The sequence below is a fragment of the Ursus americanus genome, chromosome 19 (assembly GCF_024610735.1).
Source record: "Ursus americanus isolate L20-20 chromosome 19, mUrsAme1.1.p, whole genome shotgun sequence".
NCBI lineage: Eukaryota > Metazoa > Chordata > Mammalia > Carnivora > Ursidae > Ursus > Ursus americanus.
Window position 1 is genome coordinate 54,527,691 of NC_142145.1, and position 1,107,376 is coordinate 55,635,066.

Consider the following 1,107,376-nt stretch of genomic DNA (forward strand, 5'->3'; position numbering starts at 1 on the left):
AAAGTGATATGCCAATTGTACGGATATTTCTCTATAGAAGGACAGCAGAGGAGAATGAGGGGCTTTTCCTGACAGTAGCTCTCCTCCTTAACCCACCAGCTGGAGTATTCTCTAGGCTCCCTAAACACCCTGAGCGCCCTTTTGATAAAAGCCAGCCCTTAGCACCTGGGTGCATTACTGTGCGTCCCTTTTCTCTCAACATACTTTGAACCAGCATTTCGTGGATAATAAGTGTACCCAATAAATGAGTGAATCAATGAATGGGTCCTGAGTCCTATCTCTCTAATGAAAAGCCTGGTCCTTGACAATTTGACAGTGACTTACTTGGAGGTTTCTGATAATTTCGTATAACCAAATGGGTGACGACATAGGACAGCAACAACCATTAGCATTTGGCTATTACACACATCCGTCATGAGAACAAGCCTGTGAGGACAGGGACAGTGTTTACCTTGCTCACTATCAACTTTTTAGGGCCTTGCAACCAGCTGTGTTGGATGAAATGAATGAATGAATGAATGAATGAATGAATGAATGAACAACCAATGTGAAATCACAAAATGGTGTAGTTGCTAAGAGTGCAGACTTGGGAGTTAGGTTGCCTGGGTTCAAATCCCACCTCTGTCCTTTCCTAGTTCTACGATTTTGAGCAAAGTATTTAAATTCTTGGTGTCTTGGTTTCATCTTCTATAAATGAAGTTAACAGTAGTATTTATCTCACAGGACTGTTGTGAGGATCAAATCATTTAATGCATGTAAAACATTTAGAACAGTGCCTAGAGAATAGTAAGCCCAATATAAAAGTTTGCCGTTATTATGGAAGGTTAGAGTCTCCTGAACATCAAGAATTAGTTTCCAAAAAAATGGAAATATGGCCAAGATAGCCATTGTCTTTAAATAAGTTCCAAGTCCTACTTTCATCATCTGCAGAACTTTGAGATTTCAGAGCATACTACTAGACAAATGAGTTTCTGCCACCTCCAAACATTTGAAAAAATACAATCCCTATCAAAACCCCAATGATTTTTTTCAGAAATTTAAAAAAATTCATCCTAAAATTTATATGAATTTTAAGGGACTCAGAATAGACAAAACAATTTTGAAAAAGAACAAAGTTGAAAAAGAACAAAACCTCACATTTTCTCTTTTTAAAACTTACTACAAAGCTACAATAATCAAAACAGTGTGGTACTGGCCTAAAGACAGACAGATAGTCCAGTGGAATAAAATAGTCCAGAAATAAACCCTTTCATATATGGTGAAATGATTTTTGAGGAAAGTATCATTCAATGCAGAAGGGACAGTCTCTTCAAGAACTACTGTTGGAAAACTGGATAGCCACATGTAAAAGAATGAAGTTGATCCCTTACCTTATACCATATACACAGATTAACTCAAAATGGATCAAAGACCTAAATATGAGAGTTAAAATATAAAACTCTTAGAAGAACATGTAAGAGAAAAACTTCACAGTATTGGATTTCACAATGATTTCTTGGATATGACACCAAAAGCCCAGTCAACAAAAGTAAAATGTAATACATTGGACTATATCTAAATTAAAAACATCTATGTGTCAAAGGAAATAGTCAGCAGAGTGAAAAGGCAACCCATGGAAAGGGAGGAAATATTTGCAAATCATACATCTGAGAAGAGACAAATATGCAGAATATATAAAGAACTCCTACAATCAACAGCAACAGCAAAAACCCAAACAAGTTGATTTAAAAATGGGCAAGGAACTTGAACAGACATTTCTCCAAAGAAGATAAACAAATGGTCAGTACATGAAAAGATGCTCGACATTACTCGTCATCAGGGAAATGCAAACCCGAACCACAACGTCATCTACCTCACACACAACAGGATGACTACTAGTTAAAAAAAGGCAGAAAATAACAAGCTTTGGGAAGAATGTGGAGAAACTGAAACCCTTATGCTACTGCTGGTGGGAATGTAAACTGGTAGAGCCACGATGGAAAATAGTCTGGCAGTTCTGCAAAAAATTAAACATAGACTTTTCACATGATCCATAAATTCCAGTTCTGAGTATATACCCAAACTCATTGAAAACACTTGGAGAGATATTTTTGCAAACCTATGTTCATAGTATTAGTCACAATACTGAAAAAGTGGAGGTGACCCAAGTGTCCATTGGTTGATGAATAGATAAACAAAATGTGGCCTATACACAGGATGGAATATTATTCAGCTTTAAAAAGGAAGGAAATTCTAACATGTGCCACGACATGAATGAACCTGGAGGACATTATACCAAGTGAATTAAGCCAGTCACGAAAAGACAAATACTTGATGATTCCACTTATATGAGGTATCTAGAGAAGTCAAATTCATAGAGACAGAAGGTAGAGTCGGGGGTACCAGGGGCTGCAGGCAAAGGGGAATTGGGAGTTGTTATTTAATGGGTACAGAGATTCAGTTTGGGAAAATAAAAAAAGTTCTAGAGATTAGTTTTACAAGGATGTGAATGGACTTAACACTACTGAATCACACAGTTAAAAATGGCTAAGATGATAAACTTTATGTGTATTTTATCATAATTTAAAAACTTTAAAACCCACACAAACATGAAAAATACAGGGTAAGCGGTGGAAAGCTAGACCAGATATCAGGAGATTGAGATTCCTGTCCTGACTTTGGTTTTAGTGCATAACTGAGCTCAAACAAATGTGAAAAGCAGTACTAGAAAATCATTTCGAACATTTTTTTTTTAAGATTTTATTTATTTATTCGACAGAGATAGAGACAGCCAGCGAGAGAGGGAACACAGCAGGGGCAGTGGGAGAGGAAGAAGCAGGCTCATAGCGGAGGAGCCTGATGTGGGGCTCGATTCCATAACACCAGGATCACGCCCTGAGCCGAAGGCAGACGCTTAACCGCTGTGCCACCCAGGCACCCCTCGAACATTTCTTAAAAGGATGGTATTGTTATTAATGATTATCAGCATAGTTACATTATTAAAACACTGTACTATCGAAACAAATATTTTTTCCCTGACAAATTTTAGGCAAAAACAGACGATAGAGAAGCTAACCCCTTGGTTCAGATTAACACCCTAATAGAAGAAAGAGGGCAAACCTGAAAAATGCAGTAATTTACTTAAAAGCAATTTTAAAAGAAAAAAAGAATAATAATAGCAGTAAACCTGTGACACAGACTTCATTTGCTCTTAGGAGTGAATTTGGATGGGTCTTAGAGCCTTATCCCATAAATCAAAACTAATTTGAGAATGGATAATTTTCTTTTTCATATGGTATATTTAACTCTTATCAGATGGATACATAGCCAAATAAGTAATGACATGTGCACCGTAAATTAAGCCAAAGTCATTTTCTTCCTTTAGGGATTTAATGTGGGTAAAGCATCATAGAGGGATGATTTCTTCAGACACTCAACCCCTGTCAGAAACTGCCGGAGACCTGAGTTATTAACATAGTATAAAAGAAGAAATTTGGTCCTCTTACCCACGTGCTCCCCCTTAGCCCTGTTAACTGGACTCCAGCGTGCCCCTGTGTAATGGGCTTGTTGCTAGGTAACAGACACAGGGACCCCAGAAAGCCTTTCCTCAGGGCTGCCTATAATTCCTACTAAAGCCCCAGCTTCTGCAGCCTGGAAACTATTTCCATTACTCATTGTCTCTGTTGCTCTTCTTCCCATTTGTTTTTGTTTACAGATCCCAATTTAACAAATGAGTTCATACATCTTATGCCATTAAACAGCTGTGTAAAATAGAGACCCCACTTTAATGGTATTGGTTTACTCCAACAGGTAATTTAATAAAGAGTGTTTGGCTACTGCTATTTGTCTCCACTTTGTATAAAGAAAAGCGTTAGGAAAAGCAACCATATTAAAATGTTTCATTACAATGGAATGCTGTTTTAAATACAGGTTTAACTGGCCAAATAAATAAATAAAATTGTGATTTCAAAGCACAAATGTTTGGGAGCCAGTGGAAATATTTGAAAATGAACGGGGCATTAAATGGTATTCAGGAATAGCCTTCATAGGTTAGATGGGGAAATTGCACTGTGGGTAGGTAGCAGAGGACCGTTTTTTGAAGATCTGCTAGACATGCCGAATGCCGTGATATCTGTAAATTATTTTAAAGTGGTTCAGCAAAAAACACAGATGAAGCGGGTATGACGAAATATTAACAATTATTAGAAGTGGATGGTGTGATGTATGGATGTCCGTTGCCCTAGTCTCTGTATTTTTATATGTTTGAATTTTTTTTAATAAAAAGTGATTCATAATAAAAACAGAGAAACCCACAACTACCATCTTAGGTGGAAGATCGTGTAACACAGAAGGTACATTTTTTTTTTTTCCGTTCCTGAAAAGACTGAGAAGGATTTCAGAGGGAGGTGGACTAGCGGTCTAGAAGGAAGGGGAGGGAGGAGGTGGGGAGAGAAAAGGTGCATGGCGCTGGGGACCGTGTGGAGGGAAGCGGCCATTAAAAATCCCCAATGTTGAGGAACAATGACTTGGGAGTTCCACTAGAAACCGTTTATGTTTCTGAAATATAATTCCCTCCTCTATGAAACACAATTATTCAGCAAGTTGTGCTATGCTCAAAATAATTTGTGAAAATGAAATATGAGTCCGGTGTCAACTTCCATGTCGTAGAAAGAGTCAAAGGGGGTACAGGACCACAAGGCCAGCCATGGACACGCCCGTCTCCATTGAAGCTGGAGTCAGAGGTGATCATGAGAATTAAGATCCTTGAGGAGTCATGGAAACCTTCAGAAGGGGTTCGAACTTCTACAGAGAATGGAATTGGACTTGAAGCAATCTCAGGGGCTCAGCTTACATTGGGACAATAAAGTTTAAACTCCCCTCAAGTCTAAGAAAATGGAAATAAAGCATTATATTATCCTATTTGTAATAATGTAGGATGTGCATTAATTTATCAATTAATCAGACCATAAAATAAGTAGAATACATTAACTGTGGCAGTCACTCAATACATATTTACTGAGCATGACTATGTTCTAGGTATGTTTTCATGAGCTAAAGATGGGTATAAGCAGCAGTGGGTTTTGTCTTAAAAGAAGGATAGGTTCTGGAGATCACTTGAAGGTAGAGCCAAGAGAATTTGCTGTGGGACTTGACCTAAGACACAAGAGAAAGAGAGGAGTACATGATGACATCACCGTTGTTGGCCTGAGCAACAGGAAGGATTGAATTATTAACTGACGTGGGGGAGACTATGGGAGGAGCAAGTTGTGGTGGGGCGGGGTGGATGGAAGGTCGAGATCCGGGTACGTTAAGCGTGAGGTACTATATGACATTTAGAGAAGATGTTCAAAAGGCAAATGGACATATGAGTCAGGTGTTTACAGAAGTCTGGGGTAAAGATGTAAATTACGAGTGTGTGTGGGTGTGATTATAACTATTTTAAAGGTGCCCAGGAGTTGTTTAAATCAGGTATGGTAAGGGACGCCTGGGTGGCTCAATCAGCCAAGTAGCTGCCTTCGGCTCAGGTCATGATGCCAGGGTCCTGGGATCGAGCCCCATGCCAGGCTTCCTGCTCAGCGGGGAGTCTGCTTCTCCCTCTGCCTCTGCCCGCCCCCAGCTCATGCTCTTCTTCGCTATCTCTCTTTCTCTCTATAAATAAATAAATAAAATCTTTAAAAAAAAATCAGGTATGGTAAGACAGGCAGAAAGGGAAAGGACTATCATGAAGGAAGAAGTTGGTTACCCTCACAATTCTCTGGAAGCAGGAGACACAGCACACAGTGTCACATGGGGAAGCGCCAAGCCGAGACGGAGGTGCAGAGAGACGGAAATTGCAGGCAAGAACCTGTATTATGATTTTTGTGGAAAGGAATGGATGGCTAAGACAGGGTAAGCAGGGTAAGGTAGGACCAGCTAGCTGGAGTAATTTCAGCGGGCTCTGAGCACAGGGCCTGGATCTACAGGTCTGACACCTGGCCCGGGGATGAGCCGGGTAGGTGGAGAGTGGCTCTGGATTGGTTGGTTTGTACTGAAAGGCAAGCTCACGGCAGGTGAGCTGTTTACTGTCTCCGGAACGGGCTGGCCCTGAGAGCAGCAGACCCTCCAGGGTCAGCGAGGCCCTAGATGTCAAAGCATCAGCGTGCAGAAAATAAAAGCCATGATTATTATAACAGTATTTAAAGTCCTGAGAGTGGAAAAGATCACAAAGGGTTGGAGCCCTGGGCACTTGAAGCAAGAGGTCAGCAAGATAAAAAGGGTCCAGCTAAGAACACCGATAAAAGGGGGGGAAAAAGCCGGCAGAGAGTTTGAAGAGAAAGCAGCAGAATGTGGTATCCGAAAGTCAAGTGAACAGTTTCTGGGCGGAGGGAGTGAGAAACTGCCAAAAGCTACTGAGAGTCCAAGTAAACAACAGGGGGTCATTGGTGACATTTGCAAGGGCACTTTTGGTGTAGCAGTTGAGGACAAAAGCTCAAATGAAGCAGATTTAAGAGCGAATAGGAGGGAGGGAGAGACAGAGTATCAGCCATTCTTTCGTGGTGTTTTTCTGTAAAAGGAGCACAGAAATGAAGTAGAACCTGGAGTGGGGTCAATAGAGACTCTTTTTTTTTTTTTTTTTTTTTTAATATGGGAGGGAAAACTGTGTACAATCAAAGGAACAGGAGAACGAAGAACCTGGGGCCCCCAAATAGACAAGAGGGGCCCAAAAGTAGGGTCCGGGAGCCTGAATGGGAGTGTGGACAGTGGAACCGTAACGAGGGGGGAAGGAGGAGCACCTGGGCCAGCCGGCAGCCACTGTGACGATGGGATTGCTTCTACTGGCTTCTGTCTTCTCAGGGCATCTGTGATTAGCGTGAAGCTTGCTCTTTGCTGTGGATTTGAGGGTCTTAGTTAGCTGGATGGGAGACAATCGGATTCACTCCAAGTGAGAGAGACTCTTCCGTCTTTTCTTATTTTTGGCACGGCATTGTCAAAGAAGGAAATTGAAAGAAAGAAATGCAAACCCAGAAATACAGTAACATAAACATAGACGAGCATGATCCTGATTAAACTGCTCATACATCTTGTGAACAAATGTACGTGGCAAGAGAAGGAACTGGAAGTGAGAACCATAAACATTTTAATGTTTCTTGCAATAAGCAAGAAGTTAGTTACTGACCAGAATATGCTAAAGGTAAAAGGGGAAAAACACAAAAACCTCAAAAAACTGTGGATTCAGCCCTTGACTGCACCAGGAAAAGCTTCACAGCCTCCCAGGGAGTTCGGAAGAAGTGGCTTAGGAGGACGCGCGGCACGCATGCCCTCTGTACTAACATGCTTAACCTCTCAAATCCCTGACACATCACAGTCTTGGGAATTGCGTTCCTGGGATGGGGATGCCTTTATTCAGGCAGCTTATTCTTCTGACCTTGCCGTTGCTATGTGCCAGTCACTACGACATGTCCCCTGCTTTCCTCTTATAAATAAAGGCAATTTACTCATCAGCTGTCAAACAGTGCCTGAAAACACCTATGTTTTTTCTTTTTCTTTTTCTTTTCATGTGTGTAACTGAATCCTCTGCGTGGGTGGGGTAGAATTCACGGAGGTGATGGGACGGTGACGTGCATAATGTGCTCACACTGCAGGTAAAGATCATGTCTGCAAGTGGCCTGTCCAGTGGTGCAGACGCAGCTGGCCGCCTGCCCTCGGCACCGTGGGCCGCAGCGCTGCCCGCTCATGCTCCCCGAGATCTGGGAGGCTGGGCCTCATCGGCGCGGTGCCCCATCCGACTCACCCAACCGACGGTCTGCCGGCACTGACAGGTGACGGCTTTCCCCATCCAGTGGATTCCCCCACCACTTCCAAGAACCTACGTGCTTTTCAGATGCCCTGTGAGCTTATTCATCTCCCTCGTGTGACTATTTGACATCCAGATCGACTCAGCCGGGCCCTAAAAGTCATTTAACCCTTAATGAAGCCATTGGCTGCCCAGGAGGCAGCCATTTTCAAGCCCGAGTCTCTCACCTGGATCGTGCCCGTCTCTTGCAGAGACAGATCACAGTTAGCCCTCTCCCCAGCAAAGATCTGGCAGACCCAGGTTTTATTCGTGAAGAAGGCTCCTCTGCTATCTTTCTACTGGTCGCAACTCCGATTTTCCAGGCGTCCTTCCTCATCATGCAACTGGATCAGAGTTAAGAAAAAGAAAGCTCCCACATCTGGAGTCCTCTGAGGTCCTAACTGAGTCAAACCATGGGCAGACTTGACTGTTTGCTCTTTCTTCCCATGGAAACAATGCACACAGTGCAGCGGGGGAAGGGAGTTGTTAGTGTTTACCGTGGGGACAGCCAACCCTGCTTCCCCGTTCTCCTGTTCCGGGTGCGGATTACAGATTAATCCTTATTCAGGCACAGAAACTCTTGATTTATGCCACTAATAAGTATGTGCTTCGTGTTGCAGCCAGTGTGAACTGCTCAGAGTACGTGATGTGCCGGTTGTAAATTGATGACCGTATAGTGTAGATCACGGGTTGCTCAGAAGGAAGAGACGGCGATGTGAATCACATTCGTATGATAGAGCCCGGCTCCAGGATGCGAAATCCAGCCGGCGTGGTCAGGCCCTCTTCCTGTCCTCCAGGTTCCCGGCTCATGATCCACACCCAGTTTTTGATTTCACTAAGAACCCATAGACCCTCTTTCACTTTGTCGTGAGTCTTGTTTATGAATGAAGCTATACACCAAGAACCCCGATCTCACAAATGAGGAATTGCTCCATTATCTGCCTGCCTTATGGGGAAACGGAGGTCCCGATGCATTAAGAGGGAAACTTCAAACGCCACATGAATAAACTTTGACTTTGTACAGAAGGGTACAATGCGTTTTCCCACGTGTCCACAGAAACACGTTTATCATTTCCACACGAGAAGCAACAAAGGCACCAGGAAGCCCAGCAAAGCCGGGCACACGGACGTCATTCTCTTTGTCCAACCTTCTTCTGTAGTTCACTTGCCTTCACTGATCGAGATCTCACAGGAATGTGTTGAGTTAATGGTTCAGTTTTGTTAATTGCTTCATTGGGCTGCTTTTCAGAGGCGCTTGCCTTCAACAGTCCTTGAAACGGAACACGATTAATGGAAAGTCACAAGAAACAATAATGAGGTTGAGGTGCCTTTGCATCCATTCTGAAACTCTGAGACCCCCTGGAACTGCATTTTAGTGCAGGCGGCAAGGTAATTGAGCTTTGCACAAAGAATGACATGAGATGGGCACTTGCAGGCTCCGATAAGCTGTAGGAGGGGTGCTCCTTGAAGTGATTACACCCTAACATTTGCATGATTGCTAGAGTTATCTTACAATGATTTTTAGAGTTTGTATCAATCATAGTTTTTCCCAGAAAACGGGGAGCATCACAAACCTGGTTTCCCTTTCACATTGTGCACCAACTAGGGATGATCCCACCTTTTCTCAAGTTCTGAATCATGACATTAAATAGCCCAAGAAAATCAAAACCTGGCACTCCACCAGGACTGTCAGCTGAGATAGAAAACCTGATTAGCAGCAAATTTGGCACCTGAGACTCCTGCAAATGGGATGAATTGCCAAAGGCGTGTCTCGCTGCGAGAACATTGCCTTTCCATTCGGTTATAGCAGAAGTATGCGTTGCTAGATATGGAGCATTAATTGTTTTCTTAGGAAGCTGCAGTCTAAATATAATTTTTAGTACGTGCCTTTGTAAGAGGCATTTTATGTAGCTGGATCTATATATCGCAGTTGACTATTTCATTAAATGCTCAAACTTTCAAAGAAATTGTGCCATATTTACAAATTATCTAGACTAGCAAAAACCATATAGGGCATGCTTAGGTTAATTACTACCGGAAAGATTTTGGAGGTCTTGACATATTTTCAATTTCAATACGAAAAACTCTGCATTGCTAGGAGTGTTATGCCAATAACTAATTTCTTTAGATGAAAATATATTGCTATGTCACACTCAGCTGTCAAGATGGGGGGCTTGAGTCTATAGCGACATGGCTTAGGAAAGTAGGAATTTCAAACGAAAAGTTCTGGAAGACACAAACAAGGTCAACCAACTCATTCCCCTGACTCTGTTTATCACCATAGCGACTACATCTCAAACATTTATGTTTCTCGTTTCCTTATCAAGTGAAATATGAGGTGAAGGTGATTACCGCATCTGGTAAAGGGTAAGGAGAGAGTTCACAATTAAAAATGTAGCACTAAGTGTATCCAATACGGCATTTTTGTCAGTTTTTTGGTTGGTTTTTGTTGTTTTTGTTTTAATCACACACTTTTTCACCTGCACTCCCAGAGCCTTAAAGGTCGCTAGAGATGTCTCAGGGGCCATTACAGGACACAACTGGGAAAACACACAAACTGTCACTGGGTCTCCTGCTCGGCATTCTGAAAAGAGCAGCTCCACATTTACCTCCCTGTAATCCCAGGGTTTAAGAAAGAAGTGTTCTGCTATTTAAAAGAGTTTGAAAAACAACTGGGTTGTTTTCATCTCTTTAATACCAATTAGACATTAAAGGATATTACAGGAAAAAAATTCTTTAAACAAGGAAACCTAGTCATGACATTTTGTTAAATTAAAAAAAGGTAAAAAAAAGAAGTGTGAACATGATAAGCCCTTTTTGCAAATATGCTCATATTTACACACAAAAAGAACAAGATGATAAAATAAAAAATCTAAATCATATTGAGAGCTGAGTGTTAAGGGAGGAAGGTAATTTTTCTTTTATGATGCTTGCTGTTCAGTGTTTCTGTAACTTTTTGTTTTGAAATAATTCTAGATTCACAGGAAGTTGCAAAAATAGCACACAGAGGTCCTTTACCCCAATGTTAACATCAACAGAAACATAGTCATAGCACAGTGTCAAAGCCAGGAAATTAACATTGGCACAACCTACACACCTGATTCAGATTTCTCCAATTTTCCAGGGGGATGTATGTGTGTACTCTTTGACCCTTCAAGTTCCCTCCACTCTTAAGTCGGCTTTATCAGATGTTAATTCCCTCCCCTTCATAGTGTAATTAACATGTCCTCTACATATATTGAGAACAACATCAGACAATTTATAATTTTTGCTTCAATCATCTACCATAATTTAGAAAATTCAGAGAAGGGTAGTCTATAATATTTACCCTCGTTTTTATGTTTTCTACTGTTCTTTCTTCATCCCTCACATTCCATGTTCCTGACTTTTATCATTTCCTTTCTGTTAAAAGAAACTTTTTTCTTTGTCTTTAGTTTTGCCAGAGGTCTGCTCTCCTTAGCCATGATTTCAGTGCTCTGAACAATTTTGTACTCTGCCCTCCTCAGCAAAGTATTGGCTGCCATCTTGGAAGAGCGGCCTAGGGTTAGCCAAGGTCTGCAGAGGGGATATGAAACAAACCTCAAATGCACTCCACTGCTTCCTGACCTACCAGATTAGGACAAAGAACAAAGGGCTTTCTCTTCAGGGTGGTGTCAGTATTATGTCAAATGTCATAAAAATGACAGCTCAAAAAGCCACCAGCTGGTCTGTCCAGGAAGCAGTCAATAGTGACATGAGGAAATTAGGTATTTATTAGGAATCAGAAGATCCAACTTCAAGTCCTGTTCTGACGCAGTGAGTGATCTTGTGTGAGGTGCTTAAGCTCTTTGAGTCTGCACCTTCCCATCTTTAAAATGGAAACAATGAGTACCTATTTACATGGTTGCTTTGAGCTTAAATTTGCTAACCTCTGGTCTAGAGGAATTCCCCATTACTGATCAGATCTCTAGAATAGCAAACTCTCCCAGGAGCTTCATTTAAAGATACGGACATGAAAATTGGGAATTCCACTGATTTCATGGGAAGAACAGTTTTAGAACTTATCCAAATGGGCCCTTTGGGGCAAGGGGGAGTTTTGAGCAATCATTGATTATACAGTTGAAGGTATTGACTAAATAGCATTCCTAGGTCCAAGCATAATGGATGAAGGAAGGATGTTCACGGAAATCCCATCTGTCTGAAAATGGGAGAAATAGGATCTCATCAATTGCTTGTAGGAGAAAAATATCTTTGGGCAGGAACCTCAAGGTTCCTAGGAACTAGGAACATGTTTTTATGCACTTTTTAAAATTGAATTTTTTATATTGAATTTTTTATATCAACCTGGATTATTCTGGTTGAAAACACTAGCCATTGACCAGAATCTTTTCTAAGCCTGCACACTTGAAAACTTCTTTTGTTTTTTATTCATTTTTATTTGTTTGGTTGATTGGCTGGTTGTTTTATAGTCCCCACTGAATGTATTCTGTTGCAGTTCTCAACAACACCCTTGGCTTTTTTAGGTTTAAGGGGAAAAAAAAAAAAGCATGTTAGCCTAAAACTAAAATACAAAGTAGGTATAAAAACATGAATCTGCAGTTGCATCTCCTCAGATTTCAATCATTTCAATGTATTAATTACTATTTTTCATTTATTTTGTTTTGTTTCAAGAAGTCATTGTAACATAAACCACATCTGTTAGTAAGTTGCTCTAAGTCTCTCCATCTCTACTCAGGCCCTGCTTTGCTCAGTGACCTGTGCACGCTTTTATGCTTTTAGGTAAGCTGAAGGTTACAAAGGAGGTCCTCAGTGATGTTCATAAATCCACTGGATGTTTTCAGCCCTCATTTTATATGGCCTGTCACCTGTATTTTCCAGAATGGGCCACTCCCTCCTTCCTCTGGCTTCCATGATGCCACTCCTTTTCCTTGATCTTCTTTGCACACTCACTGCCCATCACCCAGCGATTAATGTAGGACTTCCTCAAGCCTGGGCTCCTCTGCCTCACTCCATAGGTCGTCTCTCCTCTTGGGCAATCTCATCAATAGCTTTGGCTTCGGTTGCAACAATGCACCAATGACCTCTAGCTGTTGATCTCCAGGCCAGACCTCTCCTCTTTGCCCCAGACCTAGTGATCTGATCTTCTGTTCTGTATCTCTCTTTCGATTCTCAGAAGTATCTCAAATTCATTATGTCCCAAACTGCATGAGTGACGAGTTCTACTATCACCACCACAACCTCTATCTTCTTGAAGTTGCCTCTTGCAGTGAACAGCATGAGCAACCATCCACTGGTGTGGGCCAGAAATACAAGAGACCTCTTTGGGTGGTTTCTTTCCTTGTGTTCCTCCATATCTAACCTGTCATGGAGAACTTACATTCTGACCGTCATTCAGTCCAGCATCTCCTCTTCATTTCCACTGCTGTCAGCGTGCATCAAACCCCTGGGGGCCCTACTATGAACCCGGAGTTGGCCTCTCATGAGCATGCTTGCTCTTCCCTAATCCATTCCCAGAAGAGCAACAAAAATGATCTTTAAGAATGCAAACCTGAGGGGCACCTGGGTGGCTCAGTCTGTTAAGCATCTGATTTTGGCCCAGGACATGATCTCGGGGTCCTGGGATTGAGCCCCACATCGGGCTCCATGCTCAGCACAGTCTGTTTCTTCCTATGCCCCTGCCCCTGCTCATTCTCTCTTTCTCTCTCTCTCTCTCTTTCAAATAAATACATAAATTCTTTTTAAAAAATAATACAAACTTTACTCTTTTAACAACCCCCCCCAAACACACACATACATGCACCACCAACCAGAACTATTCAGTGGTTTCTTATTGCCCGTCAATAAGACTAAAATCCTTAATTTGATCTCATAGCACTGCACAATCTGGCCTCTTCTCAGCTAAGGTTGCACTCACTTCTGTCCTTCACACATGCTGGGCTTTCAGAGTAGAAGCATTTCCCTACTCCCTTCCTTCCTTCCTTCCTTACCTCCTCCTCATTTTCATGGTCTTTGTTCAAATAGCACCAGTGCAGGGGGCTCTCCCCTGATTTCCCAGTTTGGGTCTTATGCAGCTCTCTGTATCTTTTTTCTCAGTAGTTATTATGTTTGTAATTACATACTGAATTTTGTAATCATTTGGTTAATTTTTATTTAATTTTATTCCCTCGCCAGACCATGAGCTCCAAAAGAGTAAGTCCGAAGGGCTTAGCACGGTGCTTGGCGTGTGGGAGGCACTGGAGAAGTTTCCCATGAAGAGAAGGAGGGAGAAGGGGAAGTAGGGAGAGTAGGGGTAAAGGAAGTAAGGGAGGGGAGGAGAGAAAGAGGGAGCAGAATGAAGTAAAGGAGAACAAATCATCCCTAGAAATGGTGCCCAGGGAATCACTCCATCACCCAAACCCCATATCAAGTCCCTTTTTTATCTTAAAAGAGGAGGTTCACACACCCGCGTGCCCACTGTGGAAACATTCTCCACTTGAGCCCACAGGCTTAGAGGGGTTTGTCTCTTTCACCGTGAAAAGCTCTGAGATCCAACTACTAGAATTGTGCTCATGGCATTTCTGAGCCCTTTTCATTGTGTCACTTTGGTTGAGACAGAAAGTACAAGACCTGTACCCCTTTACAGCAAACCTGGTGTCCCTGAGACTCTGGAAAGACAGAAGATGAATAGACATGTCACGACTTCTCACCAGGAGAGTCATCTCGAGGCCTAAGGGAAGTTCTTATTAGAAAATGTCAGGCAGCATAGAGGTGGAATGATTTACTGTACAAGAAAAATGCTGAGGAAATCCTCCAACAAGAGTCTTCACAAGAATCATTTGGCATTGGAAGATAAAAAACACATATTCTGGAGGGGAAATAATTTTTTTAGTATCTGGTAAACAAAATTTGCTATTGTACTTTGATAACAGGATAGGTAGGCCCCTTTGCAGGAAGATTTGCTACAAACTGTGGGCCTGCATATATGCATGAGGTAGGAGGCCTCGGGACGGCAGGTGCATCTTCTCTTTGTCTTGATCAGGGCTTAGGACTCAGGGTTGAAAAATTGAACTCATTTTCTGGCCTTATAAATATTAAAATGCAGTTTTTAATAGAGCTGGAGATCTTCATCTTCAGGGCTCTCCAATTGGTCTGTATATTTCTACATCATGTATCGTCCCTGGTTCCTTCTCTGAAGCCCAGAGAGGCCGTCCCAAAGGCGGCGCACAAGTTCACACAAAATAAGTGCTTCCAGGAAAAGAGAGGTTTACAGTTAGAGCATCTGAGGAAAGCAGGACAGAGACCCAAGCATGTAGCTCTGAGACACCTGGGGAGAACTTGGGGCCAAAAGAAGTGGAAAGCGAGGCCCAGGACACCAGAACATGACAGGCACGAAGGGGGGATGCACCCCTCACCAGCCGTGCTTGTTTCAGTTTGCTTTATTAGAACGTTAAAGTAAAACCGTTTTAGGTTCAGAGCAACATTGAGAAGAAGGTATAGCAATTTTTTCAGCTACTCCCCTCCCCCCAACATGCACAGCCTCCCCCACTATTACCATCCCCCACCAGAGGGGTGCAGGTGTTACACGTGATGGACATACACGGACCCATCATAGACACCAGAAGTCCCTGCTTGGTGTTAGGGCTCGCTCCTGGTGTTGCACGTCCATTCTGTGGGTTTGGACTAAAAGGTCTGACATGTATCCACAAGACAGAGTGTGCACACTGCCCCCCAAATCTCTGTGCCCCACTATATCTCCCTTTTCCCAGACCTCACTTTTTTTTTCTCCAATCAAAACTAGAGCCTCAACATTGATCTAATTAACCACATGTGAGAGAAAGTATATTGGATTTGTCCCCTACAAATATATGTCCCCTAGAGATTTTTTTTCCTTCTTTTGAGGTTGAAAGATAAAGCAACATAATGCCACACAACTAACTATTTTACATGTTGACTCTTCCAATTAAAAATACCTATTTGGGACAGGAAGGCGTGTCAAGTGTCTCCTGGTCGCCGGCCTTTTTCAATGGGAAATAAGGATGGAACACGCCTTTGCGTTCATCATCCTGGCGGAAACTTCGTTATTATTCCTGCTGTATCTAGAGCCCCAGATGGATTTCATCTCATTTTGTAGTCTACGCTCTGAAGCTGAAATGTTGAAATTTTGCTGCCACTCATGTCTTATGTTTTCAGAATGATCCAAAACGTAAGAGTAAACTTTGTCTATGAAATTATGAACTTCCTTACACAGCGTTTTATCTGTTGCTAGTTTTCGTTATTAATTTAACAAATGGGAGCCATTAGAAGCAAGACTGAAATCATGTGTTGTTGCCCTGATTTGCTAAGTGACTATTCCTTGTAGCATTAACTGAAAGATATTAATTATATTTTGAAACTAATAATCAACCAAATGGGATTCATCCCTAAAGTGCCAAAGCGCAAAGATGTTCAACCACGTTAGTTAGACAAAAGAGAAAAATGACCATTTTAAGGGATGCCAAGAAGCCATTTCCTAAATTCTTTATCTTTTCTGAAACATTATTGTTAGATGTATGTAGATATAAATTGTTAGATGTGTGTATATATATAAATATAAATATATAAAGAGCAAGCATAATGATAAAAACAACAACAACAAAACCATCCTTTGAATTACAGTGAGAATCAGTTTAAGATTCACAAATTTCTTTTACCACTAATTTGAACATGCTGGCCAATGCAATTAGACAAAAAGAATGAAATAAGAGCTACTAACAATGAAAAGAAGGAAGCAAAACTATTGTTCTTTTTCGATGATGCACTTTTACATATTGAAAACCTAGGATTAACATACAAACAAAAATTAGGAACAATAAGGAAGCTTAAAAGGTAATCATTTACTAAATGAACATCGAAAAATAAGATATTAAAAGGAAAGATATCAAGTCTCCCTAATTTAATCTCTGAGTTCAATATGTATAATTCCCAGCAGGATATTGCCTGGTTGACATCTGTATCAATGGCAGAATATTTGATTATATGTCAAAGAGAAACAACAAGTACCCAATAAATACATGAAAAAAGTTCAAACTCAGTACAAATTAAACAAATACAAAATAAAACAGCTGATGGGAATGTAAATTGATACAATTTTCTAAAGGGTACTTTAATAAAATAACCTAAAGATGTTTCAGTAACTGTGTCATGCTTCCCACAAAGCTGCCTGTAAGAAAAGTACTGTCCTCTCAGTTGGAGTGGCCCCTGACTACTCCCTGTCCAACATGCGACATCCAATCTGAAAGGAAGTCATGTTAGTTCTACCTTCCAACTACATCCAAAATCTTACCACTTATCACCACTTCCTCCTCCACCGCACTGGTCCAGATACTATGAAATATCACCTGGACTGTTGTAATACCCTTCTGGCCGGTCACTGTGTTTCCAAAATTACACACACACACACACACACACACACACACTGCCATATTTATTTTCAGCACTGTGACCAGGAGGATTCTTTTAAAGGATAAAGCAGATCATACTGTTCCTTTTCTCCACACTCTGAAGTATCCCAACTCACTAAGAGAAAAAAAAGAAAAGTGAGTCCTTAAGATGCCCTATAAGGCCCTCAAGATCTGGTAACCACTCCCAGTTCATCCAGCTCAGCCTCTGTGGCATTACACCTCCTTGTACTCACCTGCCAACTCATTTCGTTCCAGCCAGGTTGGCCTTATCACTGCGCCTCAAGCAGGCTGCGCAGGTGCTCACCTCAGGCCCTTTGCACTGGCTGTGCCTCTGCCTGGAACCTGTATGGTTTCCCTTCAACTCTTCTAGCATTTGCTTAAACGTCACCAGCTCAATGAGGCTTATCCTGGTCACTCCCTGCTGTCCCAGACCTCCTCAACCCATTCTGGGATTTCTATTTTTTACACCTACGTATCATTTTCTAACTGGCTCAGCCACTTAGTTTCAGTCTGTGTTGGTTATAATCTGCCCCCTCTAGATTATAAAGTTCACAGTGGCAGAGATTTTTGTTTTGTTCACATAGATCTGGTCCTAGCACACAAGCAGCCACCCAGGAATGTTTGGTGAATGAATTGCTGAACAATATTTCAGAAGCCTTCCTGCCTGGTAAGGTTTAAAGAAAGCACTGTAGTAATCAAATGGGACTCACAGAAGCGTGGTGCTGTCTGACAGTCAGGCTCCAGGAACGCTGGGGAAGGCAGGAAGGAAATGGTTGGTATTTTCCTACGCAGGTCTAGATACTCATCTGTTATTTATTCAGAAGATTCTCTGGCTGATTACAAGCCCACACCAAATTCTTAGCCACAATAAAAATAAAAACAACAGTCAGAACTATACCATGAAATTAGCCCCTTGCGTTTATACCATTTCACAACTCACTAGTGGTTGTATTGGATCTTAATGAAGAATCCATAGGCAAAGTAGACACCAGCTATTTGATGGATTAAAAATACTACTTTTTACCTTGAGGCTTCTTCTCCTTTTTTGATTATTATTATAATCTTTGTTTTGGATTCACTATTAAGAGAGGTTCAATTATACTGAAAGGATATTATGGAAGGTAAAAATGGCTGACGATGCTTCAGAAATTGTCCAGAACAATTGGATAAGGGTGAAGGGTTTCGTATTTGTCATTTTTGTCACAGATAATTAGTTCAAAGCTGAGAATTTATATTTGATTTCAAAGCTACTTAAAAGCTCCAAAGAAGATTATTTTTCAGCCTCTTTTAAAAGTCCACTTTCTGAAACCAGCCCCGAACTGATGGAAGTTTTACAGGAACCTCAAGGACGATTAGAAGTCTGAGAACACTTGGTTTGTAAAAGGCCTATGAGTTGGAGAGGCTGAGTAGGGAGCCAGGCTGAGGGCAGAAGCAGAGAGGAGAGTGGGGACCTTTTGTTTCTGTTGCTTCAAGACCATCACCGCCAGATCTGTCAGTCACCTCCCCCGGCCCCCCAACTCCCGAGTTCTGAGGCTGGCCTATGGGCTTCAAAATAGGCACAGACGTCACCATTTCGTTTTATTCTATAGGTGTCCTGTAACAGGGGAGGAGACAATCTTTGCTAAAATTATGAGTCTACTTCTTAAAAAGGACTTTCATTTAGACTTTTGGAATTTTCCTTAGCCTGCAAGATTCAAGTTAAAAGACCAATTCACTCATTTTTTTCTTTCTGTGTTTAATGTATTAGCAAAATACGCTCAAGATTGTGCGTTTACGGTTGTGAGTTTATGGAACAGCAAAAACAACTGGCTTAAAGTTGATCCTGTTATTTTCATCGTTCAAAAATTTGAATCCAATTGGTACTTTTAAGCCCATGGTCACCACACAGCCTGCCTTCGGACGGGACAAGAGTGTGTGTGTCATAACCAAACATCTTTGCATCGAGGTCTGCTATAATGACATATATTGATACATATTACAACGTCCATGTTGTAAGTAAAAGCTACTTCTGACACAAAACTATACTTTCAGATCTATTTGTATTTGATATTTGAGAAGAGGAGAGATGGGGACTTTGGTAATGGAACATGGAGAAAGTAGAAATGAATTATGATTTCAAGAAACATTTGAAGTGGCAAACTTGGGAGGAAATTATCCTGGTCAGGGCCAAATACGTGAAATGCCAGCGTGTGCACATGAGTGTGTATGTGTATGTGTGTGTGTCGAGAGTATTATCAATGAAAAAGTGGCTATTTGGGTCACCTGGGCAGCTCAGTTAAGTGTCTTGCCTTCAGCTTAAGTCATGATCCCAGGGTCTTGGGACCAAGTCCCACGTTGGGCTCCCTGCTCAGTGAGGAGCCTGCTTTTCCCTTTCTCTCTGCCTGCTGCTCCCCCTGCTTGTGCTCTCTCTCTCTGCCAAAAAAAATAAGATCTTAAAAAAAAAAAAAAAAGAAAAGAAAAAAGTGGCTATTTTATTTGATTAACCTTCAGAGTCAACTGATTAATCACAAATGATCTGTCGAGAGTCTCTGAGCAAAATATTTGCCATTAATTACACATATTTAACATTTACTAAAACTCTCAACCTAACTGTATTTAATTTTAGGGAAATAAATGTAGCAAATTTCTTACTTAATGAATTGAATAATGGTCGAGTATCTTCCTGTGGTCTCCTGGACACTGGGAAAAATACTTGTTAGGCTCTGCAGTAAAACAGAAAGAGTCAAGGGGTTCATGGCTTCTGAGAAAGCTTATTTTCCTAGGCTTTGCAATATTACTTCCAAACATAGTAAATATCACCGTGACAAACAACAACTACATATGTCGCCTCCTCTGCTCCCCAGACAGCTGGACAGGTGGGCGACGATACGTTCCCCCTGCAGCAGATGCTGAGTGTGAGGCACCAGGGAGCGGTCACTCGCCTGAGGCCCGCAGCTGGAAAGGACACTGGGCCGAGACCGTGTGATGGCCTGTCAGGTGGCCTTCCTCCTGCACTATTCGCCCCCTTGACTTACAGTCTGATTTTCCAAACTCAGAAATGTCTCCTGAGTCTGGAAAACTTTAACATAGACAAGAAAACATTCATTAAAACAAATTTCATGTCAAAGCTAACTTCCACCCAAAGTGTATGTTCTCCTAAACGTATGTGTTTCAACAACCAAGAGCATAACTTTCCAGGATGCTTCAGACCATTTGGATAATAAATTATGGATCTTCAAGAGCATTTGAAATGTGTCTTCTACGTTCCACATGCTAGTCCTGAGGCTGGGCCTACGAGGGTAATCTAGCCCCTGGCTTTGTTTTAGTGTTTGTTTGTTTGTTTGTTTTAAAGATTTTATTTATTTATTTGACAGAGATAGAGACAGCCAGTGAGAGAGGGAACACAAGCAGGGGGAGTGGGAGAGGAAGAAGCAGGCTCATAGCGGAGGAGCCTGATGTGGGGCTCGATCCCACAACGCCGGGATCACGCCCTGAGCTGAAGGCAGAGGCTTAACCGCTGTGCCACCCAGGCGCCCCTAGTGTTTGGTTTGTTTTGTTAATATTTCATTTATTTATTTGACAGAGAGATAGACAGAGCCACAGAGCACAAGCGGGGTGGAGGGGATAACAGAGGCAGAGGGAGAAAGAGGCTTCCTGCTGAGCAAGGAGCCCGATGCGGGACTCAATCGCAGGACCCTGGGATCATGAGCTGAAGGCAGACGCTTAACCAACTGAGCCACCCAGGCACCCTGGCCCCTGGCTCTGAAGAAGGTAGTTGGAGAGATGGTGGCTGAACAGGCAATGTCAACATTGCGTAGCAGGTGCTGTGACAGGGGTTGGCACAAGGTGCTCTGTGCTCACAGAAGGAGGCACCAAACCGAAGCGGTGAAAGGAGGGTTCATGGAAGTCTTTCTGAGGAGGTGGCATCTAAGCTGAGCATGAGAGAGTACAGTAGGAACAGGTCAGGTCAGATGAAGAAGGAAATTCTTGGAGGCAGTGCTATGGGTGAAAAAGGAGGTTCTTGAAGGGAACACCATGAACACAAGGTCCCGGGCCAGAAAAGCCAAGGTATTTGTTAGTGAACATGTGATACTGTGGGAGCTTAAAGGGTTTTCACATGTCATCCTGAGTGCTACTTTTTCAGAGGCGCCTTCCCAACCCCCATGCCATTTACAGTCAGTTCCCCTCCTCTTCCATGTCAGAACATCGGTTTCAGAAATTTGTGATGTGCGGATTTCTGTGTGTTTGTGTGGCTGCTCTATTTCCCTCCCATTGGACTGTGAAACCTATGATGTCAGAGACCAGGGTGTTTTGGTGCTCTGCTGGAAGCCCATGCCCACCCACCTTAGCACCTGTAAACAGCAGGCATCTGCTAAGTACCAGGCAGGTCTGCAGCTGGAGATGCGTTTGAAGATGTTGGCAGGTAGAGATGCTTCCAGCCTGAGACATTAGCAAGAACAGGCAGAGAGGTTGGGGCAACACACAGCACACCTGAGCCTTGGTATGACCCCTGGGGAATATGGCTGGAAGCTCTGTCTCCAAGCATTTGTGAGATGCTCGGCAGCTGGTCCAGGGAGGGCGGTTTTCCCTGAGATGATGGGATATCTGAATGTTCCATCATTTGTAGAGTTGCACAAAGGTGAGGTCCAAGCAAGGCATGGCCCTGAGTTAAGACCCAGCCGCACAGAATGAAGAGCACACTTGCAATCTGTGCCTTTGGTGAGCTGATGACCACCTAGGATAAAGCCAAGTCCTGTACCGACGTGACACAGATACACTGAGTGTATCGTCCCCCGACCCAAGAATCTCTTCACCTTGAACACCTTGATGGGCAACAAACCATGAACACATGTAACTTTATTCAAAAATGACTGCAATACTTCATCCGAAGAGAGAATTTATAAAAACTGCCACGTGAGCCATAGAGTGGCATGGAAAGCCCCCTTGCCCCGGAGGAGAAGCATTGAGGTCCTGGGTCCACGCACTCTCTGTGACTCTGGGCACGTTATGTCACCTGCTGGCCTCATTTTCTCATCTATAAATCAAGGGATGGTTCAGCTGAACTTTCTGGCTTTTGTAGATATAATAAACATCTTACATGTACTCAGGCTTTTCTAGCATTGCACTTCTAAGCTCACAGCATTCGGTAATATCGAACGAAATGTATTGTTTGCAATTCTGCTGTAGTACAGCGTGATCATAGAAGCAGCACTCTTGTCTTGGAGTTTGTTTGTCCTTTATTAAACACTAAATTCTACATCCCTATGCTTTCCACCATCTCTTAAAATCACCGGTAAAACGCAGTTAACACTCAGAAACACAAGTCTGAGCTCATAAAAGAACTCATAAAAACACACTGAAATACTTTCAAAATGAAATACAAAATTGCTCCTAACTATTGAGAAAAAAGAGGCGCAAGGCCCAAGCTTTCTAAACCCCCCTACTCTGCGTATTCCCACATACATCTGCACACCCCACCGTCCCTTCCCTAAGGGCGGAGACTTTCCTCTGTGTCCTTGAGCCGGCTCCCTTCTGCTCCTGCGGGGACCTTGCTTTATCATTTATCCCACTCCCTCTCCTGATGTATCTTCATCTTCTGTCTGTCGAACAGTTCCCTCCACTCAATCTATAAACATCCCAGCTCTCACTTTCCGAATATGCTGTATTTCATCAATTCTAAGACATACATTTTTCACACTTAATAACTCTGAAATCAGGATGTTTCTTACAATGAAAAGACCCTTACAATTCTTAAGAAGGATTTTTTTTCTTTCTTGGAACATAAAATGGGGATGTGCCTTTCAACTGATGATATTTTAGGTTGGAGGCAACATAACACAACGCCCTTTTTTGTCCCCCCATAACACCTGCCTTGGGTTAGGCTTTTTGAGATGGTCAGAAAAGATAGGCGATCTTAGTTAATGAGGATTTCGTATAAGGCACCACAGACTGAGAGAGGAAACAGTCCCAGCAGTACCCCCACCAGGAGCACTGGAAAGTGGTGGCTCATTGGTGAACAGCAGGTGCTCTAATGATTCGAGACAGCTCAGATGGTCCAGAAGCAACTCTCGTGCCAGCTCATGACTCAGCTGCCCCATCTCTGCTCTGCAAAGTCAGCCTCACATTCAAGATCCCTCAAAGTAAAGATAAGATTAGTTTGGCCAGTCACCATCTGTGCCATCAGCAAGCCTCTTTTGCCAGGCTAATGGCAGCTTATATAGATTAGACACCCACCCGTTCCAGATTGAATTAGGTGTGGCCGGAGCAGGGACAAGACAGGACAGCTCAGAAGAAGCTGTGAGTTAGGACGTATTCAGAACTTAATAGGTTTATCTCCATGTGTCCCTCTAGATGACACTCTATTTTCAGATTCCCTTTGCAATCCAGGCTTTTTAAAGCGTGGTCTAAACTTGCTGTCCCCACCTCCAATCTTTAACCTCATTCAATCAGATTTCCCTCCCAATGCCTCTGCACAAACTGCTCGAGCTGGACTTGTCCTCAGCATGACCTTGGGTTTGATTCTCCAAGGAACACCTTGTAGTGTCTATCTTACCAGCCACTGGGGCTGCTATGGGTGGCCCCCCTAGAGCCCCTTCCTCAGGCCACACACCCATCGTCTGGGTGCTTCCCATACTGACTGCCGAGGGCTCACAGAAAAGCCCCTCTCCAGAGAACAGCCCTGAGCTGATGGGACTGCACACGTGACTCCTGACTCAAAAGGCTACCTCGATGCTGTGGGGCTGGCCATGCTCCAGAGGGTCACGTGGAGTTGGTTTGAGGCCAGATGCTAACCAACCCCACATCTTTCCTTACCTTCTTCCCTTATTGGTCCTTTGCCCCTCACTTCGAGATTTTCTCTAAAAGCACTTCTTCAAAAATCACCTGTCCAAGAGTCTCCACCTCGGGCAGTTTCCAGGAAACCAACTAAGACACCTCATGCCTTGCAAATCTCTGCTACATTGACTTCCTCGTTACCATGTTCCCCTCCTGAGCTGCGTCCCTTAATCCTGTGTCTCCTACAGTGACAAACTCAACTCTCCCCTTCTCCCACTCCACACAGTGGTTCCCAAAGCAGCAGACCCGACACCCTCATTTTCAATAGCAACCATTTCCCAACACCCCTTGTACTGCCCGGAGGCAGAGCTCAGAGATGACATCACTGCCTGGTACGAGGCTCATTTGCTGAAAGCTGCAGTTATACGTATGTGTGTATGTGTGTGCATGAAAGCATAAGAAAATGCCAGATAAAATTTGAATACAAACATACTTTAACATAAACAGTAATTTTATCAGTTCATTATTAAGATCCATGAAACACTTCCTTCAGAAAATGCTTTGAAATATGAGAAATCAAAATATAAATTAGGAATAAAGAATGGTATAAGAGTGAGGAACAAGGGCTCTGAAACCAGACTGCCAGGGCTTGAATTCCATTAAATTTTATTTCATAGCTGTGCAGTCTTGTGCAAGTTGCCTAACCTCTCTGTGCCTCAATTTCCTGATTACCTACTTGAAAAAGCTTTATAAGAAGTAAATTTTTTAAAAAATTATGTGTGCCTGGCATATCATGAGTCTTAATTTATGTTTTAAGACAGTAAGTCCTATTTTCTTTTAGTTTTAGCACGGTGTTGACAACCTCTTCTTTTCCCACAGAAGGCCAGATGGTAAATATTTTAGGCTTTGTAGGCCCTACACAGTCTCTGTCATACATTTTTCTTCTTCTTTATTACACTCCTTTTGAAATGGAAAAGTAAGGTTTGGGGGCCTTAGGTTGCTGGTCTGTATCAAAGACCACACACAGTTAACATGCAAAGAAAAGGTTCCATTTGCACCCTTCTCATTCTTCTCAAAACTGTAAAACATCTTAACATAAAGAGAAGTATGGAGAGTAATATGATACTCAGGTACCCTTCCCCCAGTCATAATAATGTTAAATTTTGGATATTTACTTTACTTTTCCTCTTTTCTGACTACACATAGCAACCATCCACAAGTTACTGTGTACCCTTCCCATCTGGGGCAAATCACCAGAATCAGTGGCATTGTCTCCGTGGGCCTGGTGTTACACTCTAGTCCCCAGACTCCCATGTGGCTAGGTGTGAGCATGTGACCAAGTTCTGGCCACAGGACCCTGGGCGTCAGTGATCATGTCACTTCCCTGCCCAGGTAGTGACTCGAGGATTTGCCTTGCATGCGGTCCTTCTCTCCTTCTCCGCCTGAAGACAGAGGGACCGAGGACCACAAGGCGGAAACAACCAGGATCCTTGAATGGCCACGAGGAATGAGGAACATCAACATTAGATCATGATATAAATGAAAATAAATAAGCATTTTTTGAGTTAAAGCCATTAAAATTCCAGGGCTTATCTGTTAGAGCAGCTGGCGTTATATGAATTTCAACATGATCCATGGTTTCATAATTTTACTAAATGTGTATTTATCCATATATAATATATGGTACCACTTTGTATTTCAAACATTTAAACAAATGGGAAAAAAAAACCTGCTACGTAACATTCCACAACTTGCTTTCTTTTTTCTTTTTCTTTTTTTTTTAAAAAGATTTTATTTATTTATTTGATAGAGAGAGACAGCCAGCGAGAGAGGGAACACAAGCAGGGGGAGTGGGAGAGGAAGAAGCAGGCTCCTAGCGGAGGAGCCTGATGCGGGGCTCAATCCCAGAACGTCGGGATCACGCCCTGAGCCCAAGGCAGACACTTAATGACTGCGCTACCCAGGCTTTGCTTGACATCATGTCTTTGAGATCCATCCGCACTGGTAAAGGCTCACACTTTGTCCATAGTAGTCATTTGTTTGATTTAAATAAGCTCTCTTAGGTCTATAAAAATGAACTAAAATATCTTAATTCGTATTAAAAATGATAACACGTTCAAATCTCTAAATGGTTTTAAATTGTTTTCCGCTGGCATGGGATCAGCACGCAGTCAGCTCGTGCCGCGCACCGGCAAGGTAGCTCGCTTTCATCGTCCTCCCGCACACGTCCTTTTCCACGCTTGCCCCCAGCCCCGTCAGACAGGGGAGACAAGCGCGGCCATGAGGAGCTAGGCAGATAGAAATGAAGAACCAGCCCTCGGAGGCAGAGGCGCAGGTTGAAATGCCAAACACCTGCTAGTCCCGTGACCTGGGGTACATCACCGGACCGTTCAGTCATTCGATGTCTACTCCTCTCCAAAGTGGGAAACAAACCTGTAGCTCTATCTTTGGGTTCTCATGAGGACTAAACGAGCTTTTACAAGGAAAGCACTTAGCCCAGTGTAGGGCACATAGTAAGCATTCAATAAATGTCACCACAAGGGGCGCCTGGGTGGCTCAGTCGGCTAAGCGCCGGCCTTCAGTTCAGGTCATGATCTTGGGTCATGATCACGTCCTGGGATGGAGCTCCGAGCATTGGGCTCCCTGCTCAGTGGGGAGTCTGCTTGTCCCCCTCCCTCTGCCCCTCCCCCCCTGCTCATACACACACTCTCTCTCTCTCTCTCAAATAAATAATTTTTTTTTTAAAGTTACCACCATAGTCCCCTTAGCAGAAAAATGTGATTCTATTATATGTAGTGAACATAAAACCGCCACCCTGAGCACACAAGCTTGCTGAAGGCAACCGAGCTGGACGGGTGTTTTCCGAGTCTTTCTACCATGTCTCTCCATTGTTCATTTATTTTGTGACCCCCGGGATCTATTAACACCTACAAAATATTGTTGGGTTTGGTTTCTCAATTGTGAAGCAAACATTTTAAATTTCAAACATTCAACCAATTTACTATTTTTTTTTCCTAATGAGTATTTTTAAAATGTCGGCCATTAGTGAATTTTTGTGGTGGTGCATTGGCCCCTGCTCTCCAGACCTTACCCCTGTCCTGCGTCAGGGACACACCTTCATCTTTCCTCTGAAGAATCCCTGTTCACTGAAACCCAAACTCTTTTTTTTTTTTAAAGATTTTATTTATTTATTCGACAGAGATAGAGACAGCCAGCGAGAGAGGGAACACAAGCAGGGGGAGTGGGAGAGGAAGAAGCAGGCTCCCAGCTGAGGAGCCTGATGTGGGGCTCAATCCCAGAACGCCGGGATCATGCCCTGAGCCAAAGGCAGACGCCCAACTGCTGTGCCACCCAGGCGCCCCTGAAACCCAAACTCTTACTGCAAATGCTTCACACGCAGTTTCTTTTCTTTCTTTTTCAGTGATGAGCGTGTTTTCTATTTCTTTCCTTCTCCTCCAGGTTAAATCTCTAAGTTCCTCCTATAGCATTTTCATCCTTCTTTACACTTCCAGATGTGAGCTTCTGATCCTAATTTGCTGTCAACTGAGATGTCGCTGAACTGTTAACAGCTGTTTAGTTCAGTATTAGTGGTTTCTTAAAACCAAATGTGTACATCGAAATTCTGGTTTTTTGTTGTTGTGTTTTGTTTTGTTTTGTTTTGTTTTGTTTTTTACAGAGAGGGTTAGGAACACCTGATTTTATTATTAAAAACAAAACAAAACAAGAAACATCTTCTCAAGGTCATACCACTGATACGGAGCTGATTTGGGCCATTACTAGGTCTTTTGACTGCAAAGCCATGCTATTTCCTCCAAGTTCCACTGCCTCCCTAAGCAATTCCCAAAGGGGCCTTTGCTCCTGTCCACACGGTGATATGTCTATTCCCATAATAAGAGAAAGCTTTTATTCAAGCTAGCAGGATCGTGGAATTTAAAAGTGGGCAGTGTCTCCAGAAGTCAAAGACTGAAATGTCAACCCAGCGAGTTTCCTATTAATGAGGTTTTATACCATTCTTTATTGACTATGAGCTTTATATATATTATATTGTCTTAACAACTTTGCGAGGTAGGAAATATTCTCCCCTACAGATGAGGAAACAGCTTGAGCAAAGGTAGCATGTGTGCCCAAGGTCAACCCAGCAGGTACGCAGCAGAATTGGATTCGTATCCACAGGAGCCTGACTCGAGAGTCCTCAGCCCCATTCTGCCTCTCTTAAGTACCAGCGTACACGCAACAATGCTGTGTTGTGACATTTGCCATAATTTGTACATTTCTCCCTTTTCCCATCTCTATTCCACACTCACGCACACCCTACTTATTTTTTATTCTTCATGTACATAGATGAAATATATATGGGGGAAATAACATAAAATATTAGAGTATTGGGCGCCTGGGTAGCTCAGTCCATAAAGCGTCTGCCTTCAGCTCAGGTTATGATCCCAGGGTCCTTGGATCAAGTCCCACATCAGGCTTCCTGCTCAGCGGGGAGTCTGCTTCTCCCTCTACCCCTTCCCCCTGCTCATGATCGATCTCTCTCTCTCTCTCTCTCAAATACATAAATAAGATCTTTAAAAAAATATTACAGTATTTTATGGAAATAGACAAGATGAAAGGGAAAAGTAAACTACCACACAAAGAATCAGTGATAACCTCAGAGGAAGGACTTCAGAGAGAGAAAAATCTAGCTTGTTTTCCTAATTTCTGGTCATTAAATTACTTATCATCCTGGATTCTCGTGAGTCATTCTTATAAATAGGACAGCTTCTACAGGAAAGGCGAAGCAGTGAGCAAGGACAGAAGGAAAGACATTCCGGGCTGGCAGAAGAGCAGAGGAAGCCAGGGCAGGAGGCTTGGGTGCCCCAGTGAGCACCGACCAGCTGAGTGAGACCCTCTTCCTTGTCTGTTTCAGTGGGGGGGGGGCATCTTCCCCAGAGGGAGCTCTGCTGTTATTTAAGGACCCAACAGAATCAGCAAAAGGCCTAATTGGTCCTACTTACTATTAGCTATGTGCAATTCCACCCATTCCATTCAATGTCTTAAACCTATAATTCTTTCATTTCCTGTCACAGAAGCAGAGATCGCACCATACACTTTCCATGGCATTTCAAAAGAAATACTTAGGCTTTTTCAGCTCCCTTGACTCTGTGCCTTCCACACCAAGCCCAATCCAAGATTCAAGAGATAGTATCAGGTTCAGGAGCATTAGGTTGCATGAAAATAGGGCACCACATTTAGACGTTCTCCCTGGAGACTCTGGAGAGGCGATGTGAAATGGCATGCCTAAAGATAGACACTAATTGACGAACTTAAGATAGTTGACCAGAACTGCAGATTAATTATCTGCTGTGATGGAGAAAGGGAGTCTACTGGATAGCTGTGTATTTTTAGATGTCAGGTCAAATGGAAAATAAGTAAAGAAAAGTAGTAAGCTTTTAAAAGGTGTATTTGTGTGTGTGTGTGTGTGTGTGTGTGTGTGTGTGTGTGTTTTTCTATGAACTGACTGAGGTGGACAGTCTGGTCAGCAAAGAGGTAAAAAGATAAGGTTTCTTCCTTCTTGCATCAATGAAGATCAGTTTCCAGTCCTTTCCAGGGTAGGAAAGGGAAGAATCTTGAATTAAATTCACCTTTCTTACACAGTCTTCTAGTTTTAAATGTACCAAGACTCAGAAATCTCTTGTTTCCCATGTCCTAGAGATAGCTGGTTTGGCTTTCTTAAAATTGCTTTATGACAATCTTATAAAACTAGATAAAACAATAACAGAGCCTATTTTATTCATCACATAACAAGAGAGCTAATAATTTAGAAGCTTTTATCACAGGATTCCCAGCACGGTTTTCTTAAACTGAACTTTATGGATAAAGTATGTATGTGTAAAAACGGAGTCTGTTTGAAGCGTGCATTTCCATGAGTTTGGACAGTTCTATACACTTGAGAACCCAGCATCACGACAAAGACACAGACCATTTCCATCACTCTCAAAAGATTCCTCCCATCCTTTTACAGTTTCTCCCTCCCTCCACCAACAGCCACAGGCAACAACTCACTTGTTTTCCCCGCAATTATTTTTAAGGCAGGCATTTGTTCGTCTCAACTTCTGGTGAGGAGTAGGAAATGGCCACGGGACTATAAAGAAATGGCGGGATGATTTTGAAAGGCTTCCAGTCCCTTTGTCACTCACAGACGCTGCTTCACTAAAGGTGAGGGGGGAGCTCCACGTACTTTGTCTTTTTCATTTTCCGAACGCCAGGTTGGACGGACAGCGCTAAAGTAAAGCGGGTAGCTCCGAGCATCCGAGAAAAGAGGTGCAAGTGGGGAGACCAGATGTGCCCTCTCTCCGCTCTGCTACATCAGACAACACAAACTGGATAGCTGCAAGTGTTAGCCTAAGTGTGAGTCCTGGGGGTTGGGGGAGAACTCCAGGCTACGCCAGGTCGTTTCTACCTGTGTGGTTTCAGATAAGGGAGTCCACTGCCCCAATCTCTTCACTTCACCAGTAAGGTGAGAAGCCGGGACTGAGTGAGCTCTGGATACTCTTGTGTCATTCTGTCCCTAGAAAGCCTGTCCCAGCAATGACACACTACAATGTACATACCTTGTATACCTTGTATACGCCACCTGTAAACATCCCAGAGGACAATACTGTGTCTTCTTTATTTTCCTAATGCTAAGTTGGACAGTTAGGTCCAATTTGTAGGCCCAGAGAACAATCGCTGTTCTTAAGCACTTTGAAAATATTTCTATGTAAATTGTGGTCAACCTTTTTGAGGGTTGGGACAACGGCAATAGGAGAAAGCAGGTTACTAAAGTGACGTTGCTAAAAAATGTGTAAACTATTTTGACCCACAAATCTACGTGCAATTTTGAACAAGGCCTTTAAATCGTCAGTGACTGTGGGTCGTTATAAGTCAACTTCAGCAATTTGGAATGAAAATCGAGAAGAGACATTTTGTAAAAGAAATATTTTACAGCTTTCCCTATCTCTTGCAGAAATTATCCTTTAACCGAGGTTGCCTGAGACAAACATTAGTTCAATTGTCTTTCTTGGCTCTTTTTAACCTTTATTTTAATGATTCTGTCACTCTGACCTTACTTTGAAAATTAAGAGGACAATGCATAAAAAGTAAACAACATTAATGTCTCTGTATCTTATTGAAAAATACGATTACTCCTGAAGGAACTATTATGTTTACTTTTTCTTTAAGCCTGCGATATTTTAACTCAGCCTGTGGGTCACTTTTATTTCAAGAGGCTTTGAAACCAATAAATACAAACAATTAGAATTTTCTAAGACTTATTTTAGCAACAAAAGAAAAACAGAAGAAGACTTGAACTCTTTCAGAATAGCCTGTTGCAAACAGATGACTCCATCGTACAGAGGCAACTGTAATACTGTTCCAAGACAGCATATAACTGAAGGGATAATTAAGGTTATAACATCTACTTTATTTTTTTTAAATATTTTATTTATTTATTTGTCAGAAACAGCACAAACAAGGGGAGCAGCAGGCAGAGGGAGAAGCAGGCTCTCCTCTGAGCAGGGAGCGCAATGTGGGACTCGATCCTGGGACCCTGGGATCATGACCTGAGCTGAAGGCAGATGCTTACCCAAAGGAGCCACCCAGGTGTCCCTCATCTACTTTCTTTAAATAAGAAAAAATATTCAGAGAAGGAGCAAGTCAAACTTGAAAAGCACTTTCCTGATTTTTCAGGGATAATTCCACATTTTCTTCTAATTCGTACAGTTTCCAACTTCGGAGACATAAATCTTGCAAATGTACAACTCAGCTGTTTGGGGCTTTCTGATCCAGTGTGTGGATTACATCACTTTTTTCCTCTCTTGATGATTACCTTCTGCTACGTCGCATGAAACCTCACGGAAGTCCACTTTGCAACTCATTATTATGAAACATTTGATGGCATAAGACTTGAATCTCTTAATTATAATGAAATTCATGGATTTTTGGCAGCAACTTTAATGGAACCTAAAGAAGTCACAGGAGTTTTTTTAGATCCTCAGTAAATCAAACCTAAATGATATATTTTTTAAAAAATTTACCCCATTCAGCAAATTAAAGACAACGAGAAAAATATACTTTAACAACAAAGTTGCATGTTTTCTAACATCATTTCGGCACATGAAAATAATTTCTGAATCTCAGCCGAACTGACAGTTATTTGATTTACGTGTCGGCTCTATAAATCTATAGGTTTTGTTATCTCATTTAAAAGTTATCATGGATATAGCATCCTCTAAAGCCAGCCATGTAGATTTTATTTTCAAAGGTCATATTAGTATAAATTGTGCTCATGTAGCAAAGTTATATATCAATTAAGAAACTTAAACAGATATGTGTAACATATATGTATAGAGAGACACACGTAATATCGCTATATATATATATATATATATATCTCACAGATAGCTTATAAATGTTCTAACAAAGACATTTTAACCATGCATGTATGTTTTTTGTGCTTTTTTAAACCAGTCTTTCCCTGGTGTTAGACAGAACTATTCCTCCAGGGCTGTGGAGTGTATTCTAAATTTTTTGGTTAAGTTCTTACTTGTCCATCAACTCATTTTAGATGAGCTTGATTTCTTTCAAATCCTGAGCTTATAAGCCTCTGCTAATTTGCATAGCTGTGCATGCAATCTTAAATGTGAAAAAGATTAACAGTAGTGAATTGGAACTTCCTGGAAGAGGGGTCAGCAACTTTGGTTGGTTCATTCCCCGTGGGACGTGTCTCAGGTGTCAGGTCTCTTGAATGGACACCTCTTACCTCTGTGATTTGCTGGAGACAGACAATGGGCTCCGCCCGCACCAGCCAGCGGGCTCCCAGTCAGACCGGCAGAAACACCAACAATGCCTTTATTCACAGCTCCCGCACACTAAGTAGGGGCAAAGGCGTGCCAAGGTCAAGAGGGGCTGTAGCTATCAAGACAGAGGAGCTCGAGTGTCACAGTGAAGCCAAAAACTTGTACCTGCCACCGCTGCAGCCATCAGGGTGGATCAAGGCGCTGGCGGGAACTCCCTGCCCTCCAGAGACGGCCTCTGGGTGGAGAGGCCACGGCGACAGGCCGTGAAGACGGTGAGGTTCCAGGCACCATCTCAGTCCTCCACCCAGTTCCTTGGCCGCAGGTGAAGCCAGCTTTTAAGCAATATGAAAAATGTCAAGAAAGAGCAGAGGTTTATTAGGAAATCAGGAAACTTATCCCGAGGGGGTCACATCCTCTGGGCGATGTGCCAGGATAAGCAGAATTTCGGCCTCCTGGAAGCCATGTTCCGTCCATGATGAAAGAATCTATTAGATTCTTCATAGCACTATTATTTATTGGCCATTTGCTATAAAACGTGCATATTTATTGAATACTTGCTATAAAATATGACCTCCGTGAGCTTCTGAGGGGGGTGTGTGTGTGTGTGTGTGTGTGTGTGTGTGTGTGTGATTTGGGTTGGTTTTTTTTTTTTGTCGGTTGTTATTTCGGGAACACCAAGCACAGCACCTGGCCCGTCATGGACAGTAATAAATATGTTCTGGAGGAGTGATTGTTTGAAGCACTGCCCACAGGCCCTAATACTCTACATAATTATTTCACTTAAATTTCAGCAACTCAACACAGGTACAATGCACCCCCAGCTTACAGATGTGAAAACTAGTCCCAGAGAAGTCAGTTTGCCCAAGATCCCACACCCAGAGATGAAAGTCTTAGAAATCAAACCCTAGCAGTCTGTGTGCAGAGTATGTGCTTTCCGCCATAAGGACTCCGACACTCAGTACTTAGTGAGTCATACGTAACACTTCTTTTACACCAAAACATAACCAACCTTACTCTGCTCCACATATTTCATGACTAGACTGGTTTCCCTGCTTCTGGAATGTTTACTATAAATGTTCTGACACTTTGGAAATATTGCTCTCAGATATGCCTTTCTTCTCTGTCGGTCTCTTGAACTGCCTGTGTCTGGGTCTCCAGTGAAGTCTGAATCGACCAATCTGAAGAAGTCAGCTTCTAAAGATAACTGATAGACTTCAGAGATGGCCACAGTTGCCACACTGTGGGGAGTCCTTACTCTTACCTGGATCACCGACTTGTACTCATAATGGAAGATGAGTTGCTTTTCTTTCGGAGTCTTTGAATGAGTTTGGCCCCAAGGTGGACACTGTATTGGAACCTCTGGAGAACAAGTTTCTTCAGCTTATGCTTACATGGGGACTGTGTGCCGAGGGCCATCATCTGTTACAACTAATGAGCCAAAACCCTACCCTCAAGTGCTCGCTCGAAGAAAGGACGAATAGCCGAGCTTCCGTGACTGCTCCTGCCTGAGCCAATGGCAGCGGACAATAGATTTGCAACACCGGGCACTTGAATTAGGAGCTGGGCTGAGACCATACAGGCAGCAGACTGGCTATAAAGCAATGTGATTACTTTTGGCTATGATAGGACTGGGCCATGTGAGCTGCAAGTGATAAACTCTATAACCCGTTAGTGTTTCTCAATTTTACCCATTTTCCATAGGAGGGTATGATTAGCTTTTTTTTCATTTTTTCTTGAAGGATTACTTTCACATTAAGATTGTCTTTTTAAAAAGTTTTATAATGGTCTTATTTGCAGTAAACTTCATTTATGTTCTGGGAATGAGGCTTGGGCTCACAGCAAAATACTCCAGAATACCATGGAAAGAAAGGAATAAAATCTACCTCCAGGACTTTTTAAAGTAATAGTCAAGATATACAGAAAGAGGAATAGGTTATTTTCACCCTCAGAATTCATGCCCCACTGGAAACAGTATGAACTGGGCAAACCCATCTGCAATAACTATTTGTATTTTGGACATGTTCAATGCATAGAGATTAGAGAAGAAAAATGTATTACAATTTACCAGTCCATAACCATTAAAATAAAGCACTCTGTCTGAAAGTCAGACTGAACTATTCTCCTCTATCTTATTTCATCCAACTGTCAAAAAATCCAGGAAGGTAATTTAGAAAGTTAAGCTAGAGAAGGGCTAAAGTTTATTCATGATCTCATGAAATAAATATTACAGGAGACGGGGACAAAGAAGCATGTGTGCTCTAATCCAGATGTAATTGTTGGTGTATCAGAGAGAATATGCATTCTTGCCATCTGGAAAAGGCAATATTAGGTGGGGGGGGGGCACCTGAGTGGTTTTCTGAGGAAAGGGTCCACAACTTCATCAGGCTGGCATGGATGGTTGTAATTTATTAGCTTATGAATCATGGTCTAGTAAGTGTCGAATCTTTCCCATTATGACAACATTTACCTACGAGTCATTTAGCCGGGCTGTCTGAAGGTGATGTTTAGATCCCAACAGCACCTCCAGTGAGAGAGTCAGACCTGGATCTGTGGGAGTAAAATCATCCCAAACGAGCCAACATAAGTCAACTTGCCAGGGAGTTGTTAAGCACACAGAAGAAAATGTTGTGGCCCTGAAAAAAAGTTGATTTTCCTCCCTTGATAAGCTGGTCACTCTCAGAGATATCTCCAGGTGTGATCTTGACCCTGCCCCCTGCACAAAGAGCAAAGAAACCGAGAGTGGGAATTTTTTCTCTCAGTATTGCCCACGGGCTTCCTGGTCCCAACTATGGTGGCCCCTCCATCTATGGATGAACGGATACACCAAATGTACGTCTATACAATGGACTCCAAAAGGAAAGAAATTCCGATACATGCTACTTTATAGACGAGCATGCAGGACGTTATGCCGAGTGTAGTAAGTCCGGTATCGTATGAGGTATCTAAAATATGAGGTATCCAAAACAGCCAAAATCATAGGGACAGAAAGTAGGATGGTGGTTGCCAGGGGCCGAAGGGAGGGCGGGATGGGGAATTACTGTTCAATAGGGAGAGGTTCAGGCGAACAAGATGAAAAGACTTCTGGAAACGGATGGTGGTGATGGTTGCACAGCCATGTGAATGGACTTCATTCCACTGAACTGTACACTTAAAACTGTTAAGATGGCAAATTTTATGGCTTGTGTATTTTAACACACACACACACACACACACACACACACACAATTAGGAAAAAAACAACAAAACCATGGGACCCACCTTAAAACCACTACATCAGAGCTCCAGAGGACAGGGCCTATACATTAAAGTCCCCCACATGGTTATGACATATAACTAAGGCTGCAAATTACTGCTTGAGAGCAGAATTTCTCATCTTGGCACTGTTGCGGTTTGGGGCCCAAAATTCCTTGTGGAGGAAGGAGGTGTCTGGTGCATAGTAGGACCTCGAGCCGCATCCCTGGCTTCTACCCGCTTGACATTAGAAGCACTCCCCCCACCAACCTGTGACAATCAAAACTTCCAGACAATGCCACATGCCCATCTGGAGAGGGCAGGGGCCGAGGAGCCAAATACCCCGACTGAGAGAGAGGAAATCTAGTATTGATAAGGGGGAAAAGTAATATTCTCACAGTGATCGCCCGGCCTCTGCACTTCAAGAGGGGAAACTTTGCCCCCTGGGACTGGGTCCCTAGTGGACCACTGCATCTTCTTTGGTTCTACACATGCCGAGGTCTGCTCTGCTTCTGTAGGTTAGTGTACAGGGAAAGTTCAGGTCAGGACTGAGACCAGATCTGACTGAACAAGTATCCTCAAATTTTTCTGTCTTTCTCCCTCAGTGAGAGTTGTTGGTTTTGTTTTGTTCCGTTTTGCTTTGCATTAAAAGGGCAAGAATGTGACCTTTTCTTCTCTCTGGTTCAACTTCCATTTGGGGCTCAGAGGCCTCAATATCAGCAGATCATTAAAACATGGACAAGGTATAAGGCAGTGTGTGTGTGTGAGAGAGAGAGAAAGAGAGAGAGAGAGAGAATTTGGGGGCACACATCAATTCTTCTCAAAATAATCTTGTCATAAATCATACCACTTAATCCTCACTAAAACTCCATAAGGAAAAAAAATATCACCCTAATTTGACAGAAGAGAAAACTGAGGCTCAGAGATGTAAATATATGGTATCTAAATGTATCACAAAGGTGTATCCAGAGCCCAGTTCAGATCTGTCAGATTCCAAAGCCTATGTTCTTCCCACCGTAGCGCATTGCAATGGTTCCCTTTAACCGGGAACTTTTCTTTCACAGTCTGGACAGTGTGTTGGCATCTCATCGGCTGCCCCCCCCCTTTACCATTTGCTTCACCAGCGTGTACATCTAACATCCATTAGAAGATTCACCACCGATCCTGTCAGAAGGGCCAACAGGCAGCTTCCAGGAGGAGACTTGACTGCGTGCACGCCTCGAAGCTGTGGCAATTAGCTCGCCAGGGATCAGATGGTATTTTCTGCTGAGAACCTGTAGCCAGTCTGATAGACACATCTTGCCAGGGCGCAGGCGGCAGTGCCCACGACCTTGCAGCCATTCCGTAGCCCCTGAAGTGTCCCAGCATTTGATGTACCCGAGCCCAGCCGTCATCCATCATTTAATCCATCCATTTGGCAGTACTTTCCCTTGCAAGAGCAAAAAGACCATCGTAGGTGTGTGTGCCAGTTGCTGACACTGAGAGTCAACCGTCCCCGTGAAAGCTCTGGGGCACCCTGAGACTCCACCCGTCTGGAGCAAAAGCACCACATTTGCAGACGCCTGTGGTTTGCCTAATTACATTTTCGCAAGCCCTTGGAAACCGGGGAGCGCCTCAGCGGCACCACGCGCGTGGTCTAATGAGGTTTCCGAACCCTATGTTATGAAATTGTCACAGGTTATTTGTCAGGAAGTGGCTGCCTTGTGAATCTAGCAGCCTTAAAATTTGGGGTACCCACATTTTAATAGTAATTCTTCGTAATTATAAAAAACACCGCATGACTTCAATCACGTGCAACAAGTATTTGCTGAGCATTCATTTCACAGGCACCTGAGCTTCCCAGGTCTTTTTGTTCCCCTGAGCACCCTGGCGGGATTGAAAAGTGAGAGCCATGTCCTTAAATTTGAGAATGAAAGGCTGGTTTCCTAATGAAAATAGAGACCTTACCTTGAAATGAATTGGTCAGTTTCGATTTCCTTTCCCTGTAGATGAATTAACTACCCTATGCTCTTACGTTGAGCCTTTTTACAAATTATTGTATTCTTATCATAGTTTTTGGATTCATTCCTTTTAATGTGTATTTAATGTAAGTATGATCATCCCTTGGTTATTAAGGGATGGATGATCTGGTGGGTGGATTATTCTCACCCTTGGCTGGCCCGTTGTTTCCCCCCTTCTTTCTTTTTTAGGGCTCGTTGCTTCGTAACCCCGCTGTTGCTAATTATGAGTTGTCTACGCTGACTGGAGCATTGCCACAGCATCCCTGCCTCTGCCCGGGCTCAGTAACACCTCGGTGGCCAGGGGAGCCTCCTGTTGCCTGTGCCACCGGGCCTCATCTCAGAGCCGGGGAGCCCAGTATCGGCACCTCTTACCCACTAGCAGGTGGGGTTTGGAAATAAACTTGTACCAGGCTTTGTCCTCAGATCCCACTGCCTGGGGTTTAATGATCTCTCACTATTTACAAAGGCCTCCTCGTAGAACTTCCCCAGTTTTTAGGGGAGGGGTATCTCATTGTCCGTATTCCTTCTACGGCAATCTCCTGGGTACTCGGGGTTTTCCTGTCCTGCTCTAGGGACAACCCAGCCTGTATGCCAGAGAATAATTGAGTTAAGTTATTAAGAATTTGGAAAGTGCGGGAAAATAAACACACACACAAAATAAGTGTAATGGCATGACCCAGCGCTAACCCCGGTTTTCAGGCCCTGTGTGTATGTCTATGTCTATTTTATGAAAAGGAATTGTATCATAATGCTGTTCTATTAACTGATTTTAATTAACATATCTTATTATTATTTTAACATGACTTGAAACCCTGCTAAGTAATGCATCATATGACTGTATCATTACATAACAAATCTATCGCAGCCCATTTAGGCTGATTTCTTCTTTTTATTACAAACAATGTGCAATACAAAAAGATTTTCAAGGATATTTGTGCATGTCTTGTTATTTCCTTATGATAAGTTTCCAGAATTGGAATTGCTGCATACAAAGGAGGTATGTTTTAAGCGAGGGCTCTCTTCGTGACCTGATCCTACCAGTTCTGCCTCCCATGGCTAGATTTTCCTAAGTCCTGCCCTTGTCAGCTCTGCTGCTCAGACCCTCCTCGGCAGAAATACATGAAGACTCCTGGATGCCCCACCCCCATTACTGAAAGCACAGCTCAGGGGTCTGCATACCTAACCCTCTGCACAGGCGTTACGCAGGAACAGGACAGACATGAGCCACCACCGAGCCTCACATGATCAGCCACCCTGTTGTGCTAAAAATGTACTGAGATTTGTTTCAATCAAGTATAATAGGACAGCAGACATAGAAATGATTTGTCAGGAAGGAAGAAGTTCACACTCACAGATCCCTAGAGCTAGGATGCACACTGAGTCATACAGGGACACACAAGAAGTGCCAGGTCCAGCCTGAGACAGAAATGAAGAGGGGAGAGCATGGCCTAGAGCCGTGTGGGGTTTTTCAGGGAAGGAACGGGCAAGGCAGGGTAGGTGCACTGAGTAAACTTAGGGTTGGATCGTTCGAATAATTTCAGTGGGCTCTGGGCTATACAGGGGTGGTTTCTAGTTATCTGACACCTGCTTCTGGGGTAACTCAGGGCAGCGGGAATATAATCATGACCTCCTTTGGAAATAGTGGCATCGATATTTACTAGAATTGAATTAGAATTTTGCAACCTCTCCAGACCTGATTACACCCCCCACGCCCCTGAATCTCCTAACCACTGGCACTAGGGCTCCTGACACCCAGATTGGGCTCTAACTGAGACTTCCTCTGGCTGAAACAAGAAGGACCGAGACTCTGCTGGATTCACCTCCGTGTCAGTTGACCCAACGCTAGGCACAAAACAGCTAAACTAACCAAGCCCAAAGCAGGTTTGCTTAGGCTCTTGCGCTCTATATAAAGCCGTCTGCTGGGGGAGAGGCTGAAATTCTTGGCAAGATCATATTTATGAATTAGCTATGAATTTCCAATATCCCAGCATCCATATCACTTCATTAGTATGGAATCAAAAATTCTAATTATGGAGTAAATGTTTTTGAAAAGGGGAGAGAAAAAGAGTTTTTACCACCATCCTTGTTATTTCTCTTGTATAGGAAAATCTAAAATTGGACCAAAAGGAAACGGGACTCTGAGCTTTCAGCATTCTCCCTATGACTGGAGTACTACATATTATTATTTCTATTCATAGTTTACATTGCTTTTGTGGAGCTGTTATTACTGGAAACAAAAACACAACAATAACCCTTTGAAATCTTTTCCAGCAAATTCTCTAAAGAGGTAGGCATCTTCCCATCTCATCTCAATTCTTTCCTAAGAGGTCAGCTAATTTTTCCTTTTAAAATCATTGATATTTAAATCCACTGTTTCTTTACTCTTTAGTTCCTTGCCAAGAATTGTCAAATCTCAAATCTCATCTTGAGCGCTGAGGTAAAAATGTCCTCATCTGTTGTGGAGGAGGCAACTGTTCCCTGTCACCCCACGGGGGATGGCAGCACCTTCCCCCTCCCAGGCCGCCCCTGTGTTCCTTCCCGCCTCACCTGCCCCCCTTCAGGCGCGCGCAGGCCCCCAGAGTGCCCTGTGTAACCGCCTGCAGCCTTTGTGCCCTTCGTCAGCGCGACAGCCCCAGGCCTGGGAGAGACATCAGTAGCACAGCGGCGGGAGGTTGGCTCCTCATTAGCCTTTTCAGAGCCGCGGGGCTCAATCACCAGGCCTTTTCTTCCACGGGCAACAGGTGAACGGACCTCGCAGCCTGCGGCATCCGCGAAGCTTTGAGAGAACTCCTTGCACCTTGCACTGTTGTCACCTGCGTGCCCGGCCGTGCTGGCGTTTCAACCGCATAGACCGCAGAGGCACCGTTTTCCTTTCTGAGGCCCCAGACATCTATTGCCTGCTCCGTTCCAACCGTGCGGGCCGGGTGCTGGGCTGGAGTCATTCCCATGGCTCCCCTCACCGCCCCCCCCCCCGCATATAAATCAGCAACCCCCCCCCCCCCCATGAGCAGCAGAGACCCATTTTAAGCCGTCTCTTGAAGCTGGTTCGATGTAGCAATGTCCTTGTCAGAGATCAGTTTCTCTCGTCCCTTTGTATGCCAGTGAAAAATTCTGGAACAGTAGCCCCGAGAAAGCTTTTCTTTGCCCTCGCCCCTGCCAATGCTCCTGCGGACCCCGGGTCTGCCTTCTGAGGCCTGCTGCAGCTCAGGGGGCTCTCGCGGCCGCCGGCTCGCTCTGTGCCTTTGTTGGCCGTGTGAATGTGCATTCCCGTCTGTTTCAGCCGCGCTCCCTCTAAAGACGTTTTCTAAAATGGTAAATGCTGAACTCTAGCCAGCGTGAAGCCGTTTCATTTTGCTTCAGCCGGACCCTAAATACTAAAGCTCCGACAAAGACATTCAAACTGTGTTTTAGAAGCGAGAGAAAGAAATACAAGTTTTAGAACACTTTGCAGGAGTGAAATTTCGATCTTTGCAACATCAGTTTTGACTTGTGTTTAGAATGGGTTGCAAGATAATACGAACTGGATTCAACTACAGAAAATGGGACAAAAGGCCCAGACATACCATTATTCAGTGTTTCTAAAACGGCATGGAGAGGGCTTTTAGCAGGATTTCCCCCTGCTTATAAAATGTGTACCCTCGTGCCAAGAGGAAAAATGTGAGAGCAGATTACATCTTCTATCTGATGTGACAGTCCCTTTCTTTACCGTCTTCGTGATGTTTGGCTCTGCAAACAGCAGCAGCAGCATGTCAGCTGCTTGAAGAATGCTCCGCACAGATTTCAGTTGTAAATAGGTAATCAGTCTCCCACGTGGGCAAAAATGGGGTGATCTCCCAAATCTGTACGGAGCTCGTTTCTCCGTCCCTTTGAAAGAAGCTATGTGCTCGGAGAAATCTCTGGTGCTCATCGGAAGCGTATGTGGAAAGACACGCACATGGAAACGGAACTCATTATCCAAACACGTTGTCATTAAACCAAGTGAGACTCCTCCGGGGACTGAGCCCCGAGGGAGGGCAGGAGGGAGAAAGCTTTTCCTGGAGAGTGGTTTGCTGAAACATTTTGTTTCGTGCCCTATGATTTGGGAGCAAAACCTGGATTGCAGCAGGAAGCCTCCTTTTCTGGAGCTCGTTGGTCTGTAGTCTTGTAGTGCAGAATAATTTCTGTTGCTTGTGTTTTGGGGAACTAAGCATCAAAGGGTGGGCTTTTGCAGAGGAGGTGGGGATGTCCCGGGCTCTTCGCCTCTTTGTCATCTTGACCATCCAACCAGGATTGCCCACAAATCCTGTCTGATCTGAAATCCTTATTATTTTGTATTTTATCTGGACTCTGGCTAGTTTCTGTACTCCCGAGGAAGCAGCTCTAAGGAAGTACGTATCCATGCCTCCAGGAAGTAAGGCAGGAACTCGCATGTTGGACAAAGGGTCTGACTATGAAAACAAAAACAAACACAAACAGAAACAAGCCCCAAACACATATTTTCTAAAACTGCATGGTTGTGATGATCTCCATGACTGTAGCAGATTCCACTTTTTTTTTTCTTTTTCTATCTATGTTACTAGGAACAAACATGTTAGAGAATGGTGTCATTTTTTAGGATTGGCTTAAAATTTTTCCAATTTAACAAATGATCAATATTTAAGTAATTAGATGAAACTGGTGATATGTATTTTGTCAGATGAAAGACGTGATTAAATAAATGTGGATTTCTCTAGGCAGTTTAGTAAAGGGCATCATTTCTAGTTCAGGAAATCACAGCCATTCACATCCCATGGTAGTAACATTGCACACAGTTCACTCTCTGGCTTGTGCATATGACCAGGTGCCCGGTTAGTGACTCGGGCTCCGCTCGGAGCTTGGAAATGAACACGGTGGAGAACGGCTGCTTTGCTTGGCTGAGCACCGACCCTCCGTCAGGGGCTGGAGGCAGAGGCTCAGACGGGATCAATGTACAGTTTGCAGCAAGAGCTAAAGAGCTTCAATTATGTATCAATTATACTTCAAGAAGAAAAATTGTAACAGAATATGTTGATAGAAACATGTAAAAAGTAAATGATGTTTGACTTACAAGAAGCAACACCTGGGAGCTGGGGATAATTTTAGATTCTGAAGCTCACAGAAATCAAACTGAAATCATCCAATTGTTTATTTGAAGGTGTAATCATATCAACGTAGCTTGTTCTAATTTTTAAAATTCAGGAAGTATTCTTTTGTGTGTTGTTGTAACAACCCAAATAACAAACATTACTACACAGTTAAGGGCCATATGCCTTCTCCGTGTTTGTATTATTTTGTTTTGTTCTTACGTATACCCAGAAAAAAAAGTGACTGATCCGTTTTAATGATTTAATTTGAAAAAAAAAAAAAGAGTTTCGAAATGTTCAGCAATGGCTAGGAGAGATTCCTTCATTTACAAACTTGTTCATTTCGCCCCTCATCCCCTTCTCATGTTTCCTGACGTGGTCTAAATTTGGAATGGTATAAAGACAAAGGAGGGAAACAAAAGGAGTATGTCTAATAATTGGATTGTATTTTGACAAGCTAATTCTCCACAGATATCTGGGCTGCCAGTCTAGCTGCTACCTGGCTTCACTTCACAATAAACTCTTAAGAGCTACTTACCAGAAAGATCCTTTTTGAAGACAAAACAGAGTGTCATCTTACATCAGAAGAAGGAACTACCTGTCTCTCAGAGTTGCTTTCTGTGTGGACAAAGTAGCTACATCCAGTGTCTGAAATACCAGACAGGATTAGGAAATTAATAACTTTTTATCCATACAAGAGAGAATGTGACTGTGAACGGCTTCACAATGCTTAATTTTCAACGCTGTAAATGGAATTTAAACTGCGGGCAATAAATCAGTGACACCTTTGATTCATTATAGATAATCAAGAGGAAGTTCTTCTGATTATCAGTGCTAACAGATTCATAGCTCCTCATTTTCTTCAAACACCACAATCCATCAAAAGGAGGGACTGGCCAGTGGTGGAGGTGGTGACAGTGCTAGATGGTGGGTCACAGCTACCCATGGTCGAGTGTCCACTGGGAGCCAGGCACTTTAGATCTATTTCACGGTAGCTCTACACAGGGATGCCATAGCCCCAGAGTGTGGACCGACTAGGTCTCAGGCAGGGTGACCTGGGAACTTACTCACCTCTGGGAAATGAGGGTGGCGATGCTACCTATCTCCTAGGCTTTTTTTATTATTATTATTTAAGATTTTATTTATTTGAGAGAGAGCGCGTGTGCGAGAACAAGCATGGGGGGAGGTGAGCGGCAGATTCCCCACTGAGCAGGTACACCCATCCCCCCGCCTCGACTCAGGTACTCGATCCCAGGACCTTGAGATCATGACCTGAGCCGAAGGCAGACGCTTCACCGACCGAGCCGTGCAGGAACCCTCCTCCCAGGCTTTGATGAAGCCTGTCTCACCCAGCATAGGGCCTGGCACAGTCCGCTCTCAGAATAACTGAGCCAGCAGTAACCCTACAGAAGGAGAAAGTGTAGCTCAGGGGGACTAAGGCACCTGCCAGGAACTGCTCGGTCAGTAGACAGTAGAGTTGAGACCCAAAGCCAAGCCCTTCTGACCCCAAAGCCAGCACTCTGACCCCTTGGGTCCCTGCTCCTTGAGGGCTCCATGCCCATTCCCATCTATTTCAGGCATTCACACTGCTTCTCTCCAGACTCCATGAACCTTCCCCTTGAGAAAGAACTGGATGGAAATTCATGCAGATAGAGGCCAGGGATTTTCATTTTGGGGGCAGGGGGCTTATTGTTTTGGGGTTTTGTTTTTGGTTTTTCCCAAAAGATGAACTATGATAATTAGAGCTAGACTCTCTTTTCCACATAGAAACCTAGGTTTTGTTTTTGTTTGGTACTGTTTGTTGCCCCAGTGCGGGGCACTAATGAAGCAGTGAGCCATCGCCTTGCCCGGGACTTGGCCCTAAACGAGAACACACAGCCTCTGTATTGGTAAGACCATGGGGAAGGTCATCTGCTAACAGGCTTTCTGAGTATGAGTCTTACTGCTGGAGAGAGCCAGCAGGGTTCACTGCTTGAGCATAGACATGGGCTCTGCAAGCTGGCAGTTTCCTGGCCATGAGATTAGAACCCTGGAATAGCCCCACCTGTCCCCTGAGTCCTTTTTCTCTTCCTGGCCTTGACTGGAAGCACCAGGGGCTCCATCCATGGAGAAGGAAGATCTCCAAGACCGTTGTTATACTACCCTTGATATTGACAGAGGTTTCTCGTTCTTTCCCTTTGCAGGTCAGTCTCATTGGTTTATTTACTCATCAGACTCATACAGGGCCAGCCTGATGGCAAGTCCTGCAGGGAAGGGTGTAAGAAGGATGCAAAGAAAACATTAGTTCAATACAATAGACTCCTGTTGAGCCCCTGCTCTGCACGGAGCAGGAGCTAAGGACAGAGGTGCAGGAGTGAGCAAGCTCATCGGGGACTTGCATTTACATATCCGAGGAGCGAAGGGGTCAAATGCTGTGAGAAGTAAGTAACAACACCTGTGAAAAATGATTTTTCAAAATGTTTTTCAAAAATGTATGAATTTAAAAGAAAGAGATGGTTTCTGATTGGAGCGATCGTGGGGAGGAGGAGCTGGGAACCGGTTCCTGGAGAAAGCAACAGGTGACGAGATGGGCCACGGGGGCCCACAGTAAGCCCAGCCTGGAGATTGCCTGCCTCCTCTTCTTGCCCCCAACCCTGGAAGCACCTGCAAGGGGGCAGCTGCCGCCCTGCCCACCCTCGTGCAGGCCCTTCCTCCACATCACAGAGAGACCCCAATAAGCACTGACCCTCAGGCCTTCTTTAGGGCATGTCCCCAGAAACCCCTTCATCTTACCTGCTGAGTTTTTCTCCAGGCTCCTATGGACTTGTACTGAAATGTAGCTTTTCCTGCAATATTTACTTCTGTCTTTAAAAGTTCAAGCTCTACTAAGGTTCCTGCTCCTTTACCTCCAGGAGGCTCCACAAAATAGCATAAATACTATTTTCGTCTGCTCTGATACATTTCCATTTCTTCCCATTTTCACATATTCACGTATCTGAAAGCAGGGTGTGAGCATTGATAGCATTGAGCGTTGACAGCATTTTACAATTAGAACTGGCAGCAACTTTTTAAATTAGTGGCACATAGAATAATGGCACATTCTACAATTAGTAGAACCTCAGATTTAATCAAATACAGCAAATTTGTTGATGCAAAGCAGTGCCTGGGCAAAGGGGTAGCAGCCCGTATTGCTGGTACGGAGCATCCAAACCCCAGCATAGCTGTGGGTCAGGGACATGGGCTGCCTCCCCGCCCCCGAAGATATGAGAACGTCTGCATGGCAACCAATATTTCCTTTTATTTCCAGGCGAATTGTGAGCATGTGAGTCAAAAGACTTTCACAGCTATCATCACACAAAGGGGGAAGCCTGCTGTCTAGACATAGACTATAATTACTATTATTATTTAAAGTCACTGAAATGCCTGAATTGCAGAAAAGAGCAAAAGGGCTCATATATGCCAAAAGCCCTATTATGGTCCCCAGTAAACACCTCCCTCTTTCATGTGACATCTATTCCACCCTTCGTGGGGGGTGCTGATAAAAGAAGCTACCAGAATCTCGGAGAAGTTTGTGGTTGATAAAACCTGTAGACAGTATTTCTTTAGTAAGCTATTTTTTTTAAGTGCTCTCAATTTAGTTTACTCTAAGGTCAATTAAAGTCTTGAAATGCCTATGCAGGGCAGCCCAGCATGCTGACACGAACAAAGAACTTGTCAGTATTGCATTACATGTGTGCAATTGTCAACAGATCCTACATAATGCCCCTGCTTTTGTATTTTAAGAAATACAACATATGATTCATACTTAGATCTATGTTGGTCAAGGCACAATATTTGGAAAACAACCATAAGGCTGCGACAGTGTATATAAACATTGGAAACTGCTTTTGAAAATACTTTGGCTTCCAACATTTTCTATTTAGCTGCTTTTAGTCATATTTATCAACATATTTGCTCTTCTTACTAACATCTTCCTCCTACTGCTTCTCTCTACCGCAAAAAATACCTTCCCTTCATGGGAGGACTGGGGACCTGAGTGTAGGTCTGTGAGACCCCAGAGTGGAGTTGGTCCCCTCAGTCATTTGACTCATTTCAGCCATGGGGTCTCTTTCCAGCCACAGCGGTGACCTACGGAGCCCCACCTGTGTGTAAGGACACCCTCACCTCCGCATGACCATCCAAATCGAAAATGACACAGAAGTCAGTCTCTGGGGGCTACACAGTAGTCGTACTCCTACCAGCGTGCTCTGGGTCCAATACTGAGGTCCAACTTGGCCCAGGCCCAGTGTTCTTCCTGTGCCTCCCATTCTTACACATGGAAGCTGGGTTCCTGGTGAGTTGCCTCATTTCCTCTGACTCCTGAAAGGACCTTTACTTTCCCACCTCTGCTGCCAAGGCCTGAGACTCTCTTTTCTGAGTCCAGCTGGGTGGTGGGGACTGCTCCCTCACACAGATCTGCCCAATGCCATTGACTTCGCTGCCTCACCTTCCTGAGGATGACCTGCCCTGTGTCCCGCTGGTACTGCTCTTCTCCGCCACTTGGGACCCTTTGCTATGTCATCTATGTCATCCAAACCGCAGTCCTCTCAACTGGGTCCCGTTTGCTTTCATTGCCACCAACATTCCAGCTACTCCATGGATGCAGGCTAGCCTACTAGGTCGATGCTTTCTTTGGTAGCACCTGACACTGGGTCTGTCCTTCAGTTGCTGTCCTCAACCTTCTCAGTTGGCTTTCTGTGACTTACCATGCCTCGTCCATTCCCTTTACTAATGGCATATCTTTCACCTAGAATGCCAGGCCATCTCTCCTACTACCCTCCATCCTTCATGTCTGAGTACACGATTCACTTCTTCTGTGAGTGTTTTTTGTTCATTCTTCATAACTTTCAGTAGGAACCCATCACACATTTGTTGAATGGGTGGGACAGCAGCATGGGTCAGACGAAGGGTACCCAGGATATACTGAAGGCAAAAGGAGGAGACGAGTGTGTATGCTGTATAAGGGGGCTGGCAGAGGACCACATGAGGTGGGCAGGACTCTAGCCGTGAAAGGAAGGGAGGATCAAAGCAAGCCCCATTCTAGAGGGCTGGAGTAACCTTTATAAAAGCAAAGGACCCAATTACCAAAAAGAATTCTACAAGGTACCATTCATTCAGAACCTTAGCAAGAAACCAGTCATGGGAACCAAGATATCAAATCAGGAAAGGATCAACACCTCCGTTCATTGAACTCTGAACCTCCTGAGTTCTTGACCAAGGCCTTTGTATGCTCTGCCATCAGCACGAGGTGGTGTATGTCCCAGGGACTGAGAGCCTGGGCTGGTGTCTGCCTTTGCAGTGCTCTGGTCTAGTGTCTCTCAGCCTGCACTGCACGGAGCAGTGTCTTCATGAGACGATCTAGGTGTGCCGGCTGAACTGATTTCCATGATGGGAAGATGTCTGGGCAATGCTACATAGTCAACAGTCGTGTGGTGTTTGAGTGTTCTCTCTGTCAGATTGTGATACTGCCTGCATATCACTTAATGTGCCTCCCAGAGATGTGGTTCCTTACAGCCTATGATTTAATGGTTTCTAGAATCTAAAATCCCATTCACATTCATGTCTTAGGAGTTTCCGACTTCTGATATCCATTTGTGCCCCAAAATGTTATATAAGTTTAAATTTTTAATTTCTTTCATTTCCCGTTTAAAATGGTAAGTGTTTACTCTGTTTTTGAGAGTGTAAATTGGCGCAACCATTCTGGAGAGCAATTTGGTAGTATCTAGTGAAGTTAAAAATGCCCGTAACGTAGTGCTATGGACTGAGTTGTGTCTCCAGCCACCCTAAAATTCCTGTGTTGAAGCTCCAGGCCCTAAGGTGACTGTACCTGGAGATAGGGTCTTTGGGAGGTGATGGAGGTTCAATGACGTGATAAGAGTAAGGTCCTAATCCTGTAGGACTGTGGCTTGTAAGAAAGAGAGAGAGAGAGAGAGAGAGAGAGAGAGAGAGAAACCTGGCATGTGAAAACCCAGCAGGAATGTGGCTGTCTGCAGGACCAGAAGAGAACTCTCACCAGAAAAGTGCCCATGCGAGCCTGATCTCCAACTTCCGACCTCTAGAACTGTGAGCAAATAAATTCCTGTTGCTTGAGCCCTGCCCCCCACCATGTGCAGTATTTTATTATGACTGCCCGAGCAGACTAAGACACCTATCCTATAGAAATTCAGAAATTCAAGTTCTGAGTATGTGAACAAGAGAAACATTGAATGTGAGTCCAAGGAGTCATGTACAGCAAAAATGGAAACCCAATTAGCTATTCATAAATAGAGGAATAAAGGAATACATTATCTTATATTGATAAAGTAGAATACTATAGAGTGGTTACAAATAGCTAACCCACTAATCTGCAGGTGTCATGGACTATAGCTCAGTATTTTAGCAACGAGTAAAAAAGTCAGGTTGCACATGGACGTGTCAAATATGGTAGCGTTTGTACAAACCTTAGAAACACAAAGCATCTTAATTGCATAAATATGCATATGCAGGGAAAATACAGAAACATGGTGGAAAGGATATTCACCAACTTCCAAACGGTAATTCACTCTAAGATGAAAGGGAAATGAGAAAGGTAGGGGTATCACGAAGGGCCTCAGTTGTAGATGTGTTCTGTTTAATTTTTATAGGTGGGTTGATCCATCCTTGTTTCCTCCCATTTACTCTTGAGCTCAATCCAGTCCCGATTTTGCCCTGATCACAACACTGAAACAGCTCTTGCAAAGGTATCCAACCACCTCTATACTGACACTTCTTGGTCCACGTTTTACTTGACTTCATCGGGATTAACCCCTCCCTTCTTGATATCATTCTGTTACTTGACTTCTGATGTCACTTGCCTCTTTTTTAAGTTTCTGTCTTAGCTCCTCCTCAGCCAATAGTAGGATGTCCATCCATCATCCCTGGGCTTCTTCCACTTTACCCGGCATCTGTCTCCAGGTATTCTCACGCCACTTACATGTGGATGACTCCCAAAAGCTTATGTCTGTCCTTGAGCTCTTCACTCATATCAACTGCCAACTTGACATTCTGACTTGGATGTCTACTAAGTATCTCAAACTTAGTGCATTCTAAACGGAGCTTCATGACCTGCACGCACCCCTAAACCTCCTTATCTCTTGGTCTTCTTCATCTCGTAAGGGTTCCTACATCGTTCCACTCCTCACGTTGATATTCTAGGGGTTGGTACTTGATTCCTCTCTTCAACTCACTCCACTAATGCTTCACCAAGTCTGGTTAGCACCACTTTACTTTTCCCCATCTCCACCATTTCTTGTGTGGATTATGAGTTAGTCAACCCTTCCCTGGTTATCTCTGCTTTCATTCTTACTTGCCACTTTCCACAAGCAGATTAAAGGTTTTTTTGTCTCTATTCCTGTTTTTGGGTCTTATATTTTTCATAATAACATTTTGTAATGTAAAACCAACATCAACCCCAAACCCCCACATGTATACCCATATACCCACAGAGTGGCTTAAGAAATAGAGTATTTCAAACTAGTGAAACTTTGGGTAGTTCCCCCTCATTATTCTCCCTTTCCTCACTATCAAAAGTAAGCATTAAGCTGAATTTTGTCATTCATGGGTATTTCTATACATTTTTATCCTTGTGTTTAATTTTGTAAACATCACATAATTTTTTTATATTTTAAACTTTATTTATGAGTATCATACTAAGTCTATTTTTCCACAGTTTTCTTGCACTCCATGGTATGTTTGTGAGATTAAGCCATTTTTATGCCTATGACACTTACTCATTCATTTTTCACTGCTGTATAGCATTCCAAATGTAAAAAATAATTTATCCATTTTCTGGGGTGCCTGGGTGGCGCAGTCATTAAGCGTCTGCCTTCGCCTCAGGGCGTGATCCCAGCAATCTGGGATCGAGCCCCACATCAGGCTCCTCCGCTAGGAGCCTGCTTCTTCCTCTCCCATTCCCACTGCTTGTGTTCCCTCTCTTGCTGGCTGTCTCTCTCTCTCTCAAATGAATAAAGAAAATCTTTAAAAAAAAATAATGTATCCATTTTCTGGTGGATATTTTGTTTCTCTCTCATTATTTCAAACAATTCTATCTGTTGCTATTGACTGAATGTTTATGTCCCCTTAAAATCCGTATGTTGAAACCTAATCCGCAAGGTGATGTTATTTGGAGGTGGGGCCTTTGGGAGAGGATTGGGTCCTAAGGGTGGAGCCATCATGAATGTGATTGATGTTCTTATAAAAAAGGTCCCAGAGAGCTCACCTGTCCCTTCTGCCTTGTGAAGGTATAGCAAGAAGTCAGCATCTGCCACCAGGAAAGGTCTCACCAGAACCTGACCACACTGGCCCCCTGATCTCTAACTTCCAGCCTCCAGAACTACGAGAAAGCCATGTCTGTTGTTTACAAGCCATGAATTCTATGGTGCTTTGTTCTCGCAGCCCAAACAGCTATGAACATATTTAAGATCTTTCCCTGCATCACATGCAAGAGTTTATCTAAGGGATATATTTCCATGGTGGAATTTCCAGACTGAAGAGAATGAGCATCTTTGGCTTTTCTTGATATTACCAAACAATTCTCCAAAATATGTTCTACCAATTTATTATCCCCCAGCAGTGTGTGGGCTTCTAGTGTTCCACACTCTTTCCAGCACTTTATATTGTAAGTTTAAGAATTTTTAACAATCAGATGGGTGTGAAATAGTATCTTGTACCTTTTTAAATCTAATTACCAATGGAGTGAGCAATTTTTACATGCTTATTAATTTCTAGTTTCCTATTCATATCTTCAATCCATTTCTCTATTGTCTTTTCTTCCTTCCTACTGATTTTTGGGAAAAAATAGATATACTCCATATACTAATCACTGGTTGGTTTTATGGTTGTTTCTTCACTTTTTAAGTCATGTTTTTGATAATAGAATTTTTTATTTTAATGCAGTGAGATTTATACATCTTCTTTATGATTTACTTTTTTATGCCTTGTTTAAGAAAGCCTGCCCTACTCTGCCTGCTGAAAACAATGTGAATCACACCACATCCAGGTCCTGCTCAAAATCCTCCAATGAGTACCTTCGTTGTGAATATGAAACCCAATTTCCCTCCTTGCCTAGTCTCTGACCCTGCTGTCCCACTGCTCCCTTGCTCACTCCTTGCTGCCTTCTCTTCGTTCCTCAAACATGGCGAGTCTGTTCCTGCGTCTCATCTCTTTTTACTTCCTGCTGCCTCGAAGCATCTTTACCTGCCTAGGAATATGATTGGTTTCTTCTTATCACTTGAGTCTCAGTTTGGAGGTCACCTCAGGGAGACCTCCTTTGACCCAAGTATCTAATGCTCTTCCCCCATCCCTTTCCAGAACGTTCCTCCCATTTTATATTCTTTAAAGCACTGTGGCACTGTGAAATCACTGTGTTTGTCTATTTGGTCTGTTGTCTGCACCCCCTTAGTAGGTAAGTGTCTCTGGAGCAAGGGCTTTGCCACCTGCTTCCCTCGGGACCTTCAATCATAGTGCAGTGATTAACACGCTCAAAGCCCCAAATAACTATCTGTCGAATAAGTAAATAAACATACAATGCGCTTAAAGGAATCTTACCAAAATGATGGGAAAGCAGCTATCTGTAAGAGTGATAGATGATAGTTGTGAGGTACCGACCAAGAGACCCAAGATAGGTATAACTCTTATTTTGGAAGAAAATACAGTAAAAATTGAACAAAAGCAATGAAAGGTACAATGAATTTTTTTTAAGTGTTTCTGAAGAAAAGGAGGAGCTGAATCGTCCTGCACCCTTGTCTATTCTTAACACAGCTGCCAGAATGTTCCTTTCACAGCATAAGACAGGTTTTTCTTCCACTCAAAATCCTGCAATGGCTCTCATGTCACTCAGAGAGAAAGTCAAACAGCCCTGCTGGCCACAAGGTCCTGTGGGATCAAGCCCCCAGGACTCTCCAAACTCCCTTTCTCTCCTCCCTTCTCCTCTCTGCCACTGCCACCACACAGGCCTTCTTGATGCTTCCCCTTCACTCTCCCTCTCCATGCTCGGCCCTCCATCCTCTAGGATAACCACCTGCCTCTCACCTGCCTCTCCTTCAACTCCTTGCTCAAATGTCACTTTTCAGTGACACCTGAACCAACCTTTTTAAAATGGCAATCCAGGGGCGCCTGGGTAGCGCAGTCGTTAAAGCGTCTGCCTTCGGCTCAGGGCGTGATCCCGGCGTTCCGGGATCGAGTCCCACATCGGGCTCCTCTGCTGGGAGCCTGCTTCTTCCTCTCTCACTCGCTTGCTGTGTTCCCTCTCTCGCTGGCTGTCTCTCTGTCACATAAATAAATAAAATCTTTAAAAAAAAAATAAATAAAATAAAATGGCAATCCACCTCTATCCAGTAGGCCCTTTACCCTCTTCCAGAGCACTGCTCACTCTTCAAAACATTGTATAATTCACTCTTTATATTATGCTTACTGATTGCCTTTCTCCGTGAGGATATCACCTCTGTAAAGACAAGGCTCTTGTCTGCTTTGTTCACTGACATATCCACAGCACGTGCTAGGTACTTAATATATACTTGCTTGAATGAATGAATTCATTCAACAAACTTGCGTCCTGGGAAAAAACGATACAGAGTGCTCAACACTGAGCCACCTTTTCGTAAATTTACAGAACCTCAATGGTAAGAAGAATCTTATGGGGACCTAGGCGGTAGAAGAAAACACATCTGGGGGACAAGGATGGGAGAGGAGCGTCGGCTTTTCCTCCACCATCAGCCCGGCATCCTGGTCAATGCCCGCCACATGCTGAGGCAGCAAGAGCTTGCACCAGCGTTGTGCAAGGAGCCCCGCTGTTCTTTGTGTATAAAGGCAGTTCGCTCTCAACCAGCCAAGAACCCAAAGGAACTAGAACTGCCCACTTTCTTTTCTTTCTTTAAAAAAAACAAAACACTAACTGGCTTTATTAGAGGATTCGTGAATCAGGCAGCATCCCGTCTAGACAGTAGAATGGTGCTCCAAGGAGTTGCACAAAATGGACGGTTTTCATGCAAGGAGGGTGGGGCCAGGAAGTTATTACCAAAGGAAAGGACTGTTTTAGACAAGGCTGCTTTCCCTGAAAGGAAAAGCAAGGGGGGTCTTATCATGCAGATGACCTCATCTTTCTTTGGGGAATGGAAGGGGCCCAAGTCGCAGACTCACTGGCATTGACTGAAAAATTCCTGACGGGTCAGTTAAGACCACATTTCTGGGGGAGGTCCAAACGGCAGTGAGGTTACGGATTAAGCCCTGGCTTGAGAACTCGGTCTAAGTGACACCATTTTGGGCCTGTCAGCCACCACTGTCTGAAGTAGTGTGTCGAGAATGGCACGTAGGAAGGAGAGACAACATTGTTGGCTGTGGGGTCTCTGTTCCCCTAGAATGGTGGTGTCACTCCAGCCTGGGACGACAGGCCTGTCATTTACTGAGTGAGTGAGTGCTGCGCGTCTGGGCTTTTCACTTCCTACCCAATGAAAACCTCACACTCTAGTTGTTGAGAAAGATAGCCCTGTTTTTTGGGGTTTTTTAATTATAATAATATTTTTTATTATATTATGTTAGTCACCATACAGTACATCCCTGGTTTTTGATGTAAAGTTCGATGATTCATTAGTTGCGTATAACACCCAGTGCACCATGCAATACGTGCCCTCCTTACTACCCATGACCAGCCTACCCCATTCCCCCATCCCCTTCCCCTCTGTTTTATACCCGAGAAGCCCGCAACAGAGCAGGGTGAAGCTACTCCCCAGGGTTTGCGGTAGCAGAACGAGGATTAAGTGCTACACAACATTGTAAAACGTAACCTTGCACCCATCAAACTCCAGGGAAACACTACCTCCTGACCTAGTAAAGTCGAGACCACCATCGTGCAAAAATAATTTCCAAATCTCTTTCTTCGATCTCTAACTACTCAAAAAAATGTCAGAAAGCAGAATCCCCTCCCAGAAATAATACTGAAGGGATTGGGACTTTCCATCTAGAAAAGAATGGATGCATGCGGGGCTTCATGACTATAATTTTTAATGTTGTGAATGCCGTGGATAAAGTTGACGCACTTGAAAACCCGAGAACAAATAACAAAGAGTGATTATGGTCAGTTAGAGGCAAGAATACCATGTTTTAAACTTTAAAGTACCTGAAAGGCTAGATCTTAAGTATTCCTACCACCAAAAAAACCCTCAAACCAAAACAAAACAAAATAACCACTAACAACTAGTTCTGTGACCCTATAGAAGTGTTACTAACGCTATGCTGGTATCCTAACGCAATATGCAAATGTATCAAATCAACGTGTCCTACAACGTAAACTTACACAATGCTCTATGTCAGTTCTATGTCAGTATAAAAAAGATAAGAGGGACAGCTTTTAACGGTCTATGATAGACTTGTGTAATCCTTACCCAAAAAAAAAATGGGAGTGGCAGGAACTACAAATAGATTCAAGCTGTTTGGACAAGTTGAAGAAGCTCGTGCCCCACCCGAGTATTTCCCAGGTGAGCATGAAATCCTTGCAAGGAGAACTTGGAATCACAAAGACCTGGATTTGAGTCTTATTCTTTTTTATATATATCTTTTTCTTCACCCCACATGCTTGCTGTTAGAAGAGAGCGATGATTTGTTTCACTCTACTCTTATGACTGACTTCATTTAATTTGTAAGGAATTATTTATTTACATCGTTTCTGTTGCTACCTGATAAAGAAATATTGCATCTTTTACGAAAAGGTTGGAAGCCCAGACAACAAAACAATAAAGAAAACAGAAATATAGCAGAAACGAAATAGAGGTAATTAGACTTGAATCTGACACCCCTTTCTTTAGCTAACACAATATATTAGTGCAAAACGGAGAGTAATGGTTTTTCATTTACCTTACTATTTACGATCATTATGGAAAATCACATAATCATAGTTAGGGAAATCTCTGGTTGAAGCCAGTGCATAAAAAAGGTTTTTACTTGAACTGCATCACCCTGGTCCATTTCCAAGCAAGTCGTTTCTCCGCACAACAAAAAATGTTTTTGAAAAAAACTAAAAATGTTACAAGCATTATTCTTTTTATTTTAAATGTGTATATTTTCAAATGATGTGTGCAATATCTGCCACTGTTCTAAAATCTTCTCTCATTCCTTCTGCATCACTGAAGAATATCCTTCCAGGAGTTAAAATTTCAGAAATTACTGGAACATGCTGGAGCTACTTGTCGTGTTGTCGCCCTTTAAACACATTTCGTTGTTGAGTAAGACACTATGGAATTTGGTTTATTTTTACTTTCCTTAACTGGACCTGTATTATGAAATGAGGATTGCTTCTTATTATTTCCTACCATTATTATTTTTTAATTTGAAATTTTGGAAATTATTATTCGAAGTATTATTTTTAAATTTTTGAAAAATTTTAAGCTTATGAATTGTAGTATAAGCAGCATAATTAAAATGAATTAAGACATTATCACTCATCAGCACCGTGGTTCCTCAGCTGAGGAACTGCACATCTCATGCCTGAGAAGGAAATAAAGACAAAGGTGAGCCAGGAGCTCAGAGCCGCCATTACGGACTCCAGCCTGGCTCTTCTCAGGCCCCTCAATCCCAGATTGATCTCCTCAGCTCCTCTCTCCAGGCATAGCTATCAGGATGGGTGCAGAAGAAGCAGCCCTTCTTGAGGGCTTGAAGGGCTCTGAGAGCTCCATGACCCATGACTCCTGCAGGCATTTGGGCCAATTAAGGCATCTCACCCATGTGTCCCAACATTTCTCGCTCCTCATCATCCCTGACTGAAACCATTGTCAACTCATGCTCAGAACCACTGTTCAGACAAATGCAGTTTTGATCTTCCTCTGTCAGACTTGCAACACAAGAAGCCCAGAGTCAGAGCAGGGATAAGCCGAGTTTGGTGGCCACCTCATGAGTTGCACTGTCTGATAAAGCAGGCACTAGCCACTGTGGTTTTTCAAATTTAAAGTATTTAAATACAAATAAAACTTAAAACTCAGTTCCTCAGTCTTACTATTTCACATACTCCATGGTCATCTGTGGCCAGTGGCTGCCATATTGTCCCACACCAAGTATCTCCACGCAGATCACAGAAGATCTCAGTCATCGCAGAAAGCCCTCTTGGACGGAACTGCTCTAGAAAGTATTATATGTCCTGAAGCTGATGATTTGGGTGAGGACTGCTGTTAGGTCGATCTTACGGAAGAAATGCTGATCTTGTTCTGGCTCTGTCACCAACCTGCTGTGGATTGGGCTATGTCATGGTCTCACTTACGAGGGCTTTCTGGAACTAGATTGGGTCCACGATGGAAGAAGGGAAGCGTCACATGGCACGTGGGTCCTAGAGCCCTCATTTCTGCATGGCTTTGTATCGAGTTGCTTTTACTGAACTGTGGTTTTGTATCATGTCTTCCACTTCTGTGAGGACAATCATATAAAATTCAGTACTGCATTCGTTTCAGGGATATTTTTGAATATTCTAAAAATTATATTACATAATTTTCTCTTTATGAGACCCAATGGGGAAATTTCTTTCAGGTCTTAGGACTAAGACAAAATGTGCTCCTCATAAGCAGCCAGTGGCATTTAGGTTTCAAAACAATGTGAATATTGTAACTAATCTCATTTTCCTTTTTGTTTCACTGCAAGGAGGCTCAGAGCAATAACATTAGAAGCAGTTAGGCTGCATTTCTGGTGTTCATTCCTCTTTCCTAACTGTACCTCCAATAAAAGCTTTTTGCAAGCCATCAAAATATTTTGGAGAATGAATAGGAATTGGAAGAAATTATTTTATTAATTGAGGGAAATAAATGTTTAGAACCTCCAAGCCCTCAAATACATCATGAAATGCATAACCTAGGGGCGCCTGGGTGGCACAGCGGTTAGGGGTCTGCCTTCGGCTCAGGGCGTGATCCTGGCGTTATGGGATCGAGCCCCACATCAGGCTCTTCTGCTATGAGCCTGCTCTTCCTCTCCCACTCCCCCTGCTTGTGTTCCCTCTCTCGCTGGCTGTCTCTATCTCTGTCGAATAAATAAATAAAATCTTTAAAAAAAAAAAAAGAAATGCATAACCTAAAGTCCATGCTAAGAGAATCCATCTGTTGGGAAAAAATCCTTACAGCTATGTGTTGTAAGCAGACTTGACCTTAGATTTGGAAGTTTGGTAGAGACATATTTCTGGAGTCCAGTAAAAAACTAAAAGAGATTGGTGTGCCTGAATTTATAAACTCGAATGTTCCAGAGACTGAACAATGAAAATATATCACTGTGTTTTTAAACAGAGGGTTTTGTTGTTCTGGTTAAAAAAAATTTTTTTTGAATGTTTCTAAAACTGTTGCATTCAGAGTTCTCACCATTCCCACACTAAGCATGATCTAAGAATATGCTACTTATTCTTAATTTAAGGCCTAAAAAACAATACTGAGTATTCTTTTTTTACACATCTGAGATCTCTTCCTTTCATATTTGCAACAGAAATGAATGATCGATTGTTAATATATCTATGTTTTCTCAACCATTGTGCCAAGTAAAGGGCACAACAAGGAGGATTATTTAAATAATAATAAATGATGTTTACTGAGAATTTAGTATGTGCCATGCCTTCTAGATGGATTGTCTTGTTAACGAACTATGGGATAGGTACCACTTCTATTCTCATGATAGAATAGATGAAATGTGGGCCCACAGACACTCGGTGAAAGATGGGACTCCAGCCTGCGACTGGCTGCTTAGCCATGACTCCATGTAAGTCCTCAGCAGAGTATGAATGACCTGACTGCAAGTTAATGGTGAAGTTAAGAAAATCCCAGAGAGGGCCCCGTTCTCACCAACCCTATACCCCAAAAAGCCTTCCTGAGCTCCTTCTCCACTGCCCAGAATGAGTAAGAGTGAACCAAAGGCACGCACGCAAAGACCCAGGACAGATGGCTGCCCAAATAACAAGGAGAAGCATTGCTGGCCTGGCTTCTTATCATCTAATGTTGACATTTTTCATGTTGCTTCTCCTTAAAGAGAGAACAAATGCAGTTTCACTTCATGCAATTAATTTGCTTATCACGTATTTAATAATAATCATTGTGATTATCCAAGTATTCTGATAGTTGCAACCCTGACTAGGCTCAGTTCTCCTAGCTCTGCTTTTAATTCTATGAAGCAAGGATGGATAAAGGCTTTCTTATCAAAGTGCCTTAGAATTTGAGGACGAGCGCAACAAACAAACGCTGAACCGCCTTTGTATCCAGCTTAAAAGGCCAGGAATTTACCAACGAAGACTCTATCCATATGCAAAGGCTTAATCCAAACACAGCTTCTATAACATAATTAAGAAATCATACTTGGGGCCAACATTTTACCGTTCAAAAATAATTAAATGCTAACAACTGGCTAAGCATCTCTCTACACAGTGCGGTCCATTTCATCTTAGAAGATGCCTTACTTCCCCATAGTATGAACATGAGGTGACCTGTCCTGCTTTTCAGGTTGAGTAGAAGTGGTTGGGGAAGAGAGAGGTTGGGTCAGATCCCCCTTCCTTCAGTGTTTGGGAACTCGAGCATCTCCGCTGGAAGGAGGCTCCGTGGGCTGCCCCAAACTGCACTGCAGCCCCAGGGGATGGGACCACCTGTTTGGGAAGGAAGGATGCCAGGCTGGGCTTGCCCAAGCCCTGAGTTCTGGCAGCTGCCTCTTACCATATAAAGGTTCTTGCTGGCCTGCAGGGAAGCTGGGTAAGCAGCCCCTGAGGAGCTATAATTCAGGCATGTTTATGAAACCATCCAGCTCTCTTGGAATCTTCCTCCACCATATTTAGACTTTGGCTTCTATAACTCATTCCGTGTGAAAGCAAAGCAATTGCCTGCATTTCGGTCCGAGATTACACTTGCTGTTATAAATCGTGGTGATCCATTATTGTCTGTAAGTATACAGATAACTAGTTTAGATACATTGATTTGATTAACATCTGCCGGGCTCCCGTTACGTCTGTTACTTTAGCACTCCCTCCTGACCATGAAGGAAAATCGTGTTCCCTGGGCTCCCCCTCTTTCTCTTGCTCTCCAAAGAGAAAAAGAAATTGTCTCTAGTTGACCAGTGACCAGGCACCCGGGATTGCTGATAGAATTTCCCAACCCCTCATCAGCCTCCTGACTCCCACCTCAGCACACACCTGACTGCTCAAAGACAAGTGTGTGGACAAGCACGCCCTTGACTTCCCATGCGCTCTGGCTTTGTCAAGGCTGGCCGTTCAGCCACAGAGCGAGGCATGATTGAGTGATAAGCCAACGTAAACAAGAAATACTTCCAGGGGGAACTGGTATGGGTCCTAAGAGGACCCTCTCAGAGAGTTTGCCGTAGGAGGGCCCTCAGCAGACTTGGATGGTTCTTTCCAAGCAAACAGGCAGATCAAAAGCAAAATGATCAAACAGAGTCTTAACAAAGACATTGGGCCCGAGTGTGGTGAAGTGTGAATCTTAGAGCTCTGCTTATGCTCCAGCTCCTTGGGGAGTCAGGTACAAAGGCAAATTTTATTGCAGTAATGAAAAAAGCCATTGATTTACATGGTACTGGAAATGCATCTAGGCAGATGAAAGAACTCAAACAAAACAAGAACTAACATGCTCTCCTCCTGTCTCCTCCCCCCTCCTCCTTTCGGGAATGTGAGTTTGGAAGGGGAAAAAAACAAAACAAAACAAAAAAACAACCTAAAAAACGATTTGCGCATGAGGCAGATAGCAGGGGTAAGTATCAGATGCTGCCTGGCCCCACCCCTCAGATCCATCCCGCTGGTCAGTATGGGCGGGGTGGCAGGAGGAAGGCCTCTTGCCAACGCTAGCTGTCCTCACTCACCCTGGTCCTCTGCTCCATGGTTGCCAATTACTTGGATAAAGATAAAATAGGCATGGAGAGTGTCAATTCCTTGTTTCGCCTGCCTGGCATCCGAACCTCCTTCCTATAGTAGGGGAATTGCTTGCATAACAAGCCCCGATGGAGGCAGAGCTCACCTCCAATAGTAGCTCCTGAAAGATACTTGCATTCCCAACTTGCTTCCAGCCAGAGTGCATGTAGGTGACCCAGGCCGAGTCACTCTGGCTAATGCACCCCCAGTTTTGAGCCAGAGGGTGGGAACTCAGAGAATGACAGAGGCAGATCCTTTCTGGTGGCAGGAGACGGCCCGCGGCAGCAGCTCCGGGTTTCCGGGCAGCTCTGGCACACCACAGGGTCCATGTCCATGATGCAGGGCCACTGGCCGGCCAGGCTGGGCCATCGAGGCACAAGGGCAGTGACATCCTCCACACTTGGGTTTCAGCCCCTGGTTTGTGATGGCATCTTTCCTGCTGCTCAGACTACTGCTTCTCTGCCACGGCCCAGGGCTCTATGGCTTTCCCAGGGAACCTGGGAGTCACCCCACATCTTTGCGATCAATTGTTTCTCTATTTACATCAGCCAGAGTTGATTTTGTTGCTTGCAACGGAGAACATTGACTGGTAGCATGCTTTTTAACTCTTCCAAAGGCATGAAGCTGGAAGGAAAGCAGTCTATCGGATGACAGAATTAGGACTAAAAAGATCACCAGGGCTGAAAGCTAACAAGACGACATCAAACAGGAAATAAGTGTGCCCCAAAGTCGGAGCCAAGAGCAAACTCTGTGAGATCAGACTCGAGCAATAAGTCTCTGGACTGAGTTGGAAAATACACACTTTCAAGAAACAAAGGGACCCCTTAAGGGTTGATGTTAATTTTTTTTTATCGCATTGCTACTCAAATATAAAGAAACATAAAATTAGGTATAAAGTCCTTATGATTGTGGCTCGTTTACAGTTATAAAACCAAAACAAATTTACAAATTAATTACAAGCAGAACTACAAAAGCAATAACATTCAAATTAACATCATTAATTTAATGCGAGAGATGATGATGTTTTGCTGAAACTGGATCATTGCTCACCACATGGTTCTGGCACCAACTGCTGAGGCACAGGGGGATCCCGATGTGGGGGAGGCCTGTCTGTAGGCTTGGAAGCTAGGAATCCACTGAGCCCAGCACCCCCCCCCCCCCCACATTTCAGCTTCCCCCTAATCTCCCACAAGAGTGTTCTGTCCATATAGCTGGGCTCTCATCTTACTGCCCTGACTTGCACCGAAATTCCTTCTTCCCTCAAAGTAATCTCTCCTTATCTGAGCTTTTATGCCCCGGGATGGAACTCATCGGCTCAGCATGTTGACCCTTGATTAAACCAGCTGAGGCCAGGAGACAAGATCAGATGGTGCTAACATGATAGCGGCCTCAGCATTCATGAGGATGGGGACGGGGTTCGCAGTACGGTGCTGCACACCGGCTTCAGAGAGCGCTATGCCACACCCAAGTCCTGCAGCTCTACTCCAGCACACACGCCGTGGGGATTCTGATGCAAGACCATTGGGACACGTGCCTGCGGATGTTCACTGAAGCATCGTTTGTGGTGGCCGGGTGTTGGAGGTGACCTGGTTCCCGTTACTGGGAAAGCAATCCACAGCTGACACACACCATGGTCTACCAGGTAACAATTAGAACCAATGGCAGTTCATACATCAAAGTATGTGGACTTTTTTTTTCTTAAGATTTTATTTATTTTTTCATCAGAGAGAGCGAGCAAACACAACAGGGGGAGCAGCAGGCAGAGGGAGAAGCAGGCTCCCCGCTGAGCAAGGACCCCGAAGTGGGGGTCGATCCCTGGACCCTCGGGTCATGACCTGAGCCGAAGGCAGACACTTGACCCACTGAGCCACTCAAAGTATGTGTCCCCAAAGTATGTGGACTTAAGAAACACGGTAATCACTAGAATGAGATTGAAAACACTGCTTACATAAACTAGAGTTAACCTACAAAAAGCAATATGCACTTTGCAAGAAGGCATGCAAATACAAAGATGCAGATTAAATTTAAATATTTGCCTGTAATAGTGAGATGGGAAGGGTAGTGAAGTCTGCTAATAAAAGACATCAAACATAAAAATAAACAAACTCACTTGCTCACCAACAAATGAGACGAAAGCCTTACAAACCTAGTGATAATAACATCCGTGAACATTAATGCTTAATGAATGCTTGCGTCAACCCTTTGTACCCAAGGCAAAAAAAAAAAAAAAAAAGAGAAAGGAAGGAAGGGAAAGAAGAGAAGAGGAAGAAAAAGGAGGCAAGAAGGAAGAAACGGAGTGCTGGATACTCCAGGTACCTGCCCACACATGCAGATTACAGACATTCTTTCTAATGCCTTATTTCACATGATGAGAAGAAGCATTTGGAAAGTTGCAATTAGAAATTTCTGCTTTGAAAGGCAACAGCAGCATTGTTTGATACGTAGTAGGACCAACTATCTGGACTTTAAGCAGCGCCTACCAAAAGCCCACCTAATGTCCCACAGATCTACATCTTCAAGAGGAACCCAGCCATTACTCTGGCTTTGACGTATCCAAATGCTAGTCTACCAAGCGTGATTTGAAGGTAATGAACATGAAGCTATTCTTTATTGCATAATAAGTTCGCACACAGCTTTATCTTTTCAAGCCAGAATAGGCTGTGCTATTTCAGTTCCATCTGAGTGAGATACCCTAGTCATGATTCATGAAAACATTTCATTAACTGATTACAGATCTTGTCGCTTCGGTGGGGGAACCGAGAAGTGCACTTCTGACCTGAAAATCCTTCGGTACAGATTGAGTGACACACCAAGTGTCACAGTTCCCTGTTTGGTTGCTAGTAAGAGAGGCTTAAAAAGTGACATTTCTTTCTAACCAGGCATCCACCACATATTAAATAAGGAGATGATTTCCATAGTCATCTTGGGATCTATGAAAATCTTCTAAGACTTTGCAAATGAGTTTTAAAAATAATGGCTTTGTGTACAAAAGAGTCACCACTGGTTGGTACTTAACGCCAAGGTATAAAAATAAGCTTGTTACGGTTTGCCACTGAATTGGGCTTTCACCTTAAATTAAATCACAATAATAAGGTCCTTATTCTCAATATGCAAATACACTGTAGGACCTCTTTCAGCTGCATGACGCAGCTACTGTCTTAAAACTTACCTTCTGTGTGGTCCATACTAGATAAAGTTACCATTTATGTAACTATCAGTTGCATTATTCATGATATAAATAGTTTGCTTCAAGATCTATGTGCTGGGGGCACCTGGGGGGCTCAGTCCATAAAGCATCTGCTTTTGGCTCAGGTCATGATCTCAGGGGTCCTGGGTTCAAGCCCCAATCAGGCTCCCTGCTCCTTGTGCTTCTCCCTCTGCCTTTCCCCTGCTTGTGCACTTTCTCTGTCAAATAAATACATAAAATCTTTAAAAAAAAAATCTGTGTGCTGTCCCAGTGTCCCAGTTCCCTTGCAGTCAGGTGGTGCCAGGTGAGTTTCTCTGGTCGAAAGGCTGTGAGTGACAGTGAGGAGTGTCGCATGTGATCAAAGGCCCTTAAGACCTGGAGTATGGACCTCACCTGTGAGGTGTTGGAGTGTCTGTCAGCCCGGGTCTCTGAGAGGCCACGAAGGGCAAACTCCCCACCGGGTAAGGAGGGGCAGATGAGAAAGAAACCTCTGCTCAGTTAAGCCACTGAGATCTGAGGGTTACCTGGTTACTACAGCATAACCTAGTCTATATTGACTAATATTCAAATTGAATGACTTAATTAATGAAGAACCTAATTTATCACATCCTGGGAGGAACAAAACAAAATTGAAAAGATAACTGGGGGTGCCTGGGTGGCTCAGTCATTAAGCGTCTGCCTTCGGCTCAGGGCATGATCCCAGGGTCCTGGGATCGAGCCCCACATCAGGCTCCTCTGCTGTGAGCCTGCTTCTTCCTCTCCCAATCCCCCTGCTTGTGTTCCCTCTCTCGCTGTCTGTCTCTCTGTTAAATAAATAAATAAAATCTTAAAAAAAAAAGGAAAAAAAAAAGAAAAGATAACTGACATTGGAAAGTTATCAGTGTTTTAAAAAATGGTAGATTAGTTTCTTGAACCCATATCACGTGACTAGGTGAACCATGAGTGAATAGGGCTCCAAATTCAGAAGAGGTGTCACTGGGCTGCGGGGCTGGAGGAAGGATTAATAAAAGAAAGTAATATTGAAGCTAAGCCTTGTAATGTCGGCCAGATTTGGAGAGGCTGGAGCAAAAATGTGAGTAGGATCTGTAATTAAGAATGGACTTGGGGTGGTCCAAAAAGAGTGGAAGGAGAGGTTCTGTTAGGAGAATAACTGAAAATAAAGTTTGGAAAATATCTTAGTATCATAACATGATATTACATGAATCAAGTTTGGGAAATATTTCAATATTATAATATGAAGTCCTTTAATAATTGAGCTTTGGATTTTATATGTATACTAAAGGCAACAGAGAAGAACTTGGCTTTTCAAAAATTAGGCTGAAAAGAGAGAGAGAGAGAGAGAGGCTAAATACTTTCCTACTTTATCTGTAGGTGAAAGTGGCTTCAGGAACTTAAACCCACATCAGTGCTCTGGGCAGCTCTGAACACTGGACTGAGTGGAAGCTAGAGGTTGGGAGAAGGTTCCCTGGGGTTGTGGTAATGAAAATAGAAGGAAAGGCAAGGCATGAAAGGTGTCATGAAGAATCAGATATTAGTGACTCAGCAGATGCAGAAAGCAAAGGAGAAAGATGATGATCAAGTCACTCATTCATTCATTCATTCATTCATTCATTCATTATCAAATACATAGTAAATACCCACCACAAGCCAGGCACTTTTCCTTGGAGGTAATGTGGGGCTTACTGGACATGTTAATGAGAGAAATGATAGCTTCTTTTATACTGATGGGAACGGTCTAGTAGAGGAGGAACTTTGACAACACAAGAGCAAGAAGAAATAATTACCAGAGAACACTTCTTGAACAGACGGAAGGCAACAGGATCCAGAGAACCACTGGAGGCTGTGTTAAAGAAGAAAATTTTATCTTATAATTTGAGGGATTATTTAGGTTTTACTTGTTTCCTGTTTCAAGCTAATAACGGAGTCTCAGAATGTTATCTATACTTTCTATTTTTAACTAAGTTGGATTTGTATCTAATGCTTCTTGTCGGCTACATTAACTCAATATTTTAAATACTTTAGAGTGCCTGTTCTAGAGTAGTGCTGGGAGATGATGTGGAAGAGGGAAGAACACTTCTCAGGGGTATAAACGTGTTTGATTGGTGATATAAGGAAATTGGATGGTCGATCTAGCAGTCTAACGGAGTGCTTCCAAGGAGGCTAAAACATTGCTTTACACATATCGCACCACCTTAAAAATCCTTCAGTCACTCTCCATGTGTAACGAGTTTGCTTTAATTGTGAACTCTATATCTGGACTCCTCGGCTGATCTCCCAATGCCTCCTCCATTCTTAGTGGAGTTATACGAATCGGACATATTCCCATTTCCTTGTTTGTAAAATGGGAGTAGTAATACTTCCCTGACCAAAGGTAGGTGCTCACTAAGTATGATTTTAAGCCAGCTATTATTGACTTATAGGATATTGTTACAACTTCTCCAGCATTCATTCCAACTCTTCCCCATTGGGTAGAAACCATGTGGTTTTGGTAGTACTAATTTTACTTCTAAATCTCTCTCTCTCTTTCAGCAAGGAGGCAACTGGGAGCATCTGGAAGTTATCTTGAGTTCATGAAGGGAGTCCATCTTAATATAAAGCTGACACAATGAGAGACAGAGGAGAGATGGAAAGGAACCAGACCCATGATAACATATTTGAGTTACTAGGATCAAGCCAACATTTAGGTCAGTTATATGAAGTAATTTTCATTGTTTTAGCCAATGTGAGTTGTATTTTCTGTTACCTTTGTCTTGAAGGAAAAAAAACAAAAAACAAAAAAACACAGACTCAAAATGTAGAGTAAAATTTTGCCATTTCCTAAAAGCTGAATGCTGGCGGGCAGGGGGAAGCCTTCTCCAGGCAGAGCCAAGGAGACGATCGCACTCCATCTCCTTGACTGGCTGCTAGGTTGGAAGTCTGTATTCACAAGTATGGAGGGGTGAGTAGTGGGGAAAGGCAATGGGTTTTTTTAGCCATAGTAATTCCTAAGAGCAGCTTACCGTGGCAAAGAGTTATAACATTGCCAAGTGTGTGACGTTGACTAGAAGACAGTGCGCCTGGAGAGCTCGTCATGCGGTGCTGCTGCACACCACGGGCAAGCGATCGTAGGTTTGTCCAAGAAGAGTAAAACCCAAGGGTCTTAACGTGTCGGGCTTTAACCTCTTCTCAGCGGATGATAACGACAACAAAAGGCTTGAACTGACACACGGAATAAAGTCCAAACCTTTTCTTCCCTGTGACAGCCACTGCGAGGGATGCCAGGCGAAAAGGATGAGCAAGATAGAATGTCTCTGCCCTCATGGAGCTTGGACGGCAGCACGAGACACAGATATTTAGATTCTAAGATGTACAAATCCAGGAATCATTCACAAACAAAATGTTAGTGGGACAGCTGTAAAGGAGAGGCATGCACGTAAGTGGTGAACGACAGTCCCAGTGCTCCCCGACATGCTCTCCTATGAATGGTGTTAGCGGCCTGTTGCCCACTCTTTGTCTCTTATCTTTCTCCATCTATTTGAGTAACTTGCCACTGATGATTTCATTAACTATTAACATCATTATTGAATTGTCAGTAGGAACCTGCAGGAAAATCATGAGCAAGTCAATTTAACTACCCGTGAACAACTCTTTCTTTTTTTTTCCTGGTTGAGAAGGCTAATAATGTCTAACAGCACTTGGTTAATTTTTATTTATTCAGTGGTTAAAATATGAAAGCGTTGGCAAGAGACAAGGAAATGGGCATACTTACGCAAAATCAGAGAAGAAGAAAACCGATACAACCAGTTTCAAGGACTATTGGGCAATAGCCAAATCATGTGTGTGTATTAACTTCCAATGTGTCTATTTTGTGACACAGAATTTCCATTTCTAGGACACTCCGCTACATAAATATTGATAGGTATACACAAAGATTTTTGTATAGAATTGAATGTGGCATTGTTGCCTTTGGTAGCTAAGTATTAAACACGACTGAAATGCCCACGTATATAGAAATAATTTATAGAACATCTATATTGTAAAATACTGTGTAATTGTTAAAAAGAATGATGATTTTTGTAGAGTGATACAGATCTCCATGAAATATTTAAAAAAGCAAATCATGGAACTATATATTGTGAGTTTTAATTTTTATAAAAAATGACTAGAATCATGTTTATCTGTGTGCCTATCTGTAATAATGTAAATAAGAAGATCTGGGAGGATACTGGCTATCTAGGATGGGGCGTGAAGAGAACCTTAGTTTTTTACTGTACCCTTCAAATTTTTTACATTACTACTAAAAGATTTTTTTATAGACAGGAAAACAATAATTGTTGTTTAACCATATTCTGGGGGTTCTGGAGGCTCTAGCCAGCATCATAAAAAATGCAAAGCAATTAAATATATAAATATTGAAAAGGAAGGCAAAGACCTATAAATTTGTGGTAAAATGATCATCAAATTGACAACTTTAAATTGAATCAATGGGGAAAGAGTTCAATGTTAGCCACTTATCAGAGAAACTCACACATGCACACACACATGTGCGTGTGTGTGTGCATGTGTGTGCATATATGCATGCATAATCACACATTAATGCAAAACTTTCTAAATCTATTGGCCAGAGGAGGAAGGTGGAGAGGTGGAACCAGGCTTCTAACCCTACCCAATATACCAGAACCTATACTGAAAAGTCAGTATGTTTCTGGAAAGTCTCACAAATGTCTCCAGATCTGGAGAGAAGCAAAGTATCATAAATCCTTTTCTTTTTCTGACTGAAGAATGGCAGAAATACCTGCTGGGAAGAAATTGGAACTTGGGGAGCAGACACGGGAGGTGTTGGGACAGGGCTAATCCTCATCTTGCTAAGTGGTAGGGGACTGTCCGCTGATCCTTTCTGTGTCTGAAACACGTTGGTTTTTAATAGTACAATATTGCTGAATGGTTGTCATAATTACATTCCTTAAATCCAGAGAAAAATGTTATAAAATAATACATGTTGAGATAAGGACTTATTTATAGAAAAGCCAACAATTCTTTTTGGCTACCCTTCAGTTCCTTTTTTTTTTATTATTAAATTCAGGTAAAGTTAAGAGTACTATTTTTATTAAAAACAAAAATATTCTACCTACTCTCCGCTTTTCTGTCTGCCCAGCACATACATGGACAGATGTCTACAACGAGGTTACTTGAATGGCACGTAGCAGTATTTTGGGACTTAAGATAGTGTTTTGCATTTCCCCTTCATACTTCTCCACATTATTTGAGTTGTTTATAATGATCGTGTGTCACTTGTACACAATCAGTATGATCAGAAACATTTCCTTCTGTCTTCGAGCTGAGAAGTACACTGTGGGTTTTCTCTCCCATTTCAAAAAAAAAAATTGTCTGGTCTATTTTATAAAGACCCCTATAATCGTGTTGTAAAGTCATATTATGTTCCCTTTTTTTGCTTCTTATGTAATTTGTAATTATCAGTTGCTGCGGCATGTTGCTGAGAGGCAGTGGAATAGAATGGATAAGAGCATAGACTCTGGGCGCCTGGATGGCTCAGTCGGTTAAGCGTCTGCCTTCAGCTCAGTTCATGATTCCAGGGTTCTGGGACTGAGCCCTGCATCGGGCTGTTTAGTAGGGAGAAGTTGTTTGTTTCGTTGTTGGTTTCCTTTGTTGTGCCTCATGAAAATTTTTTTAATTAAACTCATGTCTTCATGGAGGAGGATGGGGAGGAGGCTTCAGTTACCTGTGGTCAACGGCGGTCCAGAAGCAAATGATCCTCATTCTGACATATACTCAGGTCAGTAGCAGCCTAATGCTCTGTCACATGCCCATGTCACTGCCCTCCCTTCATCCCATCACATAGGCAACTTCTCATCTCACAGCATCACTAGAAGAAGGGTGAGTACAGTACAGTAAGTTATTCTGAGAGAGAACCACATTCACATAACTTTTACTGCAGTACATTGTTATAACTGTTCTATTTTATTATTGTTGTTAACCTCTCACTGTGCTAATTTATAAATTAAACTTTATCATAGATATGTGCAGTTAAACCTCGAGCTATGCCAGCTTGAACTGTATGGGTCTGCTTACACATAGTTTTTTTTTTTTTCCAGTAAATGCAGTACAGTACTATAAATGTGTTTTCTCTTCCCGATGATTTTCTTAATAACATTTTCTTTTCTCTAGCTGACTTTGTTGTAAAAATACAGTAGATAATACATATAACATACACATTAGGTGTTAACAGATGGCTTATGTCATCGGTAAGGCTTCCAGGCAAGAGTAGGCTATTCCTAGTTAAGTTTCTGGGAAGTCAAAAGTTGTACACAGATTTTCAACTGTGCAGGTGTCGACACCCCTGACCCCATGGTGTTCAAGGGTCAACTATATGTGGTTTGGTACTCTCTGCAGTTTCAGGCATCTACTGGGGGTCTTGGAATTGACCCCCTGCGGCTAAGGGAGAAGACTGTGTCTCATCAGGTCTTTCCTTTTCCTTCTCATGAATCCTTGAGAAATGAAGGAGAGATCTCTGGCTTCCCCAGACAGAGTCTAAAAAGGACTCACTCTAGTCTGGGGCCTCCCCAGATCATCTGGCTACCTTATGATCTGGGGAAGATTGCTGGACTCGAATCTCCTCTACATCTCTCCACAGATAGCATATCAGGGTGGCACAGCCAGTAAACTCCCCTCCCATGAAAGACACAAAGTTCTGAATCAATTTTTCTTTTATTAACCCTTCATGTGGAGTTTCCTTGTTTTTTAGTTTCTTTTTTTTTTAATTTTTTTTTATCTTGGAGTTTCTTTCTTATTGTAAAGTAATAGATACTCATTAGTTTAAAACTTGGCAGAAAACATTTCAAAGTATGAAAGATAAAAATAAATGTTTGAATAGTTGGGAATTCCACCATTTATAGAATCGTTTAATCCTTAAATATTAATATGGCTCTTGAGCTAATAATTGAAAATACACGAAAGCAAACAAAACAGGAACGTTAATACCACATCTAAAAATCACAATACAAAGAAAGGGGGGGTGAAAATGTCTCAGATAAAAATAGCCATTATTTTAAGTGATTTTAACATTTCTTAATAAGCAGGATTCCAATATGACATTTGGACTAACGGAAGATTCCCTTACCCCATGTCCTTTGTTAACCAGGATATAAGCATTTGGGAGTGATAAATATACTCCTTGAGGGATGAATTTTAAAGCAAATCAGCTATGCCAAATAATTATCATGTGTGAAAACTAGTCTCATTTAATTGTTGGCATTTGGTTTGCCGAGCTCCTTTGTGGAAGTTATGCGTGATGTTTGCCCCTCCTTCCTTTCCTTTGACCAGTCTCGTTCCCTTAGACAATCAGGAGCTAAGATTGTCACTTCACACAGAGAAAGAAGACAAGGAAGTAAAACCACCAGGGTAATACAGGTGCTATTTGAAAACTGTGATGACGTGCGGATAGGGGCTGATTTTCCAAACAAGTCAGTCATCTTTTACTGCTAGAATAAATTAATAGCTTAATCAAGATAAAATGTTTAAAACATTGATAATAACAAGCTTGCCTTATATATATCTTGGAGTCAGATAACTCTTATTTGTTCATCATAAACAACTATTTTTTATCCTAGCTTATGTTATGCATAATAATTATGTTAATGCATTAAAATCACTTAAAATGAAATATTCTGGGTTTTTTTTCCCCCAACCCATCCAAAATAGTGAGATTTTACTGTATCAAATTTTCCAGGAATTTGCCTTTTTTCCTATAGTTGTTATATATTTTTTAATTACTCACAATATGTTTCCATTACAGAGAAAATAGGAAATAGAGCTAAGTTTTAAGACATTTTAAAAATTTGGAGGTCTGAACTCAAACCATATGTGAGAAATAAAGTGAAGATATCTACCAGAGATGTTAAAATGAAATTTGATTTTATTTCCCAGGACTTAGTTAGGTACTTAGAACACACAGATTTATCACACAACCTTATTTTATTTTAAAATGATTTCATGTCTGTGCACGTGGGTGGCGCAGTTGGTTAAGTGTTCCAATTCTTAGTTTCGGCTCAGTTTGTGGTCTCAGGGTTGTGAGATCAAACCCTACATCAGGCTCCATGCTGAGTCATGCAGTCTGCCTTAAGACTCTCTCTTCCTCTCCCTCTGCCCCTTTTTCCCCCCACCCCACTCTCTCTCTAAAATAAATAAATAAATCTTAAAAAACAAAACAACAAACTTTAAAACAATTTCAAGCTGGGGCACCTGGGTGGCTCAGTTGGTTAAGCATCTGCCTTCAGCTCAGGTCAAGATCCCAGGGTCCTGGGATGGAGGGCTCTCTGTTCAACAGGGAGTCTGCTTCTGCCTCTGTACACATTCTCTCTCCCTCTCTCTCTCTCTCTCTCCCTCTCTCGCCTTCACTGTCTTTCTCAAATAAATAAAATCTTTAAAAATTTTTTTAATAAATTTAATTTAATTTATAAATAAATAAATAAAATGATTTCATGTTGACTGTGACCATCCACGTTGCTACTAGTTTTTTCCTTATTATTAACCAAATAGAGAAGATGTTGACTAATTCAACCCACAGGCTGAACTATACTCAATTAGTCAGAAACAAGTGATTTTTAATTCCATTTATAAAATATCCAAGGGAAAACATGCCTACGTTGCCCAAATACTCTGTTACTAAATTTCCTTCCTGCCCTGAATAGCTCTACTATTAAGAAGTTTTTCATTACAATCCATTTAAATCTCTTAAAGCCTTAACTTCACCCCATGTCTTCTCATGGGATCAGTTGCATTTGAATCTATAGCCTGTGACTTGCACTTCTATCAGGGCATTTGTCTCAGTTTCTAGACGGTTTTTGGCTTTTCCTTGCCTATGATCCACTCGTGTTTATTTGTTTGACAGAAACAATTGTTGAGTCGTGTGCATGTAACACATAACTACACATTCTACTTTCAAGCCCAGTTTCTAAAGTTTTTGGTAAAAATTTGTAAAACTTTATAAAAATCACACAAGAAATGCATAAATACATTCTTACCATAAAAGATTTAAAAATATCGACGTAGATCAAGTGAAACACTAACACGTCCTCTCACATCTCTCCACGTCAACTTCATAAGCCGTTTACTCTCTACAGTATCCACCCAGTTCCCACACATTGTCAACCTGTTTTGATTTTTTTTTCCCCCAAGACTCATTTAGGGCTTATTTTCTCTGTAACAGTAGAAGAAATACAGTTCCTCAGAAACCAAATGCGAGTCATAATCAGTAGATAAAAGATTTTTATGTCTTCCCATCGGGGCTCAATACTCACATCATTGACCCAGCCATCTTGAGTCATACCAATGGTCCATTGTCTTCGGTGTCCAGTCTCTGCTAATGAGCCAGGACGCTCTCAGGCCGAAGAGCTCAATAGATATCCTCAGCAAAACCCCACCTTAGCCTCCCATCCCTCACAAAGCACTCTTTAGCTTCAATTATGTACCACATACCTATAGCATTTAAATAGTATTTCTCATTATCAATGGATCCAGTAACTAGCTGAGTGACATTGGGAACATCACCTAACCTCGGGGGCCTCATTTTATCATGTATAAATAAATCAGGTAGTCAGATTATGCCATTTCTAAATTTCTTCTCTGCCCCTAAAATTCTTTTATGAGAGGCTTAAAATAAGACAATGATATTAGTAAGAATAATTTATAAAAACATAGCAAGTATTTTTCCCTAAGGAATTCTTCACCTTGTTTTCCTGTTGAAAATATTGGTCAGTGATCTAGAAATGATTCCCACGCTTCAGTCCAAGTGAACCAAGGAGTCTGCACTGAACTGTAAAGTCACTGAGAGGACAGCAGCTAAGGGGACAGACTGGATTCCAGTTTGAGGAGAGGAGCACCAGTTCAAAGTCAGGAGAAATTTGTCAAAAGTCAAGTTCCACAGATGAGGCAAGGCCATGAAGGTGAAAGGAAATCACATTTCCAAAATGGCCAGAAACTGGGTATGAGAGTGGGAAAAAGGATGGCGTCATGGTGGACCGCACGCGTCTTTTCACATTCTGTATTAGTTATCTACCGCTATGTGAGAGATTACCCTAAAAGTAACTTCTTGAAAAAACATTTATTTTCTCATATGCTTTCTGAGGGTCAGGGAGCTGGAAGTGACTTAGCCGGATGGCATGGCTCAGGGTCTCTCGTGAGGCTGCAATCAAGCTGTTGGCTAGGGCTATAGTCTTCTAATTCTTGACTAGGGCCAGAAGATCCACTTCCAAACTCACTCACATAGCATTGGCAGGAGGCTTCCTCTCCACGTGGGCTTCTCTATAGGGTTTGTTGCAACATGATCTCCCCAAGCCATGTGAACTGAGAGTGAGGGGGCAAGAAAGAGAACAAAATGAATCAACAGTGTCTTTTTAATGTAATCTCAGAAATGGCATACGATCACTTCCACGATATTCTTCTGGTCACAAACACCAACACCATCACTTACTGCGATGAACACCGAGTAATGTATAGAATTGTTGAATCACTCTATTGTGCATCTTGAAACTAATATAACACTGTACATTCATTATAATTTAATAGAAAAGAAAGAAAAAAATCTCACATCATCTTTTAAAAATGAAAATCCAGAGATTATTTAAGTAACTGCTATGTAAATATTTCATCTGATCACATTTACTTGTTGAAAATCTTTTCTCCGTCTTTTAATAAAATTAAAAATAATGTAATATATAATTAGGAGGATGTATGCAATTTTAGCCCAATTTATTTCACTAGGATAAGCAAAGGGAGCCATAGGAATTTGAGATCAAGAACTAATCTTTAAAGAATTGAACTTTTGAAACCAGTGTGACTCCCAAACAATAGACACTTCAAATTCATGAACCAACCTTAGTAAAACTATGTAACAGGATGGCAGGACCATGCACTGAACATCTCCAAGTGTGTTATGATGCCTTGGGAGAACGTTAGTGCTGATGCCTAATCTCTTGCTCTTTTGAATTTTATTTTATCTTTTACAAATATGAGGAATACAGCAGGAAGAATTATGCATATTATTTGAGTTTTCCAAATTGGAAAAAGAAATTGAATTGGTCTGTTTCTTTTGATGATTACTTAGATTTCATTTCAAGAGTATGCTGAATGCAGGTCCCTTTAATACAATAATAGACAATAAGCCATCTGCTGGGTAGTATCTTCCCAACTGCTGATGGCCTCCAAGCACAGAACCCTCTCAGCCATTCCCAGGGTAACTCAACTGAGAAGAAAAGTCCTCGAAGTGGCTAAATCACCATAGAACTATGCCACCCCATTTCTCACTCTCATGCGTTCATTCTCCCCTCATGGATCCATCCATTCAAACCGCTACTGTTGACTTTCTGTTATTTTCCCAGTCCTGGGCTCCACATGAGAGACCTTCTCACCAGTATAAATCTGACCTAATCTCAGCAAGGTTACAGAGCCCTCATTTCTAACAGGCTTTCCTCAGTTGTGCAGTCAGAGAAACTCAATTCATCAGCTTGCCTTGAAACTACCTACAATAAAAAAAAAAACAAAAAAAAAAACCAAAAACAGTGCCTTGGGGTGCCTGGTGGCTCAGTCAGTTAAGTGTCTGTCTTTGGCTCAGGTCATGATCTCAGGGTCTTGGGATCGAGCCCTATATCGGGCTCCATGCTCAGCGGGGAATCTGTTTCTCCCCCTCCCTCTCCCTCTGCCCATTCCCCTGTTTGTGCTCTCCCTCTCTCTCTCTCTCAAATAAATAAATAAAATATTAAACAACAACAACAAACAAACAAAAAACAGTGCCTTTTTTCATTGACTTAATCTTTGCTATTTTTAAAGGAAAGTAGCAGCCAAAGCTAGGAAAAGCCCAATAGCACATTCTTATACTGATTAATAAATGAGCCTAATATTTATTTTACATATATGCCTGCTAAATAATAAATCTGTATAATTAAATCAGAAAAAAAAAACAGAAACAGTACTTTTTTTTAAGATTTTATTTTTAAGTAATCTCTACACCCAGCAAGGGGCTTGAACTTACAACCCCAAGATCAAGAGTCACATGCTCTACTGACTGAGCCAGCTGGGTGCCCCCAGAAACAGTATTTTATTTTATTTTTTATTTTTCTAAGAGATTTTGTTTATTCATTTATTCTAGAGAGAGTGGGAGAAAGAGACAAAGCATGTGAGCAGGGGGAGGAGCAGAGGGAGAGAGACAGGCAGACTCATTGCTGAGCATGGAGCCCAAGGCAGGGTTCAATCTCACCACCCGGAGATCAGGACCTGAGCCAAAATCAAGAGTTGGATGCCCAACTGACTGAGTCACCCAGGCAACCCCAAAATAGTACTTTTAACAGTTGCCTTTTACCCTCATCAGGGTGTTGCATAATAAAAATCATCTCTGTTAGTTGGGTAGTGTTCTTAGTTCAGAGAGTCAGTGCTTACAAGTGGACAAAAGGACTCTCTGGATATGATGCCTGGTGCTGTTCTCACTTCCCACACCCTGCAACCCAGCATGACGTGTCAAAGACATGAGAAAAAGTGCAGAACTAGAATAGAGGATTCTGCTCATAAATGGTACAACCATTGTCAGTTAGCAGAAGAAGTTGTTTTAGTTGGAAGGGCTATTGGAATGCCCCAGGGAAATCTTCTGATTCTTTATTGACTTAATTCAGTCAGGAGATACACTGCTCTATGAACCACTGACTTCATTCTCATGAGGTAGGGCAATTAGTTAGAAAGAAAAGAAATGTACTGTTTGAAAGAAAGACCATGAGAAGGGACACTCCTTTGCTTGAACTACGAACAATCCATTAGAGGTCTAATAAAAGTTGGCATTTTTTATAATATCTGAGGTGGGATGAAGTGTGGGAAGACGGGCACCTCTGTGTCATTGCTGCATCCAAGGCCCTGCATTTTCCCACTCAAGCCTGTGAGGCCATTAACCCAATGTCCTCCAGCTCATTCCTCTTTCCGCCACATTTTGACCTCTGGAAAATTAGGTCAGTTAATACTTTAGGACATTTATCAAAATGATAGTTCTGAACTGATTTAGATAAGAAAGAATGAATATAATTTTAAAAGGTTTCTTTATCATGTGTGATATATTTATCCATAGTCATAACTGAATGAGAAGAAGAAAGAGCATTCATCGTGAAGTGAGGAAAGAAATAGTTTCACCATTAGCAAGAAAGATAGACATTTGGTAAGCACCTAACTGCATATCAAAGAGACTCACACATCTTATTTCCTGTCTTCCAGGAGCTGCCCACTGTGAGTGGGAATCAGGTAAATGAAACAGGAACTATGGCATAAAAGCAATAAAACAATCCATGAATATGCAGTGCCTTATTTCCATCAAATCCAAGTCAAAAGTGATTTAAGGCTAGGGGTTAGGAATAGCAGTCTATCTGCGGTAAGACTAGGGAGGCTGGGGGCACAATTTCAATTCTAGTCAAGAGGGAGAAGTTTTCGACTCTTTCTAATCAATACAGAATTTTCCTTAACTGTGTACCTAAAACAGCAAACTGTGATTGGAAACAATGACCAGAGGAAAGGGTCGTCATTGTTTCTTCTTAGTCAAGCAGAGAAAGACAATTATCATATGGTTTCACTCATTTATGGAACATAAGAAATAGGAAGATCAGTAGGAGAAGGAAGGGAAGAATGAAGGGGGTGGTAAAGAGAAGGGGGAATGAACCATGAGAGACTGTGGACTCTGGGAAACATACTGAGGGCTTCAGAGGGGAGGGGAGTGGGGGATTGGGATAGGCCTGTGATGGGTATTAAGGAGGGCACATATTGCATGGTGCACTGGGAGTTATAAGCAAATAATGAATCATGGAACATTACATCAAAAACTAAGGATATACTGTATGGTGACTAACATAACATAATAAAAAATTATTATAAAAAAAAAAAGAAACAAGGAAGAGACAGATCCCTGTGCTCTGTTGCCCACAGAGGGCCTGCACTTGCCCCTGGGGGACCCACCTGCCCTGTGCTCACAGACCAGAGGCTGAAGGCTAGAGGGCCTAATGTCAGGCTGCCTTGGGGCACACTCTGGAGGTGAGCCCCAGAAGCAAAAGTCAGGGAAGTGGGAAAGACAGGATGAGTACAAACCACTATGGTGTGTGCTATTGACTTGATTGCTTCTCTGTACACTTGAGGCCCAGGCTCATTGTAGGAAAGTCCCTGAGACCCCATGCAGAAAGGAGCTCTAAATTGTCCCACCAAAAGATGGGAGGCTGGTCTATTCATTTATGATGAAGATGCCAAGAACACACAATGGGGAAAGGACAGTCTCTTCAATAAATGGTGTTGGAAAAATTGAGTAGCCAAATGCAAAAACATAAGACTTGACCATCTTACAGCATACACAAAAATAAATTCAGAATGAATTACATGCTCGAACATAAGACATGAAACCATAAAAATTCCAGAAGAAAACATAAGGGGTAAGCTCCTTGACATCGACCTTGGGGATGATTTTATGAATTTGACACCAAGAGCCAAAACAACAAAAGCAAAAAAAAAAAAAAAAAAAAAAAGGTTTGACTATGTCAAACTAAAAAGCTTCTGCATAGCAAAGGAAATTATCAGCAAAATGAAAAGCAACCCACTGAATGTGAGAAAATATTTGCAAACCGTGTATCTGATAAGAGGTTAATATTCAAAATACATAAAGAACTCATACAACTCAATAGCCAAAAAAACAACAACAACAACATTTGATTGAGGAAGTGAACAGACATTTTCCAAAGAAGACATACAGATGGCCAACAAACACAAGAAAAGATGCTTAATACCATTAATCATCAGGGAAATGCAAATCAAAGCCACAATATCACCTCATACCTGTTAGAATGGCTATCACCAAAAACACAAGAAATAACAAGAGTTGGTGAGGATGTGGAGAAAAGGGAGCCCTGGTGCTGTTGTTGGGAGCATAAATTGATGCAGGCACTATGGAAAATAGTATGAAGATTCCTCAAAAAAAAATTAAAAATAGAACTTCAGTATGAGCCAGGAGTTCACTTCTGGGTATATACCTGAAGGAAATGAAGAAAGAACCTCAAAGAGGTATCTGCACTCCCATCTTCACTGCAGCTTTATTTATGACAGCCAAGACATGGAAATAACCTAAGTGTATATCAGAGGATGAATAGATAATGAAGGTCTCTCTCTCTCTCTCTCTCTCTCTCTCTCTCTCTCTCACACACACACACACACACACACACACAGAGGAATATTATGCAGCCATAAAAAGGAGGAAATTCTGCCATTTGCAACAACCTGGATGGACCTTGAGAGCATTATGCTAAACGAAATGTTAGGCAGAGAAAGACAAATACGGCATGATCTCACAAATATATGGCATCTCAAAAAACAAACTCATAGAAACAGATTGGTGCTTGCCAGAGATGGGTAGGGTTGCGGGGGGGGGGGGAGTGAGGGAAATTGATGAAAATGGTCAAAAGGTACTCACTTTCAGCTATAAGATAAATAAGTCCTGGAGATGTAATGTATAGTTAACAATACTGCATTGTGTATTTGAAAATTGCTGAGAAGAGATTCTTACTACAAGAAGAAAATGTGTATGCTTGGTGATGGATGTTAAACTTATTGTGGTAAGCATTTCACCATATGTATATATCTCAAATCAGTATGTTGTACATCTAAAATGAATACAATGGTAAATGTCAATTATAACCCAATAAAACTTGGAGAAAAGAAAAGATAGGAGGCTGGGCATTATCAATTCAGTCCCAGCTCCTGTTGCTCCAGAGTTGTTCCTGAAGGCATTAAAACCTTGAGCTTTCCAACTACAATGTCCCCACCTGAACGAGTGAGCCCAGCTTCAGAGGAATTTCTAAGGTAAGAAACAGAGGTGTAAAAGGTGCTTGAGACAGGACCCTGCAGCATTCATGGGAACTGTCCACTGCACCTGCAGCTAAAATCCAAGGCGGGAGGTGGGGTGTGCTATGGACACCATGCGTGTCTGCTGGCTAATCTTTTGCAGCTGTCAGATCTACTCATGTCCACATTGGATCCACTCGGTTGGACTCACCTGTCCTAGAGCACTTATACAAAGCCCCAATGAATTCCCTGAATTCCAGATATGCATCTCCCTGTCACATTATAGCAGCAACAGTAGCTCTTCATGATAATCAGAATTGATTCCTCCAGCTAGTATAGGAACTCTTTCCTTGCCTGGTAGTCTCCAGTCTTGAGACCAAATGGCCCAGGCTGCAGATTCACTATAGTCTAGCTTCCATGAAAGCCTTACTGTGCCCAGATGAAAGCAATCTTCTGGAACCAGAATTTTCAATCCATTAGAACTTAGAGTCACAGGATGGATGGGTGCTGAGAGTGATGGTGAGAAGGTCAATCCTACTTTCGTCCCTTAGTTCCTAGACTCATGAAGTCTAACATCAGAGATGCAGCACTCCTCCATCCTGAAGGACAGAATCCACAGGCGCATGCCTTCTTGAAACCTTGAATAAGCTATTCCGGTGTTCTTACTGGTAATGAGATATGTGGGAGAACCCACTGTATCCATGGCTATGTGCCCGTTGTCATACTTCTTTTGCCATAAAATGGGCCCTTTGGTGCAAGACAATGTTATCTGGGACTCCATGCCTATAAACAAAGCACCCTGTAAGCACTCAGACCACTGTGCTTACAGATGTGCTGCAGGTGTGGAATGCAAATCCAAATCGAGGGTAGTCGTCAGTTTCAATAAAGACAGATCTCTTCTCCTTCCAGGCTTGACTGTGTCCAGTGTAATTTACCTGCCCTCAAGAGGCTGGCAGTTTAAAAATCTTAAAAAGAGAGCTCCTGATATTCTCCCTCAAACCTGCTTTACCTCCATCTTCCCCATCATAATTTATGGCAACTATATTCTTCTAAAGCTAAAAACTAAGCCTAAAAACTTTGGGATAAGCCTGGACTTCTCTCTTTTTCTCATGTTCTGTAGGTGATGAACTAGCAAATCATGTTGGGTCTGCCTTCAAAATATATCCAGAGTATGGTCTCCCCAACTTACCTCTGTCAACTTTTATCTGGATTATTGGAAAAGCCTTTAACTGGTCTCCCTACTTCTGTCTCTGGCCCCATGAAGCCTATTCTCAATCAGTCATCTGGACCAATCCTGTTAAAACACAAATCCTATCTTGTCATCCCTCAGTTCAAAACTTTCCAACTGGGGGTTCCTGGGTGGCTCAGTCATTAAGCCTCTGCCTTCAGCTCAGGGTGTGATCCCAGGGTCCTGGGATCGAGCCCCACATTGGGCTCCCTGCACCACCGGGAACCTGCTTCTTCCTCTCCCACTCCCCCTGCTTGTGTTCCCTCTCTCACTGGCTGTGTCTCTCTCTGTCAAATAAATAAATAAAATCTTAAAAAAAAAAAACAGAAAAACTTTCCAATGACTCTCAGTGTCAATGAGAGAAAAAGTCAAAATCCTTACAAGGGCCCATATATCCCTATGTGATCTGAGTCCTTGTGGCAGGAAGACTCCCATGAGGCCCTGTGATCCTTCTTCCTAAAGTCTAGCCTTTGTGTGATCCCCTCTCTTTGAGTGTTGGTGGGAGCTGTGACTGGCTTCCAACCAATAGAATACAGCAAAGGTGCCAGACGTCACTCCTGTAATTACATTTATGGAACTTTATGTAACACTCCCTCTGCTTGCAGACTCTCTCTCGCTCTCCTGCTGGCCTTGAATAAGCAAGCTGCCACGTTGTGAACTGCCTGTGGAGTAGGCCATCTGGTAGGCCTAAAGCTGAGGGTGGGCACCACTGAGACCCAAGAAGAAACTCTTACAGCTCTCAGTCTTACAGCTGCAAGGGAATGAATTCCAACAACCGGAGCGAGCTTGAATGTGGATCCCTCCCTAGCTGAGCCTACAGATGAGAACACAGCCCAGGTGACACCTTGCCTGCAGCCTTGTGAGACCTGAGCAGAGGACCCAGTCAGGCCGAGCATGGATTCCCGACCCAAGGAAACTGTGAGCTAAAAAATGGGTGTTGTTTCGAAACTCAAAGTTTGTAGCAATTTGTTAGCAGCAATACATGACAAATGTAGTCCCGCTTCTATTCTGAACACAGCTCCTCCTACTGTCCTCATCTTCCACTCTGCTTGAGCTGCATAAGCCTCCTCGTTGTGTCTCAGATGAGCCAGGCACTTGCCCATCACAAGGCCTTTGCATTTGCTGCACTCCTCAGCTTGAGATGGTCTTTCCTAGGATATACACATGGCTTTTTGTCCTCACTCACTTCTTGTTTTCACATAAAAGGTATCTTCTCAGTAGGCCTTCTCTAGCCAGCTTATCTAAAATTTCACCACCTTCCCTTGTTTTATAACTTCCTTCCCTGCTTTATTTTTTCTCCTTGGAATTTATCATCCTATAACTTACTACATACTTTAATTATCTATCTTACTGTCTTTTCTCTCTCACTAGAATGATAGTTTCATGAGGACTGGGATTTTTGTGATTTTGCTCTGTTTATTCCACAGTGAATCCAGCCTGCCACACTGAACACTCTGTAGCAGGTGCACATTGAGAACATATCCTGGGTTTAGCCAGGATGAGGAGATAGAGGGACAGGTGGTCTGTGTGTTTTCTGGGGAATGATTACGCCATGAGATCAAGCCTAGGAGAGAAGTGGGGACATTCAGGGGGTGGTGTGTGATTTGAGGTCTCACTAAAATCCGGGAGCTCCTGGGCTGGGCTTACTAGATATTCAGGAGACTAGATAGTGATGTTTGGAGAGGTGATGTTTGAAATTGACATGTTGGGAATGTGCAAGGTCTGGGGTGTGGCTTTATGAGTGGGTGGCCGAGATGAGGTGGAATAAGAGATTAGTGGCTGCAAAAGATTGAGGAACTGCGAGACCAGTGTGTTGGATGGACAATTTATTCATTCTGAAGTCTCCGAGAATCGTGGTAGGGTTGCGAGGGACTCAAGTGTTCAAGTCACTGAAGAACAGAGGAACATAGCAGAGACGCTGGCAACTCACAGCTGTGATCTAGGATGGCTGTAAGAGGGGAAAATCGCCTTCACCTGAAAGCTGAGGAAAACAAGAGTCCTGTGGTGGTGGCCAGGTTTTTGTTAGGTCGGGGACTGCAAAGCTACCACCCTTGGGCCAAGTCTGGCCTGCTCCTGATTTTGTAAGTAAAGTTTTATTGGAACACTTTGTTTCCATAATTTCTACGGCTGCTTTTGCTCCCAAATGGCAAAGTTAAGTAGTTGTAACAAAGGAAACTGTGTGGCCCGCAGAGCCTAAAATAGCTACTTCGTGGTCCTACACAGGAAATGTTTGAGGACCTGAGTTAGAGCAAGAAGGGGAATAGAATGTTCAGGCAAGAGGTTGAAGATACACCGGGAATCTGCTGGTAACAGACTATGAATTTCAAAGGGACCTTTTGGAATGATTTGGGAGGAGGGAGAAGGGTGGAAGATGAGGGCGCCTTAGGACAATCTGGCCAGTGATGGTGATCTTGAGGCTTGGACTTCTGATGGTGACCAAGGCAGCCAGGGAGGTGAGAGGCATGATGAGCTGGACCCTTAGGATGCCCCAGGCTGGGGCAGCTCCATATGCAGGGAGGAGCTGCAGCACGTACAGGGGCCTACAGCAACTGAAGACCTCGGAAGGTCGACTTGCCCTTGGCCGATGCATAGGAACATGCAGCAGAGAACATCTGTGGTGTCTGGGCTTGCTCGCATCTGGTCTGGGGTCAGCTCCCAGAACACAGGCACTGCCTAATTCCTGAATGTGTTCCTGGAATTCAGAGGAAGGGGTGGAAGGAAGGAGAGAGAGAGGGAGCAAGGCAGGCAGGTGAACCAAGAAGCCATGTAAATAAAAGTTAAAATGACAACTCTGGGTTACATATATTAGTTCTAGAAATTCATAAGCCAGATAAAATATTAGCAAGCTTTTCATATTAAAAAGTGTCTTTATGACCTTAGACAATCAAAGTAAGAAATCTTATGATCATCAGTGCTCAGTCCTGTTCCAGGACCTAAAAATCCATGGCTCAGGGACAGAGATACACCGTGTATCTTATTCTCCTTTAATGCATTATCCTTCTAATCAACTACCTGTAGCCCTAAATAGTGATTAGGGCACTCCTTTAAAATTTACCCAGACTCTTATCTGCGTCAGAACTCTTGCAGGATAAATGAGTAACACATGGCCTCTGGCTAGCCCTGGCAGAACTGCTTTCCCGCTGTTAACTACAACTTCTACCTGTCTCAGCCACAGGCAACCTTTCCCACCTTCTATCAGAATAATGAAGGGGAAGGCATTGCTTTTCCTGTCTCAGCCCCACTGTGCTAAGAAGATCCACGCTCTGCTGCTTCCAGTCCTCTTCTCCAGCTTCCCGTGAGGATACACAGTTTTGTTACACCCCCAGAGAAACTTAACCCAAATTCCCAGTAGGTAACCGCCAATTCTAGAACACTCTACCCGTTAATGACTGCATTTTAATACATTTCCTTTTCATAAGAGTAGAACAGCCCCCTCCCTTCCCTTGTAGTCAGGAAGCTGCCTGCTGGATTCGCATACTGTTAAATATTTCTCAGCTCTGCTGCCTTTAGCAAAGGCCTCTCTCCTATAAACTTGCTCAGAGCCAATGGGCACTCCAACGGGAAAAATAAAAACAAGATTCTGAAGAGATTTGATGTCAATTTTCAGCACAGATGATCTGGTTTCATCATAGATATTCTGCAGGGAAGAAACCTAATTCCAGGGTGGAGAGTGAAGTCACTCTGAGAGCCGAAAGTTCTGAGAGCCAAAAATGACATCTGAAAATCATATTTGTAAATGTACCCAGAGGCTATTGCATGATGGGCACCCACAGGAGCAGGACCCCAGGCGTCTGCCTGTGCCTCAGGCTGCTTGTGTTCATTGGCCCAAAATAGCAACAGCAAGTTTTCACTTAGGCTTCCACCCTCATTCCCCCCAGCTACGAATGTAACTCCCAGCCTAAGGATCAAAGCGATTCCCTTACAGAGAATGTCTTCCATCCCCTTTACGGGCAAGTCTGAATTTTGTAGCAGGACACAGTCTGTTCTTTCTGGAGCCAATGAATTTCTGTTATCATTCTTAGAGCTGCTGTCTCTTGTGTTACCGTATTTACTTTTCTTTACTTCCTTTTGTCTGTGTGCTTTCTCTATATTTCTTGCCCATTTCTACCTTTTCCTCTGGGCTTTGGAAAGCCAGGGGAGGAGCAATTCATTCTAACATGGAAGCTCTTGGGAAGACTTAACAGAATGGGTAATATTCTAGGGAAAGGAAACAGTATGACCTAAGTCACTTGGTATGTTCCAACACCGACGAGCAGTTTACTATGGCTAAAGTGAAGGATATGTCCAACCTTGGGTCAGACTGTGAACCTTTATCCTAGAGGGAATGGTCAGCCATGAAAGATTCCCTACCAGTGACATTACTAGGTTGAGGCTGTAGAATCATTTGTATTACAGAGGTCTGTAATAGTCATCTATGGTTGCATAACAAATCATTCCAAAATTTAGACTTCACATAGCAAAGACTTACTATCTTCTAGTTTCTGTGGGTGGGGAATCTACCACGGCTTAGCTGAATGCCTCTCTTCAAAGTCTCTCCCAAGGCTGAAATCAAGGTGTCAGCTAGGATGGCAGTCTTCTGATGACTCGACTAGGGAAGGTTCCAATTCCAAAGTAACTCAAGTGGTTTTGGGCAGGACTCATTTCTTCACTGACTATTGCTTGGAGGCCTACTTTGCTTCCTTGACATTTCTTTCTGGGTTTTTTTCTGTGGGATGCCCACTTTCTGTAGGCTTCTCTGCACAACAGCTCACAATCTGGCAACTGGCTCCATCAGCATGAGCAACTGAGAGAGCAAGTAAGACTGAAGTTAGAGTCTTTTTGTAACCTAATCTCAGAAGGGATGTTGTATTATTTGTGGTGTGTTCTGTTCATTAGTAGGGAGTCATTAGGGCCAGCCCCTCCTCAAAGGGAAGAGATTACACAGGACATGAACACCAAGAGGTAGGAATCACTGGAACTCATCAGAAAATTGGAGGGGGTTCAGGAGACACTATTATCTAGAATGGAAGGAAGAATGGGATTTCAAGAAGTGGGAAGTCATATATGGCATGGAGATGTCAATGCCCTCCAGCCAAAGCTTGCCAGGAACCCACTTGTAGTTGAACAAGCTGGGGGTTTACTTGTTGCAGGAGGGAAGGCACACACCATGGGAACCATGGGGTCTCTCAGTAAAATGGTGTTAGAAGCTATTATGGGATCTGGGCTTTGGATGAGTAACTGGGGGTGGAGGGTGTCTAAGGAAGCAGGGGCTTACTGTGAACTGGATGTTGTCAGAGAGCAGGGACAGTTCTGTGATTGACTATCTCAGTAAATCTTATCTACAGGGGAGGAGAACTAGAAGGAGGACAAAGTTGTAATTGGTCAAGAAGAATCAATCACTTGTTTTGGCTGAGAGAGAGGGTGTTTCGTATTTTATGTGGCACAGTGACCTTGCTATTGCCCGTTTTTAAACAAAACTATGAAGTGGACTGTTTTGGCTCATTTTACCATGGTCTAAGGGTAGTCTTATCTGAGGTTACCATTCTGTGAGGCTGTTTATGTCTTATAGGAGAATAACATGACCTAGTCATGAGTGACCAGCCAGCTTCAGAAAGTCAGGGGAAGATAAGTAGAGGATAAGAACATGGCTCTGGAACCAGACTACCTGGATTCGAGTCTGGACTTCACTGCTCACTAGCTCTGTGACCTGAGCCCATTGGTAAACCTCCCTGTACCTTAGTTTTCCCACGTTAAAGTCGAAACTATGATAGTATTATCTCGTTGGCTTGTTATGAGGATTCATGAGTTAATGTACGTGTAAAGTATTTAGAACAAACCTAGCATGTGAGAACTACATGCCTGCGGATTATCGTTATCATCTGTGACTCCTGAAGGGGCGATTCTGTTAGAGTGGTAGAGGGCAGAAGCCAGACTGCGGTGACCAAAGATAAACAGCAGTGGGTGAAGTAAGGTCAGCATGTGCTGAACAGCCCTTCGAGAGGGACAGTGACAGGAAGATCTGGAAATCATGCAGAAAGAGGAAGGGAGCTGGTTTATCTGAGGTCAGTATAGAGGAGGGCCTCTCGAAGACTGTGACAAATGAAAGATCTCATGCCCTTCAGGTGATCCTTTTTTTCCAATACTTTTGTTGAAGTATAATTGACATCCAGTAAATAGCACCTATTTAAAATACACAATTTGGTGAGTTTTGACATACGCACACACCATAAAACCATCATCACAGTCAATAATGAACATCTTCATCACCTCTTGGTAATCCCTCCCTTCTTCCCCCCCCCCCACTACCCCCAGGTGGTTCTGATGCTGACGTGTGAGAACCATAGGGGATATGAAACAAAGTCTGTCATTAAAAAGACCTAGAGTCATGGCTCAAAAAATAGTAATAAAGATGAAATCCTAACAGCTAGGAAAGGAAGGGAATCGGAGATAAGTGACAAGACCAGCACCTGGGAGAGCCTGAGGAGACCTGCCAGCCCCAACGCTGAGAACAGGGTGTTCGCTAAGCTCTCTCACCAGGCCACCGGGGCAGGGAGCAGTGAGGACATTCAATGAGCTTTCCAAAGACCACCACTCACGTACTTTTGCTAGGAAAGTGCTCCAACTCCAGGTCTCTGATCATGGCACACCCCTGCTCAAAACCAACGGGGGCGCCTGCTGACACTCGGTTCTGGCTGGGGTCATGATCAGGGTTGTGAGATTGAGCCCCTTGCTGGGCTCCATGATGGACATGGAGACTGCTCTCTTGCATGCTCTCTCTTTCTCTCTCTATTTCTCTCTCTCTCTCTAAAAGCAAACAGACAAACAAAAAAACCATTCAATAGACTCCCTTTTCTACAAGGTGCAGTCAAAACAACTCGACAAATGAACAAACAGCAACAAAACCTTAGCCTGACTTCCAAGACTTGGTACAATCTGGCTGCCCACCGTCCAACACTCTTTCCCTCTTTCCACTCCAGTCTGCTCGGATCTTGTCCCATGGGTTCGCCTCCTGTTCTGCAATATGCTTCCTCCTTTCCTTCCTTCAGAGAGCGGGTCCCCCTCCTGGAGCGTCGCCCCCGCCCCGGCCGTCTAACCACAGCTTCGCCCGACGCTCTCTCTGTCGGCACAGCCGGCATGACTCTCTTTGCTCTGCATGTGTATATGATATTCTTGTCGAGAGGGGCAAATCCCTGACGGCAAGGGTTGTGTGCACCTCGCCGTTGCAGCCCAGCCCCGCGCTGCCTTCAACATACTCACTGAATGTTTGCCGACGAGTCAATGGACGAACCGATGAATTTGCCCAGACCTATTCATCTTTCGTTTCTGTGACTGTGGCCGTCCACCAGGGTTTTTCAACCTTGGCCCTTTGACATTTTAGGTCAGATAATTCCGTGGTGGGGACCGTCCTACGAGTTGCTGGGTATTTAGCAGCATCCCTGGCCTCTACCCACCGGATGCCAGGAGCTCCGCCTTCCCAGACAGACAAGCAAAGTATTTCCAGACATTGCCTCCTGCGGCTGGAGGGGGAAGGAGAGCATAACCCTGATCGAGACCCTTGAACATTAACTTCCCAGGTTTTCCTGTAAAATATTTATTGTAAAAGGGAGAGTGGCAATGATCTAATTCAGGTCAAGGAAAGAAGGAAAATGTTTAACATTTGGAAACTTTCCTAAGTCCTTTTCTAAGTGGCTTTCTCCCCATTCCCCACCCCCCTTCCTTTCTACCTGGTGCTTTATTCCCATAGACAGTCCATCTATTCCTGCTAACAGCAAAGGAAAATAGAAGCAGAGCAGTGAAGCTTTAAGAATGGAAAGGCTTCCAGTAAGTTGGTATGTTGAAATAGGGCGCCTGTTAGGTTCCTCAGCCTGAGCTCTGCAGGTACCTCTCACGTTATCGCCTCATCATGCCTGCTGTGTATGATCTATAACCGTCTGTTGTCAGGAACCCAAGACGGTAAATCACTTCCCCCCATTTGTTATGAGATAAAACATTTCCCATCTTGACTTCGTGTGGACAAGTTCCGAAAGTGACAAAGTCAGAAAACACAGATTCATGCTCCGTCTCTCTGAGCTCACCTAGACCTGTGCAATCTTGAGTATTTCCCCTCCATCTCATAGATCCAGTCTTCGTTTTAATACAGTCATTTTCTTCCTTATAATAATATGATGTATGGTGTTCATTTTGCAAGTCTAATCCAATGAACTATTTGCTCAATGGGCTATTAAAATGGGGGAACAGCCTGCTACCCTAAGCCTCTGTCTAATTGCTCCGAGCCCGGGCACCCCTCCTAACAGCACCACCCGCTGCCCCTACTGTTATGCCCTACAGCTGCAGGCAGGTTGCTGCCTTTCTCCTCTGCAGCCTCTTCTTCTTCCCACTTCTCCCTCTTCTTCTTTATTCTCAATCTACTTCACGCTGACATTCTCCTTTGATCCTTTTATGCTTTATAGACCCTTTGTCTCTGTTCTCATACTCAGCTTCTGTCTGTGTTATGTGCTTCAATTTCAAATCACCAGGAACATAAGCTGCATATCGCTGTTTTCCTCCTTTAGTCACAAAAGCAAAGAAAAAATAAAAAGGAACTCATCTTTCTGCCTGAGTGAAGCCTTATTCATGCGGTTAGTCGGTGGGTCTGTTGCTCAACACCAGCTGGAGTGAACACTGGACACGATCATCTTAATGAGGGAACTTCTGATGCAAATGAAAAGCATATGCTTGAGGGAAAATAGCCTGGAAAAATATGGTAAGATACCCATCAGGAGGAAAATCAAACATAATAATGATATTCTCATTGTGTTGCTATCATAACAATACTCAGCCTTCCACAGAATACTAGAATTTGTCCTTGATACAATGACTCTGAAGTTCCGTATTAATTTTGAGTGTGTCTCACACAAATGGGAAATATCTTTGATTTTGGTCATTAATAAGCAGTGAGAGATTCAGCTAGCTGACGTCAGAACAGCCTTTCAGCAAGATTGCCCCTAGAAGTCGGCCCCATGGTGAAGGATTCTGCCATTCTGTGCAGGTCACTGTGTCCACATCCATCTGTTTCTTTCTCTCATTGCTATGGGAGCATCCAGAGCTGTAGACGGCATAAACTATCCAAAATGGAGGAACGAACACATAACCAGAAATGGGAGTATACGTATGATAGCAGCTTAACAAATGTCACGGTCCAGTTTGGAGAACAATGATCCACTCTTCATTCCTAGAGAAGCCTTATGCTCTCTCCCACTGGCCCTGTTCTCCTTTGAACTCTTTTATCATCTTGTCACCGTCCCTGATAACATATGCAGCCTGCAGAACCTAGAAGGAAAGATATTCTGGGTTCTTACTCCCAACTACCAGAAAAGTCTTTTTGAAACAAAAAAACACTTATTTATCTCTTCTAACCCCAGGGAAAGCTGAGAGTTTGACAGACAAGCAAGCTTAGAAAGGCAAATGTGCTTTGCCTAAGAGGGAAAGGTGATGGCAACTTTTGCAAATACGAAAACGTGGACTGCAGCCTATCAGAGAACCGGAAGTAAAACATGGAGACTTTATCAGTTCCTCCTGAGTAGATCTTCACAACATAGCCTCAGTATTTCATTTGATATGAGTTTGCTGAATAACAAATATATCCACATTCATATTTCAGTCCAAAATTTATTTTCCAAAACCAAATAGAAATAATCTTTAATATCCATGCTATTACCTTTCAGTAAAAATGAAGATATTTTTCCTTATGCATTTATTAATCAGAACATTTTAAAACTTGGCTGATTTTTTTAATTGTAATTTTATTCTATAATATAAAAGGAGTATCAGTAAAAAATATCTCATTTTTATTATAATATTGACATTTCTCTTCATGAAGAGAAGCAAGATAATGCCAATACTATTTTAGCCTTTCTCCTTTATGAACTCGATGAATTCATAAAGATAAATGTCATAAACAGAGATTAGCACTCATGCAGTATATATTACAAGGAATTGCATTTTGATCTGACAGGAGGTTTGGCTTTGCAATATTTTAAAAAGTACTGTAAAATTTCAGAGATTTTTAGTTTTTAATTTTAGCTTTTCAGCTGATGTAATATTTTCTTTCTCTCTTCTCTCATGAGTTTTCTTCCTCTCTTCTTTTTTATCCTCTGAATCACACTTTTTTTCTGAGACTGTATCTCTACCAACCATACATAAATCTATTGTATGTATTTTTCCCCATTCTCAATTATAATGGACCCTTGAATTGTAAAAACATGGCTAATTGTCAAATCTGGAAGTGAGAAAGGGAATACTCACAACAGTCCTGTTTGAGCTCTAGTAGACTTCGACGTGTGTGGTAGGAGTCCAAAGGCACCCTCAACACAGAACACTGCTAATGTGACTTTATATGTGCTGTGCTGTTGCTCAGAGCTCTGGCTTGATAAATGTAATAATGGGACCCCACGTTTATGCAGGAAGTAGATATGAGGACTAGAGCATGACCTGCCTGACCTGGACTTGAAACCACTAAGCCAGAGTGCGGGAAGATTGTATCGGCAGCTTGAATACGCCAAAGTATAAACTTTAGATGTTGGTATAATGTCAGCAGAAACCTGAATGGTGGGAAAGAAGTGATACTAATTGCACTGTGGGAAAAAATCTGATAGTGGTGTAGTAAGAAAAAGGTGCTTATGGAATGTTACTATGGTTCACTAAGATTCTTGAGAATTTGCCATTATGAATAAATAACCAACCAGTTTGCTTTTGAGAGGGCCCAGGAGCAACACTGAGTCATTATTTATTTAGAAATACCCCCAGGATCTGGGTAAAATATAAAGGCTGAGAAGATAGTGAAGATTCTGGACCACAGGAAAAAAGATGATATTAAATTATTTCTCCCCATCATCTGTTACAGTGTTCTTGATTCTACCTAGTGTAAAGAAGAAAGTTGATCCCTAATTGCATCACAAGAAAATAGAGTATGATCAAAGAAGTCTTTTTAAGGCAGTTAATAATTATGAAACACTAAAATAAAAGTTGACTAGAAGAGGCTTCCAAGATCCTTTCCTTTTTTTTGTGAGGGAACAGGGGTAAAGGGAAGGCTAACTATCATTTATTAAATACTTACCATGAAAAGACAACCACTTAAAGCCTCTGCAAATGGTCCTAAGGGCAAAAAGCAAATAAGGAAAACATTGATTCAAGAAAATCTATGAAAATTTGCTAAGAAAGATGAGAGTCTGTGGTGTTAGAGCCAAGATTCTTCTTTCTTCCCTCTCCCTGCTGCAACCAAGAACGCAGGCCTGTCCGCCCCCCCCCGACACTCCCCCCACCCAGAGCTCCCAGAAGGAGGGTTTTCTTTCCAAGAGGACAGAAACTCAATATTTCTCTCACACACACACCAACTACTTCCTGTTGAGGCTAAGTCCTAGGCGAGTATGATTGTGAGGTGGGGATTCCCTTCCTCTGAACAATTCTGACTCATGGGGTGAAGGCTCTACCTTGGGCACAGCTCACTGAGCAGTCTGGAGCCCTGAGAGCTCTTGCTTCACCTTGTGGTTCTGTGACAGGAGAAACAAGCAGAGAGAAGCTCAGGCTGCTGTTCCTCTGCACACCTCTCAGTCCACCTAGCACTCAGCTCCTGGCACAGCAGAACTGGAGGGAAGGTTGTCATTATCCCCACTTCAAGCTCCAGACTCCTGTTTTAGAGATTTTGCCTAGGGGAAAAAGAGGCTGTAAAACCCATAGCTCTCCATCTCTTCCTAAATATACTGACTTCATTTGCAACAAAGATGGATACGTTTAAACATCACATGCTCTCAACAACAGTGGAGGTTGTGGTGAGAGGCAATTGAAAAGAGATTCAAAATACTAGCCAAATTGTTATGCACCAAGACATTGTGGAAGCACTACAGCAGAAAACCTGCAATTATTAGTTTTACAACTAAGTGTAGTCAGAGAAATAGGGAAATAGAGCCTGATCAAAGCAACTGCCATTCCAGCATCATTTTATAAATTAAGATGTATATGGTGAACCCTAGCGCTACTGAAACAACTCAAGAAACATAGTGACAAATTAAAGTGCTACACTACAAAATATTGATTCACTATAAAAGGAAGCAGTAGAAGAGGGCTAGAGGAAGAAAAAAGACATAAGACATAAATATTTTTTAAAAAGGCAGACAACAATCCAGTTACAGCAATAATAATGTTAAATGTGAATGGATTAAAGAATTCAATCAAAATCAGAGATTGTCAGACTCAATTTTAAAAAGTAAGATCAAACTATATACTATCTGTATGACAGACACATTAGACTCAAAGATATGAATAGATTGAAGTAAAAGAATAGAAAAAGATATATCATGCAAACAGAAATCATAAGAAAGATGGAGTCACTATACTGAGAGCAAACAAAATTAACTTTAAAATAAAAATATGTTGCTGGAGATAAACATGGACATTTTATAATATGTATGAATTGGGAAGATACATAAATTGCATACATATATGCACCTAAAACAGAGACTCAAAATACATGAACCAACAACTGACATAACTGAAAGAAGAAACAGACAATTCAACCATAGTTGGAAACTTTAATATCTCGCTTTCAATAATGGATAGGAAATTGGGCACAAGATCAACAAGGAAATAGAAGACCTGGACAACTATAAACTAACTAGACCTAACAGACATCTATAGGAAATCCCACCCAACAACCATAGAATATACATTCTTCTCAAGCACAGCATGAGACATTCTCCGGGATAAACTATATGCTAGTTCACAAAACAGGCATTGTAACCCTTTGGGAAATAAGATTCAACAGTTCACAGTCTCAGGTAGTCTTCATAATATTCTGAAGCAAAAATAAGGTAAATTAAAGGACAGAAATAATACATAGTATGTAAACATAATAAAATACAAAGTATGTTCCCCAACAATAAAGAAATGACATTAGAAAGTAATAGCAGGAAACTATTTATTAAACTTACAAATATGTGGGAATTAAACACCACACTTCTAAATAACAAAAGGGTCAAAGAAGAAATCACAAGGAAAATCAGAAAACACTTTGAGATTAAGGCAAATGGAGATACAACATATCAAAACGGGTGGAATGCAGCTAGAGCACATCTTAGAGGGAAATTTATAGTTGCAAATGCATATAGTAAGAAAGAAAAAAAATTTCAAATCAATGACTTTAACCTTTTGTCTTAAGACACTGGAAAAAAAAGAGCAAACAAAGTCTAAAGCAAACAGGAAATAATAAAGATTAAAACACAAATTAACAAAAGGGAAGATAGAAAAACAACAGAGAAAATCAATGAAAGCAAAAAGCTCATTCTTTAAAAAGATTTTTTAAAAATTGGCAAATCTTTAGGTAGATTAACCTAGGGGGAAAAAAGGAGGGAAAGAAGACAAATTATTAGAATCAGAAATAAAAGAGAGGACATTATTATTGACCTTATGAAATTGTTTTAATGGATCATAAAGTAATAACATGAACAATTGTACAACAACAAATTAGATAAATTAAGTAAATGGCAAATTCTTTGAAAGATAAAAACTACTAAAACTTACTATCTGAATAAACCTATAACAATTGAAGGGATTGAACTGATAATCAAAAACTAACCACAAAGAAAAGCTCACACCCAGCAGCAGCCTCACTGCTGAATTCTACCAAACATTCAAAGAATTAATAACAATTCCTCACAAACTCCTCCAAAAAGTAGAAGAGAAGGGAATATATTCCAACTCATTTTATGAGGCCAGTATTACCCTGATACCAAAACCAAACTAAACAATCACAGGAAAAGAGAAGACCAATATGTCTTATGAATATGGACACAAATCATCAACAAAATATCAGCAAACTGAATACAGCAGCATATAAACGAATTACACACCATGACCAAGTGGGATTTAACTCAAGGATGTGAGATTGGTTCAACATCTGAAAATCAATTGAGATTATACATCATATCAATAGAATTTTCTAAAATCACATGATTATCTCAATAATTGCAGAAAGAGCGTTTGACAAAAATCCATCACCATTTCACAACAAAAACACTTGATAAAGTAAGAATAGAAGGGAACTTTCTTAACATGATAAAGAGCATATATGAAAAACCCACAGATAACATCTTACTTAATGGTAAATTAAGTATGGTAAATGGTAAATGGTAAATAGACTGGATATTTTTCTCCTGTGTCAGGAATAGGTGTCTGCTCTCATCACTTCTATTCAGCATTGTACTTGAAGTTCTCACCAGGGCAATTGGGCAAGAGAAGGAAATAAAAGGCCTCTAGTTCAGAAAGGAAGACCTACACTGTCTTTATTTGCAGTTGACATAATCTTGTATACAAAAATATCCTAAGGAATACATTAAAACAAAACAAAACAAAACAAAAAAACCCAGTGAAATACTTCTACAAGGTTTCAGGATTCAAGATCAATGTACAAACATCAATTGTATTTCTATACACTTAAACAATCTTAAATGAAATGTGGAAAACAATTCCATTTATAATAGCCTTATAAAGAATAAAATATTTATAAATAAATTTAACAGAAGAAGAGCAAGAGTTATACTCTGAAAACTACAAAATGTTGTTTAAAGAAATTAAAGATCTAAGTAATTAGAAAACATTCTGTGCTCATGGATTGGAAGACCATATTGTTCAGATGGCAATACTCCTTCAACTGATTTATAGATTCAACGCAATCCCAATCAGAATTCCAGCTGCCTTCTTAATAGAAATTGACAACCTGATTCTAAAATTCATATGGAATTACAAGGGACCCAGAGTAGCAAAAACAATCTTGAAAAAAGAAAAAGTAGACTCCCACTTTTCAATTTAAAACTTACTACAAGGTAACATTGATCAAGTTGGTGTGGTACTAACACAACAGTAGACATAGAGATTAATGGAATAATAATGAGAACCTAGAAATAAACCCATACATCTGTTGTCAACTGATTTTCAAGAAGGGTGCAAAGATCATCCAATGGGGTAAAAATTGTCTTTTTTACAAATGGCACTGGGGAAACTGGATACTCATATGGAAAACAATGAAATTGGACCTCTACATTACACCATATACAGGAATTAATTCAAAATGGATCAAAGGTCTAAATATAAGGCCTAGAAAACTCTTACAAGAAAACATAGAGACAAATCTTAATGGGTTTCATCAAATATAAAAAAGTTTGTGCTTCAAAGGATATTATTAAGAAAGTGAAAAGAAAACCAACAGAATGGAAGAAAATATTACAAACTATATATCTGATAAAGGATTTATATCAAGAATATATAAAGAATCCTTATAATTCAATAACAAAAAGAGAAATAACCCAATTTAAAAATGGGCAAAGTATCTGAGGAGACATTTCTTCAAGGAAGAATGACCAAATAGCACATAGACAGATATTTGATAACATAATCTTCAGGGAAATGCAAATCAAGTGTATGTACAATGAGATACTACCTTGAATCCACTGAGATGACTGGAATCAAAATTAGATAACAAGTGATTATAAGGATATGAAGAAATTGGAGCTGTAGGGGAGGAAACATTTTTCTCTACCATTCTAGATTCTTTTGGCTTGCTTATTAATTAAATTGACATAAGACAGATTAATGGCAGAAAAACAAATTTAATTAAGTACAGAAGGCTCACAGAGACATGAGAGGTTCACAGAGAGTCAGGCAATTAAGGTTTATAGGTCATCCTGAGCTAAGGAGAAGGAGAAAGGAGCCTGGGGTTTCAAAAGGAAGGAAGACAATTCACAGGAAGATGGGAAGAGCAAATGTTTTGGTAAGCAAATGTTTGTCATGCAGTGCAGAGACAATGGAACACAGGAAAGAATTTGAACAAACAGGTCCTGTGGAGCTCCCCCCAGCTTTCATACCTAGCCTGTACTCTTTGCAGCTATCTCCGGTGATAGCTCTCTTCCTGAACCAAGCCCTCTATCTGAATTCTCTTAGGTAGTTAAGGGGGGGGGGGGGCTGGTTAAAAGCTCCTGCTGAGCCTTTTGGGCCTTGATTATCTTCCCATCAAAATAATATGCATGCCAAAGTGGCACATTCTGGTAGACTTGTTCTAAACTCCTTAAGAAATTGCCAGTGAGAACATGAAATGGTGCGGCCCTTTTGGAAAAGAGTCAGGCTGTTTTTTCAACTATTACATGTAGAGTTAGCATATGACCCAGCAATTGACTCCTTAGGTAAATAGCCAAGAGAAATGAAAACATAAATCTGTATAAAAATCTTTTACACAAGTGTTTATAGTAGTGTCACTTGTCGAAGCCAAAAGGTGGAAAAAAACCCAACATTTGAATGGATACAGGAGAACAGTTAATTGAAAGTGGTATATCCATACAATGAAATACTCTTTGGCCTGAAAAGGATTAAAGTACTGACAAATGCTGTAACTTGGATAAATCTTGATTAAATGATGTTGGGGGGGGAGATGGCGGAGGAGTAGGGGACCCTTTTTTCAGCTGGTCCCCTGAATCGAGCTGGATATCTACCAGACCACCCAGAAAAACCCCAGAATCAGCCTGAGATGCAGGAAGATACATCTGGATCTCTACAAATGAACATCTCCAGCGCTGAGTATTGAGGTACGAAGCAGGGAGCTGTGAGTCTGCGCATAGATACAGGAAGATAAATGGAAGGGGGAGGGAGCCGCCAAACTCAGGTGCCGGGAAACAGTAGCCACCTGCACTGGGGAGTGGGCCAGACTCACGCACCAGCACCCGCTAGAGAGCAGACTGAGACCGTGAGCCTGGGAATGCACATGCGAACAGACTGAAAATCGGAGCTCCGGAGCGTGTGCAAACCTCACTGAAACAGAGAGGTTGGGAGCGGGCGCGGGAACTGGGGGTGGCGGGCAGTGTTAGAGACACAAAGGACAGAGACGTGCCAGCCCTGGAAGCGAGGGTTGGGAGAGCGCCTGTGGGGCGCACAACTCGGGACGCTGCAGGGGGTTTTGGCAACACCTACAGAAACAGAGTTAAAGTGGCCAAGAGAGCTCAGTGGAGAGAGGACTGTGATCTCTCTGTTCTGAGACAGAGGCTAGGATATGGCCACTGCTGCTCTGACTCTCAGAAGAGTCACAGAAAAACACCAGGGAAAGCCACCAGAGAACAAAAGCCCAGAAATACTGGTTCACATTGTGCCCATTCCCTCCCCCCCCCCAAGGGAACAGGGCAACTCTACCCAAACGTGCCTGAGTATCAGCACGCCAGACCCGTCCCCCAGAAGCCAGGCTGAAAAATCAAGAAGCCCACATCCATAAGGTCCCTATAAAACAAGTGCACTCTGCCTGGGTCCTGGTCAATAATTTGGGCTCTGAGCATCCCCGCAACCTCTCCTCATCAGAATGACAAGGAGGAGGAACCCTCAGCAAAGAAAGGAGACAGAGACTGTGGCCTCTGCCACCGAACTGATGGATATGGATATAATCAAATTGTCAGAAAAGGAGTTCAGAGTAACAATGGTCAAGATGATGTGTAGGCTTGAAAAAAATATTAATGAAAGTATTATCGAGAATATAGAATCTCTAAGGGTGGAAATGAGAGTGAATCTGGCAGAAATTAAAAATGCTATGAATCAAATGCAGTCTAAACTAGATGCTCTGACAGCCGGGGTAAATGAGGCAGAAGAACAAATTAGTGAATTGGAAGATGGGATGGTAGAAGAGAAAGTTAAAATGGAAATGTGGCGCAGAAAAATCCAATCTCAAGAATGTAGATTACAGGAGATTACTGACTCAATGAAATGTTCCAATGTCAGAATCATCGGCATCCCTGACGGGGTAGAGAAATAGAGAGGTCTAGAAGAGATATTTGGACAAATTGTAGCTGAGAACTTCCCCAATCTGGCAAAGGAAACAAGCATTTGTGTCCAAGAGGCAGAGAGGACCCCTCCCAAGGTCAATGAGAACAGACCTACACCATGTCACGTCATAGTGCAATTCACAAATATTAGATCCAAGGATACAGTATTGAAAGCGGCCACGGGGAAGAAAATCCTTACATACAGAGGGAAGAATATCGGAATAATGTCAGACCTGTCTACAGAGACATGGCAGGACAGGAAGGGTTGGCAGGGTATTTTCAAAGCTCTAACTGAGAAGAACATGCAGCCAAGGATCCCTTATCCAGCAAGGCTGTCATTCAGAATTGATGGGGAGATAAGGATCTTCCAAGACCAGCAGAAACTGAAGGAATTTGTGACCATGAAGCCAGCCCTACATGAGATATTAAGGGGGGTTCTATAAAAGTAAAAAGGCCCCAAGAGTGATACAGAACAGAAATTTACAATCTATAGAAACAAAGACTTCACAGGCAACATGACGTCATTAAAATCATATCTCTCAATAATCAGTCTCAATGTAAATGGCATAAATGCTCCCATAAAATGCCACAGGGTTGCAGTTTGGATAAAAAGACATGACCCATCCATTTGCTGTCTACAAGAGACTCATTTTGAACCTAAAGATACATCCAGACTGAAAGTGAAGGGATGGAAAACCACTTTTCCAATGGACCTCAACAGAAAGCTGGAGCAATTCTCATATCAGACAGATTGGATTTTAAACTAAAGACTGTAGTTAGAGATAGAGAAGGACACTATATTATTCTTAAAGGATGTATCCAACAAGTGGATATGGCAATTATAAATATCTGTGCCCCCAACAGGGGAGCAGCTAGATACATAAGCTAACTCTTAAGCAGAATAAAGAGACATATAGATAATAATACATTAATATTAAGGGACCTCAACACTCCGCTTTCATCAATAGACAGATCACCTAAGCAGAAAATCAACAAAAAACCAAGAGCTTTGAATGACATACTGGACCAGATGGACCTCATAGATATATACAGAACACTACACCCCAGAACAACAGAATACTCATTCTTTTCGAATGCACATGGAACTTTCTCCAGAATAGACCATATACTGGGTCACAAAACAGGTCTCAACCAATACCAAAAGACTGAGATTATGCCCTGGATATTCACAGACCACAATGCTTTGAAACTAGAACTCAATCACAAGGAAATTTTGGAAGAAACTCAAACACTTGGAAACTAAGAACCATCCAGGTCAAGAATGATTGGGTAAACCAGGTAATTAAGAAGGAGATTAAACAATTTTTGGAGACCAACGAAAATGAAAACACATCGGTGACTAACATAATATAATAAAATAATATTATTATAAATTAAAAAAAAATAGAAACAGAAGGAAAACTACCAAACTCATTCTATGAGGCCAATATTACCTTGATCCCCAAATCAGGAAAAGACCCCATCGAAAAGGAGAATTACAGACCTATTTCCCTAATGAATATGGATGCTGAAACTCTCAACAAGATCCTAGCTAATAGGTTCCAACAGTACATTAAAAGGATTATCCATCATGACCAAGTGGGATTTGTCCCTGGGATGCAAGGGTGGTTTAACATTCGCAAATCAATCAGTGTGATAGATCATATCAACAAGAAAAGAATCAAGAACCATATGATCCTATAAATTGATACAGAAAAAGCATTTGACAAAATACAGCATCCTTTCCTGATTAAAACCCTTCAGAGTGTAGAGATAGAGGGTACATTCCTCAATCTCATAAAAACCATCTATGAAAAGCCTACAGTGAATATCATTCTCAAAGGGGAAAAGCTGGAAGCCTTTCCCTTAAGATCAGGAACACGACAAGGATGCCCGCTCTCACCACTATTGTTCAACATAGTACTAGAAGCCCTTGCAACAGCAATCAGACAACAAAAAGGGATAAAATGTATCCAAATCGGCAAAGAAGAAGTCAAACTGTCTCTTTTCGCAGATGACATGATACTCTATATGGAAAACCCAAAAGACTCCACCCCCAAATTACTAGAATTTATAGAGCAGTTCAGTAATGTGGCGGGATACAAAATCAATGCTCAGAAATCAGTTGCATTTCTGTACACGAGCAATGAGACTAAAGAAAGAGAAATTAGGGAATTGATTCCATTTACAATAGCACCAAAAGACATCCGTTATCTCAGAATTAACTTAACCAGAAAGTAAATGATCTATATTCTAGAAACTACAAACCACTCTTGAAAGCATTGAAGACAACACAAAAAGATGGAAAGATATTCCGTGCTCATAGAACATAAGAATAAACATAGTTAAAATGTCTATGCTACCCAGAGCAATCTACACTTTCAATGCTATCCCGATAAAAATACCAAGGATATTTTTCAAAGAACTGGAAGAAAAAACAGCCCTTCAATTTGTGTGGAAACAGAAAAGGCCCCAAATCGCCAAGGAACTGTTGAAAAGGAAAAACAAAGCTGGAGGCATCACAATGCCGGATTTCGAGCTGTACTACAAAGCTGTGATCACAAAGACAGCATGGTACTGGCACAAAAACAGACACATAGACCAATGGAATAGAATAAAGAACCCAGAAATGGATCCTCAGCTCTTTGGGCAACTAATCTTTGATAAAGCAGGAAAAAAACATCAGGTGGAAAAACGACAGTTTCTTCAATAAATGGTGCTGGGAAAATTGGACAGCTACATGCAAAAGAATGAAACTTGACCACTCTCTCACACCATACACAAATATCAACTCCAAATGGATGAAAGACCTCGATGTGAGATAGGAAGGCATCAAAATCCTAGAGGAGAACATAGGCAACAACCTCTACGACATCGGCCAAAGCAACTTTTCTCATGACACATCTCCAAAGGCAAGAGAAACAAAAGATAAAATGAACTTGTGGGACTTCATCAAGATACAAAGCTTCTGCACAGCCAAGGAAACAGTCAAAAAAACTAAGAGGCAGCCCACGGAATGGGAGAAGATATTTGCAAATGACGCTACAGATAAAAGACTAGTATTCAAGATTTACAAAGAACTTCTTAAACTCAATACACGAGAAACAATTAAATCAAAAAATGGGCAGAAGATATGAACAGACACTTTTCCAATGAAGACATACAAATGGCTAACAGACACAGGAAAAAATGTCCAAAGTCATTAGCCATCAGGGAAATTCAAATCAAAACCACACTGAGATACCACCCAATGCCAGTTAGAATGGCAAAAATTGACAAGGCAAGAAACAACAATTGCTGGAGAGGATGTGGAGAAAGGGGATCCCTCCTACACTGTTGGTAGGAATGCAAGTTGGTACAGCCACTTTGGAAAACAGTGTGAAGGTCCCTTAAAAAGTTAAAAATTGAGCTACCCTATGACCCAGCCATTGCGCTACTGGGTATTTACCCCAAAGATACAGACGTAGTGAAGAGAAGGGCCATATGCACCCCAATGTTCATAGCAGCATTGTCCACAATAGCTAAATTGTGGAAGGAGCCAAGATGCCCTTCAACAGATGACTGGATTAAGAAGATGTGGTCCATATATACAATGGACTATTAACTCAGCCATCAGAAAGAATGATTACCCAACACTTGCAGCAACATGGACAGGATTGGAGGAGATTATGCTAAGTGAAATAAGTCAAGCAGAGAAAGACAATTATCATATGGTTTCACTCATTTATAGAACATAAGAAATAGCAGGACGATTAGTAGGATAAGGAAGGGAAGAGTGAAGGGGGGCGGTAAACAGAAGGGGGAATGAACCACGAGAGACTATGGACTCTGAGAAACAAACTGAGGGCTTCAGAGGGGAGGTGGGTGTGGGATTGGGATAGGCTGGTGATGGGTACTAAGGAGGGCACGTATTGCATGGAGCAGTGGGTGTTATACACAACTAATCAATCATGGAACATTACATCAAAAACTAAGGATGTACTGTATGGTGGCTAACATAACATAATAAAAATTATTACAAATTAAAAAAAATTATGCTAAGTGAAAGAATACACAGACATAAAAAAGACCACATATTATATAATTCCATTCATAAGAAATGTCCAGAACAAGAAAATCTGTAGTTACGGAGAGTAGATTAAGGATTGCTTAGGCCGGGGGGTTAAGGGTAAGAGAATAGAGAGGTGATAAGGAGAGGGTTGGGAGTTTCCTTTTGAGGTTCTGAAAATGTTCTAAAATTGAGCATGTTGATGGTTGCATGTATCTGTGAACACCTGAAAACCACAGACTTACACGCTTTAATGGGAGAATTGTAGGCAATGTGAATTATATCTCAATGAAGCTGTTAAAAGAAGAAAACTACCACTAGCTTAACACAGCACTAGCCATTTCTACATCCCAGTATCTCATTTTTAGGTTCCTCTTTTTTCAGGTGAGAAAACTGAGGCTTAAAATGTTTAAGTAGGTATGTCAAGGTCACCCTGTGAGGAAGTAGAAGAGAGAGCATTAGAACAGGAAAACTGACTCCCAATTCACTGTTGGAATTGAGAGTGACTGGATTCGATTATGCAGTGAACTAACTGCTTTTCCATATATTATACTATTTAACTTTTGAAACCTCTTCTGTGATAGGTAAGTATTACTTTCCTTACTTTAGAAATAAGGAACCTGATATTCACAGAAACTGTAAACTGGAGAAATTTCAAAGCCATTTTTTTTTTTTTTTGCTGAAAGTGCGATGCTTAGTCCACCTCATCAGAGCAAAAGGTCACCTGCCTCCACAAAGGTCAGCAGAAAGTAGCTAAGACCCAAGTATACAGACAGTCCAAGCATAATATTCATATTAAGTGGAAAACTTTTAACTACCTGCAGAAGAAAGAATAGACCCAAGCCTAGAAAAAATACATCTGCAGGTGAGAAACAATGTCATCAGCAGTTATTTTTTTTTAATGTTTTTTTATTATATTATGTTAGTCACCATACAGGACACCCCCGGTTTCTGATGTAAAGTTCGATGATTCATTAGTTGCGTATAATACCCAGTGCACCATGCAATACGTGCCCTCCTTACTACCCATCACCATTCTATCCCATTCCCGCACCCCCCTTCCCTCTGAAGCCCTCAGTTTCTTTCTCAGAGTACATAGTCTCTCATGCTTCATTCCCCCTTCTGATTACCCCCCCTTTCTTTATCCCTTTCTTCCCCTACTGATCTTCCTAGTTCTTATGTTCCATAGATGAGAGAAATCATATAATTGTCTTTCTCTGCTTGACTTATTTCACTTAGCATTATTTCCTCCAGTACCGTCCATGTTGCAGCAAATGTTGAGAACTCGTTCTTTCTGATAGCTGAGTAATATTCCATTGTATATATGGACCACATCTTCTTAATCCAGTCATCTGTTGAAGGGCATCTCGGTTCCTTCCAATATTTAGCTATTGTGGACAATGCTGCTATGAACATTGGGGTGCATATGGCCCTTCTCTTCACTATGTCTGTATCTTTGGGGTAAATACCCAGTAGTGCAATGGCTGGGTCATAGGGTAGCTCAATTTTTAACTTTAAGGGACTCCACACTGTTTTCCAGAGTGGCTGTACCAACTTGCATTCCCACCAACAATGTATGAGGGATCCCCTTTCTCCACATCCTCTTGTTGTTTCCACATCCAATTGTTGTTTCTTGCCTTGTCAATTTTTGCCATTCCAACTGGCATAAGATGGTATCTCAGTGTGGTTTTGATTTGAATTTCCCTGATGGCTAATGATTTTGAACATTTTTTCATGTGTCTGTTAGCCATTTGTATGTCTTCATTAGAAAAGTGTCTGTTCATATCTTCTGCCCATTTTATGATTTGTTTATTTGTTTCTCGCGTATTGAGTTTGAGAAGTTCTTTGTAGATCTTGAATACTAGTCTTTTATCTGTAGCGTCATTTGCAAATATATTCTCCCATTCCGTGGGCTGCCTCTTAGTTTTTTTTGACTGTTTCCTTGGCTGTGCAGAAGCTTTGTATCTTGATGAAGTCCCACAAGTTCATTTTATCTTTTGTTTCTCTTGCCTTTGGAGATGTGTCATGAGAAAAGTTGCTTTGGCCGATGTCGTAGAGGTTGTTGCCTATGTTCTCCTCTAGGATTTTGATGCCTTCCTATCTCACATCGAGGTCTTTCATCCATTTGGAGTTGATATTTGTGTGTGGTGTGAGAGAGTGGTCAAGTTTCATTCTTTTGCAAGTAGCTGTCCAATTTTCCCAGCACCATTTATTGAAGAGACTGTCTTTTTCCCACCGGATGTTTTTTCCTGCTTTATCAAAGATTAGTTGCCCAAAGAGCCGAGGGTCCATTTCTGGGCTCTCTATTCTGTTCCATTGGTCTATGTGTCTGTTTTTGTGCCAGTACCATGCTGTCTTTGTGATCACAGCTTTGTAGTATAGCTCGAAATCCGGCATTGTGATGCCCCTAGCTTTGTTTTTCCTTTTCAACAGTTCCTTGGCGATTTGGGGCCTTTTCTGGTTCCATACAAATTTAAGGACTATTTGTTCCAGTTCTTTGAAAAATGTCCTCGGTATTTTGATCGGGATAGCATTGAAAGTGTAGATTGCTCTGGGTAGCATGGACATTTTAACTATGTTAATTCTTCTGATCCATGAGCATGGAATATTTTTCCATCTTTTTGTGTCTTTCTCAATGTCTTTCAAGAGTGATTTATAATTTCTAGAATATAGATCCTTTACATCTCTTGGTAAGTTAATTCCAAGGTAACGGATGGCTTTTGTGCTATTGCAAATGGGATGGATTCCCTAATTTCTCTTTCTTCAGTCTCATTGGTCATGTATAGAAATGCAACTGATTTCTGAGCATTGATTTTGTATCCTGCCACATTACTGAATTGCTCTATAACTTCTAATAGTTTGGGAGTGGAGTCTTTTGGGTTTTCCATATAGAGTATCATGTCATCTGTGAAGAGAGACATTTTGACTTCTTCTTTGCTGATTTGGATACATTTTATCCCTTTTTGTTGTCTGATTGCTGTTACAAGGGCTTCTAGTACTATGTTGAACAATAGTGGTGAGAGCGAGCATCCTTGTTGTGTTCCTGATCTTAAGGGAAAGGCTTCCAGCTTTTCCCCATTGAGAATGATATTCACTGTAGGCTTTTCATAGATGGTTTTTATGAGATTGAGGAATGTACCCTCTATCTCTACACTCTGAAGGGTTTTAATCAGGAAAGGACGCTGTATTTTGTCAAATGCTTTTTCTGCATCTATTGAGAGAATCATATGATTTTTGAATTTTTCTTTCTGGATAAAATCTAAGATCCCGATCAATTTGCGAATGTTGAACCACCCTTGCATCCCAGGGATGAATCCCACTTGGTCATGATGGATAATCCTTTTAATGTACTGTTGGATTCTATTAGCCAGGATCTTGTTGAGGATTTTGGCATCCATATTCATTAGGGAAATAGGTCTGTAATTCTCCTTTTTGGTGGGGTCTTTGCCTGGTTTGGGGATCAAGGTAATATTGTCCTCATAGAATGAGTTTGGTAGCTTTCCTTCTGTTTCTATTTTTTGAAATAGCTTTAGGAGAATAGGTATTATTTCTTCTTTGAATGTTTGGTAGAATTCCCCAGGAAAACTGTCCGGGCCTGGAGTTTTGTTTTTTGGAAGGTTGTTTATTACTGACTCGATCTCTTCATAATTAATTGGCTTGTTTAAAAAATCAATTTCTTCCTGTTTCTGTCTTGGTAGTTTATAGGTTTCCAGGAAGGCCTCCATCTCTTCCAGATTGCTTAATTTATTGGCATAAAGCTGTTGATAAAAGCTTCTAATAATCCTTCCAATTTCATTGGTGTTGGTTGTGACCTCTCCTTTTTCATTCATAATTTTATTAATTTGGGTCTTTTTTCTATTCTTTTGGATAAGTCTTGCCAGTGGTCTGTCAATTTTATTGATTCTCTCAAAGAACCAGCTTCTAGTTCTGTTGATCTGCTCTACTGTACTCCTGGTTTCTAATTCATTGATTTCTGCTCTAATCTTGGTCAATTGCTTCTTCCTGCGTGGATTAGGTCTGTCCCTCTGTTGCTGTTCCAGCTTCTTGAGGTGAGAATATAAAAACTGCATTTTAGATGTTTCTATTCTTTTGAGTGAGGCTTGGATGGCTATGTATTTCCCCCTTAGGACTGCCTTTGCAGTATCCCATAGGTTTTGGACTGCTGTGTTTTCATTCTCGTTGGTGTCCATAAATTTTTTAAATTGATTTTTGATTTCCTGGTTTATAGAATCATTCCTGAGCAGGAAGGTTCTGACTCTCCAAGTGTTTGAGTTTCTTCCAAATTTTTCCTTATGGTTGAGTTCAATTTCAAAGCGTTGTGGTCTGAGAATATGCAGGGAATAATTTCAGTCTTTTGGTATCTGTTGAGACCTGTTTTGTGTCCCAGAACATGGTCTATTTTTGAGAATGTTCCATGGGCATTAGAATAGAATGAGTATTCTTTGGTTCTGGGGTGTAGTGTTCTATATATATCTATGAGGTCCAACTCGTCGAGTATGGCATTCAAAGCCTTTGTTTCTTTGTCGATTTTTTGCAATGGTGTTCTGTCTATTTCTGATAGTGGATTGTTGAGGTCCCCTACTATTAATGTATTTTTATCTATATGTCTCTTTATTCTGGTTAAGAGGTGGCTTGTGTATCTTGCTGCTCCCCTGTTGGGGATTATAATTGTCATATCCACTTGTTGGATACATCCTTTAAGAATAATATAGTGCCCTTCTGTGTCTCTAACTATAGTCTTTAGTTTAAAATCCAATCTTTCTGATATGAGAATTGCTACCCCAGCTTTCTGTTGAGGTCCATTTGTGTGAAAGATGGTATTCCATCCCTTTACTTTCAGTCTGGATGTATCTTTAGGTTCAAAATGAGTCTCTTGTAGACAGCAAATGGATGGGTCATGTCTTTTTATCCAATATGCAACCCTGTGGCACTTTATGGGAGTATTTAGGTCATTTACATTGAGACTGAATATTGAGAGATATGATTTTAATGATGCCATGTTGCCAGTAAAGTCTTTGTTTCTATAGATTGTGACTTTCTGTTCTGTATCACTCTTGGGGCCTTTTTACCTTTATAGAATCCCCCTTAATATCTCCTGTAGGGCTGGTTTTTTGGTTACGAAATTGGTCAATGACAGGCGATTCTGGAAGGTCTTTATTTCTTCATCAGTTCTGAATGACAGCCTTGCTGAATAAAGGATCCTTGGCTGCATGTTTTTCTCTGAAAGAGCTTTAAAAATGCCTCCCCCCCAACCCTTTCTCTCATTCCAGGTCTGTGTAGACAGGTCTGATGTAATTCTTATACCTTTGCCTTGGTACGTGAGAAATTTCTTTGCCCTGGCCGCTTTCAATACTGTATCCTTGGATCTAATATTTGCGTAGTGCACTATGACATGACGTGGCGTAGGTTTGTCGTGGTTGAGCTTGGGAGGGGTCCTCTCTGCCTCTTGGACACAGATGTTTGTTTCCCTTGCTAGATTAGGGAAGTTTTCAGCTACAATTTGTTCAAATATCTCTTCTAGACCTCTGTTTTTCTCCACCCCCTCGGGATGCCGATGATTCTGACATTGGAATGTTTCATTGAGTCAGTAATCTCCCATAACCTACATTACTGAGCGTGGATTTTTTTGAGTCCAGATTCTATTTTAGCTTTCTCTTCTACTAACCAATCCTCCAATTCGCTAATATGTACTTCTGCCTCATTCACCCTGGCCATCAAAGCCTCTAGTTTTGACTGCATTTGGCTCATAGAATTTTTAATTTCTGCCAGATTCGCTCTCATTTCCGCCCCTACAGATTCTATATTCTCATTAACATTTTTGTTAATATTTTTTTCAAGTCTACACATCATCTTGACCATTGTTACTCTGAACTCCATTTCTGATAATTTGGTTATATCCATATCCATTAGTTCTGTGGCAGAGGCCACAGACTCATTGTCTTTTCTTTGCTGGGGGGATTTCTCCTTCTCGTCATTCTGATGAGGAGAAGTTGCGGGGTTGTCCAGAGCCCAAATTATTGACCGGGACCCAGGCCGTGCGCCCTTGTTTTATAGGGATCTTAGGGATGTGGGCTTCTTGATTTTTCAGCCTGCCTTCTGTGAGAGGGGCCTGCCTCGCCGATACTCAGGCAACCTGTTTGGGTAGCGTCTCCATGTCCCCTGCGAGGGGGGATGGGGATGGGCACCCTGTGAGCCAGTATTTCCAGGCTTTTGTTCTCTGGCAGCTTTCCCTGGCGGTCTGCTGTGCCTCTTCTGAGATTCAGAGCAGCAGTGGCCAAATCTCAGCCTCTGTCACAGAACAGAGGGATTGCAGCCTGTTCTCCACTGATGTTCTGGCCACTTTAACTCTGTTACTGTTGGTGCTGCTCAACCCTGCAGCGTCCCGGGATGTGCCCCCCACACCCGGCGTCCCAGCCCCCACTTCCAGGGCCGGCGCGTCTCTGTCCTTTGTGTTTCTAACACCGCCAGCCGCCAGCCACCCCGCACGCTCTCGGATCTCCCGGTCTCAGTCTGGTTCCAGTGAGCGCACCGGAGCTCCGTTTCAGTCTGGTGGCGCGCGCTCCCGGCTCACCGATCTCAGTCCGCTCTCTCGCGGGTGCCCTCTGCGAGCCCGCCCGCTCCCCCGTGCAGGTGGCTGCCGCTTCCTGGCGCCCTAACGCGGCGGCTCCCTCCCCCTTCCGTTTATCTTCCAATATCTGTGCGCGGATTCATGTCTCCCCACTTCGTACCTCAATACTCAGCGCTGGAGATGTTCATTTGTAGAGATCCAGATGCATCTTCCTGCGTCTCAGGCTGATTCCGTGGATGTTCAGGCTGGTCTGGTACCTATCCAGCTTGACTCAGGGGACCAGCTGGAAAAGGGGTCCCCTACTTTTGCACCATCTTAACTCCCGGACCCAACATTTGGCTTTCAAAAGCAGAGGAGCTTAACTGTTTTCTGGATGAGGCAGAAGCTGGGAAGTGAAGGTCTGTCTGCAAAGGGGTAGTCAGAGGGTCGGAGGAACAGTCACTGCCTCAAATATATCTGGAGGTGCAGAGGCCACATGAGACTCATCAGAACCTGAAGATCCTGCAGTTGAAAAGGCTTTGGGATTGACAACCCTTTTAACTAAAGAGCAAAATCCTGGGAGATAGGAAACCAGTCTGGCTCTATTACAGAGCACAGTGGCCATTTCCAGTGGAGAGGGCAGATGCAAAATATCTTTCCCTTCGTAGAGTTATTCCGAGTGCTGTAGAACCAAGAAGACGGGTGAATTTGGAGGGGCTAACATGGGTGGAAACCATCCGTACCAGTCCCGCCACCACCGCCTCCAGCTGTCCCAGACCCTCACTCTTTGCGCTGTCAAAATGGCAACCTCATCAGCAGTTATTAATGAGTTGTGGTCTCAGCTTGCTAGGCCACAGAAAGGCAAAGACCAACCCCCTAAAAACCAGTTTTCAAATTACTAATTTGATTGTACAGTCGTGTGTGTTTTAAGCCTGCTTTCTATCACCACTTATTTATTTAGCTGAATGACATATCAGCTTCAAAAGTCCACTAATGGTGAAATAATCTTTTTCAGAAGGGGAATTGTACAAAATGTATCAGTGCTTTTAAAGAGAATAAAATGCTTACTAAGAAGATTTGCCTTCCGAAATTTTTGAAATTCAGGCCTACAGAGGCCATGCGCATCTGGCAGGACCTACCAGGTCAGTTCTCTTGCAGCTTTCTAGAGTTTTCCCAAGAAGGCCTGGAAGAACATGAAGCAGAGCCTAAGGCTGGGGACATAAAGGGGTGATGGGCAGCAGGAAGTGATTTCTGGGGTAGAAGGAAGGATATCCAGAGCGGGCTTGCTGATCTCATTATGCTCCCTCCTCCCTCCCCAGCCTGAGAAATGAACAAAGAAGCAGACAGAGCCTCATCCTCCAAGAAGAGAACAGAATCTGCATTGAAGGGCAGAGAAGCTGCAAATTCCACTTGGTTTTTCTTAAAGTAGGTCTTAGGCAAGAATTCTTATTGTCCCAGGGTAATGTTCCAGGTATAAAAGCATTGGTTTCTGTTTAAAGATAAAGTAACTTCTGTCTCTATGTAAGAGTGTAAGAACTATATTTAAGGGCCACCAGTCAGAAAAATCTTTTTGTGACACCATAGGTGGCCTGCAAGAGTGGATTTCACGGGAGCAGCTTTCCTTGTATGCAAAATATTTTTTTTTACATCATTGCCTCAGCAAGGCACCTTTTCTTTTTAAGAATCTTGGAATGCCAAATGCAATACGATCTTCTGAGAAGAGGGGAGAAAAACCTCAGGAGAGCTGATTAAATACCTGTGCAAGAATTGTCTGAGAGATTTAGGGTCCTTGGGCATCTTTCCAGGGAAGTCAGTCCTCCAACTGCCGGCTTGTCAGATTTCCAACCTTAGACTATTAGTGCATTCCAACTTAGGCAGGTGTAAAAAATCTTTAAGGTCCTAAAAGCTTGCAGAAAAAAAAATTAACAACCAGTTAAAGTTAACCAAAACCCTAACAAATACCTAGGTTATCTGTTCTCAGCGTTTTGGTTAACAGAAGCAAGCAGAGTTTTTCTAAAACAAAGTGAGACTGCCTCTTGCAGTGCAGAGGCCTGCTTCACTGGAGACCATATAAAGTGCCCTCCACCCTAGTGCGTCTCCTTGGCTTCAGCTTCAGCCACCGTTTTGGATAACTTTGGGAGAGAAGATGTGCAAAGCGGTGTTTCAGGTATCTGTTACTCTTGGTGGGAAAGGAAGCCCTGCAAACAGAGAAGGAACGTCTGCTTGGCTCATTCCCTCCCTCTCCCACCTCTGTCTCCGTTTTCTGCAAATGCTTTACCATAGCTTATCTAGACAGCGGCTGAAACAGGCCACTGATTCACTTTGGGTTGAAAAAGTGATCTCTGGAGGATAACAATCTCTTTAGTCTGTGATTGTAGAATTGTTACTCATTCTTTCTGTAATCCAAAGGAAAAAAGTCAACTTAGAAACAAACATATATATGAAAGTAGTCAGTAATAAAATTCTAAGGCAGTCAGGTGGTTTTTTGTTTATTTATAATATTAAATGGGTGGACATGACTTGATGATAGCGTGATATAACTTGCAGCTAATTGTCATTGTCCTCTGAACATGTCCTAGCTTTGGCTTTGGCCTCCTTTTTTTGGTTGGACAGTAATTAACATGAAAGAGAGATCAAATTTCTAGGTCTCCTCTTCACATTTCCCGACATTCTTTGGCCTTATGGACCCGTGGAGGGATTCTGTCAGAGTAAGGCTCTTGGCCTCTCCCACCAGCACCTCCACGGGAACACTTGTCATACCTCCCTGGACACCTTGAGGGAAGGATTAGCATGCTCGGTTCAGGCTCTCTGGACAGCTTTCAGGGACTGCCTGTCCATGGACTGAGCTCACCTGCACCCTCATTTCCCAGGCTGCCTCTGGGGGGGCAGCCAAGGGCATGGGAGGAACCTGGGCTGGGCAGGTCGTTGAGTGAGTTCAATGCCGGAGTTATTTAGAGTTAAGAAACCTATTGTACGCCCACATCTAAGTTTCATCCTCCAAGCCAGGATTTATTTGTGATAATACTGATTGTTTAAAGTCTCCTTCTGCCATAGTCAAATCCATAGAGACAGAAAGTAGAATGGTGGTTGCTAAGGTCTGTGCCTGTGAGAGAATATGAAGTTATTGTTTAATGGATATGTGGTCTCAGGTTTGCAGGATGAAAATGGATTCTAGGGATGGATGGTTGTGATGGCTGCACAAGAAAATGAATGCACTTCGGTGCTTACTACCACTGAACTGGACGCTTAACAACGGTTAATACGGCAAATGTATGTCATGTTATTTTATGTTATGTATTTTGTGTGATGTTACATATTTGCACACAGTAAAAAAAAAAAGAAAAAGCAATTTCCTCCTAGTTCCTTTGCCTATGTTCCCTGGGGCTGGACAGTTTCTGTTGATCATACATTTAACTTTAAGTTTCAGTGACTTAAAGGAGCCAGAAGCTAGAAATGCTACAAAGCAGACTTCATCCCATGGTCTTTTATTCTATGAGGGGACTTCTCTCCATTTCTTACCCACTCCTTTCCTTGAGAGGAAAGGTGACTCTCCCTGCAGGGCAAGCTCTCAATCGCCTTTGAAGCAGCCTGCCTGAGGAGGCTGCTGGGGAAAGAAGGCGTTATATCTCTGCAGGAGAGGTTTGGGGGTGTCCAGATTTTCCTTGAACTGGATGGGTTGGTGAAATTCTGAAATGAAGTATCAGGAAGCCAACGTGATTGTCCATTATGCTACATTCTTCAGTCTAGCTTTTACTAATTTGTTCATCCACCAAATATTCCTGACGACTTATGTGTGCCGGGCACTCTTCTGAGCACGTGGGGCAGGGTAATGAGCTGCTGTTTTTATCTCTATCTGCCCAGTTCCTGGTATTAATGCTTCATCGGGGAAGGAAACTCAAACCAGGAAAGGAAAGAAAAAGGTGTTATGTATTGAACCCCTTAAGCCTCTACAATTAACTTTTTTTAATGTATGATTTACTAATATTTGTTTATTCAATATATATTGAGTCCCTATTATAAGCCAGTCACTGAGATGAACAACAGCCTTTGTGAAGCTCCAAGTCTAACAGGAAAAAAAAAGAAACACCAGCGAGTACATTCAATACATTATAATTGATGGATATTGTGGTATGAGCAGAAGCAGGATTGCAATTAGCATATTCTTATTTTAATTAGCTCAATATGGAATACATATCAAATTCTCAATATACCCTTAACTGAAAGCAGTAATCCCCACCACTTTCTTTTTAAAATTTTGGCAAACACAAGAAATACGGAAATTTAGAAAGGAAGGCTGAAGGGTAACAATGACGACAAAAAACCCAAAAAGCTTAATCTAAAATTAGGACAGAGTCAGATATTATCATGCTTGGAGGTTAGTGCTAACAGGAATCAACATAAAATGGATCAGATTAGCCATCTGCAGGAATCATGGCAGGAAATAAGCCACCTGAGAGATGATTCACAAACATATTGCCTGCAATTTGAGGTTGCTTTCTACATCTCACCTATAAGGGAAGTCATCAATTTAAAATGTAACTAGTAGAAGATCAGTAGGAATTTAAGAAATTGCAAACTGTCATAAGGAAATGACAGAGGTTTTGGATGACAGATAAAAAGTATAGAAAAGGAATGGTATAGCAGAATTTGTCACAATCTCCAGGGAAGGAAAGTTGCTGATTCTAAAGACTGTTAGGGGATATCTCAGAAATATTCCTAGGACCAAGAAGAGCAATTCATCCTGTTTGATAGTTGGATACCCCCTAATTACAGCTGAGTCTGTTCTTTATCCTATGTTCACTAGTCAGCCTGCTGATCCAATGGATGGCCAAACACCAACTCCCATCTGAGTGGCTCAGTAGTCATGCACGAAGGACTGCTAACGATCATCCTGTTAGATATAATCCCCAAGGTAAATTAATGAATGGATATGCCCATTGCCAAACCATTTAGTGAGTTGGATTAAAGGGCCTGATCCTCTAGAATCTGTTCATCTTAGATCGCTAATAAAATTGATGTGCATTCTACGTGTGTTGCTCTCATTCAGATCCAGGTATTTCAAGCCATGGGGCATAAACAACTTGTCTGTCTGTCTGTCATTTTTTTCCTAATCCCCGCAACTTCATTCATTTTCCATCCACTCAGGCCCCAAATCTTAAAAACTTTCTTTGAAATCTCTTATCTATATCATAGTTTAACACTAATCACAACCCATTAATTTCTCCTTCTTATTCTTCCTTCCAAAGTCTAGGCCTTGAGGATATCATAATTCTGTGGTGGCAAAGTATTTCCAAGTACAAATTGATGTGATGACCCATGCCCACTCTTACTCCACCTAAGTCACCCATCTGCTCCCTAGGAGACCCCTTCCAGATGAGAGTTAGACAGGAGACACCCATTGTCACTGTGGACTCACTGCAGAACCAGAGAAGATAGGAAGTCTTGATTCATGATTTCAAAACCCTGGAGGTGATACTGAAAGATTCAGACCCACATATGTGACTTTCCTACCTAGACTAAAAAAAGAATCTTCAAGCTGAAAAAGAGGGCAGTGAAGGGAGAGGGTGGCAGAGAAAAAGAAATATGAGTGTGAGAGTTGTGCCCTGTCTTCTGCCCCCTCATGATGAAGCCTGAGAGAAGACATTGCTGATCCTCTTATTTAAGTTTAGGGACCCATAAACAGAAAGTTGTTCCGATGGAATAGGGCTGGGAGATAATAGTAACACTGGGAGACAAATCCCGCCCCCCCCCCATGCTGCCATCATCAAGCAGAACCTGCAAGGTGGCTAGCATTCGGATTCTAGCTGGAGACAATCCACCTAGTGTCACAGGCTGGAGTGGTGTGGATGGCATCTGAATCTCCCACAGCCCTCCAGTTCTGGAGACTGGGGTCATCAAAGAGAGGGACCTGCAAAGGTCCTTGCGATCAGAATAAAGGAACTTCTCATAAGGAGGATTCTCTTCTCTCAATGACTGTCCCATACTACATAGAGGACAACAAGAGGAGTGACCTCATGAACAGGCTCCACCATAGTGTGAAGAAAGTAAAATGAGTATCTCCCATGTCTACCTTCCTGCTCCTTTCACCATGTCCTGCAATGATGGAGTTAAAAACCCTGAAAAAAACAGAATAGACCTTATTTTTGCCTAGAAGTGACGAGAGTAAATTTTCTCCAGCAAGTAAAATGGAGGCTTAGCTCCAGAATTTAAAATGAATTATAGAAAATGAAGACAGTGATGGTCTTGTTTGTGTTGCTGCACACTTGACTAGGACCTTTAGAATTTGTACCTGCAACTCTCATATTACTAAAATGTCTTCTTAATCAGCTCCCTGCATCTATCTTACACACCACTGTCAGATTAATCTTCCTAAATGCCTACTTTAACAGTGCATGTGATGGCTTCCTGTTGCTTTCAGGATGAAGTCCAAGCTCTTCACCCCTGAGGCAATGTGAAAGGCCCCACACCATCTGCTCCCCAACTACTTTTGAACATTTTACCTCCTGCTGTTTTCGATAGGAATCCTCTGCTTCCAGAAAGCCATCCCTCTGACTTTCAGCCTCGATGCTTTGTTCATCATCTTCTCCTACCACCTTCACCACATCTAAAGTGTTCTCCCTGCTTCTTTCTTTTATAGAAATCTCAACATACCTCATCATTTGCTTTAAAAAAATGGTTTTTAAAGTCCATTCTTGCAGCTTTCTGAACACAACTATCCATTTGCATTCCACTGTGTCATAAGAAAACTAGTGATGAGTTGCCAAGGGAAATGAGAGGAAGGGCAGATTATCTCAAGATGGGTTTGTCAGGGAAGTCTTCCTAGAAAGTGTGCACATGTTTTGGGCCATAAAGGCAGGTTAGATTTAGATATATGGAGATGGCAAAGATAGGGGAAAGGAGTCTATAAGGAGGAGATAAAATTATAAGCAAGGAAATTGCCCACACATTTTGGGGATTGCTGAATGGTTGAGTCAAGCACAAGCTGAGTTTTATTTTCTTAACTCCTAAAATATTTGTTGTCTGTTCCACTTACTTTTGTATGTAAAGATTATCTCTGTCTATACCATATCATCTCTCTCTATATATAACACATTATATAAGTTATCTATCAGCCTACATATTGGAATGGTTCATGTACACGACTTGTCTCCAAGTAGAAAAGCATTGCCTGGCATGGGTGGGATGTCTTAAAAATCACAGGTAACTTCTGACTATCAGTCCCTCTGACTTTAATATTAGTAAAGTCATCTTTACTAACGACAATATGTGAAAAGTTAAGGAAACTTAGATTCTGGGTCTGAGCACTGAGCTCTCTGTAGCACTAATCGCCATTTATTTCCATTTAGAATTTCTAGGAAATGAAATATCTAATGTGGCAGATATACAGGGGCTTGGTTAACAATGATGATTACAGAATCTGGGTGTAATAAAAGCAACTAGAGAGAAGATAGTAGACATGAAAGAGAGAACAAGATCATCCAACATAAGGATAACTGGTTTTCTAGAAACAGAACTTGAAACAAGCAAAACAAAATAAGATGGTGCAAGCATATAGAGAAGATTTTCTTCTAAGTGGATTATCCAATGGAGGCTCTGATGCACAATATCACTGCTGAAGGAGTCAGTTCTTTGAGGGGGAATGTTGAGCTCCTAACATTACAAATTGAAGAACTGAAACTTTCTTTCCTACAGAAAAAATAAATACTGGTTAAACTCTTTTAGGATTAATTCAAGTAACTTTTGAGTTGAATGGGCTTTTGTGGGCTGGTTTCGGTGTGGAGTCAATGTTTTCAGAATTGTTTCTATGTGGAAATGTGCTCTGAGTGTCAAAGCCCTAATTTAGAAATAAACTTCTAGAATGTAAATCACTTTTTCATTTGGAAGCTATCTATATTTCTTTCGTAATGGCTTCAGAGTCGAGCAGAAAATTATACTCAGAACAGGAGTCTAGTAAATACCTGTTGAAAAAAGAATGAATGTATACAGGTGCTTAATTCTGAATTCACTGGGTAAGAAGAGTAATAGGTTTTGTGCTGGATGGGAAATGCTCACATTCTTCAAGTGATAATTATGAGAAATCACAAAAACCTACCACACACTAAAAATTATAATAAATCTTACCATAAGAGGGCAGAGATGGTGGTTCCAGCATGTCATTGTCTCCTCTTAGAAGCCATAGATGGGACAAAACTGTGACATGGATGCACAGAGTGAAAGGAAGGATTCAGAGGACTTTGGAAGTAAAATGGATATGGGAATCCACAACTCTTTTAGAAAAGTGTGTAACAATTTCCACTCTTAAGCCACAGTTGATTCATTTATTCATTCATTTCATTCATTTATGTATATTTTTCATGTATTTATTCAGCCAATGTTATCAGTTTTCTACCACTGCAGTAACTGATACCTTAAATTTAGCAGTTTAATACAACACAAATGTATTATCTTACAGTTACATAGGTTAGAATTACAGATGAAAATCAAAGTATCCACTGGCTGGGATCTCATGTGGAGACTCAGAAAAGAATCCACTTGTAAACCCATTCAGGTTGTTGGCAGAATCCAGTTCCTTACAGATACAGAATGAGGTTCTCATTTTCTTCCTGGCTGCCAGCTGGAGACTTCCCCTAGCTCCTAGATGTTCCTCTCTTGTCCCTGCATGTGGGCCTCTACATATAAGGGCCAACAGCGGGGTGTTAAGCCTTCTCATAGTTGGAATCTCTCTGAGACTTCCTGTTACCAGGATAATTCAGGACAGGGCCTATCCCCCATCTTAAGGTTCATAATCTTCATTATATCTGTAAAATCCCTTTGCCGTGAAATGTAACACATTCACATCCAGGAATCCGTGTGTGAACTTCTTTAGGAAGCCATTCTGCTTACTACAGCCAACAATAATTATTGTTGTTATGGGCCTTTTTTATTTTGAATGAATTTTAACTCAATCAATGGGGGAGGAGGGCTGATGAGTAACTGTTGAAGTCTGACCAAGAAGTGATCTCTTAGTCCCATGTTTCATGAACAACCTCACATTTTAGCCTTTAAAAAAATCATTTCCAATGCTTAACTATGTTAGTGGTTTTCCACTGGTTATTTTAAAAGTTACCAAAGTGAATTTTTTAACTTCTAGAATCATGAACAGCACACAGAAATTGCACCCAAATGTATAACACAGATACAACCTGTGTAATTTATTGCTAAATCTTCCACCATGTGGGGAAGTAAGGATTCTCATACACTGCTGCTGAAGTAAAATTCTAGAGTTTGATCTGGCAACATATAGAAAATCCCAAAAATATGCATATTCTTTAATATGTAAATTGCCATTCTAGGAATTTCTCTTAAAGAAATAGCAATGAAAATGGATAAAGCTTTCACTATAAAGATGTTCAAGAGAGCGTAACATGGTAGTAAATAATCAATACAATCTAATATACAACAACAAGAAAATGGTTATAACTTATATTTCCTCTATACAATGAAAGGATGTTTTATGATAAAAGTAGACAGGTTTGGAGATCTGACCTCATAGGAGACCTATGTCACCAAGTCAGAGCCAAATCTCAGGAGAGCTAGATAGGGCTCAGATTTTTCCTTGCCCAATAAATAAAGGACAGAAAAAACATCTGCATGGTGAATCTGGGCTAAGTTCTAGTATAAAGTAGGGAGCAGAATTTTCCCTATCCTTGGTGTGACATAGTTGTGGTGAAGGACTTTGGACAAGAGGTTCCCCAAACTCCAGAACAACCCAGCCAACCTGCACAAAGTTCTTGAGGAAGATCCAGACCTGGAGAGACAATGTGGTCATGATTCCTACATGGACCAGCAGAAGAACCTGACAGGTAGGAGAGTAAATCCATGTAAGCTCCCTGGAACTTTTAGATGCGACCCCATGTCAGGGAAAAATCATGAATTGACTGTGACTATTTTCTGCTACCAGTAGACTGGTAGAAAAAAAGAGTTGCAAAAATACATTAATATTATCTTTTATATTTACCTTTGCAATTACATTTACTGATGTTCTTTATTTCTTCATGTGGATTCAAGTAACTGTCGAGTGCTTTTACTTCAGCCTGAATGACTTCCTGTATTATTTCTTGCAGGGCAGGAATTCATCTGCTAGGAACAAATTTTCAGTTTTTGTTTGTCTGAGGATGTTTTAATTTCTCCTTCATTTTTGATGCATAGTGTTGCTGGATATAAGACCACATTGACAGTCTTTTTCTATTAGCACATGAATACATTTTCCAACTGCCTTCTGGTTTCTACAGTTTCTGATGAGAAGGCAGCTGTTAATCTCATTGAATATCCATTGTACATCATGAGTAATTTTTCTCTTGCTCTTTTCAAGATTCTTTTGTCTTTGTCTTTCAACAATTTGACCATGTGACTATGTTTAGATCTCCATGAATTGATCAAGTCTGAATTTGCTGAGCTTTATTGATGTGAAGGTTGGCTTTTTTTAAATCAGATTTTGCAAATTTTCAGCCATTATTTCTTCAAATATTCTTTCTGCCCCTTTGCTCTCTCTCTCTTTTCTTTCTGAGAGTATTATTTTGCATTTCTAGTACATTTCTTGTTATATCACAGGTCTCTGAAGCTGTTCATTTTTCTTCATCCTTTTTTCTTTCTGTTCCCCAGACTGTAGAATCTCAATAGACGTATCATCAGGTTTAATGATTCCTTCTTCTTCCAGCTTAAATTTTTTGTAGAAACCCTCTAATGACTTTCAATTTTATTTGTTGTATTTTTAAACTCCAAAGTTTCTATTTGGCTTTTTTGATAATTTCTTTTTATTGATATTCTCTGTGTATTGACATATAGTTGGGTTTTTTTGTTTTTTTATTTTGTTTCCTTTAGTTCTTTGAACATACTTACTGTAACTGATTTAAAGTCTTTGTCTAGTAAGGCAAGCATCTAGGCCCTTTCAGGGGCAGACCTGCTAATGGCTTGGTTTCCTGTGTATGGCCACACCTTCCTATTTCTTCACCTGTTTTACAATATTTTTTTAAAACCTGAACAATTTATATAATGTAATGTGATAACTCTGGAAATAAGCTACTTCCCTATTCCCACCAGAATTTATTGTTGTTACAGAGTGTTTGTTGTTGTTCTCGTCATTGTTTTTGCTGTTTGTTTAATGACTTTCCTGGACTAATTCTTTCTTCCCTGTGGAATGCAGCCACTGAAACCTGCTCAATTAGGTTAATGCTCAGGCGATGCTGGTCAGAGACTTTCTCAACCAATTGGCGTGAACCAATTTATTGGTTTGACTGACACATTTTCCACCTTCTCATGAGGGGCTCTGTGTGTGTATAGTGATCACCTTCACCACTCAGGCAGTTTAAGTCTGCCTTAGCCTTCTTCTTCTGTTTGTGCAGGCCTCAAGGCCACGGGTTAGAGACGGCAGTTCTCTGAGATCTTTCCTAGACATGCACACATCCCTACCTGTGAGTGTGGCCTTCAACATCCCAGGGTATGACAAAGCTTTTCAAAGCTCCTTTGGACATCTCATTCCCCAGATCTTCCTTTTAGCTTTTTTTATTTTATTTATTTATTTATTTATTTGCCACTTCTTGTATGCCCCAACTGTGAACTATCACAGCCTCAAGTAGAGGTGATATTAAGCAATTACTGGTGCTTATTTTTGAAAATTGCTCTTGGGGTTCTATGTCAGGTCAAAGAATGACAACATCCTATGAATGGAGCTTTTCCAGGAAGCTAAGGGACAAGTCAAATGGTGACAAAGCTGTGGGAATGGGATTTCATGAGGGGCTTCAAACTCAGTCAGCCTCCCCTGGAGTCTACAAGGCAAATAATTTTCAAGGTCCTGTGGCGTTGGGGAGATGGAAAACAACACAGTTAAGTTTTTATATTTAAAGTCTGACCATTTATACACTGCCCCCCCCCCCCCCCCACACACACACACACCATTTATATACCCAATATTGACATCAGAAAAACACCAAGATATATAGTGATTTAAATATCCCTATCCATTTTTGTTAAGGCTTACCTCAATTGCCCTGTTTTGGTTTCCTCATCAATTCTATTTTCCCTCCACTAATTTAATCCCCTTTCCTTTTGTTCAGTAGTGCTTGTTCATGCCCATGTTGTATTACTTATCAACCTGGATTATTCTTATTTTTATGCGTCTTCCCAGTATTTGCACATATCATAGGAACAAAAAAGAAAGGATCAAATGGACATGATCACCTCCAAAAAGCAATAACATTTAATAATAAGGTAAGAGGAAACCCTTCTGATTTTATCTTTTTTTTTTATGATAATGCTTTTAAAGTTTCAAAAAGATACAGTTCTGTCTCTATGAAGAAACCACATGGTAAAAAAGACCACTCAGTAGTAGAGAGTTGGTTATAAGTACTCCTGGAAATAAGGGCTAATTCAAGTTATGCCCACTATGTAAACAATTATTCAGAGCCACTCGGACAAGGAGAGAAAAGGAGAGAAGACAAAAAAGCATGGACAGAGAAAAACTTGAAGTATGAGTAAGTAGATCCAGGAGGTGGTAGATTTATGGTCCTCCCTGTTACCCATGCCTGGAACGGACCTTGACCATGTACCTCTCCTAAAGGAGACATTATTCTATAGCCAAGGGCACCCACATGGGTTCTAGGCTCAGCTCCTGGGCAGAAACAAAGACCAGTCTAGGACCAGTCTTACATAACTCTGAGCCTATTTCGGTAACAAAGAATAGAAACTAAAATCGCAAAAGATGACTTAATATGGAAGTGTGTCTTTTATAGACGTGGTAGAGGTGGAAGCCAAGTTTAGTCTCTTTTGATATTTAAACTGAATAGAAGTTTCTCTTTGGAACCATGCCACACTTGGAGGTTTTTCTCCATGTTGCAATGAACTCTTATTTCGCATTAGAGGTCTAATGGTTTGCAGCCCTGACCAAGTAGAAAAGAATAGATTCTGAATTAGGGAATAAATGTTATAAGAACAATGTAAAAACATAGCTATAGTGGGTTAAAAATTCTGTGCCATTCTCCTCAAGCCTACATCTCTTAGTTTTGATTAAAAAGATCACAGAGAATGAATTACTTAGATCCCTTCCAAAGGGGCTTGCTAGCTTAGAGACCACACTGATAAAACCAGGAGAATTAACTACACTGCATTTCTGATATGTGGCCCAAACTCCCTTTGGGTGAATGATGGAGTCTGGCTTTGGTTACAGAAATCACTGATTAGATTTTTCAGGTGGGGACAAGTAAGAATAAGCAAGAATATTGTACATGATGTATCTAATTGTGATCTTTCTTAAGCATATAACTCTATGAAAATAATGGCATAAATATGTATATTCATTTATACTAATTTCTTGGTATAAAAATAGGATAAAAATGGGAAAACATTAAAAAAATGTTTACACCAAGGCAAAGTAAATTTTATAATCATCAAACTTTGCTCAAGACATTAAATATAAATTAATTTTTCTCATCATGGCTAACTGGGAAATAAACACTCCAATCAGTTTGAGTTTCTATGTCCAGAACATTTTCAGTTCTGTTCGCTCATTGCACATGCTTGAAGACTTAAGAGCATTGGATATAAAAATTTGTCACTGTGGTCTATCCTGCCTTCAAGTGACAAAGCCTGTTTTATCTGCTAACTTTAATGACTGTGGATAGTTCCTTATCTGCGCTTGCAACTGGCTGATCCCATCCTTCTAGTCATGGTCTTGGACGACACTGGATGACATTCAGAACACCCTGGCTGTTTTCTTTTCTAGGGCCTAGAATTCCTCTACCTAGCAAAGAAGGCAACAACCTCGAGACCCCTCCATGGAAATGGTACTGTCCTTTAAATTGGTTTGCTTACTTGGCAACCACATGAGTGTATCACTCATTCACTGGAAATGGACTTAGCCACGGGAACTGCTTTGTTAAAACCTGAGTTCCCATGTCTTACAATCATTCACAAAGCTTTACACAACCACTTTTTATCCTGAGGGAGTTTTGCCCTTTCTTTTTTTCTTTGAATCATATTTTTATTATCCAACCTTAGAGATAAAATATTTACGAATATTCTACCCTCTCATACTCATGTTTACTTGTGAACTCCAGACACTTTGGGCTATAGTCAGAATGTCCCTATGTCCATGATATTAATTCTTCACCATTCAAAGAGCTCTTTCATCTCAGTCTCAAATGGGCTCTTAGCAATAAAGTCAGACTCTTAGGAGAACCAAGTGAAAATGAAAATTGGTGTTCTTTTAATTAATATCGTTCTAGCTTCTCATTGATGCGAGCCTCCCATCTGGATACTGGAAGACAATAGTGTTTGGTGAGAACTGGAACTGAGTCAAAAGGACGGCTTGTTGGCCAAACAATGAAAAAATCAAATGACTGGGAAAATGGGTATAAATTTCTAAAGCAGTGTCTCTCCCCACCAAAACATTAAAAAACAAAAAACAAACAAACAAACAAAAAAAACAAAAAAACCCAGCAAGTGCTTGTTAAGTAAGGGACAATTGAGTTCATTATATGAGTATAAACTTTAATTCAATGTTTTCTGTTATTGGATATATTTCTACCTTTAACTTATAAAACTAACACTGTGAGACATATTCATGATTGTTTCTTTTAAAAGTTCTTTCTTTTTAGAAAATATTAATAACATTATAGGCAAACCTCAGAATACTGAGGGATCAGTTCCAGACCACAGCAATAAAGTGAATAGTGCAATGAAGTGAGTCACATGCATTGTTTGGTTTCCCAGTGGATATGAAAGTTATGCTCACACTATACTGCAGTCTTTTAAGTACAATAGCATTATGCCTAAAAACAATGTATAAACCTTAATTTAAAAATACTTTATTGCTGGGGGCGCCTGGGTGGCTCAGTCAGTTAAGTGTCTGCCTTCAGCTCAGGTCATGATCCCAGGGTCCTGGAATGGAGTCCCACATCGGGCTCCTTGCTCAGTGGAGAGCCTGCTTCTCCCTCTCCCCCTGCAGATCCCCCTGCTTGTGCTTGCTCTCTCTCTCTCTCTCTCTATCAAATAAATAAAATCTTTTTAAAAAAACTTTATTGTTAAAATGCAGACCATCATCTGAGCTTTCAAGGAGTCATAATCATTAATCACAGATCACCATAAGAGATATGGTAATGATGAAAAAGTTTGAAATATTGTGAGAATTTCCAAAATGTGACACAGAAACATAAAGCAAACAAATGCTGTGGAAAAAAATGATGCAAACAGACTTGCTTGACGCAGGGTTGCCACAAGCCTTCAATTTGTAAAAAACACAATATCTGCCAAGCACAATAAGGCAAAGGACAATAAAATGAGGTCTGCCATTTTTGTCATATTGCAAATATGTTTGTTAAATATGAAAATTTTAAGCAATATGCTTGAGAAAAAAGAAGAAATTAAAAATTGCTCATAAAAAAATAAAAATTGCTCATCATCCCAGCACTTATAAAATTTGGTGTTCTGGCATACTTATTTTCAGAACGCATGGTATTCACAGTTGAAACCTTGTAGTACTCAACAGAGTGTAAATTATAAATATAAGGTAGATAAAATATCTCATTAAATAGTAAGTTTCCATTATTTGAATTTTAGCAAACATTTAAATTTCATCTATAAAAGTCATCTCTCTGTATTTCACCTCTATGTCTCCCTAAGTCCCTCAAGCCCAGTAAAATTTGGTCATTTTAGATGTGGTTTATATTTGGAATGACAACGACTCTGAAAATAAACAGATATTCATTAGATAACAACAGTTGGCAATCAAAGGCTTAGGCAGGCCTTGCAACTGATTTATAAAATTTCCTGAGCAAAGATAGAGTAATATGAACCCCTAAACCTTGTCCAACCTGGCCACAGTTTCCCCAAATGGCCCAAGGTTACTCAGAGCTGCCATGGTGTTGGTCACTAGGGAACACAGAGGTTCACATAGGAACCCTGGGGCTAATCTGCACCCTAGTGAGGACATCTCTTCCCTACGGATCAAACAATGCCAGCTTTCCTCTGCCCTCCAGCAAAATTACATAAAAGGAAATTATGCCTGACTTATCCACAAGAGTTTTTGAGAGTAAATAATGAAAAGGCTAAGGGAAAATTAATAGATTCAATTAATTTAAACCTTCAAAATAAAATCTGACTGTTTCAAAAGAAAGGCAAATGAGCCATTTCAGGTTGGGGAGGCTGTGATATTCCATTCTACCAAAGACATTTTGTTAGTATTGGAAACAGTTGGGGAATAAATAAGAAGGCATAGCTCTGCATGGTTCAGCACTGAAACTGATTCTTACTTTAAATTTTACAAAGTTTCCAAAAGGTGGAAATATGGTAAAATGTCTAAACCCGCACCTGACATCAGGTTCTCCTGTGAATCAATGCGCTAAGCCTAATGGAAACTAGAGAGAGATCGTTTGAAGTTGAAGTGAGTCATTGCGAGAGCTTTAGTCTGGGTAAGGAAGGACAAATTATAGGAATAATGACCTACACTGTGCCTGTTGGGTTACAGATTTATCATGGAACCCTATTAGCATCTTTGTGCTGTGCCCCTTGTTAGCTGCTTTCACACATATTTTTTACATAATCCTCAAAATAAATCCTGTAAAATTATGTATTCTCATTTTATATGTAAAGAAACTGGTGTTAAGAAAGTTTAAGTCATTTAGCCAAGGTCATAAAGCTAGTAAGAGGCCAAGCCATCCTTGAATGGTCTTCATAGACCTGTCGGTTTTAATGTAAGAAGAGGCGTGGAAAGTATTCTAGTCTTCACGTTGCAGACTTTGGCACAAGCTCTTACTCGGGCAACCATTGTTAAAACAATTTTTTAGACACCATCAGAAGGAATATTGGAAAGCAAATAAATCTTATTATCAAAGCACATTTTTATTTGGAGTAATATGTGCGATCTTAATGTATATCTCTTCCAAAACAAGATACGTCGGGGCTGGAGAAGATCCAGGAATTGGCAGTAAAAACAAATCTGCTCTTAGCGAGGTCTGTTCAACTCAGTCTATCTGTGATCACACGCTGCCTAACAACATCATCACAACAACAAAGTAAGTTCAAGTGCACTAATGTTATAGTAGTCTTGCATCTAAATAACAATTTGCATCTCCCTCTGTCTTCGCCCTTCAAACATGAAATGGATATCTGCTGGTTTTTTGTCTCCTCTCCCCAACCAATGTCTATTTGCAGATATCCTTGCTTTTCAGCAACACTTCCTCCTGCGCTTGGACTCCCTTTGCCTCATGAAAGGCTTTGCCCATGCTCCGGAAATTAAAGGGATGATCCTGCTGACTCGTCCGCATTCGGTGATTGGCTCAGATTTTGTCATGTGACTGAGGATGGTCAAATCAGAGTGAACCTGTTGTATTAGATTCTTCAGCTGTTATAACCAGTTCCTACAAACCTGGTAAAAGTAACAGGAAACTCCCTCCCTCCCAGTTCTTCTGAAATCTGCTTCATGAGACCAAAATCAAGGCGTCAGCAGGGCCATGCTCCTTCTGGAGGCTCCAAGGGAGAATCTGCTCCTTGCCTCTTCCGGCTTCTGGTATCTGCCAGTGTTCCTGGACTCCTGGTTGCATCACCACCCCCAGTGCTGCCTCCGTGGTCACCTTACTTTTCCTTTCCTGTGTGTGTGTGTGTGTGTGTGTGTGTGTGTGTGTGTAGTCTCCCTCCACCTTCTTCTTATAAGGACACTTGGGATTGCTTTTAAGGTCCACTTGAAAATTCCAGGATAATGTCCCCAGTGTCAAGATTTGTAACACAATCATATCCACAAAGACCTTTTATTCGTTATAAAATAATATTTCCTGGTTTAGGGAATTAAGCCCTTATATCTTTGGATGGCCGTTATTCAGGCTACTATACCTGGGCAGAATTAATGAGAGGAAACATTATCGTTTGTATTCTGGACTCGGGCTTTGAGTCTGTGGCCTGCAGACATCTTGCCATCAAGGGAATACCTGCCTGAGACTGACCAGCAAGAGAAAGTAGAGCCGAACACAGAGAGAGTGGGGGCCTAGTGACATCCTTTCAGGATTCTGTCAGGCTCTAAGCTAGGCCAGCTTCTGCACTACAAGTTATTTAAGTCCATAAATTCCCTTTTTCCTTAAGCCAGATTTTTTTTCTTTTTACGCAGAGAAGGACTAGCATAAATTACATTTCCGCTATTAGAGTATATCTTCTGGAAAACTATCTCACGTTAGGGCCATTTCGTAATCATAGGGGTTTGGAAATTTTCTATTTAAACCCAATACTTCGGAATACACGCGTGTGACTTTTATGAACACTGACTCAGAGTCAAAGGTAGAATCCAGGTGTTCCTGAGTTCTGTTGGGCTTTTGCTTTTTTTCGTTGTCCAGAAATGCTTCTTATTCTCTCCTTTCATGCTGTTTTTCTTTCCGCATCACCTGACTCCCACTCTATTTCTTTTCCTTTCTCACTTCAAAGGTTTCCTAATTGAAATGTGCCGAAGCAATTGAAATGTGGTACCTCGGTGAATTACTGTCAGACACTGTAACCTTTGGACCAGCTAGAATCTTGTCGTGAGAGGAGACAGTGTATGTTGGTGAAAGTTTAGAAGAAAGAGTAGCAAGCAATTTCACATTGGTCAAATTCTATTTGAAGAGAAAATAATTTTTACAAAGTTAGATTGTCAAACGGGCCATCGCTATTGACGATTAAACTTACCTCTTTGGTACTTATTCTTTCTACAGACAATTAACATTTTTGATATTAAATATTCCGAGTGCATAAAGTATGTGTTGCAGCTACAGAGATTTGGGGTAATGTGAAACAGCATAGCTTTCAAGATTTCATTTTTAGAAGGTGGCTTTTAAAAAGTGTGTTACGGTGTTTCTATTAACAAGATGGAGGAGCCTGGGCTGAGCAGTTCAACATTTGCAGGTGTGTGACCAGGTGAAAACTAGATTAAGGGACTAATAATCAATGTTGATCCAGAGGGAGGTCCTTAGGAGATTTGCCAAAGGCTCTCTTTTGTTTGATGTGTTTATTAATAACTTCAATCAAGCCAGAATGGTATGTTTATCAAATTCAAGTATGATATGAGCTGGGAGAGACCAAGAGTATACATCGACTGACAGAATCCAGAATGAAACTGACAAACTAGATCTTCAACTAAATCTAATGAAACCAATTTGAAGTGACCTCTATTTTAGATTAACATTCAGCTTCACAAATCCAGGATGAGGGTACAACAGATTAACAGCACTTTCTTAAAAACAAACAACATACTTTTGGTTAATTTCTTGATAAACATGACCCAAAACCTTTTTACCAAAAGAGTTAACGGAATCATGGTTCTTTGGCATATCAACAGAGTCCAGACCTGAGGGAATGACAGTGGCCTCCATCTGCATAGCTGTCACTGTACTTATAGTGAGAACCAAGTAAACTGAGTTTGGTCCAAAAAACAGTGGTGATGAATGGCAGGAAACCATGCCATCTGAAAGAACAAGGATGCTTAATGAGAAAACTTATAATTCCTAAAGCTTAAAATGTGTTTTCAAAATTTTGAACCACACAGAATTCCAGGCCCCATTCTCAGAAATTTGGATTCAGGAATTAGGTAGGAGACTACAGATCTTTTCACAAACCTCCCCAGGTGATGATCAGACCGATTAATTCTTAAAACTCAGATTGTATGACTTCCAGAGCATCTTCCAGCTTATTTTATGCTCCTAAGAATTTTTGCTTCCCGAACCATACATATATTTGAAAACGTTGTTTGAAATGGATCCCGCCTCAGATAGACCTAATGTGTTTACTTGTTGCCAAATACTGAGTTAGATTCCAGGGGATTGCTACTGCTTCTCACACCCTGCCCAGCCCCCAATCCCCAGGGAGGAGCTTTAGCAAATACCACACCCAGCTTGTAGCCTCCCAGAGGGAACATACAGGATGGGGCCTGAGAATCTATCATCTCTGAAAAGCTTTAATGATACATAGAATGACACATTCAATGAGACTTTTCATTTGCTAAAGAATTTTGTCTTTTACAAATGGACAAGTTTTGTTTCAGGGACTGCTTGGTTAGAAACAAAGGCTAAAAGGTTAACCAACACTACTTGGTCAGTTAATTAGTTACAATCCTACCCCTCCAGATATAGTGGGCATCCACTGACCCTCCACGCGTCTGCGTGTGTCACAGAGGGGTCTCGGGGATCAGACCATCATCTGTGCCCCCTTAATCGGTCCTCAGGAGTTCATGTGTGTCAAGCCCATTACTGCTAATGTGAGTTATGAACACTCAGCTAGGGAAGAGATCCTTGATAATTGTGGGACTCTGGGTTTGAAAAGCAAAGTCACATTTAATGTTTCAGACTTTTGTGAAGCCTTCCTGGCAGCCTTATTAATTTGCTCGTATTTTCGTAATCACTGTTCTTTCGTCTGAGTGGTTATTTTAAAATGGGAAAGGAACCTAAATTAGTATTTTACATTTTAAGACATACATTTGCATCCGTCATAAACTTTAATTTATACTTTGGCCAAATAATTTTAACAGTTGCTATAAAATCAGTTATTTAATAATAGTTTTTACTGCCATATTGAATGCAGCAGGAGACAAGCTTAATAGCCTCGTGTCCACAACAGATTTCCAGCTATTATTCGTACATCCCACATGCCTTTGACAACTCCACGGGCTAGTCAAGTTCCCACTGATTGCATTATTTGAATCTTGCTAAAAACTAGTTTGCCACGTGCACACAGTAGTTTTTTAGTGAATACATCTGTTTTTCCAACCTCAATTTCTTTTGCTTTCTCAGATTTACATCATTATAAAAACTACTGTTATTTTCAATAGAATAATTTTCCATAATCATATATGTGCCCCTTAATAGAACATCTGCAATTCAATTCTAAAGCACAAAGAGGAAGATGTGTGTAAATGACATTTAACATTTATATTTGTATTAGTAAACATAAGAGAAGATTTCAAGGGGGTTAAAAAAACGCATTTTAGACACATGCCAAGATAGTTAAGTAAGAAAATTTAAATTGGGCAATTTGAGAAAAAAAAAGTAAAAAAAAAAAGTATAAAAGTAGAACACTAACTTGATCTCTGTTTTTGGCATCTTGCTTTTTAAAATTATGTTCTTTTGCTGAAAGCATGAATACAGCTTTAATTGACTTATCCAAATTTGAGATAACTTTGTCTGAATTTAAGAAACTCTAAAATTATTAAATCCAATTAAGTGAAATACTTAACTTATCTAATTTATCTTTGTATCTTCTAGAATGCATAAATCCCAGTGCAGTACTTGACATGTGGAAACGGGGTACAATATGTGAGTGAATAAATGTAAGGACTTGTCAAAAAATTATTAAGACTTTTTGAACTTGATTGTTGGTTAGCTGACATGAATTTTTTTTTCAGTGATACAATGACCCTTCATCATTTATTAATTCAAGAAGAAGTCATTGAACACTCTTTATAGGTGTTTGAGATACATCGGTGATTTACTCTTTTTCCTAGAATATTTAATTAATTAAGTAATTAATATTGAAGTACAGTTGACACACAATGCCACACTAGCTTCAAGTACACAACACAGTGACCCAACAACTCCACATGTCATGCCATGCCTGCCACAAGTGTCACCACCATTCGCCACCAGTTTACTATATTCCCTGTGCTGTACTTTTCATCTCCATGACTTATTTATTTGATTACTAGAAGTTTGTACCTCTTAATATCCTTCATCTATTTTACCTACCCTCCCATCCCCTATCCCTCTGGCAATCACAAGTTTGTTCTGTTTCATGAGACTCTCTTTCTTAGATTCCACATGTAAGTGAAATCATATGGTATTTGTCCTTCTCTGTCTGACTTATTTCACAAAGTAGAATACCCTCTAGGTTCATCATGTTGTTGCAAATGGCAAAAATTCCATTCTTTTTTATGGCTGAGTAACGTTCCGTTATGTATCTATGTATACGCCACATCTTCTTTACCCATTCATCTATCAATAGACACTTGTGTTGCTTCCATATCTTTGCTGTTATAAATAATGCTGCAATAAACAAAGGAGTGCATATCTTTTTGAATTAGTGTTTTCATTTTCTTTGGGAAAATACTAGTAGTGGAATTACTGGATTATATGGTACTTCTGTTTTTAATTTTTTGAGGAACTTCCATACTGTTTTCCACAGTGGCTGCACCAATCTGTATCTCCACCAACAGTGCATGAGGGTTCCTTTTTCTCCACATCCTCTCCAGCACTTGTTATTTCTTGTCTTTTTGATTCTAGCCATTCTAACAGGTGTAAGGTGATATATCTCATTGTGGTTTTGATTTGCATTTCCCTGATGACTAGTGATGTTGAGCATCTTTTCATGTGCCTGTTGGCCATCTGTATATACTCTGTGGAAAAATGTCATTCAGGTCCTCTACCCATTTTTAACCAGATTAGCTGTGGTTTTTTGGTGTTGAGTTGTAAAAGTTCTTTATATATTCTGGATATTAACCCCTTATCAGATACATCATTTGCAAATATCTTCTACCATTCAGTAGGTTGCCTTTTTATTTTGTTGATCGTTTCTTCTGCTCTGCTTTTTTATTTTGGTGTAGTCCTACTAGTTTATTTTTGCCTTTGTTTCCCTTGCCTAAAGAGACATATCAGAAACATGTTGGTAAGGGCAACTCCAAGTTGGCGCTAATTCTTGACAAATAAAATAATTTTCAATCTTTGAAAATTTGTGATGCCTCAAAATAGTGTGTGGAAACAAATGAAGACCAGCCAAACGAGGACAAAAGGTATTTATTAAGATCTTGCTGTAACAAGCATGTCAGGCACCATCACACGTGTTTGCCTAAGACTCAAAGGCAGGTAGAGGGGTGGGAAAGCTTTATGGTGGGAAACAGAGATGGCCTCGGGTTTTTCCTGTTTGGACCATCATGGCATGGGCCAGCTGTAAGCAGACTAACTAGAAGAGAGGCATCCTTTGTAATTGGTTAGGGGTGTGAATTTGGCTTTCATCGGTTGGTCCTAGTTGGAAGCAGGGACAAAAATTAGAGGAGCTGTCAGTTATTAGTCAAGTTCTGGCCATTTGGGGCTGATTGTTACAAGGGGTAATGGTCTGATTTTCTATAAGTCTGACTTATAGCAGGTTGGCTTCCTGGGCTGGGTACTGTAGGTAATGGGTTGGTTTCCTGGACTGGTTGCTCACAATATGGGTCAGAGTTCTGCTTTTATTATTTGGTGGGGCTGTTGCCTATTTGTTAATTCAGGGGAAAGTTGTATAATCCAAGGAACAAAGAACAAATCGGGGTTGAGATACTATAACGTTGTCCCCTGTAACAAAAATGTAGTTTGGCAATTTAGTTGACTTTTTGAGAAATTTAGTTTATAGTTGTATTACAGGTACATAAGCACAAAATCTGTCATGATGAACACATTATGACAACACACACACATATATTCACACACACACTTCCTATTTTTAGGGACAATCACTTTCGACTCTTGGCCATTTCTTTAGATATTTATCTTCACATATCTAAATATCATGTTTACATACTGATAATTTAAGATTTTTCTATTGGTTGCCCACCTTGGAGGATAAAGATTCAGCTCTCTTTCACTGTGACCCCTCACCACCATCACCCCTTTGCCCTTATACAGTGGAACTACCACACTTCAGTGCTCCCATCTTCTCAATACAGTTATATCCTCATTTTGGTCAGATAAATATTTACTGTTAACATTATTATAACAACCAAATGCTGTTCACAGCTGAGACATGTTGTATCCTAAGATCATATTTCCTCTTCTTCCCAAGTTTTGTAATTAATAATAAACTTGCTTCATGCTGGCTTAATTTTCTGATTATCTAATTTCTGTCGGCAATGTATTCCAAACTCTACCTACAAATATTGAAATCTCCTCTCAGTATGTTTAAACATATTAAAGTATTCTATTAAGTCCATCTTCTTGGAGATATCTCTTGTGGACCTGCTGACTCAATCCAGTCTTCCTTGGGTCTTCTGCACAGCTGTCATCTTGAGATCTCCCTAAACTATAATCCTGAGAATTCTGTCTTTCCTGTGTTGAAACCCTTGTATCTCAAATTCTACGCCCTTTTATTTATTGATTTGTTTAGAGTAGGGGGGAGGGGGAGAGGGAGAGGGACATAGAATCTTAAGCAGGCTCCACCCCCAGCATGGAGCCCTACATGGGCCTTGTTGTAGGGCTTGATCTCACAAGCCTGAGATCATGACTTGAGCAGAAGTCAAGAGTCTGATGCTTAATGGACCGAGCCATCCAGGTGCCCTGTTTATGCTCTTTTAATTCTTCGTTTGATGTTGGTAGTTTCCTTAGAAGGAGTTCATTGTTCTGGAACTGCATATTTGAACATGTTTTAATTTCACCTTCACACTTTATTGTAGTATTGCTGAGAATACAATTCCAGACGGGAAATAATTCCCCTCCAGAATTTTGAGGGCTATGTTCCATTGTTTTCCAGCCTTCCGCATGCTGTTGAGAAGTTGACGTCATTCTGTTTCACAATCAATTTCCTGAAGCCATTTTTTTCCTCTCTGAAAGCTTGTGGAATCTTTTCTTTGTCTCACTGTTCTGAAATTGTGCAATCATGTGCCTTGGCCTGGCTCTATTTTCCTTAATTATGCTGGGCACTCAAAGGACTCTTTCAATCTAGAGAGCCATGTCCTTCATTTCCAGAAAATTTTCTTGGTTTATTTCCTGATTATTTCTTTCCCACAGTTTACTCTTTTCTTTCCCTTTGGAACTTCATTTTCTTGATGGTAAATGTTCCTGGCCTAACCTTCTGATTTTCTCAGTTTTTCTTTCCTGTATTTCATCTTCCTGTCTTTTTGTTGTTCTTCAATAGGAATTAAATTTGTTCCACTTTAATAAGTAAATTCATTAACTTTATTTTCCATACTTCCTACTGAATCTTTAATTTCTGCTATTCTATTTTTAATTTCCAGGGATTCCTTTTTGTCCTCTGGATAGTCCTTTCCTATAACATCCTGTTCTTATCTTAAAGAGGCTCTATCTCATTGCTCTAAAGGATGTTAGCAATAGCTTTTTTTTTTTTTTTTAAGTTTTCATGTTTCTATCCAATAACTGGTGTTGGTTTTTTCTGTTTATTATTTATATGATATTTTGTATTAGATGTTTTCCTCAGCTTTCTGGTGGTCTCTGGTTGTCTGCTCATATTGAAAAGTGGGGCATTCAAGCCCCACCCTGGTGCCTCTGGGAAGGGGTTCTTAACATTGGTATATGTGCTGTGGTTCCTGGGGTGCCCTCCACCACCCCCTGCTCAGTAACAGGGCCTTGCTAATCAGGTTGTCACTGGACAAAAGTGCTTGAGACTAAATTTACTATCCTGGCTTTGCCCAACCTCGGTGTCTTGTAAGACTGACAGTGAAATAAACCATGTAAATCCGGGGGAAAAAGAAATAAATAAAAGTGGGACATTATTTTATGGTTGGAAATTATACCTCAGTGGAGCACTAAACAGACAAAAGAAAAAAAGGGGAGTATTATGAAGCTGACAGGAAGTTCCAAGAATGTGGTGAGGCTTGTCACCATTTTTTAGCAACTTGTATGGTTTCAGGGCAGGAACCTCAATGTCTGAATTTACATCCTTTCTCTTGGTGTGGTCAGAGTCCTCAGAGAAGAATCTTCCCATCTTTTATCTGGAGAGTAAAATCCTGGTTGTCAATGTTCTGGAAGCTGAGTGGGAAAGCAGGGATTCAAAATTCATTCCTTATAGTGTCACTTAAACTCCATCTTCAACATGGTAATTCCCACTCTCAGGTATACCTGATGTCCCCAAGCAGTGTGGACACTGCCTGTCATGACTTTGCCAGGGCATTAACCTCTAGTCTTTAGCAAGAGCAGATCAGAGGTAGTTGGCTAGCTACATGAAGAAAGGATGACGTGGCCGGGGTGTGTTAATTACATTTAAACAAACTTAACCAATCCTTCTGTTTGCAGCCACGTAGACCCCACTTCCTGAAGCCTTTGGGTCTTTAGTGGTACAGTTCAGGGTGCTGTTTAGGATTAGTTTTCCCTTGTCTTGCTCGGTAAGTTGCCAGTCTTCTTTCTGCTTTTCCACTTTAAAAATTTAGTAGCTTTTGCTTGCTTGTCCATTTATTGTCTTTGTGGCCTAATTCCTTTGTTGTTGTTGTTGTTGTTGTTGTTGTTGCCTATTTCTTTATTATCATTATCATTATTTTGGGCTTTCAGAAGGAAGCAAAAATAAAAGTGTGGGTTCAATATAACATCTTTAACCCAAAGCACTGATAAATTCGTTGGACTTTCTGTTCTCAGTATCTTTTCCTGTAAAAAGGGAATGAGATATAGGCTCATGATACTATTTATAAGATATAATAATTTTCATCTGTAGATCGCTTTACACTATATAAAGTGTTTCATGTAAATCTCATTTCATCCTTTCGATACTTTCATAAATCAGGTAGGGTAGATATTCTTGGTCCTTTCACCTAAGTGGAAACCTAGGATGGTGGGGGCGCATGTGCCCAGAGGTCACCCTGCCAGCGAGGGGTGGAAATAGATGTACAGTCTCTGTGTGCCATGTGGCCTCATGGCTATTTGAGTGAACAGAGGACAAGGAGACAAGACAGCACTAGAGTTGATTCTGGAAACAGAAAATGTCTACACAATTTGACAAAAATGAGGGTATTTGACAGGAATAAAAGATCCCGGCTTTTGTCAAGCCAACAGTTAAAATAATTCCAGGTAAATCTATGGTTAGGGAAACAGAATGAAACCTAGAAATTTAATCGAGATTTTAAGACATCAAATCAGATTCCCTGGTAAGGATGCATATGACATAAGCCATTATCTAAGCACAAAGCCTTATTTCTTAAGGTTAAATACTGATTTTCTTATCTTAGTTGTCCTCTGGGAATCTTATTGCCTCATGACCATCCCTCTATATTAAAGCAGCAGCGAAACCTGAAGTGAACAGACAGTATCTACTAGGATCTCTCTTTTCTGCTGAAGAAAAAATACAGGTAACTTTGGGACATATCATCCTTTGTTTCTTTCTAATTCTGTCATTTTTTTATCTTCAGCCCCATATCCAATCAATTAACAAAGACCTATGGAGTACGCAAAAGAAGATGAAAAAAAAGAAAAACACAATGTCTGCCCTGAAGGAGCCATCATCTTTTGGGGAAACAAAACATCACATCGTAGCTATATTGTAGTGAGCTCGAGCTCTCAAACCCCATTAAATACAGGATATTCACATCCTGTCAAAATTTGTCATTAAAAACCATTCATTCAATTTATTCATTCATTCCACAAAATTGCAGTGTTTTCCTGTGCAGCTACTGAGCGATTGAGACTGACTTAGATTAGTGCCACGTTAAACTTGAGATTTTTGTGAGAGGTATGCCATCTTCTCAGACTATTCTCTGAAACTAGGCCATTGACCCCAGTGTCCTTGGGCACCTCTACCTTGATGTCTGGCCCCTTCTCTCTACTTTCAGGTCCTTTTTAATTCCAGCGTTTCACTGTGGCAGGAAGGGGATGGCTCTCCACCTCCTCTTCTTTTTGACATGAATTTCTACAGTATATCCTCCTCCTTCCTGAGGTGACACCATTCTGTCCTCTTAGTAGGGGTCATAGTGGTGTAGCAAGGAGAAAACCCTGCTTGGTGGAAATATAAAAAAAATATTATCCCTTTAACTTGCCAACTGAATGAAGCATTTTGAAGGAAATAAACAAGTGCTACATAAAAGGATAAGAGGAGAGACCTGTATTTATTGGGGTGGTTAGAGAATTGCTTTCCATAGAGAAGGCATTAACTGGAACCCGAAGGCTAAGATAAAACCAACCGTGTAAAAGTATGGTTCCTAGCAGAAAGAACCATAAAATAATTCCAAAGGAATAATATAAGTCACATCCTTGAAGTTGGTAATTAGGATAGGTGTGTAGGTGGGATGTGAGCAGGGTCTTTTGGGTGGTATTAGAGGTCAGTCCACTCAACAACCATTCCCAAATCCCCTGCCTTCCTCCACCTGAGAGGCTGGAAAAGATACGACTAAAAGTCCCAGTCACCACAGAAGTGAGGCGTGGCCATATAACACCATTTTTACTGACAAGATGTAGGAGAAAATCGTCTAGAGGGCCTCCCTTCACAAATAAAGTGCAAAAGCCCACAAGAAGTCATTTGGTCCCTTGCCTTTCCTCCTTCTTTCTGCCTGGAATGCAGAGGGAGGCACTTAGTTTTGCAAGGCTGAGCATGAGCGGTAAGACGGGAGGAACCTGGGTCCTCAATGGCACGGTGATATGGCTGTGTCCCCTGAGTTGCCTACCCCCACGTGAGAAAATAGATAATGGTGACTTCTTTTATTAGCATTTTCTAAGCAGTTGACTTAAATTCATAGTTAATCCTCTTAAGAACTTAAAAGAGTGAGTACCATTGTTCTTCCATTTTTAGATGAGCAAACTGAACCAGAGAAAGGTTGAATAATTTACCCAAGTTACTCAGCGAGTGCAGAAGTTGAACTTTGAACTCAGGTAGTGTGCTACTCATTCCTTTAGCCTCAGACCTTTAGCAGTTATTCTATATGCCAGTGTTGGCTGGGTTTTCTGTTACCCACCGATGATTGCAATCCTAACTCTATATTCTTGAAGAGTAGGTGACAGTTGGATGGAAGGTTTTAGATCATCATATAAACAAAGATCAGTGCAGGGTGTGGCCAAAGGATGGCAAGTTAGATAATTTGATGAAGAATTTATGGTTGGAAAAGAGACAAAGGTGAAGATGGAAATGCAGAGAGTGGTCAGGAAAAGGAGCTCAGGAAATTAGTATATTTGCCCACAAATTGCAGCCCTTGGTGCCCATTGCTTAATTGCATTGTCTTATCTTTAGAAGATCTAAGTCATTCTATTTTAGTCCTCAGTTTCACTTATCTCTAAAATGGGCATGATGAACATACCTGTCTTTTAGAGTTTTAATGCCCTTGCCAAAGGCTTTGTTCATAGTAAGCCTTCCGTAAATGTTTAGCCCCAAAATCATACTGAAATAAGTCTGAATGTTTTCCTGTAAAGCTTGTCTCAACTTGACAGTAATGACTGTCTAGAAATCTTCAATTTAAAATGCAACATTTGGAAACTTTAAAATATCTAAGATGAAGAGAAAGTAAAGATGATATTGTCTTTGATGTTAGCAGTGAAATGTTTTTTTCATATTCTACAGGAAACTCAGCCTTATTACAGATCACAGGACCTAGGACTCCATTGTTGCAATAATTTAATCTGAGGTAGGACTGACACTGTTGGTGTAACGTTTCTTAATAGAATTAGTCAAGCAGAGCTTTAAGGAACATACCTATTGACTTCAAAGGATTTGTTTTAAAGAAAGTGAAATAAAAAGGAAATACGAATCCACGGGGACAGGATACAGTGCCATGATTTCCACCCCAAGTTTTGGAAAATTTCACTAACCTCCAAACTGTGTTCTGAGAAAAACAGTTATCTTATACAAAGGCACAAGAACTAATATAAAACATTGGTTCAAAGCCTCTGGGGAAAAAAGAGGGACACAAAGACAGTCACTCTCTCCTTTAATGAAGCCCCACGTGGAAAGTAGCTGCTGCGTGGTGAGCGGGAGCCTGTGCCTTTGAACTGACCGTGGTTCAGGTGGCAAAGTGTCATTTCACACTCTCTGAGGGAGCTAGCAGACCTCTGACGCAGCCCAGCTCCAGAAAGAGATCACAGAAAATGTTTTCTTCTAGGACTTCTTGGTGACTTAAACACAAGAAGTAGAGACAGTGTACAGCGATCGCTGGAGGCCTCTGATGTAATCTTCCTAAACCGGTTTCTTTCTAGGTCTTTCTCCACATCCTCGGAACCAATCTGAAAAACACCCCCGCTGTGTGGGGGGGAGGGTGCTTACTGAGACTAATGTTGCCGGTGCTGCTGGTCCTGTAGAGAGAGCCAGCTTCCAGACAGGAAAGATCCTGTCTCGGGCTCTCCTGCGGGAGCTGAGGGGGGGGTGGGCTGCGGAGGGCAGGGCCGGCCAACAGGCTATTCTGGTCAGAGGGGTGCTTCTGTGTGGGCAATTGTTTCCCCTCCTGCAGGATGCAGCCACGGAAGGAAAGAGCACTGCATGACCTGTTTCCCCAGAGGGCCCCTCGGTATAAAGTAGCCCTAGTGCCCTGTCGGCACAGAGCAGGGAAGTTACCCTGAGAGGTGTCCCTCCCTGCACAGTATACAAAACGGCCCGCAGAGGCAGCAGAAGTCAGACTGTTCCAGAGATTCTCCAGCAGGTCACTTCTTGTACCTACTGTTCTGGGAACTCCAGTTTGGACATGGCTGGAGAAATGACATCTTCTAGGATATTGAGATCGCCCTGTAGGATCCATATCGCTATGGACCCCATGACTAAGGGAATTTTTTGAGAATATCAGCCTACAGACCTACTTTACCTAAAATAATGAAAAGGTCAAAGTTCCAATCAGAAACAGATTTTTTAAAAAAAAATATGACCTATTTGCAAATTGTGAACTTTCAGCCCGTGTAGTAAAATGGCCTAGAAGGGCTACATAATAAACTTTAAGTTCATTAACTGAGGGGCCTGTTTAAAAGAACATTCATGCACACTGACAACTCTCTTACAATGCATGGGGTAGACAGAACTGAAACTATTCTTCTCATTTTGCAGATGAGCAGCCCGGAAGGGGCTACCATGATAAACCACGAAGTTTTACTGCATATAATCTGCTGTTGGATCAGGCAGCTGATATAACTGCAGTTATGCCCCAAAGAAGAGTGGAATATCTACCTCATCTCTACCTGTACAGAACCCCAGCATAGAACTCTGTGCAACTAGACTCTCTTTAGTATTTGATTTTAAAATCAGTGGTTAATAACAAGAACTTACATGCCACTAATAGTGCAGCAGGAACTGTATTAAACACTTTACATTATTCTCTCATTTAATTCTCATAACTCTGTGCAATGGGCACATTTATTTATTTATTTATTTTAAAGATTTTATTTATTTGAGAGAGGGAGAATGAGAGAGAGAGAGAGAGAGAAGCAGACTCCCTGCTGAGCCAGAAGCCCAATGTGGGGCTTGATCCCAGGACCAGAGATCATGACCTGAGCAGAGGGCAGATGCTTAACCAACTGAGCCACCCAGACACCCCAAAATGGGCACAATTTTTACCTTCATTTTACTGATAAGGAAGCTGAAACACAGAGAGGTTAAATGACTTGCTCAATATCACACAGATTAATGGTGTGGGGGTTAAGGTTTTTAAAAAGAATATGCAAATGCATTGCCCTAGTATCAACATTTCAGGAGATTAATTTATATTCCCAGAGTATTGTGGGCAAAGCAAAGAACTAAAACCTATTACTTCTCCCCTTTTAATTAGGCCATGAGAAGGAATTCCTGGGGCATCTAAAAATCCATCCTAGTGATTTAAGCCTTTATACAAAAGTGGCTTTGAACTGTGCTTGGATGAGCTTTGCCTTTTGGCAGTGACAGGTTCCGACCTTAGGTAGGATATAAACAGCTACAGAAAAGGGCACCTGCCCCCATTCTTCCTTCTTCTGTTCAGGTGAGAACAGGGCTTCACTGGTGAAAGTTTAAATGACCTGGTTCCTTCTGACCCCTGTGAAAAACTAATGATGTGTTTTTCATTTTCATCTCATTCTCTCTGGTTTCATGTAGTCTCCCCCCACCTTATTTTCCAGGAATGGGAATACCTTCCAAGGCTCCCAGTGCATGCCTGAAACCACAGATGGTACTGAATCCGATGCATACTATGTTTTTTTCTATATATACATACCTGTGTTAGAAATGTAGTTTATAAATTAGGCCCAGTAAGAGATTAACAATTACCAATAATAGCATAGAACAATTACAACAATATACTGTAACAGAAGTTATGTGATGTGGTGTCTCTCTCTCTCTCTAAATATCTTACTGTATTGTACCCTTCTTGTGATGCTGTGAGAAAGTATGAGAAAGTACCTCCGTGGTGACACACATTCAGAAGTGAGCGAATCTGTGAAGTGCTGGGTGACAAGTTATCTCTGCTCCTCTCGTGAGCAGGTGCAATAGACTCCCATGGTGAGTGTGTGTCTAGTGCAGGGCTCTGCGTATCACCGTGACCAGTTTCCCCACCGCTGGCCCCTGGCTCATGCTTCCTTGAGGTAAAGACAAATGGGGGTGGGGAGCAGAGATTGTGATGCGATGTTCACTTCCAGCTTTGCTTAACCAGAGGTCAACGCAGTGAATAATCAGGTTTGTTCATTGCCTCCCAGTTCACACAGAGCTTTCACGTGTGATACCATTTCCACAAGCCAGGAAAAAATTAACTAATTTAAATCACACAGTTGGGACTCAATCAAGTTGCTCTCCAAATTCTGAGCTAGTTTTCTCTGTCTCTGACTTCCTCTTTTTCTCCTTCTTTCCCTCCATTCATCCTTCCTCCCTCCCTTCTTTCATCCATCCATTCCACTCTCCTTCCTTCTTATCATTCTTCCCTTTTTTTCAAGGACACGCTATAGTTCATCGATGAAAGAGAATACAGTACACCATTGCGGAAATCTGTACAAACATGCTTATTTACATTTCTTATCCCAAAATACACTTTCAGAACCTAAATACACTTCTAAAAAATGGGAATTAATCATCGCAGCAAGGCCTAGAAATGAGAATATGAGTGGCAGAAACAATGACAATCTTTTCTTTTTCTGCTGGGTCGTGATAGCTCCAATCAAGTGACTTTGGTGGGTATTTAAATGATTCTATCTATGCTTTTTGGTGGGCGTGATACTTTGGATGGATTAGGAACTTTCTGCATGTGGTTAACCTCCAAATTCAACATAACATTTCAGATAGGTAGGGATGGGCTATATGGTCAGGTCAGTTTTCTCCTCCTCCTCCTCTTCTTCTTTTTATTAATTTATGTTTTGACTTTAGTAGGGTGGACAAGTTTCACGAACAGAGTAATTGCTGCCAAAGACATCATCAATCATAAGGATAGTTGGCAATTCTGCCTGCAGACCCAGCAAAGTGGGTTCCCACCCTGGGTGTGTGCCTCACAGGGCCCTGGGTATCACAGCCTATACAAATGAGTTTATTAAGGGACACATGGTCACCTCTATCTCTAGGGATCGGCTGTTCAGTGATGAGAGAGCATAAAACATGACCCTAAACATCCGATCTCAAAACCAACTCTGTTTAGGCCCCAGAGAAACTTCACAACTTTCGTCCCATGGCCTTGAAACAGCACTGTGAGGGTTTTCCCTCAGATGGACATTCCTAGGCATGTGGATAATGTAGTGGCAGAGACATTTATTTAAAAGAAAAGTCAAATTAATTAAAAATCAAGTCCTTCCTTTCAGATAGCAAGAATATTAAACAGTCTTAAATAATGAGAAGTTTTTCCTTGTAGTGCCAACCATCAATTTTCTTGCATCTCTTCATGTTCTAATTCATGGTTCTGGAAAGAGTCACATATTAGTATAGTATTTGCATGTAGTTGAATATGGTGATTGAGGAATATGTCGCAAAATTAATAATATTACTGTTAAAATATATCATGTGAAACATGATACTGATTCTTTACGTTGACACAGGGGTCGATGTTGAGTGCTGGAATTGCTAATAGGTTTCCACTTTAGTAAAAAATTAATAAGGTATAATAGAATTTTCAAATGTTAAGTAAAAATTTTAAGCTTTTTCTGAATTAATTTTTATTTATTTCAACATTGGTATTCATAATCATAATCTGTAGTTTGCATTTTAATTCTGATAACTTTGAACCATTTGGAAGAAAATAACTTTCAACAATTATAGGATGGTAATTTTACTTTTCTGATTTAAAATTTTTAATTTACATTTTTGATGAAAATATATATTTAAATTTTATGTAATTTGAATATAGTGATCTTTTAGCATTGTTGTCCAATAGAATTTTCTGTGATAATGGAAAATGTTCCATATCTGTGCTGTTGAATACAGTGACCACTAGCCATATGTGGCTACTGAGCACTTGCTTGTGTCATTGAGGAACAAAACTGAAATGTGACTGGGTTCTCCATACAGAACAGTATAGCGTCAGATCACTGCTGACACTAGAATACAAACTATGTGACGATCTTGATTATATCAACATATTAGAGATTTTATTAAAGGGGAAAATCAATTTTATAAAATAAATATAATGTATGAATCATCTATGCTTTGATTACTTCTTCATATACGCCAGACTATCAACAGAAAATTTAGATGTGCATAGTGATATATTCAGATGTCTGATATTTTGCTGATTTTTGTCATATAAAAACTATAGATTTTCTTTTCTTTCAATATCGTTGTTAAATTTGTCAGGGTAGGAAAATACAACACATATATAATAACATGCTAACTTAATTAATAACTTCGAGATATTGACATATGATGCATCTCCATTTATATCCTCTTGCCCCAAGCCCACCAATATTAGAGACTGGCTTGAAAGCCCTAACTCTGACCAGCCACTCTGTAAATGTCATTATTGTCCCCTGAGAGCCATGAGTATCCTGTGGTTTGACTAAAATAAAAAATCTTTCCTGCTGAAAAAAGAAGTGAAAGCAAATGTCCCACTGGGAGGATTCCTACAGCGTCCCTTCCTTAGGGAAAGTCTAATCCATTCATTTTCAATAGAGGCCTTCTATTTGGGCTCAGAGTTGCTTTGGCCAGTTACCTATGCGTAAGAGGGAGTAAATAAAAGGTTGTCAAGAAATGGAAAGGGAAGGAGGCTTTGGTAAAACCTGTCATTGCTTGCAATGTGGATTGCAGGCTAATATGGGTAAAGGCTTAACACTGTAATGTTTAGGAAACAGAGATAATGCAAACTCATTGACCCTCCCACCAAGCTTTAAGTAATAGGAAGCAGGGACATAGTATCTTCAGGTTACCAGGGTAGCTGTAGTTGGAATCTCTGCAGGGCTTTCTCTCCTCTGGTGCAAAGAAAAGCTACGAGTGCAGCTGCCTCCCAACCCACCACCAAGCCACCTTACACATTCCTTGCCCGTGGGTGCTCCACACTAAGGCTGTTCCACACTTTCTTCCTGAGGACCCCTGGGGAGGGGGGAGTGAGCCCTAGTAATCCACAGTGGTAACCTGCTCATTGATATACCTACATTGGCTTATTTTCTTTTTCCCCTTTGTCTCACTTCCCAATTCCTCTTGTACTGCTTCCTAGGATTAGTAGATATCACTTGCACATATATCCTCACCTCCAGGTCTGTTTCTGGGGGAGCCTAGCCTAAGAAAACCTCAGCATGCACCATAGTGCCTGGCATATAGTATGACCTTAACAGGTATTTGCTGAAAGAATTAACGTAGTTTGCAAAGGAAATCCTACCCTAATATTAACTTCACCCAATTTAAAGAAGTTATTCAGAAGGAAAGCAACTAGATTGACTTTTACCTCCTTATCTGGATGTTCCATGCATCTCCTAGCATTAAAGTTCCATTGGCCAGCACATTACCATTCAACAAGGCAAATTTAGGCTCCATCACAGTGCATACATGCCCTTAACAAAGGGAAAGCCCAGGTTGCAGATTGGCCCATCCTCACTTGCTGATCCTTTGAGGTAGCTGGCTCCCTTCCTTCTTTGATACTTCAACTGTTCATTTTGTGTTTAAAGATAAGGCTCAACAAGTACATATTTGTGAGAAGTAGCAGGATGATGTAAAATCATTAAGTAAAAGATTAATACAGAGCCTTTTAAAGAGCACTTCTCATAAGGATCCAGTAAGTGGAATTCCTGAAGAAAGGGGAGTTTTTGGTTGGGACACCAAAAGCAAAAGTACTCTAGTCCCTAAATTTGACCCGGAGAGGCTCTTGTCCGTAGATTCAGGGGCCCGCTGGAGGCCGGGTGGAGGTCAGCGTGGGAGCAATGTCCTTTTCGGGCCATTATAAGCACCAGGTGGAAGCAGAGCAGGAGAGCTCTGGGGCACACCTGCATCATGGGTTTGCCTTTGGCCCTTGTCATTGCCCGTGCTAGAACACTGTGTTACTTTCCTTAGTTACTTCGGTTTCTAATTTAACCTCTTTCCGAACCCCTCTAGTGCGTGTGTTAGCTAGGAGTGGCGTCTCCAGCTATGTGGTGTTGGCTCAGTGTGCTTATTCTCAGGGAAATAGAAGAATCACTTTTTTTTTTTTTTTTTGGTAATTTGATAAAGCGAACCTCTTCACTGAAGCATCAGAAGCTTTTAAATTAATAAAATAATCATCCCAAGCACAAAATGGTAAATTAAATATTTCAAGACATGGTTTGATTCATTACCCACGCCTCCTCCGCCTCCTCCTCACTCGTTCCCCAACAGTTTGCACCTCATACAGAAATCACGGGTTAGGTCCAAAGCCTCCTTTCAGCGTGACCACTGCCTTCGGGGCATTGCCCGCGGCTCGCTCCGGCCCACGCGGGGCAGCCTCGCAACTGCGGGGGCCCCGGGGACAGGCGCGTCCGTCCCGCGGGGCCGGCCGGGAAAGCTGGTGCGCGGCGGGGTCGCGGAGCCTGCGAGCGCCCGCTCCGTCCCCGGCGCCCGCCAACTTCGCTCGGTCCGCTGCCCCTCCGAGCCTCCTCGATCTGGCGGCTCGCCTTCCCCGCGGCGATCCGGGAGCGCGGGCCCTGCGACGCCGGGGCGCAGCCGGCCCTGCTCGGCGACACTGCCGTCCGGCGCCGAGCGGCGGGGACCGAGGTGCTTCGCGGCGCCGGCGGGGCCGCAGGCCGCTGGTCCCGCCCGCCGCTCGCACAAACTACTAGCGGCTCGTGACCCGGGACAAACTTCTGGCTGAGGCGCAGCCCTCACACGGTCACCCTCCCGGAAGCCAGGCACGAAGCAGAAGCGGCGGCTGGGGAAAGGAGGGAGAGGGAGAGGGTGGAAACGGTGTCGCCGCTCCACTCCGCGCGGGTGACGCCGCACGGGCGGCGGCGGCGGCGCTGGCGGTGGCGGCGGCCGCCCCCAGTCGAGCTCCCTCCCGGAGGCGCCGCGGTCGCAGAGCGCCGGGGCGCGGGCCGGCGGGGCTGGGCGCTCACGCCCTCTAGCGGGCCGCGGAGGCGCCGGGCGGCCGTGACGTGGGCGCTCCCTTCAGCCGGCCTGCGGGGCACCGCCAGTCAGTCGGGGAGCAAGAGCCCCGCGCAGAGCCGGCGCGGGCTCGGCCATCGGCGCACCGCCGCCCCCGGGGCTGGGCTCGCGGCTGGCGGCGGAGAGGCGGCGGGCAGGACGCGCGCGCCCACTGCCACGGCCACGGCCGGCGCCGGCGGCTCGGGTCCCGAGCAGGGGAAGGAGAGCGGCGGCGGGTGCAGGCGCCGGAACGGAGGGCGGATTTTGGCTCCGCGGGCGCGCCCTCCGCTCCTTCTCGCAGCCGCGCCAGACGCCGAGTGGGGCAGGCGGCAGGGGAGGAGGACCCAGGATCCTCTCCCTTGGCCCCTGGAGCTGCCGGAGTTCGGACGTCTGCAACTGTTGGCACTTTGGGGCTCCGGTTCTGTTTTTGGCTGTTTACCTTTCTCTTCTGGCTGCCTGGAAACCCAAGCTCCCGTCCGCCCTCCGCCCTCGCGCGCCCACCCAGCGCCGCCTGGGAGCGGCCCGGCGCGCACTCGGCAACATGAGGAGACTTGGGACATGCCTGGCGACTTTGGCCGGACTTTTGCTAACTGTGGCAGGGGAGACGTTTTCAGGTAGGTGGGGACCATTTGTGCCGCCGACGGGGACGCGAGGGCCGGAGCGGGGGCCCGGGACGCCGGCAGCTCCCCGGCCTGGAGAGCTCGAGGCGGGCAGCGGGTCCGGGGCGGGGGCGCGGCGGGCCCGGCACCGCTGCTGTCCGTTAGCCCGCGCTGGGCGAGGGGCCGGCGGGGAGGGCGGGCACCGGCAACTCGGGCGGCCGGAGCGGGCGAGCCCCGAGCACCGGCCTGGAACCGGGACCCTCGTCTCGCCTCCGCCTCTCCGCGGCCTGGGCTCGTGCTTGGGGTGGACCGCCGCCACTCCGAGTCCCCGGCCGGCTCCTAGAGGAACAGCACAAAACTTTGCTTGAAGTTCGGCGCCGCAGCCCTGGGCCGCCGGGCGTGGGCGCTGCGCGATCCCTACGACCCGGAGCAGCTGCCCGGCCGGGTTGCTGGTGCCCGGCTGCGCCCGCGGCGATCGTCCAGACCCGGCAGCAGCTCCGGTGGTGCCGTTCGCCCGGCGCCCTGTCCTTCATCCCGCCGCCCCCAGCCCCTGGCGGGCGGTGACGCCGGCTTATTGAGATGGTCGCGCGGCAGCCCGGGAGAGCCTAGGCGGGCGTTCCTCGTCGGTCCCAGCGGGAGGACCCGGCAGCCCCGGAGGGAGCGTCCAGGCTCCCAGGCCCCGGGCCAACGCGGCCTTGCGCTCTCCCGGCCCCACCTACCCGCCTTCGGTCCCCTGCGGAGCGCCGCAGCCAGTGGCAAGTTGTTAACCCAGCCCCGCTGCCCGGGGTCCCAGGTGGGAAGGAGAGGGACTGTGCGTACAAGTGTGTGTGTGTGTGTGTGTGTGTGTGTGTGTGTGTGTGTGTGTGTCCCGGTGGGAAGGAGAGGGTCTGTGCGTACAAGTGTGTGTGTGTGTGTGTGTGTGTGTGTGTGTGTGTGTGTGTGTACGCGCGACTAGCGGCGCGCGCGGGGGCGTGCCGAGCCTGCAGGAGCCCCTGGCGGAGAGGACCTGTAGACCCCAGGGGTGGGGGTCAGGCGTGGGGCCCAATGGCGCTCGGTGTTACAGGGGTTACCTCTAGATTGCCATCAGTCCTTGGAGCACACGCATGGATTCACGGTAGACGCGTGCACATTTGCGCACTTTCTCTTCTATATGAGTTTCATTAAGGTCCACGTATAATGGTGGACCTGGGCTTCTTGTTTTTAATGTAATAAAACCCCCACTATTTGGCCATAAACTTGAGTTGCAAAATAGGTTTCTGTGTTTATTAGGGAGGAATGAGTAAGTTGGACCTTTAGAAAAATATTTTTTTTTTTTTTTTTTTTTGGTGAAGGGGTTTTTCACTGACGGTAAAATGAATATTCTAAACATTGGAGACGTTTGGCTGTCTGGTCTTCGGGAACTTAATTTCTTACTTTCTTGGAGTCCTTGGTACCCATAGGCATAGATGCCTGTGTCCTGCGTGTTGCTGAGCTGCAGGACCCTTGACCACAGTTGGCTGCAAGGATGAAAATGAGATTGTGCTTGGCAGTTTGCTCTGTACTGTGAAATGCGAACTGTCAACTTCAATAAAGAAATATCTTTTCCCTAAGTTTAATATTTCCTTAACTATCTGGTAGTTGCACGTGCTCCAGAGGACTTAAAACGACACACTGCTGTCTGATATAAAATTGATGCAGATTTTGGCCTTCATTCTTTCTTATTAGCAAATTATGGAGTCAACTCACCAGTTTTAGAGCCTTGTAACTCATTAGTGTTAGAAGCCAAATATGAGGACCTTAGTGATGGTTTTCTCTTTATTAAGATTCATAACTCCCTGCCTGGGATTTGTTTAAAGTTAAGCCTGACAAGTAGGGTTTGGATGGATTTTTAAGTTGTGTGCAGGGGGATGGAAACAAATATTTATGAAGTATATTTAAAGCATCTGTCCTTTATCATTAAAAAGGATTTCAGCATTAGGTAGGACGGACCTGTGTCCTTGTGAAGGCTGATTTAAACTGTCAAACCCAGAGACTTTTACTAAAATTTAACCATAGTTTTTGCTTTCAGAGGAAATATATCATCCTATTTGTTTGTTATTATACCATTAACTGGGGTGTGCTTTCTGAGTTATCCCAGTATGTTAGTGGGCAAAGGGGAAATGAAGCGCGGTATCCAAGAGATTGTGTTGAAATGTTGAAATTGTAACTATTTGAAGCTGGCCAGTTTTGTGTGTGCGATTAGATATGTTGCCATGCATTATGTTCTTTCTCTCCACTTTACATTTTAGATAGTATAGGTGTGGGGCTCCTAATGCTTTGGAAAAGTCAATTTCTTTGTGTATGTTGGGAAAGTGATGAATGACACTGATACTTATTTCTTTTTAGGATTCTTCTGGAAATTGTAATAATTGGCTGCTTTTCACCGGACACACCTGGTGTGATTGATAATCAATTTACGGATAGAGGAGATAGATTGTAAGCTCCTTGAAGGCAAAGTCAATATTTTTTTCCTTCTTGGTTCTCCATAAACCACTTAGCAGGAAGTCTTAGATCTAACAGGCAAGCACGGTTTGTTGAATAAAATGCTCATGTGAATGCTGATCGTTTGCAAACATTCACATTGTACCTGAATTAAACTGACACAGAAGGGAGGGAGAGGGATGATCGGAGGAAGTTCCGACTTGGCTGGCATTTCCCTGACTGTGAAATGAACATTTTTCACAAGGGGTTCTCCTTAGGCCACCCAATGGCCTAAATCATGAGATTTACATCCTGTGATCAGTGGCGGTTTTTTGGTGCGACTGAGATTTAGACACAAGGGACTTTGCTCTTCCCTTTCTGCAGTGCTCTAATCTCCTGTCCTCTTTGGGAAGGGTTTGTAATTTATATGGTTATTAATTAATCATTTCTGGAGATGGACTATAAGGAGTTTGGATTCCAGAGATCAGAAATAGAATGCTAAACTTATTGAAAGAAAAAAAAAGAATTCAGTTTGTGGTTCACGTGGACTTTATTTGCTATAAACATTTCATTTTAAAAATTGTTTTCCATCTTTACAATTTCTAATTTGTTAATATTCTGGGAATTTCTAGTGCCAATATTCTTATTGGAGGCTCAGTTTCTACCTTTTAGGCTTTTAATGGTCATTAAAAATAACTTTTGTAAAAAAAATTGAGTCAGACTCAAAGAAGTTAAATCATTTTACTTTTGTTTGAAATTCTCTTTTCCATGATGAGAAGCCAAATAGCTGGCAAGTTGTTTCTCTTTGACCCAATTTCTTAAAAGCCGAGTTGAAATATATATTATACAACAAAGTGTTTAGTTTTACATTATGGTAGATCTTATGTGTTAATTTCTCTTAAGCAAACTTTGGTTTGCAGAGATAGAAATACAAAGAGGTTTGGCCCTTTGTTTCTTCCACAGTATTTGGAATAAATTAAACCTTAACATAACCTTGTGAATCTGGGACTCTTGTGGAAAAAAATTATTTAAAAAATAATTCTAAGGATATTTGTGGGAAAACAGGCAACATTGGAATAAAGTCTATAGTTTAGTTAATAGTACTGTACCAGTGTTTAATTTCTTAATTTTGGAAATTCTATGAGGGTTATGTCAGATGTAAATGTTAGGGGAAGGTGCGTAAAGCTTGAAATCTATATATTTTTTGCAACTTATCTGTTAAGTCTAAATTGCTTTAAAATACAAAATATTAAAGTACCCTTTACGAAAAGTGGGAATAGATTTATTTAGCAGTGTGATTTATTTGTCTTTTTCAGATAACTATGATCATGACATTTTACATTTTTATGGTACTTTAACTAGATTGATAATTCATATGATGAAAATACTTCAAATTTGAATCAGTGAGCATGAAAGAAATATGCCAAGAAATTACTATAACATTTTTAGTGTTATGTGTATGTAGGGAAGTATTTATTGCTTGAGTGTAATAAATTGTTCTGATCTGGAAAAATTACAGGTTTTAGTTACTCAAGTTTCCAGAGGGTTATTATGCAGTTTTTTGGAAGTGAAGTTACTTACATATCGTGATATATGGGTAACTGTGTATATAACTTGAATAATTCTTAAAGAACTTTCCTTAATAAACAGGTGATCTGATTTATGCCTTCACAGTAAATAAACCGTGTATAAAGAAGCATAACCTTTGGTTTTGGCAAAAGTTGGTTTTAGAATTTAAGTATTTCTGTGTCAGTTACATAGAAGTGGATGGCTTTATTTGGATTTTTCCATGATAGTTCTGTAACAATTATAGTACATTCTAGGAACTGATAGGTTTTATGTGTCTATTTGGTAGAGGAACTGTGTTTTGCATTGAGTGTTGCTTCCTTTCAGTTTTTGTTTCAGGATTTATTAAGTTTTCTAGAATGAGCAGGTATCAGTTAAATGTCGTAAGAGGTAGTTTTCAGCTAGGGGTCAGGCATGTTAATAAGTAGTTACGTATTTATTTTGGCAGTGTAACATTTTTCTTAAGGGTGGTGTCTACCACACCATGCTCTTTAGTTTCATTCTGAGATTCTTCTCTTTGAAAACCCAACTGTTCCACAAACTTTCTTAAGTTTCTTATCTCTGTTATTATCTTTATGACTATAACACATTAACAAGTTTATTTTGTAAGTGAGAAAAGGCTTAATGACTAATGTGTTTCAAAGTCACTAGTGAAACATTTAAAAAGATGCAAAACCTATAAACCTCCCATCCTAAGAGGATGCAGCTTCTCTGGTTCCTAAAATACTGCGAAAATACTGCTGTGGTTGCCAGTTTAGTCATCAGGAAGCCTGAGCTTACTCTGTAGCTCTGAAAAACTCAACAGAGAAAAATAAGCAGGGCTGGTGTTGGGTGGGGAGCAGGAAAGCTTTAGTCACCAAGCTTGGGAGTCTGTAGTACCCCCACCATGGAATGGAAGTGTGTGAGAGGCGAATCAAAGGAAACAGGCATGAGAGGAAGAGTGTTACGCACTCAGGCATCAGTGGTGTGAATTCTGGAGGTCCTAGCAGAGGAGGGTTGCTGCCCTTTTACTCTCTCTGCTCTTAAGGATGGAACCTATGGAAAGGAAAGGGGAGATAATCAAAAGAGTGACATGTGTACACGTAGGTCATGCTGACATCTTGCACCTTAGTGGCGTTAGGTGGCCCTGGGGAGGGTGCTGGGGGTATGGAGCTCCTGTTGTTGGCAAGCTGTGTTCACACCTGTGCTTCCTAAAGTTTAGTGTGCCCACGGATCCCCTGGAGTGGCCCTTCCCGCTGTGATTTCTGGGGCGGAGCTGTGGTGATTTTGGAGTGGAAGGTTCATGGAGGGTCTCACAGCATCCCCAGGGAATCCTGATTTGTGGCCACAGTTTTAAGTAGTTCTGAAAGCGGTGTCCTTGGACCAGCGGCATGAGCATCACTTGGGCCCCCCTCCCAGACCTACTACTGAATCTGAAACTGGAGGAGGGGTGAGGGGGAATGGGTTCTTGTCTGTGCTGAATCAAGCCCTTGAGGGCATTCTGATGCTCGCAAGAACTGTTTTTCCGAAAGAACTGGGATCCTCATCCTGCGTGATCAGCCTCTCTTGATAAGAGTTGAAAGAGAACCGGGGTAAAAATAGACTTCACATTCATGCACTTATTAGCCTCCTGATGAACACAGCCAAAATTAAGAACAGGCTGATGTGACTGTGCTGCGACTCTCAGCCTGTTAGGTGAAACCGCCAGTGTGACATTTCAAATAATAGTCTTATCTGGGGAAGATATTGGATCCAGCCAGTTGTAAAACTTAAATAGAAAAAGTTTTCTATAATTTTACTTACCACAACATAAAGTTTTAATTAAATTTTGCAGTAATGATTAGCCTTTGGAAATTTCTCTGGGTGGATATTTTGTATAGAAGATTCTTGTTTTATTGTAATAAGTGCATGGCCCAATGTGCCTACAAAATAATGCTTTTAGTTCAAGTAAATATTTATTGAGTACTTACTATTTGTAAAGCCCCTTTATAGGGGAGCCTTGGGGTGATAGTGGGCAAAGATAAGAAAGATACAGTTACGATGCTTTGTCCATTTATTAAAAGTTCAAAATCCACTGACATAGAAACAACGACTTTGTTAGAAGAAAAGTGGAAATTAATGTACAAGAAATTTGGAATTTTAATGTGGAAATATGAAACTCTGCCTTTGGACGAGAACTCAACTTCCCGGTGGAAAATAAAAGGTTTTCATTATACATCTCTTTAGCGTCCTGCTAGTGCATATCCTAAAATGGAGCGTTGTATTTCTGTTACCCACAAAAGACAGTCATCGCCATCGCTGTCATTTAACACGCCAGGTAAATAAAAGCGATTGTGCGGTTATTGAACAGATTTATCTTGGAAACACTGTCACCAGCCTTTCAGAGAATCAAGTCACAGAGTGTGTTCCACAAGGCAGGCTGGCCTGCTTCGTGCCTCTCCTGCTGCCATCGTAGCTATCACTAGGTGTAGCTGCATCCTTAAACGCACCTGCCTGAGCCAGACCAGGCCCAGCCTTACCCACCGAAGGCTTCCGGCGCTCAGTTACTTACATTCGAAGGAAGGCATGCCATTCAGGGCACCTTCATCTGCTTGTCCACGCGTCTGATTCTTCTCTGTAAAATTAAACTCCTTGGTGGAAGTTGTAGATCCCATAGTCATCATTTTTAGTTGGTTGTAGTTCAGCACTGAGCCAAAGACTGCTTTAAACTTGCCTGTGATCATCTTTCTCGTTTTCCTTCTTTTTTGCTGTATCTTTGCTGCTATTCTATATGTAGCCGTGGAGCTAGAAGAAGTAGTATGTATTTGCCAACGAGGTACGAGTTCATGTTAACCTTCGGGCCCTTCTCAGTCAGGCTTTTTGGCAAGAGGCCAGAAAAGCCAGTGGGATGAAGAGCCATGGGCAGGTGTGTAACATTGGTAGGAAGCGGCTCGAGCACAGTGCTTACATCTGCAAGAGATTACTTCTGTGGCATTGTCAATTTAGGTATATTGTTCAGGAAGTCATTACAGTTAGCCTTGGAAATCCGATGCCGTGAATTTTCCTGCTTAAAACAGGGAGGACGAATGGGTCGTTAAAAACTTTTTATCTGAAACCCAACTGTTGGGAGCAAGGGGCGGGAGGAGGACCTGATGGAAGGCAGTGTCACTCACCTCATATCTGGGGTTGAGGGGGAGGACTGTGACCTGGAAGGCCAGAGAGCAGAGCCTGCAGCATGTGAGGGGGAGGATGCACAAGAGCAGACTTGTCAGGCACTTGTCAAAACAGATGTGTTTTTGGAATCTCCCTTGGAGGAAAAGGCCACCGTTTAACAGATTGATTTATTTCAGAATACAACAGCCTAAGCAGAAGCAAAGCATTTACTTTTTATGGGCTGCAAAGCATAAAAGCTTATAGAGCATCGGTTTGTTTTCAGATGGGTGAATATTCATTTTGATCTCGTTCCTGTTCCTATTCAATATGCAGAAAGCAGATTTATTGCATACAAGGAGAAGAATGTGTTTTAGTTTGCATTACTGTGGAAGTCAGAGGCCCCATTTCCTCTCCCAAGCTTCGGCAGGTTCACAGGTAGGCTTCTGACAGCAGGAGGTGGGGAATTGGACCACACCTTGTTGAAGGTCTGTGTTTGATGGATCCTGTTTGATCTCTCTTCTCAGTTGGAGTATTTTGAAATACTTTAAATCATGTCCCAACCACATGCTTGAAATGAACTCATTGTATACTCTGGATACAAAAGTATAACGTGGCCTAAAGCATTACTTTTATAATAAATACTCGATGGGGTGCCTGGGTGGCTCAGTTGGTTAAGCTCCCAACTCTTGATTTTGGCTCAGGTCATGATCTCAGAGTTGTGAGATCGAGCCCCACACTGGGCTCCATGCTGGGTGTGGAGCCTACTTAATGCAGAGAAAGGGGAACTGTCTTACACTGTTGGTGGGAAGGCAAGCTGGTGCAGCCACTCTGGAAAACAGTATGGAGTTTCCTCACAAAGTTAAAAATAGAGCTACCCTATGACCCAACAATTGCACTACTAGGTATTTATTCAGAGGATACAAACATAGTGATTCAAAGGGGCACATGCACCCCAATGTTTACAATAGCCAAAAAATGGAAAGAGCCCAGATGTCCATTGACGGATGAATGGCTAAATGTGTGTATGTGTATATATATATGTGTGTGTGTGTATGTATGTGTATATATATGTGTGTATGTGTATATATATGTGTGTGTGTGTGTATGTATTCCATCATATATATAACGGAATATTACTCAGCCATCAAAAAGAATGAAATCTTGCCATTTGTCATGATGTGGATGGGACTAGAGGGTATTGTGCTAAGTGAAATAAGTCAGAGAAAGACAAGTACCATATGATCTCACTCATATTTGGAATTTAAGAAACAAAACTTGACGAACATAGGGGAAGGGGAGCTAAAAATAAGACAAAAACGGAGAAAGAGGCAAACCATAAGAGACTTAACTATAGGGAATAAACTGAGGGTTGCTGGAGGAGAGGTGGGGGGAGTATGGGATGACTGGGTGATGAGCATTAAGGAGGGCACTTGATGAAATGAGCACTGGGTGTTATATGCAACTGATGAAATTCTACCCCTGAAACTAATATAGTAACTAACTTGAATTTAAATAATAATAACAAAATAATTGGAAGTGTTTTGACATTGAAATAAATGGTTCCATAAAGGAGGAAAAAAAAAGATTCTCTCCCTCTCCTCCCTCTCTTTCTAAAAAAAACAAAACAAAAACAAAAAACTCTATATATCTATATGTAGATATATATAGATGATATATGAAATGAAAATCAAATCACTGGGCAATCTATAGTGTGTATTAATTACTTAATAATATATTTGTTGAATGAATGCAGAAGTGAAGTTCCCTTAGGGAGGAAAAATATCAAAGTACTTATGCTTACTGCTTTTTTTTTCTATCAAGTTTGACTTCTTAAAGCATTTGGAATAATGTTAATAATAGACCCAGGCTGTAGGTTTTGTTCTTGGTACCCTTAGCAACTTAAAGGCATGTAGATATTTAGTTGCTAAATTTACAGGAAAAAGCATTACCTTTTGTTACTTAAACATATGAAAGTAAGCCTGTGATTTTATCGTGTATAATAAAAATGTATTAATCGGTTATGTTATAAAGCAGAATTTTGCTAAAAATGGAATTTATCATGTGGTAGGTTTATCACGACTCTAGGGGATTTGATTTTAGTCACTGGTAAATTAAAAGAACTATGGCATCATTGGTAAGATGGTTCCATAACAGGGAGTAATAGATATTCTCTTTGCTGGGTTTATTTCTGATTCAGAGTGAGATTACTGATGCCTGCACAGAGCTCACTCTCACACGAATGTCTGGCTCATCTTCATTAGAGCCAGCAGCTCTAGTTCCTTTGCAGTCAGTAGAGTATACGAAACTTCATAAAAAGAGGTCAGTTTGACAACAGTCTCATAAACTGTGTTCTCTACTTCCTTGATTCTTAAACTCTAGACCACTGAATAGGGTGTGGAATCTCCACGGTTATCCACGGGCATTATGTGCTTTGTGTATGTGATGGGGGTTCTTGTCCTGTTTCTCTTGTCAGTTAACATGTTCATCCCATTTGTGTGGCTTTTTTGGGAGCCCCTCCCTTTTTTCCCAGTGCTCCTGGTTGGGGGCCAGGAGCCACTATGCAAGCTTCTTGAGAGTCCTGTGTTGCTGACCCTTGGAAGGTTTGGGGGGTTTGTCCAGTCACAGAGGGACTTGGACAGCTGGAGGTTGTTAAGGTTCTGACGTCAACTCTGGCTTCCCCGGGGTTTGGAAAGAAGGGCAGAGGCCGCCGGGGCAGATCAGGTGTTCCTGATTTTGCAACAAGGCTTCTGAATAGCCTTGTCATCTTGGGTATGTTAATTTTTCTGAGCCTTGGTTTTCTTTTATGGAAAAGTACCTTGCAAGATTATTGAAAAGTCTAACCAGTGCCGTGATGTTAGGAGGCCTCTTGAGGTGACAGGGCTGTGTCTGTTCAGTCGTGAGGAAGAGAGGGGACTGGCCAGTTCTGCCCCATCCGTGTCCACTGTAGGTTTAACCATGTGAACCCACTGTTCTCGTAAGTCAGAAAGAGTCGAATATTGACAGTTTCATATGGTTCAAGCTAATAGATTCCCTTTCCGAGTCCAAGGCGTTGATAGTTGTGGTGCCTGGAGGCTGTAGAAGTGACAGTTATGTCGATGTGGTTGTACACCTACAGATGTTATAAGTACATGGCCAATACTATGTTTTAAGAGGGAAAAAAAAGCTGAAAATAGCAAAATGATCCCCTCAGAATTGGCACCATGCAAAGCCAGCGCTACTCAGTAGCCTGGAAGGTGGTGGTACGCACGTGCGTTAAAGTCACGTGAGGCTCCAGGCCTCATATTCCTGGCCCCACAGACCCACTGAGTCAGAATCTCTGGAAGGGGCCACAGAAACTGGTCGGGAAACATCCAGATTGTCTTGATGCCTGTACAAGTTGAAAGACTGTCCGTAAGAAAGTCACTGTGGCTCAGAGCCATGCCCTTTGGAGAACTTATCATATCTCTGATTAGTATTAAGAAAGCATCCAAAGATCGTCACGTGGATTTTTAGACCAAATTATTAACTGACCAAAGAGCATTTTCTTTTATGAAGCAGAGGCTTTCTGGTGTCAGAAGAGAAAGTGAATTACGAAACAAGGCATTTTATAGAAACTTGGCTGTTTTGTACCTACTTTTAACTTGGTGACCTCTAATAAATGTGCTATCAGTCTGGAATTTTTTTGGATATAATAAAAAAATATAATAAAGACATTTCAGGGTAATCAGAACACGATGACTTTAGATCTTCAAATTTGCAGCTTTGAGCTGCATTTTCAGATGACTCATTCATAGAAGAGGATGAGACAAGATGGCATTGGGAATAATATTTTCCAGTACTTATTCCTTTATCTCCTGTTCATTGAAACAGGGACACTGTAGAATAATTGGTCTTAGGGGCCCCATAAGGGGGCCAAAAGCTTGGCATTTTGATTGTAGTAGTTCCTAAAAGACTCACAAACCTCAAAATGGGCATACCAGTCTGTTAAGGCACTCGAAATTTCCACCAGCTCATCATTTTGACCAAGGAAGAGAGGTGCTTGTTGAAATGTCATGTCTGGGAGAGGTGGCTCATTAAGTCATCTTAATATGACATCCTCAGCTAGCTGTCACCTTGATAAGTTGACATATCCTTAGATGTCAGATTTCTTACTCGTAAAAATGAAGACATTCGATTCAAGGATCTATAAGGTCTCTCCAATTGCTTGAAGAGTATGAGGATTGTCATCTTAGTTCATATTAATTTGTCATATAGCATGGTGTTAAGAGAGTGAGACCTGGATCAATGGGTTATTTTTGATAGATGAGGATAGGAAAAATGTCTAGAACATTGGGTCCAATCTGAGAGATCGCCGGATATAGCATGAAGTTGCTTCTTAAAAAGAAGTTGAAGGGATGTCTGAGTGATTTTAGATGTTTCCCACATTTGCCATAGGCTGCCTCTGCACAAACGAAGCTCACTTTTTCCTCCATGCTTGAGAATGTATTTGCCATTCGTAGGTGCCACCAAAGGCTATGTGGCAAGTAGGCTGAAGGCTGTGATTTTCTACTTAAATTGTGGCAACAGAGATAGGCCTTATTTCAGGGGGTTGGAATTGATAGTAATAAGTGATAGCCATGCATTGAGCACTAATTATGTGTGAGGTACCATGCTGAGAGGATATGATACTTTCAAAACCATTGCTGCACAGTAGCTAATAAAAGCTTGGATGTGAGAATTGATGAAGGCTTTGGGAGGTGAAGCTGACTCCCATTTCTAGCAAAGCCAGGTCATCTTAGCGTGGGGACATGTACGTATAGCTTCCCTCCCCATACACACAGGTGCAGAATTGCCTTTTCCTGATTTATGCTCTGATTTGATGCCATCCATCTGTATTGAGGTGTGCTCTATGCAAAAGCATTTCAAACGGAGTGTTGTGTCTGTTAGAAGGATGTTGAGTGATGTTTCAGTACGTGATATAGAATCTTTATAATGGCTGGCTGGGGAGATTCCCTTCTGGGTCTTAGTTCCAGGAAAAGGTGTGATTTTCCTATGGACTTAGTTTCTTCTTGTGGACATAGCGAATTGTATAACCCATCAAGTTTTCCTCTTTATGTTGGCTGTTAGAAAGCCGGATTCAAATGTGTGTTCTATCATAGTGAGAACTTGTTTGAACAGAAAACCTCAGTCAAAGCTGGCCTTCATCAAACAGGGCATTTGTTGGCTCTTGTAACAGAGAAGGTAGTGGGTAGGCACAGCTCGTCCCAGGGACTCAACCCAGCCATCGGGGTTCAGAGTATTCTTCTCTAAACATCTTTCCTTTTTGTGTGAGATTTCTAAGGGGTTGTAGGCTGAAGCCTCCAGCTCCAAGCCCAGTGGGAAGAGAGATCCCCCAGAGGTACACAACACTTCTGCTAGTGGGCTTGCTGACTCAGCTCATATCTCCTGCTTCCTCCTTAACCTCCTGCTCTACTTGACCCAGCCGCCGGACCAGGCATGTGGCCAGCCTACAGGGAGCACATGGAACAAGAGTGAGGAAATGGGAGTTTTGTCCATGGAAGCACAGGTTCTGTGACCAGTTGAAGAGAGTGGTGGTGACAGAAAATAAATGAGTTCCACATCTTAACATCTGAGTCAGTGTTTCAAATGCAACTTGTGTGTGTGTGCGTTTCTTTTACTTCCTAGTGACACCACAGAGCATATTCAAAGCTCACTGAAAGTGAAGAATACAGGAGTAGGAAGATGATAAGGAGGTTATTATGGCCTACTATAGTACTTCTCCAACTTATTTTTTAAAGCATCAGAATATTGTCATTAAGTAAAATTTTACACAGGTGAAAAAGCATAAAAAAATATTTGGGTTAAACAAAATTTTATGTGGGAAGATTAAATTGAAGGACTCTCCAAATTCGAAAAAAAAAAAAAAAGGTATAATGGTTAGCTTTTGCTGTATAACAAAGCTCCCTGAGACTTGGTGGCTTAAAACAACTATTTTCTATTTTTCATATTTTATTGGGGGGGTGTCTGTTGATCTAGGCTGGGATTGGCATACTTTATGTGTATGTCTTTACTTAGCTGATCTTGGCTGGGCTGTCTCGATAGTTTGGGGTTAGTTGGTTGTAGACTGCTATAGGAGAGCCTTGGCTGGGAGCTGCTCTCTCTTCTGTGTACTCCTTTCTTCTCCAGTAGGCAGTTTCCAAAGACAGCAGAGGCTGCTAAGGCTTATGCTTGGGAAGGGCACCTCATCACTTTCGCCTTGTTCTTTAGGTCAAAGCCAGTCCACAAAGCCAGCCTAGAACAAGGGTAGGGAAGTAGACCTCACCCCTTGGTTCGTGGGGCAGTAAGACCACACTGTAAATAGTGTAGATACAAGGAGAGGTGGAGAATTAGGGCCCACATAGGGTCTGCCAGGCCCCAGTGCCAGTGCTCTGAGATACCTCTGCTTTGCAGGACGTAGTTGGGAAATCACTGGCAGCATGAGAAACGGGAATTTAAGATGGAAAGTTCTGTATTCAAGGGTCCACCCTGACCCTGTCATGTGAAAGGGAAGCTATTTAACCTCAGTGATCTCAGTTCCTTATCTGTAATTAGGGTCATTCAATGGCATTCTGATTCATAGGTTTGCCTCAGAGATCAAATACGATAATGGACTGTATAAAAGGTAACTTTTACAAACTGTTGTGCCTCTGGGTGTATTCTGAAGGTGACTATAGCCGGATTAAGCCTGAGCTCTCATCCCATCAGTTGTGAAAGTCACATTGCCTCTCGGAGCTGGTTTCTTTTTCTGTAAAGAGGGAATGATGTCTGCCTCCTCGGTCATCCCATGGAAAACATTGTGCCTGGTCTGTAAGAGCTGCTGTCATTGTTCTTAGAGCCCTATGACCACAGAATAACCTTGAGTCATTGCCTATGTGTTTCCTTTCTGTCTGCAAACCCCAGAGGGTGTGGTTCCTCCTCCCCCCCTGTCCCCTCGCCCCGCCCCAGGTTTTCTTCCATTTGTAATCCAACTCATAAACTTGCTGTCATTTCCTCTGGCTTCCCAAGGGCAAGGGCAAAGGAAATATGAACATCACACGCTAACTACGTGTGGGCCCTTTACATGGTATTTACTACCAAAGCAGTCCTATAAGGTGAAAATGGTAGCACTGTCATTTTATGGTTTATGGAACTGAGGCCCCAACACATTTTAAGTGTTGCACAGACAGTAGGTAGAGCACTTAATGGACCCCAAAGTGCTCCATTCCTCCAGTGCCTCTTAAGCCAAAGCCTGTGCTCCTGTCCCCACCTGTTGGGCCCAAAGCACATGTCATCATTTCCAAGTATACTTAATTGATTTGGTACAATTTCTCATTTTGATGGTAAAAACGATTGTAAAGTTGGCTTAGTTCGCAGTTGCTGTTTTACAGCTCTCTGAAATAGTAAATTAGAAGGAAAAGTACTTACCTTCTAAGTAACTTGAATGAAATTAATTGATTAGAGACATTATCTGTATCTTTTCACCAGCAGAGGAGGGCAGAATGTTGTCTTCTCTGGGGTTTCAGATCCTCTGAATTATATTTTTATAATTTCTTGTGTTTAACATCTGGATATCTGATTGTGGGGAGAAGTGTAAAATCCTTTGTAAATCTCTTACCTGTGTGTGTTAGTGGTCTCAGGGGCAAAGTGCCACTGAGGTCAGTGGCAATTTATTTTTAGACCTTTCCCTTCAGGTGGAGGTGGGCTGGCACTTGGAGATTGATGTTAATTACCTTCTGCAGAACAAATTGCATTTTGAGGTTGGACAAAGACAAAGGAAGCAAGTAGATCCAGATTTGAAGGATTTAAAACAATCTAGTGAGTTGGGTCTTATTGTAGTCACCATGGGAAAGAACTATTTGGTATATAATAGTTTACTTTGATTATGTGCTTTGCTTAAATCACCTTTTTTTTTTTTTTTTACAACATCATTAGGGACAATTACACCAAAATAAAGTAAAATAAGTAAATATTAAGAGAATATTAACATCTTTCACAGTGATTTAAAAAAATTAGGGATTTAGATTTTTTGCCAAAATCATATAAGAGATTTTGATCATTGTCAACAGATGCATATTTACTTTATTTTATTTTATTCTTATTTTGGAAAGATTTCTGAGCAGCTGGAGGTAAAATGAGGTGGTTCGTTCATTGTTAAGGATGAGGGAGATTCCGGGAATGGATGTTGGGGTTCTGATGTTTGCCTCTGCTCTCCTGTGGCCTGTGATTTGGGCCCAGTCTCCTCTTTGTGACTGAAGTCACAGAAGAATACAATGGATATTAAAATAACTACGGTGCAGTCCCCGCCACGGTAAGCTGCCTTTGCCAAGGCACAGCCTCGGTTGGCTTGGCTTCTCAGAGCTTCAGCTGGAGTTGGGAAGTTCTGCGGAGCTGACCTGTGTTCCTCCTCCTGCTCGGCCTGCTTTTAGTAAAAATGAAAACGCTACCCGCACCCGGTGATTGTTCTCTGTCTCTTTATACATAGGAAATTGCTATCAAGTTGGCTTTTTTTTTTTTTTTCTCTTGGGATGCTTTCTGAATGCATATTGTTTCTCCCGTGCTGGACCCAAGGTTATTCTTTCATGCGTCAGTTCTATAGATTAAAATTGAGCACAGAGGTGAGAAATCCTCAAAAACGGGAGGAATAGTCAAGAGGTGTTTGCAGGGCATATTCTTTTCCAAAGCATAAATAATATATAAATCGTTACCTAGGACTGAGGGTGAGGTGAGGCAGGAGAAGTCCTCCTGCCATAGTGAAGGGCTGTGGCTCCTGCGGCAGAGGACTCGTGGGTGAACTCGGTGCTGAGGCCCTGGGGGTGAGCATGTGCTGGGTACTGTGTTCAAGAAGACGGTTGGCTCACAGCAGCTTACAGAACAACTCGAGGGGCGCACACATAAGCTGAAGGCGGGCCTGGCGAGGGAGCCTGCAGCCCAGTGTGCAGGAAGGAAGAATTTCGAGGGAGGGCGCCCCAGTGGTTGGCTCAGAGGTGTGGGGTTGCAGCTTGCCTGTGGTTAAATAAGGCGCTGTCCATGAGGCCCGGGTACTGTCAGAGGGAAGGGAGAGGAGAGACCTTGAAAAAAAGTGTTTTGAGGTTTTTTTTCCCTCTTAACATGGGACATCTTCTAAGCAAGTGAGTTCTCTTTTTAAATTGAAGTATAATTGACATACACTATTTCATTAGTTTCAGGTGTACAGTGTGTAGTGATATGACATTTATATACATCATGAAATGATTATAAGGGGTCTAGTTATCATCTGCAAATGAGTTTTTGAGGTAATGGTCATCTACTTAGAGTAGATGTAGAAGGGAAGAAGCCTGGGAAATTGGAAAGGAGAACAAACTTGTGTGTGTGTGTGTGTTTTTTTTCCTCTCTCTTTTAATTAGAAGATCATGTTGTTGGTGACTTGGCATTTTTCCCTTCTGTCTCCATGCAGTAGGTCTTAATTGCTGCTGTATTTAAGGATGAGTTTGTATAGGATGGGCATTTGGCCAGAAGTTGGAAAAGTGTGAGGTATAAGGGAAGGTTCAGGAATCAAAAATTTGGCTTCTCTTTTATTCCCATGCCTGATAGCATGGTCCTAGGCTTTCTCTTTTTCTCCATTCCTTCGTTCCCAACCTCCATCTTCATCTCATGTAGTAGGTGGGTTTTAAAAGACAGTGGTGAAGTAAAGAGGTATCCGTCCCACTGGACCATCACCACTCTTACTGTAGTTGAATTATCAGAGACAGGTCCTTGGCATCCTGAAGGGTAGAAGATAGGTGGCTAGCATAGTGAATATTGATAGAAATAGAAATGGTAAGTGGACGTGTAACCACTACCATGTCTGTGTCAGGCACTGGTTGCTGCTTTATCTACTTTACTTCTAATCAGCACAGCAGCACTTACGGGTGGAAGTATTATAATAGAACAAAAGGGCAGGTAAGGCTTATTGAATACTTAAAATGTCTAGGCATTATTTTCTGTCATTTTTAAAATATATATTACCTGATTTAATACTGATAACCACCTAAGTTACCCTAACCATTTTCTAAGCCAGGAAATAAGCTCAGAGGCTAAGCAAAGTGACCAAGCTCAGACATGTCGCAAGGGGGAAGCTAAGGTTTTTCCTTGATCAGCAGGTGAGCCACCATGCCTGCCAGGTCTTTATATCAGACACAGTTAGAAGCACTCTACACCCACCCTGAGCTTGACATGCTTCTGTTTCAAGACCCAGGGTAGGCGGGTGGACGCCGTAGATGTACAGGGCATTGGGCCCTGAATAACAGGGTGCATGAACAGAGGAGAGCGCCAAGTCTTGGGACACTTAGGCTGGTCTTTTTTGTTTTGGAGAATGACCCACACCAGAGTCAACGGATGGGTTTACTCATTCTGGAGACTCTATTTTAACATAACCAACAAACTGTTAAGAGTCAGGAACAAAATAAGAGATAGGTACTGCTTCGTGAGATCTTGCTCTAGAGAAATGGTTTTTCTGAGCCAGGGGCCAGTGCTGGTAAGTTCCCAGATCTGTCGGCCATTGATAGATAGTCTTCTAGCCTCCTGACTTATGCTTGTGTATCCAGTCAAAGAATTTTAAAAAATTGGTCACTTCCTTGAACACTGGTAAGGTCACTTCTGAAATTTTGTGTCGTAAATTTATACAGTTGAGAAGGAGGGAATTTATGCTGTACAGTAAATACTGACATTTTAAGATAAAACTTGCAACAGTCTTTTAAAGGCATCCTTCAGAAACAACATCTAAATACCAAAAAAGATTCGAGTCTCTCCATTGTCCATTTAAAAATACATGAACAAGCTTGTATTTAATTGAGAGAAATTTTATATGCTTAATTTTTCTTCTTAAACCGCTATTTACATTTTATTTCCTCATAGAATCTTATCCCATTACAACATGTTTAAGCTTGACAGTCTTTTAGTGATTACTTATCAAACTTCTCTGCAGCAAAAATGTGTATAAATTGAGATTTTAAGTCTATCTTTAATTTTATGGGACCGTAAAGCACTAAGTGCTAAATTTTATCTAGTTGGATCATCACTCAAATTATTTGTATACAATTGAATCATGGTTAAAATTTATTGGAGTAGTATTTCAGATATCAGCTGGGCTTTAGAAAAATTAGTTCACGCATCTGTGGATAGACCTTATGACATTACTTACTGCTCAGTAGTGTTAAACCCAAATTCTGTTTCCACATTTTGTTTTTATAAATCAGTGTTGAGAAATTTGTTCATATAATTAGGTAGACAGGACCAGAGAATTTTTGTCATACCAGTGCCACTTTGAATTCTTTTCAAGTTACATGCCAAGATTTGTACTGAGTTCTAGCCTTAGAAATTATTCGTAATGACCAGTTTGATAAGTTTCATTCTTGAAAATGCTCAAAGCCAAAAATTGGAAACCAACTAGTTTGTAAAGACTTTGCTGTCCAGTCACGCACCTTCTTGTTTGCTGGGGAGTAGTCCAAGCAGACTGTGTAAACCAAGATTCATCAATGCCTGTTAATGACACCTGTTATTTTTAACTTAAAGGCACCTTGTTTAACCGAGAAATACAGAGATATCCAGAAATTATTGTGAAAACAAAAATATTAACTTTAATATACTTTAGCCAATGTATGTTTTAAATATACATCTGTATACATTTATATACCTTGCGTATACATATATACACATATACATATATACATACATATACATATCTATATACATTTTTCTTAAACCTCAGAGATGAAGATTCAGGCTAATCACTGAATGAAAAATATCTAAGGTATGGTTTGGTTAGCATAGCAGTCCTCCTCAAAGCTGTCAGTCACATCAGCTTTACTTTCTAGGAGAAAAGGTCTAACTTAGTTGTTAATTTCAAATAAGTGTTAATTTGCATTTTGACGACAAATTTTAAAAAGTGAAAAGAAATGATATGGCAGATTATTAAAAGCAGGTTAGTCAAGTTTAAAATGATGCAGATGTAATGGAATTAATTATATTTTATATTAAGTTCCTTAAATGATGGCAAATTTATTCTGTTTCTCATTAATTTATAGGAATGTAGTATAATGGGCACCTAAAATTCTGAGGTATTATAAAGTGAGGATTATAATGAAAAAGCATGCTGTTTTTCTGGTAAATATGTGAATGTATGTGTTGAACTCTGGTGTTTGACTTCTGGGAATAATTAAAAAAGAATCATGGGCATACTTTCAGAAATAAGTATATTAGTTTCTAAAGATAGCAGAACCCAACTTTTCCCATGTCTTTAACAAGAGCAGTATATGCTACTCAAAATAAACTGGCTCAGCAGAGAATTGACATAGCACATTTTTGTTAACATGAGATAGAAAATAGTAAATATTTTACAAGATGAGCATTGAATTGACTTTCATTGACCGATTACTTCATAAATGAATGTCTGATAAAGTGGATTTTAATTATATTACTGTAAAATGCACACTGAATCTAAACTAAATCTCATGTATTTTTCTTTGTGAATTTTTCCTGTATAATTTGAAAATTTTGGAAAGCATTGCAATTCTGTTTCAAAGAATCAGTGTCAGGAACATACATACTTTCGGTTGTTTGAAGGTTCTTTTATTTCCAGCTAATGTCCTGTTGTTGAGTGTGAGTATAAAAAGAATTATTACATTTAGGTACATTTAAAGGTAGTGTTTTTGCATTTAATATTTGCCGATGTTACTCTTTTTATAATTTCACCAGTTTCTCAGCTGTGAAATGAGTTCTTTACAGTCAAGGGAAGGAAGGTGTGTGGTGGTTAACTTGTGTAATATATCTGATTTTATAACATTCCACAAGGGCTAAAATATTCTATCTCTAGTACATTGTTTTACCCTTAAATGAAATATGGATATGACAGGGAAAGACACGAAACCCCACAGTGAGTGTCTGGCGTTTGATAAATCATTAAAGAACGCTTCCTTGAGAGCAATAGCTCACATTGTGTCTTTGATGCCGTGGATGCTTTTACACTCGAGAGGTGCACCCTCCTTTGTAAGGTGTGAGGTCTGTTGAGAAAGGGCGGACAGGAAAGGCAGAGCTATCTGAAGCTAGGATGGAAATCGGTGTCCTTTCCCCTGTAGGCGATGTGCATCCCTTAATTTTCTTGTGGCTGCAGAGATCTCCTGCTTTGTGACTCTGTTGGGACTTCTACTCCAGCCATGGAACTGATGGGGCAGGCCCCTATGGCTCAGGGTCTGTAGTCTTTTTCTTTCCAGATGGAGACCTAATTAAAAAAAAAAAAAAGTTAATTTTTTTAGAGCAGTTTTAAGTTCACAGCAGAATTATTAAGAAGAAGGTACCAGAGATTTCCCACATGCCCCTGCCCCTACACAGGCATAGTCTCCCTCATTATCAACATCCCCCACCATTTGGAACATTTGTTACAATCGATGAACCTGTCCTGACACATCGTTCTCACTTGAAGTCCAGAGTGTACATTAGAGTACTCTCTTAGTGTTGTACATTCTGTGGGTTTGGACAAATGTATGATGACGTCTATCCACCATTATAGTGTCATATGGAGTATTTTCAATGCCCAAGAAAATCCTCTGTGCTCAGCCTTTTTTTTTTAATGTTTTTTTATTATATTATGTTAGTCACCATACAATACATCCCTGGTTTCCGATGTAAAGCTCGATGATTCATTAGTTGCGTATAACACCCAGTGCACCATGCAATATGTGCCCTCCTTACTACCCATCACCAGTCTATCCCATTCCCCCATCCCCTCCCCTCTGAAGCCCTCAGTTTGTTTCTCAGAGTCCATAGTCTCTCATGCTTCATTCCCCCTTCTGATTACCCCCCTTTCTTTATCCCTTTCTTCCCCTACCGATCTTCCTAGTTCTTATGTTCATAGATGAGAGAAATCATATGATAATTGTCTTTCTCTGCTTGGCTTATTTCGCTTAGCGTTATCTCCTCCAGTGCCGTCCATGTTGCAGCAAACGTGCTCAGCCTTTTAACCCTCCCCTCTCCCCCAACACTAAAAGGCTAAAGCCGGTGACCTCTGGTTTATGATAACTCCATTCTGGTCTTAACTTAGTCTGTGACTTTGACATGTATTTTCTGCCTCTCTGTTTCAACTACCCCTTCTGAAGTCGAAACAGATCATCATGACTTAAAATAATTTAGATGTTAGGACTTCGGTTTTTGAGTCATTAATAATTGCATGAAAACCAAACAATGGAATGAACTCCTCGTTTGCCCTGAAAGAATCAATTTGACCTGAAAGAATCTTGCAAAAGAAAAAAAAATCATTTCCCATTCTGTAACTCAGTCTTCCAGACAATTGGCACTTCCCAGCTGAATTCTCACCTTGTTTCCAGGAAGCAGACAACAGGAAGCACAGAAAGCTGTAGAGATGATTCAAACAACCTGTGGGTTGCTCCAAGGCACTTTATGATTTGAGGTTTCCCCGTACACTCAGTGTGGTCTTTCTCATGGTTTCTTTAATGGGAAGTGGGTGGCAGTTATCTTATTACATGGATCTTGAAGCACAGGTGAAATGGTTGTTCAGGCCTCAGAGAGAGCCAGAGCTCAGGCTCCCCGTGAGCTCTAAAGTGAGGCAGCCAATCTTTTGTAATGTTCTTCTTAGGAAAATGATGAAGCACATTATCCCTTTACTAATATTCAGTCAAATTTCTCCCTTAAATTTCTTCAGACAATACAACACCAGCATCTTATCAGCATTTTAGCAATTTTCACACATAAGGATATTTATAATGTGATTTGAGTGGGACTGAAAAAGATGGCGAGATGGTGGGTTATCCAAGGGTCAGCCCGTTGGCCTGTGGTTGTTTGCAGAGTGATGGGGCCTGTGCGGGAGCGTGTGCACACCTGCAGTATGGAAAGGGATGCAAAAAGAATGGGGCTTTATAAAATATGATAAATCTATACTAATGAAATAAAAGTGGACATGTACAGAAAATCCCCTGCAAGAATATTCACTAAGGCATTTTTCTACAGTAGTGAAAAATGGGAAGAATTTGAATATCCCACAATAGGGAGTGGGTTAAATCACAGTATATGCGTGTAATAGAATGCCAAGCAGCCACCAAGAATCATGAGAATGAATATTTATTTAAGGATGTCAGATGATCACAACATAGGGATATGGGACAAAAACAGGTGACAAAATTGTGTATAGGAGAATGCCAGTCTTATTTAATGATTTTGAAATGTTTATTAAAGTCTATGGAAATATATAAAATAGAAGCCAAAATATTAATAGTTGTTATTTCTAGATAGTGGATTTATTAATATTTTTGCTTTCTTTTAACTTTTCTGCATTTGTCAGATTTCCTTCTATGTGTTCATATATCCATCTTATGATGAAAGTGACTTAAAGTAGTGATTATATAGGAGTCGAATCTATGAGTATTTAGCTCGGTAAAGATCTGTGATGATTTTGTGAGTATGAACTAGCAAAGTGATGATCCCTCCACTTCTAGCAACCGAATAGGAAAAGAGGAAAATTCTTAGATGGCACAATTTACCTCCATTTTTCTTTGCTCTGAAAGGTGTAAAGCACAAAACATAGAAATGTAGATGTGAAAACACATGCACCACAGTGTGATTTTTTTAAAACAGATCGTACCCTTAGCCAGTTGTCTTCTAATCCTCATTTGGCTGGCTTTTCCTCTGGAATTGTTTCTTTGCTAGAGTGTTAATGGATTGGTTAATTTGTGAGCAACACTCCTAATTGTATTAAATCTCTACAACCTTATTAAGCATTTGTGCGGAATTAGATCAGAGAGCTTAGGGAAGCAGCGTGCCAGTGGTCGGAGGGAGGGAGGGGGGAGGGCTGAGGGAGACAAGCAAGTATGTCTGTGCTCTAATTGAGCACCCCCCTAAAAATTAAAACAACACAGATTGAAAACCCCACTGCTGAACGTTCAGAAGTATTCTAAAGCACATGAAACAGATTTCTTGCTGTATGTTTAAACACCAGTTTAACACAGAGAGAGAGACAGACAGACACTGAGAGACGGAGAGCCAACTTGTTTTTATTTAGATCTGTTAGGATTTACTTTATTTGGGGGAAAAGAATGAGCAAGAATTAACAAAGATCTCAGGTGAGCTAGATTTTAATTCTGGGGGCCTGTGTTTATATTTAGACACCAGGCTACAGGTATTTGTGCTTAGAGAAACAATGTCAGAAAATATAATTGGACCTTGTCTATTTTGAAAACTAAAACAAACTGCCTGAAATAAACTGATTGTTAAAAGCCATGGCTGGCAGCTGCTTTCTTCTGCAAGCAGTGGGGACTGGGAGAGTGGATGAGGAGGCATTAACACTGACCTCTGGGAGCTCCGTGTGTCCCATTGCTTATACATACCTACTGGTGTTCCTTTCCCAAAAAAGTTGACTTTTTTCTTTACTCAACATTATTGCAACCACAATGGAGCTGGAAGTAAGGAATTTCAGCAGCCTGTGGTTTGATTTAAAGTTACTGATTCCTTGTGTTGTGTATTTTAGCACCCTCAAAGTAAGAAATACTGATATACCATTAAGGATAAAAAAACCATTCAAGCCTTGAAGCAGTCAGAATCTTTACTTTCTTAATAGTTCCACTATGCCTCACTAAGAGTGTTTTTCTTGTGTTCATTGTTGTTTTAGATCATACAGTTCCGTGGGTTTTTAGGGTCACCTGGGAAATAGAAAAACAAAGACTACGAGTAATTTTTGAAGTTTCACGTAATCATGTTTGTGCAAGCAACATGGGCTTGAAGGGTAAGTAAGATAGAACAATAAGGAAAGAGAGGAGTAGGTGATATTGCCTTCTCTACTCTCAGGGAGCGCCGCCACATCAGGAAATCTATGGAGATGTCCCAAGGGTGTCCCCCAACACTTTCCTGTCCTCTTCCAGGTAGGGTCTGCTGCTTCTGCTGCCTCAAAAGCTGTGGGAGGGGGGGCATGCCCCTTATTGCCACCAGTCTAGTGGTCTGGCTTCTCTCTGTTTCCAGCTACATTTTCCCACCTGTTCTAGACATTTCCTGCTTCCGAGCTGGCAGGCTGCTGCCCTCCTGAGGGGGGGAGCCCCACAGCCGGTTCCTGGCTCACAGCTCCCTGCACTGGTTCAGCGGCATTGGCGGCAGCTCTTTACTTAGTAGCCCCTGCTCTGGGGCTCTTGGCGAATTGGCCTGACCTTTATAGGCAACAGGGTCCTAGAATGGCGGAGCCTAAAGACTGGAGTACGTTAGAAAAAAGGGGTTTAATTAACAAATACAAAGATGGTATTGTGTGTGTGTGTGTGTGTGTGTGTGTGTGTGTGTGTGTATGGGTGCATGGGTGCGTGCTGGGCAAAGGGAATTGAAATGAGAAGATAAAATTGCCCTTTGCTTTGGAGCCTTCCATAGGGGGTCGAGAAAGCACTCTGAGGTGGCTTTGCATATTTGTGAGATGGGAAAAAAGAATATGGCTTTCATTATAACCTGGGCTTGAACATTTTCTAGACAGATGCGGCAAGTTACTTCTGTTCCTTTCAGATTTTGTAGGTCCTTGTAATGATGTAAACACATTTCACATCATTTTTCAGTCGGTTAAATATATAGGATGCTTCCTGGAATAAAATATGTGGCAAGGAAAGTGCAAACTGACTGCTTAGTTAATAATTGCTGGTGTGGAGTGTTCTGTTACTTTGCTTTTTTCCCCTAATTGGTTGAGTATTAATAAACTCATGGTTTGTTTCAAGGGCACAGCTAGTTTTTAATGGTCTTACAGAAATTTCAGGAAGAAAGCTAAAGAATTAACATAATAAATAATTATTGCTTCCAGAGTTTTTTGTTGTTAAGATAATAAAATGTTAAAAAGCAAGCCACTTGAGCGGAAAGTAATTGCCCTGACAAGCACCACATAGGCGGCATTCACAATGAAGCAGCCCTTCCCTCAATGTCAGCCAGATTTGCGTCCCACGTAAACATTTCCTCACATTATGGAAATGTACTTTTCCTATCAACAGCGGAGAATGAAACTCCAGGCTTCTAATTAATCTTGGCTGACGTTTGATTTCATACCCAAGTTGAAGGCAAGAGGCAGTGGGTCTTCCCCACCCCCACCACCATGTTCATGACCACAGGCAAATCTCTCCATTAATGTCAAATTGCATCTGTGTGTCTCATTGTCACTGCCACATGTCAGTCATTAATGCATTAGCAATCACTTACGTCCACTTTCTTTTTTTTTTTTTTTTTTTATTAATAATGATTTTTTATTATATTATGTTAGTCACCATACAGTACATCCCCGGTTTTCGATGTAAGGCTCGATGATTCATTAGTTGTGTATAACACCCAGTGCACCATGCAATATGTGCCCTCCTTACTACCCATCACCGGTCTATCCCATTCCCCCACCCCCCTCCCCTCTGTAGCCCTCAGTTTGTTTCTCATAGTCCATAGTCTCTCATGTTTCATTCCCCCTTCTGATTACCCCCCCTTTCTTTATCCCTTTCTTCCCCTACTGATCATTCTAGTTCTTATGTTCCATAGATGAGAGAAATCATATGATAGTTGTCTTTCTCTGCTTGACTTATTTCACTAAGCATTATCTCCTCCAGTGCCGTCCATGTTGTAGCAAATGTTGAGAACTCATTCTTTCTGATTGCTGAGTAATATTCCATTGTATATATGGACCACAACTTCTTAATCCAGTCATCTGTTGCAGGGCATCTCGGCTCCTTCCACGATTTAGCTATTGTGGACATTGCTGCTATGAACATTGGGGTGCATATGGCCCTTCTCTTCACTACGTCTGTATCTTTGGGGTAAACACCCAGTAGTGCAATGGCTGGATCATAGGGTAGCTCAATTTTTAACTTTTTAAGGGACCTCCACACGGTTTTCCAGAGTGGCTGTACCAACTTGCATTCCCACCAACAATGTAGGAGGGATCCCCTTTCTCCACATCCTCTCCAACAATTGTTGTTTCTTGCCTTGTCTATTTTTGCCATTCTAACTGGCGTAAGGTGGTATCTCAGTGTGGTTTTGATTTGAATTTCCTTGATGGCTAATGATTTTGAACATTTTTTCATGTGTCTGTTAGCCATTTGTATGTCTTCATTGGAAAAGTGTCTGTTCATATCTTCTGCCCATTTTTTGATTTGTTTATTTGTTTCTCGTGTATTGAGTTTGAGAAGTTCTTTGTAGATCTTGGATACCAGTCCTTTATCTGTAGTGTCATTTGCAAATATATTCTCCCATTCCGTGGGCTGCCTCTTAGTTTTTCTGACTGTTTCCTTGGATGTGCAGAAACTTTTAATCTTGATGAAGTCCCATAAATTCATTTTATCTTTTGTTTCTTTTGCCTTTGGGGATGTGTCATGAAAAAGGTTGCTTAGGCTGATGTCGTAGAGGTTGCTGCCTATGTTCTCCTCTAGAATTTTGATGGATTCCTGTCTCACATCGAGGTCTTTCATCCATTTGGAGTTTATTTTTGTGTATGGTGTGAGATAGTGGTCAAGTTTCATTCTTTTGCACGTAGCTGTCCAAAGAAGAAGTCAAAATGTCTCTCTTCGCAGACGACATGATACTCTATATGGAAAACCCAAAAGAAGCCACTCCCAAACTATTAGAAGTTATAGAGCAATTCAGTAACGTGGCGGGATACAAAATCAATGCTCAGAAATCAGTTGCATTTCTGTACACGAATAACGAGAACGAAGAAAGAGAAATCAGGGAATCCATCCCATTTACAATAGCACCAAAAACCATACGTTACCTTGGAATTAACTTAACCAGAGATGTAAAGGACCTTTATTCTAGAAACTATAAATCACTCTTAAAAGACATTGAGGAAGACATAAAAAGATGGAAAGATATTCCATGCTCATGGATCGGAAGAATTAACATAGTTAAAATGTCCATGCTACCCAGAGCAATCTACACTTTCAATGCTATCCCGATCAAAATACCGAGAACGTTTTTCAAAGAACTGGAACAAATAGTCCTTAAATTTGTATGGAACCAGAAAAGACCCCGAATCTCCAAGGAACTGTTGAAAAGGAAAAACAAAGCTGGGGGCATCACAATGCCGGATTTCGAGCTGTACTACAAAGCTGTGATCACAAAGACAGCATGGTACTGGCACAAAAACAGACACATAGACCAATGGAACAGAATAGAGAGCCCAGAAATGGACCCTCAGCTCTTTGGGCAACTAATATTTGATAAAGCAGGAAAAAACATCCGGTGGGAAAAAGACAGTCTCTTCAATAAATGGTGCTGGGAAAATTGGACAGCTACTTACGTCCACTTTCTACCCACTCGTTCCCTGCTGGAGGAAACAGCATTGCGGGAATTTTACTCTGCAAGCCTTTAACCTTGAACCTCTGTATTAATGACATAAAGAGCTTACTCAGATGTAGTGCTTCACACATTATAAGTTGCTTGTGTCTCTTCTGCCGGTTGTGAATCTTAATGGCTTGGTGAGGAAGGCCATAATACTCGAAAATCTTGGACACCAAAATTCAGAAAACCTGCATCGCTTACCTAGGGATTGGTGGTAGGAGAGTGGAGGAGCTGGGATTTGAACCCAGAACTTCTTCAGTCAGACATACTAATCATTTTCCTTTTTCGAGAGCTCCTTGAGGGTAGAATTAGGTCTTAACTTTGTCTCTCTATAACACCCCTCCCACCTCTTCCTCAGTTTACTCCTGTGGATGTTAGGGAAGTAACAGACACTTTTGATTGGCAAAAGCAAAAAAATAAAAATCAAATGTATAGAAGAGATAGTGAAATCAGTTTCATTTAATGTATCTGAAGTGAGGCGTAAAAGGATAAGAGAAGTAGTAACACAAGAATGAAACAGGAAGGTGGACACCATTAGATACCGATTTGAAGCTGCCTGCAGTCATGGGAAGAGGGAAATAGTATTCCCGCCTCCTTGGTTTCCATCGAAGGCTCTCTGTCAGCAGGTTGAGTGACGTAATGGGGGGTGTTCTGCTCATGAACAGCTTCGGTGTCATTGTAGCAGCAAAATGTCTGCAGCTCTTTTCTTTTTTCAACCTGACCTCCAAATTGAAGGAATAACTTGAAAACGAGTCCGGGAAGACAACTCTATGGGAGCAAAGATGTTGTAGAGCTGATTTGATTCAAGGACAGAGATCAGGATACATACCTTGGCAGAGTGAAAAAAAAAATGGCTTGTTTCTCAAATTATCTTCCAAAAATGGCTTGTTTCTCAAATTATCTTCCTTGAAGCCCATTTCTCTGCACTGCATTTTGACAGTCAAGGGCACAGCAGTACTGTCGCAGTGCTTGGAGTTCTAGGGTCTTTCCACTGTCTGAATGGCTTATCTGAGGACATCAGCCAGGCTGGACGTGGGCAGGAGCCAGGGTTCTCTTCAGGCGCAGGCAGGTCTTGGTTGTGATCCCAGAGCGCCCCACGATGATGATGGCAGAGGTGGTTTTTGCCTGGAGGAGTTTGGAGCAGGTGGTACCCAGGCAGTCACCATGGCTGTTAGGAAAACCTCAGGAAGATGCCCATCACGTCTCAAAATCGAAGCCACATCGGTGCCTTCCTGATGTGCTTCTGAGGAGGAATTGGCTGCCAAGGGCCCCTTTAGGAGTGAAACAGATTGACCTGAGTATGCAATGGCTTTTTTATTGGCTACTTAAGTGTTGGGGAATGTCTATCAAGCAGTGATTTCTGTTCTGGTCTAGTTAACGTTCATCTGCTTTTGGGGGGGGCAGTAATTAAGTGAAGGAACATCAGTTTACAATAGAGTCATCCTAGGAGAAGGTAGCAGGGCAAGGGAGGTCCTGGCATGTCAAAGACGTTTTATACAGTCTCAGGCGGTTACATTAATAGAAGAACATGGTGGCATAGATACTTCAATAACAATTGCTCCATCCGCAGTTTTAAACATGATTACTGTCAGGAACAGATGGAGATCTTCGCCTTGATTATGTAATGAATACTTCCGGTCCCATATTCAGGTGTTTGTCCTGCTCTGCTGTTCATCTGTGAATATTTGGTTATGGTGTCTGTACATCTTCTGTCCTGAGGCCCCATGAGGCTGAAGCAGTATAGTCTTCACTTATCAAGATAATAATAAAACATTTCCATAGTGTTTTGCAGTTTTTATTTTTTCCTCTCAAAAAATTAATTCTGTCCTAAAAAAAAAAAATACCATGAGATTGGGTAATAGCACTCGCATTTTAGAAATAGGGAAATATACTTAGGCCTGGCATGGCTAGTAACTAGCAGAGCCCAGGATGTGAACACTGACCTTTGGGGTCCACATCCAATATTCTTCCTATGGCCCCGCAGCAACTCCTATCTGGACTAGGAACATGTGATTCTTAATGCCTGTTCCCCATTTGGCCTGGAGCAAGAGAGGAGTGTGTTTCTTTGATGAAGCTTATCTTAACTCATGAGAAAACTTGGGACCTAATTATCCTTATGCAATCTCTCAGTCTTCTCATACCCAGAACTCTGTGACTTTTACTTACCTGTAATTTTAGTCCCTGAATGCTAATACTGTGCTAGGTAGTGGGGATCAAGGGGCAAGCAAATAGGCCTGGTCTTGTTGCCCTCATGGGCTTGCACTTTAGTGGAGGGGGCAAACAAGTACAGGTCAAATGACATAGAAAGATGGTTGGTACAAAGAAAGTTGCCCATAAACTGGGAGCTTATACAGTGGGGAAGGCTTGAGCTAATCATGGAAGGCTTCCTTAAAGAAGTGACTTTTGCAGTGATCATTCTTGTTGATAGTGACAGTGTATCAAAGAAAACATCACAGAAGAATTTCCCCCAGTTGTCTGTTTGATAGAGACTAGGAGAATAAATACTCATGTGTTAAAATGTCAAAATCAACTTTTTACTTTTAAAGGATTAAAGATACTGAAATGGAGACCCCAAAGTGAACAAAACAAATTAAAATGTAATAAATTAGTTTTAGAGTTACTTTTTTAAAATATTGTATTTTCGGGGCACCTGGGTGGCACAGCGGTTAAGCGTCTGCCTTCGGCTCAGGGCGTGATGCCGGCGTTATGGAATAGGGCCCAACATCAGGCTCCTCCCCTATGAGCCTGCTTCTTCCTCTCCCACTCCCCCTGCTTATGTTCCCTCTCTCACTGGCTGTTTCTATGTCTGTCAAATAAATAAATAAAATCTTTAAAAAATATATTGTATTTTCTTTCTAGATTTCCAGTTATTGAATACTTTTTCACTAAATATTTAACCCCAAGTTGGGACTAAATATATAAACTTGATACTTAAAATGGGTGGGTTTGTTAAAAAAAAAACCTGATAAATGTTGCACACTTAAAATCCCATTTTCCAGTTTTAGCAAATTACCTAATTTTTCTTATTTTGGAGATAACCACTAGATTTTGGGTTATTTATGTTTTTTCTATCCATATACTTTTTTCAAGGTATTATGTCCTCTCCCCAGTTAAATAGGAGGGTGCTCCTTAATCATTCCAGTGAAGATTTTTGCCGTGGAGGTGCTTAGTTTATAATTAATTGTTTTTAATTAAATGTGATCATTCTGTGTTCCTAATGCCTAGAATGGTGTGTGGCACCTGTCAGCCACTCATTTCTTCAATAAGTTTCATAAGTTTCATAAGTTACAGCATTGTGTACCTTACCTTTTACCTTAAAACCTCGTTAGTGGAAATTCCATATGTAGGTAGCCTTTTAAATGAATTTGGACATATATTTTGAATTCACATCTTCTAGGAATATTTTAGTAGAAACATTTCTTTATAGTTATTTCTTTACTTTTTATATATTGTGTAGTTTCTTTCCCCTTAACCTCTTTTTGTTAAAAATATATTTTTTTCATACAGCAAGTTTGGAAAACAGGAAAAATATAAAGAAAAGAATTTGTAATGCTGTCACTCATCATTACTATATTTCAATATATTTCTTCCCTGCTTGTTTGCAATTCATGTGTGTGTTTTAAAAAATTAAAGTCATATGTATATAATTCCATGTTTTTCTTTTTTGAACTTAGTCTTAAATTCTGGCCTTAAATTAACCTTAAACAATCTTAAACTGCATTTTTCTAGATCCTTAAAATATACAAAGACATCTGAGCGCGTATTTCCTTGGCTGCATAATACTCCCTGCTATAGAAGAACATGCTTGTTATGCAACATTTCGTGGGCTGGATATTGTTTCCAGGCTACAGCTATTATGCAAAATGCTAAACTGTGCTGTGATTAACATTTTTCTACACACATCAACCTTTTGCACATGCCTTATTATTTACATAGAATAATCACCATAAATGTGTTCGTGGATTTCTGACAAACTGCCCTCCAGAACGGTTGTATCTATTTCTGTTGACACCCCCAGAACACACCACAAATATTTCAGTCTTTGCCAAATTGTTTGACAAAAGATGGTGTTCCTTGGAAATGTATTGAAAAAATGAAAAAAAAAATATTGTTAAAGTTTATTGGCCATTTGTGTTTATTTATTTACTTGAGCTTTGCTTTTTTTCTATTGGAATCTTCATCTTATTTATTGTTTTCTTAAAATTCTTTGTAAGAATGTCATTTACCTTTCTCTACAAAGTACAGTCAACCCTTAAACAATACAGGTTTGAACTGTGTGGGGATACTTATACACAGAATTTTTCGGTGAGTACAGTTCAGCACTGTAAATGAATTTTCTATTCCTTATGATTTTCTTATTAACATTTTCTTTTCTCTAGCCTACTTTGTTGTAAGAATATAGGGTAGAATACATATAACATGCAATATCGGTTGATCGACTTTATGTTCTCAGGAAGGCTTCTGGTCAACAGTAGGCTATTAGTAGTTAAGTTTTTGGGAAGCCAAAAGTTATACATGATTTTTGAACTGCATGGGAGGTCAGTGCCCCAACCCCCATGTCATTAAATGGTCAACTGTATCTTCCCCTATTTTTTTTTTTTTTACTTATCTTTTAATTCCTGGCATCTTCTTAACATAGAGAAGCTCAGCTGTGTGCAGGTGTGGTTAAGCGGGATGAAGAACTGCTTTGTGAGCAGCAGTACAGGTCTTGGGTCACTGATGGACAGGTGCTAAGTGGGCTGCCAGAAAGCTGACTTTTCCTTTCTTGGCCATTTGCTCCATCTCAGATGTGGATGCTAATAATTTCTTCATCCATCCTCTGAATGTTGCAATTGGAGGTAATTTTTGTCACAAATGGGCAGACTGTTGACTTATTCTAGTCAGCTGTTACGCTTTTTTTTTTTTTTTTTTTGGAAAAGGCAGGTAGAATGAAATTAGACACAGAGAAGTAGTCACTGTCATAACCCAGAGGTCAGCTGAGGTTTCCTAGAAAGTTATATTTTGTGCTCAGGTTTCTGGCCTCCTCTCCCAATCTGTTGTTCACTACCCTGGCTCGTCAGGCAGGATGGGGAGGACAGTCAGAGTGGATTATGTTATGTCCAGCGTGGACCTAGGTGATGCATAATTCACGTTTCCAGTATTAGCCTGTATTACAGATTTTTTTGTAAAAATGCTAGTTTAGAAGTATGTAAGCAGTAGATTTTCTATAAAGATTTCAGAGACCACACTATTTGAAAAAGAACGAACATTTGCAAAGAATAAAAAATGTGACGGTAGGAGAAAAGATTCTTCCCTAACATTGTCCGGATATGGGCAGTTTAGAATTATGTGTCGAAACATTTGTAAGTAACACACGTTAGTATTAATGAACACTGAAATGTTCAAAACCTATAACAATGTATTGCATTTCCCAAAGTGGGATGTTTTGTATTTCCAAAAATGGCCTTTCTAAAAAGCGCCGTTTTGAAGTTAATGAGAAGTTTTAGATACAACATTAGAGCGGATTCTTCAATAAAACAAAGGCTTGTATTTTAAGAAATTTCTACTTACATAAAACTAAAACAAAATGAAAACCTTTTGAAGTTAATCAGAATACATATTCTTTGGCATTTTTTGTGTTTGAGCCCAGAACTACCCAGAAAATCTTTGGTTTCTCGAAATTCAAAATGTTTACTGACAGCTAAGTAGTATCTTCTAGTAAACAACGTGGTTCAAAATTATGGTCCTATGTTTAACTAACTGAAATCTGAGTTAAGTGCTTGTGATTGTATTTGAACTCATACATATTCTCATAGGAATAAACACAAAGCATAATTCTGAGGTTAAGATAAATTCGTGTGGTATTCATTAAGTTATCTCTACTGTTCATGTCTCTGTGTTTATGGACATCTACTCTTGCTCAAGTCAGTGCTTAGTTCTCTGGGGTGAGTCAGGAGAAATTAGGTACTCAGAATTTTCTAGAATTAAGTAACATTATCTTTTAAGCAGATGTAAAATAGTGCTAATCTTGTGTCCTTTTATAACAGGGTTACCAAGCATTGTTGAGCTTTATTGTGTTAATAGCATTGTTGATGTCAGCACTTTCTTGGGAGAAGTGTTTTTTGCTTATTCAACTTTTGCCTCTTGTTAGATTTTTTTCTGCTAAACATTTCTGTTATCTTAGATGTATTTGTTTTTTGTTGAATGACTCTTTGGTCCGAGCATCCAATTTTGAATCTTTTCTTTTTGTTTTGTTTTAAAGCAACATAGAGGAGTAAGCGAGCAACTGTGTGTCTGTTGGTAGAATAGCCTATTTACTATGATTTATGCCCACTTACTTAGCAATAAAGTCTCATTCCTGAAGGATATAAACTGTATTCCTTGTAGGGACCCTTGAATTGTTGGCACTCTATACATGTTAAAGTGTTATCAAGTTTTAGACCAAATAAAAATATTCTGTCTCATTCTAATTTTTGCCATTCCAAAACACAGCGGCCTTCTGTGGCTTGAGTAGTTCAATCGTGTTTAGAATTTCTTGGCCGCGATCTGTTTCAGAGGAGTTTAACTCAGTTATTGTTGAGGAAGGTCATTCTTCAGCCACTGCTGAGCTTTGTAAGTATGTTATTATTAAGAGCCGTTAAGGAAAAAGGAACCTTAATGTCTTGATTAGAAAATAAGATGTACTCATTATGCTTTGTTTTGAGATATGGCTAAAATACGTATTTTTAATTGCCACAGGGCAGTATTCAAACTTGAAATAAAAAATGGCTCTATACTTAGATTAAATTTGTAATTAAGAGCTGAACTGCTATAGTGAGAACATAGATTGTACTACGGAATTAATGCAAGCCTACTTAGTCTCAAATGATTCTGCAATTTGTACAATTGCAAGTTTAATAAGAAGTACTGTATGGAAATTCCACTGTCTAGTCAGGGCCCTCCCATCTTTTGCCTGGACCTTTGCTACAATGGCCCCATTTGCCACAGCAGAGTTTCTACACCCTTAGGGTTCACAGTGTCATCGGGTGGGGGTGGGGTTGCTAAAACACAGGGAGAGCTGGGCCATGCTGAGCAGTTTTGATTCAGGAGCTTGGAACAGGACCTGGGAAAATCTGGAATTTAAAAAAAGTGTTTCAGGTGCTTGTAAAGCCCTCCTGAGAGAAAGCAAAGGCCTTTTCACGGTCAAAGGCTGATTTGGTCTCCCTTCCCATCACACTTGGTGAATTTCGCGGGGCTTTCCTAAAGATGGCTGTGTTGCTCCTGATGTGCCCTTGGCGTTCACTTCCCAGCCTGTTCTCTCGCCCAGGTCCTGGTATGGAGTCCATGCCACATCCCTCCTGGCAATCTCCTCATCTTCCAAAGTTTAACTTCATGTCACTACTTCTCTGTACTATAATTTTCTACCACAGCACACCCTACTTTGGTGTGATGTCAGTTGCCCTCTTATGTGTGTTCACGTTATGCTTTAGCCAAGTCCCCTGTCCCCTTTCACACTTGTTGCAGTGGCTAGGAGCAGGACTCTGGAACTTAAGCACATGGGTTTAAACCTTGGTTCCTCCTTTCTAGCTGTTTAGTGAAGGGTAAGTTACTTAACCTGTCTGGCCCTCAGATTCCTCAAGTGCAAAACGGGAGAATAGTGGCCACCTCATTGTCTGTGGCCAGGGTGGAATGAAATAATAAATATGTAGGACTCAGGACATGGACTGTTAAGTGAGAAGCATGCAGGAAAGGTCAGACCTTGTCTTTGTCATTGTCTCTAATATTATCATTTCATCATCATCCTGCAGAGCTCTCCCAAGTCCAGAAACGTGGAGGGCAGGAATCTTGTCTTCTCTTCCATTCCTGGCACCTAACACACCACTCCCTCTGACCGTCCTGCAAATGTTGATTGCATTGAATTGAATTGCCTTTGCTTGCAAATACAGTTCCTGGCTTGGATGTCGCCAGACCTCAGCAGTCTGTGGCTCCTGAACACATGTCTTCATGACTCCTTGGAGCCTCTCTGAAGGACGTACTTCCCTTGCTCCTAAAGCAGTCTCCATGCCAGGTCCCGCCCTGCCTCTGGGGCCTCATAAGCTACAGGGAGGAACACCTGTGGCGGGGGCTGACCAAGGGCAGTGCAGGCTGTTCGCTTCTGAATCCGGGATGCGCCGCTCGATCCCCAGACAGGTGCCTGCGGCTTCCGCGAGCAGCGCTTGTCTCTCGCGGGGCCTCCCGGTGCTGCCGCAGAGGAAACTGCTCCTTCATGTGCAGTGAGTGCTGCTTGCCTGGAACAGGCTCAGTACAGAAACCAGAGTCTGCCTGCACGTCCGGCAGAGGCAGCAGTCGTCCACGGGAGGAGAGCCTGTCAAGCTCGCCTCCGCATTGACAGAGCCTCTGCTCCTGAGTTACGTGGCTCTGCCCTGCAAGGGAACAGATGTTACATCCCTATGTCTTGGAAGAGAGGAAACTGGCCAAAGTGTCCAAATGACCGTTTTCCAAAAATGTACAGTTTCTAAATACTTTTCCGGATCTTGGGTCCACATTTCAATCAGCTTTTCCTCCCCCTTAGCATTTTATGCAAGAAGTATAATCCTAGCTGTGGAAATTTCCCTTCCCCCTTTTATTTCTTGCTTGACAAGTCACGGCATTTTCTCGGGTGTGTTAGCTTCCTGAGGCTGCAGTAACAAATTCCCACAGATTTGGTGATGTGAAGCAACAAAAACTTATTCAGCAGGGTCATGCTCCTTCCAGAGGTCCTGGGGCATAGTCCCCTCCATGCCTGTCCCCTGGCTTCTGGTGCAGGGGCCATCCTTGGCTTGCATCCACATCGCTCCCCTCCCTGCCCACCCTTCACCTGGCCTTCTCTTCCTGTTTCTTCTTTGCAGGTCTCTCTTAAGGACCCTCATTATTGGATTTGTGGTCCACCCTGAATAATCCAGGGTTATGTTCTCATCTCAAGATCTTTAATTGTATCTGAAAAAGACCCCTTTTTTCAAGTAAGGTAATATTTACAAGTTCTGGGGATTATGATTTGATATCTTTGGGTGGCCGTTACTCAACCCAGTACATATGGGTAGTAAGAGTTTATATGATCACATGTTGCATTGTACCAATTTCATAAGCTATTTGTGCCCCTTAATTTTAAGGTAATCTGGTTGCTGCCCAGAATTTTTCATATTTAGGGAGAGAGAATAATGACAATTACAGAAACAGTCTAGTTTTTGAGCCCTTGCTGTGGGCTAAATACTGGGATATGCACAGCTCACACTGCCCTCCCATTAACCCTATTTTCCTGATGAGGTGACTGATGCATGGGGCATTTCAGTAACTTGCTACGGTCTGCTTATCTAGTTGGTGGCCGAGGCAGCAGTGCACTCCTGCTGGCCACCTTCAGGGTCTGTGCTTTGAAAGACTGTCAGAGCTGTGGAGAGGTGGCCGCCAGTCAGGGTTTGGCAGGGGTGTTGGGGTCCTTGGTGGTAAGATCATGGACATGTTACTTCACCTCTATGAACTTACTTTTCAGTCTTGCCTGGTAAAAGGACTTTATTTTTTATTTATTTAAGATTTTATTTTTTTGACAGAGAGCATGCACACATACAAGCAGGGGGAGCAGCAGAGGGAGAGGGAGAAGCAGGCTCTCTGCTGAGCAGGGAGCCCGATGTGGAACTTGATCCCAGGACCCTGGGATCTTGACCCGAGCTGAAGGCAGATGCTAACTGACCGAGCCACCCAGGCATCCCCTAGGAGAATTATTTTGCATCTTTCTGGACATGTCTGATTTGGATGTGAAGCTCGCTTTTGCCTCGGGGTCCTGCCTGTTAACACCTGCCAGGCCTCTGCCTGTCTGGCATTGGCGTTTGCTCCTAACCTCGCTGGGAGTCTGCGAGAGCAGCGGGAGGTCGGGTGCCCTCTGCAGGGAGAGCGTGATGGGCAGGCCCTGAGCCGGGCAGAACCTCCCGTGTCCCTCTCGCTCTGTGCTTGGCGGTAGGCTGGTCTGTTTGAGGCCTGCTCATTCTCTCTGTTCCTCCAGCTCCGTGTCTTTCTATGGCCCGTTGGTAGCTTTGGCTTTAAAATGGACAGGCCTCCTGCTCGCCGGGTTCAGAATTAGTGATTTTTATCCTCGAAGGGATCTTGCTGTGAAACACACAGTAGCCTGTTGAGTCTCTGCTAAGCCCGCGGGCTCACAATGGAGCATTGATCCCCGTGGCTGAGTGGCACCCGGACTTGTGCAGCTCAGCGGGAGCTCCGGGCAGAAAGCACTTTCAGTGGGTGTTTGGATCGGACACGTTGGCTTTAGTTTGTAGCTAAATCAGGGGCTTGCTTCCCCTTCATCTCCATTCTTTATAAGGTGGTGATTAGCTGCCTCATAGATTTTGGATGCCAGTGTAATCATTTATGAAATCATCACATTACATCAAATGTGCTGAGTTTTTTCCTCATACAAGAAGTGATTTCCAATTGATGTATTGATCCGTGTAGTTACATGAATTGAGCCTGATCCATTTCTTCTCTTTTTTGAGATTACTGAAATTGCTTCTCTCTTGGGGAGACCGAAAAATGATCCAGGTTGCGAATGAGTTGTTCCAATTCTTTTCGTGCCGAGCAAGTCTCCATGCTAAATTTGGGACCTCAGGAGACAGATTTAGGATCTGGAGAGTTAAAAGTGAGACATGGTGGCTGCTTGGCCACAGGCCAGATGCCAGGAGGTAAGGCTGGAGGTTTGTGAAGGGGTTTGGACTTAGCGGCTGCTCTGTTAGAACAGAACAGAACAGAACAGAACACAACCAAACAAAACAACCTCAACCTGATTCAAGTAGAATATGTGCTAAACTCTAGAAAAGCAAGATTCTCTGGTGTGGGAAATCCTATGGAGTGCCTGGCTTTAATGGTAGCACCTGGAAATACTCATTTCAATTCAGATTAGTCTGAAGTAGGCTCCTTAGGGGCTACAGGGGGGAAATTTGCAAGTGGTGTTTGTTTCAGGAATGTGAAGTATTGATGGTGATGGCAAATGTATGAATATTGAAGGAGTGTGTGCACTCAGGAGGAGGAAATAAAAGGACTTAAAAATTTTATTTTGATATCACCAGGCTGTGAAATGCATGGTCTAGCAGTAACATAAATGAATGATAGAGACAGGGGAGGGTTTGGTTCCCGAAAGACGCCCAGGTGTCCCGTTCACCTGGTGCCACGTGCATTTCCATGGGAAGATGGGAGCGGGCTCAGAGAGCGGGCACAGTTTCCTTCAGCTGGAGCTGGAAGAGTGGGATTTCTACCAATTTAGTTTTGGTTGGAATGATAAAAACAGTCCTAATGTTCTCCTACTCCTCAGCGGTATTACCCAGTAATACACATTACACAGGAACGTGTAAGTTTTCAATTTTCAATTTACGTTCCATTAAAACATTCCTAGGCTCTACGATAGAGTTTTGTCTTTTCTCTTTTGGCGCTGACACTGTGGTACAATTTGGAACACTGAGAAAAACTTCCAGTGCAACACAGATGAATTTTTAATGTGATCAGCTAAGTCATTTTTACTCACTAGACTATTAATAAATATTATATAGCCCCAAGGTTTGTGCTTCTATAAAATTTCAGTGATAATGTCTCAGAAATGAGCTGTATTCATCACCTTATTTTATTTTTTATTTTTTAGAAATCAGAAAAAATGCCCCATCCATACCACCCTCCACACGTACATTTTTTTGGTAGTATGCTTCATAGCAACAAGTTTTAGGAAAGAAAAGATGTTCTTGCTCATAGCACATCAACATTCTTTTCTCCAGTAGAATTATGAAGGAGGCAAAGTGAAAATGAGCTTGTCGTTTCAAGACTTTGCAGTGGATCAAGCGGAATCTTCTCGGTTATTCTAAGGATTAGTTCCGTGGTTACTTTGTAGAGCTGAACTGTGTGGACGGCGTTGAGGTTAACCACGCACAGCTCACTCTGATGTCACCCCTTCTGGCAGCTTCAGTTTTGCATAGGTCGTGATGAACGGGCCTTCGTGTATCAGTTCTGAGGCCTGTGGCGGCAGCGATTTGGGGAGGAGTCTGCTGTGTTGCCAGCCCAGCCTGCCCTGTCCACCTCCCCAAGGCCTACCTGGGCATAGACAGATGATGTGGGGTTAGTCGGTATGTTGGGGCGTCTGGTTCTCATCCTGGGATAAGCCTTTGCAAAACAGAATAGATTGGGAGAGGCTGTGGTTTGGAACCAGAGAAGTGTTTCTGGGGATGAGGAAGGCCTGGGAAATGAGGAAGGCAGGAAGTGCTTCTAGAACCCCTCCAGAACAGTCATTCCCTTCACCTGTCCTCTTGATAGAGCAAGGCAGGAAGGGGAGGGGCCCTTAGCTCCTTCCGTGACTGCAGGGTGGCCGCCTTGCTACCTACCTAGCCTTGTTGCTACACAGCTACCTGCCCTCTTTCTAGACTAAAGACTGAGACCATCCCTAAAACTCCCAAGGATGTAATGGTCTGTATTGGAGAAGACTCTTCTGGCTAATGGTGTTGAGGCTGGAGAATTCAGTGGTTGCCATTCTGAGTTCCCTGCATATAGGTGATTTAGGGAGCTTTTTGGGTCTGCACAACTGCAGGAAGAAGGGGCACTCTCACTGTGGTTGCTCCAGTATCCATCACCCTCCTTCCTTGAAGGACACAGATCAGCCTCAGGCTCTGACATTGCATGGGTGGCTACCAGATGGGGAGAAGCCATCAGGAACATTGCTTCTCGTTCTACACCTCCCACAGATCAGATGTGGAGCTGAAGAGCTTCTCATCCTAGGATCTGGTTCCGAAGTCAACACAGAGGGTAAACATCATTTTTGATTTTTTTCCCCCATGGCTGGCTTTGAACTGTTGAGTTCACCCAAGGGCTGTGATTCCTACGTATCCTGCATGCACGCAGTCACCCATACTACGTGCTAGCAGAGTGTGATGGTATTTTGCAGGACCTACTTTGTGGAGATGAGCAAGGTAGCTCTAGTTATTTGGCTGGTTTGTATTGGTTTAACGCATGAGTTGGCTATTTGGGCTCTCCGGCCCTTCCTTATCATTCTAGTTCCTAAGCTTTTTCTCCAGACACAGCCCCTGGCTTTAGTTAAAGGGATGGGAGTTTTGTTTTGTTTTTTAAATCTTGAACCTGCCGCAAAGATGCTGGAGGAAGCTCCCTTGTTAGTTTCAGATCCCTGGATTCCCTCAGAAGCAGATTTTTCTGACCTTGGCCTTGGTGTCTCTACATATTCCCTTTCCCACCTTTTGATTGAACCTGTTCTGCTGGAGGTCCCCTAACCTGCTAGCTCCCCTGGTGGCTCTCCGAATTCTACTTCTACTCTGTCACTGACCTACCTTTCTGCTGCTTGCGGACACTCAGCTGCCTTACCTTGGGGGTTCCTAACTCACACCTGGAGTCTTCCACTTGGACTCTACCAGTGGCCTCTTGCAGGTGGAGAAGGGTCTGGCTGTGTGCCAGCCCTCGGTGCAATGTTGTACAGGTGCTACCTCATTAAATGTTCACACCAGCTCCTGAGGGGAGCTGCTGCCATTCCCACCATTTTAATGATGCAGAAACTGAGATTCAGAGCTGTAAGAAGTGTGGATATCTTACGCATGTTTCCTGCAGAAATTCTCACTGCAGCAGTTGATGCTTCCTTTCTTTGCTCGCTGCATGTGGAAGAGCCTGGAGATAAATAGTGGTGAGAGTGATGTGTTCCAGTGTGCCAGGCTGTCTCCTCGGGTGCGTCTCCCGCCTGATGGAGGCAGCCTGTCTTGGGGTTTAGACCACAGTTTACACTCGAGCCAGATTTCTTCTTCAAATTGTTGTGTGATGACAGGCAAATTACATAACCTCTCTGTGCCTCACAATTAGAGATATTGGGGGGCGCTGGGCTGGCTCAGTCGGTTAAGCATCTGACTCTTGATTTTGGCTCAGGTCATGATCTCAGGGTTGTGAGATGAGCCCGTGTCATGCTTTGCGCTGGGCGTGGAGCCTGCTTAAGATTCTTTCAACAGCGCACCGCCCCCCTCCCAACCCTGAGAGTGCACGTACGCTCTCTCAAAAAAAAAAAAAAAAAAATTAGAGATTAGAGATACTAGCTAAGTAAATTAAGCATTTGAGTCCTATTCTAATAGTCTCTCACTAGAAAATGAGCTAACATCCCTTCTGCATGTAGCAGCTTGATCTGGTGGAGGCTAGGGTTGTGGGGCCTTCTCTAGGATAGCCTCTAGGCTGTGAAGTTTCAAGTTGCTGACTGCCTGCTGAATGCTAAGATGTCACTTTCCTAAAATAAGAATCCTGGATGCCATAGGTAAGCTGCCCATTCCTCTCCCTGCAGTCCTCAGAGAACTGGTCATCCTCTCTACATATAGCAAAGTCCTGTGGATGCCCCAGCAGTGCCCCCCTCCCCCCAACCACAAACATGATTTTCTACTGCCCACCACCGTCTGATATTTAATCCCAAATGGCCTCAGGGTGGAGGGGGGAGCAGCTCAGTAGTTGGCTTATCGCCCTTTCTAGCGTTACCAGCTGCCCGTGTGCTGGCCTTTTAGGGATATTGGACCCTCTTGCTCTGCAGGATCTCTCTCCCACCTGTTCCAGTAATGAATGAAACCGTCAGGCCTTCCATTCCCTTGTTAGAGAAGAGGCTCCAAAGGCCAGAGCTCCTGAGAGAGGCATCACATCAACTGATGTTCACATCAAAGGAATGAGCATCCCCTTTGCTTCTGAGTAGGGTTTTTTAGAGATGGCAGGAGAGAAGGACCATGAGAATATTGAGATGAAATGGCTGTGAGAGGCAGGGATAGTCTGGAGAGATGAAGAATCCTTTTTCCTGATTCAGGTGTTATTTCAGGCCGACAGGCTTCTGCATGCCCCTGACATCACATCCATTTACGTACAGCTTGTTTAGGGTAAGAAAGGTTTCTACTAATTTTTTACATCTCATTTTTATGAAAAATTTCAGGGTTCTTGGTAAAAGACACCCTTGTTGATCTGTGAGATTACATTAAGAGACTGCTCTGTTGGTTATCTGATTTTTTTTTTCCCCCATTGGAATTCCACACTGATCTCTGGAATTAATGCCAGTGAGCTTTTGAGGTCTCTAAAAGGAAAATGGGAAGGACCTGGCTCTTTGTCACCCCCGATTAGGTGACTGAAGTTGGTATGTGGTTATTTGGAGTCCAAATTTCCTTTGGATTTTCCATTTAACCCCCTAAGCCTTGGGAACAAAGCACTGCATTTTCCCATGTTGGGACTGTTTCCATTTTTGTGGCCCGTTCTTGAGCCATGTGGATTTGGGGATCAACTGAAGCGACTGCATTCAGCTGCCTTCAACTGTCTTGGAGGAGGTGAAAACTGTAGTCGTGTTGTCTGCTCTGAAACACCTTTGAGAACTTTCAGATGAACTCTCTTGGGAGACGAGGGTAGTGGTGTGGGAGTTGGGGGCAGTCTGATTAAAGAGTAGCCTCTCCCAGTAAGAACAGATGTAAGAAGTAGAGAGCAACTCCAGCAACATCTGGAAAACTCTGAAGTGCTTACTAGTCCCCATGCACCCTGGAAAGTCAGCCTCTCAGAAAAGATGGAGGCAGATGTCAAGGTTAGCTGTCTATGATGCCCTTTGTCATTCCTGTTGTCTCCCCCAGGATATGTTTGTGCTATTATTAAGTGATTACACATACTTGTTCATTCCTTCTTAGTGTATATTTTCTGGCCAATGTCATTTAAAGCTAAAAATAATTCTGTAGTCCTTAGCGTTCTTGAGATTTTTCTGTCCTGCTCTCTTTCTTCTTCTGCGATTTTGGTCTTCTAGAATTGTAGTGAATGTTGACCTCACATTTTATTTTCTCCTTGCTGTGAAATGATGGAAGATTCTTGATGACGAATTGAGTTCTCAGCTCACTAAGAAGCCACAACCTGTGTGGGGACCAGTGCACACGTGGGTCCTGGGCCAAGCGTTGGCTTGGAGATAGGCCTAGGCGTTCTGCTCCTCCTGCTGCCATTGGCTGCCTGTTACCTTGGGCCTCTATCTCCTCTTGCAGAGATTCAGAATTCTTTCCTGTGGAAGGACATCGTGGGATAGCGGCACGGTCCACAAAATTGCCCCTCCCCTTCCAATAGCAGGGAAAGTCTTACCTTCAGTTTTATATGGAACCTCAGTTTAGCAAATGTATATACATGAAGCTGCTAGCCATTCTACTTCACCTTCTCTCAGTTCCTATGGTTGTCCCCCAGCCCCACCTCCAATTGAGGAAAAAAACCCATAATTTTTGATCTTTTGGAATTAGAAGACTCACCAAGCCCCTGGAGGATTTCTGGGATTTCCGATTATTGCCCAGTTATGGCTATTAGCCTTAAGTTAGGGAAAATATTTCCTCAGAAGTAAAAAGGTAGTTTCAGGGCATTTCTAATGGTTTGGGGGAAACTGGCCTTGCCAGACGGTGAGAATTTTACTAATGATGATTGCTAAACAAAGATACTTCCCATGTTTTTGGTGGGGAATGATGACAACTTTGTTTCCCTGGGGAGGCCCTATGCAAATGGCTTACACTTCTTTGGGAGATTGGGGGACATTTTAATGAAAGTGATAATTACAGACATCAACAGGGAGACCCATTAGACAGACATACAAGGATGTGAAAGGTGCAAGGTAAATTCCGTTGGGCAGTTGGAATGCTTGATAAAGTAAATGGTCACTTTAGGAAATGTCTCATAAAGACTCTCGAACTGAAAAATTTCTTATACTAAATTTGAAATTAGGGCAAACTGACAAGAGTGGTTTGTTTGATAGAAATTACTGGGTTTTGCACAGTTTTCCTGAATGAAGCTCTCAAGCTTGTGTTCCTGTGATAATTCTGATTTGGTGAAAGGTCGACATGATTTGTAAACTTTATCTCAATGCCTTAAAAGTGTATTTTATCAGTTATGAAGTTTTTCTAGTTTTTCTAGTTTTAAATCAGTGTTTCTTAAACCAGAAGGGTCCCCCAGAACCCTTTAGTAGGACATTTCTCTGGGTCTCTGATATCTTCAGAAGATTTCTGAGCCTTATTCAAATTTGAGAAACATCGATGTTACGGGATATAGAAGTAACTAATGCCACAGATGATGTGGATTTCTCTCTTACCTGTTCTCTGAAGACAGAGAAAGTAAAGGGAACTAATGTGCAGTGTGTGTGTGTGTGTGTGTGTGTGTGTGTGTGTGTGTGCGTGTGACAGAATGGCCTTCTGTATGCTACAATTTGCTTCTGCTCTCTCTTCTGAAGAAATGTCCAAGATGTATGTGGGACCTGTAGTTGAAGTGCTGGTCACATTGCAGTTCCCTTTAAGGACACGCGATCTTTATTCTGCTTGGAAAATCTTCACTGACTCCCTTTTCACCGCACCGGATAATTTGTGTCTAGGTTCTGGGCTTTCCTTAGACTGATTTCATCTTTCTGGTCCATTGCACTTTTCACTATGTCCCAGCTTCTCTTAACCATGCTTGTCAGGTCTGTCCTGCAAAATCACCTTGATTTTATCTACCCTGGAACCTTGGTTCATATTAAACCCCTCATTTAAAATGTCTCCACTTCCATCCATCTAAATCCCAACCATACCTTGATGTTTGCACCAGCTCGTGGCTCTCTGGTGAGTGGCAGTGAGGCTAAGATGGAATCGATGCTCATGCCAGGTCCTACAGAATTGGACCCGTGAGGAGGAGACACTCCCACCACCCTTCTTGTGCCCTCACTCATTTCCATTGCCCCTTCCATTGTGACCTCAGGGGTGCTTTAATTATTTCTGTGTGGCATGGATGAGGCTGGACCTCCTCAACAAAGCTTAATGAAATAACATGCAACTAGTTAATTGGGTTAACAAAGTAGAATTTACTCAGCTTCAACTGAGAGGGTCCCGTGAAGTGTGTTTGCCTCTTCAGCTCCCTCCCCCCGCCCCACTGCCATGTTTCTCCTCAAGAGAACAGGACCTAGAGAGTGACAGCCATTCCCTTCCCACCTGGCTAAGGAAAACAGCGTACTCTCTGTGATGTTACCTTTCTGCTAGTGGTTGCCACTATAATATTTTTCCTCTTTAGGGGAACTGTCACCCCAAATCCATAAGAAAAGAGCTTTGCTTATGGCCTCAAAAGACAATTTGGGGTTCTCAGACTTTGGTCTAAAATATAATCTATATGTACCTCGCTAATCTATATAGTGGGTCTCTATATAAAATCTATAAATTAAATAATTAAATGTATACATATTGGGTCTATATGTAATCTATAAATTAAGCTCTTAAGGGTTAAACACAATTTAACCCCTTTTTTATAATAATTTTTTATTATATTATATTAGTCACCATACAGTACATCCCTAGTTTTTGATGTAAAGTCCCATGATTCATTAGTTGCGTATAACACCCAGTGCTCCATGCAATGTGTGCCCTCCTTACTACCCATCACCAGTCTATCCCATTCCCCCACCCCCCTCCCCTCTGAAGCCCTCAGTTTGTTTCCTAGAGTCCACAGTCTCTCATGGTTCATTCCCCCTTCTGATTACCCCCCCCCTTTCTTCTTCCGTTTCTTTTCCTACCCATCTTCCTAGTTCTTATGTTCCATAAATGAGTGAAACCATATGACAATTTACCCCTTAATTATATATTGTCCTACTTACTTTTGTTTCATTCAGTGGGCACTCAATCAGTAAGGCTTGCAGCTCTTGCTGACCTAACCACCTTGTCTCTTCCAAGAAGCTGAAACTCCCCTGAGAGCTGGGACCATGTTGCCCATGCAGTTATTGATCAGGAAATAAATGCCTGGTTGCTTTCAGTGCAACAAAGAGTTGATCCTATTTGATTAATCTCCTGGGATAGCAGTTTACCATTGTCAGCTCCAACAGGGCTAACCCGTAATTTTTTTCACTCAAACCAGGTAGATAAATTGTAGTGTTGCTTAGGTAGAAAAGGCCCTGTCGAGTGAAAATCTGAATTTTCCCTGGTAACATTGGTAGCTTTATTTGGACTGCAGGTTAGTTGTTGGAAAAAAAAGAAGGCAACAACGCATGCTTTCGTGGGACTTTGCTGGATCTGGCTTGCCAGCCGTGGGTATAGCACAGTGGAGTAAAACCTCCACCCTCCCCAGAAGAGTTGAGGGTGAGAAGCAGAACCAGAGAACGTGTGTTCAGTAGATCCAAATCAAACCTACTAATTGTGCAAATGATTTAAGGGTTATTGTGGAAATTTAGTTAAACCGCCAACTCAGCGTAAAACAGCACAACATGAGGCAGAACTGGCGTTGCCATAGTAATAAAGTACACACAGGATAATGAGCCTGTGGGATATGCAAGGCAATAGTTAGAACACATCTGGAATGCCGGGTTCAGAAACAGAAAAAGATGCTACAAGTTTGATTCTGTGTGATCAAAGATCATTTCAAAGCTAAGGAACTGAAGGAATATTAAAGAACCCGGAATGTTCGTGTTTGAGGTGATTAGGACTTCTTGTAAGCTTAGAAGTAGGGAGCGAGTGATAAGTGATCCTAAAAAGAACAAAATAGCTTCTTGTTACTCTGAAGGGTTGTCTTTTTCTTTGGAGAAAATTGGACCACTTATAGGCAATTGATCCAGTTAATAATCTGAATTTTATCAAACCCAACCAAATCATCCAGATGAATGTTTCCTGCCTTCCCTGCCTAATGTGAAAGCCTAGTTCAGTGTACCTCTCATTTTTCATTTAGAAATTGTCAGCTGCTGTTGACAAACAGATAATGAGCTTGACACAGGATCAATATTGCATCAGTCGTGTTGATCCCATAGTGTGCCTTCTGCATGCATTGGCTGAAAGAATTGTTCTTCACTCCAGGGAACACATAAATAAACTCATTCTAATGACTATTTTTAGAAGTTTATTCAAATTTTTAAGAGGGATGAGCAGTTTTTCACTGTTTTGTACCCTGAAATGGGACAAAAGGCTTTAACTCTGACACTACTTGTCTGCTCCCCTTGCCAACACACAGTATTATAATAAAATTCAGTGAATGGCTTGTTTCTCCATTTTAAAATTTCAGGTTGATGTTCCAAGAGGTTAACATTGGGGATTTTAAGGAAGGTTATCTTCAAAATCCCTTGTTGCTTAACTCTGATAATTTTTCAGTTTGGGGTACTGGTTTGATTTTGCTTAAAAAAAAAAAGCCTTCCTCATTTAAATACACTTAATTATAATTTCATTGTAATGATAGAGATAATTTGGGAACTCTGAGGGAGAAAAATCACTCATGCTCTTATCACTACTAGAAGCGCAGTAATTGTGAGTTACTTCCGTTCTGGTTTTTTTTTTTTTAATTTTTTTTAAGCATGGTTTGTTTCACATCTCTGTTCTTCCTTTTTATTTGTTCTTCATGTGCCTATTAAACACTCAGGGAGAGGATGTCCAGGGCATAGAGGAGACTCTGGCCCTGCAGATTATCTGTGACTATCCCTTCACGGATAGATAGGAGTGACTGGTTTGGTGTTGGTCAGGAGATGGTAGAGGGGGAGAAAGGCCAGCCCTTCCTCCGATGTCCCAACGGTGAGGGTGCCAACAATGCAGGACCACTAGGACCAGGTGGCCTTCCCCAAGGAACCGTCATTGCATGAAGGATGCTCTGAAGGATGGCATTTCCTATGGCAGTGCTCTTCAGAAATTTGTTTGCGTGAAATAATCTTGACTTGTAAACTTTGCACTGTAGGCTAACACGCTACCTATATATTGATATTTTCCATATGTATGTTTTCTGTGAAAACCCTGGAGCTGCAAAACCTAGTGGGCATAGCCAGGCCTTACCATCAAACCAAGTCAGCCAAATCCAACTCAACTCTCTTCAGAAAAGATCTGACTGTTTTTCACATCATAGATGCATCTATCAGCCCTCTCATGTCTGCATTCTGATTCTGAGACAGGAAAGGAGGATGTGGGCGCCTGGGTGGCTCAATTGGTTAAGCATCTGCGTTTGGCTCAGGTCATGATCTCAGGGTCCTGGATGGAGCCCTGTGTCGGGCTCCCTGTTCAGGGGGGAGCCTGCCTCTCCCTCTCCCCCTGCCCTTCCCCACTGCTTGTGCGCACTCGCTCGCTCTTTCTCTCATGCATTCTCTTAAATAACTAAAAATAAGTGAATAATAAATAAATAAAATCTTAAAAAAATAAAAAAAGGAAAAGAAAAGGAGAATATTTCTGCCCCCTCCATCTGTCTCTGAAGCTCTCTTTCCTTTGTACTCCAGTAACATCCCACAGAAGGCATGGGGGGATGATGAGATGACAGGTACCATTCACTGTGAGAGGAGGGTGCACACTAGTCTGCATTGGGTAAGGGTTGGGGTGCAGTGAGAGAAGGTCTGAACAGAGTGGTGGGAAGAGGGTTGGGGAGGTGCAGACCAGGGGCAGACCTACCCTTAGGCCAGCATTAGGAAGGATACCTGAAACAGATTCCCTTGTTCAGCTCAGAGTATTTTCCAGAAAGGCTTTGATTGTTCCCCGTCCCATGAAGTATAGGGACCTCCCTTTGAAGGATCTCTGATAAACGAACTCTCTACATGTTGCTTATTTGAGGAGCAGGCAGTAGTTTGAGACAACCTGATCTTTTTAGAGATAGCCTTTATTCTTAAAGCCTCATCTCTTTATTTCAACGAGCATTATAAAAATGCAGTTCATTGAAGACCTGCCATTAAACGTATCAGAAGAGTCTCTATCTTTGAAGAAGCAATTAGATTACTTACAGCACAAATGAAAATCTCCCACCACCGCCACCCCCCAGAATTGAGAGGGGGCATGCAAATCCCTCAGAGTTTTCGAAGTAGGCATTTTATTTAACTTATTTTTTTTAAAGATTCATCTATTTCTTGGCGAGAGAGTGTGCGCATGAGCCAGGGCGGGGGGCAGAGAGAAGCAGACTCCCCGCTGAGTGTGGAGCCCTAGGTGGCTTCATCCTGGAGGCCTGAGATCATGACCTGAGCAGAAACCAGGAGTCTGACTCAACTGACTGAGCCACCCAGGTGCCTCTCAAGGCAAGCATTTTAAAGAAGGGGTCTCTGATCTGTGTGGCTTCAGGAGGGAGCTGGGTTCCCTGGGGGAAGGTGGTAAAGGGGCAGGTCTGTGTCCAGTGCAGCAAGGCATTTTCTTGCAGTGCATCGCATGGGTGGAAGGGGCTTATTTCTCTAATATGTTATGTGGGATATTGTAATAGGTTTTACAGGAGGGAAAAGTTGATTGTTGTTGTGAAAGATGTGTTTGACACAGGGCGAAACAGGTTCTTTATTGAAGGCCTGGGTGCCAGATGTGTATCTGACCCTCTGGATTGTGATGGCTTGTGGAATAGCCTCATCACCGGAGCCCTTGATTGGCTGGTGTCCCTTAGGACACACTCTGGTATGTGCTGGAGTGACAGAAGAATAGGTGCCTGCCACCTGCTGCAGTCCACTGGCCGGGCTGCTGGCCCTAGTGTTGCTTGCACGGAGGCGGTGAGCCCTGGGGCCCTTTCTTAAAGTCAGACATGTGCTTTGATGAAACGGAGACAAAGGAAGAAAGACTTTATGTAATGGAATGAAGCAGAATTTTGGACCAGGGCCCAAACCGTGTCACTATTTGCGTCTTGCCATCTCAGTGAAATGAGCCTTGGCAGAAGTAGAGCCTCCTCTGTTTGACCTGAGGAGCCGTCTCTCCCATTGGAGGGGACGGGTAAGAGTGCAAAAGGCCTGTGCCCAGTGTTAGTATCTCCTCTCGCTTCCCCTCCTGCCTGCCTTCCCAGGACAGCAGAGCTGCTGGTGGCTCCTGGGGAGAGGATTTACGGGAGGCCTAAGGAGACCCGCCCGTTCTCACCACTCACATGGCCAAGTTGTTCCCGGTGTCTCTTGTTTGTCTGGCCTGCTTTCCTGGCCGGTGCCCAAGGCGCAGATTTCTTAGTGTTTCCACATGTGAGTGGCTGGGCTGTGCTGGGCTGTTTGACTTTGTTCTCACCATCAGCACCTCCTCGATCAAAAGAAGCGCAGAGAAGAAGGCTCTGTATTCATAAAAAGCAGAGGGGGAACTTAAAATAATGTATTTGAGTAGATGCTTTAAGAAACGGTTCACAGCTGAATGGGGCCTCTTTCCAGTACGAGTTAAGTAGAACTCTACACCGCATCATGTGTGGCTTGTTTGAAAAGCATCCAGCCATGTCAGTGGGTGTGTGGAGGTCATGACTCCAAGCACAGGTCTTCGAAAGGGGATCTTACAGTTTTAAGGTGAATTTGGGAAAGGAAATGTGGGAAACTTGAAATGGTGGGACAAATATTTTAATTTGTAGGTCGAAAAAATTAAAACTTTCCTCTACTTTCAAGTCCTTGCTTAAATGTCACCTCTTCCCTGAAGCCTCCCTGGATTCTTCCTGACTAGAACTAATATTGCCATGCTTGATGATTTTCTAGGGCCCAAAACATATGACCATTATACACGGCAAAACTTAACTGCTTTTGTTTAAATGACTTTCTCCTCTATTAATCTGTAAGCTCTTCGAAGGCATAACTTCCCCTTTTCCATTCTGTTTCCCTGGAGAAAAATTACACACTCAGCAAAGATTTATTGAATGGAATCAAAATATAACAGATAGTATTTCTCTTTCTGTTTTGGGGAAAAATATAGTTTTTCTGAGTAAAGTTAGAAGTTATTTGCTTAAATTTAAAAAGCTAAGCTTTAATTAAAAAAAATAAAGACACCCTAATTTTAAAGAGGGTTTGCAGCAAGCTTGAACACTGGGAATAGAAATAAATACATATATTTGTATTTCACTATAAGCCTTTCGTGAGAAGACAATACTCGTTAACCACATGAGTTAGTGTGGCGGAATGTCTGGGAAGTGGGAGGTTCAGGAATGCTGCATCGTTGGATAAATTGTGAACATTTCTGGTTTCAATTTGGTTTACCTACTCTTGGTCTGCAAGATCTGGAACGCTGCCCTGGACTTTTGGTTCTGTGTGAATTGGCTCTGAGGAGGAGGAATGCTAGAAGTAGCTGCTGGAATTATGAGCTTCAGGGACGGGGATCATTAAGTCAGGGGACTGGAATCCGTGTTCGGAGATGCTGCCTTGAGTCTGACTTGTTGCTGACAGCCCCACACTGGAAATATTCTTCCACTGCTAATGAAAATGTTTTATTTTCACTTGCAACTTGCTAATAACGTAGCCAAAAATCCTGAAACACAACACAACCCTTTCCCCCCAAGAAACCCACAAAAGCTTTCTGGAAGTGATTACTTAATACTGCACATTTCATAGACAGTTGAGTAAAACACTACGATAAAGAAAATGTTGTCTTTCCTTCCCTGAGGGAAGAGAGGCAGTCTAACAAGCTTAAATATAGAAGGGGATTGCCGTCAAGTACGTATTCATGCCTCTATTTTTCGCTTCCTTCTTCTCATTACTGCCACTTTTCTTGTCCTGATTTATTGACTATTGGGGATATATTTCCTTCTCTCACTTTCACTCTGATTTAACGCATTTTAGAACTTCTGTTTAATGCATTAATACAATCAGCTTTAGTAGGAGTCGTAAATCCAGGATGTAACACCTGGATTGAGAGAACAGGTTGGCTAGGTATGGTACCTGGAGCACTGGTGTTTTTGCTTTTGATTAGACTTCTCAGGGCCTCGTACCTGAAAAGGAGTCTTCTTCGCTGGCACTTGTCAAGAGTGCTGTGCCCACACTCAGACCTTCACCCTTTCCCTTCTGTGTAGTACCTTGGGCAGCAGAGAGTCAACAGGATAGGATCAGCGAGCTGGGAGAAAGCACGTTTCCTAGCAGAAAGGTCAGTTCTCAGCGACAAGGATAATACAATTTAAATAATGACAGTCATCGCTCTTTAACTTCAGAAGCTCCCTTACCTTCTCAGTTATTTCAGTTTGGACTAATGTCCAAATTAGTTTGCCAAATTAAAATAGATTACGGGGAGAAGAGTCCCCAAATGTGGTAAATTAGTAGGAAAAACCAGATGTGGATTAAAAAGTTATCTTGAATAATGAAGCGACCTTCTCAAATAGGAAATCTTTGTGCATAGGATATGATTGAGAAAATCTCTGATTTTTGCTAGGGTGCTTCTGAATCTTTCGGTCAGTAATAATAAGCACTCACTTCATATTTTCATGCCCATAATAACAAAAGTAGTAAAATATTATACTGTTAGAAGCAAACCCAATATAAGAGGCTATCAGAAAAAAAGGAAGTTATGATGTATATTTGCTTGTTGACCTACAGAATACCTGGAAGTAAAACCACAAAAATAGTTGTTCTTACCTGATTCGAAAATGCTCTTTTCTCACACTGATATATATATATATATATATATATATATATATATATATACACACACACACACACACTGATATATATATATACACACACACACTGATATATATATATACACACACACACACTGATATATATATATATATACACACACTGATATATATATATATATATATATATATATATATATATATATATATGTATTTCTAACGGATGTCCTCCAACTGTTGGTTGGCCAACAGGGTGTGTCCTAACGTAAGCCATCTTTACAACACCAGTCAAGAATAGAGGATGTATGTTTGGAGAAAATGGTGTCCCAGTGTCATAAGAGGTACAAAGGCTCTTTAGGGAGCTTTGCATAGGAGAAGGTATGATTGAAATAGACGATGGGTCATTACTGTTTCTGAAGTCCAGATCCCAGGAGGTACTGACTGTTTTTTACTCCACAACAGAAGTAACATAGAAGCCTTTCCTTTAGGTGACGGACAAAAGAAACCGATTTTGTAGAGAGCGATACCAAGGTAACCTCTCCGGTAGCAGAGAACAGCTCAGTTAGTGGGGGTGTAAACAGCTGTTATCCCAAAGTGTACGAATATAACTTGGAATATTCATCATTAGTGGTTCACTTGATAATCTTGCCACAAGGTTTTCCATGAAGGAACGATTATCTTGATGACTGTTTGCACGTGTGTGTTGGTGGGTCGTGGTCATGTTGGGGAAAGGATTGGACATCGTCAAGCAGTTGAAAAAAATTGCTCTAATGTACTGGTTTTCCAAATAATCCTCTACTGGTGTAGATGGCCTGCCTAATCCTGGTTGGTTCTGAGAAGCTTTACAAGCATATGAATTACTAAAGGCTAAAACCAAAACAAAGCAATTTAAAAGAAAAAAAAAACCAAATAGGTACTCCATATCGACTACCTCTCAAGACCAAAGGATGAGGATGTCAGATCTACAACATCTCTCTCCATTCTTCTTTTCGTAGTTTAGTGTAACCTTTGGTTTGCATTCAAATGAAATGTCTGGTGCCAGCTAAAACAAACCGGCCTAGAACTGTTATTTCGAATCCCCTCCAAAAGGAAAAAAACAAAACCCAAAACGCATGAAAAGCATCATTGTGATCGGACGTCACCCCTGTGACATTTAAGATGTATGCTACACAAAATACAGTAGCTGGCTAACCAGCTCGATAGCCCTTGTTAAGCTTTTTCCATTCTGCAAAGGCAGTAGCTCTGCAATACAGAAGTGATTGCATTAAATCCTTGGCTGGCAATTTTGTGTGGGATTGGGTATTGAAATGCAGCAAAGCAAATAATGAAGGCATATGTTTACCTATAATTCTTTTTACCTTGGGAGAAGGATTAAATAGGAACAGTTTGGTTGTTGTCAAATTCTTAACAGTTGCTTTCAAGCATGAAACAGTCCCTGGGCTCTCGGAGGATTTACTTAGCAGTTTGAATAGAGAGGTCTTTCCCGCTAATGGAACTGAGATGGCAGGCGTAAGCAATGGGGGGCTTTATAGCGTCTTTAGCCACTTGAGAAGATGTAGCACCAAATAGCTGAAACCGTCCTGGGCTCCATTGGTGTTTAGGAAGTTGTGCAAAATTGGGGAATAAATAATTCAGGGTTGTATGAATGTCTGGATGCCAAAAGTGTTGAGAGTATCTAAAAGCTTGATTCACGGAAGGTTTAGTTCTGGGAGCAGCTCTGGAGCACCTGCTTGAGCTTGGGCCCAGGGAACATTTACAGATGATGACATTTTCTAAGAAAGAAAAAATTTTCACTTGGGATTGACTGAAGCTTTGTAAAGAAACATTTCACTGGGAACTCCAATCCTGGAAAAGTGTTATTCATAAAAAAAGAGTATTTTATTTTCGGTACAGATGGTTGGCAGTGACTGCTTGTGTTTGTATGCATGTGTGTGTTTAAAATACGAGATAGTGATGATGACTTAGAGTCTTAAGTAACTGTTTAAGCTCTGTACTATTTAACAGTTAGCTTTCAGAAAGCACTTGTTCAAGACGTGGGGAGACGCAGGCACAATTTGCCTCATGGTAGCCAGTTGAAACTTCTGCTTCACACTCTCTAGTCATTTTGTTCTAGCCGGAGACCATGGCGAAGATATTTCTCGAGTGTGTTCTCTACTGAGCAGGTGGAAGGCAGCTCTTGGGGACCTACTGGAAGCGTGGATGTTCACAAACATGCTGACCCTCCCTCTTGACGTAAAGGCCTGTACTTTCCGTCCATTTGAACATATGTGGCTGTATGACCTTGGCTCATTCAATGTCAACTTCTGGGCAGAAGCACTAGGAGCCAGTATGCATTTCAGCAGTCCCTGGGCCCCCTGCCATGGCAGCTTACCATAGTTTGGCTCCAGGGTGAGTACGACTTGGAAAGAGCCCCCGCTGACCTGCAGTGGGCATGGAGTATGGGCGAGAAGTGATACATTCTGCGGTATTTTGTGATTGTTACTGCAGTAGAACTGGGCCTACCCTGACTAACATAGGCCACAAGGTGCTGGATTCTTCTTGAGGAAGAGAGGTGTGCTCAGGAGGCCCATTGGTATTTTGTGACTTTAGGCTGAGTAAAACAAGTCCTGTGCTGACGTGGGGAGTGGTAATTGGAGGACAGATGGACCTTGGCTCCTGAAGAAGAGCAGCTTCATGGGGGATTGGCCTTTCTCTTCAGTTTCTTCTTTTTCCCCTGTCATAGCTTGCCTCCAACATTTTCTCTTCTTCCTTCTACCAGTTGGAGGAAAATAGTCCCCCGTGAACTCTCATGGGACTGTGCGTGAGCTTTGTCAGTCTTTGTGAGGTGCTGTCAGGTGGAACCTTCTGAGCACAGATGCAGCCGAGACAGGCCCCCTGCGGGCTGCACTGTGTGTGCAAGGCTCCAGATCCATAGGGTAGTTATAGAGAGGTAAGACTCTGAGGGGCTCGCAGCCCTCCTGCCAGGGTGGGAGGTGGTCAGTGAGCCAGGGGCAGCAGAGAGAGCAGGCCCCCACCTCAGCATTGAGTAGGATGGGCATGCTCCGCCATAGTACAGATGGCGGTGGGTGAGGCCTTTAGGGAAAGCTGGACGCATTTAATCTGAGCAAATCAAGAGTTAAATACTTGAAGAGGCCTGGCTGTGTGTGTGTGTGTGTGTGTGTGTGTGTGTGTGTGTGTTGAGGGAGAGAGAAAGAGAACAAAAAAAGGGGTTGTTGAAACAAGCCAAAGTTCGGCCAAGTTCTCCTCTGAACCCATAATCCCTCCAAGATATTTTTTCCAGGCGTAAGAGGAAAAATCATTTTCTAAAACTTTCCATTTCTGATTTTTCTGTGATTCTGGGCAGTCACTTATACAAAATTTTTATTATACTTTTTTTAAATTTTTAGATGCTCAGTATGTTAATCTTGCTTATTTTAATGCTATTTGAATTTCTGGAAATTATTTTTTTATTTTTCTTTTTGATGTAAGGTGTTTTACTATTTAGTGGGTTTAAAATGGTTTTGCTTTTAGTGTAAATCTTAACTTTTAAAAAAAAATGTATATTTGTTTTGTCAAAAATCACTTTATTTTTATTTTTATTTTTTTTAATGTTTTTTTATTACTTTATGTTAGTCACCATACAGTACATCCCTGGTTTCTGATGTAGTGTTCCATGATTCATTGTTTGCGTCTAACACCCAGTGCACCACGCAATACGTGCCCTCCTTACTACCCATCACCAGCCTATCCCATTCCCCCACCCCCTCCCCTCTGAAGCCCTCAGTTTGTTTCTCAGAGTCCATAGCCTCTCTATTTTTAACCCTTTTTCTGATTATATGTCATTGTAGGAAAAATTAGAAAATACCAGAAAGTATCAAAAAGAAAATAAAACATAATCTAATTACTCAAAGAAGCACTGTTAACCATTTGTTGTATTTTTTCCAGATTTCCCTCTGTGTGTATGTGTGTATATCTGTCTGTCTGCACTGTACATGTGTACCCCGTGCAAATCGTGAATATGTTCTGAGTGCATTTTTTACAGCTTGCCTTTCTCAGAGATTAAGATCATCATTTTTTTTCCATGCTGAGAAATCATTCTGGAAAATATGATTTTTAATAGCTGCATATGACTTTAATACTGTTCCACAACTTATATATTCTGACCTTGGGAGGTAGCAGAGGTGCTAGGATCGTCAAGATGCACTTACTCTGTCCTCATCAGTCACTGACGAAGTTGCAGTGAGGCACTACTGTCAGTGTGTGACACTGGCACTCACAGGCCTGGGTTTGAGACCCACATTCCCCGTGTGCAGCTGAGGCATAACCCCTGCTGCCCAGCTTCAGTTTTTCTTGTTCTTTCTTCTTTCTTCCCTTTCCCTTTCCCTTTCCCTTTCCCTTTCCCTTTCCCTTTCCCTTTCCCTTTCCCTTTCCCTTTCCCTTTCCCTCCCTCCCTCCCTCTCCTTCCTTCCTTCCTTCCTTCCTTCCTTCCTTCCTTCCTTCCTTCCTTCCTTCCTTCCTTCCTTCCTTCCTTCCTTCCTTTAACATAGAGCAAATAGTTCCTACTGTGAGGATTGAGTGATTTAACACTTGTGAGGTTGCCTAATGCAAAGGCTGTCCTGATTTTGCCCCTCTTCCTCTGACGATGTTCACCAGGCAAAGGAAAGGCTGTGTACAGACTTAATTCTTTTTTTTTTTTAAAGATTTTATTTATTTATTTGACAGAGAGAAAGACAGCCAGCGAGAGAGGGAACACAAGCAGGGGGAGTGGGAGAGGAAGAAGCAGGCTCCTAGCGGAGGGGCCCCATGTGGGGCTCGATCCCAGGACTCCAGGATCACGCCCTGAGCTGAAGGCAGAGGCCTAACGACTGAGCCACCCAGGCGCCCCAGCCACCCAGGCGCCCCCAGACTTAATTCTTATCGGGACTGTATTCTAGGTTTGTTTTTTAGCATGGGTTATTTGTTGATACTGTCCAGTCAGGGGATATGACGTAGGAAATGGTATGCCCCCTGTGAGCCAAGCGCTCCTGTTCGGTAAAGCTGTCTGTCCCTGCCCCCATTTAAAAGGCTTAACAATCCCTGGACTCGGCAGGGTCCACATAGGCCTGCTATACAGACTTAAAGTGGAGAGAAAATTTTTCATTTCACAGTCTTGTACACAGGGACGTAAAAACTGCTCTCCGAGTTTTCTTCAATGAGTTCAGCTGTCAACCTGTAGGTGGATGGCCAGAAGAACATGTCACAACCAGGGGTGGGGTAGAATTTGCTCAAAGAATGGGAGGGAGCATAGAAATAACTGCTACTAGCATGACCCTCCGCCTGACCCCCGTCCCTGTAATGAAGCTGGTGGCTTCATGAATAGAAGAGGCCTGCTCATCATGAAGCTGTAATGTGTGCAACGCGAACACCTTGCTTGGGGTCTAAGCCTGACTTATGTTACTCCAGCTTTCATACTTGGGTTATAGGTGTGAGGTTTTTGACAAGCTTTTATAGTCAATCTGATTACATCTCCCACTGACAGACATTATACTTGAATGCTCCTTGCTTGGGCACCATAGACCTCATAACTCTATGCAGGTGGCTTAGTGTCCTCCCTGTCTAGAGAGGGAATTCCTGTTCTGTAGGAATTCTGGTCTCCTCCTGTTCTGGAGGCTCCAAGATGATACACAATAGAATGGTGGAATTAAGATTCCTTCCAGAGGCCGTTGTCTCCATCCCGTGTTATTTATACTCATCTCCAGAACCCAGTGATTTGCACAACCAGTCACTCTGTCCTCACTTTGGGCAGGATATTTTCTCTTTTCAATTTTTGAACATCAAACCTCACAGTCCTTTTGGGCCTCAGATGTTGGCCTTTCCCTCATTAGGGTCACGGCTCCCTCCCTGGAGGACCTGGTTAAGCCAAGATGCTGAGCAGGGAAGGAGTTTACATTTCACTGATGTGGGTTGTATGTCTTATCCTGGGCCATCCTGTCTTTGGTCTCCTAGCCGCTGGGAGGGAGAGTCTGTCTGCCAGAGCACTGGTCAGACAGACCGCACACCCATCTGTTGGGGGATGGTCTTTGTCCTACTGTGTTAGGGATGGACTCTGGGCTTTAAGGTATCATGGAACGGAGCCTTCAGAATATAGATTACCAAGGGACCTGTGGTGATGCTCTGTTCATTCCAGCAAGTATTTGGGAAGCACTTGCTCCCTTCCCAGCCCCATGCTAGATCCTAAGGTAATCTGAAGATGAGGCCTCTGGTGTGTATCAGGGGTACCAGAGGTCAGGTACTTGGGCCAGGCTTACCTTAAATGCCATCTTAAATATTGCAGGGAGGAAGTTTTTGTGGTAGGGAGTACAACTGAATTTAAACACTGTTATTTTCCCTCTGAAAGGACCAGCAAGGAAACCAACAGTAGAGGTTAGTTGGGAAGCAGGTTGCTTGCAGCCATGCTTGAGCAGAGTTCCATTTGTTCCTAATAAGAGGCCCTGTGGAAATGGACATCCTAGTGTGGGTAGCTCTCCTTTTGAAAACAAAAAAGCCAGCTTATTTTTTTTAAAAGATTTTGGAGAATTTCAAATGGCCATGTGATAAATACACTTAGTGTATATTTCCATAGTAATGTAAGAAATCTGTATGTCGGGATACATATTGGGTTTTTTAAGCGTCTGAGACATTTGCCATTTTTCACTTCGATATTAAAAAATTAAAATAATTCAGAAACAAGAAATGTTAAGTCGTTTAATGATTTGACTTAATATTAATGCAACTGATTTAATGCATTTCTGCTACTCCCTAGTGTACTATTGTTGCATCCTAGGTACTGTCTTTGAAATGAGATTGGAAAAAGATAATGTAGTTTTCTGAAAATTGCAAATAAGGTACAAAAGCTTGATTCTAAATCACATGTTTCTTATTCTATTTTATTTAAACGAATGAAACATTTAAATCACTGTATGATAGGTCAAGATCATTAGTTGACATTTTAAGGGTCACCTAAAGAATATACTTTAAAAGGAAAACTAAATTAGAATTCCTTTCCCTCTTCTGTTTTTTTTAAGCTATCTTCAAAATTAAGTATTTTTTTATTTTAAATTCTGCTTTTGCCCACCACTGTTAACGACTCAGTCATTCAACAAATAATTGAATACCCACTCTGGGTCAGGCACTGTTCTGAATTGTCATAAAGCCCTGTCTTCAGGGAGCTCACATTCTATTTATGTGCATTTCTGTGTGACAGGCACCAGGCTGTGTGCTTTCCATTCATGAGCTATTTTAATCTTTATATTGGCCCAAAGAGGAAGACACTTGTTGCTATTTCAGTTTAACAAATGAGGAAGTGGAGACTTGGTGTGGTTTGCAATCTCGAGCCTTCTGAGTGATGGGCTAGGCTTCCAGTGCATGTCCATTTTCCCCACTGTTGGTTTCATGATCAGTGTGCAGTTGAGAGGGAACCACTGAGTTAGCTTCAGTGAGGAACTGGTCTGGAACCACAGAAATTTGGCTTTAGGAACCACACTTAAAAATGGTGGTGGAGTATGGACTCTGGGCGATCGTGATGTGCCTGTGAGTTCATCAGTTGCTGCAAATGTCCCACTCTGGTGGGGGATGTTGATATGGGAGAGGTTATCCATGTATGGAGGCAGAGGGCGCACATGGGAAATCTCTGAAACTTCCCCTGAATTTTGCTATGAATCTAAAAGTGTTCTAAAAATGTAAAGATTTTTTTAAGAAAAATAGTAGATGCATGGAAGCAGCTTCAGAGGGAAACCATTAAAATGGTGGGGTGCCAACATGTCGTATGAAGAGATTTCAAGGAGTTATTGAACTAGACTAATGGGTAGAAGGTTCGTGCAGGCAGGTTCAGGTCAGTGTAAGGAAGAGCTATCTAACCTGTCCACAGGAGTGGATTGGCTCATTAATGGCAATCTTGGACCCATGGATATGGCCAGGAGGAGTCAAGTGTTTCCAGGGATAATCATTTATATCAGGTCCCCAGACCCGCTCAACAGAATCATGTGGCCATTGTTGAAAGGAGGTATTGGGATGCTCTGAGGTGTTTTGGTTCCTTAGGTTAAGGGTGGGGCCTAATCATCCAGATTTTTAATCAACATAATAGATGATCCATTTGCAGGGTGGGAGTGGTGGCAGTGGAGGTGTTATAGCAGAGGGCATCAGTGTACAAAAGCCCTTTTTTGAGGAGAGTTTATGCAATGTTTTAGAAACAGAAAGGCCGACATGTCTGTAACACAGAATAGGGTGAGCTTTATTAGAAAGAGTGGAGATGTCGGTGGGGGCCAGAAGTGGGAGAGTCTGCTGAACCATGTGAAGTGTCTCAAGTGCAGTTGGAAACCACTTGAGCCAAGAGCAGCCCAGGCTAAGAAGATTATATATGTGTGTGTGAATATGCACATTCCCACATAAGTACACATCATGTTTTAAAGATCACTCAGGCTGTAACGAGAATGGATTTAGAAGTGTAGTGGCGAGGGCAAGGGTGGATGGCGGTAGATGGGTTCATGGACTATGTCCGTCTTCCAGGTGAGTGACAATGGGGTGAGGCATTTGGGAACCAAAATCAGTGGGGCTTGATGATAGATTGGATAACATAGGTGAGGGAAAGGGGGGAATTGAGGGTGGAGGGAGATGCCATTTACTGTCCCAGGGCACACAGGAGGAGAACCAGGGCTGTGGGAATGTTCTGACTGCATGGAAGTCGAGGTGTGGAGACAGCCACCCTGGAATGGCCACTGGAAGTACAGAAGGAGAGGCCAGGCCTCTGAAGCCAGGGGGTGGATGAAATTTCTAGGGAGCAAGAAGAGTGTTAGAAGAGGACCCAGGGAGGAGTGCAGAGCCTCCTGACTTTGGACGCCTGGTGGAGGAGGAGGAAACACAGGAAGCCCAGTGAAGAGAGGGCATCTCAAGATGGTGAGGTGGTCCACAGGAGGGAAGACAGGGCTTGAGAAGAACAGCCTTTGGTGCCCGGCCTGGAGCCGCTGGGGACTTCCTCGAGCACCTGGTGTGTGCCAGAGGCTGTGGTCAGCTGCAGGGGTGAGGGACCCACAGTGATGGCAGATGACTTCTGAGAGATGGGGTTGCGAAGAGCAGCAGAGAAGTAGGACAGTTGCTCAAAGAAAATGCGGAAGGGAGTTTTGAAAGATTTAAAAAAGTGGAACAGACTTGTGGCTTGTTTGCTGATTTATTTTAGAATTGGGTGTGAGGGGATTAAAGAAAAAAAATCGGAGTGATGCTTTTAAAGTTTCATCTCTGTTATTTTAAAAATGTTTTCTATCATGAACTCTGGAGAAATCCTTGAGAGGATGATGGATTTCCATGGCCAGTCTCTTACACAAGTGAGCCCTTGTGAAGGGACTTTTTGAGACGAAGGCTTTGTTTTTCTCTCCTTGAGATAAGATAAAAACATCATTAATGCCACATTTTGTCTTAACTGGGAAGGAGAGGATGGTTCCAGATGTATGCTGCAGCACTAATACGGGCCAGTGGTTCTGTTCTGGGGCCTGAGGTCAGCCCACTTTACGTGCCGCTTCAGGGTGGGAGCCCACATCCAGGACCTGATTTTCCTCTTTAATTGAGTATCATATTAAATTTGGGAGCCCCAGAGACCACCATTCAGAAACTTTTCCCCTCGCACTGATTTGCTTTTCTGGTCTGCAAGTCCATGTCCCATTTCATTTAAAACAAATGTAAGTCTTTAATTAAGAAGGTTTTAAAGTCATGAGATTACAAAGTAATCTTGAATCCAATCCTCTGGAATTTTAACCAAATCACCCAATATCTTTAAGCTCAGAGTCCTTTCAGCTTTAAATTGAAACTGAATCCCACTGAGAAAATATAACCCAGCCTCATCAAAACCTGTGCTAATTTCCTCCTTTGTTTTTACCCTTCCTTTTAAAAATAATCAATAAACTTGATTTTCTACAGCAGTGATTCTCAACTTTAGTAACTGTGATAAGATATATTTCTTCCTATTAACTTGGCTGTAATAGCACATTTGTATTCAGATGGACAGGGAGTTAACTAACACAAGGCTGACTTGTAAATTTCATGGTATGCCAGGGGATTCATTGGGGTGCTTCTGAGGATTATCGAGTCCAGTTTGGAAGTTAGATAATGGTCCAGAGATACAGAACTGTTTCCTAGATGGAGGGGTGATTTCGCTGACACCTTTCCCTTCTCCCATGTCTAGACTTTTCCTGGCGATTTTTCTAGTGCCACATATCCATTGGGGGTGAGGTAGTAATTGTAGCTATGGGTCTTAATGAAATTGTTTTCCAGTTGTATTAAGGTATAATTGACAAACATTGTATGTATTTAAAGCATGCATATACACATGTATTTGATATACATGTGCATTGTGAAATGATTACCACAATCAAACTAATTATAGTACATATATCACCTCACATAGTTACCATTTATTTTTTTGTGTGATGAGAACATTTATGATCTATTCTCAACAAATTTCAAGTGTACAATATAGTACTATGAACTACTGTCATCATGCCGTGCATTAGATCTCTGTAACGTACTCATCTTGCACAACCGAAATTTTGTACCCTTTGACCAGTACCTCTCCTTTTCTCGCCCCTGCCCCCATCCCGGCTGCAGCTTCTGGCAACCACTGTTCTCCTCTCTGCCTCTGTGAGTTCGACTTTTTTTAGATTCCATGTATCGGTGAGATCATGTTGTCTTTGTCTTTCCGTGCCTGGCTTATTTCACTTAGCATAATGTCTCCAGGTTCTGGATGTTAATGCAATTTGATTGTCAATATATCCTGTGCTGATTGTGCTCACTCCAGTTAAACAAAATCACAAGGTGCATCTGTATAAAAATCCAAATGTCAAATGCTAATCTGTCACTTTACGATGAGAATGTGATAAAGTGTTCTGTGAAAGGCACATTGTACCCAGATCTGAGCAATCTAAAGGGAAGCCAAGTTAGAAGGTTGGTTGTGTATGGAATGGGGGGGGGGGGGCTGATGTCAATGGCCAGTTGTCATCAAGCTGTTTGACTAGTGTATCCATTTCCACTGTAGTGACACAGTGATGGCAGGACCCAGATCATGATATTTTCTGAATCAGTGGCTCTTCCGTTTTTCTAGCAGTGCTCTACTAGACATTTTATATGCAAAGGCATAAAGCAATAGCCTCATTTTAGAGGAGCAAAGTGAAGCTCAGAGAGGTTGTGTAATTGGCTTAAAAGTTGCACTGGCACTGGGTGTTATACGCAACTAATGAGTCATCGAACTTTACATCAAAAACCAGGGATGTACTGTATGGTGACTAACATAATATGATGAACATTAAAAAAAAAGTTGCACTGGTAATGATGGTCATAATTACAGCTAGAGCTCATGTGTATTCCAATGGCTGTGTTTCCACTCACTGTGCTATACTGTTAACATTTGGGTGGCCCGTAGGTCTTCAGTAGCACAAATCATCTCTAAGAAACTTCTGTGTGTCAGAACTTGATGGCCTTTCCGTGAGTAGAGCATCTGGTTCTGTTTGCTGAGGCGTTTCTAAGCTGCGGTGGCCACATCTGTTCTAATTAGGGACGTGTAAAATCTGGCCATCAACTGTGTCAAGCCTGGATAGGGTGAGTACAGCTGATAACTGATCTAAGGCAAATTATCTGGATTTCAGGATGGTGTTGGGGAAGGAGTTGTAGAGATGACATGATAAAAGAGAGTTTTCATGGTCTCTCACCAAAGCTTGCTGTTTACTGTTGGAATTAGCATGACTGATTAGTACAGTGCTCTGAAAAGCTGTGAAAACATCTAAAAAAATTCAGCAATTGCCTCGGTGCCCTAAATAGTCTTATGTCAGCAATTAGCATTAACAGTCTTTCATGAATCCATCAGATTTCTGATGCCGTGCATCCTCAAGCAGGAGACGATAGAGAATCCTCAGGATTAGCCACCGATGCATCACACTCCCGTGTGTCACGACAGCAGTGGTGTTGAGACAGCCCTTGGCAGCAGAACGGCGGCTGTGCCTTCCTCTGCTTCATTCAGTGCAGAGTGCTACATAACGTGGCACATTACTAAGCAGGGAGGCTCCGTCATGAAGTCTTCCACTCCGTGGGGGTAAGTGGACTTTTTAGTTGTTGTCTTAATGAGACATTGTTGTAGAAACAAGACATCCCAAGTGCCTCCTGGAAAGAGGAATATTGGTGCTGAATTCAAAGGGGTTCAGATGGTGCAACCATAACTTGGTGCGACAGGCTGTCCATCATTATTCCAGGAGCGTGCTATTTGAGCAGCGTTCTCCACATTCTTGTTCTTCCTTTCGTTCCTCCTTGGTGGATTCTATGTGGGAATCACTCAGCAGATAGTCCACATCTTTTCTGGTTTTTCCTGAGTCCCCAGATGCCTTCCCGTCCCTTGTTCCTGGTATGCGGCTTTCCCCTCCACCTGACTCTCCCTTCCTTGTCAACGCTCCCACCGTCCCTTCGCTCTGCTCAGAATTCCTCGTGTTGTCACTCACTTGTGCCTGCATCTCAGCCCCCATCAGAGCTGAGGAGAGGTGTGGGCGTCAGAGCGTGACAGATCTGACCTGCTCTGTGTTATACAGCGTCCTGGCAGACTGAGCAGGCACCACTCGCCTGGAACTCTCGATTCTCCCAACGTTCTTTCCAAATGGTTGTTCTGCTTCTTTCCCATCTCAGGAAATGACAGTACCTTTTGTCTGGTTCTCAGGCTAAGTAACTTGGAGTCATCCTCGCTTCCTTTGTTTTTCTCAGACCCAGCTTCAACCCAGCAAACCCAGTTGACTCTACCTTCAGAATATTCCCCACCACCTTCCCTGCCATCAGGTGGGTCTTCTTGGCGTGATTCTTCTCTTGGATTATTGCATTAGCAACTGACCTTCCTGCTTTCCATGTTGTCTCATGATGGTCTACTCAGATATTCTCAAAATATGAATGTGGTCCTGGAAACTTCAGTGACTTCCCATTTCACTTGGCAAAATACAGAATCCTTGTTGAGGCCCCACAGGTGCTATATGACCTGCTCCCAACACTCCTCTGATTTCATCTCTACCGTGTAGCCCTTCGTCCCTTCTCTGTCACATGTTCCTGCTATACCTTGCACACCCTCACACACTTCATCCTTGGAACCTGTTCTTGCTGTTCCCTACCTGGGATACACATTCTCCATATCCCTTGTGGCTTCCTCCAATTCCTTCTGGTCAAATGTCAACCCATATTAAAATACCTACCCTTATACATCAATATATTGTGTTATTTATTTATTTATTTATTTATTTATTTATTTATTTATTTATTTATTATTTTGTAGATGTCTGTCTTCCATGAGAATGTTTGCGCTATAAGGAACAGGATCTTATTCCCATTTTGTTTGCTGCTGCATCTGTCTCCCCTCTCCCCCTCTCCTTATCCCACCTCTCCAGTTTGAAAAATGCAGACCCATCAAACCAAGTTCCAGCTCCTTTCCGTGGCCTTCAGTCTACTCCATAGGGCCTGGTTCCCTACTGAATTCAGGCCATTACTGTTAGGACATTCACAGGTACCCTTGCTATAGCTGAGTGTTTACCTGCCCTCAGGTTTGCCTTGTTTGCCTTTGCCTTGACTGAGGGTAGTAGATACAGGAAAGCTCTCTCCTCATTTTCACTTGTGAAAGGCCTATCCCTTATCTTTAATGCCCAACTCAATCGTCACCCACAGAAAAATGTCTTATGTTCCTCCTGATAAAATTGTATCTCTCCCTCCTCTGAAGTTTGCTACCCTTTACATAGCATCCATCACATTGGGCCTTGCATAAGCTGTTTGTGAACCTTTCTCCTCATTATCCGTGAAAACTCCTTGATGATGGATTTATTTTCATTTCCTTTTGATTGTTGTATTCCTACTTATCACTTATACATTGTGTTTACCCAGCTTACTTATGGAAACAGCTCTAAGTTCATATTTCAAATGATCTCAATTAGTGTGGGAATTGTATGAATTATTTACTTGAACAGGAAATAACATGCATATAATAAATTAGAATGTGTTATTTTCATATTAAATGCCTCTAAGCTAATAAACAATGAATTATTAATGTACCACATAGGCGTATGTCTTATTCCATTTTTTTGTTTTTAAAATATATTAAAAAAAGCTAAATTGCTTTTAATAGGGTCCTAATAGAGTGTTTTTAGGATTTCAGGGAAAATGAGTATTTTTACTTAAAAACAAAATCACTAATTAAAAAGAAAAAAAAAGAACTTTTACATTTGCATTGAGTCCTCTAAAATTTTGCCATGTATTTGAAATGTATGCTCCAAGAATATTGGAGTGAAGATTCCATACATCTTAGGGTTTTTAAGTATTTTTACAAAATTACAGAAAAAAATAAAATGGACTTTCTGTTTATTTTAAAATCAACTTTTTAAAAAAAAATATTTCAATAGTTAAAGTTTTTCTGATTTTAATGGCTAAGGCAATTTTACAGTGCTGGGCTCAAATCTCATTTTCTTCCTGTCTGTCCTCTCACTAGATAAATAGTACTTCATGATTTAATGCACTAATATTTTGTGTAAAGTGCTTAGCACGGTACCCTATGCTTAATACAGAGTAAACACTTAATAAATGTGAGTTTTTATTATTCATAAAAAAGTGACCTGCCCTTTTTGGACTCCTTGACTTGTCATTTATCATACATTGCCTTATGTCATACTTATTTTTATATGTCTTTTCTGGCTAACTATATTTTAAGATTGTAGAGAATTTTGTACATTGTAAGGGATTGATCAGTTATTTATCCACTGAATAAATAATGAACTTGTGAACATTCTTTTAAAATTTAAGTAGCTTTGATTATTTGATGTTCCATAACACTGGGCCCAAACATGGGGGAGACGCTTGAGCACAGACGAGTTAATTCCTAAATGATCCCAGAAAAGCCACTGGAGACAGGAGGAGCCCCTGGGGACTAACCAGAAGTCACATTTGCCTGTCTATGGCTTCCTCGCTGAGGCAGTTCTAGTAAATTAACAGGGGATATATTACAGTGTTCAGAGACCTCTAAGGCACCGTAAAACCCACAGAATGCCCACTTCAACTAAATTTGATAGAGTTACCCATTTGGTTAAGATTAGTTACTCAGTTTATTTATGGTTAATGACTCATTCGGCTTCCATTTGTTAGAGAGAGGTAGGAAAGGCAAAGGAGAGAATGCTAGAAAGCGTGCACAGCAGACAACTGCTTCTATTTTCTGACTGCGTAGTCACATGAGAAAGAGAGCCTTTCGCTTTTGCCTGGGTGCCTCACATTTAGAATGAGAGCAATTGGTCTTTACGAGCTGCAACCTTGCTTATAACAGGTTCTTCTTTGTATACCCATGAACGTCTGTAGGACTCGGAATATAGTAGGCGTGCCAGGAATACTCAGATGGCTGGGCGACAGGCTGGAGAGACCGGTAGTCCGGGTGGAGGAGATAGCTCGCTTTTTGGAGATGGCTCAATTTTAAGCCTCATTGGGTTCTCCCGAGACTCTGTTTTACTGGAAGGTTAAAATCGTTTTCAGATCAATGGCTGGAATTGATCATTACATGATCATTCTATGATACCATTTACTTTCAAGTACAACCAGTCTTCCCTGCCATGATTATATTCATTTTATTTATCCCCTCAATGATGCAGAAACACCGTGTACCTCAGAGTCGAGCACTCTACTGGGCAGTAGTGGGGCTAACATACAAACGAGAGGCGTGCATTTTCTCGAGGTGCTTGCAGCCTCAGAGGAGACAAGAGCTGCTGATATCAGTGTCCGGGTGGGACCCAAAGCCTGCTACCTGCTGAGGGCCTAAGGAGGAGGGAGAATAGCTGTGTATAGCAGGAGAAATCCAAAGGACTTCATAGAAGTGGCATTTTGAACAAAGCTTTGAAGGAACCTTTGGATGTAAAGAGATGGACGCAGTGGGGATTGATGGTAAAGGCGTTGCACTGAGAGATAGCAGGCATAGTAATTAGTAACTGTGTGGTCATGTCAATGAAATGATCTCTCAAATTTAAGATAAATTTGGGCCCTGGCTGGCTCAGTTGGTAGAGCATGCGACTCTTGATCTCAGGGTTTTGAGTTCAAGCCCCACGTTGGGTGCAGAGATTACTTCAAAATAAAAATTAAAAAATCTTAAGATAAATTTGATTTTCCCTCTTTTAATCTCCTTTTGGTACAGGACCTATTTCTGAATCAAGTTTTGTTTGTTTTATACTTTTACTATTTTATGTCTTAGAAGTATCGGGATTCTCAGTAATCAAAATAAAAAAGGAAGCATCATCTCATGTTGTGCTGTCCTTTAAAGTTATGTGGGACAGTGTCCCTGGTAGAGGGAAGGAAGTTGAAGTTTACTCCCCTATGAGTACACACCATCTCTTTGCCACTGGCATTGGAGCCACAGCCTTCATTTGCTTACCCGTTCAACAAAGAGTTTTTAGGCACCTGCTGTGTGCCAGGCACTGTCTAGTCCTTGCATGCCTTATGGTATGTTTTATGTTCTTTTTCTTTCTTCTACTCCATTAAAATTTCTTTGGGGAATATAGTAGGTTCTTAATAATCATCAAATAAGTGCATATTAAAAAAATCTCAGAAGGGAATTAGGGCATTAGAGCAAGATGAACTTGTTGAAAATGCCATTACGGTTTTGGACTTGGAAGTGCAAATATCAAGCACTGTTCTTCATAGAGCTTCACTAGAAGGGAATGTGTTTATTACTTTTGAAACTTTTCTGTGCTTTGCATTAATGGGACGCATGATTCCATAAGTGAACCAGATCAGTGTTCAAAAATATAATTTTGTATTTTGACCAACCTTACCATTGAATGGGGTTTGGTAGTAATTTAAGCATGAAGGACTTTTTTCTTTTTTCTTTCCTTTCTTTTTCTTTTTTTCTTTTTCTTTTCTTTCTTTGCTTTTACCAGGACAACAGGTATTTAAACTTCTTTACACATTTACTAATGCTAATGCCTTTATCCATTTCAGCTCTGATTTGAAGATGAGCAAAAAACCAAGTCGTCAATCAAACAGAAAACTCAATATTATTAGTTAAAACCTCACAGGATATGTGTTCCCTCTGTCCCACCTCCCAACACCCAGTTAATCACATTTGTTGGAGAGACCCAGCAAAGCCGGATTAGCAGAACGAGGTCCAGAATAGAATGTCTCATGAAGAGCATTATATCTATAAGCGGAAACTCTTTTGGAAGACAGAAGTTGCAGATTAATAATTTTGACTTCATGTGATTCGTTGTTTCATTTTAAAATTTATGCTTAATATTTTGGTCTAGGGCCCAAGTTTTGGGGAATGGAGAAAGACAGCATATGAGTATAGTTCAGTTCCATTGGTTGAGAATGTTATGTAGACTGTCCTTGGAAATAAAATCACAAAGTGCTACATTACAGTATTAAGTTATTTAAATTGGAATTGTGGTTTTAATCCACTTGTTATTTGAGTATTATTAGGTTGATTCTTATGTTAATTTTAGATTTATTAACAGATATGCTTGTGTCTGCCAAGTATTAATTTTTTCTCTTGATTCAGCAATAATTTGTATAGTCCAAAATGCATATGCTTTTCTCACAGTCTTTTAGAAAATGATTTTCTTTAGATTTAATCACTTGGTACAAGACAGATTTCATTAGTAACACTTCTAAATTTAATTAAATATTAAATTCTTCCACAGGCAATGATCATTATAAACTCTTTTCTCACAGCGGAAAAGTTGATCATCTTAAATAAACTTAACCAGATTTGTTTCTCTAAAAACTGGAGTATTTTACCTTGTAATACATTTTCTTGGTTTCCAGGTAATCCATGTAAACTAGGTATCTCATTTTCACTTTTAAAGCATTTTTTTCTGATTTGATCGACTTTCACCATTCTAAATGCTTTTAGTTCTTATATATGTTGAGCAAGCGAATACTGTCCTTATGTTGTGGAGCATGCAATTTCTTGCTGTTTCCATCAACTCACTTCCCGTGAGCAAATAGAATGTCTTAACGTTAGTTTTCTTTTCCCATTAGAATGTATCAGTGCTTGCTAACTTACCCCAAGAATGCTGCCACACCTTAACGGGTGGATTAGGTAAACAGCCTTGTTGCTGTGCTTTATTTTACTTGTAACCACATACAAGTTACTAAGTCATTCAAAGGAAATGAATAGTCTTTTCCAGGTAATTTATTTGGTGTGAAAAGTGGCAGCAGAGGTGGTCTATAGTGAAAGATGAATGATAGAATGGAAGAATAATTGGCAGGGACAGATCTTGCCCTAAGAAAGGAGAATGATACTTAAAATGAGTTTCCTCTATCTTAGAAGGTCAAGAAAAATGTTATATACTTTATTATACTGACAACTAGCATTTGGGATCTCTCTCATGTGTCAGTACTGACAAGCAGTTTGAAAACCAGAACTTGCTGCTGAAAGCTACTTTTCCCCCAGTGTCCAGTTGAAGGAATTAATTAATTACAAGTGTCTATACCATTCCAAAGTTTGGGATAATTACATAATTTGAAACAAATAATTATATGAAAGGAGCTTTAGAGATGATCTTATTGGGAGGAATTTTGTGATAATGAGGAAAACTGAGGTTCAGGGAAGCTTAATTTCACAGATTGTTGGGTGATAGGATGCTTTCAGTTGCAAGGACAGAATCCCCAGCTGAAACTAGTTTAAGCAAACTTAAAAAAAAAGAGAGAGAGAGAGAGGTATTGATTTATGCGACTGAGAAGTCTAGGACTGGGTTTAGAACGTCAGCAATATGGCCAGGATGCATGCCTCCATCTTGTGGCGTGGAATTTCTGTCGGTGTTTGCTCCATTCTCTCCTGCAGTGACAAAAGAACATTACAAGCTAGTACACAATTGTGCATCTTCTTTGCATTTCCTACACCAGGTCTCTGAGGCAGTTATGAATTTTACTAAGAGTAGCGATGGAGTCTATTCCAGATTAGCCATTTCAGTAAGAAAGGAGCACAGTTTTCTCCTGTATATTGTGACGATATGTAAAATAGCAGGAAACAACCTGATTTTTCTGCCCTGGGTCATGTGCAGCTCTCCCAGCCCATTGCTGTGGCCAGGGGTTGGGTATCATAATTTTAGAACACGTCCCCATTCCTGAGGATGTGATGGGGGAGGGACATGTGGTGGCAGCTCCCCTAGAACCACCTGGAAGGGGAGAAGCATATCTCTGGAAAAGGAAGGAAATCGCCTAGAGTAATGGTACAATTGCTGGTGGAGTCTGGCTTTGGACTTCTAAGCTAGAGTCATTTCCACCAAAACCTTAATACATTGTAGGATGGCTGGATTGATTAGAAGGACACCTAGCTCTTAGTTGAGAAGATTGCATATTAAGTTCTTCCTTTAGGGCACCCAGAAATGTGGGTTCCAAAGCCTTGACTCAAAGCCAACAAATGCTTATAGATACAGTCTTTTGGGGGTTAGGGCATTTACAGAACAAATTCATTGTCAGCGATGTGATAAACATAAGCCAGGATAAAGCATGAATCTACTAAAACAGTTGGAAGGTGTGTGTGTTTTAATGAGGTAGAAATAACTTCTGAGAGCATGTAAACCGTGATCTGTTCAGCGTGAAGTTTTCTTCAGCCTCTCCGTCCTTGTCCCACAGCAAACCTGACTGTGTCCCACCTGGGGCTCCTGGTCCTGGCCCTTGCCTGGAGCGCATCCTCACCTGCTCCAGCCAACACACGGCAGGCCTTCCTTCTCCAGGGACCTGTTGTCATCGTCTCGACCAGTTTCTATTCATTTCAGTAGATGCTCCCATTCCCTTGCCAGATTTTAAGTGCCTTGAGAGGAGGGCTCATCTTGAGTTTTTCCGTATTCCCTGTTTTTCCAAGTACAGTGCTGAGTATGAAGTAGGAGGTTCATGAATATTTGTTGCATTTTTTATTTGATTTGCTATTGGAAGCATCTTTTACATTCAAGGGCCTATGCTAGGCTCAATTATATTTAACTAGTTCTTCAATTCCTTAGTCATATAGAAGTTCCTATGGTAATAACCTATGGAGAAGTATGAATTACAAGAGAGAAAGTTTGCCTGAAGTATAACAGATAGATAAGTTTCATCTCAGCCGGGAGATTTCATTTGTCTTTTATATATTAAATACTGAATAAGTATGTGCTTATTGTGTGTATGTACTTAAGTTTTACATTTGATTTTTCCTAATTACCCTTGGTGAATTGTCATAAATGTGATCATAAATATTCCCTAGTATCAGGACAGAAAGGAAGAGACGAGAAAAGGCTCAGTTAATTCAAAACTGCGTAATATATCAAGATATGATTGCCGTCACATTAACAACAGGCTCACTCAAGAAGATGTACATGTCTTCAAGATATTAATCACAGAAATGGATATACTTTAATCATACCCGTATGTAAAAGCAGAGGGATAGCATGAATTCTAAGAAGAGGATAATTACCCAAAGCTGTATTTCTGTATTCGATGGATAACTGTAATCACTACTCTTTCTTACAGGATTTGATATGATACTGAGAACATAATGATTAATCAAAGGTAATTTTAAAATGGAAGACTTTTATTTATAGGCTTCAATTACGATCTGAGAATAGGGCAGTAAAAAATAGGTGAACATTGTATTGGATACTTACTCTGGGTCCAGTACTGTGCTTTACATACGTTCTGACTTATCCCCCATGAAGTGAGGACTGTTACGGGTGATACTCCACTTTACAGATGAGGAAATGGAGCCTTTAATAGGCCAGGAAATGATCTAAGGCGAGTGCATGTCTGACCCCATGCCCTTGGGTACCAGGGGATGTAGAGGACACCTGCTGAAGCCCTGTCTACATAAGATGCACGTGGAAGGGCCGACATCTGACTTCTCATCCATGAGTTCTCTTGCCTATATCCATGGCAGACATTGCCCCAAATAACTTAGAGTCTAAAAGCAAGTAGCTCTCTCAGGCTTATTGACTTGTGGCTCTGTGAAGAAAAGAAAATTGGATATTTGTTTCTGAGAAAAATTGTACCAAAGTAGAGAGTGCCTTTAAATTGTATCGACTTTCAAGAAGTGTTTTAGGCAAGAAGGGTTACTAGTTTTTTTCCTGAGAAATGCTCCACAGTGTTGCACCCTGGGAGGAATGGAATATACATTAACCTCCTTCCAGAGGACTATCTGTTCTCTTTTAGAGACAAGATCAGGTCTTAAAAGTTGGGCAGACTTCACATCTAATTATTCTACTGTTGTTACAATTCCCTATCCTAATCCTAAACCCCTTGGAGCTTTTATTACACTGGTTGGTGGCATTAGCCTGTCAACAGCTGGATGAGACAGAAGTTGGAAAATGGACTTTTCGAGGTCAGGAAGCTAGGCAACCAGAAGAACCAATTTGTCAACTTAAATCATCTTGGGAATGGAAAAAATTCCGCAGTGTGGGAAATAAAACACAGCAATGAGCTCCTGTTTTGTTTCTTTTTCTCGTTTGTACTTCTTTCATAAGAGCATCGTGTCTGGATAACAGAATGCTTAATTGTTGACTTTATTTGTGAGAAGCTTTGGTGTGTGGTGATTTAGTGTACTTATGTGAACATTTATCATGAAAATTGTGGGTGATTTTTACCCTTCTGGCTTAATTACCTGCAGCCACGTCAACCTGACAATATTTCAAAGTGAAAGGGACTTGAGACCTCAGGAATAGCCTCTCATTCCATATTTTATCACTTAAAAAAAAAAAAACAAAACCTCCCATCTTTGTATTGTTTATCTTCTAATTATGAGGTATTAATATATTCTCCATATTTGGGATGCTAGCATATGGAGAATGAACTTCACTTGCTAGTTTGATAAAACCTATTCTTTCACAGTATTTAGGAATATATTTAGTATAGTATTCTACAAAAATGTAGATATAGTCTTCTCTTAAAATAGATATTCTTTATGCAAGAGCAAAGACAGATTCTTTTATGAAACCATGAGACGGGGGTGTTCGTGACAGGGGAAACACATGTCCCCTCTTGGGTTATTGGCTGGATGTTCCCTTTTGATTACTTGTGCTTTGTTTTTCCGTAGTATAATACCTTGTAAAATAAAACTTTTATTGACATGCACGAAATGAAGGCCATGATTGGAAAACCTGTTTCTTAACAAGATTCAAACTATGTTTCTTTATTTTTAGTGTGAATCCATGTTTTTCAGGTTATTTCAATGAACTGTGAAATCCAAATTACTGTTTCTTTAAATAGTAAAGCAAATATGCAATTTAAAATAATCGGGCTTTTTTTTTTTCACAGCCCAAAGAAAAGTTTTATGTTTTTACTCAGATTATCTCTTTTTTTCTTCCATTGCATTTGTATATATAAACACAGTTCATGAGTGGATAATCTATGGATTAATTTCAAAATATTCCATTATTAAAACAATTTAATATTGATGAAATCAAGTTTAAAAAAGTTAAAAGGCAAGAAAACTTGTAATGACCATAGGTACACAGCACATATTTAAACATAATTGTGTAGGAATTTGTTTTTAAACAGATTTCCTATACACTAGTATAACTTATAACAAAATATTTTTCTCCTAAATGTTGCATATTGATTGAGATGCCAAAAATAGAATATTTTATGACACTTTGGGGGTTTTTACTTACTAAAGATGCTCTGAGATTCTTTTGCAAAGTAAGAAATGGCTTTTAAAAAATAAATACAGTTACTTGTGTTTATAAATTTTGATACTTGTATTCCGGATTATCCTTTCTCAGAGTGAGGTACATGTGTATTTATTTTATTTCCAAATCAGAAAGTATTTACTGTGGAAACCTTTTAAAATAACACAGTTGACCAACTAATACTCTCTCTTACTTCAGTAAAACATCCTAACTAATGTGTACCCCAGGCTATGCACAATAGCATTGTCTGCCTACAAGAGTCAGCTGTCTATGTCCTCAACCCTGCTTATGCCAATTGTGTTTGCAATTTAGTTTGTTTGCAAAATTACCTTATCAAGAAAATTGGTGAAAGTGAGTTGGGGATGGAGAGAGAGTTGTCCTACAAAAGTTTAAATGAATTTTCTGGAAATACTAAAGGCAAGCTGCTTTAGAAAAAGAAAAAAAAATAGTGCTTGTGCACTAAGGTAAGCAAGTCATCTGAAAAAAATTAGAAAAGGATTAGAGGAAATCTAAATCGGACATTAGAGAAAGAGCATATATATGGTTGAGATTGATGCAAGACAGAGGAGTGGGAACTCTGATCAGCAGACTTACACTCTGAGAAAAGATTGGCCATATGTGAGATGAGACAATTACATACATTTATATCATTACAGTTCAAAATAAATTATTTAGTTTATTTATTATTTTTAAATTCTCATTTGAAACTGCTTTCCAATTAACAAAAAGAACTAATCATTCCTTCGGTTTGAACAAGAGGCCCTCCACTCTAATGATTGTTATTAAATATTCAGTATATGTTTGCTTCTTTTCAGTTAATATGTCTCCATAAAACTTTTGTCAGCTCTTTTAAACAGGTGTGTATCTTCTGTCCTATTAAAGTGGTTCAATAGAAAAAGAATTTGTTTCTCCCTAAAACTCTTCAAATACTTGTATGATTAAACTTTGGAGTAGTTTTACAGAAATCTTCTGTTTTTAAGTGAAACCCAGCATGTATTTAAGTAAAATGAAAGTCAGTCTTTAATTTAATTGTATGAAATCTATGTTAAGTCAGCAACCTCATTTGCCACCGTTTATTAGGGAATGATTCCGTATCACGTGCCCGTGCATGCCTGTGATTTAACCATGTTTCAGTTTTTGTTTAAAGATTTTATTTATTTATTTGACACAGAGAGAGACAGCCAGCAAGAGAGGGAACACAAGCAGGGGGAGTGGGAGAGGAAGAAGCAGGCTCCTAGTGGAGGAGCCTGATGTCGGGCTCGATCCCAGGACTCTGGGATCACGCCCTGAGCCGAAGGCAGACTCTTAATGACTGAGCCACCCAGGCGCCCCATAACCATGTTCCAATTTTAACGGTGTAACCATGTCCACAATTCAAGGAAAATCCTTAGTGTTTAGAAATGAAATTGACTCATGACCCACATAGTTTATCAAAGTGGTTAAGCTTTGCTTCGCTTTTGATTGAGTCACATCTAATCATTAAAAAATCAAAAATATTTTGAGAAGACCTGCGAAGTAAAACGTAAGCCACATTAGTGGTAGAATGCTAAAATGTGTCTTGGTTGTTGTAAAGCTTTAAAAGCAGAAATGCTAATACCAACCATATAGTCTCAAAGGCAATAAACGTGTGAGCTTTCTTCTTTGCCACTGTGGAAGCCTGTTCATTTCGGCTGTCAGACCAATAATAATTCAATATACCACATAGATAAAGACCAGCCCATGGTGCTGTTCTCTTCTGGACTTATAATGCCTGCGGAAATTAAAAGAAAAAGTCCATTTAGTGAGTGACATTGTAAGGGAATAGACTGCTTAGCTGCCCAGATAAGCCAGAGGGGGCGGTGTCTCTTTTATGAATTTGCTAAGATCCAGAGTCTGGCCTTTGCTTTTTAAAGAAGCAGAAGCCAGGTTTTGTCAGTTCACCAGGATTGAGTCTCTCCCAAACTAGAGTCATAGTGGTATTTTATTATTATAGTGTGAAGATCGGACCCATTTGAAAGAACTGGGCACCCACAGCCTTTAGCAGGGATAGCCTTTCCTTGTTTGCGAGCTCTGTGGGTAGCCCATTAAATCACAGTGGTCTTGGTGGGCCTGGAAGCAGGGAATGGAATGTACTGGAAGGCTTGGGTTTCTTTTGTAAACATACGCCCAGGTTTTAAGCTGGGGTACACGAACAGTGATGGATTCTTGTCCCCTCCTGCGTCCTGCACATACTGATAAGCTGTGCAGGCCTGAGTCCTGTCCTTACAGAGCTTGCAGTCTATGGGCGAGGCATCTTGAATACATCCGAGAGTGTGAGAGCACGGGAAGGGGTTCAAACCAAGTTTTTGGTCCTTGAGGACCTGACAGCCATTGGAGACCAGAAGGAAAAGCAGGCTGACTCACGTGCAATGCCGGGCAAAGAGCACAGTAGGGAGAGAAACCCTGTGTACAGAGGCCATGAGATGTGGAGGGAGGGAGCTCCAAGGAAAGGGGAGGACGCCAGTACTGAGAGTGAGCTGGGTTGGGAAAGGGGGAGTCAGGAGGCTACAGAGATGTGGCCAGCGTTCACTGTCTACCTGGGCATCCCTGGGCCCGGCCTCACTACCTGCTGGATACCCCCACTTCCTCCGTGGCTGCCCCATGTGCCCATATGAGGGCTGCCTTCTTCCTTCTGCTGTCACTTTTATTAGAGGGGATCCAAATTGGCAGTGTTGGGGGCCACGGTTGTTAGTGACATGGTCTTCGTTTGTTTGTTTTTTAAAGATTTTATTTATTTGAGAGAGAGAGAGACAGAGACAGAGCATGAGCAGGGGTGCAGGGGAAGAGGGAGAGGGAGAAACAGACTCTCCACTGAGCAGGGAGCCCAATGAGGGCTCAATTCCAGGATCCTGAGATCTTGACCTGAGCCAAAAGATGCTCAACGGACTGAGCCACCCAGGTGCCCCTACACGGTCTTTGTTTTTTTCGTGTGAGAATCTGCTCTGCATAGAGCATGGCTGTGAGTTAGTGGGAGTCTGAAGCAGGAGACAGGTCTTAGCAGGTCTGTCGTCGTACCAAGAAGTGTCTCCCTGTTCTGACGAGGGAGGTGGCACTGCTGTTTCTTCATTCTTCAGCCTCCCTATAGGATCCTTGTTTTTTTTTTCTTTTTTAAAATTTTATTATTTTTCATCGTGATAAATGTACTCTTTAATCCCCATCCCCTGTTTTCCCCAGCCCCCCACCCATCTCTCCTTTGGTAACCATCAATTTGTTCTCTATAGTTAAGTCTATTTTCTGGTTTGCCTCCTTCTCTCTCTCTCTCTTCTTTTTCTTCTATGTTCATCAGTTTTGTTTCTTAAATTCCACATCTGAGTGAAATCATATGGTATTTGTCTTTCTCTGACTTGTTTCACTTAGCATCCTACTCTCTAGCTCTATCCATGTGGTTGCAAATGGCAAGATTTTATCCTTTTTTATGGCTGAATAATATTCCATCACACACACACACACACACACACACACACACACACACACACACACATACATCTTCTTTATCCATTCATCAGTCAGCGGGTACTTGGGATGCTTCCACAGTTTGGCTATTGTAAACAATGCTGTGATAAAGATAGGGGTGCATGTATCCCTTTGAATTAATGTTTTTGTATTTTTTGGGTAAATACCCAGTAGTGCGATTGCCGGATTGTAGGGCAGTTCCATCTTTAGTTTCTTGAGGAAGCCTCTTAGAGCCTGTCTCTTAATAGATTGGAATCTGACAAGTGGTTATTAAGAACTCACACTTCTTTTCTTCAAAGGGTGGTAGAGCTGGTCATATAGAATAGATACGATGTTCTCAAACTTTAGAGTGCATCAGCATTACCAGGAAGACTTGTTAAAACAGAAATTCCTGGGTCTATCCCCAAAGTTAGGGTGGGACTTAATAATTTGCATTTCTAACAGGTTTGCAGGTGATGCTGGTAGTCTGTGGACCACATCTGGAGAACCATGGGTATAGATAGCTGTGTCAAAATGTTTCGCAAGCTAAGTTTCTATGATATTCTTAGAATAAAAGGTGGATTCCAATCTCCTTAAATTAGGCCTATACTTTTTTATAAATAAAAAGATAAAAAATGTTTAGAACATACCATTCACTGTATCTGAAGCCAGTGATTATTTTGCTTGATGAAATTCTTTTTTTAAAGATTTATTTATTTATTTTTTTGGGGGGAGGGAGTGAGTGCGGGCAGGGAGCGGCAGAGGGAGAGGGAGAGAAAATCCCAAGCAGACTCCATGTGGCGTGCAGAGCCCAACGTAGGACTCGGCGCAGGGCTTGATCTTGGGACTCTATGATCACAACCTGAGCCTAAACTTGATGCTTTAACTGACTGTACCACCTCGCTTGATGAAGTTTTTAATGAAAAAAACTTCTTGATTGTGTTTTCTGACCCTTACTGAAATAGCATAGACATTACAAATTTTCCCAAACTGTAATTTATTGTGGTTTTTGGCAAAGAGACTTAAAAATTAATAGGAAAGCTTAGATATCCTAGTTTAAAAATATTGAATTCTTAGATTAAAGATCCTTAACACTTTATCTGAAATGGGCAATAATATTTTTCTTTACCCTTGTCTATGACTGACCTGTACACTCTTATTACTAGAAAGAACCTCTTTGTGTGCAGTATCAGAATGATATGGAGATATATAGAGTGGACTGAAACACCTTACAACATCCTAGTTATTCATTCAATATTTGAAGCAGAAAAAGTTGAAGGAACTTTATAAAAAGCACATGAATCTTTTCAATAAATGGTGCTGGAACGATTGAACATCCACATGCCAGAAAATGAATCTGGACACTGACATCCTTTCCTAAGTAAGTCACAGTGGCTCATAGACCTAAATGTAAAATGCAACTATAGCACTCCTAGAAGATACCGTAGGAGAAAATTTAGGTGACCTGGGATTTGGTGATACCTTTTTAGATAACAGCAACAAAAGCATGATCCATGAAGTAAAAGATTGATAAGCTGGTCTTCATTAAAATTAAAAACTTCTGTTCTGCAAAACAACATTCTTAAGAGAACGAAAAGACAAGCCACAGGCTAGGGGAAAGTATTTGTAAAACATATATCTGATAAAGGACTAGTATCCACAGTGTATGAAGAACTCTAAAAACTCAACCATAGGAAAACAAACAATCCAATGAAAAAGTGGGGAAAGATCTGAATTGACACCTCACTATGGAAAATATGAAGATGGAAAATAAGTGTATGAAAAGCTGCTTGTGCAATATAATACATAATTAGGGAATTGCAAATTCAAACAGCAGTGATACATCACACACCTATCAGAATGACTCAGATACAAAATGCTGACAACGCCAAAGGCTGTCAGGGTTGTAGAACAGCAGGGACTCCCATCCACTGCTGGCAAGAACGTAAAACGGTACAACCACTGTGGAAGACAGTCTGGCAGTTTCCTACAACGCTCAACAGTTGCAGCAAATGACAGTTGTGCTGTTAGGTGTGAGTTGACAACTTATGTCCATACCAAACTTGCACGCAACTATTCATAGCAGCTTTATTTGTAATTGCCAACGATTGCAAGCAGTCAGGATAGCTTTCGGTAGATGAATGGATAAACAGACTGTTACAGTTGATATAATTTTACTCAGTAGTAAATGCACCTTACTTGAATGCATATTACTAAGTGAAAGAAGCTAGTCTGTAGAATCTACATTCTATATGATTCCAATTATTTGTCATTCTGGAAAAGGCAAACTTGTAGAGACAGTAAAAATTTTAATGTTACCTTACACCCATTAAGACAACTACTATGCAAAAAATTTTAAAAAAATAAAATAAAATAGCAAGTGTTTGTGAGGAGGTGAAGAAATTGGAGCCCATTGCACTATTGGTATGAATGTAGAATGGTGTGATCACTATGGTAAACAGTATGGTGGTTCCTTAAAAAGTTAAAAATAGAATTGCCATATGAGGCAGCAATTCCACTTCTGGAATAATTGATTTGGGTCTTGAAGAGATATTTGTACACTATTCACAGCAGCACTGTTCTAATACCTAAAATGATAGAAGCAACCCAAGTGACCATTGACAGATGAATGAATAAACAAAAATAGTATATACACAAAGTGGAATATTATTAAGCTTTAAAAGGGAAGGAAATTCTTTTTTTTTAAAGATTTATTCATTTGAGACAGAGAGATAGAGAGAGAGAGAGAGAGAGAGAGAGAGAGCATGAGTAGGGGAGAGGCAGAGGGAGAGGGAGAAGCAGACTCCCTGATGAGCCAAGACCCTGATGTGGAGGTCGATCCCAGGACCTGGAGATCATGACCTGAGCTGAAGACAGACACTTAACCATCTGAGCCACCCAGGTGCTCCATAAAAAGAAAGGAACTTCTAACACGTTGTACAACATAGATAAGCCTTGAAAACATACAAGTGAAATAAGGCAGACAGAAAAAGACAAATACTGTATAATTCCATTTATGAGAGACCTAGAGTAGTCAGATTCATAGAGACAAAAAGCAGACTAGCAGTTGCCAGGGGCTGGGGGAAGGAGGGAAAGGAGTGGAATGTTATTGTTTAATGGGTGTAGAGTTTTAGTTTTGTAAGGTGAAAAGAATTCAGGAGATTGTTTGCACAATGAGGTAAATGTACTTAACACTCCTGAACTATACACTTAAAATGGTTAAGATTATAAATTTCATATTATGTGTATTTGATCATAATTTAAGAAAAGAGGAAATAAGATCAGTGGTTGCTAGGGGTTGGGAATGGGGGCGGAATGAATAAGTGGAGCATGAGGGATTTTTAGGGCAGTAAAACTCCCCTCATGGTGGATAGATGACATTGCACATTTGACAAAACCCACAGAACTGTACAACACAAAGTGAACTTTGATGTCAGCTGGCACTTAGTTAATAATAATGTATCAGTATCAGTTCATCAGCTGTAACAAACATAGCACACCAGTGAGGTGGTCATCAGGGGGAAAGTCAGGGTGGAGGATGGGAGAGGAAACAGGTACTCTCTGCACTTTCTGCTCAATCTGTAACCAAACCTCTAAAAAATAAAGTCTATCAATTAAAACCAAAACCAAAACCAAAAACAACAACAAAAAATCACATGGGTCTAAAGAACAAAATGAGACAATTGCACTAGTTTTTGAAATAACTCACATACTGGAAATAATCTGAGTAAAACCAACTAGCTGAGATAATTGAATCATTAGTAGGGGATATTATTAAAGATACTCTCTTCATGTTTCCCTTTCCTGCCTGCCCTATCACCACATTAAAGAATTCAGCAGAAAGAGTACAAAGTCCATGCCTGTGAGCAGAAGTGCCACAGAGGAATAGAGATTGATGAAAATACACTAACACACATGAAGAACCATTTCAGAGGGGCACTCGTTCTTTTCTGGGGCCATCTGGTGATCTGCCTGTTTTTTCACAGATGGTTGGGTATTCTGTCTTCCTTGTTCTCGCAGAGAACAAGGAAGAGTTTTTGCTGTCTCCTTCCTCAGGGAGGGGGATTCACTTGGGCAGGTGGGTTTCTCTTCTCTCCAGCGGTAGCACTTATTCTCTTCTCGAGGGGAATCGCTGGCTTGTGGGAGCAACAACATTATCTTGGAGAGCATCTTGTGGGCTTGCCCCAGCGTTGACTCCTCTGCAGGGCGTGTGGCCTGGGATAGCTCCACTTTCCTTCCATTTGCATTTGGAATCTTTCTGCCTCTTACTGGCCCCACATTTTCAGTCGTGAGGTGACCCTTTCTGCCAAAAGTTGGATTTTAAACATTTTTTTAAACCACTTTCTTCTTTGTAGGTTTTATTTTGGAAACAAATAGGTTCTGTGGGTTATTTCTGTAGCTTTCAATGTCCACTCCCCATGTTTAATATAAAGCATGTAACAGAGGGATTTTGTTGTTGTTGCTTTAAAACCAAGAGTTGACTAGCTAATTCATGAATTAATTCATAAAATTGGGATTCTTAACGGAACAAAAGATTGTGAGGAGATAGCTGTGTCCCTGTCCCTGTACTGTTTGTTTAAAAGTTGCCCCAAATTATCATACTTCCTCTCTGATTTGAGCATTTCCCAGTTTGTCGGCAGGGTTTGAAGGCCAAGGTCCTTGTGCACTGCTATTTCTGGATCTCCCATTGACAGCAGCCGGATTACAGTGAAGCCCCTAACCTGACAGTTTAGGGCAGGCCTGCTATTGCCGTAGGCAGTTGGAGAAGGCAGTCCTCCCCATCCTCCTGACTTAGGACATTCATTCCTCCTGAGGTGGCTTGTCCTTTCTGATGATGGATTGAGGGAGACAGGCAGCACATGGGCAGACAAACACCCCGCCTGGGCATTTGGTGCCATTTAACAGTTTCTTCCTGCTCTTGACATTTTCATTTCCCTCCTTCACCCCGCTCATCACTAACTGTTTGCATCTTCTTTTCTTTACACGGCAGTAATACAGAGTGACAGAATACACATACAAGCTCCATTACTCATTTCATATGCTATATTCGAGTCAAATTACACAGTGGGTTTTCCATGAGCTGAGCCATGAAAGGGGCATTACGATTTTAATTGTATGCTGGCCTGGCGCAGGGCATCATTGAAGATGGACCGAAATTTTCATGAAGCAATCCTACTCAAAAAGCAGCCATGAAACAAAAAGGTGTTTCATTTATGTTTTGCTCATGCCAGCTTGGGCTTGCTGTGTTTATCAGCAAGCCTCTTTCCCAGGGAAGAACAATGAGGATTTTTAATCATATTCCTTTGGGAAGAGGACCCTGATAGCTGCTGTTGATTCTTGAATGCTGTTCTGGGCTATGGGGTGACTCAAATGTAGCTACACTGAATATGTCTCTTTATCTCCAGAACTATTCCTAGGAGACCTGAATGTCTGTTTAAAACTTTGAGACCTTCCAAAAAAAGGTAGCTTTCCTTCATAAACATATATACTTAAAAAGTATACGAGCTTAGTGCAGAATATAGCAGAAATGCTAAGTGATGTCTGCAGACATTTTTCAGGGGTTTCTGCTTCAGACTTGGATGGAATCAGTGGGCCTCTCTACTTCCTGTTTCCAACATACCCATCGCCAGTTGTATTAGATTTGCACACTTACTCTGTTTTGAGTGCTTGCTTTCTCTGCCTTGTAAAGACTTTATATTGGGAGGATGGGAGGTGGGACCTGAAGTATGACATGACTAACAGAGAAGGTGCAGCACACAGTGTCTTACTCATTATAGGTCCTCAGTTTCTTATTTGGTTGACTTAGTGAATAGCTAAAGGCATGAGAATGTGCTCTTTGTCTCATGTGAAGTTTTCCTGGTAAAGAGATGGAAGAGTGAATGTCTGTAGAAGCCATATTTTTTTTTTCTCTTTTGGCTACCTGGCTTTGGTTTCAAGGAGTGCTTTTGTGCTGGTCAAGTTTCTGGCTTCATCTGTTTTCCTTCTCATTCTCTGTGCTTCAGTCACCCTGATGACATTTCTCATCTTTAACCCTCTAACCTTGTTTCTGCCTCAGGGCCTTTGCACCTCCTGTCTTTCTGCTTGGAGCTTTGCCTCTAGTTCTTCAGATGGGCAGGGTTTCTATATACAAATCTCCATTCAAATGGCACTTGGTTGCTAATGAGGTCTTATTTGGGGACCTTATTTAAAATTGCAAGTATACACACACATACCCCATATCCCCGTCCTTTGCTTTATTTTTGCCCCACAGACTCTTTTCCATCTTATGTACTAAATATTTTCTTTATTTCGTTTGTCTCTTAGTAGAATGTGAGTCCATGAATTAAGGAATCTCTTTGTGCTTTCCCTTCTCTGAACTCTCTTCTGAATTCTCAGTGCCTAGAATAATGCTTGTCACTTAGGAAATTAATATTTATTGACTAAGTGAATATGTGGTGGCCATTCCTGACCACCCTGTCTGCAGCATCCTCTCCCTTACCTCAATTCATTTGTTAACTACAATATGAAGTTGTCTTGTTCCTTTATTTGTTTCCTTAACTATCACCTGCCTCTCCTCTCTCTAAGTGAAGAGAAAGTTCCAAGTGGGGAAGGGCCTTGCTTACCTTACTTAGCTGACATTCTAGAACCTACAGTAGTGCTTGGCAGATAGTAGATGCTCAGTAAATAGCAGGGGGGCATTGATCGGCTGTTCTTCCTGCTCTCCGTCTTCCTTGTACAGCACTGTCCTATTCATTCTTCACAGAGCAGCCTCACTGAATAATCTCTTTTTCATAATTGTGATGCATGTTTTTCTTTGACTTTGGGGTGCTCTGCAGACAACGGGAACTCAAGTGTGGCTAGTAGAGAAGACTGGCACCAAAGAAAATGACCGGGTCTTTGCAGACTGGCTTATTCTCACGGAGAAGCCTTAGATTATCCCAGAAAGTCAATGATTTTGATTCTCTTGTCTCATTTTTAAGTTGTCATTTTTCCTCATTTGGTAGGGGTCTTTGGGTAGCATGGCTCGAAGAGTTCTTCTCCACCTAGCCTTCTAGAGGGTGCCCTCCACCTAGAGGACCCTGGAAGGTGCTGCACTTGCACACAAGAAGGCAGGTGACAGAGCACCCACAGGAGGGGGGCTTGTAAGGAGAAGCTCAGGAGCTTATGCAGGGATGGCCAGGGACAGTCAGAATTCTTTAAGATTTATTTATTTATTTGAGAGAGAGAGAGAGAGAACATGAGCGGGAGAGGCAGAGGGAGAGGGAGAGAATCTCAAGCAGACTTGCAGACTCCCCACTGAGTGCGGAGCCCAACACAGGCTCAGTGTCAGGACCCTCAGATCACAACCTGAGCCCAAACCAAGAGTTGGATGCTTAACTGACTGTACCACACAGGCGACCCCCAAATTCTTAAGCACAACATTAGGTCTTCCCCAAATTCCTGGAGACCTAACCTCACCAGGTACACACTCAAGGGGAGCCTGGGCTCTGTCCTCCCCTCGTGGGGAGCCCGCTGGCTTTCCTGACACCACAGTAGAGTCACTTGCTAATGTACCCAAGTCAGCTTAGTGGCGGGATGAGTCACTGGGGCAACAGGAGAAATCTGTACAGGAGAACAGGGTGGTCTTTGCACGGGGCGGAGGGAAGACGAGGCAAAGGGAAAGATCTGTTCGTGAAGCCATGGAGGCATTTGCAACAGAATTTTATTTTTAAAAAGCTGTTTTTCTTTTCATGAGAAATGAAAAGATGTAGCACCGATGTGGCTTTTAGAAGCTCTCATTACAGATGTGGTTCAGTTTCTGAATTCCTCCAAGAGAAAAGAAGACCTGAGATTGGCAGTTGGTTCTGTCTCTTGCATCAGCTGCATCTGTGGGCCATTCATGACGCTCTTGTGGGATTCTTGCCAGTGAGTTTGCTGTTCTAAAGATCTTGGCCCGGACTGAGTTCTCAGTAGGGAAAGGTTGGGAAGAGTCCTTGGAAAGGCAGTGACAACGTATGTGCCAAGAAGAGAGAGAAATCTGTCTATTGCCAATTTCCAGGCCAGTAAATGGAAACATAATCTATACTTGGTCAGAAGAATGTCTTTCACCCAACCATTCATAAAAATGAAGTCATGGATAGAAATGATCTGGGTGGTCCAGAAAGATCCAGTAATCCTGTAGAAAGGTAAGGCTGTTCCTGCTATAGACCTATAGCACCTGCTACATGGAAAACCATTTATACTGCCATCATCTGGTACTCCTAGTAGACTCCTGCTGTCTACCTTCTTTGTTCTAGTTGGGTAAATACTGAGTGGTATCTGAGGATGAGGGGCAATGTGGTATGGAAAACACTTGAGTAATAATCATTACTGTCATTGATGGTTTTATTTTCAATTGGCAATATAGTTTGCCAAGTATGTTCACATATATAATCTTAATAAAAGATTAATGCTAAAGACCATGCTTGATTCATGTATTCACTCCCTTTAATGGCCAGGAATACTTCTTTGCATTTAATAGATGTTTTGTCCATGTTTGCAAGATAAATGCATTCTGCCCTCTGCTCCTCTCTGCAAAACTGTGTGGCCAGCACCATGGTAACAGGCCAGGGCATTGTATTCTGAGGGGTAAGCCAATGGTCAGCGTGGGGAAGGGCGGTCCTGTCTGCCCGGTGCTAACTTGATGCCCTCTGCCCAGAACCACGAGGTCACTAATGGCCATGTAGAAAGAACACAGCTTCCCCAGCACCCTGGGCATCAGCAGGCACGCACCGCATGTTTTCCAACTATGTCCCCCTCAGTATTTTAAGCTAGTAAAGTTTTTCTGTACTCGTCACTTGCTTATTTGCAGCCCCATCTAAAGATAAAGTTTCACCAGAATGGGACTTCAGTTCATTGGGCAAGTATTTATTGGGCAACTGGTATGTGTGGGGCGCTGTTCTAGGTACTGGGGTTATAGCAATGGTAAAAACACTGTCAATGCCATGCCTTCAGAGACCATGTGTGTGTGCTTATGTGTGTGTGCTTGTGTGTGTGTATGTGTGTGTGTGCGTGTGGCGGGGCAGGAGTCAGGAGGTAGACAGCCACGTAAGTGCTCTAGTTATCTTTTGCTGCACAACAGGTCGCCCTCAAACTCAGTGACTAAAAAGCATAGCAACCGTTTCTCTGGCTCAGGAACCAGCAGTTTGGGCAGGGATCCTTGGGGCAGGCCCATCTTGGCTTCAGGGGGCCTCTGCAGGGGCACTTCATGCGAAGGCTGCAGCAGGCCCATGCACAGTGAAAACCAGAGCCCCTTGTTGGAGGGGCAGCAAAAAGAGCTGTTAAAATATTAAAATACAGAAAATTTTTTCCTTATTTCTGTGGACGCTTTTTTGAACATGCCATGGTGTTTTTTATTTGCTTTGTAATGACGAGTTCCCTTGGACTTGGGGATACATACTGAGCAGTGCGAACCCTCATCAGCTCCCGGGGGCCCTGCCTTGCCACTCAACACATGCAGCCCACCAGCTTCTGGCTCCATGTCCCAGCCAGGGGTGGGGAAGTCAAGGCAGGCTTCTTATCTTCCCTTGGGCCCACCACCCTAATCTATAGTGCACTGGTAGTCCTCAAGGGAGTAGAGCCTCCCTGAAGGATGTGCTTGGTACCTGGATTGGGGGTAGAAGAGGGCTGGCCCATATCACGTCACTTGTCTTATGTACCGTGACCGCCAGCTCAGAGTGGGGATGGCTCTTGCCGTGCTGTACCTTGAAACATCACAGGATACCCTCCCTGTGTTTGCACCCAGGCCCTTGCCTGGAGCAGGGGAGGCAGCAGTCGCTGAGTGAGGGTGAGCAGGGGAGCCACTGGCTAGGGAAGAAGACAGCTGAGGACCTGTCCCACAGATGAAGGACCACAAGGAAGTGAAGGCTCTGAGTCCCCAACTTATGCTTCATTGTCCCATCAGGCTCCACATGCAGAATACAGATTCAAAAGTAAAATTGTTAAGAAGTTCAAGACTGGCCCCAGAACATCAAACCCCACGTGCAAGTCCTTGTGAGTCCAGGTCCCTGTGTGAAGGCGCTGGAACCACATCCACGGCCTGATGCTGGAGGAGGTGCTTTCAGGTGACTCACTCCGGTGGTGGACAAGTTGGTGCTGGCTCTCAGCTGCACTGGGTTGATTTTCCTCCAGATGAGCCTCTTCATGTGGCTTGGCCTTCTTTGCGGCATGGTGGCTGGATTCCAAAAACAAGTATCCCAAGAGAGCCAGGCGGAAGCTGCACTGCATTTTATGGTCTAGTTTTGGAAATCGCATAGAGCCGCTGCCACCACACTGTGTGAGTGGAGGCAATCACAAAGGCCCACCCAGGTTCAAGGGGAGAGCATATAGACTCCATGTCTTGATAGGGGAATGGCAGGGTTCTAGCAGAACATGTGGGTCTGGATGTACTGTAGGAGGTCTATTTTTAGAAAACAACCTGCCACGGTAAGATAGGATATGAGATGGGGAGAAGTGCTGTGGAAAAAAAAATGGTAAGGCAGAGAAAGGCAGAAAAGAGTGTTGGCAGGGGCAGGTGGTATGTACCATTAAACAGTGCGGTCAGGTATTGCCTCCCTCACCTTTGAAGAAAGTTCAAGATGGAGCCATGCAGATATCTGGGGAAAGAATGTTCTAGGCAGAAGAGAGAGCCTGTCTGGAGTGAATTATAAAAGCAGAGAGGCAGAATCAAAGTGAGGGTGGAGGAGAGTAGCAGGAGGGGGATTCAGAAAGGGAATAGGGACAAATCATTTCAAGTCTTATAGGACACTCTAAGGTTTTTCCTTGCACATGGGAAGCCATTGAAGATTTTTGAGCTGTGGTGTCATGTGATCTGACTTACTTTTTAAAAGAATCACTCTGGGTGCTTTTTATAGACTAGATTGTACAGGGACAAAGGTGGAAACAGAGTGACCCATTAGAAAGCTATTGAAATATTCAATGAAAGGGTTGGTAGTTGCTTGGACCAGTTGCAAATGATGGAGGTAATAGGAGTGATCAGTCTCTGGACTGTATTTTTAAAGGTAGAACCAGTAGAGTTTGGTGACAGATTGAATTTTAGTGAAGAGTAGACAAGGTCAAGAGTGACTCCTTTGTCCTTTGCCTGAGCTGGTGGATTGATGGGGTTGCCATTAACTGAGGTGTGGAAGACCATGGGAGGAACAGGTTTGGGAGATGGGGTGTGATGGGGAAAATCAAGAGTTTGGCTTGGGCATTTTAAACTTGAGATGTCAAGCAGATATTTGAGTGGAGTCACTGAGTATGCAATTAGACCTGTAGGCTGGTGGGAGAGGTCTGGGTTAGAGATAAAAACTTTGTGGTTTCACCAAGACAGCAATAAGAGAGTGAATGTATTTCCTGGGAGGAGTCCCCTCTTGCATGTAACTACTTTGACATTGAAGGTGCGTACTCTTTTTAACTTTAGACTGATAAATAAGTAGGTGCTCTTATCATATTTCCTCGTCCTGTATGTTTGGATAGAAAAGACTTTCTTTCATTCAGCCAACCAATTTTCCTTTTAAGGGTTGTTGTTGTTCCCATGTGTGTATGTATATGCATTACATTCTAGAAATCTCAACCAATGAACTTTCTTTTGACATATTGGACATTTATGGTTTTATTATTACTTATCTAGGTTTTTAAGATGTTCAGATTTTCATTTAAATGGTATTTGTTTGCATTTTATTTACTAACTTGTACATTTGATCAGACATATTATGTAGAACTCAGCTCCAGCCTTAATAGTGTTTCAAGATGGGAGACCAAGTTATCCCTCCTGCTGTCTTCCAGCAATCTGCTTCTTTTTGAAGGTATTATAATTTAAAAGAGCATTTAAATTAGGATCTTTGTAGTTTTTCCTTGGATGTGTATGCTTAGTCTACGTACACTTGAATCAGGGTTTTATAGAGCAGATTTATTTAACTTTTGTTAATAGTCTGTGAACATAGGTGCCAAATATTATATTAGATCCAAACAGTGAGATTGTTTGATGGAAACAGGGTATGTTTTGATCTTAGGAGAAAGACATTCCATAAGACATTTCAAATATATATCATTAAAATACATTTCATTAAATAAAGAGTGTTTAGATGAAAATACCTTAAGAGGCAAAGCTATTAATAAAAGTTTTGGTTAAAAAAATCTCATTTATTTCTGAATTCGATATTCCCTTTCTCTCTTTTACACCCTTTGGCCTTTAGTCCTCTGATTTCTCTCTTCCCTTCCCTTTCTTTCCCTTCTGTTCCCTTCCTTTCCTGGAACAGAGAGCTGGATTGTTGTTTAGGAGGGGGCAATTGTAAAGTAGGTGGAAAGGAAAGCCCAGGTTAGGCCAATACTCTTGTGCCTGTCTGTATCACACCTGCCTTCCCCGTCACTACCTGAGCAGAGGAGAGTTACTACCGGGGTGTTCTTGCTGGGATCAACACCAGGGCAGCCTTGTGCTTTAGTCGGTAATTCTGTTTTAGTTTAATTAAGGGAAAGGCTCTACTGCCCACATAGTCTTCACAACACTTTGTCCCAGCCCTCAGGGTTGTCATATGGATTTAATTCCATCCTCTGTAGTTCTAGGCTGAGCCTTCTGGACACCCAGAAGATGGTTTTTCCCTGGTCCTATACTCTTCCATCTTTAATTTCAGGGATACGGGCTTTAGACGTGGGCCCTGGTATTTTGGGCTAAGCCTTCTTGTTTTTATTTATCCTTCTCAACCAGCTTTTCCCCCCACTCTTTCCAATATAAGCAATTTGCATAGAGGCTTACTAAAGGCTGTTAAACCTTATTGTATTTGGAGATTCCAAGGCAATTGGTAGACTTTTTGAGGGACTGGGTGTTGGGCGAGGTAGGTGAGAAGGTATTTGGAGGAAGTCAAAAGCCAGGGACTAATTATTTTATTTGAGGCGTGGCCTGAGAAGGTCCCAGGGAAGGAGAGCCTGCAGTGCCAGGCCACAGTTCAGGTGCACACTAATTGTTTTGCATCAAAGCACATTTTTAGTAAATAATACCAGGGGCCAACTCTATTAATATGCACGGCTGAGAGGGAATTAAGCATTTACTTGACTGATAATGATGCTGAGCAGTTTCAGGTGTTAGAATTTCATTAAGACTCTGTGTTGTCTCTCACTGTACCATTTACATTGTGTGTCGGGCATTTCAAATTAATCATGAGCATAATTAATAGTTGTCGTAATTAGATTACCGTTTTGTGATGATCTGCAATGGAACAGAGAATGTGAAGAAGAAAAATGAGGAGGACCACTCAGTGCTCTTTGCGACGGGAGACTTACCTACACAGGTCACTTCTGAGGATGGATGCACTGGTGCTTTGTTCCACGTTGGCTTATGGTAATAGTGACAAATGGAGACAGTTTTAATGGGAAGTGGAGCTCTCTGAGGGCCTTTTGTCCCAAGCCACCAAGACTGCATAGTTTTAGGAGGACATTATCGTAACAATGGTTCTAGTGGAAGTATGGGTTACTTTTGATAACCGTAGAGAAACCAGAAAGCAAATACATGGTTTTACATTCCTAAAAAGCTTAATTGAGTTAAGGATTAGTATGCATAATCTAACAACAAACAAGTTTAGTATTTTAGAACTTTAATGAATTCTTGAACATATTTCAGACAGAAGATGTTTAAAAAGCTTTTTGAATAGCTCTTATTAACCTAAAGAGACACTTAGTTAACTATCCATAGGCTAAAAGGAGAAGGACATTTGCATGGAAGTCACTTTTCAGCCATGGTTTACCCTAGAATGATTTCAAATGATTGTATAATGAGGGCAAAAAGTTGCAGGGCTACATATAAACTGCATGCTACTTAATAAATTATTCATGTTAGCCCAAAGGTGTAATTATTCAGTGAAATGAGAACTAAGAAAATTAGTTCTGTATTAATGTTTATTTATACAGATAATTTTTTTTTTCTTTACATGGTCACATTTTCCTGCCAGAGGTACTCTAAAGGCAATCCACATAAAATGTGAAATCAGGTTGGAATTCCCAGGGTCAGTTCTGTTCATCTTTTTCTATTTCTGCTGTTGTAATTTGTTTGCTTCTAGAGAAAATTTTTCTTTCACAAAAAAGAAAATCAAACTCTCCTTAAAGCAGTTCTTTTTTTAAAAGGAAAGGAGCAGGGGCACCTGGGTGGTTCAGTTGGTTGAGCGTCTGACTCTTGGTTTCAGCTCAGGTCATGGTCTTGGCATTGTGAGATTGAGCCCCACGTGGGGCTCTGTGCTCATTTCAGAGTCTGCTTGAAATTTTCTCTCTGTCTGCCCTTCCCCGCTCCTGTTCGCATGGTCTCTCTCTCTGCCTCAAATAAATAAATAAATAAAATCTTAAAAAAAATAAATAAAAGGACAGGAACAGCAAGGAATTCACCATAAGCAGGCCTGCAGACAGTTGAATGTCTTCCACACCTGCTCTTGAGTGAAGAGTCAGAACAACACCGTTTCGTGTCCTGGCCAAGGTGGGCTTTGCCTCCTGTCTCCCACTTTCCCACCCAGAGCCTCTCTTCCCACAGACCAGATCAGAAACCATGATTGCTATTTTCTTTGTCTTAGTTGTTATTTAGTTTCCAGTTGCAACAGTATTTAACACATTTTTGTAGAATTGTCTCTGCTTCTACCCTTGACTCCTAGAGTATCCAGAACAACAGATAGGATGGTTAGTTCAGAGAACACTCAGAGTAGTTCATTCTTCTGCTTAAACCCTTCCAGCAGATTGTCATCTCAGAGTGAAAACTGCAGTCCTCCCCATGGTCTCTGACTCCTGCCTTGTCTGGCCCTGTTACCTCTGCCCCCTGTCACTCAGTCTTCCACCCAGCTGACTGCTGCCCTACTGGCCTCCTTTCTGCACAGGGACCATGTCAGTACTGCTCCCCACATAGCTGCCTCCAGCCCAGCAGATGCCTGCTCTGCTCACTTCCTTAGGCTTAGAGGGCTTTGTGTAAACCCCACTTTCTCAGCCACTCCATAGAACTATAATACCCTCAGCCCTGGGCTTTCCTTGCCTTTGCCCTGCACTGCATCTTTTCTGTTTACCAATTCAGTCCCTTCTAGAACTTATGTAATTCACCTATTATGTTCTTTGTTTATTGTCTGTCTGCTTGCTTGAACAGATGATCACTGTCTCTCTTGTTCAATGATGTGTGCCAAATGCCTTAGAACAATGCCTGGCACATAGTAGGAGCTCTGTAAGTATTTGTTAAATGAATGATTGTATGTATATTATGAAACCCTTCCATGAAAATGCTATGTCTGCTGCCCCCGAGGTGTATTAGAGAATGCCCAAGCTCCATGTTGTGAAGACTCCATGACCAACAGGATTTTCCAGTTGTAGAAATCTAGGGAAGCCAGGACAGGAAGGTACGAAGCAATGGAAACAGTGGAGAGCTTGAGTGGACTTAGAGCTAGAATTTAGCATAGCAATGTGACCCATTTCCCTACCCCTTTGTGGTGACCAGTCCCGTGGAGAGAGGGCCTCTGTTTGGTGGCAGTGATCTAGGACAAGAACCACATGTGTGGTTTGGGAGTTGCGTGGATGGCCTGATTTGTGCCGATGTCCTCCTTGCGTCCAACCTGAGAGAAGTTCCTGAACTCCTCCGGGGGTCTGCCGTGCCCATATGTGTTTGGATCCCAGCGTTTCTAGAGCAGTGCTGATTGGCATCTGTAAAGTCTGTGCTTGCTTCCGGGACACAGGGTCACTGCTTGGAAACTTTCCCAGCAGGAAGCAGTGAAGCGGAGGACATTCTTGGAAGAGTTAAATGTCAGGGATGAGGCTAAAGGCAAGGAGTTGAATCTTTTGTTTCAGTAACCTTTCTGATGGACAGCTGTGCTATTCCTCCCGCTGCAATACGCACAGGAAAGTTAGGGAGACAGCGCATGTTATCTTATAGCTTCATTTAATCTAGTGGATGGTTGAATTGCCTTATAGACTGTTTCAACAGTAGTGTGCAAAGCCACACTGTACAGTAGAAATATAATGTGAACCATAATTATAATGTAACATTTTCTAGGAACCACATTTTAAAAAATAAGAAGTTTACTATATTTTAATTATATATTTTGATGTATTTTATTTAACCTGAATAACCAAAATATTGTCATTTGAACCTGTCATCAGTAAAAAATTGATTAATGAGATATTTTACTTTTTTTAACTAAGCTTTCAAAATTTGGTGTGTATTTTATACTTACATCCCAACGTGGACCAGCCACCTTTCAATACTCAATAGCTGTATGTGGCTGGGGGCTATTATATTGGACGGTGCAGCTATAAAGAGTTTATAATAAGATAAAAAACTTACTATGCACAGATTCTCTCTTACTCTCCCACTTTCTCTCTTAAAAAAGTTTGCTTTGGTTCAAAGTATATTTTCAGTCCATAAATTATGTTGCAGCATGTTTGATGTTATGAAGTCAGACTGTGGAAGACAGAAGGAAAATATGTGTTTTTCTATAGCTGATCATGAACATAGTTATTAGCGATTGTATTTCACCTTAATTGGTGAATCAAGTAGCAAAGATATATCAAGGAGAAGCAGAGAAAATAAGAACTGGGGTCTATAAAAACATTCACGTTCTGATATGTGTTTCTGTTTTGGTACATGAGACTTTGTAGAGGTCTGGCTGAAGAATTTGTGTACTATTGCTCATTTGTATATTACAATATCATTATCATTTCAAGACTGAGATGAAGCTTATATAGAGTCATTGTATCTTGGACCTCTTCCAAGGAATTTTAGCTATTAAAGACCCCAAATGAATTCTGAAGATTGTGTTCTAAGGATGCTTTCTGGCATGGCAGGCAACTTGATTGACTATGAAAGATGTTTGGAAATTGTAACACATGCTGAGAATCCTACAGCATTGTCTTGATAAAAGTAATGAAGAAGGTAGGTCTTCCATCAGGAATAAGTACATTACATATTTGCTCTCAATCTTCTGAGCAAAACAAAGGTGATGACCTTAAGATTTAAAACAAAAAAAATTGTTGCTTAAAGATGTTAAAATGAAATAGAAAATTTTTAATGTTGGAATAAATCCCTGGGTCTTAGCTCTCGTTCATATCAGGTCTTCTAGTTCATTCTCTTCTGTAATCACTTTGCCCCTCCTTGTGCTGTTTGCCCTTCCCCACCGACGATTCGGAGAGACAGGTAATTATATACACACCAGCTAAATGTCTGGTAAAATCTCTGGGCAAAACTGAGTTGACTTGTGTGGAACTGAATTTAAAAACACTTGATGGAATATTGCTCCAGTCTCTGAACACTTGTCAGGTTGCATTTCCTGTTTTGCCTCCATTAGCGGGATGTGTGCTTTGGTCCTGAGAGATGCTTTGCCCAGACTTCCCCCACCGCTACCCTGCAGCTTCCTTCTGAGCACGTAACTGGCTTTTGAGGGCTCATAATCTATCAGCTCTTCATTTTGTCACTCTTAATTAGAAAAAAATATATAATAGCCCATCTGAATGTTTTATACCTAGACAACTGTCTTTTTATGAAGTAAATGTTTACATTATGAAATAGAGGAGTGTTTCATTATTGTGTAAATGGAATATATAATATATGGAGTACATAATAATTATTATTTCTAAGGTATTCTGCCAAAAGAAAGTAATGAATTTAGAGAAAATCAGTGATCATGTCTAAGTCAATGTTATATAGCTGGCCGTTGCACTTGATCATGATTTGACATTTGAGGTTGTGCTAGCTGAGTGGAAGGGAAAGCCAGACTTTTTAAAGCCCATAAAGTTGGTGTAGTTTAATTTTGTCTTGATTTAAAAAAGAAACAAATAAAAAACTTGCAACATCGGGGCGCCTGGGTGGCTCAGTTGTTAGACGTCTGCCTTTGGCTCAGGGCGTGATCCCAGGGTCCTGGGATCGAGCCCCGCATCAGGCTGCCTGCTCTGCTGGCAGCCTGCTTCTTCCTGTCCCACTCCCCCTGCTTGTGTTCTCTCTCTCGCTGGCTGTCTCTGTCTGTCAAATAAATAGTCTTTAAAAAAAAAAAAAAAACTTACAACATAAATGGCGACGAGCTTAGAATTTTCTATTGGCCAGTATCCCAAAGTACACAAGTGATGGAGATGGTTAGAGCTTCACTCGTACCTGGCAAGGTGAAGAGAGGAAGGTGGTCGTCTATAATCATCACTGTTAACTTTTTAGATGTGATTTCTCAGGGAAGAACCTAACCTTCTGAAAGCACTCAGCCTGAATTTATTCAGGATTAAGTTAAATGAAAGTTAATCCCTGCATTGGTAAGGATTATAATTTTCCAAGCATGTCTTTCAAGAACCCATTTTTAAAAATGACATTCAGGTTCAACAAGTGTTGGAATCCATGGTCACTGAAATGGGGGGAACCTTTCTTCATTGGGTTTGTTAATAAGTAGAAAGCAAAATATATATTTATGACTTGCACATAATGTAACACAGTAAAATACAACAAAAATAATTTGTCTTTTAGAAATAAGTCCAGTCTTTGGAAATATACTGAATAGCAAATTGAAGGCTAATTAATTTTTTCCATAATTTAATCAACTTAATAAGACTTTTGGGATAGTATTTGGTTGGCTTTACAAAAAAATAAAAGTGTATTGGCCTTAGTTTGAACTGTTTAAAAATTGAAGAAAGACTTAGTTAAAGATGGTGAAGCAAAGGCTTTTTTATTCCATTTTTCTGCCTGAAGCTCCCAAAAGGAACAAAGAGAATGAAAAACAAAGAAGAAAATGCTCTCTCCTGTTAAGTAGCTATAACCTCAGATCACAAACTGTAAGGAGTATTTGCTAAATATAGTAAAATTTGGACCAAAGAAGAGAAGATGCTGTGAGCTTACACAGTCCTTACATTTGGGGCAGGACGCAGATTTCTCAAGCAGTCAGGCCTATAGAAATTAAATGGCTTCACTAAAATGATAAGGTAGGAGAGGTGGGACACTTTCTGTAGCAGTTCTGTTGGAGCCGATAGAGAAGAGACACTGGTACCATTGGGCAGGTTGTGCACTAAACAACTCCAGGGACTCCATTAACATCAAAGTCTATATGAATGGAGCCCCTGGACTGAGTGCCCAACCTGTGTGCTTATGTTGGCCACCATGGTGACTATGTACCACCTTAACGTGTAGTATCCTAAAAGTGGGGGGCTGCTCAAAGTGAGGCTGGGAGAGGGGTCAGGTAGTGGTGGTCATGAGATCACCACACAGACAGCCTGTGACATGAGGAGCTTCTCTTTAAGGACTCTGTGCTTAAGCTGAGAGAGTCACACCGAAAACTCAGGTATGAAGTACTCCCAAGGGTACAAAGACTTAGCAGTGGTGGAGAGAATATTGGAATTCCTTTCTGGATTTGAAGCTTGCTACTCTTCTCTCTTACTGTTCGGCACGTGGCTGGTTGTCTCCATCCCAGCACGGATACCTTCTGGTTAGTACCATGCCTTGGTAGAGAGAGTGCGCACTCATAGAAGAAAGGACCACAGATAAAAGGTAGAGGAAGAATATATATCAGAAGGCAAAGTATCTCAAAAACAGAAGACAAACTCCGACTCATAGTTCTTCATGGACTCCAAGGAAGAATAATAACTGGGTTTTCTACAATGCAAACAAACAGTTTAAAGAAAAGATAACAGAAAGGAGAGAGAAACTGAGCTGATCAATTTTGGTAAAGAAATGAGAGAGAAGTATGGTGACTAACATAACATAATTAAAAAAAAAATGAGAGAGAAAAACCATTTTAAAGATGAAAGTCACATTAGAAGCCACCAAAAATAATAAGCACAAGTGAAAACAAGGGATATACTGGTCAGACTTGAGAGCCCCCTACCCCCCCAAAAAAGAAAAAAAAGCTGAGATAGAAATAACTTAGAAATAACTTCTCTGAAGTTGACACACTGAAAGACTGAAGATTACGTATCACATACTTGCTTGTTTTTTGAAAGTAACCGAGTGAGATACGGGAACAAAAAATATTCAGAGGCATAATAGGAGATGATGTTACTGATAAAGAAAGATTCTGAGTGGAAGTCGGAAGGGCACACTGTTTATGAGGAAAAACAACTAGGAAATAGGAGCAAGATGCAGCGTACTGCTGTGCGGTCAAGGACGCTAAGGGAAGCAGGACTGGCGAGTCCGCTGGTGTTGGCAGTAGGGTCTCACGGCCGTGGGAGACAGGAGGACAGGAGCTGGAATAAACTGGGTGGAGAAATGAGTCGAGGTGTGGAGGTGAAGAGCATAGATAAATCTTTTAAGAAATTTCATCCTGAAGGGAAGGGGGGGTTATGGATGTACCTACAGAGGGACGTGGGGTTGAGGGAGGGCCTGTTTTTAAGATGGGAGAGACCTGCAAATACTTAAACGTTCTTAGAAGATAGAGGAAAGCACTTCTCAGCTTTGTCTGCACACTGGAGGCACCTGGAATCTTTAAAAAAAAATACTTATTTTTTAAAAAAACATGATGTTGGGTCCTACCCACAGAGGTTCCCCTGAGATTGGTGTTGGGCGTGGTGGGTGCTGGGATTTTTAAAAGCTGCCTCCAGTGATTCTAAGGAGTAGCTGAATTTGAAAACCGTTCTCAAGAAAGTTGAAACAACGTCCCAAGAAGATGGGAGGTAAATCGATCCTAAGCTTGGTGGAGGGATGATCCCAAAAGAAGAGTAGGATTTCCTCTTCCATTGTGGCTGCAGGAAATGCTGGAAGCACATTTGGATAGATGGGAGCTAAAGGGATTTCTGCTCTGGCCTCTGTTTGCTCTGTGAAGGGGCAGAAGTGGGGAAATGTGCTGGGAGGAAGATGGGAAGGTAAGGAGCAGAGGAGCAAATGTGAATGGAGAATGAGAGAGAACGCCAGGCAGGAACCCAAAAGCCGCGCGGGGAGGGTTGAGAGGCTGAAGTTGAAGGTCATGGTTTCATAGAAGCAGTTCCTTCTCCTTCCTAGGTATCGATAAGGCAGAACACAGATGAGGGAGCAGTAAGTTTTCCAGTAAAGAGTAGAGAAGTTAGTTACTCATGAGGGTCTCCAGTTTTGTACATAAGATGGAGAATCAAACACTGGTGGAAGTAAAATAAATAAATAAAAATAACACATTAGATTAAATTCTGTCTAAATCTCCTTTGGTAGGCTCTTCATTCTGTTTCTGTGGATGGCACAGAAATGAAGCCACATGGTATCATTTTGCTCAGTTAAATGGAAAGAAATGACTTTTAGTCCTAGTGGTTCAGAAACACAGGTAGGAAGTGCTCAAGGCCCTAGAGCGCCGTTTATGTTCTAGAACGAGCATGGGGTTTGCAGTAGGGAGTGTGCTGGCACCATAGTGACGAAGCGTTGAAACAATGTGCACACTCAAGCTGCATCTAGAAATACGCTTTTAGTCAACTTGGCAGAAGACACAAACTAAATCAGTTTTAATAAAACAATCCTGCTTTGTAAATATCACAAATAGAAAGTTATTCTTCTTGTTAGGTCTTGCTGGCGGGGTCCTGGGAGTAGAGAGTTTTGTTTTCGCTTCAGGCCTCCATTCTTTTGGTGTTTTAAAACACTATTTCAGTTGTGCAGATAGTTTGCATTTTAAATCATCTCACATAACTTGCCAGAAGCTGTCCTCGATGCTGAGGACGTTGTGACATTTTAAAGGAAGACTGAAAAGCGCTGGATATGTGAGAGCCCTCATCCACAGGGCACACTGCAAGAACGCCAGGGCTGACGTGCCTGACGAGCCCATGCAGAGCCTATGCATTAGGAGGAAAACAAACATGTGCATAAAAATTAAATCCAGTGCAGTCTAAAACATGCCTAGAAGTTGACTGATGTCACAACTTCTTTTCATTCCAGTGGCGAGGACAGAATGAACATTGACTGCTTGGACATGTTTTCAGAACAGTTTCCTGATCCCCTTATCACTTGGTGAAGAATATGGATACTGTTTACCCCGCGTCTGACCCTTCTCCACACACTGACTTTTGCAGATAACCAGCCGAACACAAAACTCGGCGGTTGATGGAAAACATTTTGTTTACTCTTACATTCAGTACATTTTTTTAAATTGTGAAATTAAATGTGGCACTCTGCTAGGCATCAAGGGATGAAGACATCAGACTTGGCTCTTGTTCTCGGGAAGTGTCGTCGAAGCTTCTAGAAGCCCAGGGAAGCAAAGACATTTTCTTTGGCTTACTTTTTCATTCTCAACTATTAGAAAACAGAAATCATTTATTGTTGTGATTGTTGGAAAAATTCTTTTGTCTCCTGACTATCTTCTTTAGTGACAGGTCAGTAGACCTGTAACTTCTTGGTCACCTCGGAGCCCCGGCCTTAAGAAAAGTTTGGTGCTTGCTCGTCAGTTCTGTCTGTGGGGCGTAGTCTTTGCTGTGTCCAGAGTTTTGGTGAGCTTGAACTTCATATCTCATCCTGTGCTTTAGCCCGATTGATACTGTATCTAGTTTGCAAAGGTCAGCTGTAAATGATCAGTATGTAGCTGAAATCAGCATACTGACTTTTATATCTAAGGTATCATCCTCCCACCCCTCATACAAATTTTATGTCTCAAAATAGTTGGTTGATGTCCCATCTGGGCAAGTTTTCCATTAGCTGGAGGGTGATTCTAGCCCCCAGTGTGTGTGAAGGGTTAGAATGGTAAGAGACCGCCCCCCCCCAGTCTAATTTTAACTGCACAATTCTTACTGACAAGTGTTTCATTGATTTGAATGTAGCTGATTATTTAAAAACGAGAACAGTATGAGCAAGATGATTTTTGTTAAGTCCTCAGAATATGAAAATATTTTTTAAAAAGTACTTTCTTAGTTCTTTGACAGGCACTCATGAGTCTTTGAATTGATACTGTGTTTTTGTGCTTTGCAGTTTTGCCTATGAATTCACTGATAAGCCAAGTCTAGGGACAGCTGTAGAAATTATTTGGGAATTTAATTTGGGATTTAAGGAGTGGCATTTTCTGTTTACTTAAAAAGCTGACACTTTGTAGACAGACTCCATTTAATATCCTTCTCATCCCAAATACCCTCCTCTTTTCCAAAGGTCTTTCTCTTTCCAATTTGATAAACCAGTTGTGTAAAACCTGCATGTTGTTTATAGAATTGCCCCGAGGCAGCCAATGATTACATAGTTCTTACAGTTTGTAAAACCCCACCAGATTCTTCCCCGAAGACAGGCTTTTGGAATTGTTTGGAAGTTAATAAGTGCATTGTGTAAGGAACTACTTTACTTTTTCAGCAGTAATATCGGATGCTTGCAACCAAAAGTGACAAGTGGTTACTGGCCTAATAGCTGTATGTTTTAGCAGATGGAGTAAAACAGTAAGTTTTAATATCTACATGTAGGGATGGAATCCACCAGAACTTACTACCCTTATCTTGAGCAAGAGAAGCAGATGGATCACAGTTGAAAGGGGAGTTGATGAAGGGCACCTTCCTTAGAAGGCCTTTCTCTGGCTGATTAATATCTCACTGCCCCCCTTAAACACTTGTTCCATTCAGACAGAGGCTGCTCTGTTTCTGATCACCATGTGGCAGAGTTTCTGGCACATGCTCCTTGGCTTATTTCTTGGAGTAAAACCCAAAGTCCTCCCGTGGGTGAGCAGGCCCCTTGCCTCCCTCGTGCTCACTCCTTGAGTACCATGCTCTTCTTTTGGGGCCTTTTGCTGACATTTCTCCAGCCTGAAATGCTCTGTTCCCCTTCCCTTAGATTTCTGCTCAAATGCTACCTTTTTGGCCGACAGCCTTTCCTTTGCTGCCCTGCCTGCCACTCCCTTGCGGTGTAGTCAATAAATCTCTAACTCCTTAAAAAAACAAAAAAATGCTACCTTTTCAGAGAGGACAGCCCCACCTCCCATATAAAATAGAACAGTTCCCACTCCCTTCAGCCAGTATTCCCTATGCCCTAACCTGATTATATTTCTTTGTGGGGCTTATCTCTTATCTATTTCTTTATTGTTTGTCCAGCCCAAGCAGAGTGTAACCTCCACAAAGACAGGGTCTGCATGTACTTGGTTATTACCGGAAAGAATGAATGAAGGAGGCGAGGTGCTTAGTGTGTATTTGGGGGATGAATGAGTGAGTGGGGAGGGTGTGGTGCTTATTGCATCTAAGTGGGGAAGGACTTCAGACATCGTCCTTTAGGAAGTAGGTGGTGATTATACTGGATGAAGAAAGACACCCATACCTAAAAAGGGGACATCCTGAGGAAAAGAGGTGGTTAGCCAGTCAAGGGTCATGGGTAGGATGACTGTATGTCTCTTTTTTCTTAGGATAGACTTGACATACACCTGTTTCTCCAGCCTAATATTTAATAGCACCCCTTTTCATCCTTAGAAGTTTCCCCGCTTGGATTATAAGATACACAGATGTTCCCCGAGTTATGATGGTTCCACTTACAATTTTTTTTTTTTTTTTACTTTACAATGGTGTGAAAGTGATACATGTTCAGTAGAAACTATATGTCGAATTTGGAATTTTGATATTTTCCCAGGCTGGTGGTATGCAATAAAATATTTTTGTGATGTTGGGCAGTGGCAGGGAGCCTCAGCTCCCAGTCAGCCATGCTATGATGAGAATAAACAACCAATACACCGACAACTATTCAGTACACATACATCCATTGTGTTCGTCGCTTTCAGTATAGTGTTCAATCAATTACATGAGATATTCAACTCTATTATGAGATAGATTTTGTGTCAGATGATTTCACCCAACTGTAGGCTACTGTAGGTCTTCTGAGCACGTTTGAGGTAGGCTAGGCTGAGCTTTGATGTTCAGTAGGTTAGGCGTATTACATGCACTTTTTAAAAAATTTAAATTGAATTAGCCAACGTATAGCATGTTGGTAGTTTTTGATATAATGTTCAATGATTCATTAGTTGAGTATGTGATAAGCACTGGGTGTTTTACATGCACTTTTGCTGATGCTATTTTCAACTTAAAATGGGTTTTTTGGGATGTTAGCACATCATAGGTCAAGCAGGATCTGTATGGTCACCCTACTTAAGAGAGTTGATTGCATCCAGGAATGCAGTTCTATGTACTCAAAGCGGGAAGCAATAAGAGAAGCAAATCTGGGGACACAAGTACGTTTCATCCTTGACTGAACAGGGCCCCAGGGGAGTGAGAAGGTCTTCCTTCAAGGAACCACTGAGCACGTGCAATTCTGGACCAGCAAGTGCTCTCCCGTCATCTGTCAGGTCCTGTAGAACTAGACGCATCAGCGATTCAGGAACAATAGTGATCTGAGTTGATTCTGGATGTCCACATGGTCCATGGAAGCCAACCCCCCTATTCCCTCCCTTCCCCCCCATCCTGTAAGCCCCCACCCTGGCCAGCTTCAGCTCGGGAGGTCTGGGACAATTTGGTGGTGGTAGTAACCTGCTGAAAGGAAGCTTGTACCATTAAATTTAGAAACTAACAGGGTATGACTAGGAGTACATACTGAGTGTGGGGAATGGTCAGTATCAGGCAGCTATTTAAGAAGAAGATCACATGGGCTTTATTTTTTGGGTAGCAGGTAATGTTTAACTAAAACATTATATCTGTGTATGTTCACATATAGCAGATGTAATGTGTCAATCTAAACTTTATCCTATACTTTGCAATTCTCATTTTTATTACAAAATCATTTAGGCTTGCTATTGCAAGAGTTAAATCTTCTTTCTTTTTAAAATCCAGTTTTTTGATGTTTTCAGCGTGAACACTTGGCTTATGTCTTTCTACGTTTTCTATGCTTAGGGAAAGGTATATAAATATGTACATATATATATAAAGAACACCTGTCTGTTTTATTTTGCAGATATGGCATTATGTCATACCCAACACTTACCAAAGTCTTTTTCACTTAGCATTTCAAAACATCTTTGCCGGTCAATACATATCGATCTCCTCCATTCTTTTTAATTGCACCTTAATATTCTATACATGGATAGAGCATCATTGATTCAGTCATGTCCCTGTGATGTACTTTCAAGCTATTTCATTTTTTACTATTATGAATACTTTTTAAGCAAAAGTTACCTGTCTATATCTATCCTTAAATGATGATGGGTTTATTTCTGTAGAATAGACTTCTGAGAGCAGGATTGCTGAGTCAGAGGGTATGTGCATTTTAAATTTTAACTGCCATCACCAGATACTTTCCCCAAAGGATGTATAATTCATCCTCCTTGTAGCAATAGGGGGGCATTCCTGTTTTCTCACACCTTTGCCAGCAGTAGATGCTCAGATCTTTTTATTTCTTTCTAATCCTTAAGGTAAAAAATGAGATTATCTTTACTTTTGCCCTTTATTTTTGAGCATGTATTTTATCACATAGTCAGCTATTTTGTTGCATTTTGTAACTCCAAGATATGTAGTATTTACTAAAACTGCTAATATTCGTTAAAAAAATTTAGACAAGTAGGAAGATATATTGTTCAAATTTAAAAAATTGAATCCATCTTCCTAATTTTCCTGTGCCACATTGGGTGACTTATTTAACATATAATGACTTTTGTTTTGTTTTACGTATTTCCACATTTGAGTCTAAGCATGGCTAATAAGGAACTTTCAGATCAGGGTTTATAATTGGGAATATATTCTCCGAGATCTATGTATAAAATTTTAGCATTCAAAGTTTTATAGTAAATTATGACCATCTATAATAGACTTTGTGAGCCTAAAGTGAAATGAAAGGGTCACAGACCATAACAGACACTTCAACTAAGAAGATACACAGATGGCAAATAAACATATGAAAAGATGTTCAACATCATATGTCATCACGGAAATGCAAATGAAAACAACAATGAGATACCACTATATACCTATTAGAATGGTCAAAATCCAAAACACTAATAGCATCAAATACTGGTGAAGATATGGAGTAACAGGAACGCTCATTTATTGCTGACAGGAAAGCAAAATGGTATTTGGAAGATAATTTGGCAGTTTCTTACAAAACTAAGCATACTCTTACCAAACCATCTAGCAGTCAAACTCCTTGTGAAAATTTAGGTCCACATAAGGGGCGCCTGGGTGGTGCAGTCAGGATGTGATCCCGGGGTTCTGGGATCGAGCCCCACATCAGGCTCCCTGCTCTGCTGGGAGCCTACTTCTTCTTCTCCCACTCCCCCTGCTTGTGTTCCCTCTTTCTCTGGCTGTCTCTCTCTCTCTGTCAAATAAATAAATAAAATCTTTAAAAAAAAAAAAAGAAAAAAATTAGGTCCACATAAAAACCTGTAGTTGGATTTTTATAGCAGCTTTATTCATAATTGCCAAAACTTAAAAGTAACCAAGATGTCCTTCAGTAAGTGAATGGATAAATAAACGTGGTACATCCAGAGAATGGAATAGTATTCAGTGCTAAAAAGAAATGAGCTATCAAGCCATGAGGAGACATGGAGGAAACTTAAATGCATATTACTGAATAAAACAAGACAACCTGAAAGAATCCAGTAACGTATGTTGTCAACTGTATGATTTTCTGTTAAAGGCAAACTACGGAGACTGTAAAGGGATCAAAGTGGTTTCCAGGGATGATGGAGGGAGAGATGAGTAGGCAGAACACATAAGATTTTTAGGTCCATGAAAATATCTTTTATGATATTACAATAACGGATACATGTTATTGTACTTCACCCAAACCCATAGAATCTACAACACCAAGAGTGAATTGTAATGTAAATTATGGACTTTGGGTGATTGTGGTGCGTCATTATAGGTTCATCCTAGGGAAAATATGTACCACTCTGGCAGGGGATGTTGATAATGGGGGAAGCTATGCATGATAATGGAGGTCAGGAAATATATGGGAAATTTCTGTACCTTGCTCTCAGTTTTGCTATAAACCTAAAATTGCTCTAAAAAATAAAATCTTTTAGGGGTGTCTGGGTGGCTCAGTCAGTTAAGCGTCCAGCTCTTGTTTTTGGCTCCAGTCATGATCTCAGGGTCATGAGATTGAGCCCTGCATTGGACTCTGTGCTGACGTGGAGCCTGCTTAAGAGTCTCTCTCTGCCAACCCCACCCCCAACGCAAACACTCTCCCTTTCTCTTTCTCTAAGTAAATACAAAAAAGTTTAAAAATATAAAAAAAAACTTTTATAAGAAAGTAATATGGAAGACTGTGATCTATTAATTTGTCATATAATTTTTAAGGTAGTAGTTAACCTTGGCAATAGGCTTTTTTAACCCGTTATTGAAGTATAATTTAGTAGAAGCTATGAATTCTAAATATTTCAAATATGAAGGAATCAAATGTGATGGGGAGGGGCAGGTTATTGAGTGGTGGTGCACTTTGGCCATGTGTGATTCTGCGCCATGCTATAATGGCATTTCTATCCCTTAAACCAAAGGCAACTATGTGAACAGCAACTTGCTTACAGCAGCGTGCTATATTCAAGGTGGCAGGTTTCTGTCTCCAAGGGCCTTGGTGTATTGTGAGAACTTCATCGATTGACGCTTGAATTGTTGCAACACAACATAAAAATATATTGTTGTCTGGTAGTGATGAAGGGAATTGTGTTACTGCACATCATGCTTGCGAGGGATGACATTTTCAAAGAGATGTAGGGACATATTCCCACATGTTAGAGCTGTTGTATACTTCTTCTGTCCAAATGCACATAGACAAGGGACTAATACATTGGGAAATGCTTCTTTACTGTTTTACCTGGGAAACTGGGAATTCTTTGCTTGCACAGAGAAAACCGAAGAAGTGCCTATTATCTTACAACTTTATGGTATAAGGACTCCTTGGAAATAATGATATGTATCTTTCTTGTTGGTCCTTACAACTTGCACTAGCTGAGACCTCACCTAACTTGTGCCATGAGAGGTGTCACTCTTCCTTCCTTTACCCCCTCAGAATAGCCACTCTTGATTCCATGTCTGCCCTGGGTAGCTGGTTTAACATTTGGCTCAATCTGTAGTGACCCTGCCCAGCCCCTAGGAAGTAACCATTTTCCTTGTTCTCTAATGGTGGCAGACATACTTGAATCATGGAATCCAACATGGAATGGTTGATGGAGTCAAGGGGAAATGTGTGTGAAGTGAGTCCTCAGAAGAAAGAGGATACTGTACTTTAGAAACCTTTAACTTTCTTAAGGTTAACATGTATAGAAAAGCAGTAATTTGTCTTGAGGGTCCCCCCCCCTTTTGCAATATAGTTCTTTTTAAAAAGGGAATCTCATAATTGGCTGAATAATGATGGATAAATGTAATGAGTCCTTCTCATCAATGGTTATGCATTATTTCATTTAATCCTCAGATAACTATGAGAAGGTACTCCTGTTATCCTTTCTGTTGAAATTGAGATTCAATGGTGTTTAAAGTCTCTCACCAAGAGGGCAGTCCATGGTGGCATCATGGTGAGACTATGAACTCACCTTCTCCCCTGGACGTGGAATCTACACCTACATATAGAGCAGTCCTCCCGAAGAAGAACTGAGGGCTAATTGAACAGCTTCTGCACAACAAATGACAGGGGGACCACATAGAGAAGGGTAGGAGAGATGGAAAAATGGTAACGATGGGAACTCCAGCCCTGACATGGCAACCTTTGGTGGGGGGGGTCATCACTGAAGGTCTCACTGCAGATTTGCCTACCCTAGGTCATGGAGAAAAAAACAGTGGTATAAAGGGCAACTAGAATATAAGTGAAGCAGATCCATAAACTAACCCCTGTAGTATTTGCCAAGTTGGAGGGTAATTTCTGGAACTCTCTTTAGGGTCAAAGGCTCTGGTGAGTGCCACTTTTTATGCTCCCCCTCCACCTTGATAACACTGATGGGAGCAGGGTCCAGGTGTTTTAGCTGGGGCTACCTCAGTGCACCCAAGTACCCTGGCCTGCATCTGCTCCAGTTCCAGCCACCCCAAGGCAGCCTCGGGTAGCAGATTCTATGACCCTACCCACCAATGGTACTACCATGGATTGGGTCCAATATAGCTCCAGTTACACTGCTAAAACTACCAGTCACATTCAGTCTATACAGAGAATGCCCTTACACAAGTCTATACCTTCGAGACCGGGAGAGGTAGCTAACTGTTCCTCCTCATTTGTAGAAACAAACACAGAGAGTCAAACAAAACGAGGAGACAGAGGAGTACATTCCAAATGAAAGAACAAGATAAAACCCCAGGAAAAAAAAAAAACGAATGAAGTGGAGATAAGGAATTTACCTGATAAAAGAGTTCAAAACAATGGTCATAAAGACGCTAACCAAACTTGGGAGAAAAATGGAAGAACACAGTAAGAACTTAAACGAAGAGTTAGAAAATATAAGAAAGCCAATAAGAGAAGAAGAATACAATATCTGAAATGAAAAATACACTAGAGGGAATCAACAGTAGGTTAGTTGATACCAAAGAATGGATCAGCAACCTGGAAGATAGAATAGTAGAAGTCACCCAGTCCGAACAGCAAAAATAAAAGATCTTTAAAAAATGAGGATGGCTTAGGTGACCTGTAGAACAACATCAAGTGTACTAACATTCACATTAATGGGGCCCTAGAAAGAGAAGAGAGAAAGGGGACAGAAAACTTCCCTGACTGGGGGAAGGAATCACAGAGAGTTCCAAACAAGATCAACCCAAAGAAACCCATGCCAAGACATATTATAATTAAAATGACATAAGTCACAGAGAATGAGAAAACCTTAAATGAAGCAAGAGAAGAATAGTCACATATGTGGAAAAAGTTTCCCGGACAAGCAGAAACTAAAGGAGTTCATCACCACTAGATTAGCCTCACAAAAAATTGTTAAATTGTTTTCTTTAAGGAGAAAAACTAAGGCCATAACCAAGAATAAGAAGACATAACGAAAGAAAATAAATCTCACTGGTAAAGGCAAATATATAGTATGGCAGGCATCAAGCACTTAAAAAGCTAGTATGAAGGCTAAAAGACAAAAATAATGAAATCAACTATAACTTAACTAAAAGTAGGTAAGGGATACACAAAATAAAAAGATGTAATATATGACATCAAAAACAAAATGGGGGAGGGGTTAGAAATGTAATGCTTTTAGAATACATTTGAACTTAAGTGACTATCAGCTTAAAATAGACTGCTATATATATATATAGGTTGTTGTATAGGAACTTCATGGTAACTACAAGCCAAAATCCTACAATAGATACACAACCGCTTTACACCATAAAGAAAAATATATTAAAAATGGGTAAAGACTCGAATGTAAGACCTAAAACCATAAAACTAGCAGAGAACTTAGGTAATGAGCTCTTTATCATCAGTCATATGTGTGTGTGTGTATATATATATAGATATACATACATCTATATATATATAAAAATTTTTTTTAGAGCATGAGTGGGGTGGGGGAGGGGCAGAGGGAGAGGGAGGGAGAGAATCTTAAGCAGGCATCGTGCCTAGTGTGGAGCCCAGTGCTCGATCTTATGACCCTGAGATCATGACCTGAGCTGAAATCAAGAATTGGACACTTAACCTACTAAGCTACCCAGGTGGCCCTATTTTTTTTTTTTTTTTGGACTAGTCTCATGGGCAACAAAAGCTAAAATAAACAAGTGAGATTACCTCAAACTAAAAAGCTTTTGCGTAGTGAAGGAAACCATCAACAAAACAAAAAGGCAACCTACTGAATAGGAAAAGATATTTGTAGAGGTTAATATCTGAACTATATTAGGAACCTACACAACTTAATATTAAAAAAAAAAAAAACCTAAATAACCCAATTAAAACATGGGCACAGGACTCAAATTTTTCCAAAGAAGTCATACAGATGGTGTTGGAGGGGTGGGGGTTGGCATAATAGGTGGAAGGGATTAAGAGGTACAAACTTGCAGTTATAAAATAAATAAGTCATAAGGATGTAGTACAGGATAGGGAATATAGTCAATAATATTGTAATAATTTTGTACAGTGACAGATGGCAACCAGACTTATCATGGGGATCCATTTGTAATGTCTAAAAATATCGAATCACTACGATGTACACCTAAAACTAATAGGATATTGTGTATCAATTATACTTCAATTAAAATAATAAAGTAGCTTGCCAAGGTTAATCATAGCTAGAAAGTAGAGGCCCTGTCTGCCTACAAAGTCCACATTTTATAGGACTTTGCTCTTAATGAGCAAATTTGTAATTATTGGTTAATGGGCAAGTGGAGCCTGCTGGCACATACCATCAAGTTTCCTCCTTATAATTTTGTTTCCAGCATCAATTTGATGCATACCTCTCTGCTCAGTACTCTCTCACCTACTGTGTTTGGTAATTTATATAGTGTTACATTCCTAGAAAGAATTCTTATTCACATCCAAGAAGAGCTCCCAAACGCATTCCTGGTTTACCTACTAAATATTGCTCATTTGCCTTCCAGATGACCACAGCCACCACACTAGCCATGTTACCTGCTTGATTGTTGTTACTTTGCTTTTAATAACAACTCTGAAGTTTTTACATTCACTTTGTAGTAATTTTACATTTTTATTTGTGTACTAAAAATGTGGCCCTTTCATACCTAAAGGCTGTAGGTGAGTATATTTCTGGTTTAATTGGAAATATGTAGGGATGGGGAGCTCTGTAAAAGAAGACCCTGGAAGTCTCTTCTAGATGTTTGTCATGCACTGGCAATGGCTATAGGGGAGAGTGTGTAAATATAATAGAGGAAAACATTCATCAGAACTGATACTTACAACCATGCCTGACACCTAGTAAGCACTATGTAAGTGCTTTGTGAGTGTTAATTTATTTCACTTTTACCATCCTGTGGGTGGTAGTGTGATTTCCATTTTCCAGAAGAGGAAGCTGAAATTAGAGACCACTCAACTAGGAAGGGATGGGATTCCAATGTAATTCGTCAGATTCTTGAGTTCCAGTTCATAACGTGTGGGCTAGATTTTAGCCTTATCCTGGTTCACATGCATTTAAATATTTTGGCTGGAGAGTATCTCAGAGCTATCCCACGGGAGTATCTAAGAAGGTATATGAAACGTCTTGATGAGAGAAAGTACCATTAAATACATATTAAAAGGCGATTTTATTTAGAATTATTTGGCTATGGGGCCAATGTTATCAATATTAAAAGTTTTCTTGAAAAACAGAAATAAAGAAGAGAAGCCTATAGGATCTTAAATTTCACTTATTTCTGTTCCCTGATTTTTATTAGGCTATCCCTGATTTATTTCTGCATTCTCAGGATATGGGACAATTGTTACATGATTGGTGCAGTGTCTTCTCGGCTTGCATTTGATAGTAGAAAGTATTTAAAAAGCTCCATTTATTAGGTGCCAAAAAAAGAAAGTCAAAAAGACCCATTGTAGTGTAATTGTAGGGTTGATGAAAATATATGACCTCTTCAAGTTACTTTTAAAATACAGCTTAAAAATGAGACATTATTTATTTATAAGATCACAAGTGTTTTTTTTTTTTTTTCCCGGAAGTAATTTGCTGCAGGGTCTTGGGGGGAGTTGTTGAGGAGTTTTTAAGTGGCTCTGTGCAGACATCCTTTCCTTCTGTCTCAGGGATGGAGAGGTGTGAGTTTTGTTGGCCAGAGCACTCTGGGCCTGAAGCCTACTCTTTGGGTTTCTTTAGTGTCCTTATGGTTTAGTGTCCTGCAGTAATTTTGGGTAAGTGTAATTTGGGATAAATTTAACAGTGAAAACCCAGTTTGGAGAACACTTTGTTTCTTGTTTGCTCTCACGTGCTGGGGTGTAACTTTGAGCTTCTCTGTAACCTACTATCTGTGGGGGCTTAGTTTCTTTTTCTGTGAAATGAGGATGTGCTCTCTCCTGCTAGGATTGCTGTGTAACATCCTGGCCCTGAATTATCACTCAGTCATTGTGGCTGTCCTGTCCCTTCCTTCTGCCCCTTCCATGACAGCTAGAGGATCTTACTGGGCATGGGAGGTTGGCAGAGGAACTTGGAGAGTAATTGCCCACAGACATTTTCTTTTCTGTGGGAAGACACCTAGAAGCCCTGGTATGAGAAGTAATTTTAGCTGACCAAGAGTTTCTTTTAATATTTATTTGAGAGAGAGAGAGACAGCATGCACTTGAGTGGGGGGGGGAGGGGCAGAGGAAGAGGGAAAGAGAATCTCAGGCAGACGCCCCGCTGATCACAGAGCCCAGTGCAGGGCTGAATCCCATGACCCTGGGATCATGACCTGAGCCAAAATCAAGGTTGGATGCTCAACCAACAGAGCCACCTAGGTGCCCCTATAACCCCCCCCTTTTTTTTTTTGTGAGAGGGAGAGAGAGCGGCGGTGGGGGAGGAGGTGTAGAGGGAGACAGAGAGGGAGAATCTTAGCCCTACGGGGCTCAGCCTCATGACCCTGAGATCATGACCTGAGCCGAAATCAAGAGTTGGACACTTAAATGACTGAGCCACCCAGGTGCCCCAAGAATTTCCTGATCAAGGGATATATTCCCTTTCTGTTGTTGTGTGACATGTTGCCACTGATGTAGCAGATTAAGACATGTGTTGAGTAGCTCCCAGTTCTGTAAGCCAGAAGGCTGGGCTGGCTTTGTATGCTCAGGGCACCACAAGGCCAAGATCACAGTGTGCCCTGGCTGAGTGCTTATCTGGAGGCTCTGGGGAAGAATTCACTTCCATGTTCATTGCCAGTGGAACCCAGTTGCTTGTGGCTCTGCTCTGAGGACCACACTTCCTTGCTGGTGTTCAGCAGGAGGTTGTTCTCAGCTTGTCTAAGGCTATTTGCATCCTTCTCATGGCCCCTCCATCTTCAGGGCCAGCAAGGGTTTATGCAGTCCAATCTTTCTGACTTCCCCCTTTTGCTACCAGCTTGAGACAGCTCCCCACTTTTGAGAGCTTAAGAGATTAGATCAGCCCTGGAGGTTAGAATATCTTACTCTTCAGGTCCACTCTGCCATATAACAGCATGGCATAATCATGTTATAATCATAAGTGTGCATATGATGATAAGCATAATAATGAAGAAATCACGGGAGTGATATGTCATCCTATTCACCAGTTCCAAAAGGTGTGGTATCTAGGGGTGGGTGTGGGTGCATTTTTAGAAATCCACCCACCATAAGGAATAGCTCAGAATGCCTCCAGGCACTCTGAGCTCTGTCTGAACCCTGCTGGAATAAGCACAAACCCTGTGGCCCATCTTACTTCAATAGAGGTGGCTAATTTCATTTGATTTTTAAGAAATTTGTGGGCAAGGGTGCCTGGGTGGCTCAGTCGGTTAAGCATCTGCCTTTGGCTCAGGTCGTGACCCCAGGGTCCTGGGATTGAGTCCCGCAGCAAGCTCCTTGCTCAGGGGGGAGCCTGCTTATCCCTCTGCCTGCTGCTCTGCCCACCACTCCCTCTGCTTGTGCTCTATTTCTCTCTCTCTGCTAAAAAAAAAAAAAAAAAAAAAAAGAAGAAGTTTGTGGGCAGAACTTTCAGCTAACGTATGATCATTATGTCTTGATGCCTCAAAGGGTGTTAGAGATTCCTAAAGATGATAGTGAACATATTAAAAGAGGAGAGAGTATTGTCCAGGTCTTTCCAAACTGTTTATATCCAGACTTTTAATGTATCTTATAGGTGAGACAGAGATGTATTATGGGTCAGCTCACTGCTCATTTTATTGTGGGAATGAGTCTGTGGTACTGGGTCACCTGAGGTTTCTACAAATATAATTGAGATTATAGGTCATAAGTTAGAAGGTCCATTGTATAAATGGGCAAATGTAACATTACCATGTTGATCAGTTACCAAGCCCTAGGGCCACAGGGCAACAGCAAAACCCTTGGAAGCAGTTCTCCTAAGGCTATTGATTTTTTTGAGTTTACCTCCTAAGGCCTGCTCAGGGCCACCGGGCAAGGTCAGGCAATAATTCTTCTCTTGGAGGAGCATCTGATGGCTAAAATTGAGTCAGTGTCCATTACTTTGTCATAGAGATAATCTCACAAAAGGGCACCAGTATCGCTTAGAATTCTTTGGTTGCAAGCAATAAAATTGGACCACAGTTAATTTAAAGCAGAAAGGGAATTTATCGTGAGGGCATCAGGAAGCTCACAGAATCCTGTGGCAGGCCAGAAAACTGGACTCAGGATAGTGACTGTCAGGAGCGATCTAGCGGAGTTCTAGGGAGCAGGATTTATTACCTAACTACTGCCCTGTCTTTTCTGGGCATGCTGCAGGCATGGGATGGGATCCTTTTCTCTCTCTAGGCGTCACACTAATCAAGACTCAAAGCACTGGAGAGGATGTTTCATGGACCTTTCTCCAGAAAGGCAGGGACTCCAAGTCTGTACCCACTGATGGAGGGGTGCATACCTTGAAGGAACTCAGGGTGCGGTTACCAGGCATGGAAGGAGTAGATGCTGGGGAAAAACCCTAAGACAAAAAGCTGACCCTTATTCTGAAGTCTTTTTGCTTAAAATGCTTTCTCAAAAACTATTCTAAAAAAATGTATTGTGTGGTGATTAAAAAACACACTTCTGCCTTAAACAAAACAGTCTTTTATTGCTACACAATTGCAGTCTTAAATCGTAGAAACCCAAAGGCCCCCAAGAGCTAATGTCACATTAGAATATTTCAGGCATAGTCCCTTATTTGCATAATATCAATGAAATCCTTTGACTAGGTGGATAAGACGGGACCATTTAGCATATGACAATGAAAACCTGTGGCAAAAAAAAGAAAAAAATTCTGCAAGCAAGTAACACAGGAGCATAAAGCATTGTTTGTTGTCCTGGAGTCATGTTAACTGATTATTTATTTGTAAAATGAATACAAACTACAAAAATAATCCCCATTCTATTTGTTGCCTGATAATAGCTTTTAAAATGAACAACATTTGTGTCTAACATAAAAAACCCTCTGTATCTGACAATTTATGGGTAAGTGATCATGTTGTAATAGCATTGTATCAAAAGCTGCTTTTCTTTATAAACCCTTATATTTAATCCCTCCAACCAGCCAACAAGCTACATGCTTCCCAGGGAATTAATTTAAGATTGAAGATAAAAAAAAGAGGCCAAAGTTAATGACATCAAAGAGAAAGCTCCTGAAAGAAGTAATAGTTTCAAAAAGATTTTGACTGTTTTATAAAACAAATATAAGCTGCTATAAAAAGAATTCATGTAAAATAAGGCTGTTGCTTCTGACTTATTCAAAATGATTTTGTTCTAGTTTATAACCTCAACTAATCTTGTAATAATGTTTTGAAGTAAAATTTTAATATATGCATTGGGAATGCACAAAACTGACCAGTTTCACTCTTAGATTGCAAAAACTGTTTTAAATATTGATAATGTAATTTTGACAAGAGCAAATCGTTAATTTTGATAGCATGGGATTTTTTGTACTTGAAGTATGAGATTTCGAAATGTATAAATAGGCAAAAGGGGGTTTTGGTGAGTTAGAGAAAATCTGAGATTTAATTGTACTATGGCAAGGAGATACAATAAAGGCATAAAACCACCAGGGGGGAAAATCACTTTTGGTGAATGTTCTCTATTTTCAATGAAAACCTTTCCATGTAATGACTTATACCTATAGTGTAATTGAAGCGACACATTATTTACACATTTAATCTTATTTTGATTTACTCTAATTTATCTGATATCAGCAGCCTGTTAGATGATAATTTAAAAATCCGCTGCTACCGTAATTGCTTTAGGAAACCTTCCTAATGATAATTTTATTCCCTAGAATAATTTAACTCTCCACTTAAAATGCACATCTAAGCACGATAAAGTATGTCTTGGCAACAGAAGATGTTCATGTAAAATGATAATTTCCTTAATGGACAGCAAGCAATACTATGCTTCATATTTTGTGGTAATGGAGACAGACTAAAATTACATTTGACTACATGTACCTTCTATGTTTGTATGGAGCAGAAACAAGGTGGGGCGCCTGGGTGGCTCAGTTGGTTAAGTGTCTGCCTTCAGCTCAGGTCATGATCCCAGCTTCCTGGGATCAAGTCCCGCATCGGGCTCCCTGCTCGGCCGGGAGTCTCCTTCTCCCTCTACACTTCTCGCCCTGCTTGTGATCTCTCTCTCACTTTCAAATAAATAAAATCTTAAAAACAAAAAACAAAGATGTATGAGTTTAAAACATGAAAACAAAAATCTCCAGAAGTGTGTTCGTGGAAGCAAACTGGGGTTATGACGTCATGTTTTGTCAGCCCTCACCCACACTCCAGCTAAAGCTCCTTCCCCAGCATGGTAGCACTTTTGAAGACCTATGTCTGGCTCTTCCCTGAAAAGATGGGCAGGACCAGTCCTTTCTCAGAAGCCGTGATGCCATGTTTCCAGATCTGTGTCCTGCACCTGAAAGACACCACCTTCTCCTGCCTTGCTCCTGCAGGGAGCTTTATTCCACAGGGAGGAAACGTTAGAGAAATCTTTGAATGCACCCTCACTAGAAGAATGGAGATGGCATGATGGAGAATGTTCAAAGGAAAGATGGTAATGGAAATACAGAGATAGTCCTTCCAGAAAAGCTCTGGGGATGCTGTTCCCCCAGTCTTCTGGTGCTGCTGAGTATCTTCTGCCAATCATGAAGGGCTGAAGCTTCTACCTTGATTGCTGTAAATGTTGAATACAGGGTATAGGTGCTGGGGAGAAAGAAATCCCAGATGATGGCATTCAGGAGAATTCCAAGGTTCATGTGTGATGAGGCAATAACGGCTGTAGAGGAGGGTTGAGATGACTTTATGCCTAAGGTACCAACTGAAGCATGTGCTTCCAGAAGTCAGGAAGAGAGCCATCCAGGCACTTCCAAGCCATAAGAATTTGCGGTCGGGTGATAACAGTTGCCCTTTGTGCATCTTTCCCTGTGCTTTTTACTTTTGTGGGAGCACCAGAGCAGGCAACAGTCATTGGAGGAGTAGCTCACAGAAACTGTGACTTTCATAGATGAATTCAGTCGGTGCCAAACCGGAGCCTTCAGGGATAGAGGCCATGAATTAAAATGCCAAATCTCTCCTTCCTTAAGCCTTTGAGCCACCTACTAGAGCCCCCTGTTGATGGACCCCAACCCGAGGAAGAGCCCATGTAGTTTGGCCTCCTGGGCATGGTAGAAGGGTAGAGAAGGTGGGAGTGGATTTGGTAGCTAGTGGAGAATATTGAACCCAGATTTTATGTGAAAGTTGGAAGTGCACAAATTTACATACCATTCCATGTTATGATGAATAGTTTAAGACGTGATGAATTATACATGCAGTTTACAGATAATATTTAGTTTGTAAAACCTTAATCTTGTGTCTCGTTCTTCTGCACATGGCAGAATGGGAGGGATTCATCACCGAGTGTTCTTTCTGACACTCCAAAGCACTTCTGGAGGTGTAAGGATTTAAACCCGGAGCTCACGATGATGCTACCTCTCCTCTTTGGGTGTGGTGACCTGGCTTGTCTACTTCATATGCTGTTCATATATAGACTTTTTTTTTTTTTTTTGCCTCCGGTGTTCATAGCCCACTGCTAACTCAGAATTTTTGTATATTACTCAGCTGAATATTGTGGGTTACTTCCAATTTCAGAGATGCTGCAGAGAACTATTTTTAATTTGAGAAACAAGATATAAAGTGTGCCCCCACGCAGCACAAGGGAAAAATGTTCTTAAGAAAATTACTTAACTATTATAAGAAAACAACTCAGGACATGATGGAACGGTATTAAAGTTCTAAAAGAACATTTTTGTCATTCGTGATAACTCCTGAATAGTAAAATTTTATATGTGTCTTTTAAATATGCAGTAATAAAAATATCACCCTTAGAATATGTCACAAAGGTAAGGAAGCTAGTGAGGAATCGCATAGGAAGGTCTTGTACTTCTTGCGGAGTGAATCCAACAAATACTGATACCAAGCAGGTATGATAAATATAGTTATTGCTTTAGGAATAAAGAAGACTGTTACAGAATAACAAACCCCTGTATGTCACCTTTATCCTAAAAAGAAGATGTTATAAAATATGCTTTTAATTTAACTCACATTTAATTTGTGTGCTAAATCTGATATCAGAGCAAAGTAGAGAAATTTTATTTTATTTTATTTATTTTTTTTAAAGATTTTATTTATTTATTCGACAGTGATAGAGACAGCCAGCGAGAGAGGGAACACAAGCAGGGGGAGTGGGAGAGGAAGAAGCAGGCTCATAGCAGAGGAGCCTGATGCGGGGCTCGATCCCATAACGCTGGGATCACGCCCTGAGCCAAAGGCAGACGCCCAACCGCTGTGCCACCCAGGCGCCCCTAAAGTAGAGAAATTTTAAAGCAGAAAGTATGTACTGTTTAACCTCTTAAATCTTGGTAATCTGAAGATGAAGTTATTGTTGCATTGGATTAATTTAGTTAATTATAGGTAAAGGTTGGTGGAGTGTGTACAACATCTGAGATCTGTTAATCCTCTTCCTTCTCTGAAAAGGGATATAAAATATATTACAGTACACGAACTTGTGCCATACGTGTTCGATAAATTGGTAAATAATTATTTAAAAAAGACGTGTGTGTGTGTGTGTGTGTGTGTATTTTAACAAAGTTTCATCTTAAAAAACAGCAACAACAAAAACAAAGTTTCATTTTAAGTCAAAGCAAGTGCAGTAATAGAGTAATAGTATTTGCACTTTCACTACTTTCTTTACAAATCTGCTTCTCTCAGAATTTTTTTGGTAACTCTAAACATGCAGACATTGAAGGAGTCATATACTATCTTGATTTCATTTTACTCCCTTTGGGAGGTCCATGTGAATGGAGATTGCGTATTAAGTGCACTGAGGGTCATGACCATCCAATTCATATTCACCAGATGGTGAATGGGAGAGAAGTTTCTGGAGAAAAATACAAAACACCAAAACACTCTTCCAATTTTTCATGCTCTTGTCTTTTTTTTTTTTTTTTAAAGATTTTATTTATTTATTCGACAGAGATAGAGACAGCCAGCGAGAGAGGGAACACAAGCAGGGGGAGTGGGAGAGGAAGAAGCAGGCTCATAGCGGAGGAGCCTGATGTGGGGCTCGATCCCATAATGCTGGGATCATGCCCCGAGCCAAAGGCAGACGCTTAACCGCTGTGCCACCCAGGCGCCCCTTGTCTTTTTTTTTTTTTTAATATAATTGGCATATAGTATCCTGTTAAAATCATCAGAGTAATTTGATATTTTTATACATCATGAAGTGATCCCCACAATACCATCTCTCACCATACAAAGTTGTTACAATGTTGTTCACTATATTTCCCATGCTGTACATTACATCCCTGTGAGTTATTTATTTTGTACTTTTTAATCCCCTTCACCTATTTTGCCCAATCCCAAACCCCTACCCACTCTGGTAACCAACAGTTTGTGTCCTGTATCTATGAGTCTGTTTCTGTTTAGTTTATTTTTGTTTTGTTTTTTTTTAGATTGCACACATAAGTGAAATGATAGGATACCTGTCTTTTTCTGACTTATTTCACTTAACGTAATATCCTCTAGGTCAGTCCTAGAGGCAGTATGGCAATATTTCATTCTTCTAATGACTAATATTCTACTGTATGTGTATGTATATACATTTATACCACATCCTCTTTATCCTTTCTTCTATTGATGGACACTTAGGTTTTGTCCATATGTTGGCTATTGTAAATAATGCTGCAGTAGACATAGGACACATATATCCCTTTGAACCGATGTTTTTGTGTTCTTCAGATAAATACCCAGAATTGGAATTGCTGGATCACATGATATTCTATTTTAAAATTTTTTGAGGAACCTACATGATGTTTTTCATAGTGGTTATATCAATTTACATTCTCACCAGCAGTGTACAAGGATTCCCTTTTTTCCAATCCCTTTGTTATTTCTTGTCCTTTTGGTAATAGCCAATCGGCTAAGTGTAAGGTGTTATCTTTGTGGTTGTGATTTGCATTTCCCTGATGCACTGATGCTGAGCATCTTTTCGTGTGCCTGTTGGCCACCTGTATGTCTTTTTTGGAAAAATGTCTATGCAAGTCTTCTGCCCATTTTTAAATCAAGTTGTTTCTTTGGGTATTTAGTTGTGTAAGTTTTTTATATGCTTTGATATTAGCTCCTTATCGGACACGCTATTTGCAGATATCTTCTTCCATTCATTAGATTGCCTTTTTGTTTTGTTGATAGTTTCCATCACTGTACAAAAGCTGGTGAATTTGATGTAATCCCATTTGTTGCCCTTGCCTGAGGAAACTGGTCCAAAAAATATTGCTAAGGTTGATGTCAAAGGATTTATTGCTTGTGTTTTCTTCTGGTTTTAACTGGTTTCAGGTCTTATATTCAAGCCTTCAATCCGTTTTGAATTTATATTTGCATATGGTGTATGATAGTGTTCTGGTTCTTTGGCATGTAACTGTTGAGTTTTCCCAGCATCATTGATTAAAGATACCACCCCCCATCATATATTCTTGCCTCTTTTGTCATAGAGTAATTGGCCATATATAATATATATAAATAAACCCCATTGGCCGCGGGTTTATTTCTGGGTTCTCTGTTCTCTTCTATTTTCTATGTGTCTATTTTTGTGCCCTTGCCATACTGTTTTGATGACTCTAGCTTTATAGTATAGATTGAAATCAGGGAGCATGATACCTTCTGCTTTGTTCTTCTTTCTCAAGATTGCTTTGGTTATTTGGGGCCTTTTGTGATCCCATCCAAATAGATTTCTTTGGTTTAGTGCAGTGAAAAATGCCATTGGTATTTGGATGGGGATCGCATTGAATATACTTTGGGTACTATGGACATTTTAACAATATTAATTATTCCTGTCTATGAGTGTGGATCATCTTTCCATTTGTGTTGTCTTCAGTTTCTTTCAAGAATATTATATAGTTTTCAGAGTACAGGTCTTTCACCTCCTTGGTCAAATTTATTCCTACGTATTTTATTCCTTTTGATGCAGATAAATGGGATTTTAAAATTTTCCTCTGTCTGATAGCTCGTTATTAGTGTGTGGAAACACAACCAGTTGCTCTATGTTAATGTTGTATCCTGTGACTTTACTGAATTTGTTTATTAGTTTTAATAGTTTTTTGGTAGAGTCTTTAGGATTTTTTTTTTTAATTTTTTATTATGTTATGTCACCATACAGTACATCCTTAGTTTTTGATGTAGTGTTCCATGATTCATTGTTTGCGTATAACACCCAGTGAGTCTTTAGGATTTTCTATATGTAGTATCATGACATCTGCAAATAGTGATGGTTTTATTTCTTCCTTTACCACTTGAGTGCCTCTTATTTATTTTTCTTGGTTAATTGCTGTGGCTAGGACTTACAGTATGATATTGATTAAAAATGGTGAGAGTGGGCATCCTTGTCTTATTACTGGCCTTAGAGAAAAAGCTTTCAGCTTTTACCATGGAGCATGATGTTAAAATGTCATGCTGTCATCTCCTTTAAGAATAAAATACTACTTGGTAATTCTCAGATAGTGTGAACAAAATATAAAGATCATAGAAACTCTCCTAATTATAGGTAAGTAATTAATGTGGTGTAGGTTTATCACCTAACTAGGTTTACTTGAATCAGACGTAAATGAGCCAGTGTGTTATTAATTTAACCTCTGTGTGTGTGTGTGTGTGTGTGTGTGTGTGTGTGTGTGTGTGTATGGTAAGCTTCTGGGAGAACTCATCATTGAGAAATAATAGATTTTAAAAAGAGAGTGGCAAATTGAAAGAAAATTGGTATAATTTTTAGAGGGAGAAAAATTGTTTCTCCTATTCATTCCACTGATGGACCCAGCATGACTGAATTCGGTGGGATTCAGTGGGATTCAGAAAGTACTTACATTTGGTTCTCTCTGCTATTGTTGGTCAGATACTGACCAGTCTCCATTTTTTGCTCGTACTGTAGTTTTATTTGAATAATTCATAAGCACAAGTCATGAAATGATAAGTCCTCAAATGACACAATCAAAGCTCTAATTTAATAATATGCTGAGATATTTTACAACTGAAACCACAAGTTAGTAATATCCTGAGATTTTTTTAAACTTTATTTGCTAATAAGTGAATGTATCTTTAATGTTGAATTTTATTCAGTTCTGTTTTTAGATTTAAAATACAGGGTTTCAAGATTATAAATGCTATGTAATTTAAACTGATTTTAAATCCTTGAAAATAATTTGTTTTTCTGTTATACTTTGATATAATTTTAATAAGCATGTAATACTTAAAATATTAACAATACAAGAGGCTTGATCTGAAACGCCAGACTTTTAGTGTATGAAGCTGAAATTAGTTTCTCAGTCTAGTCCACATTTAACACTGACTAAACAGTTATTTCTTTAATGCTTATAATCGGCAGGCCATTTCATTAGGTACTATGAGGAATAATGAATTAGGCTGATATTCTGTTCTTGATGTAGCTTACACCCTGGCATGTGAGATAGATTAAGTATTAAGCTTTTGTAATTTAAAGTAATAGATCCCAGAAAAGAGTTAAAGTTGCGTTCACTTGGGATACCTGGGTGGCTCAGTCAGTTAAGCGTCTGCCTTCGGCTCACGTCATGATCTCAGGGTCCTGGGATCCAGCCCTGCACTGGGCTCCCTGCTCAGCGGGGAGCCTGCTTCTCCTTGTCCCTCTGCCTGCTGCTCCCCTTGCTGTGCTCTCTCTCTCTGTCAAATAAATAAAATCTTAAAAAAAAAGATGCATTCACTCGCTGAACACACCTAATGAGAATTTATTAGGTGTGAGCACTGTATTAGACATACAGCAATCATAAAAGGCTCTGGGTGTTGAGAAAATGGGAGATGATGAGGAAGGGTCCCTGGAGACAAAGATGGGTGACCTGAGGTGAACTCATCTCTTGGGGACTGTGTGAAGGGTGTGGGTGTGGGAAAGATGCTAAATTCCAGGGTGCATGAACTGTAGTAGCCAGCTGGGGGGCAGGAGAGCTGGGGTGGGAGGAACACACAGGACAAGGAAGTTGTTAAGTTTGTTGGGTATGGAATGCCTAACGAAGCCTGGAGAGGTATTCAGAAAGGTTGCTTCGGATCATGTTTTGGAAGAAAGCAGAAGGAAATGTTATGGTAAGGAATTTAGACTTAAAAGGCAATGAGGAGCCACTGGAAGCTTTTGAGCAGTGACTTGATCTGAGTAAGATCAGTCTGGATACAGATGGAACCAGAGAATTGATGTCGTTGAAGAGAAGTTAAACAAGAAGGAGCTGAATAACATCTGTACCTGACTCTGGGCAGTGTGACCCCTGACCAGGAAAGTTAGAAAGAGGGGCTGGAAAGAGGTCTTCTGTGCCCACCAGTGCTGCACCACCCACGGGCAAATGGCCCTGGGATCTGTGGGACCGGCCTCTTCCCACCCTGCCTATTCCTGTCTTTGAGGCAGCTTTCGGATTTTTTCCCCACCCGGGAAAACCGCTAGTCTTCCTTAGACATAGGAAATATTCCACAAACACTTATAAACTCCAGAACCTTCCTACTCTGGCTCTCCTTATGACTTCCCATGCCCTTCTTCATTGACTTGATCTTAGATCTGAAAATAACCAGGAAGATCACATCATTTTGTGGATTATTTCTCCGGCCAGGTCTTCCTGGGTTATCTGTCCACCCCTTGGAACCTTGTGGTTTACTGGGTCATAACCATGTCTCACCCAACTGGATGGTGTGGAGAACGTTTTTGTTAACTTACATTTCAGGCTGCCTGACGGCACAGGAGTGCCGCCATCAGCAGTATGACTATCCGTTATTAGATTGCAAGCCTTTTCTCCTAAATTATCCCCTTTGATTCTTCCCACACCCTACCTCTGGGGCAGGTGACATTACTGAGCTTAGTTACAAGTTGACACGGCTGCCATAAGAGACAGTGATATATGCCTGAGGTCTCATAGTAAGTGATGGGGTGGCAGTTTTTGTACAAAGTGCAAGAACCTGAGAGGTCATGGCAGAGAACTTCCGGAGCAGGAAGGATGAAAATACAAGCATCCTTTTATTGCGTTTATAAGCACCAGGCTTTGTACAAAGCACATGGTTTCTGTGCTCATCTCAGCTTCACAATAGTCCATATTATAGAGATAAGGAAACAATCTGCCCCAGGTAAAAAGGTATCAGACCCGAGTCCTTCCTACAGTCCGTTTCCACACAGCGTGTGTGCCTTGCCCCAAGCTCGACCAGAAGCCCCTGTGGGTTGTTTCTTTGTGGGGGTGGGGAGCAAAGGGGACTGGCACAGACCAGCAACCCTGTTGTGTACTATTCCTACATGGGGGAGTTGGAGGCACAGTACACATGTGAACTTGAAAATTAACCACGATCTCCTGAAAACTTTACAGACAAATGTCAGAAGAGAAGCCATCAGCGATGCCTGCTGCCTGAATTTACTTTCCTTATCAGTTGACATCCCTGGCTTTATTCTTATTTATTACACTCATTAAAGTTGTAATTAGTAGTAAGTACCTTTTAATTTTTAAAAAATAATTTTCTTAGTTCATATCAGTGCTTTATACTCAGTGTTTTTACTGAATAATGTGCCTTCCTAAAAAGGGCTTATTTACCTTGAAGGTGATAAATCATTATCCTTTATCATTGCACCACAAAGAGCCCCATTAAGTAATTGTCAAATGACTATATTTACAATATCTTTCACTTTCAGATACCCGAGGTGTGTATACTGTAGGCAGAGATGATTGTACTGACACTCAGTGTGTCGGTCACGTATCAGCAGAAATCAGAGAAGGAGCCATGTGCCACAATTGAGATCTTTTATTAATAGCTATAGAAATTAATGTCATTCAGTAGCAAACCCTGAACTGTGATAGGTGAACTCTATGTGACAGAAGCTACTGGAGGCCAGACATCTCTGCTACTATTCCTTTCTGGAAAAGCACATGTAAGTAGGCATAGATTCACAGTGGCCTTGAGGTCACAGGTGGCTCCCAGCGTGGAGCAGAAGGCTGCATTTCTATAATTAATTTGTTAGCTGTTTGGAAGGGTTTTTTTTAGAAAAATCGTGTTTGTAGAAAAAAACCTAACCATGGTTCAGTTCTGAGGCTAACTCCAAAGCTCATATTGAACCACTGTGTTTTCTTCCTTTGTTCTGCCTTATGTATTATTTATATTATTACATTTAGTGTCTTATATTACGCCTGCTTTTATTTGTCTGTATTGCTTATTGGGCTGAGAGTTCCCTATGAGCAGGGATGGTCTGTCTCAGAAAGTGCTCAGGCCTATTCCTGACACATCTAATTCATTAAGATATTTTTTTTTTTAAGTGAACGAATGTATGACGTTTTGTATTTTGTAAGTTCTAGTGAACTACATGTATAAATGTTTCCAAGAGACACATCGGTTCAGAATTCCAAGTCTGGAAGTCACAAAATACTCCTGGAATAGGTAAATTGAAGACCATCTGCAAGCAATATAGTTCAGTATTTTAAAATTATGGCTGTTACCTAAACTTCATTAATTCTGACTGCCTTGATAAACTCTTTAAGAGAAGCCTAACATTTCTTCAGCTCCCCAGTGATATGAAATGAAGGGTTAGTACTGGGGTTTGGGACAGGCCTTCTTCAACTGTAATTCTTTTCTAATCCAATGGGAAATTAAATTATGATTATATGTTGAGTTCTTTGTTTTCTGGAACTTTCATTGAATGTGAATCATGTTATTTATTAGAGATTTCAAAAGCCTCATCCCATGACCCAGAAAGATATTTACCTTTTTTCACTTTGGGATGCATATTTCTCAGATGCCATATCTGAATTAAGTAGTTTTAAAAAGATAATTGTTTAGTATAAATGTTTTGATTATACATTTTTGTATTTTTAAGACCTTTACTTCAGCCAACTTCCATATAGGGGAAAATATGAAAATCAGAGTACTTTTATATTTATTTATTTTTAAAATATTTTATGTATTCATTTAGAGAGAAAGAGAGCATGCGGAAGTTGGGGGAACGGGGAGGGAGGTGGAGAGAATCCCTCACCGACTCTGCACTGAGCTTGGAGCCCCACATGGGGCTCAATCCCACGACCCTGAGATCATGACCTGAGCCGAAATCAAGAGTCAGATGCTCAACCAGCTGAGCCACCCAGGCGCCCCTAGAGTGCTTTTTTAATTTGGAAATACTGGAAGCAAAATTTTCAAAATGTTTATATTGAACATGTGGAAACAATATGGAGATTTTTTAACAGTGCTTTAAATAAGAACTTGAATTGGGTTATGTGTTTATATTTTGAAATTTAAATCTCCGTTAGACTGGACCCCTTTCTGAGTGCAAGCCCCTTGAGAAGAGACTGGTCTTAGTTTTTTTTTTTATCCAAAGTGACTTTCACAGAGCCGGGCACATAATAAGAACTATTGATGTTTATAGAGTGAATGAATTATGAAAAATTGACTCAGGCATATTAAAGTCCACATTATCTATTATTTTGCCTTCTCTCTCTGGGAAACTATACCTCATGTAGTTCTAACCTTATATCAAAATTTATGATAATGCTTTTGATCAAGCCTAAGAAGTATTAAATAGCTTTAAAAAGTTAGAGTGTGGATAACAGAATGTTTTAATGGGAACAGAAAATGTATTTCTATAAGGGCATTACTAAGGACCACCAACATTTTCATTTTGAAACATTGTGTGGAAACAATTGGGTAATTAGAAACTTTTAAGAAATTGGGGAGCCAACCATGATTATCCCTGGGTTTCATGGATGAGTGTCACTAGTCATAAAGTCCCATCTTTCTCTATTTTTGCTGGTTAAAACCAGATTATCTTTGGTTTTCTAATCATGCCAGGAGCATGCTATCCCTGTGTCCACCAAAAGACGTGGATTACCTGCTGATTGAAGAGAAATGCCGTGATCCTCTAGGAATGACATTATTATATAGTATACCTTCACGAGAGATTGGGGTGGGAGGAGGTGTTTTTATCCTTCCTCAATTAACTTTTCAGCAAGAAATTATGGAAGTTACAGAGAAATATGAAGAAAAAAGATTTTCTGGAATTAGTTTGCTTATATTTTGGAAGTAGTTTTTCTGGGGCATTGAGTTCACACCAGTATCTTATCAAATATGCATTGCGGAGAACGAGTGTAAATTCCGTAGGCGCTCACCCTGAAGGTGACTGTGCTGGCAGGCTGACACGGACTACGGATTCGCTTGCCTTGACATTGCTTCTTTTATTCTTATGTGAGAGAAACTAGTGACTTGCAAGAATGTGTTTTCATAAATGTTTTAATAACACATTGGAGGGGTTACTACTCACTGAGCACCCCACCTGCACGATCTGTCCCACTTCCTACCCATCCTATGAAGCTTTCTCTTCCACTTTGGCATCTGCCTCTGTTATTGGGAGTAACTTGTCCACAGTCCCACAGCTAATATGTGACAGAACTAGGATTGGTAGCCAGGCAGTCCGATCCCAAAGACTCACCTTCCTACTATTTTGTAATGCCCTCCTGTTCTAGAAATATTAAAAGGCTGATGAACAGAAGTAAATAGAAACACATGGTACATTGGTCTATCACTGAACTTAATCCACTCTTTCTGCTAAAAAATGTATTGACTCTCTACCGTTTGTAATGCTGTGTGGAAAATACGAAGATAAATCCCTCCACAAGCTCATTGTTCAGGGAGAGAGTAGGGTATAATAGAGGCCATCTAGAATATCAGTAAAGAACTCTAATTCAAAGTGCAAGATAGGTGCCTTTTAAATGTATAAGGGGAGAGTAATTGCACCTAAGGAGAATCCTGGAAGGTGTTGTAGAGGAAGTGGCATTTGCACTGGGTTCTGGAAGGCTAGGTGGACTATCACAGATGCAGACTAGGGCTGTGGGGGGCGGCGGGAGGGGGGGGCTAAAGGAGGTGGGGCAAGTATGAATAAGTATAGGGAAGGGAGAGATGGGACTGGTATTTTCAAAAATGGGAAGTGTAATTTGAAGTGTAGTGGGTCATAGAGATTTGGTGGTTCCAGGTCTCAGAAAGCTGCAGGACCTCAAGTCACTGTTCAGAGGCAGTGGAGTATCACAGAAAACCTTGGGGTTGAGTTGTTTTAGGCATGACTGTTCTCTGCTGTGCCAGTCTAGTGGTCAAGAGTAGCACGAGTGATCACAGAAAACTTCTAGCTTGCTTCTGGGGGGTCTGGTCTTCCAAGGGCTTGTAATGACTCTTCTGTCCATTTCACTTTCCCTTTCTGTTGTCAGCTTCCCTTAAATTTGAGTACTCACCAGCCTTAGAACATAGGAAGGGTGTGCATTCTAGTCTTAATAAATTCCATGTGTCTCATGTTTTTGTAGTCATTTTCCATTCCGTGAAATGTGGTGAGACATTACTGATGGTGATTAATGACAGGTCTTCCTCATAAAAAAAGAATGCTTTGGGAAATACTTTGATTTTGATCAGGTGTGGATAGTTAATAGCAGCAGGCATAGGTAACTCCCTTCCACAATGGTATTAAGTATAAAGGGTGGGAACAGGATATAAGAATGTATTCATGAAGTGTTACACAAATGTGATAAGTTTCAAAGGTCAGAATGTATACATTTGAGATAGTATTTTAAAAATTGAGGTTAAAAAAACAGCTTAAAGAAAAAAAAAAGACACAAAGCTTTATTGAAGGCTTCCTGAGAGGGGCCCTGGGCTGTTTTTCCTGAGCATTGTCTCATTGAATTTTCTGACTCTAGCCCTGGAGCCAGAAGGGTTGTTGTTATTCCCATTTTGCAAATGAGAAAACAGAGGCTTCCAGAGTTTGGTCGACTTGACCAGTGTGCTGTAAGTGCTAACATGCGGCAGGGTGGGGGCTTGAACCCACATTGACCTTCCTCCAGAGGCTAGCTGTTCTCTAGCTAACGTGCCCTATAGATGGGGAGTCGGAGCCCATCATGGCAGTGAAATCCCCTAGCAAGACATGCAAACCAAAAATGAGTCCCAGGTCCTTCAAGGTATTCTTGACACAAAAAGGTAATTTTTCAATGTCAGATTGGTTTTGAGAATATTTTGCCCCTTTTGGTTGTTGGCCGTGTTTGTGGGAGTGCTGTGACGCACGTGGCATGGGTCCCTGCCGCGGGGGTGTCAGGCTGCCACACAGCGCTAGGGCACGATGCGCCAGTCAGTGGCACTGAAAGCACTCTAAAACTCTGGAGTGCATTCAGCGCTGCATGCTATGCAGTAGGTTTACAGCAATTTACTTGCTATTTCTGCGCATCATCACGTAATTTGAAGAGTTAAAAATGTCCCCGTCTGTCTTTGACATACAGTTTATTTTCTCCTCAGTCGGTATTCCTTGCTTGGATTTCATCTACCTTAGAGGGCTTTTCTGTAGACTTAGCTACTCTGGCTCGGACTGTCGGCTTCTGGAGAGTGGTGTCTGGTGCTGTGCTGCTTATTAAGGTGGTTCAAGTGGCGTGGCTCACAATTTGTGGCCAACCTCCCATCCCAGCGCAATATTCTCTTTATATCGTCAGTGAAACTAATGGGTTTTGACAGGAATATTGACACTGCTCTCATTATGGTTTGAGGATAAGTAGATAAAAATGTTGCTCAAATTCCTTAATGTAAAATTAGTTCTTTATAAAAGTTCCTTTCTCGGTGCCTCAGTGACACTGACAGCCTTATTAATACTTTTCAGTATTCTAATGTCAGCAGTCGTTTAATATCAGCTTAATCATTTTAATGGTTAACGTTGGCTTTTTGGCATGATCATTTAAATATCCCAAAAGATTGGGTTTATTATTCCTCACCAAGTAGATTCATTTTAAAAGTCAAGAAAATCGCATTGCTTGTAACGTCAGACATACCTTTTCAAGGATTTTTCTTTAAATCAAGTTATTATAACTTATTGTTCTGACACTGAGTTGTAGATCTATTTTGACTTGTTTTATTTCTTAATAGGATCACAAAAAAGGCTTTTTTTTTGCAAATTAAGCCTTTAGAAAATGAAAACAATCTCAGGTTTTTTTTTGATTCTAACAATACTCTTAAAAGTTTAGCACACACATCTCAATTTAAATTTTCCTAGAAACAGGTTTTCAGAGTAGATGTCTTTTCATGTACAATAGCCTGTTTTATCTGTACCACAGATAATCGTGTAGATGAGATTGATCACTTTACTGGCATATTTTGAAATACTCATACAAAGGAATGTATAAATGTTTCATTAGCTATAGATGTACAAATGTACTATGTAAGAATCATTGAAAATGTCTAGTAGCATGTGTGTTTTCATAGTTCCAGTTCACACTGGTCATCCTATCGCTGGGTCTTTGTTTTTGCACGTTTCTATGCAGAACCCATTCATGGGGCTGTCTTCACTGTGCGGGCTTTATACTTGCAGATGATCCATAGAAATACAAACCAGGAATTGTAACAGCAGTATTTCATTGCTAAAGCTGGATGATGGCAGGCGGAATTACTGAGACTAACATCTGGAGTGGTTTATTAAAGGGAAACCTGCCAGGATTGTTAGCATATACCAAACAGCATTATCCATATGTGCCGTTTCATCACTATTGAATGTCGGGGTGTGTTAGGATGAAGGGAAATGAATAAAATCCAGCAAAGGATCACAACTCACACATTATCTTTCCAAAGCTGATTTTAGTTTATCTCAGTGGAGCCGTTTGCTAGAGATTTTTAAGACCCCGAACATCACTCATCTGGAGGGTTTCTAAACATACAGGTACCTGGTTACTCGGTCTTGCCGAAATTAAAAGGTACCCCTTCATTAAACTCCTGCTGCTTGTTTTATAAATGTTCTCCAAATTCTAAAAAGAATGAAAGGTTATCATCTGCAGATAAACAAAACTAGCAGATATCGAGGCCCTACTACACGTTCAGTCTTACTGGAAGCTTGGGGCACACACTTAGGGTGGAGTTTAATAGGGATCTTGTCCAGCAGGTGGGTGAGAGAAGGACACTTTGCCATTGTCAAATTTCTTGGAGTCATGACGCTGATTTGCTGTTGATTCTTTTCATTATCAGACAGCTTTGTAGTTGAATAGAGGGTGTTAAGTCAGTGGGTTGGTCCTTCTCAAACTATAAAAGGTTCAATTCTTATGAATACTATAGTTCTAATAATCTGGCAAGTCAGTTTATTGAAATAGTAAAAGAGAGGCCACCCTGGCATGGCAATGTCCTTGCTAGGCACTAGTAGAGGATATTATGCCCATCCACATTCTGTACACGGGAATGGAGGGAAAAGACTCAGATCTTCAAAAATCATATTTGGATGGAAAAGAAATTGTTCCCCAGAAAATGCTCTCCATTTCTCCTCCACTCTAGTCACTGCTAGATGCCAAAGACTGAAAGAAAAGTGAGTAAGAGCGTCACCATCCTTTGGCTCTGTTGTAATCAGGAAAAATGATCGACTGTGTTAGTAAATAGTATCTGCAAAGAGTTCACAAGTTGTATGGTGGAGGTGCGTGCAAGTACAGAGGGAACGCTGTGGAAGAGATGAGTGGTTTAATGTGCTTGTTGGACAAACTTAGTTTACCACAACATCCCCTCACCTCCCCTTGAAAACAACCACAGCAGACTTCCTCCCACACCACGCGTGTGGTCTGTCGTCCCCTCATCCTGTGCAGATACTCCCTTTACAACGTGGGCACTGAATACAAGTTTCTCTTCCTACAGAAGTCCTGCTGCCGCTGCTTTCACCTCCCTCACCCCCACGTCTCTCTTCTCTAGCACCCTAGGGCTGTCGCCTCAGGGCAGCCCCCTTCCTAGCTGGGCCTTTGAAGTCGGCTCTAACCCGTCTTTTGCTGTCAGTCTCCCTTTGCTCTACGCCATCTGCCATCTTGCTCTCATTCATGCAGTGCACATGTCTCCCCTTCCATAAAAGCCAGACTTCTTGGGAAGACCCGCATGGCCCTCTGCCATTCTTCCCACATACTCACAGCAGGCTGTGACGTTCACTCTTCTGTGGCTTTCCCTCGGCCTTTTATTCCACCCAGAGGGCTCTTCCCCCTTTGTCTGATGAATTCCTTGTCAGCCTTCAAAATGAAGGTCAGGCCTTCCCCTTTTCCTTTCTAAGGGATGGAGCTGCTTCCTTTAGAGTCTAGGGCCCCTTCCATTCCCCTAGCATTTCAACTTGCTGTCTCCTCCGTATTCTGTGAGCTCCTCGAGGGTAAGGATTTGTCTTATTCAGCTGTGCGTTCCCAGGGCCTCACACGTTGTAGGTGTACAACCAGTGTTTGTGGGGTAAATGCCTGACTGAGGTGCTAATTGAACTTGCCCTCAAAGGAGTAAAATTTTTCAGTGATGAATACTGATTAATAGGCATTCCCCTTTGGACAAACTTAGGCAGATCCCTCTCTTTTTAAAATGTGTTTTATCAGAATAGACCTCTTGCAAGTATATTGAAAAGCAGGCTATGAATGAAGCCTGCAGAGGGAGATGGTATATTTGCCACTGTTTTGTTTCTGAGACATTATACATCTATGTCTTAAAAGCCTGTAGCTACACGACAGTGTTGGTTTGAAGCTTTTTACCCATTTCTTGGATATTTAGCTTATTTGATTTCCAGACATTATTATTTCCGAGTTGCTATTTTGTAGCTTTGAAATGCACCAAACACCAGTGCCTTAGTGGCTCCTGTGTGCACGTGTGCACACATATGTGCACACACATACACATCATACGTATGTATGAAAGAATTTATGGGGGCGCCTGGGTGGCCCAGTCATTAAGCGTCTGCCTTTGGCCCAGAGTGTGATCCCAGGGTCCTGGAATCAAGCCCCGCATCGGGCTCCCTGCTCTGCTGGGAGCCTGCTTCTTCCTCTCCCACTCCCCCTGCTTGTGTTCCCTCTCTCGCTGGCTGTGTCTCTATCTGTCAAATAAATAAATAACATCTTTAAAAAAAAAAGAATTTATAGTCAGCAAAAGCATCTATGAACATTTTTCTGTTTCTGTATTGTATATAACTCTGTGGCAGCAGAAGGTTGCTAAGATCCTCTGATCCCAGATGTCACCTTGAAAACAGAAGTACACCATTACACACAATTAAAAAGGGACTAAGTTAGGACTTACAGCCTGTGGCAATGGGGGCATTTGCGGTTGTTGTGGGCATTTTCCATACTCAATACTGGACTTCTTTTTCTGCCTTTTTTTCTTCCTGCTGCTTTCTTTCCCCTCTTTTCCTCTTCCCCTGCTCTCCTCTTTGCTCCTCTGTGCTAGTGGACCCCCTGCATGTTGTTTATTGCTTCCTGGTGAGCTGATGGTTGAGAAGACTCTGGGTAAGCGGACAAGTCAGACCAGAAGTGATGCTATGACACGATCTAGCATGCAGAAGGACTTTAGGAGGCTCACTTATTGACTAATTATGGACTTATAGATCAATAGTTGTGGAATGTAGGAATGTGTCTAGAGCACTGTGTCTACCGCTGAAGTTTTGCTCTTGAAGTAGGTTAGTAGAAGGGAGTTTATTTGTGTTTTTTGGATTAATAGTGCATTTGCGTATCAACTAGGATTTTTATTGCTTCTTTTTAATATCTTTTGCCCATTTTTCTGTGTGGCTGCTTTGGTTTTAGAAACAGAAAGAGCATTAGGATTCCCAACAAAGAACTTACTTGGTGTATCCCTTGCAGCTATAAGTAGCTAGTTCCCTTAGATGGCTGGAGCAAGATGTTGCAGGGATACTTGGGAATAAGACAGGGATTTTTGATTTTCTGAACATCCTGCTTATTGATGTTTAGAAGTCAACTGTGGAGACGAAGTGGAAAATAACTCTATATTTTGTTTTTCCTGTTTCTTCTGAATATTAATGGCGTGAGTCCACCCTTACTGTTAAATGGCCCTAGAGGTGATGTTTTGTTACATGGTATTTTGTTTTGTTTTGCTTTGCCTTTTTCTGTAATAGCTTTCCAGAGACATACCTTCTGGCTCAAATTAGTCATTATCCTAATCCCAGGGTTTTCCTGTTTTACTTAGTTCAGTGCAGTAAACATCTAATAATTCAGACAAATACATTGTCTATCCAGCATCATGATAAAAGGAAGGATGTGTATAACATGAGTAAAATTTTCTTGGATGATGGTAACTTATTAAATACAAAATTTTGCATTTTAACTATTTTATGGCAATATTGCCTAAAATATATTATCTGTATCAGACTACTAAAATCTTAGTTCCATTGTTATTTTCTGATTGGTGTGTATGTAGAAGTGGAATTAATGAGTCGTGGAGTATGTATAAGCTTAGCTTCAGTAGGCACGATGAAAGAGTTTTTCAAGGTGATTGTGTCAATTTACAGTCCTTCAACAATATAATAGTGTTTTGGTTTTTCCACATGCTCAACAACACTTGGTCTGTCATTTTTATTTTATACATCCTGGTGGCTGTGTGGTATTTTAACATTATGGTGGTGGTTTGCAATTTGTTGAAGACTAGGGAAGCTTATCACCTTTTCATGTATTTTTAGCCATTTGAATATCTTTGTGTGAAGGGTCTATTCAAGTTTTTTGCCTATATTTCCTTTGGATATCCTATCTTCTAAATACTCATTTGTAGTAGTTTTTCTAAATTCTGGACTTAAGTGCTTTCTTGGATATATTTAATGAAAATATATTTTTCTACTTGTTGGGTTTCATTCTTTCTGATGTCTTTTGATAAATAGAAACTCTTGATTTTAGTAGAGTGTAATTATAAGTTGTTTCTTTAATAGTTAACATTTTCTGTGGCCTGTTTAAGAATTTTTTGCTGATATCAAGGTCACTAAGATAGTCTCCTGTTTTGTTATAAATATGTTATTATGTTTCACACTTGTATTTATTCCTTTCTTCCACATCCAATTGACCCAGTACCATTTATTGAAAAGACCATCCTGTCCCCCATTGCACTGAAGTGTCATTGTTGTGATAAATCACTCTATTTTGCTGTCTTCATTGTGGAATACTGTAAGGACTTCCAGAATTTTGTACACATCAGAAGTTTATTTCTGAAAATGTGTAGGTTAGTATATGCCATCAGAGGGAGTTGATATGGAAGGGCCCTTATCTTTCTTTGCTAATATGAAAAAGAATAGGTAAAAATATTTTATAACAAGAGAGATTGAAATTAAGAAAAGAAAATCTGTAGGTGCCAAAAATGAAGTAAGGACTGTTGGTGATGAGAGGAATTGAATCCACATGGCTGATGAAGATAATTGGACCAGATAAACCCTTTATGTGTTGGAGTTTTAATGCCTTACAGAACCAAGTGAGTATATGAGCAAGAATTAGGATTCCTGCAAATCAACAGCCATGAAGGGTGTTTCAGTTGGCAAAATTGTGCCTGTTGGTTAAAGGATGAGGCATAGAAGTTGAAATCCTAGACATGAGATGTAAACAAGACCAGTTATGGGGTATTAGATATCTGAGACTGTACAGTGCATGCATTTGGAACTGAATTCTTTTTCTAATCACTCCGGGGAAGCCCTGGACTAAGAAACCAACATAAAATCTGAACAAGTACTCTTTTATTACATTAGGCTGAGGTAAAGGCAACCATAGAATCATTCCAAAGGAATGCTTCTCGGGACCCTAGAAGAAGATAATTTGTAATAAAGATGGGAAAAATTTAAAAGCCCTTCAGGTAGAAAGGGAGCATTTTAAGGGCTTTCAAAGAGAATAGGTAGATTATTGACCAAAGGAAAAGAAAAAGAGTTACTACAGAACTTTTAGTAATAGTAATAGATTATGGAAGACAATGGAATTTAAAGTACTAAGAGAAAATTTGTTAACCTAGAATTTTATACCCAACTAAATTATCACTCTGGCTTAAGGATGAAATTAATACTTTTTTACTTGAACAGAAATACAAGATAATTTTCAAAAGAAAACTACAAATAGGGAATGAATGCAAATAAATAATCAACCTTACTAATAAGTACAGAAATAAAAATTAAGGAAAACGGAGAAACAGAAGTCCTACTGAGCATGGAGCCTGATGTGGGGCTTGATCCCAGGACCCTGAGCTCATGACCTGAGCTGAAGGCAGATGCTTAACCAGTTGAGCCTTCCACGTGCCCCCTAAGGAAGTAATTTAAATTATATTTATTTCGCTATAAAATTTTCATCCCAGTGTTTTTAAGAGCTCAGGGTTGAAAATCAATGTCCAGCATGGGATGATTATTAAATCTGTAAAATAGAATACTATATAGTCACTAGAAACAACATTTCAGTAATATGTCAACTGATATTGAAACTTATATCCTACAACTGATAATGTATGAAAACATACATTAAATAAAATAAATATACTAAATGAAGAAAGTAATAAAATGTGAATAGTACAATCTCTTTTTTATGAATGCAAATAATTTATACCTAAAATATTTGAAAATGTGTCAATATCTGTATTTCTATATGTAGATCAAAGTTTTAATAGTGGTTGTACTTGAGTTGTTCACATTCTTTGGTTTTAAAATATTCTTCATTAGTCTTAGTTTTATTAGTGTTTCAAAGTTAGATTATGATTTTTTAGAAAGAAAAGAAAAAAGAAATTTCACATTGGAGGAAACACAAAAAAATATCGTGAGCATTATAATGCAGTAGTTAACATACACAGAAGCTTGATGTGCTGGTGATTGTCAGAGTCTAATCACCTATGTCTGGTTCATAGATTTTTCATTGATTATAAGGATTAAGATGAAGTTTTTTCTGCATTTTAAATTCTAGTAAATAATTTTAATTTTTTAAAGTTTCTTTAAAAACTCAAAGGATAAAGGAGCACTATATTGATTATTCAGTATATAGAATGTATAAATGTTATGTATCTTATTTTGTTTAATAGTTCTTTATGATTCCCTACTCCTGTAATTCTTTATATATATATTTATATATATATATACACATATATATAATTCTTTATATATAATAATTCTTTATATATAATATCTTAATCCCCTGTAATTCTATATATATATATATTTTATATATATATATATATATATATAGAATATATATATATCTTTTTTTTCTGTCTAGATAATCAAGGGACATTGCTTTGGGCCCAGATCATCTGAGAATGAAATATAGTGATCATCTGTTATAGGCAAGAGGATGGAGAGATGTCAAGAATGAGGCAATAATGAGGGTTTGTGTGTGCCAATTTTTTTTTCATTGAGATTTAAAAATAGCTTAAGAGAGGTGCCTGTTTCAAATAGAAGATAACTTTAAAAGGATTAGAAGCCAAGATTCTGATATGGAGGAACAGACTGTCCCAGTGGAACACAATGCAGACTACACCCTTATTCTTGCCAAAAGGATAGTTGCTTCCACCTATGTAAAAGAGATTAGCCTGAAAATAGACACTGCACATATTGAGAGTTTTGAGAATAGTGGGGATGAGTTATGATTTAAAACAAAAAAAATGATAGGAAGCAACTATGAATTATTAGTCAACCAGCCTTGAAACTTTTCCTAGATAACACTTTTTTTTTTGAGGCTAGCCATGTAAAAAATCTTCAAGATTTGGGAGTGGGGGAGGGAGTTGAACAGATACAAAAAATTGACCTTTACAGCGGTAATTTTTAGATCATTGATATTTGGTGGCTCTGAGGTGCCTGAATTCCTTTTGGAGATAATTGTGTAATCAGTTGTAAAAACCTACCTCATGTCTGAGAGAGCATTTATAAACTTATTATAGGCCAATAGAAAGCATTATTAATTACTTATGGCACTATTCTTTTAACTTTGTATTTTAAAATTTAAAATCATGAAGGAAAGAAAAATAATTTATTAGTCACCTGCAGGCTCTTTTTAAATGACTTTAGGGGATCTTTTCCTCTGGGTCTTTAAGCAAAATATAAATTGACATCCAGTGCCAACTACCTAAAAATACACTGTGGAATTCTTTACAAGACGTGTCCCACATTCACTTGTGTTAGCTGCGGGTTAGAGAGAGAAACAGAAAAAGTGGAGTGTATACTTGATTGGGAACCCCAAAACTAGTCTGGCTCTACCAATAACTGGATATGTGGCTTAGAAGAACACTCAACCTCCTTGAGTTCACTCTTTTTTCTCTGTTATGTGAAAGGGTTGAATGTATTCGTAGGTGATCTTCAGGGTCCTTGCTAATACAGTATTCTGTTTGTGTGTTCAGACACAATGATCCCCAAAGTTGATACCCTATGTATTGACTTTTTCCAGCATTCTAGCAAGAATTACTTTAGCACTAGAATATTGCAGAATATGCTATTTAAAAGTGTTTTTGATTATTTATACCCAAATGCTTTATTCAAGTTTTGAGTTGGCTTTCAGAAAGCATACAGAAAGGTTTTTAAGGAAAGTGAGTATCTGGACTATAGAAATATAAATTAAAAGGGGATTAAGAATATGTATTTTTGGTGGTATATCTGACTTTTACGATATCGTATTGAAAGCCTTAATTGTAACCAAATAATGTTTTCCAGTCTGTGTTTAACTATACATAAAACTCAGTGGACGATTCATAAAGAGTGTAATTGACAGCTAGTAAAACGCTTGCAAAAATGAATCAGCTTTTAACTCATATTAAATTATCCTTTTCTAAAAGACTGAAAACTATAATCAAGTTCTTTCTGTGTAATTTGCTATAGATTACTACTTTAAGAAAATAACATCCTTTGTTAAAAAGGCTTTTCTATTATTGGCTTATGGTGTCCTCTACTCCCACTGAATTAAAGCTTTCAACCTGCTGCTAGATGCCCTGAGCTTTTCACCTGAACGTTTTTACAATGAGAGCATAATGAATGTTGAAACTGGTATAGATTATTTAAAATAAGCTTAGATTAGCTCTCTATTGCTGCTCTTGACCTCCAGAGAGAGAAAAGAAACAAGTCTCTAGTACAGAGGTGGAATTGTTATTAAATGCTTTAAAGCTTAAATTGTAAGGATGGAGTTTGTAGCTTCCCACTGTTACTTTTTCTTTATTTCTTGAGTCCACTTATTAGATGAGTAAGTATGAATACTCTGACCGTTATAATGTGCTCATTGTGTATTATGAACATTGGAAAACAATATAATCATTGAAACGTTATATGGAAGAATTAGGAACTTAAAATTGCTCATTTATGCATTTATCAAAAATAGTACTAAATTTTATGGGTGAATATTCTGTAGATAGAGTGTTGAAAATGTAGCCAAGGTTTCTGCCTTCATAGAAATTTTGGGATTATTGTCACGATTTTTATTATGATTTTCTTTTTAGATGCTGAGGGCCTTTAACAAAATTCAGCACCCATTCCTGACTATTAAAAAAAAAAAAACAAACTCAAAAAAACCCTACCACTCAATAAAGTATGGATTAGTGGCAAACCATTCTGTAACATTAGCTAAAATATTTAGACTGCAGAAATAGGTTCAGCATCATACTTAGTGTTGAAATATGAGAATCATTCCAACTAGCCCCCAATAAGACAAGGATAACAGCATCTTCACCTCTGTTTAACTTGATATTGGAGGGGTTAGTCAATGAAAGCAGATAGGAAAGATAATTAGAGGTGTAAGAATTGGATGACAGGGAGTTTGGGGGACTATTTCTTTTCAGGTGATTCCTGGAAAATCCAAAAGAATCGATGAGGAAACTAAAACAATGAAGAATTCAGTAAGGTACCAGGATATAAGATTAGCTCACAACAGTCAAACATTAACTAACCAGAAGATAAAATGGTAGAAAAAATCCTATTTATGACAGCAATGACAATAACAACAAGCAAATGAAATACTTGGAAGTAAAATTAAATGTACATATACAAAATCTATATAAGAAAATTCCAGACCTTTCCTGGAAGGTCCAAAGTAAACATGGACAAATGGGTCGTCATAGCCTGTTCTTGGATTGGATGGCTCTACATGATAAAGATGTCATTTATCTTGAGGTTAATAAATTGAATGCAACCAGTGAAAGTGATGGATTTTTACTCCAAGCTTGACAGTTTGATTCTCATGTTCATATAGAAAATAAACATGCAAGAATATCTAGAAAAACCCGAAAGAAGGGTCACGGGGAGATTGCATTTTCTGATATTCACAGTAATGAAATAGTATGACGCTAACAATAAGTTGGCCACTGAGAGGAAAATTCAGAATTAGACCCAAGGACATATAGAAATTTAGTACAATAAAGGGGGATTCTTGAATCAGTGGGAAAAGATAGACTTTAAAAAAAATAGTTTTTATTTATTTTATTTTTAATAGTGGTAAAATGCCCATAAAATTGACCATCTTAACCATTTTTATGTATGCAATTCAGTAGTGTAAAGTACACTCACACTGTTGTGCAAACAGTCTTCATCTTGCAAAGCTGAAACTCTGTACCCATTAAGCAACCTCTCTTCATCCCCCAGCTCCAGCCCCTGGTAACCACCATTTTTCTTTCTGTCTCTATAAATTTGACTACTCCATGTCCCTTATATAAGTGGAATCATTCAGTATTTGTCTTTTTGTGACTGGCTTACTTCACTTAGCATAATGGCCTCAAGGTTCATCCATGCTGTAGTGTGTATCAGAATTTCCTTCCTTTTTTTACGGCTGAATAGTATTCTATTGTATGTATGGACCACATTTTGTTTATTCATCCATCTGTGGACATGTGGGTTGCTTCCACCCTTCGTCTCTTATGAATAATGCTGCAGTGAACATGGGTGAAAAAAATTTCTTTGAGACCCTGATTTCAATTTTTGGGGGGGGGGTGTATACATTTTACATTCCCACCAGTAGTAGATCAAGGTTGTGGTTTCTCTACCTTGTCACCAGTACTTATTACTGTTTTTTTTTTTTTCAATAGTAGCCATCCTAATTGGCATGAGATGGTAGCTTACTGTGGTTTTGATTTAGGTTTTCTAATGATGAGAGATGTTGAGCATCTTTCCATGTGCTTATTGACCATTTGTTTATTTTCTTTGGAGAAATGTCTATCCAAGTCATTTATTCAGGTTTTTGTTGTTGTTATTGAGTTGTATATGTTCTTCATATATTCTGTATATTAGCCCTGTATGGATCCCTGATTTGTAAATATTTTTTCTCATTTGATAGGTTGCTTTTTCATTCTGTTGCTTGTGCCTTGATGCACTTAAGTTTTCAATTTTGAAGTAGTCTAGTTTATTTTTTCTTTTGTTGCCTGTGCTTTCGGTGTTATATCCAAGAAATCATTGCCAAATACGATGTCATGAAACTTTTCTACAAGGTTTTCTTTTAGGAGTTTTATAGTTTAATTCTTATGTTTAAGTCTTTGATCCATTTCGAGTGAATTTTTGTATATAGTGTGAGGTAAGGGCCCAACTTCATTCTGTTTTGCATGTGGAAATAGTTTTCCCAGTATTATTTGTTGAAAAGACTGTCCTTTCCCCATTGGATGGTCTTGTCCCCTTTGTCAAAAATCATTTGATCACATATGTGAAAGTTTATTTCAAGGCTGTCTATTCTATTCCACTGTTCTATGGAAACATTTTTTGAGTAATTTAGCTTTATAGAAAAAAATGAGAAAAAATACATAAGGGGCCCATATACCTTCTCTCCCTCTAGGTTCCCCTATTTTTAACATTCTTGCATTAGTGCAATTGCAACATTTGTTGTAGTTGATGAGCCAGTGTTTGATAGATTACTATTAACTTAAGGCCATAGATTGCATTAAGAGTCATGCTTTGTGTTGTATATTTTATAGGTTTTATAGATTTTGACAAATACATAATAACATAAGTCCTTCATAACAGTATCATGTAGAATAATAGTTTCTGGGCCCTAAAAATCTCACGTGTTCTACCTATTTATCCCTCTCTTCCCTACTTACCCCCCTGGCAACCCCTCATTTTTATCATCTCCATACTTTTTCCTTTTGTAGAATGCCATATAGTTGGAATCATATAGTATGTAGTCTTTTCGGATTGGCTTGTTTGTTTTAGCAGTATGCAGTTGAAGTTCCTCCATGTCTTTTGGTGGTTTGATAGTTCATTTCTTTTTATTGGAAAATATAGATTTTTAATAAGTGGTGTTGTGACAAATGGATAATAGTCTAGAAAATATAAAATAGGATTCATATTGCACAACATATAGCAGAATAAACTTCAAATGGGTCAGGGATCTAATTGTAGGAAAAACTTAAAAAAGGAAAAAAAAAAGAGGAAAATCAAGGGAAAAAATGAAGCCAGACAAATACTAAAATAAAACATGGGTGAATGCATTTATAAACTGCATATAAGGAAAGCCTTTCTATGACTCAGAAGCCAGATGGGGTAAAAGAAAAGATTGATGAATTTGTAACAACATAAAAAAATTAAAGAAAAAATTTGCATGACAAAAACCACTATAAGCAAAATCAAAAGAGAAATGACACACTGGGAAAAAAAAATACTTGCAATGTCAGAAATAAAGGAATAGGCTCATAATATTAAAGAAGTCTTAAAAATCAAAGAAAAGACCAAAATGCAGGAGGAAAAATGGATAAAAGACATGAACAGACAGTTCATGTAAATGGTTATGGGAATGGTTTAGGCCTATGTGAAGATGTTCATGTTCACTCAGAATAAGAGAAATGCAAGTTAAAGCAGCACTTACACTGAGATATCATTTCTCATCCAGTAAATTGGCAGAAATTCAAAACCTGGAAACATTCTATCAGCCGAGCTGAGGCAAAACAGGCCCTCACTTACATTGCTGGTGTGAGTACACGATGGCACCCACCCTGTGGAGAGAGATTTGACAAAGTCAAAGAGAATCACCTTCCTGGCTCTGTCCTTGCCCTTACCCTCCTTTCCATGGATGTTTCAATGTGCTATGGGATTTCCACCCCCAGAACCTTGGAAGTTTCTTCTGCCTACTGACATGGCAGGCTGGAAATGCCTGGGAATTCATAGTCTCTGGGGATAGCTGACCAGTGAGTCCTGAGCGTGGATTGATGTAATTCCTCAGGTGAGATAATTTTGAAACCTGTTCTTTGCACCATTTCTCAGAGTTTCCCTTCAGGATTAAGCACCTGTTTCAGCTAGTACAGCAGGCTCAACAGAACACCCTTTCTTGCCTGCATTTGTTTCCTGGTCATGAGGTCTGCTTCTGAAGAACCCAAAGTAAGACCATGTGACGTGCAGCTATCCTGGCACCCAGCAATCCCAGGCCTTAGAGTTCACCCAGAAAAGGCATCCCCCTAAAATGAAGCAACATACACTCAAGATTACTCATTGTAGCATTATTTGTATTAGCAAATTAAATGCCTAACCCTGGAAGTCTGTGTGAATAAACCATGGTACATATATGAAACGGAATATTCTGGAACCATTAGAAGTAAAGCTGAAGGTCTCTCTGGACTGTTATGGAGTGGTTTCCAGGACATACAGAAGAGGGAAAAGAAGAAGTTAGTAAAGAGAAGATGTGGACTATGCTACCTTCTATGCAAGAAAGACAGAGTAAAAAATCTACATGTTATTTGCTTACTTTTATAGAAAGAAACACAAGGTTAGGATAAACCATAAACTATTAACCATGACTCCTTGGAGAGGTAGGTGGAAAGATCAGGATGGGGGTAGGATTTCTCTTAGTACATCTTCTGTTGCTGGCCAAGATGGAAAACAGGGATTGGATTTACCCTTCTACTTGAACCAACCATTCCCGGGGCACCTGGGTGGCACAGCGGTTAAGCGTCTGCCTTCGGCTCAGAGCGTGGTCCCGGCGTTATGGGATCGAGCCCCACATCAGGCTCCTCTGCTATGAGCCTGCTTCTTCCTCTCCCACTCCTCCTGCTTGTGTTCCCTCTCTTCGCTGGCTGTCTCTATCTCTGTCGAATAAATAAATAAAATCTTTAAAAAAAAAAATGAACCAACCATTCCCCCCCAAAAAAACACCCAACAAAAATAAGACAAAAAACAAAAAAAGATAAAATGGAACAGTGTTTCTCAAGACATGGACATGAAAGGCAAGGAAGGACAGTGATCTGTGGAAGGGAGCAAACAGAGGAGGCAGGCCCTCCAATGGCCTCTGCTGACTTACAGGGAGAATTTCCAGACTACAGTACAGGGAAAGGCAGTGTAAGTGGAGCCCGGCGGAGTCCCTGGCTGAAGGAGTCCCTGAATGGAGACAGAGATAGGAGTCTGCAGACCAAGGTGGCTCTTGTTCATAGCACAGAGCACTGGAGGGGAGAGAGCCACCCAGAGGGGGTACCCCGAAGATGCACAGTGTGCCCCTCCACTGTCCATGCAGCTGAGGAAACTTGTCCAGTCTGGGAAAGGAACCATCAGGAAGGATTGGCAGGAACAGTGCCTGGTGCACACACAGGGCCAGGAACTGTGTTCGTTCCCACCAACCAGACAGAGAAATCTTCTGGACTCAGAAGTGGGGAATCATTAACCCCAGACTAAGCTCCATTGTAGACCTGCCTAACAAGTCATTAATGCAAGACCCAAAAGGTTCAAACTGGGTTCAAGGAACTTAAATGTGTTCCAGAACAAAATACAGAAGGGTTATAAGAAGGTTTATGTAGTTTTGATTTTTGAATGATATAACGTTTTGAATATTCAAATCTAAAGTTAAATTAAAAGGAATGATAAAAGTGAGCCAGAAAATTAGGATCAGAAAAACGAACCTGATGACGACATCAATACACACGCACACACAAAGGCAAATTTGAGAGTCAAAATTATTAAATGTTGGGCTCCGTACACTATAAATTCTCTGCAGGAAACAAAATCCAACTGAAAAGAGATCTTGAACTCTCCTTAGTGGTATTCATGTAGGCATTCTGAATTATAGTTGTGTATTGTTGGGTAAAGTAAATGAGTAAACATATTGCTGTTGAGAACCAGGGTTCTCACTGTAGAATGGGGAGATACAGATATGAACTGGGTAGATGCTGATATTTTAGAAAACTATTCTGAGGCTATATTGAATCAGTGCATTTTATAAAATGTACAGAAATTTTGGGTTGTCTAGTGCAATGTGAGTGAAAGCTCCCTTACACGTACTTCTAGTGACTGTAATACGTTCTGTGTGTCCAGGCTCTACTCCCACCACCCTCTAAAAGTGACCTATTTCTGAATTCGTATTGATTTGCCCACCTATTTCCTATTTATTTTTGATAGTTGATAAATATTTTTATTGATTTTCTATTTATTTTCATGAAACTTACTGCAATTTTTCTTCTATGTACTCTAGTGATGTCCTCTTTTAAAAAAATATGTAGTATAAGCTCTTGGAGTTTACAGAAAATGTGACCCTCCGGGGTTGGGTACTGGGCCTTGTACATAGCTGTTACTCAGTACATATCTGTTGAATGGACTGCTTTTTCATCCCATCATTATTGTATACACTAGTGTGATGTTTATTAAGTCTCTTTTTGTTCTTGTTGTTAATCAACTATTATGTTAGGAGTTACAAATAAAAGGACAATCATGATGGTTTCTGTTGTTGGAAAAGTGTGGCTCTAACTACTTTTTACACTTGAAGTTTTAAATTAAAAAGAAGCAATACGTGCCCTCCTTATTGCATGGTGCACTGGGTGTTATATGCAAGTAAGGAATCATGTAACATTACATCAAAAACTAGGCATGTACTGTATGGTGAGTAACATAACATAATAAAGATTATTATTGAAAAGAATTTTAAAAAACGGAAACATTGACCCAGTAAAACCTAACTTAAATTAGACGAAGCCTACAGGAAGCCTGGCCCTTTGCATGTAGTGACTATGGTAAGAGGAAGATGGATTCGGTTGGTCATCATCACACCTGTACGTTCTGGTGCATTACATCATCCCTGCCGTATGGTTTTCTACAAGCATCAGTTATTTGATCTTGACTGTAAAGATTTTTCAGAATCTAGCTGTGAACTTTTATTTTTTTTAACTCCATTATGGGTACACAAGATTTATACAATTCCCCATGGTCAGAGCACGTACATTGAGGTCAAATTTTAAGGTCAAATTAACAGTAAGACTGAAGGCAGCTTATTGTTTAATGCGAAAACAGAGAGATTAGCAAAGATTAAGAAAGGAGTATGAAATGTTTGTTGGCTGTTCCTAGTATATATATATATATATATATATATATATATATATATATATATATATATATATATATATATATATATATTTGAAATAAGCTTTCAGATTTCTAGGGTGATGGGACTATGGCTCTTATTTTTACTTTAACTGTTGGTATTAGTAGTGTTATTGAAGAGTAAGCGTTGAATTAGAATGTTCAGGTTCTTATTCATTACATACATTGGTAGTATTTTAGAGTTGCATTTCACTCTAGATTTTAACAGATCCAGAGGATTCTTCTCAGTTGTAGGGATTCCATCCATGGGAGCTAGTTTGGAAGCTGATTCAGCCTCTCCCTGAACTTGCTGTCTTTAGCAGTATGAGAGCCCGTTCAGATTATTGGCTACATCTAAATGATGGACTGTCACACTTCATCTGTCTCCAAATTTAACTTTCTCTTCCTCTGAACATTGATGTTTAGGTCTGCTTTCTGAAATGATACAGAGTGTCATTTTTCCTTTTTTTTTTTTTTTTACAAAAAACCCCAGCTTTATTGACATATCATTCACACACTATACAATTTACTGATTTAAAGTATACAATTCAGTGGTTTTTGTATGAGCAAAGAGTTGTAAGACCATCATTACAATCTAATTTTAGAGCATTTTCATCACCCCTTGAAGAAATCCTGTACATTTTAGCAGTGAACTGCATTACCACCCCTCAACCCCAGTCCTAGGCAACTACTAATGTACTTTGTGTCCCTACCCATTTGCTTATTCTGGGCCTTTCATATAAATGGAATCATATAATACAGGGTCTTTTGTGACTGGATTCTTTCACTTAGTATGATGGTTTCTAGTTTCATCCATACTATAGCATGTATCAGTATTTTATTCCTTTTGATAGCTTATTAATCCGTTGTGTGGATGTACCTCATTTTATATATTGGATCATCTGTCAGTAGACTTCTGGATTCTCACTTTTTGGCTCTTCATGAATAACATTGCTATGAATATTGGAAAAAAGATTTTATATGCATGTATGTTTTCATTTCTCTCAGTTCATTTACCTAGGAATAGAATTTCTGGGTCATATGGTAATTCTATGTTTATGTTTTAAAACAATTTCTTTTCCAAAGAAATTGCACCACTTTTATTCCCACCTGCAGTGTTTGAGGGCACCATTTTCTCCACATCTTTGCCAGTGTTTGTTCTTGTCCATCTTTTTGATTTTTGCCATCCCAGTGGGTGAGAAGTGGTACTCACTATCTATTTGAGTTGCATTTCCCAAATGACTACAGACCTTGAGTATCTTTTCATGTACTTGTTGGCCATTTGTATATCTTCTTTTGAGAATTGTCTCTTCAGATCCTTTGCCCATTTTTACTTGGGTTATTTATTTCTTATTGAGTCTTTTTTTTAATAATAATTTTTTATTATGTTATGTTAGTCACCATACAGTATATCCTTAGTTTTTGATGTGAAGTTCCATGATTCATTATTTGCATATAACACTCAGTGCACCATGCAATATATGTCCTCCTTAATACCCATCACTGGCCTATCCCGGTGATGGGTATTTCTTATTGAGTCTTAAGAGTTCTTTATATATTCCGGATATCAGTCTCTTATTAGATAGACAATTTGAAAATATTTTCTCTCATTCTGTGAGCTGTTGAGAGAATCATTTTGTTTGTAAACTTTTTAGCCCTCGTAGCTCTTCAAATATTTAAAGATTACTAATCTGCCACTTGCATAGTGCTGATATCTAGAAGGTCTTCAGTAGAGGTTTATGAGTAAGTTAATTACATAGCTTCACTTCCCTTCCCGGCCTACTAACCACAGTAAATATACTTCATTCCTCAGCTGAGTGTCACATCCTGCCATCTCTCACTAAGCGTGGGGGTAGCTATTCTCTGGAAGTCTGCTCATTTGCCCTTGTCCCTTACTGAAGAGTGATGCTCCCAGCCAGATTTCTGTTGCATCATCACTAGTGTGGGTGCACTGGAACCATCACCTGCTTTAAACTTGACACTGCTCTTCTATTTCTGTTTCCTGTTTTCTACTTTTTAATGCAACTCTTATTTTTTGCAAATAAATGAGCTGTAATAGTTACCTTGAAATAACAGATCTGTGCAATACAAAGCTGTGCCTCTAGTTCAAGAATAATCAGTGTATGAGTAAAGAGAGAGCATCAGCCTTGATTGCAGTGCATATGACAAAACCTGGGTTTTTCAGTTAGCCCATTATTTATAATCTGTTTGTAGGACAAAGGTTTGCTTTGGTTTCATTTTGTTTTGTTGTTGTTGGGGGTGTCTTGATGGTTTTGTTGTAATTAATTAATTAATTAATTTAAAATTCAGGTTAACATATAGTGTATTATTAGTTTCAGGGGTAGAATTTACTGATTCATCAGTTGCATATAACACCCAGTGCTCATCACATCAAGGCCCTCCTTTTAATGCCCATCACCAGTTACCCTATCCCCCCACCCACCTTCCCTCAAGCAGCCCTCAGTTTGTTTCCTATAGTCAAGAGTCTTTTATGGTTTGCCTCTCTCTATGTTTTATTTTATTTTTCCTTCCCTTCCCTGACATCCATCAGTGTTGTTTCTTAAATTCCACATATGGGTGAAATCATATGATATTTTGATGGTTTTATTTTTAATGGAGAGCTTCGTAACGGCTAGAGCTGTCAAAAAATGAAATGAGTGATTTGAAAAGTGCTGAGTTCCCTGTCATTGAGAGTATTTAAGCAGAGACTGGGTGAACATTACTCAGGGAGATGATAGAAGGGACTCTTGAATGGAAGGGACTTTGGACTGAGTAACTTTTAAGACTAGCCTCTTTCTCCTCTAATTCTTTTATATGCCAAAGATACTTACGAGAAAGTCCAGTAATTTTTGTGTTTGTGTGAATTCTGAGATTCTATTTTCAATATTTTTTCACTGGATACTTTTAACCTCAAAAGATTGCTTTTATTTTTTTTCCTAAATTTTTTAGGCTTGTAAGGAAAATCTGCTGTCTTTCGTATTAATCCTTAATGAATTTACATGTATACTCAGATATATTTTGCTTAGTTGGGTATTCTTATTTTTTTTTGGTCAAGTTTCACAGCTGTATTTAGTATAGTCTTTTGAGAGACAGCCAAGTAGCTGATTTTTTGTAGCAAGCCAATAGCATGTCAAATTTGAATTTATGTTGGAAAGCTGTTTTGCAGACATAGAAGTCCAAATAAACAGCCAAATTACCATTTCTCCCCAATTTGGATGTGGGAAAGTGAGTATGTGTTTGGCTTTTATTTCTGGAATAACTTGAGAATGGATAAATAGGTTTTCCTGTGTGCTGTTAAACATTTGCAATTTTGCAGCAAACCTAAATGTGAGAAATTTAACCCCAAAGAATTATGCTAAGTGGTTGAAAAATATCTATTACTTAAGATCATCTACTGTGTGCCAAGTGTTTTACAAATGCTATCTTTTACAAATGTAATCCACTGTAGCTGTTATAATCATTTCTACGTTCTAGGCACTATAATCAAGGGCATCAGAGTTTAGGGTAATTTGGTTCAGGTCACAGAATCAGGAAGTGTGAGTAACAAATTGGGGATTAGAACCCAACTCTTGTCTCCAGGTCTTTTGCTTTAAGATTTCTCCAGGTCCTTCCAGTTTCAGTTTCAGTTCTTTTGTACCATAATACGAGATGGTCCTTAACATTCATTTACTTTGATATTTAAAAATATTACTTGTAAATCACATTACAATATTTCAGTGGGTTTAATTATTATTATTTTTTTCATGATTACTTAACATCCAAAATAGCGGCATTTCTTTCTTTTAGGTGATGGAAACCAGAACAATTTATCGCTGCCCTGGACTGTTTCTGAATCCCACCTCAATTTAAATGTAGATTCATAGGTAAAAAACCAAAGGATCATCAAGAAGCTAGCTATTAGTTGTTTTTGAAAATCAGTTTCCCTTCAGCTTTCTATGTGGGGTATTCTTGAATGAAATGCCTTTATTGTACATCAGAGAAATGGGGAAACTTACATATGGCTTAACTTTGTTCCCAGAGGACTTTGCAAGAATGCTTGCATCGTCCCTGATTCTAAGAAGTAGACGATCATCACAAGGTAAATTACAGAGTGATGCTTGAGGCTGGGCCCTGGGGGCAGTAGTATCTGTTACCCCATTTTCCTCTTATTCTTTAATTTTCTGCTATAAGCATAATTTCTATTGTACTTAAAAACAGTATCTATTTTGTAGTAAGACTAAAAGAAAAGCAAACAGTAAAAAACATTCAAAAGAATATGGTCAAGGTGGAGTTCCTGCCAGAAGGAAGGAGTACCATTCGTTGAAGTAAAGCAATTAAAAATGATCTTGGGGGGCGCCTGGGTGGCTCAGTCATTAAGCGTCTGCCTTCGGCTCAGGGCGTGAGCCCGGAGTTCTGGGATCAAGCCCCACGTCGGGCTCTTCCGCTGGGAGCCTGCTTCTTCCTCTCCCACTCCCCCGCTTGTGTTCCCTCTCTCTCTGGCTGTCTCTCTCTGTCAAATGAATAAATAAAATCTTAAAAAAATGATCTTGGGACTCTCAGTTTTACTTTCCCTACTGTTTGTTCTAAAACTGTTTGTTCTAAGTGTTTTTTTTCCCCTCCTTATTGTCCCAAAGCACACATTTGAGTTTATTATTTAAATTTTTATCCCAATTAGCTGCTTTGTTTTTTTTTAGATACCCCTAAACTTGCAGGTTTTTAAAACCTTTAATCATATAGAATCATATAAAGCTATAATCTAATTTTAAATCCCAGTCTCTTTTTTATCTTAATGAAAAAATAATGAATTAAAATTATGCTTTGGACCTTGAAGTTATCTCGTAAGTCTTAATGAAAAATAGATACTTACGGTGCCTGGGGCTTAGTTGGTTAAGTGCCTGGCTCCTGATTTCAGCTCAGGTTATGATCTCAAGGTCGGAGATTGAGCCCCGCGTCAGGCTCCGCCCTCACCATGGAGTCTGCTTGAGATTCTCTCTTTCCTCTTACCTCTGCCCGTCCTCCTGCTCATGCATGCACTCTTTCTCTCTCTCTCTCTCAAAATAAATAAAATCTTTAAAAAAAATAGATATTCTAAATGTAATGCTTATATGAAATGCCTTTCAGACGTCAAGTGTTTATGGAAAAACATTTTCTGCTTTGACCCTAAATCTTTATTATGCCTGGAACCTCACTCTAACATTAGCTTATAGTTGTGTGGATGTGGAGAGTCCCATTATTATAAATACTTGGCACTTATGGAGTAAGATCTGTTTTGTAAGGACTGAGAAAGTGGACTCTGTATTATGCTGAAACACATAACTTTAAAGAATCTTTATTTCCAGGTTTTTGAGAGTATGTCACCATGGGATGATTGATGATAGAAATTAACCATGTCATGTTCACTTTTCCTCTGTTGAGCATTAAAACCTATTTATTTAGAAATTTGATGCATAAATTATTTTCTTTAGCTGTTTGAGTATTTAAAACTGCCAGTCATTTCTGTGTTAGTTCCTACGTTACCTCCCCATGGTATAAATTCAGGCTTTTATGGCAGGGAAGTGTGAGTATTCCCTTAGAGGGAATTAGAAACAAATTAGAGACGTTAATGTGCTTTATACCTACAAACTAAATAAACACCTGTGTTGTTACCAAAAGTCCAAACGATTATTTTTTGGATGATATACAGTTTAGCTGTTCTGTATCACTCTTCATTCAAATTTAGGCAGGTAATTAAGAGTCATTTATTTATCTGTTATTGTTGTATTACTCAGAGAACATAAAGTGCAAAATTTCTCTACCGGCATCTCGTAGTAAATTCATTCCCTTACGGCAAAGACTTACAGAGCCAGAAACATTTTTTTTCCCCTTGGGGGCAGGACTTGGGTTGCTTGGAAAGCCTATTTAGAAGTCCCAAATCCTGCAGATGTGTTGAGACAGTTTCACTTCACTGACATCTTGATTGCACTCCACATCACACAAAATACCGTGGGACTTTTTCTGTAAGGTTTCTGGCCTTCCCCTTTATCATCATTGTGGAGTGTCACATTGGTCTGATGGAGACAGATTCAGAACAGTTGCGGATTGGAAGCTCTTGATGAAGAGAGGGAGTTCAAACACAGGCTCTGCCTGGAGATTCAGCTGTGAACATCACTCATCTATCATAATTTAACAAATGGAAAAGATCAAGACAACCTGCCATCCATCATATCTATTTAACTGTACTCCAGAGTGGATTAAGTTGTATTTAACAGCCTTTATCTTACAGGATTTACACACTCTAAAAGAGACTCGCAGTTCTTCATCAAGCTTTTGCTGTTTATCAATGTGAGATTTTGAAATTTCTCCCCAAACATTCAATATCTAGTAGATTCTTTTTTAAGTCTTTATGGCCCTCAATTTCCCCCAACATTCTGTTTTTTAACAGAGTATCAATTTAGTAGAAATAGCAATGGAAATTCATTCTTAGGATACAATGGTATAAAAATAGTCGCTTATTCTTAAATAGCAATGTTCTGGATTGAAATAAGCTTGGTTGGTATAGCAAGTATTAATTTGGAGCCCTTAAAGAAACTATGAGAGGTATCATTTTAGGACCACTGAGCCCTAGAGTTTAAAGAGCATCTAAAGATCCCTTCCAGTGCCTTTAGTTTACAGTTAGGAGGACTGGGAGGTAAATGAGTGTTACAGGCTTGTCAAAATTATCTGCAGTAATGCTGGGATAGAAATGCAGGTTTCCTGACTTCCAGGGATAGCCTTTCTTTTCATCTGCCCCATACGTCTTCATTTATCCATTCTACATGGATTCTGTGAACCTCAAGTCTTATCGGTATCTTTGGGGATTTGAGGGCAAGGAGAAGGATGGTCATAGTGAAAAGTAATGTCACTCTAAAAACTTGATACCATCAATGTTGAGTTAAAGGGGAAATATGTGGGGGCAAGAAAGGGAATGGACAAAACTCCTTATTCTTGCTTCTCTCCAGCTTATTTAATTAACACTTGTGAGCTGATGAAAATTTTATGAAGTTTGCTGATAAAGTTGCTATGTGTTGCCATCTTGGATAATAGCAGAGGCAAAGACCAAATACATAAGTTTTCCTTTTAAAGAGCAAGAAAATCCAATAAGAAAACATTTTCTTACATCTTGATGGAAATTATTGGGGTTAAGTGTTATGTTTTAGTTAGGATTGGATCCATCTCAAGGTCATAGGAAATACAAAATAAGCACGATGTAAGCAGGTAAAATTTCATTATAATTTTCAAATGAAAGGAATGCAGAAATAAGTAGTCTGTAACTGGTATGGCAGCCTTCTTCTTTCTTGTTCCCTCTAGGAGCCTAATGTGGCAAGTCAGGGCTCAAGATGACTGCTCAAGCTCCAGCCATCATGTACTAATTTTAGTTAGCATGAAGTATAGGTGATGAAGAAGCGATGCAGGGAGAGGGGGAAGGGCCGGTATGAGGTGGTTTATACGTTGATTTCTGGGAGCAGCCACATCATACTTCCACTTACATTCTTTGTCATTGGTTAGAACTCTTAGAAGAATACATCTTGCTGCAAAGAAGACTGGAAAATTTGGACTGATTTTGGAAAATTCCACGTGGCAAGAAGGCTAGCTACATCAGGATTGCATTACTGTATTTGATTTTGATACATTACAATATCTGAATTTGAAAACTTAGTCTGCCTTTTTTTTACTGGCTTAAGTTTGCCATTGGTGTCCAGTGGGACCATTAAAGGTTCTCCAATTCACGTTCTGTCTATAAAGTCCCATGTTTGGAGACAATACATTCTCCCATGGCCAGTCCTTTTTTTTTTTCTTTTCCTTTCACGAGCCTAAAGAATGAAATGCCCCAGAACCTTCTATCAAGGCCATTTTGGGGGAGCACCTGTATTTATTTTTCAGTCGTTTTTGATTGTCCCTTACGTCAAATGAATAGTACAATTCAATGAGAAGTCAGACCCCGGGAAGGATTGCTAGGTCCATGCCCTCCCGCTGGTAACAGCCTATCACTAATAGACTTATATGCACACAAGATACAGGGCTGTTGATACAGACGAAGGGTCTCTTTGAAGCTTTGATTTGTTACAAAGTGTATTTGTAGGCTTCTTTTCTCCCTTGGTTCTTCTTCCTCTGGATTCATACCCATCTTCCCAGTGCCTTTTCTGGCCTCCCCCATAGGTTTAACCTTGCTGCATCCTTGAGAGAGGAGGTTCGATGCAGCTCAAACCAGTATGGGACAGTGCGTCTTTAATCTGCCTAATCTTCAAGAAACTCCTGGGGAACATATTCACAGGGTGCACTCTTGGGTCCTCTGTCTGAACCAGTGAATCAGAATCTCTGGGTATAAAGCTTGTGGGTTAGTTTCCAAAGCTTTTCCAGGGCTCCTTAGGCAGCCAGCTTCCTGCTGTGTTTGGGGACCTATACACTACAATAAAGGCACTAGACATAAGCCCCCCTCTCCCCGAAAGAAAAAATGGTATCCACACTAAACACTGATACCTATGAAAGGCTCGAAACTCCCAACCTTATGTTCCACACCTGTATGCAAAGCCAAATGAAGCTCAGTCCAGCTAATGGGCTCAGAGGATAACTGATTCGTGTTAATATCAGGCACCATGAACAAGGACAGAGTGGGTGCCCCAAATCTGTATGTGTCAGGGGTGGTATGGTTTGAGGAGGAGTTTGGAGAGAGGTTAATAGGAAAAGAAGAAACAAGGCAGTACATTGTTTCTGTACAAAATAAATGAGGTTGCAGTATAAATGTAGTGCATTCACCCATTCCCTGTGATATTTCAGCTTCAAATTAGGTTTTAGCTTATCTATTAAATCTGGAATGTTTACATAATTGTGATTTTATGTATACTTAAGAGTTTAATTTTATAGTTAAGTTGCTAAAAGTGTTCTACTAAATCAAGAATATCATGTAATTCTATGAACAGATAAAAATGGGGGGGCAAGGGCATGCAAATCTGGATTCTGATAGAATCGGTATTTGAAATTTATCAGAATTGTAGTTTCTTTCTTAAGTGAAACAGACTACAGATTCATTGTATATGTTAATTAGAAAAGGGGAGAAAGTGGGATGGAATTCTGCTTGAAAAAGCCTTCCTGGTATCAGTGTTCTAAGGAGGTATTGTGACATTGCTCAAGTTCAATTAAAAATAGTCTGTGGTTGCCCCATTGGCATACTGGGGAAAAAAACTTAATTCTCTGAAGACTGATGGTTCCAAACTCATTAGGACAAAGATTACCTGTCTTCCTCTGGGTATTTCTTTTTGCTTCAGCTTGAGCTCCTGTCTTAGATGCAGTGCCACTTTATACCACGGACACCTAATGTTCCATGGCAGGGGCCAAAACCCAGATGACTTCTCAGGCAAGGGACAAGTGACATTAGCAAGTGAAGCAGGCCAGATGTAGGAGGGGACACCACTGCTCAGCTCCAGGTGGGCATATGGGCCCAGTTTTGCCAGATCTTCTGAGTTTTCATAAAAGTCTGGCATTTGTTAACTGAAATTTCCTGATCTCTCTGTGCTGCCAAGTAATTCAGATGAAATAAAATAAAGAGCATTGGGTGTTCAACACTTCATTAGCAAAATGAAACCTGAATGTGATCTTCAGGTCACCTGTTTGCCTTTTCTCTGTCTTGTGGTAGAAGGTTTAATTTGACCCCACAGATTAGGTAAGACTCCAGACCTCGTATTCACCCAGGATGCAGCTGGTTTCTAAGGTGTTATCACATGGGTGCGTTTTTAAGCTGAGTAGCTGCAGCCTGGCGCTGGTGCTCCTGGGAGCTTTGTGTGTGATTGACACTGGGTCCTGTACCAAACCCTTGTCTCCCAACCTGTCCCAGATAGTTTCTGTGCCCCAGCCCCCATACAATGTGCCCTGTAGGCCAGTGTAGACTCTGACTTTGATGGGGATGTGGCATCCCAGTGGGGTAGTGATGAGACACACTGAAAGGCGGATATATGGTGTCCAGTAGGCCCTTTGCTTCCCCAGCCGCAGGTGATGGCTGTTGGCCGCCCATTGGCGTGGCCCAGTGTTTCCCTGTGTGGCCAGTTGTGGGCGCTGTGGCTTCCCCAGTGCCCACGCTCACCAAGTATTTGCGGTTCTCAAACATGCTTGCTCAATGTATTTTGCCTCTTCTTTAGAATCACCTTTTTCCTTGGACACGTAAGTCTCTTTGTCATTCCTTTGTATTGGTGATGCATTTCTCTTGATTGGTAGACCATTTTCCTCTTACTTCCTTACTCTTTAACCTTATGATGCAGTGGGGCAGGCACACTTTTGCTTATAATTCTCCCTTTGCTTAGAATGTTCTTGCTTCTACCACCTAAGCTGCTGTGGTCAGTTCTACTTTGATTTTCTGCAACTGTAAGTAGTGCCTTCTTCCTTGAAGTTTTAAAGGAAAAGGGTCCATCTGAATGCCTCAGAAAATTTACTGCTTTATAATTCCTGACCTGTATTGACACTTAGGAAAAAAGTCTTTGGTCTCTCCTAGATTCTAAGGCTGCACTGTCCAATATGTTAGCTATTACTTTCGGCTATTCAAATTTAAACAAAAATTAAGTAAAATTAAAAATTCATTTCCTCAGCAACACTAGGCACATTTCAAGTGCTCCCTGGCCACATGTGGTGGTGGATCCAGAATTGAACAGTTTTGAACATTTCCATCACCAGAGAAGGTTCTTAAAAACAGGACTGCTCTTCAGTCTTTGAGGGCTTTGGCTGGTTTTCTCTACCTCACCCTCAGCTCCCAGCATGAAGTATCACGTCTGTGGGAAGCAGACATGATACTAAAAATAGGAAGGACCCTATTTTTATTGGGATTGCCAAGGAAGCAGTGTGGGGTAGTGGTAAGTGTGTAGACTGCTGTTTAAGTAGCTGGCTTCGTGAACCGGAGCGAGGTGCAAACATCTCTTAGCCTCCCTTTCAGCATCAGTAAATGGGAATAATCATAATATATAGAATGCATTGTGTTGTTTTGAATCCAAAATGAGAGACTTCATGAAAAGTTCTTTGCAGAGCAGTGGCCATGGAGCAGGTGTTCAGTGAATGTTTTTTTCGCATACAGTAGGTGTTCAGTGGGCATTACTCCTGAGAGTGCATACCTTTCCATTTTGGCTGTACTCACACTGCAGCGAGGAGGTGGGCAGCCACCTGGTCTGCAGCCCCCCCCCCCCCCCAGGGTAGCATCAGTTTTGCCGAAGGTGGGGAGAGCCTGTTCTACCTGCTGGCATGCCTGCCTTACTCCAAAGCAAATGTTCGTCATGGCCACGGAGCTAGGTTTCCCAGTCCAGAGCATTTTAAAACGTGGACAGTAAGAGATTAATTTGGTTGTGCACAATTGCCTTTGTGCTTTTTAATAAAACATGATATTTGCCAGTCACTAATATTTTCAGTGGATGAAAACACACAGGAGTGGCCCTGCGTTTCCCCTGTGGCTTCTGTGAAGTGCCGAAGGTGGTCATTTTTGACAAAACTGTTATAACTCTTAATAAGTGGCTTGACCTTTAAGGCTGGGAAACTAAATCTTCAGGGGTTTTCATCTCAATAAGGTGCCTGTGCCTCTGATGAGATTGGTTTCATCTTTCAGGGCTCTATTTTGAAAGAAACCATGAATTCCTTTAGTGTAAATGAAGCCCTCTCCCTGGCTTCCCCTGAACAGATGCAGGGGAAATCAGCCTTTCTGTCCTGTAATTGCTTTCATCAGTTCTCAAAGGCAACAGCCAAATTACAGATCCCAGGGCGGGGGAAGTTTTCCTGCAGGGAAGTTCCTGTTTACTGAAATGGCTGTGCACCCATTTGTCAAGAGCCATTGTTATTCTGATGTGCCACCTTCTATGCCTCCTGGTTCTATGAAAAACATGACATCTCTCAGAGCCTGATTACTTATGTCATTAACACATTATTCCCCACTGTACTTTACTAGAGTTTGAAGAAAGACAAGATATGGGTGTGTGAGAAGCCACGGATAGATATCTTCAAATAGCTAAAAGTGAAGGTGATCAACTTGGAAGTTTCTGGAAAAAGGTGATATGTGATAGCACAGCGTGAATCCTACATACAGTTTTCATCCTCACATTTTTAAGGCATTGCAGAATTTAAGTTGCAGTCAGTGAAAAATATATGGCCATTTCCAGCAACTTTAAAAAATAATCTAATACAGAATTGTGGATAAATGGATGCAAAAATGGACTTTTAATTCCTTTTCTCATGTGGTACATAGGATCCTGGGATCAAGCCCTGCATTAGGCTCCCTGCTCAGCGGGGAGTCTCCTTCTCCCTCTTCTGCTCCCCCTGCTTGTGCTCTCTCTCTGTCAAATAAATAACTAAAATCTTTAAAAAAAAAGATATTATATTAGGAACTTAGATGGATAAAATATATATATTTGAGAAACTAAGTTCGATCTTTTTAAAGAACTATATTGGAAAACAGACTCAAATACAGAGAATAACAAACAGACGGCTGACAAGGGGGAGGGTGTGGGGGGAGGGGTGAACTAGGGGATGGGGATGAAGAGTCCGTTTACCATGATGAGAACTGAGTAATGTATAGAATTATTGAATCATTTTATTGCACACCTGAAACTAATTTAACATTATATGTTAATTGTACTTGAATTAAAAAACGATTAAAACAAAGAACTGCTTTGGTTTGAAGGAGACTCTGGGATTCTCTGTAGCAGATTAGAGTTCAGGCACTGACAAGACTCTGAGGCATACTTGAATTCTATAAGATGAAAGTGTGAGACAGCCAGAGATGGATGACATATGGTAAGCCTACATTTATAAAATTGTTCATAATTTCTGCTGAAAGGAGAAATTTAACCTGAAAATTAGAAATTAAGTTGCATAGATTTATATAGGACAGTATTTGCTTCTTACCCAGGTACCAGTCACAATGCTGTAGGTACTTTTTCTGACATAATTCTGATAACAATGTGGTGAAACCAGTGATCATATTCCCATTTGACTGATGAGAAGATAGAGAGGCAAAAATGTCACTTAACTGAAGCATTCAAATCTAGGTTGGAATGATTAGACTCCAGAACTTAATTCTTAAGTTGTTCAGAGTAGAAAGGAAAAGGGCCCAAGTATCCAATTCAGTTTTACCACCTGTGTGACCTCTAATTGTCAGCTAACTTTCCCTTGCCTAATTTTTATTGCCTACAACAATGGGATTGTAATACCTGTCTTATCAGACATAATACACTATTGTGAGGATGTCATGGAATAATACACGTAAGAAATTATTTGGTGCAGTGCTTTGTGCTATGTAAATGAAAGTTAATATTCTTATACTTACCTCCATTGCATTTTTAGAAAGATTTATTTATTTTGGAGAGAGAGAGATTGAGAGAAGGAGCATGAGTGGTGAGAGGGGCAGAGGGGGAGACAGAGAAAATCTCAAGCTGACTCCCCACTGATCCCAGAGCCCATCCAGGGCTTGATTCCACAACACCGAGATCATGACCTGAGCTGAAACCAAGAGTCCGACACTTAACTGACTGAGCCACCTAGTCGCCTCTTCACTACATCTCTAAATAGAATCTTTGACAACAGCCTAAGAAGTTCTTCTGTCCTAACTAATGTCAGTGAGTTATCAGTGTGTTCCTAAATGTTCAGTGAGTGATTACTGTGAGTACTAGAGAGGTAGAAATAGAGACAAATACTTGAAGAATTGTGAATAATATTATATTCATAAAATAAAAAGGGAAAGGCTGACTAAAACCCAGTATTTTAACCAACTAGACCAACAGAACTCCTGCCTTATTTAAAAGGTAGACATAGGGCTTTACCACTATAGGATTAAGTGTCCAGCTGGCTAATGTCAGTGAATTTTCCCTTAAATATTTCGGACATAAAAAAGGGGAATTTATGTGTAGGATAAATTATTACATGCATTTTGGTTTGTAAACTGGTTTATATAGAAACCTATATTCTTCTTTTAAATGTAGATTAAGAATATCCATAGAAGCTGTCAAAATTAATAATACTTTTATTTACGTAAAAGCAGGAATACATTATTCAGTAGCTCTTATTCTGGGCTTAGTGTGTTCTTATCTGAGAGGCTTCGTGAGTATTCTGAAATAACTGTAAAATTCATCAAACAAATGGCAATGATTACCATGAAATCAGGCTTCTGCCTTAGATTTTTCTGCAATTAGGGGGAAAGCATCACACTTGGATTTATGTTATTTAGATTGACTGGGGAAATCCTTTTTAAAGCCTAAACCAGACTATATATTTTCCAAGAATTACTCAGTAGAGCTTCTTTAAAAGGTTTTGTGAAAAATAAGTAAAATCAGGTTTGAAAAAATCGGACCACATTTCTTCTGCAGATTTTGGGCTCAAAAAGGCCACAGTGTGGAGGATACTAGATGCTGTTGCAAAAGAATAATTAGTGTATTTGTTTTTCTGTAGGTCGTAAAGACATAGTAACTACACAGAATGAATCTTGAGTGCTACGGTTTTTGTCCAAGGCATTTAAAAGTGGCAGGAAAGTGAATTTGCAGGTGAAAAAAAATGCCTCAATTAGTCTGTAAATAAGCATGTGTTTATGATGAATAGAGGGGGAGTGAGGTGAAGTAATTATCAACTGTAGTTTAGAAAGTCTTAGGTAAAAGTGCAATCCTGCAACCTGCTCTTTATTTCCTGTCCTTTCCCCCCAATCCTTTTACACTCTATTTCCCCCCATAGAACTTGGGATCTTCATAATTGGTTTATTTGTGATGTTTATGTTTCTCTTTTGTTTCACCAATTCAAATATATCCCAAGGACCTAGAACAGTGCCTGGCATGTGGTAGGTAATAGATAAGTATTTTTTGAATGAATAAATGAATCCATAACCAGGGCCTTTATCTTCGTAGTCTTCAGTTTATTTGTCTAAAAAATGAGAACTATATTGGACACCACCACCCCCATTTTCCCAGAGCAACGATGAAGATAATTGGGATCATAAATAATATTTTATTTTCAACTGAAATGTGATTCTATCTCAAAGTGTCATTTGTTTGAAGTTCAAATTTATTTTGTTGTAGGAAAAAAACAAACCCAATGTATTTAGATTCTGAACTCCAGTAGAGAGACCATTAGAAAGGTGGGATTTTGAAGTCAGATATTGAAGTCACAATACGCTCGGAACCCCAGCATGCCATTTTCTGAGTTTCTCTATCAGTTAGGTTGTATTAAGGATCAAATCAGAGAAAAAACAGTAAGTGGTGTTTAAGAGACTCAGCTCTAAAGTTTTACTGAACTGGGCTCAAATCCTGACTTAGTCTTTTGGTAGCAGATAAACCTGGGTAAATTATCAAAACTTTTTAAACATTCATCTTCTCTGCTATAAAATGTCAATAATGAGTAGTACTTCCTATAGTAGTTGTAACAATGGGAATAAAAGTTTATCAGCCCATAAGTCAGTGGAGATAGAACTAAGTTGTCTTAGGCCAGCTCTTTTGCTGAGAACAATTAGAGAACTGGAGTGTGTGTGTGTGTGTGTGTGTGTGTGTGTGTGTGTGTGTGTATACACATACAGCTCTCTTTTTGGAGTTATCAAAGGTCTCCTAGTTGTATGATCCAGGAGGCCCAGATTTGTGAGTCCTGTATTTGGGACCACTTTTCCCCTCAAGACTGCGTATCACAGGCTCTCAGGTAACTGACATAGATATTAAAGAGCATAGCTTTCAAGAGACTCATAGGACTAGGGATAGGGCAACTAGATTGAAACTTAGGGTCTTCCGAGAAGAAGATAAATACCCCAGGCTTTGGGACCCCAAAGGCCACATCCTAGGTGTTAGGGTGAATAGGAAGTAAATCAGTTCAAATCATCTTGATCTTTGATTAGATAGGGGTGGTCTAGAATTGTTAGCACCCCAAACCTAACTGCCTGTCAGAAGCCCATCAGAAATCACCAGGCTTATGAAGAGATGGCAAACCTATGACCAAAAACCAAGAGAAAACACAGACAGTAGAAACAGATCTACAGAGTATCTCAAAATAGGCATTGAGATATATGTGCTTTAAAATAACTATGATTTAATATGTTAGAAGAATTGAAAGACAAGCTTGAGAATTTTGACATCAGTTACATGAAATTCCAAAGTTGAAAAGTACAATAGCTAAAATTAAAAACTCAGTAGATGATTAAATATAAGGAGGGAAAAGTAGTGAAAAGCCAGAATAAATTATCCAAGTTGATGAAAAGAGAGAAAAAAGATAAAAAAGACAGAGAAGAACCTAAGAGACATGTGGGCATGGTAGATACATATAACTTAAATGGAAGCAGAGGCCCAGAAAAAGCAGAGAGAAGAATGGAACAGAAGCAATGTCTGAAGAGATGGTGCTTGAGAATTTCCAAAATTGGTAAAAGACATTTGGCAAAGATTTGGAAAAATTATGAACCTCAACAAGATAAATGCAAGGGACGCTATATCTAGGGACATCAAGGTCAAATTGCTGAAAATCAAAGACAAAGAGAAAATGCTGGAAGCAGCCAGAGGAAGAAAGACCTATGATCTTCAAAGAATCTACAGTGAGATTTTGAGTTGATTTCTCAGCAGAAACAATGGCATCCAGAAACAGTGGCATGATATCTTTGAAGTTCTGAAATAATTCTGCCGGTTTAGAATTCTGGATTCAGTGTTGATAGCCTTCAAAAGTGAGAGCATAATTTGGATATTTTCAGACATACACAATTTTATCAGCTCACTAAATTCTTTAGAACCTTAAATAGACCCACAGAACAGTATTTTAGATCAGTAGAACCTGACCACCATGTACAGTGATTTTTCTATAAAACAAAGTGCTCAGAGTTCCAACTTGGGATATGTACTAGGCCTCTTTCCTCTGCCTTTTCATCCCATCCAGTCTTTGACAGTAGGACGAGGCTCCCTCCCCATATTTCTCATGAATGTCTGGTGGCAGATTCCATGGAGAGCTTGCTCTGGCAAGTACCAGGGGCTGTATATGCATATTCAAGAGACAGAGAGAAGATAGTGGAGACCTCTGTGACTCCAGGGTGTCTTAAAGGCATGAGCCCTCAATTGCAATAGTCCCATGTGGCTAGTAGCCCTGAATTGAACTGCCCATGGCGGCAGAGTGAGGAAGTACCATGCACAAGCTCCCCCTGAGTGTCTTTATTTTTTTTTTTTTAATTTTTTAAATTCAAATTCCATTAGCTAACCTATAGTACATCATTAATTTCAGATGTAGAGTTCAGTAATTCATCAATTGCATATAACACCCAGTGCTCATCACATAGGGGATGGATGTGCCCTTATCTCCCCTCCTCCATCCTTCCTTATGGAATATGAATGTGCTGGATGGAGCCCCATCTTGACAGTGAGGATCAAGGCTACCCCTTCAGACTGTGAAACCAAGGCTGGGAGGATGCAGGGTCTCCAGGACATCATGGAGCACAGCTGCCCTAGCAACTGCAGGCTACTTACACAGACTTCATCTGTTTGGGAAAGAAATACTCTGGGGTCTTGGTTAACGTCCTACCATTTGGTTTTCCTACCCCTTTGGACTAATCTAATCCTAATTAATACAGGAGGCAAAAGATAAGGATGGCTTCCCAACATCATTAGTAATGGTGATAGATTAATATTTTATGGCACCTCCAATCCTTGCTGTCACCATTAAAATGAACCACCTTCCAAACAGGAGTTCTTGTATTAGGGACCCCTAGCCCTCTATTCCCGTGATTGGAGAGGGTGCCATTAAAGAAGCCCCTCTCCTCACTCCCCCATTGGAATTGACTTCCAACATTGACAAGATATCCTGGAAATTTCTGTTCGGTAACAAGTTTAAAGCAGTTTGCCCATGTTTCACTCCAGGATAATTTTAGAATTGCTCAGTTGATATTTCCTGATTATAACTTAAGTGGTCTAAGTTTGCTTAGGGTGAGACTGCTTGCACTTGAGGAGCAATTTCACTGAAGTGTGACATGCTTTGAAGGTCTACTAGCTGCTGTAACGTTTGCCTCTGGGGTTACCTGCTCTAATAGCCTTGTTAAGAACCAGGGAGCTCTGCAGAATAGGACTGGGATGTGGTCATGTGAGCTGCTGCTGGAAGGGGGTCCATGGGAGGGGGCAGAATGGTTCTTCTCTCCTTTACCCCCATGACAGCACCATTTTAGCTGGTGGAATTACCACCCACTGTTTTTGTTGGCAGCACTACTGCAAGCTGTGTGTGTGAAAAACCACCATTTTTTTTGTCAAGCTGTTTTGACAGGTATTTGGTCTTTAAATAGTAATTGCTCATTAATTGCATTTCTCTCTACAATCCACAACCTGCCTGGTCTCCTTGTATACTTTGGAAGATCCAGAGATGTAAGCCAATAATATTTTTATTTTAACTGAGATTATGGGTGCGCTAAAGGAAATTCCTTGGGACCATGTGGGAAATGCATGTCTTGCCTGCGGTAGGACTTGGAGCCCTATTTAAGTGTAATTACAGTCTGACCCCATTTGCTCCTAATAGCCTGAGACATCATAATGGACTGGCATATGGTTTGTGCTTACAGGGTCACAGGCAGGAAGATGGGGCTTGCTGGGAGAGTCACTCACTTTACTGATGATTTACATGAATCTCGTGCTTTGTGGTTTATAAAGCATAGCTGTATGTTCTCGATCTCCATGTTAGGGATATTAACAACAACAGCAACCAAAAAAACCCCCTATAGAAACCTTTGTAGAAATCCCTGAGGTTAAACAATTCTGTTTATGAGTGAAGTTGTTTGCCTGGCGAGGCCAGATCTGTCTGTGCTTTGTCAAGCATTTAAAAATTTCATTTAAAGCGAGTCGGATAAAAGCCTGTGTTTGCAGATGGCTTAAGAAGGCTGGTATCTAGTGTTATAATGTCAATTAATGTCGGTTAACCGCTGCTTTTTTGACTTCTTAAGCAAGGTCCATATTCACTTTAGCGTTTAAGACCTGGTATCCAACTTGATAAGGGTTTCCGTATAAATCCCCAAATACATAATCTCTTTCTAGGTTTTGCTAAGAAAATTGGAATTACAGGATAGTTTTGTGACTAAAGGATATTTTTCTCTGTTATTTTAATAACTGGTGAAGGAAATACTGAAGGAATAAGTTTAGTTCTGATAAGGTGAATTTAAATTTATAACTTTTGTTCGCTTTTCAATTCTTTTTTTTTTTTTTTTAAAGAACATTCAAATGATTTCTAAGCCTCTTAGTGAAACAAGCTTGTTACAGGCCGTTTTTTTAGCATACCATCTTTTATATTGCCCGATCTTCCTCCAAAATACTTGGTGGATTTAACCCTTTCTTCTGATTTTGAGGCCAGTGCATTGGCTATGTCTAGTCTCTCTTTTGTTCTGGTTCATTCTGTGCAGCTGCGGCTGGAGTAGTATTCCTCACATCAGTCTCTGCTCAGGTGTCCAGAATGGCTTGTTACTGGCCATCATAGCAAGTAAAACTTTTCTGTTTGACATGTAGGACCCTCCAGTACTCTAACACTGGACGTTCTTAACTTCAACAATGCCATATCCCTATTTTATCCTACCTACCTGTTGGTCACTTCTGGAACACTCCTTCTCCACAAATCGGGATAAAATGTGTGCCACTGAATGACCAGTTTATTTCAGTCTGAATTCTTCATTTTTGGATAACTGCATGTCCACCTAGAATTACCTCCTTCACGGTCTCTGCTCCCGATAAAACTGAACTCCCATCATAACTCCTTGAGCATCCAAGGCCAGAAGTGATCAAGGTGGAAACAAGTGCCCTTGGGATAGGAACAAAGATAGTTTCTTCTTGGTTCCTGTGGCAGAGCAGAATTTGCCAACCTGTGTGCCCCAGATCGGCTCTGGGTGTAACATTCCTCCCAGAAGGACAGACTGGGTTGTCCCACTCTACCCCAGTGAAAGGTACAGATACTTGTTTTCTGTATGTGCTGTGATGTGAGGAAGGTTGGGTGTCCAGCAGTCAAGGCCAATATCAGTTGGTCCCCAGCTAATATTCCCAACCTGACCTACTGACCCTATATATATATATATCCTATTGGTTCTGTTTCTCTGGAGAACTCTGGCTAATATGCTGGCTTTTTGAGGCCTATGTCACAATTGGGGTGTGTGTGTGTGTATATATATTTATTTATTTAAATTTATTTAACATGTTATATGGCTCACATGATTATGGAGGCTGACACCTCCCATGATCTGTCATCTACAAGCTAGAGACCCAGGAGAACTGGTGGTATAGTTCTGAGAATCAGGGCTAATGGTGTAAGTCCCAGTCCAAGGGCAGGAGAACGCTTTGTTTCAGCTCATGCAGTCAGCCAGAGAGAGCAAATTTTCCATTCCTCCACCTTTTTGTTCTTTCTAGGCCCTCAGTGGATTGGATGATGCCTGTCCACACTGGGGAAGGCCATCTGCTTTACTCAGTCCAGTGATTCAAATGCTAGTCTCTTCTGGAAACACCCTCACAGATGTACCTAGATGTAATGTTTAGTCAAATATCTGGGAGCCCCGTGATCCAGCCATGTTGACACAAAATAAACCATCACAGCCACTATGGCTGCCTACTGAGGGGAAGAATCAGAAGGAGGAAGGTGGTATTCTCATGTGTCTTTGAACTCATTTGTCCCGGATTATCCTTTGGCCAGAGCATCACCTCTTTGTTTTATTTTGTTTCTTCACAAGATCATGAATCTCTCAGACAGAGACTTTTAGAGAAGACAGTCTTGTTCACTAGGCGGTAGATTCTTGATGTTAACCATGGAGCTCCATGAGGACAGATGCTGCTTTCGTTATGTTTACCACCATATCACAGTGCTCAGCGCGTAGCCCAGCACATGCCTGGTGCTTGTGCATATTTGTTGAATAAATGACGTTTCCGTCTGCCATTTGCAAGCCTAATGGCCACCTTTTCTCTTTTATTATTATTATTATTATTATTATTATTATTATTATTATTATTATTATTATTTTCCTCCCTCCTGTTCCCCCTCCAACTCATATATATTTATAATCAAATGAATGCGGTGTTTTTGGTTTCGACTCTTTCTGAAAATCTCATCTTGTAAGGATTAGTCAAGTTCCCTGCCTAAGTTAATAAATGCAGTTGAATTCTGCTGAATGCATTTTTGTGTTTTCTGGATCTTGTAATATTTGTGGTGTGATTTTGAATGCCACTTGTGCTTGGATGATATGACATTCTAGGAAAGTACATGTGATAGTCCACGAGTACTTTTTAAAAAAATATTTCTGTGATTTCTACGAGAATGAAACATGAAAGTAATGTTTGATTGAGGATTTACTAATGTTGGACATAAACTTGTAAGCCATGGAAACAATACTCAGAGAAAACACCCTACTCAGCTCAGATGTCTTTTGGTTTTTCAGTTGTGGCCACTTGGCAAAGAATGTGTTTTCTAAGTTCATTAGTTACTTTGATGGATGCTCTTGGCTTAAAATCTATTTTGCTGCTGCTGCTTCTTCTTCTCTCTCTTTTTTTTTTTTTTGTAAATATTCTTAATTTCCTAACTGCTCTTTAGAGGGAAAAGTCATTTAGGGGCTTAATAATTGGGGAAGAGTGGGTTCTGGAAATATTATGATGAATAGTTTACAAATCTTTGGTTTTAGTAGACTATATAAGCTGGTTTGGAAGGAGATACTAATATTTTTCTAGCCATATAAATTTGATTGAAACTGTTTGGAAAAATTAGCAATTTTATAAAACATCTATTGAGAGGTAAGCAGTGATCTCTAAATTCAATATTTGTGAGGGTGGAAAAAATGAAATGGATAAGTTTTGAAAGCAGGCACATCCTGATTTATGCTAGTGCTGGTTATTAACTTGCTTATATAATCTCAAAACACTTATCTCTGCAAACTGTAGTTTGTTCATCAGTTAAATGAGCACAATACTTCCTGGTGGGGTTGTGGAGTTGTGAGTATTAAGTGTGATATGATAAGTTACTGCTACGTAGTAGGCGATCAGTAAGGATCAGATTCTTTTCCCAACCCCTAGATGTCATATAACCAGGGTTTAAATCAACAGAACAGGTTAGTTCATATATGACTGCAGGGTAGCTTTGCTGTACTACCTTCGAGAAGTTTCAAATGGTTAAATTTGCTTCTCTTTAAAATGTCATTCTTATCTTTGTTCCTGTCATTTGGTTTTGGCTCTATTTGCTAATGTTTTTGGTGGAATCATACCATTTTCTGTTGGCTTAATTTATAATTCTATTTTCTTTTTGGCTGTATGCATACTATTTCATTTCGGGACCCATTACACTGTTGGATTTGTGGCTTCACTCACCTTTCCCCCCCCTTGTCCTCTTTGGCCCATCTCCTCCTATTTCATTTTGGCATCACTAACATAACTGTTCACACGTGTGCTGTAATTCTGCCCAACACATCTTTAATGGTGCAGTGTTCATTTTTATCCTTTTTTTTATTTTTCAAAACGACAAGCTTACATTTCAAGTATGTGAAAATGCCTTAGAACTTTTTGTTGAATATAGATTAGTTAACATTTTAGACATTAACCACGGTTGTCTAGGTGTGTTTTAGTTTCTGTTTCTTACCCTTTTCATCATATGCCTCCTAGTTTCTGTCCCCAACGACTGGTTGTTAAGGATCCAATGTGCAGGGCTCTGTGCTGGGTCTTGCATGGAGCATGTAAAGTGACTGTACAGTCACCCTCCATTCCCTGGGTGCTTATTTTATAAAGAATTTCATGGAATACGAATTGCCATCTTCTAGGTGCTTGAATCTAACACAGATATGGACACATAGTCCAAGCAAATATTTGAATGAAGGTATGTGTAAAGAGTAAACAAATAGACATGAGCGCCATTTACTGTAGACTAGACTTCTGGCTCCCAAGATTGTTAGCTCCCTCCGCTGTCCTTTTTTTCTCTCACTATTGAGACATCAGGCTCCCTTCCACATCACCTAGAATAATTGCTAGGCAGTCGTGCCACTTGAAAATGAGTTCAGAACTCCTTTGATTGGACTGGCAGTTGTTCTAGTTGTGATAGCGTCTTGATAGCAGTGCTGCTTTATTTCTTCACGATCTGTTCTCTTGAGAGCTAAGCAGCAGGGCTAGATAGCAATGGTTGGGGGGCGGATCTCAGGACAAGTGGGATGCAGGACTCACCTCCCTGTGAAGGGGCCAAAGGGGAATGGAGAGGCCCTCTGTCTTTTCCCTAGTAGCTGGAATGTGGTTCAGTGCAGCCAGCCAGAAGCCTAAATTCAGGAACTGTGAACTTGGAAGGAATGACCAGTAGTTAGTGATGATTCGCTGTGTGGCTTTTGCAGAGCCCAGAGTGACATGAGAGTCCAGGGTTCCTGAGCAGACTGCTCCTGTCTCTCCTCCCTAGGTCCCTGCAAGAGCATGGTTCTCCAATTTACCATTTATTATTTACCCTTCTGATGAATTGCCCTTGTATTTAGATCAACCAGGCTACGCTTTGTGATATTTGGAGCCAAGAATCTGAAGGTAATCAAACAACTAGTAGTAGAGGGACGGGTCCCCCTACAGGAAGGGGTAGAGTATCAGCGAAAACACAGCCAGGCTGAGACTGGCCTGAAAATAAAAAGAGCAGCCAAAAGGGGCCGAAGCAGATCTATCAGTGGTGAGAATGGAAGGCCGTGGCTGAACATCAGAGGACTTAGCCAAGAAGAAAACAAGTGTGGTTTTCATGTCATAGGTCCTTGGAGGAGTTGGTTGCAATCTGTTTAGTGGGCATGGTTCTTTTTCATAGTGAAGTGGGGCACCAGAAATGAGGAGAGAAATAAGGAAATGACAACCCACCGTCCTAGGGCACAGACAAGGATAGGCTGCCTGCTAGAGCAGGGAGAAGAACGTGTCTGGTCCACATGGAGGAGTAATTGGAATGCTTAGTAGCTGATTGAATTTGGGTCCAAAGCAAAAATAGGATTTGAAGACAGTGCAAGAATTCTGTGCACTGTGTGTCACTTGGCTTTTAAACGGATTCGAGATAAAATGAGATGAGAACAATCTGTCCCGTTTCTTTCTCTTCTTAAACATCGTTGGCCCAGTGCATGACCAGACCTTTTAAATAGAAAGTCTTGCCTTCAGAAAATGATGGTGTATAATTAATTATGTTTGTGCTCTTCCACGTGTTTTTTATTTTGTAGTCCCTTTCCAATTGTCCGCTGCCCTCTGTGTGGAGGGCAAGAGTAAGAGGCAAGATAAGAGTGTCAAGAACATGGAATTTTATGCCGACAGGCTGCTCTGAGCACAGGCTTTTCAACACAAGCCTTGCCTTCCTTCTGGAGTCGCACTTGGACAACTTTGTTCCATTTTGGATTCTTTGTAAGGTCCATCTTCATTTCCTCTGTTCCTATCAGACCCCTACATTTCCTTGTACTTTTTGACCACACACCATTGTTTTCTTCCTGCTGGTTGGAACAGTAGATGCTGTTCCAGCTCCAATATTAATTTCCTCTCTGATACAGCCCTTCTGAGCTGGAGTGCATTAGCATTTCTTTTCAATTTTGAAGGGAGATTTGATCTCTCAGCACCCTGCCTGTGTCTGAGTTTTTGTGATAGTTCGTTGTGGCTGCTTTACGTGGAAGGTCAGATTTCCAGCATAAATGGAAAAGCAGACAAGCAGTTAATTCTGCGTGTCTCTGCATTTTGCAGTAAACATGCCGACCTCCGTGTACTGCTTCTCCAAGCGCTCCTGCTTAACATGCTACAGTTCGTAAAGGATCGATTCGTTCGGCAGAATTATCGGTAGTTGATTCTAGGAGTAAATTTTCTCTGCTATCTACTCGAAGAAATAAATCTCACTTCTCTCTGCCTTCCCTTAATTAACTTGATAGTATTGCCATCAGATCTTTATTTAATAAGTATGTAAAGGATCTTCAGTGGTGTTTGTCAGTGCTGTTTGGGACTAAAATTCAAGGATGACATCTGACGTGTCCATTTTAGTAAAGATGCAATTTACTTAAGTAGTGAACGTGGAAGGAGCATCCATGGAATAGTCATTTTCCTGTGACTGTGTAGAGCAATTATACTGTAAGGGAAGCCTGCATCGTAGGGGTTAGGAAACCAAGCGTCAGGCTCGACCTCTGCCATTACCCACTTATTTGCTCTAAGTGAATTAGATCTGTGTTCTGACCTCCTCCCTGTCTGTAAGATGAGGTATCTTTTTTGCCCTCCTTTATCACCAGGCTGCTGTGGGTAACCATATGGAATCATGAATGTGGCAGTGTGGTAACCCCATTCCTGCCCATGGCGGACCACTAGGCACTCTCCTGCTCTGGTCTGCCTTTGCGGCCTGATTCAACCCTCCTTTCTCTTATTCATGCTGAAGCAAGCCCTGATTCCACGCCTTCTCACAGTGCGTGTTTCTCCCCTTCTCCCCCCGGTGTTTATGCTCTCTGAAATCTCTCTGTCACTGCCCTCAACGCTTGACCCATCTTCCCAGCCACACCTGAAATGCCTTCTCCCCTGTGAATTCTCCCTTGTCCTTCCTAATCTGAAATAGCCTCTTAGTAATCTCTTTAGTAGCTCACGTCCTTCTCATCACAGGGCTGAACTAGGGTTGGTCACGAATGTGTCCCGTATTGCTAAGTCTACTGAAATTGAGGATTGGGACCCTGTGTTTTGGCATCTGTTGCCACACTGAACAGGGCCCTTGTGTGGCTGTGGACTTATTAGATGGTGACTGGAGTGCCTTTGATAAAGCAGGCACCCTCCCCCCCCTGCCTCCCGTCCCCAGCCTCATTTTCCTTATCACATATCACTTTGGAGGATCTCCAGTCTTTTCGGCGTTGCCCTTGGGGGAGTGACATGATTCATGTTCCTGCATAGTCACGTAAGACAGACATCCTTCAGGCTTACTACAGCAGTTAAGGAACGGTCACCCTGGAGGGCCAGACACTGCTTCTGCAGTCAGCGGGGTGTTCACCATGTAGTTGGGGGAGACCACTGTACCCCATACAGAGCGAGAAGAGGGACAGTCTCATTCATGGGAGGCTTATGAGCTGATAGCCCAGGAACAGAGAGGAAATTAGTACATTTTGCGGCAATGGGTCTTAATGGATGAGTGAACAACAGTTTCCTGGAAGTTGGGCAGGAAGGATGGTGAGGGTAGACAAGAGTCCAGGAGCCCATTGTGCATGGAAGTGGGGGTGGTTGTGAGTGAAGCATGCAGAGCTGGTGAGGATGCTGAGGGAGATGCCCTTAGGTCAGATGGACATGACCTAGGCCGGACTCCTCAGGAGTGGTGAGTGGGGGCCAGCGGAGCTTCTGTTTCCAGACCAGTTGCTACCCTGAGAGGAAAGGCAAATGGTTGGAGCAGAGGATCTTACCTGCTTTCAGCCAGCAACAGGATCACCGGAAGTGACCTAAAACTCAGAGCCCCAGCCTCGCCCCCAGCAATTGTGATTCCATAGGTCTGGGGCGGGGCTCAAGACCTGTGTTGAAAGAAATTATCCGGTGATTCGGATACAGGTGGTCAGTGAATGGCCCTTGAAAGAGCAAATGTTGAATTGTACTTAAGAACTTTGTAAACTCAAGGAATTGTAAAATTTGCGTGTATACACATTTGTCCTGGGAGAGAGATCATGCATAGCTCTGTTCAGATTCTCAAAAGGATCTATAAGCTCCCCAAAGTTTAAGGATCACTGAGCTGGGAGGAAAGCTGATGGGTTTTTCTTAAGCTTATACTGAAGGACAGCAATGCCGCGGCAGGGATACCGGAGATCAGTAACCTTTAAAAAATATTTTGTGGTACAGGGAAAGTCGGTGTTTTCAGGAGCCCTACTGTAAACACATGAGGGAAGTGAAGGCTCGCCATCCGTTTGTAAATTGGGATTTATATTTGGGTTAATATCTCAGTATCTAAAGAGACAATGTTTGGTTGATCCAGAGATTTCACAGTTTATCTGTAATAGGGTTTTTTCAAAAAAAAATTTTTTTTTCTGACCTAATTAAATCTTCTTGGCTTCCCCTGGGTTTTATTTTTAATTTTGAAGTTAGCAGTGTATAAAGTTCAGTATAATGAAGGTCTTTATTGAGAATTATTAGTAATGGTGCCACATTTTGCTCTCCTGTGGTTAAAGTCATATCTGCATTTCTATGATAAACATCTTTCTGAAATTTATGGAGCATATGGGAAAAATTAATATTGATGCAACTTGGTTTTTACTCCCAACCCAAGAACTTTTGTGTCAGTCAGGTGTGCTGCTGAAAAGTGGTGCCCATTCCCTCATTTTTTCCTAAACCAGTGGTAAAGTGGGTGTATTATTTATCCTGGCAAAATCAGTGCTGTAAAAGGGACACAGTAACTCTGGCAGGGAGCTCTGATCAGATGTGTTCCCTGGTGAGGGCTGAGGTTGGGCTTTGGTAGCTTATTCTCTGGTAACTGTAGCTTATTTTTAGTGGTGGGGCTTGGGTCCCTGAGTCCACATTTAATCACTGGCTTAAATATTAGAGAAATAAAGTTGGCCTGTGAAGTTTCCTCTAGGCAAATTTCTGCCCCCACGAAGGGTTACTATTTCTTAGGTCCAGTCAATATTATATTGATTCACAAGGGTTTATTCTCATTTCATGGGGTACCCAGTGCTAGATTAGATGTTGTTAAAGGTAAGTGTTCAGCATGGCCAAGGGCCGACGATAAGCTTACTGAAAGAGTATCTCATAAGATAGAGAGATCCCAACCATGTTTAATGAACTGTAAAATCACACACTCAGATGCTTAAAAACAACTATATAGTGACACTTTGATTAATCTCAATGACCATGGCTTCTTATAACAAGCCAACCATATTTTTAAAAAATTATAATAATAAATTTAAAAATCTTTCAGGGAAGCAGAATTCTCCATTCTCTTGGCTTTATATTATAATTATACCAATGAGTAGTTTCTGAAGCAAATGGATTTCATCCCAGATATATTATGAAGTCACTGAATTTGATATTATCTTTTTTTGAACCTGCTCCCCATCAGCTTTTCCTGTGTTTAAATGCCCTTAAGTGATCTCTATCAAAATGAAAAAACATCTAACATCCAGTTATTTGTACGTGTGATCGTTTGCATGGCCCTGAATGTAGTCTAGATAAATACTTCTACTGGAGTAGATGTAGTTATAGGACTGGTCATATGAATCCATTTTCATAGTGTTTGTTTGAGTTTTAGGTTTTGAGCCTCTGTCTTGTAGTGAAAAGCATAAACTGATTTATATACTTTTAGACATGAGTAAGCAGCTGCTGAGGAGCGGGGCAGGTTGAGAGGAGTTCTACCGAACTTTTATTAGATATTCTCAAATCCTTTTGACAAATGGGATGTGGATCATTTTGGGGGTTGAATAGAATATCAATGATCACCCCAAATCAGGTCCAGCCCACCCAGATTTGAGAATAGTAGGTGCCCAGTCTTGTGAATGTGTGTTCTCTGCTTTTCCTAGGCCTGGAGGCTGTCCAGCCGTCACATAGATGTTCGTATCTTTTTACCTCTTCACCACCTCTGCCTTGCCTTCCCTTCTCTCTGCTATCCTTTTTGCTTGTATTATTTAACATTATTTTTCTTAGTTTTTATGTTATAATCATACCCCTCCTAACCATACACCTGGATACACACCAACAGATTTTAACCTCGGTCATGTCCCTGATAAAGAAGTATTGCATTTATGAGGATAGGAAAATCGTAGAACATAACAATCTCAGAATGGGAATCTTACCTTAGAGATTAGCTAGATCTGAAGTTGTCAAATATTGTTAAATGTTAACTTTTTATGGTACACTTCTTTTATTGCCCATGGAACACCAATATTTAAAGTATACGAATGTTGAACATATGAGTTCGAAGCAGGGTTTTTAGGAAGGCCTGCAGTAGGCTCACCTGCATAGTCTAAGGGAGCCCAAGGGTTCTGAGCGTCACACTGAAAGAGCAGTGATCTAGTTTATCTGTGCTATTTTATACAGATCAGACACTGAGGAGCAGAAAGGAAAGGGAGCCAACATTTACCTATTTACTAGACAGAAGGTAAGTGGGATAGGGAAATGGATAGGGAGGCGGATAGGTTGGTAGGTAGGCGAATAGATAATATAAATGTGTGTATATAAACATACACATATATACACAGTTTAATTCTTACATTATTCTATAAGGTAGATGGTTTTACAGATGACTATGCGAGGAGAGCTTCTAAGTGGGGAGGGTTGAGACTACCTCAGGTTTTTAAGGTGATTCCTCTACATTCTGGCCATTGTATCTCCACAGGGCCGGCCGGTTGCCTTGCTCAAAGCCACATACAGGCAGGGGCAGGGCTAGGATCCAGACATTCTGCTTCCTCGTCCAGGGTTGTTCCCTCGGACTACTTATTCTCTTTAGCCAGCAGCTAGATAATACCTGCTAAAAAGGGAAACAGAATATTAAGTAAATGTTCACTTATAAAAAGAAAGACTCTTCAGTTGTGTTGACCTTGCGAAGGGTTAATAGTCTTAGTTCCCTGTATTTTAGCAACTTGTTCATGTACAATGACTGGAAGGAAAGCTGATTCACAGCCATTTTTACATTATGTAAGTATTGTGCTTAGCTTAGAGAATACAGCTTCCTAGTTTCAAAAAATCACACAATGAACTATTTTACTTCAAAGTTTGCTTTCTTTATGGCCTGCAAATTATTGATTACTTATTCACTACTTTTATATTTCATGAAGGTGAAAGATACATAACATGTAATCATTAGCATTCATTTTATGTTTGAAACATAAAATCAGAACAACTGACGGAGGCATTAACCAGAGTTCCAGTGTGATACACAGAAAATCCGTATGCTTTTTGTTGACTTATGCTGAGGTCTGCCAAATAACAGCCTTATTATGCAGATTCTTAGAATAACAGGCCATGGATATTTTAGATTCTCACATTGAGTTGCTGACTCTCCGGTTTTCTTTTTATCTGGACCATTTAGGGACAGGAGGCCTTCAGGATGAGTTTTGGGTCTTTCTCTTGGCTCCTACAGCATTTTTCATATTTCCCCTTTTTAACAACTTCCAGCACACCCCCCCCCCCCAGGTTGTTTTCTTTGAGGACAAGGGTTTCTTTTTTGTCTTCTGTGTATTTCTTCGAATCTCCTCTCCCTTCCTCCTTTCCTGTGCTTGGCACATGGGTCCACAGTTGAGAAGAATTGGGCAGATAGGGAAGGAGGGAAGAGGGAGAGAAGGAGATGCCCTGAATCAGATCAAAAAGGCAAAAAAACCTCTAGAATCAGGATTTCTTCTTCTCCTGGTATAGTCAGAGTATTGAGTGGATAGGATCTATGAGTATTTTTTTCCTTTCTAATAAAGATAGAACAGTAAATGGTTTTGGTGCTTACCTTTGTTATAGAAAACTTCACAAAATTCCATTTAATCCAGCAGGTATTTAATGAGTAGTGGGCACCTCTCTAGGACTGAGGATACAGAGGTGAAGAGAACATTGGCCAGACCCACGGAGCTTAGGATGCAGTGGAGAAAACAAACATGCCCACAGTCATTTTGCTGTATGGGGTGATAAGGGCATCTAGAAGACTTATATATTTTGCAGTGATGGTGCGTGGGATGGACAGATTGATTTTATCTGTGAAAAGGAATCAGAAATGGGTACCCAGGAGAAGTAACATCTGAGCTGGCATTTGAACAGTGAACAGAGGGTGGGTGCAGGGATGGTGTGCGGAGACACTTGGTGGGTGGGCAGCATGGTCCTTGAAGTGAATCTACAGATAGTCAGGAATTACTGGAGTGTTCTGTTACAGGGAAATGGTGGCAAGAAATAAAGATAAAGAAGTCGACAAGGTTCAAATCCAGAAAACCTCTTATGTCTCATGATGACATTTGAATAGTATCCCATGGGCAGTGAGAGGCACGTGAATAGTTGTAAGTAGGGAGAGACCATTTTTAGCTGTGTGTTTTATAAAAGGTCAGCTTGCTGGTCATGTGGGGATATACTAGACAGGGCAGAGTCTAGATGTGATGGGTCAAGGTCAGTGGGGACATGAGCTGAAACTCAAGTTGTGTTATGGTGGGAGTAGAGGGAATGAAAGGAAAAACATCTGAGAAGGTGTTTGGGGGGTAAGGTGTTGGGCAGAGAGGTGTTTGACTCACAGGTTTTTGGCTTGAGCCTCTGGTCTGTGGTGCCATCAACCACCATAGACAGTAACCACAAAGAGGTGTCTGTCATTCTAATTCCATGTTTTAGGTATCATACACCAAACATTGCTATGGCTTTCTTTGATGTTCATCATCTTGGAACAGTGAATATGCTTTCACATACCCTACCAAGTTCAACCTGCACCATTTCTGTAGGAGATAGGTAATAAATAGTACAAAAAAGTCATGTCTTCTGTAGGACATAAATCCTCAGAGATTTGCCTAAGGTCAGACTTGCCCCCTGAAAATCCTTTAGGGAACTTCTGAGTTGAAGACCAGGGTGTTGTTTCTCAGTAAGCCCAACAGAGCCACTCCCCTGACTGTTGGCACTGGAATAGATGCTGTTTCCTCATTTGAGCACCATATTGGTAGGAGACTTTGATTTTGGACCCGTGTTGTATATAAAAAAAATGCGCATCTTTGGATTCGAGAATGATTCTGAACTCATTGTGATGTGCACTCTGAGAAAGGCACAAGGGATGAAGGAATAGGGCTGATGGGTGGGATGGGGGCCGTCAATTCCTGTTTCTCACTTTCAGCTCATCGGGCCATATGAACGTTAGGCTCTTGAACTAAGTGGAAGACTTCTGTATTATAACCCCCCAATTTTCATCCTTGAAATCATGTACATCAATCGCTCCTGTGACATGAGGCTTGCATCTCCCCTTTTCATACAGAGAGCAAGACACACAGTCCGTGACTTGTCCTCAGATAGACTAGGTGGTTGACAGATCCAGGACTTAATGTATCCTGGGTCTTAGATTCCAATTAAATAGAGTCAGTCTTACAAGTTACCAATTTTTGTTTTAGAATAATTACTCCTAATGGTAGGAAATTGGAATGAATGTTTTACCAAGAGGATATAGGAAATTATATTTACTTTTTCCTTATAATTTGATTCTACCCAATGAGCGTGGTGTGTAGAAAAAAATGTTCATTGAGGGAAATAAATTTAGTGGAGTTTAGGTTAATCAGCACCCAGTGAAAATAAACAATTGGCTGCATGTTTTAAGCTGAATGGCTTGGCTGTACTGTATATTGGTGAATACAGGAGTTTATTTTATCGGCTTTCCCAGATAATGATTTTATGCTAATAAAATCATCAAGAGATGGATTTGTAAATCATACTAAACTGGCAGGAGCGCTACTGGGCATAAAATGAAATAGTTTTTTTTTTTTTTTAATTAATTTCCTGGGTTTCTCTGACCAGCAACCAGGATCATTTTCTACCTAGGATATCTGCTTGTTGAGCGGCTCCACTTAGGAGAAAAATGACAGATTGGGGGCTTCTTAGCATGAAATTAGAGCATGGAATTCAACACTTTGATCAAGCAATGTTATTCTGTTGCCCTTATTCACCTGAGAGATATTTATGACTAAAAGGAGTTATTTAGAGCAGTGATCTCCAAAAGACTATCTCCACACCCTTTGAGGTGTATAGTACAATCCCTTGGTGCATGGAAGAAAATATTTGAACTTCAATTTATATTTACTTTGTAGTTTGCACTTGAAAAGGTCAGCTGTATCTATAATAATCTGCATTATATAGTTTATAAATAAGTAAACATAGGATGGTTGTGCCTTTTTCAAAAACTGATAATGCCTTCTTAAAAATGTTTGAAGCCCCTGATCTGGAGCTCTTTTCTAAAATTGGGTCAATGATTAGATTATTCTGGGAATTTTTTTGACAGCACAGATTCCCAGGGCTGCTCCCAGAAGAGTCTGGTTAAATAGGTCGGTCTGGAACAGTGGTTATCATACATTAGTAGGCACCAGAATCACCTGGAGGTCTGGCTTGTTAAAACAGAAGATCTCACTCCGCAGAGTTTCTCGTTTAGGAGGTTGGGGGCGGGGCCTGAGAATTTGCATTTCTAACAAGATCCCAGGTATACTGCTGGTCCAGGGATCCACTTTGAGAACTTCTGATCCAGGGTGGGAGCTGGGACCCAGGCAACTCTGAAGACGAAGTGATAAACGCTCATCTAGGTTTGACTGTCTTCTCCCCTAGACAGTTTTGGAGATAGTGTATCTTTTCTTTTCCTTTTTTATTCCTGTTGCCACGATAGAAGCAGACAACTGTTTTTCACACTGTAGTTTTCAATATTGGTGTGGACAATAATAGGACCAGTGTTAGATTCAGGTAGACTCGAATTTATAGGGGGTTTGTATGAGTGGTTTAATTAAATCCTGTAGCAATTCTGAAGGTACTTATTTGTGAATGGAAAACTGGGGCAGGTCCCTAATGATTTGGATGCTTCCATACAATATCTGGGAATAGAAATGATGCTGTTACCCATTGGGGAAAAAAAAAAAGATTTTAAGATCAATAAGAAAAATGCATGATTGTTTGTCACTGTCAGGCCTTTTTTAAAATTAGGAATCAATAGATGGATATGAAATGAAGTATGCAATAAATATAATAAGCCATAGAAACTTTAAGAACACGACAACTCATTTCCTTTGACTTACATAAAATATATCCATTGGCAAATAGCACTTTTTACAACAGAGCATAAGCATTAGCCATTTAAATGCCTGGGCGATGTGTAAAAACTGCTTGCTAGATTAAATTATGTAGAAGAGCATTTCTATGATGCTTAGTGTCTGATTCACTAACCATCACCCGGGCACTCAAAGTTTAAGAGGCTTTATACACTTGCATTGTTTGGCAGGCAATTAAATGTAGATGTCACTGGGATTGATTTATAAGAAGAAAGCAGTGGTTTTGCTATGTTGGTGTAGGTTTTTTTTTTATAACTGCTTAAAACAACTGTGTATACTATAGTTCACTTTCTGTTTATAGTTTGAAATGTATTAATTTATAGCCATTTATCTGACAGTTTTAATTTGAAGTGGATAAGACCACCTGAGATTACATGTATTTTAGGAAAATAGAACATATAACATTAATTTTTTTGTGGGGTACTTTAGCATTAGTTTTTGGTTTGCCCTCTCTGTAGAGAGACCTATTTAATACTTTATGCATTTGGTAAAGGCTGCCTTAAATGGGGTCATTCTGTATTTAGAACAAATGAGAAAAATGTTCCAGAAATCTCCTCAAGGAGTATTGCAGTCTTTTCACAAAATAACTTTAAATGGACTGTAATTATAACAAGACGAACTTGATTGCTAGAGTGTATAAGTCACTTTAACCTGTTAAAGGCAGAACAATTCAATGTGTGTGTGTATCTTATAAGTAAGTTTATGAAATTTGATTGTCCTCCACAGGCTTCTTAGAAACAGTACTTTGAGGAGCTTATTTGCAATGGGATTCATGCAACAATCATTATATAAATATTACACATTGTTGTTTATTTTACAGAGATGCATTCAGGCTAAAAATGTGCAGACTGGAAAAAGTATGAACTTTGGACTCAGACCTTGGGTGAACTTCTAGCCCTGCATTTAACTCTCTGTGACTTTGGGCAAGATATTTGACCACTCCAAACTCCCATTTGTAAAAACAGAGATGTGTTGATGAATTTCTAGTCAGAAGACAGAAACCACACAATAACTGGAACAGGGAGAGTTTCATTTAAACAATAATTAACTGTAACAGTGGATTGGAATACAGGAGATTGGCTAGCATGAAGTAAAGAGAGCGCTAAGAATAAAGGAGTAGCAAATACGGGGAGCAGGCACTACTCCAGGGAAGAAATCAGGGTCCAAGGAGAAGATCCTTCTAGAGTGGAGATCCAGGGCTCAGTGGATGGCAGGAAGTCGCTGTGGGACCACACCTATGGAACTCAGAGGAAATGTGTCCTCTAGTCTAGCAGGGGAAGCTATTCATGGGTGGTATCTCTCTGTGGGGGGTGCTCTGCTACAAAACTGCTCGGGGTGCTGGGGTACGCTACTCTCTGTGGGGTACTGCCCATCACTATGCACCAGTCAATCCAGGCACTGGGAAGCCTCCTGCATTGTGGGTCTGGAGAAACCCTGTGGGCTGAGGAGCCTTCCAGGGAGCCCTGCGAGACCACCCCTTCCTCACACAGTGCCTCTCTAGAACCCTCTACTGTTAAAGCCTACTGGCTTGCCCCCTGGGACAGGAAATAGCTAGAGGACTTGGATACAGTTTTGCAGAGCAAGCTAGGAAAAGTGAATTTAGAGCTGAGAGGTAATGCATTGATAGCTGGCATAAAGGATATCAATGCTTGCCTTTAAGGTTTTTAAGATTAAATAAAACATGTAAACTTATGCATGGCTTTGTTATGTAACAGTTTCCTTGAATTGAGAGGAAAGTCTCATACTGGTTGTGAAGAGTAAGTGAAATAATGCCTGTATGTCACCTTTAGCAGAATCTGGCTGGCACATGGCAGATGTCCACAAAATGGTGGCTGTTAATGTCAGAGAAATTTCTAGATCACAGGTTGTCCTCTGACTGCCTTAGTAGGGCTCTCACATGGTAGTGTTGATTAGTAACTTCAAGACATATAAACAATCCCAGGTAATGGTTCTCATTCCCAAACCTTAAGGACTATAGTTAGCAACCTTTGAAGGATCCTGAAGTCAGTTTAGTGGATCTGGACTGGGCTTTTCCAAAACCACATAGAACAGAGATGAATGAACAGTATCAGTGTATCTCAGGAGAGAGAAATTTGGTTTGTACAATGTACATGTATGTGTGCTGGGTCAACACATCATGACCTACGTGGGTCACAATGTATAGAATTGTTGAATCGTTATATTGTACACCTGGAACTAATATAATACTGTATGTCAATTACACTTCAATAATAAAAAGGTAAAAATAAGTAAAATAATATACTACTCTAAATGGTGGGCTCTAACCCTTGTCAATTCGTTTTCCTTTGTCTGTTTGCCAGGCCTGGTGCTTCAGTATGATATAGAACAGTCGTGAAAGATCTTATAAGGTTTCCTTTTGGGGAAAAAGTGGACCATCCTCTTCTTTATAGCTTCTATCTTAATGATGTAGTACTATTCTTGGCTCTCCTGAATAATTCTCTGCTATGCCAAATAAAAAAGAAAGATAAATTCCCTTCAACATGCAAATGACGATATTTTATTTTCATAAATCAAGAATGACCTTTATAGACAACTAGCCTTGCTATCTAATTATTGCCTCCCCCCAAAAAAGTTGCTTTCAACTTTTCTAAAGCAAAAACCATAATTTGTGGAGACTTAATTAACATTTAACCAGCCCAGTTTTCAACCATAATAAAAAATGAACATGTTCACTGATTTCGTCACGTTTGTAGCTTACTCATCTTGGAATACCCAAGGACAAGGCTGGTGTTTTGTGGGACTATATTGAGATTGCTTTCATTGTTCAAGTGGCTATTATATTACACTTCTTTTTTTTTTTTAATTAAAGATTTTTGTTTATTTAAGAGAGAGAGTGAATGAGAGCACAAGTAGGGGGAGTGGCAGGCAGAAGGAGAAGCAGACTCCCCACTGAGCAGGGAGCCTGACGTGGGACTCAATCCCAGGACCCTGGGATCATGACCTGAGCTGAAGGCAGACACTCAACCGATTGAGCCACCCAGGTGCCCCTGTATTACACTTCTTTTAAACATTTCCAGCCAAATTCTGCACAGAATCTTGGGAATTCATTACCCATTTTTCTAAAAAGCATTTGTTGGGTGCCTACGATATACCAGTTCTAGAGAGTACCAAGATGACTAAGATAGAGTTATAACCAAAAATTAGTTTTCAGCAGAATTCCTACCCTATCTATAGGCTTTCATGTACCTGTTTTGTTTTTTTTTTTTAACTTTGCAGTTTTTGAGAAAAAAAATGTCAGGCCTGATGCCATTTCATCTGATTTCTTTTTTAAAGATTTATTTATTTATTTTAGAGAGAGAGAGAGAGCACGAGCAGGAGGGGCAGGGGGAGGGGGAGAGAGACTCTCCAACAGCCATCTCATCTGATTTCTTTTTTTTTTTTTTTAAAGATTTTTTATTTATTTATTTGACAGAGATAGCCAGCGAGAGAGGGAACACAAGCAGGGGGATTGGGAGAGGAAGAAGCAGGCTCCTAGCGGAGGAGCCTGACATGGGGCTCGATCCCATAACGCCGGGATCACGCCCTGAGCCGAAGGCAGATGCTTAACGACTGCGCCATCCAGGCGCCCCCTCATCTGATTTCTAAAAAGCATCTGGCTCTACACATTAGTCATAGCACAGAGTAGTTGAGATTTTTAGTTGGGGAGTTAAGTACACAAACTCATGGTAGCCCATTAAGATTTTGTCAAGAGAAAGAATATTCATAAAGACCGTTTTACAGGTATTATAGCTTTAATCCTAGAATGCACTGAGCTCCCACAAAATCAGGTTTACTGAATCGAAGTTTGGGGACATGCTCTCATAACATGTTACTAAATAGACCCTAAGACCCATTTTATTCTGGTGCATGCTTTTGAGAACTCTTCATTAACTTACGTTGTTTGCTTCTTACTAGGGAGGACAGTTCTCTGTGGATTTCAGTTTAGGAGTAGTCAGGTTTCTTTTGGGTTTTCACCTTGGGAGATACAATCACATAGTGTTAGGAATGTGGGCTCTCAAGACAAGATGCCTGGGTTCAAAGCTCTGCTTCACTCCCTTCCAGCTTTGAGACCTGTGAGAGCTGTATAACCGACCTTCTGTGCCTCAGTTTCTGTATCTGTGAAATGAGGATCACGGTATCTACCTTATAGGTTTGGTATTTGGTATTCAGGAGTCCTCAATAAGTGAGCCCTTATCACATTTAGCCCCATTATTAGTTTTGGTACTGACATCATCGTCCCACAGATACTGCAAACTAGGTAATCAGGGGTATCTTTCCCTTTGCGCCGGCTACCCCAGAGCTCAAAGTGAACTTTGTGGCTAACTTCCAGTAAAGGAGGCTAGTGACATTTTTTTATTACTTGGCAGTGATGGTGGAGGCCTAGGCCTATTCCTGGTATAATCTTCTAGTCCCTTTTTCCTTTGATTTACTTCCCTTGCTTTAGAACTTTTACTTTCCTTTGATTTTGTTAATTTCGTGTTCATGTCATGGTGTTGCACTGCATGTCCCAGAACAAGCCATGCAGTCATCAGTCTTGTACAGAAATCATCACTGTTGTCAGTTACCCCTGAGCATTTGACATCCATGGACACACTTCCTTTTGCACAATACCTCTCTCTTCATCTGGCACATGTCGTGTGGTATATTCAGATTTGCTAAGCAAAAGTCTTTCCCAACATATGATGAGGGCACATGCACACATGTGTTAGTGTGTACGTGTACGTGTGTGTGGGAGGGAGGGCGAAGGGAGGGGGCATTGAGGGGGGAGGAGGAGGAGGAGCTAGAAGGGGAGCAGGAGGGAGAGAAAGAATGTGGATGATGAAGACCGACCATCCCACCTGGCTTGCATCACCTTCCCTCCATCTTGTGCATGACTTTTGGTTTAGTACTGATTCCCCTCCACAGAAGAGAAATCATTTAATTTGATTTGATGGAGGAATATAGTCCAGCCATGAGCCGTTGGGCAGCAGTCCAAGTAAGACAACTTGGGAGAGACCTTGGCCAGTTTATTGCTGACCACATCCCCCCTGTATGTTGTTATACAAAAGCTGTATTATTCTGAAAATCAAGGAGGTTTATTTTTGGAAGTGCTTCATTTTACTGCATTTTAGGGGACTTGGCTTTCTTGTCACATTCTTCATTGGCCCCAAAGCATTTACTTAAGAAACCTCACAGCCCTCTGTTCTTTGCTCCTACATGGCTCCATGGAGGAGCCCACAGGAGTATGCCTGCATCAGTGCTCACGGCTCTCCACCTTTCTTGTGATTCACTCTTTTAAATTTTCCAATTACATATTCCAACTATTTGCAATGAAATGAACCCATGAGGGTAATTGTTGTAAGAAAGATTTAAGAACAAATAATAACTGATACTGGTTGAACATGGCTGACACCATCATACACTAACTTTACATTTGCTGTCTAACTAAATCATCAGAAATACTGTGTGTGGTATGTTTTGTCTCCATTTTATAGCTGGAGAAACCAGGACTCAGAGAGCCAGAGTGATTTGTCTATAGTCACAAAGCTAGCAGTGGAAGAATGGGGATGTGCCAAACGTTGGACCCTGTTCACTTCACCACTGCACGAAGCTGCCTTGAAAACCAAAGTTTAGGGGTGCCTGGGTGGCGCAGTCGTTAAGCGTCTGCCTCTGGCTCAGGGCGTGATCCCGGCATTCTGGGATCGAGTCCCACATCGGGCTCCTCGGCTGGGAGCCTGCTTCTTCCTATCCCACTCCCCTGCTATGTTCCCTCTCTCGCTGGCTGTCTCTCTGTCACATAAATAAATAAAAATCTTAAAAAAAAAAAAAAAGAAAACCAAAGTTTAATCATTCTTGCTTTAATTGGTTATTTTAATTCAGATGTAAACATGTTAATTTCATCTCATTTTAGCACCATAAACCACCTTTGCTCTTTTTAGGGTCTCACATCTATTGTATGAAGGCCAGTGGTGGCTCTGAAAATTGGTGTGCAGGGGGATATATCTTTGGGCAATAGGAAATTCATAGTCTATCCCATTTCCAGTGGTTTGATAATCATACATGGGTCCAGAAAGAACCATATCATATGCTTTATGTTTCCTTTCAACTGATAAAAACAGCTTTATGTAATGGGAAGTTATATCCTTGCACTAGCATTGTATTAGCTTTTGGGGTTTGCTGTCAGCCATGCATGCTTTTGCCTTTATGTTTGGTTATATCTTGAGTGCCAGTTGTTGTTTTGTAAACCAGATCTTTAACCAGCATTGAGTTGTTCTGTGGTCGCCTATAGCTATTTTTCACTGTTTAAGATTGCACTTAAGGACTTTCATCCAAGTGCTATCTATGTTTCCATCGGGGGGCTCCTTTTCTGTCAAAATTCATGGTGGTTTCTTTCTGTCTGAATATTATTAGTGCTACTGCTGTTTGAGCCTATTCCTCCAGTACCAAAGCTATTTTCTACATCAGAATTAGGGTTTGCAACCAAGGGAAATAGTTCTCATAGATGTTTGCATAGTCTTCTAACATTTCTCACCCCAGATTGGAAAGTTGTTAGTATTATGTGCTTTTAAACAAATCCACTTTGTTTCTGAACTTGTTAAAGCTGAGTAGGAGGGAAGTATAAATTACACATTGTTGTCAAGGTGAAATATTGAGTTAGTGCTATATCTTTGTAATGAGTTTCTGTTCTCAGTGGAATGCTTAATTGACCAGTTCTGTTCAAGTGTCGCAGAAGACAGTGTCCAGGGTCACTAATTTCACCATCATGCCTGGAGCTAACAACTAAGACAGAGCTAGAAAGCTGGGAGAGACCTTCTAAAATGATATGAGGTCCCTTGACTCTGCCTGTTTAACATTTTTTTATCAGCGATTTGGAGGCAGACATAGGGATGTATTGTATGGTGACTAACATAATATAATAAAAAATATTATTATTAAAAAAAAAAAGAATGTATGCTTATCAAATCGGCAGATAACCCAAGTCTAGGTAGGATGACTAACAGCCGAATGATAAAGTCAGGATTCCGAAAGCTCTCAGCAGGCTGGAGTAATGCATGGAAAACAGTGAGAGGGGGTTTAGTAAAGGATCCATGTGCAGCCCTGAGTTCAAATTCAGAAAGTCACTTACCTTATTACAAGAGAGGGGAAACGGTCCAATGGCAGCGGTCTGTAAAAGACGTATGGGGCGTGAGGCTCACGGAAGCTCAGAATGGACCACCAGTCTCCCAGGAAAGAATGTGAGGTCCGGAGAAGTAGTCTGTTGAATTCTGGCTCCAGCCATTGTTTTGGAAGAGTGCTGGTAACACAGACAACACCCACCAGGGCAGTGAAAATCTGAAAACCTTCTAGTAGGAGGAATTGGGGGAAGCAAGACATGTTTTTCCCAGAGAAGTGAAGACTTAGAACATGACAGCTCTTTTAAATGATCAGCTTTCCTGTGTGAGAGCTGAAATGTTCTGTGCTATTTCTTTGGGTAGAGCTAAGATAAATGAGTATACTTTTGAAAAAGCAGAGTTTGGGCCTTTTTAAAGGGGGAATTGTCTACCAGGTAGGGATGCATTTCTAAGTTTTCTGAATGCCTCACCTATTCAGAGCTGTCTAGCCGTCTAGAAGGTTGTAGAGTTTATGTAAGCATTTGGGTGGAAGTTGGCCTAGGTGACCTCTAACATCTGTCTTTACCTCTGAGTTTGTACAATTGCTATTTTATTTTTCTTCTTGCTGCCTGGGCATACACTGTAGACATGGTGCAATAATATTCTTATTTTTATATTTTCTTGACCAGAACCCTTCATTCTCATCATTGGAAAGTAATTATAATTAACAGTTTTAATTAATATAAGTAATAGCATTATATAATGGATGTCAGAATTTTCGTAATAATTAATGTGATCTACAGTATAATCACAATGTGAAACACTGGTGAAAAGATTTGGTACTGTAATAATTCAAAGTAACAGGAGACATTTAAGAGGATGTGGATGGGACTTAAAATCGTCAGTGTGCTCCAGGATGCCGAAACAGCTGAACTGCTTTGTAAAACTGCATCTTCTTTTATTCTTTGTTTCTTTAAGTTGCTTCATTTCTAGCATCAGAATTAAGCAGATGTTTACCACATGTTTAGTTTTGAATTTATTCTTGCCCTTAAAAATTGTGTGGACTATAAGCAAATTTATAATCTCTTGTACTATTAAGACCTCAAGTCTCCAAAGTATTAAAGTGAAACCTGTTTTTATCTTAGATTTAGAATAATTCTTAGAAAAATATTTTGCAGGCTATGCTCATGGTCTCTACTGCATTCTTCCCCCTGACATTGTGCCAATGTTATGGTGAAAGCATTTCTCTTTTAATTTTTTGGACACGTTATTATTTTTTTCTATTAAAAACATGTTGAATACCGAGGGCAATCCTAGTAAAGTTTTGAACACAAGGTCAATTATTCCAAATTCCTGCAAATCTGGAAAATAAGAATTATAAATTTGCTCAGGTCTACTTTTGTTTGGATTATACACACATGGGATTCTTTGGAGGAACGGTATAGTATAGCACTATGGCAAGGCATGGGTAAGACTCAGCTTGGTTAGCACTTAGCATTTAGGCTACAGTAGGGTCAAGATCCATAGTACTTGGACACAAAGGTCAAATCAAATTTAGTGTGGTATCACGTAGGTTTACAGTTACCTGCAATTATCATAGCTTATTCCAGAGGTCTATTCATTGCTTACATTACTTTTCATTCTTTACATTTTAGGTGGTTGCCTTTTTGATGAGCCATACAGCACCTGTGGATATAGTCAAGCTGAAGATGATGACTTCAACTGGGAGCAGGTGAACACCTTGACCAAACCAACTTCTGATCCATGGATGCCATCAGGTTTGCATGTAGTTCTAAATTTTCTTTTTAAAATCAAAGCTTCACAAGAGTCTGAATCACAGTAAATATTCATTGGGCATTGGCTGAATGAGTGAGGGTGTTGGCCTTTGAGCGTGGCAGCCCAAGGTGATTAACTAGTGAGAATAGTACAATTAAGAGGACCAGTTGCAAAGTACAAAGAGTTCACCTTTGTATCTCTTCCTTTAAAGTCTAATTAAAGTTTACTTCCTTTATCTTTGGGTACACCTGAGCTAGATTAATGGGCATTCCCCAGTTGATCCTTTCCAAAGCAGCAGATATGGGAAATAGATGGATGTCTCTTCTGGCAAATGTGTCTAGTGGATGGAACTCTAGCTGGGAAATCCAAATAACAAAGTCTCTGTCACAAATGGGAGACCTTGGAGAATACCTTGAACCTTGTCAGCCTCAGGGGCTCACTTGGCACCAAAGATGAAATGGTGAGGCACACATGTGGATCCTTCTTTTTCTGTAGAAGTGTTTTGTAAATTTCCTGATGAGTGAAAGACATTTGCTCCAGTGAACCACCAGCAAGAATTCTACTTATTTTGAAGGAAGAGGGGGAAGGTGGTGACAAGGGACCATTAATCACATTGGAACTTGGTCATTTTAATCGACACCCTTTGCAGGTGGTGGTGTTGGACAGCACTCTAGGAGTTTAGATATGTTGATTAATGTTACGAAGGGGTGACAGTGTGCCCTAGTCAGGGTTCAAACTGCAAAACATTATTCTGATTTGGATTTTAGATAAAACACATTTTTTGTACTTTCTTGTAACTGCAAAGTTCTTCGTTAATGCATGCAAATGTAGCAATAATTGCATTTAGTAAGTCATCTTGTAAAGGTAGCTTTTAAGTAGGAAGTAGAGTTTACCATCGTTCTTCACTAAGCTTTGACAGTTATGATGCCTGCCATGTTCTTTCCCTCTCCTTCCCACGTTTATCTCCTTATAACTTCGAAGAAGGGAAAACTGAGCTCCTTAGCACTGCAGCTTTGCTGGACTTCACATGTTTCCAGCTTTTAGTTATTTTCCCCCAGCTAACATTCTGTCTCTTTTTTTCCTGTATGTGTGTGTGCTTTTGAATATGACTTATGCTTGAGTAAGTGGTACTTTAGTTGTTTTTTACAAATTCCAGCTCTTGCTTTCATGCTTGCCAGGGAGTGGGGAAAGAGAAGAAGGGTATGGCAGAGTTCCTGACCCAGAGCTGTCCTTCTCCAGATAGGCTTCTCACCCCAAAATGCCTTATGGGTGTCGACTGTTCTCTCTTGAGGATCCAGCCTGTGTCCAGAAAGGCTGGGGATGGCTGCGGTCGAGGTAGTGGGGACCAGGGTGCTCAGATTTAGTCCTGGGAGAGTCTGCCACAAGAGTGCACTCAAGCTTTTCTTATTATTTTCTAATTTAGTTTAAAAAAAGATAAAAAGAAAAAAGAATGAAAGAAAGTTATAATTTTTCATATTGGCTAGTAGATTTAATTATTGTGGTCCTTTAGTTTGAAGACTGTCTTAGAAAAATTGACTTTTACAAAGGAGCCCCAATATTGCAATATCTTTTTCAGCCTTCATGGGTTCTGTTTTTGTCACATGATGACCAACCTTCCTCTGTTGAGGGGGAGGTATAATTTCTTGTCATCATCTTGTCCTTTCCTTCTTTCTTATTTCCCATAATAGCATCTCAGAGCAAATTGTCCAAGTTCTAAATAATAGAAAGGATGGGTTCCTAGCAGAGGCCATTACAAAAATGGTAATAAAGATCAAGACGAGTTGCATCCTGAAACAGTCGTTTGGGTAAATGAAAGAACAAAGGGGAAGCAACTTTGCAAGCATCTGGCTTTTAAAGGCTTTTCTGCCTTTGGAAGAATAAAGTGGAGGCATTTAAACACTTTGAATTTATTCTACTTCTGTTGACTAATGGAATACTTGGCAATTAATATCAGGCCTTTGTAACTTCAGGTCTCTGAATGTTGTATCTTCCAACACGTTTCTCAGTTCCATCTGATTTTTGATAGTTACAAAAGGTGTGCCCTCAACCCTGGCCCTCAAATAGGGTGCAGGTCACTGTGGGGATATGTGGGTGGTTGGGTGACAGCAGGTCTGGAGGGATTTGGGGCAAGACTAGCAGTCTGGTTCCTCTTTCCTCTGATGATGTCGGCGGGCATGGGTCCAGATGAGATTTCTGAAAATTGGTAGTTGTTCCATTAGACTAAATTTCTGCCATAACATAGAATTGCCAATAATAGTATTTTTTCCCTCCTATTCATTAAACAGACTTTAGCCATTACAAAAATTCCTTTGAGCACTACTATATGCTAATCATGATGCTAATTACTGTGGGGGTGAAAGTTTATAAGAAATGAACCTTTCTCTCTAGGAACTTATGTACTTGGGAAAGAGAGTTACAAAAACACAATTAGTGAACAATCTAAGTCCTGTATTATTAAGTGTCGCCTAGACCGGCAGTGTTTAAGAGCAATAGCTCCTATGTTATTAAGGATATGGACTAGTGCTCAGCTGACCTGTCCACGTGCAGTGAGAAGTTAAATTCTCAATGAAATTTCATTGTTAGAAATAAGGAAATATCATCCTAAAAACTTTGCATATAGTATCCTACGGTATGGATTTTAAAACAGAGTTTCCAATGTGTATAGATAATTTAACCATGAGTTGCTTTAAGTACTATTTAGTTACAAGGGTTTTCTCTTCCTCCTCCTCCTCCTTTTGCATTAATATGTATAACATGATTTATTTCAAAAAACGAATTCCAAAGCTGACCCTCTTGGACTAAAACAGAAATCAGTTTTATGAAATGGTCGGGGTAAATGGGTGGCAAAATCAGATACCAGCAATGCTTCCTGAGGGCTCATTTCTTTAAACCTGTATTTACAGTATGGTTGGATTTGTTCCCACACGTATATTTGCATGTCTTCTCTCGTGTGTAGGATGGTTCTGTGGCGCCTCAGACCAAGGGCTGGCGCACTGTGTCCTCAGGCCACATCCAGCCTGCTGCGAGTTTTTGGATGGCTCGAAAGCTAAGAATGGTTTTTATGTTTTTACATGGTTGAAAAAAATCTAAATAATAATAATATTTTGTGACACATGAAATTCAAATTTCAGCGTCCATAAACAAAGTTTTCCTGGCATGGAGCCTTGTGTATTTATTAAATATCGTCTGTGATTGGTTTCAAGCGACAGTGGCAGAGCGGAGGACAGACACCACAACAGACACTGTAGGGTTCACTAAGCCTAGATATTTACTGTCTGTCTGGTCCTTTATGGAAAAGTGTTGCTGACCCGTCTTAGACCATTTTGGCGTCAGCCTATGATTGTTGCTTTGGACTCAGTTTACATTGTTATTGCTTCTGTATTCATATTATAACTATTAATACCCAAGTACTATGTCATATTTTCTTTTACTTTCAGATGATACATTTTCCAAACATTAGGCCGTTAAAATCAGTAAGAAAAAACATGATGATTAGGGATTTTCTCTATCTTTCTCATAAATTTGCTTTCTATTCAAAAGCGTTGTGATTTTCTTTATTGCTTAATACCATCATCCCTGTGGGACTCTTGTGATTCTAATAAGCAGATAATCCAGTAATATGATTTTGAAAATTATGACGGTGAAAGACTGAAATTTTTACTCTAAATTTGCTCTAATTTAAATTTTACTTTTCCTGGGTCTTTTTTTGAGATCGATGCTTTCGTGTGTGTATGGTTTGTTTCTCTGTATCTTCATGTGCGAGGTCATTTTTAGCCACATCTAAAAAATTTAAATACAGTCTGGAGCTTTATATAAGCTGACTTGATAACTTTATATAAGCTGACTTGATAACTCGAAGGCTGTGACACTGGCTCTGGAAATACATATTTAAGGCAAATAAAGACCAAATGCCATTTAAATTTTTGTATTGGAAGCTGACGTTTATGTTGGAGATTTACTTTTGCCGCTGTCTCTGAACCAGTTTGTTTGATGGTAAAACTATGCCACACGTGGTTTCTCTTTATTGGTAAGTGGTTTATTTCCTATCAGTTGATCTCCATTAACAATAGGGAATTTTCGTAAACTTTATCATGAGGATTACGACCTTGAGCACAAGAATCCTTGATTAAGTAACCAAATAATAACCTAGTACGTTTTCTTAGCACTGTTGTATTCTATCACTTTCTGTAGCAGTACATTGTGTAATTTTCAGAGTAGATCAGGAAGTATTGAGAAGTGTTTTGTCATGTAAAAACACCTGCACAGTCCGACAACTGTTTTTATACTTTTATATGTTTTTATGTTTTTATATTTCATTAAAGGATATTGTTTGTACCTTCATGCTCGAGTTCTATAAAATGGATATTTAACAAGTTCCCTGTCTGATGTATAAGAAAATGCAACTTTATCTTATATAAAAATTAAAACAATAAATAATAAATAAACATATACATAAATACATAAATAAATAAAACAATAAACCTGTCCATAATATTAAAAATGTAAAGATAGCTTACAACCATAGCCATTTGATAACTCATAATATTGACATTTGTTTATACCTGACATGGTCTAAGAAATCATCTCCAGCAGAGCTATAATTAAGTGAATTTGGTTCCCGGTGCTAGGAAAACTTAACAGGAGTTGTAGCATGTAACTAGGGAAAGCTCATGCAGCCTTCCACCCTTAGTTTATATGTTGCAAACTGGGAGAGCTGGTGTTTCTGATCTTCGCGGAGATGCTATGACTAAGGATTGAGTCATTTCTGCGGGTGCCCCTATGAAAGGCAGAGAGAGAAGTGCTGGATGGAGAGGCAATATGCACTCTGAGTGTGATGACCCAGAAAATAGAAAAAGTGATTATGTAGGGTCAGTTTCACATTTGGGAAAGATGACGGATTGACAGACAAAGGGATTGGAGTTCCTCTTTGGGTCGGTTCATCAGGCATATTTTCCTCTTGCTAGGGAAGACTTCCCTGTTTATTCACACTTCAGGGCTTATGCAAGGTTTGGTGAGTGTTGAGAAGAAGACTATGGGGTTGAAAAGGCATTTTTCCTCCTTAAATTTCAGTGTGTATCTAGTGAGTAGTATTTTTGGCACGGAATATTCAGACAGTTGTCTAATTATCTCATTCATTCTTTGAATCTGTCAACATTCAACAAATATTTACCTAACACCTGCGATGTGCTAGGCATTGTTATTCATCACATCGGGATTCATCACTGAGTGAGCCAAGTAAGGACCCCTCCCCAGGGCACCTTTCATCCTTAGTCTGGTAAGATGGTTCTTGGATTGCCAAAGATTCTATCCTTTAAGACCACATATTCCCTGATTTATTAATGACTTTGTGGAATTGAATACTTAAAAGGTAATACAAAATTTGGTTCATTAGACTCACCACACTATAGCATGAAATTTAGCTTTCTTGGATGCTTTGTCCCTTCAAAAAAAAAAAATAAAATAAAAACAAGAGCAAAAAAAAAAAATCTATATTGCAGGCAAGTGGCAGCCCAGTACCCTCGAATCATTCTCCTTTCTCAACAAAGGAATCTCGTACATGTAAATGACTCTTAGCAGTTAACAAAGTTTGCTTCTTTGCTGTGTGTCTTTGATCCTCACGAGGACCCTGGAAGATTGGGAGGCATTATCTCTATTTTATATCTTAGGAGACTGAAGTTCAGAGAAGTTAAACCTGCTCCAGGCTTACAGGTCGGAGAGCCAGCTCCCAGTTTCGCTCCTCTGAGTACTGAGGAGTGGTCTTCCCACATGAGCACATGCACCTAGTGAGGGGTAGTCTTCATTCCATGGGGCAACTTTCTGGATCTTCTGAAAAGGAACATGAAGGCTTATTCATTGTGGGGGCTGCAGGTTCCCTCTAGGTCAGATACTGGCTCTGTCACTTTGTCGTTATTAACCTTGAAGCTTCTTAAGCTCTAAGTTTCCTAGCCTCCTCATCTGTGAAGTCTGAGTTAGTCATATATGTTTGTGGGGTGACGGCCATGGGCCTGGCTGTCCATGCTGGAGCTGCACCAGTAAGCTCTGTCCCCTTGCTGATTGCATCCTGCGGGGGAGGCAGGCAGGAGCTAATAGGTAGAGACATACACTGGGATGGTGGGATGGTGCTAAGGGCTGTGGCGAAAAGCTACATCAGGATAAGGGCCTAGCAAGTGATGGGAGCAGGAGACAGGATCAGCCTCTCTGCAGAAGTGCTCTGGGAGCAGAGACGGAGATCCTGTTGAGGTCAAGGAGAACATGGAGTTTGAGTCATCTGGGCAGAGGCAAGAGCAGGAGCCAAGCTTGGGGTCAGAGGTGAGTTCTGCTGGATGGAGTGGGGCGGTCAGTCTTACAGGATCCTGAAGGCTGTGGAGATGTGTTTAGAACCTGCTGCATAGGGTTGTTGACCAGGTGAAACAAGATAATCAGCTTTGGGAGTTTGACCTCATACCTGGCCCAGCACAATATGCAAGAAATGTCCTTCTTTTATTATTATTAAGTAATTTTTCAGGAGTAATTTGGTATGAATTCATCTCTTAGCTTAATTTGGACTCTGAGTAAAGTTCATGCCAAGTTCTTATTTTCTCTTCTAAATGATATTGAATAAGAAGCAGAAGATATAGACCTTCATATAATTTTTGAATTGATTAAAAAAGCAAGCTGAAAGAAGTCCATTAAAATACTAACAATGTTTATTTCAGGATTGGAGGATTGGGGGTAATTGCCTTATCATTTCTATGTCACACATTTCCTTTACGATCAAGTATAACTTCATAATCAAAATAACACTTAATTTTTTTAGGGATGGTCATTAAATTGCCATCTTTTGGCTTGATTCTGAATGTTTCCAGTCATCAGACTCAGGAAATAAAAACAGTTTTGTTGTCCTTGGAAATCTCATTTAAGTGTCCCATTGAGAAATGCCTGCCTGCCATCCAGATGTAAGATAGACACTGATGGGAACTCCTCCACATCTCACTCAGATCGCCTTCGTGAGGATTCAGGTGGGTTTCCAGTTCAACAGTGAATGATGAGACACAGTGAAAGAAATTGGACTGGAGATGTATTCTCTATTATAAATTATGAATTCTCTATTACAAATTATAAAATTTAGAAAAATAACTTTAGAATGTAATTTAAAAAACCCATTTCAGATCAGTGATCTGTGGGGAGTTCTTAATCAAACAGGATGGGGCTCTGGATAGCTTTAATGTGGGTATAAACAACATAAAATTGACCATATAAACCATTTTTAAGGGTTCAGTGGTACTAAGTACATTCACATTGCTGTGCAACTATCTCCACCATCTGTCTCCAGAACTTTTTTTTATCTTCCCCAAACTCTGCACCCATGAGACACTACGTCCCCATTCCTTCCTCCACCCAGGCTCTGGTAACCCCCATTCTACTTCCTGTCTCTGTGAAGTTGACTACTCTGGGTCCCTCATAGAAGTGGAGTCAGACAGTATTTGTCCTTTTGTGTCTGGCTTATGTCACTTGACATAATGTTTTCAATGATTCAGTTTTCATACGCAAGGACTTTCAAGATCAGGGCAGTCTTGGTTTTGTGTTGTTGTTTTTGTTTTTGTTTTTTGTTTTTTGAAAAATGTTTTGATTTTTAATAGTTAATTGTTTCCGGAGGGCCCGGGGCCATTGTAATATGTGTGATCGCTTATTTCAGTCGTTTATAGTCATTGCTCAACAAATGTTCTCCTTTAAATTTTTTCTAAAATCTTGTCTTGGCTGATTGAATACTGTCACAGAAAGTAAGAACAGGGGCTAGCTATTTTTTTAAATATTTCTAAAAAGGATACAGGTGAGCCTGTATATATAAATATGTGTTTTTAAAATATGTTCATTCTTTGCTTGATTTCCTGTAAAATTGTATGACATCATAAGAGTTATGTGAAGCCGAGTAATGAAATAAATAGGCCAATCATGAGAGAGGTGGTAAATCTCTCCGAATCTGAGCAGAGAAAGGGATGCAAGAAGGGTTCAGAGCGGGCGATGGGTCCATTATGTTAGCCAGCCTGAGGAAATCACACTGAGGAGCTGGTCAGCTCTCACATACCCTTTGTTCTGTGTGCTAGGCCCCCTGGAGTTGGGCATGGCCAAAGTGTTGGGAAAGAGGAGCTCGCTTTGGTACAAGAGTCAAAAGACAGGGCCAGTGGACTTTGATGTGAAACTCAGTGCGGGTCTTTGGAATGCAGATTTCCCATCTGCCAGCAGCCTGGTAGGGATGGGCGGATGGGAAAACAATTTCTGTAGAGACCTGAGAGCCTGAGGCCTGAGGGAGACAAGCCAGTTGGGTCTGGAGCTGCCAAGCAGCAATTGTACTTGATAAACACAACATGCCCTACCTTATGGAGGGCAGGATCTTTGGGTCAAATGGGTTTTGGGTGGACTACTGATACACCAGCTTACAGGGCTGCTGGTAAGTTAAAGTCACAGACGCAGACTCCCCGTTACGTGCCTCTGAGACTTTCCATGGCCCCAGGAATCCAAGAGATGAATAAATTTAAATAAGAAATGGTTACACCTGGATTATTCTTTTTACCTGAAGACCAGGAAGAAATGGAAGGCCTCTTTGAGAGTTCAGCTATGTGTGAGACACTGGTGATGTCTGTTCTGGGCATGAGGAGATCGGCCACGAACTGCGCCCCATCTTCTAGGACATGTAGAAGTGGGGTGGCCAGTGCTCTGGTGGGGCCAGGCTGCTGCCCAGAGAGAGACTGGCGGGTGAGGGGGAGCAGACGGCATCCGGAAGGAGGTGCTCCCCAGAGGGGCCATGCGAGCATGGGGTGTGAGGCCAGAGCAGGTGGGCATGTCTGGCTGAAGGAACATCTGTCCTGAGGTGGCGAGTGGAGGTTGGGGAGCAGATGCTCTCACAGTGCAACTGGGGAAGTTGCAGAGCCTCAGGGAACTGTGGACATCATACCTGGAGGAAGAAAGACTCTTAAGCTATACTGAGCTGGCGAACATGCAAAGCAAGGAGGTCATTTGTTGATTTCTGGCAAAGGAGGAAAAAATACATTATTTGACTGTGTGTGCATAGAGGAAAATTCAAAATTTCTCATTAGAGGGTGTCAGGAAAAGATGTCATGAGGAAATTTGGTTAGTAGATAGATATCACAAAGCATATGAATATGCAGGAGAATGACCTTGTTCTTGGGAGATCAGTGGTAACGTGTTTAGGGGTGTCTGGGTGTCTGTGTAGAAAAAAATGTATGCATGCACACACGTGTGTGTTGAGAGAGAATGCAAATGTGGTAAGATGTTAACAATTGTTAAGTCTGGGTCAAGCGTATATAAGTATTTACTGTACTGCTTTTTTAACTGGCGTGTAGTTTTGAAACTAAGCATAACGTGCTACCGTATGTGTGGGGAAACAAAGGCCACCAGAGTGAGGTGCACCAACTTGGGGCCATACCAAAGCAATGATTGTACATGGATGCGTTTTAGGCCAAATGCTATCCTGTCACATCGCATCGAAAATATTTATAGTTCTATTTTGAAAACCGAAGTTGATCCATGTCTTCCCTTTCCGAGCATATCAGGACGATTCCTTGGTCTTTACTGGAGAGGTTTAGTGGAGCCGATGCACTGATGGAGAGTGACTAACTTCAGGGATGTAATTTTAGGACTCTAAAATAGGACACATGCTTTACACTGTGGTCATATGCCTCAGTGAGTGTACAAGGATAAAGATCGTTATCCTATTGGTAGATATTTTGGTGGCTAACTGAAACTTTGTAAGAGGATGCATGAGGAATTATTAAATTTTATTTTTGGATACATGCCTGTATTCATTTGTATCCTGTCCCTAAAATGGGGCTGAATACAGAGGAAAAAATCATACGGCATTTCTTGGCAAACCCCATGAAATTATTGTGCAGATCATTATTTTAAATAAGTAGCCTTTAATGCATAGTTGGCTGATACTTTATTCTAGGAGATTGTGATAAATTATATCTTAAAGTGATATTTAAAAGCTTAATGGTTGGAAGAGAAATAAATATGGCTTTTTAATTCATTGTCGGCTGGGCAGTCATAATGCCTCTCTGGTGGGTGGACAAATTGAGACAGCAGTAAGTGTGGGAATCGGGTATGTCAGGTAGCACGTGACCGTAGCAGCATTCTTAGAGAGGACGTCCCTGGAAATGTGGTTTTCAAATGGCCTGTTCTTATTTGTATGCTTTAGGTTGTCTGATATGAGGTTGTGTCTTAATTTTATCTTCCCCGGTTCCTTTTAAGGAACTTGAAAGAGACATTTTGCATTTACTCTGTTTCCCATAGAACATGTACAAAATATTGAAATCCCTGGCATCAGACTTGGAGACCTAGACTGGGTTTGATTCAGTGCATGTTAAACCTCTCCTACATCAGGGAGGTTTCTGGTCGTCACCCTGGGAAATTATGAAATATCTTACAGTCATTCCTTTTCATGCTGTTTTCTCTTTCCATGTCTGTTGACTGTGATACTCATCCTATTAAACACACATCTCGTGAAAATGGCGTCACCTCCCCAATTGTACTCGATAAACACAACATGCCTTTGCTCCTCCTGATGGTCCTGGCTCACTGTGGAGTGACAGGCTGCAATTTGCCAGCAGGTCAATGACCCAGCTGATGACAAGTGACCTTTCTAACACTGCAATCAATGCTTGTTATTTGGGAAACAAAATGATACAGTTTGTATTTTTCAGCAGATGGGTCATTGGGTCAGCCCACCATTGACATGTGAATTTGTTACTTGGGCTGGATGAGTCAGTTCAGACAGGAATGGTAATTTATTTGAATTGATCTGGGTCTTGCTCTTATGTAAAGGTGTTGGACATCTGTTAGTGGCACAAATTATTATAAATAATTGGTTTTACACGTCAGTCAAACACAGGCTTTTAGAAAGCCTCTTTTACACAATAGCACTAGCTCAGGCAAGTATACCCTAGTATGTTTCGTTTAGAGTTGATGTTTCTCAATTATTGTGGAAGAGAATCTTAAATATGTGAACTCATGTCTGTCATATTTAAATACTTTTTCTCAGGCAAGTATACCCTAATATGTTTTGTTTAGAGTTGATGTTTCTCAATTATTGTGGAAGAGAATCTTAAATATGTGAACTCATGTCTGTCATATTTAAATACTTTTTCTCCATGTGTTTCCTGAAATGTGTTTCTTGAGGCCCCATGAGTACGTACATCATTGTGAGGGTGAATAATTTTAAGAAAAGATGCTGGGAAGACATGAGCTGCATGAAGAGATAGCCCTCGTAGTCAGTAGTGTTGTTGAATAACTGCTTTCAGCTTTCACCTTCTAGAAACATGGGAGGATTGTGTGTTTCTGTCCCCTTTGATTTAGATGTGGCTACACCTGATTTGGCTGGTGAAATGTGAGTAGAAGTGACATGTGTCCCTTTCAGGCAGAGCTCCTACAGCCAGTTTGAGATTCCCCATGTTCTCTTCCCTTTTTCCTGCCTTGCTAATTGTGGAAGCATTGGGATGCTTTTAGCCTGGCTGCCTGAGGGAGGAAATGGAGCAATGACTTCTGTCACCGCCCCCCACATGCGCACACACACACACACACACACACACACACACACACACACACTCAGTGCACTTCAGGGGGCATGCGCCTGAGGGAGACAGAAACTTCCTTGTGTTATGCCATGAGATTTTGCAGTTGTGTGTTGAGTGGTTCTCAAACTTTGGTCTTAGGGCCCCTTTACACTCTTAAAAATATTTTTTGAAACATTTAAAGAGCTGTTCATTTGGGTAGTGTGTTTATAGTTTCTGAATTAGAAATTCAAACTGAGAAATTTTGAAAACAGTGTGTAAGCACATGTTCCATTAGCCAGCAGAGCAGTGATGTGCATCTGTGAGTAAATGAGGATGAAATGGGAATAATATAGTCAAATAATGTCATATTATTATCATGAAAACTGTTTTGACCTTGTGGATTCCCTGAAAGGGTCTTGGGGATTCCAGGGTCCCTGGAAGACACTCTGAGAACTGCTGACCTAGACTATCTTAAGTGAAATGCCTTCCTTGTCAATATACGATTAAAGGCTCAGACAATTCTGGGGGGCAAAGCAAGGAGGGAAGAAGATTCTGGAAATATTCCCAAAAGGGTATCTCTGAGTGTCATAACTCACTTTTTCTTTTTGACTAAAGACAATATAAATACTTCATTCCTATTATTAAAAGGTATTTATTAGTATAAATATAAATATTATGTATTTAAATCAATATATGAGTATATAAAATATTTATTTTTAATTTATTAAATAAAAATACAAAATATATAAATATAAAAATAAGTATTTTATTTAAAATAAAACAAAACCCCAAATTACATTGTACAAAATCATATAGCTGAATTTTACAAATTCTGTGAAGGTTGGGTTTATGAAATATCATGCTCTAGAAAAATTTGAAAGTAGGATTAACATCCATATATTTGAAATTGTTTGGGCAGAGGCTTTCTGGACAGCAGAGGGTTGGGTAAAGTGAATTATTTAAACTCACATGTAGGGAAGTTGTATAAATTCATTGGTAACGCAACTTCTGAGGTTTTTAACTGTGGAACTGTCATATATATTGTCATGATAAAATAATTTCAACTCCTTTTATTATGAAATGTGCAGTGACAAAGTGATATAAAGGTGACCGGCCGTTACTCAGGGAGACTTGGGAATCCTGCTCGATAAAAGATACATATGAACTGATAACAAATCCTGTGGGTGAACCTGCCAGTCATATCTCCGTGATTCCAGTAGCCACATTATGTAAGATGACACATTCATTTCCAAAGATAGGAGTTCTAACTGCATTTGCTCATATTTAGAAGGCGTGTTAAATAAGCATTTTCTGAGTTGAATGTTAACACAGCCATGGAAAAAGTTGTCAGGGGAATCTGGTGATCTTTATAGATTCGTCCAGCTATTATAGACAGTTAATACTTAAGCTTGAGGAAGAAGACAGAAGCAGATGACCTTTCTAGCTCTTTCTAGCGCTAGGACCTTTTCTGTTTCAGTAAGGAAATACTTGCAAAGCACCCGCTGTGGGCAGGCAGTGTTCTTATGTCCTGGAAGATAAAGACGGTCACAGATGACCAAAGTGCCAGCAGGCGATGCTTTACTTGACAGACCGAGTATTAAAATAGAATAAAGCACTGACTGGAAGAAAAGAAAATTAAATTTATGAAGTGGCAAAGACTCATTAAGGATTAATTTCATCTACTAATTGCCTAGACTTTACGGTGGCTTTTGAAGCCTGGGACTCACTGGAGAAAGTCCCTGTTATTCGGAGGCCTCTGCAGGCTGGGAAGACTTCCACAAGGCTTCCGAAGATTTGGTAGATGTAATCAAGAGCCGAAAGAGGCCATCTGCCCACTTGGAGCTGGCACGCACAGCTGCCCCCCGCAGGCTGGAGATACAGCCTTCTTCCTCGAGTAGAATTATATGAAGGGAGGGGCTGCCCGCACTGAGAGGATGTCTTTATAAAATGCCTACATTTGGGTCATACATTGTTTTCCCTGAAAAAGAGAAATGGCATGTTGTTTCATTTCAGCTTTTAAGTAAAGGAAGTTTTAGTTGTGACGAGTCTGCCCAGTGACGCTTTCTTATCCCTGCAACCGGGTAGTATTTTTGTTTCTTACTTAACTTGCGTTTGATAAGATTTTCAATAAGCGCTCAAGCCAAGTCACACTTTCTAATCTGGGTAATTCCTGAAGTCCCCCAGCAGATGGAGACGTGTAATTCTTTGCTCTTCTATTGGGTGGGCTGCATCTTGCCCCAGGTAGACATTGCTACACTTCTCTAGTTAAGATGTGGGGTCAGGTTTTGCACATGAGCTAATGAATACGCCCTCTGCACTTCTCTTCCTCCTCTCGTTTGGTCGGGTTAAGAGTTCTTATTTATTCTTGCGTTTCATAAGGTCTTTATCATTAGCGACCTTCCCCAGTGGATAAGAACAGTATTTTCTTTAATGACATGTTCACAGCAAAGCAAAGAACAGAGAGCCCCCGGAACTCCAGGGGAGCAGATGTAAACCCTCTGCGCCTTTTTCATGCCACAGTCTGCCCTTGTTTTGATCCACAGTAAAATCCCAGAGGTCAGATCTTTTTCCAGTCAGCAGGGTAAACTTTGGTCCCAGATTTTCTGAGGTCAGTGTAGGGAGTAGAGAGAGAGGCTCTCCTCATTTGCCTCTTTCCATACCCACTCACCCAAGGGGAGGGATTTTGAAACCGTCTTGGCTTCAAGGGATCTTCTGCTTAAAGTTAATAGTTCCTTTCTTTCTTGATTAACTTATACCCTTCAGTTTAGGTAGGTCAAAGAAGAGATCTCTAACACTCCATTTTTGACAAATACAGCAAAACCTTTCAAAAATATTAATTATTGTAAAGCCCTTTAGAGTTACCATTTGTTGCATTTCCCTACCTTTCTTGCTATTTCTACTGATCAATGGGTAAATTACTGGCTTTCAAATTCTAAGTCCAGGGGCGCCTGGGTGGCACAGTGGTTAAGCGTCTGCCTTCGGCTCAGGGCGTGATCCCGGCGTTATGGGATCGAGCCCCACATCAGGCTCCTCTGCTATGAGCCTGCTTCTTCCTTTCCCACTCCCCCTGCTTGTGTTCCCTCTCTCGCTGGCTGTCTCTATCTCTGTCGAATAAATATATAAAATCTTTAAAAAAAAATTAGGCCTTTAAAAAAAATTCTAAGTCCAGTGCTTTCTAAGTTGAAGAACTTGCCTCCAGTACATTAATAGAAAAGAAACTTAACGTCCTGAGGTAATTAATAGGAGTAGCTGCTCACCCTTAAGAATTAGACATGAAAATTGGTTCACAAAAAATAAACACAGAAAACAACTCACCAACCAACCAAGTAATAATAATAATAATAATAAAAAAACCCAATTGTGAATAAAAGCATTGTTCTTTAAGGAGCTAGTAATTTATCATATTTTTGTATTATTAGGCTTTCTCTGTAATTTGAAGATGCAGTTTATAAATAGGTTGTTTTCCAAGCTAAGTAATTAATTACATTCATGGGGGACATTTTCACTTACTTTGTAAGTCTTGTTAAGAGCAAATGAAATGATTATTCCACAAATGTCTATTGACTTATTGAATGAGTTCTGAGAAAAGGATACGTCCAAATTCAATAGGTCTTGTGATCTAGATCCTTATTGTAAGAATAAAGAGCTTTCTCAAGAAAATGAGGCTCTTTGTTTATTTGTTTGTTTTTGCTAAGAATTAATAGAATACAAAAAAATGTACTAGATATTGGGACAAATAAACCCCCAAATTTCAGTACCTTAACACTGTTGACATTTATTTTCCATTCGTATAGTAGTCTAGAGTGGGTCCAGGTTGGAGGTTTTTGGGTTGGGAATGCCCTTCCACACACACACGCATATTGCAAAAGACTCTGACATCTTTAGCATGTGTTCTCCAAGATTGCCCTCAAGTGGACGTCTAGGTAGCAAAGGAGAAAGTGGAGGATCCATGTGGGAGATTTCTATGAACCAGATTCAGAAGTAGAGAGAACAAAGTCAGGTGGTCCCTGAAACCTGCAGGGGCAGCTGGGGGTGTAGCTTAGTTGGATGCCCAGGAGGAAGAAGAAAAGACCATTTAGTGACTAGTTTGCAGCCGCTGCCATTCTTGGCCTTAGTGGATTTTCTTTAAGAAAAGGCCGTAGTCCTGGTAAATTATTATAAGAGAAAATTACTTGAAATGGAATATAATGATAATTTTTTCTTTAAAATGCATGCCATCTTTTAAAAATCCAGTTAATTGAACAAAATAAGTTTTGAGAATTATCTTCAATTTTGTGTTTTTTTCATATAAAAACCATTGAAGCCATAACTAGTAGGTCTTGCACACCTCAAGACTTTCCTAAGCTTTATGTTATTAAACCATACCCTAATATTTTTATAAAACAGATATTCTTTAACCTTACCTTAACTCTGAGAAGATAATTTTCCAGATATAGCAAAGATATATGAGCATATATTGCTACTTAATTCAGTAAAGTAAATATCATTGAATAAATGTCAGCTTTTCCAGGGAAATCACTGCATAGAACCTCTCTGGATAATATATTTGTCAAAAAAATCAATACTAAGAGTAAGCAGATTTTTAATACATCTTAAGGAGCTTCCTAATAAACCAGAATGCCAACCCATAATTTAAAGCTATTGATACCAATAGGTATTTACAGATGACATCATCATAATTTTTATAGATTATTCTCCATGGTGGTCTGATGCAATATATTAAATTCAGTTTTAACCTTGGACCTGGCAGAAGTGGTTTATTGTCTATGGATGTAAAGACCACTCTTTTTAGGTGAGAAAACTAGAGGGTGCTGAGTGCAAGACATTTCTGTTCTCTTGCCTTCTGTTTTGTTCTGTTCGGTGCAATGTAGTTTTGTTGTTCTCCTGTTTACCATCGCTCCAGTATCTGTGCTATCTTTCTGGGACTCATATCTCTTATTATAGGAGACTGGATTTCTCAAACTTTTGGTGCCCACTGATTGTATGACTGACATTTAACACATTTATTAAAAAAAAAAGGTCAATTACAAATTTTAAAATAAATTTGGGAAAGGTCGTACTTTAAATTGATAAAAATAAAAATGGTTTCTTTCCCAAAAAAGGTTTTTTTTAAACATTATTTTCAAGCTGTTTGCATAGCTGGACAGTGAGAGTTCACCCTGCAGACTTTGCAAGGGCCATGTTAAAGGAACATCCACGATTGAAGTATGGAAGTTTGGATATTTTACCTTGAGATAATAATAGATAGATTCCCATGCCACAGTTTGGCTGTATTCAGTTTTAGAAAAGATTTTGTTCTACTGAAATACTGGGCTTGGGTTTTAATTCTGTTCTGTAATATGTCCAGTAGGAAAACCACTGTTAGCTTACTTAGAGCTCTCTGACTTTAGCACCTTCCAAGTGTATGACCTTGTTCAAGTTACTTGACCTCAGTGGACCTCATTTTATTTTTCATCTGTCAAATGTGGAAATTACAATTCATGTCATAATGTAATAATGTTGTTGTAAGAATTAAATGAGAGAGACTGTTTATACAACTTAGGACAGTGTCTAGTGCAAAGTCCAGTTACTCATTTTCTTCTTTCATGGAGGATGCTTTTGGTTTGTATCTCAAGATCGGATAGATTTTCTCTTATATTTTCTTCTAAAAGTTTTAGATTTATTTTCCTCCTAAATTACACTCAGGTTCAGTATCTATAGAAGTTAATTGTATATGGTGTGAGGTAAGGGTCTGAGTTTATTATTATTATTATTTACACATATATATGCAAAAGTCTCAGTCCCATTTGTTGAAAAGACCATATGTTATGCATTAAATTGTGTCCCCCTTATTCCAAATCCATGTGTTGAAGGCCTAACCCCCAAATGTAACTGTATTTGGAGATTAGGTCTTTATTTATTTATTTTTTATAATAATATTTTTATTATATTATTTTAGTCATAATACAGTAGGTCTGTAAAGAGGTGATTAAGTTAAAATAAGCTGTTAGGGTGGGCTTTAATCCAATGTGACTGGTGTTCTTTTTTTTTTTTTTTTAAGATTGTATTTATTTGAGAAAGAGAGGGAGAGTATGATTAGGGGGAGGGGTAGATGGAGAGGGAGAAACAGACTTCCCACTGAGCAGGGAGCCTGACACAGAGCTAGATCCCAGGACCTGGAGATCATGACCCAAGCTGAAGGCAGATGCTTAACTTACTAAGCCACCCAGGTGCCCCATGACTGGTGTTCTTAAGAGGAAAAGACCAGCGGTATGAATACACAGGGGAAAGGCCATGTGAGGACACAGTGAGAAGAGACCATTTGCAAGCCAGAGAGAGAAGACTCAGAATAAAGCAGCACTACTGAATCTTCATCTTAGACTTCCAAACCCTGGAACTATGAGAAAATGCACCTCGGTTTTGGTATTTTTTACGGCAGCTCTAGTCAACTAATACACCATTTCTCTATTGAATTATCTTGGTGCCTATGTGGGTTTATTTTTATCTGTCAGTTATAGAGTGACAAGCTATTCAAAATACCGAATGTGTTGCTGAAAGACACAACTTGAATTGGCCACATGAAGTTATAGACTGTCTTTCTTGACATTGTCGCCATCCAAGACATTTCATTGCAGCAAGCAGTTCTCTTTCTCCAATGCATAGTGTGCTGGAAATTTGGCTAAAATGTGGTCATTTCCCTGTGGTCATTCTCTCTTTTTTCAATAGTGAATCAAGATCAGGAGGCTAGTGATGGTGAGTCCACCTGAGTGTGTGTCAGTGGGGTGAGGGTGGAGGGACAGGAGGGCCATATGGCCCAAGCCTCACACTTAGATTTTCAACATTATCTTCCAAAAAGGATAAACTTGAGGGCACAGAGACACGCAAACAAGATTGAAAGTAGAATGTGTTTGTCATATGGCCAAATCTATGTCTCACTGTTGGATTACACTGCTTATGATGTGCCAGAAATTAATATTTTTGATTTATTTTATTATATGATGAATAGCATGACTATATCACATGATAATATTTTTAGTGTTTAAAGTGTTCATATGTTAAATATTTAAAATAACACCGTTTAAAATTGTATATTGGAATCTCTGCATTTTTTAATGTGCCAAGGATTTTAAAATAGCATTGGCATGGGACTCTTTGACCCTTGGTTGCTCCGTGCCAACTGTTGCCCATGAATAAATCAGGGTGTAGGGTAGTAGCCAGGTGCAGCTTTAAGCTCTTCTGATGGAAGCCTGGCTAGAGTTCCAGTAGAATGATCTCAGAGCACTTTTCCAAGTATACATCATGTCTCACAAAACAAGCCTCAAATACATTAAGACGAATGCCCTCCTCCTGTCAAAACACCAAAAGGTGGAGGGCAGCTCTCCCTTCTAGCCCCACGGGTTCTAAAAGCTGATTCACAGACCGCATTCTGTGGTTTTTCTCCTGGGAGATATTGGGGAGAGCAATTGTCGTTTTCTATTGTATGACTTTGATCTTCTGTTGCCATTGTATTTTGTTACTAGATTGGTGGCCAGCAGTGTCATTTGATACAGGAATTCTGCCAGGACACTCTTCTGCTTTCTCTCTGCACATAATATGGCTCATCAACCTTGCAGCTGGCTTCAGGAGGGTCTCAAAGTATGATTTGTACATTTATTGTCTCCCCTTTGAGACCAGTTTTGAATGGTGCCTCTGGAATTGAGGGTCTTCCCTTCCTTTCATGACAGCATTCTTTGCATTTCTAGAGGGAATTATGTGCTTGTTTTGGAAAATCCCTCTTGGATTACCCAGAGTCGCCACTTTGGAAATGTTGCCAACTTTTTATGTTTATGTTGCCACTGTTTGGGAAAGTTTTATGACAGTCCGCTTCCTGAGAACTGGGGCAAATGCGTTTGCATGCAGGACCAGTCAAGTCTTTGAGATGTCCCTCATCTTCCTCCCTGTTTGCACTTGATCCGCTTTGGCAGACTGCGTGGTAGCATCACTCTTTCAGGTGCTTCTGTACCAGCACATACTAACTTGCATTGTATATTGTGGTTTTTTTTCACCAAGATACTATTATTTTGAACTGTAAAGTTTGTGACTATTTTTGTCATGACTTTTTATTTTAATACACCACTTTTGAAACCTGGATTCATTATTACAAGTTTGAGCTAAGGCAGTGCATAATAGTAACAAAGATGATAGGCTTAACAGATGTGATTAGCAGAAAGATGGTGTATAAATGCACATCAACCATTGTGAGCTGCAGACCTCACTGACCTTGGCAGAGATGAGCTGGCTTAGTGCTTGTGGGTGACAGGTGCATGTGATCGTCATTCAAGTCACAGAGAGGCCGTGGATCAGATTATAGGACCCTTTGAGTTGAGAGCGAAGAGAAATGTACACATGCATAACCTTTTAGATTTAGCAAAAAGGCTTCCATGCCCGTGTGTACTTTGACCACATGGCTCAGAAAGGGCAGGTGGGAGCTGACTAATTTGGGAGAAGGGAAGTCACAGCTCACTTCACTTACCCCAGGAGGTCTGAGCAGAGACAGTGGTGTCATGGACCAAATGGAGTGTCCCTGATACACTAGACCATTCCTAGGAGAGCAGGTGCTCCTGTCAAATCACAGTATCCAAATCTAGACCTATACCAGTATCACTAACCTACGGTCACAGTTTTCCCTCTGGTGACCATCTCGAGGGGTCTTTGTTACTGAGCCTGAGAATGCCACCCGCAAGGGGAATGTTCTTGTGATCGCTCCCCCACCCCCGTGCACCTGTATAGTGCATATATCACTTTTAGGAGCCAGACAGTTATTAGTGTCCTAACAGGATGGCTGTGAACAACATCATCATTCTTTATTATTATTTCAAATCTATGAAAGGTATGTAAATAAAATGGCTTCAGCCCCCATTCCTTTGCAATTGCCCCCTTCAGCGGGCCACCCACCGGAGATCACCAGCTAGAGTTAAATGCTTTTTGAGACCAAATGTCAAGGACAGAGTTGCCACCACTCATCGCTGTCCTTTTTCTGCTGAGTCACTAGGTTTCTGGGTCCTGGGTGGGCTTTAACATCAGTGCAGTTGGCCTCCTCCCTCCTTGCCCTCTTCGCTGTCTTGAACTATTTGCAGGTGCCTGGCCTTACTTGTTACCAACACCTTTGCTGCTCAAGACACCCTCCTGCAAAGACTCCCCCTCCTTTCCTGATGTCCCTCAGATGTTTGCTCTCTATGCTGTGTGTTCCTGCTGCTGCCTGCTGAGATTTCTGTGGTTCAGCCCTTCTTTCTTTGTTGCATGTCCTGGTCTCTCCCTAAGACCCGGGGTGTGCCCCCACTCAGAGCAGTCTCATCTTTGGCCTTTAGGTTTGTTTGTTTAACATGCAGTGGTCCTCTGTAATTGAAGATGACAGCCTTGAGAAGAATTAATTATGCAGATCGTGCGCTGTGGCTTAACAGCTACTTAGATGCATGTGAACTATTGTAGGTTTTTAGGCTATTGTCTGGTGCCTTGGAAAGTACTTAATTGAGCATAATCCTCACTTCCTCTGGTCTCCCCATCTGAGGAAACACCGCCAACGGAGAGTATGTGTGATCTCAGGAGCAGAAGAATCCCTGGGAGCTAAGCCCCCAGAAACCTGCCTTTTTCCTGTCAAGGGCCTGATGGCTTCTGCAGTATTCTGGGCAGTCCAGTAGGTTCTTTAGCCACAGTCTTGGAAGGGGCTAATCCCAAATTCTGGGTCTACTGTTGCTATTGCTATAGTTGCTGCTGCCACTGACCACTCCCTTCAGCTGAGGAATCCTAGGACTGCCTCTGGGGTTTGATTTTTGACATTGATATCTGCCTTGCCTTCAGATGTCCTATGGTCCTTTCGCTGAAGCAGAGGACGACTCGCCCATTCAATTTAAGGCTCGAATTAGACTCATCCTATTATCTGCTGGTTATAGTTACCCTCGGGTCAGAACTCTCCTGAGTGACAGAAATCCATGAGTTTGTGATGTGCTATCTTAGCATAAAGGGGGAAACAAAGTACCGTGAAGGTTGGTAGTTAAAAAAAAAAAAAAAGTACGACCAATCTGTACACTTAAAAATGGTAAGACGGTAAGTTTCATGTGTGTATAATTTATCACGATTAAAAATATTAAATATTTTTAAAAATCACCTCAAAGTCTTTTCCAGGCTTTCAATGGTTAGTGATGAATTAGAATCCAGAAACTATTTATTAATCATCTCAGTAGGCTAAAATATGCTTTGCCAAACCCAGGCAATCATTATGCGTAGAAGTTAATTTTTCTACCAATTGCTCATAATAATTTTGATATTTTGTGTTAATAAGAATTTATGAAATAATATAATATTTCATAAATATTCTTCATTGTTCTTTTATCATCAGTAGGCTTCTGGCTTCTAGTTGTAAAGGTTTAGACTGTATTTACCTTTATAATCAGACCTCTAATTTTAGTAGCCTAATAGATACTCCAGACTCAAGATGTTCAATATTACATTTATGTTCATGACTTGATTTTGCCAGTCTCTAGTATATTTACTGAAAACACCTCCTGCTCAAGAAAACAAAGTGTTAAAAATGAATATTTCAAGTGCCCATTTTGGGGTTTGATTTATAAAACTAGAGGAATGTGAGTGCACCATAGAGCATTTGGCAATATTTTGTCTTAGTGGGTATTTTGAAGGAAATTTCTTGCTTGTGTTTAAATTCTAGTATTAAGATTTTTTTTTTATTGTGATAAAATATATTCACACTGTTGTGCAACCATCACAACTCTATAGTTCCAGAACATTCTCATCACCCCAAATGGAAGCACTGTAAATTAAGATATCAATTTCCATCCTCCCCCAACATCCCCCACCAACCTCCAACCCTTGGAAACCGCTGATTTCCTTTCTGTCCCTAAGGATTTGCCTATTCTGGATATTTCACACAAATGGTTAATATTACTTTTGAAACAAAATTTAAATTAGTCATTGGACAGACCTGTTCTCTATTTTTTGTGTGTATGTGGTTGTGATACTTAAAAACAAAAAACAAAAAAACAAAAAAACACCTTACTATCTAGCAACCTTGGGTTGGCTGTACTATTTGAAGCATTCCTATATTAGAAGACGCTAGAGCCATTGAAGGATGCTTTAGATATACATTTATGGACATTTAAAACTGCATATAATATTAACTGAAGGAAAAGTCAAATTACAAAATTATGTGGTCTGATTGCGTTCTGTAAAATTACAGGCCAAAGACAGTATCTAGAAGGATATAACCAGGGTGTTGACAATGACAGCTAAGGTAGATAGCTCGGGTTTTCTTTATGGCCTTTCCATAGGTCCTTATTTTCTGATTTGTGTGAACATTTACTTAAATGAGAAATAGCGACTTATCTGTTGCTTTTTAAGCAGCACTAACATGATTAGTATAAGACTTTGTGGTATCTTAAAAATCTAACTAAAGTATATTAATATTCTTTTAATTAATTATATTAGACAAAAATTCATTGCCCGTACAATTTTGAAAATGAAAATATTGCAAGTGCATTAGTATTGAACCCTTCGGTCTGTCTTCATGGAATGCAGTTGTGGCAAAATCAGTGTTTGAATTTTTAAAAATGTTTTTAAAATAGCTCTATAGATTAGCTGAATGAATGTAATTCCCAGAAAACAGCAGACAACTCAACCAGGCAGTAAAATAAAGGAATTAGACTAGGTATTTCAAAGCTCTTTCATCCTGCAGTTATGTGGTATAGTGATTTTAATGCTCATGTTACCTGTTCCTGTGGTTGTAAAAAAGGAACATCTAAATATGTGTCTTATACCATAGTCATAAACCTGGAAAAATGAATTAAAAGAAAGACTAGCCTATAGAACTATTAAATGATCCCTTTATATTATTGTGATGGAGAATGCAACATCTTTTCAGAGACATATTTAAGATTAAAAAATCTGTTTTAGTGTAGAACTGCTTATGTCCATTATTTATCTTTAAGCTTTAAAAGTGTTCTCAGATCTTTGCCACGTCTTACTATAGAGGAAGTTCTAACCATACCTGTCTTAGGCTCACTTAAATTGCTGCGTTCTAATATGAATCATTTTCATTATATAGTGTATGGCAGTCATGATAATAAGATCAGACATATTTCATACTTTCCATACCTTCACATTCTGTGCCTCTGGTTTACCTTTCTAAAGACCCACACTTCAGACAGTTTTTGACCACGTGCTTCCCACGATACATGATGACTCATCAGGGTTGTTTCATGTGTATTGTAATTACTTCAAGTTTCTAAGGAAATTTGAAGAAAAATGTGTATTATTTAGGGTGGCTGAATGTAAGATCTTCCATATTTATGGGAATCATTGAAGCTTTGGTTTTTGTAAAGCATTTTTATTGTGAACTATAACATACATGCAAAAACGTGAGTAAAATATGAATGTCCAGTTAAATAGTTTTGAGGTTGACATCTGCTTAACTGTCAGCCAGGTCAAGAAGCAGAATATTGTCCATATCAAGGAAGCCCCTCCCCCTTCCCCACCACAGTGCTTTCCTCTCTCCAGATGTAACCAGGGTCTTATGTTTTACATTCATAACTTTATTGTTTTTGTAAAAATAATTCTAACACTTATTCATATACCACACCCAATTTTAGTTTCAGTGGCTTTTGAGGTTTGTCAAAATGGAATCATATGCTCTACATTAGCTTGTGTCTCAGTTCTTTTTCTCAATACTATTCAAGATTCAAGATTGTTACATGTAACTACATTAGTTCATTTACATCGCTTAATGTACGAATATACCTCATTTTGTTTATCTGTCTCACTCTTGCTGGACCTTGGGATTGTTTCTGTTTTCAGGCTGCCATGGAACAGTGCTACTGTGCATATTCTTGTGTTTGTATCCTAATTAACATGATCACATAGAGATTGGAATTAAGCATACGGGATGTGTGACTTCTACTTTATTTTCACTACCGACCAACTTTTTACAGCATGGTTGTATGAATGCACATTCCCAGAAACAACATATGATAGTTACTCTTGTGCCATCTTTCTAATGGTGGATATTTTCAATTTAAATTGTCAACTTTAAGACCAAGATGATAGATATGCAATAGAATTTTATTGCAATTGAAATTTGTATTTCCCTTATTACCAATTAAGTTCACAATTTTATACTTATGGCCTCTTGGTGTTCTTCTTTTGTGAACTTCTTTACTCACTCATTTGTATTAGTTTCTTAAATAATCTTGTTTTATTTATAAGAGTTATTTATTTTTAGAGGGAGAGAGTAGGGGCGGGGGCAGAGGGAGAGGGAGAGAGAATCTCAAGCCGACTCCACGCTGAGTACAGAGCCCCATGTGGGGCTCGATCCCAGGATGCTGGGATCGTGACTTGAGCTCAAATCAAGAGTTGGATGCCAAACCCAATGTGCCACCCAAGCACCCCAGTTTCTTAAATATTCTTTATAAGTCCTTTGTTAGTTGTGTGTTAGCCATCTTCTCTTATTCTGTGACTTTTTATTCTCTTCGTGGTGTCTTTTAACGAACAGAATTCTTACCTTAGTCAAACATTGTTTTCTAAGATCAAAGACATTTTTATTTAAGAAATCCTTCTCTATATATACCAAGGTCTACAAGATATTCTACTGTGTTACCTTTAAAAACTTTTAGGTGTTTTCCTATTTTCTTGTTTAATCTACATGGACTATTTTTCTGCATGATTTGAAGTAAGGATCAAATTCTGTTTTTTCCTCCCTTCCTCTCTCTTTCCATCCTGCTGACTTCCAGTATGGAAACCCAGTTTCTCCGGCACCATTACTTAAAAGACCATTCTTCCTTCTCTGTTCTGCTGTGCTACTACCTTTTCATAAATTAATATAAGGATATAACTATACCACCTACATGTAGTTATGTATCTGGGCTCTCTGTTCTGTTCCATTGGTCAGCTTGTCCATCTCTGCAACAATAACTACAGTCTTGACTATTGTAATTGTGCGCTATGTTTTCATGTCTGCTAGACCAAGTCCTGCTTTGTCTTTTTTCAAGTACTTTAAGAATACTTTAGATACTATTGGCATTTCCATTCATATTTTACAACCAGCTCGTCAAGTTCTAAAAAAATAGCTGTTGAGATTTTGATTGGAGTTGGGTTAAATCTATACATAAATTTGGGAGAGATTTATTATCTCAAATAAATCATTTCCTTTAATCAGTAAACATGATGTGTAGCTTCACTTATTTAGAGCTTCTCTGTTTTTACTCAGGTGAGTTTTATAATATACCTTAGAGAGAATAAAGCTTGAACAGCTTTGGTTAGATTTGTTCTTGGTGCTTGGTATTTTTTGATGCTGTTATAAATGTTATATTTAAAATTTTTTCTTTTTGAATGTTGTTGGCACATAGAAATATGTTCCTCTTCTGTATGTTTGTTGACCTTGTATCCACCTACTTTGTTAAATTCACTTACTAATTCTAGAAGTTTTTCTATAGATTATTTTGGACTTTCTATATACCTAGCATCCTTATCTTGTTCTTTATTTTAAAAAGGAAAGATTGCAATGCATCTTTATTAATCAATGGTTAAATCAGTTGTGTTTACTGAGGCTGTCCTCATCTGTGATTGGGGAACATTCCATGGAAGTATCTGCGAATGTGAGATGATACTACCTTGCCCCAGATCTGTTAAGGAGTATGGGATATTTGGATTTATGCATCTTACAAATATGAGTCTAACTTGATCCTGGTGGTAAGTTCATCCCAATTATCCCAAATCCTTAAAATCAGTTGTGCATCTTATTAGTATGTTGAGAAACTATTTAAATCCAAAGTTGAAAGCATTAAATTTCCCTCCTGCCGAATTGCTAGCAGTTACATTCTATAAGCAGGTGAACCCCAAATCATCGACTACATCTATCATGGCATTGCCTGATAGAACTTTCTGTAATGGTGGAAATGTTTTATATCTGTCACTGGCCACATGTGGCTACTGAGCACTTGAAATATGGCTAGTGCAACTGGAGAACTACACTTTTTTTCACTAACTAAAATTTAAATTTAGATAGCCAGATGTGGTTAATGGTTACTCTTATGGGACTGTGGAGTAGAGAATCAGTATTTAGAAATAGTCTGTTTCTTTCCTTCTCTTAAGTTTGGCAGCCTTTGGCCAGGAAAACTTTTTATTTCTCCCACTCTCATCTCTATGAGGCTTTCTTTTACCTTTTCTGGCTTTAGCAGCTTATAAGCCTCATTTGCTGACCTTGTTTGTTGAGGACCCTTGCTGTGGGCAACCTGTCTTAGCCACCCATTTCTGTTTCTCACTTTGCTTACTTGGGATCCTGCTGCTTCCTCCTAGTATCACTTGGAAAAAGGATTAAGTGTGCAGTCTCTTTCCATGGGGCCACTGGGTTAGGGAATTGCATTATTCACCCAGTAAAACATTTCAGAGGTTTCAAAGGGCATGGAAGCAGTGGAGATGAGCTCATGTTGCCTGGGTGAATTGTCGAAACTACAAAGGTTGGGCATAGCATTGGCCAATGAGGATTACAACTGAGATGATAGGGACAAAGGGGGAGACTTGGTGTAAGAGACCACCTATATACTCTTCAGCATCAGCATCAGAAATATAGTTTATTATTTCTGCCTAGTTTTCTGATGTTGGTATATAACAGTCCATTGCTATATCACAGATGTGCAGTATTAAATTTGTATTGCAATTTGAAAAGACTTATAGACTTATCTGAGCACTTGGTCACCACTGACATCACTTTTGAACCCGATCTCCTGATAAATTGAATTCTTTTTTTTTTTTTAAGATTTTATTTATTTATGTGACAGAGAGACAGCCAGTGAGAGAGGGAACACAAGCAGGGGGAGTGGGAGAGGAAGAAGCAGGCTCCCACCGGAGGAGCCCGATGTGGGACTCGATCCCGGAACGCCGGGATCATGCCCTGAGCCGAAGGCAGACGCTTAACGACTGTGCTACCCAGGCGCCCGATAAATTGAATTCTGCCTGTAGTAAGAGAGCTGGTCTATTCGACTTCTAGAGAAAATACTACATTTCTTCATTGGTTCATTCATTGATTACATCATTCGCTCAAATAATTATTGAAAAACTATTATATATCAGGCACTCTGCTAGGTAGTGCATATTCAAGGGTAAACAAACACTCAAGGAATCCTCCATTTATTGAGGGATATAGACAAGTATGTAAGTAATTCCAATTGTATAATGGCAGTTAGAATTATGGAAAATCAGTGCTGAGAATACCAGGTGTTATGGCAACACAGAAGAAGGGTACTGATATTGGGTATTCATACAGTGCTTCAGAAAGGAAGTGATGCCTAATTTGAGACTGGAAAGTTGGTAAGGATTTATAGTGAGAGGATGGGGGAAGGAAGAATTTTTTAGATAGATAAGTTAGTTTCCTATTGTTGCTATAACAAGTTACCCCACATTTTGTAGATTAAAATAAGAAAAATTATCTTATAGTTCTGGAGGAAAGAAGTCCCAAAATGAATCTCACTGGGATAAAATCAAGGTGTCGGTACGGCTGCATTTCTTCCAGAGGGTCTAGAAGAGAATCCATTTCTTTGCTTTTTCTAGCTTCTCAATGCTGCCTGCTTTTTTTTTGGCTTGTGGTTCCTTTCTCCATCTTCAAAGTTAGCAGCCTGGCATCTTTACATGTCTAACTCTGACCTCCCATCTGCCTCTGCCACTTGTAAGGACTCTTGTGATTACCTTGGGCCCATCTGGTAACCCAGGATAATCTCCCTATGTCAAGGTCAGTTTATTAGCAACCTTAATTCCTTTGGCAGCCTCAATTCCCTTTTTCCATGTTTAACATATTCCCACAGTCAGGGGATGAGGGGATTAGGAGTTCTGGGGATTAGGACATGGTCATTGGAGCTGAGGAGAAGGTGTTATTCTGTCTACTACAACAGAGAAAAGAACATAGCATACCTGAAGGGTTGAAAGAAATTCAGAATGACTAAAAGCTTACCTTCATGAGGGAGCAAATAACAAGAGAAAGGACTGGAGAAGGAAGTCATTAAAATATGATTAAGTTTCACCTTAAGGAAAATGAGGAACCATTAAAGAGTGAAATAATCAGATTGAGTGCCTGAAAACTTTCTCTATTCACACTTGGAACCTCTTAACTCATAACACATGCCTACTTCATTGACTATAAATTGGAGCTAATTAATTTAGAATTATCAGAGCTTAATCTGTAGTAGGAAACAGTAAGAAAAAACATTTATTGGCAGAACACTAGAAACACAATTCTTAAAGGAATATGATGACAGACTCTTCAAAACATTGATCAACATTTGGATTAGGACTCTTCCATCTAGTGAATATTTAACATAGATGGACCCCAACCACACAGGAGGATTATTAAGTTATTAAGTGAAATTTCCAAGGATATTCTTTCAGGCCTAGCTGGGTCCAGGAGCTCAAATTATGCCATGCCTGCTCTACATGTATTGGCTTCACCATCCACAAGGCTCTTCCCTTGTGGAGACAAGAAGTCTAATGAGTACTCCAGGCTATAACGCTACTGGATCAGTTACTGCCACGCTAAGGGTTGACCAGTAGTTCAAGTGGAAGTCCTAGAATTGAGTCTCATTGAACCACTTTGAGTTCTGGGCCCATTCCTGAACTAATCACTGTGACCAGGGAGATATGAAATATGAACTAGGCAGACCAGACTAATAGTTGTCTACTCTGATATTTTGGCAATGATATTTAGAAAGTTTGCTTCTGAAAGTAACAGTGTTTTGAGAGTTGTGCTGAGCTTTGCAACCAAATTTCGATTAAAATTGCTCAGATAGGTGCCTTGTCCAAATGTCTTTGTCACATGTTATCATCAGTATGGATCTGGAATCTATTATATTATTGCTGGTATCTGATTGCTTTCTACAGATGGACCTGGATTTGAAATCTTAAGATGTACATGTCTGTGTTCTGAAAAATTATCATTTAAAATCAGTGCAAAGGCTTTTGGTAATTGACATCAGTTGCCTGACTTTGAAAATGGGAATATTTAATTAAACTTCATACAAAAATGAAATAAAATCATGCTTTTATTTTAGATCACTTTCTTCCCTTAAGCAACTCTCTCTGTCAGTCTCTGTCAGCAGATTTAATCTCACTTCCAATAAATCCTTTTCAGTCACATTATCTTCATTTAAATACAGATGTGCTTTAGGATAATTCCCGTGTTCTTTATACATTGAGCATGTAATGACATCCTGCTCCCAGCATTTCTGTCGTTTGTGCTTTAACATTTGTAAATGGGCCATCTTTACTTTTTTAAGGGTGCAATTTTATATTGAGCAAATGGAAAATATATTAGAGCGTGGTTATTTCTCTGATTGGTTTTACTTATGTTAGAAGTGACAGAAACACTTGAAATCTCTCTCCATCTTTATTATCTTCTGTTCTCAGGCACTACCATTCCCAACTCAGCCTTCACCAACATTTCTCTGAAGATGACTTGCAGAAACACATCTCCAAATCTGACACCTTTCTCCACTTCCATGTTTCCAGCTTTGTTTTTAACATCTATCTGTGGATAACCCCTCTTTATAATCTTAACATCTCTAAAACTGAACTCCTTATCTCTGATTTCTCTGTTGAACTCGTTCTCTGTGTTCATAAAACCACCAAGGCTTGCCATTTTTTTCTTTCCGTTTCTGCTAATTTCTTTCCAGAATGTATGCACCTGACCCATGCAGTTTCTCTTAAGATTTCTGAACCTCCTCAGTAACCTGCAGCACTCTGTCTCTGTCTCTTTCACTTTAATCTTGGTATGACTAAGATAAAATTTTTCTTAAAAACTGTTTAAGTTCAGAGTTTTAAGAATTGAAACACTCGTTTTCACAGGAGGTTTAGAAGCAATTTTTCTTACCTTCCTAACCCTTGGGGATTGCATTATATACTTGATACTTATTTGTTCTATGTGCAACTGTCTTATCTTTCAGTGTGGACTGTAAGTTCTTGGAGGGAAGAGAGCTTGGTTTATGCTTTATGGTGTAAAATATATAAAGAACCAATTATTGATCTTTATAAAAGGTTGATGCTCAGTAAATTTCATATAAAGATTATATAAGAGAGTTTTGCCGTTAGGTGAGAAACTTGTCTTTCTTCAAGATGGCAGAATCAGTTGATGTGTGTAGCCCCCTCCACTCCTGAATCAATGGAAGGTCTAGAAAAACCTATCAAATTTTTAATATTTAAAAGATTTTAAAAATGCATACTCAAGGTTTGACTTGAAACAGGGGCATTTGAGGTGCCAGGAATGAAGAGGGGGTCACAGCATTGATCTGCAACAGGGACCAACTTCAGTACATGTGTGCTTTAGGTTCTAGAGTTTTCACTGGAGGCTGCAGGTCTCATGCCTAATGGCACACTGGGAATTGATTTAAACTTGGGTGGGGAAGACTCACAGGAAAAACCCTCAGCTCAGTCCACTTCGGAAATTGGACCCCTCCCCCCAGCTTGTTGTTTCATGTTTGGTGAGCAAAATTGTCACTGTATGGAAGCCCCTAGCTCAGGAACTAACATGAAATTTGGTCTGCAAATCAGTGAACCTATGGGACCTCATCAGGGATATCTGTACAACCCAAGAACCTTCATGCAACCTCCATGGGGAAAACAGATTCTGAATTATTATGAGCTCACAGATGAATATTATGAACACATCTGAAAATCCCCTGTCATGACGTATAGTCAGCAGACACAACAAATGAGATCAAACTAATCAGTTATAGGTAATAAAACTAAAGGAATGCAATCTGCAAGGCACAATGAAAGTATTAAAAAGCAATCACAGACTACTTTGGGGAAGGATAATCTAGAAATAAAAATAGAGCCATTCAGTTTTTTAAAATATTCAGTATATTGGTTCAAGAATGGACCAAACACAGCGAGGAGAGGATTAGCGTACTGGAGATGGGTCTGAGGCCACATCACTGTCAATTTGTGCAGAGCTGGGCTGTGACCAGAGACTGTGGCTGCTCAGTGCTGCTCAGGGTTGCTCATTCTTCACTCATTTGCCCCCTTTTCAGTGGACATGGAACATTTGATAGGCACAGGTAAGAACTCTGTGCTTAATTCCTTTTTCTGCTCCTTTTCCTTTAAATTTAGGCAACTTTATTTTTGTCACCTGTATATGTGGGGTGGTGGAAGAACCTTGTTCATGAAGAACAGGGCTGCCATGTTCGTAAGAAGATATGGTGCCTAAAATTGTTTCAGTGATTGAGGGGAGAAAACCTACGGAAAACAAGGTTGCTTTCTGGAGGATGGAATACTTCCTTCTTCCCTTCCCTTCCCTTCCCTTCCCTTCCCTTCCCTTCCCTTCCCCCCAACTTCAATGTTCTCTGCCAGGAGTTTATTGTCCTCTCAACTCTCCCCCCACCCCCGTGCTTGCGATGGCTACAAGTGGTATCTAACACATCTTGGGTACCTTGGCAGCACTCCTTTTGAGTCTTGCTTTGGGAGGCATGCCCATCACAAGATAAACAATTTTCTTTCTCTATCCCCAGCTTTTTCTCTTTTGATAAACCTGGGTCTGCTTCCAAGGATTCATGTTTTTTCACAGATCCCAATTTTCAGAGTTGAAATTGTTGGTGATGGCATTGTTTTTCTTGTGGTGCTGACATAGAGTAGATTTAAAAAAAAAAAATCTGGGGCGCCTGGGTGGCACAGCGATTAAGCGTCTGCCTTCGGCTCAGGGCGTGATCCCGGCGTTATGGGATTGAGCCCCACATCAGGCTCCTCAGCTGGGAGCCTGCTTCTTCCTCTCCCACTCCCCCTGCTTGTGTTCCCTCTCTCGCTGGCTGTCTCTATCTCTGTCAAATAAATAAATAAAAAATCTTAAAAAAATATCTGCTGAAATGTCTCCTTTAGGAAAGATTACTTCCTTTTATCCTGAGTACAGAATGTTGGCAGCACAAATGGGTAACAGAAAAATTAAACTTTTTATAAGTTAACTTGACTAAAGTTTATTAAAATACATATTAGGCAGTCCTGTGACACTTTTGTTGTCACGTTAAATTAAACACAACAACTATACCACCTGATAACTATAGGTTTTTATAAAGCTTGTTTGCTACCCACCCCCGTCCATCTATCCCTCTTCCTATTATATTTATTGAACTGTCAAGGAATTTTAGATGTCTAATTAAATTACTCGAACATCAAAAAGGCATTTGAAAAAAAAAAAGGTATCTGTGCCTGCAGTGTGGCTGTTTGCATATCTTCTTTTTAACTGTCATCTTATTTTTGTTGTTTCTAGCACCCAAGACACTTCCTATACAAACAAGTGCAATGCTATGTTGAGAAATGAAAAATAAACACAGTGTCATCTGCTAGGACTGCTCATTGATTTTTAGTGGTTTTATGTGTTTGAGGAAATAGGCATATATGAATATATGTAATTTTTGCTTTATTTTTGTGTTTGACTCAGTGTGGGTAGAGTCTGTGCAATGTTACCATTTGTTGCATGGATATAGGTTTTTTCTCACATAATCACTCTGGAGGTGCAGCCATAACCTTTCATTGATTGATTTTTTGTGTGTCAGCTTCTTAACATTCTTTTCTAAGTTTTAAGATAAAGTAGTAAATCTTTCTGGCTATCCCAGGAAAAGGCATGTTTCCCTGTGTCCCAGTGTCCTTAGGCCTGTTAATAGCATTCTGCAGTCCATGTGTCACGAGAGTAGGGAGGAGCTTTTGTGAATGGACTGAAGGCATTTCCCAAACCTCACATTTGCAGTATTTCTTTCTCCCTCTCTGTTCCATCAAATCTGTGAATGCGAAACAAAACTGACAGAGTGGAATTTAATTTTCCCTCTTTATAACTTCTCACAGTCTTTTGAAGAAATAGAGATGTGTGACAAAACGGTTTCAGTGCTGTCGGCTGAAGGCAGAGAGGGGCAGCAGAGGTGGGCGTGCTGGCCTTGGGGGCCCCATCCCCGACCACAGGGAGGCGATTCAGTGCCAATGGTGAACCAGATCTTATTCCTCTGAGACTCTGGGCGCTGTTCCTGGACAAAATCTGTGTTACTTCATTGAAATTGATGAAGTGCTAACCACATATAGAAAGCATAGCCTATATCTGTTTAGGAAACTCTACCTTTATGAGGTTGACAGTAAAGAGTTATGCTATTTTTAATTCTTCACTGGTTTCAGGTAGAAAGTGAGCCTGAATTTGGTGACATACATTAGATTTTGTTCCTGCTGTGCTCAATCTTACTGTTCGAGGAGGCATTGAGGTTGAATTGTTGAAATTACATGGGCAGTATTGAAAGATTTCATCTACTCTTAAAGTTTTTGAATGTGCAGTTAAGCTCTAAATATGAGAGATGAAGAATTTTTTGAATAAATAACATTTTATTAGCTTTTTCGGTATTACATCATAACTGTCTCCTGAATTTCCTCCAAAATGTAAATCGCTAATGTTCTATAAATTAAAAGTGAATAAACGGAGTAGTAAAGATATTCACCTTTAATTTGTAGTATTTTCCTGATTAGAAGAACTGGAAGCAATACCAAGACTCCCAGACTTAAAATAATTATAATGGCATATATATAATTATAGTGGCCAATTACAGAGTCCCTTCTCTAAGTCTGGTGTGGTGCTAAGTTTTCCTGTTCATTAATTCTTAGTAATCATTACCCGCATTGGACAGTTAGGGATCTTGGACTTAAGGAAGGCACGAGCACTAGTGTTAGCCCACAGAGCTGGTAGATGTTCTGTGGGCCCCTATGAAGGACTGAGCAAGTTCACCCTTCCTCTTCCCTTCCCACTCCTTGCTGTGGACAGCTGCTGGCCCCACTCTGCTCACATCTGCTCTTGGGTCAGGGCGGGGTACGCAGAGAGGGGTAACTCTGTGTCTGCTGCTCCTCTGTCCTTGCTGTGGTCACTGCTCTCCCACTGTTATCACGCCCCATCTTCTTGAGTCCACAGCTCTCTGGCTCAGGTCCCAAATGCACACCAGTATCCCTGTCACACATTCCACCCACTAACCAGCCCTGCAGTGACTGGGCGCTCTGGATAATCTGAGCTCATGTTGATTTTGCAGAGCCCTCCCGGTGATTTTTGTCCTTTCCTTAGAGTTCAGGATGAGACGGAAGGGTGGCAGACTAGGGAGGGAAGAATGAAGGTCAGAACAGAAGGGGGAAGCACCCCTAGAAGCCCAGCAATCCATTTCCTACAAAAGTCTCCAGGTCGCATGCTTGCTTCAGGGGTGGACCTGTGATGGTACCCTTGGCAGTGAGTTGACAGAGAAAGTCGGTGCTCCTGAGCTGCTGCAGGACATGATGACTTTGGAATAATAGGAGGCAGGTGGAGTCTAGGAGGTGGGGGGGATAAAAAAAAAAGGCCACTGGAAAACCACCTGGAATCAGAAATATCCTATTGGGAATCTACAGGAGCAAAATATCCCACCATCTACCTGCCTCCTTTCTTCCCCCTCCCACCTTTCCGCAGCTCTAGTTCCTGTTCCTCTGGGCCTTGAGAACTGTCCATTGAGGCAGAAGTATAGATAGGTCCTCACACCGCAAGACAAATTGTGCTTCCCTTGGTGCCACTGTAAATCTAGTAGTTAGGTTCAGTAGTACGCTTGTTACAGCACCAGCCATGGGAAAGAGTGTGCTCTGGTGGCTCATTATGAACAGCCTGGAGATGCAAATGACTTGAAGTACACAGTTTCCATAAGAATATGTATTATGATTTTTAGGTAGCCTGCTTACAAATGAATTTCTTGAGCAAAGCCTTTTTGTAAGCAGTGGACTGTATGCATTTGCACTCGACTCATAAAGCATTAGAGATGCAATGAAAATAGTGTGAGCTTAGTGTCTTATTAGCCTGAAAGACACCTACTGTGTGTGTGTGTGTGTATGTGTGTGCAAGAGAGAGAGAGACTATGGGAGGGAGGGAGAGATTGTGATTTGAACAGACATTTGGAAGGTACTGTCTCTGGAGTTTGATGCAGGGCATTAAATTTGTGAACTGATTTTAGCAAAATTGCTAACGTACCTTAATAAAATGCACTGTACTTGTCAAGCCTATCTTATATGAAATACCCTTCAACCAGAGTATGTATTTTCCTTAGCAGTTTTTTCCTATCTGAAATGTGTAGATTTTTACCAAAGGACACTCCAGTTTTTTAAATCTCTTTTGTATTTTCTGCTATTGCGAATGAAGATATTAATTCAAGTTCATTTTAAATTAATAAAATCAACACTTATCCATGGTTTACAGTTTTTCTGAACAATAGAATACTTGCTCTCTAGTCTACCTCTTGTGCAGTGATTTTCTTTCAGTCAATATTGGGCTAATTGCCACAAGTCATGTTGAAGCATAAGCAACTAGTGTGCCTCAGGAAACAATCTTATGGGGAAAAAACATATGCAAACAACGATGAGGTTCCCTGCAACAATTTCTGCAAGAAGCAGAGGAGAGGCCAGCGGGAGTTGATAAAGGGTCTGCAGCCGTGGTAGCAAGGCCTGAACTGGCCACCTTCACAGCCACCCTCAGAGCCACCCTCTTTCCGAGCATGGTGAAGGTTTCCTGGCATCCTGTCCTTCTGCGGAGACAGTTGCCCCAATTACACATCTCCTGAGGGGCTTTGCATCGGCTTTGCACAGGATGCTGGGAAAGCTCAACGTCATGGTGCCTGCACCATGGCTGCGGCCAGGTTGGAGCTGGTGTGTGAGCCTGGCGCCAACGGGAGGGACAGGCTGTGGCTTCTCTGTGGCCATGTTAGATCAGCCAGCCAGGCATCTCGGAACTTCACGTGGGAAGTACTGTGGGTCGGTTACGCTCTGTATCCTGAACACTTGAAAGAGTTTATAGAAGCAGGGTGATTTTGCACATCTACGGTAGCCTGTGTATGAGACACCCCAGATAGCTTAATATCAGGGATTACGTTTTGTAAAATTCATTTGTGGTGGAGCCCACGGCACCTGGATGGCTGAGTCAGGTAAGCCTCTGCCTTCAGCTCAGGTCATGATCTCAGGGTCCTGGGACCGAGCCCCAGGTCGGGAACCCTGCTCAGCGGGGAGCCTACTTCTCCCTCTTCCTCTGCCTGCCACTCCCCCTGCTTGTGCTCTCTCTCAAATAAATAAATTCTTTAAAAAAAAATTCGTAATGTATGCCTTTGGGCTGAATGTGAACCCTGGTTCTGAAACCTTTTGTATGATAGCTCACATCCATCAAGGCCCTTACCCACGGATTCCTAATCAAGAAAAAGTAAATTTAATCCAGTTTCAGATGAATGTATTTTCATTAGCAAACCTATCCCTGTGATGACATTATTAGATAAATGAGATATTACTGAGTGACTGTCAGTTATTCCTCCAGTGCCCCGCTCCTCTGTGGCCACCACTCACTTTCCTTTAAGGCTTGCGTTTTCCCTTATTTTAGCTTTTCAAGTGACTTTTAACTTTTTAATTTATTTTTTTTATGTCAATAAGGCTGTAGGTTCTACTGGGTCCACTGTGTGCTGTTACTGCTCTTCCTTTTATCTCTCCCCTTCCATAAGCAGGAGCGTTTCTTATAAACTGCTTTTCTCTTTCCGGTCCAGGGCCCCATTAGCATATGTGGGACTGAAGGAGAAGAATGCTCTTTCGCAGTGGGAAGTGAGCCTCTTAGATCTTAAGCTCTGAGGGTTTAATGCAGGAGGGGCAAGAGGTGCCCCAGGAATCTCCTGCAGCTATTTATAAGAAGGCGGGCTCTTTCTCTTTCCTTAGGGGACAGAATATGATGGACTGTCATGGCACTGTATGAAAGTAAAACTCTACAAAGTCGTATGAAAGAGCTGTGTAATCAGTCCAGAATTTAAAATGTCCAGCTGCCAACTTTACCACTGAACGTTGAAAACCAAGCCTTGGAAAGGATTTTTTTTTTTTTCTCCTTTAAAGTGATCCTGTTCAGGGGCGCCTGGGTAGCGCAGTCGTTAAGCGTCTGCCTTCGGCTCAGGGCGTGATCCCGGCATTCCGGGATCGAGTCCCACATCGGGCTCCTCGGCTGGGAGCCTGCTTCTTCCTCTCCCACTCCCCTGCTGTGTTCCCTCTCTCGCTGGCTGTCTCTCTGTCACATAAATAAAATAAAATCTTAAAAAAAAAAAAAAAAAAAAATAAAGTGATCCTGTTGAAAGTACATTTGCTTATGAAGGAAGAATTGGGTCTAGATGGTCTGGCTCTATGAAGAGTGAGCATTAAGTGCCACTACATGGTGTGTAAATGTGATATGAAATGATGAGGAGTGGCAGGAGCACAGGGGTGCGTGTAAAAACTTGTCAGTCTGAGGTGGGCTTAAAGCAGAGAGTAGGGCATTTGTAAAACCTGTTGGAGCTTATATGTGCTATTCATATAGAATGTAACCAACAGCACTTTGCACCCTCTCCTGTGAGACCCTGTGCTGATGAATTAACCCCTGTGACTTCTGTATGGTTGCAGATTATGTTCATTTTGGTGAGGTTTCCCTTCAAGAGGGCCTCTTATGCCATTTCCCATGGAGATAAACATTCGCCAAGACTACTTTCCCATGGGGAGGGGGCAGGAGAGAGAGAGAAGGAGAGAGGAAACAAGAAGGAATGTGAATTAAGGGTATAGTAGATACACATGATTAGTGTGTTATTATCTCAAAGAGGAATTCTGCAGCAGAAATGTTACTGAGATCGACAAAGGGGACAAGCTTGGATTCAGTAGTCAGTAAGTCTTTCTCAAAGACTGAACCAGTTGTTCATTTTTGGGCTCTCCTTCCATGCTATGGTTTAAATACAACATTTTTGGTGGCCATGTATGAAATATTCAAGTGTTTAAGACAGAGGACTTGGCTCCCAGGAGCTTCTTATCCAGATGTGGCTGTTGTTCCCTTCATCCTGCTTATAATTTCAGGAGCTGCCTTGACTGAGGACATGTGCCTTAAACTCTGTGTGTTTTTCTTCTATTATTTCTTTGGTCTTTTCTGTTACCTTCTCTGTTTTCTTCTTTAAAAATTCATACTAGACATATGTTAAAACTTCTCACTTGTCTTAACTTTTCTTATATATTTTAAATCTCTCTCTCTTTCTTTTGGTGGGAGGGAGATGCCTTGCATGAGAACTATTTGGCTCTGTCTTCCAGGTTACTAATTAATTCTTCAGCTGTATCCTTTTTCCTGTTTAGACCAAATATGGTGTTTTTTTTGATTTCAGAAATCATTTTTTAACATTTTCAAGATCATTTTTTTAATTAACATGGTGGTCTATTTCCATTCAGACCCCTTTTAAAATTTCCTGTTTGTTCTAACACTTGTTTTCTTGAGTATTACTTCTACTATTTGTTGTATTTACTGCCTCTCTTTCTTGGTGTTTATTTTCTCCAAATGTTTAACAATCTGTGGTTATTTGTGCATCTCCAGATTGAGGTTTGATATTACCCAATTTGTGAGGTTATATTTATTTACAATTAAGAGACTGTGGGTGATGGGTACTGAGAGGGGTGTTTGGTGGCTGTTGTGGGGATTCCTGTTCCTCCAGGGTGTCGGCAGCCTTCTAGGGCAGTCTCACTCAGACTGTGTGCTTGCAATGTGCCAGGTGGGTTTTACCTCTTTGAATACACCCAGTAAAATAAGTATCACAATAAAATTATAGTTCTATGGGAGTTCAAAAAAAGGAATGAGTTGCATCAAACTAGGGGAATAAATAATGCTCTTTGGGGGATTCTGAGATGGGCCTTGAACAACAGATGATGAAGGAATGCAGTTTAAGTTCAAGCAACTGAATGGACAAAGGATAAGTGTCATGAGAGATGGGTTTTGGGAAACCTGCATCATCCATTTCACTAAAGAGGGATAAAACTGATAAATAGCAAATGAAATCGGTTGATACATTTGTCAAGTACAGAGAAGCTTTTTCACTCCATACATTGCACTGCTATCTATCCAGTTGCTCAAGCCAGAAATCAAGAAGCAGTCTCACCTTCTTTCTTCCCCCTTATTCAGGCAGTTCAAAGTCACAATACTTTCTTTCTCCTAAATTTCCCTCAAATTTGTCTAGTTCTTCTGTTCTTGTTTCTACCGCCCTTGTCTCAATCATTGATGAAATATCACCTAATTTATACTTTTGTTCCATGAAGATGGAAAAATTGATTGTAGGGTAAATTGATAAATTTGGTTTGGGGCATGTTTCTTTCTTATTAATAGTAAGCTTTTCTCATAGTGATGTCCAGTGTGTAGTTAGAATTTGAGGAAAAGATCAGAGTGAAGCAGTAGATTTGGGAGAGATTATAGTTTAAAGTACAGGAATCGACTTAATGTTTGGAAGGAAAATCAATAAAGAGAGGCAAAATGAAGTTTTAGTACAAAACCAGTGAAAATCCCTAATGTAAGGGAGCATCTATATTGTGTATTGTGCTATACTGTTAGAGGGATGTCAACATGTTTTGTCCTCTCCCTTTGAAGAGATAATTGGAGATTTTCCAGATATTTTTATATTAGTAATTAAAAATTTAACTCCCCTATATCAGAAAACATATTTTGGCATTATTTTAGTCCTTTTTACATTTACTGAAGTTTATTTATAGCTGAGGGTATGTGCTATCTTGACAAATGTTCTGTATGCATTTGGAAAGAATGTATAGTTTACTGTCTGGATATAATGTCCTATAAATGTCAATTAGGTCAAGTTGATGAATAATGTTTTTCAAATATTACTAATCATTACTGATTTTTTTGTATACTTATTCTATTAGTTACGAACAAGAGATAATGAAATCCCTGATTATAATTGTGGATTTGTTTATTTCTCCTTCTAGTTTTTCCAATTTTTTCTTTATATATATATGGAAGCTCTGTTACGGTGTACACAAACGTTTAGGATTGTTATATTCTCTTGATGAGTTGATCATTTTATAATTGTGAAATGACTTCCTTTATCCCTGGTAATATTTCATATTTTGAAATCTGTCTTGTAGCCATTCCAGCTTTCTTTTGATTAGTATTAGGTATACATTTTTTCCACTTTTTTACTTTTAACCTACCTGTATCTTTGTATTTGAAGTGCATTTCTCGTAGGCACCCTATACTTGGGACTTGGCTTTTTTTTTTAATCTAATGTGGTACTCTGTCTTTTAATTGGCATATTTAGACCATTTATACTCATTGCAATTATTGATTTGACTAGGCTTAAATCTATCATCTTGTTGTTTGTTTTATCCCATCTCTTTTTTGTTCACTTTCCTCTCATTCTGCCTTCTTTTTTATTATTTTTTATAGTTCTATTTTATCTTCTTTGATGGCTTATCCACTATAACTCTAATAGTATTCATATAGTATAAGAATTTAACTTATCACAGGCTACCTTCAAGTGATAATAAATGTTAAGTACAGTATAAGAAACTTCGGTAGCGAACTTCTATTCCTGCACCCTCAGTCTATACTGTCATCATCGTACATTTCCCTTTTACATCTTTTATAAACCCCACAATACATTGTTCTACCTTTATACAATCTCTTAAAAGAGATTTAAATAACAGGAAAAAAATCTTATGTATTTATCCATGTAGTTATCACTTTTGGTGTTCTTCATTCCTTTGAATAGATCTGTATTCCCATCTGGTATCTTCTTTTTTTTTTTTTTTTTTTGTCCTGAAGTACCACATTCACTTATTACAGTGTGTATTTGTGGTAATGAGTTCTTTCGATTTTTGTATGTCTGAAAATGTCTTTATTTTGCCTTCATTATTTTTGAAAAATATTTTTTGGATATAGAATTCTAGTTTGACAGTTTTACTCTCAATATTTTAAAAATGCTGCTCTACTTTCTTTTGCACCATGTTTGATGGTAAATCAGCTTTCATCTTTATCTTTCGTCCTGTACTCTAAGTATTGTGTCTTTTTTCTCCTCTGGCTACTTTTAAGATTTTTCTGTTTATCACTATTTTGATGCAGTTTACCTTGGCATAATTTATTTATTTATTTTTTCCAGATTTCTTGTGCTTGAGGTTCACAAGCTTCTTGGATCTATGTGTTTATCATCAAATTTGTTTTTAAGTTTTCATCAAACTTGGAAACTTTCACTGTTATTCCTTAAAATGAATTTTCTTTCTGCTCCTCTTTCTCTTTTTTCCTTGGGAACAGCAATTATGTATTTATTATGCCTTTTGTGTCCTATTGCCATGTTTTCAAGTTTATTCATCTTTTATTCTGAAATGTCTAATTTGTAGTTATTCCAATCCAGTGTAGTTTTCATCTCATACATTGTCGGTTTCATCTCTAGAATTTCTACTTTATTTTTTTTATGTCTTCCATGTCTCTGCTTAACTTTTTAAACATATAGAATGTAGTTATAGTAAGTATTTTAATGTCCTTGTCTACTAGTTCCAATATCTCTCTAAGTTTTGGGTTTATATCATTATGGGTCCTCTTTTCCTGTTCTTTGGATGCTTGATAACTTTTGATTGAATGCCAGTACTGTGAAGTTTACATTGTTAGATTCCAGATATATTTGTATTCTGTAAATATTGCTCAGGTTTGTTCTGGGATGTGTTATGTTATTTGGAAGCAATTTGATTCTTTTTCATCTTGCTTTTAAGACTCCTTAGGTGGAACTGGACCAGTGTGCCATCTAGGGTTACTTATTCTCAATTACTAAGGCAAGACCCTGCTGGGTCTGCACAATACCCTCTGAATTAAGAGGTTTTTCAGAATGACTGGTGGGAATATGCACTAAAAGAATTGTCCAGAAGGATTAGAAGTGACAGTGTCCACACTGGGCATTCTTTTTCCAGGCTTAGGTTGTTTCCTTATGTGCTTGTGTTGACAAGTAAGTACTCAACTGAAATACTCAAAGAGAATGTTCTGTGGATCTCTAGAGCTCTCTCTCTTTCTTTCTGTGCAGCTCTCTTTTCTCTTCTGCTCTGTTTTGCAAACTCTAGCTACCTTGACCTCTCTGAACTCTCTCTGCTTAGTCCCTTCAGCCCAGGGAATCAGCTGGGCTCTGCCTGAGTTCCTCCTATTTGCCTGCAGCCTGGAGACTCTCTCGAGGGAGTAAGTTGGAGTAGTTACAGGCTTCACCTCATTTACTTCCCATCTTTCAAGCATCATTGTCCTTCATTCGCTGGAATCCTGTGTCTTGTAAACTTGTTTTGTATATTTTGTATGTATTTTATTAGTTTCACACAAGATGGTTAATTTGGGCCCCATTACTTCATCTTTTTGGAAAGCTGAGTTTCCCTTTGCAGTGGTTTTCAGATTTTGAACATGGAACCCTTTTTCCAGAGTCTCTAATTGGACTAGCATTGCCTTTGGAAAACGCCACTGTAGTTAATAGAGAAGATTGTGTTCTGTTAACTAAGCAGTATTTCTCTGAAGTGGTAATCCTTAGAAGCTGGAGTCTCAGTGTTGGCATGGCGTGTAGAGTTGACATAAAGACCCTCTGGTCTAGTTGTCTTCAAACTAGAATTATTTTTAAACAATAATGTACTCCCCTCATATACTCCCACACTTATAATTTGACATACAAAGCTTTTCATCCTAAGTTGCAATATGTGTAAAGGATGTAATTCCCAATAAATTATAAAATTTACATTCAGAAATGAAATGTTATAATTATTCCTTTAAATGTATCACCTGCAATCTAAACACCATAGTAATTCAAAGTCCATTATTTTCATTGTAATTCATGAACAAGTTTTCTTTTAACACTGAAACATTTTACATTCTGTCTTGTTGGCATTGTATTTTTATTCCACTTGCCCTGCTGACTTTATTTTAAATGTGTGTTCGCTTCTGTAGCACATTTATGGATCACCTTATTTTGTTAATCTATATCTAAAATAAACATAAAAATTAAATGAATACTTTTACAAATTTTCTCATAACATGAAAGTTATATGTTTTAAAATCAATGCTTCCGGATTCAGTTGTTATTATAATTATCTGTAGCATACAATTGAGTCAAACAACATAAATATATAAAGGACTGTTAAATAGCATTTCAACATAATAACTAAAATTTTATTTGAAATGTATCTCTTTGAGAAGAGAGGGTCCTTTACTTTTTTTTCTAGTTAGTCTTTTTACCTGGGTGATAATTATTTATTGATAGAATAAGACCGGATCAATAGATCATATTGATAACCAAGGTAAATGTAGCATTATATTGATAATCCAAGGTAAAAACATGTAGTGGTAACTCCTAAAATATTTATATATCATGTGAAATTAGTTGATATAAATATAATGACATATAACTAAGGTACATAATTTACTTGAAGTTTAGTGAATTTCAGGGACAACTGTAATTTTTGCATGGGGGTGGATATATAACAGCATTAGATACCATTTTGGGCCACTTTTGTACTATTCCTGCTCTTTTATAGTAATTGACTGTTTGACCACTATATGCGCCTAAACTTGCACAATGGATAACATGTAAGATATGGTTTTTATTATAACAAAAAAGATCCCTAGCTTTGCAAAGGATTTTAAATGATTCAGTTTACAAAATGATTTCTCTGCTGTTTTTCATATCTACTCTGTGAAATAATACATACTCATGTAGGGATGCACTTTGGCTGTCCTGTTGTCCTGTAACAGTATGATGGATAGAACCATCTCTGGTAGGATAATTGGGGTCACACTGTAAAATTGGACTTGTTTTTGCACCATGTGATTCTCAGAAGTCATGCAATTTGGGCACAGGTCCAGGGCAGTCTGTCATGCGCTTCTCTGAGCAGCGTTAATCTCCCTGCTGGTCTTCACTTGGAATGAGTTGCAGGGAAGTCAGTAGGGACTGAGGCTACTGACCTCTCTATCTGAGTGCTTAAGGATGAAAAAGCCTTGGCGCTGGAAAGGAATGCTCTGCCGCACAGATAGCACAGGTGGAAAATCGTGTCCGTCCTTAACCTCACACTCGCAGGTCAAATTGGCCTAGGAATGTTACAGGTTATTCCCACCTTCCCCCAGGATGAAATTAGTTTGCTTTTGTCTTGGCCAACACCCTCTTTGGAGGAAGTTTTTAACTAACATTGTCTGGGAAAGATGTAACTTAATTTCTGGGGACTATGATTCTGTACAACAGTACTGTTTCTCCTAAACTAACTTGGTTTGTATCTACTTATTTTTTTTAAGAGACTTAAATTTAAAAAAGGAGAGAAAGAGAGAGAGAGACTTATGGTGAAAAGCAGTTCAGAGACTGAAGAAAACTATCCATTTCCTTGGCTGGATTTGGGTATTACGGCTTCTCAATGAGAGCTTTAAACTTTATCTAACCACTTTCACTTGCTTTACTTCATTCCATCTTTTGAGAGCAATTTTGACTCCATCCTAAGGTAAAATTTGTCTGCCCCTTCTTTGTACCTCATCTTCCCAGGCACTGACTGACATCTTAGCGCCTATGGCACTTAGTTGAACTTCAGTGTATCTTGTCTTTGCCCTCTGGACTCTGGGTTTTGTTTATCTTTGCATCTACCATAGAACTTGGCACATGGTGCATTCTGGGAGATAATAAATAAAGAGGTCTAAGCACCTCTGAAATCTTGCTTGTACTTTGTAGCTGTGATATCTTGGGGGCAGCTACCTACCTCTTTGGAGTAAGTTTCTGCACCTCAAAGTGGAAAAAAAAATAATAAAAAACTCTGCACACAGAGCTGTGGTCAAAATTAAATGTCTAGGAAGTACTTATGCCCGTGTCTATGAATATTCAGTTGACATTAACTGCCATCCTTAGTGTTAGGGATGGCATGAATGCGGGAATGTGTGTGCGCGGCCCTGACTTCTGTGCTGAAATATGCAGAGTGAGCGAGCTCCTGCTGTGGGGAATTCATGTTCCAATCTAGCGACACACAGGAACTCATGGTGGAAGCACAGTAGGTGACAGGGTTTTATTAGGAACTCAGGAAAATTCAGGAGCAGAAGGTTTATTTCTTTTTAAGGTTAGGGTTGAGAAAGTTTCTCAGGAGAGATGAGGCCTGGGCAGTGATCTGAGGAAAGAATATCAAAAGTTTTCTAGACGGTCAGCGTGGCAGAGCAGAGATTATAAGCTTGAGGGATTTCAAGTGGTTTAGCACTTTTAGGGTATGACATTGAAAAGGAGAGAGGGAAGCAAGCCCTTCCACAAACGGCAGCCAGGAGCCACAAAAGAGTTTTCTGAAGTGTGGTGGATCATGGTCAGATATTAATTTGTGAAAAATTAATACCAGATGAGTCCCCAGCTCCGTTGGTGAAACACATTGCTGGTTTATCCTTGTCACTGCACCTTCTACTAGCATGAAGCAGTACAGGGTCCTCCTGGAGAAGAAATGGGTGGGTCTCTTTCAGTGTGTCCACCTGACCTGCCATTCCCCCTACGTTGGCCACATGCACCTGATTGAGCTCCCTGCTGTGTTGCCCGAGCCCCAGCTGGTGCAGGGCCTGCTCAAGGGGAAAATGAAATACTGTATCTGGGTTCTAGCTACTGCAGTTCACTCTCGTCAGCTAAACCAAAGTTCCTTATCTTAGAATGCAGTCTTAGAATTCAGACGGTAACCCCCGAAGCTACACACTCTATACTGTTAAACCTGCTGCTTTTATTTTTGTGTGATTCCTGGGGGAAGAATACTTAGGATCTGTCTGCAACAGATACTGATCTTGAATGTAGAGGAAATGATGATGACAGAGCTCCCAGGTCTCCCGCTAGAAACTGGCCCCTTTGAGGCATCCCCCGGGTCTGAGAATTCTTTCCCTGGGGGAGCTCTGCTGCCTCTGTTGCAGAAATGTGCACTCTGAAGCCTCCACTCTTCTCATGCTGCCTGGGTGCTGATCCACTGGGCACAGCTACTTCTCTCAGGGACTCTTGTGAGTCCAGTGTGGCCTGTGGGGAAGGGTAAGTGCTTTCCCTTTGGCTACTCTGTCTAAAGTGTTGGTCAGGCCCTTTTTGTTGATTCTTGGTGGCCGACCAGGCTGCCATTTACAGTGTGACTTTGCTAAGGTTCAGCTTCGGGAGAAGGACACGCAGCATGGGAGTCATGCAGCAGGTCAGGACCTACTCGTGGGGGCTCCTGCTGGCTTCAGCCTGCCTCTACTGACAGGGGCCAGCTTCCCTCCCACAGTTGTGAGCCTTCCATAAGTCAGCCTCTCCCAGTCCAGACTGAGGGCACTGTTGACTCTAGAAAAGAGAAGGTCTTCTGTAATTCTGGCCCAAATCCTACCTCCACATTCCCTGCTAGGACTGATCTCAGTATAAGTGATGGGCAGAAAACCCATCCAGTAGTGATCTCTGGGACGTTGGTCTGGCTCTGTGGCCCTAGTTGGGCAATTTCATAATAACCCAGCCATGAACACACTACCCGCAGTCTGGATTCTTTGGAGTTCACCCATACCTGTGAGCTATACAAACAGTCTAACTATAAGTTGGGCTATTCCTTTTTACACTGTGTCACCTAGAATTTAGAAAAACGCCATGTGACACATAAAGAAGGCCTTGTTATCCAGTGGGTTAATATGTTAAAGCAGCCTATGTTAAAGTAGCTCTTTGCTTATTTATGGGACAAGTGGATGGAGATAAGACAAGAGTATTAACATTGCATAGATATATCTGCTTGAGCTGTGATTCCACTTACATTTCCTTCCTTCATCAAGTAATTTGTTTCATTTGTATTTATTGGCAACACCTTGCCCATGTTCTGTACTTTTGAACTATATTTTCTCTATGAATTATTATTTTTTTCTCCCTAACTGGTTTCACTGCAGGCATGTATATCTAGAGCTGTTGAGGCAAACTCAGAAAATAAAAAAATAAAATGTTAAAAAATAAAAATAGTGTGCTTCAGAATGCCTGTCCTGGGCTACATATAATATGGAAATATTATCTCATTGAGATTGATTTGAGTCATTATTTTGATTTCTAGTGACCAAAAAAAAAAAAAAAACAAAAAACAAAAACAAAAGCACCATTAGTAATATAATTCATTAATATGTGTTTGACTTGACAGTTTCTGGTCTGAATGATACTTTATAGACTATGTACTTATAGAATTATATCTATAATTTTGCTAATAGGTTATCCAAAGAATGTTGCCTATGACATAAAGGTATGCACAAGTAAGTGTTTCTAGGTGGGGCTTACATAGCTGAAGCTGTTGATTTGATGTGGTCTGTGGGTGAGATAGAGATGTCACTTCCATCTTACTCTTTATTGTCTTTTTTTTTTTTTTAATGAGCAAAGCCTTCATAGACTACCCTTGCTTTTGTCACTACCCTTACATTGAAGTCCTCAAGGCCACCATGGACCTCAAACTGTCAATTCCAACTGCCTCAAATCCCTTTTGGACTGAAGAAGGATATAAATAAAATGGCCAAATGCAACTTAATCTTCTCTTAATTTTCAGGCCCCACCTGCTGAAATGCTCAGCGTCGCAGGGCTTCCCTGACATTGCATGCTTGTGCTTGTGTCTTGGGATCCCACTCAGTCTCCTCAGGTTCCTTTTCCCTCACCAGCCCTCAGCACATAGAATTTTCCAGAGCTCATATCCTAGGGTGTTTTCACATCACCGCTCATACCTTCGCTCCTGCAGTTCTGTGCTGGGGTTCAGACTGGACTTCGCACGGGCAGCTGTATGTGTGTGAGTCTCTGGGCAGTCCACGCAACGTAGCGTGTTCAGCTGTATCCCTGGCATCTCGATGTGTGACCCTCATGGTAATCAAAAATTTCTGTAGACATTGTAAAAAAGTGTCTGCCAGGTGATAAAACTGCCCCTGGTTGAGGACCACTGTCCTAATGTCCCTCACCTTTGTAGTATTCATTCTATTTTCGATGCCTTATTCAAGCCTTGGTATTTTGGTGGGAGCATCTGAAGCTCTCCTTGCACTGACCTGCTCTTGCCTCCTCTCGCCACAGAGACCCAGCGTGGAGGAAGTTTACATGGTAGTGTTTACCCACATGAAGGCAGTATAGAAACTTCATGAGTACAGACTAAGAAAACAGAAGAATCTCATGTGGAAGCAGGAGAAGGGTAATGATTTCACACATGTTCCGTTCCATGGACAGAAAGGTGCTGCTGTGGCCTGGATGTTTATTTTGACCTCCCCAACCCCCAAATTCATATGTTGACACCATAATACACAATGTGATGGTATTTGGAGATGGGGCTTGGGAGGTAATTAGGTTTAGATTGGGTCATGAAGGTGGAGCTCCCATGATGGGACTAATGTGCTTATAAGGTGATAAAGGAGCAGAAACCACCCCCCACCACTGCCATGTGAGGATATAGCACAAAGGTGTCCCTCTGCAAACCAGGAAGAAGGCCTCACCAGGAACCGAATTAGCCAGCTGCCTTGATCTTGGACTTCCCAGTTTTAAGAACTGTGAGAAAGAAATGCTTGTTGTTTAAGCTACCTAGTCTATGGCATTTTTGTTACAGCAGCCTGAGCTAAGACAGATGTCCATGGGAGTGGCCCTCAGCAGGTCCTCAGCTGTAAATTCAAGCTTGGACCAAAGGGGCCTCGAGCCCTGCCCCCCAGTCAGACCTGCTGGCTAATCAGTCTGTATTGGCTTCTCACAGTGGTCTGCACAAGAGTCTCAGCAGTAAATGCCTGACATCCTCTATCCCCATTCCTGGCACTTCCATGTCACCTATCGGACAAATCCCTTTCTTCATGCAGGTATCATAGTGGTTCCCCATTCTGCTTCCCCAAGGCCAGGCCGTAGCTGTTCTCCTATGAGCATTACCTAGACCCTGCTTTGGGTTGGTCTCACTTTCCTATGCAACACTTACTTGCGTAGCGTCCATTTTCAGAATAAGCTCTCTAGGGGAAGTATGATTTCTCAGTGTTCTGCAAGGCAGTGTGAGTCTGGACCGTTGCTCATCAGTCATGGTGGAACCATGAACACCCATGGTAATCTGATGGTTCTTACCAACTAGCCCAACAGCAGTTGGAAGCTGTTGCAGTTTTGTCGTGGTGATTATTTTGTTTTGATTTTTGCCCAATAGCATTCTCTTCCTTTCAGAGAAGAGATTCTTTTGTATTTTTTTAAATTCACTTTATTGCTCATTTTTGTCCTGCATAATTTTCAGGGTTTTCTTCTCTTATTTCTTTTTTTCCCCTTTGTTTTCCGTAACTGGTTAACACTAGTTCTGTCGGTAAGGTACATTTTTAAATTCAGTTGTGCCTTATATTTTCCTATCCAATTACTAAGGTTAACAGCTTTGCCTTGCCATTTATAATAAAAGAAAGCATAACTTCAGATGTGTCTCTCCCTCTTGGGATGTAGGAAAAGGAGAAAGACCTCATTGTCCCGGCTTGCTTTGCCCAAAATGACTTACAGCATGTTAGGTACATGGGTCAGGTGAATAGACGCGGGCCCAGGAGCTTTGGGGGAGGACTGTGCTACTCAAGATGGCGCTGGCTGCTTGCTGGGGCTCCCGGGTGAAATGGATCACTACTGTGCTTCCAGACTTGGGTTTTTCTTCATGGAACTACGCCAAATGCTTAAACGTGGCTGGCTCTCTGTTTTAAAGATACAGAGATATTGATCTTCTCTTTCTTTAGTTGATATAAGGCTTAGTGTCATTTCACATGCGGTGGTTAGCAGTACTGCTGGGACCAGGGTCTCTGCCCAGCAATTAAAGGAGGAAATTGACTAGGAGAGGGTGGCAAAGAGGCAGATACTGAACTAAATGGCATTGCTAATTTAGTTGCAGTCTGTGTTAAAGAGAATAGAGATTAATTGCTAAAGCCCTGGTTCCCAAACTGTGTGCCAAAGCACCGTAGAGCATTGCAACAAATTTACAGGGGTATTGTGGGGTGTTTACATTGTCAAGAGAAACACAGTGATATCAGCAGGATAGCATGCAGACAAGGTGGCTTATGGCCAAAGGGTACCAGGAAAAAAAATCACTGAAATACTAAGGGTGCCACGAACCGAGAAATCTTGGGAACTTCTGCTCTAAGGGAACAGTGGAGGTCCTTTAGTCCCAAGTGTTCTGTGAGGGATGGCAGAGCAGCAGGAAGGAGGGCGAGGAAAGAGGAGAAAATGCAGATTTGGAAGTTGAGTAATTGGGTCAACATAACTTTTATTGAAAAGGCTTCTGGTTGGCTGGTAACCACTGATAGATACAGTGCTCCAGACTGGAGACTCTCTGTGCTTTGTGAGACCTGACATATCTGTCCCTTCTGGTCACCAGTACCCTAAACCCCTCAGACCAAGCGCTTAACCTCTTTCTTTCTAGCCCAGTATTTGTTCACTCACTAAATATTTATTGGCTACCACCTACATAGGGAGATAACAGTAAGCAGAACAGATGGGAATCCCCGATGTCTTTGAAGCTTACATTTCTCTGGAATAACATCTAATAAGATGTTATTGGTGCTTACCATGAGCCAGGCATTGTTCTAAAAGATTTGCATTTATTAACTCATTTAATCCTCATAAAACTTGTTTCCTAAATGTACTCATCATTGCCATTTACGTGTGTCTGGCATAAGGGTGACCCTCAAGACCACTTTGCTGCTCCTCCTCATTGAACTGCATCCTTACTAACCTGATAGCGGGCAGACACAACAGCAGCATGGAGAACTAGAAGGAAACGTGCTCCATCCATCTGTTTACATGTATCACCATGGGATGCTCTGATGGGGGGAAGAGCCTCCTTGGTCTTACCCCGAAGCAAACAAGACACTTTCCATTGTCTAAAACGAGTTCTGAATGTATCCTCATCTTCACGTGTGACACTTCTATTTCAGACTTAATGGACGCTGCATTAGCAGAATGTTAAGCCTTTACAGTGGGCATGTCCCCTGTTAATGTGTCTTTGGACGGCTTGCTCTATACGCAGCATGCTGGGGTGGGTGTAAAATTGGCAGTGCCACCCAAGCTTTCCATTCCGATCCTAATGAAGAGTGGCTGGCTTGTGGATTTTCATCCAATAAAGTCAAGTGCTGTGACTTTGGAAACAAACTGGACGTACTAAGGTAGTTTCTTTCCACATGTTGCCGGCCTCAGTTGTTTCCTTGAAAAGCAGAAGTCAGCAAAAACTAAGAAAGTAAGGATGTTGGATGGTTGTTCGTTACATCAAATGAAACTTCCATGAAATAAAAAAGCTCATGGTGATATTGTCTTTCCCATAATGAAAATAATACTTGCTCATCAGAGAAAATGCAGAAAATCATATAATAAAATAAAAGGAACTCCAATCATATCACCCAAAGAAAACAGCTCTTTACTCTTTGGCATATTTTCTTTTACTTTTTTTTTCTTCCCCTCCTTTGCTAAAAATCTGCCGTGCATTGGCTGTATGCAGGGCATCATGGTTGCACTTTGGTGCAAAGTAGCATAGACGTATGTTTCCCATTAATATGGGTATAAAGAGAGGCAAATTATTATCTCCCTAATCTTAAAAACAAACAAACTCGGTACTTCCCCTCAACCATACACCCGCCTCTAGTCTGTCTCCCCATCTTTTTTTTTTTTCCCCTCACTGTCATGAACTTGATTTCATTAGAGATAGCTGTGGCTTATAGCCCTTCTCAATTTTTTATTAAAATTCACCTAATAGCAGAGGCAAAAGAATGTGTCCTGTCTTTACCCCTTTGCTAGTACTTCCTAGAGCTGTGCTCTGGTTTACAAATCTCTGTTCTCTGAGCAAATTATTTGAGCTTAGAGACTATGGTTTATCCCTCTTATTAACCTTAGAAAGCGGTAAGTGTTCAATAAATGTAGGTATCTCCTTTTCACCAGAGCCTTGTTGTAGGGCATCAGTGATCTTAGCAGGACACAATCACTGAGCACCAACGATCCCCTAGACTTTTACAACAGAACCCAAAGGGGAATCAACCCCTACACTGAGCCTTCAGGGAATCTGCCTGCCTCCTTATCGGGACCCATCTGCATGGTTGTACATGTGCTCATGACAGTGCAGGCATATCCATAATGGGCGCATGTGTCCTGAGATGATCAGGAAATATGGTTTCCTCCTGTTGTGGACGCTGATTGTGGATCAGTCGCCTGCCAACAAGCAGTAGACATGATCTTCTCATATTGTACAGGATGCTTTACCAGGTGTGTCAGGGTTATAGAGAGAAGCCAAATAGATTCCATGACCACAGGCCGTTTATGATCCGGAGCAGTGTGACAATGGCTGACACATCCTGGCAGATGATCTGAATCATTTGGGCATTCCTAAGACAATTGTGTGTGTGTAAATATGCACGTGTATCTGTAACATTTACACTTGATCCTGCTTCATGCTCACTAAAATCATGGGTGCAGGGATCTGGAATTTTAAAGCTTCTCTCGTGGTTCTGATGAGCAGCAAGGTTTAGGGACCACTGAGGTCGAATTCATACACTAAGAAAATTTGGTGAGAGGGGAAATTGAAACTTGAAAGCAACAAAATTGTAAAGCCCTTCAAGCAGGCCCTTTTCTGATACCTCCTCATATGTGCAGGGTCTGGCTTACATCCCTCCTCTGTCTGGAAAGGCACCTTGTTCCTGAGTTCTGTTGAGCTGGGTTGAGGGTGATTGATTGAGTGCATCATGTCATACGTAGGTTGGGAAGGATGCTCTGTTTTTCTAGACTGAAATAAGAAGTAAGCAAGACTGCAGTCATGAAAGGATTGTTCCAGTGCAATGGAGAAATAGAGTTTTGGAAGCCATGTAGGAAAACTGGAAGTGGGGCCAGCTGGTACTACAGTTGATTATAATACCTGTGCTCCTTCTATTTAGTGTTCTTGAAAAGATAAATGAAGTAATAGGCATGAAAAATACTTGTAAAATACAGAATAATTACATAAATAAATGATGGAATTCTCAAAATACTACAATAACGAACCACTTTTCTTTTCCTTTTTTTTTTTTTGTCTGGCCTCCAGTAAATTCCAGCACTTCACATTCAGTGCTTCCGTGTCCCATGATACCAAAGACGTACATGGACTGTCAAGACCAAATTGTATTTTGAATTTTATCTGCCATTTGGATTATCTGTACCATTTTTATTATAAATAATGAAAACCTGAATATAGGTGACGATAATAATAGTGATATCTTTGCGAGGATGTGCATGGTTCAAAGCACTTCTGTGTTGAGAGGAACAAACAAAATAATATATACATAAACGTTAGACAGCTTTGTGCATAATATTTTCAGGACACCTGAAAACCCGAGTACATAATAATTATATATTTGCCCGCCTTAGAATTCAAGATGACACTCTCTTCACATTCAAGATAACAATAGATGCATATTTTATTTCCAAGAAAATGCTAGTATGTTCTGCCTTAGCTAATCAAAGTGTTTGTATTCCAGAGATAGGTGGCCAAAAGTAGATTTCTAATGTAAAGTGGCATTTTTATATTGTTGGTTTGTAGATAAATGGAATATCAATTGAAAAATGGTATGTATAAGTAGCCAAAACACGTGTTTGTAGTATGTTATTGAAATTTTAAAATGTTGGTTGTGAGATCACTCTTAAAGATATGTCAGTGTGACATGGAAATATCAAAAAACTCCTAAAGCATCTGAAAGAGCATTTGCAAGGCCCTTGAATACATGCAATTGTGGGTCTCATGAAGTGGAATTCTTTCAACGGGTCATGGAGTGGAAGAGTAAAGACTTCCATGTGGTACTTCTCAATTTAATTTTTTTTTTCTTTAAGTGGAAACTAGACTGCTCCTTCTTGGGAGAGAAATACCTAGCCAGTGTCCTATGCCCCTTGGGAATTGTGTTTTTCTTTTTTCTGTTTATTTAATTATTTATTTCTTCACTTTTGTCTTCATTTTGGTATCAAACATTTTAGTAATTGAGTATTGATTATCTTTATTTTTTTATGTTCAGGGGTAATTAAATAATCATTTAACAAATACTGTCTTGTACTTTATAGAGTGAATGTTCTGGTTAACATGGACCTAATGGAATGCCTCCCTTCTTCATCTGAGTTTCATGAGTTAAATCTTATAACATAGTTTGATACGGTTTATGGATCTGGTAAATGTCACACCACAGAATGTAGCAAATGTTGTGTTTTGTGTCCCCGTATCCATTCCCCTTCTTTTCAGTAACAGAACCCACATTTCCTTTGGGCCCCACCTGTCTTATTGCCAACTGTGTGCTTCCCGTGGGGCTCTGCTCCAGCTGCAGGAGTGGGACATGTCACACAGGGCTGACCAGAACCTCAGTTTCCCCCAGCCATAAAGGTTGGTTGAGGAGTGGGATATTGTGAGTCAATTTAATCCCACCTCTCTGGCCTCCACTACTCATTTAGAGACTGAGTTCATTCGGTTAAAGTGAATCATGAGACTTATGTCATAGTTGTTGGAAAACAGGCTGTTTCCCACAAGCCTTGAGTAGGTAGGCTATAGGCCCGTTGTGGTTGCCAGTTATTCTGGCTGAGACAAGGACAGAGCTGAGTGACAGAGATTTCAGCCAGAGGCATCGTTTGAAGTATTTGAGTCCTTTTCACCTAGCATCTGGGAGCATTTTTATTCCTGGATCTGTTAGTTATGTGAATCTATGTATTTCCCTTTTGGATTACCCTAGTTTGATTTGGGTTTTCTGTCACCCCTGAATAGAATAGACACTGCATTTTGTTTATGGAGTGAGGTGTGGAGTGTGTCCCAAATCTCTCATCTCACTACTTGAACACGTCAACTGCAGTGACAGGATTTGTGGGGACGGACTTGCATGTTCCAGAACAGCATTTAGGCCAAACGGTGGGATAAGGTGGGGGATAATTAAGTTTCTTAAATGTTCTAGAAAATCACAGTCTTCATCTTACTGCACTTAGTTTTGAGGAAAATACATATCCCCTTTATTTTCAACAAGGGCTGGATTTCAGTTGTCAACTATTGATTATCTGTATGGGGAAGTGGAGCAGTGGTCTTAAATATTGCCAAAGGTTATTTATATTTTACTTTGTAATCAAACCCTTGGGGAGCAACTCTGCCTTCCTTTTCATGCTGGTCTTATGCCAACACAAAAGTGTATTTATTTTCCCATCATTCCAATTAACATTCCAGGCAGGATTACTGACTGACAGAGGAAGGCTTCCTAAGTTTTAAATTCTGTTCTGGGTAATTTACATGGAAAAAAATGTGCATGTGATTAGTTAAGAAATAAGTTAAATTATGTATTAGAGGACATGTGCACGTATAGTCACCTTCGAAGGTATCATGTCTTGAAGCTTTTGGGAAAGACATCTGGGGTCTGTGAGAATTACTTCGTAGGTCTATCTCCAAACGTTGACAAGGAAAGTAATCCAAATTTTTTCACTGTTCTGGCAGCGTCTAGGCTGGAAAAACCATTGGCAATGTGTCCATTCTTTTCAGGCATGATTCAGCTTCCCAACTTCGGAGCTTGCTGTAGCAAGAAATTGACAAATGGTCAGAAATGTGCCTTCCGTGACGTGCCTCTGTGATGTTGTGTTTTGTTCAGACAATGGATTGGCTTTATGTAGAATGAAAGCCATTAGAAACATATGGTACAACAGTTGGCTGCAGAATTTGTTTGTTTTAACTACAGAAGCTGCTACTGTTTGGCTTTGACATGCCCTTGAAAATCCAAGATGCTTTGGTCAATGTGTTTGTTGCATTAAACTTCATATAAATTTTATTGGAACTTTTGTTGTGTAAGACAGGCTTTACTTCTTCATCTTTTTTAATTTCAAGTTGATCTGAGATGAAAGGGCAAGATGCAATTTGTAAAGTACAGGAAAGTAATTGGAGAAGCTATATGCAGGAACCAGCCTTGTTATTTTACAGTCACGTGGCATTATTTTAAGTTTCTTGAGTGGAAAAGCAGATCGTAGAGAAGGGATTTCTGTCAATGCTGAAGCTCATGCTGAAGTAAGTGACCATAATAATAACCAAAATTGTGTAATTCAGAAAGATCTAGGGGTTATTCCAGAGCTTCACTGCTGCTTAATGCTTCTTTATAAAAACAGAATCTTTGTATTCTAACTTTAGGTCAGACAGATTAGGACACTTCGGGCTCACATCATTGTTTAATGAAAGGCATGGTCAGCACTTGCTTATTCAGAGAGCAATTTGCAGATTATCCGGCAGCAGAGTTGCTTAAAATACTCTGACATGAATATAATCATGAAAAGGAAGTGACTTAATGCTGTTGATGGTATGAATGTCCTTTGCTGGGCAATGTGAGAATCAGATGCCAAATTGAACCTTAGGTTCAAAAAGTTTATAATATGAGGCCCTTGGCTCGGGAGTGGAATTTGGGGAAAGGAGTGGAAAAAATAAAACCTTTTAACTTAGACTTTGAAATTCTTATCCTGTGGGCATAGAAAGATGACATTTGTACCATGTTGTTGTGTTCTCTCTTTCTCTCTCTCTCTGTCTTTAATACTCTAGGTCAATTTAAACTGTTTCTGATGTTACCAGAGTATATTATTTAATCTTTTTAGAACCTGAGAAAGGAGTCACTGTAGTAAGTGTTTAACACATTAAGTGCCGATATTTTGAATTTATCTTTATTTTAAGGCACTTTTTCCCCGAAAATGAATGATGTATTCTCCTGATGATCAAAATGGAGTTACAATAAACATAAATTGGCTTTTCTTGTTGACTCATAATTCAGAGAGTGAGTTGCTGTGATGAGCATGAATGTAGGTCTAGTTTCCCAAGCCGGTGAGGACACCCAGAGCTAAAGAGGATGATGTCCTAGACCTGCTTCCTTGGAAACATCCAGCAGGTCCCTTTCCTTTTACCTCTAGCGTCCCTTTCACATAAAGGTGGGGTGAAGCATGAGATTGACTTTGGTTTGCTTTGGTGTGCAAAATTAATTTATAAGTAATAACCAAGAGACAAAATGGTGCTCTCTATAATTATGTAAGAACAATGGGTATAAGCCAAGGCTGTCCAGGACATGATGATGGTTATCCCAGTAATAATTAGCATGCATGGAGCATTTGCTCTCTGTCCAGCATCATGCTAAGCACCTATGGGCATGATCTCACTTCAGCCCAATGAGAGCCCAATCAGGTAGGTACTGTTTTTTTTTATGCCAGTGACGGTTAATGTCATGTGTCAGTTTGGCTAGGCCATGGTACACAGTGGTTTGGTCATACCCTGGTCTAGATGTTGTCGTGACGGTAATTGTAGATGTGGTTAATATTTAAATTAGTGGACTTTGAATAAAACAGGTAACCTTTCATAATATGGGTGGGTGTCATTGAATCAATGGATGGCTTTAAAAGACTGAGTTCCTGAAGAAGGAATTTACTTTAAGACTGCAACCTAGAAACCCTGCCGGAGTTTCCAGCCTGCTACCCTGTGGGATTTGAACTTGCTAGTTTTCACAATTGCATGAGACAATTCCTTAAAATGTCTCTGTCTCTGATACATCCTATTATATAACCAATATGTACTATTGGTTTTGCTTCTCTGGAGAACCCTGATTCATGCAATCCCAATTTTATAGATGAAACGAAGGCACAAGGAGGTTAATTAACTTATTTAAAGGCAAGTCACATAACTCATAAATGGAAAAGAGGAGATTTGAATCTGGATTTTTGGACTCCAGGGCTCAAGCTCTTCACCATTAAGCTCTGTTGCCTCTTAAAAATATAAACGAAACAACAACAAAAACTCTGAAGTGATTTTTGTTTCAACTGGCCTTACCTCTTTCTGAGACTCTTCATTGTTACTGACAGTTTTCTGCTGTTGCAGAGTATCGCTCAAAGCCTTTGCGATAGTTGTGTGTTGGTATGATACTGGGCCACTGATACCTGTGGTCCAGACTATGCATTCTTCAATTGCCCTCCTACAAAGCTGGCTCGGCGCATATGAAGGAATATCCCTGTGCATTTTTGGCATTTATGGTAAGTGTTTCAGCAGAAGACCTACTCCAGACCTATCAATGGGATATCATTATCATCATTAATTAGTGTTAATTCAAACATGATGCAATAGGCTGGCATTTTTCACAACTACTAGAAGGGGTAACTCTCTGAAATTCATACTGTGCTAGGCATAAGAAACATCAAAACTTTTATTTTTATATTACATTGAGAGGTAAATTTTATATGGAATTTATAATTAAGATTCATATTTTGAGTCACAGGAATATATGTGACTCAAAACAACCATTGTTATTATGTCTCAGAGCTTCTGTGTGTCATGAATTCGACAGGGCACATGGGAATGGCTTATCTCTGCTCCATGATGTCTGGGGCCTCACTTGGAGGTCTCAGAGGCCAGGGCCTGGAATCCTCTGAAGGTTTGTTCCCTCATACATGTAGCAGTTGATGGCTGTCAGCTGAGGTCCTTGCTGAGGCTGCTGTTTATAGCCCCCATGTGTGGCTTCCTCGTGTGGCCTAGGATTCCTCACAATATGGTGACCAGGTTGAAAAGACAAGCATCTTGCAAGGAAAGGTGGGGACTGCAATGCACTTTAGGAACCGTCCTCAGACATCACACAGCATCACCCCCCACAGGTGCCAAGGCCCTCCAAGTTCAAGTAGAGGTAACATAGACCCCACCTTTCAGTGGAGGTGTGTCATCATCACCTTTTAGGAAGAGTGTGGGAAAGAGGACGTATACTGGTGTGGCCATGGTTGGAAAATACAATCTGCCTAGCATCCTCTGACCACAACAGTTCATATTATGTCCCTTTCATGTGCAAAATACACTTACCTTCTTCCCCAAGGACTAAAGTCCCGTTTTTCGTAAAAGCATAGGCTCAGAGTCCAAGATCTCACCACCTAAGTCAGGCTCAGGTACAGAAGAGCCGCCTCTGGTAAGATTTTGTATGACGTTTTGTATCTTCAGTCTGAAGACCTGTGAACTAAAAAGACAAGTTATCTACACCACCCTCCACATGCAACAGCGGGGCAGCCGTTGGAAAGTAGGGCCTGCTCTCCGGGAAGGGCTGGAATCAGAAGCAGGCAGGGAATTCTGAAACACTGCCTGACACGCGGCGTGGCTGCTTGATTAGGACTCTGTCCTGCTGTCTAGAAATCATTCTCCATGACTTTTGGCTTCTGTCTGAGTCATTCCTCCTCTTCCATAAGAAGTGGCCTTTTTTTCCCCCTAGCCTCCTATCTGCTTGTAGTAATTTGAGCATTCAATGGCTTCTTTTCATTAGAACTGGCTCTGTCCATTTTAGTCAGTGTTTCTATCAGTCCGATCTTTTAAAAAACCTGGTGGGTTTCCCCTGAATCTAATTGAAATTCACTCCTTTAGACAAAAACTACACTCATCTCTTTGAGATAAGCCCTAGAACTTCTGATGAGGAATGTCACCCTCAAGGTGTTTAGAGTGGGCACTGAGTGATGGACAGAATCTCTGAGGCATGCCCTTGAGAGCCTCAGTCTCTCGCCTAATGGCACAGTTCTCTGAGGCGCCGGCTCACGTCTTTCAGAGATTTACTAAAGCACAAGTGAACCCTTGGCTCATTACTGAAAGTTGTTTGCCGGCTGCAATTCATTATCATCCATCCTAGAAGAGCATCACACTAGAAAAGGTTGAAGTTCTGAAATTGCTTTTTCTTGGAGCAACAATTAGAATGTGACCAGTCGTGTTCAGAATTGTGTTATGGGAGCTTGCCCTGTGTACGTCTCAGAAGAAGGTGCAACACTCGAGACCTTCATGAAAACATGAAAAATGTCCAGGCCTGGATGCTTTACCTAAGTTAGGCTGTATGTTCTGTCACTTTTTTATGAAGCGATGGACTCGTACTTGTATTCTTACTCATATGTAAATCATCTCATCTTCTCATGACCACACAGGTCCTGCGGGATTTTCTTCTGATCAAAGTTTTTATTTTGTGAGAAAATTTCAGTACACTGTAACCTAAATATCTATGGGATAAATGAAATAGCCTGATTAGCAATGTTTTTTTCTATTGCTATTGATTTCTCTTTTTTACAGTTACAGGCAAAACTCCCTTTTACTATAAGTTTGATAGCACCGTTTTATGTTTGCCCTTCATCTTTCAATAGTGGCAGTCAGAAACAAAAAGTTCTTTTCTCTCTTTTGGAATCCCTGTGATGTTCCCAGGGTCTGTAGACATGGCCCACTATTGCAAACTGGGTGCCCTCAGATGCAGATCGACATGCAGGATATTTCTTAGAGGTGCTTTTGGTATCAGAGTCTAGGGATGGGAAAGGGAAGAAGCAGCTTTACTTCTACTTCTGCCCAGTCCTGCAATGCAGTCTCAACGAAGGCCTCAGCCAACCCCCTCTGTAGCACCTAAAGTCTCATGGCCTTTTGGAGTGGTCGTGAGTTGGGGGTGAGGAGGCTGAGTCTTCATACCCCCGTGTCGACCACTCATTAGATGTGGATTACCTTGGGCAAGGTAACTCTCTCCATCCCAGGCAGTATTAGAGGCCAACCGTTAATGGCCAGCAGTGTTCAGTATTCAGTCCGAGGTGAGGAGGGATCTGGGCAGCACATTGTTTTTTTTTTTTTTTTTAAGATTTTATTTATTTATTTGACAGAGAGAGACAGACAGCGAGAGAGGGAACACAAGCAGGGGGAGTGGGAGAGGAAGAAGCAGGCTCCCAGCGGAGGAGCCTGATGTGGGGCTCAATCCCATAACGCCAGGATCACGCCCTGAGCCGAAGGCAGACATTTAATGACTGAGCCACCCAGGCACCCCAGCACATTGGTTTCTATTACACACACTTGAAATGGAATGAGGTGGGGGAAGGCCGGACGAATTCTTTGTATTTGGTAGTGGTAGATCTCTCATGAGATAGAACATGTGGTCTTTCGTGTTGAGTTTTTTGGTTTCATTACTAAATTGTTACATTCCATGTGTGCCCTCATCCTCTACTCTGGGACTGCGGGACTCCCCCATGCGTCCAACATACTAGCAGTGACTTGTGCGTAACGTGATTAGTATGCATACAAGGTTGCTGTTATTGGCTTATGTGTCCTTGTCCCACAGTGGATTGGAAGGCTCGAGCCATGTTTTATTAATCTTGTCTCATCTGTCTAGCCAAGTGCCCAGCCCTCCAAGGCCCTCACAGATGCTTAGTGACTGGCTCCTGTCTGCTGTGGCTGTCAGAAGACATTGTTTTACTTCCCATCTTGTCTTTGAAACTCCACTCAGCCATTCTGAGTAGTTGCTGCCTGATCCGAATTCTGATCCCTGATCCTACTGGGGCTTCTGGGCCTGTAGTTCATGTTGGTTCCTCTTCTGAATACTTGTCTTTTTCCTTATTTCAACTCTAGTTTAGCAGATTTCTGATACTTCTTGAATTAACCTGCCCTCTCTACCCATTTCAGAGTATCACTTTATTTTCAAGGACAGAGCACCAAGCAGGTCTAAACTATGAGTCCCTTAGAATTTAATTTGTAGCTAATTATCTAATAGTTGCTTCTTGACTGACAGAGTACTATTTAATGTTGGATGTAGAAGGGGTTCTCGTCTCCTTGCTTGATGGTAGTTTCTAAAACTCAAATCTGTCTTAATCATAAAGGGGAATTTATTGGATTGTATAGTTGGGAGTGGGGGGGGGGGCTAGAGAATGACCTCAGGCACAGCTGAATCCAGGGGCTCAAACGACACCAGCCAGGCTCTCTCTCTTTTTCTGTAGCTCAGTTCAATTCCCCCTGTGCTGTGGCTTTATTCTTAGGCATAGTTTCTCCCTATGGTATGAGAGATGACTAATGATGACCTCGAGCTTATCTCTCAAAAATTCAAGATTGAAAAGGAAAAGGGGCCACTTTTCTTCCTCTCAGCATTCATATTACACATTTTACACATTTCATGGAGAGGATCACATACGCAAATCCAAACAGTGCCCTCTACATTACTAGGGGATGGAGGATTCTTACTTGCCAGCTTGAGGCATCTGGTCACCTTGATTGACAGACTGACACAGACTATGTGCATTTGGAGAGTCTCCTCCACGGAGGGCATGCTGGGCAAGCACAAGTGTCATCTGTCACCAAAAAGGGAGAGTGGCGACTCACATAGAGAGAGCAATTTCAAGAGAGAAATGGACAAAAAGAAAATAGACGAGCATTTCCTATCACAGGGTCCCTCAGGCGGATGACTTCATGAGTCAGAATTTCAGATACATTACTTTTCAAAATATGTACCCATAGGTTTGCCTCAGTTACATTGTCACATGTACCTCTTTTTACAGGACTGGTGTCCTCCTTCCATCCCCTCCCCACTCGGCACCGTACGCAGCCTGTAGGAGGCACCGCGTCCTCATCCGCTGGATAAACAGCAACCAGTGTCAAGTTTTTATTTGCATCCCTGCTTAAATACATAGACTCGTTCAGAGTCAGACTGGCCAGGCAGCTCTGAGAGATGTGGTCTTTCCGTAGTCTGTTGAAACAGTAAGAACGATGCTTGATTTAGTTTAATCGTATAGGTCGTCACGCTGCTGATAAACCTGATTCATGTGATAACAGGGAGACCACCATATTTCACATGGAAAAAAGATGTGGTTTACTGTTCTCTAACATGTTTGCTTTCATTCAGTTCTGAACTGCAAGGAGTTGCTGCAAAATAAAGTTTGCTGTGGAGTGCTCTTACTTTACACAGTAAGGGTAAACCCACCGCTTCGAAATGAGATATTTTTGTTTTCTTTTAAAACCGTGATAATTTGTTGTATGAAGTAGCACATTAACTTCTGGAAGTTAAATAGCTTTTATCATAAATGTGGCAATTTCCTTAAAAATAAACTCTCAAGTATGTTTCAGCCTCAATTCTGGTTTAGGAATTTGAAAGTTCTTTTCCTCCCCAGTGTCACAGGGAGCATATGGCTGATTTGGCTGGTTGTTAGGTGGCATCTGCCTCATTAATATATATACATACACTTTTTGTAGAATGTATTGCACCCAGAATGATTCTGACTTTCCCTCTTCCTGGGAAATAGATTTTCCTCCAGTGGCCGACTGTGATGTTTTGCTCATTTCACTTTGGGTGAAATCCATATGTCTATGATTGCAGGCAGAAAGTCTTATAGATTTCAGTGGGGATCCAAAGTGTTTCGGGTTATCAAGAAAGTGTTCCTTTCACGGAGAAGTCTGGTGTGTGTTTTAATGACATTCTCCCTGTGCCTCCCTCAGGCACCCAATGCTCACTCCCTGCCCTTGCCATCTTTATTAAGCAAAGGGAATGAATCCTAGATTTGTCTGTTTTAGAGTTTTAGTCATGAAAAGTACGTTGAAATATTCAAATCTGGTAAATCTCTAAAAATGTAAAACTCTAGCTTCAATCCTTAAGTAGGAAACGAGGAAGTGCTGACTGATGCGTTCCTCTGGTGGGGCTGTTACCAACTACAGGGTGGTTTTTGAGCATTTAGTCTGGGTCTCAGTTTAAATGAAATGAATGAACTTGGGCTGTCTGTTAATATATTCCTTTGTGGCTATGAAATGGAGACATTTTGGAAACACCTTAAAATAGAGAATTGCAGGTGAAAACTGGGGAGGAATAACTTAAAGGAACAGACTGGCCATCCTGCAGAAATCGCAATGAGATGGGTCTTTACTCAGCAAAGTATGGGAACAAAAGGAAGTCATCAGAAACAACAAACTCAAGAGAGAAACTTCCAGTATAAACCAAAGAACTGTCTTTATGAATGCATGATATGCAGGATGTACTGTATGGTGACTAACATAATATAATAAAAAAATATTATTATAAAAAAAGAAAAAAGAAAGATGCTATTTATATTAATATTTGTTTTAATAATAACCATGAGTTTTCTAATGTCTGTTGAGTTTTTACTACCTATGGTGGAATGTACTTTCCTAAATACTTTCAGGTGTTTTATATATATCCTCACAGCTATCTGCGTTATAGGTAGTAAAATTATCCCCATTTGATAAATAGTGAGTTTGGATGCACAGTTTCAGTAACTTCTCTAACAGTTGAAGCTGGACCCCAAGGCACTGTGCAGATGTGGGCAGTTCATGTACCTCGCATCATCTGGAATAAGAACTTGCATTATAGATGCATGTTTACAACAGTCTGTCCCAAGGTTTATCTTAAAATATATGCAATTTGGGAGAAAAAGAAATGAGAATTTAAGATTCTGGGCTTTTGTTCTTGAGCTTTTAAATGACAGTGCAGGAATTCCATTTCCAGCAGTGGCAGTCAGCTTCTTCATCTAAACAGCTAGACAGTCTGGAAGGGGTGAAGGATATTCATTTGAAAGTGTTGAGATTTGTAAGACAGCAAGAATTTCTGGGGCTCATATTCCAGAGAAGGTGCCCCCAAAAGGCGAGCCTAGTATTTGTTGCAACTTTCCTCATTCAGGCATTTGCGGAGTTAAAAGTGTCCTCTGGAGCCTAAGAAGTGGACTGGAGTCTGTGGGCAACTCAGAAGCTTTGGAAGTCCTGTCCTGCAAGGAGAAGGAAGCTGGTAAACAGCCCAGCTTTCAGTTGGGGCCCCAACAGGTTTCACAGAGAGAATAGGGGTGAACCTGGAGGAGGCCAGTTCTCACAGTGACCACAGCTCTGGAATGAAATAATCTATTCCCAACCCATCCATCTGCCAGAAGCAAAAGCAAAAGGTAGCATCAACTGGACCCTCACATTTTCTGTATCATCTGTCATTTAGAGTGTCAGTCAATTAAAAATAACCAGGTACCCTGAAACACAGGATTTAACTGAAAATCAATAGGCCAAGAATCATAAAGGTAGAAACCACTAGGTAATCCAGATATTAGAGTTTTTAAACTTTAATGTGTCGTTAATTAAAGGACTTTCAAATAACAGTGTTTAAAATATTGAGGGACTTGAATGACAATATGAAAAAATTTCAGAGAACTGATTCTACAAAAAGACATCAAATGGAGAATTTAGCATGAAAATTTATAATAATGTAAATTAAAAACCCAATGGGTTAGGGGTGCCTGAGGTGTGGTTCAGTCAGTTAAGTGTCCAACTCTTGATATCGGCTCAGGTCATGATTTCAGGGTCACGAGATCAGGCCTGCATCTGGATCCACACTGGGTGTAGAGCCTGCTTGGGATTCTCTCTCTCCCTCTGTCCCTCCCTCGCCCACTCATGCATGCATGTTCTCTTTCTCTCTCTCTCTCTGTCAAAAAAAAAAAACAAAACCAAAAAACAAAAACAAAAGCAGACTCAGTGGGTTGGTTTAACAGAAGATTGTTCATAGCTGAAAGAATCAGTTAACCAAAATTTGGACAGAAAAGACATTTAGCCTGGAGTTCAGTGAGATAAAAAGGATGAAAAGCACAATACATAATACCTAAAACATCTAGTATGCTTCACAGGCATCCCAGAAAGCAAGAAGACAGACAAAGGGGCAGAAATAGTATTTGAGTAGGTAACAACAATAGTTTTTCCAAGACGGACAAACAACATGAAGCCGCAAATCTAGAGTTACAAACCTAGCATGAGGAGTGCGAAGAAAAGTTAAGCACACCGTAATCAAACTGCTAAAAACCACAAACAAGAAAAAGCCTTAAAAGCAGCCAGAGAAGTAAGACATGTTGCCTTCAGAGGAGCAATAGTAAGACTGACAGCTGTCTCCCAACAGCAATGACATGAGCTAAAAGTCAGCGGAATGGCACCTGCAAGGTACTGAGAGAAATATTTACCGATGTGGAACTCTACTTCCCAGGAAGATGAGAAAAAGTTATTTTTATACAAAAAATAAAGTAAAATGCTGAGGAAATCAATTGCCAGCACAATTGTCCTAGAGTGCCAAAGGGGTTTCTTTAGACCAAAGAAAAATGGCCCTAGGTGAAGCATGAAGTTGTAAAAAGCAACGAAGAATAATGGCAAGGATAAATCTGAGCTTAAATCTGAATGAAAACCGGGGTACCAGGGTGCCTGGGTGGCTGAGTTGATTGAGCATCCGATTCTTGATTTTGACTCAGGTCATCCTCTCAGAGTCCTGGGATCGAGCCCCGCATCAGACTCCATGCTCAATGGAAAATCTGCTTGAGATTCTTTCTCTCCCTCTCCTTCTGCCCCTCCCCCCATGCTCGCTCACTTGCTCTCTTTCTCTCTCAAATAAATAAATAAAATCTTCAAAAAATGAATAAAATTTGACTGTGAAAAACAAAAATAATTGTACCTTTTTGGGTCTCACCTAGAGATTTAAAATGCATGGAAGCTGTAGCATATAAGTCAGGAAAAATAAAATGGAGTTGAAAGTGTTTTAAACTTCTTGAGTTTTCAGGAAGTGGTAGAAGTACAAATTGATAGTGAGCTTCAGTAATTCAGGGAACCATATTGTAATCTCTGGGGTAGTCATGAAAAGAAGAGAGAAGAAAATGTGTAAATAACAAGCTATGAGCCAGGACATTCAAACAATAAAACCACTAAATCCAGAAGGGACCAATAAAGGGGAGAAAACGGAACAAAGAACAGGTGGCTCAACAGAAAGTTCAAACCCAAATATAGTTAAAATTATACTAAATATGCACAAAGAAGATCTCTGCCAAGGCAAAGAATGCCAGCTTGGGTAAAAAGGATATGGGAGGATAAGGCCTATTTGCTGCTTACAAACGACATATCTTAAACATAAAGACATAGAAAGGGTGGAAATAAATGCTGCATCCCTCCACCAAAGAAAAGCTGATGTACAAAATGGAATTCAGAAAAAAGTTGACTTAAGGCAAGAAGCATTAGGAGCAATAGGAAACTTTACAGTGATAAAAGACTCAATGCAACTGGAAAATAGAACCCTTCTAAATATTATCTACCTGATAGCTTAACTCCAAACTTTATGAAAGCCTATTACCTAATATTCTGTCAGCTTGACTGCAAAGAATAGGATTGCCCAAAGCAGAGCAGATAGCTGGCCAGGCATTGGGAAAATATTGATACCGTCTCTGTCTTTATGAAGCTTCAAGTCCATGTAATTCGTTTCCTCATCCCTTTCAAAGAAGATGGATGTTTTCTGTCACCTTAGTTGTGTAGCTGGGGAAATGGAACAGGGCTTGGCGTAGGGTGAGAGAGAACAGACTTGGTCTGCTTCTCCCAGGGGTTGGACGTGGTGCTCTGTGCACCACACCTGGGGAGCTCCTGGTCAAGCGTAGAATTGGTAGTAAGGCTGTTTGCTTTTGTGCGTTAGTAGGAAATCTTACCAGAAGTGCATTGGCTCCAGAAGTAGCTGGGTCAAATGACAGGACCTGAGAAGAGTGAGAAGCCCCCCTTCCCTATTCTTTGCTATTGCCCCGGCGCATCAAAAATGTGAATGTAAAGAAAATCGCAGTAGGCTTTTGAAACTCTTCTTCATTTTGTACCCCATATGCTGGTTATTCATTGCTTAAAGAAAGCATCCTCATTGACTAGAAATGATGGAAATGTGGATGTGCCTTTGGAAGGGAAATATAGAATTTGGGGGGAAAAAAGTATTCTTGAAAGAGCTTAAAATAATACTCTTTACCAAGCTGATTCTCATTAGAACTGCCGTTGTCCACCAAGATAAACAGCTTCAATCAGGGAGCGGTTTTTCCTAATCAGGTTTACAGCTTTGAACTTCAATGAAAACTGATTTTCTAAATTGTTAGTCAGTGGGATTACGTTTTCAGTCTGGTTGTCTTTTCATTCAAAGAAGCCTAGCTAATGAGAGCAGGTGTTGGAGAGAAAATGAGCCATAAAATGATCTTTCTCTATCTGTTGGACCTAGACTGCTGAATTGGCTATTTGTTATGATGTATTTCAGGATTTCCCCCTGAAGTTCCAGAAAACAGAAAATTTAAGCAGTATTAGTTTGTATTTACCATAAGAAAAAGAAAGAAAATAATTCCTTTAGCTAAAGGAAATGATAGATGTAGTTGCTTTGAAAAAATGGTTGTCTACCATTTTCCAGTAAATGTCATTTTTTTTTACCATGTGACCCCTGGTTTTTATTGCTGAAATATAGGAGAAATAAGAGCATATTAGGGAAATAATTCTATGAACTTCAGTTCTGGTCTCATACTTCTTTTCATCCTCTCTTGGCTAAAGCAGAAATAATGAGGATCTAGTATATTACTCCTTTACACTTCTGCAAAGGTTCTTCTTAACTTTTATAGGGATCAAGTGAATTTGCTATGTAAAATCTTGACAGGTCTTGTCCCAAAAAATTTAGTATGGAAAATGTAATGGAACCTAATTTCATTTTTACTTGAAACTCCATTCTGGGAGATTTGTGGTATAAGATACTGGCAACTACTTGAAAATTCAGGTACCAGAGCAGAACTATTTTTTGGCTTGCTTCCTAAACTGAAAATACTACTTAAAGATGAGTCTATTATCTAGGAGTGCACATACAAGCTTGTTAGCATTTGGTCATGTCCGAGACATGGAGTTAAAGGTTGGAGAGCATGAGAGACTTTTAACTAATATGTCATTTTTAAGAAGTGATTTTAAATGACCTAGAAAGTTTTCATATAAGCATTATATAGGGAGTAGAAAAGAGGAGCTTCGTTTCCTGTTGCTTCATCTAGAAGACCAGATTTTCATCTTTATTTGACAGATTTGTTTCCCAGGAAATGATTTTCTATACTTACCCATTTTACATATGTATACCTGGAGGGTAGGTAGTAATAACCCCTGTCTTCAGGCATGAGCATACCCACCAACCCTCTAGACAGAGAAGCACTTTTTACCAAACAGTTAGCAGGGGAGAATTGACAGCTTTATTTGCTATAAGGATATTCTTGAGTATGTGTATTTTAAGAGACCCATGATACAATGTGCATTTACTTCCCTCTCTCTCCTCAGTGGAGAAGAACTAGTTCTTAGCCTCTATGTTCATAGCCTCTTAAATGATTAGAGGGTGCCTCAGGGTCTTTGCTTGAAGTTCAGCTGCAGTGCCTTTTCTCTCCTGAAATTTCTGTCTCATTGCAATTAAAAATGTAAGCATAAGGAGTGATGTCACCAAGATGGCAACACAGCTCATTCCTGACTTCACTCTCCCTCATAAGAAGAGCAGCTAAGAGCTATTCAAGGACAAGACACAGCTGAGAGAGTCCTAGAACACAGGGCTGAGGCTGAAGCGCCCTGCACTGCAGAGACCGAGACCGGCTGCAGCAGAAAGGCAAGAGAAGTAGCGGCATGCTGGTCACATTGCTCTTCCCCTGGGCACCGAGCACCAGGCAGAGAGGTCCCCCCCACTCGCAAGCCTGTGGGTTCTCCGGTGGGAAGAAAACCCAGGGGGGCCCGGCAGCCCCTGCCAGCATTGCAGGTCACTTTATAGAAGCACCCCTCTGACTTGGCTCCTCAGGAGTTGCAGGGGAATCTGTGGGGCTCAGCCGCTGGGAATGGGACTGGGACGGAAAGCGGGGAGGGCCTCGCCACCACTAGCACACCACTTCGGCAAACCAAGTTCAGACCTGTAGTGCCCAGGTTGTGGTTCTACCCAACATGTTCTCCCGCAGCTCCAAGTCCAAGGTGCAGAGCTGCTTCGTTTGGATCCCAAAGGATGAGTTTTGCTGGCCCTAGAGCTTGGTCGCCCCCACACATGCAAAGAGCTGCATCACAGCCCCACGCACTGTGAAAGGGCTCGTGACGACTTCTGGAAACTGCATGGCCTAATAGTGCAGTAGCAGAGAGGCCGGCAGAGCTGATCTTCAGAGCTAAGCCAGTCCTGGGTGTGGAGGCTTACCCTGCTCCCCACAGGCAAGGGGATTAAATCATAGCCAAGGCTTAGGGTAGCTCCAGCCCCTCCCAACAGGAGACCCTGTTTGGGAAATTGAGGGTAGTTTGGAGCAGACCCTCTCCTTCTGGCCCAGGCAAAAGGGCTGAGACATAGCACCACCTGCTTGGGGTCCCACCCCATCCGATCAGAAGGGCTGGTGAAAACCAAGCAGCCCAAAGGCATCTCTCTGGGCCGAGGGAAGCTCCAGGCAGAGCCAACGGCTTGCAGAGCAAAGCCATGGCCCTGCTTGGTCAGGGAACTTAGGGTGGTGGTCTTCTTGACTTCAGACAAATACAAAGAGCTTTACTAGCTTTAGACTTGCTTCTCCTGCTGCGCTTGGGCAGGAAGTCTAATTTGCTCATCACTGAATACAGCCTTTAGCCAGTCTGACCAGGAAACCTAAGCAGAGCACAGGGGAAGCTGTGTAGGCCATTCAAGGCCCTATAGTGTACAGTGACACTTGGACAGACCACATGGCCCATGGCTTCCTCCATCCACAGCCAGTGGCCTCACCTAGCCAGGAAATTCAGTGTACACTCGTCTGACTCAGGCCCCCAGGGAGCTATACAGGCCCCGGGTCCTGGCCTGCTGCTCTGCCAGCGCAGGGAAGCTCATTCCTAGCTCCATCTGCTACTGAATAGAATACCCCGTCCCAACCATCTAGTCAGCCTGACCAGAGAATCCAGGCAACTGTGGAGCCCATCCTCCAGCCTCATTTGGGAAGGGCACCAAGCCAGCAATCCTGTCCAACTGTTCTCCCAGTGTCAGCCATCGGCGTCCCCCACTTCCCAGCCTCAGAGCTCCGGAAGTTGCCTCAACCAAAACTAGGCCATCAGATAGCAAGTCTCCCCCTTCCCAGTGACTTTATCAGCAGACAAACCCAGAAAGCCCAGGCTGAGCTGACTGGTGAAGAACTGTCTCCACCAAAGCAAACCTGTAAAATCTGGAAGATGAGCCCAGTTACTCAAATGCACAGATACCAATGTAAGGAATCAAGGAACACAAAAAATGAGGTATATATGATACCACTAAGTGAAACTAATAAAGCTCCAATAACCGACCTTAAGGAAATGGAGATGTATGAACTGTCAGATAAAGAATCCAAAATAATCCCCTAAGGAAGTTTAATGGACTACAAGAAAACAGAGACAGACATGAGATGAAATTAGGAAAACAATGCATGAAGAAAATAAGAAGTTCGATCAGTGGATAGCAACTATCAAAAACAAACAGGAGCGCCTAGGTGGTTCAGTTGGTTAAGCGTCTGATTCTCAGTTTCCGCTCAGGTCGTAATCTCAGGGTCATGGGATCGAGCCCAGCATTGGGCTCTGAGTTCTGCACTCAGTGGGGAGTCTGCCTGAGATTCCCTGTCCCTCTCCCTCCGCCCCTCCCACTGGTGTTCTCTCTTTTTCAAATAAATAAATAAATGTTTAAAAAATAAAAGCAAACAAACAAAAATCCTACGGTTTCAAAAATCAATAACTGAACTGGGGAATTTACAATAGAGGGTTTCAAAAGTAGGCTTGACCATGCAGGAGAAAGAATCAGTCACTGGAGGACATTTGAAATAGGACATTTGAAATTATAGATAAGAGGAGCAAAAAGAACAAAAAAGAAAAATAAGACTGAAGAAAGCCTATAGGAATTATAGAACACAATGAAAAGAAATAAATTTGCATCATTGAAATTCCAGAGGGAAACAAAACCTCGAACTTGAATGGGTATATCCACTCCCACCTACACAGCAGCGTTATCTACGATGGCCAAGATATGGAAGTGACCTAAGTGTCTATCGGTGGGTGAATGGACAAAGAGGTTGTGGTATATATTATACACAATGGAATATTACTCAGCGATAAAGAAAACAGGGAAGTTCTACCATTTGCAACAACATGGATGGAACTTGAAGGCATTATGCTAAGTGAAATGTGTCAGATAAAGACAAATGTTGTATGATCTCATTTGTATGTGGAATCTGAAAAAAAAAACCCACAAAAAACAATCTCATAGAAAAAAAGATCAGATTTATGGCTACCTGGGGCAGAGGTAGGGAGAAGGGGAAATGGAAGAAGTAGTCAAAAGATACAATTTCTGATTTTAAGATTGATACTAGGGATGAAATACACAGCATGATGACTGTAACTAACACTGGTGTGTGATATATAGGAAAGTTGGTAAGGGAGTAGATGTTAAAAGTTCTCATCCCAAGGAAAAAAAACAGTTCAGCTGTACTGACCAGCGTCCCAGACGTTAAGTGATGTGCGTGGCAAACAGTGGTTAATGAGACATGGTGTCATATGGCGTTGTCGGCATGGGACTGGGGCTTTGTGGCTTAGAAAATGCTGCCCGATCCACATCTCTACTTAGTGTGCCACTGTCTTATGGGATTGCTCTCCACCCACACAGCTTCACTCTGCTCCTTTTGTCCCTCCCATGCCTGGGGAGTGGGATACACATAGAGATGGAAGGTGGCCACAGTACAGTCCTAGGCACAAAGACTCAGAAACTGACTTACCTTTGGATCCCATCTCCAACCCTTTGTGGCTGAATAATTTTGAGCAATGTACCTCTTCTCACTAAATCTTACTGTCATTTGTGAAATGGAAATACTACCAAACTTCCCTTGCAGCATCTTATGACTATGTGAGGTTTTTGTCTGTAAATGAGAATGGATCAGCTTCTTAGTAACCAAGTTCCCAAAAGACTTGTATAAAGTTAAATTCCAATTTATTATTTTGCAATGAAAAAAAAATAACCATCAATCAGAGAGGACGCTAGTTTCCTCTGGATAACACCTAGAGAGACATTTGGGTCATTTAGCGAACACAGAATCAGAGTAAGGAGAATTAATGGCATAATTCAGATGTTTAACGTTGCCTGGGAATGTGGCTGAAAGTGTCATCCTCACAGTGGGCAGTCGCAATCAAACAAGCACAGACTTGGGAATCCGATGTACCTTGATGTGGGTACCACTGGCCTCGGTGACCCAGAGTAAGTTACTCACCATTTCTCAATAGGATATAATACTGGCCATTGGCTCGGTTTAATTATTAAATCACTGAATGTGTATGAAGCCCCACTGGTGCTAGACATCCTCAGCCCCCTTTCAGATATTGAGTCATAGTGGATACGTGATTAGCGAAGTTAATATAATCCGGTATTCTGGATTCCCTTATACTTCCCATGGGAATGGAAAAGCTTCCTGGTACCCGCTCTGTTCTTATTTATGTATATTTGTATCATGCTGGTCTCGAACACAATGGTTATTTGTTCTGATAGCAAAGGTTTAAAACATCGTCATATTTTATACATACACACTCAGAGACATGATACAACTACAGGAACAATTCTAAAAGTGGCAGTTAAAAAATATTTTAAGTGATGCCCACTAAGTATTAGACCAATAAAAAAAGTCCTTAAAGTGTCATTTATATGTCTAAACTGTAACAAGTTGGTGCATTTTCAGGGGGCCGGGGGCAATATCTATATTCTGTGTGTCTATGCAGTGGCAACACTCATCTCAAACACATCTGATTCTAAATAACTCGCATTATTTCCAGGCTGACTGCCCTTGCTTTGCTCCTGAAGCCGCTTTTTGGAGAACCTGTGGGTCGAGATACCTTGCCTCTTTCCTTCCTTCTCATCTCACAGCCTCAGATGCTATCTCTTTGGGAAACCCTTCTTGACTCCTGCAGAGAGAATGAGTTGCTAGCTTCTCTCTGCTCTGGAAGACCCATGGAAAGAGTGTGTAGGGAGTAGAGGTGTGTGGCAGGCAGGATGACAGATGGTAGTACTTAACAAGTAGGCTGGGCCCCGTTTGAAGGGTCCTTTGTGCCCTGATAAAGACATTGGGCTTTATCTCATAAGCAGCTGGGAAACCAGGTTTTTAAACCTCAAAATAAAGTTAACCAGATTAAATGTTTAAACGTTGTGTTAAAATAAGCAGCCCAGGTGTCATTGGCACTGTGATCTAATAACTGTGCTAATAGGTAGCCTTGCTATACAGCTGGGACAGCGGCTTTGGGGAATCTGCATGTAGGAAAATCTTCATGCCAGGGTTGAAAATTACAGGAAAGAATTATTACAACAAATGCACAATTTGCTGAGAGAGGAATGAGACTCTGTGTGTGTTTACATTTTGCTTTGGGGTCTCTCTGGATGGAATGGAGGGCCTTTGGCAGGAGAGCTCAGTCTCCTCTATTTGGTCTCCAAGCAGGTGTCCTTACTGCCTTCCCTCCTCCAGGGTGTTCTTGCTCAGCCTGGGACTCCATCACATTACCTTTCCAATAGTAGGCCTGCTGCTTGGCTTGTGTGTAGCTGCTTGCACAGTCCACTTTTCTGTGTCAGTAAAGCGCTAGAGCAATGCCCTTGAGTGCCCTTGACATTGGAGGTGTGGGCAGGAGTCAAGGTGAGATTACATCATACCAGTCATTCTTTAGAGCTGCAGACAGAAACAGATAAGCAGATGATGGGACCCTCACAAAAATGGAGCAAAGAGAAGGGGCTTACTTATTTTCATGTATTTTTTTGTTTGTTTTAACTGCTACTAGTAGAGAAAAAGAGGGTGAATCTTCCATTCGAATCTTTCTGATTTCTCAGGTTATAAGACCTTTTCCATTTGGTTCTTAGTACACCAAATACTAAATCAAAGCACATTAGGCTTACGTTCGTCTGAGAGCTTATTAAGAATTTGATGTGGACTTTACTTTTCTTATCAAATATGGTAAATAAAGGCGAGGTACAGGGAAGGTCACAGTTTGAAAGAGTCCAGATTATGTCACCAATGCTGGTTTAAATGGGGCACTTGGAAACTGCAAAAATAAATCCTGGTCACAATCTATTTTTATTATCGTGACGGGAGTTACCAATATAACATGATTTAACTTATTTTAAGAAAAGTGTTAATATATGTAAAATACTTAGCACAATGCCTGGAAATATTTTGGTGAGAAATCTTGATGTAAGAATAAGAAGTACAGTTACTGTAATGGGGAATCACATGATCCTTGTAGGCTAGCTTCATGCATTCCACATACCACATAACGAATGTGACATTGTTAGCGAAGCACCTATGAGGTGCTAGATGGTGTGTTGAGATGCAGAGGATACCGGTGAACAGGTCCTCCTGGATTGAAATCAAGGATTGAAATCAAGAGGGGGACAGTTTACAATTTCACTTACTTGTTGCTCTAACCACGTGACTGCTTTAAAATACTGCATCCTTTGATTACAGAAGGGATTCCCCAAGGCACGTAATTAATTGCTGAAACCCTCTCTGAAGTGCAGGAAATGTGAAATCCAAGCATATAGATGAAATTTGAACAGTTTCACCTGACTCACAGCTGTAATGACACGAATCAAGGCAGAACACCTCCACTGAGGCTCCATGTCCTGGGTAATGCGTAAGCCTCTGCCACATGAATTCTGAGTGTTTCCTGTGTGCATCATTCATAAAAACTGAGGCAGAAGGCAAATGTTTAATGTCTACATTAGATCTACACGTATGTGTCGCTATGTGGTATATACATTACTGTACATGTTGTGTTGGACCCAGTTTCTGCACCTTCCAGGCCCCGCCTGGCCATAGTTTTCTGCTGAGCTTCACTGATAGCCCTCCAGAGAGATTGCCTGATGTGTGCTGCATTCTCTAGACATAGAGGACAGGTTCCTCCCGATGCTGTCATGATGCCTCTGCTGGGCCAGCCAGGCCCGCTATCATGCCTGTCCCCCCACCCTGATGTCACTTGTGATCAGGAACCAGCATGTTCACTTCACGCACCTGGGCTTGCCTGTGCCTCTAAGGGTCAGTGCTCCCTGTGACCCACTGATGTTCCCTGCACCCTCGATCCTGCTTATGCAGTGGGACTCAGCCACCAAGGGAGCCAGGGACCAATCAGAAACACAGGGGGTTGATGCCCCTGAGGCAGACTTTGACCACTGGAGGAGACCAGAGCTAAGGAATAAATTCTTCCCTCGTGACAGACTGTCTGCAGATTCAGGGGTTTTTACAGCTGCTTGACCTGCAGGGTGTATGCAACCTATTGGGGCCAGTGACCTACTGGCTCCCTTCTCTTGTTCTCCTCCCCTACTTTTCCCCCACACTCCTGCCTTCCTCACTGTCCTCCCATGCAAGCCAGCAAGCCTTCTGAGGCCCTGTGTTTGGGGCCCCTGGTCTGAAGTAGAGATGGAAGGCTAGTGGATTTGGGGTTCATATTTGAGAAAACTTACAGATAATTTTCTCATCTTTGTTGAACTGTATTTCTACCAAATTTCTTGATTTTTCTTCTCTTAATTTGGGAGGGATAAAAACAGATTCAGATAAACAGATGGGTTAATGCGGTCAGGGAGGCCAGAACAGGGGTCCGTCTCCTTCAGCCTCAGATCCCAGGCAAGGACCCAATGTACACACGACTTGGGAAACCCCACTGCTAAAATCATAGAATATTTAGCTTTTCCACAAGAGAATCGCCTGCTCAGGCTCTCTTCGCACTGTTTCAGCTTGTCCCTGTTGTCCTAGAGTACTCACATGTGGCAGAAACAAGGTTTACCCACCATGCAGGGAGATTATCTGAGATGTATATCATAGAGGAGTGATTTTATTTGACATGTAAGGATCTGTGATTTGCACCAAATTTGCCCTGAGATTGTGTTGCCCTTGAGCACAATAAAGCCTATTCCTAAATGTATCTCGACTTCTCACTCTCTGTTTTACAGGCCATCTCCTCCCCTCTGGTTCCTGCCCTCTGGTTCCTGCCCCTGCTGTTTCCAAGGAAGTATGCTGACCAGTGCTCTCAGTTACCTCCCATTTGAATCCTTATTCTTATAATTCTCTGGCTCAGATGGCAAACACATCCTTTAAAAAGTCCTCCTCTGAGAGAGAAGCCATTTCTGATCTAACCTACCCCATCCTACTTCCTTACTCCCTCCTTTGTGCTTCCTCTGAACAGCCTACAGCCATGCTGTATTCCTAGGATGCCTTAAATTCACCGAGGCCCAGGTCCCCGTCCCTGTCCACTTGGAATCTGGCTCCTAGCTCAGTGTCTAGACCATTAGTAAATGCATTCCAAGTGCCTGAATATATGATTTCTTGGCCTCTCAGCCCTTCCTGCAAGATTTTTTTTTTAAACTGAAAGTTGGAAGTTCAGTAAATCCCCTAAAGAAATTTATGCTTTGCGCTTTTAAGTTTCTAAGTAAACAGAATAATGATTAAAATGAAACACACTCAGTATTTATACTATTGTGAAAACTAAGTGAGGCTAACAATTTTTCACCGAGGATTTTCATGTCTTTAATATTTGAATGCAATCTGGCTTATTGCAGCAGGGCTTTGCAAGTGACAGCATAATATTTTAAAATATTTATACTTGCACCTAATAAGCATTTTCTACTGCTTATTTTGGAAAAATTGAAATGGACTTAAAACTACAAAATATACACAGAGTGAGTCTGAAAATCATCATACTTTGAAGGCTTCTGTTTAACTCATATGTGGAGGTGACGGTGGATTCTCCTTCTGAGGATGTGGTCTGTTTCAGGAGGTCAGGACACAACTGGGCATACAGACCTGGATCCTCTGATGGACAGAGAATCTACAGAGAAAAGTCTTTTACCTTTTGTTTACAACCCAGCACACCCTTAACATGGAGACCATTTGGTATTGGTGTGTGTGTGTGTGTGTGTGTGTGTGTGTGTGTGTGTGTTAGTGAGAGAGAGAGAATTCTCATGTATCCAGGAAGCTAAAGTCCTATGCAGACAGCAGGACTTTTTTCCTACCAGGAGAAAATAAACAAAAACACAAGGTATACAGGAAATACCGTTTGTTTGATTGAATATTGGGGATAAAACCTTTCTTCCAGATTGATATCATACTTAGGTGCCTGAAATTCTGTGTTTTTTGAAAACATGTTTAAAATGCAAATTGTCTTAAGAGAAGGGGAATCATAGAAAGATAGGAACATTTAGAACATTAGTTCATAATTGCTTCTATGCCATGGCCACCCTCAGCAACCTGGTGAACCCTGCAGTCTCCTTCTCAGAATGATGGTTCTGTATGCTTAAGATAAAATCCATACCATTACAGTGGAACCAATTAAGGTGAAAGGAAGGAATCTAAATCCTTAAAAAACTGTGATATAATAAGAAGGCCTTTGTATTATCATTGTGCTAATAATGATGACATCTGTTAACTCTGGTAATTTCAAAGTAGTTTAGATAACATGGTCATATGATAGGAGAACCTTCATACTTTTCTATCTGATGATAAAGTCACAGTACTGCAAATACGATTGTGGCATATCGCCTATAGTGTATTTGAAAGAAATGTCACATTCCCTCAGAAGGTATTAAATATTAAAATGTAATTTTATTCTCATGCAAGTTCATAGACCCTCTGAATTTTATCCATAGATTCCTCTCAGGGATTTCTCTGATTCAGCTGAAGAAAATTTTGTTTTTAAGATTTTATTCATTCATTCATTCATTCATAGCACTGGGAGCAGGGGGAAGAATAGAGGGAGAGGGAGAGAAAGAATCCCAAGCAGACTCTGTGCTGAGTGGGAAGCCTGCTGCTGGGCTCCACCCCATGACCCTGAGCTCATGACCTGAGCTGAAATAGAGAGATGGACACTTACCTGACCGAATCACCCAGTCACCCCGAGTTGAGGAAATTCTTAAGTAAATGAACGGAGGGACGTGGAAGTGGAGGGTAGGAGACATAAAATGGGGTGAGGAAGATAAGAGATGAACTTGATGCTTCTGCTGGGGCTAGTTCTGCTAAGACTACTATGTGTGCCTGTGCAGCTCCTCAGTAATGTGACTAAGTCTTGAATAATTTCACTTTCATTTGACTTTAAGAGGAAACCATCCCTCTTTCATTGATACAGAATATGCTGTTCCCAGCAACAGGTCTTGGGTTGCAGCTTGCCTGGGTACGTTTACCTGGGGATTAGGGAGGTGGATGCTATGACCTCGGAGTAAATTAGGTTATCAGAAGTCACTGTAGAGACTTTGGCCAGAAAAAAATGCAGCATATACATACCTGTTCATTTCTGTGGAAGGGGGAGGGAGATTTCTCTAGAAACTCTGTAAAGCTTCCCAAAATAATACTTACCTTTCTGCCATTAGGTTTGGATAGAAAAAATTTGGCAATAGCATAAGTCATCAGAATCTTACCACCCTTTCACTTAAATGCCTGTCTTATTTTTTTTAAGTATAAAAATGTAATATATAAATTACAGGTTTGATTTAATTGACTTGGATTTGGTAGTTTCACATGGGTAGATAAACGATGAGGATTTATGTGTTTTAGATTTTAAGCTTTCCCAGGAAAGAAATGATCTGTTCTTCTTAAAGTAGCCAGTAAATGGCAGTTACTAAACTAAAGGCTTTTTAGGAGCGCTAATTTCTCTGAGCATGTTCTAATGCAAATATTTATTGGGTGTTTTCTGTGTGGCTTAAATGCAGCCGACATTCTGGTGATCTTGCCACTTGGTAACATTTCATGTTTATGGATCTGGGATCTCTTTTAGTTCAAAACTCACAGAAGCCTGATAGAATCAGTGAGTGGCCTGGACGGCGTCTGTTTGGCTGTTCAGGCTTTCTGTTTTGTTATCCTTACTGTCTAGGACTTAATTTCTCCGGTTGCTGATAAATACCTTCGCTCTTTTCATTTCACTGCCTACCAACGAATATAAAGTCAGGTAGATAATTTTAAATATAAAACCAACTGAGTGATTTTTTATTTAAACATATTATAAAACCATTTACGTTTTTGTTTGTTTGTTTGTTTTGTTTGTTTTTTCCTGAATGATTTTTAAGTACTCTTTGTCTTTACTTCAGTTGTCTCCTCTGGGTGTGGAAGTCATTCTGCCTAATGAAAAGGTTTAAAGATGCTCTCTAAAATGCTCTCCAGAAGAACTGCCTCTCTGGCAGTTAACTCCCACGGGGGTAAAGTACCTTTCAAACCCCTCACAGTGATGTTTAGCTTTAAAGCGTCTGACCTGTTTGTGTGCCCAGGTGGGAGTTCAGCTCCCTGGAAGACCGCTTAAGGCAGCAGTGAAGCCCTTGAAAGAAGTTTTATAAAAGCAAAGCACCAAGCTGTAAAGAACGAAGCATTTTAATGTGAGCCACTCTTACTTCTGAAAGAGCTCTGCTGCTTTCCGGGAAGGACACACCGTGGTCCTAAAACAGCTGCGGAAATGCTGCTCCTCATGGGGTCAGATCGTGTCTTGATTTCAGCCGTTGAATGTTGGTCCAGCCTTTGCACAGTTTGCACAGTGAGTGAAGTGAATTGCAAGTATCTTTCCATCTTTCCAGATAAGGAGGATCATTATTTATATTTTTGCGGAGCTGTCAAATTTCCCAGTGATGGTCCAGTTTAGTTCTTAAGTGACCCTGACAGCAAAAGTTGCATTAACCAGTCTTCTGCATTGTGTCTCTGCCACTTAGTGCTTGGAGTGGATGTCTGGCCTACACTTAGAACTTTGTATTCTGATGATTTGCCTGTGTTGTGGCCTTCAGATCTGAAGCTTCAGAAGGGCCATGGACCGGTGTTCCTGAGGCTCAATATCAATGCCTGTTACCTGTAGGGGGCTCACAAATGTTTGCTGAAATGAACAAATGCAGAACCTCGAAGCCGTTTTCTTTCCACCAATGAGGTCTGGCTGACTACACATCCTGGGAGACTCAGCTCAGAGATCTCATCCTCTAAAGAGATGTCACTAGCACCCACCTCCCTGAGCTCACTTTAGCACCCCTTTTCTCTGCCCTGAATGATTGTTAGAATAGCTCCATCACTGCTTACATGATTGTAATTATTGGCCTACCTGCTAGAATTAAGAATGGGGCTTGGGGTGCCTGGGTGGCTCAGTCGATTGAGTGTCAGACTCTTATTTTGACTCAAGTCATGATCTCAGCCCTGAGCCAGGCTCTGCACTCAGTGGAGAGTCTGGTTGAGATTCTCTCCCTCTCTCTCCCCCTCTGCCCCCCCCTGTCTCTTTCTCTCTCAAAATCAATCAATCAATCTTAAAAAATAAAAAAAAGTGAGGCTTGACTCTTACTCAAGTTTGAATCAGTGAAGCCTACTACAGCGCCTGGCTATTGAGTTACTCAATGCATGTTTATTGATTTAGGAAATGAAAGAAGATAAGATTGTAATTATAGACTGGTTAGGCCTTGAATGCCTTGTTCAGAAATTCAGAATAGAATTGAGCTACTTGGAAAATGCCTAAAGTTTGATCTTCCTTCCCAGTGTGTTAATTATATAAATGATAAAAAGGAAAAATTAAAGAAAAAATATTCCTAACCAGTAAGATACATAGATTGATTTTAAAATACACCCATTGCATTTTTTTGTTTCTAATGTATTCTGGAAGTTAATTCAATAGCTAACAGAGTGCCTTCCAAATGCCAGGCAATATGCAAGGTTGGGGACACAGAAGTACAAAATGTACTGTTTTGCTTTTTGTCAGGTAGAATTCAGTTGTCAGCATAATACGGAATCATTGCTCTTCTCTGTATCGCATTGGACTCCCTCAGCTTTCTAGCCTCTTAATACCCATTCACACGTAAGATCCTTTGGTTACAACTTAAAGGGTCCCTTTTATCCTTCCCCACTTCTCCAATATCAATGCCCTGTGTTAGTCTACTGTCATCGGTCTGCTATTCCTAATATATTCACCTATGTGTTAACAGAAGAAATTATAGTATTGCGTGCTTATATTCATTTCGCTTTGTAATTCTATACAGTGTGTTTATGTCTACATGGTCTGTTTCTCCATCTGGATTAAGAGCAATACCTTGTGTGAGTTGTTCACAAAGTTGTTCGTTGGTTAAATAAAAGACACATTAGTCTTGAGTAAAAATACCTACAGTAATCAGTATCTTAAATTCTTCTACATTTCTTCCCATTTCATTAGCAACAGCCATGAACGCATTATTTGTACAGTGACAAATGCTGGGAATGGTTTTCATGGTGACTCTTGACAAAACATGGGAATGGGGGACTCTTTGTCGAGGAGGAAATGAAGTGTACTTAGCATCATCACTACCCATCATGCACCTGACCCCAGACTCTTTTAGCACTTAGCAGACAATGCTTGTCTTCTCTAGGGTTGTGTAAACTAAGGAAATTGGACATCTGTTTTGAATGATTTGACCTTAAATCACATTTTTAAGTAAAGCCACATGAGTGTTGTTATATCATTTTATTGCATTAGGAAGAAACAAGCATAAACAGTATCCTCTGGGCTTCTGAGGAGATCCAGGGATGGATCTAATTGTTTATACTATATTAAATGTCTTATTTAAAATTCATATTTTCCAGTGAACCTTAGTAGTTTTCAAAGAAACAGAATTTTTTTCTTATCTCCTTATCTTGCATTTGTCACTAACTCTTTTGTTTACTTGCGAAAAAATAACAGGACTAATTCTGGCTCCATACTGTCATCTTTAGCACGGTGGGTTTCAATTTCTGTTTTTAAGTAAGAGAATAGCTCATGTGATTTGAGAGTCAACTCATTTTATTTTTTTAAGAGTTGTAATTCAAAGCTGAAGAGAACCCTGATAAGTTCTAGTGTATTTAGTTGTTGTTATTCGTCTATTTTTAATTTTTCCCAAAGAGCATACACCACAGCTATTTGGTTAGCTGACTCTGCAGCGTGCTACAAAATCTTGATTATATCTTGCTTTAAAACATCAGCCCTAGAATCAGATTAACTGGATTAAAATCCCAGTTTTCTGTGTGACCTTGGGGATGATTTTTAAGCCCTTCTGAATAGAAAGTAGTAATAATAACACTCCCCTCAATGCATTATTGAGGGGATCAAAGAAACGAATGGGTATGAAGAACTCAGCACAGTGAGCAGCACATACCAAGCACGCAATAGAGATTCAGTGCAACAACAGGGATAATGTGAAGAGGAAGTCACGGTTACGGCCACACTTAGAACCGAGAAGGCCAGGAGACAGCATCCTCGGGCTCAAACCCACTATCCCATTAGCCTGTCTGCTGTTAGCTGACGTAACAGAGCCACTTTATGTAAACCACTGACCATTATCATTAATAAATAAAAAATTACTGTTTTCATGTCTGGAGCAATTGTTTAGTATTTGTATCCAATGAATCAAAACATTGGAAAATTAGAAATATATATCCCTTTTGGCCAGCAAATTGGGCCAGCAGGACCCTATTCTACAGAAATGAAAACCTCGGTGTGTTCGTACGGATGGCTGTTTAATTGGAGGATACTTTGTAGTAGTGGGTCTTACAAACACGGAGCTGGGTCCATATGTCCATTTTGGCCTAAAGAATTGTCCATGTTATATTATTGATTAAAGGACAAAACAAACTGCAGAGAAACATGTCAGGTTATTATTTTTTGAAAAATGTAGGAAAAGGCTAAAAAAAAAAAAAAAGCACTCACCTCAGGTATGTGAATATACATTTGTATGTGTAAAATAGAGTTTTGAAGGAAATACACTATTACCTGACTGGGATTAAGTGTGTGGCCATTTAAGATACTGTTAGCTTTTTATAAACTTCTTTTATTATTTAAAACTAATTATGAAAATGTTTATAATACACAGGGTAGAAAGCATATTTCTGTGTACTTCTCACCTGGATTGAACCAGATATTGTTAGCTTTGGCTACTTAACACACTGTCCCCAGATTTGGTATCTTTTTTTGTTTGTTTGTTTGTGTTTGGAGACGGGGAGGGAAAGGAAGAGAGAATCTTAAGTAGATTTCATGCCCAGTATGGAGCCCGAGGCAGGGTTCAATCTCACACCCCTGAGATGACGACCTGAGTTGAAATTAGGAGTCCGATGCTTTAACAACTGAGCCACCCAGGAGCAGCCCCCCCCCCCCCAAACTTGGTATCTTAAGATAATACCTATAGCTGACAATTCTATGTGTCAATAAATTGGTCTGGGTTCAGCCGGGTGGTTTGTCTGATCTGGGGGCTGTGCGTGGCCGTTCTTGTCTGGGCTCCTTCACACATCAGCAATAAGCTGTAGGGTTGCCTGGGGCTGGGTGGGAAAGCATATCTGTGCTTCACAGGGTCCCCTTCTTCCAGCAGGCTAGCCAGGACTTGTTCACCTGGTAATGAGCAAGTTTTCCTTTTCCCTTGTAGCCTTAAGTTTCTCAGAATTGGACTTGACTTCTTTATACGCACATGTATGTGTGTTTATACATATGTGTGTGTGTATTTTATATATATACAGATATATCTATGTGTCTGTATATATCCACGTATATATCTGTATATATATAAAATGCACACTACATATACTATGTATGGTATATACGTATTGCCTCAAGAGGATATAATGTTCTTCCTAAAATTATCCAACTAAAAATAAAATCTAAATCTAACTAATATGCTGCTTCAAAATGGAGAGACATCATGGTATCATCCTCACGAGCACAGACTGAGTTACTTTGCCTGGGGTCATATCTCACATCTGCCACTTAACTAGCTGCAAGACCTTGAACAAGTTACTTAACCTCTCTACACCCCAGCTTTCTTGTCTTCTGTAAGATTTAAAAGAGTTACTATATGTAGAGCACTAGAGGAATGCCTGGTACATGTTAAATATTATATATATGTTAGCTGTTGTTACTCCTCATAGTAATAGCTAATATATTCACCTATGGTCCTATTGGAAAGTTTTGAGGTTTTTTTTTTTAAGATTTTATTTATTTGACAGAGAGAGAGAGAGAGCAGAAGCAGGGGGAAACTGCAGGCAGAGGGAGAAGCAGACTCCCCGCTGAGCAGGGAGCCCAGTGTGGGACTCCCTCCCAGGACCCTGGGATCATGACCTGAGCCGAAGGCAGACGCTTAACCGACTGAACCACCCAGGCGCCCCTATTTGAAAGTTTTTAATAGTTTTATGAATGCAATTAATAGCTTTCACAATCACCAGTAATTATTGTGGAATTTTATTCTTTTTTTTTAAGATTTTGTTTATTTTGAGAGCGAGAGAGAGCGTGAGCAGGGGAGCGGCAGAGGCAAAGGGAGAGAGAGAATCTCTAGTGGACTGAGCCACCCAGGTGCACTGCATTTTACTCTTGTAATAAAAAAAATGTACATTTGTAATTCAGTGGACTTGGTAAAACGTTAACATTTAATCATGTTTGATTTTTGCCCCTGAGTTATAGCTAGAATGCTTATGTAGTTTTGAAAATTAATGTTTCGATATTGAAAATAAATCTGAATGGTAGACTAGGTGTATCACTGACCTCATTACGTTGAAGAGACTATGGATGGGGCCAGAGTGTGCAGTCACGTGGTCATTGATACATGTAACTACCTTCAAGTAGGCATCCAGCTCTTTCATCTTGCTTAGCTAAGGCCAAGTACATTTAGGCAAACTTTGGCACGTGTCTACCATGTATGTGCCAGCACTCTGCAAAGAAGGATTCTATGTGAATTATCTCATTTAATCACTGAACAGCCTCTCTGAAACGGGAACGGTTTTATCCTTACATCCTTGATTAGGAAACCGAGGCATAGTGGAGTTCCTAACTTGCTCACTGGCATCCGATACACAGCTGAGTCACTATCCAAACAGCCTGTGTGGCTGCAGAGCTCAGCTCTTCCCACCGAGCTCAGGGAGCCCTGTGTCCTGTCCTGCACCGGGATGAGGACTTGACCCGTACTAGTCCACCTGGCCCGCAGAAGATCATTCAAACAAGTTGCTCTGCGTTTTCGCACTATCCATGAGTCAGCTCAGGTTTAGAGAGCTTTTCATAAGGTCACATAAGGCTAAGTAAGATTCTTAGGTGAGATTTCGCTCCCAGCCTGCTCTAGAAGGGCGAAGAGCATCACCGTCCTTATGGTCTTTCCTATTGGAGTTCTATAATAAACGGCAGTGCTTCCTTTCTGAACACCTGCAGGAGCTTCACCAGAACCGCACGGACATGTGGTCTGGAAAATCTTATATATCTAAGAAGCTTACATTTAAAATTGTATCTGACATTTGCTTTCATTTAAATTTCCTGATTTAGTGGTGAAGATGAATATTTTCCCGGACATCTCTTCACTAATTGTATTTTTGCTGATGCAAATTGCCTCTTCATATCATTTGCTATTTATTTATTGGTATCTTGATGTTGTTGCTGATGAATTAATCCAACAGATTCCTTAAATTCCAGACTGTTTTGATCATTTATAAATTTGATATTGTATCATCAGTTCAGCGTGGAGGCCAGTATAACTTCCCCTCCTTACTCACCTTGTCGAGTTTTGATAATTCCTTCTTTCTGCCCTCTGATCAGGCAGTGGCTGGTCCCTTCGCGGTTCAGGCTTCTGACCCCAGCGAGGCTAATGAAATATCTTGAGCAAAATCTTTGGTTCCCTCTTCAGGATTATGGGGAACTCCTAATCATGGATGTGAACAGAACCGTTAGAGTATTTTGGAGAAGTATTTTATATGGCAAAGAATGATTTAGCTGAACTCCTTTTGAGTACTACCAGCAGGCTTCTGTTAAACTGAAAATGTCAAAGATGATGCATTTTTAAAACAGTTAGGTTTGGTTTACATTTTATATAGAAGCTAACTGTATAATTTCTTTTTAAAGCAAGACATAGTTTAGCCTGTTAGCAGGTATACATGTGAAAAAAATCATCTCTAAATCAGCAGTAATTTAGGCAGACACTTATATTGTGACGGTTTGTGTCGTTCTGAGATTTAGAACAAAAACGAACTCGTTTCTAAAGATGTCAATCAATAAAAAACCTGACATATGGGAAATTAAGCAGTCTCTTCAGAAAGTTCTGAACAGTATACCTGTCACTTCTCCATTGTACTTGTGGCTTATTTCCCAAGAGACAGTCATTAGCATCAGCAGATAGTTAAAAGGTTGTGTTTGCTTTACTGTTTGTTTTTTACTTAGAAATTATAAAGCACACACATAGTATTTTCCAGCTAAGTCGGGGAAGAAGTTTGGATGACATACTGTTATGTGAGTTAGTTCTCAGTAAAGCTTTACTTTTCTTATGAAAGGAGAACATATTATTTCTCTGGATGGAAGCCCCAGAGTATCCTCCATTTTCCCTGGGCCTCTTCATTCCTTCTTTTTTCTTAAATTTCTTATTTAAATTCAATTTAGTTAACATATAGTGTATTACTAGTTTCAAGGGTAGAATTTAGTGATTCATCAGTTGCATACAACACCCGCTGTTCTTTCTATCACGTGCCCTCCTTAATGCCCGTCACCCAGTTACCCCATCCTCCCACCCAGCTCCCCCCCCAGCAGCCCTCAGTTTGTTTCCTATGATGAAGAGTCCCTTATGGTTTGTTTCCCTCTCTGTTTTTATCTTATTTTTCCTTCCCTGTCTCGAAACTTTTTTTTAAGACAGTTACTGGTTGACAGTTCTAAATCCACAAATTTCACAGGCCCATGAGGTTGTAGTTTATGTAAATGTTGGTAAACTTAATGGATCGTATTTGTTAATTCTGTGCATTTTTTTTCTTTCTGTGCTGAATACAAAATATCTAAAATATGATTACGGCTAAGCTGTGAGGTTCTTTTTCTTTTTTTTTTTTTTAAAGATTTTATTTATTTATTTGACAGAGAGAGAGAGAGAGACAGCCAGCGAGAGAGGGAACACAAGCAGGGGGAGTGGGAGAGGAAGAAGCAGGCTCCCAGCAGAGCAGAGAGTCCGATGCGGGGCTCCATCCCAGGAGTCTGGGATCATGCCCTGAGCCGAAGGCAGACGCTTAATGACTGAGCCACCCAGGCGCCCCTGTGAGGTTCTTGCTGGAAGAATCAGTCCAGGTTTTATTTCTCATAGTTCTCAAAATGCCCAGTATATAATGGGTGCTCAGATAAATCCCGCTGTGGCTAAAAGTGACCAGATAAGGCGAATGGATTTGTTTTGGGCAGCTCAGTATTTTTATGAATAATAAATAATAAAAATACCCATTCAGTTATGCTGTGAATCACTCAACTGACAATTGCATATCTCTTGGGTCTTTAATATAAATATCTTGAAGCAAGTGTTCTACGCACATTTTCGGTATAAGCTGTGCTTATGATGCTTATTATTTAGGTGTATGCCATGCTTTAGCTACGCTTATTATTAATTTTATAGCACTTAGATTGCTGTGGCATTCCCTTGGGGAGAACAGAGTGCTGGGTACTAGCCAGTCTGACTTGTCAGAAGGCCCCCCTGATAGGGGAGCCTGTCCCCTCCTGTCCGAGTGAGAGTGCCACCCGGACTGGGGAAGTGAGGAAGTAACACAGTTGGACAGTTTTGCTGGGGCTTTCCTGTGATAAGGTGTTACTTCTTTACCATCTTACTGTAAGTTCACCAGCATATTAGGACCGTGGCCAAAATTAGTGCATCTAACAAATGGTCTCACCATTTGTAGTATTGGAGAATTCAAGAGAAAGACAAGAAAAGGGGGCAAAATAGAAAGGCGTATATGATATTTGGATGAAAAGATAATTTTTTCTTGTATTAAAGTTGTGCTCTCTCATGGTTGCAAAATCAGAATTTCGCATTTGTACCAGGGTGACATTTTTGAGAGGGGCATAGAAGAGGCCGTAGCTCAAGAAGGATGCATGACATCTGGTCTGCAGAATATGGATGTGGCTGCGGATGTGGTTTCATCAGGCTGAAGTGGGTGCTAATAAGTGTTTTTAAAGTGATGGTGGCACCTCCCCGCAGAGCCTTTGTTCCCTTGGAGCTTTGCTCCGTGAGTTCATTTATTTCTCCGCAGGCTTTCAGTTTCGTTATTTTGTGAGGTTTCTCATCGGAAAAGACATATTCTTTAGGACCATTGTTAGTATTGGCCGAGGGAGCAGGAGGAGGCATGTAATCTGGTATTTTGGTATTTGAAGGATGAGATCAATTTTAAAATTACAAATTAAAAATAAAAAGCTCTCTTACGAAGGTGGCAGAGCACAGTATAGGTCTTGTTCTTCTGGTTATTGGGAGAGGAGTTGCGTATGCCCGTAAAGCGTCGGTGGGCTGTGGTATCGCTTGCGGGTTGGGTCCAGCATTCATTTACTGCTGTATGCTGCCCAGTGAAACAGTAGATAGGAAACGTGAGTATAATCCACATACACATGAGAAGAAAATTGTGACGCACATTTCTTTGTGGAAGTTTTGTGTCTAAGCATGTATGTTTGTCTATGTGTACGTATGTAATGCACACGTATACGTATACTGTGGTACATATGATGGGTCCACATGTTTGAAAAATATTGGTTTTGGAGCATTGCATTTAGAGCCTGAATGTGAAAAATTCAGATTCCCTTTAGCTCCATCAGATACTGTTGGTGGACCCTTTGATGAGTTAACTGTTCTTTGTGTTTCTGTGGGTCTTTATTGTTGGGGGGGTTTAATGAGATGGAGTAGATGCAGCCCTTGACCCAGGCACTGGGTGGCACTTTTGACTTCCCTTCATTCTCCTCTTCTTCTTAAGAACAGCCAGGATATGTTCTTGGAGCTCTCCTCCTCTCCTCCTTGCCTCAAAGCAGGTTCTTTTTTGAATTTAACCTTGCTGCTATCTTTCCATTCCCCATGATTGTGTTTGCTTCTTCTCTCTCCACTCATTTCCCATTCTCCCTTTGTGTTTTCTTTGACCAGTTTCCTTCACAGCCAAAGGGCTTGGCTTGATAGCCTTCATCTTTGGGTTAAGAAACCAGAGAAATTTTTTTCCCTTCGTTTCTTTCAATTTGTCAGTCTCATTCTTTTTCTCCCATGTTAAGAAAAAATATACACTTGTACATGGGAACCCGGAATGCTATACCATTCGAACTTTAAGCCTGTGCCACTTGGTGTGGTCTGCACATCAAAGCCGGTCAACACATTGTTCCTGCCCAAGTAGTAGTAATATAAAACAGATTAACAGGAGAAAACAAACAGAAGTGTAATATCATGTATATTTCCTGTATATATGGGAGAGACTCTAGAAAAGGAACTTCCTGAAATGGCTGAAAGCACCAGCTTGAATATTGTCTTCAGCTAAAGACAGAAGATGTTGGAGGTGGTGAGTCTGGGAAGGAAAAGCACAGTCAACTAGGGTATGGTTGTTATGTAAATTTATGTCTTTTAATTCACTGACAAAAGTTTCTAGAAATGTGGTTATCCCCCTCCTCCTGGTACAGAAAGGGAGACACTGTTACAAATGGAGCTTCCCCTGATAAGCTTTCTCCTAGGCAAGGGTAACTTCTACTCTGTTTTGAGAGCTTCACCTGTGTGCACTGTTTCTTAAGAACAAGCAGTTTCTACTAGGTGTTTATCCAAAGGATACAAACGTCGTGATTCGAAGGGGCACCTGCACCCCAGTGTTTATAGCAGCAATGTCCACAATAGCCAAACTATAGAAAGAGCCCAGATGTCCATCGACAGATGAATAGATAAAGAAGATGTGGTATACACACACACACACACACACACACACACACACACAATGGAATATTACTCAGCCATCAAAAAATGAAATCTTGCTATTAGCAATGACATAGATGGAACTAATGGATATTAGGCTAAGTGAAATAAGTCAGTCAGAGAAAAACAATTATCATATGATCTCACTCATATGTGGAATTTAAGAAATAAAACAGAGGAACATAGAGGGAGAGGTAGGAAAAATAAAATAGGATGAAAACAGGGAGGCAAACCATAAGAGACCCTGAACCCTAGGAAACAAACTGAGGGTTGCTGGGAGGGGTGGGTGGAAGGATGCGGTAACTGGGGGATGGGCATTAAGGAGGGCACCCAATGGAATAAGCACTGGGTGTTATATACAACTGATGAATCACTAAATTCTACCCCTGAAACTAATGCACTCTATGTTAACTAAATTGAATTTAAATAAATAATTTGGGGGGAAAAAAAAGAAAAACCAGCTTAAAATAAACCCCATGCCAAAGAGACACATTTGGGGTGGAAAATCTGCCCCCTTTAAGGTTCATAAAATGCTGCTTCTCCACCAGCCAAAGTATTTAATAACACACATGATTCTCTCTTCCTGCTGGATGATGGAAAATGCTCCTTTTTTTGTTGGGCGCACAAAGTTTCTGAAATGTAAGAAGAGAATTCATGTAATTTCCTTAGCTTTTAAAAATCTGGAGCCTCTACCACACCGATGCAAATTTTAATGATAGGGCAGAAGGGAATAACTAATTCTATCTAGCTATTGCTGCTGCCACAAACAGTGACGGAAGATAGTCCAATCAAAAGCATTTGCCAGTGGATATGATTAAGCTAAATTTAATTCACCCGAAGATTCAAGAATGCGAATATTGCATGTTCTCATAACGGAGTTTTCCTTTTCAGAGAAACCAAAATAATTATTCTTAAAGACCTTCAAAGCGTGCTTTAAAAACTGCCCCTTTTGAAGCCAGCTCTGTTACGTGGAGTTCTTTTCATTTGCCTGCTATGTTATATTCTCTGCTTCTACACTTGTGACTTAAGGGTGTTTTGTTATTCGAACACAAACAGAATTTCTATGCTAATTTCAATTCTGGTTTCTTTTATTTATTTGCCCAGTTGGAGTGTTTTTTGTTGGGAAAAAAAAAAATTGAGGTAAGGAAGTACCTACTGAGGGAGACCCAGTTAGTCTTTGAAAATGCATTTCCCCACAGTCAAAACATTGAAGCAGAAGGTGAAAATTAAACATTCAGCGATATAGGGATATTTTAAAAAACAGACTTAATAGTCTAAAATTGAATATAAATGCCTTGGATCCTTTTGACATTGGCAAGTTGACTTTACTTTCATAGCCGATAGGTGATAAATTCAAACAATTGAAAGGCATCTCTTCCCTCCCACCTGCCATTTCTGTATGCACACCTGAGAATTTACCCCCAGGATTCTGGGTTTGCCAGACTGTGCTAAACATAAGCGTTCACACTTTCTCATGTAAAGTCACCTTAAAACAATAAGGTAGCACTGTCAGAAATACTTGTATTGGCTGAAATGTCGTCATCTTCTCTTCTTCGAAGTCATGACATACGTCTTCGTGACCACACACAGAAATAAAGATCCCCTTCCCACAGCTTAAATGTAGAGGCAAGATCACCTGCGTTGAAGGTTTTGTAACCCTACAATACCAATGCTCCTCTCATGAAGAGAGGAAACTGAAAAATTACCACTTTGATGAAATAGGATAGGGCCAGGAAGGTTGTAAAGTGGGCGGGTGGAAATATATTGAGCTAAATGCTCAAGAATTAAAGCTCATTTAGAGAAGCCACGCATTTGAATGAGGAATGAGCAAAACAGCGTAATAGTAATGCTGATCACCAGCAGTTTTTGAACTTGTGCTATTTGGCGAGCATTGTCCTAAGTGCCTTTGTACGTTAATCATTAATTATGGGGGCTACATAAAAATACCAATTGAAAGACTCTGGAGGGGGGAAAAAAGGAACTCTGAGGTGACCATAACCCAGGGAAGGGACTTGGTAAAGGGAGACTTTTCTTCCAAAAACTTGTGTGTGTTGACCATGGTGGTGCTCAGATGGCTTCTCTCCTGTTGAAAGGAAGAACTTTGCTTGTGACCAGTCCGGGCAGAATTGCTTCCTGAAAGCAGAACAGGTGAAGCAGATGGCGTGGATAGAGCCAGTGCGCCCGCCAATACCACACTCGTGTTCTTGGAAGATCTCGGACTCATTTCTCAGAGTCACACACTGACAGTGATAGATTTTGTGAGAAAAATGGGGTTGGGACTGGCCACTCAAAAGCTGTGCAGCTCTGAAGCTGGAGAACCAACCAAAACGGTTACTCCCCTGCTACAAATACTGGTCCCTTCAACTCCCATCTGGCCTTCGGAATCCCAGTGACTCCATCCTTCGCCCTGTACCCTAAGGCTCTGGCTTCCTCCTGCTACTGGAGTCAGTCCCTTCTAATAGAGATCGCTTTCTGCCAACTTAAAAATAGGATCCAGGGTTTGTCTTCTTCATCAGTCAACGTTCTTTCCTTTTCAACTCAGAAGGGGAGCAGAGGCTCTGCAGTTTCTTCCTCTGTTCTTGCAGTTTCCCAGAGGGCTTCGCAGAGTGGAGAGGACGGTTCTAGAAACCACTTAACTTCTTGCCACTTCCTCCCCTGAGTGAAGGCACTTGTGCGGGCCTGGAACTTTGTTTAAAGGTCATCATACAGCCCTTTATTGAGATCACTCGAAAACTTGTCCTGCCGAACGTCACACATGAACCCAAGGGACTTGTGCATTAGATGGATGTCATGCCCCTCTTTGCTAATCCCATTTGAGCTCATCTGCATGACAGAAGCGTGCCAGGTAACAAAACAGACTGTATTTTCTGGCTCAAAAAGTTGAAAAGGGAGTATAAAAATTACGATCATTTGAGTATTTATAACTTACAATACCTGAATTTCACCTTGACCTCAAGATAAAAGTTTCTGTATATGTTAGACAGCTCAAACTGCTGACAGAGTGTTTTGTGCCAGAATAGAGTACAATGGAGGATGGGTTGCATAGCCAGGAAAATAGTGTTTTAGGGATTCCTGGTGATTCCCTCAACAGTAATGGTAGGAAGCTATGCAGTTTATACCAACATGTGAAAAGAGACTTGTCTGTTTCAGCTTCATCCAGACATACAAATTAGATGTCACAGGATACAGGAAATGTGCCCTTTTGTCATCCTTTGCGTATTGCCGTGTTTACCACCCGTGGCTTCCTGAGTTTCACTGATGGAAACACTGCAAGAAATACTTTTGTTGTACTAAAGGCTTTGGTGATGCAATGTTGACCTCAAGGCCATGTCACGCTTGGCCCTGCAGGAGGACCATACGTAGTAACTGTGTTGCAGGTAAACAGAGCCCCACATGATCAAATACAGAATAGATCTGCTTACGTTTACTCAGAAGAGAAAAGTACGATTTTTAACTCATGTTGTAAACATCAACAGCCAGCTTTACATTTGTGATGAGGTTAGTCAACCCTGCATATTTTGAAGATTTTTTTTTTTTACGTTTTATAGAATCTAGCTAACCTGAATCATTTCAATGATACTCTCTTGCCACTTGTTCCCTTTCTGTGCCCCCAACTCATTCTTAAATCACATTTGTAGTTCTTCCTTATTACTGGAATGTATGTTCCTAGATAACCCTTCCCTTGTGGCTTGGCTTTCATATTTCCAGGTGCGTATCATTCATCTTTTGAAAAATTGCTCTATTATCAAAGAGCGACTATAATTTTCCTTCACTGTTGTGCAGGGGTTTGTTTTTTTCATATATGCTCAAATGGCACATGAAGAAACATGGGGTTATTGGAGTGTAACAGAGTGAGTAATGGGCTGGGAGCTCAGAGGCTCAGAGTTTTGGTTTGGCCACTAACTCATCCTAAAACCTGGATAAACAGCTTCTTGATCTTTCTGTGACTCAATTCCTGTTTATCCTTAATGCCATGACCCCCAGCCCCCCTACATAGGGGCACTGTAGGGGTAACAGGCATCAGTAAACATTGTCTGATACTGATCCCTTAACAGTTGCCTCTTAATTTATAAAATATATACATACATTTATGTTTTTTTTTTATTTTGTCCTCATAATAATTCTCTGGGAAAGGCAGTCTTCTCCTTTTGCTGTTTAGGAAATCACAGCTTGTAGACAAGAAAAAGAAATCTGCACTTCTTCTAGCAGTGTATATATGTTTTTGTTATCTGTCGAGTGTGTACTAAAATACATACACACACACACATCCTTGAAAATTATGGTTCACAATAAGGGAAATTTTAAAAAGAATACTCAGCTGGCGAATAGTCTCCACTCCCAGTAGAAAGCATGAGTCCAACCATATGTGTGTAGTATTTCTTTTTTCATCTTTATGCTCCAAATTTAGGTGTTCTCTCCCCTCAGAGTTTCAATACATTTTTCCTTTCTGCCAAAAAGGCTTTATGATGTTCTGTTTTCCCTTTTATCTTAGAACATTTTGCTTTTATCTTTCTTTATGTAAATATAAAGGAAGATAAAAGCAAACATATGGTATATAAAATTCATACAATTATTTTAATTGCCATTTCTGTTGATTTTAGACATGGGGAGGGCCTGAGTGACCCACCTGATGCCAAGATATCTGGAAAGCTTGAATCCACGTGGAAACTTCAGCAGCCATGGGTGGGCTGGGGCTATGGATGTAAAGATACACATTGCTCAGAGATTTCTGAGCATGACTGTCCTCTGATTGGCACAATGATTGCATCAGTACGCTCCGTCATCCCGGTCATGGAAAGACCTCCACTATCAAGAAGTCGTTGTGACGGCAATGGGGAAGGGGTGGTGGCAATGAACTGCAAGAAAATTACATTATATTGGCAACAAGGAGCATCGTAGGGCCAGTAAAGTCTTCTAAGATTCCACAAATCAGGCCAATCTGTTCTCTCTCTCTAGATTACACGAGAATATTAAAGTGGCTGCAATTGCCAAATGGTGGAACTGTTCTAGAATAGTGTTGTCCCACAGCACAGTCTGAGATGATGGACCGGTTTAATATCTGTGCTTCCCAGTATGGTAGCAATCAGCCACAGGAGCCCATTCAGCACTTGAAATGTGGCTGGTGTGGCTGAGGACCTAAGCTTTCAATATTACGGGTTTTTACTTAATTTTAATGTAAGTGGCCACATGTGGCTAGTGACTACCAGATGATCAGTGCAGGTCAGGAAATTATAGGAATTTTTGTTACTTAAGAGACTAAATGCAGTAACTTCAAGGGAATTTTCCATTCACTGATCTTGAGAATACTTTGAGGTGAAAAGGTGTGAAAGAGAAAGGGACTCTAAAAGCCTAAGTAAGATACGTGGCTTTGCAATGTCAACCCACCACGTAAATGATGGTGGCTTTGAGAGATGACCAGAAAGTAGTATTTCCAGTTGTAACTCTCCTTTTATTTTCTTTCCACAGGCTCTTTCATGCTGGTGAACACATCTGGGAGACCTGAGGGGCAGAGAGCCCACCTCCTCTTACCTCAGCTGAAAGAAAACGACACCCACTGCATTGATTTTCACTATTTTGTATCCAGCAAGAGTAACGCTGCTCCTGGGCTACTCAATGTCTATGTGAAGGTCAATAATGGGCCTTTGGGGAGTCCCATCTGGAACATATCTGGAGACCCTACCCGCACGTGGAACAGGGCAGAACTGGCCATTAGTACATTCTGGCCTAATTTTTATCAGGTATGCTCTTTGTTTTCATTTCCTGTTTTGATGCATCTTCTAACTTCTGAAAATACAGTTTTTATATTAGTATAATCAGAGAATGTGTAAGAAGTATAGGTATTTTTGTAATACCGTTGTTAGGGAAGCTTGTGCTATTTGCTAAGGAGTATATTAAGTCTTCATATGTTGCCTTGAGAAATAAGTAAAGAACACCTTTCAAACTTATTTATGCATATATTGTTTTAAGAAAATAAAAGAAAAAGAAAAACAAAAATGTTGCTTGAAGTAACCTGCAGCAGGGCAGGAAGTGCTGTCTGCAAGTGCTGTATTAAGTAAGTCTTATCTGACCCACGGAGACATGGCACTTGATTCTAAAAGAGGAGACCCCTTTGCTCATGAGTTGCCCTCAGGAGTAAATGAATCATTAAGAAGTGAGCCTCGTGTGGAAGAAAAGAACATATGCAGGCTAAGTCCTTGTCATGGAGGGGCTGCTGTCCTGTTATTTGGGATGTCCTGTTAAGACCCATGTCACCCACTTGTAGGTCTCACTGGAAGTAACTAAAGGGAACAGTTAAAAAGCGGTACCAAAACAACCCTGATGTCATGTCCCTTCTGGTGGAGAGTGACTTGTATCACAGGAGTGTCCTGACTCAAGATCAAAGGTGGAAAATTAGTGACAATGGCATTTGGTGCTTTTTTTCCTTTTGTCCACAGCACCTTTAAAAAATAACTTGATATTGAGAATACTTGATTAATTTCAAGCTAAGAGGATTCATTAAGAGGATTGAGATATTTTGCTTTTCTCTTTCTTAAGTCCTTTGGCTCGCTCAGGAGCCAGCCGGAGCATGGATCCAAGATCATCTCTCATATTTAATTGAGGTGCTTGGCTAGCCTCAGGGAAGGGAAAACTGAGTCTTCTCGAGGGCTGCTTGTCTTCCTAATGGCAGGAACAACACCCAGGAATCCATTCTGTGGGTTTGGTGTTTGTTAGGGAAGATGCATCAATCCCAGTTCCTCTACCCCTGGATTTGATAATGGGAATAAATGGGCTGTCACTGTTGTGCCCGATTTGTCTCTGTACCTTTTTACCTGCAACAATTTCTAGAATTTAATGACTGGGAAATACATGTGTCTTGAATAGTACACATGTAAATTGTTAAATAGTACACATATGCATTGTTAAAATCTTTTAAAAGTACACTTCTTTTAAAAGTGTTAAAAATTTAGATAGGTCTAAATTTAGCGATCTCCTGTTAGGAATTCATTTCAAGGAAATAGGAAGCATGGTTGCAGATAATTAACTACAAGGATTTTCATGGCAGTTTATTTATAATAATGAAAAATCAGAAACGGTATAATTTCCAACATTAGAGGGCTAGTTAATTTATGTTACCTTAGTACAAAAATGCATTTTACAACAATTAAGAATAATGTCATGGAAGACCATTTAATGATCTACTTAAGCTTATGTTGTTAAGGGGAAAAACTGGTATAAAACAATAAATTCCACAATTTAAATTTTATATATTATATTTTTAAATTTTAAAATTATATGATTATATGTGATATATATACACATATATAATCATATAATTTTATATTATACATATATATGTATTATACATATATATGTATAATAAAATGAAGACTAAAGTATATGCTGAAATAAATATATTAAAAAGTGGTATCTCCCTAACTAATAAACAGGTGATTTGAACTTTTTTCTTTCTATTATCTGTCATATTCTAAATTTTCTTCAGCGTATATGTACTGTTTTTATTTTTAATACCCCAAAGGGTAAAAAAAAAATTTCTTCTACAGGGAAAATATCCTATTTAACAAATAACCTTTTTTATAACTATATTAGCAATCAGTGGTATAATTTAAAAAAATATGGCCTCTGGGACAAAGTTTCTTCTTCCATAATACTAACATGGATACAGGGGAAGTGGGTTTGGTTAAGTTAGGCTTCAAAAGACTTTCATATGATGGACTAAGCTAAGAGGCTAAGTGTTTTTAGAAACTTCTTTTGGAGGAGACCTTCCCAAAGTAGAGAAGGCATAGGTCTGTGATGTCCCACTGCCCTTGGCACCTATGCTAGGTTCTGCCTTGGTCTCCAGAAATGTGCTGGATTGAGGCAGTGGGACAAACTTCTAGGCAAGACCAGAAGGTAGGTATGCTCATCTGTGCTCTGATTTTCCTCTCTTTCACCTTAGCACTGCCCACCCAGCATCTCTAGGAGTGAACCCTCTTGGGGCCCTCGCAGCCTCCATAGTCCAATGCATTGGTTTGGTTTTGACATTGACCGTAATCCAGAACTTAAAGTTGTATTTTGCCTTTGTCTAAGCTTGGGCTATGACAAAATACCAAAGACTGGGTACCTCAAATGATAGACATTTTTTTTTCATGGTTGCAGAGCCTGGAAGTCCTGCAGGATTCTTATAGATTCAGTCCTCAGTGAGGGCCCTCTCCCTGCCGTAGATGGCCGCCTCCTTGTCTTCTCAGAGGGTGCTCAGCAGCCTTTCCTCTGTGTGTACATCTGGAGAGAAAGAGCTTTTGTCTCCCTTCTTCTTCTTATTAGGATGCTAATTATGGGGGCTCCACCTTCATGACCTCATCATCTAAACTGAATCACCTCCCTAAAGCTCCATCTCCAAATATCATCACATTGTGGTCAAGGCCTCAACATGTGAAATTGGGGAGGGACACATCATTCATCCATAATAGCCTTGGCACACCTAGCTCAGTTGAAATTAAAGGAAGGATTTAGGTTAATGGTCTTAGGAGATCAGCCTTTAAAAAGGAATTCTGGAACTATATTGAAAGTGAGGTGGTTCTATATGTCATACCATTGTGATTTCCAGTGAATTCTTCCTTTCTTGGGCTCTTCTAAATAAAATATTTTGCCGCCACCATCGTGAACCTCTGACCCCCCCCCCCCCAAGCCCACCTACTTCCCACCGTCATGTCTCTTACATAATGAGCAGTGCATGACTTACCAAATAGAATCAGAACCCAAGTCTCACTATCACTTTTTGGTTCACTGGTTGATTCGTTAGGAATAGCTTTCTACTTTGGATTTGAAAGTGGATTTGTAGAGATTCTTTAATACAACACTGCTAAGTTTTTAAGAATCTGGTGATCAACATCTGGAAGGGGTTTAGATGCACTGAAAGTGCCCTCGTTAATTTAATGCCTGAGCTCTCCAACCAAACATTAGTTTTTAAAATTGTAAAGTCATAGTGAAGAGCATATTTCTCCTTTATCTGCTGGGCAGTAAACGTACTGAAATCATTACCCTGATAGTAACACAAGCTATCAGGTAAATGGCACTCTGTAGATGCTACAAGAGAGATGTCAGCAGGAAACCTCCCAGACACTGAGCAATCAGCCTTAAAATCACCATGTAAGACCGAATGATGTTTCCCAGTTGGGATGGGAAAGGCAAACTGTATTAACAAAGGTGAATAAGAAGGAAAACACCTACCAAATCCTATTTCCACCCCTGACCCAAGGTGTCAGTCTAACTAGAGATGACCAGAAAAAAGCTAGAAAAATCAGTTGTCTGTGCACGGGCAGCACTGCCCAAGGAAGGAGCTTCCTTGCACATTGTGGTCCTCAGCGCGTTCGGCTAGCGCACGTTTACTGAGGAGATGGCTGTCATATCCTGATGGTCTTAAAAATGTGAGTCACTCATGAGCCCATCTGCTTTTGCACTAATAGTCTGTTTGGGAAGTTCTGTGCCAGTCTAAGGGTGTGAGGCTGCTCTGTGTGACTCTAGTTAACCCTTGAACAACATAGTTGTTAGGAGCGCCAATCCCCCAGGCGCTGGAAAATCATGTAATAACTTTTGACTCCCCCAAAACTTGACTACTAACCTACTGTTGATCAGAAGCCTTACCAATAACATAAACAGTTGATTAATACACATTTGTATGCTATATGTCTTATATACTGTATTCTTATAATAAAATAAGTCAGAAAAAGCATTATTAAGAAAATGATAAGGATATCAGGTCTCACAGTTAGGTCTTGAATCCATTTTGAATTTGCGGGTATATGTATGGTATTAGAAAGTGGGCCAGTCTCTCTCTCTCTCTCTCTCTCTCTCTCTTTTTTTTTTTTTTTTTTTTTTTTTTGCACGTGGCTGTCCAGCTTTCCAGCACCATTTTTTGAAGAGACTTTCCCCATTATATATTCTTGCCTCCTTTGTTATAGATTAATTGACCATATGGGTGTGGTTTATTCCTGGGCTTTCCATCCTATTCCATTGATCTGTGTGTCTGATTTTGTTCCAGTACCATACTGTTTTGATTATTACAGCTTTGTAATATCACTTGAAATCTGGAATTATGATAACTCCAGCTTTGTTCTTTCTCAGATTGCTTTTTGGGGTCTTTTGTGGTTCCATACAAATTTTAGTATCATTTGTTGTAGTTTTGTGAAAATGCTGTTTGTATTTTGGTAGGGACTGTATTCAGTCTGTAGATTGCTTTGGGTAATATGAACATTTAGCAATATTAATTCTTCCAATCCATGAGCATTGGGTATCTTTCCATTTGTTTGTGTCATCTTTAATTTCTTTTATCAGTGTTTAATAGTTTTCAGAGTACAGTTCTTTCACTTCAAAAAGGAAATATGTTTGTAGTGCTGTTCTATAGTTATTGAAAAAAATGCAGGTATAAGCAGACTCACACAATTCATACCCATGTTGTTCAAGGGTCAACAGTATTGCATTTTGAATCACAGAATATAAAAAAATATTTTTCTGGTATCATGTGAACATGGTTCATAAGAGTCAATATCTAAATGATGTATTTTTAGGCCATTTCTGGGCTAAAAAGCTGAGGACAAGATAGTAGGATTTGAACATCTGAAGGTAGTGGGACCCTTGAGGTACCCTCCCTCAGTGCACAAGGAATCTTCTTTCCCCCAGGCATCACCTCTACATTAGATAATTTAGGCTGCAAGATACATGAGAGAGATCTGAAACATTAATATAGAGTGAACATATACTTGAACTATTAGTATATTAAAATATTTTATATTTGTATAGCACTTTATTTCTAAAAGATGCTTTTCACATTTTATTAAGTAGTTTTGATATAATGAGTTAAGATCAATGAATTACTGTTTTAAAGGAATTTCATATTATAGTATTATTTGGAAATGGGCAGCATCATAGTATAGTAGAATGTATGCTTTGGGTTAAACAGAAGTGATTTAAATATCAGCTGTGTTTATTTATAAGTTTGGGCAACTGACTTAAACTTATGAAACCTCAGTAATTATGGGACTAAATATAAAGGCAGTGCAGGGTGTAAAGATGAATGGAAAAGCACACTTAGGGTGTGCTAGCCTTTCCATAAATGTTAGTAATTTATCGAGATTGAATAGATTATGGTAGACAGAACAAGGGAAATAGCTAATATCTGAGTGCTTTTTTCCCTAAGTCACTCCTTAAATGTATTTAATGCTATGGCAGAAGGTACTCAATGAAAAAGGTTTACAGGAATGAATCCTTCCATGAAAGTAGGTGAAATAAAGTGAACCAGGTTTCTTTCCACCAGGACATCCCAGAACTTGCTGTCCTACAAAGAAAAAAAAACACAAAACGTGAGGTGAGGTTTCCTGAGTGTTTCTGGTATCAGCCAGCTCTGAGCTCTCTAGCATGGGAAGCAAGTGCTCCAGATAACTCCATGCTGGGGACTGCCGCACTGGGCTTGTTCCCTCTCTCCTACCCTTTACTCTGTTTTTGGGTTTTTTTGGTCAGGAATGTCCATTGGGTTCGGGCTACTACCCACTAGCTGTTTCTCAGCTTGGTCAGAATCTGAGTTTTGCAGTTGTTGGACTGGGAGAGGTTTTCGTTAAGAGTAAACACAACGGCCCCGTGTAGTTTTGCTAAATAGTAAGTTTCCTTGGGCCTCTCTTGTTTTCCTAGTCTTTCCTCTCACATTATCTTAACTTGGCATTTATAGCGTTTCAAGATATTTCTTAGCAAAGTGTTCTCACGTAGTAGTCCTTCTGCGTGCCTTGTCCTATTTTTAGGAGAATAGTATTCTGCAGGTACAAATCACAATGGTAGCCTGCATGGAATGCATCTAATTGTAGGTTAATTGCTGTTATTAAAACATAAATTGTCAAGTATTTGGCGATTAGCACATATTTAATTTCTTAATTACTGTTTGTCCTGATTGCTGCTACTTTGAACCTGCTTCTCCGATGGGCGGCAGCAGTGAGCACTGGCGGCTGCTTGCTTTCAGTAAGCAAGGCTTACTGGGCTGCAGGAACACTTCCTTTGATTTAGATCTTGACTTCCTGCCATGTTAACAATAGTGCTTTCCTCTCACAAGCACCTTCCTGCTTTATTCTGCTAATAGAAAGAGAGAGAGAGAGAGAGAAAGAAAGAGAGAGAGAGAAAAAGATCCCACTGTGATTCTGTATCTAGCTCTTCTCTCTTGCCCACCCCTCAAATTTCTGGAGGCTATCTATAGATTTCTCAGGGTTCCTAAACCTGCCTGCACCCAGAGATGCCTGGGGGATCACCTACTCATGCCTTCTCCCTGCTTTTGGAATATAGTGATAATGAATCCAGTCAGAGGCAAGGGAAGCAGTAAAAAATGCATAGATGGCTTCGAAGTCCCTTCCCCCTTGCCTCTCAATAAAGGCGTTGGGCTGGGGCCGGGGGTGGTGATGAGAGGGAATGTGAGGACCAAGTCAGAAGGATGACAGTCTTAAAATTTCTCTAGAGTCTCCCACTTAAAACAAATTCTTAGATGTACAGAAGGGTTCTGGGAGAAGCAGCGGCATGGATTCCAGCTAAGACTTGTTCTAAATTCTCTGTGCAGTGAGGTCACAAAGGATCTTGGCCACTGTCAGAGGCTAAGCCAAGATCCGCCCTTTACCAGTCTGCATCTTTCCTGATAGATGGGGAGCTGAGGGAATAGAAATGACTGCATCATTCCATCTTTTCACATTAAACTCCAACCTTGATTCCCTATCCAGCTGCCTTCTTTGCTGTATTTGACTTCAGCCCATTTACTTTGCTAGAAAGTCATGGAAAGCTACTCTGAGTGGCATCAGCTCTGTCTACATTTGCTGTGCATATCACAAATCGATCTGTCACAGCCACTAACTCAGGAAACACATGGGTGAGCCCTGAACACTGCTGTGGCCAGCTGCTCTATTCCAGGAAATCCTGAGGGGACTGGACAAATCCAGAGCATAGTCCCTGGCTGGGTTTGCCAACACTGTTGCCCAGCAAACTTGGATGAACTCCTCACAGGAGAAGCCAGTAACTCCAGAGAAGGTTTGGAAAAGAGAAAGGGAGAAATTTATGTTGGGTGCCAGCAGCCTGGGGAGGTAGGTAAGCTCAAGCCTTAAAATGAGGTGGACACCTAGAGTTTTACTGGAAGAGAATCGGGGGTATGTGCAAGAGAGTAGGCTGAGAGCACGTGATCGTGGATGGGGGTCGATATGTGTGCAGGGGGTGATCATGGGCAGGGAAGGGGGCATGTGGGATGCAGTCTTCTAGGCGTTTTGCTGCTATCAAGGCTCTTTTGGTCTAGTGGTTGGAATGTTCCAGTTATTAAAAAATGTTTTCATCAGTGCCTCAAGAAAGTTTGATAAGAAGAACAGTCGGGTAGGCCAAAAAAGTGGATTCTGGAGAAGATGGTGGAGTAGGGGGATCCTAAGCTCACCTTGTCCCATGGATACACCTTGATATAACCTAAATGAGTGTAAGTAACTCAGAAAACAGCATGAAGACTGACAGAGCAGACTCTCCATAGCTAATTGTGGAGAAGAGGCTACTTCAAAAACAGAGTTCTCCTGACTCCAGGTCTCCCACAAACACACCTGTGCAAACCTTGCTATCACCACGTGCCCTTTCCTTGCATTCTCCTATGGACCCTTCCCTTCTAACCCACCCTCAGCAGGAGACATCCGAAGCAGTGCCACGGGCACGGCAGCATGCACGCAGCCCTGGCAGGGACCAACACCACTCCAGAGTGATTCTTGACCTGGGGTGAGGGGAAGGTAACAACACACACCATTTCAACTACGGCAGTGGGCTGAGGGCAGATGTGCGATTAGCCTACAGGCCCCGCCCACCAACGAAAGTCTTTCAGGGAACAGTGCAGGGAGATCACCCTGCCATTCGGTGCGACTGCATCTTTGACAAACATAAGGTCTGACCCAACTCAAGCCCAAAGCAGCCCCAGATTAACCCCTTAACAGCATAGGGACCAAACCCTGCCCACAACAGGCAGAGAGAGCCATTGCGGATGACTGTACTGAAAGCAAATGCAGCTCAGCCACAACAGTGTGGCCCACGCAACACAAGCAGGAGACACCTCTGAAGTGCCAAGTTCTAGCGAGCAGGGGACTTGCACCACAGAGCAGTACAACACCTCTTGTGCATAAGGCCACTATTATCAAGAGCATGAGACATAGCTGACTTTCTTAAAACACAGAAACAGACACAGAGTTAGTTAGACAAAATGAGGAGTCAGAGGACTATCTCCCAGATGAAAGAGCAGGACAAAATCACAGCAAGACAGCTAACTGAAATAGAGATAAGCAATATGCCTGATAGAGAATTTAAAGGAATGGTCTTAAAGATACTCACTGTACTTGAGAAAAGAGTGGAGGACCTCAGTGAGACCCTCAACAAGGAGATAGAAAACATAAGAAAGAGCCAGTCAGAGATGAGGCACTCAATAACTGAAATTAAAAGTGCATTAGAGGAAATAATAGCAGATTGGAGGAAGCAGAAGAACAAATCAGTGAGCTAGAATACAAGAGGAATGGAGAGCAATCCAGCTGAATAGGAGAAGGAAAAATGAATAAAAATGAGAATAGAATTCCATGCTCACAGATTAAAAGAATTAATATTGTTAAAATATCGATATTACCCAAAGCAATCTACAGATTGAATGCAGTCTCTATCAAAATACCAACAGCATTTTTCAAAGAACTAGAACAAACAGCCCTAAAATTTGTATGGAACCACAAAATACCCCGGAGAGCCAAGGCAATCTTGAAAATGAAGACAAAGCTGGAGACATCACAATTCCAGACTTTAAGTTATGCTACAAAGTTGTAGTAGTCAAAGCAATATGGTATTGGCACAGAAATAGACACATAGATCAATGGAAATGAATAGAAAGCCCAGAAATAAACCCAGGATTATATGGTCAATTAATCTTTGAAAAGGTGAATATGCAACAGGAAAAAAGCAGTCTCTTCAACAAATAGTGTTGGGAAAACTGGACAGCTACATGCAAAAGAATGAAACTGGATCACTTTCTTACACCATACACAAAAATAAACTCAAAATGGTTTAAGGACCTGAATGTGAGATCCAAAACCATAAAAATCCTAGAAGAGAGCACAGGCAATAATTTCTCTGACATTGGCCTTAACAACATTTTTGTAGGTGTATCTCCTGAGGCAAGGGAAACAAAAGCAAAAATAAATTACTGGGACTACATAAAAATAAAAAGCTTTTGTACAGCAAATGAATCAATTTAAAAAAATGAAAAGACAACCTACTGAATGGGAGAAGATATTTGCAAATGATATATCCAATAAGAGGTTAATATCCAAAATATATAAAGAACTTATACAACTCAACACCAAAAAGCCAAATAATCCAATTTAAAAATGAGCAGAAGACATTAACAAACATTTCTCCAAAGAAGACATCCAGATGGCCAACAGACACATGAAAAGATGCTCAACATCACTAGTCATCAGGGAAATGAAAATCAAACTCACAGTGAGATATCACCTTACACCTGTCAGAATGGCTAAAATCAAAAACACAAGAAACAACAAGTGTTGGTGAGAATGTGGAGAAAAAGGAACCTTCATGCACTCTTGGTGGGAACGCAAATTGGTGCAGCCGCTGTGGAAAACAGTATGGAGGCTCCTCAAAAGATTAAAACTAGAATTACCATATGATCCAGTAATTCCACTACCAGGTATTTACCCAAAGAAAACAAACAAAAAAAGTAATTCATAAAAATATATACCCCTATGGTTTTTGCAGCATTATTTAAAATACAATAGCTAATATGGAATGAACCCAAGTGTCCATCAGTTGATGAATGGATAAAGATGTGGTGTATATACATTATGGAATATTACTCAGCCCTAAAAAAGAATGGAATCTTGCCATTTGCAAAAACATGGATGAATCAAGAGGATATATCTTTAAGTGAAATAAACCAGAGAAAAACAAATACCATATGATTTTACTCAGATGTGGAATTTGAATTTATTTAATTCAAATGGAGAGGCAAAGCAACAAACAGACTCTTAACTATAGAAAACAAACTGGTCGTTGTGAAAGGAGAGGTGGGTGGGGGATGGGTAAAATAGGTAAAGGGGATTAAGAGGCACACTTAACATGAGTAATAAATGGGATTTTTGAATCACCCTATTGCACACTTGAAACTAATACAACAATGTACGTTAATTATACTGAAATAAAAAATAATATAAATTTAAAAAATAAATAAGAACAATGGGTTTCAGAGCAGTTAACTGAGTTAAGAGGTCTGTTTCTGGGTTTGACTGTTGGAGTCTGTAGTTGAGCAAGAGGGCTTGCTGATCATGCTCCACTGTCAATATTTCCGTCCATTTTTATGGGACTGTGGTGGCCATTCTCAATCTGGCTACTTTCTGCTGGACAGGGGAGATGGAGGGGTTTTTCAAAGTGAAGGAATGTATCTGTTGGTGTATTAATTATTTCTGATTCATTAAAGTGTGCGAATTGAAAGAATATAGCTTAGGTACACATCACAAGGTGAGCCTGAATTCCAAATAGAACCCTGCTACTGTGAGTAGAATGGCCAAGCTCATTTTGATTATTTCTTTGAGGACAGACTTTATACCTGTCGGTATCCATGAAAATAAATGTGAAAACCAATCTCTGATTCCTTCCCCTATTCTATCCAAGAAAGGGGTGTGCTGGCCCGTGGTTATTATAACCATGTACCTTGCCCTCTAATTTTCTTGATGCTTGTTTCTGCCTCTGATGAAGCATTAATATGGACCCAGCAAGATGAATTAACGATGACACAAATTCCCCATTGCTCAGCTAGGATATATTCTGGAGCCATACGATGATCCAGGGTGACTTTAGCAGGGGAATCTAATGATGTATGATCATTAGCCATGATGGTTAGAATCCGGGACAAGTTGTGAAGCACGTGTTGATGCGCAGAAACCACCCCCTCTCCCCACCCCCACCGTGGCAACAACATCTAAGCACAGAAATATGCATCCGCATCAGGGATGTTGCCTGGGAGGTCATGATCTAGTCTGGTAAATACTTGCAGGGAGCTGGCCCAATGCTTAGTTTCTTGAGCAGGGTGAAGGGAGAAGGCAGTCCCCCAGGTGACAAGAGATACTGTTTTGGGATAGAATTTGTAACACAGTCCCTGGCCCAGGGGACTCCATCTAATTTTCAAATAAAGACAGACTCAGCCAAAGCTCAAGGACAAAAGGTAGGAGAATCAGTGCACCAAATGGGCACCTCGTTTTATCCAGTCTCTGCCCAGCTGAACCTGGCTGTGAATATCGTCCATAGCTCGAAAAGAAATAGAATATTGTTTACATATAGGGAGTTGGTCCTTTTTAGTTTCATGTGGTATCTAATTGGGGAATATGTGCCTGTTTTTTATGTTCTGAAAATCATCTCCTTTAGTATAATAATTAGAGGGACTGTAAGACACAGGGGTGCTTTATGATCATCTTGGGAAAATGTAGCTATTCTAATCCTACACATTTTTGTCTGGGCCTTAACGGATGGAAATCAGTTGCCTTCAGGAGTTCCTGAGGTATCGTGAACTGGGTGTACCAAAGGGTCTCCATGGTCCAACATCAACTGGGTTTTTGAATGACATTTCCAACACTCGACAACACATGTAGCTGAGGTCAAAGCCTGAGTTACCCGAACTAGTGTGTTATCTTTCCAACCTGGGGAGAAAGAAGACATGATTAATATAGAGCACAGAATAAACATAGTGTTTATGTGTTCTTTTTCTAAAGAGGTATTTTAAGACCTGATCAGAGTGATTTTCCCAGTAGGAGGGTTTGGTGGTCTCTTCTATCTCCTACCGATGGACACTTTTAACTCTTGTGTGATGTATCCACAGCTTCACTTTGCCTAATTTCAAGGAGGAATGGGTGGTTCATAGGACATCATAAGGTCCAATCCATTTTTCAAATAATTCTTGGTCAGGTCTTTCCAAGTTTTTGATAAGACCTTGTCCCCAGGTTGAAATGGGTGCAGTGGTTCTTCCAGCAAAGAGGCCATCGTAGAGGAAGCAAACTGATGAATGATGGTTAATATTTTGGTTCACGTGTTGCACATATTGTTTAATTTTTTTTCTCTCCCGATGTGGGTGGAGGCCGGGAATGATCTTCCATATAGAGTTCCACAGGGGCTCCATCTGAGCCCACTCTGAGGGGCCACCCTTATGTGGAGAAGGGCGAGCAGCAGTCCCCTGTCTCACGTTAAAGGAGTTTCTTTTTTTTATTATTATTATATTATGTTAGCCACCATACAGTACATCCCTGGTTTCTGATGCAAAGTTCGATGATTCCTTGGGTATAACACCCAGTGCACCATGCAATACTTGACACAGCGTTCTGATGGTGTTTTTCAATGTATGGTTCATTTTCTCCATTTTTCTTGTCAACTGTGGCTGTGAGGAACAGAGCAGCTTGGTTCATACGCTTTCCTCCCTCAAATCGAATACCTTAAAAGCAATGTCCTCCAGCTGAGAGGAGTTCACACCTGCTGCTCTCTCGACCTTCTGCAGCTTCTTTGCTAAATCAGGGGGCACTTTGTCCAATAAAGGTCATATTAACCATTCTGAGATGTTCAAGAGCTTCAGGGTCCTCACTGGTGTTATTTCAATAAGCTTGATAAATCCTCTCCAGAAACTCAGAGGGAGCATCATTTAATTTTTGTTGAATTTCCTCGACTTTCGTAAGCCCTTTTTGCTTTGGCACCCTCACTTTAATCCCATTAACCTACACCTTCAGCAGTGGTTTAGATGAAGCATTCCTTCAGCAACATTTGGGCCCCAGCCAGGTTTGGCCACCAGGATTGCCCCTGCAGGTAAGAGGGTATTACCTGGATTTTTATCATACACATGCCAAGCCTCCTCATGGGCTTTATCAGTCGGGGACTAGGAGTTGCTCATCGGCTGTAAGGAGCGTGCTTCACAGAGTCTGCATAGCTGCCTAAGGAGGCTTATCGGTGGCAAGAATAGGAGTGAACAATTCAGACATTTTCTGAGGATCCTCTCTACAAAGGATGGTTTGAATTTTTCTAATTCAAAAGGTCTGAGGTAGAAAAAGGATTTTATATCCAATAATATCTGGCAGGCTGTCTCTGAGGATTCATCCTGACAGGATAATGCTACAAAAGAAATGCCCCGTTCCAAATCAGGGTGCCTCCTGACCACATTTGGTGTCCTGGGAGATCTTAAAAGGGGAGATCATTCCTGCCTCCAGGGGCATAGCTAGGAGGAGGAGAAACTGGGGCAGATGGGGCTCTATGATTATCCACGTTTGGGGCCAGTAGAATTCCCAGGGCAGGGGGTTCGAAGATTGTAACAAGCTGAGTTTCTCATTTTTTCCTCATGTGACCTGCTGTCCTCTCACATATTCACCCCTGGCTTTCTCTCAGTAGGCCCACTATCCTCACATGCTTTAACCTCTGTCTGTCTTTGCATCATGAGCTTAGAGCCTTTATGTGCTCAGTCTCTCTTACTTAACAGCTTAAAAGCCTGAACATACGGAATTTCATTTCATTTGCCAGATCCTTAATGAAATAATTCTAGTTGGACGATAGTATGATAATTTAGAGACCCATATTTTTCTTCTGATTCTAGTATGTACATGGGCCATGCAGTGTTGCAGTAAAAAACCATCTTCCTGGTCATTGGCTCATAGCTCTATGTGGATCGTGCTGCCAAAATACACCCCAAGAGACCATCAGAGGGGATGGAAGTAGTGTTTCCCACCCCAGAAAGGGAAGAAAGGAATGAGTAGGAAATAAACCAAATCAAACAGAATACTCTTCCAGGTTCCCGCAAAGGGAAACCAAATTCCTTGGTGACACAAAGTTGGGGACGATTAGTTGTACAACCATGATTTCACACCACTGGGCACCAAGCGCTGGACAGTTTAGCCCTAACATAGAAATCAGAGGGTTCCCATCAGCACTGGTATTTCTTCTGCAGAAACCTGAAGCTTGGTGCTTCCCAAATCCGTTTCTCTTTTCAAATCACGCATGAAATGGAAGCTGGGTCAGCAAGGGCAGGATAGGGACCTTCCCTTACAGGTGGTCTCGGCGCAACTGCTGGGACTTTCCCTTGGCCGCCCGCCCCTTGGAGGCAGTCCGACTGTAAAGAGGGGCTGAGACGCCTGCGTGCTCAGGAGTCTGTGAAGATGATCACCCACCAAAGCATTATGCCCTTCCTGGCTGGCTCACCAAAAACTGTTTTCCATCCACCTGTCACAGCCACTAACTCAGGAAAGAATGAGTGGGCCCTAGTGGCTGTCCTGGCCAACTGCTCCCACCACACCTGGGGAATGCCCAGGAAACTGGACAGAGGGGAAGCACAGGTCCTAGCTGGGTCTGCCCATACTGTTCCTGAACAAACTCGGAGAAACTTGGGGCAGGAGGAGCAGATAACTCAGGAGAGGAGTAGTTTGGAAACCCCCTGGGTGCTGGCGGCTAGGGGTGTTAGCAGGCTCAAGCTTTAACAATCATCCTCTCTCAGCAAGATAGGCATGTGGAATTTGCAGGGGTGGATACATTGTACCTTGCACGGAGAGAGGGTGATGATGCTGTGTTTAGCAACTCTCCATCCTTCCTACCTCTTGGATGTGGCATCTTCTCTATAATTAGCTGTGGAAAGTCTGTTCTGCCAGTTTTCTGTTGTTTTCTGGGTTATTTATGCTGATTGGATGTTATCTAGTTGTATCCATGGGACAAGGTGACCTACTCTGCTGCCTTTATGGGAAGTTTCTGTCCTCCGCATTCTTTGCTTAAAGAAGAGGAACAGTATGTTTTAAGAAATCAGTGGGGACACGCTTGGCTGTCCCGTTAGTATGGACTTAGAGCTGCATTTGGGAAGTGGATTGATTCATGTGCTGGTTTTTCACCTTCAAATATACTATGTTTATTTATTTATTGTTAAAAATCTTACCATATTTCTAAGTTTCATTCTCAGCTTAGAGTTAGTATTTTATGATCAAGGATAGGTACTTATTCTGGGTTAATATTCCATACTTCTCTGTGGTCTGTTGCTTCTTGCTTATCTGCATTTTTCTTGATACTTTCCTATTTTGTCCTCAACCTTAATTTTCTTCCATATCCTGTTTTATAGAATGAATATTTGAGCTATTGTTAGAAAATACTTGAAAAGAATACTAGTTCTTTTTAAACATGAAAGGAAAAAACAGAAGTGAGGAAAGTCATGGTTTTTGTTGGAAAAGTAGATGAAATCATATAAGAATGACCAAAATGAATCGGCAAACCAAGCACCAATAATTCATTCCCAGGAGAATCGTGCTGTCCTTTGAATACCTTTAACTTCGGGAAAGTAGCCTTTTACTTGAGTTTGTTAATATGCCCATATAAACAAATATTTCAATATTTTGTTGCTGATTTCTTAAGGTCACGTGGGTTGTGGTTTTGCTTTGGCCCTTTATTATTAGAGAAAGTTTTCTTTTACTATATATGTTTTTGTGAATGAGTATGAGCCACCTTTGCTTTTTATTTAAGCCAGAAGGGATCACCCAGGTTTTGTGAGGGAGGACAGACTATACTATTTAATCCCCTTTGTCCTAGAGAATTGACAAATGACTTCCACCAACACATTTTCCGTGGTGAGTGTTTGTGTTGGTAAGCAAACCCCTTTTCTTTGCTCACACATAGCAAGGAAAAGTGGCAGCACAGAAATCTAATTTTGCCCTTCACTGAAGCAGGGAGGGTCAGGGATGCTGCAGTGTTAAACTGCTTTCATCTCCTGTTTGGCAGGCATCTGAAGGATAGCCTGATGTCAAGCCCCTCACAGGCCAACCTCCAAGACGGCTTTTCACGAGCAAACGGTAATGTGCTAGTTAGTGGTTTCACTGCTTGTTTCCTACCTGAGAGCAAATGGCTGTTCCTAAAAGCTCCAAAGACGATGGGATCCAACATCTTGTCTCCTGAGGTGTTATTTGTTGAAGTACTGAATAGATATTGATTCTCTTTATTCTACATTTCTTTACATCCCATGACTGCAAATAATATCTGGGAGCCATCAGTAAAAATGAGTATTGTGTCCTTCCTATGCCTGAGTCCTTTGATAGAAATGGGGACTCAGTGTGAACCCATGCACACTGACGCAGTTGATTTTCATTCACGGTGGATGTGTTCTGTGAAGTCACAGTGAGTGCTGAGTGAGTGAATACTGAACTGTTGCTTCCATGGAGGAAGTAAGGGATTAGTCCTGTGAGCCTCCGGTTTCAACATTTCCATCAACTGATCAACACGTATAACCTTGCTTTATGAGTCTTTCTGTTAAAGACTCCTTACTTAATGTACATTGTTGATTTTTTATAATAATTTTTTATTATGTTATGTTAGTCACCGTACAGTATATCCTTAGTTTCTGATGTAGTGTTCCATGATTCATTATTTGTATAAAACACCCAGTGCACCATGCAATATGTGCCCTCCTTGATACCCATCACCGGCCTATCCCAATCCCCCACCCCTCTCCCCTCTGAAGCCCTCAGTTTGTTTCCCAGAGTCCAAAATGTTCAAAATCGTTAACCATCAGGGAAATTCAAATCAAAACCACATTGAGATTCCACCTTACGCCAGTTAGAATGGCAAAAATTGACAAGGCAGGAAACATCGTTGATTTTTTAACATTAAATTCAGCCAACAGCATGATGCCTTATGCCTGAGTGAGACTTCCCTAACACAGGTGTTTTCTCCATAAGGCACATTGCAGCCTTCTTGTGCTTCAGAACGCTAGACAACACCTCAGCACTGCAGTTGGACGCCATTTTAAATAGCAGCATCACCAATAAAAGACACAAAAATAGGAAAAATGTGTTACTAAATAGACTGGGATAAGGACACTTGGTTATGGTATGAGAACTGGATCAAAAGGCAGAGCATTGCATTGACTGACCTCAGCTGGGATATGCAGGTTGGGCAATTCAGATTTTTGCCCCTCTGTGCTTGTCCACAAATGACCATGAAAGCTTTTTAAGTATTGATTTGAAGGGGTTCAAGCAAATTAGTGAGTAGGTAAATTCGCAAATACAGAATCTGCAAATAATGAGGATTCATTATATTTCCTGTCAAGCCAAATGAAAAAAAAAAAAAAAGAGAGAGGGGTGGAAATACAAGATTAAATACTGGTAGCAAAATTATTCCAGAATAAGCTAGGATGGCTTTGTGATTTTTGTCGTACTGATCAACCACTTTAGCTTCCAACCTTTTCAAATAATCACAATTTAGATTGATTTAGAGGGCAAAGACATTTTTCCTAAAATTGTGTGTGTCTCAGTAAATACAAAGATACTTCCCTGAAATCTAGCTTGTGCCAAAGAACATCATGTAGAATCATCACTGAGGGTCGGGTTTTAATATTAAAGTGTTATACACTCTCAGTAGTTCAGTTTCTTTGTAGAAGTTTTGACTGTTAAATGAGTTGGGTTTTATTTTGTTTTTAATTTGATTTAATTTTTTTAAAAGATTTTTTATTTATTTATGTGACAGAGAGACAGCCAGGGAGAGAGGGAACACAGCAGGGGGAGTGGGAGAGGAAGAAGCAGGCTCATAGCGGAGGAGCCTGATGTGGGGCTCGATCCCGGAACGCCAGGATCACGCCCTGAGCCGAAGGCAGACGCTTTAACGACTGCACCACCCAGGCGCCCCGATTTAATTTTTTATACAGTGTTTTGAGGTCTATCAAGTCATTAGTTTCTATGGTTTTGTTTTGGTATATTGCAATTACGCTTTAAAAAAATGGTAATGATACTACAAGCTTGAGTGTGTATTGGAAACGGTTCCCATGTGACGCACTGGAAGCAAGTCACGCCAGGGGAGGGCTTCTCCCTGCCATTGCTGGACTGCGAGGCTCCCACCCGGAGTGCAGGCCATGTTGTATTTGGCGGGGACAAACTACTGCTCTTGATACATGCTTTCATGTTATCCAGAGTACTGGCGGTTGTTGGGGCGCCAAGCAGAAAAGCTTTTTCTTAAATCTGGAAGCTGGGTGTCATAAATATTTCAGGCTTTGTGGGCCAGATGGTCTCTGTGACATCCACCTTGCTCTGCTGTTTTTGTGTGAAGCTGCCCTAGATGATACACAGTTGAATGAACACTACTGCCTTACGATAAAACTTTATTTGTAGATAGTGAAATTTCAATTTCCTGTAATCCTCATGTATTGCTAAATACTATTTTTTTTTACTTTTTCCCACTGTTGAAAACTATAAAAACCATCCTTACTTTGTGGGTAACACAAAAACAGAGGTTGGGGCGGATTTGGCCAGTTGACTCTAGTTTGCTGACCCTTGTCTTAAAATTTATGTTGTTAAAACTGTGTCATATAACTGTTCCTTGTGTCTACATTTGTAGGTCAAGTAGATGGTTACTACATTCCTTACTTATTTTTTTGTTTGTTTGTTTATTTTTTGTTTATTTTTATTTTTTAAATAATAACATTTTTTATTATATTATGTTAGTCACCATACAGTACATCCCTAGTTTTTGATGTAAAGTTCCATGACTCATTAGTTGTGTATAACACCCAGTGCACCATGCAATACATGCCCTCCTTACTACCCATCACCAGCCTATCCCATTCCCCCACCCCCCCTCCCCTCTGAACCCCTCAGTTTGTTTCCCAGAGTCCATACATTCCTTACTTAAATCTGGAAGTAAAAATTTTAGAACATATATATGTGTGTGTGTGTGTGTGTGTGTGTGTGAATTAGAGGATATATTTGTGTATGTGTATGAATGCATGGTTGTTATTATATATATGTATGTGTGTGTATAGGTATGTATGTATGTATGTATAGGTCAGGCATATGTGTGTGTGTGTGTGTGTATTTTACATATATGTAGTCTCTAATGCCTACTAGTTAAAGCAGTTCAGTAAAGAGTCCAGACTTAGAAGTAAAATAGACCTAGAGTTACACCCTGACCCCGCAATGTACTAATTGTGTGATCTCAGAAAAATTACGTAATTACTTTCTGAGTCAGCCTTCTCATCCCTAAAAGGGAATTTACTTACTTACCTCAGGTGGTTGACTGGGGAAAATTACATAATATATGCAAAAGATACCTGAGACATAGATGAGTGCAATATATAAGTGGTTTTTAAATTTTTGAATTTTCCTAAAAGAAAAGACTTGATATGTTTCTTAAAGAGACCCAAACTTCACTTCTAATATAGACTTCCAGCGTATTCTGTCCTGTTTGATAAAGGTGAGCACGGGCGCATCTGTAAATCAGTTTGTTTCACTTTCTTTTCCTTTTCCAGTGGTGCTATTGGTGCTCTCATGTTATTACTTCTTTCCTCTGACCTCAGTCTTTTTGGCCCTCGACGCTGGCGTTGTCAGACATCCGAGGGACTCCTGCCGGGTTCTGCATACTCGTTATATTTCACTAGAGCAATACCTGTACTTTCAATAGAGTAGTTCCTTATTTGACAAAAACAGACAAAAATATTTTTGCTTTTGAAGCTTCCTTGGTAAGGGCACTGGCTAGAAAAAAGTACAAAATGGAAAACTTGCCAGATAACAAGAATTCAAGACAAGGAAACCTTTTTATGGGAGTCTAAAACCTGTTTTTTTTTTTTTTTAAGATTTCATTTATTTATTTGACAGAGACAGAGACAGCCAGCGAGAGAGGGAACACAGCAGGGGGAGTGGGAGAGGAAGAAGCAGGCTCATAGCGGAGGAGCCTGACGCAGGGCTCGATCCCATAACGCTGGGATCACGCCCTGAGCCGAAGGCAGACGCTTAACCGCTGTGCCACCCAGGCACCCCAAAACCTGTTTTTAAGAAACCTATTTAAAATAGGCCTCCTGTTCTGAGCTGGATGCCTCAACCCTCGTGTTTGTCAGAAGCAGCAGAGTGAATCTCTTACTGGTCAGATGTTCACATCAAGTTAGCAGTCAGTCTAATATCGTTCTATAGCACCTAAATTCAGGTATTTTCATTTAATCATATTTATTTCAAATAGTAAACTTTTCAGTATACATCAGGCCTACTTTTTTGTGGTATGTGTTGAAACATTTATATACTAAACTATAAACTTGATGAAGCAGCTAATAAGACTTGTACTCATAAGCTCTTTAACTGAAATTACAAAAAAGCGGTAGAAAATGGTCTTTTGAAAAACTTGCTTCACTTTTTGGAAAGAAGCATTGAAGTTATTGCTTCCAAACTTGCAACACATAATCCACCTTCTTAGGTATGATACCTAAATGTGTCATGTAACATTTTTACTGGTATATTGTATGTCAATACATGTGTGTGTGTGCAGTGTGTAGACACATGCCCATAAACTTACCTATGAAGATTATTTTGTCCTTTTTGTCTCTACAGTTAGAGAAACTAAGTTAAGTCAGTGCTGTAATCTGCCAAGCTTTTGAAGTTTATTTTCCAAAATTTCTAATTAACTGAATGGAGCAGTCCGTTGTTCTCTTGCTGAATTTGCAGTCAGATGCTTCTTGGTATCCCAGTTGGAAGACTGAGGGGAGCAGATAAAGTTTCAGAAATAAACCTGTGTTTGGTTCTTTTGTTGTGGCTTCTTTGGCAAGTAATCTTGCTGGGAATCTGAGTGCATGGCCTTGCTGCTGAGTCTCCCTGCCTCTGGTCCAGCAGGGACACTTGTAAGTCCTTTTGGGGGCATCTGTGAGTTTAATGAGCAGGCGGAGAATTAGGTTGAAGGTTGTGTTGGCTGTGTCAGAGGTGTCCTGGTTGGTTGGGTAAGGAAGGTGGAGAAAGATCACAGTCCTATGAGTTTTGTATTGTTCCCACCAGTTATTTGGCCATTGTCTTGTTCTGTTCATTCATTGTGTTCCCTATTTTGTTGGAACTAAAGCTTAAATTTCATAAATTTGTCTAATATTTGTTCGGATCCCTCTCAGAGCTTACAGTAAATATCCTATAAATAGTTGAACAATAGGATGCAGAATCTTTAAGTGTGAAACTTTGAGGGTCATAAATTCTGTGAATGTGATGGATGAAAAAAACAGGTTCAAAGGTTTTAGGGTGACTTATCGAGGTCTCTCATTTCTTCCTCTCCATTCTTTCTCTCCCATTCTTTCATAAGGCCGTGGTCCTGTATTGGTTTAAATGAAGTACTGTGCTTTAAATTTGCACACGGCAACTTCAAAAATAGATCCACATGAACATTTTTATATGTATAGTATATTCTAAGAGTTAGCATATCTCTTCAAATATAAGGATTGTTCCATTTTTATAAGAAGCTTCAACCCTTGTAGTCGATAAAATAAAAATATAGTTTGTTGTGAGAAGGACAATTTTGCATCTGTTCTGTTCATGATGCTTGTCACAGAACTTACACAGAGCTGGGAAGAAAGAGAACACTCTGTGGAGACTTGAATGAATGTATAAGAGGGAAGGAAGAGGAAGGGAGGTCATTTGGGAGGAAGGAAAGATGAATGAACATGTCTGGTTTTGGCTTTCAAGTACCCCTTTCATGACCAGGGCCATGGAGTTCTTGGGCAGCTGTGGTCATGGACATTGGTCTGTGCCGTGGCCTTTGTGACCAGCAACTGGCTGGGTCCTGTGCTGTCCGCTGTTGCTGTCTCCTCCCAGGGCCCCAGCTTTGAGGGCATCTGGAGGGCTCTTTCCCCTGCTTGCTCTCAGGGCTCATCTGCTTTTTGTTCTCTCATTTGTCCTCTTCTAGACCTCAGTAGGGAGATAAATATGCAAGATCCCATTGTAATAATATGTATGTATTCTTCCTTTCTTTGCATCATCAGTGAAAAAAAATATATACTTATGAACAGGACAAAGTTTTTTTGTTTGTTTTTGGTTTTGTTTTTTCATTTCTGTTCTACGTTGGGCCTCTCCTCTGCCCTGTGTGTCTCGTATTTCAGTGCGGTGGCTTCATGGCGGGGGGTCATCTAGTCTGGCAGGTGTTTCTGGGATGACTTCTTTTCTAGGGAGCCCCCTGAGCTTTTTCATTTTGGGCTCTGCTGACTGCTTTCTCCATTTTTACATCCACTGCACACACACAAATAATGCCGTCCTAGGGTTGAAGTATTTGTTCAGGCAATGTGTAGTAGTGAAAAGATCCGGAAAGACTGGGTTTTTAACAATTATTTTGTATCTGAATCTCTTTGTTCTTGAAATATTAATCCCTGAAGAATTTTTGCATGAACTAATAAATAAGATAATGTAGTGATATCTGCCCAGTATATATTCCGTATTATGCACTTAGTAAATGGTAATTTATAGTAACCTTTTTAAGTTAAAATTTTTGTGGAGATAATTATGAAGTCAGGCAGCAGTAAGAAATAATACAGATTCCTGTGTGCATAGTACCCAGTTTCCTCCAATGGTAACAGTTTGCAAAGGGAAAGTATAATATCACAACCAGGTTATTGACGTGGTTGAAATCTACAGAGCTTTTTCAGTTTCCCGGTTTTATTTGTACTTGTGCACGCATGTGTGTGTATTTAGTTCTATAATTTTTGTGTTTTTTTTTTTACTGTAGTAAAATACAAATAACATAAAATTTATCATCTTAATCATGTTTAAGTATACAGTTCAGTGGTATGAAATACCTTCTTAATGTTGTGCAACTATCACCAGCATCCATCTCCAGAGCTCTTTCCATCTTGTGCAACTGAAACTCTCCATCTGTAGAATAGTCACTTCCCATTCCCCCTCTCCTCATCCCCCGGCAACTATCGTTCTACTTTCTGTCTCTCTGGATTTGATTGTTCCAGGTAGCTTATATACATGGGGTCATATGGCGTTTGCCCTTCTGTGGCTGACTTATTTCACCCATCATAATGTCCTCCAGGTTTCTCCATGTCATAGCATGTGTTGGAATTTCCTTCCTTTTTAAGACTGAATAATAATCCATTGTATGTATTTACCCCATTTTGCTTGCCCTTGGTGGCTTCCGTGTTTTAGCTATTGCAAATAAAGCTGCTATGAGCTGTACAGTTTTATTACCTGAGGAGGTTTATGCATCCACCACTACAGTGAAAACCTTAAAGGTTCCAACATCACAAGGATTACTCACTTGTGTTGTCCTGTAACCACCCTCTGAGCCCTCGCAACCACTAATCTGCCCTCCCTTCAAAAATGTTGACTTATACAATGCTACATAAATGGAATCATACAGTATGTAATCTTTGTGATTGGCTTTTTTGCCCAGCGTAATCCTCTAGAGATCATCCTATCATCAGTAGTGATTCCCTTGGTTTCATTGAGTAGCAGTCCATGCTATGGCTGTACCACAGTCTTTTTTATCATTTACCGTTGAGTGCCATCTGAGCTGTTTCCAGGTTTTGGCTACTCTGAGTAAAGCTTCTCATTTGTGTAGATGTTTTTATAGGAATGAAACTTTTCGTTTCTCTAAGAGTGCAGTTGCTGGGTTGTTTTAAGACTTAACAAATTTATCTTGCATGAGCCACCGTCTCCTTGGTGATGCAGGTATGTGTAAATGGAGATGAAAATAATGTCATGTGGACCTTTTTAATAATAGCCTGATAAGAGACAACTTTAGACAATCATGTTAAGAACATTGATAACTTCTTAATGCTTCTTTTTTCTCCTTTAACCTCAATTTCTCTGAAGTGGCTCTACAATCTCAAAAATGTCATTCATTCTGAGAACTTCAGAGCCTATTGCCCTTCTTTTCTTGCCTTACTTTTCCTGTGATCAAACATTTGCTAAAGACCTCTTGATTTTACCACTGTAGAGATTTTTATGTCATTCTGCTCTTAATTCATACCTCTGCCATCTGAATTTCAGCAGCCACAGCTTTTTTATATTACTAATATAGTGTCTTCCCTGGAATCTCTACCCTATGAGAGGAGCCTCTGTAACCTGGTCACAGCTGACTTTTATAGCTGTAGGTCCCAATACTCCACTTCATGACCATGGCCATGTCTATCTCAGGGCCTTTGCACATGCCCAGGAAGAAGCCTTACTCTCTTTTCTCATTCATATTCAGCTGTTAGGAGAAATGCAACCTCCTCTCGGGAGGTCCTTTTGGTATATATTATTCCGTACCCTGTACTTTTCTTTCACAGCACTTATGGTAGTTTTTTTCATTTTAGTTGTATAAAACCCAGGGCCCCACATGGTTCAGCATGGTCATAGAATCCCCTCAAAGGAGTTGACCGGAAAATATATTCTCTTAAAGCAATTTAAGTCTCAACATTGTCTCTGGTAAATGACTTTAAGCCTCTGTCTTCCAAATAGTAGCTCTTAACCATGCTATTACTCCCTTACCAGGTGAATGTTGAGGTGGGATGCTATCTGACTCACCCCTTCCCTGAAAACTGGATTGGGATCTTTTCTATCTTTGTCATCTTAGAACCTGGAACATTGACTGGCAGATATCAGGCGCTCTACTGATGGTTGTTGGGAACATGAATGAATGAATGAATGAATGAACTACATGTCTTGTATGTAGGAGACTTTTGGTAAAACTCCGACAAAATGAGTGAATACTGTAAATCTTTCTTAATTTTCCAGGTGATTTTTGAAGTGATAACTTCTGGACATCAAGGCTACCTCGCTATTGATGAAGTGAAGGTGTTGGGACATCCATGCAGTAAGTTGCCACAACTCTTACACATTTGGGTCCATCACTGGGGACATATTTATGCTACAGGTTAAGAGAAGACACTGAAAGCTGGGGAGAAGTTATCTTGCCAGAAGAGTTCCTGACAAGTCTTTAGGTATTGCTTTGTTAGCCAGAAGTCCAAAAACATCTATTTCATGTGTCATTCATTGTATGTAATGAAGATTAGGAATGGGGACTAATGGGCTACTTTGATATAATCAGACATCCTTGCAGTGATCTGTGGATTTCCCTTTTAAATAGAAGAACAGGTTAAACATTGAGAATCTGTGCATTTTTCTGCTAAATTCAGTGTATTACTGGCCTACTTTAAAAGAATATGACCCCAGGGGCGCCTGGGTAGCACAGTCGTTAAGCGTCTGCCTTCGGCTCAGGGCGTGATCCCGGTGTTCCGGGATCAAGTCCCACATCGGGCTCCTCCGCTGGGAGCCTGCTTCTTCCTCTCCCACTCCCCCTGCTGTGCTCCCTCTCTCACTGGCTGTCTCTGTCAAATAAATAAATAAAATCTTTAAAAAAAAAAAAAAAAAAAAAGAATATGACCCCAAACAGGTCTGGGATCTGTGAAATACAACAAATCTACCTAAATCACTTAGAGATTCCAGAAATGGCCTGCTCTTCATCTTTTAAAAATTAATACTTTAAAAATTCCAATGAGTGATAAACACACACTTTTCTTTTTTACTGTTCAGTATCAACACCTATTAACAGGCTGTCATATTTGTATCTGAACCATTGTCATTAAATCAAAATAAAAAATTACATGTAGCCAGTCCTGTTTCTCCCCTGCCTCCTCTGGGGCCACCACTGGGATGAGCTTGCTGCTGCCCCCTCCATCTGTAAGGTTCATATTCCACAAGCAGTAGAAACAGATGTAGCTGTTTTAAGCAGAAAAGCTTTGTATAGAAAGGGAATTAGTGACAAATAGAATCACGGGGCACATCGGTGATCTAGGCTCCAGTGATGGGTGGGAGCCAAAAGGGAGACTCTGCAGCCAGAACCACGGTGACTGCTATGCCCGAGGGGCCATCCATAGGGCAGGGGTGCTGCAACCTTGCCACCTGCCGGAATATTTGTCACCGTCTCTGTACCTTTGCCTCCCCGGCCTTAGACTCAAGACCTCGAGTGGGATTGTCAGGGTTGGCAAGCTAGAACTTGTGCTCATTCCCTTGCTAGCGATCGGGGTCATCTAGGCAAGCCCACTGTGGCTTTTTCGCCTTCTATCCTGGGAGTCAGGCCAAGACTTTTACCAAAAAACATACAATGGGGCATTTCCCAACCCCAGAATAGTACTTTGAGAGCTTAACAACCAAAATGCTGCAGATGTCTGTGTGTGGGCATGCGTGTACATGTGTGTGCATGTGTGTGGGGATGCATGTAGGTGTGCTTTTCCCCATAATCACTATGTGATTCACAAAAAAAGTAAGAAAGTAATGTTTCCCTTTTGTAAATTCTAATGAATAGTATCCAGCTCTCCAGATTACTCTGTATATTTTTTCTCCACTTAGCATTATGTTTTTAAGGTCAATCCATGATATTCTATCATAGGAATATATTATATTTTATTTCTCTATTCTTCCTTGAACATTTAGCTTTTTCCCCCAGTTGTTCTTCATGACAAACACGGCTGCAGTGAACATCCGTGGGCGTGCCTCGGTGCAATGTACAAGACCCTCAGTAGGGCATATTCTTAGAAGCAGGATTGCTGGGATGTAGGGTAGAAACACTTTTAGTTTTACTAGATGCTGCCAAATTTCTATGAAAAGTGTCTGAACCAGTTTATAGTCCCACCAGCAATGCATGGGAGTTTTATTTTCCTTATATCCTTGCCCAGAATTGATATTGTCAGACTTTAAATCTTTGGCCATGTGAGGGAAGGCAGCCTGCTTTATTTTTAGGGTCCCCAGCATGAAGGAGAGACTAGCTGGTTCATACATTCCTGGATTTCTGCCGATGGTCCCTACCCACATTCCTGAGAAAGTGGTTATACCTGCAATGATATTAAAGATACACACATTTGCAGAAGTGTCTCTGCTTTTATTGCCTGGATTGAAGAGATCATGAGCTCATTCCCTGTGGTAGTTACTGAGAGCCTTTGTGGTCGTCATCTGACGAGGGTATCATGGCACAGTCATCTGATTCCATCCAGAGTGATTTTGCTCTCCCTGAGATCTTTCTCTGGTGCTCAGAGCTTGCCACAACACCAAAGTTCAAACACCGCAATCATCTTGCTCCTTACTGAGGCAGACATTACTTCTGTAACACATCGCATTTGCCTTCCTTCTGTCAGCAGGACTGGTGAGTTCAAGAAGAATTTCTCCCCTTTTTTTCTGAAAAGGCAGGAAAACGAACAATGCTGTACCTAATTGGAACAGCAGGGCAAATTTAGGAAGCAGAATATAATTACCTGGTTGGAACTTGGCCAGATCCTCAGAGTAATAGCCTTGGGCTTGGAAAAATGCCATGGGGTCTTCTAATGTACATAAATGATCCCACCTCCGATTCACCTCTTATCAGGAGGTTAAAGAAAATAGAGGAATGATGCATGCCTACTATGTGCTGAGCGCTCCCATTACTCAAAGCAACCATCGCCCCAAGACAGATGTTTTTGCCGCCGTGCTGCAGATGCAGAGGATGAGGCCAAGTTTGCAGGGGTCCGTCCTGCTGTCTGTCCAGGGTTTGCTCTACATCTGGCCATCTGCCAACAAAGTAGCTCCTGATGCGTGGCTCCTCCCATTCCGCAGGATTTGAGTCATTGTCTTCAGTAAGATACAAAGGCGTACTTAATGCTTGTCCTTCTATCAGAGCCTCCCGAAATGTGTCTCCTGCAGTTCTGTTCATTCCTTCCAAGCTCAGCTGCCTGTAGCCACAGACATGGTGTTTATGGTCTCTCCTTTGGAGAATACTGGTGCCGATACCTAATTGGCTTTGCAAACTGCTCTTAAGAGACACAGAATTGCAAAATGGGCTCTCTACCAGGGTGATGTATGGTACAACAGCATTTTGAACTGTAAGCTTTAAATGGTTTTGATGATGGCCCTTCTGTAGTTATTTTTTCCTGAACCTCTAAGTTTATGGGGAAAACATGCAAATAAAGATTTTAAAGAAGGCAATAGCTTGGTCTTAAAATGTAAAGCTTTGCAGGTAATATTTTAAGGGATTTCCCAGCAATATTTCTGAATAATAATCAATTATTTTGAAATCATGATGGTCATTAGATTTAAATCATAAGGGAGCATAAATATTGCATATCTAAAACTACGCTTTCCAAAAAGATGCAAAACTGCTGAACTTATTTACTTCCCTCTAAAGGCTCCTGTTTCGATTCATATAGGTTTACAAGTAGGCATTTCAACATTTTTTTTAAAGTACTTGTTCTGTTAAGAGTATACAGTTGCTCATAAAATTGATTTTAATGTCGTGACAATAAAATGCAGGATCAGCATGAAATGTGGATATGGCTGTGCGGAACCAGCAGCTCGATGGCTTAAGCCCCCTTCTAATGAACACAGATAATTTTCGTATTTGGTATGCACACTCAAAATATATTTTGAATTTGGTTCAGTAATCCTAGTAGGAGAACCTGAAGAAGCATTTTGTCAGCTTCATAATGTCTCCTATTTTTAAGCAGGTTATAAGCTATGCATGTATGGGTGTTTCTGTTATCACCTTGTAATGCTGGCATGTATCTTTATGTCTTACAAGCCATGCAGCATTTTAACAGGTTTATTGAGAAATAATTCATGTTATCATACAATTCACCCACTTAAAGTGTACAATTCAGTGTTTTTAGTATATTTACAGAGTTAGTGAAACCATCACCATAATCAACTTTAGAATATTTTCATCACCCCTTAAAGAAACCCTGTACCCACTCTTGCGTCAAGTCTCCATTCCCTTGGCCTCTGCCCCGTAGGCAATTACTAATCTACTTTCTGTCTCTATAGCTTTGCTTGTTTTCTCAGAGTTCATTTAAATGGAATCATACAGTACATGGTCTTTTCTGTCTGGCTTCTTTCACTTCCCACAACATTCTGTGGTTCATCCATGTTCTAGACTGTCAATACTTCATTCCTGAAGCTGCGAAATAGTCCATTGTATGACATACTTCAGGTTCTTTACGCGTTCATCAACTGGTGGAGGTTTGAGTCGTTTCTAATTTGAGGCTATTGGGAATAACACTGTGACGAACATTTCTGTTACAGGGTTTTGCGTGGACATTCGTTTTCAATTCTTTTGGAATCATACTTAGAAGGGGGGTTACTGGGTCACAGAATATGTTTAGCATTTTGGGTGACACTGAAATTTTTTATCAAACTGGCTGCACCATTTTACATTCTGAGGAGCAGGGGTTCTTGCCAATATTTGTCATTTGTCTTTTTTTTTCTTTTTTTTTTTTTTTTTACCTCCATGGCTTTGAAGTGGTATTTCTTTGTGGTTTTGATTCCCTAATGGCTAATTACGTGAAGCTTCTTTTTGTCTGTTTATTGGCCACTTATGTACCTTTTTAAAGAAATGACTATTTAGATTTTTCCCCATTTCTAATTGAGTTATTTATCTTTTCTCCTTAGTTTTATTGAGAAATAATTGACATACATCACTGTAAAAGTTTAAGGCATCAGCATGGTGGTTTGATACACATTTATTATGAGATGATCACCACGATAGGTTCAGCTAGCATCCATCTTCTCATATAGATACAATAAAAAGATACAAAGAAAAAGAAAACAAATGTTCCCCTTGTGATGACAGCTCATAGGATTTACTTCCTTAACTTCTCTGTGTATCACACAGCAGGGAGAGCTAGTCATCGTGTTGTACCTCACATCCCTAGTATTTATTTATAACTGGAAGTTTGTTCCTTTTGACCACTTTCCTCCCTTTCACCTCCCTTTCAGCTCCTCCTCTGGTTACTACAAGTCTGATCTCTTTTTCTATGAGTTTTTTTTCTTGTTTGTTTGTTTCCTTTTAGATTCCATATGTAAATGAAATCGTACAGTATTGGTCTTTCTCTGACTTATTTCACTTAGCGTAATGCCCTTGAGGTCCATCCATGTTGTCACAAGTGATAGAATTTCCTTGTGTTTTATAACTGAATAATATTCCATTGTATATATGTTCCACAACTTCTTTATCCACTTATCAGTTGATAGAAACTTAAGCTGTTTCCATGTATTGGCTGTCGTAAATAACGCTGCTGTGAACACGAGGGTGCAGATATCTCTTCCAGTTAGTGTTTTCAGTACCTTTGGACAAATTGCTAGAAGCAGAATTGTTGGATCATAAGGTAGCTCTATTTTTATTTTTTTTTGAGGACCCTCCATACTGTTTTCCAGTGGCTGCACCAATTTACATTCCCATCAGTATTGCCTTTTCGCCACATCAATACTGGTATGTGTTACCTCTTGAATTTTTTTTTAATTTATACATTTGACAGAGAGAGACAGCCAGTGAGAGAGGGAACACAAGCAGGGGGAGTGGGAGAGGAAGAAACAGGCTCCCAGCGGAGGAGCCCGATGTGGGGCTCGATCCCGGAACGCCGGGATCACGCCCTGAGCCGAAGGCAGACGCCTAACAACTGCGCCACCCAGGCGCCCCACCTCTTGTATTTTTGATGCTGGTCCTTCTAACAGGCATGAGGTGATATCTCATTGTGGTTTTAATTTGCATTTCTCTAATGACTAGTGATGTTGAGCATCTTTTGTTTTCATGCACCTATTGATCTTTCATATATTTTGAAGAGATATCTATTCAGGTCCTTTGTCCATTTTTTAATTAGGTTATTGTCATTTTTTTGCTATTAAGTTGTATGAGTTTTTTTTATACAGTTTGGATATTAAACCTCGTCATATATATGGTTTACAAATATTTTTCCCATTCCATAAGGTTGTCATTTCACTTCATTGATAGCTTATTTTGTTGAGCAGAAGTTTTCAGTTCGATGTAGTCTCACATGTTTAATTTTTGTTCTTTTCTTGTGCTTTAGGTGTCATATCTAAAGAGTGATTATTAAGATCCATGCCAAGGAGCTGTATTCCTTTGTTTCTGTCTCGGAGTTTCAGGTTTCAGGTCTCACATTTAAGTCTTTAATCCATTTCAAATTAATTTCTGTGTATGGTATAAGATACGGGTCAGATTTCATTCTTATACATGTGAATATCCATTTATCCCAGTTCCATTATTGAAAATACTGTCTTTTTTCCATTGAGTATTGACTTCCTTTTTTAAAATCAGTTGACTGTGTATGCTGGGTATATTTCTGGGCTCTCAATTCTGTTCCATTCGTCTGTTTCTCTGTTTTTATGCCAGTACCATGCCATTTTGATGACTATAGATTTATAGTGTAGCTTGAAATCAAGAAATGTGGTGCCTCCTGCTTTGTTCTTTCTCAGGATTGCTCTGGATATTCAGGGTCTTTTGCGGTTCCATATAAGTTTTAGGAGTGTTTTTTTTTTTTTTTTCTACTCCTTAAAGAAAATGCTACTGGAATCTCAGTAACATTTGCACTGAATCTATAGATGGCTTTTGGTAGTATCGACATTTTAAAAATATTAATTCTTGGGATGCCTGGATGGCTCAGTCAGTTGAGTGTCTGCCTTTGGCTCGGGTCATCATCCCAGGGTCCTGGGATTAAGCCTGGCCTCAGGCTCCCTTCTCAGTGGGGAGTCTGCTTCTCCCTCTCCCTCTGACCCTTCCCTCTGTTTGTGCTCTCACTCTGTCACTTAAAAGAGTAAATTAAAAAATCTTTAAAACATAATAAAAGTAGAGCTACCTTACAACCCAGCAATTGCCTACTAGGTATTTACCCCAAAGATACAGATGTAGTGAAAAGAAACGGTGCATGCACCCCACATTCATAGCAGCAATGTCCACAATAGCCAAACCGTGGAAGGAGCCGAGATGCCCTTCGACAGATGAATGGATAAAGCAGATGTGGTCCATATATACAGTGCAGTATTACTCAGCCATCAGAAAGGATGAATACCAGCCATTCGCATCAACGTGGATAGAACTGGAGGAGCTCAGGCTGAGTGAAATTAAGTCAAGCAGAGAAGGACAATTATATGGTTTCACTAATATGTGGAACATAAGGAATAGCATGGAAGACCACAGGGGAAGGGAAGGAAAACTGGACAGGAAGAAATCAGAGAGGGAGATTAACCATGAGAGCCTCTGGACTCCAGAAAACAAACTGGGGATTACAGAGGGGAGAGGGGTGAAGGGATAGGATAACAGAGTGATGGGTATTAAGGAGGGCACGTGTTGTGATGAGCACTGGGTGATATACGCAGCTAATGAATTGTCGAACACTACATCAGAAACTAATGATATACTATATTCTGGCTAACTGAACATAATAAAAAATAATTAAAAATAATAAAAAATAAAAATATTAATTTACAGTCTATGAACACGGGCTACCTTGCCATTTATTTGTATTTTCTAAAATTTTTTTCATCAGTGTCTTATAGTTTTCAGTGTAGAGAGCTTTCACCTCCTTAGCTAAATTTATCCCTGTGTATTGTATTGATTTTGATGCTATTGTAAATGAGATTGATTGCTTTATTTCTTTTTCAGAAAATTTGTTGTCAGTGTATAGAAATACTACTCAATTTTATATGTTAATTTTGTACTCTGGGACTTTACTGGATTCATTGATGTAATAGTTTTTTTGTTGAGTCTTTAGCTTTTCTTCTATATAAAATATGTTATCTGCAAATAAGGATAGTTTTCTTTCTTTCTTTCTTTCTTTCTTTCTTTCTTTCTCTCTCTCTCTCTCTCTCTCTCTCTCTCTCTCTCCCTCCCTCTCCCTCTCCCTCTCCCTCTCTCTCTCTCTCTCTCTCTCATTCTGATAACTTTTATTTCTTTTTCTTGTCTGATTGCCCTACTTAAGACTTCTAGAACTGTGTTGACCAGAAGTGGTGAAAATGGCAATCTTGTCTTACTCTAATCTTAGAGGAAAAGCTTTCAACATTTCACCATTTGGTGTAGTATTATCTGTGGGCTTGTCATATGTGACCTTTATTGTGCTGACATATGTTCCTTCTATGTATAATTTGTTCAGAGTTGTTATCATGAATGGATATTGAATTTTGTCCATTGCTTTTTCTGCATCTATTGAGATGATCATATGATTCTTTTTCTTCATTCTATTAATGTGAAACAATCATATTGATTGATTTGCATATGTTAAACTACCCTTGCATCCTAGGAATAAATTTCCCGTGATCAAGGTGTATGATCCTTTTAATGTGCTGCTGAATTGGTTTGCCAATATTTTATTGAGAATGTTTTCATCTACAGTCATCAGGGATCCTGGCCTGTAGTTGTTTCCTTTTGTTTTGTTTTTAGTAGCATTCTTTTCTAGTTTTAGTATCAGGAAAATGCTGGATTCATAAAATGAGTTTGGGACTATTTCCTCCTCTTCTATTTTGTAGAAGAGTCTGAGAAGGATTGGTGTTAATTCTTCCTTAAATGTTTGGTAAAATTCAGTGGTGAAGCCCTTTAGTCCTGGGCTTTTCTTCGTTGAGAGATTTTTGGTTAACGGATTCATCTCCTTACTCATAATTGGTCTATTAAAATTTTCTATTTCTTCAGGAATTAGTCTTGGTAAGCTCTATGTTTCTATGAATTTTTTTCCATTTCTTCTAGGTTGTTTAGTTTGTTGGCATAAAAGTTTTTCTTGCATAAAAGTTGTTTTTGGTAGCCTCCTATAACCCTTCGAATTACTGTGGTATCAGTTGTAATGTCTCCTATTTCATTTACAATTTGTTGCTTTGGGTCCGCTCTTTTTTAACTTGGTTAGTCTACCTAAGTATTTGTCAATTTTGTTTATCTTTTGAAAGAACGAACTCTTAGTTTAGCTAATCTTTTCTAATGTTTTCTGTTCTTTGTTTTTTCTGCTCTAATCTTTGTTGTTTCCTTTTTTCTGCTAACTTTGGGCTCAGTTTGTTCTTTTTCTAGTTCTTTAAGATGTAGAGTTAGGTTGTATATTTAGGATCCTTTTTGCTTCTTAAGTAGACATATATGGCTACGAAGCTCCCTCTTAGAACTACTTTTGCTGCATCCCACACGTTCTGATATTTTGTTTTTCCATTTTTGTTTATCTAAAGAAATCTTTTCTCCCCTTTAATGTTTCTTTGATCCATTTGTTGTTCAGGAGGGAGTAGTTTAATTTCCATGTGTTCATGAATTTTCCAGTTTTCGTCTTGTTATTGATTTCCAGTTTCATTCCGTTGTGGTCAGAAAAGATTCTTAGTACCATTTCAATCTTTTTAAATTGGCTAAGACTTGTTTTGTGGCTTAACATATGGTCTATCCTAGAAAATAATCTGTGTATGCTTGAGAAGAATGTATATTCTGCTGTTGTTGGATAGAATGTTTTATGTATGCTTGTTAGGTCTGTTTGGTCTATAGTGTTGTGCAAGTCTGCTGTTTCCTTAATGATTCTGTGACCACATGCTCTGTCCATTGTTGAGAGTGGGGTGTTAAAATCCCCAACTATTATTATGTTACTGTTTATTTCTCCTTTTGTTTCTAGAAGTTTTTGCTTTTGTATGTCGCTGCTTCACCATGGTGTACATACATCTTCTTGTTACTTCTAATTTTTATAGCTCCTTGATGTAGTAGGCCCCTTTGTCATTACATAATGACTTTCTTTGCCTCGTTTTATCATTTTTAACTTAAAGTCTGTCTTGTCTAAGTATAGTTACTCCTGATTTTCTTTTCTTTTTCTTTCTTTTTCTTTTCCTTTTTCTTTTTTCTTTGGTTACCATTTGCTTGAAATGTCTTTTTCCATCTCTTCACTCTCATCGTATGCGTGTCTTTTTTTTTTTTTCCATGTTCAGCTAGCCAACATATAGTACGTCATTAGTTTTTGATGTAGTGTTAAATGATTCATTAGTTGTGTATAACATCCAGGGCTATGTGTGTCCTTAAGGCTAAAGTGCTTCTCTTGTAGGCAGCACGTTGTTGGATCTTGTTTTTGTTTTTTATCTTTTCAGACATTCTGTGTCTTTTAATCCATTTATATTTATTGTAACTATTGACAGGAAAGAACTATTTCCATTTTGTTAATTTCTTTCTGGTTGCTTTGTAGATCTATTTTTCCTTGTTTCTGATTCTGGTGTCATTTTTGTGTGTTTCGATGTTTTTGGTTTTAATATGCTTTGACTTCTTTGTTTTGCTCTTTCGTGAATTACTACAAAATTTTTCTATATAATTCCCATAAAGCTTACATAAAATATCTTAAACTTACAGCACCCTATTTTAAACTGACAACAACTTACCTTTAATAGAATTTGGAAGCTTTACAATTTTACATCTCCTCCTCCTCATACTTTAGGTTATCACAAATAGGTTCTGTTGTTAAAATTTATATGTTTTTTATATTGTGTAACTAACAACAGATCATTCTATTTATAGTTATTTTTACTATATTTTTTTAAATAACTTTTAGAGCTGTAAATGAGTTATGTACCACTATTACCATATTGCAAAATCTAACTATGACTATAAATTTACCATTACCAGTGAGATTTATCCCACCTTTTTATATTTTTATGATGTTAATTAGCATTCTTTTACTTCCACTCAAAGAACTCCCTTTGGCATTTTTTTTTATTAAAGTATAGTTGACATACAATGTTGTATTAGTTTCAAGTGTACGACATAGTGATTAGATAATTCTGTACATTATTCAATGCTCACAATAAGCATAGTTACCATCTGTAGCCATAAAAAATATTAAAGTATTATAGACTACATTTTTTATGCTGTACTTTCATCCCTGTGACTTGTTTATTTTAAAACTGGAAATTCATTCCTCTTAATCTATTTCATCCATTCTCCCACTCCCCTTCAGCAACCACCGTTTGTTTTCTGTACTTATGAGTCTGTTTCTATTTTGTTTGTTTTGTTTTTTGATTAAACATATATGTGAAATCACATGGTATTTATCTTTTTTTGCCTGACTCATTTGACTTAGCATAATACTCTGTATATCTATGCATGTTGTCACAGATTAGCCCCACCAGTTCCCAGCAGTCGTGCTCAGGGGTTCCCTTTCCTCCACATCCATGCCAACCCTTGTTATTTCTTGTCTTATTCATACTAGCCATTCTGATTGGTGTGAGATGGTATCTCACACTGTGGTTTTGATTTGTGTTTTCCTGATGATCAGTGATATTGAACATCTTTTCATGTGTTTGTTGGCCATCTGTATGTCTTCTATGGAGAAATGTCTATTCAGGTCCTCCACCTATTTTTAATCAGTTTATTAGGTATTTTTGGTGTTGAGTTGTAAGAGTTCCTTATATATTTTGAATATTAACCCCTTATTGGATATATCATTTTCAAATGTCTTCTTTCATTTAGTAGGTTACCTTTTGAAAAAGATTGAAAACAAAAACCCACATGCCATATATTACATAAAGTATATATAAAATCCAGTACTATGGTATTTTACTACTTTTGAATATGAAATAAGTTAGCAATTTTTTTTTTAACATTTAAGAAATGCTGACTTCATAATATAGCATCCCAGGTTCAAAATCATTCTTATTTTATAAAATAAAATTATTTTTTTCCCTCACTGATTTATTTGCATATCCACATATTGCTTGCCTATTTCTAAATTTAGATTGTTTATGAAGACATTATAAGCAGTATGAGTAAAATAAGAATAATAGTGACAAAAAAATAGAATTGTTTTCTGAATTACATTCTGCTGAGTAATGACAGATCACATGCTTTGGCTGAGAGGCGCATGGTATTCAGAACTGACATTTCATTTTAAACACACAGGAACCTAACTTGGATTTTTCTCCCCCCAAATATCAGTCGTTCTTCTTTAAGATATGAGTGACTTATAAAAGTTACTTGTATATAGTACCTAACTTATTTTTCTATGATAAGAATGTTAAGTCTGTTTTGCCACTTGAAAAATTATTTCACTAAGATCCATCTTTATCTTTCAAGCAAAAAAAAAAAAAAAAAAGTTTGGTCCTGTAACCAGTGCAGAGCAAAGCTTCCTGCTTCTATCATAAGAGTTACTTGGCCTCTTTGGCCCTATACACACATTCGTATAATGGGGATGATAATAACAATGATGGTTAACTCAGTGGGGTAAATGTGAGGATTAAATGAGTTGATGAACATCAAGAACTTAGAACAGTGCTTGGCACATTCTAAGAGCTCAATAAACGTGAGCTGTTATTACTATTTTTAGGCACTCCATCCTGATGGATCCACTAAAATAAGTTAGCAACAGATTAAGTAGCTTAAACTGATCGATTACTTACGTGGGGTGATTTAGCAACGTCCATCTAAAAATTTAAAAAGAAAAATGTTTGCAAAATGTACTGTGTCTCAATGTGGGCAGTCCCAGGCCATTCCTTAGGCAGAGGTTGGCTTCCTTGTTTGTGAAGACATGCTACAGGAATAAAAGAGTTGATTGATTGTTCTGGCAGTTTGGGAATGCCTCCAGTTCATTTCAACCTATGCCATTACATTAAAATACAAATGAAAATAAGAAAGGGTCAGGACCCAGTCCTCTTTTGCCGGCTTCAGTCTGCACTTTGATCTCGCAAATTACCGTTCTTTGATTTTGTTGTTAGCATTTTGTGCAGGCTTTGAAGGATCAATAATATGAAACATCTACAAAATGATTTGCATCGTGGCCAATAGTTCTTGGCTTTGAGATCAAAGTTTGATTTGAGATTAATACCTGAAAATCTCTATTCTTTTAACAACAGTTTTCTTAATAAGAAGCAACAGAATATGGCAAAGATGAGAAAATAGGAGAGTTGTAGTAAAAATCCTGTTTGATCTTCATGGAAGATATTTAGTTTTTAGAACTCCTGCAGATTTTAGAAGAGAGCTGGCATTGCATTTTGAAAGGGTATCCAGGAGACGAATGGGCCTATAAATTTGGAGAGAGAGAAAGAATTTTTCTCTTTGAATATGGGATAGATTGAAATTTTCTACTCTAACGGTGCTATACCTGGTGTTACAATTAAGATAGTTTGGCAGGGTTCTGAGCATACAGCTCAGCATGGGATCAAAACTTTTCTGGCTGTAGAGCTTTTTTTCTTGGGATCTTTTCCAGTTTCCAGTGATAGATTAGTTATTTTAAATAGTAATGAACATTTTTGAGGGTACCAGGCACACAGAATACCTTCCTGGCTTCATCTTGTTTAATCTTTTTCCCAACCCTATGTGATAAGTACTTTTTTTTTTAGTACTTTTTTTTTAAATCCCTGTTTTACAAATTATATATATCCACTAAGACTTGGGTTAAAGAACTTTTGCTTCTGTTCAGAGGTAGTAAGGGGCTGAAATATTGATGCTTGAATGTTTGAGCACATGTGGCAGAAATCCAAATCTTAAAATAGTGTCAGCCTTCCCATTTGAAAACACTTCTAGAATTCACATCACTGGACAGGGAGGATCCAGGCATCTTAAAACTTTGGAAAGATGATATAGGCCTTTAACATTTATTGAAAAAAACTTACAACAGTATTATTAGAAATTTTGACTTCTGTGTTCTTAGAAGAAACTGATCTGGATAATAGAATTCCACAGTCCTTTTGTCTTGTTCACCCTGGTGGATGAGTTACTATCTTGTCAATTAATTATCTTTCATCTGAAAAGGAGAAGTTGCTTATAAAAGTGTTTATGCTTAATAGGTTTGTATTATGTGTTCATCTGGTTTTCATTTGAGTTGTGGCTTTTATTATCTTAGCTAGATTATTTTTTTCTGGCAGTCTTTCTCTCAACTAAGCAATGCTATTTCCCAAACCAAAGACAGTCCATTCCAGGGAAGGGCCCTTCCAAAATACAATTTGAACAGAGGTATAAATTCCTTAGACCTTTAACCTTACTGTGTGAGTAATATGCACTGGCAGTCTTTCAGAAAGCTGTATTAAAGATCAAAATACTTCTACAGGAAAAGTAATAACTTTCATTCTGTCCAACAAATCTTTAAGAACAGGGGCAAAGACAGACTTTCACATAATCATATCTTTGGCCTCCAAATTAAAAATGTAAGTTGTATCCTAACAAACAACCCCCTGGAGGCAGTAAGTATTGCTTACTGTATTGATAAATGAGTTTTTCTGTGTCTTTCTTTTTGGTTCAGTTAGCCATTGCTTGAAACAGAACCTCTAGGAAAGCAGTCTTCCTGAGGTGGGCTTCCCAGTGGATGAACAGCCCAGTGGCAGAACTAGTGACAGTTCTGATATTCACATTATTTATTATTATTAAGTCAGCTGATAGAGCAGAGTACGTATATTTCATGAGCTTCTCAAGACAGATTACAGAAATTAATACTTGGTATTTTTGATGGTGTGGTGAAAAGAGCTCTTTTATATGCCCTGCTAGTAGAGAGTTAGTCACCATACAGTACATTCCTAGGTTTTGATGTAAAGTTCCATGATTCATTGTTTGCATATAACACCTAGGGCTCCATGCAATACATGCCCTCCTTACTACCCATCACCAGCCTATCCCATTCCCCCAACCCTCTCCCCTCTGAAGCCCTCAGTTTGTTTCCCAGAGTCCATAGTCTCTCATGGTTCATTCCCCCTCTGTTTACCCTCTCTTCCTTCTTCCCTTCCTTCTCCTACCGATCTCCCTGCTATTCCTTATGTTCCATAAATGAGTGAAACCATATGATAATTGTCTTTCTCTGCTTGACTTACTTCACTTAGCATAATCAAAAGTCTTTTTAAAATGCATTTCTTTTGTCTTGCTAAATTCAATTTCTGAAAATTTATCCTAAGGAAAAAGCAGAAAGTCTATATGACGATTTAATTATGAAAACTTTCATCTTGGCATTATGTATAAGAAACCCAAATGTTCAACAGTAGAGGATGGTCAAGTAAACTTTTGTATGTCTTTATCATGTATTCAGGACTTCTCAGCTTCGACCCTATTGACATTTTGGGTCAGGTGATTCTTTTTTGCGGGGGCTGTCTTGTGCACTTCAGGATGTTTCACACCATCCATGGTCTCTTTTCACTAGATACCAAGAGTACCTCCACCTTCTCCATCCCTGTTGTGACAACCGAAAATGTCTCCAGACATTGTGAGATGTTCCCTGGGGGGTGCCATTGCCCCAGTTGAGAACCGTCGATGTGTATCAGGCAGATTTTCAGAAAGTTTTAGATGTATATTTAAGATGGGAAAATGCTGACAATATTTTGTTAGTTTTTTTTAAGTGCATGGTTACCACAAAAAGGGAGAAAGATACCAATAAACCATGTTAGAGAGTATTTAGTTTTCTTAATGGCAGGGGGTTGTTCTGATAGTACAATGCAAAGCCAGAAGCTCCCACCAGAGACCCCAGAGCAACCCATGAATAGCGTAGCTGCCCATGATATGTCCCTGGAGAGAGGATTCTACCAAGTGCTAGAAACTTCCTTTTTTGGTTCCAACAAATTTTTTTTTTAACCTTCATTCCACCGCTCCCCATTCCTATCCCATTTTCAGCTATTCTCATGATTTAGCTTTTCATCTGTCTTCTCACCTAGTGCAATAAATAATCTCTATGAATGTTCCTGGATGAATCAAAGTTCAGTTTCCCAGCGTTCCTCAGGTTGTCCAGGCTTTAGGTCAACATGCTGTGTGTCTCCTCAATAGGTTACAGGATACGTTCCATTTTTTAAAAACAGTGTGCAGAAATACATGCATATTTCCAAAATTGCTTCTTAGAGATAAAATTTTATATGATTAAAAAATTAAATACTTCTCTATTTTTAATGTTTATTATTGATAATATTTTCTAAAAGAGAAAAATAAATTATTTAAAAACACATCCTAGGAAAAAGAATTCAATTGATTTCCAATATCTTGGACATTTTTAAATATATTAACCATATTAGTAGGAAGAATGTGTAAGTGAAGTTGACCCAGGTAAGTTGTTTTCAGATGCCATTCAGGTCTGGGGGAAATTGAATTATACTATTTCTCAGGCAGTTTGGAAACATGCTATAGTATTTCAAAAAAGAAAAAGAGAACTATATGGATATCCCACCCTTACTCCTCCAAAATTCTCCTGCCATGCTAGATAAGGGATGAAATTAAAAATTTCAAGATTTGAAATTCATTTTTTGTAAATGATTTTAGCCCATGGGAAGTGTACTCTTGATGTTCAAACTAAATGTATTTTAGCTTTCCCCTTGTGCCACTCAGAAGTATAAAAGCCTTTGAAGGGCTGAAAATCTCTAATGGTTATATCAGGAAAGGAAATGTTACTACAGGGAAGGGAATCTTTCTTGCATTTTTGCATCTGTAGGAGGAGAGGGGACGTTAAGCTGTGTTGCCTCCACGTACTTTGATTAGACCTTCTGGTTGAGAACTTGAAGAGAACTCACTTGTAGTGCATAAGAAGAGCAAGAGGGATTTTGAGAAAATCCTTAGGGGCCTTGAGGGGTGGGAGGGAGACAAAGGAGAGGAGGAGTCATAGGTGGGTCACAGGGCAAGAAGGCAAGGCCTAAGACGTACGTGGGCAACACATGGGGGTTTTGCAATGGATTTTTAGGGGAAACCCTTTTGATTTTTAATTTTTAGTAGCTTAACTATGTAAGGAAATACCAGGAGTGATACTCAAAATGCTTCCCAACCTTTTAGGACAGGCTCAGAACTGACCCTGGGCTTACCCAAGTAGGGTGAAACAGCACAATAGCACCTCAGGTACCACACCCCTTTACCAGAAGTTATAAAAGATGGCCGCACACTCAAAACCCTTGTCTTAGGGACCCAGCTTGTTACAGTGGCCTTCAGCAAGAGATGAGCAGAAGGAGGCATGAGATGGACAGGAGAGGGCAACATCAGTGAGGCGTCCTACCTGTCAAACGAGCAGGACAATCTGTCTTTAACAATCCACAGGAGCGTGAAAGTGGAGGTGATGCTCAATGTACGTGGGAGCCAGCCTGGGAGATTTTCTCAAAGGAACCATTGAAGGTCTAAATTATCCTTCGCAAAGTCATGCCAATAGGAAAGGAAGCCCTGTCCTGGGGGAGCACGTGGGCATCAGGGACTTGGAAAGGGACACGCCAGCTGCCTGAGTGGTTCCCATGAGAGGAGCAGGACGAAACAGGGAGGAGAGAGGGACCAAAACCGAAACCTGATGAAAGAGCTTCCAGCCCCAGGGACACCTTCTACGCAAGGAAGCCTGGGGTTCTAGCTTCAGAGAATATACTCGTTCTAAATGTGACTCACACCATAAGCCTGGTTATGGTTTACCCATGGATGCAAGAGGGGTCTCCAAAGAGGGCACTGAAGACACAGCCCCCATACCCAAAATACTCACGGAGAAAGCAAGCAAGGACTCCATCACTGCAGGTGGAGCACTACCGAGGCAATGGCGGAGGAGGTGACAAGGGCCCTTATCTGGCCTTGAACAAACCGCTGAGAGCGGGCAACAGTCCGTAGCAGGCCAGTCGCAACTGACACCCCACCTCCTGGTCTACCCACTTCTCTGCCCAGCCCACTGTAATCCCTGTGTCTACAAACGGCTGCCTCGCTAGCCAGCTGCTACCATGTTCTGGCAGTCTCTGTTTGAAAACTCTTCTTCACCCTTAGGGAAACATGCCTCTCCGTGCTTTCTGCATACTGGGTTCGTCCCACAAAATCTGAAGTCAGCTGTCTTTCTCATTTGCCCCTACCTTTCCCCTAGGACCCAGTTTTTCCTTTATTGGACAGAGGGTCTGATTTTTTTTTTTATTATATGTTAGTCACCATACAGTACATCTTTAGTTTTTGATGTAGTGTTCCATGATTCATTGTTTGTGTATAACACCCAGTGCTCCATGCAATACGTGCCCTCCTTACTACCTTCACTGAGCTAGCGCATTCCCCCAGCGCCCCCCCCCAACCCTCAGTTTATTATTTTTTTTAAACTGTGTTCTTAGGACAACAGTTCCCTGTAGCATCTATCAGCCTCTGGGCGCGCCTGGCTTGTGAGCTGTCATCCTGGTGTGACCCCAGCAGTGGATCTGGCTCCAGCCCTCAGCTCACCAACGGCGAATACAGCGGCTTGTTGTTGTCTGTGGTCTGGATGCCCTCTGTCTGGGGCGTGGCGTGATGTCAGGTCTGACTCTGGAGGGTTCGTCTGCCCTTGCGGAGGCACACAGTTAACTGGAGTGGCTCCAAGCTTCCTGATAATGGAGAACTTCCTCTGTGGCCAGCAGGAGTATTGTGTGGTGACAGGGTAACAGCTTCCTTGTTCCCAAGAGTCTCACATTGCACTGTGGGGGTAGAGGACACCTACCCGGTGCACACACACTCTGGAAAGGGAAGCGAGCTGAGTCCTGATTCTGAGACAAATCTGCATCTAGGGGAGGAGCACAAAGAAGAATGAACAAAGGAAAAAGCTGCAGGAAAATGACTCTGAAAGTAGAATTTTGAAAGCTTTTTGGGGGAAGGTTTGGAAGAAGATCAGTGTGGCTGAAAACATTTCTTCTTTGGAGACAGGAGGAGGAAGGAATAAAGGCTGTTGGGCCGGTTAGGGGCTTGCTGGTAATCTGAGGAGAGCAGTTTCTGTAGATGGACGGAGGCTGTGCGACTGGGAGACCCCTTGAAAGGGGACCCCAATGCTCAGGGTGGTTGACAGGAAATGTACCTTTGCAGCTCCCTAGGGAGCCAGCAGTGCAGGGCTGTGTGTGTGTGTGTGTGTGTGTGTGTGTGTGTGTGTACATGTGTGTGTGTCCGGAAAGCCTGCAGAGCACAGAGCGCTCTCATCAGCTACCGTGGAATTCCCGTGAAGCAGCTGTAATCTGCTGCTGGACAAACACACGAGTGAGCAGCGGAGTTTCCACTTCCACCAGCTTTCTTCCTTTCTTGGATGCAGTGTACATAGTCTAGTGTGATGTCCGGTGGCTGAGGGTAATGTGCTTAGAATTATTTACACCGGAAAAATAGTCGAAAAAGTTTCCAGTTGCCGACAGGTGTGCTATAATGGACGTCTTGTGTTGGATTTGAAGAAGAGGAATATTCCATTTGCTTATATTTCCTTGACAAGCAGACAGCTTTTTTGCTTCCGATGTAGTCCTATTAATTTGGTCAAATCTCAAATTCTTAATGATTTCTATTGATATTGGGAACCCCTAATGTAGGTCAACCTAAAATAGTAATTGTTAGGAATTTTCGTATAGCAAACGTTTGTTCATTTGTATCAGAGGTGAGGATAGGGGAGTAGAATTCTACAGAAGTTGAAATTGCAAGTAAACAGTTTTAAAGAATATAAAATCAATTTAGTTAAGTAATACAAATCAATTCAAATAATATGAATTCATTGATTAATTTTAAACATGTATTTTATTAATTTTTAATAATTTTATTATTAATTTACAAATAGATATTCAACTCAATGTGCCTGGGCTTTGGAACTGTTCACACTCTGGTTCTGACACTTACTAGGCAAGAACCCACAAGTTCCCCCATCTGCAAAACGGAAAACATACCTACCTCACAGAACATTTGTGAATGTTCATTGGAAAAGTTTCTGGCACATAAATGCTCAAAACATGTTACCTTTGCCATTTTCTAAAAGCAAAACATCTTTCAGCTTTTTTGGGAACAGAGACTAGAAGAGAAATTTGATTTAGGGACTTTTTACAGAGGTCTTTAAAAGCCACAACATCATGGTATTCTTGGCCAAGGACAATTTAGATTAATGAAAAATAGGTCCTAGGGCTTCAAATTAATATATTAGTATTAGAAACAATGACCCATAGTTATGCTGCTTTTTTAGGAGTTATATAGGACATTCTGCATGCTAAGCATCATGAATACATTTTTCGAATTAGTAGTGGCCTCCAAAGTAGTAATGGGCTTTTCCTGTGTGTTACTGATATTTAAATGCATTTCCCTTTGTTCTTGGTAGTAACCCACTTCCATTCCTAATTATGTTCTGCACAGGCTAATATTAGTGCTGGTTTATCATGTTTGGGTACTCAGTAGTGGGGTACCATTCTTTGAAGGTGTTTAGACATGGCCTAAAGACACATTGATGGTGAGGACAAGCTGGCAAGGCATAAGAAATTTATTCTAATTATTGTCCAGATTTATCCATCCCTCCCAGAAAATACCAGCATCCTGTTCTCTTCCTTTTCTACTCCCTAACCTTCTTCCCAGCCCCTTGCTTTTGCCTTATTACTGCTGTGATAAGAGACTTTTTCCTAAAAAATACAAGTTATCATAAAATTCATAAAGTTTAATTCCTGACCTGTCATGCCAGTTCCTTCACACATGTGTTCAGTCCGTTGCAGGTATTTGGTCTGTGCTTCTCCGAGCAAATAGAATTATCCTTTATTCAGAGGGTTGTCCCCCATGGACAATGTATCTTATGAGACTTACTGTTGTTCAGCATTTGGAACCATTCTTTCTTCTTGAACTGGGAGTAAGAATCAGCAGAAACTGCCATGCTATGGCAGTCCCAGCAGTATTCCACAGCGTCTGTCTATGGGGATAGTATTTTTGGTAGTTGGGAAATATTACATAAGTAATACTGCATACCAATTAGTTGTATTAAAATATATATTATGCACAGCTTTGTACTTGGCTCAAAAAGTTTCCTTGACAACATCATTTAACTTCTTACTGTTCTTTTCATGTTGCTAGTATAAATATCTAATATGTTTTTGTTCAAAACATCAATTAGGCTTCAGTGTAATCTTTATTAATACAGATCTGTTATTACAAGAAGACTGCTGAGCTATGATAATTTGCACAGCAGGAACAATAAAAGATCTTCTTTCTTCTTGGTTCTATCCCAGAATGCTTTTCACAGAGTACGCCAAAGCCTTCCGTGATACCTTTTACAATCCTAATGGGATCTTGAAAGCATTCTTATAAGCAAAAGCCGCATTTTCTTCAAAGGTAAACAAAATGGAAGGGCCCCGAATTGCAGATAGATTCAAAAAAGACACATATAAGTGACAGATTGCCACTTTTAATATCTTGAACTCTCTCTCTCCATGTAGCCAGAACCCCCCACTTCCTGCGGATTCAGAACGTGGAGGTCAACGCGGGCCAGTTTGCCACCTTCCAGTGCAGCGCCATCGGCCGGACCGTGGCGGGCGACAGGCTCTGGTTGCAGGTACAGTAACTCCCCGTCACAGGGGCGGGGAGAGTCCAGAGGCAGCAGTGCCTGCCCCACCCCCCCCAGGGAAGGGCTCAGGGATCCAGTTCAGTGTCGGGTTGCTGATGGACGATTGATGCTGTGACTTGTCTCTGTTCCTTTCCTTCTTTACTGATAAACTGTGAGATTCCTAAGAGTTCTAGATAATGCCTACTGTTCTTCACAGAACTTTTTTTTTTCCTTTAAATTTCTGTTTTTTCCCTTTGCTTCTGCTTAGCCATCTTGCTTTGACGATGTGGTTGTCAAATTACTTGTAGAGCACGATAGTAAAGTACCCAGTATAGAGCTCTCCCCTACTGTTTCTCTTGAGAACTGTCCAGAGCATCTCTCTCTCTCTCTCTCTCTCTCTCTCTCTCTCTCTCTCACACACACACACACACACACACACACACACACACACACACGTATAGGCCTTTTTGTCATTTTAATTCTCACAAGAAAAAAACGCTCAACTTAGAAATTAACAATACATCTTTTGAGTATTTCAGTAGACATTTTTAGTGTAATCATAATTTGTGTGTCTTGTTTTATGATCTTTCAAATTCCACCGTATGTATTTTGCCTGCACATAGTTTCATGGATGTATCCACAGTCGCCAGAATTCTGAGAGAATGAGTGGGATTAAGTGACCCGACCTTTCTAACCCGAATGCCACCTGCTCCTTTACGCTCTGAGTTTCATCTCCCCACCCCACGGCATTCTCTAGTTTCATTCTCGTTTCCTCCTTTTATGTATTGATCTGCAGGCTGCTCGTTCTTTGCCGTGACTCTGTGGATTCCCACCCACCCCTCTTTCCTTGTAGGTCTTGTAGTTGGTTTTTAGTTTGGTTCATTGTATATTTATTTTAGTTTGCTCCTGAGCTGCTTCGTGATTTAACGCCTTTGTGTATCTGTTCCGTCCCCCCATGACTGCCACTTCACACGTGCTGACCTTTCCTCTGCGTATTGCCTCCCCACCTCCTATCATCCCTCCTCTTCTGCAGTGTCATGGTGATCGTGACATGTCACATTTGCGCGACACTTTATAATTTTGAAATTCCTCTTGCCTTTTCATCATCACGACTGAAATAAAAGATCGTTTTTATTCCTGCACTTCTGAGGAAAATGGAAGCCGGCCAAATGTACCATCCCAGGATTGGTCAGTAATGTGTTGACAACTGGGGAATACATTCTGAAGGAGGATTCTTAAATTCTCTTGGACCTGCTGCACAATTCCTCACCCTTCTACCTTGATGTCACTGTTTTCTCATCTCCTGCTGTCCCCGTGAGAACATGTCCTGGCCAGCAAGGAGGAATGTATGCAGAGGACTGAGACTGCATGCACCAAATTCATCTTTACTATTTGTTTCTCTCTAAAAGTTTTGTACTCGCTATTGTAGGAAATTTGCAGCCATGACTACTGAGCTCAACCCTGATCTTCGGTATTCGACTTTGTTTTTTCCTTTATATCCCACCTCCTAGTTGTTTTAGGATCTTGATGTGAAGACTGAAAATTATTTTCTTAGTTAGTGGTTGTTTGGTCTTTAGCTTGATCGAGATGGGCTGTGCATGGTAATTGATGAGAAAGACATTTTTAATTGATATTTTCCACAAGGCATTAACTACCTTTTCAAAATGACACTATCCTGTCATCTTTGATTTATCTCTAGGAATCTTAATTTTTCATGGAGAATAGTTTTGGGCTCCTGATATTTGTGTTAATGTTACTTCAGAGAACATAATATAAAGTCTAAACTCTTGCCTCAGCGGAGTCTTAGATATTTCCAAGAATTTACAGGCAAGTTGAGGATACAATTTGCTCTTTTTGTTTTTGCGAATGTCCTGGGCGTGGGATGCTCCTGGTTGAACTTCAGCATTGCCTTGGACTTTGGGGATCTCAAACTACTTGCTGCTACAAAGTAGAAAACTTTGTTTTAAAGAGAATCTGTATCTGACTCTAATGATGTAGTACTATATGTTGGCTAATTGAATTTAAAAAAAAACATTAAAAAATAAAAAAAATAAAGAGGATCTGTCATGTCTAGGGAGAAAACTAGCTGCTGTTTTGAAAAACAGGTCTAAATGCAAAGTCTGAGCCCTCACTCCACTAGAATCACTTGGGGAGTTTTTAAAAAAATGCCTGGTCTACACCAGGATTCTGATTTAATTGGTCTATGGCAGAGCCCTGCATTCAGGGCTCCCTAGGTGACTCCAGGGTGCGCCCGGGGTTGACAATCACTAGTCTGAAGCAAAGCACAACACATATCCCAAGTCAGGAAAGGAAAAGGCAAAAGCCAAGGTATCAAGATACCTGTATTCAGTAGCCTTGATGTGACTGTCATGTTGAATTTCCCATGTCCCCAGACTCTCTTGCTTTTGTTCCATTAGATTTGATCATTAGTGTCAATAAATTGTTGTACAGTCCATCCGTTAATGCCTTTCTTGTCTGTTACCCAATCTTGTCTTGCCCTTCTTGGCATTGGTGACTACCTATTGCCCTACAGTTTTCCACGTGGTCATATCCTGAAAGGGATGATAAAAACAGAGGTGTCGTGACTTTGAAATTCTAAGTGAAACTTCATTTGTCCTGGACCTGACATGCCATTTCTGAATCTCCGTGATGTGGGAATAATTTTACTGTTAAATGATTTATTTCCTCTGGTTGGGTAGGCATCCTGTGGGGAAATGTTTATTTTATTAATAGCTAATGAAATAAGACTAGCATCCTTCACTTGCAAGAATGGTTTCTATTAAACTGTATTTGTGCAGAGTGGCTTCCAGTAGCAGGGAGGATTTGTGGCAGGTGATGGTTTCATAGATCCCTCCTGCCCTCTCACCTGTGCCCTGGCCTTTCCCTGAGATTATTCTTTAGAAGTTGTGGGGAAAAACAAACCTGGACTCATGGCTCAGGGCTTTGGGGTGTAGAGATATAAATATGGGCATTTCTTCATTACTCTAATGCTATCACAGTTTCAAAAATGCTTGTCTGCATACAAAGTCACTTGCATCCTCAAAGTAACTCTAAGATCCAGGTAGGAAAATGAATGAGAAAAAAATTTTTTAGGCTTTTCTGTCATTTGAATCGTCGCAATAGTCAAGATTTAGAAATTAATAATACCTGTTAATTTGAGGACCATCAATGCTTTGGAGTATCATCATTTATAATAATTTGTGTTACTTGTGTGACCATATTTTGAGTTCTACCGTGGGCATTTGCACAGTTCCATGGGTGTATCCCATGGTCTTACACTTCCTTTATAGACGAGTTTGAGGTGCAGGATTGCTCAGGGTCACAAAGGTAAATGGCATAGCTGGGCATAGTACACCTGTATTTCCTTTACTCAACTATTGCTTGATTCCACTTTCCTATGACATCTTCCCATATTCCAATTCTAGGTGAATAGGTAGTATGTACTTAGACTCTGTTGGAAGAACTTGGATGTGACTGACATTACGTGATTAACACCAAGGAGCCATCATAACAAACAAACAAACAAAAGTCCGATGTATTACATGTCCATATTGATCCACCTCTATGAAAATGGCCAGCGGTTTGTTTCAAATATAGATTAAATATGATTGCTGTCAGAGCCTTTCACAAAAACAGAGCACATATAAATCTGATGATGACACTAATGAAGAAATGTTTATGATTAACAGATGTGTCCCATCTGCTTACATTTTCCCCGTCTCATCTGTGGACTACAGGTTATTGTCAACATAGCTTTGGTTTTTCTGGAATACAAACCACAGAGTAAAGCACAGTTCATGAGCGTACATTAGTATAGCTGCAAAGGACTTAAAACAGCTTCCAGACAATGTACAGTAGGAAGACTGCGTCTACAAAACTGTTCTCTCTTTGCAGTGCAAAAGTGATGTGCAATGCATTTGTTGAGATACTTGCTGTATGCTATCAGATATGCTACACATATACATACAGCAGGGACTGTAACTGTGGGACACACTCAGGGGAAATGTGTGTGTAAAATCATTTGAGTACCCAAAACGTAACAGTATTGCCTGTTATTATCAACTTTCTGATCACTATGGAGCCTACATTTTGAAAATGTCTTAGAATATGTATAGATGTAAGATACAGAGAAGAGAAAATGGAATTTAGGTGTCCTTCTTTTCATACTTATATATTATATGCTGATGGGCAATCTCTGAGTTATATATATATATTTTTTTTTTACGCAGTCCTAAAAATCCCTTAAGCCATGTGTGATTATATTAAAATTACTCTTGTTCTTTCTTAAGTAGTTTAAATTTTATTTTCCCAAATATACTTGTTTCCTCTAAGAATTAATATTTATAAAACCTATTTTAACGTTCCAATACATTTGCAAAGCTAGTATTGATGATCATAAATCTGAAGATGGCTTGTGTACGTTGTTTTCTAGGAAACGTGGGCCACCTTGCCCTCTTCCCCTGTGTCGGTATAGTTTGGACATTTTTGCAACTTCTGCTATTTAGTTCGTTTTTGATCATCATGGAAGCTCCTCTCAATTCCTTCGTCTTCGTGCTTAGTGTCTCAGTTGGTTTGGGGCGCTAAAACAAACCACCACAGGCTGCGTGGCTTAAACAATTTTTTTCTCCCACTTCTCGAAACTGAATTCCAAGATCAGGGTACCATCATGGTACAGTTTTTGGTGAGGGCTCTAGCCCCCTGGTTTATAGACAGACTTCTTACTGCATCCTCACATGGGGAGAGAGAGCTCTGGGCTAGGCATCCCCTTATAAGGACACCAATTCCATCAAGAGGGAGTCAGTCTGATGACCTCATCTAAACCTAATCACCTCCCAAAGGCCCTACCTCAACACCATTACACTGGGGATTAGGTTTGATCATGTGAATTTGGGAGAGACACAAACATTCGGTCTGCAACATTTGGCTACTATCTCAAACTCAGAAGTGGGTGGGAAATGAAAGTGGTTCAGCCTCCACGACAAATGGCAGACATCAGGGAGGCAGTAGAGATGCCTTTGGACAGTAGGTGAATGGCAGCTTTGATCAAGCCAGGAATTGGCATGTGCAAGTTGGGTGAATAGTAGTTGGCCAAGGAAACCTGGAAAATAATAATTTTCTCTCCACAGATCTTAGAGACGCCTATCATTTTTCAATGGCTTACTTTTTAGAATCACAGAGTTATGTAATATCTGAATGTGGAATAGTCTTCAAATTGAATTCCTCATTTTGTTAGTGAGAAAATGAAAGCCCAGGGGCGCCTGGGTGGCACAGTCGTTAAGCGTCTGCCTTCGGCTCAGGGCATGATCCCGGCGTTCTGGGATCGAGCCCCACATCGGGTTCCTCTCCTAGGAGTCTGCTTCTTCCTCTCCCACTCCCCCTGCTTGTGTTCCCTCTCTCGCTGGCTGTCTCTCTCTGTCAAATAAATAAATAAAATCTTTAAAAAAATAAGAAAAAGAAAAGAAAATGAAAGCCCAGAAAAGGTAGGAAACTCCAACACAATTATATATTATGTATTTATTATGATATATATTAAATACAGTTTAATTTTCTAGTGAAAGTCAATTATAAATATATATTTACAAATAAGTAAATTTTGCCCCATGGACAGTTTTCTCCATCTTGTACTTGTCTTTCAAATAATAGTGGTCTTCTAACCAAATAAGCTGTGTTAACTTTGGAACTGTCATAGTACAGTATCATTGAATTTTACTTTTTTAGCAAACGGGGCTTAGTGTTCATTAGAAGTAAGGCACCAGAATAACATGTTTAAGTGCTTTCATAACATGCATCTGTTCATAGAAATAGAAAAGGAAATTGGATGGTGTTACTACGAAGTACTCTATTAGAACACTGGTTGCAGTGTAGCAGCTAGAATAGTACCTGTCACATAACAAATACGCAGGAGATACCTGCTCCTGGCACTTAGTTTACTGACTGCCTGAACAAATCATGAGTCTCCTCCAGGTGAGTCTCAAAGGCCCATAGTGGGACCAGGAAAGCAGGCACAAAACACAGACACAGAATCTGTCTTCCTGGGATGCTTGTTTGATGGATACGGTTCATCTCCAAGGGACGGTTTGGACAAGAGAAGGGGCGTATAGAACCTAGTGATGTCCCTTTTGCTATTTCAGAGTATGCAGCAAATATCATGCAGAGTTAGAGTAATTTTGGAAGCAAATGTGATTAATATGTCATCTTTTCTAAACCTTTATTTCTTGTACCTTTCCCCTGGGTGCTTTTTTCCCCCCTCTGTTGTAAAATTTTGTTCTCTAATTCACCCCTTAGAAAAAAATTCCTGCCACAGGACTTCAGTTAAAGGTAATAGAAATATACCTCTCAAGGACAATGTGTTTGAGTCCTCAGTATGACAACAGACCTGTGTCATAGTAATTGATAGATGAACCCACCTCACTCCTTTTTTTTTTTTTTTTGGAATGGCATGTAATTCAGTATGAGCTCTTAAATTAGGAAGACTGATTTTCTAAGAATAATGTTCACTTAGGATTAAAACTTTTGTAGTTGTTAGCCTAGAGACTTTTTTTTTCTTTTGAGAGTTTGATATATAATTCCACTTAACTGGGTATAAGTTACCCAATTGTGAAAACAGTATTTTTCACAGTGTAATACATTTCTCATATTTCTTTTCTGAGCTAGATTTTTAGACTTTCGTGGGGCTTTTTTGAGAGACGAAAAGGAAAATCTTTAGATTTTTGTAACTTAAAGTGGTTCTTGTAAGAATAGGTCCTCTGACCTACTGTAGAATTTGATTTATGAATGAATAAATTATAAATTATATTGCTAGTATTTATATCACTGACTTTAAGAGATACGTTTGAAATAAAAAAAAATTACAACTCCATTTACTGAGCACTGCTGTGTCCTGCTAGGCTATGTTCAGGCATTTTTTTCTCTGAACTGGTCCATAGGAGCACTCTCTTATATGCCCATAGAAAAAGAAACAGGCTTGGGAAGGTTTGGTAGTTTTTCCAGCAGCACATTGCTAGTAACAAGAGCTAGGATTTGAACCAGGCCATCTAACTCCAGAATGTACATTCTTAACTATAATGCCTCTTGCATAGTACAAAGGCCTAGACGTTTCCTTGTGGATTCATAAACATCATGTCGTAATTTACGTGATAGCTTTTATCAGAATTTAAAATTAAAATTCTATTCATGTGTGTGGATGTTGCCTTGGCTTTTTTGTTAGGGAATGTATGTTTGGTCAACCTTTCTCTGTGGCTTTTAGTTTCCTTTATAGATTATAAGGGGAAAAAAAGCAGAACTGTGTATCAGACCAATTTTGCTATTATATATAAAAGCCATAAAATGATTTGAAAAGAAGTAAAATTATGGTTCCCTTGGCAAGCTTAACTTGGGTATTTTACACCATATATATTAAAGCATAAATTTAACATCCCTTACCAGCGTAGAAAATACCAGGAACGCACGAAGGGGACTGTACTCAGTTGCTATGGGAACCATGTGCTCCTTAAAACTTTGAGTGGTTGAAATTACATCCATTATTGTTTTAGTTGAATATCCATATATATATGATACAATATGCACATTCAGACTGAAACCATCAAAAGCCTTCAAAGCATATACCGTATGTTTTAATTTAGTATGATTTTGGATTAGCTTCATTTAAAGGTAAAGATTTATTTTACATCAATGAAACAGTATGACTTACCAAGGAAGATTCCAGGAGGCATTAATTAATAGCTTTTATTTTGTGATGTTATCTAACTCAGTCAAAAAGAGATATAAATAGCTGGTGCTTCAAGAAGGATGCCCCAGGAAAAGCTGGAGCAGCAGTCAGAGAGCTTTGTCCTCTATAGCAATCTACAGGTCTCCGGGCCAGGATGGAAAATGGTACTTGAAGACTGTGGGTCAGGGTGGTTCAGTTCGGAGGGCAAGAGAAAGGCATCAACTAGTCCTCTTAAGGGCTGCTTACTTTGGGCCCGGAGCCATAAATCCTGTGCAAGCAATTATTTTTTTGCTGTTTTTCTCAAATTCATCAAATGGTGCATTTGTTTCTCTTGCTTCCAAGAATCCATAGCTATGTCACGAGAAGAGAAGACAGAGGTGGCTGTGCTCTGGAATTTCTGTGATTGAGGGCTGAGAATACTAACACTCTGCCTTTCTATCTCCTTTTACTGAGCCAGGCCTTGGACTGACGGTCCTGGAGAGTTTGGACACTGTTAGGATCTCTAGGGTTTTTTTTTTTGGTTTTTTTTTTTTTTCCTCTTTCTCTCTCTCTCTCTCTCTCTCTCTCTCTCTCTCTCTCTCTTTGTAAGGAGAGGGAAAATGGAACTGTCGTAAGTGGGAGGTGTACGTACCTACCGCAGGCGGCCGGCAGTCCTGGAAGGTCTTTAGTCCCGTCATCGGGCATCATTAAAGAAAGGAAGGAGAGAAGTTTACTTAAGTCTTTCCTTGAGATGAAAAGAAAATTTAGTAACTTCTGATGGGTTTTAATTTTAAAAATGCCTGTTGGACTGTAGAAGTGTGACTCAGTGTGAGGCAAGACCTGGATATTTTTGGTTGGTGCACAGCGGCCGCCGGGCAGTTCCTACAGAGGATGAACTTTGAGATCATAAAGCAGATTGTTATTCTCTTCTGCATCCCTCCTACTTATAAAACTGCCATCCTCCATTCCCTTCATGCGAAAGAAAGGGCACTGGCTCTTGTCCAAGTGTAATAAAATTGTTTGTCTCTGTTAGAAGAAGTGATGTCCTCTAAGCACAAAGGACAAGTGTCTAATGGATTTTCTGTTTATTCTTAAGATTTGGAAGCCCATTATTACTTTCCTTCAAGAAATGTATATTATACACTTTCCGCATGCTAGGTGTGTTAGTTAGGCAAATATTGCCAAAGATCCAGGCCGCTAACCCTGGGATATGACTTCCACTGGTCAAAGTGCACTTTCTCTTCTACTGGTGGTGGTACCGTCACCATATAAATGAAAAGCTTGATGCTTGCACAGGAAGTGCATGACACCTAGACAAAATAGTTCCACAGCATTGGAATATTTCTAAGCCAGCAGCAGAATCATTTGGGGAAATCATCATGGTTAAAATTGTTGTTCGGAAACAAAAAAATGAGCGATTCTTTTCTTAACTGCTTCCTTGAAGAAAAGTTTCTTTTCGCTTTTATCATAGAAATTGTGAATATACAGAGAGGCAGAGAGATAATGGAAGAGGCTTAATATACGCAGCGCCCCACTTCAACACCTAACAATACGTGGCCAATTGCTGCCGCTCTCTTTCCACCTGCCCCCCCTCTGATTGCTCTGCAGCAATCCCAGTCGTCATATCATTTAACTTGTAAATGTTTCTCTAAGACAAGGGCTGGCAAACATTTTCTGTAAAGGGCCAGATAGTAAATTTTGCAGGCCAGACGGGCTTTGTTACAACTGCACAGCTCTGCTGTTGTAGCGGGAAGCAGCCCCAGACAACACGCACATGAAGGAGAATGGCCATTTTCAGTGCCGCTCTGTGTATGGACACTGACATTTGAATTTCATATGATTTTCATTGTCACAAAATAGTATCCTTGCTTTGTTTTTTTAATCATTAAAAAAATGTACAAACCATTCCCAGCTTTCGAGCGTTAGAAAACAGGTGACTGGCTGGATTGAGCCTCAGACCCCTGCTCTAAAAGATAAGAGCCCTTAAAATAATAATAAACACCGTGCATGCCCTGGAAAAATAGTCAGTGTTCAGATTTCCCTGACTGTCTTATAACCTTATTTCTTTTAGCCGTTTGTTTGCATTGTGATAGCAGCGAAGTTAACATTTTGCAACCGGACAATGAGTGTCTTAAGTGCTTTTTGTCTTTAGGTTCTTCAACCACTTAACCTCCCTTTTGGGGTGGTCGTGGTTGTTGCTGGAACTGCGTTTGTCCTGTACAGTTTCCCATATTTTGAGTTCTGCTCAAAACTTTTGTTGCCCTCTGGGAGTGTCATTTAATATGTTCTTCTGACTATAGTGTTTCTTGAAAGTTATGTTCCTTTTTGTGATGTTATCAGCTACTGATGACCACTCCTACATTCATTAATTCATTAAGGCTGGCAGAATGGCTCCGTGATATCAGTCCTTCTTGGTTTAGTAGCTAGAATACTTCCAAAAAGAAAAGCTCTCCCATATCAAATACTGAGTTACCCTAATATGGAAACAATAAAGGGAAGATGGTATAAGTGCTTGTTACTTTGTCTTTTTCAGCACGTTTTCAAAAATAATGAGGTGGTTCACTAGCGTTGCTAAAAAGTAACCGAGGGGTTATTACTATTATTGTTATTGTCGCCAGTGTCTTGGTCATCATCATCGCCACATTGTCGTCACTGTCATTGTCATCAACTTGTGGATTTAAACACATTTGATGTATTTTGATCCGTCACACGTATGATCTTCATTGCCGCTCATATACATGGGGCTTGCTCAGGTGGGGGAGCCTTGTCCTGGGCCGTGTCAGATGGCTTTCTTACTTTCTGGTGTGACAGTATATTCCAGGCTTATATTTTACGTTTTCTACCTCAATGACCTGGAGTTGACCGTTTCTCCAGGGAGCCCTGATTTTGTTTAGTGGGAACTGGTCATTAGAAATTACAGTCCGAGCATAAGAGGTACTCATCACTACACTGTTTTGTCTCTGGATCTTCCCATTGGGCAGAGCTAGGGTATATACGTATGCACACATAAATACATTTAAAAACATGTCCTGAGATCATATTGACAATTTCAGTTGAAATTCAGAACTACTAGGCTTTTAGCCTCCTTTATCTTGTATCTTTAGCTTTGTCCAGCTGTGTTCTCAGGAAGAGTCGTGTACTTTAAGGCATATTGATTGGGAAAAAGTGATGTTCTTAGCCAGCCATGTTGAAGACTAGCCCCATCTTCTAGATCGTGAGCGATTATGCAGGCACTGCCATCTTCCCCATATTAGAGAGCCATTATTACAGTTTTGAAGGAAACAGGGTCGATTCCTTGCCTCGCAAACCCAAACCTTTAAACTAACCGAAAATGTCAGTCAGTGTCAGGCCTCTGAGTCTCCTCTGGCTGAGTTGATCTAGTCAATAGTGGGATATTTCAGTTTAAGACTATAGAACTTCTAATTGCATTGGTTTCTGACTACTGCATTTATTGTGTATATCCTCTATTGTTTGGATGAACTTCTCTGTAAAATTTAAACAAAAGTTCGTTAAATAACATTATTCAAATATTACAAATACATAATGAAATGGACGACGTCTAAATATCCGCATGAGATTCTAAATTGCTATAATCAAATTTTTACTTGAAAATACCTATAAGACTATTACATGTTCAAAGAATATGCAGCTTCAGATATCTGCATGTTTCTTTGGCTTTCTGTATGTTTTTTAGCCAATTTTAGTATACTCGTCAGTGTATATTCATTGTATATGACAATGTAAGTAAGAACTTCTAGTTCTACTCTTCCAAACTGGTAAATATTTGGGTTGGCTTGGTTATGGCCTAGAAATCAAAGGTCAACAGTATCTTAGTTATTAAAATAATATATATATATATATATATATATATATATATATATATATATATATATAGTCTCCAGAAGGTAGAATTGTTGAGGTATTCAATTATTATTGGATTTAGATTATAAAATGTTTTCAACATGTTTATTCCAGACCTTGCTGATATTATTGTGATCCCAGTGGTAAGACTTTCCGTCAGTGTCGTCCAAATGCGTGCCTTTGCCAGAGGGATAACCCAGACTATTTTCCCTACTGAATAAATGGAGGTGCAGCTCATCCCCAGCTGATTGGCTCAGGAAGGGTGACTGGCCAGTATCTCCTCCAGGCTTGTGCACTCAGAGCAGCTTCAAAATACCTAGGATTGACTAATTTGTTCCAAGTGCCGCTAACATCCCAGACCTCAATTTCTTTCAATCATTGCTCTGATTATGGCAAAACTATTTCCAAAAGACTTAATATGTATCTTTTTTATGGTAAATTACTGCCCATTTAGAAGTCCTACAGTCAGTCCCTTGCATAAAGAAGATTGTAAGTCTAATTTAAATGACTATCAGGACCTTTTTTCCTAGCATGCTCAAATTGAAATACATGCCTGTTTAAAGATACTCTAGCTTCTATACAAAGCCGTATTTAACCCACTAAGATCATTTCCTCTCAGACCTGGCCATTATGGTGGTTTCATTAAGTTAACAAAAGATAGGTCAGCAATTTCTTTAACAACCCTGGACATTCAGGTGCCAGGTTCTGCATCAGGTATGGGGTTTTGTTCCTGACAGGCATGTCCTAGGCTCTCTTCCACCATGAACTCTGATATGCTAAAGAACAATCTGGATGCCCATCCTTGGCAATGCCACATTGTCCTGCTGTAAGGCTTTTGAGAACATGGAGCACCAGTCCTTGGCAGGGCTGCCTCTCCCTAACTCTGTGAGAATGTAGAGAAGAACCAGCTGATTCACTGTCTCTACCCAGTGTACATTTTCACTGTTTCGTTTAGCAATAACAGAAAGTGTCCCATAGGCTCTGAGATGCTCAGGAGTACGGGAGGTTCTGAACACGTTGTCCTATGTGTCACCCCTGTCACGGGGAGAGACACACTGGGAAAGGAATTACATGCCTTTTCACGCCTCCCTGAATCAGAGAAAAGGGGCCGCTGTTCCCCGTACTTCCCTGTTTGATTCTGGCCCGAGGAAGCCTATCTGTGGGCCAAAAGGCATCTCTATGTCAGGAGGGAGGCTCACCTGCTTCTGGACCACGGTTGACCGCAGGTAACTGAAACCAGGAGTAAGGGAGGACCGCTGTAGCGCAAACACAGAAAGTCAAAAAGGAGTGGAGAGAAGTTGGGTGAGGCGACAGAAGAGAGGGAGCACAGCAGAGGAAGGGCTCAAAGACGGCGAGGACTGAGGCAGGCAGAGGCTCAGAGATGAGAGAAGACCAAAGGCCCGAAATTGAGAGAAAGTCATAACTCACAGGGAGGAAAGACCCACTTTTTGGACGGTGTTTATTTGTCTCTGCTGAAATTCTGACATTGATACTTTAGTAACAGTCTCCTTGTTTCCTGAAGCTGACATATACTCAGGTCACAGCCTGATGCTGCATCCCCTGCCCACGTTCCTGCCCTCATTTCATCCCATCACGTGGGCAGTTTCTCTTCTCACAGCCTCACTGGAAGGGTGAGTACAGAACAGTAAGTGATTCTGAGGGAGAGACCACATTCACATAACTTTTACTACACATATTGCTGTAATTGTGCTGTGTTATTAGTCATTGTTAGTAATCTCTTACTGTGCCTAATTTATAAATCAAACTTTATTATAGGTGTGTATGTATGTGTAGGAGGAAAGATAGTATATTTAGGGTTCAGAACTATCCGTGGTTTCAGGCATGCACTGGGGTGTTGGAACACACCCCCAGGAAATAAGGGGGGAACAACTGAATCCCCCCCCCCTGTTTTTCTTTGTCACTTTTCCCTCTTTCTTTTATTCTTCCAGTCTTCACACTTTCCTCTCCTGTTGCTCTCCTGCCTCATTGAGACTTTCATGGTTTGTTCTCCACTCATTTGGTTCACGTTGTGTGACGCCTCGATGTTCGCCAGTCTGTAGGCACCTGTTCCACTTGCATTTTCACAGTGGGATTTTTCTGCCTGTATGAAATTACTGGTGATGCCACAAATGTAAATGATATGTATCAACCTGAGTGATTTATCTTCCAGATATTTTAATATTGCCATGTGTCCCTAATTCTAAATATACATTTTAGCATAAATGCATGTTCTTCAGTTAAATTATCTTAAGCACACTTAATCTTATTTAGTTTGGTTTATCTATTCCATTCTTAGAAATAGCCACTTACAGATACTGAATATGTGATTTCAAGGAATATCCTTGTCTTGTGGGAGGGGGTTAGTGTAGACTGCGTCTCAGAATATTACAGGGAATTTATCATTCTGGAAAATATTAAAAATGGGATTCATTTTAATTTTAAAATTCTACCTGGTAGGAGAATAACTGAATTTGTACTGTGGAAGCCACACAGTACCACAAAAATAAATATAATTTTTTTCTCAATATTTGCTCTTTTACGCAAGATAAGCTGAGGGTTTTTTCCCCCTACTTTATACTGTTTTGGAAATATTGTAAGAAAAGATCAGTGATTCAGGCCAGTTCTCTATCCTATTTGATCTGTTTGTAATATCTGAAAGGAGTTGGAAAATAACTTGATTTTAGAAGCCATCTGAACTCTTGTTAAAAAATAATTCTTTTTTTTAAAAATTTTATTTATTTATTCATGAGAGACAGAGGCAGAGGGAGAAGCAGGCTCCCCACTGAGCAGGGAGCCCGATGTGGGGCTTGATCCCAGGACCCCAGGTTCATGACCTGAGCCGAAGGCAGACGCTGAACCATCTGAGCCACCCAGGCACCCTTTAAAAACAGTTCTTATAAATAGATAATTAACTCTCTTAAAGCTTTTTATGTTATTCATAAAAAAAAACCTTAAAATTTTTCATTCCCTTTAAACCAATAATTTTAGGAATACAAATTGTCCTAACATAATTTATGACAGTAAAGCATGTGAATAATTTCAATGTATAGTGATAAAGAAATATATACATAAATAATGGCTATAGCTATAAAGTGGGAGACATTAAAAAGCATGTTTTTTGAAACCATCTAAGATAAGTATGAAAATATCCATAGATTTCACAGAGATAACACACACACACACACACACACACACAACAACCACCATTTCAAATTTTATTTAAATGAAAATAATGCATCAGAAAAAAATAAATGAAAATACCTTAAAATATTTACAATATTTATCTTTGAGTGGATTATGTCTAGTTTTCTAAATGGCTATATTTTTTTGTATTTTTATATTTAAAACAAGTTTCTACAATAAACCTTAGATTTTAAAAATCCATGGCTCTTTTTATTGTCCATAAGAATCTATTTTGTGTGGGTCTGCCCTGTGCCGGATGTCTCTGGTGGCTTGTAGACATCTGCGATGCCCTGCCCTCGCATTGCATGTTGGCTCCCCCCCACCCGGTTGAATAGAGCCCTCCTCTCTTGCTTTCCTCTTCTGCCCCTGCTTGGACGTAGCAGGTCGGCTTTGCATCTCTCCTTCTATTCTCCGTTCAACTCACCAAGTCCATTTTACCTATTTTTTGCAATCATTGTTAACCTGCACTCCAGATTATTTTAGGACAGTCTTCAAATAAAGGTGCAAAAGCTGGAGTTTACGCTGTTGATCTGTAGTAGGTAGTGATGATGTAATATGCATAAAATGAAGTTTGCCGTTTTGACCATGTGCAAGAGCACAATTCAGTGGTTAAGTACATTCACAATGTGATGTAACCGTTCCCACTATTTATTTCCAAAACTTTTCTATCACCTGAAACAAAATCTATTAAGAAATAACTCCTATTCCCTCTCCCCCCACCCCTGGTAACCTTCATTCTACTTTCTGTCTCTATGAATTTGCTCATTCTAGATCGCTCATATAAGTGGAATCATACCATAGTTGTCCATAGTGACTGGTTTATTCACCTAACATGATGTGGTCAAGGTTTATCCATGTTGTGGCATGTGTCTGAATGTCCTTCCTGTTTAAGGCTAAAGGATAGTGCATGGCCTGCACAGGCCACCTTTTGTTAATACATCCAGCCATCAACGGACACTTAGGTTGTCGTCCACCTTTTGGTTATTGCGAATAATGCCGCTGTGAACATTGCCATATAAGTATGTCTTTGAGTACCTGTTTTCAATTCTTTTGGTTTATATTTAGAAGTAGAATTACTGAATAATACGATAATTCTGTTTAGCTTTTTGAGGTCTTGCCAGACTGTTTTCCACAGAGACTGCATCATTTTATAATCCCACCAGCAATGTGCAGGGTTCCCGTTTCTCTACATCCTTGACAACTTGTTATTTTAAATTTTTAATTTTTTTTGGATGATAGCCATCCTGCTGGATGTAAAGTGGTATTTCATTGTGGTTTTGATATGTATTTCCCTATTGGCCAAAGATGTTGAGCATCTTTTCGTATACTCATAAGCCATCTGTATATCTTCTTTGGGGGAAATGTCTTTTTAATTTCTTTGCCCATTAAAAAAAATTGAGTATCGTTGACACATGTTACATTAGTTCCAGGTGTACAACGTAGTGATTCAGCTTCTCTATACGTAATGCTGTGCTCACCACAAGTGTACCTACCATCTGTCACCACACAACACTATTCCAGGATCATTGACTGTATTCTCTATGTTGTGCCTTGACTTACTCATTCCGTAACTGTAAGGCTGTATCTCCCACTCCCCTTCACCCATTTTGTCCCTCTTTCTACCTCCTTCCCTCTGACAGCTGTCAGTTTGTTCTCTGTATTTATGGGTCTGATTCTGCCGTTTGTTTGTTTATTCATTGTTTTGTTGTTTAGATTCCATATATGAATGAAATCATATGGTATTTGTCTTTTCCTGTCTGACTTATTTCACTGAGCATAATGTCCTCTAAGTTCATCCATGTTGTCATAGATCCTTTGCCCATTTTTAAATTGGATTGTTTGTTTCTTGTTGTTGCTTTTGGTTGAAGGACTTCTTTATGTATTCAAGATCTTAATCCCTATCATGTATGTGATTTGTGAATATTTTCTTCCACTCTCCATTGTTTTAATCTCCTTTGATGTACAAAGTTTTTAATTTTGATAGTCCAGTCTGTTTTTTTCTTTTGTTGCCTGTGATTTTGCTATCTTATTTAAGAAATCCGTTCCGAATCTAACATCATGAAGGTTTTCCCTATGTTTTTCTTCTAAGATACTTAAAGTTTTAGATCTTAATTTTAGATATTTGATCTATTTGAAGTTAATTTTTGTATGCAGTGAAAGATAAGGGCCCAACTTTATTCTTTTGCCTGGATATCCAGTTTTCCCAATACCAATTGCTGAAGACTGTCATTTCCCCATTGAGTGGTCTGGGCACCCTTGTCGAAAATCCACTGACCACGTATGTAAGGGTTTGTTTCTGGGCTCCCTACTCTGTTCCATTGTGTATCTGTCCTTATGCTAGTGCCATGCTGTACTTTTGATTACTACAGCTTTGTAGTAAGTTTTGAAGTTGAAAAGTATGAAGTCTTTCAACTTTGTTCTTTTGTTTTGTCTACAGTGATGGCCTGTGAATAGAACTTTTGCTAGCCCTTGAGCCCTAAACCTATCTTAAGATGTGCTTGTAGCTCTGACAAATCAGGATGCAGGACTACTGTACATCTGTGAAAAACCACAGGCTTTTTCATTATCCTGATGGTCACTATATCAGTGTCCTATTGCTTCTTTAACAAATTACCAAAGATGTAGTTCTAAAGTCGGAAGTCCTCATATAAGGTGATGGCAAGGCTGTCTCCTCCCGGAACGTGTAGGGGAGAATCTGTCCCTTACCTTTCGTAGCTTGTTGGAGACCTCCTTCATTTCTTGGCTCATGATCCCTTCCTCCTTTTTCAAAATACATCATCCAGCCTTTGTTTCTGTGGTCACAATTCCTTCTTCTGCATTTGACTCTCTTACCTTGTGATTCCGTTGGGCCCATCTGGATAATTTAGTATTCAGGGTTACTAGGATAATTGTCCCTTCTCCAGATTCTTATTTTAATCACATCTGCAAACTTCCTTTTGCTATGCATAGAGAGCACATTCACAAGGGAACTAGGCAGTAGACATCTTTGGGGACTATTATTCTGCCTACCTCAATCATGATGAGTGGGCAGTGTTGCTGACAGAGGGACACGAAGAATCTCTAAAACATCTTTGTTTTCTGTATTGGTCTCCCTTATAAATAAGGACCAGTTACCCAGTTTTAGGACCTGGAGTATAAATGTATTAATTGAGCAACTTCTATTTCTGTTCTACCTATGGAGCATTGTTTCATTGGAACATTAGAACTGGGGCTATGATTTTTAGAGTCAGCAAATATTTATTGAGTTTTATTTCTTGTGCACTCATATGCACTCATTGAATAAGATCTGTTTCTTGACTGTGAAGACATTCTAGTCTCCTACAAAAGGAAGGCGTTACTGCTATATAACACACTTTTTATCCATTTTAGCTTCTAAATATTTTTAGAATCCTAAATATCTTTAGAATCCTTTCCTCCCTCTCTCTCATCCCTCTTTGTGTCATTTTTTGATTTCTTAAAAAAAATTACCAATTTCCCTTGACATCAGTTGGGATCCCACATTTTTTCCTTCAGTCTGTTACTGTACCCATAGACGTGCTCATGTCACCCTTTTACCTAAAATCTTTACATTCCTGGCATCAGGGTAAACTGTAATCCTCATATTCCTTGGTGTGGCCATATTGTGCTTATCCTTCTAGCCTCATCACCTGCCATTCCAGACGCTCTTTGTTCTAGCTGCATGGAGTCAGTTGTACTTCCTATATCGTTCCATGCTCTCTTGGCTCTTGACTTTTGCAAAGCTCTCCTCACTCACTGGGCTCTATTTCTCCTCCTTCCCTGCCTGAGAAACACCTGTGCATCCTGCAGCCTGGCCTCAAGTAGTGCTTTCTAGAAGGCTGCCCCAACCTCTCACCCTTCTCCAATGTGGACCCCTTTTCCTAGGTTTGCTGTGTTATGCAGTTTATTACTCTGTACTCTAAACATTGCCTTACTTGGCAGTTTTTCTCACCAGACTGTAAATTTGGTTAGGTAAGGGATCTTTTAATTCCATTCTACCTGTAATTAATACAGTGCCTGCCTCAGAGATTTTTATTAAGTGCTGGCTAAATGAATGCTTGGGTCCATGTACCTTTGAATGATTTAATACAAAATGACCTGCAGATTTGAGCAAGAGCTATGATTTGGTATGGATCCTAAGCTAAAAGTATGATTAGTTAGCACTTGGGTTCTCTTTCCTATGTACTATTTCTTTTGAAGAAACGGAGTCTGATTTTCGGTGTGACCCAGTACATGGGATTCAAAAAGAAAGCCCGAGTCCTGAGAGTTGATGTATTAGAGTCGTGTGGAGTTAGTTTGAAGCAGTTTACTTTAAAGAATAAATCTCTGGCATGGAGACAACAACTGTGAAATAATACTCCTCTCAACATATGTATAAATCCAAAACAGAGGTTTTCTTAAGCTTGAGAGCCCTCACCGCAGCCTTGAACGGCTGTGATGATCAATAAGTACATACTTCCAAATTCTTTTGAATGAACATTCTTTTGAAGTAGGCATATTCTAGTAGGAAAAATACTCCAGGATTACTATGGAAGCATATTCTTACAAGATCCATGCCACAAGTGAGTAAATAAATGAGTAGATAGCCTTTTTTTGTTGCTGTTATTAATAAAAGAGATACAGATATGAAATCTGCCTTTATTTTTTTTTCATATTACAAATTTGTATTATTTAATTTCAACTGAGCTTTCACTGCTGCTTGGCAAATGTTCTTTTTTTAAATCTTGTTATTCACATATAATGTATTATTTGTCTTTTTCCAAACTAAAAATAAAACAAAACAAATCTAATCTCCAAGTTTGAAAGAAAAAAAAAAGCCCTAAAGAAAGGTTGCTGGAGGGGGAGGGGAGGTGGGAGGGATGGGGCCGCTGGGAGATGCACATTGAGGAGGGTATGTGTTGTGGGGACCGCTGTGTATTGTGTAAGACTGATGAGTCACAGACTTGTACCCCTAACTGCATTTGATAGAGTTAGTAGATCTGAGGTTACTCCTAGTGGTAGAATTGGATTGTTTATTTATTTGCGAGAAAGGTTGGGAGACTACAGAGAGGAATGCCGTCTCCCGTTGTATTAATTAATGATGCCAGACTAATTCTATTTTGTTTCGTTTTCCTAACTCCTTGGTGTACTCTGTCCGACCAAATTTGGGGGATTTACTAAAAACCAGGACAGACATAAGACATGTAAGTTATCTGTGGAACTTCATACTCTGATCTATAACTTTTTAAGCTATTAACAAAGCCGCTGTGATGGCAAGCACTAAAGGTGATGGTGGAACTCTTCTTCCCCACTCCCGATGTTTCCTTCCCTGCGGCAGGAACTGTACCAGTGCAGCACTCTGATGCCTGTTCTCTGCTCAAGCGGGAGCTGCCTGGGAAGGAAGCTGTGAGCATGCACAGCCCAGCCCCTTCTTTGGGAGCTAACCCCCTATAGGAGCCCTGTTCTTCCATTCTGTGAGTTTTGCGGCAGCACCCAACATGTGGGAGGCCTCTGTGCTTTTCTAAGGTGGCCTGTGGCCGGGTGGGTGAGTCTGTTTAATTCTGTGCTTCAGTATTAGCAAGCCCATTGTTTGCATTTCAGCCATATTCTGTAATACCAGGTTCACAGGTAATAAAAGTGGTACTTTGACAGCCTGTCCGCCTTCCTCCTTGACCTCATCACTCAGTTGGTCCAGAAGTTGGGTGGGGATGTGTGGTGCCAGTCATTAAGCCTTTGTGTATATCTTTCAATTCTCACAAGTGCCCTGCAAGTGAGTTGTATCATCTTGTTGCGGATGAGGGAAGGGAGGCTCCAAGAAGGTGACTCACTTTGAAGTTAGCTTTGGCACCCTGGTCAATCTGACCCCAAATTCATGTCCGTTAGGGCATACTGCCAAAGGAAAAAATCACAGATAAAAGCTTTTAAAAGACATTGCATAGTATAAATCACCGAGTCATATAGATGAGTTTTATTATGTGTAGCTTAGCATTTTCATACTCGTACATAAAAACACTGTAATAGAGCCTGCAAGTCCCTGGTTTCGTAGGTGCTTCCTTACCTCCCTGGTTCCACCAGCTGCCTTCATTTCGTCCAAAGCTTTCAGTTCTCTCTGACCATCTCGGGCTTCCTGCTGGGTTTCCACCCACTAGATAGAATGCCCCCTCTCTCCAAGCCTCTCCCTTTGCCTGGTTAGCTCCTCCTCGCCCTTCAGATTTCAGCTCACTTCCTCAGACTGGCCTCCCACAGCCGCCATATCTAAAGATGGTGATTTCTGCCAGCCATCTGATCTGTCCCTTCCCCACCCTGGCCATCACTTGTCATTCTGTGTTTATTTCCAGCCTAGACTTCCCACTAATTAAAGTGGCATGGGCACCATAACTGCTCTTCTGTCATTCCCCACTGTGAGCCTCATGTCTTAACACAGTTGATGGCACCTGGTTGGCACCCAAAATGGATTCTGAGTGAGCAAAGTGCTTGGCATCCTGCATTAGCCGTAGGGTCTGTGCCCATTATCTTTTACTCAGTGCTTGCAAATGACATATTAAAGATAGCCTCTTTCCTGGGAATTGTAAACAACTACTAAGAACTAAAATCTGTAGCCTTCTTATGAGACTCTAAACTATAGGAAGCATAGAATGGATTTCGAAGGCTACATAGCTAAAGACGTACTTAATGTGTTGAGGGTGGTGTAAGACAAAGCTGCTGCAGGGAGGGAACATCCTTTATGTGGTTTTGAAACCCTGGGATGGGGAACAAACTTCTCTGTAGCATTTCAGTATCAGGTAATATTAAGCATCTACGTGGTTTTTGTATCCTGGAAGAACATCATAAAGCTTAGAATAGTCCATCTGACCTGTTCGGTAAGGAATATGTTAATACCTACTTATGTCTTTAATGTAATTCTTAATAAATTATTTATTTGTTCATAGATAAAATGAGGTCAGCCATAGGGTAGTGTGTGAATTAATTTTGTTTCCAGCCAAGCATAAAAACACAGGATAAAGTGGCATGAAAATACCAAATGGTGATCGTTTGGGCTCAAATAAAGAATTTTTCCATATGCATTTTTCTACTCCTGGTGAGCTCACTTAACATAATTAATATCTTGAAGGGGCAAAGGCAAGACATTTCTGCACACTTAATTTTGCATCCCTCAATCTTGAAAGTGTTGATCATGGCAGAATTTCGGTTTCCCGGCCAGCTGTTCCCCTACAACTAGTGCCCCTGGGTAATAAACCACGGAACCCAGATCCACGTGGAAAGAACACGGATAACATGCCATCACATGTCTCGCTGGTTCGATATGACAGCTGATATTGTCTCTTTTTGTCCCCCCCCCCCATTTATACAGGGCATTGATGTGCGCGATGCTCCTCTCAAGGACATAAAGGTGACTAGTTCCCGGCGATTCATAGCTTCCTTTAATGTCGTGAATACAACAAAACGAGACGCTGGGAAGTACCGCTGCATGATTCGCACCGAAGGAGGTGTTGGGATATCAAACTATGCGGAATTGGTAGTTAAAGGTATTTAACGTATTTTTATGCCCCTAAATAGTCTATTAAAATAGACATGTCAGATGGTTGTGAGTTCATTATTTGTTTAAAGCGAAAACTTATCCTTGTCTATTTCCAAACAGTAGCTTGGTGACAGGCTATATTGATGGATTGCATTTTAAGTACAAATTTTGCACGTGAGCAATATTTTTGAAAAATGTATTTTATTTATGTTGGTTTAGTTGCATACAAAAGCACTGAATGTGCTCTTGGCAAGTTCTTCTGCCAACTCTGTATACAGAGATTACAACCTATAAATTTTTGTAAGGAATGAATATTTTTTTACTGATAGAAAATCACTTAAAATGCAGATACTCACCAGCCGGGGTGTTTATGATGGCAGGGTGCTTAATAAACTGAAGCGGTGCTGGTGTGAAAATGCTCAGGCACGTCACACAAGCCGTGTTGATAACACTGAGTTAACGTTCATAATGTCGCACTTCGGTTCCATTACTACATTGTGCATGACTGAAAAATTGAGTCATTATATTCAGGGAGGTGGGATGTGAGGGGAAAAAAAAAGAGGGGAAATAAGTTTCCATTTCTGGTCTAATGCTTTTTCTTTTGTGGGCTGAGGAGTTTATGGTATTAAACTGCTAGGGCAATTCTTGGTCCCAGACAGAATAACTTGGACTTGAGATGTACTGTGAGGCAGTTTTAGATGATGTGTGGCAGGCCATTGCTGTTTTGTCCTAGGAGAACAGAATGATGCCTATTTTTGGAAAATTTTCCCCTGTATTTGTTAAATATGAAACATAAAGCTGATATCTTCTGGATGGGTTCTTCCTTGTATGAGCAAATTTCTCTGTGCAAGCAGTTTTAAAGACCACGGGGTTCAAACTCCAGAGCTAGCTATGTGGGCATGGGCCAAGGGCTTGCCCCCTCTGTGCTTCTGTTTCCTCATGTCTAAAATAGACATGAATAAAGTCACCTACACCGTAGGGTGATCAGGAAGGTCAAGTGCAAAAAGTATATGAGTGGCACTTAGAACAGCATACGCCGTAAGCAGCCAGCGCCTGTTACGGCCATGATGGGGAAGAGAGCGGGGAGAGTCTCACCCTCTGCTCCTGTACATCAGGGAGCTTCATTTAGGAATGTTTGTCACTGCCCTCTTTCCAAGTTTTAAAACCTAAATGCCTGCCCCGCTGTATTTCCCTGCCCCCACCGCACCTGTATTAAATGAAAATCTCTGAGGGCACAGCCTCTGTTTTAAAATCTATAGGCGATTTTGGCATATGCCTCTGTCGTGAAATCCCTGCTGCCATATTAGTTACTCCTGGCTTACGAGAGAAATATTTATCGGTGAGCCTGCCCCCCAGCAGCAATGACTGATGTTATACACGTTGAAATATCTACTCCGCTAATATATTTTGCCACAGCAGATTCTCAGGAATTTTTGTTTGTGGTGAAACTGCAGGGGGTCTGCTTGGACTTGAGTTGAGGTTTAGTAGCCGTGAGAAAACTAACTCTGTGTCTGCAGAGGGCTCTCTGGGAAGCGCGGAGTCGCAGAGTAGAAAATGGGCACCGTTTCCCAACAAATCCAGGAAAGCAGCGGCCTCAGTGTTCCGTGGCTGAGTTCTTTATTATCATTATTAGTACTTAATGTTCCTCCCGGCTCAGTTCTCTGTGATCGTGTTCCATTTTCTGATTGATAGTTGCTACAGCGTTTCGCTCTGACCAGCCCTGTTCTTGAGGCATCGGGCTTCATTATCAGGAGAATGTAAATCTAGGAACCTTGCTAAAAATGGCCTCTGTGGAAAAGTTCATTTGTTGGGTGGCGTCAGTAAATCATTAATTTCTAGTCTTCCAGCACAAACGTGTGCACAAAGAATGAGTGGGTTGTGATTCACATTTACGCAGCACATTTTCCTGTCTGAGGACAGCATACTGGTAGCTTGGCTCATTGTGATAAAAATGTCCAGGCACCTCTTTTCATCTCTGCACACGACCAGAGCCGGGGACAGCCGGCTTGCAGTTGTGGCTCAAATCTGAAATTTGACTTCTCCTCCATTTATAATTTGATGGCCATATTTTTCATATCATTTATATTTTAAAGTGAGATAACATGCTGAATTATACTAGCATGTTATACTTAATAAAGTATTACCTTGAGATAATTACTTTAAAATATGCAGTGACACTTTTGAGGCCACTTGTATATAATTTAACTCCTTTTTATATGCATGTAATATTTGGAGTGTTGATCTTCTAAAAATGGGAAAAACTAACGTCTGTAGAGTTTGTAATTTTCTTAAGGTCACATACTGATTTGGCCCCCCTAAAGAAACCCACATCACTTTTTAACTGTCACTCCTATCTTATTCATGCTTACCACTGCTTTTAATAATCTGGGACATAAAAAATATTTCATAGAATCTCCACAATTCGTGTATATATGCATGTATATCAGTATCATTTAATTATGTGAGACTGTGTTAGGCATTCACAAATGTTTATCATTAGATACATGTGCACATATCTGTACGTGTATAAATTCTTTCATTGCTGATTTGGTTTAGAATTACAGTTGACCCTTGAACAACGCAAGAGTTAGAGGTGTCAACCCCTGTGTAGTGAAAATCTACATATAGCTTTTGACTCCCCAGAAACTTAACTCCTAACCTATTGTTGACTGGAATGCTTACCGATAACATAAGCAGTCAATTAACACACATTTTGTTTTGTTTTTGTTTTTGTTTTTAAGATTTTGTTTATTTATTTGACAGAGAAAGACAGCAAGAGAAGGAACACAAACAAGGGGAGAGGGAGAGGGAGAAGCAGGCTTCCCGCCGAGCAGGGAGCCCGATGTGGGGCTCGATCCCAGGACGCTGGGATCATGACCTGAGCCGAGGGCAGACGCTTTATGGCTGAGCCACCCAGGTGCCCCATAACACACATTTTGTATGTGTATTATATACTGTATTCTTACAGTAACCTGGAGAAAAGAAAATGTTAATAAAATCATGAGGAAGAGAAAATACATTTACAGTACTGCAGAAACTCCGTGTATAAGGGGGCCCGTGCAGTTCAAACCATGTTGTTCAAGGGTCAACTATACTTTAATTGTGAACTTTCACTTGAATCATGTATTTTAATTTTCTTTCTGTCACTTAGTAGAGATGGAATTCCTTCCTTCCTTTCTTCCTTCCTTCACTTTGGGAAAAATTATTCAAAATTTAAATATTGACTTATTCTTGTATGGATTCTTCTAGCAACCCAAAAGTCCCTTGGAATGTCTATTGCAATTGTTCCAGGTTCTAGTGGAATCTTTCATTTGATTGCACATATTTGATACTTTCCCTCATGGGGAATTAATAGAGAAAATAGTCTCAGGTCAAGCAAGCATTAAAGACATGTCTATTTTAGGATACTAGTAACAACATCCTAAATGAATTGGTGTGCTCACTAACCGTCGTGGCCTTGCCCCTGAGTTATATTTTGAATGGCAGTTCAGCAACCCTTGCTAGCATTTGCAACTTCAAAGTTATTAACTGCCCTTTCAGCCTGGCTACATAACTGCCTTAGGATATACTATTAAAGGCCCATTTCATGTCTCGGTTCAAGGAATCGCCTAATGATATAAATTGATGTTAAATCATGATGAGTTGAGTAAGAACTGTTTAAAGAAATGAAGAGCTAGCACAAAGTTGTAGTTTATAAACAATAGGAACAATATTTTAGTAAGTTTACATGAATTTTGTAGTCTTTCAAATACAATTCATCCTTTAGTGTTTATTTTGACTCTGTCTACTGAGATTTCCCAGCTATTGTTGAAAGTCAGTAAGATTCATCGCACCTTGAATACAGAATAAGAACAAAGACACCCCCACCCAACAAAGAGAACTGTTGCTATTGGTATCTTAGTCTAGGGGTCCACCAGGTATCATCTCAAGGGCCAAGGTCAGATGGTCCTAGCTGCCATGAGATCCCTTTCAGCAGGAAACAGAACCGTGATCAGTTGATTGTCTGCTGCAGAGCTCACAGAATTTGCAGATAGAAGCCAGCATATGCCAGCAACAGAACATAGCAGGCTTTATTTTTTGTGCATTCAGATATGCTAACTGAGGAGTTGAAACACATACACACACACAGCCCAAAAAGACACAAACCACCTGTGGAAACATGCCTGAAAAAAAAATCAGAAAGGGAGCCAAACCATAAAAGACACTGAACTTTAGGAAACAAACTGAGGGTTGTAGGAGGGGAGGTGGGGGGGATAGGGTAGCTGAGTGATGGGCCTTAAGGAGGGCATCTGATGGAATGAGCACTGGGTGTTATATGCAACTGATGAATCACTAAGCTCTACCTCTGAAACGAAAAAAAAAGTCACTAGATCTTACATTTTTTTTCCTCAGATGGAAATTCATGAAGATAGAAATACGCTATTGTGCACAGTTACCTCCTTTCCCAGTATCATGTACAGTGACATTGGGCATATAGGGTCCTTCACCTGGTGCCTGGCAGGCCGTTCTACCAACACCTCACTGCTAGACGGGGCAACTATTTAAAACAAGATTGTCTCTTTCTCCCTTCTCAATGATGTAGAAAAAGAGTCCATCTCAGGTTTTAAACAATGAAAAAGACTTTCTTAGGTTGAAAGAGTATTTCATTGATTGCTTAGAATTTTACCAAACTGGGCATGGCTTGCACTTTGCTTTAGAGCTTCTCTTTCTACTCGCTGCTTTCATAAGACTCATACTGGAGGCTCCTTGCACAGCAGCAGGGATGGGCTTTATTACCCACACGTCTTACTTCTCCTGTGGCTGAATGAGTCCACTGGGATGGTGTTTTGGGCAAGAAGTCATCCTGGAAATGCATTTATGATGAGAGAAACTATAATTCTGGCCATGTTTTAAAACTGATGATATCTGTGGAATAATAAATATAAGGAAACTGAATTTAATGAGATAGGTAACCAGCACCTGTGATGATTTTGAAGTCAATCTCAATAAGGAAGTGGGCGATAAAGTGCCTCCTAGGGCTTAAGTACTACCATTGCGAGAACTTTAGCAAGTTACTTTTAGTGGGGAAGAAAAGTCCTTTGAGCCTGAGAAAAATGAGTTGTGTCCTAAAACAAACTGGGGGTATCCCTACTTGAGCAAGCTTAGGTTTGAAAGATGGTTTATTTCACAAATTTGAACATTGTGAAAGTCTTCACCAGTATGCTTTTTCTTAATAACCTCAACAAAACCATTCTCTTCACTTCATTCCTGACATGTTCACAGCTTCCGTATTTTAATAATTGGTGTACGTTGAGCTGCTTTAAAACAGAAGAGCAACGTGTCTGAAAGATGGCTCTCTGATTTCCCTTCCAGAGCCCCCCGTTCCCATTGCTCCACCTCAGCTGGCCTCCGTGGGGGCAACCTACCTCTGGATTCAACTCAACGCCAACTCCATCAATGGGGACGGGCCCATTGTGGCCCGAGAGGTGGAGTACTGCACGGCAAGCGGGAGCTGGAACGACCGACAGCCGGTGGATTCCACGAGTTACAAAATCGGGCACCTCGACCCGGACACGGAGTACGAGATCAGTGTGCTGCTCACCAGGCCGGGCGAGGGCGGCACTGGGTCTCCTGGGCCAGCTCTCAGAACCAGAACCAAGTGTGCCGGTGAGTAAGGGACACCTCGGGCGAGTCGGTACCGTCTTTCTGGGTGTTGACGTGCAGCATGGTGTTTATTAGGTGGTTAATACGCTTCCCCAGCTCTGTCAGCATCCTCCACGGGAACGAATAATTCCCTTCGCCTCTGGACGGTAGCCCGCCAGCCTGTGGGCTTTGGGACCTCAAGGCTTGGTATCTTCAGGTAACCTCTACCTCCTTTTTTACTATTTTTATTTACGCTTTCCTGTGAGTATCATCGAGTTGGTGCAGGAATTCTCCCTACAGTTGACAGAAACTGTCTCCTTTAATGATGTCTGCGCATAGGTCAGATCCTCTCACCCTGGTCCCCTTGTTTTATGTTCACCGTTAATGTGCTTTTAGCCTGGAGGGGCATTGGAATAATAGATTCTATCCTAGAGATAGCTTTAAAGCTGTGTTTTTATTGATGGATATTTAATGGAGGGGCTGCTTGCCAATGACACGGGGCCCATTTGTAAAATAAGCCAGGGTGATTTGTGGGCCGCCTGCCGTCTTCAAGTTGAGATTATAAAGTTCTAATTGACTGTGCTGAACCCGGTTCACAGCTTAAATAAAGTAGGGTTGATGGAGGGAGAAATGTAGCGTCTTATAAAAATCAAAACCTAAAGAAAAGCTCCCAGAGAGGCGATAGTGCTGTGTCTGTATGGCTACTTCTCTGCTAGGGAAGTAGAGAGAAATAATATATTGGGACACTCAAGCGTTCTTTCCTCAGTTACGTGAAGAATCTCTGTATTGGATGGTGGGCTGAGGGGAGGCGATTCAGTAAATTTTTATGGAATTAATTGATTCTGCAGATAGCGTTACTTAAGTAGACACAGCCATATGTGTCATTTCTTTTTTAAGTTTTGAAAGTTCTCAAAGCACAGTCTGGCCCTGGCTGGTAGGAGAAATGATGAAAGCTGAACAGCTGTAGATGTTCCATTTTTTCCTTTGTAATAGGTTGTATATTGCTTCCGCAAGTTCAACGCTCGTGGGCGAAGTCTGTTCTTGAGGTGGTGGTGGTGTTGAATTTCACAGAAAAGGGAACAGCCACCTTCTGGGGATGAGTGCTGGGCCGGTTCTAGCCACCCCTGCGTCTGTTTTGCTGCCCCACTGCCGGCTGTGGGGTCCCTGGAGCGAACTGCGGCTCTGGACTGGCCCTTCACACAGCCTGGGCTGCCGGGCCCAAAGACAAAGGAGTTTGAAAACGCTTTCTCTTCCTCACGTCTCCAAACGATGGCATCTCCTCTGTCTCTGTAGTTGAATCAAACTGCCTTTCTTTTTTGTGACATAATTTCTGATATGATCCCATCTGTTTCAGGGCAAACAGTAGCGATGTATAACACCAGATAGATCATTTCACAGTAGAGGCATTGCTTTCGAACCTGTTATTGATTTGATAACTGCCTTGTGAAGGCTCCCGGCAGACGCTGACACCCCCTTATTATGGGTGGGGACACGGGAGCCTGCAGGACCCTCTGTCCTCCAGGCATGCTCCGTGAGCGGCACGGTTAGTGCTAGTTCACTTCAGTGTGATTTTAAGGAATCCTATTTTGGGCACAACAATATATAGTCTCCCTCTCTGTCCAAAAAAGGGTTAGAATTCCATTGTCTAGACTGGAGAGAGGACGCCATCTGTTTCATTCTTGTCACTAACAACCCCGCCTACTTAATGTTTTCCGCCCTGTTCTCCCTTACAGATTTTGTCCTGTCTCTTGGGTTTTCTGCGTGTACATTTCAGCTACTGACACAACTGTAATATACATTTCCCCTGAATATAATGCTTGGATTTTTTTTATTGCTGCCTGAAGTGTGGATGTATAACTCTCAAAGAGACAGCATACCTTTTATCACAGATTGGCAGTATTTTTAAAATAAATTAAAACCAATTTTGAATTGATATTTGCATTCCAACACTATGCCTTCAGAAGTATTCAACCTCACGTAAGCATGGAAGCCTAATGACGAAGCATGCTCTTCAGTTTTTGCAGCCCGAGGTTGACATGACTCCTGGAGGGTCATGCGCGGACCTGGAACACGGTCAAAATAGCTGTGGTTGGACAAGTCAGTCTTAGGAAATAGGAGTGTGTTAGGTCGGAGAGTCAGAGCTAGAAACAAGAGGGGGGAGGCATTGGAGGTGGGTGAGGAAAGTGAAGTCAAATTTCTCTTTATGAAAAAAAAATAGTTTCACCCTTTCTTGACCTGAGGCTTTTGAGAAAAAGTGAAGATAAGACTGCTGTCTGTGGCTGACGAGCAATGGGGCACGGTGGAAGGCGTGAGGTACAAGGAGGGACACAGGGGCTGCAGACTAGAGACTAGACAGTCTGGGATGGTCCCCAACTGTCACTTGGATGGTTGTGAGCATTTGGGGCTCACAGAGAGCAAGTCATGGAGCTTACAAGCTGGGAGGGCCTCTAAGCATTCTGCGAAGTAGATGGAAATTGTCCTTGGCCAGCCTTGAACAGTGGATGATTCTAATAGGGTGATACGTAGCAGGAGTAATTGCACATTCATCCTGTGTGGTTTAAAACCCAACAGTACTACTGTGGAATTACAGTAATAAAATTACGCCGCAGCATATATAAAAGAGATTGAGAATTTGGCTTAAATGCATAGGAATCTACAATATGACCCATATCACTCTGGACTGTTATTTCCTTACCACCATTCCCCCCACCAGACACACACACACACACACACACACACTCTACTATAATCTTAGGTTGCATAAGAAAGTCAAACACCCATGTTGAAGGAGGTGATAGTCTTATGGTACCAGAGCTAATTAGCCTCCCAATAATTATCACACTGATTTCCGCTCCCTGCATTTTAAGAAAGAGAGCACGAAATGGACTATACTCTAGGGATAGCACCCAGGTTAGGAAAGGTTCTGGAACCTTGCTCTACCAATGAGGAATGATGAAAAGAATTTAGAAGGGTGATGGAGGAGAACAGAGGGTCTGTACAAATTTGACAAGCACTGAATCATGAGTAGTGAGTTTCCAGTGGCTGACCCGTTCACGCAGAACCCGACATTGCAGAAGGTGATTTCCGTATTCAGAAAAGGGTTGAACTGGCTGACCCTGCAGATGTCTTTGACATGAAGATTCTGTGATTCATGTGTTGTCCTCTTTCTAAGGAGATGATCCATCGTATGTTTCTGCCCTGAAAGTCTTTGACTTTCATTTTTATTTTATCCTTGTCCAGAAACTCCGTTCTTGTGCTTATCCAGTCCTGCTCTGCCGACCCATGGAGGGAGGTCTGTGATGATGCTTACAAAAGTTTGAGCAGAAAGGGGGGAAATAGTGAGTTTTTAATACTGCTACATAGATTAAATTTGAAGAAATGACTCCTATTTTGAGATACGCTGCCTGGTTTTTGTGTTAAAGTATCCCTTTTACTAAATGATGATGCTGGAGGGTATAGAGCCACAGTCAGCAGCTGAAAACACAGACTTGGGACCCTGCTGCCAGGGACTGAGTTCTGGCTCTGCCCGGAGCTGTACACGGGACCACAGGAAAACTGCTGATCTTCTCTTGACTTCCATTGCTTTATCTGTAAAACAGGGCTGATGACAAAAATATGTATCTTGGGACACCTGGGTGGCTCAGTCGGTTAAGTGTCTGCCTTCATCTCAGGTCATGATCTCAGGGTCCTGGGATCGAGTCCCACATGGGGCTCCTTGCTCACTGGGGAGTTTGATTCTCCTTCTGCCTGCCGCTCCCCTGCTTGTGCTCTCTCTCTCTCTCTCTCTCACTGTGACAAAAAAAAATAAATAAATAAAATCTTAAAATATATATAAATATATATATATATATATATATATATATATATATATATATATATATATGTATTTCTTATAGTGTGGCCATGAAGCCTTACTGAGCTACTGTGTGTAAGGTTCCTAGAACAGAACCTGACATATAGCAAATGGTCAATAAAAGTTAACTGCCATTTTAAAAAAATATTTTAACATTTTTTAACATTTTCAATCAAAATAATTGGATCTTAGCAACCTGATTTCATTGCCCTAGATGTGTTACAAATATTACCTACCTGGTAAATTGAAAATCTGAGGACCAGTTTTATAGTACGGGCTCATAGAATTCTCTGCAGTGGAGCACTGCGTTCATGACACGTGTCATTCTCTCGTTTCTTCTATTAAATCTGTTTCTTTTGGACAAGCTCTCCATTTCCATTTATGTGTTGCACCAGTGAGACCTGTCCTGTCGTGTTTTGGTGACACCCATGAAAATGTATTTCGCTTCTTGCATTAAAATGGCAGGATCAGTATTTATTGTCCTTCTCTGGGCAATGGAATTGATTTTCATGTGGGGATAGTAGACACAATCTCATTACCTGGTCTGATTTCTTTCAAGAATTGTATGGTAGCACACTTCCAGAGCTCTTGCTGCTTATGTTTCTGAAAATTATTTTCAAATATATGCACAGGCACTCCACATGTGACCTTGATCAAATCACTTAGCTTCTCTGGTTCTGTCTCCTTATCTTTAAATAAGGGCAGTGACATCTGCCCTGATTGTATCAGAGGTGTTTGTGAAGATCAGGTCAGATATTATCTGTAAAGGGATTTTACAAGTGATAAAATGTTCTGCCTATATGGGGTATTTTAAAAAAAATGATTATAGTAAGGAGCTAGTTTCAAGATTTACACATATACCCAGGTATTTTTTCTAATTTTGCAGTTCAGCTGTAGTTGGGTAACCTCAGAGAGCTGACATTACTTCAGTATCCACTTAAGCAAAATATAATTTAGTTTGTGTTTTCTATTATATCTTATATTCTTACAATTATGTACAGCTATGTATCAGAAGCCACTAAGTGGTAGCTACTTGAAAAAGAGAAATGGGAGATGCTATTAGATTAATTTTCACAGTAGACTCTTTATGTGTTTTATTTTGGGATATTGCTTTTTATGTATCCTAGTTATTGTTTAACTGGGTCTAAGTGACTTGCTAACAACTGGACCCAGGAGTTAAAAGGATGGTGATAAACAAATGACCTAACCATTAAGATCGGTGAGAGTGAAAAGAAAAAAAAAGCTGAACTGAAATGTGTTCTTTAGAATTAACATAACTAAAAATCTGGGGGAAAAAAGAATGATTGTACCTTTAAAAAAATTTACTCATGAGATATTTATCGAACACCCTTATTTCCAAGACACTGTTCCTGCCTCTGAGGGGAGAGGAACAGGACAAGATCCGCCATTAGAGTTGATCTATTGAGGGAGGAAGTGTGCAGGGGAAAAAAATATATATATATATATATGTGTGTGTGTGTGTGTGTGTGTGTGTGTGTATGTGTGTGTGTATAGCATCTATGCTATGAGAAATGCTGTACAGAAGAGAGAGAATGGAGAGAAGCAGGAGAGTTTTTATTAGGTTATCTTTTATTTTTTAATTGTAAAATCACATAACATAAAATTTACCATTTTAATCATTTCTGAGTGTGCAGTTCAATGGTGTTGAGTACATTCAATCTCTAGAACTAATTTATTTTGCAAAAGTGAAACTCTCTAGCCATACAAATCCCCTATCCCCCCTTTTGCAGGCCCTGCCAACTACCATTCTGCTTTCTGTCTCTATGAATTTAACTACTCAAGGTACCTCATGTAAGTGGCACCGTGAAAAACCTGTCCTTTCATTACTGGCTCATTCCGTTAGCATTATGTCCGTAAGGTTCATTCATATTATAGCATGTGTGATTGTACCTTTTTAATTACTCTGGTAATTGTATTGTGTACACTTGGTTTATGTGATTCTTTGTAAACTGTTTTGAGACTTTACGCACCAACTCGGGTTTTCAATGAAATTAATAATGCTCAATGTATTAAAAAATGCTTCATCGTTATGACTCATGGAAATCTTGCCTACCAAAGCAGGTGGTACTGCTGTGCTTTCAGAGTCAAAGTACAAATAAGTACCTGAGAAGTACCGTGTCAGAAGGGTATAGCCATCCCGTCAACCACTGGATAAAGAGTGATACAAGAAATTAGAGTGCTCTTTATAATGCACCGTTCTTTCAAACTAGTAAAGTGGGTACATTTTATACTTATTTGCACAGAGGCGTAGATTTGTTCTATAGATACCTCATCAGAACCTTCTACATAATTGTGATAGAAACTTCAAATGAAGCATGAGAGACTGTGGACTCTGGGAAACAAACTGAGGGCTTCAGAGGGGAGGGGGGTGGGGAATGGGATAGGCTGGTGATGGGTAGTAAGGAGAGCACACATTGCATGGAGCACTGGGTGTTATACGCAACTAATGAATCATCGAACTTTACAGCAAAAACCAGGGATGTACTGTATGGTGACTAACATATTAAAAAATATTATTATAAAAAAATAAAATAAAATGTTAACCAACCTTCAAAAAAAAAGAAACTTCAAATATATGTTACATTAAAATTTATTTTTGTTCTACTCAGTTGCTTTGATAACAGGCAATTATAGCTATCTTTTCTGTAGTACCTTCAGTGACACCAGATGTGGGACGTATTTCTCATCTGCTTTGAGTCCCTGCACCTTCCGATGCTCTGCGGTCTGGGAGGGATTGAGTTTGTGTCCAGTCCAGTATGCTGTGTTTTCATGTATCTGCTCTCCTTTGTGATGGCAGCCGAACTGGTGTTGCATGAGAACAAATGTATTTGTGTCTGTTTGCTGTCCTGTGCCCTTGCCGTTGACTTTGTGAACACCTTGCATACGTGAGCAAGGGGTCAGCAGCCCTGGCCCTGGGAATGCTCTGCTGGCTACAGGGCTAGGGTATCATGTTGTCTTTCATCACACACCCTGAGGATGTCTTTAGTGTGCTTTCTACAGTAGCACCCTCTGTCCTCCCTGCTCTAGTCTAAGTCTCATGAGATTTAGGTTAATATTGTTTTGAAAATGTTAATTCTCATATTTGCTAAACGTGACACTGAAGAGACTCATTTTAAAAACACGTATGGGCAAAGAGGCATGATAGCTTCTCAGCGAGGGGGCCTTCTGTGAAGCCCACCCTGTATGATCCCTGCATTCCACTGAAGGCCAGCCTCGCTGTGTCTGTTTATTTATTAGTCTTAGTTCTTCCTGGGGGAGAAAAAGAATCATTTTGGTTAGAATGGGGCTGATCTGAAATTAAACCCTGCCAAAACCTGATTCGTTATTTTTTTTTTTCCCAAATCAAGGATAGCCCGATTTGTCGATTTGTCGTTTCTGTACAAAACTACCACTGGTGTTACAATATGCATTTGGACTTGCAAGGTTGACCCATGGGCACTCGGGGGCAGGTGCGAGCCTCTCTAAGATCTAACAATGGCTGTTATTCACAGGGAATACAGACCAGAGACCTCACTGAATGGAACATAATTTATTTTTAATTTAAGTTTATTTACCAGGAAAAAATTAAAGTGTTCTAATTCTACTTCTGAAACAGCTCTGCCAAAGGGCATCGTGTTTTTAATGCATTTCCAACACATTAAACCATTAAGAACCTTTTTTAATTATAAACATTAAAAGGGCATAAAAAGTATCTTCGCTTTAGACTCTAGATGTAAATACATTGCACTGAGTAGCGTCCTTGCATTTGGGTAGAGGACAGGAACATTGTAGCAGTGCAGCACCTTTTTATTTGTAATACATTCAGCACCTTCCTTCCAGGTCCTTATGCCCCAGAGGCTTTGTGATACCTACACCTCAGACCCTCCTGCCTTTAAACACTGGGCCGGCACTCTCCCCGTGTGAGCCCAAGGGCGTGGCATCTGAGGGGGGCAGTGCAGGTGCAACTACTCAGGTGGTTTTCTAGGAGAGGTTTGGATAGGGCTCCAGAAAGACCAAACGGGGGTTTTTGCTCTTAGAGTTACCCAGTGACTCTTGAAGTCCCCTGAGAGTTCTCTGGAAGGTGTCAGGCTGTGAAGAATGAGCCTACCAACAGTACATCTAGGCACGATTTGGAAACCTTTGTAGGCAGCTTCCTGTGTAGCTTCGAATAAACTGAGGAGATGGAGAAATTAAGAGAAGGCTCTGGGTACGATCAGTCAATGGCCTTTGCCCTCTCCCAGCTGTGTCTAATGGGCCATTTAACACTGAAAAAGAAAAATCACAAAACCGGCACAGGTGCGTTTTGTACATCTGTCAGTCAGGGGCTTGACCAAGTTCCTTGTTCTAGTGCTCTGATCTGTCAGCCTCTGTCAGAGGGGTTCGCTATCATGGAGAAACGTCGGCATTAGCAGTATCAGCCCCTAACCGAGCACCAACTGCAGTGTGCTGAGTCACATCCTAAAGCAGCCGGAATGCTTGAGAACACCTCTGCTTCCATGTCAGTATCTTCTAGAAAAGGAAGACACCTACTAAATCTTATTTGGACAATTAAAAAGGTCTTGGGTCATCTAAATCTTTCCCCAAATCTTTTATATATTTGGCAAAAAAAAGGAAGTATTGATAATGAAATTATTAATTTTTATTAGTTCCTTGTCAAATTATGATGCAATTGAGTAGTGTTTTATGGTGTTTGTGGAAGCATTTATACTCTACTGACGTTCCCAGGCGTGTTCAATATGTACTGCATGCTTAGGTTTGTTGACAGGACTCAGAGCGTGATTGACCATTGTAAATTATAATGGTTTGTGATTTTGTTACTGCCTTTGTAAATATTCTGGATCAATTCAGGGAAGAGAATGCCCATTGGTTAACTTCTTTTGTTTTAAAGTCTGACTGACTTTGAGCGAGTGCTGGTTCTGATAATAATAACTAAAAATAGTTCGACAAATTACTTACCCATTCTGGGCCTAAGCTTCCAGATAATTCTGGTCCATTTTCCACTGGTATGAACACATTCTTCTTCACAGCACTGCCAGGAGAAGTAAATGTGCTAATGCATGAAAAATGGCTAGTGGAGTACTTTGGTCACCTGGTGCACCCGCAATTTGATGTAGGCTTGCTAGTAAATTCTGATCAGTTTATAAAATTAATAAACTCGTCACAACTGAGGATACATACTATTATGGTAAAACCTTCCAGTAGGACTGTTAAGCTGAGTAGGTTGGGTTTTGTTTGACACACACACATTAAGTTGCAGTTTGCTTTAAGTAAAACAAAAAACATATGTATGTCCTCAAGCTGATGTGAAAAAATGATTGTGTGTTGACTGGAACCTGAGGGAACATTGCATTTTTGACTCTTTCAAGTGTTGTCAGGTTAGAAAACCATGTATGACCCAGAGTCACTGAAGGGTGGCAAAGAAAAGAGGGTAAGTGTGAACGCTTTACTCACATAAGCGACACTGCTACTCTGTGATAGTGCATGTGTTGTGATTATTGTTGACTTGAGGAGTGCTTTTGACACTTTGACCCTTTGAAGAGTACTGCCCCAGTCCCTGACACCTCCAAGTTTGCCCAGAACACACAAAGCTTGACAACCACAGTTTGCTTAGCACACAAGGCAGCCTAAGACAGTGTTTTGGGGGGACGTCTTTCCTTTTGCTTGTTTACCCTCGGACCTCAAGGAAGTTGAGGACCCTTATTGAATGAGATTAGAGATGAGGGTTCTCTTTATAAAGATTTATTTATTTGAGAGAGAGAGAGCACGCGCACACACAGAAGGAGAGGGAGAAGCAGACTCCCCACTGAGCAGGGAGCCCAACATGGGGCTCGATCCCGGAACTCTGAGATCATGACCTGAGCCGAAGGCAAATGCTTAACTGACTGAGCCACTCAGGTGTCCCTAGAGATGAGGGTTCTGATGCTCTGGGTCTAAGGATCCAATCTAAGGTCAAGTCTTCTGTGAAGACTGCTTCTAGACAGCCTTACCTGTATTCTCTGCCCCTGACTCAAGTACAGAAAGACCTATGGGGCACCTGGTGGCTCACTCGTTAAGTGTCTGCCTTTGGCTCAGGGCGTGATCCTGGTGTTATGGGATCGAGCCCCGCATCAGGCTCCTCCACTGGAAGCCTGCTTCTTCCTCTCCCACTCCCCCTGCTTGTGTTCCCTCTCTCTGGCTGTCTCTCTCTCTCTCTGTCAAATAAATAAATAAAATCTTAAAAAAAAAAAAAAAAAGAACAGAAAGACCTGGTCTCAGGAGGGCCTTTGTCTCCAGAACATACTAGGAAAAGGTCACTTACTCTTAACTTACCAGGTACACCATATGTTTGTGCCTGGAACCTCAGATGCAGCAATGTCATGAGATGAGAAATAGATGTATTTTATCTTTGACCTCACACGTCTGTGTGCTTCTACTCATTCTTCCCTAAGCATGCCCACATTCCTCCTCCTATCAAACCAGCTCTCGCCATATGTGTCCCCATTCATGTGCACAGGTAACTCATCAGAGCACGTTCTGTGGCATTTGGCCTCTAATTAGAACTCTCCTCCTCCATTCTGTAAGGATAAAGCTGCTCGTGAGGTTAAAAACTAAGTTAATAAGAAGTAAAATAAATGAGAACTAAGACTTGCACAGTAATAACAACAAATTATGAAACCCTGATGATCTGTCAAGATTTTAGTTTATGAGGGTTAACCATGCTTCTTTGTTTGGGTAATATTTTTTATAAATTGATTTTAAGAATATAAAGAACTGGTAATTATATTACTTATTAGAATAAATTGCAAGTGAATAGAAAGCTTTAAAAATGAATAATGCATATAAACGAAATTAAAACTACAAATACAAGAAATTTTATTAGGAAGTGTGGTTACACCTATTATTAAAATAAGAATGATAATAGAACTGTTTGATATCAAAATTGCTGATCTTCCAACCACGTTATTACACTTGTAGAATGAGTAATATAAGTAATATAACTATTCAGGTAAAATATTTCTGTTGACCAAGTTGTAGCCCTTCCTCCCTGTAGCTCCAGACAAGTGACAGCAGACACATATTTACAATTGGCATTGAAAACCCTTTCTAGCTTAAATTATCAGTAGAAAAGATACAGATATTATATAGACATATAATATATTTATTAATATGTATTTCTGTTAAGCATTATATGTTGCTATTTCATGATTCTTGAGATAAACTATATTGCTTTTAAGTTGGATTATGAATTCAGCATAAATAACATTTTATTTGTTAATGTTTATATCTTGCTACTTACCCGTTTTAACTACTGAAGTAACAGGTGCCACATAAGAAGGCAAACAATACAGAAGTGAATAGATTTCCCCTATCTTTCTTCAGTTTCTCTCCTGGAGATAATGAAGTATTTTCCTTGCACATCTCTATATCCATTTAGACACATAAGTATCCATATATGTCCCAGGTCTGTTCCTTCCTGCTAATTCTAACAGAATGAGATACTGTACATGGTATTCTGCAACTTTATTTAACATCTGTCAGTATTCAGTGAACATCTCTCTAGTTGCTAGAGTCTAGTACACTATATAGAGATTTAACTCATTCTGAGTAGTAGCTGTTTATTATTCTGGAATATGGATAGCCTAATCACTCAGCTCTCCTCATTTTGATGGATAGGGAGGTGGTTGTTGTTTTCTGTTAAAATGAATATTTCAATAAATTTCTATAAATATATCTCCTTATATTGAAATAGTTTTATTTCTGGAGGTTACAGTTTTAAGGTAGAATTGGTGGGCCAAAGATAAAAGCATTTAAGCTTTTAGTAGATATTGTCGGATTACTTTACAGAAGGTTCTAGAATCAGCAAGATGTGACAGTGTTGGTTTCTGGATGTGCTTTTGAGCATTAATGATCTTTCAAATTTTGTTACTGTTTTATCAGTTTAGAAATGGTACGTCATTATCTTAATTTGCATTCACTTTTTCTCATGTTTTCATTGACTTCTTGTATTTTTTGATTATCAGATTATCTATTTCTGTCCTTAGGATATGTTTCCAGTCTTTTCCTTTTCATTTTCTAGGAGTGTTTTAGTTGTAGTATGGTTGTTAACCATCTGCCTATCATATGTTTTTTGAATATTTTCCCTCGTTCTATGTGCCTTTTCACTTTATTCATGGTATATTTTGTTAAAGAGAAATGCTTAAATTTATTAAGTTAAATCTATCAATCATATCCTTTAGGGCTACATTAATATATGATAAAAGTGTCATTAGAATTTCAATCAATCCAAATACAAATTAATTTATTATCAGGAGATGGCCAGATATGAGGTAACATTTGCTAGTTAAACTCTTATTTTCCCTTGTGGCTTTTCACTTTCCAGTCTTGTTTTAGAAGGTATTTTTCCACATTGTCTTTGAACAATATTTTAAAACGAGTTTATTTTTACACTTAGATCTTCAGTCTGAAATTCTGGTCAAAAAGTCTTGCAGAGAAGGGGCGCCTGGCTGGCTCAGTTGTTAGAGTCTGCGACTTTTGATCTCAGGGTTGTGAGTTTGAGCCCCACGTTAGGTGTAGAGATTGCTTTAAAAAAAATCTTAAAAAAAAAAGATCGTGCAGGGAAGATTACAGGGCTGGGGAGCCTTCTGGGAAGGGTTCCTCTGCTCTTTAATGATGTACAAGGAAAAATGATCTTTTATCACCTTTGCTATGGGATACCATATGACATGGTGTCCAGGAAAGCAGCAGGTAAGCAGTGACCACAGGGAAACCAGCTGAAAGGACAGCACTTATGAAAGCTGAGTAGCCATAACTGAATTACAATACCCTCTACCCCTTATTTTGGTTTGCTTCATTTATTCATTCATGTATTCATCTATCTGACAAATATTTATTAAGACTCTGTCATTTGATAGGTACTCTCTTGGGCTTCAGGGATACAATGGTGAATAAAACAAGTAAGTACCCTGCCCGTGCACCTGACTTTCTGATTTATAAAGTCTTCCATTGGTTTTCAATGCATGCATTTTTAAGTGAAGTGAAGCTTGCAGAGATTACCAGAAGAGTGTAGAGAGGAGGTTCTAAAAGCAAACATAAATGCTGGGGCAGACTTTACAGATAAATTGATTTCATCAGGATGTTTTGGCTGCAAATAACATAAAGCCAGCTCATACAGTTATAGTAACAGGAAGTCCATAGATAAGTCACTCTTTGCAGTTTGTTGTTTTAATTGTCTGGTAGTATTACCAGGGGCATGAGTTCTTTCCAGATCTCCCTTGCATTGGTTTCAACCCAACGTTGCTCTTCTCCAGGGTCATAAGGTGGCCTTTGGAAGCAACTAGGAAAACATGCTTTGTTCAAATCTGGCAGAAGGGAAAGAGAAACCTAGAATATAACTTCTTTCTTTCAATCTATTAGGCCAATTAAGTACCAATAATAATAGCCAGGAGATTGTTACAAGCTAATTGGCTTAGTGTTCTTACTCTCAAACTTTAATGTAGTTCAGTGATGTTAGTGTGTCAGAATCACCTGGAAGCCTTGTTACAAGACAGATTGCTGGGTCCCACTCCAGAGTTGATGATTCAGTATGTTTGGGGTCAAGCTCAGGAATTTATATTTCTAACAGATTCCCAAATGGTGCTGATGTTGCTGGTTGAGAATTGCTGATTTGGAGTAATGCAGGTGTACTCTTGCACCACACACTTATCCGAATGGCCAAAATCCAGAACACTAACAGGACCGTTTGCTGGTGAGGATGTGGAGCAAGGGGAACCCACAGTCATTGCCAGTAGGAGTGCAGAACACTATAGCCACTTTGCAAGGCAGCTTGGCCATTTCTTTTTGATGTAGTGTTCCATGATTCATTGTTTGTGTATAACACCCAGTGCTCCATGCAATACAGCAATTTCTTTCTTCTTTTTTTTTTAAGATTTTATTTATTTATTAGACAGAGAGAGACACAGAGAGAGAGGGGACACTAGCAGGGGGAGTGGGAGAGGGAGAAGCAGGCTTCCCTCGGAGCAGGGAGCCCGACCCTGGGATCGTGACCTGAGCTGAAGGCAGACGCTTAACGGCTGAGCCACCCAGGCGCCCCCAATATGGCAATTTCTTACAAAATGGAATATACCCCTATCATACAATCCAGCAATTGGTCTTCATGGTATCTACTCAGAAGAGTCCAAAACTTATAATAAACACACAAAAACTTGCACATAATGTTCATAGCAGCTTTATTCATAATTGCCCAAACTTGGAGGCCACCAAGATGTTCTTCAGTAGGACACTAACTAAACTGTGGTACATCCAGACAATGGAATATTATTCAGTGCTAAAAAGAAATGAGCCATTGAGCCATGAAAAGACATGGAGGAAATTTAAATGCATATTACTAAGTGAAGGATGTCAATTTAAAAAGACTATGCATGTATAATTCCAACTACATGACATTCTGGAGAAGGTAAAATGATGCAAACAGTGAAAAGATCAGTGGTTGCAAGAGGTTAGAGGGGAGGGAGGGATGAATTGGTGGAACGCAGAGGATTTTTAGGGCCATGAAAATACGCTGCATGGTACTGTGATGGTGGATACGTCATTATACATTTTTCCAAACCCATAGAATGTACCACACAGAGCGTGAACCCTAATGTATACTATGGACTCTGGCTGAGAATGATGATGTGTCAATGTAGGTTCATCAGTTGTGACAAATGTACCACTGTGGTGGGAGGAGATAATGGGGAAACTGCCGGTGGGTGGAGGCAGGTGTAGATGGGAAATCTGTACTTTCTGCCCAGTTTTGCCGTGAACCTAAAACTAGTTTAATAAAAAAAAAAAAAAAAAAAAAAAAGGAAAAATGTGTATCCTTGGGTCTAGAGATAGGATGAGCTGTCCCTGAGCCACAAGGCAGGGAGAACAAAAGCTGAATAAAATTAGGGATATGTCCCAGATCCCTAATTATTAGAAAGGACAGAGGAGAATGAATGCTGTTTAAGAACGAACAGGGTACATTATATGAGTTGATGAGTTGAATGCAGTATTTGTAGTCAAATTACTGTTGAGAAGTTAGGCAAGGCTTAGTTCTGATCTTGACTAAATGTTAAGTACTATCTATGAATCAGTATCACCTGATAGATAATTAGAAATATCTGCCAAGAATGTTGCTTTTAATTTAAAAAAAAAATCCTTGAGTTTAGTACTGGAAAAATTTACCATAGGGATTAACTGGAAATCCATTCTTTGTACTCGGCGTGGATCTAACATGGAGTTCAGTTGTAATGAGAGAAATGTATATTACCTGGGTTGTTGAGAGGGTGTTGGGATGCCGTTCTCTGTGGGCCTCTCATGCTTCTGCATGTCTTGATGGCAGAGGCACCAGCGGCCTTTGTTCTGGGCTATCTTTTCAAGGATGTTTGGACAGGGAACAGCCTTGGAAGACACAGTTAGTGCCTCTTTCTGGAGCAGACGACAAGCTATCTTACAGGTCAGTACAATAAAGGTAATCTCTCTCTCTGGAGCAAAAGGCAGGCCGGTTTCTTTACACCCATAAGAAGAGATTTGGATTCCCTGTACCTGTGGTTCTTGAGATGCACCACAGACCCACTGCATGTGAAGCACGATGAGACCCGTGGGACTCTGGGGGAAGGGGAGCCCACAGGAGCCGGAAGCTTGTGCTGCTTGCTGTGACATTCGTAATAAAGTCCTTTGTTTCTGACTTAGGAGTCTTACTTCCTCTGCCAACATCCGTGACATTGGGGCAGGTTACTTGTTAATCTGAAAGGTGGGTAAAATCTCAGGCCCTTCACATTATGACACACACCCTGACAGAACATACTTACAAGAAAAGAGATTGCATTCTTAGTGACTTCATTTGACTCCTGCATTTTGCTGACTGGGAAGTTGAGACATGGGAAAGTGAAAGCAACTTGCACACGTGCACAGCAAGTCTGTTTGCACAAGTGCCCAGTGTGTCTGCTTGCACAAGTGAAGTGAGTCTGTTTGCACAAGTGCACAGTGAATCTATTTATAAAAGTGCACAGGAAGCCTGTTTGCACAAGTACAGTGAGTCTACTTGCACACGTGCACAGCAAGTCTCTTTGCACATGAGCACAGTGATTCTGTTTACAAAAGTGCACAGTGAGCCTGTTTGCACAATGCAGTGAGTTTGTTTGCACAAGTGCACAGTAAGTCTGTTTAACACAAGTGCACAGCAAGCCTGTTTACACACATGCACAAGGCTATTTGCAGAAGTGCACAAGCCTGCTCACACAAGTGCACAGAACTGTTTGCACAAGTGTACAGCAAGTCTGCTCGCACAAGTGCACAGCGAGTCTGCTGGCACGAGTGCACAGTGAGTCTCTTGAACACAAGTGCACAGTGAGTCTGTTTGCACGAGTGCACAGTGAGTCTGTTGAACACAAGTGCACAGTGAGGCTGTTTGCACAAGTGCACAGCGAGTCTGCTTGCTAAGTGCACAGTGAGTCTGTTGAACACAAGTGCACAGTGAGGCTGTTTGCACAAGTGTACAGCGAGTCTGCTTGCGCGAGTGTACAGTGAGTCTGTTGAACACAAGTGCACAGTGAGGCTGTTTGCACAAGTGCACAGCGAGTCTGCTTGCACGAGTGCACAGTGAGTCTGTTGAACACAAGTGCACAGTGAGGCTGTTTGCACAAGTGCACAGCGAGTCTGCTTGCTAAGTGCACAGTGAGTCTGTTGAACACAAGTGCACAGTGAGGCTGTTAGCACAAGTGCACAGCGAGTCTGCTGGCACGAGTGCACAGTGAGTCTGTTGAACACAAGTGCACAGTGAGGCTGTTTGCACAAGTGTACAGCAAGTCTGCTCGCACGAGTGTACAGTGAGTCTGCTGGCACGAGTGCACAGTGAGTCTGTTGAACACAAGTGCACAGTGAGGCTGTTAGCACGAGTGCACAGTGAGTCTGTTGAACACAAGTGCACAGCGAGGCTGTTGTTGCGGAAGCTGCTCTCAGAGCCCGTGCTTGCTGCTCCGGGTGCGCTTCGCTCTGCTTCACCACAGGACCGGGCTCTGTGAGTCAAGCCTACAGCCCTGGTTCAGAGTTGATTTAAGCATGTGATGGGACAATAAAAATCTCTCATTTCAAGACAGAATCTGATAAAATTGACATAAACTGTGTGGGGTGGTTAGATGTGTGTAGCATATAGATATAAACTGACAGTTATTCAGCACTAAGAGATACGTGAAGGAATAAAAGATAATTATCTGCCAGGGTCATTTAGGCTGTAACTCTACTAAGAACTACAACGTAAGCTTAGGTGACCTTCTCTATTACTTCTCAATGTGTGTTTGCTTGTTGCTGCAGTTCTGAGGCCAGGTGTCAATTTATTTTAATTTATAAAGTGGAATTCTGACCATTGGTTATTAAACATAACTTCTAGCCAAAAGGATATATAGACTTAGTAAGGTGATCGCATTAAACATTTCATCCTCAGTTAAGCTCTCAGATTAGTCCTGCTCATTTATTAGGTATACATTGGTAATACTTTTTTTTGTTTGTTTTGAAATATCAGCACATATCCTTTTTGCTTTAAAAGGAATTTCTTTGTAGCACCAGGAAATCATACCTCTTGTTCTGTATTTCATCAATATTATACCTGACCCTTAGAGCATACCGATCAAATTGCAGCTTTAATTATTTAAAAGGTTTGTGTTATAATAGTAAGGTTAAGATATTAACTATCATGAAGGGTCTGTAAGCAGGGGACGGAGTAATCTTTCATATGAATTCCAGTACTGTTTCATAATTTTTTTAAAAACAAAGACACATCTTTCTACTTTAAAAATTGGCTATTGCACCTTTTAAAAAGCAATGCTTCACCATGGAAGCTGACAGAACATGGCTCTAGGCTCTACACCTGTGTTTTCACTGAGCCATAGGCCCGTGGCAAAGAAAATTGAATGTTACCAGGGTGACCTGTCTGTAAGCTGGGTCTTTAATTTCATTGTGACTATCGAAGCTCTCACTGTAGCCAGAGTGAAAACAGCAGTGAGGGCAGAGGGATGATTTCTGCAGCTGATCTGGCTCCAGCCATCAGAGGAAACCATTGACCCTCTGTCGTAGTTCGCTTTCCTGACCACCTCTGCCCACCCTGCCTACATATATAAAACATGCTCACGTTCTGTTCTAGGGTAGAATCCTACAGTTTCTAAGAATAACTTTTAGAGAAATCAGCAATATAGATTACTCTGTATATAAAATAATTGGAGATTTAGAAGCAGAAATACCAGCAGTTAGCAATGTATAATTCTTTCTGATGAGGTCATCAGCTGGGCACTTTGGAAGCATTTTAATAATCGGTTTGGGCAAGTATACCTAAGTTACTCTCTTGGAAAGATTATGAATCTAGGTGTTTCATTTGAGACAGATAGTTAACATGTTACATAATGTATTTATTAGTCCAAATGAGCAACATTTAAATTAAACCTTCTTCTCCCAAAGAGGGCGTAGAACCCTTACTACATTTGCATTATTTATCTTTTTCTAGCACTTTATGCTCAGAAAGTGATATCGTTTTAAATAATTAATAGCAGAAATAAAATATAAAGTAAAAACGAGAACAGGAGAGCAGGAGCTCCAGCATCATTGGTGTTGTAGTTCCTGTTCCCTTGTCACCATGAAGTCTGCTGGCAGAGCACAGAGGGTACACAGGAGAGGTCGGGCTGGGGTCTTGGGGGTGGGGGTGGGGCACTGGACTGGCATTTCAGTTGAAGCAGCTTTGGACCCATTGAGAAGGCTGCAGGGCAGGGGGCCAGCTCATCCACTCGTGGCTTCTGTCCCTCCCAGGGTGTGTGTGTGCATCTCCCGGCCCTGTCGTCACCCCAGCCCGGAGTCGCTCGGTGCCCGCTGGCCCTGCTGCTGCCTCCAGGTGTAGCAGACACCCCACTTGCATTACCTGAGCGTCTCCAACTCTCCGTCCCTAAAATGCAACCGAGCATCTCCCTCTTGCCTCAGCCTTCTCCCACCGTGTGCCCCCCCAAATATTTTACTGCCAGTGTCTCTCGGCTCAATAAATAATTCCACAAACTGCCCACTCATTCTGGCCGGAAAACAGGACTCACCCCTTTACTCTTTCCACTGCTTTACCTCCTACAGGGAATCATCGCCAAACCCCACCCATTCTTCCTTCCTAAGCCTGCGGGCCTTGAGGAGGTTTGTGTGCAAAGCCCCCGCGCTGGCTCACCGCGTGCCGTCCAGGCCATCACCCCAGGTGCCGTTTGTTCCCCTCCAGAGTTTCGTTGCCCTACAGTCAGAGCTTTTTTAAAACCACAAATGTCATTGTACCGGGTCTCCACACAAAGACAGTAAAAGGCAGACCCCTCCCCATGCAGCGGCCCTCGGGCCTCCTGTCCCCTTCGGGGCGTCGTCCTCCAGCCCCGTTGTTCTCACAGTCGGCCCGGCTGAGTGTGGGTGCTGTGCTCGGTCTCTGTCTGCCAGAATGCTAGCACGGGGCGGGCAGCGCTTTGCGCCACTTGCTTGCGGTGCTTGGGGCGTGCAAGGCACGTGAGCAGCAGGGCTGGACGGATGGACGGCCCGCGTCGGGCCCCCCACTGTCCGGCTCTGGCCTCCCTGGCCTGCAGCTCTTCCCCCTTGCCCTTCTGCTGCCTCAGCTTCAGCTGCATGGTACTTCTTCACTCCCCTCCCTTCCAGCTGCTCCTTCTTGCAGGGGAGGCAGTGTGAGGGTGGAGCTCTGTGTGCCTGCCCCTCGGATCCCTGCATCTGAGCGCTTCCTCAGGGGGCTTTCCCCGAGCTCTGGGGGCCAGGGACCCTTGCGTCCCCTGTGGCCGTCTGCAGAACAGCTGATGTCTCTGCCTCACGGGACGCCCTCAGATTTCACCAGTAATATCTGTCTTATTCATGGCTGTACACGCAGGGCCTGTCCAGGGTGTGCTCTCCACAAATATTTAGTGACTAAATCCATGTCATTTGGAGTCGGGATTAGCATCTAAGGATCGGTGAATGATGAGGTTTTTTTTCCCTCAGAGGAACCACTGACATCAGTCAGAGCGCAGTGCAGTCAGTCCCATCCCACATCCCTCCATCCTTAGCTCACCTGACCTGATCTCCCAGCTGAAGGCCTCTGAGGGCCAGGCTGCCTTCTGAGGAGCGGCTGTCATGTTCCAGTACCTACACCTAAATGAGTAGGAGGACTACAGCAAGTTCTCTGGAGCTTGTGGGAACCAGGGAGCTTTAGCAAGGCGAGGGCCTTCGTATTCAGGACTCAACGCACCTGACCGGACCCTCCCCAACAGCTTATATTTCAGTCCCGATGGACCTTTTCCACTTTCCTGAGCACATCATTCACTGTCACCTCTCCACACCTTTTCACATGCTGTTCCCTTTCTCAGAAATTCCTTTCTTCTTCTCTGCTTGTTAAATACTTAGCACATCCTTTGTGTAAACTGCGAGGCCTGATCGTATCCACCACACGGACCAGTGCCCTGCCCCTGTGCTGCATAAGACTTTGAACATACCTTTGTTCACTTGAGTCTCCTGTACTTCAAACATGTTTCCTGTCCCCGGCTCCACCTTAGTCTGGAGGATGAAGGAGACAAAAAACACAGGCTTACGTCTCCCCATCTCGCATGCGCCGGGGCCCGGCACACACGGGGCGCTCAGCTCCTAGTTCCGTCGAGGTTAGGCTACTTTCTCCTTCTAATGCATTTTCCTGTCTTCTTTGCCACCAGCCTTTTTGGAGAAAATAATCTGTGGAAGGTCATTATCAAGTTATCTCAGCACGTATTTAATGTGTGTTTAGCTGCTTTACTGTCACATAAAAATGTGTGGTAGTAAAATAAAGTAATAAAGCTGTCAATAAAAGCTCCACTTCCACTCAATAGTCAGTGCTAAAGAGCGAGCGACATTTGAGATATCCACCCATAATAGTAAATCGGCATTATCAAGGGTGGTAGGTGATCAGTTTGCCTTGAAATACTGTTAACTTGATGAATAAAAATGTAAATTCTTAGAATATAGTGTGGCCTAGAAAGCAGCGTGTTTCAGCATTCCTTATGGACTCCAAAGAAAGCCAAGTATGAAGTCGCCCTGTGCCATGAGGCCACCTCGTGGTTTTAAAGACCAGCAGTCACAGTCATGGAAGAATCGAGATGGTACCCCCACTGGCACCATCATTAGTGCTTTCTAATTCATAATTTCTACTCGTACACCCATTTTCTTACCTAATCCCCAAATGATTGTGGGGTAGCGAACAGTGTCTTATTTTCCAAATCAGGAAGCTGAGTTTCCAAGAGGTTTTGTGATTCTCAGAGGACACACACAGCTAGGAAACAGTTCCCTATGTGTCTCACTCCAGATCAGGCTCTTTCTGTTGGAGATCAGCTTCTTCACTGCTAGCCAACTAAAATCTTCAAATTGATATGAACTGAGAAAATAGTTAGAATATCTCCCATCGTGATTGCTATCTGAAGAGTAACTTCACAGAGTGTGTGGGCTAGGGGGACTCTGGAATAGTTGTAGTCCTAGCCACCATCCGAGAGAGAGGAATTGGAATGCAGATGGAAGTTCTTTCAGAGTCTGGGATACATTTCTAGAAACGTCAAACCTATTGTCCCTGACAGCATAAAACTTTCAGAATTCACGGGAAAGTAAACCTTTATTTCAAAATTATTCTTTGAAGTTGGAAGATAAAAGGAGAGCTGTCTGAGGCCCAATGCTCAAATAAAGGGGCTAAAAACATTTTAAAAAATTCTAGAGAGCTTATCAGAATTTGAAATGAATGTGATAACAGATCCCCTATATAGTTCAAGTCCTCAGTACTGTGTAACAGGGTTTAAAGCAGCTTAGCTCAGTCTAACACACACAGAATCAAAGCCTTTTGTAGGGTTTTTGAAATGTGTTTTCATTTTCTGTGGAAAGAGAAAAGCAGATTCCTTACTTTTTTGTACCTGGTTGCCTAGGAATATTTTCTATTTGGCGGTTCTGGTCGATTCTTAGAGTAACAGAAACACAGTGGCATTTATCAGATCTGTGATTGCCAGCCATCACCTGGGCAGTGTCGCCCATTGTCTCTGTGTGCTAGAAAGGGTTGGCATTGTTTCAGTGAAGATTGGAAGCTCAAACCCATGGGTGGGAACAGCGGACGCACATTCCCAGCCACAGCCCCTGAGTGAAGGAGCCATGATTTGTTAGAGATTCAAACAGCAGGGCAGGGGCTGGAGTTAACGCAGCATCAGTCTGCAAAGGAAGGTAAGTGTGGAGTGGGATGGGTCAAACTGAGCAAACATTTTTTAGACTTGGAAAATATTGTCATACACATTAATTGATAGTGGTGTTCTGAGTAGGTGTTTTGGTCTGAATTGCCTTCCCCCAAAATGCATACATTGAAGTCCTAAGCTCCAGTCTTCAGACTGTGACCGTATTTGGAGATGGGGATTTTAAAGAAGAATGAAGTTAAAATGAGGTCATTAGGCTGGGTCCTGATCCAATATAACTGGTGTCCTTGTAAGAAGAGGCCATTAGGACAGCAGGCAGAGTGCAGGAGATGGCCATCTACAAGCCAGGGAGAGAACCTTCAGAAGAATCCAACCCTGCTGACATCTTGATCTTAGCCTTTCCAGTCTTTTAATTTCTGTTGTTTAGGCCACCCAGTCTGTGGTCCTTCGCTCAGGTAGCCCTAGCAAACTACTATGGTTGGTTACCCCACCATGGAGACTGTCAGTTTAACAGAGCTTTCAAACTCTAACTGCACCCCCAAATCTATCTTTATGTCCCTACCCCCCACAGTGTGCCTCTGGAGAAACAGGTGTAAAAGTTTATGTAAGCCCTTGTGTTTCAATATGAGTTTATAAGGATTATTCTTACATTATAATTAGAAGAAGGCTGACTCAGTTGTGATTATGTGCGTCAGTTGAAGCTGTCTAAGCCACTAGTAAAGAAACATGGAGGGAAATATTTACTATGTCTAATTGTTCTTAAATTATTAATAGCATAAGCTGTCACTTCACAATACTTAATATATAATAAACATGAAAATCAGTGATGGGGAAGAACAGTCCTGAGTGTTTCTTGTCAGTGTTCTCGTCATTCTACCATGTAACCATTTGCAATGAGCAGAGGGCAGACCTGCAGCCAGCAGCTGTCAGTCACCCTCGGGGCACAGAGGACAGGGAGTAGGGACTCTGGTCTCCAGGACACAGTGAAGTGATGCCGACGTGGACCTGGGTGATGTTTTGATTCCTATTTTAACCGGTTTAGAAAAAGCCATGAAAAACAAATGCGCTTAACGCTCTCATGAGTATCATGCTAATTTTTAAACATATCATTTAAGATTAAAAACAGTGTTTTGTTATGATTTGTTTTTTTCACAATGCTTTATTGATTATTCTTGAAATTTTAAGTAAAAAAGTCCTTTTACTCTTCTTTGATGTCCTCAAAAGCAAATATGTATTTGAAAATAAAATTATTTAGAGATTCTTCCAATAATCTGAAATTTTTAGTGAAATAAATGTAATTCTTTCATAAGTTTGTAGTTTGAATAGAACGAATAGAACCTTTCTAGAGCTGATTACAGAAAACTCATAGGAATCCCTAGTGAGGGCTTTTAATTTTTTTTATTGTGGTGAAATATGCATAACAAAGCACTTATCATTTTAACCGTCCGCAAGTGTACAACTCAGTGGCGTTAAATACATTCACAGTGTTGCATAACTGTTGCCACCGTCTATACCCACAATGCTGCTATCATTCCCAACTAAAGGACTCATTAAACACTAGCTCTACTTCTCTCTTCACCCCCAGGCTCTGGTAACCTCCACTCTATTTTCTGTCTCTTCAAATGTGCCTGTTCAATCCTTCGTCTAAATGGTGTGTGTTCTTCTGTGTCTGACACATTTCAGCACAGTGTCTGAAAGGCCCATCCGTGTTGTACCGTATATCGGAATTCCATTCATTGTATGGCCAAATACTATTCCGTTGTGTGTATAGAGCACGTTTTGTTTATCCGTTCACCTACCGATACGCGTTTGGGTTCCTTCCAGTGCTGCAGTGAACATTCATGTACAAGAGTCTGTGCGGATTCTAAGGGGTTTTGATACAAGTTGGATTTAGGCCCCACGACATTTCAGGTTGAGCTCAGTGGAAGCCTGGTGGAGATCAACTTCAGAGTAAATAACTAACACCTAAATGTTAGAGAAAATGGTACCTTTTCTTAGATATTTATCTCTACCTTGCCTGTTGCATTAATATATATTTGATTAATATTTATTGGATTGAAATCAGGGGAAATGATGTATGTGGTTGGGTGTGTGCGAAGTATGGACCGTGTTTGCCTCTCGAAGTGTTTCTTTGCAGCGGGTTTGTCTGCGGTTATAGTCGAACACAGGAGGCTCACCTGCACACAGCCTGCACTGATCACCTAGACAGAGGAGTGCCTTCCCCTGCACAGTGCCTTTTAATAAGTTGTCTTTTTCATTTTGAGAATATGCTGTGTGTTCATGTCAGCCCGTTTCCATGTGTATAAATGATGGTGGGGCCTTGGGGGCAGGGGTACGGGTGGATTGCAGGAAACTTGTCTCAGTGTGGCAGGTTTTACAGGTGACAGGGTGTTTTTAATGGTTTCTTACATGAATGATTATTGTAGCTAATGGAGGCCTTGTGGAAATGATTCAGATTAAGCTCCTAGTTTGCTAGAAGCTTACTGACCCAGTATAATTGAATGTAATTCAGTGGAATCAGTGAATTTAGATTCTTCCAGTTAATATCAGTGTATTGAAATTGAGAATGAAAAAACCATGAATGACGTTCCTAATTTGCTTTTCTACTTATGCCCTGACATCAGAGGAAATATTATGAAAGAATTGGGAAGTGGAGAAAATGAAGTCTCTTTGAAAACCCTTCTCACCCCACCCACTTTTAAAGACCAAGTGTGTTGGTCACCATTCTTTAATTGAGGAATAATGCAAAATAGAGGGTTTAGAGTTTATTCCAGTGACACAGTGCTTTTAACCACTTGAGGATTGTGGGGACTTTGGCAGTAATGTTAATGGAATTACTGTTTTTTGGGACTGGACAATGGCTCACGATTGGGGGGGGGCAGAAAAAAAGAAAAGAAGGACAGAAGGAAGAATGGAAGGAAGGTAGGGAGGGAGGGGACAAAAAAATGAATTTAAGGCAGTCTTCAGAAGTAACTATTAAAATAAGACAAATGTTTGTTTGCAAGGCAGTAGCACCTAATAGAAGCCAGGGTCTTAATCTAATTAGCATCCTTGCAGCCAAGACTTTTTCTTAAAGAAGGGAACTTCTTTCCTTCTAGCAACTTCACATAGAATGTTTTTGGTTTGGTTCTGTTTTAAACTAATGAGATGTTAGATGCCCAACTCAGGAGAGCTTGTTTGCATTAGTGACTGTGTGACACTAAGGTTTTTGCTGATGGTCCATGTGTTCCTGAATCCCAGAAAAACATGAGTGGTGAGTGTTGGAAAGGCTTATGTGTAGAAAGCCCATAATTTATGGAAATGATGTAAGAAATAGCCCATCATAAGATATATTGGTGATGTTGCAGATTCGTAGGATGAACAAACTCTTGAGAAGTATAATGTTTGGCTAAACGTTTGGGCATCCCATGGTCCGGTCAACTTGACCATAAAATTAACCGTCACAATCATGAATGCCAGAAACATACATTTAATTTGGAAACAGCTAAAAATTGTGCTGTTTTTAGGCAAAAGGCCATATAAGATAAACTGTTAATCAATGTATTAGAGGGGCAGATGGATGTTATTAATCAAATCCATTTGTTTATGCCACTCTCTTTGATTTGTTATGGTCTTACTATGTATCCGTAAAAAGATAATGTGTTTGGATTTTTACAGATATATTTGAGTAACAGGGTTTTATTTCTTATGAGAGCCTCAAGTTAGTTCTCATTTTTATGCAAAAATAATTATCGATATGGGACAGAGCCTTAGTTAAGCGAAGAAATAATCACCCTCTATAATTCAGCTGGAAATAGGACCCTTACAAATAAATATCCATATTTACAGACATCAATCTAAGGATATTTGATCTACCTTTTAGACTCAGGGTTTTTTTTAAGATTTTATTTATTTATTCATTTATTTTATGTTCAGTTAGCCAACATATAGTACATTATTAGTTTTTGGTGTAGTGTTCAACAGTCCATTAGTGTGTATAACACCCAGTGCTGATCACAATACGTGCCCTCCACAGTATTTATTTTAGGGAGGTGGGGTGGGGGGCAGAAGAAGAGAGAAAATTCCAAGCAGAGTCTCCAGTGAGCATGGACCCTGACAAGGGGCTCGATCTCACGATCCCGAGATCATGACCTGAGCCAAAATCATGAGCCAGATGCTTAACCAGCTGAACCATGCAGGTTGGCCCTTAGACCAAGTTTGATAGAAATACAGCAGTGTACCTTACAAAGGCCACCTCACCCACTGGAAGTCATCCATCATGGAGCCACAAGAAGAGAGAGGAAAGCAATCCATTCTGGATGCAGTATCTGCTAAATGTTCTGTAGGGAAGTCAACAAAGTAGTCGGCTTTTACAACAGCTAAGAGCTTTTCCAAAGACGTATTCACCTTCTTCAGTGCTGGCAGGCACTTGAATAAACTCCTCGAGTCGGAACACGGTAAATGGCTTAAGACATATGAAGAATGGTGGATGGAATAAATTGGTGAAAACATGGTGGGCACCAAGGAAAGAGAATACAATTCCAAAATCTTGAGTGAGAAATGGCACTTTAAAGCAAGCCGCAAATGTCTGATCTGAGGCAGAAGGGTAAGCCGCGGAAGCTCCAGCCAGCAGAGTGGCGTGCTTGATTCAGCACATCCCTGAACTCATCAGCCCTGCAGCTGCATCCTTCCTCACTTCCTGCGACAGCGCCGGGGAGGGAGCGAGCCATCAGAACTGTCTGCTGAGTAGGGCTGGCACTTTCCATTCCTGTGTCCTCTATGAGGGCACAAAACTGTAGGCCCCTCAAACGCCAGGATGGAGCTCTGGTTCTGCCTGGGGGTGCAGGTGCCTTCACTGCCAAATACTGCCCCCTCCTTGGCTTTGAATGGGCAAAACCGTACTGATAGTGGGACGTGTGTGTGTGTGTGTGTGTGTGTGTGTGTGTATGTGTGTGTGTGCGTGTGCCTGGCCTGAAAGGTTTTCTGGAAGTTCTACTGGAAATTAACAATATCGCCTGAGAGACTAGACTCAGACAGTCGTTCCTGTGCTGATAGAAGTCGGGATGAAAGGTGTGGTTTGGCATTTGCCTCTCTACCAGGCTCCATGCACACTGACTTTTGTGACTTCGGAGGGCTCTCCCTCAGATATATATTCCAAAATTAGAAATAATGATGGAATGATTCCAAGAATTGCGTGGACAAGCCTACGTTGCTCATGGGCCACACACCCCTTTCTCTGTACCTATCTTTCCTCCGTGAAGAGCCAGGCCATGTCCCTGCTGACTGCCTCTCTTTGCTGGAGCCCAGCAGCAAGTTGGCCTGATGAGGCTGCTGATGGCAGGTGACTGTCAGGTATGTGGAAAACGTGTAGGCAGAAGGCTTTAACACTGGTCTTACTGAACAAAGCATATCTACTACCATTAACACATGCATTTCTGTCTCTAGCTCGGAGTTCACTGTCAGTGCCTGCTGTGCGTTACAATTGATGTTTTCCTTTCCTTGAGCAGGGCTGCCTCGGCTAATGTCATTAAGGTTCAGAATTTAAAAAGAGTTATTGTTAAGTGTTGAAAACGGCTCCTGATTATTTTGGTCATCAATGGACCACACGGGCTGGATAATAGGAAAATTGCAGGTCATCTACCCCCTCACATTCAAGCTGCATTTAGATTTACGAGACCCTACCCCAAGGCAGAAAAAACGCACACCTGGAATGGGCGGCTAATAGACACTTAGGGGCCTTAATGGCGGGTATACATATATACACATAGTCTCTATCGTCTTATGTGAGCGCGGTTTCTAAAAACTTCATTAATGCTGAAAAGCAAGCCCTGAGAAGGGAATGAATCTCCTGCCCTCGGAGTGATACGTTCAGGTAGCAGAGCAAGCACTTCCTTGCCAGCTATGACTTGACCTAAACACGCGCTAACTCCTTTGCACCCACCAGCACCTGCTCTTGAGTAGGTGGGAGTCAGAGCCAATGGCAGAAATGACACAACGTTAGGCCATCGGATGCCTGACATGGGATGGAAAATTCTGGTAAGAAAGAGAAGTGTGGCTAGGAGGAGCTGGGTGTGTTGTTTCTTGGTTCTTGTGAGGACCTATATATTCTACTGTGTTGGGGTTCTCAAAGTATGGTCCCCACACCAGGCTCATCAACCTATGTGAGAACTTACTAGAAATATAAATTTTCAGACCTCCAGCCCAGAGGCATTGACTCAGAGACTCTGGGTGATAGGGCCCACCAGTCTTGTACTAACAGGTTCTTATGGTGATTCTGAGGTGTTCTAAAGTTTGGGAACCAATAAATAATCACTTCTCAACATAGGTGAGATAAAGCGAATTTCACTTCATCTTTCCGTGATCTCAACCCTCTGGCTGCTATGAGGGGTCAAAAATGTTCCTGCATCTCTACTCATCAATATGACCAGCACGTCAAGGGACTAATGGGTTTGGGGAGTGAGTATATTTTTTAAGATTTTATTTATTTCAGAGAGAGAGAGCGAGTGCACATGAGCAGGGGGAAGGGCAGAGGGAGAAGCAGGGCCCCCGCTGAGCAAGGAGCCTGATGCAGGACTCAATCCCAGGACCCTGGGATCATGACCTGAGCTGAAGGCAGACGCTTAACCGACTGAGCCACCCAAGCATCCCTGGGGAGTATTTTTTAATTCCAAATTTTTCTCTTCTATTAAAAACTGAAGTGTGTAGTAATATCCTCTAAAAATTATCTACTGGGATCAAAAAGTGAAGTGGAATATAATGGTCTGATGCTTGCTTTGGGGCATTTATTATCCAGAGTGCTTCTCCCTTTGCCGTGGCTGAGAAAGAGAGCTGGCGAAGTGGGCATCTCATTTCTAGACTCCAGAATGGGTGTCCTCCAAATGGCAGAGAGAGGAACGCTCCTCCATCAGAGTACGTGGATCCTACACTTGCGGAAGGTCTCCTCTGAACTTTTTTTTTTATAATAATTTTTATTTTGTTATGTTAGTCACCATACAGTACATCCCTAGTTTTTGATGTAAAGTTCCATGATTCCTTATTTGCTTATAACACCCAGTGCACCATGCAATATGTGCTTCTTGCGTCTGCTCAGTGAAGGACAGACTGGACCCTTCCCTCATGCCATCTTGAAGATAACAGAGACAAAGCAAGATGTAAACCTTGGCAGAATAGTCCTAGCTGTGCCTGAAAGCTCTAAACTAAATCCCTGGGAGTTAATTAGTTATGAGCATTAAAGATTTTAAGAGAGTGTGTATTTCTTTGCAACCATGTAAGTGCACCATTAGTTCAACGGCTTCATGTCCCACACATCTGAGGGCCTGTGACCTACAAGGTGGCCTCCCTTAATTCTGTGCTCCTTGTGCTGCCTCTTGGCCTTCTGCCTGGGACCATTCTATTTAAGGAAGCTTATGGAAAAAAAGAAGAGGAATATTCACTTTCCTTTTCTTCCCCAGGGGAGCACCAAGTTCAGTCACTCATTTCCTGCCAGAAGCTCTGAGAGTATAATAATAGTTCTGGCAAATGGGAGCAGAGTGAATACTTTCCACACTTGAAAAGCATTTACTTCAACTTTTCTGATGGCCAGGTGTTGCCTGTGTAGAAGGTACATACCTCTGGGAAAAAAATGGTAATTCTTTCTTCCGGGACTGACCTGTGAACCTCCATGAGCCCCGTGCGGCTTGCAGGGCTAATGCCAGTGGGTGAGTCTCAGCTGTGCATTGAATTTCTCTAATCCAAATCAGCTTCTCTGATTTGAGGGTGAATCAAGGATTGTTTTGAAGGCTAAAAGTGATTTGGGCTTTAAATGGAAAGCAGCCAGTCATTTATAGCGAGGGTTGAGAGATTATATAAGCCCCTTGTTTTAAAATAATGAAGGAGAAGCATAGAATCACTGTAATTTTGTAGTTCGTGGATTTTCCCCGTTTTTATGTAAATTGTGTATGTGTGTCTGCCATGTGAGTCGTGTCTATCTTGTAGGGAATTGGATAGAAAAATTGCTCAGGCAATTCATATTGATAACATTTGGCACTAGTTAGCATATTTTGACTGGCTGTTTGCCTGCTTATCTAGTGGACTTAAAAAAAAGAAGAAGAAGGAGAAGAAGAAAGCATAAAAGCTGCTCTCACAGGCTTGGAACTGACTAATACGAAGATGGGGAGGGTGTAGGTCTGAGTCAGTATCCTTTGCAGCCATCAATAGTTCAATTTCAATGATGGCTGACGTCCGACATGACAGAAGAAGGTCAGAATGAGGGAAAACCTGCAGCACCGGGGCAAGAAGAGATACAAATTGCCACAGATTCCACAAAGCTGGAAGGAACTGTGAGGGCAGCTCAGGCCTCATGGCAGAAGTCGGAATAAACCCAGAATCATAGGAAGAAACTCAGCCCCCACCCTACTTTTACAGGACGCTTGAATTTGTTTTTATTTACGTAAGCCTTGTATTTGTTGATAAGTCTTTTCCCTTAAATGGTCCCCCCTCACCCTTGCTTTTCAGTGAAGATTTTTTGGGTGCATTGAAGTAATGACCGAATTTGCATTTCGGTGGACTCCAGCCATCCAGTTATGTAATGATAAGCACACGCTATATTGTATTTTCCAAAATCATGTTTGCCACTTGTATAACTGAATGTGAAATTTATTTCAGAGCTTTTTGAAAGAAAGGTCCATTGGGCACTGCTGGTGGGTCGCATGACAATACACCTCAAGGCGGGGTAACAAAGCTTTGGAACAGGTAGATCTCAGTTAAGGAATCCCCTTTGATGATCCTGTCAGCTGTGCTACAGACAGACAAAATCCTCCCCGGAAGAGCCACGAGTGTAACAGCTGCGTAACTAGAATAGCTTCAGGGACTGCGTCTTGTCCTTATCCTGTTAGCGCAAACAGGCTCACTTCCAACAAAATCCTGTCTCTTCGAAGTTTTTCTTCTCTGGCTCTAGCCTTCTGATGCCCAAATATTGCTTCACTTTGATACACGATTGTCTACCTTCAAAATGCTTTTGCACAAGTAGTTCCATCTAACGCTCAGAGCTGTGGCTGTGCTTGACATAGTTCCCTATGTATAGATGGATAAACCGCAGTTCAGCAAAAGGAGGACTGTCCCTGAGTATTAGCAGTGAGCGGGGTCACAGGTCTGCATCCCGGACTCCTGCCGCCACCTCCCGTGGCATTTCTCGTAGAAGACTGCTTTTTGTCACCTCGGGTGGCTGCTCCCATTTTAGAAGCCTCCTACTTCCTGGTTACCAATAGTTGTATTATCATTACTATATTATTATTGCACAGCTGAAACTCATTTATACTTAAACGCTGCCTCAATCTGCCTTTTACTTTCGAATTATGGAATAAGTGGCTTTTCTTTTTCCCTTATGAAGTGATTTCCGGAGCTCCAGCGGGCAAAGCCATATTGGAGATGGGGGATAGCCCTGAGCAGCCCCCCTACTGGAGCTGTGGAGCTCTACCTGTAAGCGGGAACTGAGTTTATCTGATTTTAGGGTGACTTAGGGGTGCAGGATACAAGGATTATGATCCCTTCGTCTTCCCAACCTCTGATGATTGCCTGTGGTCGCTAAAGGCCCGAGTGAGGGTTTGTTGGAAGGATGAACTCGAGACCTTGCAAACCAGCTCCTGCCAGGCCTGCTGCCAACTGGCACAGGTTTAAGTGCGTTTTGACTATCAGTTAGAACAATCTATTTTTACATGGCTAATAGCTACCACTCCGTGAATTACTACTAGCTCATGCCCTGTGTCTCAAGTAAACATTTATAAATATTTGGAAGAGATGTCAGAGAAATCTCAACATCCTTATAAAACTTTATTTTAAGAGTAATACTTGTGCCTGTTGTGAGGGGAAAACTCAGAGCCGTGATCAGCGTTTCTGTGAGTGAGGCCCACGTGAATTTCCATGATCCTGTCGGCCTCATGAATGTGTAGCAGAAAACATTTGCATGTTACATGATGAGGCTTCCTGTCTGGCCTTCCTGTTCTTGGTTAATCGTAAATATATTAGAAAGTTCTTGCATCGAAATTGTTGTTGGTATAGAGCAAAAATGCATGTGGTGAAGGCAAGTTCCCTTCCTACTTCTTCTATCTGTTGGATTTTCTGATAGTGGAAGCTGGTATGTTTTTGGACCTGTTTTCAAAAGATGAGGGCAAAATCTAGCATGACTTTGTACTCCTAAAACCATGGTATTTCCAGATAGAGTCTGGATTTTGTGACAGCCGTGGAGTGCTGGGTCCCCTTCACGAAGTACTAGGCCTCCTGAGTCACACCAAACACCTCCCTCTCGATCCTGCTGTGCCATCCACAGTGCTCACGCAGACCGTCAAGAGATGGACCAGTGGTGGGCCGGGGGTGTGAGGGTCTTTATATCTGTTCTCCTGTCTTAGCATGGATTTGAATATGGATATTCTCTGAGAAGTCATCTGACTCTAGTCAAGACTCTGGAATCTTATTTCGGGAAACTCATCCCAGTTAGATAACCTACATTATTTTGTTCTGAAAACGCTTTTTGAGTTTAACTGCTGTTTCACTTCTCTGTAGCGTACGTGTCAACTTGACCCAAATGGAAGCACTGCTTCTAACCCCTCCCTCCAAAAATGAAACAGTATCACCAGATGGCTGTGTCTTAAATTCCATGAGAACCATGAAACTGAACAAAAATGTGTTTGTCCCCCTCCCCTCTGCACGATTATCTGACCTGCCGATGCCAGATCTCAGAGGAAGAACCTAGGATTCTGCATTTTCACAACTGGGAGCGGTTCTTATGATCAGGCAAGCTTGGACCATGGGACTAATTCCGTGAGCAAATATTTGTTACATAAATACCACCTTTAATTTTTCCGACTAGCTTATGCTGAGAAGCCCTTGACGCTGAATCCTGTCTCTAATGTTGGAACATTCTTGAATGAGTCAGGTAAATAGCTGATCTCTTTTTCAGGTGAAATTAAAAACATAGCAAAGTCAAGTGACTTGCCTGTGGGTGCCCTGCAAAGCCGTCGGGTGGGACAGGATCCAAAAGGGGCCTTCTCGGCCAGTGCTCATGCTGATTTAGTGAATAAAGAAAAACTGGAATTAGTCAAGTATTTGAGGCACTATGGTCAAGGTCCATTACTGTGGAGAATAAAGAGAACCAGCAGTAGAGAATAGTGGTGTGGGACCCAGTGTTTGAAAGTCAACGTGAAATCTGCCATGGACCACCAGGAATCTTCATTCTGCACATTGAAAGTTAACGCTGAGTGGAAAACTACATATTAAATTATTTCGCATGTTGTGATTACTTCTGGAGGTAGATTCTTGTCTTAATGGTTAAAGATGTTAGGAAAGGAATCAATCCTGATTCTTTTTATCAATTTGAATTCCCCTCCGTCATTGCCTTCTGGTGCCTGGGCTGCCAAGTGCCTTTCCCCTCATGTGGCTGTGCTCCCTTCTAAAATGACAGCACATCTTTGCCTCTTCTTTGGGGTCCATGTAATATCTTAAGAAACGTTTCTGTGGAAATTATCCTGAACTACGTATGAGGGATTAGCAGGTGGCTTTGTTTGAAGAATGGAAAATCCACTGAAGTGGCATTGTGTTAGAGACAGTGCCTGCTTAATCACATGGCGATGTTGCTGCCCTGCTCCCAGGCAGGCTCGGTCCCCCTCCTCCTCCTCACCCTGAAATTGCAGAGTGCGTGTGCAGTGGGAGGTCGGCAGTTCAATGCTACGCTATACAGAATACATTTCTGAGAAATCAATAAACAGCAGCTGACAGGACTAACTATGGAAAAAATTACAGGCTGACGAAGAAGGTTGGTGAAAGGTTAGATCGCTCAGCTTTAAAATCTTAAGAGAAAAGCCCCCTTTTTGTTTTATAGTTTCAAATAAAATGTCTTTCCTTAACTGTTTTTAGGAATAGATAATTAAAGAATAAGAGAAGAAAGTGTTGCCTCTCCTAGCGCTTGAAGGCTTTGGTTCCAAACTTAAATAACTAGTAACGTTATTTCTTTGTATTCGGGGTGATTTAAGGTTTAATAATGTGGTTGGTTGACAAAGAAAAAAATAACGGATTGTTCTCTTTGACTTCACGTCGCTTTGGACGTGAATGTTGCCTTTTTCTTTCCTCTGAAGTTTTGGAGGCTTGCTAAAACACAAGCATTGTTGCTGGACACCCCGCCTTGTTCGTGCTCAACTCCATGGAAACCAGCAAGCGCTTAGAGATCTACACTGACGTCACCCCCTTTCTCTGCCTTAGTTTTTGTGCATAAGTTCTTCAGCAGACACTGGGGATACAAAAAGGTACAAGAGCTAAGTCCTGCCCACTCAGAGTTTAGACTCTAGAGGGAAAAGCGAAGGGTAAAAATTAAATGCTTAAGAAGAATGTCAGGAGGCTTAAACCCGGGGGATGAATGGCACGGGACTGCCCACAGGCGTGCACTCCAGCCCTGCGAGGACATGCTCGGGGTAGCGGTGGTCATGGGACAAGGCTTCCCAGAGGGTTTGGCACGTAGGCTGAACTTTGAAAGGCAGGCAACGCTTAGAGAGGTATCGGCAAGATAAATGGAGGGGGGGAAGCAAGGACTTTTCCAACAAGGGTCTACAATAGCCTTCCTCCATTTAGAAATGGATCTTATGTGCTGGGTGGGATTTCATGGTGAAGTATGGAAAACGTGGAGCATGATGTCTGGCACAGAAGGTGCTCAAAATGATATTAACTGTAATTTTGAAGGATTATGGTTGAAAGATGAGGCATCATGAAACAATAAACAAAGCAGTTGTATTTCCTTGGCGTCTATAACTTTTATTATTATTTCTTCTTGTTCTTCTTGTTCTTCCTGTTATTCTTCTTCTTGTTCTTCTTCTTCTCCTTCCTTCCTTCCTTCCTTCCTTCCTTCCTTCCTTCCTTCCTTCCTTCTTCCTCCTTCTTCCTTCTTCCTTCTTCCTTCTTCCTTCTTCCTTCTTCCTTCCTTCTTCCTCTCAGAGCCCAAGAGGGTCACTTACCTACTCCAACTAGCATCCTGGTTTTCCACCAACTAGCTGAGAAACCAAATAAGTCACCTTTGCTTTAAGCCCCCCTTTCCTTCCATGGGAAGTATGTCAGTTGAACTAAATGACATCACCAGACCTTCCACTTGGAAAGAGAGCACTGCACTCTGCCGTAACGAATGAGGAAAACTGGGACTGGGGACAGTAGAATTAAAGTATGTTGCCAATTCCTTTTCCTGAGTTATATTTTTTCACTTCAACTTCACTTCAACCAATACCTATTTGGATGTCAACTTACTTTACACCCCTATTAATAGTAAAACACTACATTATTTGAGAGTGAAAAATTTCAAGAACAGGTATACAGATTCATTGGAATCTGGGCAGTTCCTTGGGTGTTTCTTATACGTAAATATCTATTCCATCCTGAAATACATAAAGTAGGAAATCGGACACTGTCTATTTTGAGAAATGTTTGATGGCAGATGTGATGCCTATAGCAGCATATAATGCAGAGATGAGGACATTCTTGACTATATGACTTTATAGGGTCACTTTATTGTTCATGAGATGGTTTCTGTTGTCTTTCTTGATGCTATTACCAAATTCGTTTTCCTAAGATTTCTTTGGTCAAGTCAGTTCATGCTTAAAAGCCTTCAGTGACTTTTGTCTCACAGGTTAAGTACAAAGTATTGGGCTTTCTTATCTGGGTTCACCTTCTTTTCAGTGTTATCTCTTACTGTTTCCCTTTAGGAAATGTCTGTTCCTTCAGGTATGATTAACTCACAGACCTCAGATACATCCTGATTTTCCTACCATGCTGACTTTGTTGGCAGCAGGCTCTTAGCCTAGCCAGAATTTCTCCATCCCAAAAGACTCAGCTCAAGCAAGAGGATTCACCATGTTGAAAAGAGCAGAGGAGAGAAGGAAATAATCAAGATGTTGATATTGTGATTCTCCCTAGGATATGTGGCAGCATGTAGGTGGGGCATGAAAACACAGAGCATCAAAGAAGTTACAGACTCATTGTAGATGGAGGGAGGTTGGGATCGGGAAGGGTAAGATCTAATTGAAGATGTTGGGTGTAGCATATTATGAGGCTGGAGATGTTTCCAGAATCGAAAGTCAAAAAGAAGAGATGGGGAGGGTCTTGGGATTGTTTGAGCCAGATCAATCTTTAATGTGACTCAGATAGATACAGAGATTGGAGGTTGTAGAAGATGCAGAGCCGGAGAAAGCTGTGAGCTGGAGGTGAAACTCCATTGGAATAATGTTTGATGCCATGGAAGTAATTTGGTGACAGTATCTTGAATGTGAGAAAAGTGGTGTTAAAAAAAAAAAAATTAGAAAGTAAGAAAGTCCAGAAGAGGCCCTATAGAGCCTGACCCAGGATCCTTTCCCATAATCCATGATATTTAGGATGAGGAAAGTATTTCAATTTAGGAAAATCGAGATTGAAATAAAGGGAGTATTGCTACCAATGAAATATTTTTTTCCAGAAAGGACTGGAATGTTGGGGAAAATAGGAGAATATTGGGGCCTGCAGAGTAGTTCAGGGCTTCATGGGGTTGAAATTATAGGAGGAAAGATGGAAAAGAAGAGATCATATCCAGTTCAGGCTGGACAGGAGATAGGAGACAGATGTTGGCAGTGGAAGACCACAGCTGAAATACTGATAATCCAAACCTCTGGACCTGGGCCTGCTTGCTGGCAGGGTGATGGGAAGCAGACAAGTCTTTCCTTTTAAGGGAGAGACCAGCTGGGACATTTTCTGATGATCAGCTCTTCACGGCCAACCAACTGCTGCCTTTAGTCCCAGTAAAAAATTCTTGCATAGTCTCACTTCATACCAGTAAGTTTCTTTTAACCCACTTTTAGACTCATTTAAAGATTCAGTAATTTCTAGTGAGTTGTGCTTCTAATTCTTTGGTCTGAGTCACTCTTTGCCCAATGCAAACTATTGTAACCTGGAAGGATTTTGGAAGAAATATGAAACTTGTTTTGACAATTCCCTTCTATGGTCCTTCCACCTTAACTTTCAAATGCAAAGGCGTTCTTTAGCCATTAGTAAATAATTGCTCAAGAAAATTATTACAGGTGATGTGCAGGATTTGTGGTGGCTAATGAACTCAACAGGGATACCAAGAACAAAGCTTAAAGTACCACATTTGTAATACAGCTAACAACGATTTAATTCTAACTGTTGGTTTTTGCAGACATACTTCCTTCACCATTAAAAGATATATATTTGTTAGTACTCATCTTAAAATCATTTCTAGTAAAATGATCAAATTAGAGGTATAGAGATAAGTATAAAATGAAACATTTTCCTGTACATGTTTTTCTTTCTCATATTTCACCTTCCCTCTCTTAGAGAAGAAAATCAGGTTTGTTGTTGCTGTGGTTTCTTCTGTATTTCTGGCTACTCTCTCGTGGATCAGTCTATGGGATCACAGTTGCCCTGAGTGAAGAGATATGACCGTGAGGTAACGTTAATCTGGGAGACTTGCAACACTATAGCAAATTCTCTTCTCTTTCAAAACGGTAATTAGACCTCTGATAGTTTATTGTTTTAGACACAAAGTTTTCTTTATTGATTCCATACAACTCTGGGAAATAGTACATCTGTTTTTATATCAAACTGAAGGGTTATTATAGAAATCGTTTTGTTTATTTCCTGAAACTCTAAAGGATATCCATTTCTGTGATAAATTGACGACTTGTGGGGAATTTCTTGAGAATGGTTACTTTGTTTCTACCGAGATGTCCTCTGGCATTCCACAGCCTTCCAGTTGTATTATCCGTGTTCTTTGCATGAGCACCTCTGTTGTGTTTGGAAATGCTCTCTGTGAACAAAGGGAATCACAATTTATTGAATATCTTGTCTCTCAAATACAAAGCATGTTTTTGTCTTACCCAGAGTATGGATGAGAAGGAAATACACAAAAGAGCTAGGCCACTCAAGGGTGAATGGTGGAAGCCTCTAGCTACTTGACCGGGGGGGGGGGGGGGGGGGGGGAGGATGAAGGAGGAGGAGTGGAAGCAAAAGTCCATTCACCAGCCATAGCCCTTCCCTGCAGGGCATATGGCGGGATGGGAAGGAAGCCATGCTAACTAGCCTTACTGTGTGGGTAAATGCGTATCTTGGTGTAAACACTATTCTCAGTGCATTCATGTTTAGAAGGAGTGGTTCAGTTTTGAACAGCATGAAAACTTTCAAAAAACAGTATGAAAGTAGTATTAAATAAGAGGATTTTTTTTTTAGTTTGTAGCAACCAAAATTCTAGATGTTAGTCTTTATAGTTTAGAAAATGCTCTGCCCCTGAGCCACCTTCCTTTTAGCCTCCCCGATGGAGAAATGTCATTCATTCCAGGGTAACGGGGACTAGTTGAAGGGCCCACATGTTTCTTTGGGGAAGAAAATCCATTTGGGCTTCTGAAAGTTTTTCTACAGTTTCAAAATTATCAAACTGTAGGAGTTATCTCACTTCACATATGTCTTTCAAGAGAAAAGTACAAATGTGTTTTAGACACAGAGTTCTTTTACATCCATTAGTGAAAATTATGTTCAAACATGCCACCCTGAAATTCAAGATTTTGTCATAAACAACAAATTCAAGTTAAAAGTTAAAAAAAAGGGTCTAGTATCAGTTCCAGTTTTCCTGTTCTTTAACATAGGCAATGTAAGAAGGGTGAGATTTTATTTTGTGTAGAGTATTTAATTAGATTTTGAGGAAATTTACTAACTTTTTACCTGACGGTTAGAATATAAGAAATTAATAAGGGGCCAGTTTTTTGGAAAGAAAAATGACCTATCGCCAGAAATTTACATAATCAAACTTCAAAAAATATCATGTAATAGTGAATATATATTAGAATTTTTTATTGAGAAAGCCCATGTTAAGCTGAGGATTCACTTATTTTGATAATTAAGTTATCTTTTGACTGGAAATTTTATTTTTTACATTTTGTAACTCCAAAGATTTTTTATTTTGTTTTGAAAAGATGACATTCTCCTGAATGAGTGAGTTATTAAACATATTTTCTGTCTACATTTTTTCAGTTTGTTTCTCGAAGAAAGCAAACATTTGTATACACATACGCTTATGGAAAACAGAGCAAGTGTTCCAGCATAACTAGAACTGTTAGGATAATTGCCTGTTATGGACACGTTATGCTTCGGTTGTTTACTGCTAAATGAAATGTAAGAGTGTGTCTTTGACTCAAGAATAATGGACAGAATACATCTAACTACAAAGGAAATTGTGTTTTGTTTGAAAATTTCTGGGTAGGTCTAAATTAATAAGTTGAGAATATATATGCACACACGTATGTGTGTGAGACGTGTGTACTCGTGTGTATACATGTACACACACACATATATTCTTAGTTTACACAGGCACATGCAGTTACATACATACATCAAATACTGAAACAGTCCATACTTAGTGTCAAAACTTTGTGGTAGAAAACAAATGGAATTTATCCTGTTAAATAACAAAAACTCAACTGAGCATATTTTAAAGATCTGATGGCATCGTTGGATGGCTCATGTATCAGGCAGCATCCTGGGACTCTAGCAAATAGAAAGGGGCTCCACAGGGCTACAGAAAGGGAAGGGTTTTTAAAGGCAGAGAGGGAGGAGAAACAGGGAAATGACTAGCAAAGAACGCACTGTTTGGGGCAAGGTCCCCCTTCAGAGGGTCCGTCAGCAGATAAGCTCTTAGTGCTGACCAGGAAACTCCTCGTTGGTGTGTTAAAGGTCGCATTTCCAGAAGCCAAGCTGCAGCCAAGCCAGGTCTTAAGTCTTGGTGGGTTTTAACGTAAGTGACCCCATTCTGGGCCCTCTGTCTCCTTGTAACAGCTCTCCCATTTTGATCAGACTCTCAGCTGAGAAGCATGATCGAAATGTACAAGCGTTCGCCCCAGTCTCAGCCACTGCTCTGCAGTACCTGCAGCTTCTTGTGAAATTTTGTCGGTCCTTTCTTTGGGTGGCGCTCCCAGGTCATGACTTTTTTGCTTGAATCTCTGTGAGCCTCACAGGCCACGACTTCAGGGTCAGTCTCTCAGTCAGGCATTCTCTTTGTTCTTTTCCTGACGATCTGCTCTTTAGAGGGGATCATTTGCTTGGTGGTTTGCATGCTTGGTGGCTTGAGCGAATACAGTGCACCTGGAGACTACTACCATTATCATAAGCAGGATAATTCTGACTGTTTGGAGCACACTTCAGAGCCATGCTCCCTAGGACCCAAGCCAATCAAAATCAAAAACGTCAAAGAAAGACCCCACTGAAGGAGTCTCCTTTTTAAGCCAAGTGGTTTGCTCAGTGATCTTATGTCCCCAGAAGTGTGAATCCAGGTATAGCAGGTTTTGGCCATAGCATAGACACCCCTTTCTTAGCCAAAAGATAATCAAGGGCTGGCCTATTATCAAGGACAACTTTGATGAGAGCCTAAGGATCTTTGATAGGCAGCTTACTGCAATATCTTGGAAGTATGGCCCTGCCAAAGGTAGCAAATCCTGAGGCATGAGTGCTTCCTGCAAATCCGGGGGAGCCGACCAGTGAGATGTCTTCTTTTGCTTGGGCAATGTTAGGGGCACAGTCAGGTCACCTAGGCATTGTCCAGCTATGCAACAGGTCTCTAGGCATATGTAGGCACCAGGAGAGTGTAACATAATGACACAATGTCACAATGACAAGCCCTGTCAAGGCACAGACCACTTTCTGCTAAGGTGGCCCTGTGAGTGGATTCATTCACAGGAATTGTTGCATTTGCCCATTCAAGCCAGGGCCGGTTAGGTTTTCTCTGAGACTGAAATTAAACATTCTAAATTCCAGAAGTCACCCGCATTAGTAGTGACCTGTAATATATGGATAATGGTGTTATATTTGCAAGCCAGTACCAGAGTAAAGGAAAGAAAAGAAGAAAGGGTCTCAGGTTAGGATATGAAATGTCGATCCAATATCTTAGGAAGAAACATATCTTGATGTCAGCTGCTTCTCTCCCTGGTCCATTTGATTTGGAGCTTTTGAGTATTTGTGTAAGACCAGATATCAGGTGGAGACTTTTTTAGCTGTGAGGTATATAGCCAAGGTTCAAGTCCTTGAAGTTTGGCTGCCATCTGGGTAGTGAGGATGACTTGGGATAGTCCCTTTCAAGGAGATTTAAGAGTAGTCTTTGCTCTTAGTGATTCCAAATCAGAAGGGTAAGAGAAAATTGGAAATGTTAGTTTAGAGAGTTGGAGCCAGATATTTGAGGTAACAAGAATTCAGAACCAGTCCAGTTTACAGGTGTATAACAAAACTTCAAAGACGCTTAATAGGATCAGAATCTAATACAGACAAAGGAGCAAACACAGTTTTTCTCTCTACAATCATCCCCATCTTTTACTAAAGATAGTCGTGGCAAAACTAATTCATTTGAATTAAACTTGGGTGGTTATATATAAAAGTGCAGCCAGAATAGTGATTGACCATATAAACTCTTTTTAAGACTGCCTTGCTGGAACTTTGTAAGCAAGTTACCAGGCCAGTTTTTGTAAGCAGTTCTTTAAAGCTGCGTGATCATATCTGAGTCCATGTACATGTCTCAGACATGGCAATCTGGCAAAAACCTCAGTACTGTAACTGGGATTTCTAATTGTGTCTATTACAAGGAGAACAAAGTCTCACTAAACTTATGCAAATAGCTAACTGTGTTGCCATGAAAAGAATACTCAAGAGTTTCCAATTTTTGAAGGGATCAGGCAGAGAGAAAAAGTAAATGTTTCATCTTTGTTGACAAAGGTATATTTTACCAAATTGCTGTAGTTATAGATGGCTTAAGAGAAAAAGCTTCCTTAAATCTGGAAAAGCAAACATCAGAAAACCAGCAGGGTTTCAAACAAGAAGTCATAAGAATTACAGTTGTCCTCAGTTTATTCAGTCCCATGTTATCTTGTTCTGCCTGAGTCTCCTTTTTCCACTAGCTCCAGATTCTCACCCAGTTCAGTTTTATGATCTGAAGGTTGTCAGAAACCTGTATTTGTCAAACATCCTGTCCGTGAATCTGCTTGAAGATGAAGTACTTTTTGCAGAGACACTTTTGTAAATGCATTGAGTAAAACAATAACTGTCTGTAAAAGACAAAAGGCTTAAACATAAATGTTGATCATTAGAAATCTGATGAGAGTTCATTATGATAGAATTGACAAACAAATTTGGTTTTTTTCCATAACATACAACATTCTAAGATAACTGGAATCTTAACTGATTTAACATTATACTAGGACATGTCAGATTTCAGATTTCCAGCATTTCATATGATGTCTGGAGTACTTACAACACACACCTAGACAACATAAAGAAGGCTTAGTAGTACTTGCTCTCAGTGCTTCTCATGTAATTTAACATATCTAATAAGCCTAATTAGTTTCGCATCTCCCTTTTTATAAAGAGAGAGAACAAATCCTTTGAGATTTTGCTGGGACCCTTCGGGAAATTTCGAAGTTAGTTCAAGGTCAGAAAGACTTCATTTAGAAGTTGATTTTTACGAAGTTTGTCAAAAATATCAAAAGGTTTGGACTCTTGGTTAAATCGGATCACATTTCATTGTGAAACAATGCTGACTTCTTAATGCTTTAACCAAGTCACAATTAAAGATTTGCAGGCAAATATAGAAAATTTCATAGTTGTAAAAAACCATAGCTTTTTTAATATTGAAAAGACTCAGGGTTTTTTTTTTTTTTTTAAGTAAGCGAAGACCTAATAAAGACAAAAGATAGAATCTTTGATTTTCTAGGCAGATAACATGAAAGGTAAAAAAAGAAACCAAAAAAAAAAAAAAAAAAACCAACAACAAAAAAAACCCTTTCTTATAATTTCTTATTAAGAGCAGACCAATAATCTAATAAAACTTTGTATTTTTTTAAAAGATTTCAGAGAGAGAATGAAAGAGAGAGAGCATTAGCAGGGAAAGTGGCAGAGGCAGAGGGAGAAGCAGGATCTCCCCTGAGCAGGGAGCCCAATGCAGGACTCGATCCCAGGACCCTGGGATCATGACCTGAGCCGAAGGCAGACGCTTAACTGACCGAGCCACCCAGGAGCCCCAAAACTTTGTACTTTTAGCGAGAAAAATCAAATTCTAATTTTGTACTTTAAATAGTACAACTCATTTTTAAATAAATTCATTTTAATATTAGCCAGCTTGACCACATGTCAGAATACCTTTTCAAAGATTTCCTTTAAACAAACCTTCCACAACTTTCTTTTTTACATCCAGATTTTCTCCTATGTTTTCCTTCAAAATAATCAGCCTCACTTTAGAACAAGATTATTTTATTTTCCCTGAATGAAAATGCATTTCCATTCCTTGTACCTTCTATCAAAAGCACACATCTTACTTTTCTTGCATAGGGTGATGTTTTCCTTATTATTTCTAGTAGCTTTAATCACATATATTAATTAGACTTCTTAACCTTTAGAAACGAGACAGTTTTGAACTGCCTTTTATAGTAGCGTTGTGTGAATTGACAGACTCAGAATACTTTTTATGACTTCTAAAAATGTGTTTTTTACAGAAAATTTCTCAGTGGGGCATAAAACATGTTTACTAACAGATTCAAGTATCTTTAGTTATTCTGTAAAAGAAAACCAAAAATGGATAAATCCATGTTCAGTAATTAATGTTTGGGTATTTTATCTTATTTGGAAATTATCTGGATATTCAGTGACTTTAACTTATCACTTAGTAAAACTTTAAGGTTTCAGGTTACCAAAAAGATTTGGGAAAACTATAAAAAGTTTACCTAAAAAGTTTTTATCCTACTTATATCTATTCATTTTATTCTTTTTTTTTTCATTTTTTTTCCATTTATTTATTCTTAACAGTTATGTGTAGATTACCCACAAAAGCTTCATGAGACGAAATCAGCCTTTGTCTCAAGCTATTATTTGGTTGACATTTTCTAACAGAGATAACCTGAAGTTGTTTGATTACTAAACCCAGGTAGGGAAAAACTGTAAAGACATACCTATTTCAATTAAACCAACAGGCCTAACCTAGCTTTAATACTCAATATCTTCCCAGATCACATGAATCTGAATAGAATCTGGGTTAGTTTCTGTTATATTTCTGAGATTGGGAAATACTTAATTTATCGTGTTTATTTTGAAGCCCATTGAATAGAGCTTTTTACAAATTAATTTTAGCAATAGCATTCGGAGGTAGAAAATACCACACATTTACAACATACGTATACAGACACACGTAAACATATAAACACAGACCTTATAGTTATTGTTTTAAAATTTTTAGCCATAAGATGGGTATGATAATGCAAAACTCACTCATTTATAAAGGAACAGTTGGGTCCATACTGTTTTTCTGGCAAATGGAACAATTTAGGGTTACCTGCTCAATGGCTAAAGTATTTTCTACTAATGTTTGTGGAGAAGACACATGATTTTTCATTTGTGTAAATTTCAAATGAACTTTCACCCTATTGTTCTATTTCTCTTTTTATTATTATTATTATGTTCAGTTAGCGAACATACAGTACATCATTAGCTACTGTTCTATTTCTGGTAACAATTACTATACCTTGGCTAATTGAATTTAAAGAAAAAAAAAATTACTTCCCTGAGGTTTGTACTTTTAATGCTTTCATCGCAAAGGCACAGGAAAAGAATGCAAGTTTCCCGCAAGAGGGATTTTGGTTTCTAAGGCCAGTGATTAACAAGGCATTTGAGATAAATAGGGGAGGTTTGGGTATTGGTAAAATGAATAGGTAAACTTTGAATTACCTCTAGAACTGCATCTCTAGCTTTGCCAAGATCTGTAAGATCAGGACAATTGCTTTTTAATTTCTCAGGGAATTGGGTTTTAGCCTGGATGTCAAAGGTCTGACATACCCACCTGTACTGGAATGTTTTTGGTGTTTTGTTTTGTTTGTTTTTCCCCTCCCTCTGGGTACATTTAACTTAGAGAAGAAGGCCTTCAGTTGGCCTGTGGCTCCCACCAGTTTTTCAGGACTCCGTTAGCAGGTTCTGAGTGGGGTTTAAAGTGGAGGCCACACCTCTGATATTTACTAGAATTTGACAACATTTGTTTGTTTTTTAAATTTTAGTTTTCCCTGGGCTGTTTAAAGGCTAACATAGCAGTTTACCAGACAATTCCTTGGAGCCTCATCGAATCTGAGAGGGGCTCCTATGAGGGCCCCCCTTTGAAGGTGGACGTGGGGCTGTCTGTAAGGCCATGCCGTTGGCAGACCTCGGTGCACCACCACAGAAAGACAGTTAGGAGGGAGGCTAAGTGGGGTGAGTGCTCAGATAAAGAAGGCCAGAAGGAAGCAGTAGGAACAACTTCAGCCTTACAGTCTCTGATTTTAGGCTCCTTTTGTCTTTAATGTGTCACTAGCCTTTTATAATGAATCTTTCAATGGAACTGTTTTGGAATTTTGAAACCTTTTGGAAGTTTTCTGCATACCAATTAAAATTTGTTTGTTTCATTTGGGAACCCTCACCTTTAAGTGCACTTTTTAAATGATCTTCTGTCATTGGCGCATTCCTCATAAAGGCCCTTGTAATTTCCCTGGGGACTGGCAACGGCTTAGTAGGACCCGCAGCCAAGAATGGAGTTCAGCCCACATTTCTGCTCTGCCATATTTTGGGGCCCCCAACCTGATGGTTACCAAGCCAGGCTTTCAGGACACTCTAAGATTTGGCCATTTTCGTAGATATTTACAGCTTCCCAGACTATAGTTCTTAGATATAAAATAAGCAGGTATGCCAGAGGTGGTGTCTTGACTGTAGAAATTAAAGATTTCTGATTGATTGGTTGATCGATTGATTATTTATAAGTCTTTGGGTTTCTTTCTTTTTTTTTTTTTTTTGTTAAGACTTTATTTATTTATTTCAGAGAGAGAGAGAGAGCATGAATGGGGAGAGGGGCAGAGGGAGCGCAGACTCCTTGCTGAGCAGGGAGCCCAATGTGGGACTCAATCCTAGGACCCTGGGATTATGACCTGAACCAAAGCCAAATGCTTAACTGACTGAGCCACCTGGGCGCCCCAGGTCTTTGGGATTCTCACAGCCAGATTAATAATACCTAAGAGGGATGTGCTGCGGGCTTGGGTTTGTGTCCTGTTTCCCGATCTACTTCATTGTATAGACATTTTCTTAAGGTTGGCAGGTGAACTAATGTCAGTCTAACCCATTCCATGACCAATTTATTCTAACCCAGGAGTCTTTAAGTTAGGTGGTAAGTACTCCAACAGGTCTTAAATGCTCAACCCATGCCCATCAAATTTTGTGGCTTTTTGGCCTCAGAGATCCCCATTAGCAATTAACCTATACCCATATGCACAATGATAGCAACCAACAGTAATGGAGGAAACAAAACTGTGATTACCAATGGGAACCAAAGAACGAGGGATTGGGAAAGGATTAAGCCAGCAGACCTCACAGAATGGGGACCAAGGACTTAATTTCCAACAAATGAGGAACTGCCGCTGCCACTAGCACCTCCCATCATGGACTGTGAGGACAGAACCAAGGTCGGGGTTTAGAAGTTACTGCAGAATGGCCAGTAGTAGGCGCTGTACTCACCACCGGCCATTCCCATAGAACCTTGGACAGGGGAAAGGATTGAACCAGCAGACCTCAGCAAATAGGGGCTGTAGACTGGGGGGCTCCACATGGATGGGGAACTGCACACTGCCACTAACAAGCCCCTCATGGGTCTTGGGACAGAATTCAGGACTGAAGATTTCAAAAACCTGGGAACTGCAGACTGAAAAGCCAAGTAGATCAGGAGCTCTACACAGAAAAAGCAGAGCTTAGAACCTCGAGGTAACTTAATATAGCTCTAGGAAATGGGGAGAGAGAGAGTGTTCATAGGGTACCACACCTGTGTTTTACGTTATCCTCAAAGCTGTTGCAGATCTCCTTTGGTCCCAACACTGCCACCAAATCTGTTAAATAACAAAAATTCAGCTGAGTGTATTTTATAGATCTGATTTCTCTAGCAGATTAGCAAGGAGCTCCAAAGGGCTACAGAAAGAGATTGGTCTTTAAAAACAGAGAAGGAATGGAAACAAGGAAATCATTAGGAATGATGCATTGTTTTAGGCCAGCAGACTCCCAAGGGAAACAGAAGGGGTATATATAACAGTGGATAAGCTCTTACTGCTGACCAGTCAACTCTAGGTTGGCGTGTTAAAGGTCACATTTCAGCAGAAGCTAAAGCTGCAGTTAGGTTAGGTATTAAGTCTTGGTGGGCTTTTAGCATAAGTGACTCCATTTTGGGCCTGCTGTTTCCTTTTTAACAATCCTTTGTAATGGATCATCCTTTCGGTTGCTTTCCAATAGTGCATTGCTGTGAATCCAGAGGAGTTTGTCGATTACAGAATTTATTTTTCACGCTCCAGTGTTTCCTGGTGCCTCAGAGAAAAGGGCTTTGCTCATTTCAGCCCCTCACTTTAGATGTCTGGGAGTGTTGTTTACGTTCATCAGCAGAACTCATTCTTAATGAGCTCACTGAATTTCAGAAATTATCCTTTTCAGTGAATCCATACTTGTACATGTAGTTCGGTGAGACTACCACTGACTCGGCCAAAGTAAGAAAGGGCAGGACACTCCTACGTGATGACAAATACCGGGGGTATGGAATCATTCGGCACTAACCCTGATTTCTACCCTAACACAAAGGCCCTGTCCAAAGAACAGGTATAAAACAAAATGAAAAATTGCTGCTCATAGTATTTCTGTAATTTCTTTTATTTTATTTGAAACATGACAGAATAAATACGCTTATCAAACCCGTTTTTTTTTGTTTTTGTATTAAATGACATCTTCTCATTTAAAACTGTTCATACTCAATTCAAAATGTGAAACATTGCTTCAAATTCAACAAGAAAAATGTCCCTGATGCTTTGAATAAGTCATTAGGAATTGATTCTCTGGCAATCTAATCACTGTAATTGACAACCTAGCTTTCTTTGATAGAGTTTAAGCACCTCCCCCCATCCACAGGGAATATGTTCCAAGTCCCCCAGTGGATGCCTGAAAACACAGATAGTACTGAATCCAATGTATGCTGTTTTTTTTCCCTATACAAACATATCTATGAGTAAGTTTAATTTAAAAATTAAGCACAGTAAGAAATTAATAATAATGATAAATAGAATAATTATAACAATACACTGTAATAAAAGTTACATGAGTGGGTCCGTAAATAACTCACTGTATTGTACTCACCCTTCTTGGAATGATGATGTGAGATGATAAAATGCCTACGTGATGAGATCAAGTGAGGTGAATGGTATAAACATGTGATGATATGTCCAGAGGGGGGTCATCTGCTTCTGGACCATGGTTGACCAGAGGTAAATGAACCTGCAAAAAGCAAAACTATGGATAAGCTGGGGGATGACTGTACTTGACTTAATATGATAGTTCTAAAATTGAGTTAGAGCAAATCCTTCTGTGGGATCTGTGACGAGAATGTTTAAATACTTAAGTGGCAGAGAAGGAAATGATCTCTATATGGATGCTCCTAAGCTTTGAAAGATTATTACTAATTGTTTTCAAGATAAGTGTAGACTTGAGCATTTATAATTTTAAAGCCTTTTAAATTGGAATTATAGTTGAAAATGCCACTCCTCCCCTCCCCCCCCCAAAAAACAACTCACAATATTTTCAGTGCCTAGAGATAGGGAAAAATTTGAATTTTCCATAATTAACCTTGCAGTGAAGACTAAAGTTAGTTGTAAAAGCTCCCAACGTAGGTAAGTATAATCAATTAACAGAAGATAGTGCCTAAAACGTCTTCTAAGAAGTATAGCCTATTTACTAGGATCCCTTTTCTTGTGCATGAACACTGAAATGAGATATTGGAGCAAACGTGAGACAGCCCTGAAGTGCTGTTACTACAAGAGGAAACCATCAGTGGAGGTGCAAGTGAGTGGACAGGGAAAGAAGAGAGAACTAGAATTCTGCCAGCTTGATTGAAGAAAACACATGATTGCCGGTGCTTGGGTGGCTCAGTTCGTTAAGCATCTGCCTTTCGCTCAGGTCATGATCCCAGGGTCTGGAGATGGAGTCCCGCATCAGGCTCCCTGTGCAAGGGGGGGTCTGCTTCTCCCTCTCCCTCTCCCTCTGCCCCTCCCCTGCTCATGTTCTCTCTCTCTCTCATACTCTCTCTCAAATAAGTAAATAAAATCTTAAAAAAAAAAAAAAGAAAGAAAAGAAAACACATGATTGGGTTTTGCTTTTGAGTGTTTGTAACTCCATACTGAATTAAAAGAAATTAAGAAAAATATTAGAGCATTATCAGTTCCCTCTATAAGCAGATTCTTTCTGGTGCATCCAAAAGGTCATGATTTCTGCATTTGGTAGATACGGGACAAAACAGAAATGGAGTGTGTGGTCGCAGAAGCTAGAGGACAAGAGGAGAGTTGACAACAGCATGTAATGAATGTAGCTGTTGATACCATTTGATCACTGGCCATGCTCACTCATTTTTAAAGCAACATTTCGGTCCATATAAATAATCTGAAAACAATCACACATTTAAACAAAGAGTGCAAGTGAGGGTTTTAGGTAATGATTCTGCCTCTCTTTCCTCCATCTGTGCTGCTGACCAGTATTCATTCGTGGGTAGATACGGTTACTTCTCTGCTATTCATGGTGACATGATCGCGACAGTAGGCAGGGTTTGGATATGAATTATAGGAACAGATACATTCATGTATAATGAATTTTTTCTACTCTATTCCTCTATAAATTAGACACCAGTTGGGTGGTTCTATTCCCTGCTGGTTTCTGAGAGAATTCTCTTTAAGCATGTTTGTAATTGAAGTGGATCAAATATGTTATTATACAGCCCATGTATTTATCATTTCGAGTGTTTTACACGGTTTGCATTTTATCCTCTAAAAAATACACACACACAGACATGTCACTTTCTACTTATCTAGAAAAACATAATTTTCAAAGCGTATTTTCAATTTGGGGTCGGGAAAACAGCTTCCCAGAAACAGGTCTCACCAGCCCCTTTTACAGTGAGGTAGCTGAGGTGAATGCCGTCACCCGTACAAGGCCATCGGAGCTCGGACTAGACCCAAGAGTCTTATAACTCGAGGGGTCACTGTGCTATATTTGCCAGACATTCACAGCTAACATATTTGAGACGCAAAGAGGGACATGTGCTAGGGAGGTACGAAGAGAAACGCTGTGCCTGGCCCCACCTCTCAGGGGGTGCACAGCCTTAGGAAGGATCGCATATAAATGTTCCGTAGCGAATGGGAATTGCTTGTTTCATAGAGGCACTACTAAAGTGTGATATGACCCAGGAGAAGCCAGTGTTCAAGCCCACGGTGGGCCAGCAGAGGCTGGCCAGAGAAGGGAGGAAGGGTGTCTTACTGCCAAGCCTTTAAGGAGACCTAAGATTGTGTTCCTGATAAATGAGAAAAGTAGATGCGTGTTCCGGCCTGAAGAAGAAATGACATTCACGGACACACAGAGGGGTTAAGGTACTTGTTATATTCATTCTGAAGTATCAGAGTGAACCCACGATGTGAAATGAATGTGTCAGATATTGAGAGCTTCCAGCCTGACCTTGATGTGTGTGGCTTTCTTAAATAATTGTTATTTTATTTTTTTTTTAACCAAGGGACCATATGAAAGATAGCTTGTTTGATCAAAATCCAACTGGAATAGGAGCCCGATGATCAGTAATAATATTAGGAGTTACTGGGAAATCTGTAAGAGGTCTTTTAAACGGCAGTTTTGTATTTGCTGTGCATTTATAAAAGGAGGAGATGGTATGATGAACCCGGCTGGAGCAGAGACGCGAGCTGTTTCCGGGTGGTTGGCTACATGTCACAGAGCGTCACACTTATCCTCGAGGCAGACGCAGACATCTGCTCCTGATGAACAGGAAAGGAGACATTCATCAGAATAACTTCGTTCTTTGTCAGAATTCTTTAAGGAAAGGAAAAATAATTAGCTACAATATCAGGGGATCGACTCCTTAAAGAAAGAAAACATTTGAGTGTCAATTGATGGATAAATTTATTTTCCTTTCTCATGTAAAATTGCTGTGACATGTTAAAAATAATTTATGTAATTATAGAAGGAAATTGGATTTTCTTTCAAGTTTTATGTATGAATGTGTGGTCATAAGATTGAATACATACTGAATATTATGCTGGAAACTGAATGATGATTCAGAATGGTATAGTTGACATTTGGTTTCATTAAAGATTAATAGTAGCTTGGCCTTGTGTGCTTTACCGTATCACAAAAAGCAAGATTTAGTGGCGAGGGCTCTGGATTATGTATTAGGTGGCAAGACTTCCAGTCCAAACTGCCACTCGCGCACTGGCATTCCTGCTTACCAGTGCTCGTTTTAATTTTCTCGTTCGTAATAACAATGGTAATAACATCCAAAACTAGTGTACCCAGATAAATGGCGAGATTCATAAGGTAATGTCCATGACAGGCTTTAGACTTGGTCAAAAACCACCGAATAAAAACACAACAGAAAAGCCTTCCAGAGAGCATTTCATCAATTCTCTTCATCCTTTAGAGGAGAAGCATATTTAAACTTGACTGTACAGTGTAAATTCCCTTGTAGAAATGGGTTAGTGAGAAAGAAGTGCAGTGGAAGGCAAAGTGGATTGACTTCGGAGTGAATGTGTGACTCATTCTTTGTGTGACTTTGGACAAGTGACTTAATTTGATGGCACCTGTTTCATCCTGTAGAACTAGAGATAATGTGCATAACTCGACTTACAAGAATTAAATGAGGCAAGTTAATGCATTATAATATTTAGTAGCATTCACAATCAGAAAACTCTACCTCGATTTTTCTTTAGTTTTGGCCCATGTAGAAAAACACATAAACGGCATTATTATCCTAGAGAGGTAACAAAATGATGGGGTAGACCATAGCAAGGTTTGGTTGCCCTTGTAATTTGGTCCTTGTTTCTGTGATTTCACCATCTCTCTGGACCTTATTCAATATTTTTTAACTATGCAGCAGTGGAAAAGAAAACACATTTCATCCCCACTGCTCTTTCTTATCCTTTGTTGACTGCCGTGGAGTTAAACAAGGAGGATTAGAGATCATGTTTTACTTTTGGAAGACCGACTTGAAGTTTATTATATATCTAGACATTGAGCTGTTGAGATTGTTCTTGTGAGTTAAATCCCTGTGACTTAGAGTAACTGAAGATAAGATCCTCCTGAGAAACTTGATGATTATTTAATAAGGGGACGCTATTACTTTTTTTCAATAATCAAGGGTAACGAGAATTAATACTTTAAAAATCTTACCAAGGAGAAGCCTTAAAGATGAGTTTTAATATATATGAATCATTTATAATTAACTGTTGACACTAGTCCTCATTAGCTTTTTTTATTGAAGTATTTCTGGCAGAAAATGTCTGAAGTATCTATGTTCATTACTCTCCACTTAACAAAACCACATCCTACCCATCTTTTTTTTGTGCCGTTGCCAAAGTCATCCCAATCCTCTGTCCAAGTAACCATTCTTTTAATTTGAATCACACCAGTGGGATTCTCATTGTTTGTGGGTTCACATGTCTTTGTGGCTTGAGGCAGGAGAGAGAGCCAAGACTCAGTCTAATGCCTGTGATTAGAAAGAATTTTTCTGGTGCTGTGAATATTCAAAATTCAAGGGGGAAAAAACTCTAAGACTTAAGCATTGCTCCAGATTATGGGCATTTTTTGAATGACATTTTAGCAAGGTGAAAATACTTCTGAAAATATGTATAGATCCCATGAGAATTTTAAAAACCATTTTAGAACATGGGGCATTCTCTCTGCTATGTAGGATTGTGGGTATTTTTGCTCCATCGGCTGAATCACTGCTTGATCTCTTAGCACTTACTTAGTGCGTTTACGGCCCGATGATGGTATATTTATATTGTGCTACATGCTATTCTTTCAGGGTTCTTTCTTCCACTTCTGTTGGACGGTTTTGTTCATTGTGGTATTAAAAGAAAAAGATGACAATCATCCAACGCAATAAACACCCATTTTGCATATTGTTTCTATGCAGGAGATGAGCACAGAAGCCGAATGTGCTCAGCAAAGTATTATTTGGAATAATTCTGTATAGGACTATGATTTTTTTAAAGCTCTGGCACTTCTGATCACCGAAGCTTCCTGGGCACAGTTCCAGTGACATTCTCTGAGCCTTTTGTTTCCATTGCAGTAATGGGCCTTGGTTGTAACTAAATAAACTCTGATAATAAATGTGTGGATATCCTGGCCAGAAACACCTGTCAGGAAGGCTTAGAGAAAAGTTGGTATGAGGCTGGCAGTCTTCTAAGCGACACCTCGTGACCATCCTGCTCTGTGTTATGTTGGAAAATTGCACTGGGCAATAAGAAATACTTCCTTTCTGTTCATGGTGACAGGTGAGCATTGCTGACCTGGGCCTTGGTTGATGTGAGGTGGCTGCTTCAAGCGAACTTACAGGAGCTGTGGTATACTAGTTACGCCGCTTTGGTTCCAAGTAACAGAAACGAAGTGATAAGTGCTGAAGCAGAACGGAGACCTAGACAGTAAGAAGACAGACGTGCCCCACAGGGAGGACTGATTGAGGCCCTGCAACCTGCGTGGAAGGTAGACCCATAGTCTCTCTCTGTCCTGCCTCTCTGCTTCCTCTCTTCATTTTTCTTCTCTCTGAAGGCCATTGTCTCCTTCCCTGTAGATCTTGTAGAAGATTGAGAGGCTCTCCATAGCGCCCAAGTTGTACCCCCCAGGGACAGGAACACTTCAAATAAAATGAAATCTGGAACCTCCTTCTCTGGTAGAGAGGACCCATTAGAAAGACTAATCGTGAACTTGGCCAAACCCCCTAACACATCCTCATATGGTGATATGTTGCTCCTAATATTTCTCATTGTTCTGCCCCACTTTGTGCCTCGGCAAGAGCATAGTACCGCGAGCTCTTCGGGGCTTGTGATGCAAAGAAAGCAAGGAATCTTGGGAAGCATTTTCTAATAAAATTTCTGTTGGTCCTGATTTTTGCTCATTACTCTCCATACATAGTCCCTAGCATTGTACAGCTCATGGCACATCTCTCTGGAATCTGAATCTTGGAGGGACTTCTCAAGATCATCTTCTCACCTCAGCCACGGCCATCCGTAACGACACCAAAGCAGAGTTCCGCCCAGCATTACTAAAGCACACATTTGGCGGGAAGTTGACACCTTATGAGTTTGTAATGTGCAGGTGGCTTTGAGTTGCCCTTCTCTTGATCTGGAGTCTGTCTCTGAAGCTTCCTCAGAAGGCCAACACTTTCCATGCAGAGCAATGTAAAATCAGTTGTATTCCTCAGCCGTATGCATGACTTCCAAATTCCTTAATGTGTAAGAAGTCACTCTGCTGTTCACCTCAAGATAGCTAAGCACCTAAACCTTACTGGGCATTGTGTAAATGCTGTGGATATGAAATGTTTGGCAAACATTTAAAATAGAAACTGGTCAAGCTTCTGAGGGAATTGGAGAGGACAGAAGACAAGTGGAAGCTTCCTGATGAGGTCTCGGCCCCAGGAAGATAGGATATCATCAGTCTGAGGTAGCACCATCCTCTCAGTCAGAGCTGCCCAACAGTTTACAAAGCCTCCAGCACAGGAATGAGAAGACACAATCTGGAAGGCTAACGCAAGCACTTGGGTCTGCTGCATGAAGGGAATGAGAAGACAAGGGTCAAGGGCTTGCGAGTAATAGTGAGAGTCGTTGATGGGATGAGCAGACCGTCCCCGCTAGAAGGGAAAGAAGGAAAAGGAAGGAAGGAAAGGAGTGAATAGCGTGAGAGAAATGGATAAATTGAAGAAACTGAAGATTCTATCAGGTTTGAATTTGGAAGGTACATTAATTCCAGGTGATAAAAACCTACTTACATGTTCTTAGGAATGCAGATTACTGAAATCATATACTAACATAAAAGATCTGTAGTGTTTTCTGATTGATTTTAAAACAGACCATACTTATCATATTGCCTATATTTAACTTAAGATAATAATAGGTATAGTTTTTATTTTAAGTACAGTTGGCATATGTAAGTTTGCATTCACAATTTGACACGAAGGATTTTATTCTAAGAGCCACTAAATTTGTTTTTATATAGTTCATTGCAATAAATTGGTATATAAATGAACAGTTTTAGAGAATTCTGGTGTTTTTTCTCAGAATTAAATGATGTGAAGGGAGTCTTAGAAAATTAAATGAAAAACTTTAGTGATGTGACATCATCAAGATGGGGACATAGGTCATTTCTGATTTCAGTACCCCTCACAAGAAGACCCAACTATCAACTATCCATAGACAGGACACTGTTTTGAAAATCCTAGAACCTGGGTGTGAAGCTGAAGCACCCACCAGACCACAGAGACTGAGAAGGACCCATATTGAGGAAAGGCCATAGTTTGACCAAATGCCCCTCCCCCGGGCCAGCACAGACTCACACCAAGAGGGCCTCCCTGGGCATATGGTTTCTCCAGTGGGAAAAAGAGAACCAAGATGGACATCCAGATTTCCCAGCATTATAAGATGCTTCCCGGTAGGGCAATTTAGGTATCATGTCATGGGGATCACGGGGGTTTTCTGCGGAGCTTACACTTGGGATCAGAGACAAAGAAGGGAGCAGGGCTTACAGCAACCAGCACTCGGTTCTTGGCAGACTGCATTCCTGCTTGCAGCAGCACCCAAAGATCCCAGCCAGAGGCTACACCCATCTATAGAGCTGAGCTGGTGGCTCTCTCTGGCCAAGGGACTCAGTTGGAAGTGCTTCCTGGTTTAGATCCCCAGCCAGTGGGCCATACTGGCTGTGGAGGCCATCTAAGCAGAGGAGGAAACTCACAGTCCCACCCAACTGTTGAGCTTAGTATTCCCTCTGGGAAGCATGGCCACAAGAAATGTGGACCACAGCCTATCATGCACCCACACAGGGAGTCAAGACAATAGCTTTATCCAACTATTTAGCATTGCCTGTGGCACTGCATGAGCAGAGAGCCTACACAGTCACCCTGAGCAGCCTCAGAGCCTAGCCTAGAATACCACCCAGCCGTGGAGCATAGCCCACAACACCACCCAGTACCAGAGCCCATCCTGTGGCTGTGCCCGATTGCTGAACAGCTTGGAATCTTGCTCAGGCCAGATCCCAGTCAGTGACCCCACGCAATCATAGAATGCATAACCTGTGGCCCAACCCAAGCAGAGAACCTGGAGAGTAACCCCAAATGACTCCAGAGCACAGTCTCCAGCCCCTCCCAACTATGGGGGACAGCTAAAGGCCCATCTTAAAAAGAGCACAGCTAGTGACCTCACCCAACAACAGAGCATAATCAGTGGCCTACCAGATCACAAAGTCCTGCCTGCAGCCCCACCCAGCTTTCAGCACGGCATGTGGCCCTGCCTTATTACAGACCACAGGCTGAGTCCCCATCTGACTTCAAAACCTGGCCTGGAGTCCTGCCTGAACACAGATTCTAGCCAGTGGCACCATTTGGTTGGGAAACAGCCTGAGGCCCCATCTAACCACCAACAGTTGTGAAGTACAGCCCTCAGCCCTCCCCATCATGGAATCCAACCATAGGCACTGTCCCACCGGGAAACACAGTGTGCAAACCTGCTCAACCAGAAGTGATTGCAGAGTCCTGCTACCAGCAACCCTTGACCATGGAGCACAGCCACCAGCCCCACCCAAGGAAGGAGCCAACTCAGCAGCCCCATTTGAATGTGGAGCAGAGCCAACAGGCCCACCCAACCACTGACCCCTGCCAGTGACATCCTCATCCCATAACCTTAGAGCGCGGGCAGTGGCCTCATCCAACTAGACATCAGTCACCAGCCTTCCTGCCTATGGGCAATACCAGCTGGTCCCTCTGGTACCCAAGCTGAGCTGACCGGTGAAGGCCTTTCTTTGCTGAAGGGAACCTGTAAAGTCCAGAAGAGAATCCCAAGTCTGCATATTTTTAAAATAAAATTTTGAGTCCAGAGAAGCACCATGTTTGCAACGAGTTTCTTATTACGGTGTCCTCAAACCTCTCTATTCTTTCTTCCCTTGTGGACGGTACTTTCATCTGAATGTTTGAAAAGAACTGACTTAAGTGACCTCACATTTTGAAGATTAGAAAAACTGATTGACTCTGTTCTGAAAACAGAGGACACCTCTGGATGGGGACACCTCTGGATTTCCTCTAGCCTCTAATGGGGACATAAAAGTTGTGGCTGGAGGGATGGGAGGACCGCCTACCTCTTGAAACTCTCTCTTGAAAATCTGCCTGATTTGGAACAAAAGGTTTCTTCTTTTGAGTTAATCGTTGCCACTTTCTTCAAGTTTCTCCAAAGGGTACATACACTCAAAAGAAGGTATTCATTGATTCATGCAACAAATACTCTTGTGTATTTATCTGCTATGTCTGTGTATCATATGATAGGAAATATCTTACAGTTGCATAAATAGAAGAAATTATTCCAACAGCTGGCCCCAGATTAGAGAGGGAACTTTGTTTGGGAAAACACGTTGGTAAACTGCTTGGTAGGATATGAACCCTAGGCTGTGGGTTTTCAGGCACGAAGGAAATGATAGCTCATCCATTTCAAGTAAAAATGGGATTTGAATGTAAGAGGAGGAAAAGGACATAGGGATGAGCTTCAGGGTAAAAAAGAACCAAAAGATATCTTCTTAGTGTTTAGTTCTCTACTACATGGGTCTGTTATAAAATCCTTCCTGTTTACTCCCTGAGAACTTCAGCAAGCCTGTAACACACAAAAATGCCTGTGTAAGATTTGCAGCAGAGAGCACGGGAAGAAAGGTGTTTGTTAGTGAATGGCCCTCAGCACCAGTGCCCTTGGAAACAATCACAAGATGCATCAACGGAAGGAACTTACCAAGAGCCAAAAGGAAGAGAAAATATATTCCCACATACTCAAATATTTTCAGAGAAATTGCTAAAAACAGGCACAGGGCTGCCTTGGACTAGAGTACAGGGTTGAAAACAATTTCTTTGGTGTTGCAGAAGCAAGGTATCTCGACATACCTCTGGATCACAAGTTTATAAGACATTTTTGTCTCCTTGGATGGTAGGGACAGTCTGAGAATGGTATAGCCATGGGGCAGGGAGATTTAGAGTAGGGAAAGCAGATGGTATCAAATATCAGCTTCTTTTTTCCATTTGCTTAGACATATTCAAGTCTTTGAGTCTTTTCCTGTTACTTGATGTGTATTATAACTCAAAGTCATATGGTATATAGGAATTAAAATCATACTTGTGAGAATTGTATAGTGAAATGAGAATATACTAAGAATAAAAACTTAGGATCAAAAACCACACACAGTGTTAAGTGTCTCAAGAAAAGTAAAGTGAACAATAATAGTAGTTATGTTTACTTAATTTCATGCTAACTTCTTAATATATGGAATATTATTTAACTAGTATTTTAGTTATCATATTTGTAAATTTTGGCATACTTAAAATAGACCAAAGCATGTCATTTAAAATATGACTTATGTGGTCTTCGCCAAGCATCTTGTATTATAAGACATGAGCTTCTGGGGCAGGTGATATATTCATAGATAAACTATTTCCTCTGTCAAAGAATCTTTTTAAAATATAGATACCAAATACCCAAAATTATTGATATTTGATAGTACCCAGATGTTCATTGGTACTAATTTATAGTCTTCTGTATTACATGTATGAAATAGAAAGCCTTTCCTAAGTTTAATAATCTTCATTTCTTCATCAAAAAACAAAATTCTCTTCTAACAGAATGCTGTAAAATATTGTTGAAGTTGATCAAGTCTTGATCTATCTATTTAAGGGTTAGTCTTTTAGAATTCAAGGGACTATAATTCAATCTGATTATTATCTTAATATAAATAAGTTAGACACTATATTTTGTTCCTGGTTACATTCAGTTTTTACTTAGAGAGATGGCTTGATAATTATCTTATATTCTAGAATGAGAAATTTAGTCCTTAAAAAATGGGGGTTCCTACAACTTTGGCATATGAGAGTTGTTAGGATTTTACATTCCTCTAGAATATATTTTGTATGGAAATGTGTGCATTTGTAAGGTAATAATCGGTGTAAGTCATTCTGAAATTTCTATTCAGATTCTGCACATTTCTACTAACATATTTCATCCCCAAGTATATATGTGTATAAAAATATGTTTATTAGTCAGACATTAAAGAGACTTCCCACAAAGCAAAATATAAACAAACAAACAAACAAATAAAAGCAAAAACAAATATCAAAGCAACATAAAACTGGACGGAGCTTGGCCTGTCTGGCTCGTTTAGTCAGTGAAGCATGTGACTCTTGATCTCAGGGTTGTAAGTTCAAGCTCCACATTGAGTGTAGAAATTACTTAAAAATAAAATCTTCGAAAAGAAAAAGCTGGAAGGAGCTTAACCTGTTAAAGTTTGATTTTAAAAGAGGAATATTATCATATGGTTTCACTCGTATGTGGAACATAAGGAATAGAGCAGAGGAGCACAGGGGAAGGGAGGGAAAACTGAATGGGAAGATATCAGAGAGGGAGAAAAACCATGAGAGACTCTGGACTCTGGGAAACAAACCGAGGGTTACAGAAGAGAGGGGCTTGGGGGGATGTGGTGACCAGGTGATGGGTATTAAAGAGGGCACCTGTTGAGATTAGCCCTGGGTGTTATACACAACTAATGAATCGTTGAACGCTATAAATAAATAAATAAATAAATAAATAAATAAATAAATAAATAAAAATTAAAAAAATTAAGATGGAGACAACACACAAAAAAATTAAAATTGAAAGAAAATAAAAGAGGAATATAATTTCTGAATTAGTATGGAAGACTTGACAAGTGGGACCAAGGGTCAAGTGATAGGTTTACTATAGTTTTAGGAGGACCGTTGACTAGACACAAAGACATGTCTTATATTTGAAAAAATTATAAATAAAAATTAAAATTTCTTAGTGTTTCTTTCCCTTTGTCCACCATGTGCTCTACCTCCAGCCCCATCTACTCCCTCTCTTCCTTCCCCAACCCCCATGCCTTCCTCATCCTTGTCTGTTGTTTTGTACCACTTCCCACTAGTTGGTTGTCTTTATGATGCTTGACGAAGCCATTTACTCTTTCTTTCTAAACACCTTCCAATCTGATTGTCTATTTTTTTCAAGATTTTATTTATTTATTAAAGGAGAAAGAGAGAAAGAGAGAGCAAGTATGAGCAGGGGTGGGGGGCAGAAGGAGAGGGAGAAGCAGAGTCCCCTGAGCAGGAAGCCCGACTTGGGGCTCGATCCCAAGACCCTGGGATCATGAGCTGAGCCGAAGGCAGACGCTTAACCCACTGAGCCATAGGCAGCCCTGATTATCCATTCTGATTATCACTCTTAGATGTAGAGATCCCTAATCCAATAATGTCATATTTTTGTTTTGTATTTTGGAGAGGGCCAAGTAGGTCCTAGCATAATATTTGGCCCTTAGTATCACTATAGGAAAACGTATTAGTAAATAATAGATACAACATGTACATTTCTATATTTATAGGTAGTGCCTTCAACATGTTTTTTAATTTAGGGGCATGATCAACTTGCCCATAAAAACACAATATACTCTTGTCTGTGCTGCCTCCTAGAGCCCTACTTAGCTATAATAATAAATCATTCATTAATTAAACTAGCATTTGTAAAGTCCCTACTCTATCAGACACTAGAGTTAGTCATTGTAATAGGCTAGGTAAAAGATGGTAGCTTTGTGGTGTTGGAAGTGGACATGGTGAAAAACTGATGAATTCAAAGGATATTTCAAAAATAAAACACAACTTGATGAGGAATTGTGTACAAGGGGAAGAGAGAGGGAAGAAGTGAGGAATAAAAGTTGACTTCTGTATTTCTAGCATTTCAACTATTTCTATATTTCAGCTGGTTGAATGGCAATAGTTTTTAACCAAGAAGATACAATGGAGGGAGACAGTGTGCAAAGAAGATTGTGAATTCAGTCTTGAAAATGAGCCCCCTTCATTATTATGCCTTTTAATAATTTGGCAGTAACATCTCAAATGAGGAAACATTTCAATTCATGCCCTTTGATTTTTAGTCATAGGACACTGTAATCCACCTAAATCCTCCAGAAAATGAAAGTGCAGATTCTTTATTCTCTTTTTCTCCAAAGCCCTGGCCTGGGCTTCGTTATACAGTGGATTATGCATGTGTTTCCCAAATGAAATCTGAGGCAACTTCCTCTCTGGTTTCATTAGTATGGTTTCCCTCACCTCAAGTCCACCTTGACCTCCTTGACATTTTTGTCGGGCTTGGAGTGTCCTTCCCAGCTTTGCTTGCTTGGCCACCATCTGTCTATTCTATTTCCAGCTCCCATGTCACCTTCTTTGGGAAACCTTCCTTGCACTGACCCCCACCACTATTCCCTCATTTCCCAGTTCAGAATTGAGTCTTCCTTCTCTGTGCTCTTTTGTACCTTGAATATACTTCTACTATTGCCCTGATATATATTGGTCTATAACTCTTACAGGTTTATATTTCACGCTTCACCACGGAATGTGCGCTCCTTGAAAGTAGGGATTATGTCTTACTCAATTTTGTGTCTGTAGCATCAGTATAGTGCCTGACACACAGTAAACCCACAGTAAATATTTCTCGAATTCAGTGTTTCCCTCTCTGTGTGTTCCTGATGTCCGAGGGATGAAGTTCAAGCTCGAGTGCAGCCCCGGTTAATCTGATCTTCCCTGTGATTGAGGCAGCGGGTCCACCTGGTCTTAGCCCTGATCCAGACACACTAACCTCACATCAAGCTTTTGCTAGTGATGTCATCCTTGCCTGGAATGCCTTCTTTCTTTCAGATGAACAGTTCAGACCATCTCTTCCTTTAAGTAAGAGCCTAGATACCACCATCTTTGTAAGCTATATCCTATAATATGTAATACAGCTTTGGAAGCTCTATTATGTCTGTCTTCTTAGAATAGTAGTGTGGACATTATGTACCACCCTCATTCACGTGTTTTATGTATATTAGATTCATACCCACCAGAAAAATAACAAAATTTTTGAGCATTAGAAGTTGTACCGTATGTTTCTTTTGTATTCCTAGAAGCACTGAACACAGTGTTGGGTCTAATGGTTAGGTCATCAGCAATTGTTGCTGTAGGTAGAATAGAGCAGAAGGTAATTTGTGGGCCTAGAACCTGATTCATTGACCTCCTAAAGTCACTTCTAAGTAACTGTCCAATAATTCTTCTCTTGCCATGTTGCTTTAATGTGAGAAGTTATTCACAACCTCATGTATAGAATATGGTTTATGAGTGTGTTCGTGGTGTTTCTGTAACGCACATTTCTATAGTAATCGGTTAGCATGCTGACCCCTGGGGTTCTCTAAAGGTCATATGTCTATTTTAATATAAGAAATTTTGTTAAGGAGGGCACATATTGCATGGTGCACTGGGTGTTATACACAAGTAATGAATCATGGAACTTTACATCAAGAACTTGGGATGTATTGTATGGTGACTAACATAACATAATAAAAATATTATTAAAAAAAGAAATTTTGAAATATTAGGTTCTTTTAATTCCATTATTGAAAGGTTTTTCTGTGTCTCCTCTGGGTAGAATGCAGAGGGAATTCCTAAGTGAGGTATCCCTTCTCTGAAAGTATGAAAAATAGTTTCAACTTTATGAATAATGTGAAGATAAGAGAGGTGATTCAGATGAAATTCTCAATATAGTAACTAGCACATAGTAGCTCCTCACTATATGATTGTTAAACGATGAATGAGTTCATTTAATCTTGCTAAGTAGATGTTTTATAGATAAAGTGATAACTTCTGTGTCACATTTTGTCAAAAACAGACTTTCTTCTCCCAATGTTAATAAGAAGTTACCTGCAAACCTGCAAACTACCCAGTCTTTTGTTCCTAAGGTGCAACATCGATTCTCGCATTTTCTTTCGATTTTTGGATTCTTTTTTTTTTTTTTAAGAGTTTCTGCTTTGTATGTGTTTTTATTCTTTCCTTGGAAAACACTGGCCATTTTATGGGATCTTTAAGGAACTTAATCAAACAATCGCTTAATATTTATTTCTGTCTTTCCAATTTTGTCATAAGTTGTAAGTTGTGTAGGCTGTTCAGTAGTAAACATTTTAGTTAGCCCACGCTGATCACACTCTTAAATCTTCACCCACTTGGAGATAACTGATATAACCTACTGGAAATTAAGGCTGTAAATTTTCAAGTAGGGATTTCAGTGTTGCTGCAATCAATACTTTGCAGATAGTGCTAACAGTTTTTTTCTATGAAATATGTTGGCTAGTGGGTAGAAAATCAATGCCTGGGAATGAAAAACAGGTGTCAAGTTTGATAGGAACATCATGCATTTGATGTTTGGAGGCCAGAGGGTCCTGTCAACAAACACAGCAGTAATTCTGTCAGATACAGTATGCATGGAATTAATGAAAATGCCAGAAACAAAGCTGTCTGGACAGCAGGCCAATCTAGCAAAAAGTCAAGGCAAAAACCATGTCTTCCTCTTGCATCCGAAGTGAATGCATTCCAGAAAGACAATGGAGGAGAGTTACAAGGGAGGCACATTTGCAGACTCTGATACAAAGAGAAAAGGTGGGCAGAGGAAGAAGAAGTGGCCTTGCCATCAAAGGGACCATAACAAGTGTCTGGTAGATGTGTGGAGATGTGGAGAATGACATAACCAAGTGTGTGGTCGAATTCGGGAGTCGCCAGTCAGGAGTCTTTCCTAGGCTAGTCAAGCTTGGTCTCATTCCAGAGTTGGTGAAGGATGACGAAGGCCTGAGTTAGCCGAGAGGGTAGTGGGAGCAGAAAGAAATGACTGGAGATGCGTTTATTACATGCACAACACGCCAGATACAGTAATCGTTGATGTCCTAGAGTAAAAAAAAAAAAAATCACAGTTATTTAATATTAGGGAATTGTTTACCAATTTGATAAGGGGAAAATGACATATAATATTTAAAAAAGAATAAAATTGTTACTTTTTTTTCATAGTATTCTCTTACTGGAAAATGTAGAAGAAGCCCTTGAAAATTAATTAAAACTCTTTGAGAGACTGGTAATTGGTTACAAAGTAAAATATATAAAAATCCCTAACTCTGGAGCCACACGGCCTGAATTCAAATTCTAGCTCTGATGCTTATCTGCCGGTTATAGAACCTTGCACAAGTTGCTTAATGTTTGTGCCTCAGTTTCCCCATCTGTGAATAAATGATCATACGTAAAGCCTTGGAACAGTGCCCACCGCACAGTTAGTGCAATATAAATGTTTGCTGTTACTGTTGTTTTCACTGCTATTCCCAGCTTGCCCATAATCTTAGAATAAAATGTAATTAAGAAGATGCCATTTACAGCCTACCAAAAACATATACAACACCTAGGACAAAACCTAACAAGAAATAATATATTAAATGGAGGAAATCTTCATATTTTAAAGCAGTCAGTTCTCCCAAAAGTAGCTTTTAAATGTAATATAATTTCAGCTAAAATCCCGATAACTTTGAGGGACTTGCTAAATGTTTACAGGTAGAAGAAGCTAATCCAAAAATACACTCTTCCACATTTTTCCTTGTGGTTGAGTTCCAATTTCAGAGCGTTGTGGTCTGAGAATGTGCAGGGGAAAATTTCAGTCTTTTGATATCGGTTGAGACCTGTTTTGTGACCCAGAATATGGTCTATTCTTGAGAATGATCCATGGGCATTAGAATAGAATGAGGATTCTTTGGTTCTGGGGTGTAGTGTGCTATATATATCTATGAGGTCCAACTCGTCGAGTATGGCATTCAAAGCTCTTGTTTGTTTGCCTATTTTCTGCTTAGGTGCTCTGTCTATTTCTGATAGTGGAGTGTTGAGGTCCCCTACTACTAACGTATTTTTATCTATATGTCTCTTTATTCTGGTTAAGAGTTGGCTTGTGTATCTTGCTGCTCCCCTGTTGGGGGCATATATAATTGTCATATCCACTTGTTGGATACATCCTTTAAGAATAATATAGTGCCCTTCTGTATCTCTAACTATAGTCTTTAGTTTAAAATCCAATCTGTCTGATATGAGAATTGCTACCCCAGCTTTCTTTTGAGGTCCATTGGTCAAATCAAAACCATGCTAAGATACCACCTTACGCCAGTTAGAATGGCAAAAATTGACAAGGCAAGAAACAACAATTGTTGGAGAGGATGTGGAGAAAGGGGATCCCTCCTACATTGTTGGTGGGAATGCAAGTTGGTACAGCCACTCTGGAAAACAGTGTGGAGGTCCCTTAAAAAGTTAAAAATTGAGCTACCCTATGATCCAGCCATTGCACTACTGGGTGTTTACCCCAAAGATACAGACGTAGTGAAGAGAAGGGCCATATACACCCCAATGTTCATAGCAGCAATGTCCACAATAGCTAAATCGTGGAAGGAGCCGAGATGCCCTTCAACAGATGACTGGATTAAGAAGTTGTGGTCCATATATACAATGGAATATTACTCAGCTATCAGAAAGAACGAGTTCTCAACATTTGCTACAACATGGACGGCACTGGAGGAGATAATGCTAAGTGAAGTAAGTCAAGCAGAGAAAGACAACTATCATATGGTTTCTCTCATCTATGGAACATAAGAACTAGAATGATCAGTAGGGGAAGAAAGGGATAAAGAAAGCGGGGGTAATCAGAAGGGGAAATGAAACATGAGAGACTATGGACTATGAGAAACAAACTGAGGGCTACAGAGGGGAGGGGGGTGGGGGAATGGGATAGGCCGGTGATGGGTAGTAAGGAGGGCACATATTGCATGGTGCACTGGGTGTTATACACAACTAATGAATCATCGAGCCTTACATCGAAAACCGGGGATGTACTGTATGGTGACTAACATAATATAATAAAAAATCATTATAAAAAAAATAATAATATAGTGCCCTTCTGTATCTCTAACTATAGTCTTTAGTTTAAAATCCAATCTGTCTGATATGAGAATTGCTACCCCAGCTTTCTTTTGAGGTCCATTGGTCACATCAAAACCATGCTAAGATACCACCTTATGCCAGTTAGAATGGCAAAAATTGACAAGGCAAGAAACAACAATTGTTGGAGAGGATGTGGAGAAAGGGGATCCCTCCTACATTGTTGGTGGGAATGCAAGTTGGTACAGCCACTCTGGAAAACAGTGTGGAGGTCCCTTAAAAAGTTAAAAATTGAGCTACCCTATGATCCAGCCATTGCACTACTGGGTATTTACCCCAAAGATACAGACGTAGTGAAGGGAAGGGCCATATACACCCCAATGTTCATAGCAGCTGTGTCCACAATAGCTAAATCATGGAAGGAGCCGAGATGCCCTTCAACAGATGACTGGATTAAGAAGTTGTGGTCCATATATACAATGGAATGTTATTCAGCTGTCAAAAAGAATGATTTCTCAACATTTGCTGCAACATGGACGGCACTGGAGGAGATAATGCTAAGTGAAGTAAGTCAAGCAGAGAAAGAATTATCATATGGTTTCTCTCATCTATGGAACATAAGAACTAGGAAGATCGGTAGGAGAAGAAAGGGATAAAGAAAGGGGGGTAATCAGAAGGGGGAATGAAACATGAGAGACTATGGACTCTGAGAAACAAACTGCGGGCTTCAGAGGGGAGGGGGTGGGGTAATGGGATAGGCTGGTGATGGGTAGTAAGGAGCGCACCTATTGCATGGTGCAGTGGGTGTTATACGCAACTAATGAATCATGGAACTTTACATCAAAAACCAGGGATGTACTGTATGGTGACTAACATAATATAATAAAAAAATATTAAATAAATAAAAAGATGCTAAGTAAACAAATAAATTAGATACCATCTGTCTTCGCAAAAAAAATACACTCATCTATGGAACATAAGAAGTAGGAAGATTGGTAGAAGAAAGGGATAAAGAAGGGGGGGTAATCAGAAGGGGAATGAAGCATGAGAGACTATGGACTCTGAGAAACAAACTGAGGACTTCAGAGGGGAGGGGGGTGGGGGAATGGGATAGACTGGTGATGGGTAGTAAGGAGGGCACGTATTGCATGGTGCACTGGGTGTTATACGCAACTAATGAATCATGGAACTTTACATCAAAACCCAGTAATGTACTGTATGGTGACTAACATAATATAATAAAAAAATATTATTATATAAAAAAACAAAAACAAAAACAAAAATATTTTGAAACAGAGCATTCCACAAGAGGGTGATTTGACCCACACATATTATATTATATTATATTATATTATATTATATTATATTATATTATATTATATTATATTATATATTATTATATTATATATTATTATATTTTATTTTATATTATATTTCAGTAGGATAGAAACTAGAAAGTACAAGCATATTAAATTTATAAAAGTAGCATTTCAAATCTAAATAAATTTCTTACATCTTTACTCATTTTCCGGCTCTCAGATGTACTTATGAGGAAAACTCTTTTGTGCCTCAGATAATGACTTCTTTAGATGTTTGAGAGTTTCTTCTTTTCAGGTACGATTTTAATGTTTTATTACTGAGGCAGCATCCTGTCATTTTTCTATTGCTGATTCCACATCTCAAGTGTGAGAAGCCTGTATTTAGTCAACTGAAGTTATTAAAAAATACCCATTTCACTTGATTTACCAAATTCCTCATTTTAAGACATGAGTTAAATGTGTATGTGAATAGGGGTGCCTGGGTGGCACAGCGGTTAAGCGTCTGCCTTCGGCTCAGGGCGTGATCCCGGCATTATGGGATCGAGCCCCACATCAGGCTCCTCTGCAATGAGCCTGCTTCTTCCTCTCCCACTCCCCCTGCTTGTGTTCCCTCTCTAGCTGGCTGTCTCTATCTCTGTCGAATAAATAAATAAAATCTTTAAAAAAAAAAGTATTTGTGAATAAAGCAGTGTGAATTCTCCACTCCCATAAGCACAGATCTTCCTCGACTTACAATGAGGCTCATGTCCACATAAGCCTGTCGTAAGTCGAAAATACCGTAAATTAAAAATGCATCAAACATGCCTAACCTACCGAACGTTACAGTGTAGCCCTAGCCTAACCTTAAACTAGCCTACAGCCAGGCAAGGTCATCTGACACAATGTGTCAACAATCAAGTGTTGAATAGCTCCTGTAACTGAACACTGTGCTGCAAGTGACATCAGAATGGTTTTAGTCTATCAGTTGTTAACCCTGGTGGTCTTGTGGCTGACTGGCAGCCACTGCCCAGCATCACAGGATGGTATCTACATCTCGAGCTCAGGAAAACATAAAAATTGCAGATTGAAAGTATAGCCTCTCCCGAATGGGTATCGTTTAGCACACGGTCAAGTTGAAAAATCTTAAGTCAAACCATCGTAAGTCAGGGATAATTGGTATACGTCCTCTAATATAATAGTATCACAGATCTTTCTAGGTTCTAATTCTCTGATTACATTTTTTTCCAATCCAATTCAGATTTGTAAAACTTAAATGAATTCTACTCTCTTCCATTAATTCTGCGGTGCTTTTTAAAAGCTGACTGTGAATTGGGTAGCAGTGAACTTCCGATATGAACAAGAGTAGTGACTAGATGGAAAGGCCCACATACCCAAAAAATATCTGCAACAGACCTGAACAAGAGCTGGCATTGTTTTATGTTAGCTCCAGGTGACTGATGTTTACTGTTAATACGTTTGGGTTTTCCTTCCCCCTCTTATGTGTCGCCATTGAAAGAACATGAAAAGAATTTGTACTTTTAAGATTCTTACTCTGTATTGAAACTATTTGTGTATGACCAATGTCACATACTCTGAGCTCCTTGTGTTCTTCATAGTTATAAGCCCTTATAATTCATGAGACATGCTCAAACACCGTTCATTGAATGACTGAAGATTTTCCCCCGAATGCCGCTTGCGACTCTTCACATAGAAAGAGAGGTGTGGCCACCTCTGCCTTCCACCTGACTCTAATAACATCTCTGTAACTTAGAATGAGGTTTGTTGTCACGTTAATCAAATTTTCATTGGTTTTTAGGAGGAGGGAAACAGCTGCATGGGTTGATGAAAGAAGAAAGCCTACACAGTTTTAAAAATATATACTAGCTTTCCGGGTTTTTTTCCCCCTCTGCAGTTAGCTGCTTGAATTTTTAGCAGATAGCCATATTTCTAATCATAATATTGTCACAGTATTAATAGTATTTCCAGTACCCATTTAGTCAGCCTCTTGATTTTTATCAGGCAAGTCCTCCTCCTTCCCCCTTTTTAATTCTGTGAAACTGGAAAGTGATTAAAGTTATACACATAGCCAGAATTAGGATATTTGCTAGAGTTAGCTCTAAGAACATAATCCATGGTAAAACATGTCCTTGTAACACCTTGAAAAGGTCTTAATATTAATAAAGAACTGGAACTATTTTTTTAGTTTGTTTTCCACCGGAATTATGTTAGAGAAAACCTGATCCATTTTATGATTTTGTGCAACTCAGAAGTAATTACCAAATTCATAATTCTGTAAGTAGCAGATTTTTAATACCTACATTATTAGAACATACTGGATTTATTGTCTGGAAGCCAACCTTTGAAGTTAATAAAATGCAGTTGTCAGTGTTGCAAATACCCGTTAAATCTTGTATATTATTTTGTATGCATATAAACCATCCACGAGGAAATGAAGCCTCATAAGAAGTTCTGGGAACTTTTATAGATTACTATTATTTCTCTCCTCAGCAATTTGATACTTGTTCAATTCTGCTTACTTATTTAAATTAAAGGAGGTTTGATCTCAATCTTCTATTTCCACAGTCTTAAGTATAATAATTTTAGAATTATTCCCGCTTAATATATATATGTATATATTTATGTATACTTGCTTAGAATACTGTGTAGAACATAAATATTCACAAATGGTAGATATTATCCTTAATGTTATTTTCTAAAATATGGTACTTGATACATGGTTAGATCTATATTTATTATTTTTCGGGATAGATTTTCGAAGGTAGTATGCAGTTTAGAAAAGGCTAGAAAAGGTCTTGACACTTGGAGATTATTGAAAGGACCTTCCTATCATTGTGGATAACCGTACTCTGGTCAAAAACCCAAAACAAACAGACAAAAAAAACTGAAGGCCCCCACTGAAGAAGAAAAAATTCTTGGGTATTTTGCCAACTGAACATATTACTAGCTGATAGAACAAGTTAGGGTTAATAATTTAAATCTTTTCATCCAGAGCTTTACCGAAGAAGTAATGATTTTTATGAGATGGCAAAGAACGAAAGTTTTAATGGGTAATTTCCCCCTAAGCTGAGAGCTGGGTGCATATAGTGCGGGTACCTCTCCCTCACTTGACCCCTTCTTTCCCAAGTAGCGCTTCCCCAGGCTGTGATGTATCTCCTGTCTTGCCAACTCAGTGCAACTTCCTCTCGTCCTTCGAACCCTGCTGAGTGATGATGTGGTGTCTTTGCTACCCACTGCAATCACTTCTTTCAGAGGTAGCCTCATAGGTGACCATCCCAAGGTTCTGGATTGCAGCAATAACTCTGGGGGTGTGCACATTAGCTCGTGAAAACTGGGCAGGTGCTGGCTGGCATACTTTCTCTGAATTTGTACCATGTGTTTTGATGTGTGGCAGCCAGGCATGAGTCTTGCTATCCTCATTTTCACCTAGATAGTGCTTGCACTCATAATTATTTTGTGTTTGGGTGATTCCCCACATGGAGAGCCAGCTGCTCCTTTTACCTCCTGTACCGTGATTGGGTACAACTAAGAATAAGGTTGCACTGGGCTAGCAGTCTGTGTGCTACCATTAAAATTATGTAGCAAGTCGACCAAGAGCTGACTTGGAGTTGATAGGATAAGATATATACTTCAAGGTCATTGGTAGTGGGTAGGATTTAAAAGAAGAGAACCACAGGTTTTTTTTTTAAGTTTTTATTTAAATTCTAGTTAGTTAACATGCAATGTAATGTTAGTTTCAGGTGTACAATATAGTGATTCACTGCTTCCATACATCACCCAGTGCTCATCACAGGTGCACTCCTTAATCCCTTTCACCTATTTAGCCCAACCCCCCCACCCAAAAAGAACCACATGTTTTTTGAGAAGAGTGGTATGGGTTTTTATATGGGAAAATAGAAAAAGAATAAGATTCAGTCAACATGTAAAAATGAATTTCTTTTCACATGTTACCTTTTAATCTTAAGTTTTTCAATTTTCACATCTGTGCTCTGTTCTGCCTTGTTGCCAGATGTTTAAAACAGTTAACCATAATTGCATGGTGAGAGAGCTATTTTTGTTCATTCTGGGCCTGCATGCAATGAGCAGTTCAAAGTTTATTTCACCAGTTGATCTGGAGAGTATTGTTCATTTATCAATTCCTGCATCTGAGAGTTAATTTGCCATCGTTGATTTCATTCTAAGTTCCTTGGCTCAGGTTGATTATACACATCAAAATGTATCCATTTACAAAAAAAAATTAACTCTGCTATGTAGCCATGTAGCATTAATTGATAACATTTCTTCAGCATAGATTTATATGGCCATGCAGTCTTGTCACTCTGGTTCGGTAAAGTCTTGTCTTAAATTCTCGATTTAGCTAACATTGCTGGGGATAATGACTTTGAATTAATGCAGTTTGTTAGCAGCTGTAGACTGCAGTGATAGCAAGAATGTCCTGCTACATCTTCTTCAGGCTGATGTATGAAATAGCGTATCCCATTTATTTTTGTACAATATTGTAAACAACATCTGTGCCTCTGCTTTCCAGGCAAGGATGGAGCAGCTAAAATCTGAGAAGATTTATACCATGGTTTATCATCTTACCAGGTGATTTTCATGGCAACCTTAAAAGCTTAAACCAGGAGCTTAAAGTATTGCTCAGGTGTGGATCATGGATTAGCTTAAATAAGGCCTTGACAATCACTTTACTCTTCTAGCCATTTGGTGCAGTATAGACACACATGACCCTTGACGGGGCTTTGAATTTAATTAGAGGCATCAAAAGGTATGACCTTACGTGAGTTAGTCTGCATCGAAATGCCTTTGGTATGACCAAATTAAAAATGGCCAAGCATATTTTTCATTTCAATACAGTGTGGTGACATCTTCTGCCTTCTAAAATGTGGAAGTGGAGGGACGTCTGGGTGGCTCAGTCAGTTAGGTGTTTGGACACTTGGTTTCATCTCAGGTCATGATCTCTTGGGTCATGAGATCGTGCCCAGCATCTGGCTCTGTGCTCAGTGGGGAGTCTGCTTGAAGATTCTCTCCCTCTGCCCCTATCTGCCTCATGCTCTCTCTCTCTCTCTCTCTCAAATAAATAAATAAATCTTTACAAAGAAAATAAAATAAAATGTGGAAGCTGAAGTACTGCATTATGTTGACGCAGCACTTAAACCCAGGATCTCTTACGAAGACGCTATCATCATACCACAATTAAGTTCAGTTGTGGTTGAGATTCTGAGCCCCTGCAACTCTTTGGCTTGAGTCGAAGAGTAACTGTCAGCCGACTTACTTTTTGTTGACTTAGATATGTACCATATACCTGGGGTGTAATTGGGGCAAATTGTCTCTGACATAAGGGTGAAGTGAAAAGTATATGTCTGTCGTCTTTTATCTTTCATTTAGTAACTAGACACATGTTTCCTTCATGCAAAGGAAAGAAAATCACAAGGACCCATGCTTGTCTCTCTTTAGAACTCTCTAGAATTAGCTTGTCATGAAATGTAAAACTAATGTGCAGTTGTAAAAACCGCTGCCAGCTTTTTGCTCACTCCTGCCTGATGGCTAAGTAGATTTGGAAATGAAAGGGGTTATTATAAAGTGATTACTGAATAGCTAGGTATGTCATTTTAAACAAGCAGCGAAAATCTCTCTGTTAGACATTCAGGCTGTATGTAGTCTTGTTTTGTATCATTCATATTTAAGACATGATTTTGATTGTGGAGAAGTAATCAAGCACTAGGGGTAATTTAAGAAAAAAAAATATACTGGGTGATATTTCCTTTCATTCCTTATTAAAATACATTAGAATTTAAATGAGGCATTCTCTAAAATGTGTAACTATTAAGTATGTACCAAATATAAAAATCCGAATGCCAGTTGGCTCTAGTTTGGAGTTGAAAATTCTTCGCTTGACTAAAAACTTATCTTCTTTTAAAACTCAAGTAAAACCTATTGTAAACTAATATATTGAAAATGGCATGTATGGAAGAATGAACGGTTTAAAATTTTTGACTCTTAATATATCATTATTGTTAGTTTCATATGGGAGGGCAGATGCCTTGAGGAATCTTAAAAGGAAAACTTAAAATCAAAATAAAATGAAGTTTGGCTAATGAGGTCTTTTCCTTTATTTCTTTTGTCCTTGTGAATGCTTTTCCTTGGAACCACCATCTGTGTCAGTGGCTTGAAGAGTCACATAGCCTTCTGTCCTTCAGTCCTGACCTTGAGCTTCAGGTTTACCTTAAGTGCCATGCCCGGTGTCCTTCTGTGGATATGACACAGGGAGCAAACAGTCAGATATATTGGGACCCAAGCCCTTCTCCCTTTCTCATGGTCTTGGCAAGACTGCCTTCAGGTTGAGTCATTTCTTTTTTTGTCTGTTTTCTGTCTCTTGTTCCACCATTCTTTCCCACCCCTGACCATCTAGTGGACTACATTTCATGGCTTGTGTTTCTAAGATGTTTCTCAGGTTGCCATTCTCCTGGTACAGGCTGAGTTCACCATTGCCGATAGAGGCATCGGGGGAGCTCCAGCCTTTCACCCTTCCCTCTCCAGTGCATCCTCTGTTGCCCACAGGCTGTCACCCACATCTGCTTCACAGGCTCATCAGAGCTCCCTTCCCCATAGCGGAACTCCTAATCCTTCATTGTCTCCAGCACCTTTACTGACCTCATGAAGGGGAGATTAGAACAAGACGTGTGGTTTGTCACCTCGATACTTTGCTCTGGCTGCATTACCAATTTGTTCTACCCCAGTGATAACGAAAGGATCAGATCTCAACTCATAGTCAAGCAACTAGATGCCTGTCTTACTGCAGTACCTAACCCTCTCTTGTATTACTATGCCTCATATTTCCCCTGGATACCATTCTGTGCCTAGGACTTTGCTAGTCAATGGTAGAATTTTCTAATGTTAACTTAACACCTCCGTTTTAGTGTGCTGAACAAACATGGTATGTGATCACCTGATGTTATGCCTTCATTTATCAGTGGTCTGCTCTGCCTGGATTATCTCTTCAATCTATTACTTGGCCCCATGCTAATGTCTTTATAATATATGCTTGCTATTCTGGTTTACATTAGAAATAAGCTTTATAGGTAGTATGTTAATTTTCTTTTCTTCTTTTCTTTCTTTTTTTAGTTATATATTTAGTTTTTGGGTTGTTTTGGGGTTTTCTTTTTTAGTTCTTTTTTACATCATCCGTGTTTGTGGAATGCCTATTCTCTACTCCTGATGCTTCCGTAAAGGGAAAAGGACTTGGTCCTCAGCCCTTTCCTCTCCTTCCCTCCATCAAAGACAAAGCCAAGCACTAGTTAGAGTGGCAAAGACAGATTTTAATCAGAAATGTACTATTGCAATAGAGAAAAGAATCCAGCATGAACTAAACTCAACTTGGATTTGCTCCAAGATAACTGGGCCTTTAAAGGGAGAATGGAAGGGGTTGAGCAAGGGCTTAGTTGAGTCAGGGAAGCAAAAATTTACACAAATTTAGAAGGGTGTGTTGGTCAATGAGACACCCATCTGGTTGGCTAACTGGCAGTTATCTAAGTTGGGCTGCTCCCCTTCCCCAGGGTCTGGGACACAGGGGCCCTGTCTTCAGGTGTCACTGGAACAAACCTTCAGTTCTTTGGGCAGCCTAGAGTCTTCTTAGGTAGGCACTTTAAGGGAGATCGGGTCACCTAGGGATGCACCCTTGTGCAGTTAGAAACTGTTAGTGTTTGTTCAAATCTTTACAGGCCAAGGTTGAGGCCTAGGGGAAGAAGCGCTCAGAGGACCCTGGCTGGAGTTTGGTCACAGAGAGAATCTTTGTCACTCTCACTCCTTCCCGTGAATGATGACTCAGAGTGATGACTTTTGAAAAGGAATTGAGGAGGGACACCTGATTGGCTCAGTCGGTAAAGCATCCAACTCTTGATTTCAGCTCAGGTCATGATTTCAGGGTCATGAGATCGAGCCCTGTGTAAGGCTCCACGCTGGGCATGGAGCCTGTTTGAGATTCTCTCTCTTCCTCTGCCCACCTCTGCCTGGCTTGAATGCATATGCACACACTCTCTTTCTCTACCAAAAAAAAAAAAAAAAGAGGCATTGAGGATATTTGATCAACTCCTTCTGGGCATGGTCCTCAGGACACAATTGTTCTTTTCTACAACCAGAGATAAATTGACCTCCCCTAAGTTGGACAAAGAGTGTTTGGATCTCCCAGTGAATGAAGAGGGATGTGTGAATTTAATTTACAAAACAGGCTCTCAAATACAGAGAACAAACTGGTGGTTTCCGGAGGGCAAGTGGGTGGGGGGATGGGTGAAGTAGATAAAGGAGATCAAGAGTACATTTATCTTGATGAGCACTGAGAATTGAATAGAATTATTGCATCAATATAGTACACACCTGAAACTAATATAATACTCTATGTTTATTATACTTCAATTTAAAAATAGAATGGATTTACTACACAACTGCAGTAATCAAGTCAGTGTGGTATTGATGTAAGGATAGACATACAGATCAATGTGATAGAATTGGAAGCTTAGAAATAAACCCTTGTTACATCTATGGTCAGTTTATTTTCAGCAAGAGTGCAAAGACCATTTAATGAGGAAAGAACAGTCTTTTCAACATATGGTGCTGGGATGATTAGATATCCACCTGCAAGAGAATAAAGTTGGACACCTTTCTTACAACATTTGCAAAACATACCTCAAATGAACCATATGCCTAAATGTAAGAGCCCATATAAAACTTTTTGAAGAAAACATAGGCATAAATCTTTGTGACCTCCATGTGGCTTAGGCAATGGTTTCTTAAATATGACACTAAAAGCACAATTGTTGAAAGAAAAAATACACTGAAATGATTTTTCTTCAAAGGACACCATCAAGAAAATGAAAAGACAATGCACAGAAATGGGGAAAAATTTTGTAAATCATATGTCTGATAAAGGACTGGCACCTAAAATATGTGAAGCACTCCTACAACTCAATAAGAAAAAGATAACCCAGTAAAAAATGGGCCAAAGATTTGAGTAGACATTTCTCTAAAGAAGATAATACAGATGACCAGTAGGCACAAGAAAAAATGCTTAACATCTTCGCCATTAGAAAAATGAAAACCAAAACCATAATGAGATACGTCTTCCTACCCAAGCATTACTATAAGAAAAAGGTAAAATAAAAAACATGGAAATTAACAGATGTTGCCAGTGATGTGGAAAAGTTGGATCCCTCACACATTGCTGGTGGAAATGTAAATGGTGTAGCTACTTTTTTTTTTTTTTTTAACATTTGGTTAGACGTTGAGTTATCTTATGATCCTATAATGCCACGGTTAGCTTTAGACCCAAGAATATACCAGGACATATGAAAACATGTCCACACAAAACTTGCACATGAATGTTCACAGTAGCATTATTAAAAAAGTGGAAACAATCTGCAGTTCCTCCCATCAACTGATATATGGATACAAAACATGTGGTATATCTAGACAATAGAATATTATTTGGCAATAAAGAGGAGTGGAGTACTGATACACGGTACAACATAGATGAACTGTGGGGACATTATGCAAAGTAAAAGGAAGCCAGTTACCCAAGACCACATATCGTCTGATTCCAGATGTATAAAATGTCCAGAATAGACTTGTCTATAGACTAGATGAACGTTTTCGCAGGGCTGGGGGTGGTGGTATTGGTGGGAAATGAAGAGTGACTGTTATGTGAGATGGAGTCTATTTTGCACAACTCTGTGAATATACTAAAAAACCATTGAATCGTTTAGGTTAAATGGATGAATTTTATGACATGAATTAGAGCTCAAGAAAGATATTTTAGAAAGAGTTAAATGAGGGCATCTGTGTAGCTTAGTCGGTTAAGCATCTGCCTTTGGCTCAGGTCACGATCTCAGGGTCCTGGGATCAACTGCCACATTGGGCTCCCTGCTCAGCGGGGAGTCTGCATCTCCCTCTGCCTCTCCCCCTGCTCACTCTCTCTCTCTCTTAAATAAATTAAATAAATAAATAAATAAATAAATAAATAAATAAAATCTTTTAAAAAAAGAGTTAAATGAGAAAAATAAGAGTGGATATAGTAGCAAGCTTATATAGGCCACAGACGTAAGCCTTTTTCTTCAGTCACCTTTATCAGTAAGAACTTAACAGTATGATCTTTATGTGTCTAATATCAGTGGGTCTATATTTCTCAGGTGGGGAACCTGAAAGATAAGACAGACTATTGTATATTGACTTCGTAAAACCTGAACCTCAACATACATACCCATAGCTGAGAATACCACTTATCTTGTATCTTGTCTCTATCTTGCATCTTTATCTTGTATCCAGACTCTTGTGTTTATTTTTCTTCATTGGTTCCCAGCATGGAGGGATGTTTATCACCGTCTCCTCCCCAGCATCCCCAATCTATGCATCTGTTGGTCCATGATATGGTTTCCTTGCTTGAATCTCTTATCTTTTCCATAGGCACCATTTGTTGTATTCTCTTATCTTTCTCTACTCTACAAAGGTCTAGATTCAGAATCTGTCACCCCACAGTTTCGCCAGTGTGGTCAAATTGACTTTGTCGGGTCACATCATTCAAAGCATAAATGGTTGTCTTCGAAATCCAGATTCCTGGACTTCCTCATCACACTAAGCATTGTCGCCTCTGCATACCGGTCCAGGCCCATCCCTGCTGCATCTGACCCTTGTGCTCTTGTGCCAAGTTATTAGTACGTGAGAAATGTCTGGGAAGGCAGGAAAATGAGATTGTTTTAAGTTTTGGAAGACTTTTTTTCTTTGCTAAGAATTCAACTTCAGAAAGGCTGACGAAAGCTAAGGTTTTTTGGTTTTTTGTGTTTTTGTTTTTGTTTTGTTGTTGTTGTTGTTGTTGTTTTTACAATTTATTGTATCAGTAACCCATTAGAATTTTTATCTGTGGAACCTTATGAAAATTTCCAGTTGATTTTCAACATGGTAAGAACCACGAATATTTTATTTTTTTTATTTTTAAAATTTTAATTCCCGTATAGTTAACATACAGTGTTATATTAGTTTCAAGTGTACAATATAGTGATTCAACAATTTTATACATTACTCAGTGCTTATTACAACAAGTATGCTCCTTAATTCTCATCACCTATTTCACCTCTGCCCACCTCCCCTCTGGTAACCATCTATTTGTTCTCTGTAGTGTGCTTTTTGGTTTCTCTCTTTTCTTCTTTGTTCTTTACTTTGTTTCTTACGTTACACACATGACTGAAATCATATGGTGTTTGTCTTTCTCAGTGTGACTTACTTCACTTAGCATTGTCCTCTCTCGGTCCATCCATGTGATTACAAATGGCAGGATGGCATTCTTTCCTATGTCTGTTCACTATTCCCTTGTAGAATCATGAGTATTTTAAACTAACTGAACATTAGATATCAAATTAATGATCTGCCTTATTAAGATTAAGCCACTTCCAGGCAATATTCAAGAAAGCATACTTGTCAGTAATTTACTTTTAAATTTCCTTGGCAAATAAACAATTAAAAATGAAAAAAATGCATATCATTGAATTGCAATTTATTTTTAAATATTGAGTGATGAATTAGCTGTTATAATAATTCTTATTTGTGATAGTTCCCTCGTTATTTTATTAAAGAAATGATTCTTGGAAAATATAGCAAGTTAAAAAAAAGAAAGAAAAATTAGCACCTAAGAAGCTAAGAATAAAAGTGTGCTGTATTATACTGGTCACACAGCATCCTTCCTCCCACTGTTAAATTACTAGTATATGTGTGTATGTGTTCGTTAATTCAGGGACTCACCAGGTGGGATGAGGGTGGTTTCCGAATCATGCGGAGGAGCTTTATAAAATTCCACTTTACCCTGCTTCTTAACCTCTTCACCCTCCCCACAGGTGTCTGCATGTCCGAATGGAGGGATGTAGGAGGGGTGCCCTGAAAAGGCAAGGGGTTCCTGGAGGGGCTCTATGACCCCACCCCTCCTTATGTTTGTGGTCTGTGGAGATGAGCATGTCTAGAACTTTTTTTTTTTTTCCCCAACTGAGAGCTATGCATTTAGGAGACGAAGTTCATTTGAAGGAGAAGTTTGGGGTAGTTATTCATAAGTAAATGTAACAGACTACTCTTGCAGGGTTATGGAGCAGATGACAGACCTGCAAGAATGTTGGAATCAATCACTATGAATCTTCAATAATTGATTGACTTTCTGGTTTCCATGGTAATCGCTCCGCCTGCCCTGCTATTATAACCCCTAGTAAGATGCTGACAACCTGTTGTCCTCCCAGAACTTCGTGTTTTTACCTTCTCATTTTCCAGGCGTCCCTAGAAGATTAGAAGGATGGAAAACTTGGGTTTTTAAATACAACCTTATCAATCATATGTGACTTTAAATTGAGGAAAGCTTCTGCCCCCCACCCCAGACAAGTTGTTGATGAAAACTAAGCAGAATCATAGTACAGTGATGAATCTAGCATGGTTGAGCGTGGTCTTTTGTGGAACTGTTTGCCCAGACTCATAAACAACTTCCAACAGAAAACTATGCAATCACAAAAAAAAAAAAAAAAAAAAAAAAAAATTGTAAATACCAAAATAGGAGGCTGTGAACAAGTAAAAATGTTTTAAATAACATTTATCTGCTTAGTCTTAACTAGAGAGAATGGTTCCTATAGGTAGAACTAAAATTATATATGATTGGCTTTTTTCCCACATCAGTCACATTACTTCTAAACCAAGAGGGAACGGTCTTCATACTCTTCTGCTCTGGGTAGAATAACAGATCCAAAACTCCCAAGGCTTTTTGTGGGTATCACAGATTAATAAGGGTCAGATGAGGTCAAAATGCATTCTAAACCAATTTTTGACAGTTCTGTAAAACCCTGTGGAAATAATTTTGCCTCCTCCTATATTATATAGGCCTGAAATGAATATCAAGGAAGTCTTTTACTGCAGACTTGTTTTTATTTCATACAACAGTTTTCTTGTAAAGTTCAGAATTGCAGTTTGTTCATTGCAGTGCATCAAACAATTGAAGATTCTAATTTTGCTGTAGAGCAATAGTGTTCCTTCTGCGGGGATGAACTTTACACTTTTGGAAATGTCACCGAGGAGCTCAGGCCAAAACAGACAATGCCAGGGATTAGCAGAAGCCACGTTTATAGTGTGACTTCTTTAAAGTAATAAAGTAAAACAGAGATGCAGGTCAAAACACAGAATTTGAAAGGGCTTTTTGTAAAACACTGGTAAATCGTGGAGAAAAGGAGCCATTCCCTGAATTGACTTATGAAAATGAAGTAACTGAGCTGGATGCTTATCATTTATTATTCTGTGTTAGTGCCTTTTATCAAATGTGTAGATAGCAAATATAAGCATCCTCTACAATAAAGCATTCTTACTAGATATGAGAGCAGTATTCAACACACCTGATTGTTACAGAACACAAAAAACAGAAACATAATCAACATATGAACCCCAGGCTTCTGACCCTGTGGGTCTATGAAAGTCTGAGTTTTCGTTTTAACTAAGAAGAAATAGTCATAAAAGATTGATCTTCAACCAAGTTTGGAAGGAACCAAGTTTGGAAGGCTATGTTTTGGCAGATAAAAATCTGGCTATTACTGCATGTAAATGGATCAGTGAAAACAGAGAGATTAATTTTGGAGGGAGAACTGTATTTGGGGTACAACAGATAGATTCCCGTGAGTGGCACAGGAAGCAGGAATGATTATGTCATCTGTTTGATGGTTGTGACTAACAAATGGAAACGTTTTCTTTTTGGCTCCTATGATGAGGGGGCATCAGTTAGGGGTCCTCTGATTCAGATGACCCGTCACATATGAAAGGCGTTCTGGCAATGGCATGAGGGACAGATAAGATTAGGGAGGAGTAACCGGAATGGGCACCTTCAAGAAAATGCAGTTTTAGTACTTTACATGTATATATGAATGTTGAAGTCTGGTCAATGAATCAATGGTGTTGGATGAAAGAAAAAATCCACATACCTCTGTCAACATGCATACCCCACAGCATATTTATTTCTGCAGACCTGGTTTTTCATAAGTTTTGAAATTTTTCACACACAAAAAATGTCTTCTTAAGAACTTTTAGTGTGCGGCATACACACACACACACACACACACACACACAGATATCAGGTAGAAAACGTATCTTTTTGATCACGTAGCTTGCACATTTTGAACACCACACAAACATACACATACAAACACATACTGATTCAAACAGGGCTGCGGCATACAGTTATTCAAGTCGTGCATTGTGTAAACACACAGTGCCCATTCGTAGCGTAACCCTTATAGATGGGTGTATTTTTCGTGGCCACTTTCCAGCAGATGAAAAAAATGTCCTGAGGAAGAGGCGCTCTTTCTGAACTTACACAAAGGTACCACATGGGCTAGCCGTGGCCTTGGACAGTTACCCTCCCAGGTGCTCTCCCCTACAGTGGACGTCCTGAGTTTTGTTTTGAACCTCACTGTAAGTATCTAAGAATGAAAGAGAGTGAGGTCCAGAAGTTTGGACAAGGACAGTGAATGCAAAAACCAGTACCATAAGTGTCGGAGCGAGGGAAGGACAGGATTGAGACAAAGCTGGTAGGCCCGAAGTTCTGGTTTCAGGGATGAGGGCATCGCTGCTGTGAAGCCTACAATACTTTGTGGGAAGAGGGCTTTGTAATGCTTTTCAAGTCAGAGATCCCCATCCATGGATGTACATCCAGAACAGTTAAATCTTTAATGAGATATTATCTGGCTTCCCTCAAGTCTGGTTAGTAATAACCATAGTCTTTTTCTGTGAGAACTGCAGATGGACTGTTCTCCAGAAAGGAAATTTCAGAGAGCTGACAGTGTTTCTGGAGTATTCATGCCTTCCTTACAATAATCTTTTTTGAAGCTATTAAATAATATTTGACTTAAACAAGAGAATATATGCAACCTACATAAATTATATAGCATAAGAAGGGTGAGGTCCTCAGGTTAAAAGCAGACCATCCCTAGAAACTTTGTGTCTAATCAAACTCCATGCTGCTTCCCATTTGTTCCCTCCAAGTCAGAGGGAACTGATGTCCTGAGTTTTTGTGTAGGGTTTTCCTTTGCTCTTGTCTTACTTGGTTGTTTTATCACATATGTACGTATGCATTCTTAATTCCCTTTTGCTTGTTTTTCAGTTTTGGGTTTTGGGTTTTTTTTTTTTAATTACTTTATTTATTTGGGTGGAGGGGCAGACAGAGACAGAAAAGGAGAGAGAATCTCCAGCGGACTCCCTGCAGAGCACGGAGCCTGACTCCAGGCTCAATCTCATGATCGTGAGACCATGACCTGAGTTGAAATCAAGAGTCAGACACTTAACCAACTGAGTCACCCAGGTGCCCCTTTTTCAGTTTGATAAAATTGTATCCCAGTAGTCTTCTGTGACGTGAGTTTTTCACTCAATTCTGTTTCTAAGATTCATTTTTGCTTTATTCATTTTCATTACAGTATAATTTTCCATTGTGTAAGTATTTATCTGTTTTCTCGTCAGTAGATGTTTGAGTTGTTTCTACACTCTTCTTTCATATTCTTTTGTCCACAGAGCTGCTGAAAACATTTCTGTAGGTATTTCCTGGTGCCCACGGGGAACAGTGTCTCTAAGGATGTGTCTTTCAACCTCTTTCGCTGCAGGATGAACTGTGTTTTACATTGTATCACAGTTACACAGATTCCTATGAATTTGCAAAGGAGTGTGTTTGTATACCTAGAGCCAAAATTGCACCATACAGTCCTCACTTTTGGACCAAATGCATTCTATCATTTACTTTCCTATTCTCTTTCTTTAAAACAAATGCTGGTCTGAGTGTAAGATTTAGGGACCCAGGCTTCACTCTGAAAAATAATCCGGTAAGTAAGAGTTTCTCAAGCTTTAATGTGCAAAGGCAGATGCCACTTCAGGAGGTGAGAAGTGGGGCCTGAACATCTGCAGTTGTAATGAGCTTCCAGGTAGTGGCCCTGTTGCTGGTGTGAGAACCATACTTTGAGAAAGCAGACTCTAGGCTCCTTCTCCAAACTTCCCTAGGGATAAGACTCACCTGGATTGCTTCTTCAAGACTCAGATTTTGCAGTTTCATTACAAGATCACCAAATCAGCATCTCTGGGGAAAGGCCTAGGAAGCCTGATATTTTTTAAATGTTCCAGATTGCTCTTACCATCAGAGAAGTTTAGAAGTGCTGTTCTAGGATGTATACCTAGAAATAGACCTGCTAGGTTATGGAGTATTTAATGTCTACCTTACAAGATGATGCCAAGCGTTCATCCATGGTAGCTCTACCAGCTCACGCCCTCAGTAGTGGAGTGTGTGTATAATACCTGCCATTGACCTACATCCTGCCCACAGTTAGTAGGACCAGACTTCTCAATTTCTACTAATCTGATTGGTATAAAATGGAGCCTTGCTACAACCTTACTGGCGTTTCTCAGGTTAATACGAGGCTTGAGCACGTTTTGTGTTTATGGTCTGTTTTTTCCTCTTCTGTGAAACTCATGTTCTTAGTTTTCACCCATTTCTCTTTTGAATTGTCACCCTTTTCCTATGATCCATGGGCATTCTGTGCATATCCGGGATGTCTCTCCTTTGTTAAATGGTTGCCATGGTCTTCTTCCTGGTGGCATGCCTCGTTTACTTTTCTGTGAAATGCCTGTTTATATCTTTTGTTCTAAGTCTATTTGGTTGGTTTTGTTTTTTTTTCCAAGAATAAGCTTATGTCTTATCTTTTTTAATAGTACAGCTTAATAAACATATGTTCTTGATTTTAATGTAATATAAATAATCGAGGTTTTCAATGACACTTGGTGCTTTTTCTGTCCTTCATTTTTTTTTCCAATGTGGATGCACAGGTTTCCCAGTACTAATTGTCTTTACTTCAGCAGTCGGAATAAGACTTTCCAGCTCTGCCATATATTAGCATTCTAGACAGCTCCATGCCTATTCTTTCAGCAATATCAGTGTTTAGTCACTGTAGCTTGTAAATAACTCTTGATATCTGATTGGACAAGTTTCTCTATTCCATTTTGGTCAGAGGTATTGTGGCTATTTGGGGGCCTTGGCTCCGTATTTTAGAATCAAATCATCAAGTTTCTCAAAACTCTAATTAGATTCTAATTGAACTTGCACTGATTCCAGTGATTATTTTAGGAGGAACTGATAGCTTTACAATACTGAGTCTTCCTATTCATGAACATGATATAGCTCTCCAGTTATGTTGAAAAGCATCAATGCTTTTCAATACATTTTTGGATTTTATTATTGTTCTTTTGTGAGATTTGTTCCTGAGTCACCTATATATCTTGGTCCTGTTGCAAATCTTTTTTTTTTTAAATTGGTATTCCAGTTTGTTATTGATGTATTTCTATACAAATGATTTTATTTTTTTTAAAGATTTTATGTATTTATTTGAGAGAGAGAGCAAGAGAGAGAGAAAGAGGTTGAGAGAACAAGTGGGGGAAGGGGCAGAGGAAGAAGCAGCCTCCCTGCAAAGCAGGGCCCGACTTGGGCCTTGATCCCAGGACTCTGCGATCATGACCTGAGCCGAAGGCAGACGCTAAACGACTGAGCCACCCAGGCGCCCATATACAAAGGATTTTAAAAATAATTTATGTTTATCCACCTTGCTAAACACTTGCTGCTTCTTAGAATTTGTAGATCCTGTGTATGCTGACATGTATGTTGTGTATAATTAGAGTTTTGTTTTTTTCCTTTTCAAATTTTATACCATTTATTTCCTACCATACTATCTAGAACCTCCAGGAAATACTCAGTAGACGCAGTGATAACTTGCATCCTTGTGTTGCTCCTTAATGTGTTTCCATTCAGAACAGTGTTTGCTGATTAGGTGTGTGAAATTTCATTCTGTTCTAATTGGCCGAAAGTTTTCCCTATTATGAATGGACATTTTAACAAATACACTTTCTGCATTTATTAAAACTATCATATAGTTTTTCTTCTTTAATTTGTTACTGTGATGAATTACATTTATAAACATTTTATGTTAAACCATCCTAATTAATCTAACTTGGTTATGCAGTATTGTCGGATATATATATATATATATATATATGAATGGATTTGAATATTTTGTTCATTATTCGCCGATGCATGAATGAAATATGCTGCTCACACACGTTATCCTTGTTTGGTTTTGTATTAAGATATCAATTGCTTCGTGTATTCTAAGGCTATCTATCTTATTGGGTGCATAAGAATTTATAATTGTTATATCTTCTTGATGAATGTTTTATCTTTTTGATGAATTGAAACTTTTATCATTATGTCATGATTCTCTGCCGTCCCTTAATGCAGCTATTCTTTCTTTTCATTAATATTTCCCAGGTACCTTTTTTGTATTCTTTTACTTTCAAATTCCCATGTACATATATGTTAGATTTATTCCTTATAACAACATATAGCAGGGATATCGATTTTACATTGAGTGTAATTCTCTGGATCTTTTAATTGACAAGGCTCCATTTACATTTATTGTGATTGGTAATATATTTGGACATGTTTCTCCCAACAAGTAGAATTACTTATATTAGTATTTGACTTGCTTTTTTTTTCCTTTGAGTGTATCAGGTTTTTAAGAATTATTATTCTTTACAGTTGCAAAATACCACTCTACTTCTATTTTTGTACTGGTTACTGTAGGAAATTTGCTATGTGTACTTTAAAAAGTCTATACTTAATATTTTAAACCCCCTCTTCCCAATGATGTAAGGATCTTATACTATTCTGACTCTGAGCATTGCCTTCCGTATTTATATTACTTTTATTGTCAGTAGTTAAATTCCATTCTGTTTTCTAAAACCTCTCAAATTAGACATTATTACTATTTTATGTATATAGATTTAGATATCTTTTTGCTCATCTCATGTCTCTTAGCATCTCGCACCTTCCTTGAAACATCATTTTTATTTATTTCTGAAGTTTATCCCTTAATGTAGGTTATTGGTAGTAAACCCACTTGGTTTTGATTCTTTGAAATCCTCTTTATTTCGCCTTTACCTATTGAAAGACCATTTTGCTAGTATCCAATTATAAGTTGACATGTTTTCTCTCAGCACTTTTTTGATATATTGTTCCCATTTTCTGCCTTCCATGGATACTGTTGAGAAACCTTCTGTCAATCTAATTGTTATGATTTTATAAGTGATATGTATTTTCTTTCCAGATATTTTTAAGATTTTCTCTTTGATTTTGGTATCTGTAGTTTAACTACACTATCTAATTGTGTACTTAATTTCACTTATCCTCTTTTTGTACATGTTATATGTTCTTTATATTTTAATTGATGTCTTTTGCCGGTTCTGGAAATTTCTCAAACATTCTATCTATGGATAGTGTGCCCTCCCCTCTATTCTCTCTGTTCTCCTCCTGGAGAACCTCCATTAGAAACAAGTTCGACCCTCGAATTCTGTTCTGTGTCTCTCTTTCTTATTCTCTACCACTTTCCTGTTTCCAGTTCTCTGCACTACATTGTAGATAATTTCCTCTGATCTATCTTCTGGTTCATCCATTTTCTCTTAAGCTGTGTCCAAACTTCTTGTTTTATCTGTCCTTTGAGTTTTTGCTGTATTTTAATTTGTTATTTCTAAATGTTACATTTAGTTGCTTTTAAAATCCAACTGGTCATTCTTCGTGATGGCAAGCTCATTTTGGTGATTACATTTGAAATTTGAAAGTGTGACTCAAAATTTGTATTCTTCATCTGGCAATCTTGGGGATCTAAGTCTGTTGTTTCCTGTATCTGCTGATAGTCACTGGTGAATATCTATATTTGGGGGGGTGGTGATCTCTGCTAATGGCTGGTCTTAATCTCTGAAAACAGGAGACCAAATTTAAGGATGATTTTGTTCAGAGAAGATTTGTGTTTGTGTCTCTTGGGATCCAAGAGGCAGTATTGACTATGGATGCTTTAGCTACTTCCAAGCATCTGAGATTAACCTAGCGCTTAGATGTTTAGCTTCTCTATGCTGCCCTGGGCCCAAGGATTATTCTTTAGATTGCAGAGCTGAGGTCTGCAATCCTATCATTTACTTTATTTTAGACAAGAAACATGATGTAAGGTGCCACTGGAGATACATCATAGTCTGTGCAAAAAATATATATATATATGTGTGTGTGTGTATATATATATATATATATATAGACACATATATAATATTTATAAGTATATAATATAAATATAACAAAATACAATATATATTAAAATATACATAAATATATAAGATATATTTATATCTTATGCTGGATCTAGTTGTGTTGAAGTAGGAGAGTCCTTCATAGTAAATGATATTCCATTTTGTTTGAAACTTAATGATTATTTTAGAAATATATTATCCATCAATTTATTAATTTATCTAATTCTCTATTTGATGAATTTGGATCTTTTAGTTTTACACATACATATAATATAATATAATATAATATAATATAATATAATATAATATAATATAATATAATATAAAACAGTAATTGGGAGAGATTCTTAACATAAACACTTGTCAAACACTATAGCCAAAGAAAAAATAGTTATGTACATAGTAAATTTCCATTTCAAAGGTTATGTCAAATAAATGATACAGTTCATAAAATGGCCCTAAATTAGACTTTGCTTGTTTACATTTTATTGGAACCAGCACCAATAATTCAAGATCTCTCCTCAGGAGTAGGTTTTAGATTTATAGTCTTGAAATAGAATCTCACTGGGGGAAAGGACCATCTGAATGTTGTTTTCTTTTGGAGAGCAATTTGACATTAGCGAACACACTTGAAGACATGCAGACTGTACAAGCCAGCAGTCCCACATTTTATGTTCACTCAAGGGAAACTGGCTAAGGGATATACAAGCAGCGATGCTCCTTGTACACGGCTTGTAATAGAGAAAAAGTAGACTCAACCTCTCTGTCCCCCAGTGAAGGAATGTATAAGTGAATATGGTTTATTTGTTTAATGGAATTCTATGCACCAGTTGAAATGACACCTAGATTTATATTTTTCAACTTGACTAACATTGAATTAATTCTCAAGTTGCGAAGAATGGTAGCATTTATGTAAAATCATAAGCATCCCAGATATATGTAATAAAAGTATAAAAATATGTCTGGTAATGAAACATAATAACCTTGGGGTTGCTTGCAGGAAAGTGGAAAGAATTGATATCAGTAATGTTTTATTTCTTTAATAAAATCTGGTCTGAAGCAAAACACAAAATGTTAACATTTGATATTAGTAGGTACACAGGTGATTGCTTTATTTGGTACTTTTCAATGTGTTTCAAAGATTTTATTACCTAAAATTTCAAAGAGCTTAAAAAAATTTCAAAGACCTTAAATTAACACCAACAAAAAGAACATTTTATGTTTACCAGAATAACATCTTTCAACCATTGTGCAACTTCTAGCCTTATTTTATGCATTTAACCAATTCAGGCAGAATAAAATATGACAGATGGCATTGCCATCGAGTACCTTGTCAATGCCTACATTTCTTTACCTCAGAAGTTGTCAGCAGTAAGATGTTTACTGCTTCTCTTTTCCACTAACCTTTCATCAAACTTTACTTAAAAACATTAAACTAAAAGAATTTGTTTAAGAAATATTATCCTGGGGGTGCCTGGGTGGCGCAGTTGGTTAAGCACCCGACTCTGGCTCATGTCATGATCTCAGGGTCATGAGATTGGGCCCTGCACTGGGCTCCATGCTCAGTGTGGAGTCTGCTCAAGATTCTCTCCCTTTGTCCCTCCCACTCATGCTCTTTCTCTCTCTCAAATAAATAAATAAATCTTTAAAAAATTATATTATTCTGAAAGACTTGGTGAAATTATCCTAAAAGCACGCACATTGGGTGATTAACCAAAAACCTGAGATAGATATGTATATATTTTTTTACTTTATTTTTTTTAATGTACGAACCAAACCAAAAACTAAACAAAACATTTGTCCCCTCTACTCTTTCAGTTCACCTGGCACCGCTAGAGAATCCCGCCCCCTCCAGGCGATGAGTGGTTGCTCTATTTAGAGGCTGTACAGCCTTAGCCTCCTTCCTGAGAGGGTCTGTGTTCTCACCTTTGTACATATCCTAGTCATTTTGTTATGTAAAATTCCTTTACACTTTCCATAAAATGTGAATGGCAACTCCAGCTTTGTTCTGTGATGGAATTTAAAGCAATCAGTGTAAGTGGATAGTCCATTTTCCAGCAACAAGGGGTAGTAGGTTACATACCTTTATCAATTAGGCCAAATTCAAACCCACACTTGGAAAACACGAGGGACATTGTGAAGAGTATGTCCATCCTAAACCAAGGAAGAAAGCAGAATGTTTGATTTTGTGTAAGGCTTGACATTGCTACACTTCCATTCATCTATTCAATAGTCTGTTTATTCATCTCTTAAATTAGTACTATTTTTGAAATTTATTTTTTTAGAGAGAAACTGTCCTTTTATATAGGACTGTGTGAAATATTTAAGAAAACTAGACTGCTTTCAAGTACATTTCTTGATTTTAATTATGATACAATCCAGAAGCAATTCATACAATACTTGTGAAAAGTATTTTGGTGGATGAGACTATTCAAATTCATGTAATTCTTATAGCAACTTTTAATTTATTCAATTTACATCTTAGATATATAGATGCCTGTAGGGTAGCATAAATTAACTTTTCTAAATTAAATTTTCAGCCTCACTGACAAGGGGCACTTTTTAAACTCTGGAAAGCATTGGCTAATCCGAAAATTGCAGCTGTGTCACTTGAAAACAGTGCCACGTGCCTGGAATCCTTACTGCTTAGGAATAGTGAATGATTGGGTAAGCCAACATAATATTAACTAATCAGGTATTTGCTCTGATTTAACTGATGAGTAAAGAAAGCTGTTGCGATATTATTTTGTCCCCTTTTGTGTGACTGATGAAGCAGAAATAGAGTAGCTGAAGGTGCCAGAGGGGGCCCACCTGGTTGTTATTCCTTTTACTGTAATAGACCTCTGGATAGTTCATGAAGAGGGAGGAAAGAGAAACCTGTTAGCAGGAGCATTGGCTGTGATCTGTGTTTTTGACGATCAATGGCAGGATCCTAAAATTACACCCAAATATCTCTCACGGGTTCTGAAATTGAGTTTCTGAAAAAGCACTGTAGTAGTAATAGAAGTAAAGAGCAGAGTTCCAGAGAAATGAGCTGTGAATTGAACCTGCAATGGAAATTGATCCGACCAGTCAGTTTCTGCCCTTATTCATAGGAAAACAGGACTGAGTGTAGAAGAAGCCAGGATCACTGATTAAATAGGATGCTAAAGTGCCGGAGGCTAGAACCGGGCCTGCTGGTCCCTCAGGTCAGGCCTGCGACTGTCAGACTTCTCTGCGGGAAACCTGGCTGGAACTGGCAGAAAGAGAACAGAATGAAAAATGCTGCCACCAGCCCAGGAAGCGGTAAGAACTCCCGACTAAGCTTCAGGCGCGACAGCCATTGCACTCCTCGGGGAGGCCGTTCTAGTCTCTTATCATGAGTCAGTGGGCCCACACTGGGCCGGCCGGCCTCATGATTCATGCCAGTGGAGCCTGTCATGAGACCCATTCCAGTGAGGGCCGAGGGGATGAGTGTGAAGAAAACAGCCTTGAAGCAACTCACATCCTCAGTAGCATCTCTAGGATTCTGAGAAGGAGGCAAATATCCGACAACGAGTGGTCCTGTGAATATAATTAATTACCCTGTTATCTAACCCTAAGAGATTTATTTTGTGTGCATATAATGGTAGTAATATATTCCAAGTGTTTTTGGCAGTGCTTGTATTCTGCTCCTAGAAATGCAGTATGAGTTGTAATTAGCCCACTGAAATTACACATTTCTGGTTATGAAGTTGCCATTTATTGCCTAGAGTGTGATATATTTCTACAACAATGCCCTTCAAAGTCTGCAGTGATCATCAGTATAACTCACTAGGGCACATGTCCCTATGGAATGCCTCATTCACACTTAGCGGCACGCTAATAGAAATGGTTCCACCAGAAACAGTGAAGATAAAGAGACTATAAAACACTAACTTAAGATGTAACCATTATAAACCATTTCTGAATCAGAGCTCAATTTGCAGAATAGCAGAAGAAAAGAAAAAAAAAGCAATGAAATCAGGCCATTTGCTTGGGATGAGTTGAAAGGATTTTCAGATTCCCTGAGTCATTGGACTTAGCCTATCAACACTACCCTCAAAAGAGGATGTTATCACAGGTACGTGGCAGTGCATGGAATTCATTTATGTTTCAGACGTCATTTTCCCATCATGCTTAACTAACTCTTCCCTCCTGGCCCTGGCAAGAGAAATGACAGCTCTCCATCTCAGGCGGACTGTGTTGTCTGTGTCGCAGTATTGATTCAGCTTGTGTGTTAAGCTTTTGGGCAATGGAAGAAGTCATAGAATAACTGGGATAGAATGACACTCAAAGTGGCATTCATCCCTGCCCCCTGTTGATATGATTTGACCCTGCCGTTTTGGTATGGACATAGTAGGAGACACAACAGCACTATACCCCAGACAAAGGCCCGTGAAGAACATAAATGGAGGTACTCTGTTTATAACAGCTTCTGTAACATATTTCGTTTTGGTTAGCCAGAATCTCATTGAAGATGCAAGCCAGTGAGCACAAGCCTCTTTTCGTCTAAGATTTAGACCTCATACAGCCTCTGTCTCTCTAGTCTGCTAACTACCACTCTGACAGTAGGGACTCTGGAAACTTGGTCATAGATAATGGTTGTTTGTGCAATACTTAACTCTTTTACTTGGCAAATTTATGTAAAGTTTGAAACAATTTTACCATGATGGAATTTTTTTAGGTATTAACAGAGAGGAAGCTAGCATGCATTTCAAGAAAACTTGAGCAGTAAACAGAATTCTTGGGTTTTTAATCCTGGAACTTCATTCATGTGTGTATTTTCTTGACTAAGAAGTGCTGAATTGATGCAGGCTTATTTATGCAGCAGAAAGTAGTTTTCTATGGAAATTAAGGTAGAACAGCATTGTTTAAACTAATATCCGAAACATTTAGTCATTTTATTCGTAAATAAAATTGATGAAAACCTTGGGAAAATGCTTTGGAACACTTCCAACGGATACCGGTGATTAATAAGGAAAGTAGCAAAGAGATGCATGTTAATCTGTTTATGTATAAGAGATCTGGAGCTTATTAAAAGTTTCTGTAAACATTCAACTAATGAAGCATTATATAAAATTAGACATTTCCTTTACATTGTAAGAAGTCACTAGGCTTGAAAAAAACCTTCAAGTTATTTCTAAATAACTTATGATATTTCCCCTAACACTAGTAATTTAAATATTAAAAAAAAATGATTTAGTAGTATGGAACATTCCATGGGGAACGCCACTAAAGATTCCCTGGGGGAGTTTTTATCTTACTCGTCTTTGGTTCCTAGAGTTATTACAGGAAGGGGTAGCGTGAATGGTCATTATTAACCTCATTTTATGGTTCGAGCAGAGGTCTGGCAGATAAATTCCATCTTGCATATATAAAATCAAAGCATTATTTCAGTTGAAATGTTTTTATTTGTTGGAGGTCACAGGAAAGGGAGTAGTTCTAGGTTCTCCGTAGATCCTAAATGATGGAGCAAATAAGGAATGGGAAACACAAACAGAAATCAAGACATGAACTTCAGTAACAGTCCGGACAAATTTCCGGTAGCAGGTAGAGTTATCTGCTAACGCTGAACTGGGAACATGGCATAGATCCCTCTTCTGTAGTATTAGAGAAGAAGAAAGAGTCTTCACAGCACTTGTGTTCCACAATTAAATACATGCGATCTGTATTATATTTTACATTCTTTGGTCATGTTTTAGATGGAGTTTGGGGTATATAGAACATTACAATTCCTTCTTATCTGATTTTCTTTACTTTGGTAGAGACGCTGCAGTAAGGTTAAAGCAGCATGTCTCATTGTCAGACAGGTATGAATTCACAGCCACCATCAAACCTTGAACCAACTTCTTGAACCAACGTTGGCTGCAATTTTTTTCATCTATGTATTGAGAAGAATGGTACTTGGTTCACAGGATTGTTTTGAGGAATAGGGACTACATATAAAGCAAGTTACACATAATAAGTGCACATACAGCAAATGGTAGCTATTATTTCTCAAATGTTCATGCTGATTTCCCTTACCAATTGTAGATCTCCTTACATTCATTTCTGATGACCACAATTAAGGAAAACAAAAAATCAGAATATATGGAGAAAGTATATTTATGGATATTCCAAAACAGAACATTTAAGATTAGATTCTCCCCAAACCCCTGAAAGGTAAACTTCTTAGAAAACTGTACAGCACATAGTAAGTGCTCAGTAAATATTATGTATTTAGTATTATTGTATTTTCATCATTATTTCATAAAGACATTTAAGCTGTCTGTGTATACATTCTTTCTTTTAAACTATTTAAAATGCTTATATTCCCTGCATGTCATTTCGATTTCTAAGCTTGAAACTCTGTATCTGGAGCTTGGGCTCAAGAATAATACTAAGACATTGTCAGGGATAGGAAAGAGCAGTAATTGCATGAAATTCTATACAAATAATCAAAAGTCACAGAAGGCCTGCAGTCCTGCTCAAAAGTTTATGTTCTGTAATCGTTATATTATTTCATGCTGAATTCTCAAGCTTTTTCTCTTATGTTTGCCAATTACATAATCATAAATTAATTTAAAAAGATAAAATATATTTATCAATGAGCATTAAGATTGGTTTCATGTACCAGAGCCTCAGGGGAAAATAGCCTTAAATAAAAGCACTGTATTTCTCTCTATGAAAATTTTGTAAGTAGACAGTCGGGGATAGTACGGTAACTCAGGGATTATCAGGAACTCTGGCTCCTTTTTTTTTTAATAATAATTTTTTATTATGTTAGTCACCATACAGTATATCCTTAGTTTTTGATGTAGTGTTGAGTTCATTATTTGCATATAACACCCAGTGCACCATGCAATATGTGCCCTCCTTAATACCCATCACAGGCCTATTCCAGTCCCTCACCCCCCTCCCCTCTGAAGCCCTCAGTTTGTTTCCCAGAGTCCATAGTCTCTCGTGGTTCATTCTCCCTTCTGTTTACCCCCCTTCATTCTTCCCTTCCTTCTCCTACCAATCTTCCTGCTATTTCTTAGGTTCCATAAATGAGTGAAACCATATGATAATTGTCTTTCTCTGCTTGACTTATTTCACTTAGCATAATCTCCTCCAGTCCCGTCCATGTTGCTGCAAATGTTGTGTAATCGTTCTTTCTGATGGCTGAGTAATATTCCATTGTATATATGGACCACATCTTCTTAATCCAGTCATCTGTTGCAGGGCATCTCGGCTCCTTCCACAATTTAGTGATTGTGGACAATGCTGCTATGAACATTGGGGTGCATATGGCCCTTCTCTTCACTATGTCTGTATCTTTGGGATAAATACCCAGGAGTGCAATTGCTGGATCATAGGGTAGCTCTATTTTTAACTTTTTAAAGGACCTCCACACTGTTTTCCAAAGTGGCTGTACCAACTTGCATTCCCACCAACAGTGTAAGAGGCATCCCCTTTCTCCACATCCTCTCCAACATTTGTTGTTTCTTGCCTTATCAATTTTTGCCCTTCTAACTGGTGTAAGGTGGTTTCTCAATGTGGCTCCTTCTTCATCATTGCTTTGAATGTTCATGTTTAAGTGCTTCATGGTCCATCATGGCGACATGAGCAAAAAAACCTCATATCCTAAATCCACCTAATGGATAGGAAGAAGGAAAAAAAATGGTGAGCCCTTCTTTTTAAGGATACCTCCCAGAATCTGTTCTTGATCTCATCTTGTATCCATTCACCAGAACTTAGGCATATGGCCGTATCTCACTGCAGAAGACACCAAAAATTCTAGTCTTGATTCTGGGTGGTGTTATGCCCAGCTAAGATTTAGGGATTTCATTATCTTGGAAGAAGAGAAGACCAGATCCTGGGGACAAGGAGGACTATCTGTGATACCTGAACTTCACCAGAACTCTTATAATTCATTTCTCTTATGTTTTCTTGTTCCTCCTTTCCTTTTCGATATTAGATCCCATGCGTGGCCCAAGAAAACTGGAAGTGGTAGAAGTCAAATCTCGACAAATCACTATCCGCTGGGAGCCATTTGGGTATAACGTAACTCGCTGCCATAGTTATAATCTCACAGTCCACTACTGTTACCAAGTCGGAGGACAGGAGCAAGTGCGAGAAGAAGTAAGCTGGGACACAGATAATTCACACCCTCAACATACAATCACTAACCTTTCACCGTATACCAATGTCAGCGTGAAACTCATCCTCATGAATCCTGAGGGACGGAAGGAAAGTCAAGAACTCATAGTACAGACAGATGAAGATTGTAAGTACTTTTAAATGATGTGTTTGTGTGAAATACATATGCATCAGAAAAGCAGCTTTTATTTCTTTTAAATTGAGGTCTCTATAATGAAAATGAAGGAACTAGTTACTCTGTTGAGTAATATAAATGTGCTTCTGGGAACTTAAGCATGGATTTTAAAAGGTAAAGGAATAAAGATGTAGAAGTTTAATTCCTTATGAGTCATAGAGTTACCTTTCTTTATATAATTATTCTGTATTGCTCTGAATAGTTCTTCCATTCAAGTTTTATTCTCATGTTGGACTTAAGAGTTGCTACTTGGGTATTATTTATATGAAATGCTCATTTAAATATATTGAAATGGTATTCTGAAACATACTTCATAGTTCAGATAAAAATTCAGCACAAAATAGAGGCTGCCCTTACTTTTCAGCACAGTGCTGAGAAATTACCTCATTAGGTTGGTGGTCATGTAATAGATCATACTTTCCCATAGGAACAGTATTGTAATTGGATATTACCTCCATAAACAAGGACTTAACAAATAGACAATGTGTGTCACCAGCAACTCATCAAAAAAAGCTAATACGCAATTGCAATAAACCTCTGAAATAATTTAAAATAGTAAAATTATACATTGAATCCCATAGCATAGATATAAATGAGCTTTTTATGTTGATTATACAGGGGACGCCCACATACAATAACACGTACATATGGAACATAAAATGCAGTGGCAGTGTATTGTATATTTGACCTACAATTTATTTGCCAGGCATCAGAATAAGTGGCAAAGAACTTGAGAAGCCCCTCAAATGAATACACTTACTAAATTCTGGGGAAAAGGAGATGTTACACTTTTTTTTTTTCTTATGCAGCTGATTATGCCATGATCCTTGATTATTGATTATAACATGCATTAAATGTTTACAACAACACTTCATTGTACCATTTAAAGAGCTGACGAAGTATTTTTGAGTGTTTATCACCTATACAACACCATGCATATTGCTTTGGAAGGAAAACATGGGAACAGCCAGGGTAAAGGAGGAGCTCACCCCACAAATTTTTCTTCTGTTTTCTGTAGCCCTACAAGTCCTCCCTGTGCTGGTTGTTCTCAAATGGTTGTCTTTTTGCAGTTATTTTTATAAGGAATATTAGTTTGCTGCAGGTCACCCAATCTGGCTGAGACTAGAAGCCCTGTCTCTATTTATTTTTTTTTCTTTTTTTTATTTATTCCACAGAGATAGAGACAGCCAGCGAGAGAGGGAACACAAGCGGGGGGAGTGGGAGAGGAAGAAGCAGGCTCATAGCAGAGGAGCCTGATGTGGGGCTCGATCCCATAACGCTGGGATCATGCCCTGAGCTGTGCCACGCAGGCGCCCCCTGTCTCTATTTCTTCTGGTTCCTCCTCATCTCTCCGAAAAGTGAAAAGAAACTGCCAACATTGTCAGTGGGTCACCTCTAACTCTCCCCCCACCCCACCCCGCATATCTCTGCCTGTTTTGGTTCTTTTTTTTATTGGTAATATTTTTTATTATATTATGCTAGTCACCATACAGTACATCCCTAGTTTTTGATGTAAAGTTCCATTATTCATTAGTTGCGTATAACACCCAGTGCACCATGCAATACGTGCCCTCTTTAATACCCATCACCAGCCTATCCCAGTCCCTCACTACCCTCCCCTCTGAAGCCCTCAGTTTGTTTCCCAGAGTCCATAGTCTCTCATGCTTCATTCCCCCTTCCGATTACCCCCCCTTTCTTTGTGCCTTTCTATTTTGGTTCTAACTCCTGCTGTTTCTGCTCCCAAAATATTAGAGTGTGCTTTTCTCTCAATTTCCACTATCTATATCCAAATCTTCATTATTTCATACTGAAATTTCTAACCTTCATTGGTGACTCCAGCTTTACCCCATTCTAATGTTGCCTACTCACTCACAGAACTAATCTTTAAAATACAGTTGCATCTCTGTGGTGTCGCTTGTTATTTCTCCTCCTTCATTTCTTATTTTATTTATTCAAGTTATAGAAACATTTTTCTAGGTATGTCTCCTCTGGCAAGGGAAATAAAAGCAAAATTAAACTTTTAGACTACATAAAAATAAAAAGCTTCTGCACAATAAAGGAAACAATTTTAAAAAAAGGCAACCTACTGAATGGGAGAAGATATTTGCAAATGATATATCTGATAAGGGTTTAATATTCAAAATACATAAAGAAATTGTGCAACTCAGTACCAAGAAGACAAATAATCCAATTAAAAAATGGGCAAAAGACCTGAATAGACATTTTTCCCAAGAAGACCTACAGATGGCCAACAGACACATGAAAAGATGCTCAACATCACTCATCATCGGGGGAAATGCAAATTAAAACTACAATGAGATATCCCCTCACACCTGTCAGAATGGCTAAAATCAAAAACACACGTGTTGCATGGTGCACTGGGTGTTATACGCAACTAATGAAGCATCGAGCTTTACATCAGAAACCAGGGATGTACTGTATGGTGACTAACATAATATAATAAAAAACATTAAAAAAAACAAAACACAAGAAATACCAACTGTTGGCAAGGATGTAGAGAAAAAGGAACCCTCATGCACTGTTGGTGGGAGCGTAAATTGGTGCAGCCACTGTGGAAAACAGTATGGAGGTTCCTCAAGACATTAAAAATAGAATTACCATAAGATTTACCCCCCAAAAATGAAGCCACTAATTCAAAAAGATATATGCACCCCTATTTTTATTGCAGCATTATTTATAATAATCAAGATATGGAAGCAACCCAAGTGTCCACATATAGATGGACATAATTCCATAATACATGGAATATTACTCAGCTGTAAAATAGAATGAAATCTTGCCACAAGGCATGGATGGGCATAGAGGGTGTAATGCGAAGTGAAATAAGTTAGAGAAAAACAAACACCATATGATATCATTCATATGTGGAATTTAAGAAACAAAACAAATGAACAAAGGAAGAAAAAGAGACAAACCATAAAACAGACTCTTAAATACAGAGAACTGTGGTTGCCAGAGGGGAGCTGGGTGGGGCAATGCGTGAAATAGATAAGAGGGATTAAAAGTACACTTACGCTGATGAGCACTGAGAAATGTATATAGAATTATTGAATCATTGTATTGTTCACCTAAAACTATTAAACACTGTAATTTAGTTATACATGAATTTAAACAGCATTTAACAATTCAGTAAAATACATCTGCATCGTGTCACTCTGTCCACAGAGCTTTCAATGACTTAATTTAAATCTTGACTTTCAAAATTTTCTGTATTCCTGGCTCATTCTCTAGGACTAGCGACTTTTCCTCCTTTGCAGCTCATTCTGCAAAGATGTCACCCTGACATCAGGTTATTATGAAAATGCTATTAATATTAATATATTAATATTTGTGTATAATTTTATGTTAATATTTGTGTAGAATTTTTTGAGTAGTGTATGTTTTCAGTTCTCTTAGGTATGTATCTAGGACTGGAATTCACATGGTAAATTTATCAATGTGTATTTATTTGAAGAGCTGCTAGATGGTTTTCAAAGCAGCTGTAGGATTTTTATATTTCCTCCAACAGCATATGAGGGTTTCAATTTCTCCACATTCTCAGTGATACTTACTATCTGCCTTCTGACTATGGCCATTTTAGTGGTGTGAAGTGCTATCTCCTAGTGGTTTTGATTTGCATTTTCCTGCTAGGTGGTGATGCTTAGCATCCTTTCATGTGCTTATTGGACATTTGTTTATCTTTTTTGGAGAACTTTATACAGACCCTTTGCCCATTTAATTGGATTATTTGTTTTCTTATTGGGTTTTAGTAGTTCCTTATGTATTTAAGATATAAGTCTCTTGTGAGATATATGATTTGCAAAACTTTTCTCCTATTCGGTGTGTCATCTTTTCACTTTCTTGATAGTGCCCTTTGAAGCACAGAGCTTTTCATTTTGATGATGTACAGTTTATCTGTATTTTTTGTTGTTGTTGCTTTGACTTTTGGTGTCATGTCCAAGAACCTATTGTCTGATCCAAAGTCATGAAGATTCCCACCTATGTTTTATTCTAAGAGTTTTGTAGTTTTAGCTCTTACATTTAGCTCTTAAATCAATTTTGATATAAGCTTTATATATGGTGTGAGGTAAGAATCCAACTTCATTTTTTCACATGTGGATATCCATTTGTACCAGCCCCATTTGTTGAAAAGATTATCATCTCCCCATTAAATTTTCCTGGCACCCTTAATGAAAATCAGTTGACTGCAAATGTACATTGTATCCTCAATTCTGCTCCACTAATCTGTATGTTTATCTTTATGTCACTACCACACTGTCTTGATGCTATAGCTTTGTAGTAAGTTTTGAGAAGTGTGAGTCCTCTCTAACCACTTTTTGATTTCTGACACTGTCACCAAAAAATTTGATCCTGTACCTTCAAATATATGTATAAATACTACAGATATACTAGTTTTAAAAGGAATAGACACACTAATACACTAATTTGTGTATGATATAGTGTATATGCAAAAACTGAATTTAAGTGAACACGAGATAAACAGTATTTTAAAAATAACATTAAATGTTATTTTATAGAAATTGGCAGGTAAATTTCCACCTTCCCTTATGTCAATTAGATTTATTTGAAAACTAGTCAAAAGGTGTTACATATTTCAGGTTTTTAAAAAATGGCATAAAAATCCCCAAAGTCTTTTGTATTATTAATAAATAAGATAATTTTTAAAATATTTATTATTACATATCATTTTATCTACATCACATCTTTTTAGAACATCTATTTGTGTGTATTTTTAACAGATATATTAAATATCAGTACAATAGTTCATATCTATTTTTCTTTCACATAATTTTGTCACTTAATATTGTAAGTATAAAATATATAAAAACATAAAATTTTAAATATAAAATTCATCCATGATTATATATATAGCTGTCATTTTGTGTTATATTGTGTGACTATAACAATTTATTAAACCATTCAGTTTGTCCCCAAATTATTATTTTTATTAAAAAATGCTATGTTGATGTCTTACTACATGTCTCCTGTACATACATACAAGAATATTACTAGGAGGGGCGCCTGGGTGGCACAGCAGTTAAAGCGTCTGCCTTCGGCTCAGGGCGTGATCCTGGCATTATGGGATCGAGCCCCACATCAGGCTTCTCCGCTATGAGCCTGCTTCTTCCTCTCCCACTCCCCCTGCTTGTGTTCCCTCTCTCGCTGGCTGTCTCTATCTCTGTCAAATAAATAAAATCTTTAAAAAAAAAAAAAGAATATTACTAGGAAATATCTCTGGAGGTAGGATTATTGGATCATATGATACATGCCTCTTTAACTTTACTAAATACTATCAAATTATTTTCCTAAGTGGCTGTACTGATTTCTGCTCCCACAAGCAATGTGTGGGAATTCTTATTGCTCTATATCTTTATTTCTGAAGAATGTGGAAGTTCATTTAAAAAGTGATTACTGAGCTTCGTCTAATTGATTCAAACTTTAAAGAAAAAAGTGATGAGATTATTTTCTTTAAAAGGACAGTGTAGCCAAAATGGTCTTAAATTTCAGATTTTTAAAAGAATACTGAGTGTATCTATGGACTATTAAATCTTACATTTCAAATGAGAGTGAAAAGCCGAATGTGTAAAAAAATCTAATTTGGGGGCAGAGCTCTCAAACATTTATTGATTTTTCCCCCCTTCTAGTGCCAGGTGCTGTTCCTACTGAATCCATCCAAGGAAGTACTTTTGAAGAGAAGATATTTCTTCAATGGCGAGAACCAATTCAAACATATGGTGTCATCACTTTATATGAGGTAGTATATACATTCATTAGTAATTTAATTTTTCATTATAATTTCTGTGATACCTAAACTGCCTAGTATTTAAAAATACATTATGGCATTATGTCTTTTAAGAAGTTTAATGCCTTTGATAGTTACAATGGTTACTGCATAGAAGCAAAAAAAAAAAAAAACAAAACCAAAAAACCCTGAGTTTTTCAATTATGTATCATTTCAGGATGTATATATATAATGATTTAGATGTTTCTGGAATATATATTATATGTAAGGACACAACATAGTATTAAAAAATCACCCATATTAAAAACAGTAAGTATTTTGAAGTGTACATTGATTAGGAGGCAACCACATGATCCTATTCTTGCTAGCTATAAAATATTTTACTACTGAATTATAGAAGAACGCTGATTATCCAATTAGCCAAGTCAATAGACATTGTCTCAGGGGTAACAATAGAATAATGTCTTTTGGTTTCTTAGTATTAGCAAAACATTCTTTAGGCTTCCTTGACATAATTTTGTCTACTGAGGCATATCAAATGGTTGAATGATAGCAGAGAAGAATTTGATGAATTGTTCAAGGAAAAAAATAACAGCAGTACCGGGGGTGACAGTCATCATCACATCTGTATGAGCATCATTCGCTGTGCCTATTGTCATAGAAACAAGCAGGTGCATTTTTTTAAGCAAGCATTTATTTGAATGCAAATTTAACGAAATTACATGTTGTTAGGTTTCTAAAAATCATGGCAATTCCTCCTGTGGAACCTCTGCTTGAATACCTTTCAGAACTGCTGACAAAAGCCTGAGCAGATTAGCTGTCAGACAGTAATCACTGGTAAACCCCCTCTCTGACCCAACGAGCCTCACATTTATGTTTCCTTTTACCTTTTGAAATTGGTATTGAAATGCAAAAAATAATGTTTTTAATTGAAAGCTAAACAAAGTAAGAGAAAAGATAAAAGAAAAAGTTGATTTTCATGTTAAGTTATTGATGCTGTTCATTGGGCTGCTTCATTGTGAAAGAATTCGGTGTTATGAAAATCTGTGGCTCAGCTTTTAAAGAGCTAAGTGTTATAATCAAACAAGTTCAGATTTTTTCTCAGTGATCAGAATTTGTAGTTAATATTGTTGGGCCCAAGACCATTTTCTGGGCTCAGTTTTAAAGATGCCTACCTAAAAATATTTTACTAGAAAAGAACCAATGTTAAGTTCCAAGAAATAAGTCCATCTGTCCTAAAAGCCACATGTTGATATCTAGACAGACAGAAAATAATAGCCAGTTTCATTCTTCTTGATGCCATTGAATATGCGCCTTTGTGTAATAAGTAACTTTAGCATGAAAACAATAGGGATAATAATTCAAAAGAAGAATCCATTAATCTCTCTGAATTCAGTGGCCCGGGTCTCCCTGTTGAACCCTGATCTAAATGTTGTTATAATGGGGATACCTGAATATGTGGTAAATCAGGGTTTTAAAAATCAGATCTAGGTAAGTGGAATAAGTTGGTTTATTTTTCTAGGTACCAAAGGGAAAATGTCAAATGTGTGCATCAGGCTTCAGTGATTAAATACAAGTTTTCTGGCCACCAAATCTTTCTCTCTCTTTCCCCCGTATTTTCCAGAAGTAGGAGAGGGGATTTCTGTTCTCTAAATAGGTCTCAGGAGGGAGCTCTTCTTCAGCTATGATGTACGGTATGCCATGTCCAGCCTGTGCCAGAGTCAGTGATAGGCACAGCTTCCTCCTAGAGCCAAGGACCGATGTTGAACCAGACTCGGTCCCCTCCGGAGGACCACAGTCTCTGGGTACTGACGTCATGCTAAGGAAATAGAATAGTTGCCCCCTCAAAAAAAGCAGGAATCTTACGGACAGTATGTTCTAGCATAGAAACACATTTGACTATAGGTACAAACTGGAAGGCGAGGTAAATTGTCATAGTTTTTGCAGGAGAGAAGAGGAAACAGGTTGAATGCTGTAGATGCTGTCAATGGATATGCTGTGGCTTCGGGTTATTTTCAGGTTCTCTTTACGTCTTAGGAAATACACCACACCATCAGTGACTGGACAATGCTGACGTCCTCATTCTCTGCCGGGAGTCATGGCAGTTGGCAGCATTAAAGCATTCTCCTGGTGTCAGTCTTTGCCTCTGCTTTTCATTCCCCTAACCACCATCTTCAGCCTTCTTGAACTAGCCTTTCCTTTCTCCCCACCTTTGTTCAGGCTCTGGGCCTTCCTGTCCCTTACGTCTCCGTCAGCCCTTTATTTTCATCAGAGTCATCGGCCTAAAACCTAGACTGATAGATACAGCCTTCCTCAACAGCAATCAAAATTTTTATTTTATTGAATTAGAAATGTAATAGTGCTCTCCGAAAGAATGTTTTAAGTACAGAAGTAGTCAAAATAATATCCTTGCCTCCCAATTTCATTTTTCAGAGGTAACAACTGGATGTATGCCCTTCCAAAATTTTACAAGGTAGAAATTATAGTACAAGTTCATTTATGAATAGAGATCAATAAAATTTAATAAATATTAGCAAACCCAGCATTTTTACAAGAATAATGTGCCATATATGACACCTGCCTCACATCATACAAGAAAAAAAATAACAAATGGATTCACGTTCTAAACACAAAAGTTAAACTACCAGAACACTATATGAAAAATAAGGAAGATATGGGGTGCTTGGGTGGCACAGCGGTTAAGCATCTGCCTTCGGCTCAGGGCGTGATCCCGGCGTTATGGGATCGAGCCCCACGTCAGGCTCCTCTGCTATGAGCCTGCTTCTTCCTCTCCCACTCCCCCTGCTTGTGTTCCCTCTCTCGCTGGCTGTCTCTCTGCCAAATAAATAAATAAAATCTTTAAAAAAAAAAAAGAAAAATAAGGAAGATATTTCTTTAATGTATCTTACTAAAAGATTGACAGATTTACTTATTTAAGAGTTTAAACTTCTGAACAACAAAAGATAGCACTAGGAAAGCCTAAATACAGACAGAAGACTTGAGGAAATTATTTTCAAAATTAATAACAGTGGATGGGCTTTTGGCCACTGTAAACAGACTTGATACAGATTGCTAAGAAATGGACAAAACATTCCATTAGAAATCTAACTGGACAAAGAATAAGAGGAGGCAACTCACAGAAAAAAAAAAATCCAAGTAGCATTTGCACATGAAAAGATACCTATCCTACCTTACTAATGATTCAAAAATGAAATAAAGCAAGTGCTACGAAAAGTTAAGTTTGTATCATATCAAGTGTTAAACAGCGATGTGGGGAAATGCACGTGTGCATAGGCTATTGATGGGAACATACATTTTGCATCTCTTACATAGGCAATTTGGGGGAACCTATCAAAATTTAAGCATTGTGTATCAAGTCTGTTTCTAGAAGCTTATCAAATACAGAGGGATATACATGGTCCAAGTATTTTCATTGTACCTCACTGACTTTATATGGCTCTTGATCGCCTAGTAAGTAAACTCCAGGCTCCTGGTCATGAGAGTAACCCATCAACAAGCTTTGGGAACAAAAAGAGAAAAAAAAAAAGGAAAAAATATATATATATATAAACAGAGAAAGAGGCAAACCAAAAAAGAGACTCTTAACTATAGAGAACAAACTGATGGTTACCAGAGGGGAGGAAGGTAGGGGGATGGGTTAAATAGCTGGTGGGAATTAAAGAGTGCACTGTCATCGTGAACACTGGGCGACGCATGGAAGTGTTGAATCACTCAATTGTACACCTGGAACTCATATTACACTGTTATGTTCACTAACTGGAATTTAAGTAAAAACTATAGAGAGAGAGAAATATATACATATATATATGTGTGTGTATATATAGAGAGAGAAAGAGAGAATATGAGTGTGTGTGTGTGTGTGTGTGTGTGTGTGTGTGTAAAGGGACTGGGAGAAGACAGAGGTATAAAAGATACTGTGCCTTCTCTACTAGAAGTAACAGTCCTAAAAGCAAGTGCTTCATTCATTGGAGGCATGCAGTGAATGTGTTTCAAATGGGTGAATGGATGGATGGATGGATGGATGGATGGATGGATGGATGGATGGATGGATGGATGGGTGGATGGGTGGATGGATGGATGGATGGATGGATGGATGGATGGATGGGTGGATGGATGGATGAATAAACTTTGGGGAGCAAATACGCCATCACAGCTTGGATCTAGTGAACTACCCTTTTCTCTAGATGTGTCAGAATGAAGACTTAAGTAAGCAACTAAGCACATAGTGGCGACGATGCCCAAGTCCCTCCCAGAGCAGCTGGTGGGAGACACTGTCTTGTCTCTCGACAAAGAGTAACCTTGTGAGGGAAATCGGCTAGAGGGTTAACAACAGATACGCTGCCTAACTCTGAGAGTGGCATGCACCGTAGTGATTAATACATACAGCAAACATTTTCTTGCCAAAGCGTAGATGATTCAATCTAAATATTCTTTCAGAGAGGTCTCCCTAATTATAATGACATGGTATAAATATAAGAAGAAAGAATGTCAATTATCACTTCGTATAATAACAGTGTTAGTGTTCATGCACATAAATTATAAGTAAGTTTACCTATTTAAAAGCAAGAAAAGTGCTCAGTTTTGCAATTTAAAACTTTTGAATATGCCACATTTAAAAATTATGTCGTTACAACCAGTAGAAGTTAGTAATCACCACTAAAATGCGTGTTCGTGAATAGTTGATGAACTACTTACGGTGAAATTCTTTAAAAATCATTTGAAAGGGCACATTTCAAGACACCTATGGTATATTTATTTTCACACATTCCAGACGCGTCCAATGTGCTTTGAACACCTGTTATGTGGCAAACATCGAGAGCCTTCTAGAGTGGCACTCCCTGACATGGCAGCTCCTAGTCATGCACGGTGATTTACATTTAAATTTTTGTTAATGAAAATTAAATTAAATTAAATTAAATGCTCGGGTCCTCAGTCTCACTAGCCCCATTTCAAGTGCTCTGTCGCCACGCGTGGCTGGTGGCTACCATAGTGGAGAGCTCAGAGTAGAACATTTCCATCACGACAGGAAGTTCTATTCACAGCGTTGCTCTGAAGAAAAGAAGTGAATATGACCCTTCATGAGCACCACGGTCATACCATCAAGAGCTCCTGACACGTGTCTAGGATTTATTGTGAGAGCAGATATCTTTGCCCACATTGATGAAAACATTTAAAAGTGCCCTTGTTTCCAATAGACAATAATCCTATTCAGTGCAGAATCATACTGGCCCCTGGATGAGAGATGAGGCCTTACCTTGGACGGTCCTTATCTGTTTGAGCTAGTTGTACATCTTGTGATGTTGTTTTAAGCCAACTGTAATGTAGTTTTCCAAAGTGACATTTTGAAAGCAAACAACTTCAAGGTATTAGCTTAAACCTGAACTCATCCTTTATGTTCTAATCTACTGGCTTTCAGTTCCTCTGTCTCTAAAAGTAATAACTCATAGCAGTTTTGGCTCAATTCCTGCGCCCCTTCACCGGATCCAGGATTTGAAGAGTCTAAGTGAGTAGAGGAGCTTATCGTAAAGCATCTGACAGTGAATACATCACAGGGGTTTATTGGATAAAGATGTGATCCCAGTACATCTGCTCCAGATATTTTATCGCATTCTTATTCTCTTGCAGATCACCTACAAAGCAGTCAGTTCCTTTGACCCCGAAATTGACTTATCCAATCAAAGTGGAAGAGTTTCAAAACTGGGGAATGAAACCCATTTTCTGTTCTTTGGGCTGTATCCAGGGACCACGTACTCCTTCACCATTCGAGCTAGCACAGCTAAGGGGTTTGGACCCCCAGCAACGAATCAGTTCACCACCAAAATATCAGGTATTATACCTTTGTGAGTTATGTCTTTTATCAGAGGTAGTGTTTTTGTCTTTTTTTATCCCCATTGTCAAGGATACAAAGCTCACCCCGACTGACACATTGTATTCAGATTAACGCTTTGGCATGTATGAAAATCAGACTCATGGAATTGAATGAGATACTGCAAATACTTAATAATTCAGGATCCCCTGCGGTAGGAAGTAGCCATGTTGTGTCAGTTTGCATTGGAGGACCTGAGCATGAGTGAGGGTTCTGGTCTGTGTGCTCCTACCCCCTTCACAGTACAAGTTACCAGAGCAGCAAAAGATCTCTGCAATGAGCCATGAACAACTGAGTGCTCAGCAGAAAGACAGCATTATATGGAGTCTGCTTCCAGAAGGATCAGCCTTCCTTGGGACCTTCCCCATTAGTGGTTGCATGTCCTCTGCGATGACAGAAGGGTGGTACCAGGCACTTACAGCCTCCAGCTTTTTGCTGGTAGAGACTCAATTATGCTATCCAACCAAAGACATAATTTGAGAAGTATTTCTGGGCATGTGCGACTGTGCAGAAAATGTCTTTGTGCTTCAGACTAGAGGAAATGGAGTTGCCATCTGCTGTGGGGTTATATAACAGCAATAAACAAAATTCCATGGACATTTCCTCTTTCCATTTTTTTTTTCCCTTTGGGGAAGTATTTGAGTTTTGGCCTTGCCTGTTTTGGTTGGGGGAAGATAAGCAGGAGGCAGGTGAGGGAAATAACTCTTTTAATCAATCAGCGTTAGCTAAATCATATTTAGCCTTATTTTCATATCTATTGTCCCTCATTTCTAGTTTTTGGAAACTTTTTGCGTAGAATCAGAGGCAGGGAAGTGCTTACAACAAGAGTACTATAGGGGTGCGTGGGTGGCTCAGTGGGTTAAGCATCTGCCTTCAGCTCAGGTCATGATTCGAGGGTCCTGGGATCGAGCCCCATGTTGGGCTCCCTGCTCAGTGGGAAGTCTGCTACACCCTCTCCCTCTGCCCCTCCCCCTGCTTGTGTGCTCTATCTCTCAAATAAATAAATAAAATCTAAAAAAATTTTAAAAAAAAAGTACTATAAGCACTCAATTAGCTTTTGAGGGAGGGAGGTTTGGAATTTTGTTTTTAAGCAATTATAACTTAAGGGGAAATTTTTCATCATGTAAGATTTTATTTATGAGCACAAACTCAACTTAAAGTTCAGTATGCACTTGGTATTTCATAGGAAGCATTAGGTAATAACAATATGGAGAGTTGGAAGAAGAGAAAGACGTCCTTGGGAGGTTAGGAAAATAGTATAGGTTGTACATCTCTAGAGACCACTAGACTTGGAATCAGAAAATCTGGCATCTAGTTGTAATTTTCCATGCACACCCTCTCTGATCTTGATCAAGTGCATTAATACCTGGATGTAATTAAGATGATCTAATCTGGTGCTTGAACTTAGGATGGAGACTGAAGCGGAAATGTGTGCCAATATGTGTATCTCCAAGCCTCCTTTGTTTTGGTAATTTTCCCCTATGGAAACCATATTTCAAGGAGTATTACCTTAAAGAGAATGTTCTTTTAGAAAAAATAATTCATTTTTACCATTTCTGTTATCTAAAAATTCTGGTTGATGTGAGTCTGACCACTGTTAGCTCACCAAGTTCATACAGTTCTATCCAAAACAAAGGCAGTTGACATTTTAGTTAGCCTGCACAGACTCATCAAGAATAACTATTTGATTTTTATAGTTCAAAGAAAATTACAGTTTATGGGCCCCAATTTTCTACTTTCATGGACCTCAGATAAAGAACTATTCTCTATACAAAATGTAATTCTGTGTTATGAATCGGAGTTAATTTTTAATAGAATTGGAGTTAATTTTTAATGCTGAGAAAATCCAATAAATGGAAATGAGATATAACCCATGTCTTTTACATAAAAGCTTTTTATATGTAAGAGATTTAAAAAACTATACTTGTAAAAAAAAATGATCACTAGCGTTCTCATCAGGCACCTGCACCTGTGGGTCTTAAAAAGACCGTGTGCCCACCCACATCGCAGCTTCATGAAGTCATCTCTGTAGTCCATGGTGATGACAAAATAACAAATATCATTATCTTCTCATGATAAGACTGAACAATCCAGAAAACAAAGAATGCCAGGAAATGGACTTGGAAATAGGATTCGCTAGAGGTGGAGGAAAAGAACTAACATTTGTAGAATTATATTTGCCTGGCTGTCTTGATTATCTCTTTGAGTTCCCATAATAACTCTAGAGGGTAATTTCTCCTATTTTGAAAGAAGAGTAAACTGAAGGTCCAGAGATAATTCATGGGCCTAAGCTCTTTTGCTGATTAAAACAAAGCAACAGAAAGTCAAACCCAAGCCTTCCTTACTCCAGTTCCCATATCTTTTCCACCTTCCTGCTCTCCCAGGAGCCCACTTAGTGGTCACTAATCTCAACAAGCCTCTCTGGCTTCTACAGTTTTCTTCAGGTCCCTGGATGGATCTGTGGCACACACAGAGTCTTGCATCTTGACTTTGCTGGGAGAGCTAGAATGTTCAGTTTCATGATCCTAGTGATGATTTCTTCAATATGCATTTAAAGTTATTTTTCAACAAAAGCATACCTACCGATAAGTACACAAATTATAAGTACCCAGCTTGATGTATGTTCTCAAGCTAAGCTACAGCCACTTAGCAAGGATGCAGATCAAGAGACAGAATGTGACTAACATCTCACAAGCCCCCTCATACTCTCTCCCAATGTAAAGATCAAAGACGTCGACATATACTGGTTTTAGCAGCGGGTCCTGATATTCCGTGTAGGGTATGTAAATGGAGGCTGCCCATGGTGGCTTCATAGCTGCAGTGTAAGTGCACCGTGTTCTTAATGTTCTTTGCAACACAACTAGGAGGAAAACTGAAAAGATCGACCAGAAATAATGAGTTTCCCATCTCACACGTTTTTTCCCCCAGCACCTTCCATGCCGGCTTATGAGCTTGAGACCCCTTTGAATCAAACGGACAATACGGTGACGGTCATGCTGAAACCAGCACACAGCCGAGGCGCACCTGTCAGGTACTGAGCAGAGGAGGTCTGGGCTGGCTCCAGAGAGATAGACACTAACATCAAACGGATGAATTTCTTGACTGTGTTTTCTAGGGATCCGCTACAAACATCAGTCAGCATGTAAACCCGTATCTTTATTAGCTCTAATTAAAAGAACTGACTCAGGAAAGGGAAAGTGCTTTGATGTGAGGTGATCAAGTATTATGTACAGAGTTTGATTCTGATGCAAGTGGGTTGTTCTTTGAAGATAAGGAACAAAAGCCTTAGTCTGTTGAGAGGTGGCTTTAGTTCTAAAAAGTAATTGCTTGCTGAAGTTTAGTTACCCAAGGGCAGATGGCATTTTTATCCTGAGCTCTGTTCTTTAAAAGGACCTTTGGTTTTTTGCTTGTTTGTTTACCTGGGGTTTTAAGTCAGTTAACTTTTGGGAAATTGGCTAATTTCTCTGTTGAATATGTGGTATATATTTATTTTTTTTAAAAGAAACAGATGATTGGAAAGAGCATTGTGAAGTCTTTATTCTAACATATTTAAGTTTATCACCAACATGTAGGCCCCATTTCTCATTCCATAATGATTTATATAGCTAAGAAATTACAAAGTGTAACTTTTACAGTGAATGAATAAAATAAATTTATTCTTCCTAGGAAGGAGCAAAAGAATGCCTGAATAACTCTTGAGTATGAACTTGTCATAAGCTCATTAATCTATATAAATGAAATTTCTACTTGTTTCAGAGGGATTTAGACATTCTGTGCTATCAGAATAGATTCCCTTCAAAATAACCAATTATTTTGAATAGCGTACCCCAAAGAAACATTTAACATTCCCATTTAAGGCTATATAGGGTTTGTTTCCATACTCCTTGTGTAGAATTTTATTTTATTAACCTTTTCAAACCTGGCTTTATGTGATCATGTTTTCAATATGGGATCATAGAACAATCAGTTGGACTTCTTTCTACATGATAAGATATGTACAAGCTTCATTTCACAGAGTTAGCAGTAAAAACAGAACAGCATTCGTTGATAGTAAAGTCTGCTTAGGGTGGGATCACAGAAATTTTTATTTGAAAAATCTAGAAAAATTTATGAGACAATTTCTAGTTCACTCTGTTGACTTGACATAGTAGGAAGGGATTTTCATGCCAGGGATTTAAGACTGCCATTCATCAGCGCAGTCTGTGGGAACACTATGAAATATGCCAAAGCTCTATTCCAAATTTAAGATAGTATTACTGCTAGAAAAATGTAGCCACTGACACTACCTAGGCCCTTTGCATTGACATGTGTGCAGGGCCACAAGGTTGCCCTAATCCAGATGACCTAGGACACACACTCATTAAATGACTGGTCAGGATCCGAGTGTATCTGTGACCATGGGGCAGACTTTTATCACTCCAGAAAGTTGAAGTATCATTAAATGAAAACTGATGCTCTGACCATGGCCTTGGAAGCATCATTTTCGTGTGACCAATTTAAGAGTTGCCTGGACTCCGCAGTGTGGGCTGTTAGGACGGAAGTCCGTGTCCTCCCGCAGGAGCATCACGAAAAAATGAAAGCATACAGGCCAACTCACCGTCAAGGCCTCCAAACGGAAGGGATCTGAAATCCTAACCATTTCTCCAAAACAGCCAGTTACTCCCTATTCTACTCTGTTCTCACATGAACTCCTTTTCATTTTCTGCTCTCACCGCCTCTTTCCTTCAAACACTTCCAGTCGGATTTTCATGCACGTCTCTGTATAGATCTTTCCAAGTCTGAGTTTTCAAATAATATTCCTTTGCGCCATCTATACCAGCCCCCTCCCCAGTTCTCCTTTCCTTACTTTTTTAAAGTGCCTCTTGCATTCCAAACTACTATTCATATTTTCTTAAACATGCCTTTCTAAGGTATTATGCTGTTGCTTTCTTTTATACCTTTCTTGTTGTTTTTGGAAACTGAAGCCTTACCAGGTAGTTAATTGTAGATATCCTCAGGCTTTTTATTCTTAAAAAATACACATTCAGATGCTTGTCAGAGTGTTCAAAATACACAGCTTCACCACGTTTCACATCATTTCTTGAAGGCCGGTCTCCAACTCAAACATTTCAGTTTATGTTAGCGCGCCGTCCTTCACAACTATCATGATGCCTTATTTCCATGCTCACCATCGCTCCGCTTTGATTAAATATCGTCTTGTTATTGGCTGAACATTCCTTGAATTTTCCAAGATTGCTTTTCATTGTCTTTCTTATACCTTCTTCTGCAATATTAGCATCTTGAAATTCATAAATGTACTATCCATGCTCATCATCTAAATCTACTCGAAAATCAAGATCAGTTCTTATGGGACACTATTCAGAAGCATTACAGGCAAACCCACTACAGATATCACCTTAACTGGAAGGATACTTATCTTAAATGGGTAAATATTATCGGCACACATTTGCGAATGGAAATTGTCTTGACCCCACCTGTTAAAAAGTTGTGTTTTTTGTTGTTGTTGGGTTTGGGGGTTTTTTTTGGTTTTTAGTTTTAGTTTTGGTTTTTTGTGGTTTTTTTTTTTTTTTTACAGAAAAGTGAATGTTCTTTTCAAGGGTTTTGGTATTACAGCACAACATAATGGGACTGATTATCTATTGAGTAGATGCAAGACCAATATATCTAGAAAGACTAGTTTGGAAAAAATGTCCATAATACTCTCAAACTAAATGAGGTATATGAAAATTTTCAATTTCATTTAATGTTTAGAGAAATAAGAACTCTGATTAGGGAATCATGGGGACCTAAAATATAAAGCCATAATGTAGATTAAAACATTTGAACACATCTGGAAATTTGCAAAATGCACATGTAATCAAACTGCAATACAAGAAGGCTTTTCCCAAATGATAAGATAAATACTTGAAGAAGGAGGGAAATGGAAGCGAACATCTGTTTGCTTTCCTGGATGTTGCACGGTATTATATGCTCAAAAATACTGTCATTGTGTGATTTCCAAAGCCAATTCTTTCAATTGATTTGATTTTTCTTTAATCCATAATCATTGGTGTTAAAAATTCAGTCCCACTTCATTTATGCTCTTCACTAAGTAAGGTGGTTCTGCATTGAGTCCATTACGAACACTCAGCTTGCTTAATGCGGATTCTTAAAGTTGTACTAAACTCTCAGCGTAAACAATTGCTGTCTTTTTATTGATCAACACATCAGCTCTGTCACATAAAATTATTTAAATCCTGAGATGGCCAAGAAGAACACAAATTCCATCATTCTAGCTAGTAAACTAGCACCTAGGACAGAATTTTAATGTCTGTTCATGGATTCAATTTTTTTTCTTTAATAAGACAGGGGAAAGCTTAATTTTCTTTTACTCATTTAGAGTCCCCTCATTTCTCTCTCTTCTCTCTACTGTTCATTACACACAGACACAAGCCAACAGAGAAAATCCTTGTAATTTGCCAGTAAAATAGCAGCTCTAAATAAAGAATGAGTTTTACACAAACCACGTGCTTTTCTTGCACTAACAAAAATTCGCTCCGTGGTTTTACTCTTGTGATGCACACTCCGTGAGCAGTGTCTCTCATTAATGATGTCTTACACGTTCTCGTGGTCTACAGCATGAGGCTCCGTCAGGTTGTTGCACCCTAGGTGATGGTGTTTTCAAATGACTCTCATTTTTGTTCTTTAGGCATTGTTGTTTCAGTTTATTCATAAATGTTTTGGAGCTATATGTCTTCTTAATTAAAACTCAGTGCTTGAATATGTTAATTAAACATGCTGATATTCATTTCAGCGAAATGTTAGAAAATTACCATTTTAAGTACTCATTCTTTGATTCATTCATTCAGGAGAAACTACTGAGTGGGGAAAACATATAATAAGTTGCCTGTCCATGGGGATGGGAGGTGGGCAACAATCACAGCAGCAACCAAAACATTCAAGCTGATGCCTAAACGTGCGAGTACACTTTTAATGGATGGCAGCCACCTTGTTCTTCTAACAAGGGTAGTCCTAATTATTTTAATGCTCTGCTTTTACTGTCATTGGTAACTTCTTATACTATGGTTGTCTTCGCAATGAACACTTCCTCAGCAGTTATTTGCAAATTGTTACAGTTGCTGAGAATCAGGGCTGCAATTTTAAAGCAAATAGGAACTTCACTACATTATGAATGGGGAAGAGATGAGGCCATAAGGAAGGGGTGGAAGAAATACTTTGCCTTATTTTTTTTAAAGCGCGTGTCCTGCTAGGTAAGATTTCAAAGGAGACAGGGAATATTTTCTGTTAGTAAGAGGCAGGCATAAATGTTTTATTCATCCAAAACACTTTTGATTTAAAAAAAAAAGACTTGTACCATATAAAAACTTCAGTTTCATGTATAAAAGAAGAATTTATTTATTTTTATGTAATATTTTCAGGTTTTTATTAAATAGATTTCACCTTGAATTCATTACCATGGTAGACTTGACAAATGTGTGATGTTTTCATTTACTCCTCTTTGTCACTTTCCCCTGATGCTGCTTTGCCTTAAGCAGGTAGCCAGCAAAAAGTGTACGGGCCTTAAAGCCTCATTGTTCACTTCTAGTATGTCCTGATTTACCCAAACTACTTAACAAATCTTTTGTAACAAATCAGATAGAAAATTAAAAATGTATTAAAGGATGCTATTTTTTTCTCATAACTGAGCTTTTTGTCCTTTGAAAATTCTATGCTGTGTTCTTAGACCAAGGTGAAGGACAGGCTTTCATGCCATGGAGGATGAATAGTCAGTAAAGCAATTGTATTTATCTTAAGAATATTTGTTATACTTCCTAAACATGTTTGATTTGATCCTGGAGCTGTATGGAAAACGGGATTTGTTCTTTCGGGGGCATCAGCTCACAATCATGTTCCCAGCTGGTTATCACACAGAAGTTTTTTATTAAAGGGATTCAGCAGGAGAATGTCAGGGAGTCTGTGAAAACTGCCACCTCAGATGGGACAGTGAAACAGATCTTTTAACAGTAAAAGCAAGGAAAGAGATCATTATTATTAATGAATGATAGGAGGTAATCATGCATTTTGTTTTAAGAAGTTTCCTGGAGAAATTACACTTGTTGACATATAATTAATTATGGTTTAGGAAGTTTTATATTAGGAAGTATGGACCAGATATTAATTTTTTAAAAGTTCTTTTAAGGCAGTGGCAATGCATTTCATTGTCTACCATCAGTAAATCCAAGGAAAGGCATTTTCACTCCGTGAACACCACCGGCTTGGACATCCTGTTCTCTTCTGCTTCATGCAAGGAGCCTATATGCAAATCAACATTATGAGGTTCTTGTGAGGGTTAAAAGAGGTAGTTTGTTTGTTTTTTTTAAATCACTCCACACTGTACTTCATACCTACTAACTGCTGTATAAGTGTTTCTTCTTAGGGCAGCCTTTCAAACCATGTCAGTAGGTGGTTTGTGTTGTTTTTCATAGGGCTAACTCTGGTCCCTCTCACTGTTCCTTGTCTCATTTTTTTTTTTTAACCTAATGGGGTAAATAGAAGGGGGAATGAACCATGAGAGACTATGGACTCTGGGAAACAAACTGAGGGCGTCAGAGGGGAGGGGATGGGGGAATGGGATGGGCTGGTGATGGTTATTAAGGAGGGCACGTATTGCATGGTACACTGGGTGTTATACACAAATAATGAATCATGGAACTTTACATCAAAAACTAGGGATGTACTGTATGGTGACTAACATAATATAATAAAAAATTATTATATAAAAAAATAAAATAAAATGCTTTAAACTAAAGAAAAATTTTAAAAAATCAATTTTGGAAAAAAAATAATAAAATAAATCTGATATCACAAAAAAGTCCTAGTTTTGTGTGAAAAATAAATTAAGGATTTAATAAGTGTCTCTATCAATAAAATCATACGTAATAGCATTCTAATAAATTCTGGCATCTCTACTACATTTTGAAATTTTATTACATCTGGCTGCCTATTTATTTCTGCATTTGCAAGTTTTTCAGGAATTGATATTATAAATAGGTAATGAACCCTTCCCTGCCCCGAATTCTGTAGTACAGTTCTTTAAAAAGGTTAGATGTTTCCCTGTTGTCTCCTGAATCATTAGCTAATTTTGGTTATGGCCATCTCTACTGAATAAACTTAACCATAGAACAAAAGGAAACCCATCTTCTGCTTATAACCATTCTGAAAGTGAAATTCATAATCTGACACCAGTGGGGAGTCAGTGAGACACAGAACTCAGCTCAGTGAAGTCTAATGTTCTATTCACTGCTGAAGAATCTGATTCTTCCCATTTCTTAAAAAAATCTGTATGTACACTTGTGATTCAAGTACCATTTTATGGTCATTTAATCATTGTGATTATGTTAAAACTTATTCCCTAGATTCTAAAAATTATCTTTTTAATCAGAACAGTTTTGTCCAAGAATTTGATGTTGGGTCAGAGGAACCAGTAAAATAGTGATTTGCAAATACTTTTTTTACTTTTTCCCCAAAAGTTTATGACTTTATTTTATTTTCTTGTTAGAATGACAATATTGTCCTGAGAAAGGAAAAACTATCGTGCAAAACCTCACAATGCAGAGTTTACCTCAAGATCCAGAGATCCTGTAGTATAAATTTAAAGTAATATAATTTTAAATTAACCTGTTGTAAGGCAATGTAAAATTTCCATATCTAAACAGTGCTTTGCTCTAAATTAGAAACTGCTGAATCTGTCAATAATCGAAACCACTGTGACGTGAGACACAAGATAATGTCAGGTGTCATGCATCGCCTTTTAGGCGGGCAGGCAGAATCGCTCTTTCCTCCCTTGGCATATTCTGAGGAAGAAAGAGTAATATTCAAATAAATATTCTGTTTTATGGATCACATAAATTGTGGACCTAACTTTTCAAATGAGCCCCAGGATATAGGGAAAGGACATACTCCGACGTTAAATAAACCTAGTTTCAAATCCCAGCTCTCTCAATGACCAGCTATGTGACTATTGCCCGTATCTTTACAGCTCTAAGCCTCGGGTCCCTCATCTTTGCAGAGCAAGGTAATATCACCTTATCTCAGGGAGTTGTTAGGATTATAGTTATTAAGTACTCACTAGGTTTCAGGCACTGCGCTGAGTACTGGGAGCACAGAGGAGCCTGTTAGGGGCTCTCTTCATGGATTAGCAGTCGAGATGGGAGCGACCAGCATGTCATCTGGTCCCCTACTGCAGGGATGAGGACGGGCACAGAGAGCCCAAGGGGAGGGGGTTGTACACAGGAAGGTCAGGTAAGACTTCAGAGAAGCAGCTCTGAAGCCAAGCAACTGAATCTTGCAGATGGATATTGTCCAAGAGATGTATGTCAGGGGAGGTATTTGCAAAGGAGGTTAAGTGTGTGGCAGGGAATAAATAATGAGTGAGACAGATGAGTTCCAAAAGGGCAGGGAGGACTGAGGAAGTTGGCCTGATCTGGGAATGAGAAGTGTGTTACAATTAGAGTGGGCAGAATGGGAGTTGGGGGTGGGGCAGGAAGCCACAAGGCAGATCGGGGCTAGATTGGGCAGCCTTATGCTCCATGCCAAGGAGTGGAGATGTAGCCTTTGGGCTGTGAGTAGTCATTCAGGAGCTTTAGGCAAGGAAAAAAATGTGAGGGAGATCAGCCCTGCTGTGGGGTATGGCTTAGCCAGGGAGAGCTTAAGAGGAAGTGTGGCTGGTGGATGCACTGAGCCCTTCCACTGTTCCTTTTCACTGGGCCCAGTTAGGACCTTGTTAACCTTTAGGCATGAAAGGAAAGGATCTTGTAGGTGTCACATGCTAATTTTTATTAGAGACAGGATTTAAAGAAATCAGAACCATTTAGTCCTTTTTAGAGGGAAAAATGTATTGATTAACCAAAGCAACTGGTGATATGAACTGTTTATTGTTAAAGTAGACACTAGAACGCTAGGAACTGAAAGCCGATCTTAGCAATGACTCTCTAGTCATTTATTGGAAATTACTCATTGTATGAATATTTTTAAATCTCAGTTTTCCTAAGCACTAGAAACATGGCATTATTAGTCCCCCTCCTTGGCTGAGAAGCTCCTGGATCTTTCTCTTTTTGCTTCTTTCTACCCTCCTTTTACTACATCACCCTAACCCCTTTGCATTGAACCTGTGCTCGCTGCTTTTGTGATGATTATAATTTGTGCTGGGCTGTGTATGCAATGCCTGCTGCATGGACACAGTGGTGGCTTTCCCCACTGAAAGCCAGAGTGCAGAGGCTTCTCTGAGCACTAGTATGCCTTGTGGATGGTTGTGGCTAGACCTTGGCTAGGGCCAGGGAAGACCCAAGCGTTTGATCGTACTATATCTTATTTCTGCTGTGCCCAAAGGAATTCATACTTCTCTTGGAAAAACTAGGTGCTTGAGATTGGAACTTCAGGTTACGTGAAAGCCTTTGAGTATCATGTACAGCAGAGGCCAAAAGTTATGCATGACTGTCTCCCTAGAGGTGAGAGGAGGTAGTGCTGTGCATTCCCCGACCCAGACTGACCAGCCGCCTAGACGCCATCCAGCAGGGTGACGGAGGTAGGCATACAGGTTGATCTCATTTTCCACTGACGGTAGAGAAAGTTACATGCTGCTTTCCCCCTCTATCTGGACCATCTGTAAATGTTAACAGTGGAATAATTTACAAGTGGTCTTAGTTGGAAACCCAGAACACCAGAAGGCTGCAAATGCCTTGAACTGAACACTGCGTCGCCTCAGTTGTGAATCTCAAAGCCGCTATGCCCTTTGCTCTCAGGGGCTGCTAGTTCTTCCTAATCACGGTTATTGATTCCAGGGAATATAAGGGATGAATTTCTAGAGGTGTTCTGAGCTAAGACTGATAGCCTTTGGGAGCGAAGATCTTGGAAAGTTTGACAAAGACTAATTGATTTGACTATAGATGTCTCGCTTTTACTTTTTTAAAGTGCTAAAATCACATATATGTGAGAGAAAAGATCCCAAGTTCTAAGAGGCTGATCGAGTCACGTGTGGGGCAGAGAGGGCAAGCCAACCCAATGCGCTGCTTAGGGCCACAGGCTTTCAGAGCTGAGGAGCAGCCCAGAGAGGGTGTGACCACTTTCCGGTTGTGACAGCACTTTTGATCCTGTTGTGGGGGAGTAGCCATATCATGAGTGTGGTTTTCCATCATCCTCTTCAGCAGAACATTTCGTCCACCAGTACATGTAAATACATTCAATGTAATTGTTGATGGCGGGAACACCAAAGCACACAAAAATTCTGACCTGCCTTCTGTTTCATTAAAAATGATTTCATTATGCATATTATTGTCTGATGCTTGATGGTCACCTGTATTTGGTTTTCAGCTACCTAACGAATCCTCACTTTGTCAGCCTGTTTGGTAGCAGAACCATCGGGAGCGCTGGGAGTTTTTCCGTATCACCACATCGCTTTTGTGTGGTTCTCTGTGTCCCAGTATTCCACTTCTCTACTTTAACCCGTTAGTGTTTTCCTGACCAGTTTTTCTGGAAGTGTTTTCTGCTCAGTGAGAAGCCCTAAGAGCTCTCTGCAATTATTAGTATCTAGTTACAATTCTTGCCCTTTGTCACATTGCAAAATTATGGAAAATTTCACAGTTGACGTTTGGCTGTTATTCATATCCACTGAGCACTTTAATGTTCAAGTCACTGTGCTAAGATGGTGATCGAGCTGGAGAGAAAAGTCCAGAGTCCTCCAAGAGCGTCTAACAGAGAATGAAATCTCAACCAGGGATCAGAATACGCTGGTTAGGCAGAAATGCGAAAGAGAAGTAGGAGGTAGCCAGTGAGGGACTGGACGTAGGAATAGGGCCGCCCAAGAGAGTAACAACCTGGAGAAAAGCCTGGGAGAAGAGAAAGTAAAGAGATGTAAACAGGGGCCATCTTAGTAAATACAATTAAAAACACACATAGTAAATGAGGTTTGACCAGCACTCAGGAGTATTAATTAGATTTATGCATTTAATGCTGAAAGTGAGCATTTTCCTTGGCTAATCATTATGTGAAATGCATGTAAATGTAATAGGAACTGCAAAAGGATCACTAAATGATTTTCATAATTTAGTTCCTGAATATCATTCAGTACCTCAAACCTAATTAAGTGTGCAATATATGTTTATTGAATTGAACTTCATCTTTTTCTTGTGAGCAAAAGTAATTATCACTGAAACTTCTATAGATAAGAAGCCGAAGGACTGAAATCTCCTATTAACTAGCTGGACATATTGGGAACAAGAAGGATTTTAAATTTATAGTTTCATCCTTAAATAAAAGTTAAATACCATGTCCCATCCATATAGTACAGAAGCATGAAAGAATATCCTGCCTTTACCCTTGAATCAATTTATTTTTTTTAATTAGAAGAGAAATTCAGAAAAGCTACTTCAAATAAGCCATAACTCCAAATTCAGACTCCCTATAATCGTGCACGTCTGTACTAACTCCTTTGGAAGCCATCGTGCTTCTCACCTCTCGAGATCACTGACCGCCCCCCTTTTCTCCTTTACTTCCATTCTCCCATCACTGCCTTAGTTCATACTTTGCCTTTCTCAGCTCTCCAGTCCCCACTGCACAGCATGGCTGCAGGGATAGTTCACTCTCCTGCTTCGTAATCCATCAGGGTTTCGCCATTACCCTCAGGATGTATCCAGACTGTGTTTAATGTGGACAGTCTCTATCGTTCAGTCACTTCCTGGGTCAGCCTCCCCTTCAGGCCATCCTAAAAAGATGTAAATATGTGCTCAGCACTGGGAATATGCCAGATTGCAGTTGATGTGTTCTTAGCCTGGAATCTTCTTTCTTCTTCCCTCCTCTGCTTACCCACCACCCCCAACACACACAAATGATGGGACTGTAGAATTTTTAATGGGGCAGAGATATGATTGCATTTGCACATTAGATCAATCACCAGGGCAGGGCCATAGAGGAAGGAAAATTGACGCATGAGGCTTCCTGGCAGAAAGCTAACAGGTACCTGGGTGGGTGCTTCGATGCCATGACCCCCACCAAACACAGGGGCTATCGGGTGGGAGGAGGCTGGCAGGTGCTTCCATGGTACACTCTGAGTTTTCTCCAAATGACTAAAGTTTTACTTAGAGTGAGTGGAATCTGATGTCTCTAATGTAAATCATTCTAGGACTTCATCTAATTAAAGAACACTCGGCATGGACCAGAAGCTTTCCGTTTGTGACCTTGGGCTATTCTGTGAACTTTGGGCCTTTCTTCAGTTCTAAAACTGGAGGCCAGTACACATTCCACCTGTCTCATAGCCTTGTCATGAAGAATAATTCAGGCGAAAGTTCTTTGTAAACTGAAGTGCTCCAAAGGGGTAAAATTATACCAGGATCTGCTTAACAAAGCATGTTGGCCACATTGCTGTTTAGTCTGGATTCCTTTATTCCCTGCTTTTGATAATAAACTTCAGATTTCTAATCATCACTGTCCTTTAACATTTATGCCCCGTGTGCTGTGATTATCACTTAAATAGGATCTATGTTCTAGGGGTGCGTGGATGGCTCAGTCAGTTAAGCCTCCAGCTCGTGGTTTCGGCTCAGGTCATGGTCTCAGGGTTGAAGATCAAGCCGCCGCGCTCAGTGTGGAGTCTGCTTGAGATTCTCTCTCCCTTTCCCTCTGCCCCTCCCCCTCCTCACACACTCTCTCTTTCTCTCTCAAAATCTTAAAAAAAATAATAACTAAATAGGCTCTATGTTCTAAAGGTAACACATGTTTTGACATTAATTTTATGGAAGTTGTAAGAACTGTGTGTGTGGTATTAATATGGTACATTCATTCCATAAAACCATCAAAGTTTCAGAAGACCTTGTGTTCTGTCAACCACTATTGGTTGAAGTAGTTACAGGTAACAGCTCTTTCCTGGGAAGAAAGGCACAAAGGTATTCAGAATCACAAACAGTGCCCCCAACTACCACGCCCAGTCTGATGGCCCTGGGTTTAAATCCCGGTACGTGTTTGCACTGTAACCTTGGGCAAGGCATGTAACTTTTTTGAGTCCTGTTTCCCTCATCAGTCAGATATGAATAATCATCTACCTGAGAGGACAGCTGAGAGAATTAGTAACAGTCAGCAAAGCACTCGGGATAGTATCTAACACAGATGTTATCTGCTCAACGTAGGAAAGCTTTTCTTATTTATTAATGTTGCTATTCTGGCCTGTTATGATGGCAGTAACATTAACTAGATAATGTGGCAGCCCCTTTTCTTCTGCGCATGACTTGGGAAATTTTCTAGGTCTTACTATAATATTCCTGAGCTTCAGTTATGATCTGAGCAGTTTGTCATACAGGAATAATAATTACGATAATAAAAAGTGAATAATCATTGTGACCTGGACTGAGTAGCTATCATGCACTCAGCCAGTGCTCAGTCCTTTACGAAATGGTTCCTAACCATCAAGGGCAAACATCCTCGTCAGAAGCCAGCATCCTTGTGCACGGGAGGTACTAAGGTCTGGGGAGGTGAACTCTCCGTGCGCAGCCCCACGTGACCAGCGAAGCCAAGTGCACGTCAGGCACGTGCTCCCTCCCAAGAGTGTCCCTCTCCCCGCCTCAGCCCACAGACCTCTTCCCTGCAAACTCTCTCGGGAACCAGCCTGGTTCTGCCTTCCTTTGCAGTTATGGGTCACATCACAAATTAATATCTTCTCTTCATTGTCTCTTCTAGTGTTAAGAAAAGATGTTAACTACACCTTCAATTTTAGATTATGATCGTTAGAATCTTTGGGGTTTATCCCTGTTACTTCCTGGAGGTTAGGAGGGTTTTTTTCTTGTTTTCTTTGTTATTATTTTGAAACCAACTTTTTTTTAATATTTTGGTGAAGCCCACCTTCCATTACAATTTCCTCATTGTTTAGCAGTACAGCTTTGAGTTCTTGAAGGACTTGTATTAAACAAATTAGCTTTATGTATTGGATTGTTTAATCAAATTAATCAGTCTTTTTTTGTTTTTGATATGTGTGTTCTTTCTCGTTTCACCATTCTTAATAGTCTCCAGAGAATGAAGAAAAAAAGATACCAGTTCTTTTGAAATGCTTATTAGTGGCTTTTTAATTGCTCCCTCTTATTTCTTAAAGAAATGTGAACTACAGGACCATCATAAATTTGGGGGCTAAATTTTCTTTTGTCAGTGCTTGAACCTTTTGAAAGGTTCTATCTGGTGCTAAAATTCTTTAAGGAAAAAAGCTCTAAATATTTGACTTCCAACCTAATTTTTTTTTCCTTTTTTTCATTGGGATACACATAATCACAAAGACCAAAATGTCATCAAATGATAAAACTTCAATTTTATATTACTATATTGGGCTTGGTTTTTTTTTATTACTTATTATAGCTGAATTGCAACAGTGTGTGTTAACAAAAGGTGCTAAATCTCTTATTACCACCACCACCACCATCCTTCCCCCACCTGATTTTAGGTGAATTTTATTGTATTAAAAAATAATACTCTGGATTCCTTTACTGTCAGGAAACAAAGATCATTTTTATTAATGTTGCTACTAGGATGACAATGTCAGTCATCTCTTTGAAAATTCATTTTGGAAACTAAGTTTGTTCTTCAAGAACCCTTGAAAAGAAGCTTTAAAAATGGCAGGGGAAGATAATAATAATAGAGTAGATGTATTTGAGCATTTATACAATGAAACTTAATTTAACTTTCCCTCAAACTCCATTTCAAACTTGCTTTTGTGCATGAAAATATAGTGCATAGCTTTCCTTCCCCTATTTTTCAAATTTTCTTCTCTTCAACATAATCTCCTCTGAAGGATTCTATGTATTAGATCAGAGCTCCGGTCTTATTACCAGGGCCTCTGCAGCAGGTGCACCAGCAAGCAGAGCCGCCATGCTCAGGGGATGGCAGCTGGCCCTTCCATAGAGCAGAGAGGCTGCCGGTGGACAGGGACAGCTGGAAATGGCTCTCAGGGCCAAACTCTACAACCACCAAACACCCCCAGTCCCAAAATACAACAGAACACAGCTGTACGAGCACCTGAATGGCTCAGTCAGCTAAGCTTCTGCCTTCAGCTCAGGTCATGATCTCACGGTCCTGGGATCGAGGCCCGCATTGGGCTCCCTGCTCAGCGGAGAGCCTGCTTTTCCCTCTCCTTCTGCTGCTCCCCCTGCTTGTGCACTTGCTCTCTCTCTTTCTGTCAAACAAATAAATAAAATCTTAAACATACACGCACACACACACACACACACAGCTGTAGTATTTTGATTTGACCTTAATTATTAACATGGATATCAATTGAAATACTGACATTGAGAAACTATGGATCTCATAACCTGAGAATTGATCATACAAGGCAGAGAGAATAGTTGCAAATTTGCCTGACAGCAATTTGGAGAGAGATAGAGTGGAACGGAGACCAGGACTGCATGTTTGTTGGCTTCTTTTCCCACTGGCCCCCAGAGAGCAGAGGCAGCTCGGTTCTTGGTCCTCACCTCAGGCATCACAGGTGGCCATGGGGGTCCAGACAAGGAGCCTGCTTGTCATGCTCTCTAAGACAGTTTTGCTAAGAGCTGGGCAGTATGGAAATTGTGAGGAAAACCCTGACACTCTTGGGGTTGCTCTTGAGGTAACTCAGGGAACTTTTGGGGCAAGACTTGGGGAGGTGTCCGACCTAGGGCACAGCGCATTACCTTCAGTCTTCTGTACTATTGATAAAGGGTCCTCACAGGTTCTTGGAAGCTGTTGCAAGCAGTCATTAGTGAGTCTGAGGTTAAAGCTTGTTGGAACTTTGGTGGGGTTTTGTTAGCACAAGTGGTTGGAAAGAATGGGGACTTTATATGGAATCTGAAGACATTAGCTTTTTTTGTTGTCATGCCTTTATTTTTAATTTGGGGAGAAAGCTGGTGGGCCTAAGCAGTACAGCAGTCTTTGGGTGTTACTGGTGGTAATGTTTGGGGACTAGGTCCAGCCCAGATATCCTCAACGAAGAGATGCTGTAAGAGGTTGGTGTAAACATCGTCACTCCTCCCTGCATTCCATTACACTTGGTACAAACCCAAATCAGGTCCCCGTCACAGAAGTTCTTTGTTTGAGTAACCTATTTCTTATACCCTTAGGCTGGTCTTCTCAAGGACAGAGTCAGTTTGTGCCTAATTCTTCCTCTCATTCTTCCCCTGTGCCTGTCACAGTGCTTAAAACCTGAGAAATATTGTAAAAAGGAAGGATGGAGGCCACATGCATGAAATAATCATCTTCTCATGTATTGATGTAGAGACTTACCTGATCTTGTGCCGGGAGTGATAAGATATTAGATCTTGAAAGGGCTTTACTGGTCAGTCCATGATTTAGTGGCAAAGCTGGACCGAGTTATCTATGGTATGGTGACTCCCAGTTCAGTGTTCCCTCCACGGCAACCCCCCCTTTGGTTCACCTGCCTTTGGGGTAGTGGCATTTATTTTCCAGCTCCCCTAGCCTGCAGTATTATTCCTCTTAGGACTGGAAGATTCTGAATTGAATATAATACAAACATGCACTAATGAGAACATTTAGTGCAGCTTTGATGGTATTTGATTTCCATTTTTATTCAGATCACTAACGCTACTTAAAAAAAAAACATAGTAGCTGACCTTGAATTATAATTTTTACAATCATATGTTTGTTATGAAATTGTGATGATTAAATTATGAATAGCTTAAGTGAAATAAAATCTGCAAAGGAAAATATCTTCATTTTTTAAAATGGGGAGAAATCATTCTTAAAGAGGTTCCATCTAGGACTAATTTACTAGAAATTTGGTGCCTGTTGTGAAGATTAATAACAGGTGGCCTTTTACAGAGCTTCTCAGCCTGAGTCTAATGTTTTAGTTGTTCCTTTATTATACCAAACTTCCATAACTAAAAGATTTTTTTTTCTTCCTGCCCTTTGTTCACAATATGGAACTGTAATTGACTTCATATTTCTCACCCAACCGTTCAGCTGTAATTAATATTTTATTATATCAGATTTTATCACTAACTACCAGAGCAGCAGAGTATCGGACTGCACGCTCAGGCGTGCTTACACATGCACACATATATGCGTGCACACACGCATGCACACACACACACACACAGAACACCAGTAACTTACGGATGCTAGGCAACCTCCTTGTAATGAATTATGGCTGAGAGAACATAAAATGTATTTGTGGTGTCCCACAAATATTCCAAAGCAATTTATGGCCAATCTTATCTGGAACAGAGCAGGACAAAGAGAAATTAAAGTTGCTAACATTAAATATTCAACCCCCCAGATCTATTTATGCTGTGCGGTGTGTTACCCAGTGCCCACTATCTGTGCAAAACTAGTTACCAGTCGTCATTTAGTGACTTGATGAACGGGACTGTGTCAGGTCAGCAACTCTCAGCACTGGTGTTACAGGAAGAATCCTAGTCGTGATGATAAACATATGGAACATATTGAACTGACCTTTTATCCCCCTAATTGTTAACTGGTGATAATATTTTTAAAGCTTAGTTTAGTGTACAATGTTGTTTGAATTAGTAGGGTGTCATTCCAGTAAGTGCTGACAGGTTTAGGAAAAGGGAAGGACCAAACCAAGAATAGGAAGAAAATAAATTCTGTGTTGTTGCATGGCAATAAACTTTAATTACACATTTATTTTACATGCTTTGCATCCAATTTATACTTTCATTTTCTATTACCCCCCAAAAAAATAATCTTCAGGAAGATAGAAATACCAGTCTTTATTTCTTTCTTATACATATAGAATAGATGGTTTTACCAAAAATTGCAAATCAAGCTAAAAAGGCACTCTTAGGTACCATGAAATGAACAATATTCTAAGTCCTTGAAATGATCAGAAGTGCGGACTTTAAAGGATTAGCAAAAGCAACAATGAAATGGATCATTAACTTCTCTTGCTCTCCCCCCTCCTCCTCACCCCCTGTTCTGCTATCCGGTTGGATAACCCTCCAATATTTTATGCTGATAAGAAATAGAATAAGTGGATAAGAAAAATGGACTTACACCTAAGGGTTTAATCTTGAAATGAATTAAGACCAAATTTTTAAAGTCAATTTCAGCTCTGCAGCAGGCTTCCCCTCAATGTCTTCAAAGTTAGAAAAAAACAAAAATATCTCATCACATTTGAACTTTCAGGTTTAACAGAGTACATGAGAGATGTTCCGATGTTCTTTCTAGGTTATACTTCATGTGCTAGTCTATATAAATGCAGATTTCTTACTCTCCTTGTAAAAGTCTTAAGAGTTTTGTTGTAGGAAAGCCTCGCATAAATTAAACTTTAAATTTCATTCCGTAGGAAAGTTATGATATGGTGATGTCACGTTTTTGGCAGACTCATCTGCACGATGGACTGTGCCTTCATATTGCAAATGCCTTGGAAGATTTTATGTTACTTTAAATTCCGGGATAGTGGTGGAATCAGGATAGGGCCGTTGTAACTTTAATAAACAAAGGGAGCATGAGTAATACATGAAAAGGATAATAGAATTTTAATTCAGCTCACTAAGCTAGAAACTTCTGCTTGCTTTTCCATCCTCGAGATCTCGCTCTTTTTAATCATCTTTTTAGAAAAACCATTCAGAGAGAAAGATTTTCAAAGCTACTTTTTGAGATTGCCGTTGTGGTTGGACAGATTTTATGAAATTCACTAGTGAAATGATGTCATTTGCACCAATGAAAAACGTATCAGTCAGAGAGTTCTGTTGAGGTGCCATTGACCTGGATGCCAATAATGCATTAATTTCCATCAGGAAGACAGCAATGTGTGGCAATTGGGCAGCAGATAGGATTTAGCTATTTTTCATTAGCGCTTGGACGTTGATAAAGGGGAATGGAAAAGAGCTGCTTGACCTTTCAGTGCTTAAATTATTAAAGAGCAAATAGATCTGAGGTCTGGATGCTTGCAAATCTAATTTCTCTTGTGGAGCAAGGAAGAAAAGACATTTTGGGTCTGAAATTGCTCTAGTCAACTTAGTTCTTCCTTTAATATATCTGAAGATGAGTAGATGGTAGCCATTTAAAAAGTAATATATCTGGAGTGGAGTGGAGTGTATAACATACCAGCTGGCTAAAATGGGGGCCCATTAAATGATCATTTAATTCTCAAATTTTCATCTAATCCTCACAAAATTCCTGCTTGGAAAAATTAATTTCTTTCACCCATATCCACATAGATTGTATTTAAATCACAAAACGAAATTTTCTTTCATTAGAGAATGTCAAATATTGTATTGTTAAGTCAGAGTAGGGCAGTGCCTGGTGCACAGTAGGTGCTCAGAAGCATTTCTTGAGTTAGAAAACGAGTAAATATACACACAAGACAGCACACATTCTAACAAAGTTGGGGAAAAGATGGATGGGAAGTGAGAGATGAAGGTGTGAGAAGGGGTAGAAAAACAGGCAACTTTTGATTCTCTCAGGGCTCATTATTTAATCGTGGGTTATCTTGCATAAACTTACAGTCCAACCAGCATCTTCTCATCGTGAAACCTGTTTCTTGATCATTTCTTCTTCTCTTTGCTCTTGGGTAATTAAGAAACGATTTCAAAATTAACTTAGTATTAAGTTTTAATAAAGTGGAGCATATTTGCGATTACCAGTGTATTTCTTCCCTACCACTATGTATAATGTATATAAAATAGAAATTACTTGTGGATTATATTATGCTTTCAAAAATATGTACCTCATGGCCCACTTCATTCTAAGTGTGCTGAGACAGAGATGACTAAATCATAGGCATCTTCCTTCAGGAACTTGTGAGGTTTTTTAAAATACTGATAAATAGACACAAATGATTAGTAGTCTTTACAAGAAACATATTTTTGTGAGTGTGGAGCATAGCAGAGCAAGACTACATCAAAATGGGGAAGCAGATCATAAGCCCCTGAGAGAAAGTTCATGAGAGGGTCTCAGTCTTTTTATGAAGTAGGGTAATGTGTTGAGAGTAGCAGAAGTTTTCTCTGTGTTGGGGAGAACAGCATTTCAGTAACAAACTTCGGTCCAGGCCAGGGTGAAGGAATAGAGCACAAGGTGTTTGTGATGCGAGAATTCAAGATGGTGGCACTTGGACAGCCTGGAAGTGGTTGTGCTAGTCTTTCATCTAGAGGAGCTGGAAATGAAAAATGAATGATTACTGTCCTCAGTGCCATTGGCGACAGAGTTGCTGGTTGGGATCAAGAGCTGGAGAGGACACCAGCCAGGTGTTGGCCTCGCTGCAGATCCAGGGGCGTCCTCCCTGGAATTATTAATGACTCAAAGAGAGATGGGAGAATGAATTGAGGTCAAAGGTGAAATTACCATCTATAGTTCCGTTGATGTGATAAATGAGAAAGAATCTCTACACAATACTCAAAATAAATTGATTCTGGGATGTAAGTTGGGACCAGGTTGTGTGTCAGTTGTGTCTGCATAAGCAGAGGAAGATGCCCATGGAGCCCCTTAACCAGGACTTAACCAGGGCTTAACCAGCCCCTTAACCAGGCCCCTTAACAGGTGGTGCTAGTACTGCCTTGTCTGATGGTCATGAGACCACATCTGCTTCCTCATCACCTGTAAGCCCCAGATGGAATGGGCATTTTACCTCTGAACCCCAGTTTTCACATCAGTAAAATAGGAAAATAAAGCCAACCTATGCAAGACTCCCGGCCTAGCACTTCCTATATGGAATAATTTCTGCAAATTTTTTTCTTCACATGTATCTTCACATTTCCACTTTGTGTAGTGTATAGGTTTTCCAGAGTTGTTTTTAAAGTGAAATTTTGAGGGGCACCTGGGTGGCTCAGTTAAGTGCCTGACTCTCGGTTTCAGCTCAGGTCGTCTCTCAGGGTCATGAGATCAAGCCACATGTCTGGCTCCACGCTCACCTGGGAGCCTGCTTGAAGATTCTCTCCCTCTGCCCCTCCCCCACTCATGCTTGCTGTCTCTCTCAAATAAATAAATTTTTAGAAAAAGTGAAATTTTGAAAACCATGTCTTATAGCAAATAACTTGGAAAAAACTGACTGATAGAAGGAAACCAGTATTAAATATTATTTTAGTTAATGGAGAATCCCTTTGCAAAGCAATTAATTATTCCTTTGATTTATCCATTTTTTTAAGAATAGGTTTTATATGCTGAACAAAATTCTGAATAAAAATATAAAATGCACCATAGAGATCCATCTAATTCTCTTATATCATTGGGAAAAAAATAGGACCCAAAGGAATTAATTTAAAAACCCAGTTGTGGGACGCCTGGGTGGCTCAGTGGGTTAAGTATCCAGCTCTTGGTTTTGGCTCAAATCATGATCTCATGGTCATGAGACTAAGCCCTGCTTTGGGCTCTCTGCTCAGGGGGGAGTCTGCTTGAGATTTTTTCTCTCTCTCTTTCAAATAAATAAATAAAATCTAAATCCCCAGTTATTAGCAGAACTAGGATTAGAGCTTAGATCAATGCACATGCCACTCTGCCCCACCCCTACAAAAGTCATTTCAAGAGAACAGTCACATTTTCTCAGTGCTGTTTGTATTTAGTGGCGTAGGTTAAACTTCTTCATGAATCAGCTGTTGTTTCTGGTGTTCTGTCTTTTTTAAGATTTTATTTTTATTTATTTGAGAGACAGTGAGAGAGAGAGAGAGAGCATAAGCAGGGAGAGTGGCAGAGGGAGAAGTAGACCCCCTCCTGAGCAGGGAACCCCGATGTGGGGCCCGATCCCAGGACCCTGGGATCATGACCTGAGCCGAAGGCAGATGTATAACCGACTGAGACCTCCAGGTGCCCCATGTTGTGCTGTCTTTTACTTTGACCTTGACCTCTTACTCTTGCATTCTATGACCTGACCTTCTGTTTCATATTTGCTGCATATCCAGCTACTCCAAAACTCAGCCGTTGAAAAGAACATTTCTGTTTTGCCATGATTTTGTGGACCAGCAAAGCTTTGTGCAGTTCCTGCTTGGGGTCTCGGGGCTGCCATCATCTGACGCTCAGCTATGTGGCCTCCCATGGTGGTCCACACACATGGCTCTCAGTGATGGCTGGGGGCTCTTCGGGACTGCAGAGCAGAATGCCTGCATGTGGCCTCTCCAGTGTGGCAGGTTCAGGGGGATTGGACCATACACATGGTGGCTGGCTTTTTTTTTCCAGAAAATGAAGCCTGGCTGAAGCCTGCGGAACTAGGCTGAAGATGCATGGCTTCCTCTAACCAAAGCCTTGAGAGTTACCCATTGTCCCACTGTTACATTCTGTTGGTTGTATGTTGTCATTAAGGTTGGCTAACCCCATTCTTGACGGCATAAGTGTCAGAATTTGCAGATATATTTTAAAATAAACACATCTAACCATATATTTAGGAAGTCGGAGAGAAGGGGGCAAGAAATTAAAGTCCACTATACCTCCGTATGTGTTCCTTGTCCTCCATAGAGGATGATTCTTCCTAAATACAACCTTTCGTGTCAGATCCATTATGCAGTGAAAATTCTACCAGGTTTGGTGGAGTGTCTTACATAACCAATAGAAAGTCTCTGATGTTAGGAGGTTAGGGAGTATTTCTGGTTTTTATTTAAGTTTACATCACGCTCAGAATATTCTTTATCGTTGTACGGTAATCCTGCTGCACTACCTGTCTACTGAGCAGTCATCCTGATGTTCTGCAACAGCTGATTTTTATTTGGACAGAATTACAAACTGAACCGCAGCTGCTGTGTCGCATTCCTGTAACGGAATGTGCTAAGTAGTCGTACTCCCGGAAATAGGTGATTTCACTGAGGGCACGTTCAGAGTTCACAAGGGCAAGACCCAAAGAGGGTCCTCTCTAGGCCCTGCCCAGGCAGGTGGGGGTGTACGACACCTCCCTCCTGCTCCTCTTGGGCATTGACGAGGACCCTGTGAAGCACTCTAGGATTGCAGCATTGTTCCAGGGAGTCACGGTGCTTTTCTGAGACCGTGAGAACAAGATACATTTCCTTGCCAGAATCCGTCTATCCTGATTCCGTTCTTGAAAGCTGCTGTCAAGTGTTAGTTTTGCTCAGTATCAGAAACTATTTTTTTCCCACCAAAACTGCACAAATGTCCATCATTCTGGTAAAATATATATCTTAATAGAGCTATCCATCCCCTCAACATTTTTCCCATTCTTCTATAGCTACTTTGAAATTCAGACGTTGGAAGGGGGCAGGGGGCTGGGTGCTGGGACTCCTATCTCAGAGCATGCTCATCCCCATCTTTCTATGTAAGTCAAGTACCCCGGTTCACGTACTCTTTAGGAACTGCTTGTAACTCCAAGGCCTTGGCTTTTAAAATTCCAATCTCTTCTCTGCTCTCCTTGTGTCATCTCTTTCCATTGATCTGATATGGTGAAGGGCAAAAAAAATATAAGAAAATATGAGAAGTTAAACCTTACTTAAACATGAATTGTTACATATTGTGTTTGTGACTTGTTAAAACTTCCCGTGCATTCATACAGATGTCATTGAAGAATAATACATTGCCTACTTTTAAAAATAAACTTACAGTTAATATAACTTCGCTTATTAGGTAAATTGAGTTAATTTTCTATAAATTTGTCTTCAGTTACACGTGAGAAAAACATTAGTTTAGTGTTTGGCTCACGTTAACCGCAGAGATCGTTATATAATTCTTTTTTTAATTTTCGTGAACTTTGTTTCCCTCAATACATTGTATTATTGGGGGTGAGCGAGTTCTATGGGAGAATATTAAGCCCCTTCCCTCTCTTGCATTGAGCAAGAGTATCCATTATGTACTAAGCCCTTATTATTGACTACATCCAGTGCATTCTTTATTTTGGATATCCTGTGGGCCCCATGCAATTGAAGGCAAAGGGAATCAGCTCAATTATCATAAAATATCACTAAAAATACTCCTTTTTCCCCCTAGTGTCTATCAAGTAGTTGTTGAGGAAGAACGTCCTCGAAGAACTAAAAAGACGACAGAAATCTTAAAGTGCTACCCCGTGCCAATTCACTTCCAGAATGCGTCAATACTGAACTCACAGTACTACTTTGCTGCAGAATTCCCAGCAAACAGTCTCCAAGCTGCTCAGCCTTTCACTATTGGTGATAATAAGACATACAATGGATACTGGAACACTCCCCTTCTCCCCCATAAAAGCTACAGAATTTATTTCCAAGCCGCTAGTAGAGCCAATGGGGTAAGTTTTACAGATGGTTATTTACTTAGGCTATTTAGAGTTATTAATGTGAACATAGATTAAAGAAGATAGTAGTAAGAAAAAAGGCATGCTTTTGTGTGTTTTTATTTGGAACAAACGTGGGTTTTCTTTCACTTTCTAAACTTATTTTCACCTAGAGAAATTTATGGAAAGAAATGAATCTATTTGTATTTGTTTTGGTAGGAAGAATGTATTGTCAACATGGTGGTTTTTATTTTCAGTTTTTACTTGTTACCAAAAGTTGGCTAGCAATTCTGCTTAGCTTCCTATTTTACAGGAAAATAGTATAGCTACAACACATACATTCAGCTCATTTAAAATTTTGTGAGATACACAACATCTGTCTTTTCAGCATATTCTGTCCCATTTCTTTGGTTTCACAAGAGTTTATGCTTCCTATAGCTGTGACTAAATTAGGTGTCTTTTTTTTTTTCTAAGAGAAAACAGCTTTAGAAAGATAAGATGAAAACAAAATAAAAATTATAGAGTCATTTCTGAATTTTTTCCCCTTTTCTGTTCAGGCCAACCCAGAACTCTGGTAAGATATTAAAGTCTCCTTAGAAAGAAGCAAGAGTTTTCCAGATAGCCACCTTCCTTAACAGCATGGGTCTAAGGATCATCATTGACTTGACTTTTGCCAGTGAAAAGGGGGGAAATCTAGGACCCTGCACAGAGAGCTAGCTGGGATCTGGAGAAGCCAGGGCCGCTAGGCAGAGAGATTTTGGGGGTATCTCCTCAGTCATCATCCGCTCCAGAAATGCCCACGGCTGCCAGCTCTGGAGCTAGAAAATGTATCTGAGCGTGGTGCAAGGAGTAATCATCTTGTGAACATGTATTTGAGCGGAGTTCCAGAAGTTATCATTGTGTGATTAATACCGCCCTCGGAACAATGAGATCTTTCCTTATTGGCATTTAAATAGAACGACAGATACTTTTATTTGTTTTACATAAAACATGAATAGTGATTTTTTTCCCCTCTTTATTTGACACAGGAAACCAAAATAGACTGTGTCCGTGTGGCCACAAAAGGTAGGTTGAAATCGTGGGATGCTCTCCCAGTTCCTGTCCTTTAAAAATTTAGATGGTATTTCAGAACTTCTTGGAATGTTAACTTCATTGAAAAAAGTGTGTGTATGTGTGGGTGGGTGTATTAGAGTCTTAGCGGTTAACATTGACTCACTATTTTGTGTAGATGCTTCTTAAAAAATAAGGAATCATATTATTGTGTTCCAAGTAGTTTTCAATGGTTAGCCTTTTCAAAATTTTTTAAAAATAAAAGTAATGTGTATGTGATCTTAGTACAGGTTTTTTAAACCATAGGAGGACCATAACTAATGAATCTTCATATGCAAAGTAGTAAAATATTGCCTGCTGTTTTGAAGCAATACCTAGGGGTAAGAGCTCTCCCGAGTGGAGAGCATGACCTTTTTTTCACTGACGACGGGTCTATTGAACCCAGTAACTGCGTGATGTTAGTGGAACTTCTGTTTCCCAGACCTGGTTAAAATTCTGAGAAAATGTGATCAAGAACCAGTTGTAGATGTGACTGGGGCAAACTACCATAAGCTCACCACACATCACCTCCTAAAAAGGGTACAGTTGTGTGTGGCCACGAGCTGTAACGTCATCCTCCCAACCTTGCAGCGTGGTTTTAACCAGCATATGGGAAGTGTATGAGCAAAGTAAAGTCCTGCATTAAAATGAGGCATTATAAATTAACACTTGTGGTTGAACATGCCCTTTCAGACCATCCGAGTGACCCTGAGCACGATGAAGTTCTGTGTGGTGTAATTGAGAAATGACGGCTTGAAGGCACCATTGCGTCTGGGGCACTAGGTGTAATCGGGCCATAGGCAGTCAGTTGAGTTCTGTTGGATAAAAACATCTTGTTTTTGTTGTCTCCCTGTCAGGGAGCATAGTTTGGTATGTCATGGACATCCATCTGCATTTTCAAGCTTCTCATTGAATTCTTATTTCATGAAAATATATGACCTTTTTATTGGGTTAGCACGACAAATATTTCTTAGTTTCATGGTATGTGCCAAGCACTGTGACAGGTACTCACGTCATTTGTATTTTGTTGGTCCTCGTGGGCTCATAGTTCTGTTTCTAACAATCTATTTATATTGATTTTGAAACACTCAGTTTTTTATATCACATTGTACCTGATTAAGAGCCTTTATTTTTAGGAATAAATTAATAATAAATGAAATTACAGTTAGTGGCTGTACTTTATAAACTGCAATATGCTCTTCGCTATTAATTATTATAGTATTATGAAGCCCTTGAATGAGGTAGTGATGTCCTGAGACCTCCAGACCACCACCCATGCTCCAGTTGCTGGACTAACTTCTCCTTCCCCTTGGGGTCTGAAAGAGTAAATCCAGTTCCACAGTGCCTAATTTATAATGCCTTCCATTGAACATCACAGCTGAAAGATTTGAAAGCCCTTTCATACATGCGTTATCTAGTCCTTCAACATTACTGTGAGAAAGGAGGCAGGTATTGATATTTTTATTTTTTAAATGAAGAAAATGTGTATTTTTAGAGATGACTTGACTGACCAAGATCCCTCAGCTGATAATCTGTGGGTCAAGGCTTAATTCCAAGCTCTTGGACTCCGATCCAGTGTTTCACTATGTTTCACGGCTCTTCGCCCAGCAGAACCTCTAATATATCCAATTATAGTACTGCATTGTGTAAGTGTCTGCTCTTCCCCTTTATTAAAATTGAGGCCCTGCCCAGTTTACTCTGAAAGCAGTGAAATATCTGTCGTCATGCTCGGCTACATAGCTAAATAATCATATAAGTAACACGCTTGTAGATACGGAAACCTGACGTTGGCCGTTTTCACAATAGATTGAATTAGAGGGTGGTTTGGATCATTTTCTTCCATCAGCTAGATTTAATCAATATTGTGATTTGTTTTTCAATTCACCCAAGGATGATTAGGCAGTCAGATGACCTGATTGACTAAATATTCCCCACTCATATTTTCGGAGTTGTTTGCAAACATTTATATAGCAACAAACTCTATCCAAAACAACTCTTTTGGGGAAAGAAGGGAACGGATGTTAATAGTCATTACGTAAGATTGTCATGTCTATTCATGAAAGCGTAATGCAGGAGGACACCTCGGGAGAGCATCTCCTTGCAGGTGAAACTGCACTGTCCCGTACTGTTTTATTTGAGTATGTTCTACACTACAGATTCAGTGAGCTTCTTTACGGCACAGTCTAAAGTTTCACCCCCGCTACAGTCAGATCATTTTTCTTTATTCATGCTCAAAATTCTTTCAGCAGCGCAGGAAGCCATTCCATCTTGACTACTTAGTCAACACAGAGAAATAGGCAGTTCTAATAACTCTGTTGGTACCCTGCAGTAAAGATGCTTGAAATTTAAAAGACCTCAAACTTTCTGTGTTTTTGCCACACACGGCTGACAGTGTGGTGGATTCATTGAATTTCCAGGCACTAAACCACTTTCCTAAGCAGCATTTTGAACTTACAAAGATGTCGATGTTCTCATGAAACAACTGTTGACAAGTATCTTTATAGAGAAAGTATGGAGGTGGATTTGTTTTCACAGGAAGCTAGTTTGTAATTTCAAGTATGGGTATGTCTCTTAAAGATATATTTCATACTTTTTATACATTTAATGTTGTGATTATTTTAATCATATTCCACAGGTATATTTTGACACTAATCATCTCAAATATAAAGCCTCATAAAAATTAGATATGGGAAAAAGCCCTAAGGTGTGTTCTTACCTATCACCGTATGTGTGGGGGATTGCCTGTATATCCTCGTACCCTTTAATTTTTATATCCAGATTCCTCATAGGTGTATGTGACTGTGTTTTTGTTGTTGGCTATAGGCAGACTCATCACAGAATATTCTATCTCTTGAGTTAAAAGAGAAAGACACCATACAATAATAGAATATACATGATGTTTAGATGTCACCCTCGATCCGTATGGTGGAGTTAATAGAGTAGCTTTTAGCTATTCTTAGATTCTCTTCGTTTTATTTTGATTTTTAATCACATTCACATTTTTATAGTTGGATTCTTTTCAAGACCACTTTGGTCCAACTGTGTCTTAGCAGTTAGCGTATGTGTTTTCTTTGACTTTCGCATACCTTGTAGCTGCCTCGTGGTCAGTGGTAGGGTTGAAACTCTTTATGCCAGTTCTGGATGGCTTTGTTGATCATCAATTCTAAATGGACAGGATACACTTAAAAATCAAAATCTGTCTTGTAGGTAAATTAGACTTCTCATATTAAATGAGGTGTATCCATTCTAATTGATATAATAATTTAAACTATATACTAGCATCAATCTTCCATAAAATAATATTTTCCATAACATGTTGCCAGCTGTCTTTCTCCTTGACAGTATAGCCGTTTGGGGGCTTTCTTGCTTTACACTTATTTTAAGATGCATGTGAACACCTACTAAATGTTAGGCGTAGTATAATATATGAGACTTCCTAGTATGTAAATATATCACTTTTAAATGTTTAAGGATTTTGAGTTCATAAAAGTTTTGGGTGTTTTTTGTTTGTGTCTTTGTTTTTAGTGTATGGGGGCTAGAGGCAAATGTGTGCTTATTCCTTTCTTTGCTATGATTTGGCTAACAGCAGTGTAACTAGAACTTTAAACAAAAACTTCATGAGAGCACATGCTAAATTCTTTCCAAAAGCATTATAGGACTCAGACTATAAGTCTTAAACAAAAAGAAAACAAACCATTATTCTAGTGTCATATTTTAAGGTGAATTTTTTGTGCAAAAAAATGCTTCACTGTTTTTAAGCTAGGTATTTTATTTAACTTAACGTTTGTACTGCAACGTGCATATGCTTTGCTGGAAGACCTTCAGAAAACTTTGAAGGATTTCCATTGTCCTGATACAGTTTCTAACTAGATTCAGAAATTTGAATGTTTCTTTTTTTAATCACTAGGCTCTTTGAAAAGAAGTTTCTCTAGACCGTTTTCCTATTCACTGTTTTGTTCAAAGAAATACCATAGTTTCTAGGCCACAATGCTACAGAATGAAAACACACCTATAAAAGAGCTGAAAAGAATGTTGACATGCAAAGCTAATTAAGATTCCTTTTAATTATTCATATTCAATACAGGAGAAAACAAATTATATAGTAAGACCACTCATCTATGCTAATCTGCTATCATTTAGCTGTGGATTTGGAAATAGAAATATAGATATGATCTACATTTGTCATTCAGCATTTTGTAGAGAAAGTATTTTCTTCGAGTGATCTGAAATAGTCTTCCCAATGAATGTCATGAGTACATCCAGGCCCCTGAGAAGTTACTAAGGAAAAGAAAACCTGTTTAACTTTGTCCAACCCTACGTTTCCCAAATTATTTGATCCAAACTCATTTTCCAAGGAACACAAAAGTCATGTAAAAGAGGTTGGTAAATACGGGTTCCTCACATTCCAGAAGACCCCACCACATGCAACTGAAATGGGACTTTGGAAGCCTGATCCACTTTTTGCTTTTCCATTCATACCTTTGGACCTAAAAGAGATCCTAAATTTATCAGCTACTATCAGATACTGTCTTCAAAGCAGAGGATTGGGATTTTCGACTTTACCTTACCGAATTTAGCAGTATTCTGTTTTATAATGCATTTTTATTGGTATTTTAAGACAGGGGGCAGCAAATTTTTAGGCAAAGGGCAGATGGTAAATATGTTAGGCTCTGTGGGCCATATGGTCTCTGTCACAACTACTCAGCTCTCCCGTTGCTGTGCAAGAGCAACCATGGGTGGTGTGTAAGCAATTACGTCTGACTGTGTTCCAGTAAGACTTTATTTGCAGGCCGTGGGCCGGCTGACTCCTCTTTTAAGGTAATTTGTAACAGAATCAAGTTTTTTCCCTGGTAACTAAAAATAATAGTCACAAATGAACGCTTTAGAAGGCAGAACATGGAGATCATATAAAAATCCCTCATGGTATCATAATGTACCTTTTCCACTGGGGTTTTGAGCCTCCGATTGCAATTTGCCTTTCCTTTAGTTGTGAATACACGGCTGCCCAACATAGCCATTTTCAAGTAACTTTTTGTTCATATTGTTTATCTTTTTCAGTGTTGGGTAGATGCTCTGTTTTCGATAAGACAATATAATTGTTCTCGAAAGCAGAGTAGGTCACATTTTCTCGTAAGTAATAGAAAACCACACAAGAATTTTGGTTGAACAATAGTCTATGACCAAACAAATGTTATATGTTTACACTTGGTACCAATTTTGTAACAAGTCTTAGAAATCACATTTTACTGTTTACAGTTGATTATATCAGTATGCAAAATTGCATACTATATCCTATCAAGAAAATTATCTCTGTAGTACCTCGGGAGGCCTCCATCTTCTGACCCAACTGGTAGTTTATTCATCTCACTTAGCAAGACTAGAAAGTTTTCATTAACAATGTGCGAAAGACAATTATCCCACTTTTGAACCCAGTCGCTACAGTTGTCTAGTTATAAGGAGCAGCACCGTTTGAATGATGCAGAGGGATATTTCAAAATATTATGCAGCACCAGTTTTGGGTTTAATTGTCTGCAGATGGTAGATGATCTATTTTCCTTACTCGCTGCCACATTTCTAATAGCACCCAGGCTGTTCCGTGTAAATTAGTAATCTTTCATGTAAGCCTGTCCTTAATTTTCCAATATTTTTTCTTTGCATCATTTTCCAGCTGTATCATGTTAGAACTAACGTTTTAATTTTCTACCACCCTCCCCCAATATCTGTGTGTCATAAATGTTAACCATTTAAACACGACTGCTGAGCTGTGCAGGCAAACCAAGAAACCTGACTGGTCCGCTTCAAGAATCTTAATCTTGTCTTGGGTCACATGTGGACCATGACAACGAGAGCAAAGGCGATTACTCAGTTTCCTTTCTTTAACCTATGCTTTGAGATGCATTTTGTTCAGTCCTTTAATATGACAAAATAAGGTTCCTAAATGGAAATGTTCTACACGAAATTTAGTTATCAGAGAAATTTCACTACCTAAAAAATGTTTTTAGTGAAAGAAGATAATATGCTCCACAAAGGTGATTTTAGCAAGAAGAGAAAATATTGTGACTTCAGCAGCAGAATTTTAAGTAATCTAATAAATTTTAAAAGCCTACAGTTGGGATCATCAGCATTAGCAACGAATCATTTAGACACCATGCTCAACAGCAGTTAGAAACACTATTCAGTCTAGAGCCTTATTTAGGACTTATATTTTGTTTTTACTTTTTTCCCCCCTTTGGTTGATCTACCCAAAATCTCAGCCAAAGCTCGCAACTGTGTCATAGTTAGAAATCTAACTGCCTGACGAAAGCCTGTTTAAGGGAAAAGAATTCTGAAAATTCAACACTTTGCTATGTTTTTTTTTCCTTTTTTCTTTTCTTCTCTTTTTGTTGTTGTTGGAACAAAGTTGAGACGATGTGATATACTGATCGAGATTCTCCTTGCTAGCCTAGCTTCAGTCTGGCTTTTTCTTCCCTCATGCATGCTGACCTGGGAATCTTCCTTTGCCATAGCTGCGATAATCGTGACTCAGCTTACAACACCTTACATTCGCATCGCCCCTGCCGCAGGCGACGACCAACTGACAGGTCAGACGTTCAAGTATAGATGAGTCATCTTGCCCATTTCCTGCTCATTTTTCTCAGCTCTGTTTCCCCTCTACATTTCCTCCTTTGCTTAAGGCTTGTTTACAATGTCTCAGACTCTTGGTACAGACCTGTGCCCGCATTAAATTAAGTGATGTGCTTGGCCTCTTCTGTGTGCGCATTTATACCCATGCATTAAGCACAATGCCACTGCATGTTTTCATTGTGTGTTTGTCTGTTGGTGTGTTCCCTTCGAGCCTGATGTTAAACAGAATGAAATTTGCTGGATTTGCAGTAGCAATGCCATCAAACAGGATTTCAATCAAAATACAGAAAGGTGGATGCCCAGTTATGCAAATTAACCTAAAAAGGCTTTGCAACATGAGGGTGAGCGAGGTTTACTTTTCACCTTGTAGGGTCTAGTTTGCACGCACATTTAGCAATGCACAGTCTTAAAATGAAGCCACTCAAAGCTGTTTGGGGTGACACTGTTCAAACAGCTTCTCGTGTACATACAACTGGAGCGGAGCTGATTGCATTCCTTCTAGAGCCTTGTTTCAAAGCAAAGTGTTTATATAAAGCAGTGGCACATCTGCAAGTCAAATGCATTGAATAATTTAGGGAAGTTTTTAAAAAATTGAATGGCTTAGTCATGGAGTTGAACTGTGTGCTTCTTTGTAGAAGGAGAAGCACAGAGAAAGAGAACTTAGCTAAGAGAAATTAGCTTGTCCATTCGTACTGTCTCTAAAGGTGTATGGACATCTGCATAAACTCCTAAGGAAAGAGTCCAGTAAATTACTCCAGATCAAAGGTGAGTGGTCAGAGAACCCCAGAAGACAAAATTTTGCCCTGCAGTAAAAGCAAGCCATTGTCAAGATTTCTAACATAATTACATGGGCAGGTTTCAAATTCTGGTCTCAGAGACATCACCGACATTATAGTTTGTGGCAGGTAGGACAGGCGTGACTCAAGCTGAGTAAGAACATTCGGCTGCTTTCCATAGAATTTCCACTCCAGCAATTGTTTTAAGCGTATGAAACAAAGGAATGGTCTCTAACGGTTAAGGAAAAAAGGATAGCTTGGACTCATGGTAAGAATCCATAAATGTTTAAGTTGTTCTGTGAGCTTATTATTTTGGAAAATAAAAGCAGCTGAGACTCAGGAAATGTACAGGCTGAAGTTTTGTAAGGTGAAGAAATGTAGGCTAATTCTGCTTCTTCCTCTCCTGGAATTCCATACATATTTCCAGTCCTCTGTTTCAGGGCCTGAAAGCTATAAAATTATTATTAACAGTTCTGCTTCTGTTGCTTCCAAGTTTCTTTTTAAGCACATTTCTTTTAATGATTGAAGTCCTACTTGTTACAAACTCTTTCCTATCCTGAACTTCTGAAGTTCTCTTCCCAACAATAGAAGTACTTACGGGATAGTGTCTTTCTTAGCATAAGCCCTCCGCTCTGAAACCTTCATATGTAAGGACTGGCGCATGGCCCATGGTCAGGTTAGGGGACCGGCTCAAAGGTGACCTGAGATCCTTGAGCAAGTCTGACCCCCAGCTGCGTCTGAGCTGGCACCATTGTTGTCAGCAAGCCATTAAAAATGGGTTGGCCCCACTATCCTAAAAGAAGTGCCATGGGAAATATGGTTAAAGACCCCCCCCTTTGCAAGCTTTGTCTCATCTACTCCTTCTCTATTAAGCATGCTGTTTACTAGGCATGAAGTAAGTGAAACTTCTGAACATAGCTTCTCTCTAAATCTTGCATAATTAAGAAGATACCTCATAAATCAGCCCCCTTCACAATGCTTTCAGATCCAGCGTATCTTGTTATTTGGGAACTAGTCTGTGAAGGACACATACGTTGCTAGAGTGTATGGCTACCATTCTTTTAAGGGCTGCAGGAGATCGCCATCATTTACTTGGGTTTATTAGAGATTAAAATGATGGAGTATTAGAATAAGGCTCAAAAACCAGTAGAAAACGACTCCTGACCAGTATTTACTGCTAGTTTTAATGATGGTTAATCTAACCCAGATAAATTCAAAATCAAGTAATATTTCTTTTGCATTTTCCATTTGCATCAGCCATCAACTTTGATAGCAGTAACACTGTCTTTTTTAATAGATTTATTCATGAGTCATACTGCAAGCTTGAGACTTACTGCATTCAGTCACTGATCTGACATTTATTGAGCACCCTGTGTGTGCCAGGTAGAGATCTGCTACCTCTTCTAAAGAGCTTTGCTCTGTATGGTTGCCCAGGCTCTCGGCATGAGCCGTTTTGCATCGGTCACATCAAAACTGACGTACACACATGCTCTTAGGAATGAAAACTTACTGTCATGCTCGTCATTTAGCAGTGAGGAGGGGACAACAGTTTTGTAACTAATGGGCAAAAAGACATGGATTTCCAAACCTTTCTCGTCGTGCAGAGCAGCTTAGGAAATGGTCACTGGGACAGCTCTGAGCACTGCACATCTGTGACCCATTGAGCAGTTGTGGTCTTGTTTATTAGATCAATATGGTCCCTTCCAGAAGCCAACAGGAGACGCATGAGGGATACATTCTGAAGTGCCCTCCTCAGTGCTTTGTTCATTTTGTTGTATCTGTGCTGACATCATACTCCTACCAGTTACTCAAGGCTGTACTTAGACTAGGAAACTTGAGCGAGATGGTCCTCTGCAGCGCCGTTCCTTTGCCCCAGAACTCGGCACATGCGGCTTGGGTTTTCCTTGGCATGGGTGGGACCTCACTCACTCATCTAACACCAGAGAACGCAAGCGCCCTGGTGACCCAATGTCCGCACCAGGACTGTGCTGGACACAGGAAGATGCTCCTAAACATTAACTGACCTGAGTCACTGAGCAGAGGCCGGTCAGCCCGCAGAGTGCTGGTGTACTGGACGCGCGGGCCTGTCATCGCACTGGGGAGTGTTTCTTGAAATGTGTTGTGTTCAGTCAACAGTGAGAATACATCATTATCCAACACACACATATACCTACACATTAGTTTAACTGAAGCAAAGGCATTAGAGACCATACTGCCAAGGCTACTCATGCAGTCTGGTGTGTTCTATTCTGTTCCATCTTATTCTAGTTCTTTTTTTTTTAAATTCTAGTCACTACCTTCTAAACTGATTTCATTTCCCACTCTTGGGTTGTAACCCACAGATTTTAAAATGCTTTACTCAACCACTGGATTTAGGAGATTATAAGAGGAAACAGAATATATAACTGGAATAAAGGTCCTATCTACCTCAAAACCACTCTAAAGAGTGCATACAGAGAAAGTTCTAGAAACTAGAAGTGCTTCTGGTTTCTACTTTGTTCCCTTTATTATGTGATTAATTGTCTGCAATATAGTACTGCTTTGGGAAGAAAATTAAAAGCCGTACACACTAGGAATTTCTAAGATTTTTTAGTTAATTTTATAAATATCTCTAGGCTGTTTATTTTATATTAAGATATTTCTGTTTATGATTTAATAACCCAGCCAACTCTGAAATGCAGTGGAGAATGTTTTCCTTAAACAAATTTTTTATCATCCACTTCAGTTAACCCATACATCTAATATGATAAGATCTGTATCTTAGAATATTTATAAACAAAGTGACTTCTGGGATTCAAGTACAGATCAGATATATCAGAGCATGTAGAATTACTTGCTAGATATAATTAGTACTGAAAAAAAAAAAAGAGAGAGAGCGAGAACTAGCCAAAGATTATTCCTACACAGTTTCAAGTTTTGAAAAATATACATGTAGCATATGTCTGTATTGTCAAAGATAAACACAGCTGGACATTAAAGCTGTAAAAACAGATTTTATTCAGTAACTAGTGACTGTAGGCGATAGAGGTGGGCTCCATTTTGATTTGTGCAGAGGGGACTGGCGTCTTAAAGGGAAAATGAGAGGGTAGGGAGGATGTGAGCAGGGCTCAGTAGTCAGGGCAGTGAAAAATTACAACAATCAGGAAGGGTGTGTTGGTCCACGAGATACCTATCTGGTTCGCTAACTGGCATTTTTCCAAGTTGGGCTGCTCCCCCCCAGGGGCTGGGACACAGGGGCCCTGTCTTCACATGTCACTAGAACAAACCGTCAGTTCTTTGGGCAGCTTCGGGTTTTCTCAGGCAGGCATTTTAAGGGGGATTGGGTCACCTAGGGATGCAGCCTTGAACAGTTAGAAACCATCGGTGTTTAAGTCTTTACAGGCCAAGGTTGAGGCCTAGGGGAGGAAGGGCACAGGGGAGCTGGCTGGGAGTTTGGTCCCAGAGAGAATCTTTGCCAATATGTAGGCAAAATGATCAAGAAATAAATCCCAAAGACTTTCTTTTTCTCCTAATGTGGCTCTTAAAGCAAATAGTTTTTATTATTTTTATGTATGTATGTATGTATGTATTTTAGAGAGAGTGTGCACATGGGAGGAGGGGCAGAGGGAAAAGGAGAGACTCTCAAGCCACTCGTCTCGGAGGAGAGCCTGACTCGGGGCTCCATCCTGTGACCCTGAGATCATGACCTGAGCTGAAACTAAGAGTCGGCCTTTTTTTTTTTTTTTAAGAGTCAGGCATTTAACTGACTGAGCCACCCAGGCACCCCTATAGAGGTTGTTTTTTTGTTTTTGTTTTAAATGTAAAATCTAAAACATGGAAGTCACTGAACTAGATCCCACTGAGGAAGTCAAGGCACTGAGTGTACGAGAACCTTCTCTGTTCTGGATGCTATGCTAGAGACTTCCACAGGCATTATTTCACTAAGTCTCACAACAGCCTCCTGAGAGAACATCGTCACACTTTTCAGTTGAGAAAAGGAAGCTCAAAGGAATTAAACACCCCCACAGGTCCCAGAGGACTAAAATGCAGTCAAGTCAGGGAGACAAATAAGATTCCAGGCTTTCTGACTTGAGCCCTGGGCTCCTCTGACCTCAGCGTCTGTTTGAACTTGTCCCTTTGTGCCCTCCGTGCCCTCTGTGCTCTCCTCTGTCCTCTCCTGGACCCCTCAGGCCTCGCTTGCTTCCCACCCGGCCCTGACACCCCATGCAGCCCTTTCAGGTGGGCTTTTATTGACACCTGGACCTTCTGGGCCCCTTGCCCCCTTGCCCTCACCGCACATCATCCTGGTCCCCAGCCTGAGAAACTCCCATCGCCTGCTTGCCTGGCTCCTGTTTTCATACTTCCAGGTGTTGCTTGACAAATGGCAGAACAGGCAGATTAATTCTACTCGAGGTAGGTGCTTTGCCCCTCACCTTGGTGTTTCCCACTGATCAGTGAATGTCCCCTGTATACACAGTGACAGAACACTGCCCTCCACTCCCACCCAGCTGTTCCCTCAGCCCTGAGCCCTGAGATAGCAGGCTCAGGCCTCCCCTTCCATTGCTGTGCCCTCTGTCCTGGGCGGGCTGCCCTTCGCCAGCCGTGGCACGTTTGTCCTTCCTCACAGCCCTGCTGGTCCTAGCCATTGGGTCACAGAGAAGGATACCTTTTCCTTAGGAACAAAAACCATAATTGAGGTTCACCAGAAACAGCCCAGGGAGATTTCTCAGACTCTTTCTGATGAATGGGTCTATAGCAAACATCACATTTACGTATACCCTGAAGCCCTAACACCGTCTTTCCAGAACATGTGTTTCTCCTGTTATCTTTACAAAGAATGAAGAAGAGTGCTAGATCCTTTATGTCTCAGCTCATGAATTTTGAGCCCTAGGCCAGGGCTGCCACTAGGCAGGGAACCCAAATTAGGATCTAAATTTGGGGGTGACTGTAGGGGGAGATACATCAGGAAAGGTAGGGATCTCAAATCCTTCATTCCACAGATGTCATTAATCAGTTGCCAGAGACCGTCAGCAGTAGAAACCCTATAAATTGTCTGGTCCAGTGGTTCTCAAACAGTGCTCTGTGGTGTTCCACGGGAAAGCCTCAAGAGCTTCCTCTCACATGGGCCTCTGGGCTGGGCAACAACTTCATGTTAGAACAGTTATGGGTTAGCATGGCAGGTGGAAACATGGGCTCCAGAGCTAAATCAGTCAAATCTCAGTGGGGTCGCCTACCAGCAGAGTGACCTCGGTCAAGTTACTTTGAATCTCTGTGCCTCAGTTTGCTCATCTGTGAAATGGGAGTTACAGTTTTACTCACAGGAAAGTTGGCAGGATTAAATGAAAAAGTAAAGTACTTAGTAAACCTTCAGTAAATGTTAGCTATTACTATTTCTCTAACACATTCTTTTCAATTGTGGGAATAATGCAAACCCTTTTATTCCTTCATTGATTCATCGAGTGCATATTTCCTGAGTGCCTGCTATATGTGGTAGACAATGGTGCTAGGCTCTTGGGATATGTCAGCGAACAAACTATAAAATCTCGGATATACCGAACATTTTTACCCTATGTCTATACAGACCTCATCCCCAGCCCCTATAATAGCGGTCTTTCTCTCTACATAAAAATATACAAGTATATCCAGATGTTTTTTCACTACCACTTATGTACTTAACTCTGCCACTTGCATTTTATATTTAATAGGCAATGAATTCTCCTTCAAACCGATACATACCAGTCTAAGACATTCTTCACCAAGTTGAATATTGTTCCTCTGTAGGGACATGTGATGGTCTATTCACACAGTCCCTTGTTAAGGGACATTCAGATTTGCACCAGTTGTTTGTTTGTTTGTTTGTTCCTGCTAACAACAACAGTCACCACCACAAACTGGAATCAGTAACCTTCTGGATATGTTCTTTCCCTTATAACATTTATTTCTTGATGATTCCCAAATGTGGGTCAAAGGGCAAGTTCATTTTTTATGTACGACTGGCCATATTCCTTTCCTTCCAAATTGTAACAGTTCATCCTTCCACCAAGTACTTGCTAAGTGCCCCTTTCTCACAGCTCCACCTGCTCTGATGTTTACCACCTCCTGTTTCCAGTATGGTGCGTGAAGGTGGGGTTCTCCTGACTTTTCCTGAAGCTGGGTATCCTGGCCTGTGTTGATTGGCCAGTTGCATTTCTTCTTCTGCATTTGTTCGTACTGATTCCTGTCAGCCACTCTTCTTTTGACACATTGTGTCATTTGGCATAAGGAAGTTTGCATTTTCAGATAATCAATATGTTCCCATTTTCTTCTATTTCTCCAAGGTTTTTGTTTTGCTTGAGAAGGTCTCCACATCTCTGTGATTATTCAGCCATTCCCCTGAATTTTAGCTCTTGAATCCATCTAGAAATGACCACTGCTATGGTGTGGTGTATTGCCAAGGGAGAAGTCTAGCTTTTTCCAGATAGACAACAGTTAGACCAGCTCTCGTTATTAAATAAACAATTATTTTTTCACAGAACTGAAACACTGTCTTATCATATATTAAGATACATGTATAGAATTTGTTATGGTCCTCTTTGGGTCTTCCTGCGTTATTATCATATTCTTTTATTATGCTGGCTTTTATGATATTTTTTGATATGATAAAACTAGAATTCTCTCCATATTCTTTGTCAAAAATTCCTCCCTACTGATCCCTCCTTGTCTACTTCTCAGTCCTTAATGATGGCCACAGACTTAGATGACTGCCCCGCTCCCCTGAGTAACTCCCTCCCTTCCTCCCTCTGCCTCATTCCACACCCGTTGCCCTAACCTCCCAGTTGTTCTTTGGCCATATCAGCCCTGCTCCCTCCTTCGACCTTTTGCTCCCACTTGCCCCTTGCTTGAGAATATTCTTCCCCAGATATCCACTCGGCTAACCCTCCTACCTCTGGTAGTCCTTGCTCAAACCCACCTTCTCAACAAAGTCGGCCATGAACAATCACCCTTCTTCACACTGCAGCCTTCCATGAGACCTCTCTCTATCCTCTCCGCACAATCTGTCCCCTTACGCTGCTATTTTCTTCTTTTTTATAACACTTCTCACCTTATGTGCTTATTGATGTTTGCTCCTTTCTTTTTCCCCCTCCTAGAATATAAGCCCCTGAGGGCAGGAATCTTCATCTGCTGTTTTGTGATATATCATAGGCACTGTGAGGGTGGCCAAGCGCATACCGGTCAGGTTCCAAAAATGCCACTGAGGTTCCCATTGGAATCTTATCAGATCTACACATTATCATGACTGTGGAAATATGATAAATCTCTCCATCAATTCAAATCTTGTTACAAGACTTGTAATACAGATTTGGAGTTTTCTGCATTAGCTGGCCTTGTCAGGTCTCCCTCTAAAATATATATTCTAGGTTCAATGATGTCTCACCTTCTCGTGGCCACCACACCAGCCTGGACCACCGCACATGCATTTTAACTATTCTCATGGCTCCCTGTTGACTCATTCGACCCATGGCAGCTGGACTGACTTTTGGAAGTTGAAGTCTCGTTCCATCGCTCCTCTTCTTAACGCCCTTGAATAGCTTCTTCCTGCACTAGTATAAATTCCAAATGTCATGTCACAGCAAAGGGGCGCACAGGGTCTGGCCCCTCTCATACTGGCCCTCGCCTTCTATCGTGTCCCATGCTCAGTGCTGATCTCCTTTCTCTTCACAGCACCAAGCTGGATCCTGGACCGGCAGTTTACACTTCCTCTTCCCTCTGACCGACACTCTAACCCTAATCTTCGTATTTCCAGCTCCTTCTCAGAGTTCAGGATTCAGTGTGGAGGTACTTCCCTCCGAGAAGCCTCCCTAGACTACCATGCTAAGCTCAGGGCCTTGTTGGCCCCCGGCCATTGTCCTGCCCATCACTCTGCTTGTTTGTGAGGCTGCTGACGACTGCGTGTCTCCTTCCAGAACGTGGGGGAGGCAGGGCTTCGTCTTTCTGTCTTGTTCCAGTGTAGCGCGTGGGCACCTAGCAGGTGTTCCACATTATTTACCAAATGACTGAACAGTTGACCTTCCTTGTTAAATTTAGTCCTATGTATTTTATAGCTTTCATCATATCATTAGTAAATTTTGAATAAATTTTGATGAGAACAGGAAGCTTTTGAATCTTTTTATTTTGCCTACTTTGGACTGATTTTATGTTAGTCACAAAATTCTTCTTAAAAAATATATATATATATTTGATTCAGTAGACCTTTGCACTGCAAATAAAACAGACCCATGGTTTTCAACCTGTTTTTAAAAAGCACAATATTAATCAGCCATTTATTTTAGCAAGAACCATAAGAAAGGTTTAATTTTAATTTAATTGTTTTAGAGAGTGGCCTGCCCACTCACACCAACATTATCTGGTTCCTCCCACTCCCCAGACTCCATCTGACCACTTCTCTGCCTCCACCTGTCAGACCCAGCCAGTGGATCTTTGGTACTCTTTGGGAATAATAAGCTAGGACAGGCCTAAGTATAGATAGGCAACATTTGCCCTTCTGGGGACCCAAGGTTCTCTATTTGTAAGTGAAGAGGTAACTAAAATCAGATTTTAGCCATACTGAGTGGCTCAGAAGACTGGATACAGCTTGAAGATGGTGTGATTGTTTACTAAATTTGAGCTTAGTCAGTGGTGGGAACAGCAAGTGCAAAGGTCCAGTGGTGGGAAGTAACATGACCAAGAATGAAATATTGTAAAAAAGACCCTCGTGGCTGGAGAGCAGAGAGCAAGAAGGATGTGTGATGAGTGGTCAAGTTGTACAGACAGACAGAGGCCAACTGGGACCTCAGAGGTTATGTTAAGGTCTTTCTTGTTGATCCTACGAGCAATGGGCAGCCATGAGGTATTTTCAGAGGTGGACAGGTTCAAGTTTGCACTGTACACTCTAGCCACACTAGAAACATGGGAGGGCAGATGAAATAGGTCAAAGACTGGAATAAAACTCTAAGCAATGGAAGCTTGTCTGGCAGCTTGAGAAAAGAGAAAAAAGAACAGAGGGAGCGGGTATGAACAGAAGAGCTAAATGCCAGCAAACTGATACAGCCCAAGTTCCGGCCCTGAGGTCTTAATAGTTGGCAATCAGCATGGAAGAGCACATGGTAGGGAATTTAAGGGACAAGTTCAAACATATCAAAGCAACACTCTAAGTACCTTTGAGATGGAATGAAAATTCAACCTCTTGCCTGAGTTATCCACTTCATTTATTTTGAGAGCTATTTACTGGGGTATTCATATGAATCAAAACTGACAAAGAACATAAAGGATAATAAAACTCAGCAATATTGTTTGAATATATGGTCACTCAAATAAAATCTCACCACCATTAGCTGCAGACAGTTCTATGTTGCCCTTTTAAGAGTTCAGTCATTAGACTCATAAAGTGTTGTATTGGAGATTGTTAATTTTGTCGACTACGAAATACATGTAGAAATAGTTTTATCTACTACTACAGGGGCTGTATTTCCTTTATCTTGATACTCCCACAACCTGCCACTCAGTGTTTGGCGCTTGAAAGACACTCAGAGACCAGCTGTAAATTTCTGATGGACTGAATTCATGTGTAAAAGTTAAAAATCCATTAAAGGCATGAACTAATTTCCACACCCCTTTTTCTAAGAAAAATAATGTCTGTGCTACAGACGAGCTCCCAACAATGGCTGCCATTAGGAGGCATGGGACTCAGGGAGGGGAGGGCTGGACCAAGTGTCACATAGCCATCCCGTGGTCAGCCTTTGTTAGCAAATGGGACATGCAGCTCTATTCTGATAGAACTAAGTTAACAACTTTGCCAACCCTGAAATACTTTGCTTTAGGGGGATAGGCTCTGCCCTGCTCCAAACACGTTCACTGTCCATACTTTAGGAGAGAAGTGTTGCTCATTCATCACTTAATGTGAAGAGCTTTTCGTCCCCTTGGGAAGCTCGATGTGTAATTAGCTTTGTGTTAAGAGATACAGAGAATTCAAAAAAGTGCAATGTATACTCTTTGCTCTCAAGGAGCTTACACAAAGGATCTTTGTTAAAACTAACATAAACAAACAAAAACACCTGACATAAACAGTTGACTAAATATTCCACGTCAATAACATTTACTAATATCTGAACTGTTTGTAATAATGCTAAGTGTGTAATGAAATAAGTTAGCATATATTCAGTTGTGCTCCAGAACATGGTATCTGTATGATACCAGAGTCCTTCCCAGTGCCGGGAGCTTTGATTAAATCTTTTGAGAGAATTTTGGGTAAAAACGAAGGGAAGATAATGCCTCTGTTAGGCTTCCATATAAATAAAAATAGCCAAACTCTTCATTTAAGCTAATAATCCATTTATTGGAAACAGTGGCTGAATTTAGAACTACCATTTTCCAATTAATTAGGTATCAATTTTTCAGGTGCATTATCCTATCAGTGTGGGTGACTAGCAGTTCATATGCTGCCCTGTCCTAGGCATTTTTTATTTATTAAACAGTGAAGGGGGGATGTGTATACTATACATCAGTGCTATATATATTTTGGCCACGGAGGCCAATATAGAAAGTTACTGAGGAGAGAATTTGTTTGGAATTTCAGCATCTCTGAGATTATAAGGGTTGCTTGAGGATTCTAAAAATTTCCTTTTCAGCTGCAAAGAATGTAAAGTGAGGGGAAATTTTTATTCTTTCTGCAACACCAGCTGAATGCATTTTAATGGGCTGTAGTGTCACTGGTGATTTATTACCCCTTTTTGTTCTTTTATGTGTTATATTTGTCATTTTGCTATGGCAGTTTCATCTATAAAACAGTATAGTTACAAGAAAATGGTGAGGGGATACAGGACTGCCATGGGAGATTCTGTTGCTTTTTCCTTGTCATTTTGGGGAAGGAAATACTGAGTCAAATGTCAAGCATTTAGTTTCAGAAATAATATATTTTAAAAGATGTATATTGCACCGAAATAGTATTGTTTTCCATTTTTGCTACATAAACTTAAGAATTTCTATGTAACGATTTTCAATATAAGAGAACAACTTCATTTTTCAATATCCTTTTGTGTTTTCCCTTCTATCAGCAGGGTGATAAAGGAAAATAAAACAATGTATTTAACTGTCTTTTATTTGCTTTGGGCATAGACTGTTCAGTCTTGAAAAGCACAAATTGAAATTTTATATTTTAGGAAATCTACCTTTTAATTTCAATATGAATCTGGTGCATTGTACATGTCCAACACGGATGCTGCAAGTAAAGTTTTGAGCTCAAAATAAACCAAGCTTTTGGTAAGAGATTCAATACATTGTGAAGAAAAGAGTACCTACACTCTGAAAAATAGTTTAAGATTTTTGCATGAAAGATTTCATATTGATGAATTGACTATTCTTGCCTTTTTTTCAGGAAAGATAATTTAAATTTTATAGTAAAATTAAATTAATTCATCCTTGATATGAGTAAACATGGAAAAGGCCTGGATATTTTTAAAGTATTTATCAAAATTGAGTGACACTATCTGTTTCTGTAGGTCTTTCTCTTCACCCTTGTGTCCAGCATGGAACCAGACACATAGAAGCTGTTCAACAGCATCTACTTGTTGATAGATACCAATCATGATATTTTGATTTTCATCCCTTGCTTTAGACAGATGTCTCTACAACTTAGAATATAAGGCATCAAGATTAATTCTGACAGCTTTAGGTGTAAGAAATCCATGAATTTTATTCAGAATTTGTAGGCAAAGGGCCATGTTCTGCTGTTGTGCAATTAACTTTTTGGTTGGCCTTGAGCTAGTCTCTTATAATAAGTATCTTTAGAATACTGTAAAATACCAAGTATTTGTGAGAGGGTTTTTTAAAAAATATTTATGGGTGTGATCCAATATACGTAATCAGGATGGAAAGGAGTCAGAAATTCCTTTATCATCTTGACATAGCAGGATGTGGAAGAGGCAGCAGATCAAGAAAATATTGAGATAGATCTAGAATAAATAAATCTCACTTTAAAAGAAAGAATTTTTATTTTAAATGCTTTGCTGACCTTGTAAAAGAATCAGGGGACAGTCAGGATGGGCAAGTGAAAGGGAGAAAAAGCACAGCCTTTCAACAAGGACAGATTTCATTTGCCATCTTGACAATATCAGTCAATGCCAAGATGTGTTCATCAGTGACTCCAGTGGGCTGAGAGGAAGGCCTAAAGTCTTTTAAAAAATGGGCTTCTAAAATTCTAGCATGTTAAAATTCCTCACCCCCCACCCCCCCACACACACCTTTTAGAACTGTCATGGTTGCCAAGGTGAGAGGATCTCGGGTAATATCTGATTCCTTCTCAAACCATGCATTTCTAGCTTAGCCACCACACATTGTCTTTCTTTTCTTTTACTTTTTTTCTGAACAGAAAACACATTGACTTTTTATTTGGAAATAATGTCAAACTTTAAGTAGCAAAAATAAAAATATCAGAGAATACTGGTATATCCTTTATCACATTCACCTGTATAAACATTTTACCCTATTTGCTCTATCATTTGCTCTCTCCTCACCTGCTCGTGTGTGCACACACGCAAATTTTTTTTTTTCTGACGGATTCAAGGACAACTTACCTATGTCATGACCCTTCACCCCTAAACATTTGAGTGCATATTTGCTAAGGATAGGGATAGTCTATTATGTAATCATAGTAGAGTTATCAACTTGATGGGTTTACTTTAACTCAGTACTTTGCTTGTTGTAGTTTGTCAAACCTAAAATGCCCTTTGTGACACTGCCCTCCTCCACTACAGGGTCTAGTCTAGGATCAGTTATTTTATTTGTTTTTTATGTCTGGTCAGCCTTCTCTCTCTGGGAAAGCTGTCCTAGGGACCAGGGCAAGAGAGGTCGCTCTCCTTTGTGAAACTCTAGTGTCTATCTTGCCACTTTCCCATGTCAGACGCTTTTCAAATGAGAATCCATGATTTCATGAAGGTACAGGACCAAGGGGCTATCAGTTTACTTGATGATAAATCATTCAAAACAATATTCTTATTAAAAATCAATATGTCCTGGAGTGAAATGCAACATTTGCATGCTTTATTTGAAAAGACTAAACAACAGACTTCGAAGAAATTTTATGCCAGTGGTAGGTCACTTAGGATAAACCTCAGGTACTTGTCCTCTCTCATCTGCTATTATGAGTAAAAGCGATGGAAAAGTATTAAGAATCACAGTCCCTTTGACCAGCTCATGGGGAACAGTGAGTTGAGGGCCCTCAGGTTTAGACTCTAGGTCATTTTCAAAACCACGTGGTTTCCAAGGGCAGTTTTTAAACATATCAGACAGGAATCCGGGCCTAATGAATTTCTGTACCAGATTTTAATAGGGTGGTTCACCCAGGAACTCTGGATCCCAGTGCATATAATTCAGAAAACATTTACTTTAGTTTTTGTTGGTTTGTTTGTTTCATTTACTTTATATAGAAGGTAGTGAGTCCAAAGTCCAGGCTTTTCAGGCAACTTTCTTAAACTCTAAATATCAGCTTCCCTATCTCCAAAACAGATATTACTTTTCTTAGCCTCATGGTAGGCCTTGGGAGAATGAATACAATGACACATACAAAGGGCCTGCACCAAGCTGGCTCAGAGTAAAGAGGAGGAATTGGCAGTTGCTGGTAACTTCTTTTGTAGCTCTGTTGTTGTTATTCCAATAGAAGATTGTTTTATGGCCCTCCAGTCTTTCAAGAGAACTAGGTAATTAATCCGGGCCACTGCCACTCCCAAATTTGAGTGCTGCAGCCCTTCTGAGAGGCTCAAAATTGAACTTCTGGGGAAATGAATGGATTTCTTGATGCTATGGAGTGTGTTATTTACATGAACACCATGTACATGCGTGGTCTCCAGGAGCACCAGCACGTGAGAGGAACGTTATTATTCTATCACATGTCAAGACCTGTAATGAGTCCCCCACAGATGATATTTTCCATTTGCCTGTCTTTGGGATATAAACTGCATCAGCATGGCCCAGGCTATTATCTTGCTCCTGGCAATGATGGTGATGATGATAATGATGAAAAAGTTACTGTGTTTTCAAAGACAACTACTTTATTTGAAGCAGTAATAGCCCAAAGCAGTGTATAACCTATTCTGCTCTTCCCTGTAGCCCTGCACCACAGAATAAAATGCCTGACTCTCTTTGTTGTCCTGGCCATTTGGGGTTCCTTTGTTCCTCACTGTCCTTGGTTTAAATGTGGACACCTCTCTTTGAATTGCCCTCCAGTTACATCCATTCTCCAAGGGGCATGAGAGGACTCACTTTAACAGAACTCCATTAAGAAAGCTTATAGATTATCTCGTTGAATAACGTTTTTAGACATTGAATATGAAGTTGGAAAAACACAGAGTGCTTCTCAAGTTTTCTTTCACATGCTGTTTTCATTTAACTGTCTCTGAGAAACAGTCTTTGCAAGTGAGCTTGGCACCTGCCTTAGAGTTAGTAAATGGCATCTGTTCAGCACATCTATCAGCATCTCTGATGAGTTTTCCCATTTACTCTAGTAAATATCCAAGTAATACATCACTTTAGCAATGTAATTGATGTTCAGTTTAATTTACATATTGGTATTGCTAATGATGCAATTATTAATTATGGCTTATTATTAATTATAACCGTTTACTTGATTGGAGCTCTTGGTCAGAGCTCATACCGGCATATCAGCTTTTGCCTGGGATTTTGCTGGTCTTCGCGATGGTTTAATTTTACTTATTTACTCAAGATTATATATGACTTCAGAGTAAACATGATGAGAAACAAAGTTGTCTTTGATATTACCAATTTGATGGGTTCTCTTATATGTTTTTGAATAATTTCCGTAGATACTGGTGTATATTTATGTACATGTATGCAGGCACATGCATGCGCCTCATGGATGGAGACCTCATCAGAGTGGGCTACGTGTGTCTTTTAGCCAGTTTAGGGGCTTAATAGAATTTTCAGATTTCCACCTTGTTTCATCTATGAGTAATAAGAAAGTTAAAAAATACTTCTAAAGTAGGGTCATAGAAATCATATAACCATTTTATTAAATGAAATTATTTTCAATAGTTTGAATCATGTTACCATTATCTTACTACAAGTTTCCTTCTTTTTTTTTTTCGTTCTAAAAAACCCCCAGACCATTGTCATTGTTCTCCAGCAGAAATTTTTCTAGCTTAAAGACTCTTAAAACAAATTCCATATATGAAGGTGAAAAATGGTCTATAGCTACTTAATCATTGCGAGTACTGAGTTCATAACACTTTATTCTTGACAGATACTCATTTCCTGTCTCTCTGATATGTACCCAGTTAACTTTCTCGTCATTGATGGATATATATTTCACTGCTTTAGTGCTGAAAATATAACATTTTGCCACTAGTATTTATTTCCATGCTCTTTCTTTCTATTAATCTCATTTTATCATTGATGAAAATTTGGTCAGTGAAAGTAAGGACTTTGATCTGTCATCAACATACTGAGAAAACACTTCTATGTACTGTCTCTTATGTGCTCAGTGGAACCAGTGTTCAGACATGTTCCTTCTGTCTCAGGATATTGTCTGGATGCCCATGGAAGGTCATCTGAAAGTAGCTGCAGATGCCTTTTTCCATTGTAATCTCCTCACTACATCCTGGGGACCAGTGGAGGAAAGACCACAACACTGGGCCTGCTGTTGCCTTTACTTCCTTCCACTTCCACTTGTTTCTCTTGTTTCTTTCCTTTTATATCCATTGTGCTCTCCGAGAACTTCAACGTAAATGGAAAAAGAATAGGCAGGTTACGAAAAGAGTGCAATTCAGAATTGATTAATTGTGAGAGATCTTCAATGCAGTAAGGTGTTCTCACATGTACTTTGGATACATAATAAGATACTAGGTCAGGTCATAGGAGCGCCAAAAAGTCAAAACAGCTTTGTCCCAAGGGACTCATGTTAGTACGTGATAATAAAGAATTTACCAAAATGACTGAACTGAAAGTTGAAAATAAGTTCTATGCAAGGGGGGGTAAAGCAAGGTTCTATAACAGTTCAGCGGAACAGAAAATACTTCCTACAAAACAATCAAGAGCACTATTTGAGCTCGGTGGCCTTTGAAAGATGGGTATGATTTGAACCTATGAAAAGCGAGTAGGGGAATGTTTCCACGGAGAAGGAGCAGCAGGAGTCCTGAGAAGGGGGAAATGTTGGATGATGGGGAAAACTGAACATGTCCATCGGGTTGGAACATAGATGAAGGAAAGTATAAAAACAAAAGAAGGACATACAGTTAGAAAAAAGGGGTTGGAGCCAGCTCATGAAAGGCCTTGATTACCTTTTGAAAGAAGCATTAGGAAACTCTTGGTTTTTTTGTTGTGTTTTTAAATGAGTGACCTGATTAGAGCAATTCTTTAGGAAGACCAATATGGCTGTAGTGTGTGAAAGAGACTAGATGGGATGTCTACGTGGGAGTCAAGTACGAAAGTCCAGAAGAGAAATAAGCCAGATTCATAGGAATGATAATGGAGAAGAGATGAAGAAAGTATAGCATTTTTTTACTTTTCAGAGATTGGGTGGGGAGGTGAGAACTGACCTGTGTAATGTTAGGTAACTCTTCTTCAACCCAAGGATAGAATGCATAAACCTCCTTTGTTCATTTCATTTTTATGTGCTGAGGGTCAAAAGGCCCTTTATGTACAACTAAAGCTCATTTACTAGCTCTGACTTTTGTTGAGTACATGCTACATTCTAGGCACTAAGGACATAGAGAGGAAAAGATGCAGCTTTTCTCTGTAAAAACTTGAGCTCCCATTCTTGTTCAAAAATATTTCGCATACAGACAAACACAGATCACATATGGTCATGATTCTCTTTATAAATACCTCCAATGTGTTTTAAGAGATTCATGCAGTAAAGACTTACCAAGTGACCACTGTGTTGAAAGCATTGTGTTAATCACTAGAAGTCAAAGGTGGATAAGAAATACTCCTTACTTTTGAAAAGCTCCCGTGGAAGACTGTATCAGGGCACCTGCTGGTCTTCTCCTCCGTTAGATAAATGATCTGAATCCCTTGTCTCTTTTTACATAGTCCTTCTTTTCTCCCCTGTTGGTCATTTGTGTTTCTTTTCTTTGATTCCTTTCCAGCATCTCTGCCTTGATCAGTGTATTGTGCGCTGGAAGGGTTATGTGCATGTCATTCCTCTGGTTCATTTCCAAGTTACACGGGCTGTATTACCAGTCCTATCTTTTCTGCACTTAGGCCCAGGAATTCCCATGTCTTCATATATTTATCCTATTCTTCTTTCAGGATTTTAATTTTCCTTGTTGCATTGTTCTGCACTATTTTTTGTTTGTTTTTCTTCTTCTCTTAGGCTCTTTTCTTTACACCTGGTCAAGATGATTTTAAGCTCGAGTCTTGTCTTTCGGTGTGTTAGCAGTAGGCCTCCACATTTGCTGTGTTGGTAGGGAAAGTTCCAATGCAGTGAAGCAGGAGTGAGCTTCACAGACATGTCTGGACTCAGCATGTAGCTCCCTCACTTCCCCTCACGCTGTCTTAGGATAAGCTACTTATCCTGATTGTTTCTGCTGCCTTAGTGTCTTCATTTGTAAAATGGTATTGATTTTACCTCGTGGTGAAATATTAAATAAAGTTAGATAACTGGCAGGACTTCCAAGAGGTCAGCCTTCTTCCTTCCTATGGAATGTAGTAGTAGCACCTGGGCAATCAGTCAACATTCCTTAAATTCCTTTACAATTAAGGATCTCTTCCAATCTGTTCTTGCTGTGGCAACTCATAAAACTAGGGTTTGATTCCATGAGGTTTTGCCTCTTAATCGTGTAAAAAGATCATCTAAAACAGTGCACTGAAAGAAATTTGCTAACTGATAAAGTGAGATATTAATGTATCGGGAGGTGTTTTAAAAATAACAACCAAATTAAATATTTTTCCCATTCTGCCATAGTCTGTGAAAACCTTCCTCACGGATATTTAGGAACAATGAGATTCTCAAGTGAGATTTTTTCTTCATGTTGTGTAGGGAATCACTTAGGGTGTTTGAAAACCTAGTCATCTTCATGTTTCAAAAACTCTCCAAATGTTTTTAAACTCTCTATGAACGAAGAACCTGTATTCTAGAAAATATTGAACAGAATGACACAATGAATATAAGCCTTGTTTGTTAAAGAACTTCACTGTTTAAGGAAAAGTTATATGTTTACTAAATGAGTATGGGGGAATGACATGATCCCACTCTCTCCTAAGACCCCAGGAATCCTGCTTACATTTCTGAGGGTTACCTTTTGGCTGTGTGAACGACACTTTCTGCCTCCAGTTTGCTAGACTCTGTACATTTTTTGAATCTCAGAAATACTGATTCTTCTAGCAAGCATATAGAATCTGTTAGGTATACTCACTTCTTGATAAAATAGTGAAGGAACAATTTTAGGCAGCAGGAAAGGCTACAAGGGGTTTTGGCAAACAACTACTACTTTGGGCAGGAAACTGTGGTGATTCTTCCTTCCACAGGAATGATTTTTAAGAGCTAAACATAAGCTAGCTAGATCATGACCCAGACACAAAATCAGGAAGGAAATTAGAGGGACAGCAGATTTTTATTTTAATGCCTTTAAAGTTTAGTTTCAAACAAATCTCACTCTTAACAGGCTCATCCTCAAGAAACATCCACTCTCATTCCCTTTATGGATTATTCACTTTGTATGAGAAGTGAACACGGTTGATACCTTATTATTGACAAGTTGTTTCCTCATTTTATGACTTGACCATGATTTGAGAAATGCAAATGGAAAAAAATAAACCTATTTCATCAGAATAGTAACAGCACTAATAATTCCCTTGAAACTTTTAGTGCCCAGATAGCAAGTGATAAGGCTTTGATAGATCATCTCACCCACGGGGTGTTGGCCACATCAATAAATGAAAGCAGTAACTGTCATGAAATTAGAACAAAAATAAAAAAGTAGATTAATTTTTTAGAGACAGTATATATCAAACAATCCAGTATCACAGTTTTATATGAGAAATTATATTTCTGATTATTACTTGTAAGCTGTACGTGCTCTGCATGCCCTACGGTGGAAATTAGGGACAAAGGAAGAGTTATAAATTCAAAAGCATAATCAGGTTACAAATAATACATAAAGTGTGAATGTAGATTGTTCCAGAGTAGTTGATTGACTTTGCATTCCCAGGAAGAAAAACAATAATATGTAATTTAAATGAAAAATCTTGGAGATGCTTTGCGATTATGTATAACGTTAAGGTACAGCTGAAAAAACTAAAAACAGACTGCAAGGAATTCTCATTTTCTGCACAATAAGACATGAATGAACTGTCTCATGGTCCTGTTTAAAACCAGGGTGTTGCTATTTTTAAGAAACAGAAAAGAAATGTACTTCTGCAAAAGGTGAAACAAAACAAAAACCTATGAAAATTAATTAAAATAGACTTTGTAGACCAAAAAGTCATAAAAATGCTAGCACAGAGTGGCTGAGGCTTCTTCAGCTGACACTTGAGAACATCTTTTGGCACCGGAGTGCTGGGAAACACACTTGAGGAAACCGTCATCTTATGAATGTCCACAGCTGCCATTTTACTTTCTGCTTTTATTTTTCTTCATGTCTCATCTTGTAAGATGTCTCAGCCTCCTCAGTTTCTCTTGTCAGTGCTTCCCATAGTTGCTGTCCCCAAAGTTTTTCTCTCCTTTGCCTCCAAATGCCAAGAGTGGTATTTTGGTGTTTGGTTTGCCACCTAAACCATTTGCGTGTGGTGGGGATGAAGTATTTTGTTGCTTAGATTCAGTTCAAACGTCAAACCCAAACATGTTTTCCCCTGCAGGAGGCCAACCACGTACTTCCATAAATGGCACCAGCATCCTGCCGGTGCTGGGCATCTGAGACCTGAGTGTACCTGTGTGTAGCTGGTGGGGTGCCTTTTGTGAGCCCCTTGTGCGCACCTTTTAGTTCCACTTACTCCTTTAGATCAGACATTGAGGCTCCAGGCTCAGGTGAGGCAGTTGCCTTTCCAGTGGCCCCCAAATGCCTGGCTTCTCCTTCCCGCCACAAGCCTGTGTAGTACTGCCCACTTACTCCTCTCAAGGCACAGCTCCGTTATCTTCTGCAGCTCCCCGTTTCTTATATTCAGTACAGGCAGTTCTAGCTGGTAAGCAAAGCCAGGAAGCAAACCATAAAGCCACAGTTTCCCACGCCTCTCCTCCACTACTCCCCAACCTGCACCTGGGCTTCAGCCCCGCTACATAAGAATGGGATCACAGAGATGTCTTTGTGCTCTCTACCTCTCTGTCTTGGCTTATGAGGCATCCTTCTGTTGGAATCCTCTCCGTCTTTCAAGCCCATTCATATTACAGTCTCTGTCAAGGAGCCTTTCCAAGCCTTCCTGTCCACTGCCCCCACATTGGGTTCTAGAGCTCACCCATGGCACTTCACGTGGCTTCTGGTGTTGTTTCCCAGAGGATAAGTGCCAGTCTTACCTCGAATTCCCCTACAGATACAGTTACAACACTTGGAGCATAAAAGGTACTCAGTAAGGAGTTGTGACTTTGAAGAAGATGAAAACCAAGTTTAGCGTTACCACACGAGTAGGATTGCTCAAGCTAGTGTCCATTCCAGAAATGCTTCCACCATTAATTCCTGACCACTTTTCATGCCCCTCCCCACCTTTGAGATATAACTCTGAGTAGTGTCAGCTTCTGTCTTTTTCTTCTCCTCTTCCTCTTCTTCATCCTAGTTATAAGGAGTGAGGAGGGGGCCCTAGAGCTCTGTGCTCCTGGATAAACCCACAGCCCCTACCCCAACCCTCACATCTCACCATCACAATCTGCCTTGAGACCATCAGGATTCATTGCATTATGCCTTTCTCAGCAAGCCCAGGTATCTAGCTCTCCCTTTTCCCCCTAGACCTTCACCCCTGTACCACTCAGTGCATCCCTGTGTCCTTCCTCTTTCTGCTGCTCAGAAGCCTCTGTGTCCTCTGGGACTCAAGCTTAGTCACCACTCAATCCCACATATCCACAGCCTCTCCCGTTCTCCTTTCCACTGTTATTGGCAACTATTCCAAAACTCCTCTCTCCCCAAATTACTCTCACCTTCTTCCTCATGCACAGTCACACCTGTCCCTCTTGCTTTCTCTGTAACTGGGGAAATGAAGCAGTCAGGAGAGCCCAGTTGAATATTCTACCACGAGACCCCCACATCTGCTCACCCCAAAGCCTCTGTGCTTGGCATTTCTGCTGTTTCTCTGGGTGAAGCATCTGTCCTGTGGCTGAAGGCAGCCCCTCTCTTGGGCGCTGGGACCCATCCCTTCCTGCCCCTCCATGGAAGGACACTGCTCCAGCAGTCTTCCTTTTCTGCTGCCTTATCAGAATTTCTCTGTTGGGTCATAAGCATTAGCATTCAAAAATGCTGTACATTCTACCATCTTCAAAACAAACAAACTTCCCTTGATCCTTACCTTCTTCTCTGGCTCATCCACACTGATGCCTCTTCCTCTGTCTGTATTCTCACTGACCCCCTCTTCCTTGCTGGTTTTCCTCCTTCATTCATTGGCTGCTCCTTTTTGTCTCCACTACCGGTTCCTCCTTATGACTGCCCCCCCCCATTTGCCTCCTAAGCGCCCGCATGGAGTCTCATGGCTTTAAATACCATGTTTTTGCTGGTACAACTCCCACATTTACGCCATTGAATTACCTAGATCTTTCCCCTTTATTTCCAACTGCCTACGTGATGTCTCCTTTGGATGGCTTAATACCTCAAAACTAGCCCAAAACTAAACTCCTCATTTCCCCACCTACCTCTCCACGCTGCCCCTCTCACTTCTCCACATTTCAGTCAAGGGCAACACTACCTTACTCAGGCTGGAAGGCTGGGTGTTGTACCCAGCACCCTCTACTTCCCATATGCGGGCAAATGCTGGTGGCTCAACTGTCAAGATGTATCTCAAGGTTGACCTCATCTTACCACCTCCACTGCCATAGTCTTATTCCAAACCATCCTAATCTCTTGCATGAATTATTGTAATAGCCTCATAACTGATATTCCTATCTCCACCATTGACCCACTATAGTCTACTCTAAACACCGCTACCAGCATGACCAACACAAGCCAGATCATGTCACTCCAACACTCAGAATCCTCCCATAGCTCTCCCACGCAAAGAAAAAGCCAAGTCCTCCCAGTGAGCTATGGAGGTGCCCCCAACTCTGACAATGTGTCCCACCACTTCCCCGGCTTGGTCCATTGCAGGCCCACCTCAGTATTCCACAATCCTATCTTGTACCTTTTAACTTTTTCTTGCTTTGCCTAGAATGCTCCTCCCAGGGTGTCAGTAGAGCTCCCTCCCTTCCCTCTTCCAGGTCTCTGCTCTAATGTTGTTTCCTCAGTAATTCCTTCTCTGATCCCCCATCTCCGAGCTGTGTAGCACCTGCCCCACTCTTGAGGACCCCAGCCTGATGTGCAGTTTCCTCTACAGGACAGCACTGGGTAACACCCTGCTGACAGAACTTGTTTCCGTCTGGGGCCATCCTTCCACACAAGAAGAGAACTTCCATGAGGACAGAGTTGTTCACTGTGATTTTCCTAACACAGTGTGTGGCACTGCTGGGGAACTCCATAAATTCCTGTAGAGTAAATGAAGTATACTGCTGATTTTCTCCCACATTCAAGAAGAAAGCCTAGCACTAGTCACCATTACACAGATGTTCTGGGCAGCCAGGCTGTCCCTGAGCTATTTCTAATGTTCACTTTTCCTATTAGGAAGGCTTCCTATTTTCTCAAGGTGAGGCAGTCGTGGTGCTGGGGCCACTTCGGTCAGTAGCCTTGGGCAGCAGTGATGGCTTTTGTGGCCTTCTGGAAAAATTTCTGCAGCCAGTTCAGTAGTCAAAACTGGGCCCAAACCTCAAACCAGTAGCTGAGTACATCATGTTCTCAGCCTGGCGTGTGCTGTTATTTAATTTAACATCGAACACTGAGCCAAGACTCACTGTTTTCTTCTAAGTTGAAAACCAACTAAATACAGCATTGCATAAAATCATTCCCTTTCTTTTGAGATTTTTCACATGACATGTTATATCTGTAACCTTACCTAATGCAAGTTCACTGCAACACCACCCTTTCTAATTTTCTTGGTCGTTAAACAAAACACCCAAAGCCATCACGAGGAGTCAGTAGAGGGGGCATCTGTGAAGATTATGCTCTACATTTCAGCAGCCTGTCACCCTCCATCTATGAAATATTTAGCTTATTCATCATTTTTACGAATGTGTTCAAGCCTCGATAATGCCCCCTATTAAATGCATACATTTGAATATATTCCCTTTAAAAAGATCTAAACATGCAGTAAACTCTAAACGGAATGCACAGGAGAAGGGGGAAAAATGCCTTTCCACAAAGAATTAGAATTTGTACCCCAAAAAAAGGAATAAAAGTTCATACCATTAGAAACCTGGCAAGAAAATAACAAGACAGAGGGGAAAATATTATGAAAACAACTCTTTTGCCAAGCAGTTTGTAAATTATACTGTTAAATTCATAGATTTGGGTTGGGGGGGTGGACAAGCTATCAGTTGCAACCACATTCTGTCACAAATTATCATCTGTCCCAGGCTGACTGACAGCTCACAACCACATGTTTCCAAAAAAACAAAAGTGGAGAAAAGAGCATCCTGTGGAAGGGGGTCATAAAGATATCCATTTCAGGAAAGGCTGGAGGGGCAGGGCAGGCAGACAAAGGCAGGAATGGCTGGTACGCAGAGTGAACTTGGAATTAATGACGCACACCTCCGTGAGATCATCTCAGCAGGGTGACTTATTCCCTCCCAACTTGTGTTTGTGTTGATGCTAAACCAGGACATTCCAATCAATCCCTTCCTTCTGGCGTTCTGGCACTGTCACCGTGATTTGGTGGCCCTGCCGCAGGCAAAGGGAGGGTTGCTCACCAACAGCTCAGAACCTCCCTCCTCTCCCTCTTTGAGCTGCTCTCCCATTCTGCATGATTGCCACCATCATCACCTTGCAACTGTGTCCTGCAGAGATAGAACGTTTCATTTTCTTGACCTGCAATGTGAAATGAGTTAAAAGTGCTAAAGAATGATAATACTGCCCTTATGCTGGCTGCATAACAATGTACTTGTCTGCTTCCCAAAGGAATGAAAGGCTCGACTTGGAGGGGTCTCTTTTCCTGACTCAAAGATGTGTAGAGAATTCACCTGTTCTCATGGAGCGCAGGCAAAATTTTGGCTAAAGTGAAACATCACCAGTTGTTTAGTTAACAGAAGCATTCATGACCGTTAACAAGACAAACTCTCCCATACTGAGGGTTTACGATGTATAAGTTGTATCCGTGTTGTATTTTATATTTCAGTATTTTAGGCTAAGTAAAGTCTTTTCTATATTTCTTTCCCAAGTGTTGGCATAATTGAGTTACAAAGAAACTCAGTGAATCAGTTATTTAGAAAATTTATTTGGGCTACATGAAATCTACTAACTGGTGAGATCAATGGAATGGCTCCCAATATGCCAACATTTGGATGAATGAAACCAATCCATTTTATTTTTTTAAAGTTAAGTTTTTTTAATTGAACAAAAGAAATCAAAATTGGAAAACATTGCCCCCTTTTTCACTTTTGTGAATTTTATTTATTTTTTTAAAGATTTTATTTATTTATTCTGACAGAGAAAGAGAGAGATTGAGCACAAGCAGGGGGAGTGGCAGGCACAGGGAGAAGCAGGGTTCCCACTGAGCAGGGAGCCAGATGTGGGACTTGATCCCAGGACCCGGGATTATGACCTGAGCTGAAGGCAGACATTTAACCAACTGAGCCACCCAGGCTCCCGCTTTTGTGAATTTTAAATGTTTATTTTTATATGGATTTTTAAAAAATTTTCATCTTGTTATAACACACATTTTATCTTTAAATCTTTCTTAGCAATTTATTTAATGTATCAATATCCTGCAAATCCACCACTTGGTTGTACGTTCCAGTGGCATATTGGAGTGGTATACGTAAGATGTAAATATACTAAAAAATAGTAAACATTAACAGTTTCAAGTTATCTGGATAACTAGTGTGAGGGATATTCATTCAAAGTAGCAGGACATCCTCCTGAAGTTATCAGAAATAAAAATGACCTGAAACAGGTTGTGCGGAAGGGTTTGTGTTTAATAAGGTGTGATGTTTACATCACGAGGCTCTCATGACGATTATCCCTTTGATGCAAAGTCATCCTCTGCCTCGTGTGTCTCCCCAGTCTTAACCAGCTTCATCAGTCTGATGGCCACAGCTGGGTTCAACAGCCAGCATCATATGTAAAATCTTAACAGGAATAACTTTTGAAAGAAACGTAGTTTATATGTTTCCAATGGAAGCAGATGGAAAGTGAGAGCTTGACTCTCCCCGTTTCCCTGTGATGATTTATCTGAGGATAAGCCCAGTCTAAAATGCACCAGACACAAGGATGGCTAAGTTTTTCAAGAATCAGGAGAAGCGTGAATGGAAAACCCAAGGAAAGGGTAGAAAGGGCTGGTATCAATATTAAATTTTAATTACGTTTTTTACCAAGAAAACCAAGACAATTCTAAGGCGAGAAATTTGGACATAAAATGCCTACTTTCAGAATGATCTCTCCTGACCCCTCGTGAGGGCAGTGGTATGATGGCTCAGATGCTCAACACTGTCACGTTCTGATTCAAAAGGCTAGAAGCCCTTAAAAAAAAAAAAAACGGATTCTGCTTAGTGAATTGAACATTACATTCCTAATATTTTTTCGTCCTGAACTCATTTAGCAGAGGAAATGGATATTTCATCAGACATGGATTTGACATTCCATCACATTATACTGTAAACAGGACAAACGGTGTTTTGGAAATGGGGAAGCAGGCGAGCTAAGACAGTAGCCACTGGAAGTCTCTGGTTATCTCATTTAAACAGATATTAAATGTGGGTGCCAGTAGTGTGATCATCAGCTGCTTCCCACTTTGTGAATAAATTGCTTAGAAGGAGTCTTTTGCCTACCAGATGTGACCTAGATTTAGATTTCCAAAGGCAGGGGAAAAATCTCTATTGTGTTAAAAAAAACAATTGCTGGTAAAATGCATGGTAAATGAGCTTATCGCACTTTTCCAGGTGTTTGGGCTAATATGTTATGGAATTACTCCTTCACTTATGAAAAATAATTGAGGAAAATGTTCCAGCAAATCAAATTTGGTTAAAGGCTTAGGATAGCTATTGTGTTGTTAGCAAGTTTTTTAATGGCAGAAAGAGCAGGGAGCCAATAGAGATAATAAAATATAAAAAAACTGTTTGAGAAGAGTCTCTTAGAAAAGGGTCAGGCGTGGGTGTGTTATCCAACTTATGTTACGGTTTCGTAAAATATTGAAGAACAATATGAACAATTACCTCCTTTCAGTGCATACGAAAGCTGTTGAAAAAAATCAAAAGCTTGTCTGTCTGCTGGCTCCGATAAGTCTTCTTACTCTGTTAAATGCAGCATAATTGTTAAACATGTAACATCGTTATTCCCTTACCCACCGCCTGTCCTTTCCCATTTCCTTCCACCTTCAGGAGCTGCCACCCCGAAGCCAGTCCCAGAACCCGAGAAGGAGACAGACCACACAGTCAAAATTGCTGGAGTCATTGCTGGCATCTTGCTGTTCGTTATTATATTTCTCGGAGTTGTGTTGGTAATGAAGAAAAGGTGAGCCTCCTAGCTGTGGCCAGAGATGCGGTTCCGTCCCATTGTTTGCCAGGTTGCTTCATGCATGTGAAAATATTCAGTTATGGAATTGGTTTTGAAGACACACCTGTGACTCTGATTGTTGGTATTTTTCCTCATCTAGCATTCAGGGTTATGGGACAAAATTTAGCGTAATGACTGTGGTGTCGTATGAGTTTGCCAAGCATATCATGCCAAGGTAACGTAAGACGATGCGTCTTCCCACACGTCAGTGCATGAAGCTCTGCAGAGCCTTTATAGACATTTATTAACCAGGGAATTTTTAGTGCTGATTACTGGTGTATTAACGCATTTGATGTTCTCGACGACACGAGAAATGAAAGTTTTCCTTCTCATTATACTGAACATAACAGTGATGACCGAATTTACTGAGCCAATGTTATGTGCAGGCACCATGTTAGGGGCTTAATCTACACAACACCCCATGAGAAAGAGACTCTCAGAAACAGCCGTAGAGGAGTGCAGGCCACGGTATGACTCAGGACAAGCAGAAAGCACGGTGGATGTTGTCAGACTGCTCTGTCTAGCTGAGGGGCGGTCTGGGGGAGCAGAAAACCCGATGCGGCTATAACAAGCAATCCTCACCTCCCACACTTGAAAAATATACTGTGCCTTTTGTGTTGTAGAAATGAATAAAAACTTACTTAATGGTACAGTGTTCAATTTCTATAAAAATTATCAACATGGAAATATAGGTAGTAAGTGATAGCTTAAATTTTCCCAAAAAGAAATAATACTCAGATCTTAATCCTTTTCTTTGTGGTTTAAAAACAATAACAGAGTGGGAGTAAGGTCATGGATGGTAGGAGGTGAGGATGGAGACGTCAGCAAAGCGAGGTCTTGAAGGTCTTGTCTGCCATCTGAGGAGGCTGGACTTGGTCCAAAGATCCACCGATGGCCTTTAAGCAGGTAGTAATGGGATGTCATTCTAATCTTAGATCACGCTGATGTTAGGATCGAGCACAGTGAAGAGGGAAAGAACTCGAGTCAGGAGGAACAATTGGATGAAGAGGGGGCAGCTTTAGAAATATTAGGAGATAAGTTTTAGTGGCCATTTGGAGGCCCAGTTTAGTGGCCCAGGGAGAAGGAGCAACATAGAAAGAGCCTAATTCCTGGCTTGGATGACTTAGTGGAGACACACCATTCAGAAAATGCACAATGTGGAAAGTGGAACATATGTGGAGAGTGAAGATTGGGGAGGTAGGCGTTGCACTTTTTCGGTTCACTGTTCCGGTGAAGTTCAGTGGAAGCTTCCACTGGGCAGTTGGATGGGCTGGTGGGGACCCGGAGTAACACTTCCCACGGTCTGAGTCATCAGCCTAGGCTGAGCTGAAGCCCTGGTTTGGATGAGGTCTCTCAGCATCACTGCAGAGTGAGAAGGAAGTCAAGGAGGAAGACAAAACCTCGGGTAACACAGTATTTAGGGGGTGAGTTCATATCCACATACATATACCTACGCATGCATCTCTTCTTGCTTTGTCCTTCATCTTCTGTTTATTGTTCTGCTTGGGCCCCAGGACAAACCTTCGCTCTGTCCCAGCAGCACATGGTGCTAACGGGCCCCCACCGTTGGAGCTCTTCCTTCCCACATGTTCTGCATCCTCCTTTCCTTTCTTTTTCTACAATTTAATTTCTATCCTTATTTTTCTTTCCATTTTTTTCCTTCCAATGAGAGATTTTAAGATCTACTCTTTTAGTGGGGCACTGGGTGTCTCAGTCAGTCAAGCATCTGCCTTCGTCTCAGGTCATAAGCCTGGAGTCCTGGGATTGAGTCCCACGTCAGGCTCCCTGCTCAGCTCCTGGGGAGTCTGCTTCTCCCTCTCCCTCTGCCCCTTCCCACCCCCACCTGTGCTCGATCTCTCTGTCACATAAATAAATAAAATCTTAAAAAATAGAAAAAGATCTACTCTCTTAGCAACTTCTAAACGTGCAACCCAGTGTTGTTAACTATGGTCACCATGCCGTACAAGAGATCCCATGATCTATTAGTCATATAATGGAACGCTCTTCATTTTTAATTCTTTTAATTTTCTTTTTGTTTCACTTCTCTGTAACTTTTTCTTTATCCCTCTTTTCTTCTTCTCTGGCTATTTATCTCTTTAGTTCTTGCCTCCTCCATGTTTCTCTTTTTTTATTTCTTCTTCTCTTACTTCTCCATCACCTCCGAGGCATTTTTCTCCTGGATGCCCTGCATTGCTCCCTACCCTAATGTTTATGCAGATAGCTTCTCTCTGCTACTAGTTGGTCTGTGTTTTTCTAATATTGATCTGTATAAATTTGAAGCAACACTAGGCCTTTCCATGTCTGGATATTCAAACTAAACATTTTGAAGAGATTTATTTTTAGTTGAGGGAATGTGTTGGATTTTTGTGTCATCTGGCAAACTCTATGAGGAGTTTGAGACTACTAATCCAGTTGCCCTTGTGACCTTACCTAATGACATTTCATCCTCCAAGGGTCTATTTTTGCTGGGTTAATTCATTCTACCTAGGTCTCTCAGGTAGTCATGGAGGTTATGTTATAAATTATGCATTTGAAGAGCTTGCCTATGGTAACATATGGTCTTGATACAACATTAGACTAAATACCAATAACTCATATCAAATTTACATGATTATTTCCTAGGTACTAATCTAAAAAGGGTTGTTTCCACAGCACATACCACTTTTGTATTTGCTTTTTCTGAAATACAGACTATGCTCTCCGGAAGGTAAATTTGCCAATATATCATGCCTATAAATACAAAACTTGTAAAATTTAGACCTGAACAGTCATGTGGTACAAACTTTCATATTCAAGCAATTCTTAAAAATTCTGATTGTTTGGGTTTTTCTCCAAAATTTTAGTCTAAATTTTAAAAGCTGTATTTTTAAGTCATAATCATGGATAAGTTGCAGGAGTATCATTGATATGTAATAAGCCACATCGTTTGGTTAGAAGAACACTGAATTGATTTTTTTATTGAGGCCTAACTGCCGTATAACATTACATTAATTTCAGGTGTACGACACCATGATTCAGTATTTGTATATATTGTGAACTGATCACCACAATGAATTTAGTTACCCCCCACCACCTTTTGACCCACCTGCCCCCACTTTGCTCACCTCCCACCATCCCCAGGAGAATACCGACTTTAGATTTGGAATTTCTAGACCTGTATTTTAACTACGTTTGTGGCTCTAAACTTCTCTGAGCCTTAGTGTCCTCATTTATAAATTGAGAAAATTATACTGGATGATCTCTGAAGTCCCTCCCACTTCCCAGGTTTTCTCTATGCCGCAGCCTCTGATGACACTGTATGTGTGCGATTCTGGAAGTGCAGTGGGCGGCTCACTGCTGTATTTCATTGTTTGAACATAGCCTCTAGTCCTTCCAAAGACTGTCTGGGTTCGGTCGGCTCAAGTCTAGAACTGTGACTCGGTGAACGGCTTATCTTTTAGCCCTGTTTCCCACCATCAGACAGGAGGCCCTCAATTAAAAGGAGGGAGCAGGAAGGAAAATGGAAACAGGAAACGAGAGAGAGGGAAGGAAAAGAACTGCCCCAGGCATGGGCTTCAGTATGTCATTAGTCGTTTTTGCTGGTTAAAGCCTGGTGCTAATTGGATTCCAGTTCTCTTCCTGCACAGGCTAGTTAGTTCCCAGTGCTTCTGCCCACAGCACTTGGCATCAGCCAACGCGACTATGCGGCACTGGTCATAAAAACCGACTGGGCCCAGGAGAAAGTGTGGTGGAACGCGCTCATCAATATTTCTGGAAATACGATTGGAAGTCTGTCCTGCTGAGGGAAAGTCACTAGTTACCGTCTGTATTTGTCAGCATGCTGGGCCAGATGGGCCTGAGCTCCTGGGAGTCGGGGGGACAGCAAATTTAGTTGGGAGGCATTGCCAATTATTAGCTTAGCTAAGATCACGTTGCTTTCTGAAGGACTGGCCTTCTATAAAAAGTAGTTGCTGAAGGTAGGCCTCCAGTAGAATAGGTAAAATCTGCCCAACTCATGCTAACTCATGGAATTCTCTGACATCAAGGGAATAATGACTAAAAACAGAGATAACCCTCACTTTCATTTGGCTATAATGTTTTACGGACCTAGCACAAATGAATGACTAGTTGTTAATTTGTTGATGAATATTAATCCATTTGAGCCTTGCTTGGACTAATATGATATGAAACCACCTTTTCCTTAAAAACTGTTACAAAACCTTTACATTTAATTTTATCTGATAAGGAAAGCAACTTATTATTACTTTCTCTTTCCCCAAAATATATGTTCTTTTGAGGATGCAGTGTTTTGATGCAGCAAATGTTAAGAAAGGGCATAAGATGGATATGAAATTAAAGTTTCATAGAGTCATATGACAATTACAGCTGACTCTTGAACAATGTGGGGGTGAGGGGCACTGAGCCCCCCCCCATGCAGTCAAACATCCAAGTATAAGGGCTCTCCCAAAACTCAACTACTGATAGACTACTGTCAATTGATAACACAGTCCATTAACACATATTTTGTGTGTTGTATGTTTTATATACTGCATTCTTAAAGTAAAGTAAGCTAGAGAAAAGAATGTTATTAAGAAAATCATAAGAAAAATAAATTTACGCTACTGTATTATATTAAAAAAAAACAAACGTGTAAAATGGACCCACGTAATTCAAACCTATGCTGTTCAAGGGTCAGTTGTATTCTCAAAATTAATATAAAATAAGTTGAGCAGGAGATACTTAGTGTTTATCATTTTTCATCCATGTATAATTAAATATATTTGTGAAAATGAAAATACCTGCATTTTCAACATTTTTCATAGGGAATAATTTATCTCAATAACATGTTTGACAGAATTTAGCATACAAGCGCCATCAATTTTACTCTGATTAATTATATTTACCATTGTTTCTAAAATTGCTATAGATCTTTTAGAAATTTGAGGACATTTGTATTAATTACAATACTATTTCTGTTTCAGCGATTGTGGTAAAGAGAAGTTAGAGAGGTTGTGGCTATATGAAAATAATTAAAGAGATATGCATTCGTGTTCAAAACAGCAAATGTTAGCTGTTCAACAACATGAACACCTGTTGTAGGTACATGTGACTATTTTAATCCTGAAGCACGAGACCTCTACCTCCTTTCCAGAACATATTTTAACAAGTGTACATTTTGCAAATGCAGCACATGTCATTAAATATTTAGAACCTATTCTATTCTATTTAAACAATACTGATACCAAGGAAAAAAACTCAATAAAAATAGGAAGTATTTCTGAAGACATGATGAAACAAAAAAGATAAGAGAGAAAATTTGATGAAAGCCCAATTTTCAAAGAGATGCCTGCAGCATGTGGCTGGAGGCAAGTTGACATTATCTATAGTTCTCCTGCTATACCTGTTTACATATGCAATAGGAATTTTTTTCCACGATAGCTCAGTGTGAGCTGAATTCGGAGAATGTCTTAAGTCTGGGTGCTCTATTCAAAGTCTTGTTTCAAAATCGCATTTTCTGAAACCACATTGAGAGAGTCGTACGTAGACATTGCTTTGTGATTATTATTTAGAATACGTGCACTTGGTAGGTAGCCTTATAAATAAGCAGACGCTGGGTTTTTCTGCTCTGGCACATGCTCTGGCATGCAGGAAACAGGGTAGCTGGGTACACAGATAACTATGGACATGTCATCCTCATCTATCAGTCAGCTAATGTCCTTCGTTTTCTAGATGGTAGCTGGATAGGTTTGTGGTACAGAGGTTGAGTTAAACAAACTAAGGCCTCCTCTAACCCGGACTTTATGTGATTATCCTAATAGCTCCTTTATCCTCATAGCTCCTATATTAGCTGCTGTTTCTGGACTCAGCCTAATGGGTTGACTGTGTTCTCTTATGTTCTAGTAATAAACAGCTCTCTTTGGGAGCTGTTTATAAGGAAGATTTTATTTTAAATGTGAGGGTGGGGAACCCAGGCACCAAGATGTATTTGATTTCTGTTTTATAGGAGGAAGGTGTCGGAGAATGGTCAGGGGTAGCCACTTGAGCTTTAGGATCTTACAGACCTGGTTTGAATCCCAGCTCCGACTTGGTACAGAGTAAAATTGGATGAGTTACCAACCCTCTCCGAACTCAGTTTGCAATGGGAAATGTGCGGATGGGGCTGCTGTGTACTTCCTAGCGGACCACAAAGATTAGGATAACTCGTACACGTAGCTGGTGCTTGATAAATAATAGCACAGCGGCCCAGGAGTTTGGAAAGTTGCTCACGATGACAGGTAGTAGGGGGCAGAGCCTCGCGTAAGTCAGGTCTGTCTGATAGTTAACCACTCTGCTCCACCGCGCACAGCCAGGGCACTAAACTCAGAGACCCCTCTTGCTCTGTGAATACTCAGATACTGTCTGGATGGATTCATTGGAAACGGCATTGTCGTCAGCTTGTGGCAGCTAACCGTTGCTGTAAGTTTGCAAATACCTGAAATGTGGCCATCGGGTTTGAGTCTTCTTTTTGAGCCATCACAGGAAGAAAGCTAAATAAAAGCTTCTTCCACTCCCGCCTTCACAGAAGTGTTTTGTAAATCCTTCCAAGAACGCGTATTTCATGTCATTTTTTCAGCTGTTACGTTTACTTCGGATAACTCACAGCAGTGAGGGTGCTGTATCCTTGTCTGCTTTAGTGGCTGAGAGAACGTTGCTACGTTTGACAGTGAGCCGGGAAGCAAGGGAGTGTTGTACTCCCGCTTTTCCTCCTCGGAGACAGACTCTGGAGACAACTGCCTGCATGCACTCCTGGGCTCTGTGGCTTACAAGCTGCGTGACCACAGGCAGGCTGCGTGGCTTTGTGTCCCTCGGTCTCCGCAGCTATATAATACCAAGGGCATAATAACAGTACTTACCTCGTAAGAATGTTAGAAGAAGAAAACGAGTTCTTACCGTCGAAGTGCTAGCCTCCATAAATATTAACTGTATTAATGATATACATAGTCCGCTACTTTAGAATATGAGCTGAGTCTGCTCAGGCGCCTGCTGTGTGAAGAGGAGGGCTGAAGTATGGCTTACAGAGAGGTAAGCCACCGTCCTGGGGCATCAGTACGACCGCTCTTGGGGATTTCTCTCTAAGCCCCTGATTCTCCTGAGCGCTCTTGGTCTTGACATTCAACACAAATACTTTGTGTATCCAAACCTGTGAGACCCAGACCCAGTAAGGGGCTGAGTGGTCTGCCTCTGGGGTCAGACCAAAAGGCCAGCATCACTCTTCGGCGAGCTGAATAGTGTCATGCCTCTGTTTGGACTCCCTGCACCTGCCTTAGCTCCTGCTCGGCCAACCCCCTCAACTCCCGCAGGTCCGGGTCAGCCTGCAGAGCCATCTGGAGTGTGGACCCTCCTGCCTTGCCACCAGGCACCAGCCCTGAAACTGCATAGTTGAGTGGGGTGCTTACCAGCCATCTCGAGGTAATTGTTCTGCTGGTTGGTATTTCTGATGCCTGGACTTTGCCACACAGCTTCTTTTTTATCCTATACCCATTTGCATAGCTTCTTAAAACTTGTCCTGGTCTATCTTACCTCTGAAGCTCAAGTTTGACAGTACCTAGAAGGGGGTTAAGAAGGAGTTGCATATTTACCACTAAAATTGACAGTTCCCCACAGCTGATGTCCCCAGATGGTGTGCATGGATACTCCCAGGTCAGTCCCACCCAGGCTGTCCGTGTTCTGTAGGGGATGTATGTCTCCATTTATGTTGACATGACTTCACTTTCTGGTTTGTAGAGTGGGAAGTTCCCAGGAGGTGAAAACTGAGGATGACTTTAAACCTCACATCTTGGTTAGAAATTCAAACTTAATAGGATCACTCCTTCAATTCTTTCTGGTTTTGTTTTATATTGATGAGTGAGATAATAACAAAAAATACATAGAGTATAAGAGAAATATAAGTGCATATATATATATATATATATACATATGTATATATAAGCATATATATGTAGGTATATATATATATATATACCTACATATATATTTTTTTATTTTCAAGTATACCATTGTCTATACATATATATTTTTTTTCGAGTATACCATTGTCTAACCTGACTTCTTTCGTCAAGATTCCTGACCCAGTTCTTCTAACGTAAGTCTAAATTTCTTTTTTAACAAGGAAAGAAGTTATATCTGGAATCTTTGACTTAGATTCATTTATAGAAAATCACATAAAGTTAAACTTTAAAAAGAATAGAGAAGGACTACCGAGATAATGAGAAGAGGAATACTTCTCTCTCTCTCTCTCTCTCTCTCTCTCTCTCGGGCAGACCTCAGGTGCAACACTGCATGAACTGGTGTATGGAGGTGAATAGGAAAAGGCTGGTTTTGCCCAGTGCCCTCACAGTGTGTCTTTGAAAGTGCCCAGGGCTTCCCCAGATCCATCGGAGGTAGTTTTTGTTGCTGTTATTCTTATATACGCTGTTTCCCCATCGGCACTGCTGTGGGAGAATGGAAGTGGAGCTATTTTTATGGGTTGTACTGCAACAAGCAAAACTTGACTGACTTATTAAATTCAACATATTTCTATTTGTTTGTGAAAACAACACAAGGCAGAAAATGAGCAAAAAATGTAGCCCTGGGTGTCGTATCTAAGAATAGCCCGTTTGATTGCTCAGGTGCACGCACAGGCGTGAACTCGGCTTCTGGAAGTTAACTCTGGTCCCTCGGCGGCGTGAAGCAGCCCCTGCCTGAATGCCAGAATCCCTTCCAGTTTGCATGCTGGGATTGGTGCTTTCCTTACTCACCTCTCATTGCAAAGCTCACATACACTCTCCTTCCAGGCAGACTCTTGAGTTACCTGGGTCCCATCTGTCTTTTCTATTAGATTAGAACATATTAAGTGCTGTGGTGTGTTTTTTTCTAACTGGTTCTGACACCCTGCTGTCATGCCCTGCAAGGTGCTTTGTGGTAGTGGGTGTGTAGTGTGTTTCTCAATTAGAGACAAAAACTCTTATTTAATGCAAGCCCTTCCGTGCAACACTGGACTTTGAATTGCTTTGGCTTCTTATTTATTTGAGAGATGTAAGTTTTATAATAGCATAAGATATTTTTTACATTTTCTATAGTGTGGGCATTCTGGTGGACAGATTCCCTACTTTGAGTAGTGCGAATAACAATTATTTACATTGTTAATTTGATATATTAAAATAGTTTAAATGAGTACAGATATTTTTAAATTCAGATACAGCTTAATTAAAAGAAAATGCGTTTATAACTATCATTTACTTAAATTATTATTTATTTTTAAACCACCTCTAAAACATTTTTTTTATAAAGCATGTACTCCTTTAGATTGTTTTCACAACCAACAACAATTGGGATAAAAATTATATTAAAAATATGAATAAACAGCTTCAGGATGAATTTCTTTGATACCATGAGCATGGGTCCTAAATAAATTAAAATATTCAGTTTGTTAGTCTTCCTTTCAGTGGGTTTACAATGGAAATGTTCAGACTCCTGTCTTTGGTAGGTCTGCCAGGGCTCTTTGAAATTCATTTGTTTTCTAATCTCCAGCCCTTTGGCTGCTGATAGCTCTCCCACTGCATCCTTGTAAGGATATTGTGCTTTTGACTGTGTGTTTGATAGGAGCATATGATAAACATTGGTTCACTGTCCTTATGTCAGTAAGAAAACATTAACAGAAACAAAATCATTTACCGAACAGCTTAGTGGAAGTATATAGATCCCGGAAACTATCAAAATGGCCTTTATTTTTTTCTGACTTGCCTAAAAGCTGGGTGGTAGGTTTGGAGTCAGCACTCAGTCACTGAAGAAATTGGCCACTCCTCAAAGAGAATAGGTCAGTTATCAGTGCCTAATTCGTAGGTGTGGCCTTAACCTTTACTAAAAGGGAAGGGAGGGGAAATCTCAGAAATGTAGTAAGATTTTGAAAATGAAGTGCTGACATAGCATTCACCAAAATTCTTAACTCAGTGGCTGTCATCTGGGAGTAGTATTGCCCCCTTAGGGGACACTTGGAAATGCACGAGGGTGTCTTTGCTGAGAATCGCTTAGTTGAAATTGCATCTGTTGGTTTGTATAGTTTTGTAGATACAATACTCGAGATGTTTCTTTTATAGTTTGTCAAGTTAGGGTTGACTCAGAGCTCTGGTCTTAAAGGTCACAGTACGTACAGTCTAAAGGTCACAATCAGCACTGCCTGTAGGGCCTGTAAAGGTGACCCGGGTGAGTAAAGGTAAGGCCCTTGGTGCAGAGTATGTCTTGGGAAGGCACCTGCCTTTTAGGTTCAGTCAAGTATACCTCAGTGACACAGATCTTTCTGCCCTTTCCACCCCCAGGGAAGCAAGAAGTCATCATTTCTTTCATTAAATCTTCTCTTTATTTTTTTATTATTGGGAAATAATCCATCTTTAAATTTAAATTTTGGCCAAATAAAATGAATATCTAGTCACCAATTTGTGATTTCTAATTCTCTTTTAAGATAAACCAACCAAAAGACATTTAAAGGACCGCATTTTAAAATCCTTTATCTCCTGTTTCTGGCTATAGGTATTGTCTTATACCAGACAGGACAATAGACTCCTTGCCCATGCTTCCTCTCTGCCCACATTCTCATTAATACCTATGATGCCCTCAAATAGTGAAGCCGGCCCACAAGGTATTTTGTGAGTAGGTGGTTCCTATTTGGAAACACCCAGTAACTTAAGCTTCACTGAGCTTGTTGGTGATGTTGCCAGGTGGTGTGGATTAAGCGTGTCTCCAGGTTATAACTAGAGCCTGTCCCTGCTTTCTGCACTTAGAATACTGTTGACTCCTGTCGGTCTCTCTAATCCAGGTTTGAGATCTCTGGACTCTAGACTAGCCTCAGCAGTAACATCTTTCAGAGTGTTTTCACTGATAAGATTTCACATTAATCATCTTCCTGCTCTTTTAGAACAATTCCCCCAGTGTAAGAGAGCGCACGAGGCTGCCCCCCCACCCCCCACCCCCCCCCCCCCCCGCAATGCTCATCTTTGTGGGTGGGGTCTGGGGAAGGAAGCCAGCCCACACCAGCAAGGCCTTCCTTCCTAAGGTGACTTCCTGATGGAATGTGCCCTGAGTGCTTGGGTTCCCCTGCTGCTGAGTCCAGCCCAGGTAACAAAGCCAGGAAACGTGGAGATCATGTGAGAACAGGCTCTATGGCTCTATAGCACCATTGGGCTATCGATTTCCTTATGCTGAGTTTGAGAGGGAGTAATACTTATCACTCTGCTATAATCAGAGAATAAGAAGATAGTCTATCTCCCCTCTATATCCTTTCCCCCTGCCTCAACACACACACACACCCTTATAACCTGTATTTAAGAAAAAGAATCCAAATGTAAACGGTTTCCGATGCCCTGTAGCTTTTGAGCTGCCCCATGTCCAATCCACAGAATGGTGACCCCACTTGGTCTTGACGTCAGGCTACAGTTATGATAACGTTCTGCTGCGTTTGTCCGCAGTAAATACCAGAGCCCTCCTGACACATCTAACAGACCTGCCCCACAGCCCTGCCGCCCCCACCCCAGCCTGCGTCTAACACCTTCGGAGGAGCGCACAGGAGCCTACGAGCCCCGTCACGGTCAGGCCACAGCTCGCTCCCGAGGGCCGGACCAACCCACTTTCACTCCTCGGCAGGAAATTGCTCAGGTGCCTGAGCTCCACTGGCTTCACTTCAAGAACAATTTAATTTTCTGTGTCCTAATTGCTCTGCTGGTGCCTGGACTTCAATGACCCATCCATTTGGATCTCCAGACAGCTTCTAACTCTTGTCCCCACACTTCTCCCTAAATTCCAACACTGATTTTTTTTAAACCTGGAATTTCACCATGTCTACCTTATTGAGCGTCCCCTCAAGTAGGGCCATACTTGTCAGTATCGCAATGGGGAGGTCCAGGCTCTGTCACTCCATAGTCAGCCTGAAGTGTCCCTCTCTTGCCCACAGCTGACCCCAGGTTGTTAGCGATTACTCCCAAAGAGAAGCCTGCCAGGCACGGAGGCCCAGCAATGTTTTAGCAAAGGAATACAACATACATTAACGGTTCCTATTCTATGTGCCTTTTAATTTTTTTTGATCGACAACTGATATAAAGAACAACAGGGACGGCAAAATTTAACAAGTTATAAGTTGCCAACTGAAATGATAAATCATTATGTGAAGGGAGAAACCAACTATAGGAAGAATGTGGTTGATTAATGAACATCATTAACAAGTTCAGTTTCAAAGGTCAAAATTATAGATCCGATTATGTGCAGTGACACTCTTTATTGATGTTCAGGTCCTTTTGCTAAGGCAGAGAGCTAAAGGACGTTACCAACAATTATTTTAATACCATGTGTTCTATGACTTATAAAATTTTGAATTCTCAAAATATCTTTTAATTACTATCCTGACCAGAGCATGAGCTTTAGCGTTTTTAGTTTAAATTGAGGGCACTCAGCAATCATTTCTCTTTCAGAAGTTACACTGCTAATTTTAGTGATACTATGTGAAGAACTACAATTAAACTGGAGTTCTGAGCAAGTAACAAATCAAGTTAAGCTAAGGTAAATGAAATAGCCATAATGAAGATCCACAAATTAAGAGAGAAACTATGTAGAACATAGAAAAACAAACTAGATTTTTGAAATCTAACATGTTGCTTATTATGATGACTTGAGCCCACGGGGAAGGAAGTGTCTTCCTGAGTTAATTTTGTAACTTGGCAAACATAGTCTGCTAAAAGTCCCTTTTTGAGGCGTGCATGAAATGGCAAATGTACTAAACTGGGACACAGAAATGCAGCCCTACTGTTTTCATTTATAAAAACATCTTTCTAGGTATATACCCAGAAACATTGAAAGCAGACTCAAACAGATATGTGTACACCTGTATTCAAGTAGCATTATTCACAAGAACCAAATGGGCGGAAACAACCCAAATGTCCACCAATGATTAACGGATAAACAAAATGTGATATATACACGCAGTGGAATATTATCCAGCCTTAAAAAGTAAAGAGATTCTGACACAGGCTACGACATGGATGACCCTTGAGGCCATTTTGCTAAGTGAAATAAGCCAGTCACAGAAGGACAAATACTGGATGATTCCACTTGTATGAGGTATCTAGAGGGATCAGATGCCTAGAGACAGAAAGGAGAGGTGGTTGCCAGGGGCTGAGGGGAGGAAGAATGAGGAGTCATTGTTTCATGGGTGCAGAGTTTCAGCTTGGGAAGATGAAAAAGTTCTGGAGACGGATGGGCTGATGGTTCCCCAATGATGTGAGTGCACATAAAGCCGCTGAACAATTACACTTTAAAATAGTTAAGTCAGAAAATGTTGTGTTACATAGGTTCTCCCATGTTTGCCACGGACAGTGCTCTTGAACTCAGCACTGCCCTCCGTTCTAATCGACGCTCAGCCTCAGAGCGCCAGCCCAGCCGGCAATCTTGCAGAGCGGGCTGGTAATGCAGTGTCAGCCTTGTGGGCTGCAGGCCTGGGCTGTCCAGGCTGGTTTCTTTGTGCAGCTCACAGCAAGAGAATACGGATGCCATGAGTGTGCGTTTCCCTGACGCTAGGAGGGCCACAGAAATACATCAAGCCACGTTCAAAGCGTGCAGCCAGAAGTACCCCAGCATTTTCACTAACAGTGGTGACAGTGAGAAAACCACACTGTGCCTCTGAAAAGCAGCTCCTGAATTGTCCCAGAATACCCCTGAAGCAAGGCAGGATGGCCATGAACCTGGAACCAGCCAGGACACGTGAGCCCCGATCACTCGTGACGCACTGAGTATTTCTTTTGTAAGGGAAGAAAACAGTATGTCCTCCTGCATTGTCTCTAGACACCACAGAGTGAAAAGAGGTCGTGCCAGGCCAGTGGCTTACATGGCTGCCAGTTGTTTTATTTTCTTTACTAGTAATGGTGGCTGTGGCAAGAGAGCATCTATAAACAGAATGTGAATATGTCCAGCATTCTAGAGGCTAACAGTGCATCAAATCAGATCCACATTGCTCTGCAGATGCAGGCCTCGGAGTTTGTGTAATTTCACTCTCATGGCTTTTATTTTAAAAAATAAAATAAATTCAGTATATGCTGCATAAAACTTACAGCTATGGTTCCTCTGGGTTGAATGAAGCTTCAGTTAGTGGATCCTGAATTATTCTCTGGTTTGACTATTTCTTTTTTTATTTTTCTTTTTTGGATTGGGAATCTTACTTTTATATTTTTTAATGTTTTTTTATTATATTGTTAGTCACCACACAGTACATCCCTGGCTTTTGATGTAAAGTTCGATGATTCATTAGTTGCATATAACACCCAGTGCACCATGCAATACGTGCCCTCCCTACTACCCATCACCAGCCTATCCCATTCCCCCACTCCCCTCCCCTCTGAAGCCCTCAGTTTGTTTCTCAGAGTCCACAGTCTCTCATGCTTCATTCCCCCTTCTGATTACCCCCCTTTCTTTATCCCTTTCTTCTCCTACTGATCTTCCTAGTTCTTATGTTCCATAGATGAGAGAAACCATATAATTGTCTTTCTCTGCTTGACTTATTTCACTTAGCATTATCTCCTCCAGTGCCGTCCATGTTGCAGCAAATGTTGAGAACTCGTTCTTTCTGATAGCTGAGTAATATTCCATTGTATATATGGACCACAACTTCTTAATCCAGTCATCTGTTGAAGGGCATCTCGGCTCCTTCCATGATTTAGCTATTGTGGACCATGCTGCTATGCACATTGGGGTGCATATGGCCCTTCTCTTCACTATGTCTGTATCTTTGGGGTAAATACCCAGTAGTGCGATGCCTGGGTCATAGGGTAGCTCAATTTTTAACTTTTTAAGGGACCTCCACACTGTTTTCCAGAGTGGATGTACCAACCTGCATTCCCACCAACAATGTAGGAGGGATCCCCTTTCTCCACATCCTCTCCAGCAATTGTTGTTTCATGCCTTGTCAATTTTTGCCATTCTAACTGGCATAAGGTGGTATCTTAGTGTGGTTTTGATTTGAATTTCCCTGATGGCTAATGACTTTGAACATTTTTTCATGTGTCTGTTAGTCATTTGTATGTCATCATTGGAGAAGTGTCTGTTCATATCTTCTGCCCATTTTATGATTTGTTTATTTGTTTCTTGCGTATTGAGTTTGAGAAGTTCTTTGTAGATCTTGGATACCAGTCTTTTATCTGTAGTGTCATTTGCAAATATATTCTCCCATTCCGTGGGCTGCCTCTTAGTTTTTTTGACTGTTTCCTTGGCTGTGCAGAAGCTTTTTATCTTGATGAAGTCCCACAAGTTCATTTTATCTTTTGTTTCTCTTGCCTTTGGAGATGTGTCATGAGAAAGGTTGCTGTGGCCGATGTCGTAGAGGTTGCTGCCTATGTTCTCCTCTAGGATTTTGATGGATTCCTGTCTCACATCGAGGTCTTTCATCCATTTGGAGTTTATCTTTGTGTATGGTGAGAGAGAGTGGTCAAGTTTCATTCTTTTGCATGTAGCTGTCCAATTTTCCCAGCACCATTTATTGAAGAGACTGTCTTTTTTCCACTGGATGTTTTTTCCTGCTTTATCAAAGGTTAGTTGCCCAAAGAGCCAAGGGTCCATTTCTGGGTTCTCTATTCTGTTCCATTGGTCTATGTGTCTGTTTTTGTGCCAGTACCATGCTGTCTTTGTGATCACAGCTTTGTAGTACAGCTCGAAATCCGGCATTGTGATGCCCCCAGCTTTGTTTTTCCTTTTCAACAGTTCCTTGGCGACTCGGGGACTTTTCTGGTTCCATACAAATTTAAGGACTATTTGTTCCAGCTCTTTGAAAAATGTCATTGGTATTTTGATCGGGATAGCATTGAAAGTGTAGATTGCTCTGGGTAGCATGGACATTTTAACTATGTTAATTCTTCCGATCCATGAGCATGGAATATTTTTCCATCTTTTTGTGTCTTCCTCAATGTCTTTCAAGAGTGATTTATAGTTTCTAGAATATAGGTCCTTTACGTCTCTGGTTAATTCCAAGGTAACGTATGATTTTTGGTGCTATTGTAAATGGGATGGATTCCCTAATTTCTCTTTCTTCAGTCTCATTATTCGTGTATAGAAATGCAACTGATTTCTGAGCATTGATTTTGTATCCCGCCACATTACTGAATTTCTCTATAACTTCTAATAGTTTGGGAGTGGATTCCTTTGGGTTTTCCATATAGAGTATCATGTCATCTGCGAAGAGAGACATTTTGACTTCTTCTTGGCCGATTTGGATACCTTTTATCCTTTTTTGTTGTCTGATTGCTGTTGCAAGGACTTCTGGTACTATGTTGAATAATAGTGGCGAGAGTGGGCATCCTTGTTGTGTTCCTGATCTTAAGGGAAAGGCTTCCAGCTTTTCCCCATTGAGAATGATATTTGCTGTAGGCTTTTCATAGATGCCTTTTATGAGATTGAGGAATGTACCCTCTATCAGTTTTAATCAGGAAAGGATGCTCTATTTTGTCAAATCCTTTTTCTGCATCTATTGAGAATATCATATGATTTTTTAATTTTTCTTTCTGGATAAAATCTATGACACTGATAGATTTGCGAATGTTGAACCACCCTTGTATCCCAGGGATGAATCCCACTTGCTCATGATGGATAATCCTTTTAATGTACTGTTGGATTCTATTAGCCAGGATCTTGTTGAGAATTTTGGCGTCCATGTTCATTAGGGAAATTGGTCTGTAATTCTCCTTTTTGATGGGGTCTTTGCCTGGTTTGGGGATCAAGGTAATATTGGCCTCATAGAATGAGTTTGGTAGCTTTCCTTCTGTTTCGATTTTTTGAATAGGTTTGACTATTTCTAAGCAGCCTTTCTAAGTGGCTCTGAGTTGACTAGAGATTCTCTGAGGGCAGGAACTACGGTTTAATTGTCTGCCATTTCTAACCCAGACTATGTAAGTGTTTGCAGATCATTGAGTACGTGAGTAAACAGCAGGTGCTACTGTCCGTGAACCCCCTAGTGCTCTTCCTACCATATGGCCCATCCCCCCAGCTTGGCTCACTCCACACTCTTGCTTCCTGTTGTTACTGAGGGAAGGGGCGAGGCCTATTCTTGCTTCCCGCTCTCTTCTTCTGGCAAAACTCCATTTAGTAAGTGGAGTCGCCATGAAGAAGACAGAGCCCTCGCCACAGGATTTTGCTCAACTCTCTTATTCAGGGCACTCTATGTTTGTGTATATATGATGTGTGGCATCTGTAAGAAACTTCGTACAGAGTCCATCTGCCCTGGGAACAAGTTTATTAAACAAAAGAGATGATAGTGACCCCAGAAAGGATAAAAACAGTTTTCCTTCAAATGCGTAAATTGCTCTGAACACATCTGTGAGTGAGCATGAGTTGGCTCTTCTAAATAGCCCTTCCATCTGTATCACCTGTTACTTACGTAATAATGACAACAATAGCGACGATGACAGTGCAGAGCCAGGCGGGCAACCTGGAAGCTGCTCCCAGATATGGGCTCTGCTCACAGGAGGGTGGGAGGCAGAGGGGGACTCGCGCACCTCGGGCTCCTTTTGAAGCCTTAGACGCAGCAAGCGTCTCCGCGGGTGTGACATACACAACAAATGAGGGGCTGTCTTCATGTGTAACCGATGTCCAAGCCCCGCAGTACACACATGGTGAAATCTAAGGTGATCTGGCAGCGTCTGTCACCCACATGTGGTGACTGCTTGGTATGGAAATCCTGCTGGCTCCCCCCACTTCTAGCCCTTCCGTCATGAAGCCCGTGACTCCAACAAGCCAGGCCTGTCTCTGGTGCGTGTACATGCATTCCCGAGGAGAGCCAGGTTCGCCGCTTCTCAGCGTGACCCTGATCGCCGGGGCTCACCTGTAGCACCAGAAGTCCACAGTTAATCCCCTGCTTCCCACCCACAGAAAAGACTGGACCTCAAAACTCCAGCTGTGTCCTTGTCACTTCTTACGTGCTGACTTGTTAGATTCTGAGAGAAGAAGGCCAGGCTGTGGACAGACGTACTCCAGCCCTGTGCTTCGTGGGGAGGAGGAAGGAGGGCTCTCTTGCTTGAGTTGCTGCAGGCACCTGTGGCGAGAAGTTTAGTGTCCTGGCCGAACGGATGCCAGGCGGTCTGAGAGGTGAAAGGTAGCAGGCCAGATACAGGTGCTCCGCACAGGCTTGCGGACCCTTCCTTCACAAACAGGCAAGGCCGTGTGAGTGTGGTTCTTCTGTGTGGAAAGTTGCATAAGAAGAATAGGATGCAGCAGCTCTTCTTTTCTTCTTTTTGTCTTTGCTGACATAGTGTGGCATCTGACACTGAGATAAATATACCCTCCAATGATATAGGGAAATGGGATGTTAAGTGTTTGAAGTGCCATTTTGGCTGGCATTGGGGCTCTAAACTGATTTTCCTTCCGGCTCTGTGCCCTTCCTTGCTTATTCCCAGGTGTAAATACTCCCATCTGTATTCTCTTCTGCTGGGCAGGAAACGGTTTCGGGTTCCCAGCTCTGGACAGCACTGGGTATGTTTCTAGCACTCAGTTAAAAATATGTACTGGCATCTGTATGCTTTTTTTTCATCTATTTCAACATTATATTATAGTATTTATCTTAGTCTGAAATGTATTTCCTGAGCGCTATTAAATATTTTTAAATGAATTTGATGAAGACATAGTTTCATCTTTGATCACATCGAAAGCTCAATTTTATGCCAAACTGTTTGGTTTTCACATTAAATCTGGCCGCCCCAGACTACTTTATGGCCAAGACTAAGTAGTAGGAAACTATGGTAAGGTCTTCATGACATCTTTTGTAATTCTTAGGAAATGTACTTTGAAGTATCATCATAACTATTTTAAATTAAACTTAGCAGAAATAAATGCGTATACTACACTTAGTGTGTGCAGTACTCTTAATTTTAATTATTTTTCCCTCTCTCGCAAATATGCGAAATTTGATAATTTGCAGACTGTTTTTCTTCATTAGTGAGAAAAATAAGTTAGCTCCATATTCATTTTTCTTAAAATAACTATTTTCTAAAGTTCCCTTTATAAGTAGAATCAACACTCAATTATTTGTGTTAATGGAGGAGGGAAAAGATCCAGATAAAACAATGGATAATCACAAATTGTTTATATAAGGGGAAAGTGCTGAATTTCATAGAACAAAGCTGATTTATGGACCACTTACCCCTCTCTTAGTAACACAAATCTACATAATGACAAATACCTTGTGTTGGAATTCCCCGCAGTAGGGCCTTCCGGTGGGGCATCCAACGTCACCATAGTACAGATCCCCTGCCACCACAGATAGCTTACAGACAGGGACGTTTGCTTACCCATAATCCAGATTCACTGCAATATCGCACATGTAAGCTCTGCGCAGACTCCGGGGAACAAGTTAAATAAAATATATTGCATTCCTGTTTGACTTTGGAATTAAATTTCTCTATAAATATCATTATCAACCCCCTTAGAGGTAGTTTCCTTTAAGAAATATTCTAAGTCTATGGAAGGAAAATGAAGACTAAAAAGGATAAATGTCATTGACATATCACAGTGAGAAACACAAGAGACAAGAGTCCCATTTTCCCCTACCATTTTATGTTCATTATTTTCTCTCCCTTCCCCAGAAAAATTAATTTAGAAAGTCCGATTGCAGCCTGTGACACACACACGTTAGCAGTGCCTGCCCCAAAAGTCACATCTGCAAAAATACCATGTTGAAGAAGGCAACTATTGCTTATCAAATTAATAGGACAAAAACTTTTTGTTTGTTGAGGGAGTGAGGGAAGGGTAAATGTAGTGGATTTATTTAAAACTACTTCCCTCACTGCTGAGTGCTTTCTCTGAACACTTCATAAAGTGTATCTCCATGCAGCTTTCCCAGATAGCAGAAATTTAGACATAGAAACAACATTGGCAACAACAGAGAAAAAAAATCTTAACTGTATAATCGATAGCTATCATGAGATTCCATATAATTCGTAGGATTGGTAACAGTTTCACCCAGGGCAGGATCTGCTGTGGCACATTATATGCACCTTTGTTTATTCTTGAGAAATGGTATGGATTCGTTGCGAATGTGTCTTTTTTTTTTTTTTTTTTCCTGCAAAGCTTAGATATTCACATAGGCTGAATGGATACTAATTCCCTGAAATGCAGTTTTTTTTTTTTTAATGTTGAGTCCATTTTTTGTTTTCTGTAAGTGCTTATTCCTGAAACAACTGTGTAAGTAATTTGGAAACATGATTTAGTATGCAAGTATTCACTTTATATTACTATCGTTTGGAATGCATTTAATGCACAAGATTGTTCAAACTAAATGATGCATAGAATTTCAAGAGCTACAAGGAGCCTTGGAGTTCATCTCTTCCTAACCTCTCATTTTATAGATGAAAAAACAGAAGCTCAGATAAGTTAAATGCTTTGGTGGGGCAGGGGAAACCTTCCCACAGCTGTGAATCCCAATTTGCAATTTCTGCACAGACTGCTTTAATGTGACTTTTCTGGGGACTGCTTAACTGAATGATGTCATCTCTGCTAATTTCGTGACACGTCACTGACAATGCAGGGGCCATACGATTAATTTGAAAACGTCTGTATTTTTCTAGTGCGGCTAGGTGAGCTCCACTAAGCAAGAAGTCTTAATCTGCGACAGGCCCCAGATGCCTGGAGAAGGCGCTCAGCCCAGGAAAGGCCGAGCCGTGATTGATGGCTATGCCAGCCGCACAATTATAGTCAGTTACAGTGTCACCTCTCTCAAACTAGCATGCCGGAAATTGGTGCAGGAGCTCAACATTCTTGGCTCTTAAAGCTTCATTGTGCTGTTTTCTCTCTGCAACAAACACCTCATATTAAACTCCCAAAAAAGATAGCCACCCTCAAAATTAGAGAATTGGCAGACTTGGTAAAACTTGTTTGTTTGGGGACCTTGAAAGTCATAGACAAAGGTTTGCCTACCTTTTCATTCATTATCACAAATAGAACTTCAGACTCGTGGCCCAGGATAGGAGGGGAAACGCATTAAAGCAGAAATTTACAGAAAGATTCCTGACAAATCAATCTCTTGGCCAGTCCAGGCACTTTAATTGTGTCTGGTCCCGGCATTTTTATTGTAACTGGGGTAGAAGGCCTTCCTGTCCCTCCTGATAGCCATCAAAGGTGTCCACGCTTCTGGACTGTTCAGGTGGCAGCAACATTTGAAGGTGGTGTGGACTGACCACTGATTGTCAAAACTAGTCCAGAATGAAAACTGTTCATCCAGACTGACTTCTAAGTCACATAACTTGCAGATGCCCTACAGCAAAAATAAATTAGCTCTAAATTTTCTGTTGAGGGGAGTCTTCGATGTGGCCATCGTGTGAGCGCTCTTCAGTCATTTTGCTCAGGGCAAAGAAAGAAGTGGAAGATCCTGGGGCTACAGGTGCCAGAACACTCACATTCCCAAGAAAAGATTCTACATTAAATTCCTGGATAATTAAGGCAAAACAAAAACTGTTCATTGTAGACCTGAATAACCTTTCCTTGCTAAAAACCTTTTTTTTTTTTTTAAGTTTCAGTGTTTACTGTCTGAGAGATGCTTACAAAGGTTCTGCTTCCTGAATCTAGAATGTGCAGAGAGTCTGCGGCTATAAATGTCCCCACAGCAAATGTGCTGTGTGGTGTGCTACCCCACGGCCTGCTAGGTAATTTATGTCGCTTAGGGACTGTACTTTCCTAATAGATTGAACTGTTAGTTTTCAGGAGGATTTAATGAAATATTGAACCAGATGCCACTGGTCTGCCACGGATGTGGGACTATGAGAAATGAGGAAATGTTGCTTGGTAAACATCTCGGGCCTCTGTGAGGGGGGGACACGTTGGGGCCTCAGTGAAAGCGAGTCACAGGCAAGAGAAAACGTGGCAGGCTTCGTGTCTGCATCCATGTCCTGTGCTTGTTTAGAATAATAGGAGGCTGTATCTAGCCCAGGGCCCTTTTGATTTTCCAGAAAAATTGTCTGAGTCTGGAGGTAGGGAATAGGGGCTGAGGTTTTTCTGGGTCATTATTGTTGGCCGGTGTTAATCCTCTGACTACCCTATAATTCCACTGGATAGGCTTTTGCCGTATTCCTGTTTTCAAGGATATTATCAGATAATTGGCGTCAAGGTTGAACTAGTGGACTTTTGCAAAGAAAACAGTCTCCTCAGAATGAAATTCTTACGTGTTGTTTTGAGAGCCCTGACAATTAGACTCCTTCTTAACACTTTAAAACTCTTACCCTTTTTTTTATTACCAATGTCAGGACAAGAGGTTATTTCTCAAGGAAAAAGAAAATCTTCAACTTGTGAATTCAAATTTTGATTTTTCTCATTAGGAAAGACAAATATTGTTAGATTTTTTTTTCCTCTTGTCTATAAGCAATTACTTCAACTTCCAACACCTTCTGGAACATCATCCTGTTCATTTTTCTTGAGATTTAAAAAGTTTGTATTTTAAAAGATATCTCTAGTTGTCCTATTTGTTTTTAATTTTTTTTTCTAGAAAAAAAATATTAGTTTAGGTGTACAACACGGTGATTTGGCATTTGTGTACCTTACAAATACTCACCGTGGTAAGTGCCCTTACCATCTGTCATCATACAAAGTTGTTACAACATTCTTGACTATATTCCCTATGCTGTGTTTTTCATCCCCATGACTTATTTATTTTACAACTGCAAGTTGTACCTCTTCATCCCCTTTGCGAATAAGACAATCTTCTAGTTTTCTTGTTTTACAGAACCTTCTTATTTCTGCATGGCCCATCCTGACCAGTGCCTGAGAGCACTCGGCCGAGAGCCATGTGCAATGAGAAGGGTCCTGGCGTAGTTCTGTGTTAAATGTGCAGATTTACTTGCCAATTAATACAAAATTTGTGGGCTTAAAGATGAATAGTCAAGTCCATAAGGATTCCTGTCCATGGGGACATTACTGTCAAAATAACTAAATGTCCAGTGTAACCTGGATTAACTTTTAACAGTGTGAAATTGAAAGTCGTCGGCCTCCTCGAAGTGCTCTTGGATAGGAGTGGATGACACCGTTGGAAATCTTGTTTATGTCATTCTGCCGGGCCCCAGGCTAGTCCCTAGTAGCTGATCCTAGAAAAGAGGCGGAAAGCTAAAGGAAAGACGATGTCTCTTCTTGCCGAGTTAAAACCACAATGACTGTGCCTATTTATTTGTACCCATTTTGTAGGACAGGAGTTTTCTTGCAGATCGTTGAAGGGAATCCTAGTGGATGCAAAATGTTAAGCTGCTTCTGAGAACGAGTAAGCTCATCCTGTTTTGGAAGAGCAGGCATTGGGCTGTGTCCAGGGGCCTGGATTTTAGCGCCACTAGGACCACTAAGTCATCCATGACCTCTGACAAGGCATAGGACCTCTTTTGGCCTCTCTGTTTGTTCCAGTCAAAAACTGCAGATAATGCTTCTGGTTCCTTAACACTACTGATGTCTAATTCTGACATTACCGGCTCTGATTCACAACAAAGAAATAGATTCAATAAACTAAAACGCAGATAGCTCCTATGAGAACTCTAGTCCGATTATTTGATTCATTCATTTCTGTGACACTCACTTCAGTCTCTCAGATCTGTAGCCTCAAATGAATAGGACAACCTGTTTCCTGTTTTATAAAGTTCACATTTTGGCTACAAATGAAGTTTGGAACTTATTAATTGTACTCTCCTGTGCACCTGCTCTTGCCCTCAGCTACTCCTTTTAGAGAAGTAAGGATTTATTGTTTTTCCAGCATCATGCACATCACATCATTGGCTTAAGGCAAAACATGATTTAATAAAGACCCATAAATGTATTTTCAGGTATTTTCCCTCTTAGCACTCAGATGTATATGACGGATAAGGATAGCCTATGGGGGGGCGCCTGGGTGGCACAGCGGTTAAGCGTCTGCCTTCGGCTCAGGGCGTGATCCCGGCGTTCTGGGATCGAGCCCCGCATCGGGCTCCTCTGCTATGAGCCTGCTTCTTCCTCTCCCACTCCCCCTGCTTGTGTTCCCTCTCTCGCTGGCTGTCTCTATCTCTGTCGAATAAATAAATAAAATCTTTAAAAAAAAAAAAAGGATAGCCTATGGGAGCAAAAGGGAAATTTCAAGGGAACCTCATTCTGTGGCTCCAATTTTGCTGGTACTGTGTGACCGTCCTCTAGCAATCACCTTTGGTATGGCAACACCTAGTCTTGAGTGGGGCCCAGACAGACTCGCCTGACACTGTCATTAATTGTGCCACAGCGTGATGAGACATCAAACAAAGCCCTGTGTATATGTGTGTACATATGTGTATATACACACGCAAGCACACGTACTGTTTTTCTTGATTTATGATATACTTGTTTCATCATCCTTAATAAGGGATTGTGCTCAGTTCAGGGTTTAGGAACCGTAGAGAGGGACACGTTGATTGATGCAGCGAATACGTGAGTGTGTGCTTATTCAAGGGACTAAGCAGGGGTCATGCGAACAACACATTTCAGACTAACCCAAGAATCGCAAGAGCAGTATAGTCTAGTAGGAAACAGAAGCCATGTACATAAACTCAATATTAGGTTGAAGATGATGAAACACCACAGAATATGTGAAAAAAGTCTGCAAATTCAGAAGGAAAACTTCCTTTCAGGTAGAGATATTATGAAAACTTTAAGGAGAAAGAGGCAATTAGGTTGACATTTTCAAACATAAAAAGTGTTAAACAGTATGCATTGGAGTAAGTTTTATCATTATTAATAATTATCATTTTCATAGTGTTTCATAGCACTTGCTATAACAGAGCCCTAGCTTGCTTATTTCTTGTCAGTATTGTGTGCAGAGCGATTGAAACAGGTCAGGGGAGAAGAGTACTGCTTTCCATCAGGGGACATTGGTCCATTTACAAACAAGCAAAATGAGTGTGATTGGGGAAGTGAAGTTACAGATCAAAGCAGACAGGCGGGTTTGGGGCTTCATGACATAAGAGTGGGTAACACACTTAGTTTGATGAATGAAATTATCCATCTAACAGTAGTATAATTCCAACAGAGCGTCGAAAACTCTTCAGTGCAGGAATAGTAAGGCAGTGAGAAGAGGGGAAATATACCCAGGAAGAAAGTGCAATTTGCTCTTTTTAAAATAAAAAAATGAATTGCTCCATGAGTAAGAATGAGCGCACTCTCTTATTAAAAATAGGTTTGTCTTATGATTGCCTGTTACTGTTTGAATCATGACTTCCAACTGCTGCTTTCATTCAAAAGAAGCCATTAAACTCGCATACTTCTTGAATGTGCCCAGTGTGTGAAAGCTTTAATTAAATCTACAAGAAGAGCCTTAAAAGAACAAGAATCAAATTAATTGCAACATGGGCCACGCATTTGTTTCTCTGACAGTCCCCGTGCTTTGGAGAGAACGCAGTCTGGGTGCCTTTATCTGAATTAGTAAACTCAATATCACTTTCCATTAGCATTGGCCACTCGGCACCATGCATCTTCTCCCTGACACTGTTTACATGTTCATGCCCGCACAAATAGAGTTTGTTCCGACTGGTTTGCTCGAGGATTCCAAAGCAGTAAATCCAGGAGGTGGGGATAAGTGGTCTTCTGCTTTCTGCATCACTGGCTTCTGTGAGTTCCTCTCTAGATGGAGCTTCATAATTAGACTGCAGAGTAATTAAGGAAAATTCAGCACATGCAAATAGGGCAAAAGGATTTGCTGCTAATTATGGTTGTTATACCATCGTCAAGAAAATTAATTTGTAATATTATTCTCTGGCTTTTCAGTGACCTAAAATCTAAAGTAAGGAGGTGATGTTTTGTGCTTGAGAAGGATTTCTACAACTGGAGTTAATAAATATTTGTCCCATGAGGCAATTAGATATAAAAGCATATATTTGAAATTTTAGGCCTCCCCCCCAGAAAAAAAAAAAACCTCCAAAATTCCTATAAAAATGTCAATGTGTAATTACTTTATTTTTATTTTTGTGTTGGTTTTGGAAGGTGCTGTTTTGTAATGTGCCAATATTACAATATAATCACACTGGCAGTCTGTAACTACCCCCTTCCCATACCAACGTGCGACATTTGCAATTGGGAGTCTAATTAGACAGTGTATAATTTTCTTGTTTTAAGGTCTTCACCTATTAATACCTTAGGCCAAATATTTACAGCCAGCGAACTGTGACTGGTTATATTCAGCTTCTGTGAAGAAAATAGCCCTAAGCAAGGTGGCCTGGGTTAGCATGCTGAGTCAAACAGGTATCTCAAGGTAATTTTTTGGTTGCACAGAATTTAGAATTAGAATTGCAGGGATTTCCACTTGGAAATGTTGCATATTTTAGCGTGGATTGTTTCACAGGCAGAGAATTACATTTTCTCAGTGAAAATGTAAAGCAGATTTATTTGTGAGCTGTCTGCCCTTGCTGTTACGTGTTTTCTTCCTTGCTTCTCATTTCTGGAATGCCAGAGACTAAAAAGCAAGCCTGTGTTATTCCTGTGACTGAGAAGCGGGGGGGGGGGGGGGGGGACACGGCATTTTTTTAAGAGTTTGGAGCTTTGCATGTTAATTACGAGAGGCAATATTCACGAAGTATTAAAAATTAAAGATTTAGTCCATCCAGGGTCAAATTGGGAAATTTAAAAATTTATGAGCTTATATTGTTAATAGTTTCCTAAGGGCAAATTCATCCCGTATTTTGAGTGATTAATGAATTGCTCGTTGTATGGCAGTATAATAGATAGTAAGAGTACAGTTAGACATAATCTAGAAATTCTTTTTGGAAACAAGCTAACAAGGGAGGCTGTGTAATCTCTATCCATTGGAACCTCTAAAAATAGGTTGGATAACCATCTATCTTGAGAGATTTCAGAATGATGTGCCTGGAGGCAGGGAGTTAGATCTGGAGATTTCTTAAGTCTCTTCCATTGTGTAATTCCCATAATTATTCGTGCAAATATAAATACAGACAACATGATTTTCTTTATTCCAGTTGTCACTGTGTGAAAAAAAAAATCTCAAATTCAGCACTCCCATTATAGAATGTTGCTGTCAATTACTAAGCTTAACCCCAATAAGCATAAAGGGAACCAAAGTGCACATCATCACCAACAGGATGGTAATTTGTGATGTCTTTTGAACTTCCAAATGACCGTTGCATGAAGGGCTGAGGGAGAGGTCACGCGAAGATCAGCTTCGGACATACCCCGTTGGTGCTCAAGAAGGTTTTTGCTCTGATTAGCAAAACACCAACGGCCAGTCAGGGGAAAAAAGATCAAGGCCAGTAATCTTCTGAAAGGGAAGTCAACCTCAGTAATAAACAATGGCTGCCGTCGTCTCTCAGTACCACAGACCCACGCAGAATCGATTGATAATAAGCCACCTCATGATGGCTTTAGTTCAAATTACTTGTGAATCAGATTGATCTTTTCTTTCAGATTTTTCATCTTTCCTTTCTGCCCTTTCTCTGTATGCACACTAATTTCTTCATTATTTTTTACTTCTTTTTATATTTTTTCTATCGACTCCATATTCTCCCGCCTTTCTGAGGGGATGTATTTTCTTTTCACTCATTCAAATATGGATAAGCAAAATTATTTTAAGTTTTTTTTTTTACCTTTTTTAAAAGCATGAAAGGCTTTCTTAGACTTGCAGTGTATACTTTCTCAGCCCGTCATCCACTCAACAAAATAAGCAGTTTCTTTAGCATTTCATCACAAAGTTTTCCATGCCTCTTGACTTATTTATTCATTCAACACATTGAGGGCCCATTACATGCCAGACACTGTTCTAGACGTTGAGAATATAGCAGTGAGCAAAATAAACAGAAATCTTGACCTCTCTGTAGATTCAAAAATTACCCCAGAAATTTTACAATAGTAAGCAATAATCAGGGAGGAAAGAGTATGAGTCAGGAGTGCTTTTGCCTTTCTCCATGTGTACCCCAATCTTTTTCATTTTGGTGATATTGGTTAAGTGACCACAGTCTCCTAAGATCAGCCCATAGGAGACACGGCAGCGACCAGAAGGGAAGCCGCAGCAGTGTTTCTGTAGGGCTGGGAAGGAACACAGACGCAGGAATGGATGGGGAAGCGTGAGGAGCAGGCATCCTCTGGGAAAGCTGTCCCCACTCCACCCCACCCCCCGAGCCTGTTGCAAGAAGGCAGAGACCTCTATAGATGGGGACATAGGAGCAGTGTGACCCAGAGCTGAGCTGTGCCTCACTGTGGGGGCCTCGCAGAGGATCGGAGCAGGTGTCCTTCCCAAGTGCACCAAAGCCTGGACTAAAACGCTGAAAGGCAGTGAGGCTGAACCGGACTAAGTGGAGAAGGCAAACGACCTCGTGCAAGAAAGGTGACTGCCTTGGGCAGCTGCAGTTCTGCCTGGTTCGTTCTTTTCTGCTGCTCGTGCATCTCAGAAATGTAAAATTGCATTAGGAAATATCTCCATTGGCAACTTTCCATGACCTTCGGCTGAATCAGACAAACCCAGGGCCCCTGAGGAAAGGTGAACCTGCCTCAGGTTTTCCCCAGGTTACTAGTTCAGGACCCACTTTCCTTCTTCAGTGCTGGCAATGTTGCAAAGAGAGCTCTTGTTGCCGGCCATCCTGAAAGTAGTTCAGCTTGTTAAGATTTCTTAAAAAAAGAAAAAACTGTAAATCAAAGGGAGCTTGTTCTTTTAAAATGTTTTGATTCCATTTTAAAATGAAAATGAGCAGCATTAGTTTGGGGGCTTTAATTATACTGGGTCTCTGGCTCACCTTATGAGCTGCCTTTGATATTTTCAGTTCTTATTCTAATTTAATTATGTTTCCTGCACCATGATTACATCATGAAAGGAAGTCCCTCCGATTTGTTCACTGTAGAGCAGAATTGAACAGGGGTGCGCTTGTATTTACAGTTGCTGAATATATTAAAGAATCATGTTTATCTGATTTACTTTAAAGAAGTTTTACTCCAAGGCAGGGCTAAAGCTCTGAGATACTGTTTTAGCTAAACTCTAGTGTATTTTTAGATGTTTTAAAGTTACAATGACCTGTTATGAACAATGCACCAGTTACAGTACCCTTTTCTCTTGAACTGTCTTGTTGCTAAATTTATTTCCAAATGAGAATCATCTAAGGGAACTTCTAGATACACAGATATCTAGTCCCTACCTTATGTTGCCCAAATAGGGAATAAGCAGAGATCTCTATTTTTGAAAAAGCACCACGGAGGATCCTGTTTGGAAACTGCTATACTCTATTCAAAAGCACATGCTAGACGCATAAAATATCAGATTACAGGATAGCATTGATAGCTTTCTCGTCTTTGAAAAGCTAACCCATGTCTAGTATAAAATATTCAATCATAGAAGGAAAACACCATGAAAATGGGAAAATAATCTAATATCTTCTCCCCTACCCCTGATTCAATGATCATTTTGATGGTCTTTTCCTGCGTTGCCATGTGTGTGCATACGTGTGCATACATGTGTGTGTCTGTCTGTATGGTCAATATAGCTCATTTTTTCCACATAGCATGTCACAAACACCTTGCCTCACCAAGAGTTAGTTATATTTAACAATTGCATCATAATCAATGACCACGCTCGTGTGTGGCCCTCAGACCTGCGCTCCGTGGACAGCTGTCACCTCCATTTCCACATCAGTGACACTTGTCCAGCTCCATAGAACATTCTGTGGTCTTTTAGAATTCCCTGGAAAGTCATTCATTCGTTCAGTATTTTTGGTGGCTTTAATGATCACAACCGCAGTAGCAGAAGTGGTAGGGAGAATAATAGCAAACACTTCTATTAAGCTACGTGCTGGGCACCGTTCTAAACTCTTTATGTAATTAATCCTTACATCCTTACGGTTTAATCCTTACAACTCTATTTTTATTCCATTTTGCAACTGGAGAAACTTAGGTACAGGAGGTTAAATGACTTTCCAAAGTCACACAGTAGGCAAATGATGGCCCTAGCATTTGAACTGAAGCCAGCCAACTGCAGAATGTCTGGTTAGCACCGTATCACACTCAATGGGTCAGGCACAAGGTGAAATACAGTTAAAGCTAAGACGGCCTCACGCCTGCCTTCGTGGGCCTCACACTGTAGTTGAAAAGACAGGTAGTCATCAAATAATCACAAAATGAACGTGCAAATGCTCTGTGACTGGTGGACCAGAAGGTGAGGCACGGGTATTCTATCTGCAACCCCATAACAGGGGCAGTGACTTAGCATGGTCCGAGAAGGCTTCCCTCGGGAAGAGAATCCAGTAAGACCTACAAGTTGAAAGGAGTTAAATGAGATGAAGTGGAAGAGAGAGCATTCTAAGCAGTGGAAACATCTGCCATGGGCCCCGTGTCAAGGGGGAACATGGCAAGTCTGAGTAACTGGGAAGAGGCCAGGAAGAGAGAGGCTTCTCCGGGAAGGAGGCAGAGCCTGCCAGGCGAGGAGGCTGGGGAGGCAGGGTGGAACCACACCACAGGATGCCTTCTAGGTCGGAGGAGGGGGCGTGGAGGTGGGGGGGTTAGGAAGAGTTTTCATCTTGTCTGAAGAGGAAGAGAAACCGCTATTGTGTTTTAAGCCAGAGCATGATGCGAACAGATTTGTGTTTTCAAAGCTCTCTCTGGTGACGGTGTGGAGAGCAGATTGGAGTGGGGCCAGGCTGGCTTCGAGAGACCTGTAGGAAGGCAGTTGCAAGAGAAAACAGAAGCTTCCACCAGTTGGCAATGAGGGGATGGAGAAGAGTGGACAGATTTAAGAGGTGAAATTAACAGGCCTTGGATAGAACGCAGCCCGGGCAAGGCATCCGCGGAAGGAATGGCTGTGCTGTGCACCAGGCTGGCCAAGGTACGGCCGTGAATCGAACACCAGACGCGGCATCCGTGCCCACCTGCAGACCGTGTGGACTTCGGGTCGGTTGTCATGAGAATCACACACATTTCTTTGTGAGCTGCTTTACGCTTGAAGAACAGCTCTTCCGGGGCCATTGAACAATATATCGTGCTTTATTCCATTTGCCTTTTGGAGATTTGTATGCAGATGGCAATTTCAGATGCTTATATTTAATATCCTATTTTTTTCTGTTTCTTTCCAGCCATTCTTGAAAGCATACAAGCTTTCCATCCCATGAGCTAAAAATATATTTCATTTCATAAACAGAAGAAACTATGTCCAAAAGTGTAGGTTTCTGAATCCAAAAAATAAATTAAATGGGCTAACGTTAATTATTTCTCAGATGTTGATGGAGAGGTAGAAAGGGAATGTTCAGCACAGGGTCTCATTTTTAAAAGGTAAAACAAAACAAAACCAGTCCAGAAGGCACGCAGTTACAGCATGAAGCGAGCCATGGGTGCATAAAATTTGAATACTGTGTAGTCAGAGGATGGTTCCTCCTGCGCTTTATACAAAGGATACACACAGCTGGGATTTTTACAGTCCTTCATTATAACGGCAGCCAACATTTTTCTGCACACTCTAACACTGAACCAACTCATAATTTTGAAGCAAACTCTGCAGGAGATATTTAAGTGAATAATGCTGTTCTATAATGAAAAGAGTGCCTAATGCTTCCTGTGTATAACAATCAGTGCATTACCATAATGTGAAAGAAAATGTCCATCTTCAGGGTCTGTCCCAGGTCCCCATCTTTCACCTCTATACTGTTTACATTGAGCCCTTGTAAGACAATGAGTGAGGAATGCTCCATTTATTGAAATTTGGTCAATGCAAATGACTTAATAGTAAAGACCATTAAGCTGATGGTCTTTGCTGTGAAATTTCTCTTAGTTTCACTATCGCCAGTTGAGTGTACAAAATGTGACTTTCTTAAAATGAGCGGAAAAAAAGGAAGAAATTTTTCTTTCAAAACAGAGATTCAGACAGCACCCCAGACCTGCTAAGAATCTCCAGGGATGATGCACAAGCATGTTTAAAAATTTATAACATAAAAAAAGTTACACCGCTCCCAGTTAAAAAGCCATCAGATTGATTCAACAAGAGTAGTGGCCGCAATCAACGAATTTTTCAGAAACTTGCCTTTCTGAGATTTACTAGGTGTAAATTATTTTTGTTTTATTCATACAAAGATCTCAGAATTGAAAGGGAAATGAAGAAAGCATCCCCTATTTTTTAAAGAGATCAGCTCACATCAGGGGCAGTCGCTGGTCTTTGTAAGTGGTCAAGGCAAGGACATCGCGACCCTGTTCTGCAACACATCAGTGTGGACAGGATCGCGTCCACCCAGTCCTCCTTGGGACAGTTAAAGCATTTCTGCTTCTAAGCCAGCCAATGTTCTTACTGGTACTGCAGCCCCAAGTGAGATCCTGACAAACCAGTGTTAGAACTGTGTCTCTGTGTCTGAGATCGGCATCCTTCAGAGCCACTATGTGAAGCCTACGTTTGTTCCTGGCTTGAAGTGGAGCAGAGGGAATGTAACCCCATTGCATGAGCAGTGTGGAGACTGCCACTGCCCTCAGGTCTTCTCTTCAGCTGCCCTGTCCCCAGAGTGACCAGGGGCTTGCTCATCGCCCAGACACTTGAAAGAATCATCATTTAAGATGCAGTGAGATTTTTTAGTAAATTTCATTTATGGGCATATAAATTGGATGTATTATAAATTGTTAGGAATATCTCCATCTTTATTTACAGTTGCTTTTTTACTTTTAATTATTTACTTAAAGTTACAACTAATAATGCCATATTTTAAACACATACTCAATCCCAACCCTAAAAGGCTGGGTTTACCTTATTCGTTGTTCTGAAATGATAGCACAGCGACAGCCGCTACCATGCTTTTTCGAGCGTGTGTTCTAGATTTCTTTGTATTTCCAAAAGACAACAGTAATACAATGTGTCTAAAAAGCAGTAACTAAATGTTATCTGAATCTCTTATATTTTAGTCCACCCTGTTGGAAAGTAGTACATCCATGTTCTGCTTATATGTAGAAATTCCATATAAAAGGCAGTTAATTCACAGATAAATTAGACTTCCAGTACATAGATATCAAAGGTCACATACAGAATGATTGCTTTATTGAGGGCAGATAGTTGTACTTCCAGAGAACGTAGGTGGAAAAATGTGAAAAAACTTAGTCATGGCCGATTTTTTCCTACAACTAGACTGAATTTCCTCTTAGTGAAAAAAAATTGTGTGCAGGGGGAGAATGCCATGTGGACTAGGTCATACCTTAACTCTCACAGGCTGACATAGAAAAGACTAATTAATGTCTTATTAGGTGGAGACCTACTAAAAACATGATTAGGAAAGCAGGCGGGCCTCTGGAGAGGTCTGCACTTGCCATGGAAGAGCTTTCCAGGGAGGCTGAGGGCTTGGTGCGAGGGGCTGCTGTCACTCTAAGCTTATTCTTTCCTGCTTTGTGGAAGATTAGTTGACCATAGAGCTGAGGGTCCATTTCTGGGTTCTCCATTCTGTTCCAATTATCTATGTGTCTGTTTTAGTACCATAACGTCTTGATGATAACAGCTTTGTAATAGAGCTTGAAGTCTGGAATCGTGATGCCACTAGTTTTGATTTTCTTTCATTCTTAGAACCTGTACAGTTTGGGGGTTTTTTGCTGGTTGGTCCATCTCTTCATTCATCATTGCACTTCTTTTCTACTAAAATTTCTTCCTTCCTTAAAAGAGACACCAGTTTCCAAACACTAGGGTGCATATTTGTGACTGAGTGTGTGTTGCACTGCAAAAGCCTTCTACACTGTTGTTTGTTCTTGGCATATTGTCACATGTCCCTTGATAGACATTCCAAAGCTCTGTGGAAAACATGGGTCCAAAAGCGTGTGCCTCTGTATAGGCCATTACAACAGCTGTTTCTATAATAGAAAAATGGGTGTACTACAGCGAGAGCAAAATGAAACCAAACTGCCAGCCAGTTGATGAAACCAACAAACTGTCAAGCCAAACTGTCAACCAGTTATTTTTTTATCTTTATGGCACAATTGCCTTAAAGCCAATTAGTTACGCAGCAGCAGTGATGGTAGCAAAGATGCTCATGGTGCATCTGAATGGCCCACCTTATTGAAAAGCTATGGGAAACTATGGTACACATACTGCAGTACTACACAGCTATTAAAGCAATGGAAAACCACTTTTCTGAATGGAAGGACCATGGAATGATTGCCAGAGAAGGAGACAAACAGAAGAAAATCTCATCTTTATAGAAAGATGCTAGCCAATGAATGAGGAAAGGATGGTAGGGTTAGAAGGCCATCATTTTGAAAAAGTCAGTGAAATTTGAGGCTCAAGTGATTGTATGTGGAGTGATAACCTTCTGAGTAAGAAAGAAAGGGGAGTAAATAAATATATGTGTGTGCTTGTCTGTTAGCGCGCGCGCACACACACACACACACACACACACACACATTATTTTTACAGAGAGAACCGAAAAGGATAAGCTCAAAACACCTGATAATGGTTACCTGTGTGGATAGGTGAATGGCAATCGTGTGGAGGGTATAAAAGATAATGAGCAAGAGACTTTTCTGAGTATAATTTTTACACAGTTTTGATTTTCGAATCACGTAAATATTTTGTGTATTCCAAAAAAATAATTAAAAATATGAAGCAAGCTAGCCCAGAGACTGAATGCAGATGGAAACATATGATCTAAGTATATATCAAATTTTACCACCCAGAGAAAAAAATGAATTCAGGTAACTTTGAACACAACCCTGACTATATATTCTTAGTGACCTATAGTCTAAGGACGAAAAGATCTAAAATAAAATCGTACACTCCTTAGTAGATTTATTTTTCATAGTAATACTGGTATGGTTATTCTAACATTTTCTACATGCAGTAGGATAAAGCAAGGAAGCCAATATATGAATATAATTAGGGTCAAAGTTTTCACTTCAGGAGAAAAGATGCAAATACTTAAAAGAAAATCTCTGTAGTGTTACGTTTGAGTTGGAAATATTAGTATGGTGTTATATTAGTATGATGTCATAATTTAAATATATACAATATATAATACATATAACATGTCATAAGTTCTATTCACTCAAATGATCTAGACACAATGAAACTCCAGGTGCAATGGGCATCCCTTGATTTCTAAATGCTATTCCCCAATAAAAAACTAGGGTTTCTTGGAGAAGTGACTACTTCCAGGTCTCAAGGAAAAAATCAGGTGAGCCTATAGCATCTTATGCCAGAAGGCAAGGTTATATTCAACAAGTAATGGGATGATGTCAAAAGGACAGAAGCCAGCTTGAAAGGGCTGCCACAGGCCAAATTCGGGACAGTTTGATCATCCAGAAGAATGACGGCAATAATTGGTTATAACACTTTGAATGTCTTAGAATTCATGCATCTTTGGTAAACTTTTAAAAACCGGAATAATTACAAAGAAATAAAGAGAAGGGGACAAGGGAAGTCTTTGTTTACAGAGTAATACCGGTGAGTAAATGTAGAAGTGAGAGGAGAAGATCATCTTCTGCAAAACCCAATATGAGAATTGAATGAGATGAGAACCATCAGTGCTTGTTAAAAAGACTGGGGGAGGGGGGTCTGGGAGTCAGAAAAGTCACACAATCTTAAATTGTCACCCTGCAGATTATCTTACCATGAGGGGAAACTGAGGCTCTACAATGGAAAGGTCTGGGTCAGTGCCTCACGCATCAAATTTAGCAAAGCCAGTAATGGCACCTCACGTTTTGTGCCTCTAATGTGATGCAATCAGAAGGGTTCAGATTCACCTGTGTAGCAGTTACGACATAAATGTTTAACCTGGAAACAATCAGAAATATTTCCCTAGAAGGTGAGACATTCTGCAGTACGACTCGCCCGGACTCTTCAAAAACTCAGTGCTGTTTAAAAGGAAAAAAGCCAGGTAGACTGTTCTAGATTAAAGGAAGCTAAAGAGGCATAACCAAAAACAGTGTTTGAACCTGGATGCAGGGTTTCCCTAAAAGGCATTTGGGGGGACAGTTGGGATATTGAATGGATACAGACTGCATATTAAATGACATTATAGAATCATTATTTTTTCTCAGTTGCGACAATAGGATTATGGCTACATGGGAGACACATGCTGGGGTGGTACTTAGGGATAGAAATAATATCCAAAACTGTCACATGCTCCTGGGGAAAAACACATATAAGATGTAGATACACACAGATATTAAAAAGGAGAGTGAGAGAAAGCAAACGCTCACAAGTGCTGGATCTGGGTGAGGAATACTCAGTTGTATATTGTACTATTCTTTGCCTTTACTGTAGACTTGAGAATTTTCGAGATAAAAAGTTGTGGGGGAAGAAAGCCATCAAGTAATACAGTAATACAGCTGCATTTTCTGTTCTAGAGGCTTGTAAATTGATTTCATGTTCTTTTTATTCTTCTTTCCAGTTTTATGCTTTCCAGTATAAAACTGAAGTCAACAAAATGTGTGTACCTCCCAAATCCCTTTAAAAATATGCCCAGATGACAGGACAAGGGTTTCCTTCCCCCAGTGAGTTATGGGCAGATGTAATGAGCGTAAGCAGCCCCCCTCCCCGCCCCCGCCCTGCAGCCCGTGGCCAGCTGCCCTCCCCAGCGCGTTTTCTTGTGCAGACTCCGGGTGCTCTTGTCATGGGGGCCTAGCGTGTGAGGATCAGGGAACAGAGAGCAGCAGTGCACAGCTGGCAGCCTTCTGCTTTAATTAAGATGCAGAATGGCAGAGAGGGACGCAGGCTTCTGGGGTTAGAAACCAGGGCTGCACACCAAGGTGTAGAGGAAGGGTCCTGCGCTGACTCCGTTCCAAACTCAGTGGCTGTAGGGTCAGGGCCCTCAGCCTGTATCTTGGCCTGTTTTAAAAAAGTGTTGTGGGTGTTTTAAATTGTTGCAGACTCACCAGGTCTTAAATTTTGAATTCTCATGGGTGCCATACTAAGAAGTCACCAAATCATAGTGATCTGGTACAACTGGTTTGTACTGACGCTGAATATCTTCTCTTCGGGACACTCCGTAATGTCACACTCCTACAAAAGTCCTCCTCGTTACAAAAGGCCATTTGTGAAACCAGCAACAACTTCTATTTCCAGCCATTCGCCCTTCCATCCTTTCCCCCTTATTTTACATGTCTAAGCACCACAGTTGAAAATACGTTTAGAATATCCAGTTCAGCACTAAAATGTCCATGCCCTCTTCTTTTCCTGACCTTTCTGGCCTTGCCCCCATAACCTCCTCTGACACTTTCTCTGTTTTCAAGGCTGCATGCAGCCTTAACGGTCAGACAGCCAACATAATAACCTACTGTGACCAGTATGAGAAACCGGTGGCGTTAGGAAGCAGTGTTTTGACATCGGCAAGAGAAGAAATGTGAGAAAATTGTTCAGAACAGAGATAACATGCAGAAAGTAAGAAAAATTTAAATAGCAAGTTTCTGTCTCCAGAAAGTTCTGTCTGTGGAAGTCTATTCATAAAGGAAGCCTGCACCCAGGGCCCTGTATGAGCAATATACAAACCATCCCTGTACGGGTAGGAACTTGCTGATTGATCAGGGGTGGCACTGGGGGTTCCTTCATTAGGCTGCATTTATCGCCGTGATTGCAGTAGTGGCGTGATTTATGGCGGAGGCCTCTGGAAACGACGTGAGCAGGAAATAGTGCAGCCACAGCCATGGCTGCCTTCCGCCGACATACCCCGTCTGTTCAAAGTAAATGTAGAAATTTCCTTCTCAATGACATTTTTGTGCTGCTGTTTTATTTTTCTTGCTTTTGAAATACTGTGTTGTTCTGTGCAGTCCTGTTTAGGAATGCCACGTTCCCAGGATGAAATGGTGTTAGCCAAGCCAAGACTTGTGTTGTGTTTCTCTGTTTCGTCAGATCTGAGCCGCATGAGCCCTTGTTTTCAGGGGGAGGATGGGGCATAGATCTCCTGGAAAGCCACCTGTCGGGCACCTGAGATCTCAACCACCCCAGGACAGAACTCCGCCGATGAACACGTTCCATCCTGACTCTGCCATTTCAGTACAGAAAGCTGTCCGGGGCTGCGGGGCTGTTATCCACACTTGGCCGGGGGCCCTGGGAGGTAGCCAGGGTAGAAAGGAGTCAAAATTCTCAACTCTTAGAATTTCCTTTTTTTGGGTGTGTTCCGGGAAAACCAAAAAGCAGAGGCCTTTCAGATGGACTCCATTAGCAAATTCTGGTCTCTGGCAACAAGTGTCTTATTTTGCTTTGTGGCTCTCTTGCCCATGAAATCAGCGTCAAGTCAGTAAGGGGTGACTGCCTTTTAACAAAGCTCAGCGCTGTTACGACACGGAGAGCTCCACCAGCACCACTCCAGCTCTCCATTTTGTATAAGCAAAGGGACAGTAGAGAAAAAATATAAAATCAGTCCTGACATTGTATGAGAAAAAGTGAAAAGGGCATATTTGAATCTTTACTTAAGCTTGAGTAATTTCGTGTTACTAGCTCATGTTCCTTTCCAGTGAGGCGCTCTGACTGGCCGTGGCAGACTCTGGGGAAGGCCATCAGGATCTAGACTCACAGAGCCTCTGCCTGCGTTGAGCTCACTGTCATCCCGAGTCTGGGTTTTACTTTGGGTTGGACGGCACTGGTGGCCAGGGAGGCTTGTCCCCGGGGTTACCTTGCACCAGCATCTCTTCAGAACCCTGGAATGCGGCCTTCCACGTGAGGCCTTCCCACAGGGGGTAGGTAAGCCTGCCTTTGGATACTTGGGTCAGTCAAAGGTCTTTACGACAAACATGGCAAAAGATGTCAGGTCCTGTCTCTTTTTTTGGATCAAGCTCTATCACTCTGTTCTTGTGGCTCTGACTGTGCTGGGAAGGCAGTGAAATGAGCAGTGCTTCTCTCCTGGGAGAAAAATGCTCTGTCGATACAGGAAATGTCAGTGCCGCCGGTAGACGACACCCCAGCACACTGGTTCCGCCATAACTCAAAGTGTCCTGTTTGCACACGTTTGCCTAGAATGTTCAGCTGTCTAGGACAAATGTCCAGGATAGGGGTTGACAGGAGAATTCTCGCAGTAGTTGGCTTTCAAATTATTTTTCACATTTGACAGCAACTATGGTCTGAAAGACCCTTAGATGATGTCAAAAAGCAGTTTGGGGAAACTTCTGTCAGTTGGAGGGACTCTGGCTCTGATATTTCTAAATGGTGTGCAATGTTGCCGTGTTCCCATACTGTTCCTGGCCTCCCCTATCATGAGTTCATGTTAGAAGCCACTGTCCACTCAGGGACGGCTGTGGGCACTCAGAAATTTGGAATTGCATGAGGTGTGTGGTGGGATGGAAAGAGTTTATCTGTGTCACACCTTGGACAGAAATCTGACCTGAGTGTATGGAAACAGGAGGGCCATCAATAACTCTAAATTTGTATTGCCCTCAGGTAGTTGATTATGTTAGTTCTGTGTTAGCTAGAAAGCCAGATAAATGCCCAGTCAAGCACTCTGAGGTCAGGACAATATTGGATTCTGGCTTGTTTTGAGAGATTAGAATGGTTTGTGCCCACACTAAGCGCTCAAAACTATTTGTTGACTATTTGAGTGAATATCAAGGCTTTAGTAGCAGTGCAGTCATGGTCTTCTTTATCAGCTTAGGCCTGATGAAGATGTTAGATGTTACATGTTCCATCTAACAAGGCAAATCCTTCAAGGTTCTCATGTATTATTTTAGGTAATAATGTTCCTGTTTACCCAGAGTATGTTTTCACGGAAAACGGATGCTGTGTCCTAAGCGAGGCATCTAGGGAGAACCATCGATAATCACTCAACTGACTGTTTCATGTAACTTATAATGTGGTCAGCAACCCTTAAATTGTTGGGAGGACGTGTTTATAATTAAAGGATGGGAAAACTAAAAAAACAAAACAAAGAAACAAAAAAAACAACTGTTACTTTTTATCACTTTGTGGAATTTCATGAGTCCCTACTTGGCACTTTAGTTTCTGTTCATAGGACAAGGTTAAGAGAAACAGAATTAGGAAGTTGCTTAGGAGTAAGCTTTTCTGTTTATTGGGAGTTGGTACCGAACATTCATAAATTTATAATCTGCATTATGTTCCAGCAATATGTTAATGCTGAGTTCATAAGATTAATCAGGCCACATGCTGTCCTGTGGTTTCACTAATATAGTTCTGAGTTACATCAGCATTTTCTCTTCCACACCACACACAAAAAGCCTTACAGAGCAGTATGTAAGCAGTCCTAACAGGCAAATGTTCAGACATAATTAAAGATGAAGTTTAGCTTTTTTGTTATGGTTGGTGAACAAGATAATGTTCTTTAACTGTACGACAGGAAAATAGAGCCAAGCCATTTGGCTGCCAAACACATTCTCATTGAAACTTCATGCAGGACTTCACCAGTTGCTGGAAGCTCATTCCAGGAATTCCATCCTCTGCGAGATCACTAAGAAGTCTGGTAGAATGAGAACGTTCCAAGTCTGATGTGTGGAAACAGGTCATCCCTACTCTTTGCCTACATCCTATGTGTACACTCTGCTTCTGGGATTTTTAGTAACTGGATATCCACTGGAAGGATCTGTTTCTTTGGCTAGATTGCAAACTAGGGAGATACATGTGTTCATCCCACGAAAGTAAAATTTTGCCACTGATGATTAGAAATTGGATCATAATTTTAAACTAAAGTTGTGTCTTCTTCATTAAAGACATGCCCCCAATTTACAACAAAATAAACCATCTGCAATGATCATTCGTTCAACAGATGTTTCCTGAGTACCTACTTGGGCTTGGAAGTCTGTTTAGCGCTGGTTCAACACTGGTGAGAGGAACAGTCTACATAGAACGTAGCCTGAGGAGTTCTGTCCTCTGAACGGTGAAACAGGTGCTTTCTGCCTTGGCCTCGTGGCTGTCACCACTTCCACAGCCTGCTGCCCTCATCATCTCTATTGAATATAGCACTGCCTGCCCAGTTAGACGGGCTGAACCACTGACAGCCTCTAAAAATGCCAGATGCCAGAATCAATTACAAACAAAGCATTAAGCTGACGTATTGACCTAGGCTGGCTGGACTGACTTGTTCAAATTTACTAGTTATTAATGGGTTGTGTAGGGATGATAAGCAAAAGAGGATCTGAGACACCTGGGCCAGAATCTACGTGAAGGCACAGGATGCTGGCCCTCCCCTCACTCCCCGAGGTCAGACAGCATCAGAAAGAGAAGTCACGTCAGACCTGCTCCAGTTCCGACCATCTCACCTTTTTCCTCCCCCAGCTGCATACTCTCTTGATTATTTTCTATATAATAATAATAATAATAATCCTGCTTTTCCACATAGTAGTTACATTTTTAAATATTATACAAGCCTGTTTTACAATAAATATTTTGAAGTGATATGCTGTGTTGTTTTTATCATATCCTCTTTATTTGGGATCTAATTTGAGCCCAAAGAGGACCGAATAATGTACGTTCATTAAGACCTCTACTTCTTTGTTGCTCATATGCAGGAATCGGTCTATATACAAACACACACACGCACACACACACCCCAAAAAACACAGGCTTGTATATATCTAGAATAGCCCTGCCCTTTAAGGTGCTTATGCTTGGTTTCACTCAAATTTAGAATGCTTCCTTCATGTGTGCATTTCTTCTCCTCTTATTGTCTCAGAAATGATAAGCAGTTGGCGGATTTCTCAGTGAACTCCCGCAGTTCGGCGTGTTGCTGGTGATTATGTAACCTGTCCACCATATCAGCCTTTTATTTCTTCTGAGATCAAGACCATCATCCTATTGTTTTACGTATTTTTCTCCTCGACGCTGTCTCAGCTGTGCTGTTCTTCTCCTTCTCCTGGGCAATCTCCTTATCTTAATAAAATATAATTAAAGCTGCACCTAATTCCATTAGGCCTTCCTTCATACTTGAAAAACTTCCATGTCTCGCTTGCCACTCCTCTCCCTTCCTGTACACCAGTGCCCGCAGGATTCCTCTACCTGCACGAGGGACCTGCTCACCTCCAACAGCACACAGCTGTGATTACTTTCCCATGCATCACCCCTAAAAATTAGTTTGCACTTTAATTTGCAAATATAAAATATATGTATTTGTTGACAGTGAATTAAACTGAATGTGTATCAGTGCAATTACCGCTAGTTCAGATTATTTGGGGGAAGTGCAGGGAGGGACTCCCGTCTGATGCAGTTATTTGGTACAGCTCCTTGCATAGCACCGTTCTCAGATTTTGAGGGTAACATAATGCAACTGGTATTGTACAAATTGACATTCATGGGGTTCCTTTGCCCTTTAAGATAACTAGAACTCAGAGAAGTGGGGTACAAACTACTATGGAGGGAATTTCTGAAATACATGTCATATTCAAGAAAAAACACAGGTCCCTGGGGCACCCGGGTGGCATAGCGGTTAAGCGTCTGCCTTCGGCTCAGGGCATGATCCCGGCGTTATGGGTTCGAGCCCCACATCAGGCTCCTCTGCTATGAGCCTGCTTCTTCCTCTTCTACTCCCCCTGCTTGTGTTCCCTCTCTCGCTGGCTGTCTCTATCTCTGTCACATAAATAAATAAAAATCTTTAAAAAAAAAAAAGAAAAAGAAAAAGAAAAAGAAAAAACACAGGTCCCAGGGGACTGTTCTAGATTAAAGAGACTAAAGAAACATGACCAGTAAATGCAGTGCATGATTCTCGATTACTTCTTAAGCCAAACAACAACAACAGCTATAAAGGACATTATTGGGATGATCTGGAAGATTTGAATATGCATATAAGATAATATTTTTGTATCATTGTTAGATCTTTTAAGAGTAATAATACTGTAGTTATGTAAAATTCCTTGTTCTTAGGTGATACATGCTCAAGTATTAGGGTACATTGTCATAATGTCTTCAACCAACTGGTCGAATGTTCAGCAAGATAAGTGTAGATATGAATGTTCATGTGTAAACATATACCCATGCGTATGCTCTTACACGAAAAGTCTTATCATTCTTTATTTCTTTTAAATGAGGGAAAGACAGATTTCTAAGTTAACTTTCCTGCTGATAAACATAAGATTTTCCTTAAACTTCACAAGACAAGTTAAGGGTATGGACAGTGGGAGAGGCCAGAACACCTGAGCCCTTCCCTTGCAAACTGGGTGGAAAGTCCGTCCTACCGGCCTTCTCCCGCATCTTCCCCGGTGTTGATCCTTCCATGTGTGTAGAATTAAACCAAACCAACAGCTAACTGCAAGAGGTTCTTCTCTGTTATTTCTTGACAAAATGAACCCAAGAAATTTAAACCACTTGACTCTGGATGCCCTAAAAAGGATGGCCAATTTTGCGGTGTCACTCCCTTGCTTTAAGCAGAATGGAATGGGGGAAGGTGAACCGCGTGATTATACGCCCCTTACTTTCTCGGAGTTTCAGAAGGGCAGCCCCCCTAAACGGGATGCTTTGTATTTGTCATCCCTTCTCATACTTCAGGATGTAGTTTACCCTCTTCTTTACACGTGTGTTGAATTGTGTGTGGGAAGGTGAATTGGCTCTTAACATTTTGAAATAAAATAGGCTTGTTTTCTTTGCAAATTCCTCTAATTGTTTAGTGAAATAGTTCAGTGGGAATTTTTTAATTGATACATAAATAGAAAGAAGATGAGTTTTGAAAACATAATGCCATCTTAGAAAATAACCAAAAAAAAAAAAAAAAGGAGAGAAGAAAAATGAAGTCTGAGTCTTGAAGTCAGTTACAGCTTTGGGGAGGAAGTGGGGGGAAATGGCCCACAGCCTGGTGATGCGTCTGTGCAGGCAGCACTAATGCGCCAGGGGGAGGTTGGTGTGATAGGAGGGCCATTTTGCCTGTACTTGGCTTCACTTAAGACTTGTCCCAAGCTGCATTTGGACTTCATACGGAAAATAACTGGAGTGAGAGCTCTTCTTCATGAGTAATCCTTATGTGGTAACGTAAAAACAAAAAACAAAAAACTTCCCATGATAAAACCAGAAATTTTTTTTAGAATTTATGTCCTCTTGTGTTCTCCCTAGTGTATCCAGTTGTGTGATTCTTCTGGGTCAGAGGTGGAAAGAATTTGGGTTATCAGCACGTGCCACATTCTGTGTGTTTCTTAGGCATTTGCGAACATAAAGTGATGTTCTTTCTACTGTGTGAGTTGCGGTTAAATGTTTCGATTTTTTTATAGAGTTGCTCTTACATTGTTATCAGCCAAAATATTGTGTGGCTAAATGATTTCAGTTCATCTAATTTGCTCAACAATTAGACAACGATTCTAGCCTTGGGAACAAAATATGTTCATCACAAAAAAATTAAAAATGCGATCTGACGTTCAAAGCTGAAATATTAAACTGCTTCGTGGAAAGCTTTAAGAACTACGCACTTAATATGGAAAGAAACAGTCATTTCTCACTGCTATAAATTGCACTCTTATCCATAAAAGGAAAATATATCAAGTTTAACTATTTTATACTAAAAACAAATTTCATTAGGTCACCTTGTAGGTTCTCTAAACATCCCTATTTTTTCCTACATGCATGAATAGCCTTAGGTTATGTTTATATTTCAGTTTTAGAAATGTTTACCAAACATGCATATGGTTTCCATTACTAGGAATAAACTACACTAAGTTCTTTGGATTTGCTTTCTTTATTCTTTATTATATGTTTAATTAGTTATGTACTTTATAACTTTCAATATTTTGGCATTTTGGAATACAGCAATATGTTATATTGCTGTGATCCATATATAGTTATATTTGGAATGATATGTTATGCCTGAGTTATAAAAATAATTTGACATATCCACTATGTTCAGTGGATATCATGTCTGCCAAAAATATTATCGTTTACACACTGCTAGCTTTCATACATAATTACTTACTTGTTCATCTCAGGACATGATGTCAGCTTGTACTGTGTAATAGAAAATAATCTCATCTAGATGCATAACGAATTTCTATTATCTAAGAGTTGTTTATATTTGATGACGTTTTCCTTCTTCAGAAAAATATATTTCTGTGAGAGGAAAATTACAACATTTTTTAAATCAGTGTTTTGTTTTTGTTTTTTTCGTTTTTTGTTCTTTGGGGTTTTTTTTTTGCACTACAGTATGTTTGAGTGCCCAAATTAGGATCACTGTTGTTTAGTGACAATGGGCTAAGTCTGTGCGGTGTGAGAAATGGTTTCTTACCTCATGGATCTCAGAAGGCATCCTACACACTGTAAGGTAATTAATTAAATAAGACAGGATGAGGTGAGGATGACGATTGCTTTGGAGGTCAGAGACAAATGAGGTCAGTGTGGCCCAAAAGATGAGAGGCATCAGGGAATCGAACCTTGAAGAATGGGAAAGATTAGGTGTTATAGGGGTAGAGAGCAAATGCACAGAGAAATGAATGGAGAGAGGGCAGTGGAGGCAATGAAGACTCCTATCCAAGCTGAACACTTCGTGAGCAATGAATGGCTAACACTCTTACTGCAATCCATTCATGTCCATGAGTGATGTACTAATACTTTAATAGAAAAATGGGCAAAGTATAGAACAGTCAATTTATAGAAAGGAAATGCAAATTGCTGTGATCAATATATGTACTAAAAGCTGTTCAACTTCATTAATAAACAATGAAATGCAAATTTAGAAAGTTACATCCTCTTATTTTTCATATCAAATTGACAACTTTTAAAATCCAGTAGGGTAGGCCAGTGATGGGTATTAAGGAGGGCACATATTGCATGGAGCACTGGGTGTTATACGCAAACAATGAATCATGGAACACTACATCAAAAACTAATGATGTACTGTATGGTGACTAGCATATCATAACAAAAAATAAAAAATAGAAAAAATAAAATAAAATAAAATCCAGTAGGGTAGAGTGCAAAGGGCACCCTCATGCATTTTCTGGTGAGAGTAGAAATTGGTACAAAATTCTTTTAAAGTAGTTTATAGTTGGCATCACTACTGTTTTAAATGGACATGACAATTAACCCAATGCCATTTGGAATTTCCTCTAAGGGAACTTTTAGGTTTATAGATAAAGATGCTCATCATTGGATTACATATGACAACTAACAATTTGGGAGCTACCTAAATTTCTAATAGTTACATAAATAAATGCCATTTCGTTAAATAGTGTTTGAGTCATTAAAACCTATGCTTTCAGAAAAATTTTAGTGACACATGGAAGTCATAGAAATAAGTGGAACAGTAAAATACAAATTTTATTTAAAATTAATGTATGTTTAAAAAGACTGGATTAAAAGATTCCAAAGCATTAGCAATTCTTATTCTGAGTGGTAAAATTATGAATGGTTTGTATTTAACCTTTTTTTTCTAGACTCTGCTTAATGAAAATTAATTCCCTTAAAAAAAACATATTAAACTTTCATCTATTTGAGCTATTTATTGAAACAGGACAAATGAGATAGCTAGGGTAAAGTCCCAAAGAGGGGATTTTATAAATCAATAAATGCCATTGTTATCCCGGACCAGCTAATGCAGTGAAGTTGCTGAATAAAAAGTGTGTGTGTGTGTGTGTGTGTGTGTGTGTGTGTGTGTGTGTGTGTGTTGATATGTCATAAAGCTAAGAACAGTGTTCAGATGGAGCCTGTGCTGAGAAAGGTCTGTGTCTTGTCCACAGTCTGGGGGCCAAAAAGGCAGTTAGAGAGGAGTTTAGATGCCCAGGCCAAAAATGTTAGTAGGGGTTGGAAGAGCATAGGAATCAATGTACACAATTAGCAAGAACCAGCATTGTTTAAAATACCTAAAACATTTCAGAGAAAGAGCTACAATGGCATCTTGTGTAGTAAGGGTAGGAATGAGTCTAAGAAACTTCCTGTCCTGTATTTACATGCAAATTACTTTCAAATGACTTTGTTAGTCCTAAGAACTAAATGCCCTTTTCAGAGTCATTTCTGGCCTCCGCACGCACACTTGGCCTGAGCTGCCAATATGTCAACATGTCACCATCACATCTCAACAGTATGACAACATCAGTGACTGGTGAAGTGATTCAGGCCTATAGTTCAGATCCATTGGTTGCTTTTAAATAGCTACCATCAAATATCAGCAAACTCCAAGTGGAAATCTCTTTGGGGGCTCTTTCGGTTGAAATTCGCCAATTACTTGGAATATACCTGTATATTTATTGTAAAGGAGGAAAAAATGATGCCAATTAGTTATTACTGTGAGCATCACCAACTGTATAAACACAATGTTCAAACAGATAAAAACTAAAGGAAAACCATAACTTTAGGATGAAACTTTTCATTTTTGCTCTAGCAAGTGCTCATAAATAATAAAACGATAATAAATAGCAGAACAGAATTCTAATCTTTATTCCATTATTTGGTTTGCTAGCTTTCACAACAAGTAAGAAAATTCATAATAAAGAATATAACCTTTTAAAAAATGCTTAGCAATTTGAAAGATATATATTTGATCAACAAATATTCAGAAGTTAGACAGTATGTCTAAACCTTAAGCATTTTCCATGGGAGGAAAAACAGAAAATGCCAAGTTCAGAGGAAATAAGCAAGGAGTTAAGAACCCAAAGGAACAATAAATGCTAGACACTGTCAACAACCACAGTCACAGACCGAGGTCTGTTCAGACTCACGCCTGTCCTGTCCTCCTGTGTGCCCACGTGTACAGCCACTTCGTTCAATATATAACACATTTGCAGTGCAGGTGAGTCATCCTAATCCTACAATAAACACACTCACATTGGCAAGTGCATATGTAGAGGCTAAATATGTGTTCTTTATTCGTTTAACAAATATCAAATGAGCAGCTGTAACAAGCCAGGCAGTATTCTAAGCTCAGTATTCTAAGCTTCAAATTCCTTCTCTTGTAGAGCTTGCTTTCCGATGAGAGGAGATAGACCATAAAGAAATAAGTAACTTGTCTGTATTCTCAAGAACACAAAGCTGGGAAGGAATATAGGGAGCAGAGGAGAGGGGAGAGAAGTTGTAAGAAGTTAGACATGTAGAGTGGCCGGAGAAGGTCTCCATTTGAGCACATGACTAAAGGAAGAGAGGAAGTTGCCCTGAAGGTGTCAGGGGAAAGAGACTTCAGGCAGAGGGAGTAGCTGGGAGCCCAGTGAGGCTGCAACAGAAGGAACAAGAGGAAGCGTGTTGGGGGACAAGATCTGTGAGCTGATACACAAGCTAATGGAGTCATGCAAGGCATATTAGTGGTTGTAAAGACCTAACTTTTATTAATTTTGAAAAAAAAGGAGTGGTATTCCATTCTTGTTTTAAAACAGAAGCATTTTCTGTACTTGTCTTCAGTTTCTTTTTAAAAAATAAATGTGGCTGCCATATTAAGAATAGATCATGATAGTATGGACATTTTAATAACATTTATTCTTCCAGTCCATGAACATGGAATGTCTTTCCATTTATTTGTATCTTCTTAAGTTTCTTTCATCACTGTTTTATAGTTCTCAGTATACAAATCTTTCCCCTCCTTTGTTAGTTTACTCCTAAGTATTTTATTACTCTCCATAGGTCAGAATGTGACCTTATTTGGAAATAAGATCTTTATATAGGCAGTTAAATCAAAATGAGGTCATTAGGGTGGGCCCTAATCTGGTATGACTGGTGTTCTTATTAAAAGGGGAAATTTGGGCACAGACACATAGAATGGGAAGATGGTGTGGAGAGACACAAGACGGCCAGGGGAGGACAGAAGCACAGACTGGACTGGTACTGCAGTTGAGTGCAGAGTCTTGTAATATGATGGAGGAGCTGGGGAGTTCATGAGGAAGCCATTATCACGACTGGCTGTAGGATGTGACCTGGGTCAGAAGAGAAGTGAGGACATGAGAAAACATGAAGACCTTGATGAATGAAGGGGTCGAGAATTTTTTAAAGACAAAAGAAACTGTCATCTCAAACATAGTCTAGTGAAGAAAAGAGTCATAAAAACAAAGCAATTGGCACTCTGAAAGAGGACCACGGAAGACACAATGGGAACGTTCCCAGCAGAGGAAAGGTCACCTCTGCCAAGGGGAGGGGGACCAGGAACAACTTCAGAAAGGAAGTCATAAAGAATGAATGGAAATGTGACAGACAGGCAGGTACAAGGAGAGAACATCATATGCAAATGTGAACCCCAGGGATGCCAGTGAATGTGTGGACTGCAGGTAATGAATTTATTAACACACCTAGAAACTACGTTCTTCACTCTCCAGGATTATGAACAGTAACTACTGTATTTCCTAATTACAAATTTAATGCTTCCTGTCACTCCCCAATATGTATGTGTGTGCATGTGTGTGTATAATTTGTTGTACGTAACTTCTATATCAAAACTTATGTTCAAATTTTATACATATATATATATATATAAATTTTAACTTACATGTACATCTTATAAATACAGAAGAAAAGTACATTGTTTCTCTTTGTCCTCTGCCCACCAGCCATCATCGTTCCAACTTTCTTTCTCTGACCTCCTGAATGTTCTTCCTAGCCACTTTTAGGCTAATCTCCCGTCTTCTGGCTTTAGGCTACTCTGTCTGCCAATATTCCAGGATGTCAACTTGAAAATACAAAACTCAAACTCTACTACGTTAAGTTTGGGTTCCAAGTGGTGGGGGACAAGAATCTCCTGTCCCCTTCAAGGTCTTTCTAGCCAGACTAAGAACCAAATTGACATCGACATGTTAACAGGAGAAAATAAAATTTAATTCATATGTTTGAGGAGTCCATGCAGATATGGAAATTCCAAAGACGGGCAAAATGAGGTATACGTGTCATTCTGAGCTAAGGAGAAAGTGGGTAGGGGTCTGGTACTTCAAAGGGGAGGACTGCAATTCACAGGAAGATGAAGGAGTTAAATGCCTGGTAAGCAAATGTTTGCTGGGCCATTCAGAAACCATGGAACATAGACTTTGATCAAACAGGGGGTGATCGGTTCCTCCCTCTCTACCATACCCAGTTCATATCATAAGGTAGTTACCTATGGTGATAGCTCTCTTCCTGGAGCAAGTTCTCTATCTAAATTCTTTTTAGTCAGTTGAAAGGGAAGTAAAGAGCTTTTTTCTGAATCTGCTGGGTTTTGATTGCTTTCTAACTCAAAATAATATCCATGCCAAAACAGCCCATCTTTGGGCAGCCTGCATTTGGCCCCTCCACGAACAAATAACACACACCAGTATTAGGATCAATACAGTGGAGCTATGGGTGCTCCAACCTCTTGGTTGTGAATCATGAGCGTGTCGATGCAGGTTTAAAATGTTTTGTTTTGGATTGTTTAATCACAAAGATAACAGAAGTCACCCATGCCAAGCATATTCTTTAACGATGGTTCTTACACACTGATGTTTTCTTAAATGCTTAAGCAGTAGTGACATGACTTAATATGGTAAGGCCTCAGCAGAGTCAAACCAGCAGACCGCAGAAGGTAATCATAACATGAGTGAGTCCTCTGGGATCTATCGCCTCCTGACTACAGTGTTCTGAAAGCTCACAGCCAAAGGTAAAGGATGCTGTACCCAGTCAGCAGTACTCCTGACTAATTATCAACCTAAAAATCCCACCTATCAAAAACCCTATGGACAAAAGAAAGCTTATTGGAAAGGGGGGCTGAACACAGCCCCCGGGGCAGAAGCATATTTGAGTGTCGGGGAAACAAAGAGAGCAGGTGCTCTGTGGGAGCACATTCTCCAAAAGTGGCGTGCTTGCCCAGTTGTTTATAGGAACCTATTGATAAGGTGATAAATAGATCAGGGAAACTCAGAGGGAGAGAGTTGTCAGAGGGGCACCTTTCTCATCCATTCATATGTTCAACTAATGCTTGTTGGATGCCTACGTTGTCTTAGGGGCTGGGACTACAGTAGTGAACAAGCTAGAGAAACTTACATTCTAGTGATGGCAACATACCAGAAATGAGTGTATGAAAGAAATATGTAGTATGCAGAAAACTAAAAGGAGATTAACAGGATAAAAAATGATTGATGATTACTCTTGGCCTCATACAAGCCTTAATATCGATGAGGCTGTGTTCAACGTGAACTATTCAGGATGGTCAGGTTCACATTCACCTCACATTCATTGAGCATGCATTCTGTGGCAGGGCTTTGACGCGATTTCATAAAATGGATTCCTTGTCAGCGTTCTTCTGATACTTCACAAATGACAGGTTATCAACGAGAGTCCTGGGATTCAGATCTTTGTCACCCAAGTTTATACTACTTTTGACCGGGTTAAACTTTGAAGTAGAGATTAGTCATGCCACACTCTAAATCCAGGCCCAGAAAATGGTGGGGACAGAAAGAATTTCCGAAGTCCCTAGGATACCAATCCCCCTCCCCCATTGAGGGTTTGGGGTGATGGCCATTGGTCCATCAGGAGCCAGGCTCCTTTGAGCTTGGCCTTTCATGAGAGACATACAGAAGTTCTTAGTAGTGCAGAACACAGGTCTTTCTATTGTCACCGGATACAATTATAACCCCTGGAGTCCTATAAGAAAGGGTCTGCTTCTATGGGGCGCCTGGGTAGTGCAGTTGTTGGGCATCTGCCTTCAGCTCAGGGCGTGGTCCCGGTGTTCTGGGATCCAGTCCCACATCGGGCTCCTCCGCTGGGAGCCTGCTTCTTCCTCTCCCACTCCCCCTGCTTGTGTTCCCTCTCTCGCTGGCTGTCTCTCTGTCACATAAATAAATAAAATCTTTAAAAAAAAAGGGTCTGCTTCTGTTTGGTGGTGCATTTGTAAGGACACAGTGAAAATATTAATCAGCAATAACATTAGGTAACGGTTTCTGAACCACAGCTTGGAAAGTTTGAATGATAGTTGTTTCCAATTTCCTTTATTAAACTGTGGTTAAAAGATTTGGGTATTATCCATGATGGCAAAGAAAGTACAGACTACCTTAAATGATAATTTTGTATTTTTAAGCATTCTGTGATTTCTTTCTCAATTGATCCTTTATATATATAAATCTGCAGTGACTGTGTGTCCTTGAACTTTTAAATCCAGACTCCAATTGAGTTTTCAGTGGTTGGTTTTGTATTTTGCCTGTGAAACTCAGAACATCTTCGTTAATGATTTAAACAGATATTTCTGTAGGATCAAACTTGATGTTCTTTGACTAGCACGATTTTGGTCACTTCATTAACCCTAGCAAATAGAACGAAATTTGAGAGTTATGCTCTTTGTGGTTAAGGAACAAGATTGGGAGCCAGTGGGAAGAGGTGACCTATGACATCCTTAAAAGAGTTATATCTCCATTCTGTAACACAGTAAAGATTGAAGCACCACACAAACAGGCCATCAATTGCATAAACATTTTTAAATAGCAATAACCAATATTATGCAATAAGTGTCATTTACCATCTCTTGCTTGACAGGAACTTTTCAAGATCTGCCATTTCCCAGATTTCATGAAGATACGTGTAAGAGCATCTTCCCTAATTCCTGGGAATATGCATCTTAAGAGCCATGGTCCCAAGTGTCTGGCATTATAGGCAATTAATTGTTCAAACCTTTCTGATTTTAAGACTGAATTATTCTCTCCTTATTTCAATTCTTTCCTCTAGCCCTACCTCCTGCTTCTTTTTTAAAGATTTATTTATGTGAGAAAGAGAAAGCATGAGAGAGAGAGAGAGGACAAACAGGGGGGAGGGGCAGAGGGAGAGAGAGAGAAGCAGACCACCGCTGAGCAGAGAGCCTGATGCAGGGCCCCATGGATGTGGGGCTCGGTGGATGTGGGGCTCAATAGATGCAGGGCTTGATGGATGCAGGGCTCCATCCCAGGACCCTGGGATCATGACCTGAGCTGAAGGCAGAAGCTTAACCAACTGAGCCCCCCAGGCGCCCCTACCTCCTGCTGCTTATCTGGTTCCCTGAGATGCAGAGTAACTCGGCTGCTTTGAATGAAAACAGCTGGGAGTGCCTTATGTAGCCTGCGACATACCTCCCATGACCTCCCCCACTCTCCCAATAGCCACGGGGACTTAGCTTCTGCTAAAGCAGGTGCCAAGGGCGCCCCCTCACAGAGAGTGCGGTTGTATGCATTCTTCCTCCATTTCCTTCCATGTTGATTGGTTTTATCACAAAAACCTCTGTTTCTGCTCTACTTTAACTTGACCTTGGATTCTATTACTGTCCCCGAATCTCTCTTTCTTTTCTTTTCTTTCTTTTTTTTTTTTTTAACTTTTCCCTGATAGGATTGTCTGGCCACTGTATCTGAAATTCTCCCAATGACCTCAGATCTTTGGAGATAGACATTTAGGTGAACTAAAATTTTGCATAAAGAGAATTTGTGTGTGAAAGGAGATCATGGTATTCTATTTTAATTAATTTCAGTAAGTAAATAAAAAGTTATTTCTAGAACCAGCGTCACAGCTACACGTGAACAACTAACAATTCAGAAACGTCAGACCTCACCAACATCCTGTAAGGTAAAGAAAGCACATTCCTTTCTCTCTGATTCAGGGCGACTGTGTTACTAAACTGCCTGTTTTAGTTTGTTTTCACTCGTTTTTCATGGTTTTGGGGGCAGATGGTTTTGTGTTGTGTTGTGTTGCTTCCTGAAAGGCCAGATCTCCCATTTGGTGACTCTTTTCCAAAATTCTGTTTTTAAATACAAAGTACGGTTTGATTTAATTTTTCACCCAACTGGTTTACAAACCGTCTTTGAGTCATGTGGTGGCGCATTATTTCCACAGACACGCCTGAGCCCTTTGAAGGAAACTATAGGCACTTCACAGAAATGGCTGCTCTCTCTTTTTTTTTTTTAAACAAGAGCTGGCAGAGATTTTCATTTTGAATATGCTATCGATACTCATCACGAGTTATCAAGTAACTCTTTGAATACAGCTGAGATGGGATGCTTGGGAGAATAACCGACTTCTCTCTGGAAAATCGATGCCGAGGGCCCTCGCACACCCCCTGGGAGATTAGAAATGGATGTGCTTCGCTCTAGAGCCCTGTTGTTTGTGGAAACAGCCTTGTGTGGAGTGTGTGAGTCTCAGGCCATTTGGAAACCTTCCTCCTTGGCAATATACGTATCTCTTTCGTTTCATACTTTGGCAAGGTTAGTAATATTTACACATACTTGTCTCCGTGTTGTGAGATGTTAGTATAAGTTGGGACATGCTAGCTTGTCGTTTCCTAAAGTGAATAAGTTTATCTTTGGTTTAGCCTGAAATTGCACCAGAGAATACGCTTCCTCCCGGGATCTGAATGTAAAATAACTGAAGCAGATTGAAGTTGGCAGTGACTAATGAAGTCTCGCACAGAAGTCAGCAAGCCAGTGGGTTTCTGCGGATTGGGGGGGAAGAGCCGGAGTCGCCCGAGCTTCTTTGAGATCAAGGCATTTCTTCCTTTCCCTCTGAGCCCAGCTACAATGGGGGAGGGGGACTTAAATACTCCTCCTACATTCTTTCTAAAGACATCAAATTCATAGTATACAAATTTGTTCCATTACTGATAATCCCCAGCTAGCTTCCTGGCTTAATGAGCCATTGTAGCTGCCTGAAGGTATTCTACATACAATAATTTTAATCAGTCACATAAAATTTATGAAGCTGAGATTCCAGTAAAAATTAGCATGAATTAGAAGAGTGTTTCTCTGAGAACTCCTTCAGCAGGCTGGCCACTTCGTCCCACCTTCGGTGTTCTGGAAAGGTCTCTGTGTCAGTAACGGACATCATAGTGACCACCTTACTCATCCCAAGTCTCAATGGCACAAGCTTAGCTTTTTTGTTTGGTTTGGTACGTGGTCAGTATCCATAGCCTCTGTTTCCATAGATCTCTTACACATACACACCTTTGCTTTAGGAAATATCAGAGTAATTTCTCAGTTTCTCTCTTGAAATGTTTTATTTTTGCAACGATCTTCTTAAAGCTAAAATGGTTTCAGGAATCCCTAGTATCACGTCGCATTTACTAGATTACACATACACAATTTGCTGGGCGCATTTAGAAATATGTTTTGAAAGAAATTGGTGTGCTCTCTCCCTTCGGTTCATCTCTCACAGCCCTTGCCCACACGGAGAGCAGCAAGATTTGTGTTTTCCAGCTCATTAAACTGACAGCAGAAATTAGTTTGTGGTATTAAAAACTAAAAAGTTAAATTACAGCTACACGTGTCCTTTATGCAATGGGGCGTGCGGAAGATGTTTGATTTTAATGTTTGCTATAATGGAGAATTTAAATTACAATGTTTGTCAAATCTCTAATCTTTGTTACAGAGTGGAATATTAATTACGCTTTTAACTATGAGAGGTAAATAAAACGAGCATCCGCTGCAGGCCCAGGGGTAAATTGCAGATTACCGACAACGTGACATAATGCACTAAATGTCAGTTTTGTCAAACAAATTTAGAGGAACAGTTAAACTATTAGCTTCCTGTTGTTCCAGGGCTTTTCTTGCAGCAAGCGACTGCTTTGAGCAGCAGGGACACTGTGCCTTATGGAAGACTAAGGGAGTTAAATTGAATAAGCAAGATGAATGAGGAGACGGCAGCACAGACGCACTCAATTAGTTCATAACTGTCTATTAAACTTCTCTAGGTGGTTCCGAATAAACAGCAGATTCACTGCTGCACTTTTATGGGGGACTTGGGGAGCCATGGCAGAGGGGCAGTGTGGTGCTCAACAGAAAGAAACATTTTCTGATTCTCATTTTCCTGTCTTCCACGTTTCACCATTTTGTACTGGAAGCACCGGGAATGGCTGTCAGAGCCTTCTGTGGGTTTAAAAGAAAAGCACTGAGGAGCAGAATGGGAGCAGTGCACCCCCTTGGTCCTTCTCTTGGCTGTTCTCACGCAGAACGGTGGCATAATGCTCTTCAAAGAATATGTAGAATTCAGGCTGCTGTGAACCTGTCCTTGGAAAGAGAGGAGAGACTGTTGGTTCTTAGAATTCAGGAAGAGAAAATCGCTCCATAAATTATCAAAGTCAGGATTTCCTTCAGCCCGCTGAGAGTGTGGAAGGGGTGCCGAGTGCTGGGGCTCCTTGCCTCATGACAGTGTCTGGATCCTCACAGGATGTTTGAGCTCAGCCTTGCTTCCAGTGAGGGCATTTCTTCTCATTTCAGTTTTTAGACAGCCCCCGATCTTCTAATGCTCAGCTTGTGTGGCTTTGCAGAAGCATTCCATGGTAGGATCATGACATTGCTAGGAAGAAGAACTGCAAAACTTAATATGAAATTATTAAAGAAACAGTGTGGATTAAAGGGGAAGAGGGAGGGGAAAACAAGACCAAGAAAATGTGGGAACTCTGAGTAATGAATTGAGAAACCTTGAAGTGTTTCTACTGTTTCTGAACTTCTGTCCTTCAAATATGCCTACCAACTTGCTTTTGGGGGAATGCAGACATGACATAATGCAAGCCATTTATCAGAATCCTTTCATACAGCACAGGGCAGTCAGAAAATACTCCTGGTTTTCATTACATGCACCCGGACACACACACACCCTCACATACCCACACAAAGGGATCCATTTTTCACTTTCTCTTTTGAAATAACGAAGAAATTTACACTCGATGCTCCCATTGGCCAGGTTGGGGCATTCCCCATGGAGACCTGTCCCGTTAGAAGTAACTGTGAAGAGAGAATTAGGGAAAAAACAACATGTAGTAGGTGGGTTTGCTAAATCCATATCATTTTTTTGAATTAGGAAAGCTATAGTTTCTCCTGAATAAGACTCATTTGGGGAAAAGAGCCAAGACTTAATCTGGCTTCTTGGGTATCTGTTTTGACACCTATGACCATAATTACTGGTTCGCTTTATAATAGGAGTATTTTCTTTGATCATCCCTGAGTTACCTATCCAAAGATCATTAATGTTTTTAATACCTAATCTTACTTTGGACTAAATGTAAGCACTTATGTGCTGATGGATGTTATTAAGCACTACATCACCTTTCTAGTCATTAATGAGAACCATCAGTGAGGACAGTTTACTCATCAAATACCGCACCAAACCCTTAGGATAGTGGATCCCAATGAACGAAGTAAGAGCAATCAGATGAAGTCAAGTGATTACCCTTGGAGAATTGAGGCATTTTGCTTATCTTGACCTTGAACTCTTTTTCTTCTATTTTTTTCCTCCCCTTAGCTACTGCTGATTTGAGAGGATATTTATTCTGCAAACTGCTATCAAGAGAATTTGTCATAGCAGAGTAGGATAGGAATAGACAGGAAAGAAAGCATTACCCAAATGATAATCCAGAGTGTATTCTGTCATTTTCCCGTGTGCCTTCATACTTTTTGGAGGCTGTATTATAACACGTTTTGTTGGTTGCTGCCTTGGCTTTGTCCACATGCCCATCTATCCTAGCAGCTTCGAGATTCTCCAAAGCAAGGACTCATCTCTTCAACCTGTATCCCAAGCTGCTGGCACCTTTCTAGGCTCACAGAGGGTGCTTATAAAATGCTGAATGAATGAATGTTGGGAAGGAATGAAAGGCATCTTTTGTGGATACCCAGATGTCCACGGAGAAACAGCAGGATTACATAAACAGCATTCAGCTGTTAGGAAAAGGTTCAGTCTCATTTTTCCTTCCTATTTATTGAGTCCTTCACAAGTATGAGGAAGGGTGTTTTACAGGTATTCTCATTTAACCCTCTTGATCACCCTACAAAGTAGCTGGTATGCTCTCCCCATTATATCTGTGGGGAAACCAAGACAAAGTTTCTGTGTCTTTCACATGGAAAGCCAGAACTGGCTGAGTATGTGTGTGGGGGAGGAGGCAGGGGGGGTCTGGTTGCTGCTCTTTGCTCCGTGAAATAAGCATTCATCCAACAGGAAAGGGAGGGCTAATGGAGGTAGAAGGAGATAAGAGAAGATGGAAAATTCATTTTCCTAAAATGTAATCCCTATTATGTTATCTTTTGCCCAGCATAACTCTTCTTGTCTAAGTATTATGTCCCAGCTTCTCAGCTTCGCCTCCAAAGCCTTCCACAGTGACACCAGGGCTTCACTATAGGCAGCTCATACCTTATGTGTTTTCCTGAAAGTTGGTTGACTTATGATAAATAAGCTCTGAAATGTATAGCCATATAATAGCAATTGTAAGTATTAATTATTGTATCTTGTCAAAATGAAAAGTTAACAGGGCTTCAGATTGGTGGCCTAGAGTTGTGGGATAGGAAATCCAACCAATCTTTCCAATGGATAGTTTAGCAAGAGGTTTTCGACTCTATTAATTTTAATATATGGGCCTCTCAGAGATATTTTTCACATAATTTTTTTTAGTTCTAAGTGTCATTGGTGGAATGACTTCGGATTCTCCTTGACTCAGTGAGGAGACCCTTCACAGAAGAACATGGCCTTGCGCGGCCACCAAGCAATCCAAAGTGACATGATTGAAAATGAAAATTGCATGTGATGGGCCCATCTTTGCTGTTACCCCCACCCCCCAGGAGTCTTAACTATTCAAACTGCTCAAGACAACACCTCATACAATTGAAACTTATGTCAAATGTCAGTATATGTCTGCTTTCATGCCATTCAATACAGAGGGGGAAAAAAACAGTTGTTTTAGAAATTAAACAAAGTCACAGATCTCTGTATGTGCAGTATGTGCAAGAGAAGCTTTCAAATCCCTTCTACCCAATGTCTGCTCCCCTTTAACTCTTGGACGTGAATGGAGCACCATAGTGTGACACAGACAGGTCATTATGTTTGAATTAGTTGGGGGTGCAGAGGGGGATGGTAGAGTTTTTCTCTTTGCTTCAGAAATCAAAAGAAAATGCAATACCTGCTGGGTGTATATATCCCCTGAAAGTTGCCAGCACTATTCACCAGACAGCTCCCAGATAAGCAGATGGCTTCTTTAATGATTAAACCCAATTTTTCTAAAATGCTAATTAGTTAGAGAAAGATAGTTTGAAAGTCTGTTATACATTGCAGGAAATGGCTTTCATGTCTGTTTTGTTTGCTGCTAAGAATCACACAGCTATCACCTGAGTAGGCTCAGTTTCTCTCTTTTTATTTAAATCGTGTGACTGTTCAATCATAAGAAAAGGGGAAAGACAGTCAATGAGGAAGAGGAGAAGCCCCTTTCAGGATGAAATGCTCAATTAAGAGGAAAGCTATTTTTTTGTTTTCAAAAATCAGGCTTATTGTTACTTTTCGAACTCTGTATTCGGTACAGTCTGTTCACTGGCTTCATATGGCACGCGCATCCTAATTCCCAGTTCTGCGAATTTCCACCAAAACATGGAAAAACTAAGTTGCCTGTACGAAAATTAGTTCTGACTATGAACTTGTCAAGCTAAAGGTCTTAGAATGTATTAGAATGTGTTAGAAACAATGAATTAAAATAATGAAGACCTGGACTTTGTTCTGGTCACCTAACTTTTCATACATGATTCCTCATTCAGAACATAGGTTAATAGGTTATACCCTCCCTTATTTGTTTGTTATGTAAACCATTCATCCTATAGAATTTCCCACATTGTGAGCTTGGCTTATAATGTCATTTAGTGTGTCCTTTTATTATCTGTATTTCCTATGAACTGGGGCAAGAACTAGAGGCTTCATTAGATTCAGGTTTCTTGTTTTGGTAAGAATTGTTCATAGGCGATGCTTTGTACTCCCTAATACATCGCATCAAGAAATACATAATACTCAGATTGATTAGGGGGTGGCAGTTTTGCCAACCCGATCCATCCATTATAAAGTTCCACATCAGCTTGTCACTTAATGGTTTTTTAAGCTACTGATGATGATTGCCTAGATCTGTTATTTTATTAGGGGTTTCAAAATGGTGACATCCTAATTCTATCATTCTGTCTGTATTTATTAAGTGTCATTCTCTACTTAACTGTTTGGTTACCCTGAAATATAGTTCATATAGGAACTTGAGATAAATGTTCGATTTCTTCCCATTATTTTCCAGTTTCAGAATGAATTGATGCCGTAACAACTTTATACATTGGCCAACAGTATTGCTATGGACTCAGGGATTTTAACATGTTTGATATTTTTGAATATTTTATAGTAATTCATGTTTAGATGGTCAAAGTATCTGATCTTTGGCCAATAGGAGCCCCTTCCAGTTGTCTCTTGTGTTTTTCTGAGATCACTCCAGAAATCTTTGAGAGCTTCCCTGTTTCTTGGCATGCCTGGATGTTCTCAATGCATTTTGTGCACTGTCTTCGCCATGACATTCTTCAAGATTTCTTCGAGAAACCCTGGTTTCTTTTAGTGGGAAATGGCATTTAGAGACCACAATCTGGCTGCAAAGGGTGATCACTGAATCAAGACAGCCATTGCTTCTAGACCCATATCAACTACCTTCACCACCATCTTTAACCCTGCTGTCAGCTTATCTTTCTGCCATATCTGACAAGCCAACATCCCCTTTGTCTTTGTCAGTAGGAAGAAAAAGGTCTTTGGCATATAATAAAATATAGAATATCTTTATGACCTCAGGTAGGGAATGCCTCAAAACTAAAATAGACATAATTGATACATTTGAATATATCAAAATTATAAACTTCTGTAAACCAAAAAATACCATAAACAAAATTTAAAAACAAGCCATAGATTTGAAGAAAAAATTTTTAATATTTATATGTCAAAGTACTTACTAGTAGCCTAAATACAAAAAATATCTGGACACCGGGGCGCCAGGTGGCACAGTTGGTTAAGCGTCAGACTTTTCGTATTGGCTCAGGTCATGATCTCAAGGTCGTGGGATCTAGCCCCATGTCAGGCTCTGTGCTCAGCAGGGAGTCTGCTGGAGATTCTCTCTCTCCCTCTTGATCTCTTTCTCCCTCTGCCCCTCCCCCATGAGTGCACGCACACTCTCTCTCTCTCTCTCATATAAATAAATAAATCTTAAAAAAAAAATCTGTACATCAATAAGAAAAGCCAACCCAAATAGAAAAATGGATATAAAATATGCACAGGCAGTTTATAGACTAGCGATGTATGTATAGCTAAGTAACATTTGACAAGATAACCAGCCTCACACATAATCAAGTCTATGTAAATCTACACAATGTGAGATGCCATTTTCTACCCATCAGATTAGCAAACATTTTTGTAACTGATATCAAGGGTTGGTGAGTATGTGGGAAAACACAGTTTGTTAAAAATGCTAACTTAGAACAACTTTGGTAATACTTTTGAGATTTCATTTTAATTCTGAAAAAAAAAATCCCTTTGTTTCCCACTATCCCCCCTACACACACACACACACACACACACACACACACACACACACAGCACATGAAGGCCAAATTATTTGCTTTTCATATTTCTTTTAACAAGTTAGAACTCTGTACTATCAGCATACCAAAATACTAAAATAAATCTATTTTTTTTTGCCTTTTTCAATAAAAAGAAAAACTTACAAATTCAGAATCAGAGGTAAAAAATTTTTAAGTGTGATTTTTATATTTTTCCATAGAGGAAGTATTTTTGACAATAAAATGACCATGATATAGGAGAAGTTAATAAGAAACTGTAGGCCTGGGTTGGGAAAAACAATTAGTAACTATATGTTTTAGAAAAGCGTGTTATATGCAAACAATGAATCATGGAACATTATATCAAAAACTAATGATATACTGTATGGTGACTAACATAACATAATAAAAAATTTTAAAAAAAGAAAAAAGAAAAGGCAAATGGTCAAATGACCACAGAAATGCCTGTAACATTAAATATTTAATAATTTAATAATATTTATCATAAAATTCAGGACACTGATGAAAAGCAGTTGTATTATTCTCCTATTGCTGTTGTAACAAGTCATTACAAACTTGGTGGCCGAAACAACACAAGTTATTATCTCTCAGGTCTGTAAGTTACAAGCCCGATGCATCTCCTAGGCCTCAAATCAAGGTGTTAGCATGACTACATTCCCTTCTGGAAACTCTAGGGGAGGATCTCTTTCCTTGCCTTTTTCAATTTCTAGAGACCAATTATTTGGCTTGTGACCCCTTCCTTCAAAGCAGCAAGGGTGAGTTGAGTCCTTCTCACACCCTGTTCTGCTGCTTAAGATTACATCAGGCCACCTGGATCATTTAGGATAATTTCCTTCTCTTATAGTTGCTAATTAGCAACCTCAATTTCATCTGCAACCTTAATTCTCTTTTGCCATGTAGTATAACACACATGCATAGGTTCCTAGATAAGGAGGTGGACATCTTCAAGGAGTGGTTCTGCCTAGTGAATGAGCTGTGGATCCATGCACAGGGGGACATCCCTTTCTGGGATAAAGCTAGTGCTTCTGGAATAATCTCTTTTAGTTGCTCTGTTCCATGATGGTCGCTAGAGCTCCTGAAGAAACAGGCTGTATTTGCTCCTCAACAAATTAACCAGCAGCTATATTTTAAACTTGGAATAGAATGATTTTGTTCCAAAATCTGATCCTATGTGTTTATGAGCTTCTTGGATACTTAGTTCTGCATATTCAAGGGGTCACCTGGATTTTACGATATCACCGCTTAAATTAGAACATGCAGTTTTGTTTTTCATTGCTCTCTGCTTTCCCTTTGTGCAGATACCAATGGCTTGCTGTTTTTGTTAGCCATTCCAGTTTTTCAGTGAGCTTAACAAACTTCATCAAGAGGAGACTGGAGGTGCCATTCCAATATGACGTGCATTAAAAATTCCTGTCTTTCTCACTTGTATTTATAGTCTGATAGAGGGTCAGCAGTGCACCAATTTAGTCTGGCTGCAGAGTGACATTTTTGAAGCCATTAAATTTCAAGATAATGTGCACACATGGAATTCAGCAACATAAGCTGGCTATGAGTGGGGACCCGCCATCACTAATGTCACTTTATGCCCATTTTGCTCTATTGTGGCTTGTACCCGTTTCATATGTTCCATGCCATGGATGGTTCCAGTCCCTCTGGATCCATATTGCCCTGATATGAGGAATAAAACTAAACAAAATATTACTAAGGATGACAGATACTGCATCTATTATTTTTACTGCTGACTTTTTTTAGTGTTTAAAAATCTTGCGCTGGTTTGGGAAATTACCTTAGGTGCTCATAGGAGCTGTGAGTTACTCCCAAGAGGAGGATGTGTTTGTCGGGAGGGTGCTATCTGCGGCTGGATTTTGGAGAACAGAATGTGTGTGTGTCGGTCCTGGCTGCCGCTCGTGCTCAGAGCAATTCGGCTTAAAACACAAGTCAAACGATTACAAAACAAGAGCTCTCACCGTCCAGGCACACAAGCCAAATATAGAACAAAGGGGGGCAGATGGAGGCCTGAGGGCCTCACAGGAATTTCTCTTTGGTGGGAAAGAAAACCTAGGGAGGTGGGGAAGGTGCCTGAGCGGATAGGTAAAAGTGAGGCGGCGTGATGATCTAGTCCATTTCAGGCTTGACCCAAAGGCTTTTCCTCCGATGTTGTTAGAGGAATAATGCTAAATCCAAATTATTTTTTCAAAGTTGTTAGGGTTTTTTATTCCTTTTCACCACTTAGAAAAAGGTAAAACATCGATATCCATGAGCTGGCTGTGTGTTTAAAGCCATGAGGAATGTAATTTATGTAATTTAAATTTATTTTTAGAAGGAAGTCCATCTTTTCCAAATATATCATTTTCTAAATTTGGGAGAGAACAATTTTTTATCAAATTTGTGTGAGAGAACTCTGTTCTTTGAACCTCTTCAACATGAAATACACATGGTTATGCCTGTGTGTATGTGCTTGCACATGTGTGCATGTGTGTGTGTGTGAGACAGAGAGAGAGAGAGGAGAGAGAGAGAAAGAGATCCTGACAGCTACTTGTCTAAGAGATGGACATTGTTTTTCACTTCTCTTGCTGGCGTATGGTTCTTTGCGGATGCCCTGACCTAACAGTGAGACATTCCCGGGCATCTTCACCACTAGGTCACCCGAAATAAAGTTGTAGCCTAAAGTGATGTGTTAGTACGATTCATCCCCACTTCTCAGTCGCAGGGTAGAAAGACGAGTGTGTCAGACAAGTCTGCCTTTAGCCACGTCAGCCAGTCATCTTATCTCATCACAGTCAAGAGGTAAATTCTGAAAGAGACCCAACAAAGAGCGAAATCTTGACTCTTCTTAATATGAAACTGTGTTATTTGTGATAAACACATGCCATGTTTACTGGTCAATGAAAACCAGAAGGCAGCAGGATAGGCAATGAGTGTGCTTTATTGTACTGTGTGTATAAGAGGCAGATTGAGTGCATTTCTTAGATGATGATACAGTTAGCGGTGATATTAGAAGAACGCTCCTACCTCGGTGAACAACGATAAAGTCCCAGCTGGCAAAGAAAATAGCCTTATTTTCAGCATCCAGATTTAAGCAATGGATAAATTTTGGTCAGTGATGCCAATGACACTCTCGTGGAGATGATTTTATTTCAACACAGGAAAACAATGCCACATGTCTGGAGTTCTCTGCCTTGTGACCTTGGGCAACTTAATGCCACCATGCCTCAGTTTCCCTCCCCCTAAGATAGGAATGTTAATAGTAATTTCCCCACTGGGCTGTTGTAAGAACTAAGAGAGTTAATGAACATAAATTTCCTGGCTTATCTGAAGTTCTACATAAGTTTTTATAGTTATTGTTCTCATTGTTTTTGTTTGTAGTGCTAGTTCTTTCAAATTGAAATAATTAAATGGCAGGCCACTGTTGTTTTTTTCCCTTAAAATTTTACCTTTAAAAACAACATTATCTGTTAATTCTCACAGATCCATCTTTAAGGAGACAGCCCCTCATTCACGTAGGTTTATTCAGCTGGATCTTAGCAATTTGGTATAATGTATGCATTCTTTGACTCGGCCAATATCTATTTCATCCCTACTGTGAGAAAAATTAAATACTTCTTCTCGGTTCCAGCCTCCGCCCCAGTCCTTAATTAAGTCAGAGCACACGCTTAATTGTAGAAGTCAGGACCAGAAAGCCATTTGCCTCTTCATTCTTATGTCTATATGCAATTTGAAAATCCTCAAGTTTTGCCATCCCAGTAGACTTTTAAATGACAAATAGTTTAAAAAATGAAGACGCCTTTTCTATAGCTAACAACTGACCTTCAGGTGAATGCCACTAAGTCATTTCTCAGTCACGATCTTTGTTGATATAACCCAACATGGCAGAGTCTCTCATAGGAGGGGGACAGGCAGCAGCCATGCTCTTGAGTGAACCATGTCCTCCACCCTGAGTCACAATAAACAGAGTGACTACGGTCCATACTGAGGTTGGGCCTTGGATTCCTTCCCCTTGAATTTGCTGGGTATCTATGACAACATGCCTTTCCATCCTGATCCTCTCACAATTTCCAGTCAGTTTAGCTTCGGAGTGGAGACAAGAGGGAGAGTTACTTCTGCTTCCTTTGCAACCACGCTGCACTTGGGTCCTGACTGGCAGCCATTCTGAGGCGCAAGAGTCCATTCTTCACCATGCTTTCTTTGCCAGTCCCGATTCAAACCGTCACATACTGAATAACTTGCCAAAAAGCTTTCTCCCATTGCTTTAACCCCCATCCCATGTTTTTTTTTCTTTTTATTATTATTTTTATGGCAGGGAATATAAGAGAAATAATGGAATCTAATCAGCATGAAAGACCGTTCTTTTCATTGGAATCCCTCTCACATTTCTCTCCTTCCCCACCTTTATTCCAGTTTGGAAATTTAGGGCTGTAACATTTTTTTCTCCCTCTAATTTTATTCCAGGCATTATTGTATTTTCTTTTATTTTTAGAACAGTTTCAGGTTTACAGCAAATTGAGCGGTCAGTGCAGCGAGTTCCCATATACCCTCTGCCGCACACAGGCGCCACCTCCTCCACTCTCAACACCCGGCACTAGAGTGGTACCCTTGTGACAACTGGTAAAGCGACACTGATGTGTCATTATTACCCCAAGTTCATAGCTTACATTAGGGTTCACTCGTGGCAGTGTCATGCTGTAGTTTTAACAGCCATAGAACAACTTGTATCCACTCCAACAGTATCGTATGGAATAGTTTCACTGACCTAAAAACCCTCCGTGCTCTGCTCAGTCATGGCTCTTTCTCTACCAACCGCTGACAAACACTGATCTTTTTATTGTCTCCACAGCTTTGCCTTTTCCAGAATGGCAGATAGTTGGAATGAGGCAGTATGCGACCTTTCCAGATTGACTTCTTTCATTTAGTAATGTGCATTTGTTGCCTCCGTGTCTTTTCATAGCTTGATAGCTCATTTCTTTTTAGTGATGAATAACATTCCATTGTCTGGACGTGCCCCCTTATGTATTTATCCATTCACCTCCTGAAAGTCATTTTGGTTGCTGCCATGTTTGGGCATTTATGAATAAAGCGGCTATAAACATCTATGTGCAGGTTTTTGTGTGGATATAAGTTTTCACCTCTTTTGGGTAAATACCAAGAAGTGTGATTGCTGGATCATATGCTAAGAGCATGCTTAGTTTGTTTGAAACTGCCAAAGTACCTTCTGAAGTGGCTGGACCAATTTGTGTTCCCGCCAGCAATGTATGAGAGTTCCTGTTGCTCCACGTCCTCGCCAGCATCTGGTGTTGTCAGTGTTGTGGATTTTGGCCATTCGAATAGGTTCATAATGATATCTTGTTATTTTAATTTGCAGCTCTCTGATGATAGATGATGTGAAGCATCTTTTCATATACTTATTTGTCATCTGTAAGGCTTCTTTGGTGAGGTGTTAAGGTGTCTTTTAAGGTCTTTTGCTGACTTTTCAATTAGGTTGTTTTCTTGTTTGTTGACTTTTAAGAGTTCTTTGTATATTTGGATTTAGATCTTTATTCCTTTCTAGTATTTACATTCAATGCCAGAAATTTCCCTCTAATCACTGCTTCTGCTGCCTTCAACAAATTTTGATAAGTTGTGTTTTCATTTTCATGTAGTTTAAAATATTTTTTAAATTTCTCCTGAGGTTTCTTCTTTGACCAGTATGTTAAGAAGAGTGTTCATTAATTTCTATGCATTGTGGGATTGTCCAGCTGTCTTCTCATACTGATTCTTAATTTAGCTCCACTGTGGTCTGAGAGCATACATTGCATGATTTCTATTCTTTTGAATTTATTAAGGTGTGTTTTATGACCCAGAACATGTTCTGTCTTTGTGAATGTTCTCTGTGAACTTGAGAAGAACATGTATTCTAATATTGTCAACTGAAGTATTCAATAGCTGTCAGTTATATCAAGTTGATTGATGATGCTATTGAGTTCAACTATGTCCTTACTGATTTTCTGCCTTGTGGATCTGTCCATTTCTGATAGAGGGGTGGTGAAGTCTCCAACTATGATAGCAGATTCATCTATTTCTCTTTGTAGTCTGTCAGTTTTTGCCTCACATGGTTGATGCTCTGTTGTTAGGCACATTATGGATTAGGTCTTGCTGGATAAGTGACCCCTTTGTCATTATGTAATGCCCTTCTTTACTTCCCATAACCTTCCTTGCTCTGACATTCCTCCATCTGAAATTAATGTAATTCCTGCTTTCTTTTGATTAATATTAATATTATATATCTTTCTCCATCCCTTTACTTTTAATTTATATGTATCTTTATTTTTAAAGTGGATTTCTTACAGAGAACATATTATTTGGGTCTTGTTTTGTGATCCACTCTGACAATTTCTGTCTTTTAATTGATGTTAAGACCATTAACACATAAAGTGAGTATTGATATTGTTGAATTATTTTCTACCATATTTGTTACTGTTTTCTACTCATTGCCCTTCTTCTTTGTTCCTATTTATGTTTTTCAGTCTTTTTCTGCTTTAGTAGTTTTAATTGAGCATTTTATATTTTTCCATTTGCTTTGCTTTCTTAGTTTTTTTAACTCTTTTTAGTGTTACCCTAGAGTTAGCAATATACATTTAAAACTAATCCAACTCCACTTTCACATGACATTATACTGCATCACAGATAGTGAAGTACTTTATAATAATAAAGGATTCCTCATTCCTCCCTCCCATCCTTTGTGTCATTGATATCATTCATTTCACTTATACATAAACTATCATCAGCTGTATTGTTGCTATTATTAAGTTGAACAAACTGCTATTTACTAGATCAATTAGGAATAAGAAAAATGAAAGTTTTTATTTTACTTTCCTTTATTCCTTCTCTAGTCCTCTTCCTTTTTTTATGTTGATCTGAGTTTCTGATCTATATTATTTTCCTTCTTACTGAAGAACTCCGTTTAAAAATTCTTGAAAGGCAGACTATTGGCAATAAATGCCCTCAGTTTTTGTCTGAGAAAATCTTTGTTTTTCCTTCATTTTTAAAAGATAATTTCACAGGTTACAGAATTCTAGGTAATTTTTTTCTCTCTCTCTCTCAACATTTTAATTATGTCACTCCACTATCTTCTTCCATGCCTGGTTTCTGAGGAGAAATCAGATACAATTCTTATTTTTTCTCTTGTATAAGTTAAGTGTTCCCCCACCCCCACCCCCCATGGCTTCTTTCAAGCTTTTCTCTCTATCTTTGACTTTTTTCAGTTTGAATATGATATGCCTAGGTGTAGATTTGTTGGCATTTATCCTTCTTGGTATACTCTAAGCTTCTCAAATCTGTTTTGGTGTCTGACATAATTTGGGGGAAATTCTCCATCACTATTGCTTCAAATATTGTTTCTATCCCTTCTTCTTCTGGTTTCTCACTACATGTATATTACACCTTTGTAGTTGTTCCACAGTTTGGGAGTATTCTCTTTTTTCAGTCTTTTTTTTTTCCTTTGCTGTTCCGTTTTAGAAATTTCTATTATCCTGTCTTTCAGCTCAGAGATTCTTTCCTCAGCTATGTCTATTCTCCTAATGAGCCCATCAAAAGCATTCTTCATTTTCGTTAACACTTTTTTGATCTCTAGCATTTCTTTTGATTTTTTTTTTTTTTTTACTTAGTATCCCCATCTTTGCTTGTGTTATCCATCTGTTCTGGCATGTTGTCTACTTTTTCCATTAGAGCCCTTGGCATATTAATCATAGTTATTTTAAGTTCCCAGTCTGGTAATTCTAGCATCCCTGCCATCTGACTCTTATTCCAGTGCTTGCTCTGTCTCTTCCATGTTTTTTGCCTTTTACTATACCTTATAATTTTTTATTGACATCCAGACTTGGTGTACTGAATAAAAGGAACTGCTGTGAATAGGTCTTTTATAATGTGATAGTAGGTATTGGAGAAGGAAAGGCATTCTATAGATCTATGATTAGGTCTTAGGCTTTTAATGAATTTGTGCCCCTGCGCTATGATCTTCACCAGTGCTTCTCAGTAACCTGCCACTAAGTGGGACAGGATGGCTGGAGGGAGCTGAAGTTGAGTATTTCTCTTCACCTAGATCAGTTAGGCTTTGATAAAACCCCAGCAGGTTAGGCTGTAGTAATACATCCTCTTGAGGGCCAGCCCTTTCAAGAAGCACAGAAATGCTCTGCTCTGGGTATATTTCAAAATGGCTGTTTTCCACCCCCTTCTGCTGGAAGCTGGAGGGTTTTGCTTTGTTTTGTTTTGTTTTTTCTCCAATCTGTACTTTGAAGACCTGGTAGGGCTCTTGGGGATGAAACTCACAAAAGTGTGGGGGATCCTCTAAGACTGGATGCCCCCCTAGAGTTTTTAAGTCTCAGACTTGTCCACCTGAGCCTCCAGTAACTCATCAATTACAGCTTAGGTTTTCCTGGCCTGGTGCCAGTTCTACCAGAGCTTTCTGCTCATGGGCTTCTGCTTTGGCGGGTCATGATTCTTCGTATTCACCTGTTTCTCTCTGTGGTTTTGGGAGCAGCAGTTTGTCCTATGACCTCAATGACCTCAATTATCTGACAAAGCTAAGGAGAGTTGCCAAGTTTCAGTTTGTTCAGCTTTTTACTTGTTAGAACAGGGTGATGACTTCCAAGCTCTTTACATTTTGGATGGTAAACCAGAAGTCTTCTCTTTAATTTTTTATGATCCATTTTTAGATATTGTTAGGAATTTATTATTATCATTATCATCATCATTATTATTAAAGGTCTTTGAGATTCATGCAGTCCAAATTTGGAGATTGGAGATTGAAATACTTTAGACAATTTGTTAAAAATCAAAATGGAAAATTCCTTGCATCTTTAGATAAGATTGCAAAGAGAATTCCCTTCACTTTAGGGGTTTCCCTGCACAAAACACTTAATTTCATTATGTTGAGAAAGTTTTTCTGACAGTTTTAAAAGTTTTCATTTAAAAAAATACAGATCTGAAACACAAAGCTTGCAAGAGAAGTAGAAAAAAGAGAAAGTGAAAACTTCCATTTATCCACAGTCATTCCCAAGCCTCCGTTCTAAATCCAGCATTCTTCAGCCCTCTGTAATTATGGACTACAGCATTTGTATATATGAGAACAAATGAAAACCCCAAGCAATGACTCGAAAACCTCCATAACCAAGCCAGCCTCTTTTGATAAGTAGGTTGTAGAAAAACTCTCCATAATAACACTGTGATATGATAATGATTAATTCAATTAACAAGCATATTGAACACCATCTCTTTGTGTAATTGGTTAGGTGCTAGTAAATTACTCTTGCTTTTTCAAAGCATAATATTTAGTTACGGGAAGATAGAGTATTCATACAACTTGGTGGTAATTATAAGGTAACTTGTAAGGAAACATAATGTAATGAAACTTTACTAGAAATAACACACTGTTCTAAAATGAGTGTCTTTGGGGTCAAGAGATCTGGAGTGCCATCTCAGCTCTACCATTTGGATGAGTCACCTTACTTCTCTGAAGCCCATTTCCCTCATCTGTAAATTAGGAAGTAAGAAGGGCTCTTAACAAGATCACTAGGATTAAATGAGGTAACACTTGTGGAGTACTGTCGCTCATTATCTGTTGGGCACCTTATGTTAATTTCCACTCCCTTCCATTCCAATCCAAGTAAGTATCTAAGTGCGGTTATATTAATGGAGAGCAGAAGTACCACAGACATGCTGTTTTGGGGCCACATCGTGTTTTAATTTTTTTAATTTGAATTATTTGACAACACTTAAAAATTAAAGGAGTCCACATAAAATCCTGGATTTCTATTTTTTCCTCAAATTTACAGCATCTGGGACCTCCATGGGGGAATCCATCTGCTGGAGCTTGAGGACATTGTGAGCCAGGTTTTGAAGAAGGTTCATGAACAGAGTATGTGCTTAATATAAGCTTAAAGCTGTGGGTCTCTGACAGGACCTCTGATTTGAGCAGGCTCTCATGGGTCCTTAATGGGTTTCTTTTCTGCTTAAAGATGATCAGCAATGAAGTGTGTAGCTTGACATCACTGAAATTAGTTCACACAGATAGAGGATTAGAAAGGAGATAGAGCTTTTGCAGTACAAGCTTAGCTTTTGTGGGTCCACACATCCCCCATCCACCCCACCCCCAGGAGCACATTTGCTGTCATCTCTAACCTGTAAGGATTAGATTAGAACACAAGCAAGAAAAGACAAAGAGGGAAGTCTGGTGAACTCGACGATGGCCTTCTTCATGGGCAGAACAAAAGAGAGTATGGAGGCAGACATCTGCATAAATCAGTCCAAAGCAAATCAAAGAAATTCCAGCAGAAAGGGAATTTTTGCCTGAATTATGGAGCTAATTATCTCAGTCCTCCACTTCAGTGTTCCTGGGGAGACCTGGCTTAAGAATGCTTTTCCAACAAGCTGGCAGATTCAGAAGTGGAGAGAAAATGTGTTATTGTAACCGCAGCTGTGGAGCCTGAGCCTGGTTGCTGCCTCTGTCCAGAACACCTGTTGAGAACATCCAAGCTCAGACCAGCATGGCTTGCTGGGGGAAAAAAGGGGGAGTTTTCAAGAAGGCCATCATGGTCTGCACGCTGGCAAGAGAAGAATGCCAGCTCCCAAAGAAGCCACTCTGGGTTGCTTTTTAAACATCTTTACAACTTTAACACGGTCATAGAAATTATAGATGATTTTCATCTTTCTGTTTCAAAATTCTTTTTTTAACAACTTTTTAGTAATAAAAAGGGCAACTTATTAATGAAACCCTTCTGCCTTCATGGTATGAAATTAAAAGATTATTATAACTACAGGCAAGAAAGCATTTGGATTATGTGGCATTTGGAAATGACAATAAAGATTATCCATATGGTCTAATGTTGTCAATGTCTTACATTGCATTAGCAATCACCTAATATGGGCGTGATTTTGAATATGTGGCTCATTTTAAATTCTGCTGAGTCCTAGGTCAATCAGAGTCAAGATGATTTACTAGAAAGAGCTGCCATCTTCTTTTGTAAATGCTGCCGGGTGCTTAGGCAGAATTAGGGTATTTTAGGACATAATATCTTTGGTATTATGGTGCAATAGTTTTAAACCTTCTCACTTTATACCTTTTCTTTAAGCATCTCTCATTTTATTCTCGGCTGTCCCGGATACATAAAACAACCTCCGGTAGTAAAAGCTGAAAAATTTTTGCTTTATCTGTTTCTTTGTATGTCAGGTCTCTTACATTTTTATGGCTTTGCCCAGGTATTTGTAACTTCAGATTATGAGTTTTTGGTGGTCAGGGAGCAAGACTCAGAGGCCAGAGTTAAACTGTGTCTCCAGAACAATTGGAAATCTCTTTACTTCCCTTGGCCTTTTTGCACTCTCTTCCACGGAGGGAGGGGATATGGGGGCTTATGCCTCTGCTAAGCTCTCAAGGAAAGCCAGCAACTTGAAATTTCTTTACCTTCTGCTCCGCTGACCGGCCTCAGTAAAGAACTAATCTGGGGTCATGCGGAGTTAAGTCACGTCACAGCTCCCTGAGAAGTCGGGATATGCACCTGAGGCCTGCCTGAGCCCCTCTTGCTCTGGGGAGGCTGAATGTCATGGCCAGCAACCTTTCTGCACATACTCCAATGATACTACTGTCTTCACTCCTTGTCTGCTTTTGTGTTTTAGTTCAACAATATGCCTCGTAGAGTCATCCTTAGCTTCTTTCAGTTTTGTTTGGCAGATACTTACCAGGGCATCTACTCTTTGCTGCGGAGTGCAGAAAATAATTTAGTAAAAAGCGAGTAACTCTAGAAGCTTATCAGTAAGTAGATTATGATGGCATTGTACTAGGGCCATTGGTCATTTTAATTTCACATGTAGTAGGAGAAGCAGAAAGTAATATTTCAGGCTGTGTGTTTCTAATATCACTGTGGGTTTTGAGGCTGGCAGTAGATGTTTTTCATCTCTGTGTCTCTGCAGCTGGAAGAGAACCTGACTTTCAAAAGGCCCCATAAACAGATGTTAGGGATGAATACGAATAATTCAATAGAAATTACTCCTGATCATTCCTCAGGACGCATGTCAGAGCCCCGTTTTTCATTCTCATGCGTGTCTATATAATGACTCTTTGTCCTAAGGAAACTAGCCAAGAAGCGGAAGGAGACGATGAGCAGCACACGGCAGGAGATGACCGTGATGGTGAACTCAATGGACAAGAGCTATGCCGAGCAAGGCACCAACTGCGACGAGGCGTTCTCGTTCATGGACACACACAATCTGAACGGGAGATGTAAGTGCAAACGTGTCTTCGCTTCTAATACCTTTCTCTGGTTTTCTAGGATGCTGGATAGTACTGGGGCATTGGAAAACAAAACCTCCCTGGAGAATTCCTATGCCCGATTGGTTTCTCCATCCCTTTCAGCAATTCTGAAAACTGCTGTGGGTGTCATGGCTTGCTTAGGAGAAGAGGAAACAGCAGAGATGATAGGGCCAGACCAGGGAGCACAGGAAGCCACAGTTTCTGTGAAACCTTAGCATTGCATGAAGGCTTTTCTCTTCTTGGAGAGAAAGGCACCTGCTTCTCATCATCCTTTTTGTGGTTGAGATCCTGTTTGTAAGCTAACCAGGTGTGGAATTACACAGGGAAGCCTATTCTAAGACAACTCACTAAATGGCAGTAACAAGTTAATTGTTTATTTGTTTAGCTGACAGGTTTTGCCTTTATTATAGGGCTGTTAGTGGCAATTAATAAGTTAAACTGTATTTCCACTTCACAAGTCTTACATCTCACACCAGGTGGGTAAACCAAACTTCAGCTAATGCCTTCCCAGACTGCCACCTGTGATCCAGGTACAAGGCATTATTTTAGAAAGCTAACAATTCGATTGAGTATATGACGAACAAAAGGAGCAGTTGTGGGTGTCCCTGGTGATCTTCTCAGAGACCAGAAGTAAATCCCACGTGGAAGCCTGATTCTGTGGTTCATGGCCATGCTGAGTTCAAGGGCAGAGGTTTCTTTACTGTGTGAAATCCATGCCCACAGACTGCCACTGCCACTGGCCACATAATTAGCATGTTGGACAGCAAGATGACGAAACAAAAGTGCAGCTATCACCAACACTAATAAAAATGCAGAAAGTCCAGAACCATGATTGAGAAGCACAGAAATCGGGTCTTGGGGGTTGGGGGAGAGGGCTGATACCTGTGTGGACAGTGTGTGCCGTGTTCCGACCACCCACTCGGCCTGTTCTTTTGCTGCAGCTCCCAGGCCCCCCATCTGCCTGCCCTCTGTCCGGTCACTACGTGGTCAGTGTCCACCTCTCCCGCACTCTGCCCTTCTCCTGCATTCAGCAAGGCTCCTGAGAGCTTCTACTTATGGTGGCTGCAGTTGCCCACCTCTTCCCTAGAGGCTCTACATTCATTCATCTACATGCACACCTGGCCCAGGGGAGCAGTTTAGCAGACACAGCTGTCGGCTGTCACCCAGTGGGGAGGGTGGCTCTCTTCATTCTTGGTCATTGCTCTTTGCCCTTTGGTATCATTTTCAGTGTAAGGGAACATAATCTGTGGTGATCCAGTATTCCACAAACTACTTTTTTTCATAGAATTTTCTCTTTTTTTGTATCAAATGTTTTATATATATACATACACATATATAATGCATTTAATGGCCAAAATAAAGCAATTACACTACTTAACGATACACTGTTGTGGGCTGGGGTGGGAAGAGTCCTGCTTACCAACAGGGTTAGAATCTTGGTAGTAGTGGTTAGTTCTTCAATGCCATTATGAAAGGGGCCACACAGTTGTTCTCACTTTCTGGGATAACCCATTAATGTTCCAAATGTCCTATTTCGTGGTGAAATTCCTCACACGTAAATTTACTAGGAATTACCTGCCCAGATTAGAAACCTACATGACTAGTTTCCAGGCTTTTGAGGTTTGAATAACAGGGGCTATTTGCCTCTGGACAGGAAATTTAATTTGGCAGTTACTTCTTTAAAAGTGATTGTATCTGTGGAAATCCATAAATGCTCAGGCAAAGAGGTTGCTGCAGAAACCAGCATCAGCTTCCAAGCCATTATTTTATGCCTCCTGTCAATAACACTGATAGAGGAAACACAGCAGGAGGTGCTCCGTTTTCCTCCCACTCTGTGAGCAATGACTAAGTGCCATCCCATCCCCAACCATCAGAGTGATCCTGATGGTAACTTTATCATGGTTACTCTCTTAGTGCCTTCAGAATAAGAGACGAGCTACTGGGGGAGGAAACGTGCAGGAGAGGGGTTCATTAGACCCCTAGGCCTCCAGCCCCGAACCTATTACAAGTCTGGGTATGTCTGAGGTCTTTTAGGGTTGGGAGGTGAGTAGCTTTTAGAAATGAGACAGTGAGAAATACGAAGTTGGAGAATTTAAAAATAAGCACAAGCTCGTTTATGAGAATGGGGAATAATCTGTCTACCAAAGCAAATGGGAGTTGTACCATCTTTTTTTAATGTTATACAAAGGGGGAAAATAAATGTGTATAGTGGGAATGGGTTTCATTTTTATACTAAAGACAAAAGTATTTAAAATATATTTTTAAAGGGTGAAAATAAACATAGCTATTTTGTATCTGCTTTGCACACTTTCACCAATGACATAAAAATGTCTGCAGGTAATAGACGTTATTCTTACTGACCCTAGCACATTTTATAAGTACTCGGGTTTTTGTTCTTATTTTCATCAATTACCCTCTTTTTTCCTGGCAGTTTACCATAAACATGCATTATAAATATGATACCTCTCTATTTTAGAAAAATATCTCCTAAATGACAGGCAGCCTGGGTTCTGGTTATTGGTCTGTCATTTCTTAATTCTATATTTTAAAAATATAAACAGAGGTAAAAACTTCTCCACGAGAGCTGAAATATATTAACATGGCAGCAGAATAAAGATAGCATACAATATCCACAGGGATTTGGTATTTCTGCCCCTAATAAAATGATGTAATTGGGTATTAGTGTCCCAATCCAGAACTTTAGCATCAAATAAATCATGTAACTACATCAGAAAGTTAAGATTTAGACCTGCGTTTAACCAACTTGAACATTTGAGCACATGCAAATCATTAGCCTTATACTTTAATGAAATTAAAGTGATTTTAAAGCACTAATCAATTAAGATGTTGAAGACGGTTCACAAACTAATTTTTGAAAAGGAAGTACCCACTTTCAATGAAAGCAGATTAATTGGACGGGATTGACTTTCCCTCCCAATAACAGGGAGGGAGAAGATCTAATAGTTAAATCCCGAATCTTTCAGAGGACCGTTTCAAAGAAAAATAAGCATTTTTAAAAAGACTGAAAAGACTAAGAGAACAATGTGAAGGCATGCAGCTTTCACCTTAAATATAGTGCACACGAAACATCACCTTTGTTTTTGTAAACCAGGTCATAACATTATAGAAAGTCTCAGAATATCCAAAATAGGAGGAACAAGAGGAGTTAACGAACCGCGAAAACATCGACATTCAGAAAATTCTCCAACAGCCATGTGTAGACACCTCCTCATACCCTTAGTTATTAAAAAACAAAAACAAAACAAAACAAAACAAAAAAAACCAACTGGCATGATACTAGAATTCGACAAGCAAAGGCTAGAAGTCAAAACAGAAGTCTAATGACTTTCTCTATTCAAAATGGCGGCAGAAGTTATGGGGATTTTTCTTCATTTGTAGAGTACGAAAATCTTTTAAGTGATATTATCGCATGTTTGTCCCCTCAAGTACAAGTGATTCCCTGGAGACACTGGGGAATGGTAGTATTTACCACATAGACTTCCGTAGATGTCTGGCGTTTCATCAGTCAAGTCTCTTACTAGCGTGGTGTCCTTCTGAGTGACCTCGGAGGGCCGTATTCTCAGGTACTGCCTCTCTGCAACTGCTGACTAGTCCTTCTCTCATTTACAGCTGTGTCTTCACCCTCGTCCTTTACAATGAAAACGAATACACTGAGCACATCGGTGCCCAATTCTTACTACCCAGGTAACAGATTTTTCCGTTGTTGCATCCATTCATAACCCCTTAGCAATCAGAATCAATCCGCGCTCTCACTTTGCTGCCCATGATGCTTGAGGAGCTTAATACGTTTGATGTGTTGTAACCCGATGCTTTCTATGGCTTTCTGCGGGAAAAGTGGGGGGCTTTTCATCAATCATTTACTGTTCTTTCTCTTTTTACTTTCTCTGCATTGACCCGCTTATGATGTATGACAGACCCATTTGTGCCAACTGCAATTTTAGGTGAGAACATTTCCCTTTATCACAGTTTATTGCAGGAGTAATTTAGAAAGTCAGTGGCCACTCTCTAGGAGCCTGGAGTTCTGCTCTGTTTGATGCAGGGATTGTAAGCAGGACAAGGGGGTGGTGGGTGGCCGGGGGGAGGGCATAGATAATAAAAAGACTCTCCAAACAGTCTCCTTTGATAAGAAGGTTTTGCCTCATGTATGTTGGAAACGATACCAAAGGATTCAAATGAACAAGCCCAGCTCTCGTATTTTCCCTTTCTGTGTTCAGAATTTAAAGTCTGATTTGATCCCAAGGGAAAACACAGTATGTCATCACTCCACTGTGTACTTCCAAGAGCTAAATTTTGTAATGTGACAGTTGTAAAAGTAAAAATCACTTCTTATTATTTTCACTTACCACTAAGCACTAAAAACTTCAACTTCAAAAATAGCATTTTTCTAATTATGCCAAATGTTATGCAGAAAAATTATCACAGTAGAGTTTGGGCCCCCTACCCCTTCTCAGAGCCAATCAGGGCACCCCAGCATTCCAAAGTGTCTGTCACACAGTGGAATTTCAAAGGAGCTGTGTTCTCAGCAGAAAAGTGACAAGATGGCACTTTATAATCACATGGTTTATTATGTGTCAGATGTCACTAGAAATGAAATAAAATGTTAGCCCAGTGGGGCAGAATGCATTGAAGATATAAAACGTTCCCCGTGGGAAGCCGGAAAAAATCCCATTTGTCCAATGTAAGAAGGTTCTGGAGAAATGGCATTACCTGGCCCTGATAACCAAATAAGCATGAGAAGCTGTTGCATTTGAGATGCATCAATAAGCCAAGTGTATCACGGCTGTGTTCTCTTTCTACTACTAACCATACCGAGAAGGAGCACAGCACAAACGACTTCAAGCTATATACCAATTCATCGTAGCAAAAGTTCTACCCTCAGCTGTTCAACTCCTGCTTCCTAATTCTCTTTACAAGGGTTGATATCTTTGCAACATAATTTTCCCCCTGTGCTTCTCTTTTCTCTAAGTTGTTACGATTTTTGTAGGTAGGATGATTTGTTTTTCTTACCGTGTTTTCTGGGCTTGAGCAAGTTTGTCACCTGAGTTACAAGTGAACTCAGACAGAAGTGTAAGAATGGACACAAACCCAAATTTTTGAACTTGCCTCATTCTGAGCTAACAAACACAGCTCACTAAAGCCCTGCACCCCTTTTAATGCCAGCTATACGGTGAAAAGGCCGCATTTTTATTCTTTTCATAAGTAAGGGGCACAGGCTAATTTTGGGCACCCGAACAATGTAATCTACATGCAGATGACATTTGCAGAATCTTCTGATAGGCGAAGATGTGTGATTTCTTTGTGTGCCGTGGCATTCGTTCTGCAGCTCCTCTAGTAGACGTCCTGACCTTGAGGGAGCTGGAGTGGGGAGGGCCAAGACGTGCACTGTCAGAGGGAAGAAAATGTTCAGATTGCACAGCAGGATTAAGATAAGCTTATTAAACAAATACCATTTTTTAAAGTCGCTGCTTTGTTATTACAAACACTAAGGACATCTTTTAAACTTGGTTTGGCTTCTTTACCAAAAGGGAATCACTTGAACAGACAATTTAAGTGGCAAAAATGATGTACATCTGTGAAAAGTAAGTCAGCCAGATTGACAAATAACTGTTACCATGTCTGGCTTATATATGTACCAACGCAGCAAATGGCCGTGCTTGGGAACCGTTCCTCCCACGGAGTTTGGTGCAAATGTGAATCCATATATTGCATAGTAAGGATTAATGAGGTGATCCCTTGACATCACGGAAAGAAGATAAGCTGTACATACATCTACTCTGGCACTTTAGGGGAACGGCACTATTAACAGTTACATAGACAAGAGCGTTTTGCTGTGACTTGGAGCTTGGCATGCTTAAATCCTCCATTATCTCCACCTGTTATGCTTATGCGCTAAGGTGCCCCGCCTAACGCATAGAGCTTTACTGTGCCTTTATGTCATTTTCTCGCCAAAAAAATAAAAGAGAGAGAGAGGTTAATAGACAGATTTTGATAGATAGATGTTGATATTGATAGATAAGTAGATAGAACACCCCACACACACCTCAAAAACATGGCACTCATTTCAATTCTAGATTTTTCAGCTGGTGTGTTGAGAATTGAAGATGGTCTATGAAAGACTATAGGAAGAATTAATTCACAGTTCTCCAAAACCCATCAGAACTGTTAGTGAGAAACTTTGTTTCTGATTTCCTCCTAGGCATAACTTTTAATTGAAAAAAATTGTTGGTAATTTTTAAACAAATATAGGAAATCAATGTCAAATAATATATTTTATCAGTAATAATTCTTTTTAAGTCAGAGCAAAGTGATTAATCACTAATTTTGGTGGCATCAAGAATTTCTAATCGTGTGGGTGACCCAGTTTCATACCACGGGTGGCACGAGAAGCCTTCTATTCCCTCTTCGACATCTGTGTACTCAATAGTAGCACTCATGTCTTAGATGGCCTCGGTAGTGCTTACATGCCTTAAGACAGGTCCTGCACACTAGTCACGAGGCCGAGATAGTCATGCAGCGGGTGTGATCAGTACAGTGGTAACAGTGGTGGACATTCTGGGAATTAAACCTTCCAAGAATGCCTCGCCCTAGCACCAGAGCCCTACCAGGTTGTGGTGTCTCCGCAAGAAAGGCCTAGATGATTCATTTAAGGGAAGTTTAGAAGGTCAGTCCACAGTGGAGGGCATTTAATTACGTTCATCCCAAAAGGTACAAAACGGAGAGAATGAGAGAGGCACAGGGGGGAAACTAATTAATGTTCCATTTATTTTATATAAAGAACAGAACTTCCTGCTGGAGTAGCTAAAAGCTCTATGGAGTCAGTCCTTCAGCAGGGGTCCTGCATCCCACTTTATGAGCTTGGCACTTGCCAGCGAGCAAAGCTGATGCGCAAATGTCCCGGGTTATTCGTGACTGTTCTAATAAAATGGGAACGTCTGAATGGCTAATTTCAAAGCAAATCCAAATGAAAACCAGAGTCATAAAATCAGCGTACCACTCCTTTTTATTTTGTCTTTGTGTCTTTAGCCACCTCGTAGTGATCCAGGTGCCATTTCAGCAACAGCAACATAGCTACACACTTGTGTACCACCTTCCATACCATGCATCCCCAGGTGCTTTGCGATGCAGATAGAACTGAGGTTTAAAAACCAGTGCCCTTGAACGAGATTTCCTCTGGAGCTAAATCTCTCAGTTAAAAAAAAAAAATACCCATAGCTGAATTCCCTATTGATAAACCATCTGGTAATTTTTTTTTAAAAAAATGAATGTATCCTTTTGTATGTATGTTTTAATTCTTTATACCTGAAATCAATTTTGATTTAACATTCTCCTTTTAAGGGAAGTTAGCGTTATATTTTATGAGACACATCCTCAATCACAGGACGGCTAAAGGGATTCAGCATTATAATGAGCTCACCTGTAGCACGTGGAACTCTTAATCTACTAGCAACTTCCTGCATAGACATTTTTTAATAGCTACAATTTCTGCAGTTCATTAATCTAATGTACTAGGAGTCTTCCATTAAAATATAGCCTCTTTAGGCTTATTTGACCAAATTTTGACATTAGTTTTGTAGTCCAATTTGGTTGACGTGTTCAAGAATTTTAAATGAGAAAATATGTCAAATACAAATAAGACTTATTTAGTCATTACTTAGCTCACGGGGGATGAGAAGCAATTATGATACGATTTTAACCTCCTTTTTATTTTTGAGTGCTTAAATAAAACACCCCATCCTAAGGTGATGGGAGGATTGAGGCTTTGACCTCTGATCACCTACAGATAGAAAACTTAACTATAAAAGTAAAGCAGAGAATAAAAACTACCTGTAATTTTTCACACAGTACTATTGCTTATGCCCTGTTTCCTTTTTCTCCTCCTCTTTTCTCCTGATATGTACCTTCTTAAAAGTGCCAATAAATGGTAAGTTCCCCCATTCGCCCATGGAAAAGGTGCGGAGGGAATGGGAGTGTGTGTCTTATCTGTAGATTCTGACAAAGCCAGCTGATTCTGCTGTGCGTCGGCCTGCATGTTAGCTCTTGTAGAACATTCCATGTGTCATGTGCTGGTTCACAACCTTCTGTCAAGCTTTCTGACACCGGAGCATGCGAGTGACTCATCAGACCAAGTTCCGTTTTCTATTTCCGCTGTCCTTGGATTTCATGTGTCAAGTCCACATTTTCATTGCTAGCTTTATAAGCCAACCCATTTTGTGCACTTTTATTTTGCTCACAGAACATTTGTACGGAGTTTATTTACTTCATCATACAAACTAGTTAACAAATCTTCAGGAGAAGACAAGGCTGGTTTTGCGCCAGGCCTTGGCGAAGTTTCAGACCGAAACTTCTATAAACTTGAGCGCCCAATGGCTAAAGGGTTCCTACCAACCAGCTTTGTGAAAGCGATATATCGTTTGGACTGCTTTGTAAAAGCAAAGATTTCTGCCTCATTCCTATCGGTATTGCCAGTCCCATTTAAATTTCTAAACACCCAACTTTTCTTTCTTACTGAGCCACCGTGGGGATTATTGGAGCCGTCGGTGGAGGGGATGTCAGCGGCAGCTTCTTAGCGTTCTCGTGACCCCCACGTAGCCCCCCGGTCCCGCCTCACTCCCGTCGCGGCCTTCTTTTCCTAGACGAAAGCCACACGATGGCCAGCGACACCAGCAGCTTGGTGCAGCCGCACACGTACAAGAAGCGCGAGCCGGCCGACGTGCCCTACCAGACGGGGCAGCTCCACCCCGCCATCCGGGTGGCAGACCTGCTACAGCACATCACGCAGATGAAGTGTGCCGAGGGCTACGGCTTCAAGGAGGAATACGAGGTGAGCACGAGCGCCTTCCTGGGCGCCGTGGCCGGGACTGCGCCCCCAACTCCTGCAGCTGGTCGGCGGGACCCCGGGGGAGGGGGGTGCTGCCAGAAAGGGACCTGCGGCCATCTGGTGGTGAGGCTGCTTACCGGGAAGGGAACCTACATGAAATGGAAAAAGGAGGACCACTTCACCGTTTCCCTTCATCCTCATACATATGCAACGGAACAGAGGCTGAGCGGGCTCTGTCCCCATTCATGATTACACTTCTTGGCTTTTTCTATAATTAAGTCTGATGTTAAATCCTAATAATGTTGCGGTAGTTATCCAGGAAGAAACTGTCCACTTAAAACAATTACAGAGCAACCAGTGATGTCATGTGGTGGAGATTAGGCCCCAGGAAAAGGGCTGGCTAGTGTCACGGCTGTGACAGCCGCTGTCCTGCCGGCCCAGAGCACCCGGCTGTCCCGGGGCTCTAGTGCGGGCAGCTTCCGGGGACATTTCCAGGCACAGCGATGTTCTCTCACCTTCTCTAAAATGTAGGGCTCACTTTCCCACCTCAGCCATTAGCTGATTCTGTTGGAAAGTCATTCAAGAACTGGAGAGAATTAGTTGATTTGAAGAAGTCGGATTCAAAGAAGTGTCCCATCCCTTGAGTGTGTGTGCGTGGCTGAGGCTGAGGCTGGGGGGGGGGGAGGAAGGTAGCGGGCGTGGATTGCTTTTTTTACCTCATTAAATAAAACTAGTTCACACTCGTTGGTGGAGAAAGAAGTAGCAGTTGGCATACAGTGCAAACAAGATTATGTAGGTGTGGAGCTGTGGACATTTGAGAATGTGTCTGCGATACTGCATCTCCCTGACCAGGTCACAGCTGGGAAACATTTTGTCTGGAATTAAGAGTATTTTAAAAATCAGTTCCTACCACCTCCATACCCTACGAGGTTCAAACTCTGCTTTTTTGTCCCCTCGGGGACACTCGTGATACTTCATTTCATGCTCCAGACACTGGATAGTCTTGGGTTTAGCCCCACTTCTGAGCTGAATCGCCAGAGATTTTATTATAGCTGTCAGAGCCGCGCCACGGCCATGCTGCTTGTAAGACTGGGTCTTTCGGCCACAAGGACAAACAGACACACACTCTGCTCTGCTGACTTGACCAGCCTCCTGTGTTGCCAGTGACCTCAGCTCAGAAGGCTGCTGCACCAAGGAAACTGAGCCTCGAGGGCTGGATTTCAGTCCAGGCTATATTTTCAGATAAAGCTCTGCATTTTAGCAACCCCGAAGTTCTTAGATCTACCGTTAGCAATTTAGCTTGTAATTCGGTGAAACTGACTGCCTTTGCATATTTCCTCATGCACTTTTAAAGGCTAGCTTAGGAATTAATAGGATTAAGAGTAAGACTTCCAAAAGCATTAATATCTTATGAAAGACAAAATTAGGTTAGTGAGAAAATATAAGCCTAATGAATAGAGATGATGTCTTAGTTTTATCCAATATTCTGAATGCAGATATTGCTCAAATGTTTATTAAAGATGTTAATGTCAAAGAGATTAGTTATAGGCTCAAATAACAATTCATAAAGTCACCTGTGTCCCACTTTTCATGGACTATATAAAAATACCCCGAGACTTCCTATAACACACTATAGATGATGCATATTTGAAAGTGTACAAAAAAATCATTTCCCATTCATATCTCCTGAAGAAATATGATTTATAAGTGCATACTAGAACAGTTTATATTCATTTGAAGCAGTTTATAATTGATGATTTATTAAGGGTTGTTACACTGAAATAAAATGTTGTATTAATTAATTACATTTCAAAAAACTCTTTTTCTCATTCTAGCTTTTCAGTGGATCAGAGAGGACTGTAATATATATGTGTATCAAATCGCCACATCACACACCTGAAGCTGACACAATGTTACATGTCACTTATATTTCAATAAACTGGGGGGGGGGAGTAAATACTTTTAAACACCAAAACCGTTATCAGCTTGTTGGGGTTTTTTTAAGAGGGAAAGAAGAAGAAAGGGAAAAAAATTAAAAAGAACATATGCTAGAGAGTAGGAACCAACAGGGAGGTGTTACAGGGAGAATTTTGGAATAGAAGATTCTGTAGGAGATGATCCTAGCGCGCCACGGACACCTCGGTGAACCATGTGGCTGAGTGCACATCCTTGCATTTAATCCACACCTTAAGTTAGGAGTGCCCTGGCTGCCTGGTGCAGCGTGAATCACGCTGTGGTGTGGGACACAGGCCCTGGGGCCAGACTGCCTGTATGCCAGCTCAGCTCTGCATCTTTTTAGCTGTGTGACCTTGGGCAAGCTGTCTACCCTTTCTGGGCCTCGGTTCCCTCATCCGTAAAATGGAATACCTATAGTGTCAACCTCATAAGCTTGTTGTGGGGATTCCCTCATTTAGCCTCATAGGTGCTAGAACTGAATCTGGCATTAAGTGAAGTGTTAACCAGTAAAAGAGAAAAATACTAACTTATAATAAGATCCAATAGAAAAGTTCACACCATGTTCTTTATGGGGAAATTGTGTCATTTTGTGGTTTCAGTCCCTCTCTGTCATTTCTTGTGTTCAGCACTCTGAGGATAGAGTGAGCCAGTCACGTTATGGCTCAGTACATGTTTGCTTCATCTGAAACGCTCGATGGTTTCCTTACCATGTATCACGTATCATCCAAAGTTCCCATTAAAAAGTAACTTAAATGAGTAGGTAGGTTTGATTCTCTGGACAAAGGGTTTGAGAAAATAAGTGTTTCAAAATGAATGCTGTCACCTTTTATTGCTGAAAGAATATTTTCATATCTAAATTAGGAAAGTCCCCGGGAATGGTGTGACTATAGACCACCAAATACTGTTTATTTTTTTTAAAAGGTTCTCAGGTGTCTTTGGCAACAAAAGATGGAGGAGAGGCGGTTAATTGAACAAGTTGCTATGCTCATTAATTCGCCAGCGTGTACTAAGCAGGTGCTGTGAATCTGACAGTGCCGGGGACTCGGAGAACTTCCGGCCCTGCCCCCACCCTCCGGAAGCTCACGCCACTGGAGGAAGCAGCCTTACAGGGACTACAGCATGTCTGTCAGCTTAAACCCCAATGAGAGATTCATAGCAGTCCTTCCACGGCCACTGGGGGCACGTTGGCTGGTCTGGGGCACCAGACTGAGCGAGGATGACTCTTTCCTCAAAAAAGTGAGTGGGAGTTGGCCAGGAAGTGGAAGAGGGCAAATTCCAGGCAGACACAAAAGCTAGAGAACAGGGTATACTCCAAGATGGCAGTCGTGCTGTGTGCCTGAATCCTAGGAAGGGCTGGCCGTCACAGGTAGTCAGGCTCTGATCACAGAGCACCCCACCAGTAGCTTGAACATCACTCTGGAAGCCGTGGGAACTGAAGAAAGACTCAGGTAACACGAGTCTCTCCTGTATTTGGATGGAGACTCATTCCTGCTCTATTTAGCACAACCTGGTTTTTAAACATTATTTGTATGTGGCACACAGGAATTGCTTGAAAGATAATAATCAGCACCCAGAAAAGTAAAGGGGAGAGGGAAACTTTTCACTGAAAAGTGTAGTATGAACTATATTGCTCCGTTCCCATTCAAAAAAAAATTTTTTCTATGGAGTGCTTGGCTTCAGGACTCAGTGAAAAGTAAATGATGTTACATCTCTAGGGATAAAATGTCAAGAAAGTCTCCAGTTGCTGCTGTGACTCCCCAAAATCAATCTGTTGGTCTTTCTGGTTTTCTTCAATCCATGCGTATTGGGGAAAACCAGCCATCTACATTGTAAAATAGTTTTGAAATAGTGACTTTCTCTCTGTTGACAGTGTTTCAACCCATCTGTCTTTATCTTTTCCAAGACAGAAATGTTTGAAATTTGTCCTAAGTGCTGGAAGGATTCATTACCATTCAAGTAGCCGACAGAAGTGAGTCCAAACCAAAGGGAAAACATGTGGTGAGGACGAGACCCAGCAGCATTGAGTGCAAATTTTATATTTGATTTTGTTCTAACAAGATCGTCATATGGTATATCTCACCAGGGAAATGCAGTAATTTGATTCCAAAGAAACTCAGACATGAATCACAATAAAAAAGTAAACATGCTGAATGGAACAGAAAATGGCAGGTTGTCATCAGAGAGTAGATCAGGGATCTCGGGAGGAAGACAGAGCAGAAAGGGCAAGTTTGTTTACAATGCTGCAGAAGTCGCTGGTTCCTTCTCCCAGCAAGCAAAGAGCAGTCTGTGCCAACCCCTTGGGGAATATCTGTGGGTTTACCAAAAATGGGAGAAAAAGGATAGCTACACAGGATGAACGCAAGGTAGGACTGAGCTGTCTTCCCCGCCCCCCCCCCAGACTTGGGCCTTTGTCCCCTGGAGTCACGGTAATTCTGCTGCTTCTGCCTGAACCTACAGGTCCCATCCTAGACACAGGTGTCCTGTGCCCTGTCACTTGTCACTGTCCCAGGGAGCCTCAGCAGAGACCCTGTGGGGTTGGAGAGCGAATCTCTCCCCCTCTGGGGTCCCAGGAAGGCTGCCTTTCATTCTCTATTTTTTGAGTAACTTGAAGTCTCTTTGACGATCGAAGCAGAAAAGACATTAACCTTGTGTAGGACCACAGTTGCTTAATTCTGAAAGAACACATTTTGCTATCATTGTAAAATTAAGAGATAGGAAGGACAGCACTTTAAAACTATTCCCAAATAGGGCATCCTGAAAAACACAGATGGCACTGTTTCATTAGCTAATAATCAATATTGCTCTGGGCCACAAAATTTTATTTTCCGATTACTGGAGTTAAAACTCAAAACCTAAGTAATGCTTTGCAGCCCGCTCTTGAAAAAGAAGTGTACATCTATATCTAAATATATTTAGGAAAGTATTCTCATCCCACTTACTTTTCTCCTGTATATTTCTCAAGGGTACAAGCACTGGTGATTAATTTTATAATTGAACATGGAGACTGTTTTTCAGCCCAATTTAAACTGGGAAATTGAAGATGTTATGTCAAAATCTTCAGGCTTAAGTACAACCTATGCATTTTTCTGAAACCTGGATTATCTTTAAACATGTCTATCTCCTGGTAGCTCATTATAAGTCTTTTTAAAAATGTATGGATTAGATATTTTCCCCTCTCCTCCTTCCCCCTCTTTTCTAAGTAAAATAGCCAGTTTTGTTAAATGGAGCACAATTGTTGACATTTGGCGCTTTTGTCCTTGTTTGACCAAGTTGTAGCAAGTGAAGAAGGCATTATTATTAAAACATCTCAATTGCCCTTCAAAGTCTATTTTTTGCTTACTTGCCTCCCACCTCAGGGAAGCCAACGAAACAGAAAAGAAAAGCACCCCCACTCTGTGGACCTTGCAGGTGTAATTCCTCATCCAGGTTCAGATGCCCTTAGACAGGACAGGCCTGGAAGACAGATGTGGCTCCGAGGGGACAGCCGCAGAGCCTGGGAGGACAGCTCTCCCCGGGGCTGCCCGCCTGTCCCTTGCTGGAGGTGAGCTGGCAGATAGAGAACTGTCCGAACTTCTTGGAATGTTTTCCGAACACTGCACCACAGCCTCTTTGCTGGGTATTGACAGGAGAGGGCGGGGAAGGTGGAATGAAAGGTACTTTGCGTTACTTAGCAGATAGAACCATCGCCTGATACAGCTGCTGCCATGCTTCCGCGCAGCCCGGGGTGGAGGCACCCCCTTCCTGCTCACCTCCAGCCCACACACTTTTCAGATGTGCTTTTCAGTTCCCATTTCGTATTCTGAGGCACCAGCTGAGTCAATCAATTGCCACAATCAGTGCAGGTTATTTTCTGTTCCACAGGATACAAAACAAACAAAGCAAAACCATTGAAAGCTTGAGGATACGGAGTTAGAGGGAGCATTGGCAGGCACCATAAATGCATTAAGAATCACAACAGCTGTGCCTCCAATGGCTGTAGCAGCCAAGTGAGTTTTGACATGTTTTTTTCCCTTTAATTATTATGGGGAGGCTGAGCTGGTCCATGAGAAAATGATAAAAACTTCTATCTGAAATTTTGAAGTTGCTCGAGCTATTTGGGGCAAGTCAAGTGCATGTGTTTATAGATACTTTCTTCATAGATAAAAGTTTCTGCATACTTTTAAATAATGCAATAGAAAGGGTTGATTTTATGGTGAGTCCTTGGTTTATTTTTTTCTAAACTGCGAACGTAAAAGTGTCTGTTCTATTTCATTGCATGCTCTTTGTTGTCATGCTTGCTTTCAGGACCTCTTATGTGTTCATTGGTTTTTTAATTCAGTTGCCTTTTGCCCATGCCCCTGATGATATCACGTACATGCTCAAACTTCAGAAAATTTGGTTAAAAATTGTTATTTCCTGCAACAGTATTTCTTTCCTCTGATGAGAGTTGATGGCTGTAGACATTTACCAGCTTGTTTCAGGCCCCTCTGGTCAACTGTCTGGTTTCCATTTGGAAGCTGGTTGTTGGAATTTTCTATCCTGGGAGAAGTTGAGTACTTTTCCCACTTGTTAACATGCTTTTAGTGTCAGATGCCATTAGTCACAGGACCTGGCCCAGAAGGGACTACAAATGTGCCTGTGTCCTAGCTCTCGCTGACCTTGTGTGTTTGGGATCAGTCGGATGCTGTCACCACCCAGCTAGCCTCAGCAGGGCCGTCATTGCCTCCTCCCTTGCCCTCACTGCCACATCAGCCTCGTACAAGTCCTGAATGCTCACCCTGCCCACCATTCCCAATTCCATCCCTCCCACTGCCTGGTCCTCACGTCTTGCCTGAGCCATCACGAGAGTACCCTAACTCACCTCTCCACATTTCATGTCCTCTGTTCCTTCTCCACTCTGCAATCAGTTTTTTTCATAAAATGTAGATGTTATCACGTGTGATGCTAAAAATTCTGCTGCGGCTTCTTTCCAAAACTAAGAAACTCAGCGTGGTCTCCTCAGACCTCCATGACATGACCTCACACTGTACTTCAGGCTTGATTTTTAACTGCAGCCACTTTCCACCATGTGCCTTATGGTCATCTCTCCACCCCAAGCACCTTCATGACTCTGGGCAGTTCGTCACGTTGTGGCCTCTGCCTCGACTGACTTCCAGCTCCCTCTTTATGCGCCTGATTCCATTAGACCCAACTCAGATGTTACCTCCTCTGGGCGCTCTCCTGGTTCTCGCAATCAGAAACAACCTGGCCTTCTACTATCTCATAGCTCTGTGTTCGAGTAACACAGTAGGCAACACATCAACGGATAATACAGCGGGCAGTATCTTAACTGATAATATGCTAGGCTGTATATTAATTGGCTTATTCAATAGATATTTGACAAACACTGCTAACTAGAAGTTACTTTGTATTTGCTAAATTGATTTCTGTGTATTTAAACACATACACCCTTAGAAGGGGAGATGAAATTAAAGATGGATAGAACTATGACAGAACACACACTCACAATGATATAAATCATCCTACAGCCAACCAGGAGTTAGCAACAGCCAACCAGGAGAAACTGTGCTGACCAAGTTGAGCCTTACCAACAACCAATGGTTTCAAACTGGTACTAATGGACGTGGGTCCAGCACATCATTCTACTCACTGAAAGCCAACCATGTGTTTAACAATTTTAGGATAAATATTTGTAATCCACGTTTGCTTTAAATTTCTTATTTAATTGCAATAGAAATAATGTAGAATTATTTAGGTGAGACTTTAACCTGACTATTCCAAGGGAGAAACCCTATATCATCATACACAGTTTGAAAGCTCATCAAAGTAATTTGTGTTATCATGGACATATTTCAGCGGGGAGCAAGGTCTGGAGGAGCAGACTTTTCATAAAGTCTTAATCAGCTCTTAGAGTTTTGATCATGATGTTGATGGTACCTGCCTCTGGCTAGCACCTCCTGTGTTCTGCACTGTACAGAGATGTTCACGCACGCACACGCACACGCATACGCACGCATGCACAGGGATCGTTCTAACCGCAGAGCTAGTACATCATTATCATACCCATTTACAGACAAGGAAATGATGCCAAATGGAAGTAACCTCCCCAAGGCCATCCCGCCATCGAGTGGCGGGATTTATCCCATATCTGTTAACTCTAAAGCACATGTTTTTTTCCATTGTGCCAGTCACTTCCTCACGCAACACCACAGAGCTACAAACCTATGGAAATTAACCTTGTGGTTTATTGATTTGACTTGTGATTTCATGGCCAGGGGTGTTATTTTTCCTGTCTGTGGTTTTGTTTGCTGTGAAGTGTTCTGTCCTCTGGCAGAGGACCCGTCCAGCCCTGGGGGCCCGCTGACAGTGCCAACTCTGCCTTTCCGCATCTCGGCGGCAGCAGATGCTGCCCATTCATCTCGCTCGGTGCCCCAGCTGAGAGCGAGGTCACTCCAACATTGCCCCTCTCCTGCTCTAGATGTTCATTGTCGAGAAATACAGGAGACTCATTCTGCAGATCTCAGCCTGCCTGGCTCCTCGGAACTCCACCAGGACCCGTGATAAGCTAAAATCAAGCTATAGCTGGAGAGTGTGGATTCTATATGCTGTTTCCCTGGATTATTACTGCCAACCAACCCAGTAAAGGGAGGAAGTGAGGGAGAAAATGAACATGTACACTTGAGCTGCATATGAAAGCCCAAGGTTTTCTGAAAGATCCTTTCTGGAAGATGTTGAATCTCTTTTAAATGAGATGATACAACACAAGAATGACAATGTTGTTCATTGGCTCTTTGTCCTCAAGGCAGAACCAAGATAACACCTTTAAGCTTTGACTAAATGATACAAAAAATAACTAGTTGAAAAGTCAATCATCTTTTCCCAACAGTAGTGCTATACAGTAGAAAGGACAATAGATTGGCAATTACAGGACTTGGGTCCCAAGCCTTTGACCTGTCGTGCCATTGAAGAGTCCCTCCAGCAAACCACTCGACTTCCCTGAAGCAACTCAATCCGTTGTGCAGAGCAAGTGCTCACTGTATGTCTCTGACATCAGGAGTGCCGCCCCTCAGGGATGCCAGACTTCCAGTTTGGCTGACAAATGTCCATGGATGGGATGCTTTCCAGTGGGCAACACTGACTGGCTGCCTGACAGCCACAGCCTGGCGGTCACTTCAGTGTAGAGTGCCATCACCCAGCATCCATGGGCAGCTCTCTGGCTCTCCCTTGCCAGTTGTGAGTTCATTCAGCATTGCCAAAGGAGGTGGTTTCCATCCCAGTATAACCTTTCTAGCTTTTCCTCCCCTCTGTTCATCCAACTCAACCCCTCCCCACTGTAACTTCTAACCCTCACCCCATTTCCAAAACACTGACAACTCTGGGAGGATATGGTAAGAATATTAGTAAATTTTTGTATCAAGCCCTCATCATGTCTGAAATGTGTTTATGATCATAATTCCAATATGTCTTTAATCCCCACTGTCCCAGTTTTTAAGGATCATGAATAATAATAAAATATATGGATTAAATGTTTTGAATTACTTAATTTATTTCACATGTCATATTGTATCAGTTCACATTATCGTTTCAGGTATTATGCAGACCAAAATAATATTGAATCAGAGCCCATTATCTTTTTGACCTGCCCTATCACTGGAAAGAAAGAAAGTGTGCTAACTTTTCCAGATTTTTCTTTTGCATCTTCTGAAATAAAAGCAGTTTTACATCCATGTTGGAATTGGCCCGTATCACTCAGTATCTTGCGCATTTAAAAAATTTCTCACTCCCTTTATCTTTTATTGTTGCCCTTTAGGGATACCTTTTATCTGTTTACTTTTGGGAAATTATACAAGAGATACTGAACAGTTATAATGTCTTCCGTGTTAATTATAAATATACAGCATATGTTTTGATACGTATTGTATTTATGTGCTTTAGGTAATTATGCATTTGAGTTCTTTGCCAATTTTATGGCCAAAGTATTTCACTTGGCTGATTACTACATATATTTTAAGCCTATTTCTTGAAACATGAAGAGAATATACTATAAATCCAATTAACATAATTTATCTGCCTAAAGAGAATGCTTGCTTGTATTTTTTCTCTATTTTAATGATGAAAAACAGTTGTAGGATACAGAGTAACAAAATATGTTTTTAAAGGTTTCCAAGTCCTGATTTTATTGTTGTTTTCCTTTAAAAGCAACATGAGGGCACCTGTGTGGCTCAGTTGGTTGAGCAGCCAGCTCTTGATCTGGACTCAGGTCATGACCTTGGGGTCCTGGGATCAAGCCCCACGTGGGGCTCTGCGCTCAGCGGGAAGTCTGCTTGAGGATTCTCTCTCACTGTCCCTCTGTCTCTCCCCCCACACGTTCTCTCTCTCTCGCTCAAATAAATCTTAAATAAATAAATAAATAAATAAATAAATAAATAAATAAGAGCAGCACATAATTTTTAAAGAAATTTGGAAATTTTAAGAAAAGTCTAAAGAAAAAAAGGAAAAATCACCCATAAGCCCACTATCAATTTTCAGTACATTTCAGTACATCCAGTATTTTAATGCATTAAAATCATCATATAGTTTCATACCATGTTTTCCCACTTAATATCGTATCACAAATGTTTCATATGGCTTTGTCTTAAACACTGCTATGAATAATTCTTTGGATTTATCTCCATTATTTTCTATAGGAAACACCTGTCTAAGGTGCTTAAGTTTCTTCATGCATATTGACAACTTGCTTTCCAAAAAGGTTGTGCCAATTCACACTCATCATGACCAGTCTCCATGAGAATGCTTATTTCAACACACCCGCACTACAATAAGCAATTTTTATTTTTAATCCTTGCCAGTTGGACAGATGCAAGAAGAGTATCTCGTTATTGTTCCATTTGAAGCTAGGTATGTCTTCATATGTTTACTGGCCATGTGAAAATTGTCTTTAGTGAATTGTTCATATCCTCTGCCTCTTTTTTTCACTAGGGTGCTAAGGTCTCCTGCTGACTTGTATGCTCTCTTTGATGGCCTACCTTGTTCTTCTTTAGAAATGGGTTGGCAGTCCTTAGGCTTTGTGCTTCCATAATCCACAAATCATCTTGTTCATGGAAAATGTGGACATTTTATGCAGTCGACTTCATGGAAAACTGTAACTTTGTTTGGAATTGCACGGGATCCATTTATCAATATTAAGAGAATTGACCTCTTGGCAATATTATGTTTTCCTATTTGTAATATGGTTTATGTCTCCATTTATTTGGATCTTCCTTTATAATTTTTTGTAAAGTTTCAAAAAGTTCTCCATAAAATCTTGTACATCTTTTAGTTATGTGTACGTTTTTGTTATGGCAATAGCATCTTTTAAAGTTACATTTTCTTGGGGCACCTGGGTAGCACAGTCAGTCCACCGTCCAACTCTTGGTTTCGTCTCAGGGTGGTGATCTCAGGGTCATGAGATTGAGCCCCATGTCAGGCTCCATGCTTGGCTTGCAGTCTGCGTAATACTCTCCCTCTCCCTCTGCCCAGCCCTGCTTGCGCTCTCTTTCTCTCTCTCTCTAAAATAAGTAAAATAAATCCTAAAAAAAGTTAAGTGGGGCACCTGGGTGGCTCATTTGGTTAAGTGTCTGCTTTCAGCTCAGGTCATGATCTCAGGGTCCTGAGATCAAGCCCTGAGTCGGGCTCCCTGCTCAGTAGGGAGTCTACTTCTCCCTCTCCCTCTCCTTCGCTCCCCCCCCCCATTCTCTCTCTCACTCTCTCTCAAATAAATAGAATCTTAAAAAAATAGTTATATTTTCTTATTGCAAGGATATAGAATATATGCATAAGTACCTAGAGATGTGTGTGCGTGTGTGTGTGTGTGTGTGGGTGGGTGGGTGGGTGGGTGGGTGTATATATATGTTTATGTGAAAACACACACACGCTATTATTATTGCCTTTTGTATATTACTTCTATGTCCAGAAACATTTTTCAGCTATCTTTATTTCAATGATTTGTCTGTAGATTATTCTAGAGTTTTCTGTGGAGAAATCATTTCTACTGTCATTAATGACTATTTGTTTCTTTTTAATCCTTATACATTTTATCTATTTCTTCTTGTTTATAAAGCTGACTAGAACATTCAGTATAATACGGAATAAAGCTTAGGCTGGTAAGCATCATTGTCTTGGTCCTGATTTTAAGAGAAAATTCTTTTAATGATTAATAATTAGTCGGCATCAAGTTGAGGGCATTCCCTTCCATCCCTGGTTTATTGATATTATTTACCATCGGTAGATATTGAATTTGATAGAATGCTCTTTCAGTATTTATTGTTATATAAAATACTTGATTTCTTTAATATGTTAGCATGGTGAGTTCATTAATATAATTAATATTTCTAATATTAAACCAACTCTTCATTCCTGGAATAAACCTAACTTGGTCATGATACATATTAAACATTGCTGAATACTGTTCACTGATGATTTTTGCATCTGTGTTCACAATTGATTCTAGTCCCTTAATTATCCATTTCCCTTTATTATACTTTAGAATGGAAAGTATGTGTACTTTTTTAAATGAATAGGATAGCACTCTGTATTTGTGTGTGTGTAAGATTTCAAATTATCTTTGGAAGTAGCCTGTGAAACTGACTAGATCTGGCCGTTTCCTCATGGTAAAATTTTTAATTACTAAGTTTTCAATAGTTACAGATAATATTTTCATAGGAATTTGTGCATTTTATCTAACTTATGTAGAGGCATACATGTGTTAATATTTTATTATCTTTCTAATTTGTCTGCATTCATGTTCCTTTTTTTTTCTTTTTTCATTATTAATGTTGTTTATTTGCACCTTCTGTCTTTCTTGTTTCTTGAATATTCTTGCCAGAGGTTTGTTAGTTTTATTATTCGCCTTTTCAGAGAAATAACTTTTGGCTTTGTTGATCTTGAATATTGCATTTTTAAATATTCCTTCTGTTCCCACTCTTTATTAATTTCCTTCTACTTTCTTTGAGTTTCTTTTTTTTTTATTCTTAAATGGGGTGCTAAACACATTAACTTTCAAGCTTTCTTTTTTCTAATGTAAGCATTTATTTAAGGCTCTTCATTTTTTTCTCTAAGTAAGAGCTAAGTACTGTTATCGTTGACTTTTGAGTGTTTAATTTTGTAATTTTCATCACCATTTCTTCTTTGACCCATAAGTTATTTAAAGGATGGGAGTGCATGAGTGTGTTTTATTTATCAGTGGATAGGAAATTTTTTTGTTGCCTTCTAATTAGTGATTCCTAACTTAATTGCACTACGAGCAGAGGAAATTCATTGACATTTGTGCATACTATTTAGAGCCTTACGTATTGTCGACTTTCTTAACTATTTTATGTATTTTAACAATAGCATTGAGTGCAGTGTTCTCTATAGTCTTTGGGTCAAGCTTTTCTAAAAATTTTGCTGTTCAGAGTTTCTATATACTTAACTAGCTTTTTGTCTATTTCATCCAACAGTTACTGAAAGAGACATGTTAAAAGAAGTCATATATTTTGCATCTAGGTTATCAGGGAAAAACAAATGTAGGACTGTCATCTCTTCCAAGTGACTTGAACATTACATCATTAGGCTGTGAGGCTATTGTCTTCCATAATATTTTTGTCTTATAGTTAATTTTGCCCTAATTTCAATATAAGTATGCCAATTTCTTTCTAATTAGTATTTTCCTGTATATGTTTTCAGCCTTTCTATTTTAGTTGTCACTCTTGCAGATAACTATCATTTGTTGGAAATACTGATATATATGTGAATTCATTTCTATCACCTTATTCTGTGAGTTATGTTTGTTCCAGTTTTTCTTCTTCCCTCCATCCACTTTTTTTGCCTATTTATAATTAATCGTATTTGTATGTATCATTCTATTTTTTCCCTCTACTAATTTGGAAATTGTACACTCTCTTTTGTTTTACAAGTCACTATAGAAATCTTAGCATGCATATTTAAGTTTTAAAATCTAGGATTAATTTAAGTGCTTACCTTATCCTCATAGACCTCTTTCTTCCACTCTAAATATCTCATGACAAGGAAATTCCTGACAACCAAGATTGCCTGGGATTTGTAGCATCCACAAGGTAGTATTTCTTTAACTTGCTCATTCATGCATTGCCGGGTGTTTCCTGAGGACCCTCAAAGCTAGGCCCTAGGATTAAAAAGGTGAATAAATCTTGGTTTCTGTCCTTAAGACAATCCCTTTTTGTTTTCTCCTCTACAAGTACCTAGGAACCTACCCAAAGCTGTAGAACTTTCTTACATCCTAAAATCGCGTTTTCAACCTAGTCATCACATAATTCCAGTGGTTGTAGGGTTGCAGTGTTGCATGTAACAATGTTGGCCATGCCTCCCTTGCAACTTGGGCCTCTGCTGTCCTTTGCTTTTGTTACTCATGACAATTGTCACACTAGGCCATCATCATATATTTCTTCCTTCCGTTACTGGAGATGCTTTCTTTCAGAGCCAGTCACTGCATTTCTGTCATCTGAGATAAGACTCCTGACCTCTTTGCCCTGGTTTTGCTCCTTGCCTTTCCACATAGGACGTACATGTGAAAGGGAGTGAATACCCCCAATTTTCCTTTATCACATGAATCTCTCCAGTCTCAACCATTTGTGTGAGCACCTTGCCAGCTCAGTTTTCCTCTCTGGTTGCAAGGGTTTTGAAAAATGGGAGTATATGTTCTATTCCGTGTGCTCAGTCACCTCTTCTCATGCGTTCTGGGGCTCATCATCCATCTTCCTCTTTCCCAGCACTGCCCCACAGCCTTGACCGCAGCCAGGCCCACAGTCTCCCACTGCAGCTCCCATTCCTCCACCTCTTTCTTCTGATGCTCAGGTCCTTGTTGAAAAGTTCTCATTTTCTAACAAGATCATCCCAGTGGAAACATCTCCCTCATCATCAAAGGTTGGGGGGAATCAGGACTACAGTAGTCATAGCTGGTGTATGTGGGTCTGTCATTCATTGTTGGACTGTAAGTCTGATGAACGGAAAGGAGGAGAAAATGGAGCTGGATAAACAATTTAAAATGAATGGAAAAGTACTTTGCTGAAGAGCCCTGTATGGCTTGCCCATTTTCCTCCACCCTTCTGAAATTCCTCTGGATGCTCTGTTAGCCTGCGGTCCCATGATGTTTCATTTCAGCATCCAGAGCTTACATGGTGGGGCAGCTGACCCACTCTCAGTGTGCCTGCGACCATTGTCACTGGGCTCAGAGCGCCGGTGCCCCTGGTAGGTGGAGCTGGCTGCCATTGCTCACTGTCAGGCAGCTCCCTGCTTTGCTGGGGAGTAAATCTTTCATGGAGTCTTCGGTGGTTTATGCTTTGTGTACGGTCTCGATGTCCAATTTCCTTGTCCAAATTTTTGTTTATAGCTTGGCACAGGTCTCATTAATATTATTGACCTCTTAACCATTTTAAAGAGCATAGGGTGGGTTGCAGAGCGTGGAATTTGATCTATTTTGCACTAAATAAAAATTTTAAATTTATGTGTTTGAGTTCTAGTCATGATTACCACATTGGTCAGATAACTTTAGTGCATTTTTTTAAAAAATGCCAATATTTGACATCAGTGTTCCCATAAAATAAATAAATGATTCTTCATAATTGATTTTCCAATGCTTTTCCCATGTGATTCTTTCCAATAGTTTTCCCTCCAAAATTGTTTGAGTAGTGGCTGTCACGATTCTTGGCAATTATGTCAAAACAATTTAATCAGTGTTTGAGCTGTGCTGGCATTGCTCTTGGAAGACCATTTTTCAGTATGACATTCCTCTAAGCGTTTGTTAAACAATTAGACCTATAAACACTTTTCCCACAAGGACCCTCAGAAGTACCTCTAAACATTCAGAGCCTCGGGGACAGAGTCTGTGGACCACTGTAAGCGCCAGAACACCCTGTTAAGAAAAGTTAGAAAACTGAGAACAGGGGTAGATAATAGTCTAGTAGTTCCCTGTCCTCAGGAAACATTCCTGCAAGAGTTTGCATGCATAATTAATCAAGGAAGAACTCATTGGGGTTTTGATTGACATCAGATGCCATTCCAGCATCACATGTTGAAGGCTCACTAGCAGGGTCTTCCCATAATTTATGGGACACATATGATTATCCTTCAGCCCACCGTCATCGTGGAAAGCGTGTTTCTTCTGCAGTCTGCAGTGGGTAGATGCTGTAAGAAAGTGACTGCATGAGAAATGAGTAGTTGATTTTAAAACGGTGATTAAATGGATAATAAAAATCAAAGCATCCTCTTTCAGATATGTCCATTTGATTTATGGGGAGGTTAATAATAGGACCGTAATGGCTCCAAGAGTCTCTCATGTGTTCAGACCTCTGCAGGAAAGCAAATACAGAAGCAGGTAGGTAGAGAAAGGGCTCTGATGTTTAGGCAAGGCATGAGTGGGGGCAGCGTGTCTTCAGATCTCAAGCCATTTCCCAGCATCCTCCGGCACTGCCTTGCATGAGGGCGCACTCTGCCCTGGTTGTCCCTTCTGGCGCACCTCTCAAACCCTTCAGCTCCTCATTTAGCAAAGGGGATTAATGTCTCCCTCATAGGGTTGTTGTGAGATTGGTGTTTTGTGTACATACTTCTGTGTATGCATAAATAGATTTTTTTACCGTGTTGCAAACTGGGTCCTTCCATCCTTGGGTCCCTGCCACAGCCACCTGGTCACCACCTCTAACTCAATCACGTATTACACCAACACCAGGCATCGCTGTCTTGAATAATATTTCACCCACTGAAATATTATGCACTCCCTCGTGCTTAGAAACCTCCAGGTATGAAGTGCTGGGTGGTTATGAACTCCCATCAGTGAGCTTTGCCCCACCCCTCCTTATAGCCTTTAGTAAAAATCATTCGCTCAGGTCAGATCATCTCCTCCCTTTCCCTTGCTGTCACAGCTCCGTCTTCGTAGCTGGCATCAATCGCTTGCCTCTGCTTGGAGCCCATTTCTGTCCCTCTTCTCCCTTCCCATGTTCTTCTGGTTGGTTCTACAAGGACTACCTGGACCATCTCTGTGAAGCCTTCCCCATCCCACCCATCAAGTCCTCTTGGATCTCTCCTTTCTCCAAACCTTCACCACACATGAGAGTCCGGGCCGTGTAATTTGGCCTGTTTTCTGTTCTGTCCTGTTTGCTGTCTGTTTCATGAATGTTACAGCTGAGCTGTATCTTCCCCAAGGATGAGGCTTCCCTTCTTTGGTGTGTGTCTGCAGTGTCCAGCACTCTGCATAGCACCTATTAGGCACAGTGGTTGAACATTTAGGGCAAGGAACTCTTTACAGGATTGTCTTATGTCAGCGCAGGCCCGTGATGCTGAAGTTTAACAACCTAATCATTATAATTTCATGGTTTTAAAAATTATTAGAACCAGGTAGTGGTGGGCATCTTCATGGTGCTAAAACTAATCAACACTTTCATCGTAATAGCCACTAACATGACTTGGGCATCAGTCCTGGGCCAGGCACTGGGCCCAGCATTTCCTCACTTAGAGCTCCCCACACCCTCCTCACTATGGACATGGGGGAATCCAAGGCTTAGTGAGTTCCATCTCCTACCTGTGTTGCAAAACTCATGAGAGGTGTGGAATTTGAACTCAGGACAGCTGACCCTAGAGCCCATGCCACCTTCTGGCTACAACAAAGAAGTAAAATCTCCTCCTATAAAACTTGAAGGGATGGAGAAAATGAGACAGTTGGAAAAGGGGTTCTGTGTGTACCAGATTCCCAGAATGCTTGGCAACCTTCTTTCAATTGTGAATGGCAGGTCATGATTTCCTAAAATATAAACAAATAGTAGAGTGTTGGAAATTAAGTTTATTGACTGCATTACTATAGGGTATTGGTGCAAGAACTTTTATCCTGCAAACCAACCTTGCTTTATTTCTTCCGTATATGCACTTTTCACTTTATTTGAAAGTCAGACTTGAGTGTAGACTTGCTCCAGTCAACACGGAAAGGCTAAAGAGAGGGAGGTGGGCTCATCCTTTGGTGCTGGCCACCCATGGGTGCATGTCCCACCCAAAACACTGTAATGCTTTTTTCAGTAACAGAGCAGTACGTGTGGTCAAGTAAAGGAATAGTGGAAAGGAGACATTGCAATTATTTGTCAATGTTCGATGTGTAGAAATAAACATATTTCAAAAGTCAATCTCCCAATGATACAAACTTTCAGAGTTTAATTGAAATCCTCCAGGGTAAACACAAGCTTTAATTAATCAAGATTTGTGAAAGCTTGTTGCTCTTTGTTTCTGTGTACATATGTGTTTTCGCAAGTTCTCTTGGCGTGGTGAACTGGAAAGCATGCCACTGATGATCACAGGTGTGCTGCTAGAAGAGCTACAGCTTTTTGAATATTTTGTTTCTAGCACAACAATTGCCTTTAAAGTATTCAGGTAACAATGATTCAAATGGAAAAGCCAGTATATCTTGTGTGCCTATAACTTTGCATGAGTAGGAAGAAAAGTAGGATATGAAAAGGAAAAAAAAACTATAGAAAAACATGAAGATGTCTGCAGGTGGGATTTTGGTTTCTTGCTATAAGACATCTTGGCATCCGAATGGGTTGGACATACTATTTCCTTAGCACTTTGTTTGGCCAACCTCCTATATCTGCTCAAGATACACCCCAAATGCAATCTGAGAAACCACCGAAATCAGCGTCCCATGGATCTAATGAAAAAGAAGAGCCTGGAATCTTTGTAAAAATAATATTTATGTAGCAGCAGCCAAACCTTCCTAAAAATGTTTATTTGGGGAATAATGCAAAACCAAAACCACCTGCTGTCTCCTGGGCTGAACTTCTGCCAAATTTACAGCAGCTAATTTCACGTGACTGCACAGGCCTAACGAAGGACGTTGGAGGATAAAAAGGAAGAGCTGAAATGTACATCTTCAGTGTCCTTGCAGATCTGATAAACTGCTATACTTCCCCCAACTTATGCAAAACAGAAAGTGAAGAGGCATAGTGCAGGAAACTAAATTATACATAAAGTCATTAAACCTCAGCCTTCACTTCTGATTGAGGGATTGCTGCAGTCGTCAGTGAGAGCTGAGGCAAAATGAAAAAATAAATAAATGAAAGACCTGATCACATTATGCATTTCAGTGGAAATGTAATTGCTTATAAGTTCATTTGAAGTTCTTGGGTACGTGCAAAGAAGCTGCTGGAAATAAGGAAAGGGCTGTGCCACATGGCGTCCTGGTGAACCCTGTGTGCGTCCTGCAGACCTGATGGGCGCAGGACATAAGGAGGAGGCTCTCCGTGGGTGCTGCTGCTCAAACCTGCCTATCGTGATCAGCCCCAAACGCTCCCATCTGTTGAGATGCTCACTCTTTTCCTCTGGTCTTCTGCCCAGAGATGTATTTATGTGGATAACATACACTGTTGACTCCTCTGTCAAAGGGTTTTGCAACTGCCTCCTCTGTAAACATGTCTACATAGACAAACTCTTTAGGAAGGTTGTGAAATTGCCTTTTTCGAAGATCATATATCCTGGAAAATGTTCCCATCTGTCAAGGATGAACTAAATGTGAGCATTTTGTAAGGATGGCCATGCGGTAATGACCTCTCTTGGGTCATCTTCTACCACTAGGAATACGAAATGGGAAAGTTGGCACATGCAAGGCTTCATAGCTTTGAGGCCCGACATGGAGAGCTGGAGAAAGAAGGAAGGCCCTTTTCTGACCCTTAATTAACTGCAAGGACTCGCAGATCGCTGCTGGCTTTTCGGCATCCCCATATAGTTCTTAATTAATTCCAGCTGCCGGAGTAACCCACAGTATATCATGACAAAATAAGCCCTACCTGAGGTGCGGGTTAAGAGCCAGGGTAAGCCAGCAGACCACAATGCCTTTCATTTGACGCCGTGTCTAGATGCTGTGGCAGAGGGCTGTGTCTGCCTCTGGAGTAGGCCTGTTCCAATCCACATGTCGTAGGACTGTAGTATTGAGAAAGATGTCTCCCTACTTGCATGAACTATGGCTTGACTAAGAAATCAGTGATAACAATCCTCCCAAAAATTAAGACTATGAATGCTCGCTGCGGAAAAGATGTGCAGAGAAGCAGAAATTGCATGTGCCTATCCAGCACCAAATGAGCCTGCAGAGGGAGAACCTGTGTCTTCCAGAGCAGGTGTTCTCTGTTTCCTGCACACAGGTGACTTATCTTCCCAAAACATCCCGCTTGCTTTACTCCCGTCAAGTGGGCACCAAACTAGCCTCAGCGTAACAACTGGCTTTCCAGGTAGTGCCCCACTGCACATGGCACCTTGGGCACGACAGACACGCGGAAAGAGAATATCCCGTTTTAAACTTGTACGGTAGCAGTCTGGGTTACATGTCAGAGTCACTTCAGTTTAATATCTGTGCACCCTTACCTGGAAGCAGTTCATGGCTAAGTGTGCTAAGTGTGCTAGAATGCTAGGGCTGCCATCACAAAATGCCCCTGGCTTAAGCAACAGATACTTATTTTCTCACAGCTCTGGAGGCTGGAAGTCCAAGGTCAAGGTGCCAGAAGAGTCGGTTTCCTCTGAGGCTTGCAAATGGCCACCCTCGTGATGTCTCTTCATATGGCCATCCCTCTGTAAAAATGTCCTCTTCTTAGAAGGACACCAGTCATAGTGAATTAGGGCCCACCCATTTGACTTCATTTTAAAGTAATTACCTTTTGTATTATGCTAAGCGAAATAAGTCCATCAGAGAGAGAAAAATACCGTATGATTTCACTCATATGCAGAATTTAAGAAACAAAATGGATGAACTTTCTGGAAGGGGAAGAAAAGAGAGGGGAACAAATGACGTGAGACTCTTAACTATAGAGAACAAACTGAGGGTTGATGGAGGGAGGTGGGTGGGGGATGGGCATTAAGGAGGGCACTCGTTGTGATGAGCACTGGGTGTTGTGTGTAAGTGTAAGTGATGAATCACTGAACTCTACTCCTGAAACCAATATTGAACTGTATATCAATTAACTAGAATTTAAATAAATGAATACATACATTCATAGAAATAAAGTAACTACCTTTTTAATGGCCCTGTCTCCAAATATAGTCACACTCTGAAGTGCTGGAGATGAGGGCTTCAACATGTGAATTGGTTGGTAGGGAGAATGGGGGGGCCGGGGAATAATTCAGTCCATGGCACTGATAAAATCATATTTCTTATTCAGGAAATCTGAGAGATCTTGAAATTTGAGACCCAACCAAGGGGATTTCTCTGAGAGGTTAGACCAGGGAATTCTCTGGCAACTTATGCCCAACAGCCCCATTGGTATGTCCCATCACTTGAGCTGTCCAATATGGTAACTACTAGCCACATGTGGCTTTTTTTTTAAGATTTTATTTATTTATTTGACAGAGAGAGAGACAGCCAGCGAGAGAGGGAACACAAGCAAGGGGAGTGGGAGAGGAAGAAGCAGGCTCCTAACGGAGGAGCCTGATGTGGGGCTCGATTGCAGAACGCTGGGATCACGCCCTGAGCCGAAGGCAGACGCTTAACGACTGTGCCAGCCAGGCACCCCCACATGTGGCTATTTAAATGAATTTAAATTGAATTAAATTTAAAATTCAGTTCCTCAGTCACCCTGGCCTCATTGCAAGTGCCCAATAACCACAAGAGGCTAGTGGCCCTTGTATTGAATAGCACAGATTAAGTACATTTCCATCATCGTAGAACCACCATGACCTTCTGTTCTGTGTCTGGAAGTGCCATGCTCATCGGCTGTGGTAGTCGTTAAGGAAACCCTGCAACCAGTATCCTACAGCCACCTGCTTTGTACCCAGCTCTGTGCTATCTGGGTTAAAAGTGGGGACATAGACCCTCTCTTCAGGCAACACATACTCTAATTGTGGTGATAAAACAACATAAAATGTTATAGACCAGATCTGTAAAGAAAACTTAAGTAGCACATACTAATAGCTACAATAGAATTTTGGAGGAAAAAAATAAACATCATTGAACACTGGAGAAGAAAACTCATCAAAGAGGTAGGTTTGAGCTGAGTGACACCAGATCAACTTTTAAAGGCAAGGCAAGCAAAGCAAGGGCCCCCTGCTACAGCAGCATCAGAGCTCCCAGAATCAGAACATGGAAAGACATGGACAACAGCCCTTATCTTGGACCTTCGTTAATGGTGTTTTCACTTCTTCCTTTTTAGCGTAGCTTCTTAGCTTTTCTTGTTGCTTTCTCAGCCTTTGCTGTCATTCATTAGTACAACCTCTGGCTCTGGCACACCCTGGCAGATCCATAAAGATTTCCTCCATTCTAGTGTCTGCCCCTAGAACGGCTCTGTCCCCCTTGCCCACAGTCAGATGCATGCTGCAGGGTTACCTTCATGACCGCCAAGGCAGTTGAGCACGGCCCCTCCTAGACGGTCAGCAGTCTGCACTATCCAGTACCATGGCCACTAACCCCCTGTGCTGTTGAGCACTCTCAACGTGGCTGGGGTGACTGGGAACTGGGCAGCAGGGCTGGAACCCCTTTGGATAGTTTAGGGAGCTTTGCTGAGCCAAATAGAGAATCAGCAATGTTTCAAAGAACATCGACATTATTATAGATAATAATATGTATGAGATGTTATGGGTAAAGCACCTGCAAAAGTATTTAGAACACAGCAAGTGGGCTCACTTGTTATCTTGTGCTGTGATTAATGTCATCTAGTCTATTCTTACCATTATCTGTTGTTCTTATTAATACTACTGAATTGATAGTTTATTTTGATTTCACTAAGAGAATTCCTATGTGATCAAAATCTTTTGAGCCAAAGTTTCTTCCTTATGACACTTCTTGGCAAAAATTCCGATCCCCTTTCAGGAATTTTCTTTGCTGAAGCAACAGTGTCTGGATATTGTGTGAAGTTCACTCTGTTTTATGATGGAGCTGGTAACAGAGGTCCTCCAAGAGCATATTAGATCCTTGTTGTTTGCATTTCAAAACTGACCCTCAAATTTACTTTAATTTACTTTCAACTCTCTTGCCTTCTCTAAAATATTTTAAGGCAGTACTTCTAATGGCATGAAGCATCTTATTTTCAGCTCAGTCCCAAACCTTGTCGGCCTAAATAAAAAAAATTGAACCATGTGCCCCTCAGGTTTTAATCTAATATCTGGTTCCTTGAATTAGGGCCAACTCTCCATTTTTTAAAGCGTCAGCAGATTCTAAATACAACTTTTGGCTACATCCTTTTAGCATCTGACCTTGATTCACTTAAACTAATTGTCCTTTCAGCAGATTGTGATTCTTAAAAGCAACAACAACAAAAACTATACTAAAGAACGTTAGAGGGATTTTCAGAATTCACAGTACAGTGCCCTTCATGTGAACTGTGCCTTTTCAGGATTACTCTTTCAATCATGATGGTAATTTATTTAAAACGAGGCATGAGCATATAATTTTTTAAAAACTTTTTTAAGAACCAGGCCTCAAAAATAATAAATTCAAATTTAGGATGTAGGAATTTTCCAATTTGTCATTGTCACCTATTGATTCATTAATACCTGTGGAACCACTCCTACGTGGCAGGTAGACGCTCAGTGCTGAGGATGTGCAGAGGCTCGGTCCTCCTGTGGGGCTCATGGTCAGGTGGGAGACAGCCGTCCATGCTCCAGTGCCCTGTGCGTTTCTGTGAAAGTTCTACGAGTTATATACATTATACTGATAACATGACAGTTATATGGCATTTTATACGTACAAGCCCCTTACATGTTCTTTTAACTGAAATCCATTGGTTTTAATATTAAAAGCCATCCCATTAAGTAATTTAAATTGTTACAGTATTCCTATTTATAAATTAGAAATCAAATTCAGTAACTAACCTGTGGTCACATTAGGAGTCAGTCAGAGCTGGGATTTCAACCCAAGCCTTCTGGTCCTAGATCCCACGTTCTCTCCCCTTCTATGCCCGGTCTTGTGAGCCAAGCTTGATGGCGAGTTCCAAGTCCTCCCCAAGCGTGAGATGCAAACAACCAATGATGTACCAGGTGGCTTTCTAGGAGGTCCACTGAACTACAGGGTGGGAAGGTGATTACCTGTGCAGTTAGCTCTTCAGCCCTGATTCATCGGGGAGCTTTCATTTGGAACAAGAGTGTCTTCTGCATCTCTTTCAGCGAACGAAGACTCAGAACACATCCAAGCAGTAGGGCCAGGTGGAAATTAACACTTTCACTGTATTTCACTGAAATTAACATTTTCACTGTACTTACTTCTTTTATCATCTTTACCTGCAGGAGGTGCCTTGGCTTTCCATTTACTGTAATGATATGAAATTTCATTTCCAAATAAATGTATTTAAATGTGTAAGAGTTAAATTTAAATCCTGAAATGAATTAGAGGAAAGAGGTAAGGGGCGAGGGAAATAGTGAAGGTGGTGCACAGTGACGCAGATGGCGCTGGCTCCTCCCCCAGCATCGCTTGCCCTCCGGATTCCTGTTTTCTCTCTCCCTTCACCCACTTGCAACTTCCCAACCCCAGAGCATCTTAATGAGACAATAGCAGTTAGTAGGGAGTACATTCAGATGAACAGAGCGTTCCACCCAAGGTCTGTGGTAAGAGGATTGTAACCAATAATGTGAGATCTATTTTGAGAGATGAAGTAGTTCCTTCAGGATTCCCTGTGGAGGGTGTGAGAGGCTCTGTGTCTCCGGACAGGGGATGAGGGGTGTGGTCAGCACCTTGTGGAAATACCGTGCCAGGATTTCTGTTCTGTGCCTGGTACAGGCTCATTGTTTTGACTCTGTTTGGAATCTCCTCCTCACACCCACACACCAGGGCTGAAAGCAAGACTTGCCGCACAAGAAGTAGTCTGCGGACCTCTAAAGTGATGGCGTCCCCAGTCTTCAATGAGATGATGTTTGGTGAAACATCAGTCAATAAAGGAAAACAGCTAGGACTCTAATGTCATAATGGGTTATAATTTTCAATAAAAATGTTTGCTTTTAAGAGTAGAAATTGAACTTTTGACAGCATACATTGAAATGCAATTATTCTTCACTAAACTATTTGAAAAGGTATTTCTAATCTTTATTTCCAAATTTCTAAAGTAATTCTTCCTTCTAAATTTTTTATCTTTAATTGCCATGGCTTAGGTACTGCAGGAAGAGCCTGGGAATTGTGCTGATAGATTTTATAAATTAATAGATGTCAAAAAGAGAGCCACAAACCTCTCATTAAAATTTCCTTTTCTATTACGCTTATTCATTTCCAAGCCTGTCATGTCTAAAAATGTATCCTTAGATTTTTAGTCGCATTTGATGAGTCGATGTGCTGTGATTTCTGAGGTGAGGACATTTTAAAACTCCCCACTTTCCAAGAAACACCATGGAAAGGATGTTTGATTTTTCCAGAGAGGGGCAAGAACAAAACAATAATCACCCTGCTTCTACATACTTTATAGACTCAGCAGAGGAAAAATGTAGACCCACTAGAGGAAAAAAATGAAAAGGATTATTGTCAGGGTGACAGTAACAAAAATGGCAGCAACGTCAGTAAGAATTTATTGCCATCAAAGCCTGAAGCTTTACTATTAGAACCTGAGCAGTAGTTGCTAGCTCGCTGATTGAGCACTTACTGTGTACTAGGTGTGTTGTGCACGTCGGGTCTCTCAGTCTTCATGACCGCCATGTTGTCAGTAGAGAGGCCTGGCTGGGTATTCAGATAGGAGAGTGCCAGGTGCCCAAGTGTGTTTTTAAAAACTCACTCTGGAAGAAGTGTATAAACTGGCGGATGGCGAAGCTCCCAGATAGGAAGCTACTGCTGCAATAATGCAAGCAAGAATAAGGGGAACTCAGTGTTTCTGTCTCGGAAAGAAAAGAGCAGCTAGATTTCTACAGAAGCATCTATTTGTTCTCTAGATGTTTTAAAGATTCCTTTTTCCAAGAAGGGACTCTTGCTCGTCTCCAAAGATCTGGGCGCCTTTAGCCCAGGGTCCCTGACAAATCACTCTTTCAAGGCAGGTGCAGAGGTAGAGGAAATTACAGTTCTGGAGAAGTATTAACATCTCAAACCCTGGCAAGATCTGCATCAGAGAGGAAATGGAAATTGCTCTTTCTGAACTGTGGGTGGCAGTCCTGGAGAAAGGACTCAAAGCCAGAGTGATTTAGAGAAACTTCGAAGCTGTCAAATTAGTTGCTTTCGCCTGCTTTTAAACTAAAGCAGTCCTCTCATTGATACTATCTGTGAAGAGGCACTCACTGGCATCGCTGTTTTGATACCCCATCCAATTACTGTGGCATCCTTGAACTCACCAGGGTAACAGAGTGAGGACAGGGCCAGGTCTCAGTTCCAGAATCTTTGTATATTGATTGATCTCATGATGTCCCCCATGACCAAGAGGTAGGCAATGCCCATCTCAAAGAAGCAAACTTTAACCCAATTTTATCTGTGGAATATAAACAGTGCTATAAATCCCTTCTGCCATGTAGTCTTCACTGTGTGTAAGGAGCAGAGGCCCTCTCAGGACCATCTAGAAAAGTGCACCTGCAAAAATAGCCCTGGAGTTTCAGACTGAGAAATGTCCTCATCATGGTGGGCCCTTGACAACCACTTTGAGGGGCAAGTGCCAGGGAACCAGGGACTCCCCAAAACTCGAAGCTGCCTCTGCGGCATCAGTCGGTGTGCGCTTCCTCGTGTGTGTAGAATAGGCATCCATCCCTGAGAAAGTATCTCACATGGGCGGGGGGTCCTCGGGGCACGACTGAGAACACAGACCTTTGTCGCTAAGCGTTCTTCCAGGGAACAAAGAAAAGAAGGATGCAGGCCACAAAAGGGTTGAATATCCCCAAACAACTATGCTGTGCCTCTTAGAATTAGTGCTCAACCAAAACTCACCCTAAATACATCAAGATAGGCCCCCTTTTACCTTACTTTATTTTTCCTTCCCTTCCCCTATGCTCATCTGTTCTGTTTCTTAAATTCCACAGGTGAGTGAAATCATAAGATAATTAATTGTCTTCCTCTGACTTAGTTTGCTTAGCATGATACACTGCAGTTCCAGCCACATGGCAAGAGTTCATTCTTTTTGATGGCTGAGTAATATTCCATTGTTCATACATACCATATCTTCTTTATCCATTCATCTGTTGAGAGACATTTGAGCTCTTTCCATAGTTTGGCTATTGTGGACATTGCTGCTATAAACATTGGGGTGCACGTGCCCCCTTTGAATCACTATGTTGTATCCTTTGGATAAACACCTTGTAGTGCGATTGCTGGGCCATAGGGTAGCTCTATTTTTAACTTTGTGAGGGACCTCCACACTGTTTTCCAGAGTGGCTACACCAGCTTGCATTCCCACCACCAGTGTAAGAGGGCTTCCCTTTCTCTGTATCCTCACCAACTTCTGTTCTCTAGGTTGTTAATTTTAGCCATCCCGACTGATGGGAGGTGGTATCTCATTGTGGTTTTGATTTGTATTTCCCTGATGATGAGTCATGCTGGGCATATTTTCATGTGTCTCTTAGCCAAAATATCCCCCCTTTAAAACCACGTCACCATGCGTCAGTCTGTATAATTCCATGGGATATTGGCCCCAGCACGGAATGTTCAGCAAGAGCCAGTCCTGCCCAGTTACCATTTTCACCACTTTTCCTCCATCACTCAACTGAAGAGTATTTGTCTTTCTGGCCACTTGATCAGTGGTTTTTCAGATTTTTTTCTGCTCCAGTACACTTGAGGGGTATGTCACATGATCAGCGGGAGCTTAACTATTGAAGTGATTCTGAAGGTGGCAAGAAAAGGGACTTTGAAATTGGGCACATTTAAAGAAGAGCCGTAGATTGAGGGTCCCTCCGGAGTGCACATAGCTTCACATCCCTGGGAACTCTCTGTGCCGATGGTATAGAGCTGTGTGTAATCAAATAGGCTTACTCCATAAAAAGTGGAGACTAGAAATGCTTGGTGGCTTATGACCCACGGCCAGAGTGATTTCAGAATGCTCTGTGCGCAGTGCAGTGCAGTGGGCACAAAGCCACGTGTTCTCGGCCAGCTTTGTGGCCAAGGAGCAGCACAGAGTCCAAAGCCAGATGGTCTGGGGTTCAGGTCCTAGTTTCTGCTCACTGATTACCTGATCTCAGGCAAGCCACATCATGCCTTTGATCCTAAATTCCTTTATCTATGCAATAGGAATAAAGAGAGACTTACCTGAGAGATCTTTAAAAACCCCATAAGCATATATTTTTCAACAGGAAATATATAACATTGCTGTGAAAAGTCACTCATTCAGAGTAATATTCACTAGAATAAAAAACATGCTCTAAAACTCAACCAAATGTTGGGGAGGGGGCTGTTTCTGGGCATGAAAACATCATATAATATTTCCAGGCTGCAAACCTCAATTCCATTATCAAAAGAAAACGTGATGTTATACAATATGACTATTGCCGAGATCATCACATGCCTGCCTGGATTGTCTTGCAAAATAGAAGAATTCTGCAAAATTGGGAATTGGACTAAGTTTCAGTAAAACGTGGCCATTTGAAGTACCGAGGCCGATTAGCAGTGTTCTTTAAAAATACCAAGCAGAGTTCCTATTCAGATTTCAGTTGATTTAGACATCACGCTGTGTGTGCGTCTAGATGCTGGCCTATGCCCTGCCCCCACATCTTTTGCCCTTAAAGCATCACAGGCTCCCTCTGGCTGCTCTCTCCAGGACACTGGCTAATGACAGTGACCAAAGATCACCCTGGGGCAGATCTTGGGGCCACCTTCCCATCAGCACTCCACTCGGTGGCCCATCCGGCAATTTTAGGTGTCTTCAGCTGCCTTAGTATGATAGCAGTAAATAGTTCATGTGGCCCCAATAAAATGCAGCACCCGGAAGAACCGGAAGAAGTATGTGCAGAAAACACAGAAAGTTCAGAGACTTTGCATGCCCCAGCGAGTTCATCTCCCATCTTCCAGGGTGATGGCTTTAGTCATTTTATGTGCCCAGTTTTATTCATATGAGAAAGGGAGGAAAAATTCCATTTCAGAAGCTTCTAAAAAAGCTTGACCCTGCACTGCCTGGAAACATACTGTACATTATGTTCAGCCTTGACCTGCATCCCTTTCTTCCTGGCAGCTTTTCTGGTGAATAGGAATTTTTTTTTTTTGCTCCTTTTTTAATATCTAGGCGCTGTGGCATTTGTAACAGACTGCATCATTTTGGAGCAACGCTCTCTCGAGGTGGGCAACTGAGATGTATAATTATATCCCGTGGAAAATGATAGTGGTGTGTGGGCTGGGGGAGGAGGTTATTGGATCACAAAAACATGTTTCCCATTCAGAAAAAAATGACTGTATGTGGGATGTTCAATTTCCTTCTGCTTCGTGCCCATGGAGAGCCCAGCATCTTAAAGTGGAGAAGTCATTGGTATTCACTGGAGCTTGCCTGGTTTCATTTTTATTGTTTCTGAGACTTATTACTCTTTCCGAGTGGTTCCCAGGTTTGCTGCTTTTTCTCAGTATATATGAGCTAAGGTAGTCAGAGGAAACACTTTAATTACATTTTAAGTAGAGTCAAAGCATAAGTATATTTATGAAAATTCTAACAGAAGGTGCAGTGAGACCATTAACTTAAATCCCCAAAATACATAAAATGTTTTTTCATAATAAAAAGTCCATCGTTGGTGTGTTAAATTGTATCTGCATATTAAAAATCTGCACTAAACACTAAATATTGCCTAAATGTCCATATCGTATTTTAAAACCCTCTTATGAAAAGTGTCCTGGGAGCGTGGGCTGTCATCGTCTGTCTCCCAAGCTTGTCCTTATGTGGCTGTCCCGAGGATATGAAGTCACTGGTTGCTATAGGATGATTTTAGCCGTTCTTCCCTTACCCATCACATTGGCTCTCTCTCATTGGACCTCTTTTGCAAAAGCGCGCCTGTGCTTTGGCTGGATGTGGTTTTAGTGAACCTGCTCATAACCATCAAGCAAAAACTACGAGATGAGAGATGAAGGAGTGAAGGTTGTACTTCCACTTAATATAAGGTTTGTCTCAGACACAGGGAAATGTAAGGGGCAGTAAGCAGAGAACCCCCCAGCCAGATGCCAGATGTTGACATGTGCTTAGGAATCCTCTGGCTCCTTCGAGGAAGGGAGTTCTTTTTTTTTTTTTTTAACATATGGTGTATTATTAGTTTCAGAGGTAGGATTCAGGGATTCATCAGTTGCATAGAACACCCAGTGCTCATTCCATCACGTGTCCTCCTTAATGCCCATCACCCAGTTACCTCATCCCCCTAACCCATTCCCTCCAGCAACCCTCAGTTTGTTTCCTGTGGTTAAGAATCTCTTATGGTTTGTCTCCCTTTCTGATTTCATCTCATTTTACTTTTTCCTCTCTTTCCCTATGATCCTCTGCCTTGTTAATTAAATTCCACATATGAGTGAAATCATATGATAATTGTCTTTCTCGGATTGACTTATTCCGCTTAGCGTAATACCCTCTAGTTCCATTCACGTTGTTGCAAATGGTAAGATTTCAGGGTTTTTTATGACTGAGTAATATTCCAGTGTGTGTGTGTGTGTGTGTGTGTGTGTGTGCACGTATGTGCATGTGTGTGTGTGTGTGTGTGTGTTTCTCATGTCTTCTTTATCCATTCTTCTGTTGTTGGACATCTGGGCTCTTTCCATAGTTTGGCTAATGTGGACCTTGCTGCTATAAACACTGGGGTGCAGGTGCCCCTTCAGATCACTCTGTTTGTAAGGGAATGGAGTTCTATTTTCTCAGCACTAGGAGAATTCAAAACCTCGTTGGCTTTACTTTCAACAAATCTGATAGGAGCAGCCCTTCTCTAGATACCATGCACAGTATGTGGTGATAGCTCATGTCCCAAAAATATTGGTTCAGAGTAGAATTCTTCTCAAGACATTCAGGCAATTTATGTAATTTTAAATGGACACATAAAACTTTTGACTATCTTGAAGATTAAAAAAAAAGATAGCTAAAGAACCTTGCCCAAAGAAAAAAAATCCACAGAAGAAAACCACATCAAATGTATGTTGATTTGCTTAATTTATTAAACAATATTTAAGTGCCTACATGAGTTGATGGATGCTAACTACATTGCAGCAGTAATCATTTCACAAAATATGTCACTCAGGCCCTTATGCTGTACTCCTTAAACTTATACAGTGCTGTCTATCAAATATATCTCAGTAAAACTGGAAAAAGAAAAAATATTTAAAAGCCAAAAGTTATGTGAAATAGAACATAATAGAATGAGTGCATAGCCAAATTACTTAATTTTAGTCAGATGTGTTTCACTGGTGGGTTTATCAGGGACTATCTGTCCATCTCATGGTTTGCCAAAAAAGAGAGAGAGAGGGAGGTGGGTCACAGATAGTCAAAAAGGCTTGGTCTAGGAGCACCTGGGTGGCTCAGTCAGTTAAGCATCTGCCTTTCAGCTCAGGTCATGATCTCAGGGTCCTGGGATGGAGCCCCACTGTCGGGCTCCCTGCTCAGTGGGGAGACTGATTCTCCCTCTCCCTCTGACCCTGCTCGTTCTCTCTCTCTTGCTCCTCACTCTCTCAAATACATAAATAAAATCTTAAAAAAAAAAAAAAGGCTTAGTCTCTTGGGAGAATGAGGAGTAGAGGAAGTAAGTATGTCTGCTGCCTCTGGAGTCACACGTCTATGCCAGCTCTCCCTGTGGACCAGACAGGAAGCAATATTCCATAGCCTCAGTGACTGCATTCCTGCCTTGGATTTTTCTTGCATAGAAGTCCTAAACCTGGAAAGCGAGGGCTCACAGTGTGGAAGGCCTATGTATCATATCATAGTCTCTTGGACTGCCCAATGGCTCTAGAGTTGTAGATAAAGTTTTATTTTCTAACTAGAAATTTAAACAGGCAATGTATGCCAACAAAAACCTATAACATTTAAAACTGGGTCTATATTAGAAAATAAAAAAATAATACTAATCACCGTAACAAAAGGAAACAAAAGCCAAGTTAGTCAATCCAGAAAGCCCTTTTCCTCTCTCTGTGCTGCCTATAGGCATATTACTTATTTTCCAAGCCAAAGATAAGGACATGTGGTTCTAATAATTGCAAATGTATTCAGAAGGAGATTGGCTATATAACTGGAAGCAGAACTGTTCCAGGAAATGCAAGACCCAGTCACAGTGTCCACAGGGAGTCAGGTAACCATGGATGGCACTAGTCATTTCTTCTTTTTCTTGGAGCAGCTCTTTTTGTTGTGTTTTGTTTTGCTTTTAAGAAAAAAATAACATTTTGCCACTTAAAAGTAATTCGCATAATTCCTGGATAGGGAACTGGGGAGGCTCATGGCAAGAATGCCGTCCGATTTCTGCTCTCCTGCTGCTGCTTCCCTGCCATGATCCCATTATCCTATGAGATAAGAAAATTTCCTGTTTTGTAAAAGTAATCAACAGTTAAATGAAGTTTACATGACTTCTTTCAAAGTCTCTTGTTGTAAACCTTCATTTAGAGATAAGGAGATGTGATCAGGTGTGGAAAGCAACTGTTGGTCACGTGTATTTAAGTAGGTGTAACACCGTTTCCCCCTTGGAAGTCTTTGTCAGGGGAGGGGTAGTACCAAAAGAGAAGTGGATTAAGAGTCAAAAAACATTGAGGTCTGACCCGGGCCAATGTGTTATGAGTTGGTGGTGTTCCTTCTGCATCTCACGTCCCTCAGCTTTTAGAGCAGGGAGGCATCTCCGTGCCTGACCACTCTCATGAGCTTTGGTTGGGACAATGGACTTGTTCATTCTGCAAACACTTAGTACGTGCACCTTAGCAAGTGCTTGGCGTTGGAGAGCACGTGAGCCCCACCTTATGAAAACGCCCTGAGCTACGTGCCCTGCTCAAACGTGAGGGTTATCATTTCATTGTTGGTTTCTGTCTGTTTCCTGGTCACCAGTTACATGAGAACAATGAGATTAAGAGAACAACGAGATTAAAATAACTATTCATAAAAACAAGGGCTATCACGGGGCACCTGGGGAGCCCAGTAGGTTGAGTGATTTGCTCTTGGTTTCTAATCAGGTCGTGATCTCAGGGTTGTGAGATGGAGCCCTGGGTCAGGCTCCGTGCTCAGTGGGGAGTCTGCCGGACCCCCCCACTCTTTCTCTCTCTTCCTCTCTCTAAAAATAAATCAATAAATCTTAAAAAGTAAACATTTTATTTTTTTTAAAGATTTTTTATTTATTTATTTGACAGAGATAGACAGCCAGCAAGAGAGGGAACACAGCAGGGGGAGTGGGAGAGGAAGAAGCAGGCTCCCAGCGGAGGAGCCTGATGTGGGACTCGATCCCGGAATGCGGGGATCACGCTCTGAGCTGAAGGCAGACACCTAACGACTGCGCTACCCAAGCGCCCCCAAAAATAAACATTTTAAGTAAATAAATAAATACAAATAAGTTGAAACAAGGGCTGTCGTATCAGAAGGCCTGAGGTTGTCACAGATGCTAAAGAAACAGCTGTGATGTGCATACCATTCCCCACAGGAGAGCATCTTCTTGTGGGAGAGGGAGGGGGTTCGTATGGCTTTGCCTCAGGTGACCTGGGAACGTTATCTTTACTAGTTGTACAAGTGCCTCTCCCCCAGTCCACTGTTCATACTCTCCTTCCTCTCTTTCTCTCTCTCACAAACACACACACACAAGCACACACTCACACACACACACACTGTGATAATGTTCACCCGTGGATTCCATAGATTCTCCTGAAAGACTTCAAGGCCCCTCACAGAGGCTGTTCCCTTCTTCATCTTCCTACGAAAAAATAAAACCTGAGAACTTTTAGATGGGTGGAAAAGGCAGAGGGAATTGAAATTGGCAATTACATCACGACACACTCAAAGTAGAATTAAATTGTTATGCGGGCCGTCAGATAATAGTTATTACTCAACTGTAAAATAATTGTCATTCACAGAGTAACAAAGACACTATTCAGAAAAAGAGTATGACTCTAAAAGCCCTGAAGCTATTTTTAAATGCGTATATCATAGCAGAATAGAAGTTACATGTCTGAATAAATCCTTTATCATATATGGTCTTGCTCTTGAGGGAATTAGCTAGTGATTTTTACTGCTAGTGTTTCTATTGACTTAATGTATTAATAACCTGAAAATGTTTTTTTCCTTGTATTTGACCTGCATCCTGCAGTATTTACCCTTCAGTTAGCAACATACGGTGTGACTCTATTAATAGAGCTATAGGTATATAGTTCAGCTGATCCTGGTCTGCCGCCGTGTTTCTCAAAATGATAAATATAATGTAAAAACTAGTATGGCAATAAGGTGTCAAGGGTGATCATGACTAAGGTACCTGAAGTTAAGACAGGCAATTTAAAACTGTAACACTTATGTTCACAGTGTGATTTCTTCTCTCTTGCGTGTCATAAAGTGGGGGGTGCTCCTGCTGCTTTGTTGCATGCAGAGACTGGTCCCCGCGGTGCAGCGCTGGGACAGGGCTCTCTTCCAGCCATGCTCTGATGGGCGCTGAGCTATACGGTCACAGCAGGATCAATACGCATCAGGTCACGGAAAAGGCATGGACTTCACAAACTGTACGTAGGCAGATTTTCCAAGCATTTGAGCCCCTCGCACACTTCAACTGTGCGAGTAAAGCTTTATCTTGAGACCATCACCAAACACTGCAATCGCTCTTTCACTTCATAACGAATTATTGGATTCCTACCACGAGGCATTGGCTCTACACAGACAACAATGACAACCACACAGTCCCTGTAAAGTCTTACGGAGTTTCTGAGCTGGTGGCAGAAACACTAGAATGAGCTGAGCACCATCCGAGGCATGGTCAGGTCCTGTGCGGGCTGCCAATGGCGAGGCTCTCTCGTGGGGTCTGAGAGCGGGTGTATCCTACCCCCCACAGCAGGAGTCATGCAGTTTAGCCAATGAGCCGGAACTGGACTCGTAGAAGGAGATAATAAATGGGTTCTGTTGAACCACAGACTAATCACTGAATATTGGTAATGGTTGGAAATGGCCAAGATGGCCAAACACTGTAAAAGAGACAGAAATTACAGGCTTCAGTTGAAAAGAACTTGAAAAGCCATTCTGGGCGTTTTTGAGGGTGTGAGTTCCTGATACCACATTCTCTGATCTAAAGCATCTCAGAATGGTGCTGTCTTCATCCGCTCGGCCTTGATGTCTACTTCCTCCTCTCGTCTTCTTTCCCAGTTGGTACCAAGAAGTACAAGAGTAGCCGTGGCAAAGACAAGAAGTCAGTCTGACTAACTGCTTCTTGCTTCCATCCTTCTTCCCCTGACCTTTTACGTACTTGGCTACACAAGGATAAAAGGCAATGTGACTTAAAGTGGAAATAAAAGTCCCAGATTTTGTTTTCATCTGTGACCTGATACCAAAGGACATTTTCATTATAACTTGAACAGAAAAAAATATATATCTGACTAATAACATGAAGATTAAAAATCCTGGGCCTAATAATGCCAAATCCTTAAATAAATGGACATCTAAGCTCCATTAGACATGAAGAGAAAACTCTGGCAGAATTTATTACAGGATTTTAGCCTTGAAGGCATGAAGTCATAGCTTCCCTACCTTCACAATTTCAACCAAAAATCACCTTCTTTCAGTTAGCAATTGGGAAGAAAAATGAAATCTTTGTATCTCTTAAAAGAGTAATGAAAAATGGTAATGTAATTAAGAAATTGAGAGAAATATTCATTTTTTCTGTCTCAAACTAAAGTAGGATAGAGTGAACACCACATTTTAATGGATTGTACAATAAATGATGGGTTCACTCTTCAGCCCCCCATCTGTGTGTGTAATGTATTAAGTAAAGGAAAACCAAAAGCAAAGCAAGGTATTTAATCCGTCCTCTCATTCCTGTGAACGTCCTTTTCCTTTCTTGACCCTTGCCGTGCACTTCTTCAAAACAGCCTCCATCGTTAAGATCCCGTGTTTACAGCACCAAATTGTCATTCTTTGTGTCACTTTTCTCTTTCTTCCAGAGCTTCTTTGAAGGGCAGTCTGCACCATGGGACTCCGCTAAGAAAGATGAAAACAGAATGAAGAACAGATATGGGAATATCATTGCCTGTAAGTGTTGACAGTGTAATTGTGCTGTGGTATGACTTTCTTCTCGCATCTGCTAAGATTGACCACCAGCCTCACGCGGTGAGAATTTACAGTGCAATTACCGCCTTCGTCCTTCTGGAAAAGCTGGTGTTATGCTCGTGTTAAAGAAGGGAAAAACTACCTAAATACCCCCACTACGTCAATGTGTCTCGCTGTGGGGCTAGTTTTACTTACAGATTTAAGGTTTGGGTAACATAGGTAATGCTAAAATGCTGAGAAAGAAGATGCATTTTAGGAGTAAACATAATAGTCCTAATGTTTCCCAGCTGCTACATGAGAATGAGTAGAAATAATGATGTGCAACACGCCTTAATGCAAGGAGCTCAGAGTTCTCAGCAAGCATTAACTCATTAATCCTCCAGACACTCGGGTTAGGTAGGTCAGTAATAGCCCCGTTTTAAGGACAGGAAACTGAAACTCAGAAGTTAAATGATAGTCCCCATATCACAACACTCATTAGCTAAAGAGTGAGGATTATATCTCAGAAATTCCCAGTTCCTGTGAAGCTGAATGTTACCAATCCATAATGCCTTGGACGGTTTTTAAATCGAGCCCAACCTCATTAATGTTCCGTAACGATGCTGAGACGCGTGGTAGATTAATGAGCCTCCTTCTCCCGGGGCTGGAGCCATCCATCCCCTGCATGAAACTGCTCCAAGTCACATGGGACTGCCCCAAGGTACTGACGGGTACTGACAGAATTCATACTATTTCTGAAGATACGTAAATTGAGACAAACAAGCAAACAAGCCAACGATGTGGGACTAGAGCTGGAGAGCTTGTAGCTCCTAGTGTCTTACTGCTATTGAGAGAACAAACTAGAAACGTTTGGGTAGTCCAGGGAACAATGTATTAGCTTTATTGATTGTGAAAGTGCAGTGAAATTTTATTTGTCTTAGTTAACATTTCTTGGAAGGACAGGAGAGACTGCCCGAGAGAAGTTTCTGTGATTGTAGAAGTGTCCTGTGTCGACGTTACCCAAAACAGTAGCCACACGCCCCATGAGTACTTGAAACGTGGCTGGTGCCACCGAGGAACCGAGATTTAAATTGTATTTGACTTTAATTACTTTGGATTTAAATAGATACATGAGACTAGTGGCTCCCACTGTGGGACAGTGCAGATGGACAGTGTGTTTTATTGTGAAAAGGGGGGGCATGGTTTACACATAGCAGGAATGAACGGTCCTGACTGTGCATGAGCACGCCCTGTTCTCCCTCTGGCCGCTCCTAAGTCCCAACCACTGGTGTTGCAGGCACAAGTGCTGGCTTCGCGTTTTGTCTGTTCGTTGACTTAGTGCTTCGAGTGGTCGTGTCAGAGCCCTTGTTAGTCAGAAGGTGCTTCCCTAAGATCTCAGGCTTCATTGCCCCTCAGTGGATTCAGTCAACACTTGGGAGCACCAGACACCGGGCCCCACAGCGAGGATTCCAAGGTGACAGGGATGAATGTGCCCACCCCCAGGACAGGGCAGAGCGGGCAGGTAACAGAGCACTGTGCCGCCGGTCCCATGAGGTGATAGCGCTGGTCTGGAGCTGTGTGTGCAGTGCCATCGGGCTCAGGGAAGGAGAACCTGACTTCTCACCGGAGAGTGGTCATGGGAGGAATTGGTTGACCAATACAGATCCTTCCAAGTTCCTTCATAGTCTCTGGGAGCAGCTAAAGCTTTGCACTGTTAGAAGGATCCAGATTTCTCATAATGGCTTACAGGGTTCTCTCCAGGAGTTCACTCAGCACTGCAGCAAACTCCAGGGGCGTTCACAAGGTGAAATGGGGAGTTCCCAGCATGCTCTGGGCCTCCCTCCATACCAGGTGGTCCTGCAGTCCCCCTGACGTCCCAGATGTGGCCTCCTGCTGCCCGCACAGAAGGCAGTATCAATGTGCGATTATCCGTGTGCTCAGCGATGCAGCCACCTTTGCTCAGTAGAACTTTCAGCCTGCTCCTTCCTGATGCCGAGTTCATCCCTGCACTTGGTGGGCACTTGAGGGATATTGCTGAATGTTGAATGAAAAAGTAATAAAAGCTAGCATTTGTTGAGCACTTCCTATATGCTAGACGCCACTGTAAGCACGTTCCACGTGTTAACTCACTCTCTCCCGTGAAACAGGTAATGCAACAGGTAACTGTTTCTGTCTTACAGGTGAGGCAGCGGAGGCATAGAGAAAGGTTACAGGATTAATAAGAGGTGGAGGCAGGATTCCAACCCGGGAACAGCTTTTATAACCGCTGTGCAGTGCACGGCTGGACGGTTGCCCCCGCCGGCTTGCTACCACGCCTGAACTTTTCTCCCTTCGCGTCATGGTCTGCAGGAGCCGGTGTAGGTGACAAGAGGCAGCTCCCCCCTTCCCGTAGGGCCCTCCCCCCCTTCCTCTAACCCCTGCAGACCCCTGTAGAGCAGTTCTGGAACTGCCACTGCTCAGTCTCCTGCAGAAGCTCCTTGTTGACGACTTTGGTCGTCAATTTTCTAAGAAGGATAGTGGGGGCAGGGTCTCATGTACGGATTAGTTGTTAGCCTATTGTCATTAATTGCTAGCTGAGAATGGGTGCTGAGGGGAACAGGATGTCAGAGGACATTTAATAATGATCCGGGGGTGGGAAAGGCAATAGGCGACAGGACCGCCTATATCCTGCCTGGTCTGGCCTAGGGGACCACTGGCTGGACGGCACTGGTCAGCACTTTGGAACATAGGGTAGGAAGAGAAACAGAACCAAAGATCAGCATGGTCTAACCTACCTCCCAACATGATTGAAATAAACATTTATACTGCCTTTTTTTGGGAAGACATTGATAAGGCACTAATTCTATACAAATATAAAATATTTTAATTCTACTAAGTACTGTTCTCGTCTTCAAGTTGAAGCATGGTGAGACAAAAATGACCTGCCTGTGATCACACGAGGAGGTAGTCGTCCTTTTGTGATATAAAACATATTTTTTTCTAATTTAATTATTTGGGAAAGTTTGTTTTTATAGACCCAAGTAGAGGTATGGCCCCTCCAGGCAAACACGAGAATGGCCTACATTGATTGCTTCTTTTCTGTGAAAGGTCTGTAGGCTCTCCATGGCATTCCAGATGGATTCTCTCCTATAAAGTTCTGTTCAGCCTCCAGAAGCCCCACCCACCTTGTCTCTACCTTGAGCTTCTGGATATTGGGTGTGCCTCTGTTTTCCATAGAAACATTTGGATATCATTCCTCTACCTGGTTTCTCCTCAGGCTGGGCTGAGAGTGTGTGCTCAAATAGACGAAATAATTTATCCCTTCATTCAACAAATATTTCCTCATCACGTACTATTTGCCGGACAATACTCTAGGCACTGTTACAGAAGAATGATTAAACATAATCGGGCACTGCCCTCCCAGCCATTACCATCCAGGGCAGGGCTTGGCAGACTCTTTCTGAAAAAGGGCAGATAATAAATACTTTAGCTTTGCAGGCTGGCCAGTCTCAGTTCAAAGCATAGATGCGGGTGCTGACTCATGGTGTAGTGAAGAACAGCTCCCGCTGGGACAACTTCATTTCTACCACCCAGGGCTCACTTCTACCACCACCATCATCATCTTCAGCCCTCAAGACCCTGCACTTAGGACGGACGATTTTAAACCCCTGTGTGTAGGCACTGAATGTTCCATGACTTTACATCCAGGGGCCAAAGCAGACCAAGACACATGAACTGGTAGGAGAAGGGTACATGAGTGAGGGGTGGGCTAATGAGAAAAGACCTGTTGGACAAAAGAGAAGAACACAGGATTTGGAGCTAGAAGACGCAGGTGGGGTCTTGGCCCCACCATATACTAACCAAGTGACCTTGGGTAAGTCATGATCATTCTCTATGTCAGTTTCCTGAGTTTCACCTGTTATGGAAACAAATGCCACATAAAAAGAACACTGATCGTTAGCTGAAAAAAAATCACATTTTTTCTTCTCATTACTCCTGTGTTGCTCTTTATCCTTTAGTTTAGTGGATTTGTAGGTCATTTAAAAACTTTTTTTTAATTCATTTATTTGTCAGATTGAAAGAGAGAGAGCACAAGCAGGGGGAGCGGCAGGCAGAGGGAGAGGGAGAAGCAGACTCCCTGCTGAGCAGGGAGCTGATGGGGGCTCCATCCCAGGACCCTGGGAACATGACCTGAGCTGAAGGCAGACGCTTAACTGACTGAGCCACCCAGGCGTCCCTAAAAACTTTTTTAAACTCAGCATTTGGAAGCCTCAAGTTCAAATGATGAGCTGGTAGGTAATTGCAGGCACCACATTGCTCCCTAATTGTTAGCATGACTGTGCACAGTGACCCGAGCTCCTGACAGGCTGTCTCTGGGCTCCATCTCTGGGTGGTTTGCCTGGCTGTCACCTAGCTGATTTTCTACCTCTCACCTGCCCTCCCTCCTGTTCTCTCTCTGTCTTTCAGTGTTTCTTCATCAAGTTGCATTGTTTGTTCTTGTGCTTTTCTAAAGACAACATCAAAAAGAGACTTCTGTGCCCCAGCTACATCTCATCCAGTCTTCTATTCTTCCTTCTCGGTTGCTGTGGCATCTGGAAACCTTTTCCCGTGCACACGTGTTTATCTTTTGCTTTTTTCCATGTATTTTTTTATGTATCATAATTATTCTGTTCTACTTTGTATTGAAGCATAGCTGACACACAGTGTTAGTTTCAGGTGTATCACATAGCGATTGGACAAGTCTGTTCTGTTCCGCTGTGCTCACATGATGATTTCACGTACAGATACATGTCAAATGATTACTGTAATCAAGCTAGTTAACAGATCTCATTAGTTGCCATTTGTGAGTGTGCAGTGAGAGCCCCTGAAATCCACTCTCTCGGCGTATTTTTAGTACTTAATATAGGATCGTTAACTACAGTCCTCATACTGACCATGAGCTCTCTAGACTTATTCATCCTACATAATTGCAACTTTGTATCCTTTGGCCAACATCTCCCCATTCTACTCTGCTTCTCTGGATCCCACTGTTTTAGATTCCACATATAAGTGAAATCATGCAGGTTTTTTCTTTCTGTGTCCAGCTTACTTCACTTAGCATGATGCCTCCGAGGTTCCTCCGCATTGTGGCAAATTATAATCTTTTCATCTAGTTTTCTGTTGTTTTCGGAAACCCCTCTAGAACTGTCTGGGATTATTTATGTAATTCTGTACAAGGCCCTACGCTAGCATATCCTGAGATAGCAGTCACTTAGGCCTCCTCCAGACAATTATTAATGCCTTTTAAGTAGGGTATCCAAATCCTCAGATAGCACCACAGTCCACCCCAGCTAAGTAGGGTGAGTTTGATACTACTCAGGGGCTGCAGAAACACCACTGCCGTTACCTTGAATCCCAGACCTGCCCTGGGCCGGCCCTTGCCCAGCCTCAGAGTCAGCCTTGCAATCCTAGGCATCGGCCCCAAGTGGGTGTGAGCGCCCCAAGTGGGTGTGAGGGCCCCAAGTGGGTGTGAGCGCCCCAGGTGGGTGTGAGCGCCCCAGGTTGTTCTGACAAATCACTTCATTCAGGAGCTGCTTCGTGTGAGACTCCTTATGTGCCTTTACTTACAGCAGTGAAAATAAATCTTCAGTATTGTTAGAGTTACAGAAGGATTTGAGATAAAAAGAATAAAAATACTTCTCCAAATCCCGCTTATGTACGCACCCATATCAGTTTCTTAATGGGCATGGGGAAGCGTATAACCGTCTCCCCCCCCCCTAAAAAATGATGTAATTGTAGAAAAGTTGGTTATGCTGCCTGAGATGCCTACTTCATAGCACCTAGGCCTCAGGAAAGACCACCAACCAGGAGGAGGAGCTGGGGATTTCCATCAGCGTATCTTCGAAATTCTCCTTAGTGCTTTTCAGAGAACAGGAGAAGCGTTGGTAATGATCACATTCATTGTTCTGCAGCATCGTTTGCATATAAAATGGTTTTAATGGTGCTTAAAAACTGCTTATTGGCTTTTGCTCTTAAGTAAGTAAAACTTTTCCCTTATTTACATTATAAATTTGCTGAGCTAGTCCTTTCCAAATATAAACAAATACCCCCCTTCACCACACCACAAAAACAGCCCTCCTGATTTTCTCAGTGGTTCCTAATTATAATTAACTTTGAGCTTAAGATACACACCAAATCTCCTGGCTAACAGGAACCCCTTTGAGCCTGGGGTCCTCTTTTCTGGGGGCTGGCAGTTGATAAGGAGCCAGAAATCTGCAGGCCCTCCCAGGCTCCCTCCCCTCTTTCTATGGTCCATTCAACAAAGATGTACTGGTCTGCCATGTGCCACGCTCTGTGCCAAGCTAAAGGAATTCTTTCAACTGATATTATTGAGTGCTTATTACATGCCAGGCACTATCCTAGGTGTCAGAGACAGAATGGGGAACAGAACAAAATTCTTGACCTGTATAGTACTTGACATTCTTATGGTGGCAACAGAAAAAGTCACTAAGTAAACTATAATATATCTTATTAGAAAGGGAGACGTGTAACAGGGAAAATGGAGCCGGGAAAGGAGACGCGTGGGGCAGAGGTTGGAGTTTTTAAGTTGTGGTCAAGAAAGCCTCCCTGAGAGGACCAGATGCAAGCCTAGGCCTGACACAGGTGAGGAAGGGAGCCAGATCCAGGCAGAGGCCCTCAGGGGGCAGGCCTGCCCCAGCGTGGTGCCCAGGACAGCAAGGAGGCCAGCGTCACGGGAGCAGGGTGAGGGTGAGCAAGGGCAGAGGTGGAAATGTGAAGAACTGGGGTGACCGTGGTAGCCCAAAGTGGACACAGCCCCTGATATTTTCCAGGGAAGGGGCAGGGGAGGGGAGACTTAAATGATTATACAAAGGAATTAAATGATTACTGAAATATATGAAATAAAGTTAAGGGCCACAAAGAAGAGGTATGTGGTATGGTGAGACTCTATAATGTGGGGATTGACTTCTTCAGGCGGTGTGGAAAGGCTTCCCTGGGGATGTGAAATGGAAGACGACTGAGTCAAGGGGTAGAGGAAAGGGGTGCTGCAGACTGGGGGTGCGTCACGTGAGCACACCCTTCACAGGAGAGAACCCCCTGAGTCTGAGGAACTCCAGGAAGGCCAGGTAGCAGGAGCTGAGAAGGAGGGGTAGGCCAGCAGAGGGGGAGGGGACGGTAAGTGGAAGCCAGACCTGCAGGGCCTTCTGGGGAAGATTAAGGATTTTAGTGTTCATTAGAAAAACAAAAGGAAACCTCATCAAAGAGTTTTTTGAGGAGAGGGGTGGGGGTTGTTCATCAAATTAGAATTTGGAAAATTTAATCTGACTGCAAAATGAAAAATGAATTGGAATGGGACCCTAGTTAAGAGATTCTTTCAGTTGACCAAGCGAAAAGCAAAGATAATGTGGACTAGAAAGAAGAGAAATAGATTTAAGAGAAGTAACTGATCAGATCGAATGGATTGGATGTGGGGTAAGGAAAACAGAGGAGTCAGAGATGCTTCCATGTTTCTGACTCATAGGAGGATGGATGCGTGGTGCATGGACGGTGAGCGGATAGAGAGCTGGAAGGACGGGACATTTACTCTAATGGGTAGCACTGAAAGGGAACCAGATTTGGCAGGGAGCTCAGGGATAGGCGTGATGTTGACAGTAGCAGAAAAAGCTTATGAATTGAATCTGGGGACACAATGAGATGCCTGTGAAACATTCAAATGAGATGTCCAGTAAGAGTTTATATTGACTGCTCTGAAATCCAAAGAGGAGGGATCTGGGCCCAAATATAAACCGGTGAATCTTGGAGCATAGAATGGTAGTTGAAACCTTTGGCATAAGATTATCTGTGGAGGAAGCGTGGAGGGGATCCGGCGCCCCCCGGGACCCAGCCTGGAGGGGCTTCAGTAATGGGAAATACTGAGGCAATACTGCCTAATGTGTACAAAGGAGCATTGTCTCGTGGAGAAGAGAGGGTATCAATAGTATCTTGCTGAAAGATCTAGTGCAATCAAGACTCTGATGTAACAACGTGAAAATTATTTATGAAATTAGCAAATGGTGCTTTGAATGGACTAGGCAGGGGGTGAGGAGGCAGTGAGTGAGGACATGACTGGAGGAGAGACAACTTTATGAAGGGGAAGAGAAGAGGGTCCCTTCTGAGCTTTGGTTTTCATCCTCATTGTTACCCATGCCCTCCTGCTCCATTTTCCCAGCTAATAGTGAGGTATCTAACAGGGGAGCGAAACCTTTGACCCAGTCTGTCCCACCTGATTCTTTGAACCCGTGACCCAATCTCAATGCTCATGCTGAAGACCACTCTTCCAGGGTTTTGTTCCGTAGCCCTGTGCTTCTCTCTACCAGTGGAGCCCCTCCAACAGTGTCGTTTCTCAGGAATACAATAGTGTCATGACCTGATGTAGAAATAAAGGCAGATGAAGGGAGGCTGATGGGAACAAGGGGTTGGTTGGATAAGTATGGGCTGGCAGGGAGAACTTTTGTGTTAAAAATCAGATGGATGAAAATAAGTGAGAAACAAATCAACACAGCATGTTTAGGAAGGCAGAAAAAAAATCTCGAAGAATTAGGCAAAATAAGAGTCAGGGGTCCTGCCAGGACACTGAAGATTAAAGAGGCAGCATCTCTAATTGAGGGTCTAGGTGTAAGCAATAAACACAGCAAGACTAAGGAACACATAAAACCAGCAGCAGAGCAAAGATTAACATGGAGCCTTCTACCACTAAACTCGAAGGTTCCTTATTTGCTTGGTGCTCAGAACCAGCATGGCCTGAGCATCCAGGTGGGCACAAGCATCAGGCTGGCCACGCAGGGATAGACCACTGAGCACTTTCCATCCTTTCACTTGTCTCTTTTGCATCTTGTACCTTGAAACCAGTGCAGCACTAGTGCTTGGCAAGTATGTAACCACAGGAGAAGCAAAGCCATTATTTGCAGAAATCAATTGTAATTAAAATTAATTTTGAGTCTCCTCTCAGAGGGCAAATGTTACTTAGATCATTGTAATTCCAATTTACCTTAAATATGTCATCAATATTTAGCAGAAAGAGAGAACTGGTTGGAGGTGAAATATTATCAATGACACACTCCCCTTCTACCACCGTAGTAATATCTAATCACATACAAGTGAATTGCAAGGCTATTACCCATATCCATCGTGTTTAAAATGAAAATGTTAAAATATTTGAAGCTACTTAGAGGTTTTTCAAATATAATGTTACGTGACAAAAAGGGTATAATTAACCCTTTTTAGAGACTTAGAGTGAAACATAGAGACCTGCTTTAAATGTCTAGATACCCCACCGCTAGTGTGTGAATGCACACATCCGTAAATGTGAGCATTTACACATCCATAAATAAACACATGCGCACACATAAATACCCACATCCATTCATACATAAACACACACACACATGCATACATAAGTATACGTACATGGGGAGAAACACCAGCAGATCATAATTTTTCAGTAGTAAGCAATGGTTTGTTATGCTTTATACCAGGTCTTTATGTGCCTGTTTCTTGTATTATTTTTGCCCTATTTCTTATAGTAAAGGCTTTTTTGAAAGGAATGAGAGGAACAGCAAGAAGGCCTTTATATAGATTTTCTCAAAATCTCACTTTGTTATCCTTTTTGTTGGGCTAACATTGAATTGTGATTATAATATAAACATTTGTTGGATTTTGATCATATTCCAGTCATCCATGGCTACATGAGTATCTTTTTTCCCCAATTATAAAATCAATTCATACACATTAAGGAATAATTATGCAGAAATGAAAAGTTACAGAAAATTGCTCAAAACCTCACAACTAAGTTCGAACCCTACTAACATCTTTTTTGTTGTTTTTTCCTTCATCTTTTTCTATTTTCTGCCTTGAAGTTGTTGGATTTATTTTTTAAAGTAAAAATACGTTTATTGTTTTATTTCTGATTCTAAAGACAGTATAAACTGTGTAGACAATTAAAATAGTACATGAAATCATAAAGTTGAAAAGAAATATCACTCCAGATTTTCCCACCCAGCAGAAATCCCACCCTTTCACTTATCCCACTATGCATTCTTACACATATACACCATTATTTCATATAAATAGACTCTTAAGAGACATGCTGCTTTGTAACCTTCTCTACTTCACCCCACAATATGTCATAGAGATCTTCCCAGGTAAAGAAATTAAACCTATAATAATACTTTTGGATGATTGTATCATATTCCATTGTTTTATAAAACCGTTGGTTCACAACCCTCTTCAAGCTTCCTGGGTGTACTCTGAAACCAGCTCCCAGACACAGAGGGAAGGGAAAGACCAAAGAAAGAGGCAGGGCACTCCGGGATTGTAATTGGGAGTTTTAATAAATAAAGGGAACTTATATACAAGGCTTATCTTGGGCAGCAGCAAGATGAGTGGATCCCTGCATTGCCCGCCAAGTCTTAAAGGTTTATGAGGAGAACTTAACTAGGTTTAATCACTTACATTGTGCAAGCGTTCTCAAAACCATATCACTATCTCAAGACTATGTCCTTGGAGTAGCCTCTGGGAGCAGGAAAAACAAGCAGAACCCACATTCCAAGGATAATGGGAGGATGGGTGAGGAACTTCAAGTGCCCTGGTCCAGCTCATGGGTCAAGCACCAGTCATATCTTTTTAGTGACCTTCCCCAACAGAGACCACTGTTGATCAGTTCCCTGTTGATATACTTGAATGGTTTGAACTAGGTGGGGACAGAATAAATTGTGTTTTAGAAAAGCAGCTCTCAGCTTGGATTCACAAAATTCAACATCCATTTATGTCAAAAACTCTCAACAAAGTGGGTATAGAGGGAACGTACCACAACATAATAAGAGCTACATATGACAAGCCCACAGCTAACATAATGGTGAAAAGCCCACTCAATGGTTAAAAACTGAAAACTTTTCCTCTAAGATCAGGAACAAGACAAGGATGCCCACCCACTCTTGCCAGTTTTATTCAACAAAGTATTAGCAGTTTTGGACGTAGCAATTAGGCAAGAAAAAGAAATAAAAGGCATCCAAACTGGAAAGGAAAAAGTAAAATTGTCACTATTCGTGAATAACATGATTTTATATATAGAAAACCCTAAAGACTACACACACACACACACACACACACACACACACACACACACAATTAGAACTAATAAATGAATTCAGTAAATTTTCAGGGTACAAAGTCAACATACAAAAATCTTTTGCATTTCTATACATTAACAAACTATCAGAAAGAAAAATTAAGGAAATAATCACATTTACAATTTCATCAAAAAGATTAAAATATCTAGGAATAAATGTAACCAAGAAGGTGAAAGACCTATACTCTGAAAACAATAAGACATTGTTGAAAGAAATTTAAGAAGACACAAATACATGGAAAGATATTCTGAACTTGTGGATTGGAAGAATTAATATTGTTAAAATATCTGTGCTACCCAAAGCAATTTACAGATTCAGTGCAGTCCCTATCAAAATTCTAGTGGCATTTTTTTACAGAAAAAGAACAAACAATTCTAAAATTTGTGTGGGACCATAAAAGACCTTGAATAGCCAAAGCAATCTTGAGAAAGAAAAACAAAGCTAGAGGCATCACACTCCCTGATTTCAAACTACATTACAAAGCTATAATAATCAAAACAGTATGGAATTGGCATAGAAACAGATATATAGGTCAATGAAAGAGAACAGGGATCCCAGATATAAGCCCACACATATGTGGTCAATTAATTTACAACAAAAGAGGCAAGAATATACGATGGGAAAAGGACAGTCTCTTCAATAAATGGTTTTGAGAAACTGGGAAACCACATGCAAAAGAATGAAACTAGGCTACTATATTACACTAGATATAAAATTTAGCTCAAAATAAAGATGTGAATGTAAGATCTGAAACCATAAGTCTCCTAGAAGATAACGGAGGTAGTAAGCTCCTTGACATTGGTCTTGGTGATGATTTTTTGGATCTGACCCCAAAAGCAAAGGCAACAAAAGCAAAAATAGATAAATGGGACTACATCAAAACAAAAATCTTCTGTGCAGCAAAGGAAACCATCAACAAAATGAAAAGGCAACCTATGGAATGGGAGAAAATATTTGCAAATCATATATCTGACAAGGGGTTGATATCTACAACATATAAATAACTCATATAACCCAGCAAAAAAAAACAAACAATCCAATTTAAAAATGGGCAGTGTTTTTTCTAAAGAAGACATGCAGATGGCCAACAAGTACATGAAAAATGTTCAGCATTACTAGTCATCAGGGAAATGCAAATCAAAACCACAGTAAGATATCACTTCACACCTGTGAGAATGGCTGTTATCAAAATGACAAGAAATAACAAGTATTGGCAAGCATAAGGCAAAAAGGGGGCCGCATGTCCTATTGGTGGGAATGTACATTGGTGCAGCCACTATGGAAACGGTATGGAGCTTCCTCAAAAAATTAAAAACAGAACTACTGTAAGATCCAGCAACCCCACTACTTGGTATTTATCTAAAGAAAACAAAAACACTAATTTGAAAAGATATATGCACTCCGATGTTCATAGCAGCATTATTACAATGGCCAAGATATGGAGACAACCTGTGTCCATCCACAGATGAATAAATAAAGAATATGTGAGATATATATAGAGAGAGATAGATATACACACACACATAAAGATATAGGTAGATTAGATGGATATACATATAGATAGATACAGATATGTAGATATATCTACAGATAGATATATCTGTATCTATCTGTATGTAATGGATACTATTCAACCATAAAAAAGTATTAAATCTTGCCATTTGCAATAACATGGGTGGAACTAAAGGGTATTATGCTAAGTGAAATAAGTCATACAGAGAAAGACAGATACTGTATTTCACTTATATCTGAAATCTTTAAAAAAAAAACGAAACAAACAGAGAAAACAAAACAAAAATAGACCTATAAATATAGGGAACAAAGTGTTGGTCACCAGAAGGAAGGAGGTGGGGGGAAGGACAAAATAGGTTAAGGGGATTAGGAGGTACAGTCTTTGAGTTATAAAATAAATAAGACATGGGGATTAAAAGTACAGCATAAGGAATATAGCCAGTAATATTATATCAACTTTGTATGGTGACAGATGGTAACTAGACTTACTGTGGTGAGCATTTTGTAATGTAGATAAATATTGAATCATTACATTGTGCACCTGAAACTAATACAGTATTGCAGTTGCTAGAGGGAGGGGGGTTGAGGTGTAGGTAAATGGGTGAAGGGGGTCAAGTGGTACAAACTTCCAACTATAAAAGAAGTAAGGCATGGGGATGTAATGTAAGCATGATGACTGTAGTCCACAATATTGTAGTACATACTTGAAAGTTAACAAGAGAGTAAATCCTGAAGCTTTCATCACAATAAAAAAAAATGTGTAACTTTGTTTAGTGACTTATTGTGGTGATCATTTTATAATATATACAAATATCAAATCATTATGCTGTACACCTGAAACTGATGTAATGTTGTATGTCAATTATACCTTGATTTAAGAAAAAAAAATGTTAAATAAAAAGACAAGTTCCTGAATAGATGCCAGGGGATTAAGATGTAGGAGCTATTGGGGAGCATTCATCCTATTTCCAGATCTTTTTCCTGTTTCTCCTTAAGACTAGCTTAAGCTCATCTTTCCCAAAGATTGGCTACTTAAGTTGTGCTGTTCTTCCCTCCTCCACTGACCTCCAAACAAGCGTCCTGGGCTCTTTGTAGTTTGAATTGCTAAACAAGGGTGTCATTTTTATTCACATAAGTGGGGTAATTCCTTTTTAATGGAAACTGTCCTCTATTCCATGAACTCGACGTGTACTTCTCGCTTGGTCTTCCCAGTGATCCTCTGAAGGTAGCCTATCATCAGCATCCTTTTACAGACGAAGCTCAGCGAGATTCAGAGTTTGTCTAAATTCACAATCTGGGAGAGTTGTAGAGCCAGTATTCAAATCACGGTCTCTGGGACACCAAAGCTAAACACTACACAATATCAACATGACATGGTTTTGGAATAATCAAGAAAAATATACCCATACTGGAGGAGAAATAGGGATGGTAATTTATAACTCTAAAACTCAGGTCTTTTCAACCTTACTAGACTGCGTCTCCTTGAAATACCAAGTCCCTATAGTCTCGACCCCTTGGCTTTCATGAGCAATTGACCTATTGTTAGCCACAAATAGGATTTCCTATACTTTTATACCTGAACAGCTGAGTTCTCCAAACTTCTTCCTCCTTTCAACTCAAACGATAGCCCCTGGTACTGAGGAAGGCTCTCTCCCAGCTGGTCAGCCTCCAAAACAAAGTGGAAGTATGGGGCTCAACCAGTGGGAAGTAGCATTTCTGTGGATCCCTTGCCTGAGTGTCTCCCATATTTGCCATATGTCGGAAATGTCCTCCAGGCATTTCCTCATAGCGGTTTGATACTATTTCACCTCAACAGTGCCCCAGGAGAAGGGATTGAGCTTTCCTAAAAGAACGCCTGATGTATGATAGTCTTAATTGGCTTGTGATTCAAGGTGAATGAGATTTCAAGAAAAGATGGCAGTGAGCCTCCACGTACTGACTTATTTGCTCCCCAACCGTCTATAAATAAATAGGGTTTTCATAACCAACTGAGAGCTTGATTTACAAGAGGATGCCTGAGAATCCCAGTTTCTGTCACCAAGGCATTTTCAGATATGCAGCAGGAGTTTAGGGAAGACTCTCCTGGCCGGAGGGACAGATCATCTTACTTCTTTTGCCTTTACTTTTGCTGACTCAGCAGGAGGGATGGTGAGACTTGCCTTTTTATGTTATGTTAAAGAAAGATGGTGCTCTCATTGGTGTGCCGGAAGACAGAGGATTACCTTGGTAAGTGCAGGCCCGGGACAGCCAAGAGGGCAATCATGCAATGACCAGCCTCCTCCCCCTGGGCAAAATTCATGTCCTTTTGTTCTGCCTGACAGCTGACTCCTTCCTCTGAGAGATTAAGCCCATTCTCCCCACAAAACTCTCTCTCTCCCTGCCTTAAGATACACTGACTTATCAATACTCACACATTTTATCACTGAAAGGAAAAATACCTCCTAAACCTCATTGCAGTAATTCTTACGCCATCTCCTGAGTACATGTTAATAACGTATGGCAGTTGTCCTCTAGTGGCTAGCTCCAGAGTCACTGTCACCACTGCCTTTCCTTCATCGGGGCAAGGGGAGTCACAGGGGAGCTCCCAAGGGCTCCAAGACAGCAAGCCCGTGACATGCCCTTCCTGCCTTTGAAGGTGCTGATTCTCAGGACACCCAGCCTTTGAGTGGAACTTGAAGGTGTATTCTACAAGAGAGGGGTGGAGAAAGTGGACTCTCACTTTTTAAATAATTGTGGTAAAATGAAAAAAATATGAAACTTACCACATTAACCCTGTGTGAGTGTCCAGTTTGGTGGCATTAAATTCACTCACATTGTCGTGCCACTGTCACCACCCACTGCCAGAACTTTTCAACTTCCCCAAGTCTATATTTACTCAACGCTTGCCCCCTATTCCTCACCTCCCCTCAGCCCCTGGCAACCACATTCTTCTTTTTTTTTAATTTAATAATAATATTTTTTTATTATATTAGGTTAGTCACCATACAGTACATCCCTAGTTTTTGATGTAAAGTTCCATGATTCATCACTTGCGTATAATACCCAGTGCACCATGCAATACGTGCCCTCCTTAATACCCATCACCAGCCTATCCCATTCCCCCAGCCCCCTCCCCTCTGAAGCCCTCGGTTTGCTTCCCAGAGTCCATAGTCTCTCATGCTTCATTCCCCCTTCTGTTTACTCCCCCTTTCTTCTTCCATTTCTTCTCCTACCAATCTTCCTAGTTCTTATGTTCCATAAATGAGTGAAACCATATGATAATTGTCTTTCTCTGCTTGACTTATTTCGCTTAGCATTATCTCCTCCAGTCCTGTCCATGTTGCAGCAAATGTTGAGAAATCGTTCTTTTTGATGGCTGAGTAATATTCCATTGTATATATGGACCACATCTTCTTAATCCAGTCATCTGTTGAAGGGCATCTCGGCTCCTTCCATAATTTAGCTATTGTGGACAATGCTGCTATGAACATTGGGGTGCATATGGCCCTTCTCTTCACTACCTCTGTATCTTTGGGGTAAATACCCAGTAGTGCAATGGCTCGATCATAGGGTAGCTCAATTTTTAACTTTTTAAGGGACCTCCACACTGTTTTTCAGAGTGGCTGTACCAACTTGCATTCCCACCAACAGTGTAGGAGGGATCCCCTTTCTCCACATCCTCTCCAACATTTGTTGTTTCTTGCCTTGTCAATTTTTGCCATTCTAACTGGCATAAGGTGGTATCTCAATGTGGTTTTGATTTGAATTTCCCTGATGGCTAATGATTTTGAACATTTTTTCATGTGTCTGTTAGCCATTTGTGTGTCTTCATTGGAAAAGTGTCTGTTCATATCTTCTGCCCATTTTTTGATTTGTTTATTTGTTTCTTGTGTATTGAGTTTGAGAAGTTCTTTGTAGATCTTGGATACCAGTCTTTTATCTGTAGTGTCATTTGCAAGTATCTTCTCCCATTCCAACCACGTTCTTCTTTCTGTCTCTGTGCATTTGACTACTCTGAGTATCTCATGGACATGGAATCATGCAATGTTTGCCCTGGGTTGGGTTTATTTCACATCAATAATGCCCTCAAGGTGGACTCTTTTATTTTTAAATAGTGAAATATAGGTACAGAACAGGACATAAAGCCTCCAAATACAGGTTAATAGATTTGTTGTAAAGCAAACACTCATAAAACCACTAAGCAAGTCCACAACAGGACCCTTTCCCGCACCCCAGAAAGCCCCAGCGAACCTCGCCTGACCACAACTTGCCCCTTCTTTCGTTGAAACAGTGACAGTCAAGACAGGGCATTCGTTAGCAGGGTGAAGAGTTAAAGGCGTTGCACGCACCTGCTGTGTGTTGGGACCACTGCCTGTGGTTGTGTGCTGCAGGCAGTGCTGTGAAGAGAGGCTCTGGGACTGGGCACTGTGGCCTGGGTGAAAGGTGCTCACAGGAATATATAAAGAGAAATGAAATGAAATGAAAACAATTTCTGTCTGCTTAGGAAATACACTTTGCATATGTCTTGCAGGTTTCCCCATCAGGAGGAGAGTAAAGCAATTAAATGTGGAGTCGTAGCAGCCAAGTTAAAAAAAAAAAAAGATTGAGGGAGGGAGAGAGGTAATCAACCGAACAGTAGAAGATGATGGGGAAACTCTTTATTTCAAAGGCTCTGTTTATGGGAGATGAGAGTGCAGTCTTATCAGAGATTGAAGTCCCTTTGCAGAACATTCCAGAACAATTTGAGAAGCCCAAGGGTGGTAAATCACAGTCAATGGGCAGCATTCATCCTGAGGTTCTAAGAGAAATAAAGTGCGAGAGAGGGGGATTCTGACAAGGAGGTACAATAGATTCTGAGACAGCACTGCTTCTGAAGATTGGGAGCCTCTAATGTGATGCCTGCCTTTTAAAAAACTGCCCAGGGAAAGTCAAGGAGTACAGGAAGGCAGACCTAATCTCCCTTCAGAGGAGCTGACTAAAAGCCTGATGTGTGCAGAATGGCCATGATTCAGGTCTATTGGAGCATCTTTCATTTGGGAGGCTCAAATGGCTTTACTGCTGGAATTGCTCACCGCCCTGCTCTGCGGTAGCTGTGTGTGCGCACCGGCTCTCCTAGCAAATACAAAAGCCGGAACAATCCGCACATCCCCAGCACCCCGATGACTCACCCCACACACACACCGCCAGCAAAAATATGGACAGCGGGCCTCTGGTTTTGGGTAAAATGTACTCTGAGAAACTAGGTCTTAGAGTAGGTCACCGCAAGGAAAACTTCCGACTGCAGACGGGTCCACTCCTGGCTTGCTGCCGTGTGTGAAGGCATCAGCTGCACAGATAGCATGTCCATTACACAGCACGTGACAGCGGCAACAGCTGACATCTATCCATCACTTACTGTATACCAGGCTCTCTTCTAATCTTTTCGATTTTACTTTAATGCTCACAATAATCCCTTGAGGTGGGCACCGTTAATCCCCACGCTGCAGATAAGAAAACTCAAGCACAGAGAGATGTGGTAACATGCCCCAAACCCCAAGTGCGGGGTTCTAACCTGCGCACCTGACTCTGGATCTCACACACATGGTGCAGAGAGTGGCTTAGGGAATTCAGGGACAGCCCCAGCTAGGTCCATGTCTGCACCTCCCAGAAGGCTGGGCCATGGTTTATAACCATCATTTGTCAAGGTGGATGTCGGAGGCAGCCGCCAAAATCTCAGGGTTTGTATGTGATTTAGTGAAGTCGCTACACCTTCAGTCCGAGAAATGAGTCTGTTGTGATTCGCAGGACTCGGTGTGGACGTTTCAGACCTCTGCCAATGCCTCACGCCAGTAAATGATCAAAGAATAAGTTAATGAGAAAAATGCAAATAATTATAAATCCTTCCTAGTCTTAAGAGCAAAATAGGAAGTGTAGAAGGTGTGTAGTGTTTAATTCTTTGTTTATCTTTAAAGCAGCGTGGATGTGGACGATCTCCATGTAATGTGCTTACATTCTGGAGCTCTGAGCAGCCCAGTAGTTTGCTTTTCACCATTGTTTTCTTTTTTCTTTGCAGATGATCATTCGCGGGTGAGGCTGCAGACCATAGAAGGAGATACCAACTCAGACTATATCAATGGAAATTATATCGATGTATGTATTTTGAAACTGTCAGTAAGCCCAACCGTTCTGATACATTCCCCGTCATGTATCCGCTATGGTATTGGTGGGCACTCATTGCTACAGCTCCAGAGCAAACACTGAACTGTCGCCCCACACCCCACAGAACTTTATGGTAAACACATGGCCACTCCTTGCCTCAAGTGGGCCTATTGGCTGGTGACCTCCTCTCTAAGCTTTGGGTCTCCTTTGCTGTCCTGTGCTCTTGTGGACCAAGAAAATGTTATTTCCATTTTTTTTTTGTCAACAACTTAGATGATTTGACACTTAAAAAAAATCTGTTTACCTATTAATAGGATAAAACTCACTAATTCCTAATTCGATGATTTGCAATCTCTTGTCATTACCGCACTTTTAAGTTGCCTTCAAAGTAGTCTGCAGCTGTTAACCAGGACATCTAATGCACACAAGACATGTCATTAAATATGTAGGCTGTTTAATTATTGAAGACTGCTGCTTTGTTCATTCTGCATCATGTTAACTTAATGTCTTACATTAGAATAAATTCCTGAGGAGACAGCATGTTTTCAGTTGAAAGAATGAATGAAATCAAAAGTAGCTTGAAATTGAAGGGAAAGTCATTGTTACCTTCAAGGCCCAGGCTCCCATTAAACAAGCTTCAGCTGTCTTGCAGTTCCCAAGGCAGAGTGCTTGGCCATCACATTGTCTTCTAGTCCCTCAATACTTCCACAGACAGGTTTTATCCATATATATATGGGTTCCTAAATTTTCTTGGTTGAGTATAAATCAGATGCTACTAAAAGTACTAGGATCATAATCTCTAAAAGTTACCTAAAAATAACCAGAAGAAATGTTATTTTTAGTACTACTTGGAAAGGTTTGACACTTGGGTTATAGATCTGAGGGTGGGGACTGTGGGGTGACTATTTGAAGAATAATTCACGTCCCATTCCTCAGGCGAAGACCCCTACGCCGCTACAGTTCATAATGACCCAAAACATACCCAACCCAAGTTAGGTGTTTTTTTTCCCTAGTAAAGCAAAATTTCTTCCTAAAGTATACACATTGTACTTATTTCCTTATCTAGCAGATGTTTAGTGAGTACCTTATGGGAGAATTCAGAGGAATCCAAGACCTGTTACCTTCTCCCCAAGACCTCACAGTTTAGAAGCTAAAGTAAGAAATATCTTCTCTGTGACACTCCTTCCCTTGAGAGATTCCATGGGAATCCTGTTCATGCTCCAGTCCCAGCTCCTAGAGCCCCTGCAGGGTCCTTATGCTCAGGGACAGTATCCTACTCATCTTTGTATCCCCCGCACCAGGCACAGACCTGCAGTACTGTAAGCACTTAATAAGTGTTTGATGAATCCCTGCCTGAAGGAGTAAATGTAATCAGAGTAGGCTTTGTGGTAGAAGTGATTTTAACTAAGCTTTAAAGAATGGGCGGGTAGAGATGCAGAGGAGGAAAGACATAAAAGTAATGAAAATACCAGATTAATTAGTTTTAATTTTAACAGAGAAAAGAGTCAATATTCAGGGCCCCTTTATTCACTTAGTCAATAGGATTTTATTGAGCAGCCTATTATATTACATGTCAGTTACTGTTGTAGATATTGGAGTTATAACTGTGAGCGGTTCAGACCAAAAACAAAAGCAGACCTCTGACCCAATGGAGCTGGTGCTGTAATCGGGGGAAACAGACAATAAATGAACTAAGCCAGTTAATTCTCTACGGTATATTAGTTGGTAGTGTGTACGATGGAGAAAATGAGAGCCATAACAGGGATACGGAGAACCAGGCTGAAGGTGGATTGTAATTTTTTAATAGAGTGGCTGGAGTCAACTCTACTGAAAAGGTGATATTTGAGTGGAGAAATTGAAAGGTTGTGCCATGTAGGTATTCAGGGAAAGAGCATTTCAGACTGAGAAAAAGCCCATGAAAAGGCCTTGCTGTGGAGCATGGCTGGCAAATTTGAAGTGAAACAAGCAGGTGAGAGTTGGTGGCATGGTACAAGGTGGTAGAGTCATGGGGGAGCAGGTCAAAGGGGTTGCGGGGCCAGATAATGTAAGCAGTCATTCAGACGTGGGCTTTTACTGTGACATGGGCAGTCACTGGAGGATCTGAGCAGAGGGGTGATATGATGCTGAAGTGGAGAGGAGAACACACTGTAGGTGGCTGAGAATAGAAGCATGAAGACCTCCCAGGTGGCTATAGGAACATTGCGGCAAGGGGGTGGCCTGAACCCGTGGTGGCACTGGAAGATGAGAAATGGTAGGATCCTGGATCCACACTCAACCCAGGGCCCTGGATTTGCTGATGGATTATCTTTGGGGTGTAGGAGCAAGAGAGGGGTCAAGGTGCCTTTGAGATGGAATTGCCATTGTCTGAGAAGAAGACTGTGGACAGAGCAGATTTGGGTGAGAGGTAGGGCGGAGATAAGGAATTCACTTTTAGCTATGTTAATCCTTAAGTATATGTTAGACATCTAAGTGGAAGTGCTGAGTAGGAGATTATCCCACATCGGGATTGGGGGGTGGGGGGAAGCCCAGGCTGGAAGTGAGGATGCAGAAGTCATCAGCATACAGATGGTATTGAAGGCCACAGGACTAGAGGAGATCACCAAGGGAGTCCATGTAGCTGAGGAAAGAGTCTAAGAACTGGGCCCTCCAACGTCAACATCAAGGTGAAGAGGAGGAATGGGCAAATGAAAGAGGGGGGACAAGCCAGGGAGGGAGGGAGGAAGAAAACCGGGAAAGCATCATATTCCAGAAAGCAAAGAAGAAATTGCAAGGGGGATTAATTGCAAGGGGATTAATCCTGTCACGTAGATGGTGGCAGGTCACAGAGATGAGAACGGAGAAATGACCATTGCGTTTAGCAGCACAGGCCATTCGTGAGCTGTGTGGATTATTTCCATTTTGTAGACGAGTTCCTCCTATCTCCCAGCCTTGCTAGGACAGACACACGGCGCCTTACGTCAGACAGGGTCTTGCTTTTTGGTGCTTATCAGCTGGCAAGAAATGAGTGATCATTTAATAATCCTGTTTAATATCTGTCGAGAGTCTATATTTGAGACCTACAGCAGGTCAGTTGTATAAAGAATGTGTTTGCTTTTGTTGTTCATTATCAATGACTTGTTTTTAAGAGCAAAAAAATCGAACAGATATGCATTTAAATTGTCTGAGAAATCTGTATTTCCTCCAACTTTCTCCTGTTTCCCATCTGGCTTTGGGCACAGTATATTGGGTAATCTCAGGGGACAGAAATGGAAAGTATTAAGGTCCATGGTGATATTCTGTTACCTGTGTGTAATTTTCTCTAAATTGGTTTTATCTCTCCCAGCTATTGATCTTCCAATGTTCTTTGTTCCCTTCTTCCTTTGGTCCCAATCTTCATCTTTTCCCCTTCTCAGAGAGTCATGATAAAAGGAAGGAAGGGGCCTTGCAGAATCTCTGCCTCTTCAAATTTCTGGCTCTTGCCACAGCAGCATGGCGCAGCATTAGCAGTGTTTAAGAATGACGTTCAGCATCACTATCGATATAACTGCCTATACCGGGAGAAGAGAATATGTGTTAAAGCCCTTGGCACGTTGCCAATAACATCCCGAACATGAATGAAATCCTATTGCACATTCCCAGGCTGTTTGCAATCTGATAAGAGTCGTGGTCATGTTATTTCAGAGAATCCATAAGTTGTTAGTGTTTGTTGCTCACCCATCATCTCATAGCCAGTGGATGATTAAGTTACTCCCACCCCCAGTGTAAGCAACAGCTCTGTGATGTCTGGTGCACCTTTGCTTTTTACGAGGAACCGCGTGGTACTGCATCAACTGACACAATTGTTGGTGTTTGTATGTGCATTCATTGTGGCAAACTTACTGTGTGATTTCTGTGCTGTTTATTGATTTTAAGTTGGTCAAACATTCTTTCTCATTTATTTTTAGGGTTACCATCGACCCAATCATTATATTGCTACCCAAGGTAAGCCTATTACAGTTTCGGTGTCTTTCTTTGGTTGTTTGCCCACTCTCTATCATTTTGTCCTTGTGCCACATCTCCCTCCCAGAATGATATTCCACACTGCTATAGCCCCATTTATTACAGTTCTCGTCATCAACAGCCGCCCTTGTTTCTTCATCAGAAGGTCTGGTAATGCAATCATTTAGCTAGAACTTCATGTTGTGATCATTAGAAGAAGTGTATTCATCAATTCATTATTGAATTAAATCTGTCTACCTTGGGAATCAATCTGACATCTTCATAAATAGATATATAGATATTCAGTAAATAAATATGTGCTGAGCATTATCTATACAAAGACCCATGCTAGCTGCTGCCCGGGGTGCAGGCAGAATCCATCAAGCCACCCCCTCTCACGCTGGTTGTGGGGGAAGGTATGGGGTGACCCGTACATTATTACAAGCAACTCCAGTTAGAAATTTGTGTGAGAGGTTCAGAGAAAACATTAGAGAAACTCGGAGAAGATAGAAGTTGCTTTCAGACGAGATGATCCAAACACTGCTTGGTGGCAGAGGTGGGCTTGGGAAGAGAACTTCTGACCGGCAGAGACATGAGCCGAGATCTGAAAGCAGGCAGTTAGTGCTCCCAGGTGGAAAGCAGTTGGTGTATCACTTGGGCTAAAGGAAACAGGAAACCTAGAGGAACGTGTTGGGGAAGCTCATAGCAACAGCTTTTGTATCCTCCTCCTGGGACACTGACTGTGAGGTGGGTCATCTGTGGAGAATGAGGACCATTAGAGATCTGAGGTGTTGGGAAAGAAGCATCGTAAGGGATGTGTTATCGCATCTGTTAGATGAGCCAAAGAAATGCTGAGAAGCAGGCAGGACCCAGTTAGTGTTGAGAGCGTGCATTCTCTTCATTTTATTATTTTATCATTGTTTCCAGTATTGCATTATATTCCAGAAATAGGAGCAGGGAAATCAAAAGGATATGACTTGCCAGTGGTTAGGAATTGGCAGGGGGTGCCCAAAAGAATATCAAGAAGCAAGAGAACAAAGGATGCCAAGAAAATCATGCCTGGAAAGTCTAGGCTTAGAGGCAGGAGGGCTGGAGATGTTTCATGGACCACAAGAAGAGAGAAGTAGCTAAAGGACCAAGATCAGGTTCAGTTAATGAGTCATAGGTTGTAGCCAGCAAGCAGAATCTCAACACTTAGAGCAGCACCATCCAATGGAACCTTCTGCGATGGTGAAGATCTTCCATGTCTGGTCAATATGGTAGCCACCATATGAAGAACTGAGTTTTACATTTTAGTATTGATTTAAATACTAAATTGGCTATCCCCTACTGGTAGCTTTGGACAGCAGAGTTTTGGGGTAGATACCTCCAAGTGTGACTGAAATGGAGCCACTGTGGGGCTTCGTCCTCCTAATCCTGAAAGCCTCGGCCAGAACCTGAGTGGCACCATACATAGAGTCCACAGTCTCGTGTCACCATTTGTGATTCTACACCTGGGTTTAGGCGACCTCCTTAACCTCCAGTATGTGTCCTCCCCTGAAATGAAGTCAGTAATGGCTTCTTCCAAGGTCACTTGGCTAGTCAGAAGAGAGGTCACATGGAGTGTGCCCGGCTTGAACCGGGCAGGAAGCAGACCCTTACAGGAGTTGCTAAGGTCTCCAGAGAGCAAGCGCCTGGTGCAGACTCTTACCTGATGGGACAGAGCAAGGACGTGTTTCCAGGCCTCGAAGTCCAATCCTGGTTGCCTTCTCCTATACCCTGCTACTTCCAAGCTGAGTCAGTCGATGCTTTTAAAGGAACCCCTTGTTAGTTCCCTAAAACCCTGCTAATAGATTCCAGAATATTCTAAAGTAAGGATCATAAATATCTGATTTGATAAATTTGACGATAATTTGGAGTTAGCAGTTTTTATAAATGTATGTGAAAATTTGATCATAAAATACATAAAATACTACTGAGTTCTTGATTATCAGCCCATGTTTTCACAAATAGCATGAACCTAAAGTTAAATCTTATTTGAATTTTCAAAATTGAGGACCTCTAGATAAATGTGACTGAACAGCCAGCCAAAGTAGAAATTAAAACCCCACAGCCCTCTGTGCGGCCCCTCACCTAGCATTCCTTCATTCATCCTATCTGCCCCTCTCTCCCCGAGGGAGATCATGCTTTGAAGAAAGCTGCCATTAGAGACGTCACTTTCTGATGCCTTCAGAATTCATCTGAATCATACTTAATTGCTCAGTAGCCCTCTTTGGGAGCATTCAACATATCAAGCGTTAATGAGTAAATACATTTGTTGGCAGCTAAGAAATGGTAAATGTAATCACTTTGCGGCAGACCACCGATGTGCCCTTAATGGAGAAGGATGTGATGTAATGCCCTGTTTGGCAGAGCGTGGCACCTTTCCCGGCGCAGGATGGTCTACAGGATTGCACTTCGGAAACTGGCAGTACTTACGTCACTGCTGGTGGTGCAGGGGGAGGGACAGAAATGAGCAAATTTTGTTTTGTTTTTTTTTTAAGATATATATATATATACATATATACATTTTTTAGAGAGAGAAAGAGTGTGCAAGCGGGGAGTGGGACAGAGAATAGAGGGAAAAGGGGAGAAGATGACCCCCTGCTGAGCATGGAGCCCAATGTAGGGCTGGATCCCAGACCTTGAGATCATGACCCGAGTCGAAATCAAGAGTCAGATGCTCAACCGACTGAGCCACCCAGGCGCCCCAGAAATGAGCAGATAGTTTAAGTCTAACATTCAATCAAGGCATTACACATTGTGTTAAGAGTAATGCATTCAGACCATGATGTCTGGGTTAAAAAGTTAAAATCTCTTTTCTAGTTTATTACACAAACATAATGTAACTGTTAGCCTCGGATTGCCAGGGGACTTCTGATCCTCTGCGGTAACTGGCGCGGAGAGGTTCGGAACCTGCCCCTGGATCGCCTTCATAGAGAAACAAAAACCACAAACGTCCGATTCTAAGAATCCAACAAAATGGGTATTAAAGCAGATGCGATTTTAAAATCTCTCCTTGCTCTTTTTCTTTCCTAGTGTGCACTGATGTAATTCTTTAAAACCTATTCATAGCAGGAACCCACAGAACTACATGAACAGTCCAATTTACTGACAGCCAGTTTTATTCCCAAGAGTTTAAAATACGTAGATTTTCACCAAGTCCCTTCAATCTGGAAGACATGTCCTGAATTTATCTCTTCAATCTCTTCATCCCCCACCTCAACTTTATTGATTTTTGTACCTGTAACTGACTTTGACCTTTGATGGTAATGGTCATGTTTCTACAAATTTAAGGGGCCACAATCAAGCCAGATCTGTGGCTTTTTTAGTATGTTCTTCCTGCCCCCTCCTCCCCTGCTCCATTTAACTGTTTTCCATCTGCAGCTAATGTATCGATGACCCAGTATTCATTTCATCACACCTGCCTGACCAGCCGTTCATACAATTGTAACACTCAGGATTTATGATTTGGCACACAAGGAATCTGAGAAGAGGAAGTCATGTCTATTACTGTATGTCTGTACTCAGAGTGGGGATTTCAAAAGCAGGGCTCACGGTGAGGGGCAGATGAGTACGCAGGTGGGTAGGATTGCTCAGAACCGATCATATTTCACAATCAAAAGATACCCTGTGGAGACCCCAGTGTGGGCCACGAGCTGGAAGAAGCTGCACATGTTTAGAATTGCTCCTCCAAAATGATTTGGGAGAATACCTGCCAGCCATGTGGTATGCAAATGAGGGGGCCTGGAGAAGTGTTCTTTTTAGGATTGTTTGGTTTTATTTCTAAAACTGACTTCAAGAGTCCTGCTTTAGAAACCTCAGGAAAGATGCCGTCAGCTAGTTGAGGAAGGACACGCTGTCAGTCTGTAATGGACACGGCCTGCCCAGCACCCAGCCCCTCTTCCTCATGACCCCACTGCTGTGTGGGCTGGAGGGGCACACGAATATCGGCGGATCCCGCCAGAGGAACTTGCCTGTCATTCCCTCAGGGGAGCCAGCATCCATGATGAAATCTGGAGGGCATGTCACAGTCACATGGTGGCACCCCGGCACTTGACTGCCATTTCTGGGAGCCGGAGAAGGGGTAAAGAGCCTCAGTGGGGTGAGTGGGGGAGGCAGGTCTTAAGGCAGCCTTGAAGGAGGGTTTCTATGTCGGAGGACAGAGGATGGGATGAACAGGAGGACTACCAAGGTCAGGGAGGAGCACGGAGCCCTGGCAGAGGGCACGAGGGAGACCTGACTGAAGATAGGAAGGATCTTCACCTCCATGGTATGTTGGGTCCTCTTGGTCGCTTGTCGAAATGGACCTTCTCTCAGAAAAAACTCACACATACACACGGTTTCATATAGACATTCAGGCATTCACAGACAACAAAATCTAGCCTGAAAAATTTCTATAGCCCAGATTTTTTAAAAAGCCCTGAGTTAGAGGGGTAAGAAGAACTGGAAGGTAAGGTGAGGACATTGGTTTAAAGGCTGTGAATAAAGAGTGTTATTTAATGAAAGGAAGAAGGGCAGAAAAGGGAGAGGAAGGATGTTTCTGAGCCATGTGGTGATGAAAACAGTGCTTTAAGAAGATTAGTTAGGGGATGTTTGGGTGGTGCCATCGGTTAAGGGTCCAACTCTTGATTTCGGCTCAGGTCATGATCTCAGGGTCATGAGATTGAGCCCCAAGTTGGGCTCTGTGCTGGGCGTGGAGCTTGCTCAAGATTCTCCCTCTCCCTCTGCCCCTACCCCACTGCTTGAGCTCTCTTTCTCTCTCTCTCCTTCTCTCTTTCTTTCTTTCTTTCTTGCTCTCTCTTAAAAAAGGTGGGGGGGACTAGTTAGTATGGAATTATCCTGCAGAGAAAACTGGAAACAAAGGTAACAAGAAATAATCACACACACAAAAAAAAAATCTGGGGTACAAATGAATAACTCAGACAACAATAATGACAGCAAGGCAGATGTAGCTTTTATTTTATTCAATAATCTAAGTTGCATACAACTAAAATATGTTTTCTAATAGTAAATATATTATAGTGTCAAACAGTTGATTTTTAAGTGTGTTCCTTCTCATGTAATAAAAAGTGATAAATATATTTTCTTTCTATATTTGTAGTTTTGCTTGATATAATATACTTCTTTTGTTTTGTTTTGTTTTGTTTTTAAGATTTTATTTATTTATTTGACAGATATAGAGACAGCCAGCGAGAGAGGGAACACAAGCAGGGGGAGTGGGAGAGGAAGAAGCAGGCTCATAGTGGAGGAGCCTGATGTGGGGCTCGATCCCATAATGCTGGGATCACGCCCTGAGCCAAAGGCAGACGCTTTAACCACTGTGCCGCCCAGGCACCCCATAATATACTTCTTTTTGAAACTCAGCATGTTTAGTTGTCCTTTGATTCAATAAATATTAAGTGCCTATTAAGTGCTAGACTTTCTGGTATAACTAATTTCTATCCTCTGACAAATTGGCTATTACTCGTCTCATTTCGTAAATAGAGGAAAGAGGGCCTCAGGGAGCAGCAGGGGTTGACGACAGAACTAGAGTGTAGTTGAGTGCCAGCAGTGCACCTGGGAGGGTTCTGGATGCTCTTCCTCCTTTCCGTGTCTAGTGCTGCGTGATACCGTGTGATTCTCACCCCAGATCAGAGGCTCAGAGTTTATGCTCTTTCTCCTGGACTGAAGCTTGCCCCTCAAAATCCAATCCCTTCCTTCTAAGTTATGATCTTTCTCCAAAAAAAGAAAGCAAATTTTCTATGATACAGTCATATCTGAAAATACCTCTTAATTAAAATTGTCTCAGATGTCCTGAAATATGACACTAAGATTCCAGAGTTTCCCTGTTCCCTGGCGGGCCTCTGGGCACCTGTTTAGAGACCCGCTAGTCCGGGGAGCGAACACTGAAGGTGACAGAAAGAGACTCTATGTGGCAGCAAGATCATGGCTGAGGTCAGAATTCCAGTGGGGTGGCCAGGCCTGTCAAATTAGCACAATCCCCCAAAAAATTAAATGATGAAAGGGGTGTCAAGGCACCTATCCTCAAGAAGAGTAAAGTGTGTGGATTTTAACAAGTGAGCACATCCTTTGTTCACAGAAACTCTGGATGCTCAGTCACACTGGGACTGATAGAGAAAACCAGTTACCAGATAGCTATTTACCAGGAGAAGTATCACTGTCCGTCAGGCAGAACCGCCCTCCGCCTGGCAAGGACATTCTGCATTGCCGGCCAGCTAAAGAGGAAGATGCCTGGGCAGAAGGTTGCTTCATGTCTTGGCATCAGAAGAAGGGCACAGAGTTCATTTATTAATTCAACAGGTACAGCCCCATGCCTGCTGGAGAGCTGGCACGAAGCAGATGCCCAGTGAGACTGTTTAAGAATGAGTGAGTGAGGGAAGGAAGGAATAAATGAATGAATTGGCAGTTACTGTGAGCCAGACACCAGTTAGGCGGTAGAACATTTCAACCAAGCAAAAAGGCCATCTCCTGTGGGCCTGACTCAGCATCTGTGCATCTGCGTGGATTTGGGGACCGTGGTCTCCACCTTCTGTGGCTCCAACTTTTCTGAGTTCCAGCCGATCAACGCCGATTCTTCCAATGTGTCAGCCAATCAAGGCACTGTTCTTGGAGATAATCCGTCCTGGTAAATCTCCACCCTGACCCTGCTTGTGCATATCCCCCCTCCCACAGACACCGGATATAATCAGTTTTATTTGTCCATAATTATTATTTATTGCTAATTTGAAAAAGAGAAGCCTGAAAATAAATGTCTTCCAGAGACCTTGAGCTAGGAGCAGACCTTTAACATGAAAATAACAAAAATGTGGGGAGTGAAGGTTTCCAGCAGAAACACCTCCCAGTCGTCAACTACTGCACTACGGTTGAAACCTCGCTATAGTGACTCCCTTCTGTTTGCTGTCGATCTGGTTTGCGTCTCCATGTCCTCCACGTACGCTGTGTGGTGTGAACATTTTTCGGAAGGATTTTTCAGAACGATAAATGTGGTTTATATTTTTCTGGCTCCAAATTCTCCCTCCGGCCTCTGAAGCAGTGAATAATGGTGCTTAGAATAGGTACACGTAACTCTCCTCGGCAAGTCACGCTCGGAGCAGACTTGTCAGTGTCAATGCAAGTTCTACACGCGCTGTGAAGAAGCTTTTGTCTCCTGCATTCTGGCTTCCAGATGGAGATGAATCCTTGAAATTATTTCTCGGTAGAATTGAGAGAAAAAAAGTTTTAATCGAGAGCTAAGCCTCCAGTACACAACTTTTGTTTTTACTCCTTCAACTGCCGGTGTGTACAAGTACCGTGGCTGCCATTGTCCTCCCAGCTAAGTGGCCGCCATATTGCTGATGGGTTGCAGACTATGTTTGGAGTCACTTATTGTGTCATCTCTGAGGTTGATTTAAAAGTCTTGCCTGGTAATGTGGTCTCTAGTTTTCAAACTTAAATAGGGAGGCTTTGAGGAAGTGTCATTTATACCCGGGCAAACGGTGACCCTTTGTGAGGTCTGCATTCCATATGCCCAGGGTCAAGCTCTCCATGGAGGACCCACTGCATGTTACTCTCCCTGTACGGTTTTCCAAAGAAGAATGAACAATTGCAATTAACAGCTTCTCCACAAACTGACTTTGACACCATAATTTTTCTTCACCAGATTAATTTCAACAGAGACTGGCCAATTAGCCAAAAGGTCAGATCGAAAACGTTTCTCACCCTATGCTCTTAATAAACCTGCTCATTAGTAGTGAGAACGTTTGAAGACAGGTTGCAAATTAAAAGATAAAAACCAAAAATAGGTTGCAGTAGGTGACATCCACCCATATTGTTATAGATGCCGCGGTGGAAACATGTCCCTCGAGTAATGGAACCTAAACCAACACAGAATAATTGGAAGACAAAGGATGCTGCTGTCAAGCAGGCACCCAGTTTTAGATTGCTCCAAATGCTTTTTGAATCCATAAGAATAACTTACTGGAGTTCCTCATTTGAAGTAGAAAATTCTAGAATCTTTTCAAGCTGGTAGAAACTTTAAAAGTCTTGAAGTCCATCTCCCCCTGTTTTGTCATTGAAACAGTTGAGCTTAAAGCACAAATTGCTCTAAGTGATTTTCATCCATACAAGTTCAAGTGAGTCTTGTGTATAAAAGTATTTGCAAACTGTATGGATTAGCATTCATGAATGTTTTCAGAGATTGCACGCAGTGTACAACTTCGGAGAAACTTAATGTGTTTCCAGTCTCCTGAGGGGCCTTTTGTCCAATCGAGGAAAAATACGAGAGCGTGTCTTTCTTCCAGGTTCAGCCATTTGAAAGGATAGAGTTGTAGCTGAGTACCCAGGGCCACAGGCCCCAGGGCTGGCATCATGGACCCTTTCAAAGTAAAGACATTGCTCTCAGACCCAATTCATCCAAAACTGAACAAATATTTCTGTGAACATACCAGGTGGTTGGTTCAGACAGGGCTGGGAATACAGTGCTGACCTCAGGAGTTACGTAGTGCTGCTGTGTATACAAGCAACCAGTACTAAGTTGTGATTTTGCAGGAAGACCACATCTGGGAACTACTTCAGGCTATTTTTCTCCCTTGCCCCTACTCCATAGCAGGTGGAAAAGTGAAACCCAGTGCAGAAATGGAATTTTCCTGACTCTCGTGATCGGGTTCCCTGATCATACACCGACACAGTTTTGAACAAGTTTGCAGCAGATAATTTAGGAAGTTTCTGGCCATTGCAAGTTACTTTTGTGCCTTGCCTTCTTGCTCAAAAGGATGCTTCTGGAAATTTTCTGATGCAATGCCCCACGCTGCCATTGAAAATTGAGATTGCCTACGCTGCGTGATGTCTAGGGAATTAACTTATCTCTATTTTATTCATTTATTAGATTTATTCTCTTTTTTCTTAAATAAAAGCAGATCCCACTTGTATACTGAGAAAGGCTTAATTAAAGAATGCAGAGACTAATGAAAGCTTTTATTTCTCTGGCAGTGGCCCCTGAAGCATGTGAATATAGGTTTTTCCCTTTGCTTTATTTCTGCTTGACAGAAGGCAGCCAGATCCTTTGGGTCACCAAACTCCTCCATTCTGAAGGCTGCCATTCTTCTTTTTTTCTCCTTGATTGCTTTCTCTCTGGCCCCCTCTTTACAGCATGAACAAGTACTCAAGATGAGTTTATGAGGGTTCTCTTCAGAGACAGGCCTGATGAATGCTCTGTGACTCAGCCAGCAAGAGGCTCTTGTGGTGTGAACATCTGTCATGTGCCTCCCTTCTGAGGCTGCAAACACTTTCTCATGCGCCTCTTCCCAGCTCTTCAGGCAATATTGCTATACAACCCTTCCCAGGAATCAAGGACCAAAGGTCCCTCTGGTAGTGGGGCCTCTGTCTCTGCAGGGTAGAACAGATTATTGCCACACGCTGCCTACCAACCCTTTCATTCTTTTCTATATAAGAGTTTCTCTTTGGAGGCCTAATCTTTACCCCTGTCACTCAAATCTGATTTGTCTGCCTTTATCATTCAGCTTTCCACATCAGGAATAATAGCAGCCTTTGCCTTCCCATTCACAGTGGTACCACTGCATGCTGAAAATGTTTATGTAACTGCCAGGGAGGCTTGATTCTAGAGGAGGGCTGAATATAGTCCACAAATCCAAATTAGCAAAATCCAAATAATGGGTCATTTAGGTAGATGGGTTTTGAAAAGTGCTTTGGAACATTTCAGTTTCAAGTGCAGGTCATGCTAAGGATCACCCCATAGCTGGTTTTTTTCACACACGTTGCTTATGCAACATGGCCACGATCAAATCTTTGAAACTGGGGTCCCCAAATTCCTTCCATATACAAGCATTATTTTTATGTCAGTAGCTAGGATAAGACTTTCCCCTCCAAGTGGCAATGGAGAAGAGAGGCTAATGAGAGTGGATTCCAGAGTTAGACTGTCTAGGCTTAGATGCGAGCTCTGCAAGCAACCACTCAATAAATATTAGCTGTGATTCTTGTCATTATCATCATGTGGATTCCAAAAGACACATTTTCAGTAACACATAGGCCATTCAGGCTTTAATGCAGGTATAGTATATACCCATATAGTTTGCATAAAGATTAATAATTCTGCACGCTGTTCATACTTCCTGCCAGAAGGGTGTATCAAAGGGAACCACTTACTTTTTCACCAATATCCTGCATCCTCCTCAAAGCGCAAAGATTATCATCATTTTGAAACAAAGGACAGACATGGGTTAGAAAGACAATAAGCTGTATCATAAGCTTGGAGAGACATATTTTCCTTCTGTTTCTGAAGTCTTGCAGAAATTGAGTTGCTCTGATAGCAGCAAAGGACACCAGTCTTGGTGTTCTGAAGGCTTCCCTGAAGCCCACGTAGAGTCTGATCACATAGAAGTGAAAACCACTAATTCCAAAGGCCAGACAAGTTTCTTCACAACAGGCTTTGTCCAAACCAATTTCTGATATAAGAATACACAGGAATATTTTAGAGAGGAGCTATGGAAGGCTAAGAAACCACTGGATAACAAACGGGGCTAAGAAAGGATCTTGTGGAAAAGAGAATAATAATGACAGAGGAGCAGAGAGGGGAATAAAGGGAAAGATGTGTGCTCTTGGGCTCCTTCAATCTCTCTATGTTGCTTGGGGCTGGTTAGGCAGGCACCATCTTCTGCTTGGCTAGAGGTTGACCAGATGCCTAAAAGTGGTCAGTTACAATTTGTACCAAAGAGATAGTAGACAGTGTGGAGCTGAACCAAAAGGAATTCCTGCAGACCACTTCTGAGATCCATTTCACGCAGCAGCCCCAGGAAATGCAGGTGTCCCCCAAGCACTGCGTGCTACGTGAGGAAAAGGACCTCGGGGTCAATAGTTCATCTAGTGTACAGTGAGTTTAAAGAATGATTGTTCTTTTTAAAATCACATAACAGTATCATGGTTGTGTTCTTTAAAAAAATATGGAGATACCCAGTGAAATATTTGCATGCAAGCAAGAAAATGGAGACACTACACTTGTGAGTAATCGTGCCTGTGGCTTTGAGTGGACTTGGCTTCTACCCTGACCCACACCCAAAGCCTCACTACTCACACAGGGGAAAGCAAACAGGGTAATAAAATTTGTCACCAATAATTTATTAACAAGTTTCCAAAGCAAATTTCCTGGCAACACAATCAGACCTCCTTATTCTACTTCTGACACATAGAAAGGTTTTTTTCTAAGTTTTCTTAACAGAACATTTGTATCACTTTCAAAAACTTTTTAGTTGCGAGTTTGTGTGCCAGCATTTTTAAAGATAAAAATATCTATAAATATTTTTCTTTTTAACAAAACCCATGATTGTAATTTAAGTCATCATATGGCGTAGGTGGTATGAGAGCCACCACAGTTACCCTTTAAATGGCTTTTTATTTTTTTAATCTTTACTTGGGATTTTGTTACTATACTAATGTATCTTAATGGTTAAAAGTATGTATGAGTTTGTGTGTCAGAAATAATTTATTTGAACACTCCCAAGGGTGATCGTACAGATTTTTATTTTTAAATGCTTTATTTAAGTTAATTTTAACACATGTAGCTTTTGTTTAAGGAAGATGAAAACTTCTAAAAATATTATGACAAACTTAGGTCTCAAAGCCACTATTTTCATTTATTTCCTTGTTTAAAGGTTTTAAAATTCCTGGTAGGGGAAAGGAAGAAAGTACTCAGAATACTTGACTCATTTTGTTTCCAGTTTACTTTTTTTTAAAATGTGCTTCTTTATTTTTGCTGTGACTTGAGACATAGTTAAGAGTGGTGTGGAAATGCAGGAAGTTTATCCTAGCAAAGATAAATTAGGGAATAAATAAGGGAAAACCACAGTAAGAACGATGAAGATGTATAAAAATGTACAACAGAAAAGAGTTACAATAATGACTAATAGAGGGTAGGATGAACTCACATTGGAACTGAGGTACTAGATGATATGAATATGAAAAGCGGAAAGGGAAAGATTAGAATTTTAAAATACCAAGTGCCTTATATTTCCTAGGCAGAAAATGGGTAGTGATTAAATGTATCTTTATTAAGACATAGCAAAGAGTATCTACTATATCATTCTTTATCATTTCTGGTTTTAAATATTTTGTAATTAGCTTAATTAAATAAGTGAATAAGATGAAAGACAAATGATTAACCAAAACAGAGATAATGTTTGAAGGGTTATGACTCATGCCACAGACAGAGGCTTCCCGGGCTGTTTTAGAATCTGCGTGCAGCCTGTCCATTAGTGTTTGGTTTGTACCAATTTTCTCTTGATTAAATCTGACATGACCTTTTGGTGTCCAATCAGGATTGCATATGTTCTAGTAATGCACCTGGAAACCAACATTCCATGAAACTAATCATCTAGGGAAAGCCACGAATATTTGCACAGTCGATGTTGGTACACTGTCTTATTTCAGTCTGAAAGGACAATTTTAGGGAATGGTATGAGTGAAGTGTAAATATCAACATGTGGATTATGTGTTTGAGGGGAAATGTTACTAATGGATATGGCAGGAAGTGTATGCCTTGTTTTTGGTTATAAGAAGAACACACACCTGTGAGCCAAGTTAGAACAAACGGGGTAATTGGCAAGTAGCTGCTAACCTGAGTGGGCTAGGCAAAGGGAAAAGACTCGCAGTGGGAAAGCCTACTCCAAGGTAAGAAGGGGTTTATCTTTGTGTGCGAACCACTGAAATTATTAGCTGAAAACACTATTTAATGTCATTATTTAAGTCATCGCTTTTGACACTGCTTCTAAAAAGGTGTATTTTATTATAGCTCCAATGCCTATTTTCTCTTTTACTGTCACTAAATGAAAATTCCAGTAGACTGGTGAACATCCCAAACCCTGTAATTCTGGACTTAGAGAGTGCTTCACGTAAGAGCTATCCTTAGAAATCCTATTTTAACATGCTACTAGTTATATTTTTGAATTTAAGTTAAATAAAGTATTCCCAAGTTCTCCCCATCATAGAACAATCCTCAGTGTTTGCTTCTAATTCCTTAGTTGATTTATATTGTTTCTTTTAAATGGTAATTTATGGGGGGGGATATTTTTAGCAATTCAGGAAAAAGCAAATCACCTCTCATGCACCTAGCCATCTCAACTTTCGTTTCCAGTTTCTGCAGCTGAAACCAAAAATTATTCATAAAAATCCATGATTTTAACATAAGTAGCCGCAGGGAAGAGCAAATGCACCCATCAAATAAGTGTTGTTAAGGATTATTAATGCAGAAGCCGACTGTTTTCTGTGTCACCATTATCGCTTTTGTGACACACGAGGCAGATTCAGTCCGTAAAACATGGTGGCAAATTTTACCTTTTACATTTCACTACTGCACAAATGAAAAGCTACTAAATGTAAAATTATAGACGTGTTATGGAACTATCATATTGAGAAATCACATAAAGTTTTGTAATAAAAACTTATTCAGAAACCACTGAAGGGGCATCTAATGCTCTGACTGTTGAATAAACGACTTCATAATACTTATTTTAGATTATTGCCAGCAGTAACAATAACAATAATGGATCAAAATTTTAGGACCCTTTTATTTATGAGCAAGAGCTTTAAAATAAATGCATTAATCCTAGGCTCATCTTTTTCCACATCCGTATTCTACCTTCACTGGTCTTCAGCCCTAATGGAGTGAACTGGATGCTGAAGGACTTGAGCAAGCCCAAACCAGGCCAGTGCCCAGAGCAAGGACTCCTAGGTTTTCTGCAGCTACTTTGCCTGTAGGGTCCCTGTCCCTTCATCTCTACTTCTACCGTTCAGTGTGTACCCCACACCATGCACAGCCACCCCTCCTGCACCCGGGACCAGTCACGTCACAGTGGGAGGACTGACGTTCACCAATAAGCCCCACCCCCGCCTAGTCTGCCAGGGTCATTTTGAAATCTAAAATGTGCAGCTGGATTATCCTGGGTTGCAATCCCAGCTTCAAGGGCGTTTATTCTCCTAAACCTGTTTCTCATCTTAAAATGGAAATGTACACAGTCGCAGTGGCGAATAAATGAGACAGTACACAGAAAGCACACCTGGCCCGAGGGGCTCGTCACTGTGCCTCAGTTAATTGCTCACCATCCTTGTCATCCCCCTTCCCAGGTCCTCTTTCCAGCCCAACGCCCTGGCTCAGCTCCTTTGTGCTAGGAATAGCAAGAATCCTACTCAGTTCATCCAAAACTCCCTCCAAGGGCAGCCTCAGTCTCCCCAGCCTGATTCAAATGGGAGCCTCGTCTCTGCACTAGGTAACCTTGAGCGTGCCAGCGGGTGTAAGGCCACCCGGAGGGCTGTCACCCTGCCCACCACTGCTCTGACCTTCCCACCCCCATACTCCATGTGTGCTGCTCAAGTGGAATCACCACCTGGAGCCAAGCTGCACTATCTTTGGGATTCCAGACATTTCCACTGCTGGTCTCTGCCAGCCACCTGCATGCCCAGGGAGCCATCCTTGGAATATTTTAACATTTTTTAACATATCTAGAGTAAAATATTCAAGTTTTCCCTCTCATTAATCATTATAGAGCATCATCTCTTTCTTTACTCTTTTTTACTCTTCATACTCAACATGTTCCTTTTTCTTCGGAGTTTTTGTTCAATAACTAAGATAGGTCCCTCCACTATAGACACACATCCATCCGCATCCCACAGGAGAGCTCCGCGGCTCCCTCTGGACTTGGCCTTTTTGTAGCCAGGCTCAGCTTTCCAGCCCACTGGGCCCGCTTGTGAAAAGGAGAGAGACAATATTAAATATTTTCTAAGCTAAAATGAGGATTGATGTAATTAGAATAAATATCTTATGATATGTGATAAATATATTTTAACTACTTTACAGATTGAAGCATATCTAACCTGAAAGAAAACACATGAAACTTTCAGCCATGGGTTTCATCCAGAAAAAATTGGTGGTCCAGCAAAACATGCCACTTGCATTTAAAAGAATAGGCATTACCAGGGACACCTGGGTGGCTCAGTCGGTAAAGCGTCCAGCTCTTAATTTCAGCTCAGGTCATGCTCCATGTCAGGCTCTGCACTCGGCGTGGAGCCTGTTTAAGATTCCCTCTCCCTCTCTCTCTGCCCCTCCTCCCCCTCTAAAAAAAAAAAAATAAGCGTTACTAGCCTCTACTGCTTCGAGCGTTCTGAATTCAGAACATCCCAACATGAACCAAAATACCCCAGTCTCTAATATGATCAAGTACAGGTTTGAATGGCATTATTTAAGAAATAAAGTTTTCCCATTATTTAAAAAAAATATACCCCATTTCTAACATCAGATTTTACCCGTAATAGAAATATGTTTCAGACAAGGAAGGCAGGAAGTCCTGTGTGCTTTCAGAGCCAAAATTTTAGTCGATTGCTTTGTTTCAGACCTGTAGGTTGTACACCTGAGCAGTGCCCCATCGTAGTATTTGAGATGGCTGAGCGTTTGTTAAGTTCAAGAAAGACCGCTGTGCGTGGGGGCTCCTTCTCAGGGAGATCAGTTTTGGTAACATCCATATAGAGATAAATGCCTAGAAATGAATCCTTTTAAAACTAGCCATGTGCTCCATGGAAAATCTCGAGAGGCAGCACAGTTCAGTTTGAAGCTCAAGTATCTTAGGACACTTACCTTATTGCCCTTTAAATGAGAGTGTGGTATGTTCTTGACTTATCTCTACCTTATACAAGTACAAGCTTCTTGAAGGTGGGGACTGTGTTTCTATAACTCACCTCAGCATCGAGGAGTGCCTGGCACAGAGCAGGCTCAATGCTCAGCTATAGATACAGGCTGCACGCTCAGATTCCCACCAGGACCAGCAAGGGGGTATGAATGAGGGAAGCGGGTAGAAGACCATTGGGCGCAGAGAAACTGTGACCTGAATGAGCAGGTCCACATTCACAGACCACCAAGGAAGAGGTACATTAAAAACACACTGGCATCACAACTGACTGTACATGTTTGAAGAAACGGGGAGCCGTGGCTTAGGTCTTGGAACACCTGCCTGACGAGGTGACCTTCTGTGGGCCAAGCTGAGACGGCGGGACTTGCAGGCTTAAGTGAAGCCTGCGTAGGAACAGGATGATAGCAGTTGGAGGAGGGCTTCTCCGGAAATACTCCTGCGTGGCGACGGCTCAGGATATAGGCGAGGTTGAGGTGGTGGAGAAGGGGACCCGGGCCGGCCGTGCTTATCGAGCACGTGCATTTGATTCTGTGGCAGTGGGACCCATGGGAGGTTTAAAGGCAGGAATCAACCTGATAGAAAAAAGAAACAACACATGTTTGAAGAGGCAGTTTCAGGTGGTTGACATGGGTTTTCTTCTCTTATCTTCTTGCCAGGATCGTGATGACTGCATTCACACACACACACACACACACACACACATGCACACACATGCACACACACACACGTCAGCTAGAAGCCCTCTGAGTTGCTTTTGACATTGGCCGGGGGGCAGCGTCACACGGTGGGGTAGACCTCACAGGTCGGCTCTACAGCCCACTAGCCGTGTGCCTTCCGGCAACGTGCCTGACTTCCTCAACGTCCCCTCCTCTCAGTAAAATGGGGGAGAACCATAGCACCTATTATGTAGGATTGCGATTTTTTAAGTGAATGAGATAAAACATATAAAATACTTCACACGGGCCCTGGGCGATAGCAAGTGCCCTAAGGAAGTTCGGTGTTATTCCATTTACGATGGATAGCAATTTGAACGTGTTCTACCTTTTTTCCCTTCCAAAAAACTCGAATATGCCGCTGTGAGCTTAAGGACCTTGACCTCTCGGCGGCTCTAGTTAACAGAAAACACACCATATAGAAATTAGACTGTGAAAAGAAGAGATTACAAGTCTTCTATCAAGATTTGAAATGATGATTTTTTTATATCTCTCACTTCCCACGAACTAGAGAACTCATCTGAACACAATAGAGACCATCCTTGAATGGCTTTCACTTACGCTTTTCATTGCCTTTAATTTTTTTTATTGCGCTGTAGTCCTCGCTGACCTTTTTTGTTGTTGCTGTTCCTTCCAGGCTTGGTGGTGGTCAGAATGGCCCCCGCATACATTTTCTTCTCAGCAGAGGTCCGCGTAAGCCAACCATTGTGAGGGAAATGGAATGTATTATTGGCCTGATATTGAAATTTTGAGACCTTACCTTTCAAATGCTTTAGTCCCACGAGGGGACGACTGCTGAGAATAACCTTCTTGCCTATTGTACAAACATCTGTAAGGCACGGCCACAGCAGTCTCCGGCTCCCACCCAGCCACATGCTGCAGAAATCAGACAGCGGGGCTGAGGGTCACCGTGGCTGTGGGTCACCACTCTCGGTCCCTGGAGCAAGGGAGGTTTTCAGAGTCCATTGTCTGCTGTTGTAGATTCCTTGTCTTAGGAGTCATTTATCCAGCCTGGGTGCAATCCCAGTGACCTATTACCGCCCTCATGGTAAGGGCGTTTGCCACACCAGCTTTTGGGAGACAGAGGACTACTGACCCTCCCCTGGTGTTCCTCTCCAAATTTCAACCCTGTGAGGGCGTGAGTGCCAGGGGTAACGGTCTTGTGTCCCAGGCATGTGTCAGTAGGCTTCCAGTGGCCAGGGTCTCTCAGACCCCACCAGAATCTGCCAGAATCAAAGGGAGTGGCTCTTGGGATCAGTAAAGCCTACACCGCCCTGGCCTCTGGCCTGCTTTTTTATTTTGTTAGAAGACATAGATCTCTGAGTCATAATGTATCCAGATCTCAGGAAATAATTTGAAATATATTATTCAGTATAATTTGACTAATTTCAAAGAGAAAAGAAAAACAGGATTGACTAATGTTGCCTTAAAAACCTTGAATTAGGGTGCCTTCCTTTTTCTTTTCTGCCCCCCCTCCAAAAAGAACAAAAACAAAAAACAAGATTTGAGTGAGCATTCAAAAGTATCTTGACTCATTAGCCAAGAAAACAAGACTTTCTAGTTCCCGCCCCCGAGCAGTTTTACTGGTGAACTGCCAGGTCAGGGAGAAGGTGACAGGTCAGGGAGAAAGTCACACGGTGTGTCAGCAAGGGCTGCTCTCAAATACTGACAGCATACGTACCCCACAGGGGGAGGGGAGAAGAGACGAGGAAGACCAAGACAAAAACCACACCAGGGGAGACGGCGACCCTCACCTTGCATGGTTTTTTTTTTTCTTTCTGAGATCAACTTGGAATAATCTTTGTGTTCAAATTCATTTTCAGATCTTAACCCAAGCTGTTTTAGTTCTTCTGAATACCTGTCCTAATTTTAGCATGGAAAAGAACAATGACCTAATTCATTTTTCTATCCCAATCTTTTTTTTTCCTTTGTCTAACTTTTTTATCCTAATTGTTTTTTTCATCTATTCCAATCGTTTTTTTTACATCAGCAGGTAAAATATCATCAAGACTACCATTTATATCATCAACAAAGTGAGCCACTAATGCTTAAAAATGCCCTTTGTTTTCCAGATAACCCATATGTAGTTATGTAAACATAAAAAAAAGAAAGAAAAAGAAAGAAAGAAAGAAAGAAAGAAAGAAAGAAAGAAAGAAAGAAAGAGAAAGAAAGAAAGAAGAAAACCCTATCACCTTAACTGCCTCAGCCTCTTGGTGTATAGCCATGTTCCTAGATGACATTCTCTGCATGAAGTTCCTTCTAAATCGGAGAGAAATGGGATTCCTTGACTCAAATTGCTGGTATACGAAGTTAGACTAATCAGTAGATTCAAAGCAAACAAGTCTTTGGTGTTGCACATTACACCTCCCTGTAAGACCACCTGATAGTTTGGAAGGCGAGGCCAAACGTTCCTGATGCTATGGAGCTGCAGTTCTCCACCAGGAAAGATGTGAAAACGCACCCAGACCTAACCTCACCCCAGGTCAATTAAATCAGACTTTTGGGTTAGGATCTCAGAATTTTTTTTAATTTTATTTAAATTCAATTAATTAACCTTAGTGTATCATTAGTTTCAGAGGTAGAGTTCGGTGATTCATCAGTCTTATATAACACCCAGTGCTCATTATGTGCTCTCCTTAATGTTCGTCACCCAGTTACCCATCCCCCACCCCCCTCCCCTCCAGCAGCCCTCAGTTTGTTTCCTACAGTTAAGAGTCTCTTATGGCTTGTCTCCTTCTCTGATTTCGTCTAATTTTATTTTTCCCTCCCTTCCCCTATGATCCTCTGTTTTGTTTCATAAATTCCACATACAAGTGAAATCATATGATAATTGTCTTTCTCTGATTGACTTATTTTGCTTAGCATGTGCAAGCTGGAAAACAGCCACTCTGGAAAACAGTATGGAGGTTCCTCAAAAAGTTAAAAATAGAGCTACCCCACAGCCCAGCAATTGCACTACTAGGTATTTACCCAAAAGGATACAAACATAGTGATCTGAAGGGGCACATGCACCCCAGTGTTTATAGCAGCAATGTCCATACTAGCCGAACTTTGGAAAGAGCCCAGATGTCCATCGACAGATGAATGGATAAAGATGTGGGGTATATATATAATGGAATATTACTCAGCTATCAAAAGAATGTTATCTTGCCATTTGCAATGACATGAGTGGAACTAGGGGATCTCAAAGTTTTTTAAAAGCTACACAATAATTGTAATATGCAGCCAGAATTGAGAACCATGGCCCTTGGTAGAGAACAGTTACTAGAGGCCAGGATGGCATTCTGGTTACCTAGGGAAATGGGCTGAGTTGAGATACAAAGCCTTGAGTCCGAGAAACAGAGGAGTGACCTGCTTAGCGGTTGGGAGCATTTCTGTCACAGCGCTCTGCAGCCCGCGTGATTATCACTCTCATTCTGAAGAGACCCTTGCAAAAGATGTCCCCCCCCACAATGAATTGGAAAAGAGTAAAACCTATGTGCTTTCCAGCTTCTACAGATAATCTCTGAAACGTCAGTCAAGGAGGGGATTTGTGCAAATATGATATATTAATATAATTTAATATTCAGACATCTTTTAATGCATTTTAATAATAAATAATACAGTTTATGCATATGCATACAGACTGATTCATTTATTCATTGAGCTCCTGCATTCCCAGGTAGTCCATAAGGCATGTAAGGAAATTATAGTAAACCATAACAGCTGTGTTTCCCTCCAGGGGAAACTGGAATGAAGTAATAATCACAGGGGAGTCTAGAGCTAAGGAGGGGTAAGTAAGCTGCACTTGGGAACTTGCCCCCAGCCTGGAATGTCTCTGGGGTGACTCCTGCCAGGCAGTGAAGGAGAAATAGGTTTTTTTCTGCAGACACACGCCTTCCATGATGCTGGAGTATCTGATTCATCCACTATAGCCATTGTCGTCAGAACTGTTTCTGGAACTTTCAGAGTAGGTGACACAGGCCTGTGCATCTAGTGAAAGAAGCGGAAAGTGTCTGGGCTACCCCTTTGTTTGGGGGTTATGCTGGGAAGACTCTCTGGTTACACAAAGACAGACTCAGGGTATTTTTTTTTTCTTGTGAATAAGCGACAAGCTGTTCAGTACACAGTGAATGTTTCTCTCCACAAGCTAGAAAGGTAGTAATGGAGAGGATCCAATGTTTACTTGTCCCCTCTGTAACCTTCGATTGAAGTCCTTAAAATCTTCAGCCCATACATCAGGAGAATGGCACACACGTGCCAAGGGACATGGGCTGAGATGGCAGGTGCAGCTTCGTGAGAGGTGGTGTGCATGGTCCTCTACAGGGACAAGCTGCAGAGACATCAGGAGGCAGAGTCAGTTTTCATGGGAAGGACGAGAGTGTAGTCAGAGCAGCAAGGAGGAATGATAGAATTTTGTGTTGTGGACAGAAGGGAAGGACGTTTTGGTGTTAAGCAGGAGAAGAAAAATTACACAAGAACCAGCTGATAATTGGTCAAGGGGAATGGAAGGCGATTGAAGGGGGCCCCCAGGTGTGCCAACATTGCTCAGTCTCCAAACCTTAGCCAAGGAAGGACCACTCATAAATATCTTGAAACACACCTTGTCTTTGTTCTAATGCTCTGCTATTTATAAAATGCCTGAGTATGCGTTAACTCCATGGTCCTCAAAATAACTCTGAGAAGCGTTACTGAAATCAGTATGTAGATAAAGAAAGATGAGGACACTGAAGCTCCCAGTGGCTGTCTTGTCCAAAATCACACAGCCAGTTAAAAGGCAGAGGAAAATCTCAAATCCAAATATTTGAGTTTCAAATCCAGTAATCTGCAGTGTCAAGATCCTATGGTACGATTGGGTCCTGGTCCCAGCATGTGCCTGAACATTTGTATGATTCCACACGTATCATGTGACTCTCATGCCTTTGAAGTTACACTCCTCTCATTTCCTTGCATTTCTGCTTGTCTTATAAAGATTTATACTGTGAAGCTTATACCCTCAAATATGCATGCGCGTAAGGTAGAGATTAGGGTTTTTACAAATCTGGATTCAAAGAAATTTTATATTCCAACTTCCTGTACCTGCTAGCACCTATAGAAATGGCATTTTGTAATGCCTCTCTCCCCTTTTTCTTCCCAGTCTATAAAAAAGAGCTTTTAAATACTCAGACCCCAAGAGCTGAGCCCAAGGTGCTGATCACGTTCAGTGACAGGAAGTACAACTGCTTAAAAGTCTAACTTCTCTCTCACTTTTGGAAGTCAGGTGGAAAAAAAAAAAAGAATCTGACAGCACAGAATAAGAAAAATATTAGAAACAAGAAAAGGCCATTTTTCCTATAGAGGCTCATTTCATTCTATCTACCATTTCCCTGGGATATCTGCCAGTTGTTAGCAGGAAGAGTAATGTTATCCATTTTTTAAAATTTCACTCTTGAGTATTATGGAGATAAATAGCTAAATGATGGAGAAATAACTTTCTTTCACAGCAGTAGTTTAAGAGGGGTAAAAAGAGCTAAAATGAAGATACGTTTGATGACATGAGAAAATTCAACCATGAACAAAAAATTCAGCATTTCTATAGGTGCTGTTTGAGAAAGAGTTCCCATTTGCATCAACACTAGAGAGGAGAGCCAAGTCCATCTAGAAAAGTGAGGGGACTGCCTGTGGGTATTAATCAGCTCACTTGCAAGCCCCAGAAATTTTCCAGTTGCAAACTTACAAAATAAAAAAAAAAGTCTGTGTTCTGTTTTGCTGCAGGACCAATGCAAGAGACCATCTATGACTTCTGGAGGATGGTGTGGCATGAAAACACCGCAAGCATCATAATGGTGACCAACCTCGTGGAAGTGGGAAGGGTAAGTCGGCTTTCCACCTGCATGGCCGCATGTGCCTTGCTCAGTTGGTAACATGAGGTTGAGCAAGAAGAAGCTTTTGAAGTATTATGTGCACTCCAGCAATCATGAAGCACTGTACCTCCTCCTACCGCTTGCTGCACTTGCTTATAAATTATCAGTAAACATAGACTGAATTGCTTTCATTTGTTGCGATAGCAACAGACGGGAAAGGCACTCAAGATTTAAAAGCAGTTGTTATATGGCTATATTGAGCACACAAAAACACCTCTAAGCACGAACACTTGTTGTTGGGTGTCAGAACTCAATGGGCACTGCATTAGACACGACTGCATTCCCTAACTCAGGAAAATTGACTCTGAAAGCAGTATACGGCATTGGGTGCAGTCGTTAGCGGGGCGTTCCTGCATCTCCTCTCGCTTACTTTTTACTTTCCTGGTCCTCTGTTTCTTAACCTGTCAAACAAAGATCACCATCCGCCCCCAAAGTCTTGTATTACTTTATCTGGAGGAACTGGTAATGAGAACTATTTTTGTTTAACCAAGAAATGCTTACCTAGTTATGACCTCGGTGGTGGTAGGATTATTTCCAAAGTGGAATTTAAAAATGGGAAAGTACACAGGGCGCAGTTGCTTGATTTTATAGTAGGTCCATGGCTGTGCTCCAGCCCAGAGCCCGTTAACTCTTAGAGAAGGTTGACCTTGTGAGATTGACCCTCAGCAGCAAGGGCAGCTTAGAGATCCACAGGTTGTTCCTTAGGATTCTCGGTCAGTCTTAAAAAATGAGGAAAAACTGCCATTTACAACAACGTGGACGAACCTGGAGGACGTCACGCAAAGTGAAATGAGCCAGTCACAGAATGCATGGTTCTGCTTACATGAATTACCCAGAATAGTCACATTCTTAGAAGCAGAGCCTCCCGTGGTGCTTGCCAAGGGCTGGGAGAAGGGAGAAAAGAGGAGTTGATGTCCAGTGGGTACGGTTTCCGTTACACTAGATGAATAAGTTCTGGAGATCTGCTGTGGAAAACAGTGCTTCTATAGTTAACAATATGGTTTTATGCATTTGTTAGGAGGGTACATCTCATGTTAAGTATTCTTACAAAAAATGAAACAACAAAGGGACACAGGAAACTTGGGGAGGCGTCAGATACTATCTATTACCTTGATGATAGTGATGCCGTTAGGATGTACGCATATGTCGAAACTCATCAAGTTATACCCATGAAACGTTGTATGTTGTAATTGTATATCAATTATACTTCAATACAGCTGCTTCCAAAAAAGGATTTTTCAGAAGTATCAGGAGGTACAGCTTAAGAAGAGAGACATTAAGAAGTGGGAGATACTTACAATTCTAGCAAAAATAGCAAACTAATCTGAAAACCCTCCTCCTATGAGCATCTAGAAATTCTGGATAAAATAGAAATACGTGTTTTCATATGTTTGCGTGTAATATATGTATAAATCACATGTAAATGTAAATATACATGTTAAAAATGTTTAGCTTAGCTCTCAAAAAAGGAGACTACTAGAAACCAGAAGAGTGAGGACCAGACAGATAGTGGACATGGCATCTGTTCTCTGCAGGCTGGGCAGATGGGGCGGGTCAGGCTTGGAGGGAGTGGGGGAGGTTCCCTCAGCCTTCGAAATCTTGGATTTTGGGTTTTACGGCCCACTGAGAACAGGAGATAGTGTCTTAGGCCTTTGCAGGACTAGGAATTTGAACTGAGACTGCCACATGAAAGCTAAGCCTGCAAAAAGTAGATGGACACTCAGAGAAAGGACAGTCCAGGGGGAGGTGGAGGGAGGCGGAAGGGGGAAAGCCAGCCAGGCATGAGAACCGGAAAGTAAAAAGGAGGCAGATCAGTCTTCACTGAGGATCTGGGTGAGAAAGCACTTCCACCAACTCATGGGTCAAAGTAAAATGCCCTGATTTAAATCAAAACATCGTTCGAACTGTGAATCATAAAGTACCAGAGAGTAAACTTGTAGGATGCAAATAAAATAGTACCTAACTGGAGGTATATGTTTTTAAATATTGTTAGAAAAGAAGAGAGACTAAACATCTAATTCAAGAAGATATATGAAGAACAGAATACAACTAAAGAAAAGAGGAAACAATAAATAGAAGGGCTGATAATTGTTAAATAAAAAGCAAAGAATCAATAATAAAAAATCAACAGAATCAAAAAGGCTTTGTGAAAAGATTCATGAAATAGACATCTGGCAATCTGGAGTAAAAAATAGAAAGCCAAAAGCTCTCAATATTTGGAATAGGATAAAGATTCTTTTATCATAATAGATAATATGAAAAACTCACAGTAAGTTTGAAAATTGATGTAAATTAGGTAAGTTACTTAACAAATATGATTTTCCAAAAGCTTACTCAAAAGGAAACAGAAATTCTGAATAGACATTAATTAAAAAGTGAATTATGGTTAAAAACTGACCCATGGAAAAGCACCAGTCCCAGACGTATTTACATGTGTGATCTACTAAATATCAAGAAATGGAGAATCCGGATCTTATAAAAATTATTTGAAGAGAAGAGGAAAAGCAAGACTGCTCTCCCATTTTATTTTAGGAGACTAGTATAACCTTTATTTCAAAACCAGACAAGGACATAGAAAAAAATAGAAAATTATAGGTACCACAAATTGGGAAGAGAGAAATAGACCAACAGGTCAAAATAGCCCAGATGTTGACTATGGCCATAGGTGGAGAAAGCATGAGCTTCGCAATCAGTTGGTTGGGACATTTGATTATTTGTGTGGACAAAAAAGAAAAAAATCATAAAACACCCAAAAATGAATACCAAATAAAGACCAAAATATAGCTTTAAATTAAGATTTAAAACTTAACTAAATTAAGCTTTAAAACTTTAAGAAGAAAATATGATGGGAAATATTTATGACCTTTTTTTTTTTAAGGAATGGTTTAAAGATATGAAATGTTCAACGTGCGAACAAAAGAATAGGGACATTTGACCATGTCCCTATGGAAAACTCTCTGTACAATAAAGAATATAAAGTGATAAGACAATGGGGTAGATACCAGGAGACCGATATGTGAAGTATAAACTTACAAAGCAGTATTTTATGTCCTGAAAGTACAAAAACTCTTTCCTGTCTTTCAGTTCCCTCTGTTGGGACACAGAGCAGGGGAGCTGGCTTAGAGCCTGGGGTGGCAGGTGTTCACTGGGTACCTGGCCTAAAAGGGGCCGCCCACCTTTCACCTGGGCAGTGGGGATGTCATGGCCCCTGCTTCATAGGGTTCTTGTAAACATTAAGTGAATTTCTATGCGTCAGGTGGTTAGAGAAGTTCCCAGCCCAGTCTGAGGACCTCATAAATATACGTATTAGTGTCACCCTTACCTTTCCACCAACGAACCTAAGATCTACAGTGGTGTCTATAATTACCTTTTTCATCCCAGTCTTCTGCTGTGAAAGCAGTAATGACTACTGAAAAAAAAATGTTCAACGTCACCAGAATTTTTGGTCTCTGCCTTCTGGTACTCAGTAACTGCCCAATGAAATGAATGGAGATTTCTTCCAAATTAGTGGCAGAGAGCAATTAGCCTATGCTAGGTTAACATGAAAGAGCTAAGCTAAAGATTGTCTCTGTTTTTGTGTATGTGGGCTTCTTTCCCTGCAATGTATGTATGATGGATTCTGAATCCTTGTTCATTTCACAAATATCTGCAGACTGCCTGTGTATGATAAGCGGAGAGATATCTGGAGACTGCTGGCACGGTGCCTTATTTTCACCGTGACCATACTCCTTAAAAATTACTCACCACCTCCCATTGTACATATCTGCATTTGCAATTTGAGTTACCTGGCTTTGGAAAAATAAAAAATAAAGGCCAGGCAGTGGTGGTCTGTTCCTTCCATCAGGCACTTGGACCCACCCCATCCAGGGTAACCACTGTTGGTTCTTGTGATGGAAACTCTTCCTTCGGACAAGTAACCATGGAAGTCCGAGCTAAAAGTATGCAGCTGAAGGGGAGAGGGTAACAAGGTTTCAGGTTTACCCATAAATGTAAGCCCATAGCTTTAAAGACACTCAATAATTTTAGGTCTGGTAAGCTTATTAAAAAATAAATAAATCCTTCCAAATCCTTACCAGGTTTGTGGGGATGTGGTCAGCTCTGAAGAATGCTCACCTTGTTACCTTCAGCAACATGGATGGGTCTGTCTTCAATTAGTAATGAATTCAGTGGCATCTGTCCTTGCAATGCCTGGCAGGATTTGGGGGTTTTGACAGGAGGTCACATTCCCTCTGGGAAAACGCACTACCCTTTCTCCAAGCCACTTCCCATTGTTAATCCCGCTCATTTGTTTAGAGATTACTTCCCCCTTTTCCATGCTTAAAAACAGCAACAACAAACCGCCGAAGAAATCAAAATGACATGGTTTTTAAGGGCAACAGCTACCTACTTAACATGTTTACTGCACGTGGTGTGTCCTTCATGAATTAGGCATGAGCAAGGCAGTTGCCCGTTTGTTTACACAGACTTGCTGCTGATTCATTAAGTCAGAGCTGGGAACCCGCTTTCCCCGGATTTTTGCCCTGAAGCGCTCTGCATTAGGCGGCTGTAATTGCCCGTGCTGGAGCCACTGGGAAGCCCTCCCTGTCACAGCACCTGGTGCAGAAGACACAGACGCTGCACTTCCCTCCAGCGGGGACCCCGGTACATCTGCCAGGACCTGTCATTATCTAAGACTTCCTTGTCACCACCGCGCATCCCCTTTCAGCCCGTGTGTTCTGGGAAGGGACCTTTGTCAGTTTTCCTGGCACCTGCCGAAGGCTGCACACCTGGCATTTAAATTGCTCCGGAATGTGTTGTGATTGTTTTCCCTCTTTAATGAACCCACCTGAGGGACATGGAGCTTTCTATCCAGTCGCCTGTTTCCCAGGCATTCCCATTTACACCATTTGTGTGGAGATTCAGAAACTCCGTTGTGTTGTTGTACTAATCCATCTGCCAAAAATCTTATAACCAAATCGGCGGGACTCCCAAAGGAGATTTTTGCACTGGTAATTTAAGCTAATGATTTCTAAACATATTTAGTCAGTTTTATGAAGACCTCATTAGAATGTGACTGTTTATTAAAAATCCAAATGAGGTCTCATAGTCATATAGGAAAATTATTTTTGAGTTGCTCTGAAGAGTTCTGATATCAGGTGATAAAGTGTTTTGGAGCTAAGAGAAGTCAAGGCCAGAGATGTTAACTTCTGTCAACATAAAGGATGCATGGAACCACCAAAATGGATGTTTTGAAGATTATGATCAACCCAAAGAGGTTGACTTGGGATTTCTTTCACATTTGTTACTAAAAGAGTAACAAAAGAAAGAAGCTTAAGATGAACACTGTCAGAATTAACTCTCTAATTCACATGCAAGGAAGGTATATTAAGATTCCAAGTGCCCCTGTCACATACAACAAAGAACACCTGCTTCTCTCCAAAAGCCACCAGATCCAGAATCAATGGAAGAAGCAAAAGAGAGGCAAGGTTGCCCCTTTATAAAATGTGGAAATAATGCTTGATAGTAAGAATAACCTAGGTAATGCCAAACAGTACAAAATACCAATAATATTTGTACAATATCTCTCGAGTTCTTCTAAGACATCAAACTTGTGCCTGAAAGGGAAGAGACAAATTCTTTTTATAGACATTACTAAAGTTTTTCTGTCTTGAACTCTCATTATTGCTTTTTATAGATCTTTTTTAACGAACTGGATATTTAAGATTGATGTTTTGTGACCTGAGTAATTATAGTATTAGCCTTTGATTAATTTATACTCATTCAACAAACATTCCTCACCATTTCGATCTACCATCAACCATTTCAATGATCATATTAATGTAGCTGATTCAAGCCTTACCTTCATCCATAACTTTAAAGTAAAACCAGGGGAAAAAAGATCAAAGTCGGCACTCTAGCCTGTGACGATCCCACCCACGCACTGCCACACTTCATGGCACCTGCCCCCAGCATATCACCCAGGAAGCAAGGCACTAACTGGTACTGAGCTCTCAGCAGCGGGAGAGGGACCCTCTGTGGACCCCTCCATGCCATCCAGCTGCTCCAGGAAGGGTGACTCCCTAGCTGTCCCACTGAACCTTTGAGGGTTTCTCTGCCCAAAGGTTTTCTCAGCTCCCCTCTTTAAAATGTTGGAAAACTAATGAATGAGCCCAATTTGTTTTATTCACAAATTAACCCAAAAGTAAGCTTTCTACTCCCTTTCCAGCATGACATCTCCAACATGTAATGATATACTTACTGTATCCATGGCACTAAGAAATACAAAGATGTTTATGATGCACTTGTCCCCAAGGAACATAAAAATGGTAAAAAAGAACCATTTAAGCAATGAGCTATAATACATGTGAGTCAGAAGGATGACAGCACCAGTGCAGGGCTAATTCTGCCCAAGGAAACATAGGAGACATCATGGAGAACACAGCGAGGAGCTGGGTCTGTCTGGGAGGAATGGGGCCACAAACACTGTAGGAAAACACAGAGAAAGGGAGCAAATGGCAAGATGGGAAAGAGCGAGTGGTCTGATGCAGCTGTGAGAGCTTCTGGGGAAGGGCAGCTAACTGAGGCTGGAAGGCTAGCTGTGGCATCCCGAGAAGGAGGCAAATGTAGATGCAGGGAGTGGCGGGGTTTGTTGTAATGGAAGGCATCAAGCTGGTGAATCGTATGTTCTAATTAGTGTTGTTGAAAGACAGTTCTAGCAGCCACTGCAGAAAGGGTTAGAAAGGTGACAGAAGGGGGCGCCTGGGTGGCACAGCGGTTAAGCGTCTGCCTTCGGCTCAGGGCGTGATCCCAGCGTTATGGGATCGAGCCCCACATCAGGCTCCTCGGCTATGAGCCTGCTTCTTCCTCTCCCACTCCCCCTGCTTGTGCTCCCTCTCTCGCTGGCTGTTTCTATCTCTGTCGAATAAATAAATAAAATCTTTAAAAAAAAAAGGAAAGGTGACAGAAGACATGGAGACAAGTCAGGTTGGACAAGCAAGACTCTCGGTGAGAGATGATGTGGACTTGAGTTGTGGTAGTGGCATTGGGAATTTATGGGAGACACACAATTTGGGTGTCATCTGGGGATGCTAATAAGGGAAAAGAACTGAAATATGAACAAGGTTTCTACCATTATGACTTGGATTGATGTGAAGAATATTAACCAAGAAGAGTAACTCTTCTCTCTACACCTCCCCTCCAAAAAAAAAGAAAAGCCAGTTTAAGACGAAATCAACATGATTCATTTTGGGCATGCTGAGTTTGAGACGCTGAGTGAACAGTGTGGGGGATTTCCAGAAAGCTCTGGAGGGATACATGAGATGAAGACATAGAGACTAACTATGAAATGTGTGATTCTCCCTTTGTTTACTGAGCATCTGCCATGTGCTAGGCTTTGGGCTAGACTGGGGAGAGCAAGATGAAAAGATAGGACATGATCTAAGGGATAGAAAGACAGGCAAACAAAAAAGTTATAATGCAAAATGGTTACCACTGTAACAGGAGCATGGCATTTGGGGGGGAAAGTAGAGAGAGAAAGAAGAGAAGAAGCGAAGACAGAGCACCAGAGAATATCTATTTAGGGGCAGACGGGGAAAGAGGAGCTCAGAATGGAGGCTGAAAATGATGTACAAGAGAAATAAGGCACGCACAAAGAGATCCCAGAATCCTGAGTAAGATATGATAAAGTTTCAACGAGGAGGAGAAGGTAAGCAGTGTTGACAAAAGCTGCAGAGAGGCCAGGTACCTCAAGGGAAAGACAGGTCAACAACAAAATGTATTGAGCACCTACTCTATGCCAAGCATTCTACTAAATGACTCAATAAGCCTTATTTCTTTCAGTTATCATGGGCGCCCTCGAAGACACATACAAAGATTTCTGTTTTCAAAGTTAGCAAAGGACGTCTCAGTGAAGTTAAATAATTTGGCCAAGGGCACAGAGCTGGAATGTCTAGAATGTTTTGTTCCAAAGCCCATGTTCTCTCCACAATTGCACAGGGCGCCCCCTGCCCTGCCCCGTCATTGGTACACACCAGGTGATAACCATGAACACAGTGGCAATGGAACAGTGGCTCTGCGTGTGTGTGGTAAGGACAGTAGAGTAGCTTGTTCTTGGAGAAGTAAATCAAAGGAAGAGAGGGAGCAGCACCTAGAGGCGACCAAAGCTTAGGATGTGATCACAGTGCGGGGCTGAGTGTGTGAGTGGTGGCGGTGGTGGTTGCCCACACATGAGATAGTTAGGAATCTGAAAAGAAGATGCAACTGGAAGCAAAAATTGAAGGTACAAGAAAAGAAAGGGGCAAGGGGACAGGAAAGTCACAGACAAGGTGAAGGGGCTTCCTTTGGGGAACGAGCCAGGGCTGTACACCCATCAGCGTGTATGGACACAAGAGGCTGGAGCTGCAAAGATAAATTAAGCATGTCCACAGGAATGGGGAAGCAAACAGGGTGACTCAAGTCTATGACAGAGGTTTCAGAATGCCACGATGTTTCCTACAAGAAGCCCCTCATCAGCCTGGTTGCTGAGGTTGGAGGGGTTTGTCAAGAAATGCTTCCCAAAGGAAGTCATGCATGGGGCTGAATGTAGAGGAGCAGCTAGGATTCAATCAGCAAAGAAGGGAGGGAAGAGTTCTCTAGGCAGAGGGAACCACAGGTCCCCTAAGGGAAACTGCAGAAATGTGTTCAAAATGAACATGGAGCGAATGAACGCTTTAGCGCGGAGAGCTGGATGTGCACTGAAGGACTGAGTGACAGAGCGACGTGGAGAAAGGGACATAGTGGACATGCTGCAGGAAGAGAGGATGTAATCTAAAGGCAGAAAAATAGTCACTGGATGTAACAAGGAAAAGGTCGTTGGTGACCTTCTGCCTGAGTAGTTTCAGAAGGATGACCCGTTAGGGTCCTTTGATCGTACGCAACAGAAATCAACTCAGGCTAATTGAATCCAAAGGGAAATTTACTGAAACAACGTTAGGAGTTCAGCATGTTGATGAGAAGAAGAAGGCTTGCAAACAGGAAAAAAGGCACCAAGTCCAGAGGGCCAGTGAGCAGACGAACCTCACAGCCAGTCTGGTCAAGGTGCTGGTATGGAGAGGACACATGTGGACAACTTTTGGGCCATTTTCAATGTGCTTGGGGTTCCCGTAACAGGGACAGGGCATCTGACTATTCCAAGTTGATTCTTATGCTCATCCCTTGCTGTCCAGGGCCCCGAAATGACAAGTCACCCCATGAGGAAAAACGAGTTCCCTGAAAGGAAGTCATTAGGGAGATCGAGTGACCCAACAACATATATTCACAACAGATGGGAAGGGCTGAAGCCAGTCCGCAGGGTCAAGGCCAAAGTAGAAAATGAGGACATACAGACTGAGTTTAAACTTGTCAGAAACTTAGCTGAGAAGGGAAGACAGAGAAACATGGCAGCCGGCAGAGGGCATTAACAATCAGAGGGTATTTTAAAGGTGGAAGACCTTTGAAATGTTTATGTGTCGAGGAAAGAATCAGAAGAGAGAGAGAAATTGAACATTAGCAAGTGAACAGTCAAGGGAGTTTTTCTCCCAAGAGGACAGGAGGGAGGGGATGCAGAGCACTGGTCTTCAGTTCAGCCTTATGAGGGCTGACATCTTGTCCTCTGAGCCAGGAGAACAGAGGCAGATGAGGATGCATTTGAATAAATGGAACCAAAATATAAACCACAACCTTGGAATGGCACCCTCTCCCAATAACATTCATTCTCCCGGTGATGATAAGCGAGGCCGTGGGCTGAAAGACTTGAGGAGTTTGGGGAAATAGCTGTATTAGGGAGGCCCAAGAACGCAGGGGAGGGGGTTGGCCTGGGGTAGGAGCTGACATGTTCCTGTCTTAGGAAGAAGGTAAGAATAGGGAAGGGAATCCGCGAGATGTGGTTGGCGGCAAGAAGGGCCAGGCTGCGCGGGAATCCTGTAGCCGGAGTGGTCACAGAACTGACAGAGGGGAACACGAGGGCCAGCCAGTTCTCTCCGCCCAGCCTTAGTTTACACATCCTCAACATGAAGGGTCGTGGGCCCAATGAGCTCTAAACTTCCATGTTTATATGCAGAATATGTGTATGTTTATTGTTTATGTGCTGGCTCCGAGATCTGTTTGAATAACAGCGGCATCTGCAGCTGAGCTCTGTTTTAATGCCGGTGGCCCTGGGACCTCCCCGGCGCTCCCTGCGTCCGCTCTGAACACCAGCAGCAGGAGGAAAGTGTGGAGTCTGGATTTTCAAAAGGGGATGAGTCAGGAAAAAGACATGAGTGTCGCTTCCTCGGGAGAGAGCTGTCCACTCCCATTTCTTCCACACCGGTAGACATGGATTTCGTAGCTCTAGAGCGGAACATTGCAGTGTGTGGGTACTGAGGGGACGAATCCTGTTGGTGTTCTATCTATGTTTAATTTATGCAGACCGTAAAAGATGCTCAGTCTATAATTTATAAACTTTCTTTTCAAAATGATCTCATCGGACTACAGTAAATTATTATTTGGAGAGAAGGTATTCTTTTCAGAAGTTCTCGAAATTGCCTATCACCATCCACTGGCTTATCAAGGGACACGATCCAGCAATCTCACATTTCCGATCAGTGGTACCACCTCTGTCCCCTGCGTGAAGCAGGACAGGGGTTTGGGGGAGAATGGGACTCCTTTAGAGAACTCTTGCCAGCATTTAATAAAGATATCTAGGCACACCCCATCGTGTTCTGTGTAGCTGCAAGCGTGACTTTTGCATCTGGAAGACTATCTCCTGGTGCATAGAAATAGTTATTTTACTCCCCCCAAATCCGTTAGAGAATCAGCATTGTTACTTAATGTCCATCAATCCAATTTGGATAGCAAATCTACTTAATTGAAAGGTAAACTGTGGTATAAAGATGTGGAAAAACAGGCACAACTTTAAAACAAATTCATTCCACTAAGACTACTAAATTGGGGGACGAGTTTGAAAAACGTGAGACTAAAAGAAAACAAATACTCTCAGAATAAAACAAGGAGAAAACCACATAACTTTATTCTTCAATTTTACCGAAGGCTTATTATGTGCTTCAAATTACGAAGTACTGCATTTTAAGGCTTAATGAGGTTTCTTAGGTAAAATTTAATACCTATAATGCTCACCCTAATTTCTGGAAAATGCATTCTGATAATGTTCCTGTAAATAAATATTTGTGTTTGTGTGAGAGAGTGTGTGCATGGGTGTGCGTGTGTGTGTGTGTACGTACCTGCATTTTGAAAAGGGAGCTGTTCCCCTCTCTCACATTTGCTCACGTGGGTAACTAGACTAGACTACTCTTCCATAACTTTCACAATCCCTGCACTTGATAAAAGCTTCTTCCCAGGTATATTCATCACACACACACATGCACACACACACACACACACACACACACACACTCCCTTGCTCACACATCCGTCCCTCAGTTTCAGAAATGCATTCTGCCTTGTTGAGAACAGCCAACTGCTATTCGTTCTAACTGCAGACATGAATTAATGAATTTTCCATGGGGAAGACAGAGCAGTCTCATATCTGTTTCACACACCTCCTGTTTCCCTGCTGTGGTCCATGTCAGAAACCTTAACCCCTCAGAGTCTTTGTTCGTCTCTCCTGTGGCTCTCCTGGTGCACGTGCGGGTATCAGGCGACCTCTCTACCTGCTGGGGGTGGGGGGCCAGAAGGACAGAAGGGAGGATCCCTGTCTTTAAGACATTGACAATCCAATATTAGAGGCATGACACACGATTGTATACCAAAAGCAACAAAGCATCCTTGGGTACCATTTTGCCCTCCCCTGCCAGGTGACAGGCCCCTGGGCAAAGACTAGCTTATCTCCTCTGTGAATCCTGAAAGGCTGGACACATAGAAAGTATTGGAATTTAGTCAATAAGTGTTTTTTGAAGAAGTGGAAGAGGGAATATATAAGCTAGTGCAAAATAACTTATTTGATCCAAGGGAGATTTCTGTTTACTGCCCTCCTTCCCTGCTGTCATCCGTGTTGGGAGAACAGGCTGAAATCTAAAGTCACACATTTTTGTACAACGAGGTCGTTACGGGTGTGAATGAAGGTCACTGCGGCTCCGTTGGTTATGACAGAAATAAATCTACATTTAGCCTACCTGATTAACCCTTTTGTATTAATTCTCAGTTCAGCCTAATCCGTTACGTCTCTTAGAAAAAAATTGAAAAGGCGAAGTGATTTTTTTTACCTACTGGACAATGAGTTGTGAATTAGGCTTTGGAGCCGATTCTTGCCCTGCTAGGAGTCCTCTGACGCTTTCCTATCAGCCATCTCCAGCCCTGCCATGGAGCGGGATATTGCAGGATCAAAGCACATGTGCAGGTCTGAATACCAAGCGTCTCTCAGCACACGCTCTCCTGGCTCCCTGGGTGACGGCCAGCGGCGTGTCGTTCAGCTCTTTAGCATTCTCCAGCTGACCCCACGGTGATGCCGGCTTTCCTGGTCACCACCGTCAAGCCCTGTCGCTCGCTGTGTTACCACAACTGACTCGCCCTGGAAAGTCCTCACGCTGGTCTCTGTCTGGGCTCCTGAAGAGTCAGTGCTTTCCTGGCCTGGCCTTGGACCCTCTCTCGACTCACGCCGTTCCCACGAGCCTGATCTGCAGTTGTCCTGGTGGGCACCTGCCTTCGTGTCTGTAGAGCTCTTAGCGTCCGTGTGCAGCAGATGGACAGGGTGCCTGGGGCCAGGGCATCCTAGCCTGAGAGTTCTATAGCACAGCCCCGGTCACGTGTGTACCTACACGGGCCGCATCCGCTGTAGTTTCTCGGCTGTGGGCTCAGATGGCACATGGGATGATTTCAGGGCTGCAGTAGCCCTCCACCTTTGTTCTGCTCACATGAGCACCTGAAAATTGCTTTTTCCCCCACTTTGCACACTGCAGTTATATCCTATTCTTCGGTAATTTTTTTGAAACCCACAGTAAGTGATGTCCTATCTCAAATGCAAAATTTTTTTCCCTTCTCTACTTTCTGGATCTGCCAATTTCATCTTCTGAGGCCCTGCTCTGCCTTGCCCTCAAGGCTTGGGGTTATCTGGCTGAGTAAATATGTGAGTAAATTCTGGGCTCCTTCCAGAGAAGAGGGCCAAATAGTGCAGTGAGCAGTTTTATGACCATACACAGCTTCTCTTTTTTGGGGTTTACCTCTCTTCACTTTAGACTGTCTCCTTTGAGATACAGAACCCTGATCCCTTAAAATTTTTGATGGACAGAGAATTTTTATTCTAGAAAGGCGAGGTACATTCATCATATCACCAAAGATCGATTCTTTCATAGATTCTTGTTATAGGGTGGAGAATCCAAAATCAAGAGTGGGTTTGTGGGAGTTTCAGTCCATTCAGCTGGCTGAATCACATATTGCCCATACTCAGGATAACTTACATGATGCTCAGTCAGGAATTAGGTAGGTCATCCATCCCCGCCCCTCAATTCTTCAAAGTCTCTTGATCTGTTTAGCAATTCCTATGATAACCTAAGAAACAGGACAGAAGAACAGGCCAGGGAAGCCAGTAACTCATGTACATTCCTCTTTGGGGCTTCCTTAACCCCTAGAGCCATTGATCTTCCCAAAGAGATTCACTGGAACAGGTGCATATCCTCGGACTATCTCACAGGAATTTAGCCCAGATCCGTGTTTCTGAAATTAAAGCGGATTGTCTTCCCAATCCTGGCATCAACCGTAGAGTGTAAGCTGTTGTAATCAATAGAGCACGTGACATGCTACACTTCTGAACCACGGAGGTGCTGGCCCAATGGTAAGGGGGCACAGTGACAACTACCACTAAGAGCTAGTGGACATTTCTCATACGCCAGCCAACGCGGTGGGTCTTTAGGCCCTCACTGTGGCTCTGCGGTGTAAGCATTATGCTCTCCCCACCTCCCAGATAACAAACTGAAGATTTCAGACGTTATGCAGCTAGCAACTGTCGGCTCACGATTAGGATTCCAGAACCACACTCTTGACTACTATGCGATATGGCTTCCCAAAAACCTCATTCTAGAGTCATGTAATCGGGATAATTATCAAATTTGGGATAATTTGAATAGTCATATGACCGTACTCTCCTCATCTTCAAATAAGGAAACTGAGGACCAGAATGTTTCTGTGACTTTCACAGGGTCACATGGCTAGATCGTAATACAGCTAGAATTAGTCCCACGCTCTCCTGCGTGCCAACCAGGCCTCTTTCCATTACACCATGCTGTGTCATCACTAAATGTGATTTTCTAGAGAGGTTACTTTTTTTATTGGTGGTCCTTAAAAATAAATTTTGTGCCTCTGCCTAGAAAAACGTGTGTGTGTGTGTGTGTGTGTGTGTGTGTGTGTGTGTGTGTATTGGGAGTCATGTGTTCAAGAACATTTCTGGTCTGTAAATAAGCCAGAGAGGTCATATCCTGGCAGCCCAGGAGAGGCAGGAGGCCAAGTCCCTGAGCTCACCTCTAGGAACCCTGCGGTGTATCCATTATGGTAATCACCTCATCTGGCTTCTGCAGGCAACCAATCACTCTCTCCTCCACAGCTGGTGACAGAGACGCCTGACACGTGAACCTGGGTCGTCACCCAAGCCCAGCCGGCTCATGTTTGCATCCCCACATCCAGCTTGCACTCCGCCCTTAGCAGCCCATCCCACCTGGGCATGGAGGCAGCTGGCTGGGCGGCAGAGAGCCCTGAGGTGGTTCCAGGGATTGCAGGCACTCTCACAAAGGGACTAGTCCCCTTTACAGATGTTAGTCCTGCAGAAATCCATTTCCTGCGTTCTCCGCCTCTTCTCCAACATCCACCTTTTATCCCAACACCATTTCTGCTGTTTTAAAACAGCACCAAAGTTCAACTAGGACGGTGTTAGAAGCAGCTGGAGATCATGAAACAGGGACCGTTCCTACTGCTGTCCCCCCACCACCCCGACAGGTACTCAGGACCACGCGGGCCTCCTAGAGATGCCTCTGCCAGCTTTCTGCATTTAGAATGCCTTCCCCGTCCCAGCCATCCATGGAGACGGCACTTCAGCTTTCTGATCTCATCTGTAATGTGGGCTCCCTGGTGCAGCTTTGAATCTCTTCCTTTAGAAGTAATATTCTTTCCTCTGACTTCTAATAGCCGTTCTCATTTTGTTAATTTTAGCAAACATTTACTTGTGCCAAGCATGTTCTATCTAAGAGCTTTACGAACAAGAATCTAGTTAATCTTCACAAACGGTTATTATTATCCCATTGTACAAATGGGAAAATGGAACCACAGAGAGCTTAGGTAACATGCCCAAGGTCACACGGCTGAGAAATGAAGCCAAGCTTTGAACCCAAGGAGGGCGGCTCCAGGAGATGTGCTCATGACTACTAACCTTGCCTCTCATGTGGTGCTGAGTTAGACTTGTTATTTCCATGCCTGTCTCTTCACGAGCATTAGAGCCACAGCTCGTTCCTCTCTGTGCTCCAGCAGTGGCTTCCAGGCTGTCTGAATGGCTGGCAGGACAGCCTCGATACCACTGCCCTGAGCTCAGACGCAGGCGTGGCCACACTGAAGGCACAATGTGGACCCCTTCAGTTTCCTAGTCTGCCTCTGAATCTCTCCCAGCTTCGGATTATGTGTTTATAAAATAGAGATAATACTGTGACCCCACAAAATTAGTGTGAGGTGACATGCAATCAGATCATTCTAGGGCTTAGAACAATTGTAACTTCCACACGGTCTAGTCAGAACTGTCTCAGGACTTGCATACAGTCAACAGATTTAAAACTTTATAAACCCGTAAACGCCTGTGTAAATCTAAATTGTACCCCAGTGAGAGAAAATATGGGTCCTTTTTCTCAAAGAGCTATCAGATTTCACCCTAAGAAATGTCCCCTCGGGAGATATATAGATATAAATATAGATGTAGATATAGATACACATATAATGTTATCATTGCTTAAAAGATTTCCGAAACTCATCTTTCAGAATGATCTTTAGAATGCATGACACGCACTCCCTATTGTCCTCAGCGATGGAGAGCCTCCCTCCTGTGGCAGGAGGACTTACCTTTGGGGAATGGCTAAAGGCAAAGCCAAATCTACTGAATAAGGTGGGAACAAGCCGTCTGGATAAATGTGTTCCTTGGAAGAGCTGATGCTATCTGATCTAGTTGGGTAGGACTGCGTTCATCCACATGAACTAGAGAGAAAAGTAACAAGACCGATTCCTCAGATGGCCTGTAAGATGACCCCTGCAACTCCACAAGGTCCATATTAGTCCATCCATTTCCTTGCAGCTGATGAAAACAAATGTTATGGATATGGGTGTGACCTTGTGCGTTATTACAAGTATTATATATAATATTAATTAACACGTGCAGTTGGAAAACCAGATAGAAACCCAGGAGCTTGGGGGGGAGGGGTTCAACAGAAGCTTGAAGATGTGAAAGGGGGATTTACTCAGGCTGTGAAGTGCTTTTCCCAAATTCAAACTATCCAGACCTCCAGAAGTTCGGGATTTAGTGCCAGTTTCAAAATGGTCTTCAAGGATGTTGCCTGAGGGAGGGCCCAGGGCCAAAGGAAGCAGGTCTGGAACTAGGAACTAGGAAACCTCTTATAAGCCAGGTACTTATGCAAAGCCTTGATCTACATTATGTCAGGTCATCTGCCCAACCTCCCTATGAAATCAGTGCTATCATCTCACATTATTTAGGAGTAAACTGAAGCTCAGAGAGTGTAAGTCACTGGCTGCAACACCACAAGCTAGCAAGAAAAAAAACAAATGCTTGTCCATATGACTTCATCACACTGAGACCTAAGCATTCTGTATTTTCAGGGTATTTAAATGAATGAATGTTTTTATGGCTGCGAGAGCACTGTAAAAATTTTTTGGGGTTATAATAAATCTGTTCCCTTGGAAACTTGGCTGGCAACTGCTCCTGGCTGGGGATCTTTTTGGTAACTGTGCTTCTAGCAGCGTTCTAGCTCTTGCTATCCCAGATCTCTATCAAAGCTGTACTGGGCTGGCCCCGCACACAGCTATTAATAGAACTGTGGTCACTCTCCCTTTGGATGGCTCTTGTTAAAAAAAAAAAAAAAAAAAGCCTGTTGAAAACCTCTTGACAGATCAAAACTCTTTAACAGTGACTTTTTCTTCTTCCTCCTTTCTACCCCTTTACAGTTGGGTTTATTGGACTACACGATGGTGCCCCCAGTTTAAGAGCTAACATTCAGTTCCTTAAGCCTTCTTAACTATGAGTTTCTTAGCAAAATGAGTCCTAGGACCCATGCACAGTGCACATAAATAGACCTTCACAGTGGGCCCCAGGCTCCTTCCTGCCAGCTGCTAGAGTTGGTGGGAACAGAAGACACCGGGAGAAATGCAGTAATTCGTGATCCTGGATAAAAATGAGCGGTAGTTTCAGAGTGTGCTTCTGTTCTCTCTGCTCGCCCCCAGCCCTCGTCATACCCTCTCGCACCCTAAAAAGGCAAGGTAGCTAAAATCATTGCAGAGCTTCCCACCTGGTATCAGTGCCCGAAGACAGACCTGGCAAGACTGAAGAAAGTATAATCCGCCTTGAGTTCCCTCCCCGCAGAGAGCCTTGGACCTGGCACCGGCGCTTGGGTGTGCAGCCTCTCCCTCGCCCCCATCCAGCTCATCACCTGGAGCCAGTCACTGGCCGTCCCTGCACCTGCCTTTCTTCCGTTTCTTCACTTTAGGACACAAGAAATGGAAGGAATGAAGAGGACAGGACGGAGGCCGGCCATAGCCCGTGCCAGCTCTTTCTCTCCAGCCGATCGCTTGCGCTCCCTGAGCCACTGTGTGCAGCCAGAGATGGGAGAACACAGCGATTCCAAGGGCTGGACCCCAAGCGTGAAAGCCTGTGCGGCAGTTGTAATGATCTTGAAAATGAGTGCTTGGAAACTGGCTGTCTCTGGGATTCCTCCCAGCTCTATCGGAGAGGCATCGCCTCCCTGCAAAGCACAGACACGGTTTCCTAAATCCTGTGAGAGTTCATCAAAGCACCCTAGTGGAAGAACGGAGTGACTGCTCCCAAGTCCACCCGGTCCCCAGACGATGGTTTGCAGGACAGAAGAGTAAAGGGGCCACTGGAGTTTCTGTTTGTTTGGTTTTCCCTTCAGAAACCATGCACACATGTCAAACTTTGTCCTTGTTCCTTCTCCAGAGAACCCCCCTTCCCCTCTCCAGGCCCTTCGTGGACTTCTTGCCCTCTGAACTCCTGCGGTCACCTGTAGTCCGGATCACAAAATTATCACTTAATTATAAAAAGAAAAGAGGAATATCCATTTTTTTAAATGAAACATCACTGGAGCAAATGTTTTCACTGCATTATATCACTTACTCCAGTGGTTCCCAAACTTCTCTGCACTTCGAGTCACCCGGGGAGCTCCGAGGAACTGCTAATGCTTGGATGGGCACAGAGCAAGGCCTGGACTTTGGAATTGAATAACCACCCTCCTGCGGGCCTCTAATGTGCAGACAATCTGGCAGCCCCTCCCTTCATTTTAGCACTTCTGATACAGGGACTAAAATCAGCCCCTCCCTACAGATGGAGAGCCAGAGGTGGGGCAAGCTTGAGGGCCTCACCCGGGCTCACGTCCACCTCCGGGAGAGGGCCGCGCTCCGCAGCCAGCTTGCGTTGTCAATCCGTGCAACTCCGTGCGTGCTCCACAGGTCAGCGGCATCACCGGGGAGCTTGTCTGAAATGCAAATTCTGGGGCACCACACGGAATCCGAAACTGGGGTGCAGCCCTGCTTGTTTTAACAAGCCCTCCAGGGCATTCTGATGCCTGCTGAAGTTTGAGAACCTGCTCCGGAGATGTCAGGATGCCCTGATGCTGATGGTAATGTGCTGCCAGCCGCAGGTGCATAAAGCCCCCCAGGGTCTTCTGCCTTCATTGTACTTGGGGTCAGCTGGCTGGTTAAAAATGACCAACCTCGGAGATTTTTTTTTTTTTAGGCAGCTAAAAATCCTGGAATTACTGTTTTCTGTACGGTTTCATGTTTGTGGATTTTAAACCCAACAAAGACCCCCCCCCCACTCGCACTTGGAGTCAGGGATTCCCTCATGCACCCTCGCAGCTCTCCCTGGGGATGCGCCGGCAGCGGCGCCCGGTGGGTGGGGCCCAACGCATAGCCCAGTGGAACAAGCGCCGCCGCCGGGGCACCCAGGTAGTTAGCTGGGCCTGATCAGAGCCTTGCTTTCTGGGCTGGAAACTCTTGCCTTAGGTAATTGGGATGCATGGGAAGCACAGCCTGTCCTAGAAGCTGTGCAGGAAGCCCCGCGCTGCCAAAGGCAGCCAAGCCTGGCGAACCATCAGAGGAAAGAAGCATCTGGTTCTACAGTTCCCGGGCTCCAACAGGTCCCCCCAAACCACTGGTCTTAATATCTCTGTACGCAGACCCTAGAGCCTGGGAGGTGATTCAGGCCCCGGATTCCCCAGGCACGGAAAATCTGCCTCTAGAAAAGCATACGCTCCTCTTACCTTTTTTTTTTTTTTTTAGCAAAATAATAACTTGACACCAGTCCAAGCAGTTAAAAAGACACTAAAAGGAACCCAATTTAGAAAGGTTTTTAGTAGGCTAAAAACAGATGTGGCAAGCCATTTCAGGATATTCCCGGAGATGAGATGGAGAGGGCGGGCTTCGAAATGGTTCGTCCGCCCCTTCTGGGTCCGCCCAGCCAGGTGCCTCTGCACGGGAGAAGGCTCTACCCATAACATGCTCTGGAAGGAAACAGCCCCAGGGCTTCCTTTCTGCTAATCACTGCTCTGCTCCTGTGATGCTTTGGGCCGGCGTGGAAGTAGCCCCTTGCGGAGCGCTCGGAGCGGCCAGCATCTCTTTCGTTCATGCCGTTCTCTTGGAGGGCAGTGGCACCTCTCCTGCAGGGGCACAGCTGTACTTAAAGGCCCTCGGCGGCCCCAGGGACCCAGACAGCAATTCCTGCCGCCGGCGCCTAGGGGCGCCCGGCTGCATCTGGCCGGCGGGGCCTCGGGGGCGCACAGAGGATCTGGGGGGCCTTGCAGAGCCGCCCACAGAGGGCACGTCAGGGTCACAGTGCCTGTGGAACCCTAGCTCTCCCAAGGGAATTGGAAGAACCGTCCCGAAGAGAAACGCTAAGCCTTCGATACATTGGAGGGGCTTCTGGTGTCCCTGACTCCAAGGCGTTGAAGCCCCCCACACCCATATTTGTTGGAAATTTGGGATAGGGAGGGTTAAGAAGTCTAAAATAGAAAGTGGCCCTGCGATATGTCCTACAGTGATTGCATTCTAATAAGGTATCTTTATTAGATATGATGCACCCAGTATAGAACAGGGTGCAGGTATGGGCTGTGTGTTTTGTTCTCTTGTAATTTTCCAAGAAATACATATGTTTTTGAATTGTATATTCATTCCATTGAAAACTGTTTAATTTTAGAAATGCACATACATACTCCCCCTGTACCTATCCACTAGCTTCTGCTTGCTTAACTGGAATCACTGAAAGGTAAACACAAGTTCCCAATATAGAAGGGACTCCAGTATGTACCTGTAAGCATCTTTGTTAATTAGCTTTGTGAAAGTAATTAGGCATTCTATAAGTGAAATTAGGGTTGCTATCAAGTTAGACATCATCACAAATATGCATGATCTGCCCAGATTCACATTACGTCTAGGAAAGAACTGGAGAAATTATCCTTCTTATTACGGAGTATTTTAAATGCAGCAAAGGTATCCATAATGTAAATCTTTGAAATATTATATATAAGCCATAATACTTATAAATATTTATGCTTTATAAAGTCACAGATAATGTTCCCATGAGGAAAAAAAAAAGACTCCCAAAGAAGACTAAAAATTTAATGAGGACAGGGACTATCTTTGTCTTATGCTCCACTGTATCCCCAGCCCCTAACGTGTCTGGCTTACATCTTGCCAAGTAAAGCTAACAAGGCTTGAGTAGAACTGCACTGAACCGGCTGCCAAAACGTTTCTTGAGGAAGCAGCTGAGATAATGACCAGCCGTGTCCCACACTGGAAACATCAGTGTACCAAGGGGTTTGGCTTCTGGAAAAGGTCATCTCAACCCATACTTCTTTTTGTAAACACTCCTAATCTGGAATTGTCCTCCCTGCACCGAACCTATGATTTTCTCCATGAGGTCAATTCTCTATGGATCTCTTACATGCTTAGTGCGTACGAGACACACTGGCGGATGGTGCAGGGTTTGCAGAAATAAGCAATACAACACCCTTCGTGTGCGGACAGGTAAGAAGCAGGACCAGGCAGTGTCAGAAGGATATCCTACTCACAGAACAGGCACGTGTTATCAGAGCATCAAGAAGAGAGAGAGAGAGAGAGAGCGCGCGCTCTTTCATCTATGGAGGAAAGACTTTGAAGGGGTGTGGTATTTGAGATGTACTTTGAAGAATGGGTAAAATCTTCAACTGAGAAAGTACTAGTAGGAGGAGGACGTCCACGCAGAAGGAATGGCATGAGTAGGAGTTTGGATCTGGGCAAACCACTTGTCTTTGAACATAAAATATATGTGGATAAAAAGGACAGTAGTAAAAGATATAGCAAAAACATTGTTAGTTGTGGCCAAATAAATACATGCCAAGCCAAATTTAATTTCTATTTAATTTCATGGGTAGTAGTTGGAAATAGAAGCTTCTTCAGCAGGGCATGTGAATGCCACTGGGATTACAATTTGAAAGGGTTCTTCTAGGATGGTATGGGGACAGTGCCCACACAGGAAGTATCAGAGCCTGAACTAAGATTGTGACAGAGGGAATAAAAACTTGGAAAACATATTTGAGAGATCATTCAGAAGTACTCTTAGCCTTGGCAATTGGTTTTGGAGAAGGAATCGGCAGATTTTGTGCCTGGGTAACTGCAGAAATCATGGTGTCATGGACATAGGGAGTCAGACAAGGGCAGTTGATGGGGGACCAAGGATTCTCTTTTAGACGTATTGTCTTTGTGGTGCTGGAAGGATCTCCATAGGAAATGCCCACAGAACAAGGCAGAAATTGAATTCAGCACTTGGAGAAACAGGGCTAGAGGCACAGAAGTCATCCATCCACAGAGGAAGAGCAACGGGAGTGGATAGAGCCGTCAGGAATTCAAGACCGAGGAGCAGAGGCTACAGAGAGAGCCCCGGGGACAGCCACCTTGGCCTAGCCCAGCCTCCTCCTGCTCTTCCCTCCTTCCAGGCTTTCACTGAGGTCTGGAAGAGCTACAGGACCAAAAAAATCAATTTGCCAGAAAGGACCGAGTCTAACAAATTTCTTCCACCTGAGAAATCTTTAGATTAGAGGCTTCTGGTAATATGGAAAGACTGCTCTTATTTTACCAAGTTTTGTATATAGAATTTATTTAGATTAAAATGAATGTGTAATTTTAACTTGGGAAAACCACATAGTGACTTCCTTCTTCAGACAAGAATCTCTAATCTTGACTGTCGGCTCTGATTTCCTGCTCACGCCTCCTCAAAAATGTTAAGGCAACTTCTGACCTAGAAGAAATTTTAAACTTAGAGGAGGTAAACTGTTGTTAACTACCTTCTATCATCCATTTTTCCAGGCCCTTCCCTGAATAGAAATAAACAGGAAATGAATGGTCACGGTTAACTGGGATATTTGCTGTAGAAATACAACTTGTTAACTTTAGATGATTTTCCTAGGCTTTACTACTCTTAGAACTCAAATTTTGTTTTCTTTTGGGGTGAGAAAAGAAACACAAGTCATCTAAAAATTAACCTCGTTCTTAAGTGTGCAGCTCAACTTCTGTTGTTGTGAGCAAATTTTATCCTGTAAATTGCACTGTGACCCATCATTTGGGGAGCTCCAAAAGAGAAAACAAAACAAAAAACAAAAAAACACCCTAAACCCTTCATTCCCTTTGTGCTTCCTACAGGTCAAATGCTGCAAGTACTGGCCAGATGACACAGAGATATATAAAGACATTAAAGTCACCCTAATAGAAACAGAACTACTGGCAGAATATGTGATAAGAACATTCGCTGTTGAAAAGGTAAGTTTTCGCACTACTTTGAAAGCTATGGTCAGGCATTAGTGAGACTAGCCTCATTAACTTCCCTGGGGTAATTTCTATGTGGTCATACCTGAATGCAGGTAGGCTCTATCTAGTGATGCCTCAACATTGCACCTTGCCTCCGAGTCTATAATAGCTCAGTTCCATCTTTGAAGTGAGTCATTCCCATTTCATAGGAATCTGTATGTGGCCACCAAATCAAAAGATAAGGCCGATCTGTCTCTTTCCCTTTTCTGTTTAACCTGGTTGACACTGTTCGGCCCATCTCTCTTTCTTTGTTCACAGTTTGATAAATGTCCATGTCATGTGCCCATCTGGGTTTCCCAGTAGTGAGTGAGTATCAGTACAGAGACCCAGGTCCTAACCCCTCCTGGAATCCCCCTACTCCCTTGAGGCTTTTCAGGCCTATGGTTCCCCGTGGCCTGATGGATTTTGCAGGGGGAAGTGACCTACCTGGAAACATAAGTCAACACGGGACACTCTTGCATGAACCGGTCCCTTCATTCATCCTCGCTCTCATACTGGTTTTAGCCTTTGTACTTGCTGGTGTTGGGTCATGAATGCTGTGCTGTGGCTCTACTCTGCCTCATCCCATGTGCATGGATGGGGCCTCTTCTCTGGGAAGCACTGTAGGGCATAACAGGGAATTTCCTTATTCCCCCTCTTTCTGCTGACATAGGGAGGGGCCGGAGGTGAAGCAAACTGCAGTCCATCCAGAGAAGTGGCACAGGTAGGCTGTGGGGAGAGCGGAGGTGATGTGGCTGAGAAACACTCTTGCCTTCCAATCCTCCCCTTGCCTTGGATGAAGGGCACACACTGTTTTGTCTCAGAGATCCGCAGACTTTTCCATCGAGAGCTGATTCCTCCTAGCTGAGCCCTGCACGGGCCATTACAATTTTGTCGCAGACTGGTGCGGTGAAAGCTTGCACTCTTCAATACCAGCAGGTCTCCTTGGAGGACCTGGTTATAAGCGCACTGCTGGGCAGTTGGCTCTTGGCCCTCCTCTCTAATTTTCATGGCATCCAAATGCACTTTTGGGATTAACAAGACCAGTTTTGGAAAATCAAGGAGATGGCAGCCTCTGCTTTTTGGCTAATTTGCCCTGATGTTTTGAACTACCTATCCCGGTTTTCAAATCCGTATTTGTCATAGAATCACAAGGCTGAAAAGACTTTAGTTTATTTTAATCTGTTTCTCATACTATTTAGCATTTTTTTCCTTAGCCTGTCTTTTTTAATAAGTAGGCAGGAGGCTTGGGGACTTCAAAGAATGTGGAGTTCTGGTTGACTCAATTCTTCAAGTTCTGAACCTTACACTTTGATGTGTCTTTTTTTTTTTTTTTTTCCTTCTTAGGCAGGATTGGAAAAAAAAATTGGAGGATTTTTGTATGGCTCTTGGCAAGAGCACTCATGAATAACTGCATTAAAACAGATAGTGATAAAAGACCCTCAATATTTTTTTCTTTAAAAAAAAAATCATCCAAAGCCATCACTTAAACATGGAGTTCTTTGAACAATAGTCAGCTCTCTAATAAGCTAAAAATGCATCTCTGTTGCTAAAGGAAGGGTTTGTTTGTTTCTTTGCTCTTTTTTTAACCTCTTATTGTACTCTCCTACATTCCCAGCTGCACAGAAATGTTTCTGAAATAGTCAGTTATTTTAGTCCTCAGACAACCAGCAAAGAGTCGGTGGAAGGAAGGGAAGGATGAGGAGCTTATTAAGGATTTGGGGGAAATCAAAATGACATGTTAGTGATTTTCTAACTGGGCAATTGAAATCTTTAAGGAAAACAAATCATTAGTACTTCTGTGGATCACTTCTTGTAGGTTTTGAACTTTCTCATTAGAAGAGAAAGGAAAAAAAAAAAAACCAGTCAAGTATATACTTTGAGAGGCCTGCAATTCTGATTCTATTTTGAGAGTATGTTGCATCAAGGGACCCAAGGTGAAAAATGGATTTGGGCTCTACTCTGCAAAACAAGCAGATGTGTTGCAATTTGAAACTGATGAGTTCTTGTTTGGCATGGAATTGTCATCTTTCCTTTCTCCTGCAAGGGATGACTCAAAGCTAAATAGATTTTAAATAACAAAGTTCCCATGTGTCGGGAAGAAGACAGCTCAAAAAGTCTCCATGGACCTAGGCTGCCCGGTGAATCTATCCCTGACCATCCTGGCAGAAAGGAAGGTCACCTTCCAATGGCCACCAAAATCTGTCTCCCCAGGAGGTGCCTCCGAGAAGGCAGTGGGAATATGGTCCTGCCCTCACAAGGGCAGAACATGTAGTTGGTGATTGATTCGTTCCAGAATATTTGTTAAGCATGTACTTTGAGCTAGGCACTATTGTGTCTTGGCTTCTTCCTTCCTATTGTATTTACATGAAAAATGAAGTAAACATCACCTATTTATGTAGCATTCATGCTTGTTATAATGAAAAGGAACCAAAAAATATATATAACTGATATCGAGTCAGGATATTTGAGCTGCAGTCAGTGATCACATCAATAATTTTCCCCCAAAATATATTACAGAACAGCAAAAGGAGAAATTACCATGTTGATGAACAAGAATGAGGCTGGCTCAGAAGCAATGGCTTTTGCTAATCTTGTCAATAGTGAACATATTAGAGGGTACAGGCTTATTTTAGGAAAACGTTTTCTGCATGCCAGAAACTGACATTTACCTTGCTCAGAAAATGAGTCTTAAGAGAGATCAGTTGGGGGCCCATCTCCTGATGGCTGGAGTTCCGAATTTGGAGGATGCTGGAGACAAAATCTAGCAAAGCTAAGAAGTGAAGATCTCAAGAAATTAAAATTAAAAAAAAAAAGCGTGTGGGAGAAACAAATGCCCTTTGGTCCTCTTGGGAATAAATAAATATTTATTATAGGCTTTCCCACTTTATGGAACCACCCGTGCCCCAGTTGTCATATGTAAAGCTCAGGGGGGCTCTCTAGGGAGCTGGAGAGTGATACAGGCCCAACTATTTGTCTTCTGGTGGAGACTTCGGGCCCGGCCAAAATGTTACCATGGTTTAAGTGATAAGAGATGTGGGCTCCTAACCACCAAGCAGAATTACTCTGGAGTCACGAACATATTTAGTAGACGACAGTGCGGATTGTCATTTCTGAGTCCCTGATGGTTTAATTCCTTAATGCTTAAACTCCGTTAAAGAATAGCATGATTTTCAAAGAGAAATAAAGTTTCAGCATTTGTGGGTTATTAAACTAAGACGTATTAGCACCTTGACAGCATACAAGTCTTATCTTAAAATCTGTAATTGGTTGCATCTTCTAGTCTTTCTAGACACATTAAAAATTCTCAGTTCTTAAAGAAAAAAATCTGAATTTCTTCTTTGCTTACTAAGTGTGTGTGAACAATGACCAATGGTGAGCGTGACAAGGTTAGTGGGTATTTAAGCCATAGTCATTATCAAAAAAAAAAAGATAGAAAAAAAACAAACTCGGGACCCAACACAGAGATGGTATTCAGTAAGTGGTCACCAAATAAGAGAAAGGAGAAAGTCAATTTGATCAAGGTTTACAATCCAGCCTTGATTCTGGAAGTAGTGTTCTCTTCAAAACAGATTTCTGTTTTACAAGACAGCCTTAACACATAGGTTCATAGGAAAAAATTGATGGATATAAATCAACTTTATTATTTTCAAAACAAGAGTAAATTAGAAAAAAAAAAGCTCTTCAAGTCTTTCTCTTTCTGTCTTCCCTTCAGTTCAGGAGGAAGGCATCCCTCCCTCTTCAATTTACTGATCTAACATAGAATTCCAGGAAAATTGCCTCTTGATTTCCATGGTATACAGTTGCTGTGCTGACTGCTTGCCAGAGGCTGACCGTTTTGGCCACTTAAAGACAGGAAACACTGTCCTCATAGCTGTGACCCCCCAGCATCTGGAGTCCTGCCTCAAGCATGGCATTCACTCCAAAGGTTGGGGACTGGATGAATGGATGAAATGTTTACCCAAATTAGTAAGAGAAGCTTAAGAAACTTGAGGTGCAAATGAAAACTACTCAGGCCTCTCTAGTTGGAATGCGGTCCTCATTCATTCTTCCAGGGACATTTTCTGTGCACCCACAGCGTGTGCTCTGCTCGAGGACCGGGTACAAAAAGGTACGGAGTGCAGAAGAGCTCAGCCAGGCTGCTGCATTTCAGGAGCTGGTCTCGAGCCCACAGATACCCTTGACTTCCCTCAGGTCCCTGTTCTGTGCCTCCCTCTGTGGCCTTGCGCTTCACACAACGGGATGTAAGCACACACAAATTGTTACTAGAGCCTACTTCATAGAAAGGAATTTCGAGGAATCAGAGATGCATCCGTTTGCTGCAGTTGCACCTGTGAATTAGCATTTTCCCCGAACGTCAGCTCCCTTGCACCCCCACCCACATCTTCCTACCTGGAATAAGACTTCCCAAGTGCGTGTTAAATCGAAGAACGGCCTTCTTCCCAGCAATGCATAGTTTCCTAGCCCTAGGCTTCCTGACTGCTTAGGGGTACTTGACATTCTCCTGGTTGGCTCATCATTTATTTTCCTTTGTTCTCTCCCTTGCTGTGCTGACCGCCTGGCGGCAGAGAGGTGTGCATGAAATCCGCGAGATCAGACAGTTTCACTTCACTGGCTGGCCGGATCACGGGGTCCCCTATCATGCCACGGGGCTGCTGGGGTTCGTCCGGCAGGTTAAATCCAAGAGCCCGCCCAGCGCAGGCCCGTTGGTGGTGCACTGCAGGTAAGCAGAGTGCCCGGCGCCTCTCAAAGGAAGCACAGCGGGCAGGGGGGACAGGGGCTCCTTTGGGGTGTTGACAGCGCTTTGGAACTCGATAGAGGTGATGGTCGCACAACATTGTGAAGGTGCTAAAGGCCACTGAACTGCACGCTTCAGAATGGCTCACTTTATATGCTATGACTCTCACCACAGCAAAGATGTAAAACAAGGAGAAGCACGGGGTCCTTTTTCCTTCGCTGACGAGCCCTCTTTTCGCCCAGTGCTGGCGCAGGGAGGACGGGCTGTTTCATCGTGATCGATATCATGTTGGACATGGCGGAAAGGGAAGGCGTGGTTGACATCTATAACTGCGTGCGGGAGCTGCGGTCGCGGAGGGTGAACATGGTGCAGACAGAGGTACTGCTGCTCCCTGCCCATCCTGGGCTTTGTTTCCCGTGCCCCCCGCACCCCGCCTCCCGGAGCCAGGCGGGGAAGAAACACTGACAACTGTCTCTTCAAAACTCCCTGGAAAAAAAAGTGATATACCTGGCCATCTCTCTTTCCTTCTTCCTCCCTCCCTCCCTTCCTTCTTTTTCTTCTCCTTTCATAAACAGAAAAGGCCAGGAGTCTCCCAGGTAACAGAATCTGCAGCCAGCAGCCTAAATTTGCCCATCCTTCTGTATCAAGGGGCCCAGTAGAGTCTCTGTATTAAGCTTTCAGAGATGCAGTACTCTTGGTTTTTTTTATTATGTCTTTTAAACTAGCTAGTAACCAGAGCAAGACGACTCCTGGGAATAGCCAGGCGTTTGCCAAGTGGCTTAAGGCTAATCTCTGTACACTTTATTCTTCTCCTACTGTCCCTACAAATTCTGCCCAGTGGCTTGGCATCATGGGAACCTGCACATTTTGTAGAAATACTCTGTACTGACTAGTACTTCTGTAAATTAGAATTCAAGATGTCAGGAATGTAAGTGTTTGAGAAAAAAAAAATTACATCCTGCCCCGAGGAACTTCATATTTTTACTTAATATTTGCTTGTTTTAAGTAGGCATTACACCCACCACCTAGAAAAAATGATTCATAAAGCAGAATGAAGGGGCTCCTGGGTGGCTTCGCAGGTTAAGCCTCTGCCTTTGGTCAGGTCATGCTCTCAGGGATCAAGCGCGCCCCCCCCCCCGCCCCCCCCCCCCAGGTCAGATTCCGTGCTCAGTGGGGAGTCTGCTTCTCCATCTCCCACTGCCCCTCCCCCCCACTCATGCTCAAGCACGTGTGCCCTCTCTCTCAAATAAATAAAATCTTTTTTTTAAAAAAAGCAGAATGAAGAATAAATAAGAATCCCTTCCATTTAGATTTTGTGTTAAAGCTTACAAAAGCCACTGGTTTGAAATTTACAAAAACCTAATTCCATTTTCAAATAACTTAAATAAAAATAGCAGAAACTCTTAATGCTTTCATCATCTTTTATCTCTAGAATATGGATTCTTTGCTTTAAAGATGATAATGATAGTAATGTATTTTTTAATGTATTTTACAGTCAATCAAATCCCCTTTCCCCCTTGCTCTGTCTCTGAGGCCTGGGCTGTTCTTAAGAATTAAGGGTCCTCATAATTTATAGAAATTAAAGTAAAAAGTAATGAGACTCTTTCTGAATCTCACGTAAAGATCAATAATAAATATGGTAAAACTTTACTGATTAATTGTAGGGAAAGTCTGTGCCATTTCAGAATGAGAGGGCCCTTTTGTAAGCTGTGGACTCGCGCGTGCATGCATAGAAGAGCTCTTCCCCAGACACATAAGGACTTTTGTAATTATCACATTAATGTCTCCAAAGAAGTAGTTCTGAGTGCTGGAAACTATTTATTTTCATCGTGATGTCAAGTTTCCCTGGACGTTCTTTGCACTGTTGACTTGGTTAGCAAATGCCTCTTTTCAGGACAGACAGATAAGATTCTGCTCCTCTCCTCACCTGAAATATTGAGTCCCAAACTCGTGGGCTTAGAATTACAGAGGCAGTTAAGCCACAGCTACTACAGCATGACGGCGCTTGCTCTGGGATTTATCAGTGTCTGAGTGGTTTTAATCACTCTGTTTCATGCTTCTGCATTGAGTTTGTGTGTCTCTTCCTCCTGTCTCTCCACCCGTGGCCAGTCAGGATACGTGCCGGCTGTCCCACGTGGGCATCCGCACTACTGGTAGTGGGACCCCCACCTCGCAGCGGGCAGGTCCTTACACCTGGTTTCACTGTGGCAGGAGTGGATTGTCCAGGACGGACCACCGTCCCATTATCTTGTCTGCAGGGGGCTGTCTTCCCTTCTCTAGTTCTCCGGACCCACCTGGTCTCTCTGTTCCTAACTAGTCCCCTCTGCTTCTCCAGGAACAGTATGTGTTTATCCATGACGCCATCCTGGAAGCCTGTCTTTGTGGCGACACCTCGGTCCCTGCTTCCCAAGTGAGGTCTCTGTATTATGACATGAACAAACTGGATCCGCAGACTAACTCCAGCCAGATTAAAGAGGAGTTCCGGGTAAGTCATGCAGAAGGGCGGGGCAGCTGGCTGTGGCTTTGCTCCTTCAGAAGTCTCCCAGAGTGAACTCTGGAACCCCTGAGCCAACACAGAGCTTGTCAAGCTTGGCATTACTGACATTTTGGGCTGGATAATTCTTGGCTGTGGGTGCTATTCCGTAGGATGTTTAGCGGCACCCCTGGCTTCTACTGCCTGGATGCCAGGAGACCTCCGCCACACTAAGTTGCGACAACCAAAACTGTGCAGACGTTGCCAGGGGGCCCCTGGGAGCAAAGGGACCTGGCTGAGAACCACTGGTCTAGCAGAGCCATTAAACCCCGTTGCAGGCAGACACCGGGCAGTCCTACAGTGTAACACGGGTGCAGCCAGACCGAGCGAGGTACTTGCTGGGCAGTCTAAGTGTACCTGACTCTAAGTGAAATTGTAGCCAACCTCTTCTTCCCAGGCACCCAGATGTCCCGCCCTAATCAGACCAGATGGCACAGATTCCTCCAGATCTACGGTGGCCCTTTTTGTGATGGGCACTGCCTGTGGACAAAATCCAGCAGGGGGATAAAAGGGCACTAAGTATGGGAGGGGGGGCTGGGAACGGTGGGGCCGGGACTCCGTCATCGACTGAGGACACTCGGATCTGCCGGAGTGTGAAGGTGACACGGAGCGCCACGTGCTCTTGCCCACGTGTCTGCGTGCTGTCGTGCAGACCCTGAACATGGTGACGCCGACGCTGCGCGTGGAAGACTGCAGCATCGCGCTGCTGCCCCGGAACCACGAGAAGAACCGCTGCATGGACATCCTGCCCCCGGACCGCTGCCTGCCCTTCCTCATCACCATCGACGGGGAGAGTAGCAACTACATCAACGCTGCGCTCATGGACGTGCGTAACCGGCCGCCCGCCCCAGGGGAACGGGAAGCCCCTCCTGACGGGCGGGCCGCTGGCCGAGGCTTCCCCTTCTGCTCCCCAGCCCTTGTGTGTGTTGGTTTCTTTAAGACCCAAACCACCTTCCCCACAAAGCGCATTTCAGATTCCACGTGTTTCTGCGTCGGCCAACGCTCTCGGTCTCTCGGAGACCACGGGTGGGGAGGTATTGCTGCACGAAACATGTCCCAGGTACTCTCCGAGCACTTCCATTTTTAACCCGACGGCCGGAGAGCGAGAGACAGCTATTAAGTCACTAAGGCAGTGAAGTGGGGTAATACGGTTCGCAGCATTATTTTCATCCCCTGTCCTCCTAATTTAGGCAGTAATTAACATGGGAGGAAAAATGGTCTGTCAGGACAGATAGCACACAACTCATTACTTCCTGTCAGTCTGTTTACTTCTAGCTGAATGAACATTTGCTGTTCGATTGATGGGAAAAGTAAATGGATATTTTCAGGGCTAATATGGAAGCTCAAATTCTGTTGGTGAAGTATCAGTAAAAAGGTGCCTAAATTGACTCAAGGCTCTCGAGGGCTGTAAAAAGCATTATTCCTTCTGTGGCAGGAATAAGTAACACCGTCACCCAGAGAGATGACCCTCGAACAAATTTTAGGAAAAGCAGAAGTATTTTCATTGTACATACTTTGTAAAGTTACATTTTCTCCATTAAAATGCTTACGTATAGGGCCGATATTGCCTTTCTAGCAGATATATCAAAAAAAATTGTAAGAGCTACTTATTAAGTTTTCTGGGTGTGGAAGTGAGAATACTTTATCATTACTATTCTGATCAGTCTGTATTTAGTCTGTTTTGGTGTTGACAGGGGTGCTGGGATTCAGCAGTTGTTAAATGTGCCCAGAGTTCCGTGTCACAAATTTCCATGTGTACAAGATAACCGAAGCTTCCGCCCTTTCCATTTTCCTGAGTATATCTGGCTCTTTCTTGTTTGTATTTGCAGAGCTATAAACAGCCTTCGGCTTTCATAGTCACCCAGCATCCTTTACCAAACACAGTCAAAGACTTCTGGAGACTGGTCCTGGATTATCACTGCACGTCTGTGGTTATGCTAAATGATGTGGACCCTGCCCAGGTGAGACTCGTGCCCAGGGTCAACTCTAGGTTTGTTCTGCTTGTGCATCGAGAAGCACAGGCCCTGTGCCAGGTCACAAACTCCAGGTGACAGGTAGGAGCCAGAGCTGAAACACAAATGTGAAAAGCAGGTGGAATTAAGGATGGGGGCGAAAGTAATCTGAAACCAAAAAGACGGATTGACGTCCTAGATGATGGCAGGGACCGGCAAGACAAGGTTAGATAATTGGCTGTCCCCAAAGGACGGATATATGGACTAGACGGAGATACAGGGTAGTGGGTAGAGTCAGAGCTGTGGGATGAGGATGTCACACTGCCTACACCAGCAGAGCCAACAAGCCAGGGAGCCCCAAAGAAAGCACAGCAGCACTGGGCGCACCCCTTCGCCCATCCAGGAGCGGTCATGTCCTTCTTGGCACAGCTCACCATGGAGCCTGCAAGTAGACAGGGTCACGCTGGGGTGACAGTGCAGACCAGCAAGTGATTCTAAAGGACAGTGATTACTTTTGTCAACCTTTTGGTAAAGATAGTAAGAAGAAATGAAACCAGGACTCAAACACAAGAGAAGCTCAGAATGATAAATGGGGCTTTCCCCTAGCTGCTGTCCTCACACGTAGAAAGAGAAAGAATAGGGCTGTGACGACTGGGTACTAGTAATGGGGTTAGAAACATTCTCTTAAAGGGGCTTGTTGGCAGGCAATGGCACAGTGCCCCTTTAGGAGCTGAATTTATTGCATTTGAGGATGGCAACACCAGTCACACGCTTAACTGCCATGACAGGGTGTTACAGCAACTGTGGGCTTCTCGTGTTTTAAGAATAAACTTGTTCCGAAACTGAATTAATTTTCTATCTGGTAGAGATAGAAGTTTAAAAAAGAAAAAAGGGCTCTGAAGTGTTTCAGCATCCAACCTGGGCAAGATATTTCCTTCCTAAAATCCATTTTATTGTCATCAATCTGCCATAAATTCCATGGACATTCACTTCAATTCTATAATTTTTTAATTATGTTTGAGGCCCTACATGATATTGTTAAGGCTCTAGCTTGAAAGCTAGTGAATGAAATAATGATGATAATCCTTGTCCTCATCTAGTCCTTTTTGCTTAAGAAGCTTAAATATTTTAGAAGTCTTCCACACTGATCCCCTCCAAAAGAGAGATTGCAGCCATTTTTAAAGACAAGCAGACACCACAGTTCAGGGAACTTCAAAGGCCCAACTCAAAATAGCACCAGGGGTCCTGATTTTCTAACTCACAATGCCATGGGTTAAATTTCACTAATTCAAGATTCTCCAGCCAAAGACCGTTAGAGGACAAGTGACTGTTCCCTCTTCAGAATCACTCCCTTTCCCCTAATGTGAATCCTGAAATGCAGTGATACACTGCCTTTTTCATATCAGTGCTTCAGATATTAGTGATTTCCACATTTCTTTTTGAACGACAGTATTGGAATTCTAAAGCTGCATTCTAAACCCGAACTGTCTGGATGCAAACCAAGCTTTGGCCGACCCTGGTAGGAGAGACAAAGAGTCCAATTCCACTCAGCAGACAGAGCTGATTTTCAGAGTGAGAGAAAGAGGCTCCTGGGACACAGTCATTTAGAGAACACTAAACTGAGCATTTGAACTTAAAGTCTCTGCAGTTGTGCAAGAATAGCACTCGACTATTTTAAGTATTTATAGGTCTGGTTCATGGATGTGTTATGCACCATTTAAGCCATTTTCTACACGGTTTACTTGGGCCGAGTGCAGAATGTAGTGTGCCAAGAACCATGCGCTGGCCCGGGCCATTCATATTTCTCTGGTGTAAGTGACGAGCTTTAATCAGGGCTTGAACTGAGAGAGCAAGCAGAAAGCACAGCCCACTCAGTCTGGAGAAAAATGGGCAGGACAGTTCAAATGTGCATGTTAGGACTTCTATTACCATCTTGACTTCCCGTCATAATGCCTGTTAATTTTAACAGTGGGTACACTTGGGTATAAAGGGAAAATAAACATCAGCAAGCTGTCATTTGACAGGGCAGTCTTAGAACTTGTCACCAGGAAGTGCTGGTGAGGAAGGGAAATTTTATGGAGGCAATATTTTAAAATAAATAAATGTAATTTTTAAAATACCATAGACTTAGCTAACGTAAACAGTACCCTTAGTTACTCCGCCCTCGTTCTTGATGGCGCGGTGCAAACCTTCCACTGCTTTGTAATAGAGAGAGAGCGCTGTTTCAGTTGACCTACAGTTAGCGGGAAACTATTTTGCAATCTTGGGTGTAAATCAACCTTTATAACCTTTGACAATAAGATTTTAGATACTTTGGAAAATGAAAGTCATCAAAAAAAGGAAATTCAGTGAGTGGATTCTCCTTTTGTGCTGCATCATTCTGCTTAAAATGAGATAGGTTTTTCATCTGCTCTTGGCCCAATAGAAACCAGTTATCAGATAATGAAGTGATTCCCTCTTGGCCCCCAACAAGCCATCTGTCCCTCTGGTAAATCAGAAAGATGAGAATTAAACTCTAATCCCGAAAACATCGTTGGATACCAAGTCCCAAAAGAAGTTTAATTTCAGACTTTAAAGGCCTATTAGCATCTCAGGGCTTTAGGAAAAGTCTGTGAGAAGGAAAAGTCCTGGGGGGGTTCTCCCCACCTATCTGCAAGTTTAGTATTTCTGTGGGGTGGTAGCAGATGCAGGTGTCTCTTTTGTAAGCCACCCTTCCCGGCAACCCTCCTTTCAGGCTGAGTTGTGCGTCACGTTCACACCAAGTTCTAGTTACCCGGTATCACCAATACCTGGTGCTTGAGACTCTAGGAAATTGTGATTTTAATTAAAACTACCTCCAGGCAAAACAGCAAAGCATTTACTCTTATTACATCAGGTTTCCTAGATCTCAGCTGGGAGAATTTGGACCAGATCATGAAAATGCAACCCAGCACTGTTATCAGTATCTTGTCCCTGAATGGCCCTATTCCCCAAAGTGATTACAAATTACAAAGCAAGCCCACATGGGGGAGGACAGAGATATGGTGTCAGTAGGTACGTGCACCATCTCAAATATCTTAGCTCTTGTAATGGCAGCCAGGGGCATCGCCCTGGCACCAGATAAAGACATGCAGAAGGGATCTTACAATGGGATGCGTTGAACAGCATCCACATGGCCTCCTTGGAAAGCAGGATGGCTCGTGGCTTAACGATGCTTTCTGAGAAAATGAAGGAAATAGTACTGGAAGGACAGGTGGAGCTGAGGGATCAGCCAGTAAGAAAGTCCTTAAGTGTACTTTCTGGGAGGAAAAGAGAGAGGAAAGAAAATGAAGTGAATCGAGGAAGTATTAAGACTTACTGAACATGACCTCATCCAAACTGTTCATAGTCAGTTTATTCCTATAATTAACCTCGCGTTTCTGTGTTTTGAATTCAGTTGTGTCCGCAGTACTGGCCAGAGAATGGAGTTCACAGACATGGCCCCATCCAAGTGGAATTTGTTTCTGCTGACTTAGAAGAAGACATCATCAGCAGGATATTCCGTATTTATAATGCAGCCAGAGTAAGAAACACTTACTTATGTTCTGGTTTCGTTATTTTCTCATTCACCAAACATCTAGGGTGCCTGCTTTGTGTCAGGCACCGGTTAGGAGTTCGGAACACATTCTAGATGCTTGTGAACAAAACAAAGCTCCCTAACCTTATGGAGCTTACATTCTAATGGGAGAAAAGAGACAATAAATAATTGATAGAACAGCTATTGTAATAGATATAGTATGTTAGAAGCAATAAATGCTATAGGGAAAAAAGTGGGGAGGTAGGAAGCACTAAGGCCATGAATAAGAGGGAGAACAAGTCCCTGTCTTACGTAGATGTCCATGCGAGCAAAGACCCAACCGAAGTGAGGGAGCAGCTACTCGGCTCTCTGGAGACAGCTTTTCAGGCAGAAGCAGTGGTCAGTACAAAGGCCCTGCGGTAGGGCCTTGTCTGGTGAGGTCCAGAGACAGTGAGGAGGCTGATGTGGCTAGAGAGTAGTAAGCCAAGGTGAGAGCGACTAATAGAGCTGTCCACCTAGAGGGGAAGTGGCCGAGGGTTGGGGGGCTGGGGAAAGAGACCGTGTAGGGCCTCGCAGGCCACTGCCGGGATTTGGGCTTTTGCCGTAAAGGAAATGAGAAGCCAGTACAGGGTTGAGTAGAGAAGAATCGCATGATTAAAAAGGAACACTGTAGCTTCTGGGTTGAGAACAGATCAGTCAAGAGGCCAATCTAATAAGCCCAGTGAGAAGTGACAACAGGACGGTGAAGTGGCAGCAGTTGGAGGTAACATGAGGCAGAGAGATGCTGATATATTCTCGTGGCAGAGCCAACAGGATTTGGGAATAGGCTGGAACCCAGGGAGCAGGGGATGGGTTTCAAGATTCAGGTACTGAGAAAGGGACCAATGGAATTGACATTAACTGAGTTGGGGAAGGCTGTGGGTATAAGGGGACTGTTTGGGGTGGAGGGCATGCATTGGAGAGAAGGCCAGGAAGCTGTTAGATACCTAAGTGGACATGTCAAGTAGGCCTGGATCTACGAGGGGGGAATTCAGAAGAGGCCCACCCTGGAGATGTAAACTGATGACTTACCGGAATGTTGAAAGCCATGAGACTGAGTGAGCTCTTCAGGTCGGAGAGAGAGGGGGCCCGAGCACTGAGCCTGGGCTTCCATCAGCAGGAGGTCTGGGAGAGGGGGAGGCCAGGACAGAGGGCAGAGAGCAGAGAAGGAAGAGCTGCGGAAGAAAGTGTCAGAGAGCGAGAATCATCACCCACGTCAGAGGTGCCGAAGGCCGAGGGAGACGTGATCCAAGTGATTTAGCCGCAGCCAGATTAAAACTGTGCCACTTTTCTAACACTTTCTTGAATACTCCAATTCCATTTAATTGTAAGTAAAGATTAATTGACCACTGACATCTTAGCAAGATTCACACCAATACGCAAACCTGTGTTGTGCTCAGAACAAATGCCGTGTAAGCTGAGCTCACAAACGTCTCTGGATTATAATTTATTCCTTACCCTTAAATTACCTGCAATTAAAGGAAACCCATTTTGCCCCTTACTACACAACGTGATCAGTGCTCACGTAGTGTGTTACTTGTCACTTGGCTTTTGCAAAACTATAAGCATTCTGCTTCACTTTTATTAGGCCTGTCATTTAAAACCCCTGGTTTTTTATAACAGCTCCAGATTAAAACTCATAACTCTTGAGGCCAGTGGAAGCTTCCTTCGGTATTTATAGACAGGCCTCGCCTTTAGTAATGGACTGCTTTGCTGAGAAGTCCAGGCAGGTGGAATCGGCCTGCTGGTATTGCACAAGTAAACAATGCCTGTTTTCCTTCCACTCCTTGATTGTTGCCTGATGCCCTGTAGCCCCAAGATGGATATCGGATGGTGCAGCAGTTCCAGTTCCTGGGCTGGCCCATGTACAGGGACACACCAGTGTCCAAGCGCTCCTTCCTGAAGCTCATTCGCCAAGTGGACAAGTGGCAGGAGGAATACAACGGCGGTGAAGGCCGCACGGTCGTGCACTGCTTGTAAGTGCTAAGGGGAGCTCTTCACCTCAGAAGGGCCAGGCCGGCACTCTGCTGTCCCCCCTGGTTTACTACCCCTGGTCTCTCTATGAATGGAGAACAAATCAGTAGGTCTGGGTGAATGCAGATGATCCCTCTTCTCGTTAAGGATTCTATTTGCCTTGCAGAAAACAAGATAGGCACATTTTATATTCGGATGGGGTATCACTGCCATAAAAATAAGCCCTGACCTTGTGATTGTCCCTCCCACCCCCCAAAAAACACCTGAGTAGGTTCACTGGGCTCCTACCAGCTCCTGAGAACCAAGGGTTAAGTTTAGGGGAATTTTCCAAGCTGGTTGTTAAAGCGTTGGTAACTTGAAATCATCCACAATGGAAGAATTTATATCACCTGCATCAGCAAGTGCTGCAAATCAGAGCCCCCTCCTGGTTTGGCGAAGCCGGTGATAGCATCTTCACCATCACACCAGTGGGTAATTCTATACGAAATCATGTGAGAAGTTTCAATGGAATTGTCATTTAAGAGAACTGTGTTCGTATCTTGTTTTTTGCCTGGGAATACCTATGTATATACATACATACACATACATACATACATATACATATATACATACATACACATACATACATACATATACATATGTATATGTATACATATATACATACATATATACATACATATATACATACATATATACACATATATATATACATACATACATATATATATATATATATATATATATATACATATATATATATATATATATATATATATATAAAAGATGTTGTGAGACCAGTGTCTCCTAAGTGTGCTCTGCAGGCCAGAAGACCTAGCATGCACTCAAATGGGAAAACCACCGCTATAGAGCAGTGATTCCCAATCGTGGCTGCACATTAGGGTCATTTGGGGAGATTTTTAAAACAACAAAAAACAAAAGCCATGCCCAGTCTACACCCAAAGCAATTCAATCAAAATCCCTGAGGATGGGCACCAGAGAGTCGCGTTTTTTCAAACTCCTAGATTATTTCAATGTGCGGCCAAGGTTGAGAGCGCCTGAATAGAGACGGCCACGCTTTTCAGAGCATCTTCACCTGCATTTTCTCATTGGTGGTGATATGCAGCTAATCAGCCAGCTGGGCTTGGCTTAATGGAGTAAGCAATTAGAAAATCATGGCAGTTAGGGAAGATGTTTAGAGAATTTGTGGAAACTCAAGTATAAGCTTATGTCTCTTTTCCGTGGAGTCTCATTAGCACACAGTGAGATGTCTCCCAAATTGAAGGGAAAATAAGGTTTAACTCTGGGCAGACCAGCCTTAGTTAAAATGATAAGCTTCCTAAGGACCTGGATATCTCCCTTTGGTGCCCATACCTCAAGCCATGCCACCCACCCAGGGGCCCAGGAGGGTCTGTGATACCGTAGAACTCTGCCCTGCCTCCCAGCAGTCCAAAGGCGGCAGTGTCTTGTCCTACAGAAACTGACATTCCCTTGAAAAGAGGAATGGGTTCTTAGCAACACATTCATACTTAGCCTCAACCAGACGCCCCAGTCCTTTGTCCTTCCCGCTTACTGCTCGTCCCTTCCCTCTCATGGACCCAGTTCATTAAAAACATCTCTACCAAGAAAATGTCAAAGAAGATTAACAGTGCACAGCCCCTTTTATTTCTCGAAGTGCAGATATAACTTCTGATCAGAATACAACCGGGGGGTCACCAGTGTGAGCTGATATGGTCCCAGCAAGGGAAATTGACATTTTAGTTAGGGTTTGTGTTTTATCTGTTAGGTCTTTTGAAAAAAACTAAAAACAGTCTGCAGATATCCATTTCTGTGTCTTGAGTCTGCTGGCATATGGCTGGGAAGGCAATGCATACTTGGTACCCCCCTTTGATTGGTAGCTTTCTAACAAGGGCCAGTACTGTAACCCAAAGGACTGAGTCACACGGGGGGAAGTTGAGGCACCAGGACAACCCTGAGGGGAAGATACAGAGACCCCTTAAATCACTGCACTTCATAAAGAGCCACCAACTATACCCTCCCAAGACCCAGCTGTGACCCCAAAACTAGGCCATGACATTGCCATTCCACATGACGTCTACAGCGGGCTGTTCTCTAGAGTGCTCGGTGGTGGGCATCCGTTGTTTCTGCCCTCTTGCCATCCCAGCACCCCGCCCCTCTTCTGGTAAGAGAAACTTGATCTTTCCTTGGGAAATATTTTCCCCAATTCTGAAGTCCCTGTGGTTCCCATGGGACTGCCTCTTGCTCTCTTGGTATCAGGGTGGGCATGAGACCCATACCGGGTAAGAGTGTTCATTTTTGTTTAGATTTATGAATCTACATCGGAGATTTTTTAGTTGTGAGAAACAAAGTTAAGTTGAATTCATATCCTCCAACATAGGCCAGAAAAGAATGCACCGAACCACAAAAGCTCTCTGCTGTTCATTTCGGAAGTAAAAACATTATATTCAGCATAGCATAGCGCCACCTAATGGTTGTGGGCAGAGCAGTCCCTGCCTGAGACAGGCCTCCAGGTGCTGTAAGGGGAATGGTTCCTTGAGTCACAGGTACACTCAGGGTGAGCAAATAGGGTTTTTTTTTTCTTTATACGTCTTCCAGCTCATAAAACCAGAAGAAATGGATAGAAGTAAGAGATGACCATTTTGCAACCCTTGATGAAGATAATGGACGTAGACAATGGTCATCAACAGCTGCTGAAAGCATCAGGTGAAAAGCTGGTGGGGGGAAAGCAGTGTGGTATCAGTGCGAAGACAGAAAATAGGCTAATGGAGCAGAAGAAAAAATCTGGAATGGAGCCACACCTCAGGGTCACCTGATTTACAACAAAGACCCCCAGCACCACACCACCTGCAGGGCGGTGGGAAAGACAGCCTGCGGACCTGGTCTCCCTCCTCTTGCTGGGTGCAGAAATCATTTCCAGATGGATCACGGGCCCAAATATGAAAAGGAAAACAATGAAGCTTCCAGAAGAAAAGCTTCATGACCCTGAGGTAACCAAAGATGATGTCATGCAAGACACAGAACACTAGCCACAAAAGAAAATACAGAAAAATTGGATTTCATTAAAGTTAAGCATTTCTGCTGGTCAAAAGACACCAAGGGACAGTGAAAAAGCAAGACAGAACGTGGTCAAAGAGTTTTGTGATACGTGCATCTGACAAAGGACTCAGGGCCAGAATGCCTAACTACTGCAAGCCAATAAGAAAAGATCGACCCAATTGCTTGAGCAATAGACTTGATGAGAACTTCATTTTTAAACAAAGAAGATGTACATAGTCCATAAGCACAGAAAAGGTACTCAGCATTATTCATTTTCAGGTTAATACACACTAAAACCAGGATCAGATACCCCCTACACACTCACCAGAATGGGTGAAATTTAAAAGATAAACAAATAAATGAAAATACCAAGTCGTGGTGAGGCTGTAGAGTAACCGGAACTCTCATACCTTGCTGGCAGGAAGTAAATGTGTACTGCCATTTTGGATTCATTTGACAGCAACACCAAGTGCTAAATATAAATATATTCTCTGAGTTCTTCCCCTCCCAGGTACATGACTACAGACGTGAGTCATATGTGCACCAGGAGACATTTTTATAGCAGGTTTGCTCATAATACCGAAAACTAGAAACAGCCCAAATATTGTTCAGCTGGTAGATAAATAAATTATACAGTGGTACATCCATTCAATGGGATTATTCTGAGCAATATAAAAGAACAAACCACGGATACAAGATGGATAATTCTCAAACAGATACTATTAAGTGAAATAAGCCAGATGCAAAAGAGTATGTACTGGATGATTCCATTTATACAAAATTCAAAAACATACCAAAGAAATTTATGATGTCAAAAATGAGAACAGGGATCATCTTTGAGTTATTGATGGTATTGATGAGGAAGATGGTATTGATGAGGGAGGCCGGGGGGGGCTAATCGTGGTCTGCATCTTGATCTGAACGGTGGTTATGTGCCATATGCATTTGGAAATTAACTGAGATATATACTTACCACTTGTGGACGTAATTGTAGGTCCATTATACTTTATTTATAAAACCGATTTGGGACTTAGTGAACTGGTCAAGCTGGCATTCTGACACAATGATCAATCTTAAAATCACAAAACAAGGAACAACTTGGTATTTTTGCCTTGCTTCCTAATGAAAGTATACTTGTAAGGTATCCTTGTCTTAAAAAACATGTAACTCTTATGAAGCCATGGAGCTAACTCCCAATATATAGGAAATAAGGATTAGAGAGAAACATGTTAAGTGATTCACAGAAATGCAGCAAATGAGAACAACCCAGGATATGGGGGCTCTCTCCAGGAAGGATGACCCCATTTCCTCAACCAATAAATTGCCAAGAACAAAAGAGCAAAGAGGAACCTAGAGATTAAAACAAACTGTAAGACGTATCAACCAATTACAACCTGTGGACTTGGCTTGAATGTGGATTTGAAAAAAGCAACTGTAAGGAAATGTCCAAAACAATCTGGGAGATTGGAACGGTAACTAGAAATCCCATTATATTGACACAGTAATATTGATTTTAGATGTAATAATGATATTGTGTTTATTTTTTTAAAAAATCCCTTAGCTCCTTAAGAAATGGTTGATCTCAGAGCTGGTGCCGGGAGATGGAATACCTTGTGGTTCCAGAAAGTAAGGAAGTACTCAGAAAAGAATGGAGGTCTGATGGAGCTCCTAGTGGCCAAAGCCAGAGCAATTTCAGCAACAAAATAAATATTGATACTATTGGATTTTAGCTCATTGAACAAAATTAACATCTATAAGTCTAAACTGACATAAATAATAAGATAAAAGTAAGCAAATAAATTAGTCAAATAGCGGAGAAGAGACAGCTCTCTCTTATAGCAGAATGTTGAAGGAGAGAGGGAGGTAAAAAATCAATTAGGCGGGGCGCCTGGGTGGCTCAGTCGTTAAGCGTCTGCCTTCGGCTCAGGGCGTGATCCTGGTGTTCTGGAATCGAGCCCCACGTCGGGCTCCTCCGCTGTGAGCCTGCTTCTTCCTCTCCCACTCCCCCTGCTTGTGTTCCCTCTCTCGCTGGCTGTCTCTATCTCTGTCAAATGAATAAATAAAATCAAAAAAAAAATCAATTAGGCAGACAGCAGAGTGGTTGTTGTTGCAGACAGAATCCACCAATGATCCTAAAACCGGTGGGTGAAACTTTGAGGAGAGAAGAGATTTGCAGAATTCCAAAGGATCTCTCCCAAGATAGTAACTACAAAGAGAAGATAACTACACAGTGAAAAAATGTGCGGGGCACCATCTTAAAAAGTGATGAAGGTCAACATCACCAGCAATAAGACAATTCAGCATCCTGAACCCCTGGAGGGAGGGACAGTCCTTCTGTGGTTTTCTGGCCGAAATGTGTAACCTCATTCCCAATCCTGAGAAAGCATCAGACAAACCCAAATGAAGGGACGTTCTGCAATTTGTATTTTGTATTGACTTTGCAAACTGTGGATGGGGACCGTGGCTACTTTCTACATCTACATCCTATATTTTGTATTCTACAAAATAGCTGATCAGTACTCTTCAAGGGTGTCAAGGTCAGGAAAAACAAGGAAAGATTGAGGACCTGTCACAGATGGAGGAGACTAGGAGCCAGGACAAGTCAGTGCAAAGCAAGGTCTGGGATTGGATCCTGGACCAGAAAAAGGGCATTGGTGACATTTGATGGGTGACAGTTGACTAAGGCCTGTAGTTTAGTTAACAGTATTGTGCCAGTGTTAATTTCCTGGTTGCAATCACACCCTACGACCATATGAGATGTTCACAACAGGGGGAGGCGGGTATGCCAGGAACTCGCCGTGCTGTGTTTGCAACGATTCTGTACATCTAAAATTCGTTCAAAATGAAAACTTTTATTCAGAAAGAGCCCTTACGTTTTAAAGATAAATAATGAAACCCTAATGGATTGTTTTAAGGCCAAGTCCATCTTGGAACATAACCAACACTCGTCACGGTTTTCGTGGCAGATACTAGACGACGTGTTTGTTCACTGGAAATCTTCTGCGGTGGGCCCTTTGAATAAAAACTGACAGGATACTGTATCCGATTATATAATCCAGGGCGGAGGCGAAGCTAGGAGAGCAGAACGTGCCACTTGGTGGTCGCCTCCCGTCAGGTGACCCGTGGGCCCTGCTCTGAGGCTCATTAACACCATTTGCTTTAATTGGAAGAATCGGCCCCGGGGGAGCGTCCCCCTGGCTTCTGAGGCCCTCTCGGTGACCTGTTGTCCAGGGCTCGGGCAACATGGGAGGAGGCAGTGTGAGGGCAAATGCGACCATCTGATTTCTCTTCCGACAGGAATGGGGGAGGCCGCAGTGGGACGTTCTGCGCCATCAGCATCGTGTGTGAGATGCTCCGGCACCAGAGGACGGTGGATGTCTTCCACGCGGTGAAGACGCTGAGGAACAACAAGCCCAACATGGTGGACCTCCTGGTAGGACCCCCCTCCGTCCTGCGGAATGGGGCATTTCCCGCGTAGCTGGCGTAGTTGGCGGTGAGACCGATTCACGGGGGAGGAGACTCGTTCTCAGGAGCGTAGCGCAGTCGCTGTGCTTGCGAGGGCTTTTCTCCCTCTCCTGTCTCACTTGGCTCTTCACAGGGAGACTTCACCTCCACACACTGGCAACGTGGAAAGAGCTGAAACTCACAAGTGAACATCCTTATGAATTTCCGTTCCTGGCAGTGCCTTCCACATGGCTAAGCGCTTAGTCTGCGCCGGGAGGAAATAATCATAGCACCTGAAATGCCAGATTTTCAAATTACAGATTTTATAAATAGCTTAATCACCTAATATTTATCAAAGCTGTGAATTTTAGTTTGACATCCAGAATATTGCGTTTAATTCAGGTGGCCGTATCTGAGATGCGGATGGAGGAGCCGAGACACAAAGGACTACGTGCAGTTATTTTCTTAGAGTATTTCCAGAAATCTCTTTCTTGTGTGCCGCTATTAAAATGCCAACCACTGCGATTTGCGAATAGAAGAGTTTAAAGGAGGAAGCTTTCAGATGAGGTGTCTGTAGTTCTCTGCTAGGGGAAGAAGGATCTGAAGGAAACGGTGGGACGGATCCCAAGGTTGGGAGAATGGCCTGGGGTGGGGAGAGGGAGGAAGACAGGGCTGGTGCCCATGCCACGGCTGGAAAGCCCTGAGGCGGTGGGCTTCAAATTTAAAATATAAGAAAGGGACTAAAGAGAGAGTGGAGATTCGAGCTAAAGGTGAGGAAGTAGCTGCAGTCCCAGTCATCCCAGCCGTGCCCCAGGCTGAGTGATGCTAGTCACCGATGCCGACCCACCCCTGGGACACGTCCTCCTCCGCACAGGTCACTCTCCCAGGACATCTGCTTTCCCCAGGTACATATGTCCTCCTTGATGGGCTGTTCTGTTTGCAAGAAGCACAGTGCTGCACGGGGAATTTGGGAAACGGACGCCTTTTCGGCCAGGTGCAGACTCCCAAAACCATCAGCAGTCAGCACCATGGCTTCTGTGGAAAAAGGACCATGTCCCCCAGACTGCTGCCTCCCCCCCAGGGGAGGCCGGGGAAAACCCAAATTCTCATCTCAGCAATGCTACTAATTCAAGCCGTGACCTCAGACAAATGAACTTGGCACTTTAAGTCTTCTCAGGCCAGGCACTTAGCTTTCCTGAGCCCGAGTCGTGTAAACCAGGGATAATGTTGGCTTATTGAGGTGATCCCGTGAGACAGTTTATGTGAAAGTGTTCTGGAAAATGCAAAGGTGAGAAAGTGGTTCTTGAGAGCGCGGGTGTCTACAGGGCACCCTGCGGCCAGCAGGTGTGTATGAGCTGCGGGGTGAGGAGGAAGAGGTGGCAGCTAGCAGCTGGCATTCACATGGTGCTTAATACGTGCTGGGCCACACGCTCAGTGCCTTTTACGGAGGCACAGATTTCATGTGGATGGACTAAAAGGCTGGCTGGCGTGTCCCATGTGCGGGTTTCAATAGAACCTGCCTCTCTGGAGGTAGAGAACTATCTCACTCCCTGGGACCACCCATGCATTTTGAAGAGTTGTACCGGCACGGAACTCTCAGTCTCCTGGGCTGGGGGCAGTTGAGATAGGGCAGCTGGGCTGTCCGAGGTGGCCTGAGTTTAAGACAGATAAGAAGGTGAGCAGAAGATGGAAGCAAATACCTCAATTAAAATATTCTGACTTCGTGGCATTTAACCTCTGGGATTCAGGGACAGATGTGTAGCTTCCAAACTTTGGTTGGTACTTGGGCAAAGCTGACCTTGATGAAAAATATATATATATCATTTCCTTCTCACTACAGCCTGAATTAAGCAGGTCATTAGTAATAAACCCTTCCAGGCCTTTCCACTAATGGCTCTGGCTGCAGCTTTCATCACTCACGAATTTTTATATGCAGAAACAGTGTGGCTTTTTCCAAACCCGTGGTGCAGACTAAAGGATGGAGGTGATTCTTCGTGAACTGAATGGACATGTAGGTGCCTGGGCCAGCAGGGAGCCCACTCTTCTACAATAATTGAGGCGTTTCTGTGATCAGGTATTACTCTAATAGAGAAAATAGGATCTTTGGGCGCCCAAACTTCCGACGGTCAGTACTAGGTATAGAATAAGGTCTGTGCTGAAAAATATAAGGAAAGTTTTCAGTTTCCTGGAAGAATGTCTGATAAATTTGTTACAGTGACTGTTAGCAAAATAATAGGTAAAATCTGGTGACCAGAGGAAAAAAATGTCACAGGGCTCTTTTCAGTGGGCTTGAAGCTTCCTGAATTAAATAAGGATCTATGTCATTTGTTTGTTGTTTTGCTTACAAGTATAATTTCTATTAGTTTGGCAGTCGGTTGAGGGAATTAATTAATTCAGGTCAGGGTGATAAAACCCAATACAATGTTATAAAACCCAATACAATGCATAAAAGACCATCTGAGACCCGAGTCTTTCCTAAACACAAAATGTTGTACCAGCAGCTGAAAAGCACAGTCTTCCTAGCTGCATTTTAGAATAATGAAATGCTCCAGAAAGTTCTGGAGCGCACTTCTGTGCTGGCCTGCTGGGGAGGCAGAGAGAATGGGGTGTGGAGGGCCCAGGCCTGGGCCCCACGGGATGTGCTCAGTCTGGGGGGAACAGGGCTCCCTCCTACCTCCTGCTTGCCTGGTTCGATTCAGATGGAGTCCCCAGTGCCTGAGCTCCTTTGAAGTTCCCAGGGAAATGGGATGCTTCAACAAATATCTCCTCTCTCACTTTTGTCCTCACTGGGCTTTAGAAGTTTCCAGAGCTCCGTTTTATTTTTATTTTTCCCCAGGGCTCTGTTTTAACAGAGAAACAGCCTTTGGGGGACAGATCTTTCCTCAAGAAACATATTATCCCCTGGGAGATAGGGGAACTCTAGCCGACATGAGATTTGACATACGTATACATTGTACAGTGGTTACCAAGTTCAAAATGGTTAACTCGTCCGTCACCCCGCTTAGGTAACACACTTGACTGGTGTGTGTCTGTGGTGAGAATGCTTAAGATTATTCTCAGCAACTTCCAAATACACAATACTGCATCACTAACTGTAGTCACCGTGCTGTACATTAGTTCCCCAGAACTTCTTATAACCGAAAATGTGTACCCTTGACCAACATCACCTCATTCCCCACCCCCTGCTCCTGGCAACCACCATTTTATTCTGTTTCTATAAATTGACTTTTTTTTTTATGAAAGCTTTAAAGACCCCTGAGCCCTGGGCCCGCCCCAGAGACCATGATTCCGTTGATCTGGGGCCTGGCTGTGGCAGCCAGGTGTTAAAGCCCCCCAGGCAATTCTTCTGTGTGGTGGAATTAAGAACCTGAGTCTCTCATCTAGAGTGGCTCTCCGCCAGAGTTGTACCCTGGAATCACCCAAGGTGTGTCACAAGTGCCCAGGCCCAGGCCGTGTCCCAGACCAGTTAGGCAGATGGAGCCCAAGACCGGGAGTTCGCTGGGCTTCGGGTGAGGACGTGGCTCAGGAGGGAGAGCAGGCCGTCCCTTTCCTCACGCTGGCTGCAGGGCGTGTCCAAACCCATCTCCCCACCTCCCCACCTCTATCCCCCAGCCCTCTGCCAGTATCACCCAGCACCTGTAATTTGGAGCTGGCTACCCACACCAGCCCACGTGCCCCTTCGGTATACAGAAATAATATTCGGTGCAAGGCACTCCCTGCAAGGTGGCATGGAGGGCGGGCCTGCAGTTCTTCCTCTCACATGGACAGTGCAACGCGTCTACTGACCTGTGTGTATGAACTGCCCCTCCAGAGGTCACCTGTGACCGTCTGTATGTTAAACATACAGGCTATTTGAAAGGAGGGGGAGGGAAGGGGGGTGGGTGGGGGAGGGTGGGCGACGGCCATACCACCCTGAATGCGCCCGATGTCGGCTGTATGGGGGGGGTATTACAGGTACGGTGTGTATATGTGGGTGTATGTATATGTGAGTGTGTGTGCATGCACAGGGGTGTAACAGGGGTGTGTGCATGTGGGGGTGTAGGTGTGGGTGTATGCGCGTGTGTAGGGGTGGGGGGGTGTGCCTGTGTAAGGGGGTGTGTGGGAGCGAGTGGATGTATTTATGCGAGTGTGTGTATATGCGGGTGTGTGTGCACGTGTGGAGGTATGCGTGTGCACGTGTAGGGGTGGATGTGGGGGTGTGAGTGTAGGTGTGGATATGTGTGCACGTGAAGGGGTGGATGTGGGGGCGTGAGTGTAGGTGTGGATATGTGTGCACGTGAAGGGGTGGATGTGGGGGTGTGAGTGTAGGTGTGGATATGTGTGCACGTGTAGGGGTGGATGTGGGGGTGTGAGTGTAGGTGTGGATATGTGTGCACGTGTAGGGGTGGATGTGGGGGTGTGAGTGTAGGTGTGGATATGTGTGCACGTGAAGGGGTGGATGTGGGGGTGTGAGTGTAGGTGTGGATATGTGTGCACGTGAAGGGGTGGATGTGGGGGTGTGAGTGTAGGTGTGGATATGTGTGCACGTGAAGGGGTGGATGTGGGGGTGTGAGTGTAGGTGTGGATATGTGTGCACGTGAAGGGGTGGATGTGGGGGTGTGAGTGTAGGTGTGGATATGTGTGCACGTGAAGGGGTGGATGTGGGGGTGTGAGTGTAGGTGTGGATATGTGTGCACGTGAAGGGGTGGATGTGGGGGTGTGAGTGTAGGTGTGGATATGTGTGCACGTGAAGGGGTGGATGTGGGGGTGTGAGTGTAGGTGTGGATATGTGTGCACGTGTAGGGGTGGATGTGGGGGTGTGAGTGTAGGTGTGGATATGTGTGCACGTGTAGGGGTGGATGTGGGGGTGTGAGTGTAGGTGTGGATATGTGTGCACGTGAAGGGGTGGATGTGGGGGTGTGAGTGTAGGTGTGGATATGTGTGCACGTGAAGGGGTGGATGTGGGGGTGTGAGTGTAGGTGTGGATATGTGTGCACGTGTAGGGGTGGATGTGGGGGTGTGAGTGTAGGTGTGGATATGTGTGCACGTGAAGGGGTGGATGTGGGGGTGTGAGTGTAGGTGTGGATATGTGTGCACGTGAAGGGGTGGATGTGGGGGTGTGAGTGTAGGTGTGGATATGTGTGCATGTGTAGGGTTGTGGAGGGGAGTCTATGCATGTGCCTGTGTAAGGGGGGGTGGGGTTATGTCTCTGTGAGTATATGTGTATGTGGTTGTGTGCATGTGTGGGGGTGTGTGCGTGTGCATGCGCAGGAGCGGATGGAAGTGTGCGTGTAGGTGTGTATGTGAGTGTATGTGTGTGCATGTGTGCACGCACGTGTGTGTAGGGGTGGATGGGGGGTAGGTGTGGGTGTGCGTGTGTGCGAGTGTTGGAATGGAGGCCGTAGGCCCCAGCTGGGGAGTCAGGGAGGCACCGTGTGGCCCGTCTCTGGAGACACAGGGTGGTGGGGTCTCCCCTTCCCTTGGGCCCGGCCCTGCCACGCCGCCCCGGAGAAGCAGCCGCTGTCCTCGAGTCCTCCCTGGTCAGCCTCCCTGCATGATGAAGGAGGTAATCGTGAAAGCCCCGTGCCCTCCGCCGCCCCAGACTCTGCCGTCCTTGAGTCGGGGGCTGGCTCCCCCCTCAGCACCAGCAGAGCCCTGGCTTTGAGGAGGGCCCCGAGGACAGTTGCTGAGTGACAGCACATTTCTTCCCCGCACCCGGACCGGCGCCCATCCTGAGCGGCCCCTCGCTGCTCTTAGAACCCAGGGAGGCTGTGGCTACACACTGATGAGTCTCACTAGGGAACCGGGCACAAACTGCGTGTGGGCCTCTGAGGGAAGAACGTTTTCCCTACATTTTTAAAGGCAGAGAGGAAAGTCCTGACCCGTTCTGTCTGTAGTCAGAGACATACCGCGGTCTCATCGAGGGGTCTCCTTGGCTGGTTACATCCTGGGAGCTTCAAAGCAGACGGCCCCGCCTATGATGATTGGCACACTGGGGACCGTTTGACCCTCCGGGCAGGGGCATCCGTCAAAAGGGTTTTTCCAGACTCTGGGACCTGTCAGCACTGGATCCAGATGAAATTGTACAAGTTGTTTTAGGTTCAAAAAGCAAGTGCATCGGGGAGGGCACTGCTGCCCCAGGTGAGCCGTGAGGACTGCTTTCTGAATCTGGGGCGCTGCCCGTGCCCAGAGGGACTGCAGGGCCCCGAATTCCTCAGACACGGGCACAGCTTGAGTCCTTCAGGGAGCTTCCCAGAGCCACTTGCAGGCCTTGTGGCCTTGGGACGTCCTCACTGAGTGAACAGAGTGGGGAAGTGGGGGGTTGGAAACAGAACCTCGCTTGCAGGTGCCTCTTTAGCATTCGCTTTCTCCCTCTTTGGGAGAACAGGGGGTGAGGCTGCAGGGAAGGTGGGGTTGGGGGCTTGGGAGGGGAGTAGCTCGCCGCCCTGGTTCCGGTCCTGCCCAAGGACGACCCCTGCTCATGTCACTTTTTCATGCCCAAAGCCAGCTAATGTTGCCCAGATCAGGAGAACTTGGGACCGAGGCAGAAATGTTCTTTTTCGTCCCCTGAAGCACAGGAATAGCTTGTGTGGCTCAATTATACCGCTCAAAAAGCAAGCGAGCTGAGAGAGGAAACCGCAGAAGACAGGCCTGTGCCTGGCGATCGAGGGTAATCAGTTTCCGGCACAGGGGGATTTCAGGCATTTCCTGAGGTGCTTGGGGGAGGGCACGCAACAATGTATGGTCTTCCTTCTCACTCCCTTTATTTTTCTGATGCAGAAGCCAGTCATCACAGACTCTGCTGGGATTGACAGTTTGCTTAGGAAGGATGAGATGATGGCGAATTCATTCTGAAAATTGTAGTCATGTCTGGGACGGGGCAGCTTCGGGGATTTCCAACACAGCAGCCCCTTAGCAGTGAAGCCTGAAATCCTTTTGGGGTTGTGGCTGGAGGCCAGCAGCTGTATAATGCTCTAAATGCACGATCGTCTGTTGAAAGGACGGCTTGTAGTAGGCACTGAATTGCACGGTTAGGTTTATGCGAGACCATGTCTATGCAGTAAGTAATTGGATCTCTCAGATTTCCGTGATAAACATTAATTGTCTCCGTGAAGGAGGCAGGAGAACAGGGTTGACCACTTTGTAGTTAACATGTCAGCCTGGCGATCTGACAACATGGCCTTTTAGAATTTTGAAATGCAAATGGTTTCTTTTAAATATTTTGAAAATGAAAGTATCAGATCCTGAAATATGAGTCAGAAAGCTCTGGTGAAGACGTGTTTTCAGTTCTCTTGGGCGTACACCTAGGAGTGGAATTGCTAGGTCACTCTTCCATGGATTTTCCGCAGTGCTGCACCTTTCACAGTCCCACCAGCAGCATACGGGCCTCTGGTTTCTCCTCGTCCTCACCGCTCGTTATTGTCTGTCTTTTTTTATCTTAGCCATCCTGGTGGGTGCTGCTACCGATGCTTTACTCTTGTGGCCCCTCTAGGATGTTGAAATGGTCTGTTTGCTTCCTGTCTTCCCCTGCAGATTGTAAATTCCCAAAGACCCAAAGCTGCGTCTTAAACTCCCTAGTCTCTAGACTTCAGTGTTTATTGGGTTGAATCAAATGCTGCTAAACCCTTATTCTGTCATCATCTGCTCATATAGCCAACGTTTGACTCCCCGCCCCCAACTGTATGTCAGGTTCTGTGCTAAACGCTGGTGTATTACACACAAAGGAATAAAGTATGGCTCTTGTCTTCAAATAAATAGGTTGGACCTGTGGGGCCTATAGAGAAGAAAATGTAGGTGAAGACAAGAAAATTGCCATGACTGATTAATTAAGAGGCACATATCCCGAAAATGGAAATTTAGTTTTAATCAATTTGGCAAACCCAAAAAAATAAGAGATCCGTTTCCTTGGTTGTGGCCATTGTGTTGGGTAGTGAGACCGTGGGGTGCACTCTTACATCTTGTGAAAGCTTATCTCTTACGGAGACGGGAAGAGAGCCTTCTAGATGCTGAACCCATCTGTCCCAGCTGCTGAGCTGCTCCCAGGCAGCCCATAGAAGCACCCTCCGCTGCTGTGTCCCTCTGCCTGGCTCAGAGGCCACACTCAGGTCCATCACACCACACAAACGCGGGTGCAGAATGCCCTCTCCTAACACCTGAGACCCCAGCTGGGCCAGGACCTCATGCAGGTCTTCCGCAGGGCAAGGTCCATGATCTGAGAAAGCTGTGCTCAAGAAAATGCCTTCACTGCCCGATTAACAGCTGACAGGTGGCTCCCAGGGCGTCTCCAACACTTCCCCTCTGGGCCTTTCCTTATCCAGTTCTCCTACCTCGAATGCCTGTTTTAACCCCCGCTAGGAGTTAGCAGTTAGTTACCTGCTACCCCTTTGCAGGTCCTCCCTAGGAAGTTCTGCTCCCTCCTCCACTGCACCCATGTCCGGGGACCATCCGTGGGCCCTGCTCAGCTCTGCGCGGTGTGTTATCATTGGATACCGCTCTCAACCTCCTCATTGGACCCCGGACTTCCCAAAGCCAGGGACCAGGTCAACGTGCTTGGTACTTAAGAGGTGCTCGATAAATTCTCATAAAATGGAAGACTCCCTGCTGACTGGAAGTCGAGGGGGGGCCAGGAGTGACGCGTTTATTTGTTGAGGCCCTTGTACGAGCAAGTCACAAAGTTGTTTCCCCCGGACTTCAGGTTTCCCCCCAGCTCTTGGTTTTCCCGTCCTTTGTGTTCCGGATGTTGACGTACAGGTAAACATACATGTGTGGACAAACCTGCATGTGTTCCAGTTACGCAGAACTTTCCAGGAATTCTAGTGAAGGTAGATGGCAAAGTACCTTTCATCAGGCCTTGTGGGGAACGTCTCCAGACAGCGGATGCGCTTGTGGTTCACAACCATGACTTGCTGATTCATTTCTGATTCAAATCCTTCTCGGTGTGATTTCTTCCACTTAAAACCCTGATCTGGCATAATTGCTTTCATGGCACCGGCCTTGGATATCACAGAGCTGACATCTTCTGCTTCTGCTTTCCAGGACCAGTACAAGTTCTGCTACGAGGTGGCCCTGGAGTACTTGAATTCTGGCTGACGCACGCCAACCCTTTCAGCCCACAGAGCCAAGACGTTCCACGGTGTTTGTGTCGATGAGATGAGGACTTCTCAATATGCTTATTTTGCTTTGCATAATTGGCTCTTTTTAAGAGCCCAAGAAAGCATTTCTAAAACTGCTTTGCACTGCCCAATTCCCAGCAATGCTGCTGCCTGACGGAAAAACACACACCCGGCAGAGTCGTCGAATACTGTCCTCCTGGGCATCGGCTTGTTAGAGCAGCGTAGACATCTGGTAAACTGAAGAGCACAATTATATTCTTATGAAGGAATTTGTACCTTTGGGGTATTATTTTGTGGCCCGTGAACCCTTTGTTATTGTTACGGCTGAGTGTACATTTTGTTTTGTGGAGAATGCTACCTGGCATTATGATAATATATTATTTTAGTTAATATTTGTATTTTAACATGTTGCATAATATAAGCTTATGTACCTTTCCAAGACTAACAGATAAACGTATTATGAACAAAGATATGTTGTATGAGTTGTTTCTATCAGATTTGTATTGTTTCCGAGGGAAAAGCTTGGGAAGAAGTCAGTTCGAAAATGCAAAGCTCGACGATAAGGTTCACAGATCCAAAGCTCTTCCCTGTGTTTATATTGTAAATATTTTTGATTTCATCAAATTATTTATTCATTAAAAGAAATTTTTGTGAAGCACAGTGAGTGACAATCATTTTTATGAAGCGCAGGAAATGATTGATTGTACGATGTGACCTTGTGTGAACTCTTTCTCAATAAATAAAGACCCGTGACCAGTCTTGCTGTATTCCTGCTGTCCCAGCGCCCCGGCGATGGGGGCAGCTCCGGTCACCCCAGGCCCCTGGCAGACAGATGGGGTCTGTTGGCCTGGAGCAGGTAGGGTTGGGAGTTTCGAGAGAGAACTTCTGTCAGTGAGAAATCCTGGCCATCCTGGGAGCCTTCCCGGGGCTGAGGAAGCACAAGCCCCAGAGCTGCCCGGCCCCTCACCTGGTGGGCACACTGTTCAGAGTGCGCTGGGCCGACGCCAGGGCCCTACTTCCCCACCAGAACCACCTCTTCCTTTCTCTGTTTCACCTCAGTCAGCGGGGGGAGCCCATGTCCTCTCCAGGCCTCATTCAAACCTCAAACTTGCTGAGAGAACACTCTTTGAAGGGTTAAAGGATCAGAGTGCATTTAAGCAGGACACAAAGCTGAACAAGACAGTCCCTGCCAGAGGGAAAGATCACGAAGGGCGGCCCGCTCCTCGCTCCTCAAGGGCTCTGCCGACCTCTGAAGGAGGAGGCTAGGCCGCGCACTTACAGTGTGAGTTCACACTGAGTTGCAGGCTACGTTAAATGATTCCCAGCAGATGATGAGGATGAACTTTGACCCCCCAGTTTTATATCAGAAACTATGCAGGCCGCCTCCCCAAGAGGCAGCGGGTGCTCCCTGTGACAGTAATGGAGCCATCTCACAGCTGGAGGAACTTGGGTTGGAAGACATTCAATAACTTGTCCAAAGTCACCCCAGCCGGTCAGTGCCAGGTGCCTCCGGGGCCTGGGGGAGGCAGAGGGACAGCAGCAGGAGCACAGGCCCTGTTGTTACAACGCACAGGGAGAGGAAACGCCACTCCTGCCGAGACAGGGAGATGGGACTCATCGCCCACTCCAGAAAATGGGGAGGCTTGAGGGTGGTAATTCCTGCCCGCTCTGGGGACCTTGGTGAGTAAGGACAACAAGAGCAGAGGTGGTCCACCGCAGGGACTGAGGTTGACGCCTGCACCTAGGCCGGCACTGTGAGTAACACGATGCATACTTTCCTGACTGGAGGGATTCCCCAGTGCCTCTGAAGGGGATAGGATGCCATACGCACACACACACGCACACACACACACACACAGAGCAGGCCAGTGCTGAGCTGGGGGTGCAGACGAAATGCCTCACTGCTGGGCTCCTCCTGCACCATGTCCTCTCACCATCCCCACGCAATTCTCTTTGATAAACTCCTAAAATGTGAAGAATGGCTGGTTGTGTACCTCTTCAAAATGGCTTCCCCAGGACACAGGACTAGGGATGAATACGTGTGGAAAGCTATACCCAGTGTGTGCCAGCTGGCCTGTGACAAGAGGGGAAGATGGGGCCCTCCGTTCTCTCCTACAAAGTCATAGCTGGGGTCTTCATCCCCTTAGCCAGGGTGAAAAGCCACCTCAGCATGGCACAGAAGTGGCCTGAGATTTGAGTCTGACAATTCAACCCACTTGCTAGTTATCAAGCCCCATCTCGTACTGAAGCCACTAGTTTCCTATAGACTTCTGAATCTCTTGGGTTTTATCTTTCTTTCCCTTGGTTTCACCTCTTAGCAGAAATAGTGATAGAAGAAAAGGGACACTCCGTGGCTTTTTCTGATTTCCCATGAGGCCTTGCAGCATGGTTGAGATTCTCGTTTCTTTCAGTACCACAAAGTCCCTGCCCCTTGCCCAGAAAAGAAGTTAACCCCTCGGTTCAGCCTCCCTTCTCTTTCTTCGCTCAGTATTCTGGGTTCTCCTCCATGGTGGCATCATCAGCCTTCCAGACACCTCGAAGCCTGTGACAGAAAAACAGGGAAGCCTGCCCCCGGCTTTCTGACTGTGTCCTGCTCAGGGACTACTTGTTAACAGCACTCCGTGTACGTGCTAAGGTGGCTTTGCAATATGTCCACTTGGCTTCACTGAACTTACTGCCCAGATTTCCATTCTCTCTGCACTTCCACTTAGCTGAGCCCCGGGGGGATTTTGTGCCAGCCGCAGAAGGCAGAAGTGAAGCAGCAGCTGTGTGGTTTTACACTCAGGAGGTGGGGCAGCTGCAGCCACACCTGCCACCACGTGCCAACAAGGCGAACCAGCAGGTAAGTGACGGATGAGCTGCCCACCAGCACTTCCCTGCAGTCCTTCTGGCTTCCACTTGTGCTCTGGATCAAAACTCATGCCCATATGTCCAAGTGTTGTGAAGACAGGCCAGCTCCAGGTACCAAAATCAACATTGGTTATCCACTGCTGAAAAACAAATGGTTCCAAAATGAAATGCTAAAAATAACCAATAAATACTAATGATTTCATGCAGTTTCTATGGGTCAGAAATGCAGGAGCAGCCTTGCTGAGTGATTCTGGCCCTGAGGTCACTCACGAAGTGACTGTCCCAATGTTGGGTCAGGGCTGCCATCTTCTGAGATCTTGACAGGGGGAGGGGACCCACTTCCAAGATGGCTCACTCACATACCTGGCAAGTTGGTGCTAGTTGTTGGCCAGAGGCCTCAGTTCCTCAACATGTGGGCCTCTGACACACAAGTTGTATAAGTGTCCCTGCAGCATGGTAGCGAGCCTCTCCCTGCGATCCAAGATGGAGCAAGGCAGAAGCCAGCAGTTATGTTATGACCTAGCCTTGGGAGTCACTCTGTCATTTCCACAATATCTTATCAGTTACAAAAGTCAGCCCTATTTGTTATGGAAGGGGATATGCAAGGACACAAATCCCAGGATGTGAGAATCCTTGGAGACCATCTGAGAGGTTGACCACCACCTGCCAGCCTGCTTCTGACCTCCCACAACAGCTGGCACCTCAGCTTATGCAGACTGCTTAGCTGGAAAACAGTAATTCTTATCCCTGGAATGCCTAGCCTGTCAATCAAGCTCATTCCCCTCCTATGCTGTCCTCTCCATGCTGCTACACATTTTTGTCCTACCAGCTTCTACAAGAGACATTACCTCTAGTCATTTTCACTGTGCTCTAGAGAACATTTATTCAAGAGTAAATAAACTTCCCCCATAGCCTGGCTTAATAAGGCTCTCTTTCCCCCTCTCGCAAAGAAATGGCCCCATCTGAAACTCTCCCAAGTAGAGGTAAGTCATTCCTCCACATTCCAAATACTTCCTCAGTTTCATCAATTGCCCTTCATACTCCACTCAAGCCAAATGATAGCCACGTCCTGTAGCTTGTCACCTTGAACTGCCTCCCCTCTGAGATCTTAAACGAACATGCCAAATTCTGAGCCCAACCTCTTCAACTGCTAGGTTCTCTTTGTCTTATTCCTGCTGTCCTTGCTCTTTGAATTTGGAAGCCCTCTAGTCCATTCTCTGAGTACAATCTGTCCCCTTTGTACTTCTTTCCCAGGACAACCGAAGCCCCATGATGTATTGCTTCATCCAGTTTGTCCAACATCCTTAATACCTCTTGACTCCTTACAGTTCCATCATATCTATCCTACAAAAGGTCACTTTTAGAAAAACTCATCACGGACTTCTAATCCCAGATAAGCTAGAGTAACAAAGACCAGATTTACCCTCCTAACCAACTAAGAAACTGGGGGGAAATGTACTTAAAAAAAAAAAAAAGCTTTGCTTTAGGTATTTATATATATATTTATTTATTTATTTTTAGAGAGAGAGAGAGATCACTACTGGGGGGGGGGACAGGGCAGAGGGAGAGGGAGAGAAAGAATCTTAAGTAGGCTCCAAGCTCAGCACAGAGTCTGACATAGGGCTTATTCTCACAACCCTGAGATCATGACCTGAGCCAAAATCACGTCAGATGCTTAACCACCTGAGCCACACAGACACCCCTAAAAAAATGTTTTTCAAGACCCTGGACATCAAGTAGTAAAGGAAACAGAAAGCAAATTAAGTAGATGCCAGAATTGCACCAGTTTACAGCCTGGAGAGACTGTCCAGACAGTGGGTGCAGGGCAAGGTAAGGCAAGTGCAGCCTAGTAATTTCCCTTTGAAACAAGAGTTCTCTTACTGGAGCTGAGTGTTTCAAAAAATCAAAGTGGCTAGTTTTCAGGGCAGAGCAGCAGAGATGAGAGAACTGTATGAAGAGTTCTAAACATCTGCACGGTTCCCCCATCGAGTCGTCCATTAAGTACTGATCAATATAAACATGTACGAAAATTATCAGAGGCCAAAGAAAAAGCCACCCGAAAACATTAGAGAAAACAACAGAGTTCACACACAGCCATATTAGGTCCTGTTCCAACTGGATAGAGAACCCAGAAAGATTTTGCCTCGATGAATGGGGCAAAATTATCTCTAGACTAAACGAAGCTATCATCTTGCCTAGCAAAGCAATAACTGAAGGATCAAACTGTTCCCAAGTAACTTAACTGCATTTCAGAACAAAGCTCAAGAATATGTATTGGAATACAAAAATATCCAGCGTCTGAGAAAGTAGTATCAACAGTGTCTGGCAAACAATCCAAATTACCAGGAACACAAAGAAGCAGGAAAACAAGACACATTAAAAAAAAAAAGAGAAAAATAAATCAGTCAAAACTGACTCCAAAATAACATGGATGATAGAATTAGTAGACCAGTACATTAAAGCCATTATTTTGTAATATTACTCCAGATTATCAAGAAACTAGAGAAAAGACTTAGCGTATTTAAGCAAAAACATGCAAGATGTAAGAAAGACACAAACAACTTCAAGAGATGGAGACTACAAAGCCTGAGATAAAAAATATATTAGTGGGATTACTAGCAGATTAGAATATAGAAGAAGAGATTAGTGAACTTGAAGACATCGATAGAAACCATTCAAAATAAAATACAGAGAGAAAGATTGAACAAAAATGAACAGAGCATTAGTGAACTATTGAAGTCTCCCCACACTGGGGGAAAGAGGGACAGAAAAAAATATCCAAAGAAATAAGGGCCAAAATTTTCCAAACTTGATGGAAATTATAAATGCACAAGTCCAAGAAGCTCAATAAACCTCAAGCACCAGAACCCTAAAGAAAAACTACACCAACATTCATCATCATCAAATTACTAAAACCAATGACAAAGAGAAAATCTGAAAAGCAGCCAGAGAAAGAATACACTGCATGCCAAGAAAGGCACAAATTTCAGCGGACTTTTTTTTGGACACAACAAAAGCCAGGAAAGAGTAGAGCAACCATTTAAAGTACTGAATGGATTAAAAATTGTCAACCTTGAATTCTATACCCAGTAAGACTATTTACCAAAATAAAGGTAAGATAAAAATGCTTTTTTACATATGAAAGCTGAAAAAAATTCATCATCAGAAGACTCACAAATACAAGAAATGAATCAAAATTCTCAGACGGAAGTCTGCATCTATGCAAAGAAATGAAGAACACTGGAAAGACTAAATGCAAAAGGCCTTTTTTGCTCTTATTTAAATATGTTAAGAGATAATGGACCGTTTAAATTTTTAAAAATAATAAAATTTAAAAATTTAGGGTGTGGTTTTATAACACAGGTAGAAAAAGAAAGTATGACAACAATTGAGTGAAGGCAAAGAGGGGGAAAATGGAGGTATACTCCTATAAGATTCTTCTAGAATACATGAAGAATGTCTACCTTCAAGAATCTTAAAGGCAAACAGTGACAAGGAAGTTGAAGATGCTAAAGTAAAGATACTATAAACCCTGCAGCAACCACCAACATCACACAGCAAGAGTTATGGCCACTAAACCAATGAAGGAGATAAAAATTGAATCATAAAAAAGGCTCAATTAATCCAAAAGAAGGCAGAATAAGACAAAAAATGGAGCAAAGAACAGATGGGACAAATAGGAAACAAGAACAAGATGGTAGATTTAAACTAGACTATATCAATAATCCCATTAAAATGTAAATAGGCTACATGCCCCAGTTAAAAGTCAAAGATTGCCACGGATTGGATAAGAAAGCAAGACCCAACTATATGCTGCCTACAAGAAACCCACTTTGAACATAAACAAATAAAGAAATCTATCCATCTGCTTTCTGTAATACACCCAAGCTACGAAGGCTGCTATGAAGAAAATCACACTAATGGGTGTATTATTGCTGCTGTAAATTCTTGGGATCCGTCTTTTCCTTCTAACTCTCCATGGCAAATAGTTCAAGACTTTCAGCACTCAAGCTACCTTGGGGGCAACTATGGCTGTATAATCTAATTCAGGAAAAATAAATGGTCCAATCTCATAGCTATACAGGTATTTATCTCCATGTCCATTCTCACTTCCTTTTTACCAAATTCAGAGAAAGAATCCTTCAAGGGACAGGTCCTGAGGGCAGGAGCCATTGCCAAAGCCCCAGGCTCGGGGCCATGTGACGGATGGATGGGTGGGTTTCCTTCCTTGCTGTTCCAGGAGCTCCTGCTCACTGCCTCCACATCTGACAGACACCCTGTTCCCCTGGTGCTTAATCAGGAAACCTGAGCGCTCAGACCACCTCCTAAGTATCTCTCCCATCCATCCTCTTCCCCACCCCCACCAAAACCAATACAACACTCTCCCAAGCCCCACTCCCCTGGCCTCCACAGTGGCAAACTCCTCTCTCATGTTTGATAATGGTCCTCCCAATCCACTCTCCAGGCTTCATCCAGAGTCTGCTAAATTCTTCCTGCCCACCCCCTGCATTATATTCAGGGCAAAGCCCTGGCTCTTCTATCTGCCTCATGTGACCTGGTCACCTCCTCCCGTTCCCTCACCCTTGAAGCCACTCACCCCGTGACTCCTCTCCTGGGCCCAGGCTTCAGCTTCGGCTTTGTTTTAAATGTCCCTCCATTCGAGGAGCAGGATGACTCAGACGACAAGCTCAGGGGGTGCAAAAAGCTTCATCCTATTTTTCAAATCATCTTCTATCTGACTCCAGCCCCCATCATGCCAGACTAGAGGGAAATTAGATCTCAATCTTTCTTGAGGCTTTTATTCTACCCAGCCCCCAAATTGTGCAAAATCCCCAGTCTTGTGCAGTTAGGAGACCCCCACCATCTGCCCTCACGACAGCCAGGAAGACCTCGTCCAGCCCACGTGATCATCAGGCCATGTCAACTTGTCTGAACCACAGGACACAGGAAGACTGGGCAGCCAGGCATTGAGGGCCCCGTCTCTGGGAGCGTCACACAGCCAGCCCCTCTGGGGTTTGGCCACCCCCTGGGGTTGCAACCACATATGGTCACATAGCCTCCCGCACCGGCTCTACCAGAATCCACAGCTCTCTCTCCCCACCCATTCTGAGACATCATTTCTCTCGGTGTCAGTTCTCCCAGTCCCTCTGCACCCCCCACCCTACCCCCAGGACACCCATAACAACTGCTTCAGTGGGAGGGTGTCACAGGCAACTTCTGCTCTCCTCCTACCCACGTGGATCTCCCATGGCCAGTAGAGCACCTCAGTCCCGGCTTTCACAGGAAAGGGAAGTGGGAACCAACTGGAAGGAAACCGCAACTCAAAAAGGTATCCTGCTTCATTCCAGATAGCCTTGCCGGGCCCTGCAGGCCAGATTGCTCCATCTCTTAGGACCTTACCTCTCCTTCATAACCCTCAGTGCACCCTCTCTACCCATTCGATGTCTGTGTCCCCCACCAGACAGGAGCTCCAGGGGCCAGGAGCCTGACCTGGGGCCGCCACTTCGTGTTTGTTGAGACTGGCAGAATCAGCAAAGAAACAAGTTGCTCCGGCCCTTGGAGTGCACTGACAAGTCCTGTACCCTTGGAGACTCTGCTCTGGGTCTTGACAAACTCTGAAACATCAAAAACACAGAAATATTGGCTCTGACTTGAGAAACTGCTAGAAAGCCGGGCTCACCCTTGCTAAAAGGAAAGGAAGCAGTATTGATCTCAGCCCTGACAGAAGGGGGAAGAAAGAAAGCAGAAAGAAGTGTGCGTGTTCTGAAGGAGTAGAAGTTAAAATGCAGGCAATTAGCAGACAATGTGTCATTTTCGCTCTGCTTCTGTTCCAGCTAATGGCATTTAAATGACAGTGGTGATTCAGCATGTCTCAGCCCCGCATGACACCCTCTGCCAGGAAATCTGAAGCGTGCGGGGACATCTGCACAGGCTGTCGCATTCCCCGTTCAGAATACCAACCCTAGCTTTGTCCCCTGCTCTTGGGCTGAGAGGGAGCTGCGGTGCTTTTACAAATTGGTCCACAGATCCTCTGCGAGCCTCCCCGCCACAGGTGGCACCTAGCCTCCCTCTTCTTGAGACGTGTTTCTCACAAATGGGATGAAGAGGAAGTGAAAGTGTGTGTGATTTCCTAGACGAGGTCCTTGAAAAGACATGGTGGGGTCCTCGCCCCCTCACAGACCACTCGTTGGGGGTGGGGGCAGCAAGATGGCCCAAGGAACACCTGTTTGGAGAGTCCCCGCTGGCAAGGAAAGGAGGCCCCCAATCAACAGTGGTGAGGGACTGAGTCTTCAGCCAACAACCTCTAGACTAAGCAGGAAGAGGATTTTCCAGCCCCGGGTGAGCCTTCAAATGACCGCACCCCAACCTCATGAGAGACACTGAGCTGGAAACACCCACCTAAGCTGCCCCCAGATTCCTGACCCTTACAAACTGTGTCAGATAATAAGTATTTGTTACGTTTAGCTTAGGTTTTGAAAGATAATTCAGTATCTCCTCCTTGGGTTCCAATTCCAGTACCGAATAGGAGCTTCCAGAAAGAGGTGTGTCCAGTCTAAAAATGTAAAGGTGTAGGTCAATGCTCTTTATTATCCCTTAGGTTCTGGAACTTTCTATCCAGGTGTTACATCTCAAAGTATGGCATACATACCACAGATAGTTCATGAGATGACTGTAGCTGGTGCAAAGATGAACATTTATTTTTATAACATTTCTGAATTTATTTTACTATGTATTAGAAAAGTACTGGCTTTCCATTTCCAGTGCTGATGGATTTCTTAGTGTCTGAGGGGCATTTGTGCGTGGAGAGGAATATTCACTACTAATTGTAACTCAGGCAATGTTCCCAGCTATTAATCTTAGGAATTTATTAGACAATTAGCATTCTTTTAGATACTAAACAACCAACATTGCCCTGAATATTTACAATTACATACCACTAATAAATAAAAAAATTATAGATTTAACAAAATAAATGTTCCTGATCAATAAAAAACCTAGATTACAAACCTAACCCAGCACGTCTAGACATTTAATTAAAATCTTGCATCTAACATATTAATTCCCTTCAATATTCTGAGACTCTTTACATGCAAAATGGTCACACCAGAAATGTAAAACTACAAAACCGATTAATGCCCTTACACCAAAAGAGGTTACGATGGTAGCTGTGGCTTTAATTTGTTCCCTTACCCGTGCACATTCCCAGCATCACATGCTTTACATTGTCCTAGGATTTCTATAACACTATCAGTTCAATAACTGATATTTTGTATCTTTCTAGGATTCTAGAAATTTACCAGACTCCAGAGTAAGGGGATATCTTGATGCCACTGGGTGCTGGTAACTTACTGATTGTCAGTCGCGACATGATTGCACAGACCAAGTTCATTCAAACCTGAGCCACCAGTCATCAGAGTGAGTTTCTTTTGATGGCCAAGAAGTGGCTAGAGCTAAATCATGGGACATTTCACTTCCTATCTTCCTTAACAACATTGACCCTGAGACTCAAAGTCTTTTCCAGTAATGAACTGGTCTCTAGGTTTTGTATGTGGCATCTACTCACAGTGCAATAATTAAGATTTGTTGGTCTGGTCTATCCCCGTAATTGGAAGCTCAGGGACATATGTCTTATTAGTATCGTGTTATGATTAGTGGCGTTATCAGAATTTCGTTGAAAGAAAAGGGAGTACATAAGAAGTAGGAAGATCGGTAGGGGAAGAAAGGGAAGAAGAAAGGGGGGTAATCAGAAGGGAGAATGAAGCATGAGAGACTATGGACTCTGGGAAACAAACTGAGGGCTTCAGAGGGGAGGGGGTGGGGGAATGGGATAGACTGGTGATGTAAGGAGGGCACGTATTGCATGGTGCACTGGGTGTTATACGCAACTAATGAATCATCGAAATTTACATCGGAAACCGGGGATGTACTGTATGGTGACTAACATAATATAATAAAAAAAAAAATTAAAAAAAAGAAAAAAAAGAAAGAAAAGGGAGGGGCTTGGTTTCTCTTCTTTTAAGGGCATTTGGGTAATTTGTTATCTCGGAGCTCACAGTTGGATATTCTTTAGTTGGTTACTGGGTGGGATCATGAATGCTGGCCAATGGCTACTTCGCTTTCCATTTGCTCCCTTGTTCGTGGCACAGTTCCTTTGTTTACTGGGATCATTTTAGCTGACTCACCAGTGTCAAGTCACTCCTTCCTGCTTACCTGGTCCACCTCAACAGCTGACTAACAGACACAGGTTCACCAAAGAAACACGATATCCACAGCTAGGAGAGATAACTGTTTCCATTATTAAAATAACAAGGATGAGGCCTTTTCCATTAAACCCACCCTTCCTTGAATAGCTCCATTTTTTATACTTTATATTACCTATAATGTTTTTTAGTTTTGTTCCAAAGCATGCATTTTTTTTAGTCTTGCTCCAAAGCATGCATTCAACTCTCAATTTATCTTTTTCTTTTAATTAGAAATGAGTGTTAGAAACAAAAATGTGGGCCCCATGCGTGTGTATGAGCTGCCACTACTGGAAGAAATGCTATTTCTTGTTGATGTTGTTGGGACTTTTTTTTCCAAAATAACTGTCGATGATATTTCTTTTAACTCATTATATTCGCATTGATGTTCCAAATTCAGTGCTTTGTCATATTACCCGATCTAATAACATGATTCCATCAATCACCAAGACTTTGTCTCCAGGATGCAAGTACTACAGGGCTATACGGCTTTCTTTTAAAATCCATTTAACTTTAAAAAGGTAAGCAATTTAAAAATACATTATAAATAACATCACTGGGATGCCACAGTCACCCTGAGTGTGGATGGTGAATGAGTGGCTCTCTGAGCTTGCCCACTGGTCTGCCCCCATGTGACCCCCAGCCCTGCACAGTGGATCAGGTTCCCGGGCCTGCCTCAGAGAAGCACCACAGACTGGGAGACTTCAACGACAGAAATGGCCTGTCTTAGTTCCAGAAGCTAGAAGTATGAAATTAAGGTGTTGGCAGGGCCACGCTCCAGCTGAAACCTGTAAGGAAGGATTCTTCCTTGCCTCCTTGGCTTATAATTATAGCGCTCCAATCTCTGTCTGTCACCACATGGCCATCTTCTCTAGCGTGCTTGGGTCTCTCTCTTCTTATAAGGACATGACTCAGATTAAGGATTCACCTTACTCCAGTATGACTTCATCCTAACTAATTACATCTAAAATGGCCCTATTTCCAAATAAGGTCACATTCACAGGTCCTAGGGCTTATGACTTCAACATATCTTGGAGGAGGGGGTGGACACAGGTTAACCCATACCAGCAGACCTATCAGATAGCTCAGCTGTGGCCTGAGGAACATTCTAGCCTGGACTTTCACTCCAGGTGATCAAGAGCAGAGGCTGGGAGTTAGAGGCTGGAGGCAGTGGTGCTCCAAAGGTAGAGGACAGATGGCCCCATGTGGGCCCGGGGCTCGCCAAACGGACCTCAGATTTGCTCCTTCTGGTCAGCAGTGTAGAACCGCAACCAGAGAGTGTTGGTTGGTCAGGATGAAATTCGGTGGCGGAGAGAGAGTTTGGAAGAAGGGAGAATGATCTTACTGATAACTTAAAGTTTCTTAAGCTGTAAATTGAGGAGATTGGACTGATTGGGGGTTTTCCAGTTTCGTTCCAGGGAGTCGCCTGGGGCCCCCATGGCAGAAGGGTGAACACCGTGTCCCACAGCAGCTCTGTTTTGGTTCCTTTTACCGTGTGTACAACTGCCAACTCTGTGCCCAAATCAAGGTTTGGCTCCTTACACATATTGTTTATCTCCCTTTTTTGCTGGTGAAATACATATAACGTGAACTTCCCCATTTTAACCATTTGTAAATATACAGGTCAATGGCATTAAGTACATTCACACCATTGTGCAACCTTCACCCCCATGGGTGGGGGAGGTCAAAAAGAACAAATTTCCACTTATAGATAAGTCATGGGGATATAATGTATGGCATGGTGACCGTAGTTAACAATACTATGTTGAAAGTTGCTAGGAGAGTAGATCTTAAAAGTTCTCATAATAAGAAAAAAAATGTATAAGTATATGTGGTGATGGACGTTAACTTACTATGGTGATCATTTTGCAATATGTTCAACATCATTATGTTGTCCACCTGCAACTAATACAATGTTATATTTCAGTTACATTGCAATAAAAAAATTATCTGAATTTACAGAAGTTTAAAAAAAACCCCAACCAAATAGAAAATGCAAACAATGATAAATTTTGTCATGTACAGTTTTACGCAATAACACGAAACAAAACAAAAACTTGTTTTCCTTCCTTTCCAGGTGAAGTAAATGCCTCAGGGTAAAGGAGAAGTCTTCCCACCTGGGGAGCCTACTGGACTCACATCCTGCCTCTTGCACACCTTGAACCCTCCGTCTTGGCCACTCTGTCCACACTATCCCCACCCCCACCATCCCAGTCCCAGCCTTCGCCTCTGCAGGTGCTGTAAGTACGGTTCTGTGGCCTTGAATATTCTCTCTGCATAGAGCTCCCATAGATTTTTGGTTTGCCTTCGTAGGATTTCAAGTGGCAATCAGAGTGCTTATTTTTTTTCTTAGCAGCATGAAGCAACAAATGCAGGTGACTGGTAAAAACAGGGATGGGACATTTGCTTGTGGAAACCTCTAGACCCTCTTCACCAGTTCCAGATTTTTCCAGCTCACCACAACCCACAGCATCCCTGAGTCCCCCTCACTTGGTTTCTCAGGAGGATCTCATCCTTCAGGAAACATCCATGCCGGGCAGCATACATGAATGTCAGCCTCAAACAGACCGGAGAGTAGCTCTTATGACAAATCCTCCCCATCTGCGGGGACTTCTCTTCTGTGTATCCTCTCTCTATGAGATGGCTCTCTCGGGCCCTGCTCTGAATCCCCAGCTCTTGCTACCATGCTAGTGCTGAGCTGGAACCCACTAAATGGAAGATGGAGGCTAACAGAGCCATTTCAATATGATTGGATAATCATGTGTTAGTAGGGTGGGGGGCGCTTAACCATTTGACCCCCTCATCTTTTCCTTAAGAGAAACCCTACATCTGCCTCAATCTTATTTTTTTAAAGATTTTATTTATATATTTGAGAGAGACAGACAGCATGGGTGCACATGTGTGCACACGTGTGCAAGAGCAGGGGGAGGGGGAGGGGGAGGGGGAGGGAGAAGCAGACTCCCCACTGATCAGGGAGCCCTCCAAAAGACTTGATCCCAGGAACCTGGGATCATGACCTGAGCGAAAGGCAGATGCTTAATGAACTGAGCCACCCAGGCACCCCTGCCTCAATCCTATTGCGTTGTAAGAATCTGATGCCCCATGTATGTCACAGGTCATCCTAGAAACCCAATGTCATTGGATGTTTGTTAAGTGTATTTATTTATTTGTTTTTAATAATAATTTTTTATTATGTTCTGTTAGTCACCATACAGTACAACCTTAGTTTTTGATGTAGTGTTCCATGATTCATTGTTTGCGTATAACACCCAGTGCACCATGCAGTATGTGCCCTCCTTAATACCCATCACGGGCCTGTCCCAGTCTCCCACCCCCCTCCCCTCTGAAGCCCTCAGTTTGTTTCCCAGAGTCCATAGTCTCTCATGGTTCATTCCCGCTTCTGTTTACCCCCCGTTTATTCTTCCCTTCCTTCTACCGATCTTCCTGCTATTTCTCACGTTCCATAAATGAGTGAAACCGTATGATAATTGTCTTTCTCTGCTTGACTTATTTTGCTTAGCATTATCTCCTTCAGTCCTGTCCATGTTGTAGCAAATGTTGAGAAATCGTTCTTTTTGATGGCTGAGTAATATTCCATTGTATATATGGACCACAACTTCTTAATCCAGTCATCTGTTGAAGGGCATCTCAGCTCCTTCCACAGTTTGGCTATTGTGGACAATGCTGCTATGAACATTGGGGTGCATATGGCCCTTCTCTTCACTACGTCTGGATCTTTGGGGTAAATACCCAGTAGTGTAATTGCTGGATCATAGGGTAGCTCAATTTTTAATTTTTTGAGGGACCTCCACACTGTTTTCCAGAGTGGCTGTACCAACTTGCATATGTTGAGTGTATTCATAAAAAGAACAAGACAGCATTCCACTCCACTTTCTCTTCTCCTAAGAGAGCAGAGACTATTCCAAAGCCCCCATTACCCTGTGTCAGATAGAAAAGAAACTAGACTTGCCGCTGCCCCCCGGGGGGAAGCCTGACCGACCACTTCCTGGTCTCCATTCCCTCATCTGTGTGAAGGCAGGGTCTTCCCTCTTCTTCCCGCAAGGACGTGGCATGGAACAAAATGGAATAGGAAGGCGTGGTAAACACGAGAAGAGCCCCATGACCGAAAACCACAACTGATACGGGTATCAGACATAAAGATCTATCCAAAGATTTTCACACAGATGAAGGAAACGTTGTGGTACATAATATGGTCATTAACGGGACTAACGAGGATGGGCGGGCGTGGGAAGAGATTGCTCTCCACTGCGGCATCCGGGCGGCAGTGCCGGCGTGGACCCTGGGCTCTTCCAACTGTTTGCATAGATGAGATGGGCCCCCCAGGCCTGGAGCTCCGCGAGCAGCCGGTTGGGCCCGTAAACAGAGACGACACCACAACCAGGCCGCAGAGGCACTGCTTGGCTTCTGCAGACGCTTTCTCCAGATTCATTAAAGCAACATTAAGATGCCCTTTTATCCCGCTATGTTCATATAAATAATAGAACGAAAATGTAATTACCATAGCAACTTCATTAAGAATAGCTCGGAGAGTTGCCCCTTGCTCCTGGTGCACGGAAGACTGGATTGGAGCCCTTTGTCTGCATCAGCTCCGTGCCAGAGAGCGCCTTCCTTCCCCAAAAATGCCCCCAGGAAGCTGCTTTTGTCAACCCCATTTTGCAGGAGCAGAAACTGATCCTGCGGCTTCCCTGAGGTTGCACCAGTGCCAAGGGGCCCTGGCAGGACTGAAACTCAGGCCCGCTGTACCCACGTGTCCCCCGGGCCCTCCCCGGAGGGCCTGGGCTCTAGAGCCAGTGTCCTAGGTTCCAGCCATGGCCACTTGGCTCTCTGGCTGTTGGATCTTGGGCAGTTAAATCTCTCTGTCTTAATTTCCACATCTGGACAACTCAATCAGGCGCTTCTTGGCAACTGGTATGTTTTGAAGATACGTGTGCTTTTTGCTTCCCTTCCTTTCCCCTCTTATTGAAAATGAACCACTGTCTTGCCACCAGTCCGACCTTGGCAGTCGTACCCCAGAGCATTTCCACAGAGGCATCTCTTTTCACGTGCTCCCATGGGGGACACGGTGGATTTGCAGCTAAGTCACAGGATGAAGAGAACGGCAGCCCAGATCAGGGAGCCCATGAGCACACGACGAATGCCAGGGAAATGGCTTTCAGCACAGTCTCAGTCCAACAGCGGCCTTGGAGAGCAGACCGGACTGTCTGGGAGCAGCGGCGCTCCGGGCCTCGAAGGCCCGTGCCCAGGAACGCGGCCTGCGCAGCGCCCCGAGCGGGAGTCGAGTCAGAGCCTGCCCCGGGCCTCTTCGGGCCAGCTCTACCCTGGCGTGCACGCTAGGCAGACGTGCGCCCCCACGCTCCCGAGTCTCTGACTTTTCCAGAGTTCCCTGGCCGCCTGGAAGGACAGAGAAACTGGCCTTGCCGCACCTGACGCTCCGCTTTGCCGTCTCAGATCAAAGCGCAGCAGCAAGAGTGAAAGGCTGACTGGCAGCTTCACGGCCAGCCCCTGACAGGCCCTGGTTTCCCACGGCACCCACCTTGCCCAGCACCCACTCCTCGTTCCTCCCTGACCTTGGTCTTGCCGGCAATGCTGGGACGGAGGCCTCCTCCAGTGGCGAGGCGAAGGGCAGCCCCACCCCTTACTGGTGCCCATAGGCTGAGCTAAGGCTTTGAGTGTACCCCTGCTCCCTAGGAGGGAGCCCTGGGGGTGGCAGCTTGGACCCGGTCCCCACAGGGACGGCTGGGCTTTCCTGGGGGGTCTGCCACAGGCTGGCAAGAGAATGTGCAGCTCAGGGGCGGTGTGACGGCTTCTGCATCCTTCCAGGGCCATCAGATTCCAGGTCATCAGACTTAACAGCCCCTCGCTGGCTGGCAAAGCGGAGGAGCTAGGGCCGCCTTCCCCCAGCTGAAGAGAGGTTTTCCTGGGTCTGGAAACCTACTGGACCTGGGTTTTTGCAACCCACGCGTGGCTGTCCCTCCCCAGCTGGAGGCAGAATGCTGGGGTCCCACTCACCTGCTGCTTTAATGAGGGAAGACATCTGCCCACCCAAGTCTCCCCATCTTCCCGAAGATATCCCAGCATCTCCATCTATTTCATAAAACACCAATTTATCGGATATTACCCTCATTTTAAATTATATATATCCGTTTAAACATAACTCACCTTCTCTTTCCAATCCCATTAGCTTATAAAAGCATTAGCAAATTGTCACACGTTTAAATGACCGTGTAATAGGTATTGGTTTTAATTGTCAGTACTTAAGTGGCCATTATAACAAAGTGTTTTGCTTCATAAGTCAGGTAAGCCCCTCACTCTCCAAGAAAAAACACTTGATACGTGACTGCAGAAAACCTGATTCGTAGTCTACGGGTAACCCATACGTAGGACCCTGGCATTTTGACATTGGCCTCAGGAGTCTTTTTGTTTTCTTTTTTTTATTATTATGGTAGAATATATGTAACATAAAATTTATCATTTTAACCATTTTAAGTTCACTTCAGTGACACTAAGTACATTCACATTACGTGCAACCATTGCCATGATCCACCTTCGGAATTTTTTCATCCCAAATCGTAACTCTGCACCCATTAAACAATGACTTCCCTGCCTCCCTCGCCTCAGCCGCTGGCTACCACCACTCCACTTTCCATCTCCGTGGATTTGACTACTCTAGGTAACTCATGTAAGTGGAATCATACAGAATTTGTCCTTTGTGACTGGCTTATTCCACTTAGCAAATGTCTCCAAGGTTCATCCATGTTGTAGCCCGTCAACAATCTCCTTTTGAAGGCTGAATTATATCCTCTTGTATGTATAGACCGCATTTTGTTTATTCATTCATCTGTTGATGGATATTGGGTTGTTTCCACCTTTTAGCCATTGTAAATAATGCTGGTATTGGCCCCAAGGGTCTTAGTTTTAGGCTCCAGTCCTGTGCTTGCCTTTTCTTCCTCGCCCATGTGTAGTTTACGCTCCCTGTGACTAACACTAGACTCCATCATGACGCCTCAGTAAACTGTGTTAAGCTGCTGAAGCAACATGAGTTCTAAGACCAATGTCAGAGATAAGATTCAGAAGTTAAATGAGCCTTCCTATACACAAAAGAGTTCATAACCGTTTGGGGGGTCACCAACCCATTTGAGAATCTAAAAAATGTTTTTTTAAGATTTTATTTATTTATTTGACAGAGAGAGAGAGAGAGCGTGCACACAAGCAGGGGGAGAGGGTGAGGGAGAAGCAGGCTGCTAGCTGAGCAGGGAGCCGGACGCAGAACTCGATCCCAGGACCCTGAGATCATGACCTGAGCCAAAGGCAGATGCTTAACCCACTGAGCCACCCAGGCACCTGAAAAATCTAAAAAGTTTTGAACTCTCTCCCATTCAAAAATAACACACACACTCCCACAAACATTACATTTTTCATGTCCATAGACACCCTGAAGCCCATACTTAGACCATAGGTTTTTATTTCTGCTAGAATTAATTTCTTCCCTCAAAAGTTATAAATCAAAGATTTATATGGTGGAAGTGCTGAGTAAAGCAAGTAATCGCTTCTGGCTTGACAATTACATGAAGCCAAACGTCTGTATTTGGAACTTCCCTAACACGGAACACCACAGCAGAAAGACGACCTTGGGGGTTTACAAAGCGTCTCCAGAGGCCCTGGGAGGTTAGAAGCAGGACACACGGGGCGCCTGGGTGGCACAGCGGTTAATCGTCTGCCTTCAGCTCAGGGCGTGATCCCGGCGTTCCGGGATCGAGTCCCACATCAGGCTCTTCCGCTATGAGCCTGCTTCTTCCTCTCCCACTCCCCCTGCTTGTGTTCCCTCTCTCGCTGGCTGTCTCTCTCTGTCGAATAAATAAATAAAATCTTTAAAAAAAAAAAAAAAAAAGAAGCAGGACACACGGCTTCCACCCCAGACACAGAGATCAGCGACAGCAGGCACAGAGAAGGAAGTGTTTGGGAGGAGAGCCTGCCCCCCACACACACACTTGAGCTGGAGTCTTTCCCCACGCCTGCCTCTCCTCTCCTGATCACTGGCAGCTCTAGCCACAGGGCCCCATGTTGACCCCCCACTTATTTTTTTTAAAGAGTTTATTTATTTATTTGACAGAGAAAGAGATAGCCAGCGAGAGAGAGAACACAAGCAGGGGGAGTGGTAGAGGAAGAAGCAGGCTCCCAGTGGAGCAGGGAGCCCGATGCAGGGCTCAATCCCAAGACCCTGGGATCACGCCCTGAGCCGAAGGCAGACGCTTAACGACTTAGCCATCCAGGGGCCCCAACCCCCCACTTAAGCACAAGCATCTTCCCACTTTCCCAGGGAACTAGTCAGAGAGTCAGAGACCCTAGTTTCCAATTTAACTGCTCCCCTAGTTTCCACGCCCCAGAAGGGGCTGCAGCGGGCATGGAACACAGCTCCACCTAGGAGCAGGGCCAGTTGAATGGACCAAGGCTGCAGGTACTGCCCAGCTTGGGCTGCAAGAGCGCTGTGACCAGCCAGTATCTGACCTGGGCGGGGGAGGGGGGGTGTTTCCCAACAAATCTGCCACATTTGAGCAGGAAATAAAAGGTCCTACCAGATTGAACACAGAGCTGGTGGCTGAGCCTGTGCCAATGCCAAGGTGTGCTGGAGGATTTGTGCCCTGGTATCCGGGCATCTTCAAGGACATTGATTTGCACATGAAAAAAGAGTCCTCAGGGGTGCACACCTGGGAACAGAACCAGGTGTGTGTGTGCGTGTTGGGAGGCGGTGAAGGGGAAAAAGGACCACACAAATGTCTTGCGTCTGGTCCCCCACAGAGGGGGGGCTACAAAACAAAACTTAAGACCTCTTGTCTTGGAACCTTTGTGGCACTCTTCCAGGTGCTCCACGGAGCAAGTGACAGGGACAATCTGCCTTTTCCCTTGGCCAGGGAATCCTGGGAGGGGGGGCACAGCTACGTGTGCCCTTCGAGGTTTTCTGCTTCGGTAGAGACTGGCCACAGTATTGGGGCAGGGGTGAAGTCAGCTCTTGGGGACCCATGCAGGCAACAGGGGCAGCCCTGATAGGCGCCACTCTCCTCCTTTCCCAGAAACATTAGAACCTCATGGTCAACTGACACGGAGCCCTGATGGCACATCGAGGTCCCCTGGGGTTCTTCTAAACCACTCTGATGCAGGGAGCCCCATTTCATACCTACTATGTATACATATAAAAGAATCTCTGGGCATCTGGCCTGGGCATAGGTCATTTTTCAAGTCCCCAGGTGCTTCTAATGTGGAGGCTGGACCCACGGACAGCCCTTCCACTCTCATCTCCGTGAGCGCTGTCCCACCTTCGGTAATGCATGCTCACATGACTGTCATACTGAGTCGATTCTAAGATGCCCATTATAGGATTCGGATAGGGACTTTGCTCACAACACTGTCAGGCAAGTGACAGGCATGACAACCTCCATCCTGTGGTCGTCACTTTGAGTTATCGGTGTTATGGGTACCACACCGAGTGAGTTTAATTGCTATTTAAAAATATACTCAAAAATATTATACTATGATTCGGCCTTGAAATGAGAAAATACCGCATATGTGATGAGCATGGGCCCGGAGCAGTGGGTTGTGAATTCGATGTTAGCGAAGCAAATATTTCACATTGCAATTTCATGTTTTCTTGCAGGCAACAGCCAAGTGACTTAACAAAGGAAGGCACTCTCAAAGGGTGATACGTGAGCAAGACCTGCCCAGCCCCGTTAGAAATGCAGCTGAAGACCATGAAATCAGCAAATCCTGGAAAGATCTTTATAGGATATGTTACACCCTCCCGCCCTGAGGGCCCAGTCACTATGGAAAACGCAAAGGGGATCCCATGTAGTTGGATGTTAATGCTGAATGGGGAGAAGATTTAGAAACACCCTAACTGATGTATTTCACTAATTTGCCTAATTTTATGTAAGCACGAGAGTGACATATGATGAAAATCCATGTCTGTGAAGTCCAAACGAGCTCTTTAAATAAAGTGCTAAAAAAAAAGCAATGTGTCCGTGGTACTGGCAGTTTTTCTTACTCAGCGATCTACAAAATGGGTGTATCTTAGAATCGGTGGTTTCTTCGTTTCTATGAAATAGGACACTTCACTACCAGGGATAAATTCCTAGCCCTCAGGTTTGACCTGCCCGGTGCTCAGCCGGCCGGACGCCCACACTGTGGCTCTCCTCTGCATTCCGCCAGCCTGTCCCTTCACAGAGCCATGCTCTGAGGCTGGTTCCTGCTCTCCGGTACTTCTCAGCCCGCCCCTGCCCTGCAGGGTCTTCCTGCCCCTCCCGCCACGGTCACACCCGAATTCTGTCTCCTGTCGCTTATTTCTTCTTTCTTAAAGTCTCTTTCGGAGTCGCTGCAGCCTACTTCCACCACACAGCCATGCACCTAACCTTGTCTCTAAAACGGGAGAGCGAGATACGGTGATTGAAAGCATAAGCTGGGGAGACACAGATGTGGAGTCAATCCAAGCTCTTCCCTTATAAGCCACTAATTTTGCACGTGGTACATCACTTTGCCTGTCAGCCTGTCTTCATCTGTAAGAGAAGAAAACAAATGACCACGCCACGGTGCTGAGAGGAGGATTAAATGAGATCATGTGCACATCGTAGACTCCTCCGTTGCCTCCTGGCATCTTTTCTAAATGTGGCAACCATGGCGTTGGTCGGAATTGACCACGTCAGGATTTGATTGGCTTAATCACAATCACGTGACCTAGGTTGGTCCAATCAGAGTGAAGTTCAGGACAGATGGTTTGGGGAAGAGAAGTTTTCTTTTGTCCTGATGGTATAGATTCTCTGTGTCCTGTAATTCTGTGATCCATTGGCTACGAAGGATGCTGTCCTGAAGAAGAGGCTGACCGTGGAGGCGGCAGGGGGAAATAGCCCGGCTAAGCCTCATCTGACCCCTGCACTATTTTGGTTATGTGAGCCATAAAGTTTCTTTTATTCAAACAAATTTCAAGTGTGTGTTCTGTCATTTGTAACCAAAAACATTCAGATTCAGTATGAAAAGCACCTAAAAAGTACTTAATACATGGTAGCTATGGTTATCAACTCAGTCGAAAATAGATCCTGTCAATGAGGGTGAGTCTCCCCCACTCTTTCTCTCTCCCTTGTCCTCCCTGCTAACTTTTTTGGAGCAACATGGCTGTTCCTCAAAGCGAAGCTTCTGTTCTGTAGCAGCAGGTGAGCCTGTGTGCCTGCCCTGGGATTCTACCATTGCCGTCCCGCCCATAGCCTCCGTTCTGCCACCCAGAACACTGGAAGGCAGTGACTCAGGGCACATCCTTTTCCTTGGAGACTAGCATGAGGGCAGAAAGCCCACGACCTAGACCAGACCTAGTCCCCCTACAAATCCTGCCCACCACTCAATGTGCACATGTGTTCCACCTCTTCCAGGAAGTCCTCCAGCCTGCTCTGGCCATCACCTCTGGCTCCTCTCAACTCAGAGCGCTCGCCAACAAGCAGGTATTTCCACATATGCCTGTGTGTTGCTGGCATGTCACTGGCATTGCTGCTTTCGTGTCCATATGTACACGCTTTGTGGGGACTCCTCAAAGCTGGGAGCATACTGACCTCATTTTCGATTTCCTGCAGAACCTATAGGATACTTAACACATAACCAGCACACAATGTCTTTTGGAAAGGTGATGGTGAGCCTCATTAAATGAGCCTCTTTCCATTATTCTCCACATTAGATATGTAGATATAGTAGATAAACAACTAATATTTGTATCTGTAGATCTATGTATATTACTGTATATATTTCTATAGTAATATAAAGCATTGGCTCCAAACCTCATCTCTGCCCTAAACCGAGTGCAGGAAATAGGAATCTTTCTCGTCCTCCATGAAGCCCCACTATGCCAAGGCACCCCCCACACTCTGAACTGGACACCCCGAGCCCTGTTGCGGTACAGGAAGGTGTTAAGTCTTCTTGGGGACGTGCAGCTTCCAGACCAACTTCCCAAGTGATCGTCATCTGGCCTGGGGTCTGCCCCCCTTGGAAAGAGAGAACAGCCCACAAGCTTCCTCTTTCACACTCCCCTGGGCCCTCACGCTCCCTGCCAGGAGGCTGAGGCAAGCTACGGGGACAGAGGGCTCTGCACCCCTAACCAGACCAGGTTGTCAGAGCCCCAGTACATTCCCACAGTGGCAGCCAGTGCCTCCCGGTCCAGCCTGCCATGCTGGGAGTGACTCGTGGGTGGCCCCCTCCTCCGTTGTAAAATTGCCTGCCTCAATAGACTAATTACAGCAGCACACTCCGTGTCACCCAGTTGTCACGACACCCCTGATGTGATTTGAAATCCAGTTCCTCGGGCTGGGGAGAGCGAGCTGGGGCAGGGGCTCTGGCTGGCAAGAGCAGGGGCCCAGCTGACTGTAGCAACCGTGAAGGACAGTTGCCAGTGTAAACTCCTCCGTCCACAGGCATGAAACATGCTCCTAACGTTATCACTGTACCCAGGGCTCTGCTATAATCCCTATCTTCCTTGCGGTTGATGGCATTTTAGCCTACTGACGCCACATAACACACTTCATGCATCCAGAGGGAGGCTCCTCCTGCCCAGAACTTGAAAGCCAATTGTAAATACAGAGTGATGGATTTTGTCAGTAAATCTTTATCAGAATGAGGCAATCACTTTCCCACACAAATTAATGTATCTTAGCAGCTGTTTAATTTTTGAATGTCCTGTTTTGAATATATATTACCTGATAATGCATATGCACTGGAAGTATTTTTTTATTCCTACTTATTAAATCTCAATCAAGCCAGTAAATGTCCCAAACTACAGAGGCCCAGAAATTCTGCTTCCCTTCTCATCAAGTAACAGCAGTTTATAGCGGTATAAAATAGATGAACTGCTAATACAATTTTAAAATAACAACAATAACAAAGCCAAAGTTGACAGGTCCGGACGTATGGAGCGCCACCGTCGCTGGGGGCATGGGGACAGCGCAGGTGTGAATTCTAGCCCTGCCACTTCCTGAGTGACCTGAACCGGTGACATCCTCTCCGGGCCTCCGTTTCTCCCTCTGCAGAATGGGGATAATCATCGTGCAGCATATAGGGTTGTGCAGAGGAGTCAATGAATGAATACGTGTATTTAGAACTCTGCCTGGCATTACATATTTGCTCTTATTATTATATTTTAAATGACACCAAAGGAAGGAGAAAGCAAAGAAAATACTTCTTCAGGTACAGGCCTGGGTGTCAGGAAAGCCAGCACCTGTTTCCAGCCTTCAGCTCCCTTAATGTGACCCCTGAGAAAGCAGAGCCTCGGTTTCCCCACATGCAAGGTTCAGACGCACATCCTCACGTGGCTCTCCCACGTGTGGAGCCCACGAGCAGCTACAAGGGCTCTCTGAAGTGCCCGTTGCTGACTGGGGGTGAGAAGAAGTGACCACGCGAGGTCTGTCCACTCAGCCTTGGGGGGCCTGAGGGTGTGGGTCCCAGGGCCTCTGTCAGTGGGCAGCATGCCTGTGCTGTTCTCGACTTTCCTTCCCCAGGGCCCACTTCCCATCTCTTGGTTCTTTATCTCCTCTCCTCCCGGCCTCTCATTCTGTTAACATGTCTGAAACACTGTACATGCTTTTCTTTTCTTGTTGCTGTTTCTGACGTATATGTGTAGTGTTGTTCTTCGCTGACTTTTCTCCCGCTTTTCTGGCTTTTCTGACGACCTTCCCGGGGCAGCTCCCTCCCAGAGTTTTACTAGGGGGTTGTCTAATGCAGTCTGGCTTTGGCGCTCACAGGGGTGCCTGGGGTAGAAGGAAAGGGCAGAGTGTTGGGCTGAGAAGACCTCAGAGCCCCCGGTGAGCCATGAGGTGGGCGAGGCACCATGTGGTCCACCCCCTCTCCCACGTGGATTGGCTGAGAGGACAAGCCACCTCCTGCTCCAGCCCCGGGATCCCTCCACCCACCGGGGAGATTGACTAGGTCAGACGGGGATGGGCTGAGAGGCCCTTTCCAGCTGGCCTTTGAGTCTCTACCATGTACCAGGCACGGTGTAAGCCTCCCTGATGCAAGACGGCCTGGAGTCCTCGGATCTCACCCAGGTAGCAGCGACCATGGCTAACACCCAGTGGGGGCCTGCTGTGTGCGGTGTGTCTGAGTTCTTTATTGTACTAACTACTGACTCTTCACAAACCGTATTACATTGGTCCTGTTAATATCCTCACTTTATAGGTGAGGAAACGGAGCCTAGAAAGGCTAAGTGATGGGTCCAGGAGCACAGGTAGCCAATGACGGCAGAGCCAGAGTTCAGTTTCAGGCAGTCGGGTGTGGATCGCGTGCGTCTAACCCCCTCCCCACCCCACCATCACCCCCCACCCCCGTAGCCAATGGTATGATTTCTCCCCATGCTTTCACTCATTAGGAAACTGAAGTTCAGAGAGGCTGAGCAACTTACCCGAGGTCACAGAGCCAAGTAGAAGTGTCAGGTCTCCACCCAGGTGTGTCTGAATGTCCAGCCCATGCTATTGACCACTAAATTTCTGATTCAAGTTAGCTGTAGCAAGGGCTTCCTGGAACCTCCTGGTCACCGGACAGACCTATCTGTACCTTGTCCACACCCAGGCAAGCTGAAACCCTGCCCCAGACCTGTGCTGTGGGGGGCTTGTCTGCCCCCATCCCACCCATCCTTTAGAGTGACTTTCTAAAAATTCTGTCTCTGATAATACTATACTATATACTCGAAATTTGCTGAGAGTACGTCTTAAATGGTCTCACTGCACACACACACAAAGGTAACTGCGTGAGGTGAAAAAATGTGAATTAGCGGGATCGTGGTAATCATTTCATGATGTATACGTATAGCAGGACATCACGCTGTACACTATAAATATAGACAATTTAGATTTGTCAATCATACCTCAATCAATAAAAATAAAATAAGTCATTGAAATTAGAAGCTTGAAAACAAGAATTCCTGTCCCTCCGTGGTGCCTGGGACTGACCAAGGCTGACAGTGTGGTCTGGGTCAGGCTTCCTGGCCTATACTGCGGGGGTCCTGCATGAGCCTAAAGTACCTACTGAGAAACTGGGACACCTGGGTGGCTCAGTCAGTTAAGCGTCTGCCTTTAGCTCAGATCATGATCCCGGGGTCCTGAGACTGAACCCCACATTGGGCTCTTGCTCAGAGGGGAGCCTGTTTTTCCCTCTGCCTGCCGCTCCCCCTGCTCATGTTCTCTCTCTGTGACAAATAAATAAATAAAAACTTAAAAAAAAATAGTACCTACTGAGACACTGTCTAAGCCTCCTCTGATGGGTGCAGCCCTCTGAGGCCATCAGCACCCTGTGGAGGGGCAGGCACACCCAGAACAAGATTCCACAAGGACCCCATCACGGGCCAAACCTCCCTGGAGATCGTCTAAGTCTCCATCTGGTGCCTGGGGCCAGCCAAGGGCAGCAGGGCCGTCCAGGCAGGATGCCCAAGCCCCGCTGGGACCCCCATCTCCATTTCCCTCTCTGGTTACTCTCTGATACTCTGTCCAATGCGGGGGTTCACCAGATGCCCCAAGGAGCTCCAGAACTGGAGCCTGTGGGGTTGCCCCATGCCCTGGGGCTGGACCTCTGGACCAGGAGAGCAGATCACTCCTGTTGGCCTGCATGTTAGTTTTGTGTGTGGGATTGTGACAATGGGCTGCCAGCTGGTGCTGACACACTAGTTCTGAGTGACTCTGTAACATAGGATGCAGGAAGAGATCAGGATCTAGGATAGTGACAGGTGGCAGCCTACCACCCATCCTTGGGCCTGAACTTTGCCTTGAGCTCCTTCCTGCCGCAATGCCACCTCTGGATGACAGCAGCAAAGGGGGCAGGGGGGCCCACAAGCATCCTTCACCATACTGCCCACCACTACCGCTGACACCCAGGTGGGCGCTCCCCACCACCACCACAGGGGGCCTCTGGGTGCCCACACCCTCGCCCCAGCACCTCAGAGGCCATCACTCTGTAACCAGTGGACCCTTCTGATCTGTGTCATCTCCTGTGCCCATCAATATAGTGACATCTTGCCCTCTTGCTCTGTCTTGAGTTGTGTGTGTCACATGAGGGACAAGCATTCCTCGTAGGATGGGACTTGCTCTGCTGGGCCCCTGGAGATCCCAGGACTCCAGGCCGTCTTGCATCAGGGAGGCTTACACCGTGCCTGGCACATGGTGTAACTGTCCCTGGCACAGTTGTTATGGATGGAGTATTTGCTTTCCCCCCGAATTCCCCCCAAATACTGAAATCCTAACCCCGAAGACGGTATTAGGAGATGGGGGCCTTTGGGAGGTGATTAGGTCAGGTGGGTGGAGCCTTCATGGATGGGATTAGTGTTCTCATAAAAGAGACCCCAGAGCTCTCTCTGTCCTCTTGCTGCCATGTGAGGACATATTAAGAAGTCAGCATCTGCAACCCAGAAGAGGGCCATCTCCAGAACCTGGCCACGCTGACACCCTGCTCTCTCAGACTCCCACCTCCGGAACTGTGAGAATCAGCGTCTGCTGTTTATAGGCCAGCCAGTCTGCAGGACCTTGTTACAGCAGCCTGAAAGGACTGAGAACTAAGATAGCAGTCAGCATCGACAGAGATCCCATTCTGGGATGCAGCCCTTCTGCCTGAGTAGGTCAAGAGAGACACGTTGGAAGCCGTATTTGTGGCAGATGAGTCAGCTTGAGCTGCTGTAAAAGAGCACCCCAGACAAGGGGCTCAAATGGTGGAAGTTTATTATCTCACAGTTCTTGGGACTGGAAGTCCAAGACCAAGGTGTGCCTTCTGAGGGTTTTGAAAGAAAAACCTGTTCCAAGCCTCTCTGTCTGGCTCATCTAGGGCAGTCTTCATGTTCACATGGCATTCTCTTTGTATGCAAGTCCGACACCACATTTCCCCTTTGTCACAAGGACACGTCATACAGCAGTAGAGCCCGCCCCAGTAGCTTCATTTTAACTTGGTAAATACTACATCTCCAAATAAAGTTACATTCTGAGGTGTTGGAGTGAGGCCTCCAACATATGAATTGCGGGGGGGGGGGCACAATTCAGTCCATAGCACATGGGCAGTGGGAGGACGCTGCAGCCTCCGAGCAGTGATGCAACGGCATCGCAGAAATTATCCTAGGGGGCCACAGGGGCCAGGAGGCCTCCACTGTGCCAGTAGGCAGGCACCCAGAGCCATGGCACTGCGACATAGGGCTGCTTTTTCTCAAAATAGGCTATGACATTAACCAGCAATAGAGACATGACAAGAAAGAACATGAGGAGATGGTGCCGGGACTCCACAAGGCATCCTAGCACGTGCTGACTAGACAACAGGCAGGGAGTCCTCCCACCCATTATTCAAAATGTCCAACAGTCACTAAACCCCACATGGGCCCAAGTTTTTAATGTGTTTTAAATAGAAGTATATATATAGACAGAGACCCCATAAAAAATTTTTTTCTCTGGACCCTCCCACCCAAGGGGTGGTTATTCCTGGGACCTGCCCTATGCCTGCGAAAGACTGCTGTTGGCCTGGCCCCTGTTTTTGGTTCTGGAGGCCACCTCCCCAGGTCCCCTCTCCTGATAGGCATGTGGTTCTCATTCACTGTCAGTGAGAGGGTGCCACGGGGTTACTGAACACCTTAGGAGGGTGTCCAGATCTCCCCCATGGTTCCTTCCATGCTCTCTCAGGAGGAAATCTTAGCCTCTGCAGAATCAGGGTGCTCACCTCCACAGGAGGTGCCAGATCCCCATTTGCACCCACCCTTGTTCTCTAAGTCAAGGGTCTTTGACATATTACCCAGGAGCTGATTCTGCATCTTGCACCTCAGGGCTCCCCTGCAGCCCTGTGAGCGATGGCAGACATCTCAGCTCTAAGCCTCCTGCCCAAACTTCTCAGAGCATCCCTTTCCTCCCAAGGGTGGGGACAGAGCTGCTATTGCTGGAAGACCTGCTCAGTGCCCAGTGCCTTTGCACATGCTCCCTCATAGGGTCCTCATCAGAACCTGGGCTTTGTACATGAGAACTTGCTCCAGGCAGTGCAGCCGTGATGTGGCAGACACAGGAACTGACATGGGCATCGCCGGCCTGGTACACTGTCTAGCCATGGAGGGGGTGCTCAAGAAAGGTTTGGAAGTCATGAGAGAATCCAGGGTTTTTGAGACATGAAGCTTATACAATCTGGGGAGTCCAAAGACTTGAAGAAAAAGGATGAAACTTACAGATACAAAAAAGATGAGGCTTTGGAAGGGCCCCAGGCAAGCAAGAAACTCTGAGGCTTCAACTTCAATAGTTTCACAGTAAATCTGCCATGGAGTCAATAAATAATGAATATATGAATGAATAAATGAAGTGCAAAGATGTATACTTGCAGAGGTAATAGGGCCTAAAAAAGCATCTAGCCCCAGCTGCTTTGTCTATAGTTGTAGAAACCAAAGCCCAGAGGAGTAACTTTCCCAAGAACACACAGTTAGTCAGTCTCATTGAGGTAAACTGAGGCTACCCTCTGTCATCATGACTGTGGCTTGGTGTTGTTCAACCCAGATCGATAGTCTTTACTCTGCCATTAACTCTGTCCCTCCCTTAGGAACCATTGGTCCTCATTTGACAACATTACCTACCTCTCCAAATTAGGACTGCCAAGCCATACAACAAGGGGCCATTCCCAGTGACGTCTTTGTGAATGGACTACCTGGAGTTATGGGGTACTTAGGCTGGGTGGCCCTACACAGCAGCCCTGATCCAGTTATTGATCTTGACCTCCTCTTCAGGTGCTGGCTCCTAGAAGGGAAGAGGAAGGAAAACGCCTCTGCCTTTACCATATCTCACTCCTCTTAACTGGTGGGAATTCCAGTAACTGTTGTACCAGTGATCAATCTATTGCCTCTCAGTTCCAAACTCACATGTGTTGGCTGCTGTGAAAAAATGGAGGTGGGCCCTGCAAATATATTTCTGGGGGTCAGCCAGTGCAATATTACTCTTTGTCAGTAGAGGGCGCTGGAGGGCCAAGGACTATGGACAGCGTTTCCTCTCTCCCGTTCTGTGTGAATCTCTTACCAGGTTGCTGCAAGGTGAAGCTTCTCCAGGACAGGCCTCTGCCAGTCCAAAGGCCAGCAGGAGCAGCTGTCCTCAGGGTGCTGGACTGCAGCCTGGTGGCGAGTTCTGAGATGCAACCCCTCCATGGGGACAGCTGGCCTGGTTTCTCAGAGGGCAGAGTCCCATCCAGTTCTGCCGGGGCAGCACCTCCGTCCCATCTCTGCCTCCCCCTGAGCCGTAGCGTGCCCTCCACCTCCAGCAAGGTCTGCATCTCAGCCCTGGGGGTGTTCTTTCTCAGCCCTTAGGGTGTGGCTGTTTCCATGTCTGTGATCTTTGGAGTCCTCTTTATTTCCTACCAGCCAATCTCCCGCTACACCAATTCCCTGTAATAGTTAATGATTCTTTCCATTAAGCTTTCAAATTTCTGTTCCTTTCTATCTCCCAGTGGGATCCTGACTGCCTGTTTTATGGGAGTTGCTGGGTTCTGAAGCCAACAGCCTCTGGAGCCTGGGCTTCCACATTTGGTTCTGTCAGCTGTGGAGAGCTGCAGGCTTCACCAGCCCGGCGGGACTGCTTGGACCAAGTCCTGCCTGGGTGTTTGTGCTGCCCCTGATTAACGTGACATGATGTGACAGTAGGACAGCAGCCTGCACACCACGCCCCGGCCAGCATCGTACAGATTGACCACATCACACATACATGACATGTGTTTCTATCATCCAAATAGGAAAAGGGATATGCTGAAAATGCATTTACAGATGGGCTCTGTACAACCACATTTAAGGATTAAACTCAACATGAAGTCTGTCATGAGGCCTCAATCTCTCTGAAACATATGTTTGGCACAGGCAGTGGGCAGCTCAAAGCCAGAGTGAACGGGCCAAGGATATCAGAGCTGGATGTCACATTGGCAGAGATCCACAGTCAGCCCCTCTGGGTTTGTGGTCAGAATCTTGGCATGGGCCACACAGATGTTTACGTTTGCTCACAAAGGAGGAACAAGGGAGATCTTCTAAATGGGTGGGAGGACAAGGAGGGGGCCTACCCTCTGGTTGGGCCCAGAGACAAACCTGGGGACCACCTAGGATGAAGAGAGCAGGGGCCTGACACTTCGCCCAGATGTTGACATCACAGATTTTTAAAGGTCGAGGAAGTCTTTGACTTTTTACTTTCACACCTCCCCTACCCATTTTACAGATGAGGAAACTGAGGCCTGAAAGTCTGAAGCAGCTTGAGTGAAATCCAACAGGGCAGACATGAGGGGGTGGGCAGGCATTGCTCAGAATGGTTGTGGAGATCCAAGACTAGGAGACCTTTGAACTGTCATAGAACACGTGCATCCCCCATCCTAGGGGTCATCTTCCCGTTGATCAACCCGCAAAATAAATAAAATCAAAACATAGTTTTAAAAAATTCTTAAATATAATAACCACATTTTAGGTGACCCCTTTACAACAGATACAGAACTATTTAAATCAGCTCTCTAAAGATGGAGAATTTGGTGCTTGGAATTTTCTTTTCCAAAATGGTGGCCTTAGCACAGGAGCATTCCCATCCCAGGCCCACTCAGGCCGCTCCGAAAGGCCCAGGCCAGGCAGCTTCAAGAAGCCACCCCCTTCGATGCCTCCAGAGTCCCCTGAGGGGTGCGCAGTATGAGGAGCAGTGGGAAGGTGAGGAGCGAGTGGGGAGAAGTCCAGATTCTGAATTTTAAGATACCTGTTACTCAAACAAATTTACTGAGCTTTGCACTGTTTCTTGGTAAATGGATGTAGACAACGTCCCGTCTTTTCACCTCTCCTGGGCAGAAAGTTCAGACAGAGATAGAAGAACATAAAGAAGGTACTGAGTGAACAGGAACTATGGAGCCGAAGGAGAGGAGGTCTGGGGGCAGGACAGGTGGGTGCCTGGGGCTCTGACCATCACTACCGATGTTGGAAATGTGTGCTCAGTTGCCTGAAAACATCAGTCTTGCAAGAACAACTATAATCAATTGGGCTTATTTTTCCCTTTCAGGAACGCCTACATTTAGGCATCTCTTAGCCCTGATCTCGGGCTACATATTAGCATGCGGAAACTAAACGTGGAACTGAGCGCAGAAGAGAAAAGGATAAACCAGACATTTTCATCCCTCGAACAGCAAAGGTCAGAGAAACTGAGAGCCCGAAGTCTGGATGGGAACTTCTTCCTGGGGAGGTGGGAAGAGAGGCCCGGCTGCCCTGCACCATCCTCCCCTCCCACCCCTGTGGGTGTCAGAGAGTTAGTCAATAGTGCAGGGGGCTCACTCCAGGTCAGGGGCAGACCCCCCAATTTGTCTTCATATACAAAGCGAAGGGAATAATCACGACTCGCAGTCTGTGATCCCTGATCCTTCTGAAATCACCCCATGTTCAGAATCTTACAGTCACATTAAAACATTGCACATTTAGGAGCAGTAAGCCAGGACAGTGCTCCATGTATGTCAAGGCCATGTGGCAGCTCGGTGGGGCTCAAAGGCTTTGACTGGTACTTCAGCAGATTTTGTATAGTTCCAGAATCATCTCTTTAAAAAACAAACAAAAAAAAACAGCTTTGATGTAACTTCAGTTGCAAAAATAAAGAACTCTCATATGCCTTAAGCTAGATTCCCCAAATGTTAACACTTTACTACCTTGTCCTCATCGCCTTACCTCTGTGTTTCTATCTCTCTGGCCCTGGCTCTGTCTCTCCCTCTCTCTCATTCTTCGCGCAGGGGGAAGCAACCTGTTATAGGGTAAGCAGCCCCAGGTGACATGGTGAGGAACGCAGCCCTCAGCCTGCTAGCCCAGGGGAAATGGAAGCCCGCCAACAGCCACATTCATGAACTTGGAAGTGAATCCTTTGGCCCCATGGTCTGGCCAACAGAATGTGTCCTCACACATTCCTAGTTTGTTCAGGCGGCTATCACAAAGTACCACAGGTTGGGTGGCTTATAAACAGTCATTGACTTCTCCTAGTTCTGGAGGCTGGAAGTCCAAGATTGAACACCTGCCTGCTCAGGTGAGAGCCACGTCGAGGTGGCCGACTTCTCGCTGTGTCCTCACAGAGGGGACAGGAGAGGGAGCTCTCTGGGGTCTCTATTACAAGGGTACCTACCCCAATCATGGGGGCTCCACCTTTATGACCTAATTACCCGCTAGGACCCCACCTCTTGAGACCATCACCTTTGGGGGGAAGGTTTCAACATCTGGATTTTGGACCATAGCATACGCTTGAACTTTGCCCATCTGATGGGTGAGAAATAGTATATTTTAATTCATTTTCATTTGTCCTCCTGTTATTAAGAGCTATGTTAAACTCTTTTTCATGTATTTAAGGAATATTATTATATATTATATATATTACACCCATGTTTTCTATTGGATGTATGCATACATCCCCTCATCTGTGATATATGCTGCAAATATTTTCTCCCAAATTTTTATTTTCTTTTGATATGCAAAAGTTCTTTTTATTTTTTATGTAGTTGAACTTAACCAACCTTTTCTTTTAGTTCGTTCAGCTTTTGAGTGCTAAACAGGACAGCTTTTCCCTTTACCCAGGTTATAGGTTATAGAAAAATCCATCCATGTCTTCCTCTGGCTATTGCGTGACTTCGTCGTTGACATTTCGATCCCTGACCCCATCTCTTTTTCTAGATGGTGTGAAATATGGATCTCATTTTTTTTAACCTTTTTTTCCAAATGTCAACCAGTTGTCCCAGCATCATTTACCAGTAAGTCTGCCTTTGCCCCAGTGTTTAAGAAGCCACCTTTCTCATAGACTAGATTTTTCACACATAGTTGGGTCTATTTCTGGTCTATTCCATAGTTTCTTTTGCCCACTCATGCACCAGTAAAACCATTTTAATTATGAAGGTTTTGTAGAATGTTTTGATGTCTGATAGGGTGAGGTCTCTTCTTCTTCTTTTTTTTTTTTTTTTTTGATATTCTGGCTATCCCTGCATGTTTATTTTTTCATATAAGCTTTAGTATCAACTTGACTGGGTTTTAAATGTTTGTTGCTATCTTACTGGGATTGTGTTAAATTTATAAATTAAAATGGGACTGACATCCTTCTATTGTGAGTTGTCTTAGCCTCGAACAAGGGATATCTTAATGCTTGTTCTAGAGACAGAAGTCTGAGTTTGATCTCAATTCTTTTATATCATCTTATGTTAAAATCACCACATTATGTTGAAAGTGCTATGTTTCTTTTTCCGTGTGATGTTTTTTCTCTTTGTTCTTTCAGTTTTTAATTTTCTTTGGGTATTTAGGAAGGTTTAGCGTTTGTTCTAGTAGTTGGCTTTTGTACTTACACCTTTTTAACTGCCACTAGTCTCTATGTATTTTACTTTATTTTATGTTGTCTCTTACAAATGGCCTATTCGGTAATCATTGAGATTATTCTGCTTTCTTCTTTTCTGCCCCCTTCTCGTCCACTTTTATCTGGATTATGTCTCTTTTGTTAGAATATATAACACATAACATATAACCTATAGCATATAAAATACTACCCTCTGGCCCTTATTCTGACTTACTGGAGTCACGGACCTACAATTACATGGCTTAAGTGCTCACCATAAGTCCTCTTGCTCAAGTTTTCCCCTTCAGTTCTGCTTTTGCAAGGCAGGGGGAGGGCGAGGGGAGGGATGCATTGATTTGGAACTTTGGAAATCAGCATTTTGGGTATCTTTTTTTAATAATACTTTTTATTATGTTATGTTAGTCACCATACAGTACATCCTTAGTTTTTGATATAGTGTTCCATGATTCATTGTTTGCATATAACACCCAGTGCACCATGCAATACGTGCCCTCCTTAATACCCATCACCTGCCTATCCCAATCCCCCACCCCCTTCCCTCTGAAGCCCTCAGTTTGTTTCTCAGAGTCCATAGTCTCTCATGCTTCATTTCTGCTTCTGTTTACCCCTCCCCCCCCCCGTTCATTCTTCCCTTCCTTCTCCTACCGATCTTCCTGTTATTTCTTAGGTTCCATAAATGAGTGAAACCATATGATAATTGCCTTTCTCTGCTTGACTTATTTCACTTAGCATAATCTCCTCCAGTCCCGTCCATGTTGCTGCTAGTGTTGGGTAATCGTTCTTTCTGATGGCTGAGAAATATTCCTTTGTATATATGGACCACATCTTCTTAATCCAGTCATCTGTTGCGGGGCATCTCGGCTTCTTCCACAATTTAGCTATTATGGACAATGCTGCTATGAACATTGGGGTGCATATGGCCCTTCTCTTCACTATGTCTGTATCTTTGGAGTAAATATCCAGTAGTGCAATTGCTGGATCATAGGGTAGCTCTCTTTTTAACTTTTTGAGGGACCTCCACACTGTTTTCCAGAGTGGCTGTACCAACTTGCATTCCCACCAACAGTGTAAGAGAGATCCCCTTTCTCCACATCCTCTCCAACATTTCTTGTTTCTTGCCTTGTCAATTTTTGCCATTCTAACTGGCATAAGGTGGTATCTCAATGTGGTTTTGATTTGAATGTCCCTGATGGCTAATGATTTTAACATTTTTTCATGTGTCTGTTAGCCATTTGTATGTCTTCATTGGAAAAGTGTCTGTTCGTACCTTCTGCCCATTTTTTGATTTGATTATTTGTTTCTCATGTATTGAGCTTGAGAAGTTCTTTGTAGATTTTGGATACCAGTCTTTTATCTGTAGTGTCATTTGCAAAATCTTTTCCTATTCCATGGGCTGCCTCTTAGTTTTTTTGACTGTTTCCTTGGCTGTGCAGAAGCTTTTTATCTTGATGAAGTCCCACAAGTTCATTTTATCTTTTGTTTCTCTTGCCTTTGGAGATGTGTCATGAAAAAGGTTGCTTTGGCCAATGTCATAGAGGTTGCTGCCTATGTTCTCCTCTAGGATTTTGATGGATTCCTATCTCACATTGAGGTCTTTCATCCATTTGGAGTTTATCTTTGTGTATGGTGTGAGAGAGTGGTCAAGTTTTATTCTTTTGCATGTAGCTGTCCAATTTTCCCAGCACCATTTATTGAAGAGACTGTCTTTTTTCCACTGGATGTTTTTTTCCTGCTTTGTCAAAGATTAGTTGCCCATAAAGTCGAGGGTCCATTTCCGGGTTCTCTATTCTGTTCCGTTGGTCAATGTGTCTGTTTTGTGCCAGTACCATGCTGTCTTTGTGATCATGACCAACACCAATGAAATAGGAAGGATCATTGGAAACTTTTATCAATAACTTTATGCCAATAAATTAAACAACCTGGAAGAAATGGATGCCTTCCTGGAATCCTATAAACTACCAAGACTGAAACAGGAAGAAATTGATTATTTAAACAGACCGATTAATTATGAAGAGATTGAAGCAGTGATCAAAAACCTCCCCCAAAACAAAGAGTCCAGGGCCCGACGGATTCCCCGGGGAATTCTACCAAACATTCAAAGAAGAAATAAATACCTATTCTTCTGAAGTTGTTTCAAAAAATAGAAACAGAAGAAAAACTACCAAACTCATCCCAAGAGGCCAGTATTACCTTGATCCCCGAACCAGGCAAAGATCCCCTCAAAAAGGAGAATTACAGACCGATATCCCTGATAAATATGGATGCCAAAATTCTCAACAAGATCCTAGCTAATAGAATCCGACAGTACATTAAAAGGATTATCCATCATGACCAAGTGGGATTCATCCCTGGGATGCAAGGGTGGTTCAACATTTGCAAATCAATCAGTGTGATAGATCACATCAACAAGAAAAGAGTCAAGAACCATATGAGCCACTCAATTGATGCAGAAAAAGCATTTGACAAAATACAGCATCATTTCCTGATTAAAACACTTCAGAGTGTAGGGATACAGGGTACATTCCTTAATCTCATAAAAACCATCTATGAAAAGCCTACAGCAAATATCATTCTCAAGGGGAAAAGCTGAAAGCCTTTCCCTTAAGATCAGGAACACGACAAAGATGCCCACTCTCACCATTATTATTCAACATAGTACTAGAAGTCCTTGCAACAGCAATCAGACAACAAAAAGGGGTAGAAGGTATCCAAATCAGCAAAGAAGAAGTCAAAATGTCTCTCTTCGCAGATGACATGATACTCTATACGGAAAACCCAAAAGACTCCACCCCCAAATTACTAGAACTTATAGAGCAATTCAGTAATGTGGCAGGATACAAAATCAAGTTGCATTTCTATACACGAACAATGAGACTGAAGAAAGAGAAATTAGGGAATCAATTCCATTTACAATAGCATCAAAAATTGTATGTTATCTCGGAATTAACTTAACCAGAGACATAAAGGATCTATATTCTAGAAACTATAAATCACTCTTGAAAGACATTGAGGAAGACACAAAAAGATGGAAAAATATTCCATGCTCATGGATCAGAAGAATAAACATAGTTAAAATGTCTATGCTACCCAGAGCAATCTACACTTTCAATGCCATCCCGATCAAAATACCAATGACATTTTTCAAAGAACTGGAACAAACAGCCCTTAAATTTGTGTGGAACCAGAAAAGGCCCCGAATCTCCAAGGAATTGTTGAAAAGGAAAAACAAAGCTGGGGGCATCACAATGCCAGATTTCGAGCTGTACTACAAAGCTGTGATCACAAAGACAGCGTGGTACTGGCACAAAAACAGACCCATAGACCAATGGAACAGAAAGGAAATCAGCATTTTTAAAGCCCCTGCAAGTGGAAGAAATGGAAGCGTGCCTGGGTGGTGGTGGATTGGGGCGGGGGGCAGGTGTGGAGGAAGCAAAGCAAGGACTGTTAAGGGCAGCTGCGGATAGCAAGGGAGCTGGCAGGTAATGTCACCACAGACCCAACCCCTCTGCAAAGCCACCATCAGGGACACTGCGCAGGCATCTAAACACGAAGCTAAACTGAAAACAAAGACAACCTGCAACTTCCCCAACTTGTAAACAAGGAAAAGCACTTCACAGTTTCCAGTTTCAAGGGACATGAACACCCTGAGATCATTTTCATCAGTTCAACCCAGATTTCAACGTCCGGCTGGTGAAAATAAGCAAGCTGCAGCTGTGCACATCCTGAGCCCACCTTGTGAGAAGCAAACCTCCGGGCCCTGTCTCCTCCCAAGGTGCTGCGTGAGGAAGACCCCTCCTCTCTTGAATTCCATCTCACTTCTTCCCCTCCCACACTCCTGGAATATTCGTCCCTCGTTTTACATTTGGTGCATCGAGTCCCAGCTGCTACACATTCAGGCACGGGGAGACTGCAGCGGGGAGGCCAATTCTCGCAGGGTGCTGCGGATCACTTGGACATCCAGACAATCTTCTGGACTGTTCCTCAGGCTCTCTTCCCTTCTTCAAAGACACAACCCTCTCCCACGAGTCTTGCAGCTTTTGCATGGCCATTTTCCAATACTGCCTCCGGGCCCTCTGGGGGTGTCTGTGATGAATTTCCAGAACAGTCCCGTGCGGTCCTCGTCTCGGAGCTCTGGCTGGTGCTCGGGAAACACATGAGGTTGAAGGAAGCCCATCAGAATCCTGTGATGTTCTGTTGTACTTGCCGTGTTCACCTGGCAATCTCCTTAGCAGGGGCAGGCAACTTGGCCACTTGCTGGATCCAAACAGAGACTAGACTCCCAGTTTAGTGTAAAAGGACGTAACTCAGGAACAGCCAGAGCGTGCAGATGCAGAGAGCAAGGTGGGGAAGGTGCAAGGAGCGAGCAAGCCTTCTGGGGCCACTGCTCTCCCCACATCTCCCCTGGTCACCACCCCAGAAGCTCCCCTTCAGTTCTTGACTAGATGAAGCTCATCTGCTCATGGGTTCCTCAAGAAGGCCTCACAGATAGAGGATCCCCTACCTTCTTGTTTGCTTAAAACATTCTCCATGCCCTTCATACTTGTAGAATAGCTTGGCTTGGTAGAAAATCTTTCATTCGTGTTTTCCATGACTTTTTTTTTAATACCGTTTAATTGTTGCCTTACTTGTTTGTCATTTTTGGGAACTCTGATGCATGTCTTATTTTCCTGCTGGTGTCAATTTTGTTATCTTTTTCTTGGGAACATGGATTTTTTTTTTATCTTTAAATTTGAATAACCTCTCTAGGAGATTGTCTCAGGGTGGGTTGATCCTGGTCCTTTTCACCAGCTACTCAATGGGTCCTTTCAATATGTAGATTCAAAGTCCCCTTTATTCTTGCAAAGTTTTCTTGCATTATCATTTTAAATGTTAGTTTTGTTCCATTGTTTTGTGTTTCTTCTTCATGATCTCCAATTATGTATGTTGTTTTTTTGTCTGGCTCTCTTGCACTCCGGTTGCTTTCTCTAGGAGCCTTTTTACTTTTTTCTTTATATCATTATCGTTCCCCCAGCTACTTTCCCACCTTTCTTCAGTGCTCTTTATTAAATTTTCATTTAAGCCTATTCTCCCTGGCATATCTTACAACTTCTTTTTCATTTCTGAGATCATCTCGTCTTTTTCTTCCTTTTCTTCCCTGAGATCAATGGTCTCTCTTCATTTCTTCCTATTTTTGTCTGTTTCTGGGTTTAACGTTTGAATTTCTGCTTCAAGGTGGGACTTTGTATTCTAAAATGCTTGTTTGATGACATTTAAGTCAGTTTCAAGTGCTTTGTTACAGTTATCTTCTGCTTTGTGATCTTTTGGGGGAAGTAGATTTTTATCAGCCTTGCGAGGGGTTCTTTTGCTTAGTCTGTTTTCCCAGTTCACTTTACTCAGCGACTTACAAGACTCCTCATTTGAGGGCACCTCTTCTGTTGGTAGATGGTGTGTTCTCTTGAATGGTTTTTTTTGGAAACGGGCATAGGGGAGGGATCATGTGACCATTTTTTTGCTTCCCTCTTGTCCTTCTCCCCCTCTACCTTCTTTTCTCCATACCACCCATTCTCCAAAGGGTACATCTCCCTTCCTTTATAGCTTCCCCACCCCACCCAAAGCGATGCCTTTTGAAGACTCCCCTTCTGGTCATGCTCACTCACTGGGCATTCCTGCTCTTCAAGAGGACTCTTTTTTAGTTTAGGTCAATCTTAGTCCTACCACTAGGTTTCTTCTTCCCTCTTCCATTCTGTTTTTCCCAGAGTGCCCTTGCCTCCCACCATCTTGAGATGGAAACGTGAGAAATAGCTTGCCGAAGCTTGGCATTTACTTTTCTGCTCACAGGTTCCAGCATTCTCTGTCCTCCTGTTATGCTGAAAGCTGGATTTCATTGCTCTTCTGGCTGCTGTCCGTTGACTTTTGGAGGATGTTCTGGGAGATTCAGATTTACATAGCTACTATTACTTCAACTACCCAGAATCCTTCGTATGTTTTTAATTAACATAGAAGGAAAATATTTACTTCATTTTTTAAAATGTAAAAACCTATCAGCAAAATGAGATGGATTGATTTTCAACTTTTTGGAGGCTCTGGGTTGTCCTTAGTTCTAACATAACTGAACATAAATAAATATTTATTTATACACACACACACACACACACACACACACACACAACAGAATATTACTCAGCCATAAAAAAGAATGAAATCTTGCCGTTTGCGAAGACATGGATGGAACTAGAGGGTATTAAGCTAAGTGGAGTCTGTCAGAGAAAGACAAATACCATATGATTTTGCTTGTATGTGGAATTTAAGAAGCAAAACAAATGACTAAAGGGAAAAGAAAAGAGAGAGAGAGGCAAACCAAGAAACAGATTCTAGAGAACTGATGGTCGCCAGAGGGAAAGTGGATGGGGGGGTGGGTGAAATAGTTGATGGGGATTAAGGAGCACACTTGTGATGAGCACCAGGTGTCGTATAGAATTGTTGAATCACACTATATGTACGCTATATTACACTGTATGTTAACTAACTGGAATTTAAATAAAAACTTATAAATAAATACATACATACATACACAAATTGATTTTTTTTTAATGTGATATCGTTGGAGGGAGAAACAGTGCAATGTGTCCCTGGTGGTATTATTGTCAGGAACTTCTGGGGTGACCTTTCCTGACTCTGGAACACCACCATTCTGATCACACCATGGTGAAAGTGATGGAAGATGTCCCAGGCGCTAACAAGGGGAATACACATGGTCCCTCAGAAGGCCTCCCCAACCCCAACATGTAGCCCCCCGCCCCAGTCTCTGCTAATTACAGCCCTCTCTGGGTGTCTGGCTGGGATGTGCCTGCTTACACAGGTACCAAATTATAGTTCATCCACATCCTGGCATTTGTCTCAATCAAAGAAAAAAAAAAGGCTGACTGTGCCCACGTGCAGCAAACACTTGTGCAATTTCTTCACCACTTTTTCTCCTCACCACTAACCATACTTTCTACCAGCCAGACGAACGGACAGAAATACACACACAGACACACTCAGACACAGGGGTCCACTGAGCTCCAGCTGTGCAGCCCTGTGACCAGCTCCCCCTTCAGCCCCCCTCAAGGGCAGTGGGGATGTGGGATCAGACAGCCCTTCATCAAAGGCAGTGACTGGCAGCTGCCCCACAAGGCTGAGCTCCCAGCCCTGGAGCTGCACAAAGGCCAGGCTCTCAGGAACTCTGAGGGCTTCTACGAGCCAGCCTACCCCCCAGGGGCCAACGTCACTATCTTTCTGGGAGCACCTTGGTCCTCACACAGTCATCCTGTGCCGATGAAGGGAGAGCGAGGTGGAATGTTAAACTCTGCAAGCACTTCATATTGGGAACAAGTGGTGACCGAGAGGGGCAGAGCGTGGGGGCGGCTCGTGAAGAGCCGCAGCCTGGCCCCTCCTTGGTCCCCTCTCTGTGACCTGACCTCATGCTGCACTCCCTTCTCATTTCCTAAGAGCAGCTGCAAAGGGCAGGGTTCCCAAAACATGCGGAAAAGAGAAGAAAATTACAATATGGAAGATCCTTTCTCTCTTTTCTGCCATTTTTCTGCAGTTCCAAAGATTTCTTTTGTACAAAAACAAAAAAAAAGTCTTCCGTCTGCCAAGATTTTTACTTATCACATATGAAAGGGTATCGTCTTCTACACATTTTGAAATGCCTTAAAAACGGGTATCAAAGAGTCCGAGGCCCATTAATCTAAATTGCTGTAACACTTAGAGAAGAATAAAAGGCACTTTCTAAAATCTGCAAATGAGTATAACCTACAAAATTACAGATTAAATGCTGGGAGAAAAAAGAAGCTTTAAGTTGTTAGTTTGGAGCAAGCATCTTTAAAGAGAAAGAGAAATATTACTTCAATATTTTAAAATCATGTTTTGAAATAGAAGAGAAAAAGAAAGGTATGTACTTAGACACAATGGAAAGAGACAAGGAAAAAAAATCTGAGTCCAGCTCAGATTGGTCGCCATTAAATTTCATTCAATACAATTTCCCAAGAAGGGATCAGCTCCATAGACAGGCTATTTTTACCACCTTTGCAGAAAACCTTATACCTCAGTCTGAACTACCAAGTCATTTCTTCCCCATGGAAAAAAATACAGTTCTCAAAGTTTAGACCTGAATTCTCAACAGATACAATTGGTAGGAAAGAGGTCATCTTACTTTCCAGTCTTTCCCATTTCAATTTATTATCCGGTACTCTGATAGTAAAAATAGAATGAAGGGCCTATAATACTTGATAGTCTTGATTTTGCAGCCCCAGCCAGGATGAGAAAGCCATAATAATGTAATAACACCTTAAATTCATACCTTGCGTATCTCTGTAGAACTAATGGAGCTTTACCAGGCAATTTTTAAATCTAATTAATCCCATCATCATCCCTGACAGGTAAGTTCCTTAGAGAACAGGGGTCTGCAAGGCCCTCTGCACTCACCAGGTGATGAAGTGTCGTGGAGGAGAAAACCAAGATTTATCACATACCTACTATGTGCAGGGCTCTGCACTCAGCCCTTTGCATTTTGTTTGTCATTTAATCCTTGTGTCACCACTATGTAGTTGACATTTGGGGATAGATTATAAAGACTCCCAAAATTCTCCACCCTCCCTATACAGAAGCAGAGTCCAGTTCCCCACCCCTTGAATCTGGTTGGCCACATTACTTACCTTGGCGAATGGAACGTTAGTAAATAGGATGTAAGCAGAGGCTTCAAATGTGTGTAGGCACTGAGGCTTCTCAGAACATTATCCCCATGTAAACAGACCCTGACCAGTCTGAGAAGCCTATGGCACGGTCGCCTGTGTCACATCTGACCCCCACACACGCGTGAGGTCACCCTCAATCGGCCAACACCAACCTGTCAACTGACCTCACACACGTGTACAAGCCCAGCTGAGATTAGCCAACTCAGCCTAAACCAGAAGCACCCATCCACTCATATCAATGGTTGTTCACCCATGACATTATGAAACAAGAAATAATCAATACAGCGTTACTATCCCCATTTTACAAAACAGAACACTTGGGCTCAGAAAGATTTAGTAATTTGCCCAAGGTCTTCAAGTTCAGGACCGTCTGGTTGCAATGCACAAAACAGAATGCATACCATGGGAAGAAAAGTTGAGCAAACTCCATGTGTTAAGCTTGAAAATGAAAATATTTAAACATTATGGCTGTCCTGAAAGATTCAGAAAACAGCTGAAAAGAAGACAAAGTAGGCCTCTATTTTGGGTTGATTCAGTGGGGCCAAGGAATAGAAACTTTAAAAAATGCACAATTTAAGTCAACTTTAAAGAGAAAGAACATGGCAACATCCAGAGTGATTTACCATAGAATATTTGACCACGGAAGGAAATCCTTTAGAGACCCAATGACAACCTCAGAGCAGCAATTTCTTCTTTGGGGCTGAAGTTGGCTCAGGGGCAAGAAAGATTCCCTTCCTTACTCCAGGGTTCTAGACAGACATGATGCCTCAGACCTTCTCTGGGTGTCTGAACAATCCAAAGTCATCATGTGTGAAGCTCCTGAGACTTGAAATGAAATTTGGTCAAAATAAAAATGCGCATCACAGCCAATGTGGTAGTTTGCCCAGAATGGCTGGGCACCGAGGTCCTTTGGTCTTTCTGCAGTGGCAACTTCAATTTGTACAGGTGACATCTGGTCACATATCAAAAAAAAGCTGGGCTGAAGTCTTGGTCCTTGCAATCATAGAAGAACCTTGTAAAACCCACCCCCATCCCCACTGGTTGCAGGCAGAAATGTACTTCCTACCATCAGAGGGTGCCACACCATTAGGCTTGACCCCCAACTTTCCTTCCTCTGTACCCATTCACCATGGGTTTCTGCAGATCAGAAGTCTCTGGACTTACCCTGGCGTGGATGGATTTGGGCTCCTCTCAGAAGGAGGGCAGCAGTCAGCCTGACCTTCCGACCATGGTGCTCTGCTTTTCAGAAAAGGCCACCCAGCACCTCTGTGCGGTTCTTAACAGGCCTCAGTGATGCTGGTTTCAGTGACGGGGTGATCTACAGATCTTTTAGGTTTGCTCGTGTTGCTATGTTCTAATAGAATTCTGTGTTATATACGGTATTACTTTTTGTCGAGGAAGAATTATACAATGATTCAAAAGAATTATAATTATCAAGCATAAACCTGATGATATATGAAACATAAATAAAACATACCTCCCTGGTCTGTGTTACGGATTTTGGGGAAAAAAAATACATGACTACAAGGAAAGGATTTAGTAAAAATAACTGTCACTCAGAGTATTGTTTTCTTTACGCTGGATGTTGGTTCATGGAGGAATTCCACACCTACATAAATCCCGTTGAGGTATGATTCAGCCACTCAGAGGGCTTAAAGCTCCTTTTTAATTAGTTTGTTCAACTCTTCTTTCTTTGAAGGTTGCTTCCTTAAAGAAAGAAATTTGCTTTTTGCCAAAAGAATCAACCTGTCACTTGAACTCCTTCTGATGAAGAGTTCATTTCGTTTTGTTTCTGGACTCTGCCCGTCCATGGCCCTGGGCATCTGCTGTGGACTTGGGCTTGTGTTTCGGCTCATGGCTGCTTGAGTGAGCTGGTTATGTTTGGCATTAGGGAAGTTTGCGGGGAGATTCCCTCCCAACACACACACACCATAGCCTTCTGGTATGATCATCAACATATCAGCCAGATGTCATTTTGGGAGGAAGCTGGAACGAAGCACTCAAATTGGCTCAGAGGAGAGTGCTCTGTTCCCCCAGGAAGCTGCTCTTTTCCACTTTTTATGGTAGGGGTCCTACGGACCCCACCCCTACCCCGGATGGGTATAGAAGACCAGTGAGGTTGCTGCTAAAAGGGTATTACTTTTGGTGATGGTTATAAACAGCATGGAGATTCACTTAGAAACTAAATTATGGAACGCATAATCCTACCAGTTTTCTATACTGTTTTTAGCTACCCATGGCCATAAAATAGCCATCACCACTCTTAGCTCCTTGTCGGGGTGTCAGAGGCAAGCCTCTCACATCTAGGTATGATAGCAACAGGGGTTCGAACACTGACTGCCATTTCTGTTTATTTCTGATGGTCTTTAATACCAGGAAGAAGCCGCTACTGAGTTCCTCCCCTCGGTAACTCTCATTTGGACCTGGCGGCTCATTTTCCCCGTTGTTCTTCCAAGACAGCTAGAGTCTCTTCACCAGTGGTTCTTCTCCCTAAGCCAGCACCCCCCACACCGTCCTCCTCATCCTTCTTCTCGGGCTCGAAGTAGAGACCTGCACACTTCATACCATGGCATCTGCATCTTTCCCAAGAAAGATGTGGGCTGGTCCAGCTCTGGGGCCAGGAGCAACAGGTGAGAGGAGGGAGGGAGAGGAAGCCATTCAGAGACAATATCAGCAGGAAGATCTAGCTTTAGAAGGAAAAGGGCAAATAGGTGATAAACATGTGTGACAGGAAGTGAAAATAAGTGTCCGTCTCAGTGACTCCCTCACTCCAAAAGAGAGAAATTCTATCTACATGCTGTCCTTAGCTCAGCACTCAGTTCAAGGAAGGGTAAGAGTTGTTGCAATGTAAAGATTAGAGGGAAGATTTCCTAGAAAGACACACTGGGGCGAGAGAGGAGGCAGTTTCCTTTCTCAAATCGAGTGAGGAGCTTTCATGAAGAAGTCCCCGGAGAGCTTAATCTCAGGGCTACCTTGTATGTTTGTGAGGTTGGCCCTGTACCAGGACACCTGGTCAGTAGGTAAGCGGGGATTGAAATCAAGGCCTGTCCCCTTACCAAGCCTTCCACATCCTGCTATGAGAGCTGCCTCTGCCAGAAGGAAAGACTTCTTCTCAGTTGCTACTCTCCCCTGTGCACACACACACACACACACACACACGCACACACACACTTAAACACTCACCTGGAACTGAAGACCTACAGGAAGAGGTGAGCTGGGAGCTACTTGCCCACGACCAGGTCAAGGTCAGGAGGTGAACCTGGCCTGTGGTCAGCTTGGACTGCCCAAGGGCATGCTTTGCAGGGTGGGGGCAGTCTGAAGGAAAAGGCTGGCTGTGGCCACTAGATGCCCAGAACTGGGGCGGGGGGCGGGGAGGGGCTATCCAAGGACACACACAGGAAAGAAGTAAAATTACCTTATCACGTTTGGTCCCAACAAGGTCGATGCTACAACAGTGGGCTGCAACAATGGACAAGTGTTCATCACCACATAGAGAAGCAGGGAAGCGGCACGATACACTATTTTTCATCACGTTAGCAAATATCCCCAAAACAATAGTATTCAAAGCTTGGAAGGGAGGGTAAGGTGAGATCCTTGCATGTATAGAAAGAAAAATTTGTAATGACCCAAATGTCTAACATGAGTACAAAACAATTATTTTCTGCTATTCTGGTTATTTGTAGATATTACCTAAAACAACATTAAGTGAAAAAAAGGTGAAGTTCTAATAATAAATAGAAAAAAAAGACCAGAGGAAAATACAGCAAAATGTAAATGATGGGATTATGAGGGGGGCTTTCTTTCCTTGATACTTTGTATTTCCTCCAATAGACATATATAACTCTTCATATTAAATAAAGAAGAAAACGTGTCAGAGTGAAAGCTTCATAGCCTGATGGCGGTGGCCTGGTGGCTTAGTTAGTTGGATGGCAGTGCTGATGCGGTGGTGGGGGGTGGAGCATGTGGCCAAGCATGCATGGGACCCTCTTGGACCCAGTTATGCCCGAAGGGAGGCTTAGCTCTGAGCAGTGTGGCTGCTGGCAGAAGCCCATCTCGGCTGACCCGGGGTCAAAGTCTCAGGCAGGCCAACGGGGGGGTCAAAGCTACAGGTGGGCCAAGACACATTAGATGGCAGCCACACCTCGGGTTTCAGCTGTGTCCCCACCTTAAATGCTCAGGATTGTCGCACTTACCTGAACCAGTCCTCTAGAGCAGACCACTCACCAGGGGATCTTGTTAAAATGCAGACTCTGATTCAGAATGTCTGGGGCAGAGCCCAAGATTCTGCATTTCTATCAAGTTTCTAGGTGACAGAGATGCTGCCCGTGCAAGGACCACCTCTGAGCGGCATGGCTCTAAGAGGGTTTCTCAAACCTCAGCGCACACAGAACTCCCTTGAACAGTGTGTTAGACACACATAGCAGGGCCCGCACCCAGACATTCCAACTCTCTAGGTCTGGGCAGGGCTGGGTTCTCTGCATTTCTGACAAGCTCCCAGGGATGCCGTGATCCACAGACCACACTTCGGGGAGCACCCTGCAATCCTCAACTGTCTGGCACCTTGCTCCTCAAAAAGTGCCCAAGAAGCAAGGGCAGCAGCAGCACGTGGAAGCCTCCAGAACTGCAAATTACCAGACCCCAGAACTACAGTCTGCATTTGCACAAGACCCTGGGTGATTTTACGCACCTTAGAGTTGAGCACACTCTGATCTGGAGGAGAGCCCCAGAGCTGAGTGAGAGCATTTTCCAAATGATCCGTTGGGGTCCTGACCCTCCCAGCCTTCCACTCTCTGGGTGAACGAGGCACTTCTCAGGGACAAGCTGAGCCCCTTCCTGTCCTCCCCATCATGGTCACATGGCTGATGACCTCCAAGGGTTAGCTTCTGCCCTCAGCTCATTTCCTTGAGTGGTGCTGACTGCATTCCTCAGGAGAAAAACATCTCAGTCTCCTTGCAATCCTTAAATCAATCCCTTAAATTAGAACTCCTTGCCTAGATAAGTGGAGGTGACCAGGGGAAAAGATTTTTCAGGTAGGGGAGACGAGACGGCACATGAATGCAACAAGGAATTCTGGGAGCAGCTAGAAACTTAACCTATCAATTGCTGGAAGGAATGCAAGATTGCTAAGACTCTTGTGGTGGGACTTCAGGACAGAGTGAGGAAGGCTCTTCTTGTGTTTAGGTAACTTCAAAGCAATGTTGTGCTATAAAGGATTGTGTCATTTCACTGAAATGATTCCCCTTGAAAAAATATCCTGGCCTTATTTCTTTTTAATGTACCCCAACTTTTGGGGGGAAATCCCCTTTCCCAAGAAGTTGAACTACTGGAAAAGAAAGAATGTTTTATTTATAGGAGACATTTATTTGCTAAGATACTTTCCTTAGCCCTGGGCAGAATAAAAAATACAGCCTAGCTTTTTCTCTTTGCTTGAATTTAAATGCAGTGTATGTTGTCATATTTCCTGCTAGTTGAAGGTCTTTTCCTGGGTTTTTTTGTTTTACTTTTAATCTGACAGGAGGATGGGGAGGGAAGCTATTCACCAGTGGCTATTTGAAGTTTAGCGATTGCCTGGAAAGGAAAAAAAACAAAACAAAACCCAACCTCTAATGTTATTTTTGAGCAGTGAATATTTTTCACTCTGCTAAGAAATTACTGCAATTTGACACATGAAATCCAAGGCATAGATAAGTGTGATCTTGAAAAATTGTCTTTTGTTGGCTTGATGGTAACAAAAAATAATCATGTCAATGCTAGAGGCATTTCCCCATGGTTTAGTGAGAATTCATCCTGTGCAGCAGTAAACCATACACCACTTTCTCTGCACTGTTATCATAAGAAAATGGGGCTAACTGCTAGAAATGATGGGGGGGGAGGCCCACCTGTCCATTGGACAAGGCAAATCATGGTTGTCACTTCTCGAAAGAAAATTATTTCAAATGACTTTAAATAGCCTGACATACTTAAAATTCTGCCTTTTTATAAAAGTTATAGAATTACCTAATTAGTGTTCTTTTTTTGGTTTTATTTTGGAGATGAATCCATGTGTCCTGTCTGTAATATTGAACACATTTGAATAACTATATATATATTTTTTTCTTTTTTTAAGTTTTCACTTACCAATAGAAATACTAGGCACAAATCTCTGAATGTAACGTCAGCCTTTGGTAACTCTCCCATGCAAATGACTGATGTTCAGGGTCACTGGAAAAGCTGGCATTCTCCGAAGGTGACGTAATAATGATTTTTGATCCTGCACCGCTGGACCTCAGAGCAGAAGTGAACGATGAGGAACAATCTTTGAGGACGGTCTCTATGCTTCCTGGATATGAAGGTAAAGGACACAATGTCCCCTTTTAGACTTTGAGACTTTGATGGAGAGCAGTGTGTGTAAGTGTGGTAGGAAGGGCCTTTCTATCCATTTTTTTCCCATTACTAAGAAATTTTAGTTTAGTTTAGTTTTAGGGTTTTTTTTATTATTATTTGAGTGTAGTTGACACACGGTGTTAGATTTGTTTCAGGTATACAACACGGCGATTCAACTTTTTTTTTTAATGATTTTATTATTTTTTAAAATTTATTTATTTGACAGAGAGAGACAGCCAGCAAGAGAGGGAACACAAGCAGGGGAGTGGGAGAGGAAGAAGCAGGCTTCCTGTGGAGGAGCCTGATGTGGGGCTCGATCCCAGAACTCTGGGATCACGCCCTGAGCCGAAGGCAGATGCTTAAGGACTGAGCCCCAGGGTGATTCCACTTCTATACATTTGCTGTGCTCACCACAAGTGTGGCTACCACATCATTGACTAGATTCCCGATGCTGGACCTTTAATTCCTGTGACTTATTCATCCCATGACCAGAAGGCTGCACCTCCCACTCCCCTTCACCCATGTTGTCCCTCCCTCCACACCCCTCCCATCTGGCAACCGTCAGTTTATTCTCTGTATTTATGGGTTTGATTCTGCTTTTCTTTTTGTTTGCTTATTCATTTGTTTTGTTGTTTAGATTCCACATATGGCAACCTATGTGGCCATTGATAGACAAAGGGGTAAGAAAGATGTCACACACACACACACACACACACACACACACACTGGAATATTACATGGCCATAAAAAGGGCAAGCTCTTGCCATTTGTGACACCATGGATGGACTTAGAAGGTATTAAGCTGAATAAGTAAGTCAGACTGAGAAAGATAGATTTTTGTCTAGTTTTTCCATGTAGAGTCGGTTCTTGGGAAAGTCAGCTCCCTACAGTGCTGGCTGGAACCCGGCTCCGTGAGAAAGGAAGCAATTGGTGGGTACCTTCATGTGACACAGGCCTGAAAGGCAGACAGCTGAATCCTGCCTTGGCTCCTTGAACAGTGGTCTAAACTCCTAATGGTCCCCAAGCCCCAGAACAAGGACATCTCACAAGCTGCTCACCTGTTCTTTGCTTTATTACTAACTCCATTCCTTTGGAAACAATGTCTGAGAAACTCTTGAGCCTTTCCACCTCCTACTGGGTGTACTTAGCAAGTGTCTGTGTACAACTGAAGAAACAGATTCCAGAAAGCTGCTGCCTTGTGGGTAGAGACCTGGCAGGGGCCACATGATGCCCCTGTGATGATGGGGCATTATGGAGTTGTTGGGTTTTGTTTTCTGAGACAGAAAGAGGAATAAAAATATTCCATTCAACTTTGGCAATTTCATAAAAATATGTAAAACAAATAAAGCAAAACATTTTGATGCATTTCATGTCTATATTGTGATCAGGGAAGAGGATGTAATGAGAGGAGCACAAAAAGAAAAAATGTGGAGAAACGCTTAGATCCGGACAGGGGAAGATGAAGGCAGACACACAGAAAAGTGGGATTGCCAGAATTGACTGCTTAAAAAACAAACGAAAATCGGTTTCATTTAGGCCTGATGTTGAAAGCACAGATGTGAGTCTTCTCTCTCCATCACTGCAAGAAACAAAGGATTCTGCCCGGGTGTTTGCAGAGCTGGAAACATCAGCTTTCTCAGACGTTCTAGAACCCAGTCAGGGTGTGCGTCAGCCGCAAGACGGTTGGCGCCAGAATGTATAGGGTGCTAAATTTTGAACCATTTCTCAAAAAGAAGCTGTTACTGGGGCACCTGGGTGGCTCAGTCATTAAGCGTCTGCCTTTGGCTCAGGTCCTGGGATCCAGCCCTGCGTCAGGCTCCCTGCTCAGCGGGAAGCCTGCTTCTCCCTCTCACACTTCCTTTGCTTGTGTTCCCTCTCTCTCTGTCTCTCTCTGTCAAATAATAAATAAAATCGTTTAAAAAAAGTCGTTAGTGATTATTGATAAAAAGAGAGCTTCGACAATGACACAGCACTAGTACACAGATGTAAAGAAAACTGGGCAAAAGGAAGATCTTTCGTCCTTTCAAGTGGCCCCTGAGTTCATTTTCCAGAGGGATCTGGAGCCTCCAGTTTCTATGAAAATATTAAGAAACCGCATGTGCCACAACTTGCCTAGAACCCAAGTCAAGACATTTCAGGTCTAGATTTCCTCAAAAAAGAATTTCGATAGTTCACCTATGCAAAGAGTGCTTTTAGCTCCTGTGAAGGCATTTCTAGAACCAGGATCTGTCGGGCATAGTCTTTCCCAGGCGCCCGGAAGGCCAAAGGCTCCCAAGGGTTCCCAGGGCTGCCATGCTTCTGGTCCTGCCTGTTGACCAGCCCACAGTGGCCAGTCCGCTTTTCCATGCTCAAAATAGAATCCCTGGTGCTTTTTTTCCCCCATGATGCTTTTCCTCTGTAAGATCCAGAACGCGCTCATCGAGAGATGTATTCCTTCAGCTTAGACTTAAACTCTATTTAAATTGCAGCCAAGCCGGGAGGGAATTCTCTGAGAGCAGACCCTGTGAGGGAGCTGGCGGAGGAAGTGTGAGGGCCCCGGGGTCACAGGTCACCCTTGCTTGCCTTTTGACTGTTTCCCTTCTCTGTTGCGGGTCTGCACTTGGGCCCAGCTCTCTCAAGGAGCAGGGACAGAGTGCCTGTGTTTCCGAGCAGGGCCACAGCCAATGAAAACTGGCGGGCCTCCTCCGTTGGCCCTCCTGACTCATTCCAGGTTCTAAGACTTGCCTACTGCTACAGAGAAAGGAACTTTCCCAGAGCCAGAGGGCTCAGCAAAAGCAGTGACTCTGCGGGCTTGGCTGTGACAGGTCGGGCCGGGGAGAGGGCGAAAGGAGGCACGAGTGGCCCGGGAGCCTGGAGAGGAGCCAGGAAGAAGGAATAGGAGGGTCAGTGCGCAGGGCAGGCAGCCCAGGAGGGCTTTCAGCTGCTCCCTGGGGAGACACGGCTAGAATTTGGGTGCAGAGGAATGCATTTGCTGCCGTTACTGCCTCCCCGCCCCTGGCTGGTTGGGGAAGCCACTTCTCCTGTCCGTGTCTCTACCCAGGAATCTGTAAAATGGAGATACTGATCCAGCCCCTTAGCCCACCCTCCCAGCCACTGACGGTCACACAGAGCTTTAAAATGACCAAGGGCAGCATTCGAACTACCAACCGGGAGGTTTCTGTGGTGGTAATAGCTCTGAGAGAGGAGCCGGCTTCAAAAATGAAGCGTGATGGTTCTTGATGTGCAGAGGGATGTTCTGGGCTGTGGTGGCAGAGACACGAGGGCTGGGACCGAGAGCAGGGGCGGCGTGGGGGAGCCCAGCAGAACTGGACTCCTGAGGAGTTGCCACTGTTGGTCTGCGTGCCTGTCCTGATTAGCATTCAAATGCGCCTGTGTTAATGGTGGCCCAGAGGGTCAGATTAATCAAAGAGGAAAGCATTTCTCTTTCAATTGCAATTACAAGGATTATTTATGTTATTGAAATTAATCAATCACTATTGATGGCCTTCGCTATTTTTATATCATTTTGGGGGACCCAGACAAACAATCTCCAGTCCCTCCCAGGGCTGGGAGGTGGGAATGTTCCCCTCCCAATGTAATGGAAGAAGGAGGGTTGTGTGGTTATTAAATTTTTAACATGCAATTTCTGTGTAAAACAACATGTGATTTATGTTCTTCTATTTTCTTGGCTAAGAGCTTAGGCATTTTTTAATAGACCTGTATCCCCGACATCAGTCACCCACATTGGCACCAGACTGGGGTGTGCCAAAGGACACTTGCCGATATGATGTGACCGTTCGGCTCATGGGGGGGTATAGAAACTGTGGACAGACACGGTTTCCAATCCCACCACAGAAGTGTCTGCATATAAATTGCAGAGGCACCCACACTGGTCTCTGCTAGTTTGAATGTGTCGTACTTTTCTCCTTAGCACAACAGAGAATAGTCAGTTTAACAACACGGTGAAAACCATATTCACATTTTAAGCAAGACAACTCCTGATGGGGGGTTTTGAATACCTTCCAATGTATAAGACTTTCTAAACATAGATTAACTTCTAGCATCCTGTTTTATTCTTTTTGCTCTCATAGCTAGACCAGGCAGGTGTTAGGAGCTGCATAATAAAGTAGAAAGAGCAGGACTTTGGGCATCAGGAAGAGCAGCGTTTGAATGCAGGTGGGCCACTGTCTAGGCTACATGGAACAGGGGACATCCAGGTTGGCTTTGTGGTCGGAGCCCACGGGTTGCTGAGGCAAGGCAACCAACTCATCCAGTGAGCCTGGGGCTTTTTCAGTGTTGGCATTGACAGTCCTTTGCCGAGGCCACACTGTCAAGCCAGGGAAAGCAGGGAGGGCCAGTCACCCCACAAATGGTGGCGTGGGGAGGGCATTCCAGGAAGAACAGTGGATGAATGTGCAGACTATGTTCATTCCAAGTCTTCTAGCGTGGGGATTGCTGGGGGGAGCCAGTCACCGGCAGGTGGGGAACAAACCTGGGGACCCACATTCTCTGGGGTGGACAATGGCCATGGGGAAAGGAGAGGGGCGGGGCAGTTGTGCATGTTGGCGCCTCCCTCTGGCCGTGTGTGGAGTGAGCATGGGAAGGCCAGGCAGGTTCAGTAAGTCAGGATGGTGACACCTTAAATGAAGCTCTGGAAGGCTCGGTGAGAGAACGATGACTTCTGTTAGAATGCTTTGGGGACAAAAACAAAAGCCCGCTGGAAGCAGCTTAAGTCACAGCTGGGATTGGATTGATGGGCCCACGTCGGGGAAAGCGCAGCTGATGGAGGCTCTGGCTTCACTCCACCTGTGGGGTCGTCCTGGTTTGCCCTCCTGCCGGCCTCTGCCTCCCTGGTACCTAAGCAGCCGGAATGCCACAGCTGGTCCAGGCCTCTGCCACTCGTCTCCGTCCCCAGGCGGAATGAACATCCCTGCAGTGGCTCACTCATAAGAGCAAGGACAGTTCTCCCTCTCAGGGGCCCCAGAAAACCTCCTCTTGAGTCGCAGCTGTTCCTGAGCCAGTGCCAGTGTCTGGGGTCCTGGCTGCCCCCTGGTCATCCAGGGACTTTCCCTGAAGCCCGTGGCCTGCCAGGTGGAGGGGCAGAAACCTGAGCAGAAGTGGGCCCTCTGAGAAGGACACACGGGCACCAGCATGGCAACCCCCAGACAAAAAGAAGAAGGAATACAGGGGAGGAATGGAGGACATGGGCCATCCCTTGGAAAGCCGGCCCGTGGAGTTCCGGCTACTCCTTGACAGTTCAGCTGGGCTTGGACACCCTGTGCGGTGGGTCAGTTCTGGACTCAGGCGTTCGTTGCCAGCCCTTCACCCGGTCCCTTTCCTGAGGCCTTCTGGGGTAAGAGTTACCTCCCAGAAGCTGTCTCTGCAGGAAACCCTTTCAGAGAGAAGACAGAGGAAGGCGAACCGGGACCGAGACCAGTGAGGAAGTGTGTCTCCCCTGACAACCCTGTCACACAGGGGGTGCTCAGACCCTACTCAGGCAACCCACACTCGGCCCACCCTGAGGCCAGAAAGGCAAAAGAGGGGGGCCTGGGAATCCCTGCATGTTTTACAAAAGCTCAAAGGCGAACTGGCTCTAAAGTTCTGCACGGGGCCAATAAATGGTTCACTTGTAGCCCCAAGGTGCAAAGCTCCTATCAGGAAGACAGGCTCCTGGGAGCATGGTGGGTGTCTCATCTAGATGTCTTGACTTCCCTCCCCTGACACACACAGATTTCTCTAGAAATCTCTCACCCAGCCCCTAGCCCCTAGCCCCCAGCTGATGAAAGCCCATTTCCAGAAGCCTGCGCTCCTGGGTCTACCTGCTGCTGTAAACAGGTCTCTGCCACCAGTAGGAGGCGCCACTAGACCAGCGGGACCAACCCCCCCCACCCCATCCGCCGCCCAGAAAACCACCTTCCCAGCCCATGGCAGGGAGTCTTTGTGGATAAAGACCAAGCCCCGGCTCAGGACTCGTTCCCCCCAGGAGGCTCCTCTAGTCCCCAGAATGCAACGAGGGCTGCGGAGCCCTCTGTGCACACCATCGTATTTGTCATTATGTTGACCCCGTGCTTCAGTGTCTGTCTACCCTTCTCACCAGCCACGAGGTTTCAAGGACCAGTCTCGTGGCTGAAATTTAACAGATTCTCACTGTGTTGAACTGAACTATCCGTAGAAATCAAATACCGCGTTCATGAATGTGACGCCTGTCGTCTACTCACTTGGTTCCCTGGCTTTCTTTCAGTTAAGAATATGAATGATCCACTGAAAATTAGATCAACAGCAGGGTCAATAACAGCCTCGGGAAACAATTTCTCCCTTGTCCATCCACATAGGCCCAGACACCATGGGCCTTTCAGCCTCGGGTTCAGCTTATTAACCGTACAGATAAAAGGATGTCTTGGCTCTCAGATCCTATTTGACTCCTAGGATTTCTAGCAGAGCAAAATACATTTTTTCTGCTTTTTGGAACACGTCATGTTTTGCTGTGAAGCCAAGAGCTTCCTTGAGATTGTTCATGATCTAGGGCTGACACCTGGAAGCATTTCTCTGCTGCCCCTTCGGAACACGGTAGCAAGACCCAAAACCTCTGTGTTGGATAAATCCACTTCCCATCCCTGCATCAGCTCTGCTCTAAAACTCGACAGTTCACAGAACAGCATTGTCTAAAGTCTCTGAAATCCGGTGCATCTGCCATCACAATCCAAGCAATTCTGCCCTGATTGCTATAACCTAGATGACCATGCTTTTTGCTCTACAGGGAGAAGCTAATGAGATGGAGAGCTTTCTAGAATGTGAACCTGCTGACCCACTGCCTAATGCGCCATGCCAGGGACCTCTGGGAGCCCACCTCCCGGATTGCCGATGTGCCTGGTTGCAGCAGAACATGCTGATGTGTCTATCGATTGCAATCGGATGGAAGTGGACTGTAAAATCGAGCAGCAGGTGAACGGAGCCCCTGCGGATAAGTAACTAAACGGTTCCTCCCAGCACACTCGATATGAGCATTATCACTGGAATAGCCTCTTCTCAATAATAGGACAGTTATCTGCCCAGAGTGCACATTAGGAACACGGGGCCACGGAACCAGGTGGGGAGAGTGACAGGCACTGGTCTGGGAAGCAGCTTTCCGCTCGCAGGCACGGGAAGCAAAGCTTCGGGCTTGGGAACCTGCGTCAGGGAGCAGAGTCATGATTTATTCTTAGAAACGATTCGCTTCATGGCAGCTGGTTGCATGGTCGTTGATGTTATTAAGGTGAGTCCAGATTGTGGGAGGAGCGGGTGACAAGTCGTTCTCTGAGCTTTTTCTTTCTAGTTCAAAGGGGAGGGGATCAAACAGACGGGAGACAAGACACTGGTGATTTGTATCTCTGTGAGATCCAAACACTGACAAAAGGAAAGAAGGAATAGCAAGAGCTTGGACAGATAGCCTGAGGGTTCTCCAGAAAGGATTAGAAGCTTCTAGAAGCAAATACCCACCTGGCTGTCCCTGAAAGACGCAGGCAGAATCCTGAGCCTGATAGTGGGCCACAATCATGATATGGGGTGGAATCACAGCCATGTTTCCCTTGCTACCAGACTTGACATGTCTTCTTATCCAGCCTAGTTCTCTGTCGGAATCAAGGCTAACAACATTAAATCAAGCAAAGAGGAGGGGGAAATGCTCTGCTTTGCCCTGAATCTTTCCTTTAAAAAGAGCCACCAAACGACTTTCTCCATCCTATTTGTTGAATTCCCATGACACTCAATGTGAATGTAAACCTACATACTTGGCTTTCTCACACTTCTGTCTGCTGGGTTATGAGCCAAACCAATTCCCTGGGGGAAAAGAGGAACCACTACTGCATCTGTGGCCAGGTTCTATCCCAAAACTCCATCAATTTTACCTGGCAATAGAGCCCACTTGGTGTGTGGGCTCCACTGACTTTCCCCGAAGTTCTCCCGGAGAGACAAGCCTTTGGCTTCCATACGCTCAGCTCCGCACTTTGGGCCACCACTATGAGAGCTGTCACCATAGTGACAAAGTGGGTTCAGCCTTGTCATCTGAGAAGAAGGAATGTGGTATTCTGTGACAAGATACAAAAGAAATCAACCCTACAATATGTCACCTGGGCTTTGCTGCAGAAACTGAGGGATGACAGGGTTTGAGTCGACATTGAGGTTTGCATCCCTTTTCCCGGGCTCTCTTCTGAACCCGGAGCAGAACTCCCGCCATGATCTCTATGGAGACCAGCTGCAGACACTTGTGTTTTGTAACAGCAGGCACCCACCTTGACACCAAGCTCATTAGATCTAGCAGTTGGCAGAGGACCTGGGGAGCTCTGCTCTCCCCTTAGCTTTTTGGTCCTCATTATACCAGCCTTCTAACGTGTTCCAGAACACTGCTTTCCACCGTCGTGATGAGGGGCACCGTAGTCCCCCTTTATCTGCAGCGTTGCTTTCTGTGGTTGCAGTTACTCGCGATCAACCTCTGACCAGAAGCAGATGATCCTCCTGACAGATCATCAGGAGGTCACTAGCAGCTAACACTACACCGCGCGCCCACGTCATTCCCTCACTTCATCCCATCGTGTAGGCATTTCATCATCTCACAGCATCACAGGAAGTAGGGTGACTGCAGCACAAGAAGATATTTTGAAAGAGAGACCACATTCACATAACTTTGATTATAATGTATGGTTATAATTGTTCTGTTATTATTATTGCTGTCAGTGTCTTACTGTGCCTAATTTATAAATTAAACTTTATCACAGATCTGTGTGTGTAGGAAAAAGCCTGGTATACAGGGGCTTCTGTACACTTTGCAGTCTCAGGCATCCACCGGGAGACTTGGAGCTCCCCTCGAGCCCCGGCGGGTAAGGGGGGACGACTGTACTTTGACTCTGATCTGGGGACTGACTGTTGCTCTGCTGGGTAGTTTCTAGGGAAGGACATCTGAGTTCCGGAAGCCAGGCTGGACACAGGACTTGCCAACACTGGTCAGGTCACCTCAACCCCAGCTCTCCTATGGCCATTGTTCTCTCAGCACACTGTGACCTGCCTCTAATCATGACAGAGACGGGTTTTTCTGTGCATGATGCTTCTTAGCTGGAAAATGGAGCCTCACACAAAACCTGTCTGGGGCGTCATGAAAACTGGGAGTGCACTGGTCGAAATGGGTGTACTTAGTTTGATGGGGCTGTAACCGGTCTTTGAGCCTGTGCCCTGTTGCCAAGATGCCGAGCTGGGTGCTCAGGGCGTTGATCCTCTGTGTCCTGCCGAGGAACTTAGGGTCAGACGGACGGTTAAGCCGTCAACGCTGGAGGATGACAGTAACAAGGTGACATAGAAAATAACACATGGATGGCAAGGTGGCAGGTAGTAAAGGCACAGAGCTTGGAGCAAGGGCTTCTTAGCGAGTCTCCTCTGTTCCCCTGTGCTCGGTAGCCACCTGCAGCAGAGCTGGCCACGGGGTGCCCTCCACTCAAATCTATCACTCTGGCATGAGGCAAAATCCTTTTATCGGAAATAAAATCCTGCTGGCCTTGGTTCTCAGGTGAACCTGAGAAACAATAAATGTTTGTTGTATGAATGAGTGAATGATTAATCCTTCACTCCTACATCCAGTGGGGAACTGCTCCGAGTACTGGCCTTGCCCTCACTGACCCCATGTTTACTTATGTGAAAGGCGGTATGGTATTGGGGGGGGGGTGGTCCAGGGAGAGCGATCCTGGACCCAGCTCCGTCAGGTTGGGAAAGCTGACAGTTAAATATGCATGAATTCTGTGAGCCAGTGGTGAAGTGTTGGTACCTTGAAGCTGGCCAGAAAGGGCATATTGTGCCATGGAAACCCACAGAAGCTGGGCACGGGGTTATCTCACCTTCAGCACATTTCTGTGGGCCCGTTTGTAGCATGTCACTGGTTCAGCCACTTAGCTTCCCAAAGCCTGTTTCCTCATCTGTGAATCCAGGTAATGACACTGCTTGCACAGGCTTGCTGGGAGGGTTAATGGTGAAAGTGCATGTCGAGCATGTAGTCCTGTGGCCAGGACACGGGCAGGCTGCACTACATCGTACCCCATCAGTCTGTGTACATGAAGGGGCCCACCCTTTCCCACAGTCTAACGACTGCTTCTGACATCATGATTTTCAAGCACCCTGTTCTCCCCAGAAAGAAAAAATACCACTATTTCAGTGGATCGGTGCCATCTCCTGGGACTGGCCAAGCTTGGGAAGTCTCCCCCTCTCCGAACAGACCACATGGACAATTCCCATGACCAGGACTGGCAGCTGGAGAGTTCCCACCAGCAGATCTGAGGGACCGAATGAGTCACTGCGTGCTTTTGAAGTCTTAGGAAGCTCAGCCACTACTGATTCTCTGACTGATCAACAGGAAAAACCTATAATGTGCCCTTTTATAAAAACTTGGGCTGGTCTCTGCTCAGCTGATGCCCTCCTCCGACACACTGTGTCCGTGTCCCTCTCCTCCCCTTGCCTCCGGGGGGCCAGCCGCTCTGATGCAGCTTTCCCAGCACAGAAACCCGCACTGTTTCGTCAGGTGCTGCTAGTGGACAAGACGTGTGAACCAATTGTAAGAGTCTCGGAGGCGACACTCATGTTCCTTATCAAAGTAGTGCGTCTGGTCTGCTTTGGTATATCAGGAGATATTTTTAAAAAGATTTTATTTATCTATTTGAGAGAGAGAGACAGAGAGAGGGGGAGTACGAGTAGGGAGAGGGGCAGAGGCAGAAGCAGGCTCCCCACTGAGCGGGGAGCCAGACGTGGGACTCGATCTCAGAACTTCAGGATCATGGCCTGAGCCCAAGGCAGACGTATAACTGACGGAGCCACCCAGGTGCCCCAGAAAATTTTTTTATTCAGTGTTTTGCATTAAAAATGACCTTTTTACTCATACAAAATTCACACAGTCCTCTATGGAAAATTAGGAAATTGGCCTTCATTTTAGGATAAATGGTATTTGTACTTGGAGTTTGTTCAAATATGTCCAGATAGGTCTATTTCAGCAGTGGAATAAGTAGGAGAGAAAGAGGCTGGGCCAGCTCCTTGCTGATCAGGGGCCTTTCTAAGAGCGGGCGGGGATGGAGCTGGTAAAGTTGAGGGCACGTATTTTGAGAATGAGACTATGTATTGAATTTTTTTCTAGCACCCTGGACGACAAAAATGGAATCAGGCCATTTAAACCTTTTAAACCTCTTTCCTTCATTGGTGAATTCTTCAGCAGATGCAGACTTCCTCAATGGGCATCCCATTTCCAGAAGGTAATGAAAACCTGACCACCCTTTGTACTCAGGAATACATTTTCCTTCAGAGTCATCAGAAGACTGGATTCATTAAGCTAATCAGAGACTAGAGGCAGTGATATTATATCTTCAAATATGCAAGTTAGTCAGCAAGTTACCCTAGCTAGTCGGCTAGGGTAACCTAGTTTAGATTATTTGCATCTTCCACCCCACTGTCATCATCTTGAACAACCAGGTTGCGTCTTTTGAGGGCATGAGCCATAGTAGCAGGGGAAAAAACTCAAAGGCTCCAGGAAAGAAGAATATATCTGGATTTATTCAGAACAGCCAGTGAGTTTGGATTTGATTTGATGTTTCTCTGAATAATTCCTATGACACGGTACTCAGGAATGCTGATGAATGAATGAATGAATGAATGAATGAATGAATGAATGAATGAATGAATGAATAGGTGAACAGTGAAGGCCTCTCTGGATTGACCCACAAGCCTAGACAGTAAGTTTATTGTTGATGAACCTGGTTAATGATAGCTAAGCCCTGCGATGTCCCAGGGTCTTCTCATGGGACACACCTTCTAACGGGGGACCAATTCCAGGTCAAGACACTTGGCTCTAGTCAACCACACCAGCTGGCCTGGGACTAATTGCAGCCACCACGCGGAAGTAGAGCTTCTGTCTAAACTCCCCACCCCCTTTCATTCTCTTGCACCCTTGTGCTGTTCACTTAAGTCCCTTTCTCCATACACTCCCACCTGCCAGCTTCCTTTCCTTATTGGCAAGAATGGCACTGAGAACCAAAGAAGGAAGCCAAGATAACCATCAATGTCCTCCTGATGCTAAGGAGTTAGAAACAGTGTGTTACTCTTTTATTGAGTATTGGTGATTGAAAAGATGAGCCAACAGAGTTCAAGACTTGACCACATCTAAGAAACCTTCAGAGGTGGTTACTGGTAGCAGAGAGCCCGGTGGCTTCCTAAATCCTACCTGTCTAGGTAAGATAAGACAAGCCATCGTTGTGGAAGGCTGGGGATGCCCTAGTCTGTGTTCTGGCCTCATGCAGAAGGTAGTAGAACTCGATGTGTCGATATAACTGTACTATTAAGCAAAGGGAAGTGAGTCTAGTACATCTGTCATGTTAATACTACACACCGCAACTCTAACAGCCAGGGTATTTTGAAAGGTAGTCTAGCAAAGCTAAGAGAGAAAGTAATGTTGACTTTTTTGTTGTTGTTGCACTGGGAATGTTTTTAATCTGAAAAAATAATTCACAGAGTGATGACTATATGAAGTAAAATAACTTCCACATTTGCTCCTGTCTGATCTATTTCATAACAGAGCCATATGTAATGACTTATCATTTGCTTCCATTTTTGACTGAGTTTACATTTTTTATAATGCTTCATTATAGACTTCTCCCAGCATCTATGATAACCAGTGAGAAAGAGAATGAAAAATCTATTTTTAAAAATTCAATGAGATGCATAGTTTGCGGCTGATAGGCCTGACTCGTGATAATGTCACTATAATGCTCTATCCTTATGTAACACCTTTCAAAAAGAGGTTCAAAAAAATCTTTAAAAGCACAACTTCATTTTTGTGGTATCTCTATAAAATAAGCATTATATTCCCTGATTAATAAGTGAGGAATTAGGATTTAAAGTAGTTAAATAACAAGACATATCTTCTTACAGACTCATGCTCAAACTTCCAATACCAAAAATCCCGGAGGACAAGCTGTGCCATTATACACACACACACAGGTGCACATCCATGCATACATGTGCACACACGCACACACACACACACTTACACATGCATGTGCCCCAATATGGCATTGGGAAGAAAAAATGGAAGTTTTTGCTTTTCTTGACTAAACAAAGATATGTTATTCACCCATTTTCCCAGAGTTCCCCTTACACTGCTGTCTCCCTGTCCCTTCCTCTCCCTCCTCTTCCCTTCTCACTCTGACATGCAGCAAGGCCACTCCCTCCCCCTACCTTCCCCTTAATGGCCTGATAAACAGATCTTCACTCACAGAATCTAGATTACGCCCCCATCAATAAGAGTGCTTACTGAGTGCCAGCCACTGGTTAATCATGGGGCAAACACTAACTCAGTTAAAATCACCATCTCATTGTATGGATACAGAAATGAAAACCAAGGTCACCCAACCACTCAGTTGCACAGCCTTGGTTATGCAATACTCCCATCTGGCCTTCACACCCCTTTGAGTGGAGTCTGATCATTTGTGAGACCGAACATTTGTTGAGCCCCTACCAGTACTAAGCTCTGTATTGGGCACTGGGGATGCAGAATTCCCAAGGAGCTCAAGGGCCTCCCATCCTTTATGGGGGGTAAGAGAGAGAGAAGGAGACATACAGTGCAACACTTTAAACAATATGCTAGACCCACACACCTGATGTCAGGGGAATACATAAAGGAGCACCCATCCCAGCCATGGTGGAGCCCTGGGAGCCTTCAGAGAGGAAATGATGGCAAACTGAGTCTTCAGACTCCATGGAAGAGGCCAGGTTGGGCAGAGTCAACCACATGAGCAAAGCAGGGCAGGCGCAAACAGCTTGGCTTCTGGGTGAACCATGGGGGTCCTGTTTCCTAGGGTATGAAGGCTCAAGTGGGGGCAACTGGAGATGAGGTCACAGCCAGTCAAATGGAAGGTCATGAAGCCTCTCAGGTCCCATCCTACACTGGGTGGAGGGGATGGGGCAGCACTGAACCATTGCCTCCATCATTGGGATTGATGGTGGGACAGCAGGGAAGGTGAGGGTTGAAGACAGCAAGGTCAGTTCTGGGCTTGGATTGAAAGGTGGGCAGGGTGACCCACAGCAGCAGAACATGCTGTCCTGGCACTCCAGCGTACCCTCTGGGAGGGAGAGATGAGAGGGTTCCGTCGGTGGTTTTAGGCCATGGAGGAAGCTGCGCTCCAGTGAGGAAAGGGTGCAGGGTGGGAGAAGGAGGGGACACCACCTCTTAGGGGGCAGCAAGAAGGAAGGGAGGCTTCAAAAGGGATGGAGAAGGAGCGGTCAAGCAGTTCTCAAAAGGAAAACCAGAGAAGGAAATAAGCTGAGCCGACTAATAAGCAAATCAGTTTGGTCAACAGTGTCAAGTGCTGTAGACCCAATAGGTAAGATAAGGACAGAAAAATGAGCACTGAATTTAGCTACCCAGGAGCCAGTGGTGCCCTTGGTGAGAACACTTTCAGTGGGATGGTTGGAGCTGCAGGCGGGGTGTGGGGTGAAGAGGGGACGGACGGGAGGTGAGCACATGGGACCGGCAAGTGGAGACACAGGTGCACTTAGGCAGGCTGGGAGCCCGGAAGACAGCCTGGTAAGGGAGTGGTTTTTGTTTTTTTTTTTTTCTCAGAGGGAAAAGACATAAATTTTATATGTATACTTATTTATATTTATAGTTATAGAAAAATATATATTTTTAACTATTTTATAAATAGATAAATCATTTAAATAAATAATATAAATCAATCTAAATACATATAAATGCTATAGAGAGAGAACCTACAGAGAGGGAGAGGATGAAGAAGCATTTGGGAGAAGGGATGATTTTTTAAAAAGGATTTTATTTATCTATTTGAGAGAGAGAGAGAGAGAGAGAGAGTACAAGCAGGGGGAGCAGCAGGCAGAGGGAAAGGGAGAAGCAGGCTAGATCCCGGGACTCCGGGATCATGACCTGAGCTGAAGGCAGACACTTAACCGACTGAGCCACCCAGGCGCCCCAGGAGAGGGGATGACTGATAGAACTTTGTTCCTGGGGAAGTGAGAGGGTACAGGATCCAGGGCGCAGACGGACTAATTAGCCTGGGAGGGGTACCAGGAAATGGGACTTTAGCCGGGGTCTGGGGAAGATCATCACGCCCCGTGTTCCTTGCCTCCCTATTTGTAACCAGCTGAGCCAGAGACACCAGAGACTCACACCTGATTTATTTTGCTAAGAGAACTTGATTTATCTTGGGGCCAGGCCTTTCCTCCCACTGTGCTCTCCACCCCACCCAGCATACACTCAAGAGGCCCTATGTTCTCCATCAAGACACAGGACACACTGCAGATCACAGCATCCTGTGCCAGAGAGAGCCGCTGGCTCTGTGTGGCCAAGGAGGAAAGATCTGTCTTCCCAGCAATGGCCACTCCAAAGAGAGAAAGAAATGGATATGGACCCGTACTTATGCCTTCTCCCAAACTCACCCACTGGTGGGAGTGAGTGAGGAAGTGGAGACAAAGGCAGAGAGGCCCTTCTCCACTTCTGAATCTTTCCAGAAGGCTAAAATTTCTAATTTAATTGACCTAGGCAGGAAGGACAGGAGGAGATAATGACATGGAGATAATAAAAATTTGGAAGTAGGCAACTAGGAAATTGAAGGGTTCATGGACATTTTACACAGTTGCTGATGGGACCATCTTCTGGGAAGAAGCAACAACCACCATAACCCGACAGTAAGTGTATCGTTGGTGCGTTCCTCATACGCCTGGCACCGCGCCACCGTCTCTAAGCCCGAGATCATCCTCTGCTGGGCGGTTATTATTGCCCTTTGACAGATAGGACAACTGAGGCTCAGAGGTTCCATTGCCTGGTGGGTGCTGGCGGCTGAGGCTTGAGGAGCCCGGAGAAGAAAGTGCTGCTGTGGGGCCTGGGAGGAAGAGCTGACAGGGGACCCATCGAAGGGTACCCAACGGAGACTGGAAACTCTACACTTGTAATGGACCGAATCCGCGTGATTGCGTGTGCTCAGCAGCCCCGGGTTAGGAGTGGAAACGGCACAATGCTGGACTGACCTAGGAGCGCACTTTTACTGAGCGAGGCAAACACTGAGGAAACAGACGTGGGGCCGAGATACTCAGAGCGGTAACTCTCCATCCTGACGGCACCTCGGAATCAGCTGGGGAGCTTTTACAAACACAGGACCACCGTCTCTGAAGATTCGGGTTTCGTCAGCCTAGGCGGCGCCAGGGCATCGCTGGCTTCTACAGCTCCCCAGGTGATTCAAATACACAGCGCTGAGAACCCTCAAAGCAGTGCTTCTCCGGTGTGGCCCCGCTTGGGGACAATTAGCCTCACCTGGTGATTTCTCAGAAATGCACGTTCATGGGCTCCACCCCAGACCTGCTGAATCAGAACCTTTGGGGATGGGGCCCAGTTGGGTTTCAGGTCTTCCTCTGGGAGATTCTGAGGTACCCTAAAGCTTGCAAACCGTTGGCTTGGAGAACCTGGGAAGAAAGAATGGAGTTTAAGATCTTTGGGATTGGAGTCACCTGGTGGTTAGAAAGGTCCCAGATGTGGGTGGCTGACATGGAATCAGGACTCAGGTCGCTGGCACTCAGTGCATAGGGGCCCTGGAGAGCTGGACTGTCACTGGCGGACACTGAGGTGGGGCTTTTGCAGAATGCAGGAGCCTCAGTCCACAAGGGGCATAGGCAAGCAAAAAGAACATTAAATGACAGATACCGTGAGCTGAGGTTTTTTGAACGGGGTATGTGGATAATTCCTTAGAAATAGCTTGAGAAGCAGGCGAACGCTGACCCTGCTTCTGGGCCCAAGCTGGCAAAACCTCTCATGTCATCCCCGCTTGAAGAGATGACCACCCACCTGTCCAGTCTGGAAGCCCCCGGGTTCATGCTTCATGCTCACCTACCTCTCCTGGACCGAGTGAACATGTGGCAGAACTCATTATGGCCACAGGCGGAGAAGGTGGCTTTTCTAAGAACAACGCACACAAATGACTCTTATGTTCCCTCAGCACTGCACTTAGATTTCTCTGGAAAACACTGTTTTCCATAGTGAAAATGGAGGGCTACCTGAGCCCCCAGAAATTGCCTGTGCCCTTGAGACCTTGACTTCAGTGCTTTGCAGTTGAATCAGGCCGTGAGAACCGTGTGCTTCTTGCCTATTTATATCAGAAACCAACTCATTTTGAAAATTGCAGTGAGAGATGTCTTTTAGGGGATTTGTAGGACAAAGATTGTTCAAAGCAAGATTTGTTCCAAGATTGTTTTAAGTGCAGCTTATGTTTTTCCCCCTTTTAAACAGTATTTTTTTAAAAGATTTTTTTTTTTAATTTCTTTATTTGACAGAGAGAGAGACAGCCAGTGAGAGAGGGAACACAAGCAGGGGGAGTGGGAGAGGAAGAAGCAGGCTCCCAGCGGAGGAGCCTGATGTGGGACTCGATCCCAGGACCCTGGGATCACTCCCTGAGCCAAAGGCAGACGCTTGAGCCACCCAGGCTCCCCTTAAACAGTATTTTTAAGAAAAAATGGTGGCGCCTGGATGAGTCGTGTCCTAAATAGCGGTACACGATGTGCTCTTATAGAGCGTTGGGAGCCTGTGTGACACATTAAAGTTCCTAGGAGCAAATTAAGAAACCATTAAAGCATAAAAAAAGCACTGCCTCTCTAGAACTTACCAGGATGGAGAGTAGCTCTCATTGCTATCCACAGCGCCGCGCAGAGGCCTGGCGAGTCTTTGCCTCCCGCTGAAGATTCCCGAACGGGGACGGGTTTTGGGCTTTCGCGAAAGCTTTGCTGTGGCTACAGAGCCATCTTGTGGTCCTGTGCGGTACCGCACCGAGCGTTTCCCGGTACCTGAGCACCGCTGAGATGCGGCTGGGACAAACCCTTGCTTGTCATCAGCGAAATCCATTCCTTCACATAGCACTACGTACGCGTGTGTAGAACCCTTCCGAGCAGGCGAATGCGAATAATCTGGAAAGAGCAGATCCACAAGAGGAGGACAAGAACTTGAGCTCTGGGAAATCTCTCGAGCCTTAGGAATCACATGCTCATCTATCCACGTCCCCACACAACCAATTTCTGGCAAGGCCAGAAAAAGCCATGTAGCCTTTTCGGTGTGACAGGGAAACAGTAACAATAGATAGGAGACATTTCAGAATTTTTTAACAAGTCTCAAGGCCAGAAGCCTGCCTACCTTTGGGAAAAGAAATTTCAGAAGAACGTGTCAGATCTCCCTGTGTTTTAATGTTTCTGTCAGACAGTGTAGGTCAATGTCAGTGCTTTGGAATGCAGTATGCATAGGCCTCCCTTTTGCCTGGCATTATCTTGCTCTCAGGGAGACATGCACAGACCTGCCTGCAAACAGGCTCTGTGCCCTTTGGATTTGATGTGTTCCGGTTTGAGTGACAGCTGGGTTTGTTAATTACGACCACGCTAGAGCCTGGAGAAAAATCTAATAAAAATCTTTAGCAAATCATTTTAAAAGAATAGTATAGTAACTTCTTTCTTAAATTTCTATGTATTTATTTGGGAGAGAGACGGAGGTAGCGAGAGAGAGCACAGGAGCAGGGAGGAGAGGGAGAAGGAGGCTCCCCCCTGAGCAGGGATCCTGACGTGGGGCTTGATCCCAGGACCCTGAGAACATGATCTGAGCTGAAGGCAGCCGCTGAACCGACTGAGCCACCCAGGCTCCCCTATAGTAACTTCTTGATTCACTTGGAATAAGCTTGAGACCTCTAGCAGAGAATATGAAGAATAACTTGAAATCCACAATAACTCTGTAGATAGAAAGATATTATGATGATTGGATTTTTTATTAACTTTTCAAAAATTCAATAGGTGTTTAGAAATGAAAGCTAAGCCTATGAGAAGGGACTTAGAATCTTGGGATAGCTGTGAAGAAGTTGTGTATTACCTGATTCCAATGATGGAAATCTACCGGACATACAGGAGCTCTACTGGACAAGCATTTATTACCCTTTCCACTGAAAAGCAATACATGTTCATTATATAAACTTAAAATGAGCATAAATAAAAAGGGAAAAGAAATTACTTATTTTCCAATTGCTGTTAATATTTCGTTGTATTGCTTCCAGGTTTTTTTGTCTTCTTACATATTTTTTAAATGAAGGTTGTGACAATAACAGATATATTGTTTCATTTTCCCAATGACACGGCAACAGCGTCTCCGTATTACCAAAGTCCTCATTAGCATCATTTTAATAACAGCTCAATAAAAACAGTTATTCACACACGTTTACATTGTTACTAAAAATACAAAAAAACCGCAAAATATGTAAACCAGAATTGTTTCTTATTCCTTGCCATTATAAATAGCACTGCAGTGTCTCTGCGCAAAACTCTGTACACATTGACACTTCCGCAAACCGTCTCTGAGAGGACTTACCTCACCCATAACCCTTGCACAAGATGCGTGACGTTGGAAAAGGACTTAGGACCCACACCCACCCGCACCTCGCAGGTTCGGTGTCAGCTCCTGAGCTTGAATCCCCAGGCCCTTCCTAACAGGTTCCTTCGCCCCAACACACGCGCGCGCGCACACACGCGCAAAGGGACATAGTTTCCAACTTCATTCCTGTCTGCACAGTCCTCTTCTCTAGTGAGTCTTGGTACTTCCCTGAGCTCCCCAAGCTCAGACTCAGCTCCATTTCCCCCTCAGCCACTCTACGGCCGGCTCTCAAGATCAGGAGATGAACAAGGCAATACTTACCGCAAAGTTCTCTCGCCTTCTGATGTAACTTCCCTTCTTTAAGCTAGCTATCCACGTTCCATCCATTTCCACTTGTGATTTGCAAGGTGTCGGGTAATTCCAGATTATGTGGCTCCCACACGTATCCCCCAGTTACCCATTATGGGGCCTGATTCATTTCTTTGGGTTAAAGTGTAAATGAATTTTCTTGTCACCTTTAAAATGCACATGCTCTTGAGAACGGTAATGCATTAAACTGTTATGGATCATAATTATCTTGATATGAACTAATTTATCAGGTCCTTCTCTCCTCCCTCCTTTCTTTTCTCCCTCCCTTCCAAGCAAAGTTTTATGTAGATAAGCACTCTGAGAAGTCAAAGTTTTGTAAGAAAAAGAGAGAAGTCCCTTTCTCCAGCCTTCTTTGACTCCGTAAAAGGCAACCTCTTTTAGCTCTTTGGTTCTTGCCTCTATATTTCTAAATAAATTGTGAGTACTGAGATTTCTTGATTTTTCTTTTAACTTTTAGATAGTACTTACTGGTTTCCATTATAGAAGATTAAGATACAGCTCTTTTTTACCCCAGCCCACGTAAACACACATACACACACAAACACACACAAACACCAAGGCTTGCATTCCTATGATAATTAATTATAATTCATATGCATACATTGGCTAAATTTCTCTTTTTTTACAACTTATTTTGTTGTGGTTTTTGTCTGAGTTTCCCTTGTTCATTTATCTTCAAATTCTCTATCATTCATATAATCTCCTCTCAGTTATGTTCAAATACATCAGACCATCTTTCCAATTCCATCCTTTTATATAAGACCTCCTTCTTGGAGCACCCCCTGTCTTATTCTAAACTGGGTGCCCCCCTGTCACCTGCCTCTTTGTGCCTCTCCTGTGACAGACTGGCTGCCTGGGCTCCCTGGCTTCCTTCTCTGGCCTTACTCCCTTATTTTGGTGAAGGATGTCTTCCACCAGTTTTCTGAGAAAGAATACATGGATAGTAAAATTTGAAACCTTGCACATCTTAAATCTCTCCCCCCACCCTGATTAACAATCAGACTAGATAATAGAATTTGAGGTTGAGATTTATTTTCCTGCTGCATTTTAAAAGCATTGTTCCACTGTTTTTCTAATATCCAGTGTTGCTAATGGGAAATCTCTTGCCAGTCTGAATCCTGATCCTTTTTCTATTACCTGGTTTTTTCTTATTTGGAAAGTTTTAAGACTCAATTCTTTCTCCTAATGTTCTGAAAGGTTATGTTAATGTGCCTTCAGACGGACCTTTTCACCTACAATGTGTTGAATACTCAATGAGCCCTTTCAAACTGGACACAATTATCTCAGTTCTGATAAGTCTTGAATCACTTGTGTGACCATTTTCTTCCCCCCATTTTTGCTTCTACATTTCCGGATTGCCTAGTATCTGTTTGCTGTACCCCCTGAAATGATCATTCAGTTTTCTCAGTATTTTCTTCCTATATTGCTTCTTTTGTTGTTATTCTGCATATATACAACAAATAGAGATATCTGTTGTATATTCTCGGAGATTTATCATCATTTCATCACCCAGTTCCTCCTTTCAATTTTTCATTTCTTCTCTTTTTTTTAAGATTTTATTTATTCATTTGAGAGAGAGAGAGAAAGAGCCAGCGAGAGAGGGAGCACAAGCAGGGGGAGTGGGAGAGGAAGAAGCAGGCTCCCAGCGGAAGAGCCTGATGCGGGCCGATCCCAGAACGCCAGGATCACACCCTGAGCCGAAGGCAGACGCTTAACGACTGAGCCACCCAGGCGCCCCAATTTTTCATTTCTTCTATCAGAGTGTTAATATCTCCTGATGGGGGATGGACCCACTGCTCTTGCTTTGTGAAATGATGAATATATGATTTATAATTAAAAATTTTTTTACTCTGTTTTCTATGTTGTTACTGTTTCCTCTGACTTCCTTATTTTCTTTGTTTTAGTTTGTGTCTTTCACATTGAGGCTGTCTGGGGATCTTTGACCGCCTTCTTTGAGAGCAAGACACTCAAAAATTCATTAGAAGCTCTGTGTGTGTTTCGGGAGGGTTATTTACTAACCACTGGGCTTCACTGTGCAATGCATTAGGTTGACCACTGCATGTGAGCCCCCCACCCCCCTGCGGCCAGCATCTTTAGGTCTTTTCTCTTGATATGGTTAGGCTCTCCTCGGAGGGCACTGGGAAGTGTGAGTCCGGCTGTGAACATCCCTGAAGCCACGTGGGAAGGGAGCTTAAGTTTTAATTGATCGGCATGTACTCTTTCGTCTAACCAGCCTCTTTGAGCTCAGCTATGCCTGGCATCCCCAAGGCCAGATATCTTCTGGTCTAACTTCTCTGCGAGTCCAACTCTGGTCTTCTGCCGTGGCTGGGGAGAGGGACTCCTTCAGCTGCATGGAACGGGGAGGGCATGTGGGGCTCATTGTTCCCTACACAGATTTTCAAACTGCCCTGCTGTCAGCTCCACCTGTACCTCTTATTTTCCCAGGTCCCTGGCACTTACACTTCCCGAGACTTTCCTCATTTTGTTTTTGTTTTGTTTCGTTTTCTGAATCAGACCCTCCTGCACGCCACCCGCTCCTGGTGCCGTTTTCTACTTTCTCCAGGCTGCTGAGTCAGGTAGCACTTTGTCTTCTATTGTCCCCCTTCCAAAACATTGTCACCTGACTCCTGATTTTCTCTTCCTTGTAGATTTCTGCTGGGGTAGAGGGGCAAGGAATTGTTGTTGGTTTGTTTGTACTCTATACATAAAATGGGAGAGTCTGGCCATTTTCATGACAAAGGGTTAGAATTTTAATGGAAGCAGACGGAGAGGAGAAGTTCACAGCATTAGTTCTTGCCCACATAGGGCACAGGGAGAGTGTCAGAAATCAGGCAAGTCCTTGATGGTTGCAGCCTACACCCCAGGATCACTGAAGATAGAAGCTGGCAGGAGGGAAAAGAACAGTAAAGAAGAAGGTGAGAGAGTGTCAAAGAAAAACTGTTACTTTAAAAGTATGCAGTAGGCTGGGTGCCTGGGTGGCAGTCCTGTTAAGCAGCCCACTCAGGGTTGTGAGATCAAGCCCTGAGTTGGGCTTCACACTCAGCGGGGAGTCGGCTTGAGTCTCCCTCTCCCGCTGCCCCTCCCCCCGTGCTCTCTCTCTCTCTCTCTCTCTAAATTAAATAAATAAATAAATAAATCTTTTTTAAAAAAAAGGCAGTAGGCTAGCCAGGGCCTCAGTCAAATTAAGACAATTCCCAAATGTTCCGGCTGCCAGGAAGGGCCCTATGTGTAAAGGACAGGGTGAGCCCCAGCCCCAGCCCCACCTGGATCACAGGCTGCCAGACCAACAGAGCCGGAAGGAACCACAGTGATCTTTCATCCAGCCCTTTCAGGAGCTCAGGGCTATGTCTAGGTTCTTGTAAGTAGTGAGTGACACAGTGGTGACCAGATCCTAGACTGGCATGAGGACTAACAACCCATGGCATTGGCATCCCCAGCGGAGAGAGAACACTTACTCCCCCAGTGTTCTCTGGCACCACATGGCTTCAGACACTGGAGAGCTGGCAAAGCCATGAACCCCTGCTCCCCACCCCGCTGCAACCCTGCACCCCATCAGCAACTACAATCCACATGCTGGCCCCCTCCCTGGGGGTTCAGTTTTTCAGTCTCCTTCACCTTTGTGCTCTGAGCCTTCGAGATGTCATTCTCTTAGATACTCTTTGGTTCCGAGTTGCATTTTAACACAGTCACTTTGTGGCTTTTTGGCAAATGGGTTGGAATCAGGTAAGAATGAAAGGAGGCTTCTGGGGGGGGGGGAGATGACAGTGGCCTGGACAAGGTACAGGTGGTGGCCAGAGAGAGAAGTAGACAGACACAAGCTACTTTTCCAGGAGACCCCACAGGACTGGCAGATGGATTAGTAATGAAAGTGAGGAATCCAGCAGGATTCTTAGTTTCCAGCTCAAGCCATTGGGAGAAACTTGGTGCCATTTACTGTCATAGGAAAAGCTGGGAAGTGGGGAGCTGCTTCTGGAAGGAAAAGCAGAGATTTTAAAGATGCTAATTTTGCAATGTTTCAGACAAATGTAATTGGAATTTCTCTGAAAATGTCAAGCAGACATAACCCTGAATCCTTCCTGGTCTCAGGTTCCTCCTCTGTGAAATGAAAAGAGTAAATAAAATCATCTCCATTGCCTCCCCGACTCCCAGACAGCCTTCGTTCCAACACTGCAGGGTAGGATGGGGCCCGTCTGGGGAAGCTGGCAGCTGGACCTGTCAGTTTCTATCTCAGAGCGGAAGTCTAGGGGAAAGACATGCATTTGGAACACGGTGGTGTAAAAATGGTCGTTATCATCCAGGGAACTTCGGTGATCCTTTGGGAAGAAGGTGTGGGAAGGAAAGAGAAGATGATTCAGGTATGTCTGAACCCCCAGGAACCCCACCTTAAGTGGTCAGGGAGAGCATTTCGGTTTCTTCAGCATTTCTGAAAGAAAGTGGACGAAGCAATAGAAAACCTTTTAAAACATAAACGACTCACCTTTTTCCTCTAGTTACAAAGTAGCAACAAAGACAGCAACTATTCGCTAAAACCATAAACGCAACTGTGAAATTACTCTATCTGTGAAAATGGTGACCCAGTTAAATTTAGAGAGTCTCCAGGCCCCAAGGAAAGGGGTTTTTAAGGAAAGACCCTTTTTGTTAAAGCCACTGGAAACTGAAGATATGACTTAAAATGGTCTGGCAGGTGGTTCCATGGTGGAATGTGTTAGTGAAGCATAAGGAAACAGGTAATGATAGGAGACATAATCATTTCTGAAGCAGGGAATTATGGAAGATTACTTGGACCTCACTAACTCTTCAGGAAGCACCAAACATAGGCTAGTGGTGAGTTTGCCTACATGCGAGGAAAAGTGGAAAGCATGAATAAAAACAGTCAACCAAACAACAGTGAGCACAGGTCCAAATTAAGTAATTCGTACATGAAGCAATTTACTGTCATTTTTTTAATGTAAAATTGGGCAGCTTCCCCAGCATTTTTATTTTTCTCATCAAGATAAGTAAGTTTTCTGCCCCATTGAGTATCAGGCTAATTTCCAGCTCCTTTGTGTATTAGAAGTAAATTTAGAAACTACAATAGGATTAAAAAGAAGACATGGTGCTTACTCACACACTTTCATCTTAAACAATTTAATTTCCGAAACTGCCACCTAAACTAAAATGAAAAAGATCATTTTAATTTTCAAATTACATGTTTCTAAAAAACAACCCAGTAGTTTCCAGCTCAGGAAAGGCTTCTTACTCTAAGTCTCAACTAACCATTTGTGACTGTGAAAAATAAAACTTTAAAATGGAGATATGTTTTTTTGTCCAGACTCTACTAAGCGCCTCTGCTATTCTTCATTTAAAAATAACCTCAGCTGTGTTAAGTCCATCAGAATAATGCATATTTTCTCTCTCTAAAATAAGGATTATCGGACCCGCCACCATTATCTCAGAAGCCAGTACAGAGTGTAATTTTAATGCAAATAATTAGGATATGTCTTTTTAAAAAATAAATATCCAACTTCTGGGACAGAGCATTTTTCTACCCTTGTTTTGGCTTGTTGCAAACTAGAATACCCTAAGTTCTATAAAAATTACTAATATAATAGAAAATAATTTGGATAGCTTTATTATTAGTGGGAAAGGATGTATTACATGCTAATTGTAAAATAAAATGTGAACAATACAGAAAAGTACGAAAGGAAACACAGATCATTGCAACTGTATAGCCTAGAGATAGCTACGGTTACCATTTCCTGTGCATACCTCCAATCTTCCTCTCTGTGGGTGCTTGTGCACTCCACATCACATGTGTGCTCCTTCCCATGCACACAAAATTGAGATCATATTGTCAGTACTGCCTTGTGATCGTTTTTCCTTAACATATCATGAGCAACTTCCTTTATGATTTAATAGTCAGCTCATGATTTTAATGTCTACATGGTATTCCATCATATAGCTAGACCAACATTTACTTAACATTCCCAGATTACTGAACATTGGGTGTGTATTTTTCCAGTTATAAATAATGGTGCAATGAGTCACCCGCACATGTAAAGTATTGTTTGCATCTCTGATGACTTCCTTAGAATTAATTTCCAGAAGTAGAATGATTGTATTAGGGAACATGTTATACACATCTAAAAATTTTTTTTATTAAAAGAATATTTTGGGGGCAGGTTTAGGATCACAGCAACTTAAGGTGAAGGTGCAGGGATTTCCTGTTATCCCCCTGCTCCCACACAGGCACAGCCTTCCCCACTTATCAATAGCCTGGCACCAGAGTGGTACATTTGTTACAAATGATGAATCTGCAATGACACATCATTATCACCAAAGTCCATAGTTTACATTAGAGTTTACTCTTGGTGTTGGACATACAATGAGTTTGGATGATAGTATAATGACATTTTTCCACTTTTATGGATCATACAGAGTGGTTTTACTTCCCTAAAAATCTTCAGGTTACACACATGTTAAAGAAAAGTTACATATTACCTAAGAGTAGACCAGTTCATACTCTACCAGTGAGTATGAAAGTTTCCATGTCCCTGAATTCTTGCAACAATAAGAATTATTATAAGAAAATGAAAGTCCTTGCCAATGTGATAGCTGAATGATGCTATCTCATTTTTATTTTTTAGTGAGTTTAGTGGACCATATAGTAATTGCTTATTTAAATTCTACATCAGTTCATGCCCTTTACCTATTTTGAAGCTGAATGTTATCTTTTTTATCGCTTTGAAAGAAATATTTATGATATTCATTTTCATGTGTGTTGTAACTATTTTTTCCTCTTTTAGAGATGGCCTTTTACTTTCTGTATTTAGTGGTGGTATTTTATTTTATTTTAACATATAGAATTTTTAATTTTTATGTAGTTCAATCTATGAAACATAGGTTAGTTCTGATTATTTGAAACTAAAATTTGTAAGGTTTTAAAAAGGAAATATAGATTGCAATCACACATGAAAAATGCATACCCTCACAACAAAGGAAATTCAAACATAAAATAGTAATGTGCCATTTTTAATCTATCATATTAGCAAGGATTAAAAGTCTTGATAATATGAATGAAAGGGTAGGAAAATGACCTCTCTTATACACTGTTGATAGATATGCAAATCCAGCAACTTCTTTGGAGTACAATTTGTCAATACCCATTCTATTTAAAATGCATATACCCTTTGACCCAGCAATTTCTCTTTTAGTCATTTAATCTACATTTATTCTGGTAGAAGAGTGTGAAAATGAATGTACAGGAGGTTTATGGTATCATTACTTGTAATTGAAGATGATGGAAAAACCTGTAATTTATTTATTTATGCAAAGACATTGATATGGTGCTTGCTATGTGCTAGGCACAATTCTAAGCACTTTACACATATGAACTGATTAAATCCTTCTAACAACCCTGTATCCATTAGGGAACATAAGTTTCAGAAGTTGTAATTCCACTAACCTAAGAAAATAAAAAAGTTGGTCTCTCACATAATTGCAAATCCAGGGTGAGAAGCCCAGATAGGGTATGGGGAGCAACTCAAAAATGTCATCAAGAATCAGGGTCTTTCCTCACTCAGCTCTTCCATTTCTTGGGTCAGCTGATTCTTCTCATATTTGCAAGATAGCCACATGCTTCCTCATGCCTACCCAAAAGAGAAAGAAAGATCAGAGAGAGCAGAGAGTAGCCCCTCTCCCCCAAGCATGGTCTTTAAGCCCTAAGCGTCAAACTGATTGATCAGTTTAGGATATATGTACATTCCTAGACAAATTACCATCACCAGGATAAAGCCAAGTTCTAATGGGCTTAGGTTAATTCATATCTTCTTCCAGAGCAGTGAAGGGGATACATAACTGAAGAGATTTGGGATGATGTTAGGATGGAAAGAGGGGGAAAGTGATGTTAGGAAAGCAACAAACAGTGCGCACTATGAAACTTAAATATCAATAAGAGATAGATAAAACATATTCATGGCACATCCATGGAGTAGAAACATATATATCTGTCAAGAAGAAAGAAGTAGGGAAAGATGGCAGAATAGGATCTACCCAGAATCTGCTGCCCCATCTAGACAACAATTTTACTAGCAGAATCTGTCACAAGCAGAACAGCTTGCACACAATATGTGAGGGCAAGTGTGGGCAAAAAGGAACACTGTCTTCTAAATATCAGGAATTTGTGCTCTAACTGCTGATTGCTGCTCTGAGAACAGAGAAACAGACAAAGAAGTGGGCAGCCATTGTTGTTACACCACCCCCTTACGTTGAAACACCCTCTCCCTCCAGCTGAAGAAACTTCCAGGGGGGTTTAAAAGTTGGCACGCTTTATCCCTCTTTATTTTTCTCTTTTTCTCCTTTTGGGAACCAAACATTAAAGACTAAAACACTCAAAAACAACTGCATGTATAGGAAAAAAGAAAATGACTACACACACCCAGGAAAAGCACAGAAAAGACCTGGGAGGATCTTACATTTACACCTCAGCCTGACCCTCTGCAGAGAGACAGCCTACAATAATCAAAAAACAAAAACAAAGAAAAAATACAAAAATAATTGTTTAAAAACCTGCAAACCCTGAGGAAAAGAGAGAACCCAATTTCCAGAGTAACAATATTATTAGATTCAAATGTCCATTTTCAACAAAAAGTCTCAAGACATATGAAGAAACAAGAATGTATAACCCATTCAAAGGAAAAAAAAATCAACAGAAACTGCCCCTGAAAAAGGCTTGATGGTAGATATACTAGGCAAAGACCTTAATTGTCATAAAGATTCTCAAAGAACTAAAGGAAGATGTAAAGAAAGTCAAGAAAATGATGAATGTATAAAATGGAAATATCAATGAAGAGATGGAAAACCTAAAAAGAAACCAGAAAGACATTCTGGAGCTGAAAATACAATAGCTGAAATTAAAAATTCACCAGAGGGATTCAAAGGCAAATTTAAGCTGGCAGAATAAGGATTCAGCAAACTTGAAAATAGGACAATGGAAATTATTGAGTTTGAGGAAGAGAAAGAAAAATGATTGAAGAAAAGTGAACAGAGGAAAACTATTGGACATTAAAAGGATCAACATATTCATTGTGGGCATCCCAGAACAAGAGAGAGAAGGAAAAAATAAGAAAATTTGAAGAAATAGTACCTGAAAACTTTCCAAATTTAATGAAAGTTATAAATATAAAAATCCAAAAAGCTCAATGAACTTCAATTAAGATGAACTTAAAGAGACTTACACCAAGACATATTATAATCAAATATTCAAAGGCCAAAGACAGAGATCTTGAAAACAGCAGGAGAATCAAATCATTGCATACAAGGGAGCCTCAAGAAGATTATAAGCAGACTTCTCCTCAGAAACTTTGGAAGCCAGAAGGCAGTGGGCTAATATATTCAAAGTGCTCAAAACAAAACAAAACAACTGTCAACCTAGAATCCTACATCAGGCAAAATTGTCTTAAAAGTGATGGAGAAATTAAGACATTCGCACATAAACAAAAGCTAAGGAAGTTCATTACCACTAGACCTGCCTTGAAAGAAATGCCCAAATGAGTTCTTTGAAGTGAAAGGAAAGGATGCTAGACAGTAACTCAAAACCAGATAAAGAATTAAAGATCTTAGGGGCACCTGGGTGCATCTGTTGATTGACCTTCAGTTCAGGTCGTGATCCCAGGGTCCTGGGATTTAACCCCAAGGGAGAGTCTGCTTCTCCCTCACCCTTTGCCCCTCCCCCAGCTCATGCTCCCTCTCTTTCTTTCTCTCTCTCAAAAAAGTAAATAAAATCTTTAAAATTTTTTTAAAAATAAAAAAAAATTAAAGAATTAGAGATCTCAGTAAAGGTAAATACATGAGCAATTACAAGAGCTAGTATTGTTGCAACCATAATTTGTAGCTGCATTTTTTATTTTCTATATGATTTAAGAGATTAACATTTGAAGAAAAAAATTATTAGTCTAAAAGCTAGTGTTATTGTAACTTTACTTTGTAATTCCAAATCTTGTTTTCCACATAATATGAGAGTAATGCATTTAAGGGAATTGTTAGTTTATGATTTGGGGCACACAATAAATAAAGACATAATTTGTGACATTAACAACCACAGGAGTGGGGGTGGAACTATAAAGAAGCAGAATTTTTGTATATTAAGAAGTTAAGCTGCTATAAATTCAAAATAGAGTTTTATGACTTTAGGATGTTAAATATAATCCCAATGGTAACCACAAGGAAAATAGCTATAGAATATAAACAAAAGGAAATGAGAATGGAATTTAAACATTTCATTATAAAAAATCCACTAAACACAAAAGAAGGTAGTAAAGTAAGAAATGAAGGACAAAAAAAGCTATAAGGCATACAGAAAACAAAGAGCAAAATGAAAACGGTAAGCCCCTCCTTATCAGGAATCATTTTAAATGTAAATGGATTAAACTCTCCAATCAAAAGTGATAGGCAGAACGAATAAAAACACATGTTCCAACTATATGTTGTCAGGAGACTCACTTTAGATCACAAAGACACAAGTAGACTGAAAGTAAAAGGATGAAAAAAGATATTCCATGCAAGTAGTAACCAAAAGAGATCGGGGTAGTTATATCAATCTCAGACAAAACAACTTCATATCAAAAAAAAAGTCTTTACAAGAAACAAAGAAGTATATTAAATATTAATAAAAGGTTCAATACATCAAAAAGATATAACAATTATAAACATATACACATTTACTGACAGGACATCAAGATATATGAAGCAAAAACTGACAGAATTAAAGGGAGAAAAAGACAGTTTTACAATAACAAGTGGGGACTTCAATATCCCCATTCACAATAATGGATAGAACAAGATGGAGGAAGGGGCCAAGAGCCAGAGAATGCAGGTGGCCTCTAGAAGCAGGAAAAGGTGAGGAAGCAGATACTTCCCTAGAGCCTCCAGAAGAAACACAGCCCTGCTAATGCCGTGATTTTAGCTCAGTGAGACCCATTTTGGACTTCTGACCTCAAAACTGTAATTTCTTTAAAGCACTGTGTGGAAATTTGTGACAGCATCAACAGGAAACTGATACAGAGAGGAAATTTTCTTACTCTGCCAAATTAATTTTCTTTTTTTTTAAATTTTGTTTTATTTAAAATCTAATTAACATAGAATGTATTATTAGTTTCAGAGATAGAGTTCAGTGATTATTTAGTTGCATATAACATCCAGTGTTCATTATATCACGTGCCCTCCTTAATGTCCAAAATCCAGTTACCCCATCCCTCCCCCCTGCCCTCCCTGAACAACCCTCAGTTTGTTTCCTGGAGTTAAGAGTCTCTTATGGTTTGTCTCTCTCTCTCATTTAATTTTCAATGGAAAATATAGTACAGTTTTTCAAAGGGGCTTGAGAAAATCTATGACTTGACTCTGAATTCTTGCTATCAAATACACATAAAACACTTTAAAGAGTCACATAGAACAAATGATTTAAGTGCCACTTTGTCTTATGTACAATAATGGCTGTTGGAATGTAAGGGCTTTGAACTTAGACTGCATCTGATTCTGACTTCGGCACTCAATCTCTCGTGACCTTGGGTGGGTTACCTGTCCTCTTATTTATAAAATGGCCTAATAATGTTTCCTCTACAAGACTAGTGAATTTATTTCTATTCTATTTGTAACATTTGAGTTACATGGCACATTTAACATCTACTAATAAAGTCTATTTATTGAATGCCTGCTGTTTGTCATAGGCAGTGAAGAGAATATATAGCTATATGGGAAATTAAAACCACACCTGCCCTAAAAACTTTAAAACTATAGTAGTGGCGTAAGAAGCATGTCCTGAAATAGAAGTTAGAATGTGATAAATGCCACACAGTACAAGGGGATACGAGATGGGAGAGAGAGAGAGGGCATAGCTGACTTCGAGGGTGGTTCAGAATTACCCATTTCCTTATGTTCCAACGTGAAATTAAATACAAAACAAGCCTCCAACTGCCCAGACTAACAGGAAATTTTATCCCAAACATTATTCCTTTCCCAGCTTTTCCTATCTCAGTAAATGACATTCTACCCACATAATTCTCAAATCTAAACTCAAGCTATATTTCTTGATGCCTGTCTCTCCCTCCCTCTCCCATAGCATGTCTATGATTACTAGCAAGTTTGATCCTCCAAAATCAACCCAGTCTGGCTGTATCACCACCTGTATCACCACCTTCACCTGCCTCAACCACTTCATTGACTGGTCTCCTTGGCTTCCCGCTTCCTCCATCTGCTTCCCCAAAGCCTCCACAGAGCATCCAGAATGATCTTTTATGAAGGCATCTCAGGACATGCCATGTTCCTACTCAAACTTAAAGGTTTTCTTAGAGCAACAGAAGACCCTCAGATGGTCCTGGGAGGCTTGTTTATTGTAAATATCCATAGTGTTCAAGCAACTTCTCATTTTTCCTCTGGGAAAATCCTTGAGGCTGAAGATTGAAACACACAAACAATAGGGAAGGGTTTTGAGCAAACATGAATTATCCTGCCACGTAATTCAGAATGAAAACTACTGAATGCGGAATTATGTAAAGTAATTAATTATAATGCTTTCTAATGCACAGAAAAGCCCTAGACAAGGTAAAATAAAATATTATCAATGGTTGTTTGGGGGAGGGAAAGGTTACTGTGGATAATACTGACTTTTTTTTCAACTTCTCTGTATCTTCTGCATTATATGTAATGAGAGTATGTTGCTTTCCTATGGTTTTTTAAAGTTTTATAAACCATATTTTTTTATTTTTTAAAGCCAGAATTCCTCATCTGGTAACTTAGCATCTGAAAATAATCATGAATGTGCATGTAGATCTCGTTACAGAATCTTCACTAAGTTATTTTCCATAGTAGTGATAAAGTTAAAAACAACTTGAACATCCAAAAATAAGAGATTATTTATAATGGCAAAATACAGACGGGCCTCAAAATTTATGCTGTAGAAAATGTTAGAGAAAAAATGTTCACTATGTAGGTAGGCTAAGAAGAAAGATTACAAAACCTAATGTGAGCCCATTTTTGTAAATAGATACACATACTTAGGGGAAAAATCAGTTCAGAGTATAAAGGCCAAGGTAAGACTGCATTACTGCCCAGTTTCAGGTGTCACAGGTGAGCCTCATGTTTCTTCTTTGTGCTTACTTTTTTTATACTTTTTTTCCTTTTTTTCTTTTTTTTTTTAAGAACATTCTGGGGGCGTGTGGGTGGCTCAGTCAGTTAAGCACCTAACTCTTGATTTCGGCTCAGGTCATGATCTCAGGGTCATGAGATTCAGCTCCATGCAGGGCTCCGTGCTTAGTGCAAAGTCTGCTGGACGTTCTCTCCCTCTGCCCCTTCCCCACACTTTCTCTCTCTCTCTCTCTCAAATAAATAAATAAAATCTTTAAAAAAAGAACATTCTGTATTACTTTTCCGGTAAGGAAAAAGAGAGCAGTAGAGGTTATACATATATTTTTAAAAGATCCTCAGAATTTTCTGTTGATGTGTGGGAGAGCTGATGTCCTGGGTGGGGGGTCCTCCAGGAGCCCCTGCTGGAGCAGGAACAGTGGGGGGCAGGAGAGGGAACTACAGAGGATTGGCCCAGGATGGGGGGTGGGGGCTATGGTTTCCTGGAACCTAGTGACAGGAAGCTGTAACGGTTAGTTAGAACTCTTAGTTAGAACTTCTTCCAGTTCATCTGTTTGGATGACTTTGGGGCATTCGTTAAGTCTAACAAGTGTTTATTAAGCAGCTTCTCTGTCCCGTGTGCTGCCTCTGGGCTTTGGGCAGGTGAGAAGTGGCCCCAGCTACAGAACTCTATGAGCCGCTACGGTTGACTGGCCTCCCAAGGCAAGCAGCTGAGCCCACAGTGACAAAGGCTGGTACCAAAGCAGAAGTCCAGATGGCAGTTCTCAAGACAGGGACAAGAACTGATTTAGGATCAGGACGCCTGGGGGGCTCAGTCGGTTAACCGTCTGCCTTCTGCTCAGGTCATGATCTCAGGGTCCTGGGATCAAGTCCTGCATTGGGCTCCTTGCTCAGCAGGGAGCTTGCTTCTCCTTCTGCCTGCTGCTCCCCCTGCTTGTGCAAGCACTCTCTCTCTCTCTGACAAATAAATAAATAAAATCTTAAAAAAAAAAAAGAATTGATTTAGGATCTGAGTACTTCCATCAACATCCTGACGTAGTGAGACACATGAGTTTAGCTCTGTGAGCCGTTGAGAGAGTAGGCATTGCACACAGAGACCCGGGCTCACTACTACCCTTACTCTCTCTGAGACTCAGACACGTTGCTTCCCCTCTGTGTGTTCTCAGTTTCTGCCTCCATAAAATGGAACAACAATACCTACTTCAGAGATGTCTCAGGGCTGGCACTAAATGAGGCAGCTTACGGGATGTGCTTGCTCCCTTATTATTCATCATTACGAGATGGCGGTGGTGCCCAGAGACCCAGCTCTAACCACAGGTCAGTGACCGCACAGGGGCCCATCAGCTCCAGGTTTGGTTTGCAGCCCAGTAACCTCATCCAGCCAGCAGCCAGGAAGGTCCATTTGGCCTCGGTCTTAGAGATCCCCTTGCATGCGGTCTCCTGGAGGGAGGGCAGACAGTGCCTGACCTCCCGCCTCAACCAGACAGCAGGGTCACCAGTCTGGCTGGGGGACAGGGCAGGAAACGCCACCCTTTCCCTGGCTTGGCTGAAGGCACTGCTGGCCTGTTTATACGCTGATGTCAGTCTAGAGTTCTCGTTTTTCCCGTGAGTTCCTGAGCCCTGGAGATAAGGGCCTGAGATTGTCACCAGCTCTTCCTGCCTCAGTGCGGATTCACTGTGGGGACTTGCCAGGCTCCGATGTGCTCCCGTGGGCCCCCCCCCGACCACCTCTCAAGACACCCACCCTTCTCCTGCCTCTTTGTGCCCCAGGCTACTCACCTGATCACAACCTTAATGGCGTGTGTGTGTGTGTGTGTGTGTGTGTGTGTGTGTGTGTGTGTTTCACATATCATGACCCAGAATCCTCAGCCAAATCAAGTGCTGTCACTATCACCTTTTCTGCTTTGTTTTCCATTCTCGGTGACTTTCTTGAGGTGCATTTGGCCAGAGTTTCAATGTGTGGTGAAACACAAGCTGGATTTGAACCCAGGCCTGGCTGTCTGACCCAAGGTGAGAAGGGAGTCACTTAACTCCCCCACCTCAGGTCCTCCCCTGCCAGGTAGTGGAATGCTACTTGCCACAGGAGCTCCGAGAGGATTCGATGAGACATAGGGACCCTCCCAGTGTGGTGCCTGACATGCAGAGGGTGTGTAATAAATGCTCTTTACTTCAGTTAGTTTTACAAGATCCTCTAGAAGTTTCTACCTAAGATTTTACCCTGGGCTGTTATCCATGAGCCTGTAAAGAACGGTCTATTTTCCTGATGAGAGCTAGAGCAGTACTACAAGAGAAATGGAGGAAGCTGGGCTGAGGGAGTGCCTTCCCCTCTTCCTGTCGCCTCCCTGTGGAGGGGGTGGGGCGCCTCACATGTGTCCGGGAACTGCTGGCTTTGGTGGCACAGATAGACAGGATCTGTTGAAGCATTCAGGCAATCCCCATTCTTCACACTTGCTGAGCTGAATAATCCCCTCTGGTTATGTGGATGGCAACACAGAGAAAACAACTTGAGGGACCCAGACAGGACAATTAAAGTATCTTAAGCAGCTGCCTGCCAACTGAAGAGATTTCTATGCAATGTTCAATAAGCATTAGCTCAAGTGTGTTCCAAAGAATATTAGGCAGAGGGATGTAAATGAGAGCTCTGGAGGGAGGAAGAGGGTGACTGTGGAACATTTAGGATATTCTGGGGGAGCATAGGTGAAGTGGGCTTCTTTGCCACGTGCCTTCTCAGACTGTTACCTTCTTGGGTGCCTTGTAAACCTCTGAATGGGAAATACCTACAGTGCTTCCCAAACACAGGTGACTGTAGAACTCCTTTTTTGAGGAACTCCTATGAACACTTTGTAGAACTAGGATTCTTCTGTGAGATATTTCTAGAAACATTGCTGGTTTTTTACAGCCTCATGAAGCATATTTTACCTATCACGTAATTCACTCACTTCAAGTATACAATTCAATGATTTTCAGGAAATTTGCCAAGCTGTATAATCATCACCATAAATCAGTTTTAGAACATTTCAATCACCCCCAACGACTTCCTGGTGCCCTTTGACTGTTAATACCTGTTCCCATCCCGCAGCCCAGGCAACCACTAATCTACCACCTGTGTCTCTAGTTCTGAGAATCATTGCTCTTTTTTTTATTGTGGTAAAATGTACATAACAAAATTTACCATTTAAAGTGTATAATCCAGTGGCAGTAAGTACATTCACAATGTTGTGTGCCATCATCACCACCCACCTCTAGAATTTTTCATCTTCAGAACAGTAACTCTGTACCCATCAAACACTAACTCCCTGTTTCCCCTCCTCCAGCTTCTGGTGACCCCCAGTCTACTTCCTGTCTCTAAGAATCTTACTACTCTAGGTCCCTCATATAAGTAAATCATACAGTATTTGTCCTTCTGTGTCTGGCTTATTCCCTAAGCATAATGTCTTAAAGGTTCATCCATGTTGTAGTGTGTATCAGAATTTCCTTTTTTGTTTAAGGCTGAAGAGTATTCCGTCCTATGTATAGACCACATCTTGCTTATTCTTTCATCTCCTGATGGACTTGGGCTGCTTTCACCCCTCAGCCTCCGCGAATAACGCTACTATAAGTGTTGGTGTACATAAGTGTGTTCAAGCTCCTGCTGTCAAGTAGCATTGCTGGGTCATATGGTTATTCTATTTTTAACTTTTTGAGGACCCACTATACTGTTTTCCACAGCAGCTGCACCATTTTACATTTCCACCAGCAACACACAGGCTTCCAATTTCTCCACATTCTCGTTAAAACTTGGTATTTTCTGTCATTGGGTTTTTTGTCATTGTTGGCTTTGTTTTTTATAATAATCATCCTGATGTGTGTGAAGTGATATCTCATTGTGGTTTTGGTTTGCATCTCCGTAAATATTAGTGACGTTGACCATCTTTTCATGTGCTTGTTGGACATCTAAATGTCTTCTTCACAGGATTGTCTACTCAAGTCCTTTGCCCATTTCCAAATTGGGTTGTTTGGGTTTTTTGTTGTTGTTGTTGTTGTTAAGTCATAGGAGTTCTTTATATATATTGGATATTAATCCCTTGTCGGATATATTATTTGCAAATATTTTCTCTCATTCTGTGGTTTGCCTCTTCATTTTCTTGATAGCATCCTTTTTGGCACAGAATTTTAGTTTTGATGAAGTCTAATTTATCTACTTTTCTTTTGCTGCCTGTGCTTTTGGTGGGAGAAACATTGCTTTTTGCTTTTAAAAATTCAAACAGAAAAAAAGACCTTACCTGTGAAAATCAAACAAACAACCAAAAAAAATCTCTTGTTGTCATCAAAGGCATTCTTATTTTTCTTGTAAAAATAGTTGTTGTTGTTGTTGTTGTTTTGGAGTAGGAACTCCCCAAAATTTAGTTGTTTCAACCATGTGACCAGGCATACAGTTAAACAACAGTTGTCCTTGTTGCTGAGTGGCATTGTCACACTGTCACACACCAACAGCTTGTCAGGCACAATCACATCAGGAGACACAAGCAGATGGCAGCTCAGGAGCCATTCGTTGTACACAGGCAACCGGCATATTTATTAGTAAAAACTCTTTCCATTTTAAGGGATAGAAAACCAGTTTAAAGTAGTTTTGATAGGAAGGGGAATTCACCAGAAGAAACCCCTTCTGAGGAAAGGCTTTAACTATAATGTTTCATATCTTAAAAAATTAATGATCTGAAGGGAACATGACAAAATGTTAACACGTGTTAATCTAAGTGGTGAGTAAATGGACATCTGTTTTTTAAAAAGTACATATGGTGACTAACATAATATAATAAAAAATATTATTATAAAAAAAGGTACATATGCATTTAAATGAACTTTCCTCCCTTCACTGGGAGAACTGCCTGATGAGTATCCACTTGGCTTTCTGTATATTTTTATGACATCACTCATGAAATTTTAAAATTAGGAAGTTAGGAAAGAATGGTTTTTAAAACACTTTTCCTTTCCAGGCAAATGAACAAAATGGGTAGAAGGAGGAGGAAGAAGAGGAGGAGGAGGAAAAGGAGGATGAGGGAAAAGAAAAGAAAGAACAAACGAAAGAATGAAAGAAAAAGAAAAAAGGGGGAATTTACTGCATGTAACCAAAATGTTAACAATTATAATGGTTTTAGCTGGATCCAGAGGCTCTGTATCTCAGTTTCCTCCTTCCTTTGTTCACTCCCTCTCTCTCCATTGCTCCTCTCAATTTCTTGGCTCTGCTCTTCAGCTTCCTTTTCCCTCTTACTGTATATAACTTCCTTGGGGAGGATAATGAGCAACCCTAGGACATATTGCCCTAGTGTACAATCCCAGTAATGAAAATATTAAATCCCAGTGAATACACTGTAAAAGCCTCTTCGGATCATGTGTCCTTCTCTGAACCAATCACTGTGGCCAGGGATTCTGGATTGGCTAGCCTGGGTCATGTGCCCAAACCCGTGGGTTGGGGTTTGGGGATTTAGAGGCAGTAGTAGATGGAAGATTTCTGGAAGGAGGGATCCATGCCATGAATCTACATAGATAGACTGGAGCACACCTGCCAGATATTGTGCAAGTATTTGCTTACTACTGGCCTCATTTCTTTTGGCGATCTCTGTCTCCCCATTTTTCTCATTTCGTAGGATTTTTGCAGATATGACTGGGAACATTGTGGCTTTATAAAACTAGGAAGTATCCTTTGACCCAAGAAAGTTCCAAGTAGAAGAAATATGGAGAGGATCTTTACAGGTAGGAGAAATGCACCCATAAGCAAAATAGCTGAATGTGCACAGCACACTAGAGTGAGAGACTAAGGTAGAAAAGCTGAGTGTTGGTGACTAATCTTTCAGAAAGCAAGAAGATTGAAAGAAACAACAAATGTGGCTATGAGAAAAACCTCAGGATACTTATGGTTGCAAGTAATGGAAAACTACTTTGGTCTAACTGGCTTAGTCCAAAGAAGGCAGTGTTCAATTCATGTAACTGAGAGTCTAGGGATAAACTGGTTTCAGGCAGAGCTTGATCTAGGACTCAAACAATGTCTGTAAGAACCATCTCTGAGCTCCACATCCACTGGTTGGACACCTTCTCGGGTTTTCAGTGAACCTCCGGTATAGCTCCAGGCACTCCCCTTATGGCACAAAAGCTCCAAGCCTCCTATCCTCAAGCTGTCGAGCCTGGAAGTAGAACATATAGGTGCCTGGATTCCCAGAAGCAGGTCCTAGTTTCTCTATGAACAGACAAGCTGAGATCATGGACACATTCCTGGATGAGTCACCGTGGCCAGAGGGATCTCCTGGGCCCCTCCCTGAACTATATCCCAGTCACTATAGCTAAGAGAGAGGAATATGCTAATTGACCCCTGGACCTGAAGGTGAGGTGCGTCCTACCCAAACCACATGGCTGAGAATGGAAGAAGGAACGGTTTTAAAATACCAAAACAAGACAAAATAAACAAAAACTTGATATTCTTGTCAGGAAAGAGGGGAAGTGTTCAGCAGCAAACCGGTGTTCACTATAGGGACAATTAATATGATTATTCAAGATGACAGTGGAAGATATTATTCAAGGTAGCAGTGGAAAATAAAAATGAATGACCGAGTCAGTGTTGAGTGACAAAGTACCATCTGGAGCTAATTGCGAGGTCAGCCAAAGTTTTCAGTGCTTAAAAATGCCGTCTTGTGCTCACAGACCCCTGCTAGCTGGTTTGTGCCTCTTGAGGCTGGCTTAACAAAGCCGACTTCTCAGGAGCAGCTACTGTGTCATGACTGTGGGGCCAGGCGCTGTCATCCTGCCATCCAGAGCTTCCATATAAACCCCATGCAGCCACAGACTTTCCAGGACAGCAGCCTCAATGTTATACTCTTCAGACTACAGGTCTGGCTTCTGAAACACATTCTCAGACATTCTAAGGGTCTCATTGACATGAGCTAAATGGAAGATGAGGAAACCGATGTGCAAGCCCAGAGAATGTGATTGCTGGGTCGAGAGGAGTCTTCCCAGAGGGGACAGGAGGAAGGGGGTGCTCTGGCAGAGGAGAGAGGGAAGGAAGGTGTGCAGGAGGGAACTGCTGTGTGGGTCAGTGCGGGGCAAGTGCTGAAAGAGCAATGGGAAACAAGGCCACAGAGGGGACTGGGGCAGTGTGACCAGAGCACAAAGGCCTGATGGAAGAGGGCGACAGGAACCTACTAGGGGTTTTGGACATAGGAATGACACATGATTGGTGGCACATGATTTTCAGGAACAAAAAGAAACTCAAAGTCACATTGACCATTTGGTAGCAAAGGGGAGAAAGTTCTGAGGCCTCAACGAGGGCAGAGGGTGAGGAGTGGAGAAGAGAGGACCCTGAAGGAGAACCAAGAGGTTCGAATTTAGCAGTTGAGAGACGGGGTGGTCTAAGAGTAAAACTAGCAAGCATATACTCACAAATGCTTCCAATTGACCTTTTTTTTTTTTCTGCTGGTTTCTCTGCAGGGAAGTTCTAGCTGATTGCAAATCCTGTTCCATTTGAAACCAGGGCTGATATGGTCCACTCTGTCCAAGTTGCTCAAGGCCATACAACCTATAAAAGCACTTACTGCTTCTAGAACTTGGTTCCCATCTCCACAGCAGAGTTACCCATGGTGCACAGGAAAAGAGAAAAATGTTTTCTCTTAAGCCCTTAATTGGCTTTTAGGGGGTCAAGGGAGGAGATTTCTAAACTATGAGGTGCTGAAGAAGAAGCTCTCACTGAGTCGGCTCCCCACCATGGGCAGCTGGGGCTGGTTCTGGGCACGCCAGGATGGCCAGCTCTATCCTGGGCATCTTGCTAATTGGCAGATTGAGGTTTTTCACAAGTAGCTGCAGAGATCTCACTTCCAAAAATTGGTCCTCTCTTTCTTCACTGATTTCATATCTCGATTTAAGAGGAATGGGCATTAGATGCTAAAAACATATTCTTAACACATTCTTCCTAAAGAATATGATTTATTCAATTATTTTAAAAATCCAGTCCACCTCATCATCTATTATTATTTTTTTGTCATCCTGTATATTTAAATACATTCCTTTAGTGGATATAAAATGCTTTTATTTTATTCCCTTAATAAATATTCATTTCAAGGTGACAGCCAGAAGGGCTTTAGGCAGAAAAAAAAATAGCAAATTTATTATTGGTGCATTTTCTTATACACTGTCATAAAGGCGAGTCTCTTACCACACATTAATTTTATGACTTTATTTGTACTTCACATGAACGCCAAACTCCAATTCACTTTTCTATCTGCTCATGGACTGGATCGTTTTATTCTCCTTTCCAGAAAAGAAATGTTATATTATATTAGGCATGAATTTATAGCAGGCTTAAAATTTAGCTTGCTGGAAGATCTCTTCCAGGAGGCAGTGTTTATAACAGAAAAAAAAAAAGGAAAACTAATTCAGCTTCAAGGCAGGACAAGAGTATTAGTATTCTCAATTGTTGAATTTCCGGTAGAAGCCTTACTTTGATTTGCTAGGATTTTGATTACTGGCTGTGTTCAGACTATGATACTACGTACCCCCTAATATTCACTCCATCAAGTCTCGATAGCTCATGTCTATTTCCCATGCTAGCCCTGCTCCATCTTTTGAGTAATGATGCCATCAGTGATGCATGTAGCAGAGGGGATTCATCAGTGGCACCGCGGTCCCAAGGAGACCTCAGGGTGAGGAGTGTACACTAGTTGTATACTCCTGCTTTATATGCACCATTGATGACTCTAGAAACTCTCTGAGCATGGGCGTCATCTCAAATTTAATTTAATTTCTTCTTCCAATATAATCTTGCTGAACAGATTTGTCTTCCATTTGTTCTCCAGCTTCAGAGGTTTCCATCATATGGACTGCAATAATTTGTAATAAGAAGAATGAATGGTATTTATTATTAAAAATAGGGTGCTAAATGAATGACATTGACAGATAAAGCATACCACTGCATTCAAACCAGTCTTTTGAATCTTGGGTTAGATGACTGGCATGGTATGAAAGAGGGCCAAAGGGCACACTGAAAACCTTAAAATCTACAAAACAACCTTTACAGGGCAGAGTTTGCTCTTGAGGGGTGTCAACTGAACCTCCTCCCATCAAAGGCAGACCTCCAACTCTGTTTCTCCTCTTCGGGCTGCTGATGTTATCTGATTCTTGAAGAAAGGAAGGAGGGAGCCAGCAAAACCCTGCCCTTACCCTCCCCAAAACCCCCTCCCTAGTCCCTCCAAAAACTCAAACATCCAATCTCTGCTGAGTTTTCTGAGTGTGAGGACAAAGCAGAAATGTGGATGAGTAGCGTGAACCAGTCAGCATCTGGGCACTTAAGATGGTTTGGGTCAGGAAGTAAAATGAGGAAGGGATGGAAGAGTTGGAACTGAGCTGAGCCCTTCCACAGGAGGATCTCAGGGACAGCTCCTATTTGAGAGAGTTGATATTCCTCAAATTAAAGATGAGGCTAAAAGACCAAATGGAGAGGGGTCCCCTGTCAGTGGTCAAGGTCAAGGCGGGCTGAGGAATGTATGGACTTCAGGCAAAGATTCTGTCTGGGGGGAGACCAGTCTCCAGTTGGGGTCTGACAGGGGTTATAGCAACAAACTAGCTAGGACTGGTTCAGGAAGCAGGGCAGGCTAACACTGGGAAAGCAGCTGAAAGACTGGGTATCCCAGATCCACCAAACTAGGGCCATGCCTAGGGCTCAACATGCTTGATCACACCCACTGTGGAGACTGCCATGTCCCTCATCCGGAATCCTCACTCTGAACCCAACTGGATGGCTCTACAGTTCTTTCCGGAAGTCCAGGTCTTACTTCTTCTGGGTATAAGCAGCCTCTCTGAGGATACTGTGGTTCCTCAGTCCTTTCTCATTTGTAACTGGAGTCTGAGCAGTAACTGCCTTGTCTAGCAGTTTAAATGACCATGCCTTTCAAGATGGCACCCAAATACTGGTCATTAGTAGACAATGATCCTCTGTTTATTTTAGATTTAAGAAGAACTGTGTATTAGACACCAAAAACATATTCCTAAGCCATGTATGATGACAGGAAATCTTTTATTTGAGGGCACCCTGGAACTTTATTCATGCTAGTAAACACTTGGGTATTTAGGGATTCCAGATTTGAAGTGTGTATTTCTCTACCTTCTGTTTTGAGTTGAAATGTTTTGAGTTGAACATAAATAATAGCTTAGTTTTCTAAACTTAAAAAAATTTGGGTAATATTCTCACATCCCTGAGGTCATTTGATCTTAACAACTACTAGTGAGATGAGCCAAATGTGATTATTTTCGTTCAACAGACAAGAACAATGCCTTCATTAGCTAAATGACTTTTTTCAAGTGAATTTTATTTCTAAGTTGATACTCTGAGTTTTATTAAGGAAATTCTCACTTCTCAACTTCCTGCCTTCTCTTGCAGTTTAAATGACTGTGCTGAGATACTCCTAAAATCTTTGGCGGTGAGCAGTTTTGATCTGGGGATAGCAATTGCACTGAAAGTCATTCATAGTATAAGGGTATGTATAGGAATCCCTTTAAAACGAATGGGCTTCAACTTTGATTTTCAGGAATCCATTGAATTTAGTGAGATTCCCAACATTTTACTTTACAGTAAGTCCTCCTCCCCAACTGAGGTGGGACTTACAGCAGCTCACTTGGTCTCACTGCGTCCTTATAGGCTCAGGAAGATGTAAGGATGTGGGTCAGTCTGTATTCTTCAGATGCACAGCTGAGAGAGAACTATTGCCTCTGTTGCCCATGAAAATGACACATACAGTGAAACTCCATGCTAATAATTCTAAAATTTTAATTTTTTAATGGAAACCTAAAGAGGAAAGAGCGAGAGATGATGGACCAGCTGCTCATTGTACTGCTCATATTCATTCTCTTTATCACTTGCCTAAAGCCATTTTCCATTTAGAATTCTTGAGGCTTAAATGACCATGTCAGGATTCTCCTAAAACCACAAGCTTAACGATGCATTATGATTTACATCTTCATAGAGAATTTAAGCAAGAGAAATCTCTGCTGCCACATTCACACTCTGATTAACTCTTCAACCCTCCTTCAGAAGATGCAGTAGAAAGAGCATTTAAGTGCATGGTAAGACCTAAGTTTTTGTCCTGTGTCTGCGCCTTCCTGCCTTAGCCTCAAGCAAATCACTTAACCATCTCTGCAGAATGTATTCCACTGTCTCCAGCCCCACTCACATCTTCTTTACCCTCTTCTATGACCTCGGAGGCTGGCATCAACCAGCTTCTCTTGCTGTCTGACTTCTGATTAGTGTCAACCAAGAAGGGTGTTGGGGGGAGTCACCATAAGTCAGAGACCAAAGAGAGGGAGAACAGAATATGGATTCCTGAACAAATTGCTGTGGTTGGCTGAGTTCTTTTACCCAAAGCTTTGGTTGGGCAGCCTTCTCCCAGAGGTATGCTCTGAGTTCTGCTGCTTCCCTTTGTCCTTTCAGACAAAGGGAGGGTAGCAGTTCCCAGATGTTGCTTTTGCCCTACCCTGCCCATGCATTTAAAAACAGTCCCTTTTTTAAACTTCCTTCAAATTACCTATTTTGACTGTGCCATCTGATTCCTCCAGGAGCTACCTGATCCTTGATTTTCCTATCTATAGAATGGGGATGGTAATAGTTCCCTGATGGCCTCAAGAGGTAGTGGAGGATCAGGGAAGACTGTACATGGGAGAGTTGTGTTAGCTATATGAGTTCTAGCTTTGTAGTGTAAGGGCATTGTTATCATACAACTAAGACCATTTGTTCTGTCTAGAATGTGTACTCTGGAGCCCCATGTCCTTTAGAAAGCGTACTATTCCCAGTACCTCCTATTTGCCTTTCAGTACTCACTAAAAGAAGATACAGCAAAGGGTGAATCGTTAAATAATCTTGTTGATAAGTTATTTAATTTTGACATTTCATTAAATTTTCTGATATTGGGAATTTTACAGTCCCCAATGATCTTCTACTTGCTGTAATAAATGAGCCAAATATTAATTTATTTATCAGTGCTTCTTTTCAAGTCTCCATTCCTGAAGACTTCCTACTAATTATCCACCCACCCTGCCCCCGCTTCCCTAAGTAAACCTTGATTGCCCTCCCTTCCAATTTGGACATGCATGTCACTGATATTACAGGCATGGGAAGTGGTTTCCTTAAAACCAAGACAAAAAGACAAATATACAGTATAGAAAAAAGTAAATTCCCACTGAAAATTAAAATGGAGACCGTGGTACTTCCAAAGAACAAAGAGGTCAGAAGCAAGCCCCTTCCCCTTAAGAGTGGGCAACTCCTAACCATCCTCAGGACTGAGGAGGGAAAGAGCTCCTGGTCATGGCGATTTCACTGACAAAAAAAAGGCAGCATGTTCTTATCCCACATTCCTATCAGGGCAAGTTCCTTAGGAAAGACCAGAACTTTAACTCAGTGTCTGATGTAGCTGTGGCTTTGCCAAATGTGCCGCTCCTCCAGAGATTACACTTAACCACATGAAGCCATCTGCATCCTTCATTGCCAAGGAGTGCTTCCTGATGCTGAGGAAGGCCATCGTTTCTGCTGAAATTCAAGGTGAGCTATGTAGAGTTGAAGTCCTAAAATGCCAGAATGTCGCCACCAAAGCTAAAGTCAAACTTCCCCTGTTTGCAGAAGGAGGCTTCCTTGAACTGGCTGATGATGCTGGAGCAGGAAACCTGCTGGATCTGTGAGAAGTCGGAACAGTCCCCTGCCACATTGGAGTGATGCATCCAGATCCTTCCATGGCCAGAGACCCTGTATGGAACTGAGGATCTGAGAGCTGAAAATGTCGTCATTGAACATTGCCTTAGAGCCAAAGACACAGCTTTCTCGGAAGACATATTGTCAGATTTTTCGGAAGACATATGCTCAGACTCGTCAAAAAATGCATCTGAAATCTCCATTGAGTAGATAAGCCCAGCTGGTGGTTGAAGAATCTTGCTTCTGCATGAGAGGCTTCAGGAATGCAGCCAGCCTGACTTTGCAGAGCATACAAGAGATAATAGAGGCTGAATCCCAGACTGTTAGTAATCACGTGATTGTCCTCTGTCCACTGCCACACACTCCAAAGCCCAAAAGTTAGTCTTAACGAGGAAAATGTGACCATTAGCCATGTCTTCTCTCCAAGGAACACCATCTGCACATTGAGCCCGGCTTTTGACACCCACCTCATGAATGGATGTTCTTGCTGGAGTCTTTGCCTCCATCAGCAGATCCTTCCAGGGCTGCTGAAGAACTTGACCAAAACCAGAGGTATTTAAAATTACTTATCATTTTCTTCACTGATGTACCTTTGCCAAAGGTTGTCATGACACCGTAGATGTTTGCACTTTCTTTGATATGCTTGTAAAGCAGGGATGTAATCATGTTTTCAACATAGCCACGGTACTCTCTTTTCACTTAAAGCTAAATCACATTTTTTAAAGATTTTATTTATTTGACAGAGAAGAGAGAGCACAAACAGGGGGACAGGCAGGCAGAGGGAGAGGGAGAAGCAGACTCCCCACTGAACAGGGAGCCCGACGAGGGACTCGATCCCAAGACTCCAACCAGACACCCAACCAACTGAGCCACCCAGGTGCCCCTAAATTACATTTATTAAACAGAAGGATTTATTTGTTCTAGACTCCTGGGTCACCAGACACAATCCTTCATCCCATATTTCCTCAGACTTGAAACCATACTTTGCCAACTGCCCTCACTGTGAACAATACATTTATTGGATTTATTCATTTATTGAATGAGTGGAGGAATGTACCCTTTGGTTTGATAGAACCTATGTTAATGATTTCTGTCTTCCTACCTGCTCCTGACTTTTCCTCTAGTGGGAAAGATACCATCATCCACCAGCTTCAGGGCAGAAACCCAAACATCAGTCTAAACTCTCTTTCCCTCACCACCAACAATCAATCAGTCACCATGTCCCACCAGTTCCATATATCCTTCTCACACTGTTCACCTTCTCTTAATCCCTACTGACATTCCCTGTGTTCACAGCACCATCTTTCCCTGCCTGGAAAGCTACAAGGGCCTTCTAACGGACACCCCTACCTCCAGTCCTGCCCCTTTCCAAACCACTCTCCATGCTCAGCAAGAGCTATCTGAAAAACAAAACTGAAAGAAAGAAATTCTTATTCTTCAAAACCCTTCAAAAGCTCTCTATTGTCTTGGGGTAAAGTCAAGAATCCTTAACAGAGTTTCTAGGGCTCTTCATGAGCCAACCTCTGGCCTGTGACTCCCCCACTCATCCCCAATATGTTTCTCTAGCACTCTGCTCCAGCCAGACAAAATTCTTTCTGCTGCTTCCAACATGCCTTTGAATCTTAGGGTACAATACAGCCTTGAGTGCTCTCTGTTTCCCTCCCCAGGGATTACTTTTGCTCCTTCTTCAGATATCAGCATAAACATCACTTCCTTCAGAATGCCTTCTCTGCGACCCCAGTCCAGCTCAGCCTCTCTCCTGCATGCCACAGAATCATCACAGCATGGCGGTTAGCAACAGAGTTGCTGCAGCTAGACAAACTGGTCCCCTAACCACTCCGCAGTCTCACGTTTCCTCCCTGTAAAATGTGGTTGATGTTAAAGCTGGTCTAATTGTCGTTGTAAGAATCAAATGAGATTATATATTAAGAACTTAGAACATCACCTGTAATAGAAGTAGAGACTTGATAAATTCATGTTTCAACAAATGTTTCCGGCTGCTTGAGCCACTCTCTCCTTTGGTCTGTGCTTCCAGGGGTGAGGGGCGGGATTAGTTATTGGAGCTTCTTCTGTTGGGCATTTGGGGTTCATCTCTTTTCTCATGCTGTACACTGACTGTGAAGTGCTTCTCTTCCCAATCCCATCAACCCCAACCCTGTTCATTTCTCAGGGTCCTACCCCACCCACTTCTACCTCTCCCATGACTATGCTGGCCTTTACTTGTGAGCTTTCCATTGGGAATTCCTAGAACATTGTCTATTAATGACAGCAGTTACTTCTAATCACTGAGCCCCTGCTGCGTGCCCTGCACTATAATGCATGATTGACGTTTGATATCAATTTCATTCTCCCAGAGCCCCATAAAGGATGAGCTTGATCATCCCCTCTTCAGGTGGGGACATGAGGCTTAAGAAAGTTCTTGTAAGTACTCTGACTCCTATCCCCTACTACGCATCCTGGTGATCTCACTGGTTATGATTGTGGGTTTATTCTTCTCCATTCCCCAGTAGAATGAATGCACTACAGTATCAGAGAAGGACCACCTTATTCACTGAAGTGTCCTTGGGGAAATGGAATATGGCATGTGGCCAGATGGGATGAGGCAGGACAAGCACAGGGTGGCCTAGAAAAAGTGTGGGTAAGGCAGGCTGAGAGGGCCAGTGTCTGGAGCCAGAGTTGCCCTTCTCTACAGCAGCATTATGGTCTGTAATTTTGTAAAGAGGAGAAAATCCAATTTACCAGTCAGGAAGAGGTCTAAGAACAGAGCCAGACCCTGAGAGGGATTTGAGTGCAAGTTGCTTATTTGAAGATTGATTCCAGGGGAGTAGGCATAGTGAGGCAGGGAAGGAAAGGAAGCACATAGAAGCCAATAGAAGCAACTGGGCCTCCATCTCACTGGAGGCCCCAGCAAGATTGTTTAGACCTAGGGTCAGCAAACTATGGCTGAATCCAGCCCACTGACTGCTTTCGTGTGGCCCATGAGCTAAGAATGTTCTTAACATTTTTAAATGGTTGAAAGATCATAAAAAGATGAATAATGTTTGTGACATGTGAAAGTTATTGAAATTCAAATTTTTCCTGGCACACAGCTACATGCTATTATTTACAGAATGTCTATGGCTGCTTGTTACCCTATACCAGAGAGAAGTAGCTGCAACCAAGACCTTATAGCCCCCAAAGACTGAAGTACTTATTACCTGACTTTACAGGAAAAGTTTGCCAACCCTGATATAGGCTTCAGCACTGTCCCATCCAAAAATTAAGAAAGTCCTCTTTGTCTCCACAGCTTTTAACTCCCCAACAGGTCTAGCCTGCCCTTTGGCCAGACAAGCTCTTGCAGCCAGGGAAAACTCTCAGGCAGAGTCACAAGGACTTAGAGTGAGAAGCTGTTTGCATATTTGGAAAACAGTGAGTGCCCAGGGGATAAGGGCAGGGCAAAGACAGCTTCTGCTTCAGAGGCAACTTCGCCAAATGGGCCCGGAATCCTCAAGGCCCACTTTTACCAAGTGTGGGGCAGTCGGACTCATTTAAAGACATAAGGGGGACTAAATATTCTAAGACAATTGGTCTGTAAAGGAAATGTCTTATTAATGTCTAGAATTTCTCTAGAAAGGGAAGATTAGAACTGGTCCACTATTTAGATGAACATGTGCTCATACCACATGCTGATAACAGGGCAAGGTGGGGGGATGGCACAAGGAGCAGAGTCTTAGTAGCAAGGTGGTGCGAGCAAGAAAGAGTATGAGAATGGTAGGCTCTGAGAGGCCAGGATCTGGGGGCCTTTCTTAGAATTGCCCCGCCTTGAAATTCTATGGTCTGTAGCTTGGAGGGAAGAAAGAACAGGAGAACACAGGATGTCCCAGGCTGGAAAGAGGTCTAGTAAGGAAGCCACATTTGTGCCTGAAGCTATGAAGAGCAGTTGGTATTTTCAGATACACTTCAGTCTTCTAAGGTAAATGGGATCATCTTCATTTATGGAGGGAAATTGAGGAGCATCCCCCTGGGGGATTAAGATGCAAGGGATTAGTAAGCAAGGGAGCTGGGGCCAGAACCTAGACCTCTGGGTTCTTGTCCTGTGACTGTCACCCTGTGTATATCTCCTCTACAACATTCGACTCCATGCAGTGTGTCTTAGGTGACACACCAATGTTATATTTTGGGCTTGGGGAGTGGGGCAGAACTTTGGCCAATCAGAAACAGATAAATGATCAAGACCAAAAAAAGGAGATAAAAAGGAAAATATTCTGTGCAGGTGCAAGCCCTTCAGTGCTTTTGCCCAAGGCTCCTTAGAAAGGGCAAACTATCCAGAGCAAAGTAGATTGGATACCTCTCCTCTGAAGAAGGTATCAAGCAGGCCCTGAGTATACTGTGGCCACACTGGAAGTGATATGAAATATCTGATCTCTCCAAAACCTCCACTCCCTCTGATTCAGGGATAATGAGTAAGGGCTTCGGTGAGGTTGCTTAGGAGATCCACTCTTAACTGTGGACTGAATTGTGTCTCTCCCTTCATCCCATATGAATATATGGAAGCCCTAACTACCAATTTGGAGAAAAGACCTATATGGAAGTAATTGTTAAATGAGATCATAAAGGTAGGCCCCTGATCCAATAGGATTTGTGCCCTTATATGAAGAAGAAGAGAGACCAGAACTCTCTCCCCACATGCACACATCAAGGAAAGGCCATGTGAGGACATAGCAAGAAGGTAGCCATCTGCAAGTCAGGAAGAGAGCCCTCACAAGAAACTGAGTTGACCGGTACCTTGATCTAAGATTTCCAAGCTTTCAGAGCTGTGAGAAATAAATGCCTGTTATTTTTAGCCAAGCAGACTAAAACAATGCTTCTCTGTCTAATTTTGTTCAAAGTAAGCTCTGACACTGGAAGCTTGTATACATCAATGACCTATGGTAGAGCAAATTTTGGCCACCTGGATGGTTCTCTGTGTGTTTGTGAGAGCCTTAGAAGCCCTATTAGACTCTTGTAAGTAATACAGAAGGCCCTCTGCTCTTGACTAGATGCCTCAGGTTGCCAAAGAGCCAGAGCATGCCCACAGTTGTCAGAAAACTCTGTCACTTGTTATCTGATTGATGACAAGAGTCTTATGTAGATCACATGAAAGTATCAGATACAGTTGAGATTTGCAAGATGGTGCCATGAGTTATGTGCTGGCTTCCCAGGTCCCCAATGCTTATACCAGAGGATATGACTCTTTTCAGTCAATCATATCTGAATTTTCTAGCTTTATAGAACAAAAAGGTTGGAAGTAACATTTGCTTTCTCTAGATTAACACTTTTTAGATTATAAAAGTAAGGCATATTTAAAACTTCCATTCTAACAAAATATACACAAAAACAATACTGAAGATAAGTGACAAATTGGATGAAATATTTATAACAGTTACGACAGACAAATATTTACTGAGAATATATAAAGAACTCTCTCTAGTCAGTCAGAAAAAGACAACCTAGTAGGAAAAAAACAACAAAGGAAAGAAAAGGAAAATCAGAGAAAATGAAGTATGAATAGCCAATAAATATATTAAATAATGCTCGCCCTTCATTAAGAATCATGGAAATGAAAACTTTAAGAAATGAAATACCATTCTCACCCATTATAATGAGAACATTTTTTGTTTTCTAGTGTTAATGGTTGGTGAAGGTGTGGTGGGGGGAGAATATTCTCATCATTGCTGGTGGAAATGAACATCTATATGACATTGTTGGAGGATAATTTGGCAGTTCTACAATTAAAATGAATCTATCTTTATAACCCAGGTGTTCTACCCTGGGAATTCACCCTAAAGAACCACTTATGGTGACAGAAGCTACCAGTCCCTATTTCCTTTCCTTCCCCTCTAACCTCTGTGTAGAATGAATAGTTTTTCAAGATTGTTGCCCTCAGAAGGAGGAAACACTATGGCCGATAAGCTGGGAAAAGACAAATATTCAGGAGCTAGGAACTTTGATTTTTCTTTACTATTCCAAATGACACACAGACATGTATGTGTCTGTCTGTCTGTCTGTCTGCAGTCTGTAAGCATGAGCACCCACACTTGAAGCATATTTGTATCCGCAAATTTACATATGTGTCTATACCATCCCCATCACAACCACTTCTAAAAAACATGAGTGAGCAGGTATACAAGCTACCACATAGCTTCAAAGAGATCAGAGATGGGGAGGGAGCAAATTTAATCTCCCCAAACCCTTTCTTTGCCTGTTGTAATGTACCAAAGCATTGGTATGCTTGGTATTATCACATGTGTGTGTGCGGTGCCATCCTATCCATTGCAGATGTGATTTTTGTATGTACCACCTATTCAGAAATGGAAGCAATCTTGGTCACTGCCATTGGGTCTTCTAGAGCCTTCTGTAAAGACAGTGACTCTGCCCAGTGCTATAAGCACTTTGGAGACTGCACGTCGGCTGTTAGTGGCTCCAGGCATCAATTGCCCGCCAATGGGAGAGGCTCGTGGGCAGGTGGAAGACAAATCGGTGGCTAGAGTTAAGTTTGAGAGAGCAGACTACACTTTCTGCTCCAGCAGCTCGATATCCCAACCACCTATAGTTCTTATCCTTTCTCTTCCTTATGTTTTTTTCTCATCCCTCTGGGAGCCTGCCAAAATGAGAATGAAAATGGAGATCTTTTTTGTCGCCACTCAGTGATGAGCAGAAGTTGGAGCCATGTCCAGATTTTTAGCATTTCCCTTTTTCCATGCATCTGGGAAGAGTTTCTGGTTTTGAATCCTGGGTCAGCACACTCTCCAGGATGGGACTTCTGACTGGCTTGTTCTTCCTGGGCTTCCTGCCTCTTCTCACAGAAAAGTGAATGACAATCCTCTTTACAAACTCCCTGCAGGAGAGCGAGTTGCCTTTCTCAAGGAGAACTATTGCTCTAGTACATGCTAACTACCTTTCCTCTCTTCCTTCAGTGTGCCTCAGTCATTTCTTAGTGATTTCACAAAGCAAAACTCAGTTGCGTTACTAAAAAGGGTGGGGGTGGGGAGACAATTGTGTCCTTGCAACAATTTTTTGAAACGTTAAAGTTAGAAGTTTTTTTAGTACATTTTAAAAATGTATTCACTTTTTGTTTTGTTTTGACCTTTCAAAATAGCAATACAGTGATCACACCTAAAATCCATCACCTGCTAACACCTTGCCAAGCCTGCTTCACCTCTCCCCATGCATACCCACCTCCCTCTTGCCAGACTGTCGGAAATTAGGGCGCAAATGGTGATGCTTCAACCACAACACTTTTACCACCCCTAAAAAACCAATGTCATTCAACTAAATAATCTAACACCACTTCCCCAGTTATCCCAGTGGTGCCCTTTGTATTCTTTTCCTTTTAACTCAGAATGTAGTCAAAGCTCATACACTTGCATCGGGTATTATGTCTTCTTATTCTCCCCTAATATAGAAAAATCCCCTCACCTCTCTCTGTTCTTCATGACGGTGAGTCCTTTGAAGAGTCCCTGTAAGACACCCTACATGCTATATGTGTCTCTTTCCTTGTGAAACATTTAGGTCAGATATTCCTGGCAAGAACACTATTTGGTGAATTTATGAACTTCTCACTACTTCCCAAGAAGAACACATGATATTGTTGGTGTTTAAAGCCATAGCCTCAAATCCAACCACACACTGTTCTTCCGCACCATCCCCCATTCCACTTCGTCCACAGTGAAAGTTTTCTAAACATCGATATGTTTACTTATACACTCTAATCTACAATTAACACCCAGAGAATTTTAGGTTTAAAATGTCAATAGCACTAAAAAGAACCCATACTATATCAAGGTTACAATTTCTTTGCCTTTCTCTCTCTCTCTCTTTTTTTTTTTTTGTCCTTAAAATATATCCCTCGGAGGGTGTACAGTCAGCATATTATTTTTGTTATTTTAGTTAATTAGTTATTTTGTATCTACATAGGACATTATAGATAATGTCAAGGAACTATATTTAATTAATATATGTCCTTCTGTTGAAATAAATATAAAAATGTTAAGTAGTACCATTTTCTAGTAAAAGAGTGAAATAAAAAAGGAAATGCAAGCAGAACCAAGGAATTTCAATAGCATCTTGGAAGAGAAGTGGTAACTGATCCAGCAGAGGTGAGGAAGCCACATCAGAAGGTGTGTGTCCAGGAGTCACAAAGCAGGAAAGGAGCTGGCTCATCCCACCTCTCCCTGAACAGCCTGAGCACCTGGGGCAGAAGATGCAATGGAGTGTGGGGCTGAGGCATGGAGAAAACAGGTGGGGATTAGAGAAGAGTCTTCATACACAACAACTGGCCTCCCAGCCCCCCTGTCTCACCCTGTTTGCAGAATGCCTGGCATCCAGGCACTCACTCTGAGAAGGCTGCCAGAGGACTCCCTCCTGGAGACATTGAGCAGTCCCCTAGAGAAAAGATCTCTGTGCTGGATGTTCTCGTGATCCTTCAGATCTATTCTCTCCTCTCCTGTGCTCTGTGTTCCAGGAGGCAAACCATGGCACACTGTATCATGTGGGCTCTCTCTCCTGCTGGCTTCTGGGTAGGTTCTGCTGGGGTAAGGGTGCTCTGGCATGAGCCTGGAAGATTGGAAGGGAGAGATGGTTGGAGTATTTATTACCTCCCTTCATAACATGCTAGAGTTTGGCATGCTGCATTCCCCCACCTACAGTAATGATTCCTGTTGAGAAGCCCCTCTCCCACAGTTTTAAGCTTTATTAGATTCCAGAAACTTCTAATATCCCTGGTCTCTTCAGGTCTCAAGTGGTAATGGCTCCCCACTCACTGAGTGTTTCACCATCCATTGTTGATTCCCTTAACTCCACTAATAGCTCCATTGATAAACTCTCTCTTCTGATGGGACTCTGACTGGTACAGCCTCCATAGACTAATTGTAAGACAAGATATCTGCTACCCACTTAAAAGAGAAGCCTACTAGTCAACTTCCAATCTGCTTTGAAGTGACTCACTCACTTAAAATTTAATCTGGATGGGCAACCAAGGATCACAATATGTACAAAGAAAGCCCACTATATTTCACTCATTTATGGAACATAAGAAATAGCAGGAAGATCGGTAGGAGAAGGAAGGGAAAAATGAAGGGGGGGTAAATAGAAGGGGAAATGAACCATGAGAGACTATGGACTCTGGGAAACAAACTGAGGGTTTCAGAGGGGCGTGGGGTGGCGGATTGGGATAGGCCAGTGATGGGTATTAGGAGGGCACATATTGCATGGAGCACTGGGTGTTATATGCAAATAATGAATCATGGAACACTACATCAAAGTAAGGATGTACTGTATGGTGACTAACATAACATAATAAAATTTTTTTTTTAAAAAGCCCACCACATTAAGGCAAAAACAAACAAATAAATGGGGGGAGAAATGAACCAGGGGAAATAAATTTTCAGGCAAAATCTTTAACATATAATGTAAATAATGTAATACGCATAATGTAAATAATATCCTCAGAGAGATTCAAGATGATATTAAACCCATAAATCAAGAAATTTGATGAATCAGAAAATAAGAATGCAATCTTGCAATTTTAAAAATGTGATGTGTAGTTGAATGTATTATGATCCACAAGTTTCATTTCTCCTCCTGAAGGAGGACTATGCTTTCCTACCCTATAAATGGCAGATTTAGTCATGTGATATGCTTTGGCCACTGAAACATGAGCAGAAGTGTCTGTCCAAGCAGAAGCTTTAGAAGCCAATATGTGGTTTGCATGTGCTCCTTTTTCCCCCCCTGCTAGGAGACCAGCAATGTTCCAGTTGTGAATTGTGCCATCAGCTTGTGTCTTAGTGTAACAATAATGCAGAGAAAAGCCATGCTGACCCTCAAGGGATGTGTAGTTTGCACTAGAAAGAAACCTTTGTTGTTTGATGTCACTGAGATTTTGGTGTCATTACCACAACATATCTTAGCCTATCCTGATTGATAAAATATTCAACAAACATTCAACATTTTAAAAATTCATCGAAATGTTTGAGAGATAAAATCAAGAAAATCTCCTGGGTAGTATAATGGACAAGAAGACGGAAAATTAGAAAATAAGAAAATTAGAGATTCATTCAAAAGCCAAATATCTTAATAACAGGTGTTCTAAGATGAGAGAACAGAGAAAATTATTGAGACTAATCTAACTGAGAAATTTTAAAAAATATGTAAACTTTAATTGAAGTCTCTAGAATTATTGGGCCTATCAACAGCCAAATACCATAAATAAAAATACCAACACTAAGGCACATCTTCAAGAAATTTCTCATCACCGGAAAGAAACAATTCTAAACACTTCCAAAGGAGAAAAAAGAAAAAAACAAGTTACATTTAAAACACACACACACACACACACACACACACACACACACAAATCAGAATAGCATTAGGTCTCTTAATAATAACACCAGAATTTAGAAGATAATGCACTATTTTCCTGAAAACTCTGAAAGAAAAATATTTGCATATTATAATTCTATACCCAGCCAAACTATCAATAGCATATAGGAACAGGATATAATTTTTTCAAACATGCAAAAACCTATAATATTACTTTGTAAGCAGTTTTTGTAAGAAAACTCTTAGAGAATGCTCCCCTATAAAATGAGAGTATAAGCCAAGAAAGATTAAGTCATAGGACCCAAGAAATTATGGATCCAACTTATGATTGCAGTGAAGACAAGACCCTGAATACTCTCTGTATATGTCTGGAAAGCAACCAGCCCCTGTTAAAATAGGACTGTGCAGAGCTCCAAGGGAGCAATTATGATTGCTGCTAATGCATACTGAATAATGTACTAGAGAAGTCCAGCAACACATTTCCATCAGCGACAGGATAGCAAAACAAAGGCCACATCTGTCTTCCTTCAACAGGTCTAGATCTTCCCTAGAGAAGGTAGCACAAAGAAAAAAGGCTTACATTATTTGGCAACCATAAAATTCCAACTTGGGGGACACCTGGCTGGCATAGTCAGTAGAGTATGCAACTCAGTTTTGAGGTCATGAATTCGAACTGCATGTTGGGGGTAAAGTTTACTTTAAAAAAAATTATAAGTTGTGGGTAAATATCTACAGATGGCTGAATGTCTATGGTAATCTATTCAGTACCTATTAAAAAGAATGAGGCAGATATGTGTATACTCATAAAGAGTAGTCTATAAGATGTATTATTAAATAACAAAATCAAGACAAATAGTGTGTAATATCCTACCATTTATGTGGAAAAACAAATATATTTATATTTGTACACACACACACACACACACACACACACAAATGTTTATATAAGCAAAAAATACTATATTTGAGGTAGGGCTATCAGATTTAAAATGCAGGATGCCCAGTTAAATTTTGATTTCAGGGGAACCTGGGTGGCTCAGTCAGTTGAACATCCAGCTCCTGATTTTAGCTCAGGTCATGATCTCAGGGTCATAGGATTGAGCCCCATGTCTGGCTCCGTGCTTGGCAGGGAATCTGCTTGAGGTTCTCTCCCTCTGCCCCTCCCTGTGCTCACTCTCTCTCTCACTCTTTAAAGTATAAATAAATAAATCTTTTTTAAAAAATTTATTTCAAATAATCAATAATTAATTTTTATATCCATGTAATATTTGAGACAATTATTTATTGTTCAACTGAAATTCACATTTAACAGGCAAATCTGAATTTATATTTGCTAAATATGGCAACCCTAATTGAAAGTGATGAGGTATATGCAGTTTAATAATCTATTGTCAAATATTTAACAAGATAGGATGAGCACACATAGGAAAGGAAACCAACAGCCCCTTTCAAACACACATTCCTGCATTGAATCTAATTTTTACAGTGTCCCCTAGGTTGTGAGAGGTAGCACCCTGGTCCTAGAGCAGAGAGTGGAATTGCTAAAGACAGTCCCGCTGGTGAAGGCAACTCAAGGCCAGGGAATCACTGGCCCTTGCCATGAAGCAGACAGTCTCTGTGCTCCAGGCACTGATATTGCTGGGGGTGATGCCAGACCTGGTGTGCAGTTCCCATGCTTCAGTATTTTTCTCCTGGTCTGACTTCCAGAAGAGCCAGACCAAGTAAGCTTGCAATCATCCAGTTTCTTCCAGCAACACATTCTCTGCCTCCCCCAACCCAAGGCACCATTGTTCAAACGCCCACATGAATTAATGCTTATCTATTGTTGGCAATTGGATCCAAACACATTACTGTATTTTTACTCAAAAGATTTAAACAATATTATATTTCTTTTGAAGCTAGGTATAATTATTTATTTTGTAAATTTTGTTCAGATTCATTCCAGTGGTGGCTACTGACTGCTGAATGCATGTGAGTGGCAGATTTCTCAGAGGACAAAGAAATCATTGAAGCTGGTCCTCCTTCCTCTCCTTCAGGGTGAAAGCAATACTTCCCCCTTGGGTATAAGAGCAATGAATGCCCCCTCCATCACTTTTTCAAAATCACTGCTTAAACCAAGAGAATTTTTTCCCTGCCAGCAGCTGGCCTGCTGAAAGCCTGCCTTTCCAGTATCATTTCCAAGAACATGGCAGTCAGAATGATGCTGATTTCTGCAGAGGCAGGTGGTCCCAACTGAAGGGACCCACAAGACTGTCTATCCCCACCCACCCCTTGTGGCTGAGGATTCTAATGGAGATGCCAGGTGATTTGCCCATGGTCACAAGACTGGTTAGCAGCTCAGCCAGGACTGGATTGCCTGCTGCGTTGAACCCAAACCCCGTGTACCTTCCCAGTTTCTTCTTTCTCTTCTTGGTCTACATGACCCACGTGCCCCCAGCCCCCAGCTCACTTGCCTTTCCTCTTCAAGGCTTTAATAAAATGCCATCACCACAAAGATCTGATGTCCTAAGTTGGTAGTGAGGCTCCAGGTGATGGCCTGCATGGAAACAGCTCCCCACAGTGTGTATCTCGACCTGTTGGGAACAAGTTAGAAGAGAACTAGGAAGATATCCCCACCATCTTCTTCTGCCTTCCCCCACCAGACTCCTCCAAATACAGTCTCCCCTTGCAGACGCTGGAGAGGCCCGCCATGGTAGGAGGCTTCTGTGTCTCCCTGTGTTCACTGTGAAACTTGTCCACATGGGAAGGCACTGCAGGCCTCACATTGGCCTTGCCCTGCTCTGCCTTTTCCACCTCACTCTAACTGTCCTGGGCTTGAACCTCCCAAATAAAACATCTCTAGTCTAACTCTTGCCTGGGCTCTGCCTTCCAGAGGCCCCTGGCTGAGATAGCCCTGGTACCCAGTCTCGGACTCGTCACAGCAGCACAGTGGCAATATGGACTGGGGCTGAGGGGTTTTTGGCCCAGTACCACTCTGGTTGCACTCAGTGACAGAGACACCTCTCTTTCCCTCCCCCATCCCTCCCTTCCTCCATCATCTCTCTCTCACCCAATCTCTCTCTTTCTCCCTCCTTCTCTATCCCTTTCTCTATCCCTCTCTCCCACACTCCCTTCCTCCCTCTCTCTTCCTCTCTCTGTCTCTCTCTCACCTCTGAAATCCAGTGATCTCTTCTAGATCCTCTCCTATTCTACCTACTCTCCCATTGACACATTCCTCACATCTGTCCCACCATTTCTGCCTGTCATTTCTTTTTTTTTTTTTAAGATTTTATTTATTTATTCGACAGAGATAGAGACAGCCAGCGAGAGAGGGAACACAAGCAGGGGGAGTGGGAGAGGAACAAGCAGGCTCATAGTGGAGGAGCCTGATGTGGGGCTCGATCCCATAACGCCGGGATCACGCCCTGAGCCGAAGGCAGACGCTTAACTGCTGTGCCACCCAGGTGCCCCTCTGACTGTCATTTCTCACCTGGACCATTGCAAGAGCACCCTAACAAATCTCCAGGCTACAAGCACCACCATTCTAAGCCAGAGGAGATCTAGCCTCATCACACCTGGGGTCCCTGCTGGCATGGAAGGAGGCTAGTGAATTAGCCCAGATCCTGGCCTCAGTTCCTCAGCCTAACCCTTGTTTACCCTCCCATCCTGTCTCATCTCAGCAGCTCCATCCCAACCTGCTAGCTTCCCTACACTGGGGTCCTGGATGTCTCCAAAATACCCTGCTTGTTCACTATCACTCAACAGATCATTTCTGAGCTCCATAAACCCAGGCCCTATTTTTCAGTCTGCATGGTTGACTGTTCTATAGAGTGAGCAGGTAGAGGAGGAGTATAGGCTACCACAAGAGGTCTGACCTCATCAGGGCTGGAAGAAGTGACTCATAAGATAGAACCTAAAGAATAAGTGTAATTAGCTGGGGCGAGTTTCCCCACCTCAACACAATCCACACTTTGGACATTATAATTCTCTCTAGTGGGGCTGTCCTGGGCATCACAGGATGTTTAGCACCATCCCTGGCTTCTGCCTACTAGACGCCAGTAGCAGACCCCAAGTCATGACAGCTAAGAACATCTAGACACTGCTACATGTCCCTTGTAGGGAGAAGCAAAAATCACCCTCATTTGAGATCCACTGAGCCAGCAAGGAGGATGAAGCAGGAAGATGGGGCACAGAGGGCCTCCCCAGAAGAGGCAGCAGCCCTTGTGATCATTTCTTGTCCATTCCATTCTGACCCCCCTGCCTAAACAGCCTTGCCATGCCTTTTCCCCCTGGAAAACCCCTACAGGTTCTTAAAGATCTAAATGTCCCCTCCTTTTATTGGCTTTTCTAGACTCGCTTCTTCAGCACTCATGATACTCCAGGTACCAAAGGGAGATACTCTAGGCTCTAGGAGAAAATCTGTTTCTAACCTCTTCCAGTTTCTGGTAGAATCCAGCTTCTAGGGATAAAGAAAGGGGGGTAATCAGAAGGAGGAATGAAGCATGAAAGACTATGGACTCTGGGAAACAAACTGAGGGCTTCAGAGGGGAAGGGGGTGGGGAAATGAGATAGACCGGTGATGGGTAGTGAGGAGGGCACGTATTGCATGGTGCACTGGGTGTTATACACAACTAATGAATCATCGAACTTTACCTCAGAAACCAGGGATGTACTGTATGGTGACTAACATAATATAATAAAAAAAATTTTAAAAAAAAGGAAAAAAAAAGAATCCAGCTTCTACCAGCAGTCCTTGTTCTATGGCCATACTGCTCTAACCCTTTGTGATCTTCACTTGGCCTTGTCTTCTGGGTGTGTAACAAATCTCCCTCTGCCTCCGTCATATAAGGGTACATGTGATTGCACTTAGGGCCCACCAGGATAATCTCCCCATCTCAACAGCCTTAACTTAATCACACCTGTAAAGACTGTTTCCAAATAAGGTAATGTTGAATTGACAGGTTCTAGGGATTGAGACAAAGATATCTTGGGGCATTGAGGGGGTGGCATTTTTCAACATACTATAACAGCTTTTTAAGGTAAAGAGGGAGTGCTCAGCTTCCCCCTCAGCCCCCTGAGGTCATTGTGGATGCCGTTTGTGCTCCAGTACCTTCTGTGGTGCTATTAGGAGGTGGCGTCAGGTCACCATATCCCCAGCACATAGGAAGCACTCAATAAAATTGGTTAACTGAAATACTAATGTGACCAGATAAATGTAAAAGGAGTCCTTGCACCTCACACATCTCTAGATGCTTCAAGATATTCACAATGCAGATTTTTGTTTCTAAAAAAATATTGAGTCAGTTTTTCTAGGAACAAATCATCTGTCTGAAATGATTCCCTTTAGAGGACACTATTAACTTGGCCTGACATCGTCATCGTTGTTCATAATTCGCAGCATGAAAGTCTTCATTTGCTGGCCCTTTGTATTTTTTTCATGGTTTAAGGTAATCGGCCTCATGCCTCCTTCTCAGATGGGTCAGCAAATGGTCCTAACCTCAGCATGAGTGGAGGACGGTGGGTCAGAAAAGGCCTTGTGATGTCTGACTCACAGGCCAGGGAGTAACACAGGTCATGCAGTTAATACAAAGCCAGTACCAGGGGCACAGATGAGAAGTGTGACTTGTTCCTGCCCATGAAGACAGGATGAAGTGCTTGATCACAGTTTTATCAAAGCAGAAAGGCATCAGGTTGGTGGCCAGCACCGGTTTGTGGAGGAATGTCCCTTGGAGAACATCTGAGTTCCTGGTTCATCGTGGATTTGTCTGCTTTTGTCTTCAAAACCTGTGCATTGCACCCCACACTTCCCTTCTCCTTCCATCTTCTGATGACATCTGAGACCTGACGTGGCTCTCAGGAGACGTTGTCTGGCATCTGGCCAGTGACCGGTGCTGATGTTGCTGTGCTCACATCTGCAAACTCTGCCTGCTCTCTGCACTGTGCCCACCTGCTCTGCTCCTGCTCCCTGTGCCAGGCATGCATACCCCTGGGCTTGTTTTGTTCACTCTGGATACCATAATCTTGGCTCTAACGTTCAGTTAATAGCCTAGTATTTCTGGTGACTTGTGTCTAACAATATCTGGCCAGGTTCTTTAATTCCATTTGCAAAGAACACTGTTGGTGACCCAAAAATAATCCACTTAAACCAACAGAAGTTCTGGAAGGGGTGATTGCTGTTCTGTAGCTATGCTGTCATGTCCACTGCAGGAGAAGGATGCACAGCCCAGCCTCCCTTACAGTAAGACACAGCCAAGGACTCAATGAGATATAAAAGGAAACATTGTGTAGGAAAAAGGAAGAGCTCCCCCATCCTCAATATTGTTGCCTGAAATATGAATACGATGGATGGAATTCCAACAGCCATCTCGTACCATGAGGTCATGGAGAACTGGATGGAGTCTGGTCCTTAATGACTTGAAGTTGTCAAACTAGCCCAGATAACTCCAGAGCAGAAATGGGCTTCTAATTTTTTAAGCCACTTTTTTGTGGGGGGGGTGGGGGGTAGGATGGAGGGTTCTATGATATGTAGCAACATCTAATCCTAATTGATGGGACCCAGGTGAAAGTGAATGCCTCATCAAGCAGATACATATTTCCTATGCAATATCACAGTGGCTCACAGTTACGGCTGCTTAACTACATCATGCTCTCCCTTATATGGCTACAGTCATCACTTAACCTACCCTCCAACTTGCCCTCCCGTGAAGCAGCAGCCACTAGTGGTTTTTTCTTAACGTTAACATTTGGCAAATGATTAAAATCCATCAGAAGTCCTGAATCCTCCTGAAAGTTTCGCACTCCATAGCACCTGGCTGGTGCATTTGGCCCTTGGATGGCGTCCTTGTGGCGGAGCTAAGCCTAGACTCAGTCACCAGGAGTCTGCACGGGGAGCAGGGAGGACATGTAAGGACGGTCAGCTCAGGCAAACTTAGGGACTAGCTCCATTTTAAAAAAACCAGGAAAGGGACATCTGGGTGGCTCAGTGGGTTAAGCATCTGACTCTTGGTTTCAGCTCAGGTCATCATCTTGGGATGGTGGGATTGGGCTCCTCACTCAGCACGGAGTCTGCTTGGGATTCTTTCTCTCCCTCTCCCTTTGCCCCTTCCCCCTCTCCCTGCTATCTCTAAATAAACAAATAAAATCTTTAAAAATAAATAAATAAAAAGCCCAGGGAAGGAGGAAACGTCTGTTAAATGAGTAAAAACAGTGATGCAAGTGAACCTCTTTTCCTGTCTAATTTTACAGGCTGTGCTATTTTAGGACCAGAGCACAGACTCTACTGTATTATTTTTAAACAATGAGTTAAGGTGAAAGAAATTTTGTCTGTTCATAAGGTAATTGAGTGGCTGATTTTTTTCCTGAATTTACTCAATCAGCTGGTAGGCATCATATACGTAACCTCTAAATTTACAAAATAAGTTCTATGAAGTAAAAGTGGCCAACTTCTCTCCTGAATAATCACAGAAATCACCCTCAATGACAGACACTTGCTCATGAAGTATGTCAATGTGTCATTCCAGGACAGTGGCTTTTGAAGATTTGTATTAAATGCCTTTTATTAGATATAACTCTATTAGAGAAAAAGACAAAAGAGGGAAATGCCTCTTCTGTTCTTGTTAATTAGGCTAATTTAATCTTCTGGTCAATTATCAAATTTGGGGGCTATTTTAAAGAAATGGAAATGAAGATGACCTAGCTGTGTAAACCTAAGTAGAATTGCAATATTGTGTTTGTATGTATGTAATGTATTAATGTATCAATGTATCAATGTAATGTATCAAAAATTACGCATTTAATACCAGAGTAAAGGCTTATTATCACAAAAATAATTAGCCATGCTTCAGTGGCTTTTGCAGGCAGCTGAAATGGCTGGAAGGTACCGCTTTTTTGCATGAATTCCTAAATGGAATTACTATCCTCTGCCCTTCATAGCTTGCTACGGGAGTACCCTTTTGTCTAATTTGTGGCTTCTTCATTGAGATCAATTCTCTTCCTTTGCTCAGGGCAGGGTAATCCATCTCCAAGAAACTGCCAAGGTCAAAGGTGGTGTAAACCCACACAAATCACCACACCCGCCTCCTTTCCAACACTATAATACAATTTGTTGACCTAAATTAAGATGCCTTTTTCAAAAGAAGAGGACGCGTATTTCATATGTTTGGAAGAATCATCGATTTTTCTGCTTTTTTTTGTTTGTTTGTTTATTTCTTTAGCAGAATTTTGCACTGATATTTTTAACTTATTTCTAGAATTAATTCCATCTGCTTACAGATCATTATTTGAGCACAGAAGTCTTATTTTTTTAATATAGCTTGTAACATGTATTTATTTATTCTTTTTTTAGTTTTCAAGTTTTTACTTAAATTCCAGTTAGTTAAAAGAGTGTAGTACTAGTTTCAGGTGTAGAATTTAATGATTCATCACTTACATACAACACCAAGTGCTCATCACAAGTGCCCTCCTTAATCCCCATCCCCCATCTAGCCCATCCCCCCACCCAACTCTCTTCCAGCAACCCTCAGTTTGTTCTCTATAGTTAAGGATCTGTTTTATGGTTTGCCTCTCTCTCTTTATTTTTCCCTATGTTCATCTGTTTTGCTTCTTAAATTCCACATATGAGTGAAATCATATGGTATTTGTGTGTCTCTGATTTATTTTGCTCAGTGTAATAAACTCTATCTCCATCCACATCACTGCAAATGGCAAGATTTCATTCTTTTGTTATGGCTAAGTAATAATCCATTGTTCATATATACCACCTCTTCTTTATCCATTCATTAGTCAATGGTCATTTGGGCTCTTTCCTAATTTGGCTATTGTGGACATTGCTACTATAAACATTGAGGGGCAGGTACCCCTTCCAGTCAGTATTTTTGTATCCGTTGGGTAAATACTTAGTAGTACAATTGCTGGGTCATGGGGTAGCTCTATTTTTAACATCTCGTGGAACCTCCATACTGTTTTGCAGAGTGGCTGCACCAGCTTGCATTCCTACCAACAGTGTTAAGAGGTTCCTCTTTCTCCACAACCTTGCCAATGTCTGTTATCTCCCGTGTTGTTGATTTTGGCCATTCTGACAGGTGTGAGGTGATATCTCATTGTAGTTTTGATTTATATTTCCCTGATGATGAGTGATGTTGAGCATCTTTTCATGTGTCTGTTAGCCATGTGTATGTCTTCTTTGGAGAAATGTCTATTCATGTCTTCTGCCCATTTTTTAACAGGATCATTTGTCTTTGGGTGCTGAGTTTGATAAGTTCTTTATAAATTTTGGATACTAACCCTTTAACTGTGATGTCATTTGCAAATATCTTCTCCCATTCCAAATGTTGCCTTTTAGTTATGTTGATTGTTTCCTTTGCTGTGCTTTTTATCTTGATAAAGTCCCAATAGTTCATTTTTGCTTTTGTTTCCCTTTCCTTGGGAGACATATTTAGTAAGAAGTTGCTACAGCCGAGGTCACAGAGGCTGCTGCCTGAGTTCTCCTCTAGGATTTTGATGGCTTTCTGTGTCACATTTAGGTCTTTCATCTATTTTTAATTTATTTTGATGTCTGGTGTAGAAAGTGGTCTACTTTCATTCTTTGCATGTGGCTCTCCAGCTTTTCCAACACCATTTGTTGAAAAGACTGTCTTTTTTCCATTGGAAAAGATTAGTTGACCATATAGTTGTGGGTCCATTTCTGGGTTTTCTATCCTATTCCATTGATCTATGCGCCTGTATTTGTGCCAGTGCCATGCTGTCTTGATTGCTACAGCTTTATAATATAACTTCAAGTCTGGAATTGTGATGTCTCCAGCTTTGCTTTTCTTTTTTAAGATTGCTTTGGCTGTTTGGGGTCTTTTGTAGGTTCATACAAATTTTAGGATGGTTTGTTCTAGCTCTGTGAAAAATGCTGGTAGTATTTTGATGGGTATTGCATTAAGTGTACAGATAGTAGCATAGACATTTTAACAATATTTGTTCTTCTAATCCATGAACATAGAATGTTTTCCCATTTCTTTGTGTCATCTTCAATTTCTTTCATAAGTGTTCTATAGTTTTCAGAGTACAGATCTTTTACCTTTGGTTAGGTTTGTTCCTAAATAACTATGGGTTTTGGTGCTATTGTAAATGGTATCGATTCTTTGATTTCTATTTCTGCTGCTTCATTATTGGTGTGTAGAAATGCAAAAGATTTTTGTACATTGATTTTGCATCCTGTGACTTACTGAATTTGTATATCAGTTCTAGAAATTTTTTGGTTGGGTCTTTTGGGTTTTCTACATAGAGTATCAGGTTATCTGCAAAGAGTGAGTGTTTGACATCTTCCTTGCTAATTTGGATGCCTTTTATTTTTTGTTGTTGTTGTCCGATGCTGAGGCTAGGACTACCAGCACTATGTTAAATAACAGTGGTGAGAGTGGACATTCTTATCTTTTTCCTGACCATAGAGAAAAAGCTTTCAGTTTTTCCCCATTGAGGATTATATTAGCTGTAGGTTTATCATATTTGTCCTTCATGATGTTGAGATATGTTCCCTCTATCCCTACCTTGTTGAGGGTTTTCATCAAGAATGAATGCTGTACTTTGTCAAATGCTTTTTCTGCATCTATTGAGAGGATCATACAGTTCTTATGCGTTCTTTTATTAATGAGGTGTATCACGTTGATTGCTTTACGAATATTGAACCACGCTTGCAACCCAGGAATAAATCCCACTTAATTGTGGTGAATGATTCTTTTAATATGCTGTTGGATTTGATTTGCTAGAATTTTGTTGAGAAATTTTGCATCCATGTTCATCAGGGATTTTGAGCCCCAAAGTCTTTAAAAATCAATTAATATCTGAACAATACTGTTAGAAATATGATGAATAGAGAGTGATGTATGGAACTGTTGAATTACTATATTGTACACCTGAAACTAACACCACACTGTATGTTAATCTTCTGGAATTAAAATATAAACTTAAAAAAACAATATTGTTAGAAATAAAATTATGAATTATTAGTGTCAACTAAATTTTTTCCCTGTTGTTGATTTCTTTCAAAGTTACACTTAGAGTTAAAAAGTTCTATAGATGTTAAGTGTAATATAAAGGTAAATTTTTGAAGATACTTTTAGAAATATAATGAAAATAGAGTAGCAGCCCTTTGAGGATGTAGCTGATTTATGCTTATACTTATCAAATTGGAATTCCAGCTTAGTGGACAATGTAGTGGCTTTAGCTAAGAGAACTGGGTTTCTGGTTCCAGCACTCATTGTGATGAATGCCAATCCATTCTTAGGCTCATCACTTTCCCCAAATTGAACCAAACATTACGTTATCGTTGTGGATAATGCCCCTGCCGTGGGCCACACAGCCCTATTGTGGGCATCAGTTGAGATACCTGGAGAAACTTGAAACAGACCCTCCAAATGTTTTTTTATTCAGTCTGGATTTGAGAGGTAGCCGATCCAAGAAGTCACAAGTTGTTGTCTGTTTGTTTTGAGTAGGAACTTTAAGCAGATAAAAAGCTGTGGATACAAGTGATTCTGAGAAGACAGAGCCCTATGTTACCCATTGTCTCTTGTTTTGAAAGAGAAAAGGAGGTCAAGAAGGATTCATGTGCAAGTTACCATAAAATATAAATGAAATCTATATGGATTTTGTAAATTGTCATCACAAAGTTGAGTTTTTGTATGTTTACCTAAAAGAGCAAAGAGTATTTCTCTTTTATTGAAAGATTTGTTGGAGCAGTTGCAAGGAATATTGAGGTAGGACCTTGAGACTATGGGTATTTGTTATAGGAAACTACATTTGTTGTAAGCTTTTGATATAGAAGGGTACATTTGCTTACTTAAAGTTGAATATGCTTAGGACCTTGGAGCTACCCTGTCAACAATGACCTCACAGATCTTTTTATGATTAATACAATAAGAATCAATGACTGAGCAGATTGTCTTCAGCCCCGGATGTATCCAATGCACGCCCCCCCCCAAATAAAAAGCAAAGTAGGCGTCTGCCTGAGGTAGGGGGAGTAAGATATGTTGTCCTCAGAGCCAGAGCCCCAGGAAGGGTGAGCATGTCTCCCACAGGGGGCCGACTTGGCTTGGTGTATCAGAGCTGACCAGAGTGAGAAAGCCCAGCCTGTGGGGGCCAGCCTGGTGTGGGGTGAGGAGGGCATCTTCACAGGTATGCAGAAGGGGGAGGGCGCAGCAATACAAGATTGAGCACAGCTTGGGAAACTGACCAAATCAGTAACTATGCTAAGGATAATGGGAGCCAGATTTCTTAGCATTGGAGAAGTGGAAAGGGAGGAAACCCAGGACGAGCACTGCTGCTTGATTGGAATTGGAGGTTTTCAGGACATACAGATAGATACGAAAATAAACACAGATGTGAGTGCACATGTGTGTTTGTGCATGTGCTCATACACATATACACACATGCATGCCTTAGCTCTGTGCACTGACAGGGCTGGGAACACCAAAAAACCCAACAGCAATGAGCACATTTAGTGCCCATATCTCAGTTTCTATAAACCATTTTCTACACTAAAAAGAACCAGTTCACCTTGGAAAAGTGGCTGATTCCAGCAACTGAGTCAGGGAAAGTACAAGATGACCCTGAAATCTTTTCTTGTGCCAGAAAGTACGATAGTACGCAAAGAATGAGAGCAGCTATTGAACGGACACAGACGCCAGCTTGAAGGGGCTCCCACTGACCAGATCTGCTACATTTTGAGCATACAAATAAGTAATAATAGTGCAGGTTATAACCCATTGAATAGACATGGAATCCACAGGTCCATGTTGATATAAATTAGAAAATAAGTAATTCGAAAGTTTCATGAGGAATAGGGTATTTACACAGAATCAGTGAATCTTCCCCCAAAATACTTGCTATTTACTAAGGCAAAGGAAGAGTAACTTTACAGAGGGAAGCTGGCAAATGCATTCTTAATAAGTGATCCAAGCACCACCAGTAATGAGAGGAACTGAAATATGCCACGGGAAAGAATGCGATGAGACCATAACAGCGCTTCTATGATATTCCTGCAAAGATGCATAGTCTGAGTTTAACCATGAGAGAACATCAGACCAATGCAAACTGAAGGACATTCTACTAAATAACCCACCTGTAATCTTCAAGGTGATGAAAAACAAAGAAAGACTGAAATTATTCAAGGAAACTAAATTATTGAAGGAAACTAAAGAGATAACTGCATGCAATGCGAACCTTAGATTGGATCCTTTTGCTATACAGGACATTATTAGGACAACTAGGGAAATCTAAAGAGAGTTTGAGAATTAGATGCTAACAATGCATTGTATTAATTAACCATAGTATGGTTATGTAGGAGATATCCTTGTGCAAATACATCCGGGGGAGATGGGAATAATTTTGAGCAAATTATTCTCAAATGGTGTTGTAAAAAAATAGTTTTGTACTATACTTAGAACTTTCCTCTAAGTTTGAAAGTATTTCAAATTTTTAAAAATATAGAAGAAGTATATTAGGAAAAATAGCACTCTGGCCCACTTTAACACAATGGGATAAATAAGCAGGTCAAAGTTATCTATGATGGTCAAAAGATAATGTTTCCAGACGCATCAGTTGGCAGAGTTAAAAGGATGTATCCTTTTGGGAAAAGGAATTGGAACAATTCATATTTTACATAGTTTCAAATGGGGAATTGCAATAGTGGGGAGTATCATATTTTTCATATGACACAGAATAATCCAAGGGGAAGTGAACAGTTATACAAAAGAAGTGAAACAAGATGAATAGACAAGGGAAAAATTAAAAATCAGTTGCTTTTCATAAGGGCAAAACCATCTAGAAAGACACATGAAATGGAGTAGTTATTAATGGGCGGAATTGACGGGAGGGACAATCTACGGCCTAAAGAATGGAAAAGTCCTCAGGATTGATGGGCAGAAACAGAAGAGCCATTTCAGTACACTCAGGGAAGACCATGCAGGCCAGCCTGAGTTGGGGGTCGGGAGAGGAAGTGGTGCAAGGGGAGGGGGTGGCAAAGGCAGGGAGAGTCACCTGGCAGAACCGTGGACGGGGTTGCATTCTTGTGACTACAGAAGAGAGGTAAGCCAGGAGCAGACACAACTGGAGATTGACCCAATGAGACACAGTGAGTCAGAGTCTAAACTGAACCTGTTCTCTCCCTGGTTGCCTGGCTACAGAACCTTTCATTATGTTAATGGGTTGAAAGGAGCAGAGCCATAGAAATGGAAGTAAACAGTAATTACGGGCAGGCCCACGCAAGGTCTGCTTGCTCCACCAGTGGGGAATGGGGAATGCCTGGGAAGGAGCTCAGCAGTCATTTGTCCCTTAGGCCAAGGAAGAAGGGGGAGGGTTTTGACTCACTGCTACTGTGTGCTTGAGAGACCTCCAAGTTCTGCTGATGTGCTCTTTGTAGACTCTGATGAGCTAGTGATGGGGTATAAATGCTTATGGTCCCCCCGACCCCGTCCTAATCCCTGGCCTCATCGTCTCAAGGGAAGACAGGTCTGGGATAAGGCCAAAGTGCACACACACACTCCTGGGGCTGAGGTGAAGTCATCCCGGATTGAGAGCAATGCAGGCCACCATTGCTTACCTTGTTCCTCTCCCATCCACCACCCCAAGGGCTGGCCCAGCAGAGAGGGGAGTCGTCCCCAACCCCCTAAAAAGTGGAAGCAGCTGCAAGTTATTTCACTTTCCTAATCATATCCTTTCCCTTTCAGCTATATGTAGAGCCCAGTACATGCATCCTCTACTCGTAGCTCTAATTTGACAGTGCAGAAATTCTCTGAACTCTGTGTTCTCAGATTATGATGTTTTCAGGCAGGCATCCCAATTACTTCTAACGTAGGTAAAACTTCCATTCTCAAGCAGGAAAATCTCTTCACTGTTTTCCTAAATTAGAAAACTATTTACACCTCATTTTTGGTGTGGTAGGAGATCCCACAAAGCAAAGCAATTTTCTGCTAAACATTATTTACCATTTTCTGTGCAATTTCTGACATGTTGGGATAAGCACAATTCAAATTTATTCAGAGATCACGTTTTAAAACTAAGCAAATTGAAAACATCTAAAAAGATCTCTTGAATATTCCTCTCTTCTGTCAACATTTTCAACCTGGAATATCAACCATTTACACTTGGTTTTGTGTAACTGACAGATTCAAAGCACACTTGCCGATCGTGTGGTTTGCTTTTTCTATCTATACCGATACCAGCACAGAGTGGTCGGGATTCCCTACACATTCACATTCAGTCTTTGTTAGATGCTGAGAGCATTCATGCACAGCCTTTTAAAAGATAGGGAGAAGATGGTTTTGAAAGCATTCAAAAACTTATATTCTTCACACACACACACACACATACACTACACACTATACCCTGCTAGAACTATTAAACAAATTCAGCAAAGTTGCAGGATGTGAAATCAACACGCAAAAACCAGTTGTGTCTCTCCACACTAACAACGAGCAATCTGAAAAGGAAATTTAAAAAACAAGTCTGTTTAGAATTGCATCAAATAAGAATAAAATATTTAGGAATTAATCTAACCAAGTGAAAGACTTGTACACTGAAAACCACAAAACATTGCTGAAAGAAACTTAAGAAGACATAAATTAATGGAAAGACACCCTGTGCTCACGGATTAGAAGACCTGATACTGTTAACTTGGCCATACTACACGCACAGAGTGACTTACAGATCCAACACAATCCTATCGAAATCCCAATGATGCTCTTTGCGGACACAGGAAAATTCATCCTGAAATTCATATGGAATCTCAAGGGATCCCAAATAGCCAAAATGATCTTAAAAAAGGAAGAACAAAGCTGAGGTCTCATGCTTCTTGACCTCAAACTTTATTGCAAAGCAACAGCAATCAGAACAATGTGGTACTAGTATAAAGACAGATATATAGGACGATGGAATACAGTAGAAAGTCCGGAAAGAAACCCTCACACAAAGGGTCAAATGATTCTTGACAAGGGTGCCAAGATCATTTAATGGGGAAAAGATAGGCTTTTCAACAACGGGGAATCTCGTGCACTGTTGGTGGGGATGTAAATTGGTGCAGGCATTTTGGCAAACAGTATGGAGGATCCTAACGAAATTAAAAATAGAGCTACCTTTTTATCCAGCCATTGCACTTCTGGGTAATTATTCAAAAGAAATGAAATCATTATCTCAGAAAGATATCGGTACTCCAGTATTCACTGAATCATTTATTCACAATAACCAAAGTATGGAAACAACCGAAGCGTCTGTCAATAGATGAATGAACAAAGAAAATATAGTACATTTACAATGGAATATTATTCCATTTAAAAAGAAGGAAATTTTTATTTCTTTAAAAAAATGGAGGAAATCCTGCCATTTGTGACAACATGGATGAACCTGGAGGGCCTCGTGCTAAGTGACATAAGCCAGAGAGAGCTTTCTCTCTTATTTCCCAATACTGTGTGGTATCGCTTATATGTGAACTCTTCAAAAAAAAAAAAAAAAGGTCAAACCCTAGAAACAGTGGAATGATGGTTGCCAGGGGCTGGGAAAGTGGGGGAAATATGGAAAGGTAGGTCAAGGTACACACTTTCAGTTGTAAAATGAATAAGGTCTGAGGATCTAATGCATAACATGCTGACGGTAGTTGATAACACTGTACCGTATAAGTGAAATTTGCTGAGACAGCAGAACTTAAGTGTGCTCACCTAAAACAGAAAGAAGTCAATACGTGAGGTGATGGATGTGTTTATTAACTCAAGCATGGGAGTCTTTTCGTAATGCGTACATTCCCCAAATCTTCACATTGTATACTTGAAATATCTTACAACTTTATTTGTCAGTTATAACTCAATAAAGGTTTTAAACATTTAAAAATTAAAAGGAAAGTAATTCTGCAACAGTCTACAACATGGGTGAACCTCAAAGCCATTATGCGAAGTGAAATAAGCCAATCACGAAAGGACAAATACTGTATGATTCCACTTCTATGAGAGACCTAGAGCGGTCACATTCACAGAGACAGAAAGTGGAGTGCTGGTTGCCAGGGGCTGCGGGAGGAGGGAAAGGAGGGAACTGGCGGTTGTTGTTTAATGCGGACAGACTTTCAGTTTTGCAAAATGGAAGAGTTCTGAAGATAGACGGTGGTCACAGTTGCACAACAATGTGAACGTGCTTAATGCCACCAAGCTGTACAATTAAGTATAGTCGTAGTATTTATAGTGTATATATTTGTAATATATATATATCTATCATAGTAAGTAATTAAGGTAACTTTTATGTCATTTGTATTTCATCATAATAAATTTTAAAGGAGCAGGGCGCTTGGGTGGCTCAGTGGGTTAAGCATCGCCTTCAGCTCAGGTCATGATCTCAGCATCCTAGGACTGAGCCCCACATCTGGCTCTCTGCTCAGTGGGGAGTCTCCTTCTCCCTCTCCCTCTGTGTGCCTCTCTGCCTACTCGTGCTCTCTCTCTCTGTTAAATAAATAAGTAAAATCTTTAAAAATAAATAATACATTTTAAAGGGGCGCCTCGGTGGCTCATTCTGTTAAGCATCTGCCTTCGGTTCAGGTCATGATCCTGGGGTCCTGGGACTGAGTCCTTGCATGGGGCTCCTTGCTCAGCAGGGAGCCTGCTTCTCCCTCGGCCTGCCACTTCCCCTCCCACTCCTGCTCCCGCTCATTCTCTCTCTCTCTCTGAAATAGGTAAAGAAATAATATTTTAAAAAATAAAAAATAAAATTTAAAAAGGTATATTCCTTCTAAACTAGAGCTTCTTAATATGATTTTATCTAAGGTCGTGTGGATAATAAAACAAACAATAACGCAACACAATACGCCTTAGTAACCCTTAGATTGCGGATACCAAGGCTGACCAACTGGTATTTCTACATTTCTGTGCATTGGAAGCTACAGAAAAGCAGATTTTGACTCAAAGAGATCATTAATATAACAATAGCAAAAAAAGTCAGGATCAAATGCTTAAAATACAAAGGATAAGATGTACCAAAACCAGGCAAATGAATACAAGTCACTTTTAAAGTCTTAGAGTTCTGAAAGTGCAAAAGCAGGTGGCCAGGAGCAGGGGATAAACCCGCTGTGGGGATGTTGCCCCTGTTTCCATAGCTCCCCGGCCTGACTCTCCAGGAATGAGAGACACCCAGAGAGATTCCGGCCAGGAGCATGTGTCTTTGTGCCCTCGATATGAGACCCCGAGCCGCTTCCTCCATCGGACCAGGAGACTAACCGAATAATCATAAAGATAATAGCCATGGGCACCGTGTCTAGAAGTCCGCCGTGGCAGGAGCATGCTGGGCTCGCACGTGTATCCCTGATCCAGCCCTCACTACAGCTCAGCACCTCGCAGTGTAGCTGGCACAGGGAGGCGGCTCGAAAAATAGTGATCAGAGCTTAACAATGCGATGAGGTAAATGGTACTATTCTATCACCAGTTTATGGATACAACTCTGGGACTCAGAGAGCTTAAGCTCCATGTCAAGGTCATCCAGTAGGAGAGGCACGGTTCTACTTCCAAATCCAGCTCTGTATCCTAAGGCTTCTACTTCCCATACAACAGTCAGGGATTCTGGAAGGATGTGAATCAGGGCGAGTAACTCCCCTGCGCTCAGTCGGCCAACGTTTCCCATCCCACTCGCGGTAAATCAAACGCAAAGTTCTGTCCCTGGCTCGGAGGCCCTACACGGGATACACAGACGTCTGGCTTCCACCCCAGGCCCAGCCCAAGACCAGCCCCATCCCTGCACGCTGCCCTCCAGCCCCGCCCACAGCGCCCCCTGGAGGCCAGCGCGCTTCACTTTCTGCCCGAGTGCTCCTCCTCCCCAAGTTGCTGGGGCTCGAGCCTCCACTTAGGATTCTGTGCAAATTGCACCACCTCGGAGAGGCCTTTCCTACGCACCTTTTGCAAACAGGCATTGTAAACACTCTCTATCCTCTCATCTTGCTTTATGCCCTCAAATCATGTTATATAATAACCTGTTTATTGGGTATGGCCCCCTCTACCGCAGAAGTTCTAAGTTCAGATAGTTCTCATCTTTTGGTCACTGAATTCCCAAAACCTGGTATTCAGTTAATATTTGCTGAATAAATTAATGAACAAATGAATGAATGAATGACAAGCCCACTCATTCCACTGTTCGATTTTGAGAACAGTAGTTGACTCTACCCCAGGTCAATTTCCTATAGCCACAAAGCTTGTGTAACTCGGCCTCTGAGCACAGAAAATCATGTCATATCACAGCCTGATTGAGCATGGCATCCTCCCCTCTACACACATACATACCGTACCACACCATAAACCAAATACCGTATGCCAAATACCATATATCATATACCACTTACCATATCATATACCATAAACCATATATCATATGCCATATCATACCATATACCATACCGTATACCACATACCATATACCATCCAATATACCATATATCATACCATACCATGTACCATATACCATATCATACCAAATACCATATACCACACCATATACCACATACCGCATACTGCATACCACATATCATATACCAGGGACCATGTACATCTCATCTTGTACACACAGCCCAGATTCCCAGGCTTTACACTATTGGGTAGGTGCTAGCTGACCAGCTAACTGAGCAATCCCAAGGAAAGAGGCTCTCACAGCTCAGGAGCCCAGCAGATATCCTCAGGGCAGAGGACAGGGGATAGAGGAAGTGGGAGTTCAAAGGATTGTGGGTCTCTCTCCTTCACTTCACATCTCCTCTGGACTCAGGATTACTCTAAAAATAGCATACCTTCCTCATTCTCCTGCTGTTGCTTTTAGCTAAACATAAGAAAGGGTATGTCACTCCTCAGAACTCTCTGAGTGGAGTGGGCTGCCGGGGAGAGCTGGGGATCTCTGCCACAGGAAGCCATCGGGCAGGGTAGGGCAGCAGGGCCTGGTGGCAAAGGCAGGCTAGAGTAGGAGAGCTCTAGGGGCACTAACGTTGATAAAATTCTTAGTGTTTTCTCTGTTTAATTGACTATTTCTGCTGTTTTACAGGCTACTAACATATCTTATTTCTCTCTTCTCTTCCTCGTTGATGGTTGCCCCCCACTTGTGAGCCAAGTCAGCACCATCCATAATCATGGCAGAGAAGTGCAAACACAAAACCCCTGAGACGAGTCAGGAAGGATGAACGACCGTGCATGTGGTTTGTCACTTGCAGATGAGGACGCTAAGGCCTAGCAAGACCATGCTTTGTCCTGAGACAGCCCTTCGGGCTCAGGGTCATACTGAGACTGACGGAGAACAGACCCACCTCTTAGAGCTCAGTGTCAAGTGGCGCAGGAGCCACTGCTGTTTCTCACATCTCTCTACATTGTGTCCGAAGGCTATTGAAGTACTTCCTCTGTCCTCCTGGGTTGTCATAACCAAGTTTAAGTTAAGCTCATGCACTGTGGTGCCTAAGTATCTCAGCTTCTGATATCCGAATGCTACAGGGACAGATTTTTGAGAAGACAGAAACTAGTTACAACTGCTAATCACTGAAGCCATGTTAACATGCCAGTCTCCATACTAGGTGCTTCGTGTTTGATATTTCAACTCATTTTCCCTTTCCAAAATCTTACAGGGGAGCCAGTATTGTCTCCATTTTATACACGACAGGAGTGGTGCTCAGAGACTTCTCAGTCTCTAAGGGAGCAGGCCCTCCTGGCTCTTGGTCCGTTCTCCCTGCTCTGGCTGAGATCTGCTTCCTTTGAGAGAATACATTCTTGCTGGTCAACTGCTGCTTGGGGGCACTTGCCAGAAAGCCTCAGGGTGCCTGCTGGGAAGGCTGGGTGGGATTACCAGGGGCGCTCCCGCTTCCCCGCAGAGCAGGAAGGAGGGAGTCCCGGAGCTGGGGCTGGACAGATATTTACTCTGATTCGGAGCAGCAGTTCTCAGCACGTGGTTCTTCGATTGCTGACAGCCCCTGGTGGTCTGCCAGTTACTTTACGGGCAGGCAGCCTGGTCGTTTGGGATAAGAAAACAGAAGAAAGAATGCTTTATACACATTCGAATTTGGAATATAAAATTAATTATGATTTTCAAAGAAATTCCCCCTATTCTAAAATAAAATGACTTGGCTACAAAGACTGCGGGTCAGGTCATCTCAACTATCAGCTTAGTGCTTATCTTTGCTAATGGAATCTGATGTTATTATGGTCATTTCTGTTCAATAAATGGGCACTTAGGTTCTTTCAATTGTGTATCTTACACTTGAAATTCACAAACCTGGAGCAGTGGTTGGAAAGTGGTTCACCAGCTACAAACCTGGTGTCGGAAATAATAAGTAATGCTAACACAACGCAGAATCACGCTGCACAAACACGTGTTGAGCACGACTTCAGTGAGAAGACAGAACATGCGCTTGTGCGCGCTACAGCAGGGGGTCTCCAACCGCGATGATTTTGCTCAGGAGACCAGCACTGCCAGGTGCCAATGGGTAGTGTGCTGTCTGGTCTCCACTCTGCCGAAGAGGAAGTATGAAACCCCTGAAGCTGTCACATCATTTTTAAGACTCTGTGATCCCTTTGGTAGAACTTAATGAGTTCTCCTGGGAAAAGCTCAACATAATGATTTCCAGTTAAAAAAAATTTCTTTTTGTTGCAAAAGAGACTAAAAGAAAAACAATAAAACAAGTTGCATTCCCCCTAGCAAAAGCGGGCGGGAACCACAGGATTCCTGAGGAGATTGGGGAAGGTAGGGCTAAAGTTAAGGACAAATGTGATGCCCGGAAGGAAACAGAAAAACTAGTTGGAAAACCGTTTGCAGAAAGGATGCAGGAGGGTGTGACATAGCCTCAATGGCACAGAACAACTTCCCTCCTGGAAGGGGCTGCCCTTGACAGTTGGACAAACTGTGAGCAGAGAGTGAATCCATGCTTGGCTGTACAGACGTGATGCATCTGAGGGCCCATTGCTGGATGGCATTTTATTCTGTTTATCCCTGAATACGCATGCAGTGAGAGCAGGTATCTCTGTTCAGGTTAACAATTGTAATATGAGTCATGTTAGAGACTGGAAAACATGCATCAAGATCTCAACGGGTAGAACGCTGTCAGGCCAGGCTCTACAGGCAGGGGCGGTGGGCAGGGGGCAGGAGGCAGGGGCAGGGGCAGCGGGCAGGGTGAGTCCAGACCTGGGGGCAGTTGGAGTCAACAGTCTGCCCCCTCCCCGGTCCCCCGAGGAGTACATTCAGTCTCGGGCACTGAAACAAACGCTGTCTCCTCTCCCAACTGGACTTGGCTGCCTGTTGAAAAAAGGGAATGAGATTTTCAAAAAAGTTTCTTCATAAACTGATAATCCCAGTGAGGCCAGTTCTGTGATTTCAAGCACTTTACTCAAGTGATACAGCTGAGCGATATGGACAGAATCTTAAATACTCTGAGCTTTCCACTTTACAGCTGGATAGTATGATTTCTAATGTGGAGAATAACAAAGAAGGCTCCTGAAGATGAATATTTAGTATATTCGTATACTTGGTTGAAGACCATTTGGATATGCGGGTATATAATGTTGCTCTTTGATTGCAGGAGAAATAATTGAAGGTTTGTGCATGAGTGAATTTAAAAACCACATCCAGGGACACCTGGGTGGCTCAGTCGTTAAGTGTCTGCCTTGGGCTCAGGTCATGATCCCAGCATTCTGGGATCGAGCCCCGCATCGGGCTCCCTGCTCAGCGGGAAGCCTGCTTCTCCCTCTCCCACTCCCCCGCTTGTGTTCCCTCTCTCGCTGCCCCTCTCTCTCTGTCAAATAAATAAATAAAATCTTTTTAAAAATAAAATAAAATAAATAAAAAAACTAAAAACCACATCCAAGTACTGTAGCAGTATATAAAGAAATAGCTCCCAGGGAAAGTCCATTGAATACTAGAAAAATGAATGCAAAAAGACTCCAACCAAGTGTGATGAATCCGAAGATTTCAGGGCTGATGAAGGAAAGGACAGACCCAGTGAAGAAGTGACACCAAAGACCGTAGGATGATTCCAGCAAATTTGGTTGGTATCATTTTAACCAGAAAATGTAGGATAATGAGAGGAAGGAAAATAGGGAGGGTGTTAGAACACTAAACCTCGCTTCCATGACTGACAGTTAATAGATCGTGTCTTCGGCAGATAAATCCAGGAACACTAAATAATAAATCAATGTCTTTCCCCCTCTCTGTCTCCCTCTCATGTCCCCTTCCCTCCCTCCATTCTCTCTCTCTCTCTGTCACTTGGAGTAGTCATTCCGCTAATGAAGAATAATAAAAAATCTATTTTGAGTATTTGTTGCAATTGGTTACATTGGTTAAAAATAATAAAAGCTACATAAATGAGAAAGGAAACAAAGGGGATCCAACTGTAGAGCGTGACCTACCGAGGAAGCTTCCTGAGCCCTTGAGACCTTGGGGACTAATGTTGATCCTGAGGCCATTCGTGCAACAAATACACCCCCCATTTTCAAAGGTGCCACTGGTTCGATTTTCTATTTGTTTGCCCGTTGATGTAGCCTGAAAATGTGCTCCTTGGAGGAAGGGTGTCTCTTTCCCTTTTACCTCCTTCCTTCTAATGTATTTGGCGCAATTTTGTCGAAGCCGGGTGCTGGGGATCTACTTGGCCGCTATGGGATCTGCAGCATCTCAAGCTTTGTTCGAGTGCATTCTTCCTTCGTCGGGGCTCTGCACATGGCCTGTGTCCACGTGTCCTTATCCCATGTGTCCTTAAACGTGTGTAGGTCATGGGCGCTGTCATCCAACTCAACCATGTATTTACGAAGCTCCTACCACCCCGCCAGCACCACTTATGAGGGCCTGGAGCTGGCGTTCACGGGCCTTGAGGCTTCTTCGCCCAAAGCGTGAGCGAACCTGCCTCAAAGAGTAGAGCATTGATAGATTTAAATCAACCAGTACAAACCTCCTGAATTATTTTTACTAGTATTATTCATTTAATTTGCTATCAACTCTGAAAATATTAGAGATCTCAGCAATTCATCATGGCCTATAAATAAATCTAAAATTTAAACCTTCAGGTCACACTGTCTGTAGGTTGCAAAATTGTCATGGGCACCATCGAAGTTGGGGCCACGATGACCATAGCAAAGGGTTGGGGAGCAGGGTAGGCTGCAGCCGAAAGAGAAGGGCGTAGTTATTGCGTTAATTCCAGCTCAGGTGGGTGCTCAGAATTGGTTTGCAGTAATTGTCACTTTCCCAGAGCGCGGCTTCCTTTGGCCTAATTTCTTCTGGGCTTGGAGCCCACTGCGCTCTGGTCATCAAGGCTGTATTTGGGCCTTTTGATGTCGGAGTGTTTCAACCCGCCCTGCTGCACGCCGTTGCATGTTTTGGTCTCCGATCTACTCGGTGCAGACTTCAATACATTTTTCTTTATTTCAGAATTAGCATGCGTGTTGCCAGAAGTTTCCTTCATTGGTTTTCCAGAATGTTTTGGATTGCCAAAACCTATTCAGTATGGAAATTGTTGGAAGTTGGAGGTGTTTGTTCACAATTTATAAGATGAGGATATAGTCATCTTACTTCTAATATAGGAATACAAACATCTAGGGATTTAGGCCAGCTTATGTCTGTGCTTTAAAAATTAAAGGCCTTGGGGCGCCCGGGTGGCTCAGTCAGTTGAGCATCTGCCTTTGGTTCAAGTCATGATCCTGGATTCCTGGGCAGGGGGCTCCCTGCTTAGCGGAGAGTCTGCTTCTCCCTCTCCCTCTGCCTCTCCCCTCTCCACTCGTGTTATCTCTCGCTCACTCTGCTCTCTCTCAAATAAATAAATAAATAAATAAATAAATAAATAAATAAATAAAAATCTTCAAAAATTAAAGGCCTTGATGTTGTGGGCAGGAGGAAAGGAAAAGAATTTTCCAAGCAAAGGGACCAGCATGTGTGAAGGCTCAGATGCAAGAGTGCAAGGAAGAAAGATGAGGCTTGAGAAGTGGTAGGGGCCCAGTGCTGAAGGGCTTGAAAACCAAGGACATTAACCTGTGAAGCCACAGCGGGAATTCAGCAAGTCAATATGCATGTAGAAAAGCCCAAGGTGAGGCTGGGGGCAGGACAGAGAGCAGACACGTTTACCAATGAGAAGAGCCAGCAGAGTCCTGCACACTCACGTTCTTTCCTAGGTGAGGCTCTGACTTTCTTTCTTAGAGTCACAACGTTCACAAGGAGGGGGTCCAGAAAAGCCCAAATGACTTGACCCTGAAGGTTAACTAAGAGCAAGATGGGCAGTTGTTCAAGCTGTGCATTACACAAGGACGCCACATTCAAGGTGAGAGCTGTTCGCACGAGAAACATCTTTATTATTGTGGATTGTTGGTGTTTGTATGATATTTTGTACACTTCAGAGATGGGCAATTTGTATAATTATTATGACAGTTTTCCAGGAGATGGCAGTAATGTGTCTTGTTTTAACAAAATCAGTGTATATGGATAAGTTTTGATAGATAGAAGGAAAGTAGCTTATTCTAAGAGTGTAGAATATAATATGATTCTTCATTAACTTCTAAACAGGAAATTCGTCAATAATCAAAGGCCTAATCGTCCAGCCCATCTAAATAAATGTGTGCTTTCAAACAAGGAGCTTTTTTTCAGTCTGATGTACTAATCTGGAAGGGCCTTTAAAATTTTTTTGTATCCCCTATTGGTATTAGTGCAGTGACTAAATTTTGCATTTCTTGTTGCAATTTCAGTCATCTGTTGATTGGTTACTCTTCCAGGATAGTAGAACTGAGTTCCCAATTAAAATCTACAATACTTCCATTAGAATACAAATCTCTAAGGAAAAAAACTTTGTAGTTACCATTAGTAATGCACAAGTGATCTCTTTCAATATTGCAATTGTGTGATTTGCTGTTACGAAAATTTTGTCAGTGAAAAATCAACTGCTGTTAAAATTGAGAGTCATGTTAAATCCATGTTATTTTTAGAAGTTGTATGTTCCAACATAACATACTAAACTATTATGCTGTTTCCTTCTGAGATGGCAGGAAAAAAGTTTTTTAATCATTAGGATCACAAAACAAAACACAAATGATAAAATTATTTTGATCATTAAGTAAATCTTTGACGAAAGTAAGTAAAAAATGTGGGAATAAAATAAAACAACTCCACGGGGTGCCTGGGTGGCTCAGTTGGTTAAGCCTCTGCCTTTGGCTTGGGTCACAATCCCAGAGTCCTGGGGTCAAGCCCCATGGCAGTTTCTTTGCTCAGTGGGGAGCCTGCTTCTCCCTCTCCCTCTCCCTCTTCCTGCCACTCTCCCTGCTTGTGCTCTCTCTGTCAAATAAATAAATAAAATCTTTTTTTTTAAATTTTTAAATAAAATTTAAAGTTTAAAGTAAAATTTTTAAATAAAACAACTCCAAAGAAAACTGTAACACAGCTATATCACTGACAAGCAGGGTGTGGTCAAATACACTAATTCCATATCAACCATTACTGATGCATTTCAAGAAAAACTGCAAGAGATTTTTTTTTTAAGAGAATGCATTAAACCAAATATATTTTCCTCCCATCCAAGTACATGGCCATATGATTAGAACATTACATACTGGACCCTCCTGTTGAACACTCTTGTTGGAAACTATCCACCTAAAGAGATTTTACCCTTCTAACGTTAGTGCAAGCAGAAAGATTAGAAACTTATCACACACAAAATCTTCCCAGGTGGAGAAAAGAAATCACCAGATCCTCGTTACTTTATTTTATCTAGAAAACTCAGTATATTGTCTATTTTGGATACTCTTTAGGGCTGAGAACAATCAACCAAAGAATGAGAATGGTTGCAAAGGCGGTCAGCAATTGCCACATGTTCTTGCTAAACATGAAATAAGTGAAATGCACATCTTCAACAGTAGTAAGGACTTAAAAATAAAAACTGATTTGGAAAAAAATGTACCTGTCCGTGCAACATGATAGAACCTATATGAAAATGAAAAAAAAAATTATGGACATGCTGAATGAATAATATGCATGACACAGCTTTTCTGTAGGACAATGTTTCATGTTCAAAGGATGATCTAAGAACATTTATAATGTGATGGAGGTAATTTTCTCCGTTTGGCAAAAACCATGACAAAATTTGAAAACATGATAACAGAACATTTACACAGAATACAAGGATCAATGTAAATTATTACACATTATTTAGGGGATAAAACACAAAACCCGCAGAAGTACAATAGATGTGGTGAACAAAATCATTTTAAATAAGGTAAGAAGTGCAAAATATTACCCTGCTGTTTTAGATAAAAGCCCAGATGGAGAAGAGATAGATTTCCAACAGCACATACTCTGTGTGCAAAGATTTTGCGGTTATGCAACAGAGGACATGGTTGATACGGGCTCATGCATGTTCTTAAAAGACTAATATCAAATTCGAATTTAGAGAGAAATATTTGACAGGCGTCAGATATGCCTAAAATATAAAATGGAAGGCAAAAGCATAGTCACACACACACACAAAATTCTAGGGCATTCGATATTCCTTGTTTTGCACATTTTCAAATATGTCAGTGAATGTTGCAGCAAAAACTTTTGACGACACTGAATTTTTGTTAATATCTGAGGACTATCCAACTGCTTTGCTGCTTCAGTAAATATTGGCTGTATTAAGAACACATTTGCCAAGCACAAATTTGAAACCACTAAATCTGCAATGAGAAGGCGGGTGGATGCCATCAGGCCTCAGATTAACCCACTTAGAAACTGTTGAAAATATAAAGGAAGATACACATTCTTGAATGTAAGCCAAAGTTATGATATTTTAAATAGCTATTTTCAACTGTATTTACCTAGTACTCATTTGAAATCATGGTTAAAGTAAAATTAGCATTATAAGCAAAATGAAGCAGTAACAAAAATGTAATGTATTAATGCCCACGAAAGGTCTCAAAAGGGTTAGGAAATTCTTTGAAGAAAAATACAGTGATATTTACTTTTTTTACATGTTATTTACGTGAAACAAATTGCAGTTTTCTGACCCTGAAATCAACTTTCCAAATATAGAATATACTAGAAAAAGGAAGAACACTCATTTTGACTCAGATCCTCTAATTTAGGACCTGCCCATGGCAAGGAATGTTTAAATTAATAGGATGTCAATATGAAGAACTAGAGAACTTGAATGATTTTCTAATGCCTAATATGACCCTGTTGAAGAATTGTAATATATTTGAGGCAACCAACTACCAGACACATTTCTGCATATTTTTGAAGCTCCTAAAATATATCTAACTTTGCCATTTTCAGTTGCCTGTGGAGAATAGAGCTTTTCAAAACTAAACTTTAAAAAAATTACTCAAGATCTACATTGTCACTAGAAAATCTAATGATCATTTCTGGAAAATGATATCCTGGAACAATTATGCATTGGAATTTCATACTGAGATTTTCATACCCATGAAAATCCTCATTATGGCCTAATGATTTGAGGTTTCTAATTATTGTTATTGATCATTTAAATTTTCTGCTTTTATGTTCCTTTATTTGATTTGTGTGAAATTGAAATCATTGCTTATTGTATTTTTATGAGAAGGACGTAAAATGCTACGGTTTTACCTGAGGGAGGGGTGTATTTTCCGTGGACAGGTGGGCTAGCGTGGCCTGGGCTCAGGAAGCTGCCTGAACATTGTGTTTATTAGCGTAATTTTTGACCTGGGAGTTGTAACTGGATTTCATGAACCAGTGAGAGGCAGGGTAGGACCTCGCCAGCCAAAAGGAGGTGGTTGATGCTTCCCGGAAGAATGACCCAGGCAAAAACAATGAATGGTCCAGAGTTCTTTGCCATGGATTTCTGATTCAGAGACCTCAGGAGCCCCAAGGCCCTGATCCGTGAGGAAGACACCATAAGCCCTTCCACTAACCCAAACACTGGAGAAGAAGGAAAGGAAGCAGGGGCTGGGGAGGGCCGCTGAGAATGGGTATTTACAAAGAGCGACTAAACATTTCCAAAGCCGACTGGGCCAAACTGAATAAAGTTTTGGCTCTCTCCCTTATGCAGAAAGGCCAGATCTGTAAAAATCAAATAAACTGTATTTTTATTATAAACATCCAAATTGTGGTTTAAACAAATGTGCCATCTCTCTATACTTCCAGAAAAAGAGAAACTTCACTTCCTCTGAACACCCTGGGGGAAGGTCCTCCCAAGATTGACCAGAGTCCACCCTAAACACTATAATCGAAAGGTCTGGCTAATTCTGGGACCACAGCTCAAGGCCCCATTAGGGCTTTCCTCTATGTAGGGGCCGAAATGAGAAGCTAAGAAAACAGTAATGATAGACAATTTGATTAAAAACATATAAAATCATTTGTTCTTGTGCAGTTCTCCATTCTGTTGACCATGAGAAACTGAGTCAGAGGTATCATATTTTGGTTCTTTCCTAACTTATTTTAAAAACATTTGTCTAAACACTTACATCAGAGATAGAGAATATATATATATAGAGAGAGAGAGAGAATATATATATATATATATATATATAGAGAGAGAGAGAGAGAGGGAGAGAGGCGTTCTCTTCCTCCCAAAATCCCACTAAGATGATAAGAAAGGCTTAGGTTTCTCTTTGGGTTTTTTTTTTTTAAGTAATAATCCCTCAAGGATGAAAAAGAGACAACAAAATTTGGTCCCTAGAAGCAGATGGAAGAGTGATAAATTACTCAGTAAACTCAAGGAAATTGAATCTTAAGCCAGAAGCAGAGAAAGCTGAGAAGCAACATGATATACATCAATGAATCCTCCAAAGGACTCAGGAATTGAAGCATAGGTGAAGGCAATTGGTCATATGCTTAATTTAAAAAAAAAAAAATCCTGACACACACCCCCCCTTTGTAATTCTATACTGTGGAAACTCGTCTCTCCCCTCTGACAGAAAACAGATTTATTCTCTGGGCAGGTAAAACGGAGGGTCTCTGGAACAGAATCAAGTGCCCAGCAAAAGAGATGTGTGTGTATTTGAATTTATGACAGAGGGGGGCCCTGCAGTACAAGTTCACTTTTGCCCATCTGATTGATGTGTGGTTTTAATTTGCATTTCACTGACTAAGGGGTGTTGAACATCTTTTCATAAGATCATTAACAACTGCAATACCTCTTTGTAAAATGTTTAAGTCTCTTGTCCATTGTCTGTTTTTTTCTTACCCGTTTACAATAGTTCTTTAGATATCCCCAGTGTGCAGAAATCCTTCATTTTCACTGTTGTCAAAGTATCAATCTTTTTCTGTATACATATAGCTCTTTGGGTTTTGTACAAGAAGTCTTTCTTCTCCAAGATCATGAAGATTTTCTCTCAAGTGAACTTGTAAAGCCACATATAGTTTTGTCTTACCATTTGGGTCCCTGATCTACCTGGAGTTTGTTTTGAGGGAGGGTGTGAAGTGGGGTCTAATTTCATTTCACGGCCATGTGGATGCCCAACTGTCCTAGGTCTGGTGTTTGAAAACACACTGTCCTACGGTGCCTGTGTGTCATAAATCAAATGTCGATATGAACGTTTCCAGGATCTTTTTTCTGTCCTCGTTGTTTATCTATCTCTGTACTAGTACTACACTGTTTCAATTACTCTTGTTTTATAATAATAAATTTGGTATTGGGGTAGATCTTGACTAATTTTAATGAACTCAGTTTTCCTGGATACTTTGGATTCACCAAGTTTCTCTGATAGTCCCATCATCTCTCTTTTTGGCCATATCGAGCACAGGACCCTAATCCTTGCCCAGTTACTTGTGTGTCAAACTTCCTAAGCACATGGTCACTCAGGATCCTTGGTTGCTTGTTAGTAAGTGATGGTAGGCACCAAAAATGGTTGAGGTGGGTGGAGGTTACCCACAACATTGCTGCTAGAGTATAATGAAACATGTCTCAAAACAGACATATAAACACATATTTTTTTAAATTTTTAAAAATATTTTTAATGATTTTACTTATTTATTTGTCAGAGAGAGAGAGAGCACAAGCAGGGGAAGCAGCAGGCAGAGGGAGAAGCAGGGTCCCCGAAGAGCAGGGAGCCTGACTCGGGACTCGATCCCAGGATCCTGGAATCATGACCTGAGCTGAAGGCAGACGCTTAACCGACTGAGCCACCCAGGTGCCCCTAAACACATATAAATATTGAATAAGCAAATATGTATTAGTAAGAAGACACAAAGTGGTTCATGAAACTTCTGCAAGCCCTATGAAATCCCACATCAATTTCCAGCCTACAGGAAAAAAATTCACTTAAGGCAGACGCAATGACTTCTCAGCAGCAGGATCTGTTCCCCGGACAGTAGGTTTTAGGCAGCCACATTTTCTGGGAACAGAAGGTTATGACACAGGACTGTTCACAGATCGAGCTCTGGATCTCATCGCTAAGTGGATGTGTCATAGACCTCCCTTGGTCTTACACCCTGTTCATTCAAGGATACAGTGTCTCTACTGTGTTTTAGCCCATCAGTATACCTTGAAGTCCAAGTCTTGTTCCTTTCCGGCCCCCAGGCAACAAGCCATTGCCACCGCCCGGGACTCCATGTGCACCCATACCTCTGACGACATCTCCACACCTGCGAACAAAGAAGAATGTCACATGTGGTTCTGTCCACTGGCGGGATTTCTTTCACCACTTAACCTCAAGGCCACTGGGAATAGAGCTGCGGTGTAGCAACATGGCCAGCTCCAAATCATCACAATAACCCATCTATCAGCCAGGCCTGAATTATTTCTTCCTCTGCCAGCTTATGATAGGAACCCTTCTTCCCATCCCACCCCACCCCTGTTAAGCCACAGGTTTCAGGAGGAGCGCAGACATTATTGTTACAAGGTTGTTACCTAGAGATTCTGTACCACCTGTTTATGTAAGATGGGTTTTCTGAGCCTACCAGGACTGATCTCAAATGTAGCATTACCTTCTACGCTTATAACATGGTAGATCTAATAACACCAGTTCATGCTGGTCAGCTCTGGTCATACAGGCACTTGGAATCTCTGGTTAACAAGCAAGTCAGTCTCCACTAGGACTCAGTAGCACACCAGGAATTGATTTTCAAATGGCCAGTGGTTCTCTGCTGCAGAATGGCATCACTTCAGACGTGGAAGTTCTTGGGGAGCCTGGGTGGCTCAGTCAGTTAAACGGCTGCCTTCAGCTCAGGTCATGATCCCAGGGTCCTGGGATCAAGCCCCGCATCGGGCTCCCTGCTCAGCGGGGAACCTGCTTCTCCCTCTCCTTCTGTCTCCCGGCTTGTGCTTTCACTCTCTCTCTCTCTCTGTCAAATAAATAAATAAAATCTTGAAAAGAAGAAGAAGAAGAAGAAGAAGAAGAAGAAGAAGAAGAAGAAGAAGAAGAAGAAGAAGAAGAGGAAGAACTTATCCAGCTTCCTTATCTGCCTCAGATCCCTCTAATAGCATCAGGCCTGCTGGGTAAAATGGCCTGGTGGAGGGCTAGCCTGGACCTTCTGCAGAGCTTTCTCTTGCTCTGAGCCCCACTTAAAACTGGTGGCCTTCTAAATCGTATAATAAATGAGTCAGAGTAGTACTCCCAAGTGTGGTATGTGCTATGTCAACGAAATCCAAAGAGTCTCACCAAGCGTCTTGTCTTTTTGATTTGGTGGAGGGTTTTTTGGCTTTTGTACTGGTAGAGGATGCAAGGGGCAACCACTTCCCCTTTTCCTTAGAGGGGACTTCCCTACTTTCCCCAAACCATTAGGTCCCTTAAATCTTTACCGAAGTGGCAGATTCTTGCATCTTTAGGGCACGTATCTCTAACCCTCGGCTACACTTGTATTTTACTAAGGCATGTAGAGTTCTTCTGGTTTATACTCCCCAGGTCCAATTAGCACGATATTACCGATGAAGTGGACCAGCATGGTGGTTTGTGGAATGTCAAGATAATCAATGTTCCTATAGATTATATCACGACAAAGAATAAGAAAGCTCAGGAAAGTACTGGTATACTTCCTCATGAAAGTAAACTGCTCTTGATTCTTCTTTGAGAAAAATGCATTCGCCAGATCAATAGCTGCATGCCAAGTGCCAAGAGAGGGGCTAATCTGCTCCAGTAAAGGTATTTGTTCATTTATTAGAGCCACTGCTTTTGGCTGCCCTTTGTTTAACTTGCGGTAACCCCCTGGCATCTGCCATGATACCACTGGATTGCACAGGAACAAGACAGGGGGTGGAACAGGATGTGATGGCCCTCAAATCCCTACATCTTCTGTCCTTGGTAGTGCTAATCTGTGCACTATCTTCCAAGATGTGGCATTGCTTCTGGATTTCTACCTTGGCCAAGCCATGAAAGGAAGAAGCTCCTGTCACTCATTGGCCAAGAGTGCCCAACTGGAGTTAACTCCTGAATGTCCCAGATGCTTGTGGAGGGACCCGAGCTGGCCCTGTGGTAGGAAGTGAGGGACTGTTGACATGACCGCATCAAGATGCAAGACACTGTCAGGTCGCCCCTCCAAATCTCTTCAGAGCCTGTACCGGGCAGGTGGCTACAGGGTAGCTGGGACACCATGTCGGGTCAGGAAGATTTGAAGCGGTTCCAGAGGCATTTGATACACTGAATCCTTAAAGTCATAGGCAGATACAGAAGGGACACATGTTTTCTACTGCATCATGATTTCTTCAAAGGCAGGAATCCTTTTCTAGATCTCCCTTCCTCAGCTAACACGGGAGCGTCAGGTCAACGTACTCAGTAACATTTGTCTGTTGCATAAACTAATAAGCTAGTTGGATGATAAAGCAACATTGGATGGGAGGATCCAGGTCCCATTCACAAGTCTGGCAGTCCTATAAAGAAAAATGCTGCCGTAAAGTCTAGCTGCCTTGAGCATGCCTGGGCACAGATTGGAGGAAGTCATAGCAACAGTGGCATCTGTCGTGACTTGGGCTAAAGAAGACACTGCAGCCCCCTGCCCCCTGACTTCCAGGACTAAGAGTCTTTATAGGCCCCATATTACTGCTAGAGAAACCCATTTTCTCTTACTGTATTGCTTAAATATGTAGTCAGAGCTAAGAAATTGAAGAAGTCATCAGGAGAAAAAGACGAAGGGTAGCCTACTTCCTCAAAGAGGCTGGTGGCTTTCTGTGGTGAGAGACCATGGCTGGCTGTGCGGATGGGACAGCAGGGGACTTTCTGTGTCTCCTGCCCAGGCACCAGGAGGAAGGACCATTGGAAGAGGAGACAAACCTGAGTTTCTGGCCACCAGTGAGGGGAAAAATAGAGGCTCAGTCACTAGGCAAATCCTAAGACACACATCTTCAGCTGGACTGAAGTGAGAATGGGTGGTTTATGTAGAGAAGAGAAATAGAAGGAGAGGGAGAGCAGAGAAGGAGAGGGAAGACGAGGAAGAAGAAGGGGAAAGAGAGAAGAAGGGAAGGTGAATTTTTTTTTAATTGGCACTTTTTCTGTGGCACAAAGCCACATCTCCACCATTAAGAAGACATTATTCCAAATAAAATGACTACTAGTTCTACTGAGAAGCTGTAACTTCAGACTGTGGAAATGCAATTAAGGTGGCAGTAAAATGTGTATTGTCCACGTAACAGACTGGCCTGGCTCCCGACCTCCTCGAAAACACCCTGTGTGGGACAGCCTCGCTTTGTTGAGACCCTCCTTGAAAGACAGCATCACCTGGGGAGCGGCCCCAGCATACCATTACTATCACCGAACATATTCGGTTATTAAAATACAGCATCGTTGAGTTTAACCTTCAAATTTGAATGCCTCCTCTCAAGAAAAACAAGAAAAAACTGTTTTTTTTAACAGTATGATCATCAATGAGTAAATTTAGAAGAATATTTGAATCATACAATAAAACTGTAATCTCTGGGTGCCTGGTTGGCTCAGTCAGTGGAGAATGTAACTCTTGATCTTGGGGTTGTGAGTTGGAGCCCCACGTTGGGCATAAAGATTACTTAAAGGTAAAAAATCCTTTAAAAAAAAAAAACCCTAATCTTGATTGAGGTGCAAATCTTCCAAAGTTTTAAAATCCTTTATGTCTTTCTCGCTTGTTTACAGGCTTGAGGTAGACACAAAAGAATACATTATTCATGGCTCTTTTTTCTAACGGTTCTTTTATGTCTCCTAATTTGGAACAATTGAATGCAGAAACAAGCAATTTGGAAGCACTTTTTTTTTCAACTCTAAAGTGCTATATAAATGAAAACTATTATCATTTCCAGTGTTAACTCTAAAGCAGAGATGCCATGTAAACCCTCAGATGTGCGATGTTTAAGAATGGATACAGGGAGAACAAAGTATAGTTGCATTTTCAAATTTTCCAAACAAAAAACAGCTTTCAAGGATGACTCAATCAATTATTTCTTTATTTACTTACTTACTTACTTACTTACCTACTTATTCACTCATTCATTTATTCATTCATTCACTTAAAATTAAAGTAAAGAAGAGGGGGCATTTTTTAGTGTATAAAAGAGTATAAAAATGCAGCTTTTGGGTGAGACCCTGACATCAGGAAGATCATAGGCCAAACTGAACTTCCAAATAAGGATGTTGACTTTTAAGGTAAGTGGTGAGGAACTGTAATCCTGACCTACATCAAATGTCAGAATGTGGAGAGACTAGGGGGATTTGTCCAGAGGACTTTTAGAGAGAACTGTTGATGGGCTTTAAGTCCCAGTCCCTGGGGGAGAGGTGGAGGACACTTGATCTCAACTCAAACTGCCAAGAGAAGGATTAAGCGGACTACGTGGAGGGCCTGGTTGGTGTCGCATGTGGTGGAAGGCCCCAGAAACGGGGCTCTGATTCCCACTTGAGAAGTCTAAAGAATGAGAGATGCTGTGCTCTGCCAATGGCTCAGGGAAGGGATGGTGGCTGTGTGGGAGGCCTGCACCCCAAGATGCTGTAGCAAATGGACAGGATGCTTCCCACCTATGAGAAAGCTATTGCTGGTCAGGTCTCGTCCAGAGACCCCTGGAGGGGCAAGGAATGGCCGGTATAGCTCTGGGTGAAACACAAACTTGAACCAGAAGAAAATCATCACCCCCAACTCCCTAACTGCAAACGGGAGATGCCCACTCAAGTGGGTGCCTGGAGGAAGGCCTCTGAGGCACCCACACAAAGGCTCAGGAGACAGAATCTGCCAGCAGCCAAGAGCAGGAAGCCAGCTCATGACAGTATCAGCGGAACACAGACCATTCTTTCCCTCGTCTTCCCATTGTCCCCAGGTGACCCCCAGTCCTGCAGGTGTCAGAAACCATGGTTAGCAAATGGATGGGGTTTGGGAAAAAAACAGAACTTTAGATGTTCCTCGATTGTAGGCCTCCCACCTGGTAGAGGAGAGACACTTCAATCAAATCAACTTTGAGTTTAGAGAATTGCCGTAGACCGGAAATCCTCATTTCCGTATTGAGACAATTTGTATTACTTGAAAGTGACCTGACAGTCATCAGGCTGCCTGAGTTTTTATCCAGGTGTGGAGAAAAACTAGTCCCACTGAACAAATATAAAAGAACGGTGGCAGATCCACACGATCCCACCACTGTTCCTCTCTTAGAGTGTGGATAGACAGTGTGCTTTCTCAGTGAAAAAAAAAATGGTGTTCAAATATCCCAACTATTATCTCTAAATGGTATGATTACAAGTCTTCTCCCCTTTTTTGCCGGTTTGTGGAAGCAGACAGCTATAATTTTGTCTCCCCAGCTCACAGCCTGCGTCATCTCCACCACTCGTCTGCCCTTTTCTGGAACCCGCCTTCCCTGCCTGTGAACCTGGTCACATCAAGCTGTCCTGTTCTTAGGTGATGCCCACTTTCTCTGCCACTCTTGGCTGGTGTAAAGGTGGAGCACTGACCAAAGCCAGGACCACCAGAGGCTTCTCTATGAATCTGGCAATAGAAAAAGAGATGGGAGTTTATAGTCTTCCTTTCTAGGAGCTGCAGATAACAGCCTTTTCCTCTTTTTCCAACTGGGAAGCAGAGGAAGATCACAAGAGATAACCAACTGAGCTGATGCCCCCGAGAGGCACAGGTGAGAGGTGAGAGAAAAGCCTGATGGGCCAGCAGTCTCTGGCTCTGGCTCCTATTCGGTCCCGGGCCCACGTGCACTTCTCTCTGTGCTTTCTATGTGCTGTGCCTATAGCCTAAAAATCAATTTCCCTTTTTTGCTAAAGCTTATCACTGTTCAATTTCTGTAATCTGAAACCGAATACATTCATTGGTATCTTTACATTTTCTAATTTTCCTTTTTTGAGAAAAGGCATGTAAGCTTGCTTAGCTCGAGTATCCCAAGGACATAGGACTATCCTGGTTTAGATGTAGGGTCTCCATCTACTCTGGCAAGACACACAAAAAGGCACACTGGGTGTTTCATTTCCACTCTGCCCCCATGCGTGTGCTTTTGTCTGTGTTTGAAATAAAAGAACAATATTAAAGAGGGGAGAAAAATCACAAAATGACAGCTGAGGCATGCGTGCACGTGTGTGTGTGTGTGCGTGTGTACATACATGTGTGTGCATGTATGTGTGTGCGTGCGTGCATGCATGCGTGTGTGTGTGTGTGTGTGAGAGAGAGAGAGAGAGAGAGAGAGAGAAAGTTCAGTCCTGCTCTTTCCCTGCTCATGATTGAAATCCTCACGGACTTCTTACATATTTCGGAATAAGCTGCTAGAGCCATGTCCTGCCTTCAGTACATCTCACTGCCCACTTACCAGTTTAGAGGAAGAGGATACAAGAAGTTTGACCCACTCCCACGGACCATATTGTGTTGGCTTTGTCGGATAGTTCTACTTTCGTCTCTAAGATTTGCTTAGAATAACTTCAGTAGCTCAGTCCTTGGGACACCTGCCTCAGCCCAACCCCTGTACCTGAGGGGCACTCATTGCAGACGTCTCCAGAGGATTGGGAGGGCCAGGTTTCCACGCTGGCTCATGTGACTCTCCTCACCCAACCGCCATAGCTCTCGTTAGACCAGGATGGACATTTGACCTAATGGGGTTAGTGGGGTTCTCTCTCCCGGAGACAGATTGGTTTGAAGCTGGAGCTCAGAGCAATCATCTAGAATCAAGGCTGGCAAGACCGTCTTTACCGTACCTGCACCACATGCAAGAAAGCCATCTGTAGATGCAGATAAATGGGCAATAGAGACGAGAAGAGCTGATAAGAGGGGTTGTGGGCACCACAGATGTGGGACTCATCATCTAGTGACCTCTGTATGTGAGTTTGCCAGGGCTGCCATAGCAAAGTGCCAGAGACTGGGGGGCTTAACAACAGATGTTTATTTCTCACCACTCTGGGAGCTGGAAATCCGCGAGCAAGGTATCGGCGGGATTGGCTCCTCCTGACACCTCTCTCATGGCCTGTATGTAGGTGGTTGTCTCTTCCCCATGTCCTTACATGGTCTTACCTCTGTGTGTCTGGATCCTAATCTCTTCTTATGAAGACAGTGGTCATATCAGGTTAGGGCCTGCCCGTATGACCCTATTTTACTTTAATCGCATCTTGAAAGGTCTCCTTTCCAAACACAGTCACATTCTGAGATACTGGGGGTCAGAACTTCAACATATGAATTTGGGGGATCTGGAGAGGGACACGATTCAGCCCATGACACTCCGTGTCTGACCTTCCAATTCCTAAATGTAACCCATCATGGGGCCTGGCTGTATCTCCCACTTGAGGGGTGTAAGACAACAATTCTTTTTTTTTAAAGATTTTACTTATTTACTTGAGAAAGAGAGGAAGAGAGATAGCAAGAGAGAGCATGAGCAGGGAGGAGAGGGAAAAGTAAGTTCCCTACAAGCAGGGACCCCGACACGGGGCTCCATCCCAGAACCCTGAGATCATGACCTGAGCTGAAGGCAGATGCTTAACTGACTGAGCCACCCAGGCAACCAACAAAGTCTAACTTTTGACTTGTGTTAATTTGAGTAGATTTCTACATCAAATAATTCCTGACAAAGGTAATTACTCTTCTAAAGCAAAAATTGGGGGCACCTAGGTTCCTCGGTTGAACGTCCGACTCTTGGTTTTGGCTCAGGTCATGATCTCAGGGTCCAGAGATCAAGCCCAGAGGGGGTCTACCTGCTCAGCCGGGAGTCTGCTTTCCCTGCTCCCTCTTTCTCTGCCCCTCCCCCCCAGCTCACGCACTCGCACTCTCTCTTTCTGAAATAAATAAATAAATCTTAAAAAAAAAAAAAGGCAAAAATTGCTCGGTGATTTTCCAGAATGTGAGGACCAGAAATGTTACTGCTGCCTTTCTGTATGAATCTTAAACAAGAAACAATTTCTAGGTAACCATCCAAGTTTTGATCTCAACTCAGCTTTCTTAAAGCTTCTTCTTCTTCTTCTTCCGATTGAAATCCGTATTCAGCCTTCCACATATGATGCCAAAACCAAAATGTGGTCATTAGCTTTCCTGTTATCACGAAGGCAGCCTACACAGACATTTGGGAGTCATCCTGTGGTTCCCACATTCTGAACTTTGTGATGTTAGATGTATTGTCCTGAGTAGATACCTGACTTTCTCAAGAAAAAATAGAAGGTAATTTTTGAATAGAGCAGTGTAGGGGGTTTGCAGGCTTTCAGAGGTGATCAAAGAAAAAGACATGGCCAGGAGGCAACAGGAGGACACACAAGCTTCATCAGACACCCATTTGATGGGATTGCATGTGGGGAGTCCCTGATGGCCTGAGACTGTCTAGAACTCCCATGCCAGAGACCCCAGCTCAGCCAGGGAACTCCCGGGCAATCAGAGAAGAGGATAAGAGAGGGGCCTTCCATGGCGAGGTAATGTCTCTGGACAGAGAGCCCCGGATCAGATCACTCTGAAGAGCAGCTTGGGGTCTTCATAGCCCCAGTTTACCTGATCCATGGCTAGCAGAAATCAGGCATACTTTCTCAGGCTATACAAAGTAGACCAGCTCTAAATGGCTAAAAATCTGCTTATTGAGGCTACATTTGAATCAATTGGATATGTAAAAATTTATTTGGCATTATCAGGATTTTGAGCTAAAGGGCCTTTGCCTGATGTGAAGAAATAAACAACCCAGGAGCCAATATACTAAGGCCGCCTTCGTCTCATTTATATAGCAAGGAGGTAGGAGGTGTTGGGAAGAAAAAGAAGGTGGATCCATCACACACACATCTCATTCTTTTAAAAAGAAAAGCCACTGTGGCACCTGGGTGGCTCAGTTGGTTAAGTGTCTGCCTTCGGCTCCGGTCATGATGCCAGAATCTCCGGATCAAACCCTGCATTGGGCTCCCTGTTCAGCGGGGTGTCTACCTCTCCCTCTGCGCCTCACCCTGCTCTTGCGTGCTCTCTTTCTCTTTCAAATAAATAAATAAGATCTTTAAAAAAAAAAAAGAAAGAAAAGAAAAATAAGAAAAGCCACTAATTCATGAAAAACAACAGACTGTTGCAGAATTTTTTATCACAAAAGGAATGATCCCGATTCAGTAAGCTCCCTGGGTGGAGTGAACAGCATTAGGCCACCAACCGGAATATTGCCCATATTCTTTTCCGTTGAAGAAAAAGCTCACGTTTAAAGCATCTTGACCAAAAGATGGTTGCCTTTGAAAGTACCCACTTATTATTTTAAGCCTCGTGTGTATGCATGCATGTATAATTTTTTTTCACAATTCAGAGTGCAAGATTTTGATGTAGACTGCGTTGTATAAGCTGCTACCAGGACGTTTCAATTCCCCAGCTTTTTGACACCACCTGCACCCACATATATTCTAAGGATCACGTTATGAAGCAGCATCAGCTGCAATAATGTTATATTCTTAAATAATAAAATGGAGACAAGCATATTCCTCCAGTTGAGCCATTTCACACAGATAAAAGTATTCAGGTCAAATGAAGGACAGTGTCTTAAAAATTTCAATTGGAAATTTTCGTGTGGGAAAAATTAACACCCTGATAAAGCATAATAAAATGAGCAGATGGCATGTCATTAAGAGAGATGTAGGTGACCTGTGGTAGTCCAACAGGGATGGAACTTGAAGAATAAAACCTCACCCTCCCTCCCTGCCCACTTCTCATCTCCTACTGTTGCCTCTAAGGGGCCAAACCCCACTGGAAGCCAGAGAGGGGCCTGGAAACCCTGACAGGTCACCTCCTGGCCTCGGAACCAAGGGGAAAGTCGGAGAGTGGCCCTGGGAATGTCCAGCACTGAGACTGTGTCCTCTTGTCCAGGAGTATGTCCCCAGGGCCTAGCACATAGCAGGTGATTGATTGAAGCATGCTGAATAAATGAGTTAATTAATCTGCTCTGATGGTGTGTCTCTTCTTCCAAAATTCCTGACCCCTCACTGGTCCCAGAACATGTGGGTAGCATTTGCATCTCTCTATCTTTGTCTAGGCCTTACCATCCAGCTCATGCTGTTCTTCACCTTTCCTCACCTGGCAAGTAGGGCTGTGTCAGCCAGAAGCCTAGGACTGGCAGAGCGGAGGCTGGAGCAGGAGAAAGACGGGGCAGTCATGCAGGCAGGGCCTTCTCACTAGGACCAGCTGGCCGGGGTGAAGTCACAGACAGCTGGGCTCCCAAGCATGGAAGGAGAACAGCCAGTATGCTGCTAAGTTTGAAGCTGACACAGCAAGAACTGTTGGATGCACACCCAACATCCATTCCCACCTTCTTCCTTGCTAGCCATGCCCTGATTTCACTCGAGTGTCCAGCCCTCCCCCAGTAACTCACGGAGACTGACCATAGCCCCAGGACCAGTGGTAACCCTTGATGACGGACCCACTTCCTTTGCCAGCAATTGGCTTCAAAGCATATGACCTCATTCTGGCCAATGAAAGATTTGGACAACCTTCCCAAATTCTAAAAGTTCTTTCTAGAGGAAACACAGGATCTGGACATGGAAAGGCCATGCGCTGGAGGAGGTCATGAGGGGTCTTGCCTTCCAGCTGCATTTGCACAGCACTTGACGTAACATGGAGAAAATGTCAAATGAGCATTTGTCAAAACTGTAGAGAGGTGGTAGGTGATTGAGTATGGGGTGGGGGCAGACATGGATCCTCAACAATCCCCCTTGGCCGTACCCTCGCCTCTACTGTACTACTGTCGGTCTCCTTCCCTGGCCCACTGTGTCTACCAGCACAGGCTTCCTGCTGTTGAGGGCACTGCTGTCATCTAGGGGCAGATAGGAGTTCAGCCAGTGATTCACAGCTCCCTGTGATTCCAAGGCAATAACTGGCTTTACCCCAGAACTGAGTCCGAAAAGTAGAACATGAACTAGTGTCTTGGTGTCAACAGTCCATCACTGAAAATCTAACAGGAGCAGAGAGAGAGGAACAGTTCTCACTAACACAAAGGGCAGACCAAGCTTATACCTAGAGCATCAGGAAACCAGAGACGCCCTAAAAGGTGGACAAGCAGCAGAGTTTTAAGAAAGAAATTCATATTTTCTAAAAGAAACAAAAAGGCATTGAAATAATGAATCATGACCAAAAATACCAGAATTCCTTGGCCCGTCATATTCCAGCTGGCCCTTGAACAACATGGGTTTGAACTGAGCATACATCATACATGTATCTATTGCCCATATAACATGGGCGGTTTTTTCAATAAAGACAGTTCAGTACTGTAAACACATCTTCTCTTCCTTATGATTTTCTTACTAACATTTTCTTTTTTCGAGCTCATTTTATTGTAAGAATACAGTAGATAATACCTATAACATGCAAAATATGTGTTAATCGACTGCTTATGTTACCAGTAAGGCTTCCAGTCGAGAGTGAGCAAGTAGTAGTTGAGATCTGGGGGAGACACGAATTTTCAACTTCATGGGAACGGCATTGGCACCCCCAACCCCCACATTGTTCAAGGGTCAACAATGCTTTGCTAAGGGCTCCTGCAGCAAAAGACCACAAACTGGGTGGTTTAGAACAGTAGAAATGTATTTTCTCCCAGTTCTGGAGATGCGAAGTGAGAAATCAGGTGGGGGCCATGCCGGCTCTGAAACCTGTCGGGGGAATCCTTCCCTGCCTCTTCCGGCTCCTGGTGTCTTGCCAGCAATCTTTGCTTTTCCTTGGCTTGCAGCTTTAGCACTTTGATCTCTGCTTCTGTCATCAAGTGGCATCCCCTCTCCCATGTCTGTGCCTCTTCTCTTCTTCATTTGAAGACACCAGCCATGTTGGATTAGCAAGACACCAGCCATGTTGGATTAGCAAGACCTGATCTGAATTCAACTAATGTCATCTGCAACAACCCTATTTTCTATTTTTTTTTTAAGATTTTATTTATTTATTCGACAGAGAGAGAGACAGCCAGCGAGAGAGGGAACACAAGCAGGGGGAGTGGGAGAGGAAGAAGCAGGCTCATAGCGGAAGAGCCCAATGTGGGGCTCGATCCCAGAACGCTGGGATCACGCCCTGAGCCGAAGGCAGATGCTTAACCGCTGTGCCACCCAGGCGCCCCAAAAACCGTATTTTCAAGTGAGGTCACATTCTGAGGTACTGGGGCTTAGGACTTCAACATAACAGTGTGGAGCACACATTTCAACCACTAACACCTTTCTTAGATTTATATTACATATCATCTGCTTTGTCTTTTGCGGTACATACAGAGAAGGCGCTGGTGAACGACATACTCTCCAGAGCTTAGGGCTTCTGGAGGTCTTGATCTGGCCTTGGACTTCATAGAGATAACAACATAATGATGGTTAAGAGGCTCTGAGCATCCTTGACACGCTTTTCTTTCCTGTTCTTGCAAAAGCATTGATCACCATCCGCCACCCCCTTCTCTGAGGAAAGGGGCAGCGTTTAGTCTCCCACTTCTTCCAGGGTTGACTCTATGGATTATTCCCATGTTAAATTTCAAACTCTTTCTGGTCAACAAATTCTTACACAGAATCCCCAAGTATGAAACAGATGTCTTTTTTGAAGTGTAAATATATTTTATACATTCGTATTTGAGACATTTATTCATCTTAATTGAGTAACAAGGAGGAAAAGATTATTTTGATTTTGGTTAGTATATAAGCGTGGAGTTGGGGTTTATGCAGCTGCAGATTCGTCGTAAATAATGAAGCTTAAACTTCAGGACCCCTTGCTTGCAGAGGCAAGTGGGAGGGATCCCAGCACTGCGTTCTCATAAACAAATGTCTATAAAGTTTAGAGGAAAATAACTTTAGTGCAACTTGTTAAGGCCGCTGCCTCTTCCCATGTCCGTCACACTTCCCCATGTGTCAGGTGGCATTTGAGTGGCCATACCTATGGGGGCATTAAACTGGGCCTATTTTTGGTTTAGGCTTAATGGGTTATACTATGTGGTTCGCAGTCACTTATATGTACAAACAAATTACTGCTAATAGTTCCACGTAGGAATTAGCTTTCTGACCACTGTGCCAGCTCACGTGGGTTGTGACACAAAGGTTCATCTTCAGCAATCATATTGCAATTAGAACAGGTCCAACTGACTGGCATCAAAAGTACATGGACACTGGAGGGCAAGTGGCAGGTGCAGCCAGTCGCGCATCTGAGGGGCATTCTTCCAATACAGAAGCACAAAACTGTAAAGAGAAAATTCAGTCCTCATCAGTGCCCAAGCAAAGTGGAATTCTTTCCAGTAAGGGATACACTTAATAGCAAAGTGTAGACAGGGCTCCTGGGGGATTCAGTCGGTTAAGCGACCGACTCTTGATTTTGGTTCAGGTCATGAGCTCATGGTGGTGGGATTGAGCCCAGTGTCAGCCAGTTGGGGCTCCGTGCTCAGTGGGGAGACTTCTTGGGATTCTCTCTCTTCCTCTCCCTCTGCTCCTCCCCTACCCCCCCTTTAAATAAATAAATAAATCTTTTAAAAAATAGTGAAGTGTAAACAATTATTAACACACGATGCATTTTGTTTTCTTTTTAAATGAAAATGGTGTTGATCAGGATTCCTGTGTTTGTAGGACAAAAACCTATAGCAGAACTGTGAACAGAGAACATGTCTGGAGATGATGTCTCATGGTTTTTACGTGTTCCAACTATGAATAACAACAGTTAAAAATTCCAATCTGCCATGCTCACGGAAAGACTGCATTTCAATTCTCTCTGTAAAAGATGTTACAAAGTTATTTCATATAATCAATGGTATGCAGTCAACAAATGTAGTAAAAAAAAATTATGGACGTGATTCAGGAAATTCATTAATGAAAATATTAAGTTTTAAATTTTTGTTCAGAGCATTTATCAGCACTTTTAAATTTGTGAGTGATCGTTTATTTTATCATTCGGAAAAAAATATTTACTTTTTACCTAATTTTTGTTGGGAGTTAATTTTCCATGGGTCTCATGTGCTTCTGCACATTTTGTAAGCAGGGGCAACTTTTGTTCCTGACAATCTTTTCAGGGATGTTTGTATAGCAAATGACCTTGGAAGAATGAGATCCTGGCTCCCTTCAAGACAGGGGGAGGATTTATCTGCTGACCGGTGTAATAGAGACAACGACTCCCTCCTGGCAAAGGCTGGGCAGGTTTGTTTGCAGCCCTGTTAAAGACTGGGGTTCCCAAGCCTGAGGCTCGTCAGCTGCCGTGCAAACCCCACTCTGTGCAACATCTACCTGGACCCAGTCCCGCAGCACCTGTAGGACTTGGGGACAAAGGGACCTGAGGTGAATATGATGTTCATATTGCCCACTGTGCTGGGAGCAACAAAGCGACAAGGTCAACTAATAAAATGTGTCCTTCTGTTGGTGGGCATGTAAATGGGTGTGGCCATTGTGGAAAAGAGTATGGAGGTTCTTCGGAACATTGACAATGGCACTACCCTCTGGTCCAGCAATTCTACTTCTGGGTATTTATCCAAAAAAAGAAAAGCACAATCTCAAAAAGATATCTGTGCCCCACGTTCACTGCAGCATTGTTTATAATAGCCAAGACATGGAAACAAGCGCGATGTACGTCAATGGATGAATGGGTAAGACATTTGTTACATGCACATACACACAATGGAATATAATTCAGCCTTTGAAAAGGAGAAAATCCTGCCATTTGCAACAAGGATGGAGCTTGAGGGTATCACGCTAAGTGAAATAAGTCAGAGAAAGACAAATACTGTATGATCTCACTTTTATGGGGAATCTAAAAAGGGCGAAGTCAAAGATACAAAACACAGACTGGTGGTTGCCAGAGGTGGGGAGTTAAGAGTAGGTGGAATGGGTGAACTGGGTCAAAGAGTACAAACTTCCAGGGACGCCTGGGTGGCTCAGTCGGTTAAGTGTCTGCCTTCAGCTCGGGTCATGATCCCAGGGTCCTGAGATCAAGTCCCACATTGGGCTCCCTGCTCAGCAGGGGGCCTGATTCTCCCTCTCCCTCTGCCGCTCACCCTGTTTGTGCTCTCTCCCTCTCTCTCTGATAAATAAATAAAACCTTAAAAAAAAAGAGTACAAACTTCCAGTTATAAAATAAATAAGTCATGGGAGGTAATGTACAGCATGGAGACTGTAGTTAACAATACTGTGGTGTATATTTGCAAGTTGCTAGAAGGGTAAAAAAAAGGTCTCATCACACACAAAAAAATTACAACTATGTGAGTTGATGGACGTTAACTAACCTTGTTGTGTTGATCATTTTACAATATATACAAATATTCAATCATTATGTTTCAGACTTTGGACTAAAACAACGTTGTATGTCAGTTACATAGTAAAACTTGGGGGTTTGGGGTGGGGAGTGTGTCTTGGCAGGAACAAGACTGAGACTTGCTTGCCTCTCCATGAGTCCATGCCTTTGACCCAGGAGCCTCCTGTCCTCTGCCAGCACCCATGAAACTGTGTTGAGCTAACTTGTTAGCTTTCAAGTCATGTAACATCTCAGCCCCTGAGCAGTTTTCAATTTCTCAATGGTTTTCAATTTGTAATTTTCAAATTTCTTTTCTTAAAAAGTGACCCCCAAATTGTCAAGCCCCACAAAACCTGGAGTTACCCTGAGTTTTTAGATGATGCTTTTTGATACCAGTCTCCATGCCCCATAGAATGTTACTTTGACTTCCAATTTGGAGAAATATATTGAATTTGGTATTCTTCTCTGGCTACTCCTACCTGTTGCCTTCCCTTCATAGCTAGTACACAGCCCAGTTCTGAATGGCAGGACCATGAAACAAAACACCTGTATGTTGTGATCAGTTGTCAGGCACACCACAGGTAATTTGTTACTGATAAAGTACATTCTTTAAAAAAGATAGGGCTGATTCAAGCTTACCTCTATAATGTCATATTTGCAAGCATGCCTTCCCTATATTTGTTAGGATTCTTTCAGCTCCATATATGAAAAAACCTACCACCAAAGACTTAAACAACAAGGGAATTTATTCTCTTGCATGGTGAGATGTCCCTAGGTGGGGTGGGGGTGGGACTATCTCCACGGTTGGTTAATTCAGCGCCTTCACAACCACATCTAAGTCCCAGGGTTTTTTCATCTGTCCATTCTGCCACCTACAACCTGTCAGCTAGCTGTCCTCAAGACAGCAAGATGGCAGAAACTCCTATAAGCACCACACCTTTCACACGAAAGGTCAGAGGCAGAAGAGGGACTATCTCTTCCTTGGGCCTTTTTTGGTTTTTGTTTTGTTTTGTTTTTGGTTTTGTTTCCCGCCCCCCCCCTTGGGTCTTTTTTGAAGAGCTACAAACCTTTTACCAGAAGCTCTGGCCTCCCAAAGATTTCCCTGCATTTCTCATTGACCAGACTTTAGTTGTATGCCTTTTCTGAGCCACTTACTGGCAAGGAGAATAGAATCTGAGGGATTGACTGAGACAAAACAACATTCTCCTCCCTGGTCCTGATGCTTGGGCAAGCTTTACCTGAAGCACAGGACTTCCCAGAGCAGTGTGAGTGTCTGGACAAAACTCAGAGTTCTGTTAGCAGAGAAGAATGATGCAATCTGATTCCCACCCTCATGATAATGAATGCTTTTTTGGTACAGACAGTACTCTTTGCAGGCTCAGATAAGCAGAAATTTCAGTTACCACAATTTGGTTAAATAACACCAATTCCCCAACAGTTCAAATTTCCCTTACCACAGTATATTAACTATGAGTAATTGCATAGAGCACAAACTTCACAGCTAGCTCTTCAGCCCACAGATCACTACAAAAATACCAGGTGTGCAGCATAATCAGTGACCAACATGTCTGTCATGGACACACTGGAGAAGAGGATGGACTCCCACCAAAGTTTGGCATGGACGTCCAGACGGATGAGACCATCCATATGCCAAGAGGGATGTGTTTCCTTCCTGACATTGCTAAATGGCAAGAGGGGTCACTACTCTCCTTCCTACAGCAGAGGAGAGAAATCCACAGTTGAGAGTGGTTCCTTGATTGTAAATGATGGAGCTGTGTTTAAAATTATAGAGATCCAATCATATTTTAAATATCGTAAGAACTAGCGAATAAAGAAAAACTATTGTGATTGCTTTTGGAAAGCTAAGGACTCTCCTACAGATGTAAACTTTCAATTAATTTGTGGGCAATACAAGTTTTTACAAATCAGGTTTGTAGGGTAACATCCACATGTACTATGCATTACCAAACCCAGTTCTAAATAAAGCTGAAATTCGGTGGGTTACGTGATCATTCTCAGCCAGTGTGCCAGCTCCTATCATATTTAGAACCCTGTGTTCTGAGGTGCTCAAATTCACGCTGAGGAATTTGCTAAACAAATCCCTGGCAAGGAATCACAGCAGTGATTTTCTGTATCCTTAAATCCTTTCAACTACAAGTGGCAAAACACCCCGCCCGAGTCCATAATTCCTAAACTTTTTGGAGTGTCAACCTTGGAGTTTCTTACTACTGTTTGAGGTTTAACTCGCTCCCCCAAAGGAGCATGCCATTTATTTATATTAAAAGTGAACCGGAAGAAAAACTGCTGAACTATGAACGAGGCAGCAATCAAGGCTAAAAATAACTAATTTCGTGTGCTTCCTATGGAAAAGACATGACATTTTCTTCCTATGAAAGACAGACGTGACAAGGAAAGACGAAGAAATCTACCTCCCACGGGGAGAGGGTCGGGCCTTGGCGTGATTGGGTCTGAACAGGAGACCCCAGTTGGCAGGGTGTGACGGAGAAGGCCTGGCTCGGGGACTTGCGAGCGTTCCAGCAACATTTTGAGTTTGCAACAGTGATTTGGGGAATGCTATCTTGAGAATGTAACAGGTTTGGGGGGAGAGATGGCTAATAAACTGCAGTGGTGTTTGGGGACTGTGCTTAGTGAAAGAAGGGAAAGGAGGAGTGAAAAAGGAAAAGGGCGGAGGACGAAGAAGGAGAAGTTACCAGAGCAGACAGAAAGAAAAGATGGGGAAGAGAGGGCAACGGAAACGGAGCAGCAGGGGTACGGAAGAGCAAGGACGCGGTGTAGGCAAAGAGAAGCGGGCTGTAGCAGACGAGAAGCGCTAGGCGCGCGGTCCTCCGGCCGGCAGGGGACGCGCGAGCGCCCCGCCGCCCGCCCCTCGCGGGTCCCACGGCCCCGCCCCGCCCGCCCCGCGCCTGCGCTTCCTGCCCCTCCTCGTCCGGGATGCTGCTGCCGCTGCTGCGGAGTAGCTGCTTCCCTTCCTCCTCTCCCGGCGGCGGCGGCGGCAGCGGCGGCGGCGGCGGCGGCGTGGGCGCGGGTGCGGGGAGCCGGCCGGAGGCGCAGCTGCAGCGCGGAGCCCACGGGCCGCCGGGGCCGCTCGAGCGGGCGGACGCCGAGCCCGGGGCCGACCCCCGGCGCGCGGCGGAGGCCGAGGGGGCGCCGGGGCCCGGGGCGCGGGGCCCGGGAGCGGGCGGCGGCGGGCGGTGGGCCGAGCGGGAGCCGTATGCGTGCATGGATCCGGGCGCCGCGCTGCAGAGGCGGGCCGGGGGCGGCGGCGGCCTGGGCGCGGGCTCCCCGGCGCTGTCGGGCGGCCAGGCGCGCCGGAGGAAGCAGCCCCCCAGGCCGGCCGACTTCAAGCTGCAGGTCATCATCATCGGCTCCCGCGGCGTGGGCAAGACCAGCCTGATGGAGCGCTTCACCGACGATACCTTCTGCGAGGCCTGCAAGTCCACCGTGGGTAAGGGCCCCGGGGCTGGGCCGGACCCCGGCTGGGCCCCTCCGCCGCCGGCGCTGCCCTCCCGCGGTGCCCAGCGCCCTACCGGCCTCGTTTCTCTTTGCGTCTGTGAGCCTTTCCCTCTCCAGCTGGGTGGCCTTGCGTTTGGTGGATGGGCCTGTCGGTGAAATTTAGGGGGAGGGGCGGCCCCAGTGGAAGTCCTTCGATCCTATTCCTAAAGCCAGACCGAGATTTTCGAGTAGTCTCAACGCAGACTTGGCCTTGGGGCCTCCCGGCAGTCCATCCTCCCCCGGCACAAACCCCCCCCGCCCCTCCCACGTCCCTGATCCGAGCTGGTTATTGAACCAGCGTCCCCTCTCGCACCCTCCAAGGGCCGGTCATGAGACCACGGTGATGCATTGGTCCCGTTCAGCATTCAGGGACACTGTGAGAATCTCTCCACGGAAACTCCTGGCCCTTCCATTACTCACCCAAGAAAAAACGTGATGCGAGGTGGGAAGCAGGCGGGCAGTGGAGTGGAGTGGAAGCCAAATGGCCAAAGTGGGTCATATATAGCGAATTCCGGTGCTTAGCTTCGCCTTGTGAGAACCAGGGCTTATCTGCTAATTTTGAACTCACTTTTCTGATGCTCTGAAATAATGAAGTTTGAAATTCCCTGCGGAGGATCTATGGAGAATATTAAGACTAAAACTACACTAAATTTCTCGTAACTGTCAATGCGGGTCAGAGGGACTTCAGCTGTACTTGTCCGTGACCTCAAATAACCCTGGGACTTGCTGAAATGGGGAGGAGTCTTCCAAAATCACCTGGGTGGGTGAAGTACAGCAGTGAAGTAAATACAGTGACTCTCCAGGTCAGAAGGTATTTTGTCCTCAGGATCTAAAATTGAAACTGCAGAGGGGAAGTTTTTTTAATGAAGTCCAATTTATGGGATTTGGAATCGAGGTATGTCGGGTCGGTGTGGGTAGTAGTTTTTTTCCTATGGAAAACCCATTAAAGCTGTCAAAGCTGGGGGAACCACCTAGATGAGGTAATTCTTCAAAGTAAAGGGCAGTCACCTTCAGTGATAGACAGTAAAGGATTTCCCCAAGGAGGTCCAAGAAACATTGAGTAGTATTTAAATTTGAAATACAGAATTAAAAGTATCTGCCCACGTACCTGTACGCATATTTAGAATTGTAACTAGTGGTAGCCAAAGCCGTACAATTAGGGGAAGGATGGTTTTTAAATGTAACAGAACAATACTATATTTTCAATGACTACTTGGAAAATTAAGCCCCGAAATTTCATACTGTCTTTTTTGTTTCGCCTTTGAGAAGTGTTTTCCTTGGTCCTTTTTTGGAATAGACTATTTGAGAAATACTCGTCCTCTGTGTACCCTTTGTTTTTAAAATGATGCCCTTGGGACCATGATATTAAAATTGAGTAGCATAACTTTACCTGTTTTAAATATCCAATCTTGGATCATATAGAAGCTAGGGAGTTACTGAATGATCAAATGAAGTTTACGTTGTTATTTTAGTACCTGATGTAAAGAGGTGAAAGCAATTTAGAAGTGTCAGTGTTTTATGGCTGCGCACTTCAAAATACATAAAAATGGAAAATATGGTTGTACTGTGTGATAAAGAGAAATCAGCCCAGGCACTGATAGGTGGATAAATGAGAGGTTGGGTGGGTAGAGGGCGGTGGGATAGGAGATGGGCAAAGATGTGCTTGCTTTAGCGTGGGAAAGAGCAGAGGTGAAGAAGCGTTTTCTGGGCAGGGGCTAAGAGGTCAGTCGTGCAGACCTCCCCTCCTTCAGAGCCAATTGCAGGTGTGGGTTTTCACTCGTACTTCTGACTGACCAGCTGTGCATCCGAGGTTCCCACAGGCATCTCCTTAGGTTTGATTAATTTGCTAGAGCAGCTTACAGAACTCAGAGAAACCGTCTCTTTACTGGATTACCAATTAATTATAAAAGGATGTAATTCAGGAAGGGGCCCAGTGTTTCCATGGTCTCTGAATATGACTACTCTCCCAAAATACCACGCGTTCACCAGCCCCCAAGCTCTGAACCTGTCCTTTTGTGTTTTATGGAGGTTTCCTTACATAGGCATGGTTAAATCATTAGCCATTTGTGATTGGGCTCAGTCTCCAGCCCCTTTGCCCTCTTTGGGACGGGGGACAAAAATTCAGACCCTCTAATTACTTAGTTGGTTCTTCTGTTGACCAGCCCCCATCTTTTGGTGACATGGGGGCATTCCAGCAGTCTCCTCATTAACATACCAAAAGACACCTTTCAAATTTGCTCCCTGGAAAATTGTAAGGGCTCTAGGAGCTCTGTGACTTGGAATGGGGACAAAGGCCAAATATGTATTTCTTAGTATAAATTACAATCTCACAGGCACATTCTGGGACAGACTCATTAGGAGACTTTGGGAATAAGGCTTCAAGACCTTGACTGCCATGCTAAGGAGCATAGACCTTATCCCATAGCAACTGGAGCTGGAAAGGCCTCTGAATATAGCATTGGCATGGAGACAGTGAAACTAATTTGGCAGGATTACATAGGATATTTATTTGGGAATGATGAAGAAACAGGAGGCAAGGAGACCAAGCAGTTTGGTTCTCTGTCCTCTTGGCAAACATAAATATATACACTTCACGTATCTCCCACGCTGCTACCACTGTGGGGCTCCTTGTGTGGCGGGGTTTTTGTCTTGCTCATTTTTGTCTCTTCCAAACATAGCCTATAGGACTTGGCTCAGTGTTTATTAATTGTGGGAAGTCCAGAGAAAGTTGACAACCTCTGGTCTAATCCAGAGTATGAAGACACTTCAAGAATGCTAACTAGCCCCCCTTCGACCTCTGCCTCTGAGCTGCTTTTTCCATTTAGCCGTCGGATCATTTACTGAGCACCTGCTGGGTGTGAGGTGCTATGCTGCCCACTGGAGATGCGGTGGTAAACAGGACATGGTCTCTGTGCAGAAGGGGCTCAGAGCCTCTGGGGCACAGGATGACCCGTGTTGGTAAGAGCAGTGATGGAGATGTGTGCGGAATATTTGAGAACACAGTGTAAGCCCCTCTAATTCGGGCAGTAGGAAGAGGGCTTATCTGGGAGGCTGCCTCCTAATTGGAATGCCGTAAAGATAAATTCATTCGCAAGTTCCTTGAGAAAAATGCTGTTTAAATGTAGTGTTGGGTGTGGTGCAGAATTGTGGTCGCCTCACCTGGGTGCCTACTGGCTGAGCAGTTAGCTCATGGCTGAATGTCCTTCTGAGTACAGTTGGATCCACATGGACGTTCTCTTCCACAGTGGGCTTGTAGATGTGGCTGCTCATGTCAACAGAGTCTGGAAAAGACCCTGGGCCCCACAGCATGGCAGGGAAGAGTCTCTGAACGTGTGCCAACAGAGGTGGGTCACTAAAGTGACCACCTCATCTAAGTCAGAGGTGAGAAGAGTGGCTCCAGTAAGTGCCTTTTTACAGAGAAGCAGATTCACTTGAACTTTCTATGAAACATTGTAGTGGAAATCCCAAGGGATTTGAGATAAAGAACTTATTTTGTAAAATTATAAATGAGCAAAATGTTGATTTTTTTGTATTGTTTATGAGATCAGAAGTTGATTTGGTTTAAAACACACACAGAATTCACCAAGATATGAAAAGTTAAAAAGACTATTTAAAAAATTTTAAGTAAAAAAATTTTAAAGACTATTTACTAATTGACCTATTTAATGGAAACTGTCTAGGTGGAGTATTATTTTCAATGGAATTTTGTATCCACAGAATTGAATTAGCCTGATATAACTAGCATAATTTGACAGGTCCTTAAAAAAGTACAGGGCAGGCACGCCTGGCTGGCTCAGTTGGAAGTGTGTGACTCTTGCTCTCGGGGTCATAAGTTTGAGCCCCATGTTGGGTGTACAGATTACTTAAATAAACTTAAAAAAAAAAAGTACAGGAGCAGTTTTTTGAAGTTTAAGAAATGGAAACAAATTAGTTCTGTTGTAGAAGTTTACCTGATATATAAGAAGACAAACCAATAAACTTTTATATTTCTCAGCCTTTGTTTTATTTCTGTGTAACTGTTGGACGCTAGCTGTTAACTTTGTTTGAATTAAAATGGTCTTAGCAGGTAGCAACCACTTTCACCCCTGCACTGGCAGCATTGCATTCTAGAAAAAACACTGGAGTAAGAATGAGGAACCTGGGCTTTTGATTTAAGGCTCTGTAAGTAACTAGCTTGTGACTTTGAATAAGTACTTTAGTTGTCTGTGCATACAAAATGTAACATTCTACTCGTAGTAGCTACTATTTATTGAGCGCTTACTACGGGCCAGCAAAAGGGATACTGATCCTCAGCAATTCTGGATTTTATTCCCATTTTACAGATGAGGAAGCAAAGGTTCAGAGAGAGAAACAACTTACCCATTGTGGCACAGCTGGTCAGGGCCAGGGCTGCACATGAGTTCTTTCTGTTTGTTCCTTAGCTTACTCTGAGATTTAAAGTGACTTTGTGAAAATTCTGTGACTCAGAATCAAACGCCACAGAGTCCTTCAAGACTTAATGGAATCTGGTCCCCCTACAGGCCTGTGAAGATAGTGAGGTCGTTATCAATGGTATCCCCAAAATTGACCTTCTTTAACGATGCCGCTATCATCACTTGTCACTTGCCTTCGGGATTTTAAAATATGCTCTAAGAATTGGATTTCTTACCTAAATATTCAGTCATTCAAACATCTTCAGCCTTTTGCATATTTATTAAAATTTTCCAAAATTTTATATGTATGAATAGAGGAAAAGTAGGAGTAAGGCAGTCTAGATCAGAATTCTGATTTTCCTGGGCAGTAAGATTTCTCCCAGGGTGGTGGAAGTCAACCTGGGCTTGCTAGTTGTTTTATTTTGTGAACTAAAGACATTTTTGAAAATCTGCTATCACCAACTTTTCAAAAAAAGAAAGAAGGCAAAAGTGAAGTGGACAAAATAAAAAAATTAGGAGAGGCATACTATCAGAATTAGAAAGTTCTCTGAATTTAGTTCTGAGGACCTTACCGCTCTCCATTTTCCTCATTATGCATCAGTGCATTAGACTGAACAAGCTGGCCCCTGAGAGTAACTGGTCGTAGGTGATGGTCCTTCACTCAGAGTCCAGAGTTAAGGCAAAGGTGCACTGAGGATCCCTGCTCCATGGGCAGGAAGCTTAGTGTTACAGGTAGGGGACTGCATTGTAGCAGGAAACAGGTGAATGCTAATCCCCTGCAGAAATGGCTTTCTGTGGGTCTGGCTTTGAGTGTTAGGGGACATGCTGGATGAAATGCTGCCCACAAGGGTCTGGTCAGCTTTACCTGGAAGCAGTGGAACCACTGTCAGGGGCAGCTGACTGCTTCTGCTTGGTTCTGGAAAGAGTCAGACATTTTTGCCGGAAAACCCAGAATGAGCATCTAATACTGGATCAGAATTCTAAATTGTGTATTTTATTTTGCTTGTGTTTGCTCATATGCATCTTCCACGCCATGGCTGATCTGCCTAAGTGTTTTCACTTAAAAGAGAATTAGGGAGCGTAGTCCAGAATTCCCACCCCAAGAGCCCAGTACCGAGCCTTTTCAGTGCTGTCTCACTCCCCTGCCAACATGATGTAACACGATGACTCAGGGAGATGTGAGTGTGAAAGGAACAGATGCGGATGGTTAACATTTCGTTTTTATACCAGCAGATGCTATGCATTGTCATTAGCTTGATTTATTTAACGAACTTGGTGCGAACAGATAGGCTTGTGCGGAGTGCGTCCCTTCTTCTGGAATAGTTAGCTTTCAAAGAAAGTATGGAAATTTAATTGCCGTCTGGTTGTTTAAGTTGAATAAAAATCTATTTAAAGACCTGGCTTAAGTGCATTCAGCCTTTCTCTCCCTGTGCTGCACGGAAGAAGAAAGGTTTCATTATGCGTGATAGAGATCCAGATTCTTAGAGATTGCCTCTCTCCCTCCAGCCCCATGGAATCTGCCAGGAGCAATCTGCTAGCAGATCTTAGAACTGGCTTCAGAAGGCAGAGAGGCTCCTTTGAGAACTGCTAAGTCCAGATTATTCTCCGGCCTTGAGTGCCAGATACATTGTGCTAATTAAGCATTTGTTAGAATGTGTAAAGAAAATGAAGCTTTGTATAGTATAGTCAGTTCGCAGGTATTAGCCGAGAGGCTGTTTGTATTTATGTAAGACGCCGTCCTGCTAGCCATTTTGTAGGGCACAAAGCTAGTGCCTCCTTACCTGGCTTGTCCTTTAAGGAAAGGCAAGGGAGGGAGTCAGGGGATAGCCACAATGAAATGTTAGAAAAGAGGTATAATGCTGTGTTGCTGGACTTGAACAGAGGAGGAAATCGATTATTCTCCTTTTGTCCTTTGATTGGACATCTTTGACATTTGGAAAACCAAAACTACAGATCTAGAACAGTGCCCTTGCTTGAATGTGATTATGTTTTTCAGAAAACTCCTTATCCTTTAAAACCAGAAAACACAACGCCAGCTTAACAGAACACTATATCCCATCGAAACCCCCCCCCCAAATCTGACAGCCCCCACTGTTTGGTTTCTGGTGCTTATGTAATGTCTTCTTAGTTTACAAAACCAAACAATAGCCTGCAGCTCCACCTCGGGCAGGCTTCTGGTGGAAGTAGCTGATGAATCAAATTCTTCTAGTTTTCCCACCTTCATTTAGGATTCAGCAGCCCCTGAGCCTGAGCCGGGACCCAGGTAAAGGGACAGGCCTCTGCGAAAAGCTTTGCTATTCCCGTGCTTTCTCTCCCTCCCCAGGCCTGCTGCACCAGAATTCTCCTCAGGCCTGCAAGTCACCTACAGTCTTTCACTTTTAATTTTCACTTCTAAAGAAATGCACTCCACCTTCTCCTTGGCCACTACTCCTTCTAGAGATGCGCCTCCGTCCCTTACCCCAATGGTGCGATAGGTGGAAGGAGTGAATTTGAGAGGTGGATGCAGGATCCCTCCCCCTGCCACGAGCTGTCAGTGCGTCTTTAAGTGAGCAGCTTAATTTCAGTTTCCTCATTCATGGAAAGAAGTAAGTAGGACTTAACGTGCTTTTCTTATCTCATGGTACAGGAGTGGGATGGAATATCTTGGGTACCTGGCCTAAAGAGGCAATTATAAACGTCAGTTATGTTCCCTTCTCCTAATTTATACCATAGATGCAAAAACTCTGAAACACTCCAAAAATGAGTCTTTATCCTTTGGAGATACATACTGAAATATATAGGTGAATATGAAAATCAAAATGTAGGGGTGCCCGGTGGCTCACTCAGTTGAACATCCCACTGGTAGTTTCGGCTCGGGTCATGATCTCAGGGTCATGGGATCGACCCCCACGTGGGGCTCCGTGCTTTGTATGGAGCCTGCTTAAGGTTCTCTCCCTCTCCCTCTGCCCCTGCCTGCCCCTTACGCATGCTGTCTCTCTAAAATAAATAAACAGATTAAAAAAAAAAAAGTAAACAGATGACCAGGGTAAAGTGCAAAATACATTTGACAGTCTCTGCATTTTTATGGACCCAATCTGAGTAATAGTGAAGTTGATGTTTTTTGCATATGAAGAAAATATTACTGATCCACTGTTGACCACCTGTGGTTTTGGGTTTTTTCCCCAGATTTTTCTCCCCTCCCTCAATATTCTCTTCTTCTTATGACCAAAGGCAAGTTAACTCTGCCTTTTCGGAGAGGGGTCTGTCTGTAACCGGCGAGCAGAGGAAGGCTTGCTGGCGCAGGAACTATCTGTCCAAGGAGCCAGCGAGCCTCACTCTTAACTTTTTAAAAAATATTTCCCTAGCAGTGCCAAACTAATATATCTAAAGATATGTTTATACCTTCCAGCTGTCCCTGCCTTTTCTTATCATCAGAGGAGGCTGCACAGTGAGGTGGGAGGAGGGTAGCTTGGAGCCATCCACCAGGTTCAACTCTGTGCCCTAATACGTACCTGCTTGGTGACTCTGGGCAGCTACTAGCCCCTCTGACATCAGTGTTCTCATCTGTAGAATGGGGGTAATAATACCTACTTCATAAAATTGTTAAGAGGATACACTGCAGTGAATTAATGGACATAAAGCCCTTAGAATAGGACTGAAGCATAGTAAAGAGCATAAAAGAGTTCTTAATATTTTTATTAGGAAGGGAACAAGCCCCTTCCTGTGAAATTCTTTCCTGAGTGTATATACTTCATGAAAACGTAGCCGCCTGCCTGTTCTGACGGGCTCTGTGGGGCACACACGCTCGCTTCCCTCCCTGCCTCTCCTTTGAAGTCCATCACCTCAGATCCTCCCTGCCTCATGCAGTTCGTGGTACCCCTGAGTTTGTCCAGCCAAGGGCAAGGCTCCCTCTGTGCTGTGTGGGTCAGGGACGGGAAGACACCGGCTGGTCTTTATTTGCTGGAGCAGAGGCGTGTCGGGCATGGAATGAAAGAGGCAGGTCTTACTGATAGGATAGAGACTTCCTGTCCTCCGGCCTGATGAGCCTTTCTAATGTCATACCATCATTTTACTATTTTAATAATAGTATCTAGTGCTGAATATTTTACAGTCATAGCACTTGGTTTCTATCGCATTGAATCCTTTTCTGGACGTGGTGCCTTCCGGTGGGGACTTACGTTGTACTCTGCTCTGGTAGGTGGCATTTGGGCAGAAGACTGGCCCCACGTTTGGGTGGCTTTGGTTTCCGATGTTAAATTTACCTCTCTCTATGTGACTTTGAGTCCTTTCTTAATTTATTTTCTCACTCTCAACTCTGTGAAAACACCGGAAATCCTCTCCCTTAGTAGAAATATCATGTCCAAAATTGGATGACACTATATAAAATCTACATCCTTGGAAGAAAAGCCACTGTATAAACTTAAGATAGTTATTTTAAAGTGCCAGTAACAGCACAACCGCTGTTTGAATTGAGATAAATTTAATTTCAAAGTCTGTGAAATCTTTCAACCTCCTAAAAGTGTTAAGTAAAATAAAATCACATCTTGGGGGAAAGGGGGAGATGGGCAAAGAAGTAAAAGGGGAGAAGTCCATTCAGCTGTCATCGTAGGTGTGGATCATGGTGTTATTTTTGCTTTTATTTGTTTAGCTTTTTGCTGGAAAGGAATGTGAAGAAAGAAGCTTCTGTTTATTTTTGCCATTTTCATTTTTGTAGCTTCTTATGGCCCAGCAGAAAGAGCTATTGGTAATGTTCTAGAAATGTTTTGCCTTAAGGGGAACTTAGAAGTCTTATCAGCACTAAGTATGCCAGTTCTTTATGCTATTGCTAAGATTTATGAAAGACAAATACAAAGAAGGCCAAGTGCAAAGTTAAGCTTCCTTCTTTAACAGCTCAATTAGGGTGGTTCTGGGTCATTTACAGAACATTTCACACCTTGCCTTCTTTTCCATGCATATGACTTTTATTATAACAAGTTTTCATTGCGGGCAGTATTATAAATTTGAATCTAGATTCTGCCACTCAGCCAGCATGTGAGATGACCTTAAAGCAAATTACCTTGCCCTCTCTCCACACTGGTGTCTCCCTCTGTAAAATGAGAATAATAATGACCACTTCACTGGGCTGCTACGGGATCGCATGTCAGCACAGAGGGTTTGACATGTCTACTATCATTGTTACTAAAGAAAAGTAAGATCAAGAAGACATGGTACTCACATAGAACCATCTGTGCCCATTGGACAGGAATTATATAGCTCTGTGAATTGTGTCCTTTCTGATTAAAATATTTTTAGAAAGACTTTCGTAGCATTAGTAAGCTTAAAGAAAGGTAAGCTCCTGTTGCCAGAATAATTCACTTAGTGGACCACTTCCCAAATAAGTGACTGAATCGACTATTACCATAATAATCCCCTGGGATGAGTGCACGGACGGAGAGGGTATGAGCGTTATTAGGACTGCCCTATCCTTTAAGGGTTTACCATCAACAATTGGAATTGTAGGGGAAATGAAATACTCTGTTTCTAGGGTGACTGTACGTATGCTGGGCACCAGACACTCAGAACATCTGCCTTTCCTTTCGACTAAGGTGTTTTGTATGAGTTTCGTTGTCTTGTTTTGTTTTTACTAATCAGTCCCGAATTTCCTTAATTTTTCCAGCAAGAGTCTGCATTTCTCCTTTCATGTCCAGCACTTGATGGAGAAGAGGAGGTGGCTTTCATTGATTGGCTTTATCGAGTTGCTGTTGTGTGCCAGGCAGTGTACTAGGCTGCGGGGAGTCAGAGATGTCTGTGTCCTCAGGGAGGCACCACACAACAAAGAAGGAATGATGTGAGAAGGGATAGGAGAGAGTTCAGGTCCAAGAACAGAGTGCACAGATAGGACTGGGGGGCAGGCAGAAGGGTTCAGCTGGGGAATCACCTGGGATGTAAAAGGTTTCTGGACAGACAAGGAGGTTCTCTAAGAAGAGAGAAAGGCACTTCTTTGCCAACTGCATGGGCTGTTGATTTAGGTCAGTATGACTAAGCCCTTTGAGGGCAGGGACTATCTCCATCAACTGATGGTAGGGCTGACTGCTTCCCCTGGGTTTTCAACAAGGCCGGAGATGGAAACGCCACTCTTTTTGCCCCTTACCCGTTCATAAACATTGGTCCCAGCAGCTCCTTCTCAGGGCCAGCTCTGTGCTGACTTTTCCTAAAATGAATCCACTGAATATTTGAGGCTATTGAGGACTTGTTACCTTCTATGAAGGATCAGTATAACTTTTATGACATGCAAATTCTTAAAATAGACAACATTGAGAGATTTTTTACTTCATGTAAGAAGGATTTTAGAAACATTTACTTTTGTATGCTTTGATACAAGCATGCGTCTCCAAGCCATAAGTTGGAGTAAGTTTCCAGTTGTTACAAGCTACTGAGTGGTGGTGAAATGTGGTAAAGGATATTGCATTCAAGAGAGTGGGCTATTTTAATGGGCTCTTTTCTTTTATAGGGTTTTAGATTTAGCCACTGGCTATTTTTCTGTTGTTGGTGAAGTTGTCATTAATCCTCACTGAAACTGGACAGTCTTCATCTTGGCTCTTCAGATTCTATACCTTTACACTGTCGCTTCATCTTTGTCTTGTTTTCCTATTAACGTTACCACTTACTTGCTGATTTTGAACACTAACACCCTTAGCTTTTACTTTTATTCATTAGACCTTGTGGTTATAAAGAACTGTTTGTAAAAGTTGCATAAGTTGTTCAAGTAGGTTGAAAAAAGAGGGTCTGGCATATTCAGGCTCAGAGTCATTCTTGAGAGAAAACAGCCTAATCAAAACAAAAATTACTGGCACTGGCTGTTTCAAGGGATTCTTTTAGTTGACCTGAAGCAGAGCTCACAAAAGAGGTATCATCTGCCAGTTCTTTTAATAAAGTAGCAGCCGTTGTGACAAGTTTTACAAAAGTTACAGCCCCCTTAGCCAAAACTTAAACAAAACAAAACAAAAACAAAACCTCAAAGTAACTGGAAACAAAATAAAATAGAATAGTGGTCATGACAAAAATATGAATTTGATTTGTAGTTTGCCATCACAGAGCAACATGGTGAGGCCCTAACTGTAGCCTAGTATCAGGAGGACGGGTGTTTCATCTTTGAGCTGTGGCTGTTTAAGATCAGAACATAACAAGGATCTCCAGGCTGTTCTGTGTGCCTTGTAGAAAATAGCACTTTAAGTTGTGTTCTTCCCTATGGTTGAGTCATTCAGGAACTCTGAGGATATTGGTAGTCCGCAAACACGCTTCCTGTTTCAGGGCTGGTTTAGAGTGTCATTTGAGTTTGAAGAGCAAATCGGTTCCAGAACTGAAAGTGAAATGGAATTAAGCAGCTTTCGCTTCGCGGCATTTGAAATTATGACTGGTGTAAGAGATCAAGAATTAAAACTTGGAGTATTCTCTAGCTTTGTTCTCTTGGGACAGTTTATGTTCCTGCAACTTCTCTTTATTGTACAGACCAAGAGCTGGTCCCCCCCGCCCCGGGGTTGTAAACATGTCTTTCTGTATTGCATTGGTGTCTGCAGCGTGTTACTAATTATAAAAGTTGGTCACATGCCTTTCGCTTCACCTCAAGAACATCATCTGACTTTGCAGTGCTGCATCAGATCCCTGAGATGGAGAGCCTGGGAGGGGGTCTGCACCCATGGTGCGGCCGCAGAGCACTCACTGGCAGACGTAGGGCAACCCCGGATCCTAAGAAGCAGGCAGGAAATGGTTCCCGAAGGGAGTGTTTCTAAATCAAATTCAGTCAGCATCCCTTTGGTTTGTTCTTCTTGGTTGCGAAAATGTTATAAAAAACATTGTTTTGAAATCTACACGTTTTCTATAACTGAGACCCGTATAAGGTAACATACACAAATGAAAATTTGGTTTAAAAAATTATCTGAAGCTTGAAGGGCTTATTTAGAAAAGGGCAGTGACTGATATACGATGGTTTGCTCAGTATTAAAATGAATAAAAACTAAAATTGGGTATGTTAGCCTGTATAAGTAAGTTTTTAAAAAAAAAATTCCTGTTGCATGCTATTGACAATGTGATAAAGAAGTCATGTTTATATAGGGGTGCCTGGGTGGCTCAGTCATTAAGCATCTGCCTTTGGCTCAGGTCATGATCCCAGGGTCCTGGGATCCAGCCCCGCTCAGCAGGGAGCCTGCTTCTCCCTCTCCCACTCCCCCTGCTTGTGTTCTCTCTCTTGCTGTCTCTCTCTCTCTGCCAAATAAATAAAATCTTAAAAGAAAAAAAGAAATCATGTTTATATATTAACTAAACTTTTTGTGAATGCTACAGAACTTAATACAAATAATTTCTAAATTCAGACTAAGGCTGTTTGAAATCAAGATTGTTTCCAGAATTTCCTATAAGAATTTTCCCCAATATATCATTCTTTTAAAGCCATTCAATTGTTAATGTAATTACCAAATGCGATTTTTAAAATGGCTTTTATGTTAAACTTGTGGAAGTAATATATTACATTTAGCAAATGCTATGTAGGTAGTTCGGGGTAAAACATCACATGGGTTGACTTCGTACAGTTCTGTGAAGTGCAGACTGCGTCTCAGGCATTGGTGGACTTCTTCCTTTTGGGATTAGTGACATCAGGTTTTTTTTTCTGATGATACAAAATGTACAAGTAGGATTATTTTTTATGGCAAATTGCATCTTTATTTTTTTCTTCACTTTCATTTGTTTTATTTGCAGGTGTTGACTTTAAAATCAAAACTGTAGAGCTAAGAGGAAAGAAAATCAGATTACAGATCTGGTAAGTGGGGGATCTGCCCCCAGTAACTTCCATGTGTGTTCACAGTCTGCACGCCTGTCTAATAAAATTAACTGTCCAAGCTGGCTTGCCTCTCCTACTTTTCCTCTCCTTTGCTCATCTTTAAATAAAATGAACAGTGAGAACATTTAGAAAAGTCTACTTATTTCATCCTTCACTTGCACATGGGGAGCGGTGAAAGAAGAGCGTTACCTTAAAGGCCTAATTTGGAGCCTTGATGCCTCTTTTCCAATCATTTGACATAATAGCCAAATTGTCATCACTAAGATGATTGCTCAGATGCTGGTCTTCACGTTTTTAGAGTGATTTTGTTTGATAGTAACGCAAAGAAAGTGCAGCACGTTGCCGACCAGATCTGCGCAGTTCCGAGGCAGATCACCCTAGAGGGTTCGGGCCGCGCGGGGCGGCGCAGGGTGAGCACCGCTGCGGGCCGCGCATGCTCCCGCCGGCCGCGTGCCTCGGGCCGCGTCCCGTGAGCCCCAGCCGTGCCAGCCGGGAAGGAATCCAGAGCCGCTCTGAAGGGAAGCCCTGCTCACATCGTCCCGAGGAGCTTTCCGCGGCTCCCAGCGGCCCGCAGGCGGGGTGCGGAGCCCATCTGGCGGTGCGTGGAGCCCATCTGGCGGTGCGTGGCTCGGCCCCGGGGCGCGGAGAACGCCCTCGTGTGGGGAGCAGCGCAGCTGCCGTGTACTCAGCCTACTAACTCCTCTGCAGGTCCACCTCAGCTCAGTGTCTGTCCGCCATGTGTGTGTGTGCTTTCATCCGCGTTACTCGCTGCCTCCTCTGTGGCATCATCGGTCACCTAGTGCTTGAATGTTAGTGCCATGCCTTCATTCTCCGCCGGGCCCCGTGTGGGCGCGGCCGCAGCGAGCCGGCCCTGCCGCCTGCCGGACGCGTCTGAGGTAATGTCTGCGTGTGGCCGCGCCGCTAACCCACGTGGGGGCCGGGTGGGGGCTGGGCGCTGGGGCTTTCGGTTGATGATGAAACGTGAACAGTGTTGCCTAAACACTTAATGCCCAAAAAAGGGTATTGTTTTATTAGCCCTTGTTGGGACAGTCGTTGCTGCCCGTGTTTTGCACTCTGGGAGGGACGGCAGTGTGTGGCGTGAGCCGTTGCTTCCGACCGGAAGCTGTCTGAGGTGCGGGCCGTCTGTGACGGGATCCTCGGGGTGGTTCTCCACCCAGCGCCCGGGGGTGAGCGCCTTTTTGAGGGGCCGACTGAACGGAGGGTGACAGAGCTGGTGTCAGGCCGTCTGTGGCGCTTGCTTAGTGGGCGACAGCGGTGTCTAGGTGGTGACCTCCTAGCCCGGCGAAGCGGACAGACCTGAATGGCCGTGTGCAGCCGTCAGCGTTCACCTCGGGCAGTGTCATCTGACCCGTAAAAAGCACGTCCTCGCCGCCCGGAGGCTGGCTGTGCCGGTGACGCTGGAGGCTTCCGGAACCTCCGGCCAGCGCCTTGGACTCTGTGTGCCGGGGCCTCACTGTGCGTGCAGTTCCAGCGGGTGCGCGGGACACTCGGAGGCGTATTCGCTCGGCTGTGAGCGCCTCCCCGGAACCCCTGTGCTCCTCCTTGACGCCGCCCGAGACTGCAGCGGAGGAAGGACGTTTAGGGACTGTTGAAAGGTCGATGACACGTGTGCCACCAGGAGCACCCCGCTGATTCAGTGAGGAGGAGATCTGCAGTCTCCCCCGAGGGGTTTCCCACAGACAGTAACACACCCACGAATGCCCGCCACTTGGTAATCAGCACCCTCCGGTTGTCGCCGTTGAAGTGTCTTGTGTGGAAGAGTAAGCACGGCCTTCATTGCCGTTGCGGAGATGGAAAGGAGGTCTTGGAGTCGAGGCTCACTCCTGAAGTACGCACGGCTCACGCCAGCCGCGCTCGTGCCGTTGCTGGCACGTCTGCTTTGTTGCGAGCATGCTGTCACCACTTCGCTGGCACGGTCGAGGGCCCAGGGAGAGCCAGTGTGGCAGAGGGCTCTTCAAAGAGCCCCAGTAGCCTTGCTCTGCTAATAATAGCTGTGCTCCGATTTTCTCGAATGTTAGTCCACGGGCATTCCTAGTTGGTGTTCACAGAGATCTGAATAGAAGAAATGCATTTTCTTCTTTCTTGATGATTTCTGGATAGAGCCAGTCTGAGGAAATATTAACTGAAGGTTCCTACAAGTTTAAGGTACCAGAAGTTCCAGGTGGCGTTCGCCCACTTTTATGCTACATTTTATATCACTGCTGCATTTTTCAGTCCCTTGATTATCTGTGATCAGAAGAAAGGACCATTTTCTCATCTCTGTACTTAAAAGCGTTTCTTCATGTATGGGTGTAAGACCTTTATGTAAGTGTAGCTAAAATAAAGTGTGTCCGCTAGAATACAGCTTCATGAACTGACATTCAGATGATGTCCGGAAGATTAAGCACAGGGAATTAGCATGCGTCATATAAGGGCCCCTTCGTCCCATCCACCATGCCAGTCTTCCCTGTGGGGGGATTTGGTTTTAGCCAGCATTCTTACGTCGTCATCGGGCCCATTTTTCATTCTCTGCTTGGAACAGTGGGACATTTCATATACAGAAATTGGCTCCTGCCCTGCAAATTAATAATTATATCTTTTAAGTGGATATATTAAATACAAGTAAGAATCTTTGAATTTTCAAAGCATAATCTTATTATGAAACTGGGGAAACAGAATTGCAGGAATTTTTCAATTTGCACCAAAAAGCAGAGAGAGAAATAATCACCTCATATTCCAGCTGCAGCAAATGACAATTTAGCTGACATTAGTACACCGCAAATCTCGAGAAATCAGCTCTTCATCACGACAGTGAAAACTCGGGTTTATGGAGATAAAGAGAGGAAATATTAGAATCCTGCATCTTCACAGAAAGATAGAAGCATGATCAGTGCGTTGGTGTCTTCTTAGCAGCTGATTTTTGAGAAGTAGGAACTTGGGTGGGACTTTTATGGTACTGGTGCATAGGAGATCTGTAAGAAATACTCACGGAACTGTGTCTGCATTTCATTTCCCTGTTCTTTGACCGCCTGTGGTAGCAGATAATTTAGTTGGGGGAAATAAGTCAAGCAAAGGAGCTTCAGAGGAATAGAAAACAAATTTGCACAACCCACATATTTTGGAAATAGAGAATAGTCTCTCAAAGGAAGATGCTTTTCTACCTCAAGCATTCAGAGCCAGACACAAAAAGATGGAATTTAAGGAATGACCTTAAATGGGAGTGGCAAGTTGATTAATGTTTCTTCATTGGGGTTTTTGTAAACTGAACTTACTGGCTCGTTTATTTGTGTTAGAATGATCACCTCAGATTTTGCATTTTGAAGTCTGTCCTCTTCTCTGTGTCTGAATGAAAGCCAACAGGGACAGCTAATTTCTTAGTGTTTCTAAGATTCCTGACTGTGCCACTCAGGCAATAGGTGTTTTTAACTTATGAGAAATGCCCTTTATTCTCCCTATTCTTCAACCGTTGGCTTTTTTATTATTTATTTTTTTATTCTAGAAATCCATACAACATTGTGCCTATACATAACAATATTTTACACCCAAAATTCTGTTAAAAGAGAGTAGGTTTCTTGTCAGGTCATCTTACCACAAAAAATAAAAGCATTTAAAATTAGGGGTGCCTGCGTGGCTCAGTTGGTTAAGCAGCTGCCTTGGGCTCCAGTCCCGCATCAGGCTCCCTGCCCAGTGGGGAGCCTGCTTCTCCCTCTCCTTCTGCCCACCATTCTGCCTACTTCTGCTCTCTCTCTCTGTGTCAAATAAATAAATAAAAATCTTTTAATTAATTAATTTAAAAAACTATTACCTCTAATTTCACTGTTTTTGAGTACCCAGTGTCTAGATTCTAATTCGTTGTGCGCAGAAATTAATGTCAGTTGAGTTACACTAAATAGCCAGATTAAAGTGCTTTGAATAAAGGCTTATTCTATTAAATTGTTAAAGTATTGTACTAACCAAAGATTTCAAAGTAGAAAAGATGTAGTTTTTTTGACTTTTTAAAGAAATGGGGTATTGTTTTTTAACAGTATCCTAACAGCACAGCATATTTTTTAAAACATTAAAAATAGTTGATCAGATCCTAATTTGATCAAGCCATAACTTGTGATAGACTGGGAAACCATGCTCTGAAAGATTTAACTGTTGGTTCAAAAGTATTAATTACGGGGGTGCCTGGGTGGCTCAGTCAGTTAAGCGCCTGGCTCTTGATTTCGGCTCAGGTCATGATCTCAGGGTTGTGAGATCGAGCCTCATGTTGGGCTCTGCGCTGCACACGGAGCCTGCTTGAGATTCTCTGTCTCCCTCTCCTTCAGTGCCCCCCCAAAAGTATTATACCCCTGTGTGCCTAGGATTCCAGAAATAATTTTATTCATTGATTCCTTGTGTGAATGGTATCTGATTCTGTTCTTTCTCACTAACCTTGAAGGTGCCATGCCCGTTAGTGTGGTCCTTAAGGTTTTTTAGGAATCTTGAAGAATTCAGTCCCCATCTATCCTATTCAATTTTCCAGTTTTTTGGCATTTCTAGATAAAAAAATAAAGTTCGTTGGAGTGGCATCCACTCCCACGTTTTAAGCATGTAAACTTTTGTTCAGCACATGCTTATTGACAGCCTGCTACGGGCCAGGCACCCTGCTGGACCCTGATGCACAGAAACAGACCAGCCTCGGCCCTCTTGGCCTTCCAGTCTGTGAAAATGAATTTGCCTACAAGCTTTTTTGTTTATTTGGCATAACAACGCCATCACTAACGTGAACTAATTTGGTGGCAAGACCAGTCTGAGTGAAGCCATAAATTACAACACCGTTGCTGAAGGGAAGGGTATTTTAGGGATACAGCCCCACGAAGCGCACCTCTAGGGAAGTAGTCTTGGATCAGATGCATTTGGGAAAAGTGGCACGTTCTCTCCACCTCTCAGAAACCCACATGCTATCATTTTGGGAGGCCTTGAATGGCCTTGCAGTGAATAACCCTATTTTCACTGCATTGCCCCCTGGCAATGTTACTGCAGGACCCACCTGTCTCACATGGCCCCTGGCAGTATGCTGTGAGTTCGGGTTCTTTGGGAAGAACTAAATTACAGATTATCTTTAGAGAAATTTGTCTTCAGATCAGAAGCCCTGTTCTCTTGAGCTCATTCATAAACACATGATGGTTTTCAGCAGTTTCTTGGCTTATTAGATGGAGAAAATAATGTCTTAGCCAGCTGCTCTACACTATTAGTAAGCTTACATCATTCTTCATGTTGAAATGATCAACTTCAGCCTGGAGAATAATTACAACTTTTGGTTTTTAAAGTAGCAGTCAGACAGTAATGAACTTTACCGTATTTGAAAACCTATTTGGTCTCTTCTCCCTGCCCCGTTTGACCCCTTTTCTATTGTAGAAGGATTAAGAAAATAACAAGACTGATCTTATAGTACTTTTCCTTAGCAAGCAACTCTTGGTCCTCTTCTCAACAAAATCAGATCTAACCATTGATGTCGGTTAAAAGCGAGTTTGTAGGGGGCTCCTGGCTGGCTCCATAGAACATGTGACTCTTGATCTCGGAGTTGTGAGTTCGAGCTCCACATGGAGCACAGAGATTACTTTTAAAAAAAGAGAGTTTGTATAGTGTGTTACACTTTCCATCATTTTACACATTGTTATTTTCAAAATCTTGGTTTGAGAGAAATTGGGACTGTTTTTGTCTGAACGTAACTAACTCGGAAAAACTACCTCTCACTGCCCCCTCGCCCCGCACTAATACTGATGCGTGTGCATGAACGGAACTAGAAGCAGCCTGCAGGGGGTGAGAGGGGCCTCCACTCTTCGCTTTGGGAGGTGGAGTTTCTCCCTCTGGTTATTGTTTGGGAGCTGACTGTTGCTGCTGTTTTATAGGGACACAGCAGGTCAGGAGAGATTCAACAGCATTACCTCAGCTTATTACAGAAGTGCCAAGGGGATCATACTAGTATATGATATCACTAAGAAGGAGACTTTCGATGATTTGCCAAAATGGATGAAGATGATTGATAAGGTAGGAGTTGCATTTTCCTATGAGAACCTATTTTAATCCTATAGACCGAAAAGCCATGACCTCAAGTCTCAGGGCCCCGTGAGGTACTCAGTTTGTGGATAAGCTGAGGTCTTGAGATCTAACACTCTCCCCTCTTTTATACTTCTGCTTTTTACCTTTTTGTGAGTAAGTGCTCTCGTTTCTCGAGTACTTCCCATGCTCGCTCCGTGCCAGCCTCATCAGGCCTGAACTGCTCTGCCCCCACATGCCACACTGAGAAGGAGACCGAGACCCTTGAGTCACTTGGCCAAGTCACACCATTCAGTGCCTTTCACTGCAGCCTGTCTCAAGTTGTTGTTTAGAATACACAAAATTAAATGGGTTATTCAAGAGAGTTTAGTCTTTTTGAAGAGAGATCCTACTGTGGCTGTATTTTTTTTAAAACTTAGAAATGTAGCTTAACTTTTTTCCTGATTATAAGATTAATGATATCTTGTCATGATAGAAAATTTGGAAAATCAAGTACAAAAGTAAATTTTAAAATGTATACTATTGCCATTTTGAAAAACCAGATTCAATCCACAGTCCATGTAGTTGTAGAGCGTGCTTACTTCACTGAATGTTCTATCATGCCTGCCTTCCTGTGTCATACGAGTGTTCTTCCAAAGCATGGGTTGTGTGGGGTTTTTTTTTAGTGGCTGCATTATTTTTATGTACCTTAACTTACTTGGTTCTCCATCTATTTTTTTGGACTTTCTTCGGTTGATGACCATTTTAAGTATAGGGCTTTGCCTGTATTGTAAATCATTTGCTTAGCATAGATTCTTAGAAATTATTGGTCGAAGACTCAAAATGTTGTGGTTCATAATGCCTGTGACCGCATCGCTCTCGAAAGCCCTGAGCCCCCGTGAGGACTGTCTCAGACCTCACCTGCGTCAGTCCGCCTGGGACAGGGCCAGTGCTCAGAGATGTGGGGAGCGGATGACCCCATGAGGATCACAGAGCAGCAGAGTGGTTTACGTTTCCTGACAGGATATGACAGTGCCCACCTTTGAAATGCAGCTTCTTTTAAAATTCCACAGTATGCTTCAGAAGATGCAGAACTTCTCTTAGTTGGAAATAAGTTGGACTGTGAAACTGACCGAGAAATCACCAGGCAGCAAGGTGAAAAGGTGAGAGAAATGGGGAGTAGAAGGGACGTCACTGTCCACATGCTGTGCAGTCAGCCGTTGGTAGACTTTTTAAATTTTTTTTTAATTATGAAATAATTATACAGTCACATCCTCACTTGTTTGGATTTAAAGGAGCAGGAAGTTTTAAAAATCATTTCGAAATGGAGGGGGGAGCGTCAATATATACTGCATTATTCTCTAACCTGACATTTTCTACAGAGAAACGTTTTGTTAAGCTGTAAAATTGCTTTCATGATTTCATGATTTGCTCCCTGCTATTGTAACCTTCTGTGGAGAATCAGTGATATTCACATTGTAAATGTCAGATGCATTACAGTTTTGGGAACTTGACTTGAACATCCCATCACCTCAGGGATTTTGTTTTGTGTTGTTACTTACTCACCATGTCGGGGTTTGCTCCACATGCCTACTTACCACGTAGGGGTTTGCTGCACACGCGAACTCTGTGTTTGAGCCTAAACCGGGCTTCGCAAACCTGGCCCCACCCCTCCCTTCAAGTAGGAGCCCAAGCTCTGTGATTGCCCCAGTCACAGGCCCCCGGGCCACCTGCTCCACCGCCTGGCACCCACACAGAAAACATGAATCTGTGTTCTTAGTTCGCACAGCAGATAACCGGGATGAGGTTCTGCGAAGCAAGTGCCAAGGACAACTTCAACGTGGACGAGATCTTTCTGAAGCTTGTTGATGACATTCTGAAAAAGGTAAAATAATGATATCAGGCAAATATCTCATGTGAAACCCATTGCTCCCTTTATGATGTTTCAGTGGAGAATGTTTTGCTCAGGAAGGGAAGCAGGGCACGTACTCAGAGGTGAAGAACCAGGTGAGGTGGTCACCTTGGCTGGAGGCCTCCAGCCGTGGCGGCCGCTGTGTCCACCCAGGGCCTCTCCGTGTCCGGTGTTGGTGTCCGGTATATGTGCTGAGTCCTAAAGATGGTTTAGTGAAGTGACTGGAGCAGGTATAACAATGTGTTTATTTGACATTTGCTTTTGTTCTTTTCCCGTTTTCCCACAAGAATTAAAATACAGGTGGTGGGGACCTCGTGGAGAGGGCAGGTCCCTGGGCCCTGCCTCGCCCTCAGTGCTGTGCTCCCCAGCGGGGCCTGGTTCCCTTCCCCAGGCCTTTCTGTGATACTAAGTTGCAGGAAAATTGCTGACAGCTTAGTTAAACAGTTTCTTCAAGCATCTATAGGCCTAAATTCAGAGATATTTTTAATAAGAACTTTCCTTAAGTTTATGTTATTACTACATATAATCTGCTAATTCAAACATAATTCAGAAGCTTCTAATAAAATGATTGTTTATATAATTGCTAAGAGAAGTTATTTCTTCCCTTAGTGATGATATTACCCCTGAGAATGCAGAACCATTTGTTTCCCCTGTATTAATGCATTAAATTTCCATTATTACTAGGTTCTGTGAAAATACATGTTTATGAGATAGATCCATCTGGTTTCTTTTACCATAGGGTATGTTGCAGACTGGCCAGTGTTTGTGTGTGACAGAGAATAGCCTGAATCTGGTTTTCATTGTTTGGCTTAATATTTGAACATCTAATTAAACGTTGATGATTGGAAATTTTAATGTAAAAATACTTTGCTCATATAATTGTGTAATCTGCAGAGCTCTTCAATATACAATTGCATGGTTAAATGTATTTGTCTTTTATTCTTTATCCTTAAGATGCCTCTGGATATTTTAAGGAATGAGTTGTCCAATAGCATCCTCTCGTTACAACCAGAACCTGAGATCCCACCAGAACTGCCTCCACCAAGACCACACGTTCGATGCTGTTGATTTGCTACTTTGGAGACAAAGTGGAAATGATTCCTGGAAAGGGGAAAATGTTCTATTCTGCACTACAATCATTTTGACAATTTCCTTTCGCACTTTGTAATCCAAGTCAGAGCTATACACTAACTTGTAAATATGCAAATATGCAATCCTGGGTAAGTTTTGGTTATAAATTACATATTTCCCTCCAAATTACTATATTTCATTCATTATCCCAGCATCTAGTGTACATACACTGGGAAACATAGTACTTCTAATATGAAGAATGGGAGAAATGAAAGGTTTAATGTTTCTTGAAATAAATAATATAATTGTCCTCGTTAATTATATTATGAGGACAGAAGATATTCTGATAAGAAGAAAGAAAGTGGTGCTTTGCTTACTGTTTTAAAGAAAATTTGTAAAACTAAAGACTTTTTGGGAAAAAAATAAAGCTATCATAAGTGCTTTTTCTTTATTTACAAGACATTTCCCCCAGCTGTAGCATCTCTGAAATATGGGAGTATTTCTGCCACAAAGCAAAGCTCCGTTCATAGCCGTCTCTGAAGGGTATTTATTAATTATGTCATGGTAGAGTACTACTAGTTAGAGAATAGGGGTTTGACTTGGTCCTGAGGCCGCAGAATCTCTCTCATGGTTTCCTAATGGACATACCCTGTGCTTTTAAGAACTACAAAGATTCAATAAAGAAAGAAGTGTTTTTGAAACTATAGAAGATTTTAAAACAACGCTGCTGTCCTAAACAAATCCTGTTTAAAGGAATTTTAAAGAGATACATTTTACTATATCAAAGAACATACATGTATTTACCTAAACATTCTATACCTTTGTAATGATAAAACTTCTCCCCTTTATGGTGAAGCTTATTCCTATTAAGCCTAGACTGTGTTCTTTTTTTTTTTTTTTTTTTTTTGGTCTGATAATGAATTTGTGAACTCTATCTTTGGTATATCTTTTATTAAACTGCACTGTTTTGTTTAGTCAAGGTAAATAAGTAATTATGTATTTGAATAACTTGGCGTGTCTTGAGTGTTGTGATATGAAAAGCATTGTGGTCTTTCTACACTAATGAAGTGCAAATAAAATTTTGTATTTATGAATGACAGTTGAGTTGCCACATTTGTGTCATTACAAATTGTACATCTGACAGTATTTTTCAAAAACTCCACATCTTAATCTTTAGAGCATTTTAGCTAAGAAAAATATCCTCCACTATGGAAAACAGCCAGGCTGTTTCTCAAAAGGTTAAACGTAGAACTACGATATGACCGAGAAATTCCACCTGTAGCTACCTACCAAAATAAAAATAGAAAGCAGGGACCCAGACAGTTACGTATACACCAGTGTTCATAGTATTATTCACAATAGCAAGAAGGGGGAAACACACCACGGGTCCATCAGCAAACCAGTGGGTAAACCTAAGTGGTCTGTACGTACAGCGGAATATTGTTCAACCTTAAAGGAAACTCTGACCCCACGCCACAACATGGACGAACCTTGAGGACATTCTGCTAAATGCTATAAGCCAGACACAAAAGGACAAGATTCCATTTATATGAAGGACCTAGAATAGTCCAATTCATAGACAAAGTGGAACGGTGGTTGCCAGGGGCTGGGAGTTGGGGGAATGAGGTGTTAGTGTTTAATAGGGACAGTCTTAGTTTGGGAAGATGAAAAAGTTCTGGCAATGGATGGTGATGGTGGTTATTCACGATGTGAATGTGCTTAGTGCCATTGAACTGTACACTTTATAACAGTTAAATATAGATTTATATATACTGTCCTCAAGAAAATGTTCTTGTTTGTACTTTTTACCATCCAATGGTAAGTCACGGGTTGTGTGGATTAGTTACCTGTTCCTGCCACACCTCCCTCGTGGCTCTGCTCTGATGCGGGGCTAGGACTCTAGACCATTCACCAGACCCTCCTCTTCCTCTTAACCAACTGATGGGAGAGACTTGAGGGACTGGGAAGGAGAAGAGGAGGGATTTGCTTGCCATTTTCCTGTTTCTGGCAGCCCCCTGCAGGAATATCCCTTAATGGGCCTCCAGCAACCAGCGTCCCCCCTCCCTGCACTGCACACACAGCAGCATTCGGGCAGGTCAGTGTCCTGCCTGCTGGGCCCCAGCCCTGACCATCCCAGCACCTGCTCACCCCCTCCTCAGATATCCATCTGCCCAGCGGACCTGCCAGGCCTGTACGGGTCCCTTCTCTGAGCTCCCAAAGTTGGGTGATATTCATTCTTCCTTTTTGCTGCCCCCAGCGCTGACAGCAATAATTGCTTCCTTCAGTTGTCTATCACAGGATTACCTTAACGTTCCCTCTTTGTCGGGTTAGCATTTTAACAATGATGTGGCTACTATAGTTAAGAGTCTCTTATGATTTGTCTCCCTCTCTGATTTCTTCCTATTTTTCCTTCCCTTCCCCTACGTTCATTTGTTTTGTTTCTTAAATTTCACATATGAGTAAAATCATATGATATTTTTCTCTGACTGACTTATTTCGTTTAGCAGAGTACCCTCTTGTTCTATCCATGTCATTGCAAATGGTAAGATTTTTTGATGGCTGAGTAATATTCCATCATGTGTATACCACATCTTCTTTATCCAGTCATGGGGGGGAGGGATGGGGTAACTGGGTGAGGGGCATTAAAAAGGGCCCTTGATGTCATGAGCACTGGGTGTTACTGCAACTGATGAATCACTAAATGCTACCTCTGAAACTGATAATACACTGTATATTAATTGAATGAATTTAAATTAAAAAGTTGAGCACTAAATTAAAAAATTTTTTAATGAAATTTAGGGGGAAAAAATAATGTGGCTAGTTTCCTGTAGCGAATCCCTGTTTAAAAATTCCTCGGGACGCCTGGGTGGCTCAGTCAGTTAAGCATCTGCCTTCCGCTCACGTTAGGATCCCAGGATCCTGGGATCGAGTCCCACATTCTGTTCCTTGCTCAGCAGGGAGCCTGCTTCTCCCTCTGCCCGCCGCTCCTGCTTGTGTGCTCTCTCTCTCGGAGACAAAATCTTTCTAAAAAATAAATAAAATTTAAAAATAAATAAAAATGCCTGATTTCCATCTGTTTTCCGTCTGTATTGGGAGTGATCTCAGCAAACATGCTCAAAGATGAGTTCAAGAAAAAAGTTTGTTTGCCATGGGCATTTGCGGCCACTTCAGTGATCTGTGGCCTTTATATTTATATTCACTCCTGCATCTGTGCCTGTCCGCTGTAGTATCAACAAAAGCGCCCTGTTCTGTAGGGCAGTTCTGGGGTTAAAGGTAGGACTTTGCAAGAGGTCTTCGTGTGGTTTATGGCTCTTGCCTTTCATTACAATTTTGTTCTCTAGTTTTCCAGTATGCTTTTAGGGTTTTTCTCCGGTCAGTAGGATTTTAGACCGTGTGACTGGGACTTCACAGTGTTCTTTACTACAATCCTCCACAGTTTGTTAGGGGCTGGTTATTCCATGTCAACTCTGTGAGCAGTTCTCTTGACTCGTGGCCTGTCTTGCCCCCGGGATGGTCCGTCATGTGAGAAACTCAAACTCAATGTCATCTCTCTCGATTTTTAAAAAGGATTCTCCTTTTGAAAAACAGCCGTGAATAACGCATTATGCTCTTATAGTTTATTGTCCTAGACGAGTGTTCATTTGATTCTCAGAAACCGAGATGAGTAGAAAGAAGGGTGTAAAATCAAGTTTTAGTTGTCCGTGTAGACGGAGAAGAACAAAGTCCAAGAAAGTACAAATAAAAATCTCCTAATGCCCCAAGATTTGTAGTTTGTTAAGGCCCCCAAATCCTATTACTAGTCTGTGGAGTAGATATTGAATGAGGCTGGATTTCACCCGCTCCGTGGAGAGGGAACGGTGAATCGATTCCTTCGAATGCAGGAGGGGAACGACGTGGTGGTTCCGTGTGGGAAACTCCTCCTTTCTTCAGGTGCCTCCATCGTGGTGCTTGTTTCAAGTTGGCAGGAGGTTTTGCTTAATGGTTCAAATTCGAATATTAAAACTGAGGGTTAGTATTAGTTGATGACACAATATAACAAGAGCTTAGTCCAGCTTGTCTCTAGCCGTAAACAAAATAACCTTAGTTCGTTTATTTTTTCATGAGTGACTCGCAGGAGAGAAAGAAAGTACTAGAACTTGAATGGATTACTTACCACCTTGATGTTATAACTGGGGCAACAAATTGTGGTTCCGGGTGGTCAGGACACGACGTGCGGCCTGTTGTTGAGTTGCAGTGCTGTAGCTGGCAGAGCTGAAGCGTGCCGGGTGGTTGCTATTTGCAAGGCCCTGGGCGTGGGTGCTCTAGGGGGTACGACAGGGAAATAGGACAGTCCCCGCCCTCGGGTTCAGATGCAAGAGACAGAGGGCCAGGGTCGCAAAGCCAGAGCACGAGGCAGAGCTTCCACCGCTAAACAACGAAGAGACTCCCAGGGAAGCAGAGAAGGGAGAAGCCAAGGCCAGCGTGGGGGAAGGTGGGGAGGCAGGGGGGTACTCTTCCCTCGCCCTCAAGAATGAGTTGACTATGGACTGTTGTCCAGGCAGTGTATTCAAGAACCCAGGGGAAACCTCTGGAAAAAGATTACGTAGTAAAGCATGTGCTGTGAGCGATTCCAATAGCTTCCTCAACACTTGGCTGCTGCTTGTAAATGTTTGATGAAGCCTGTTCTCATGATAGAAAATAATGACTGGAAATACAGTCGAACTGTCTGCATGCATACAAAAAAAGTAAAGCATGTCTCGTTCCAATACGTTCACAATGGTTCCTGAAAGAGTTCTGAAAAATCTGCCTCCGTATTTTTAGCAAGGGGAAGCTGATGAGTCGGATCTATTTGTGGACCAGCCAGCTCCATTCCTATGGCTTAAACCAACCGTCTGACAAACCGAGAGGGTAAACAGCCCCAATTCATCGGCTGTTGGTGAAAACAACTTACGGCACATGTCCAGTGGGATGGAAAGTTCCTCACAGTGCGTACCCAGCAAAGACAGCAGGTGCTCCCAAAGCAGTGAGAGCTTCATCCCTGCCCCTGACCGACTGCAGGGGCGCGGGGTTCAGATCTCAGAGGGCAACGCTGAACAACAGAATCCTTAGATTTTACTAGATTTCTTTCTTTAAAGAAATCACAGACCTTTCTGATGCTAATCCAAATATGTTCAATAAATGCTTGTGATTAAAATAGGTTAGAGTCCATTATATCGGAGAAGAACGTGGGGTTTTTAAGACAAAGAAGGGATGCCAGTCTTGAAGCTCTCCGGGGACGACACTGGTCCCAGCGTGTCTCAGTCCTCAGGTCTCCTCAGGCCAGCTAGTGAAGCCTAGGTTACCTCAGGGGCCCCTCAGTCCGTGAAAGGACCTCTGCCCTAACTTGTTGGAATGCCCTAAACTCGGAAAAACAGCTGGTCACTCATGATTCAAAGCAGAAGGTTTTAATATACCAAACCTGCTCGTCTGGATTCCCTTCAAAGCGTCATTCAACAAGTACAAAGAACTGGAGACAGCTGGGAGCAGGGAGGCACGGGGCACCTGAAGGGGCCTCATGAAAACAGGGGACAGAAGGGTGAGAAAGAAAACAAGAGCGGAGACAACAGGGCCAAGTTTGCATCTGGCCCCGTGTGGCTTACAACGGGCCGTGACAGAGGGGCCTCGAGGCCTCCTCCCACACGGAACCCTGCGCACCAGGACAAGTCCCATCGGCCGCCCAGCGTCCCTCCCTCCTGTGAGTTCCACTCCTCCTTGCAGCTGGCGTGTCCCCTGGACCCAAGCTAGCTCAGATCTCCCCTTTGGGAAGGCTCCCCTCTGTCCCCAGCTGCAGCCCCCACGTCTCTCGGAAACATCTTCGCGTGGGAAGCAGGCACACTTGCGCTCTGTGCCCCACCCCTCGGGCTCACCTCACACGTCACTGCCGCACAGTTCTCCACGAAACGTCACACCAGCCTGCTGGGGCTAAACCTGGTGGACAAGCATCACCATGCTTGGTGTCTCTGCGGCGCTGAGCACTGAGAGCGCCCCCTGACATCGCAGTGTCTGGGTGGCCCTTCCAGTAAGACTACTTCTGAGCCCTAGTAGAGCGCAGCAGTCAGGAATGTGGTCTCCAAAGCCAAGTCGTATGGGTTGGAGCCTCAAACAGACTGTCTGCCAGCTGCATTATCTTTCAGCAGATTACTTAGCTTCTGTGTGCCTCGGTTTCCCCATCTGAGACATGGGGATAAGATCAGGTGCCAGCTACTTCATAGAGTTGTTGTGAGGATTACATGAGTGAATGTCTGTGAACTTCCTATAATTATCCTGGCACACAGCAAATACTCAGTAATTAGCTATTACTGTCATAGCTTTTTCAAACCTTTTATTTTTTAATAATTTTAGACTGACATCACGATCCCGAGGTCCTGGGATGGAGCCCCGCATTGGGCTCCCTGATCAGCAGGAAGCCTGCTTCTCCCTCTCCCACTCCCCCTGCTTGTGTTCCCTCTCTCGCTGTCTCTCTCTCTCTCTCTGTCAAATAAGCAAATAAAATCTTTAAAAATAATTATAATTTTAGAGTGACAGGAAATTGCAAAAATAGTACAGAGTCACCACATACCGTTTCCTCAGTTTCCCCTGATGACAGCATCTTCTAGAACTATAGCACAGTTATCAAAACTGGGACATTGACATTAGTACACCACCTTTAATTAAGCTACAGACCTTATTCCAATTTCACCAGTTAATTTTTGTTTTTAATCATCATGTTATGTTTCCAGAATCTCTTCTTCCTTGGCTTCTATGGCCCCTAATGTCGCTGTCCTCAGAATATTTCTAAGAATCTCCCTTGGGTTTTCTTTTAGGTGCTATGCTCCCCAGGGAGTGGCAGGCCTTTGGGCTTCTAACCAATGGTCATTTCTTCACTTCTTTCATTTTGTTCAGGTAGGGAATGGCCATGTGCTTCTGGGAGCAGCTGTGGGGGTGAATCTTAACTGGTACATACCCACCACCACTCCATCCCTTTTCCTGATGATTGTTTGGGGATGGGCATGTGACTATATGCCAACAAACATGAGTTCAAGCCCACTAGGTGGTTTCTGGAAAGGCTTTTGCTCTTAAAAAGAGACTCATACACAGGTTCTCTGGTGCCTCTGGAACTGGTCGTCCTCAGGGATGCTTGGAACTGCAGCAGCCATCTTGGACCCATAAAGAAAGTTTCCCTAAAAGACAGTCAAAACATCAGAGAAGACATGTGAGGAAAATGGAAAGAATACAGGCCCTTCAATTTTAGAGCCACTGAGTTAACTGTGTCATCTTGCTATGTAAGATGATAGTGGCTTACACCCTTTCAGTTGGAATGTTCCTTACTGATGACTGAAAGCATCCTCACTAATGTCCCGGGGTCCATCCTCAGCCCAGTTTTCAGTATATACACTTACCCAGGCCTATGGCTCCAACCACCACCTGTATGCCGATGGCTTCTGAGTCTCTAGCCCAGACCGTTCATGAGCCACAAATGCATAAATCAGGCTACCTACTGGCACCTCCACCCTGGTTTGCCACAGACACCTCGAACTCAACTGACTTTAATTTAAAACTGATACCACCTTCATTCGTGAGCCAGCCCCTCTAACCTGTCCTGTATCATGTATCTCAGTGAAAGAACCATTACCCACCGAATCTCCCAAATCTGAAACTTGAAGGTGGCCCTAGACCTCTCCCTTTTCTATCCTCTGTGTCCAAGTGGTCTTCAAGCCCCATTGAACAGTCTTTTTCTCTCTAGCCTGAATTATCTGAAGTCTCATGGTTCCTTGTTTGCATTCTTACAACAGTCACTGATTTGTAGATCTAATCTAATTATTCTCCCTGTCTAAAAAAAAATACTCTCAAGTCAACTATGACTATTAATTAAATTCCCTTTTATCATCCAAACACATTCAGAAATCCCCATCTTCTCTAGAGTATTTTCCTCAAGTGGAGAGATCTTTTTCCCCAGCTCTACCCAAGATTCAGAGATAGCTCCTCCAATTGCTAGTAAGTATTATTTCATCCATTTCAGCCTCAAGGAGAGTAGGAGCTTATCCAGATCTGCAGAGCTAGTAAGGGGTAGAGCTAAGACCCAGCCCCAAGACTTTAGACTCCTTGTTGTCTTCTCGCACAGTCTTTGAAAAGATTTAGTAACACTGCGTGTTACATATATAGTAACATGTTCCTTATCTATTTGTATTAACTACTCAATGGGCAATTGACTTCCTGCCAAGGAGAAGATGGCCCAAAAAACTTGTTTTCTTATAGTCATTATAGTTTCCTAAAAATCACTAGTGTGATTACAGCACAAGCCCTGCCTTTAAATATCTTTTAAAAGCAAACATAAATAGAGGGGCGCCTGGGTGGCACAGCGGTTAAGTGTCTGCCTTCGGCTCAGGGCGTGATCCCGGCATTATGGGATCGGGCCCCACATCAGGCTCCTCCGCTCTGAGCCTGCTTCTTCCTCTCCCACTCCCCCTGCTTGTGTTCCCTCTCTCGCTGGCTGTCTCTATCTCTGTTGAATAAATAAATAAAATCTTTTTTAAAAAAAAGCAAACATAAATAGAAAACAACTATCAAGATGGTGAAATTTATTCCAACCATATTAATAATTATATTAACTATAAACAGCCTAAATCTACACATTAAAAGATAGAGATTGTCATATAAAAAAGCGAGACCTAACTATATACTGTCTACAGTAAACACCTTTTTAAGTATAACAAAGACAAGTTAAAAGTCAAAAGATAGTAAAAAGTTATGTCATGAAAACACTAATCAAAAGAAAGCAGATTGGTTATATTAATATCAGAAGAAAGTTGATTTCAGAAGAAGGAACATTACCAGGAAAAAAGAGGAGCATTATATAATGATAAAGGAATCAATTCACCAAGAAGACAACAATCTTCAACTTGCATGCACCTAACAACAAAGTTTCAAAATACATGAGACAAAAGTTGGTAAAACTGAACGGAGAAAAAAAACAGATCCACAATGGTAGTTAGATTTCCATGCTCAATAGGACAAGCAGACAGAAAATCAGTGAGGCTATCAAAGACCTGAACAACAGCTTGACGTAACTGAACTCCATCCAAGAGCAGAGCATATATTCTTTTCAAATGCACATGAAACAGTTACCAACCTAGATCATATTCTGGGCCATAAAACAAACTTTAATAAATTCAAAAGAAAGGAAATCAGGGGCACCTGGCTGGCTCAGTTAGAAAAGTTATGTGTCTCTTGATCTTGAGGTCATGAGTTTAAGCCCCATATCGGGTGTAGAGATTCTTTTTTTTTTTTTTTAAAGATTTTACTTATTTATTCGACAGAGATAGAGACATCCAGCGAGAGAGGGAACACAAGCAGGGGGAGTGGGAGAGGAAGAAGCAGGCTCACAGCGGAGGAGCCTGATGTGGGGCTCGATCCCGCAACGCCAGGATCACGCCCTGAGCCGAAGGCAGACGCTCAACCGCTGTGCCACCCAGGCGCCCCGGGTGTAGAGATTCTATGAACAAACAAACAAATAAACTTAAAAATTTTCTTTCAACAAGATTTTGTTTTTAAGTAATCGCTATACCCAACACGGGGCTGAGCTAAGCAATCCTGAGATCAAAAGTTGCATGCTCCACCAGCTGAGCCGGCGGCCATGCCCCCAAACTTTAAACTTTTTTTTTAAAGAAGTAAATTATATGCAATATGTTCTCTGACCATAACTGAATTAAGCTAGAACAATAACAGAAAATATCTGTGAAATCTCTGAATATTTGGGAAATAAGCAATACACTTTTAAACAACCCATGTGTCAAACAGAAGTCAAAAGGGAAATTTAAAAACGTTTTAAATTGAATGAAAATGCAAATACAACATATCAAAACTTGTGAAGCTCAAGGGGTACACAGAAGGACACCTAAAGCATTAAGAGCTCATATTAGAAAAGAAAGAAGGTCTTGAGTAACTGATGTAAGTTTCCACTTTCAGAAACTAGGTGTGGGGGGAGCAAATTAAACTCGACGCAAGATGAAGAAGTGAATACTAAAGATGAAGCATAAATCACTGAAATCAAGAACAGAAAAATAACAGGAAAAAAATCAACAAACCAAAAACTGTATCCATACAACTCAATGACAATAACAACAAAAACAACCTAATTTAAAAGAGACAAAAAATAGTCATTAGGGAAATGCAACACAAAACCACAATGAGATACCACTTTACACCCATTAAAATGACTAGTATCAAAAAACCAAAATAACAAATGTTGGCTAGGATGTGGAGAAATTGCAACTTTTATGACTTTTATGCACTACTAGTGGGAATGTAAAATGGTGCAGCCTCTGTGGAAAAGGGTATGGTGATTCCTCAAAGTACTAATTTTGGAATTACCATACAATCCAACAATTCTACTTCTGGGTTTATGCCCACAGAGGTGAAAGCAGGGACTGAAACAGATATTTGTACATCCATGTTTATAGTAGTATTACTGAAAATAGTCAAAAGATGGAAGTAACCCACCCAGTGCCCATTGATGGATGAATGAGTAAACAAAATGTAGCATGTGATATATACATGAAACGAAATATTATTCCATCTTAAAAAGGCAGGAAATTCTGACACATGTTACAACATAGCTGAAACTTGAAGACATTATGCTAAGTGAAATAAGCCAGTCACGAAGGACAAATACTGACAAATAAATTATTCCATTTATATGAAGTACCTAGAGTAGTCAAATTCGTAGAGACAGAAAGTAGAATGACAGTTATCAGAGGCTGGGGGAAGGGAGCAGAGAGTTAATGTTTAGCAGATACAGAGTTTCAGTTGGGGAGGGTGAAAAAGTTCTGGAACTGGATGGTGGTGATGACTGCCCAACAATGTGAATGTACTTGATGCCACTAAACTGTACACTTAAAAATAGTTAAAATGTGGGGCGCCTGGATGGCTCAGTTGGTTAAGCGTCTGACTCTTGATTTTGGCTCAGGTCATGAGCTCAGGGTTGTGGGGTTGAGTCCCGCATGGGGCTGTGCACTCAGCGCACAGTCTGCTTGGTATTTTCGCTCTCCCTCTCCCTCTGCCCTCCCCCCCTTTGTGCATTCTCTCTCTTTAAAATAAATAAATAAATCTTTCAAAAAATAGTTAAAATGGTAAATTTATGTTATATATATTTTATCACAATAAAAATTTTAAAGAAATGGGGGGTAAACTATCTTTGAAAAGATCAACAAGGTGATAAACCTCTAGCCAAATTCATGAAGAAATGCAAAGAAAAGACACAAGTTATTCATATCTGTACAGAAAGAGGAGACATCATTACAGACACTAAAGACATTAAAAGAATAATAATGAAACCCTGTAAACTATTCTATGCCTATAAATGTAACAGCTTAAATTAAAATGAATGAATTTCTTGAAAACATAAACTGTCAAAACTCGTTCAAAAGAAATACAGAACTGTCTCAACTTGCTAAAGGTTACCTATAAAAAACCAACAGAGAACTTCATACTTAATGGTGAAATGCTGATTGCTTTCCCTCTAAAATTAGGGACAAGCCAAGGATGTTTGTTCTTTAATTCGTATCATTAGGGCATCATACTAGATGCCCTAGCCTGCAATAAAGCAAGAAAAAGGAATAAAAGGAAATAAATATAAACAAAATTGTCTGTATTCACATATACATGATTGTCTACATAGAAATTCACAGAGAATTTACAACAAAGTTATTGGAACTAATAATAGACTTTAGCTAGATCACAAGATACAAGGTCAATATACAAAAATCAACTGTATTTTTATTTACTAGCAATAAACATTTTGAGATTGAATTTTTATAATACTATTTAAGTAGCATTCCTCCCCCCAAAAGCCACGAAATTCTTAGGTACAAATCTAACAACAGATATGCAAGATCCATATGCTGAAAACTTAAAATCTTGATTAAAGAAAAAAGATCTAAATAAATGGAGAGATTACTGTTTTATGGATGAGAAGTCTCAATATTGTTAAGATGTCCACTCTCCCCAGACTTATCTCTAGATTTGATGCCTATCTAATAAAAATCCCTAAAGGAATTTTTGTAGAAATCAATAAGCTAATTCTAAACTTCATATGTAAAAGCAAATGAACTGGTCGTCAAAGCAATTTTGAAGAAGAACGAAGTTAGAAGGCTCACACTATTTGATTTTAAGACTTAACTATCAATCTATAGTAATCAAGACATAGTGGAGAAGAAAGGACAGACATACAGATGAGTAGAACAGAAATAGACCCACACATATATGGTGAACTGATTTTCAATAACTGTAGAAAGAGGCAATTCAATGGAGAAAGATAGGGTTTTTTTCAATTAATGGTACTGGAACAATTAGATATCCCTATGCAAAATATGAACCTCAATCTATTCCTCTCACCCTATACAAAAACTAACTCAAAAAGGATCACAGACCTAAATGTGACACTTGAAACTACAAATATTCTAGAAGAAAAGTCACTTCCTTCTCCAACTCCCCCATGACGGATCTGAAAATACCTTACCACAGCCTATTTTTAAAAAGCCAATAGAAGTATTTAGTGATTGTGCATAAATCGAATACCAAGCATGATGTTGTATGGTCTAGCATTTTCATTAGGCTCTTTATTTTCCACCAGAAATGAAGGCAGCCCTCCCATCTGCTTAGTGATTTAAAAACATATGGATTGCTCTTAATCGGCTCCACAAATTACCCACACTCCAAGCTGCTGAAATCGAAAACGAGCTTCAAATATCTGCTGCTCAACTTTATCAAAAATTCTGTGATGCAGAGTTCAAAAGCCAGACTCTCTATTCCTTTCTTTCATATTACTCCCCAGGTCAAGACAGCTCAGAGGACAGCTGGGTGAAAAAAACCTGTCGTCTTGACTCCCGGAATTGTCTTCTCTGCGCTTTGAAGTCACGCCTTCAACTAACATTGGAACAAGTGTAGGAAACCTCTTGTGGAATTCATTATTCCCTTCAGTGAAGGGATGTTGTTGAAGGCATTGTAAGCCTGAACTTCTTCCCCCCCTCCACTGTACTATAGTGTGTATATTAACTAAGCCACCTCAAAAACCTAGGGAAACTACTTGGACTATAAAACAATGAAGTATCTTAGGAGTCCTGGAATAAAATCTCCGAAGTGCTTCTGCAATAATGCAAACTGTCCATTAGGAGGAGCCAGAGTACCAATGATAAAGAAAAAAACCCCCCCGCAGGTTAAAATAACATTTACAAATAGTACCATTATTTCTAAACTGGAGTTTTTGTTATTTTAATGTTTTCTACCACATATAAATGACATCGTTTGAATAGATGGTATAACTTAGAAAAGGAAAGTAAGCCTTTTATAATTATGCCCTACATTTTAGCAGTAATTCGAACAGATCTAATGAATTCAATTTGAACTCAGGGGAATTTTCCTGAGCTGAAGATTTTTATGCATAAAAAGTGTTAGAGGTGGGGGCGCTTGGGTTGCTCAGTCTTTAAGCGGCTGCCTTCGGCTCAGGTCATGATCCCAGGGGCTTGGGATTGAGCCCTGCATAGGGCTCCCTGCTCAGCGGGAAGCCTGCTTCTCCCTCTCCCTCTGCCCCTGCTTGTGTTCCGTCTCTGTCCGTCAAATAAATAAATAAAATCTTTTTTAAAAAAAGTGTTAGAAGTGGACAGAGTATAATGATAGTTTTAAAGATAATTCTTTCTATAAACTTTATTGTTTGCTTTTTATCTAGGTGTCATTTAAGGAAGAAAAAAACTGTATTTTTTTCTCTAAATCAACTTGGCATTTGCTTTGTAAATTGTGGCCCTGGACCACACTCAGATTGGGACTCCTGGCTGTGGGCCTATATGCCAGGAGCAGGTGAGGAAAAGGGAGGAGACACAGCCAGGGGTGATGGGTAAGGAATGCAGGCAGCACGAAAGGGATAGCCAGGGGACCTGTTTCCACAAGGTAGCATAGCCCCTGCAGACAGGAAAGAATTTGATAGAGGACATTACAATGTGAGGTACAAGGGGGCTGGAAATATATAAACTCCTCTGAGAAGCAGAAAAAGAAGAGGGAGAATTTGAGGGGACACTATCATGAATTTTCTAACTATGGAACCTTGGCAAGAGTATCTTGAAGAGTTCTGATCTAGTTTATACCACCGGGACATAAAGCACAATTTCTCTTGCTATGTGATGGTGTTCAGCAATGATTAGGTCTAGGATGTAAGAAAAGGATACTAACACTCCTCCGTTTCTCCTTGGCAATTGGGATCAGGCAGAGAGAGTGCTTGGCGAGGCTGTTGCAAGATACACAGGAGGTGAGGAGAGAAAGGTAGTTCTCTCTGGGCCTCTCAGAAGTTGGGGGATCCTCAACAGGTGGCCAGCAGTGGTTCCCAGAGGGAGGACAGTCCTATGGACTGGACAGAACAGAGCTTCTCAGGGGCAGGCTCTCCTGGAGGTCTTTAGTTTGGTTCCATTCTGTCTTCATTGTCTTTTTTTTTTTTTTACGATTTATTTATTTATTTTAGAGAAAGAGTGAGGAGGGGGAGGAACAGAGAGAGAGAGGGAGGGAGAGTCTTAAGCAGACTCCCTGCTGAGCGTGGAGCCCCATGAGTGGCTCGATCTCATGACCCTGAGATCATGACCTGAGCTGAAACCAAGAGTTGGATGCTGAACTGACTCCCAGGCGCCCCTGTCTTCATCCTCTTTATCACAGGATAACATACATGAATCATGAGTTGCATAGCTGATAGACTCTTCTTGAAGCGAGCAAGAAAGCGTGGCTCCAAAGCCTCGGAAGAGCCCTCTTACACATGATCCCAACTTCTCACTCCAGAGACTGGTTTGCTGGGTTTTGAACTTCCTAATAATGAATTATTCATAAGGCGCTCTTTTGTGCCACTTCTTCCGCTCAACAGTATGCGTGTGAGATTTATTCATCTGTGTTGTCGCGGCAAGGCATGGTGTGCCCTCCTGACTGTGTCCAGTAATCCATTGTAGGGCTACCCTGTGATTTACCTATGCAAGGAGATGGGCATTTGGATAGCTTGCAGTTAAAAATAGGGCTGGGGACGCCTGGGTGGCTCAGTCGGTGAAGCGTCTGCCTTCAGCTCAAGTCATGATCCCAGGGCCCTGGGATCCAGTCCCACATCGGGCTCCTTGCTCAGCAGGGAGCCTGCTTCTCCCTCTGCTTGTGCTCTCTCTCTCTCTGACAAATAAATAAAATCTTAAAAAAATAAAAAATAAAAATAGGGCTGATGTGAACATTCCCGTTTGTTCTTTTGGTGAACACAGGTAGGCATTTCTGTAGGGTGTACCTAGGAGTAGAATTACTGGGTCATAGGGTGTATGTTCAGCTTTAATAGATACTGGCAAAGAAGTTCCCCACCATATTGGTACCAATTTACTGCATGTGTGTTTACCAGCGGTGCTATAATTAAGCTGCTATTTAATATTACTAAAATAACAATTTACTATTTTATAATAAAATACTATATTCAAATAACCAAATAAACATAACTAGTAATTATAATTATATTAATATAACTTCTTCACAACTTGAAATTGCCTATTTTTTTCATCTTATCCATTCTGATGGGTATACAATGGTATTTCACTGTGGTTTTAATGTTTTTCCCCATCCTTTGTCCATTTTTCCTATTGCATTGTCTGCATTTTACATATTGATTTGTAGAAGCTCTTTATATATACTGGATACTCTCCTGAAATATTCTTATAGAGATATGAATGCTAACTCATGATACCAGAGGAACCAATGTCCCTGAGCAGATAGAGCCTTATGGAGAAAATCCAAAATGGTGAGCCTTCACTTGGTAGCAGTGGGGCTTCCCAGGACTGTGATTCAGAGAGTAGCAAATGCCAACACCATCTTGCTTGATCAATTCCAGGAAACAAGGGCATAAGTTAAACTCAACCCAAAGGATACGTGACTTTGTGTTTTACTAGACAACTTTTTTGTCACATCTTCCAAAGAAAGTCACAAAATGTTTGAAAGCAAGTTCTGGAATGTGCCATTCCTCAAACTGTGGTCCACATGATTTGTTGGCAAAGCAAGGAAGTTTCATACATGGCTAATAACACCCTTTACGATGAACCCAACCTGGCACTTAACAGGGTCTTAGCATTGTTTCACTGTTTTGGAAACAATAACACTTAGGTTCAATCAGATGAATTTATAAAGCAAATACTAGCCACGGTCGCTCAAGAGTTAGGGCTTTTCAGGTTAGTCTGTTGAAATAGGAAGGCTGGAGACCTTCTCAGTGGTGACCCTGACTCAGGTTTTAGTCCGGCATCTGCCACTCCTGGCAGGCTGCCCCTTGAGTCCTCTTCAACACTGAGAGCCAATTACTCACCCCAACTGGACCCCCAGAATAGCTTACGCCTCACCAGGTGGTTAAGAGTGGTCATGTGGAGCACAGATTCGATAAAACCCATGCACACCGGCTGGCTTGACTGAACCCAACAATAAACCACGCCTGCTCAAAACCATCCCGGCTTTTGTGCACATTCTGTGCCTGGTATATTTTGTGATGACTACCTGAAACTGCCACTTAACTTAAATCCATTTCACATTACAAGAAAGGTCTGATTTCATAGGAAGAAATACTTTAAATTCAGGGCAGTGCAAATTCTCTAGCCATCTGCCAGCCATGGTGTAAAACTCTTGGTGTGCTCCTGGCTGACAGCGGCGCAGCCAGCTGTTCCATTTCTAACACAAGCCTGGCTTTGTCATTGCCAAGGTCACTCCCAGCCCCTCCCTGTCACTCACTGCCCCAGGCTGCAGGCTGAGGGAGCTGCCTCCGACGCTTTCATTTACTTTCTCCCTCGGTTCAAAAGATCCAGGTTGTTCCCTTTTTTCTCTGCCTTTGTCCTTGGGTAGGATTTTAATCTCTGCCATGGTTCTGTTTTCTCACGATGCCACGCCTTCACTTTGAATGCTCGTCCCTTGCAGGTGTCCTGGAGCTTTTCTCTGCCGTTGGTATAACTTTCATAAACGTTTTCTAATTTTTCCATTCATTAGGGAAAACCCGCTGTAAGTCCTGCATATACTTTAAGCTCTTTCCAGAACAGCGCAGCCCAATACGCCTGCCTCTACCCCATGCAAGCCCAGCAGCTGCCCGGCCTACTTCCTCGCAGAACCCCACCCTGCGGGTCTCGGGGAGGCTGTCCCGTTGCCGTGGCGACGAGCCACCTGCCGAGTCAGCAAGCTCAGGGTGTGTGTGCCTCGCGGGGGTCTGGGGCGCGGGCCCAGCCAGCAGACCCTCCCTCCGCAGCCCGGGAAACAGCCGGGCTCGGCGCGCTTGCAAGTCCCGGCAGGATCCTGCCCGCTGCCTGTGCTCGCTCGCCTTGGCAGTTCGTGCGAGGGCGGCTCCCGCCCCGCGAGGGTCCCGCGGAAGCTCTGGCAATGTTCCCCCAGGGAAACCAGCCCTCGCTCTGGCCTCGGAGTCGGTTTACGCAAAAGCCCGGGACGAATGCCCTAAGCTGAAATGACGGCGTCCGCCTGGTCTTGGGGTCTTCCGACGCCATTGGGCTGGGGGCAGGGAAAGAGACGTGCCCCGAGGAACGGGAGGGGCGACAGCCAGGCGGACGCTGTCTCACTGGCAGTTTGTGTTGTGTCTGCGACAGCCGGCTGCCCGTACACCATGCGAGTAGCTCACCTTCCCAGAGAAGGGTTCCTGTCGCCCCCCCTCCGCACGTCTGTCTCCGATGCTGCTTTGTGAAGTAGCTGGAACGCAACATGGAGGGAGCCACAGTCATTTATAAACCGCTTTGTAACAAAAGACGTCAATGTCACCAGGACGAGTCGCAGAGAGGGAGCTGGGGGCGGGGGGGCGGGGAGCAGCCGCCAGCGCGGGGCCTGCGGGGCCTCAGCTGCCGCCTGCCGCCAGCCTGACCTGAAGATGAAAACCCCTATTGATCTGACGGTGGTCTGGGCACTCCTAGATCGTGAGCAAAAAAGGGCTGTTTCTTGGCCTCCTGTGACTGAGCTCGTAATGATGCTGATATTAATAACCATGTTCCAGCTGCGAGGCCCGTTCCTCACGGGCTGCGAATAAAGCAGCAGCGGCTGGACACAGGAGGGCCGGTGACGCCGCTCGCCTGTCTGGGGACCAAACAGCCAGCTCAGCTCAGAACGTCCACGGCCTGTACCTCAGACAGGGCCCTGCTGGGCGCCAGCGGATTTTGATTTTAGCTTTAAGTTTGCCACTTACCCAGCCATGAGTCTGGAAAATGCCCGGGACTTCCTCCAGCCTCTATCTCCTCCCATCTAGAAAACGAGACGGTGAGAAGGATAAGATTCTGTGTGGAGGAGGCAGATCCTGGCTGGGAGTGTTCAAATTCCCCCCATTTCGGGCACCAACTGCCTTGGGCTCAGGCCATCATCCCAGGGTCCGAGGATCGAGTCCTGCTTGCCCCTCTGACCCTCCCCCTCTCCTGCTCTCTCTCATTCTCTCTCTCAAATAAATAAATATTATCTTTAAAACAAAACAAAACACATTTCCCCCATTTGGTGCCACAGAGAAGGGCCGGTGCCCTGGGCGCCAGGCAGAGCTGCAGAGAGGCTGGTGCCGTTCCTGCCAGCCAGCTGCCCCCACAAATCCTCCGTGGCTCCCCCCTCGCCCTCCTCTGCATTTGCCCCACCCTCTGTGGGCCCGGCAGCCTCTCCTCAGGGAAACTGGAGTAGGCCCTTGGCTTCCAAGGATTTATTATTGGCTATTTGGAGGCTCTTCAAGGATGACTCTGAAGCATCAAAAGAGGCATAGGAGTGATTTTGCTGGAGCTGAAACAAGAGCCTCAAGCTCGCCTGCCTGGGAGTGCTCCCAAGAGCTCCTCCCCACCCCCTGTGCGGCAGGCTGCACCAGCCTCTGGGAAGAGAAGCCAGGGCAGAATGAGCTGGGGCTCTCCGACCTTGGCTCCTCCCTATCTCAGATTCTGCACGGCTTCCTGGATGATTCTGGTAGATATCATGAGAACTGTGTACTCTAAGAAAAATCCGGATGTGGAAATCCACACAAAATAAAATTGGTTAATAGGGGTCATTACAAAATGATGGCAATTTCCTTGCTTTGCAAAATGATTCACTGTCAGATTGCTTTAAATAGTAAGCTCCCTCTCTGAATTTTAAAACAGGTGCTCTCAAGTAAATGGAACCAATTTTCAGGAACATATTCCTGCCTATATCAAGACATACCTGATTGGACCATATTTATGTTTTCATTCATTCAGTTCCTTGTTCTTTCTCCTGCTTTAGCTGCCAGCCGCAGGGGAGGGGAGGAAGCGCGGTGGGGAGCCAGGCTCTATGTGGAGGTGGCAGCAAGGACAGGAACTTGGGATTGTGGACGTTAAGGTGACCTTCTTTTTTTTTTTTTTTAAGATTTTTTATTTATTTATTCAACAGAGACAGAGACAGCCAGCGAGAAAGGGAACACAAGCAGGGGGAGTGGGAGAGGAAGAAGCAGGCTCATAGCGGAGGAGCCTGACGTGGGGCTCGATCCCACAACACCGGGATCACGCCCTGAGCCGAAGGCAGACACTTAACCGCTGTGCCACCCAGGCGCCCCGTTAAGGTGACCTTCTTGACTCCGCGGGCTGGTGAAAGCTGCTTGACATGTGGGGTATAATTACTTTTTGTGCCTGTGTCCCCAACTAGATTGTGAAGGAAGGCAGGGGACATGTCAGTCTTTGTAAAATGAGTGTCTGACCCAAAGCAAACATTCAATGAATGTATGCTGACAATAAATATATCTGGCAAGAAAAAGAGAGAGGAGGGAAAAAAGGAAGGAAAGAGGGAAGGCAGGCAGGCTGTGTAATTGTATGTAGCTGCGGTATTTCTGTGTAGGTGCGTGATGGCTATGTAAGCCAAAACCTTACAGAGTTACTGAAGAATTGCTCTTTTTCTATAATTCTAAGAGAAAGAGAAGTCTTTACGCTCACGCAAGCCTCATTACCCTGTTGTAATGTGCAGGTTGGCATTAATTGGTACACAGAAAGCAAATGTAACTCATTTGTGAAAACACAAATTGCAGTTGTGCTTTTTTCCCCCTATTAATACAAATTGAATAATAAATTGGTGAGCAGTCAAACCTGTAATTGATGGTATTGACTGGAAGAAGGATTACGGAGGTAGAACATGTTAAAATATGGTCCACAATTCCCAACGATTGTTGGAGGTCAGCCTTTATTACAGAAAAGGGTAAGTTCATTGCTCAGGTTCATTTTTACTAATTTTTACCTCCTTCCCCTCCCTGTGAAATTACCCAGGAAAACAGCACCGCCAGTCACCTAGGAAACTGGCTCACACTGGCTGATAGAGATTGAAGACGGCACCCTTTCTCATTACAAACTCGCATTTGCAGCTGGGCTCTGGGTGAGCCTCCCCAGGGACCGAAAGCTAATCCGATGAGGGTGCTGGGGCCCCGTACCACCCACCTGACATCCTGAGGACTGAGCCCCTGGGAGGGTAGCTCTGTCTCTGCTGTCCTGTCTCTGCTGTCCTGCCGCCGAGCCTGTTTAAGCTGTGAAACACGTCCATTTCTTTAAGAAGAAGGCCGCAAAGTGTTTTTGTTTGGAAAATGATTTAAAATAATAATAATGCTCTCTGAATTGTAACTCTGCGAGGCCGGGTGGTTTCTTTGCGTTGACCACCTTTCTTTTCACCAAGTTCCCGAAGAGCCTGCAAGGTGAGCATTGAACTTGAGACTGATTGAGAGGAGGGCAAAGGCCTTGGATTCCCAGTTTAGTCATGTGAATTTAAAAGGGGGTGGGGCGAGTGCGCCTGGTTAAAAGGAATCCCGCGGCACTTGTCAGCAGGCTAAGTCTTTATTCTGTGGCTGTGGCTTCGGCGGCTCCTTTCTCTGCCCTGTGGTGCGCCAGTTGGCTCAGGGACTTCTGTTGAGAGAGTCTGTGCTCCAGCTGTATGCAAAGTGCGGGGTCCCAGGGTGGGTGCAGTGGAGCCGGGCAGCTGCACTCATTCTCTCTCTACCACTGGTTTCCCCCCACCCCCACCCCTGCCTTCCTCCTGCTCCCCTTACTATCATAACAACAGCTAACTAAACACCTATTAGCTACTAAGTGCTATCCTAAGCACATCGCATGTATGAAATGACTTAATTCTTACAATAGACTTTGAGATGGGCACTTTTGTTTTCTGATTTTAGACCTGGGGACCCACAGACACACAGATCTTGGGGTTTGTCCAGCCCCAGAGCCAGTGGTGGCCGGGCAAGAACATGGTCTGGCTTCAAGACCGTTGGCACTGTAGGCCCTGCGCGTCCCACACAACCCCGCACACTTGCAGCCAGTGTGAGAGGTTCTGCCCGGGACATGGACAGGAATGCAAGGCACCAAGCTCTGGATTTTGCAGGTTCAGGAGCCCAGACTAAGGTCTGCCAGGCTAGCTGTTACCCAACACCGGTTCTCACTCTGTCCGCTGGAGGAAGGACTGCTGCCCCCTCCCCGTCTCCAAGGGAGAAGATGCTTCATACTTGTCCAAAGGGAGGCTATACGTATGTCTTATGCCCAGGAAAACAACCAACTAGTTAATGATCTTAAACAGCATTTTTATGAGCACCTGCCAGTGCCCAGCTGTGCTCTGGGGGGGGTGGGGGGATGGCATGGTGTATGGAGGCAATGGAGGGTCCATGACTCATGGGCTGACCTTCCAAAAGCAGTGAGCAGACCAAGGAGGTACCAAGGTGCTCAAAGTGATGTAGGAAAGACATTAGGGTTCGAAGCCAACGGCCAAGAAAGAATTCTTGAGATGTCTTCGGCGCAAAAAGGTGATTTTATTAAGGCACGGGGACAGGACCAATGGGCAGGAAGAGCTAGAATGGGGTCACGAGGAGTGGCCCGTTATATACTTTCAAGTTGGGAGGGGGTTAGGGATAGAATAAGTCCCTAAGGGGGGCCGCCTGGGTGGCTCAGCCGTTGAGTGTCTGCCTTCGGCTCAGATCATGATCCCAGGGTCCTGGGATTGAGCCCCACATCGGGCTCCCTGCTTGGCGGGAAGCCTGCTTCTCCCTCTCCCACTCCCCTTGCTTGTGTTCCCTCTCTTGCTGTCTCTCTCTGTCAAATAAATAAATGAAACCTTAAAAAAAAAAAAAGAGTAAGTCCCTAAGGAATTTTGGAAGCAAGGTTTCCAGGACCTTGAGGGGGCTAGCTATTGTTGGGAAAGAGTCATTTATTACCGTCTAATAAAACCTTAGTCATGAGACCCTTCAGATGTATTTCGATGGGCCATATGGTTGGGGGATGATTGCCAACATGTATCTTGGGGGGTTTAGAGATAAAGGAAATTTCTAACGGAATTTTTAGACGTTAAAGCAGACTTACAGGATCCTGAGGGTTGGGTTAGGATTGTCTTTTGCCCTTAGCAGGGTATTAACATCAAGGCAGTTGCGTCCCTAGAGGAATGTCACTCTGTCTGTTTCAAGGACTTGTCCATGGGCTGTAGGTAGAAAAGCAATTTAATAATTTCTCTTCTGCCTTGGTTTCCCACATCAATAGGATAAGGAGTGATGGCAAAGTGAGGGGACACTTAGGTAGAGTCTCAGAGAACAGCTCTGGGACAGGTGCTGGGATGCACTTTGGAGCAGGAATGAACCAGATGTGCTGGGCCAGCTGAGGACAGAGGCAAGGGACAGGCAAATGGCCACTCAAGGCCCCGCAAGCCTGGGGAGGGATCCGCCTCATTCTAGCTGTAATTGTTCACCTAAGAGTGAGGAAGGCAGCTGGGCTGGTGAAAGGTCCACTTCGCAGTTTGTCATACAGATGAGGTGAGATGATGCGTAAACGTTGTGACACAAAGCAGTAGGTGAAGAAAACAGTGCTTCCTGTAGGTTAAGAACTTACCTGCGTCACCCTGCTATGCCCACTCACGTGCGGGCTCAGAGATGGGACCTTCCCCAGACCCACCCCACAGTCAGGGTCCCCTCTATCCTGCACTCACTACTTCAGTGGGCGCCACTGTGAGGACAGCGGGGGTTCATCAGCTGTTCCCCATGAGCCAGGCATTGCTACGGGAGGGGGGGACCAAATATGATTTGGAGAGCACAATATTTGAATTTGTATTGAACTTATAACATCATTCTCATATCTGTGATTGATTTTATGCAGTCCCCTTTATACAAGGGATCTACGTGTGTGTGTGTGTGTGTGTGTGTGTGTGTGTGTGTGTGTGTGTGTATTTCCTAATATTTGAACATGCTTGTAATATTACAACACAATAACTCGGTGGGGAGAAAAGGGGAATAAACAGAAGGTCAGGATTTTGAAAAAGAGAACTAAAGATGGAAAAAGAAGAAAATATTTAGCAGATTAACAGATTGGGGTTTTATTTTGTTTTTGCCACAAAGGGCAGTAATTTGTTACTTTTTGTTACTTGTCTCAAAGATAATTAGCCCAAGTTTCCCCACTGAAATCTAAGTACGGTAGTCAAAAATCTAAAACATTTTTCATTTGGTAATAGATACTCAAGTTCTTGATTAAGATGGAATATCCAGAATGTTCTAGAGCCCCTACCTCACACCAGGCAAAAAGAAACGAACTCAAAATGGACCATAGACCTAAATCTAAGAACTAAAACTACAAAACTCTTAGAATATGACTTCGGAGTAAATCTTCATGACCTTCGGTAGTGGCTTCGGAAATGGCACTAAAAGCATAAGCAACGGGGGCACCTGGGTGACTCAGTCAGTTAAGCGTCTCCCTTCAGCTCAGATCATGATCCCAGGGACCTGGGATCGAGTCCCTCATCGTGCTCCCTGCTCAGCAGGGAGCCTACTTCTCCCTCTCCCTCTGCTCCTGCTCTCTCTCTCTCAAATAAACAAATAAAAACTTTTTTTTAAAAAAAAAGCATAAGCAACAGGAGAAAAAAATAGGTAATTTTAGACTTCATCAAAATTTAAAAATTTGTGCTGCAAACAATGTTATCAAGGAAGTGAAAAAACATTCATACATCCATAAAATGAAGTGTGTCAGTATCGCAGTATTGGCAAATCATATCTGATAAAATATTTATGTCCAAAATATGTAAAGAACTCTCACAATTCAACAATGAAAAGACAAATAACCCAATTTACAATGGGGGAAGGATTTGAATAGACATTTATTCAAAGAAAATATACAAATGACCAATAAACATGTGAAAAAATACTCAGCATCATTGGTCGTTAGGGAAATGCAAATCAAAGCCACAATGAAAAGCCATTTTACACCCATATGGACGGCTGTCATCAAAAAGACACACAATACCAAGTGTTGGCAAGGATGTAGGGAAATCGGAACCCTCATGCAATGACTAGTGGTGCTGCTGCTTGAGAAAAAATTGGGCAGCTCCTTAAAGAGTTAAACACAGAGTTACCCCATGACCCAGCAATTCTACTCTCTTGGATATATACCCAAGAGAAATGAAAAGATGTCCGCATAAAAACTTGTGCATGGAAACATGTCCACATAAAAACTTGAACATGGATGTTCACAACAGCAATATTCATAATGGCCCCAAACCAGAAACAACCCAACTGTCCACCAACTGATGAACAGATAAACAAAATATTATCTACCCTTAAGAGGAATATTACTTAGCCATAAAAGAAATACATGTCGCAACATGGATAAGCCTTGAAAACACTACACTAAGGGAAAGAAGCCAGCCACAAAAGATCTCCATACTGTGTCATTTCATTCATATGAAATGTCCACGGTAGGCAAATCCGTACAGACAGAAAGTAGATCCGTGGTTGCCGGAGGCTGGGAGTGAGGGAGGAGAATGGGGAATGACTGCTGACTATATGAGCCTTCCCTGGGCGGTGATGAAAGTGTTCTAAATTAAGGTTATGGTGACGGTTGCGCAACTCTGTGATACGCTCAGAGACACCGAATGGTATACTTCAGGTGGGCAAATTCCTCACGTGAGAATTAGAGTTCAATAAAGCTGTTTGTTTGTTTAATGGAATGTCCTAGAGGAAGGAAGTTTGATTGGAACCAAAGCTTCTCCCTGGCCAGCTCGTCATAGGCGAGCTTCCAGTCTCAGTAAACTTCCCCATTTCTGGAAGTATGTTCATATCTGATCTCATCTCCTCAAACATAGGGCCATGCCATTTCCTGCGACCCCACCCCCTCTTCCTGTTCCCTTAGATGGAAGACTCCTACACGTCCTTCATAGCCTCTGCTCCACCAGGAGGCCGGCTGCTCTCACCCTGCCTTCCCCTAGCAGTGATATTTCTCAGAGGACACTTACCACAGCTGTAAGTAGGTCACAAGCAAGGAGACAGAAAACTCTAGGTCTTGCTCAAGCAGAAGGTGTTCAGGAAAGTGCTAAGCCCTCATGCAGAGCGTGCACACACATGATGGCAGAGAGGAGGCCGGCTTCATAGGTGCGAATGGAGGTTACAAAGGTCCAGAGGAAGGAAATGAATGAGCAGATGGAGGATAATGACCCCTCCGCTCCGTGCACTGTGCTGTGACTCTATTCATATCATCTCCACAACTCTGTTAGGGTTCAGTGTGCTGGTATTTGTAAAGTGTCTACAACAGTATCTGGCACATTCTACATGAGAAATACTGGCATGTTAAAGCAAATAGACATGAGGTGCCTGGGTGGCTCAGTTGCTTAAGTGTTGACGTTTGATTTTGGCTCAGATCGTGACCTCAGGGTCTCGAGATTGAGCCCCACGTCAGGTTCTGTGCTCAGCTCGCAGTCTGCGTGTCTGTCTCCCTCTGCTCCTTCCCCCACTCGTGCTCTCTCTCTCTCCAATAAATAAATACAGTCTTTTTAAAGATTTAAAAAATAAAGGAAATAGATAAATGGAAAAGAAGTAAGTACCATTATTATCTTCATTTAAAGTGGAAGAACTCAGGCATGATTGCACCGAGAGGCTTAGGAAGTCACCCAAAGACACCTGCTAGTAAGAAGCAGGCGCCCTAGTGCAGCCCCATCCTATAACTTAAGAAAATGGGAGAAAAGAAAGAAAATAAGAAAGTGAGACACTGAGAAATTAAAAGAGCGAAAAGCTTTTCAGATTCAAATCAACCCCATGGTCTTATCTGTGGTTCTGAACAAAGACTTAAACCGTGGAGGGAGAGGGTCTACTTTCTGGCTTCCTACTAAAGAATGTTTTATTTTAATTTAATTTAATTTAATTTAATTTAATTTAATTTAATTTAATTTAATTTAATTTTTTTGTTTATTTTTTTAGGAAAGAACATTTTAAAATAATGCTAAAAAATAAGCACAAGGTTAAATATTTACAAGTTACATCATATAACAGCCAGGAAAGCCACATACGTTAGAATTTAAAAGAAAAAGCAGAAAATTAAATTATTATAGTGTAATAATGCAAAAAATGCAAGAGTCCCATGGATGGAGAAAACGTTGATGAGGACTACATTTCTTTCACCAACTCTTAGTTTGTTACTTTAAATTATACAGAATAATGCGCACTCAAAAAGTTGCTCTTTGTTGAGTATGCATTATCTTAACAACAAAAATGTTTACCCTAAGGATTTAATTTTTAAAAAGAAGAAACAATAAGCCAGTGGGAGGTTGAAGACCTCAGTTTTTGTCTCCATTCTTGGCTAAAGGGGGGTCCGGATGGCATGTGGAAAGGGCTTCATTGCTCCCTGTATTCTGCATTTAATAGACCACTGCAGACGAATCTTCTCCAGGTTTTCCAGAAATACTTTCATTCCCTCTTCCATTTCACACCAACATGGTTCTTCTATACACATGGATAAAACATTCTTTATATAGTTTGCCTGGCCACAGCGCTCGGCCTCTACAGCGGGTTCTCAGCCTTGTCTGAGCATCAGAATGACCGTAGGGAACTTGGAAGATACACCAGTGGCTGGCCTCTGCCCGGAGGCCTGGAGTTACCTTGGCTGGAAAAGGGCCAGGCCTCAGAGTTCTGGGTGGTTCTCATGAGCAGGGATGCAGGGGGCTTGGCACCATTTGACATTTTTGACATATTTTTCTCCCAGGAATATGGAAATTGGGGAATAATGTTTCCTTCTTGGAAATTGGAGGTGAGGAAGAGAGACAGAGCCAGCGGCTGGGGGGCAGAGTCGGGCTGGGGCACGATGGATGTGTGTGAATTGGCAGAATGGGCCACACAGCCTGGAAGAGCGCAGCCAGCAGGCTGGCGAAGAGGAGAGGGTGATAAAGAGATTGCCAGCAAGGAAGAAGAAACCCAGCTCTGACGTCCTTCCTGCTCCCAAGGCGAGTGTGCACGCGTGTGACGCACCCTGATCTCTTTGAAAAGAGGCAGGACTCCTTCCAAGTAGGAAGTTGGAACTTTTCTCTGCTGGAAATAAGTGGGAGGTGGGGCGATTGAAAAGGCAGGAATAAGAACTGGAAGGTCTCTTGAGAGCAGTGACTCTGCTCATGTCAGTGCTTTGTGAGGGAGTCCTTGATCTGGAAATCAGGAACTGAACCACTGCTAGCGGCTGTGAGTCTCCTCAGAAGGTCAGGCAGAATTTTCTGGGCATTTGTGCATAAATGCATTTTAGAGAGGAGAAGGACTGGTTTTATTCTCAAAGAAGTCCACGACCTCATAATTTAAAACAACGACCCTACAGAATAGAACATTTCAATGACATCTGTCCTTCCAAACCTAGGAATTTAAATATCTTTAAAACATATACTGATTACATCGACCCTGCAGAGAGAGAGAGAGAGAGAATCAGTAAGTTCAAAACAAATTTTAAATGCTGCGTGTATGCTATGCGGACCTGTGGGTGCTTATTGGAGCTCAGGCCGGTTTTAAAATTTAAATGGAAGAAGAACGCCATGGGTTGGAGGGACAGAAACACTCATACCCTTTGGTGGGAGTATGATTCGGTTCGGCGGTTGCAGAACCGGTTTTGCATGATCTCCTAAAATGGCAGCCAGCAGAAATGCATGTAACATGTGCAAGCAAAGAATGTTCACAACAGTGTTATTCTTAATGGTCTCAAAGGTAAACAACAGAAGTGACCGTGAACAGTGGAATAAATAAATAGATTGTGGAAGTCCTAAAATGGAGTTCTTCGGAGCAAGGAAAGGCAACGAAGTAGTTACATAGAACGATGTATTACATGAAACTCATAAACAGTAACGTGAACAAAAGAAACAGAATACAGAAGGGCTCCACGTACGTCAAGGTCAAAACAGGTCCACCTAACCCTGGCATTAGGAGTCAGGCAAGGGGCCGGCCGTGTGTAGCAGGTGCTCGAGCAGGCTCTGGGGCGCCAGGAAGGGTCTAGTTCTCGGACGGTACTTGGGCATATTCCCTTTGTGATGCTTCAAGATGTCTGCTTATGATTCGTGTGCATTTATCTCTAAAAAAATATTTCTGCTCCTGTATCTACAAGCACAACCATATGCATCACGTTCAAATGACCAAGGTCTTGCACACACAGTATAGAAAGAATTGCTACAAACAGAAAACACAGAAAGTTGGCAAAATAAATAAAGTGGGGTTTTACAACGGAGTGGCGAGCAGGCATATAGGTCCTACGCAGAGGGAGAGCAGGAGTGTGGGGACTCGTCACCTTTCCGTGGGCTTGGCTGGAGAGAAGGCAACCATTGCATGGATTTACACTGTGCGTTTCTCTAGGCACAGCACACAGCATGAGTTTCCTGTTGGAAATGTTCTCTTACCTTCCAAGTCCCATGAGAGCTAAGCGTGGGGCTAAGCAATGCAGAACACACGGGGCCTTATGTCACAGCTGAGGAGCCCTTGACCTTAGCCGACCCCAAATCTTAGTGGCTGCTGGCAAACCCGCCCATTCTCCCTTCTAGAGAAAGAGACATTTTCTTCGTTATCCTGAAATGTAAGCAAATCTCTGTGGAGAATTTTTGTTCTCTGTCTTTAATTTAAAAATAAATTATGATTGTTTTTGGTCTAACCAGACTAAATAAAGCCATTTTTACTTATATATTCATCAACTGACTTTTGTTCTATACGTCTGTAATTCATGATAGAAAGAGATGACCTCTCTCACACTGTTGTCTCCCATTTTTGGCCTGAAGAAATTTGTAATGCTGTAAATATTCACTGGTTAATTAATTGTCCCACATTTGGGTGGTTACGGTTTTAGTTCAGAGGTGTTAGTGATAAAGTTCTCAATGTTAATAAGGTTGAGAAAGCAGGGCTGAATTTTTGCTCTTATAGATGAAAAATACGTGTGTTATCAGTTTCTCCGGCTGATATAAAAGTGGATGCAAACTATTTCCTTAAATTAGTAGCTGACTAAACTTCATTCGGTTTAGAAAATATTTAACTTCTGAGAGTTTGTTTATCCTTCATTTGCCCAATTGCCATTTTCCTGGTATAAAAGGGATGGGAAATTTACAAAAAGTACTTCAATTCTGGGGGCCAAAGCTATAGTTTTCCTTATCCCTTGAAATCCTCACCCAGAATCACATAGCCCTACATGGCCAAGTCAGTGGGGCTCAGGAACGGATGCTTCCCCTTTTCTTCAGGAATTTCTCCATGTTTGGAGAAGAGGATTCCTTAATTTGAGGCTGAACTTGTATTTATAAATAAATGGGAGAGAGCAAGACATGGAAAGTAAATTGCATAGGGATGAGGAGGCTTGTGGAGAAGTTTAGGGATGATGAAATCTTCCATCTTTAAAATGTAGGGAGCTCAGTGTGATATACAGAATCTGTCACGTTTTTACAATTTAACTGGACTGTTTGTAAGCTATTGCAAGGCGGGTTTACATATGAGATTTATTTCTCGGTTAAGAAGTCAGATTGGAGTCCCCTCCAATCTGTTCCTCCTCTCCAGAGCCCCCAGAGCCAAGTCCTGGAAGGTGAGACAAGGGGATGGAGGGCAGGTGGTTCAGGCAGATGTTGGGAAGGGAATGCTGCCTGCTTTTTGTCTAGACCAATGGTTCTCAAAGTGTGGCCTCCGAGAATCAGCAGTAGCACCCAAGATGGTGTTAGAAATGCAAGTTCTCTCCATTTCTGCGGAATCAGAAACTCTGGGATTGGGCTCCAGCTATCACTGTGTAAACAAAGCCTCTGGATGATTCTGATACATGTTATGGCTTGAGAACCATGGCCCTATAGTTCCAAAGAAAAGATGATTTTCAAATTAAGAAGACCTCTTCAGATGCCAGTTCAAAGCAGGAACCCAAAACAAAACACAGAAGGGAAGAAGGCTGAATAAAAACTTTTCTTTCGAAAACCTACGAGAAGATAACTGGAGAGGGGAGGTCACTGCAAGTGCACAGAGGTTCATGATAACGACAGGATAAAGTATTATTTTCCATAATTTAGTCACGTGATTTGAAAAATTATAGCCAACCCGAAAAAGAAAGGGCTACTTTTTAATTAGACTTTCTCATTTTGCAGTTTCCTTGTCTAAGTTCTTTTAGGAATCACTGGTGCGAATATAAGAAACTCCCTAATAAGGATAAACACAGTGAAATATATTTTCAATGTTTTCTTTCCTGCCAATGTGAAAATGATTAAAAACAGTAGAATTCCCAAAGGAGATAATTTCAGTATGTTCTTATGGTGCCTCATTAGTCAATGGTTGATTTGACGTGTGGCAAATGACAGCAGTTTGCTTACAGCTAAAAAATCTGAGAAAGAAGAATTTTTTTTACCTTCAGGAAATGATAAATGCTAAACTGACGTATGGTTTACTGTACTACAGGTAGAAAGGCAAGTACTCTGAAGTTAAAATAAACCAGGGAGCCTCTTCCCACAGAGCCTGACCCCCTGCTGTGGTGAATAGACCTGAGGCCACAGGTGCCCTGTGAAGACAGGGACTTCTGGGGTGCTGTCTGCCCCTGGCCCCTGTCTTGCTGCAGACCCCCAGTGAGGCTGAGAGCACTGCAGTAGGACAAGAATGTCCCAAAGGACGGTTTACTGTGGCACTGGATTCCCATCTTGGCTTTTGGTGTAAGGTTGTGGTGGGTCAAAACTCTACTAATAAGAAGACCACTACTACTGACAGAAAGTCCTAGAAATATTGGTAAAATATAAAAACAAACAAAGAAGGAAGGAGGGGAGGGGAGCAGAGGAAAGGTTTAAAAATCTCCTTGAATTGAACATGCCCAAACAAAGACTTGAATTAAATGTCACACCTTCGTAAGCCCTTAATGGTAATACTAGGAGCCATTGTCTCTTTTGGGATTGCAAAAGGTTTTTTATCCCCCCATAAATTGGCACAAAATAATACACATGCTATTAAGTCCACATAGTAATTCAAGCATTTGGATTATAGTTAAGCACATGATTTAGACCCTTGAGATCAAGGGACCATTTTACACATTGTTAAGAAAAGAAACAAGAGCTCCAAAATGGAGTCACTTGTGCTGAGCTCCATGCCCACAAAGCGAGACTTAATACCTGTCCTAACTGTAGTTTCAGGCTTTCCCCAGAATGGGTTAAACCAATAAGCCAAAAACTACATGATTGGCACCAGTGAGAACATCTGCCTACACACACCTGCCCCCTTACTCTAAAGGAAGGGGACGTGGCCCGAAACAATCCTTTCTTTTGTTTATGACTTCCTTGTCCCTGCCCCCCCTGCGCCCCCCCCGCCCCGGCCTATAAGAACTTCCATTTTGTCCAACTGCTCTGAGCTCCTTCCGACTTGCTAGATGGGATGCTGCCTGGTTTGTGAATCACGGAATAAAGCAAATTATAATCTTCAAATGTACTCAGTTGAATTTTGTTTTTTAACAACATCCATAATTTTTCTGTCACCTTTTCCACGAAAAGAAAATCTCTGACAAATGGTCACACTTTTCTGAAGTGTGAAGAGAGAGAGGTGTGTGACTACTCCCCAGTGTCCTGAGCTGGCAGACCTGAAAATTTGCCTCTCCTGTGGAGCCCGGGGACTGAGACCGTGACCGAGCCCTGAGACAAGACTAGTTGTACAGCCAGTGAGGAAGTCGGATCAAGGGTTCAGAAGACCATCCCACCTATGCTCTCCTGCTAGACACAGTTAACCAGATTCTTCTACCTCATTCCCTGAATTCCTGATGAATTTTCAGGAAGAAGAATGAGGTGGAAAAGAAACTCATCTTGACTGAGTGTCTAGCTAGGTGCTTTACTCATGAGGTGCCTTGCATGTAACACTGCGTGGTACGATGTATAGGGTCCACTTTGCATGCGTCCATCATCGCTGTCCCACCCAGACTCCCCTTTCTTTCAGCGATGCTGGACTGGCCATCAGGCCCAGAGCCGGCAGCATCCCCAACCCCCCTTGGGTTTAGGGCAGACCTCTGGCTCAAGCTGGGTCAATCAGATTTTCTTTCCAGGGAGCTCTGGAACATGGGTCGGGGAAAAGGAATCAGTTAGCTGGGGGAACAGAGCTGCAATGTCCTGTGTGGTCACGGCCCAAGCTATCACAGACCAAAGCCAGACACAGCGAAGAAAGAGCTTGCAGACAGAAGGGCAGACAAGGAACTCTACTGCCGTGCAGAAGTCAGGAACTCTGACTTTCTCAGCATGTGGTGTGATGCCATTTCCTTTCCTGAGGCCTGAGGGAGTAGCTACTGAATAAAGAAGTAAAACCACCTTCTATTTATGTTGAGTAAGTGCCTTGTGTTCCTGGTATAAAAGAATGTATGTCCCAAACCCAGTCTGGGAAGGACTCTAATTCTGTATAACGTAATTCCCAATCTTCTGGAAAGAAATTAACATTCTTGATTTAAAAGAAAATTAAAACAATTTCATGATAAACTTTAATTTTTTAAGATTTTATTTACTTATTTGAGAGAAAGCACTTGCGAGTACAAGTGTGGGGGAGGGGCAGAAGGACAAGCAGACCCCCCAACTGAGCACAGAGCCCAAAGCTGGGCTTGCTCCCAGGACCCTGAGATCATGACCTGAGCTGAACCACCCAGACGCCCCATATGATAAACTTTAATGGAGACTGGTTCTGGGAAACCTGTCACCCACCCACTCAGTCAAGTGAGACAGAGGCGATCTTTCATCAAACATCCTTTTCTTATTGTATCTGGTCTAATTATCTAGCCATGCAAGATTGCACTAAGTCTCATACTTAAATTGTTTCAAAAGGTTTAGCAAGAGCCATCAGTCATGCTCTGAGGCAGTGGTGGTCAAAACGCAGGGTCCAGGAGATGTGGATACTTGGGAAATTTAAGAACCACTGCCCTGAGGGCTCCGAAGCTCCTACTGGTGGTTGCTGGATACCTTTAAGAACCACCTTCGGGCTGGGTTATGTGGGAGTGGAGAGAAGCTAACCACAGACCACCTTTCCACATTCTTCTTGGTTCAAAGTGGCCTCATGCCAAAGAATCAATTATACTAAAGATGGGGGCTTAGAAAGTGACCCAGTGAAAAGCCCACCTACTGTTTACACTGTAAACTGTGGGGCTTTGTTTAGGGAACATGACCAGTTGCTCTTCTCCTGGCCCCATGGGAACCCCAGGCTGTTGGTGAGCCCTGGCTTCCCCACTGAGAAGGAGGTTGATGAGTTGGCCCTACTGAGTTCCCCTTACACAGAACATGTCCAAACAAGTCAGCAAAACTCTGACTTGCTTGCAGTTATTAGCTGTGAAGGTCTCCCTCTGACGGGTTTAGTTTGGGGATAATGTCACGTTCCCAAACAGGAGAGCTTAAACTTGACAGATAGCAAGAGCTGCTATCTTTCTTTAAAATGAAGAGCAGGGAAGGAAACTTAATAATTGGGAGAACACAAATTTGGAAAAGACAAAAATGGTCACCTCCTTTCTAGACTCTTCCTCACCAGCCCTCTCCTACCTGCATCCACGGGAAGCTGTTCATTCTTTCCCTCGTGCCCCACGGCAGCACCCATCTCCCCTAACACATCATCATACATCATCCTTGCTTATCTACTGGCTCCTTAACAAGACTCTTTGAGGGCCAAAGCAATGATTACTCATTTTTGTGTTCTCTGTGTTTGGCAAAATTTACGTGTTAAATGAATGAGCCTTAACTAGGGCTGACTCAGATGTTTGGGTGGGAAACGGAATCAACCAGCAGATTCTAAGACTCATTCAGTCAAACCTTCCTGACTATACAGATTTCCGTTGGATGCACACTTGTGCCCCCCGCAACACACCCACCCCCACACACATAAACACACATCCTGATGGTGATTTCAGGTCAGTTAAGATTTCCTTTCAGTTTAAAAATGCTCCAAGTGGCTGTCATAGCTAATTGCAACAGTCCATCCAAATAGAATTAGCTTCCAAACAACACTCTTAAAGGAAGGTGTGCACCAGGCACTGTAGGGTCATTTCTGTTCCCATCACTCAATCAAAGAAAAATCTTGAGAATTCAAACTGCGTATTTTCAATCTTATCAGTTCCTTAGGGGCTGCTCAGAAGTGTACCTTTGTGTTCTCAGCGAACAAGCGTTTGCTAAGGAAAGGAGGAGTGTCAATAAGATTAGACACTGTTTTCTTAGCTCAGTGCCCTGGCACCATTCAGGGACTTGGGGTGTCATTTACATATAAACAGTGTAATTGCAGTGATCTCTGGAGCTGGCACAAATTAGGCTGGTGCTTGATATGCTAATTACAATTCTCTATAATCCAAGGAGGCTGTTTGGAAAGAGAATTTAGAATTGGAAAGAACTGAAACTGGGGAGGTTAAGTGACTTGCCAGAGGTCACATGGCTAATTAATTGGAACGTGTCTGTGTGTTTTGAATGTACAAAATGTTTGACATACAGTATCTCATTTAATCCTCACAACAACTCTTGGGGGAGTATTTTATCACTATTATTGTCATGCTGCTGGTGGACAAAGGAAATTACATGGAGACAACTTAAGCCACAATTTGCCCAGATTCACTCAGCTACCAAGATCCCCTGTGATCTATTGAGATTTTGAGGTCGGTCTGGTCCTAAAGCAGGTCATTGGCAGGTCATTCTTTCTTGCCAGGGACAGAACAAGATTGGGTGTTAAATCAACAATGACCATACGCTGCCTAGTTCCCATTTTTTTTAAAGATATTTATTTATTTATTTATTTATTTATTTATTTATTTATTTATTTATTTCAGAGAGAGAGAGCCATAGAGAGAGAGAGCACAAGCAGGGGGAGCAGCAGAGGGAGAGGGGTCTTGATCCAAGGACCCTGGGATCATGACCTGAGCCAAAGGCAGACGCTTAATCAACTGAGCCACCCAGGCACCCCTCCTAGTTCCCATTATTGTTATACATTATTAAAGTCTGGTTTCTTAAATCAGAAAAAAAAAAAACCACCCTGTACATTTTCTATAATTTAAATTAGCCTTCAGGGCACCTGGCCACCTCAGTCAGTGAAGCATGCAACTGTCGATTTCAGAATGGTGAGTTCAAGCCCTGCATTGGGCATCGAGCCTACTTAAAAAATATAAAAATAAAATAAAATAAATTAGTCTTCTGTTTAGTTCCCAACCAAATTCGCTATTATCAAGATCTTTATATTTCATTCCATTCATAAGCTGTCTAAATAGGAACAAAGATTTTATTAACATTGTGAATCAGGAGAAAAAATGTATAAAATTTTCTTTTCCGTTTTCCCCCTCATTTGAGATTTGTAGTGTATCTAGCAGCAATTGATGCAGTATATTCTCTGTCCTTATTTTTATTTTTTTATTTTTATTTTTTAAAAAGATTTTATTTATTTATTTGACAGAAAGAGAGAAAGAGAGCATGAGCGGGGGGAGGAACAAGGGTAGAGGGAGAAGCCGGTTCCCCACTGAGCAGGGAGTCCAATGCGGGACTGGATCCCAGGACCCCAGGATCATGACCTGAGCTGAAGGCAGACACTTAACTGACTGAGCCACCCAGCACCGTCTCTGTCCTTACTTTCAAAAATTAAAAAAGGAAACATTCATGTTTACATATTTGGAGAGGAGTATGTGTACTTCTGCACAGTAGAAGTAATGGATGGATGGATGGATGAATTCATTTCTCCCTTATTCAAGAAATTTCTTAGTGATTGGCAGGGCGTCTCTCAGACTTATCCTGAAATGTGTACACAATCTGGTCCTGGTTGTTTGTGCAGGATAAATATGGAAATGTTGCAATTCATATGCTTCAAGTCGGGGTTAGGCATTCCACTCCCGTGCTGTGCCCTGAAGCTAGGCCAAGCTTGCAATGACAGGAAATGGGAATCAGTCAATACCCAGGGGACTTCAGAGAGCTCAGACAGTGTGTGTGCAGGGTAGAGCTCAGGGGCTAAGGTAGGGGCACCGTGAAGGAGATGGGTGATGGCTGTGCCTTGCATATAGGAAATGCTCAAGGAGAACTTACTTTCCGAATTGATTGGCTTAGAAGTCATTGCGCAAGCAGAGAGAGGAGAAGGATGAACCTTCTGGAGCCCAGAACCAACTTAAAGGATCAGGAAAGTGGTACGGAGAAGCATCTTCCTGCAAGCATCAGCTCACTCCTCTGTCCTCTGAAAGGCCTTCCAAGTAGACTCCTGGCCATCCTGAGATCAACCCTTGGACAGCATAGAGCTCCAGTGAAACCTCGGTGTCCTCCAAAGCAGACAAACAGAGGGACAGGATTGTGGCAACTCTCTCCTTCGTTATGAATGTGGAAACACTGCCATGGCAGACAGGGAGCTAAAAACATCCAGATCTGCGGCCTAAGAAGCTACGTCAATTCCACACACATATGCAAAATCATCAGTAACATCATGCACACTGATGACATGATTTTCTTTTTTTAAAATATTTATTTATTTATTCAAGAGAGAGAGAAAGGGGGGAGGGGCAGCGGGAGAGGGAGAGAGAGCCTGACCCCATGACCCCAAGATCATAACCTGAACTGAAATCAAGAGTCGGACGCTCAGCCAGCTGAGCCGCCCAGGCGCCCACATGATTTTCACATCTATGATGCTATTACCAACATCAAAGGCTTTCCTAAGGCATTTTGTTAAATCAGCATTGGATCTGACCACATTATCTCTGTGCTCAAATAAGTGTCTGAGATGGAGATACCTACAGGTTTTGTAGGCATGGATCAAAGTCATGCTTCTACTCAGCCGGTAGCAGGTAAGTGCAACCCAAGGGCATCTTCGGTGGGCTGGCGCTTGTCCGTTGTGTATTTCACCATGTAGCACAAAGGGAAACAGGTCCAAATGCAGCAGTGTTGTCAAATGGACACAGGAAAATCACAAGTCTTTTCCCTCGTGTCTCTGTTTTCCCAAGTCTCAAAGAATCTAACTGCTTCTTCCTTTGCTCCTCTCAAATGACACTCTCCCAGGATCACATTTAAACTTCCGAAGGGACCTAAAGACAGCTAGTTGTTTCAGGGGCTCAAGGTCAGCCCTTCCCTAGGTCACCATACAGGGATCAGGAATCGTGCTCCTCCTCACTCAAGGGCCCTATTCACATTTTTAATTAAAAAACTGCTTCTCCACCTTTTCAAATTTTAACTTATCTAGAATTAGTCTGAGCAGAACTCATTTTTCCTGTATGGACTCCATGAGCTCCCAAGGGCCTCTGATTCCTGCTGAATATAAAACTCTCCTTCCACCACCATCTCACTGATGAATGGACATTCTAGAAATGCTCCTGGCTTTCTGAACCCAAAGAGCAGACATTGTGCATTAAGTTTCCCACGAAGAAGCAAAATATCCACGGCCATCACCTGCCTGATGACGGTTAGTTCTTCCCTTCCAGGTGCTTCTCTTGCAGATCTGTCCCCTGTGCATCTGGTGAAGTCAGCTCCCTGTCACCCCAGGCAAGGTCCACAGCAGCTCTGGTGGGTGACTGCCACCCTGGGGTGGCCCCACCGCGGGAGGCAGTTCCGGGTGCGGCAGTGGGTGAGCACTTCTGAGGGCAAAGCCTGGCCCCACCACTGAACGGTGTTGTGGGCTTTGCTGAATTACTTCTTTTCCTTGTGGCTCAGTTACCTCATCTGTGAAACTGAGAGAACAGCATCTCGAGGTCCCGTTATTCCCTTTGATAAGCCTCGTTTGCTCCCTCCACCATAGAGCCTTGCCAGACTTAATTACTTCCCTCTGCATGTTTTCTTCCTTTCTTTAAATTTGCAAATCAGAATACCTATTCATAATTTTCCAGGGAGAAATGGACTGCCAAGCACACTCTTTGCCTGGCAGCGGGTTTATAGAGGAAGCTCATTTACCATCGGAAAGTTGGTGGGCACAGACTCAGAGGCGCTGGCCTCATGACTCAATGATACACCGCTTCGCCCTTCATCTCCGGCAGTCCTAGCTGATCCTTGTTCACGTCTTGCGGATACTCAGCAGTGTGAGTCTCAATGTCTGTGTGTATTAAAATGTAATCCTCAGGGTCGCCTCGGCGGCGCAGGGGGTTAAGCCTCTGACTCTCCTTTCGGCTCAGGTCCCGATCGATCGAGCCGCACGAGGGGCTCTGTGCTGAGTGCAGAG

General features: G+C 41.7%; 2 protein-coding genes and 2 long non-coding RNA genes across 7 annotated transcripts in view; 2 read left to right on the forward strand and 2 right to left on the reverse strand.

The window, feature by feature from the left end:
* LOC123782061 (uncharacterized) overlaps positions 1-17,594 on the reverse strand; it is a 19,571-nt gene extending 1,977 nt beyond the window's left edge. Inside the window, exon 1 of the long non-coding RNA XR_006776896.2 lies at positions 17,424-17,594. This is a non-coding gene — a long non-coding RNA (uncharacterized LOC123782061). The remainder of the gene's footprint in view (positions 1-17,423) is intronic.
* A 129,127-nt stretch (positions 17,595-146,721) lies between these two features.
* On the forward strand, positions 146,722-892,132 carry PTPRM (protein tyrosine phosphatase receptor type M). Of its 4 annotated transcripts, XM_087869969.1 has the most exons (33): positions 146,722-147,330; positions 336,141-336,263; positions 432,193-432,464; positions 457,245-457,323; positions 478,338-478,453; positions 500,503-500,677; positions 506,023-506,316; positions 519,037-519,078; positions 601,610-601,918; positions 607,633-607,742; positions 613,377-613,578; positions 616,546-616,648; positions 639,496-639,769; positions 640,783-640,819; positions 647,350-647,424; positions 674,786-674,918; positions 748,100-748,251; positions 751,912-751,986; positions 756,936-757,123; positions 793,002-793,089; positions 811,774-811,850; positions 815,783-815,819; positions 837,949-838,046; positions 860,970-861,086; positions 865,682-865,836; positions 866,094-866,229; positions 868,187-868,336; positions 869,037-869,210; positions 870,214-870,345; positions 873,752-873,877; positions 875,723-875,886; positions 882,236-882,371; positions 891,398-892,132. In XM_087869969.1, exons 1-33 carry the CDS (start codon positions 147,258-147,260, stop codon positions 891,449-891,451), a joined length of 4,476 nt encoding a protein of 1,491 aa, XP_087726095.1. In that variant the 5' UTR covers positions 146,722-147,257; the 3' UTR covers positions 891,452-892,132. The 4 variants fall into 4 exon arrangements, with proteins under 4 accessions (XP_087726095.1, XP_087726096.1, XP_045637783.1 ...); XM_087869970.1 differs by lacking the exon at positions 647,350-647,424; XM_045781827.2 differs by lacking the exon at positions 519,037-519,078.
* Positions 892,133-1,046,271: 154,139 nt separating this feature from the next.
* On the forward strand, positions 1,046,272-1,070,134 carry RAB12 (RAB12, member RAS oncogene family). The gene is made up of 6 exons (XM_045781823.2): positions 1,046,272-1,046,799; positions 1,059,968-1,060,028; positions 1,065,926-1,066,064; positions 1,067,126-1,067,215; positions 1,067,833-1,067,937; positions 1,068,919-1,070,134. Exons 1-6 carry the CDS (start codon positions 1,046,286-1,046,288, stop codon positions 1,069,030-1,069,032), a joined length of 1,023 nt encoding a protein of 340 aa, XP_045637779.1. The 5' UTR covers positions 1,046,272-1,046,285; the 3' UTR covers positions 1,069,033-1,070,134.
* A 3,208-nt stretch (positions 1,070,135-1,073,342) lies between these two features.
* Positions 1,073,343-1,087,621, reverse strand: LOC123781996 (uncharacterized). Its single transcript, XR_006776882.2, has 3 exons — positions 1,087,244-1,087,621; positions 1,086,689-1,086,756; positions 1,073,343-1,076,213 (listed from the first exon to the last, which is right to left on the reverse strand). It is a non-coding gene; the product is annotated as an uncharacterized LOC123781996 (long non-coding RNA).
* Positions 1,087,622-1,107,376: the final 19,755 nt, after the last annotated feature.

What these genes read in the sequence shown, in the direction of transcription:
- PTPRM (XM_087869969.1), top strand. Translation starts at nt 147,258, where the DNA reads ATGAGGAGACTTGGGACATGCCTGGCGACTTTGGCCGGACTTTTGCTA. An exon ending in TGTCCGTGTGGCCACAAAAG is followed by an intron (nt 640,820 to 647,349) that starts GTAGGTTGAAAT and finishes CCTTTGCCATAG; the next exon opens with CTGCGATAATCGTGACTCAG. An exon ending in GTATTTATAATGCAGCCAGA is followed by an intron (nt 873,878 to 875,722) that starts GTAAGAAACACT and finishes GATGCCCTGTAG; the next exon opens with CCCCAAGATGGATATCGGAT.
- RAB12 (XM_045781823.2), top strand. Translation starts at nt 1,046,286, where the DNA reads ATGCTGCTGCCGCTGCTGCGGAGTAGCTGCTTCCCTTCCTCCTCTCCC. An exon ending in GGCCTGCAAGTCCACCGTGG is followed by an intron (nt 1,046,800 to 1,059,967) that starts GTAAGGGCCCCG and finishes TTTTATTTGCAG; the next exon opens with GTGTTGACTTTAAAATCAAA. An exon ending in TTGATGACATTCTGAAAAAG is followed by an intron (nt 1,067,938 to 1,068,918) that starts GTAAAATAATGA and finishes TTTATCCTTAAG; the next exon opens with ATGCCTCTGGATATTTTAAG.